This window comes from Zalophus californianus, chromosome 3, assembly GCF_009762305.2.
Source record: "Zalophus californianus isolate mZalCal1 chromosome 3, mZalCal1.pri.v2, whole genome shotgun sequence".
Taxonomy (NCBI): domain Eukaryota; kingdom Metazoa; phylum Chordata; class Mammalia; order Carnivora; family Otariidae; genus Zalophus; species Zalophus californianus.
Genome location: NC_045597.1, coordinates 32817104 through 33890039, shown reverse-complemented (window position 1 = coordinate 33890039; position 1072936 = coordinate 32817104). Strand labels below are relative to the sequence as shown.

The 1072936-nt window shown below is 39.0% G+C and overlaps 2 protein-coding genes, 1 long non-coding RNA gene and 1 pseudogene across 9 annotated transcripts; 2 read left to right on the top strand and 2 right to left on the bottom strand.

Annotated features, from left to right (window-relative positions):
• Positions 1 to 50722: 50722 nt before the first annotated feature.
• LOC113920479 lies at positions 50723 to 126056 on the bottom strand (annotated as a pseudogene).
• A 216813-nt stretch (positions 126057 to 342869) lies between these two features.
• LOC113920225 (protein MAK16 homolog) lies at positions 342870 to 343791 on the top strand. The gene has a single exon (XM_035726790.1). The coding sequence runs from the start codon at positions 342943 to 342945 to the stop codon at positions 343777 to 343779; it is 837 nt and encodes a 278-aa protein (XP_035582683.1). The 5' UTR covers positions 342870 to 342942; the 3' UTR covers positions 343780 to 343791.
• A 171263-nt stretch (positions 343792 to 515054) lies between these two features.
• KLF12 (Kruppel like factor 12) lies at positions 515055 to 1033591 on the bottom strand. 7 transcript variants are annotated; one of them, XM_027589986.2, is made up of 9 exons: positions 921968 to 922389; positions 788198 to 788261; positions 749116 to 749240; positions 740781 to 740870; positions 654344 to 654890; positions 626441 to 626576; positions 584038 to 584100; positions 542759 to 542916; positions 515055 to 525110 (listed from the first exon to the last, which is right to left on the bottom strand). In XM_027589986.2, the coding sequence occupies exons 4-9, from the start codon at positions 740844 to 740846 to the stop codon at positions 524929 to 524931; spliced, it is 1152 nt and encodes a 383-aa protein (XP_027445787.1). In that variant the 5' UTR covers positions 740847 to 740870; positions 749116 to 749240; positions 788198 to 788261; positions 921968 to 922389; the 3' UTR covers positions 515055 to 524928. The 7 variants fall into 7 exon arrangements, with proteins under 7 accessions (XP_027445787.1, XP_027445788.1, XP_027445786.1 ...); XM_027589987.2 differs by having other exon boundaries at positions 749116 to 749226; XM_027589985.2 differs by lacking the exon at positions 921968 to 922389 and adding an exon at positions 921719 to 921866 and having other exon boundaries at positions 749116 to 749226.
• A 28711-nt stretch (positions 1033592 to 1062302) lies between these two features.
• LOC113920814 lies at positions 1062303 to 1070847 on the top strand. Its single transcript, XR_003519380.1, has 3 exons — positions 1062303 to 1062440; positions 1062566 to 1062775; positions 1070788 to 1070847. It is a non-coding gene; the product is annotated as an uncharacterized LOC113920814 (long non-coding RNA).
• Positions 1070848 to 1072936: the final 2089 nt, after the last annotated feature.

Genomic DNA, 1072936 nt, shown 5'->3' with positions numbered 1-1072936 from the left:
AGAAACCGTCACAGCCAAAAGAAGCCTGAAGAGACGTGATAAGTATAATGTCAACTAACGGGGATTCTGGAACAGGAAAAGGACATTAGGCAAAAACTGAGGAAATCTGAAAGTAGAGAATTTAATGTATCAATAACATTGGTTCATTATGACAAAATGTATCATACTAATGGGAGATGTTATAGGGGAATTCTGTATTATCTTTGCAGTAATTCTATAAACTTAAAACGAATAAAACATTTTTAAGAAAACTGAAGGAAAATCTGTGTCACTATTACATTCAATAAATGGGAAAATCCCTGATGTAGGAGCTAAAGTGAAAATTGTAGTTACATAATTTGGCATCATTGGTTTATTCAGCTTCTCATCATTTGACTCCTCATTCTTCCTGTCATTCAAGTTAATACCCAGCTTAAGAACACTGCACAATTCATTCTCCAGCCGGAGCTTCTCATTCTTTATGAGGGAAAACATGATTTCTTTGGCTTAATTTTATTTCTAGAAATTGAGATTGTAAGGCTGCAGGCTTCTTAAAGCAAAGACAACTCCCTATGTCTAGTAACAAATCAGCTGTATCAGTATTAAGTCATAATTGATAATTCTATGAATGAAGCAGCTTTCTTGTAAGTAGAAACCAGTCTTGCTTTGGCTCCCAGCACTTAATTGTATTTAGCTTCTTAACAACAGAGGATGGCTGTTTCCAGTTCTCTTTACCTCTCTGAACTTTTTTTTTTTTTTCCCCTTTTGTAGGCTGCCCTTTCCCCTCTCAGGCCAGCTACCTGTCCCAAGTCCTTGTCTGCCAAAGCTCAGTTCAGACCCTCCATCTTTATTAGCCACACTCACTGGAACTTGTTTTTTTATCTGGAAACATTATGGTACTTCAGCATTTGAATTATTTTCCGACTTCTATCGTATGTTTTTCTTCCTCAGATTGTCAAATTTTTGGAAGAAATGCCACTCCTGGATTGCCTTTGTCTTCCTGCTTTTATTGATTGATAAATCAGATGTCAAAAAATAACTTTATGGTGCTGTGTGAGTTGTCTTAAGCCTGGAGTAATTGAATCAATGTAATGTTTGCCAAATTTCCTCTTCATGTTGTACTATTGATAGAGTGTTGGTGTTGGATTTTTGATAAGGTATGTGACTGAAACTGATTATAGTGTGAGCAAACAGGTAATGCCTTGTGAATTTTTTTAGCCTTAGTAGTGAGTTTCAAGTTATTGTAGACAACTATGTTTAACACACCTTTCAAAGCTACAAGTAATTTAATTGCTGATCATCAGCATGTCCATTACGTGAATGTCTGGTTTCAAACACATTCTGACCAATCTCTTGGTAAACAAGCTACCCCAACTAGACCAAAATCGAGTAATGCATCAGGTTCCGATTGACCAGAATGCAATTATGTAATTTGATTTCAAGTTAGTAATGCTCTGAGTTTTCAATGTCTTCTGTTAGTTTTTATTCTCCCCACGCCTAACCCCAAGTTAGCTTGTTTGGTTTTGCTTCATTTTGTCATTTCATTCCTGTGTTGTGGTTTGTGTAAAGTGCATCACTTCATGGCATCCAATTAAAGAATCCTTAGATAAGCATGACCTGGCCTGCCTACATAAAAATGTTCTTCAAAATCTAGCTAGATTCCTTTTCCTATCTTGAACTAAGCCCACCAGAGCTCTTTGGATTAACTCATGGGCCATAACATAACAAAGAGGGGCTTTATTCTCCATTACTAAGTCTGGTCTCTACTTTGAAGTTGACCAAATTCCTTCCTTGGTTATATTCTTCACTGCAGTGTGAAACTAATCAATAGGAGACTTTTAAATTTAATTTTTTGTTATTCATACCAGAGTTATAGGGACAAAACCTGGCAATTGTGTGATACTCATTTTAACAGTGACAGGGATAAAAAGCATAATAAATCACATGAGAGCTCTCTGTGATAGGAAGAGTTTGTTATATTCTTGTAAACCAGCATTCGTTATCTATTCCTCTCAGTGTGTATCACCTCATGAAAGCATTTGGGGTCATGGAAATGGTAATATTCTTGAATTGAAAGTAAAAGCTTAATGCTATTTGGCCACTGATGTTATTTAAATGATGATATATATGTAAAGAATTGAATAGGAAACTAAGAAGTTCATATAGACTTTGAGTAAAAATGGTAGATTACATGCATCTCATTTTGCAGCCTCTTAAAACCCCACTAAAACAAAGGGACTTTTTCCTCTAAGGCAAACTATGAGAAGAACAGGAGAATAGAAACACTTACAAACCTGAGGGAGCTGGAAAGAGCTAGATAGAAGAGGCAACAAGCTGAGCAGAACTGAAAAAGCTAAGTCTTTTTTTTTTTTAAGATTTATTTGTTTATTTTAGGGCAGTGGGCAGAGGGAGAGAGCCTCTTAAGCAGACTCCTTGCTGAGCACAAGGAGCCCAACACAGGGCTTGATCTCATATCCCTGAGATCACGACCTGAGCTGAAACCGAGTTGGACACCTAACCAACTGTGCTACCCAGGCACCCCAAAATTAAATCTTAAAGTAGTGGAGAAAACCAGAAACTAACTCAATTCTAACCCCCATAAAAATCCCAAAAGATCTCAGGAATTCATAGTATTCAGTACTCTTGGAAATGAAGCTAAAATACAATTGTTAAAAACTTGTCTAAGAAGCTGTTAACTCCGTGGTCTCTCCCCATACACCTCCACTGTAACATACACTGTGAATTGGAAATAACCAGTTAGTCTCCACCCCAACAGAAGAATGCAGGTTTATGTGCTTATTCACTGGAGGAAGTAAAGACAGAGAGTCTCTAAATTAGTAGACAACAGGCCCAGCTGAGGGCAGGAATGCCAAATAGAAAAAGGGAGAGTCGAATGAATGTGCCTATTGGTTGCTGGAACCTGTTCCTCTTCTCTTCCCCGTTTGGTTCCCAGGATGATGGAGACAGGGCCTTTATTCTCCAGGCAGGATAAAGTCTTCAGAATGGACAAGCCCAGGAAGAAAGATCAAAATATACTGAAAATCCCAAGTTCTCCAATAACATGGCTCAGTCAGATCACTCAAAGAAACCCATAGATGATTAGCTTCACACAAAGGCTCAGAGCTTCCAATCTTTGGTCCCTCACTATTAAATATTTACAGACAACCAAGAATTACAAGATGTCTGAGGAAACCATCTAATAGGAAAGATGGAGATAAAACAGAGAAGAGCAACTTGGAGAAACAAGACTCAATGTAAGGTGGGTGAAATATTAAAAAGAGCTAGTGTTAATAGCCTCAGAGATAGAAGATATTAGAATTATGAAACAGGATGTTCTAAATAACATGCAGAGGATAAAAAATTAAAATGGGACATATGAGAGCAGGAAGGAGAGAAATAAATTTGAACAGAGAGATGTAAAAGAAGACCAGTAAATTATGAGTTCAAATCTAAGAGCCTTATTGTCTAAACAGAAGTTCCAGAGGGAATAGAAAGAAGGAGATAGGAATAGAAATTAAGAGAATAATTCAAGTAAATTCCTTACAACTAAAGGACATGAATTTCAGGAGTGAAAGGCTTTTGAGATACCCTAACACCAGTGTAAATAGATCCACATCAGTATGAAACTTCAAACCCTGGGACCAAAAGAAGTTCCTGAAATTCCCAAAGAGAGGGAAAAAAAATCATATATAGAGGAAACTGAATTGCTTCAGACTTTGTATCAGTGACACTGGACTCTGGAAGGCAGTGGAGAAATGCCTTTAGAATTCTGAAGATAAATTTTTTTTAAAGATTTCATTTTTTTTTAAGTCATCTCTACGCCCAACATGGGGCTCAAACTAACAACCCTGAGATCAAGAGCTGCATTCTCCACTGACTGAGTCACCCAGGCACCCCCAGAAATTATTTTTAGTTTAGGATTTTATACCCAGCTGCACTATCAAGTGTGATGAAAGATTAAGCCATTATTTGGGGGTGCCTGGGTGACACGGTTGGTTAAGCATCCAATTCTTGGTTTCAGCTCAGGTCGTGATCTCAGGGTCGTGAGATCAAGCCCCCCATGGGGCTTTTCACTCAGCGTGGAGTCTGCTTGAGCTTCTCTCTTCCTCACCCTCTGTCCCTCCTACTCCTGCTTTCTCTCTCTAAATTAAATAAATCTTAAAAAAAAATGGACTTTTTTTGATATATAAGCTCTCAAAAATTTTACTTTTTTATCACTCAAAGACTCTTCACCAAAATGAGGGAATAAAGCAAGAAAGAGAGACATGGGGTAATGGGAATGGGATCCTGCACAGACGAGAGGGGAAGAGAACCCTCAGGATGAGGTGAGAGCAAAGGATCCCAGCTGTGTACTAGACAGACAGGGCAACCAGCTTGATTAGAACAAGTGAGAAAGTTTCTGAAGAATCTCCAAGATTATGGAACTAAATAGAATATCAGATACACCTGAATGTCTTTCAAGGAGATTTAAGCCATGGGGTGGCAAACTACAGCCTGAAGTCCAAATCCAACCTCAGGTTGGATTGTTTTTTTCCTGCCTGTGAGCTATAAAGGTGTTTTTTACATTTTTAAAGGGTTGGGGAAAAAATATGTAACAGAAACTGTATGTGAGCCACAAAGCCTAAAGTAGTTACAATCTGTCTCTTTTACAGAATAAGTTCGTAGAACTGGTGCAGATTTGGGATTTTAATTAGACATCTGCATATAGGCAACAAAACAAAAACTTACCGCACACACACAATTATTAATTCCATGTAAAACCAAAAGTTGTCCGGCTGAGATGGCAGGTGCACACCTGTTACGTAGAAATAAGGAAGTAAACATTGCAGATCAGCTAAAATGGTTGAATGTGGATGCCTCTAAGGATGGGGGTATGGCGGAAGGAAGGAAGGTGGGATTATTGCTTTTCCATTAAAAAATACATGTAGAAGTAATGAACGTTTAGGACAATATTTGTGTATAATTTTGATCAAAATAAACAGGAGCAGAGGAGAAAGAGGAGGGAAAGGGGGACAATGAGCTTCTAAGAAAGAATTAAATGCATACCCCATGGTTCCTTTGGAAACTGCTGGATAATTTTGAATGGTTTACTCTATGTCCCCTAGCATCAAGCCCATCTTTGGTAGTTTTTATGAAAGGAGGCTCAGTTTCCAACATGAAGTTCAGCAAACAATACAAAAGAAAACTGAAGTGTAGTTTAGGAGGACTTAGAGTAATATTTGAGGTTTCTCTGTTATACACAATGGTTCAAAGCAGTCACCACTAATATTGGGGTCTTTTTTTTAAAATAATTTTTTATTGTTATGTTAATCACCATACATTAGTTTTTGGTGTAGTGTTCCATGATTCATTGTTTGTGCATAACACCCAGTGCTCCACGCAGAATGTGCCCTCTTTAATACCCATCACCAGGCTAACCCATCCCCCCACCCCCATAATATTGGGGTCTAATGTTTATACAGCACAGAGTTGAAAAGGAAGATGTTGATCTTGAAAAAACAGGCTCAGGGCAGAATAATTTTTCCCACTGATTCTGAATTTTCCACACGAGGAGTGGCATATGGTAAATAATCATTAAATGTGTATTGACTAAATAAAGGAGTCTGTAAAAATACTTCTAAATATAGAAGAAGTCTCAAATATTTAGACTAAAAAAATTAAGGTGATCTAAATCTGAGTAAAAAATATAAACACTGGTCATGAATCCTCACCAGAAATTATTAAAGAGTTATTGTACTATGTTAGAGTAGGAAATGTCTTGAATCAGTATAAGAGCATTTTAAAGTTTGAACACTATAAATTGCAGTATTTGGCAATATTGCTCGACTGAAATAATGGATATACTGGGATCTACATAATAGGACTCAAGGCCACTTTTGAAATCTTTTGGATGTAAATGGACTTACCTTGTTAGTGCCTCAATTACTTGGGTGCTTGACAGATACAAAGATAAAAAATTATGAGGGTATATTTATTCCTCTTTGACCCTAAAATAAGCAAAGAGAATAATACACTGTGTTTACATAGAAAATGTTATCTAAGAAGTCACAACTCTGAAAATAGCCAACGATTAATCACCACTGTACCACTGTGAATTCGATGAGTATCTTGTTTTATATCTACTTGCAGAGACATCTAAATGAAAGCATGACAATAAACGCTGCTAACGTTCTCTGTGGTTAGGGTATGGAACTTTACTTTTAAAAAAAGCGTGCTCGATTGTACAGCAAAAAAAAAAAAAATCTTTTATTTAAAACATTTATTTAAAAACACTGTTCAAACTTTTAAGTTTTAAAATAAAGAAATGACCTTCACAACAACTAAACCATGACAATATTCTAAATTCTTGGGGGGCTGTATTTTATCTGTCTTTGTTTTACTTTCTAACATTGTCAGGAGTGAAGGGGGCAGGCTATCTCGTCCTAACCTTAGAACACCTGTCTGAGGGTGACTACGACTAAGACCCATGTGCATTCCTGGGCCAGAAGATGATCATTTCTTTATTCTCCAGAGAAGGTTTTTCCTCCTATCTCTCCAAAAAATGACACACACCAAACAAAACCCTTTCTAAAACCACCGTAATAATTTTCTGTCAAACACAAAAGGCTTTGCAACTGAAACTTTTGTTGGAAATGTTACCAAGTCTTCTTGGAATTGGAATTGCTTCTAGGTTCTGAATGGATTCCCACTCCCTTGGGTGAATGGGGGGCTGCTGCTGCCACTTTCCCTGTTCTACCGTAAGGACTCATAGGACGTGGTGCAGAACCAGAGACCTTAGAGGATGGCAGTGCCAAATACACATGCCATCATTGTCACAGGGGCTGGGGACGATACTAGCTCCCCAGCCTGATTCCCCACAATATCTCATAAATTCTACACAAGAATAACTAAAAGCTTTAATTGGCTATGTGTACAACCGTTGCATCCTTGGAGAGACACTTTGGGTGTCTTCAATGCTGTTTTGGCCATTGTAAAAATACCTCGCCAAGTGAGCAGATTATTATAAAATTGGAAAGGCCAATAGAACATTGAAGATGTTCCCCCTTAAGGCTTACCTATCAGAATGTGAGGTATTTCTTTGGTGAAAGATGTGTTAAGTTTCTTGCCTTGACAATGTGATCATTGTAAAATATTGACAATGCTAATGTTTTAGCCAAAAGTGAAACAAATGGAGGAGATTTTGTTTAATGTTTTGTTTTTCCAAATGGCTTATAATCCTGGAAAGGCATCAGATAAGCTGTCTAAAAGACTAAAAATTAGAAATAAAGTCAGATACTTGGGGATAATAAGAAAGAACCGAATACTATGATATGTTAGGTATAAAGTACTAAGATCTAGGCAATTTACTAAGAATATTTTCCTTCGAGAAAATTAGAGATATTTTACAAATGTTATTTTTTCCTGTTAATTTATTTAAATTTTACAAGTGTTTAAAGCAAAAATGATCATGCTGTCTTGTGGGGCTTATAACATAGATGTGATATGTTTGACAAATATACCAAAAGGCAAAAAAAAAAGCCAATTTACATGGTAAATGGACTCATATGGTTGCAAAGTTTCTGCATTTTACAGGAAATAGTATAATAGTAACTCTAGACCATGAAAAGTTAAAGATGTATATTGTAATCCCTAGAATAACCAGTAAGAAAATACCAGGAGATACAGCTAAAAAGCCAATAGACAAATAAAATAGAATTCTAAAATTTTCTTTTCAAATTAAAAAGGAGCCAGGAGGGGCGCCTGGGTAGCTCAGTTGGTTGAGCGCCTGACTCTTTTTTTTTTTTAATTTTATTATGTTATGTTAATCACCATACATTACTTCATTAGCTTTTGATGTAATGTTCCATGATTCATTGTTTGAGTATAACACTCAGTGCTCCATGCAGTACGTGCCCTCCTTAATACCCATCACCAGGCTAACCCATCCCCCACCCCCTCCCCTCTAGAACCCTCAGTTTGTTTCTCAGAGTCCATAGTCTCTCATGGTTCGTCTCCCCCTCCGATTCCCACCCCCTTCATTTTCCCCTTCCTGCTATCTTCTTTTTTTTTTTTTTTTAACATATAACGTATTATTTGTTTCAGAGGTACAGGTCTGTGATTCAACAGTCTTACACAATTCACAGTGCTCACCATAGCACATACCCTCCCCAATGTCTATCACCCAGCCACCTCATCCCTCCCAGCCCCCACCACTTCAGCAATCAGAGAAAGACATGTATCATATGATCTCACTGATATGAGAAATTCTTAATCTCAGGAAACAAACTGAGGGTTGCTGGAGTGGTGAGCGCCTGACTCTTGATTTTGATTCAGATCATGATCTCAGGGTCCTGGGATTGGGCCCGGCCTTGGCCTCCTTGCTCAGCAGAGAGTCTGCTTGGGATTCTCTCTCCCCCTTTCCTGCTGCCCCTCCCCCTGCTCCCACACTCACACTCTCTGTCTCTAAAATAAATAAATCTTTAAAAAAATATAAATTACATTAAAAAAATAAAAAGAAGGCAGGAAAGTAGGAAGAGAGGAACAAGAACAACAAAACCCAGTGGGGACACGCAGAAAACAAATAGTAAAATGGTGGACCTGAAATGCAAAATGTTAATGGACTAACAAGCTACAGACTTTTTTCTTTTAAAAAGTTAAAGAAGTAAGTTCATTTTTGGAGCTGTTTATCCCTTATTTTTAGAAAAATACAGCTCTGGATAGCCCCTTTAATTACACAGATATAAAGCAAAGGATCTACCCATTGTTCTGGGGGTAAATTTTGGATGTAACTGTTATTAACCATCTGATCCTGGCCCGGTGACAACTAGACCTTGATAAGGGGCTTATTCCCTTACTTCCACTAGCAGGAGCTGAATCAAAGAGCTGAAACAGTTGGGACTCAGCATATATTTCTCAGGTTTCTCTGGACAGAGGGCTAACACAAAGGAAAGTGACATTGTCTTTCTTTTTGAAAAATCAGTAGTTTTATTTCCATAACTACATTTCTGTAAGTGCTCTATGAGGTGTAGCCATCATACCATGACTGGCAACAGTGAATGAAAGATAACACAATAGGGGCTGCCTGGGTGGCTCAGTCGGTTAAGTGATTGGCTCTTGATTTCAGCTTAGGTCACGATCTCAAGGTTTTGAGACGGAGCCCCATGTCCGGCTCTGCACTGAACATGGAGCCTGCTTTAGAAGCTCTCTCTTCCTCTCCCTCTGCCCCTTCCCCCTCCCTCTATAAAAAAAAAAAAAAAAAAAGGAAAGAAAAGAAATAAAAAGATAACACAATAGCACTGACCAAGAGAACTGAGATTTGTTGAAACAAGAAGGGGCCAGTTTTTGGACAGTGGTGGTAAAAATGAGTCTGGGCTCAGGTGATTTGACACAATCTTGCAAGTTTAGTGGTTACAACCAGAGTGTGTTGAAAACCAGGCAGTTTGTCAGACATAATCAACATGTACCGCTGGGACAGGATATTGTCCTAAGTCCTTTAACACACATTACCTACCTTACTGTAATCCTGTAATGTGCTTATTATTATAATACCAATTTTATATTTAATTTATATTTATATTAATGCCCATGAAGATTGACTGACCTGTTTTTTTCTCATGGAATCATAGCTAGTAAGAGACGGAGCTGGGTGTTCTGATTTCAACTCCTTGACTCTTTCCACAATAGCATACTCTCAAGAGTCAGGAGACCCACTCTACACATAGGCCAGCCATCTGAGTCAAGGAATTAGGGAAACTAGACATGGAGGTGACTTTCAACTCATCTAGAGAGCTTCCCAGTCTCCCTTTGGGGCAAGAGTCCATTCCAGGGGGCAAGCCTGCGGCTGCCAAGAGCAGCAGGTGAGCCCTGACAAGTGGATTAATCCAGTCATGGAGGAAAGTACAGATCCTGACTGTGCCTTGGAAGAGCCGTGGAGGATCAGAGCCGCCATGTATAAGAACAAACCCCAGTGCTTGTAAGGGCCTCAAGGGAATGCTTTGTCCACTGACTTGAAAAAACTTCATCCAAGCCAAATAATACAAGTCACTGTAGGAACAGAATGACAAGCACATTCCTTGAGATTATACCTAAAAGGGAAGCAAGAATAAAGAGAAAGTGGGGGATGTTCCCAGGCCTTTGATCTTGTCTACCTGCCACAGGCCTCTCCTCCCCCTCCAGGAGACTTCCTGAGGCAGGAAATGGTGACATCACCCTGTGTTTGTCAGCACTCTCTTGTTTTGAGTCATCAGGATTGTTGGCATGGTTTTCCATAGATTTCCCAGTAGATGATTTACTCCCCTTTTAGGGGCTTGGCATTGTGTTGGGCAGCTCTCACTCAATGAACTGCCAGACTTCCATTCAGTGTGGGATTTCCTCCTCAGAATGTCATTCAGAATCCTTACAAGCAGTATCTTCCAACTTTTTTTTTTTTTAAACATTACCTTTATATTAACTAACTCCGAGTTCGGGGAGGAGGTCATAAAAATAGAATATGGTTTCCAATTATTGGTTATGTCACACAATGTCATAGGAGACATCTTTCTACCTAAATGTGTGCATGTGGATGAGTGTTTCTGTAGGACAGATCTTTAGATGGAGAACAGAGGGGTCGTGCGATATAAGCATTTATGTTGTTTTAACTGGTCATTTTAAAAATCTTTTGATTATGGAAACTTGAAAACAAATGTGAAAGTAGAGAGAACAGTATAATGAACACTCACTTAACCTTTTATGTAGCTTTCACAAGTATCAATTCACAGCCAACTTTAATTTATTTATACTCCTACCTTTTTCCTTGTCTTCTCTCCCCTGGAGGGAATAATTCCCTTTGATTATCTTAAAGCAAACCTCAGACATCATATAATTTCATTTGTGACTATTTCAGTATGCATGACTTAGAGATTATTCTTTTTAAATAAACAGAATCACAACACCTTTTTCATACTTCAAAAATTAATAATTTCTTCATATCATCTTGTTAGGTCATTTTAAGTCTGAGTTGGTTCTCAAAAATTGTCCTTCAAAAAAAAAAGTACTAATTTATCCTTCCACCAACAGTGCTGCTCTTGGGAGCAGAATTCTGGAGGGAAAGGCAGGGTACAAGGGAAGGAACTTGCATTAGCCAATGTTGAAACGTAAAGAAAGACACCAAGAAATCGCACTGTAGCAAGAGCGGAAACTGAACCCACCAGTGCTCTATGAGCTCTCATACATTTAACTCCCCTAAAGAACAGTCTTGAATAACAGACAACATCAAAAGGCAGCTGTGCTTTTCTCAGAATAAAACAGCTGAGCCAAACAACCAAAACCAAACAGCTGTACTGCTTTTGGATTTAGTGTTACATTAAAATTAGATGGTTTCTTTCTCCAGCCTTTTTTTTTTTTGGCAGAAAGAAACAATTGAAGAGTTTTATTTCAGACATAAATGTTGTGTTCAAATCATTTGCACACAGCCCACAGTAAAATGTTAGTTATTATGGAAATTTGACTGATAGCATTGTCACTTGTAAGTATAGATCCTCTCTGTAGTGTTTTCATTATTCATACTACTTAATTATTTAGAATTTGCCTGTGTACAGTGAACACCATTTATGATCCTGAAGTAGAAGTTCAGTTGCAAATTTCTCAGATATTTTATTTGTAAAAAATATGAAAATATTCTGTTGGATTAAAACAACTTAAATTTGATTTCTAAACAAGTATTTTTTTATTATTTTATTATTATTTTTTAAAACAAGTATTATTTTAACAAGTATTATTCCTTTTGTTTATAAAAAAGCTATTACCCATCAATCTAAACTGAATGGAACCATGCACGCAAAGACCAAAACAAAACATGGTCTTAATTCTCCCTTACAATAGACTTCCCCCCAAAAAGTAATAGTATGCATTAATTTTTCACATTACAAAATATTACATGTCCACTGGGAAAGTAGAGCTAAGCTAAAAAAAGAAACGAAATGCTCCACCATTTATTCTTCAGATATTAACCTGGTATTGTATGCTAGAGATAAACACCCTCCATATTCTGCCATTCATAAGTCCATTTGCAAATCCAAGGTTATACTCTACATTGTCTTCTGTAATCTGCTTTGTTTTCTACATATGTCAGGATAATTTTTCCATGTCATTCAACTTTTTTCACAGTGTAATTAACATAGCTCCATTGAAGTGTTTTTAACCTTTTTCTTCACATGCGTCCATTTTGGGCATGAGAATGTGCGGAAGTAGGCAAGAGGAGATGGACTTCAGACCAACGCTTGTCAAATCATCTGTGATGAAGGACCAGTTTTCAAAATTTCCAATCCATTGTGGACTGATATTTCTGAAACATGTGATACAAATAAGAAAAGTGAAATATTAACAGAAAAATGATTTTTGAGAAAATATTAAAAAGGTAATAGAAAAATGAGATAAAGTAGACAAAGTACCAGCCCACATCTTTTTATTATTAGATGTGATAGATATAAAATTCCTCTGTGAAATTGTTATATACACTTCTGATTATTCTCAATATTTGTATTGATATCACAGACCAGTGATAGTTACATGGACTACACTTTGATTACACTGCTTTACACTTTACCATGAACACTAAATAAATGTTTCTCTCCATAGAGAGTCATGAATGGAAAGCTTAAATAATACTATCAATTTATTATTTGAGATTAAAGCCAGCAACCTTCCATTTTTCCACAAGAAGGCCCAGACTTAAAGAATGATTCCAGACTACTCTCCGGATGGGCCAACCAATAGAGAAGTCCCACATAGATCTTGCTTTTGCTGAGATTGATTCTTTTAAGCAGCTTTATTGAGGTGGAATTGACATATGATTAGCTGTACATATTTAAAGCATACAATCTGATAAGTTTTGATGTGTGTATATACCTATAAAACCATCTCCACAATCAAGATAATGAACAGATACATCAACCTAAAAAGTCTCCTCATTACCCTCTTATAATTTCCTTCTCCCCCTCTGGCTCTCCCCTTTCCCCAGGCAACCACAGATCTGTTTTCTGTCACAATAATTATGCATTTTTAAGAGTTTTATATAAATGAAATCATACAGTATGTACTCTTTTGTTGTCTAGTTTCTTTTAATTGTTTTGAGTATATATGATATAAATACTTCGAGATTTATCCACTTTGCATGTATCAAGATTTCATTTCATTGTCTGGATAGACCATAGATTCATTATCCATTTTCCTGTTGATAGACATTTCATTCGTTCTAGGTGTCACTGATGATAAATAAATAAAGCTGCTATGAACATTTGCGTAGAAATCTTTGCATTGACATGAGCTTTCTTTTCTCCTGGGTAAATACCTAGATGTCAAATGGCTTGATCATATGCTAAATGCATCTTAAACTTTTTAAGAAACTGCTAAACTGTTTTCCAAAGGGGTTATATCATTTTATATCCCCACGACAGGCAGTGAATGAGAATTTCAATTACTCCACATCCTTGCCAACACTTGTTTGGTCAGTCTTTTTATTTTAGCTATTCTATTAGATGTGAGGTGGCATCTCACTGTGGCTTTAATTTGCATTTCCCTAATGATTAATGAAGTTGAGCATCTTTTCTGCGTTTATTTGCTATCATCAGTACATCCTTGGTGAAGTGTCTGTTTAAGTCTTTTGCCCGCTTAAAGAATTGTGTTACTTTCTTCTTAAGATTTCTTTTTTTTTTTAAGATTTTGTTTATTTATTTGACAGAGAGAGACACAGCGAGAGAGGAAACATAAGCAGGGGGAGTGGGAGAGGGAGAAGCAGGCTTCCCACTGAGCAGGGAGCCCAATGCAGGGCTTGATCACAGGACCCTGGGATCATGACCTGAGCCGAAGGCAGACGTTTAACGACTGAGCCACCCAGGCGCCACCATCTTCTTAAGATTTCTTAATATAGTCTAGATACAAGTCAGATTTGTCACATATATGCTTGGCAAATTTTTCTCCCAAATGGTGCCTCTTCTCTTCATTCTTCTAACATATCTTCCAAAGGGTAGAAGTTTTTAATTTTGATGATGAATTTTGAAAGTTATCATTGGTCCTAGGTGACTTGCTACCGCTAGAAGAGAAGCTGAGTTCCAGAATGAAAAAATAAGAACAAAACAATTCAGGAAGTACCTGGTGTTGTGAAGTCTCACCACCAACCACAGATGAAGGAACAGGCAGGACAGCTGTTTTATACTGAAGAGGGAACATTGAGAACCTGTCACAACTTATAAGAGTGTAGAGAATTTCCCTGCTTAAAGCAGCAGTTTAGAAATTAAGAACGCCTGAAAACACTCTTTGATTTGGTTTAAATGATTGAGGATGACCGAAAAATAAGCCATTGCATTAGTTTGCTGGGGCTGCCATAATAGAGTGCCACAGACTGGGTGAATGAAGCAACAACAATGTATTTTTGTCTCACAGTTCTGGAGGCTGCAAGTCTGAGGCTACAGTGTTGGGCAAAGTTGAGTTCTGATGCCTTCCTCCTTGGCCTGTCAATGGCCACCTTCATGTTCACATGGTCTTCTGTGTGTGTGTGTGTGTGCGCGTGCACACCCTAATCTCTCCACAAAAGAACAACAGTCAGGGGTGCCTGGGTGGCTCAGTCAGTTAAGCATCTGCCTTTGGCTCAGGTCATGGTCCCAGGGTCCTGGGATCGAGCCCCGCATCGGGCTCTCTGCTCAGTGGGGAGTCTGCTTCTCCCTCTCTCTCTGCCCCTCCCCCTGCTCGTGCTCTCTTTATCTCTCTCTCTTTCTCTCTCACTCAAATAATAAAATCTTAAAAAAAAAAGAACAACAGTTCTACTGGATTAGGGGTCATCCTAAAGATCTCATTTAACCATAATTGTTTCTTTAAAGACCCCCTACCTCCAAATACAGTCACATTTTGAGGTAGTGGGAGTTAGGACTTCAATATATGAATTTGGAGGGACATAATTTAGCCCCTAACACCCACCTAAATGAAAGACTAACCACTCATTCAGAAGGACTGTATTTTGAACCCATTCAGCACTGGTATAGAATGAAAGTGAGTAGACGTCCTGAAGGACCCTAAGAATGTACAACCCAGGTGGCATTAAGCAGCAGCTATTTGTAAGCAAATCTGTATAACAATGTAGATGAACAGTCTCTTAGTAACTTGTCCTGAACTTGTCCATTTTAAGGAACTGGAACTGTGTATAAACTTGTGTTCATACTCTTCCCAGGCAACTGAAACAGTAAAGTATGTGAGTTAATTCTTTCTGGAATTAACCAGCCACCTTTACCTACATCAGGGTTTCTCTACCTTGACACTATTGACATTTTATTTATTTATTTTTAAAAATTTATTTATGTTAAGTAGGCCCCACGCCCAATGTGGGGCTTGAACTCACAACCTTGAGATCAAGAGTCGCATGCGCTACTGACTGAGCCAGCAGATGCCCCGACACTATTGACATTTTAGGCAAGATAAGTCTTTGTTGTGGGGAGCTGTCCTGTATAGGATGTTTAGCTGCATCCCTGGCCTCTATTCACTAGATGCTAGTATAATCTTCCCATTTGTGACCACCAAAAATGTCTCTAGATGTTGCCAAGTTGTCCCAAATCAGAACTGATCTAGATAATATGCTTCTAGGTTCTGAAAGTAATTCAGCTACTGGACAGTATGAAAAAAAGGTGATATTTTGTGTGAACTGAAGCAGGAGGGTCTGGTCTGGACACACAACATTTTGCAAAGCCCTTTCTATCTCTTCTAACCCAGCAACATTGGACACTCAATGGTTATTAGACCCTACTTTTCTCTAAGTCTCAGGGATATAAAGATTTACTACACATGCTTTCTGTCCAAGATATTCTTTGAAGTGTCGCCTCTTTCTTGGGACTGATCCCTCTGGATCAGTTGCCTAAATCTACTAGCTAAAGCTGGAAGGAATTACAGATGAGGGTGCCTGGGTGGCTCAGTTGGTTAAGCAACTACCTTCAGCTCAGGTCATGATCCTGAAGTCCCAGGATCGAGTCCTGCATCAGGCTCCCTGCTTCTCCCTCTGACCCTCTCCCCTCTCATGCTCTCTCTCTCTCATTCTCTCTCCCTCAAATAAACAAATAAAATCTTTAAAAAAATGAATTACAGATGCTAAAAGCTGTCAAGAATTATGAGGCTAAATTTGCAAGTTGTGTTTACTGTTTTTAAAAAGGGTAGTTCTTTGGTAACTCCATAGAAGATTCTTTAAGTGAACTTCAAGTAAGATGACATGTTATTTGTAGAACATGGATTCTTCTCTCTAGGGGTTCAAATTGCATGACATTGGCCATAGTCTAACCTCACCAACAGGTAAGCCTTTCCAGAAAACACCTCTTTGTGAATTGTGAGTCATTCTCCCCCTTTGTTAGCTGCTGGGCACTGAAGAAGTTAAGCAACACCTTACAGGTTGTAAACTGGAGGTAATAATAGTACTTGCCTTATAAGGTTATTAGGAAGATTCAAAGAGATAATCCACATAAAGCCCTTAGAAGAGTGCCTAGCACTTATTGAGGGCCTAAAAATGTTAGCTATTGTTATTTGTTCATCAAATATATATTGAATTCTGGCTTTGAACTAAGCATTGCACAAGGTGATGTGACAAGAGTCAAAGATCAATCACGGATTCAATAGCAAAGAAATGATTAATGTATCAGTAGTATTAATAGCTACCATTTACTGAGCACCTCCTGTGGTCAGCTTCTATGCAAGGGTGCCTTGTATTTATTATTTTGTTTATTCTTCAAAAAGACCTTGCAAAATAGGGCTTTTTTATCCTATTTTATAGATGAGGAAGCTGAAACTCCTTGGGGTTAAGCAAAGTACCATAAGTTAGCTATGTAGTCATGGATATGAGATTTATGTAAGACCTGGCTGATGCCTAAGTTCTGCTCCTTTCTTCTGTGAGTTTGTGGTCTTAGAAGAGATACTGCACACCCATCCCAGTATTCTACCAAGGAAAAAGTGCTATGTGCCTTAGGAGAGATATTGATAAACTGTGAGAGGGATTAGAGTAGGAAGAGATTTTTCCCTTTGGAATTTTAGGGAAAACCCATAGGAGAGATATAATTGGGGCTGAATTTGCACGTGTGGAATTGGCAGGGTTGAGGTGGGTGGGAACATTCCTGAATATAAGAACAAAACCATACAACAGGAAACTGTGGTTTTTAAATGAGGAACAAGAGGGAGTTTGGTTTGACTAGAATTATGAAGGAAACCCTAATCAGCTCTAGCTGGAACTGTTGCCCCTTTGTTCTCCCTCTGACTTGCCCTCTGTCTCATCCTTCTGCGGACTTGGTCCTCCATATACTGTCTACACTGCTCTACTGCACAAAATTCTTCAGTGTCTCCCCATCATCAACATGATAAATATCTAAATTACAGAGCCTTCATAATGTGCCTCCTACCTACTGCCTGGTCATACCCCCTTATATTTTCCCTCTTCCATGTTTTGTCCTGCAATACTGAACTCCCAACTGAAGTAATTCAGTTTTTTAAAATTTGCTTTATTTCGTTCTGCACCGGGTAACCAGGGAACATTTTTTGAACAAGGGACGTTAATTAGTATGTAAAGCCTATAGGAAAGGCCAAAGTCAGGAAGACTAGGAAGCTATAATAAAAACATGGAAAAAGATAATGAAGGCCTGAATTGGGGTAGTGTTAGAAAAACATTTCACTTTACCCTTTTTTCTTTTTAAGATTTTATTTTTAAGTAATCTCTACACTCAACTTGGGGCTTGAATTTACAACCCTGAGATCAAGAGTCTCATACTCTACTGGCTGAGCCAGCCAGGTAACCCCACTTTGCCTTTTTGACCAAGTAGATGTTATTGGGAAACTAAGTGAGCTTCCCATTTATCAAACTTTTAAAAAAATATCCCCGAGTTTAAATAAGAAATTCCTAGATGCTCCTTTCTTCATGATCATCTGTAAAATGAGGTTAGCATTGATGTTTTTCGATTCCGTGTGGCTGATATAAGAGGGTTTCACTGAGTTAAGCTCCCTCAAGACAAGGACTTTGAGCCCATGGCACCCACAGAACCTTGAACAGAGCTTGGCAGATGGGTGCTCAATATGCATTTGTTGAAAAAATGCCTTCCGGTGTTGCTTTGTTCAGTTTAATGGCTCTGCTGTGATTGCTCCCATGTTCTCTCTTGTCCTCTCCATTCAGACAAACAAAACCTTTCTTTCTGATGCTTACATTTTGATGGTGCCATTTCTCCAGCTTGTGTTGGCCTCTTTGTCTCACTAAATCGTATTGTATATTCTTTAAAACAACAACAAAAAAGCCCATTAGCTTTTCCCAGCTGAGGTCAACCCCCCACCTTCCTCCACTCTTTTCTGACCACACTCCTGAAAACCACTGACTTTAGGAGTCAAGAGTTAAGTCAGGTGCTTGAAACCTGCCAGGTTGTGAAATCCTTGAAAAAGTTTTGGCTTTTGCAGTGAATCTCGCCCTAGGTCCTTGGTTCCTAGTCTGGCCAGGTGTCATCATCAGAACGAGTTAAACATCTACATTCCTGGGGCCATTCCAACTTCACTGTCTCAGAATTTAGGATGGGGTGGGGCCTGAGGAGGACAGCAGGAAGCCCAGGAATCAAAATTTCACTTGATCTTAGCCAAAAGGCCGAGAAGCGATAGGAATCAAAATTTAATAAGTATCCAGGTGATTCTGACATCCAGACAGGCAGTCAGAACACTTGGTGTAAATGTCTTCCAGGGTAAGCAAAGGGGTGAGGGAGAAGTATGTTCGCACTTCAGCGGAAACTGGGGGAAGAGAGGAGAAACTGTAGGCTTTGCTTAGTCTGACTCTGCTTTTGAGGGTTATCCATGCATTTTAAATTTTATATTTACATTCGACATTTTCTTTCATGCTTTTCATGGTTAACACGTAGATGGAGTCTGGAGGCCCTGGGACTTGCTACTATAACTGTATTAAAAACAGGAATTTCCATAAAAACTAACAGACCTGAATTCTTTTCTCTTATACAATCCTAGAAATGTTAGGAATCTTAAAGGTCATTTAGTGGGACATGCAAATTTTTAAGACGATCTTAGATACCCAAGGGACAAGCAATGACATCAAGATTAACAATGCACATAATTGTGGTGAGTAACCCAAGTCAAGCTTTACCTGAGGCTTCCTGCCACCAGCATTGCTTGAGGAGAGATCAGGGAGTCCGAGACTGAAAGCTGAAGGGGCCTAGCTAGCTAGATCTGGAGTGTTGCACATGAGAAAATGAGGGGAGACAGGACTGTATACGGAGCACAGAGGGGGCGGGACAGAAGTATGGGCAGAAGCAAGCTTTCAGTGCACTCACACACAAAGGAATTCATTCACTCCTTCACCAAACATTTATTAGTCATCTGCTTGGAGCCTGATACGATACCAGCCACAGTTCCTACCCTCAAAGCGCACTCACTCTAGTGGACCGACAAATACACCTGACAATAGAGGCGGTAAGTCTCACAACAGAGGCTGATACTAGGAGAAACGTATGGATATGCTAAAATACTACACCCCCGTATCTCTTTCCCACCCTTTTTTTTAAACACCAACTTTCTTTTGTGTTTCTTTTCTTTAAAGGCACATTTCTCTCTAACGGGATGCCACAAACGAATACACTTTGCCTTCAGCCCCCTCCTCCACCCTGCCCTGTCCTTGCAAAGCTATTGCTGGATGCTATGGACCAAAGGTATTTTCTTGGTGTGATATAAAATGGCAACTGTGTGAAAGTAGCTTTTAAGATGTTTCAGGGACGGACTGGATAGAAGAAAGAAATTAAGAAACAGATTGAAGGTGCCCGAGACGGATATCAGGGCAGGGAGATTCAGGGAAAAGAGGAAGGAATGAACTGGAGGATGAGAAAGAAAAAAACAACAACATTATTCCAAACATGGAATAATGCAGTTAGGAAATACCAGGCGGCATAGTTTAACCTGCAGAGTGGAAGATAAGCATTCAGTGTATTATTTTACCGATTAGCAAGGGGGAAATATAGCTCGACCTTTTAATAAAGAATCACCAAACTTTTAATAAAGAATCAGAAGTGCTGAGGGAGATTTCAAGGATCCCAGGAAAGATGTTATGCTGTTACAATCTACTGTTATAATTGTTAGATTAATTGAGGAAAATTAATAATCAAATTGGTATAATCAGTGGTACATTTAGTCTGAATGACACCCAATGATTAAAATTACTCTCTTACTGTAATTTAGTCAGTGGATGCCAACTTCAAATAAAATTTAAATAATAAATAGCTTCAAATAAAATTTAAAAGATTTTAAAAGGTCCTGGTTTTTTTTCCCCCCAAAGATTATTTAAAATATCTTATGGCAATGAATCCTAAATCGCTTTATAAAGCTTTTCATTTCTAACAGCCAGGTTGAACCTGCGCTACACAGATTTAGTTATTATTAGATATCTTATAATTCAGCCCTTTCCACTGAAGTCAGTGCTTCCTTTTTATTTCTCTCCGCTCCTGATTCACGACAGGCACATCCCAGGCGTTCAAAAAATAATCATTGGCTGTTGAAAACCTTGACTAGATATGCACAGACTCAGAGTTTATAATTTCGATCGGTTATAGAGAAGAATGAATCCATAGACATTTCAACAGATTCATTTTTGTCCCCCTTAGTACGTATCAGGAAAATATTTGCATTTCCTGGACACATTCTTCCGATAAAATTGAGATCAAATTCAGTGTGCATATTCGGATTAGAGGAGGCCCCACACTTAGATGGTAGGGGAGCATGTCTGACTCAGAATCCACTCCGAGGGCACAGTCAGCTGGAGAAGCTGCACAATGGCCTCAATTCTCTCACATACTTCCCTGTTGCAGCAATCAGTCACCTGGACTCCAAAGTGTGGCCCGGTTGCCACGGGCAGACTTGTTAGCATGCAAAAGATAGCACCTGTGACTGTACATATTGAAAATGCAATTGCAGGTGTATTTGCAAATTGGATTTTGAGGGGGAAGTTTAAGCAAATCCTTTTGAAAGTGAATCCCTCCAAGGCGCGAGTAATGAAAAAACAAGAAGAAAAGTGACAATCAAAAACCTATTAAAATCTGGTTTCCAGAGAAGAATCTGACTGCCTAATGACATTTATGCTTTCATAGCTAGGCATTTAACAGTCATTTTGTGTCAGTTGCTTCCTTTATAAACGCACATGACAAATTTTTCAGTTCTCCGTGTTTCTGAGGCCTTAATCCCTACCACTCTTGGATGCTTGGAATGAGCTGATGGGCCTAGGAGACGAGGTTCTCTGTCTCTCTGAATTTCTCCACAGGAACCTACGATGGCCGCTTCAGTCACCAATACAAGAATTCAGTCACTTGTTCAATTCATTCCTTCCTTCTTTTTTTTTTATTCAGTCCTCAAAATTCAGGGTAAATTAGGGGCGCCTGGGTGACTCAGGCAGCTAAGTGTCTGCCTTCGGCTCAGGTCATGATCCTGGGGTCTTCTCCCTCTCCCTCTGCCCACTTGTGCTCTCTTTCAAATAAATAAATAAAATCTTAAAAAATAATAATTCAGGGTAAATTATTATGGCCAAAATAAAGACCAAATGAACAAAGCTGAAAGAAAGGCCAAACCAATGAAGCCAAGATAAAGGCCAATGTTTAAAAACTTTAGCATTTGGGATAGCAATGGATTTCTGCGTTTAACTAAAGGAAGCAATTATTCTCACCAGATTCATCACTCATACTTTTAGTTTACATCTCTGTTTTGCTTTCATTAAAAAAGCCACTGCATTCTCCAGCACCCCCCACCCCCGCCAAAAAAATCCCCAAAGTTTTAGTCTAACTACTCTATTTGGTACCTGGACTCCATTTGCTGCTGCCCCGATCCTTCCTGGGACAAATGGAACAGTTGAGAAGGTAGGAACAGAGAAGAGCAATCAGAAACAATAGAAACCCAGATCAGACATTCTGGTCAGACTGTAAATGCGTGATGAGGGCTGTGTATGCTCAGCTTTCCACCCTTGCCCTGAGCTCTCCAACTGACATTGATTCTTGGGAGGGCCTGCAGGAGGGGCTGCAGGAACGGCTGGCTCAGGCTCCAAATCTCTCCCTTTCCCTCCATGGTAAAGATGGGAGTTAACAAGTTTCAATACTTCAACCAGTTTATAAGATAATCTTGACTGGTCTAGTATGAATGTATTTAAAAAGTGAGTTGGAATCTTAATTGTTCTCTGTCTAGATTCTATGAATTGTGGTACTAGGACCTGTTAAAAATAAACGCCGCACAGGAAAATGTTTTCTGAAAGCAAAACTTGATGTTTGCAAAATTTATAGGCTCATGGGTTTTTGATTGGGAGAGTGCACACAGACCCCTCCAATGTAAATACATACATTCTAAATTTACCTGAGCGCTTTAAGCAGCTCTTAACATCATATGACAAGGAGAACATTTGTTAATCAGAAATATTACAACCTATTCATACTTATTGTTTGATTATTTCTTTGCTGACCTCTGAGGTCCCATGGTTGATTGAATTAGTTATAGTAACTCATATTTATTTTAGCAACTAGCTATTATGAATGCAAACTCTTTTTATCACCAGATGATTGATAGGCACATTAAGAAGTTGTTCAACAGGTTGCTTGGTTTGAAGAAATGCTTAAATCCTGATCGGTTACTTCTTTTTATCAGCAAAGAGTGGGAATTAGCGCAGATAAGCCCTTAGTAACAAAAATTTTATTTTCAGAGTGGAATGTTGTCGTTTCTTTAAATTAGAGTCTTTAAAGCAGTAGATTCTTTCAGTTCCCTTTTATATATTTCACATATAAAGCTTTGGTAGGTTGAAAAACGGTCTGAAATTAATTGTCTTCCTAGTCTTGGCTGGAAAAAGTATGTAATGAGGAAAATTGTCCAGCAGCTGAACGAAGGTGATGAAGTAGCTGTCGGTACTAATCATGTGGACTTTTTTCTTCTTTTTAGAAATTATTATTCTTTCTGTGCTGTTTAGTTATTGCGTAAGGGCCTCCATCTTGTAAAGGCTTTCGGGTCCTTAAAATAAGGCTCACAGACGCCTAACATTTTTTTGCTGGTAAAAGTATTGTTTTGATTCTTTTTTTAAATGGAAGCATAAGCACAATAGAGTAAGGTAAATTACCCATGGCGATCTGATAGGTGAGTCACAGGGTTAAAGTTCATAGGTCCTCATCTTTAATGTAGTCTTTGGTTTGCGGGCCTAGTGGAGCTTCTCAATCAAATTGTCTGTCATTTTGTCTCATTATAATACCTCTTCCTGAGGACACAGGCGTTGTGGTGGTACGTGAGGGTGATAAGGCCTAAATATGGACCTAATGGGTAAGTCAAAACAAAAGACTGAACAAGTCTTCCTGAATGGAAGCTGAACGATGTTGCTAGAAACTTCTGTCCTGGAATGCTTCACCTTCAAAAAAGGTGTCTGATGGCTTGTCAGGGCTTTTGGTAGGACCTCAGTTTCCGATGGTGACTTTTTTTTTAATAGAATTGTTTGGATTACCAGTGTTGGGAAGGCAGATACCAAGGAAATGCAATATTATACACAACCATAGGCAGGGCAATTTTGAAATACAAAATTACCAAAGGAATATGAAGATCGATGGCACGGTGTTCCTGAAAATGGAACGAGCCTAGCGTCGTGTGGTCAGGATCCGCTGGCCCTTTGGTGCGGGCCCCTGGTGCGGACCCTGGAAGCACTTCATCTAATGGCATATTCACGGACGATGTGGAGAGTGACAGAACGGCAGAGTGTCTAATGATTAAACAAATCACAGGTTCACGTCTTCCTCCCCTCCTCCACTCGTTTCCTTGGAGACACAGTTCCTTGTCAATTTTCTGAATTACATTAATATTAAACTACGACTTTGAATCGGGAAGAATGCGAAGTATCTGAGGAGTAATGTTTGTATCCTCCATGTGACATTTGCATCACATGGATCAACGTTTAAAATGTTCTTGAGAACGCTGAAAAATAAGGAAATAGAATTCAAAAATAAAGTATAGAACTTGTTAGACTAGTTTCTGTTTAAAACTTGGTGGATTACACCTCTTTGTTTTAAACCATTAGAACAGCAATGATTAAGTATCAGATTCTTTAAAGAGGCACTAGTTCCTTTTGGAAAGTTTTGATTAAAGCATTGTATTTATTAAACTGTTCTACCCACACATCTTTCCTTCAAGATGTTGTTTTTCCCACGTCTGCTGTTTTATTACATGACAGTTATTGAAAGGTTAGATGCCGTTTACTTTCTCAAGGTTTATTTTTATATCATATAAATTAGACTTTTTTTTGCAGCTCACAAGAAGCAGTGTGGTCTGTTCAAACTGGGCGTCAGGAGAGGTGGGTTCTATTTCCGACTCTGACATGTGACTGTGGGTAGGTCAATGAATGCAAGTGTGTCTCTGTCTCCCTCCATGCATAATGGGGATAATAATATCTCCCTTCTACCTACTTCACAGAGGTGGGTTTTTTTTTTTTGAGGATTAATTAGTTAATGTTTGCAAACCATTCTGAGCTCCTTTGATAAAACACAAAGCACCATTATTTATGACAATAATAATAGTGTCTTGGACCTGTAGGCTTCCTTTCATCCAAGGATCCCAAAGTACTTTACCACTGGGATTGTAACTTTACAGAGGGTTACTGTGTAGTGGCTGGCTCTCCTTGAAGAAACAGATGGTAACAAGCAGTCTGGGTTTTCACTAGAGAGTAATTAAGTCTCCCACCAACCTCTTGCATCATTTGCATAAACTTCCCAAGACAGCTCCCAAAGGAGAGCCCAGTCTGACTCCTTATCCTTCATCACTATTTATAAATAAGCCGCAGGGGATTTGGAATTTGGACTATCAATGTTTGCAACTCCCAAATCTATTTGTTGAGAATTAGGTAAAGCATGGGAATATTTAGACGGCAGGTAAATTAGTTTCAGCAAAAAAGTAAATGTAACAAGTGTGGGTTACCTGCAGGTCTTTCAGGTTGCGGTCCCCAATTATGGACGAGTTCTGTGATCTCTCCCTGGCAGTCTGGTTAGCCCAACTTTCGGTTAACTGACAAAGATGAATTAAGTGCGTAACTCATGTGCATGTCTGGAGTTATTAAGGAGAAAAGTGTACAGTGTGGTCCCTGCCCTCAAGTTGTTTACAACTATTTGAGAAGATGAAACTGAGATACAGGAAACAATTAGTGGACCGTGGAAGACAGCATGTAATTAAAGGCTAAATTGTGTGGAACAGACCACAGGAAGTAGGAGAGGAGGGAAGCGATCAATATGGACCAACGTCTTTCGGGGAAGATTTAGCCAAGAGGTAGATGTAAAGGGGCGCGTCTCCCACAGGACAGATATCACAGAAGCGATCTGTGTAGTGCATGGATGGATTGTGTGTGCCTCTGTTGGGAGACATGGGGGACACTCTGCCCAGGGAACAGGGTGGGCGTTGGTGGGGGGTGGCTTTGGGGCAAGCAGAAAGAAGGAAGCTCCCAGGGAATGGGGAACTTTCATAGGCAGGCAGAGTTTGGACTTAATTTAAGTCACTTAAAAAAAAAAAAGGCTTCAGAAACCTGGGGACCTGATAAAAGGAGTATTTTGGAATGGTTCTTTGGCAATGGCATGTAGGGATCCTTGGAGCAGTAAAGAGACCTGAAGCTGGGACGCTGGCTGGAATCAGATACAGCAATCCGGAGGGGTGGAACGTTACCTGGAAGGGTTGTGATGGACATAGAATTGGTTAAAAGTAGAGCTTTTAATGAGAGCTTAGCATGCACCGGGAATGTGTGTTCTCACAACAATCCGAGGTGATACTAATATTAACTCATGGGAGACTTGGTTTCCTGATGTGGAAACTCTGGTTAAGGGGGCTGAGGAACTTGCCCACAGTCACAGAGACGGAATGAGTTAGAGCCCGGGTGTGAGCCCAGTATGAATCCATTACGGGTTCCAGATGGGCGCAGTAGACATTTTGATGAGCCGTCTGGTCTATAGCAAAATGCTGGGTTAAATAAAGTTAAAACCAGCCATTTCCTCTGCTTTACTCCTACGATGCCTTTGGAGCCTCAGCTGTGCCACTTACAGCACACTGTGAATCTGCAGGAGAATTGAGTGCGAGGAGCACATCCCCACACCGGTGTCGTGCAGAAGACATTGGGAAGCGCTGGCTTGGAATGTTCCCTCATAGCCACGGTAAGCTCCAGGGTTGGGAATCTGGGAGGTGAGGAGCGGGGAGGCATTCCAGTCACTAAGAGAGAGCCCCAGCTTAGGATCGGGGTTAAGAAAGGCAGGAAGCGAGAAGGGAGGCAGACCCAGGAGGCTGCTATCGGGTCGCCGGATGAGGTTTAGGGACCTGGGAATTCGAAGTGCGAAGGCTGAGGTCACAGGCCACTCAGTAACGGAGAGAACCTAGAGCCTACAAGTTCAGTGCCTGCTGTACCTGAGACTGGATCCTCCCTTCCCTCACCCGCTCGACCCTGCCCTCTTAACCTGTCTCCACTTCAAAGTTTCTCAAAGTGCTAAGGCTGGCGGCCGATGCTCTTGATGTGGGATTGAAGAGAGGCAGAAGTAGGTTTTCTGGTGGGAAAAGATTTTAGAGAGTTCGATTGCAGGCAGCAGTGGGTTTGGGTGACATCCTGGAGGCCCAGGATTGGAAACTTTGATTTTGACTCAAGGTGAAACTGGGAATAATTCTAATCAGATAAGAAGTTTCTTGGAAAAGAGGGTTCTTGCTGCTCACATCTGAGGTGTTGAATGGGGGAAAAGGTTAGAACGAAACTACAGCTGACTCGAAAACCCCAAGAAACCTTCAGCATGGGCTGGCTTTAAAATTCTACGAGCATTAGCCATTATTTCTGAAGCTTACAATTTGATTTACGAATCTACTCACCGATTATTACATTTTGGATACATTTGGCAGCCCAAGTAAAGCAGGAAATCATTATTGGATAAAAAGGGCCACACAGGAGGAAGTTTTTATTGGGAAATACCAGCTTATATATTCACAAAATCCTATCATCTTAGTACAGGGAGTCTATCCCCTCCCTCCTGGAGGCCTTCACTAAAATGTGTCCAAAGAACTAACAGGTGCCTGGGTGGCTCAGTGGGTTAGCCGACTGCCTTTGGCTCAGGTCATGATCCCGGAGTCCCGGGATCGAGTCCCACATCAGGCTCCTTGCTCAGCGAGGAGCCTGCTTTTCCTTCTGACCCTCCCCCCTCTCATGTACACTCTCTCTCAAATAAATGAATAAATCTTAAAAAAAAAAAAAAAGAGCTAACAGTCTGTTTTTTTGTGTTTCATGTGACGCCTCCCCCAACCAACTGCCCCAGCACATGGGGCCCAGCTCTCTGAAATGTATTCCAGCCTCCAATACTGCCATCATGAAATCCAGCCACATATCAATTTGGATTTATTTATTTATTTTTTTTGTAACTCTTCGGGGAGCATGGAAAATAGTTATCTTTTCTTTCAAAACCCTTCATATACTAGAAGGCTATAATTACACTACCCTTGGTTTTCTCAGCTTTAGATGCAATAATATACATGTGTTAAGTCTAACATTTGGTGACTCCTGGAGATGTGCAGGGCACTGAGCGTGTCACAAAAATTATCTCATTTACTTCTGACAAAATCCTGGGAATCAGGCATTTTTATCCCCATTTGAAAGATAAAGAAACTGACACTTGAGGTTCAGAGGTCAATAACACCTTTCAAGTAGTTGTTAAATAAAGAGCCAGGACTGAAAAACTGCCCTTCTTATTGGGAACTCATGGATTGAATTTTGCAATCCTTTGAGTCAACTCTCCCGCAATGACCTTCCTTTTCTTGGATTCCTTTTGCTTTTCTTCACGACCCAGTTGTCCTTGACCCTTTTTTCTTTCCTCCATACTTTTTTGGACTATTTGAGGCCTCACAGTTCTTCTTTTTAGCTATCACTTTTAATATATTAATATTTGCATTAATATATATAAATTTGCATTAATATATATAAATTATTTGCATATTTTATATTTGTACATTATTTAGCCCCCCCATTCTATCTAAAATAGAAGCTCCTTGCAATTTGGAACCATGTCTTGTAATTCATTGACTTCTCAGCCAAAACATTGTACTTTGAGTGGATATTGTCCAGTTATGGAATGGGCAACAAAGAGATCAAATTAAGGCGATGATGGAGACTTTGACCCGGCCAGACCATTCCTCCTTCCTCTGTGCTCAGAAAGCATCTTGCAAAATGCAACCAACTTGGCAAAAAGGAGGTGGTGCGGGGGTCGAAGGACTTGGGTTGGAATCACAGCTCTGAAATCTGCTACCTGTTTGACTTTGGGAAAGTTACTGTAACTTTCTAGGGACCTGTTTTCTTCTTGTAAAATGGGGCTGATAATATCATTAAGGTTCTTGTGAGAATTTGAGATGGGATGAGGTGGGCACTTTGCACAGAGCTGGGTACACGGTAGCTGTTACAACTACAGCTTTTAGAATTACAATGTATTCTCTTCTTGTATATTTCCAACAGAAATCATTCTCTCAATAGATAGTAAATTCCTCAAGGGTAGAGAATGTCCTTCATTTTTAAAAAAAAATTTCCTACACCCAATGTGGGGCTTGAACTCAGGACCCCAAGATCAAGAAGAGTTGCATGCTGTACTGACCTAGCCAGCATTTTTATTTCCCACTCCCCCAAGTTCATCACCTGCGGCATAGTAACATTCAATGCTTTTTTTTTTTTTTTAATGATTATATGAGAAGGAACTCTAGTGAAGGGTCGAAATTGGACGACTCTGTAAAGGACTCTTTAAAAAGCTGAATGCAGCCAGGTTCTATAAACTGTATTTTTTACTAGATCCTAGCATGGGGCTCTACCCACAAAAAAAGGTGCTCAAGGAAGTATTGTTTACTTACTTGAATTTATCCCACCAAATGTATTTTTGCTTCTAGTATTTCATTTGGATTATTTTCAAATATGGGTATTCCTGTTTTTTTTTTTAATAACGTCCTGCCCTTGCCTTATGGATTCTGTTCTTCCTGTAGCAATTTACACATTTTAAACAAACTTATTTTAATGTCCCTTTCAGATTGTTCTATTACTCCTAGTTCCTGTATTGTAAATTCTTTATTTTTTGGATTTGGTATATCCTTTTCATGGCGGTCGGTTTCCTCTTGTGTTGTAATTTTTGAGAGTGAGCTCATCTTCAGTGGGTGTTGTCAGAAAGGGTCCAACCATGCTCTGGATTGTGGCAGTATCTCGTGGAATGGGTTTCCATTTGTCTCTGTTGTGATCCTCAAGAGAAAACAGACACAGTGCAGTTTCTATTACTTATAATAAGGCCTAGAGTGCAGACCCAAGAGAGAGACCTACAGATCACTTCTTCTGTGCCTTCCTAGTCTATTTTGACAACCAGCATATGGTTATACTTTCTAAGATATTGATAAGGGCTTTGTAAGTTACCCCCTTCCTCTTATACTTCCAGAACTGTCACTCTGATGTGGAAACTAGATGATCCGGACAGGATTAGTTGTTAGGAGCCATTCTGATTATTATTCAGTACTGAGTTTTCTTAGTGTTTACTAAATTGATTGGGTAGTGATTTTTTTTTCCCCCTCTAGCATAGAAGTGAAGATCATGGGTGGATATATTTCTAGTCTTATTTTATTTTATTATTTTTTTTTGTGGTGATTACAGATAGTTTATTTTCTTCGCACTTTTTTATATTTTCCAAATTATCTACAATAAATATTTTTAACTAAAAATAATTTTAAGTACCTCTCTTCAAATTCCAGTTTTCTTAGATTTCTCAAATCGTCAGTCTACTTTTCAACTTCCTCAAGATATCCCAAGCACAGCTACTAGGCTTTCTTCATGTGTCGTGATAAGTACCTCTCTTCAAATTCCAGTTTTCTTAGATCTCTCAAATCATCAGTCTACTTTTCAACTTCCTCAAGATTTCCCAAGCACAGCTACTAGGCTTTCTTCTTCATGTGTCGTGATATCTCTCTCTGTAAATTCCCATTAAGATTTCATAGAATTAGGGGGCGCCTGGGTGGCTCAGTCGTTAAGTATCTGTCTTCGGCTCAGGTCATGATCCTAGGGTCCTGGGATCGAGCCCTGCATCAGGCTCCCTGCTCGGCGGGAAGCCTCCTTCTCCCCCTCCCACTCCCCCTGCTTGTGTTCCTTCTCTCGCTGTGTCTCTCTCTGTCAAATAAATAAATAAAATCTTTAAAAAAAAAAAAGATTTCATAGAATTAGGAAATCGTATATCTCAAATATGCCAGAGGAGTCCACTTTCACTCTCATCCTTGTAAAATCAGTATTTAATTCAGAAAGTGTGTTTATTGTACTTATATGGTTTTTCAGCTTCTCCCTAGGCCATTGCCCCCACCCCTCTAATTTTCTCTGCATTTTCTTTCTAGGGTCTTATTCATTTAATAGCTTAAGGAAAGTTTTCCAACTTTTTTTTAAATAATTTTTTATTGTTATGTTAATCACCATACATTACATCATTAGTTTTTTTTTTTAAGATTTTATTTATTTATTTGAGAGAGAGAGAATGAGAGATAGAAAGCACAAGAGGGAAGAGGGTCAGAGGGAGAAGCAGACTCCCCGCTGAGCAGGGAGCCCGATGTGGGACTCGATCCCGGGACTCCAGGATCATGACCTGAGCCGAAGGCAGTCGCCCAACCGACTGAGCCACCCAGGCACCCTACATCATTAGTTTTTGATGTAGTGTTCCATGATTCATTGTTTGTGCATAACACCCAGTGCTCCACGCAGAATGTGCCCTCTTTAATACCCATCACCAGGCTAACCCATCCTCCACCCGAAAGTTTTCCAACTTTTATTGCACAGAAATAATAAGTATGTTCAGTGCTATGTTCATACACAGAGTTTACTATGCTTTTTGTCCCCCAACACACAAGCACCTCCTTAGACATTTATAGAGTTTCTGGAAGGTGACGGTAAGTAGTCCTTTGATGGGGATAGCTGATTCTTATCATAGACTGGATCCAAAAGATTGGAGATACTGGTGTCTCAAGGACAAATAAGACATTGAGTTTTCCATCAAAGAGTTTAAAATCTAGAAGAGATCTATACATCTAAGGCAATGACAAGGGCACCACAGATCAAAGTAATGTCTTGGAGGTAAGCGTAAAGAGCTATGGGAATGAAATTGCAAGAGTGCCATGTGAATTCTGCCATGCGAAAAAGAATAAGGGGAAACTAGAGAAAGCAGGTGACCTTCTGGCTGCTCTTGGAATGAGGATTTCATCAAGAAGGCAAGGCTGGAGGGCATTTGTGGCAGAAGAAATAGCTTGTAAAAGACAAGTGTGACTACCACGATGCTTAGATGCAAGAAATAATATATCTTTTTATTTTTTCTAAATAAAATGAAATCTGATTCAGAATTCCAAACCCACTTGTCAGGAAGTACAGTGTGTCATTTTTGGGGGGTGGGGACACCAGTAGCTAGGGTCGCCACTACAAAAATTTGGGCATGGCTGTCTGGTCTTGGGGCATCATGGTTGCCACTGGGATGTTTGTTGTTTGAATTCCTGGAGTCCATAGGAATGTGGTCACGGTGCCTACTGTTCCTGGGTGCTCCTCTTCCACGAAAACAGAGGTTTTCATGGGGGTTCGCAGACTTCCTGGGAGTTTTTCCTAATGCCCCAATTTTCCATTCAACCCCTCATCCCTGCCCTACACCACGCCTACTGCCTAAAGATCAGACATCCCCACTTGGTTCAGTAGCTCCTGAGAATGAAGCCCTTGCTTCTTTCGAGCCTGGGGAAGGATAGAGCACAGAGGGTAGCATAGGGGTGTGGGGTCCAAATGCTCTTTGTGCAGACTTTGCAGCAATTCTCAGCACCTCCACTCTCTCACCATCCTCAGTGACTGATGCTTCCAACACTGGAGCCTGAGGGCCAAAGTAGCTGCCTTCTGGTGCTATCCCCTCTGCACGTTGTCAAGTCTTACCTTCCCCCACAGGGCCAAACTAGTTCCTGCCTCTCTCCACTTTGTCCTCACGTTTTACTGTTTGGGGCTACAGATATGTCCTAGTTTCACTGGTGAGGAAGTTTTTATTGCCTCTTGTCCTTTTTGTTGGTTTTGGATGATATCTGAGGAGAGGATTACTCCACCATCTTTGAAGATCGCATTCTTCAAGTTAATTTTTTCTTTCCTTTATTTGCTAACTTTCTGCCACTTAGGAGATTTTCTTCTTTTTCTCCCTTCTTAGGCCATAGGCTTTCATTTACTTTTCCTTGTATTGAAGATGAGAATCCACCCTAATATTGTCTAATGTTTAAAATGTAATTTTTATTTTTATCAGTCATTAGTTTATTTTTTTAAAAGATTTTATTTATTTATTTGAGAGAGAGAGGGAGAATGAGAGAGAGCACGAGAGGGAAGAGGGTCAGAGGGAGAAGCAGACTCCCCGCCGAGCAGGGAGCCCGATGCGGGACTCGATCCCAGGACTCCAGGATCATGACCTGAGCCGAAGGCAGTTGCTTAACCAACTGAGCCACCCAGGCGCCCTATCAGTCATTAGTTTAAAGAGTTAAGTAGTCCTGTAAGGCTTATTTATGAGAATTAGCTGTCATCCGCCTGCCACTGCCCTCCATCCTCCATTTTCTAGCTCTCTAGGAGCATCCTCTAGCAAAGATTACATTTGACACATAACTATATCGCTAAGCAACTGCTTATAGTGTCATATCTTGATTGTTCAGTTAAGGTATTGTCTATTTACTTCCTGCTGTGGAAGGTGAGAATTTAGCTCTTGTTTACCCCCTATTCTCAAATGCCCACACCATCCCCTGCATCTGCCCTGTAGAGATATATCATAATTTTGTTTAGATTAGTCTTTGGCATTTAGAAGATTTATAACTATTTGTAAGATTATGACTTTATATCTATGTGCTTATTACACATTAGCTATGAGTATTCTATGATTGTTCTGTTCTTGAACCATTTTGAAAATTTCAATGAAGTACATAATTGTCCTGTTCTTTAGTTTTCTTTTTTTTTCCCCTTAATCTTTTCTAAACTTTCCTCTGCATATATTCAAGCCTCTCTTCTATCCAGTTCTTGGACACACCCCTCTTAAAAATTCTTGACCTCTAATCTTAACTGAGGCTTTTATCCCTGGTACACACCTGCCATCTTGAACTTCTCTTTCATCATCATTCTGGGACCCTGTTTACCTCTGTCTTGAATTGGTTCCACTAATTTTTGGATCCCGTGTCTTCTTCCTTGGTTTTCTCATTTGTTATTGTGAAGCACCTCTTCCAGTAGCTTCCTAAGTAAGAGGTCATAGGAGGTAAACTTTATAAGCATATCTTTAAGTGCCTGCACAATTTATATTTTGGTTAAGTGAATAATTTCAAGTTGGAAATAATTTCCCTCAGACTTTGAAGGTATTGTTCAATTGTTTTCTAATTCTAATCTTGGAGGTTGACAAATCTGGAAGTGTTTTGTCTCTTGACTCACTGTATATATTTTTTCTCTCAAAGCTTTTAGAATCTTCTCTTTATACCAGTTTTCTGAAATTTTATGAGGACATGTCTTGGTATAGCTCTATTTTTATCTCTTGTGTTAGGCACTCCATTGGACTTTCCCATCTGGAAACTCATTTCTTTGGGAATTTTATTGAATTACTGTTTGATTTCTTCCTCTCCATTTGTTTTTTTCTCTCTTTCTGGAATGCCTATTATTTGGATGTGGTACAATCTGTACTGATGCTTTACTTTTCTAATTTTAAAACATTTTCCATTTTTCATCTCTTTGTCTTTTGCCCTACTTCCTAGGGGATTTTTTTCAGCTTTATTTTCTAACCCTTCTTGAGTTTTCATTTTTGCTGTTATATTCTTGATTTCTATAAACTTCCTTTTTGTTCTCTGTTTGTCTTTTTTTTAAAAAGTTATCCTATTCTTGTTTTATGGTTATGGCATATTTTCCTATCTCTCTGAGGATACTGAGAACAGCTTTTTTTATTTAACTTTCATTTTTTTTAGTAGGGTCTCTGTTTCTTTCAAGTTGCTTAATTATTTGTTTCTTCTCTCTCACAGTAGGGATTTTCCTCACAACCTTGGTGATCATATTTAACACTGGGCCCTAAAAAGCTGATTGGAAATGCTGAGCCTATGGGTGGGCTTTTTGACCGAAGGCTTCATGATAGGGTGGTTGGCTGGGTCATTTTGGGGGATAATGATCCTGATGTCTGAATCTTCCGGTTTTTCCTTGAGGGTTTTTACAGTAAACAGTCCAGTCTCCTGTGAGAGCTAACGCTGCTCAAACTTCAGTGTATATGCTAGTCACCTGAGTTATGGTTGAAATGCAGATTCTGATTCAGTAGGTCTGGGGTGGGGCTGAGATTCTGCATTTCTAACTGCTGCTACTATCCACAGACTTGATCTTGAATAACAGGGAAAGGGACTATGATCCTGGCTGCCAGTTCTGGGAGTCATGTTGGAGAAAAGGACGGTGAGGCCTCAACGTTCAGTATGTAATGTTTGCCTCCTTGGCACAGAGATCACTTAATCCCCTTGCTTTTAATATGACGCCCTTGCTCTCAATGGGGCATCATGCCCCATCCACAGAGCCTGTGCCCGCGCCCCCCGCCCCCCAAGAGGAGAGACCTCCACTGGTTCTGCTAGGGAGGGGCAGGGGCAAGAAAAGCAACTGCTTGGTCAAAGGTGAGCCAGGAGAGGGGTAGGGGTGGGGGTCTGATTTCTTTTAAACAGGCTTTTCTCCCATTCTGTTTCACTCTTATTTTTGCCCCTGTTTCCAGAGGTACCCGGTTCTGCCAATTTTTAAGGATTGAAAGAAACTCTATGGCCCAGCACATCGGGTTGCTGCTAGACTCCCTCAGCTGTTGATTTTAGGATTCGGCTTTCTTGGACTCCTTACTTTACTTTAGCAGCATTTGTCCTTCTACTTTCCAACCTCTATTTTAAATTTTTAAAAGTGTTTTGCCATTGTGTCTCTTCTCCCATTGCCCTCGGGAATGATGCTCTTAATGAAAGTCTCTTTACTGAAGTTTTAGGGAGTTTCAGGAGAGAGAGAGGATAAACATGTCTGTTTAGTCCACCATCTTTAACTACAAACCCTCCCTAATTCGTTTTTTGCTTTAAGCTTCTGACTGTTGTCCCCAGAGTCCTTGAAAATATAGCTCACGGTACACAATTTATGGGATTTTATTTCCCACTTGAGGTTGACTTGCTTGCCTTTGCAAGGTTGAGTAATCTGGGCTCAAAAATTTTGATGTATAGTCTCAAAGTTTCTGTATGCAAATGAGACAAACATCACTATTTTATTGACCAATTTCCAATATTTCCTCTGGTCTGAGGCTCATAAGCACCATTATTCTTTCTCCATGTCTGGGAACAACTACAAGGGCATAATTCAATTAATATGAGGCTCCTACTTGTCTTAAAGCTGATTTGTTTATAGCTGAAGAGAGAGCTAGTTTTACATTACTATCTCGGACTCTTGCTCCCCTCCCCCACTCTCCAAATAAGTATGCAGATGAAGGGAATATCACAGAGAGATGTCCCACGATAATCCACAACTCTTTTCTCCCTTTTCTTTTCCTCTTCTACTAAACATCCCCACAGGGAGCTGAGCCTAGAGAGTTAACACAAATAATATTTGGGATGTTGAGGGACTTAAAATATGGTAGAGGAGGGTGACCACTCTGAGATTCCATTATTCTATGAGAACATGAATTTCTGAAGGTGTGCCCCCCAGTGACTGTGGGTTTTGTTGTTGTTGTTGTTGCTGTTGAACTTGATGGTATGAGGAAGTAGAGAATAGTGGCTAAGAATATACATCTAGCCTTTGGAGTCACATAGACTTGAGTTTAGTCCACTTACGAATGGGAGTGACTTGCACAAGATACTTAATCTTTATAAGCTCCTGTTTCCTCACCTGTAGAGTAGGTGCCTGCCCTACAGGTTATTGCAAAGATCAAATGTGATAATGTATGTAAAGCATGTAGGGCAGTGACTGGCCCTTAGGATGCACTTCTGTTTGTGGCTGTTCTGGGGTATTACCAGTGCCTTTTCCTCTCTTTCAAAATAGACTCTGCAATTCCAAGAGTTCAAGTATTTCCTATTTCCATTAGAAAACAGAACACCTTTGAGTCATAACTGTAATGATATATTTGGCAGCCCTTAAAAAGTTAATTTATAACATAGACTTTTAAAAATCTCCCCAAAGATCCAGAATCCCCTGACTCTTAAAAAAAATAAATTAAATAGTTAAAAACAATGTCTTGCCACTTTGACTCTATGAAACCCATTTAGATTAAGACGTAGAATTAGGTATTAAAAGAATCAGTGCATAGTGCCAGATCAGTTCTGAAGGGTGTAGGGTTAAACTGTAGCTCCTCAGGTCACTTTTAGTATTCAAATCATTGTTTGGTGTATTTATTTTTATGAAATATTACATGAGAAAACATTGAACAGGTGCTGGAATGGATTGGCTTTTCCCTTCTTCTTCAAGATAGAAAAGTGATTGGTGTACTCCATTACTTTGTTTTCCCTTGCAATCTCTCTCTTTTCCTTCCTTCCTTCCTTTCTCCCTCCCTCCCACCCTTCTTCCTTCCTTCCTTTTCCTTTCTTTCTCTTTCTTTCTTCCTTCCTTCCCCCTTCCTTCCTTCCTTCCTTCCTTCCTTCCTTCCTTCCTTCCTTCCTTCCTTTCTTTCTTTCTTCCTTCCTTCCTTCCTTCCTTCCTTCCTTCCTTCCTTCCTTCCTTCCTTCCTTCCTTCCTTCCTTTCTTTCTTTCTTTCTTTCTTTCTTTCTTTCTTTCTTTCTTTCTTTCTTTCTTTCTTTCTTTCTTTCTTTCTTTCTTTCTTTTTCTTTCTTTCTTTCTTTCTTCTTGAAGGTGGTGACAAGATGGAAGGCTATACCAGCTAAATTAGACAACATGGAAATACTCTGCTGGCCTGGTTCACTGTAACTTTCCTATATGACTACACTGTACAGCTAGGACCTAGAAATACCTGTCTTGTTACTTCACCTGTCATTTAAGACAGCCTCAAATGGTTTAGTGTGATTTAATCACTCATTCTCTTTCTCTCTCAACCACTTACTATGCAGTCATTATCATGGCTTCTTATCAATATGGGACGCCAGTTAATGCTTTTGAATTCTTATTGCTTTGGAAACTCTTGGCATTGGGTCTAGTTGCCTGTGGATTGAATGCACCACCCGTATCCTTTTTACACATTTCATACAGTCAGTGCTCCCTCAGTGTCTATCCTGACTCCAGCTTGCAAATGATGCTCCCACCAGGAGTCTTTGGGTTGTACAAACCTTTAGCTCCAGCAGATCCAACCATCTGGGAAGGGTAAGAGGTGCAGTGAAGATGAGGCAACTCTTACAACAGACCAGGGCTCTGCCTGGAAGGCACTGTTTGAAACCAAAAATTCCCCTCTACCCTATTAGGCTCTCTCGTGGTGCCAAGAGGAACCAGGAAGGTTCCTGGGCTTGGGCCTGTCTTTGGTCTTGGAAATCCTGTGTCACATTTGCCCCATGACATTGGTTTTTGGATCAACCTGGAATGAATTGTATGAGTTCCTAAAAGCTTAGTAATTAGAAGAAAAAGGCCAAGAACATAAGTTTCTATTTTTTATTTTTTATCGACAGAGGAGAAAACACTAGTATTTAGTATTATATACATTCACAGCTGAAAATAAAACTGCTTTGGAGCCTAAAACTTTATTATGAAAAAAGCCACTTTTCACTTTTTCCAAAATCGGACCATCACAGTGTTCTGTCTTCCTAATTTTACTGTTTTCCTGGAGTGTTGTTTATGTAGAAAGTAGTTTCTTCCATTTTTTTTTTTAAATCACATGATTCAACATTTCAAGATTTCTTGGTTTGATCGCCTTAAAACCTTTCTCCTGATTATCAGTGAAAGCCTTCAGGGGTCTGGGGACCTAGCCTCTTTCCTTTCAAGTATGCTTGGAATCAGCAGGCTCTTACATTTCAGAATTTAATTTGAGGGCTGTAAGAACAATTCAGCATCCCAGTTTTGAAATTTGATGCCACTTTCTAGTCACTGCTTTTCTTTTCTCCTTTTCTTCCTCACTTCTCCATCCCTCCTCACTGAACTCTCCCATGACATCAAAAGGAGCCCTGCTTTGAAGGGGCAAAATCACACTCACAAGACATTCTGTTTTAGTGTTTCAAATTGAAATTGTGATTCTACTTGATAAGGACCATGTTTCCTTTTCTGTTTTTCCTAGAACCCAACCCATGCCTGAATTTTAACAAATGGGAAAAAATGCTGAGAAGAAATTAGTTAAATATTGTATTGGAAAATGCTCAGAAAATGTTTAAAAATTATAATTATTATGGTCCCTGCTTTATCTAAAGTCATTTTATTGTTTAAATAACATTGCTTAGTTGTAACTTTGTTTTAAAGCATAGAACTTACACGGAATTCAATCAGCTCAACCTAAATCACTAGGGCACATTTAAGAATTAATGTTACTTTGTACCTCTACATTAAAAAGCAGTTCTTAGGTTCATAAAAAAACAACAACAACAACAAAAAAACACATCAAACGGAGATTTGGCTAAATATATCCTGGCTAAACTCTTTGATATTGGAAAGAGAATAAATGAAAAATAGTCACTTCAGGTACAAGTGGTGGGAAAGGCATACATTCTGGACAACTAAGAAGAGTCATGGAAGATTTGGACAGAGAGAGAGAGAGAGAGAAAGAGAGAGATGGAAGTAGAGTGAGTGTGTGTGGGGGAGTGATTGAACTCCTCTATTTTTTACCTTTGCCCCACATCTTGGTGTGGCAGGTGCTAGAAATAGAGAGAATCGAGCTCTTGTCCCATTCATGTACCCAACAAGTTATGGATCTCTGGTCAGGAGGCTACTACTAGACTGCCCCTCTAGCCCTCAGATTTTTCATCCCTTAAATAAAGAGTAGATTCTCTGTCCATCTGTCTCTTCTCGGGTCACCTTTTCATGCTAATCTTTGGAAGTATTTCAAAGAAAGTATCTTAGCATTAATTTCAGCCTATGTTTTTTTGTTCCTGTTCTTGGACCATTGGTTGGTTTCTTTGGAGACAGTTTCTGACTGTTATGCCAATTGTTACAAAGTTGTGAATATCAAATTACAACCTATAGTTAATATTCAGCATTATTAGAATATTTTAAAGCAAAATCCACCAGATACAGAGTTTGTGGAGAGAATAGGGCATTGCCTTTCTCCCCGTAGTCCTTTAACAAAATCTGGGTTTATGGAGCTAAAACTTAAAGTGTTTATAATCAGCCTTGGCATTTTTGTACTGTAGTAACTGCTGTATGAAAAAAGAATTCTCTAGTATTAAAAATTGAGAAGAATTTAAGTTTCAGTGGTAAGTGAATAAATATAAGAAATAAACTTCCAAAGTAATGAAAAAATTTATATGAATGCCCTCCAGTTTGTGATAGCAGCAGTACACAGAACCATTTTAAAAAGAACTTTTATAGATTAAATGGGATTATCATGTGAATTTTGTATTTAAAAAAATTGAATCGGGGGGCGACTCCTGATCTCAGGGTTGTGAGTTCAAGTCCCACATTGGGCATAGAGCTTACTTAAAATAAATAAATAAATAAAGTAAGTAAGTAAGTAAATAAGTTTGTTTCTGTCTGGTCTTACGGAATAAGTGTATTCCCTATTTTCCTTTAAATAGACACCATAGTACTATCAGAACTGTTTGCTTCTATCTTACAGAAATTTGGATATGTATATAAAGAATTTATTTAGGGGAAATGTTTAAAATGAAACCGATACATACTCTTCTATTTAATTTCTAATAAAAATAAAACAAAAATTCGACTTATTTCTTTATAGAAGTAACTCTAAAAATAGAAAATAAAAGCTGTTTGGTATTAAGACAGGAGACTTGATTCTCTCGGATAATAGTTGTCAATTTTCAAAATTTGGAAGCTCCTGGAGGACAGAGGTCTTATCTGTTTTGTTTATTGCTGTATGACCAGTTTTATATGTGGTATATGCTTAATATATGTTTAATTATTGACGAGGTATATATGTTTCCACTGAAAATCTTCCTTTATATTCCTTTATACAATGATTAAAGATCATTATATACTAAAATTATTTGATTCGTATATTCTGGACTTTATGCCTTTTTTTTTTTAAGGTTTTATTTATTTATTTGAGGGAGAGTGCAAGAAAACATGGAGTGGGGGGCAGAGGGAGAGGGAGAACCAGGCTCCCCACTGAGCAGGGAGCTGAATGCAGGGCTCGATCCCAGACCCTGGGATCATGACCTGAGCCAAAGGTAGATGCTTAACTCACTGAGCCACCCAGGCGCCCTGGCTTTATATCTTATTTTGACTAAGCTATCATTCATAGGACTGACTTGACCTTAGGTAAAGTAGTCTTGTCTAGTTTTTTTAGTCTTTTGGTCATTTTTTTTTCTTTCTCTCAGTGATTAAAAAATGTTTCCAAATTTGTTGCTGTGTTCCAGACTCAAAGTGATTTAGACATATATTCACATTTGGGCATTTCTTGAATTGTCTGCCTCAGGCACTCGGAGAGTTTTCTCTCTGTGAGACTGAGGAAGTGACTCTGACATCTTGTTTAAAGTAATTATGTGGAAAGAATATGTGGCCTTTGTGATTAGGAGCTGATAACGAATCAATGAACAAGGGTTGATTGGTAAACCACTGATAGCTTGAGTAAAAGGAATTGTTGAGTTAATTTAATTACATATATATTTAATTATAAGATTTGAAATAATAGCTATCGTTACTTAGAAACAGGAAATTTTTGACAATATATTTATAAAATGGTTGTATGTTTATTTAGAACATATGCAAATTCTTTATCTGAGCATTGGCTTCTCAATGTCTCACTTCTCTAGGCGTTTGATGGTTTTTTGCTTATTGAAACCATCTCTTCAGACGATTTTTGAATAAGAAATCACAGAGAGTGGTACTCCCATTCGTGTGGCTTACCCTTCTCTCACTTCCTGGGTGAGGAACCAAGTCAGAGAATTGAGCTGAATTGCTTGGCCTACTGATGAGATTTGTTTCTTGGGCAGAGTCGAGCCTTTTGGCCTCCCCAGTCAGCCTCCCCAGTCAGCCTCCCCCGTCAGCCTCTCCATGTACATTTCACACTTGCAAATGTGCTCACACAGGAGTCTTCCCTAAACAGCTAGTTTTATTTGAGCAGTCTTACAATTTGAAGATAAGCAATGCCAAATTTAACCAGATGGTAAGTATGGAATAACTTATAGATAAACTTGACTTGATGCCAACAGTTTTGCATACATCCAACAACTAATTAATTTTAAAAATGCTTTCCCCAAAAAAGCATACAAAACCTTATCCATTTGGCATTAATGATGTGAGATAAAGACATTAAAAATGATCAGTGTTGTGGTCTTTCCTTTTCCCTGTTTAAGGGAGAAATGTGATATGCTTGTTGGTACAAGTTTAGTTTCTGCCTTTCAAATGCCACACTTTTCTTCAAGCACTTATTTTATCATTTTTTATGCAAGAAAATAAATTACCCTTGTAAAAATTCAACTTACATAAAAGTATACAACATACATGAAATTCCCCTTTCCTAAAATGCCCCTCCCTACCCTGAACACCATATCTCACTTCCTTCCCAGGAATAACCGCTGATAAGATTTTGTTGTACATTCTCCTTGACCTTTATTCTCTGCATCAGCATAAACAATTTTATCTGTTTTGAATTTCATATGTCGAATCGTATCACACATATTGTTCCATAATTTAATGTTTTCACCTGCATTTTTTCATATCAGTACACAGAGATCCAGCTCAATGTTTTTTAATGCTGCAGAGTCAGTAGTCAATGCACCTTTTTTGGGGTTTTACCATTTCTCTAGTACTAAATCATTCGTGTTCTCCCCCCAATATTTCAGTTATAAAAAAAGTTGTGGTGAACTTTCTTGTACACATTTTCTCAAGTGCTTCCTTTTTTTGTTACTTCTAATGAATTGCTTTAGTAGATTCACTCTGCATTTTTGGTCTTACCCATCGAATGCAAAAGCTGGAATGTGAAATTCTGGGGTACTACTTTTATTTTTCTGAACTTTTACAGCAGCATCCAGGATGAGGACCTATTAGAGTTATTGAGTTATTGAATTCGTCTTTCCGCTGAGATTCCCCATGAACTCTGGGGAGGGGAGAACATGGTAATGGCAGGAAACTCGGAGATCCACCTGTTGGTTCATCCACCAATTAGCTCTTATCTTCGACATAAACAACTCAAAAAACCTTCCCTGACATGACATAGCTCTATAGTTGTGGCTTCTCATTGCAACTTTCTCTTCACATCACAGTCAAACTTCACCATGGAGGAATCTTTGCTTGCTCTGAGTGCTCACTTCCCATTCAGCTTTCCACCCACTGCAGTCTGGGCTCTGGCCCACCTCAGCTACCACCACGGACACTGCTCCATTCATGACTTTCTGGTCCCCAGGCTCTTGCAGGCATTTCTGGCCCTTCTTCACCTGGCTTCTAGGCACCCCTCAAGACTCTATTGCTTCCTGCTGAAGGACCTGCCTCCTTTGATTTCTATGACACAACTGTATCCATCTGTTAGTGCTGCTTCAGAAGAAAGTTGCAGAAAACTCAAGCCAAATTGGTTTAAGCAATAAGGAAATTCGCAGGAAGTTCACACAAATGGAAGTCCAGAGGTAGAGCAAGTATCAGGGTTGGCTCTAGCTCCAGATATCTGTGATTCTTCTGGCTTGGTTCTCTTCTTTCCGTTGGTTTCCTTCTCAGACTGGCGGGGAGCGAGGGCTGCAGCAAGTCTGGGTTTCATAGTTACTGAGGATGCCAACTGGAGGAAGGGAAAGCGTTGCTTCTTGAAGTTCTTCTAAGAGAATAATGAAGAATTTTGCTGGAGTCCCATTACACTTCTTTTTTTCTTCTTTAAAATATATTTTTCCAATTTTAGTAAAATAATTGACGTGTAATATTGCATAAGTTTAACTGTGTACAACATGACTTGATATATGTATATATGGCAAGATGATTACCACAATAAGTTTGGTTAATGTCCATCACTCAGTTATAATTTTTTTCTGGTGATGAGCACTTTTATTTATTTATTTTTAAGTTTTTATTTAAATTCCAGTATAGTTAACATACAGTGTTAGATTAGTTTCAGGTGTACAATATAGTTATTCAACAATTCTATACATTACCCGGTGCCCATCACAAGTGCACTCCTTAATCCCCAACACCTATTTCACCCATCTCCCCACCCACCTTCCCATTGGTAACCATCAGTTTGCTCTCTAGGGTTAAGAGTCATTGAGAACTTTTAACATCTACTCTCTTAGCAGTTTTCAAATATGCAGTACAGTATTGTTAACTACAGTCACCATCCACAATACATCCCCTGTACCCACTTACCTTATAACTAGAAGTTTGTATCTTTTGACCAACTTCACCCATTTCATCAAAATTTCTTGAATCTCATTGAATTACTGGTTCCTCATAGTCCCCAGCTAAGGGGGTAAGATTATCTTTAGACTAGTTAGCTCAATCCTGGGAATTGAGACCTTTAGCCTTCTGAGAGGCCCATGCACTTCACGGGGGGTTGGGAGGAAGTATGTGAAGGAGAATAGGAAATTGATACTTGTTTGGAAACCAACAATGTCCACCACAACTTCTATTTCCTGGTTTTTGTTTTAGTTTTCTTGTTTTGTTTTAATCTCAAGTTTTCTCTACTTGGTTCCCTAATGATTTCCTCTTCTGCCCAGCCCTTTAATATGATGGTCCCCAGAGTATCTCTTGTGCTTTCTTCTCTTCTCACTGTTCATGTTATCCCTGGGACAATTCATTCACTTTCAAGGCTGAGTATGCTGATGACTCCTAAATCTACACCTCCAGACCATGGAGTTCCTATAAACGGTAGATTCTTTTATCCAGTTGTGTATTGTACATCTCCACTTGATTATCCCATATATATTTCAAGTTCAACGTGTCCCAAACTGAGTTAATCACCATGGTCCAAGACCACCACATCCTTCTATATTCCCAATCTCAGTCAAGAGCCTCATCAAACACTATTCCTTAAGTCATGGTAGACCCCTTTTACTTCCTGACATTGAAGCAGACACAAAGCCTTACTGATCTAGCCATCAAAATTGAATAGGGCCACAGGCTATGAGAAATCCTTCCCATATATTACCCTTTCTTTCCATTTTGGGTTGTGTTCTCGTCTTCTGATCTTATGCACTTCAAAGATAATTATAAGAGCACTAATGTTGTTCACTAACTTCTTGACCGTAGGTACCACATCTTATTAGTTTTTAATATCCCTGTTCTCAGCATAGCATCTTGAACACTGTAGGTGTTCAGGAAATGTTAGACAATTATTAAATGAGTTTAGTCTTTAAACACTTATTAGGTCACTATTATTTTTCAGATACTCTCCCAAGCTCTGAATGTCTGATGCTCTTCATTGACAGACTTGATCCTGCTCTGTGGTTGGGGAGGGTGGAGTCAGTGGGAAAATGCCAGAAGCTGTGTCCTCAGGCAGTGAGTGCCAGGTCAGGGCCAGGGTAAACAATTTGAAACTAGGTCACAGATCTCAAAAAGGGCTGGATGGGTCTAGGAAGTTAAGGCATGAAGCCAAATGGGTTGGTGTCTGAGTTTTTGAAGAGGCCGATGGGAAGAAAATCTTAGAATGAATCCCAGGTCCATGAGAGACATCTATGGCAGCTTTTTACCCACCTTAAGATGCTCAGTGTCATAGTCATTGGGATACAGTGATAAATAGGAAATGATTCTTTTTTTTTTAAGATTTTATTTATTTATTTGACAGAGAGAGACACAGCAAGAGAGGGAACACAAGCAGGGAGAGTGAGAGAAGGAGAAGCAGACTTCCCACGGAGCAGGGAGCCCGATGGAGGGCTTGATGCGGGGCTTTATGTGGGGCTTGATGCGGGGCTTTATGTGGGGCTTGATGCGGGGCTCAATCCCAGGACCCCGGGATCATGACCTGAGCCGAAGGCAGATGCTTAACGGCTGAGCCACCCAGGCGCCCCTATAGGAAATGATTCTTAACCTAGTAGGGACTTATAGTTAAGTGGGAAAATGGATATGTAACAAAAACTTACACTTTAATGTAAGAAGTGATAGAGTGAAAAATACATATACAGCATTAAGGAATCCAGAAGTAGGAGCTAATGCATGTGTTTAAAAATTGTGATGACCTTGAAGGGATCTTTTCTTTGTTAATTGATTTTTTTTTAAAGAAAACACCTTTTCCCCAGCATAAATCACTTCCTTTAATACATAGGCAAAAATTTGTTCCACTGTATCTATATGTCATAATTTTTTTCCAGGGCTCTTAGTAGCTTGGTACTCAAGCTATAAATATAAGAGTTTTTTTTTTTTTTTTTTGAGGATGGTTTTTACGCAGAGAAAAGATTCAGAATTTACTTTAGATATATAAAAATTAATATTCAGTATATTACATTTATCAACTATACCTTTAAATTACTCTTTTAAGGTTAGCTTATAAATCTTATTCTACTTAAAAGTCTAGCAAATTTTAACATCACTTTATAGGAATTTAAATGTTTGTAAAATAAAAACCCTTAAGCATTTAAAATTGCATTTATAAATTTAATATATGTGATTTTCATAGTAACTGCTACAGTTACATGATTTAATAAAGAAAGTTCTTAAGTTTTAAAATAACTCTTCTAAATCTAATTGAACACAAATGTGGATAACCTTAAATATTCCAATGTTATGCATAAAGTTAGATTTCAACAAGTCTAAATCTGTCATACAATTATATACATTTTAAATTCATAAGGTTGACACTTTATTGTCAGGTCAAATTTTCTTTCACATCATGAATACTTAAAATAACCAAGCATGCTCAGATTGTTTGTTGTTGTTTTTTTTTTAACTTCTGCTGTTTACTTATTTAGGAGAGACAGGATTCTCTAAATCAGGTAGGGGCAAAAGAGACAGGGTTCAACTATGTTGTCCAGCTGGAGTACAGTGACTGTTCACAGACACAGTCCCACCATGAATCAGTACAGTTTTTTTGACCTGCTCTGGTCCCGACCTGGGCGGTTCACCCCTCCTTACTTAACCGGTTGGTTCCTGCTCTAGGGCAGTCACTATGGATGCCGAACTTAGTGCGGACGGCGACACCGGAAGGGCATAGCAGACCACCACCCAGAACTCCTGGGCTTTAGCGATCCTCCTGCCTCAGCCTCCCAGGTAGCTGGGATTACAGGCACATGCCATGTCCAGCTAGATTTAAACGTAGAAATATTATTCATCGGGGTTTGATTTTCTTAACAATTTCTCTACTTAATTGGAAACTATTCCAAGGCTGGGAGATGCTTACTCTATGTGGACAGGATTGTATCTCAGTTTTTTTTCTCCTCTCAATGCAGTTGTATTCTTAGAGACTTCGGGATACCCTGCTTTCATTTGTAGTTGGGGTGGTTTCACGTTCCTAAATGCTGGATTCAGGAGATGTATTTCCTAATAATTCCATCTATTCATTCACTTTGGCAATCGTGGCCTGGCCTGCTTTCATCACTTGATTGAATTTTGCATTTCTTTGACTCTTAAATAGCTTAAGATATTTAAATGACTTGCCATCTACTGGATCTAATGACTATTGTACTTGTGAATTTTTTGCATTCTTTTTATATCCTTCCTCTTTTTTAGGGCCCCAACACTCCCATAATATAAGTTCATCCCACTGAAATCTGGCTATCCTTCAAGGCTTTGCCATAGTAAAGTCATAAATTTGAAGGTTATCCTGACTTACTCCAGGCAGGAATTTTACTGTGTTTGCTTATCGTCTCTCTAAGCCTTGCTGGCTCATTCTCATTTTTATGGTCTCAGTTTGAATGTAACTCCCTTCAGAGTTTTTCTCGGATTGCCCTTTCCATGAGAGGGCTCCTTGATTATTTCATATATCACATAAAAACATCTTGAGGAAGAAGAACAAAGCTGGAGGCATCACAATCCCAGATTTCAAGCTGTATTACAGAACTGTAGTCATCAAAACAGTAGGGTACTGACACAAAAATAGATCAATGGAACAGATTAGAGAGCCCAGAAATAAACCATGCTTATATAGTCAATTAATCTACAACAAAGGAGGCAAGAAGATGTTATGGGGAAAAGACAGTCTCTTCAAATGGTGCTGGGAAAACTGGGCAGCTACATGCAAAAGAATGAAAGTGGACCACTTTCTTATACTATACATAAAAATCAACTCAAAATGGATTAAAGGCCTAAATGTGACACCTGAAACCATAAAACTCTTCGAAGAAAACATAGTCATTTCCTTGACATTGGCCGTGGAAACATTTTTCTAGATATATCTCCTGAGGCAAGGGAAACACAAGCAAAAACAAACTGTTGGGCCTATGCCAAAATGAAACACTTTTGTACAGCAAGGAAAATCATCAACAAAATAAAAAGGCAACCTACTGAATGGGAGAAGATATTTGCCAATGATATATCTGATAAAGGGTTACTATCCAAAATATATAAAGAATTTATACAACTCAACACCAAACAAGCAAATAATCTGATTAAAAATGGGCAGAGGACCTGAATAGACATTTTCCCAAAAAAGACATACAAATGGCCAACAGATACATGAAAAGATGCTCAGCATGACTAATCATTAGGGAAATGTAAATCAAAACCACAACAGGATATCACTTCACATTTATTAGAATGGCTAGAATCAAAAAGATAAGAAATAAAGAAATGTCGATATGATGTAGAGAACAAGAAACACTCACGCACCGTTGGTGGAAATGTAAATTGGTACAGCCACTGTGGAAAACAGTATAGAGGTTCATCAAAAAATTAAAAATATAATTACCCTATGATCCAGTAATTTCACTACTGGGTATTTACCCAAAGAAAACGTAACCTTAATTCGAAAAGATATATGCATCCCTGTGTTTATTCAGCATTATCTACAATAGCTAAGATATGGAAGAAACCCAAGTGTCCATCAGTAGACGAATGGATAGGAAAGATGTGGTAAACACACACACACACACACACACACACACACACACACACACACACACACAGGAATATTAGTCATAAAAAAGGATTAAGACCTTGCCGTTTGCAACATGGATGGACAAGGTATAGAGCTAGGTGAAATAAGTCAGAGAAAGACAAGTACCATATGATTTCACTCATATGTGGAATTGAAGAAAAAAACAAATGAACAAACAAAGAAAAAAGAGACAACCCCCCCAAAAAAAACCCAGAGTCTTAAGTACAGAGAACAAACTGGTGGTTGCCAGAGGGGAGGTGGGTGGGGGGATGGGTGCAATAGAAAAAAGGAGTTAAGAGTACTCTTACCGTGCTGAGAGTGTGTAATGTATGGAATTCTTGAATCATTAAATTGTACACCTGAAACTAATATAGCCCTGTATGTTAATTATACTTCAATAAAAAATAAACATAAAAAATCTGTGATTATTCATTAACCCACTTATTACTTCTCTGTCCCAGTAAAGTGCAAGCTCCATGTAAAGGCTTTTCTTCTTTTTTTCAATTAAGCATTTTATTTTGAAGTAATTTTAGAGTCATAAAAGTTGCAAAGATAATATAGAGTTCTATGTACTCTTCATCCAGCTTCCCCAAAGAATATGTTATAACTATAGTACATTATCAGAACCAGGAAGCTGACATTGCTACAATACTATTGTGTAGCCTTACAGACCTCATGGGGGTTTCATCAGGTTATATACACTCATGGGTAAATGTGTGTGCGTGTGCATATGCGTGTAATTCTATGAAATTTTATTCCATATATAAATTCATATAACCTACCACAATCAGGATACAGAGCTATTCTATGACTACAAGGACACTCTCTCCCGCTATTCCTGTAGGAGGACTAGTTTGTTTTATTCACTATTGTCCTGCCAATGCCCTGCGTCGTGTCGAGTACATGATGACATCCAATAAATATTTGTTGAGTATACCAGAACATGGCTAGATATTACTGGGGGAATTTACCTAATTTGTTTGGAGAAAGATGTATTACTTTGTTTATTGGATTTCAGTTACTAAGAGGTTGTTTGAGGAGAAAAATGTTATCAAACCCCATCTCATAATGACTAATTGGCAAAGAACATAAAAAATCCATGGCTACCAAGATCTCACAGAAATGTTACATCACTCCAAATCTTACAATCAAGCTAGTGCTATATCTATCTATCTCTATCTCTATCTCTATCTCTATCTCTATATCTATATCTTGCTGATGAATTAAGTGAAATGTCATTTCAACATCATCTGGAATCCAGACTAGAAGATGGTGGCCTGACCCGAGTGCAGAGCTCCAGAGCCCTGAGGCCTTGCTTCCTCCTGTTTCCGGTGCCTACTACCGTCCCAGAGTAAATAGAAACATGACCCTCCATTAACGTGCTTTAGACAGGCTACAATAAAATTTCCCGTAATGGGTACTAGGGGGAAATCGACTACTCCTGAAAGATATTTGCACATTGTTGGAGTTTCTTGACCTTAAGATATCTTTTTGGAAGCATTTAAAGAACTAAAGAAAGAAATTGCCCTTTAAGGAGACCTTGTGACAGAAGGAGGGGGAGAATAATTCCACTGCATACCAGACCTTACCTCTGCACAGAGTAACCACAGGACAAATGCTAAAGCAAACATGCTATAAGAATGCCACAATATTCATTCCCCTCTTTTCTGATAAGAAAGGTTTATGAATTTTTATATCTTGAAAACCTTTGTTTTGCAGGCTTTGCTTTAGCAGGTTGCCTCTTACTCAGCATGTGGAGACGGAATCACTTCGGAATCCATTTTTATTTAGTTACTGGAGGTGTAGCATTTAGTGTATTTTGTGTTGGAAACCGCAGGTAGGACCTGTTTCTGTAAATGATTTATTTCCATGGATCTGTTCCTTTAATTGATTTGATATTTACTTAAGAAAGTTCTTTCTTTGCTTGCCTTGTCAGCCCCCTCTGAGAACTATTGTAAAGTATGTTGCTGTCATAAGTAGGCTGATTCCTTCCCAGACCAGTTGTTTCTCTGAGGTTTGTACATCTTTAAATGGATTCTGGGCACCATTTCACAAGGATTTTTCTTGAAGTTCTCTTTTGGGATAAAACCTTTGGCTTGGGGAGGCTTTAACCTGGGCCCCAGTTAACACTATAGACTATTTTTTTAAAAAGATTTTATTTATTTATTTGGGGGGAAGCACGAGCGGGGACGGGGGGAGGAGAGGGACAAAGGAAGGGGCGGGCGCCCCGCGGAGCAGGGCGCCCGACGCGGGGCTCGATTCCAGGATCCCGGGATCACGACCTGAGCCGAAGGCAGCCGCTTAACCGACGGAGCCACCCAGGCGCCCCCAGCACTATGGGCGATTGACTTAGCCTCAGTTCTACTTGGATTTTAAATGAAAGCATCTTTAGAACACTTTGCTAGTTTCATTGATTTTAAAATGCAACCCAAATAAAAACAGGGTGATTGCTATAAAAACTCAGCTTTAAGAAAAGTCCTGTGCCAGTTCTCATAACCACACAGCCAGCCTTGAGCCATCCTGGAGTGCCCACTGGATACATAAGCTGTGATGCAAAGTCCTTAAGCTGGGAGGCCAGTCTAGAGTGCCTCAGTGTCTTCCCCTCTCTGGGTAATAGAGATTCCAAGGTCCTAAAAGGACTTGTGTGGGTTTCACCTCAGGCCCCATCCATACTGTGGGAGTGAGGTGGGTATGGGGCATACTCTTCAAGCTGAATTTCTGAGCTCCGTGGAGCTGGCTGTGGCGGGGTCCAGGCCCAGGGAGGAGGGCCTGGAGAAGGGATGTCCCCATTCCACACCTTGCCTCGCTTCCTCAACAGCAGCCGGAATGTGTTCTGTCACTTTGTACCACGCTTTCTCATCCTGTAAATGGACAAATGCACCTATGATGCTTGTCTCCAGCTCACTGAAAAGAAAGAGTGGTTTTTATATGGAGAGGAGAACCAAAGGCCAAGGCCACCGGACCTAAAGAGAGTTAAGAAAGAAAACTGCCTTCCAAAGCATCCAGCTGTTCCCGGCCACTGAATCCCATTGGTATCAGAGCTTATGGTGCAAGCGATTTCGACGCGGAGCCCCTGGCTGCCATCTTGGAGCTGGCCCCAAGAACCACAGGGAGTCACTGAGAATTTCAGCTTTGCTTAGGGAAGTCCACGACACAGGGGAAACCCTGTTCAGCCTTCCAGGGAACTTAAAGCCTCGTGTCTGACTTGGGTCAATTAGGTGCACTTTGCAGACACTTCGCTCTTATCAGCACAAACATTTTCCCCAATGTGGCTCTCTGCTTTACCCTTGCCTGTGAGGAGGAAAGTCTTGTTAACGGAGAGGGCAGACTAAGGGCAGGGAATTGCTCATTTTTCTGCATCATGGAAAATATAGGATGTGCAGGAAACATATCCTTTCAACTGGCTTAATCCTTCAGTGAGGCTCATTTCAATGAGCTCCATTGTGTTCAGTCCTTATTGGAACGCGATAAAAATAGAACACTTAGAGTGCTATGTCTGTGGAACCAGAGCAAAATAGAGAGTTGAGGTAATTGCCCAGATAATCCAAGCAAAAACAAAAACAAAACAAGATAAAACCAACCACTGTTGAGAAAAGAAAAAAAAAAAAGCAGTTTTAGGAGTTTGAATGATCTAGTCGGGTTCCCTACATTGTTCAAATTCACCAGCTCTGCTTCTATATTTACTTTTTCTACATAGACTGAGCCTAAGCTATGTTGAAGGGTTTTCTTCCCCCCATATTATCTCAAGTACCACGTCAAAAAAATGCTTTTGCTTTAGAGTATCCCACTCTGTCCTATTTCCCAGTAAGAGAAAAAGTAGATCTCACAATAGATTTATGCATGTTTTTAATATAAGACAGCAGGGTAAAGAATATGACTCTGGAGTGTCGGGGGAGATTTCTTTCTCATTTGTTTCTGTGAGTTCCCCTTAGCAGGTTGCTAAAGGCTGGAGATGTTTTATCTACACACTCACATGTTTTAGACCTGTGGCTTTATGCTTGGCTAAGTGCCTGTCATGTGTGTGCGTTGCCAGCCCAACAGCTTGGCTCATTTAGAAAATCAGGGAACCCAATTTCCTCTGACAGAGCAGCTGGTAATATTCCACTGGATGCGAGTGAGACGCTACCTGAATTGGAGATGTCGTCCTGGCCAGAGTTCTTAGACTGGCTTCCCAGTTTGGGACCTTGGGACTGTGACTGGTCTCTCCGATTATACTCCCTGACCCTGTTGTCTTAAAGGCACTGCTTCTCTCACCATCCCTCTTATAGGGACTCAAACCTTTTCATTCATTTTTCCGATTTTTCCTTCTGCCTCTTTCCCAATATAACCATCCACCAAGTACTGTGGATTCTTCTTTCCCAAAAGTTTCCATTATTCTGACCTTCAATTTTAGTCCCATTCCCTGAGTTTAGGTTCTCATTTTCTTATCCCTCCTAATAATTTCCTGTTTTTTTTTTTAGTCTCACCCGTTTCTAATCTGCCCTAAGTAAATGCCAGAACAAACTTCCTTAAAGCTCTCCTTGATTGAATTGTAATTCCTTGCAGAAAAAAATTCCTTCCTTGATAGCTCCTTGTTCCCAAAAAGTTCTGCCCAAATTCCTCACCCTGGCATTGAGAGCTTTTGTGAGTTTGGTTTTGATGACATTGGACCCTCACGTGAAAATTCGGCTCCAGCAAGTTGAGCTTATTGTCCTTCTGCATGAAATGCCCTTCCTTCTCTTGCTCACCCCTTTCCACACTTTGACCTTTGCTGGAACATGTCCAAGATGGGGAACACATATTCATGGCAACTCATTGCATTTTTGAAAAGTTATTATTGATCAGAATGCATGCCTGCCTTCCTCCCTCCCTTTCCTCCCTCCCTTCCTCCCTCCCTCCCTTCCTCCCTCCCTCCCTCCCTTCCTCCCTTCTTTCCTCCCTCCCTTCCTTCCTCCCTTCCTCCCTTCCTCCCTTCTTTCCTTCCTCCCTCCCTCCCTTCCATCCTCCCTCCCTCCCTTCCTTCCTCCCTTCTTTCCTCCCTCCCTTCCTTCCTCCCTTCCTCCCTTCCTCCCTTCTTTCCTTCCTCCCTCCCTCCCTTCCTTCCTCCCTCCCTCCCTTCCTCCCTTCTTTCCTTCCTCCCTCCCTCCCTTCCTTCCATCCTCCCTCCCTCCCTTCCTTCCTCCCTCCCTCCCTTCCTCCCTTCTTTCCTTCCTCCCTCCCTCCCTCCCTTCCATCCTCCCTCCCTTCCTCCCTCCCTCCCTTCCTCCCTTCCTCCCTCCCTTCCTCCCTCCCTCCCTTCCTCCCTCCCTCCCTCCCTTCCATCCTCCCTCCCTCCCTCCCTCCCTTTCCTCCCTCCCTTCCTCCCTCCCTCCCTTCCTCCCTCCCTCCCTTCCTCCCTCCCTCCCTCCCTTCCATCCTCCCTCCCTCCCTTCCTTCCTCCCTTCCTCCCTCCCTCCCTTCCTCCCTCCCTCCCTCCCTTCCATCCTCCCTCCCTCCCTCCCTCCCTTCCATCCTCCCTCCCTTCCTCCCTTCCTCCCTCCCTCCCTTCCTCCCTCCCTCCCTCCCTTCCATCCTCCCTCCCTCCCTTCCTTCCTCCCTCCCTTCCTCCCTCCCTCCCTTCCTCCCTCCCTTCCTCCCTTCTTTCCTTCCTCCCTCCCTCCCTCCATTCCTTCCATCCTCCCTCCCTCCCTTCCTTCCTCCCTCCCTCCCTTCCTCCCTTCTTTCCTTCCTCCCTCCCTCCCTCCCTTCCTTCCATCCTCCCTCCCTCCCTTCCTTCCATCCTCCCTCCCTCCCTTCCTTCCATCCTCCCTCCCTCCCTTCCTCCCTTCTTTCCTTCCATCCTCCCTCCCTCCCTTCCTTCCATCCTCCCTCCCTCCCTTCCTTCCTCCCTCCCTCCCTTCCTCCCTTCTTTCCTTCCTCCCTCCCTCCCTCCCTTCCTTCCATCCTCCCTTCCTTCCTTCCTACCTTCTGTCCTCCCTTCCTTCCTTCCTTCCTTCCTCCTTTCTTCCTTTCTTCCTTCCTCTCCCCCCTTTCTCCTTCTCCTTCTTCCTCCTCCCGTTCTTCTCCTCCTCCTCCTCCTTCTTCTTCCTCTTCTTCTGTCCCCTCCTCCTTCTTCCTTCTTTCTCTCCTTCTGTCTCTGTCTCTAATTTTGAGATAATTTCTGCCTGCCTGTGCCTTATTTGTTTTTCATCTGCCCTCAGAAGCAATACAAAAGAAATATCATTCGTTTATATCAAAGCCCCTTGAATATTTGATGAATGCCACCATAGCTGTCTTGACTAATCCAAATACAACCTTGTATTAAATGGTTTTCTATTTTAAAAAATCATTTTCTACTAAAATGGTTTCTAAATCATTCTCCATCTTGGCTGTTTTACCTGGAAGTGCTCCAGGGTGTTAACAATAATCTTAAAATACAGATTATCAGAAAAAACACAACTTCCTGATTTATAGTATTTGTTCCAGAGAACTTGATATATTTGTACCACTCATTTGGCTCATTATGTACTGTAGTATTTACAGGTTTTTTTTGGTGTAGAAGAGGGAGGGAATATTTCTGGTGCCTTTGTAATTTTGCTTATAAACTACACGATCAGACTCTGGAAAAAAGCAACTCAGATCTGTAAATCTCTGTGTCCTTTAAAGAAGGTCCTGTATCTAGGCATTCAATACTTTGATTTTGAAAAAAAAAATAATCTCTAGTCATGAACTTTGCTAAATCTAGTGTTCTCTTCTCTGTTCTTATTTGATCTCTTGGCAGTATTGACACTATTGATTACTTTCTCCTTCTGGAAACTCTTCCTTTGGTTTCCATGACAGTGTACTCTGCAGATTTTCTATCTAACTCTCTCCACTTCTCAACCTTCTTTGTGATTTCTCTTTAACATTGGTTTCCTGTGGGGGCTCTCTCTAATGCCTTATCCCCTTCTCCTCCCACGTCATTCTGGCATCATCTCCTATAATAAGATTCTAGCAGTTTGCGAATGCTTAAAAATGGTTCAGCTTTCCTTTCCTCAGAGGAGAGATGGTGGGAAGAAGAAAATTGAAGAGATTTGAGAGATATTTAGGAAGTGGGGTTGAATGACCTTAGTGATGTACTGGGTTCTGTGGTGGGAACAGGGAAAGGAAGAGGGAGGAGCAACAGGTAAAGGAGCATTGTGGACAAGGTGGTAGATTGTACTGGGGAGGAAGAGTGTGGGATTATCCACTGCACACATTAGTTCCCATCCTCACCATAATCACCTGTGTCCCTACATGTGCCCTGCAGTAGACCTTCCCTGCAAGGACTCACCATGGATCCTCTGTGCTCGTGGTTGTATCCCCTTGCCTCGTACAGCACACACTGTGGAATGCTTAAAAATATCTTTTTATTTTTTATTATTATTATTTTTAATCACGCTCTATTATCTTTCAATAAATATAAAGACTTCCAATCATGTCACCTAGAGACCATTTCACCCACTGCTCTATTTGCCCACCTGTCCCTGTCTCTCTCCTTAACAATGGTGAGGCAGATACCCTTTCCGCAGGGAAGAGCACTCTATGGTTTGTTGCCTTTGCCAATAACAAAAATGTTAGAGAGCCAGGTGGCAAAGCTGTTACCATTGGCATCTTTCATCTGAACTGCATCAAAAGAACCATGGTGTCTCTCTCTGTCGGTGATCACACCAGTTTCTTCCCGGGTTCACACCTCCGGTCACCACACACAGATTACCAGCGTCAAACTTGATGAAATCAGTCATCTTTCCAGCCCCCAAATTAATCTGAGTGGTGTCATTCACCTTGATGAGGGAATCAGGATAGCAGATGGTGTGAGCATCATGGGTCTCCGGATAAAGAATTCCTTTTGTCCCCACGAAGATCTTTCTCACTTTGCACAACTTATACTTGGCCTCCTCGGGTGTAATCTGGTGAATAGCAAAGTGACCCTCGGTGTCATAGATCAGACGGAATTTCCCCCCAGTCTTATCAGTGCTAATGACATCCATCAAACCAGCAGAGTAGGTTAAATCAGTTTGGACTTGGCCATCAATCTTAATGAAACGCTGTATACAGATCTTTACTTCACCTCCTGTCAGGCCATCCTTAAGTCTTTTCCTTAGGAAAATGATGAGAGGGAGATGTTCTTTCAGCTTATGGGGACCAGTAGATGGACAAGAGGCAAATACACCAGTTTATGTAGCAACCAATGCTTTGGAGCTGCTACACTCTTCAGATGGCACCATGAGCCATGGCTGCGCTGGGCACGAAAAGAAGATTGCCTCCTTCCAGTACAGTAGAAAAGAGAGCTAAAAGTATCTTTTTAGAAAAAGGTTTGATAGGGGCCATTTAAGATTGTTCAGAGAAGAATGTGCTGTCATATCTTGTTGCTTACAACTGGAGTTATAAAACAGAAGGAAAAAAAAGACAAACATTGGAATTTTAAAATGTATTACGGCGTTAACCGAACACCAGAAAGATGACACAACACATTGGATCCAATCAGTGCAGCGTTATTTGCTGAGCATCTATTGTGGACAAGGCTTTGTGTTAGGGCCTTTGGGTAATCATATAGGGTTTGCTCACCAAGGGCTTGCTCAGGGGAGGCCTGGCTTATACCTGTTGTCCCAGCTGAATTATTAACAGTTCTTTCTTGTGCTCTAATGTGTTTTTATCTGGACAATATATTAATTGATCACCCTATCCCTGGGGAATATGAATAATTCCAATTCAAATCAAGAAAGGGGATTGTTTTTGATATCAGATTGGATGAGGGTCAGAGTCAGCAGCCAGGCATGGGGGAATTTAGGGCTATCATGAGGAAATTCACCCAAAAAAATTATTGGGAGAAACAAACAAACAGACCTCAAACTCCAAACAGAATCAAGAAATCTCTAGAAGGACGATCTGGTGGCAGATTTTGACAGGTTTCTAAAATGGCCTCATTTTCCAGATGTTGCCATCCTTTCTTGGTTTGAAATTTCCACTGTAAGAGTTATTCCCTGGGTTTCTACACAAAAGCAGTGGGGAAGCAGCAGACACTCATCTTCAGAATTCCATTATAAAAGAACAGTATGGCCAGAGACGCACGGAGACCTCTCCCTCCCATTCCTGGAAAGTCTTTCCTCATTGGCTGATGAGCAACACTACCAAGTTTGGAGACTGCTTGGTTTTCCCCTTGGCAGGGGACAGGGAAAACAAGAAGGCATAAATCTTGGCAGAAGCTTGATCAAAACTCATGATTGCCAGGACCCCGTGTGAGCCTTGAAAGGGTAGGGGAGTTCGGTCTTGCGTACCTGGAAGAGCTGGGACATTGTAACTGAAAGGAGGTGGTCACGAGAGTGAAACCAGAATGAAATCAAGTATAATGATGCAGAGGACTTTTTTTTCCCATGAGAATTCAAGGGGCCGGTCCTCATGATCATGATGAAAACAGAGACGGGAGCACACTGTGATGAATGGGGGGTCGTCCCAGGAGCAGAGGAGTGCTAGACCGGTGCTAGAGAGGGAAAGAGCACTACTGGACGTTGTGAGTGGGAAATCAAGGGAGGGAGAGAGGTGCCTAAAGAGGATTTTTTTAGGATCTTTTACTGTGTTTGGGTTTGTAAAAACTCTTTTCCTGATCTATGGGAATTGCATAAGCTTTACCAGCTTCACCCAATAGTGTGGACTCTGGCAAGAGTCTGGGGACCTCCATATATGCCAAGCACATATTTGATAGAATAAAGATTGTAGATGTAATTAATAAAATATAAATGAGCAAAAGCATTACTGAAGTCACAATGAATTCTTGTTATATATATCTTCCCATCAATAGATAATAAAAAGAAGAGCCATTTTTGTGTGGGAGTGTGAGGACGAGTCTTGGAAGGTTTCAGAAGCAGGAAGGTGACATACGCAGGTCTAGGGGCATCCTCAATTCTTTACTCATCCTCCTGTGTCTTTACTCCTGTATTCGTCAACATATAGTGTCGAACTTTCCTATAGAAATGGCATACAGTTTTTGCTTTTAATAAAAACCTAGAGGTTATTTCTGACATAGGAATCTGATGTTTCCTTGAGTTTTCTCTTAGAAGATGGGATTAAAAAAAAGAGGCAAGTACATGTTTAAAGCATGTCTTGGATGTTTTCTTTGACTATGACAATGTTAAAAAGGTGCTCAAAACAAAATGGACTTCTCTCCAAATGGACTTAACTAATGTGGTGATTAATTAATAGCATTGTGTTCTGGCACATAATTCTTGTGTTTCCCCTCACAATGACCCTCTTCTCTCTGCTCTGGTTCAGCCGCTTAGCTGCTATACAGATTACTCTTTAAAAAAAAATTATTTATTTATTTATTTATTTGACAGAGAGAGAGAGAGAGAGAGCACGCAAGAGAGGGGACACAAGCAGGGAGAGTGGGAGAGGGAGAAGCAGGCTTCCTGCTGAGCAGGGAGCCCTATGCAGGGCTCGATCCCAAGACCCTGGGATCATGACCTGAGCTGAAGGCAGATGCTTAATGACTGAGCCACCCAGGCGCCCCTGTACAGATTACTCTTGCCATACTTTCTGCTCAGGGTGAGTGTTTAGGGATTATAGTACTGTGTGTGATGTGCATGCGTATTTTGGTTCCAGCTTCTTTCACTTAACATAGTGAATGTTCATTTTCCCACATCATTCAATTTTCATTTAAAATTACTGTTTTCCCAGATTCCCATATGTATATTCTATAATTCACTTAACTCTTTTGTGGGTAATTTCTAGACTTTTATCATTAGACATAACACTGTGGTCTCTAGCATTGTGGAGGCATGTTACCCGCCCCTTCCCCCCAGTTGTTCTTCTGGGAGTGGCAGCTTGATGTCCTCTGGGCCCCACATTCTGGCACTCTCAGCCACACACTCCAGAGGGGCTGGGGAGTTGAGCATAAGGCCTAGGGCTAATCACAGGATTCCCTTGCCCACAGCAATTGGCTCAGCCATGGGCTTGTAATCCAAACAGAGTCAGCTAGATGCAGCGAGTCTTGGGCTGAGATTCTGAGCTACTCATACTTTTTCCTCAAAGGATTTACAAATGAGAGGCCACAAAAGAGATACTGGTGGGACTGTCTTGCCACCACGGGGAGCCTCAGAATAACACCGATGAGGAAAGCAGGGTGGAACCAAAAGACCGAAACAACAGAAAACAACAACAAACAACAAACAAAACAGGAGTTTTGGCAAGGTCGGTTAACCTCTGGCTTCAACCTGTTCTGCATCTGGACTTTTCATTTGTTGAACCAAGAAATCCTGCAGCTACGTCCCTCCCCCCAACACACACACGCACACACACACACACACACACACACACACATACACACCCCTTATTTTTAGATGTGTTTGCATTGAGAGCTTGGTCTCTCGATGAGAGAGCCCTGTTGTCACCTTTTTGTTTTCATGTCATTGACTTCACAGCAAATTATGTCTTTTGGATGATAGGACCTAACATGTTGTCAGTGTTCACCTTGTGTCAGGCATCATGTTAAAGACTTTACCTTCATTATCATATGCAGGCCTTCCAAGAGTCACTGGAGGTAGCTACTATTGCAATCTCCATTTTACGCATAAGGACACTGAGGCTCAGAGAAAAGACCAGAACAAAACATTAGTGCTGAGTCACAGGCTAACAAATAGCAGAGCCAGGATTCCTCCCTAGGTCTGTCTGTCTCCAGAGCCAAAGCTACATCACAATCTGCCCTTCTGTTTCTCCTAATTTCCTTTATTTATTCCCTAAGAACAAAATGAATTTTGTGTGAAATCAGAAAGACCAGAGCAAGTAAAGCCCCTTTGAAAAGAAGTGTAGTTAAAGGTTTTGGTCTTGGAACAAGAAACTAAAAGACTGGATTTTAGAAGGAGCGTAAGAATTAGAAGGGTCTGAGAAAAGACCCGCAGGAGGGATTGACTGTGTTTGTGTGCGCATGTGTGTGTGAGTGTAATGGGTGGACATTAGGATTCTTTCCCATCACGGAGTCTCAGAGTCTAAGAAGTCTAGTCTCTCCAGACTGAGAGCTCATATGGAAATGTGAGTGATAAGATTAGAGCAGATTTTGAATCCTACTTTAAAGAGTCTAATTGTGATATTATAAGCAACGCCCTTGGTTCCTTCAGAAGGTGTAGTGGACTATTGCTTTGGTGTCCCTAGTATTCATGCCCTGTGTACTTCCCTCCATGTTGATTTAAGCCTGGCCGTTTAAGAAGCCTTGGCCAATATGACATTAGCAGACACAACGCAAGAGGAAGATCAGTAAGCTTTTGCACACTAGGGTTTATTCTCTTAGAGGGCTCTTTCTTAGAACCCAGCTACCACCTGGAAAGAATCCCCAGCAGCCAGAGAAAAGCCCATGGAGAAGTGAGGTCACCTGGCTGATAGTTGTAGCTCTGTTCCCCACTGGCATCCCATTCCCCCTTGGCAGCCATTTGAAATGAGGCCATTTGGATGGCCCAGTCATCCTAGTGTCCTGGTCACCACAGCATAGGGCAGAAGAACTGCCCAGCCAGCCCTTAGAATGGTGAAAAATAATAAATTGTTGTTATTTTGAGCCACTAAGTATGAGGGAGTTTGTGATGCAATAACAGATCATGGAAAGGGTTGAAAATGGTCTTCCTGCTTCCCACCCTCCCTTTCAATCTTCTGGCAATATAATGTGCTCTTTGGACAATGCAAAGATAAAGAGAAGAAAGCCTCATGACCCCTGTCCTGATTCTTGCACCTCTCGCTCTACCCTGCATTTTTTGAACTTCGGGCTTTTATTTACAGCTGACTGTCAATATTTCCAAGGCAGAATTCATTTTCTTTGACATCAAATCTTCCCTCTTCCTCCTTTCTCCATTTTGGTTGTTGATATTGCCCTGTACCCAGTTGGCCAAGTTAGACACCTCAGATGCATGTGACTCTCCCTCACTCTCACTCCCTGTGGTGAACAGCTCCTCCTGCTCACTCCCCATCACACGGCTGCCAGCCCGGGGCAGGCTTCCCTGGAGAGGGGAGAGCCTGCATGCCAGGAGATCTAACACAGCTCTAGTAGAAGGTGTAGCCCCAGGAGTGTTGCAGCTACAACACTGTTCTAGAAAAAAAGGGAGTGGCTCGGCCTCTGGCCAAGATGGAAAAATCTCTCTTCTGGCAGTTGTACCTCCAGAGAGAATGAGTATAGTTTCTGTCCCTCCCACCCCAGTCTTAGTTGGATGGAGGTTCAGTGGCAGTCGGGGCGGGTTAGACACAAAAGAGCCTGCACTCCCTGATCATTTTAGACCTATCCTGGCATCCTCCTTTATACAAAACTTGGAACACTCGCTCACATTTTCCAAAAAGTGTTTTTAAAAACCCCAGAACAGGGGTGCCTGGGTGGCTCAGTCGTTAAGCGTCTGCCTTCGGCTCAGGTCATGATCCCAGGGTCCTGGGATCGAGCCCCGCATTGGGCTCCCTGCTCAGCGGGAAGCCTGCTTCTCCCTCTCCCACTCTCCCTGCTTGTGTTTCCTCTCTTGCTGTGTCTCTCTCTGTCAAATGAATAAATAAAAGCTTAAAAAAAAAAACAAAACCCAAAACATATTTAATTAATATGGAGTTGAATCAACTGCGCTACATTTAGAGTGTGTTATATTGTAACAAGAATGAAGTATCCTGGCACATTTTTAGCCAGGCAATCTGGTTAATTGCCTTCTTCTTGGTATACAATAATATCCTAGAAACTAGAAGCCACACATCATTCTTGGTTTCCTTTCTCCATTTTCCAAAGACAGCTTATCCTTCCTATTCAGCACTAGATGAGGAGCCAAGAGACGTGGTCTCAGAGCTGCTGCTGGTCTGGATGTGGTGCCTTAGTGCATGTTAGAAGAAGGGGTCTTCTGTGAGTGACAGTGGCTGTGGGCAGATGGTACCCCTCCTTCTGGGTGGATGCTCCTCCCATCCCAAAGCATGGAGCTTGGCTGAGAGAGTACAGGCTGGATTCTAGTCTCCACTTGCCTCCTTGGCCATAGGCCTTTGCACAGTGCACAAAGCATACACCTGTTCTTACATCTCTCCTGGGACTCTGGTGCAGCACTACTATCAGCAGTAGTGGATCTGGGTTTCCTCAGTGTGGAGAGAGCATTGCATCTGGGGCCCAGATACCTGGGTTGGAGTCTTACTTCTTCTTCTTAATCACAACATGACCTTGATCAAGTCCTTGACCTCAGTGGGCCCTAATTTTCTGGTTTGGAAAGTGGAGGTGGGTAAATTAGAGAATTCCAAGAATCGCCCTCCAAATTAAAAAAAAAAAAACTTGGATACTAACATGTTGCAGAAAGGCAAGTATTCAAAATCTTCAAGTTTCATGACAGGACTTGCTTTTAATAGTCTGCTGCCATCTTCTTCCCCTTATGGCAAGTCAGTCAATTAGTCAATTTCTCTGCATTTTAGTTTTGCTCTTTTTGTCAAATGGAGATACTAAGAGATGCCTTGGAGGGATTCAGGGAGGATAAACCAATTAATGGTCATAAAGGCCTAGTGGCCGTGTGCCTGCTAAGTGGTCATGATTCTAAACAGATCTTTATAGTTCCTCGGCTGCTCACAGCCTGAGCGTCAGACAGCACCATTTATGACATGATGTTCTTTTTCATCAAAACAGACTGAGGCATTGAGAGGAAGCATGTCAGAAGCAAAAGCCAGAATATTGACTAGGATGGAGCAGGGGCGGGGGTGGGGGGTGCGGAGGGGAGGAGGCATGAGTTGAGAGAGGAAGAAATCTGTGAATGGAAGGAATTACTGTTGGGGTTGAGATTTGGGAAGGCCTGAGTTCGTGGGAGGTTTCTCTTGCTGCTAGGATTAGGTAAAAGAACAAAGGATGGTGCCATGATGGGCAGAGGCATACTTTGGCTCTGTGTCTGTCCTTGGTGCTCCTGGTGTTGGGTTCCACATTCTTTCCCCTGATGTATCTCGGTTATGTGGGATGGGGAAGGCAAGGAAGCAGCTATAAGGAAGGCAGAATCCACTTCTTTAAGAGTTAATCTTGCTATGACACTGAAGATCCTAGCCAGGTCATTCAAAATGCCAGTATGGTATTTAACTTTTTGATCTAAGTTAAGTTCTGGGCAGGTTGGCACTTCAGAAACTAGAAAGCATATTTCAGAATAGGACATAAACATGAGCCATTGTCTGTGTCTCCATTTTAATTCTTCCTTAAAGCTTTTTCAGTTGAAATTAATTTTTTTCTTCCTAACGTTTCCATATTGCTTTTCGGGCTGCTGTATATTAGAGGTATTTATGTAACTACCATGAGAAATTTGAAGTCCCTTGAGAGCAGAAAACATATTATTTATCTGTGAGCTTTTTATGGTATCTAGCATACCACTTTCAAACCAGAAAGTCTGCAATAGCTACTTAAGAAGCTCAGTCATGTTATGTGAAGAAAGAACATGGAAGAATTAAATGACAAGGTTTTAGAATTTCAGGATTTTAAATTTTTCTGGATTTATCTATCAGGTAAATCCCATCATTTTCTTTCTCCTTGATTTAACATCCTCTCTGAGGCTGGGATTCTCCTTTTGATGTAATAACACAGGATTGGTTTATTTGGTAATCTAATCATATCACATTGGAAAGCAGAAGGCAGTGATCTAAGGGAAAAAAATGAGATGAGATTAATTTTGTTGGGGGCAAGCAATGGGGGCGTATATCTACAATGGAAAAGGATGGATAATGTGACAGAAGTAGCAATGGAAAAGAGGAAAAGCAAAGCCTCTATAAGTTGGCCTTTGGGCAGATTCTTTTTTATTTATATAAACTTTGACTCAGATGGGTCCTCTCTGCAAGTCCCTTGATATGAAACAACGGATGTCCTTGGTTGCCCTATGTCACCAAGAACATTAAGTGAAATGAACACTGATTCTGTCTTACGGTTTGGTTGAACTTTGAGTAATGAAGTATGTTGTCAGCAGATCCTCGTAATTCTTACCAAATAAATCGCTAAGGAATATTTACCTTTGTACTCATTGTATCTAGAAAGGAGAGGTATAAGGTTGTATTTCCATGCATTTTGTGGGCAAAAGGAAAGTTTACTGACCCTTAAGTCATATGCTTTCACCTTCAGTGGGAAAATATATGGGATCAAAGATTGAAAATGTTTCAGATATGCCTTTGCATCAAGAAGTTATCTGGTCTCTTCTCTCCTTTCACAAATGAGGACACTGAGGCCCAGAGAGCTTAGTTGCTATCCCCAAGGCAGCAAGGCTGGGATCAGAACACAGATTTCTGACTCTGAGTCATGGACATTATGCTACTTTTTTCCTCCTGTGATGATATTGTCTGGCTTGAATTCATAGAAGTGACTATTATTGTTTGTTCTTATATTTTGCTTCATTCAGTGTATCAGATACAGTTCAACACATTGCCTTCTCAGTGGGCTGGTTCCCAGGATGTGCCTTCTTCTGGCACTGGGGTCTTTGTGGTAGGGTGGTTAGGCCCCTCCTACCCCAGAGCCTCTGTGACCATTCCCAGAGGTTTAACTTAGTATATTTAGAAGCTGGCAAAGGATTTTTTTGAATGATGGAATCCATAATATGCGATGTAAACCATTTATTGTTGCTATTCTATCAGTAAGGAATGCTTTATGGTGCAAGTATGCTGACTGACTGGCTTAAGCAACATTAAAATCTCATTAAAATCTCACATACAAGTGGATGAGCAGAGGCTCAACAATGTCTTCCAAGTCCAAAAATCTATCTTTCTTCTCCACCATCCTCAGTGTATTGGCATGCTTTTTTGTTGCCTCAACATTACCGAATTGTTTCTAGATACTACGTTTGTATGGCAGCAACAAGGGGAATGGGTCCAGTACTGGTGATCTTTTTTCCTTTTTTTGAAGAAAATAAGTGTTTTTTAAGCCTGTCTACCCCTGACTTATGGACTTCCTACTTCTTATTGGGGAGAACTGTATCATATGTTCACTCTTGTCTGAAAGGGGGCTGGAAAAGAGTTATATAGCTTTTTTTTTTAAGGTTTTATTTATTTATTTGAGAGAGAGAGATCATGAGCCGAGGGAGGGGGAGGAGCAGAGGGAGAAGGAGAGGCAGACTCCCCACTGAGCAGGGAGCCCGATATGGGGCTTGATCCCAGGACCCTGGGATCATGACATGAGCTGAAGGCAGACGCTTAACCGACTGAGCCATCCAGGTGCCCCAAGAGTTATATAGCTTTTTTGAGCCTCTGTAGTGGATGTGGGAAAGAGAAGTATTCTGTGTAACTGCTGGGTTAGCCAATCTTCAATGTAATGTAGCCCAGAAATAAATATATACAACTATAAGTAATATTCTATATTAATTTCTTTTTTAATAAAGTTTAAAAAGTTATTTATTTTTTTAGTAATCTCTATACCCAATGTGGAGCTCGAATTCACGACTCCAAGATCAAGAGTTGCATGCTCTTCCACTGAGCTAGCCAGATGCCCCTCTATATCAACTTTGAATTCTGCAGTTCATTGTCTGTCCATCTGCCCTCACGGAGAAGTCGGAAGATAGGCTTCTTTGTCTGGTTAGATTCAAGAGAACTGACTGGGCGTGCCAAGTAGGCTCAAACTGAGGAACATGCAAAATTAAAGGGTCAGTAGGCAGGCTGGGATCAAGATGTGAGTAAAAATAGGTCATCCAAAGGAGAGAAAGTACATCAAAGTGGTTGAAGTTATGGGCTCTCAAGCCAGATTATTCTGGGTTTAAGTTCTGGCTCTGTCACTTCCTAACTATGTGACTTCACCAAATTACATAACCACTCCAGGCCTCAGTTTCCTCCTGAGTTTAATGAGGATAATACCTCATGCATTAGGTTGTTGTGAGGAGTTATATTTGTAAGTCCCTCAGCATAGTGTGGCTTATAGTATGTGTTCAGTGTCATCATTATCATCATCGTGGTCATCATCCAAACTGGAGGGGTGTCAAGTCCAGGCATTAGGAATTGGCATATAGAAGGAAGAACTCTCAGAGCCTGAGGTATGAGAGGAGGTTAAATGGAAAAGCAAGAGAATGAAGTCAGGCAATACATATTCTCTGCAGTGAGGGTGGGCTGCCTCCATTAAAAGGATTCCCCGTTGCAAGATAATACGAATGACTCATATATGGTGGTATAACTCTTATCTTGTGGCTTAAACATATCTTCTGGAAGGTGTCATACTGCAGAGGATTCCAGAGTACAGAAATGGGATGGTGGAGGGAAGAAATGCTGCCAGTAGCGCTCTAAGGAGGGGGAGTGGGGTGGGAGTCTTTTGGTTATGGAACTTCTGCCAAGAATGCCACAGGCCTATGAGATCCATTCACTACAGAAACCATAAAGCGTTAGTTTCTCCCTTTGATCTCCTGGCCCTGCTTTGATAGATTGGTTGTGTGGGGGTGCACACGCACGTGAGTATGTGTGTGTGTGCTTTATGAGTCGCTGGAGATGCCCATTTGCAGAGCCCACTTACACAGCAGTAGCTCTAAGTAGGGTGGGCATTTGGGCTCATTGGAAAGTAGCTGGCTTCACAGAGCTGTGTGATATGTCTAAGTCTGTCACTGGCTAGGAATTAGGGTGAGGTGGAGATGCAAGGCAAAGTTTAGGTGGTTTCCACCCTCCTCTGGGGCTGTTTATCTGTCTCAATAACTGTGACTAGTCAGTTACATGGCTTTCCTCCCCTTCCAGAAAAGACCTGATGTATATAACTTTAAACACATATGCTAGACACAATTATTTGTGTTAGCTGACTTAATCCACAAAACAACCCTGTGAGGTAGTTATAGTGATTACCCCGATTTTTACAGATTAAAAAAAAAAACCCAAAAAACAAAACTGAGGCCAAGTAACTATAAAGATTGTAAAGGCATCTGGAAAGTTTGGGAAAAAACTTGTTTGGAAAGGAGATGTGGTTAGGTCCAAACCTGAGCTTCATGCTAAGACCCGTGACTTCAGCAAGGCTAGGAAAACTGGTCTGTGATTGTTCTTAAAGATTGTTTTCTTCTAACTTCTACACAAAGAAGTGGAGATTAATGAAGCATTGATCTAAACCCTTTGTACTATGACAGAAATAGTATAAAAAGAGAAGAGCGCATGTTCTGGGCCTTTCCTGACATATCTTAGCCAATGACTTGTTCAAGACTTTGCCCTCAAAGTATACCCACAGTGAGATGACTGACAGCAGGGGTTTGCCCTCCAGTTTGTAGGGGGACAGTTTTTAGGAGTTCAGCCTTGATGGAGAGGTTTGAAGTGAGGGAAGGTTGTTGAAGAAAAGGTTATGAAGATTGAGCTGGGTCTTGTGAAGGATGAAGAGAAGATGATTGGGCAGGAAAGTCCTAGTGTGGGTGAAGATATGGAAGCAGAAAAAAAAATATGGGGCTTAATTCATTTGGACTGGAATATAGGGCATATGAAGGGGAATGTTTGGAAGTAGGAAGAGTGGGCGATGGATCATGGAAGACTTTAAAGGTCAGGCCAAGGGGTATGAATTCTACTGAGCAGGCAATGGGGAACCTATTAAATAAGATCTCAGGAAAAATGTGGGCCCCGGAGAAAGGACAACTTGTATTTCACATATATCTCTGTAGAAACTCGACCTGGGCTATTCTAGTCACTGCCTGACTTGTGACTGCAGATTGCAGGCTGTGGCAGCCTATCTCTCTCTTCATTGAGGAGTTCCTGACCACCACCACGTGTCTGGGCATCAGACTAAGGCAAGGCACAGTTACGTACATGGTAAATGAGTGGGACTAGGGTTTGTATTTTCTGACTCTCAGATCAGTTTGTTCACTTCACAGATATTTTTGAGCCTCTTTTTAGGTATAGCAAATACAATCACTGTTTTAGGAAAAATGGTCATCCCCAAGCTTAATCTACTCATAGTTTATTGGCTCAGTCTTCAGATTCTTGGATCTGACCCTTTCATAGTGCTTCCGTGGGGCGTCCAGATCTGAGACGCCATTATCTCTTGCCCAACTCCATTCATAGCCTCTTACCAGAGCCTCATGGCTTTTGTTCTTGGGACTGTTTACACACACTGCAGCCAGGCAATCTCATGAAAGCAGAAGTCAGATCTTGCCACTCACCTTCATAAAACCCTTCAGTGGCTCCCATTACACTTACATTAAAATCCAAACATCTCTCCATAGGCCACACATCCTTGTATAAATATCCCCTGCCAAGACTTCTGATCTTACCTTTCACCTCTTTCTCCCTTGTTCTCCCTTGTTCTCTATGCTCACTGGCCTCTTGCTGTTTCTTGATCAGTGATGGGGTATTCCTGCCTCAGGACCTTTACTCTTGCCAGTCGCTCTGCTTGGAATGTTCTTCTCCCAGATTCCAGCATGGCTGCATACCACCTGCCCCCCACCAACCTCATGCCATTCAAATCTCTATTTGAATATTGAATCCCCAGAGAGCCATTCTCTGATTAGCTACCTAGCTATCTTTATGGCACCTAGCACTACCTGAAATCATACTTTTGTTTGTCTGTTTACTGTGTTTATTACTCGCTAGAACACTCTCTGTGAAGAGAGTGTTTGTTTACCTGTTCATTGTGGTGTCCTCAGCTCCTACAATAGGGCCTGGCCCATGACCACACAATAAATAGTATCAAATGAATGAATGATTATTATTGAGGCTTCTTTCACAACGTTGAAGGAAAGTTGTTTTATCCCTCAAAAACTTAACCTCTACTTATATGAAAAACAAACAAAATGAAAAACAAAAAACATCTATTTTTATGTTTTCCTCACTTACCACAGCTCTGAATTTGCCCCTCTTGACTCTTGCACCTCTCAAGTAAGTGACATCCATTTTGGCATGAAAATGGGCGGTACTCAAGTAGTAGAGTGCATTTCTGATTTTAATTCCCTTGGCTGCTGTGAATAGTTTTTCTCTGGTTGTTAGTAATTAAAACAAACAAGCAGAAAGACTCATATTATTCTAGCTCATTGCCAAATTGGATATTGCTCAACTCAAAATTAAATGTACACACACCCATAAAACTAGCCAAACTGGCTATTACAATTACATAAAGATCTTTGTGTTCATTAGCAGTGTTGCCTTTCAAGGGTTTATCCTGTTTGGCATAGACATCAAAGTAACAGTCATAAAGACTTCTACAAAAATTCGGAGCATGTAGATGTGGAAAAAATTTTAAAGATTTTTTGAAAAAAGATTTTGTTTCCAGCTAAACTGCAAAGCAGAGAGTAAAGAAATTCGGTGTTTTGTCAAAACTTGGTGCTTTATGACCAACTGTCACAGTCACCTAAAAATGGCAGATATGATTCAGCTTTGTATTCTGCATCTTGGGAATTAGTGTCAGAATACCAGCCCTGATCTCTTTAGTGAATGAATCATTCGCTAACGTGATTAACGACTCTGAAAGCCAGAAAATGTTGGCCACTAATGTCAGATTTTTAGAAGCTGCCTAGTTTAATGGCATTGGGGACATGTTCGTTTGTACTCCACGGGGGGAGAAGGGGTCCTGAATCTGCTGTTCTGATTTTCAATATTTTTATTTGAACCAGGAAAATGAGCTTCTTAGGAGTTCTATAGCTGTCCTTTTTTTTTTTTTTCTTTTAGAGTGAGAGAGAGTGTGCGCGCATGTGTGCGGTGGGGGGTGGAGGGGGCAGGCAGAGGGAGAGGGAGAGAAAGAATCCCCAGCAGACTCCACACCCCGCGCAGAGCCTGACATGGGGCTTGATCCCACGACCCCGAGATCATGACCTGAGCTGAAATCAAGAGTGGGTCACTTAACCAACCAAGCCAGCCAGGCACTCCTGTCCCTTCCTTCCTTCCTTCCTTCCTTCCTTCCTTCCTTCCTTCCTTCCTTCCTTCCTTCCTTCCTTCCTTCCTTCCTTCCTTCTTTCTTTCTTTCTTTCTTTCTTTCTTTCTTTCTTTCTTTCTTTCTTTCTTTCTTTCTTTCTTTCTTTCTTTCTTTCTTTCTTTCTTTCTTTCTTCTTTCTTTCTTTCTTTCTCTCTTTCTCTCTCTCTCTTTCTCTCTTTCTCTCTTTCTCTCTTTCTCTCTCTCTTTCTTTCTTTCTTTTCTTTTTAATGGGTAGTACTTATCCATGAGAAAAACAAAACAATACCACTCAGGAGATAGAAAAGAGTGACGAAGCCTCATCAAGAAAACCTTGCAAATTAAGTTCCTAGAGGTTTGATGAGTATGTTGAATAAAAAATATTTAGCTTCGATTCATCATTTGACTCCAGGGCATGGCTCTGTATCTTTTTGAATATAAGGAATTCAGAAAAATTGGGGCAGATGGTCAGATTGAGAATGTTATGTGACTGTGTGGTTACATGTCTATGTCTAAGGGTTGACTGTGAGCGCCTCAAAGTTAGAAGGGTATTGATCTTTACTTTCCACCGTCTGGCCTGGGAAGTTGTGTAGGTTCATGACAAGCATGATTGTGATGATGCTGGTAATGGCTAACGTTACTCAGCTTGCTGGATGCCAGACACGATGCTCCTTTGCATACACTGCCTTATTTAATTCTTATAATATATTCTGTCCCCATTTTGTGAAGAAACGAAGGCTTAGAGATGTTTGTAAATTTGTCCACAGCCCCAGAGCTAGTAAAGTACTGAACCAGGGATTTGAAACCATTTCTGTTCTTTGTCCTAAGAACATGTTAATTAGCACACTGTTTGTTGTCAGAGAGTGTAGTTAACCAAGGAGCCCCTCCTCAACCTGGCCGCATGACTCAGTCAAGAATTAAAAGGTGACAAATAGAATCAGACAATACTAATGTCCTAGAACTAATCACGAGTGCACCAACCAGTAAGGGAAGCGCAAACTTCAGTGTGAGTAACAAGAGATGGAAGGATTACCTGCGTCAGGGATTAGCTCCAAATGTGAGGAGGACGGTGGATTTAAGAAAAAGCCAAGAGAAAAGAAAGTGGCACAAAAGGGAAACCAAGTAGGGAATTTTTTTTTTTTTTTTTTTTTTTTTACGAGAAGGTAGATTTTCATTCCGGGAAGTTTCCAAAGTGTTGCTTTTAAGCCCCCATCTTGTTCAGATTCCTGCTGGTATGCATGGAGCTGGAGAAAAGAAAGCGAGTGGAAAGGTTTGAGCATGCCTCTGAACACTGAGCCGCGCTCCTCACCCCCTCCCAGTAATATGGGCTTTGGAAGCAAATGGGTGGAAAGTTTTGCCCACTTTGGCTTCCTTCACTTTTGTGTGTGGGTGTAGGTTTGTGTGCCCGACTCTTCCATGGGGAGTTCAGGTTGCTTTACCTGCTATGGAGTCTTAACAGGGTGAGACATGTGCCTGTGGTTGCAGGCCTGTCCTGGGAAAACTTGTCATACTGGATATGGAAATCGTTAGAGCAAAGTGGGAGGCCAGGTTGTCTTATTTTCATGCTGATACTTGGGTTGCTTTCCCCTGGCGCAGCCAGAGCATGGCATCATGGGATGAGTGGAACCAAGAGGAGACCATTTGCATGTAACGCTCCCCTGGCAGGTCTGCATATTTTAGCCAAGAGTGCCATTTGCACAGACAACAGGCATTAAAAAAGAATGTCCCCATCAGAAAACAAAGGGAAAAAAAAATCATAGGCTTTTCTAGCCTTTATTATCTCTCCTTGCTCTGGGTCCCACCATCCTGATGGCTCTCAAGCTTTTCAGACAGATCCTTTTCAGATTTCCTTCTTTGGTCTTTGATTCTCTGTCAGGACTGTCCTCTGGCTTCTACTGGACCAGTGGTTTTTGAAGAATTGATTTCAGCATCAGTATTAGGGTGCTGCGGACCTGCTACGTAGGAAAAGGTAGCCCGGTTTCATAAAGCCAGCATCAGCAGCAACTGATGGAAGGTGTTCTTTGCCTAATGTGATTACATAAAAATTAATGAAGGGGAAACATCATTGTCAAGAGATTTAATTTGGATAAACCTTATAAAGCTTGTCTGTTTAATTGGAGTTTATCTGACCCTTTCTGCTTTGTTTTGTTTTCTTTGTTCTGCAAATTTTCCAAAAACAGGTACCAGTGTGATAGTCTCCCTACTTCCTTCTCTAGAGCAGATGGGAACTTGGTGAGAAAAGACATTCTTCTGATACTTTTAACTTCCACTTCAGGGGAAACAAACAAGAACATACAGAGGCATGCAGATGCAAAACAGAGGGAGACAGGAGCAGAGCTGATTAAAAACCCTTCCTCCTCCCAAGTGTTCCAGTGAGAAGCAGCAGAACATTGGAGGAGTTCAGGTATTTTCTCCATCTTGGTTTACTTGGTTTATGACTGGTATCAGTCCAAAGGTGGAGAAAACATGAGCAAAGTGTTTTTGGCCATATTTTTCAGTGCATTTAGTTCTCGTGAAATGTAACCAACACATGGGTTCCTGGAACGTGGAATTGTCTTTCTTTCTTTTTTGTACCCAACAAGCAGAAACTATAAAATGAATGTAACTCTTCTTCCAATCGTCCCAATAGGGCAAATGGTCTTTAAAAGGTGTTCACTCCAGTTAAAAAGCAAAAAATTAAGCACTTCCACCAAACCATTTCCTTTCCTAGCAGGTAGCCGTGGATCTGTGAGAGCTGCTCAATTTTGAGAGCTCCTACCCAGAGGTTGCACAGTCTTGTCCGCTGCCTGTCTCCTCCTCTGGCTCTCGGGTCTTTCTGAGTCCATGTTTGTTTCCCGAAATGTACATGGGCCAAACCTAATCCATATCCACTGCATAGCTAATGTATATGCATCTTTCTCAAGGAGGTTGAGATAGTCATTGTTTCCAATCTCCCAATGTGATTTTTTTTTTCTATGACAGAACCTAATTTCTCACCTCTTTTCATGTTCACTGATTGGTAGTCTACTGTCCTACCTTCCATTTGTGCATCTCACACTTCGCTCATCCGAAAAGGCTCATCAGGTGGAACCATAAGTGGGCGCTGAGTAAGAGGTGACTTTTGGAGGAAAGGAAATGGTTTAATGCTTAATTTTTTGCTTTTTTTTTTGTTAAGTGCTTAATTTTTTGCTTTTTAACTGGAGTGAACACCTTTTAAAGACCATTTGCCCTATTGGGACGATTGGAAGAAGAGTTACATTCATTTTATAGTTTCTGCTTGTTGGGTACAAAAAAGAAAGACAATTCCACGTTCCAGGAACCCATGTGTTGGTTACATTTCACGAGAACTAAATGCACTGAAAAATATGGCCAAACACACTTTGCTCATGTTTTCTCCACCTTTGGACTGATACCAGTCATAAAACTCCATCTTGTATAGACAATCTGTTAAACTAAGTTACTAAGAAACCCGAACAGGTGTAAAGGTCATTCTTCATGTGAGTGGGCTTTCCTTTTGCTGTGGTGACAGCCAAACCCAAACTCACTTCAAGATGGTGTTTTATAGTTGATATTTTAAGCTGTAAACCACATTATGTGATTGTAGAACCGCACCCAGCAGAGTCAATTTTCCTGTTTCGGAACTCTTGGTGTGATTTCAGTGCATAATTCATGTTCATTCCTCATGTCCTCACTTTGTTCAGACCTGGAGCTTATAAGCAGGTTTGTGCCACTGCATTTTAAACATGTCATCTCTCCCAAGGTGTATTTTAGAAAATATATGGCAACGAAAAGGTAGCCAAAAGTGCCCTGAGTATGAGGGACAGAGGATGTTAAACTGGAAAGAATTCTATTTCGAGAGAGCCTGCATAAAATTCGTCAAACACAGGAAGGGCATATAGGTCTGAGGGCAAAAGCAAATGCATTTGAAGCGAAGAGACTACTCTTCTCTACTGTTCTCTGAGCACATATTAGATAACAGGCATTTCGTTAAGCACTTTAGATGCGTTATCTCATTAAGTCCTTGATAAGCTTTTATGAAATATCCAGAGCATGGGTTAAGAAAGGTGAATGACTTGCTCAAGTGCTCCTAGCAAGGAATTAGCTGATGTACCATTGCAGCCTAGTGTGGCATAACTCCTGCTCAGTCTGTGTCCCAAGGCCATCTCTCCATGGAGTCCCTGTGGTGGTCAGCCACATGCCTGCTCCCATGGGTTTTAACATTGCAAGGGCAGACGAATCGAAATGTCTTTTTGCATCTGGCTTGGCTTTTCAATGATAAGATAATGAATGGCTGGCAATAATGCTGAAAATGTAGATGCTTAGCCAAGCCAAAGAGCTTCTGTGATTATCTGGATAGAAAAGAAATAATGTGTGATATACAGACTTATCTTGCTTTTCTCTAAAGGGGAGCAATGGTGAGTCATTACTTTTAATAAAGTCAAAACAGATTTTTTTTTTTGCATAACAATCTATTGTTTTTCACAACCCACGCCTACCTTTAAATGAATCTGCTAAGCTGTCTACATTTTAAGTGAAACTTTTCAAATTCCTTTACTGATGGACCTAAAAGCAGGAATGTTTCTTTTCTTCTTCAGTCTTGCCTAAGGAAAAAGAACTCTTTCAGAACCTGATACGTGAAGTTGCCTTTGCTGACTCTGGAGATTTCTAGACCAATGCACTTTTTTTCCTTGAAAGATAACACATTTATAGCAATAATTATTCTGAAATGTACTATCACTTTCCTCTCTTCATCTGTGCTATATGATTGTGTAACTTTCACACTTTCAGTCAAATAAGATTAAGAAAAAAGTGCCCCTATTCTCCCTAATTAGAAATAGGACCTCAAAGAATTTATTTATTTATTTATTTATTTTTAAAGATTTTATTTATTTATTTGAGAGAGAGAGAGAATGAGAGATAGAGAGCATGAGAGGCAAGAGGTTCAGAGGGAGAAGCAGACTCCCTGCTCAGCAGGGAGCCCGATGTGGGACTTGATCCCGGGACTCCAGGATCATGACCTGAGCCGAAGGCAGTCGATTAACCAACTGAGCCACCCAGGCGCCCCCCTCAGAGAATTTATAATTTAGTTGGAGAGTCACAAAAAATTATGACACTTTAGTTACTCAGGGGTGGGATTAGTGACCAAGGGAGGGATGGAGTAGCAACAGTAGGAGTGTGTTTTGGTTGGGGGTAGGCTGGATGGGTGGTTTGTCACTGCCGCCTGCAATAGGTGAAATAAATGAATGAATCAGCGTTTGAGCTAGATCTTGAGGGAGCAGTTGAATTTGGTTAGGTGGAGATGAGCAAGAAGAAGAGATTGCCATGAAGCAAGTGGAATATGTAAGAGACTCAAAAATACACATTGGATACGGATGGGATGACAAAGAATATTGGCAAAGACAAAAGATATATTTTTGCCATACAATTATTGGACCAGATTCTTTTCTTTCTTCTGTAGTTTTCTAGACCTGTGTAGAGGGGAAACAAAAGGAATTCTGGTAAGACCTCTATCTAGCTGGCTACAGTAAGATATGGGAGGAAGATTTATGTCCTTTCTTTTCATCTTAATTAATGACAGGCACAAACCTTTCTTAGTGCTATTGTTCCTGAGACAATAAATGGAGGAATAAAGTGGTATACATTGTAAGGACAGAATGGCTAAAATAAAGATGATCTATAGTAGGTTTCTCAGTCTCAGTGCTATTGGCATTTTGGGCTGGATAATTTTTTGCCTTGGGGGATGGGACTATCTTGTGCAATGTAGCACATCCGTGACTACCCACCCGATACCACCTGATGCCACTCACTGACCCCGCTGGGAAAACCAAAAATGTCTCCAGACACTGCCCGATGTCCCCTGGGGAGCAAGATCATCTCCAGTTGAGACCTAGGCTTTGCAGTAGATCGATGACGTAGCAACAGGCATGATTTCTTTATGGCTGGAAACTTGCTGAGCCAGGGTGAAGATTTATGATCTGAGAAAAGGCAACCATGGCAGGTGCAGCGCTTGAGAAAGGGTAGTGTCTCTGCTCTGAAAGGACCTCAGGGTCAAGAATAAGTCTTGTTCATCTTTGAATTCTCTCCCTGGGGCCTAGCACAGTTCCCACCACCTAGAAAATGGTCTATAAATGTTAGTTGAGTAAATGGGATGTTTGCTTAAAGTCTCAGAAGAAATCATTAGGACCAACAGCTATTTACTTGTAGCTTTATCTACTTATTGGCTTATTGGGTTCTATCTGAGGGTCTCTTGAATGTTGCAGAAGAAACCAAGGATACCAGTATGATCACTTGCAGCAAACATGAGGGGAAAAGAATTGAGCAACAAATGTCACAAGGCCTGTTTCTCAGGTTTATGGCCAGATAACGTGGGGTTTGGAAGAGAGAGTATATAGAAGAAGTGAAGCAAGAGCCCTACCATCTTCCAGTCTCCTTTATATTGGGGATTATTTACAGTTGCAAGTTACTAGTTGCCTGTGAATTTTGCATTTTGTCCTAACCAGAGGTTTACGTATCTTCCTTCCATGGGAGCAGGTCACAGTTCCTGATTTGTGGAACCTCTGAAACACTTGCCTAGTGAAAAGGGAAGGGAGATGTGGTGGAGAGTCCAGGGATGGGAGATGAGCTCAGTGTGGCACAGATGTGTATGTCCATCCTTCTGCCAACCAAGTGACGGCAAAGTAAAGGCCAACTCACTCTTTCTCCTCCTAGGACTCTTGATTCCCCACTTCATTCACATCTTTCATTTTTGAGTAATGTGCTATTTTGTATTTAACGTATTCCTTATTACTAATGACCAGTCTCCAAAAAAGGGGGGGGGCGGTTAGGATTCTAGGATTCTTCTCTTTGGAAGGCTTTCATATGAAAGGCTTCAGAGTGGGCACCTCTAATTCAGGCATCTTGCACCGATCTCTGGAGGAGGCTGTGGCAGGCACCCTTTTCATCTGTTCCTTGATACGCCACCAATAATTGGCTTCTTCTGAATCCAGATTCATATACTCAAGTGTCTACCTAGCATCTGCCCTTGGATATCTTGTAGACATCTCAAGTGAATGATTTCCTGCCTTGTCTCCCAACCTGCTCCTGTGTCCTTATCCATCTCATTCAAAGGCAGTTTGACCTTGCAGTGGCTTAGGTCAAAATCCTTGGAGCCATCCTTGACTCTCCTCCTTGTCACACTCCAACATCACACTCCACAAATTCTGTTGGCTTTCCTTTCAAAATATATCTAAGATCTGAACCTTTCTCACCAGATACTTTGCTCCCATTCTGGTCTGAGCTACCAAAAACTCAACACAGTGGCCAGGCTGATATTTTAAAATTGTAGGATAGATCCTGCCACTCTTTTGCTCAAAACCCTTCAACGCTTCCCTATCTCAGAGCTAAAAACAAATTCTTTACATGGTTCTACAACTCTCCACCCCTTTATCTCTCACGCCTCATCTCCTGCTTCTCTCCCATCAGGCAGGCACCAGCTCACCGCGTAGTTGCTGTTTTTTAAGTGCATGAGACCTGCCCCACCTGTTCCCTTAGCCCTGAACCCTCTTCCCCCAGGGATCCAGGTAGTTACATTTGGCCCCTTCCAATCTGTGCTTAAACATCACCTTGCAATGAGACCTACCCTGCTTATGCTACTTAAACTCCAACCTGTTCTCCACACCCCTGTCCAATACCTGACTCTTACCCTTTAGTCCTTTTCTTTGAAACGGCACTTAGCAACTTTCAATATACTATATCATTTGTTTACTGACTACATTTCTTTTTTGTCTCCCATGCTGAAATGGAGTATTTACAAGGGCAAGGATCTTTGTGTATGTATCTCAAGCACCTGAAACAATGTCTCACACATAGTGGGTGCTCATCAGAGTTTGTGGTTGAATAAATATCTCTTTCAAAGCAGGTCTTAGTTGTTTACTTAGTCCCTCTTCCTGCCCAGACTGTAAACTGTTTTGGGGAGAGTGATCAGTAGAACGTACTGTATTGCAGTAGCTAATAGGGTTAATTCTTTTCCTTAAAGGGTGCTCCTCAAATCATGTAAGCTTTAGCCTCCACAAAACCTGGCCTGTCCCTGTACCAATCTCATAGGGTTAGTATGGGAATTAAAGAGATAATACATACATATAAGTTAGAAACTTAAGGTTAAAGACTGTGTTATATTTTGCATGCCTCCCCATTATGATTAGCTTGGTGGCTGGAACAGAGGTGGCAGCAAAAGAAACATCTTTGCTAATCAACAAAGCAATTGAACAGGATGAGTATGCTTAGATTGGGTAGTTCAACCATCTCCTTAGGCTTTTACTTCTAGGTACCACCTTTCTTCCCCCCTTTTAAAAAAAAATGTGTTGTTTTGAGCAGTTTGAGATACACAGCCAAATTGAGAGGAAACGACAGATTTCCCGGGTACCCCCTAACCCCCCATGGATAGCTCCCTCCATTATCAACACCCGTGACAAGAGTGATACATTTGTTACAATTGGTGAACCTACATGTACATTATAATCACTCAGAGTCCATAGTTTATATTAGGGTTCGCTCTTGGTGTTGCATACTCTATGGGTTTGGACAAGGGTATATATCCACTTTTATATTATCACACAGAATAGATTCCCTGCCCTAAAAATTCTCTGAGCACCATTTGTTCATCCCTCTGCCCCAAAACTCCTGGCGACCCATGACATTTTCACTTTCTCCATAGTTTTGTCTTTTCCAGAATGCCTTATAGTTGGAATCAAACAGTATGTAACCTTTTCAGAGTGGCTTCTTTTACTTAGTAATATGTGCCTAAGTTTCCTTCGTTTTTTTCATGGCTTTATAGCTCATTTCTGTTCAGTACTGAACAGTATTCCATTGTCTGAAAGCACCACAGTTTATTTATCCATTCAGCCCCTGCTTCCTTTTCAGAGTTAGGTTTCTATACTTAGGAACTTACCAAAAGATTCATATAAAAAAGTTAATGTATGATTGCTTGTATTTTTTAAAAAGATTTTATTTATTTTGAGAGGGAGAGTGTGGGAGAGAGTGAGCACTAGGGGGAGTTGGGGCAGAGGCGGAGGGGAAGAGAGTCCCAAGCAGACTCCCTGCTGAGCACAGAGCCTGATGTGGGGCTCCATCTCACGATCCTGACATCATGACAACCCTGAGATCATGTCCTGAACCGAAACCAAGAGTTGGATGCTTAACCGACTCAGCCACCCAGGCGCCCCTGATTGCTTGTATTTTATTATGTACCTGTCATGACAGTATCAGAATGACATGGTATTCTGTGACCTTTTTCATCTACGAATAAGACTAACAGTCAGAGTCCTTTATTTTTTCAGCAGTCCTTAACATAATGTGGTGCTAGAATATATAGTGAGCAGAAACACATGATAATGGCAATGAAAGTGAAACGAGACTTTTAAAAATGTCCCCTTTCTTATTTTGTTATGTGCCTATGTTGACATTATTTGAATTTATGTAAGGTTCCTACCCTCAGTCTTATCTTTTCCATCATATTGATTTCTTGTACCTGCCACGTTTATATGTAACACACTGGCTAGATAAATATGTTTTAAATATCTGCCTGCAATGGCTGTTTCTACAGGGAAAGGGAAACTCTGAAATAAATCTCATGGAAGAAAACAGTTGAGACAAGGGTTTAGAAATGACTGCTGAACTGTTTTTACTTTCTTACATTCCCTTTACCTCTCCACGCACTATAATCCGGCTTCTGGCTTCATCATCCACTGAAGCTGCTTTTTCAGTGGTTCAGCAGTTAGCTAGTACTGACAAATTACCTTCAGATGAACTCTAGCTCTGCTTGGTGTCAGCAGTGTTAGGTTGACTCTTTTCTTGAAACAGCCTCTGATCTTGGAATCTGTGGCAAGTTTTGTTCTCTTCTTCCTTCTCTGGTGGTTCTTAGTATCCTGCATGGGTTCCTTTGAAAAGGACATTTTAACATCTTAGAAGGGTTTGATGGCGAAAAAGGTCTGGCAGAAATATCACGGAAGGGAAAGCACGGTGACGCTACAAAACATTGCCAAAGGTAGAAAAATAAGAGTGTTTGAATACAGAGCAATGAGATATAGAAAAATAGCTCTAGAATTTTCTATTTATTCTCTGAGACTGAGAATGAATCTAAACTCTCCGAAGGTTTTGACCTTATAGCCTAGAGTTTTCTTTTAGTGTTCTTCCTCATATTGTCTCAGTTATGTGCATGTAGATTTGAAACAAAGAATACTTCTAAAAAATGTGGGGTTTTTCTTTGTTGTTGTTGTTTTTACTTTACTTCAAATTATGTGCACCTGTTGGTCTTCTATGGGCTGCATCTAGATCAGTATTTGCCAAATAAAGTTTGTGTGCAGTTTAGTAAACATCTAATTCTCCACTTCAGTGCTCAGGAGAGAGGGGTCAGAGAGAAGGGAGCCCAACAGGCATTGAAGAAGGGGCGGAGGGAGAGCACAGGGAAGGGAGTACAACACTGCTTTGCTGGTCTACACTGCGTTGTGGCGACACCAGAGGAAAAGGTGAGAAATCCAGTTCATCACCAGGGTAAGGCCATATTTCCATGTATTTGGTAACTTTTGACATTGTGGGAAGCAAACATAGACCACAGAATTTTCCTACATTACACATGTTGTGTAGAAATGACCTCATTCCTTGTAATATTGTTCTAGATCACTTAACACAGAGTGATTTAGCATAAACAGAATGTAATTTCTTCTAAAATTCATGCACCATTGAAGAAAGAATCTTCCACCTCAACCAGTTATTCAGTGTGCTGTGGATTTTCTGATTCACATCTTGACAAGGGCAAAAGAAAAAAAAAAAGAAAAAAGTTATGTATCTGTCTTTTTCCACATCTGGGGTTAGATTCTGTAGCCTCACTCTATGTAAAGGCTGTTCTATCATTCAGAAATATATGGCTCCTTAATGTCATTTCTGATTCATATTTTGCTATCAAATGGCACCAGGTATTCTGCTCATTCCGTTCTTAAATATTAAATGTCACCATTCTCCTCTCTCCACAAATCTTAGCCCTCTAAAAAGCAAAAGCAAAAGACATGCATAAGTTTTAGATTGCCGTGTAAAGTAGGAGAATGTCTTTGCATCATTTAAATGTTTATAGTAGAACTGAAAGTAAAACACAGGTTGAAAGTAAAATACAGAACTGAAAGTAAAATATTTATGAAGTTGTCTGAAATCTTTTCTGGAACAAGGCAGTTGTACATACATAAATAGGCAGAAGAGAAGAAAATTGTAAAAACCCCTGACATACAGTTTTGTTCATACCTCTGCTGTGATGTATAACAATGTGTTAGGTCATGATCTTATATCCAAGAGTTAATAAAATAAATGTTTACAGTGAAAAACAGGTGATGTGGAAGGGTGAATATTTTATGTACTTCAGCGATTAGGACATTATTATCCAATGTTAAGTACTGGTAACTTTAATACAGGTCAAGAATCCATTAAGTTTCAAAAAAACAAATTAATCAAGAGTGTATTATGTACAGGGCAGTGTTCTCCGTGTGTCTATAGGGCTGTGAACAAAGCAATATAGAGCCGTGCCATTGCTAGAGATGCAAACACAGAGTATTTACTATCTGCCAGGCACTGATTTGACTGTTTTACATATACTAACTTTTAAAATCTTCAATGAACCCGGGCACCTGGGTGGCTCAGTTGGTTAGGCGACTGCCTTCGACTCAGGTCATGATCCCGGAGTCCTGGGATGGAGTCCCACATCGGGCTCCCAGGTCAGCAGGAAGCCTGCTTCTCCCTTTGACCCTCTCCCCTCTCATGCTGTTTCTCTCTCTCTCTCTCTCTCTCTCTCTCTCTCTTAAATAAATAAATAAATAAATAAATAAAATCTTTAAAAAAAATCTTCAATGAACCCTCTTAGATGCTATTATTATCCCACTTTGCAGATGAGGAAATTGGGGCACAGAAATGTTAAGAATATTGCCTAAAGTCCATATTGGTAGTTAGTGGTAGAGCCCAGGTTTCATACCCATTCAGTCTGTTCTAGAAATGAAGACCTAGGCATGATCAATGACTAATTAATTGATGTCAACTCATGGGTGGTTTCCAGCTGTAATTTATATTCCAAGTTGGATTGCTTTTGAGGGAAACTTAAAGCACAGAGTTACAATAAACCCTGTTATTAGTCTATGGCCCTTCTTGACCAGCTTTTCTGAAACTGTCAAAATAACAAACTCATTCTTTCAGATATTCTTGATCTTAGAAACATCCATTATTTTAGGTTAGGGAGATGAAATCAAGTCTCTAGAAAACATATTCTAAGGGAATAGTAATGTTTTCCATCTAGACTGTGACAAAGATGTCATTTTGTCACCATAGCATACAGAATGCTCATGCTTTCTGGATAGGTTGTTCTATTAAAGCAAAGCAAAATGGGTCCTGGCTTGACTGAACTTCAGACTAGCATGTAGAAACCTGGTGACCTGACTTACCACCAGGGAATGCTTAAAAAAAAAACCAAGGCTTGATAATCATGTTCACACTGTTGTGCTTTGAAGGAAATATGTCCCTTGTGTTATATACCGAAAGTGCTTTCAAATGAGAATGAGTTTCACATGTAGACTTAAAGAGAACACAACTTAATCCAAGCCTGAATAACTCAGTTGTTGAGAGCACAGAACAGATGAGGTCACCACAGGCCAGTCAGTTCTACTCTATGCTGTGGCCTTAGACTGCACCTCTGAGCTGGGCCAACCAGGAGACACAATGTGGAGGATCAGTGGAAATCCACCACACACTACAAAAAAGCTCAAATACAAGTCTTCGTGACTAATCAAGCTTTATCTTTATATATGGAAGACTGTACCAGGAAGCTTAGCAGTCTTTTTCTTAATGGTTTGTTAAGAAAAAAAAAGCCAGGATGCCTGGGTGGCTCAGTCGGTTAGGCGTCTGCCTTGGGCTCAGGTCATGATCCCAGGGTCCTGGGATTGGGTCCCGCATCAGGCTCCTTGCTCAGCGGGGAGCCTGCCTGTCCCTCTTCCTGCTGCTCCCCCTGCTTGTGCTCTCTCTCTGACAAATAAAATCTTTAAAGAAAAAAAAAAAAGCAAAAAAAAGCCTTTTTGATATATTTTTAAGGAGGCTCCTTGGCTTAGTTATACCAGGGTCAGACAGATAGATTTAGCAGACTGTAAGTATAGGCATGATGGATTTTGACACAATGTCATGGTGGGATTATTAAACATCAGATTACTATACCATTTCAGGTTATATGGTTATTAATATTAACAAACTATGGTTAGAATTTTTCTGAAATCAGCCTTTCTGGCTCATTCTAGTTCTTACTGGTCAGTCTTTCAGGTGGAGGTCAAAATGTGTGTGTATGTGTGTGTGTGTGTGTGTGTGCGTGTTTCCCAAAGCCTCTTATCAATGGTATTAATAAGTAGAGGATATGTGAATTGTATCCAATAAAGAATTTCAGGTTGTACTGATGTGGTATTGCTATGCATTGAATTGTGTCTTCCAGAGGTTGTGTTCAAGTCCTAACCTCTGGTACCTGCAAATGTGACCTTATTGGGAAATAGGGACTTTATGATGTAATTGAGTTAAGACGAGGTCATACTGGAGTAAGATGGACCCTAAATCCACTATGACTGGTGTCCTTGTAAGAAGAGTGAGAGACACACACAAGAGAATGCCATGTGAAAACACACACACACACACACACACACACACATACACACACGGAAGAAGGCTGATGATGGAGGCAGAGCTAGGAGGGAAGCAGTCACAAGCTGAGGGACACCAAAGAGGGCAGGCAACCACCAGAGGATAAGCAGAAGCAAAGAAGGATCTTCCCCTAGAAGTTTCAGAGAAAGCATAGCCCTGTAGACACCTTGATTTTGCACTTTCAGCCTCTGGAACTGAGAGAATGAATCTCTGTTGTCTTAAGCCACCCAGTTTGTGGTACTTTGTTATGGCAGCTCTAGAAAGCTAACACAAGTATCATGTCCCAGTGAGGCGTTGTGGGTCAAAATATGAAGACGAGAAGCTGTCTGGGTGGATCCTGAAATGCTGGCTAATGTTAATGCTTTATGCACTTTGAGCAGAGCTCGCAGGGATGGTGTGGGTCTATTAAAATTCCTGCTTTTGGATGAATCACTAAATTTTACCTCTGAAACTAATAATATACTATATGTTAATTAAACTGAATTTAAATAAAAAATTCAAAAGAAATTCCTGCTTTTGTAGTCCTTCCCCTGTGTGGAACCAGGGGTTTGCCTGATGGATGTACCTGACACACTCTTACACCGTTTCTGAAGGGGGAGGTAGATTCCTCTGACCACTCTTCTGGCCTATCACTCCCGGTGGACCAGTTTTGCATATGAGACCATTATGAGGTCAGTGGTAAGGGATGAGGGTACTTGGGGGGAATTGTTGCAAAGATCTTGGCCACTGGCCACGTAAGTGGAGCTGGGAGTGATACAAATGCATTACGCTGGTGATTGATTGAAGGGAGAAGGCTCACTCGTTAATGATCATTGTGGCCTGAAGAGATCTTTTCACTTTTGGCAGGGATGAAATGGTCTGTTCCACATAGATGGATTTTTTTTTTCTGGAGCATAGAACCAATTGCCATGCTCCTCATGCATGATGCATTTTGAAGAAGTGGTATTGCAGCTTGGGGTTTCTGGAAACAGACTCTGAGTGAAGGTTAGTGTGCAAGATGTTTATTAGGAATTAATACTTGAGGAAGGAAAGTGGGGAAAGCAGGAATGGGCAGAGGAAGAGTTCAAACTAATATAGATCTAATTAAGCCTCTGCCATCCCAGCAGAGAGCTCTGGAGTGAATCAGAGTTGTTTCATGTTGGGCCCAAATGACTGCATCTTCATATTCCTACCTTTCTTAGTCAGCACATGTGGGCTTTCTTGCTAAGGGCCTGACCTCAGTCAAGGGCATTCTCTGCAGGAGGAGGTTTTTTTTTGCAGGAGTTTATCGCTGTCATCAGTCTGCTAGTCACACCCCCTCTAGCTGGGCAGCAAATCCTTACTTGAAAAGAGATTGGGTGGTTCATCTCTATGTCTTCTCCAGATGGTAGCCCACTTGATTGACTTGAGCTCCTAGGATCCTGAAGGAAAACAGGCTTTGGTGGTGTTGGGAGTTGTGGGGGAAGTTATAAGGGAGTAGTCTGGGTAAAGATATGGTCAGTTGGTAGGTAGACTGGTCATGCTGTGTATAACAGATGTAAAGACAGAGTTTTCCTTCTAGAACTTTTTTGATGTGCACCATCTGGTTATCTAGGAATGTAGATAGTAGACAGATGGAGGAAACATTGAACATTAAACATTAAAATCAGTCAGCATATCATTTGGGAGATCAGATTAGTAATGAAGTGACTAAATGTGTAGAAACAGAAGATCTCTTTGCAAAACAAAATAGAGAGGTGCAGATAGGTAACACAATATAGAGGAAGAAATGTCCATGATAGGATGGCCGTGTGGTCAAAGGAGAGATGGATGTCATTCATTCATTTATCCAAAAGATGAGCCTTGAAAGGTAAGTGATGATTAGCCAAGCAAAGAGGGAGGAGAAGAGAATTCGAAGCAGAAAGCCCTGTGGCACAGGACCCTCCCTCCTTGTCCTGGCCTTCTGGGATCCAGGTCTTCCATTTTCTTTCCGTGTGCTGAAAAGAGCAACAGAAACCTCCCTAGAGGGCAAATGGGTACTCTGAGTACAGAGACTGTCCTGATAGAACAAGTGAAAGAAGTTGGTGCTCAAAGCAGGAGGACACCTGTGGGGCAAGGGGAGGCCAGGGTCAGGCAGCATCCACATGCGGGAGGCCCTTGTATACCACCGGAATGGGGTACACTTCCTCCCAAGGGCAAAGGGACGTTTTTGAAGGGCTTAAGGGGGAGAGTAACACGAGTAAACTTGTGCTTTAGCAAGGTCTCTGAAGTAGAGTGAAAAATGAGTTCGAAGGAAGTCTTGAAGTGACTTCAGTAAACAGAACTGAGAGCGAATCAACAATGGGTGATAGATTGGATTTTGAGGGCTAAGAATGGGGAGGGGTCAAGGATGGATGTGGTTTCTGATAGAAGAACCTGGATAGAATAAGCTCATCAAACATCTGCAAACTTTACACTTGGTTCAATTCTTTTTGGCCACGACAGGGATGATGGTAATCACGACTAGAGAAAAAAAGGGCTCTCTGAAATGAAGCAAATGTAGAGTATGGCGTATGAGGTTAGCAGATCTGGGTCACATGGGCAAGTCAATTGGGAGTCTCAGTTTCCTCTTAGGTAAAATGGGGATAATACTACCTACATCACTATACTGTTGTGAGAGTTAATTGAAAAATTATTAATGTATTAATGCATACAAAAGCTTTTAACCAGTGCCTGATACAGAGCTGACACTTAGATCTCCATTCATTCATTTGTGTAACAATATAGTCTTTTAAAATATATTGCTAATGTTAACATTTTATCACAAATGAACATTTATAGAACACCTACAATCTACAGGGCAGATTTAACCCTGGGGGATAAATAACTGTAAGACATTGTTTCTGTTCTTAAGGACTTTGTAGTCTGTTTAGGAAGACAGGATTTATATATATGTAAAGTGTAAAACCAGCAAAATATCTAAACTTTTTTGGGGGGGAGGTGTACATGTGATAATAGAGAAAATGAGACAAGATGATAGTGACAGTTGCCAGCTGAATTGATTAGATGTACTTACTTACAGGAAGAAGATTTCCCTTTCATCTGGGGTCCTTAAAGAAGGCTTTGAGAAGGAGGTCGGATTTGAGCTAGATTTTAAAGATGGGTTGGATTTTTGTGTAAATTTTGACAAATTTTGCCATTTGCGGTTGGCAGTTGCCCAGCCCTCTGCCTGTTTCAGTGTGGACCTATGAACTAAGAATGGTGTGTAAATGGTTGGGAAAAAATTTTTTGAAAAAGAATAGCATTTTGTGATACATGAAAATTATATGAAGTTGAAATTCTAACGTCCATAAGTAAAATGTTATTAGAACACAGACATACCTTGTCCTTTACATATTCCATATTGTCTGTGCTGCTTTGGAGATACAGTGGAGTTGGTTGAGTACTTGTGGTGGAGATGGCCCGCAAAGTCTCAAATATTTACCATCTGGCCCTTTATGGAAAGTTTGCTGAAATCTGGTATAGAGGCTAGGGGGAGATATGCTGGGGACGCGGAATGAGAAGAGTGAGAATGACTACTTTGAAGGAAACAGAACGTGAGTGGTCACAAAGGATGGGGGAATGTATAGGAGCCTCATGCAAGCCAAGGGAAGTTAGACTGGGTGTCTCAAGAAATAGAGGATGTCAGCAGTGCCAAGCGGTACCAGGAGAGTACAGGAATGCACCTGAGCAGAGGACATGGACTTTTGCATTGTTGCCATTGCCTGTGAGTTTTGAATCCCTTGGGAGGAGTGGCGCAGGAGAGTGGGAGGTGAGGGAGCAGAGCCAGAGCATAAGAAATCAGGAGGAATCGGGAGGAATCAGGGAGATTTAGTAGAGAAATACCTGTGTGGTTTAAGTCTAGCATAGAATAAAGGAGACCTGTGCATATTTGAGGGCAGAGGGGAGAAAAAGAGATTAGAGAGGGAGGTTTTGAACATGCTCTGTAGAGAAGGGCTATTTGAAGCAGTGAGGTTGGGGAAACATTGAGCTAACATTTTTTTAGACAAGCATTAAGTCATCTTGCTACAGAAAAGTACCAGTCAACAAGGTCCTTTGGAGTTTTTTCAGCTCCATGTTCCTGCACTCTGAGTCAGGTGAAGCCCGATGGACCCGGGAGTCAACAGGCTAGAATTTGCCCCTGTCCCAACTTCCCCCAAATTATTAGCTGTTGGCCTTGGGAAAGTTGTGTAACATTTTTGCTCTATTTGCTTATCTGGGAACAGTGGATAATAATACATTCATCAGAGAATGATTGTGAGAAGGAGTGAGATGAATTTGTTTGGAAAATGTCAAAAGCATGGGGTCTGGCAATTAGTGGGTTCTCAATAACAAAAAAATGTTAATACCATCCAAGTTAAACAATAGTAACTAATAATGAAGGTCACTATGTTAGGGGACATTTGCTTTCTATCCCGGAGATGGCACATATCATGCATATGTCACCACTCTCCATTCCTGTGATCATAGCACTCCATCACGGACACCAATGTGACCTCAGAATTTTTTCAGTAAGGTTGCTCTAGAAACTACAAACAATTAGTTGGAGTTGGCACATAACTTGAAACACGTTTTATAGTCTGACCTAATGCATATTTAGCTATCTACAACACATGCATGGAATTCTTTCTGGAATTTTGCCATTGGGATCCACAGATCCAGACTCAAAGCTTGGAAGTTAAAATGTCAATCTCTTGCATACGCTCCTACTAGCCAGTAATGTCCTTTATCTTACGAAATAAGGACCATGTTATCATATTTGCCCTCTAGGTGAGTTTTCTTTCTTTCTTTTTTTTTTAAATCTGTAGATTTATTTACTTATTTGACAGAGAGAGAGAGAGAGAGGCAGGCAGAGGGAGAGGGAGAAGCAGACTCCCCGCTGAGCAGGGACCCTGATGCAGGGCTCGATCCCAGGACCTTGGGATCATGACCCGAGCTGAAGGCAGACACTTAACCAACTGAGCCACCCAGGTGCCCCTCTAGGTGAGTTTTCAAAAAATGTTATCTTTCAGAGGTATTAGTGGCTTGAAATTTCCGAATGAAATTGGAATGAAAAGTAGCCTAAAAATTACACTTTTCTATTTCCTTCAGACTTCAGGGAACATTTATACTTCATTTGTGAAGACTGATTCCAAACCCTGGTTAAAGTTCTGGGGCAAATTTTCCTCTCACTTGAATATGTGTGCTATTAATTGCAATCAAACAAATGCATATGACTGAGGATAGAAATTTATATTCTCTAAAGCTCCCGATACAAGATTGATTCACAAAGCAGATTGCAATTCTTTGCTTTTCACATTTTTGTGTCTGTGATGCAAGAATTTTGTTTGTGCTGTGTATGAAGAAAATGTATGCCACACTGGAGTGTGGTGATAAGATCATGTTTCTATGGTATCGCTTTTTTCTGAGTATTTCAGTATTTTCAGATGTTATCTCCTTAACTTTCACAGCATGCTAGGAAGAAGGAAAGACATGTTGTTCTCACCTAACAGTGAAATTGAGGTAAGCACTTTGTTGCATAAGTGACTGAGCTGGAGATGTGACACCAAATCCAATTCTTCTACTCTCCAGTCCATGGACACCCTGCAGTATTTCTGGTCAATCCATTACTCCCATTTTCTTTTCCTTAGTTAATGACTCCACAGCTGATTCTTGCTTATCTGCTCTGGGGGAAAGAGGAAACACGGGACATAATCTCAAATGGTAGATGATACAAAAATAATTTCAATTTGGTGACAGAATATGTTTTGGTACTTGCATTGGAACCTGGGCATGTCTGGTGTTCTGGAAATTTATGGCATTCCAATCTGAGTGAATTAACTATCCAAGGAGAGACCCTGGGTGTGGATAGTCGCAATTGCACCTAGTTTATCTCTCATCATTCCTAGCCTGCCTCCTCTACCCATTTTACTCTGCTCAGGTCGGACAGCCTCATCTCAGACTGATGCATTGAGCCAGCTGAAGTCAATCTGCCTTGTCTTTTTATCTAAATCCCATTTTGAGACTTTTGTCTCCTCCCTTCCTGGGCATGGGAGAAACTGGTATCTTGAATTAGAAATTGTTAATCATTTCTTAAAGTTGTTCTTCTTTTTTTTAATGCACAGGCACTGATAATGTAGTAAGGAAATTTAAAATAAGATTCTTGTGAATATGTAACAACAAGAAGAAAATAAGAAAGAAATTGAAAGCAGTAATGGGGCTAGATAATGACAAGAGAATGAGGGAAAGTGAAAATATCTTTTTATTCTAAATTTTGTGACTGATGAGAAAAATTCTTTTATGGCATTTATTCTCATGTTCATTCAAAAAACAAACATTGCTTAATATCTACTCTATGCCAGGAATGATTAGTGACTGAACGGATGATAGGAATTTGCACATAAACAAATACTAGAAGTTGAAAGTTAAAAGAGCTTCATGGTATTTTTTTGTAAATTCTTTTTTTGATTCATTATTTATTTATACATAAATTCAATTGATGCATTTATTGAATACATCTCTAGTTGATCTATTTATCTTTAATATTAGTGAAAATAAATATTAATCTTTAATCAATTAATTTATTTGTCATTAAAATACTTAGGTCCCCCTCTCCTCCCCTCCAAATATTCAATCAGGAAACTCATGCCTTCTAGTTCTGGAAAGTTTTCTTATTTTGTTGCCGATTTAATTTCATCCATTCTCTCTGTTCTTTCATTCTGGAAATTTGTCATTTGGAAAATGAATGTTTTGAACAAATCCTCTGATTTGGATCTAATCTCCCAATTTTCCAACATTGCCTTTTTGCTTTTCTTTTGGGAATATTTTCTCAAGATGATCTTCCAATCTTCTGTTGAGTTTTTTATTTCTGCTATTTTAGTTTTTAATTTCCAAAGCCTATTTCTTTATTTATTCCCTGAATTGTTGTTATTGTTCATTTACCTCTGTGAGGATGTTGATGGTACTTTTTGGTAAGGTCTTTTCCTCTCACACTGTCTTGTACATTAGATGCCTTCTCAAATGTCTGGTGATCCTTGATTGTGTGTCCATATTTAAGAGTGGGGCCCTAAAAGCTATTTGCATTGTCTGCTTCACTGGATGTTTTCCTGGAGAATCCATAGTGTTAGCCTCTTCAATGCTGTTACCAAGCCTGATTATATTCTTCCAGAGAAGTCACTTCTGGTCTCTTTCCCAAGGAATTTAATTCTGGCCTCAGCACTTAGGGAGCTGGTGGGGGGAGAAGGGCCACAGTTTCAGCATTCAGTTTGTACACTTTGACTTAATCCCTTTATTTTCAGAATGGTCCCAGTGCCCTTGACTCAACTTGGTGTCCGCCGATCCATAGATCTCTTCTTTACCTTCTCCAGAGAGTAAGCCTTTAGTTTTCTCTTGGAGTAGGGTAGGAATATGGGAATTGTAATTGCTTCTTAATCACACTTCCAACGAGTCCTCTTGACTTTTAGTGCTACTTTCATCCCTAGTTCAAGATTACTGAGTGTTACCAATTTCCAAAGTTTTGGGGGTTCTGTGGTATAATCTCATTAATCCTTGGCTTTCCCCACTGTTTGCTTTCTGAGATCTGCTTAGTCATTTACCACTAATCTTTCTGCTCTTCAGTTTCTAAAATTTAGTAGCTGTCATCATATCTTTCATTTTCTTTGTCCTTTTGAGTTTATGCCTTAACAAATCCCTTTACTGCTGTTTTGGTGGAGTTCACAAGACAGTGGAGTCATATCTCTACTTCTAAATGAATTTTTAAAATTATTAAGAGCTTTTATTAGGCGCCTGGGTGGTTCAGTCAGTTAAGTGTCCGCCTTCGGCTCAGGTCATGATCTCAGGGTCCTGGGATTGAGCCCCCTGTCGGGCTCCCTGCTCAGCAGGGAAGCTGCTTCTCCCTCTGCCCCTCCTCTGCTCATGCTTTCTCTCTCTCCCTCAAAAAAAAAAAAATAAATAAATAAATAAATAAATAATCTTTAAAAAAAGAGCTTTTATTAAATATTCCTCTGCATCATGTCTTACATTCTATAATTAAACTTTTGCATAGAGAGTCTTTAAGGAACATATACTTGCCCCAGTATTAGTGGAATGCAGAAAGAAGATGGGGCGGTGAAGTTACTGACTGAGGTTATCCATATTCAGAGCACCATAGTAAAACTGGTCCCTGTGGGTTAAGTCTAGCAGGTGTTGTCTGGCCTATGCATACACAGCATTTAAAATTTTTAACAAGAGCGTTATTTTATAACTATATTATATATATATGTATATATATATATATATATATATATATATATATTTAATAACCCTACATTTCCAGCTTCTTTTCAAGATCAGGCAACCTGTCAATACTAGGTCTGAATTTCTGTATGCAGCCATTGGCTGGAATGGAGAGCATAAGGCATGCCTTTGGTGTTTGGGCAAGTCCCTTCTATTTCTGACTCCCGCCCAGCCTGCTTCACATTTGCATAACTTGGCTGGCCCTTAGGGGCAATTCCGACCTGGAAGATAGCAGTGCACTGGACGTCATCTTCCTTGAAGGCAAGCAGCTAAAGAGATAGGACAACACTGAAAACCAGCTGCAAAGGCAGCCGTAAAAAGGCCCCCAGTCCTGTTGGCCCCCACTTAGTCTATCTTTAGGGACTCGTCCAATGGACCAACCACATCAAGGAGCTCTCTGGTGGATATGGGATCAGAGCAAGGGAGGGATTCGTGTGAACCAAAAGAATAATACACTCCTTGAGAGAAATTCAGATCTGTTTATCTTCTAGGCGGACTCCGTATTTATGTTGTCTTGCCAGGGACCAACTGAAGCACAGCTCTCTGATTAAACCCTCTTCTTTAGACATATTAATATCTAAAGCTTGTGGCCAGGTCTTGTTCTGTCCGGAAAGCAATTTTATGCTCTCAGATCATGACACTAGTGATAAGAATGGTAACAACAAATCTTTACTTGACATTTATTGGTGCCACCAAGTGACATACACATCTTATCAAGGTATCCCCACAAATACGAAAAATAAGTGCGGGGTTCCTGGGTGGCTTAGTCATTAGGCATCTGCCTTTGGCTCAGGTCATGATCCCAGGGTCTTGGGATCGAGCCCCACATCAGGCTCCCTGCTCAGCTGGGAGTCTGTTTCTCCCTCTCCCACTGCCCCTGCTTGTGTTCCCTCTCTCACTGCGCTTCTGTCAAATAAGTAAAATAACCAACCAAAAGGGCAAGGGTCTCATCAACCTTAGCAATGATCAGGGTAGAGACCTCAATAATGTGATGGGGATAAAGGAATGCACTTGTGATGAGCCCTGGGTGTTATATGTAAGTGATGAATCACTAAATTCTACTTCAGAAACCAATATTATGTGTTAACTAGAATTTAAATAAAAACTTGAAAAAAAGGAGTATTTAGCTGCAAATCAAAAAATAAATAAATAAAAATATATTTTCTCTTAAAAAAAAAAAGTCAGGCCTCTCTATTTACTTGTCTTATTCCTGTTTCCCTCTGAAGCCCGCTCCATTTTCTCCCATGGGAGTGTGGGTCTCTCCATGGTAGAGGGGGTGGGGGAAAGGTTGACATGCAGATAGGCAATCTTTAATTTAGTGAGTGACTTGAGAAACAAGTGATTCCTCACTTGTTATTCCCTGCAAAAAAATCCTGGGAAGACTTTCAGCAGTTCTGTTTCATTCATGTGCCCATCCCTGGACCAATTGCTGTGTCCAGGGAGAGATAATACTTCAAACTGAGTTCCCCTTTGTAATGTTGGTAGTGTCTATTAATATAAGGAGGAGAAGGAAAGAGGGATGGATAGACAAAATAATAGCTATTATGCCTCCTTTTGTGTTGATTCTTAAGTATAGGATTCAGTTTCACAATATCCCTTTATCAGGAAAAAGTGAAAAACTGTGAGGCAAAAAATATTTAAGTATTCACAGGATAATCTTAACGTTCTTGTTCAAAATTATTTTTTTAAAATATTTATTTATTTTAGAGAGGGAGAGAGTGAGAGCACATGCATGTGTGCACAAGTGGGGGGAGGGGCAGAGGGAGAGGGAGAGAAGCAGATTTCCTGCAGAGCTGGAGCCCAGCACAGGGCTCAATCTGAGATCACAACCCTGAGATTATGACCTGAGCTGAAATCAAGAGGTCGGTTAACTGACTGAGCCACCCAGGTGCACCTCACTGCTGTCCCCACATAGAGCCTTTATAGAAACTGATGGACTGGGTTCACTAGGTCCCAAGTTATTGATACCAGTTACATACACTTGCACCTGAATGGGCAGAAGTCTTGATTTGGATATTTACAAGTAAGCCAAGTTCGTTCGTTCGTTCGTTCTTTCGTTCTTTCTTTCTTTCTTTCTTTCTTTCTTTCTTTCTTTCTTTCTTTCTTTCTTTCTTTCTTTCTTTCTTTTCTTTCTTTCTTTCTTTCTTTCTTTCTTTCTTTCTTTCTTTCTTTCTTTCTTTCTTTCTTTCTTTCTTTCTAAGATTTTGTTTTTAAGTAATGTCTACCCCCAATGTGGGGTTCAAACTCGCAGCCCTGAGATCAAGAGTCTCATACTCCACTGATTACTCCCCAAGTAAGCCAAGTTTTACACAAAGAAAAGGATAAATGGATTTAGTGGATTGATGAGTAAAGAGGGAATCACTAAGGAATGATCACCTGGGGGAAATCTCATCTTTTTTGACGTGTGGCAGAAAGATTCTCAGAGGCTATAGTATTGATAGTGTTTTTGGAAAGATGAGAGAGAGGAATCCTATGAGTTAGAACAAAATTCCAGGGACGTTTGAGCTACTTGAAAGAGACTTAAAAATAGAAGAAATGAAAGTGCGCTCAGTTGGCAAGTTTAAGTCCTTTCAATTCTCTTCTATTACTCTAGGAGATGAGGATCCATGAGGAAGATTAAGGAAAATAAAGAGGCTACATTTTATTTGCATGTGAATGTGTTAAATAGCAATAATGCTAAAATCAGATTTTAGAAAGATAATTCTGGGTGTGGTTTTAAGGATGCATTGGGGAACAGTGAGATGAATGGCAAGAGACCGTTTAGGAGTTTTGTCATGATCCAGGCAAGAGCTAATGGTGGCCTGGACCAGGGGTAAAAATAGCAGGAAGTGGGAGAGAAGTGAGTAGATCTGGAAAATAATAGAGGAATATTAAGACGTGGAGATCAGGGGCACCTGGGTGGTTCAGTCAGTTAAGCGTCTGCCTTTGGTTCAGGTCATGATCCTGGGGTCCTGGGGTCCTGGGATCAAGCCCCACGCCGGGCTCCCTGCTCATCGGCGAGTGTGCTTCTCCCTCTCCCTCTGCTGCTCCCTCTGCTTGTGCTCTCCTGCTCTCTTTCTGTCAAATAAATAAATAAAATCTTAAAGAAAAAGAGAGAGACATGGAGATCAATTGGGTGCATGGAGATGGGGTGCAAGAAGGGAAAGCAAAGGACAGCCACCATTCTCTATCTAGGTTTCTGGTTTGGAAACTGGATGGATGAAGATAACATTTACTGACCAAGAAGCAGAAGGAAGAACAGAGTTGGGTGGAGGGAGATTCTGAGCTCAGTTTAGGACATGTTGCCCTTGGAATTTTGTAGTTCTGTTTACATATATACCTAAGAGCTGTTTCAAATTAGTCAACAAACAAATCCTGTGGATTCTTTCTTTGATTTTTTTTTTTTCCAAGCCGTTTGTTTTCTCTTTTCTATTTTTTCTTCCTACCACCATCATTTAGATTCCCATCACCTCACATCTGGAAAGCTGCATACACAATCTTTCATCCTGTACTTCTCCTAATACTCATTTTGTATAGGGTTGCATTATTAACCTACTCAGAAGCTGATTTGCCGTGTCTTCTTTCATCTGGCAGCATTTCAGGGCTTTCCTACTGCCAACAGAATACTTTCAAAATTGCCTACAAATTGGCTCCTAACGACTCCCACCTTATCCCACTTTTCCCTTAGAGTTTGCCTCAGTTTGGTCAAACTAGAACTTCAAATCCACCACACTCCTTCCTGTCTCTGCAAGTGTGGTCATGATGTGGCCCTAGTGTGGCCTGAGCTTGCTTCTCCTGTGTGCCCAAGTCCTTCAAACTCAGCCTGGAGACCATCAATTCACTCCACTCCTGCTCAGCCTGAGACCTACTAGGAAAATCTACAAATTGCTGTCTCCCATTAGCACATGTTTCCATATTGCATTGTTTTGCAATTTCATGTTCATTTAATCTCTCTATACAAGATTGAGAACAGAGATCAGGTATCCTCTGACTTGTGTTTTCTCCAGAGCACCTAGCGTAGTTCTTTGTGCAAAATAGGCCCTCAGTAAGTATTTGTCGACTTGAAATATTAAGGTACATTTTTTTCTTTCCCACTAATCTTATCTCTGCCTGGGTAAATGAATTTGATATGTGAAAACAGTTGAGATTAAGGGAGAGTGGAAGAATAAACAGGAGACAGAAGAGATTTTAATGAAATTTTTAAAATCTATTTTTTAAGTTTTTTAAAATATTCAGATCCCCCCTCTCATCCTCATAGCAATTTAGGGTATATTTAAGTAGTAAAAGGCACACAGATGCTAACAAATCGAATAATTATTTTTAAAATATTTGACAGCAACAAAAACACTTGTTTTAATCAAAAAGTACTCATGATTTTTTTTTTTTTCAAATGACTTCATAGCAAAGCTCACTGAATTTTAGTGTAGATTACCTACTTGGACTCCAAATTGACTTTGGATGGAAAGATTCTCATTTCTTAAAAAAAAAAAAAAATCAGTGATAAATAAAATAGATCAAGTTTATTGGCATAAATAGTAACATAGTTATACATCTAAGCATTCAATAAATATCTGAGTTTGGAGTTAAAATTACCAAAATATACAATAATAAATAAAAAGGAAAAAGCACTCAAACTGTGCTTCAATGGGAACATTTTCCATAAAACAAGCTCTGCTATTTTTATTGCAGAATTAGAGAAGTCAACTTACAGCATATTTAAGTCAACAGAAACTGTTCTAGGTAAATGAATTTAATCTTCATGGTCACTGACACACAATATAATCTTGTATCTCTTGGGGTTTTATTCTTTAAGTAACTAAGTGACTCATAAGCTCAGAAAATATTTTCTGGTACAGGTAAGTCTGAGCTTAGCATGAAATATTCTGAATATTTCTTCTCCTCTTCAGATGAGTATTTCAAAAATAACAGCTCCTTCCTGGAAGGTGCAATTGGCTTTTGGTTAGGAATGTCTAAAAATGATTGTCCTTTTGTGGAATGTACTTTAGGACAAACTAGAATATACTTTTCCTTTCTCATTTATCAAAATCCTACCAATACTTTAGGGTTGGTTTAAATGCCACCTCTTTCATACAACTTTGCTTTATTTTTAGACAGAATTAATTACCCATTGCACCTTTTTTGGGGAAGAAGGGTAACATCTCATAATAATTTTATTTCAATTTACCAAGTCCCATAGTTGGTGTGTATAATTGGCTTCACCTCATAGAAACTATAGATTATTCAGCTTTGTATTTCTCTTTGTACCTTAACATAGTGCTTTTTGTTAAGTGATCAGTAAGCAAATATATTTTATTTTTAAATATTAAACAGTTTTAATCAAAATAATACATAATTACGATTTTAAAAAGCCTATAAAGAGTTTATAATGAAAAAGCAATAGCCCCTTCCCCACCTTTACTACTAAACTTGCTTACCAGAGGAAACCATATTTAATTTTTAACTGTTTTTGATTTAAGTTCTTCTGAGGGTTACCTTCATTTCACTAAATAATATACTTAGCTCCCTATTTCTTTTTTATTTTATTTCTTATTTTATTTTATTTTTTAAAGATTTTATTCATTTACCGAGAGAGAGAGAGCATGAGTGTGGAGAGGGAGAGAGAGAAGGACTCCTCGCTGAGTAGAGAGCCCGATGTGGGGCTCGATCCCAGGACCCCGGGATCATGACCTGAGCTGAAGGCAGATGCTTAACTGAGTGAGCCACCCAGGTGACCTTTTTTTTTTTTTTTTTTTTATTCTACGCATTTTCTGCTGGTTTTCTGTTATGGGAAGTGCCTGTTATGGGAGATGAGGATATTTTAAACTTACGTCTTTATCTACCTTTATCTCCTGCTAAAGTTGCTTTTCTTTCTCAAAGATGGTATCCAGTCCCTGGAACAGAAGGAATGTTTTTGGATCCCTTCCAGGAGCCTCTGTCCTCTTGCTGCAGTCTGGATGGTTGTTGCCCCCCACAGCTGGCATTGGGACGTCTTTCTTTTTTTTCTACTTAGTTGAATTTATAGTTCTCTAAATCTTGTATCTTCTTACATTTTGGTTTTTTATCCACATTTTGTGGCAGTGCATCTTTAGGAGACTCCCTAATATAGGACATATGGGAGGGAAATTTTCTTAGTCTTCCCTGAATTTTATTTGATTTATAGTTTGGTTGGGTAAAAGATTCTGTATTGAAAATCATCTTCCCTCTCAGTACTGAAAGCAACGTCCAAAGTCTTCCGGCGTCCAGCGCTGCTGATGAGACATCCTATACCAGGAAGATTCTCATTCCTTTGTAGATGAGAATCTGTAAGATTTTAGAACCTTCCCATTATCCTTGGGGTTTGGAAATTTCCCAGTGACGTATTTAGGTGAAGGCATTTTTTTGTTCTCCAGCTCTGAGATAGTCTCTGGATTATATGCTTGATGATTTTATATCTTTATCTCTATCTCTATATCTTTATTGAGATATAATTCACATACCATACAATTCACTCTCTCGAAGTGTACAATTCAGTGGCTTTCAGTATATTCACAGAGTTGTGCAACTATCGCAACTATGGAAGCTTAGAATATTTTCACCACCCTTCAAAGAAACCCTGTGCCCACTAGCAGTCAGTCCTCATTTCCCTCTTTCCCTAGCTCCTGGAACATACTAATTTGCTTTCTGTCTCTATGGATTTGCCTGTTCTGGAAATTTCATGTAAATGGAATCATACACTGTGTGGCCTTTTGTGTCTGGCTTCTTTCACCTAGAACAGTGTTTTCAAGATATATGTGCATTGTAACATATTTAAGTACTTCATCTCTATTATGGTTGAATAATATTCCATTGTATCACATTTTATTTATCCATTCATCAGGTGATGGATATTTGGGTATTTTCCACTGTTTTTTAAAACTATGAACTTTGCTATGAACTTTCATGTCCAAATTTTAGTGTGAACATATGTTTTCATTTCTCTTGAATATGTATCTATGAGTGAAATTGTTGGATCATATGATTGATGGTTATATTTTAATTTCATAGACCTTGCTCATATTTTCTTAGTTTTCACTTTCCATAGTATCTTGTTGTTACTTTATGACTTTAATATATGCTTAAACCTCTCTGAGAAATCAATTAGCTGTATCGGTTACCACTGCTATGTCTGCAATCTCCCAGAAATATGTTAGACTCTCCTATTTGTTGATGCTGTCTCTCTTCCCTCCAATTCTTTTTGCAGTTTTTGGTTTAAAGCTGTACATTTGTTTAGCAAAATGTTACTGGGGTATTGTTAATCCACTGTCTTGGATTCAAATCACTAAATATTTGCTTAAATGGTTATCCAACTGCCCCTGACAGTGGAGTTAGGTAGGTTCTTTATATATTGTCTATTTGCTTACCTTCATGTGATAGCCGTGGAGTACTTCATAAAAATCTGAACTGTGAAAAAACGGACCTTATAAAGAGAATACTATCATAGCAATATGTTTGACCCTAATATCTAAGAGATATGACCATGATTTAAACTTTTTTTTTTTACATGTAAAAGATGTGGAACAAAGACTCTACCAATACATTTTCATTTGCATGGAGTTTGCTATTGATTTACATCATGACCAAAGACAAGTTACTTCTCTCTCTCTCTTTTTTTTAAGATTTTATTTATTTATTTGAGAGAGAGAGATAGCGAGAGCAGGAACACAAGCAGGGGGGGTGGGAGAGGGAGAAGCAGGCCTCCCGCTGAGCAGGGAGCCTGATGTGGTGCTTGATCCCAGGACCCCGGGATTATGACCTGAGCCAAAGGCAGACGCTTAATGATTGAGCCACCCAGGCACCCCAAGTTACTTCTCTTTCTTTTCCTCATCTACCAAGTAGAATTTATAATCTCTTCAGAGTGTTAGGCCATGAACTCATTGACTACTGAGAAGTATTAAATAAAGTTTCCTATGTTTAAACCAATCATCTGAAATAGTATCAAGTTGGACCCCGTTTTCATTTAGAGAAGGATGCCAGTCTGTCCCCTGGTCAGGCTCAATCCTCTATCCTTTCCTTGGAGAATGTGTAACTCTTAGGAAATGATTAGATAGTCAAGTGATAATTCATATTGGTCACCATGAAGAGAAACAATTGCATTGCTTTCAAGTTTGCCCACTGATTCTTTTATAAGGAGTTTCATGGCCAGAGTTAGCAGTCAGGAGCACTGAAACTCTACCCAGGAACTCCCTGCTCTTCCCTTTTTGAGAACTGTTTCCTTCTGAGCAGGTAAGGCCAGGTTATTTGGGTGGCCAATACTTGTTTAATACTCTGGTGGATGTGCCTACTAAGAATTTTGCTGTGAATGGGTAAGCAAGTCTGACAAATGCTAGGTGATTTCTTCCTTTCCAAGGTTGAACTCAGTTTCTGCAGGGAAACTGCATGTTTTTTTGTGTGTGGTCTTGAGAGAGCTTTCATTATTCATCTTGATTTCCTCATTGTCAAATAGGGATCCTATTTTATGATCAAATAAAGATCACTGTGGTCTGATCACAGGGAATCACAGAAAATGAATGCTCCATATGGCCTCATTTGTCAATACTACTATATTCATGGGTGGAACACACACACACACACACACACACACACAGTTACTAGCATGAGGCTTTGTTCCTTTGCCAGCCTTAGCATCTATCATTGCATTCCAGATCCTATATGATTTAAATTGATAATGAGTTACAGGCTTAAAATTATATGCTATGGGATGATTCATTATGCATAGGCATACTTCTATCTTCCAAGTGGTCTTCTTTTAATTAAAAGACTGGGAAACGTTTAGAATATGGATCTGTTAGTCTAAATTGTGGTAGAATAATCCTTTCCCCGGTGAGCCCTGAGTTGTGTTGCACGTGTCAGTTGTGGTTTTCTCCAATGAATCTCATTTCCTTTTTTTCTAGTTTCTCGTTGGTTTTGGTTTGATGTTGCTGGGATTTAAAACTTAAACAATCCCAAGCTACATTGACTTCCAGAAGGTCACCGCTGGGTGAGGATTTCCACAAATGCAATTCCATCCAGAAGTTTTTGGAGGGATGTAAAACTTGGGTGTGAGAGCTCAAGCCTCAGGTGTATCCAAGAGACTAAATTCCTTGGTCATCTTCCTTCTCTGATTTTTTCTATTTCTCCCACTGTCCTCTTTATTCTCTCCTCTTTCTTCTCCTTCAAACTGCTGCCATGGTGGCTTTTAATGTGTTTAAACCTCAAGAAATAAAGGCACTTTGTAGTTCCTAGGGCTAATGTCCTGTCTGTGAACTGAGACCAGGTCATCTCTGCTTTAAAACCTGTATGGTTTTCCATGGTAAAGGACTTCTGTGTTAAATAAAGGGTCCCACTGCATGATGTCTAAGAACCATTGCTCCTTAGGGGTCCTGGGGTTGTGAAAAATGAAGTGATTGATCATATGAACTGGTGAGGAAAAAAGATAGCGAGAGTCTTAAATTATGGATTTGTTCATGAAAAGGCTCAGAGCTCTGAGCCACATTCAGCCCCTTAATTCCACACATATGCCTCTCATTGAAGCTAACAGCTACCGTGGTATCTCGATTGAAGTCTTTGGAGAACATACAGAATGTGTTGATAGTATTATATCACACTGTAACTTGGGAGCTTGGCAGGAAAGCATACTTCTCTCTTTAGAAAAAAATTAATATTTGCTTGATTCCCTGATAAAAGGAATACTACAAAAGAATATTGCAAAACCTTCAAGGTTTGGCAGGGTTTCCCATGTGGGAGGAAAAATGTAGTTCTGAAGCCAAACTGGAATTGCTCATGAAAATATAACATAAAAAATATGTTAAAAAAAAAAAGAACCTCAATCATGGAAAAAAATACATATATAAATATATGAAACAACAAAGCTTATGGCATTCACCAGCATGTATTATATAAACACAATGATATAATTGCAATGTTATGAAGTGGCAAATCTCTGATATCAGAGATAATTGGAATCTCTTTACTATGCTAATTTTAACTCTTATCAGATTTCCACTGTGTTTGGATCTATGTCTATTGGATGTTGATATGTTTATATCTTGCTTCTACCCCCATCCACCTCTACCTTTGTTATATAGTATAGCACTCTTGCATCTTAGAAGGGAAGGCGACTTAAAACTGGAAGGCGTGTTAGGCTTGTCTTTATTCTTGCTGGGTTTATAAAACATTGAAGCATTGGAATGTCCCAAGTCTAGAGGCAAAATTTCTCCCTCTTCAGCTTCACTCTTTGAACTCCCAGTGTAACTGATTTCTGTCTGCCCCCCCTTACCCACCCATAACCTCTTACAAAAGCTTCAGCATACTAATGCTTTTTCTCTTATGCCACACGATAAATATGTAGGACAAGGGAGGGTGAACAGGGCTATAAAAGACTAGTTGGTTGGACAAAAGATTTAGTGTTTTCAATTAATGACTTATTTTGGGTTTTGTTTGTTTTTTAGTTGAGAGGGCATCTATCGCAGTGTTTTTCTTAAGCCCCATTCTAGAGCTATCTATCAGTCTTTCGATCTATGGCTATTTGTTCTTTCTATAGAGCACAACAAATACAAGGGATGTGGCTTCCAGAATTCCCCATGAAAGAGAGATGGCTAATGTAAATTGCTATTTTTATCCTATCTCATAGATTCCAGGACTGTGTATATCAATGGTGCTTCTTTGTTACATGGCATATAGTCAATTTCCCCTAAATTAGAGAAACTATTTCTTGCTAAATGATGGGATGGAAAGAGAATATTTCACAGAGCAGGTTGGGGATTGTTCCAAACAAAGGGTATGGCTATAAGTTAGCAGAAGGAGTGGGAGAAACAGATAATTAACTTTCCTGAATAGTAGTTAATGAGCAGTCAATGAAGCATTTATTGAGTCCTTCCTACATTCCCCAAAGTGAAATAGACAATATGAGAATCAATGACGTCTCTGACATGATATTTTGCCTTAAAGGAACTTGTAATCTGATTAGGTAATACATATTTGACATATCACATAAAAGCACTACTTTCTTTAGAAGTGTCTGCACAAATGCAGAAAGCATTCAGAGAAGGTAGATATTTGTGATACATAGAGAAGCTAGAACAAGATGAAGAAAGTTTAAAGATGGTCACTGAAGACATTTATTTGAGCACTGAGACCCAAGAGATGAACGTGAGCGCTCACATTTGAAATATGTTGAGGAGGCGAGCATTGATGTATAGTGATATTTATGGAAAATTAGTTTGCAGACCCTGATCACTGAGGGCAGATGAGTTTAACTTTGATGAGAAGGAGAACAATAGTAGGCTCCTAAATGAAATTGGTGTTCCAGGAGGATGAATCTGTCAGGAGGGGATGGAATGAAATGGAACAGGGAGATGTTGGAGGCTGATGGACTTGATAGAAATCTTAAAAAAAAAATTATCGAGGTGAAATTCACATACCATAAAATTAACTATTTTAAAGTGAACAATTCAGCGGCATTTAGTACATTCACAGTGTGTGCAACCACCACCTCTATCTAGTTCAAGATGTTTCCATCATTCCAAAGTCAAACTCCTTACCTATTAAAAGCAGTTTCTCCCTTTTTTCTAGAGTCTGATGACTACCAGCCTTCATTCTGTGTTTATGGGTTTATTGATTCTAGATATTTCATACAATGGAATCATATCATTTGTGACATTTTGTGTTTGGCTTCTTTCCTCCACCTTGTCACATGTATCAATCAGTACTTCATTCTTTTTTATAATTATATCCTGGAAGTCTATTTCCAACTAAGGAAGGTGGCTGAAATGATTAATCTAAAATATGTTTTGAAACTCTATAATTCCCTTTTGTCTACATAAAAGAAGAATCTAAGATGTTTTCTGAGAGAATGGAGAAATCACCTCACTGATAGAAATAAAATAGTTGAAGGGAGATTAATTTTAGGGAGTGAGACCTGGAGTTTAGAGTAAGAGTGAAATTAGTAAATAGTGTTATCCTGCCAAGATCTGAAAATTCAGGAAAGAATTGAGAGTTGAGGTCTAGAGTGAAAAATTTGATCATCATTTTTTAAGTTTAAGCCAATAGTGCCAAGTTTGAAAATAGCCTGGGAATAGGAATTGAATGGTCCACAGACCGTCAAGGATACAGTTTATTTTGGCCAAGTGTTTTACTCTGCCTATAATGGGACAGAGCTGAGACCTGGACAGAGAATCTGTGGAGACAAGGAGACACGCTGAAGAAGTACTACCCAGGCTTGCACCACCTAGTGAGGCTGTGCTCACACGATAGCAAGAAGCTCATGGTGTTCAACGTGACGCCCACAGAGACCAGAAAGTTTGGTGGGGTGCTGGAAAGACCATGAGAGCTTAAATCACATAGACTAGGGTTCAGATTTGGGCTCTGAGTTATTATCTGAATGTACTTAGATGCAAACTTTAACTGCTTAGAGCTGGGAGATGATTAAATGAGATAACATTTGTGAAGGTGGCAGGTACATAGTACTCAAGCAGAAAATTACATACATAAGTATGTATTTGGAGGCACAGGGAGGGCGGAGAAGGATGCAGAAAAGTCCAGGCAGACCTCATGTTTTGGGGAAGGTGAATGGCTGAATTTTGAAAAGTGATCATAGAGGCAGCTATTTGTTTGCTTGTTTGTTTGTTTGTTTATATTCATTTTATTTCTTTTTCTTCATCTTAGTCCTGAAAGGCTTTATGAAGATAGTTTGCCAAGACGTGTATCACAAAAAAGTGGAGTAAAAGGCTAATGATGAAGGCACGTATATTTCAAGATCAAAATAAGTAAAAAATTTCAGTTTAAGAAAAATGAGACAGAGGGAAAATAAGAAAATAGGAAAGGAGAAGCCTCAGGCAGGGTTAGAACATAAATCGAGTACTGTGAATTTTACATCCTTGCTAGAGACTGGCTATAAATTTGGCTTGAAGTTTTAGATATTGTTGTTTCGTCTGATAGAGGCATCTAAGAGGAGCTATCTTGCCGTCCAGAGGCTGAGAGAGGGATGTGGGCAAGGAGGCTGCCATGGTGGTTAATGGCAGACATCGAACGGTTCCCTTCTGATGGATATTCCACTTTATTGCCGCAAACAGATCTTGCTGTCACATCTGTTACTGGCTTGTGTAAAACTTTGCTTAATTTGTTTTTCAGGAGCATGCTCATGGCGGTATCGAGGTAAAATTTTGTGAACCTTTCATGCTGTTCATCTATTACTCTGCATCTCCCTAAGTGGTTTTTTTGGACACCTACCTATTGCATTTGTCTGAAGGAGCCCCGGAGAAAGGGGAGGTGGTGAAAGACAGTGAAGATTGGGTTGTTCATTCCCAACATAGACTGGTTGCCAAGAGGAGTTGAGTTGGGGTTGGGGGGCGGGTGTCAGAAAGAGGAGACTGGATATCTTAGCCCCTTCAGGATTGGATCTTCAGGTTGGCAGGAGTATTTTGTCTTGATGAAATTGCCAGGGTATTTGACATACCCATATTTAAATATGATATGCTTCACAAATACATCTTTAAGTCGACTGTGTATAATGCTTTGATTATCTGATCTTGTCAGTCACTCACATGACTATTCCTATTAGCAGTGGATGATAGCATTAACTCACAAAAAGTAAGCCCTATGTTTGCTTTAAACATTTTAAAGTGTTTCACAGGCTGAATTTTTCCCCCACGCACACCTTCATAGATTAAGTTTAACCCCTAAAGTGATGGTATTAGGAGGTGGGGCCTTTAGGAGGCAGTTAGGTCAAGGACAGAGCCCTTACTAATGGGATTAGTGCCCTTATAAAAGAGACCCTGGAGCGCTCCTTTGCCCACTTCTGCCACATGAGGATACAACAGATTTGTGACCTGGAAGAAGGTTCTCTCAACCATGCTGGCTGGCACTCTGATCTTGGACTTCCAGCCTCCAAAACTGTGAGAAATCCATTTGTGTTGTTTATAAGCCCCCCAGTCTGTGGTTATTTTGTTATAACAGCCTGTATCCATACTTCACATTTATGATTCTCACAAAAACACCCTGAACAAGGGAGAGCTGATATTATGATCATTCTCATTTCATGAATGAAGAAACATCTACAGAGGGTTTAATTAATTTAGTACTAAATTCAGGTTTCTGGGGAAGGGCAAAGGTAGAGTGAGAGCAGTACGCTCTGCTTTTCCCATGGGAAGTACAGAAGCCTATGGGATCCTGGAACAGAAAAAAAAAAAAATACATTAGTTTAAAAACCGGCGAAATCTGAATAAAATCTGTAGTTTGGTTTGTAGTGATATAGCAATGTTGGTTCTTAGTTTTAACAAGTGTACCACGGTCATGATGCTAGAGACAAAGGGAGACAATCTGAGCCATTACTATTTTAGAAATACTTGGCTAGTACGGGAGGCATAAATAAGAATTTTAGAAAAAAAAATCCTGAATAAGTGGTCAGAGAATTATGGGGAAAAAGTAGAAATAATATCACTTAAGAGATCAAGGTTATAAAGAACTGAAGAAAAGGCGGCAGTGTCAGATACACTATCCCATTGCCCAAGCATCCAGCTAAACTCATCTTTGTTCCCAACTCCTGCTCTGCCTTTGGGGTTCCCTTGCGATTGAATGGCATTACTACCCCCACGTTGCTAAGTCCGAAACCAGGGACTCTTCCCTCTTCCTGAGCCCTATATTCAGTCAGTCACCCAGCCTATGGACTCCATTTACAGAGTCTGTTCCATTTCTTTTCTTTTCTTTCTTTCTTTTTTTTTAAGATTTTTAAAAATTTATTCATTTGAGAGAGAGACTGAGAGAGGACCCAAGCAGGGGGAGAGGCAGAGGGAGAGGGAGAAGCAGAATCCCCGCTGAGCTGGGAGCCCGACATGGGGCTCAATCCCAGGACCTGGCAATCATGACCTGAGCTGAAGGCAGATGCTTAGCCACCCAGGCGCCCCCAGAGTCTGTTCCATTTCTTCATTGCCAAGTTCAGGCCTCCTGCATCTCCCTTATCTGAATTGTTTATAGCTCTAGTGTCTTACTTGGTAGCCCTGTTTCCCATCTTGTCTTCCTCCTTCCCATTTTCTAGGATTTTTTTTTCCCTTCTCTTTTTTGATTTACCTTTTTCTTACTCTTAGAACTTTTAAAGATAGAGAAAAATCCAAGAGAATAGAATAACAGTCATCCATATTCTAATCACCCAGAATTAATCACTGTTGACATATTATTTATTTGCTGCCAGTTTTTCTTTTGAAAGAAAAATCACTCTTTTGTCTTCTAAAAGTAAAATGACCAGCATTCCATATAAAGTATTGAAACAAGATAAAAGAATTACAAAGATGAAAGTTTAGAAATCAACTCCGGTCTCATTTTGCAGAAGTTATTATCACTAAATTAGTAAGCAACATTCTTGTTTTGTCTTGATACATAGAATGATCTTTCTAAATGAAAACTGAACCAGTCTTATTCCCATTCTTAACATCCTTTAATGTTCCAGTATAATCATGGGGAAAACATCAGGCAAACCCAAGTCGAGAAACAATCCACAAAACATCTGACCACTCCTCCTCAAAACTGTCAAGGTCATTAAAAACAATAAAAGACTGAAATCTTGTCTCAGCCAAAAGGTGCCTAAGGAGATGAGATTACAAAAATAATAATGTGCTATCCTGGATGAGATCCTGGAACAGAAGCAGGACATTAGGGTAAAAACAGGTGAAACCTGAATAAAATCTGGAGGTTAGCGGGTAGAAATGTACCAGTGTTGGTTTCTTAGTTTTGACCAAAGTACCATGATTACATAAGACATGAACATTACGGAAGATTCGGTCGGGGTACACAGGAACTCTCGGCACTATCTTTGTAACTTTTCTGTAAATCTATTTTCTAAAAATTTTTTATTTTTTTAAAGATTATTTATTTATTTATTTATTTTGACAGAGAGAGAGACACACAGTGAGAGAGGGAACACAAGCAGGGGGAGTGGGAGAGGGAGAAGCAGGCTTCCCACTGAGCAGAGAACCTGATGCGGGGCTCGATCCCAGGACCCTGAGATCATGACCTGAGCCGAAGGCAGATGCTTAACGACTGAGCCACCCAGGTACCCCACTTTTCTGTAAATCTAAAATTACTTCAAAATTAAAAAAAAAATTATATAAAAGGAAGTTACATAGAAAAAGAAAACACTTGGTGGCATCTCTTAGCTTTCAAGAGGAACTGAACAGACAAGGCCTTTCATGAAGTGGGAGCTGCCAACTTCTCTCTAACTCCATCTCCCATAAATCTGCCCACACCATTGTACACCCTTCACTGGAGTCATATGGAACCACATGATCATAACACGGGCTCCCTTGCAAACATGCTTCTCCTCCTGTGTTTGTGTATGAGTGGGGGTGTGTGTGTGTGACCTCCTAATTTTTTTGCCTCCTGTATTTTTTTCAAATCTGTCTACTTTCTTCTTATGCCACTACCCTTGGAAGCCACCATCACCTCTTCCCGGGATAACTAAAATAGGTTTTCAGGTAGTTTGTTTATACTTACTCTTGTCCCCACCCAATGCATTTTCTACTTAGCAGCTACAGTGACTTCTTAATATATAATTGTATTCTGGGGTGCCTGGGTGGCTTAGTCAGTTAAGCGGCTGCCTTCGGCTCAGGCCATGATCCCACCGTCCTGGGATGGAGTCCCACATTGGGCTCCCTGCTCAGCGGGGAGCCTGCTTCTCCCTCTGCCTGCCTCTCTGCCTACTAGTGCTTCTGTCTCTCTGTCAAATAAATAAATAAATAAATAATCTTTAAAATATATATATATAATTGTATTCTTCTTAAAACTTTTCACTGGGTTCTCTGTGTTCTTAGAATAAAAATTCAAAAAGCTCTGCAGCCTCATTGCTATGAATTCAGGGGTGACGTTTCTATAACAGATTTGGTGGTGGGGTCCTGTGGTCAGACAAGGGGTTTACTTCTCCAAAGCTGTACTTCCCTTGGCACACTCTTGTCCCATCTCTTTATCTGGCTAAATCCTACTAATTATTCAGGAACTATTTCATAAAAGCTTTCCCTGACCTCTCCACCCATCCCCTGTCACCTCACACACATACTACTGTTTTCTCTGTATGGGAGGAGAGGCTACTAACTTCTTTCATGGTTAAGAGCCTGAATTTGAATTTGCCTCTATCTCTTACTAGCTATGTGATCATGGGCTAGCATCTTGGCCTCTCTGAGTCTGCTTCCTCATCAGTTGTTCTGAGGATTAAATAGTTATAATAAACAAAACACTTAGAACATCACCTGGCAACAGAATGGGATTCAGAAATAGCCATCGCTATGCTATAATCTGTTCTTTGTCTTCATAGCCCTGGACACAAATATAATTAATGCATTATATTGGCACCACGGGGTTTCTAGTTTCTAACACAAATATTTGTTGAGTAACTATTGTTTCCTTTGTCTGGAATGTTCCTTCAACTTTTTTTTTTTTAAAGATTTTATTTATTTATTTATTTATTTATTCATTTGAGAGAGAGAGAGAGAGCACATGAGAGGGGGGAGGGTCAGAGGGAGAAGCAGACTCCCTGCCGAGCAGGGAGCCTGATGTGGGACTTGATCCTGGGACTCTAGGATCATGACCTGAGCCGAAGGCAGTCGCTTAACCAACTGAGCCACCCAGACACCCTCCTTCAACTCTTTATTCTCACCCTTCTCTGTGTTGTCAATCCATGTGTGCTCCTTGTTCCCGCCTCAGCTTGCGTCCAGTTCCACCGAAAGCCTCTCCTGCTCATGACACTCTCCTCCGGAACAGAGGTTCCTCCTCTGGGGCCATAGCTCCTATTGTATCTACTTTGTTAGAACTGCCTGTCTCTCCCATTAGACTATCAGCCCTGTGAAAACTATAAGCTTAGGGGGGGCAAAAAACCCAACAAACTCCCGAAGATGTTGAATGAATGAATGAATGAACGAACGGATACGTAACTCCAGAATCACCGTGCTTTGTGAGGATCAGATGATAAGTTCTCAGTAATTTTCCTACCTAAAAAGTCAACCTGAAGTGTCTCAGGAAGAGTGAAAAAACTCAAGATATTCTGATATAATATTGGCAGTTAGTAATGACTTAGATGTCAGTGATATCAGGGCTTTCAGGCAAAAGAAAACAGAAAGGCATTTGATAACTTGTAGGTAAAGTGTGGACAGCTGATAAAGCTGGGGAAATTTAGGAGGCATGTATGTTGTGTATATATGAGTAAAACTGTAGGTAGAGGGTAAGCTTCTCAAAGACATTATCTTTTTAAATACATCAAGACACACTCTGCGTTGTTTATACACAATAAATGTTTCATGGATGAACATGAGCTCACGTCATAGAAGATTAGAGCCAGGATCTTAGAAGCATCTGGTCCACCTTCAAGATGAATGAAACAACAATTCCTAGAAGGTTTCAAATGAAAGATAAAAATGTTCGTGTTTCAGGGATATTGTTAAAAAACTAAGTAGGACTTCTCTAGACCATGAGCAGCATTGTTTCCTAAGCTCAGTCAGAACTTGAAGGACAATTTCTGGGTTTTCTTCATAAATGGAGGATGGTATTTTTATATTCCAAGGACCTTGTTCTTTGAATTTTTCTATTGCTCTGAAATGGTCAGGTACTCTAAGAGGACAACAGGAAATTCAGCTCACATCTTTCCCGATTGTGACTAATTCTCAACATCCTGTGAAGAAGTCTTTAAACACTGGAGAGTTCTGGTCTTTTGGGATTGCTCCAGTGTGAACTTTTCTGCCCATGGGGCAGTTTTGGGGTGACCTGTGATTTTCACTCAACAGTAGAGAATAAGATTCAAGCCATTTGGCCATGTAAGGCCAAAACGGTTTAGAACCATTTTAATTTGGTGGCTACTTCTAGCATAGAATATATAAATTTAGAGAAAAAACAACATATGAACAAACCAACCACATTTTTGGCTCTGGTATACCAAAGGAAGATTAAAAGAATGGATTACTGACTTATTGGTAATATGAATTTGTGTCTTGTAACTAAGTCACTTGTGAGTAAACATTGGTTTTTGAGAAAACTAAAAAAAATTCAATATAAAAAAAAAATCTATCTCAGATGGGAACCAAATACTCAGCACTGGAACTTTGGTCTTTATTTGTCTCTATCCACTTTATGAAGGAGCAATCAGTTGATTGGAACTTGATTAACTTCAAATTTGCCATGTGAGCAATAATGTTTATATCAGAAATGGCAGCTCAGTGTGGCGTTGTTCATCCATCTGTGAGTCAAGCACACAATTGAAAGTGAACCGTAGTTAGGGGAAGAAGAGTGAAGGTGTGATTGTCACTTTGGTGCTAGCAGGCAACCTTAGCCAAGTTACGGAGAAGTTTCTTCAAAAGTGAGATCAACCTAATCACAAAAGATTATATTACTCTGAGATTTAAAAGCACTTTTCATGAAAAGAGACTGAGAAACCGAAATCCCAGAGTGCCAGCAGCATTCCCAGCAGGACAAGCAGGAGGCCATATGGAGGCTTAATTTTCTTTTGAATACTTTAAATGAGAATTCGGATTTACCTGAGAGATTTAAACCTGATTGACAAAGCCCTTGAGGCGTTCTCAGCTGCAGAAACAAGAAGAGTTAATTGGGCAAGATAATGGAGTCAATTTTGTTAATTCTGCAAGTAGTAGTTTCTTTTCTTTTTCAGTCAGTTTGGGAGGTAATTATAAGAGCAAGAAAAATCAGATTTATAGGCTACAAGTCTTACCAAGTGATTTTTAAGTGGTTACTGGGCAGCAGAATGAACCCCAAGATTTAGAGCCACAGTAGTCTGTTGAAAATGTCTAAATTCTCTTGCATATTTCTTGTAAAAAATGGTAACATGTTAAGTTTGGCACAATGTTTAATAAGTATGTGCTATCCCTGAGTATGACATGAAATCATGTTGAAAAATTATTAATTGTCACTGTGGAATTTTGTTCACATGATAAAACATAAAGTTGATTTATCTTTCCTGTTTAGAGTGGAGAGAGCTCTATTTCATTCACTGTAGGTATTAGTAGGAGATTTTACACGAGGAATGTAGTGGGAAAAATCTACAAATCTAGAAAAAAACCCGACAAACCAACCATATATTTGGCCCTGATAATACTGGAGGAAGATTAAAGGAAGAACTATATTGCTTATTTGGTAGTAGCTATCAAAATTCAAAACCTGCGTTCTTATTGACCCTGTAGAAATATTTGCACAAAGACACAAGGGTCTCAGAACAAAGTTGTTTGTTTCTGTGTGGTTTACAATAGCAAAAAAATCACAAATGCCCCAATTGTCCCTCAGTGGGGGAATTAATAAGATGTATTGTTTGTATCCATAAAATTAAATAGTTAGGTAGATCCATAGTATAGGTATAAAAAACCCCAACCATATATTATTCATTAATTTGTTTGCAAGATTTTCTTGGCTCTCAATTATATACTAGTTAAAAGAGGTTAGAGATAAAGGGTATTAGGGATCAGGATGGTCAGGGTAACAGTTCTCGTAGAGCAAGTGTGTGGAAAGAGAAAAGAGAAATGAACAAGTAAGATTATTTCAAATAGTTATGGTATCAAGAAATAAAAGCAGGTGATACGGTAATAGACAGTGATTCTACAGTCTATTAAAGAAGGCCCAGGAAGTGACATGGGAAATGGACCTGGAGACCAATGTTCTAGATAAACAGAAGAGGATATTCAATGGCTCTCGGCTGGAATGAGTTTGGTGTGCTCACAGAGAGGGACCGTGAGGCTGGAACCATCTCGCACTTGGAGAGGTGCTCAGGAGATAAATCATGGAGGGCTTTGCAGAGCACAGAGAGGACTTATAGATTCATTCTATGTGCAACAAGAAGGAAGCCATTGAGGGTTCCAAGCAGGGGGTGACATGATCTGAGAAATGATATGAAAAGTTCAGCTGGCGGTGCATGCTGGAATGGGAAGAACGGAGGGGGGGACACCTCACGTCAAACCTGCAAGAGTCTAAGTGAATGATGACAACAACATGGGCCATAATGCCATCTGTGTGGAGATGATGGAAAGTGGATTCATTTGGATTTTCTTTTGGAGAATGATGTTTTAGCCCTCCTGCTTCATCACACACTGCCTCGAGCCTCTTGAAACGAGATCTGGGTTTTTACATGGCATCTCTCTAACATCTCATTTTTCTCCTCTGAATATGAGAATGAATCATGTCAGTGGTATCTCTTTCAGGGGCCATTGTCAAGATTAAAGAAGATAAAACCTGTGAAAGCATTTGGCAAACTGTAAAAGTGTTAAGTAAATATCAGGTATTATTGTTATGATTTCAGGGAGATTCCAGATAGAAAGCACAGCCACAGATGGGGCTCAGGGCTGCTTCCCTCCCCAGCGTCACAGGGATAACACTCAGTAACTTCAGTGAAGTCTTCTAGATCCGTTTCCCTATGTCAAGTGGATAAAATAGATCTCAGAATCTCAGTCAAGGCATAGCAAGGAGATGAAGCCGAGGGAGGACAAACTTATTAGTGATTACAAAATAATTGGCTGTAATGTAAGTGATAGAAATAATAAAATATTTTCCAAAGCATCTCTGGCATGCTGAAGTGATTTCATTAGACCAAATTTTCTCCCAGGGATTAAACTCTTCCTACTTGTGAATTAGTCCCTTTGGGGACTACTTTCTCTCTCAGGTATTAGGGGAAAGTTCAGGAAGTTCTGGAGGCCCAGGATTTCAGTAACATCCAAGTTCCTTAACTGATAAATGGGAAATGGCTAGAACTTTCACGGAATGCAGTATCATTCCCTTCACACTCTAAGAACTACAATTTCAGGGAAGTACGAGAGCTTCAGTTTTAGGCAAAATTGTTGTGACCATAAAAACATGTGGTATGAAATATGGACATTAATGAAGACTTCCTGTCAGTTCACTTAATCTACTTTTTGACTGCCTTCAAGCAATAGATATTAAAGGACATTCAGTTCATGTTTTACAACCAATATAGAGAAGTATTTGAAAACACTTCTTTTTTCTTTTTGTTTTGGAGGAGAGGGCAACTCAAGTTGGGAGGGTAACTTTTACAAGAAAGGTCAGATGGTGGGAAGGGGAAGGAGGACCTCTGTGATCAATAATTATTTATTAATCCTAAAGCCACACACTATAGTAATTTCTTCTGTAAAAGTCTAATTGACGTCAGTGACTTTGAACATTCATACTCATTGCTTTTGAGTTCAATCTTATCTTGGCTTCATCATACCACCCACCACCTGCCTCTACCTTCAAACAATGGCCCTATCAAGCCAGTTCTGAGCATGTCCCAGGCTTCCTTTCCTAGGGGAAAATTGAGCATTACCTCACTTCCTGAAAATGTGTCCAAAAGAAACAAAACACTTTTCTCTATGAAAAGCAGACAGCAATATTAACATTTGCTAGTTTGGTTGGTGATTTGCTCAATTCAAGGACCATAGATTGCTTGTGGTAGGACTAAATGTGTACCAGTGTAGCCTTTGGGAGGCTTTTTTTTTTTTTTCCTGTTGTATATATTTTTAGCAAGTGAGAAATAGTGATCCTCTATGATAAAACAGATGTGTGGTTTGCACAAAATTAACATGATTTGGCCTTCGCTAGGCAAAATGAAAGTCATGAGTGATGCAATATTTCAACTCCAAGATATTTTATGGAACATTAACATATCAAGTTAGAAGAATGTTCTTTGTAACCAAAAATATTGATTCATTAAAAAAAAACTTGGTGAAATAGAATTGTTCGTAAGTTATGATTGCTGTTCCCATAAAAATATTTTCTGTTTAAATTCATAACAAACGTTCTGAGGAGGAGAAATGTCTTTTCTATGTCCCATTTAACAATATAATAACTTTGTTTTCAAAGTCTCATTTTATTCCAGCTGGAAGATATATGATCTTGTTACACAAAACAACCACTTCATCTCTACAGAACCTTATTATTGAAATATATGATTATAATGTTCTACAGAGGGATATAAGGCATAACCTTTGTCAAGTCGAGGCTACATGGCATGCCACTGAAACCTCATCTTCAGAAGGATTATATAGAAATTACTTCAATAAAGTTATAAACACAGTCTGAATGTTAAGATATCTGCGACATTTGATAGAAACATGATCATTTGTATTATTCTATAAGGAGACTAAATAATATTAATAAGTGATCCATCCTCATGGTGTTCGTTTAATAAAGAAATGGGAAAACAGAATGTGGGATAAAGTTGCGGGTGTGTGCTTTGCAAAGGGAAAGTGTCATTAAGGTGCAAATGCTAAAGCTGGAATGTGTGATGTTTACAAGGTCACGTGACAGGTGATTCCATGGAGACATTCCCTGAGATTCTGCTGATAGTATCACACACGAACATTCCTGACCCAAGATCCTCCTGCCTCTAGGTCTTTGAATTGCCCTTCTCTCTGACACAATTCTTTTTCTTCCCTTTCCTCTGCCTTCCTCTGACAGATTTCTAATTATTAGTCTGGGTCTTGACTTAGGCATCTTTTCCTTTGAGGGCTGCCCCGAGTACCCCGTGCCTCCACTCCTGGTGACTAGACTGGGCTCTCTACTTTGAACTTCCATTACACCCTGAGCTTCTTCATTTGCATTACCTCACATGAAACTTATTACTGTTCATATTCTCCAAACAAGGACAAGGATTTGGTTGTCATGTCAACATTCTATCCCCTGCTCCTAGCACAGAATCTGGTGTATGGTAGATGTTCACTATATGTTTTATTAATTGAATGAACATTTTGTATAGAATTAATCATGGTCCCATTGTCACCAGTCACCTGTTTAGTTGGAAGATGGATAGTTTCTAGTTTCCTGATCGCATTCTTTAAACCTTTGCTGGGCAGATATATTTAATAAAGAATTTTAAGTTGTGAATGACAGAAAAAAAAGCCACTTGAAATTAATTTTTTCCCCTCACTTAATTGGAAAATTTAATGAATGAATTTGGCTTTGGAAATGAATGCATCCAAGAATTTCTATCATGCACTTATAAAGCCATTTCTATGTATCTTCTTTAATCACTGCTTTCTTTGCATTGACTTCATTCTCAGACAGGATCTCTGTACATGGGGACAAAGTTGGCTGCAGGAAGCTTATGTTGTTCATATAGAGCAACAAAATCAACAACACTGAAAGGCCCTGATTGGCACAGTTTGAGTCACACATCCATCCTGGGGTTTATTCTTAGCCACAGCAGTGTGGAACTTTGGCTATCTGCAGATGTGCTCACCTGGGAGGAGTGAAGATTCCCACAGTAGAGAGGAGTTTGTTACCAGAGAAATGGGGAAGGAGAGTGTGTCGTGGGCAGACAAGAACCTCAGCTACCCATGGTTCTCTGCCAAATAAATGCTGGGTATCTTGGAAAATAATCAACATTGGCTAAGATCAGGCATCCTGACTCTACTTGATTGGTATGGAAGTTGATAGGAGAGCCCTTTAACCATTTGCTTCCTTTCATGTGTTGACTCATCACACAAAATATTTGTGCTAAGGTAAGGACGCAGGAATGAACAGGACAGACAAGAGTCCTTGCTCTGATGGAACTTACATTTTAAGCAAAGAAGCAAATATAATTAAAAATTGTAATCAAGGCTACAAGGGAAACACACTTGGACATCTCCACGGGGCAACTCACTCTCTTTGTCTTTGCCCAGTGTCATTTAATTTAACGAGGCCTACCCTGATCCTCCTATGTAAAATTACCACCCGCTCCTACCTGCCCCGTTCACTTCCCATTTCTCTTCCTTTCCTTCCTAACTCCTCTGATGTTTTAACATAATCTTCTGACCTAGCATACTCTGTTTTTACTTAAGACTTATGATGCATAAGTTTGCGTATTTTGTTATTATCGGCCATTCCCCTTCACTAGAATCCCCCCTAAGGGGAGAGAGTTTTTTTTCTCTTTTGTTCACCAATCTTCCAGGGCCTCGCACATAGTAGATGCTTGATAAATATTTATTGAATGACTGAAGGAATGACAGAATACGGAGACATGGAAGCTAGCAGGGGCCTCCCTGAGGACACGAAATTAAAGCTGAGATGTGAATAACGAGAAACTAACCTTAAGACACGGGGCACAAGTGCTTTACTCAGAAGCAGCAGCAGATAGAACAAAGAAAGGAGCGTGGAGAGTTTAGGAAACTAAACACAGATTGGTCGGCTGTAGCACAGAGAGCTGAGGGGTGAGCAGAGTCGGTAACGTTGGAGAGAGATACGGTGGCCAAATTATCTAAGGCCTTGTAGCCCGTGGTAAGGAGTTTAGATTTTTATTGTGGTGCGACAGAAAGCCATTGGGTGGTTCTCAAGCAGAGGAGTGCATGATTTGAATTACATTTTTATGTCATATTTCTTGAATCTGTTCAGTTGTTTTCATTGTCCAAGCCACCTTCACCTCTCACCTGAATTCCCTTTCATGGGTTTTTCCTCATCGCCCCGTCCCTCTCTGATCTTTTCCACACACAGCAGCAGCTCTAGTGGTCAAATCTGAAGCCAGTTTCCTGCTAAAACCTGAATCGCTTCCCATTACCTTTAAGACAAAGACCAAGTCTTCTTGAGTCCTACAAGCCCTGATTATCTGCTTCTCCTGGTCTTCTTGCCCCCAGATCGGTCTCTTTTGCTCATTTTTCCACAGCCACGTTGGCCTTGGTGTAATTTCTGGAACATATCGAGCTGCTTGCTTCTGAGAACCTCCCCAAGAGCTCCTCTCTGGCCCCTTCCACACCTGGTTACTGCCTCTTCCTGCTCCTGGTTTGTCTAAATGTCACTTCCTCTCAGAGATCGTCCTCGAGCGCTCCCCATCCTGTTACTCTGGTTACACACTCTCATTGCATCTTGTACTTTTCTTTGATAATACTATATAGGTACTTGGATAATTATTTTTTAATATCTCTTTCTCTCAAGACTATAATCTCCTTGAGGGCGGAGACTGTGTCTATCTGATTTGCTGTCCAGGACAGAATCTGATTGTTGAGTGTTGGAGTTAGTCTGTATATACTGACTGATATAATTAATGAAATAGAATAGCTTAAGCAAAATACAATTAGATTTGACTTGCAGTTAATTGATTACTTATGTACAGACCTTTTATAATTAGACCCATTAGATCTCATTCTTTCCGCTCCTTTCCTTTAGCATCTTTATTTTCAGTTTTACGTACTTTTTCTTCTTTAGTCTATCAGCCTTTCTTTATCCATTGTCTTTCACAATAACATAATGCCCTACGTTAGGAGTTCTCAGCATCACCTCTCTTCAGGCAGACCCTTTCACTGGGTCTGAGCCACTTCCTCTAACACACACTGCATGGCTCCTATTCCAGAAGAGACTGATGGCTTTATAATGGCAAGAAAAGTGACTCCCTCTGGGATTCTCGATTTTTAACAAAAATCTCCCCACCCCTGCAATTAAGGGAGAAATTTGACAGTAGGAACACACTATGTGAGCTTCATGCCTCTCATTGGGATGCTTCAGGCTGAGGTGGTGTCTTTGAGACTCTCTTTAATGAAAAACCCAGGCCAGGAAAATGTAGTGTAGCATGATAAGGCCAGGTTATTCTTTCCCAAGGAGAAAGCGGAAGTCATTTTAACAGGAGGAGTAACTAGTCCTCACAGAAACTGGATTGGAAATGGCTTGAGCTTGAATATCTTTGGTGAACGGGTATTAAAGCACCCACCAGTGTCCTTCCCCTTCGTGGGACCTTGACCTGCAAGGTCGCTTCATTAGGTGTCACTAGGAAGTCCATTGGCATTCAGCTGAGGTAAAAGAATTGGCTAGCCAAATGGGACCAAGACTGTGAAGAGAGGTGACATGTCCTTCAGCAGGGGGCTACTAGCTTTGGCCTACTAGAGAGGATTGTAGGGGGCCACAGAGAGATTGGAAAAGGAGATAGGCTCCTGTTGCTTCGTTAAGTTAATATTACATGAGGCTCCTCCATCACTACGAGACTTGGCTTCACAACTACTCCACCCAGCAGGGATGAGGCTCATTAATATAGTTTCAGGTGATTCTCCCTTTACCCCCAGAGCAAGGTTACACATGAAACTTGTGTGGCAGAAAGAGCCAGCTCTCGTTTCTAGTGAAGAGATTTTGACAAAGCCATAAACAGGGTGAATCAGCCCTCCTCAGCTTCTCTTTTCTTCTCTGGTGTAATTTTGTTTCTGAGCTAATTTTGTCATTTTTAGCTATTTGTCCAAAATAATCCAAACCCCTTAAAAATTTCAAATTAGTTTTGTTAATATTCAATGTTTCATGTCAGGTTTTCTCATCGGATACAGGTATGTTGCAAACAACAGCAAAAACATGGCTGACTGTGTGAACCATCTCTCAGGAAGGAAGGCAAGTGAGTCAGGTTCCCTGGAGATCAGTGGGTAATTCTTCTGTCTGAGGGGCTTCTCCATTGTTACACCTGAAGTTTTGAATAGAAACTTTGTTTATGAGAAGGTGGTGGTTATAGAAAGAAACCCTTAAAATGATTAAATGTTTCAACTAAAGTGTGTTTATTGTAAGGATCTGAAAAACTGAAGAAAGGATAGCTAATGGACGTTCACTATTTAAGAGGAAAAATAAGATAGAACTATTACCAACAAAAGGCTCTTAATCCACTCATTGTTTATTTATTTTTTATTTATTTACTTACTATGCAGGGAGTAGATGATTATTTTAAAATACAGTTGAGGGGCGCCTGGGTGGCTCAGTCGTTAAGCGTCTGCCTTCGGCTCAGGTCATGGTCCCAGGGTCTTGTGATTAAGCCCTGCATTGGGCTCCTTGCTCAGCAGGAAGCCTGCTTCTCCCTCTCCCACTCCCCCTGCTTGTGTTCCCTCTCTCGCTGTGTCTGTCTCTGTCAAATAAGTAAAATCTTAAAAAAGAAGAAGAAGAAAAAATAAATAAAATAAAATACAGTTGACTCGTGAACAATCGAGGGGTTTGGGGACTGACCTCCTGTGCAGTCAAAAATCCACATATAACTTCTGACTCCCCCCAGACTTAACCACTCTTAGCCTACCATAGGCTGGAACATAACATAAACAGTCAATTAACTCATATTTTGCATATGTATTGTATACTGCATTGCTACAATAATGTAAGCTAGAGAAAAGAAAGGGCTATTAAGAAAATCATAAGGAAGAGAAAATACAGTTACAGAACTGTATTGTATTTTTTGAAAAAAATCTGCGTATAAATGGACCCATGCAGTTCAAAGCGGTGTTGTTGCGGGGTCAACTACATCTTTCATATAAATGACTTTTATTTAGCCAAACATATTGCATACCTTATTTCTGTATTTGAACACATGTTTGAAATTTGGTTTGTGGTAAAACGGGGCATTTCCCCCTAGTGTTATTTGACATGGTGGTAGTTGGACAAAAAAGTGAAATTTTGTATTATATTTTAATAGAGGACAAAGAAAGATGACTAATTCTCCTTATTTGGAGAACAGGAAGTGTCTGGGATTGAGATCCAAAAAAATCAAATTTTGTTTGATGTTACCAGTAGTGACCTGCCTTGATGTGGCTTCTTCAGATGCAACTAGAACTAAAAATTGTGACATCCAGAAGGGGTGGGAGAGTTTGAGGAACATTAGTCAGTGCCTGTTACCTGATTTTCAGCCTCTGAAGTCACTCTTCCCAAGGTGAATGAATGGTCTTACAGAATCTCAGCAATTCCGATTACCTGGAGCAGACTGAGAAAAAGGCTGTCTGAGAAGACCAAGAAGTCATTGAAATGGCATTTTGAGGATTGCTTCTAAGCCATGTAAAGTTCTTTGATTTCTGTAGCCACCTCAGCATATCTGGATAGCTGTTCTCGTCTTTCTACTCCTTGACTAAGAGAAGCACGATTTGTGCCTCACTGATGCCTGCAAGATTATTTGATGTTTGCTAAAGAGAGAAGTCCTGGGCTCTACCCTGACCAGTAGAATCCAAGTTTTAGAAACTGTATTTTTAACAAGCTCCCTCTGTGATTTTTTGGCATCCTACAACTTGGGAACCACTGGTCTCCAGTATAGGAACCAGTATAATGAATGTTTTAGTTGATACAGATGTTATTACCTGAATTAGTTTTAAGAGAAACTAAAGCTGATCATTTAAGACATCGTTACGGTCTGTTTCTGCTTATTTAGGGAATTCTTTATAAAGAATATGACAACTCAGGATAAAAGAGAAAATATCCTTTATTGGCCTCCTCTGTTCTTGAGCTAGAATCTTCTAGACCACTGGTTCTCAAACTTAGCAGTGCATCAGAATCATCCAGAGATTTTGTTAAAAGACGGATTGCTGGGCCTCATCCCCAGAGTTTCTAGGGTAGGATAGGGTAGGCCCTGAGGGTTTACATTTCTTGCACGTTCTCATATATATGAGAACGCTAGGGCTAGTGTAGCAAAATTACCACCTACTGGGTGGCTTAACCAACAGAAATTTATCTCCCGCCGTCTGGAGTCTGGAAGCCCGATATGAAGGTGCTAGCAGGGTTGGTTTCTCTGAGGTTTCTCTCCTGGGTTCCAGATGGCCTCATCACGTGGCCCTTCCTCTGTGTGTGTGCATCCCTGGTGTTTCCTGTGGGCTCAAATTTCCTCTTCTTAGAAGGATACCAGTCAGATTGGATTAGGGTCCTAATGGCCTCTTTTTAATTTAATGATCTCTTTAAAGGCCCTATCTCCAAATACAGTCACAGTCTGAGATGCTGGGAGCTAGGGCTCCAACATATAAATTCCAGTGGGGACACAGCTCAGTCCATAACACCATATAATACTCAGGCTGTAGGTCCAGAGACCACACTTTGAGACCACCGGACTTGACTGGTGAGATAGGGAAATGACCTCTATGTAAACATTTCCCAATCCTGTTAGACAGTTCTTGGCTTTCTACCCTTTCTACAGACTTTTTCTTGACAATCTTTTCTAGGTCTCTGTTTTAATTGCTATCTTTTTAATTGCTATATTTTCCAGTCTGCAGTCTCCCTCTCTCCGTTCTCGATGACTTCAAGTCTGTATCAGACTCCAGCCTGGGTGTCTTGCTTCAACGCACACTTCTATATTCAGACCCAGACCGGAGTTCATCTTAGTTGTTATGGTCCTGCTCTTCCTCCCACTTCCCCTGTTTCTGTTCCTGGCGTGACCACTCACTATGCCATATACTCTAAATGGACCATGGAGTCATGTGTGACATTTTCTTTTGCTCTGTTCCTCACACTTCATCACTAAATTGAGCAGCATCCACCTGTGCATTTGTCTGTCCCCATCTCCTCTCATTTTCCTTGCTTCCAGCTTTATTTAGGTCTCATTAATTCTTCCTTGAATATGGCAATAGACTTCTAGCCAGAATCCCTCCTTTTAATCTCTTTTTCTTTTTCCTTTAATGAATACTATCTACTGTTTTAGAGTAATCTTCCTAAAGCATGATTCCAATAAAAAGCATCCAGTGTTTCCCACTGCCTGTTCAATAAACAGCATGCCTAGCTAAATAAAATTCAGGGCTCTGTTACAAAGAGAAGGGGTGAGTAAGAAGCTATCAGTCTCTGCCAAATATGCATGCACACCTTTCCTCTCATATGTAGAACCCTTCCCCAGTGGAGACACCCCAAAATGCAACACCCTTATAGCCTCCAGCTCACAGTTAAGGATCTCTGCCCGGGTGCAGTCAGCTCCCTCAGAACCCAGGGTGGATTGTCATGGTCTGGCAAAAAGTCTCTGCCCATAATACCCAGTACTCGACAGTAAAGTAGGAACATAATGACTGCAATATAACTTGTATACAGAAAAGGAGAAAATCAGACACTAGGCTGCAACAACTTTTAAATCATGTTGGGCCAGAATAGTGACAACGCCAGCCCAGGCAATGGGGTGATGTCCATGGTTATTGTCCTCAAAGCCCCAGGGCTTGGGGTTCTGGGATGCTCTTTCTGGTCCATTCTCCTCAATGGACTTTCCAAGGTAGACATTAGAGAGTAGACTCTTCTTGGGGGCTGCATTCCTATCCCACCTTTTTGGGGGGTTAAGTTTGAGACTCAGAAATTGATTCAGAGATTGGACTGTCATGATGCTGTTGGTGAGGCTTGGGGTTTCATTAGCAGTACAGTTCCCTAAAAACCCAAGGGGGCTTCCAATTTACTTGCTGCTGTTTCATTCCACGTGTGAGTAACCAGAATCAGAGATCTTGTCTTGATAAGGTTGTTGAGCCTAAAGATTTATGACCTACAGGCCTCCATGCTTTGCCAACGCCTCCTCCCCACAAATTACCTTGAGACTATTTGAAAAAATAGGCCTGGTGGCCTTTGTAATTAACTGCTTCCACATTTGAACAGGAAAAAAAACTCTAAAAGGAAGTATTTGAAAAAGGCACGGGCCATGGTCTTATCTCCTATGAGGGCTGCTTGTGCTTCTGCTTCTGGCCATGGCTTACAGTAGCTTCACTTTGAAGTAAGGAAGTAGTAAGCTATTCCAGCCTGAAAAGGCTCCAAAGTAGACTCTCTGTTAGCTTAGTCTGTGAGCAACTGGCACTTAGCAAAGCTGTATTCCTTCCCACCCTGCTGGCAGCCCGGCTAGCTCTAGCCTGGGTTCACCTCTTTTGTAGGATATTGTTGACAGTGTCAAGAATCAGCCAACACACACCACGGTCTAAAAATCTCCCACAATTCTCATTAATGCCACAGCCCTTTCTACCTTCTGATGCTTTGCTAGTCACAGTTTTACCTGGACTGCAATAGTTTTGTCTTTGCTGATGCCACTCAACCACCTCCTTTCATCCTACATTTTAGCTAATGCAGCAGCCCCCTTTTGGTATCAACACCTATATTAGTTACAATTACTTTTGGGGGCGTGTGTCAGTGGCTTAAATGATGCATAAATTTATTTCTCCCCCTGCAAAAGAGTTTTGAGGGAGGCAGTCTAGAGCTGGTATAAAAGCTCTGCAGTGTCATTAGTGTGTCGGGATCTTCTCGCTTTCCCCTTCACTTGCCTGGAGTGAGGAGGGCATTGACCATAGGGTTCAAAATTGATGCTGGAATTCCAGCCATCACATCTGTTTTTCATACACCAAGATAGAGAAAGGGAGAGAAGAAGTGTGTACCCTTTCTCTTTCATTGAGACTTTCTGGGCATTCATGCTGCATTTTAAACGAGTGGTCAAGATTTAGAGATGTAGCTTCAAGAGAGGCTGGGAAATACGGTCTTTTAGCTGGGTAAGACTTATCAGGCCATTTATCAAGGTTCTGTTACTAAAGCAAAGGGGAGAGTGAGTATTGGGTAGGAAACTAACCTCTGTCGCTAGTAAGTGTATATAAGTCACAGGGTAAATAGTTTCACATGCCTTAAGGGGGCTTCAGGTAGATTTCAGTGTGAATTCAGTGGGGAGAGGTGGCCTCCAGCTACATAAGCAGTGGAAGTCTTTTGAAAAGAGATAGCCCTTGAACTCATTCTTAGAGTAGGAGAAACGTAGGACAGTCAAGCTGGAGAGCCCAAGGCACTTAGTTTCAGGATCTGGCAAGTGTGGGATGCATGCAGAAATTTTGTGCTCCAGTGCCTTGTTTGCCGAGCCCTGATCCCAGCCGTAGACCAGGATAAAAGCACAGTAAGGAGACTGGTGGTAAGCAAGGGTGGGATGTTGGCCTCGCTAACAGAAGGCTGCTCCCACATGCCAGGAAGAAAGCATTGTAGGCCAGTTCCACATGACTGTCTGGCAATCCTTCAACCGAAGAGTTTTGTTGTGAACTAGCAGAATTATTTCTTAGGGACCATACACCAAAGACAAATTCTATTCATTTTGTCACGGTCATTCTGAGATTCCGAGTAGTGTCATGATTAGAGCCACATCAGATCCTGACGAGAGGAAGCATTCAAGACACTTGCTGTGATGTTAATATAACCAACATGGCCTGTAGAGCCACACACGATGAGGATTGTGGGAAGGTCCCAGCATTCTCCCTGTGTGGGCCTGTGGAGCCCTCGCTCGCACCAGTTAGCAGGAGTGACACTTCTTTTTCCCACCTGACTGGGGAGGGAGGACGCAGGGCAAGTGTGGTGTTCTGAGTTACTCTAATCTGAGCTTAGCTTGGCTCAGTTGCATTGGGTATGAAAACAAGTGATTACAAAAGCCTGTAATAAATAAGGTAAGTTGGGAAATGTGAGAAGTTGGTTATGCTGCATGGTTACAATATCATGAAAGCAGTAAATGCCACGTCACCTCTTTCCTAAGCCCTGTAATTGAGAAATCGGAGATCTAGGCTTCGAATTCTTGTAACCACGCAGTTCAGATCCTGATTCTCCTTCCAATAACAGACAAAGATATTGGAAACTCCATACATTAGTTGATCCACCTGTGGCTTCCTGGTAAAGGGGTGGGGTGGGGGGTTGGTTACAGAAAACAAATGAAAAGTAATGGATGTCATTTTTTGACGTACTTCCTAGATGCCAGCCTCTTGCCATATATTATCTCATAAAGCTCTTTGTTCTTACCTCTAATTATAGATAGAAGAAATGGAAGTTTATAGAGATGTTAATTTTCTTGTTCAGTCATCATCTTGCTTCTGTTGGAAAATGTTCTCAGAGGGTAACTCACTTCCTCTTAAAAGTAACATCTTTGGGCAACTTTGAGAACAGGAGAGTTATTTTTTACATTTGATCTAAAAGTTAATTCCTTATAACTTCTGCTTACTGGTCCTAATTCTATCCCTACCACTAAGGGCCTTAAAATATGCAAAAATAACTATCATGTTTGCGGGATTTTCTTGTCTCCTGATTAAAAATTCAAATTCTTTATGAGGTCTGATTTCGAACTTCTTCCTCACTGGGCTTGCTGTTCTTTGAATATGTTCCAGTTTATCTATAAGCTTTAAAGACCCGAAGACAGTAATCCACCTGTGGATTTCTAAATGCATATGCAAAAGGGAATGGTCACCTCCCCCATTCTAGATAATATGCTTCTATTAAGGAAGCTAGGGTTTTATTATATTTTTAGGATGTCAGGGAGGGGACATTAATATTTTATAGTTGATTTCCACTAAATACACTTCTGACAAAATCCAGAATTCTTTTTTTTTTTATATTGACTTTTGCTCCACCTTTTTACCTCTGTACTTGATCTCTGCAGTCGGTTTTTTTTGTATGCAAACACAAACCTTACATTTGTCGCCGTGAAATAACATTTTATTAAGTTCAGTCTGCTGCTCCAGGTGCTTAAGATCTTTCTGAAGGTTGATCTTGCCATCCATTGTACTCACTGTTATTTCTAGCTTCATTTCATCAGTTGACTTGAAAGCCTGCCTTCTGTGTCTTCTAAACAAGGACAACTGATACACAGGGCAGAGATCTGACCGGTTATCGGCACTGCCCTCCGGCTGACATCGACCCAGCACTAGGAAATCACTCCCCAGCACCCACCACTCAGGCAATCCAGTCTTCTTGTATTCCTTTTTGTATCCAGATCCGTATATATAATGTTTCCCCTTCAGCAATGCCATAAAGTCTTTCATCACTTAATGTTGTTCTCAAGGTCCAATTCCGACCCCTCCATGAAGCCTGCTCTGACCCACTGTGATGATTCTCCCATCTTGAATTACCTGTGCCAAGTTTGACTCTTCATATCCAGCCTCTAGTGATTTTCTGTGAACGTAAACTCCATCTTTACCTCCGTCCCAGGAAAGCAAAAGCATGTTATTTATTACCCTGTAGCACCTGGTTAATACAGGGCCAGACTGGGAGAAGTGTTCAGTTGTTACTTGCTTTTGATTCATTAAGACAGCACTTCTCAATCGCAGATGGTTTTGTCCCCCTCCTTCTCTCTCCCCAGGGAACATTCAGCAACGTCTGGAGACATTTTCTGGTTGTCCCGCCTGGGGAAGGTGCCACCGGCAACCAGTGGGTAGAAGCCAGGGAAGCTGCTGAACATCGTAAGAGGCCCTGGACAGCCCCCCACACCAAAGAAAGAATTACCCAAAATGTCACTAGTGCTGATGTTGAGTAACCCTGTATTAGACAAAACATTTTTTTTAAAGGGAATTTTTAAAGGCTGCTCCATCTGCCTGTTAATAGGTAGACTTTGGTGGCAGGTAACATGTTTGCTGACCCTTCCTAGAATGAATGCTGCCTCCATTTAGTCACCTCTGGAGCTCAGGCCGGGGCAGTTGGTCCTGCTTATATTACTGAAAACAGATGATTGTGGGTGAGTTAGCAGGTGTCACTACGGGCATAATGAAACTGATCTCACAAGCTACGCCTAAAAACTAGTTTTATTTGTTTCTGGCTATACCCTGTTTAAATATCTAGGTTTTGCTTCCATTTATGTATGTGTTGGAATGAGATAATAACAGCTTTCCCCCAGCTATTTCATAAGAATATTTTGAAGAAAAAATAGATAATGTAGGTGAGAAGGTTTGAACCATCTGTATGGGAACATTACTATTAAGGCATTATGATGATAATTAGTGGTGGTGATCTGGGGTACGGGGGAACAAAGTGTTTTATATATAGTGTGTTGTACTCCAAAGAAAAGAACTAATTAAGGCAAACATGTTGTTCTGGTTCTAACTCATATTTCTGTGGCTGGGGTTGATCTCCTAAACTATAAATATGCCTTCTGACTACGACCTTGGGATACCCTACTGGATCCTCTCTCCCCGACCCGTGGAGTGTGGCCAGGCCAAAAATAGTAGATGAGGAACAATAAGAACATGTTTGCCAATCTTAGTATGCACGGAGGGTTTTTATTATTATTTAAAATTAAAACCGTGCTGGATGTAGAAGGTCACCTCTTGATGCACTCAGTTTGTTTCCGTGTTGTGTCACGTAGCTCAGGAGGATTTTTCACCACACACAGGAGTTAAAGGACTTCTGAGTGGTGACAGTATGGCTGGTCCCAAGCATGTGTCCCTTTGGCATGCAGTCTCTAGTCTCCACGACGCCTGCCCGCCTCACCTACTATTTGTCTGTGACTCCGTGGCTGCTGTGTGGTTGGCATCCGCCCCCACACTGGCATGCCAAAGGAGTGAATGAACAATGGGATACCCTGGCACTGACGGGTGTTTTAATAACTGTGGAAAATGAGGAATTTACAGATGCATGATTCAAGCTCCCACTTCAAAGGTCTTCAACCGAAATCCTCCTGAAATTAGAAGCAATACTACTGAACACAATGCAACCTTTTGCATGGCTGCCCAATGTTACTATAAATCTGTGTGTGCAGTGTTTGGGAAAGTTACATGACTGTGAAACGGATGCCCTGCTTTCATCTGGAATTTATGTGTAATGTTCAGTAGGTAGGTCCTGCCTGGGAAATATGAGGTATGTGATGGGAAGCAATTTGCCTTTCACAGGCAGCCAAGACTCTACGTGGGCCTGGGCTCTCAGACCAGAGGCTCACCCAGCAGCCCTCCATGGTTAGATCTTCCCACGTCTGAACTGCCTTCGCTCGGAGGGGAGAACATGCTCTCCCACCTGGACCTGGTCTGAAACTCCACTGGGAAGGAGGTGAAGTAAGTCATCTCTGTCTCACTCTTGTCTCAGTACACCCCCACTTCTTGCTCCTTCTCAGTAGAAAGTCCGAACGCTCATGATGTTCTTAGTGTGAGCCATTTCTCCCACAATGGCTCCGGATTCAGGCCTCTCGTCCTGGGCCAAGGCTGGCTCCACACCCACTCTTTTTCCTTTCATGAATAATGACTACCACTCACCCAATGCTTAGCGTGAGCCACATGACACAAGTGCTTATTAAACCTCACTCACCTGCGAGGTAACTATTTTTTATCCCTATTTTGCACATAAGAGAACAGCCTCAAAAAGCATAATAACTTGCCCAAGGTCACACAAACAGTAGAAATCCTCACTCCGGTCCAAAGCCCAAACTCATATATGAGATGAAATTTCTCTTGCTTCTCACCTTAAAATTTAATTGTGACCTTACTCATTCTTTCAGATTAGTAGCAACACAACTCTTTAACTCAAAGCTGTTTCACGAATAGCGTTTCTATCTCAGCAGGGTCTTAGACACGTTGCCTGAATGCAAGGCCGGTTGTTACTGTTAGATTTTCCCACACTGTGATAAATGTTGAGGGGAGGGTGGAGCCTTTTGACTCTACCAAAAATGCCACCCAAATGGAGAAGGCTGTGGTTGGTTAGCCTGATTCATTCATGGTAGAGTTATGTAGCTATTACTGCTAGACAAGAGAAGTCCTGGACAGTGTTCTTATGGGTACTGTTGATGTTTGTCTTGATAAATCTCATTTCACTGCCCCGATTTCAAGGCTGGTATCAGCTGATGTCTCCTTCTAAAACGCGAAAATCTTTAATTCAGGTTGATGTCAATGTTTTCTAGATATTTCCTTTACAAGGTGTCTCTCTGAGGCAGACACTGACTGTAACTATTAGCAGTAGCCACCAGGCCTTGTGCTATATTATTTTTATCAGCTTATCCTCACCAGAAAACATTTGAGAAATGTATGCAATTTTAATTTTGAAGGAATTAAATGAAGAAACTGAAATATTTTAAGTGATTTTTTGAAGACTCATTGCTTAGTGACTTTACATTAACAAGGCAATTGAGGCAATGTTAGGAGTTTAGTTATGGCTGGTGTGACATACAATTCATTACGTTTTTACTAGCTCCAAAATTATAAACTGGATGGTTATGCGTGGTTGACTGTGGTGGAGATTAATGATAGTTCAGTTAAGGATCAAAGAAAAATCATTTTCCCAGTTCTCTACCTATTCACATTGTTTCAAAAAAAAAAAAAATCCTTCCTCGTTTTCCCTCTTTTTTCTCTCCCAGAGTAAGTGCAAGCCAAGAAACCCTTGGAGTGTGACTTCAGGGCCACATGATACCACACGTCATCAATTGCTATTTCTGAATCTCCTTTGGTGATGGAGCACTCTTACTGGCAGGCTGAATCAGGGGAGGGGAGTCTAGAGCATGGGAGAAGCTAATAATATTTTATCAAGTTGATACAAATCTTCTTAAAACTCATTTACTTTTTGCCTTTCTTCCTCTATATTGAAAATATTCTCAGACTATGTATTTCTTCATGAGTTTTTGCTTTGATAACAATATCTTTGTTCTTCTTCATTCTAAGTATTTTTAAAACTTCCAATATAGTTTCTTCTGTGTCCTGTGAATTATTCGGGGGGGTGTGTGAATTTCCAATCACATGGATTTTTAATTTGTTTATTTTTGTGTTTATCTTGATCATAGTGTGGTCTGAGAATAAGGCCTATAGGTACTGATCCTCTGAAATATGTTGGAACAAGTTGTATGACATAGTTTTTGGTTGTGTTTCAGAAAAATATTTATTCTTTAATGGTTTGGTCCAGAGTTCTAGATCTGCCTATTAATTCAAGCTCATTGATTTTGTTGTTGAAATCAATTTTTTAAAAAAAATTTCTGTTTGATTTGTCAATAAATGAGATAGGTATGTTGAAAGCTCTTACTGCAATGATAGACATGTTTTGAAATTTATTTTTACTTTATTTTATTTTGTATATACAAATATAGAATTATTATACCATACTGGTTAACTTAATGTTTTAAGAACTTATTATTTAATAAAGACTCTCTTTATCTTCAACAGTGCTTTCTGCTTTAAAGTCTGCTATTTTGTCATATGTAAATTTCAAGGCCTCAGTTGTTATTTTGTTAGTATTTGTCTATACAGCTTTTCTTTTTTTTTGCCTTTAACCTGCGCATGTATGTGTGTCTATTTTACAGATGAATCTCTTGTGAAGAACATATATCTTTAAAGAAATAACAATCAATCTTTGTCTTTCTGCTGGATAGTTCAGTTCATTTACATTTATTGTGATTTTGGATATATTTTGACTTATTTCTACCATCTTATTTTAACTTAACAATTTGTCTTGTTTGTCACTTATTTCTATTCTTTTTAAAAAATTTTTCCTTCCTTCCTTTCTTCCTTCCTTCCTTCCTTCCTTCCTTCCTTCCTTTCTTTCTTTTTCTTTCTTTCTTTCTTTCTTTCTTTCTTTCTTTCTTTCTTTCTTTCTTTCTTTCTTTCTTTCTTTCTTTCTTTCTTTCTCTCTTCCTTCCTTCCTTCCTTCCTTCCTTCCTTTCTTCTTTCTTTCTTTCTTTCTTTCTTTCTTTCTTTCTTTCTTTCTTTCTTTCTTTCTTTCTTTCTTCTTTCTTTCTTTCTTTCTTTCTTTCTTTCTTTCTTTCTTTCTTTCTTTCTTTCTTTCTTTCTTTCTTTCTTTCTTCCTTCCTTCCTTCCTTCCTTCCTTCCTTCCTTCCTTCCTTCCTTCCTTCCTTCCTTCCCTCCCTCCCTCCCTCCCTCCTTCCTTCCTTCCTTCCTTTCTTTCTTTCTTTCTTTCTTCTTCCTTTCTCTCTTTCTTTCTTTCTCTTGAGATTTTATTTATTTATTTGACCAAGAGATAGAGCCAGAGAACAGAGACTGCAAGGAATGGGAAATGGAGAGGGAGAAGCAGGCTCCCCGCCAAGCAGGGAGCCCAACGTGGGGCTCAATCCCAGGACCCTGGGATCATGATCTGAGCTAAAGGCAGATGCTTAACGAAATGAGCCACCCAGGAGCGCTTATTTCTTTTTTTTTAAATCATGATAAGTGTATTCTTTAATCCCCATCCCCTATTGCCCCCATGCCTCCACACACCTCCTCTCTAATAACCATCAGTTTGTTCTCTATTTTTTTTTTAAGATTTTATTTATTTATTTGACAGAGAGATAGCGAGAGAGGGAACACAAACAGGGGGAGTGGGAGAGGGAGAAACAGGCTTCCTGCCAAGCAGGGAGCCTGATGCGGAACTCAATCCCAGGACCCTGGGGTCATGACCTGAGCCGAAGGCAGACGCTTAATGACTGAGCCACCCAGGCGCCCCTGTTCTCTATTGTTAAGAGTCTGTTTCTTGGTTTGTCTCTCTCTCTCTCTCTTTTTTTCCCCTTTGTTTGTTTTGTTTCTTAAATTCTACATAAAAGTGAGAGCATATGTATTTGTCTTTCTCTGACTGACTTAATTTGCTTAACATTATACTTTTTAGCTCTATCCATGTTGGTGCAAATGTCAAGAATTCATTCTTTTTTATGGCTGAATAATATTCCATTGTATAATACACCACATCTTCTTTATCCATTCATCTATCTATGGACACTTCAGCTCTTTCCATAGTTTGACTATTGTAAATAATGCTGCTATAAACATAGGGATGCATGTGTCCCTTTGAATTAATATTTTTGTACTTTTTGGGTAAATACCCAGTGGTGTGATTCCTGAATCATAGGGTAGTTCTATTTTTACTTTTTTTAAGGAACCTCCATACTGGTTTCCACAATAGCTGCACCAGTTTGCATTCCCACCAATGGTACACGAGGGTTCCTTTTTCTCCACATCCTCCCCAAAACTTGCTGTTTCTTGTGTTTTTGATTTTAGCCATTCTGACAGGTATGAGGTGATATCTCATTGTAGTTTTGATTTGCATTTCCCTGATGATGAGTGATGTTGAACATCTTTTCATGTATCTGTTGGCCATCTGTATGTCTTTGGAGAAATGTCTGTTCATGTCTTCTGCCCATTTTTAATTGGATTATTTGTTTTTAGGGTATTGAGTTGTATCAGTTCTTTATATTTTTGGATATTAACCCTTCATAGAATATGTCATTTGCAAATATCTTCTCCCATTCCATGGGTTGCCTTTTAGTTTTATTGATTGTTTCCTTCACTGCAGAAATTTGTTATTTTGATGTAATCCCAATAGTTTATTTTTGCTTTTTTCCCCCTTGCCTTAGGAGACATATCTAGAGAAATGTTGCTAAGGCCAATATCAGAGATTATTGCCTGTTCTCTCTTCAAGGATTTTTTATGGTGTCAGGTCTCACATTTAGGTCTTTAATCCATTTTTAGTTTACTTTTGTGTATGGTTTAAGAAAGTGGTCCAGTTTCATTCTTTTGCATGTGGTGCTCCAGTTTTCCCAACACCATTTGTTGAAGAGACTCTTTTCCATTATATATTCATTCCTCCTTTGTCAAAGATTAATTGACTATGTGTGGGTTTATTTCTGGGTTTTCTGTTCTATTTCATTGATCTATGTGTCTGTTTTTATGCAAGTACTGTACTGTTTTAATTACCAATGATTTGTAATATAACTTGAAATCTGAAATTGTGATATCCCCAGTTTTGTTTTTCTTTGTGAAGATTGCTTTGGCTATTCGAGGTCTTTTGTGGATCCCTGGAAATTTTAGGATTGTTTGTTCCATTTCTATTCTTTAGTGATAATACTTGAAAATTTTCTGTCTTTTCAGAAGATATAATCTTTACATATTAACAAGGCATAATATGCCACTCTATTCATACAGCCAAAGCACAGTTGTGAATCTAACAACAAAAATATGAAGAAGCCTGAGTCCTGACTCCCATTACTGCCAAAATATATCAATCATTTGTTGGTAATAATTATCTGATGGTTGAAAAAACTCCTAAACTTTTGCTTTTATATGGTTTTTGTCTTGAGATATGCTTGGTAAGTAGTGAAAACATATAACTTTTCTTCACAAACTGATTTAATAATAATTTCCCTTTCTTCTCTTATTCTTTTTCCTGTCTGTGCTCTCTCCCCCTATCTGGATTTGTCTCTGGCTATCTGGTTTCTAGAGCTCCTGGGCCTTGTGTGCCAAGCCTGCAGCCCTCCCTTCAGTTCTCTACTTTAACCTTTACCAATCGTCTTGCCAGCAGTGACGTGGCAGCTCACAGCCACTCACAACTCACTGGGTCTAGCAACTACCATGAAGAAACAAGTATACTTTTGTGTTAGAGGTATTTAATAAAAAAAAAAGAAATAAAGCTCAGCCTTAGTTGGTGGTGGAAGGTCAGAGAGACAGGGAAATTTTTAAGTTCACAGAACTTTTCTTAAACAGTCAAAGAGACCAGTATCAATACCGTTTTATTTGTTTGTTTTGCCACGTCTCCCTGTACTCTTTGATTCCCTGTTTATTTACCTGGTTTTCACATCCCATCAGTTACCCCGTCTAAAGAATTGTGTTGCAGCTTGTTCAAGAGCTTATTCTGTTCAGTGACGTTATAAGATAGCTCAAATTTTCCATTGCTCAAGAGAAACATTTTTGAAAAGCCACTGTGAGAATTAAAAATTGAAGTTGTGGATGGACAGGAGCCATGGGAAAAGAGACTTCTTTTTAGATATCCCTTGTAGTCTTCAGAGTTTTTAAAAAAAGATCAGCACCAAACTTAAAAATACCATCAAGTGTTTCTTTTTAAATTAATAGTCTCATAAGATGATATTGTCCTCCCTTGGTAAACTTTGGTGCCAGTGCTCCACATGATCTGTGCAGACTTTTTACCTGTCATTGGCTTTTCTCATCTGTCAGCTGGTGTGTGTTCAAGAAATGTAAACTGACATTTTATGTGCTTCTACGCAGATTATTATAAGGGGAGTAAATTTGCTGGGGAAAAATCCAATGGGGATGACTACTGATCTTCCTTATGGTGAATAGTTTATGGATTTTGGAACTATCTCCAGTTACTCCATTGGTTTTTGCTGGTTTGGGAACTCAAAGCCATTGGAGATTTTTTATTTTATTTTTTAAAAATAGTTTGAGGAGATAAAGATCCAAATTAAATATCCACAACAGGTGCTCGTCTGCAAATGTGTGCGTGCATTGACACGTAGTTGTGCGAATGTGCAGCGTTTGCCAGCTTGGTAATTGCGAGTGGAATTTGGGCATTAGCTCTGGAAAGCACAACCCACAATTTTTTTTTTCCCTCAGCCAAACAAAAGCATCCAAAACTGTATGTTTTCTATGTGAGCAGTAATCATCCAGAAATGAGCACCAAGAAATGAATAGTTCCATGTGAGATAAATGTGTTTCCTCCTCTCAAGTGCCTCTTTCAAATGCCAGTCTTTATAAAAATATATCACACACCTTGCAACCTTCCATTGTGGAATATATTAGATAGAGTATAATCTCATCCAGATGGGTAGGGTCATTATTAGAAAACTCTGTTATTTTTTAGTGCAAGGATACAGGATGCTGTGGGGTTATTGAGTTATATGGAGATGTAAGCCCCACAGCCTATAGTTTTTAAGTTTTTCTTATCTGCTGTCCATTCCTTTTCTCTTTCTGTCTAATAGTAAAACTGACATTCCTATTTTTAATTCCTGCCCTGTTAGCCATCCTTGACATTTATTGTTCAGATTGACAAATCATTGGTTATTACCGAAGCTGGGCAATGTCTACACAATGCTTGCTGTAGTCGCTCTACGTGGGAAATGTTTGAACAGTCCCAAGGTGGTTTGGCTAAGACAAAGGAGAAATCAAACTTCAGGTGAGGGCTTGTGGCAGGTTGCACTTCCCAAAGATGGCTGCCAACAATCTTCCATACCACATCTGCTTCTCCACTGTGACCTTGACTTCCACTGAGAGGTGGGGTTGATATATCTTACTCCCTTCTGTCTGGGTAGTTTGTGATGAGCACGGCAGAAGTGAAACTATATGTCTTCTAAGACTAAATCATAGAAGATAATGCATTTTTTTTTTGTCTTGTCACTCACTTATGGAGTCTTGGTCTGAAGACTTGTAGTCAGAGGTCTGACTTCTGTTCTGTGAAGAAGCCCAAGTCACATAAAGAAGCCACGTGAAGGTAATGCAGTTGTCAGCCCCAAATGAGGTCCCAGCTGACTAGCGTCCACCTCCAGGCATGTGAGAGACTGTGACGCACACCTCCAAATGATTCCAGGCTTCATCTGCTGCATCCTTCTCCTGACTCCTGCTCCCCCCAGCTGTTGAGTCTTCCTAGCTGAGGCCTGAAGCATCGTGGAGTAAGCAGAGACAAACAATTCTTGTTGTGCCTTTTCCAAATTCCTGAACTACAGAATCTAGAGTGGTTTGTTATACAGAACAAAGCCCTAGGGGTTCTGGCATAAGTGGAGATTAAGAATTTAAGTGCCCAGTCTTTGCCAAAAACACTGTGTGGGGTAGTCATTAAGATGTTGAGCTCTGGAGCTGGACAGGTCTGGATTCAAACCCTGGCTCCATCAACTGTAACACCCTAGGCAAGGTGCAATTCTTAGCCTCTTCGAGCTCCAATTGCCTCATTTATAAAAAGGGGACAATACTAGTATCCCACCATGGGGCTTTATGATAATGAGATATTTGATATAAAGCATTTAGCAAAGTGAATAGCACAGAATAAATGTAACTTTTGGCCATATTTTTTTGGGGGGGGGTGTGTGTGAAATGTTTGAATTCTCAAAGACTCCTGTTAGTGCTTCCTGATTCTCAACTGTGATCCAAGTAATTGAGCTTTCCAGATAAATTAAGATCTACTCTACTGATATTAAGATTGGCAATGTTATTTTCATAACTCAAAACTTGGAGAGAAGATAGCAGAATATGTACCCCAAAGCAGATGTTGCTAGGGTATAAGTTTGAGGCGGGCAGACACCATGTCTCTCTTTTTCATCATCCTATCTCCAGAGGAAGCACATTGAACACACAGACAATACTCAATAAATACTGTTTGTATGAATCTCCGTAAAATCCTTCTTGTGTAGCCTTTGGATTACACAAAAGATAGAATTACCTCATCATCTGCTTATTTTCAGAATTATCAAAAATAAGGAAGAATTTTCTGAAAAAAAAATTTACCCAGAGACCTAAAATTTTAATATATATTACAACTATTTTTCGATGTCTTAATTTTATTTAGGGCCATTAGAAGCACACAAAATACTAAGATAATCCACTTTTCATATTTGTAGATGCAAGATATTTTCTCCATATTCTTAGAATATTAGGATGGGTATTAAACAATTTGTTAAGTATTTAGCCCTATGCATTTTTTTTGCATAAATTCTTACAGTTTTGGCTTTTATGATTCAGAGGCCAGACTGATAATGTTGAGGCAGTTCTGTGATTTAAATTAATTGTAACCTTAAACTTGCCTCGTAATTGTAATCAGACTAGGCAAAAGCTTGATTTTCTTGTAACAACATACAGTTAATTAATTAGAGTGAAAATTATGAACTATAGCAAGGGATTTCACTATAGTCTTGCAACTCAATTTTTTTTCTCTTTTAAGTTTTTATTTCAATTCCAGTTAGTTAACATACAGTGTAATATTAATTTCAGATGTAGAATTTAGTGATTCATCACTTAAATACAGTACCCAGTGCTCATCACAACAAATGCCCCCCCTTAACCCATCACCCATTTAAAACATTTCTCTGCTCGCCTCCCCTCCATTAATCCTCAGTTTGTTCTCTGTAGTTAAAAGTCTGTTTCCTGGTTTGCCTCGCTCTCTTTTTTTTCCCCCCATATGTTCATCTGTTTTGTTTCTTAAATTCCACATATGAGTGAAATCTTATGGTATTTGTCTTTCTCTGACTTATTTCACTTAGCATAATAATCTCTAGCTCCATCCATGTCATTGCAAATGGCAAGATTTCATTCTTTTTTATGGTTGAGTAATATTCCAGTGTCTGTATATGTGTGTGTGTGTGTGTGTGTGTGTGTGTGTGTGTGTGTGTGTGCGCGCGCGCACATACAACAACTTCTTTATCCATTCAACAGTTGATGGACATTTGGGCTGTTTCCATAATTTGGCTATTGTTGATAGTGTTACTATAAACATCGGTGCATGTCTCCTTTTTTTTTAAGATTTTATTTATTTGAGAGAGAGAGACACAGTGAGAGAGGGAACACAAGCAAGGAGAGTGGGAAAGGGAGAAGCAGGCTTCCCGCAGAGCGGGGAGCCTGATGCGGGGCTCGATCCCAGGACCCTGGGATCATGACCTGAGCCGAAGGCAGACGCTTAACGACTGAGCCACCCAGGCGCCCCCTGCATGTATTCTTTTGAATCAGTATTTTTGTGTCCTTTGGGCAAATAGTAGTGTAATTATTCTTGTCTTCAGCCCATTTTTACCTGGGTAAAATTTGTTTTTTGGGTGTTCAGTTTTATAAGTTTTTAAATATATTTTGGATAGTAACCCTTTATCAGATATGTCATTTGCAAATATCTTCTCCCATTCTGTAGGTTGCCTTTTAGTTTTGTTGATTGTTTCCTTCACTGTGCAGAAGCTTTTTATTTTGATGAAGTTCCAATAATTTATTTTTGCTTCTGTTTCCTTTGCCTCAGGAGACATATCTAGCAAGAAGTTGCTATGGCCAATGTCAGAGAGGTTACTGCCTATGTTCCCCTCTAGGATTTTGATGGTTTCCTGTCTCACATTTAGGTCTTTCATCCATTTTGAATTTGTTTTTTTTGTATGGTATAAGAAAGTGGTCCAGTTTTATCTCACAACTCAATTTTAATGGAAACACTAGATTCTGATTTTTGTTAAATGAAATAGAACATAAGTTTCTTTCTGGGAGTTAGATAACCTTGAGAGCTTTAGTATTTTATTGATGACTAGTATAGAACCTATAATAGCAAATTCTGCTCTCTAAGGTCTAAAGTTATTGTGTTATCCATATAGGTTAGGTTATGCTATGGTGACAAACAATAAAAAATTTCTTTGTCACACCAAGTCCACTTTAGGTTCAGGTGACTCACCAGATGGTGGCCCAGCCTTACAGGTCCTTTGATCTCAGGGTACCTGAATCTCAGTATTTGTGTCCAGGATCCCCACAGCTGGGGAAAAGAGTACAGAGAATCTCATCTTGACTCAAGATTCTTCTGCTCAGACGTGATGCATGTCACTCCCACTTCACAATTCATTGACCACAACAAGTCGAACGGTCATGTTCAATTTCACCATGGGGGAAAGTCATTCTCCTAAATGTCCAGATAGGAACAGAATGGGAAACCTTGGTGAGTTCTAGGAATGTTCCAGGAAGTGATGTAAGGGTTGTAAGAATCTGGTTCAACATCTTTTTTTTTTTTTAGGCAAAACCCTTTTTTCTGCTCCATCTGATGAACACTGCATTGAGTATAAATGGAATCTTCCTTCTGTGATGTAATCAGTACACATTAAAGTACAATAAAATATGGCACAATTTACCACAGTGGGTTTTGGTAGGACAAGGTTCTGTCTTAGATTCTTTCCAAGGGGTGTGGGTACTTAGTTCTAAACTGCCAGAGGGACTTCGGTACAGTACTGCCTTGCTGAGAAGGTTGTTCTGAGGCTGGACCTAGAAGATGATACCATAGTGAGGCTCTCATTTAATTATCTTCCTCTGGTGTGGGACCCTGAGATAAGACACACAGTTTGAAAAGCAATCACAAGCTGCTACAGTAGAATATCATTACATTTCATATAGTTACTAGGTGGATTTAAATATCCACCTCTTTATTTCTAAGAACCAGCGTGACACCACCTCTGTCCCCTACTAGTCCTTGCCCTATTGTCAACTAAAAGAATATATACACATAGTGAAGGTCTGATAAGATCCAGTAAGCAAGATGTGCTAGACATAATCTTTTTTTCCCCTCTAACCAACCAGGGTACATTATGCATTTGCTGCTTTTAAGGCTAGATAGGATTTTCTGTCATGATTTTTTATTGCTGCATATGGGTTCCTGGCTTGTGCAAGGAAAGTGTAAATAATTTGAATGTGTTGGCACTTTCTCTAATGACCTTTGGCCATGATGAACTAAGAAGACCTTGTTCCAGCATGTTGGTGGTACACTCTTGGACCAACTTTTTTTTTTTAAGATTTATTTATTTATTTGAGAGAGAGAGAGAGAGAGAGAGCACATGAGTGGGGGGAGGGGCAGAGGGAGAGACTGAGAGAGAGAGAGAGAGAGAGAGAGAATCTCAAGTAGACTCCCTGCTGAGCATGGAGCCTGACTTGGGGCTTGATCTCACAACCCCAAGATCATGACCTGAGCTGAAATCAAGAGGCAGAGGCTTAACGGACTGAACCACCCAGGTGCCCCTTGGACCAGCTTTTTAACTGAAATGCATCATGGTGAACTGTGGATAAAGAGATGTCAAACGTGTACTGCCCTGTGTGTTTCTTCCATGCCACAAAAGAATCCCTAAGTGTAGCTAATAAATGAACTCTTCTGGTACACTGTCTTTGTCCTCTTAACACAGGATTTACCTGGGGAGCACCCATGGGGCCCAGGGTGGGGCTGGTTCTGTGTTGAAAGTCTGTGAAAGTGGTTCTGCAATGTGCCTTTCACAGTAAGTGCCAGCCATTTAAGCAGCAATCTGAATCAGAAAACGCACTTGAGGTTTGCCGCTTGTCCGCATTTTCCATTATTTTTTTATTACCACATATGCAATTTTTATTCCTAACCACATTTCGATAGTTTGTCGCCTTTTCAACAAAAACAGGGCAGTACATTAAAGAATGTTGTCTTGCAATAGGAATAAGAATAATATCCATTTATCAGGTACCCATACAGGATATTGGTGTCAATATTTTAAAAAGGAGCATCAGTCCCCTGGCCCGAGGGCATTAGAGCATCCACTCTACTGGAGTGATAGCCCCTATTAGGAAAGGGAAACAAAAGAAGTCATATTGCAGGGAAGAAGAGTTGATCTTTGCAGCTAACGAGAAAGACGTAATTGGATTTTTAATTTTATTTTGTAACTGGATTTTTTTCTCTATATTATTCTCCCTTGTGATTTTATCCCCAATATATTTTCCTCCATATATTGTCATATACAATGCCACGCATGTAGTCACATTTATTCCTTCCTTCATGTAACAATCACATATTGATTCCCTACTATGTGACAAGAAAAAGCTAGGTATTGGGGATAAAGAAATGTGATTTTAAAATACTTGCTGTCAACCGGGGGGAGATAATTAGATTAGGAATTAGAGCACTAGGGTAAGAATAGGAACAAGGTGATACGGGACCAGCTAGAAGGGCCAGTGTAAGTATCTGGGGTGGGGGGAGGGAGAAGGATCATCCCGGCTTTCTGAGTGTGAAGGGTAGGGATAAGTAGATCAAAGGGGAACGACAGCTCCAGGCAGAGGGAAGAGTCCAGAGACATTAATTACCCGAAAGGCTCAGGGAGTGGCAAGAGTCCTGGAAAGGTAGCGCTTCAGGGGAGGGAGGGATGCGGCAGAACGGAGGATGATGGAGCTCTAGAAGCCTCCTCCTAACTCAGGACTTTGGTTCACATCAAGGAGTTTGGACTTCATCCTGTAGGCGGTGGGAGCCACTGCGTAACTGGAAACAGGGAGGGCTATGATCTGACTTCCGCGTTAGAAAGATGAGTCTAGAGGCAGAGCACAGTTTTAATTAGAGGCTGCCAGGCTCCCAGCCTGAGGTGATGGCCGGAGGGGCAGTGGGCATGGCAAGAAGAGGAGGGACACTGAGGGCAATCCACCCTGCAAAAGGAAGAGAGCTTGTTAAGTGATTGGATGCGGAGAGTTAAGGAGCAGAATCAGTGATGATTTCCGCATTTCCGGTTTGTGTTACTGGCATGAAGCAAGATAAGAAATACTGGAAATGAGCATGTTTGAAGGGAACGTGAGCTTGAGATGCCTAAACATTGAAAAGGATATGTCCACTAATGCAATAGTATTGGCTAGTGTTTATTGAAAGCCCAGTATGTGCCAACTATTGTTGTAAATTGTATATTTTCGCTGATGCGATCCTCACAACCACCCAACTAGCGATGGTTAGTTTATTTCATCAGATCTAACGAGCCATCAATTATAAGACACATCTTGATATCTAAGATATTAAATGTCCTTTCTAGAATTGATAAAAATAGGGTATTACTCCCATCTTATAGATGAAGACGCTGCTGAAGCAGAGAGATTAAGTAATTCATGCAAGGTAATATAGTTAGGTCACAGAAGAGCTGGGATTTGACGTTAAGCAGCCTGGCTCCGGAAACTGTTCATTTAATCACTGAGCTATGTCACTGCTTGGTACCTGTGGATCTCAGGAAAGAGTGAGCTGGCGTGGAGATTGAGTTCTGAGTGGCATCAGGAAAAAAGTATCTTATGGCAAAGGTGGGGCTGGTATGTACGGTACACGATTCACAAATTTGTGATAAAATAATGAATATTAAAATGGAAATAACATTGCTAATTATAACCGAAGCTTCTTTTGATACAGTAACACTTTTTTTTTTTAAAGATTTTATTTGTCAGAGAGAGAGAGAGAGAACACAAGCAGGAGGAGCGGCAGGCAGAGGGAGAAGCAGGCTCCCCGCTGAGCAAGGAGCTCTGCGTGGGACTGGATCCCAGGACCCTGGGATCATGACCTGAGGCAGACGCTTGACCGACTGAGCCACCCAGGCATCCCTGATACAGTAACACTTCTTAGAACATCAGAGTACACTTATTTTAGGCTAATGTCCTACAAGAGAAACAAGATGCAATGTCAACAGAGCCGCGTATCAGAATGGCCCACAGAAAAATTGGAGGTTTTCAGAGAGGAGGCTGTGGCACAGTTGATTTTCTTGACCCATCAGCCCCGAACTTCCCTGAGCACACTGCCATTTCCTCGCTACATTTGTTGCTACAGCAGCTGAGAGGTGGAGCAGGAGGGAAACTTCCTTGAGATGATCCCCGGGCAAATGTGCAAAACCAAGGTTGAGGATTTTCACGTTAAGCTCACGGTATCTGCAATCCCAGGAACCATTACATTTCTTACCTGTAGGCAGGTGTGTACTTGGCCACTTGCCTTTACTTATTAGGAAGACAATGTCACTTGGCACAGTGAGTCACTCTTTGGATGCAATCCTTCTGACTCAGTAGCAGCAAATTTGTTTTGCAGGCACAGTTTTTTTCCCTTCTTCTCTCCCACCCTTCTTCTGTCCTCCATTTCCGCCCGGGATTATCAGCTCCCAGTGGGGGAAGCAAGAAGGGTGAACATATAGGTTGTGAAAGACAGAGACTCAGTTGACAGAATTACAAGGGAAATGGGAAAGAAAGATTTGGAGCCCACTTCTCAGGTCAAGAGGATAACGAGAGATCCGCTCGAGGAGGTGGAGGAGGAGGGTTGCAGGAAAGCAGGGTCTCTGGGGCCTCCCCAGGATCAGGTGCAGATAGGTATAATTTGCCTTTGAAAAGAAGACAGTGGTGTACTCCCGGAAAGAGGACTGCTTTGGGAGCCAGCCTTCCGGATGGGGTAACCCAAACAGTTGCACGTGTTTGTAAATGCTTTTTGTCCCACCTGTTGATAGTGTAATGACAATAAACAGAGCAAATGAAGAAGCCACTTCGGCAAGGAATGGGTTTCCCTGAGAAGAAACCCTGTGTTTTGCAGCATTCTAAACTTCGGATTTGCTGCGTTTTGGCTTCCGAAGAAATGAATGGTTTCTTTAATTGGTTGTGGTTATTTAATCCCACTCTAGTTAAACCATTCTCACCAAATTTTTTTTTTAACTCCAAAAAATTGCGTATTTGTTTAAAGAAGGGTACTTGGATAGGAAAGAATTCTATTTATAGCTCTTTGGCATAATACAACCTCACTGGCAAAATACAACCATCTCTGTATTTTAACTTTTTATTTATTTTCTACTATAACCTCTCTATCAGCCCAACAATCCATATTAAGTAATCAGATCAGCTAGGTGATAAACTGTCTTATGTAAATCTTTTGAAAAGGAGGTGGCTTATAAATACATTCCAAGATAAATACAAAATAGTGAAAGCACCAAAGTCTTCTCTGAGAGGGTGAAAACAATTGCTTCGGTAGGGAAAAGTTTGGCAAAGACAAGATCTGAGACTTGGAGGAAAAGTTTAATAAGTCTCTGAAAGGTGGAAGTGGGTGATAGACTGACTCTCTTGTCTGCTGGGTGCCTCTGTAGGTGGAACCCAGGCAAGGCTTGGGACAGCGACTGTTCGGAAACTACATTCTGCAGCTGCTAATGGGGACTGTGAAGTGGTTTCCTCTGCAGGAGGAAGGTTTCTGTTTATCTCATTTAATGACAAGCCCAGAGTAGGCAAGCTGATCTGTTATATGGCAGCTCCCTCATGTCATCAGGGGCTAGGCTCTCTACTCGTTCTCAGACTTATGAAATGGTTGTCAGAGCTCCAGCAATCATATCCATGACTCAGGTAGAAAACAAGAGGAGGGAGGGAATGAGCAAGGGAGATCTGCTAGTTGAGATGGTCCCCTTTAAAGAGTTTTTCCTGAAGCCCTACTTACTAACATGCCTATCTTCGAAGGGCCTAAGGAAGGTAGCTTTCTGACACAAGCACCTGCTTCCCTCCCCCAGTCGTTCTGCTAATAAGGAAATGCGGGAGACTGGTTATTGGGTAGAATCCGATAGTCACTGCTATAATGGCGTGGGAGGGGGAGCAATAGATTAACAGCATTGAAGGCAAACCACGCTTATTTTATTATTTTAGCTAGGGTCAAATTTTTCAGAAGCCGAAATGCAGATGTTGCCTTTTTGTTAATACAATTTAGCCCTGGACAATACATAGTCACTACTATAACATTTCACTACATCCTGGTATGGCTGAGCAATTGGGGTCAACAATTGCAGAAAATTTGGCACTGAAGAACTGAGTATTGATATTGACTGATCACACAATTATATAGGACTATACTTCCTGCAAGAAGGTTACTATTATTATTGTTGTTTGGAATGGAGTTTGAGGAAGTGAATGTGGAGCTGGTTCATTTTGTTTAAAGCTATTTTTCCAAGAGCTTATTTATGCCTCCTTGGATCCCCTATGATAGAGATGGAGTGGCCCCAGGGGTTCCAGAATAGAACTCTGTACTCACTAGAACTTTTCTAATTGATGTTGATGGTGTAATAAACAGCTTTGCAGTTGGTTTGGTATTTAGACTCTAAGGGACACACAAACCACTGATATCTGTCTTGCAGCCCTCTGTCCACCAACAGCCATGTATCTCTTCTCAGAAAATTCCTAGTGGTCAACATCTCCCTTACCACCAGCCAGCACACACTAATGGGATCTAAGTAGCAAGTTCACCTCTAAAAAGAAAAGGTTAAAACAACAAAAAACTTAACTCTAACAACAATTTTATAATTACATCAAATGAAGGTAAGTAGAAGTTGGTAATGTAGGTTCTACCATATTTGAAATGTTTATTTTGTCTTATAACTGGGATAACCTCATGGAAACAAAGAGTGGGTTTCATGATGGCAATTACTATATATGGCGATAGTAATCTAGAATATATCCCAGAACATTTGGCTGGATTGGGGATCACCAACTGACTCCAGAGAGCCTCTGTGCTTGGATTAGCTCCACTGGGCATGAAACAAGGCACGAAATGGACTGTTCTTTTCTTTTTCTAGAGAACTTCATACGAAGCTACACCCCCGTGTGAAAAATAGAAATGATTTTTGTTTTTAAATTGGAACCAACTGAACCAACTCAAAAAAAAAATGTGGAAGGAATAAATTCAAGTGTGTGAAAGCATAAGGAGGCAAAAGGAAATAATTCTATTATAATTATTTTTCAACAAGGGCTTACATCTGTTTCTAATTTATACAGATTATTGACACATCTGGATGTTTGGCCTTAGGAATTATAAGTTGCTGTGGTGGCATTTATTTTTTGAATCAACTCTTCAGACCACCCTGGAACTCAGGCAACTGGTTTGGAGAGGAGGTTGTGATATTTTTAAATAAAGTTACCTTCTGGCATTTCAAAACCAGTGCAAATGGGATTCTGTCATCTTGTGTTTTATAAATTGTGGTTTTGCATTTTTGACACCTGCAGGAAAAATAAGACCAAAGCCGAAGGCCTGATGGCTTGACAATGACAAATTATAATAGCCAGATAAAGCTATCAAGGGGACACTGGAGATGGGTGTAAGGTTAGCCATTTACATTAACCATGGAGGACCCTAGATTTCAGCAGAAGCCAAATAGTAACGGAGCAAATGACTGATGAAAATGTTTTAACATGGCCTGACAGAAGTATGCATTCTAACAAGGAAAATGGGATTGTTAAGAAGTAACGTTGATTAATACTTTACCTCTTGGACTGATTCCTTTTGTAATCAGGAGCTAACTTTTCTCCCTATGTGGTCTGATTGTAGCAATGTACTCCAAGGGTATGAATAATGGGAATCATGGAGCAGACCCTTAAGATTTTAGAAAACAAGAACATGATGAAACACTTATTTCATGGCAAATATTTCTTAAATGGAGTAGCATGATTTTATTAAAGGGAACAGAAGACCATACATCAAAATCCTAATGCAAATTGGCAAAAACAAAACAAAACCCTCTTACAGAGTTCTTTAGTCTAAAGGTACAATAGAGAGCATTAGGCATACGCCATGCTTTGATTAGTTTGAGGAAGAAGGTTCTGGAGCTCTCAGAGTAGTTTGGGTTCTTTGTTTTGCTGTCACAGCAAACTTTCGAATTCTCTCCTGTTGGAGATAAAGTTTCACTAGACAGGGTGATGTTTCACAGAGTGACATTAAAAAAAGGACATCTGGCTTTAGCATTCTTTGGAGGCAATTACTCTGTTCCATTTTAAAAGGAAATGGTCATACTTATAGAATATCTGATATATTCTAGAAACAAACTTATCAGTTGTGCTGACATTCCTGTGCCTTTATGTATCATTTTATTGAGTGTTCACAAAATGAGAACACCAAATGCATACCAATACCCAAGATAAATGATAAAATGTTCCCAAGCATCAACCTAAAGTCAATTGATGGTGTGTGATGGAGGTCTACTTCTCACGGCTGTTTTCGTAGAGATGGCACAGAAGGAATCAGAATCAGCAGACCCAAAGCCAAAGACCTCACCTTGCATGAGATAGCTATGCAGGTGGCAATGTTCCTATCTCCATTTCAGGACAGTCTTCTATTTTAAAAGGCTAATGGGTGTCCATTGGGATCAATTAATAGCCTCTGAGAATGGTTTCATTGCAACTCAGTAGGGCGGCACGGTAGTATTGTACAGTATTGACTTGAATGTTTTAAAAACCAGTATTGCTTCAGCATCATCTACAGTTCTGTCATTTTCAAGCCTCAGATCTCATGAATGTGTGATTCACAAAGCGAACTTGGACTATTTCTGGTTAATTTTGAGTGTCTCACTCTTGATTAAGCACAAATGGGCCTCTAATAGATGCTTTGACGTGGGAAGACAGGAGTGAACGTGAATACTGAGTTTTACAGATAACACCAGCATCTCATTAAGGGAAACTTTGCCTTTCTTCTAAGTAGGGTTGAAATCACTGCCCTGCTGCTACTGGAAATGATAATAGTAGGCTGGCTTGAGTTTTGATCTACCCTCCCCTTTCCCTGTCCACAGCAAGTGGCACAGGCTATCTGCCCAGAGCAGAGTTAGGAGGAAAGATTTTTTAGAAGTTTTTCGTGTTTTTAATAACAGACCTTTGGAATGCTCATGCACACCGACAGCTAAATGGTGAAGGGGGTCTGGTCAAGTGTCGAAGTGGTTCTCTTCCAGGTGGATCACTGGAATGGGCTGGGATGCCCAGAAGACAACCATTCCTTGTTGTACATCTAAGAGAATCCATTTCTCTCCTAACGAACTTTTCCTTGGCCTCTCTGGAAGCTGCAAATCAAAGGACAGGAAGGAGCAGAACCAGGAGAGAATTAGATGTAGAAAATGCCAGTTCAGAGAGAAAAGCAAAGCAAGAGTGAAGAAACAGAGAAGCAAAAATGCAGGTCGAGGCTGGACCCTGATCTTCAAGGTTCGATTTCTCTGGTGTGCTGCACCTCTAGACCCCATGCCTCCTGTCTTGCTTCTGACTGGAAGTAGGGAGCTGATGAAATATGTCTTGGGGCAAATGCATCGCATGCTTGAGGCCAGCCAGTCCCAGAATACCAAAGGTGGAAGGTGAGACTGGAGGTCAGGGGTCAAACTCCCTTTTCATAAGATGAGGAATCAGGCTCGGGAAGGTGAAGGGATGAGTGGAAATCTCTAAGCATGACCCAGAACAAACAAACATCTTTGACTGGTTTTCGGATCTTCGGAGGAAATAATTATTAAAAATATTCTGAACATGTAAAAAGCTGTCTCTTTGTATTTACCGAGTACTTCGGGTAAATTCCATACTGAACCTGATGCAGTGAAGAAAAGAAAATGATGGGCTGAACACATTTCACTGACAAATTCGATGCATATAAAACAGGTATTCAGTGGTATTATAAGCAGGATGAACACGGATGGCCACACTATGAAAGTGATAGAAGGAAAAGGAGCTTTCTCTCCAGGCTTCTAGGGCTAACGGGTTGGGTGGAATTCACACAGGAATCATGTCAAGCCTTTGCCTGTGATGAGAGTTGGGTCTGTCACATACCGATGGGAAAGGAATCCTCTGGATTTTTTGGTTTGTGGAGATGGGAGCATTTCTCCCTTCAGCCATTCCAGAGGGCCTATTGCTTAGTGGGAGTTGGAATCTTGAAGTGGTTTCTAATCATTACCTGAATCATCAGGAAGGACTCTTACTATTCTCTTTTCCTTCTTCCTTTTCTGTTTTTTCTTCATCATGTTGTGGCTCAAGGCTTTTTAGAAGATCTGCTCTGATTTCAGAACCTGTATACAATCTTTCTCAATGTTTGTTTTTCTCTTTTGACTGGTTGAATCACATTCATCTTTGATCTCTCACCAACCAGAAATTCCTATTCTTTTGACTCATTCATTTCCTTTACCAGGAAATATGGAAACGAACCTTTGTATTATCATGTCTAAACCTTATTACATGGTTTTCTGTTTTCTTTTCATTTAACCTTTAAGATGCTCTCAACTATGTTTTAGATTTATGTTTGTTTTAAAACTATTTCCAACAGAAAATGATATTTTATTTATTAATTGGTAAGACCTTTTATTCTGTATCATAACTTTAACCTTGTAGACCTAATAGCCTTTTATTTGTCTGGATTGAAGACTCAGTACTTTATAGTTATCTAGAAACCAATAATTCTTTACTTTTCTTTCTTTCTTTTTCTTTTTTAAAGATTTTGTTTATTTATTTGACAGAGAGAAAGCACAAGCAGGGGGGGTGGCAGGCAGAGGGAGAGGGAGAAGCAGGTTCCCCGCTGAGCAGGGAGCCCGATGCTGGGCGTGATCCCAGGGCCCCGGGATCATGACCTGAGCCCAGAAGAGACACTTAACCGAATGAGCCACCCAGGTGCCCCTCTTTACTTTTCTTTATAAACTTATTTTGTTATATAAACTCACACAACCATTTTTGATAATTTCTTTTTTCACTTAAAAAGTCTTTTGGACCACTGTGTTTCTTATAGTAACATTAATTTTGCATCATTACAGAAAATCTCTAAAGTCCAAATTGTGGACTTCTAAGCTTTGACCTTCAGTTTTCCTGATGAGACAATGTACATTCTGTATCTAAAGTGTCACTCCAGCCATGCCTGGTGGCTCAGTTGTGTTGAGCACCCTGCTCTTGGTCTGGCTCAGGTAGTGATCTCAAGGGTGGTGGGCTCCAGCCCCGAGTCAGTCTCTGTGCTCAGCAGGGAATCTGAAGATTCTCTCCCTCTGCTTGTCTATCTACTCACATGTTTTCTCTCTCTTTCTCTCCCGTCCCCCTCTCTCTAAAATAAAAAAGTAAATGAATCTTTAAAAAATAAAATAAAATATCAGGGCACCTGGGTGACTCAATCAGTTCAGCACCTGCCTTCAGCTCAGGTCATGATGGGGACCTGGGATCAAGTCCCATACCAGGTTCCCTCTTCCACGGGGAGCCTGCTTCACCCTCTGCCTCTGCCTCTCTCTCTCTCTCTCTCACTCTCTCTCTGTGTCTCTCATGAATAAATAAATAAAAATCTTAAAAAAAAATAAAAATGTCACTCTAGGTCAACCTGTCCTTTGAGATTCAGCTCCAGTCCATTGTCCCATGTATGGCGAGAAACCCCAGTCCTTCTGAATGTCTTAGGCCATCAGGAGACAGGGCACTTCCATTTCTCCTGGACTCTACTGGCCCTGGGTTCCTGCTTCTGCTGACTAGCTCAGTTCATGGCTAACCCACTGCCGCGTGTTGTTGCTATCACACACTCTGTACCCCAAAAGGACACTGTCCAGGTCCTCCTTCTGTACATTCCAAGGCTCTGTGTATAGCAGAGATTCACTGAAGTTTAGGGCAATGGAGTTGTTTAATTAATTAAAAGAAGTTTCAAGAATAGCATCATTAAAATTAAATATGTAGTATTGCAGTGCTCACAAATCTTTGGTCTTTGGGAACTTTTTACTCTTTACCTGTTTTAGCAGCTGCCTGGCTTGTGATCCTTCTCTCTTTACTCTCCATCTTCCCTCTGGTCACAGCTCCATCCCCTCAAGTCTTGTTTTTTCTTATCCTGAGAGTTTAATTATCTTGGTAAGTCCTGCCTTTCACCAGGGCAGCTCTTCAGGATCTCAGCTTACACCGAATGTTTCAGCTAGGTCTACTCACAACCAGAACATTTTCTTTCCCTATACAGAACTATGGCACCTGTTGTGAATCCTTCCTGGGCACACATCCCTCATCCCTCCTTCCAAATCTCATGACTTTAAACCAAAGAAAGCCCTACCTTCTTTGGAATAAACCTTTGGGTATTCTCGTTATTTCAAATGTCTTGTCTCATTTTATTTAAAAATATTTGTAATGGTCTACTTTGTCTTATATCAAAAAGTCTCAGGAGGAAATTTTGAAAGCTATATTGTTGTCAAATTTAATACAAGTGAATATAAGTGAGAGTGAAAATTGAACATGCATTATTTCAAAAGACTTTACCCCATTGTTGCATTAAACTGTGTTCCTTTTTTCCTCTCTAGTGACTCAAAGTTATATGTTCTATTCTATTTTTTATGGCTAGGGTCAACTTAAGGGGAAAAATGTGTATATAGATCTCTATATATAGATACATAGAGATAAACCTAGTTCTTTATCATCATCAAGAATGAAAAAGTATAGATTGTCCTTGGGCTAAATGAGAAATTTAACACACCTTTGCAATTCCCAGAAATTGTCGAAATAACCTGAAGTTTCAGTTCCAGATTATTATTATATATTATGCACTTTCAATTTCAAGAAGCCCCCTCATCTTTTCAAATGAATGTGTTAAGTCTCAGCATTTTGTTAACAATTTTTTAGACTTAGCTGTTTTTATCAAGTCTATTCATTACTACTCTTTTGTGGGATATCTTTTCCTTTCTTTAAATTCTTTATTTAAGGGGAAAAAGCCCTCCATTCTATGTCTCTCCTGGACCTCGAACACACCTCGGTCGGCTTCTTCTGCCTCTGCCACTCTGCTCTCGACACCCACAAATTACAAACCATAAATGATGCCAAACCTTCCCTAGTGCTCATGAACTTTACATTGGGTCCGAAGCTGAAACAGGTCCTAAATTTGTTTCATTGAATTTTGTGGCCTGTCCTTGTCTATCAGCCTGTTCTGATCTAGAGGGTCTCGGTCAGGGTCTGAGGGCAAGGCAGACCTGGTGGGCTTCTCCTCCACTAGTTAGTTGGCGTGCTAACACTTGCCATCATCTGGGCTGTTTCTTGTGCAAACAGCGAAACCCTAGTTCTCTATTGCATTATTTCAGGAGAAGTAGAAAGTAACATTCATGGGTTTGGGAATCCAGTAGCTCAAGGTCTGTACGTTGAACAGGTATTTGCATTCATCTTTCTGTTTTTCTCCCCAGCACCTCCCCCATCTGTTAGGTTTTGTTCTCCACATGGGCAAAAGCAGACACCTATGCATGCATGCATGCGCACGCACAAGCATGCTCCCACACTCAACCATAGGGGAAAGGACAGAGTGTGGTCGATAAAATCGTATAAAGACTAGTATCCAGAAATCTATATCAGAACAGTCAAGGCAACTACTTAAACAAGAATTGTATTTCTTACTTCCTGTGCTGAATCAGCCATGGTCTCTGCCCTCCAGGAGCACATTGTGTTGTCAGAGAGAGCCGATGGAAAGAAGAAAGGATGCGGAAAAGCTGAGTTCAGCTCCCCATTCCATCACTGGTAGTTGTGTGGGGTTGAGTAAGTCACTTAATTTCTCAGAGCCTTATTTCTGATTTCTTCTGACAAAAACAGAATTTTTCATTAAGAGCCACATAGTTTGGCAACAAGAGAAACAGAAAAGGATAAGAAACAAGTTTCTGCTCTCCAGGGCTATTACCCACTAGGGAGGCAAGACAAGCACACGAGATAATGTAAGAACATTGGTGTCCTATGTGACAAATGACCCTCTCTGGTGCTCCTCTGAGGTCAGAAAGGACACAAGATAGTGGGTGAGGATAGGGATGTGACTTAGCGTCAAGTGAGCTCAAAAAGACACTAGTACTTGTTTTCATCTCTGATCTCAGTTTTAATACAGCAGGTGGGACACAAAATTGGCAAGAGAGGGAAAGGACAGTTCCGGGACAGGTGGGGTGGCCGCCTGGGCAGCTGGCCTGTGTCTAGTAGTCGCTCTCATCCCCAAGCAGAACATTCTACAATCAGATAGGACATGTCCCCACCTCATACAGTGTCTTCCATATGTCTCAAAATATTGCCAGCCTTAAGAAATGATGTAGAAGAGCAAATAAAAAGTGAGGAAGAGAGAGATTACCCAGGACAAACAAGAAGGATGGAGGCCAGCTGTTGTCCATTCTTCCCGAGGACAGAGAGTTCCGTCCTCTGATCTGTCCCAGAGCATTATCTTATTGCACTTAGCACTTTCTACCTTGGATTGCAGTTATTTACGTACAAGGCTTATCTTCCCAACTGAACTGCAAGCGTGTGGAGCCCAGAGCCTGCCTCTTTCGACTTCGGATCCCCTCAGCGTGGGGCCTCCCACCTACTAGGAATCCAGTGACTGTGTGTTAAAGGCACAGAAGGGCTGGAAACGGCAGTGGTAGGGATCTAAATCACATCAAGTTAAGGACCATTTTCGTGAGAGTTGTTGAGTCAGGGAATACTTTGCTGAGTGAATATTATCTGCTTCTCTAGAGGACTTTAAAAAAATAAATAACATAGTCTCATCCATTGGAAATGATTTAAATATGATCTTGCATGTGGCCAGAGGGAGAGAGCAGCTGAGCTCTCAGGATTCCTTCCAGAACTCTTGATTCTGTGATGGGAAACAATAACTTTTCTTCTTGCTCCTTCATTCTCTCTCTTCTCCAACTTCCTGGTCAACCACCTGAGAGTGATAAATGAATGGTAGGACTCGTGGGTCTTGTCCCGTCATGAAAGTCTCCTCTTACCTGGAAAAGAGATCTGGGCTTGGGATTACTCACCCGAACAAGGTCTAGCCCTTATCTGAGGCTGTGGCAGGTCTCTTTCTGCGGGCTGTGATAACTGTGCTTGTAGGAGGCAATCTGATGGTGGGGCTACCTCCCTCATCTGGCCGGAAAAGAATGGAGGCTGTTAATACTGTGAATGTTTTTTGGATGGGTTGTGCTCTGGAAATCTTCCAAATGGGGACTCTAACCTTGGCAGGAAGACTTTCTTGAAGGCATCTAAGAGCTCTCTGATTGGTCTTGGATGTAGTCCCTCATGCCAGTGATCACGTATGGCACCAGGAAAGCTTTTCCCCTTTCTTCCTCCCAACCTGTGCACTAAGTGAGAATAAAGGGATTTCTGGGAAGAGAACTGCATTCTTCCATTTGACAGTGAAATCATATTACTCTGCCTGAAAGGACTCTACCTCCTAGGTCTAATTTTCAAGCAGTTTTGGAATTAGATGTTCAAGGACCATTGAAAATGCATCTTTTGAGCCCTTACTCTAGGTTATTGGAAGCTGGGGATAGCATTTGTATCTCATTGCTTATCCTTTAGCTCCAGGTCTCCACTGGGGAAAAGGCAGCATGTTTTTTAGAGGTGGGCCTCCAGATTTCAATAAGCTACTTGGGGCAGTCCCTTTGGGTCATAGAAAGACAGGATATTCAATACACATATTCTGGGAGTTAATTGTATTTACCTCTGCTCTCCAGAGGTGTCACTAGCCCTATGTGGCTACTGAACATTTGAAATGGGGCTAGTCTGAACTGAGATGGCCTGTGAGTGTAAAATATACACCACAGTTCCAAAGGCTTAATACAAATAAAGGATGTAAAGAGCTCAGTGATATGTTTCATTGATTATATGATGAAATGATAGTATTTTAGATATATTGGATCAAATAAAATATACTATACTAAACTTAATTTCACCTGCTGCTTTTTAGTTTTCTTAGTATGGCTACTAGAACATTTTAAAAATACATATGTGGCTTGGGGCACCTGGGTGGCACAGTGGGTTAAGCGTTGGACTCCTGGTTTTGGCTCAGGCCCTGATCTCAGGGTCATGAGATCGGGTCCCATGTTGGGTTCTGTGCTCAGTGTGGAGTCTGCTTGAGAATCTCTCTCCCCTCTCCCTCTGCCCCTCATGCTCCTGCACTCGAGGTTTCTCTCTCTCTCTTTCTCAAATAAATAAATAAATCTTAAAAAAAAATACATATGTGGCTCGAATTATATTTCTACTGGATGGTGCTACTCTAGACATAGCATTGGAAAACGATGGGGATAATTCTCCTCACCAGATTTTCTCCTTTACTCTATTTTCTGTAAGTACTAAAATTGCCCAATTTCGGCAAAGATACTGTGTCTTCTTAAAAGGAGTACATATCCTTCTCCATGTTTCTGTTTTTCCAATTAGATTATAAGTATCTTGAGTGGCTTTAAGTCATAGAGTCAACAAAACCATAATCAGTGGTAACTTGGGTTGAGTATGGTGCTGGGTTCTGGGGTTGCTACATTGAATAAGACCCGGCCACTGCCCTAGGGAGGCTGCTGTCTGGAGATAAGGCAGGAAAGTACACAGCTGCTAGAATCAAATTCAAGAAGTGCTGTGGTAGAATCTAGCTCGGGGCATTCCATCGAATCACCTATTTCTGTAATTGCCCCAGCTCTACTCAAACATTTTTATGTATTACTTGTTTTTATCACACAGATAAAAGACAGTCATTGTAAAAAAAAGAAAAAAGAAAAAAAAAGAAAGAACAAGGAAATACAGATAAAGCAAAAACACAAAGTTCCTGGTTGCCACTATTACCATTGGATATAATCCTTTCCAGTAATAAGGCTGTAAAGTGTCAGAACTCAAACTCCGATTAGGCATGGCAGAGAGAATTTGTGGCTTTTCAATCGCTGGATCTAGAAATTCAAGCAATCATCAACTGTCTATCTGTCCATCCCTCTCTCTTTATTTCGTTTGTGGATTTTTTTCTGTGCTGGCTTCATTCTCAGGCAGACAGACTTTCTGCTTATTCTGGAAAGACAGACCCTGTTAGTTCAGGCTTATATGATCTTTTGTGCCTGAAACTGCAGTTGAGGAAAGAGAGAGAGAGAGAGAGAAAGAGTAAGAGCGACTAGATCAATCATTGTGTTCAAGAAAGATGAATCCAATTGGTCCACTCAGCAAAACCCATTTGACTGAACATAGGAAAAGAACATTTTCCCACAGACAAAGAGGCAGAAAAAAACATTTGTTTGTCTATCTATTGCTTGTCCACCTACCTCCCAACCTACTTTTTTAACTGGCATAATAAACTATTGGGGGGGGATGAGGGAAATAGAAAATGCCTAACACTTCTTAATTTAACAATGCAGACTCATTTTATTGAAAGGGGCAAGACCAAAACCAGGTTAATAGAAGAGATTTCCTTACTTCAATGTAACATTAAACTGCTTTGTCCAAGAAAAGTATTATCCCCTTTGGTGAAGTGTGCTTACCTCTTCTTAGTTGATATTTCTAGTAAGGAAATCAGTTGTGGCCCTTTTCTGGGGAGACCAAGCTGGACGTTCAGCCTCCACATTCACTCCTGATCACAGTATGCGGGACTGTCTCACCCCACCCCAACGTCATCTAACACAAGAGACCTGCCCCAGGTTTTAGCCAGGGCAGGAGGTGTTGCTTGATTGTGCTGGATACAGGAAGAACTTAGGGGCAGAACCTTCTCTTTCTGATGGAGGGAGGAGTGTTGCTTCTTTCCAAGGGAGGGATTAGGGTGGGGTTGGGGCACAGGGCTGATAGACTTAAAGAATGAGCTAGAGTTGGGGAAGGGGGGGTAGTCAGAAGAAATTGTCCAGGAGGAAGAGAGAATTTTCAGGGAGCACTCTTGTTGCAAAGATCTAAGTCTAGCAAGGCCTCTGTTTTGTACAAGGGAAAAGTGATGTTAGTTAGCGTTTCACTTTTATTCCTCCTGTATTTGACTATGGTTCCAAGGTGGACCTGACCCTATAGTAGCTCCATTCTCACCTGACTAGGCAGGGTCTGGGAAAGGGAAGGGCCAGATCTGCCTTTATTCTCTTTGGGAGAAGGGACGTCAGTCCTAAGAGGAAGGACATTTAGAGACCCAGCGATAGTTGAGAAGACTCTCTAGGTTGGAGAGACAATGAGAGAACAATGAATTCCTTGATTTGTACCCCCTTTCTACTAAAAGGATTAGGGAGATATACCTTTTGACCAATAAAGCAAAGTTTCTGACATTTCCATATAAACACTCTCTGTCACCCGGAAACTCAGCCGCATCTCCCTGTAGGTACTTGTCCTGTACTTTGGTTTATTTCATGCTGTGAGGATACCTGGCTCTTTCTGACAGAGAGGAGCCAGGGCACAAACACTGATGCTCCAGTGCCCTGAATGGTAACAGGTCTTAGACCTATTCATGGGACTCCACAAGCTGTCTCCGTGGCACCTTGAAAAGGCACCTCCCTTGGCCTCCTCTAGGATCCTTCTGGCTCCTGATAAAACAAAGACAACATATTTAGGCTGCGCAAAGCTCAAAGGACACAAATAAATAACGGGTATGCATACAGAATATGCATATGCAAAGAGCAACCTTTGCCTCTAAAATTGATAGATCACCTGTTAATCGGATCATGTAGAACACCGTTCTCAGACTAACATAGGACATGATAAAACTTGATTTACAGAATGATGTACTTTGTAAAATAAATGATTGCAAAACACTTTGAATGTATAAAGTATTATATGGACACATAATGATCATGGCAATTATTTTACAACTTAATTGTAGGAAAATGAAAGCAGAGCAGCTTAACGAATTCAAACATTTATCAGACTGTGTACTATGAGGGAGATAAAAAGGAGAGTTTGTAGCTTAATGTCACAGTCTGTGATTGTTAAACCTACAGTCAGACTTCTCAGCATTTTTTAAGAGGGAGAGAGTTACCAAATGACTTTGATTATGCAGATCATTAAGTGAAGCATATTTTACATTCCATAAGAATAATCTTTTAAAGAAACGACAAATGTTACAGGCTGACACAGCCCCGGAGATGACAGAGCTGATAAAATACATACATGGAGACTTGGGTGTTTGTGATGTGACATTTCCCACGAGTGGAACCTCGAAGCCTGTCCCCCAAATCAGCCCTGAGCACAGTTTTAATTAGATGCGTCTCTTAAAAAAAATCCATATATTGCACTAATAAGATGATGTAAACTTGGGTTTTGGAATGGATTTACTAAAGACAGTAATGCAGGTTGTAGATTTTGTCAAGGATTATAAGACACTGGACACTTGTTCCATCCACAGAATTTCCCTGCTGATCCTGAGAGCTGCCCGGAGTAAGCTGAATGCAAATGGAAACTCAAGTTTTATTGTATTTGGCTACCAAGTCTATTAAAGAAATAGCTTACTATGCCCGTTCACCAAGACATGCTTTTGGCCTTGGGATTTTTATACCTTTGGTCGTTGGTTACAGTAGTTCATACATAATAAACAGAGATTAAAGTTATTGCCTATCATGAGATGAATAATATTTAACATAGCTATTCAACGTATCTGACTAGTGACCTTTGACCAAATCATTGAAATAATTCGATTTTTAAAATCAGGTTTCGTTCTGCTTTGTCGTGAATTGATTCACTGCCTTCAACTAAAGTTTTGAAATAGGCATTTAAGTATACGTGGCTTTCTTAACCTATAAGGAAGGTCAGTGCCCAAATAATCTTTCATATTTGCAGTTCAGATTTACTCTCTCACAATCATTTTGCAACCCATCTGCACAGGGTTTACACCTTTGAGGTATAATCCCAAGTAATTTATCACTTTTTCTGAACACTAAAATTAAATGGTTTAATTCTCAGGGGATTAGTTGAGAAAACATTTGCTGTTTCGGCCAAGCCTCTACAATCTATATTTCTCCAAGTTGTTAAAATGTCAGATTGAAAGAGGGTCAAGCAAAGTAACAAAAAAGTTCAAAGAGAGTAAACTATATTCTCTCCAGTTATTGCAATTTTTTATCGGTCTCATTGATCCTGGATAATAAATGCACATTGCTGTAAGTTTCAGAAACTCAAGATGTTAAGACAATCAATTTTATGAATAAATGTATCACTAAAAAGAGGATTTTTGCTGCAAGGTCAAGAGCCAGCTTTCTCTGAAAAAATCCTGGCCTTGCATTTTCACTCAGATCTTTGACGATTTCCAAACATTTAAAATAATCTATCTGTTAAAAAGTATGTTTGAAAAGCTAATGTCTCTGGTTCAGCAGCACAATTAACAAATTAATGAACTCACTGTCCATTTACCCTTGAATTATAATTGCTAATTGGTTAATCTAAGCGACGCCTCGGGCCTTTATTGGAAGTGTTCGCATTTGAAAGCACCGAGGGCTTGAATTTCCTCAACTAACACTCAAGACTTGTGAAATTTCAACATACCTGTAAAATCTAGGCATCTATTAATACCCATCAATAGCCTGTCATCAAGGCCCAAATCTATTAGCAAAACAAATAAGCAGCCTTTGGAATTGAAAAAGGTAAATAGAAGAATTCATGAATATACTAATTGCTTTTTCATGTTACAGCTGTTAGCTCAAATTTGGCCCTCAGCAATGAAGAGAAACTCGTGTGAGTGTGTGTGTGTGTGTGTGTGTGTGTGTGTGTGTGTGCGCGCGCGCGCACGCCCTCCTGTGCACAGGCACACTTGTAGATATTACTTCTGGGAATTCACTCCTTCAATTCTGAAAAAGTATTATATGTTAACAATTTTACTTTTTTAAAAAATATTTTATTTATTTGAGAGAGAGCGTGCAGAGCCAGAGAGAGCACAAGCAGCGGTGGGAGGGGCAGAGGGAGAGGGAGAAGCAGACTCCCCCGCGGAGCAGGGAGCCCGATGCGGGGCTCGAGCCCAGGACGCTGGGATCATGACCCGAGCGGAAGGCAGATGCTTACTGGCTGAGCCACCCAGGTGCCCCAACAATTTTAGTTTTATGTGTAATTTTTGCATAGACAGATCCTTTCCCAACTTATATGATAAGTCTTCTTCCTTATTCCTTCTTAGTCATTTCCTCTTCTCTCTGACGCGACCTTGAATACCCCCCACCCCCCTCGGCATTTCCCCACGTTGCTCTCCGCCCTCAGGATTGCTGGTCTCCTCCGGGCTGGGCCCTGCACATCCCGACAAGGGCAGAGTCTGGGCGACTGCCAACTGCCAGGCAGCTGTTGCCTGCTGAGCAGCGGTGGGGTCGTCATGAGCAGGGAGGACTGCACTGCTTTAAGGATGTCCTGTTGGTGACCGAGAACAATTGCCCCTGACAGCCAGTCGGTAGGAGGCCCTGTGTTTCATTCTCTTTGACCAGATACCAGCCTTGAGCCAGTGGTGTCAGTAAAAGGTTGAACTGCAAAACGCCCGTAGCCTCTTCGGAGAGCAGTTAGGAAGTCGCAGGACTCTCTGGATAGCAAGATTCGATTGCTAAAGTATATATGCATTTATGATTTTCCATGTCTACAAAATGCATGAAGTAGACACACCCAGCTGTTGCCAGGGCTCTGAGACAGGCACGGCGGCAGGTACTTAAGACAAAGCTCTCCTGTCCTTGCAGGACTCCACAGACTGGAAGGAAAGACAGTCACAAAGCACCGGCATAGAGGGATGCACACGCTGTCCAGGGAGAACCCCCTCTAGGGCCCTTTCTCTTTGTTCGTGGTTGGGTGTGCTCACAGCAGCACTTCGTGAAGGGTCAGAGGACTCAGACTGTTCCAATGCACATGCCTGAGGGCATGGATTCTGGGGTCAGGAATGCCAGCCCGAGGCTACTAGAAGAGTCTGAGGGTTGAGGAGGACCAGGTCTGGGTGAGCTTGGTGGAAAAGAAAAGAGAAAAAGAAAAAAGAAGAGAAGAGAGGAAAGAACAGTAAAGAAAAGAGAGGGGAGGGGAAGGGAGGTGGGGGAAGGGAGGGGAGGGGAAAAGAAAAGAAAAGAGGTTAGTTACATATATTTTACACACACACGGGCAGGATTTTCTCACAAAAATAAATCCTTCTGAAACACAAACTACACAGCCCAGGGTGATTTTGTGGGATCTAAAGCTTTTGCCAAAGCATAAAGGGATGGGGGGGGTGTCTTTGTTAATAGCTCTCTTCCTGTTACAGGCTCTCCTTTCCAATGTAAATTTAGGTAAGTTGAGGGGGAGGCAGAGAGCTTTCCTGCATCTGCTGTGTTTTGATTACTTTTAACCTGAAATAATCTTTATGCCAAAGTGGCCCATCTTGGGGCAGCCTACCCTTGGCCCCTACACTTAGAACATCTTAGGACGCATTTCCACTTTTACAGAGCAAGACAATCTTTGGTCTTGTCCCTGTGTGTCACAATACAGGGTTTGGTAGGTACAGTGGATGTAACGAGCATTTTTTCCTACACAAAGAGGGAAGTGACTGCAAATGAAATAAACATTCCCACCAAATCCAAACTAAACATCTTCTCTAGTCCAGCTCCCCTTAGCCCAGAGTTTCTCTGCTGTAGCGTACTGACATTCTGGACTAGGTAAGTCTGTGTTGCCTGTCCTGTGCATTACGGCATCTTTAGCAGCATCCCTGACCTTTTACTCTGCAGATCCTAGTGGTGTGTGTGCCCAGTGGTGACAACCAAAGTGGTCTCCAGACGTTGCCGGACATCTGATGGCAAAGAGCAAAGTCACTCCCACTCCCCTGGCCTTTGAGAACCACTGCCTTGGACCAGTTCCCCCGAATGTCCACAGCGGCTCTAACACTGGTTAACCAGAGGGAAGAGTCGCAAAGCAGGAATTGCAAGTGGAACCGCTCAGAGCATTAAAGGAGGACAAGGCTAACCCAACCGAAAATTTCCTCCTTTTATGTTACTCATTTTAATTTTATGCCATTCCTTATTCCTGAAAAATAACCCTCTCCATATCTCCATCTCCATGATCTTCATCCTTAAAATCAGGGTTAAAAAATCAGACATGCCAGAATGTCTCATATGATTGAGTTTACCAGGTCGTGAGTATTTCCCTAAGCCTACACATGATCAGGCCATCCAGCAAAACTTTACCGAGTAACTACTATGTACTAGCCTCAGCAAGTATCTCTGAACAAAACCGACAACGAGAAAATCAATAGTTGATTGATATTGTATTGATTAAGGTGAACTTATCGGCATGTTTTATAGTCATTGGAGTGTTTTTGTATTTTGAGACACGTGATCATTTTCGTTAGGGGGTGTATATATTTCCTTACATAACTTGTGAATTCAGAAACATCGAGTCAGTCCCAAGTAAGTCTAGATAAGTACTTTCTTCCCTATTTTAGCCAGCCTCCATCTGAGACAATTATTCTTTTCTCCTTGAGATAGAGCCCATTTTTGCTCAAGAGGCCTTCATTCTCAAAGATTGTACCATCACTAAGGAATTTTAAGTGTTCTGTTGGATGCTACTTGAAGAGACCCATGTTCATCTCCACAATGCACCTGTTCCTACGGTGGCCTTCCTCACTACTCAGCTCAGCTAAGAGCACTACCTAAGCACTGCTCCTCTCTCCTGCTTCTTCAGAAGAGCAAAAATAGCTTGTATGCCCTAAGGGCTTATCAAGAGCCGAAACTGTCCTAAGCATTTTTATGTGAATTATCCCCTTTCATCTATAAAGCAGTCCTGGGAGGTAAGCAGAAGACAAAATTGAGGCTTCGAGAGATGGAGGCACTTGCTCCCCAGTTGGGAAACAGAGCTGAGATTCAAGCCCAGGCAATCTAACGGCAGGGTCTGAATGCTTAGCTTCCATTATGAGCACTGTGACTTTTTTTTTTAAGATTTTATTTATTTATTTATTTGAGAGAGAGAGAAACAGCATGAGAGGGAAGAGGGTCGAGGGAGAAGCAGGCTCCCCACTGAGCTGGGATCCCAATGTGGGACTTGATCCCAGGATTCCGGGATCATGACCTGAGCTGAAGGCAGTCACCCAACTAACTGAGCCACCCAGGTGCCCGAACCCTGTGACTTTTGCAATGATTTCTGTGTCAGTTATGTCCAAAAGAAAGCAAGGTGTGGCTCCGGTGATTGAACTAAAAGGGCCTTGATAAATTACCATATGACAGGCAGCAGCACTTCACCCGGATGTCTTCAATACAAATTACCCAATCACACGCAGTCCCTTGATGAAATATAATCCAGGACATTGCACCATTTCTAAACTGGAAAAAATGATTAGGTCATCTGTATGTCATATGTATTTCTCTGTGCAATATAGACAGATATACATGTATGTATGTATGCAGGAGTATCAAGGAGTCTTGATTCAAGAATATACTTGATTAGATGTAAACAGCATTCTTTGAAGGTGACATCTTCTTGATAAGACTCTTAAAGGATGCTCTCAATTTTGCATGTTGGGAATTTTTGAAGCCTTGTATGTATACGCGTGAGTGCATGCACGCTTCCATGAGGCTAATTCTTTTTCTTGCTGCTGTGGTACCGTCCTCACAAACCTATGATTCACAACAGGAATGTAGCTTGGAACTTCTGCTATGTAAGCAGCTGCAGATACTTCAAATACCATTGTACATGTGATCCTGGACTTGCTATAAATTTGCCCCTAAAAATAAAGTAACAAGTGACTGAGCAGCAATAGGAATTAATCACTGCAGTGCGTGAATGGAATGTGCTAGGCTCTACCTCAAAATCCTTTTATAAAAAGATTGATATAATTAAAACCCCAAAGAAACAACCAAGGATGCTATATTTGAGCAAATGTGCTGCAAAATTTTGGAAAGATTTCTTTCTTTCTTTCCTGTTTTTTTTTTTTTTTTTATAGGAAAGACGTAGTGAAAAAGGGCTTCCACACCTTCTACATCATTGGAAATAAGATAATATTATTACATCACTGAAGAATTTATCATGCAAAGGAATTTAAATTGGATTCAATCTTGGTACACTGGGATTTTTTTGAAGGCTGAGGGGATAATCAAGCTTCTCAATTAAGCTGTTTGCCATGACGGGAAATAACTTAACACTTAAAACTACTATAATTTGTAGCAAAGATTACCTCGGTGGTTCAGAAATGTGAAGAACCATTTGAAAAACCCAGACATCTCAAGCTTTCAAAATTAGACTTGAATGGTTAAATTCTTTAAAAAACAACAAATCAACCAACCAAAGGAAAAAACCAAAGAATTATGACTCTCGAAATCTGCCTTTTTCCTGTGACTATAATACATTATCCAAATCCAACAGCCCCTATTCCTCTTACCCCTAATACTATCTCAAAAAGGAGGAGAATGAGTAGGAAAGAAAAAAGGAAGGAAGGGAGAGAGGGAGGGAGGGAGGGAGGGAGGGAGGAAGGAAGGAAGGAAAGGAAGAAAAGAAAGAAAGAAAGAAAGAAAGAAAGAAAGAAAGAAAGAAAGAAAGAAAGAAAGAAAGAAAGAAAGAAAGAAAGAAAGAAAGAAAGAAAGAAAGAAAGAAAAGAAAAGAAAAGAAAAGAAAAGAAAAGAAAAGAAAGAAAAGAAAAGAAAGGAAGGAAGGAAGGAAGAAAAGAAAGAAAGAAAGAAAGAAAGAAAGAAAGAAAGAAAGAAAGAAAGAAAGAAAGAAAGAAAGAAAGAAAGAAAAGAAAGAAAGAAAGAAAATACTAACCAGAAGAAGAAAAAAAGAAAAAAACAATAACCAGCACTTTAAAAAAGGTCACTAAGTAGACAGTTCATAAAGGCCTCCGTGATTATGAGTACACCACAGGTAACAAAGTGTTTAGGTCATCTGAAAGAGAATTTGATTGAAAATCAATTTTTGGATATGGGAAAGTGGAAGAGATTTCTTAAACCCACTTGAATTACCGAAGATGAAAGGTTAAAAGCTTTAAAGACCAAGAACTGCATTAGCAACCGAACAGTAAATACCATCAACAGAGACACAGAAGAATTAGCAAAACAAATATTAAATGAGGAGGGAAAAAAAGAATTCATTTCAAAAGCCAAAAAAATTTCTTTTCTTTGTATTCCAAAATTGATTTTGCAGTTTTAGATGAAAGGACTAATGGGTAATTTCTATTTAATGCTTTCTACACAAGTGCACAGAATCACTTTTTGCTCCAAAGGGACAGGGATCAAAACAGGTAGATTTCCTTGGACAGCTTTGCCACGGTTCTACACTGCATTAGGAGCTGGGTTTCCACAGTGAAAGCTGATGTGTTATGGTCCGCAGCTCCCTTAATCTTACATGAATTAGGCTTAAAGCCACACACGATAAGCTTGGTTTCTGTGGCATTCTTTGGTTCCTAGAATTGCAGAGGAGAGAACTACTATGGCGTTGAGAAGCACAGATGGTTACAGTTTATTAATCTAACATTAAGACCTTTCCAGGTGGCTGACAAATACTCCTTTTAATAATGAACCTTAAAAAAATTAACCATTATTGTTAGAAGCAATAATGCACTTTCTGCCTTCTTCAAGAGGCACTTAAACGTGGTTTATCTATTTTTTTTTATAATTTCAGGGTCATCATTATAAACTTCATTTATTACTGGCATAATAACATGATACTATCATAGGCTGAAGGATGTCTTCTCTTACAATAAAAACGATGTGGCTCTCCAGACAAAAATACTACAAGAAAAGAAACTACAAACCAATATTGGTACAAAAATTTTCTTTTTTTTAAAAAAAATTTATCTATTTATTTATTTTAGAGAGAGAATGTACATGCATGGGAGTGTGGGGGGGTAGGGAGGAGTAGCAGAGGGAGTGGGAGAGAAGGTCTTAAGCAGACTCCCTGCTCAGCTTAGAGCCTGACTCGGCACTCAGTCTCACGATGCTGAGATCAGGACCCAGGTGGAAACCAAGAGTAACCAGCTGTGCCATCTGGGTGCCCCTGGTACAAAAATTTTCAACAAAACACTTAAAAGCCAAATTCAATAGCACTTTAAAAAGATTATACACCATGACCAAGTAGGATTTATCCCTTGGATGCAAAGGTCGTTCAACATGCAAAAACTAATCAATGTGATAAACCACATGAACAGAATGAAAGACAAAAATCACATGATTATCTCAACTGATGCAGGAAAAACATTTGACAAAATTCAATGTTTTTTCATGATTAAAATGCTCGACAAACTAAGGGAGAAAATTACCTCAACATATTATGCTAATAACCTTGGCATAATAAGATGCTAACATTCTACTCAATGGTGAGTAACTGAAAGCTTTTGTAAGATCAGGAACAAGACAAGGATTACTACTCTCTCCACTTCTGTTTGACATGGTATTGGAAATCTAGTCATTGCAGTTAGGCAAGAAAAAGGAAAAAAAGGACATCCAAGTTGGAAAGGAAGAAGTAAAGTGATCTGTGTTCACAGATGACATTTCTTACACATAGAAAACTCTAAAGGTTCTACAAAGAAACTGTTAGAACTAAGAAATGAATCTGTAAAATTGCAAGATACAAAACCAATGCTCAAAAATCAGTTGTGTTTTCATATACAAGCAGTAAACAATTCAAAAAGGAAATTAAAAAAACAATTTCATTTATGGTAGCATCCAAAGGAATAAAATATTAGGAATAACTTGCCCAAGGAAGCAAAAAATCGTTGAGGGTAAATTTATATAAACTTATATTTTTATTGTGTTTTTTAATGCCACAATTAAAAAACACAATTGACTGCTATATTTTCATAGATCTGCTAGCTTTTCAGATATGGTTTCTGTTTCTTCTTCAAGCTACCAGTTCTTCTTACTTGTGGATGTTATAGGTATATTTAATTTCTAATCCTCTGTCTTCAGTAATAAATAATATTTGGGATGAACACCTGAACGTGATCCAATCTCTTTTACAGAAGTGTGGGCTTTGTGGAGAGTTGCTTGCATCTCAAAGGCCTATTTCCCCACATATTCATAAATAGGCTTTTTAAAAATTGTACATACTAAGTTTTTTTTTAAATTACAAATATATAGGGAAAAAACTGCACAAAGGTGAATACAGTAAAGAGTAAGTCTTTTTTCCATCTCTATTCCCTGCCACCAAGACTTCCTCATCAAACATTGTTTTGATAATCTCATATAAACTTCCAGAGATTAAAACACACACACAAATGGGAGACTACTATAAAACTATTCTGCACTTATTTTTTCCACTAAACAACAAATCTTGGAGATGTGTTTATTATCTTATATTTGGACTGATCTCACTATTTTTATTGTCATAATAGATTTAGTACACAAACTGAATTAATTTAACTAGTTCTCTATTGATGGCTACTAAAGTTGTCTTCCTATTTTCCTATCACAAACTCTGAGAATGCTGTTTAAAAAAACCTGAAATCTCATGTACAACCCCAATGTATAAAGCAAGTAATAGAGGTAGTATGTAAGGCTATCATAGATATAAGGCCAATAAATTAAAACTATTCAAACTTACCATAGGAACAAAAACCTTCTATACTAAGGTATTTATGTGACCTGGGCCACCACTAAATATGAGGCTAAGATGAACACAGAGGCTGATGGGTGGCATCAGTGACACTTGTTCAAAGGTGGTTGACTTAGGAACACAACAGCTATGGTACCACGTTTGTACATGAGTGGGCATCTGAAAGTGTGAATTACAAAAATGAACCCTTAATTTATGGATACATGTACAAGTTGAAATACATGTACAAAAATGTCAGGGAAAGCTTCATTTGTAGGTTTGTGCAGGATGAATTAACATGTTTGAGACATCTAAGGTGTTAAAATTTGGCACTTAGCATTTTTTTTTTACTGTGTATTGATTCTATTATAATTTTAAAATATTTAAAAGAATGTAAATTTAAAAATGAAATCTCATTTCTCACTTCTGAGATGGGCAAACATGATAAAAGTTGATAACTCAAGGTTTGGCAAGGATGTGGGCAATCGGCACTGACATGCATTGTTTTTGAGAACATACTCTTTTAGAATTTTTGGAGAGAAATTTGGCAGTTTTAATAAAAAAATTAAATATGCATATCCTGTGATCCATTGACTACATGTGTTGGGACTTTCCCCAGATACATATAAAAATATATATGTAAAATGATTTTAATTATAGCACTGTGGTACTCATGAGAATTAGAAACTGTTTAAGTGTCCAAAACCATGGGGTTATTTAAATAATTTACAATATGCATATGCTTTATATTAATATGTAGCTGATTAAAAGAATGAATATATCTGTATGTATTGATCAGAAAGAGTCCCAAGATATTCCATTAAGTGAATAGAACAAGGTAGAGAATAGTTGTGTAAAAAACCATCTTTTTTTGTGTGAGATTAAAAAAAGATATATATCTGTATTCACTCATCTGTATGAAAAATGTCACAGTGAATTCTTTTTTTTTTAAGATTTTATTTATTTATTTGTCAGAGAGAGGGAGAGAGAGCGCAAGCACACGAGCAGGGGGAGTGACAGACGGAGAAGCAGGCTCCCCCCTGAGTAGGGAGCCTGATGCCAGATTCTCTCCCAGGACTCTGGGATCATGACCTGAGCCAAAGTCAGACACTTAACTGACTGAGCCACCCAGCTGCCCCATCACAGCGAATTCTTGATAGAATTTACTTCTTGGAGGTGGGTTGGGGGATCTGAGGGGGAAGGTAGACATACACTTCCAATTTTTCTTGTACTAGTGAATGAATTTACTTCATAATCACAAATATATATTTCAAAATGTAAATTAAAATATTTACAGAAACACTACACTTTTTGTGAAATAAAATTTGAAAAATATTTTTCAAAGGATTTTCACTCTTAGAAGACAGTGGTAAGGGGTACCTGGGTGGCTCGGTCATTAGACGTCTGCTTTCAGCTCAGGTCATGATCCCAGGGTCCTGGGATCGAGCCCTGCATCAGGCTCCCTGTTCTGCCAGTAGACTGCTTCTCCCTCTCCCACTCCCCCTGCTCGTGTTCCCTCTCTCACTGGCTGTCTCTCTCACTCTCTGTCAAATAAATAAATTAAATTAAATTAAAAAAAAAGAAGACAGTGGTAATAATTCAGGGGAGAGCAATAGCACTTTCAGGGTCCCTTGCTTTCCAAACCAGAAGGTTTTGAAATAGATGAATTGCATAAGATGAATTTTCAAAGATTTCTTCTGAGAAGGTATCATCAAGAAAAAATAAAGACGAGAAGAGGTAACTTCAGGGCCTAAGGTGGCTGGGAATTAGGTGCACGGAACATTTAACTGTCTTAAGGCAGTTGCCAAAAACTTAGCTTTGGTGGGAGGAGGAGGGAATTTTGCAGGAGTTTTTGTGACCTGCTCTCACAGAAGCACTTGGACCCTCATTTTTGTAGGCAAGAAATTTCTAACATATGGTATAATAGTATCTCCCAGATTTGTAGCACCAATGTACACATTTTTGCACTTGAGATGGGAGGAAAATCCCTGTTTTAATTATTTATTATATTTTCTCAGCTTTAAAAGATTATTTTAGGGGTGTCTGGGTGGCTCAGTCATTTAAGTGTTGGACTCTTGATTTCAGCTCAGGTCATAATCTCAGGGTTGTGAGATCAAGCCCCACATTGGGCTCCACACTGGGTGTGGAGCCTGCTTAGGATTCTCTCTTTCCCTCTCTCTCCGCCCCTCCCACACCCTCCCTCTCTTAAAAAAAAATTTATTTTATTTTATTTTTGTTGTTTGTGAAAAAGCATGAACAATATAGATAGCTCAAGAAAAATAGAAAAGAAGTAAAATTTCCATTGTCCAAAGGTAACTAACCTTAATATTCTGCTAAATTTTTCTGCCGTGGTTTTTGTTTGTTCACTCATTTAATTTGAGCTTTTATATGGATGTGTTCATACTGTCTCTACAATTCTATTTCCTGTTCAGACAGGCCACAGGAGTGCTCTTCAGGACCTGCACTATAATAAAGATGTAAGGGGACTTGGATTATTATTATGATTAAATAGCTACAGCCCACCAAAACGGTCATAAAACTCATCCAGAAAATATGGTAACAGGTTATTGAAAGTAGGTTGGAGAGTTGGACTGACAGAGGGTACGGATACAAAAATTAAATTCAGAGACCAGAAGGGTTTTTGGTTTACAATATGTAATAGCTTTTCAACTTGCAAGAAGGGAGACCATGTTGCCCATGTTCTCAGCTACAGCTCTTCCTGATCTGGCAGAACCATCCCAGTGAGGAAAAGAACATCCACTAAACCAAGCCATGATAGAATCAAACCATAAATGCTTTAACTTCCAGTCACACAGAACCCAACCAGTGGCGGGTTAAACAAATAGGGGTTTAATCTTCTCACCTGATAAGACTTCTGGAGGCAAGCTGCTACTAGCTTCGATTCAATGAATGGATGATATCAGGGCTGGCACTTTGTGATTTTCCATGCCTGCACTTTATGCTCACGAGATGGCTGCTGTACCTCAGACAAAATGGCTGCTTCTGAGGTAGAAAAATGGAAAGATAGGCACCAGCCAAAAGTGCTTCCTTTTACCAGGAAATCAAAAGCTATCTCAGAATTCCCACTTCTGCTTATTTTTTGTGGGCTGAAACTGTGACAAATGTCCACCCCAAGATGTTGGGGAGGCTGGGGAGAAAAGTGTTTAGTTGGTCACATTGCTGTGTCACACAGACTTGGAGTTCTGTTCTCATGGAAGAAGTGGGAAATAGGCCTCATGGACATGCAGACAGTTCACTTTGTCGGCCACAGGGGACAGAGGTTATCTACTTCAAGCTCCTTATTTCCAAGATGTATGCAGAATAAATGTTTCCTTTGCCTGCTGCCCCGGAGGTGGATGCTGTAGAACATGGATGAGAATGGGGCTCCAGGCTGGCTTTGGACCACCTCAGCACTGAGCATGGAAACCTGCCAGCAGAGGAATAACACATTCTTGCCAGCGGAGGGTCACCCTGAAGATGTAACTGAATTTCAAAGAGGCCATCACTGTCTAGAGGAATGGCCACCTCATGTCCACCTTGAGCCCATGTGGGGCTCCTGTGTTAAAGCCCATTCCTAGGCTTGGTCATTCCAGGAGACCACCGCATCTCATCACGTGCAATCATATGAGAGGGCAGTGGACATTTTCCTCTCCCTCCATTTTGACACAACACCAGAGGGGTAAGCTCTGGGAAAAGGAGAGGGTGCGAGAGAAAGCAGAGATTGCTCTTCTCCCCTAGACCGTGGAAGCTGCAGAGTAGACTCTGGCTTGGGGTGGGAGACTGAGCTTTAAATGACATACAACCACATGAACTGGACTGGATCTTACAAACCTAAATGGAATGGGATTGATAAATGTGAGTGTGCGATAACAACAGAATCAAACTGAGGTATTGTTAAGGGAGCTACTATCCAGGAGGAAAGGAGGGTTTGATGAACTATAGTAACAGCAACTGTATGGGCTGAATAGTGTCCGCCCAAAATATCTGTTGAAAGCTTAACCTCCCAGAACCTGTGAATGTGACCTTATTTGGAAACAAGGTCTTTGCAGATATAATCAAGTTAAATGAAGTCATATCGAATTAAGGTGGGCCTTAACTCAATATGAAGAGGAAAAATGGGACCCAGAGATGCAGAAAGAATCCCATGTGAAGCAGAGGCAGAGGTTGGAGGGATTCTGCTGCAAGCAAAGGAAAGCCAAGTGTTGACAACCACCATCACAAGCTAGTAAGTGGTGAGGAAGGTCTCTACCCAGTCTCTGAGGCAGCAGAGCCCTGCAGACAACTTGATTTTGAACTTCAGTCCTCCAGAACTGTGAGAGAACAAATTTCTGTTATTTTAAGTCACCTATTTTGTGGTACTTTATGGTATGATAGCAGCCCTCAGAAAGGAACAAAGCAGTCAATAGAGTAGGAGAAAAATTGTTTTATTTGTATACCCCTAATAACACGAGACTGTTCATGAAACCAGTAAACAGACACATCAGTGTGGATCCACACCTTCATCACTAAACCATTTTCAAAGACTTCTTAACTTAATGTCGTCTTCCTTACCTGGGCTAAATAGAAAACATCTTTCAGTTGCCTTGCGTTTTTTCCTAAAACAGAAACTTGTCAATCTGTTCTTGCTTAGGGAATGTGCGATGTTTTTGCTTTGGTTGTTAAGCATGTTTAATTAGGACCACAGAGCTTATTAGAGAGAAGGAATTAATTGCTTCTCCCCTCTTAATATTATCTGAGGAAGAGTATGTTTAACTCTTTTTTCTTTTTTTTTTCTTTAAAGATTTTATTTATTTGACAGAGACACAGCGAGAGAGGGAACACAAGCAGAGGGAGTGGGAGAGGGAGAAGCAGTCCTCCCGCAGAGCAGGGAGCCCGATGCAGGGCTCGATCCCAGGACCCTGGGATCATGACCCGAGCCGAAGGCAGACGCCTAACCGACTGAGACACCCAGGCGCCCCTAACTCTGTTTTTTCTGTACCTCTCTCCCTCTTGCTTGTTTTTCTGTATCTCTTTTTGCAAAAAGAAGAAAACATTTTATTTTCATGGACTTGAAACGCTTGTGTCCTTTTACTCTTATTGCAAAACTGTACATGAGGCAAAATGAAGGAGAAGCTCCAACCGTTCTAGTTGCCCATGATGGGCTTATTCTAAGACTCGTGGCTACCAATGGCAACAGAGCTTGGCCTTCAGCTATTCTCCCATCTCACCTAACTAGTAAATATATTTGCATATCTGGATGGGTAGGGGGGAGGCAGGTGAGAAGCTAATATTTACAGAGGGTTTAGGCTATTCAGACTATCTGTGCTACATGCTCTCTTTTATTTGGAGTTTCTTGCCTAACCTCTTTCAGTATTTTGCAACTTGCCTCACACTTCTTACGCAACTTTAAATTTTTTCCTAAACATTCAAAATCATATTTTAACACAATAGAACTTGGTGTTTTTAAGTTTACTATGATTTCCTCACATCTTCTTTTTTTACTTTAGAGGATACTAAATCAAATTTTAGCAAATCTCATTTTGACCTCCCTGACAAATATTAATTTTTTTTAATGGAAGTGACATGACAAATTCTTATACAATTTTTGGTTTAACATTTTTTTTTAATCTGGATGTTTGATTTGTTTAAAAGTAGAATACCCATATAATCACGGCACACTCATTCTATTGGGATATTTCTTCATGTCCTAAAGTCTATGTCATGGAAATGTATTCTTCATTTTAAGGATGTTTGAGATATTTGTTACGGCAGACACATTTTTAATTGGCCAATATAAATACTTCTTGTTAAAACTTTTAATTCTTACAAAATTCAAGTTAATATTTAACACATGAAACAAGAAATAAACCCTTAGTGCTAAACTTCCACCATTAAGAAGTGCTTTTAAGTTTTTTGAACTTAATTTGAACCTTTATTTTCATTTAGGCACCATTAAGTAATATGAAAGGGGAATGACAGAAACATTGTTTGAAATTTGCCTCTAAAATGACTTTAACCCTTTGAATGCATATTCCAGGGTAACATTAGCAGGCAATAAACCCAGGAAAGAATTAGGAGCGAGAATGATTTCTGGATCCCCTGTTCACGTCTGGTGTTTCTTCTCTTCCTGCTATATGAGTAACTGAGGTGCACAGGCATCTTGGGGACAGGGTGAGTGGTGAGGCCAGTCATCAAGATCAGGAACACATGAAAGGAAAAGTGGAAACTTTCTGCCCCACTTGCTTTGCCCTTCTCCCATTTTCCTCTCGGCTACTGACTCTGCTACCCAAGTCATGAACCTGGGAATGACTTTCATGATACTTCCTTGTCTCCATCTCTACTTTTGGCAGGATCCAAGTCTGATGTTTCCTCCTTTGTTCCTTCTCCTCTGTCCCTTGGAGTCCTTCACAAGGATAATTATGGCAGATTCCTAACAGGCCTTCCACCCCAGACCTCTCTCCAATCCAAATTTCATGTTGATTTCAGAGATATCTTTCAAAACCACAAAGATGACCATGTTACTTACATGCTTAAAAAAAGGCTTGAAAGGGCTCTCCGTGCCTTTAGGATAAATCTTAATTTCTAGAACTGGTCCTTATTTTCTGACCAAGCTTACCTTTCGTTGTGGGCCGCTTACACTTTTACTCATACCCAGGGTCACCGCATCTGCCATGGTCACTGGTACAGCTCTAACAGGGTGCTGTTCAGAGGCAGTCTATGTTACTGATGATGTTCCCTCTGCCAAAAATGCTTTTCCCTGCCCTATCCGTCTTTCTTTCATTTCTCCAAGTATGTCCTTTCTCTGAAAACAGAGCCCTTCTGCCTCTTTATCCGCCCCCCCACGTGCATTTCATATTTCTTTCAAAGTCCCTACAACTCTTCAATATTAAGTATTTGTGTACATGCTTTTCTACCTCCTTCTCTTCTCCACCCTAAGTAAGGAGTAAGCCTTTTGAAAACAGAGGTTCTTTTATTTGTTTTTATATTCCCAGCACTAAGCACTTTGCCCGGCATTTGGGGGTGCTTAGTATTTGGAATCAGGGTACAAGCAAACAAATGAATGCAATACAATTAACTTTGGGTTGGTGTGGGCGACTCTGGGTTATCTCTTTAGATCTTTTCTATGTGCATTCGGAGAGTTTCTTTCTGTACTAGCTGTGGTCCCAGCCTAACAGCACCTGTCCCTCCTGATTGTTTTCTAGTTGCCTCATCTACAGCTTCTGCCTCTGGCAGGATTTGGCTTTTCTCCTGGCAAGTATTGTCTGCCCCCATATGCTATTTGCTCCCTTGTACCATATTCTCCTTGGTGGGGATGAGCAAAGGTTTACTGTGGCTACACTGCGATTGGCAGCTGTCAGAATCAAAACTCATTAATAACAAAACGATAATGCTTCAAAGTACATTGCATTACTCCTTCAAAGTCCTTTGTGAACATTATCTTATTAATCATCACAATAGCTCAGGGGAAGATAAACATTGTTGGTTATCTTACCTAGATCATATTTTGAAGGAACGTTTTTTTTCTTGTTATTGTTTGATTAAGCTATGAAATCTGGATAGTAATTTTCATATTGGCTATTTGGATATAATTTGATATGCTGATGTAAAAATTTCCCTGGATCGGTAATGTGGTTTTTTATTTTTATTTTAGATGTCTCACCCGGACACTTGTCAAATTCTTTCCAGAGAGCTGAGCAAAGAATAACAAGCAAAAGACTCAGATATTTCTGCTCAAGGACTGCAATTTTCTGGATAGTGTGAGACTCATTAAGCCATCATTGGTTCATGTTCTAGAAACCAAAAGATGAATTATCTGCACACATAGTAGGTGCTCAAGTGATTGTTGAATGACTGAATGATGTACTAAATCTGGATGTTTAGAGGGAGGCCTTATGTAGGAAATTAGGATCCCAGTCAGGATTTCCACTAGTAACTGGTATCAAAGCGCTGAAAGAGAATTCTTTAAGGAAAGGAATTTTATTTAGAAAACTGGTTGAAAAAATTGACTCAATAGTTCTGTCCCCATCTCACCTCTAGCATACTATATTTCTTTTTCTCCTAACACTTTTCACACATATTATAATATATTTGTTTACAACTTCAGTTCCCTTCTGTGGCAGGGACCGTATGTCCCTATGTACCTGACATATATGGTCAGTTGAATTGACTGTTCAATTGAAAAAAGTTAACTAGAGAAATCTGTTCTGTAGAAAAATCAAAAGGAGGATAGGTTCAATTGCAAAATTATAGGAAGGGATTGTCTAATAGTTGGGCAGTATATTCAAATTGGACATCAGTTATCATCAATGCTCTTTATGTGAAGAGTTTGAAATCTTCCAATAATTCAACAAACTGCACCATCTCTGGAAATTTCGTTTCCTTTTAAGAGATGAGCCATGTCACAGATTTGGCACTTTCTACTTTCTGAGATGGGGTCTTATTTTGTAGGAGTGTCCGTCCAGGGGGAGAGGCCATTGGTGCAATTAAACCTCTGTTATCTTTGGTGCTGGGAAAGTGTGTTGGAGTGAGACTTCATGAGATTACCTCAAATTTTTTTCTAGTTCAGGCAAACATTTCTGACCTCATAGATTCTGTCAGCTCTGCCCACCCCATCAACATAGATTTAAAACACCAGGCTAAAGTCAGGCTACAGTGGTAATCAAACGTCTGCCTTTTCTCAACACAACCGTTTTGTGGCAATGGAGTGTGGAGACATGTGGAAGGGTGGAACATTTCTCCTATCTTGTAATTCCCCTTCCTGCTTGAGCACATACAGGCTTTCCACTGGCACCCCATCTTCCCAGTCTTTATATTATTATTTTTATTTTTTAGTAATCTCTATACCCAATGTGGGGCTCGAACTCATGACCCTGAGATCAAGAGTTGCATGTTCCTCCAACCAAGCCAACCAGGCGCCCCCCTTCTTTTTTTTTTTAATTAAAAAAATTTTTTTTTGAGAGAGAGAGTGTGGGGAGGGAGGGGAGGGCAGAGGAAGAGGGAGAGAGAGAATCTTAAGATCTCAAGACCCTGAGATCATGACCTGAGCTGAAATCAAGAGTTGGATGCTTAATCACCTGAACCACCCAGGTGCCCCCTGGCGCCCCCTTCTTAATGGCACTCCAGGCAGTGCTGGCACCCAGGACAAAGATGAAAGCTTTCAGAAAACCCCTTCAGTTTGAACACACTCTTGGAAACTTTCTCCAACCCCCAGGGAATTGTGACCCATTATTGAGAAATGCCTGAGTAGAACATGCAGGCTTCTATATGCCACTTTTTAAGACTAGGAGATAAAACATTTTTATATCTTTCTAAAATCTTGTTTATTCTTGCCTTTTTTGTCTTTCAGTAAGAAAGTTGGTACTGACATCCCATAGAGGAAGCATAGCAAAGAGGATTAAAGGTGATTCTAGATTCCAATTAGTAACGTGTACCTTCCACAACTCTGCTGTAGAGGGGAGAATCTTAGCCAATGGCCTCCCAGAAAAATAATGCTTTAAAAGTGAAATCCAAATTCTTGTTTTTAAAAAAAGATTCTTAATAAATCTAGATTCCTCAGCTTCAGCTCTCAAGCTTTGCACAGAGCAGAGCTCATACCAACATCTATTTCATTCTTTTAACAAAATACCATTGTTTTAACAAAGTGCCTGTGCCTCAGTTGTCCATGTGTTGCACAGCAGTTTTTAGGTGGGTATTCAAATCAATTATGACTGTGATTGCTATCCTCAGCAGTCTGCTAAATCCCCAGTGCTGGGTGCCTGGTGGCTCAGTCGGTTAAGCGTCTGCCTTTGGCTCAGATCATGATCCCAGGGTCCTGGGATAGAGCCCCACGTCAGGCTCCCTGCTCAGTGGAGAGCCTGCTTCTCCTTCTCCCTCTGCCTGCCGCTCTCCCTACTTGTGCTCTCTCTTTCTGTCAAATAAATAAATAAAATCTTTAAAAAAAAATCCCCAATGCTGAAACTTCTCTCAGGGAGATTTCTGTAGCTTTTGGGAGCTACAGAGCTCTTCATGTAACTTGATATTCAAAAAACTTTTTCTAAAACAGTGGACCCTATTTTGAAGGTAAACCTTGCAGCTAGGTCATGATTTGGGTGGAGGAGCCCAAGAAATTGACAATAAGCAAGCAGGACAGCTAGCCCCCAACTCGTTTTCAATCATGTTGGCTCCCCTGGTGATTTAGCCTCTCCAGTCCTGAGCTCTGTCATCTGGTAATCAGCAAATCAAATGTTTTCTAGAATTCTTGAGTCTCTTCCTTGCAAACCAAGCAGTCACAGTTTGAAAGCCACTACAGCAAAATTCTAGCTAGCACTTTGCAATTAGAAGACCAAGCAGAATTTCCACGCTGTTTACTTTCCTTCTAAAAGTTACAAATACCTTCTAATCTAGAGGAATATTGGACCAATGAAGCTTGGAAGACTGATATTAGAGTTGGCAAGTTTGGGGTTGTCATATCCATGACCTTTTTCTGAGAAGGAAAACTTGTAACTGGATTGTCATTCTGCTCCAGTCTTTGAGATAAACTTAATTTCACCTATAAGGGTCAATCCTTAACCTTTTGAGTTGCCAAATTAGTTTCAGAGTGGAGGTAGGGGCAGTTGATGTGAAGATTAAAGCTCAAACTGAAGCACTTCCCACACTTATCACACTTGTATGGTTTCTCTTCAGTTTGGACTCTTTGATGGGTATGAAGATTTGAGGTACAACTAATGCATTTACCACAATCTCCACATGTGTATGGTTTCTCTCCAGTGTGAACTCTGCAATGGATATTCAGATCAGTGCTATGACTGAGGTCCTTCCCACAACTTTCACATCTGTAGGGTTTCTCTCCTGTGTGGATAGGCAAATGGGCAAAAAGATGTGAGGTCTGGTTAAAGCTCTTACCACACTCAAGGCACGAATAAGGCTTCTCTCCTGTGTGGACTCTCTGGTGAGTTTGCAGGTTTGAGCTCTGGCTGAAACCCTGCCCACACTCATGACACCAATAGCGTTTCTTTTCTGGGTAAACACTTTGTTGAATGGGAACAGCTGAGCTATAACCAGTGTCCTTCTCATGTGCACTGGAAGAGGGGGGGACTTCTTTCCCGAGTGTACCTGCTGATGAAGTTCAAGACTGGGGCCATTGCTGAATGCTTTCTCACATTCACTACAGTGGTAGGTCTGCTGGATGAGGGGACACCTTTAAGATGTCTTTACCACAGTCACTGTTGTGAGCTTTGTCTCTTTTGTGCACTGTATCATCATCATGGTGGTGTGAAATACAACTGAAAATGTTAACATATGGAGAAAATATACATAATTGGTTTTTTAAAAAAATATTTTTTTCAAGCATCAACTATAAGACCCAGTTGAAAGTCTAACAAACGTGTCTCTTTCATGCCTTGGTTACCCCCCTCCCCCTGCCCCCGCCATCTTCCTTCTCCCATATCTATGATTCCAACTCTGATATAAATAGAGCAGTTATGTAACCTCTTAGGGTTCAATTTTCTCTTCTGAAAAATAAGCAGATGTTGCCTAAAATGATCAATATGGCTTCTTTAGTTGCTAGCAGTTGATAATTACATGGGGTGTGGTCCCCCATGACCACACAGCCATGCCAGCGGTGCTCTACACAACTTCACAGGCCTCCATTCTCTTAGATTCCCAGGCACCTGACCCTGGAGTTGTGCAACACAATGGCCCCATGTGGGGTGGTTTGAAAGGTGTGACCAAGTTTCACCTCAGCCTTAAAAAAATCCTTTCCTTCCAGATGCTTTGAAATGTTGCCACTGGAGACCCAAGTTTAAATATTATTCTCTCCAGTATGATTCTTGGACAGATAACACATTAAATCATTAACAAATTATGAGACTTGTTTTTATTTCCTCCATGACAGGAAGATCCTAGAGAAGTAAATGAGAACTCTGGGTAGATGGTGTAGGTGGGGAAAAACTTCCTTTTACCTCTTATGTTCTGTGGCCTAAGAATTAAGCTGACATAAAACAGATTAACAGGGGAAAAACATATACATTTTATTTAGTATTTTTGTGTATACATGAGTCTTCAAAAGGAAAATGAAGACCCAAATGGGCCTTTAGGCCCCGAAGCTTATATACCTTTTTTTTTTTTAAGATTTTATTTATTTACTTGAGAAAAAGAGAGAGAGAGAGAGCATGAGCTGGAGGGAGAGGGAGAGAGAATCTGAAGCAGACTGCACTGAGCACAAAGCCTGACATGGGGCTCCATCTCATAGCCCTGAGATAATGACCTGAGCCAAAACCAAGAGTCAGCCGCTTAACTGCCTGAGCCACCCAGGCGTTCCTTATATAGGTTTTTAAACCAAGAATGATACACTGTGTGGATGTGACAAGACAAAGGGGCTTGGGCTCAGGGCAATAGATTGTGGAACAGAGACTAAGAAATATGTGGGGGAAACTAATGGAAGATGGGGCTTATTTCAGTGGGTTTGTTTGTACAAGGCCATGTTGGCATCAAGTCTCAGTCTTCAGGGTTAAGAATGTTCTTTTCCTGGCATAGGAAGTGCATCCTTCTCTTGGGAGATCTCCTTACCTGCTTTAGGTAGAAAGGGAGAGGTCACAGAGTCCTTCCAGTATCTGCTATTTCTCAAGTGCCTTCAGCTCATAAGATCAAGATGTCAAACTGGCATATTTTGCAGTGGAATGTTCTGGACCCCTTCACCCGAGAGATGGTGGTGGCGAGGAAGGGGGGTTAGATGAAGGAAGAGCAGGAAATAACTAAATTCGAATCTTAGCTCCATTGATAAGTTGTGTGACCATGGGTAATTAATTAATTAAAGCATTGTGAGCCTCAGTTTCTAAATCTGTAAGGTTGTAGTATCTTCCCTTAGAGAGCCGTTGTGAAGACTCAACTGTGTATCGTGTGAAGCACCTGGCGTAAAGTAGGTGCTCACTAAATACGACTATTACCTATTTCTTCACAATTTTACCCGAAGCTGGATCTGCTATTAGACATTTTGATCATCCAGTGGAAAACAAATAGAAGTCTTGGTATTCAAGGGAAAAACAGACACACCTTCCCACTTGAGGAACAACTTTTTATTTCATAATCTGTGCCTGTGGCACAGCCTGGCTGGGATGCTAAGAAGTACTTGTTCTCTGATTTTCCTCACACATCCTCCAATACCTCTCAGTGGTTTGGCACATGTGAAAACGGGATGGTGCTCTCTAAACAGTAAAATCATTATGTTAAAAGCTCATTTTATTTTCTTGCATTTGAGTATCAACTATAACGCTGGAGATAGTCTTTGTTTTTGTTAGGCAGTGGGGGTTTTTTTCTCTTTCTTTTTTATCTGTCTTCCATTAAAGAAGTATTTTTTGATTGCTTACACCATTTATTTTGTGGAAATAAGAGTCTATTGTTCTATCAGAAAAAAAAAAACACTGCAATAACCATTTAGAATGAGAAGGAAGGAAAGTATTTTGGAAAAAAATAATTCCTTTCCCATATTTCTCTTAAGTTGTATATCTTGGAACTAGTTTTCCATTATAAGGACCTTCTCTTTTGTTTATGAAAAAAAAAAAAACTCTAAGAAGGCAAAACCCATAGGATTTGTCCATTTTCCTAACTAATTTTCAGGCACAATGCAAAGCTGCCATTAAGAATCTCTGTTCTTTGTCCAGTCCAATTTAAAAATATTTCTTTAGAGATTACAAAAGATTTCAAAAACATGTTAAAGGACTCTTCTTAAAAAGTGGACTCCCCTTGGGAACTTGGAAATCAGATTTTTAAACCGTTCTTCTGCTGCCTCTGAAATTTAATCTTGAATAGCATTATATTGTCTTCTTAGCAATGGTTCGCTTGATCTAGCTTTCAGGCAGTGTAAGCATGGAGAAGGAGCTGGCCACACGGTGTACCCCATTTGGAGGTTTTATTCCCATTTTTTATCTCAATTCACTGTGTGGATTGTAGAGGTAGGCTCTATTTCGTGGAGATTAATTCCTTCTCTCTATCTAGAAATGTTTGTACTGAGGCGTGTTTGTTAACAATTTTTCTTTTTCTGTCTTAGATGTGTTAGTGTTTTCCCTTAGCAAATCTATTTATAATCTATTTAGATTATAAATTCCCTGAAGCTGGGGGACCCTGTATAGTACTGGAATTCTCTATGGTGTTTAGTTCAGTTCTTTGTAGCTGCCCCATAAATACTGTACTTATCCATTTATTGGTTGATTATCTGTTAGTCAATCTGTAATTCGGTAGAAAATTAGAAAGAGGCTTGAGGCTCTCTCTTTATGTTCCATTTGGCTAACAGGAAAGAATTTCCAAAGCAAAATACCCACTTATTTCTCTGCCCTCATGACACACCCCTTCCCTCCTGATTAGGTATGAGCTGTAAAAAGCAAACCAAGGCGGCAGAGCCCAGGTTAGTCTTATGCTTTGACTGATGGAAAGATGGAGCAGGTTCTCAGAACTTTTTGTATTAGATCTGCCAATTGTAGGCAGACAAACATGGCTTTTGAATGATTTGCAGAGATGCTTCCTTCTCTTAGAAGAGATAATCAAGTATTGGCTGCCCTTCTGTTTCACTGTTTTGTTGAACTCCTTCTTTAAGGAGCAATGCCATCACACCAACCTATCAGCATTAGTCTGGGAGAGGACCTTAGCATTCATCTGATCCAATGATGCCATTTTGTTCACGAGAGGCCCAGAGAGTGCAAGTGGTTAATGAGGCCAAACAGCAGCAAGAGGCTTAACCAGGGTGAGATTTTTATCTAGCTCCCCTTCTACTTGGCTTCACTGCTTCTCTTGGATAAATAAAAGGATTGCCCCAGATTCAGAGACAAGCTTCATCTTTTCCTTTTCTGATTTCCCTTACTTGCTAATAAAATGGAGATACCACGATAATGAAAATGTTTGCAATTTCCACCTGTAACTCTTACGGAATTTCATGTTGAGAGTTAGATCAGAATGCGAGGCACTGTAAAGCTGCTTAGCAGAAACCTGCCACATAAGGTGTATTTTTGAGGTTAAAATTTTTTAAAAAAAGACAGTCGTGGAGAAAGGCCAAAGAGTAAATATCTACCATTGTTTTTCCGGTCACATCATGCTAATACATTTCAATTTGCATAACAACAAATACGTGATTTTTAGGAGATATATAAATACTAGCTCTGATGGAACCAAATAGCACAGACTTGTTATTGTTCTCATCACCACAGTTTGAAAGGTGTGGCAGGAGAAAGCGAACAGAGAATCTTAGATGAAATACAATACTGATATTTGGCATGCTCAGATGAATTTCCGCCCAAAGATACGAAATCCCTTTACCCACACTAATTATGCCTCCTCGCTGAGACCGGCCTGTGGCACAGCTGGGGAGCCAGGAGAGGTTGATTTGGGCCCCTTCTCTGGCTGTACCCCCTTTTCTTTTTGGTGCTGCTCTCACAGTTCCTCAAAGGTCGTTCCTCAAACTTTAACAGCCACCTGCAATCGTGCACTTGCCATGGATTGTTAAGAAAACAGATTTCTAGGCCTCGGCCGATCTACTGAATCAGAGTGTCTGTGAGTGGAGTCCAGGAATCTGCATTTTTGACCACATGCTCCCAAGACCACTCCCATGATCTTCTGCACACTGAGCTCTGAAACCTACTGAGCTCGTAACCTCTCCAGACTCCCAGAGGTTTGTGTTCTTTTATTGATGAATCTGCTCTTCTGAACTGTATGTGACAGATGTGATCTAATGGGAGTGTTCTCCAATGATCTTGGAAATGATTTCTTTGTTTTAGGACAGAGGAGGAACAATCTTTCTTTAAAATCTTTAGAATCTTAATTTATTTGTAATATTTAATTTTATCTTGCACAGAGATTTTTATTGCTAAGGAGGCTAGATCAGTTGAACAGACTTGGTGGTTTGAAATCAGAGAGCCTTGGATTTAAATCCTGACTCCATCCTTTATTAACTGGGTGATCTAACCAATTTCCTTCACTGTTCTTAGCTTCACTTTCCTTGTTTATAGAATGGAGATATTAATATGTATATGTTTATTGAGGTACTATTCTAAGAAGAAAATGAGATGGCTGTGTTTAGAAGCTTGCCTAGGATATGTTAGATGCCCAAACATACTCAATGCATACAGACCACTGAGGGCCTTATATTAATTGGTTGTGGTGGGAGGTAAAGTGAATAAAGACGCAGCTTCCATCTAACAAAGACCTTAAGTGAAATCAACGAGAAAGACCTGTAAATTGTTTCCATAGGATGTAAGTGTTATAACAACATTCATTCAGCCGACAAGTATTAATTGAATTTTTACTACATGTAGATACTCGTTCAAGTTAGGCATAGGTAACATAGTTAGGCATAAATATGACAAATAAGCTTCCTCGTGGAGCCTACATGTGGGGGGTGGGGGACAGAATATACACTAGCACACAAATAATTAAACGGATGACATCCGTATTGAGAAATGCTCTGAAAGGAGAAAAGCAGGGTTATGTTAGAGAGGTAGGTTAGTTTTGTAGGGCTGCTGTAACAAATTACCATAAACTGGGAGGCTTAAAAACAACACAGATTTATTCCTTCACAGTTTTAGAGGCCAGGAATCTAAGATCAAGGTGTTGGCAGGGTTGGTTCATTCTGGAGGTTCTGAGGGAAAATGTGGTTCATGCTTCTCTTAGAAGCCTCTGATGGTCGCTGGCAACCCTTGGCATTCCTTGGCTTGTAGGAACATCATTACCACTTCTGCCTCTGTTTTCCCATTGCCTTTATCTCTCTGTGTCTCTGTGTCTTCTCTTATAACTGCATCTGTCACTGGATTTAGGGACCACTCTAAGTCTAGGATCTCAGGATCCTTAACTTAATTACATTTGCAAAGCACTCCCTCCCTTCCCAAATAAGGTCAACTTCACAGACTTGGACATAATTTTGGGGGTGTCATGACTCAACCCACTGCAAGAGGAACTGGGCTGGATGAGAGGTGGGCAGGCTACTTTACATAGAATGGTTGGAGAAGGCCTCTGAAGGAGGAGACACTGAGCTGCGATTTGGATCATGGGAAAGAACCAGCCATTTGAAGAGTTCCAGTAAGAGTGAATAACATGTGTGAAAGTCCTATGCTAGAAATGAACATGGCAGGCTCAAGGAAAGGAAGGAAGGCCAGTATGGATGGAACAACCAGAGTAAAGGGGAGACAGGTAAAGATAGGGAATGAGATCAGAGAGGTAAGAGAGGGGCCAGATCATATAGGGTCTTATAGTCGATAATTTTGTGCTTGGTTTTATTATTATTGCACTAGAAAGGCACAGGAGAGGCTTTATTGGAGAGGTACAGTGGGCAGATATGCAATTCCGGCACTCAGGGGAAAGATCTAGATCAGATATATATTTGCTAGTCATCCAAGTATAGATGGTATTTTATGCAATAGGACAGGATGTGGTCACCTAAGGAAAGAATGGGAAAAGAGAAGGACAGAGTTTTGGTTCATCTCAATATTTATAGTCCAAGAAGAGGATTGGGCAAAAGAGAGTAGGAAAGAGTGGGCAGTGGATGAGAGGTAAACCAGAATCCCACGGGGTTGTGGAAGCCCACAGAAGACAAATTTTGAAGGAGGAATTGGCCGACTTCGTTGAATACTGGAGAAAGGCTAAGTAAAATGACACCACCACCAACTTGGCAAAATGCACAACTGCAGTGTCTTGAAAAAAGTGGCTTTAGTGGAGTGATGGAGTTGAAAGTCCAACTGAAGTGCTGAACAGAGAATGAGGCATGGGGAAATGGAGACAGTAGATTTAGGTAAAATCTCTGTTAAAAGTTTTGTTATGAACAAGGGCGCCTGGGTGGCTCAGTTGGTTAAGCGACTGCCTTCGGCTCAGGTCATGATCCTGGAGTCCCGGGATCGAGTCCCGCATTGGGATCCCTGTTCAGCAGGGAGTCTGCTTCTCCCTCTGAACCTCCCATGTTCTCTCTCTCTATCTCATTCTCTCTCTCTCAAATAAATAAATAAATAAATCTTAAAAAAAAACAAACAAAAAACAAGTGGACATATAATTTACTATCCAAGCCAGGACAATTTTGAGAGTAAAGTTGGGGGGAGGGGCGCATGTTAAGAATAAATAAAATTACAGAATTAAAAAAACTCAGGTTATTGAAGTATAATTTATATACTATATAATTTATCCTTTCAGATATACAGTTTGATGAATAAAATTACATAACTTTTGAAATAATTATTTGTTGGGAAATTGGTTTTAATAAACCTGATGGATTTGTACAAGTTTTTTTCAAAAGCCATTTTCAAAAAGAAAATTCTTTCTATTTTTCTAAAAAACGTACTTTTTCCAATGTGGCCTTATTATCTGGAATTTTTTCATAAAACTGCCTGCAATCTTCTTTAGTGTTAAATTTTATTATTTAAAATTTGAAATGGTGACACTTTATTTACTCTTCGTTGTGAAACACAATATTTAAAATGAAGAATATCCTCTCTTTACTAGCGCTGGGATGTGTGGTAAGCTCAGAGCAAATCCTTTTAATTGAGGACATCCTCAATTCTCATTTTTTTCTTTTTGGCAAGGGATAATAGACTGTTTAAATATTTGAGCTCTTTTTTTTGTACAGTTATTATCTTTTTTCCTTCATTCAAATGATCTTCTCAAATATTTTTGTAAGACAAAGCTCTCTAATACACTCATCTACGTTTGTAATTCTTTTGATTATTATACACATTTTGATGGTATAAAATAATACTTTTTCTCAACTTCCTTCTTACTTCTGTATAAAATATGAATTTTTTTCACCAACAAAAGCTCTAGGGGTGCCTGGGTGGCTCAGTCGTTGGGCGTCTGCCTTCGGCTCAGGTCATAATCCCACGATCCTGGGATCAAGCCCCACATCGGGCTCCCTGCTCGGTGGGAAGCCTGCTTCTCCCTCTCCCACTCCCCCTGCTTGTGTTCCCTCTCTCGCTGTGTCTCTCTCTGTCAAATAAATAAAATCTTTAAAAAAAAAATAACAAAAGCTCTATCAAAATATGCTCCCCACAAGCAAAGAGATGCAAAAATACAATCATGGGGGTGCCCAGGTTGCTCAGTTGGTTAATCGTCTGACTCTTGATCTCAGCTCAGGTCTTGTCCTGAGTTCAAGCCCCGTGTTGGAGCTACTCCCCAGTGTGGAGCCTACTTAAAAAAAAAAAAAATTAATAAAATACATACATACATACATACATACAATTATGGAATCTTACAATCAAATCTTGGATAAAGAGTGAGCCCTTATCACTTAATGTATTTAGTTCCTTTTTGCTTTTGTAAGGTTCAGTTTCAATGCCTTCATATCTGTAAGCTTTATTTCCAATCATTGCAGTTTGAAGGTTTTTTTGATGTTCCATGTATTGGCTGCTTTGATTAAAGACTTCCAGCTGATTCTAAAAAAAATACAATCAAAATTTAGAGGACTTGTTTACGGAAAGCACAGTAGCATTGCAGGGTGCTTTGGTTGATTTACAAAGTATATTTCAAAAAAGACACTTCTTTTTTTAAAAAAATTATTTATTTATTTTATATATATAGAGAGAGTAAGAGCGAGAGGGCATAAGTGGCGGGAGGGACAGAAGGAGAGAGAGAGAGAGAATCCCAAGCAGACTGCCTGCTGAGCGCCCAATGAGGGGCTTGATTCCATGACCCTGAGATCAGGACTTGAGTCGAAACCAAGAGTTGGACACTCAGCTGACTGAGCCACCCAGGCATCCCTTTGGAAAGACACTTCTAAACTCTAATTGATGTCAGGCATTAAGGTGTGAAAGAATTTACTGCTATACTGAAATAATTTTTGTGTTCAATATTTAGAAGTCCAGTTACTTTGTGTAAATATAAAAATATATCTATTATGGTCAGTACAGTACCACAAGCTTTTGCATGCAGTTATGAGCTATGGGAACACCAGAACCAATTCCTAGAACATATCTGCTCCAAAGTTCCTTCATTTAGTAGTAATACTGTGTTGAATCATGACACTGTGTTCTACCACATTTGCTTTTTTATCAGTACCACACACGCAAAACTTTTATCTTCCATGTTGAACTTTGGTGGATTCATAATAGTGTGCACCATGATGTGAAATATTTCAGCATTTTCAGAATGAACCTCCAAAAACATTATTATATTCCATGAAACAAATTAAATAACCAGATGATTATTGGAATTAACGTCATTGATTTTTTTATTTGGAATATTGAATATTACTGATGTAAAACAGGCGTTTTTTTAATGTTTACAAAAGTCTTCTGTTAATGCAATCAACATATTAATAGTCATCACTTCACTTTTCACACATGTAAAACAAAACCTGGAATAAAAATGGGGAAAACAAATTTATAAGAACAGTCATTTGGTCTAAATGAAAAGTCATGCCTCATAGAACGAAATGTACACACATCTGTTGCTGCACATGTGAAATGACCATCTTCGGGCATAGTCCTTTTAAACTCACTATTAAGTTTTGCAATAGATGTTGATGTTTTTTCCAACATACATGAGTCTTCTGGTTTTGGCCCCCATGGTGGATACTAATGTCAACAAACATTTTGTGCGATTAACATTCTGTGTTAATGGCAACAAACGCACGTCACCAACTGTTTTCTGAGAAATGGAAATTCTGAACTTAATTTTGAATGTGCATTTCTATTTGTTGAGTTCATTGCTACCAGAAGAGTTTATTGAAAGATAGAAATGCTTTATCAAACACACAAACAATAAAGAAGTAATTTAAAACTGATTTATATGCTTTAAGGTAGGAGTACTCAGGCTGTATTCTTTTATATAGTTCTCTTGTATCTGACTTATGATTTCTCACATTTCTCACTGACACCATTTGGGGACCTGGCAACCTTATGCTACTTGTACTTCATGATGTGGGCAACGGGTCCACTGGCTGGTGCATCAGGCCTGGCAAGGAAGCAGCCCCTCCTGGGTCCAGAAGGAATTAATTCTCCCCATCTGTTCCCATCTGAACGACTTTGTTTGACCAGCCAGCCAACGGCATGTTGCCCCCTGTACAAGGTGGTAGTTACATCATATCACAAAAGGGTCAGGGTAAAAGGGACACATTACCACTGCAGTCTTTCAGATTTAGCCAAGTGTTAAAGTGCAGTTATTGTCTGTGCATGAGGCTCACACACTAGGAGCTGCAACTGAGGCAGATACTTGAAGTACAAAGTGAGAGCTCTATCACAACCTTTCCAACTTATTTTGAAGCAACTATCAGTAATATTGCCTCGTTTTGAAAAATGAAAAAATCTGGAACAAATGGTAAACCAGACGACACACCAGGACAGCAGGAGTAAAATAGGAATGTCCCGGGAAACTGGTACAAAGGTCACCTTGGTTATGATAAGGAGCAGAGAAGTGGGGTTGTAGCCGGAGGGGGATATAAGGTCAAAGGAATGTGTTTGTTGCTGGTTTTTAAGATGGAAGAGACTAAGAAATGCCCTGAATATTACAAGGTTTGGGTTAAAAGCCTTATTATGCAGACAGAATCTTCCAAAAGAACTTTTCTGGAAGAGACCATCCTTGAGCTAGGTTTGACTAGAATAGTGTTGAGGAGGAAGGTTTGGGGATGGGTCATCACAGTGGAGGGACCCGCATAATAAAGACAGGTTAAATGAAGTGAAACCCTAAGCATAGAAGCAAATTTCTTAGGAGAATATATATAAAGGAGCAGAGAAATGGATCAAGGAAAGAATCCTAAAAATGAAGAGGCAAGGTGAAAAAAAAAAAAAAGGAGTCAGCGAGACAGAAAAAGGTCAAGGTCAGAAGAGCACAAGGTCACTGAAGTCAAAGGAGGAATTTTGAATGTGAGGGAATGTCCCATAGAATCAAGTGCAGCAGAAGACCAGGAATGTTAGATTTGATCACTGAGAGGTCACCTGGCAACTTTCGGAGTGCTGGGGTGGGGGCGGGGCAGCAGTGATGGAGGTCATTTCGAGGCTGGCTGTAGTCTTTCTTACCTGTAGGGGGCAGAACACTGTCTAAGACACAGAAGGGCAAAACAGAAGGGGAAAATGAAGTTTCCATCAGAAAGGGGCATATGATCCCCAGATGGTGTCACGGGTGTGTGTTTACGTTGCGGGGAAGGATTAAGTAGAATTGGACAGGTTTGAGAAAAAGGAGGGGAGATGTTAATAGAGGAAAGCCCCATAGGAAGCTCTTCTGCTTCTTGTCAAACAGAAAGGATGAAAGGGCAGATGAGGAGGAGCTGTTTTTGAACTTGATGACCAAATTACAATTTGTAATTATCAGTTTATTTCACTATTTGCTTCTTTATTGTCCTTGCCACCAATTAGAGAATAAGCCCAGGAGGATGGGGACTCTTTCTGTTTTACTGAATCCTGGTATCTAGTGCCCATGTTAAGTGCTCAATTAATCTTTGCCAGTGAATCAAATGAATGAAAATGCCGTTTTCCGAGAATGCGGGAGACTTCAAAATATGGGATTAGGCGTTCCGACAAAAATTATAATAAATATAAACGGTCAATCACACTACAATTTTAAATTGTCATTTTTATTCAGAATAGGGGCACAGACTATAATTCAACCTTGGGAGGCTAAAATTGAGACACCTCCCCCCCCAAAATATATATATGTTATTTCATCTAATATTTTCGAGAACTGTGTGCTGAGTACCATGTTTTCACTGATGAGAAAGCCAGCAGTTTGCCTGTGACAGTCACACAGCAGTTGGTGGGAGAGGTCAGATTTGAACCCAGCTTGGTCGGCTTCCTAAGCCCACGTTCCCATTCTTGTATAGGAGCTCTGTGGAGTCATCGTTTTTAATCGTTTCTGGATACTTTGATGTTTCGTTTGATTGTTGCTTTGAAGTGCTTCTCAGGTGACTGAAGATCAGCAGCAATGCCCCCTAGAATGTGAACTCCATGAGGAGAGGCAGTAATTTTTTATTCCCTAGCACTTGGATGACGGTCTGTGCTTAGGAACTGTTTGTTGAGTTGATGGAAGAATGAATAAAGTACTTCCGGGGACGCTTGTTTCTTCTAGGTGGTCTTTGAGGACTGTGGAAATACATGCTCCTGGGGGAGGTACCAGTTTCAGCTCTTGCTGTTCGCTGAATACATGTCAGGGGAGGTAGAAGAGACGATTTGGGGAGAGGGTCTGAAGAAAACAGGATCCATAAATGGGAATGATTTGGTGGAGTTTATCTGCTCTACAGTTTGGTTGAGGATTGACAGAGACAACCTGTCTGTGGGAGTTTGTCACTGATCATGCCAGTGAGCTTTAAGCTAGGGGTGTTTGGCTGGTCCTGATCTCCTATTCAATGTATGAGAACATGAATTTTTCCCCAAAGTTACTTTATAAGCTTCAAGTGGTAATCTACACCATATTTGTTCTATTCCTTCAAAAATAAAACAGTATTAAGTGATGGCAATAAGTATACGGAAACCTACTATGTATTTAGATCAGCCTAAGACAATTTAATATTTACAGTGATTCTTTTATTCATTCAATAAATATTTATTTGATACCTCCTATGGGCCAAACATTAACAAACATTATGTTCCTGTATATAGCTTATAGAGAGAATGCTTGAACCACAGCAGACTTTCAAACATAGTAATGAGGAACTAATTACTGATGCAGATTATTTAAGGCTAATCTGAATTAATTTTGAATGCAATCTATTTGTGCTATCCTGTTCCCCACCTGAGAGATGACTGTCTTAGAGTGTGGACCCACTTGGACCTCTAGAGTTGGTATCAAGATTATTTTATTTTTATTTTATTTTATTTTTTTTAAAGATTTTATTTATTTGACACAGAAAGACACAGTGAGAGAGGGAACACAAGCAGGGGGAGAGGGAGAGGGAAAGCAGGCTTCCCGCTGAGCAGGGAGCCCGATGCGGGGCTCGATCCCAGGACCCTGGGATCATGACCTGAGCCTAAGGCAGACGCTTAGGGACTGAGCCACCCAGGTGCCCTGATTATTTTATCTTTTAAAGATTTTATTGTAAGTAATCTTTACATCCAATGTGGGGCTTGAACTCACAACCCTGAGATTGAGTTGCTCGCTCTACTGACTGAGCCAGCTGGGCCTCCTGGCATAAAGAGTATTTTAAAGTGAAAATGTTTGGGGCACCTGGGTGGCTCAGTCAGTTAAGTGTCTGCCTTTGGCTCAGGTCATGATCCTGGGGTCCTGCGTGTTGGGCTCCCTGCTCCACGGGAAGCCTGCTTCTCCCTCTCCCTCTGCCCCTGTTTGTGTTCCTAAATAAATAAAATCTTAAAATAAAAAAAAAAAATAAAGTGAAAATGTTTGAGCCACAGAAGCTACAAAGAGAAATCTTGCCAGAACTTCCCCTGATCTGACTAAAACAAAGCCTCCTGAAAGTATACCTGTCATTAACCTCCCTCAGAGGAGTTCCCTGAGAATTCAGTATCATGGAAACAGACTGCCCATTCCCATAAGCATCAAAAACCTAAGTAGAAAGTTCCATACTCTCCTCCTGAAGCCCTAATCTGCTCCCCTTTTGTTAAGTTGGTATATATACACCTTACTCATTGCTAAGCAACTCCCATGTGCATGTGTAAATAGACCTTGTCTTTTCTCCTGTTAATCTGTCAGTTAATTTGCAGGCCCCAGTCACTAGACCTATTGGTAGAAAAACAGTTTTTCCTCCCAACATTAGCGTATTACGGCTAACAAGTCACAGTTTAACAGTACGTTTTTAACAATGCAGTATAGTAAATCCAAGTTAATGCTTAACATGTAGAACTTTCACTAGTGCTTGTAGAAAAAACACATCTGGGGACATAATGTTTAATGCTATCTATGTTTGAACACTGACTGCTCCATGGTTAGCTGTGTGATCTCGAACAAATTAATCTCTCTGTGCCTCAGTTTCCTTACCCATAAAATGGGAATAAAAATAGTAACTCATGGGACGGCTTTGAGGTTAAAATGAGTTAACAGAAGTGAAGCTCTTAGAATAGGGAGGGCTAGTATTAGTGTTAGTATTAGTGCAAGGTCTCCACAGCAGGGGTGGGGGGTCTTGGGCCCATCTCTTGCTGATACTCTTTATTGTTTATGGTTTCTGAATATCTTGGGCTCATTATAGAAACTTGCAAGGTTTTGAGCATTCAAGACCAACCCAAATGTCACTGTACTTTAAAAGGTCTATTAGCCATGCAAATGTGAAGCTGCCAGTCCTATAAATAATAACAATAAAGGAAGTAATTACAACCACTAGCTGGTACTTTGCAGGCCATTCTGGTTTCCAGAAGTTGACTTCGATGAGTTAGAAAAGCAAAAGGAAAGAAAAACAGAATAATCTGTTTCTGCGTGTGTAGAATTTTGCTAATCTTATTTATCTGAAGTCAGAGTCAATACTCCTATAGTTTAAATAGCAGTAAGAATGACTATCATTTATTGATACTTACCAAATGTCAGGATCTGGGCTAATCTTTTCATAAACATGATCTCGTCTGACCTTTAATGAAATCCAATACGATGGATACTATTATTTCTGCTAAGCAAATGAGGAAATTGAGCATTTTAAGGCTTAAATAACATGTCTAAATTCACACGTCTAGGAAGTGGTAGAGATTCTATTTGGAGCCACTTAGGAGTACCTAGTTCCAAAGCCAGACTTCTTAACCACCGCCTTGAGCAGCTTCTGTAGTTTGTTTGCAGATGGGCTACACTCAGAGTCATATTTTATCCAATACAAATCTTCAAAATGGGCATAAGCGTATATCTAAATATGGAATATAAACATACATTACCAAAAAATCCTTTATTTTTGTGAATGCAAAGGACATTAATTTCTCTTCCTTGTTCTCATTTCCCTCCTGGTCTTTATCCCTCCTCTTCCAATTCTTCCTCCTCCTTTTCCACAAAAGACTAGAGGGGCATGAAGACGGAATATCACCCTGGTTGCAGAGGTTGACCTGATCATATGGAAAGGAATAACTTCTGAACCCAGAGATGCTTTCAATTGCCCTAATGTCCTCATGCTTCGCTTTGTGAGCCGTCGTATTTATAATGCATCTTTCTTCTAAAGATCTCAAAGGCTCTGAAACTCATGTTATTGTCACGGGGTTGTGACTCAAATATATGCAAATTTAAGTTTAAATTTAAAAAGAGAATGATTAATTTAGGGGAAGCCTTGCTTACTTGGTGCTGACTTGCTTCTTTTTCCTGTGTTGAGCATGAAGTTTCTGAATCAGCCAGTGTATCCCTCTACAGTAGAATGGTGACCTAGCATCTCTCTTTGTTGAATCAGAGGGTGCTGGATGCTCGCATTTCCTTTGGGTTGAGTGTCTACATGAAGCTCTGCCATGCATACTTTTTCCTCCTGCATCGCATCAGGTAACAAGCAGAGCAAGGGGTGTTAAGTTGGTATATCCTAGGGATGCCAGCAGGACTACTCACTCAGAGGAAATGTTTGTGATAAAGAAGCCTCTGCAGCTAAACGCTTTTATTCTCCTTCCAAGCTTGTTTCACGTTTAAATGTTGCTTATATGGAAAAAAGCCAGTGATATTTTGAGTGTGTGTGCATTATTTTTTAAGTCGAGGTGATTCTAATATGATCAGCAGAAATCATGAATGACTAATTTGGGTTCTGCTTTTTACAAAAACATCTGTGTGATTTCTTTTTCTGATAAGTACATTTGATTGAGGGTATTCCAGAAAATTCTGCTTTTCACATCTTAATACTCTTGGTAAATATTTATTTATGCTTATCGTGTGCAAAGCTCTGTACTAGACACTGGGGAGGGAGGTTATTGGAAGGAGAGAGGAAAGATACATCAAGATAACTGCAACAGACTCAACCCTCAAAAGAGCTTATCTGGAGGAGGAGACATCACATACACACACCAGAAGGACAGGGAAAGTGGCTGGTCTCTTTTGTCGACTATATGTGATATGAAATCTCCAGTTTCCAAACTGGGACCTTAAAGTTGGAATTAGTGCTGCGAATACATTGGTTCTAGCAATAGCCTTTCAGAGCTTTTGATTTCAAATATTCATGCAAACATCACACTTCATTAATCAGCCCATGCTGGATTGATATTGTCCAAGTTAACCGGAAGTAATAGAAAATATGAAGAAGAGGGGGAAACAGCCTCCAAACAATTTGAAGCTTTTATTTTCTAGCTTTAGGGCTAGCTTAATGTGCTTTCTGTTCTGAGCAACAGTTTCCTAACTCCTCTCTTCCGTGTTCATCTCTACCCCAATCATAAAGCTACCGAGAAGCTCTTTAAAAATAATCGTTACTCAGGGGAAGAAAGAAAATGACAGAATGGTGTTAAAGTCTTTCCACCATGAAGGAGAGGGGAGAAGGGAAGAATTTTCTAGAGGTATGCTAAATACATTTTTTGTAGAATCTTAGACTCAGGATGATTCTTAGAGATTGAGTTGAATATTCCTCCAGTAGAAAATTCCTGCTTTCCAATCCCCAACTGTTGCTCAAGTAGTTCCAAAGCCTTCAAGTGCTTCAAATGGCTTCTAGATGACTCCTTTTGTGTGTCCCACTCACAAGGATTAGTCAGGTTTTTCTCAGTTGCAGGTGATAGAAAGCTGATTCAGTGTAGCTGACACAAAAACGGGAGTCTTTTGCTCTAGGCAAGTGGGTAGACATAACTGAACCCAGGGATTTGTAGACTGTCATTAATGATCTTGTCTCCTCTTTTCTCTGTGTGGGCTCAGTATCAGGCATCCTCTTCTCATGTTGTGGCAATGATAGCTACCAGCAGTGATAGACTTATATTGTCCTTTTCCCTAGGGATTATAGTGAAAAGACCAAGCCTTTTTCTTAAAAGAATTCCGGGGTAAAAAATCCCAAGAAGAGTTCTGATTGGGCCTGCTTGGGTCACATGTCTACTGCTGAAGCTGAGGGGAATGGCCAGTTCCACTCTGACTGTGTGGATTTAAGATGAGGCAGGGTAATTTCCCAAGAATTGTTAGGTATCCAAACATGTATATGTCTACTATTTACCTGAATTCAGTATGTTCAAAACATAATTCTTTATCTCTCCTTCCTAAATCATCTCCTCCATCTTTAGTCTCTTCTCAGAGAATGATTGTGCTGTGTTCTACCAAGTTGGCTAAACCAGGACACTTAGAAACATCCTAGCCTTTCCCTTTCTTTTAACCTCCATAACCAGTCACCAGGTCTTCTCAGTTTGACTGTAATATTTCTCAAATCTGTTCACTTCTAGCCAATGATTATACAATCTTTATTCAGGTTCATCATTATATCTGAATTTTTGTAAGCATCCTAACTGGTCTCCCTGCCTTCGGTCTAAAGGAGTACTTTGCAGTCTAAGTACATTCCTCAGTGGCAACACAGAGTGACCTTATAAAGTAAAATTCTGATCATTTTATAGGCCCAGTTTAAATTACTTCAAGAGCTCTCATTGCCCTCAGGATAAACACAAAACTCTTCACATGATTGCAAAGCTCTGTCATGATTTGATCATTGTGTATGCCAGTGCCATAGAATAAAAATGTATTTTGATTGTCAGTTTTGCTTGGTGGTCATTTAAAACTTTCTTTTTGTAATAATAGATTCAGCACGAAGCAGAATGCAAAATTTGAATAATTTTAAGATAAAATAATTAGGATAGATGTGCAGCACTCATGAAATCTGGCTCTCCTCTCTGGGCACACGGATGGATTACCCTTCTTGGCCCTTGAAGGTTGGATGCCTAGTTCTAGCTAATGATTTGTGAGCAGATCATTTAATTGTTGATAGGAGGCCTTCCAGAGCTCTCTTTTCTTTTGACAAAGTGATTTGTAATATTTTAGATAGTGGCCTCTTCATCAGCTTGTATCTTGATGTGGGAATGATGCTAATAGATTCTCCAGTCAGCTTGTGAGGAACGTTAAGTGGGAGCAAGAAGCAAACCTTTCTGTTTCAAGCAAATGTTGGGGTTATTTGTTACTACAGCACAACCTAGTCTGTCCTGCCTGAGGCAGTAAATCTTGTCCTCTCCAGTTCCATGGGGGTAATTGTTCTTACTATTCTATTAGAAATTCAGCTGCAGGGGCACCTGGGCGGCTCAGTTGTTAAGCCTCTGCCTTCTGCTCAGGTCATGATCTCAGGGTCCTGGGATCGAGCCCCCATCAGGCTTCCTGCTCGGCGGGAAACCTGTTTCTCCCTCTCCCACTCCCCCTGCTTGTGTTCCCTCTCTTGCTGTGTCTCTCTCTGTCAAATAAATAAATAACATCTTTAAAAAGAAAAAAAAGAAATTCAGTTGCAGTTCGAAAAGTACTGCTTTATGGCATCTAGCTTACTGCCATGTGTATACTAGATGCTCAATTAGTGTTTCTAGAAGAGAATTCATTCTAAATCTTGAATGGTTTAAATATGATCTTTTTTGAAGTTAGGAGAGTATATTACTTAGCTTTTCCATATAATGATCATACAGAATTATAAAAATGATCTGTGACACATTTTATTTGGACTTTTTCCTTCACAAATGGTGAACACTATTTTTGGAAAACATATAATCATTATTCCAACACATAGCCTAGTATTATTTATTCACTTATTTATTTATTTATTTAGAGAGAGGCAGGGAGGTGGGGGGAGGGGCAGAGGGAGAGGGAGAGAGAGAATCTTAAGCAGGCTCCGCACTGGGTGTGGAGGCTGATGTGGGGCTGGATCTCACCACCCTCAGGTCATAAGCTGAGCTGAAATCAAGAGTCAGACGTATAAGGGACTGAGCCACCCAGGGGCCTTATCCTAGTACTATTTAGAAGTCATATGCCAGAGCCTTCTCGCAATTTATTTGATAAATATCTGAGGAATTTTTAGCACAATTAAATGTGTTTCTTTCACCATGATAGAAATGTGATACTTTCAACTCTGTGAGAAACATGCAAAAGTAACTATTTGTGGATGTGTGTTTTACACATATATTACAACGTCTGTGTTTGAAGTTAATCTTTTCCTGAACAGGCTTAAGAGAGGTCTCAGTGAATGCTTGTAAATTTGAGTCAGTGTTGGAGAGCAGTAAAGAGCAAGGAATGAGCAGATTTCAACGAGATAGCCCTTTATTGCTATAAAAGTACACTATGCCCACCCTACCCTAAAAGTCATTGCAATAGTCAGCTATGGGACTCATAAAGAACTAAAAACACTTAAACATTGAACTACAGCAAACCCTGCCATTAACAATGCTGAGACAGGCCATAAGATTTCCCAGGGCTGGCCAAATTCTCTTTTGATCTAGGTAAAGATTGTTTTCCTGTTTAGGTATATATGTTTGGCCCCTGAACATTGCATATCCTTTACTGATTTTGCTTGCTGGTTGTTGTTTCATTCATTCATGGAGCGCAAATTCAAGTTTTTAAAGATAGGTATTTCCACATCTCTAAGTATGACAAGAATTTCTAACCTGGGATAAAGTGTAAACTTTGTTAAGGTATTCGTGTATATATTTCCCATACTGTTTAAATAGTCACATTTAAAAAAAAATTTTTTAAACAATTTATTCATTTGAGAGGGAGAGAGAGTGAGAGCACAAGCGGTGGGGTGGGGGGAAGGTCAGAGGGAGAAGGAGAAGCAGGCTCCCTACTGAGATGGGTGCAGGGGGGTGGGGGGTGGGTGCCCATCCCAGGACCCTGAGATCATGACCTGAGCCCAAGGCAGATGCTTAACTGACTGAGCCACCCAAGTGACCCTAAGTAGTCACATTTTTATAAATGCTTTTTGAAAGAATGTGCAGTTATAAAGATAAGTTTATATGGAAACACATCTTGCTTTACCTTCAAATTCAACCTTTATGTATAATTTTAGTTACAGGTATTTTGTGACTAGAAATTTGATTCAGGAGAAAATGTCCATTTTTATGTATTTGCAATGTTGATTCATTGATTCAACTGCTACTTTCTTTGAGAAGTTTTTCTGTTTCACGATATCCAAATACTGATTAATCAGAGCAATTTTATATACACACTATCTTTTTTCCTTTTTTCTCTTTCCTTCCACATATATACATATCTAGTCCATGTTACAGAAATGGAAATGATTTAAATCTAACTGTGTAAGTAGTAAATTATACATGTATTAAGAGATTTTCATACTGGTGTCTTTTCAGAAAACTTTCAGATTTTCTCAAATGTTTAAATCCTCTATTTTTTTGTGGTATAGTAAGCAAGCCTATATATAATAAGTATTTCTTTCATCAAGAAGGTATTAGAAAGCCCTCTAAAGACCGGGACTACATGTTTTTCAACTTATCCATTTCATAGATTCTAATATAGAAATTTCAAACATTTTCATAAATATATTTTTTCATTAAATAGATGAGAATCCTTCACTTTTTTTTTTATCGTGAAGCTCATTTAGGTGACACATAATTCACTAATTCTGAAATTCAACTGTGTGTGCATTAGATCTCAATAAAGCTGGGATAAAAAGAAACTTGAACTTTTAATTTCTGAAGTCCCAGAACACCTCTATTTTCATTGCTATTTGTCATCATCATTATAGAGAACTGAAGGGGCTGCTCATAGTGTGTAGAATTTAATCAGTGGTGTGCGTGGGAGTGGGTGGGTGGAGGTGTTCCACCTTGGGTGCAGGCAATGGGTAGTTGCAATGTCTGTGGAGAGCTTAAAAACAACTTAAAGCCAACTGAATGTCAGTGTGCTCTCATTATGCCCACACATCAGCATTACTAATCCATGTCAGTGATCACCGATTCCTCCACACCAGGGTGCACTGCTTCAAAGCCTTCCTCTCTCCTCCTCTCAGTATGCCAATACTTTGGACCACAATTTTTGTAAGCTAAATTGTTCATTCTTTCACAGAGGTTAGGTGTTTCAAAGCTCTAACATTTTATAAATAGAATTTTGGGGGGTGCCTGGGTGGCTCAGGTGGTGAAGCGTCTGCCTTCTGCTCAGGTCATGATCCCCAGGTCCTGGGATCAAGCCCCGCACCTTGCTCAGTGGGGAGCCTGTTTCTCCCTCTCCCTCTCCCTCTGTGTGCTCTCTCTCTCTCTCTCAAATAAATAAACAAATCTTAAAAAAAAAAAAAGAATTTTGCAGACTCTCAAGTGATCTTTAGTTTCAAAGAATTCAGTCATCTCAAGGTGGGGAGCAATTTTGTTTTCATTTGGTGACAATAAAGCACAGTCATTGACTAGGACTCTGGGCTTAAAAAGTTGAGGGGTATTTTTTGGTTAGAGGTGGGGGTAGGGGGAGCTAACCCTAACCCTAACCCTAACCTAGACCAGCCCTAGGTCTTCCGAAAGAACTTTTTGATGTCTTTCTTATTCCCTGCTGTGATCTTCTATCTATCTGCCTTACAGTAAATGTGGGCAACTGTACTTGGCAATTAAAGATAAGCAAAAGGAGCTGGCTAGAATTGAGAAACTGTCCACAAAGAACACATGCTTGAGTAATTAAGATATCAATACATCATTTTTATAGTTCTCATAATGTGTTTGCCTAGGACATCAGCACAAATTATTCACAGCATGTGATTTCACTTCATCGAAAACATTAAGGGAACAATCATAATAACGCTCTTTTTCTCTCACAATTTCTCGATTATCATAGCTTTTAATATTCTAACAACTGTGTGTGAAAACTTAAAGCAACAAGGTGACTGAAATACGTTTACGCTGCATCCATTTAGAAAGGTAGTATTTGATGGTTAAGAGGAAAAAAATGGACTCTAGATCCACCATTTACTAATTGTGTGGTAACTTTCAGCAAGCCAATTAACCCCTTACAGCCCACATTTCCTGGTCTGAAAAGGGAGAAGGATAGTAGCTAACATAACCCTCCTCTGGGGTTGTTGGGAAAACAAGGGAAACAAATGTATGTGAAATTGACTTTGAAAACTGGAAAGCAGAGTTGGCAAACTCAGAAGTCTACCGGGGCCAGCAGACAACACAAATGTGTGAATCAGACTCCTTATAACAATAAGGGCCCTGCGGTGTATGGTTGGGCTGGAGAGGGTGGCCCATGGCTAAAGCCATTCAAATGTAATTACTTATTTTGTTAAATGTACCCGTCAAACAAAGCAGTCAGAGTATCACTGGTTATAACTCTAATTCAAAAGGTTAATACAAATGTAAGGGGCATATTTACAAGGAGGTGCATCATACCTACCTCCTGAAATAAAAGAAAAATAATTAGCTATTGGATATGTTTATCTACCAGCAGAAAGAATTTAGATGAAATAATAGGGAAAACTTTCCAAATACTTCAAAATTATATTATCCAGATATCAGCTTGGTTATAGAGTCCCCACAGGTCTGTGTTGGCAGAAAGCCCTATATCTTCCTCTTGAGTCCTCTCCTGCCCCTCCTCAACTGTCAAAGATCCCTGAGAAGTACCCTGGCTGGGTCCGGGGGTAGGACACAGAGTGAACAGGAGACACTTCGCTTTGTTTTAGCTGCTGTCCCGCGTTACTGTTGAACATGAATCCTGCACGGTTCTGTCAGCACGCATCCGTCAGCTGTCTGTCCAGTGCTGACTGGCTCCAGGCCCTCCAAATTTCATAGTGATGTCCCATTCTTGGTGGGCAGCTTATAGCTGCCTTGATTTTTGCGGATAAACTCAGCTATTTTTTTTCCCATGTACAATTCTGTGTTGGGTGTAAAGATTCAAAGAACAGACTGAAACAAACAAAAACCTAAGGATGAGAATGAAAACATCATGTGTACAATAAGGTAGAACCAACTTGGAGAGGAACAGGACAGACGAAGTGATGGCAGAAAATATGATTAACACTTAAGTACTAGTTTTGGGGGGATTAGAATGATTAGGGTAAAAACCAATAACTAATGATAGAATAAAGAAAAGGTTTTTCAGCTAAAAATAAATATGAGTGTAGAAATTGAAGTCTTTTACAGTATTCTATATAAATCACTGAAAAGAGCTGAACACCTAAAAACTCTTGCAACATTTAAAGTAATCATTCATTTTTGAAATAAGTAAAAATCATCACATAATCAAAATTCAAAATGTACAGAATTGTTAGGGAGGAAAGTCTGTATCCCATCTCTGTCTCTTGTCTTTTTATACAAATGGTGGCATTCTATACATATTTTTTTTTCTGTGCCTTTACTTTTTTTTTTTTAAATTTAGAGTGTATACAAAAGACTGTTCCATATCTTCTAATTAATGAGCTTTTCCCTTCTTTTTCTTCTTCTTTTTTCCAATTACTATATAATGGGCTTTTATTTTTCCTGAAAAACAGCACAGCCAGCTCAAAGTCAATAAACCCTATCCAGGTGCTCAGAACTTTTAAAAGGCTTTTAGTCCCTCTTAATCATGAGCAAACAATTAAGGTTTACCACATACTGGAAGAATACTTTTTAAAAAAGATTTATTCATTTATTTGAGAGAGACAGAGAGAGTGAGTGTGTGAGTTGGTGTGGGGCAGAGGGAGAGAATCTTCAAGTAGACTCCCTGCTGAATGCGAAGCCTGATGTGGGGTTCAATCCCATGACCTGAGCTGAGACCAAGAGGGGGAAGCTCAACCAACTGAGCCACCCAGGTACTCCCGAAAGAATACTTCTGACATGAAAGAAAGAGACTAGACAAATAGAGCAATAGAAAAAAGCAACTTTGAGAAAATGAGATTATTCATCAAGAAGAAAACTTTCAAAAATATATATAGCACTTATAACCTTAGACAGATAAAGAAAGCACGCATCCATGAAACAATAACAGCATGATGTAGAAATGGGACATTCAGATAACAAAAGGGGTTATTAGATGTTAAAAATATGTTAGTAGAAATGAAAATCTCTAGAAGTATTGGAAAATAAATGAGTCTAGAACAAAAGACAAAGATTTGGAAAATAGAAAAGCAAAGATAAGAAAAAAAATCATAGCAGCATCTCAAAGAACCAATATCTGAATAGTACAAGTTACAGAAACAGAAAACAGAAAAAACAGAAAAGACAAAATCACTAATGATATGATTCAAGAAAATTTCTTACAATTCTGAGTTTCCTGATCAAGAGTTTCTATCAATGGATGAAAATAGATCCTTAACAAGATTTTTAGGGGCATTGTCTGAATTTTGAACCAATTGAGAAATAAGGCAACAGAGGACAGGGGGAATACCAAAATCACCTTCATTACTGAAAAGGTTTAAACTGGAGAACATAACTGTACTAGTCTCCCAAGGCTGCTGTAACAGAGTATCACAAATTGAGTGGCTTAAAATAACAGAAATTTATTATCTCACAGTTTTGGAGGCTGGAAGTCTGAAATCAAGTTGTCAGCTAGGCCACGTTACTTCTGAAACCTGTGTGGGAGAATCCTTCCTCACCTCTTCTCATTTCTGGTGTTTGTTGATAGTCTTTGACATTCCTTGGCTTATAGATGCATTACTCCAATCTCTGTCTCCATTGTCACATGGCCATCTCTCCTTGTGTGTCTTTCTTCTTCTAAGGTCACCAGTTATCCTGGAATCAGGACCACCCTAATGACCTCAACTTAAGTACATCGACAAGGCCCCCATTTTCCCAATAAGGTCATATTCCTTGATCCTGAGGGTTAGGACTTCAAAATATCTTTTGGAGACACAAAATTCAACCCATAATAATAAATTAGGGTGGGAGCCAGATGGACCAGCTACGGAAACTCAAAATATGGCAGACTTACCTTTATAGTCATGGTGCTGTACTTTGGGGTGGGATTTCAAGTAAAACTTATGGCATGGAGAGTAGAGAAGAGCTCTCACTCCCTGTAGTAAGTTAACTCTCAAGAAGGAAAAGTTTAGAGCAGAGCTAAGCATGCCCAGTCTTTTGCAGTAGACTAGCTTAAGCCACTCTTCTTCTCCAGGGAGATGTGAGTAAAGAGTGGAGAGTGACAAGGGCGCCGGGGTGGTGCAGTTGGTTAAGCATCCAACTCTTGATTTTGGCTCAGGTCATCATGGTTAAGCGTCCAACTCTTGATTTTGGCTCCAGTCATCATCTCAAGGTTGTGGAACCTGCTTAAGATTCTCTCTCCCTCTGTCCCTTCTCCACCCCCTCTCCCTCTCTAAAAAAAAGAGTGGAGAGAGACAGGAGAGTTTCTTGTAAAGAAACATCAGGAGTGAGGGAAAAGCCTTTCCTCAACACAAACATCAGAAACAAATTTGGAAAGAAAATCCATAAAATGTAAAAAAAAAATAAATCCATAATAATGACATGATTCTGAAACTCCAAATTATATTAAGAAGACTAGGAAGTCAGGGATAAATTTCTCATCTTGTATAGGTAAACTGAAAGTTAACATTATTCTTGACTTTGAAAACCAAAAAAATACATACTATAAAATATATGTTTTTTTATTTTATTTTATTTTATTTTTTTAAGATTTTATTTATTTATTTGAGAGAGAAAAAGAGAGAGAGAGCATGAGAGGGGGGAGGATCAGAGGGAGAAGCAGACTCCCCGCTGAGCAGAGAGCCAGATGTGGGACTTGATCCCCGGACTCCAGGATCATGACCTGAGCCGAAGGCAGTCGCTTAACCAACTGAGCCACCCAGGCTCCCAAATATATGTATTTTTTAAAACCAAAATGTAATCATTATAAGCATTAGAACATTGGGTATATACCTTCTAAAAAAACTCTAGAAAAGATAAAAATAAACAAAACACAGTTCGTATATTATAGAATAAAAACAAAACATCCAAGATGAAACAAGGAAGCATAAAAAGTATTTACAAAGAAGATTTTAAAAGGTTAAACATACCTGTTTTAACAGTAAATATAAACAATATAAAGACTCCATTAGGGGGGTGCCTGGTTGGCTCAGCCATTAAACGTCTGCCTTCGGCTCAGGTCATGATCCCAGGGTCCTGGGATCGAGCCCCACATCGGGCTCCCTGCTCCGCGGGAAGCCTGCTTCTCCCTCTCCCACTCCCCCTGCTTGTGTTCCTGCTCTCGCTGTGTGTCTCCCTGTCAAATAAATAAATAAAATCTTAAAAAAAAAAGATTCCATTGGATGTCCAAGATATTCAGTTAATTAAATCATAAAATAATAATGGCCAAAAGCTGATCAACAAGTATAACAAAAAAGGAAACAAGGATAACAATAGTTTATATAACAAACACATTCCTAAGATTAAATTTATATTGTTGAATAACAATAGAGAAAGATTTATGAAAAGAAACTTTACAAATAACAGGAGAAATTGGCAGAAACAATAACAATCTCTCAATCTCTCCAGAACCTCCTTCCTGCCCCTAATCTCAGATAAGAGCATACAGGATCTGAGCAATGAATTAATGAGGATAAATTGATAATTATAGAGTAAATAAGCTAAACTATAATTCTTTTCAAGTGTTGATGGAATATTTCCAAAATTTGATCAGTTATTCGTTCATATGCCTACATAAAACGCCCTAAGAAATGAACCACATTCTCTGACTGCAAGATAAAAAAACAGAAATAAATAATACAATTTAAAACAAAATTAAATCTTTTCCAAATATTGAAAAATGTCTCTCAAATCACCACTCATTCAAATTATTACAGTCTGAGTTAAAAAATAATCCATATGAACCTTTTGGGGAAAATTGGATGGTGCCAAATTCGTACTCTGAAGCAAATCCATAGTCCTACATTATATGACAAGAATAGAAAGAGATATATTAAGCATTCAACTCAAGGTGGGAGAAAAAGAACTATGAACCAAAACTAAAGAAACAAAAGTCGAAATACTCTAGAGAAGATTATTATTTTGACACTGAACATGTCTAGTTACTAAAAATAATTTTGTCTAAAACTCAATGGGATTGACAAACAATTTTATTTACTATTCCTCTTAATTCTATCCCTATTTTATAAGATGCTGTTGTATGCACTCTAGGAGTATGTTCACCTACTTACAGTATGGGTTCAGAGCAATTGAAAGAAGATGACGCATTGGAGAAAGGGCAAATGAGGAAATATGTAAAGTAGTAAATGTGGGAAGGCTAACGCAAATTATGGATAAGAGAGTTGTTTAGGTTTTACTGATGTTTAAAAAAAAAGTATTTGCAAATGACAGACCCTGCACATTAAAAAAATAATGCAACTACCTTTCAGAGGTAGATGGAGTCATTTGTGGGGTCGATAACATTTCTGGTGGTTAATCTATTCATTACCTATAGTAGAAAACCTGATAAAGGAATCTGTTGCATTGCTAAAGGTGTGGTCTCCCCCTGCCCCCAGCTTTATCAAGGTATCTTTGACAAATATTCTCTATATTTGACAAATAAAATTGACAAATAAAATCCCCCTGCCCCCAGCTTTATCAAGGTATCTTTGACAAATATTCTCTATATTTGACAAATAAAATTGTAAAAAATACAATTTTTTAACGTGCACACCATGATGATATGTATTCATCGAGAATTATACACCATCATCAAGTTAACATCCATCACCTCACATTGTTACTTACCTTTTTGTTTTGTTTTGTAGTGAGAATGCTTAGGATTTACTCTCTTAGCAAATTTCAAGTATACAATACAGTATTGTTCATTAAGTCACCCTGCTGTACATTAAATCTTTAGAACTTACTCATCTTATAATTGAAAGTTGGTATCCTTTAATCAACATCTCCCCATTTCCCCCATCCTTAGCCCCTGGCAACAAGTGCTCTATTCTGTTTCAACTTTTTTTTTTTTTCCCCTTAGAGTCCACATATAAGTGTTACCATATAGAATTTGTCTTTCTCTGTTTGGCTTATTTCACTTAGAATAAGGCCCTCCAGGTTCATGTATGTTGTCACAAATGGCAGTATTTCCTTTTTTTTAATGACTGAATAATATTCTAATGTATGTATATACCACAGTTTCTTTATTCATCTATCTGTTGATGGACACTTAGATTGTTTCCATATCTTGACTATTATAAATAATGCTGCAATGAACAAGGGAGTGCAGATTATCTCTTTGAGATACTGATTTCATTTCCTTCCATTATATGCCTAGAAGTGGAATTGCTGGATCATAGGGTAGCTCTATTTTTAATTTTTTGAGGAACCTCCATACTGTTTTCCATGGTGGCTGCACCAGTTTACATTCCCACCAACAGTGCATGAGGGTTCCTTTTTCTCCACAACCTCACCAACATTTGTTGTCTTTTGTCTTTTTGATAATAGCCATCCTAACGGATGTGAGGTGATATCTCATCGTGGCTTTGATTTGAATTTCCCTGATGGTTAGTGATGGAGAGTACCTTGAAAAGCTGTGCTTTAAAGATTGAAAATATTTTGGAATATTTGGAATAAATATTGGAATTCTAAAATCAAAAAGATTGAGAAAACTTGTAGACAAGAGTAGTTATGTTTTTGTGTTTACACTCCTGGTGATTAGCACTCTGAATTTGTGCTATAATTAATTATTGAATGAAGCCTCTTCGGTGTATATACATTTATAATTCCTTAAACAAAAGAATAAGTGAAAAGTATGGAGAATAGCCAAGTTACATAATAGAACTAAGAAGAAGTTCTTTGGGAAGGAGCATGAGTGATCTTTCCGAGATGATAACAATTTTCCATGTTTTGATCTGGCTGGTGGTTACAGAGTGTATACATCAGTAAAAATTTCTTGATGGACCCACTAAAGGTTTGTATATTTTACTGTGTATAAATTATACCTCAAAAGCTAAAACTAAAACCAAATACATGAAAAGAGCTTATTCTTTGGAATGTTTGACCAACTCTTGCTGCTTGTTTCTTTTCTCCTAATAAGCAAAACCACTTAAATTTGATTCAGTTTTGGTGTGGAATATATACAGTACCTTTGTGAAATTTGTTAGTATAGTTGTATTTCCAGAAAGTACATAACTGTAACCGAGGGCAATTCTGACAGTAAGTGCAGGGTAAATATGCAAGACCACGTTCACTTTTTCAACTTTACAAATTATTCCCTATACGAGGAGCTATCAAACTATGTGTTGCAAATGGAAGACTTATCTAATCAATTTTCTAAACACTTTGTTTCATTTATACTTTTATAATTCCCTTAATATTAGCTATCTTCTTGAGTCATAGCAGTGAGCAAACCATAAAGAGCACAAAGTAAGGCTGTTCAAGTGATTTGAACTGGGTGATAATTTTTTCTCTAGAGATGGCTGCTTTAGTCCCTTTCTCAAGTGAGGGTACACCTAAACTTCAATTCATTTTCTCTGGCTGGCTCAGTAGGTGGAGCATGTGACTCTCGATCGTGGGGTGGTAAGTGCGAGCCCCATGTTAGGCGTGGAGCTTACCTAAAAAAAAAAAAAGAAAAAATTCCATTTTCTGAAAACAATGTAACAAATTCACAATTGCAGATGGCTCAGATTTTCTTCACCTATTTCTAGCAGTGAGGCCCAGTTATCATTTGTTGGCATTAGTGTAATCTCAGAAGCATTTTTCCCATGGTCATGTAGGGTTTCAAAGATCACATTTATCAAGTCTTGGAAATTGACAAGCATTTTGGGTGGCGGATGTGTGCAACTTGTCTGTGCCCTTGACTCAGCCTTTTGGTATGGAGTTTTCATTTGAACACAGGGGCCTGATTGAGTTGTACTAGAACGGAATGTCTACTGAGATTGTTTTTTAACTATAGATCTGATCCTACTGAAAGGTAAATTTTCTAATGTTTGAATGGGTGTGTTGTTGGTAGAGCAGGAGGACAGGAATTGTACAAAATAATTTCTTAAAAATTAAGTAACAAAGACAGTTTTGAATACTTAACCAAATCCTTCCATATTTAGAACTCATTTATCCAGTAAGTATAAAAAGAGAATCTACTAGTTTATTACCTCAAATTGTGAACAAAATATTTGCCAGGACAGGTAAACACATGTGAATTTAATTGTGGCGTTAATGTACAACTTTATGAGTGTGAAAGGATTTTTTTAAAGAAATTTAATGCACTTCAGGCCCTAGGTGGTCACCCTTTAACCCTTTACTAACTCATTTATTCTACCTTGCTCAAAACTCGGCTTTACTAAAAACAACAACAAAAAACAACAACAACAACAAAACATTTCTTGCCATATTAATCCATTTGAATAATCTCACCTGATAGTTTTTTTAAAATTCTCTAAATAGATGAATTTTAACTAGTTCATCATTTTTGCTTTACAGACCCATTACTGGGCTCAGATTACCTCTCAAAGAGGAAAGTAATCAAACTATATCTATCAAATATGCTTTTTTTTAAAGATTTTGTTTATTTATTTGACAGAGAGAGACACAGTGAGAGAGGGAACACAAGCAGGGGGAGTGGGAGAGGGAGAAGCAGGCTCCCCGCGGAGCAGGGAGCCCGATGCGGGGCTCCATCCCAGGACCCTGAGATCATGACCTGAGCTGAAGGCAGACGCTTAATGACTGAGCCACCCAGGCGTCCCAAATTATCCAGTATGTTAAAGAAGATATTTCTACATTGGGAAAGCTGCTGGAGTAGACCTCCAAGACCCTTCTGACTCTAAGACTTCAGGCCTGGGTACTATTTAAGGCTAAAATTACCAACCAGGGCCCTTGCCCGAGTATCCTCCAGGCATTTCACTTCTTTTATCTCTAATCCTCAAAACAATGTGGTAAGGTTGGTGTTATTATCTCTGTGCTACAAATGAGGTCATGGACACTCAGAGAGGTTCGTTTAACTGGTGAGTTGTTTATCTGAAAGGCAGAACTAGGTCAGTCTGATTCCAGAGTTTATACTCTTTTCATCGAACCTGCGCTGGGTGCTGGAAAGATTCTGGGAAAGCACAGTGGTGTGGAGGGACATATCTTTCCATTATTGTGTTATTCTCTTTTATGACATAGTTTATCACATGGTTAAAATAAAAAGCAACACCAGCGTGGGTCTAAAGACTTCCTCTCTCCTCACCCGGAAGCTGCTCCCACGTGTCCTCTCGTGGCCTATGATCTAATGAGGCTCCCGTATGTTCTGACGGCGGTATCTCAGTTTCTAGTGTCACTGGCTTTCTGAGCAGCAACCAGAGTCAGGAAATAGCCAAAGCACCATGGAATGTCTGCAGGTAAGTGGGTTCCTGAGAAGTCCGAAGGGACCGTCTACGTTCAGCGAGTAATCCAGGCAGTACCATCCTGCACTTCTCTCATGGGGGCGATTCTCTCTGTCAGGAGATGGCCAACCGCCTCATCAGTTCTGCAGGGGTGTTAGTTGGGATTGCTCTGTTTTCTGCCTCACGAATGGGAGCGATTGGGCTCAGTAGATGACTGATGATCATAACCTAACTTTTAGCTGGCAATGATCCTGGGCGTGAGGGCGCCATAGTTCCATGGCCCTCATTCTGTCTCCTTTGTGTTGGCAAACAGATAATGCAGAATGCAAACAAATAAACCCAAACAATCCCCAAACAAATGCACAAACAAAAGAACCCAAAGACCATGGAAACAACCTATATCTTTGCAAAAACAAAAAAAAGGTATTAATTTTTGAACAGTACGGGAAGAACACACAGATGTTTAGAGTCTGTTAAGCCAGTCTAGATTTGAATTCATCCTTTCCATTTATTGTTTTATAATCTTGGGCAGATCAGCTAACCTCTTTAAATCTTTGTTCTTTATCTTTTAAGTGGGGGAATACTAATTTTGACTTTATAAGTTTGTCATGAGGAAAAAGGAAATCTGCGCCGAATGCACCTAACACGAGATATGGTCATGAACCCTTGGTATACTTGCCGGTTTCTCTTTCTCTCCCTCTGGGGTCACTCAGCTTCTTAGGAAAAGTTTGATTTAGAAGGTGAAAGGACTCTTTCTTCCCATTTGTTTAGAAGCATCAGCTAGTCTTTGTCTTTTAAGAATCTTGAATTGTTTATTTTGTATGAGCTTTTAAAAATAGCTTAGTTAGCAATTCAGGAAACACCATTAGAAAAGGATAATCTAGACCTAACAATGACTGTAGTGGAAAAAAGAATGAAATGGAAAACAAAAGAGAAAGAAACAAGGAGAATGCTGTATACATTATTTACAAACAGGAACACTTTCTACGCACAAACTCCAGACACCTCATTACTTTGTAAACTGTATATTCTTCTCAAGTATGGGGCAGTTTAAGTTAATGATGTGATCCATTCATCCTGCCTTATTTTATTTATGTTTTCTTCAACAGTGAAATGAATAGTCAGAAACAATGCCCTGCTTATTCTGTGAACAAGAAGAGGAAAGGGAAATGTGTGTGTGTGTGTGTGTGTGTGTGTGTGTGTATGTACACGTACACGTGTGTGTGTGTCTGTGTTTCTCCCCATGATTTAGGACTCAGGATGATTTAAACCAATGCTACCACAGGTTTATTTTTAAAACTTCTTAATAATGTTTAGAAACTAAGCCGAATACTAAGGACAGTGAATGGCAAAAACTTTGCAGACCTTTCTGTTGAAGACCAACCCTGTTCCTCTCCTGCTTCAGTCTGATTACCTCTGGGGAATGTGCTGTTCCTTGGAACGAATCAGCCCTGCACAAAATAAGAGAGGTTGAAAAGTTTAGGACGTGGAAAATATGTGGAATTTGCTCTTGAATAGTGATTTGTATTTTTCTTTTGCAATAAATATGACCAATGACCCAGATAGGAGGATGGCAATTACTTAATGAATCAAGCTTCAGAAATGTAAAAACACTTCATGATAAAAATGAAAGCAATAATAGTAGGAAGCCAAGTGAAGTAAACAAGTATAGTGCTCCTTGTATTTGTAGATGTACATTTACAAATTCCAAAGCTATGACTGTGGAAGGGATTATTCTAATGACACCAACATTCTCTACTTCCATTGTTGAATTCATTCTTTTGAATTTGTGAACAGATAATGTTCTGTGCTGAATTTCCTCACCTATCTGGGAGTCAGGTAGCTGGGACAATGTGTCACTCACGTAGGACTGATGTAGCAGCCCCACGGCCCTGACAGTCATTGACCTGTCTTCGAGTCCCCAAACCCTAACAGGCTGCTCAGGTCTTCAAAGTAAATCATTTCTGTTCCAGCTGGTATAGGAATCGCTTTTGTGCTCAGTTATATATTTAAAATCTGCTGTCCAGGGCGCCTGGGTGGCTCAGTTGGTTAAGCGACTGCCTTCGGCTCAGGTCATGATCCTGGAGTCCCGGGATCGAGTCCCACATCGGGCTCCCTGCTCAGCAGGGAGTCTGCTTCTCCCTCTGACCCTCTTCCCTCTCGTGCTCTCTATCTCTCATTCTCTCTCTCAAATAAATAAATAAAATCTTTAAAAAAAAATAAAATAAAATCTGCTGTCCATGTGAAGCTGTCCTTGACTACTGACCATTCCCTTAATTTGGGAAGTGGGTTATATTTCCAAACTTTTGAGAAGAGGAGTAGAAACTGTCTTTATAAAGGTGCGGAGGGGGGGTGGGGTGGGGAGAGAGGAGGCAAAGCTGTGAATGCACACAGTCTGGCCAGTATAGAGCCATTTTCTCCTTCTACAAGAAAAGTTGGCAGCTCTTTACCTTAAGTCCATGGCACCACAAGTTTGGCGACTTTGGGAAAGTCCCAGTCTCTCTTATAAAACAAAGGATTGAATTAGATGTTATTTAAAAGCATTTGCAGCCCTAAGATGCAGTGGGAACAAAATAACATTTTCAAGGTCAAGAAAAATCTTGTAGAAAAGGTAGAAAGCTATTTAGATGTTAAACAACAACAACACACTTGAGCGGCGTTATTTTCCTCCCTGTTCTCTGAGGAAACTGTAGTAGGTAGATTAACCTGAGTTACCTGATGCTGTATCTACAGTTGTGGCCAACGGTTCTCAAGTATTCACACAAGAATCATCTGAGAAGCTGTCTAAAAGGCAGTTGTATCTCCAGAGATTGGTTCAGTAGGTTGAGGGTAGAGCCCAGAAATGTGCATTTAAAAAACATTCCAGAAAATTCTAATCCAGGAATCACTAAAAGGGGACATTTTCCTGGGAGTTCTGGGGAGTTATCCAGCAGTGGGAGCAGGGGGCATGTTGTAGTAGCCTATCTCTGCTTAGGGAAACTCCGTCCTGATGTTGGAGGTAGGAAAATGTATAGTATTCCTCATGTGGGTTGAGGTTGAATCACTGCCAGAAGCTACTGGTTCCATTCAACTAAAAGCAACAAATAACAAACCTACTGAAAAAATACTGTTTGAGAAGAAAACAGTTTTAGCATCCAAGCAATTAGGAGAAAGTAAGGGAATTAATTGAAGAAGCATGAGGTAGGAAGGAATTCTTATCAAATTTCTAAAATGTGCCAGGTACTTTATATACATTTGCTCTTTTAATCCTTACAACAATTTATGAGCAAAGAATTAGTCTTGTTTCGCAAATAAAGAACTCTGGATTGATAGACCCAGTAATTCTCTACCTGACAGCACATTAGAATCACCTGGGGGGAGAGGAGGGCGCTTTGAAAACTTATCTATGCCTGGCCCACACCCCCAAAGATTCCAGTGTCATTGGCCAGGCACTGATACCTTTATACGTGCCTTGGAACTGTTGATATGCAACCAGGGGTCAGCACCACTGATATTAGCCCAGGTTAATAGTATTAAAATGATTCCCAAGGGAACGCTCACAATGGACCTCCTTCGAACAATTCATTCCAGCCCAAAACTGGACACTGGCCTACAGGTTATGGTTTGCTGACACTGATCTAGAGCAGCCCTGGCCAATAGAAATATAATGCAAGCTGCTTAGGTAATTTTACATTTTCAAGTCGCCACTTTTTTTTTTTTAAAGAAATTGCTTTAGAAGAAGAGGAAGAGAAGGAAGAGAGACAAAAACTGCGTGAGTATTTGCTCTTTGCTCTCTACAAAAAGAGTTTGCTGGCCTCTGCTCTGGATTCTTGCCACTGTGTGTTCCATGGAACGGGAGCATTGGCATCACCCAGGAGTTTGTCAGAAATGCAGAGCCCTGGACTTACTGAATCAGAGTCTTCATTTCCACAAGACCCCCAGGAGATGCACAGGCTTGTTAAAAATGTAAGAGGCACAAGTATAGATGATAGAGAATTAGTAAATATTAAGAAGAGAGAGTGGTGGGTTTATTCTCCCACATAACCCTTCCTTTGACACCTGGAATAAGCCAATTTATCTAAGCACTTTGTAGTATTTCTGTTGAGAGTATGGATAAATATCTCATTTTCCTGAATTGACACTGTGTCTGAAATGGATTTGGCTCTATATGAAGGAGATCAAGGTCGTGGAATTTGATCTGATTCAATGACTTTCAAATTCTTTTTTGACTGCGAACCACAATAAGAAATGTTTTTTTATTTTGACTGGACGTCAAAGTATGTCTATATATCTATAGATATAGTTGGATATGGATATATTTAATATGAAAGCAAAGTTTCACAAAACAGTATTTACCTTTGCTAGGGACATGCTGCCATATTTTCTATTTCTCTATTCTATTCATTCCAATCCATTCCATTCTGTAATATTCCATTTCATTTCATTCCATTCCATTCCATTCCATTCCATTCCATTAAAATCAGTGCTATTTCTGGTCAAGACAGAGTACCTGGTACTGAGCTAGCCTTCCCACTAGAAACAACTGGAACATTGGGTGAAACATAAGGAGATGACTGATTTTAGGCAGTCAACTCTTAGGGAAGAAAACTTAAGAGGTATACCCCACAGTCCCTCATTCTGCTAGGGATAATTTCCTTACTGTGTTGCAGAGAGTTGGGGTCTGAGCTGAGCATGGTGATTCCATTGAGCTGAAGACACAGAGGTCAGAGTTTGGAAAAGCTGAAATGGCTGGAATCCATAAGTCAGGACAACATAAATGAGAGAGCAAGGGGACCCCAGGAATCCATGCTGGCGACACCCAGGAGTGTAAGGCTGAGGGCTGAGCTAGTCGTCCTGTGCAGAGTAAGACCCACCTGACCCTTGAGAGCAGCCGCTATCGGATGAGGCGCCGACTGGGCTAGAATGAAGCAGGCTGAGGGAACGGTGTGCAGAAAGAGCTTGGAGTTCCAGCCCTGCCAGAAAGGGGAGATCACAACACCACCCCTGGAAGCCAGAGAAGATGGCACCCAGAGGAAGACCAACTCTAGACCTGCCCTAACAAACCAATACCCAAGAAACCTCCAGAGGAGACAAAGTCTGTAGGGTCTGGTCCTGTTAGCTTTGGTCACAAATTGCAGCCCTGTCCTATCTGGTCAATTTGACAAGCGCAGCCTTGGCAGAAGAGTACAGCTGGAACTGACTGGCTCAGCTATTACACCTGAGGTTGAAAGAGAACATCAGAGTGGATATTCTACTGCTACTCTAGCATTTTCATAAATGAAGGATATATGGTTAGTTGCCCCCTAAGTCATTCATTCATCACTTTGTTATTAAATAATTTCTGAAGAGCTAATATGTATCTGAGATAAGCTGGCACTAGGGATACAAAGATTTAAGAAGATAATTCCAACTCTCATGATGCATACAGTTAGTGGAAAAGATAATGTTTATCTATGGAGGTGATAAGTACAGTAGTCTCCCCCTTATGAATGGGGGATACGGTCCAATATCCCTGGGGATACATTGCCTGAAACTGGGGATAATACCGAACCCTATGCATATCTTAGCAACAGTAGAGGTTAGCAACATTAACTAATAATAAACAACTATAATAAAACACTGTAATAAACGTTATGTGAATGTGGTCTGTTTGTCAAGCTATCTTAAACTGTATTCATTCTGATAATGGTCATGCAAGATGATAAAACACCTATGTAATGAGGCGAGGTGAGAGGAATCATGTAGGCACTCTGACACAGCACTAGGCTCTTCTTGACCTTCCGACTATATGTCAGAAGAAGGGTCATCTGTTTCCAGACTGTGCTTGACCACAGGTAACTAAACCATGGGGAAGGGAGGGCTGTACTTTGACACTTGGTAATTTTCTTATATTTCTAAAACATACTTCAGAATCCTATTCTTTTCTTGGTGTTATAGAGAGAATAATGTTCTTCCCTTCCCCCCATCATTTTAACAGTTTTGCTGAAGCAATAATTTATGAAATATCTATTCTGCTGCTCAACCATTTATTGTTTTATTATTTTGGTAATATCTGAGATAATTATCCAAGGTGGTTTCCAAAACATCCTTGTTAAGTGTTTAAGCTGCATTCCTGTATATTCATTCAGAGATTTAAGATTCCACTGGAATATAATTCTAACATTTTGTTAGATTCAGTTAAGGATTCATCTTGGGTTCTATAAAAAGGCGATCATTTCCTCACGTTTGAAAGTAACTCACAGTAAGAGAGACTTACGGATTGACGTGCTGCTCCCGTGACGTAGAGCTGCAGGCCACATGGTAGAAAAGCCCAAGTTTATTACCAATTGTGAAGGCGCTGCTGTGTACCAAGTGTGTTGGGGGTTGTGATCCATCAGACGCAAGCTCTGTTCTCTGATCTCCTGTGACAGGGTGTATACGAAACAGATACACATTCCCGCCGTGAAAAGTATTGGGAAACAGCTCTTTAGCAACAGCATTACTTAGTCACTGTATATCTTTCAGACAGACCCAGTTGCATCTTAACAGCCGTTTGTCTTCATGTGCCTGAACTGTGTGAACGTCGACGAGTCAGCTCTTGTAAGGAAACTGAGTACAAAACTAAAACTAAAACAAAACAAAACAAAAGGTCTGCTGGAAAATAATCTCAGATGAGGGCCTCTTCTGGGGCCTCCTAGAATTCTTTCACATTATTAATTTGTTTTTTCTCCCCCCCCATGTTCCTCATTTTGGTTGGAAGGATAACTTGGACTAAAACGCTAAGAAGGAAGATGATCATAATTTAAGAAATTCAGTGGGGTTGTTTTTTGCCGACTTCTGCCTCAGTATGCGACGGGCCTGCTTGCCACAAACAGGCCCTGTTATAGAAAGAACATGGTGTCCTCAAGTCCTGCCACTTCTGGGTGAAAACCTCAAAGGGAATATAAATCACCTAAATGAAGAATCCTAATCCTTTCCACAGCTTTCATACTTATGAAAAGGCTGTCGATTTGTAGCATGTAAGAGAGAAGATGATTTTACTTTGTTGGAATAATTCAAACATCTGCTCCCTACTTTGAATAGATTCTGATTTGTGTGCCTGTACCAACTTGATATCTATAAAACCGACTAGCAATGTAATATTTTGAAATTTTATTCTCCCTTTGCTTTAGGGAGCTCCAGAACCTAGGAAGTGACTAATGATATTGCATGAGATAGATTAACTTAATTCTTTCATCATCAATTTTTGTTTGTGACTACATGGTAACAACCATAAAAATAGAGACTAAGTGTTCATTGCTCCCAGCAGTTTGCCTTCCCTGTTGTGCAGCAGAAAGATGTAGCTACGTCCCACAATTTAAAGATTTGTGCCTATATACTCCACGAGCATCACGATGATTCAGCAATTCAACTTTATGCAATGAAAGCAAAAAGCAGAAAAGTAGAGTATTCAGATTGTGACTGTGTGGTTGGAGGACTCCCCAGCCAAGCAAACTCAAGCTTTAAACTCAAATAGAGCACCTTAATAAAGAGCTGTGTCGTATGGAAAAGTATGCGTTCTGGCATGATGAGGTACTGTGGTCTCTCGACAGCTCAAGCCTTAAAAGAGACATTCTTTACTCTTTCTTCTTGCCTGGTTTCCCTGAAACTCTTTCCCCTAGGAAAAGAATATTGTTTTTTCCCCAGGCTGATGACTCCAATAATCTGTGTTGAAAGTTTGCAGAATGGCATTCCCACTTTAGGTCTATTTCTCGTGTTATTTTTCAAATCTAATGTTCTGTAATATCCAAAAGAAACAGTGTTTGCAAGTCACTGTTTTCTTTCTTTCTTTTTTTTAATCAAAGTGTTCACTGTTTCTTCCGTTCTTTCTCCCATTTATCACTATTTCCCCGTTTTTTGCTTTCTCATTCTGAGGAGCCTCGTATGAACTATCTTTAGTTAGGGTATAATTTAAGTCTGATTTCATAAGCCAAATGCTGCGGAACCAGATGACAGAAGAACCTCCCAAAAGAGCACACTTAATACAGGAAGTGAGGTTAATGATTCGGTCGGTGAAACTCTTATTTCTGACTCATCGTGCCACCTAATAAAATGCTATATTCACAGTGGAGAATTAGTAAATGTTTGTTGACTGATTACGATACCTCTGATAAATTCTGACTATAAGGAAAATGCCATGGTAGAAATCATCGATTTCAGGTCTAAAGATTAGGAAATAGAAGCACCAAGAAATCAAGTGACATGTCTGCTGTGATATGTGAAGGAATTTGTCAGAGAAACATTGCTATTACTGGCTCCATTTTATGTCCCTGCATGTTTTCCCTTTGCCTCTCTCTTTCCTCGTCTCTTAAAAATTTACATTATGTCCTTATACAAACTTATCTTTGAAAGCCTTCTTAGATGGTTTTTGGAACAAGGCAGTAAAAAAAAAGAGTAAGTACTAAACAGGTACCAAGACTTTAGATTCAGAGTCGTACCTTTGCCACCTAACCGAATTGAGTGTGACACGAATTGGAGGCCACGTTTCACGCAGTTGGTCAGAAACTATGTGGTGATCTGTAGCGGCCAGGTCAGTCTGTCGAAGACGCAGAACCGATTCTGCTATTGTGCAGTGATTTTCAATTACCCTGGCAGCCTCAGAGAAGTAGTCCATTCTTGAAAACATTCTTTCTGAATTACCTTGCATGATTTAGCAGTGGATCTTAAATTTTCAAAAGGCCTAAGATGTCATGAGAATGCACATGTATACATACTCACAATAATTTACACAGAATTTCAGCAAAATTAAAAGACCCTGAATCTATTTGAGGACTTTGCATGGCACCATAGCCTGTAGGATAAGAACCTTTGGTTTAAAGAACCAGTGCATAGATCTACTCTTGTGGGTTCATTTGCCAGTTTTAGGGGGTGGGGACCAAGTTGCCGAATCTTTAAATCTGTTTTATAAAATCAGTGGAAAAGTTATTTCCTTTCAAAGTACAGAGTAAATATGCAGTGTGCAGATTTAATTTTGCTACTAGAATTCAAGATTTCATCTCATATTGAATGTGATTCCTAAAGTTGAACTCCTACTATCAAAAAGTCATCCCCATAATTAGAATTCTTTCCAATTCCAGAAATAAAAATTAGAGGATTCTATAACAGAGAAAGGATTTATACCAGGAGTCAGCAAACCAAGGCAGGAGGGCCAAATGGATCCTGCCACCTTGTTTTTATAAATAAAATTTTATCAGCACAGGGCCGCCCCCATTTGTTCTTGTCCTTGGCTGTTTTTGTGCTGTAAGAGCACTTGAACAGTTGTAACAGAGACTGTGAAGGCAGCCAAGTCTAGAATATGTATTATCTGGCCCTTTATAGAAAAGTTTACTCACCCCTGTCCTATCCCAGTCTAATTAAAAGCATCTCAACCTCAGTGCTTTGATGTCTGGGGCTGGATACCCTTTCCTGTGGGGGGCTGTCTCGTACACTGTAGGATGTTTAGCAGCATCCCTGTCTTCTTCTACCCACTAGATACCAGAAGACCCAGACCACCCATCCCTGTGGTGACAGGCACAAAAGCCTCCAGGTAACTCCAAATGTCCTGATCGAGAAGTATTCTGGCTAGACAGATTCTCTCTTCTTGGCTCCTGGGGAGAGGAGTCCATACCTTCTCCATGACTCTCTTCCATTATGAGGTTTTCCACTAGAACATTCTTTCTTTCAAAGAAGAGATGTATTCTGCAATTTTATCTGTTTATCTCGCTCTCTTTTTTAAAGATTTAATTAATTAATGTATTGAGAGAGAGAGCGCTCACGAGTGGGGGTGGGGGCAGAGGGAGAGAAAACCTCAAGCAGAGATTTGACTGCAGGGCTCGATCTCAGGACCCTGAGATCACGACCTGAGCCGAAATCAAGAGTCACAGATGTTTAACCGACTGAGCCATCCAGGCGCCCCCCTCTTTTAGTTTTTGAAAGACTTGGAATACTAGTAATCTCTGTCTCTTAGCTAAAAATACCTTAAAAAAACCTTGTACTTGTTAAGAATTCACCCGTTCCTTCATTATTATTATTATTGGTTTGTCCTTTCCTATTCCTTCCTTCCTTCCTTCCTTCCTTCCTTCCTTCCTTCCTTCCTTCCATTTGAAATATAGCTGACACAACGTTACATTAGTTTCAGGTGTATAACACAGTAATTTGGCAAGTGTATATGTCGTATCCTCATTAGTATTATTATTAAGTGCTACCATCACTTCAAGCCCAAATAAATAAAAGAATTTTGATTTTCTACTATGGGAAAAGTAGTAGTTACATAAATGGAAGATATTATCACTATTGCTACTTTTATTATTAGTTTCTTCTCTGATGTGGCTTGAGGCCAATGAGTAGAACTATCTCCATTAAGAAATTAGTGAATGAGAAAGATTTATAACCAGTATCCCAATCAGAGCATCACTCTGAGAATGTGGACCTGCTTCCCTTTCTAAACACTTCAGTTAACTAATTCTACTCTTCTCTAAGTATTGCCTTAAGAATATAACTATATTACAAGTATTTTTCTTTCCACATCTTATCTTCATTTAATAACAAAGCCTACACATATCGATGAAGTTCTGAATGTTTCTTCCATCTTTTTGCTAAAACAAAAGAGTTGTTTAACAGAGAAACTACCATTCTTTACAAATTTTCTCTTAAAAGATGCCCTCTAAAAAACAAGTCTTTGTATTTATTTTTTGATAAGTAAACAGGGCTATAATTTCAGCCATTTAAATAATATTGTTGAACCTGGTGGTATGTGTACTTTCTGATCAAAGTAGATATTACCTTTTAGTATTTATCTTGAGCAGATATGGGTGAGTTGGTTATGTGAAAAAATCTTGTAGAAATCAGGCAAGAAACAATTTATTTCCTCCAGAGTCTAATCTAAGGTAGATGACATTTACACAGAGAAAATGAAGCTATTTCATTACTTCAGAATGAACTGACATGATCTATCACTGCAAATATATTTAAAAAAAAAACCCCACACACAGATTATTGAGAAAATGTAATTCAGTGGTCAGAACTAAATTAAATATTTAGAGGAGTGAGAAGTGAGTTAAAAATGAATTCATTTACTCCCAGGCTATAATGACCTGCACTTATCCTTTCTGACCTTTACCTGATGAGGTAAATATGACCTAATGTTCGGGAGGCTTGTTCCTTACGTCTGACGACTGTGACATTGCCATGGATCCGAGCAAAATATTGTTTCCTCGGCACTGTTTAGGCTGCCATTACCATTATGCAACCTGAATTTTCATATAGCTTACATTGTAGACCCATCAGAGTTTAGTCAAGTTACTGTGAAGCAATCCAACAGATTGTTTACCTTTGTATTAATAATTCTTTTCAGGGGAGATATGTTCCTTTCTAAAATAACTTTTAAAGGATCAGGAAAACAACAAACATTAACAACGTTTTCTCCAACACCAGTGCCAAAGCGATCAAAATTCCTTACGACACTGCAAGTTGGAAACATGTACTGTTTTCTTTATTTTGTCTTCAGTGATACAAGGTGGTCTCTTTTTTTCTTTTGTTTAACAATCAAATTTCCAGAGCCGGAAAACTCTTAGCCTTTCATACTTGGGTTGATAGTCACTCTGACCTTTTTACACAAGGAGTGAAAAAAAAAATCACTCCAAACCCACAAACCAGTGTTTGTATTTTGAAGAAAAACCAACTTTTTTTTTCCATGAAAGGGGGGGTGGAAAAAAAAGAAAGAAAAGAAAAAGAAAAAAAGAAACCACAGCAAACAAATGTTTTGTGATTCACGATTGCATGCTATTCACAGTTGGGGTGGTTATTATCCAATTATATGTGGTTTCTCTTGTATCTTCTCGTCTGTGTATTTTACGGGTGTCATTTTGTTTATTTTTGCTTTGATTATTTTAGAATTAGTACAACATATAGTGTGTCTGAGTGCATCAGTTCACTTCAGGCCCAATCTTGTGAATCTCCACACCCATTTTGCATAAAAGCTCCAACAGATCAGATAAATCATGTGCTGATGACTTGCATGGATATGGTTACTTGAAGAAAGTCCTAACGTTCCTCTTTCCCTATTTTCTTCCAGTTGCTTCATTTATATTCACTCATTCATATAATCAAAAGCCATTTAGATCCTCGTAATATGCCAGAGGTGGTGCTTTCACATTTTCTCATTTTATTCTTAGGTTGCTTCTGTGGTGTCACCATATTTATTTCCATTCTACGGATTAGGAAACCAAGGCTTTAGGAGGTGGATTTATCCAAGATGACACAGCTAGTACGTATGGCTCTATGATCTGTTAATCTCTGCAAAATGTATTTGTTTATCAATGTGGGTGGTTGCACATTTATGGGATGAAAAGAAAAGAGTTTAATCAGTGGATTATAATGTTCCGCAGCCGAATCACCATGAGGGAAAAAGATAAGGTGAAATAATTTATGCCCCAGAGCAGGAGCATCCATTTCTTAATTCTTAGGTTGTATATTCAGGATAATGCAACAATTGTATAGAAGGTGAAATATTGGTCAATCAAAAAATGTTTTTCCTATGTGACATTGCTGTGGTTTGGACGGACCTGAGGAGATGTTTTGGCCTTATGGAGTCAGTCCATGGCAGAGGCTTGCCTGTCTCCACCAGTGGGGGTCTCCGGCCTCCTCCCTTGTGTCCTTTTTCTGTGCAACAGAGGGAGAGATTCGCTATATATGTGGCATTTTACTTAACTTTGCATAAGCTGTATTGCATTTCTTTAAAATTTTAAAAGCCATTTAATTTTTTTTGATTGTGTAAAATATACGTGACATAAAATTTACCACTTCACCCATTTTTAAGGGTGCCACTGGATTCAGTGGCATTAAGTACATCCACAATGTTGTGCAACTCTCACCACTGTTTAGTTCCAGAACCTTTTCTCATCTCGGAAACTCTGTGTCCCTTAAAGAGTAACTCCCTGTTCCTCCCCATCCCCAGCATCTGGTAACCTGCAATCTATTTTCTAACGCTATGAATTTGGCTCTTATGAGTATCTCACATAAACAGAATCATACCATTTTTGCCTCTTGTGGCCGGCTTGTTTCACTTAGCATAATGTTTTCAAGATTCATCCATGTGTAGCATGTACCAGAATTCCATTACTTTTTAAGGCTGAATAATATTTCATTGTGTATAGACACCATATTTTGTGTATTCATTCATTTATCAATGAACATTGGGTTGTTTCCACCTTTTGCTTATAGTTCATGAATAATGCTGCTATGAACATTAGTGTTCATCTGAGCTCCTGCTTTCAATTCTTTTGGGTATATACCCAGAAGTGGAATTGCTGGATCATATGGTAATTCTATATTTAACTTTTTGAGGAGTCTCCAAACTGTTTTCCATAGCAGCTGCACCATTTTACATTCCTGCCAACAATGGACAAGTGTTCTAATTTCTCCACATCCTCGCCAATACTTCTTTTCTTTCTTTCTTTTTTTTAAAAAAATAATAGCCATCCTAATGAGTGTATCTTTAATTTTTTAATAAAACATTTTCCGTGAATTATAATTAAAAGATGCCCATAGATTTTTAGACTTACTTATTTTAAATAATGCACTCTCTCAATTTGCATCTTTTATTTCTGAGTATATGCTAAGGGCTTATTGTTGGGAGAATTTTCAGTGGGGAGGGTGTCCGTGTTTTGAAGCACCAAGCCTGTCCAATAGGACTCGTAATCAACTACAAACCTGAACCCCCTGAAATTAATTTATATAGTTTGGAACAATCTAATCCTTGTCTGGGTATTAGGCATAAACTATGCACACTATTAGAACACATTCTGGGACTCAAAACAGCAGTAGCCTTTGCAGTGTAAAATTCTAGGGTACATCAAAGACACATACACTGTTGATTCCTCTAGGTGAACCAAATCTTCCTGTCCTGGTGCTTAAAAAACAAAGCAGATATGGAAGATCGTAAGAACAATTAGCAACAGCCTTTATAATTACGCACAAGCACAAACGTAATGCGAAGAATGTCATCCATCCTCACCCAGGGGCAGGCATGAAATCAGATAAATGCTTAAGGAATTGCTACCCTGCCCCCCCTCCCTGCCCCCAACCTGCTGCCCTGCCTCCCCTGTAAACTGAATGGGGGAAAGAAAACAAGGCTTTTGGTAAGATGTCCAAAGAAAACCTACTGAATAATATTTCTTTCTCATTACACCTAGGTTTTAGGGAAAAAAAAAATTGCTAAGAAAAATATTCTGAGGCCTAGCTACAAGTACATTGTTGTCATCATATTATGTTTTAAGAAAATGGAGTTTTTAGCAAAAGATGTTTATGGCCTTTTATCTTATTCATCTAAATTGAATTGAAAAAATGCTTCTTTAAAAGCATCAAAAAGTTGGAAATGAAAATAAGTTCTTGTTTGGTCTACTTGTAAGAAGATACTAAAGCTAAGACGGAGTTTGCTAGAATTCTTAAGTGGATGGCCACATGTTAATAGATGTCAGGCCAAGGTCATTTTATTTTAGGAAATTTCTAATCTTTTATGACTTACAATGATTTTGAAATTTCTGAAATATTGTTTTCGCCACCTTATCAAGAAATCTGCAATAGAGACACAACTTTAAATTGTAAGATATGTATTTTCTTTCTCCAGTAATTGAAATTTAAGTATTGATTTGTCTGGGCATTGTGTGTATACATCAAGTAAAGTCTTGGCTAGGATTTTACCCAAATCCCAATTAACGCAGAGCCTGGTGTGGGGTCACAGTGCATGTGGGAGGGAGAAACGTCTTAATTTAGGCCTACAAGTTTACGGAGGGAAACAGTATTTCAGGCTGTAATGATAGGCGGGAGGCAATATCTGGGGTGCTTCTAGGCAGAGACTAGGCAGAAGGGCGGGCATTAAGGTGAGCAATCTGTGGGTCAGGATTGGAGTTGATAATTTCAGCACGGATTTTTTTCCTCATGAATTTTCTTCGGACCCATCCCAGGACACAAAGTTCTTCTAGCCTGATGTATGTGCTCTCCGCTTTGCTGGTCTGTCATACCTTGTATGTTCTCTGTCACAACACTGTTACTCTCCCCTGGCAGAGCAAAGATAATCTTGGAGTTGTGAAGTCTCTTCTCCAGAGTATTCTACGATACCACTTCTCAGCTACCACTGCTCAGTGGCTAGAGTGATTGATTTTGACGTGGGTGGGTATGTTAAAGACATCTAAGAATAGATCAGTCATTATGCACCTGAGATGTTGAAGATTGTGGCTAGCCATAGGCATTTTATCAGAGACACTGAACTTTTTTCCTTAAGTTAATATGGAATATTTTAAAAAAGCACAGCACATCTTAAAGTGATGGGAAATGGGCAGATAGAAATTTAGGGAGCCATGTGTGAGAATGCTATTTTTCAAATTGCCATTCAGTATTTACTTCAGTAATAGGGTCTATCGGTAGGTGGAAGGTTTGATTGTTGAAAAATCTTTGAAAACTTCAGGCATTTTGAGTTTCCTCTCCTTTTTGTGTATATATATTATATGAATATGTTATATATATATATACATATTGATATTTACATTTATATTTATAATCAGTCTCCAATCCCCACTCTCCTGACTTCTTACTCCCAGCAGGGTCAGGACTGGATTGAATTCCCATGTTTATTTATTTATTTACTTAAAACTTTTTTTTTTTAATTTCAAGTTTTTATTTAAATTCCAGTTAGTAATACACATACGGTGTAATACTAGTTTCAGGAGTAGAATTTAGTGATTCATCACTTACATACAGCACCCAGTGCTCATCATAACAAGCACCCTCCTTAGTACCATTTAGCCCATCCTCCCACCCACCTCCCCTCCAGCAATCCTCCATTTGTTCTCTAGAGTTATATCTCTTTTATGGTTTGCTTCCTGTGCTTCCCTCTCCTTTTTTCCCCCTATGTTCATCTGTTCTGTTTTTTTTTTTTAAGATTTTATTTATTTATTTATTTGTCAGAGAGAGAGAGCACAAGCAGGGGGAGTGTCAGGCAGAAGGACAAGCAGACTCCCTCTGAGCAGGGAGCCCAATGCGGACTCTATCCTAACACCCTGGGATCGTGACCTGAACGGAAGGCAGACGCTTAACCGACTGAGCCACCCAGGTGCCCCATCTGTTCTGTTTCTTAAATTCCACATGTGAGTGAGATGTATGGGATTTGTCTTTCTCTGACTGACTTATTTTGCTTAGCATAATACCCTTTAGCTCCATCTACATCGCTGCAAATTGAATTCCCATGTTTAGGGGGTGTTCTCTGCCACGGTGCTCCAGCCCCCTTCGCCTCTCTCCTCCCCCCTCATATATAAAGTCCGGGGCTAGTCCTTATTCTGGAAAAGTGTGTGTAGTGGTGATGAGGGTGGGAAAGAAGGTGCTTTCTCTAGCATAGGAAGGAAGGAGTTTTCCGTGGATTACTATTGCCTCTAGAGTTAGTTAGCTTTATCATCTGTGTTTCTTTCTATAGATTTTGCTCTTGTTGAAATTTTGTTTTAGAATTATTTGCAGTTCTGTACTGTATCTATCAAGATTATCAGACAAGATGCACTTTATTTCCAGTACTCCTGTGCTTATGTGAATGCCCCAGCTGCCCCTCACAGTGGTGACCCAGGGGCAGCCTCAGCAGGATACTGAACTGGGGACAGCAAGTGTCAAAGAACAGCCTTCCCCACAGACTATCATCTTCTAGACCAAGTTATACTAAGACGAATTGTACCCTTTCACAATGAAAAGTTTTTACAGAAAGAATATCATGAAAGGGGTGCCTGGGTGGCTCAGTTGGTTAAACGACTGCCTTCGGCTCGGGTCATGATCCTGGAGTCCCGGGATCGAGTCCCGCATCGGGCTCCCTGCTCAGCAGCGAGTCTGCTTCTCCCTCTGACCCTCTTCCCTCTCGTGCTCTCTATCTCTCATTCTCTCTCTCAAATAAATAATAAAATAAAAAATCTTTAAAAAAAAAAGAATATCATGAAAAATATGCTGTTTGGACACACAGTGCCTAAGGTATATCTATGTGGCCATTTTAATTAAATATAGTCAGTGATACTAGCCATGATTCATATAGAATATAAGAGACACAGCTAATCAGATATGACCCATTTCTGTGGTATTCACCATGTGACCATCCGCTAGGTCCAGACTGCTTTACAAGATGATTCTGATAAAATTAATAATAATAATGGCAGATATTTATTGTGTTCACCATATTACACACTATGCTAAAAGATTTACATGTCTGCGTCAGTTGGTTCTTCCAATACTTTATGCAGTAGGTACAATTATTATCCTCATTTTATAGATAGGGAAACTGAAGCATAGTAAAGTTAAGGAGTTTGCCAGGGGTAAGCATCTAGTAAGAAGCAGAGCTGGGAGGCACCTGGGTGGCTCAGTTGTTAAGCGTCTGCCTTCGGTTTGGGTCATGGTCCCGGAGTCTTGGGATCCAGCCCCACATCGGGCTCCCTGCTCAGCGGGAGGCCTGCTTCTCCCTCTCCCACTCCCCCTGCTTGTTTTCTGTCTCTCGCTGTGTCTCTCTCTGTCAAATAAATAAATAAAATCTTAAAAAAAAGTAGCAGAGCTGGTCGTTGAACCCTAAGTCCAAGACATGTCCTTATATGATACTATGTCCCCAGGCACAGCCAGGCTGTGGCCCCCTTTCCCTACCTGCTTCTATGCTGTGTTCACCTTAATCTATGAATCCATCTAAATGTGGTCTTGTTTATATCAAACACCCCAGAAACTGTCCTGCCCATGAAGCCTCCATGGCTTCAAGGAAGAAGGTTAAATGTTTGCCAAAATGAATGTGTATAAACTTGTAAAATAAGTTCATTAAGTGAAAGGCTCTGTTTAAACCCACTTTTTTTCTTCTTCAATTTTCAATATTTAAAGCTTCTTAGAGTTTTTACAAAAGACTTAATCGTGTATTTTTTTTTTAAATGAATAATGTGTTTTTAACCTAATAAAAAGTTAACCAAGCAGCCTCACAATACTTTGTTTGGAAGGAAATACAGTTTAAATAGTGACCTATTTTTCCAGCCAAGAGTAGATGTAAGCCAAGCTATAATGTTCACTATTTCCATTAGAATAGAATCATGTTAATTATAAATTCATTTTGGCTCAAAAGTATAGTTGTCAAACCAGGAAAAAAAAAAAGGAAAAAAATGGACATAGTGAACAAAATAATTCCCATTCATTACCAACCTCCAACTCCATTTCTGTCTTGTATGACTGTAAATAGAATAATGGCCATCATTATAATGTTGCCACCTGGCACAATCTGGTAACTCTGAAGAGAAGGGCACGTTTTTCCCTTGGTTTTCTTTTTGTCAGTTATGCCATCGATAAAATAGGAGAAAGTTGAGTTTGTTCTTGAGAACAAAGTACAAGCTGTGGGAGGGTGCCCACTGACCATGCTGTGACCTATAGGAATTCTGCTTAAGTTTGTTTGCAGGGAAGTCTGATGATCTGGTCTTTGGTTCTCTGCTTATATAAGCTCTGAACATAAGTTATGTCATCTTGTGACAGGGCATTTGAAGGGAGAAGTAGTATCTCAAACTCCTTTGCTCCCCAATTGCTTTTGGGATCCTTTGGAATTAAAATGAGCATAATATTGCCTCATATTCTATTTAAAAATGTTCAGCTTCATCTTTAATAACATTCCTCCTCCATTTCTCATATTGCTTCTTTACACTTCTTTCGTTTTTCAAACTTAATCTGAATTTGTTAGTTTTATTTATTTTGTTCAAAGAATTAATTTTGGATTTGTTGATGCTTTCTATTAACTTTTAAATTATTTTAAACCTATTATTTGATTTATTATTTATTATTAACATTAATTTTTTAATTTCCTAAATTTTGCTTTCTTTGGGTTTATTTTATTGCTATTTTTATTTTATTTTATTGCTATTGGTATTTTTATTGTTTATTTTTATTGCTATTTGTTGTATATTTAGCCCTTTAATTTTTAACTCATGTTTTCTAATATAAGCATTTAAGGTTACAGTATTATTTTAGCTGCATTAATGAGTTTTCATAGATGGCATTTTTTAATCATTCAGTTCTAAATGTTTTCTAATTCCCATCATATTTAGGATTTCAGTTATTCTGACAGGTGTGAAGTGATATCTCATTGTGGTTTTGATTTGCATTTCCCTGATGGTAAGTGATGTTGAGCATCTTTTCATGTGTCTGTTGGCCATCTGTATGACTTCTTTGGAAAAATGTCTGTTCATGTCTTCTGCCCATTTTTAATTGGATTATTTGTGGGGTTTTTTTTTTGATGTTGATTGTATAAGTTCTTTATATATTTTGGATAGTAACCTTTATTGGATATTTCATTTGCAAATATCTTTTTCCATTCAGTAGTTTACCTGCCTGTTTTGTTGATGGTTTCCTTCACTGTGCAAAAGCTTTCTATTTTGGTGTAGTCCCAATAGTTTAATTTGGCTTTTGTTTCTCTTGCTTGAAGAGACATATCTAGAAAAATGTTTCTGTGGTTGATATCAAAGAAATTCCTGCCTATGTTTTCTTCTAGGAGTTTTATGGTTTCAGGTGTCACATTTAGATCTTTAATCCACTTTGAGTTTATTTTTGTGTACGTTGTGAGGAAGTGGTCCAGTTCCATTCTTTTGCATGTAGCTGTCCAGCTTTCCCAACACCATTTGAAGAGACTGTCTTTTCCACTCTGTATTTTCTTGCCTCCTTTTTTATAGATTATTGACTATATAAGCATGGGTTTATCTCTGGGCTCTCTATTCTGTTCTATTGATCTGTGTCTGTTTTGTACCAGTACCATACTGTTTTGATGACTACAATTTTTAGCATATCTTGAAATGTGAGATTGTGATACCTCCAGCTTTGCTCTTTTCTCTCAAGGTTGTATTAGCTATTCAGGGTCTTTTGTGGTTCCATTTTTTTTTCAAAGATTTTATTTATTTATTTGAGAGAGAGAATGAGAGAGAGAGAGAGAGAGCACATGAGAGGGGGGAGGGTCAGAGGGAGAAGCAGACTCCCTGCTGAGCAGGGAGCCCAATGCGGGACTCGATCCTGGGACTCCAGGATCATGACCTGAGCCGAAGGCAGTCGCTTAACCAACTGAGCCACCCAGGCGCCCTCTTTTGTGGTTCCATACAAATTTTAGTATTATTTGTTCTAGTTCTATGAAAAATGTTGTTGACATTTTGATAGGGATTACATGCCTTATTTTTAAAAGTCGGCTTTAAATTCTTAAATATTTTTTAATTTTCTTTTGTTTTACTAGTTCTTTGAAATTCAATGAGATTTACTTTATGGTTAAATTCCATGTTTTTGGAAATATTCCATATGTGTTTGAAGGTAATATATTATCAACTTGATGACAAAAGATTATTACAAGTTTATTAAATCAAACTTAAGTATGCAACTAAGTACTAACCAGAAAATGACTTGAAGCTAGGGAAAGAGCCACCTGAAAGAATTAAAGGTGACAGTGTATTGAGCATCCGTGGGACTGAGAATAGTACCTATACCCACCAGCCAGACTGGAAAAACATCATGGTTCATGGAAGATTAGGTAGAGTACACAGAAAGACCTCTCATCATATTGGGGAATAATTAGCCCTAGCCTGAGCACTGCTTTAAACCTACATAACAAATCTTATAAGAAAATCTGATAGAGCAAACTGTATCTCAGAAAAAAAGATTGGGAGTATTTACAGGAAAACAAAAATATCAAACAAGGTATAACTCACAATATCTACTAGCAACAATAGAAATCTCTCCAGAAAGCAAATATTTAGAAACTAAATAACATGCTTGAAAATATGGGTCAAAGAAGAAATCAAAAAGGAAATCGGAAGGTGTTTTGAGCTGATTGAAAATGCAAACCCAGCATATCAAAATTCATGGGATGACATTAAAGCACTATTTAGGGGGAAATTATAGCACTAAATGCCCATTTGAGATAAGAAAATCGGTTTTAAATCAGTGACCTCAGCTTCCACCTTAAGAACCTAGACAAACAAGAGCAAATTATACCTAAAGTAAGGAGAAGAGAGGAAATACTAAAGATCAGAGAGGAAATAAATGATCTAGAAAACAGAAAAACAGCAGAGAAAATCAATTAAAACCAAAGTTATTTTTTTGAGCCTAAAAAAATTGATAAATTGCTGGCTATGCTGATCAGAGATGGCATACATTACCAATATCAAGAATGAGAAAGGTAACATCAGTATAAACTTTACAGATATTAGTAGAAATATAATCATTTTATGCCAATAAATTTGACAATTTAAATATACTAATTCTTTAAAAGATGCAAACAAAACTCAAGTAAGAAGAAATAGTTAAAATGAATAACTTTTTATCAATTTTAAAAATTGAATTTGTAGTTAAAACCTCCCTGCAAAGAAGGGAGTCCAGATAGCTTTATTGGTGTATTCCACCAAATATTTAAGAAAGAATACCAATTCAATACAAATTTTTCAGAGAATTGCAGAAGAGTGAATATTTTCCAATCCATTTTATAAGGCCAGGTTACTCTGATTCTAAAAAACACACATCTTATAGAAAGAAAACTACAGATCACAATCTCTCATGAAAATAGATGCAGAAATTCTAAACAAACTTTTAGCAAATCAAATCTAACAGTGTATAAAAGATATAATACATCATAACCAAGTGAAGCTTATTCCAGGAATGCAAGTTTGACTTTAGCATTTAAAAATCAATCAATGTAATTTACCACATTAATAAACTAAAAAGAAAGGGCATATGGTTTTCAAAATATATGAAGAAAAAGCATTTGACAAAACCAACACCCATTCATGACAAACTCTCAACAAATTAAAAATAAAAGAGAACTTTCTCAACCTAATAAAGAACATCTACAAAAACCCTACAGGTAACATCATATTTATTTATTTTCTTTTATTTTTTTAAAAGATTTTATTTATTTATTTGAGAGAGAGAAAGAGAGAATGAGTTGGGGGGCAAAGGGAGAGGGAGAAGCAGGGTCCACACTGAGCAGGGAGCCTGATGGGGAGGCCCGATTCCAGGACCCTAGGATCATGACCTGAGCTGAAGGCAGACCGTTAACCAACTGAGCCACCCAGGTGCCCGCTAACATAATTAATGGTGAAAGATGGAATGCTTTCCTCCTAAGTTTGGAAACAAGGCATAAAGATGTCTGTTCTTATGTCTTCTAACCAAAATTGTATTGGAGATTCTCAGCAGTGCAATCAAATTAAGAAAAAAAAATTAAAAGGTGTTCTGATTAGAAAGGAAGAGGTAATACTGTTTTTATTCACAGATGGTAAGATTGTCTATATAGAAGATCCAATGAATCTGTGAATAAACTACTGGAACTGAATGAGTTTAGCAAGGTTAAAAGATACCAGGTTGACAAATAAATATTAGTTTTATTTCTATATATAATTTGGTAGGTTTCCTATGCATTTCACTTCCAGAAATGCAATGATCAAATAGCAACAAGCCCTCCGAAATTGAAATGAAAAGGATATTACTTAAAACAGTGCAATGGACTGAATGTTTGTGTTCCCCCCAAATTCATATGTTGAAACCCTAATCCCAATGTGATGATATCTGCAGGTGGAGTCTTTGGGAGGTAATTAGGTCATGAGGGTGGAGCTCTTGTGAATGAGATTAGTGCCCTTATAAGAAGAGGCCATAGTACTCATTAGCTTTCTCTCGCACCATGTGAGGACCCAGCAAGAAGATCACTGTCTATAAACCAGAAAAAGGCCACTCACCGAGAGCTAAATTATGACATAAACCTGGAGAGTTGATATACCCTGGAGGTAGGACAGTGAAGAAGTGGTCCACAGTGAATGTAAACTGAATGTAAACTGCTTCTGGTGGTCTTTACTACCAGGTATTGAGAAAAAAACATGGTTGTCAGAGCACTAGCACATCCCAGGTACCAGAGAACATGCTAACTTACTGAACCAGTGAAACCATACACGGTACAGTACCTACAATTGGAGTCACCACCTGGTTAAACTCACGATCATCCACTATCATTATCCAATATCCTTCTGTCTCCTGCACAGGCCACATAGGCGAGTTGAATGGGTATAAGATAGAAACCACTACTGGTGCATCTTTCAAGTTCTTGATGGTATTGTCAACCTCTATAGTCTCTCCAGGGATGCAATATTGCTTTAGGCTTACTTTTTTCCTGGGTACTATTTCTTAGAGACAGTTGTATTGGCCTCCACTTGGCCTTTTCCACCCTAAATACCCTCACCTCACAGATCAGGGAACCGATGTGGGGATTCTGCCAGTTGTTAATTGTATCTGTTAAAGTTATGCGTTCTGGAACTGGTGAAATAACCACAGGATGGGTTCAGAGACTCACTGGGCCCAGTATGAGATAAGCCTGAGTTAAAACTCCTTTGATTTTCTGATCTCCATAAGCCCCTTCTATGATGGTAGGCCCCCGTGATGTTTTGGGCCTCAGAATTGTGTCAATTTAGACCCAGTGTCCAGTACCCCCCATAAAACACAGTTACCTTGGTAGAAGGCTGTAAATCCCTTTAGGGAAGGCTGGACAAAAAATCAACAGTATAAGTTTTTGGCATAATACCAAAGTCCTTCCAGGGGTTCTGGGTCTGTAAACTGGCTCAGTCTGGAAACTAACTGAAAGGCCATGACTCTCTGTTTTTATGATTCAGATTAGACTTTTGTTTACCTGACCTGGGAACTTTTCAGCTTATACAGATCAAGGAAGAATTTGGTAGGCTTCCTGTCCATTTCACTTCCAGAAATGCAATGATGAAATAGCCAATGCCATAGTTAGGCACAGGTCAGACTACCCTGATGGCCGCTTTTACTCTGCTGTCCATGATGGTTATCACCCCTCCACCTCCCCGCCTCCCCCACCCCCGCCTTGGCCTCTGGCAGTTGAGTGCTGCCATTTGGCCCTGCCAGCCTTGGATCCAATTACTTCCATTGCATGTAGGTTTCCCAAATTCAGTGACTTAGTCCCTACCTACGTCTAGCCTACAGAAGTGTGATCACAGAGCTCTCCAAGGATGCTGGGGCTCCCCTCACAGACTTGTTTTTCACAGTTGTGATAAAAAGTACGCTTTCCAGGCTCTTCAGTGTGGGAGAGTAGGCCTTCAATGACAAATTCACTCTGACGTTCCAATCTCCCCATGTCTTTGAATCCCTTCCTTTACAATAAGCCAACTCAGAGCTGGCATTTCTAAATCACTCACTGTGGACCACTTCTTGGCCCATTTTTAGTCAACCAACCCAACTGTCAGAACCCTTCTAACTCCCTGAGCTGCAACATTCATTGTGAGTCTGTATCCATAAATGTGGCTCAATCTCCACCATTACCCCACACCCTCCGCATCTATTCCTACAGGTGTCCCTCAGATTTCTATCTGTATAAATGAGAAAACTCAAGTATTTCTTCTGGAGTATAGCGCATCTCCTCATGGGTCACACTGTTTCCCTCACCTCTCGGGGCCTGATATGACTTGAGTCCAGTTATAAATCTAGAAACCAAAAGGCGTGGTAAGGGTGGGTTCTGAGGAGAGTCAGGATTGTCATTTATAGCACCTGCCTCAGGGGAGACCGTTACAGGTTCCTCAGGCAGTATAGAGTTAATCCCTTCAGACAGGGTTAATCCCCTCAAAGAAGACTCAACAGAATTTAGGGACTCAATGTTTCCAGCTCCATCAAGGTCTACTCACACATCCCATTCCAACTTACAGGCTCCCATCCAATACCCTTACTTTAACAGTATACACTCTATGAGGCTGCGAGCTCAACTTGCATCGTCATTCAGCCAGTCACAGGATAAGATTCTGCATTTGATTTTCAGCAATCTTCACCCCGTGGCTACAGAAGATAAAGTTCTCTCTAGGGCACACACAGAAGCTCTCAAGCAATTTATGCAGCACTTGAGCTGGGAATTTGAATCCCTGAGCTCATCCTTTTATTTTACCACTTTGGTGACATCAGGAGCAACAAGGCAATCTCATGAAACTTGTTAGTTTTCCAGAACATTCAAAAGTATCATCTACACAGTCACCCAGCTCCTTGATTCTCATAATTGTTGATTAGAAGTATCCGATCGAGATATTTTGTGTATCTCTATTGCCAGGTCAATCCATGGACTATCAGTGCTCTCTTTACTACTAGAAAGAGAGTAATTTGCATCTTTAATCAGATTAGAGGGTCCATTCCAGAAACCCCAGAAACAATTCAGAAAACTCTTCCTTAAAATTCTGTTCCTCAAAAACCATTCATAGTATCAAAATCTTTATTAGTTAGGTTCTCCAGAGAAACAGAACCCAAAGGGTGTGTGTGTGTGTGTGTGTGTGTGTGTGTGGTGTGTGCATGGAGAGAGAGTGATGTATTACAAGTAATTGGATGGTGGAGACCAAGATGTGTCAGGTTCTGCAGTTGGCAAGCTGGAGCCTGGGAGAGCTGCCGGGGAAGTCCCAGCTCGAGTCTGAAGGCCTGAGAACCAGGATAGCCGAGAGTGTAGGTTCCAGTGTGAGTCCGAGTCTGAAGGCAGGAGCAGACTGATGGCCCAGTTGGAAGACTGTCAGGGAGAGAGAAATTCTTTCTTACTCGGGGCAGCCTTTTTGTTCTATTCAGGCCTTTGATGATTGGATGAGGGCCACTCACATTAGGGAGGGCAGCCTGCTTTATCAGTCTACTGATTTAACTGTTAATCTTTTTCAAATCCCCCCTCACAGACGCACTCAGAATAATGTTTGACCAAAATATCTGGGTACCTGGTGGCACAGTCAAATTGATACATAAAAATTAACCATCACAGGGGCGCCTGGGTGGCTCGGTCATTAGGCGTCTGCCTTTGGCCCAGGTCATGATCCCAGTGGCGTCCTGGGATTGAGTCCCACATCAGGTTCCCTGCTCAGCAGGAAGCCTGCTTCTCCCTCTCCCGCTCCCCCTGCTTGTGTTCCCTCTCTCTGTCTGTCAAATAAATAAATAAATAAATAAATAAATAAATAAATAAATAAAATCTTAAAAGAAAAAAAAATAACCATCACAGATGGTAAGAGTTACAGTTGCTGTTGGACCAGGAGAGAGAAGCTGCCTGATGAAGTTGAAGTTGGCAGAAGCCCGTAGATGAAAAATCCTGGATTATCAGGACTCTGGAGTACTCATGCATACCTGCCCTGGAAGTTTCCATGGGGACTCCTACATGAGGAAACTAAATAAATGTATAGCTTGTTTAAGCCATTCTTACTTTGGTTTTTGTTACAGCCTTTTAACCAATGTCACAATTATATATTGCCTTTTGGGTTCTTGAGAATGTTTGGCTTTGTTTGGAAGAATTCAGAGTGAAGGAAAAATATTAAGTTCTTTTGGAAATGTTGTAGGTTTTTTTTTTTCTTCCCTCTATATGTGTGACAATTTCAGGGTTGCAGATGTGGATACTAAAATAAATTTGTGAGAAAAAGGGCCTGTGTTTTCTTTATAGCCTTAAGATAACCTACAAGGGTATTTTGCCAAATATATAATAGGATGTGATGTAGGGGTGAAATTCTGTCAGTAATTCTTAATCCTTTTTTTCTTAAACTGGTGAAAAGGCAGCAAGGGGGACACCATGTTATGGTCCTTGAGCAAATCCTAGCTCTGCCTTGGAGATGAAATATTTGTCTGGCTAATCTTACCTAACAGTGTTGAAGTTTACATGTGTGCTTGCTTTTTATTAGGCATGTACTGATCTGACTTGTTCGAGTTTTATTGGCACTTACAACCATGAGAAGATCACTGATTCATAACAGCAGAATTTTAGGTGATTCATTCAATTCATTAATCAAAATGATTATTTCAGCAATGATTTACATTTGAGAATCAGTAACTAACTTATCTTCTCTTATTTAAAGGTACTTTGAGGTATTCCCTATAAAAACACTGAAATATTTGTATTCATTGAAGTATAATTTACATAAAATAGAATCTATACATCTTGGGTATTTCGGTGCCATGTAACCTCTGTCTATATCATGGAGATATTTCAGAAGTAAACACATCAGGCTTTTACAAATGGGTATTGGTGGTGATGGAGAAAATAACTCAAAGACTTCTTCTAGAGTTCTTGTTTCAGCAACTGGCCATATGGTAATACTATTTCCTGAGATTGTGAGTGCTCAGGAGAAGGCTATATGTGAGTGGGAATGTGAGTGTGTGTATGTGTGTGTGTGTTTGGTGGAGAAAAGCATAGAAATGTTGATTTCAATTTTTAACGTATAAATTTTTTCAGTGCTTGCAGAACATTGAAATGGTGACGCCTATAAGACACTTGTCTGGAGCCCAAGAGAGAAAGAACTTGACTAGATATATAAATTTGCTCATAATTGGCAAACACATGGTTATTGAAAGATGTCATTGGATGAAATTGCCTACAGAGAGGTGTACAGCTCTTGGAGATAACTAGTGGACTATTTCCTAATATGGGTTCCATGGTGGGCTAGTTCTATTAGATACTTTGAATAAAATTATTTTGTGGTCAAATAAATTTAGAAAATGCATCCAAGAGTACCCTTCCCTTGAAAAGGTACAAGGTATGCTATTGGATTAAAGATCAGGAAATCCAGTAGTATCAAAATATGTTTCACGTTTCATACTGCTGTGTTTCCCAAATACCCCCAATTGTTATACAATGGAAGAAGGAAACCAAATCCTACCAGTCTTCTGCCTTGTGGTTTTACCTTGTGGATGCCCCACACTCAACCAACTCGGCCCTGGGCAAGTGGAGTTCCGATGCCCTTTCCAATAATAGTAGGATACGATAAGTCTCTGTGCATAGAGTTGCAATACAATTAAGCTTTTTTTTCTTTTATTGATTTCTCTCTGCTGAATGTTTTTTTCTTCTTTTAAAAAATATTTTATTTATTTATTTGAGAGAGAGAGAGCGAGAGATAGAGCACAAGCAGGGGAGAGAAGGAGAAGCAGGCTCCCCACTGAACAGGGAGCCTGACTTGGGGCTCAATCCCAGGACCCTGGGATCATGACCTGAGCCTAAGGCAGATGCTTAACTGACTGAACCATCCAGGCGCCCCTGTCTGCTGAATGTTTAACATCATAGTTAAGGCAAATTCTAGGTTTCATGTCCTACATATATACTCATTTAACTCAGTTTAATATTTGATGTTGGTGTTATTGTTTGAATACTAAGATAACTACAATTTTGCTTTATTGTAGTATTAGAGCAGAACACATTAAATCACTTAAAGATGTTTTTGAATATAGTTAATATCCTTCTTCTTCTTCTTTTTTTTTTTTTACCTAATATATTTATGGCTTTGAATAGGCTGTAGCAGCAGGGTGGTTGCTTAATCTTTCCAATGGTGTAGTGAACCCAGACTGTGAAGATACACAGTGCCTATTCAATTAAACAGGATTATTTTATGGTTTAACAGGGAAAAAGGCATCTGGGTTATGGTATTCTAAAATAAAATTAACTGGAATACTCTTATCCACTCCATGGATTCATCCAGTGCCTCTATGCTGCTGACCTTCAAAGGTCATCTAGGTCTCTCAGCTATATTCCAAAGTGCCGTCCTGGACCACTCTACCCGGATGTCCGCAGGCACCTCAACCCTGAAGTACCCAAAATAGAGCCTGTTCTCTTATTCTCACTGAAAGGGGATGTGGGAAATCTCCAATCATTTCTACCAGAGGCTACTTTTCCTCTTGGTTTCCCATCTTGCTTCATGACATTGGTTTTTCTCAGCTCAAGAAATTCAGTCAAGTATCGTGTCCCCTTGACACTTTCCTCTCTTTTTTCAAAACCAGTCAGTCTCCAATTCAGTTGGTCTGAAAATGCTTTTGCACCTCTGGACTCCACCCTGCCCTCTGATGCTAGATTGTCTTGAGTCAGATCATCATCTCTCACCTGGGCTCTTGCAATACCCCTTATCTGGTTTCTCTGCCTCTACTCTCTCCTTCTTCCAGTCCCTCTTCTGCCTCCACCCTTCTGCTAGAGTTATCTCTCTAAAACACAGATCTGACCAAGTACTTCTGCTTTTACAATCTTTAATGACCATCTACAGGAGACACTTAATCTTTGAGTGGATTAGAAATCCTAATCTGATCTCAGGTACTTTCTTAATCTCTTCTCCCACTTCTTTCTATTCTTCTTACACAACTTCTCCTAGACACAATATGGGTTTGTTATCCTCTGTCCCTATGCTATGCTCTGCTCCCATTCTCCACGTCCTTGCCCTTTTGTCACTTTCATTGCCTTCATTCTCATTACATATACTCATTAAATTCAGACTTCTACAGGTAGAAGGAATTTCCCACTGTTACCGTATCTCTGTTACGGCACTAATCATGTTCTGAAAACTAAGTGTATGTGTGTACCTCTATCCCACTATAGATGGTGAGCTTCTCAAGCAGGGGTTGGTAACCTTTTTCTGTAGAAGACTTTGCAGGCCACATTGGGCTTTGTGTAAAGTGCTCAATTCAGCCATCTTAGTGTGAAAGCATCCACAGGTAAAATATAAAGGCAATGAGTGTGGCTGAATTTCTATAAAACTTTATTTACAAGCAGAAATTTGAATTTCATGTCATTTTTACATGTCACAAATATTTTTCTTCTTTTGATGTTTTCTCCCCCCAACCATTAAAAAATCTGACAACTATTCTTAGCTCCTGGCCTATGCAAACACAGGCTTAAACTGTGGGCTGTAGTTTGCTAACCCTGATCTAAACGGTACGGCTATTTCATACTGATATCCATAATCTTCTGGTAGGTAACAAAATACCTGGCACCGAATGAACGTTTGCTAAAATGAATCCTATAGCAACAAATGGTTTTCATTTTATGTTCTATTCCATTACAAACTGCAGTGGTGTAACAGAGTAAAATTTTTTTAATTAACTGGAGATCAACTAGAAAACCATTTTTAAATTTCAACCTTTGTTTAAAAATCTTTCTGAGGTATGTTTTTCTAATTTTCTGCCCTAGTAAGTACAGTTTAATGAATACATTTAATGATTATCTTGCAGTGCCCCCAGGTCACGATTAAAGATAAGAATCTCTTTGTGCAGCCAACTAAATGTAGATATAGAAGGTATAGCTAATGGAACCCCAAATGCATAGAGGCTGGGATTTACTCCAGATACTGCCTTTTTGATGCAGAGTTTAAGTCTCTGCTATGCACTTGTTTTCTGGTGATCTCTTTTCTCTGTAAAGAGGGGCATGGGCACCCAAACCAAACCAAACTAATTACTTAAAGGTTCTCATTCATTGGGTTCTAGTTCTCTTGCTCTCTACATAGGAAACTCTGAATGTTGGTGTCATTGATTGCTTCTGTTTTTCTTCTTAACCCCTCACACAAGGGAGTTAAAAGTGCAATGTTGATTAAAGAGAAAACGTTGAAAGCAAGCAAGTTTGTAACACTGACCTAAGGACAAAAGTCACAGGTATCTATATATCTACAGCATGAATACCTGGTTTTAATGATCCAGTTGAAGTTTTATTTAAAATTAGAGTGCCAAAATGGAAATTCAGAGTAGTATAATACTAGAACAATCAAGGAGACCCTCCAGGTGGTAACAGCACAGAGGCTTGGGATTTTTTCCACGCAAAGTTGACCTGCATGGAAAAAGTTGACCTACCTCTCTTCTACTCATGGTAGATTGTCTACCTTATTTTTCAGTATGGTACAGTGGAAAAAGCACTCCTTTGGATCACAAGGACTTGAATCCCTATCTTTGTTCCATAAATTCTTAAGCATATGCTAATATTGATCCTTACTTATTTGAATAAATGCAATGTGGGATGTTGGAATAGATCCTGGGACAGAAAAAGGACATTGGGAGAAAACTGGAGAAAGTTGAATAAAGTTTGTGCTTCAGTGAATGGTATTATATTATTATTGCATAATGTTAATTCCTGGTTTAAATACCACATAGCTGTTATATAAATTGTAAACATTTGGGGAAGCTGAGCGAATAATAATTGGGAACTCTATATTTTGGGGGCATTTCTGTACATCTAAAATTATTTCAAAGCTAAAAGAAAGAGAAGAACAAGACCCAAAGGGAAAAGAAAGCTTATTGGACCTTCCTTCAAAATTTATGTAGAATCTGGTCACTGCTTATAACCTCTATTAAAACCACTTTGATTCAAAATATCATTATCTCTCACTTGGATTAGATTATTCTTTTTTAAAAAAAATTTATTTTTATTTTTATTTTTTAAATTTTTTATTATGTTATGTTAATCACCATACATTACATTATTAGTTTTTGATGCAGTGTTCCATGATTCGTTGTTTGCGTATAACACCCAGTTCTCCATGCAGTACGTGCCCTCTTTAATACCCATCACCATAGATTATTCTGATAACCTCCTTATTGGTCTTTTTGCTTCTATTCTTGGTCCCTCCTAGTCAGTTTTCAATGCAGTAGCCAGAATAATTATAAGTAAACAAATAAAAGCCTACAGTATCCTGCCATCAGTCTTAGGGTGAAACCCCAAGTTCTTACACTGGTAAAGACCAGCTACCATCCTGCCCTCAGCCCCCCTGGGGTCCCCTCTTGCACACCTTCCCACTGCTCGCTTGCTCTAGCCATGCTGGCCTCCTTGCTGTTCCCCGAAAGTATCAGGAACATTCCCGTGGTAGAACCTGTGCTCTGGCTAGTCCCTCTTACTGGGAACACTCTTCCTCCAGATACCATTATGCTCTCATGCTTGAATCATGTCCATGAGGCTGACTTGTTCTCTTGAACCATTTTATCCCCCACTGCCCACCGCTCATCTGCACAGGCACTTCCAATCCTCTTAGCTCTATTCTACCTAAAAGACTTTTTCCGTGGCACTTCTCATCTTCTAAGATACTATTTAAGTTTGTGTATTTATCATCATCTTCTTCATTATGACAATCTTCATTGTCATCATCATTATCACAATTCTTACTAGTGGCCTGGTCTCCCCAGACTCAAACGTAAACTGCAGGAGAGCAGGAAGCTTTTCCCATTTTGTTTGCTGATAGATCCCAAGAGCTTAGAACAATCCCTGGCACGGAGTAGGCACTCCATAAATACTTGGTAATGAATTGACTAAAAGGTAGGAGAGACATAAATTGGAAAATTATTTGTTGGTAAAGGAAAAAATAGAGTGTAGTTCAACTTTATGTCTCTTGATTTGGGTCACGGGAGGGAAAAATGCTCCACTAATCAATACAGAAAAATACATTTATAAGGGAAGGTGTTTGTTGGATATTCCTGTGAAAATGTCCAATAAACTGTTTCGTATGTAGCTCTGCAACTCAGGGTAAAGGTCTGCGGGGGAAGAGGGAAATTCGGAAGTTTCTTCTTGTAATTCCAGGCATGAGACAAATGAGAGAAAGAAGGTCTCTTGCAGTTTCTAATGCACTTGTTTATGACCCCTACAGGGTGACAGAAGCACATTTTCCTTACTTTACCATTTGCCATAAGGCTAGACGGTTTATGGTTGAGGAAGGGGAAGGATTCGAGAATGCAGCCAAGGCAGCTCCTTGTCATTTAAAGTGAAACAGAACCAAAGGGTGATGGGCAGAGCTCCTAATGCCCTCCCCCAAATGAATCAAATCAGTCTTAACATATATGCAGGGTTTTGTTTTGTCTTGTTTTACTGTAGCTGGGCTGGAGTTGGGACAGGGTAGGGGACTGAAATGGGGTGTGGAGGGAGGAACATGGCCTAGCTCTTACTTTTCTAAACTCTCAACAGTCGAAGGAACACTCAGTGGCATTTCTTTCAGTCTTTTAGACTATCACCTTGTCCCTTCCTTGGAGCATAATTTTGTCATTAAAGCTTTCACTTGGCAGGAGTCCGATTCATCAAGGAAGATAGAACTCTGTGTTTGCCTGCTTCAAGGCAGAGTTAAAGTCTACTTTGGCAAGCCGTACAAGGAAAGAGAGAAAAGAAAATAAGAGCCATAAATCATTGGAGGCCAGAATACAGGATTAAAGATACTCAATCCATCTCAGAAAGGACTTCTGCTAGCATGTGTTTACCTAATGACCCTTCTTTATTCCTATCAGCCTGTAGATCCTCCCACTTTGTGCTAAGGAAGTGACATCTTATGTGAGAGGCAGCTGTGGGGAAGGACAAGACTCAGTAAGACTGATGTAGGGCTTACTTCTTAGTGACCCTTCTGAGGGTCATTGTTCTTCAGCAGTGTCCACTTTGAGAATTTCACGTTCATGTTTGTGTAGCAGTACATATTCAGAAATAATAAACACTTGTAACTCAACCCCTGTTGGTCTGTGGTAAACAGGAGAATGGCAGGGTTCCCATCTTGCAACTAATCTGCTCCCCTTCACATGACTAATTTAAGTTGTGCACTCACAAAGTCCCGATGAAAATCAGATTTTAAGGGAACATACGCTTCATGAAATTGAGCAATTTTTAAAAACCTAGGCTTTCAGATTTGTGTTTTGTACACCTGAACTTTAATGAACTTTTCTTCCCTTTCAGATAGGCTAAGAAGAGCTCTACACCTCATCATGAGTCACCTAGGTAATTATTACCTGTTGATTTTATAATAAAATGTTACTTATCAAATCTATCATGTCACTCTTTACATTATTAAGAAAAAACAATTTATATGTGCCAAATGACACCTGAAGGCTGAGGAGAAAAAAAAATGTGTTATGATTTGTTTTTTTCTTTTTTTTTAATTTAATGATATTCTGTGTCAAGAAATCCTGTAAGGGACTTCAGATAGTACGAGGAGCTTTACTTCTCACGTACGGAAGGCCGTCCTGCCTTAACTCTGGTTATCAGTATCCACTTGGAAGTGAGGTAATTTGAACAAGGAATCAAGACTTTGGAGCCTCCCATCACCCTTCATGTTATAGCTTGAACTGAGTTAAAGGCAGTCCTCAAAGGATCGCTTGTCAGTTCCTTGTTTTCAATTAGAATGTATTTACACTGAGAGAAGAAAGAAGGAAACTGGGCATTTATTTAGCCAGGGTTTCCTGCTATAGTGTGTTTCCAGTGTAATGATGCATGTACCCAAGAACTTAGTATACTGTGAATAAATATTTGTTGAATGAATAAATAAGTCATTAGCCAATGGCAGAGTGTTCTCTTTGATTCCAGGGACCAGGGGAGCCTTTCAAGCATAGTCACTTATTGTTTCCTGGAGCTGAGGTAATTCATAGAGGAAGTACCCACGGACCTTCCACTGGTGGCTTCTCTCCCTCCGAATTAGCACGAGAAAAGTGCCCTCACATTTCCCTGCCTGCTCTAATGGACTCATTGTCCTCTAGCTGGGAATAGAAGGCCAAGGGTCATAGCTGTAATCTCTCTGGGACACTCAGCTTCCCCTGCGGGTCCCCAGGCCACACCTGGAGATACTCACCAACTTCAGAGCGGATGAATCTCTGCTTCCTCCTCTACCTCCCCCAAACTTTCACTAATCAACTGGGAGTTTGATTTTAGAGTTGTGCTTTAGAACGTCTGGCTTAGTTTTGAAATCTATCTATCTATCTATCTATCTCAATAACTATTTCAGATCCCCGCCCCCTTTTTTTTTGCAGCTTATTTGATCAGGACAGCCTAGGTCAGAACCATGAAGCAGCCAGATAGTCTTCACGATGTCACAGGAGTGGATTTTGGTTGCCTTCTTTACTTGTATAAGTCACAGAGACAAAAACTAAACCTGTTGCCTCGCCGTGGCTCAATTCATCCATGATGGGCCCTGAGAAGTTAGCCTTGCTTTCAGATGTGTGTAAGCAATCCATGGTGATTTGAAGTCGGGGAGAAGGCGATGTGGTTGATGACATTTACTGAGGATCTGTTGAGTAAACGGGAGACTCATGTTTCTAAGGTGCGTTCGGTTACTTCAGGTCAAAAAGATTTGCATGAGAAATGTGTGCACCTGGAAATATAAATTGCATGCTTAATAACTGCATGTGCAGTAAGGGAAGTTTTACGAGGGCCTCGTGGAGGATTGGACTTATGGGCCATACGTGCTAAACAGCAGTGCGGAGAAAGCACGGGGGTCTAGTTGGAAGGCACTAGGATCTGGGTTTACAGCAAGTGGGCACTCAGATTCCAATCACTACTTTAATGAGGAGGCCAGGACAGAGAGCTGGGAAACGCCTCTGGGCTAACTGAGCCCCAGCAGAAATCTCATGCTTTCCTTTTTTAATGTGAAATACTCAGGTTTTGTGGGAAAGATTAAGCTTGAAAAATCTAAGAACCGTTTGGCTGGTTACGCTCTGGAAATCTGGCAAGATGAAAGGTGCATGATTAAGGTGGTTTCGGTCTGAACCTAGGGAGTGCTCAGCACTCTTCGGCACAGCTCCGTCTGGCAAAATTGTTAGCACCCTTGTCGGGAGAGAAGCTCGGGGCTGGGAGATTCAGGGCACTGCAAGTCAAAGGTTAACTGTGTTCATGTATTTATTTAGGAAGGCGTACAAAAACCCCACCTTGGCTTTTGAAGACCGAGTTGTCAATCCCTCACTTTCATGATCACATTTTCACCTAAAAAAAATGTTTTTAAGCAGCCCAGTATCCAAACAGAATCTATGTAGCTCAGGTAGAAACATGTCGAACTGCGTGGTACCCGTAATGCTATGTACACTGGTAGCTTCGTTGGTTAGATACCTATCACGTGAGCTGCTCTTTTGTTCCTATAAATTTAGTCACTATTGCAGGAGAGAAGGTAATTTATTTTTAAAAAATAGGGTAGAGGGAATGTTCTCTATTACTGAAAAATAAAATCCCCTTTCAAAATTAAGCTTTCAGCTCCCTAATCTTTTTGGGGAACACGGACTCCCTGAAAAAAAAATGCTAGGTGTCTTTTTAGTCTTAGGGGGGTTTTAGCAACAAACCATTATTGTTTGCCGAGCAATTCTTCTGTCAGAAGGCCAGCTGCCTTAATGACAGCTTCTGCAATAACAATCCATGATATAGCACTGACTTGGATGTAGCAACAACTGCGCTCTAAGCCAAGACGAAGGAGGAAAAAAAGTCAGTATCTTGTGCGTGAGAAGCTTGTAGATACCCTGAGGTGACTTCATATAATTCTAAAATAGCAGGTAGCTTCTTGCATAGCTAATCAAGGCATCAGCGCCCGGAGCAAGTGGAGGTGGCTGACAGTGTACTTTGGTTTCAGATGCATTCAAGCTCTTTTTGAGTGATATGAGCTTAATTCATATTCTGGTTTCTATACTAAAAGTTTATGTGTTCAGATTTGGCAAATATCCTCCCCCGTAACCTGACATCTCATGCTTTGATAAAGCTGCTGATCTTAACGTGTTACTTGCATTTGTTTCATTATATGTGGTGAGAAAGTTCGTACAGATGAATAAAGGGAAGAGGGTTTTTTTCGGGGGGGGAGGGCGGGCATTGAGTTATACCCCACCCTCCACTTCCATTCATTGCTCAGCAAAAGACAAAGGTGGCTCACCCGAAAAACTTGAAATACACACTGTAGCTGAGTGGAAAGAGCTTACAGAGAAAGGAGTCATCCTGGCTTTGTAAAGTAAGTAGGTCCCTTCTGGAGAGAGCAGTCCCTTCATCAGGGACATGCTTAGATCGCTTTAATTGCCAGCGTCTTGAAGTTTTCCAAAGAAAGTCTAACGTCAGCGGGTGGCTGGACTCTGTCCATCCAAGATCTGGGCTACATTTTTGGTTCTGCGAATCCCTCTTCTTCAGAACGTGGAGGAAACCGTCTCTCGTAGGGGCCATTGGCCACTCGCTAGGCAATCACGGTCATGAGGCTGATCTGCTTTACAAAATGGAGGGCTCAGTTTCGATGCTCAGGAAGCTACAAGTGGAAACTCCACATGCGAAGAGCCCATAATTTGACTCTAATAGATATTTAGCAGCTTAAACGAAATAACAAGGAATACATTCACCCAGGCGCCATCCAGGAGGATTTGGTGGGTACTTTACATTCCACTCCTTGAAAGGAAAAACATAATTTTTTATACTTTCCCAAGATATATGAATATTTTGGTATGCAAAGAGATAACACATAGCATACCTTTAAGGTTGACTCAAGTTCTGTTTGGCCAAAGGGATTTACGGCTATCAGTATAATGCAGGCCAGTCAATCAAGTTGAATTTTTCTTCCAAATCAGCGCATTCGAGTTCACCCAGGCAGCCACTTGCTTTCTGGGGCTGCTTTGTTCACAGGCTGTTCAATTTTCTGGTGCACAGGATCAACACATATGAATGCCATAACTTGCCGCCCTGTGCCCGTTTCTCCCTACTCCCCAGCCCTAGCTCTGAGGGGTCGTTGAAGTCTAAGCAGTTTATTATCTCTCCCTCCTTCCAGTCTCCTACTCCTTCAAGTCACGGTCCTGATTCTTCTTCTGATTCCCCCCTGACATCCATCCAGTGCCCTCCCTCCACGGTGCTTGCCCTCCTGCAGTCCCTCCGGGTCCCCAGGCGGGACTTCTGTCACATTGACAGGACTGAGGGTCATGGTTACACTGGCAAAGCTCTCAGCCTCTGCAGTGAGAACGGACTTGGGGCAAATCTGCCTTTGCACTTAGTGTATGACTTCTGTTATTACCCAGCTGTGGTGTGGGGAAAGTAATAAGACCTGCCTCTTCAGTAGGAGCAGGGAAGTAAAATACTTAGCAGGTGGCTTGGATGGTTAGCACTCAATAAAACGTTAGTTATTATGAATGTCGCTGGTCTTCCTCACCACAGGCAGCAGAGTTGTCTTCCTTCCCCTTGACATCAATCAAGCTGCTGCACTTCTCAGAAATCCTTGGTTGCTGCTAGTTCTGCTGGCTCAGGTTTTCACGCCTTCCGAGCCATCCCTGCATACCTGCCTCACGCTCAGGTTTTCTCTGCGCCCTTCCAGCCCCATGGGGCAAACAGCACTGGCCCTTCCATTCTTGCACCTCTGTGCCTTTGAGCGTGCTCCACCTGGCGTGTCTCCCTCTTTCTCTGCCGCTTGTTAACATTCTCCTCGTCCCTTTAGGCCCTGTTCCAGGGCCACCTCCCCCAGGAAACGTTTTTATCTAAATATATTCTTTAAAAGATTTTATTTATTTATTTGAGAGAGAGCGAGAGCGAGCACAAGCAGGGGGAGTGGCAGGCAGAGGGAGAAGCAGGCTTCCCGCTGAGCAGGGAGCCTGACGTGGGGCTTGATCCCAGGACTCTGGGATCATGACTTGAGTCAAAGGCAGACGCTTCACTGACTGAGCCAGCCAGGCACCCCTATCTAAATATATTGTGGAGTCTAGTTTGGCCATCTGGTTAGAACTGATTACTCTTTTGGCCACAGTCTCATAGCACTTTGCTTGTTACCTCCTGTTAGACTTGCCCAATTGTGTTTGGTAATAGAGTTAGTTGCTCATATCTGTCTCCCTCAAGGGATGCTAAACAACTTGACGACAGGAATTGTGGCTGTAAAAATATCTCAGTATCTACACAATGCTTTGCTCATAATATCCGATCAATAAATGTTTTAGACTGAATTAAAATTACATATTATGTGGATAGTCTCTAAATATCTGGAAGTGGGCTGGGGCCACTGCTCTGGGCGCATTTATCGCAAAACTAGTACGTACACATGGCTCTGGTGATCTGAGTGGACCCTCCAATCTCTTTGCTAGTCAGCAGCAAGGGGAGTCCTCACTCATCCCAGAGCCTTCATGAGAGAGCAGATGCAATGTGAACTGGTGGGCGAGAGTCATCTTTCACTGCTCACAATGGAGGGGTTAAGGGAACACAGTTTTCTCCTCTACTAAGAGGGTAGAGAGAGGGAGAGGTACTCTCCATTGGTGCATAGTCCCAAGATGTGATTCCGAGTCACTCCGTGGTGAGATCTGGACAGGGAGAGTTGGGATCTATCCCTGGATGACAGGAGGTTGGATGTTTCCTAGAAAGCCCGATTCCAGCCTAGAGGATACTCTTTGTCATTGGATAAAAAGTTCACTAGAGTGCAGATGGGATAGGTGGCCAGAGTATCTGTGTGGAGGCTGCTGCTCATCCATGGGAAACCTCTTCTTCTTGTCTTCTCCAGTGACCAAGCAGCAGCTGGGATGTGGCCGTCTGTCCAGCTCCGGACTGCAGTTCCCGGCAAACTTGGCAGCTAGGTTTTAGGCAAAGAAATGTACTTAAAATTTATGTGTGCAACTTCTCAGTCATTTCCTGAGGGAAAGTCTCTGGCACTGGATCTCCACTTTTTCTTGTGTTCCTACTGGCTGGGATGGAAGCCATTGACCTGACCTTGGAAGCCACTTGTTGAAGATGGCAGAGCTGCGGCAGTCTGGCTCACTGGCTGCTGATGGGAAGAAGTGCCTCCTGTGGCCGCCAGGCGCCATCAGTCACTGCACCGCATTCGTTAGAGGAGCTGCCAGGTCCCCCAACACAGGATCTTTTCCTTTTCCAAAGCTGTGCCCAAATATTTGTTGAACACCGACTATGTGTTAGGCCCTCACTATGTGAGGGAATAAAAACAAGAATGCATGATTCCCAGTCTCTGCCTTTGAGGAGTTTATAGCCAGGTCCTACAGATAAGACACAGATATACAAGGAACCATGCAGGCATGCTCTCGCCAGACCACAGACAATGTACACTAGAGGCTCTAGGAGGAAAGACAGATTCCTTTAAGCTGTAGTGAGCTAGCGAGTCCCGTGAAGGAGCTGGTTTGGAAAGATGGAGAGATGCAAGGAAGACATTCCAGATGGCAAGTGCCATGTGTGCCTTGAGATTGGGGGAGGCGATAGTGAACTCACAAGTTTGCACAGACTCGAGCGATTTGTTTTGCACCAGGGAGTAGCAGTGGTTACCTCTGGAAAAGGTGTTGGGGTGTGACAGAGGAGAGTCTTGAATACCTGACTACCTTGGGAATGGGTGACTCCCTGGCAGCCAATGGGGAGCTGTCTACGGCAGCAACATTGCCTACCACTGTGAACCTTCCAGTTGGCATGTAGTAACCCAAGCAACATTTTGTTTGTTCACAGATCTGTTGTCCCAGCCCCTTGTAGGAAGCTGTGAGAAATCTGCTTTGGTCTCCAAAGTACAGTTTTCTACAAATAGCTGGTTTGTGTACCAACGGCCTAAGGCCATTGCAGAGAGCAAACAGCAGAGGAACAAATGCATGGATGATTGTGTCAGTGGTTCAACCTTTTCCTCTTCACTCTGCCTTGAAAACAAACTTCCCCTCATCTTCCTAGGCTCCCATTTTCTACACCAGTGACTTCTCACTGCACCTGTCTTTGTGTAATTACTTCTTTAAAAAAAGCGCAAGTCAACTTTGCATGTTCCATCTCATTCTTCTTACCTCACTAACTGGCATTTTACTGATTTACCTGTTCAAGAAGTCATGTGGAGACTCAGCTCTGCTGCAGTTACTCTTGTTTGTTTGTCTTTATTAACCAGCCTAGCAACACAGTCTTTAAGGGAGCCCTCCTTCACAACTGGTACCCGCAATGCATGGCGACGGGATTGTGTTGGCTTTTCCAGCTTTACATAAACATCTGTTCCTTTTGAACAGTGGCAATTATCTCAAAACTTGAGAAAGTCAGGCTCGGGGAAAGTTGACTTCTAGGTGTTTTTCCTTGTCTTATCTCCGAAGAGTTAGACGTCTGTGGTCTTGAAATGGCCAAAGTTTAGATGAAGGAGAGCTTCACTGCAGCTGGTAAAATTTGAGTCATGGCTTTCAACTTGGGCGGGCTAACATTAACTTCAACGTGTTCCCCAAACATGTGAGGGTGGAAGGCCAAGATGCCGGAACAGTATTCTGTGACCCTTTGTCCAACTGTGACCTTTCTGAAATGATTAATCAGATGTGGGAGAAGGTGGTGTAAAAATAAGAAGGCTTCTCAGATGTTTGAGTTGTACAAGACATTATCCTTGCCAGTATGATAGAAAATGTTGTATAATTCATTTTAACATTGCAGAAAATCAGGAATGGAAGCTCCTTTGGGGCTGTGGGGGAAGAAAAATCTCAATTTGTAAATGTTGCTATCTCAGTAACTTCCGAAGTTATGGAATATTCTGTGGCTTTAATCAACAGAATTGTGATCAACAGTGTGGTGATTTCGCTTCGTTTTTTATCCCATTCTGGCAAGTTGTGTTTAAACAGGTCTCGATATCTCATTCTTTAACTGCAATCTCTGTGTTTCCCCTTCTTAGAAGAGCAGGACTATCATTTAGAGAAGCGAGCCTATGTTGGAGCTGCCATCACAAGGATGCTCGCTGCAATATGGGTTTGGAGTGAACAGCATGGCCATTTATTTATCTCTATCCACATATGGATTAGCTTGTGTTTTCCTACCTCTCCCTGACACTTGCTATTTCTTCCTTGAGTTTCTGCCTTTTGTTCCCCCTACACAGTTTTCTTAGTTTTACCATATCATTGGAAACCATGAGATATGGACCCTATTCTCCGCATGATCCATCTCATTATTTAAGATGTAAGGACACCATAGGAATTGGTGAGACTCAGTTTCCACATTCAGATTTCTGGTTTGCTAGAAATTAATGGCATCACAGTATGTCCATGCCCTGTTTCTGGGAAGCAGCTAGCATGGAAGGGAAAGAACGTACTCTCTGAATATCAGTTTATATCCTGGTTCTGTTGTTTACTGCAAGGGCTTGGGCAAAACACTTCATTTCTCGGTTCGGTGTGCTAAGCTGTAACATGATGGCAGTAATCCATTGCTTTCAAAAGGAACTGCTTTTGAGTATTATTTGTGTGGGAGGTCACCTATATAGAGTAACTCAAAACATGGTCTCTTTACTTCTTTTCCCTTTTTTTCCCCGAGGAAGCAGTTGTCAGGTGTAATTTTATTGCTTATCAATATTGCAATTGTCGTGAGAACATGAAGGGAGGGCTCTGGTTCTGTGGAAGAGGCTCATCACCACGGTGCTAAATCGGGTGCAGAGTCCCGGCCTCCCTTTAGGCCTTATAGGGATCGTCAAAGTAGCCAAGGATTAAGGGAGTAGATGGGTTTCTGTGATTATACCAGAATCTCAACCAATGAAAGATATACGACCTGGGAGAAGTGAAAGTAAAAGCTGGCTCCGTTATAAGTACACTTGGAGGAAGTGGAAAAGGACTGACCTTCCATTCAGATGCACGCCTTTGACTTGGTTACACTTTGTTTCCTCTCCAAACTGGCACTTTATTTTCAGCCCTCAAAGAAAGAGCAACCATTTGATTCTGTAATGTAAAAACTATTATTGCCCTTAGGAAAAGGATTACTGAACTTTCTGTACCTAGTGTTTATGCCTTTAATAAGCACAGTGTTTCCAAGAGAATTGAATGCCTTTTTGTGTGATGTTTTTCTACCACTGCATCTGAGTTTTTGTACCTTAATGTCTGGGAAACTTGTTCTTATAAATTCACAGAAACCTGACAAACAGTAGGAATTTGTTCTCTGTCCTATAGAGATGGGCAAATCCCTAAAGAGCTTGTTGATTTCATGCTCACCACTTTGCTATGAGCCAGGCGCCTTTCTTTTCTAAGGAAAAGATTTATGGAGGGGGAATAAGTTTCATGGGAAATAGCAGACTCAGATATCTGCAACATTAGCAAGCAGTACCACAGGTGGTGGGCTCGTCCACTCACCTCTGCAAACTCTTACAGGCTCTAACATTGGATTGAGCTCTACAGTTTGCATCTAGTATTGCCTTTTGATTCCAACAATGGCATCATGAAGGGCAATGACATACAAAGACCTGTACTCTTTTTTTTTTTAAGACTTTATTTATTTGTCAGAGAGAGAGAAAGAGAGAGAGTGCAAGCACAAGCAGGAGGAGCAAGGGGCCTGATGGGGGACTCCATCCTAGGACCCTGGGATCATGACCTGAGCCGAAGGCAGACGCTTATCAACTGAGCCATCCAGTTGCCCAGAACTGGTACTCTTTTGAACAGTAAAAGCCAAAGCATGAAGAGGAACAATTTAAGACGAACCAGGAGAGATGATGGACTCTGAAAAACAAACTGAGGGTTCTAGAGGGGAGGAGGGTAGGGGGATGGGTTAGCCTGGTGATGGGTATTAAAGAGGGCACATTCTGCATGGAGCACTGGGTGTTATGAACAAACAATGAATCATGGAACACTACACCAAAACAAATGATGTAATATATGGTGATTAACATAACAATAAAAAATTAAAAAAAAAAAAGAGGAACAATTTAAGTGTGGAGCGATGAGACCAGAGAGAAAAGCAAGAGTCAGATGGCAAAGTGCTTTGTGTGCCAACTTCAAGAGTTTAAACTTTATTCTGAGACACTTTGGAAAGATAAGGAAAAATCACGGGAGGTTTGTAAGTCAAGACATGAGATTTTCAGACATATATTTTAGAAAGGTCTTTCTAAAAGAAAGGGCTCTGTGGAGGTTTGATTTGAATGGGGAAGCATGGAGGCAGGGAGACCAGGTGGGTAGTTGTGGAGAAATTCAAGTGAACAAAGAGAAAGTCTTGAAGTCAGTCCACAGTAGTGGGGATGGGGAAATTGGGGCAGAGTTGGGTGAATGACTCAATGAGGGAACAGTGGTAATTGGAAGACATGATTAATTCACTCTTTTGTCTAGACAATTTCTTAAACAATCAATAGATTAAATGGTGTCAAAAGAAACATTTTTGTAGTTGGTGTCAGCAAGACGGAGTAGGAGATACCAGCCTTCATCCAATCTCCCTGCCCTGCCTTCCCCCCCTCACGACCCCCACCCCTAAACATTAGGCAGCTATCCACAAAAGAAGATAGCCTTGGGAGGGCTCAAGAATCCAACTGAGAACTTACAGCAAGACAATGGAGAAAAAAGTGTGTCATACCTACACCGAAAGGCTCACTGGGAGGTCGGCTTAGCTGAGATCTCTGGAGATGGCTAGGCACAGAGAAGGCGGGGTAATCAGTCTCAGCTGCACAGCAGGTGCCAACATGGCCCCAGTAGCCTGCTCTGCAGAGGACTCTGGCAACCATGCCACTGAGGACCTCAACTGCCCCCACAGCAGCCAGACTCCCCACAGCTTTCACAGAGGAGAACCTGGTAGTGTTCATTGGCACAGACCCAGTGGCCTGCTCTTCAAAGGACACTGGCAGTTTTGGCCACTGAGGTAAACAACAACCACCGCTGTTGAAAATTCCCCAGAGAAAGAGTTGCTGCTCTGTGCCTTCCAGAAGGAACTGCTGTTTTGTCACTCTAGGGCCAGAGTTGCCCCTCAGAACCCCACGCACATGTTGGACCCCAGAGCCACGGCTGCTGTGCATGCAGCCCCATTTCAGACTCCAGCTCTGGGGCTGCTCTTTGTGTGAGGGCACTCCAAACAATGGCTCTATGGCTGCTCTGCCCTTGCCCATGTCTCAGGCAGCAGAGTTACCGCTGCTTCAGGCCAGCCAGTGCCCCAGAGCCTGCAGTTGCTGTCGCTCTGTGTGCACTTGCACTCCAAACCTCAGCTCTCTGGGTGCTCCATGGGGACCCAAGCATCAGATACCAATGCCACCACCACCGCTAGGGTGTCCATGAGCCAGACCCAGCACCTGGAGGGATTCCCCTAGGTCATGACATCCACTGTGGGAGAAAAAGAGATCGGATGGTCCCCAGCAGCTTTCCTAACCAAAGACCCCAACAGCCCTAGATACTTCTGTGGACACCCACAGTCTTAAATATTGAGGACCCTTGTGATCATTGCCAACACTAACATTAGCTCCCAGATCTGCACAGAGACTACACTACTGGTCCTTCCTCAGGTCAGCAACTGCCACAAACCACCCAGCCTGCACCCTCACACCCACCTGTAGGTGAAGGTCTTCACCTACCAAAACCAATCCAAAAGTCAAGAAGAGGTAACTGCTCCAACAAACATGCAGACAAAAAGCACAAGGCTACAAAACATGAAAAATCAAGGAAATAAGACATCACCAAATGAACACAATAACTTCCCAGTGACTGATCTCAAAGGAGTGAAACCTACAGATTGCTGGCTCAAGAATTCAAACTAATTGTTTGAAGGAAGCTCAATAAGCTGCAAAAGAACACAGATATTTGACACCAAAAGCAAAGGCAACAGAAGCAAAAATAAACATGTTGGACTGTATCAAAGTGGAAAGCTTCTGCACAGCGAAAGAAATAGTCAATAGAAATGAAGAGGGAACCCATGGAATGGGAGAAAATATTTGCAAACTATATATCATATAAGGGGTTAATATCCAAAATGTATAAGGAACTCATATAACTCAATAGTAAAAAATCAAATAATCTGATTTCAAAATAGGAAGAAGACCTGAGTAGACAATTTTCCAAAGAAGACATACAAAATGGCCAACAGATACATGAAGAGATATTGAGCATCAATAACAACTAGTAAATGCAAATCAAAACCACAATGAAGTGTCACCACATACCTGTTAGAATGGCTATGTGCCTGGGTGGCTCAGATGGTTGAGCATCTGCCTTCGGCTCAGGTCGTAATCCCAGAGTCCTGGGATCGAGTCCCACATCGGGCTCCCTGCTCCTTGGGAGCCTGCTTCTCCCTCTGCCTCTCTCTCTCTCTCTCTCTCTCTCTTCCCCCGTCTCTCATGAATAAAATAAAAAAATAAAATCTGAAAAAACAAAACAAAACAAAATAAACAAACAACAAAAAAAAACAAGGGATAAGTGTTGGCAAGGATGTGGAAAAAAGGGAACCCTAGTGCACTGATGGGAATGTAAATTGGTACATCGACTGTGGAAACCAGTACAGAGGTTCCTCAAAAAATTAAAAGTAGAACTACCATATAATCCAGCAATCCTACTTTTGGGTATACATCCAACGAATGAAATCTATCTTGAAGAGGTATCTGCACTCCCATGTTCATCGCAGCTTTATTCACAATAGCCAAGACATGGAAGCAACCTAAGTGTCCACTGATGGATGAATGGCTAAAGAAAATGTAGTATAAAATGGAATATTTTCTATAAAAAAAGGTTGAAATCCTGCCGTTTGGAAATCCATGACATCATGGATGAACCTGGAAGGCACTATGCTAAATGAAATAAGTCAGACATAGAAGGACAAAAACTGCATGGTGTCACTCATACATGGAATGTAAAAGGAAAAAAAATTGAAATCATAGGGAGTAGAATGGTGGTTGCCAATGGCTGAGGGGTGGGGAAAGGGGGAGTTGTTCGTAAAGGGTAGTCTTCTAGTTGTAAGTTCTGAGGGTCTAATGTACAGTACGGTGACTATAGTTAATGATACTGTATTATATACTTGAAATTTGCTGAGAAAGCCGATTTTCAGCATTCTCGGTGCATAGACACACAAAAGGCAACTTATGGTTGGAAACCAAATGAATGATGGTGACAGTAAGTGTCCAGGAGGGAAAGAAAGTTATGCAGGCCCAAGTGGTTTAGAATGGGTGGGTCCCAGTAGAGTCAGTATAGATGGAGATGGATGTGTTAGTTGATTATGATAATCATTTCACGATGTATATCTACATCAAATCATCATGTTGTACACTTTAAATAAACACGATAGTATTTGTCAATTATACCAATAAAGTTGGAAAGAAAAGAAACATTTTCATGTAATATTTACCAGGGGTGTTCAGTTTAGTTGTGGAGATTCTGTTATCCCTGGACAGAGATGCTTTTTCATTCACCTTCAAAACACTGCTTTATCATCATTCAGAATTGTTTTTTAGGAGATTCTCCCTCTGAAATACCAAATTTCATTAAAACCAACCAAAGGAAACTTAAAAGAGATAAAATATTGCATATTTATTTTACTTCTATGGATGTCTACTGTGATTTCTTTTCTTTTTTTAAAGATTTTATTTATTTGACAGAGAGAGACACAGCAAGCGAGAGGGAACACAAGCAGGGGGAGTGGGAGAGGGAGAAGCAGGCTTCCCACTGAGCAGGGAGCCCGATGCAGGGCTCCATCCCAGGACCCTGGGATCATGACCTGAGCCGAAGGCAAACGTTTAACGACTGAGCCACCCAGGCGCCTCATACTGTGATTTCTTTTCACCCTAGTAAGTTTTTAATGCTGATAATAGAGTTCATTTCATTGGTTACTTTCATGTTAGGGAACAAAGGATATCTAAATTGAAAGATACAATAGTAGTAGTACCTTTTTTAAATTATAAAATTTAGAGGGATGTTGAAACAGATCTGGTATCTTGGTGTGGGATTACATATTATTTGGATGTTTTCCACCTTGTGCCTTCTTTAGGAAGTATTTACAATTCCTAATTTACACTCTCTTGAGCCACTAGATAACAGATAAAGGGGTCATATCATCTATGAAGAACATAGATTGCTAGAAGAATGGGGAGATGTTGGTCAAAGTGTACAAATGTTCAGCTATAACGGATGAGTAAGTTCTTGAGATCTACTGTACAGCATGGTGGCTGCAGTTAATAACACTGTATTGTGTACTCAAAATTTGCCAAGAGAGTTGATCGTAATTGTTCTCCCACACACACCTGAAGATGTAACTATGTGAGGTGATAATTAGATAAGTTACTTAGCTTGAGTGTGGTAATTATTTCACAATTATTTGTGTATCAAAACATTACACTGTATACCTTAAATATATACAATTTTTAGTTGTCTAGTAAACCTCAATATAACTAAAAAAAATAAAGCAATACAAACACCATCAAAAGCTAGACTATTTACCATAAATATAAGAGAAGTTGTTTTCCTTACGATGTAGTTGATAGGACAATATATATCAATATACATCATCTGACTGACTAGAGTGTAATAGCAATACAAGCCAACATGGCAAGACACACCACCAAGCAACTTGTGGTTGGAAACCAAATGAATGATGGTGACAGTAAGTGTCCAGGAGGGAAAGAATGTTATGTGGGCCCAAGTGGTTTAGGATGGGTCCCAGTAGAGTCAGTATAGAGGGAGAGGAAGAGCATACAAAGACAGGTGTATGCCAGTTATGATTTTGTGGAATGGAGAAGTAAAGAATTGCAGTCTGAAAAGTAGGTTGGTGTCCAAGGCTAGAGACAATCTATCTTAGATATTAAGAGCACCTTTTGAATCTTGGGTTTGAATCCTAGAACAGTTCTCACTAATTTTCTTTGGGCAAGAAAGCATCTTGCTAATCCTCAATTTCTTCATCTATAAAATGTGGCCAATAATGATTACTCCTTAGAGGTATGTGTGTGTGTGTGTGTGTGTGTGTGTGTAAGTGTAATAACTGATATAATGCAGATTTCTTAGTAAAGTGCTGTTTAGTGAATGGCGAACTAAGGAATGTGAACCACGTGTGTCCACAGGTAGCCAGGGATGGTTTTTGATGTGGACAGTGACATAATGAAAACTGCCATAAAAAAGCATGTTAGGATAATAATGTAAAAAAAAAAAAAAGACGGGGTGTAGGGGGGAAGGACTGGGGAGGGGGATGGAGTTACAGGCCAAGACAGTGCCTAGGAAGCTACTGCATTAAATCTAGCATGAGTAATTTAATGTCCAAATTATAACGGTAATAATAGAGATTAAAAACAACAGCAATAGAGGGTTAGATTTAAGAGGTTTTGTGGAGAAGGAAAATAGGACTTCATGTCTGATTGAATATGGATTAAGGGACTAAAGGTAAGAGGAAACCTACACAGGTACTTCTGAAAGTTTGTCATTCTCTGACTTAGGAAATGGTGATCTTTTTAATAGAGATACGTGAGGGGGCAGCCAGTTTTCAGAAGGGGAGGGGTGGGGCTGAGTTTTCATACATTGTTTCGTAGTTAGGATGTAAAATAAAGTTGCTGAGGTATAGTTAGAGAGGCTCAGAAGGCAGGGCTACCACTGGGAGAGCCTCATACTTTGAGGAGCAAGAAAGGAACCTGCAAAGAAGGCAGGTGAAAACGCAGCAGGGGTAGAAGGAGAATCCAAGGGATGTAGTAGAAACACAGATCCAGCATGGGCTGCGGGGGTCTAATTTGTAGATGACACCACAAAGGTCCTTATGGGATGGACTGAGGCTGCAGTTATCAGTGAGGAGGTCATCGCTAACCTTTCCGTAAGCTGTTTCAGAAAAGGGGGTGGACTGGGGAGGGACCAAGGTGAGGTGAGATTGAGGCAGAAGGGGTGGAAGGCGGCAGGTGAGAAGTTTGACAATCAAGAGAAGCAAACTGTAGGCAGCGGGAAGCAGATGGGTTTTCAGGATGCCTTGTGGAAGGCAGAAGAGACAGAACAATTCAATGCGGGAACCTAAACATGCAGAAGAGGCAGGAGTTAACAGAAGCAAATTCCTGGAGCAGAAAGATGATAGAATGGAAAGAAAGCAAAGAACCAAGGTATCTCTACTTACTAGATCAGAAGAAAGGAAAAACTGATGGCTATAGAAACAGGTGTTTTGAACTAGGACTTTCAAGTGAAATTTGAAAATGAAATTTGAAATTATCTCCAAATTGGGAACAGAGAAAACAACAGGCAAGAAAAGGAAAATGAGGGAAGTTCTAGGAGAGAATGGTGGTATTTCAGCCATATTTAGGATAGTAAAAGAACAGCAAACATCATGTCCAATATTGTGGGGTGAGCAAAGGCATGGTCAACTATATTAACCCATCATAAGTCATGAAGCTGTCGGCACCTCATCACAGAGTTTTCAAATAAATTAACAAGGGCAATGGCAAAGTCAGGGTAAAGTGATACCAGGGAACAAGGTTGCTTTCAGCATTGGACTGTCCTACATTGTGAAGGCAGGGACTTGGCATTTCCTGATCAGGTGGAGCTATAAGAGATGAGAAGAAACAAAGCACAGTAGTGTAAAACAGCTCCGAGTGTTTTGATGTCAGTCAACAACCAGTGGGATTGCCCAGAAAGAACGTTGAAACAAACAGTGGAAGCGATCCAGAGAATAAGAAACTGTTATTTTCAAACCAGCCAATTAGAAAGTGACATTCCAGCCTATAAATAGGCAATATGTCAGCATTTTATCACCAAACATCCTAAGTTGACAACACAACCAACTGAACAAAATGTTACAGAGTGGGACAGGCCATTGTGAAGAGAAACTGCTGTTAAGCCAAAATAAATACTATTACATGTGACATTTCAGAATGGCAAGGCTTCAAAAGAATAGCAGATGAAATAACCCTTACTAATAATGAATGAGAAGAGAAAAATACCCTGGGATGATGAAGAAAGACAAATAAAAGAGAAGGCAGAATTTAGATCAATAGTGGTTTAAGAGCATGGACTGCATTTCAAGAAACCTGTCATTTACTCATTCTTTGTGTCTGAAGGTCCAAATCTGGAACTGGCAGTAGGCTATGTTTCTTCTGCCTTAAATGACAGCGGGGTCCTATGCAATCATTGCCCATTTACAAAGGAAGACAGTTGCAATGAAGATGCTTAAGGTCACTGCTAGTTTTGAAGTTCTGTGATATTTGATGGTTAGGCACAAATTTTCATGTAAGAACTCAGATACAATCGGGTATTAGAGGAACATTGCTTTAGGAATTGGAAGAATCAGAAACCTTGGATTCTAGTCTCTGCTCTGTGTGATTGTGTGGCTCATGACACACCATTTGACTTCTCAGTATCTCAAGTTCCTTCTGTAAAATAACAAAGAGAGGCTAAGTGCTCACTAAGTTCTTTACTATGTTTTAAAAATCCGTGTTTCTACAAGAGTGGGGCACCACACCATTGACTGCCTAAATAATAAGGTTGTTTTTTGACAAATAACATTAGGTGGATAACAACTATGTTGTGGGTGACAGAGCCCTTCTAGAAAATAAAGACTTCCTATGGGGAAGAAGACTTCCTTTGGATCCGATGCTAGTGCCAAAGCAGAGATAATACTAAAGCCATAGGACTGAACTAAGTGACTTAGGGAGGGAGTGCAGATAGAGGAGCGTTCTGAAGATTGAGCCCAGCTTCTTGACTTCCAAGATGGTGGACACCTAGCAAAGGAGACTAGGAGCAGCCTGTGAGGGTATAGGAGAGCTAAGAACAAATAAAGTCCAGGTGACCAAGGAAAGAAAGTATGTTATGGAAGAGGCAATGCTTTCAAATGCTATTGATTAAAGGAAGATAGGGTTTTTTAGGAAGAGAATTGTCTATTGGATTTGGCAATGTGGGGTCATTAGTGACACAGATAAGGGCAGTTTCATGGAGTGATTGGGGGACAAAGGCATGACCGAAATAAGTTCAAGGAAGAATGGGACAAAACGAAATAGAACTAGCAAAGCACAGAACCCTTTCGATGAGTTTTGCAGTAAAGGGAAGCAGCAACTGAAGAAAGATATAAAGTCAGGAAACTTTGTTTTGTTGTGCAATGAGAATGATGCAATACAGTAGAAAAATTAATGGTACAGGAGCCAATAGATAACAACAACAAAAATAACTAAGCAAAGTAATTTCAGATTGCAGTAGGTACTGTGAAGAAACCAAAGAGGATGTGGTAGGCAGAAAAGCATTGGGATCTTACTTTAGATAAAATGGTTAAAGAAAGCCTTTCTAAGGTGTTTGAGTTGGGATCTGAAGATTTTTCTTGTTGTTGTTGTTGTTGGGGTGGAGAGAGAAAGAGAGAGAAAGATTGATTCGCAGCGGAGATGTAAAGCACAGATGACCCAGTTCAGCTTAGAACATGTGGAGTGTAGGGAAGGAGGTCAGTATGGCTGAAGAGCAGTGAACAAAAGAGAGCTGAGGCTGAAGAGTGGGCAGGTCCCAGATCTTGTCATTGTTTGTAGATCATGATAGGTCTAGATTTTATTGCAAGTACAAAGAGAAGTCCCTGCAGGATTTTAAACAGGGGAAATGTTTTAATAGGTCATTAATAACATTGTTAATAACAATCGTCATCATCTTGCATTTAAAAAATACTTTATGGTTTCTAAGTGCTGCTCTCCCACGTGGAGGCTCACAGAGTACACATCAATTGCTTGAAGTTTTCTCACAGACCTGGGTGCCCACCTCAGTGGGAAGTACAGAGTATGGACTCAAACCCAGTTCTACCATTTGTAAAGCCAGTGATTTTTTTCCCCATCACTCCGCCATCTGCCATTTGCAACCTTTGTTTATACTCCCCAAATTCAAATCTGTCCCCATCAATACTGCTTCTCCACAAAAGCTCCCTCCTGATGTTCCTTTGTGCTTTTGTTTGATTCTTGAACACATCAGGATTAACCCCAAGCATAGAAGGCACTTAAAGAGACTTGTTTTTATTTTTTAATTAATTAATTAATTATATTTATTTTTTAAAGATTTTTATTTATTCATTTGAGAGAGACAGAGAGAGCACAGCAGAGGGAGAGGGAGAAGCAGGTTCCCCGCTGAACTGGGAGCCCAACCCTGGGGCTCGATCCCAGGACCCAGGGATCATGACCTGAGCCGAAGGCAGATGCTCAACCATCTGAGCCACCCAGAGACTTGCTTTTAATGACAGATTCGCTTTTTTTTTTAGATTTTATTTATTTATTCAAGAGAGAGAATGGGAGAGAGAGAGAGCATGAAAGGAGGGAGGGTCAGAGGGAGAAGCAGACTCCCTGCTGAGCAGGGAGCCCGATGTAGGACTCGATCCTGGGACTCCAGGATCATGACCTGGGCCGAAGGCGGTCGCTTAACCAGCTGAGCCACCCAGGTGCCCGACAAATTTGCTTTTATTGGTAAACTAAAATATTTGGTATTTCAAGCAGAGTAGATTAAGATTTATGTCAGATATGTAGGACTGGGTTAAGAGAGATGGATATATTTGATTAAAATCAATACGATGTGATTGAAACATATGAGTTGTATTTTTAAAGCCTGTAGCATAGCTCTTCAGTCAAAAGTATTAAATTCTCAGGTGTGTTTGCCAGGCATTTTCATCATTAGTTTTTGGCATAATTCAATGAACAGAAGGATCCTCTTAAATCTTATAAACAGAGAAAGAACTTTCAAATGAAAGACTATTTTAATTGATGTTTAGTTAAGGAAGATTTGCTTACCAGTCTTAGTTTTCTGTTTGGAACTAGTTGCATATGATTTGTTTTGAAGGACAAAAAGCATTTACTATAAAATAGAATGTGAAGATAAATATTAACATCAGGTCTTCACACAGTCATAAGACTGATCTAAGTGAAATTGCCTTGTAAGTGATTCAGGCACAACAAAGGATTTATCTGTAAGGCTAAAATCAGAGAATAAGTGACTAGAAATGTCGCATTGGCTCAAGTGGCCCCAACTGATTAAGATGCCCCCAATAGAAGAGCTGAGATGTCAGGTTGCCACCATTCCCACCATGGAAATGGGCCAAGGTAGATAAAACTTCTCTAGTATTTTATTCACTTCCAATCAGCTGCAGCCACATAGAAACAATATTATTATTATGGCTTTATTCATTGCAGGAAAGTTTAAGTTGTTGAAGATTTAGTGTAAGATATGACCATCTGTACCAAAACATTCAGTTTACAGGCAGACTATTGAACATGTGTTTTAGTGTGGGCCATAAAATAAGTGTGGTACAAGATTCATCTGCAGCGTATTTTTTATCACCTTATGTAGGAATAAAATAGTTCCTTTTGAGCTTAAAGGGCTAACATCAAGAGGCAAAAGGTAAAAAAAAAAAAACCCACCCTAAAACTAAAATTGTTTTACTCGTTCAGATAGAAGAATAACACACAGCTACAACCGTTACTGTACACAGACAAAATTAAGGAACTACGTTTACAGTAAGTCAAATTGTTAGGTCACATTTTTACACCATTAAATCCTAGTAATATAAAAAATAATCTGTCAGGAAATCTACAAATGATTCAACAGCAAGTTGAGACTTGGAAACAAAAAGGCTTGCATAGCACCCACCTGTATCAGCTTAGCTCTAATTATATAGATAGAATTATGTGCAATTTTTTTTCATTCAGTGGCCATTTATTCAATTCAATTCAATAGGTAATATTGGAGAACCTACCACACACAAAGCACTATGTTAGTTAGGTACCATGAGGGGGGCACAGATAAATAAGACACGGTCCCTGTTCTCAATGAGTTTACAGTCAAGCGGGGGGAGATGGCCAGGTACACAACGAAGTCTAACATGGGTTTAGCTGTGACAAAGGTTATAAATGATAGTATAAACGAAAGTGCCATTAATTTTGTGCAGAGGATTCAGGGAGGCTTCACAGAGATGAATGGTGAGTAGAACTTCTACAGGCAGAAAGGGAGCAAAGGGCCTTCCAAGGAGAGGAGCAATAGGAGGGAAAGTCTTTAAGTTTGGCTGAAGCGCCGAGTTCTGTTGGAGAATGGGTAGAGATGAATCCCTGTGGGGGAATGAAAGATACCGGAAGTGAGGGGAAGACCAGGGAAGCCTTGATGAAGACCGGAACCAAGGGTGTATCCAGTGGGAATGGAAATGAATAAGGGGCTTAGTGGGACTTGTGATTTTGGTCCCAATCATGTTCTTTTATCGTGCCTAACTTACCTCCTGGGAGTGTTCTGTTCTTCCTTCAAAACTCAGCTCTAAAAACCGCCTCCAGGTGAAGCCTTCCTCCACCTCTCAGTTGGCATATGTGTCTCCATTCTCGGTGCCTCCAGAGCACGTGGATCAGACCACGCTTGGAGTTCTTGGAAGCTACAGCCCATATGAGCAGCAGATTGGAAGGAGGACTTCATTTCGGATCCACTGTTTGCACGGGTAGTTTTAGGTGGTGGTGGGCAGTAGGCAGCTAGAATCCCCATCTGCGGCTCAGGGAGTACATAGGGTTTAAGGTAGATTGGGGAAGATTTGCATAGAAATGGCCATAGAATTAGAGAGAATTTAGAGAAAAAAATAATGACTCCATTTAGAACATGTTAAGTTTCAGAAGTCTGTAAGATATTCTTGTTCTGTTTTTTAAACTCAGGACTAGCTACGGACTTATGTCTTTGATGAACTTACAGTCTAGAGATGTCTGACCCAAAAATAAAGTGTGTCGTTTCATGAGTGGCTCAAAGGTTTTACTGGGGAAATTTAAAACATGTATTAATATAAAATAACATAAACCTTTTCTAAAAAAATTCTAGGTGTCAGTATTTTAATAAGATAATTGAATGCCTAATTGGGGCATAGACTACTTAGGAAGCTATAGATTATAATTATTATCAGAAAGATGTTGCTTTTGTGAAAATCAACAATTAGCTTTCAAGTGTAAGTCAATTCATGAATGAATAAATCCTGTTATAAGATAAACTCAAGGGTGTGTTGAAAGCAGCCATTGGTCCTCCACCCAATGCCAAATCACTTAGGACTCGCTCAGAAAAAGGGCAAATCTGTAAAACGAGGCTCTGGAAGACATAGTTGGTGAGTCTATGGCAAAAAATTGTGAAGGCTTGCAAGTTACTCTAAGTGACAATTTCAAGAAAAAAATATACCGAATTTCCTTTGCTGCCAACTATGTTGGGGAAAGTCTTCAGAAATAAAGAGAAAAATAAGTTATGTCTTTGCTTTTGTCACTTGCTGTTCCAAGTGTTGGTAAGTCTGGAGTTAGGATGTATTTTTCCATGTTGGATTCTAAGTAAGAGGAGAAAGGAGGAAACTGTGGGAGGAAAAGGGATACATAAGGCAGAACCTACCGCAGAGGAAGAGAGGATGAGAGAGAGTGAAAAAGCAGTTTGGAATGAAAAATTCTTGACAAAATTCAAGAAGGTGGGACTAGGGTCAGGAACAGAGGGAGGAGGAGCACTCAGAGAGGAAGGTGCTAGAGGGATGAGCATAGAGGCCGAAAGCTATTTAGGAAAGAAGACTGAGCATGAGTCAATGCCAGGAGAACAAAAGCAGAGAGAAAGCAGGCAACAACGTCGAAAGTAGGTATTACTGTTGGACCGTGCCATTCCATATTTATGGAATGCATTAATCTCTTGGGATGATGATGAAGATTACAAAAAAAGGGCACAGAGAATTCAATTATGAGACCGTTAGAGATCTCTAAGTAGTTTCAAAAATAATGGGACAGGACCAAGATTGGAGGTGGTCAAAGAAAGAGAAGTTGGGGTGAGCCAGAGGAGAAAGGGACCAACTGAAAACAGAGGGCTGGGGTTAAGTGGTGGGTGTGCTTGGTTTTCTTTTGTTTGAGCATGGAGGAGATCAGAGACCATTTGACTGAAGGCCATTGCGAGTCTCAGAAGAACCAAGAAGGACCTAAAAACAGAAGATCAGGAAAACTGCCTTCAATAAGAGCCAAGAATTTAAGCTATAGAGCAAATCCAGTAAAAATAGGCCAGCGTAGCATGCCTCAGCAATGACTCTTAAACTTTTTTCAGCGTGCACACATGACTGAGAATGTTCGTATGTTCTGTGCTATCATGGGAGTATACACTTTCTGGCATATTAGCTGTAATTTCACCTCATTCTCATCCACTCAAGAAAGCCTATCAAAGTGCAAATGAGAAAGAGTGACACTGAATCCCCCCTCATTTAGCCAAATCTCTCGCATGCATGAGCCAGAAAACAAGAGAAAGGGAAGGTCTGGAGCTACGGATTAAGGGGATAATGTGCTATCAGGGAAATGGATGGGGGCTTTTGTGTTTCAGCCATTTCAGGTTGAGAGAAGGAGAAGGGCTCTTTGCAACCGTGGGCTCATGAGAACCTCTGATGAAGAAAGAACTCAAGAACTCAAAGAACTGAGTCCTGAGAACTAAAAAAAAAAAAAAAGAAAAGAAAAGAAAAAAGTGTTAATGGAGAAACTTGGTTTGGGGGTGAGAGTAAAAACTGGGGAGCATGGAAAAGATGGAAAGACTATGAGCGAAACCCTAGGCGCTGCTACAGGGAAGAAATGGTGGTGAAGGCGTCCTTGGAGCCAGGATGGGACAGCTGTTCTGTCTGTGTTTCACTGTTGGGTAGAAAGCAGACATCACCCCAAGACCCAGGGGCCAGGCTGGGTGATCCAGGGTCCGCCCAAGTTGCAGGGTTGTCCAAAAAAAAACAGTCGTTTTGTTCTTTTGGTACAACAGACTGGTGGGTCAGATATACCTGTTTTTTCCCCCTCTGTCCCCCTCTGTCAAATTATGAGAGCTTCATGGACAATGTGTATTTTTAAGCTTTTAAGCACCACTCAATCAGAGGGGGTTTTCTACAAAGGCTTAACAAAAATGCAGATTACACTGTAAAAATGCTTTTCAGCCAATAAAAGTCCTGTTTTACAGAGCAAATTTATGATGTTTAACTTCCGTTCAGGTTCTGATTCCGAGAACTGAAATTTGGTGGAATGAGATGGAAAAACAACGTGGAGAGAAGAAAACCCCAAGATAGCCATTTAAAACCCCACAATCAGACCTTGTTTATGTGATAGGGACTCAGAGCTTTCTCTTCAAAAAATGCATGCGATTAAGAAAATACTTTGAGAACCTAATAATAGGTCCTTGAAACCTGAGATCCACCTCTCATCTTTCTAACTCTTGGGATCGCAGTTAATAAGAATGTATGTTTTTAATACACTGATTCTTAGCAACAAAGTAGTTCTTTAATTAGTACAAAACTTGAATAATGCATTGCCTATTATTGTGCGGGGCGCATAACATTCGGTAACTTGTACTGGCAGATTCGTTTACATATGTCACCACTGTACCTGTAATTTAGTTTAATGCCAGGCCAGTGTGCCAAATGTGTGTGTCTGTGTTTTTAAAGCTTTCCCCAACAGTTGTTTCATGGGGCTTCACGGTAGTAACGAAAACAGTGTCTATATTAGGAAATCATAATCAGTCAAAATGACTGTCTCTTGGAGGTTTCTCTTACTCTGCTCACAGGAGGGCATTGAGGGGTTCACTTTGTAGAGTATTATTTAATATTATCTTTTTAAAAAGATTTTATTTACTTATTTGAGAGAGAGAGAATGAGCAGTGGGGAGGGGCCGAGGGAGAGAGAGAGAGAGAGAGAGAGAGAGGCAGACGTCCCGCTAAGCAGGAAGACCGGCGGGGGCCTCGATCCCAGGACCCGCAGATCATGACGTGAGCCGAAGGCAGATGCTTAATCCACTGAGCCACCCAGGCACCCGGGATTATTTAATAGTATCTTAAAAAATGGGAAATATTGGCTGAAGGTGCAGTCAGTTAGTTGTCTATAATTTGCCAAGAGAGATGCTGTTTTCTTAAGTGAATTAAATCAAAATCAAAGCACGGGGACTTGAAATAAACTCGTGAGACCCAGTCGCATGGTTAATGCATAGGACAGACCAGATGCAGATGTCCCGACGCGTCTTTTTTTGGTTCTCATTTCTCGCATCATACCGTGCAGTTTTCTGATGTAGGGAATCACTTCTTGACAGAGTAATCAAGTTTCTCCCACGTGACCAACCTGCCTGAGAGGAAGAGGGCTGAAAAAGAATGCGTGCCAGTCCCTTTCTACCCAGATCTCAAATCAAAGTTGCCTCCACAGGTGTTGTAGCTGGAAGCTTCCGATGAAAAAAGAGTTCCCCCAAAACATGAGAAAAACCGCAATCACAGCTATGTAAAACTACCCTCCTGTCTCCTGATGAACTGTCCATAGGAAGTGTGTGGTTTATTCTCTCACTCCACACCAGATTTAAATGGGCAGATAGCGGCAGGATTTGAAAGGTTTTCATCATGACTTAAGTCGTTAAGATTTAGAGTATTTTGTTTGTCTGAGTGTCTCCCCAGTACAAACCTTAGCCATCAATATTAAAATGGAGAATTCCTTCCTTTGGTATTCACAAGCATAACATGCATAATCCTTTATCTCTGGCGGAGCTATTAGCTTTTTGGCCTTTGGCTGGTCAATGTATACAGTATCTATAGTTATTGCATGCAAGTGTTCTCAACTGACTTGCAAACCCTTTGATCAAACCAGCTAAACTTGATTTTCCAGATTATTCAAGAGACAAGGCACACATCTATCAGCTTTGCAAGTCCTGGCAAGCAATCAAGACCCCATGCTCCCCCACTCCCTTCATCGGAATCAAAGGTAAACGGGGAGCCAGTTCTCATTTAAATATGTCGCATCGGCATCTTGCCTCCACTTCCACAGTTGTAGCACCAGAAGAAAAACAACAGGCAAAGTAAGAAAAAGGTTTCCTTGGCAAGGAGGCCAAACTAAATAATGACACCCAAAGCCAAAACATGCTTCACTGAAACTCAACTTTAGTCAATTCAGCCTGCTGGAAACAAAGCTTTTTTTGTGATTTCAAAAGTGAACATTGTACTTTGCTCTGGCAGCCATTTCTGGGTTTTTGAATGATCCGATTATGCATAAATCCCCGGCCTACAGGTCTTTCAGCACCTCGATCCCACGAGTGATTTGAAAACATGACTGAAAATTTCTATATACTGCCTGCCCTTCGTGTCCTCCTGTCCTTTTGAAATATACACTTCAGGTTGCACTGTTTTGACATACATTGTCATTGTGTGCTTTCTCTCCCCCACTCTCTCTTTCATTACTTTGGAAATATTGCTAGGATGTCAGGTCTCTGCCTCCCGTTCCTTCGAAGCTCATGTTCTTCATCACCCTGTCGTCCATATTGTGCTTTGTTGATACTACGGTCCTCTTGACTTCCTGAGACAGAATGACTTGAAGTTGCCATATGGGTTTGCCTTTTGTGATTTGTCCAGTTTGTAGTAAAGAGACAGCAAGCAAAAATCAGTTTTTTTGTTTGTTTGGTTTTGGTTTTTTGTTTTTAAATAATTGGAGCAGTGATGTCAAGGTCTTTATTTGAACAGTGACATGTGTGCTTGGTTGGGGAGTAGCTGATGGACGAACAGTATAAAATAGGACCTGTTTGAGAACATGTGGTGGCTTGGAAGGGTTAAAGAAGCAAAGGAACACTTATTTGGCTTCACTTTTCTTTGGGGAGCTCAGAGCTAGCAACGCTGGCACAATCCGTGCTGCATACATCCTGAATAAGATCCCAGAGTAATTGTCAGTTGCCTTCCCCCCCCCCCCAACACTGGAGATATTCCCTATCATTTTGGCTACATTCCTAAATGTGCCATCACATTCTGTGTCTCGGGAGTTTCCGCTGATATCGACAGGACGCTTTCTTACCTCACTCTGCAGTGTCATCTGGTAGCTCTCTGTTAACTCTTATTTGTCCCTGCAGAGCAAGTTGTACAGCTGCCTTCCCCACTGGGACCATGCAGGTATGAGTGACAAGCATGGTGAAGCCAGAAAGGACACTTTTTACCAGGGCAGACGCTCCTTGGGGCTACAGAAATTGCAAGGCAAGTTCTCTGTAAGTCACCCGAATGCCCCAGTGAAGTCATAAATGGATCCCTCCAAGTCAACGCTGGGATAGTGTTAAGTCTACGATCCATCATGGGACTTTCCTGAAAGGTTATTGTTGCTAAGGCCAACCTTTAAGGAGAATAGATTACTATATTTAGAGATAGAAAATTCTGTGGATCTCAGCAGCTGTTGACACTTGTTGCTTACTCTATCTTGTGTGTGTGTGTGTGTGTGTGTAAAACAGCACTCTCCTGGTTTTTCCTCCTACCCCTCTGACAGCTTGTTCTCAATCTCCTCTGCTCTTTCTTCTCAATCTAGATGTTCTAGGGAGATAACATTATCTACTAGTACAGTTTCAATTGCTACTATATAGTAAGAACTTTCAAATCTAATCTCCAGGCAGCACTGCTCATTAGGGTTTCAGAATCACATATCCAACTAATTACTAGACAGCTGCACTTCGATGTCCTGGTGACCCCCTTCTGGCCTGTGGCCTGCATCCCAGTGAATAACATCACTTTTACCACATTTGCTCAAGCCATAAACCTGAGAGTCCTGATTCTTCCTCTTCCCTTACTTTACATGTCTAATCAAACCAGGTCCTATTGATTCTACCTCTCCAGAATCTCTTAGATCTCCCCATTTCACTCCATCTCCTCTGGCATGTGCATCCATGGCTCTGCACTATTTTCTGCCTGGCTTCTTAGCTGGGCTCCTGCCCTCAGCCTTGGAGACAGACCTCTCTAAACTATAACTCAAATCTCCCAGTCTTAAAACCTGCCTTAAAGCCATCAGTGGCTCCTCCTTGCTCTTAGGATAACAGCTAAACCTTCTTGGGGCACCTGGGAGGCTCAGTCAGTTAAACGTCCAACTCTTGATTTTGGCTCAGGTCATGATCTCAGGGTTGTGAGATCAAATCCCAGGACTCGGGTTGCATGCTCAGTGGGGAGTCTGCTTGAGACCCTCTCTCTCTCTCCCTCTCCTTCTGCCCCTCCCCCTGCCCATGCATGCTCTCTCTCTCTCTCTCAAATAAATAAATCTTAAAAAAGAAAAAGCTAAATCTGCTAACATCGCTTACAAAGTCTGTATATTCTTGGACTCTGTATTCCCCTATGGCCTTAACTCTTTACCCTTCACCTCTTGAATGCCACTCTTGAGATAGTCGGTTTACTTCTCCATCTCCCCATGCTGATTGTTGCCTTTTACCTGGTTATGTTTGCTCCTCCTTATATGTGGATGATGCACTCAGCCTTCAAGTTTTGTTTCTATGAGGCCATGTTTGGGAAGGCTTCTCTAATGTTTCAGCTCTGAGTTATAGCACCTCCTATTGCCCCTCTCCACTCCTGCACATCATAACATTTATCTCTGTGTATGATAGTCTCTTTAATAGTTTCCGTTTTTCATTCTCCCCCCCCCCCCCCCGGGAGGGTAACAACTTGCCAAATGTCCAGTATGTCCTATGTAGTTAATAAATATTTGCGGAAAAAAAGAACAAATGAATGCATCAAAACAGGGTCCATCAATGCTAGCAGGCTCTAACATACTGGCTGAGACAAATAATATGTCTCCTGCACTCCTGAATACAGTGTTGGTAGAATCATATTTAATTGAACAGAAAGGAAGTTAGGGAAATGTTAGGGCTTTCAGGATTCTTAGAGATCATCCTCATTTTATAGGTGAAATAACAAAGGCCCAGAGAGTGTAAGTCATTTCATTGTCATCCCATAGAATGACTTCTGTTACTCCTGCCCCAGTATCCATTTTTTTTTTTTTCCAGGCTTTAAAATTGTTGACACTTAAGGTGCCTGGGTGGCTCAGTCGTTAAGCGTCTGCCTTCGGCTCAGGTCATGATCCCGGGGTCCTGGGATTGAGCCCTGCATCGGGTTCCCTGCTCAGCGGGAGGCCTGCTTCTCCCTCTGCCACTCCCCCTGCTTGTGTTCCTGCTCTTGCTCTTTCTCTCTCTCTGTCAGATAAATAAATAAAATCTTAAAAAAATAAATAAATAAAATTGTTGCCACTTTGAGATGTATGAAATAGTGGCCCACTTTTTGGGTTTGTTTATTTTAATGTTTATTTCCCTGGCTACTACTGAGTTGAACATATTTCTAATATTTATTGGCCAAATGGGGTCTTTCTTTATTCAGTTGCTTATTTGTATCATTTGTCCATTTTATATTAGATCATTTTTTCTTGCACATTCTTAGGAATTCTCATACTAATTCTTAGCCATTTATATAACTTGTAAATATCCAGTAAATTTGAAAATATATAATCTGTGACCAGTAATTCTATGCTTAGGCATCTACTCTTGAGAGAAACTCTCACACATGGCCAAAGAAACATTTAAGAAGATTGTTTTTGTGGTGCTATTTGTAAAGGCACAAAATTGGAAATGGCCTAAATGTATATTCAGTAAATGAATGAATCATTAATTTATGGTATACTCACATATTGGAAATAGAAACTTAAGTGAATGAACTGGCTCTACACATCATTAGCATTGATGATATCAGAAAATGTGTTGCCTCCAAAAAACAAATAACAAATCGACACACATATAAATCAATGTCACAAAACAATTCTAAATAATGTTTATAAGCACATACATATAAGGAAAAACCAAAAGACAGAATGCACATCTTTCAGGCCTGGGAAAACAGGATGTGTTGGAGGAACTTAGAGAAGATGCAGAGTTCTAGTAATGGGAGAAGCTTCTAGTAAAGAGGGTGGTGGAAAAAAGCAGATCATGAAATATGGTGCTAGCTGACACAGAGCTGGGAAGAGTTGTAGACCTATGAGCATTATAGTTCCTGGAAGGAGAAACCTATCTGTGAGAAAAATAATGTTTTGATTACACATTTACAACCCATTTATATTGAATAGATTGTAGATGAAAAGGAACTCAAAGCTCATCTTGAAGTCCAACTCCATTTTAGCCACAGAAAAAAAATAAGGCTCAGGAAAGTCAAAGTGTAAAGTAGAGGGAGGGCACTTTGTACAAGAATATTGGGACACAACTAATCTAATCATTCAATATATTTTTACTGGCTGACTTTTTCAAATAATTTTTTTTTTAAGATTTATTCATTTATCCTGGGGTGGGAGGTGGTGGGAGGGACAGAGGGAGGGGGAGTGGGAGAAAACCGACTCCCCACTGAGCATGGGAGCCTGACATGGGGCTCAATCCCATGAGCCATGGGATCATGACCTGAGCAGAAACCAAGAGTTGGACACCCAACCGACTGAGCCACCCAGGTGCCACTTTACTGGCTGACTTCTTAATTGATGTAACAACTAATTGTACCATAGTGATAGTAAGTTTTTGAAAGACTGGTACAGAGAATAGATAAATTTCGATTAGGAGGTATGGGTATCGTTTTGACAAGTGGAACATAACAATGTAGACTTTTGAACATCAAACAGGTAACACCAAGTGGGCAGTTGAGTGTGATGTAGGGTGTTTAAGGGGGGAGACATAAGACACTGTAGGGGCACACTGGAGTTAAACTACCTCACAGTTTCGCCGGTGGGTTCTGCTTGCTGGCTGACCAATATCATGTTGGAACAATTTGGGCTCTAATGGCTCCAATAAAGGCTATCTCATTAGGTAGCCCAAGACCAAGAGATAACTGTAAGATCCTTCTGTGAAGATCTGCAGAAGGTAACCTAAGGGGTCACCACCACTGATGGGGTTATTTTTTATTTTTCTATGGGATTTTCTTCTGGTGGGACAGGTTGTGAGACCAGAGAAGCACCAGTGATGTCCATCTTGGCCTTGGTGACACCTACCTGAGGCTCACTGTCTGTTCCAGCCCAGATAAAGGTAAAGGAGGCAGCATAAACCACTCTGTCTAAGTTAATTCATTCATCAGCTTTCCTATCATAATTGACCTCACATTGCCTCAGTTAGAGATACTGGTCTATGGACACCAGAGAGGCCAGATATATCTCCTTTGACATAAACATATGGGGTTGAGTCAGAGAAAGGTTCTTTTGAAGGTATCTTCAAGAGTTTTTTCCACAACATATCAATACTATGATGAATCACATTAGCTAATTGCATTTCAAAAGGAATAGGGAGCTTTGTCCCAAAGTGGAGATGCAAGACCGGCAGGTTTCAGCATGTTGATGGTAGGTTAGGCCAAATAAAAAACATCACAGCCTTAAACTTCTCCTGGCCAACTCTTACTCAGACATCTTCTGACATCTTCAGGCTAAGTCCCTCTATTTTTTTTTTTTAAAGATTTTATTTATTTATTTGAGAGAGAGAGAATGAGAGAGAGAGAGCACGAGAGGGAAGAGGGTCAGAGGGAGAAGCAGACTCCCCGCTGAGCAGGGAGCCTAATGCAGGACTCCATCCTGGGACTCCAGGATCATGACCTGAGCCTAAGGCAGTCGCTTAACCAACTGAGCCACCCAGGCGCCCAAGTCCCTCTATTTTTTACACATTCTCGGAACTCTGCATTTTCCTTTGTAGCTCTTATCAGTTTTTTAATTAAATACTCATTCGAGTCATATGTGTTTAATGTTTGTCTGTCTAGATAGACTGTAAACTCCATGAGTAGAGGGACCACATCTGTCTTATTGTTTGCAATATTATGGAGCCCTAGCCTGCTATCTAGTTTATAATAGGCACTCAACATGGAATGTATAAGTGGTTAAGTGAATGAGTGTAAGAAAAAAAAATGGAGTCAATGAAGAATGAGTGAGTCAATGGATGGTATTGGTGGAGCAGTAGGAACACAAATGAGGAGGGTAGGACTATGTGGGCCACCATAGGTTGGGCCCTGGCCTTTAAACAATCAACTTGGGGTGAGGCAAGGAGCAGCAAATGTTTTAGGGGCAGGATGGAAAAAAATCTCTGGTTAGTTGGGGGTACCAAGAACCTGTTTCTGAGAATAAAGGAAATTAGTTATCCTTGGAGATATTCCAAAGTCAATTTTAACTATTATAAAATTTTTCCTGGGTTAGCCACACCACAATGATCTGAGTAGATTACTGCAATATTACCTGGCAGCCTCAAAAGACAATGATATCTAAAGGAGGACCATGAGAGTGTTTCTTCAAATGTAGATTTAGTCCTTATGGAGTTTGTAAGATTGGACCCTGGTAATCCTCAAAATCTTAAAACAATTGTTCCTTGTAGCTACCATTGTCTTTTATGACTTAACTGAACTACCCATTAGTGAGATGACTCAGGACATAAAGACATTGCACAAATATGAAATATTATTACCATACCATAACCATTTGATTCCAGATGACTTACCTTAATGAACAATGTATTCACTTCCACTTTCCCATGACATTTAAATCTGGATTTATGAGATTCCCAGAATAGGAAGTACAAAAAATCAAGAACATAGAATTCAGTTGTCTGTGTGATCTAGCTACCTCCCTGTTTATGTGCTATCTACACTGGTCAAAAATATAGTAGTCCTATACGATATGAAATATTTTATCTTTGTTTCTGGATTGAGGAATATAGGCATAGGTTTCATAGTGATCACCACTGATCTTTACTTTCAAAACCGATGCTTCAGTTCATTTTCTGGTTCAAAATAAACTAAGAACTCCATGTTAATATTGCTTCTTTTGATCATGTCACGTGCACTTGCAGGTTAAAGGGGTAGTTACAATCAAGCTTGGCTTTGATGTGCTGTTTTGTAATAAGGGGAAATCATCAGTATTTTCAAAAATATAATCTCCTTGATTTCCTTTTGTTTAAATTGAATTTGTTTATAGCAACATAAAAGCTTTCCCTTCTTTTTTGGACTAGGCAGTGATTTAAATTTCTTTAAATTAATAGACTTTATTTTTAAAAACAATTTTAGTTTCCAGAAAAATTGAGCAGAAAGTAGAGTTTCCATAAACTTCTCTCTCCTCCAGCCCCACAGTTTCCCCTTTATTAACATTTTGCATTAGTGTGGTACATTTCTAAGAGTGATGAACCAGTATTGGTATATCATTATTAATTAAAGTTCATAGTTTACATTAGGGTTCACTCTTTGCATTATCCAGTTCTATGGGTTTTGACAAACACCTAATGCCCTTTATCCACCATCACAGTATCATACAGAATAGTTTCCCTACCCTAAAATTCTCCTGTGCTTCATCTGTTCACCCTTCCTGTCCTCCCTCACACCCCTCAATGGTTTGATTTTATGAAAAGTAGACTCATATTCTTCTAATAGCAGCATAGAAGAATGCCAGAAACATGCCAAATACCAAAAGGACATGTATAATATTTTATTCTCATTCTATTATTATTTTCATCTTATCACTCCAAGTTCTGCTTTTGAACAATACATAGATAAATATGAATTTAATTAAATTCTCAGAAAGCTTATCAATGAATTATTTTCATCTATTTTTTGTCTCTAAATTCTCTGGATAAGACCAGAAATTTTCTTTCTTCCTTCCTTCCCCCTTTTATTGAAGGTGAGAGGTACTGAATTGTGGTTCATGGTTAGTACAATTAGCTCTCGTCCCCAAGTCATCAAAATAATCACACACCCCCATTAGTAATACCATGTTCAGCAGCAGCATCAACATCACCAAGAATCTTTATTAAGTACCTAAATGTGCACAATGCTGTTAGGCTTATCAGAAGGAACTGCTTGACAACCATTCTCTGGATCCCTGAGTCTTACCCAGAGCCTCTCCTGCCTCCTGGAGGAGGTACTGAGATTAGGGAAACCTTTCCCTTGGCATTGCCAGGCAATCAGGCATAGAGTCCTGAAATGGATACCCTTTCTCTTGATATTGTTTCAGTGTGTTGCAGAATTAAAGCACCTATAGAAGATGGTAGAGGCAGCATCTCTCCACCCTGGATCAAAGGAACCGGAATTTCCCAGCTCTGTAGCAACAGAACTCCCTAAAGAATAGCTTGTTTAATTCATATGAATATTATATTACCTTCTTTGGCATTCATAGACGCCAGCCAATATGTCCTCTAGAGCATGGTACTTAATTGTTTTTCTTATTAGTTCAAAAAATAAAACATGTTGAATACATTGCCATGGCTGCTCCTCTAATTAATAAAAGGACTGTGTTGAGTTTAAAAACAACTAACTCTTTTCATGTCCAAGTTACTTTTAGTAGTTATTATAAATTATTACCTTCCTCCACATCAGAGGTGTCTTATGACTAAAGGACGAGACAGCCCCCATGATGCTCTTTAACAATGACTCTTATGTTTCTTTTGGTAAACTCATAATGTTAATTACACTCTGCAACAGATGGAGTGCCTTCCATCAAGAACCTCAGTGCACCTTGCAAATGTCATGAGTCATCAAAGCCCTTCTATAATGGAGGGTAGTATCTGTGGTCACAATTTTATAGTTAAAAAAGCACAGGGAAGGTAAGTGTTTTTGTTTTTTAAAGTGGAATATGTTTTAGTCAAAAGACTTAGTCATCATTTAAGAAGGCAGAGACACTCAATGACTATTTACTGAATGAAACTCAATGAATGAAATGGTTCATCAACAAGATTTGGCTGTCCTGGCAATGAACACCTGGAGCATATTAATGATTTTGAAGAGTGATGAATAGGTCAGAAGTGATTTACTGCTAATTAACTGGTCTTTACAATGATTGGTATAGAAAATGGTGATTTAACCACCATTATGATATAGCAGATCTAGAAAATAGAAATGGTCAAACATTTTTTGTAACAATGATACAGAAACATGAAATTTAGAGCTAGAAACTTCCAGAGATTATTTAGTCAATTGCTTTCATATTTCAAATAAGAACAGTGAGATCCGGAAAGGTTAGTAAGGGGCTTGCATGAAATTACTCAGCTTTCAAAACCTTAATTTAATTTCTTTATACTCCCTCCTGTTTCAGAAAGGGTTTAATTTGGCTCCCTCAGCTAGTCAGTGGTATTGCTAACTAGAATCTAGGCTCCTGACCTTAATTGATCCATGTTCCCACTAATTCCATTAAAAAAAAAAAAACTTTCACTATTGTATTTCTGCATCCTAACAATCATAAAATCACAGCATTTGAAAGTTGTAAGGAGGTCACTTTTGTTGATCTTCCTTTTAATTGATGAGGGAATCTGATATTCAGGGAATTTAAGGGAATCACTCAAGGTTGCCTGGTGAACTACTGGCCAACAACTGGAATCTCTGTTCCCTCTTCTTTTGCTACATCAGGATTGGATTTTAATCAATAGCCATGATCCCAATAATCCATGCCACCAATATAATTTCATCTTGATTTTTCTGAAATCCTCTTTTACTAAAGACAAGTGAAAAATAGATGAGCTAATATTAAGGATTTAAAAAAAAAAATGTCCAGGGCATGTTGTTAGGTCAATAATAGTTAAAATTCCACCCATTTATGTTGATATCTTCCAAAGCTGTGAATTCAGACAATGATAACTATTATTCGTCATAAAGGCACAGGTGCTAAAGATCCTAAAGTGCTTGCTGAATTTTCAGAGATTGAACTATCTCCTTCAAGGAGATTGTATGTTTTTGTTTATGATGAAAATTGGCAGTCATAGGTAAAATGGTGATACCCCTGGTTTGAACAAGAACATCTAAGTAAAGCAACACGTTGATTCTTAACCATCCTCGAAAATTAAGGATTTTTAGCATTTTTAGGTGTGTTAAGTTTCCATCATCCCATTCTACAACCCTAATTCTTTAATTAAATGGAGATCGCCAAAGAAAACCGAAGACTGCTTGAGTGAGTCATCAAGATGGCCTTTTCTTTTATTTTACATAGCTTTCTTTCTGTAGAAGCTGTCACACCGTTCCACCCTTTGGATCAACTCGCCTATTTTTTTGAAAAAGGGAAAAATTCTAAAAAGAAAACACCCATATCAAAGAAATCTTGCAATATGACATTTTCCAATTGTATCGTGGTTTTAAGTGAAGCTGGTAAAGAACATGGGCAAGTCTTCAGAGATCCCTGAGTTGGTGAAGGAGACTGCTTCTCTTATTGAGATGGAAAAGGTGGGGACTGGGAGTGGGGGTGGGGTGCTGAGGGGAGTGATCAAAGCCTTCGCTTGTGTCACAGTTATCAAGTCCTCAAGTGCTCCTGCTGTGTCCTCAGCTTTCACTGTAGACAGAGCAGACCAAAGAGGTTGGATTGCACTCGGAGTCTGCAAATACTCACCTCTAGACTTACTTGCCATCACTGATATTTATTCTGCTGCCTTTGCATCTTGTTTCCTTGACACACATGAGCTCACCATAGGAAAATGATTCCATGCTGTTATTTGTATAGGAAATTAACCACAGAGCTCCCTGTTACTCTGTTTATTTCTCTGTGTATACTAGGGTCTTTTGAAAGGTTGTAAGTGGAATTTGCACTGTGAATTGAACATGAATAAGATAAGGACCAGAAACAAGTTTCTCTCTTCCTTTGGAGCCCCAGACTGCCCTGTGAGCAGGGCTATCAGCTCATACTGGTAGGCATAATGTCGTCCCCCCCGCCCCCGACCCCAGCCTATATCCAGTTCTCCACTAATACCTCATGGCAACTTCAAGAGATCCTTTCAAGACAGTTTGGGTTTTCTAAGTAAATCACTCAAGAAGTCAGCATCTTCTACTTTAGTCAAATGCTCTGTTTCATTAGGAGAGTTGGGTAATTTTAACATGCTACTCTTTTTTTACCTTCTTTATGAAGTATAGTAAAGGGTTAGCAATGATATTTAGCACAAGAAGCAAAGCACAAGAAGCAAAGAACTCTTTTAAAGAATTACATCAATCATCTCTTTTATTCCTGTATTTTATAAGTACAAATGCTTATTTTTATAGATTTTCCCTCTTTAACGTTCTTACCTCCCTTTCCTTGTCTAGGCTCTTAACTTCAACGTAAAAAAGGTCTATAGAAAAATATTCTAGGTTTATATGTAAAATGATCAGTAAGAGAACACTGAGATGGGAAAGTTGAGACTGCACATTTTTCTTTATTCTTCCCTAGAGCCGATCGATAAGGAGACCCAGAGGCAAAGTTTGAATCAGTGGCTATCACACTTTGCTGTTACAGCTCCCACCATCTGAAAATACCACAGTGTTTAACAGCGGCTGAAATGGAATCCCCATGACACCTTTTCAAATTAAATACATGGCTTGAATTACTAGCTTCATTTGATAGAGAAAGAAAGAAGGATATTAATGTGTATTACCTGAACCTTCTAAACACTGGTAATATAACTAGTAACTGAAAGTCTAACTTCAGGTTCTGGCCCTAAGAATTTGAATTCGGGTCCATTCAATAAACAGGTAAGGAGTTTTCAGCTATGTGCCAAGCACCAGGCCAGTTAAAAATTATAGTGTAGGTGGGAAAAGAGAATCAGAGTGAAGTCAAGGTTAGGCCACTGATTTTGCCTTTTAAAATTGTGACTGTTTAGAATTAGACTTTTCAATATACTGTGTTCTGTAGTTGGAAAAAAAAATGGAGAAATGTGACACCCACTAAATACTCAGATATAGAAATGGAGTGAATGATCAGTGACTAAATTATTTCAAACTGGAATAAAACTCAAATTTACTTTTTTTGAAGATATTTAAAATTATGTATTTATTTATTTTAAAATTCCAGTATAATTAACAAATAGCATTGTAATAATTTCAGCTGTACAATATAGTGATTCAGTAAATTTATAAACTACTCAGTGCTCATCAAGATAAGTGTACTTTTCTTTTTAATAAGTATTTTTATACTTTTATAAGTATCTTTAATCCCTATCATCTATTTCACCCAACCTCCCACTCACCTCCCATCTGGTAGCCATCAGTTTGTTCTCTGTAGTTAAAGAGTCTATTTCTTGGGTTTTTTTTCCTCTCTCTCCCTTTTTTCCTTTGCTCATTTGTTTTATTTCTTAAATTCCATATATGAGTGAAATCATATGGTATTTGTCTTTCTCTAACATAATTGCGTTTAACATTATACTGTCTAGATCCATGCATACTGTTCTGAATGGCAAGATTTCATTCTGTTTTATGGCTGAATAATATTCCATTATATATAGATATAGATATATACCACTACTTCTTTATCCATCCATCTCTCAGTGGACACTTGGGCTGCTTCCATAGTTTGGCTATGGTAAATAATGCTGCAATAAACATAGGGGTGCCTGTATCCCTTTGAATTAGTGTTTTTGTATTTTTTAGGTAAATACTCAGTAGTGCAATGACTGGATCATAAGGTAGTTCTAGTTTTAACGTTTTGAGGAAATTTCATGTTGTTTTCCACAATGGCTGCACCAGTTTGCATTCCTACCAACAGTGCATGAGGGTTCCTTTTTCTCCACATCCTCTCCAACATTTGTTGTTTCTTGGGTTTTTGATTTTAGCCATTCTGACAGGTGTGAGGTAATATCACATTGTGTTTCGATTTGCATTTCCCTGATGATGAGTGATGTTGAGCATCTTTTCACGAGTGTGTTAGCCATCTGTATGTCTTCTTTGGAGACATGTGTCTTCATGTCTTCTGCCCATTTTTTAACTTGAGTTTTTGTTTTTTGATATCAAGTTCTATAAGTACTTTTTATGTTTTGGTTACTAACCCTTTATCAGATATGTCATTTGCAGATATCTTCTCCCACTCATTAGGGTGCCTTTTAGTTTTGTTGGTTGTTTCTTTTGCAGTTCAGAAACTTTTTATTTTGATGTAGTTCCAATAGTTTATTTTTCACATTTATTTCCTTTGCCTCAGGAGACATATCTAGAGAAATGTTACGATGTCCTATGTCAGAGAGATTACTGCTTATGCTCTCTTCTAGGGTTTTTATGGTTTCAGTCTCATATTTAGATCTTTAATCCATTTTGAGTTTATTTTTGTGGATGGCCTAAGAAAGTGGTCCAGTTTCATTCTTCTGCATGTGGCTGTCTACTTTTCTCAACACTATTTGTTGAAGAGACTGTCTTTTCCCCACTGTATATTCACTCCTCCTTTGTCAAATATTAATTGCCCATATAATTGTGGGTTTATTTCTGGGTTTTCTATTCTATTCCACTGATCTATGTGTCTATTTTTGTGCCAGTACCATACTGTTTTGATTACTACAGCTTTGTAGAATAACTTGAAATCTGGAATTGGGATGCCTCCAGCTTTGTTCTTCTTTTTCAAGATTGCTTTGGGTATGCAAGTTCTTTTGTGGTTCCACACAAATTGTAGGATTGTTTGTTCTAGTTCTGTGAAAAATACTCTTGGGATTTTGATGGGATTGTATTCAATCTGTAGATTTCTTTGGGTAGTATGGACATTTTAATAACATTTATACTCCAATCAATGAGCATGGAATGTCTTTCTATTTGTTTGTGTAGTCTTCAATTTCTTTCATCAGTGTTTTATAGTTTTCAGAGTACAAGTCTTTTACTGCTTTGGTTAAATTTATTCCTAGGTACTTTACTATTTTGGGTACAATTGTAAATGGGATTGTTCTCTTAATTTCACTTTTTTTAAAGATTTTTTATTTTAAGCAATCTTTATACCCAACATGGGGCTGGAACTCACAACCCCGAGAGATCAAGAGTCACATGGTCTATCAACAGAGCCATCCAGGCACTCCTCTTAATTTTACATTCTGATGCTTCATGATTAGTGTATAGGAGGAATTCAACAGATTTCTGCCCATTGATTTTGTATCCTGCCACTTTACTAAATTAATGTATCAGTTTTAGTAGTTTTTTGGTGGAGTCTTTAGGGTTTTCTATATATAGTACCATGTCACCTGCAAATAGTGGGAGTTTTACTTATTCCTTACCAATTTGAATGCCTTCTATTTCTTTAGGTTGTCTAATAGCTGTGGCTAGGACTTCCAGTACTTTGTTGAATAAAAATAGCGAGAGTGGACATCCTTGTCTTGTTCCTAACCTTAGGGGAAAAGCTCTAGGTTCTTCCCCATTGCATATGATTTTTCCTGTAGGTTTTTTGTATAAGGCCTTTAATATGTTGAGGTGTGTTCCCTCTACATCTACTTTTTCAAATGCTTCTTCTGCATCTATTGAAGTGATAAAACTCAAATTTACTTCTCTATAACAGAAATTTAAAAATTTATTTGCCAAAGCTCCTGAATATTACTACAATTTCTAAGAGCCATTCTATCAATAATAATAACTGAATCTCTAATCATATGCAAAGCATGGTCCCAGGTGCTGAGAGGACCCAGAAATATGAACCCAAGGGGCTGATTCCAAGCAGTGTTCACCATGAGGTGCTGACATGGAGTACGTGCTAATATGGAGTCATGACTTCTGTTTTACCAATAATGGAAGTCTTATCTCATTTGTCTGCATTATCCATTCCATAGCTTTGGTTTATTCAATCTCCCACTTTCAGTAGAATCTAAAGAACTTTCCTACTGACTATTTCTCACTGTATCTTTTTAACATCCTTGTGATTAAAGCAATGCAGTTATCATTATCCTCATTTTATAGACAACAAACTGAAGTTATTAAGAAACGGAGTCAATCATTCAAGGTCAAGCAAAGTCTCCTGACTTCCCCATTCATTTCTTCTCACTAAACTTGCCTGCCTGAAGGATACTTGAGCTTCCTCACAAAAAGTTGGAAAGCACTTAATACATTTTTTTCAGTAAAGTTTTTTCTAGTTAAAATATTTGATTATAATACCATACAAAGAAAGGAAAGAAAGAAAAACACATCTCATCCCACTCACCCAGTTTCTCTTTTTAGATAATCTTTTACGATCATATCAAGTTTAAAAAATGAGATTGTATTACTGTATAGACTGTTTTGTGACCAATAAATGCAGAATGATTGTCTTACTAACTATACGAATGAATTATAAAAGAATTTTGCCCCTCTTTATGGCATGTGTTTTCTGCCGTCCATCATTTATTTAGTATAGTTCTTGTTTTCTAAATGAAATTTCAGTTTGGGGGTGAAGTCCATACCGGGTTCACCTTTATTTTTAAATTGCTTAGCACTTAGCAATGTATCCTGAACAGAGTATGTGCTCAATAAACATTTGTCATGCATTTGTTTGAATGCATGAATGATGACTTCCACTGGGGAAAATAAAACACGAACACGTCAGTGTGAGAGTAGATTCTCTGCTCACTGAGCTCCCTGATAGCAGTGGCTCTACTATTGCTAGTAACACAGCTGGTAACTGAAAGCCTAACTTAAAATTCTGGATGTCATAGTTCTAGTGTCTTCTTCAGCACCTACCTGGTTCCACACAGGTACTCCATGGAAGTGTCTGTGGGATGAAGAGAGCAAGAAAAGGAGGAATGGGAAAGTAGCTCATATTAATGCTGCACAATTGTTTCATGCTCCTGAAGAGCCAGGGACTACTCGAAATGCTTTATCCGGATCATGGCATTTACTTCTACAAGGTTGATTCAATCAGTATCCGCATTTACCAAAACCAAAGCAGAGAGAGTTAAGTAATTTGCCCAAGTTCACATAGCTGATAACTGGTAGACAATGGGATTCAAACTCAGTGTTCTTTATCACTGAGTTACATTGCCTCTTGATCGAGCCACATGGGTTTCAGTATAGCACAGGAGGAAAGAAGGAAAGAGTGGTTACTGGCAGAACATCAGTCATAACCAACATATTATAGTGGTGAAAGCACTAGAGAAAGATCCAAAAATCCTACATCCCAATAATAATTTTTCCTGATTCAGTTAACTTCATCGAATGTCTCTGGACTCACTATTCTAATCTGCTAAATGGGTATAATTATCCTAGAACCAATTTACTCAAAGTTGTTAATTAATGTAAACATAATTTGAACTGAGTGGAGTATTAAGTGCTGTGACTACATAAGTTGAGTATTTTGAGAGCTCTTTTATACACGGCACAGTGTCTTTTATCTGTTATTCTCAACACATCTTCACACAGCAAGGAAAATTGACTTTATTCAACTGAATAGAGGCACTAAAAGGAGCATTATTAGATTCTCCATAGATTCTTTACAAATGTAGTTCGATAAAAGATACACATTTAATATTATTATAGACTTTCTATAAAATTTTTATGATGGAGCATGGATGGAGTCTCAGTTTAGTATCTGACACATGGGACCTTACCCGACTGCCTGACAACACAATGGTGGGGGTGGGGTGGGGGAGAGGGCAAATGTATAATCAGAGGGAAGAGCTCCACCTACTGATCAATAGTACCACTTCCTCCCACACCCTTGGAAATCCTAATCCTAAACCGCAACTTTAGGAACACAATTACCTGCTACCATCACCGCATACACACGCAAACACACAAACCCTGTCATTTATTGAGTATTTACTATTTGACAAACAATTGAAAGTTGTTTCCATTAATTCTAAAGGCAACCTTAGTAGGAGTAGTGAACAGCCGACCCTGAACCCAGGCCACCGGGGCTCAGAGCCTACATCTGCCATTTTCTAGGTATGTGGCCTTGGGCAATTTACTTAATCTCCCCGGGTGTCCATTTCCCCATCTGTAAAACAGGGTTTTTAATAACTTCTATCTCACTGGGTTATAATGAAGATTAAATGAATCGATGTTTGCAAACAGCTTACAAAAATGCTTGACATATAATAGGTATTTGTGAGATGGATTTCAAAAAGGAAAGGATGGTTGATGAAGCTGAAGTTTATAGAAATTCGTCACAGAACTCTTGGGAGTTGCTGAACACAGACTCTCTGACCCTCAATGCCTGTGCTTTTAAGCTCTGAGCTATACATCTTTTTAACATGTGCTCTATGATGGAAATGTAACCAAAAGGAACTAAGGAGCACATGCATTTGGGATCTTAATTACTGATGATGGTTTTCTATTTTACTTAAGTTTAAGTTTTTCCATATTATCTTTTCTATTCTTATCTTGGATTCCTAATCATTGCTCAATCCCTTACCTTCATCCAATTGTTGCTACAAGAATTCTCATAAAAAAGAGCAATAATTCCCCTGGATTATGATGGTCATGGAACATTTCTCTATTTTCCTTGTAATTTTGAGAGCTATTCCTAAAGATCTCCTTGTTATTGCTTACAAATTTCTTATTTCAAGGTTCTGTCTCAACATGATTGTTGAAATCACTATTCAACTTTTAATATAAAGGCCTGCATTTGTAATGATAATTTGTTCTATTGAAGCTGCTTCTGGAAATGCTCACAAAGATCATAGAGGAAAGAGTTGGTGTTTTTTTTACAAACTTAAATAAGCACCAACTGCTCAGGCAGTGACTTCACACTCACTGGAACAATTTGGAATTTAGGTTGAATGGTAGGCCTTTGATGATTCATAACTGAGAGAGGTAAACAGGCTAAAGGTGCAGGGAGCTATTAGACAAAAGTTCTGAGCATCAGCAACCCCAAAATGAAGATGAGTAAGAGACAGATCCATAGAAAAGACTGAGAGCATACAGTTTCTTTTCCTTCCTAAATCAACATATAGAAGAGATAGTCACAACTTCATGATATGTGCAATGGGAAAAAAATATTTATTTGAGAAAATTTTCCCTAAATATTTATTTGGAGAAGCTGCTGGAGATTTATTACACCATTTTAAGTAGGGTTGGGTCTCTCCATATTATACATGGGATTTACAAAATTTGTTAAGCTTCCAGGGAGAAACAAAGATAATTAAAATGTTGGGAAATAGAGTAGGTAAGGAAAAAAAATAAAGGACTGTGAGGAATTTAATCTGGGGGAAAAGCAATTAGGGATAACTTCAGTGTTTTCAAGTCTATGGAATGCTATTTGTTGGAGAACCAAGTTATTTGTTCTCTATTTCAATAGAGATCAGAAATAGAAATGGACTTGTCGCAAGAAAGCTTATGTTTACACACAATAAAGAACTTCTTGTTTAAACTCTAGAACTTATGAGGGAGGAAAATTGTGGGTCTTTGCTTCAGGAAATCTTTAAGAATTGAAAAGGTAAGCCCTAGGTAATCTCGTGTGGTGTTGGGTTGAAGCAGAAGGCTTAACTGGAATTTCTTTAGGTCTCATCTAGTACTTAAATGCCATGATTGCATAAATAAGAATGTGTCCACAAAGCAGGAAAAGAAGTAGACAGAACAACCAGGCATGACCCATTTAGCAATATAGTTGCTACTCCTGAGCAAAGACTTTGGAAATCTCTGTTTTGAAGCAGAGTTACAATGTCCGATACCTTCTTCTTCTTCTTTATTTTTTTAAAGATTCCATCTATTTATTTGACAGAGAGAAACACAGCGAGAGAGGGAACACAAGCAGAGAGAGTAGGAGAAGGAGAAGCAGGCAGCGGGGAGTCCGATGCGGGGCTCGATCCCAGGACCCTGGGACCATGACTGGAGCCGAAGGCAGATGCTTAACGACTGAGTCACCCAGGTGCCCCTGTCCGATACCTTTTAAGTTATAATAGCCAAAACCTTGTGACCATTTTGGAAGGTTCTGGTCAACATTCACTTTTTTTAGCCTTATGGGTTGGGTTACTTTGAGTAGCAAAGGACATAGTCAACACTTTTCATTTGTGTGGAAATTTGTAACTAGTGTGTGTGTGTGTGTGTGTGTGTGTGTGTGTGTGTGTGTAGTGTGTATATCTAAACATAGTTCCTGTTATAATAAATACAATAGTGTAGATAAATGTGTCTGAGACAGGCACAGTTTAGTCACTTTTTGGTAGTTGTCTGATGATAGATTTTACCTTGAAATTAAAGGCTGATGTCTGTATCTGGAGGTGATGGTGAGGTGTCCCCGAAGAGTTTGGAAATAAGGTTGCTCTTATTTTATTATTTTTTTTAAGGTTAACCTTTAAAAAAATTAAAGTTAGAAAACTCTTGCACAGTGGATACAATGAGCCATCTAAATATGGCGAATGGAGAGTTTGGGACCAATTGACAGTTGAATCAAGGTGAATTGAGGAAGGAATATCAGAAAGGAGAGCTAGAATGTGGTTCTAACTTTTTAATTTAGTATGTAGAAATTTAGACATTTGCTTCCTATCCTGTCTTGGAGAAAGCCTCTATAAATATGATGAGGCTCATCAACTACCAAAGCTTAGGAAAGGCCAAGTCACAGAAGCCAAAATTATCAGGGGGCATTTGATAAGACTCTCCTCTATCGGCTGAATGCGGAATTTTACTTGAGGTTCTCTTAGTCCTCCTGTTCTGATTCCATCCATGCTCACCAAGCAAACTTCAGATGCTTTGGTTTCCACACTGCTTGACTGTGGGAGATAGTGTATTGATCTGCCAACTCAATCAATCTAAACTTTTTGACAGTTAAATTTTTCATTGTAAATGACTTATGGATCCATCCCTGTGAGCTGAATTAATGTAAATCTACTCAGGAGAGAGGGCTCACCATCGGCATGCCGATATGAATGGTCCAAATCTAGAGGTTTCATATCCTGGTATGTTTGCTAAGGTAAATGCCAACATTCAGGGGTTTGAGTGGTCTCTCTCTCTCTCTTTCTTTCTCATAACTTGCCTTCCTCAAGCTGAAACAAAAATACAATTTAAAAATATTTTCACGCAAGCGACCATGTCCTAGCTCATATACATGAGAGCTCCCTCACTAGTCCTAGAGGGTGGAAGTGAGAAGACCAAGTTAAGGCTTGGGAGAAGGAGGCGCTGGGAGAATCTCAGGCTATCCAGCAAGAAGGATAATTCTCATGCCACATCTGGGTGATAGATGACTCACAAGGTCAGCAGCCACACTTATCAGAGACTGTGCCTCGATCATTTTGAAATATAACAGCCCCGTTTCCTGCATGCTTTCCAGTGCTACACCAGAATGGCTTTGTCGAGATGACTGGAAACTATATAGTGCCATACATCAGAAAACATACATGCATTGGCTTCAGATGGTAATGGGTTTCCCGACTCTTGCACAGCACTGTGGTGGATCTCACTACCACACTACCTCCGCTTGTGACCTTATCAGATTTCATAAGCTAAAGAGACCTTGGCTGAGGTGGTTTGTGAATGGCAGTGGTCCAAGAAAAACCAGGTGCTACAGGAAGTGGAATGGGTGATTCAGTCAGGTACATTCTTTCTTATGATTCAGGCTGACCCACTAACTCCTCATTGTGAGTGGGCACTCTGCTTTCAGGGGTGCTTATGAATAAGATGTATAGTAAAGGTCTTAATCACTTTTGCTGACTGAAGAGCTTTCACAGAGATTGCTCTACACAGTGCCTTCAGAATTTCAAAATGGAAGAATCAATCCTATTGTGGTAATAACTGTTATTGCTAATACCATTTTAGGTATGCTATATGCTCTACTTCCTATCTTTACTCAATACTGAAATGTAGAATATGCTATTAAGTACTCAAGGCATTTTGCTCAGAGGTAGTTTTGCCTTTAGCCATGAGTAGAGTATATTTATTCCTTTTTTTTAATTTGTCAGATCTTTGGACTTTGAAACAATATTTATAAGTAAGGTTACTTGTTTCATTTACTTGTTTATGCTCTTTCCTTAGGATTTAAAAAGGACTCTGAAGTAGCAGCAGATACATTAATAAATAAGAAAACTGAGGCAAGAAGAAAATATAGCCGAGAAATTATGGCAGGAGAGGAGTGAGCAAACATATATTAAACTACCTATAGCACATATTATAGCTAACCTGTAAAATACAATTCACAACAAAACTATTCTTGCTTAATTCAGAATAATGATTGAGCTCTTGCTCTTTGCCATGAGACAGATCTGAGTTTGCATTTGAACTCTGCCATATACCTGCTTTGTTGTTTTGGGCACATTACTTGAGGTCTAGACCATGAAATGCAGATAAGAATAAGATCACTTCAAAGAGTTATTAATGAGTATTAAAGAAGACAGCCCATGTGACATATTTAGCACAATGTTTGATGCATAGTAGGTTTATCAAACGGTAGCTATTTTTATGATGATGATGATGATTATATTAATTCCCATTAATGTATGATTGAATGGAGAATTTCCCAGTTGCCTTTTTTTTAACGACTTTACTGAGATCCAGATGCTTTTTAAAAACACGTACGCTTGTGAAGATTAGAAGAAACATGAATCCAGCAAGCCACGAAGAATATGACATCATTCAAATCCATTTTTTTCCCAAGCACTGAGCAAGATTTCTCAATGACACCCCGGTCAACCTTCGGAGCTATATAACCAGGTTCCTGCTGTACTTTGGCCATGCCTTGTCCTTGTCATTTTCCACTTTTCAAGAGTGATATCTATGATACCTAAAGTCTTTGCTGGCCAATGCAGGGATCTCTTAACAATATATTCATTCATTTTACGAGCAGTGTCAGTTTGTAGGGACTGCAGTTTTTTGGTTTGTCTTCATTTTGAAGTGACTAGAAGATATACTTGTCTTGGCTGCCCCTCAGTGCCCATGGCCTAGAGAAAATGGAATCTTCCCAGGGTTTTGGCAAATATGTTGTACAACCTGCGGGGATCCTCACCTATAATCCTTCCGTCTGTTCTTCCTTCTTGAGGAGCTGTCCCTGATTCTCTGCCACAGGCACAACCACCTACTTATTTAGAGTGAAACTTTGATCCTGAAATACAAGCATTATTGTAATGAGCTGAAGCCGCCTTGGGCAGGATCACAGCTCACTATGAATTTGGGGAAATAAAAATCTGCCAAGGAAGGTACAACTAAGGGAGCAGGAGCTGGTTGTGGAAAGGGAGGGGACTTCACTATCCTTTCTAAAAATATTTTATGACATTAGGAAAAAAGATTTAATTCTAAGTACTGTTTATTTCTTGAGGGTATCTACTATAAGGAAAATAAATCACCTACCAAAAGTATCTTTTCAGGCATCCCATATTTTTCTTCCAACATTTCTTTTTAAAATGTAGTCATAAAGTTTACATATAATTGAGGTAAATTCAGAACTAGCAGAACTTCCCATCTGAAAATAGATCAGCCATATTTGGGGTGATAAGCTACGTGTTCACATTCTAGAAATGAGCTCATCAAGCCCTCCTTTACATTTCTCTAGCATCTTCTGCCAACCTTTACCTTTAAGCAGATGTTCAATTAAGTAGAATAGTTACATTGCTAAAATAACATTTCTGTGCTGGATGTATTAGTCCTAGTAAATTCTTACCTGAGCAAATCAGATCTTACATTTCAAACTTCTCTATGGTCTCAGAACTTGTTCTCTTCTCAAATTACTGAAGATGATTACTTTTGGTGGACTCCGGAGTCAGGCTGGGTTCAAGTCCCAGTTCAAGCACTGATTAGCTGTGCACCTGAAACCAGGCCATCTCCTTTTCTTAGTCTGAAATTTCCTCATCTGTAAGCTGAGCATTAATAATAAGGCTGTAAAGATTAATACCTGTCAATCACTTCTTGTGCCACCCAGCACATATAGCCCATGTTAGCTATGGCTGTATGACAATTCTTATTTCAGTGTTAAATGTTAACCTCAAAAGAGATCAATTTAAGGGATAGGAGTATATAATTTATAAAAGGAGAAATTCAAAAGCCACATAAACTGATGAGGAAACATTCAAATTCCCTAACAACCAGATAAATGAAAATTCAACATGGATTTTAACTACAGAATTGGAGGGGACTGTTGAAAATGATAATTTTCTACTCAGGCAGAATTACAGTTAAACAGGCAGGTACTCTCGTACCTAAGCGTGAGACTGTAAATTGTTATAACCTTTTGGGAATGCAACTTAATATCCATCAAGGGTTTTAAAAGTTTTCATACTTTCTGACCCTCTAATTGGACGTGTCCCTTAAGGAATTAATGAGCGAGGCTGTCAGAGATTTTTATGAAAGCATTATATATAATAATGATAAATGTGAAACTAATGTGTGAAAAGAAATGAATGGTAAAATCTACCAGTGGAATGTTATGAAGTTTATATGGAGTTCTCAAAGAACACTTAAGATTAGGAAAAATACTACAAAATTACAAAACTGAACAGAGTATACGATCTCACTTTGTTATTACATGTATATTATATGTCAGTATTAGTGATGCCTTTTAGACATCTCCACATGCATGGCCAATAGGCATCTCAAACTTTACCTGTCTACATCCAGATTTTTTCATTCCCAGCCCCTGATCTGATCCTTAAATCTCTCCTCTAGTCTTTTTCATCTTAATAAAGGGAAATCCCATCCTTCCAGTTGTTCAGGTCAAATCTTTCCTGAACTTCTCTCTTCCTTTCATACCCGCAGCCAATCCAGCAGTCAATCCATTCGCCTCTCCTTTCAAGCTGTCTCAAATTTGACCGCCGTCCATCTCCAACTGCTTCTCTGGTTCAAGCCTCTGTCACCTCCCGGCTAGGTCACTGCAGAAGTCCCCCATTTGGGGTGCTTGCATCATTCTTCCGCCCTCTGTGCTCTTTTCCCAGGACAACATCTAGAGTGAACTGTTAAGATATGTCCGATCACGTCACTCCCGTGTTCAAAGCCTCCAAAATAAAGCCAGCTCATCCTGATTGGCATTTCTGTTCTTTCTCTGAAGTCATTCTCTACCACTCTTCTCAAACGATTGTTTTCAGCCCCTCTAGCCCCTTGTGTTCCTTTCCACTGAGCTTTTCTACCCAGTCTTCCCTCTCCTGGGAATGCTCCACGTGGCTGGTGCCATCACTTTCTTTAGGGATTTACCTGTGTGTCATCTCCCCACGTGACCACTCATGTTAAAGGACCCCCAGCCTCCCCTGCTAGAACCTCCAAAAAAGCTCCCAAGGTCCATTTGTAGGAGAATGTAGGGTAGTCAAGCTTTTAAGACCCCAGACACATCCAAATGAGGCACTGCATGTGGCAGTCTGCCTTTCTTCAAAAAAAAAAAAATAAATGACAAAAAGGACCCCCAGCTTTACCCCAGTATTTCCTCTCCCAACCCCCTTAGATAACCTTTTAAAATAACACTTACCACCAAATGACTTCTTTATGCTTTTCTTATTCATGCTCTCTCCCTCACAGAATGTAAGCCCTCTGAGAGAGGATGACTTTCTCTTTTTGCTCACTATTGGCTCTCCATTACTTAGAACGGTGCCTGGCCTATTTGTTGAATAAATAAACAAATGGGAAAAATAGAAGACATATCTCTCAATAAATTTGATTTTTTTATTGGTTTCCTTCTTCTGTACTTAAATTTTTAAAAATGAGATTTTTTTTCTACTTTTATTATTAAAAAAAACCACTGTAAATGTTGTTCTTTTAAATTTTTAACTTGGTAATTGTTGGTATTCAGGGACTAGCTGAATACATAAATCTTCTAGTCTTTTCACTATTTTCTCTTGCGGAGCTCACTATACAGTCCAAATCAGCCCGATAAAAAATGAAGTTATTTGCCTTTCCTTAACTCTCATTCCCCCATTTTCATGGCATTATTGAAAAATGCCAGATGTTCCGCACTTTCTAAATCTGAATCAGTATGTATTAGGCGGGTGGGTTAATTCCTTGCTCATCCTCTCAACTTATTACTGCCATTACTAGTACTTCAATTGCTTTGCTGTTTGTAACCTCTCAATTTCTACCTTCCCTCTCCACTTCTTCTGATACAGCAAATGCTATGTTGCAGTCATGTATCTGTGAGCATTGGAAGAATGCTAATATCTATAGGACAGTCCAGGTTCTGGGAATCTGGCCTGGTCATTTTACATATACTATATCCTTTTTTTTTTTTTTTTTGAGAGAGAGAGAGAGCACAGGGAGGGGCAGAGGGAGAGGAAGAGAGAGAATCTTAAGCAGGCTCTACGTCCAGCACAGAACTCGACACAGGGCTCAATCTCACAAACCTGAAACCATGACCTGAGCGAAAATCAAGAGTTGGACGCTTAACTGACTGAGCCACCCAGGCGCTCCTATACTATTTCATTTTATTCTCAGAATAACCTGCTTTAGCAGCTATTACTGCCCTATGTGACAATGAAGAAGAAAGTGAGGCTCTGGCGTCTTTGGAAACTCATGAAAGAGCACACAACTAAGAAGTAGCAGAGAACACATCTAGCTGACTCTAAAGCCCACATTCTTTCCACTTTTTATAATACTCTATGGTTGCCTCCCAGCTTGCAATTTGTTTATTTATACACTTATACACTGCCTCCATTCAGAAAGGATTTGAAGGAGATGATGCTATTGTTATTGTTAACTCTGGCTTCTGCCGCCATTTTGCCCTAGCTCAGGAGGTTGGGGAGGATGGCATGGGCTGGAGATACACTGTGGGAGAAAACTCATCCTGGCCCCACAACCCATTCTCTTTAGCATCAATACCAAGGGCGGAGAACTTGCAGTTGAATCTGGGATGTGGGATGTGCCTGGTAGAGGCAGAGTTGGGGGTGTTTGCTATAGGGTGACTCTAAGCTTAGCTTGGTGACCACTATACTAATAGGTCTTTGACATAGAGCTTCCATTAGTCCTTTGGTGACAATTTTCTTTGCACAATTCTTTTTTCTTTCTTTTTTTCTTCTTTTTTTTTTTGTTAAATGTTAAAAACATATCCTTATTCAATCTTCCTTGTGGAAATAAACTTTATTACTTTTTAAGACGGCAGGAGGATGATAACTAACATCTGTGGAGTAATACTTTAAATGCATTATCTTGTTTAATCTTCACAAATCCCCATGAAATAGGTCTCATTATCCTATTTTTTTTTCAGCAGATGAAGAAATTAGGGTGGAGAAAAATTAAAAATTAAGTAATTTATATAGCAGGGCCCTAATGTAATTCTCTTGGACTTTAAAGTCTATTTTTCTGTCCACCACTCTGTGTGTTCCTTCTACTTTTACATATGCAAATATTGAGATATGTTGGACTATGGCTCTGACACTCAGGGTCTTTTTAAAAAAGAAGAATATGTTGGGGTGCCTGGGTGGCTCAGTTGGTTAAGCATCTACCTTCAGCTCAGGTCATGATCCCGGGGTCCTGGGATCGAGCCCCACATCGGGCTCCCTACTCAGCTGGAGCCTGCGTCTCCCTCTCCCTCTGTCTACCACTCTACCTACTTGTGCTCTTTCTCTCTGTGTGTCAAATAAATAAATAAATAAAATCTTAAAAAAATAAAAGAAGAACACATAGAATAGTTTTAGAATTTGAGACTGCTGAGGAAACTAGCAATATTTCAATCAAGTAGAGAAATGTAGCCTCACGCTGGTCTTCCCAGGAGGTCTGAGCATTGGCATGTTATTGATGTATCTAATCTGTGACTTGCTTCATGATTTGAAATAGGTCTCTACAAGTCTGTTTGTAACATAAAGATGATGATAGTCCTTACCAAAATTAACATTACCAGGCTGCTTTGATGGATAAACGTATGTGTAAGAAAATTTAAATGTTGACTTGTCTGGGACAACTTGGGAGTTAACAAAATGGCTTCCTCAGCTCCTTTTCTTATCTCGACGGATATAATTCTATTGCTAAACTTACACTGCACTCATATGTTATTAATGATATATCACTTATCTAGAATGTGATCTTCTAAGAGTTGCTTGCACTTGGGAAGAATCAAGTTCATCTCTGATGGTATTTAAGGGGCTGTAGAAGTAAACTAGTTCCACCAGTGTCGGGAAACTGTGAGTCATTTCATCTCTCATGCTATCTGACTCTGAATGAAGAAGGGCAATGTTCACATAGAAACCGTATAATTTGTCACGTTGAGAACAGACTGATCTTGTTCTGACGCTCTTGCAGAACTGCAGATATCTTTATATGAGGAGAAATTTTCAGAAATTAATAAAGTAAGGTTCAGCCTTAAGGAATGTGACTAATACATCTGAGATGAGTGACTCAAAACACGAGAAGGGAGAGATGCTTGCTTTAGCATTTAAATAGTTTTGAGTTACATGAAATTTTTTAAAAGAAGATCATAATAGTCCATTGTTTTCATATTTAAAACATACAAAAGATTCTTTAGTTCATAGGACTATGAACCATTGGACTTCTGACCATTGGACAGAAAAAGATAAAAAATTTGGTCCCTAAAGGATAATATCTTAGTATTATTATCTCATTAAGAAGGGCAAATACTTGATATAATTATTTGCGTACTGACCTTAATGCGTGATCTTATTCCCATGATAATTTCTTAAGATATTTTTCTAATGTCCACATTTCCCTGAGTGCTCAAGCCACTCCCAGGCATGTGTGTGTGTGTGATTAGGTCTGCAGGCTTGTGGGGACAAGTGTATATATGAGTGCCTGCACAGGTAATAGCCAGCCCATCAGGGATTTCAGATGTGCTGAACATTGGATATGGGCAATGTTCTCTGTTTGATGACCTTTGCCAAACTGGGAAGTGCAAATTGGCAAAGGGAGTTTGAACACTCACAGCTGTAGTTTTGGAGATGGAAGAAATACATAACTTAACTTGTCAAATCCCTAATTATATGGAGTCATAAAATGAGGGTTTTTTTTTTTATAGCCTATATCCATCCTTTTATAATGAAACATGCAAGAGATTGTTTACCTCATCACACAGTGGGGTCCATAGTGTTCTCTGTTATGTTCTCAAGACTTAGTGCTTAGCACATAGTTACTACTAAATACCTGTGAGCAACTGAATAAGTGAATACATGAATGAACGAATAAATGATAGAATGAGTCTCAGAGAGGTTGTATAAGCACACACCAGGAAAAGAAAGCCAGGTGTTTTCTTATTTTTCTATTATATAGTCCCTGTGAATTCTCTTGAGATGATTTAATCAATTCCTTATTCTCTTTTAATCTTTATTCCTGGAAACACCACCTGTTCTTAGCTGAACCAGGCCCTTCTTTCCCCTATGTTCACTTCTTTCCCAAAGTTTTGCTTGGTAACTGGGAAAAAAGCAATTTCTTCCTCCATTCCACTTTGCCTGAACATGCAGCCACACATGAGTCACTCGTCATTTCTAAGACACAATAGAGCTTTCCATTGCTCGTGTTTGCTATAAATATTTACTGCCCTGATCTCTGATTTACTTAATGTTAACAAAATATCTGGGTAACCTCAGACCTTTGATGTATCTGTACTAGCCTCAGTGTTTATTTAAGATCTCAAACTACTTTAGGTTCTAAATTTGGTAAATAAGGGATCCATTCCAGTTAAGTTAAAGTTCCTGACAAAGTTGAAAACACTATGTCTTTTTTTCTGGAATGGTAGGTGGTGTTCTAGAGAATGTCTGTATGTCTATCCATCTATCACATATCCTCAAATTCTTCTAATGGTCTTATGGAGTAGAAGATGTTAGCCCCATTTTTTTTTTTAAATGGGGTTGCTGAGACTTAATGAAGCAGAGTGACTTTTAGAAAGTACTAGATCCAGGATTCAAAGTGAGATCAGTTTGATTCTTCAGATCAAGTTCTTCCCATGACATTGTGAACTCACTTCTTCCCACTCCATATTTGTGGAGGCCATTTAAAGACACAGGGACCATTAAGAATTGACCACTGTGTGCCTACCACAGCAGACAGCTGCTCATTACCCCTTGCAGGCCTATCGATCCTGGGAAGGCATGAAGAACAGGGGAGAACAAGAGTGTAGAAAGCTGTTCTCTTGCCATGTCTCTCAGACCTGTTTATATACTACTGAATGGGGAATAAAGAGATACGACCCTTCATATTCTCAGATCCAAGACTCATTAATCTCCCCTCCATATCTATGGAGATGCTTCATTTTTACTCAGTTGAGTTCAGAATATCAAGTTGAGGTGGGGAGGTTAGGGCAATTGATCAGTTATGTTTTAGAAGGCATTTGCATATGCTTTAACATTGCTGCTATAAAAATATTCTCACACTTAACCATTTTCACAGCAATCATTCACTTTCTCCATCTGAATACTATCTTTATTCCACCTAAGTAGACATGCTGTGAGTGTCTACCTTATGAGACATGTGCCAAGAGGATATGAGAATGTATAGTGACACCGCTGCTCTTTCCAATGGAGGAGAAAGGCATGTAACCCCAGCAAGATAAACTGAGATCACCATTAGAAATTCCCTCATTCCTCCCTTCTATCAACAAACATTTATTAAGCTCTACTAAGTGGAAGACAAAATCTTCGTATAAAAGGCAGACTGATAACGTGAAGGATGGGCAGATAAGGAGGTATAGAAGAGACAGAACTTACAGAGATGAGAACAGAGTAGGTTTCATGAAGAATGTGGCCTTTGTACTGTATCTTAATGATTTGGGAAGGGAAAATATCTTGAGTAGAAAAGTCTATACAGATTTATAAGGCAATGGGGTCAGGTTACAAAAGGGGAATGGTAAGTTGGCAAGTTTGAATGAAAGAAATTTGAAGAAAACAAGTGGGGAATGAGGCTAGAAAGGATTAAACTCTTTCTGGAAGACAGGAACCATGTTTGACAAGATTATTTTATGAGGTTCAGTATATACTCGGAGTGATGCTCAAACCTCACAAATCACGAGTGTAGATCCATGTGCCAGAAAATATGTTTACAGAGGAACTTGGTGGCTATGGTAATGGTGATGCTGACAGACATGATCATGATGACGGTTGTGATCTGGTGTTAGGGGGGGCAGAAGAGGAAGAGGGTATACAGTAGGAAAGGCAGAGCATTGGAAAGGGAATGGAGATCCCACATTTTTCCTACATCACTTTATTGGTCAAAGTCTATCTTAATTCTACTTAAGGAATACAGCATCAAATGTGGTATTAGGCAAAGGGGAGATCATGGAATTGATAATGCAGTGGATTTAATAGTCAGCTAAACTAATTAAAGAAGGCAATGAATCTAATGAGAGTGATCAGGCCTCTTTCAAACAAAAGAAGACCCAATTAAAGACAAGTAAAACTGGTAACAAGGAAACAACCTAAGATATATAATTAACCTCTAAGACTTAGTGTCAAATGATAGAATTAATGGATAGTGTTAATTTAAGTAGAACTGTAAGATGTAAAAAGCATTTGGCACTTACATGAATAAGCAATGTTATTAGTATCTAATATCCCCAGAGATAAGTATCATTATCATTTGTTAATGTCACTTAAGATGCTGAAATATATATTCTATTGCTTCCCCTTATGAAGTTCAATAAATATAAGAATCTTATACAACCTTGAGTTAATTAGGAGCCACATGAATTCCATAGTAGAACATCACTGAAATAAATAGAATTGACATAACAATTAATCTATGTTTTGGCTGCCAGGATTGTTCTTCTTTTTTCAAAATTCCCATTAACATTTTTTTCAGCTGGTTTTCAATGTCCCTATGATGGCTTTCATTACTGCCCTAGGGAGATTATTCTTTAAAATAATAGTTGTTATTGTCTAGCAGCTTTTCTTTACTCGTAGGCCTCTTTCTTTCTCTATCCATCATGATTTCAGATGTATATTCTTAAAAAAAAAAAAAAAGGCCAAAGTCCTTACTCAAGTTTTATGTCTGTTCATTTCTTCCTTCTACTTTTTGCAATTCCGCATTCTAAAATCCTTTTCTCCTGAACCCACTTCTTGCATTCATTCATTAGTTTGACAAACATTTTGGAACGCTGACCAGCAGTTTGGAATGGCAGAGAGAGGGATGGCTTTGGAGTCTATCCATCTGATGGGTCAAAGTTTGGATCCTGGCTATAGTACATAATAGCCTGGTGGCTTGGACCCGTTGCTTGACCAGCTTGAGCCTCGGTCTTCATTTGTGAAAGTGGGTGGAAATGCCTCCCTAGCAGTGTTCTTGTGAAGGTTCAAGACAATGTCTGTCTAGCACCCGACATACGGTGGACACTCAAAAGGGCAGAAATGGTGAAGGCACTGGGCTACTTTAGTTTTGCCTGTTGTGCCTTAGGGGAGAATTCACAGCAACGTGTCTTTTAGCTCTTTTTTATTTCTGCTCCTTCTTCTTTTTTTAAATTTTATTTTATTATGTTATGTTAATCACCATACATTACATCATTAGTTTTTGAGGTAGTGTTCCATGATTCATTGTTTGCATATAACACCCAGCGCTCCATGCAATACGTGCCCTCTTTAATACCCATCACTATGCTAACCCATCCCCCCACCCCCCTCCCCTCTAGAACCCTCAGTTTGTTTCTCAGAGTCCATAGTCTCTCATGGTTCATCTCTCCCTCCGATTTCCCCCCTTCATTTTTCCCTTCCTACTATCTTCTCTTTCTCTCTCTCTCACTCTCTCTCTCTTTTTTTTTTAACATATAATGTATTATTTGTTTCAGAGATACAGGTCTGTGATTCATCAGTCTTACACAATTCACAGTGCTCACCATAGCACCTACCCTCCCCAATGTCCATCACCCAGCCACCTCATCCCTCCCATCCCCCACCACTCCAGCAACCCTCAGTTTGTTTGCTGAGATTAAAAATTCCTCATATCAGTAAGATTATATGATACATGTCTTTCTCTGATTGACTTATTTCACTCAGCATAATACCCTCCATTTCCATCCATGTCGTTGTAAATGGCAAGATTTTTTTAATGGCTGCATAATATTCCATTGTGTGTGTGTGTGTGTGTGTGTATATATATATATATATATATATATATATATACATATATATATATATATATATATATATATACCACATCTTCTTTATCCATTTATCTGTTGATGGACATATAGGCTCTTTCCATAGTTTGGTTATTGTGGACATTGCTGCTATAAACGTTGGGGTGCAAGTACCCCTTCGGATCCCTACATTCCTACATTTGTATCTTTGGGGTAAATACCCACTAGTGCAGTTGCTCGATCATACAGTAGCTCTATTTTCAACTTTTTGAGGAACCTCCATACTGTTTTCCAGAGTGGCTGCACCAGCTTGCATTGCCACCAACAGTGTAGGAGGGTTCCCCTTTCTCCACATCCCCGCCAACATCTGTCATTTCCTGACTCGTTAATTTTAGCCATTCGGACTGGTGTGAGGTGGTATCTCATTGAGGTTTTGATTTGGATTTCCCTGAGGCCGAGCGGTGTTGAGCCCTTTTTCATGTGTCTGTTGGCCATGTGGAAGTCTTCTTTGGAAAAATGTCTGTTCGTGTCTTCTGACCATTTCTTGATTGGATTATTGGTTCCTTGGGTGTTGAGTTTGATAAGTTCTTTATAGATTTTGGATACTAGCCCTTTATCTGATATGTCATTTGCAAATATCTTCTCCCATTCTGTCGGTTGTCTTTTGGTTTTGTGGACTGTTTCCTTTGCTGTGCAAAAGCTTTTTATCTTGATGAAGTCCCAATAGTTCATTTTTGCCCTTGCTTCCCTTGCCTTTGGCGATGTTTCTAGGAAGACGTTGCTGTGGCTGAAGTCAAAGAGGTTGCTGCCTGTGTTCTCCTCTAGGATTTTGATGGACTCCTGTTTCACATTTAGGTCTTTCATCCATTTTGAGTTTATTTTTGTGTGTGGTATAAGGAAATGGTCCAGTTTCATTCTTCTGCATGTGGCTGTCTAATTTTCCCAACACCATTTGTTGAAGAGACTGTCTTTTTTCCATTGGACATTCTTTCCTGCTTTGTCGAAGATTAGTTGACCATAGAGTTGAGGGTCCGTTTCTGGGCTCTCTATTCTGTTCCATTGATCTATGTGTCTGTTTTTGTGCCAGTACCATACTGTCTTGATGATGACAGCTTTGTAATAGAGCTTGAAGTCTGGAATTGTGATGTCGCCAGCTTTGCTCTTCTTTTTCAACATTCCTCTGGCTATTCGGGGTCTTTTCTGGTTCCATACAAATTTTAAGATTATTTGTTCCATTTCTTTGAAAAAAGTTGATGCTATTTTGATAGGGATTGCATTAAATGTGTAGATTGCTTTAGGTAGCATTGACATCTTCACAATATTTGTTCTTCCAATCCATGAGCATGGGAACGTTTTTCCATTTCTTTGTGTCTTCCCCAATTTCTTTCATGAGTGTTTTATAGTTTTTTGAGTACAGATTCTTTGCCTCTTTGGTTAGATTTATTCCTAGGTATCTTATGGTTTTGGGTGTAATTGTAAATGGGATTGACTCCTTAATTTCTCTTTCTTCTGTCTTGTTGGTGTATATAAATGCAACTGATTTCTGTGCATTGATTTTATATCCTGCCACTTTGCTGAATTCCTGTATGAGTTCTAGCAGTTCTGGGGTGGTCTGCTCCTTCTTCTTGCATTCTAGATCTTTTACTTCTGGAATCTCAGGTCATGCCTAACTAGACTCTGAGTCTCCTCAGTTCCTCCCAGGGCTCCTCCCTATTTTCCAGAATGTGGTATATTTTCATTGGTCGACTAGGCTACAGGGAAGGCCACCGTGCATCCTCAGAGAGTTCACCTTGATGCAGACAGTTTTTCCTTGCCCTTTCTTCCAGATTTACAGGCTATCATGATGATAGGAAAGCAAAAACTTAATCTTATGAAATAATTTTGTTTGATTTACAGGAAGGAAGAGACTTCATAAGGAGCTTTCTTCTAGTGTAAAGGTTCAAAAAGACATGAATGGTATTTCTGGAGTAGTAGGAAAATTTTATCTGTTTGCTTTGTTGCTGGCTGCAAAATAGATAAAATATTATGAAGCTGTAACATAACAGAAAATGTACCTGCTTCTTTTCTTGTTGCTAGCTTATATTTTTCGTGCTTGGCTGTGTTTTAGCTTTGGGTTGTTTTAGAACTAGGTCAAATAGATTTCACACACAGACTTGAAAATGGGAGAAAAGCAGAGAAACATCTCCAGAAAAAAAGATGAGAAACAGAGATAGAGAGAGAGTGGAACAAAATTCAAGTTGCTAGGGTGCTAGGAATCAGTGAGTCCTGTAAGTTTTACTGAGAGGTCAGAGTTTGCAAAGCACAGGAACTATAAGTGTGGCATTCAATGCCTGGCATAGGGCATTCACTCAATCCATATCTGTTGACTGACTGTTGGCAACCACTTGCCCTCTTTCAGTTCTCCATAGAGGAGAGACCACATTCTCCTATTCCTTTTATTCAAACCTCATAAGGCAAAAACGTATACCTTCTTGGAACTATTGGGGAAAGTCTTCCACCTTTTCCCCTCTCAAAGTCTCAAGAGCAACATGCTGAGGTAGGGCAGGAAGACTTTTCATATCTAGCTACGGGCTCTAGGTCTCCCCCCTTTTCAGTCTACTCTCCCTAGAGTGTGTGTGGGGGGGGACTTGTCCTGCTCCTGTCCCCCCCAGTCAAGGCACGCTGGTCCAGGGCCCAGCACCTACTACTTAGAGACCGGTCAGAGGCCCACCTGGGCTCTGGGCCCGGATGGATGCCCTTGTTCTGCAGTCCTAGAAGTGCCTTTCCACTTCACAGTTCTTCCTATAAGGGTTTCTACATTCAGATTTCTGGGAAATTTGAAAAAAGTCTCTTTTCAACTAAAATCCCAAATCTTATTTTCCAGTCCAGGTTTACAACTAACATAGGAGATATTTGGATTCCTGGCTGACTTTTGAGTATATGTTTCAGTAGGTGTCATTCTCAGAGAGGGTAAGGGGATAAGGTGTGTTTAACGATCCTCCTTACAAAATGCGAACCTTCAGACCTCATTATCCCATGGCGAATTCACTAGGAAAGCCTGAAAAATCGGCCTAAGGGATAATTTGTATTACCATCAGCAGCAGCAGCAGCAGCAACCAACACCACCACCACCACCACCAACAACAACAACAACACCACCACAAACCCTTAGAGAAATAAATATAGGCTGTGGGCTCAGAAGAGGTGGAGGTGTGGGTGCTTATTAAAGCATACTGTTCATTGGTCTTTTCTTAATGTAAAATTTCAATTTTATGAGGTTGTTTATTGAACACAATTAAATACATATGTGTAGTCTAAAGTATGGTGTAGTTGTATGAGGCTTGTTGAGACGCATGGCTGCCCAGTGCCCTTCTACCTCCTCCTTTTCTCTAGTGGAAAACACTTTTCAACTCCTATGACTATTCTTTTGGTATTTACCTCCCAATGACTACTTCTGAATTTTGAAGTTTAGACATTTCTTATTTACTCAGGCTTTATTTATTAACTTTCCACTTTGGAAAATAAGGATTTGGGTCTCTTTCACACCCCATCTTCCACCACACAAACAACGTTCCCAGGCCCCATTCTCCTACTGTTATGTTGTAATGTTGGTTAGTTCAATCTTCAGGACTGCATTATTGTGATCATAAAAGAATTATTGGCAGATAAATTCTATAGTATAATGTTATTGCTGTCCTTTCCTGCACCGCATTTTGGTTTTTCATGGAATTCGTTTTTGTTTTTCTTTAAGATTTATTTATTTATTTGAGAGAGAGAGTGGGGGGAGAGGCAGAGGGAGAGGAAGAGGGAGACAAGCAGACTCCCCACTGAGTGCAGAGCCCAAGGAGAGACTTAATCTCACGACCCCAAAATCATGACCGGAGCTGAAATCAAGAGTCAGATACTTAACTGACTGAGGCACCCAGGTGCCCCGATTTTTCATTGAATTAGTAATTGTCATTAATTCAAGCCAAAATTTGTGCTTTTTTAAAAAAGATTTTATTATTTATTTATTTATTTATTTATTCATAGCAAGCAGAGGGAGGAGCGGAGGGAGGAGGGGAGAGAGAATCTCAAGCAGACTCCACGCTGAGCATGGAGCCCCACATGGGGCTCGATCTCACAACCCTGAGATCATGACCTGAGCTGAAATCTAGTGGGACATTTAACTGACTGAGCCACCCAGGTACCCCCCAAACTTATGCTTTAATGCACCAGTTACTATTCTATCAGTGTAACTTTGGGAAGATGTCTCTCCTGGAGATGACTGATCTCTCTAGTATTGACTGGCCTCCCTTATTCTTGGTGCTCTCCTGTCATCTTGGGATTTCTCTTCACTGTAATCCCGAGGACTCCCTTCCATCACTTTTGTGTTGAATCCTTTCCTCCCTGGACCCTAGGCCTCCTTTGTTCTTTACAAGGAGGACATCCTCCATTAGCTTCTTGCCGAAAACACTCAGTTTGGAATAATCAGAGGTTATTTTCCCCAGAGATGAGTCTCTAGTCATAGAATTTTCCTCAAAGTTAATAGAAGTGAGTTACTTCTTATGATTCAAGATTTTCCAAGCAGTTTTATAATACTACTGCGTTATACTCTCATAAAAAAAAAAATCCATGAGAACTTCATGTGAATTTGGAATTTGGCCCATTATCATGATTAAAAACTCAGATTTAATATCACTGAATACACACACACACACACACACACACACACACACACACCCCCCTTTACCTTTGAGAATCCCGTATGACTAACTGACAACACAGTGTTTCATCTTCCTATTGCTGCTGTAACAAATTACTACAAACTTAGTGGCTTAAAATAACACAAATTTATTATCTTACAGTTTTGGAAGTCATATGTTTGAAATGGCTTTCACTGGGCTAAAATCAAGGTATGGGCATGGCTGTGTTCCTTTCTGAAAGCCCTAGAGAGGATCCACTTTTTACCTTTCTTAGCTTCCTGAAGCTACTTTCATTCCTTGGTTTATGGCTCCTTCCATGTTCAAAGCCAGCAATGGCCAGGGGAGTCTTTCTCATGATGCCATCTCCCTGGATCTGACTCTTTTGCTTACCTTTTCCCCATTTAAGAACACTTGTTCTTAATTACCTGAGGCTCACCCATGTAATCCAGGATGATCTTCTTATTTTAAGTTCAGCTGATTAGCAAACTTAACTCCATCTACAAGTTTGATTCCTTCTTGCCATGTAATATAAATAGTCACAGGTTCCGGGGATTAGGACATGGACATCTTTGGTGGTGGCCATTATTCAGCCACAACTTGCAGGAACTCTTCTTTCCTCTAAATTGTATTCATTTTTGGAATAAATATGGCAGTCTTTAACTTTGCACCCTGAAACTATTAACTTAACAGTCTAGGACAAAAAGTGAACAATAATTCATCCAATCCGAACTTGGGCAATTCAAATTGGCAAACAGCCAGCTGAGACACTGCATTTGTCCTCAGTTTACCAACTTCCTTGGCCTTAGTAAAGACAGATACATTTCTGTCAGCATAATGTAGATAGAGAAAACATCATTTTAAATCACTTGGTCCTAAAAAATTCTCAATATAAGTGGTTTGATTCATTTTATAGAAGTATAAGCTTTTACATACTTCACACTCTTTTGGGTGGTTTTGCTTGTGGATTTATTTCCTACAGTTTATTTAAAATAAAGTCATTAGTGTCATTATACCAACACTGAAAAGGATTCTAACAGTAGTATGCACCACACAATTAAAATAGACACACACACACACACATACATGCGTACACACACAGTGACACACATAGGACCACATACCTCCCTATTGTTAGTGGTCTAGAAGTCAGAGTCAAAATGGAGAGATTTGTTGTAAAGATATTAACACACTAATAATCATAGATTATTGCTTCAAGAGTATGTTGAAAGTTAAAATAGCAGGCATTTTCCAGGAAAATGAATATGTATACTCTGAAGGGCTGCATCTTTCATTGGTCCTTCTAATAGGCTCATGCTTTCATTTCCTTTGTTTTGCTCAAGTCAGTAATGCAAATGTTAAGCTCCCTCTCTCTATTAGTGCCCCTTAACAGTAAGTTGATACTTTGGAGCTTTTAAGTGAACCTAAATGGTTTTCAGACATTTTCATTTCTGTTTTCTACCAGCCAGGGAGACCCTAAGGTGGAGAGTCATGCCTTCTTTGTAACTTCTCACAGTTCCTATAGAGTCTATTATGGACTTAGTAAGATTTTATTCACTTGGGAATACAATAGTTGGTCAGTACTTGTCTGCAGAAAGGAACAGGAAAGAAATATTGTTTACATGGGGAAATGGTACAGTTTCTAAACTAGTTACTAAAGTATGTTTCCAGGCCTATTTTTGAATTGAGACTCTGAGTATAGAAAACTAAGGTTTTACAAGATATCTTTGTACAGGATTATCGTACTTAAAATTAGTGATGTTTTTTTCTTTGATTCCAGTGATTCAAGAATCAATTAAAATGTGTTAGAGTTGAGCTTGAAACCATTCATTCTCCCACTCCCCAAGTTTCTAATTGTTTCAGTTGCCCGATTTGGAGACAGTCTATAAGATATTATGGTTTTCTAAGCTATAAAATAACAGGCAACTCAGAAAATGTGTGTGGGTCATCTTCTATCTCCAAAGTTGGTGAAGTAAATTGCAGTGGATGACTCATTTCTCACAGATCCAGCATGTTAAATCAATGAGTGTGTTTGCTTGACTCTTGTCTCCTAATGAGCTGAAACAGATAGAACATTTCTCATGCATCCAGATGGGATTATTTTGGAAAGTAAACTAATGCACATGCCCACACAAAATTCCTCTGCTATCTCTGGCCAGATTCTGTTAGCTGCTCCCCAAGATGATTTGCCAGCAATATGAGACCGAGTTGCTCCTTAATGTTATTGGTACCATAGGAATTCTTCCAGAGGACAAATTTTTCTATTTTGCTCTGTTCAATTTATTTTGTTTTTTTTTTTTAAAGATTTTATTATTTATTTATTTGAGAGAGTGAAAATGAGAGAGAGAGAGAGCATATGAGAGGGGGGAGAGTCAGAGGGAGAAGCAGACTCTCCGCTGAGCAGGGAGCCCGATGCAGGACTCGATCCTGAGACTCCAGGATCATGACCTGAGCTGAAGGCAGCCGCTTAACCAACTGAGCCACCCGGGCGCCCTGCTTTGTTCAATTTAATAATCCCATGTACAATTTTTTTTTTTTTTTTTTAGATATTGTGAGTTTGTGTGTGTATCCATGAGTGTGGGGGAGGTTTAAGTTTTATTACAGTAGGTGGAATTCATTTAGTATAGTTATTTGACTTGGGATTGATGATTTATGTCAATGATTGCTGACGTTTAAAATTATTTCACTGGGGCGCCTGGATGTCACAGTTGGTTAAGCATCTGCCTCTTGGTTTTGGCTCAGGTCATGATCTCAGGGTTGTGAGACAGCCCCACGGTGGTGGGCTCTGTGCTCAGCATGGAGTCTGCTGGAGATTCTCTACTTCTTCCTCTCTGCCTCCCCTCTGTTCCTCCCCCAAATCGTTCCCAATCTTTCTCTCTCTCTCTCTCTCTCTCAAATAAATAAATAAAATCTTAAAGTAAAATAAAATAATTTCACTAAGTTTACTGCCCTTAATATGTAATATGTAAAACTCTCTTATAAGTCACTAAGAAAAAGTGTAAACAACCCAAAAGAGAAAAAGGATTTGCTTTGGTTATGTAAATTGGAACAACTTCTAGAGGGCATTTCTTCCATGTATATTAAGAATTTTAAAAAAATATACTTCCTGTCTGCCAGCAATTACACTTCTAAGATTATCTACTGAGGAATTAATTTAAAATAGTCATGGATAAGACTTACAAAATTTCATGGCAATGTTATTTATTAAAAATAAACAAACACAAAAACTTGAAATTGCCCAACCTTCAAAAATAAGGAATTGGTTCATGTTAGCTCAGGTCCTCCAAAAAACAGAAGCCAAGATAAAATCAGCAATACAAGAGATTTATTAGGATAAATGCCAGTGAGGGGAAAATAGGAAGGAAGAACCATCAGAGACCACAATGCAGGTCTCACCCTTGTGAAAGAGAGGGGGAAGGAAGGAAGTTTGAGCGGAGGAGACTTAGACAGTAGTGCAGTTGAACAGTTTTGGCAAGGTTGTGAGAGTCTTCAAGCCAGATTTGCCTATCAAAGAAGTCCTGTGTCTCTCAGGAATGCTCATGGGAAGTGTGACCTCTGCTCAAATTCAGTGGTGATTCAGAGAACAGCAGCTGAAGCCATCAGTCAGTTACACTCTATGCGATAGGAGCTTTGAAAGGAGTATTTTTACAGCTACCAAGTGTTAAACAAGTTTTGGCCTGACCACACACCGACCTAATCATTAAAGTGAGGGAGATGAGTAACTGTTGACAAGGAAAACGATTACAATTTATTTTTATTTACAATTATACGTTTCAATTTATAATTAAAATATTAATCTGCCTAAAATGTTAACTAACTTTATATCCTTTATCATATACATAAAGTAATCCCAGATCATTTTTATACCTTTTAAAATTTAGGAAAAGGAGCCAAGTGGGATAAGAAAACAAACTAGAAAGACACTACAAATAAATTTAGTTCAGTTACTACTGAATTTAGTTCAGTTACTTCATATTTACTCTCATCTTTGCTTTCCTAACCTCTGATGCTAAGTTTTAATCACGATAACGAGGAAGGAACTTAAAATTCAATACTGGGTATGGGTCAGTCGTACATGAATATTAGACTGAGGAAAGTATTCCAGTTAGAGTCTAAGGCTGTAACTGAGGCTGTTGCTTTAAAAGATTTTAAAATAAAATTGATCTTATTTTCTGGAAAAGAAATGATGTATGTGTGGTGGATATAATGCTGAGTAGAGAAACAGGCCTTGTCGATTACTTAAACTTTATATTGCCCCTAGGAAAGGCAAGGAGAATAACAGGGTACAATGAGTAATACCAGTAATGAGTAATACCAGTTTACATTATGACGAGTCTTGGACCTTCTCTCTCTGACCAAGGCCATGTGTGCATGGGAGATCAGCCCCCCAAGGGTGAAGAGAATAGGTGGAGAATAGGAAAACCCTCCTGCTGAGGTAGGATTTTATATATGCCTGCTCTGTTCCATGTTCCCACACATCCACCTGCGAAGTACATCATTCAATGATGATTAATAATTGCTGTGATGATGACCTTTGTACATGTGCCAATTTGCAATTAGCTACTTCAGATTGAAAAATGGAATTTTAGAGCTGGAAGCAACCTTAGATTACACTAGTCCCATATAGTCTATCAGCAAGAGTCCCATGGTCAAATAAGCTTGCATGTTGCTACATAGCATAGCCCCCCAACTTATGGTAGTAATTAGTATATTACAAGATATGAGAAATCCTGTTGTAAAACTCCATTTAACTTTGCTTAATATAGTGTTTCTGAAACATAGAAGTAAAAATCTTTCTCCACGTAATACCTACTAACCCAGTGTGTTCATGAAACGCCCTGGGGGAAACCAGAATCTCATCCTATCTTTTCGTTTTTACATGAAAACTTTGAGCTGAAAAAGGTCAGATGACCTGTCCACAGTCACATAGGTGGATTCTGAGAGTTGGTCCTAAGGCCACGGCTGACTGGTTCAATAGTGACCCTGTTCGAGCTCACATAGCCGTTTGGCCATCTGTAGATAAAGGTAGTTAAATGACGTAGACCTTTGGGAACTTGAATAAAAACATCTAAAGTGGCTGCTTCAGAAAGGATCCAAATTATTGTGAAGTCTACCAAGACGACAAGTAGAAAATAAGATTCGTTATCTTTTTCCTTCCTCCTCAGCTACTGTTTTCATGATGTGTTTTAGATTATTGGGCCGAAGAGCAAACTTCCTTGAGGAGCTGCTTCTGAGTAGAAATTTATTAATTGCTTCTGAAATGATTTTGAGTTGTTTCTTTTATTGGATTCCATTGTGGAATGCAACAGAGTGTGCTGCTTTTTCTTTGATGCTTTTAGAGTTATTATGGAGGCATCTATTTGGCCAAGTTGAAAGCAGATTAAAAAGCAACCATCGAAATGTACGCTTTGGGGTGATTGCAGATTCTTCATCTCCTCAGGGAGACCGAGCAGCTGTACCCTCAGGTTGCCCCTTCTCCTGCCTTGAACGCTGAACTAATTTCCCAGAAGATTCAAAGTAGATTGATGTAAGGGTGTGCAGGCTGGGGGTCAGACCATAGGCTAACTGGCTCTTTCAGTTGTTGATGTTTTTGTTAAAGTTTCCAGTGATCTTGATGCTTCATGTTGAGTAAGAGATCCAAGAATGTAGCCAGGTCGCTGGCCTGAGACCAACTATACAAATTCTGCAGCTCTGCTGGGCTCGCACCAAGAAACACAGGTGGTCTTACCGAGCCACTTCAATCTTAGCCTGGCCTGAGAAGAGCAGCAAATACCTGGGTGTGTTTATTATTCTCTAACAAATATTTTCCCATTTATTTCATTTTTAAAACAACCAAAGACAAAGCTTATTCAGCTGTAAAAATGAATTTATGTCTTGATTCGGTTGACTTTTCTTTTGTATTTTTCTCAGTAAAAGGGAAAGTGCTGGGGAATAGCAATTATTTATACAAGGCCATCAGTTACGGAGCCCTTAAAAGAAAAGTGTAACCTGACTTTTTTTTTTTTTTTTTTTTTTGCAGGGGGTGGAAAAGGGTCTCCTGGCTTACTCAATTATTTCTGGACTCTTCCACAAAGACCCTCTGAATGTTTGTTTCCACAGAGATCTCGACAAACACTAGAGACTCATCAACTGGAGTGAATTCCCTCAGTGAAATCACTCTCCTCTGCCAAGAATCAAAGGTCATCCCAGTGGAGTGCCGTCTTCGTGTTCAGCCACTACGGAGTGTCTGGAACAGAGTGAGAACAAAAATTATCCTCGTTCAGTGCCCCCTGACTCTTTCGGGAAGAATCCCAACCAAGCTGCCACTGGGAATTCAGAGAACACATTTGAAGACTGGGGAAGGGCCAGGCTAAACAGAGGAGAATGGTGATGCAGAGACAATAAGATAAAGAAAATAAATGACTCAAAGAGGAGTTTTAAGCCAATATTTACACCCATATTGCCGTATTTACAGCTTAAACACCATGCCCCTAATATGCAGGAAGTAAGTTTTTATGAGTCTCTTAATGAATGTTAAGTCAATAATATCCCAAACAATGGGCCCCAGTGAACTTTCTTATGAAGGCCATACAGTGAGTTATTCAGATGTAGTCAGAGTTCGTTGAACTCTGTCATGCACACTTTTAGAAGAGGGATTTTCAAATCCGCCATTTCTGATACGATAGAAAGCTTTGTAGACCGTGACATAGAAGAAATTATTAAAAGAAACCATGGCATAGAATTAGGAGACGCCTCATGATGCCTGACTAAAAACATCCACACAGCAGATTTTATTGTCAACAGAAGCGATGGTCAAAGAGCAGGTGCCACCATCACCACCATCCCCAGAGAATAATTACCCATGCAGATAAGACTAATTAAAGGGCTAATTAGCAAAATCATATGCACCCCTGGAAAGTCCATGGCAGCCAGGCAACTGAGCAGATAGAGCGGAGTTTATCAGTCGCTTGGTGCCATGTAATCAGGGACTGCTTTTCTCCCCCTTTTGGTCTCAGAGACATCTGACCCATATTGGCTGATTGGCACGTCCAGATGAAGGATCAATAAGGCAGAAACACTCTGAGCTCATAATGCCCCAGCCCAGCCAAACTACCGCTGAACTCTTTGATCTCCGTGAGATGCTCAGAGAGAGCACTTCTAAAACTTTTATTTATTTTTTGGGTGCCCCGTTGTTCAGTGTCCTCTGGTCACGTTTAGAAGCGTAATAGCAAATGACAGTCCTGCCGGTCTTCCTGAAAATGTCGAGGACCATGCCAAACCAACCTCAGTCTGAGACATTCCCCACACGTGCATATCGTGCCAGATAACCAGCATCGCAGAGGAGACCTCATATTTTGAGAACATTCAGTCTGAAAAATTCTGACTTTCTAAGAAAAAAAAAAGTCCCTCTGATCAAAAGTACTCGGATGGCTCACATACAAATGAGTAGAAAATTATTGCATCTACTGACAGTCAAATAGAGCATCACATCCAATACTCTACCTCGGAAGACTCAGACTTCATTATTGCACAATTTAGAGGCAAACCTCATTATCACCCAATGTAAAGAGAAAGTTGTTTATATAGCTGCTAGCCCTTCTTCAAAGGAAAATGTCATTATCCAGGCCAATGTTACTGGAGAGGTATAGAGGTAAAACCATTGGTGATAAACAAAAGTTCAAATGCTGGCTGGGGGGAGTGTGGGGCTGTGCAGGTCACAGATGTACAAATACATCCCCAGGGCCTCAGTTTGCTCATTGGCAAAACTACTATAGTATCTGTCTCTTAGGGTTGTAATAACAATGAAATATTTGTGCCTATGAAATTATGAACTTATTGCCTGGCAACTTCCATTAATTGAATTGGGACAACTGGTTCTTACTACCAGAGATTTCTATTGATAGAAACCTGTGGTGGGTTTCCGAACGTGTGCACTCATGAAGGAATGTGAGAGAAAGAAGCAGTTAATAATAATCATCTTAATATTATTATGAAAAGAGTTTGGACTTCACCCTTCTCAGGGTTCCGCAGCGCAACCTTTGAATGCCATTAGAATAGGCCAGGCAGAACCCTTAATAGAAGCCTCGAGAAGGAGAAGTAAGAAAGCGGGGGGAAGGAATTGAGTTGAATCCTCCTCTGTTAGGTATTTTTACCAAAATCTCCAGGCAAAATGTGTCATGGTGGGCAGGTGCCAAAGATGACATGGTTGCTAAGGAAAGACAAATTAAAACATACATTGATGATTCTCAGGAAGATGAAATGAGTTAGCAGATAAGAATAGGTATTTCCCCCTCTAGGCTCTAGCCCCTTATTTTTTTCTTTTTAGCTTCATCTATCATGTTTTTAAAATCAATGTTTCTTTAAAATTGACCCCAGTTTATATTATTAATTGACTGCTGCACTTGGAGGTCTAGACACGGCAGGTGTAAGAGTCTGCATGGGAGGCAAACTCTGGCCTGGAGAGAAATGAACTGATCAGGGTGATGGTCTCATGCGAGCTTATGGGAGCCATGCTGAGAGTGGAAGGTGGAGCCCGGGGTTGGTCTCTGCAGGGTGAAGGGGATCAGAGGGTGCCCAGGCTAGGATGAGGCTCTGGGAACACACAGTAAGTCTAGAGGACCAGTGCAGTTATCTTTCCTCACATGTGTAATAAGCCAGGAATGATGCACAGCTTAGAATCGCTCATCCTGCGAAAGCACACGTTTCCATTATCGGGATAAAGGAACATATCCAACATTTTGTTGTGGCAACCAGAGCATTGTGTTTTAGGTGCTCAGTCCCTCTGTTCCTTCTGTTGAGAACTGCAAATGATCTATTCAAGCATGTTTATTCTAAATTAAGAAAGTGTGAATCTCTGTTGGAGATCCTGTGACATTTTCAAACTCCAAAAGATTTTAGGAAAAGATGCTCATGGAATAGCCATATTTCAATGATGGGAGTTTGGAAAGAAAGTGACTTTTTTCTATCTCAACTATTTTAATAGGTCACAGAATAAAAATCAATGGGAAAAAATTGGCCTGGTGTGTAATTCACAGCTTCACATATTAAATTCAGCATTGTAGTGTCTTAATTTTGAAAGTACAGTTTGTACTCAATATGGCAAATCTAAATGATGTAAAAAAGAAGGAAAACTATTATTATCCCATTATCATTCTAAGGGAAGTATAAATGATATTCAATAAAAATAAAGTATATTAAGATACATTTATATATAGGTATCCCCAGCTTTTAGAAAGTTTGCATTATGCCACTTCACTTTTATGAAAGGCCTATATTAGTACATGTTTTCACTAACAGAAAGAAATCAGATGAGGAATTTCACTTTTAAGAAAAAAGATGAAAAGCAAAACAGAATTTTGTGGTGAACCCTTATGGAGGCAGTGCACACTCCCAGTGGTGAGAGTGGTCCCACCAAGCTCCCTCCCCAGGAATGAAGCTCAGCATCTCAGCATCAAGCCACCAGAACTTTGAGCTGTCTATGAGCATCTGTGCGTTGTCTTTTTTTTTTTTTTTAAGATTTATTTATTTATGAGAGAGAGAATGAGCAGGGGAGGGGTAGAGGGAGGAGGGAGAGAGAATCTCAGCTAGACTCCCCACTGAGCTCGGAGCTGACATGGGGCTTGATCTCACGATCCCAAGATCATGACCCGAGCCAAAACCAAGAGTCAGGGGCTCAACTGGCTGAGCCACCCAGGCACTCCAAGCGTCTGTGCTTTATCTTGATTTATTTTGTGCATCCATTAGTAAGATGTGCCTTAAGGTATCAGAAAAGCCTAAAAAGGGTTTTCGGGACGAGGCCTGGAAACTCTAAAAAACTTTTTCAGGGGCACCTGGTGGTTCAGTGGGTTAAGCATCTGCCTTCAGGTCAGGTTATGATCTCAGGGTCCTGGGATCAAGCCCCACATTGGGCTCTCCGGGGCTCCCTGCTCAACGGAAGTCTGCTTCTCCCTCTCCCTCTCCCTCTGTGCTCTCTCTCTCTCAAATAAATAAATAAAATCTTAAAAAAAACCTTTTTCATATATTATTGGCAACTGATTCTTTGATTTATGTCATTTCGGCTTTGAAAGGTTTCATAGGAATGCTCTGCTTTTGGATAAGGGGGGAGACCTGTATTCCATTGTCATCTTAAGCTATAACCATAATATTGCTTGCTCACAAATTTACTCTTCCAGTGACTTGTAACAATTTTTTTCAACACAAAGTAATGGAGTATTATTAAAACACTCTGCTTTTTATGTGGATTTTTCCTTTTACATACAGATATAATAATTCCCTCATTCTTATTCGTTAAGCATAGTATTCCAAAAATATGTTTTGTAGACATTTATTCTACAAGGTGCTTGTGGGTGTTTCTTAAAGAAAGTTTTACTGTCAAAGAAGTTTGGAAAATTATGGGTTCAACAAAGAAGTTTCTTAATAATAGTACTTTCATGAGCTTTTGTTATGAGTATGTTCGTGAAGAAATTTCAAGAAGGTTATCCAGAAAGAAATGCTTCCAAACGTACTTTGTTTGAAAAACTTGATTTCATGGGAGGTCTATTACCATCTCTCAGGACTAGTATTCTGAGCAAAAGGACATGAGAAATGTTGCTTTGTGCTAATAGACAAAATGACTAGATTTGTGTTTCATATGTTTGCAGAGCTACTGGGTTCTAAGGTTCTGGAAGGCATCTTCATTAGGGCTAAGGAAAACCAAAATGCAACACGAATATGGCAGACCTGTTACCCTAATATTTTGTTGCTTTTCAAAATGAACATTGACAAAAGAGCTTAAATTAAAATAATCGAGTTAGGAAAATGTCACAGTAGAAATTCCATTCCTCCTGCTCTCCTACTACCAGGGGCAATAGATCAGATAATAGAGAGACAATGCCTCTGAAAAGGAGCATGCTCTTGCTGTGGTGTGTATGTGTAATTCCTTTTATATGTACATAAGTAGACAGTAAGGGTTTAATTGTCTATAGGTCAACTGTACAACTTTCACATTTGCTTTTGCTCAGGCTAATGCACGTACAGCATTGGCTAACAACATCATCAGTTTCTTGCATGGGATGAGGAGCAAGGAAGGATTGTGAAATTGATGGAATGGGGAAGATGGCTGGTCCTCTACCTTCTTCAGAATCGGGGCTTTGTTATTTCATTTGAGGTATTTCAAATGCCCAGGATTCGGACATATTTACAATGAAATAGAAACCCAGAAACGCTTTTCAAGGAGAAATATACAGGATTCTTTTAATGTCTTCATTTTCAAGTGTTAGCCTACCATTTTCTTTTATGGATACGGTTGCTCCAGACCTGGCTATCCTTCGTTTGTGCATATGCTTAAACTAAATCAACAATCTAGTCAAAATTAAACTGTTCCCATTTTAAATGGGTTCAACTAGAAAATAGCACAAATTAAATAAAAAAAAAAAAACCCACCCCACTACAGGAGTTTATGATTTAGTTAAATCATTGTACTTCTCTACAGAATTCCTAACTGCCACATAACCCCCCTACTCTATGGATCCCTTCAGCTATTCTGAAAAAGCCTTAATTTCTTAACATACTTCAACAACTATATGAGCCCATTTGGTCTAAAGTATAAGAGTATATGTGTGTATATATATGTAGGAGAGGAAGGAAGTCTAAAGTCTAAACCTAACCAGTTCAGAAAGTTGCCAGCACAAATGAGTTAATATCTTCTTTTAATCGCGATAGCATTTGGTTTTCTAAGTTTATATTCGTCTATCCTCATGTGTACAATGTAAGCTTTGTTATGCTGTGTCTGGTAGTGTTTTGCACCCCTTTATGACAGGTAGTAATTGGAGCTAGTACGTAATGTACCTGGGGGTGAAAAGGTGCTGGAGTCTCGTCTTGGGCAGGATTCTATCTGGCACAGCCATGGTATTTTCTCCCTGCCTGCTCTTCCAACCCGTCTCAGTTTAATGACAGTCTTATGTTTTATTTGTTTCCTCTGATCCAACATGTTTATTTGAGGGCAGTTCTAGAATACATAAAAGTCAGTTGCAGGGTGGTAATTATTGACCACGGTGTTACATGGCACCTCATGTGGTAAGAAGATAAATGTATAATCACCCGGTAATATGAAAAACTCTGACTGAAGGACCAAAGGACTTTGTCATTTTACTCCACCCTCCCGTGAGTCAGTGAAATGGATTGAATTATAAACCAGAAACCAGCACTTCAATTTGATGAAACTCATCCTAAAGAGGAAAGTGTCACTACATGTTGGCAGTTTATGAAATGTGATGAGCTACCCTAATCCAGTGGAACCGACATGTCTTTAATAATAGCAACATTCTTTGCAAATTAAATAGCTATTAATTTTTTTAAAAACTTGTCAGGATATGCTTATGCAGTGATGCACATGCGATCATAGGCTTTTCCTTTGTGTCAAATATATAGAAAAATACAACCCTTCTGGGAATTTGTAAAACAGTGTCCGCATCTGTGTATCTAAAGGCACGGATGGAACAGGATCTAAAACTTGGGTGTGATTTTCCACATCTGAAAGGACTGAGTCCTGAGATGGTGGTATATGTCACAAGGCTATTGTGCATCAGAGCCCCCAAATTAATCATTCAACAAATAAATTTTCCCTGAGCACCTATGCTGTTCCAGGCACAGTGCAAGGGTGAAGCATAGAGATGGCTGGGATTCTACCTATCTACCTCCACCCCGTTCTGCTCGTTTACCCCTCTCTAGTCAGCAACAAGATACTCTGGTTCCTTCCTTTCTGTCATGTGAGGAGGTCCCCTTTCTCCAAGGAGATGACCTTCCCTGGGCCCTGGGTTTTCAAGGCTGTCCCTGCAGAGGACACTCGTCCCACAGAAAAGGAAGGAGTGGGTTATGTTGGTGACTTAGCCAAAAAGGAATGTTATTTCTAGCATGGTGCTAAGTTAACTCTTTTTTTTTTTTCCTTCTTGTAACCACATGGACCTCAAGAGAAATTCCCTAGAATTATGTTAGAACACATGAACAATTCTTTTGTAAGGCTATTTAATTACCTGATGACTAGTACACATAGAGATTGTAACATCGAGTCACCTAAGACAGGCTTAAAATAATTTGATAATACAGAGAAATCTCCGACATGACTTACAGATAAACCACCGCAAGAGTCATCTTAAAGGAAGGCTTTATCTTTCATACATCTGCTTATAACCTTGGTAATGACGTGTCTGAAGCAGACAGGATATGGCAAACTGGGATGTAATTAGGGGGCTTACTATCAGCAGATCTCACTTAATGGACTGTTATCAAGGTACTGCTGAAAAGTGCAAATGGTAAGCTTGAAAAAACTGATGGTTGCGATGTTGTCCATAATATTGAAGTGAAAACAGCAAATGAACAGTGAAAATCAGAACTGTTAGGTACGTAAGCTGTGCCCTGCGTAAGAACACCCAGTGGCGAAGGCAGTTGGGTGGGGGTAAAATCCAGCTTGCACCATGCTCACTGGGCCGTATGCCCTGTGGGGAGGCTACGTCTTCCCTGAGGGTTCCTTTATCAAATTTGTGCAGGGGCCGTATGGAGTGACTCTGGCGCTAGCATACTTGTCTTCCCAAGGTAGATTTTTGAAAGTTCTGTCAGGCCTGTGGGAAAGGAGGCAGGCTTGACATGGCTAGGATTTGGAAGAGCTATCTCAACTGCTTAATGGGGACTCATTCCAGCTAGGGTTGATGTTCATTCTCCAAGCAAGCTGGGCACACTCCAGTGATTCCAAGTTCCTAGGCAAACCTGGGGGTTGAAGAGCATTGTTGCCCCACCCACCTCCTTTTCCTGGAGAATTGTCAAGAATCAAGATTTCCCCAGAGCCAGAATAATTACTAAGCAGAGTCCAGCCCTGGCTGAGAGATTGCAGAGTAGATTTCCCCTGAAGGGGCTGTCTCCTGCATTCTGCCACCTGAATCAGAGTTTAGTTTCAAAGTCTGGCCCAAAAGCATGGCAAAAAAATGTAGAGCCCAGACTTAGAGCTGCTCCCTGCACAGTGCAAGCATATTAGCCTGTAAAAAATGCCCAGGTTTCCAGTGTTATCGCACCCCACTTCCATGAAATTAGCTTGGATCTCACTGGCTTTGTGGAATGTTCCATATCTTAATGCAACCCTCTTTTGTGCGTGTGTGTTACATGAGAGTGTGACAGCTCAAGAACTACCACACTGTTCCACTCTACATTTCCTCGCTCAAACACACACACACACGGCAACCACTATCAGTACCAGTAAAATTAAATGAGAGAAGCTATCAGGAAATAGATAAAGAGGCATACAATAGAGACTTTTTTTTTTTTTTTTGGAGAGAATGAGGCCAGGCAAATGGATTTTAAAATTCTGTTTCTATGACTGCACTACATTTATAAGCTGAAGGCGTCAATAGTTGACACCGCTCATAGAATACCAAGGGAAAATTCTGAAAAGGAAGTATCTATTCTCTTATTACCCAAATGTAAATTATATGTGCTCTTGAAGTATGCCCTTTATTTAATTTTAATGCATTTTAAATTTTAATATGGATTGCACTACATGAATCACCCTCTTTGTTTTCAACACCATTAGCACACAAAAATTGAGGAAAGGTTTCTATTTTCCGGCAATTCCAAGTATTTTATGAAGTGTGGCACATAATATTGCATCTTGTATAGAGGAGGGACTCAATATTTGTTGAAGCGATTTCAATGTGATATGTTGGCTATGGTCTATCATGAAGAGGTAATGATTTCCTAAATTTCCAGCTTAAAAGGATTCTCCTATTGCCATTGACATTAAAAAAATTCTTGGTTCTCAATAAAACCGAAGCAGTTTTATTAGAATACATTGGCATCTCTCAAAGGCTTATGCAATCAAAGAGATTCAAAGTCAATTGTTCTGTGCCAAATTATTTTCTTATCCTATAAAGATGCTCTACAAAGTCTGAATTCTTTTTCATTTGGATAAATCCAGGGATCGAAGAACCTGTATTTTGAAGCATGGATTATTTGAGTTAGTGGCCTAGGTAGAGGAAGAGACAAACGTATTTTAAAAACAAACAGACAAAAAAAGATTGGGCTCGTGTTTTGTTGTATTTTCGACTTTGGAAAGGAGAAAAGATAAGTACACAAGTAACTGTGTTGCAAGTTAGAATATGAAATACATGAGACAAAAGACCACCAAAATTAGGAACCAAGTTCAGAGTCAGATCTGGGGCAGGATGGAAGACATCATGGAGGAGGTGGGGAATACAGCATGGAGAAAGGCAGAGTGGTAGGATGGCTTATAGCCATTGGAAGAGCCCCGAGTAGTCTCATTTGGTAAGAGTAGAAGACATGCAAAAGGGAGAAGTTGGAAGATCAGGCTGCAGGATAGGTTGCATCCAGGTTGAAAAAGGACTTCAACATTGGGTATGGCAGGAGTGTCTGTTAAATGTTGAATACTCAGATACCGGGTAAGGGAAAGAGTTGCTAGGTTCGTATATGTGCTGATTTTCTATCCACATGTGAGGCCGCTGTGTGTGCCATCAGGAAGAGGTGCTAGCAATCAGCTCTCACACGCTGGGCCAAGGTGGCTCTGACACATCGGAGCCTGTTAGTTGAAGCTGTGAGAAGGGAGGAAATTGCAAAGGGAGAGTAGAGAAAAAAAACAAAAGAAACCATCAAACAAAAAGAGCAAGACAATCTGTAGATTGCCCGCATTAAGGACAGTGAAGACGATGTGGAGCCAGACAAGGGGACAGGTGCTAGAAGTTAAGAAAATGGGACATCAAGTGTCGTCAAAGCCAAAAGAAGAGAAAGACCATCATGACAGGAGAATTATTGCTGAGTTTGGCAATTAAGAGAAATTTTAGGAAATTGATAGTGACAGAAGTCAGAATATAAGGGATTCAGAATTCGGTCAGTGGTGCACGGATTTATATTTATTAGCAATCACCATTGGGTCATATTCAAGCAATTCTACTATCTCAAGGAAAAACTGTAGAGGGAATGAAAACAGACATACGAATGAATCCAAAAAGTGAAGTTAAAAATTCCACAGTCAAGATTTTGGCAAACTCTCCATGACTCAGCTGATTTGAGATGCTTCAATGCCTTGCACATTCTTCTCCATTTCTCAAATTTATCCTTTCAAAGAAAGCCTCCTCAAGGCTTATTCGTGAGCAATTAGGCATGATATGTGAGGTAATTTTTTTTTCCTTATTCCACATTGAAAAAAATTTTCAAAATGATTAAATCCGGAGAGTCTGCTGAACTCTTACAAGGCCCATTGACACTGCCCACATTTAACCATCCACCTCTTCGCCTATCACCCTTCTGAGACTTCTACTGCTGCCCGCCTCTCTAAAGGCTAAGGGCACAGAGACTCAGCCTTCAGAATGCTCCAAGGGCTCCGGCCCACAGAGGTGTCATAAATATCAGGTTCTTCTCTCTGAGGTCCTTTTCCAAGAATGACCGAAAGGTTTATTTCACAAATGAAGATACTGCGGAGAGTGAAAGTAATAGTCATTACTCCAGCACCATAAGCCTACAGGGGCCTTTACCTCATGAGATGGCTTGCCACCTGAAATATAAGACACCTAGTTAAAACTGAGCTTTATGAAGACAACAGATGACTTTGTAGCCTAACCATGTCTCATGCAATATTTGGGACTTATACTAAAACTAAGTGTCTGGATGTTTATTTGCTAAATCTGGCAACCCTATTCATGAACCCTTTGCCCATTTACATGAGCAACATACTGTCTCTACACCAAGCAGCAGAACTATTCTGACTCCAAAGTGGCTGTGTAATTTTCCAGGCCTGGTGCAAAATGGAAATACGAGGTCTCCTTGCTAAAAAATTATTACACATTTTAAGACAGTGATAACGGAGCATTAAATTAACCGTGGGGCCCTTCTAAGTACGGGCCCTGGGTGATTGCACAGATCACACACCCATGAAGCTGGCCCTTTCCTTACCATTTGGTATGGTGTGTTTTGCTGCAGTGAAATCAGAAATATTTCCTCTTATATATAAAAAAACAGAAAACTAGTATGCTTTAAACTGGGGACTTTGAGGAAACATTCCAAGTGCTAATTGTATTTGGAGGGGAGTTTGATTATAATGTGCCTGAGAGTAGGGATTATATCTGCCCTGCTCACCCAGTTCTGTGTATGGTGCCTGACTCAGGGAAATCACCTAATGTGTTGAATGAATCTTATAGGCACATATATACTATATGTTTCCCTTGATGTGACATTAAAATTAAATAAAGGACGTATTTCAAGAGGAATTATAGTTTTCCTTTGAATAATAAGAGATCAAGTGGCAAAAATGCACAATAACATTACCTATACCAGGCCATATGCACGTATGTACATTATGTAATACATATGTATGCATATTAGGTAGTGTTATGTGTGTTCCTGGCTTTCCTAGTTGGGGAATATATGTTTCATTTACAGTAAAGGCCCACATTTTGAGGCTCTGAGCTCCTCCACTGATAATAGATAGGTCCTGACTTTTCCGGATTCCCCTCCATCAATATCTCTGAGAAATCTTAGAGCTATTATGTGTAAGTCAAGTGTTCCCTACGCCACCTTGTTGGTATTAGGCAAGTCTCTTGCCCTTGGAAGTGTCAGGAGGGGGACAAACGGTGAATTTCCCAAGCCGGAGGCTGCGGCTGTCACTCTCTACCCTTCTCATGGTCACTCTGCTGCTTTTGGACTTGGTGTCACTGATGCCTCTCTCCTCTGGACCGATAGTTCTCACGCCGTCTGTGCCCACATCTTTCATGGTGGACGCCCATAGCAGAATGGTTGGGGTCACATTTATATCATGTAGGGGCTCCGGGCATGAGGGACACTGGGTCAGTGGTGGCCACACACACAATAGGAGTCAAATGATGTTCTCTTTACTCCCAGGGTCCCGTTTTTTCCGCCTTAGAGGGGAAGGAGCGTTGTTTCACACATATCAATCTAACCCCGAACTCAGTTATAGTCAGAGGTCAAGATCTTTCCCAGGGAAGCTTGGGCCCCAGGCAAATCCAAGATATATTGGGCTTCTGTCGTCCCAAATAAGATTATTTGATAGTTACTCATAACTATATTACTCATAACTCTGCGCCAGTCTGCCTGGTGCACCTGAAGGACATCGAGGTGTTGGTGGTGTCTATTTTTCTAATGTTACAAGGACAGTGAAAGAAGCCCTCAGCCGGTTTTGTAGGACGACAAGTGAATAACTGTGTTAAATATTAAACTTCTGGAAACTTCATTTTTATACCATGTTACTTTACTCCTAATTGTATTACATAACTGTTCCTTAAGTTTTTACTAAGTAATTTTTTCTATTTCCAAACTTATTCACAAAAAAAATAATCTCAGATGAAACCAGGTAGGCAGTGCTTTCTTATTCTCCAATCCAGCCAAATTAGAGGTTTACTCAGGAATCAACTTGAGTGCAGGCATTTTCTCTGCTGAAATATGATTCATAAACTCTTCAAAAACTATCAACTTATTTTAATGGATTTTTTTTATGTACACAACTTATTTAAAAATTAATCACTAGCATTTCATGGTTAATCAACAACTCAAGATGGCACCAAAGTAGCCGTTTTCTGGTATAAACATGCAATACCGTTAAGTTTTATATTGAGTGTTTTTAGGTTTTTTGGCGGTCTATATATTAATCCTTACACTATAAGGGTTCTTATGCATATCTCTATGAATATCTCAGCCCATCCATCCAAGCTTCATATCTATACATGTATGTGTATGTATATATCTAAGAGTTTTCCTTTTTTCTATATGTGGGCTAAATTGAATGATTATAATAAGTTATTAAATGTTGATCCACAATGTCAATGTTAAAAGGTGATTTTCATGGTGCACTAATGTGTATGTTTTCTGGTGAGAAAATTGTATCTAAGCGAGAGCATTACTGCTTATTTCTAAACTAGATATACCTGAGTAGATGTTGCATAAGGACAATATGACAGATTATTATTTTTTTTTATTTTATTATGTATGTTAATCACCATACATTACATCATTAGTTTTTGATGTAGTGTTCCATGATGCATTGTTTGCATATAACACCCAGTGCTCCATTCAGTAGGTGCCCTCTTTAATACCCATCATCAGGCTGACCCATCCCCCCATCCCCCTCCCCTCTAGAACCCTCAGTTTGTTTCTCAGCATCCACAGTCTCTCATGGTTCCTCTCCCCCTCCGATTTCCCCCCCTTCATTTTCCCCTTCCTGTTATCTTCTTCTTCTTCTTCTTTTTTTAAACATATAACGTATTATTTGTTTCAGAGGTACAGGTCTGTGATTCAACAGTCTTACACAATTCACAGTGCTCACCATAGCACATACCCTCCCCTATGTCTATCACCCAGCCACCCCATCCCTCCCACCCCCCACCACTCCAGCAACCCTCAGTTTGTTTCCTGAAATTAAGAATTCCTCATATCAGGGGAGGAGGGAGGGGGGATGGGTTAGCCTGGTGATGGGTATTAAAGAGGGCACATTCTGCATGGAGCACTGGGTGTTATGCACAAACAATGAATCATGGAACACTACATCAAGAACTAATGATGTAATGTATGGTGATATAACAATAAAAAATTAAAAAAAAAGAATTCCTCATATCAGTGAGATCATATGATGCATGTCTTTCTCTGATTCACTTATTTCACTCAGCATAATACCTCTAGTTCTATCCACGTCGTTGCAAATGGCAAGATTTCATTCCTTTTGATAGCTGTATAATATTCCATTGTGTATATATATATACCACATCTTCTTTATCCATTCATCTGTCGATGGACATCTTGGCTCTTTCCATAGTTCGGCTATTGTTGACATTGCTGCTATAAACATCGGGGTGCACGTACCCCTTCGGATCACTACATTTGTATCTTTGGGGTAAATACCCAGTAGTGCAATTGCTGGGTCATAGGGTAGCTCTATTTTCAACTTTTTGAGGAACCTCCGTACTGTTTTCCAGAGTGGCTGCACCAGCTTGCATTCCCACCAACAGTGTAGGATGGTTCCCTTTCTCTGCATACCTGCCAACATCATGACAGATTATTTTTAAGACTGCATCATGAATTTCAAGTGTATCATGAGTTGAAGACCACATATTTGTCTTAGTAGGGTATTTCTTTTCATTCTGTGCAAGATTAAGGTTTTGGAATTCTCAGGTTTTGAGGTAGCAAGATATGGTGGAAATAACATTGGTTTGGTAGTGGGTAGTCCTCAGCAATAATCTCCAGCAACAACAAACTGTGTGAACTTGGGCACATTACTGATCTCTCTAAATCTCAGTTTATGTACTCATTTGTAAACTCAAAGGTTATAAGGATTAAAGGAGCTAATGCAGGACCCATGGCTCTAGGAATGAAGACATATACTATTGACTGAATAACGAACTTTTCCTCAAATGTGTATAAAAATGTTTATTTTCCATAGATACCCCACCCTTACTTCATTCTATAGATACTCCAACCCTTCCTCATTGGCTGTCAATTGTCTTGTCCTCTTGTTATTCCTTCCCAGACCAGCCCATAAACGGTGGGTCTAGCTCAAGAATACAAACAGAGGCTCATATACCATATGTTTAAATATTTACAAGCTATAAATCAAGCTAACACACTGCTAAATTAAATACATGCTGTCTTCCAACTTGATAAATCTACATTCACAATGGCCCGGAAGGCTAGTTTGATGTAGAATTTTCAGACTCCATGAGGGATGTGAGAGGAGGGTGAGGAGATATGGCCCCAGTGTTTGGTTATTGGTCTGCCAGTTTTCTTCTCCCACCCTTGCTCCCACCCACACTTATGAAGATCCTCATGCATATCTGTATGAATACTTCAGCTAACCCATCCAAGCTTCTTTCACGCTTTCCATAAACAGTCACTTCTTGACCACAAGTTTGGCCCACTGATGTGTACAGTAGAGAGTAGATACACTTGGCCCTCAGGAGAATGGACCAGGTAAGGGGCCACACAAGCCCTGGATGCAGATTTGGGACTGTGAAGACAGCACATTCTGGGATCCCAGACACCCAGAGCATGGTCTAGATGTGGAGGTAGGGGTGGGACAAATTCCTAGTGGATATATACACTAATTCTATGGACTTTTCATTCTATAGGAAAGGCAACAGTTAGGGGAAAGCCTGGGTGGTATCCTCAAAAGCACAGAGCTCAAGGCTGGCCATTTTCTCTAGATCTAAAAGCGGTACTTTCCAGTCTTCATCTGAACACTGGGATTGTATTTTTCAGAAATGCGATCGAAGATGTTATTAGTCTTTAATATGGTAATGCATGTTTTGAATCTCCAAGATTTCTAACCATGGAACACTGTGTTGCGTGTGTGTGTGTGTATACATGCACATGTGCCCATGTGTGGAACATCTCCATAGGACGGGGGTTTGGCAAAACCTATTCTAATCTCTAATGGCACGGAGTGTGTATTCCTCTTCCTCCTACTGCCTCTTAAATGTAGGGGACTCTACCTTCACTTGCTTATGTTTTCTTGTTCCCCATTCTTGCTAGATGATTTCATCCATATCCAAGGCTGTAATCGCTAAATATATTCCAATGATTCCAAACCCTCCTTCCTCACATCTCTCTTGAGCTCTTTATTTACTACTGAATGGCTCTACCTGGATACGCAAGTTCCACATGTTGGAAACTGAACTCATTATCTCCCTCTGGTCCTGCTTATCCTGACATGCTCGTTTAGTGAGTTACTCCTCTCCGTAAATGCTTCATCATCTAACACCATTTTGCTAATTGCCCTGGCCAGAGTCACCTTTGATTCTTTTCTTGACCTCACCTCCTTCCCAATTTATCTCCATATTTTGTTGATTTTGTCTCCTCAATATTTCTCCAGTCTCTCAAATCTATAATTTTCCAAGGATCTTATCATTTCTTGAGCACATACTGACAGTTTTCTATTTCACTAAACCTTCTTTTACATCGTAATGAGAATATTCGTTTATAAGAGACTGAGGAAGTTTTTTATACATAGATATGAAAAAAAATCTCCAAGATACATGGTTAAGTAAAAAGGGGGTTCAAAACTGGACATAGATTTTGAGTTTTATGTAAGAAAGGAAGAAAATAGGAATATATATTTATATTTATTTGTATCTGCAAGCAACTAAGAAAAATGTCTGTTTAACAAGGGCATTTGAAAAGAACGTTTCAGAGCAGGGATGGACATGAGATAATTCACTGTATAATTTTGTCTTGATTTTTGAAAATGTGAATCTGCTAAATGCAAAAATTAGAGTTCAAAAATTATTCAAAAATTTAAAAAATATTTAAAAGTATATTATGTATTGCTGTGCAATTATTGCATATTATAATACATAATAAATAAGTTTAAAAATTAAAGAATGTAAAGGTAAATATATATATATATATATATATAATCATGCTATTGCTTTGCTTAAAACGTTTCTTGGATCCACTATTACCTTCAGTACCAAATAAAGACCACTTAGAGTGGCATAGAAATCTTTTCGGGATATGGATTTTGTCCACCTCTGCAGCCATTTCTCTCCCCACACCTTAATAGATTGTAAGCTATGGCCATATTGACTGGTATGAGCACCCATTCACATCACATATCAAGTCTCTCATGTCCACATGTTTCCATTATTTGGAATTCCATCCTATCTGATTTGGTCTGCCTGTTAGTCCCAACTCAGCCTTTAGAACTTGGCTCAGACTTCACCTTCCTTCCCCTAAGTGCTCTTCTTCTCTCTCGCTTTGTCACCCTATACCTCAATTTCTTATTGTGCTCACCTCTCCATACTGCATTGACTTATATGATTTCTGATCTAGGTTGTGCATACATTAAAGATGAAAACTACCCTCTCTTCATCTCTGTGTCTGAAGCACATAACATAGTGCCTGGTTTAGGCTTTGTTCAATTAATCCATACATGGAAAATAAATGAAAGTATAAATGAGTCAATGAATGGAGGAAGGGTATCTCGATGCTAGGAGCCCGCTATGGACCTAGATAGAGTACATGAGCTGAAGACATTGTTTTGCACCTGACTTCTGGACCCTTGAGTTTGGTGCAGCTTCTACACCTGATTCACATTCTTGCCAATCCCTCATACCTAAATCAGAATTATTCTTTGGAAATCAGTCCCAAGTGTTTTTGGTCCTGACCTGAATAGTTTAGCTTTATATTTTCATTTCATTTTAGCTTTCTGAGAAAGGGTTAATTTCCCTAATAATCTTTCCAAATTTTCCCTGAAGTAGTTTTTGTTGGGGGAGATTATAATACTCCCATCTCAGTGTTAGGGGTCAGCCCTTGAATAAGAAGACAAAATAAAGAAAAAAAATAATGTGTTTTTTTTCCCTTTCATAAGTAATGCTCATTTATAATAATCAAATACAGTATTTCATTCTCCACAGAAAACCACCAAAGAGAAGAAGAGGACAGTTCAGTGTCCTGGGAATTGAGATTTAAATTTTCCATAGGTCATAGAACAAATATCCTTCTAAAATTAAGTATTTCCTTTTTAAGTTTTGAGAATACATTTTAGTTACTTTTGGAATCAACTCTCACGGAAGACACGATCTTTCCAAATAATACCAAAGAATGAATTTTGATTAGCAAAATCTTAAGTATGAGGTCAATAACTCACGTTTTATGCCAGGTTCTAAGTAAACCTAATTCACAAAGGGTGGGCAGATTAATCTGGAACTCTGAGCAGAGTCAGGCCCCACTTATCTGCTTCCTAGGCAGCAGATCCTGGCTATGGGACTGCCCCAGGGGCTCTGCAAAGATGCTTGCTACTTGGGTCAGGTGGTGAAAAGCGCCCAAGGGACCAAACCCTAGGCCACTGGCCTCGTCTTCCAAGGATTTGGTTTAATTGAATACGATTTTCTACTTTGACATTATTCCATTTATTTTGGGTCTGGGCCCATCAATACCACAAGTTTATAAAGATTTTAATAGTAAAAGAGATTGTGTTCATGGACCACACTGAGAAAGAAAACTATTCTCTTGGACCTAATTGCATGAAACCAACTGCTTGTTTTTTGCAGTTGAGCTCAAGTCTCATGCTTTGTCTCTCATTGCTCCATTGAGATGTGAAGAAATTAGGCCATATTTTCAGAAATGTTTAAAACTGAGTTAGGGAACATGCACTCTGAAAGATGTGTTACTATTAGGATTTCCAACTTGTGACTGAAACAACAGAAAAATTAAGTAACTTGCCCAAAGCCACTAAATGAATCTTTTGTGGGTGTTAATCTTAGTTTTGGGCTGAAATTTCTGTGCTCATTAATGTTTACATTCAAGTAATGTAAGTGTTTAAGTTCAAACACATTTCTCTTTCTCTTTCTCTTCACACACACACACACACACACACACACACACACACACACACGTGCATTATATTGTACACAATAAGGACATATTTTGTTACCTATTATAAGCTGAGCTAAAAATGCTAACTTTATGTTTTTAAATGTCACAGTCCTCAGGAATGTGAAATTCATCGTTTGAGCATTTAAGCTTCTATTTTTCTAAAGACCAAAGGGTAAATTTAATATAAATGTTACTACCTATGAAAGTCATCAAATAAAAAGATACAATGTCCCTTTTCTTCCATTTATGCACAGAGTAGCTATTTAGCTGCCCTGACCACATACCGTTCTGGTAAAACTAAGGGCACTTGAGGCATTTTGGTACCCTCTGTTTGGGAAATTATTTGTGTTTTAATAAAGGTGAATCTTTTGGGGAGATTTGGACTAAGAAATGAATGCATTTTCAGTAAGATTCCTAACTAGATCCTCCCCTAGACATGGAAGCCATGATGACTCCTTCAGCAGTATCTTCACGTATGACAAGTGTATTTGTTCATGACTTCTACACTCTGCCAAAGGGCAACACAGCTTCATCCCTCTCATCTCAAAGCTTTGGGCTGGCACTGGGGTATATCTGTGGGATCTGGTTGTATGTACCTTTTGTGTTCCAGTAAAATTGGTTTATTATTAATCACAGGTTTTGATCGGTGATTTATTAATAATTTGTCCAGTAGCTTATTATAAACCTTGTCTGTAATACTATGTTAGGTCATTTCTTGAGTGGATCCATCCCATAAGAAAACATTTATTAGGTACTCTCTGGCAACATCTGTCAGGCTTGGGCTCCCTGTCCTTGGGTGTGATATTGCTGCTACAGGCCAAGGTAACATGGATTGGAAGAGGTATAAATCTGACAGCCAGAAATCAAGAGAAGAAGTGAAATGAACATGCAGAGCCAGTTTGTTTGGGGGGAAGACAGGAATAGTCATAATGAGCACCCCAAACAACATTTACTTAGAAGCAGATCTGAAACCTGAGAGAGTTCTAGAGTTAAATACAACTTCATTGCTTTGTCCAAGTGTCGATTTATGAGTCAGTTTTGAGAGTTAAATGAAAAACTTTTCATAAAACAGTTACTAGAATGTAGAATTATTAGTTTTCTCTATGCGTTAATTGAATTATTTCATTTCCATCCTGTGGCTCGGCAGCATTTTCATACATAAATATGGAATAAACATCTACGTGAGCACATTGAAAAGGCAGTATTGATGCTTTAGCCAAGAAATTTGCCAGTTTTGTTAATATCCCAAAGCTTTCTTTTCAGATTTGTGATTATGAGTGAGCCTGCACTCAAGTTAAATATCTTAATCTATGAGATTAAGATATTTAAGATATTCATACAACGTGAAAAGCTTTGATTTGGAACTAAGGACAAGAAGCAATGGGGAAATTTTCTGCAGAAAAAAAAAATCAAGGAAGCAATGAAGAAATCTAAGGTAACCTTCTCTCTGTGTTTGCTACCGTGAGCATTGGTCGACCCACATCCCAAGCATTCTTCTAGAGTGAGAAGGGTTGACAGAGCTTTTTATAAATGGGAACCTTGCAGAGAAGAGAGTAGACTTGGAATTATGGACACCAACCAGCTTTTTGGTGGGCGGCCAAAAGCCTTGTTGGAAATGCCCATGTCTTTCCCAAACCATTTGGCTCCCCTCCTGACGTAATTGCAACTGAAAGAGAAATATTTAAATGGGCTGGAGTGAGGGTAATGGAAGGATTTCAATTACCAAGGTACATACTAGATTACTTTAAGTGGCATAAATCGGCCTTAAGGCAAACTCACGGATCAGGCCCAGCGTAGCTTTCCAATGCACTCTGCCTCTACCCTCTCTGAAGGTAACACTATGTGCTTTTCCGTAATGTAAAACAAAGGTTAGGAGTCAAGATGTAATTTGAGCACCTATCTATTGGGAAATACAAATCATAATTTCAAACGTGGAATAAAGCCAAAATAATTGAGCATGCTGAAATAATGGTCAAGGGGTTTTAGGTAAGTTTGAAATGATATAAATGATTTTAAAAATTCATGCAAATATATATTGAGAAATAGTTGGAGGCACCAATAAAAAGTGGTTCCAAAGTTTTAGAACAAAACATAATATCTTGACTATCCAGCCAATAATAAAAAAAAAAAATCAGTAACTTTGCATTTAAACACTTAAGCGAAATCGAATGGAGCTTAGCACTAAATGTAGAGATACATGTTTTACTGTCTCACGTCATTGGCCGTGTATGAGCAAAGCCTACTTATCAGGTGCTGAGGGATTTAGCTGGATCCGTTTCCAGTCTCAGAGATAACTTGAGCTGTGTAGAGTGAATGATGCAACTCTCTCTCATGCAACTTATTCCTCTCCTATTCCTTGCCTGTCTTGTCTCTTTGTTTTCCTCTTACACACATTTTCTCCTATGGCACTTCCTATATTCACTCGTCTTCCTCCCCCGTCTAAGACCCTACCCCTGACTTGGGGCTGGCCTCCTCTATGAAAGCATCATATTCATTTGCCCACCTGCCAAAGTCCACTTGATTGGAATGGCATCTTCCAAACTCTTCCTTATTTCCTCTTTTGAATTGCCTTATGTTCTGTCCGCTAAACTTTTTCGCTACTGGGTCAAGTCAGTCAGGAACAACATGTGTATTTTAGATACAATTGTCTGAAAAGGGGGTTTGAGACAAGACTACTCTAAAACAGCCTGTATCTGGGAAATAACAATAATTAAATAATATAAGGGTACAAAATAGGCATATGGGTTGATGGCACAGTAAAGGAGGCCAGAAAGGGAATCTAATGAATTTTCAAGTGTCACATAGCTAACATCTACTGATTACTTACTATGTGCTGGATGCTGAGTTTACTCGTCACAGTGAGCTGATGAGAACGTGATTTGAGATGAAGAGGCTGAAGGCTGCAGTAACTTTTCCAAGATGAGCTGGGGCTGGAGCTCATGTTAAATCTGGGCCATTGCTCTCCAGAGCCATATCCTAACCTTTACACTCTACTGCCTCGGAAAAATGAAGTTTAATAAAGCAGTTGGGAAAGTAATGATTAACTAGTAAGTATTTGGGGTATAATTAGCCTTATGATATTTTATCCCATAAGCCAAAATGAACCAGGAAAAGTGTTACATATTTCTTCAGCCATGGAAAAAACACTAGAAACCACAACATAAAATTCATTTCAGCTTTGTAGTAAGGATCATTTTCTAATTATTGAACAATGAAAAATATTACAGAGACAAAGTCACACATTTGTCTGTATCATCTATTATAGTATTGAATTTTAGACTTCACTGCAATTAAAAACAATAAAATAAAACCTTAAAAACCAACAGAACAAGAAAATATTTGTGGGGAGCCTGGGTGGCTCAGTCGGTTAAGCATCTGGCTTCAGCTCAGGTCATGATCCCAGGGTTCTGGGATCGAGCCCCGCATCACCGGGCTCCCTGCTCGGCGGGGAGCCTGCTTCTCCCTCTCCTGCTCCCTCTGCTTGTGTTCTCTCACTCTCTCTCTCTGTGTCAAATAAATAAATACATAAATCTTTAAAAAAAAGAAAATATTTGTGATAAATACCATTAGTACAATTGGTGACTCCAGAGTATAAAAGGTTTAATATTTATAAAAATACAAAGATCTCAAATAGCTAAATTGGAAAAGGTGATTCACATGTGGGGAAATACAAACACTAATGAATAAATGTATTGGCCAGACCACATACAGAGTGTTACAATTATTTCTTTAAACTAATTTTATTGTAAAAGAGATACAGGGAAATTTAATTAATTAATTAAAATGATGAAGCCATCTGAAACAATTTTAAGCAAGGAATGGCTTGCAGAGAAGTTACCAAGGGAAGGAGAGATGGAGTCCTTGGAAAGTAGCAGGAAAGGATGCCAAGCAAGATGCCCAGGTGGTCACATGGGGCTCACAGGACTGCTGGACCTTGGCCTGGACGAAGGCTCAGAAATGAGGATGTAGCTTATGGCTGTAGTTATCAAAATTTAACATGCATCAAAATCACCTTTGAGCTTGTTAACGCAAAGCTGGGCTTCACTCCCAGAGTTTCTTACTCAGTAGGTTTGGAGTGGAGCCTGACGCCACATTTCTAAGAGGTTCTCAGGTGATGCTGATGCTACTGGTCTGGGGCCCACACTTTGAAAACTGCTGGCTTATAGAATCGCCTGCAGACATATAGCTGAAGATGGGAAGTACAATAAAATCAATAATGGAGAGAAAGAGGGGTGGAGGGAAAGAAGGAGACAGGAAAGGTTGGAGAAAGACAGGGAGAGAGAAGCAGTTAAGGAGGCAGCAATTAAGAAGGAAAAATTTCTTCTCATCAGAAAGTATGGAGCCAGGGCAGCTGAGTGGGGCTAGAGTGAATTGTAGGACTGATATCCCTCTAACTTTATAATCACCATTCTCTCACCCTGCTCTACCCTCCTTCCTTCCCTTTCCTGCTTTTGAATGACTAATAATCTACTACACGTCAGTCCGCTGCCCCCCCCCAACTGCACTCCAGCCTTCACCTCTTAACTAGCACACATTCCATAACTCTCCAAAGTCCATCTCCTACCTTCAGCTCACCATTGAAATTATTTCCTTAAAAGTCACTGAATCTATAGATCTGGTCTCAGTCCTATATCCTCAGCACATGAGCAGTGTTTGATAGTTCTGTCCGTTCACTTCTCCCTTAGTTTGCATGACACACTAACCTGGTTCTTCTTCCAAATATTGGGTCTCTGACATGCATCTTTAGTTTTCTCCTTGTTTACAGTATCTTATATTTTAGAGTAAAGCTTCTGGAATAAATTCTTCTAAGGTTCTCCAAAACTGCTTTCTTGTACCGGAAGAGATAAGTGTATTTTGCCCAGTTTGGCACATCAAGACAGTAACTCTCAGTATTTATCAGCTAATAACTATTTATTAAGTGTCTATGGGATGTCATGCCCACGTCGTGGGACACTGCAGCGCACTAGCTTGATAAAGCCTTTGCGCCTCTGAAGCTGACATTCTACAGGAGAGGATATAGGCAAGAAACTGACTAACATATGAATACATGAGATAATTACAGCTGGTGAAAAATCCTCTTAAAAAAAATAAATTGATACAGTAGAATGTCCTGAGGTGGGCAGTACTTTGGGTAAGGAAAGTCAGGAAGGTTTTTCTGAAGAGGTGATATTGAGCTGAGATCTGAATAACAAAAAGAAACAAGCACTGTGAAGATTTGAGGACAAAGCCCTTAAACGACAGGATGGAGATCAGTGTGGCCGGAGTAAAGAGGGAGGGGTAAGCGATGGGAGAGAAAGACAAACTGGGCCAGACCATATGGGTCCTTAAAGGCCATGGTGACATGTCTAGCTAGATCTTATTCTTTTTAATTTTTAAGATTTTTGCTTCAGATTTTTTTATTTTTAAGTAATCTCTACACCCACCAATAATGGGGCTCAAACTCACAACCCAGAGATCAGGAGGCACACATTCCACAAACTGGGCCAGTCAGGTGCCGCCTGGATCTTATTCTTAATGTGATAAAAATTCCTTGGAGAATTTTAAACAGCAAGTGACTTATTTTGGATAAAGATGTAAAGGGTGAATGTTTGACCACATGTAGTTTTCTCCTTTTCTTCCAAAGACTTTGCTGAAATAGTAGTAAAAGAATAAAAAAGGCATCAAGCTTTAGGAACAATGAGAAAAGGAGAGGAGGGAGCAGGAGCTAAAGCATTACCACATATTTTTGGAAAATGCAAACAGATGGATAGAGGAAGGGTGACTGATTTAGTTGGAAGTGGGTAATTATAACCTAAAGTATGTGCAGAGAATATCAAAGATGAGGGAGTCAATTCTCACTGACCAGCACTTCAAGTCATGGCATACCACAGAAAGGAGGGTAGGGGAAAGGCCTGGAAATAAACGGATTGGATGAAAGTTTGTATACCAAGCCGTTAGTCTCAAGATAAGCATGACCGTTCATGCATCAAGGTGATGTCCGCTATGGCAGAAAAGGGGCATGCACTCTATGGAGAATCTAAACTTGAGAGGTGAAGGAATTAGGGGCACATGGGAAAATGGAAGATGGGTTTGTGCGACTTAGGGATGAAAATAGATTAATCTAAAGTCTACAAATTGAGTAGAGTAATTCTCACCCCCTTGTACTTGCCTGTTGCATGAATGTTGGTCTATACTACACAGGCAGGAAACTCAAGGAAACTTGAATCAGGAGAAATGGAAAAACTCTAGAGAACACACATTCACATAATTTCCTGATTATTCAGCCTCCAGGGAAGCTCACTACTTGATCACTCCTGATCATGGACTGGATCTGATTTCTAAGCATTATTAAATATAAACTAGGAAATAATAATAATCAGACATTTGAGAAAAACCTTTGATTTAATCTCTCTAATTACAAAAGAGAGATAAAAGGCAGAAAGAAAAGAAAATCCTGGAGGAAACAGAGGTAAGTCAAAGCACAGCACTGTTATTTTTTGAAGTCTTTAATATCATTAGAAAGATAAGATATTGCATATCTAATACAAGATCAGAAAGCTGTAAGAAAAGAAACAATGAAGAGAAAATCTTAGATGAAATGAAAATACAAGAAACTAGGACACTAGAAAAAATAAAGTTGAATAAATCTTTCAAAAAACAGAACAAAAACCAAAATGATGGAAAAAAGAAAAGGGAAGACAAGACTTGGAGGATCAAGGTGTCTAACATTTAACTCAGAGTATTTCAGGGAGCTAAGAAAAGATAGGAGATCATGAAAAAATAATACAAGAACACTTCCCCCAATTATAGGACATGAACATTTAGATTGAGAAAATTGACAGAATACCCAGGAGAACGAATAAAAAAGACCCACTTCAAGACACACCATTCTGAATATAAGAGTACCATGGTGAGAGAGGCTTCTAGAAGCTTCCAGAGATAGAAAAAAGTGGGTTACAGAAAACAATATGTAACACACCATTCAACTTTTCATTTGTTATATTACTGACAAAAGGCCCCAGAGGAATGCTTACAAAATTATTTTCAACCCTAAATTTTATACCTAGCCAAATAAGATAAAATTATTTGCAGACATTTGAGTCATGCAGGATCTTAAAAAAAATTATAACCACAAGTAAAACCCAAAATATGTATAAAAATGTAACTACCCAGTTCTAGAATTAAAATATATTTAAGCAGACTCATGAGAACCTTGTTAAGTTGTTTAAGAAGAAAATAGTAATATTACTATTCTGAGGGAAATGGGGAGGAGAATTGGGGGGTGGTAGGTGGATTAGTAGAGTCTTCACCAAACATAAAAGGAAGCCAATAGAAAATATCCAAATTCATGGAACCAGAAATAATCATATTATTTAGAAATATGAAAGTAAATGCCAGGAGAAACAAGATAATACAACACAAGAAGTGATGAGATAAGGAACTTCTATTTTACACTGAAGATTTTAATTACTATCCTATATTTCAATATTATGTGTGTATATTACTTTGACCAAGAATAAAAACCATTTAAGGCAAACATTTCTTTGTGGCAGAGTGGAGACTAGGTTGTGGAGTGGGAAGAATTGAAATAGATGGCTATGTCCCTGATCTGGGTGAGAGATGATAGTAGCTTGGGTCAAATGGTAGTGGTGGAGAGAAAAGTGGACAGATTCAGAGTGTGTGATAGAACTGACTTTATTGAAGTATTGGCTGTGTGGCATGAGAGAAAGAGAATCACCAAGGATAACCCCTTAGATAGTAGATGGTGATACCTCTTGTTAACGTAAATAAGCCTAGAGAAAAATTCGGTTGGTGAAAGCACCAATCAAGATTTCTGTTTGTGCATATTAAGTTTGACTTTCTTATCCAAGGGGAGGGTCAGAGAAGCAGTTAGATGGTGTTATGGGTTGACTGATGTCCCCCCCACCCCCAAATGCCAAAATCCTAACCCCCAGTATTTGAGATTATGACCTCATTTGGAAATAGGGTCTTTGCAGATGATCGAGTTAAGGGTGAGCCCTAATTCAATATGAATGTATTCTTATAAAGGGGTGACATTTGGGCACAGAGACAGACACACATAGAGGAAAGATGATGTGAAGACACAGGGAAAATGCCATCTATAAGCCAAAGAATATCTGAAACTACCAGAAGATGGAAGAGAAAAATGGGACAGATTCTTCCCCACAGCCCTCAGAAGGAACCAAACCTGCTGACATTGTGATTTTGGACCTCTAGCATCCAGAACTGTGAGACAATACATGTCTGCTCCTTAGGCTACCCAGTCTGTGGTACTCTGTTACAGCATGCCTGGGAAACTAAGACAGATAGATCTGCCTCTGGAGATGGCAGGCAGAGGAAATGGTGGAGATACACATTTTGAAATCATGTGCATGTAAGTGCCATTTAGAGCCATGTGATTGGAGGGAATCACTTCAGTAGTGAGTGCGGAGGGAAAAGAGGAGAAGGCTCAAGAATCAGGATTGAGACCCATGTGCTTTCCTATTTCGAGATTGAGCCAAGGAAGGAGGAGTCCATGAAGGAGAATGAGACAATAAATGGCCAGGGAGGTAGGGGGAAGCCAGAAAATAAAGGTGTGTGTTTTTGGTTTTTTGTTTGTTTGTTTGTTTGTTTGTTTGCTTTAGAGGGAGTGGACAGCTGCTCAGGTGACGAGGAAGATGAAGACAGAGAGACCACTGCTTTTGGAAACATGAGACTCGTGATTGACTTGAGAATGACACTCTCTTGTGTGTGAAGAGGGTTGAGGATAGTTTGGGGGTGAGGAGGGGAGAGCAGCCACGTCAGAAGGCTCTGGGAGATGATTTGCTATGAGGGCAGTCGGAGATTGAAGCGTGGCTGGAGGGGACACGGGATTGGAGGGGCAGCATAAACCATGAGGACAATGGTGTTGGGCCAATCGTTTTTATGGAAGTTGAGTGACGAAGGTGGGCCAAGAGCTGTCCCAAGTGAGTTTAAATTCTCAATAAAAGAAGATAATTGGCCAAGGGAGGTAGCCAAACTGTGGAAAGAGCCGAGATGCCCTTCCACAGAGGAATGGATAAAGAAGATGTGGTCCATATATACAATGGAATATTACTCAGCCATCAGAAAGGATGAATACCCGACTTTTACATCAACATGGATGGGACTGGAGGAGATGATGCTAAGTGAAATAAGTCAAGCGGAGAAAGTCAATTATCGTATGGTTTCACTTATTTGTGGAACATAAAGGATAGCACGGAGGACATTAGGAGAAGGAAGGGAAAAGTGAAGGGGGGGAGATCGGAGGGAGAGACGAACCATGAGAGACGATGGACTCTGAGAAACAAACTGAGGGTTTTGGAGGGGAGGGGGGAGGGGGGAGGGTTGGCCCAGTGATGGGTATTAAGGAGGGCACGTACTGCATGGAGCACTGGGTGTTATACGAAAACAATGAATCGTGGATCACCACATCAAAAACTAATGATGTACTGTATGGTGACTAACATAACATAATAAAATTAAGTTAAATTAAAAAAGAGAGAGAGAAAAAGTAGATAGATGGCCTGTATACATCAGGGCTCTTGTTGGAAGGAGAGAAATAAATGACCTAAAAACACGATGTACCCCAACTCTGGTTCTTGTGCACAAAGATGCATGAGGACAAAAAAGCCTCCCCCCGAAGGCTATGGAGGGACCTGTGACCTGGGGTCAGAACCCCTCACTTGCAACGGGCCCCACCCAGAGCTGCTGTGGGCTTTATATATTTGTCAGTTTTATGCACACTGCCCCAGGTATTTTCTATTTTCTTCTGTTACTTACTTTCTTTTCTTTAAAAAGGTTCCCCAAATTGTATACATTGCAGGACTCTAAAAAACCCGGATCCACCCTCGCTAGGAGGGATGGGTGAGGTGGGACTGCAGACGGTTTCAGTTAGTTTAAGAAAGTCAAGAGAGCATTCAGGGAACAGGTTGACAAAATAGGGGAATTTGCCAGTGACACATGGTGAGATTTAGAGAGCATACTGGAGAGCTAGAGAGAATTGGTTTCCCAGGGCACTCACTGATTACCATCAGCAGAGAAAAAGTGAAACACAGATCTTCAAAGCTTCTCCTTGACTTCCTTCCTGGAAGTTTCATTTTGAAACAAGCTATGTCAACTTATGACACGTCGAGGGCAGAATTTGCCATGGTCCGCTGGTTGACCGACTTGATGCAAAAAGATAAAAATAAAAATAAACCTCTGATAGCGTCATTTCTTGGCATAGTGAAAGAGTGTTTAAGCAGGACATAAAAAGTGCTCATTTAAAGGGGAAAAATAATAAATTGATCTGCATTAAAAATGATTGCTGTTCCTCAAAGAAAGCGTTAGAAGAGTAAAAAAAAATCAAGACACAGGTTGGGAAAAGACACTACTTGAAATATTATACTGACTAACGATGTGTAAGAAGAATTATCAAAAGCTGCAATCTATGTAATTTTTGTTGTTTAATTCCAGCCTTTACCTTACATGTAGGTTTTTGTTTTATGACTTGTTTCTACTTTATTTAACAAAAATTGGATCATACTGTGCATGTTGGTCTGTATCATCCCCCCCCCCCCAGTTTAGTAAAATATAAGTAATTGGATCTTAGAACTATAAGGCTCAAATAAAACCATTTCGTCTAACCATTTAAAAAAATTTTTTTAAAGATTTTATTTATTTATTTGACAGAGAGAGATATAGCGAGAGAGGGAACAAAAGCAGGGGGAGTGGGAGAGGGAGAAGCGGCTTCCCGCGGAGCAGGGAGCCGGTTGTGCGGCTCTATCCCAGGACCCCGGGATCGTGACCTGAGCCGAAGGCAGATGCTTAACCAACTGAGTCACACAGGCGCCCCTCGTCTAACCATTAAAATGTCAGTGTCATTTCCATTTTTTTTTTTAACTGAGTTGTTATTGACATGTAACATTATATTAGTATACGATGTACAGCACAATGTTTTGGTATTTGTATACACTGTGAAACAATCACCACTCTCAGTCTAGTTACCATCCGTCACCATACGTAGTGACGTATGGAAAAAAAATCCATCCGTATGGACGGATGGAAAAAAAAATTTTTTTTTTCTCTTGTGATGAGAACTCTTAAGATTTACTCTCCTAGCAGCTTTCAAATATGCAGTATTGTTAACTGTCGCCACCATGCTTTCCATGACATCCTGAGGACTGACCAATGTTCTAACGGAAGTTTGAACCTTTTGATCACTTCTACCCATTTTGCCCACCCCCCTGCCTCTGGCACTACCAACCTGTTCTCCCATTTCTTATATGGAGTTTTGGAGCAGTGAAGGGACTCACTCCAGATTACATAACTGGTTGATACTGGTGGAGTACTGTGCCCTGACCCCTGGTCCACTTCTCCGCCTCCTGGGAAAGAACATCTTCCAGAGGGCCCTTGCATTCATCCTCTGCTCTCACCCCAGGTTGTATCCGAATGGGTGCCTGCCTCTTTTTAAAAACTATTTGTGAGGGCGCCTGGGTGGCCTCGGTTGGTAAAGCGACTGCCTTCGGCTCAGGTCATGATCCTGGAGTCCCGGGATCGGGTCCCGCATCGGGCTCCCTGCTCGGCGGGGAGTCTGCTTCTCCCTCTGACCCCTCTTCCCTCTCGTGCTATCTCTCATTCTCTCTCAATAAATAAATAAAATCTTAAAATAAAATAAAATAAAATAAAAAAATAAATAAAAACTATTTGTGAAAGCAAATTTCATCATTTCTTTCACTAGCTCATTTTTTGGGGGTATCCAGATTCCTGTAGGGGATGAAATTTTGATGAATTATAATATCCTTCAGCCCCAGGATAAAAAAAGAAAAACTCTTCAGGAGCAAGAAGGAAGAGAAACATTCACTGCTAAGAACGGTTTCAGGTTGCAAATTTCTCTTGCTTATTTATTGAGGTGAAAAGTTAAACTGGATTAGGACAATCATATTTTTTCTGACACATTGACTTGCTTCTTAAGAAAACATATTTAGCTTTTCTTTTTCATGAATCATTTCAGTAGAAGAGCCAGGAGTTACGTTCTTATGCTGAGTAGAAACACTGGAAGGCCCCTTTGTGAGGGATTTAGCTAGCTACATGTATTTATTGGCTCATTTCCCCCCCCTCTGGGCTAAATTTTGATTGAAAATTTATGTGTGGACCAGGAGGGAGAGGTATTTGGGCTCATTTTTGTGATTTTCCATAGACAAAATTAACACCAAATTGATGGGCCTGATAGTGTTGTTTTCCAAGCCACGGGCAGGAAGTTTTTCTTTTTGTCATCATATCCTTCTTTCCCAGTTCCCTCCAGTTTCTTTTTCTTCTGATTCCCAAGATCTGGTTCACTTTGTGCTATGAAGTAAGAAGAAGTGGGGCTGAGAATAAAATTAAGAGGTGCCAACCTTTAGAATAACAACAATTTGATATTAAGAAATCTTCCCTCCAAATGGCCTGCCCCACTCACAAAGCTGATTTAAGCCATCTCATATGGGAACTTTCATTTCACAGGACCCTTTTGTTTGCAGAGGTCACAGCCTCACATGTAGAAATTTCCCATTGTCACTGTCAGAGGTTTCAGGTAGGAAGCACACTTTCCATTTAGGTTTTCAGTAGAATATAAATATGACCTTTTTTTTTGGACAGAGAACCAAACTTCACAGCGACCTAATAAAAAATGACCAGAAATTACTTACCAGGGCACTTAACCCCTTCATAATAGGGAAATAACTTTATCACTTTTATTCTGATTGTAAATAATTTAAGAAGTACAAACAGACATAAAGGAGAAAGTAAAAATTCTACAGAATCCTACCACAGAAAAAGATACCTGATATAATTTTAGTGTATATTCTTTTTTTTTTTTTAAGATTTTATCTATTTATTTGTCAGAGGGAAAGAGAGAGAGAGCACAAGCGGGGGGGAGTGACAAGCAGAGGGTGAAGCAGGCTCCCCACTGAGCAAGGAGCCCAATGGGGGATTCGATCCCAGGACCCTGGGATCATGACCTGAGCCGAAGGCAGACACTTAACTGATGAGCCACCCAGGCGTCCCAGTATATATTCTTCTTTTTAAAAATGGGATCCTGCTATAAACATTCTTTTGTAACTAGTTTTTTTCAGTTAAGTATATATTCGTATTTTTGTGTGTCAATAGATTTAAATTTATATCCTTAATGAATGAATAATATTCCATCTATAAATGTACCATATTTATTTCATTCAGTATTGATAGACAGTTGACCCTTTACCAATCTGTGGGAATCCCTGTGATGAATACCTTTATATATCATACTCTGTGCTCTTCTCCAATCAATTCCTAGGAACAATCCTTAGAAGGAAAATTTCTCTCTCAAATGATTTGTACATCACTAAGGTTTTTAATGCATAGCACCATATTTCTCTCTAGAAAAGTTTCACTGCCTTACATTCTCACCAACAATGTACGAAAATGACTTGTGTCCTTCAACCTCATCAGTATGGATATTATCACTCTAAAAATTCTTTCTCTGTCTACTAAGTAAAAGCACTTTATCCCATTGTTATGTTAACTTGGATTTCTTTGATTATCAGTGAGGATGAATACCTTTTTTATTTGCTATTTGTAAGTCTTAAGATGTAAATTGTCTTTTGAAATCTTTGCCCTTTTTTCTATGAGACAATTTTTTAAATTGACTTTTGAGAACTCATGTATTCAGTGTAGCAACCTTTTGTCCAACACGTATTTTACATATTCTGGTCCTAGATTTTGTTTATGGTGAGCTTTGCTCTACAGAAGATTTTGTCTTATTTGGTCAATTCTACTATACCTTATCTTAATAATTTCTGCCTTTGGGTGTCATGTTAAGAAAGGCCTACTAAACTAATTTTTAAAAAGAAATAAAGAAATATGTACTAGCCTCCTTGTACATGCAGTAATGGAAAATATTAATAGATTAATGTCAGAAGGGTCTCTGGATTACCAGAGGACTTCAGATTGGGTATTTTTTAAGCATAGAATTTACAGAAATTTTTACTCATAGAGATTTACTTATGGCAAGTCAGTGAAAGACAAAAAATATGTGATTCACAATTACTTTGTGATTATAATTTCCTAGAACTCATTAGACTTAATTTACATTTAGGTCTTTGTCATTGGCAGCCATCTATTCTTTCTTCCATCCCAAGATATCCATTTTGTTTTCCTGATGAGTATTAAATTCAATTGAGGTGAGGCTGAGCAAATAAATAACTTTGAAAAACACAAGGCTTAAAACTCTGTTTAAAGGGATAAGTGACATCATAATAAAAATTATTATATTCATACTTCATAAACTAATGTTTAAGTCAGCATAACTATTGCTTCCATAACTTACTTAAGTTACAAAATGTAATAGATTTGGATTTTTCTCACAAGTTAGAATTAATCCAAAAATCTCAGTTTTTAATAGGCAAAAACATGATCCCAGTTTCTCTCCCTTTCTTGGTAATATGAAGTTTATGGAGAAGAGCGGGGCAGGGAGGGGGGAACAGGAGAGGAGGAACACAATGGGGGAGGGGAAAGGAAAAGCAATCTAGACCCTGGATATTTTTTATAACCCAGCATTCTTTGGATTCAATAAATCATTCAATAAACTCATCTTCAGGGTACAGGACTCTGGAATTCAAAATAAGTTAAGTTTTGAACTCTGTTAGTGTTTTTTAAAAATCTATATATTATGCAATTTTTTTTCAAAAATTGCACATTTAATGTCCAAGTTCTCCTCACAGCCCTGGCCACCAGGAGCCCTGCCCCCAGTGACTTGGCACAGGTTTCCATTTGCTTTGGTCCTCTCTTGGTTCTGTACATCTTTCTTGCTTGCTTGATCTTTTTTGTTATATTGCAATCCATTAATAAAATGTTAACTTGAAAATTTGCTATGAAAACATTTCACAGTCTTGGTGTTAATCTGTAACTTTTCTTTTTTTCCAATCTGTGAAATTTGGTCAAGTTAATACCTTCTATTGCATCGCATCTAACTGTGGGTTCTCATGAAAATTCAAGCGTAAAATGCTTTATATAGGATGAGTATACTTATTATCCAAAGTAGGATACCTTTAAGAGTGGAAGGATATTAGAGACTACTACTAATTAAGCCAGAATCATAGGAATAAACTGGAAGTGTCCCAGGTAGACCAGGGCAAAGGAGCACCCTATTTAGAGAAAGATTATAAAATACATGTGGGAATATTGGCATTACTGAATGTAAACTCTTCTTGAAATTGCTTATTTAGATACACTTCTTAATCTTTGGCTATCTTAAAGGAGAATTTAAATTCGATACTAACACTTTAATCTGGTTATCTTTCATTCACTTCCTTTCTTCCTTCCTCCCTCCGTCCCTCCCTCCCTCCCTTCCTTCCTTCCTTCCTCCACAAGGTTGAGGAATGGAAGCTAAAAAAAAATTATGGAAAATTTATAGTAAGATACCTCAACCTGAAAAGGCTTTTTTGTTTGCTTATTTATTTAATCTGTATATTTGCTTGTTTTTGATGATTGTGAAATGTTTGTAAGCCACTAGTGAGGGACTTAACTGGATTAGAATGTAGTTTATGTATAGTAAATAGTAAAAACAGTAATAGCTAGGCTCTCCGGAAGTGATTTTCCGGAAGAAGCATGGCTGCTCCCTAGATCTGGCCAGGCTTTGCATTCTGAACCGCGGACGCCATGCAGTCAGATGATGTTATCTGGGATACACTAGGAAACAAGCAGTTTTGTTCCTTTAAGATTAGAACTAAGACTCAGAGTTTTTGCAGAAATGAATATAGCCTGACTGGACTGTGTAATCGGTCGTCTTGTCCCCTGGCAAACAGTCAGTATGCCACTATCAAAGAAGAGAAAGGACAGTGCTACTTGTATATGAAGGTTATAGAGCGAGCAGCTTTTCCTAGGAGTCTCTGGGAACGGGTCCGGCTTCGTAAAAACTATGAGAAAGCACTGGAGCAAATAGATGAAAATCTAATTTACTGGCCCCGTTTCGTTCGACACAAGTGTAAGCAGAGATTCACCAAGATCACCCAGTGCCTAATTCGAATTAGAAAACTTACACTAAAGCGACAGAGGAAACTTGTTCCCTTGAGTAAGAAGGTGGAACGGAGGGAAAAAAGAAGAGAGGAAAAGGCATTAATAGCTGCTCAGCTGGATAATGCTACTGAAAAGGAATTGCTGGAGAGACTGAAACAAGATACGTATGGTGACATCTACAACTTTCCCATTCATGCCTTCGACAAGGCCCTGGAACAGCAGGAGGCAGAGAGTGACTCTTCAGATTCTGAGGAAAAAGATGACGACGATGAAGAAGATGTGGGGAAGAGAGAGTTTGTGGAAGATGATGAGGTGGAGGAGAGTGACGTAAGTGATTTTGAGGATATGGATAAACTGGATGCCAGCAGTGATGAAGATCAGGATGATAAATCCTCCATCGAGGAAGAAGAAAAGTCCCTTGATACCAGACATAAAGGCAAAACACCCTTGAAAGGACCCTTGCGGAGAAAACGAGCCTAGGTGGAGATAGAGTATGAGCAGGAGACAGAGCCTGTGGCCAAGGCCAAAACAACGTGACTTTTCTTTGGACATTTATAAATAGGACTGAACATGAAAAAAAACAAAACAAAAAAAACAGTAATAGCTAATGAACGGTATAGCAGAGTATGAGTAAACAGATAATAATAATAGTCATTCTGCATATATTATCATTAATCCTTATAAAAACCCTGTAAGTTTGTAAGGTACCATTAGCCCCATTTTACAGATGCAGAAAATGAGGTTCACTAGCTTGCTAAGGTCACAAAGTTGGGATGAAAGAGAACCAGTGTCTGAATCCAAACCCCATGATCTTCACAGTACGAGTTGTGTCTCTTAAGAAAGACCTGGAAATTGCCCTTGTCTACTCTCCATCATCATCTCAAATTTTCTCCACGATGATTAAAGACCTAAAATTACAATATAATATTATGTGTCTTTTCCAGCAAAAATAAATATGTTATTTAGGTTGTCTATGGACTTGATTTCCTGGTCTACCTGTTATGCCTGCTTTTAGCCAACATGTTTAACCAAACAGAATTACAACAGCTTTCCATAACCGGTGGTTGAATACCAGGGACTGGAGTGATACTATTTACTCACTTAGCTATAATAGTTTGGGAGCTTATAATGGATGAAAAAATAATAATCTTTTCCTAAAACAGATTATAGACCTGCTTGTTTAATCTCCAAAGATGGCAATCTGCCATGGTAGCCAGTTGAAGCCACTTCTTATGTAGTTCTGTCTATTGTTCCCCACCCCCACAGCAGCCCTGTCTCCCTGAGCGCCATTTAGATAACAAGGTGTACCAAACAGGCCCCTGATTTCTGTGGAAACTGTTCATAGGAACGCAGTCTGAAGAGTGGAAATGACACACGGATAAACAAAAATACAATGCCATTGATTACATACAACAACGAGATCTTACTCAGGACACCTGCCTTGGTGTGTTAGTAACCAGGAGGCAGGCTAAATCAGAACCTCCTGTAGGAGTCGATGTCCAGGACTTTTGGGAACATTGGCCCTGAAAATTCTAGTATCTGTTATGTCCATTCCCGCTAAGATTGATTTGCAGTCCACCTACTACCACATTCTAGAGTTACTCTGAGGTGAAAGAGCACATATACTTGCTTTGAAACATTTGCAACCAACTTCCTGAAGGCAAAAGTGTAGGCTGCTGGCCTCTTTGCCAAATACTTTCTTTCTGCTAGCCCATGAAATTTAGCATGCTGAATTGAATCATTTATTAGACCGGGTTCCAGGTGTATTTTTCTTCTAACTTGATTCTTCTGCCCTACCTATAAGTATATTAACATTCTCTTCATTCTAAAACACAACACCTTCCCCCTCAAAAAAGTCTCCTAACAAAAACTTCACATTTAATAATGCCTCCCATTCAAATTCTTGCCCTATCTCTAGCTTTTTAAATTGATGTTGACATACTTTTTTAAACTTCTTTTTCTATTTAAAAACATTTTCAATGATTTTATTTTTAATCTGAAGCAGCTCCAGTCTTTCAGAAAATGGGCAAATATACTATAAAATACTTCTTCTCCCTGAGCTACTTGAGAGAAAGTTGCCATTGCCCCTATACACTTGTGATTTGGGACAGAGACCTCAGTAATATTCATCTCTGTATTCCCGGTAGTGAGAAACCACATTGGTTTCTCCACTGTTCTGCCATTGGTACTGCTGAGTGTGTAATTCACTAGACAATATTAAAGTCTTCTCCAAAGCAGATGCCAGACTTTCTGAAGTAATCTTGTGTCTTCCACCTTCTTCATTAACTGATCTTTCTTTAAGTCCAGTCAGGTCGGCCTCTACTCTGGCCCTCTACAGGAGGGGCTCCTGTGAAGATCGTATCAGACCCCTTACTATTCACAATCTGGTGTTCTTACTCGCTATTCTCACCCTCCTTGGTTGCTTTGTAGCACTTGACATGTTTTACCCCTGTGTGCTTTTTGAAACTGTCCTCATGATTGGTTTCATTCATTTGCTTATTTATTTACTCAACAAACACCTATTTGTTGAGCACCTGTTATGATCCAGGCACTCTGTTAGGTATTGTGTGTTCAATGGGGAGTATGACAGAGAAGCTCTCTGCCTTTATGGAGCTAACATCAAACAAAAATAATTTTCCCAAACCACATTTTGCATCATGCTGCTATGGGCTCGTGTACTTACAATGCCTTCTTCTAAATCAAAAACAAACTTTATGGTCCTTATTCAACAGCTCCTGTAATGATATCTTAGACTACTTTTCTAACCTTGCCCTCCATTACTTCCATATATGATACCAGTGGTTTCTAAATAGAGGACCAAAGACCCCTGCCCCGGGGAAGACAGTTCTTATGTCAATGGATCCATGAATCCATGTGTACCTCAACATTAGACTGAATCCATACTAGGCCTTGTACGTTTCATCTCTATGTTGTTCAAATGTATATAGATGCTGTGGTAAATTTATTCTGAACTGAATTTAGAGTGACTTTGTCTACAGTAACTTTGTCTTTGTGTGTTATTTTCTATGAAAGTTTACTAAAACTACAATAATTATCATATTGGGTGAGAGACAAACTTTTTTTTTTAAAAGATTTTATTTATTTATTTGACAGAGAGAGAGACAGAGAGAGAGGGAACACAAGCAGGGGGAGTGGGAGAGGGAGAAGCAGGCTTCCCGCGGAGCAGGGAGCCCGATGCGGAGCTTGATCCCAGGACCCCAGGATCACGACCTGAGCCGAAGCAGATGCTTAATGACTGAGCCTCCCAGGTGCCCGTAGAGACAAACTCTTTTGATGCTTAAGAGTGGACCTAACTTTTCAAAAGTCCTTATTCTAGCAAACTTGGACAACTTTTCCCTCACTATGCTGCCTTCAAGTTTTTGCTAGAGTTCAGTTTCCATGGCTTACTTTGTCCTTTAAAAATTCTATCGAGGGGTCAGTTTTTTTTTTCAAAAATTCCCTCCTGTAAAGTGTCCTTTCCTGTTGCAATCTTTCCCAGTGCTATCCTTTTCTATGGTTGTCCCAGTGCTGTGTGTAAAGACTATGTTTTACTTGTCTTTGGGTACCTGAAACACCCAGCATAAGGCTGCCACATCATATGAGCAGAAAAACTTGTCACCCTGACATAAAGATTGACCCATGAATAATCAGCATCTATACACGTATAACATAAAACTTGTACACTAGAATCAACAGAAATAGGGTGACATATTTCAATTATTGTTTACTTTATTGAGAAAAAAACATTGCATGAATCCATCATTATGCTACTTCAGAGCTTTTAGAGCTTTAAAATTCATCCTGCTTTAAACTATTTTTAGCCCCTAAACCTAATGCACAAGAGGCTGAATTTGCTCATGTTTATTTCACATGCAAAATAAATTTTCTCTTATAGATAATGAACCTAATAATCTACCTCCCAACAATATGGCTTAATGAGTGTATTTCTCTGAAAGACTAACTTATGAAATTTAAGGCCAGAGTTCAGACTCGGTATTGTGTTGTGATAGAAATTGTATTACCATTATTTCCTGTACAACTTTGACGGATTTTTAAGTCATCACTGGGGACAAAGTTCCTATCTCTTTCATCTCTGTATTCCCCTAGTTCTAGAGAAACCATACTGCTTCACATGCAGAGCGTGTTCAAAGTATCCAGTAGATGAATACACATATGGGGCAGCCATAAGAAAAGCTCTATGCTGACCAAGGATTGGGTCTAGTTAAGCCAAACAGGCCCCTGTGTGATCATGACTTACTATCAGGGCCCAAGAGCTTAGATAGGCCTTTATTTCTAGTTATATAAGAGAAAAATATTAAACCCCTTTATGCCTCTTTTCTCGTATCTTTTATCAAAATTATATGATACATTTTTTCTCACTCTGTTCCTAGAGATTTGTAAGAAATTTTGATCAAAAAAGGTATGTGCCTTCCTTGGTAACCAGCGTTCAACTACCTAGTACTTTTAGATCTGTTGTAGCTGGAAAGGTGCACATCTGAGAATAGGAAACAGCAGAGCAATCCTTGGAGACCTTCCAGAATTTCGAAATATAATTTTGGTTGGTCTACATCAATCAAGGGAAACTGGTAAAGGAAATTCGGAAATCAATTTTTCCCTTGCCCTTTATCTGTGATTTACATTTGTTAGAGCATGGGTTATTATCAGTTGAGATTCAGAATATCACTTCTTTGACAATTTAGAGACCAATAATTCTGACTTTAACTGGGAAATCATCTCAAAATTATAAGTGACGCTTCTGCATAAAGAAAAATTTCTTTTTGTCTTAGTGTTAATAGAGTGCTGAAAAAAAGACATGAGCCCCAAATAAGAGAGACTTTTCTTGGGAAGGGTTGATTTTTATTTTTATTTTTTAAAGATTTTATTTATTTATTTATTTGACAGAGAGAGAGACAGAGAGAGAGGGAACACAAGCAGGGAGAGCAGCAGAGAGAGAGGGAGAAGCAGGTTCTCCACTGAGCAGGGAGCCAACACGGGGCTCGATCCAGGGACCCTGGGATCATGACCTGAGCCAAAAGGCAGACACTTAACTGACTGAGCCACCCAGGTGCCCCCGGGGAAGGGTTTAGAAAGGCAAGCACTGGTGCTCTTTATACAACTGGGACCCTGATTCAGAGCAGCTCTGTGAGACTCACTGAAACCATCCCCCCTCCCATCACAGAGCTAGGAACAGAATTTGGGAAATCCCAAAAGAGAGAACTGGGACCACAGTCAGAATGATAGGCCTATAAATTTAGAAACTAACTCCTCATGGCAGTAGGATTAGGAAAATGTCCTTAAGTTCAATTGATTCTATCATCAAACAAGCTATTTTTAAAAATGTTTTTTAAAACCTCCATATAGTCTTACTGGGGTGCGGTGCTTATTTCCTCCTTCCTTTATCTTGGCAGAACATCCCCATCATCAGTTTCCCACAAGGAAATGCCAAATCCTAACATCAGACAGAGCAAATACAAATTATTCCACATTTTCCTTTGCTGAAGAATCATTATTCTTATTACCATTGTATTTGTAAGAATATACCCAATAGTTGAATGCTTTTCTAGCCACTTGAACATATGTATATATAATTTTTTGGGTGGGGAGAGGAACTTGAGTCTTTATCATTTAAAGTTTACAGATTAAGAAAATAGTATAGGAAATTTTAATTTATTTTTTATTATGTTTAGTTAACCAACATATAATACATCCTTAGTTTTTAATGCAGTGTTCAACGATTCATTAGTTGCATGTAAAACCCTGGGCTCATCACAACACGTGCCCTCCTTAATACCCATCACCCTGTTACCCCATCCCCCCCACTCCCTTCTGCAACCCTCATTTTGTTCATATATTTTTAAAGATCTGAGCTTTAATAAAAATCTAACCAAAGAAGACAGTAAAGCTTGATCGTAAATGAGACAACTAATTAGACATACTTCAAAGGTCACCAGGATTCATCAGAAAGGAGGATGTTCCAAGCCAGGCTCTGTTCCTGCAGCTCCTCAAATCCAAGTGTGCGCTGGGGGTGGGGGGCGGGAAGGGAAGGCCGCCCGGAGGTGTCCCTGTCCTGGAATCCAGGGGCTCCGATCATATTGGATGATATTCCAAGTTACTGAGATTTACAGTCAAGCCGAACACCTCCCTCCCACACTGAGACTCAAACAAGGATCATGTACAGTCCTCAGTCCCAGGAGTGAGCCAGAGCAGCCTGCGCTTCCAATTATCCATCTTCCAGATGCTTAAACCTCCGTTCAATTGTTACCTGTCATTTAACCCTAGTTCTGGGAGGTTGCTTGGTTTTTCTTTATTAGTTAAAGGAAAAAAAAAAAAGGCAAGAACTCATTGTTTTTTAGGTTTCACCCTGACGTGTGTCCCCACTGGATAATCCAATTTAAGGATACTGCCTCGAGTTTTCTAGTTCTGTTCATGGCAAAATGAAGTAAGTAGAACATTCAGACTTGAACTTACAGCAGTACCAGTGCTTTCCATGCCCTTCGGAAGGGACAAAAATATTTTCCACCAAAATAGTGCAATCTCTTTCCTTCCCATTCTTTCTTAAACAAACAAACAAACAAACAAACAAACAAAAAACGCTCCAAATATCCCTGCCATTTATTATTATTATCCCTCTTAGGATTATGTGAGAAGTGAATTACAGTCACTCATTAGGGCCATCCACTGATGTCCTCAAGTGGTAAGATGATGTTCTTTACATTTTATCTGACATTACCAAAGCCCCAAACTCCAAAGCACAAAGCGGGACATCATTAGTGGTTTCAGTGAGCAAGTTTAAACAGATTTGTGTAAGAGTCATGGGTATTTTTTATGACAAATCATCATTTATTTAAATCTAAGTAAATATCATCCACCAGCTTGTGTCAAAACAACGTGTTCAAACTTTACTTGATTCTTGAAGCAAATCACGTTATACGGACTCCTCGGGATTGTGCTAAAAACAATAGTTTTCTTAGGCAGTATGTCCTCCGTGAGAAGTCAATTCCGAGTAAGTAAATAGGACATGAGGCCATTTTATAATCTGTGCCAAGATAAAACAAGAAAGCACCTCCGAAGTTAAGCCAAACAAAAACAGAAATATGTGGCAGGTCTGTCTACTCATAACTCCACATCGTTAATTCAGGTTATCGCTATTTAGTCTAAAACTGCTTGTCTAAAGCTGCTTGATTTAATCTGGTTTTATAAAATGTCTGTTACTAAGTCGATGCCAAAACCTGCTTCATGATGTACTCTATTTTTTAAATGCTGGAAGACAGAAAATATACTTCGAACATATCAGTATTATTCTTTATTTTTGGCTTATTTACTTGTAGAATGTAATAGCAAAATAACACGGACCCAGAAAAGGCCCCATTTTAAGATTGGCATGTTTAATACCTAATACCATGTTGCATTACTTTTATTTTTTGCATTTTATTTTTCCATTTTATTTTTAAAACACTTTATTGAGGTACGATTGACATACAAAAGCTATACATATTTACTATATACAACTTGATGAGTTTTTTTTTAACGAGAATACACTATGAAACTATCATATCCCCATGCTCAAGGCCATAAACTTATCCATCACATCCAAAAGTTTCCATCCATCCTTCCTTCATTTATTTATTTATAATAATTTTTGTCTATTGTGGCAAGAGCACTTAACCTAAGATCTACCTTCTTAGCAAAATTTTAAGTCTGAAATACAGTGTTGTTATATATCTATAATATACCTATAATCTCTGTGTGGCACAGTAGATCTCTAAAACTTATGCATCTTGCATAACTGAAACTTTGCAACTTTTAACCTATGCCTCTTCATCTCCCCTTTCCCCAGCCCACGGTAACCACAATTCTACTCTCTGGTTCTATGAGTGTCACTATTTTAGATTACTTATAAAAGTGTAATGCAGTTTTTTGTCCTGTGACTGGCTTATTTTACTTAGCATAATGTCCTTTGGGTCTACCCGTGCTGTTGAAGATGGCAGGATTCCCTTCTTTTTTAAAGCTGAATAATATTTGATTGTTTGTACATATCATATTGTTTAACGCAGATATAACTGACATATAACATTATATCAGTTTCAGGTGTACAACATGATTTGATACTTGTATACACTGGGAAATGATTACCATAATAGATCTAGTTAATATCCATCTCTATACTTTGTTACAAATTTTTTTCTTGTGCTGAGAACTTTTAAGTTTTATACATACATATAGTTATGTATGTATAGAATATATGTATATGTTATATATATATACATACATACATTTTAAGTTATAGACATACATATATATTATATATATATTTTTTTTCCTTATGATGAGAAGTCTTAGGATCTACTCTCCTAACAACTTTCATATATACCATACAGCAGTGCTAACTATAGTCATCATGTGGTACATTATAGCTCTAGTACTTATCTTATAACCACAAGTTTGTATATCACATTTTCTTTATCCATTTATCCTTCAATGGACATTTAGTTTTTTTCCACATCTTGCCCATTGTGAACAATGCTGTAGTGAATATAGGAGGGCAGACATCTCTTCCAGATCTTGACTTCAATTCCTTTTATATACCCAGTAGTGGGATTGCTGATCAAATAATAATTCTATGTTTATGTTTTTGAAGAACCTCCCTACTGTTTCCATAGTGGCTACACCAATTTCTATTCCCACCAATAATGTACAAGTTTCCCTAGTCTCTGCATCTTCACCAACACTTGTTATCTTTTGTTGTTATTGTTGTTGTTTTTATAATATCCATTCTAACAAGTGTGAGGAGAGATCTCGCTGTGTTTTTGGTTTTTCCTGATGAGTAGTGATATTGACCATCTTTTCATACACCTGTTAGCCTTTTGTGTATATTCTTTGGTGAAAAGTTTATTCAAGTCCTTTGCCCATTTTCAAATTAATTTATTTGCTTTTTACTATTGACTTGTAGGAGTTTCTTACATGTTTTGGATATTGACCCTTTATCAGAAACATGGTTTGCAAATATTTTCTCCCATTCTGTAGGTTGCCTTCATTTTGTTGATTTTTTTTTCCTGTGCAGAAGCTTTTTGGTTTGATGTAATTCCACTTGTCTCCTTTTGCTTTTGTTGTCTGTGCTTTTGGTATCACATCCAAAAAACTCATTGTCAAGTCCAATATCTAGAAGTTTTTGATGTTGCTTTAGTTTTAAAACATTATCCCATTTTTGCTCCTTAGGATCTTAGTGTGTTTAGGTTGTATATTTCTCAACTATTTGTTAAAATAAAGGTCTGGTTAATGCTACACTGTTCAATACTCAGTTCACTGTGAAGCCAATCTAGAATTCTTCTCCATCGCCCCATGACCCTCTGTCCTAACCCTTCTGTCACAGCAGTTGTCATGCTGAATATATATCATTACTTGCAGACTCTTCAGAGTCCTTTCCCAGATGGTCATTTCTGGATGTCTATTCTTTTGTGTATGTCCCGTAACACCTTACACGGTGCCTGGCATATAGTGGATTCTCACTAACTCCTCTCAATAAACAAAAGAACTAATTAATACCATAATTACTTCAAGGCCTGGAATTGAGCCATTTTAAAATCCCATGAAGAGTGATATGTATTTTAGAGGTGTGTATTTCATAGACAGGAAGCTTCCTTGTTGCTTATGGCCCTTTCGAAAGGCTAAAAAGAAAACAAAATAATAACCTATAAGTCAAACAGTAGTTTTATTGGATTATCAGATTGATCAATTTGGTTTACTTTTTTTTTTTTTTTTTTAGAAAACATAACTAGCCAGAATGTTTTCACTCTTGGCATTCTAAATGCTGATATCAGTCTTCATGTTCTGAGATGCCCATCTTTGGTGATGGTTTGTTTATTTTCATTGGTACAGAAAACATGCTGCTGTAAAAAAAACAAAAAACAAAAAAACAAAAAAACAAAAAAACAACCCACAAAAGACTGTGTGAGATGGAATCTTGAGTATCTAAAGGTATTTAAAATAAATATTTCCACCCTAAAGTTTAACAATTTTCAAAACAGATGTCTTCTATCAAAGAAAGTAGCAGATTTTTTTTTTCCTTTTAACTTGGCAGGGACGTTTGTACTTTCTACATTCTCGATTCCCTGATAGAAAAGGGTTTTTGTTTTGTTTTGTCTTTTTCATTTTTCATGTTTTAGAGTTGTCTTCTAAGAGATGGAGGTAGCTTGGTGCACTGGTGAAGGACGTGGGCTTCCTTTAGACAGAATTCTAATGTCAGACCATGTAATAACAATGGCTAACATTTGTGGAGAGTTTACTAAGTGCCAGGTCTCAGGATACTTTGTATGAATTATATCACTCAATTTTCACAACTCAGAAGATATTGTTATGCATATTTTTTACATGAGGAAACTGATGTTAAAGTATTAAGTAATTTTCCAAGGACGCTCAGCCAGTAAATGGAAAGAGAGCATTTGACTCTAGGTCTATTTAACTCCAGAACCCATATTTGAACCATTACACTCCTAAATGACTACTAATTGTGACTTTGGTCAAGTTTTTACACATCTCTGCATCTTGTCATCTTATTGGGGGATTATATAAATGAACATTTGTAAAACACGGGATGGTGCTTAGTACAAAGTAAGCTCTTAATAAATTATATCCCAGGAATAATTATTATTTTGCTTTTAACAGCCAGTTGTCTGTTAGACAATTAGAAAAGAAGGAAAAATAATCTTTTCTATTGATCCACGAACATATTTCATGTATCCCTCATGCCGTCCTGTAATTTCCATCTGGTATTATTTCTCTTCAGCCACCCAAAGAACTCCTTTTGCCTTTCTTGTGGCATGGATCTACTGGCATCTTTATTTACATTATCTTCACTTTTGCTTTTCTAAAATGTTCTCTTTTTTTCAACTTTATTGAAGTAGAATTGACAGATAAAATCATACGAAACTTAAAGTGTGTATCGTGGTGGTTTGATATACATTGTGCAAGGACCCCTACCGTCTAGTTAACATATCTATCACCTCACGTTTATCTTTTTTGTGTATGTGCGAGAACATTCAAGTTCTCCTCTTGGTACACTTCAATAACAGAATACAGTTTAATCAGCTATGGTCACTGTGTCTTATGCTCTATCTTCCTCTATTATTCATCTTACAGCTGAATGTTTGTACTCTTTTACCAACCTCTTTCTATTTCGGCCATACCCCCTGTCCCTAGCAACCACTTTTTTACTCTGTTTCTAAGAGTTTGAGGGTTTTCTTTTTTTTTTTTCTTTTTCTTTTTTTAGATTGCACATATAAGTGATATCATGCAGAATTTGTCTTTCTCTTTTTGGCTTATTTCATTTAGCAAAATGTCCTCAAGTTCCATCCACACTGTTGCAAACGACGGGATTTCATCTTTCTCATGTCTAAATAATATTCTGTTGTATGTATCTGCTACATTTATATATCAGCATTGTGCCTGACGATATTTTAGAGATTCCATATTCTGCAGTTTCCTCTGAAAAGTATTGAGGGCTTTTTGTTTGTTTGTTTTTGTTTTAACAGACAGTTAAATTACTTGTGGATCACCTTGATCCTGCCCATATTTAGTTTTAGTTTTAAGCTTAGTTAGGGTAGAACTATTTTAGTTTTAATCTTAGTTTTGGAACGTGATTCTTACTCCTAAAGTGTGGCCCTTTTGGGGTTTTACTAAAAAGTTCAAGATGTATACTAAGCCCCATTAACTTAAAGAGACTTGATTGTCAAATTCTGCTCCCCCAGAAGTAGGCAGGAGATGTTGAAATCTCTGCTAGTTCTTTGAGCCTTCCTGCATTCAATTTCCACTGAAAACATGGCATTCTTTTTTTAAGTAGTTTCTGCACCCAGTGTGGGGCTCAAACTCACAACCCCGAGATCAGGATCCACCGACTGAGCCAGCCAGGTGCCCCAGATATATTGCATTCTTATTTCTCATTTGTGCAGCTCAAGATTTAGCTAAGAATCTAAAGGTAGTCTGTGTGCAAATTTGAGGATCTGCCCCCATCGGTGACTGCTTCATTTGCAGAATTTCTTCCTTCAATTTCCAGCTGCTCTGGAAGCCTTGAACTCTGACTTCTGACCTCTCAGCACAGGACTTCCCCTTTCTGATTGAGTTCTAGACACCATATGTTGCATGGACTGGGGATTGCCCTAAAAAGAAAATAAATAAATATATAAGTAAATAAGTAAATAAATGATATATATGTTATAATATATACGTTATATATATATATAAAATCTCATCCACTTTGTTTCCCTTATTTCAAGGATCATATTGCTTCCATTTTCTGCCCACTTTCAGTTGCTCATCAGTACCTTAAGCAGTTGTGTTTGTAAATAAGTAATTAATAAATAAGTAAATAAATAATATATGTTATATATATGTTATAATATATATGTTATATATATATATAATTTCATCCACTTTGTTTCCCTTATTTCAACGATCATCTTGCTTCCATTTTCTGCCCACTTTCAGTTGCTCATCAGTATCTCAAGCAGTTGTGTTTTATATTTTGTCCAGAGTTTATAATTGCCAATGGCAGGCGGATTATTTAGGTATATGCTACTCTCCCATTACCAAAAGCCAGAAGCGTACATGTTCAATAAATTATATTACAAATATTAATCATCCTTTTATCAATAGGGCACTATCAATGTTAAATTTGGCATAGTACCACATCTGGCCATAGAAAATCCTTTCTAGCTCTAAGATCATCATTAGAGAGTGACTTGGAGCTTATCGGAAGGAAAGCTAACGAGTAGGAGACAATCGCAGAAGAGACAATCACGGGACAAGCAGAGCCTTCCAGCAGTCTGAACTCACCGTAACCCACCGTCATTCGCGCAGCATCCACTGCAGCTATCTTGTGAAGTCCTTCTTATAGAAGATGTCGCTTCAGAAAAAAAAACATTGTAAAGTTCATAAACTCAAGCAAAGACTTTTAGTTCTGACCTGGTGTGGCTAGTATACTCTTCATTCAGCAGAAAGAGAAATCAAAGAAAAATACAAGGCTGATGAAATTTAGAAATAATACTATTCTACACTGGAATGAACAAAACTCATTGGCTGCAGATCATATGCTCCTACTTCAGAAGGATGGAGAAAATTCTGTCCCATAATGTGCTCACGTAGAATGTATAGCACATCACCTACTCATGGCATCCTATCTAGACTATAGTTGAATTAAAGGCAGCTATGAAAATAAACACTGACTCACAAAATCACAGCCAGAAAAAAGGTCAACAAATATTTATCAAATGCCTACCATTAAAAAAAAAAACTATACAGAGTACCCAAAACACTGACCTTGTTTGAAAAATTGTAAGTGCAATCAAAACTTTGTGGAACAGGACTAGACAGATAAAAAGGGAGTACTACAACTTGAACTAGAACTTGAAAGTGAGAGTAACAACTCATAAGAAAGGGGGATAGTATCTAGATGTGGGGCTAAACATAACCCAAATCTAAGAAATAAAGTGGCATGGGACAAGAAAAAAGTCGGTGTAATTGGGCTGGTGTAAACACGGGAAGACATGAGACTGAGTTTATAATGTGAGGTCAGAGAAGGGTAGAGAGTGTTAAATATTAGGGGGGTGAGTTTAATCCTGGCAATAGGACATTTTCCAAGATTAAGAAATAGTAAATGGGGGGGGGTGCCTGGGTGGATCAGTTGTTCAGCGTCTGCCTTCGGCTCAGGTCATGATCCCAGGGTCCTGGGATCGAGCCCCACGTCAGCGGGAAGCCTGCTTCTCCCTCTTCCACTCCCCCCACTTGTGTTCCCTCTCTAGCTGTCTCTCTCTCTCTCTCTGTCAAATAAATAAATAAAATCTTAAAAAAGAAAAATAAATAGTAAATGGAAACTACTGTTCTTAAAGAAAATATCTTTAATGGGGAAGATGTATTTGTTATTATGATAATATTACACATTTGATTTTATTTGGTATTATTTCTGAAGTTTTTCTTAAAAAAGAGAAAACACAGTACATTCAAGCAGTAGAGAAAAAAAAATGAGAGATTCTATACTTAATGGAAGCATAATTACTGTGATAATAATGGAGATAATCATTATAATGAAATATGAAAGGAAAGGCATTTTGCACAGTGTAAGTTCTCACTCTTGCGTTTACCCTTTTCCAGCCTGCATATTTCCACTCTGGTATAGTCAGAGATTTTTAACAGCCATTTTATGCAGCACACACTGAGGTTGACACAAAAGTATTCGTGTACTATACAGTATTTCGTGTACTGAATTGTACAAGTTCACCTTTTGTGAATTCATTATTCAGCCAACCATTTATTATTTTACACATACTAACTGAGCCTCCACATCAGGCCAGGCATTATTTTAGGCACTGGGCAAGCTAGATGGGTTTCTTCCTTCACGGAGCCTACTTTTCGGGGCTTCCTCCTTACTCTGTTCCCTCTGCCTCCCAGAGACCACAGGCTTGCTGCCCATCCTCGTTCCATTAGACTGAAACACAATCCAGCCTGTTTGAGCTTGAAACATCAGCTTCCCTGTCTTCTCTCCTCATGTCTTTTTTTCTTGCTTTCCTCTAATCTTGGAGAACTTCCAGAGTAGAAGACCTAGGCTTTCAGAGGTACTCTTTTTTACTTCCCAGCCTGCATGAAGAATATTTCCAAGGTCATTTCAGCCTCCTGAGGGGGACCCGGCCCCAATATGTTGTTAGGTATTAGAAAAATAAGCTGGAAAAGAACTACTTACTTTCCTTTGAACAAACCAGTGACGATGTTAATTAATAGATTCGAATTTAAGACGTAGTAAGGGTTTTTTATGGCATACTCCATATACTTTTCCCCTTGGTCTATTGCTTAATGCCTCCTCTTTAATGTTATCTCTTGTTGAAATGAAGCAACAACCATAGGTCTGTCATGCAGTTTTATTTTTTTATTGCTCTTTTATAGGAGGGACAAATAATGTTAAGATGAATCTTAATGTTCTCTGCCACGAGAAGAATTTAATCATTTCTTGAGGCTGAATTATTTTTAAGAGGATACTGTACAAGACTAATTCAAGGTAGAACCCAAAGCAGTAGAACCTATTAATAGTACTTCAATCTCCATGTATTCTGGTATTTCGGTGACCGACACGTCTGGAGTCAGGAGAAGCTAGCGCCAATAGGGTATTGTGCTGACAGCAGAGCAGATGACTCATGGCTGATGAACATTGATCATTGCCAGCTTGATCTTTAGAAATCAGTTTTATTTAGGGCTGACCATACTGATATCCACAATTGTAAACATGTCAGTACCTCGCTTAGAGCCTTCCAGGCATATTGAGAAAATGAATTCATGTAGTGTTTATTGACAGGAAGGACATCACATTTGGCCCCTCGAGTGGATTTTCTATTAGTAGCAAAGAAGTTTTTGTGGCAAAAAGAAACCTGCATGTAAATAAGTCAATTGAGTTCAGAGATCTTAACAAAGTCCATAAATACTCGAAGTAATAGTGGACATGCTCAGAAAAAGATTTATGAGAACGAGAAATTATATTTTACTCTGATTCTCATTTTTTAAAAAGGGATAGTTTCTGCTATAAATCAAGAACAAATTCCAGAATAAAATGTCTATGAGTGGAACATTTAACATCTTCTGAATCTTAGCTAACACAAGGTCCTCTTAATTTCTTTTTCATGATGGACCTTATTTTCCCTTTCACATCTGGGATCTATAAAAAATAATTCAACTGTATAGTTAACCATACAGTATGGTGCACTTTGAAATATCTTGAGACGATAGGTCTCACCTTAAGTGTTCTTATAAACAACAGTAGCAGCAACAACCACACAAAAGAACACAAGAAAATTTGTGGAGGTAATGAATATATTTAGTACTTAAGTTATGGTGATGGTATCACAGATGTGTGCATATGTCTGACTCATCAAGATGTATACATTAACATTGCAATTTTTAATATATCAGTTATACTTCAATAAATCTTTAAAAATGCAGCTGTGTTTAGTCTACTTGATTTGATCAAATGGTAAGTTTGTTATTCAGTAAGGATGACTCTATAGTCCTCTACTACTGGAATCCTCAATCCCCTATTCTCCAATTCCAGAGCTCAGGCCACCTCAACCCTGTCTGATTGGCATGACTCTGCCACAGGACATGCCATCCTTCAAATGGGGAGTATATATCCAGGCTTCTTAATAATTCATTAAAGCAGCCTAATTCATTAAATATTTTATGGTCAGCATATGTGTGAATCCAGTGGAATTAAGAATGAGAGTTCATGTATATAAGTGTAGTAGACACACATTGACCTCCCTTCTCTGGAATTCATCCTTTACCCTCATTCACTCAGTCCCAGGAGCAAGTTTCTGCCAGACATCTCTACACGTTGTGAGAATGTTCAATAGACTCCAGTGTTATTGCTCCAGGGGTAGGCACCGGACATCAGCTGAGCCTAGCAGAATCCCTTTCTTGACCATTTTGAATGGAGCCCAAGAGATTCCAACCTTAATCTGGGCTGCTGAAAGAAGGTATAAATACTTGGGCCACATAGATCAGGGAGCAGACAAAATAACTTGGAGAGAGACAGAGGGAAAGAAAGAGAAGCAGAAAGACTGGAAGAAAACTTTGGTGGGGAGTTGGGGGCTTTGGAGAGATTCCCCATGACTATCTTTTTTTCTGGCATATTGTGAATGCTCATATGTTCTTTTAAATTTCCCTTAGACCCCTCAGGGTTCTAGGGGTTTCCCAGCATCCATATAATAAATCCATCTCTTTTTTTTTTCATTTTAGCTATGTCAAGTTGATTTATATGATTTGGACTTCAAAGTCCTAACTAATACAAGAAGAAAAGTTAATCTTGAAACAAAATTTCAACGACATTTAAAGTAGAAGTTCATCAGCCATGTCCATTTTTCCTATTCCTATCATGTACATTCCCTTGGTCTAATTCACTTGGGAATTCCACATCCTAGACTTGTTAAGTCCTTCTTGCCTTAACATGCTCTTTCTTCTGCTTGTCATGCCTCCCATTTTCTGCCTAACCATCAAAATCTGGGTCAAAACTCAGGTATTCCAGGAAGTCATCACAACTTAATCCAACCCATCCCACTTTCTTCTCAGTTCTGTTTCTGCATCTACCCACAGTCCAGAGACCCTTATATTATTTTGCATGTGTTTAACGGTTTCCTTAAATTGCCTTTTTTTCTTAATATTTATTTTCTCCAAAGAGACAAGAAACTATTTGACAAAAGGGATAAAGTATTTTATTCCCTATTTTACTATTTAACTTTAAATAGTGCCGCTACTATGAATTGTATACTTCAGGTGCCCGTAAGTATCCTTGGACTGTCTCTTAGCGATCTTCAATGAGTCATCAAAATCCCAGTTTTATAAAACCAGAAACAAATATTTGAAAACTATTAACATCAAGGAGATAAGATAGTGATGACACCTAGAAAGGCCAAAACGTTAACCATCTAAAGCTTACCTATGATGCATTACTTCCCTCACAGATGTCCATTTCTAAAAGAGAAGCAGTGTCAGAGTTCTAATGCAAGTTCTTTTATGCATAATATATTTAGATGACTAAGCACAGAGGTCCCTCCTTCTAAATGAAGCAAAGCCAAGTACAGCTCTCCTAAGAGTCTGGTGCCTTGGATTAGATTTTCAAGGTCTCACTCATCAACAGATGCAGTGGATGATAAACTCTGTAGAAAGAGCAAAGAAAACACTTGCAGAGAAAACACCAAAACTGGAGAGAGTGAAACATCGTAACCTCTGAAAAAGTGTTTGAAGAAAATGTAAAGGGAAAATTTTCAGATTCTACTTTATAATCTATAGTGGGCCATGAAAAAAAAGATTATCACCCCTACTGATGAGACTATTCTTTAGTGGTAGATGGGTCCTAAGACATTTTTAAAATTCATCAGCAATTAGGAAATAATGCAAACCACCTACAAGAATTCTTCCCCCCGCCCCAGGGGATCAGGAAGAAAGTGGTGGATAGGGCTGAAGTATAGAAATTTTTTCTAAAGAGTCTCAATTTTTATATTGTCACATGCCCTGAAGCAACTGGGACGAGAACATTTTTGTAAATCTAAAATAAATAACTGGAGTAGGTCTGTTACTCACAGAAAAACACAGCGTGTTTACATGAATACCTTTTCTACTTGATTCTTTTGACCTGAGAACTTGAGTGAAACTCTGAAAAAGCTGCCAAATTCCAAAGCTGGGAACAGACCCAGCCCAGCATGACTTTTCTTCTCTTCCTCTAACTACCTGGAAACATTACCTCAAGTAGACAGGGGTTAAAATTTTACAGCTCCATTTTAGCAATCAATATTTGTGAAACTTTGAGACTGCATATATCCTAAGAATGACAAGTTATTCTGTTTTAATCATCTGTTAGGTGTTAACAGATTTAACTCACCCAGTTTTCTTGCTTTTTTCTTCCTATTTCTCCATCTCTGTCTTCTCAAACCTACTATTCCTTGGATTTTCATCCTGCGTTTGCCTTTCCCCCAACATATTTTGCTCTGTCAAATCTGCTTCTGGTTAAGTTTGTGGACAGCCCGTTTCCCCCCAGTTGGCATCTCTCGTCATCTCTCAGTTCAAAGGCTTTCTGAAGATTTGTCTGGTTAGGAAAAGCCAGCAAGGAATAGGCATCTGTATCACCCACTGAAGGAAAGGTAGGTGGAAATCCAGTGGAGGAACTATACTGGCAGCGGATTCTTCTGTGGTAGGGTAATGGCCACAACTACTCCTTTATTGTGGCTGCCCTGAGACCCTCTAGGCCCTTCTTTTTTCCCGGGGTCTGCTCAGGTAATGGCCACTTTACCCACTGGCATGTCTATTGCCCTTTCTTCTATAGTCTTGCCTCAGTGCATTTGATTTCACTATCAGCAAAGTAGACATACTTGCTGTCTGAATCAGAGGGTACTTGACCACTTTAGAAGGCAACAGTTCATTACTCTTCCCAAATTACAGTCCTGTTGGCTAACTGGACAACCATCAGAGGGCTTGCCTGGTGCTTACTTGACCAACCATAGATTGGGATTTTTCTAGCCAAAGTTTCATATAAGGAGTCATGGAGCTTTCAGGCAAAGCCATTCCACTACAGTCTACCAACTCTTAGTCAGTGTGAGGAAAATCTTTCAAAGATAGCTGTTCTCTTTTCAAGAATAGAGCTCCAAAATGGTCACTACTCAATGCCCCTCTCCCTTCTTCCCTGACTCTCCTTTTTTTAAAAAAAGATTTTATTTATTTATTGGAGAGATACAGAGAGAGAGCTAGAGAGCACAAGTGAGGGAGAAGGAGAAGCAGGCTCCCCACAGAGCAGGGGAGCCCAATGCGGGGCTCGATCCCAGGATCCCGGGATTATGATCCGAGCCGAAGGCAGATGCCTAACGACTGAGCCACCCAGGCACCCGCCCCCCCCGACTCTCCTATCTTAACCTGTCTCAAGAGAAGCTCATGAAAAACATTTCTTATGATGTGCTTCTGGCTTAGGTAAGATATAATAATGAACCTGCAATCATCCAACCTTAAAGTAACCTAAATAAGGAAAATGTAACTTTGACTCCATAAACAACATTTATTTTCCTTTCTTCTTTATATCCTCTTAGAATGACCCATTTCACAGCACCATTTCAGTTGAAATATTTTTTTCCACATTGGTTTTATGCTTCTCATGTTTTGTGAATGATCTGCCATTTTTTGGTGTATATTGGATTTCAAATTTTTTAAAAATAAAATTATCTAATTTGCTCTTTTAATAAATTTTTGACCTCTCATGCCTGTAATAATATTTTCCCGTGTGGGTCATTACACTCTTTATAATAGGAATAAATAACTTTCAGATGCAGGGAGCTTTTGGAATGTAAGTTTGAGTCTTTTAGAAATTCAAATAACCCCAACTTTTGGATGCAAACAAAATACAGAGACTTGCAAATGTTTGTGACTCATAATAGAAATGTGCCCTTTCATCCAAAGAATTTTTCAGCATTTAAAAAATGCTGGTGAGAATGCAAAATGGTACAGCATCTTTATAAGATAGTTTGTCAGTTTCTTACAAAACTAAACATACTCTTATCATATCATCCAGCAATGTGCTCCTTGGTATTTACCCAAATGAATAAAAAACTTATGTCCATAGAAAAACTTGCACACAAATGTTGATAGTGGGTCTATTCATTATTGCTCAAATTTGGGACTAACTAAGATGTCCTTCAATAGGGGACTGTATACACAATCTGTAGTATCTACAGACAATGGGAAACTATTCAGCAGTAACAAGAAATGAGCTACTAAGCCACAAAAAGAGATGGAGGAAACCAACATGCATATTGCCGAGGGGAAGAAGCCAGTGGGACAAGGCTAAATACTGTAGGCTTCCAACTACATGACATTCTGGAAAAGTCGAGACTACGAAACAGTAAAAAGTTGCCAGAAACTCAGGGGAAAGGAAGGAGGGATGAAAAGGTGGAGCACAGGAGATTTGGGGGGCAGGGAACTCTTGCTGTGTATACCATAATGGTGGATACGTGTCATTGCACATTTGTCAAAACCCATAGGATGTGCAAAAAATAAGAACGAAGCCTAATGCAGTTTGGTAAAGAATAATACATCAGTGTTGGCTCCTCAGGGGTGGCAAACACACCACAGCGATGCAAGATGTTAAGAGGAGGAGAAATTTCAGGCAGTGGGGGTAGGGTGGGTAAGAATCTCTCTGTACTTTCTGCTCCGTTTTTCTCTAAACCCCAAACTACTCTAATAAATAAATTCCGTTAATTTAAAACAAAACAAAACAAAAATGAGCTTGCTTTTTCTGGACCATGGCAGAGTAAGAAAATCTTTAAGGGCTTGCAAGGACGCGTTCCGTAACTTCATGGCCCTTCGATCGGACACTGGAGAGAACAAACATTAATCAGTAAGTGCATCTGTGGTGCCAGCCCCTTTGCTAGGTGCTTTCCTGCATTACCTCCGTGGAGCCCCGTGAGGGAAGAATGGCATGAGGTGTTGAGGCTTAGAGAGATTAAGTAATTTGTCCAAGGCCACAGGGCCAGGAAGGCCACAGTGACAGTTAAGAACTCCTTGGAAACCAGTACCATAGCAAGGTCGATGACTGCCCCGTCCCCATCCCAAGTTTTCCCTGCTGGGCAGGGTGCAGCTGGGATTTGGGGTTTCTCCCTGAGGGAGCTGGGAGCTCCTGAGTCAGAGGGAAAACACAAAACACTTAGGAGGAAGGCCGACGGAGATGATCTGGCATTAATATTCTATAACACACTTGCAATATTTGCAACATCCTTTATGATCCTCTCAGGATATTTTTATTACAATTATGGGTAACAGCCCCTGAAAGGTAACACCTGCAGTGCTCAATTTACCCAAGCAACTATCATATTCTTTTCTTTACTTCTGCTCTTACATTAAAAAAAAAAAAAGTTTCAGGGCTTACATATTACCTTTGCTGATTTTGAAAGAGAAGGAAAACCTGCAGAATCAAAAGCTCAAATAGCTCACTTTAGAAGCACTTGAGAACAGGAGAAAGTTTTATGTGATTACATTAATAGCAGTGACAAATGCATGTAAAACACTTAACCATGGTCTGTGATGCAAAGAAAATCCATTTAGGTGTCATTCATCTTTTTCACATTAGTACAACGAGTACTCTCTGCTCTAGCTTTCTCCTCAGACAGCACTGGAATTACAGAGCTGCGTCAGCTGCGTTTTCCAGAAGCCAGCTTCCTCACTTTTATTTGTAGTGCCCTTTTACAGAAATGGTGAAGACTCTGAAACCCAAAATATAAAACAAAATCTTCTTTTCTCTCCAAGTCTCTCTCTCTAAAAAAAACCAAAAACACATAGGGAAACACTTTCTCATTGAAGGAACCTAATTTTTATTTACCAATTGGTTATCTCTAGTACTCTTCCTCCAAAGGAAATCAACGATGAAAAATAAACTCTAAGTCTTGATAAGGTATCTTCCCAAACGGAGAATCATGAATAGAAAGGAAATAGGGGAGAGAAAATAAATGAGTGATGGGGTGTGGAGAAACAGGGTGAGGGAGGGAGGAGGCAAATGAAGGAGGGACAGAGGGGGTGAGAAATGGTTCCTCTGAACCTGCTTCCTACATGCCCTGAATCCAGTTTCTGCTGGTCACGGACTTGTACAGCATTAAACTTCAAGAAACTTTAACATTTGTCACCCGCCCCCTCAGCCAAGCACACACGTGCACACGTGCACACACACACACACATGCACACACTCTTGTCTTATAGGTGAGAGAAACTATATGATATGATGGAGAAAATGTTTTTACTGACGCTCAGGAGACCTGCATTTAACTAACTAATGATCTTGGCGGGTTACTCGATTGCTCCTACCTTCCATATCTATATTAGAGTGGGAGTTGGGCTTGAAAATTCCGTTGTTCCTTTCATCTCCGGCTTATCTGAAAATCAGTCCTGGAGAAGTTACTTGTACAAAGCCATATAGCTAGTTAGAGGCAGGGCCAGGGTAGATCCAGGGTCCCTGAGGAATCATTAAGGTTTTTATAGCTTCCTTCGGGTGGAGTGGTTTATGAAGAGGTTTATTCCTTGGGCTCTTGCAGGCACCCATTTTTCTGAGCTGCCTTGTATTTCTCTAAACCTCTTTACAGTTTTGCTGTCTGTTTACAAATTTTCCTTGGCGGGTCAAGTCAGCCTGTATAAGATATCCCAGCACTAGCAGCCTGGCTCATTTCTAATGTGAAAGTGAGAAGCATAGAAAAGAGCAGCGTGTTTACTAATGGGAGCAGGAAGACAGTGTCTCACTAGAGCAGAAAGGAAATCAGGCAGGTAAGTACTTTGGAGTGCAGGGGTAGAGAATCGGACCCTCTGTCTCCCTGACCCAACTGTAGGATCCCCATCCCCCATCGCCGTACAGAGAGACTCTGGGATTCATGGGCAGGAGATCCAATGTTGGCTGTCTCTCCTCTCTGCCCTCCAAATACACATTTAAAGACTCCCAAAGGGATTTCTTGCAAACTTGAATTTCTGATGTGGAAGGAAATGTTTCCAGATATTAAAAAAAAAAAATCACAACAAGCTCCAACATCACACAAAAGAAAAGAAAATACTTAGGTTTGAAACTTTGAAGGAATATTAAATAAGAGAGAGAATTTTGGTTATGCCAGATATGAATGCCAGTACTATAGGAAAGAAACTCATAAAACACATCAAGCCCAGGCAAAAATAAAACAAGCAAAAATAGAATATCATTTGAACTATAGCAGGCCCATAAATTCAGCTCCAAAATTACAAGCCAACACACATACCATATTGTACAACTGAGCCTGAAAAGGGGGAGATTAGCAATAAACCAAAAAGCTTTTAAAAGGAACATAGTGAAGTAGAAAAAAAAGCCCCACAAAGCTACAAAAGTCAGAATAAGTACTATCTGGGAAGAAACAGCAACAAATTATGTGATTTTCCTTTTTAAAGATTTTGGATTACAGAGTACATCTAAGACCGTGGATGAGTCAATATGGGTGGGTAGGTTCAGTGTGTTTGACAAATAAGTTTTGCTTCTCACCAGGACATTTGGATACTACATAAATAGAAACCTTCTTTTCATCTCCAGAAGCATAAGGAAGTGCTTTCTCAGAGTGAATATTTTCCTCAAATCACTTGGAAAAGAGAAAGAACATTTATTTCCATGTTTCTCATATCTAGCAAGCTCTATTGACCGAAGGGTGAACTTGAAAAACACTGTTCTAGTGTAATCTCTCATTAAATTCCAAACTTGCCTTTCTTTACCATCTGTCCTTGGTCTTCGAAACATCATCTCCTGCACTACCTCCCACACTTAAGAATGCTGTTTTGTTCCACGGGGAATGGGGTAGGATCCCCTCTGGGGGCGGCACGCCTCCGGTGTGTGCAGCTGGGCATGCGCGACCAGAGTCAAGGCCAGCCTCCCAACCAACCTCTGGTGGACGCAGAGGTTTATGATGGCTGAACAGGCGTGGGGGAGGGGGTGGGTTCTCAATGCTGGCGAGGACAGACTGCCGGTCCCCTTGACAACTACTTGTTAAAGAAGATGTTGAGCCTGTAGCTCCTAGTTTCTGGAGCCTGAAGAGAACAGATGACCCTTCCTACCCCCCTTTTCGCCCCCCCTCCCCCGGCCCAGGGCAGTGTTGACCGCGCTGAACCCTTCTCCCCTTTCATCCCCACCCTGTGTAGAAAGCAGTGGTGCGGGCTCCCGGGGCTGCCATGCGCCTAACCACCTGTTGCCAAGGCCCAAATTTTGTCGTGCAGGAGGAGGTGGGTTGTGTTTTCGGAAGGTGAAACTCTACTCTCCAGTTGCTCGCTTCTTAACTTGCAGCACTCAGAGCCCTTCGAAATTTAAAATTCAAATTTGCCATCCGCAGCTGGTGTTATTAGACTTATTTATTTCAAAAAGGGAGGGAGGCAAGACGAATCTAAATATGCCCTAAAGAGCAAATGAAATTGTCTGAAGGAAACAAATCAGGTGCTTGTGTTTTTCAGTTTATTTGTTTCTCTGCTGCTAGTCTCTTTGAGTTTCTCTTATTTAGTCTCTGACCCACAGTTGGATCTAGAATACAGATCAGTATCCTTAGGAGGAAACTGAATAATTAAAGGTCATTCAATATACTGTCGTTCTTTTATATAACCTCCAAGGGAAAGGCACTTAGGGCTAACAATGCCGTCCGGTTCAATTTTGTAGAAGTAGAATTATCATTGTAATCCTAGAATGCCATGCTTTCTACCCAGCCTAGGCCCTCATGCTCATTCTGAAATAGTTGCCTTTATGTTTATTTGCCAGGGTATATAATAGGGTGAACGTTCTGAGGTGTTTCATTTCTTCAAAGAGCTGATGTTTGAAAATCTCAAATATCTATACTTAATTGCCAAATGTATTTGGAATTGGAAAATATATGTGTGTGTGTGTGTGTATACATATTTTACAGCTAAATGTGTGTGTGTATTTGATTATAATATGAATGTTTTCTTCTTAATGACATGTTCTGCTTTTGAAAAACTCAGATTTTCTCTTGGATCACATTTTAAGTATGAGATAAGTTAGAATTGAATTGTTATTCACCTATTAAACATAGAAATTCCATGAATATTGACTATTCCCTGAGTGTGGTAGTGAACATAGGAATCCCATGGGTTACGTAGGGTAGCCCTTTCTTTCTTGCTTACCTGTAGAAATACTGGGGGGGAAGGTCAGACCACATACACGCCTCTTTCTCTGTTGGGGAATGTCTGGCTGAACAGGGCAGGGAGTTTCTACTTTTGGGCAGAGAGCATAAGCCAAACGAAGGGGAAGCTGGGATTTAAGTGCTCCAACAAATCTAGATCCTATAGCTCTGCGTTGGGCCATATGCAGTAGCAATGTTTGATTTTACATTAGCTGTTGCTTCCTGTCTGGAGGGATTCCAACATTTTTCACAGGATGCTACTCATAGAAAATTAAATATTTGTATCACAAACTTAAGAGCTTCTGGAACACTGACGATCCTCTATGCTCCGAGAGACTTACTCAGGATCTTGGACCACCTCTGACCCTAGGTGGCTGCCCAGGGTCTGCGAGCATCCTTGCCTCGCAAGACACCAACTGGAATCCAGAGGCTAATTCAGCAGCCCTGGCTAAGCCCATTGCAAAGCAGGTAAGCTTTGTCTTTCCTCCTATCCTGATCATTTTTATTTAAATCAATAAAAAAAAGACACTGTCACTGAGCTTTTAAATAAAGTCCCATGTGTAATGATCAGAGCAGCTTAAAGTATGAAACACAAATCTGGTAGTTTCATATATGGAGTTTTGCTTATTCATTTAAAAAAAAAAAGTATCAAAAAGAAAAACATTGTTTTTCATCTTTACCTCCAACTACTTTATGTTCTGGCTGTCCTGCATACCTTAGCCAGGCTTGCCACCGTTCAGAAATCATCCTTTTCTTGGCCCCAGTTAAAACTCCCATTCTCTGATAATTGAAGAAATTCAGGTTAAGATGAGAATAAAGTTTAGCTCCATCCATTTAAAAGAGTTTGTGACCATAAATCAATCTTTAATTATCGGAACACACAGTGAAGCGGCAGGCGTTCTTAATTTCCTCACAAGTTCTCTGGCACTCTCCTTACCTATTTATCTCATTTTTCAGGGAGTGGAGTATGTGGAAGCAGTTTTTCTGTGCCAGAGAATCTCACAAGCTTCCCTGTCCTTCCTTTCTGGAATCCTGCTGTTTCTTCCTAGCTTCAGGAAGAGAAGAGCCACCAATTTGCGAGAGTGTGTATTGGGTACAGGTAACTGAATTCTCAAAACCCAAGTCTTGAGAAACCTTGAGTATGAGGGAGAGATGTTTTTCTTTTATCCCTTATAAAATTGTCTCGAGAGATTCACTTTTGGGTTAAAAACACCAAAGTGTCTGAAAGCTCAGCAATATCCTCAAAAATGGAGACAGTGATCATAATATCATGGAGATAGACTGGTTTGCCTCCCGCTTATGGCCGCTGCTTGGTTGCTCACTGGCATTGTGGCGGTGTGTTGAGGGTAGCTGGCCAGGCTAAGAGAAAAAAAGGGCATTTGGAATGAGAAAGCCTTGAGTTTAAATCCTCATTTGGCCACTTCCCAGAAGGGTGATCTTGCGTTGATTACTGAAGCTCTCTGAATTGTCTCTGTTTTCTCGTCTATGAAATGGGCTATTAACCCTAGCTCAAGAGGTTGATGTGCCAGTGAAATGAGATGTGAAGTTTGCTGAGCACATAGAATCCCATTTTGAAGAACTGGTCTGAAATTAAACGGATGGCACGAAATTGTGGTTTCCCAAAGACATTCCTCAGGCTTCCACCCTGCTCCCTGATTTTGGATTCTGATTTAGGGGAGTCCAGAGGTAATTCTTTCTTTCCACCCCACCGTTGGGGGTAGGGAAGAGAGAAGGTAGGACTTGTCTCCACATTTAGTCTGGCCCCAAATCTGGAATCCAGAAATCCCTGCCGGGCTAGTTCTGCCCTCCGGGACAGCTGCTGTCTTGGAAGGAAAGCTGGACGGCCACATCTTGGGGATGTCTCTTTTCCTCTCTTATCACGACCCACTCTCCATTCCTGCTGCATATTAGAAATTCGTATGGAACTTTCAAAAACACTAATAACAAGGCTTTCACCCCAGAGATTCTGATTTAAATGGTCTGGGTTTGGCCCTGAGCAACAGTATTTTTTTTTTCTTTTTTTTAACTGCCTCATGTGATCCTAGTATGTCTCCAGAGCTGAGAACTGCTGCTCCAGATGGTGCAGATCTACGGGATCGGGAGATGTTAGAGAGGTCAAGGTTGCAGTACGAGGTGCCTGATAATTTGATGCTGGAGAACCCTCCCTCTCTCAGGTGCTTCAGTCATTGAGGACAGGGCAAGAGAGAAACAAGTGAGGGTAAAATTAGCTCTACCTGGAGCAAATCCTGGGCAACGTCTTCTTGTCTGCTTGCGGGTTCCCATTTTCCGAGTAGCTGTGGAATAACAGAGCACTGCAGATTTTTTTTTACAACATAACTCCAGAAGCCTCGTTTAAGCTGATATCATTATGGACTTTTAAATCTCCTGCCTACATTTAGTTCCTTTATTTCTGAATTAAGAAGTACTTAAAACGTAATGACTTACTTGAATTGCTTGTTCTCTAATGGTGGTTACAGAGCTGCGCTCTTAAAACCACTGCCCACGGAGGATATTTTGATCAAGTCAGAAAGAGCAACATGGAAGCCTTCGAATTGTGAGAACAGAACCAAGATGTCTCGAGTTCCAGTCCTCCCTGTCCATTACACTACAGAATAAAACTCAGAGAGGGCTAGTCCCCTCCTTGAAATAGTGAAATGTACATGTCTTTTCTCTTTCTTTTACTGACATAGATCTCTGACCAGCCATAATGACCACATTTCTTTTCTGCCTCATCCGATGAAAACCTTTCTCGCCCAATGAAATCCAACTTCTACTTTCATTCCTGTTTATTTACACCTCCACATCAACTGAATATCCTTTTGCTAGATACCATGGCTCCCCTAGGTGGCTAGATACCCCCTCCCCTCCCCAATGAACAAAGCCTCAAACTGAGTAATCTTAAGCATCTTCAGGGAACAGAAACAATATTTATTCTGTCACTGTTAAATAATTAGAAGCCACCTTAAGGACTATATAAAAACTAAAATTTAATGCAAAAATAAATGTTTCTGACTTAGATATCTGTACAAGGAGGGGATTCATTTAACTACCTGATCCCAAATTAAAGGGCTTCACTCTCCTTACACCACCCACCCTTGTCTCCAAAAGGTATTAATATCAATTATCAGGGAGAAAATTTATAACATGGAGTTCTGGTATAACCAGGATGGATTTAATTACCTTCAGTCAATTTGGGCAGGAGAGCATAAGGGTAGTCGTGAAAATAAGCTCCTACTAAATCAGGAGCTGTCTCTAATCCTAATGACAGTAGGGCTAAAGAAAAGAAGACCTTTTTAACATCTAACTTGCAGATGGCGACTGTCATAGGAGCTGTGGGTGATATTCCCATAGAGGAGAGGGTTGCAGAAAGCAAGCTCTCAAGGTTAATTGCTGGTTCACTCTGCACAGTGGATTCCTTCATTCCATAAATATATATTGAGTGCTAGTCACTTATTAGACACAGCACAATGAGTTTATCGGAGGCGTAATATTTTGTTAGGCAGGCGAGGTGACTCTGTTAAGTAGATCAACTGGACCTACTTGGGCTTAGTGTACCCTGAATTTAAAATGATCTCTGCATCCAAGGTCCCAGGGCAGCCTTATAAATAATTTATGAGTTTCTTGGAAAATCGTCTATTTATTTCCGGTTTCAACTTTGTTTGTATGGTGCTGGGCTCCATAAACTTAAAACTCATTACAATTTCTGTCTCTAGTCACTTCATTGATCTATATCCTTGATTTTGTGTTCTCTTCTTGTATTTGCTAGAGGCTCATCAATATGTTGTAGTATTTATCAGGATAAAAATCAGCTCCACATACAGATTATTGTTCTATACCATAAACATATAAAGTGAAAAAACATATATAAGTGAAAAAACAAGGTACAGAACAGTATGTATTGTGTAATGGGGAGTATCGGGGGACTGAAGAAGGAAGTCAGCTTTTATTCCAACTTCTGTATCATTTACATTCTTTATCATGATTAACTTCAATGACAACAATGAGAATATCTGTTTTAAGTGAATTAGGAAGTCTGGACCAACATGAAACAGGGCTCACCTAGCCCACTGCTTGGAAGTCCAGGCGTGTCAGCCCTATGGGCTTAGGCTTCAGTTTTACTGAACTCGATTGTGCTTTTGATAACTGGCAGTGTGTCATCAGGGTGGATTGCCAGAACACTTAGGAGAAGTCACTTGAGCAACTTGTCCTTGGCACAATGGCCCTTCTGAAAATAGATAGACTCAAATGAAATGAGTTATGCTAAAAACTTATCCCAAATGTTCAGTTCACCGAGTGCATGTTGTATTTGAAAAACATGTTTTAAACTGTGGAATTGTTTTATGTTTAAGTGAAAAAGCGCTGCCTGATTTACAGTATTTGGTTTGGAGACATGTCTTCTTATGATCTGGAGTGCTCTTCTGGGCTGGCTTGCCCTTGCCGTGGCCGTTGAGGGATTTCCAAGCACTCGGGGTATATGCCAAAGCAGGAAGGAGTCCTATGACTGGAAGGGAGAGAACAGGTAGACAAATTTGCTACCACAAATAACACATGTACACAAAACTAGGAGAAATCTTTTTGCAGCAAATGTGGCATAAGCAAGGTTAGCTTTTTTATAATACGATGAGCTTTTCCCAAATTTACTCAACATACGCGAAGATAAATGGGCAAAGTTTATAAATCAACAGTTCTCAAATGAGGAAATATGGTTTATTCATTCATGAATCTGTTACAGTTTTGTTTGAGTCCTCAAGATGGGAGCCTCACCTATTTGTCACGAGGTCCCTCAGGGAGACTTATAAATGTTCCAAACGAGGAGGAGAGGCCCTCACCTCTTACACATCAGGAGGCTCCATCAGTATTGCGGGACTTGTGACCACAGAGAGCAACTCTTTAAGACAAATGGACTTTCTAGAATCACTGCTGGTACTTCCCCACCACAGAGGAGCACTCTGTACTGCTGGCTTACTTAGTTTGTAGCTTTCAGATAGCTAGACATGCCATAATTGCCCACAAGAAACACCAAGTCATACCCGGTGGCATTCTTTTGCCTCTGGGCCTCACTTCCAGCATGTACTGTTTCCATGGGGCTTCATGTTCTTGCTCGTCCCTTCCTCACCTTTCGCTGGCTGGTTATTGTGCAGTAATTTAGGACACAGAGATTAAGGACATAATTTAGGATAAGAGTAAAGTGGAAGCAATAGGGACAGAGTGTGTAGATAAATTCATAAACTTCTTCAGAGACTCTCTTGACAGAACTTGACGATTTATTGGATGGGGGCTGTGGGTGCGAAAAAGGGAGGAGTGATGATGGATGGCACCCAGGTTTTTGGTGTCAGCACCTGGGGGATGGTAGTGCCAGTAACCAACATAGAAAAATTACAGGAAGAAGAGTATGAGAAGGAGATGAATGCAGTTCTGAACATGTTGAGTTTGAGGTATCTGTGAGATACCGGTGAAGAGATGTCGCGAAAAGTTTGGTTATATTTATCTGGAGTGAAACAGGCAGATCTGGGCTGGAGATACATACGGAGTTGTCATCAACATAAAGATGGGCATCAAGCCATCCATGGGTGTGGATGAGCTTGCTTAAGGCATGTTTTGTAGTATGAGACGATAAGTGGGCCCAGTATAGAGTCCTGAGTAACCCCAATTATTTAGGGATGGGTCAAGAAGGAAGAGCTAATAAAATAGCAAGAGAAGTAAAAGGAAAATTGGGAGTGTGCCTTCGTTCATACTGATCCCTTTCCCTGGAGTGACCTCCCTCCTTTGCATGGTAAAATACAGCCAATCCTTCAAGGCATCTCAAATGTCTCTTCAATGAAGCAAAACTTTCTTGATTCACTCTCTACTTCCCCAAGTGCCACAAAAGCTCTTCTCTTTTCTCTGCTTCTTTAGCACTCCGAAAAAAAGCAAAATTGTGAACGTAGCCACTGAGGACACTGACAGCCACTATCCCCACCACTTCCTGAGCTAGGATCCAGGAAGAATATGACAGGCGGTTCAAATTCATCTATGTTTCCTAGCACCAAGCAGCACCTATGAAATGGTCAATAAGTGTTGAATTAATTTTATTCGCCTGGCACTGAAAAGTTTGTACCTCATTCTGACAAAGGTTTCAGCCCAGTGGGACACATTATTCATAAAAAATATCCACAAGTTTTTAAGAACTCTTGATAACAAAATCTATTTCTTGTATGGCTTTAGAAGTTAATTTAGTTTGTTGTTGTTCATGCCACACCCACTTCCAAAAAGGATTTGAGATAGCTTGCAATGAGTCATTTGAAAAATTGCAACTTTAAAACAGCACGAAAGCATCATGTAATGAAAAAAGGCGATAACATTGCCTGATAAGTTAGACCATGGAAAAGTTGCAGCGATTGAGAGTAAGATAGAGTTTTGCACTTCTTAGCAGACAAGGTGATATATTCTCATTATTTGAACAGCCCTGGGATTTTCGTGGGACTTCGTGTAGGTGGAGGATAGCACATTGGTACATTACTCAGACCAGCTAAAATTCTGCTGGGCTTAATTATATCCTTTAACTATTTATTTGCAATGTTATATATAATAAATATGCTTATAGGTAGTCTGTGAATTAGAACAACAACAACAGCAAAAAAAAAACAACAACCCTAATAACTGTCTCACTTGCAGAAAAAACTAAACAGGCCTTCTGTCCTGCAGAAGAGGATTCTTTTTTAAGGTAAAAACATTGTAAGCTATCTCATAATTGTTCTTTTAGAATGTGTTGCTTGAGACCATATGACCAGAAAATTCCATAAATTTATAACTCTGAAATGTTTTTTCTATTTATTAAAACATAATAGTATCTTAATGTGTTCTAAGAGATGGCACAAATACTTGCCCAGGATTAGGTGTATAGTATAGAGACATCGCTCAGTGAACACACGGGTTGTAAATGTTTCTGCAGTAATTCCAGGAGTCTTCTCATCAGACACTGGGAACCATTATCTAGTTTAGTGGTTTTCCAATTATTATAATAAGTGTTTGTTTAGTTGTAATTGGCTGTGTAGCTCTTTGTCCAAAGAACTCCTACTCTGAAGATCAATAAATCACAGCTCTGGTTAAGACTGAAATTGGAGTCGACCTGACTGGGGTCCAGAAAGGCATTTATCGAAAAGTCTGTTTTCAACCTGCCAAAATTATACTAAAGGGAAAATATTAAATATCACCAACTTTCCTGCATGATAAGGAGTAGCTTGGCATTTAATTTAGCTTCAGCACATTCATTTAAATATCTGTGGCTTTAATATAGGCACTGTCTTCATTTTTCCATAACCCAAATTACCAATGTCTTCTGAGAACTGTCCTAAGGTCCTAGAAAATTCTTTAGGTGGCGCGTTAGTCAAACACATGGACTTCAAGAAGAAAATGATACTTTACTCTACAAAATCAGATGGAATTCAGATTTTCAAACTTCTGCCAAAAGCAAGGGAACTCTGAGGTAAATTCTTTCTCTAAGTTTTTAGGTTTCACCTGCTGCTACTGCATCACAAGGCATGCACTATAATTTTATTCTGTGACAGAATTTCCCTCTTCCCGATATTGCTAGAGTTCAAAAGAGATGATTTTGATTTCTGATTTCTTTAGAGCACCTTCATTTATTAATTTTGTTAGAATGCAAAGAATTCGAGAATCTCTCTTGTGTGTGTGTGTTTTAAGGATTTATTTATTTATTTTAGAGTGTGAGAGAGAGAGAGAGAGAGAGAGAGTGGGGAAAAGGGCCAGAAGGAGAGGGAGAGAGAATCTCAAGCAGACGTGCACTGAGCACGGAGCCTGAGGCGGGGCTTGATCTCACGACCCTGAGATCAGGACCTGAGCCGAAACCAAAAGTCAGGCACCTCACGGACCTGGCCCATACAAAGTCACAGCTAAAATCCATTGGTCCTCAGTCACAGTCCTCAAGTCACAGCTAAAATCCACTGGTGAAAGAACGACATTTTTCTTCCTTCACCAGCCAGCACTTCTGAGTCAGCACTCAGTGTCACTGGGGCATGTCCCACATCATGGATTTGTTCTGTGATTTGACACAGATACTAGACCCTGAGAGGCTGCTACCACTCGAGCTCCTTGAGGGCAGAGACAGTTTCCTCTGGAGCTTGTATTTCTGGAAGCATTTAACATAGTCTGGGTTTGCAGAACTTAATTCAATTAAATGTCGATCCCCATCCAAGTACACAGGAGGGTAGGGGCCCCCCACCCCCAACACCTCCAACACCTCCACTCTTCTGATCCCATCCTCCCATCTCTCATCCTCAGCCACACCTCTGCACGTCCTCCCCATCCCCCTGCCCCATGCCATCCTCAGGAACTTCCTTTAGTTCCCAGCATGCTTCTCCCTGGACTTGCCTTTGGCCTTCTGCAAATTCTAATCCCTTCGACTGGAATAGCTTTCTCCATCTTTTCCCTGGATGGGTCAGACTCAGTTTTTGGGTCTATTATTTTGCCTCTTCTCTGGGAATCCTTTATAACTCTCCAAGTCTGATTAAGTAGCCTCCAAAATTTGCTCCCATAACACATTATGATATCATAGCCTCATGAAACTTGTCATTGAAGTAGCCCCACTAGATTTTAAATTTGAGGAGGGCAGGCAGGGTTTGTTACTCTATTTACCCACATATCCTCAGGACCTTGGCACAATGATTGAGCTTTAGTAGGTGCTCAATAAATATTGGATGGATAAACAAATGAATGAATGAGTAAGTAGAATGACTGGGAACCCCTTCTCCCAGAATCTCTTCAGCAATTACGACTTCAGTGTTGGCACAGTGACATCGTTTTCGGTAAAGTCCTGTTAGTTCATTTACTAAAAATACTGCTGAAATTGCTTATGAAACTGGAAGTGCAATAGGATGAAATCTTGAAGCCATGTTCACAGCATTCTTCTGTGTAGACAAGGATGGAACTTGGGCTTCTTGCCTTCGGCTGAAGGATATCAACTTAGCCTTTCTCCTGCCTTCCCACTTTGTCAACTGGTATGCCACTGGATATGGGGATATGCTCTTTTTAGTTTCATTCGTTCAGCAAGTATTGATGGAGGGACTCTTGCAAAAAAAAAAAAAAAAAAAAGCCATGATTTGGGAGCCACTCAAGAAGGAAAATTCCACTGAAGTATGCCATCATTTCAACAATCCTGAGCTAGCACATGCTAGGTGGAGAATGCGTAAAGGGAAAACCCTGACAAACCATTCTGAGAGTGCTCTGTAAGTTATACATATGTATTGACAAAATCCTTTGATCAAGTCTCAATATGCATGTTTCCTCATAGTAAGGGATCTATCTTCTCTTAAAAAAAAAAAAAACAGATTAAGCCACACTTGAGAGCCATCTGGAAGAAGATGCTGGCTGATTAGGGCTCAGTCTCTCCCCTTACAGAACAGCTTACACAAAATTACACTGACTAGAGTTTCAGAATCAAGCTGCTTCTCTCTTTTCCTTTTACAATATGTACTTTACAGAATGCATAGTGATCTCTTAAGACATTTTTGTCTTTTATTTCCAAGTCTCTTTCTGACAGGAATTCTTTTCTTTTCAGAGAAATAAGGCTTTTCTTTCAGTGCCTCTATTCCCTTGATGACATGAAGTATTCAATCACAACCAATTTACAGATAATGTTGTGCTAGTTTCTTGTGTGTGTTTGTCAGTTTCATCACCTGTGCCAGATTGTCAAAGGCATGCCCTAGATAACGTCGGTACCTTAGGTCAACAAGTTTCATCATGCTTCTCAACGGAAATGTGGCCATTTTCCTCTCAGCTTGTTTTTTTGCCTGTGCTTTTTTGGGTGACTGGATTGGATGTTCTTTGCCTGGCCACTGCCTCTTGCTCTGTAGTCCTTCTAGTTACGGAGTAAACCTGGTTGTTAGCGATTTGTCAATCAACTCACGAATAAAGTGTCACCTTAATTCCCTGAGTCACTCTGGGTCTTCAGCTGGGAAATGCAGAAGAGATGAGAACAAAGCAAACCTTATGCTATCAGGTCAGAAAAGTGTCTGGAGGGTCTTCACTCAGCGGATCTCTCCTGATTTTATCAGTGGCCGTCAGTTCTTCAGGTGGTTTCCCGCTTTCTTTCCCCTAAAGGAAAGGAAAAATCCAAATAATATGAAACACCACAAAGAGTCTAGTCATCCAATTTTTCAGCATCGTTTGGGTAAAGCAGCTTGGTGATTTTTACTTGCAAATGCAGGGTTGGGAATAACTTTGGTTTTGGTGTGGGTGGGGAGGGCCAGGCAGAGGGGAAGAGCTTAGTGCTAGTTTTGTTGATCTCATCAATATTAGTGACCTAAATTACCTTGCTAAAAATAAAGCGAAAGTTAAGAAGCCAGGGAGCTACAGACTACAGATTTCTAACCTGCAGATCTTGATCTGTATATTTATGCAGCCAGGCTCTCGTTTTTTCTCTTAGTCAATAGCAGGGACTGTGTGGGCATGCTTGCTGCCTTGCCCTTGGAAAGTTGACAATATAACAGAAAAGTTGGCATGTCCCTAGATTGCAGCACAAAAGTGGCACCTAGCTCTATGATCAGCTAATGACCAGTCAGTGGGAAGCAGCTATGGTTGGGACAAGAGTTAGAGGTGAAAGTACTGAGTTCTGTGGTCTCTATGCAGGGCTGATTTTACAAGCATGTGACCATAGGCGGTCTCTTAAAAGAACCCCATGCTCGCTTTAATACTCTGCTGTTGCCTTCTTGAAATTCTTAATACTTTCTAAAGAAGGGACCTCGTATTTTCATTTTGTGCTGAGCTCACAAAATTATGTAGTCAGTTCTTTCTTTAAGGTATATTGTCGAGACATAAAAAAAAGCAGTGCAGAAAAGTGTGTATATCATGGGTGAAAAAGCAGCTCTATGTATACTTTAAACTGAGGCCACTCCCCCCCAGCCCGCCCTCACGTATGTATTGAGAGACAATTTTGAGGGTAGTTAATTGTAAAGACTCTGTAGCTAGATTGCTTAGGCTTGAAACTTACCATACCTTTTGGTGCCTCAGCATCTTCATCTGTAAAATGGGCTAAAAAAAGTGTCTTATCTCACAGAATCTCTGTAAGGATTGAGTGATTTAACAAATAGAAAGTCCTGAGAGCACAGCCTGGCCCCTTAGTAATGCTAGATTATCTATTGTATTGTTATTATTAATTTAGGTTATGCCATTTTTATTTCATTGGATTATGTTTGGAAGACTATAAAATAAACTAATAAAAATGGTTCCCTTTAAAGAAGGAGACTAGAGAACAGGAATAGGAGCAGAAGTGGATTTTGTAAGACTCAAACTTAAGGGCCCCTTTAGGAAAAACAATAGATATTATAAATAAAAATAAGGTAAACATTTATTTTTTTAAAAAGATTTATTTACTTATTTCAGAGAGAGAGAGTAGGGGGAGGGGCACAGGGAGAGGGAGGGAGAAAATCCTCAGGTGGAATCCCTGCTGAATGCAGAGCCTGACGTGGAGCTCCATCCCAGGACCCTGAGATTATGAACAGAGCCAAAAATCAAGAGTCGGCCCCTTAACGACTGAGCCACCAAGGCAAACATTTATTTTGAAAAAAAAAAAAAGCGTTTTTAATGCTGAAAAACACTAAAAGTGTAGAAAAAATAGAATGATATCTTTATTAATTGACTAACAAACCTCTAAAACATTTCCCTCCTACTTTTGTTGTATAATCTTTGCCTCTTCATGTGGCAATTTTCTTTTCTATGAGAAAAGGAAGATATTTCTATTTCTGTGAGAATGGAAAGATAATTCAGTTTTTTTCTATCTATATATATTTTAATCATTGTTATGGTGGTATAATTAACATACCATAAAATTTATCATCATGAGTGCAGTTTGGTGATTTTTTTTTAGTAAATTTATATAGTTGTACAACATACTTTAAAACATTTCCATTAACGCAAAAAGTTTTCTTATGTCCATTTGCACTTGCTTTGTTAAATTTCTTCTTTAGTGTTCTGATGCTATGTGAATGGAACTGTTTTCCTAATTTTATTTTCTGATTGTTTGTTGCTAGTATTTCATACAAGTGATTTTTTGTTTATTAATATTGTATCCTGCAACTTTGGTAAATTTGCTTATTATAGTAGTTTTAAGAAATATATTTCTTATGATTTTCTACGTATAAGATCATGTCATCTTCCAATAGTTTTACTTTCTCCTTTCCAATTTACATGCCTTTAATGTTTTTATTCCTGCATTGCTGCATTGGCTAGAACCTCCTGTACAATGTTGAATAGAAGTTGTGAGAGGGAACATTCTTACTTGTTCCTTTTCTGTGGGAGAAAACACACAATATTTTACCACCAAATGTGATTTAAAGATAAGTTTTCTTATTTTGTTTTTAATGCCAATAACAGGTTGCAAAAATTCCCTTCTATTCACCATTTGTTGAGAGCTTTTATCACAAATGAGTACTGATCTTGGTCAGAAGTTTTTGCTACTTTTATTGAGATGATCACGTAGGTGTGTCTTTTATTCTGTTAATGTGATATATCACATTAATCCATTTTCAGATGTTAAACCAACTTTGCATTCCTTAGAAAAAATGTGCAGTCCTTTTTCATGTGTTGCTGAATTTAGTTTGCTTATACTTTGTTGCAGATTTTTGCATTTACGTTCATGAGGGACATTGTCTTACAGTTTTCATTTCATGTAGTGTTTTTGTGTGGCTTTGACAGCAGGATAATAATGACCTCACAAGAATGAATTAGTTAGTGTTCTCTCTTGTTTTCTGAATGAATTTCGGTAGTATTGGTATCATTTCTTGCTTAAATATTTAAGAAAATTCACCAGTGAAGCCGCCTGGACTTGGTCCATTTTTCTTTGAGGAAAAATGCTTAGTTACTAATTCAATTTCTCAATTTCTTATAGGTCTAGCCAGATATCCCATTCTTGGGGAGATGTATAAAACAGCTGTGACTTACACACAGTTTGTATTCACTGGTTTCAGAACTGCTAACCTTTGTGATTAACAGATTGAGGAGTTCTTCTACATACCGTGCACGAACCAGTTGTGCCACAGGAACTATTACAAATTGAGGAATTCTAATAAAGTCTATCTTGTGCAATTCCCATCAGAAAAGGGGGAAAAACAGTGGAATATTTGTAATTGCATATACTATATGATTGAGTATAATCCTGACAAGAGACAACTTCAGTGAGCACAGAAACTTCTTCCTATAATTTTACTTGTCTGCCATAAGAATTTGCCACTAACTAGCCTCTGGTTCCATATAATTCATAACTGGTTTTACTTCTGCTTTTCATATCCTCCAGTGCTGAGTGCTTGGTATTCTGGTGCATCTTCCTAGTATATGAGATCTGGTCCTCTGGTCTGGATACCTTTGTATCATGGATGACATGTGGGCTAGAGAAATGGGCAGTAGGATTATCTGTTGAAAGTCAACTTTACTTTGAGACTGCTAGTAATAATGTAACTCTATGCAGAAGCTGTTGCCAACCACATAAAAAATATTGGGGTGCCTAGGTGGCTCAGTTGTTAAGCATCTGCCTTCGGCTCAGGTCATGATCCCAGGGTCCTGGGATCGAGCCCCGCATCAGGCTCCCTGCTCAGCGGGAAGCCTGCTTCTTCCTCTCCCACTCCGCCTGCTTGTGTTCCCTCTCTCGCTGTGTCTCTCTCTGTCAAGTAAATAAATAAAATCTTAAAAAAAAAATCACACTACATCCAAGCTGAGAGTATCCCCAAATCAGTTTCCCCCTTAGCTAGAATCCTAAAATGCCCGTGGCCACGCCCGTGCCAACACAAAGAGAGAAAGCATGACAGAGCAGTACTGGAAAGAAACCATTTTCTGTACCAACTATGATGAAATTATCTAACTTCTGCAAATATAAAGATTTTGCGAACATATTTCTGGGTCCATCTTAGAGTCATAGAAGGGGTCCATGCAAATGAGGAGCTCCAAAGCTCACTTTATGGATTTCATGGTAAATAGTAAATCAACTTCAGCCTCTGGGTAGGAAAAAGACTGACTCCAAAAGTATTGGGTTTCAAGCCTTCTTCTTGGCATCTTAGAAGGTGTGTAACTGATTTACTGAATTCAACCTTCTGGCTTTAAATTTCTCATGTGTAATAAAATGCACAACAGTACAATTGTTGACATTTATTCACCACTTCCCACACGCTATGCACTTTAAGTGCATTATCTCAATTCTTCCAACCTTTTGAAATAGGCTTTGTTAAAATCCCTATTTTACAATGAAGGAAACTGGGTAACTTTCCTGCAACTTACCAGTGATTACCTCATATCATTGTTCTGTGCAGTTAATGTGAAAATAAATAATAAAGGTGACTTGTAAACTCTGAAACACTACACCAGTCCTTATCAGAGAGAGACCTTGTAAGTGTGAGAAATCCTCCAGCTCACCTGTAAGTCAGGGGAGCATTAAAAGCCCAATCAGACTGAGCAAAGTTAGGTCCTGGAGTGTCTCCAGCCAACCACAACTGCTCATCAAGCTACGAATCCAACGGGCAGGATGATGGACAATTGCATATAGTGTAGTATAGTATATAGTATATAGTATATAGTATATAGTATATAGTATATAGTATGTAGTATGTAGTATGTAGTATGTAGTATATAGTATAGTGCAATTTGTTTTCAAACTTTACTCGACATATGAATCATGAAAAGGGAATTGTGCTTTTTTGAAATAAGGATTTCTGGGACTTATCTCCAGATATCCTGATTCAGTCAGTTCAGGACTGGGCATTCAGGATCTGCATTTTCATTAAGTATTCCGGATGATTTTGATGTATGGGTTTTTGGGTTACAGATTTAGCACAGAGAAATTGGCTCATTGGGAAGGGAACTACTGGTCAACTTGGTATTATTTTTTTTCTGTCTTTATATCCCAACCTCAAAAAGAGAGAATGAAAGAAAAATTTGTTTACCCTACCTATTTGCTAATGCTTCTAGAACTTCAATCTTTCTGGGGAGGTGATCTTGCATTGTTATATATTATTCATATTTTACTGAGTGAGTTTCATATGTTTTCTTGTGAGGGCAGGTTTTGAGAAGAAGAGACTATGAGGACAGTAGACACTGCCTTTCAAGGAAAGAAAGGGCATGCATCTGGGAGGACAAAGTAGCCAATTTCTTCATTTTACCTTTACAGAATAATGCCAGGCAGGGCCAGAGAGTAATTTGTTACTTTATGGAACAACTATGGGTGAACCATGGTAGTAATTCTGACAGCTTGGAATCCAGCTAAAGGAATAGGAAGATCTGAAACTTAGGATTGATTATTAAAGTCAGAGCCTAAAAACAGGCTGAAGTCACTCTTATATGGGACATTATATGTCAGATTCCCCCAGATTAGGGATATTGATATTTTCTGTCAAATTTGTTTGTGACCAGATATTAGTGAGGTACCTTGAGATGTAAATAAAATTCAGTTGGACCGTATTTCAGGTGAATTGGGAGCCTCTGAATTCTTTATCTTTCTAGAGCAGGGATCAGCACATTTTTTTTTTCCTGTAAAGGACCATATAGTAAATATTTTCAGCTTTGTAGCCCATACAATCTCTATCATAATTAAACTCTGCCATTGAAGCAGCCACAAACAATATGTAAAAAAAACGAATGTGGGTCTGTTCCAATAAAACTTTATTTCTAGAGACAGGTGGCATCCAGATTTGGCCCAAGGACATAGGTTGCCGACACCTGTTCTAAAAGGTAGAGATGGTTTACTGCTTACTTGCAATATCTCTAGTTCTGAGTTCCTTCTTCTGCTGAATTAGTTCAGTTTATTGGTCATTTTATCATCCCATGAATCTGTCCCTATTCCACAATTTGTAAGGCAAGAAATGGAGCTCAAACAGCCTATGGGGAAGGTCGTTTACACTGAGATCCAGTCAGGCACCCATGCCTAACTATGAGATATTTCTTGTTGGTAACTGGCCTGGCATGTCCAAACTGTTATATAATTCTCAGCTGACTCACTCATTTTGATGTGGAAAACAGGTTGTACCACCTCATTCATACTGAAGGAGGTAGGAATGGCTTCTTAGCAAATTCTTGGGGTGGGGGCAACATACAGGGCTCCAAATATTACTCTGTAAACAAACAGTTGTCAAGTTAGTGTCCCAGACTAGGCTGGGCTGCTATCGAATGGTCTTCTCTGACTGAAAAAAAGTATGGGTTGATTCCTAACACTTGGAATTCAAGAAGTGTCACATTTCTAAATCATATTAAATACAGCTTGAGTTTTTATTTTCCAAGATCTATGAGAAATCCAAACAAAGTGATTTTCAGTGCTCCTTTCCCCTTTTTTGGGATATAGAAAGACCCCAAGATTTGTGGGGTACAGGAAAATAGAGGAAAGCACCATTTTTCAAGCTCTGAGTGCTTGTGGCTGCCATAGCCCATGTTTTAATGGTTTATTTCAAGATGGACAGTTGTCAGGCAGTGCCATTGTTGCATACATGAGTGACTTGAGGACCTTCACCAAAGCTCCCAAGATCACAGGACTTGGTTCACAGCCAGGGGCTGCATTTTAATGGGCTCTGACTTATGTCACTGGTGCCAATCAATCCTCTTACCCTCCTCAGTAGCAAGAATCAAACCAATTTCCCAAGAACTTGATTGTTTCCCTTATCAAATTTTAAACCAAGAAGGCTCTGAACCCGTTTCTTTTTCAGGTGATCCAGTGTAATAATCTTATCAGGTCCAGCATGTCAGAGGTACAAATTGTTTGTCTTGCATAGTGACTTATTTTTTTAAAGATTTATTTATTTTATTTTTAGAGAGAGAGAGCGGGGGTGGGGGCAGAGGGAGAGGGAGAAAGAGTCCTAAGCAGAATCCACACTGAGCATGGAGCTCAACACGGGGTTGGATCTCATGACCCTGAATCATGCCCTGAGCTGAAACCAAGAGTCAGATGCTCAGCTGACTGTACCACCTAAGCACCCCATTATGACTTATTTTTTTTAAGTGAGCTCTACACCCAACATGGGACTTGAACTCATGACCCCAAGATCAAGATTCCCATGCTCTACCAACTGAGCCAGCCAGGTGCACCATGACTTACTTTGTTTTAATGGAACTTCAATTCCTTTACACTGAGCATGTAATCTCCAGTTTGTAATCCCCACCACTCTATTATCTTGGTCCAACTAGCCATATTTGTTGCAATTATCTGTTTAGTCTTAGAGGAATGGTGTTTCTTCCTGAAGAGTTTATAGTATTAAGAAATGATAGAATTTGATTTCTCTGTTTATAAATTTTTAAATAAAACACTCTGTTGTAAAGATTCTGTTTATTCAAGTCCCGTGGTTCTCAAGGTATGAGTCTTGGACTAGAGGTATCAACATCTCCTGGGAACTTGTCAGATATGCAAATTCTCAGGCCTTACCCTAAATCTACTGAAATAGAATCCTTGGGTGGGGTCTAGTGATCTGCACTTCAAAAAATCCTTCAGGTGTTTGAGATGCATGTGCAAGTTTGAGAACCACTGTTCTAGAATATGTCATACTTAGGGAGTGTTAATCCACTACAGGAAAATCTGTCCTTTAGAACTAAAGGTAAACCTCAGATTAGTCCTTAGTTCTCTGTCCTTTTATTTTTTCTTTTTTTAAAGTATTTTATTTATTTGACAGAGAGAGACACAGTGAGAGAGGGAACACAAGCAGGGGGAGTGGGGTGAGGGAGAAGCAGGCTTCCTGCGGAACAGGGAGCCCGATGTGGGACTCAATCCCAGGACCCTAGGATCATGACCTGAGCCACCCAGGCGCCCCTGTCCTTTTCTTTTAATACTGTCTTGGAGTGCATATTCTCTCAAAATTTTAATTGATGCCCTCTTGTGGCTCTGAGAATTCCCAAACATATAACTATATCCCTGACCTATTTTTTTCCTTCTGGCTTTTTATTATTGTTTCATTCCAGGAAAACTCAATTTTAATGTTCTGACATGATTGGAAACCACATTCTTCATCTGGGCCTTCCACCTTTCTCCTTTATCATCCCAAGGACCCTGTTGCAGGAGTGGGCTTAGCGAGGATAAGTTGAATGAGTCACTGACCTCAGGTGCAAAATTTAAGAGGGCACCAAACTCTTAGTAATCAAGATAAGTAATATTTTAGCTAAATATTTTTTTCAAAGGTAAAATTAATTCAAGAAAATCCATGAAGAATAAACTAAAACAGTTTTGAAAGACAGGATTAGTACCTTATACCAAGCCATATCGGCTTGAGGCAAAAGGCAAAAATCAGCAATACTGATCCTATTTTTATTTAAACTTTTGATATTTTGTTCATTATGAATATTTTTGCATAATTTTTTATTTTAAAAAGTACTGTATTAAAATATTACCTATCGTGGTTACTGAGATTTTGGTACCCACTTAAATTTTGTGTCCAAGGTACAATTTTGTGCCTTACTCACTTCACCAAATCCCTGAAAGTTGGAGTGTCAGGGTCTCTCCTATGCCTTAACTACAAATTCAGTTTTTTCAGAAAAGTGCCTCTGAACTCTCCTCTGTTCTCGTAAGTCTCTGTTGATTATAGCAGGAAAGAACATTGATTGGCATCACAATTCCGGACTTACAGCTCTATTAAAAGCTGTCATCATCAAGACAGTATGGTACTGGCACAAAAACAGACACATAGATCAATGGAACAGAACAGAGAGCCCAGAAATGGACCCTCAACTCTATGGTCAACTGATCTTTGACAAAGCAGGAAAGAATGTCCAATGGAAAAAAGACAGTCTCTTCAACAAATGGTGTTGGGAAAATTGGACAGCCACATGCAGAAGAATGAAACTGGACCATTTCCTTACACGACACACAAAAATAGACTCAAAATGGTTGAAAGACCTAAATGTGAGACAGGAGTCCATCAAAATCCTAAAGGAGAACACAGGCAGCAACCTCTTCCACCTCAGCCACAGCAACTTCTTCTTAGAAACATCACCAAAGGCAAGGGAAGCAAGGGCAAAAATGAACTATTGGGACTTCATCAAGATAAAAAGCTTTTGCACAGCAAAGGAAACAGTCAACAAAACCAAAAGACAACGACAGAATGGGAGAAGATATTTGCAAATGACGTATCAGATAAAGGGCTAGTATCCAAAATCTATAAAGAACTTATCAAACTCAACACCCAAAGAACAAATCATCCAATCAAGAAATGGGCAGAAGGCATGAACAGACATTTTTCCAAAGAAGACATCCAAATGGCCAACAGACACATGGAAAAGTGCTCAACATCGCTCGGCATCAGGGAAATCCAAATCAAAACCTCAATGAGGTACCACCTCACACCAGTCAGAATGGCTAAAATTAACAAGTCAGGAAACGACAGATGTTGACGGGGATGTGGAGAAAGGGGAACACTCCTACACTGCTGGTGGGAATGCAAGCTGGTGCAGCCACTCTGGAAAACAGTATGGAGGTTCCTCAAAAAGTTGAAAATACAGCTACCATACGATCCAGCAATTGCATTACTGGGTATTTACCCCAAAGATACAAATGTAGGGATCTGATGGCATACGTGCACTCCAATGTTTATAGCAGCAATGTCCACAACAGCCAAACTGTGGAAAGAGCCAAGATGTCCATCGACAGATGAATGGATAAAGAAGATGTGGTATATATACATACATATATATATACAATGGAATATTATGCAGCCATCAAAAGGAATGAGATCTTGCCATTTCCAATGACGTGGATGGAACTGGAGGCTGTTATGCTGAGCGAAATAAGTCAATCAGAGAAAGACATGTATCATATGACCTCACTGATATGAGGAATTCTTAATCTCAGGAAACAAACTGAGTGTTGTTGGAGTGGGAGGGTGGGAGGGATGGGGTGGCTGGGTGATAGACACTGGGGAGGGTATGTGCTATGGTGAGCACTGTGAATTGTGCAATACTGTTGAATCACAGACCTGTACCTCTGAAACAAATAATGCAATATATGTTAAGAAAAAAAAAGAAGAAGATAGCAGGAGGGGAAGAATGAAGGGGGGAAATCGGAGGGGGAGACAAACCATGAGAGACAATGGACTCTGAAAAACAAACTGAGGGTTCTAGAGGGGAGGGGGTTGGGAGGATGGGTTAGCCTGGTGATGGGTATTAAAGAGGGCATGTACTGCGTGGAGCACTGGGTGTTATGCACAAACAATGAATCATGGAACACTACATCAAAAACTAATGATGTAATGTATGGTGATTAACATAACAATAAAAAATTTTAAAAAAGAAAGAACATTGATTATATGCAGTGATTTGAGAGGTCCTGAAAAGTTGCCTGACCTGTCAAACTCATCTTCTGCCTTTGTTTTAGGTTATTATGACATAGTTGGTACTTTGGTCCCAGGGGAAATAAAACACATTTTTGGTTCCATGTTTCAAAGGGGTTATAGAGGAAAGTCTTGGATCCCATAAAGCTCCCTTATATTGGATCAACAAGTGATGGGGCTCTTGGAGAGCAAGTGCCCAGGTGAAAGGAGGTTGAGATGGAAGGGAGGAGCATGGAGGAGAGGAGAAAGACCATCACTTGCCCAGGGCTGATGGCTCTTTCCTCGTCATCTCTATAACAATCGCACACTCGGTGTGTACTAAACAATTTTATACTTGCTCACATACTGCTTTGCAATTAGTCTCTAGATGACTCAGATGTGTATATTTATGTTTACCAAGTAGAATGCATGTCCTAATTTTAGGTATCATGTTTTCTTCTGCACCCTCCCATTTTTTTTTTAGTAGGCTCTATGCCCAACATGGGGCTTGAACTCACAACCCCTAGGTCAAGAGTTATGTGTTCTACCAACTGAGCCAGCCAATGCCCCTGTTTTCTTTCTTTTATTGTGTCCTATTCTTTGAAGAGGATGAACCAAGTAGCCATTCCAGAAACATCATCTATGCTACCTTGGCTTCATTCAGTCTTTTCTTTTTTTAAATTTTAATTCAATTAATTGAGGATATAGCATATTAGTTTCAGAGGTAGAATTCAGTGATTCATCAGTTGCATATAACACCCAGGGCTCATTACATCAAGTGCCCTCCTTAATGCCCATCACCCCATCCCCTGACCCCTCCCCCACCCCAGCAACCCTCAGTTTGTTTCCTATGATTAAGAGTCTCTTATGGTTTGTATCCCTCTCTGCTTATGTCTCTTGCTTTATTTTTCCCTCCCTTCCTCTATGGTCCTCTGTTTTGTTTCTTAAATTTAAATTCCACATATGAACGAAATCATATGATAATTGTCTTTCTCTGATTGACTTATTTTGCTTAGCATAACACCCTTTAGTTCCATCCATGTTGTTGCAAATGGCAAGGGTTCATTTTTTTTTTTAAGATTTTATTTATTTATTTGAGAGAGAGAGAGAATGAGAGATAGAGAGCATGGGGGGGGAAGAGGGTCAGAGGGAGAAGCAGACTCCTCGCCGAGCAGGGAGCTGGATGCGGGACTCGATCCTGGGACTCCAGGATCATGACCTGAGCCGAAGGCAGTCACTCAACCAACTGAGCCACCCAGGCGCCCAAATCATTTTTTTGATGGTTGAGTAATATTCCATTGTATATAGATACCACATGTTCTTTGTCCATTCATCTGTTGATGGACATCTGGGCTTTTTCCATAGTTTGGCTGTTGTGGACATTGCTGTTATAAACATTGGGATGTAGGTGACCCTTCAGATCACTACATTTGTATCTTTGGGGTAAATACCTAGTACTGCAATTGCTACGTCATAGGGTAGCTCTATTTTTAACTTTTTGAGGAACTTCCATACGTTTTCCAGAGTGGCTCCACCAGCGTTCATTCCCACCAGCGGTGTAAGAGGGTTCCCCTTTCTCCGCATCCTTGCCAACATTTGTTGTTTCCTGATTTGTCAATTTTAGACTTCTTAATTCTCAGTCTTTTCTTTTTCTTTTTTAAGAGTTTATTTTATTTTATTTGACAGAGAGAGATAGCGAGAGCAGGAACACAAGCAGGGGGAGTGGGAGAGGGAGAAGCAGGCTTCCCGCTGAGGAGGGAGCCCAATGCGGGGTTCGATCCCAGGACCCTGGGATCATGATCTGAGCCGAAGGCAGACGCTTAATGACTGAGCGACCCAGGCACCCCAATTCTCAGTCTTTTCTTTATTCAGTTCACAGTACACTTGAGATCAAATAGAATTTGTCATTGAATGAAGCAACTCAGCATTAGAAGTTAAAAGCCTAAGTTGCCTTTGGTGTCTACTAATGGCCGACCATTACATGGAAATAATCTCAACTCTCCAAGAGCCTCTGAAGCATGCAGGTTAGATGCCTTCAATGCAGACATATATAAATAGTACATATCTAATAACTTAAAACATTAAATAAATGTATCAGAGTAAATTCATAGTTAAATCACATTCTCAAGGAATAGCAGTGTTTCTTTCATAGGTTTCCAAACCAAATGCTACATGTACCCACAGCCAAACTCATGGGCCTTTGAAGATGCAAGCATTCTGAGCACAAATTTACCTTTCATGCAAAAATTCCAGAACCTAGCCCACAAACATGCCTTTCATAAATCACCAAGGAGTCTCTTCAATAGTAATATACTATATGAATTAAATTGTCAAGAGTGTTTTCCTTTTATAGCAATTGATTCAATACCTTTTAAAGTCCTCAAAGCTGTCAGATTTCTACAATTTGAACTCCAATAAATAAACTTATGCCTTTTTGTTTTGGTATTTGGAAGTTTACAACATAGAATTTCAGGCTCTGACCTGTTGAGAAAGTTACTTTAGTAGAATGAGATTTTATTACTATGGTAACTTAACAGGATGAAGGTATTAAGAGTAATTTTCCCTAGTGCTGTCAGAGAATTTGCCATTTAGGACTTGAAATCACTGTCTTACATTAAAAAATAGAGAGAGAGAGGGAGATTATCTTTAGATGGAGCATTTGTTTTTATATTCTCTTACAGTCTACAATGAATTTACAAGTATATTGAACAGAGCGAGCATCTTTTGGAACATTTTTGCGCCGGTGAAAATGGTTCCGTTCTAGGGGTTTTGTGCCATCAAGATAGCAAATATGCCAATCTACTGTGCTTGGCTCAGCAACTGCAACAGGCAAGGAGGAAGCTGCATCAACTGTGTGACGACTTAATTTGTTTGGAGCTGATAATAGCCATGAGAGATGCCAACGATTGATGGCAATTTCCACATCACTGTGAGTCACAGAGATTCACCTAGAAAGCCACACGTATAAATGTCTTCTAGAGGACAATGCCCCTTTGCTCAGTTCACTGCGATGTAGGGTACAGAGACCTCACTGCAGCTGACCTCTAAATCTGTGGACATGAGATCTCTTTCTCCATGTTATATTTACAGAAGACTCAGCAGAAGCGTACCTGGATGCTTGACACTTAGGAAGGACTCACACTGGTATCAAGTACCGACTGTTCCAGATTGTGAAGCCCATGACCTGATGGAGAGAAGATACCGTCCAGTGGCAGCATTGTCCTTCTGGGGAACATTTGAGTGACAACAGGAAGAAGCCCAAGCCTTAAGAATCATTTTGTACAACGCGATGTATAAACAAATTGTGTGGCAATTTAGAGTGGCTATGAGGTTTAAAAGGAACTTTTCCTTTTAAAAGCTTTAAAGTGATCCCCAAACATCATCACAGCAGAAATGGGAGAGAAAAATTATGTGGCTGTGTGTCTATGTGTGCATGTATGTGTGCGCTTTCCTTGGTTCTTCCTCTGAATTTCATCCTTCCCGGGTTTGTCTGCTAGTACACTATCTGCTGAGGATGAGCCAATTCTCTTTCAGTTGGATATAATTTGCAGCCACATTAGCCTGTCTAATAGGAACAAAAAGCAGCCAGAAAGATTTCCTGAGCGGCAGCGGGCACATGCAAATATGAGGCTGCTCATTTTAATTTTGGTTGTCATGACATTTCCTCAATTACCTCCTTGACCTGAATCATGCTTCCTTGCACTGCTTTCAGCCTTACTGTCTTGAAGATACAGACTTGTTTCTTATTTTGATAGCCCAAAGGAAAACCATGAGCAAGTCTGGATGTATGGTTCTCTCAAATGTTGGGCATATGCAGAAAATGTCATTTGAATTTGTAACATACCAAGAGTATAATTGAACGAGCCTGCCAGTCAAACATTCAATGGGTTTATTTCTTTGCCAAAGAGCCATTCTTGGATGATGTCTTCGTTTTACAAATTGAGAAAGATATGCTCATAAATGATAAATGTAGAGTGCAAAGTACATATGGCTAAGAGAAATAATAAAACATGAAAATATTCATGTGAAACCTACTGGACAGCATGGACACAAATTTATGTATTTTTATAAAGCAAAAAAAGGGGTCTGCCCTCGTTTCTTCAGGTCGATGCTTAAGAAATGCTATTCCTCATCTTCATGATAGCTGGCATTTACAGGAGTGGTAATAGCTCTCAGTTATGTTTCAAAACACAGAGCAGAAAAAGACTGGTCAAATCTTTGCAATCATGTAATTTGTCCTTAGAAAGACATTCAGTCCACATTTTAGCTTTTTTTTGATGACAGTATCAAAGATTTTAGTATGCATTAGACAAATACATTAATCAGCCACTGACACATAAATATATGAGAAACAAATTAAAAATATAAGATTTGTTCTCATAGCAAGAGATACAGCATGGCTTTCAGTAAAAAAGGGAATTAATTAGCTCTGATCGATAGATACATGGTCAAATAGTTATACATAATAAACCTTTGGGGAGGTGTACTATGGCAAAATAAATGAAATCAATAATTAGAATAATAAGTATCTGCTTATATTATGAATATATGTGAAAAAATTAGATTTCTTATTAGCTATGTTCTACCATGCATTTCTAATAAATGGAGTTTACTAAACTAGTTAGCTGGTGGAAAAGTGGACAAATACAAGGGGAACCTCTGTTCATTTTCATTATGTCCAACCCGTAAAAAAAATGCAGACTGGTCTTTCCCAGAAATGTTGAGGGTACACTGTGTCTGAGATCAGATGGTCAGGTGTGCAGCCTTTGTGAATAGGCCTGTTCTGCTAATATTTACCAAAAACCACAAGTTCCTGTAGCTGGAAGATCTAGGAGCTAGCCTATTGTTTGAGCAAACTGAAGCTTTCTTTGGAAAATCTTGGCAATGGGAAGTGCATTTGCGTATTTATTTATAACAACTGTCATACATTTTTCTGTCTAAAGAAAAATAAGTCTTTAATTTGCTATTGAAATTGTTCAGTTGACAGAAATTTTTTTACGCAGCAACTTCATGTATAAAACATGAAGCAGGAACAAACTACCAGGACTATATGGAAATCTTCTGTAAGAAAGATCTTTTTGGTTTGAATCATTTACATTGGAAACACAAAGGTGATCTTATTGAAAGCAATGCTGTATGAACTGGATGGCAGAAATGTTTGAAGTTTCATCTTTTTAGGGCCCAGATAATATGATAGTAAATAAAACAAGCACTTGATGATAATTTTAGGAATGGGTTTGTGACCCAATTATGACAACATTTTTTTCATAGCATCTTTTAGTGTGGTATTTTCCAAATACCCACAAATAGTAGAAAACTCATCAGAGAGATAGCTGACCTATATTATCTGCATGACTTTCAGTAGATCATTTGCAGCTACCAACATATATAATTTCCTAGACTGTTTTGGTACTTCAGCAATGCTTTAATGTACATGCTTGCTCATACGGAGATGAGGAAGGGTGCTAGCTTATCAAAGCACTCTATCCCCAGTCTAGATTCTAGAGGGCTCCCAAACCCCTTTATTTTTTTTCGACTCTCTTTTACTTGCCCAACTGGCTATCCCCTGGTCTCTGGGTTCCACAATTACTCATTTAAAGCTTTGGGACTGGGTCAAGTCAGAAGACCCACAGTTAACACCAGCAGGTCCTTTGAGCCTAATACATTTTTCAGAAATTCTGGATGCTGCCTATTTCCCTTGACTCCTGTCCCCATAGTTATTTGAAGCTAGAGTAGAACTCAGTGGTTTTGAACCAGCCTAAAACCACATTTCAACATTTCATATAAACCTATATCCTCCAAAATGGACCTAAGTTTTCTGAGCAGGTCTTGGCTAGCTTAAGCAGCAGTACAAGAAATCTCTGGAAACAAAACAAAATAAATATGATACTTTGCCAGCTAATTAGCTTTCTGATTGTTGAAAAGGAGTTTTATGTTTTATGTCTTCCTCCTCTCCAACATGCTGAATTGGTCTGGTATTAGTTTAGCCATATTATGGCAAAAACAAACAAACAAACTAACAAAATGTGTGTCTTAACCTGTGTAAATATATTCTTTCAGCTTGAGTCTATCAAATATTTTTATTTAGCTCCCTCTATTGCTAAGCATTGTGTGAGGTGCTATGGTTTATACAAAGAGGCAGAAGATTCAATCCTGAGTGTCAGGTTTATAATTCAGTTGGTAAGACCAAATAAATTGAAGTTGAAAAAGCAGTGGGTTGCTAAATGATCTGGTAGTGAATTTAGCATGACAGAGGTTCACAGAAAATGAAAAGATGTATGAGAGCTGAGCTGGGAAAGTTTCAATGAAGAATGTCACACAGGAGCTGGTTATTGAAGGAGGATCTCAACAGGCAGAGCGGAGAAAGGACTGCCCTCCAGCAGGGGACCACTATGACTCTGTATTAGCATACCCTAGGTTTCATAAAGTCATGGTTACCTTTCATGTTTCTACAGGGTTAGTGCCCAAAACGTAAAAAAGCCTGGCTTCGCATAGATTTTTCACGATGGCAAAGATCATGTGAAGTTCCACTAAGGATATTATAGTGTCATAGAGTTTGAGTTTGAAGATACCCTAGAGATCATTCTCTAATGCTTTCAGATTACAGTGAAGAGCATTAAGCCATATTAGAAGTATCGTCTCCTCCGCTCTCCTGGAGACTCTGATCATGATAGATTTCCTTCTAAACCTCCTCGGTTGTAGACATCCTGAAGCCTGCATCCTAACACTTGGACTGCCTTGGAGTCCTGCCAAGGTGTGACTGGACTCTCAGGACTATGAGCCTTTTCTGTGCCAATGACACTGAGGGTAGAGAGTGGAGACCACAGGGCTTCTGGGGAGTCAACAAGCGAGGAAGCAAATGTGTGAGTGACAGTTACTATTGTGAGTGTGAAGTCACAGGAATGTCCTGCTTTCCTCTCTTTCCATGTGAAATTTAGTCCTTTGACTAAAATTGGAAAAAAAAATCTCATGAATATAGATGTGGAGAAAGGTACCATTTAAAAGTTGCAAGCCATGTTCTACCTTTAGAGAGAGAAGCTCAAATTTATACAGCAAACTGGGAGAAGCCTTATAATAGGCATTTTTTTTGTTATATAAAAGATATAGCAGAACTCTCTCCTTTCTTCTCAAAGAAGAACCTGCATGTAGTGAAATAAATTACATTTAGATGTTTCAAACTAAAAAGTTAAGTTCCCTCCTGTTTAATGTGAATATAGTGTATGTTTTAGCACTTGCTACCTAGCGGCTAATGTTTGTTTTCTCTGTGCTGAATTAGACTCTCCTAGCATATTTATTATTGAGTGGCCTTGGAGAGTCATTTCTTGTCTGGGGAGCCCCCAGTCCTCCCCCCGTCCCCAGAAAAGTTGGAACCATTTCAGTGAGGAATGGCTTTAAGTAAGGTAATACTTTACCCTGGAGGAGTCAAGAAATTCACGGGGTTTGGTTGTATGGAACCTGGACTAAAAAACTGGTGTCTATTTATGGCTGAATAAGCCAGATTTGGGGAAATACATTAAAGTTGGGTGCCATTTATGGGTAGTGAATGATCCATGGCCCATCACCCTGGGAAGAGGTGATTCTTGAAACTACAAGTAAGAACTCAGGATTGTGGGCTTTAGACTGTTAGGTTTGGGGAGGTACTGGGGTGTTTTCTCATTTCTCTGAAACCTCATGGGATCCAAGTAAAGTGGACATGCTAGAGGGCACACCTGTTGAAGGGTGGCTGGCTGTTCCTTTTCCAGATGGTAGCAGACTGGCAGGACGGCAGAGAAGTATCATTTAGGGACTCCCTAAGGAATGTTGTCCCGGCCTTGGGGCTGAGGGCTCCGAGCACACCCATGTGAAACATAATTGACTCTGTATATAAATAGTCCCATCTATGTTCCATAAACTTTCAATAAAACCTGATTAGATATTACCCCTTGGTATCTTCTTTGCTGGAAGGAGAGAGCAGAGAGGGACCCAAACCTGAGCAATTGTGGGAGAGAACCATCGGCCCCCTTCAGAAAGAGCCCAAAGACAATTTGAAATTGACTAATTTGTGGTAAGTAAGTAGGTAGGGCTCAAGCTATTATTTTGGGAACTTTAAAAGGAAATGTGATCCTACTTAATATTCATATGTATCTGAGGCTTATACATATTTTTATATTTTTTGCATAGTAAGTACCAGAGACTGCTCTCTTCTTTACTGATGATCATAGTAAATCATCATGCAACAGACCATTTTTGAGAATCTCTTGAATGGTTTCCTTAGTTCAATAACTATGGAGTGACTACTGGGTAGTCTTCACCTGGGGGAAGAGTATAATGGGAGCACTTTGTGGCCTGACGAAGGCTAGCTCCCCACTATACCTCTTAATTGTGATTGCTGGTCACTAGAGGTGAGTCTGTTAAATTACAGATGGGAACCTAGGGGCCCCAGTCCTGTTCATCTCTTCAGGTGGACGAGTATGGGTAGACCAAAGCACACAGGAAGCACACCAAGATTCTTCAAAGAGAAACATACCAAAAAAGAATGAGGAAGGGGGGGATGGTTATTATGCTTGGCATATACTAGAGAAAGGCTATCTTAGAAAAAATATATATGGCTAAGATTGGCATGCCCTTAGGATCCAGCCATGCTGGCATACTGTTGTGGTTTTGGAATAAAAGCTGAGCATTTGAACGTGGGATGCTCTATGGTTAAGTATGAGGTGTCACTGCAGGATGGACATGCTTTTGTGGCACCGTGAAGGGCTAGTTTTGAACAGTGACACTCAGTGGTAGCTGAAAAGCAGACTAGTAAAGGCGAGATTAAACTCTTTCCTCCATGGTACTGAGTAGCTTGAGGTTCTTTAACTTAAAAGGGGTCTCTGTTGGGGGGGAGGGGAACATTTTCCAGGTGAGGTCTCAAGAGTGAGATGCCAGACTTCCCACTAGCAAGTCATGTGGATGCTCCCTGGAAAAATAAAAGAATATGATTGCTTTGTATTCCCATGTTAATGAATCAGGACCTGCCTCTTACTGTAAAATTAAAGAGAAATCACAATGTTACATTGTGTAGGGTAATCCCAAATCACAATACATATTGAGATTTCTCTCTTACGTTTATTAACTTGAATGTGAGATCCAGAGAACCTTGGATTAACAGAAACCCTAGAAATCTCAAAGATTTGGTCTCTTCTAGGTGGTCTATGAGAGTACGTCATAATGTAGAAATTTTCTTGCATGCCTGACTGCAGACTAATTCCTAAATTTCCCCTTTGAACGGAAGTCTGAAAGAACATAATAAGAATGCTGGGTAATCAGTCAACCTGTGGCTTCTCATTATATAGTTGGTTCAATATTTGAGTTTGTCGCATTTATATACCTCTTTAAAATTGACAGAGCACTTTCACATAAGTTGTTTGTGCCTCAGCGCAGCACTGATGGATACGTGGAACAGTTGATTATTAATTCCATTTAATACCTGAGGACACTGGGGCCAAAAGAGATGAAATTATATAACCATAAATGAGTGAAAGAGAGTTTAAATTTAAAGAATAGATACTTAAGCCATTGCAAAGGAGAAAATAGCAACTTAACTGGGAAGACACATGGGAGATACCACTTTGACAAAGTGATCAAGGTTAACATCACCAATAATGAGACAAATCAATATCATGTACCTCCTGACATTACCCACATCACTTACATAGGATTCTAGCCCAAAATACTAACCTCAGTCATGACTAGATATCAGACAAACTCAAACTGAGGGTCATTCTACCAGATTAGCCAGTACTCTTCAAAAGTGTCAGGATCATAAAAAGGAAAAGAACGACTGAAGACCTGTTCCAGATTGTAGGATACCAAAGAACCATAACGACTAATGTTATTCAGAATCTTGGATCTTGGACCTGAAAAAGAACATTAATGGGAAAATTGGTGAAATATAAATAAGATCTGTAAGTTAGTTAACATTATCATTGTCAGTATTAATTTCCTGATTTTGCTAATTGTACTGTGGTTATATAAGGTGTTAACATTTGTGAAAGTTGTGAGAAAGGTACACAGGAATTTTGTGTACTGTTTTCCCACTTTTTTATGAGTCTGAAATTGTTTCAAAATCATAAAGTAAATTAATAAATAGATTTTCTCCTGAAGCCAAATCAATTTTTATCTTCAATGACAATTAGGTAAAGTTCAAAATCGACTGGAAATCTGAATAAATGGAACATTTTTTTCAAGTTTTTTTGGGGGGGTTTCTTTTTTTTTATTATGTTATGTTAATCACCATACATTACATCATTAGTTTTTGATGTAGTGTTCCATGATTCATTGTTTGCATATAACACCCAGTGCTCCGTTCAATACGTGTCCTCCCAGGCTAACCCATCCCCCACCCCTCCCCTCTAGAACCCTCAGTTTGTTTCTCAGAGTCCATAGTCTCTTGTGGTTCGTCTCCCCCCTCCTATTTTCCCCCCCTTCATTTTTCCCTTACTGCTTTCTTCTTCTTCTTCTTCTTCTTCTTCTTCTTCTTCTTCTTCTTCTTCTTCTTCTTCTTCTTCTTCTTCTTCTTCTTCTAACATATAATGTATTATTTATTTCAGAGGTACAGGTCTGTGATTCATCAGTCTTACACAATTCACAGCGCTCACCATAGCACATACCCTCCCCAATGTCCATCACCCAGCCTCCCCATCCCTCCCACCCCCCACCACTCCAGCAACCCTCAGTTTGTTTTCTGAGATTAAGAATTCTTCATATCAGTGAGATCATATGATACATGTCTTTCTCTGATTGACTTATTTCGCTTAGCATAATACCCTCTAATTCCATCCACGTCCTTGCAAACGCCAAGATTTCTTGTTTTTTGATGGCTGCATAATATTCCATTGTATGTATATACCACATCTACTTTATCCATTCATCTGCTGGTGGACATCTTGGCTCCTTCCATAGTTTGGTTATTGTGGACATTGCTGCTATAAACATTGGGGTGTATGTACCCCTTCGGATCACTACATTTGTATCTTTGGGGTGATTACCCACTAGTGCAATTGCTGGCTCATACAGTAGCTCTATTTTCAACTTTTTGAGGAACCTCCATACTGTTTTCCAGAGTGGCTGCACCAGCTTGCATTCCCACCAGCAGTGTAGGAGGGTTCCCCTTTCTCCACATCCCCGTCAACATCTGTCGTTTCCTGACTTGTTAATTTTAGCCATTCGGACTGGTGTGAGGTGGTATCTCATTGAGATTTTGATTTGGATTTCCCTGATGCCGAGCGGTGTTGAGCACTTTTTCATGCGTCTGTTGGCCATTTGGATGTCTCCTTTGGAAAAATGTCTGTTCATGCCTTCTGCCCATTTCTTGATTGGATTATTTATTCTTTGGGTGTTGAGTTTGATAAGTTCTTTATAGATTTTGGATACTAGCCCTTTATCTGATATGTCATTTGCAAATATCTTCTCCCATTCTGTCGGTTGTCTTTTGGTTTTGTTGACTGTTTCCTTTGCTGTGCAAAAGCTTTTTATCTTGATGAAGTCCCAACAGTTCATTTTTGCCCTTGCTTCCCTTGCCTTTGGTGATGTTTCTAGGAAGAAGTTGCTGTGGCTGAGGTGGAAGAGGTTGCTGCCTGTGTTCTCTTTTAGGATTTTGATGGACTCCTGTCTCACCTTTAGGTCTTTCCTCCATTTTGAGTCTATTTTTGTGTGTGGTGTAAGGAAATGGTCCAGTTTCATTCTTCTGCATATAGCTGTCCAATTTTCCCAACACTAAATGGAACTTTTTTGTATTATTCAAACCCATGGATGATGCTCCTATTGGACTCTTCTATGTTCTACTATAGAATTTTAGAAAGATACAGAACATGGTGGTAAAAACTACAGGTCTTGGATTTGGATAGATGAATCCCAGTCTTGCCATTTTCTATGTATGTGAATGTCAGTTTCTCTATCTGAAAAGTGGGGATACATAATGGTATCATAGGATTGTTGAGGGATTGAATGAGTCAATGCATGGTAAGTTCTTACCACCATGTTAGGTACATGTTCTAGCTTTTGAATTATGATTGAATTTAAATAAAAGGGTGAGAAAAGATAGCTTCCTGGGTCAGTCACCACTTTGTGTCAGAATGGCTCCTTTGTTTGGTATTTCACCAACTTAAATGGACATGCTTACTCACAAGCTGTTTAAAGCATGCTCACTACTAATAAAAAAGGGAAAGGATGTTATTTACACAAATTGCCCAGGGATATTTTGAAAACAATAAGCAAACTGTTAAAAGCTTGCCATGGAAAAGATCACAGCTGTTACCAGCACATTTCCACCATATCAGTAGTTGGTCGGGTACTGTCCTGGGAAGAGAGAGCGGAAAATGGAAACTCTGCCCAAAGTTCTGCGCCCGTGGAGAGCAGGGAAGAAACCATGACTGCTCCCGGAGTCCAGCAAAACTTGCCCTGAGTGGGCGGACAAGGCTTTAAACAACTTGGAAAGGCTCTTCAAAGAACAATTAAAAACAACCTCCCGTGGTGGGAGGTGAATCTGGCTGGGAAACTCCTGCTTTCTTTCCCCAGGGTAGAATTCCCAGGCTTCTGGATCCTGTTGGAGCGCCCTTGGCAGTGGACAGCGAAGTATGTTCCTTTTTCACTTTCCTAGGGGCTCAGAGCAGTGGTTTTGAGTACACAGGGTGAAGAACATCTGGCTCTCCTGAAGCTGAAAGAGATTTGCCATCAGCAGGTGGGGGTTGGAGGTTTATGAAAATAGTGAGGTGAAGTTCATTTTGTGGATAACTCTTGGCCATGGGTGTTATTTATTTCAAATTTAATGCTGCTGAGCTCCTGTGGGCCTATTGCAGATCAATTCATAAACAAACACACACTAAGTTGTGTCCTGGGGATAAGTGATAAGTTTGTGTGACTTTGGGGTTGCATGCTAGAGGTAAGAGGGGAGCCACAGCTAAGGACTCAGAGTAATAAAGGGAAATTCCAGGCTACACCCCTATTCGGGTAGAAGACTGCAGAAAAGTCCATGAACTATGCACAAGTTTTGAGGCACTGAATTAATGTCTTCAATATTTCTAAAAAGAATTACTATGGAGTGAAGGCAATAAGTAATCCCACAGAGTGTTCAGCTTTCCTTAAAAGTATATGGAAAGATAAAATAAATACTTTGGAGACTTGACACATTCTATAAAATGACTTTAATATGTACTTAACATATACCTCGTTTAGTATGTATTTCTAATAGTAGTGATCCAAAATCATCATTTATTAAATTATCTTGCAAATTATCTATTGAAGGTCCACTATGTGCCAGAACTATATATGAGCCAAGATTCTAACTAATTTATGGTCAATATTTTTTGATATCTTGAGAGTTTCTCCTTTATAAGAGAGCTTTGACTTTTTGATGTAATGAGCATCAAGAGACATCCTTCCCAACTCAAAATAGATCCCTGTATAACAATTCTGTGTGCACACACTGTTATCTTTGTGTGTTCAAAGTGGTGGAAACTCACTGGATGAAAGGATGAGTAATTGTGAGAGGGGTATGTGTGGCAGTCTTGTCTGAGCAGAGCAGTAAAAAGGAGGCTGTACATTCCCAAATTATACCTGAAACAGAGAGATGTTTATTTCTCACTGTGAGGTCAATGATCTGGACTGTGACAGAACGATCTGCACTGTGACAGAACGATCGGGAAATCTAGGTAGGATACAACCCCAAGATTTGATGTCAGGTTTAGTGAAAGATCACTCTGTGAAGTTGACTCTAGGTGAACAGCAATATTCATTAGATAACTTTTGTTGTCTGTGGAACAACCCAGAGTGGGAGATGGTTTGTAACTGAGTTGTTGATGGGATTAGCATGTTTCTCAGTTCAGTCAATAGAACTCTTCATTATATTGCAACATGTTCAGTGCTGAGGTAATAGTGATTTTGGTAACTAAAAACAGTAATTGGACAGTTAAAAATTTCGTAGTGTAACTTGTTAGTGTTTATTCATCTCAGTCCATGGGAAGAGGTACTCATCTGACAAAAAATAATTATTCCAACTACCACAAGGGTGGATTTGGTCTTGGGACAAGGATTCCTGCCCCCCTTACCTTATATATCAACTATATTCAATTTCTTCTTGCCACTACAAATTTGTGGTCTTCAAAATGAGTTCAATGTTCCCTGACAATCTTTTTCCTTGACCCTTCTAGTTCTCATAAAAGTTTCTTGCTCTCACCATCTTCATTAAATTTATCACTGTCACTACTTCTGCTTTTGAACTACCTACCTATCCTTTCTGTTTAGGGACACCCTAATTCCTTAGCCCAACGTCAAAAGCTTCAGTCTTCAGTACCCATTTTGTTGGAATTCTCTGAGGTGTTTCATACAACTCTTTCCGAAACTCTCTTATTATTTGTTTTCTAGAATATCACTTTCTACTTCTCCCCTTACCTCTCTGACTTTTCCATTTCCTGTAGTGGATGTTCCCCCCAAGCCTTCCCCTTCAGTGCCATTGTTTGCTAGAGCTCTGTCCTGGGCTCTGTTCCCTCAGCACACTCTCGCTGGGAAACTCATCCTTTCCCCCATGTAACCTACTTACACGCTCAGCACTCTCAAATGCAAACTTCCAGGCTGGGTTTCTTCTCCATCATTGCATGCCAAGGTAAGTAAAACTCAACATATCTGAAAATAAACCGTTGTATTTCCTCCCAAATATGCTTCAACTATCTTTCTTGGCGTGGTGAATAATATGTCCATCTACCAAGTAATCCAAGGTCAAACATGGGTTTCTTAGACTCATCTCCTCCTTTCCTCTCCCACATTCAAAGCTTTACCTTCTTAACATTTCCCAAATCTGTCTACTTCACCCCATCATCACTTCTATGCCTCAGTTCAGGTCCTTATCATCTTTTTATTTTGGAGAATTTAGACATTTTCCCAACAGAATTCTTTATACCTCTATTCTTTCATACCACTAATTGATTATCCACACATCAGCCAGAGCGATTGTTTTAAAATTCAAATCTAACTAAATTATTCTCTAACTTATAATCCATTATTGGCTTCTCATTGTTAATGGCTCTCAAATGCTCTTAGCACAATGTACAAGGCCTGATACAGCCCACCCTCTAGCCTGACCTCCAGCTTCTCTTCTTTCCACTGCAGAGGCTATGGTCCAGCTGTAGCCCAGCAAAAAAATCATGAACTGAACAGCTAGAGCAGAAGATTCTACAGGGTGTTGTCATGTCTGAAAAGATGGTCTTAAATGGCTAAGAATAATTAGGCTTGATATTTCCTCTGTCTCCATCAGCATACACTCTGATTTATAGGTTTTGTTGAATTTTGTCATTATTGGATGTTCTTTCCATAGCCTTCAATCTTACCTACACTGGCTGTTGAGGGCCCATGTGTTGATCTCACACCATATCTGATATTTGCTCCCACTGAGTAAAGAAGCCTTCTTCATGTTCTAACAAAAAAATGGAAACATTTAACATCACATTGACAGGATCTGAGGATCTCTAGCAATGGCATATGTCATTAATTTCAGCCTTTGATAATCCAAGAAGTATGGAAAATTCCCACCTCCTACTCTTCTGCAGGATTTGCAATTCTGCCAAGTTGTGTAGCTCATCAGGATATTTACAAGCTAAATGTTGAGCTGTGGAAAAAAGAAATCTTTATGTCTTTAGTTAGAAGCTTTATAAGGAGCATTCAAATAAGCAGTGTGGTGAGGGAGGCAAAACAATGGAATCCATTTCCAGCTTTTCCAGGAATAAGGGGTGTGATCGTGGATGAATTCCTAAACCTTTCTAGGACTCAGTTTCCTCATTTGTTAAGCAAGAATCTTGGCTGACCTCTAAAATTACTTCCAGCACTAAAAGAAAACAAAACAAACAAAAACTTTGATAATTTTCTTTCAAATTCCTGCTCTAGTAGGTGAGTGTAGAATGTTTCCTTGATGTGGAGAAGAAATATAAATAGACTTTTTGTATTTTTCAAAACTAAGTGTCCCTTCTTTGGGGTCTTCAGCCATTCATTGCCTACAAATCAAGTTATGTCCATTTTTAAGTAGTTACTGAAAAATTGAGGGCATTTTTTCCCCTTACCAACTGATCCTATAGATAATACCCTTTCATAAACACTGACAACGTGATGTACAGCCTAAAGAGAACTTCTTCTGTTTGTTTAAGAAGGAACATCAGCTTTCCTCTGGGTGAAAAATATCCTAGGACTTTTACTACCCTGAAGTTAACATGGAAAGATGAATGTTTAAAAAAAACTATAAGCAGTCAGTGGCTGGCCCTGATGAGTGAGGACTCAGGATCAGCATGAAAAGTGAAAAGGATGCAGAGTATGCATGGAAGGTGACCTGATGGAGTGATTTTTCTACAGAAGCACTTAGTATGTCACTTAACATCCTCAACTCTTCAACACTTCCTCAGATGAATACAGTATTCTTCCCTTTCCTTTCAGGAATATAACAGATGTATAATGTTTGGACGAAAACCAAACAGAAACCACAGCCAGCATTTCAGCTTCATCCAAGTTGGAAATCATGATATGCCATGCTCTGAGTGACTATGTTTTCTGTCACCCAGAAACACAAAGTATAAATAGTTAATAAAGATATATCTGAAAGAATTCCAGACCTTTGGAAATTAATGTATATAACATAAATATAGGGAATCATAATGTAAATTAGAAAACACTTAGAACAGAAATATTTTTTAAAATTACATGTCAAAATTGTGGGAAGAAACAAAAGCAGTAATGAAATTTAGTTTTAAATGTATATTAGAATGAAAATTAATGAGTTAAATAACCAACCCAAGAAGTTAGAAAAAATCCAAATGAGTAAACACAAAGAAAAAAGAAACAGAAGAAACAAGAAAAACAAAAATTATCTAAAACACATTTAGTGCCTTAGAGAAAAACAACAAAATCAACAGCTTATCCTTTGAAACACAAATAAAATAAACAGATTTTTATTGAGATTTGCCAAGGGGAAAAAAAGTAACAAAAGATAGGTCATACCTGCAGATGCACCCTACATAGAAAATAATTTTTATAAATGCTATAAATAATTTTGTGCTACTAATCTACATATTTTAATGAATGGACAATTTCCCGGAAAACAAATAACTGACCCAAGAAAAAATAATACATCTAAATAGTATATACCCCTCAACATACATACATACATATAAATACCAAACACTGCCCAGGTCATTTTACAAGTTCTACCAACAGTCATGAATCGGATCATCCCTGTCACATCATACTGTTCCAGGAACACTAACAAAGAGAAAGCCCCCTATACTTTATATGGGCTCATGTAGAACTTGACCATTAGTGAATAAAGAGTAATATGAGAAAGGGAAATATACATTGATCTCCTTTGTCTTCATAAATGTAAACTTTCTTTTAAATAGAGTAAACCAAAATCTAGCAATGCATTTATTTAAACACATTTCACCACATTAACAAATTAAAAGACCAAAAGTTATATGAGTATCTTATTAGATACAGAAAAAAGGATAAAATTTAGCAACTTTTGATTTGATAAATACTCTTATCAAATTAGGAAAAAGAGTTACTGCCTCATCCTCGTAAGGAGTGTCTTTCAAAAAAAACTATAAAGAACATACAATTTAGGGAAATTTTAAAGCACTCCTTTAAAATATGGCAAATATGGAACACAGAAATGATGCCCACTGTCACCATTTTAAACTGGAATTCTCATTTATCCAGCACAATAAGGAGAGAGAGAGAGATTAAAAAGAAGAACAAAATACCTAGGAATAAATCTAGGTATCACAACAGTGTACAAGACCTTTCTAGAAATGATTATAAAATTACCGAAAGATATTAAAGAAGCTCTAAGTACGTGGAGAGATATATTGTGTTCAGAAGTAGGAGGAATCAATATTAGAAATGACGTCAATTCTTTTATAAGGCAGCTGTAACTATGCAAAGCATGGCCCATTATCTGATTCATTACATTAGGAACAACCAATGCCAAACATTTACTTTGTTCTTTTTTTTTATATAAAATAGTATTAACAAAAGCCACATTAAATTGTGCCAGTTTCTAAGTAGGTACTGAAAAATTGAGCTCACTTTTCTTTCCCTCACCAGCCAACCTTGCCGTGGTATCATTTCACATACACTGACAGTATGTGTACAGCCTCAAGATCATACGCAACACTCTTTAGGAAAAGTTTTCTTTGGGGGATTTTTATTAGTCTGGGAAGAGTCTTGGTGGGCCAGTAGGATTATAAAGGTCCCATTGCTTCTGCTCACTCTCCTACTCTGATCTGCTGAGTGCTTTTTCCCCCTCTGCTCTCAAAGTAAGGGAGAGGCTCATTTTGTTCTGCCGTGTTTGGTAGTCACGGAAGCTGAAGATCATCCACTTCTCTGTGTGGGGCTGGTTTTCTACCTAGTGAGGAGCAGAGGAGCTTCTAGTCAAGAATGGTCCACCTCGGCCTCAACCACATTAGTGTTGAGAACCCTGTCCCACTCCTTTAGCTTTCCAAATAAAGCCAGGGGTCAAGGCTAAGATGGCAGCAGGGCTCCCAGGACAGCTGATGGCATAGAGCTTTTCTGCTTGGCTCACAGATACCGCTGAGAGTCTGTCCTCTTGCTCAGGACTGGGACTTGACCCTTAGTAATAGGTGCCTGACAAGGGCTCTCCATGGGCTATGGCAGCCACACACATTTGATCCCAGGATCAAAACCTGAGGGAGAGCGTTGGGAACATTTCACTCTGTCTTTCTCATTGAACCCTCTGCCTTCTACTTGTAAACATCTTTCTTTCTCTCTTTCTCCTCCATTTCCCCCTGTCTTTCCTTCTTATTGTCATCTGTACAACATCTTCCCTGTCATTTTCACTCTGTTTCATTGTTGTCTATCTTTTCATCCCCGTTGGTCCCTCTCTTTATCCCCATTTGCTCTTTTTCTAGCCTCTGCTACCTCTCCCTGATCCTATGTTCTTCAATGTCTGGGTGTGTCCTCATAATTCCACCGATTTCCCCAGGTTCTCTTCCTCCTCAACCCTATTCCCACCCCCTCCTTGAGCATTCTTCTAAAATGCTTCTACTCATCATCTCACGACAATATATAGACCACCATTCTAAGAAGAAGAACTAGCAAGGCTCCCAACACAACAGATCCACATTAATAAAACAAAAACATCATCCAGATTAAGGTCTGTGCTCCATGAACTTCCAAGCCTCCTCCTCTTTTGGCAAATGTATTTCTTTATTTTCTTTTTTGTGTAGGCAGATAATATTTCATATAATACTCCAGAGATTCATTATCATGAATTAGCCCAATGCAGTTTTTATGGTTATGTTTTTTATTGTTTTATAGTTAAATATTGGGTTAGCTAGGAATCCAAAAACTCTCACCAGAGCTCCACACCTAACTTACCAGCACGACTATTTCACAAATAACTAGATACTCGTGTGTGCTTATGAAAATTATAATTACTTATGTGTGCCTCAAGAAATTAAAGGCCAATGATTAGCCTGTATTTCAAAGGGAAACCATGTTCTGGCTGATCAATTTGGAGAATCGTTCATCTTTGTATCCTCACACCTCACATAGTTATTGGTGCCTAAGAGAATCTCAGAGAGTGCTTGTGGAAACAAATATTGGTTTCCATCCAATGTATCCTCCTGGGATCCCTAACAACATAACTGAAAGGGTCTCATATGACTACATATTTCCACTCCTGCAACAAATAACAAAATTTGCATGTAAAAGATTAACATGACTGAATTATTTCTTGGCATTTGAATAGCCATTTATAATAGAAAGCCACTTGGTAGTTTATACGAACTGGCTATTCATCATAAAAACTCTATGGAAAAAATTTTTACAAATTTCCTGATGGAAAATCCAAGGGGGGGAAGCACATAGATCCTCACAAGGGACAGTTTTCCACATAGTTTAAAGAAATACTAAGAATGTAAAGGAAAATTATCTATTGTGACATTCTACAAACCTAGCTTTTCTAAGAAAGAACAGGAAGAAATGGTATGAAGAGGAAAAGAAATAATGAAGAATCCCCAAGTGACCTAAAAAAACCTCTGGATTTGTTCAGTTCACTTGACCCCCCAGGTTTCTCCCAGTTTTCCTGTAGATAACTAAAGACATAGAGACTTCACAGCAGAGCCCAGGGCTGGATTGCCCTGTGGACATTGTTAGTACATGTTGAGAACAATAGCAAAGCAGAAGCATGAAAACTATTTTTTAAAATAATATTTCAAAAAAATTTCAAAATAGACACCCCAAGAGTCAGAATTTGGGGGGATCATCCTTTCTGTTATATTATAGTTTAGGGATTAAAAAAATTTTCTGAATTACATATGGCAGGGGACAGGGGAACTGCAGCGGGTGACGGTGTAGAACCTCTAAAAGGCTAACCCAGCCGGGACCCAGTCATAAAGCTTGGCCATTGGTTCCCCTCTAAAGTTTTACTAAAATTTTAGTGTTTGGGGCAAATAATCATACACCTGAGCAAACATGAGCAGGCCATGTAGTCATAAAGAGCATAATCAAAACTGCCAAAAATACTAATTTAACCCATATTGCACACTATACATAATCCTTACAACACTATCAAGATACGAAGCACAGAGGGCTCCTGGGTGGCTCAGTGGGTTAAGCATCTGCCTTCAGCTCAGGTCATGATCCCAGGGTCCTGGGATAGAGTCTCACATCGGGCTCTCTGCTCAGTGGAGAGTCTGCTTCTCCCTCTCCCTCTGCTGCTCCCTCTGCTTGTGCTCTCCCTCAAATAAATATATTTTTAAAAAATCTTAAAAAAAGACATTTAAAAAAAAAGATATGAAGCATAGATAGTGTGAGATGCTGATGAATTCCAAAAACAGTCTTGCTCACAATCATGCCCAGGATCACTTTGGGCCCTTAGCTCTGTCCCCTGCATCCTGCCATCAGAGGGCTGAGACTAGAGATTTGGAGGCCAGGGCTGATCCTGGGTTTCTCCCTGGAGCAGGAGGTCAGGAGGAGGAGAGCAGTACAGAGTCACAAAGAACAATGGGCTCAGAGAGACCTCACTTTGAGTCTTGGCTCTTTTACTTCCTAGCTGCATAATCCTGGGTGAGTCTCTGAAAGTCCCTGACTTAATAGAGACAGTAATACCAAGCTCACAGACTGTGGGGAAGATCAAAGAGAGACACAGAAAACATTTGTGAAAGCTGACTTATTCCAGTGAGTAGGTGTTCAATAAATGATAGGTGCTGCCATACAGCTTTTTATATGATTGTATGATTATACGGTCCCTAGACAAAAAGTTATTCATTTATCCCCACCAGTATTTATTGTGCACATACTAAGGGCTACACACTAAGGTGATGAAATGGGCTGTAGACCATTCCGAATGTGAGGGGAAAGGTGGTATGGAAACTGGAATTGAGGAGAACACATGGAATGTATAGGAAATTGCTCTCAGCTGCTTTACAGAGGGAGCCAGATATTCCTGCTGCTACAGCATGATTACCAAAAAATCAGAGCATCTGTAAAGTTGAGGAACCCAACACCAGGCAAAATTGAAACAGGCATTTGCATTTCAGGCATAGTTTCCTTATTTTGAACTTCTCCTCTCACGGGTGCACTATCTCTAGTCATTTAGCTGCTAAAGCCAGGCCCCTACCAAGGTGGCGTGGATCTTAGCTCCAAACAAAATGGATTGGATAAGGAAGGGAAAGCCGAGCAGTTCCTGCCCCTTCCCTACAACAGAAAAAAGTCTATGAAGTTTTCTTCCCCCTCCCTCCTCTGTCTCCAAAGAGAACAATCTAGTTGAAATCAAGAAGTGTACACCTGGGGCTCCTGGGTGGCTCAAGTTGGTTAAGCAACTGCCTTCAGCTCAGGTCATGATCCTGGACTCCCGGGATCGAGTCCCGCATCGGGCTCCCCGCTCAGCGGGGAGTCTGCTTCTCCCTCTGACCCTCCCCCCCTCTCATGCTCTCTCTCAAATAAATAAATAAAATCTTTAAAAAAAGAAGTGTACACCTACCCTTCATATAGCCAGAAACTCGATCTGTTAGAATTTTTTTAAAGTTTATAACCCAATGCCACAGGAAACGGTAGACTCTGTCAACTATGACAGTCTTAGTGTGTGAATCTATGTCATTACTGTCTCCATAATGCCCTTAGCCAACAGCAGAGGGAATGAGATTTGCTGGGGGTGACGGCCTTTCATTCTCCTGTAAGGAACCTGAAAGCTCTAATCACCTCGGGGCAGTAGACAGAACAGCTCCAAAAGATGGTCCTAGTCCTCAGAACCTGTGCATATGTGACCTTACAGGGTGAAAACGATTTTGCAGATGAGATTAACTTCAAGATTTTGAGACGGGGAGATTATCCTGGACTATGCAGGTGAGCCCAATCTAATCATGCCAGTTCTTTAAAAACAGAGACGCTTTCTCAGCTGTGATCAGAGAAAGACATGTCACACCGGATGCAGGGGTCAAAGAGATGCTACACTGGTCTTGAAGAAGGAGGAATCAAGGAATGTTTGGGCCTCTAGAAGCCAGTAAAGGCAAAGGAATTGATTTTCTCCTAGAGCTTCTGGAAGGGACATAGCTATGTTGATGCCTTGATTTTACCCCGGTGAGACCTGTGTTGGAATTTGGTGTTATAGAACTATAAAGTAATAATTTGTATTGTTTTAAGCCAATAAATTTGTGGTAAGTTGTTATGGCCACAATAGAAAAATGAAGGCATGGTGGGGGACGGGGAGGGAGACACAAAAGTGAGAACTCTAGGCAAGCAGGGAAGAGGAAGAGGGGTCAAGGCAGAGCAGGGGGAAGGTCGCTTTAGTCAGTCCCCTTCCTTGATCCAGAGATGGCACAGCAGGAGCACCATGCTGGCTGACTGTGGACAAAAACAGAAACTGGGTATTGAAATATAACAAGTCATTGTACACATGCTTGCTCACTTTAAAAGAACTTGGTTCTCCGTTCTGTGGTCTTTCTTCTGTAAAGATCTCTGTCCTTACTGTATATCACTGTTGCTGTTTATTATTTTCCTAGAACTTCTCATGAGGTGTCCCCATTTTGCTTCTTTTCTAGATTACTTGTGTAATAATTTATTTCATATTTGAATATAAGCTTCCTTACTCCCCATTAGACTGCAAGCTCCAAGAACAAAAGGACAACAGGTGTCTATTCATCATTGTGTTTGCATTGCTCATTCATCGCCGAATGAATGGGGGCATTTCCATCTGTCTTATGAGGCTGTCATCCCCTCCAGGCCTCTACTGTCCTCTTAGACCATTCTCAGGAAGTTAGTTATGAATAAAGAAGGAAGTTTGTCCTTCAATATTTCATGGTCGAGGAATTGATTTGTTTACAACAGCTAAATCACTTAAAGTTCATTTTGTCCTTTGGGGTTAACCTTAATTTTCAGATATGTAAACCATGGAGTGTTAACTTTTAATGTGATCATGGAACACATTTTGAGAATGAATTTTGAGAATGAAAACACTAAAATAGTCACCATACAACAGCATGAAAATATCTGGTTTCATTTAGTGAATCAACTTGACACATGAAATCCGTGGAAATTACAAGGAAATTGAAGTAAGGGGAGCCCAAAGTGAGAAGATTGGACCAGCCAAAGGTCATATATAAAAAGACTAGGTGGAGCTAGAAATAAAGTATCCAGGAGTCATTATTTTCAATTCAGAAGTTTGGGTGTTTTTCCCTTGTTTTCCTTAAGCACCATCTTTCCCCAGCAGGCCCATCTGCAAGTGGGTGGGGCCCAGACAAATCCCAGCTACTGGCTTTTTGCAACACTTCTCTCCCACTCCTCCAAAAAAATGTGTTTATACTGGTGAAATCAGGTGACTGATGAGCCTCAGTTCTTATAAGCACCAACTGGCCAGGATGCAGAGGTGGGAAGGAGTCCCTCTCTCATTTACTACCTCCCTCAGCCAACATGGGGCATGTGCCATAAGGCCCTCCCAACCTTGCCCTAGAGACCCATGTTCAGCCTTTTAATAGATGCCCAAGATGGACCCGCCCACAGGAATTATGTTTATTTATTGCTCTGTTCTTCACCATCCTTTCGCCGCATTTCCTGCCTGTCTTCTTGTTGGTGTCTCATGTTTGCCCTCAGACTAGAGTTCTGGTAACTCCCCTTCTTCAGCTCTTGGCCTTTCTCTGTCCGAATGTTCAGAAGCTCATTCTGACCTTGCTGCACTACTCCACCTCTTGCTTCCCAGACGGGGCTTGATATTCATCCCTGGCTTCTCAGCCAAGGACCAGCCTGCTCCAAGTTTCAGTCTTACTAACTTTGCATGTGACAGGCTCCCTTATGCTAGGGACATCTTCTCTGTTTCATTATTTTTCTTTTTTTTTTTTCACCTCCTCTGATAATCAGTGGGTGAGATAGTTATGATAGAATTCTCTTTTCTTTCCTTTTAAAAATGTTTTCTCCTTACAGACAGATAGTAGAATGGTAGTTATCAGGGACTAGGGGCAGGGGAAAAAGGGGAGCAGTTGTTTAACAGGTATAAATTTTCAGATTTGCAAGAAGGAAAAAATTCTGGAGATCTGTTTTTGCAACAATGTGAATATACTTAACACTACTAAACTGTACACTTTAAAAATGGTTAAAATGGGGGTGCCTGGTTGGCTCATTCGGAAGATCATGCAACTCTTGATTGCAGGGCTGTGAGTTTGAGCCCTACATTGGGTGGACAGATTACTAAAAAAAAAAAAAAAAAAAGCTTAAAAAAGTAAAAATGGTTAAAATGGTAAATTTTATGTTATTTTTAATAACATAAATATACCCCATAGGTAATGACTTTTTTTTAAAAGAAGGAAGTTTAAAACATGTTTTCTCTTGAGCTCTGTTCTTTATGCTTTTGGGTACTGAATTAGGTACCAAATTTAATCAAATGTTAATTCACCTGAATTCTTTTAGAAATAGAAGCTACTAGTGGAGCTATCTTTGGGTTTGCCCAAATCATTATTTCTTACTTCACAGACCTGATCCCAATGATATGGAAGTATACATTCCATGAATAATAGTCGAGCACCAACTATTTGCTAAGCACTGGCAGAAATGCAAAGATGAATTGCACACAAGCCATTACTTACTAAAGTTTATATACCTAAACAATAGTAATAATAAAGCTGTCATTTATTGGATTATTCTGTGCCAGAAACTATGCTCTGTGTTTTTTTGTTTTGTTTTTGGATTTTATTTATTTGACAGAGAGAGAGAGAGAGAGAGAGAGCACAAGCAGGGAAAGCAAGCGGCAGACAGAGAGAGAGTGAGAAGCAGGCTCCCCAAGAAGCAGGGAGCCCGATGCGGGGCTCAATCCTAGGACCCTGGGATCATGACCTGAGCTGAAGGCAGACACTTAAAGGACTGTCACCCAGGCACCCCTGCTATGTGTTTTACATACATTATTTCTTTTATTCTTTCAACAACCTAATGAAGTAGGTAATTTTTTTCTGATTCTATAGTCTTTCAGGGGACTTGACACATACCCACTCAGAAAGCGAAAATTGGATAAAGATCTACTGAAAATGGAATTAATATGTATTTATGTCTGTGTGCCAAGCAGAGTACTGAAGAATCTTCCACATGACATTTTCTCTCCATTTTACAGATAAGAAAATTGAGGATCAGCCATGTCAAGAGAATTGCCAAAGGCCACTTAGCTAATAAGACACAGAGACTTATTTGAAACCAGCAGCTGGCTAATCCCCAAGGCTGCATGAATTTTATCATCATACCCACATGGCCTTCCTATATAGCAGTAATGCAAGTTAGAATGGTGGTTAAATGTGTTAGGAAATCTATATGAATTAAGATAGGCAAGGAGAAAAATAGAGATTTACCTCTAGCTGGAGTTGGTAAGGTGAGAAAAGCAATCTAAGAAGGAGGAACAACATAAGCAAAGAAGCAGAAGGAGGAATGCAGGGTTTGTATGTGGTAAACAAGCAGTAGAGTTGGCTGGAATCTTCTAGGCAAGAAACAGAGCAATAGGAGATCAGACCAGGAACCCACACAAAGGCCTGGGCCTCCAGAACCCAGATGTCCGTTTAAGGGGTACAGACTTCATTACCTATGGCTTATAGAACCATAAAGATTTTTTGAGCAGAGAAACTATAGGACCAAGAGCTGTGCTTTGGGTATATTCACGTAGCAAAAGTACATAAGGTGAACTGAGGAAAACATAGGAGAATAAAAAACAAAAACTAAACTCAATTTCTCTCTCCTTAATTCTCTTTTCATGTTAACATTGGCCTTGACACTGTGAGCATGTCCCCAACATGTTGAAATTAAGGATTCAAGAGTGTATTTGCCTAAAGCTACTTGTTTTTAAGTGAATTAAATATGATTTTCTTTAATCTTTTCCCTTAAAAGTCTGTAGGTTTAAAACATAATTTGAAGTTCATTTTCCAGGGAGGAATCCAATTTGGCTTTTGTTGTTTCTGGTCGGATATTATATGATTTTATTTTTTTTTTATTGCAAGCCTTTGGAATGGTTCACAGATGTTGCTGCTAAAATAGATTCTCCTGGAACTATTTGGTTTGAGAGAATCTCTGTTACCATGGATTAAGTTAATAGGAGGTCTTGTTTAAAATTCAAGGCTGTACTCAAATTTAGGAAATAATAGTATTTTTTTTTAATTTATATAAGGCTGTCATGGAGACAAGTGACATTTGGAACACTAACTGTAGCTCCACATCATTGTACTTATGGTCGAGTTACTTTGTGTTCAAATTAAAGACCATCTCTCTGAAGGAGAGAGAGATCAACCAGGCTAATGTTTTTATCAATTAAGAAAGTCATGCACCTACTTGGTCAGTTGTCCTGGAAAAATACAGTTATTAGAAGAATATCTATGCCTTAAATTTTATATAGGATATACTAAAATTTAATAGACCATTCACTATCAGAAATAATTTAACAAAATATGATCAAATTTAAACAGCAACTAAATTTCAGCTGAGTTCTGCACAAATTGACATTGCATGTGAGCAGCACCCAAAATATCTTCCTTGGTCTTCCTCTCTTTTGTTCTTCCCCTTAATGAGCTCAGCTGTTGCCACTAAGCTCATGGCTTCATTATCACCTGCATATGAAGGATTTGCGTGTCTGCATCTCCAATTCTGACCTATCTCTCGAGACCCAAATCTACAGTATTCTCTTATGCATCTCCCTATCAGGCATCTGACACTCAATGTGTCCAAACCACACTTACATCTTACCCACAGTACTGTTGCTCCTACATCTGGCATCCAAGGTAGGACCTCTACAACAGCATTTGCCAGATTGTTTTCCGGGAACACTAATCCCCAAAAAACTTAAAAAGAAAGAGATCTATGGTCAAATAAGTTTTATAAATTCTACATACTGTATCATACTTTCTCAGAGATTCTCAATGAAAATCCTTCTAAAGGATCTTAATTTTCCTTCAGTAGAAAACATGTTTACTTTGTTTATCTTAGGATTTTATTTGATATTGGACCCCTTTCATGCCTAACATCAATTAACATTCTGAAAAACTAGTCTTTACAAAAGACACTCTGAGAACAACCAAACTGTAGATCATTTTTGACTCCTCCTATCTGTTAATCACTACTAAAATTCATCACTTTCTTGCGTAGTTATACCTTAGGGTATATCTAGAGCCAGAATCTTCCTAAATCTCCTTCCTGACATCATCACCAGTTGTGAGATCAGGGCAAGTTACTTATTCTCTTTGCTCAGTTTTAAAATGGTTAACCCTTCTTAAATTAAAGGATTGTAAGAATTAAATTAATGCGGGACGCCTGGGTGGCTCAGTCAGTTAAGCGGCTGGCTGCCTTCGGTCCGGGTCATGATCCCAGGATCCTGGGATCGAGCCCCGTATCGGGCTCCTTGCTCAGCGGGGAGCCTGCTTCTCCCTCTCCTTCCCTCTGCTTGTGCTCTCTCTGTCAAATAAATAAAATCTTTAAAAAAAAAGAATTAAATTAATGCATGCAGTGCTCTTAGAATATGGAACATAGCAAAAGCCCAACAAAGGCTCACTTGTTAAAAAAGTTTTATTTATATTTTTAGTAATCTCTACACCTAACGTGGGCTTGAACTCAGGACCCCAGGGTCAAGAGTCCCATGCTCTTCCAACTGAGCCAGGCAGATGCCCCTAGCAAATGCTCACTTTTATTATTATTATTGTTACCTCTAAAATGTCTCAAATATTTGCTGTTTTCCATTGCCTTTGACACATTTTTTTAAGATTTTATTTATTTATTTGACTGAGAGAGAGACAGCGAGAGAGGGAACACAAGCAGGGAAGTGGGAGAGGGAGAGGCAGGCTTCCCGCGGAGCCGGGAACCCGATGTGGGGCCCGATGCGGGGCTCGATCCCAGGACCCCGAGATCATGACCTGAGCCGAAGGCAGTCGCTTAACCAACTGAGCCACCCAGGCGGCGCCCTGTCTTTGACACTTCTGTGGTTTGGGTACTCATCATTTCTTTCCTGGGCCATACAATTAAAATAGCAATTTACACTTAATGTGGTTCTTTATGAATTACCTTGATATTTTCAGGTACATTACCCAATTAACTTAATAAATACTCTGTTTACAAACCCTCTGTTTACAAACCCTCTACCTTGTAATTCATTTGCCACACTGCCACTTAATTCTTTTTAAAGCACAAATCTAATGATGCCCTTCTCATGCTCAAGGACATTTAATGATCTCCTGATATCTATGTAATAAAGGAAAGTAAGAGCTACTCATCAAAGTGCACACACCCCAGACTTCACACTCACCATTACAGAATTTTATAATCTAGCCACACTGCACCACTCCTCAATTTTAAAATATACAATGGACTTTCAGATCACTTGGCTTGGCTGATATGGTTTTTTGTTTCACTTTGAATACCCTTCTTTCCTTCTTTTACTTATTAACAATCCTACTCATTCTTTAAGGTCCACCTCACATTATGTTCCATTTCACACTATTAATTGTACAAAGACTATCTTCCACATTAAATTGTGAGCTCCATGAGAGGTGATGTCTGATTCATTCTTTTGTACTTTACAAATCAAACACAATGACTTACATGTAGTAGGTGTTCATATAGATTATTTATTGACTAAATTTGCCTACATAGAGGGCTTCTTACTACTCATTAGTGTATACCACACCTTAAACAAATATCACACTTTAAAAAGTCAATTGGCTGGTAATTCTCTCCTTGCCAAAAAGTTTCTGTTCTTTACAAAAGAGCTCACAGTAGGATTCCTTCAATAGGGAAGTGAGCCAGTATGTTTAAATAAAAACACAATCACATGGAACTTCTGTAAAACCCGCCTACAACACGCACCTGTATCCACCAACCATCCCAGGATTATGACTTCTTGGGATAATACCATGTTTTTGTTGAGATTCTCTTGGAATAAATATAGGGCCAATTAATACACTGGCTCCATAATAATAATAATATCATATCTTCTTTTTTCCAGTGGAGACTTCCTGGTTGGCTCTCAGAGAGGTGATCTAATCTATAGTCTCACTTGCTAATCTAAGTTCACTTTCAGGTCAGAGGTACCCAGCTTGTTTCTGATTCAGTGACCTCATCTCCTTCAAGAGAGCTATTCTTCCTTCAAAGGCTGCTATTGGAAAATCACACTGGAGACTTACCTACTACAGAGACACATTTTCCAGATCTGAAGTACACTATTCTCCACTGTGCATTGCTCTCAACACCTCCTTCCCGGGCTGTTCGTTGGTCTTAGAAATACTGGCTAGAAGTGGGAGGAGTGACACTTTTATAAACCCACCATTCTCCTACAAGAGTACTTAATTAATTGGTTTCCCAAAGAAGCTTAAATGCTTATGCTTGAAAAGCATATTTTCAATTTTTTTTCCTTACTCTATGACTGCCAAATGACCCGTGCCAGGTTTAAGTAGGAGACGTTTCTGAGGCATGAAGAAGTTTGGGGCCAGTGTTGTGTGTCACATTCTCTTTGTTCATCCTAATATTTACTGATTCGCACCTATTACACACAATGTAATGCTCTGGACCTCTTAGCCATTACTGCTTCCCATGACTTGGATTGTTTGATTCCATTTTGTCGGTTAATGATAAACTATTATCTATGCCTGCTACACCTCTGCCAAGAGCTTTTATCCAGAAATTACTTTATAGTTATTATCTAATCTTTATAAAACCATGGAGGAAGTTCTCCCATCTAACAGACGGTAAATGATTAAGGAGAAGATAATGAAAGAACCTGCTCAAGGTGACACGGTAATTTAGTGATGGAATAATACTGAGTGTTCCCAATGTTCACTTTCTATAGTTTGAGCTGCAAACCTATTATCTGAATTTGAGTTTATTTACAGCTGCCTTACTTTTCTTAAAAATCATTGAATAGCAAAGTAATTTTACTTTGAGAGATGCATCTGAATGTATAGAATAGCATTAAAAGTGCTCCATACAGAGTTATGGCATGATTCTATTATTGTTCAACTCTGGTTAGTATTCATGTATTTTTTAAAAACAATTGCTTTATAATAAAAGCGATTATGACCATAGGTATAATTAAGTACATAAAACTCTTAAGGCTTTCCCTGGAAATTATGTAAATCACCAAAATAATATTGAAGGGTGTATTTTATTCTTTTAAATTAAAAAATAGGGTGGGGGGATGGGTTAGCCTGGTGATGGGTATTAAAGAGGGCACATTCTGCGTGGAGCACTGGGTGTTATGCACAAACAATGAATCATGGAACACTACATCAAAAACTAATGATGTATGGTGATTAACATAACAATAAAAAATTTAAAAAAATATTCTTTCCTAGAATATGTTTATATTCATTTATTCATTGGTATACTACCTGTTATTAAAATTATAACTTATTGCTTAGTAGCAACTGGGTGGAAAAAACGAGAAAAAAACCTTAGTCTGAAGGGTATTTTCACAATTCTGATAGCTATTAATTATTTCAGTAACTTTGTGCACAAGTAGAAAGTGCATAATTAGTAAGTGCTAAGTGTTTTCACTTTTTTTTCCAAATTTCATTTTATCAGGTTGAACATACTCCATATTTTCTGGAGGGTTAAAGCCTAAAGTCTCCTTGTCTTGTATAGTTTATAGGAAATCAATTCCATCCCATTTTGCAAGTATTCATAAAATTTGAACACAGGACTAGATACTGGAGTGTAAGTCGACCAAAATGTAAGTCCCACAGTAGAATGTAGCCTACATGAACAAAGAAAGTTAATTGTCCCTGAGGGACTCTCAGTATTTAAAGAAGTGCCTAGAATATAGTAGGTGCTTAATAAATATTTGTTGTATAAATAAGTAATGCTTGATAGAAAGATGAATATTCTGTCTTCTTTAGAGTGTCTGAAGAGCATTTGGAGAGGGTTCTGCTATTGATAATTAAGAGCAAACCTATTTTCAAAATAAATATTTAATTTTACTTTTTTTTCCCAAATCAACAGAATTTTGTATGCATGCAATTATCTTATAAACAATGTGTATGATTTTATTTTAAAGACACTCATATAAAATGAACATGGTGAAGATGGGAAAATTTAAATCTTTTCAAGTGCATTCCCATACCCTGTAAATCATGTTACTCCAGTGTTTCCCATCCACTGTGGCAGGCTGCCTCAGTGTAAGCACTCAGCTTTGAGTGGCAAAGTAGATTTAAAAAGAAAAAACCTTGCTGTGAGAAAATGGGCTTGAAAGTCAATCATTGCCAAGAAAGGTAGACTTCTTTTTTTTTTTATATTATGTTAATCACCATACATTATATCAGTAGTTTTTGATGTAGTGTTCCATGATTCATTGTTTGCGTATAACACCCAGTGCTCCATGCAGAAGGTGCCCTCTTTAATACCCATCACCAGGCTAACCCATCCTCCCACCCCCCCCTCCCCTCTAGAACCCTCTATTTGTTTTTCAGAGTCCATCGTCTCTCAAGGTAGACTTCTTGTAAATTATTTCAGGTCCTTCTGCATACTATACCAAAAGATGGGCCCAGCTGAACTTATGACAGAATGTGTGGTGATCGTTGCCCACCAATGGCCTCTTCTCTTCTTTGTCCCGGGTCCACAGAGAGGCTACATCCCCATGGACATGACCATGTGGCTAAATTCTAGCCCATGGATGACTTGAAGTGCTGTGTGCCATTTCCAGACCATGTTAAAAATGCCCCATAGGTGCTCCTTTCTTCTTACAGATTTCTGGGATGAAGGTCACTTTCAAGATGACCTTGTGAGCTACACGGCAGAGCAACGGCCACACTGAATCCCTGAATGACTGCATGGAGCATATGGCTCCTTATTTCCTAAGATGGCCACTATCAGTTTTTTCCCTACCCACATGTATGCACAGAGATGCACACATCTCTAAGACATAGAGCCGCTTCCTCTATTTCTGTGCAATCTGGGCTAATTTAATTGACTTGACCATTTAACAGAATGAAATGTCATTGTGAGACTGCCTTGCAGCTTCCATCAAGGCTTCTTGGAACTCAGTCACCACACTGTTAGGAAGCCTAAGGAGCCCTGTGGAGAGGCCCCTGGGAACTAGTTTTAACTTGTCAGCCATATGTGTAAATTATCCTGGATGGCTATCTTCTAGCCCCAGGTGAGCTGTCCCAGCTGATATCATGTAGAGCAGAGAACTGACCAGCAGATCTCAAATTCTGAATTCACAAAATCCTGAAATATAATAAAAACAAGTGATGTTTTAAGCTGCTAAATTTTGAAGTAATTTATTATGTGTCAATAGAAAATTGAAACACTAGTTTACCTCCACCCAAATACTACCCTGGAATGTATATGTATAAGCAATAAGCTTCTAATTTTTTCATCTCTATTAAGATATAGTTAACAAATAAAATTATATACATTTAGCATATGCCACATAATGATTTAACATAATATACATTGTGAAATGATTACCACAATCATCAATTAACACATTGTTAATTGCATCGTTACCTTTTCTGTGTTGGTGAGAATATTTAAGATCTACTCTTTTAGCAAATTTCAAGTATATAATACATTATTATTAACTATAATCATCATGCTATACATTAGATTCCCAGAACTTATTTATCTTATATCCAAGTTTGTATTCTTTGACCAACATCTCCCCCTTTCCCCCACTCTCCAGCCCCTGGTAACCACCACTCTACTTTCTGGTTCTACAGCCTGACATTTTTACATTTCACAGGTAAGTTATACCATACAGACAAATATACAGTATTTGTCTTTCTGTGTCAGGCTTATTTCACTTAGCATAATAACCTCCAGGATCACCCGTGTTTTCACAAATGACAAGATTTCTTTCTTTTTTATGGCTGAATATTATTTCATTGTATATATATGCAACAATTTCTTTATCCATTCATCAATAGAGACTTGGTTTGTTTCCATATCTTGGCTATTGTGAATAATGCTATAATGAATATAGAACTACAGATAATCTCTTCTAGATACTGATTTCATTTCCTTTGGATATATACTCAGAAGTGGGATTGCGGAATAATATGATAGTTCTTTTTTTAATTTTTTGAGGAAGCCCCATACTGTTTTCCATAATGGCTATACCAATTTACATTTCTACCAACAATGTACAAAGGTTTCCTTTTCTCCTTATTCTCACCAATTTATAGCTTGTCTTTTTGGTAATGCTCATCCTAACAGATGTGAGGTGATATCTCACTGTGGTTTTAATTTGCATTGCCCTGATGATGAGTGATATTGAGCACCTTCCGTATATCTGCTGGCCATTTGTACATCTTTAAAAAAAAAATCTTTTCAGGTCCTTTACACATTTTAAAAATTGGGTTATCTGTTTTTTGACTATAGAGTTACATAAATTCTTCATATATGTTGGATATTAACCCCTTATTGGATGTGTAGTTTGCCAGTGTTTTCTCTCATTGCATAGGCTGCCTTTTCATTTTGTTAATTGTTTCCTTTGCTGTGCAAAAGCTTTTTAGTTTGATGTAGCCCCATTTGTCTATTTTCGCTTTTGTTACCTGTGCTTTTGGTATCACATCCAAAAAATCACTGCTAAGACCAATATCAAGGAGCTTTTTTCCTATATTTTCTTCCAGGAGTTTTGTAGTTTCAGGTCTTTCATTTAAGTCTTTAATCCATTTTGAGTTCATTTTTTGCATATGGTGTATGATAAGCATCCAATTCCACTCTTTTGCATGTGGATATCCAATTTCCCCAGCACCATCTATTGAGGAAGCTATTGTTTCCCATTTGTGTATTTTTGGCACCCTGGTTGAAGATCAGTTGACTATATGTGCATGGGTTTATTTCTGGACTATCTGTTTTGTTCCATTGGTCTGTGTTTCTGTTTTTCTGCCAATACCATCTTGTTTTGATTACTGTAGCTTTATAACTAGTTTGAAATCAGGAAGTGTGATGCCTCCAGCTTTGTTCTTCCTTCTCAAGATTACTTTAGCTCTTTTGTAGCTCCTATTATTTTGAGCCTACATGTTTAGGTTGGCTTAATTGTCATTACAGAAGGAGGGAGAGGTATTCCTTCCTCTTCTAGTACATATATTGTAAGAAGAGAAAAGTAGAGAGTGCAAGAAGAAGCAGAGCAAAAGTCAAACTGTCCTGATCGCCCCTCTCTTGATTGAAGTGTAAGAGGTAAGGAAAAAAGCACTTGAAATACACTGAGGAAAACACTCAGGAAAGAAGGGCTTCTGTCAAGCTTCCTATTTACGATTCTTAGAGGAAATAATATTGCAGGCTGTCTTTGCAGTCTTGGGACACAGCACAGTATGATATGCAGGGAGAGAGCTTGCACAAGATAACCTCAAGTCACAAATGGAATATACAGAACTCAAAAGTTTCCGTGTGTCCTCAGGGTGGGGGTGGGGTGCAATTATCTGAGAGTTGAGATAGATAACTTTGGTTGGAGTTACCCTTGTGGGGGCAAACTGGTGCCAAAGCCAAGAGCTAGAGAGTAGACAGGGACAGTTTGGAGCCACAACCATATCATAAAAGAGGTAAGGGGAGTCGTGCCTTTGGAGTGTATGGCCAACCCCTGTCAAACTGAGAGACCAGCCCACAAGTTATGCAAGCATCAGACCTTAACAGCAGACACTCCCAGACCAGTCCACGCACAGCCCAGAGCAACTGAGGACCTGCTGTCTTCCCTACCACCATGAGGTCACTTGAACCATATTTCCTTATGTGTCCAAACACCATCCTTGAAAGAAGCAGAGGAGCGTTCAGAAAAAGAGAGTCAATGAATTTTATCTGAATGAGACTGGAAATTTATCTAATGATATTGTTTAAGTTGTTGTATCAGAAAACACTTACTGACTTGGTCTATAATATTTCATTACCTAGCATTGTGTAAACTTATGAAGGAAATCAGATCAGTTATAGGAAAAAAATAACACATTTTCTCTACACAGTGGAGTGCATTTTGAGCACATGTGTGACCCCACTGGATATATGTCATCAATTCTGTTTTCTAGATAAACAAACCAAATCATCAAAGTCAGAATGATATCCATGACACAGCAGACACTAAACCTCTTTTAAACCTCAGCTGTCCTCATATTCTTTTTTCTTATCCTGCTTGTGCCTTAGATCTTAGATACAAACCTTAGACTTAGTTTTGGAATCTAGTTTTGGAATGATGCAGGGAGAGAGAAAGAGTACATGGTGTTTTGAGGGACTTACAACACAACACATACACACACACACACACACACACACACGCACCCCACTTGAATAGTAAATATTTTCTATGTATTTACATACACACACACACACACACTGATAGAGGCAAATGTCACAGACTACATGTGTGCATGTGCACAAAGTTGTATCATAGAATGTAAAGAATTTATTTTGCATACCTATCCTGCGGAACTATGGACACCTGGTGATTTTTCTTAGGCTCTGGGTACTTGTTGTTCCTGTGCCCTATGGAGGAACGTCTGAAGAGGAATGTGTCTTGTTTGCCAAATACTCTAGTCACCTGAGGTCCACCACTTCTGGGAGGAAGTGAAGAGTTCTACATTATCTTGCCCTTGAAGGGATATTCTTGGGAAGTGTAAAAGCTCCCCCCAAGCTAAAAGAGAGTTAGGGAATCTATAATCTGCCTCTGGGAATCATAAATGATTATTTAAAAGCTGTTAAATGTGTGATGTCTTGAGCTCCATGTAGATTTGCCTCCCCAAGCAACTTTATAAGACTGTGGACATTCTTTGTAAGAATTATATGGTCCCACTGGGCTGAAAACTGTAAGGATGGCTCTCTTTGTATGGTGATGTCATACTCCCAGAGGGTTCTGGCAGTTCTTGGTATATGAGGAAGTGAGAAACAGTGACGAACTTACCCTACAGAAGACTTAGCTAAAGAGAAGTACTATTATCAACCATTACTCAAAGAAGTCCACTCAGAGGGGAGGACCTGCCTTGGGAATTCTAAGTGGGAGCCAACAGGAGTGCCTAAGGAGCATCACAATAAGAGGTTCACTAGAGAGGACTTCTCTGCAGCTCTCTTTTAGGGTGAGTTTATCCTAAGAGAGAATGAAATCAATCCACATTTTCTATTTATCATCTTAGGGGGATAAAAGTAAATTTTCTTACAAAAAAATTAGTGGAGTTAGAACCTCAAAAATTCCAAGTTAGAGCTTAAGTCAACACGGGGACTCTGCCCACAGCTTCTCAGCCTTGAGAATAGACTCAGGAAAGAGTGCTGTGTTCATAGAAGGGGGTGAGTGGTAAGCCATTGCTCTTGTAACCTTGTATGAAAATCAACAGAACTTCAGTTAATAGTCCTTTACTTCTCCATTTGAAGTACAACCCTGCAAAATTGTTGAGTTTGAAGGGCTTATTTTGAACATTGCTGGCACCTGTGAAAGGATTTTTTAAAAAAAATCACTCCCAAAACAAAGCAGAAGAGCAGCAGGCTCCCCAATCTTTAAGAAGCCCCAAAAGTAATGAGGGAAAGAAAAAAGACTGGTGCATAAGAGTGTTCAAATAAGATATTGGATCTTATTTAATTTCTAAGGTTTAAATAGGTATGAAATTTATCTGCTAGAAGTACTCTCTGTGTCTCTCATCTTTGTTCTTTGGTATAATCACAACTCTTCAATTACACTGGATCCATACCTTCTAATTTATCCATTTTGCTATCCTTGACCTTCACACATTTTAAACGTTAAATCAGTCATGCTCCCAAATTCATTTTTCAGATACATGTTTTTCAAATGTTAATTTCAATTATAACTAAGAAAATGATAGGTTCAGGCTACGTACAGTAATATTATTGCCACTTGATAGACAATCTAACCTCTTGGCAAGTCTCCCATAATCTTTTTTTTTTTTGTATTTAATATCTTTTGACCCAATAGATTAGTTTAAATGACAAGTTGATTTAAAAGGAAATCTAGAGACAAGAGCAATGTTCTTTTTTAGAGGACCTTAATCAGAGAGGAAGCAAAGAAGCAGAATCAGATCTCGAAGGTTTCTTTATTTCTATTTCAGAATCTCCTAAGTAAAATAAATCCCTATGTCCATCTGTCTTATGGAAAATAAAGAGACTGGAAACAGGAGCTCTTTTGGACTACGATGCTAAGATTTGAGAGGCTGGAGTCTATGATGATTTTGGCTCTTAAGCTCCAGGGACAGTAACCTTCATAGTCTGTCATCTATGGCAAATATTCTTTAGTAGGATTCTTTTTAAGAGCAAATAAAAACAATTCAGACATTTTTCACGTAAGTTCCCTTTTACCTGTCCCTTTGTACAGTTACATGTAGAATGGAAGTACACTTGATCCAATCAAATGACTCCTACTGGTTGTTTACTTCTCAATATTTAAGGGACAAATTGAAAGTGTTGCTTGTCTATTCTGATTACATATGGTAACAAGACTATATAATATGGTTGTAGGATAGAGAGGGCAGATTAGAGCTAAATAGATAGAAAGGCACTTTAGAATTCACTGGAAACAGAAGAAACAGTTTGGCCCAGATAGGAAACATAGATCGAAAATAGAGGGAGAGAAAATAAGCAACAACGGGGAAGGATTTAGGTTTTCCTTCACCCTGGCAACTTTAGAGGCATGGAGAGTAGACTCTAGTGGAAAGTAGACGACATAGGCAAGAACAACTGTGCAATCTATGTTTTCCTAAAGACAGGAACTGAAGCTATCCTAGGACTTGACTGGTTAGGAAGGAGAAAGGGCCAGCACCAGTGAAGAGAAGAGAGTTGACAGAAAAGACCTTAAGGAAGATCTTGGGCCACTTTGAGACTGAGACAGATGCACAGTTTGGTCTTGGAAAACTGGCAGACTAAACACAGAAGTAAATGTATCCTAAGGTCATGTACACATTTGAGAAAACAAATGAAGAGTCTTTGAGAGTGCTGAATACATTTTGCAGATGAGATTTCTCAGGAATTCTCAGTATACCTATAGGTAACCTACTGATTTCATGAGTCTATGTACAACAAAAAGAGATGAATAACTGAAATAGTAAATACAGTAAAATTAAAAATAAATTTATTTGTTCAAAACATTTTATTGATTCCCTACTACTTACCCATTCTAAGCACTTGGGACTCAGAAAAATCTGTTCCTTCATTTAGTTTATGCACTTATGGGAAAAGACAGGTGATTAACCCAAGTAAGTAAATTACATATTATATGTAAGTTGGTGATACATGCTATGAAGAAAAGCACAACAACCAAAAAAGTTCTCACTGATAAGGTCATATTTGAGCTCAAATGAAGGAGGTGAGGGAGCAAAGCATGGGGATAAATGGGAGAAAAATATTCCAGGCAGACATAAGAACAAGCATAAAGGCCTTGAGGTGGGGGAATGCTTGACAAATGAAAGCCAGAGGAGACTAGATGAGAGAAATGCAGAACTGAGGTCAAAAAGGTAATGGGGAATCTTGTTATGATGGATCTTGTAGGTCATCAATAGTGGTTATGTATTTTTACCTAACAAACTACCTTCAAACCTAGTGACTTTAAACAACAGTAATCATTTATTTTGCTTACAAATGTGCAATTTAGGCAGAGATTTATGAAAATGGCTAATCTTTGCTCCACATGGCATCAAACGGTGCTACTTAGTGGAGGGTGGGGGGTGGGGGGTGGGGCTGGAGCATCAACTTAAGTGATGGCTTATCACATGCCTGGCATGTTGGTGCTGGCTGGAAGTACAGTCAGACCTATGGGCCATATGCCTTATTTCTTCTCTTCGTGATCTCTCCATAGGTGTCTTGGACTTCCTCACAGAATGATGGCTGCATTCCAAGTGTGAGCCTTCCAAGAGAATAAGGGAGAAAGGCATGGCATTTATATGACCTAGTCTTGAAGTCACAGAGGATCACTGCTGATGTACTTCTTGGTCAGGTCAGCCTTAAAGGTTCGTACAGTTTCAATGGGAAGGGATATAGACTTCATTTCCTGGTGGAATGACATAGCTCTATGAAAGCATGTGGACAAGAGATATATTATGTGGCCATCTTTGGAAAATACAATCTGTTGAACCACAATAATAGCTTTGGAATTATTCTGAGTGAAAGGAGTGACCATTGTAGGGCTTTGCATTGAGGAATGACTGAAGTTTTCAACAGGTCATTCAGTCTTCTGTGTTGAAAGCAGGCGACAGCGAGCACGGGCTCAAACAGGGTCAATAGTAAAGAGGCTATTGCTGTAATAAGGTGAGATGCGAAGGTGGCTTGGACTAGAGTTGTAGCAGTGGAGATGGTAAGAAGTAGGGAGACTGAGCATATTTTGAAGGTTGAGCCAACATGATTTGCTGAGAGATTAGCAGTGGAGTGTGTGAGAAAGAGAAGAATCAAGAATGGTCCCAAAGAGGATATCCTTTCCTGCTAAAAATGACTGGCTTTTCTCAGACAAACTCTCCCCCAGATAACAATTAGACAATTGAATAAAATGCACACACACACACACACACACACACACACACACACACAGCCAAAAACATTTGTTTGAAGGCAGCAGAAAGCTCCCAATGCAGACAGTAAAGACTTGAGGATCGAAGATGCCAAAGGGAAATCAAACACATGGTGAGCCCAACACTTCATGCTACTTTTTCCTTTGGGTCATTTTCTGGTTTATAATTGGGGCATGTCTAAGAACTGAGAAGCTGAGTGGAAATATGATGCTAACTGGCAAAGAAACATCAAGGCTAGAGAGACAAAAATTAGAATTCAAGGCTATGAAGGCGGCCAGGAGTAGAGGGAAAAGACCTCAGACAGAAGGAAAGTGCAAAAAGATACCCAAAAGGCGAGCTAAGCGTTTGGTGCCACTTTCTCTTTTAGGAAGAAGGCATCCAAAAGACCTAGAAGCTGAGCAGCACCATTATAATGGTGTTAAATTTTCTAAAACTGTAAGAACTCCCCAGCCACTCATTCAAGAAGAACTACAACCTCGATCAGAAAAATATAAAGGAACTACACTGAGTCACAGCATAGTAAAACTATTGCTATCCAAAAGCCAACCAAACATTGTAGAGATAACCAGAGAAAAAAGAAACATAAGCTCTAAAGAAGCTATATTAAAATAGCATGATGTCTGATTTTTTAATAGAAGTGAAAGCTAGAAAACAATAGAAAAACATCTTTGCTGAAACACAGCACAGGTTTCTAGAAGGGTATTTCTATGTCAAAAATATACCTATTTTATGGATTTTGAAATAAATTTTAGAATTACCCTCCAGTCAAGTTGTGTTTATTTACATCCCTACAAATGATATTTAATTTTAATTTCCTATGAATCTATAGTTATATGAACTTTCTTATTACGTTGTATATTTACAAATTTTTCTGTTTTTATTGATTCAAATAGCCAGATTTTTTCTATACTTTTTACTGAAGCTGATCTTAGATTTTTACAAATCCCATTTATTTTTAGTTTCTAATTTATTATTTTCTGCTTTTAAAGTTATGAACTCCTTTCTCCTGCTTTCTTTTGGGTTTATTTTGTTCCTACATTTTTAGCTTCTTGGGTTGAAGCTTTAATTTATATAATTTTATTCTTTCTTATTTATCAAATAACATATTTGAATCTCTGAATATTTATATCTCAACTGTGCATTATAAGTATCCATCCTTTGTATATGAATTTATACACAAACAAGAACTTTAAATGTCAGTTTTTGAGAAATGTACCTAAAAGGCCCATACTCAAAGGATGTGAGTATGAAAGAAAGTTTGAACAATTTGAAAATACAGTGAAATTTCTGTTAGCTATAACCAACTAACCAACCATCCAGTTGGATTTGTGTCTTGTTTTTTGCTTTTAAAGGCAAACTGTATTGTGGGTGGGCAATATTACATAAGATATGTGTTAAATTTTTAAAAATCTTCAAGGGGATTCCTTGGATCAATTACTGTTGATTTCAAATTCTCACACCCTTTTCAGTTCTTTATAATGATCAGTTGGGTTTAGAAGGATGTCCTGAGGCATTGCAAGATTACAATCAGTGATTATATTATTTTTATTATTTTAGTCTTAGGAAATGTCATGAGTACATTTCTAGAAGGATTGGAGTAATATTTACAAGGATTTTGGCAAAAAGAAGTTTCCATTTAATTCTGGATTACTTAAAAAATACTTCATTGCCTGAGCATTTAAATGAAACATGATTTTATAGTCTTTCTTATAAGCTTACACTTACTGAACACTTTCCATACTGGTTAGTATTCTACCACTTTGGGTATATCATCTTATTTAATCTTCATAACAACATAATGAGAAAGGCAGTGATGGGGAAACCGAGGCACACAGTGGTTCAGCCACACAGCCAGTAAACGGCAAAGGAAGGACTCAAATCCAAACTGTCTGCTCCCAGAGCCCGTGTTCTTAATTCTTTACAATACTATCTACCAATGGGTTAGAAAATGTGAGGCCACAAAAATCACAAGAGAAATCCCTGTGTAAATTGACCTCTGGCTGGGATGAGACAGGAGAGCATGACCCAACAGTATGGCAGTGTAACTTTTTTTAAAAGCTTTTTCACCACCCTGGGTGACAGAGTGCCTCCTCCGTGCAGGGACACTATCCTGTAAAGAAGGTGACACTTTTATGACCATTTCAGGGAGGAATTCTGTCCATGATAACATTAGCACAAACACCTAGTCTGTTTCTGTTTTGTCTTCCAAGTCATGTACAAATGTTCCCATTCAAAGGAATCTGATTTAAAGGAGCCCTTGCCTCTCAGTATGATACCACACCCAAGTGAAGTATGTGCTTTTATTTGTCTGTGGCATCAGTGTTGGGAACCAGGTGCAATGTCCCTAGCAGATCACAAGATATGCCCTCAACACAGGCCACCCTCAAAGGATGTTTTCTTTCACTTCCATAGGTTCTTTCCAACTTGGCATGGGATGGGAACCTTGGGTTTGCTTCTGGAGAATCCTTTGTTTTTAAAAAGCTAATATTCATTTCCTCATTTTTCTTGGCAAAAAATAAAACAACAATAATTGTATTAACACTTGGGACTAACAATGAGAACCCAGAGAAAGATTAAAAGTGACAATTAATTAGGCTACTCCACTGGATAGCTGCATTCCAGAGGACACTCAGAAAATGCACTTAAAAACACCAATTTGTGCAAAGTCTCAAACTTTTCCATTTCATATATTTATCATGATTTTACCATCCTTCAGTAACAATCAGTTACAAGATGATGATCTTACTCTGACTCTTATTCAGGATTACTTATGAAGTTTTTGCCACAGCACAAGATTTCCTTTGCAGGGACCAAATGTATGAAACTTTTATCATGCTTTCTACCTTGCCTGCCAGGTGCTCAGGAGTTTCTCTTAGTTCTTGTACTTGCATAGTCACGCAATGTCTTCTTTAAAAAGGAAAAATAAAGGAGCTCAAATAAAACAAACAGTTGATATTGATCTAAGCTCACTACAAAGGAAAGTAATTAAAGGACGGATCATTATTTCTCTGATGCAATTTTTAATCACTCCCACAATAAATTCTCTACCCTGATTATCCCGCAACATTCAGAGATTTGCACTATTGTATTCCAGGTTTCATACAATATAGTTCAATTGAATGACCTCATGAATGTGATCAAGGCAGGTTTATTTGGTTCTTGTTTTAGTAAGTACTGTCTTACTCATCAGATGGTTTTTTTTTTAAGACCCTGGATAAATAACTTCAATAATGAGAAAGAGTTTACAGAAATGTAGCTGTGTCAACAAGAAATGAGTTTTCATTGACTGCTAGTGTAATTATGTCTCATATTTACTACATTCAATTCAAATGAGAGGGAACCAAGTCTTTAAATTTAGGTTGTGTCTTTAGTAATTTTCCAACATTCTATATAGTGCAATAAAATGGAATAGTTTAAGTTCTTGTTGAAAGGATATTAATTTTGTTCCAGTATAATAAGATCTTGGAGCATATATTTCTCATATAAGAAAAATAGAATAAAAATATGTGTAAATTATTGTTTTCATTGCATTGATTTTCTATTTATTGCCTTCTCTTCTAAATATTGAGCTACTCATAATTTTGGAATAACAGCATTAGATATTATAACACAGCATTTTACATTTAGCATGGTTTCATCTTTCATTCCTTCTCATTAAAGTCTTTTCTTTCTATTTTTCCCATTAAATTATTTCATTCCTAGTCTAAGCATGGTCACGTTCTGCCACTTATTGTCTTTTGGATGTGTTTTGCCTCTCCAATTAGATGACAATCCCCTTGCAGAAAGGGGAGCATATCTTTCCCTTTTTGTTTCTTTACCTTGCAGCCCAGTCCCCTAAACAGGGGATAAACAAGAAATATTTATTGGTTATGATTTGGAATTTGCTCAATGAAAATTATAAAAAGTCAGAAAGAGAAGATAATAGAATTTACATGACTTACATTATGAAGATTAGTATTTATGAAACATGCATGATGTACCAGGCACTAGATATACATTATGTAATTGAACCCTGAGGTAGTTATTTATTCATTTCACTTTTCACTATGGAAATGGAGACTCAGTGAGGCGAAGTTCAGAGACTTGATCAGAGCCAAACAGTTTAGTTGCTGCAGAGCCTGGATTTAGGTCTGGCTGACTTCAAAGAATGACCTTTTTCCACTGTACCGTGATGCCTTTCATGAAAACATTAAAACATAAACCTCTGTATAAAATTAGGCTTCTCCTTTGGTCTGCAAGAAGTGAATGATGCTTCTTGCTGTCAAAGGTAGTGATTTCTTCTCTTCTTCCATTGAAGGCTAGAGGGGAAAGCAACTTGTCACCTTACTCTGCAAAATTAGGTGTGCACTGTAGACTATTTCCTTCAAAAATAAATAAAAATCAAAACTAACTAAATTAGACTGTTGTGGTTTCATAAATATCTCTTGAACTCAGAAAAGAAAGGATATGTTTAATAATAATAGTAATAACAACAAGAAGGTGTTGTATATATCTGAAATACATAACTTCAAAGTGCTTTTGCATATATTTTATAATTTAACCATAATTCTATATGGCTTACCTTATAAGATGGAGTATTTTTAAACTATATTTTATAGATAAAGAAATTTAGATTAAGCAACTTGACCCAGGTCACAAGCAACAGTTGGCCCCTAATGTTTTGACTCTGGAGGAGTTTAGTGCCTCCATTTAGTGCCTCTTCTAATTTAGAATTAGAAGAGTGTCTCTAACCTGTTATAACAGGGTAGACAGAGTAAAGCCCTGATTAAGAAAAAGCTAACAAAAATGAACAGACTGCAAAATTAAATATATTCAGAACAAAAACATGAATTTCATAAGCTCTCTGCTTGTGAAAGCCGACAGAGGGAAGATGGGCTTGTCCACATTCTAATTTGCTTTTATCATCAACATGATAACATGATTGGCTGAAAAGAGGCAACACACTTCAGAAGGGTTAACTAAACCCTGAGACTGGTTAAGGGATAAAAAGAGTGTATGTAATTACTCTCAATGAGCTTGGATTTCATTACCCATGCAGATTACATCCCAGATACAAAAAGAGCTTGTGTTAGTGATGCGTGGTAGACAAGAGAGGTGCTGAGAGGCTGTGTATATGTACACACCTGATCTTTAAGGTGATGAAGAAAACAGATCTTGCAAACTGCATGCCATAAACTGAGCTATTGATTCTAGACATCAGTCTAGAAAGGATTAATAAAGAATAGCTTGGAAATTCTTAAAAATGCCCTAGTCACAGAGTGGAATCAAGTGCATTATGTATTAGTTTGCCAGGGCTGCCATAATAAAGTACCATACACAGGGTGACTTAAACAGAAATATATTTTCTCACAATTCTGGAGAAGAATCTGAGATCAAAGTGTTGGCACGGTTGGTTTCTTCAGAGAGCTTTCTCCTTGGCTTATAGATGGCCCATCTTCTCCCTGTGTCTTTGTATGGTCTCTCCTCTGAACCTGTGTTCAAATTTCCTCTGCTTATAATGATAACAGTCATATTGGGCTAGAGCCCAGCTTAATGACCTCATTTTAATTTAATTACCTCTTCAAAGATCCTATCTCCAAATGCAGTCACGTTCTAAGGCACTGAGGGTTAAGACTTCAACAAGTGAATTCTGGGGGATACAATTCAGCCCATAACAGATTAAGTCAGATTTTTTTTGGCATTCTTAATAACAATACACCTGAAAAGAGGAAAACTAAATACGACTGGTTCTTCACCAAAATGTAGGAGTAGTGTGTTAAAATCAACTAGAATATTTTTCCAATATTTTCTCTGTCCCCATCACCCACATGGAGATTCTGATTATTCAATATTCTCCCCCTGCTCAGGTTGAGAGCTACCATTATACATTTTTTAAAAGCTAACACTTATTGGACACTTGCTATCTGTCAAGTACTATTAAGTACTTTATGTGTATTATTTTATCTAATCCTCATGAAAATCTTATGAGAAAATTCTATAAGATATTAATATTATCCTCATTTTATAGACAAGAAATCTGAGGCACAGAGAGGTTAAGTAATTTGCACAGGTCTCAAAGCTAGTAAATTGAAGAACCAGGATTCAAAAGCAGCATATCTGGCTCCAGATCCAAAGCTCTTAACCACTGCACCTTTCTCTCTCAACATAGTATATCTGAAGTTTAGCAAAGCACTTCTCATGTCTCATGAACACAATGTATAATAGAAACTGAATTATAAAGCAATTAAGTAGGTCTATAAATTTTGAATGGCTCTTCCTAAAGAACATTAGCCAGTGGACTGATTATAACATGGAAACATGGCTTCCACTTTTCCTGCTACGGGACTCTCCCTGGTCCTGCTCTAGTCTATATTTAAATCAGTGATTTACATAAGAACATAAACAAACAAGATTACCAAATGAACAAATAAAATTGAACTGGGAAATATGGAAAATATTTGTATTTTAGAATTAGGATTTATATTTCAGCTCTATGTGGGAAACAACTGTGAGGTAATACACAAAGGTGATTATTTCTTTTAGGGCTGAGGCCAGTGGAATGGGGATCACTTAGCCTGTGGGTTTTCAGGGGAATTACAAAGGGAGGCCTCGTGGTCTGCCTTGATGTCACCTTCAAGTCCTCATGGTAGAAAGGACATGAAGAACATGAGAACATGGAATCAGAAGAGGTATAAAAGAGGTGACTTAATAAGCCCCAACATAGGCATGGAAGGATAAGACTCAGTCAACACCTCACTTGTGAACCAAAAATCTTAACTCCAAGACTTCGGAAGCTTTGAAATTTTCTCATTTTTAAAAAAATCTTGTTTATTTCTTTTTAGTCACTAGCAGGAAAATTCCCAAACCCTTGAAATCACAAAGGATCTATGTGATCTATGAAAAGAGTAAGTAAAGAAGTGCTAAGGATATGGTTTGTTGCTCCTCAAATTCCAGGGCAGGGATGATGGGAAGATCCCAGGGAACAAAGTGACTGGTGACAGAGGCCAAGTGTCTGAGGTGTGCTTGCAGGCAAGAAAGAAAGGCCCATGAACTATCTAGAGTGGAGAAGGGGGCACATAGGATATAAAAACTGAAAATCCTGACAGGGCCTCTAATAACTCAAATTATTTAGCAAACGGACAGGAGTATTTTTAAGGCAATGTGTTCCTTGCAGAAGATGAATAAAATTGTAGAGGGGTTTGTGTTAAGAATAAGCATGGTTGTAGATTCTATTATGAATCTATTGATTCTATTATCTATGATTTTATTATCATTGAGACATGAAAATTAAATATTGAAGTGTTAATTATTTCAAAAGATAGTTCAAATGTAGAGATTATGCCTAAGACTACACATTAATAAGAGTCTACTATATATTTGTATATTGTATATTTTGTATATTACAATATATAAAGTGTCTTTGCAGACCTTGTATCTAATATTTACATTCTCTCCTTTAATTATTCATTAGTCCAGTCACTCCAATCCAGCTTCTACTTCCACTACTCTCTTGAATTGTTTTTAATTAGTGACCTCCTGCTTTTAAATAAAAATCAGTTCTTTTTCATCCTATCTCACAAAACTCAAACTCTTTCCCATTCTGCCTTCCATAACAGCACACAGTTCCACTTATATTCCTCTCTCTGTCCATTCCTTCTTGATCTTCTATTTCTACTGCAGGCTCTTTCATCTGACAAAGTTGGACATCCTTGGGGTTTTGCCCTTGGTCCTGTTTACTTCTCAAACTCCAATTCCTGTTTGGACAATCAAATCTAAATCCAAAGACTAGGTACCAATGTTTCCCAAATATCTCCAGCTGAGTCACTGTTGCTGACCTTCAGACCAGTTTTTCCTACTGTATACTGAACATCTTCACATGGACATCCCAGAGGATTTTCAGATCTCACAGCCTAAAATGGAATGAATCATCTGGTCTTCTAATTTCCTCTTCACTCCTCATTCAGTGTTTCCAATGTTGTTGGATTACAACATCGTTTCTCCACTGCCAAGCCATTAACCAGGAGATTGTTCTGGACTTTCCTTACTTCATACTCATAATCAGTCTCCCAGTACTGTTGTTTCCTAATCATCTTGAACTTGTTTCCTTTTGCTATAACTCTGATATTTACCATCTCTTGCTGGACAAATGGAATAACTTCCTGCTCCAGTCCTAGATTTCATTAGTCCAACTTCCACATCCCAGCCTAAGAGATCTTTCAAAAATACAAACCTTATGGAGCCACTGTGCTGCCATACTTGCTCACCCCTGCCTTCAGGTCAATGAACAAACTTTGCATTTTGGCATGGAGTAGATTCTGGCACATTTCTACATTCATACCTCACTATCCACCCCTCCTTCTTAGACACCACATGTGCAAGTCACATTATGCATTGGATAGTTTCCAATCACACCATCCTCTACCACACTTCTGTGACATGTTATCCCCTCCATCTTGACCATTTTTCTCATTCTCTCTTTTACTCATCTCAGACATCACTTCCTTTCTGACTCTTTCCTAGCTGTCCCTTCCCCCTGAAGAATTAATAATGTCTTCCACACTCCTATGGCACCCTGTACAAAGTTCTATATTTGTACTACTCTGTATTTTCACAGCCCATGTATGCATCTATCTCCTTCAAAGACATAAGCTCCTTCTCTTTGTGCCCTGGCAACTAATACAGTGACGGACTTGTAACCGATTGCATACCAATTCTCTTTGTGCCCTGGCAACTAATACAGTGACGGACTTGTAACCGATTGCAAACATCTGTTTAATGAACAAAGCACCTTCTGCCTAGAAAAAAATTAGCCAAAATTAAACTTAAAAAAATCATAGGAGAAACTTAAAAAGAAGTGACGGTGTCCATCACAGAGCATTTGAGCATTAATGCAGTTCATGCATCTCTGACAGGCATGCCTTGTTTTCCTGAGATTAGTGACCTCCCAAAGTTATAACACTGCTCTTGCCTTCTGCTACTGCCAGAACTCCAGGGGGAAAGACAGAAGTGAGGCTGGGGGGAGGCTCTCTGATCACTTGTATTATATTCAGTGCCCTTGAGTGACCTCCTAGATACCCCTACCTCCACCTTCATAGGCTTTACCAAGAGATGATAAACAGGATAAAAAAAGGGACATGTTTAGAAAATGAGGTGGAAGGGCACTTAGGAGAGGCCCAACTTGAACAATCAGGCAGCGGAAGTTCAGCTTTCTACAAAAGAAAGGGAGCATCATGCCTCATGGCTCCCAATGGCAAGTGGAGCTGCTGAAACCAAGTCACAGGTCCAGCAATGTACCAGAAGGGAGACCTTGAATGTCAACTGGCAGGGTAAGAAACTCAGAGACAAAATGTTGCATATCTCACCTGAAAGTGGGTAATTTGTGACCCTAAAGAAAATTACCAAGCAGGCAATGCAAGGCAGGCTGAATGCCTGCAGGACCAACAACAAGTAGGCAGTTTCATGGTCACTGTCAGCTTACCTTTTATGGACAAACAACCTCCTAAAAACTCAGGGCCTGTGGGACAAATCCAACCCACAGCCTATTGAACAGCCTGTGAACTAAAGTGATTTTTACATTTTAAAAATATTAAAAAAAATAACAGAGAAGAGTATGCAACAGAGAACATATGGCTGCAGAGACTAAAACATTCCCTATCTGGCCCTTTACAGAAAAATTTTCCTGTCCCTGTGTAGATGCCTCTGTACAATTAAGCTTCCATTGCTTCCAGAATAGTTCATAAAACTGCATGCATTGGGATGAAATTTTTGAAAGTTATGCTCTCTCTACGTTATTATAACCAGCTTGGATTTCTTTGTGTTAAAAGTTAAGAAGTAGACTTTATTATCTTGCCTCTATGGATGATTTCCATTTGTAGAGAGCCTCTGTGTTCTGGTCAGGGAAAAACATAAGACAGGAAGTTAAGAGATCTGGTCCAAGTGACATCATTACTGGCTATAGACCTTAGGCAGCTCACTTAACATCACAGAATTCTAATTTCCTAATCTGCAAAATGGGGATAACACCTGCCCTACTGTACCTTCTATGGTTTGAGGATACAGTGAAATAATAGATGTAGCAGGCTTTGCAAACTTGAAAGGGAGCTACAAATAGAGGTATTATTATAGATGTGACATCATCAACACTTAATTATGGCTACTTGGGGGAAGATGAAAGACAGATAAATTAAGTTGTTAGTTATTAGTGGAAATTTTACTCATTTATTCTTTTATCTCCTTCTCATTAAATCTTTAACAAAATTAACAAGTGTCAGGGCCTATTGAGTTGAAAGTTTTTATTCCTTAGTTCAATAAGTTAGTGTATCTGTTGATTGTGTATTACATGCTCAGTACCTTTGGGAGGAGGGAAAATGAGCAATGAGTGGCCAAAGGCAGTACTAGAATTAGAGGAGAAAAGAATGCAGGAAAACTTGAAAATTAAAAATCAAATCAAAGTAAAGCAAGCAAACCAACAAAAACCCACTTTTATTACAAAACGTATCTCTTTAAAGCTGGTTAAATTGTTTCCATTCAGGACCTAACTCAAGGTTAACCTGGTTGGCAGTGCCATAAACTCAAATACAGTTTGACTTATTTCTCTATATCAGAGAAAATGCTATTATTTTTCTAGGTCCCATTCCTTTTCCTAAGTACACAGAAAGACTATATTTCTCAGCATCCCTCACAGTTAGGTTGGGACATGCAACTAATTCTGGTCAACAACCTTAAGCATAAGTGACATGAGCCACTTTCCAGCCAAAGGAGAAAAGAAAAGTGAGTTTTCCAGTACTCTCTTTTTCCTTGCCCTAGAAAGCTCCTGAAAGTTCCATGTCAAGATGGCAGAGACATAAAATAGAAACAGCCTCAGTCCCTGAGAGATTATTTGAAGGTGAGACATCCTGGCGAGCTGGAAGCATCTTGTTTGTATGAAGAATTGGTTTGTTTGTTTATTTGTTTTTGCAATAAGCCACTGAGACTTAAGATTTGCTTGTTAATGCAGACTTACCTAGCCTATTCTGACTAAGGCATTTTCCCTCGAAACTGGATATCATAGTCAACACACAATTCTATATTAAAAACAAACAAACAAAAACTGTTCTGAACTTCTGGGGAAGATGGCAGAGTAAGAGAATCTTTGGCTCACCTTGCTCCACTGATACACCTGGATAACACCCACATCAGTATAAATAACAGAGAAGATGACCTGGAAACTGGCAGAACAGACTCTCCACAGCTAAATGTAAAGAAGAGGCCACATCGAGGAGGGTAGGAAGGTCAGGGACAGAGTCGGGAGCTAAAGGGAACTGCAGAACTATCCACAGGAGGAAGGGAAACTATGGATTCAAAGAGAGGAATGAACAAGCCCCCACACCAGGCACCCCAGACACAGGGAACCCACACTGAGAAGATGAATCCCCATAATATTTGGCTTTGAGAATGAGAGAGGCTTGGCTTCGTGAATTCCACCATCAGTGGGGCTTAGCACCTGGAATATTAAAAATCAGCAGGCTTTGGGAGAGCCAGAGAGCAATAAGAAACTGAGTCCCTTCCGTTAAAGGGACAGCACAACAAACAGCCCCATAGAGATACAGCATAGGAGCTGCAGTTTGAAAAATGCCTGGGGGATACAGGAAGGAGATTTGTTTACAATCTCAGAGCCTGTGCTGGAGGGGCAGGGATCTTTGGGAAATGTCTCCAACAACAAAAGAGCTGACAAGTGCCATTTTCCTCCTTTCCCCTCCAGCCTAGATACACAGACACCTGTGGGAACCAGCACAGCAGGAACATTCTCTAGCTAGCCAACAGTGCACTCTGCCTCCCCACAATTCTTTGGATTTATTTTCTCCAACACAGTGGCCTCAGCATAGACCTTGCTGGCACCTCACACTCTGCCCCTGTATTCTCCTGTGGACCCTCATACCCTTGACAGGAGGCCATCCAAGGTGGTGCCACAAACCTAGTACTGTATAAGCAGCCCTGATGGGGCCAGCACCACTCCAAAGTGATTCCTACCCCAGGGAGAGGGGAAGATAACCAAACACACTAGTCTGACTGTGGTCCAGCATTGGGCTGGGGGCAGATATTTGGTCTGACTGTAGGCCCCCCTACCAACAAAATCTTCTGGGACAACACAGGGAGAGTGCCCTAAAGTTCAGTGCTACCTCATCTCAGACAAATGCCTAGTTGGACTCAACTTAAGCCCAAGAAGGCCCCAGACTAGCCCACTGACAACACAGGGACCAAACTGCCTACAACAGGCAAAGAGAATCATTGCAGATGACAAACTGAAGACGAAGGTGGCTCAGCCACAACAGTAGGGCACACACAACACACATAGGAGACACCCCTGAATTGCTAGGTTCTGTGAACAGGGGACATTGAATTACAGGGTACTACAGGATCTCTTCTTCATAAGGCCACTACTTTCAAGAGCAGAAGACATAGCTAACTTTCCTAACAAATAGAAACAGACACACAGAGTTAGACAAAATGAAGAGACAGTGGAGTATGCTCCAAATGAATGAACAGGACAAAATCACAGCAAGAGAGCTAAATGAAATAGAGATAAGTAATATGCCTGCACTCACAGGATTTCAGAAAAGAGTGGAGGACCTCGGTGAGTGCTCCCCAATAAATAAAGAGAAAACATAAAAAGTAACCAATCAGAGATGAAGAACTCCATATCTGAAATAAAAAAATACGTTAGAGGGAATAAATAGTAAACTAGAGAAAGAGGAAAAATGGATCAGCAACCTGGAGGACAGAGTACTTGAAAGCAATCAAGCTGAACAGGAGAGAGAAAAAAGAATAATGAAAAATTAAAATAGATAAAGGGATCTCAGCAACACCATCAAGCATAATAGCATTCCCGGATGGATAAGAGAGAGAAAAGGGGGCAGAAAATTTACTTCAAGAAATAATAGCTGAAAACTTCCCAATTCTGGGGAAGAAAACAGGAATCCAGATCCAGGAGGCACAAAAAGCCCCCAACAAGACCCAAGAATGTCCACAACAAGACCCATAATAATTAAAGTGGCAAAAATAGTGATAAAGAAAGAATTTTAAAAGTAGCAAGAGAAAAGAAAACAGATATGTACAAGGGAAACCCCATAAGGCTATCAGCTGATTTTTCAGCAGAAATTTTTCAGGCCAGAAGAGAGTGGCATGATATATTCAGCGTGCTGATGAAAACAAGAATACTCTATCCATCAAGACTATCATTCAGAATGGAGGGAGAGATGAAGAGTTTCCCAGGCAAACAAAAGTTAAAGGAATTCATCACCACTAAACCGGCCTTATAAGAAATGTTAAAGGGGACTCTGTGAATGCAAAGGAAAGACCATAAGCAGGAGTAAGAAAAGTAGAAAGCACAAAAGCAATACAGTTAAGTATAAGAACTGATTCCTTGAAAAGATTAATAAAATTGATAAACCTTTATCCAGACTAACCAAACCAAACCAAAACACAACACAACAAAAAGAGGGGACTCAAACAAAATCAGAAATGAAAGAGGAGAAATCACAACCAACAACACAGAAATACAAAGGATTATAAGAATATGAAAAATTATATGCCAACAAATTGGACAGCCTAGAAGAAATGGATAAGTTCCTAAAAATATATAACCTCTCAAAACTGAATCAGGAAGAAACGAAATTTGAACAAATTATCAGCAATGAAGTTGAATCTGTAATCAAAAAACTCCCAAGAAACATAAATGCAGGATCAGACAGCTTCACAGGCGTTCCACCAAACATTTAAAGAAGAGTTAATAACTATTCTTCTCAAACTATCCAAAAAATAGAAGAGGAATAAAAGATTCCAAATTTATCTTATGAGGCCAGTACTACCCCGATACCAAAATCAGATAAAGACACTAAGAATAAAGAGAACTTTAGGCCAATATCTCCAATGAACACAGATGCAAAAATCCTTAACAAAATATTACCAAATGGAATCCAACAATACATTAAAAAAAAAAATTCACCATGACCAAGTGAGATTTATTCCTGGGATACAAGGATGGATCAATATTTGTAAATCAATCAATATGATACATTAACAAGAGAAAGGATAAAAACCATATGATTACTTCAATAGATGCAGAAAAAGCATCTGACAAAGTACAACATTCATTCCTGTTAAGAACTCTCAACAAAGTAGCTTTAGAGGGGACATACCTCGACATAATAAAGGCCATATATGAAAAACCCACAGAGAACATCATACTTAATGGTGAAAAACTGAGAGCTCTTCTCCTAAGTTCAAGAACAAATTTTCCCCTGAACTCTTACCACTTTTTTTCAACATAGTACTGGAAGTCCTAGCCACAGCAATCAGACAAGAAAAAGAAATAAAAGGCATCCAAATTGATAAGGAAGAAGTAAAACTTTTATTGTTTGCAGATGACATGATACTATATATAGAAAACTTGAAACACTCCACCAAAAATCTGCTAGAACTGATGAACATGATGAGCACTGGGTAATGTATAGAATTGTTGAATCACTATATTGTACACCTGAAACTAATATTATACTGTACATTAGTTATACTGGAATTAAAATAAAATTTTAAAAATTTCTATTATTACTGAGACAACTGGAAGTTTTATTTTTCCATGTTGTCGTTCTGCATGCCCTCTATACCCCTAACACTAACTCCAATAAATCACAATTATTTGTGGGTTTGGCTATGTTAAGTGACTACATATATATTATGTGTGTGTGTGTATATTATATTATGTACATATATTATGACTCCTGCCATATATATATATATGTATGTATATACACACACACACTTATATATGATATACACACACACACACACACACACACACACACACTTTTGTCTCAGAAACCTTAGTTGTTTCTTCCACCTAAAATGTTCCTTCCCTAGATATCCTCTTGGCTAACTCCCTTGTCTCCTTTAACTCTTTCCTTTGGTCTCATCTCAATGAGGCCTACTCTGACTATCCTAGCTAATACCACAGCCTGTACCTACACCACACGCACACACACACACACGCACACGCACGCACACACACGCACGCACGCACGCACACACACACACCCCCCCCATACTCTACTTTTACCTTTTTCTCAAAGAAAATTTTACTTCCTACTATATAATTGTTTTTTAAAAAATTCCATTCAATCTATTGTACAGCTCAAAATAATTACTATTTAATATTACCCCAATTTTTAATTGATTCTACATGGAAAAGTCATAGTTCCTGATGGAATATGTAGCAGTAAGAAGAAATTTATTAAATGGACACCTATCAACATAGGAGATCACAAAAATAAAATATCGAATGATATAAGTATGAAACTGAATGAAGTTTATAGCACTAATCCATTTATTTGCATTTAAAAACAATATTTATGTAAATTTAATAACACTACATTTTCAAGGATGCATGTTTATTTAAGTAAAGAAGGAAAATGGAATGGAAGGACATACGTTAAATATAACTAGAAGTTGCTATCAATAGGGATGGAAGAGAATGGGAGAGAGGATAAAAGAGAAAATCAATAACAAATAATGAAATAATATCAAAACTGTACAGGGTTGAATAGCACCCCTCCGAATTCATGTCCTTCTTAGAAACTCATCATGTGACTTTATTTGGAACTAAGATTGTTACAGATGCAATTAAGCTGAGGTCATACTGAACTATGGTGGGTCCCTTAATCCAATGTGACTGATGTCCTTTTAAGAAGAGGAGGGATACAGAGACAGACCTGCACAGAGGGAAGACAGTGTGGAGACACATCGGGAGAATGCCACGTGACAACGGGGATGGACTGGAGTGACACACCTACAGACAAGGGCTGCCAAGGATTACCAACAACCATCAGAAGCCAGGGAGAGACAAAAGGATCTTCACCTAGAACCTTCAGAGAAAGCATGGCACAGCTGACAACTTGATTACAGATTTCTCGCCTGCCAGAATTGTGAGACAATAAATTTCTATTGTTTTAAGCCACCAAATTTGTAGTACTTGATTATGGCAGCTCTAGCAAACTAATACAAAAATGAAAACAAAGAGTCCTGCCTAGACCCATGATAATGACCATGAACAGATGTTACTAGAATAAGTAGAGGCTACAGTGGAATTTTGTTGTTGTTGTTGTTCTGGATTTGGGGAACACCCATATGAGAAGGCAACACCATGCTATCTAAGACTTGTACTACATAGAATTGCTCTTTGCCAGGGTTGTGGTCTGATTTATGCTGCCTATGTGGTTATCTAAGAGAAGCTACCACAGAAGGGTACTCCTGTATTTGGAAACATAGCCCAAGCTTGCTTAATCAGGGTATGCGTAGAAAAAAATGTTTAGATAACTTTGTGTGAATCATTTCCACAAGAGGTTCTTAGGTCCCTGTCAATAAGCTGTATTTTCTGAGATTTTAATTTTGATGAAAAACGAAAACACCCAAACTGGTCCCAAACTTCAGTTAACTGTTGGCACTTGAGGAAAGGTGAGAATCTCAGATTATACCCTGAAATCTGACTGATTCCTAAAAAAAGTGGACACAAAATTGCCCCAGAACTGATGGTCTGAGCATCTTCTTTAAAGTTAGTATGATTTTGACTTAGGGAGCAGAGTGTGTGGCTTCATGACTGAGTACTGGTGCCTGTTAATATTCACAGCAGCCCTACCCTCTGTTTCCGACCCCTCCCACAGCCTTTCAGAGCCAGGACCTTAGCAATTTCAGAATGAGTCCTAAGACGCATTCTTTGTAACAGTGGTTCTCAACTTACTTTTTTCCCATTTATTGAGGTAAATTGACAAATAAATTGTAAGATATTTAAAATGTACAATATGATGATTTGATATATGTATAAATTGTGGAAGAATCCCCCCACAGAATTAATTAACACATCAGTCACGTCACATACTTACCCTTTTTCTTTGTTGACAACACTTAATTTCTAGTCTCTCAACCAATTTCAATTATATGATACAGTGTTATCAGATAGAGTCTCCATGTTATGCATTAGCTCCTCCGACCTTATTGATCTTATGGCTGAAGGTTTGTACCTTTCTACCAGTCTCTCCCAATTTCCCCCATCAGCTGGTTCTCAGTTTAGATGCTCATAAGATTCACTGTGTGGTCGCTAAACTCTTGATTCCTCCCCGCAACCTTCACCTCCTACCCTCCCAGTCCCCCAGAGATTCTCATCAGGAGCTAAGTTGGGGCAAAAACAACAACAACAACTGCATTTTCTTTTTAAAAAATGCCTCGGGAAATTTTAATGTAAGTTCTCTGACAATACTTTGAGAAACAGTTTTCTAGATTTTCCAACTTTAATGTGCCTATGATTCACGTGAAGTCTCATGAAAATGCAGATTCTGATTCCCTATAGGTCCAAGATGGGACTTGATTTCCAGCCTTTCTAATAGGTTCCCAGGCAACGTGAACATAGCTGGTCCATAGGCAACACTTGAGGTGGGAAGCTTTTAAAATCCGGTGCATCAGCAGTATCACAGATCAGGCATTTTTCTAAATCAGGTATTTTTCTAGCACCGGGATTTTCCTAAAGCTCCCAGGTGATTCCAGTATACGGCTAGGTGCTAGGCTACAAAGCTGGTAGCCTCTGACAGGTGTAATAGTAGCTTCTAACTCACAGACTTTCCCCAGGTAGAGATTACCCGTAACTGATATTTCAAAAGAAGAGGTGACTCATTTCAAAGGAGTGAAATTTAAAAAAAAAATTACAATTATGTGACTGCCTCAAAGAACACTGGAATTACTCCCCACTATATCATTTCCAGCTAATTAAAAACTGACAGTTGTGTGTTGGTGAGGATGTGATGAAAAAGGAACACTTGTACCCTCCTGGTGGGAATGTAAATTGGTGCAGCCACTGTGGAAAATAGTGTGAAGTTTGCTCAAAAAATGAAAAATAGAAATGCCATATGATCCAATAATTTCACCACTGGGTATTTACCCAAAGAAAACAAAAATATTAATTTGAAAGGCTATATGCACCCCTATGTTGACTGCAGCATTATTTACAATAGCCAAGATATGGAAGCAACCTGAGTCCATCAATAGATGAATGGATAAAGAAGATATTATATATACATGTTTGTATACACACCCATGAGATATCACACAGCCATAAAAAAGGATGAGATTGTGCCATTTGCAACAACATGGATGGACCTACAGGGTATTATGTTAAGTGAAAAAGTCAGACTGAGAAGGAGAAATACCATATGATTTCACTCATATGTGGAATCTAAAAAAAAAAAAAAAAAAAGAATAAACAAAGAGAAAACAAAATCAGACCTGTAAACACAGAGAGCAAACTGATGGTTGCCAGAGGGATGGGGGATAGAGAGACGCCCGAAATGGGTGAAGGGGAGTGACAGACACAGGCTTCCAGTTAGGGAATGAATAAGTCACAGGACTAAAATGTACAGTGCAAGGAAAAGAGTCAATAGTACTATAATGGCGTTGTATGGGGACGGATGGCGGCTACACTTGTGAGCGTAGCGTAATGTTTCAGCTTGTCAAATCGCTATTGTCCCCTGAAACTAACACAACCTTGTGTGTTTTAACTACACTCAAATAAAAAAAAAATCAACTAAAAAAGTGACAGTTGTGGATAGACCTTCTTATGTTTTTTTTGTCATTTGAGAGTCAGTATTTAGTGTGATATTTTTCTTCTTTATATCAGATTTATTCCTGATTTCTGAGCCTCTTACTGTATAGGTTAAGTTGCAGGGTAGTGGTTCTGAGACACAGCTAGACAGCCTTCCATATGCCCCAGTGGGTCAACAACGATTAGAATGTAAAAGACATCGGGGCAGTCTCATACTCAGCACAATTATCCCTCGATTTCCCTCCATCATCCCCAATTGAGTACTCATCTTGGTCAGGGGCCATCTTCTGGCAGCAGATATTTGATTATTCTGCCCAAATCTGGAGTCCAGGTTCCAGCTCTTTTCTTTTCCCTCCCTTTCTCTTTATGTCTTTTCCTTTCCCCAAAATGATTCATCAACAAGAAAACGATTTTATATATAGTTAAATTCTGATTTCTCTAACCCCCACCTGCTTGTGTGGTAGCTTCAAAGGGGTTTCTTCCAGGACATTTGCTTACAGGAAGGATCCAACCTTCTTTACTTCAGTTCCTGATTATTAGAGAGGATAATACCTGTGGAAAGTACCTTGTAGCCATATTATGTGAGGTCCCTTATTGTTGCTGGTAGTAGCAGGAACTCAGGAGAAGTCTTCTGAGGTGATCAGAAAGAGCATTTGGCCAGATAATCAAAACATTTGTCTAAAACAAGAAATTTGTTTTTAAAATGATGTAATGTATCAAAATGTTGTATTTTTTAAGTTGTTTATTTATTTTTTTATTTTTTATTTTTTTTAAGTACACCCAATGTGGGGCTTGAACTTATGACCCTGAGATCAAGGGTCACATGCTTTTCCAACTGAGCCAGCCAGATGCCCCCCAAATGTTGTATTTCAACCTGACACGTTTGTAGACATAGCTGACGTTCAGCCAGCATGCACTGGCGCAGCTGTGCAATCATTTGAGGATCCTTTCTGCTGGGACAGGCATTCGTTCTGATTGGTCAGGGTCAAGACCATACTGGCTGTTAAAATATTTGGATATCATCCCTCTATATTCATCAATCTTTTGACGTAGGATTAAATCGTTTCTTGACTATAGGTCTTCTGATAGGACTCCTAATTCTTTCTTTCCATAAACCGCACCCATAACTTAGCATCCTGAATTTCCAGCGTCAGTATCTTTAGTGTACCCTGAGCATTGAAGGTCAGTTAAAATGCAGTGTAGACGTCACAATTTTAAGATTCCACTCCCCCCAACCCCAAACTTTTAGAACAGCTCACCCTGACCTGATTTAACAGCAATTCTTAAATCTCACCATAATGAGTCCCGACAAAGCGTTCAACCTAGTTGTCATAGAATCAACAACTTTCTTTTCATACTCATGTTTATATTCTATGGGTTTACATAATATCCAGTTAAATTATGCAATTACAAGAACAAGCACAATGGTCATAAAATGTTTGGGAACAAATTCAACTGATCCTGGTCAACATATAATTCAGCTGGTGGGAATGGAAGTCTGTAGGCATGCTGGAATTTAGCCTTCTAGTTCCAAGGGTTCAGTCTGCCAGAGACATGGATGTTAGGTAGAAATACATGAACATGCTGGTATGCCATCATTTTTTGACCTATGAAAAACCAGCAGTTCAACATGGTCCGGCCAGTATATTTTATAGAGTGATGAGTTTAGTGCAGGTCAACTAAGGCAGCTTCATTTACAATGGTAAAAAAGAAAAAAAAGCAAATAAATAAATAATAAAAGAACAGAGCTGTTAATTAATTAATTAATTTACTTATTTACTTATTTATTTGAGAGAGAGAGAGTTGCAAACAGGGGGAGGGGTAGAGGAAGAGGGAGAGAGAGAATCCTTGAGCAGACTACCCACCGAGCGTGGAGACCAAAGTGGGGCTGGATGTGGGGCTGCATCCCAGGACCCTGAGATCATGACCTCAGTGGAAACCAAGAGTCAGATGCTTAACAGACTGAGCCACCCAGGTGCCCCAGAGCTGCTTTTCAACACTGTGCTTCCTCTTTAAGATTTTTGGACTGTACTTATTAATGGTGCTTATCCTTTTGCCAAGCATTTCACAAAAGCCTTCCTCTGACCTTAAAAGAAAAGTTCAGGGCGCCTGGGTGGCTCACTCGTTAAGCGTCTGCCTTCGGCTCAGGTCATGATCCCAGGGTCCTGGGATCGAGCCCCGCATCGGGCTCCCTGCTCCGCGGGAAGCCTGCTTCTCCCTCTCCCACTCCCGTTTGTTGTTCCTGCTCTCGTTATCTCTCTCTCTGTCAAATAAATAAATAAAATCTTTTAAAAAAAAGTTAAAAAAAATGCTATTGTTAAATAAGTTTGGGAAATACCACAAACCATACCCATCTAGGAGATTCATACGCTCATCAGGATATTAAAGGCTCTGAGAAGTCCTGTAGCAAAGGCCTTTGTTTAACTTTGTTTACCTTAGGGTTTCATAAATGTAACAAAAGTAGGTCATTTCATATAACATCTAACCCTGAAGAGCTAATGTTTAATGAAACAAACACAGTTTAGTAAACACTACCAACTAGCATTAAAGAAAGTATTAATCTGATTTTGAAGTAGATTAAACAAATACCATCTTAATATCAGTTTGAAACAGCACAATTTGTGCAGGTGTCCCAAAGCACTGTACAAATTTCATTTAGTGGTAATGTTCTCCCCTGTACAAATAGAGAAACAAAGGTATAAAGAAGCATTAGGTTGCTTGCCAGAGTACACACAAGATTGAGACAAACTGGAACCGTAGCCCACATGTCCGAACAATGATTTCTCAACTGTGTTTACAAACAGCACCAAATTGCAAATTGTAGCCACTCACTCTTTCTAACTGAAGTCTCCATTTCAGTAAAGTTCTGCCTTGGTGATTGTATTTTCATTTAATGAATTTTAACTGAACACGCTGGTAAAATGAACGCATATTAATTTTTGGTAATTTTCACATATTTACCTCCCCAGGGACAGTCAATAGTCCCTTTTGTTAACTGCATGGTGAAGAAGGGAGAAGACACTCTGCCTCTCACTTAGATAAACGTCTTATTGAGGAGTAGATAATATTTCTCCATGTGATGTTAACATCAAATCCATTAAAAATACGAACAAAGATAAACAGTGTACTCCTTGAGCCAGAAATAGAAGACAGAACTTTGGAGCTCATGGGACAGAGTCACATTGACCTATAGATTAGATAGCTGGTGACTTTCATCAATAATCGAGAGCAGGGACTCTATAAAATCTCCAGCAGCGGCAGGGACTCATGGATCTACTGTCTTAGCTCAGAAGCTCATTGATGAAACAAGGCATGAATATAGGGCTTTCTGTTGGCGAGATTCCGACCTTGAGAGAACGAGTTTCAGTCACTTGTAAGGCTAAATAGATTTATGTGTTCTGAAGTTTGTCAGCATAATAGGTGTTTCCCAGCATTTTGGAACTGTGTGCTACGTGACAGAGGAATGACTTTTAGAGCATACCTGCCGACCCCCTCTGCCAGGGGTGGGAGGTGGGGAACAGTGATGTGTGACTTCACAAGCAGATTTATAGACATCCTCGCTCTCTGTACGTTACCTTTGAGTGCTCTCCCCCACCACCGACCTCATCGCCTCGGTCACAAACAATATCTGTTATTTCAGAATGCTGCAATGCTTTCCCTCAAGGCCGAGCCAGAGTTGTCAAATAGAGATGAAGAGCCTTTTGGCCAAAAAAAAAAAAAAAAAGAAAAAAAAGTGCTCTTAAAATGTTTACCTTCTCATACCTAATGGTTTTAGATCATATCTTATTAGTCTAGGAGACCATTATATAAAGTACAATTAAGATCTCCTTGACATTTTCTAGGAGTTCCAATTCAGCTTTGCTAATGGCTATAACTTCATTGCCTTTTTTTTTTTAATTTAATGCCATACAGTGTTGGAAATGCAGTTTATAATAATGTGGACTACCCAGTGTGCACTTGCAATAATTACACAGAATGTCAACAGCCTCTCAAGCTGGATCCTGTGTTGATTGCATCTTGTGACATTTTCATTTGGTCAACTTGTTGGAATTACACCTCTACGGGCAGGCTCCTGCCCCTCCAACACTGTTCAGTTTGATCTTGTCTATTGAGTTTAACATTCCCCCGATTATAGGAAGAAAGTAGAGCTGGGCCTAAGAATAGGATCATTGTTTCCATGGCCAGTATCCCACCCATACTGTCAGCAACTTTCATTCAGGAAACACCTCGTGAGCATCTAGTATATATTCATCCCTGTTTTAGGCACTAAGGACACAAAGCTTAATAAGATCCTCTCCTGCTGTCACTCCCATGTGTCAAAGTAAGAAACTCTAGTTATAAATACACTTCATGTGGACCATGATTTGGTAAATAAATAGCTGAAATTTATGTGGTGCCCATGCTCTATGGAGTTCTGTTATAACCTCTTCTACATAATCTCCACAATGAATCTATATGGCAGATATTATCATCGTTTTACAGACAAGGAAACTGAGGCACACAGAGATTTTTGTTTTGTTTTGTTTTGTTTTAAGTCTTGCACAGCTAGTGAAGGGAGAACCTGAAGTTTGAACTTTGGTTATTTGCAAAGAGCCTGATACTGCTCTGCCATTAGGAGGAAAGTCCTGATAAAGGGTCAGTATGGTAAATTAAACAATACAGTCCCCAGAAGGTGATTAACACAAGTCATAAAACCAGGATGGCTGAAAACACAGAGGGTCGGGGCAAGAAGAGAACACAGATGTTTCCCTTAGCCATCCGTGCTTCAGTACCTATGGCAGCAATTCCTTTGTAAAGAGGGGTAAGGGTTAAAATTATAACAGCCCCGAATATGATCCACATTTTGTTTTAAACATACTAACACTTAGGTTGACTGCTTAGTGTACGCTATAGTTGATCCCAAAGGAGAGATTCGCTCAGTCAAGCTAATTAATTTTGTTCTATTTAGAAAGTTCTGAAATAAAGGAACTTCTTCAGGTCAAGGGGCACCTCATCTAGCAACTGCTGCCAGGATTCTGGGGAGTGATGTGGGCACCTCTTACAGAATCTGACGGGATCAAGCTCATTTGGGTGTAGGACTTCTCCATTTTATTTGTACAACTCTTATTATTTTGATAATAAATTAAAAGAAAGAAGCCAGAGGAGGGAGCAAATTATATTATGCTCCCAGGAGACTAAGGAGAAGCTGCAAATTTGGAAATGCTCACCTGTTTGTCAGCCCATTCTGAATCTGGAAAGAAGGGGTGAATTGGCCAATACATTAACTGGTCAGGTTAACACTAGATCTCAGACAGCCTCAATTAGATGCTGGCAAGTGTTAAACCATTGATCAAAGAGATGTCCTGCCTGTTACCCAAGAATTACTGGGGTTAGAATTTCTCTTTACAGTATCGATCATATTTTTTACTTGCTGGACTGGTTAAAGAACAGGTTTGGTCCTATCCCTAGATCTCTTTCACTGCATAACAGTTGTGTTTATTTGAATGGGCTCCTATGTAGTTCTGTCTTTGAGTAAAATTTATTACATTTCTTTTATGTTCTTTTTAAGCTAGTCGATTATCTTTTTTTTCCTGACTACAAATCCATTTGAGTCTGGCTAAAATAAGCTCCAACATTTACTTATGATTTTCTTGGCCATTAAGTTAGATTTCTTTTGGTCATGCTTTAGCTATTATCATGCTGCAAGTTATTGGTTATAAAACTTTTGTATATTTTTATAATGATCTTGACTAAAAAACTTAATGTTCCATCAATACATTTGAAAGAGTCACAGATATATAGAAAAAAGATGAAATATGTTTGAGAAGTTTCTTTTTTGCCATATATTTATATAAGAAAGGCTTTTTACTATGTTTCTTTATACTTAGTTACAGCTGGCTTTATAGTCTCAGATCTATGTTAAACACCGAGCATATAAAGTTTTAATGCAATCTTCTAAACTTCTATTAATTAATATAATGTGGATATGCTTACTGTATTAAAAATAAAATGAAAATGCGGGGTCTTACTATACTATGGATGAAACAAAAAGTAAAATACTAAAAAAATTAAAAAAAAAGAAAAAGTAAAATACTACCTTTAAGTATTCATTCAGATGAGACGGATTAACTAAGTCACTGTCTTTTACTCTTGATTAAATGACTGAGTACATAGGACAAATAAACATGAAATCATAAGAAAATAAGATGTCCTGGCATCACTGAGGTGAGCTATAATAGCATTCATGATGGGAAAAAAAAATGACATAAAAGGTGTATGTTTCTCAAAAGAAACAGATCTAGAACCCTATGCCAAAAGTTATACATCTGTTATGTTTGTAAAAACGTGTTGGCTGATACAATTAAGATTTATGCATTTTACTATGTTAATTATTTTCTGAAAAAGTTATACATTATTTAGAAACTTAGGAAATGGTGACTAGAAGTACACTAATGAGCAATTTACTGAAAAAATTTTTTTCTTTTTTTCTTTTAAAGATTTTATTTATTTATTTGAGAGAATGAGAGAGAGCATGAGCAGGAGGAGAGGTAGAGGGAGAGGGAGAAGCAGGGTCCCCACTGAGCAAGGAGCCCCAAGTGGGGCTCGATCCCAGGACTCCAGGATCATGACCTGAGCTGAAGGCAGACGTTTAACCGAATGAGCCACCCAGGCACCCCTGAAAATTTTTAATGTTATTTAAAAAATATATACAGTAAAATTGAGTATTTTACGCACAGTTGTATGAATGTTAACACATGGATAGATTTATGTGGCAAAAAAGAGGGACAGCTGAGTGAGCACACGTGAAACTGCCCCGGCGATTCCTCCTTCTCCCTGGCGCTGGGTCCCTGGAGAGAGATCCTGTTGATGCTACTGCCACCAACCACATCAGTTATGTTGCCAATGTCCTTCGTACGATCCCTCACCAGGGCCCACTGATCATGCCCACACAACAGCTGTCTGTGGTGTCTGTCCTGAAGCCATGAATGTCCAAGACACTGGTTTCTCTGTAAGGCTGGCTTGATCTTCCAGAGCTCCCGGACGTGTCTTTCAACATTGCTAAACCGGAGCTGCCACTTTGCACTCCAAACATTTCGAGCTACTTTTAGGAAGTTCTTCCCCAGTGATTTTGTTTTGTTTTGATTTTTGGACCTTTTTATTGACACATCATGTTTTTTGGGTCAAGGATTCTTTAGGCACTCAGCCAAATATCTGAGCGGCAGGCATGGTGTGGCTCTCACAATCCTTCTCCCTCTCCAACATCAGCCCTGTGCCGTTGAGTCCTTCTCTGTTACTTAGAATGAGTCTTTTCATGGGATTCCTCCTTGGCCCTTCATTCGACCTTAAAGGGCTCACCTCTGTGATCCCACAGACATGTCCAGATTTGCCAAATCCTACGGGCACACAGCATCACTGGCTAGGTTTGTCTGTTCTCCCAAGATTAGCTACATTTCACATTTCTATTAGGCAGTCATTAACATTCTCAATAGACTTGATTCCCATATTTTAAAAGAATAATATTAGCAAGGATTTATTTAGCACCTTCCATATAGCAAGCACTGTCCTAAGTTCTTTGCAGGCCTCATCTCATTCAATACTCTCAACCCCGGGTGGGAATGCTTTCGTTGTCCCCAATCTACAGATGAAGAAACAGATACCCCGAAAGGTTAAATACCTCCCCAAGATCACACACCAAGAGTACATATCATGGCTACACATGAAGTCGATAAGGGGATCCTCCAGACTGATTTAATTTTATCTTAAATACTGTTTTGAAATTGGCATCCTTGTGTCTAATTGCAGTTTTTCTAGGTTCGGCTTCATCATTTTCACATTGTTTCTCAGTTTATGGCCTTTTGCAGAACAGAAATTTGTTAAAGAAAGTATTTCATAAGGAAGTTCATACAGTAAGATTATATAAAATGGGATCTCTCTGGAATTTCACGTCCAACTTGCACCCCCCTCCCAATTTGGTTAAGCATGCTTGAAAATGTTCTTAGCTGGAATGAAATTGCTCTTTTAAGAATCAGAGACAAACTCCAACAAACAGTAAAGCATTATGTCTCTTTACACTACTAGTGGAAACTTCAGGTCAACAGAAGTACCTCGGGAGCTGGGTGGGGGAAATTATGCATGGTGCATTGAGGGGCCTGCTGCCCCCTTGAACCTGAGCCAGAAGATGGGAAGTTTCACGGCCCAGGTCTGCAAATCTTCTGTCTTGTTGTTTGGCAAGCTGCGTGTGTTAATCATTCACCTCAAGGATTTCTTAAAGAGTACTTCTTCCCAAAATAGAGAAGTGGAAGTCAGCCTATACCACTGGGCAATAATTCCATCTCCTGTAACTTTCCCATAGGAGTAAATCTGATCAATGTCACTGTTGTTAAAATTTTACAAGTGAACCAACTATAGAGTGCAATTTCCCCCCTGGCGCCCTCCCTCTTGTTTTCGTGTACTTTGTAACCTGAGGAGAAGTTTCCATGAGGAAGCAGAGTCTATGTTGAAGTGACTGAGTGATGTATGGAAGATCTCAAACACAGAGGCTGCCTTTAGACTTGAAAAAAGAATAAAACCCTGTTGTGTCCACGACCGACCTGTGCAAGTAGAATGCTAAATGTTTTCCTTTGCAGAGGGCTGGCAAAGTTCATTCCCTCAGGTGAGGATCTCACAAGATGCCCACTGTTCTCCACTCTGACGTCCCCATGGTGATAGATCTACCTAAATAGCACTACCCATGGGCTTTTCATCCCTTGGCAATGATGCTCATTCATGATTGTGGGCAGCGTTCTTTGCTTTACTTAGGAAAAGATTTCCTACTGTATTGATGCCTGCCTAAATATCAGCTAAATATAAACCAAAAAAAGAAGGGGGGGAGGTGAATCGAGTTAATTACCCACTCATTCTGGTTATATATTTAGATTATTTGAAACAAAAGCAAGTCAGCTTTTCTTCATTTTTTTCTAGAGTATTTCTTCAACACCATGTAACTTTGCAAAAGTAGTTATACCTGAGATTAAAACTGTTGAATCTTCTTCCCCCCATTTCTTCTTCATTCAAGATTATTTATTTTTTATCTTTCCCATTTCAGTTTTATTATGGAAAGTAGTACAATTGTGTGGACATTTCCAAACCACACCATTTAAGAGAATTGAATCAAGAAGAAAGAAGAAAAATATTTTCTGGGAAGTTTTTCACATTCCACAGATGATGTTTACATTTATTTATTTTCTAGGAGAATAGCCTGAAATCTAACTTGAGATCTAATTTTGAGGGTCTTGCTTTGGGTACTGGTGCTTAGACTCACAGGATATATTAAATTCCATTTAATCTTTATCTTTGGAGCCAACTTGGTTCCAAATGAAAGAGAAATTGTTATCATAAGCATAGTCTACTTCCATAGAAATCAGAATCCTGGATCCCCACATCCATTACACCAGGAACTTTTCCCTTTTCTTTATATATAGGTGAAATTGTATTAAAAGGACTTGGGAGGGCTTCTCAGGTGGGATATTGGACTCCTTGTTTACCTTGAATAGGCATCATGTGTTGGGTTCAGTCTCTGACACAGGAAAATAAAGTTTAGCTGAATGAATAGATAAAGGACATATCCATCTAGAGAAATAATTGTTAATCTGTTTAATTTGTTAGATTTTGCCTGTTGACAGTTTTATTCTCAGATGAATGGCTGTGTCATTAAATGGTGGCTGTTCTTCCCACTGGGAGCTAATCATTCTGAGGCCATACTAGAAAGCGTATTAGCGAACAGCTCCTGGGTGCTCCAGTGTGCCCGACCTGGCACTACACGCTTTACACATACTCACACATCCATACCACCACCCTACAAAGTTAAAATAAGTTCTATTTTTTTAAAAGATTTATTTATTTATTTATTTGAGAGGGAGAGAGGAGGGGCAGAGGGAGAGGGAGAGAGAAACTTCAGCAACTCCAGGCTGATTGTGGAGCTGAGGTGGGGCTCCATCTCCAGACCCAGAGGTCATGAACTGAGCTTAAACTAGGAGTGAGGGGGCTCATCTGACTGCGTTACTCAGGGGCCTCAAATAAGTTCTATTATTATCCTCATTTTTAGATGAGGAATTTGAGTCACAGAGACATTTGAGTGTTTATTAAATTTGATTGATGGGGAAGGTGGAACAGAAGGAAAAAGAAGCTGACATGAATTGAGTGCCTAGTACCTGCTAGGTATATTACACTCAGTGCTTAATTGAAACCCAAAGAAATACCTAGAGGAAGGGATTTTTAACCCTCTTTTAATGTTCTGAGAAATAAAATCATTTCCTGAATATACTTAGCTAGGAAATGAGAGTAAGAGATAAATCCAGGATTGCTCACAACCTCCCTATTCAAGATACATGATGGATCCAATTAGCAGGCTCCCGGCATCCTGTGTACAATTTCACCTGACTTCTACATAAGTAGACTTCACTTAGAATCATAAATTTCTCCTCCATTTGGAACCACATTGACTCTAGAAATAAAGCTTAAATGAGATTTGTATTAGTTTCCTAGGGTTGTTGTAACAACCTAACCACAAACTGGGTGGCTTAAAGAACAAAAATTTGTTGTCTCACGATTCTGTCTTGATTCAAAATCAAGACATCAGCAGGATTTGTTTTCTCTGAGGGCTGTGAGGGAAAGTTCCCTTTAAGGTCTCTCTCCTTGGCTTGTGATGGCTGTCTTCTCACTGTTCTTTGTATTGTCTTTGCTCTACGGTTGTCTGCTTCTGTCCAAATTTCCACTTTTTATAAGGACATCAATCATATTGGATTAAGACCCACCCTAATAACCTCCTTTTAACTTGATTACCTCTGTAAAGACTATTTCTAAATAAGGTCACATTCTGAAGTACTAGGAGTTATGACACCAACATATCTTTTTTTTGGAGAAGAGACACAACTCGACCCATAACAGAATTTAATGTCTGACTTACAGAAACTGAGATATAGTAAGCCTGTGGTGGGGCCCAGGACTCTAGATGTTTATGCATCTCACTTGGCATTTGATCCTGATATTCAGGCTTCGTTGAGAACTAACCACTGGCTAAGTAATGAAAACAAGAGAAAGAAACACAGACAGCGCCTGACTCTAGACACTAGAACATGTAACATCAAAATTTTCTCCTAGCCGAGAGGTATGCTGCATTTCTCCTGTGAATGAGACCCCAGGAAGAAAAAGGACATCTTACTTGGGTCTCCTACCCATGAGCTTCTAGTCTCATTGACACAGTGGTTGACATCCCTTCCCAGTCCAGAGCAGTGCTGAGGGTGGGCTCAGCTGCTCTGCTGCTTAAGCAGGGAGATCTGAATTGGCTTATCTTCCTTAAGTTCTTCAGATCCAGCGCCGTAGCATCTGGTTTCCACACTGTTTGTGCTTATCTTTTAGTGATAAGCTGTACTCCCTCTTAGAACATTTGCTTTCCCATTTTGCCTAGGTGGCATGTAAGATAAATGTAATTTGGATATTCACTTGATCTCCTGATGAGGGACACAAGGCAGAACCCAGGAGACACCTTTAGTACAAAGATTCAGGTGCAGATTTATCTGGAAATATTTTCAATGGTCAAGGACATGTGTTCTCTGTAATAAGATTCTGAAAGCTCACAAGAAAAAAGAAAGATCTCTGAGGTCAAATTGGTGGTAAATATCACATTGTTATCTCTGCTGATAACTTACTGCTTATTATGGGATGTGCACTATAATGGTGAAGGGGTGAGCAAGGAACTGAGAGAAACTGGAAAATGCTAAAATGAGGGGAGAATTATTATTTTGTATACATGTGGTGCCCATGTATGCATGAGAGAGAGAGAGAGAGATAAAAGAAACCCTTTAGAAGTATTTTTGATACATTCACAGCCTGTCCTAGAATGCACGAAGTTATAAGTAAGTCAACAAAATCTCCTGAGAATCTTCAATTCAGGAAAATCTGTTTTGTTTTTGTTTTTGTGGGTTTTTGTTTTGTTTTATCACAGGACCCAAAAAGCCATAGTTCCCAAAGGTAAGGGATTTCCTAGCAGTTGGAAACACAGTCATATGTTCCAGATCCCCCTAAAGTCTGATTTGTCTCACTTACCTGATGTCCTATGTGTAGATCCATCTCCCCCTGATGATGGACAGAAAGAAAAACCTTATTTTTTTTTATGTGAGATCCACTCCTGATTCTGACGGTGAGGCTTGACCTTTGTACATCCCAAATGAAAAACCACATCAGAACACAACCCAATCACCTCCACATTCACACAAGAGATGTACATGAACTGTCATGGGTGTGTTGAGAGTTCACAGTCTCAGTGTTCATTTTCATTTATCCATAATATTGTTTCTAGTGTGGATTGTGACTGTTAGTTTTTTGCCTTTATGAATCTGGGGAAATGAGGCCTACTTAATACGTTAGGAGGGATAGAAGTATGTTCAGATTTGGATGGGAGAGGCTCAAAGACCAGTTGCTAAAGACCACACGACTCAATCAACCAGATGTTATTATCCATATCTCTCTCCTTCTCCCAGCTCCTGACCATCCACAGGTATCAGCAATTATCAGAAGATATAGTCCAGCTAATCTGATTTCCCAAGATCCAGCCCCAACTCTTCTCTCTCTGGACCTTTCCACTTTTAAAGCAACTCATTTTCATGTATAACTTTTCAGAATTACATGAGAGACTCAAAATGGGTGAAAGACCTAAATGTGAGACAGGAATCCATTAAAATCCTAGAGGAGAACACAGGCAGCAACCTCTTTGACCTCAGCCATAGCAACTTCTTGCTAGACACATCACCAAAGGCAAGGGAAACAATGGCAAAAAGGAAATATTGGGACTTCAACAAGATAAAAAACTTTTACACAACAAAGGAAACAGTTGACAAAACCAGAAGACAACTGACAGAATAGGAGAAGATATTTGCAAATGTCTTATCAGATAAAGGACTAGTATCCAAAATCTATAAAGAACTTACCAAATTCAACACCCAAAGAACAAAGAATCCAGTCAAGAAATGGGCAGAAGACATGAACAGACATTTCTCCAAAGAAGACATACAAATGGCCAAGAGACACATGAAAAAATGCTCAACATCACTCAGCATCAGGGAAATACAAATGAAAACCACAGTGAGATACCACCTCACAGCAGTCAGAATGGCTAAAATTAACAAGTCAGGAAACAACAAAATTTGGTGAGGATGCAAAAAGAGGGGAACCCTCTTACACGGCTGGCGGGAATGCAAGCTGGTACAGCCATCCTGGAAATGTATGGAGATTCCTCAAAACGTTAAAAATAGAGCTACCTTATGATCCAACAATTGCACTACTGGGTATTTACCCCAAAGATACAAATGTAGTGATTCAAAAGGTCACCTGCACCCCAATGTTTATAGTAGCAATGTCCACAACAGCCAAACTATAGAAAGAGCCCAGATATCCATCAGCAGATGAATGGATAAAGAAGATGTGAGATATATATATATATAAAATATCTATAATAGAATATTATGCAGCCATCAAAAAAAATAAATCTTGTCATTTGCAATGACATGAACGGAACCAGAGGGTATTATGCTAAGTGAAATAAATCAATCAGAGAAAGACAATCATCATATGATTTCACACATATGTAGAATTTAAGGAACAAAACAGAGGAGCATAGAGGAAGGGAGGGAAAAATAAAGCAAGACGAAATCAGAGAGGGAGACAAACCATAAGAGACTCTTCATCATAGGAAACAAACTGAGGGTTGCTGGCGGGGAGGTGGGGGGATGGGGGTAACTGGGTGATGGGCATTAAGGAGGGCACGTGATGTAATAAGCACTGGGTGTTACATGCAACTGATGGATCACTAAATTATACCTCTGAAACTAACAATACAGTAGATGTTAATCAATTGAATTTATATAAATTTTAAAAATTAAAAAGAAAGAATTACATGAGAGCAATGTGCAAGTTTTACTCTTTCAGTCATTTGTCTTAGTGAAATTAAAGAAAGCATTTCCCTTTTTTTATACAATAAATATCAACATTTATTTGTTCTCTTTGGTAAATGATTCCTATAACTATACTCTTAAATTGAGGTGGATTTTTTTTTTTTTTTTGCAAGGGAGGGCTTTCTAATGATCTAATTATCTTATGTTTGGAAATGTTTGAAAACACTAGTGGGAGATGTGAATTGATTCAGAAAGAGATACATTTTCCCAATTTTTTAATCAACAGGGTAAAAATATTTTGCCCTACTTATGCAATTCTCTAGATTTCAATAGTTTTTTTTTTCTATCTAATCTAATTTACGCCAGACTCTCTGATAAGGCATGAGGGTATGAGAAGCTTTGAGGTATAGAAAAAAGTCTAGCAATAAGTGATGTGTAATTAGTAATATGCTACATTATGGTTCAAAGGGGGTTTATGATATGTTTCTGTGTCTGTGATATGCTTATCCATGTTGTCTCCTTACACATGTTCTGAGAAGGTTAGGGACTGTGATTTATTATGCATTAAAAAACTAGCTGATTGTGGGTACAAAAAGAATGCGCTTTCATTTTCTTGTGTATATTTTATCTAGTCAATAGGAAAGAATCTTGTTTTGAAAGTGATGATATTATTAACAAAGAAACCATACATTAGATTTCCCTAAGGGGCATTTTTGATAACAAGCACCACTCCAGTTCTGGGCACACAGCCCTATAGATATATAAAAAGAAAGTCAGTCTTGGCATTAGTTGTGTTAAGTTGTAAATATTGAACAAAAACAAAACTTCTAAGTAGGAATTGTTCAACAATATACAAAATGTAGGAAAAGCTTCACTAACTTCCCAGAAGGAAAAATGTAAGGACTTAGGAATAGAATTAATACACTCTTGAATCAGAAGCTTCTATTGAAGTGGAATAAGGAGAATCCAGAATATTTATGCAATAAAGGCACAGATTTTCTCATATTTGAGGTCAAACAATGTTTTACCTAATCCATAATGGTAGCTAGGGCATCTTGTCACTGAAAGGATCAACACAGGGTTAAAGAAATCGTAACAATTTCATATTTTAAAAAATTGTGAAATCTAAAAAAATCATAGTTAGTTACATATGAAAAGTGAAAATCAGCCAAAATTTGTATCTGATTATTTTGTGGTCACAATCCACATTGAGGGGACATCTGTAAGGATAGCAGCAACAAGCAACAGTGATAGAAACCTAAGGTTGCAGATGTCTGCTGTGATATCCGTCTCCCTTTTCCTCTGCACATTAGCCTTAAACCAGGTTATAGTAATATTGTTTAGTGAACTATGGAGGTATTTCCAAGTCTAGCATTGCTTGCTTTCTAGCGCTCTCTTTAATAGTACACAACAGAAATTCACTTCTGCAGAATGTAAAGCTACAAGGAAGAAAATTAGAGCCAGATGGGGGGCGGGGAGGTCCAGGAACTATAGTTGCAGACAAGCCTGAAATTGCTTCTAAATGCTAATTAAACAAACAAACAAACAGTTTGAATCTAAATTCTACTTGCAAAACCATTCTTGGAGTAGTCCATTAAGATCATGGAGGTTCCAAGGAATATTGGCAGCAATCTCCAGTGTCGATGCTGCATGTTTGCTATCCCCTAGTGGCCCCTCAGTAGTGAGATCCCACCCTACAATGAAGCTGTGTACATTTCTTTAATAAAATGAGTTTCCTTGTCTGAGCCTACACTCACTAAAAGGAAATCAGAAATGTGTGAAATACCAAAGGAAGAAAACTCATATGTAAAAGCTGAGGTTTAAAAATTGGCCTATAAATGCAAAAATTCTCAACAAAATACTAGCCAATAGGACACAACAGTACATTAAAAGTATTATTCACCACGACCAAGTGGGATTTATCCCTGGACTGCAAGGTTGGTTCAAGATCCACAAATCAATCAGGGTGATACAATACATTAATAAAAGAAAGAACAAGAACCATATGAACCTCTCAATAGATGCAGAAAAAGCATTTGACAAAGTACAGAATCCTTTCTTGATCAAAACTCTTCAGAGTATAGGGAGGGTACATACCTCAATATCATAAAATCCATCTATGAAAAACCCACAGTGAATATCATTCTCAATGGGGAAAAACTGAGAGCTTTCCCTCTAAGGTCAGGAACACAGCAGGGATATCCACTATCACCAGTGCTATTCAACATAGTATTAGAAGTCTGAACCACAGCAATCAGACAACAAAAAGAAATAAAAGGCATCCAAATCAGCAAAGAAGAAATCAAACTCTCACTCTATGCAGATGATATGATACTTTATGTGGAAAACCCAAAAGACTCCACCCCAAAACTGCTAGAACTCATACAGGAATTCAGTAGAGTGGCAGGATATAAAATCAATTCACAGAAATCAATGGCATTCCCTATAAGCCAACAACAAGATAGAAGAAAGAGAAATTAAGGAATCGATCCCATTTACAACTGCACCCAAAACCATAAGATACCTAGGAATAAATCTAACCAAAGAGGCAAAGGATCTGTACTCAGAAAACTATAAAATATTCATGAAAGAAATTGAGGAACACACAAAGAAATGGAAAAAAGTTCCATGCTCATGGATTGGAAGAACAAATATTGTGAAGATGTCAAGGCTACTTAGTGCAATCTACACATTCAATGCAATCCCTATCAAAATACCATCCACTTTTTTCAAAGAAATGGAACAAATAATCCTAAAATTTGTATGGAACCAGAAAAGACCCCAAATAGCCAGAGGAATGTTGAAAAAGAAAAGCAAAGCCAGTGGCATCACAATTCCGGACTTCAAGCTCTATTACAAAGCTGTCATCATCAAGACAGTATGGTACTGGCACAAAAACAGACACATAGATCAATGGAACAGAATAGAGAGCCCAGAAATGGACCCTCAACTCTATGGTCAACTAATCTTCAACAAAGCAAGAATGTCCAATGGAAAAAAGTCTCTTCAACAAATGGTGTTGGGAAAATTGGACAGCCACATGTAGAAGAATGAAACTGGACCATTTCCTTACACCACACACAAAAATAGACTCCACATGGTTGAAAGACCTAAATGTGAGACAGGAGTCCATCAAAATCCTAAAGGAGAACACAGGCAGCAACCTCTTCGACCTCAGCCACAGCAACTTCTTCTTAGAAACATCACCAAAGGCAAGGGAAGCAAGGGCAAAAACGAACTATTGGGACTTCATCAAGATAAAAAGCTTTTGCACAGCAAAAGAAACAGTCGACAAAACCAAAAGACAACCGACCGAATGGGAGAAGATATTTGCAAATGACATAGCAGATAAAGGGCTAGTATCAAAAATCCATAATGAACTTATTAAACTCAACACCCAAAGAACAAATGATCCAATCAAGAAATGGGCAGAAGACATAAACAGATATTTTTCCAAAGAAGACATCCAAATGGCCAACAGACACATGAAAAAGTGCTCAACATCGCTTGGCATCAGGGAAATCCAAATCAAAACCTCAATGAGGTACCACCTCACACCAGTAGGAATGGCTAAAAACAAGTCAGGAAACGACAGATGTTGGCGGGGATGCGGAGAAAGGGGAACCCTCCTATGCTGTTGGTGGGAATGCAAGCTGGTACAGCCACTCTGGAAAACAGTATGGAGGTTCCTCAAAAAGTTGAAAATAGAGCTACCATATGACCCAGCAATTGCACTACCGGGTATTTACCCCAAAGATACAAATGTAGGGATCTGAAGGGGTACGTGCACCCCAATGTTTATAGCAGCAATGTCCACAATAGCCAAACTATGGAAAGAGCCAAGATGTCCATCGACAGATGAACAGATAAAGAAGATGTGGTATATATATATATATATATATATATATATATATATATATATATATATACACACAGTGGGATATTATGCAGTCATCAAAAGGAATGAGATCTTGCCATTTTCAATGATGTGGATGGAACTGGAGGGTGTTATGCTGAGCGAAATAAGTCAATCAGAGAAAGACATGTATCATATGACCTAACTGATATGAGGAATTCTTAATCTCAGGAAACAAACTGAGGGTTGCTGGTTGGTGGGGTGGGAGGGATGGGGTGGCTGGGTGATGGACACTGGGGAGGGTATGTGCTATGGTGAGCGCTGTGAATTCTGTAAGACTGATGAATCACAGACCTGTACCTCTGAAACAAATAATACATTATATGTTAAAAAACAAAAAAGAAGAAGAAGATAGCAGGAAGGGAAGAATGAAGGGGGGGAAATCAGAGGGAGAGAGGAGCCATAAGAGACTATGGGGAGCACTGGGTGTTATATGCAAACAATGAATCATGGAACACTGCATCAAAAACTAATGATGTAATGTATGGTGATTAACATAATAATTAAAAAAAGGAGAAAAAAATTGGCCTATAAGCAAGCAGAGAATGGATCACAGAGATTGAAGGAAATATTGATGAACTGACTGTGATGATTGTTTTCAGGCTTCTAAAGTTTATTTTAAATTAATTGCTACCTGAAAGCAGTTAGAACTCACTTCAGGTGGCACTGTTACTTTAAAATCCACAGTAGACCCAAAGAAGAGTCAGAGATCAAAAAGGAAATGCTTGTGTTTCTTGAGGAATTTGTCTCCGGAGAGAAGTCACCCACCTGCTACACACATCATTAATTAGGACTTCATTAGAATACTATGTTCTCGGGGCACCTGGGTGGCTCAGGAGGTTGGGTGTCTGACTCTTGGTTTCAGCTTGGGTAGTGATCTTGCAGTAGTGGGATAGACTCCCACAGCATGGGGCTCTGCACTCGGTGTGGAGTCTGCTCGGGATTCTGTCTCCCTCCTCCTCTGCCCCTCCCCCTGCTCTCTCTCTCTCTTTCTTTCTCCCTCTCACCAAAATAAATAAATAAAATCTTTAAAAAATGTTATGTTCACTTTGAGGTCTCATAAATGAGATGTAACTTGGAAGACTGTGTATTCATTTCTGTAAAAAGAACCTATAAGTGAATAAAAACCAACTTTAGAGCTACTCATCTACAATGGAAGCCCGAAGAAGAATAAAGGATATAGATTATTTTGATGTTACTCTGCTCACTGAAATAAATACAAGAGGATAATTAAGTCAATGCAACTTAAAAATCAATGCAAAGAAGAAAGGATAAGCCTTATGAAGAATATACTTGCTTTACACAACTTGGAACTTTAAATAAGGAACCATATTTTTTGCAGGTCGCTTAAGAAATAGCAACTCAGCAGACTTTGTGGTTTTCATATACTTTTGATTTAAGGGAGAGGGTGGACGAGATAACCTCTTGAGTTATTTCCAAGCCCCTGTGACAAGTAAGGTTTAAATAGAGGTAAAATTTATAACAAAACACCATAGGAAATATAAACATATGCAAATGTCCAGCTGGCTCCAGTAACACTCATTAATATGCTAAATATAAAGCAAAATTATGCCTTAATATTGCTGATTTATTTTAATAAGGCCACTCATGGAAGATGTATTACTGTAGAAGGTTAAAATGGCCTGCTTTGCATGCACAATCTAATACACAGCCTAGGAAAATCCAACCACAGTCAATCTCAACTGATTTGGATGTTGACATTATTATTTGAGTGGGTATACTGCAAATACATATTTGAAATCAAGAGGGTTTGCCAAATGAATTAGAGGATGACTGGACATGTTTGGATTTTAAGTAATAACAACATGAAGACTGAAAAAATTCTGGAAATATAATGTTGCTTGTTTTTCTAAAGACTCACAAACTCAGTCCAAATCTTATCGTCATTCATTCATTTATTGATTCGACTAGCATTTATTGAAGCTTACTGTGTACCAAACACTGTTGCAGCACTGGAGATTCAGTGGTGAAAAAAACAGACAAAAATCCCTACTTTAGACTTTTCGCTTAATTGGGAGCTTAAATACTTGTAAGAAAAGACAGTCAATAAATAAACATTATCTGAGGGTTTCATGGACTCGGTGAAGGAAATAAACAAGGTGATTTGATAGACAGCAATTGGGTGGGGTTGAAGGAGGTAGAGTCAGGCGCTACTAATTGTGTGGTCATGGATGGCTTGGCCCAGAAATCAGGAAGGCTGGATTTTTACCCAACTTCTGCCACCAACCAGCTGGTTGGCCTTACACAAGGAACACCTGTGAAATGGCTAGACTAAATAATTCCAGGAGCTTTATAACAGCCTATGGTAAGCAGAATGGCTCCCCTAAAAATTTCCCCCTAATTTTTAGGCCCCCCCTAATCCCTGGAACCTGTGAATATATTGTGTTACAGGGTAAAAAGGATTTTCCAGATGTGATTAAGGTTAAGGACTTTGAGATGGGGAGATTATTTTAGATTATCTAGGTGGGCAGAATCTAATCCGACTAGTCTTAAAAAGCAGAGAATTATTTTGGAGCTGAGGAACTCTATCTGCTATTGCTGGAAGGGGTCCATAGGGAAAGCATGAGAAGGAATTCCTGCATGCTCTAGAAGCAAAGACCAGTCCCCCAGCTAACAGCCAGCAAGGAAATGGGGGCCTGAGTGCTACAACCTCAGGGAATTGAATTTAACCCACAACCTGAACCAGATTCATCCCTGAATCTTCCAGAAGGAAATGGACTCCAGCTCTATGAGTCTTTAAGCAAGGGACCCAGCTAAGATGTACTGGGAGATGATAAATTGGTGTTGTTTCAAACTGTTGAATTTGTGGTAATTTGTTGTGACAGCAACAGAAAACCAACACACAGCCACTGAGCGAGTCATCCCCTACCCCCTCCCTTGTTTTCCATCCCTCACACTCTCCCACCCTCAACTCCAAATAATTGATAATGCCTATCAATTTTACCTCCAAAACAGGTTTTAACCAACTTCTCATTTCTGCAAAATTTAACTTCATCTCTCAACTGGACTGTTCCTAAACTGGACTTTCTACCTCTAATCTTATTTTGACTCCTGATCATCAATCTGTTCTCCAAACTGCAGCCAATAATCTACTTTAAAAAATGTAATCATGACATTTCTTTTTGCGAAATCTTTCAATATCTCTACTAAACCAACAGATTCAAGTTCAGCCTTCATGGATAAAAAGAATGTCCATCGCATGGCTCTTATCTACCCCCTCAAGTCTCCTATCCCACACTCTGCCTTATTCTTTACACTCTCATGATGGAGGTTTCCTTAAGTATCACCCTTAGACGCAGGCATACAGGGTATCTGTTCTAAGATCTCTGCTTTTTAGGGGGCCTGGTTCTCCTAGTCTTCCTCACAGGTGAGCTGTCCATGTGACCAAGGGGAAGAACTCACCTGGAGTCCATCCTTCCTCCTTGTGGTCCACACTGCTGATATCTGGTCTCCTGAATTCCCTGGACAAATAGCCCAAAGCCCTTCCAACACCTGCATGGGTCTCTTCCCCTGAATTTATGTTCCAAGGGCTAGACTTTGACCCTGGGCAAGTCTGAGGTGGGCTACCCAAGGGCAAATGTTGCCATTGTTGCCAAAGAAAGGGAGGTGGGAGATGGAGCCAAAGTGAGAAAAGAGAAAGGTAGGTGATGGACTAAGGGCTGACTCTCTTCACCATCACATTTCTGGCCTGGAATTCCAAAAAGTTCCAGTATTCCAACATATAACTTGGCCTTCTATGATGTTATGAAGGTACATTTGTCAAGATAGGAGGATAAAACTTAATTTCTATAGCAGGGTGCTGGCTTATTACTTCTAAATATTTAGACATAAGGTATCTAGTCTCCATTTTTACCCTTGCCCTGATCCCTGCGAATGTCAAGGGTGTTTTTCCCCCCATACCATGTCTTCATATTGTTTCCTCCTGTGGAGGACCTGGCCACCATTCCTCACTTGGCTAACACTCACACATGTTTCAAGAGTCAGGTCAGTGGTTGCCTTCTCCAGGAAGCCTTTGCTGACTCTCCAGCACCCCTTCCCTGTCAATGGGTGCATATGTGAAGTTTTTAATTAAGTCTCTCCTACACTGTAAGATGAAGAACAGAGACTACATTTTATTTACTCTATTGTCTCTTATTACCATGGTGTCTGGTACATGGTTTGAGTTTAATTAAAGTTTATTGAACTGAAAACTGAGAGCAAATGGTTCATTCATAATACATTCATCAAGTCTTTATTAAGGAATAAAATAGCACAAAGGGGGGAAGAAAATTAGTGTGTGTGTGTATGTGTGTATGTGTGCATGTGTGTGTGTGCGTAGGTGGGGGAACAGATGTGGCGAACACATCCTTCCAGGTCACATGATAGTAATAGTTGACATTTCTTGAACACTTAACCATTTGCCAGAAATTGCACTAAGTTGCAGTTACCTCTGGCAACTCTATGATGTTGGCACTATCGTGCCCTTCATTTCATAAATGAGGAAAGAGAGGCATAGAGAGGTTAGGTGACTTGCCTAAAGACCCAGAGCCAATCAGTGATAGAGCCTGGGGGGGGCTGCAAAACTTGGGCTTTATCCATCAGGACATGCTGCTTCCTGATGCCTCCTACACAGAAAAAGAGAGTTATGGCCATTGGGAGGGTATGTGCTATGGTGAGGACTGTGAATTGTGTAAGACTGATGAATCACAGACCTGTACCCCTGAAACAAATAATACATTATATGTTAATATGAAAAAAAAGAGAGTTAGACCCACAGTGCCTTTTTGAAAAAGAGAAGATACCAAAGGTAATCCTTAAGGGCATGTGTAAATGTTAGCTGAAAATTAATTGCAGGCACTTTGGGAATAAATATAGAAACATCTGAAATGTGTAAATAATAACATCGCAAAGCAAGAAGAAAAATTTGGATTAAAATAAGAAAATGATAATGTACTCTATTGAGTGAGTGGGGGGGTGTGTCCCAAAGGAAGTTGGGAGGTCTTGTCTAGAGGCCCTCACTCCAGTAGAGTTTCTGGAAGCTTCATAACACAGGATGTAAGATGGGAATGTATGGGGGCTGAATTGGTCTTCAAATCCAAAATGTAATACCAACACAAGTTTTGCATTAAAATGTCTTAAGACATAAATTGTTCTTCACAACAGTTTTTCATTTAAAAGAGGAGTGGCCACATTTCCTAAAATGATATTTAGGGCCATTTTACATGTGAACTTACTGGGTTAAATCATTATTTTTAAGTTGAATTCAGAGAAGCAACTATTTTGCCATTTGGGAAAACTACATTTCATGCCAAATAAGCAGTAATATTTTTAGTGGGCAAAAAAGTCACCCACGGACTCTTTTGTACAAGAAATTTCTCTGTGAGTGAACTTAATGTTTATTTCTATTTGTTACAACAGAACTTAATGTTTCAGTTTCTCATTGGGCCAAGTGGTCAGAAACTTGATCTCAGTCTCCATGGTGGGGTCTTCTACCCCCACCTTCACCTACTCTCGGCTTCCCCCAGGATTAGGTCTACATTTAGGATGGTTTACAGGGTGTTGAGACATGGGAAGGGCAGGAGAGGGGGACAAGATCCACACTGGCATCTCTGAGGCGTCCTAGTCTCAGTCTTGCCTCCAGTCACCATCTGTCCGTGTAGGTCATTGCTGCATCCCTCCTCATTCACAATCTCACACCCTTTCTCTCTCCCACTTTGTGTCACGTTTGTCCCTCTTGGATGCAGAAGATCCTTCCATCAATTGTTCCACTGGACGATGGAGAACTTGGTGAGGCTGTTTGGGGCCCATCTGTGCAACATTGCTTCTGCATCCAGCCATGAAAGCTAGAGACGCTGGAAACTTGCTCACTATCCAATGGCTGAGGAATCTGATCCACTTGTTCTTTGACCTTCCAACTGTATTCCTGATTTCTATGGCACCCTTGCCTCTAGGCATTTGGCTAAAGAAAAGCAGATCACTGGTTCCCTTCTCAGAAGTCAACAATGTGTAAGCTCTTTGCATCTACCTTTTGAATTTCTCCTTCCTCACTCCAGATCATCTTTATCTAGCTTGGGGCAAGAAGTCTTGTTCTTATATAACTGTGCATTGTTCCAAATCTTTTGTCTCATTCTAGGGTCTAGGTTTATGAAACACCAAAGCCAAGAATAGACTTTCTCGACTTTATCATCTCTTCTCTATTTTGACACTGTGTACAAGAAATTTTCAACTTTCCTGGGCTTAAGGAACAGCCATAGGGGTGGGGAGGAGGCAGGGAAGCCATAAAACTTACAAAACATTACATCATTGTCATAGTTCAGAGAAAAACATCAGAGAATCAGGAGATTGGGAGTTTGCCCATGCAATCATTTCCTCTCTGGACCTTGGTTTCTTCATTCATATAATAAGAAGTTAAGAGGAGACAATATTCCATGTTCTTTTTTGACTCTAGAAATGTTACTTTAACTGATTTCTTTGGGAAAGTTTTTATCTAGTTCTGTGCCTTTAAAACTCTGTGATCATATATTCATGGGATTGACACCTTACTCCCACCCATTTGCAGCACATAGAAATTGGATCCCTTACACCCAGTTCAGAATTATTTAACTGAAGCTAATATCTAATTTCCATAATGAAAAAAGTCCATATAATGGATTTGTCTGATGTAACTTAAAAGTTTAATTCTCTAAAATTTGAGACTTCAAATATATATAGGTTTCTCATCACCCTCTTTTAATGTGTATTAATTATTAGTAATAATTCTTATTTTACTTTCTATGAACTTTTTAGTTTTCTTGTTTTTAGAACTGGGAGAAAAATTGACAAGTACCTGACTGAGAGGTGTTTTACAAAAGAATTACAATTATATTACAAACATTTGAAAAGTTATTTGCTTTTGGAAATTGTGAACTATTCTAAACAAAGTCTCCAATTTTAAGAATAAATGTCTTCTACTAATCCATCAGACATGGTCAAATGTACTTTTGACAATACATTCCAAACTTCAGCAAGAAAAACCCCCACCAAGTAATATAATAAAAGAATAATGACTGGCTTCTAGGCCACCAAGAAAAGGAGAAATGAAGTTATATAAATACCACACAATGCTCTACATCCATGTGGCAGAAAGTCTATTTATGTTGCCTGCTAGCTCCCCTGTTATTATGTTGTTCTTACTAACATAGTTGGGATGTTATATATAGTATATGTGCTATAAAACACCAAGGCCATGTTTTTAGTTTTCAGACAGTGTGAAAAAATAATTCAAATAAAAGTCTAAGTTCAGCTTTGACACCAATTACTCCTGTGACTTTAAGAAAGTCTTTCAACTCTATCTGCATTGAGTTTCAATGATTTCTAAGAGCAAATTCTAGACTTAAATTAAAATTGTTTGATTCTATACTGTTTCCTTAGCTGTAAATAGGAAGCATAATATCAGTACCATCTGTCTCACGGAGTGGATATGGGAATTAAAGTTTTTCTTAATAGTGAATGGAAGTTCGCATTCATGTAATTATTTGCTTAATGCTTATCACCTCAGGAGGCCATTAGCTCTGTAAGGGCAGGGGGAGTGTCTGTCTTCCCCACTGATGTATTTCCAGGGCGTATTACAGTGCCTGGCCCATCACAGACGCTCAATTCATAAGTCTATTAAGTGAGAAGCCTTATCCTAACGGGGGTGTTTACCCAGGGCATTGAAAACAGGTGAGCAACACCTCAACCCTGCTTTCTCAGAAGAAAAAACACAGAAACTTATGGGCATGGCTGGAATCAACCATTGGCAAAGAAATCAAACTACTTTTCTAAAAGAGAAATACCCTAAATTTGTGCCACTTGAAGTATGGCCCACAGACCAATCACAGCAGCATCAACCGAGGACAAGTTCAAAATGCAAATTCTCTTTCTCCACCCCAGACTTACTGACAGACACTCTGGGATTGGGAGCCAGCAATCTGTATCTTAACAGGCCTTCTGGTGGTTCTAATGTACACTGAGTTTGAGAACCACTGTCTCAAACAATCGTCTTCACATATCTTCTTTGTGTATTATGTACATATTCTTCTACTTCTCTCAGCTAAACTTAATATAGTCAGCCTGAAGTTGTCTAGTTTCATCTTAGAGAACAGTAATAATTAAATCAACAACAATATATATAGGTTTCTCATCACCCTCTTTTAATGTGTATTAATTATTAGTAATAATTCTTATTTTACTTTCTATGAACACTGTAAACAACATTTACAGCAATGCTCTTGAGTACTTACTATGCTCTAGGCCTTGATTGTAGCACAGAAGTCTCATGCAAACTTATGAGGCAACAAATACTATCTTATCTATTTTATATATCAGAAACCAGGATTTTAGTATATTTTCCTAGGGTCAATAAGCTAGTGTTTCAAATCTCAGTAGCCTGGTGCCAGAGCCGGACTTTTAACTACTGCATGAGACAGATTCGGTGCCAAGCCCCTGGCTGAAGGTAAGCCCCTTATGTTTTGGATCCCAGCCATACAATGAGGGGCACGTGTGAGCAAGTCCATGCAGCTGACCCAACTCCCCATTCTGATAGAGAGTGAAGCACCTTCCCAGGAGAAGGGTCATGGGATGCCTGACGTTGAAGTCAGATTTTTCCTAAAGAATTATCTTTGGATCTTTTCTCATGCAAAGATGAAATTGTTTAGTGTTGTCTACATAAACTTTGGTGAGTGCCAAAAACTATGATTATTTTCAGTTTGGCAGAGTTGCTACTGATCAGTCATTTCTGGAAATACTTAGACAATGGTATCCATTGTTTTTTGAGATTTATTTTCTCCCTCATCAATCTCAAAAGAGAGCTTAGAAAATGGAAGAAAGGAATATGTTAAGGCAGGATCTAGGAAGGGAGGAGGAAAGAAGTCAGAGGTTGATGCTTTACCCTCAGTCTTTCACTGCTGGTGGAGGAAATATCACCCGTGATAAATCAGGAGTGGTGAGGCAGACGGAGGCCCACCTGGTCAGACAATCTCGGCAGAGAGGGTGCAGTGGAGGTGCAAGTGGTGGCTCTGGAACTGGACGTGGGCACCTGGGGAGACCTTCCCAACTCCACTGGGTGCAAGAAGTCCAAGGTTACATGGCAGCTGTGGCACCATGACTGATACAAAGAAGGGGCAAGAAGGCAGCAAACGGATCGTGGCCAGGAAGCAACAGCTGATGGAGCTGCCGAGGAGAAATTGTGCTAATTGAGTGGCTTCCTTAAGAGTTTCCCTGGGGACCTGCCTTTTCGATACCATCCCAGGTGGTCTCTTCCAGGGGCCCAGCCCACGGTAGTGAGAAAGACCAAAGAGCGACTATGGACTGAGTGCCTACAATGAAAGGCATTTTGTTACTCACTTTACAGCTCTAATCCAGTAGAACTTCCCCAAATATCTATGGGGTAGGTGGTATTACATCCCCCATTTAACAAATGAGGGCCCTGAAATTTAGAGGTGTTAATTAACTTGTTCAAGATCAAGCTGGTAAGAAGTAGAGTCACTCAGCTGTCTCTGACTCTTTTTTTTTCCTATCAAATGCTGTCTTTTAAAATGATGGGACGGAGAGAGGAGAATAGGGAATTTTAGGGAACACAGCTACTTCCTCAGACTAAATAGGGAACACTTGAGTGAGATTAGACCTCTCCAGTTATGACTGGAGACTTATTGCTGTTTTAAGGTATTTTTTGGAGCTCAATTAGGTGCCTGGTTGGATGTAATAAAAAAGTAGCTTATGAATTTAAATAATCACTATTTATAATTATACATAATATATATGAAGATATATAATTCATAACGTACATATGAATCCTCTTTTGTTTATAAAACTGATTGGTGTTTTTCCAAGAGCATCAGTCTGGGGGTAAAAGTGAGATCATACTGATAATTTTTCTTTGGCTTTCACCCTCATATACTATTTATAGGTCCCCTCGTGACCACCTTCAATTCTTATGGAGTCTCCAAAGGTGCCTCATGTGGGCTCACTAGCAACTCTTCTCATCTACTGTGCGGTGTCCGCCATTTTTCTCCTTCCTGCTCTGCTGACATCAGTGGCTAGGTCCTCAGCACTACAAGCAGAATTGCTTGAATTGGGTTCACTCTTCTCATAGGGATCCATGCCCACCTGGAGAACACAGATGGCCCTCTGGTGCCCTCGGAGCTGCCAGGGCTGCTGGCACTACTCCTGTGTCATGGACCAGGTAGACCACCACCAGGAAGCATGAACATGCCTGCTTTTGGCCCCCAGAGGCATTCTTAGTAGACCAAATCCATGGCCAACATGTCTCATGATGTACCTCATGCTTCTATGTAAGGAGACATTTTTCTTGCATGGATTTTCCTACCAGTTTGTCACATGTGAGCAGACATGTCTGAAATGAATAATGTATGCTGCATAGATTCAAACGAGGACACACCCACACATGTACACACACAAATCACACTTCATACGTAAGTGGTCCCGTACTGTTGGAAAGCTGCAAGGAAAAATCAAGGTTGTATAAAATAGAAGTTGGTAAAGACTACACTTTCCAAACATGTAACTATATTAATTTCTCTTTAACCCTGAGAAACTTGGCCAAGATTTAGGAAGATGAGGAAATTCTCTTAGAATAGGACACATAAAGTACATAACAAGAAAATGTTTAAAGGGTATGTACTTATGCTCTTTTTCTAAGTGATTTCCACTGGAGGTATGAAGCATTTTGTTTCTATTAGAATGGGGTATCCTTTGTTATGGTCAAGATGTCCTAAAATCCCTAAATACCCAAAGGCACAGCCAGCCTCCACTGCAGGTTCACTGATATTGACAGAGCAATAGCAAAAAAACAACACAAAGTATGCACAGTACTGCACTCTGACATTCTGAGTCTTGGGTTCTCAACTCCACCACCGACTTCTTTTTTTTTTTTTCCCCACTACCGACTTCTAATGAGCTGGACAGGGCCACACAGAGAGGACTCCTTTGCCCTACATTAATAAGACATAAACCTATGCTAACTAAAAGAAACCAGACACAAACAGCCACCTATGTATAATTCTCTATATATGAAATGTCCAGAACAGGCAGATCCACAGAGACATAAAATAGATTAGTGATTACCAGGGGCTGAGGGAGGGGAAATTGAGAAGTGACTTGTCATGGATAAGAGGTTTCTTTTTGGGGTGATGCGTATGTCCTGGAATTAGATAGTGACCGTCGTTGCACAACATAGTAAATATACTAAAAACCACTGAACCACACTTTAAAATGGTGAATTTTATGTTGTGGGAATTATATCTCAATAAAATTTAAAAAAATAAAAAGGTTTGGTTTATAGCAGAGGCTATTTTGTTTTCTTCACTGTCCCCAATTCTAAAACCAAAACTCAGCTCTATTCCTCTAATGGAAGGAGATGTTAGAGCCATGTCTTTCTGCCAGAAACAGGGAAAAATGAAATTAGAAAGAAAATAAGCAGGAGCAAAAAAAGAAAGCAGAATTTACAAGGAACATGTTTACCTCTAGTGTCCAAGACCAAGTTGGCCTAAGCTGGGAAGGATCAGGAATCTTGAATTGGCTACCACACCACCAGAGGAAGGGATCATCAAAGGAGAGAGAGCCAGAACCAGAGCCAGATCAGAAGACCCTACATCCTCCCCTAAACGAGCAGTCCCGGCCCTTAGCTGGAAAGAACAGAGAGCAGATGGCTGGGTGGATGTGTAGAAAACACGTTCCACTCAGTGCCATGGGATCAGACACCAATCAGAATCTGTCCTCCTTGGATGAGAATTGACAACCTATCTGAGACAGTAACCCCCACCTGGGATTTCCTGTTCTACCCTGAGCTATTTTTTTCCCTAGCATTTATCACCACCTGATAGTACTTACATGTATGTTGTTTTGTTTTTTTTTTAAAAAGGCCCAAAATGGAGTCACTTGACCCTGTGACAGCAAAACAAGAATAAATTGCAATTTCAGCCACTCCCAGGTATGTAACCTTTAAGCAGTCAACCTGGAATTACCTGATCAGCACTACTGAGGGAATGTGCATGATAGACCCCCATCTGTCCCCCAAAGGAAGGTGACTTTGCCTGAACTAATCCTTTTTTTAATGACTTCCTTGACCTACCTTCTTTCTGCTTTTAAAAACCTTCTGTTTTGTACAGCCCTCTGAGCTCCCTTCTATTTGCTAGATGAGCTGTTGCCTGATCCATGAATTGCTGAATAAAGCCAAATAAATCTTTAAGTTTACTCAGTTGAATTTTGTTTTTTTAACAATATTTACTTATATATGTATGTATGTGTATATATTTGTTTCCGTGAAAGCAGAAACTGTTTCGTTCTCTGCTATATTCCAGAGCCTGAAACACTGCCTGGCACATAGTAAGTGCTAAATAAATATTTCTTGAATGAATAAATGTAGGGATAATGTCAGAGCAGCTAAAGCCCTTCTCCTTCAAATTCTGGAAAAAAGAGGATGGAACCCCAGAGAGACGACAGTTGATTTCCCACCATTCCTAGTGCAAAGGAACTTGTATGAGAATAAACAAAGACAGTTTTCCCTCTTGCAAATTGAAGTTGTGATTTCAGTTTCATAATCATTCACAAAATAAAAGTTCAGTCAGGAGACATTTATACAATACTGAGTACTTGTCAACTTTTTACTTTTTTAGTCCCAACACACTTGATAGCTATAATAAACTTTGATCTGAAATTGGTGGCTAGTTCTAACATATGGGTTGGGTGGAACGAGGTGGGGCACATGTGGGGATGGGAATTCTGGAGACTCTCAAGTTTCCTGAGGAGGATATGTAGTCTGAAAAAAAGCTTAATGATTTTGAGACAACTTGCTCTACTGCTTGAGGACACTGGTTTCAGGGTGATAAGACGATTAAGGTATCATGTAAAAATAAAGGCACACCTCAAAATACTTCAAAGTATGCAAGAAAAAAAGAAGAAAAGTGATGCTCGTTTTGAGATGTAAAAATAGACAAATTATGGTGTCACTGAGAGAAGTTTCATACAATAGAAAATTCCTTTAAGAAATGATTTTTGGAGGGAAAAAGACGTCAAAAGTAGGTAAAGGTAAGAATAAAGAGAAGTCTTACATGGGTGAAGTATTTACTAGACAACTTTTTATTTCTACTAGCACGATGATGAGAGACTGAGGAAATGTACATATCCATTTAATAAGCATTCGTTTCATCACCCACTCAGGCTCAAGAATGGGGTCAGTGCTGAGCAGCCTGGGAAGTCAGAGGAGCCCAGGGACAATGACAATACGATATTGGGCAACTGGGGAGGATATACGTATGTATGTACACACACACACACACACACACACACACACACACACACACACACACACAGAGTGTTCTGCACACATGGGCAGAAGTACCTCTCCCAATCTTGGGAGGGGGGATTGATGCTGAATTTACCAGCAAAGGTTTCTCCAAGGTTACAACAGCTGAGAGCAAGGAGGAGTTAGCCCAACAACAAAAAGAATGGTTAAGGCAATTTGGGGGTGGAGGAAGGCAGGCAGGAGTCACAGGATTCAATTCCTAACAAAGGCACGGTAGACAAGAGAAAGCAAGTGATTCGGGAGCAGAAATCCCAGCAGAGAAGCAGACTCTGGTGTTGTCTGACACAATGGCTGAATGCCTCCTGAAGCGTGGCCCGCCGGCCCACACCTTCGGCCACCTTCTCAAACGCAAAGGGAGAAAGATGAAAATGACCAGCCTCCTGACAGAAGAAGTGCTGCCCTGGCTGGCAGGGGAGGGTTAGAAAAAGACAGAAGGAAGATGGTAGAAACAGATAGATAGTGGTTATAAAATCACAGGACCTATAACTTCAAGATGGAGGGTTAGAGAAAAGCACGTGGTCTACTTAAATAAGAAAGGTGGGATAAATATGTATTATGGTTCGAGCAAGAAAATGTCTTTGTTAGGCAAACTAAGGTTTTCCAGGTGGAGGAATTGAAACTGCAGGAGGATGGGGGATGTCGACAACACAGAGGGTGTGGCATCTGCTCTCAGAATAGGAAATGCTGCAGGCCCACTCAGCTCCTGACTCTGGGCCCTGTGGATCCTCCCCAGAGCCAGTGTGAGGGCACCACCTGGGAAAGATAAAGAAAGGAACTCTCTCATGGACACCACTCCATTGTGTCTTTGGCAGGTGTTGTCATGCCCTAATGTTTAAATACTTATGGATGTGTATTTGAATGACAGTGACTTGTGAGACCGGAAATCAATTAAACATAAGGCAAGTCCATCAAAATGAGGGACAGGAAGATCACCAGGGAAAGAATGGAGGAAGAGTATTTGCTTCCTTAGCATACATTTTACAGGGGAGAAGATACGGAGACTTGGGGACATAGAAACAAACAAATGGAAAAAGAACCTAATGGTTGGGGGGGGGACTTGGAAGTTGCCAAAGAAACGAAGGTGAAGTCCATCCAGCCTTCTCTGCTGCCAAGTCACCACCAGGACACCTGTTTTATGGCCCCTGGAGCACAAGGCAAACAGTTAGAAGGAGATTATGTAAAAATGTACTGACTGCTTCTCGCCTTTGTTTTCTGAAATCCACAACGTGAGGCACTACCTCTTTCCTCAGTGCATGCAGAACGTCCAGTCACAACCAGGACAACCACCTGGATGTCACACAGCACCCAGGAATCCAACGTGATCTCATAATTTCCTTCTCTTGTTCACCCATCTGGCTCCTTCCTATGTTTCCTCCCAGAAAATATCACCACAATCTAGTTGTGTTGGCCAGAAATGGAGAAATGGTTGCACTCCAGCCCGTTCAGTCCTCACACCCAGTCAACACTCAGGTGCCTCTGCACAGTCACTTAATGCTGATGCCAACCATACAAGATTTATAGCTTTATGTGCATTTTAAAGATGAGAAAATTAAAGTTCAGAAAGGTTCACTTTACATACCTAAGTATGGCTAAACTAATCAGTGATACAGGATATTGTAAGACAAATTGTAAGACAAAATGACTTCCATCACACTCAGAGTAAAAGCCAAAAGAGCCTTTAAATGACCTCCAAGAACTAGCCTCCAGACATCCCTCCTTGCTTCTCTCCTACTGCTCGCACCGTCCTATGCCCTGTCCCAGAGTCTAACCATTTTGCCGATCCAGGAATTCACACTGAAGTTCCTTGGCATGTGCTGGCTAGTCTTCTGGAAACACCTCCCTGCTGGGTGGGTCCCCACGGCTGCTCCCTCATGGACTCTTTGTGTCACTGCACTAAAGATCCCCACTCTGAGTGGCCTCTCTCAGAGAGCAGCTCCCCGCACAGGGCTGTCTTTCCCCCTTCTCAGCTCTGTTATCCTCTCGCACATTCGTCTCTCCCAAGGGCAGGACCTTCGGCAACTGTGTTCCTGTTCTATCTTTGGTACCTAGAACATTTATTGCAAGGGAATGGATACTTTGTGGATATTTGATAAACGTGAATTCAACCTGGCAAACGCCTCTTGGGTCCATGATACCTTCTCCACTCCTGCTGTTCTGCCAGGCCTCACATCATCTTCACAGCTTGTCAGGACCGTTGCCATGACCCGAAATGATCTTACATGATCTCCCCCACTTCCAGTCACTCTTCATTAGAATCCATTGTTCACTTTTTAAAAAAAAAGACTATTCATTTTAGAGAGAGAGAGGGCACGCAGTGAGGAGGGGCAAAGGGAGAGGGAGTGAATCCTAAGCAGACTCCACGTTGAGCACAGAGCTCAATGTGGGGCTCGATCTCATGACCCTGAGATCACGACCTGAGCCCAAACCAAGAGTAAAATGCTTACCTGACTGTGCCACTCAGGTACCCCTAGAATCCATTATTCACTTTTATCTAATTTTTACACAGGTGCCAAAGTTACCTTCTTAATATGCACATCTGTCATGTCATTTGCCTCTTCAGAGACTTTCAAAAGCCTTCATTGCCTACATTAAATCTGCATTTCTTACTTCGGGATTCATAGTCCTTTATCACTTGGCTTCTAATTACCTTTACAAAAAATTCCTCCAGTAGTATCCTATGTTCCAGACACACTAAGCTGCTCACTAGTCTCTGCAAATATCACAGATGATCAGATTTATTGCATTCCCTACCTACTGAAATTCTTCAGGAGCCAGTGCAAATGTTACCATCAAAAGAAGGACTTCATGGGGTAGTATTTGAAGAAAGGGAGAAAAAAGAAAAGAAAAAGGAAAGGGAAAGTAAAAGAAAAATTCTACTGATCTTAGAGCAAATAAGACCAACTCATGGATGAATGGAGCAAAGATTGGGGAAAAATACAGAAAAGAATATAGGAAACAGGCTATGAACACGTTGACTATGAGAGCACTAAGACAGAAAGAAAGCTGTGTTTGGCTGGAAACTTTTTAGTTTTATTTGGTATTATAATAATTACTTATTTTTTCCACCTTGTTTCAAAAGGTTGAAGTTTTATAGTAATAGCTGTGGTTTTTGAGTAGAACATGTTCTGGGCCAGATCCTGGGCTAAAATGCTTTGTAGGCATTAACTTATTTAATATTTACAACCTTATACAGAAGGTGATGTAACCCCATTTTTCAGTAGAGGAAAATGAGATTTAAATGCTTTGTTTAACATCACAGCTAGTAATAGTCAGATCTGTTTTTGGACCCACAAGAATCTGAATTCATGTCCTGTGCTCTTTTTTAACATACCACACAAGGCCCTTAAAATTTGGGGACGTGTCCTGAATTTCTTCCTTCTCTTTTCTAGCAAGGCCACCTCATCCATGGCTACCCAGAGTAGCGAACTTACAAGTGCTGTACTCTACTACATTACGGAGTCCAGAGCCACAAACCACACAGGCAGGATTTTATTACAACAGCTACATCTGAATTTCTCCTTTTAAACTTTCCTGTCTTTACTCATGTTGGCTTCAGTTGTCCTCTTTTAGTAGAAAGAAATCATAGCTCTTCCACATTATATTTATACCTAAATTTTAAAGCAAAAATTCTGAACTGAATACTTCGTGGAATGATTTACATTTAGGGGACAGAATATAGTGAGGCCATTAGTGAATGAACTTTGGAGTCATAGTGCCTGGGATCAAATCCCAGCTGTGTTGTGTACTTGCTAGGAGACCAAGGGCAATTTTCTGAATTTCTTTCTAAGCCTCATTTTCCTCATCTACAGGTTGAGGAGAGAGTTTGAGACATGTCCGACTTCGTTGGGTGAATTGATGACATTCTCTCAAGGAATCTATAGGCAACAAAAAAAAAAAAAAAGAAAGAAAGAAAATCTCACAATATAGGAAACAGTCAGGTGGACAAAACTTAGTCACCAAATGGGGCTACCTGAACATGAATTGGTCATCAATTTGGATTCATCTTCAGATTCAGTGTTCCTTATAACTCTTCATCTACAGCCAATGGACCCGTGATTGGTGGGCGTGGGAGGGAGGCTACATGGAAAATCTACAAGTGTGTTTCCGAAACACTCTGAGACACTGAGGGACAAGGTGTATTAGTATTCCATGAAGGGAAGACTAGCGTTCCTCCACAGTGCCACAGACACGGGGTAGCTTCATGCCAGAAAGACTGCTGCATCCATGGGAGGGGAGCTGGAGTTAGCAAGATTAAATGCGCTTAAGGAGAGCAGCTTCAGGCAGATCTGGGATACCCAGTGAGAGGAAGTGCTGGTGCCTCAGGTAGGAGGCAACTGAGAACAATGAAACACTCTTTGGGGACCCTGGGAAGGACCCTCAGGACTTTACAAAAAGGTGGAGATCCTCAAATAGCAGAGATGGAAGTGGTGAAAGGTTATCGGATAACAGCTAGGGAAACAGCCTAAGAAACTCTTCAACAACCATCATGGGAAAGAGTTTAAGCTAGCCCAGATGGTGGTAGATTGCAAAACACGACCATAAATTCTTCCCATCTATTTGCAGTATGACTTTGCATCTCCTCCCATCAAGGGTAGAGTTTCCTTTTCTTTACTCTTTGAGTCTGGAATTGGCCATGTTACTTGCTTTGGTCGGTGTCGTGTAGCAAACATGATGAAAGGACCTAAAGAGTGCTTTCAATGGGAATAGCTCTCTTATGCTACTCTCGGGAACCCTACAACAACCACCATGTGAAAGAACCTTGGCTAGCTCAGTTACTTTCTTTGTCCCTGCCAACAGCCGACAGCCAACCAGAAGTGTGAGCAAGGACATCAGCTTCCACCTGACCACAAGGCGTGATTGGCTCCAGCTAATACCAGGGATGAGCTGTCTTGGCTGAAGCCATTCCAGCACAAATTGCTGACCCACTGAATTATGAGCTAAGAAAGATTTGTTGTTTTAAACCACTACATTTGGGGTTGGTTTATAACCAAGGTTATACCGAATGACATCCAGAGATTCGCTATCCATCTATCTATCCATCTAGCCTCCTACTTCTTATTTACCTTTATTTTTTCCCCCAAAAGGAACATGAGATTGTTTATAATAAAGGACTGGATACCAAATAAAGTTAATATAATAGAAATATTAAAAGATAGAGAAAGCATATATCCTGGTCATGGGGTCTAATATGATTGCTATTGATTAGCATTATAGGCATACTTTGCTTTATTGTGCTGTACAGATATGGTGTTTTTTTTACAAATTGAAGGTTTGTGGCAACCCTGTGTGAAGCAAGCCTATCTGCCCCATTATTCCAAGAGCATTTGCTCACTTGATGTCTCTGTGTCACATTTTGGTAATTCTCACCATATTTCAAAATTTTCATTATTATATTTGAATTGCTGCAATCTCATGATAAAACTTTAACGGATGAGGAGTTACTTCTTAATGGATGAGCAAAGAAAGTGGTTTCTTGAGATGGAATTTACTCCTGGAGGAGATGCTATGAAAATTGCTGAAATGACCACAAAGAATTTCGAATATTAAGCAGTGGCAGGGTTTGAGAGAATTGACTCCAATTTTGAAAAAAATTCTACTGTGGTTAAGATGCTATCAAACAGCATCCCACGCTACAGAGAAATAGCTCATGAAAGGCAGTCAATCCATGTGGCAAACTCCAATGTTGTCTCATTTTAAGAAATTGCCACAGCCACTCCAGCCTCAGCAACCACCGCCCTGATCAGGCTGCAGCCATCAACTTTGCGGCGAGAAGATTATGACCTGCCAAAACCTCAGATGATGGTTAGCACATAAAGTATTTTTAAATTAAGGTATATACATTAGTTTTTTAGACATAATGCTATTGCACGCTTTGTAAGCTACAGTATAGTATAAACATAACTTTTATATGCACTGGGAAACCAAAAAGTTCATTTGGCTCACTTTATTGCAACATTTACTTTATTGCGGTGGTCTGGAACAAAATCTGCAATATCTCCAAGGTATGCCTGTGCATTTGATTCTGCAATTCCTGAAATCCAAACCAAAAAACAATTAAAATATGTGAGTAACTAAGACAGGTCAACCACAAAGTTCCAGTTACACGCTAAGCACTTTATATTGTTGTTACTGTTTATAGCTTTGCGAGCTGGATATCACTATTCCAATTTTATGGATAAGAAATTGAAGACTTGAGATATTTCCCTACTTGGCTAATCTGTGGAGAGCTAAAATTTAAACTAAGGACTGTCCAATTCTAAAATCCATGCCCATTTCAACTCAAACCAGACAAACTTTTTCTAAAATGTTATACAGGGGACAATGGAAGGTACTCTAAATCTGTTAAATATCTCTTTTCTTCATAACATACATTGTTGCCTTATTTAAGACCTCATCGTTGCCTAGATATGCTGTTGGGCTCAACTATAGCTGGTTTCTCTCAATCCAGTCTTACCCCTCTCCTCCTTCCTAGCTTCTACACTTCTGTAGGAATGACATTTCTAAAATTCAAATATGATTGTGTCAGGTCCTGAGTGAAAAAACTTTAATGGCTCCTCATTATCGCAAAGATCACAGCCCTCTATCCACTTCTTATTTCCAACCACTAGCCACTAGGCTTCCCCCATTCCCCAGCTACACAGACCCACTTGCCAGTCCCTGAGCAGACGTCATCTCTATTCCTTTGTGCTCTGCAGTCCCGATTTCGTTTGTCCTTTCTCACTGCCCACCCCCACCCCCAAGACTTCTTAGTTAATACTGCTTCTTCAAGACAGCTCAAACATCTCTGAGATGCCCAGGCTGTATTAGGCCACCGATGGCACCCTGGATGTGCCTTTTGAAAGACTCATCCCATGCACCGCATCATATTTTCTTGAGTTAGACATGTGTCTTATTCAGCAGTTTGTCCCTGGCACTTAGTCTCATGTCTGGCACAGACAGTCATTCAATAAATATTTGCTGAGAGAAAGAATAATTGTCTTCAACAGCAGTGTTCCCAACACATGCAGAAGCAGACCCCATGCAGCTGATTTGAAGAACCACTTCAGTTTCTCTGTAAATTCTGGGCCCAATTATATTAAATATGGAAGGGATCCTATTGCTTCAACTATGTAGACTTCTAAGATCAAATACAAAAAATACCCACTTTAAGGAAAAGAGAAAGGAGGAAATGATTCCTAAATTAGAAGTTTTCGGCTTTGGGTATTTTCACCTGATTCTCCTGCATTGCTGTGCCATCTTTGGCCCTTCATGACCATCATGACCCCCTATGCTGCAAACCTACCTCTCCTGCTAGGGCCACTCGCCAGGTGTTTTGACAGCCACGCCTTCCATTTAGGGCCACTAGTGCAGCATCACAGTCACACCTGCCACTGAGATGCCACTGAGAACTGTAAGAGAGAATAGAGAACCCTGGGAGACAGAGTGAATATGGGGAGGGAATGGAGCATTTTGAGAGAGAAAAGAGAATTCTGGGAGAGAAAAGAGAAATGTGGAAGAACATGGAGGGTTGTGGGAGAGCACAGAGGATTATGGGAGAGCACAGAGGATTGTGGGAGAGCACAGAGGATCGTGGAAGAGGGGATTACAGAAAAGAAGATATTGTGGGAGAGATTAAAAAATTAATCTCTCTGTACAAATGCCCATGAGCTAAGCTTCTTCTACCTACCTTTCCCATAGAGTCCACACCCACTGCATGCACGCATGCACACACACACACACACACACACACACACACCCTCACAGTCTGTGTGAGTCATGTGCCTCCCTCCTAAGCCACACCACCTTGGCTCCTTCCTGACCACTCAATTTCCAGCCCCACAACTCCTCCTGCTTGGACCGTACACAGTGGTTTTCCAAGGCCATAGCTAGCCCTCTGGCATGGCCACTGAGAACTGTAGGAAAGATGTGGAATTAGGGGAGAACACAGACAATTCTGTTTGGGGAGAGAATTGTGGGAGAGAACAGAGACTTGTGGGTAAGAAGAATTATGGAAGAAGCAGAGGGAAGAGAAGAAATTGCAGATATGGATAAATGGTCTTCTGTGCTTTGTCTGGTCCCTCCTGTAGGGCTCATATCCCCTCCATTATAGCCATATCCCTACACTCATTCTGGGTCATGCTCCCTCATACCCCTACCCCACTCCTTTCTATCCAGCCATATACCCTTGTGCTTTTTCATGGCTATGCCTAACCTTCTGAGGCCATGTCCCTTGGCTCCACAGGGCTCCACTTTTCCTAACCGGGACACACCCTTTCTCCCTATCTATTATGCTTCTCTTTTCCAGACCAATCCTCCACACTCTGCCTTGGTCCTGCCACAAACTCCCAGGCAAAGCTCTTTTCCTTCCCTCTGGGTTGCTTCCTACCTCTATTGCCCTCTTACTGTGGCCTGCCTGGGTCTCTAGAACTCAGCTGTGGGCACACCCATGCCCTTTGGGCCTTGCTTCCTGTGCTCCGTCATAAACATGCCTTCTTCAACACACTACACCCTTTCATAGGGCCATGTCTCTACCTACTGGGCTTTGGCCAATGCTCTCTTTCCTAACTATGTTCCCTCCTTAACTCGCCATTTCTTTTCCTCCAAGGCCCCTTTCCTGGCTAGCTCCTGTGCTGTCCATGGTCACTCCCTTCCCGCCATAACCACACCTCAATCCCACCTTTTGGTCTTGCTCCTATCATCCAGCCATGTTCTACCCCATCATATCTGCCACACCCCTCCAGCCCCTCTCTTTGCTTCAGCCATGACTCTACACTCCATCAATGCCATATCCCTGCAATACACCGTGACCACGCACATCCGGTCCTGAAAAGTTAGGTGTGCTCTGTCTCAGCTCAGTCCCTACTGTGAAGGGCCACATCTCCCCCGGCCCCTTTTCTTTTCTTAGAAACCCTGGAGGGGTGGGGCCTCCAGAGCTCCTGAAAAACCCACTCAGACCCAGAGCTTAGCTCATGGGCATTTGTACAGTGAACTGAGTCTTGTGGTACCCTGATCCTTGCCTAAAAAATCACTTGCTTCAGGTTTCTCCCAGCTCTAAACACCACAACTTGATGAGTAGCAACTCCACTGTTCAGTGGAGAAACAACTAGTGGATGGGTTTTGGATCATGTTGCCTCCAGCAAATTTTCAAAGCCACTAAATCTGTGTTTCTTCCAGCAAGGTTTCATGTATCTAACCCAACATGTGGACTGTGTTCTTTCCAAGCCCTTTAGCAGACTTTAAATGCCTAGCATTTCCTAGGCATCCAATGCTCTGTTTCTGTCTAGGGCCTGTCAAGAAAATACCCCACTTAAACATCTTCTGGTTGCAGCTCTGAGCTCTAAGATTACTCTGTTACCCTTACTCCTTCCATTTACAACTCTGATTCCACAAGAAAACCATGAAGAGATTATGACCAGCTTTCTTCCCTGAACAATTCTTAGGAATACACTTAACCAGGGAAGCGAAAGACTTTGTTGTCTTTCACAAGGTGAAAACTGTATAGATGAACTTTATAGATGAAAACTATAAGGCATTGAAGGTGGCTGGTAGTTCAGTCGGTTAAGTGTCCGACTCTTGATTTTAGCTCAGGTCACAATCTCAGGATCCTGAGATTGAGCCCTGCAGGGTAAGCTCCATGCTCTGTAGGGAGCCTGCTTGAGGATTCTCTCCCTTTCCCTCTGCCCCTCCCCCTGGTCATGTGCACATGCACTCTCGTTCTCTAAAATAAATAAATCCTTAAAAAAAAAAGGAAACTATAAAGCATTAGTGAAAGAAATTTTAAAAGACACAAATAAATGTAAAGATATCCTGTGTTCATGGATCAAAAGAATTAATATAGTTAAAACGTCCATACTACCCAAAGTGATCTATAGATTTAATGCAATCCATATCAAAATGTCAGTGGCATGTTCTTCAGAAATAGAAAAAGACAATCCAAAATTTATATGGTACCACAAAAGACCCCGAATAGCAAAAGCAATTTTGAGCAAGGAAAACAAGGCTGATGGTGTCACACTTCCTGGTTTCAAACTATATTACCAAACTACAGTTATCAATAGTATGGTGCTGCCATAAAGATAGACATGTGGATTAATGGAACAGAATAGAGAGCCCAGGAATGAACTCGCTCATGTATGGTCAACTGATCTTTGACAAAGGTGTTGAGAATATACAATATGGGGGCGCCTGGGTGGCTCAGTCGTTAAGCGTCTGCCTTCGGCTCAGGTCATGATCCCAGGGTCCTGGGATCGAGCCCCGCATCTGGCTCCCTGCTCTGCGGGAAGCCTGCTTCTCCCTCTGCCACTCCCCCTGCTTGTGTTCCCTCTCTCACTGTGTCTCTCTCTGTCAAATAAATAAAATCTTTAAAAAAAAAAGAGAGAATATACAATATGGAAAGAATAGTCTCTTCAATAATAGGTATTGGGGAAACTAGATATTCACATACAAAAGAATGAAATTGGACCCTTATCTTACAGCATACACAGAAATTAATTCAAATGTAAGACTTAACTATAAAACTCCAAGAAGAAAACAGGGGCAAATCTTGACAATGGCCTTGACAAGATTTGGATATAACACCAGAGGCATAAGCAACAAAAGTAAAAATAGATGAATGGGATTACATTAAATTAAAATGCTTCTGCACAGCAAAGGAAACAACAAAGTGCAAGGATAACCTACAGAACAGGGGAAAATGTTTACAAATCATATATCTGATAAAGAATTAATATCCAAAATATATAAGGGACTCCTACTATTCAATAGAAAAATAAATAAATAAATAAATAGCCCAGTTTAAAAATGGACAAAGGACCTGAATAGATATTTTTCAAAAGAAGACATACAAATGATCAATGGGTATATGAAAAGGTGTTCAACATCACTAATCACCAGGGAAATGCAAATCAAAATCACAACAAGATATTACCTCACATCTGTTAGGTGTTGGTGAGGATGTGGAGAAAAGGGAACCCTTGCTCACTTTTGGTGGCAATGTAAATCAGTGTAACCACTACGGAAAATAATATAGAAGTTCCTCAAAAAATTAAAAATAGAACTGCCATAGGATCCAGCAATCCGCTTCTGGATACCTATCCAAAGGAATTGAAACCAGGATCTTAAAGAGATATCTGCATTCCCAGGTTCATTACAGCATTATTTACAATAATTAAGATATGGAAGCAATCTAAATGTCCCCCTATGGAAGAATGGATAAAAAATGGATAAAGAAAATATGGTATTTACATATAATGGAATATTATACAGCCTTTAAGAAGAAGGAAATTCTGCCATTTGTGGCAACATGGATAAACCTGGAGGGCATTATGGCAATAACACAGAAGAACAAATACTACATGATCCCAGTTACATGAGGAATCTAAAATAAACTTATAGAAGCAAAGAGTAGAATGGTTATTATTAGGGCCAGGGTGGTGTGAGGGCGAGAGGGAAGCAGGGAGGCTTAGATCAAAGGGTTCAAAATTTCAGTACTGCAAGATGAGTAAGTCCTAGAGATCCACTCTATGGCATGGTGCCTGTACTTAACAATATTGTGTACTTAAAAAATTTTTTAAGAAGGCAGATCTTCTGTTTAGTGTTCTTGTTGCACATATACATACATAGGGAGGAAATTTTGAAGGTGATGGATATGTTTATGGTATTGATTATACCATATGGTGGTTTCATGAGTGTATACTTACCTCCAAACTCATCAAACTGTATACATTAAATATGTACAGCCTTGTGTATGTCAATCATACCTCAATAAAGTGGTTTTTTTTTAAAAAAGAACTTCACCAAGGATCCAGAATAATTGTCATTGAGAAGGGTATTTTCTCAAAATTCTGCCATAAATAAGTTTGATTCTTGCCCCAAACTCCTTTCTTCATCTTTTTTCATTTGGTTTCACAAAAACAGAAATGGAACACAAAAATGAGTAGAATGAGAGAACTGTTGCTTTGGATGTGATGAATGGAAATATTATTCTGTTTTATGCCGTTCTCCTGGAATGGTTTGCTTTTTAGAAGAATATTATTAAATAGCTAATGAAACATGCCAAGAGGCTAAACATTAGTTTAACTCTATTCAATCACCTAATACTTGTATACAATCCAAGCTTTTAATGGCATTACAACTTCACGCCCTGTTACTAGAGAATACCTTTAATTTCAAAACACAATACTCTTATGCCTTCCTTGGGTTTCAAAAACCACTCCTCTACTGCATTTTAGTGACTACATATTTTTTTTCTTTTCTGTTCTTGTATATGAATCATGTAGACAAAAGAGTATATAGTGTACATATATGTTTATATTTATTTAAAGATTAATAAATACTGTAAAGCAATCAAACAAACAAGTCTCTGAACAGACCCTCCTGGGGAAAGAGCACTTTCCACTAGCCACTCAGTCACTCATTCGTTCAAAACATTTTATTTATCAAATACTGTGTATGTTCCATTGACAAATAAGAGAAGCCTAAAGGAGCTTACAGTCTGCCCCATCTTGGGTTTTGATAAGACAAGAAATGACTAGAAAGTTAAGGATAGGGTTGATAGGTGGAAAAGAATTTGGTAATCACAGATCTTTCTGATTCTATGAATGGAATATTTTTGGGTAGCAAACATAGGAAGCCACTTTTACAGTACTTACAACAATCCTTTACACCATAAATTCTCAATCATCCTTCACTGAATGTTAAAAAAAGAAGCCTTCAGGGGCGCCTGGGTGGCTCAGTTGGTTAAATGTCTGCCTTCGGCTCAGGTCATGATCTCAGGGTCCTGGGATCAAGCCCTGCATTGGGCTCCCTGCTCCGTGGGCAGCCTGCTTCTCCCTCACCCCTGCCCCCATTCATGCTCTCTCTCTCTCTCTCTCTCTCTCTCTCTCTCTCTCTCTCTCAAATAAATCAATAAAATCTTTGGGGGGAAAAAAAAAGAAGCTTTCAGCTCTGATGAAGAAACACTAGTTGCGAGGTCTGTCACAAGCACTGGAAGCAAATTTATTTTTTTAAAACAAAAAAAATCAGAACGGATTCAAGATTATCACTATTATGATGTTGCTTTCAATCATTTGCTTAGTTAAGCAGAGAGAGAAAGGGGTGTCGTTAGGGCTTGGGAGTGGTAACTGGACTGGGTACGGTCATGGGAGAGCTTCTGTAAGGTGAGTTTCACCCATCGTGAGAATTCTGTCTTAGACCATCTTTGTCATTCTCTCCCTCAGGCATTTGAGAGGACTGTGCAGATGACAATTGGAAGTTACACTCTCTAAAAGGCATATTTCACCCTGAGGCTGGATCCGTGTGCTCCAGAAACCAACCAGAAGGCCAGTAAAAAAGTGAGTAATGTCTCTTTAAGTCAAGAAGCTAGATTGACACTTCTTTAGCATATTGGTTTTCTATTGCTACAGGACAAATTTCCACAAACTTCGTGGCTTAAAAGAAATCAAAATTTTTAACTTCACAGTGTTGGTGGTTCAAGAATCTGGGAATGGCTTACTAGGTCCTTGCTCGGGGTCTCCCCAGGCTGAAATCAAGGTGTCAGCCAGGGCTCTGATCTCATCTGAGGCTCAGAGTCCTTTTCCAAACTCACTGGCTATTAGCAGAATTCAGTTCCTGGTGGCTCTGGAACAGCAGTGTTCAGCAACTAGAGCCCCACAGTCCCCACTATGCGACTCTCTCCACATCATGGAGGTTTGCTTCTCCAAGGCCAATGGGAGAATTGATCCGACTTCTTTTCAGGGCTCACATGGTAAGGTCAGGCCCTACATAATCTTAAAGTCAACTCCTAGGGACTTAAATTATATGTATAAAACTTCTTCACAGCTGTACCTAGATATTGTTTGACTGAATGACTGCGATAAGGTGGACATTGTAGCAGTCAGGAATCTTGGGGGCTATATTAGAATTCCACCCCCACACCTGAAATGGAAAACATTTTCCTATTTAAATATTTGTTCCTACCAGTGTTGCTGCTGAGATTCTTGAAGAATCCAAGAATTGCCTTTCACTATTTCCATTTTGGGGAAAAATTATCTTCACAAAACTAGTGCAGAGAAAAGTTGCCTCTTTTTGGCCACTGGGATATTCTTCAAATAGAGGATCTTGTTTTTTTAAAAAAATAGATTTTTCTATGATAGTTAAACTGTGGGAAGTCATGTGGGAAAATAAGACTAGTTAGTTGCAAGAAATGTAGCTCATGAAAGAGACTCCACAAGAAGAGGTCAAGGTATCACTAATTAAGAAAAGATTGTGTTGAATAGCCAGTCACCTGGATTAAATTAAGTCCATTTCCTTGGATACAAAGCGCCTGGACTCTGACAACCAGTCTGTTCTAGAATCCCTCTGTGCCTTTTCAGTAACCCACAGAAAATTTGGTATTCAATACTTTGAGTCCATAAATCCATTAAAAAAATAAGAATGCACATTACTCTCTGGGAGGTCTGTTTGTTCTAATGAGCAAAGAATAAAATAATTATCTCACACAATGCTGCAGGTGTAGAACGTAAGAGCAACTCTGTATGTGCAATTGATAATAGGTCTCTAGTGAAAGAACATTTTTAGATCTCCCTTTTCTCATAGTTTGTTTTCTTGTAAAGTAGCTGATGCCAAAATTAGTGCAATTGCTCTTTTTGGAGCCTTCAAAAACTGCAGTCATGTTATTGGTCCTTTTGTTTAGTACATTCTCTCCATATGCTGTTGGCTGGCCTATTCAGAGAGCTCAAACCGTTGTGTTTGCCCTGGGGAAAGATGTGTGGCCTCGGTTTTGAGTCAGGAAGTGTAGCTTCTCAACATGACTGCCTCCGACTCACGATCAATTGCTTTGGTTCAGCTGTTAAATGCCAATAAAGCTGAAAATATCAATAGTGTTCCCCCAATAAATCTATTTTTGTCTAAGAGTAATTGTGGGGAAGTCCTTGTATTAGGAACTATGAAGTCTAGTTGGGGAGCGTTATTCAAAAATGCATATATGTCTGATGTTATGAGCCACATGCAGAAACGGATTCTTTTGAAAGTCATTGTCCTGTGGACAGTTTACGAAAGGCTAGCTGCTCAAGTAAAACAAAACAAAAGAAAACAAAACTTGGCTTTGGATGTGAAAAAAAATTTAAAAACAGAAGGTTAATTTTAAAAATGAAAGCACTTTTATTGGATTTAACCAACAAGTCAATTGAAAAACAATAAAAATTAATTTAAAACACTCTGAAGTTCCAGAAATATAATTGCTAACTGCCTTCCTTCTCCTCCCCACTCTCAGTAGATCATTTATGTTACTTCACTGAGAAAATAGACTACCCCAGGCAAATTCCCTTCAAACTCATTTCCCAGACCTGACCCGTGGGAGCTCCATGAATGGCTGCTGGAAGAGGAACGGACCAGAGAATGCACGGTCCCATTCCTGACTCCTTTCCTTTTGTCAAGTAGAAGAGAGCCTCTCCTCTTGCTTACCTAAGCCTCCTGGAGACCAAGTCCTCCACCTGTGCTTTGGTTCCATCCTCCAAAGCAGTTCTTAGATCCTCCCTCATTGGGGACCTGGTTCCTTCAGTCAATCCTTCTCTCACATAGCTTCCATCTCTCCTGGTTATTTCAAGCTTTTCCCATTAACAAATCAACATGCTTTGGCTCTTTCCTCTGATGGGAGTGTGTGTGCGTTGTGTGTGGACACATATATATACATTATTACATATACAAACCCGTGTATGTCACAACTTATTTAGACATTCCTTTATCAATAGCCATTTGATTTGTTAACACATTTTTGCTCTTATAAACATGTTCTTGTCTCCTTGCACACAAGTGTGACAGTTTCTCTAGGACAATCATCTTCAAGGGTCCTATCCCAGACCTATCAAGATAAAATCTCCAAGGCTGTTTCTTAAAAACCTTGCAGATAATTCTAATGAGCAGCTTCAGTGGAGAACTCTAGCTCTAGGGCAAAGAGTAGAAAATCTGGGTAAGAGGGAATGCACATCTCACAATTTATTACACAATGCACAATTGCTCCCCAGTGTAGTGGGACCTATCTTCTATCCTATCAGCATGAGAAGATTTTTTTCCTGCTTTCTTGTCACTGCGTGGTATTGTCAGACATTTCCATTTTTCCCATTCCAGTGTGAAATTGCATTTCAAATGATGTTTGTTTTTACTCCACTTACTAGTGAAGTGGAGCATTTTGTCATATATTCTTCCCTTCTGGTTTTTTTTTTTTTTTTTTCTGTAAGTTGCCTGTTCACATTTCTTGTCTATGTTTCTGTTGGTGTGTTTGTCTTTTTCTTGTTGATTTATAGATGGCCTTCAACATACATTCTGTATAATAATCTTTTTCTATATATTTATAAAGTATCTTCTCCCAGTCTGTTGCTAGTCTTTTAAATTTGTAGTTCTTGGGCAATACTATCTGGGTACGGTTTCCAGATCTATTGCTTATGTTAAGTTGTTTTTCTTTTCTAGAACTGAAATTGACTATTCTTAGGCTCTTTCTATTTCATGTGGATTCCAGCATCAGTTAGTGAAGCCTGATGAAAATATTCTGTTGAGACTCTGTAATTGCATTGAATTTGTAGACTCATTGACATCTTTAAGACATTGAGTCTTCCCTCTCTTGAAAATGGGGTATTTCTCCATTTATCTTGGTCTTTCATGATGATCCTTCACATCGTTTTAGTATTTTAAAATTTATGCCTTGATATGTGTCTGTAGTTTTTATTGCTTTTGCAAATTGGATCCTTTTATTGTGACTTTTACTTGGTTATTACTGATGCTGAAGAAGGCTATCAATTTTTATATGTTGATACTTATCAAGGAATCTTGTAAAGTCTTACTGTCTTGAGAATATTTTGGGTTCTTTATGTAAAAAAATCTTATTGACTGCAAATGACAATTTGGGTTTTATTTACTTTTCAGATCCTTCTCTATCTTATTGTTTTTTCCTGTCCTTGTTTGTCTGTCACCATGTGGGATAGCAGTGGTAAAAACACTGTGATGTGTGGCCCAGATGCCCCTCCAAGGATGAACCTGTTGTTCCACCTGCTGAGAGAACTGTCAGCAGGCAGCCTTCACCTGGTAGACCCCTTCCTTCCAGGATTGCTTTGGTTACAGAGAGCTGCCTTGTCCAAAGTCACACCTCTCCCTTGGACCACAGCACATCCAGTGGTGATGGATCATTCCAACTTGGGACAACTCAGAAGTCATTCTAGCTCCAAAGCTTCTCAGGGATTGGCTGTGGTTGTTGTTGGGTCTACTTCATGAATCAATGTTTCCTTCATCCAATCCTGCCTCCCTCCCCACTCTCTCATTGGTTTTGATCCCAAAGGCACTGTTTGATAAAGATCTGGAATGCCAAAATCCATCTCAGACTCTGTTCCCAGAACATCAACTACGATACAGTGATTGGGAGCTTGGCAGGGAATACCTCACAGTCAGAATTTGGGTTACAAGCAACAGAGAATGCCTCTGGGTTGTCTGGGCAGAAAGTAAGCTCCAATAAGCTTTTGTTTACCAGTGTACTGTATGCATGTACAAAGGAAAAAAAAAAAAAAAAACTATGTTGAGGGCATATAGGGTAGCTCCTAAATGATAGGGAAAACCAGAGACAGGCTTGGAAGAGCAAAAAAGAATAAAAGAAGTTTTGGAAGCCAGGGCCACGGCCAAACTCATACGGTGAGGATGTTGTTACAGCAATGGGCATCTTCACTTCCGCCAATGCCTCTGAATTTATGGATTCCACATGTTGCTGCCTCCCCTGCTGAAAGAAATCCTCCACTGTCCTTTTTTATTCATAGCATAGAATAAAATTATATTTTCAGAATTACATTTCAAAATTAGTCCAGAAAAGAGTGTCATGTTTTATAACCCTAGCTGCCACAGGCATGGATCTTTTTAGCTTTGGATGTGGGAGATGGGCTCTAGTCCTCACCAGGGCTTTTGAAATCAGGAACTCCCCAAACAGCGATGGGAGTTCAGATGCTGGGCAGCCAAAAACATGAAAAAAACCATCGTAGCTTCTAAAATTTTACTAAAAGGCAGTAGCATGCTAGGAAATGTTTAACAGTTGGCACTCTGGGTAGGGGGGGAAGGCATTGATGTGTAGCATTTGCCAATTTCTGGGTGAAAGTATCCCAGCGAATTTCAAGCTACCAGAGTGATGTTTCTTAACACACGGTTGGGAAGAGATGAACTCAAGCCTCTCTTACAAGTTGGTATGAACCAGCTCCTGAAAACCATTGCAATAAATATGATGATCATTATAAGCTTGATTTCTGTATTTCATGGAGCACTGGGTGTTATACGCAAACAATGAATCATGGAACACTGCATCAAAAACTAATGATGTAATGTATGGTGACTAACATAACATAATAAAATAAAATTTAAAAAATAAGCTTGATCTCTCCTTTTCCACAAAATAAATCTCCTGTTCCCCTTTAGTTACAGCCCTTCACAGCTGTTTGTAATGGAAAGACTGTCTACGCCTGCTAGTTCCACCACCTCAAATCATTCATTCCTCATTTTTACTCTAAGTCCATCCACTCCAATATATATTATCCAATTAGGCTGTGGTGGCCAAACTCCCTGAACACTTTTCTGTACTTATGGTAGCATTTTCTACCATAAACTTTTGTGTCATGAAACTCTTCCATTAGTGTCTGCAATGCCACATTCTTCAGTGGTCTGTCTGATTCTCGGTCTGGTCTTTCTCGGTCTTGTTTATAAAACCTCCCTTTTTCTGTCCTCCCCTCAAATGCCATGATTCCCCATGGCTCCATCTTGTCCTCTCTTCACACTCTGCACCACCATCTATAAAATATAGGCTGCTGATTCTACATCTTGAGCCTTGTTCTTTCCCTTGAGTTCCAGAGCTATGCAAGTAGTTCAAATTGTTTTTTGGATAATTTTACCTGGAAGTCTCCTTGGCACTTCAAACTTGACATGCTTAAAACTGAACCTATCACTTTCCATTCATCTTACTCCTTCCTCTGTCCCCTACTCTCTTCCACCATCCCAAGCCAAAACCTTCTTTTCCTTATATGCTCCTTATCAAAACCAGAAACATGTGAGTGGTTTTTAAGTCCTCTCTTTCCCTAATCGAATCCAATCAAAATCACTTAGTCTCCTAGATTCTTCCATTTGCAATCCCATGGCTTAAGATGAAGACACCATTGACTCTTGATGAATGCAGAATCTTCCTCATTGGCTTTCTTGCCCCACTACAAGCTATTTACCTCCAAACCTAGTGTTCTTATTCAAAGGCACATCTGATATTGCCATCTTTTTACTTAAAATCGTTCAATGATTTCCAAAAGTGCTCAGAAAAAAATACACTTTAGCAAGATATCCATTGTCTGTATTGCTAATTGTAACTGACCCCTCAACATCCATTCCCAATCCTATCCTCTGTTAAAGAACAAAAATTCAGCTGAGTAAATGTGAAGATCTAATTGGCTTTATTAAGTGGTATGTGAATCAGGCAGCATGTCATCTAGCAAACACAAAGGCTGAGGAGTTGCACAGGATGGAAAGTTTTTATAGGAAGGAGGATGGGGCAAGGGAGTTATTGGCAAAAGAAAACAAAGGATTTTTTCGGGCAACTCCTTAAGGAGGAAGAGCAGAGGGTCTTCTCATGCAGATCACCTAGTCTTCTTTTGTGGGGTAGAGAGGACTCCTGTGACAGATTACCTCACTGGTACTGACCAGAACATTTCTGACTGACAGGTTAAGACTATATTTCTGGGGGAGGTTGAAACTGCAAATAGGTTAGGAATTGAGCTCTGCTGTGGTGACATGGCCCAGTATAAGTGACTCCATTTTGCACCTGTGATTTTCTTTTTGACACCTTCCATTACACAGCAAAGTGATTTTGGGAATGGACACTTCAGAGGTAGATGCTGCTTAGTCTACCCCAAAATGATGATCTCAGTCACCCTTGTCAACGATTGATTTGGGATTCCCAGGGCTGAGACAATTGATGCTGGGCATCCTGCTGGTAATATTTATTGATGGAGCGGTGGATATGGTGACTAGGTTGATCCAATCTAAAACTGAAATGAAAAGTTTCATTCCACAATTAGGAGAGTTCTTTCTCTTCCCATGTTGCAGTAAACAAAAAAAAAAAAAAAAAAAAAAAAAACGTAGTTTTGGGTGCTATCTTAATAGTCTGCTACCTTACTCTTGATTACTCTTGGCTGCTCTCCTAGTAGCCTAAAGTTGATACTATCGAGAACAAAGCAAAATAATGGAAGAAACCAAACAACCCTGAACATTCTTTGACTTATTTTTTAAAGCTGATCTGAAATCATCCTAAACATTATACGGCTCTTCATGATCTAGTCCCTAATTACCTTTCCAGTGGCACTTCTGCTTATTTGTCTTCTTACACTCAAAGCGTCATTTGAGGACCAGCAGCACTGGTATCACCAGAGAACTGGTTAGAAATACAGGACCTCAGGCCCCACCCTAGACCTACTGAATCAGAATCTGCATTTTAATAAGATTCCTAGGTGGCCATGTGCATGTTAGAGTCTGAGAAGTATTGGTCTTGACCAGTGGTTCTCAAAGCATGGCTCTCAGACCAGCAGTGTGAGCATCAATTATCACCCTGGGAACTCATTAAGAATACACATGCTCAGGCCCCCAGACCTATTGAATCAGAAACCCTGGGGGTGGTGTTCCCAGCGATCTGTGTTTTAATGGTTTTGTCACTACTCCTCCAACACAATGCATAAGATTTCCATTTTAGGTGTTGTTGATACTGTCTGGCTCTAGAGCACTCTTTGAGAACCGCTGGTCTCTATCACTGTTTCCTAAACTTACTATACACAGAAATCACTCAGAGAACCTTAGAAATGACTGGAGTCTGCATGCCACTCCCAGAGAATTTGAACTGAACAGATATGGAGTGGAACCTGGGCACTGGGGCATTTTCAAAGCTCCCCAGGTGATTCTAACTTCCAGCCATTTTGAAACTACGGATCTACACACTAACCATACTGAACTGCTTTTGCTGTTTCTCCCAAACCACAAAGCTCTCTTTTTCAGCACCAAATCACTTGTTTCCCCCCTCTCTCGCCTTTCCTTTCTTTGCCTCACTGACTGGTATTTGCCTTTCACAACTCGGTGCAGGTATCACCTCCTGCCAGAGGTTTTCTCTGATGGCCGAGTCTGGAATAAGGGCCTCTGCCCTGCACCTACGGTAACCAGAGCAGTTGTCCCACTGTGTTCCACTTTATTTCTTCTGACCCTTCTTCCTCACAGAATTATGGTTTTTTTGAGTGTGGGAAGCCAGCCATATATGCCATTTCCTTCCTGTGTCTTAATAAGACCTGGCACAAAAAAAAAGGGACTCAGTAAGCATTTGTTGAATAAATGCACCAGGACAGGAATCGTGTCTTCTATTTTCTTGGTGAGTATCATCGTTCCTCAAAAAATACTTCCTGGATTTTTTAATCATTGCTTCTTAAAGGAACTCGTTTCATTGAAAAGCCCCCAAGTAAAACCAGAAGAATGTTATAAATACAGGAAAATGAGGGGAAAATAAAACTAGGGGAAACTTGGATAACACCATCGATTAATTGCTGTATGAGGGCTGCGCCTTGTGTAAATTGGGTGACTTTTCACTGGGGCCAGGATGTGGGTTCTGACTAAGACAGGATTACCTGATGACTATAGATAGTATCGGTGTGGTTAAGAGCCTGGGTTGGGGGCAGACAATTCCAGATGTGCCACTTACTCATTGTGTGTCTCTCCTCAGCTCCTCAACTTCCTTTAGCCTCAGGGTCCTTACCTCTAAGGAGCGTGTGGTAATGTCTGCCTCACAGGGATACGTAAGGCTTCAGTGACACGATATTTTTCAAGCATGTAGCACAATGCTTGGCACCTAATAAGTGCTCCATGTGTGGAAGTAAGAGCTAAGAGAGTATTTCTAAATTCTATTTAGACTTGTGAGTAGAGTTTGGCACCAAACTCTTTGCTGTTTTTTGGTGTCTTTGTTGATCAGATTATTCTCAAAATATCGGCTTGGTCTCCTCGGGTTCTTTGCGTTTTATGTTTAACTTCTGATTATCCAGGAGCAAAAACAGAAACTGTCTCACACCTACCCCTCCCGCGTCATTCTCACAAACCTGTGCTCTTACAGATACCGGTTTCACTTCTTGCTCCAGAACAAGAGGTGCATGCCAAAGTGACGAAAACCCTTGAAATATGGTCGGAAGGGACAGAAGGATGAGAGGGCTAATTTGTGGGTAACTGGCTCACAAGCAACAAATTCTTGATTCTAACTGAAAGTCCCAGGATGTCAACCGCCACAGCAGACACCAACCTGTGCGAGAGGGAAGGAGCCGGGCAATTTCCCTGCAGGTTGAGCTGTAGTTCCCAGCTATAAAATAGGGCCCTTTGTGTGCCAAATGCTGAATGAGGATACACGAAGACAAGAAATGTTCATTTATAGGCGTCAATAAAGTGAAAGCATAAGCTGTATGAACGGAATTGAGCTGGTCAAGGACAGCTAATTCCTGCAAATACCTTGTTACTCATTGAATGTAAATGATCTACTTCTGCATTTTGTCATGTTTACACAGTGATATTTTGTGGCGGCTGCTTCCAGGTTTATGTGTATCTTTAATCTGGGAAAGTCCAGGGCTTATTCACTCCTATGTTGAATAAAAGGTCACTGGTAAAAATCAGGAACTAATCTAAAACAAGAGAGGGATGGCAAGTTTTGGCAAGTGTGTACCAACGTATTTCAACATATTTTTTTAAAAAACTCCATTGTCTTGAAACAAGAAATGGCTTCTCACATTGCAAATAAAAGAGCAGATATTTCAAACAAAAAAGCCAGACCCCAAATGATGCCCTCTACTTTTATCAGAGCCACAGAGAAGTAAGTACCTCGGCATGGATGTGGAGGGCAAAAGGGAGTGAAATGAGGAGAAAAGGAGCAGAACCCCAAACTTCAGGGATCATATTTTATTAAACTATCTATCATCCTATGAAGCTGTTAGCACGCATTATCCCCATTTTACAGATAAAGAACCTGAAGATCAGCAAGCCTGATTTTTTTGCCTAAGACTCACACAGCTAGTAAGCCTCAGGTTTGCCACCAAGCATGGTCGAATCCTGAGCGTTCCTCTCTATTGTGAACATTTTTTTTTGTTTCTTTGGGGAAAAAAAAATGTTGTGGGCACATGTGTGTTTTCTTTGTTCATTGTATCACTCAACACCTGCAGTAGAGAGTTCATCAGCACATGGGGTCTAGACAAGAGTTTGAGTTCTAGGTCTGTCTCTTATTTGTGCGACCTTTGACAAAATTTAAATTTTGTGAATGTCAGTTGCCTTATCTATAAAATGGAATAATATTAGGAGCAAGATTGTTAAGCAGATAAAAATAACAATCATGCAAGTCCCCAAGCAGAGCTCGGCCTCTGATAAATGCACAAGAAATGTTAACTATTGCTTGCAAGTGAGTTCTGTGCTTAAGGCTTTTTTTAAGGTCCTTATAGAGGATAAAAGGTGAAAAAGACTATTGTCCTTGAGGAAACTGGTCAGAAAATAGAGGGAACATGCCTTTAGATATAGCTTAGGGGTCTTATTAATACAGAGAAGAGACATTTGGGAGGATTGGCATTTATATGCTGAGTAAATGTGGGCTTTACATATCTGAAAAAATCATCACTTTTCATGGAATGTTTACAGCATTAAAATTCATCCCATTGAATTTCAGATCATTAATATTATCACACAGAAATTCTTTTTTAAGGATGGAGACAAAAGTTTTGTCTCCCAAATGACAGACACAGAGTGGTTGAGAAAGTTAAGAAGGACAGAGTGAATTTACTTATAAATTCATGACTATTAATTTACTCTCATATACAAGAATAAATATATTTATGGGGTAGATAGATAAATAGATAATTTATATAATCTAAAATCTGTTTTGTGATGCAACATTTCTAATGTCAATATTCCTGGCAAGGCATTAGCAAATTAAAAAAAAATTTTATTAATCCTTTCGCTGCCTTGACCTGCTCTCAACCACACCCTGAGAGATATTCAGGTCTTCTAGAGGAAAGAACAGAAGGTCACAGAAAAAAAGAAGTACTCTACAATTCTCCAAACCTATGCTTTTGCATTTCTAGTCTCTTTCCCTTTAGCTTAAAAAAAAAGGCATTTGGTCGCAGTCTGCAATTGAATAACAGACTGAGTAGTGAAAACTAGTATCAATATAGGTTTGATTCGCCCAGAACCCTCAAATAAAAGATACACCTTCAATAAAGCAATTTGTAGGAAACTTCTTTTCTGAACATTTTCCATCCACGTATTACGTGGTGGAATAATCCACTTGGGTATTAGATTGTGTGGATGCTGGTGCACGAATGTGTATTTTGACAATTCCTCCTACTCAATAGGAAGTACGCAATTGAGTAACATGTCTTTTTGTTTTTAGGCCGAATTTCCCTGAGCAAAACCATAAACTAGGTAGAGATTATTTTCCAGGGCTCTTATCTCTCCCTCACAAACCTTTGTACACTTTTCCTCACCCCTTACCACTTCTGTAACCCCTAAGTACTGCAAGCACCACAACCAACATCACAGAAAGAGCACAGTCACATGAGGACCGTGTTTGTATGATTTTCCTTCCTCTCTTAACTCAAATCTGCTCTTCTAAATACATTTAAAGACTCCTTCATACTAAGGTGTGACTGTTGATAAGACTACCACTTTTGCCCTTCCTGGCATATTTAGTAAGTGATAAGAAGCCTTAGGCAAATAAATGAAGTCTAATGTGTAATTTCAAACAGTAAGTGTGCAGATACGGAATATATTTCCTGGGGCGGTGGGCTAGCAGGGGTATTTTTAGCGGAGCTGCAGCAGAGCAGCTACTAATCAGTGTGTGGTCAAGACAGGTACTGTCTCATACTTAGTAGTTATGATCTTCTTTGTTCCAACGTTTAAAGCCCGCACTCACAAAGGAAAATATCACCTTTGCCTTCCTGGAGATGGTAGGGAGATGGCCTCAGACTCCGAGTAAGGCCATGATGATGAGGAAAGGATCTCTGTTTCAGATCGGATCAAGAACCTGGGAGCCCTAAGGGCAGGGTGTTCTGAGACAGAGGGATCGAGCCGCTGTGTGCTCACTCACTTGAGTTCACAAAACATACAAGTGACCCCTGTTCCTTTGAGGAAGAAACATAGAAGGGTGGAGAATGGCAGGGGCTAATCCTCCTGAAATTTCCCTCCTGTGGAAGTCCCTTCCCTCTATGGAGCTAAGGGGCTAGGAATGAGAACAAATCCCTTCCTGAGGGCCAACTTTAGGACAGGCTCTGTCCTGTGCCATCCTGCGTATACCTCGCAGGGCAAGGGAGGCAATGCTACTACCCACAGTGTAAAGACGTGTCTCCTGAAGCAAGCAACTTGCAGGCCTCATTTTGCTGGTAAACTGAATAACCAATATCCAGAAACAGTTTGTCCTGGCCTTAAAGCAAATGCTCTTTCACTGGGCGAACGTTTCAAATATCTTCCACCTTCTGTAACAAAGACTAAAGCTATAGCTCTACCAATGTATTTCATCAAAAGTTTTCTTTCTAACCTCTAACCTGAAAACATTCAGTTACAACCTTCTACCTAGATCCTTTGGCACCAAGGGAGAAGAATCTACTTCTATGTTTGGCAGACAGTTTTTTTCCCTCTTATCATAAAACCAAAAATGCCATGACCACACCATTTATCAACAAGCGACTGAGGCCACTTGCGACGTTCTTTACACTGCCATCAAACACGTCCTATTTGTGAATTGATGCCAACAGGCCGATGGCATTATCTTAAATCTAAGGTAGAGGAATCTTTCATCGATACTACATTCAAAAGAATAAGACTAGAAGAAATATGATGGGAGGCAGTCCTTTAGTTGATAAGAAAGTGAGGAGATACAAACACCAGTGCCTCATGAAGCTTTATGGAGCAGTTAACCTGGAGACTGGGCTGTATGTAAAGATCAAACTGCAACTTCTGGTTAACAGGTTTATAGAGCTTTACAAATACCTTGGTTTCACTATTTGTGCTTTTATCTACTTCTGGACTTTATTACTGCTTTCTGTCCAGTGATATTCTTTATATACACAGAATGCCAAGAGATTAAACAATGAAAAGAAGTCAAAAGGTTTCCTTTGTTATCTTTAATGTCTTAAGGTTTTAATAGACAGGCACACCTTCCACCAGTTAGAAATCCACAGAAAATGCCACCCGTCTCCCCTGCAAGGGTGACAAACATTTCACAAGTCACAGTCCCCAGATAAAGGCAAAGAAACCGTCAAAGTAGTAGCTCTCCAGGGTCATGGTGGAAAATAACTAGCCCATGATTAGCATTTCACTGCACATGCACAAAAGCTAAATAAACACCTCATGCGATGCAGTTGACATATTGGTAAATAAATATATCACAGTTACACATCGTAAAAAAGAGACTATTATTTTGGTTTGATGTGAATAAAGGCAGCCACATCAATGTAGAAGACGAATTTTTAAAAAGGAAATGCAAAAATTTTTAGGCCCCATCTGGGCTGAATGATTCCAATATTACAGAAACCTTCACAAAAGACAGGAAATGACAATTTTAGAATAAAATACACGAATATTGGAAGAAGAAAGAAAACCTCAATTAATGGTGTGAGGAAGTGGCCTGTTCTCACTTGCCTTGGCTGTGAGGAAGTACTGTGTAAGCTCATGCCTTCTTGCTCCAGAGGCGCCTTCTATCACAGAGCAAGCTACCCAGCCCTGTGAATGCTACGACTTGAGGGAAATCAACATTTCTGACTAGAAAATTAAGCTTCTCATCTACAATTCTACCCACTCAGCAAGAGCTTTAGTCAACACTTTTTTTTACTTGAAGAAAACTATTTTCTGATTGCAGTGAATTTTGTATACCAGCTGTCATTCTGAGTTTCAAAAAATTCTTTATTATATAATATGTTTTAAAAACCCACTCATAAGCAAATAATCAAATGAAAATAATTTTTTAAAGATTTTATTTTTAAGTCATCTCACACCCAATGTGGGGCTTGAACTCACAACCCTAAGATCAAGAGTCACAGGCCCCACCAACTGAGACAGCCAGGTGCCCTGAAAGCTATTTCTAAATAAAGACTATGTTTCTAATAAAGCTATTTCTAAATAAATTTAGGGCTTTCCACATATGAATTGTCTTGAAGATTTTCTTGGGAAAGATGCCAAAGTATTAAAGTAACAGAAATAAAAAGACTTTTTTATTGTCATAAGACTGTGTGGATTGAAATTGTGAAAAGAAATCGAATGCTAACAAGTATGGGCACTAGCAGTCTGAGTAGAGACTTTCAGGTAAATTTGTACCTTGTAATTTTAATAATTTGTGAACTTTTTACAATATTCTCTACCCATGAAGTGCTTTGATATGTTGATAAAAGTCCATTTTCTAATTTTAAAAAATTTCATATATTACCATAACAATATGTATAGGGAAGTTCCAGTGAAAGATTATGGAATACATTTGAGAAGTCTCCTACTGATGTTAATTTTGATGTGAATAATTTTAAATTATTGGTTATTTTACTGTGCTCTTTCTTTAAGAAAATCTAATATATTTGTGTGTGTGTGTACATGTGTGTGTAAGAGAGTGCATTTAAAATATGACTTAACTTCCAAAAAAATTTACCAGGACATTCATTTTTAGAAATAAAAATATCACTCACTGTCTATTGCCTAAATAATAAAAACCAAATTCCAGAATTTAGCCTTCATGGTCCTCTGTGATCTAGTTCAAAAGTACCCATTCAATTTCCTTGTTTCTATTCTCCTTGTTAAAATCCTTTCTATAAATTGGATCATTTATGTAGCCATCAAATATATATTGAGTGCCAGGCTAACCACGTGCCAGGCTCTATGGATTCAAGACAAATAAAGCACAATTTCTGCTCTCAAACAGCTCACAATCTAGCTTAAAATCCTATCTATAAATTGGATCATTTATGTAGCCATCAAATATATATTGAGTGCCAGGCTAACCACGTACCAGGCTCCATGGATTCAAGACAAATAAAGCACAATTTCTGCTCTCAAACAGCTCACAATCTAGCTAAGAAGAAGATATGTAACCAGCTATTTACAGCATTCTAAGTGCAATGTTCGAGGTATGTTCAAGGCACAAGAGGAAATGCTAGTCACTTCCTAGCCGGATAGGTAATAGATTCAGAGAAGATTATATAGGGGAAGTAATGAACACATTAGAATTCACTAAATAGACACACAGAAAATAATGTTCTAGGCTAGGGTGACATGGATGTAGGCATGAAAGTCTGAGATTAGGAATGTAGGTCTGTTCCAGTACAGATGTTTGACTGTTGTTAGAACACAGAGTGCAGGGGTTAGCCATCTCCCCAGTACCATCTATCTATTCAGTTCTTTGTTCAGGGCTTCTTCTGCCATTTCTGCAGCTTAGAGTGAATACTATTGGTTGCTCCTGGGAACCTAATGACTTTGACATGACCTTAGACCAGAGTTTGTCAACCTCAGCACTCCTGACAGTTTGGACCGAAGAATTCTTTGTTATGGGGAACTGTCCTGAGCATTGTCAGATGTTTAGTACCATTTTGGGATTCTACCCACTGGGCCAGTAGCACCCCTTGTCCCAGTCATGACAATCAGAAATGTCTCCAGTCATTGACAAATGTCACGTGGCAGTGCAAATCGTGCCCCTCATTGAGAACCATGTCTTAGATCTATGTGTTCACATGGTCACTTTAATACTGACAAGGGTTATAACCCTACTTGATAGGAAGGATTATAAGAAAAAAAATCCATCATATTCCAAAGTCTTTAGGACTATATGGGTATAATCAGTGTAAAAAGACCCAAATAAATGCAAATCCAATCAAGTAGAATTGCACTGGGAGTGTATGTGTGTATATATGGCTATGTACAGACTTCCCTGAGAATATGGAAAAATTAGATAATAAAAAAAAATTAGCCTAGGGATGTGACGTACATAATCACCCAGTTAATCACCCGTGCTAAGTTATAGATTTCTTATTCAACGTTATAAATAGAGCTCCGTGTTTATAACCCAATAGGTTTTCCATCCATGTTAATACTATATCAGTATCTCAAATGAGATCTCCAGTCTAATGCAACTTCAACCATCTGAGAAAGTAATCCCCAAACTATTTGAAATGTTCTAATTGTTTCCTTTTAACCCCAAGACAGTTTATGATTAAGTATAGAAATATTTGAGAGTCATAATCACGGTGTTAATATTTTTGCATAAGAAATTTGTGCACAGGGCCACCTGTGTGGCTCCGTCAGTTAAGTGTCTGCCTTCGGCTCAGGTCATAATCCCAGGATCCTGGGACCAAGTCCTGCATCAGGCTCCCTGTTCAGTGGGGACCCTGCATCTCCCTTTACCCCTCCCCCCTGCTCATGATCTCTGTCTCACTCTCACTCTCTCTCTCAAATAAATAAATAAAATCTTAAAAAAAGAAATTTGTGCATATTTGACACTTGTAATAACTAAGAGAGTAACTAAGAGAGTATGTCCTGCTAGAAACTAAACTTATGAATCTAATTGGAAATATGGAATTTAAGCAGTGACTTAAATTTTTTAAATTTCAAGTTGAAATCTTATAAAATTTATACGCAAAATAAGAACATTTAAGGAATTTAAGAATTACCATATCTAAAGTTTAATAAATTTATGAATATTTAGTTCTTGGGGATGGTTTGTTGTTCATCCATTAAAGTTCTTAAAAGAGAAAGCATATATATTAAATTTACAAATTAAGTTTTTAATGTTCGAAGGGATTTAATTGCCTTGAGCAACTTACAAACAAGTGTTACATTTGTTAGATTTATAAATATAATAATAATATTTGGATGTTAAAGTAAAAGGTTAAGGTAGAACTAAGCTTTGGAATCTTTACTTTAATAATTATATATTTATTTTAAAAATGAAATAACTTCTGCAGAGTCTCTTTTAAGGATGTAAACTCAACCTCAAGGGCCAAAAAAAGCCTCAAGGATATAACAAAACCCACATAGAAAGATAAAGTAAACTTCTGTAATGGTGAACAAATTTCACATTACCAACCATGGGAGAAACCTGCCCCATATCCCTCCTATGCAATGCACTAAGGAGTTTACATTACCTGTGTAGTGTCCCTGCTAACAAATGTTTAATCTGAATCTAATCATAAGGAAACACACCTAAATTGAAGGACAATTCAAAAGAACTGGCCCCGATTCTTTTAAACTGTCAGTCAGGAAAGACGACCATCAAAACAAACAAGCAAAAAACTAAACAAACACAAACACCAATAAAGAAAAACAAAAAGAATAGGGGAAAAGGCGGGGGGGAAGGTGGGAAGGCTAGTGATTGTGTGACCCTTGACTGGATCTGGGTCCCCAGACTACAAATCTGTAGAGGACATTATTGAGACATTCTTAAAACTCTGATGGGAAGATATCCTTGTTAAAGGATAGGTGCTGAAACATTCAGGGCAGAAGTCTAAAAGACACCCTCAATTTGCACTTAAACAGTTAAAAAATGTGTATAGACGGTGCGCTAGCTGATGGCTATATGGATGTTCACTGTTGTATTTTTGAGCTTTTCTGTAGGTTTTAAATTTTCAAAACAATTGACTAAAACCCGCAAGTCACATTGAACCCATTTTATTCCCCTATGAAGCTCATGACCCTTAGGAAGAGTTGACCCCAGCCTGTGGAACAGGGGAACTGGCCTTGTCTAAGGGTTCCCTTGCCAAAGATTGGCTCGGCGCTGTGCTTGTTTCTGAATTGGACCAATGAAATAGGAAGAGAGGTTTGCTACAGGTTTTCCTTCCTGTTGCTGCTTCTGGGAGCAAGTCCCTCTTTTCCTCTGTTACGCTTGTACGTGGGTATGATGCCTGGGACTTTTGCAACCATCTCCCAGCCAGCCTGAGGCAGAAGCTGCCAAAAGGAACAAGGATGACAGAAGTTTCGGGGGAACCTCCATACTGTTTTCCAGGGAGAGTTCCTCAAAAAGTTGAAAATAGAGTTACTGTACGACCCAGCAATTGCACTACTGGGTATTCACCCCAAAGATACAAGTGTAGTGATCTGAAGGGGTACGTGCACCCCAATGTTTATAGCAGCAATGTCCACAAGAGCCAAACTATGGAAAGAGCCAAGATGTCCATCAACAGATGAATGGATAAAGTAGATGTGGTGTATAAATATATATATATGTATAATGGAATATTATGCAGCCATCAAAAAACCTGAAATCTTGCCATTTGCAATGACGTGGATGGAACTAGAGGGTGTTATGCTGAGTGAAATAAGTCAATCAGAGAAAGACATGTATCATATGACCTCACTGATATGAGGAATTCTTAATCTCAGGAAACAAACTGAGGGTTGCTGGAGTGGTGGGGGGTGGGAGGGATGGGGTGGCTGGGTGATGGACATTGGGGAGGGTATGTGCTATGGTGAGCACTGTGAATTGGGTAAGACTGATGAATCACAGACCTGTACCTCTGAAACAAATAATGCATTATATGTTAAAAAAAAAAAAAAAAAGAAGATAGTAGGAAGGAAAGAATGAAGGGGGGGAAATCGGAGGGAGAGAGGAACCATGAGAGACTAGGGACTCTGAGAAACAAACTGAGGGTTCTAGAGGGGAGGGGGTGGGGGGATGGGTTAGCCTGGTGATGGGTATTAAAGAGGGCATGTTCTGCATGGAGCACTGGGTGTTATACGCAAACAATGAATCATGGAACACTGCATCAAAAACTAATGATGTAATGTATGGTGATTAACATAACATAATAAAATAAAATAAAATAAATTATATACTATAATAAAAACTAAAAAAAAATTTTCAGGGATAAATCAATAGTGAAAAGATTATGGTACCGTGGTCTTCCAGTTATGAGAATCAATTGATTTAAGCCAGTTGAAATACTACCGCCAAACACATCATCAGATACGAGCCACATCCCTCATGAAATAACTTTCCTATCTCCATTCCAAACTGTAACTGGCAGCAGAGTTTTCGTGAAGAAGGAGCTACCTTTATTTAGCAAAATATTTGGGTTGGTCCTAGAGCCGAAAAGGTAAGACCCTTTGGTCAGGGAGATGAGAACTAGCCTGAGCAATCAAATAGAAGGAGGCATTAGCCAGGGTTCTCTTGAGAAACAAAACCAGCAGGGTGGGGTGTGTGCGCGCACGCGCGTGTGTGTGTGCGCGTGTGTGCGCGCGTGTGTGTGTGTGCGTGTGCGTCTATATCTCTATCCTCTATATCTCTATCTATAGACAAATTTATTTTAAGGAATTGGCTCACACGATTGCAGAGGCGTGGTAAGTCCAAAATATGATGGGGGTGGTCTGGCAGGCTAGGGATTTAGTGACTCAGTTCAAATCCAGGGGTGTCTACTAGCAGAATTCCTTCTTTCTTAGGGACAGGCAGATTTTGTTCTATTAAGCCCCTCATCTACATTATGGAGGGTAATCTGCTTTACTCACAGTCCATTTCTAAATGTTAAATTTATCCAAAAAAAACCCCACCTGCACAGAAACAACCCAAATAATGTTTGGCCAAATATCTGAGCACCATAGCCCAGCCAATTTAACATATAAAATTGATCATCACAATGGATACACTGCTCAGTGTGAGAAATGAACACACTGGGACTTGCCCTGGGAGATCTTGGGCAGGTCAAAGGGAGAGAGATGGACCAACCAACCAGAGGCTTTCAAACTTGACTTTTTACATGGGCCTCCTCTCGTGCCCGTGTATACATAACCAAAACAAAAGCTACCCTTCATCTTCTCTGCTCGCTCTTCTCTTGCATTCCATTCCGGTCCGTTCCATCCTATCCCATGTCAAACCATTTCATCCTTTACCTAATTTTGGAAAATGTTCATCTTGATCATTTAATTAAATTAAATGAATTTAATTGCCGCTAGTGGGACACAAAGCTTCAGTTTGCAAACAATAAATCTATACTTTCCACATGCTTGTGTTTGTGTATTTGTGCACTTCTGTAGTAAATCAAGGAAGAGGCCGACAGGACAGAAAACACAGCAGACCCTAAAATGATCCCCAAACCAGGAGACGGAGTTGATTGTGAAAATGCAAGCAGCCCTGCCCCCTTTTCTCCCAGTGCTGCATACACCCTCAAAGTTCACAGACATCTTGGGGAGGGCTTTGGTATGGATGCAATTAGGGATCGGAGCATCCTCATGCTATATAGCTCTCAGGGAACACGGGGGCCCAGCTGATTACCTGTGTTATAGAAGCGATTCTGTCTACCTTTAGGCCTCCAGGACACTAGCTAGTTTCAGTGTTGCTAATCCATTTATCTTTTCTTTTTTCTTTTCTTTCTTTCTTTTTTTTTTTTTTAAGATTTCATTTACTTATTTGACAGAGAGAGAGAGAGAGAGAGCACAAGCCGGGGGGAGTGGAAGAGGGAGAAACAGGAAGCCTGATGCAGGGCTTAATCCCAGGACCCTGGGATCACAAACTGAGCCATAAGCCAGATGCTTAATCGACTATGTCACCCAGGCGGCCCTCATTTATGTTTTCTATAGAAATTGTGTATTTCTCTCTCCTAGTAGGATGTAACCTACTTTTGGTTAGAGATTATGTCTTAGATACACATTTTATGTCATATTAATTAGTACAATATCTGCACAGACTAATAACTCAAATAATGTGCTTTTCCTTATTTTATGCATGTAAAAATTGTTACCAGTAAACATAATAACGTTGACGTGTCATGCATGAGTGTCTAAACAAATAAACTTTATGAAATTTCCCAACCTATTTTAGATATATTGCCTATAACTTAAATGTTCACGTAAGATATAGAATATTGTTATATATACTACAAGAGAATCAACAATCAATGCCTAAGTCACTGTGTGGATTCATGCTAAACATATTACAAATCAATGGTTCCAAATCAGCAATGAAATGTGAAGTAGGGTCCAGAGACCCTAGTTCAGCAACAGAATGTACTGGTCACACTAATGTCAGCTTAAAGGGCCCCGAGGATGATCGACCATATTAACCCTCAGGACCACATCTACCTCCCAACCTAGCCTATGATCAAGCTTAAGAGTTCATGGGAGTCTGGGGCAACAGCAAGTTCACTCTCGAGATGCTGGAACTGGCCTGAATCTTTGGTACAGTCTGAAAGCTCCAAGGGACATGGATATCACAGTAGCTCGTGGCACAGACTTGCAGTGCCTTGCAATTCTCTCCAGGGTAATGGATTCTAATATATTCACATAAACTGTAGCCATAATAAAAGGGGGCATCATGATGGCTATCCATGTGTTTAAGCAATTCCGGGACATTCTTGAGTGAACCTGTTTTTAGCATACCTGCTTGAGTCTAATGTTGCTGATGTCACTATAGACTCATAAAAGTTTTTCTCTCTCTCTTTCTCTCTTCCCCTCTCTCTCTTTCTCACACACACACACAGAGGAATTTAACACAGTGAAACTGTAAAAGAAAAAGATTGTGTAAAAATTGTCCTGTACAAGGAAAATATAATTTATTTCAGAAATAGATAATCAAGTGTATGAGCTGTGTAGGCGTTCATTGGTGAATTTAGACTAAACAGGAAGTGATGTAAATTATACTTATTACACTGCTGGGAGGGAAATATATTAAATCCAGACAGCACTCAGACAAAGTACAAGGAACTCATTGTGTAGAAGGAAACCGTGCAACTTTGGTGGGAAGACAATGCACTATATGGTATGAAAACCATCAGTGGCCATCTGGGACTAAAATCATTTTTTAGGGAGCATGATTTTGTTCTAGCACTGATATATTTTTTCTTCTTTGATAAAGCCCCAAGGAATTCTACTCCCAAGCACATTGCCAATTCTGTACTTTTAACCATTTCATGCTCTTGTTTTGTAGTCGTTATATTGCAGAGAGTAAGAAGCAATCAATATTTGGGCTAGAAATCTTAGCTATGATGAAACACCCAGAGTAAAGGAGAGGACTGAGGAGGTTACAGAATTATCTAGCCCCCATATAATCCCACCTATTACTGAAGTATCCGGGAATCACTCAGGAGAAGAAATATTAACAAATAATTTACCTTGAGAGTAAACCATAAATCATGTGATTTATTCCGTGAAATTTGTCTCATTGGTCTATTCTTATGATAACGTTTCCTGGGATGAACTGAAAAACAAACAAAAAACATAACTAGGGAGCTGGTTTGACTGTTGGCATGGCCTAAAGAGGACTCTCGGAAAATCAGGCCAGAGACATAAATTTAATGTTCAGCTTACTGTTTTGTTACAAAGTCATACCCAAAATGAAGTAATTGAATGAATTAGGTTCAGCCTTACAAGTTACTACCATGCGTCATTCACCACAGTGTAGAACAAGATAGATCCCTCTAATTTATTGGCCTCTGCCTTAATGGAGTATTTCTAACATGGCGTAACTAAAATCTTCACAAATAGTTTAGTAAAAATGTACTTATGGTTTAAGCCTCAATTTTCAAAAAAAAAAATCTTAGAATCTTTCAGTGAGTGATTTCTTTGGCGAAGTTGGGGTTGTGATCACCATGGAACTACCAACAAGGCTCTGTCTGGGAGAAAAAATCACTCCCCTGGCAAGGACCCCTTCAGAGTGCTCGAAAGAGCTAGGTCTGGCGAAGTCAGAGCAACAGTTCATGGAGTCTCCCGCCTGATGCAGAAGTGTGTTTGTGGAGGGGGATGGGGTGGGACGTATGCCCCTGTGGCTCTCTCCACAGTTTGAGTGGAACAGAGCGATTTTGCAGAACTCCACGTTCATTTGGAAATGGATTTCTGTCAGTAATAAAGTAAGCCCAAAATGATTTCAGTCTCTGATTTTTATGAGTGATTAAACTACACGATGGTTTGCGGAGTCTGAGATAAAGGGTAGTATTTTGTTGTTTTTTTTTTTTTATATTTGCGTGTACATATGTAATCAGAAGTATCTGTTGAATGTTTCTATGACATTCAATGCTCTTAACTCTCTCTCCCACCTCAGACCCTGCTCCCCACCTTCCATCCTGTCTCCAGCCCCTTAACCCATAGCCCTTTAGTGGCTAAGGACACCAATCCTAGAACCAGACTGACGGGGGAAATTGCCTAAACTCAGTGCCTCACTTTTTTTCTGTAAAAATTAGGATAATAATGGTACCTAACTCAGAATTTTTCATAATGAATTAAAAGAAACAGATATAATGCTTAGAATACTGCCTAGTATCTATGAAGTTTTATTATTTTATTTTATTATTTTAATTATCATCTATCATCTATCACCTTTCTATATAATTGTTAGTATTTATTACCATTCCAATTGTAGAATGGGTTTTTCTAGAGGATCTTCAATTGAAGGACACTATGCAAGAGGATACTTAAACAGATTCTTCAAGTGCTTATTTTAGCAATTATTCAAAAGATGTTCTACTCATTAATGGTCTTATTTTCAAAGCCTTATAATACAGTTTTCTTAAAAATATACAGAAACAAACTAGCTTTGGCATGTGCTAGATGGATCATTCTATACTTAGATGATACACAAAATCTGAAAAAAATAATTTATTCAATTAGAGAGATTGCATTTTTGGCTCTGAAAGATACAACTTTTTCATATCACTTCATATTTCTGGACCACTTTTTAGTTTTATATTCAGTAAGACATTAAGTTAGGAGTCCTTCTTTAGGTGCTAGTTGTTATGAAATAAAGACCCTGTTCATTTTTGAGTATACAGTATATCTCGTTCTGTGTTTCAAATCACTATACACAAGTGGTAAAACTTTTCATAACAAAGGTTTAATTAGAATGGTTAATAACTATGATTTCCAAAGTGTCTGAGTCAGCCTTAGTAATAATTAGGGAGTTTTGTTCCATACAAAATGCTTTATTTAACCTTCATGCCTTCATTCAGATAATTATACAAATGCATACAGTTAAAGGTTTAAACTCTATTTCGGTTCACAGCTCAATTCATAGGAAAGTTGAATACAGAAAAGCAATGCACCAACAGAATATGTCTGAGACACCATTAAAAACGATAACACTTGTTCATTTAAATCTCTGAGAATAGACTGGAATAATCATCCTCTGAGAGAATCTCATTAGGAGGGTCTCCCTTTACATTATCATAGGGCAAAAAAAAAAAAAAATCACCATTTTACAGTAAAAGGAAAAAAGCTCTGAGTATATTTACAATACATACACTATACATAAATACAAGAACAACACTTACATAATATTAATAAACTTATAACAGGGGTTGCCTAAACACTACAGAGTATATAAATGCAGAGGAAACTATTGGGAAATTAGATCTTTAGATAAGCTGGAGAAATAAATTCATTTGCAATTAAAACTCTGAACAGAAAACCAAATGAAGATCTAAGACATGAACACCTTTGCTTGCCAGCATCATTGGGGGGGTTTTTGTCCTTTAATGCGTAGGACCTCCTGTGGGCATTCTAACTCTCTGGGGTCAGAGACCCAAGAGTCTTTTGTGAAATTACATCTGTTAAGTGAATCAGACGCAGCACATCTATTCAATTTGCTGTTCAGAGGTTTTCGAGCCTCGGATAACTGTTTTGTAAACTAAAGGACGTTTTTGTATTTTTCCACAGATGGATCTTGTGATCCAGTCATCATGTATAATGAGCGAAGTGTCAAAAGGAAAAGGAAAAAAAGATGCCTGCTTGATTTGGCCAAAGATGATATTTTTCTTTATTCCCATATATTTTTTTTTCAAATACGAGTGAGAGATTTATTCCAAAGAACGTGACATTTGAACTGACCCCCACATGCCAAGAGCAGCGTCTAGACTACTACTAATTATAACTAAGTCATTTTAAGTGGCAGGTGGGTATCTTAAAGGTGGTCTGTTCTCATCGTTTCACAACACAGAAAGTTCTGAGTACATTCTTCAATGGACAAACACGAATTTGCTGGTTTCTCTCTTTTTTTTTAAATGAGCATGTTATGATACACATAATTGCATTATGAGGCAGGATGACATAGTACATAAGACGATGTTTTCAAGCTGGTTTTGTAAGTAGTTATCTTGTATCCACAGAGAGTTGGTTTGCCATGTGATGCAATGGGTCCCACATAGACATGGACGAAACAATACAGCCACCATTCCGTGGGGGCGGGGGGGGATGGTGATTTTTTTTTTAATGGATTTTTAAACACAACAAATTGAGGACAGACAAGTTGATAGGAAAGAGCCTTGAGTATAGGCACCAGTGCCCCAGTTCAACAATACCCATCCAACGTAATGAAGTTCGAGGAACAAAATGTATACTGCAGTCTGGATATAATTACAAAATCCTGCAATGGGAACATTAGAAACACAAGTAGGGCAAAAGCATTTCTCTATAATGTTTTATGCTGTATCTTTGGAGCATGAAATTAGCAAAGGGAAGATGTTGGTGTGTCCCTAAAATGTCTTACTTTTTGATTACTTGAGCACTTTGACTAGAATTTGACCCAAATCCTACCCTCCTCTTCACCCTCATTTCTCACCAAAAATGAATCTCTGTGAAAGTCTTGGTAGGCCTGCTTTGGAAAAAGCAAGATAGTATTCACACAGGATCGTTGGTTCTTGCTTTGCACAAAGGGCAGACTCTGTTGTCTGAAACATTTACCATTTCTAGAGATGAAACCCAGAAAGAAAAAAAAAAAGTCCTGATGTGACTATTGCCACTATTCATCTCTTTTCAACTCACTTCAAGTTGTGGTTTGGTTGTTGAGAAACTGTTGCTTGTGAAACCCAATGAACGGGGAAGAGAGCCCCTTCCCACAGCGGCTCGTGCACACGGAACACTTGCTCTCAGCACGGAAGGGAATTTGTTTATACAGGTTTTATCTCTTCCCCCAGCCAAGGAACAGGGAGAAAGATCATAATTCAGGAGATTCATTTTCAGAAAAAAGAAACACCATGAGAAATGACATTCTCTTAATGTTTTCTAAGCCCATTAGTATTTCCATGGATCAATGCTGTCAGGGACCTTGTTCTACACAGAAAAGGGATGGGGGTTGACTCCTCTGATGTTGGACAGCTTCTTACACAAAATTCAATTAAACTAACAACAATACTATAAACAAATTATTCATAAGACTACTTAAAACATTCCAAGGCGGTACTACTGTCAGGTGAGAAATCGGAAAAGGCATTCTCCGTTCTCTCTCCTTGCTCAGCATCTGAATGTTTGTGATTGCCACCCTGAGATCAGCCGCCAGACTAGTAAGTCTGTTAGTAACGACTCGATCGAGGGAGGTGAAAACTTCCAATGCAATTTGAGCAGATTCTAGAAGGTCTACAGGTGGAAAGGTTTTTACTATGCCTACAAAAAATCCGTAGAATGGAGAAAAGCCACTCTGGCTAAAATGCTACCCAGCAGGGGAGACTGTTCATGATTTGGGATCTCCAGGCCAAACATTTAGGAGGAAAGTGACAAGTTCAGGGAGACTGGTCGTTGCTGTTTGTTTACAATGATCCTTCATGCATGACTTTCCAGGAAAAGACCGATTTCAAACCTTAGCTACCACTGTCCTATCATGTGCTATCTTGTACTTGGAAAATAGGACCACCCAGCCATAAAGCAACTTCAGTTAGAAATATGACAACTTGGCAGCTGGGAAGGCACATGCAGTGTGGTGCAGGGGGGAAGAATACAGGCTTCAGAGCCAGAGATACGTAGCTTCTTTGCTTTCCCACTCTGCTGTTCACTGTTTCCATGTTTGCCGACAACTCAGCCAACTCTCTCTGTGCCTCAGGCTCCCAACCATAAAATGTAGACCTGTTTACGGGTGGGAGGCAATGGGTCCCAAAGTGGCCTACTAGAATGCTTGGTATAGAGTAAGGATTTAAGAAAGGATAGCCATTGGTTTTCGTGGTTTGCTGAAATTTGGACCTTCCCATTTAGCACTTCTAGACACCTTGCAGCAAACAGCCCAGTCAGAAGACTTGACTGTGGTGAGATTAAAGAACCTGGCCGCTTTCCTTTGATACTTCATTGGCTCTTTTACACCCTATCCTGGCACATTTCCTTCTCCTTTTCATTCTTTCTGAAACTTAGAGGAGGAAACGGTAGATGGTTTTCTAGGCCTGTGGTCTGGTTCTGGAGAAATACGTAGATCACTGTCCATTGTGGTAGTCTTCACTGTCTAAAGCCTGAGTGTTTAATCACAGTCATACTTTCTAAAATTGCTCTTACCAAATGTTTGGCTCTGAAAGAATATAATTTGACTGATAGCCCTCAATAGCTTGTTTGGGTGGATTTGTGCTCTGAGATGGTAAGGCTGGACAATTTCCAGGGCTCTTGTCTATTCGTATAATCGCATTGTATATTTCTATTCATGACTCCACTTCTAACAGTAAAATAATTATAGGAAAAAGTAGGGAAGTTCTGAATGTAAATCTGGTAATTTCCAGGACCAACTGCAAACCTTGGTTAAAGCTAGGTTTACTGAGTGTCAGCAGTCTTCAGCAGGCTTTTTAGGGGAGAAATGATAGTGTGGCTATTCATTCCAAAATGGTTCTCGTATGATAACAGAAAATATTATGGAAAAAGGAAATGAAGAAATGTAAAGATGAATTTGTGCATTTGCTATTAGTGGACAAAACAAAGTAGAAAAAACAAATCTCTCTAGTGTTTTGCTGTAAATAAATTGGGCTTTTGTTAACTGAGCAAAACTTTTTGAGCCATGCACAGTGCTTTGCAAGTTTGGGACAAATCCGTGAAGTTTTTATCTTAAAATTATAATTGCCATATGCCAGAGTGTATGTTGAAGAGAACCCTAATGTTCAGATTTGCATTCTTACATTCTGTAAGTAAGGTTAAATTAAGAAATACTAACATAAACAAGATTAGCGTATATTTAAAAATCACAAAAGATTTTTTGTGGCTATGTGAACATATTCAGTTTACTATGTGCATATGTTTATTCTGTGTGTGTGTGTGTGTGTGTGTGTGTGTGTGTGTGTTTCCCAAATGTGGAGGAAAAACCCAGTAATGAAGAATTATTGCTGTGTAAAAGTATAGGAATATCTCATTGGTCATAATGTCTATTGACAGGCACTTTCAGCTTTTAATTCATTTCTGAAAATGGGCATTAGCTTATTCCTATTGCCAGTATAGATTCATTTAACATGTGGCCATAACCACAGCACTTAATCTTGTCAACATGTAGCTACTCTTAAAACTCTTCATTCCCTCTGGAATTAAACAAGAATAAACACCTTACCGTTGTTTTGTTTCTTGTTCTCGTCAAGAACTAGTTCATCGAGGAGGAAGATAATTGAGAAAAGAGAACAATTGCTAGATGCTTCTCTTTAGCACAAGTAAAACCCTATGCAGCTATTTCCCCCTTCCCAGGCAAAGACATTTTGAATTTGGAATCAGTTGTTTGCAACTTAAAATGACTTCATTGTGTTTTAAACCATCTTGGCTAAATGGAGACGAGTGGCCTCTCCATTCTGTCAGAGCACAAAGAATGTGCTCTGCCAGAGGAGAACAGAGTTCCCATGGCAATATTGCTAATTGTAAGATATACAAGGCATATCTGAACAAGTTTCTTTTTTTTTTTATTGTGATGAAAACTAGAAGCTTTTTTCCCCCAACATACTTCATCAAACTATTTACAACCTCTGTAAAATTTGCGAGTTTGAAAATACTTTTCCACTATCACATATGTTTACGAATACAGCAAAATATTTTCACTCTATTTTTTTTTAAAGATGCAGTATCCTCCTATTTCATTTTCTTATGAAAACCTGAATTTCTATTGCAACTGCACAGTATTCAGCATAAAGTACCAATGGACATGGGTTGCTAAACAGATATTACTCTATAATGAAACTGTGAAAATAGAGCATTTTTAAACGTTTTATGTACACTTCTTAACTATAAAATGCAGGCAAAGTCATATATAGCATCATAAGCTGATTCCCTAGTAAGGTAAATAACTTACATTTCTAGACAGCATGGATTATTACAAATTCATTCTTTTAAAAAAGGCCTTTGTTGATATTTGCTAGCCCACTGACTGCTGCGTATGCAGGTGCGTGCTGGCAGTGCCTGTGCAGGTGAGTGGAAGGCAGTGTTGGGTAAGGAGAAATGCATATGGAAGGCATGACTTACCAAACCCCTTCTCTAGACAAAACCAAATTAAACTGAAAGGCTGTTTTTAATGAGATGCACTCCCTCGGAAAAAGTGAAGGAAGAGGTTTGGTTAATGAAGTTACAGAATACATACATTTACCTCCTCAACTTACAGGCATGAGTACAGAGCAACATCTGAGACTGGACTATGGACTCCGAGTATGAAGGCTTCCCAGGCCTACCATGATCCATGAGAGTTCTCTCACGTTCAGTCCCTCACATGAAAACTCAGTGTACCGTGGGTGCTGGTATTCTTAACACTGCTTAAGTTCTGTCAGTCCTCGCTGTAAGTGTGAAGACTCCTTTCTAACAACATCATGGCTACACTTCTAAGCAGTCGTAACAACTTAACAAAGGCGTATTAGTATATCTGAAGGCCTCACCTCACCGGATCTTTTCAATTGCAGCTTTGGTAAGTATAATAAATAAAGTACAGAAGAGGGAATACTGCATCTTTATCCACATATACATGTTGTCGTTCGAATGAACTGATCTCAAAGTGCAGAATTATATTTACGTTCGAAACACAAATGGCAAAAATTGAAGTTAAAAAGAGTTGTATAAAAAGGAACACAACCTTGGTATAAGCTATTCCAGATTTCAAGCACAAGGAGAATGGCCTTCCTAATCACCTAGAACTGGCATCTGTAAACGCTGCAGCATCTCATCAGTTCTTTCCCCCCACAATCCTCTTCCCGTTTTCCACTGAAACTTTCAAGTGAATCAAAAGTGCTCTTTAAAAAATGTGGTTTGTGTTACTGTTACTCCACTGCTTTTGAAAATAAATGTCCTATAGTGTTTTGTCGAAGTGATGCCAAGCAGTAGTATATTCTTTATGGGAAAGCCATTAGGAAGTTCAGTCTAAACGTCTTAATAGAACTTAAGACAAGTTATCAAGCAGGCTTCTCGGAGTCCACACATAACTGTCAGGATGGGGCTGGACGTGGATGGGGAAGACTGAATCTGCTTCCGAACAACTTAAGGTCAGAATATGGGGAAGGGATCTATCAGAACCTCAGAGTAACTCATAACTTTTCAAAGAACGCTAACTCCCTTGAACTCCATCTCTACAACGCACAAGATCGCCAGGCCTACCGTAGCTTCTCAAGCCATCACGCTGTCTGTGGAGAAGTTCTCAGATGCGCACACACGTCCAACTGCGAACTGAACAGCTCCAAAGTTAAAAGCAAAGAATGCTTCTAGTCAGGGGATGGACCAGTCCTGTGGATTCTGCGCCTTTTCTGGTGTTCGTCATTTACTACTGTGCTTTTCAAAAGAGGCTAGAATGGACACAGATGAAATGGCGGAGGCCTCTCCACGCCTGAAGATATTCCTCCCTAAAAACCCAATTCCTTCTCTCCCCAACCGCTTTCCTTTCCGTGGGGAAACAGGAGTAGAAAACTCACCAGGGAGAATCTGCTATGTTCCAGGACGAGCCCTGGGTACGTTTCAGTCCTGGGGTGAGATCGGCAACTCACTCACTCACTGTTTGTGCTTGGATCCTTCTTTAGAAGTATTGAGCATGTCAAAAGGGTGGGTGGGTGGGGGGATGGCCTAACACTGTTTAGCGGCTAACTTACCATCTCAGTCTGGTTTCCACTTTCAGAGGATGAGGAGAAAAAGCTCACTTCCCTGAACCTTTCCTATGTGATCAGAGAGGAGCAGCCTATTTAGTTCTGTGCTAAATTTAAATCAAGCTGTCACTCAGGAAGCTCCCACTGCCTGTCAGTTCTATGAATTCTAAAAACCATTTCTACCTGTAACACTCTCAAGACATCTCTGTGCAGAGAAGAGATCGGCCCATCTTCTGAAGGCAGGCAGAATGAAATCAAGTCTACACTGCAGCTGGGTGATTCACCTACTGACTGCCAACCGGGTTCCAGGACCAGCAGGGAGGGCGGTCACTCTCCGTGTTGGCCATTCTCCGTGTTCTTTGTCACTGACCAGGAACCAACGCTGGCGTGCAGCCAGAAACCCTTTTCTACCCAAAATGGTCACAGGCAATGAGAAGTAGGAATTGTATACAGTACAGATAGAAAACTTTCCAGTTGGTAAAAAACAAAACAAAAACAAAACAAAAAACAAAAAAACAAAAAAAACCAAAACCCACAAAAAAAAACAGTGCTTGGTGGGGAGTAGACTGTGTAGCAAAAGAAGTTATTTATCAATAGAATCGAAGCCCTTGTTCGAGGGAAATTGCCTGATGAGTTTTTTAGACCTGGCAGAAAATGCAGAGCACATAATTTTGAAGACAGAATTTGACCTGAACATCATTATGCTGTTGCTTGAACATTTAAAACAATTCCTTCTTAATACCATCCAACACAAACTGTCCTTATTTCAATGTTTTATCGTTCCTTGCCTTGTCAGAATAAGATTCTCTGAATGAGGAGATGATCCTAAAAAGGACAGTTCTGCCACCGGAAATTATTTCAGAATGTTCAAACATTTAAAAAATGAGCTAGGAATATTGTGAGGTTAATTTGTGCAATTCCCCAAATCAAATGTTTGTAATTAAAATATATTGCAAAGGTCTATGCTGGTAACTCCTTATACCTAAGCTATAAAAAATCTTAACAACAACAATAACAACAATAACAAAAAAATGTCACCAAGCCCCTTAGCCACATAAAGCTGAAAAAAAACCAGCTTTTAGTGGGGAAAAAATATGGTAATTTTTCTGAAAGAATGCTTGTTGGTGATGTATTGCTTTGTTTACTGTATACGTCGCTAGTTGCAAGAAAGGCTCATAATTTTAGGGGGTTGATGGGACTGTGATCTCCCCTCACCCTCAGCACAGGATGAGTGGGTTCAACATCCCTGTCCATGCCAATGCAGAACCCCTGGGGTCTGATACAGTTTAGAAAATGAAATTTGTATAGAAGAACCTAATGGAGAGTCACTTAGCCTTGGCTCTCCAAGTGAGGAAATTAGCACCATGTCAGGCTTTCCTCGGGGAGCACTCCCTTTCCACTGACTCGGTTCCAAGGAGAACTGACCCACTAACCCAGGGGTTAATTCCCTGCTATGCCTCCTTGGCCTTTCTGGTCACCAAATAACTGTTTTCAAACAAGAAAAGGGGAGCATAATCTTTAATTGTGGTACTCAACCAAGCAGGACAACAAACAGCAGAAAGATTACCTCAGTGCTGTCAGTGTAACCAAGACCTCTAAAATGCTGGGGTGTTTTTTACAATCCCTTTAGTAGGTATGAAAATTGGTAACGTGAGTCCTCAGTGAAGTTATTGTAGGAAAGTCCTTTTATTCATTATTGCTTTTCTCCTCAAGAGGCACATTATTCCATCTCTGCTTTGTCTGATTTTTCATGTTCACTGACTTTGCCTGAGCAGCCCCACCTCTTACCTTGGTGCCAGTGTGTCTAAGCAAGTTTTGTTTTTTTTTTCCCCCCTGATTCCTTGTAATCAAATAGTAGGGGCAGGAAGAGATGATGCCTAGGGGACAGAACACTGCGATTTGAAGTGGGGCAGCAGTTTCTTTAGCCAGGCTCTTCCTATTCAACTACAGAACACCTCTGTGCCGGTCCACGCCAGGGCAGACACCGGGACTACACTCCACCTGAAATGTCGCTGCCCCTCTGCTCGAACAGATGAACAAAACAGAATCAGAACAAAACAAAAACAATCAATGACAAACAAATGAAAGATTCAATGTCGGTTTCTCTTCAGGGCATGGCATAATGACAAGTGGTGGGTGGTGCTATCTAGAATGCTGTCACACTGTGGCCAAGGGCCGCCCGAGTGCCCCTTTCTTTTCAGGGAACGGAACTCTCCAACAGGCTGCTCCTTCTCTACGTTCGTGCTGCTCACTGGTAACAGACTGGATGTGTGTTCTATCTTACTGAGACAGTAACGAAAATTTCAGTAAAAAGGGGGGAAGGGGGGGGTGACGGGAGAAGAATCCCAATTTGAAAGGTCCTGCTCTAGCCATCGGTTGGTGGTAGATGACCTTTAAGGGATCAATAACAAAATGTCTGACAGCTCAGAAAACTGGTCCAAGCTACAAACATCTTGAAATGGCAGAGTACACGGCTCGGGAGACAATGCCTGTCTCTTCAGCGTTTGGGTCACGGATCTCCCAGGCCAGCGCGAAGACGGGTTTCTCGTGGAGTCGTGATGGGGGTTACCTTCAGACCAGAAGGAGAAGGGTTCCTTCTTTTTCCTGCTCTGGTTTCAGACATCGTGGGATGGTGATGCCCTTTCATGTTAACACTGTGGAGGGGGTTCAGCCCTGCTGAAGGGGGTGCCGCTAAGAGATCCAGCTCTGCTGCTTAGCTGGACAGGTAGCAGTCCTCACACCAGCATGTGCCTTCGGCGGTGCAGTGCCAAATGATCTGACCGGGAAAAGCTGCGATCACAGTCCGCGCACTTGAATGGCTTCACTCCCGTGTGTTTGCGGTAATGCCTTGTCAGTTCGTCCGAGCGAGCGAACTTCCAGGTGCAGCCTTCCCAGGTACACTTGTAGGGTTTCTCTCCTGGAAGAAAAAGGGACACACGCTTTTGGTGCTCCGTCACTTTCCCATAATAACCAAGCCAGCACTACGTGTGGGGAGACTGGCTGCGCTCAGCAGGTGTTCCGTGTGGTCATCTTTGGTCGGGAAACCTTACCATCCTGCCGGCGGGCTGGGGGTCTGTCAGGTCGGGGGAATGGAGGGGGGCGTTCGATCTCGTCTCTCCTGTTGTGACATCTCATCTGGCAAGTTAGTTAACACCTGCCTCCTCAATGACGGGGACATGACTTTTCGATCAAAACATCCAAAGGCACAGAATGACCACTACTGGATAGAATCACCACTTGCTCGACTAAAAAAGGCATTTTAGCTCTCTGCCTAGGCTGATGTGGCTCTAAAGCTGAGACTCACAAAGAATTATAAAGGGTCATTAGTTACGTTTAGTTTCAATACTCCTCCCCAAATGTGCATCACTTAGATGGTTTAGGGCTATTTTAGGACACGATGTCCATTTATCAGTCATCGGGAACAGGCACAAAATCCCATCAAAAGGTAAAAGCATTCCACCACTCCCCAGAAATTAGGTGTGAAGTACACATCACTCATAAACATCTACTTTTTGCTTGTCTGTTGGAAAAGAATCCTAGATAGCTTAAGAGTGTAAAGTTTAAATACTCTTTTCAGTGATTTAATTAGGGTGAGCTCTGAGGAATCATCAAGTTGGTTTTAGTGTTGAAACTCATGGTGAAAAGCCATCTGAAGAAGCATGTAATTTGACCGGGTCCTTCAGTCAACTTGTAAGGACAGTAAAATACGCAAAGGCTTTGCTGGGAAAGGATACACTAACCATTGTCCAAATGAACTCCCAGGGGGAGAGAGACAATGGTTGACCCAGGTGTGTTTTTTTTTTTTTTTTCCTGGCTCTCATTCAGAATGGATGCCCTGTCCCCATGCAACCCCACAAACAGTGATCTCTCCTTCTGTTCCTCCTATCCAAGAGTGAACAACAGGCTTCCTGGCCACACACAGTCTTGGTGAAAAGGGCCTAAGTCAGGAAAGGAAGCTTTTTGCTGATTCCTATGCATAGAGCTGCAGGGTGAGTATTGTTAACCCCACTTTACAGATGAGGTCCAGTGTAGTAAAGTAACTTGCCCAGTGTCAGAAGAAAAGGTGTATTTGGCTCCAAATCCAGTGCTTTTCAATATGCTGCAGTGGAATGTATAATTCTTTTCCCATGTACACTTTGTCACATCCTCAAAGTTGGTTCTACTTTCTCAGGTACTCCCAAATCATTCATTTCTTATTTCTATTATATCATCTATCGAAATATGTCATAAAGATTTTATTCAGATGCCTTTTTCCTCTACCCATTCATTTCTGAATACATGGAGGTCAAGGACTATGCCTCTACCATTTCAGTATCCTTGGAGCCTAGGATAAGTGTCAAACAAATGCTTGTACGAATCAGTGAAACTGACACACACACCACACCCACACCCCCCCCCCCACACCCACACCCACACAGAATCACTAAGCTCTATAAGTGAGCGTACAAGTGATGCCTACATGGGAGAACTAGCCTGAACTGGACCCAACAATTTTCATTCAACTCTGAAATAAATGCTATCTATATGGGTCCTTTCAGGATCAAGTGACCCTTTCAGAAGGGAGTGAATAGCACAGACCAGTTAAATCGAGAAATATTGATGCACTGTGGACCACAGAAAGCTCCAGGTTCCTCTGAAAGGGCTCCTTTCAAGTAGAAGCCTACTGAGTGGATTAACCCAAAACCTCAACCTCTGACTCATTCTAGACGTCCTACAGAGACAAAAATCTTCATATGCAGGTGTCTACTGACCCAAGTTGAACAGAAATTAAAAAAGAGAAAAATCAGCAAAACCCCTAACTTAAAAAGATTGTCTCCTACACAGTATATCAATGGCAACTATTAACATGCTTTTATTTACATGTCCTCCCTATGTGTTTGTGAATTCACATCAGGAGCACGGGTTCTAACAAGCTGAGCTTGATATAAATCACGTCTTCAAAAACACATCCGTCTTTGGGGCACTGAGCTCAGCTGGTGGACTCTTTGTCACCAACAGGCATCTCCCAGTCCTCTCTGCTGTCACTCTGGAACCAGCTACCAAGAGTATAAGGCCTAGGAAGGAAAGAATAGCGGGTTTTCTTAGTTGAAGGATGGATGTGGAAGTGTCCTATGTGTATGCCTCCCTTGGCCATTCTAGATAGAGAGGAAGGGGACCCATAGCTGGGATGAGCCTGGAAAGTAAGTAAGTAGAGACAAGGAGTGGGCGAGAGCCTCCAGTCTGCTCTCAGAAAGGATGGTAGAGTTCGAATGGCCCACCATGGGGACAGTATATCGTCTCAGGTACTCTCTGGATTTCCTTGTACACCCAGAGTAGGCACTTAATGTTCTCTAATTCCTGCCTCACAATTATAATAGTCTTACTTTTCCTTCCATTTTGGCTGTTTAATAACGGCATTTATGTCCTTTCCACTTGAAAATCTAAAGCAGAGAGTGGCTCTTCCAGGCTAAATCCAGTCTGTGGCCTGTTTTTTGTGCAGCTTAGAGTGGTTTTTACACTTGGTACGTGGTTGGAAAAAAATCAAGAGGACTATTTCACGGCATGTGAAAATTACATAAAATTCAAATTTTAGCGTCCATAAATACGTTTTTGTCAGAACACGAGTCTCCATATTGTTTAAGGCTGTCATCCAGTGATGCAGAATTGAGCCCTGTAACAGAGAACGTCTGGCCTGCAATGCCTAGAAATTTACTATCTGGCCCTTTACAGAAAGTTTACTGACCCCTGCTGTAAGGGGTCACCTGAGCCTTCTGCAGGGTTCCTGATTATGTTAACTTATTGAACTGGGGTACATAATGCACACTGTTAATTTGGGATGGGTGGGTGAGGGAATCTTTTGGCTATAGAATAACCACTTATTCTCCACTTAGGACCCCAACTAAAATTCTCACAGCCTACTCAGTAATAAACACACATGATATTTCATGTCAAATTCTTTAAATTGAGAGTTCTGGAGTGATTGACTCTCTGAAAAGGCTCACCCAATCCGATCTGAGTTTTAAAAATATCTTTAGGATCGGGAATGTCTCTATATACTTTTATTAATGAGGCAATAGGGGCAAGGAATATTGTGCTTAAGTTTTTATGGATAGTAAAAAGAAAGTATACCTTTTTATAAGAAATTTTCAAGGAAAATTCACTTATCACTCAGACAATTAAGTTTATTCTTATCTGGTAACCAAAAGCACAGTGATTCTACATAGTGATGGAGGCTCCTCCCCAAGGCCTTTTAACACAGTCATGTTACAAGGTCACTGTGAATCATGACAAGTTACTATTCTACTGAGTCTGGGAAGGAAGGCACAGGGAGGTAGCTTGGCTGTATGGCATCGTTTCTAACATGGATGTTTCCGGGCATGGGGCACAGGGGAAGGAGGAACTGATGGTACGGATTTCTGTGAGTCCCGTGGAGCAGGAAGACTTAGTGCAGAACTGGAGAAGTATTCTGTGAGGTAGAATCCAGGGCAATAAGCAATCAGGAAAGACAAGGCTGGGTGAAATGGGTGAAGTGGGTCAAAAGGCACAGAGAAACGAAGTCATGGGGAGACTAGAAAGTTGCTGAGAGTAGATCTTAATGAAAAGTTCTCATCACACACAAAAAATCATCAGCATCTGTGGTGACAGATGTTACCTACACTTACTGTAGGGATCATTTCACAACCTATACAAATATTGAATGTTGTACACCTGAAACTGATTAAATGTTCTATGTCGGTTATATCTTGATAAAAAAAAGATAGACAAGGAATAGGTCTCAAAACTACCAGAAGTAGACATGTCCCTACTCTTGAATAAAACCAATGAAAATGATAAATAAGCTTGTAAGTTATTAAGGGGCTAGGCAACAAATGAAGGCATATAATGATGAATGCAAACCTTTTCCACTAGGGAGCAGCGAGGGAGAAAGCATATCAGAAAAGAGTAAACTTAACTGTCTGAGTGGTAAGTGAATTTTCCTCGAAAACTTCTTATAAAAAGGTATACTTTCTTCTTAATATCCACGAAAACTTAAGCATACCATACCTTGCCCCTACTGCCTCATTAATAAAACTGGAGTTTGCGTATTCTCGCCCCATGCTTAAAAAAAAAAAAAAAAGAGGAAAAAAGAAAATGATTACCTTCAACTCTCTCTTCAAAATTAGAGGCTGAGCTATAGGGGGTGGGGTATGAGACGGCTACCCTGACCAGACGCGGAGCTGACCTCTGCCCTTCGCTCAAGAGAGACCAAGGGTTTGATTATACCTGTCCACTGCCTAGCATCTTATTTAAAAAAAAAAAAAATCAATAAATGCTCTTTTTGGACTAACCAAGTCCTAGAAGTGGATAGAAGAACAATTTTAGTGGCCACTGCATTGTATGGAACTATACATTGTATTTTATGCTTGTGCTTTAAAGCAATTTAAAGGATACAATCTTAGAAATAAATGAGAGTAACAGAAACTTCCTGATGTGAGTAAAAACTTATTAAAATGATAAATACATTTGTAAGATGTATTGTAGTATGCATAAATGAGCCCTGAAAGGATATAACAAGCAGACAGAATCTTTCTTCTATTCTGTCTTCTTTCCTTTAAAATCTTCCTAGAAAATAAAAAACTAAATTTAATGTTAAGAAGCAGCGTGGTATGTACAGAATGGTAAGTGCATTTTCCAAGACAATTTTCCTATGGAAAGAGTTGGCTTGGACAATGAGAGGAGTCAGGCATCTCCCAGTCTGTGCTTCTACTGCCCACAGCGGCTCGGCATTGGGCTGAATGACAGTTAACAGTAAACACGATTTCCAGTCATTTCTTCAGGAATTGTGAATTGTCCTTCAATGCATTTGAATTAGATTTCTGCAAATGTGTTATTCAAATCTGTTTTCCCTAGAAATAATCTGAAAATAAAAATAGCATGCTCACCTTCTTCCTTCCTTTTGTCTAATTCACAAGTACACTTAGAATCCCTGGTGGCAAAATCTCTGAAAGCGTAGTTAATGTTTTTCAAAGTAATGGGAAGTTTTGTCTCCACCATCGGATCATTTTTGATTTTTGTTTCTTCTACTAATCCCATGAAATAATGAAATGATAGAAAATGGTATCGTATATGTCTTTACCAATAAGCCTTAGTAGGTGATGTTTCTTGGCTAAATTGAGACATTAAGTTGCTAGTGTCTAAGAAAAACCGAAGGACACAACCTGGGTAATTAATTGGTAGCTTAATCCCACGCCATACTTTGGGGAGCAGTTTGTTAACTTGTAGGTCTTCGGTTTTGAAGTGTGAAGTTCTCCATGTCCCATGACAAATCCAAGCCATTTCCACACTTTGTGTTTAAAAAAAAAAAAAATCTGGCCATTTTTGAGCACAATCTGTCCTCCTCTGTTCTTTAAAAAACCTGGACTACACTATGAGAACCTCTGAAAAAGGAAAATGTTAACCAAAACTAATAGCAAGAGCTTCTTTTTTTTTCAGTGTAACAGTCCTATAAAGATGAAAAAGAGAGAGAGGAAAGGACAAACGAGGAGGTTTGTAAAGTTTTGTTCTAAAACACTCTTTTTAACTGTACTTTTGGGGTTCAAGTTATATATAATTTTTTATGCATAATTGCCTGTGTGTGTGTGTGTGTGTGTGTGTGTGTGTGTGTGTGTGTGTGTGTGTGTGTATTCACGGGCATTATTTAAACAGAAGTCTAATTAAGTGTCCTGAGAAAATGAAAACTCACGTCAGGGTTTTTTTCCCTTCCAACAGTCAACAAACTGATTTATTATGAGAACCCCTGTCTCTTTCAATCTTGGTTAAAGAAAAGGATTAAGAGTCACTAAATGCATTTCCATGACATTTACTCAGCAGAAGCATAATAAAGTCTAAAGAAAACACCAGGTATTGAATGGATTCCCAAAACCCACGAAACAAAAATAACTTTTTCAGGTACCTCCCATCTTACCATCTGAAATGCTGAAAGGTAAATGTGTACTGAGACAAAAGACAGGTGCCCTTTCATATTAAAATGACGTGTGAGCAATACGCAGAAGAGGAATGTGCCGTTTGAAAAAGTCTGGGTCAAACAAAACAGCCATGTTCTCACATCAGCTTCTCTCTAATATTTTCTCAAGCAACTGAAAAGGAACACCTTTTGCAACAGGAAGAACAGGCATTTTTTTCGGTTCAGAAGTGCATTTCTGAAACGTGTCCCTGTTTAACTTTTATAAAGTTATGGGGCCCCAGACGCTGACAAATGAGCTTCATTACACTCAAGGCTCAACATATTTGCTGTGACAATCTGTTTCACTTGAGGAATGGTATTTGCATATGGGGGGGGGGGTGGACCAGAATCAAGATTCCTATCTTGTCTTCTGGTTTCTGTTACATTAGTTCATAAAAGTTCACATTATTTTAGATCTGGGAGGAAATTAGGTACTTTTAAGACGAGGAAACAGAAACCTAGAGCTGAGATTACACAGCCCCTGACTTGTCCTCAGGGTAGACCGGGTTGCCTTCTCTCTTGGTGGAGTTAAGGTGGCATAAAATAGCACAGGCTTTGAGACCAGGCAGAAAGCCTGGTCAAACGCTGGCTCGGTCATCTACCTGCAATTAGATCTCAGGCTCCAGTGTTCAGCTTTCTGAAGTACTGTTTCCCCACCTGTAAAATGGACACACTATTCCTACACTTGAGAAACTAAGAAGTTCACATGGCCTGTGCCTAAGAAATGAGAGGTGCTTAATAAAAGAATATTTAATTTTATAGTTATGAAATTTAAGATTTTTCTGTTTTTTCTAAGAAATATAGGTAGTTAAAAAAATAGATCCTGTTTGCTATTGAAAAAAAAGAATTAAGGGAGTTCTGCTAATTGGATGTCAATTTTGATCTTGATTTTCCTAACATTTTAAGCATAAAACTTCTTGATCGGTCAAAGAGAACAATGCAGTATTCTGTAATTTGTTGGATCCATTTGATCTTGTCAAGTCAGTCAAACACGTAATCAATATGTTAGTCTCTACCCCCCTGAATTGTCTGGGCTGAATTAACTGTCTTCTTCATGATGTGTAAATGAGACCAAGTGGATTTGTTCTTTCTTCCCCATGAAATTCCATAATGGCTATCTTTGATAAAAACAATATTTGCCAAAGCATATAGCACTTTTGTGCACCGCACTTCGTTCTAAGAGCTTTACGGATATGAACTTTACCAATTCCCAGTGAAGTAGTTGCAGTAACCAAGCCCACTTCACTTCACTTCACTTCAACCCCAGTTGGTATGCAGTCGAGGTGGGATATGAACCCTGGGAGTCAGACACGAGAGCTCTCAGTTGGAACCTCTCCTCTATATTGCCTCCTGACACTTTTAAGTCACTGCTTTAATAAACCAAGCTATCTGGTTAGAGCTAGAGAAGCAGGCTGAAAATGTGAATTAGTACTTACAGGACAGACAATGTGTTAACACAGAGACTAGCCCGTCTCAGGTAGGAATCAAGTATAAGTGAACTAAAATATCCTATAATAAAAACATGCTTTACTGAAAGCAAAAAGTTCAAGGTCTAAGGGTAATACTTTCTTTGGCTCTTCTGAGTTTCTATTTCCACGTCATGATAATATTTATTTTCCTATGTTTCTGGTTATATTTTCCTTTTAGTTTCTTTTGCAGAGCGTTCTTCCTTTACCTGTCACATAAATGTTTACCAAGATGTTGACTTTGACTTCTCCTCACCTGCCTGTGTTCTCCTTGGCTCCCATGGCTTCCACTACAACTTGTAAGGAAAAGATTCCTAAGAACTGACACCTCCGTCTCTCTCCTAAGCATGAGAGAGAGATCTACCACGGAAGTGGCAGTCCAAAAGCCATCTCATCATGACCAAAACTGTACTCAGCATTTACCACCCGAATAAGACAGGTTTCTCCTTCTGTTTTGCTATCCGGAAAAAAAAGGCAATCCTACCTCCTCAGGTATCAAGCCATGAACTTCTCTAGTTGGGGAGATTTCTTGGACTCCTCACTGTTACTCTCTGCCTGCCCCAACCTGATTATTACACCTGCCAGTGCTGCCTTCCAAATATCTGTCCAGCTGTCCTCTCCAGTTTATCGCCCCAGTGGCAGGTGGCCTTTCCTTAGCTTCTTGCCACCTTCCACCGATACCAACTTCTAATGATTCTGTTTCCCTGTCTCATGTGTTACCCCCTCCAATACCATCCGCACCTCACTGGAGGAAAACTTTCTCTAAGACAATCTGATCATGTCGCTCCTCCGTACCCTGGACACACCTGTCTTAAACTCTCATCACGCCCTACTGTGACTGCTGGTTTTCCTGTCTGCCCGCCCCACTCAGCAGTTCTGTACTGAGGATGGCTTGGAGCGTTCTTCATCACTACATCCCCAGGGCCTACACAGCTCGGTGCTAATAAATGCTTGTTGGTTAAATGAATGACACTGCTTAAATTCAAATACCTCACATTCTTTTAAAATGTAACATACAACGGTCAAGTTAAGAGTAATCTAGGGGCACCTGGCTGGCTCAGACAGTGGAGAGTGTGATTCTTGATCTCAGAGGTTGTGGGTTCAAGCCCCACATTGGGTGTAGAGCTTACTTAAAAAAAAAAAAAAGAGGGGCTCCTGGGTGGCTCAGTCAGTTAAGCGTCCAACTCTTGGTTTCTGCTTGGGTCATGATCTCAGGGTCGTGAAATCGAGCCCTGCACTGGGCTCTGTGCTCAGTGCAGAGTCTGCTTGAGATTCTCTCTCTCTCTCCCTCTGCTCCTCCCCCTGCTTGTGTGTGCTCTAACATAAATAAAATCTTAAAAAAAAGAGTAATCTATTTTGTGAGGCAGTCTATTGCTAGCATTCTATCCTTCTACCATCTTTTCTATTCTAAGGAATTAGAATATATATTTTTGAAAAGGAAAATAAATTTTGGAGGTTTTATTTAAAACTACTGCCATTTAAAGGTCTGGTCTGCAAACAAATATCTCATTTTAAACGTTTAAAATTAGTAACATGACATGTGACTGAGCCTTCTATTTTGCTACTCAAATAAACATTATTTTCATCTTTAAAACAACATATTTACTTTATAATTCTTTTTATTCTTAGGTATGAAGATTTTTATTGAATAATCTTAATCATGATAAACATTATTTTTTATATATTCTTTAGGGGTGGACATGTTTTCTGCAAAGATACAGCTCCTTATTATCTTTAACAGTTTCACTAAGCCCACAAATTTCATATTAGCAGTAGCTAATTTTGCCATTCAGGACAGGATGACTAAAACTCATAGTCTAGTCATTCTTTGATAGAACTGAGAAAGTACAAGGGCTGGGGATATTATTACCCCACTCCTGCTTACAACACCATTTTGATTGGTATATGGATAAAATAAACCCAAAAGTAAAAGAAGGAAGACACAGAGCATGGTCATAAGATACCCTGGTGTTTTGGACTTTCCACTGTCATTAATGATTTGTGTGCTAACACAAAAAGGATTAAGAAGCAAAACTCATTTTAGTAATTTATTTATTTAACGGAGGTAATAATTAAGCTAAAAAGCCATTACTTTTCTAAAGATATGAAAAAGATGAATTTACTTTTAAAACAAATTAAATAAGGTAACACTTTTTTTTTGAGAGAGAGAGAGAGAGAGAGAGAGAGAGAATCTTAAGCAGGTTCCATGCCCAGTGCGGAGCCCGACTCAGGGCTCAATCTCACACCCCTGAGATCATGACCCGAGCCAAAATCAGGAGTCGGACACTTAACCAACTGAACCACCCAGGCACGCCAAAATAAGGTTGTTAACACTTTTAAAACCAAATCAAATCAAATATGTACTGCATTGGTACCTGAATTCGGATCATTGTAAACCTCAGGTTCAACATGTTTCTACATAGCAACTCTCTAGGTTAAAGTAACATCTCCATAAATGAAAACAAGTGCAACACTTTCACAGCACTTTGTTTTTCATCCAGATGATTCAGGGTCCTTTTTAGAAAAGGCACTTCGATGCTTGTTTGCGGGGGTAGGTGATGTCCGCCACCCGCAGGCAGGACCCATCAGCCCGTCTGGGCTTTCACGGCACCGTGTATCAAGCTCACTCATAGCTTTCCGATCATGCTGCACATGGTGGATATTTGTGGCCACGGCTGTCTCCCCCACCACATTTAGAACTCCCTGCTGTCTTCGTCTTCATGGCGGACCCATTACTATGCAGAGAACCTCACACTGAATGAGCACTCAAGAGCCGCCTATTTAATTATTAATGCTTCTGGTCCTTGTTGTCTCACTGGCTTTCTAACAAAGTAAAATTTTAATAGACTCAGAAGAAAGACCAGTTCACATTAATGAAAAGCTTTAAAAATAGACCATTTAAAGTCCCTTGTTATCTTATTACTTCAAAAGCACCTGAATGACCGTCACTAGACAGGTAGGGACCGCTGGCTAGCCACGCAGAGGAACGCGCGGCTCGAGTGGAGAGGAGGCAGGCAGGTTCTTAGCAAACTTGTCTGAGACTGGGTGTAGGGTTCTAGAGAGACTGCAGTTTGAATCCCAGCTCCACTGCTTGTTCACTGTATGAAAATGGGTAAGTGCTCTAAATTTACAGACACAATTAAAATATGTCAAGCGCTAGTAGAGCTGAGCATCGTGCCCGGGATCTGGCAGGTCCTCAGGAAATGTCAGCTCTCTCCCATCTGTGGTCTCCATGCCTGTTCACAGCATTTCTTACTCCTAAACCACACGTACCAATGTCTGCAGTCTTCCTCTTCTCTACCCTCATGTCCAGTCAGATGGAGGGCCCGATGTTTCCCACATACCTTCCTTTGTGTTGGGACACAGAAATGCCCAAGTGCTCTAGGGTCATAGAGAGTTCTATCTGCCTGGGGAAGGAGGGTAGTCAGACAGCGTAACAGAACAGGAAACATGGAAACAGTTTGGAAAAGCAATAGAGTTTCTAAAAAAGTAGGAAGAAAGGAGGCCCCTAGGCAGGCCATTTCAGGTCGGAGGGTGGGGGGGGCGGGGAATGTACGATTGAGCTCCATAGAGTTGAGCACATTTGGAGATTCATGTATAGTTGAGGAAAGAGGCCAATTGGGATAGGGTCAGCAAAGGAGGTTTAACAGATGAATAGGAGTCAGATGAGAAGGGCCTTCCTTGTGCCCAGAGTAGGAAGGTGTCCCCAAATTCCCTGGCCATAACAGAAAGCTCCCACTGTGTTGGTTTGTCCTTTTGCGTCTCTCTTTATTATAGGGCTTTGCACACTTGGCCTTTGGCATGACTATTCATATGAATCTTATCTAGCACACTTATGGACCTGTTCACTGAGGATGGGGGCTTTGCCTCTTTCTGCCTTCTTCAAGAAAAAAATCCGTAATGCCTTAGACATGGAAAATGCTCAGTAAGTCTGTGTCTTGTTAAATCTGTCTACACATGAGTTTTTTTCAAATGAAAACTATGTTTTACTATTTTAAATGTATTTCTTTTAAGATTATTTATATCATCATTTTACCAAAATGATGATAAAGAGGACTTATTAAACAACAGTTAGCTTTCACTTAACTTTTTCTGAATTCTAAAAATGTTAAATTAGTAGGATCTGAAGTACAGAGATGACATGATTGTAGCTGCTTGTGATGCATATTTACTAAGGGGTGCACACTTTTTTGCCTTGAACCTACTGGTCACAATAACAACATATACCTGTATCAGTATTCAAACACACACAATTTCAATTCAACACTGAGTCCCTGAGGTGGGTGAGTCACTGTATTTACTGGGAATATAAAGCCGATACCCCTGCGGTAATTACACAACAGTGCACTGTGTTTATGTTCACAAATAAAAATGAGACAGAAAACCTGAGATTCACAGAGTGAATTAGCTTGTCCAAGTTTGCCAACCAGCTAGGGACCAAGGGCAGATTCGAACTCTTGTCTGCTGACTTCAGTGTAGCTCTATTTCTATTACAGTTTTCTATTTCTCAGCAAGTACCAGTATGCTCATACTTATGAGTGGTTTGGCCAAGACTTACCAACAACTTGTTGGGAGAAGATTTTTACCTGAAAAATGCCGGTTTTCTCTTAAGTGATTAATTATCTCAGCATCGCTAAGCCCCCTGTGTTTTATCTAACAACAAATCTAGACAGCAGGCCTGACACAGAGCTTTATACGAGTGAGTGATTTAATTAATGAAGACAGATGTGGAAGTATGAGCAGCACCCCACCACCTGATCGAGCAAGTACGAGACCTATGAAGAAAGGCCACTAATACGCACAGATGTAACAGAGCTCGTGAATTTCTTTGTAGGAATATCATCAAACCATTCCAGAATCTCACCCAGTTAAACAAGGTGTCAAAATTAGAAGCAAGAAATGTACGAATAGCAGTGACAAGCGATAAGGCAAGTGAAAAAGTGAAAAGGCACGGAATCTGCAAGCATTTCGGATAGATGTGTGTGTCTGAATGTGTGTGTGTGCACGTGCGGGCACACATGTGTGTTCCACAAATGCACCATCATTATTGGATATTAATTACAAAGGTATCATTCCTCCAGGGAAGAGCTAAATCATACATCATTTCCTCCATTTGTAAAAGGTAGGGAAGGACACATTTTAGAGACTTAAATCATAGTTGGTTAGTAACTTTAAAGCATCCATATGAGTTAACTTCTTTGACGTATAAAATTCAGGTAGGACTTACTTTTGAGAAAGTGAGATTGATAAGAAATGGGATTGCTTCACAGGTACTAATTTTTAAAATGTAGGCATACAGTTTTCATATGAATGGAAATGAATATCAGACAACACTGGCTAAATAAGCCTCACAGATTTTTTAGAGAGTAGGCTAGCAAGTTGGAATATAAAATACTCCCAGTCATTAGAAACTGAATATTTTTATATGTTAAAATTACTCTTTTAAAAATCTGGTTTTAAATTTATCATTATGTTCTTTTCTTTGTTCATCATTATGGCAGTCTTTCGCAGGACATTGATCATTCTGTCATGTCCCACATACCACCAGAGCGTTCTCGTTGACTTTCAGACCCTCTAAGACGAGACCCAACGTCTGGTTGTAGTGCACCATCTAGTGGCCACAGGGATCACTGATGCCTGAATGTTGCTTGCCTGTTCTGCATTTTAGAAATACTGTGACTTACCTTTTTAGAAAATAAGAGAACTGTAAACAGCACTACCAGATTCATAAGACTATGTCCTTCTAAAATTTATGTTTAAGTCATTTAATAAGCAACACAATTCTTAAAATGAAATGAGGGAAACTCAGACTACATGCTAGTCTTGTGTAACAAAGGTTTAAATGGCCATTAATCTAATTATACTGCATATTCATTTAAATACACTGTACACTGCTCCATGCAGAGGAGACACAATTTATACCAGTGAATAGGAACAATGTACCTGCTAACAACCACGTGTTCAGGGTTGCTGAGATATATATATTTTTTCTTCCTTTTTACCCCAGGCAAGTGTTAGTAAAGGCAGTCAAAATCGTTTGGGCAAGGGCGCCTGGGTGGCTCAGTTGGTTAAGCGACTGCCTTCAGCTCAGGTCATGATCCTGGAGTCCCGGGATCGAGTCCCATATCAGGCTCCCTGCTCAGCAGGGAGTCTGCTTCTCCCTCTGACCCTCTTCCCTCTTGTGCTCTCTGTCTCTCATTGTCTCTCTCTCAAAAAAATAAATAAAATCTTAAAAAAAAAAAAATCGTTTGGGCAAGACTTTATGTTATTATTCTAACCTGCAGTCATGACAATACATTTAAATCATTTTCAAATTTAAAAAGGAACTCTTTAGCATTTCTCTTTACTCTAAATTGCTAGTATCTAGAGAACGTTCCTCTTTTGCACTTCTCCAAACGTGTTTAATTTACTGTGCAGGTTCTAAATAGATGACTGATCGTGTACTAATAAAGCACAAAAGATCAAGTGTTAAAGGTAAAATTAACGTGACTTTATCAAGGGGAATTTCTTATTGCTACTTGCTCACCTCCCATAGCGTGCGTACTCCTCATAAGTCATCTGTTATAATCCCAAGCTCTACGTTCATTGTTATTGGTCACGCACAAATAACTTACTCAAAATGCCTGAAGCAAAGGTATGGCTAAGACACTTATTAAAAGCAAAGCAAGCCAACGTGAATCCCTCTTCAACTAGTGCTGATTTCAGTTTGAACACAAAATTGAGAAATCTTGCGTAGGATTATAAATCAGAAACACGTAAGGGCTCACTTTGAACCAAATTTCATTCTTTCTTTTTAAAAGGACTATTACTTGATCATTTAGGAGGCTATGTCTTACGGAGTAAATATCCCTCTGCTAAGTGGATGGATGGATTTGGCATGTCTTGGTCTGGAGTAGGAATTTCACAAGGAATCTGTTGATGTAGCTGTGAGATCAAGAAAGAGGGACTGGAGGTAGGACAGTTGGGTGGATTTTTAGCTACTGGTTAATGAATTAAGACCCACTTGGATGGAAGTCTCTGGGATCACATCTCAGAGCTTTTTCCTTACGCCTGTCTTACGTAATACCTGGCAAAAATGGAGAAGCTGAAGGAGAGAGCTAAAATACTAAATGCAAGGTGGGCAGGGAGAGGTTTCAAAGTCATTTCAACTTATTTGAAGAACAGGTCCAAGTCAATCGAGTGGATGCAGAATCATTATTTCCCAGACTTGAAAGGGCATTCGCAGCCCTCAGAATTCCGATTCTGCCCTGTATCTCCCACAGGAGATCATCTGGCCTGCAGCGAAATGTGTCCAATGAGAGGAAACGCACTACTCCTGAGAGAGCCGTCGCTGGAGGGACAGATCCAACTACCCACACAACATTGCGTGTTGAGGTTCAAAAGGAATCAGTTCTAGGTACAAGGGATGGACTAGATGTAGACCTCAGTCGTCTTTGATTTAGGACTTAACAGAGTCAACTGCTAAAGGACTTAATACCATTTTTACATTTTAAGAGATGCCCATTAACAAGACCTCTTCCCTCAATTTGCGGTGTGAAAACGTGAGAAGACACAGTGACATGTTTGAGTATATCTAGAAAAACATGGCTAAGAGAACTGAGGGTATGTGATTTGGAGAAATGAAGATGCCAGCAGTTAATGATCGGGTTGTGAGGGGCACCGGGGCCAGGGAGTGAAAATAAGAGCTTTGGTTGAATGGATAGTTGGAGCTATTCCATTCAACCAGAAGGTACTGGGAGCCAAACAAGGCCATTAAGAGGCAATTCAGTACTGATGACATGAGGACTCTGCCCTCAGAAATTTCACCCAGCTTGTGTTGCAGAAGAACAAGCTCACTGCCGTGGGAACAACACTTGACCAGGAGCCACAACTGCACAAAGGGGATAATGACATCTGCAGCCATGGGTGTTGCGAGGATCAAATAAAACCGAAGATGTGTACGTGTGCAGAAAACTGCATCGTAGTGACTTGTTCTTTGTGAGGGATGACACCCAAGGGATTCCCGAAGTTAGGAAACAAAGAAGACTCTGTGGCATATAAGGTCCATGCGGACCCTATGAGTCTATGATTTCATCTTATTAATAACCCAAGCTAATTAATTCTGCTTCAACATTCAAAGTTTATATTGCTTTGCATTATAACGCATACATCATGTCTGCCCTACTTTCATAGTATATGTTAACTAACCTATACGATGGAATACCTTAATGCCATGGGGTTAGATCCTTTACTAGTTCCTAATTAAACCTTCTCCTCTCATCCACTGTTCATCACTTGGATAAATGGAATAGAGGTGTCTCTGTACAAATGAGGCTAATACGTATTTCAGAAAGTTCAAGGAATAACTCAAAATACATGAAGATTTACCGAAGAAAGCTTCCTCTTTTTTTTAAACAGAAATGCTCCCGTTAAAGGTGAGTGATAGGACCTGATCATACTTACGACTGTGATCTGTGTTCATTATCTACTGACAGGACGGAACATGCTTCTTTGACTCTCATGTTTTTATACTCATTCTTTGCCTAAATGGTAAAGAAATTGATTCAAAAATAGTGCCGAAGAGATAGACGAAAACCTCTGCTGGGGAAGCTCAGAATCAACGGAGAGGCAAGAATCTGGAATTAAGTAGAAAAAGGAAAAGGACTGGGAGCAGGGATGAAAGATGAAGAGGCAGTTTGTGAAACCTGCTGAATTATTAGAAGTATTCAAAGTATGTTATATGTTAGATGAGCAAAAGTAAACTCCAGATTCTGCAATGTTTTTTGACTCCAGACCAGCCTCCTACACCAGAACTTCATCACACACACGCACAAATGATGCCCTGTCTTGATGTATGGAAGTCATGGCACAGTCTCTGCAAAGCAGCTGCAAACCTTCTGCTAACATGACTAAGTAAACGGCAATGAATGCTGGCTTACATGATTTCGCTACCTTGGCCAGGAAATGGTGTTCACAGTGTGGCTATTTTAAGATCTTTGAGACGGCAGTACTATTCACATAGCCCAACGGGAGTCTGTTACACTTGAAGTTTCCAGGTAGAGGTAGGTGTTGACATCGGATTCCTGTCAAGAACAGTCACCGGACTCAGCTTGCGGGATCTGCGGCACACTGCTACCAGGAATTACCAGGAATGTGTGTGAATGAATTTGCCTCTTCTATCTGCTTCTTTGAGCTTCACACATTCCAGTCACTTTTCCTAGAAAAGGTAGTGTAATTGTGGGGCCCTCTTTCCACCTTTAGTCTCTTCCCAGAGCCTCCCACTGGTGGCTCCCAACAGGACCCAGAAGCCAAGGAAGCCGGGGGTGCCGACTGAGGAACACACAATGCATAGGATGGAAGAGGTGGGTAGGGGGCTAAGTAAAGAGTCACTAGGTTATTTCCTGGGTGGGTGGATGGATGGATGAGTGGGTAGATGAGTACATGGATGGGTATATGGATGGATGGAGGGGTGGATGGATGGCTTGGGGGTGTCTGGATGGTGACAGAGTCAGTAAATCATGTGCGATCTCCATTTCTTTCTCTGTAAACTGAGTATTAAAAAATCCTCTCTCTCTCTAAAATGCCAGTGAAAATCAAATGGAATCATATGAAAATATTTTTTTACACTCCTTACAGTGCTATATATGTGTCAATTTTATTTTATTTATTTATTTATTTATTTTTATTTATTTTGGTTTATTTGTTTGGTCGTTTGGGGGAAGAGACCGAGGGGGGAAAACAGGATTTGAGTGATGCTTAAAATGCTAACTTTAAGAGGATAAAATAATTTTGTTCAGCTTGTTCTTCAGTGTGCTTTGTGGACATTTTAGAATCTGAGAAACCAGACAATGGTTAAGTGGCAACACTGATTATAAAAAAGGCTGGATCACTGTGTCCCACCATCGTAAACGTCCTTGAGACCTAGAAGACATACTTCATTGGTTGCTAAGGTTCACTAAGACTTAAGCCTTTTTCAACTGAGACAGGGGAATGCACTCCCCTCAGACAGGAAGTAAACTTCAGATGGCTATATAACGAGCAAGTATAAAACACCATTCCAGCGCACTCAGGACCCCGGAGTCAACCAGTGGCCCCTTTGGGACTTTCACTGAACCTGCCCCCGCCCCACCCCAAGTGAGAAGCCCTGGGACACTGTACCTGTATGTGTCCTTCGGTGAGCCTTCAGGTGAGAACTTTTCGTGTATACTTTGTTGCATCCCTCAAAATCACATCTGTGGATACGCCGTTTTCTGGAGTCTGGGGATTCAGACCGTCTCTGGCGTCTTGTGCTCTCAATGCTAAATGGTGAAATTGAACTGGAAAAAGAAAACGTGGAGTTAAATGGTGAGCAGCAGAGCACTCTGTTTTGGTTCTAGTGGCATGAGACCTCAGCCTCATAGGCTGTCGCTTCCTATAGACTGAAGGCCCCATGGCCGCATTTCCCACCAGCACTTTCTTGGACACGCTTTATTTCTTAATCTCGAAGGCAGGCAGCTTGGCCTATTTCTGATAAAACACTCCTCTAGAGAGAAAGACATGCTTAAAACAACAAGACAGAAACAAAAACTAAATAAAATCAGTGGTAGGTGAGTAGATCCTCCTCATCAAAAGAAATAAATCTGGAACCCTTCTGAATGACACAGAGATTATTTTTGGAAGCTCTGCTACAGACAGACAAAATGAATGCATTTAATAAGTAACACGGGGGTCTGAACTGCACGTGACAGCATATAAAATTGAGTAAAATCACAAGGTACATTTCAAAACAAGTGAGGTCAGGCTGAAAGAAATGACATCAGTACATCAATAACATGACTCATGACAAGCTATTTCTGTTTGGTAAAATGCACCTGACATTTAACTTTTCCACTTGGTGGTTTTTCATGGTGAGGAATCAAGTACATTGTATTTAAAGATTAGCTGTACCACCGTTATGAGAAAAAGTTTTTAACTATGAAATCTGGCCCTGACTTGCACGTTGTTTAATCCTAATGCCACAGTAGAAAAACAGGATTAGTTTGTAACGTCAGGTAATTGATTAACATGTACTTCTTCAAACCTTAATCTCTTTTGATTGAGGTAGAAATGAAGAATATGACTAATCGTTTTCAGTTACCCATGAAGTTCTTTACTATTATAACAAATACAACACAAAAGGAATCATCCATATTTCTACTGTAAAGAATTTACCAGTTTATATTGACATATTTTCTTCCAGCTTTTTCACGTTTTGATGCTTTTCAAAAATATCTTTTATTAGTAAATTACCTCTTTAAAAAAAAAAAAACTGAATGACTCTGAGCAAGAGTTCTTTGAAGAAAGTGACATTTAAGCTTCACTTAAGCAGATTACAGGTAAAGGTAAAACCCCACCCTTGTCTTCCTTCCTCTTCCTCCCAGGGAAAACCTGTCATCGGTTTTCTTTAAATTCTTCCAATTCTTTCAAATTATCCCTACCTACACGTACCCACGGTCATAGAAACTCCTAATACTGTTTTGTTATTTAAGAGACATATAAATATCATCATATCGTTCACATCATTTTGCAAATTGCTCTACACTTGCCTTTTGCTTACTCAACATTAAGCATGTGAGATTATCCACGTTGATGCCAACACTGTCGTTTATTTACTTGAAGTGCTATATCCACAACTCATCCATTCTAAGATGATTTTTTTCATATTTTGATGTCTCTAAAATGTAAGATACTTCTTACAACTGAAGGCTTGTCATAGTTTAACTGGCATAAATTTTTTCTGTATTAGTAGTACATCCAGTAATGGTGCATTTTACAATATGTGCTATTTTAACTTGGATCAGGGGTTGGTAAACTTTTTCTGTAAATGGCTAAATAGCAAATATTTTGTTTTGACTTTGAGAGTCATGCAGTCTATGTTGTAACAAATCAACTCTGCCCTTGTAGCATGTAAGTAGCTACAGACAATATGTAAACAAGGGAGTATGGCTAATGTTCTAATAAAACCTTCTTCACAAAACAGTGGGTTGTTTTGGGGGCCAGTGGTTGATGCATGACTTAGATTAAACATGGAAGTAGTCCAGTGAATATTCATCCCGGAGTTTTAAAGTCTATTTCCTAAGTGATCAACATTTAGATTATTTCTAATACTTCACTATAACATTGCTCCAGTAAACTTTTTTCCCTCAATGTTTCCTTCTTCATATGTGCCTTTTAAGTTTTCAGTGTATCTTCTCACTTGTACAAATAACAGATTCAGCAGCCAAAGCTTTCTATTATTAGCTAAGACAAAATATAAGTGGTGTTTATCTACTTGTGCCTTAAGAGTTTTATGCAAGATCTTTATTAGTAGAATGAAAGAAAATATGGGATGGATAAGCCACCTTTTCCAGCTTCCTATGAATCAATGTGGATTTGTGGTTTTCCACATAACTGACTCAGTTGGAGCGACTGGAGCCTATTGTGAAAAAGTCAAAATAGCGCTGGCCCACTGGCTTTGGTCACTCTTGCCAAGGTATGCTCTAGCATAGGGTGGGTTTCTTGTGAACCAAGCTGTACGCGTGTGATGAGAGGGCAACAGTAATTCATTTCTTGAATATCTAGTCATGAAAATAAATATGGATCTTGGCACTTGGGGACCTCAAAAATAGAGATTTCTGTGTCGTGATATGTTTGACAGCTTTTAAATCAAGAGAAGATGATATGGTATCTGTTTCCTTCAAATTATAACTTAAAGTCTTCCATCAGAACGGCTTGTGCTATACAGTACTTTCTACGCACTAATAAGTGTAAATGTAACTATGCATAATCACACACATACATTGTTTTGCCTGCAGTTTATTTTAGCTATTTATCTTGCTGTGTATGTGTATATACAGAGAAAAGTAAAAAATAAATCTGAACTTAAAACCAAGTAACCACTAAGCAGGTCTTTAAGGGACCAACAAAGTGATGCTGCTCTACAGTCCAACAATCATGGAACCATTTGGCAGGTGGTTAAGGAAAGCAAAGGCCACAGAATGGCATGATATTACTTCATCGAGACTCCTGAATTTACACCAAAAAAGGACACGTTAGGTGCATGGCCTTCATGCTACAAAACCTCACACATTGATTTCCTTCATTTTAAGGTAAAATATTTTAGGACATTATGAAGCACAACCCCCTAAAGGTATCTACGCAATAAAAATTAAGAAAAAAAATTTAAAAAGCTATGTGCAACCAATAGCTGTGTCCAGCAGAGCTAGCTTGGAAATGCTCTCCAATGGGTAAAAATTTTTCCCTAGCTCCCCTTTTAAAATGGCAGAGGCATCCTCAGAAGATGCTGAAGAAACTTGGGCGAGGTTATGCCTTTTTGAACCACTTATGTGATCTCTTTGTGGGAAGGTAAGAAAAGGTGCACTGAAGTAGACAGGGATCAAAAGAGCAAAAGAACTTAACACAGAAAGATGAGAAGACACTCCAAGTCCGTGTGGGACCGCTGCTCTGCTGGGGTCCACGCATGAACCCACAGATGGCAGGCATTAGAGGGGAAAGACAACCAAAGGTGGGGGTTTGGTCAACCCAAGGCCACGGCAGAAAATGTGACAGTGAAGGTACTGGTGCCAAGTATCTCTAGAGCCTAGAACACGGTGGGCATTCAAGCAATGTTTGCTAAATTGAATGAATGAACGAATGAATGAATGAATGAACAGATGAGTGTATTAAGTCAGGTATTCCTAATTTTTAACTTAATATAATCAATCAATTAATCCTCAACTGGTTAATTAATCCTCACCGGGATTCTTTTACTGCAGGTCTTCAGACCATGGTCACTCTTCTTCACTCTTACTCTCACTTCCCTAGGCTTCATACTTAAAATACTATACACAAAGTGGCTCCTGAATATCAGAGAGTCTGGGTGATCGCTAAAACCACGTGTACATAAGTGTCTCAGCTCTTTGCCCTAAATTCAAGAGGACGGCATTCTAAAGTATGGCTTACAATTAAAATTCTCAGTGGCCTTCCACTGAGATCCCTCTGAACGTGCACAGGATACCGGCGAATGAACAAAAACCTCCCCTTTGACCCCAGTAAGCATCTGGTGAGCAGGGGTGGTGGACGGCGATCTCGCTCTCCGCAGTCTCACCCTGCCCTGTCCCACCCCAAGGCTCCCAACGCAGGGGGCGTCTGGTAACAGAAGAGCTATCATCACTCTTCGGGTATTTCCATTCTGCCCTCTGCTCTCTGAGCAACGTGCCCTTTGTCCAGAAGGCCCTTCAGGTATCCCCAGATACATGCAAGCTGCTTCTGTGCTTCAAAAGCTGGTCTTGTTCTGAAGATGGAAATGCCGCGGACGCCAGCGCAGGATTCTTCCAATAATCCTTCGTGATAAGCTGGTACGATGAAAATGGTAGGGGCACAACACTTGCCAGTGTGTTCCCAGAGAATGTACTAAAGGCATCTGCACAGCTCAAAGAGGCCCACTCCCTTCCCCAGAAGGTTAGACCGTTTGGAGGAGTGAATGAGCGCCTGAGGGGGCCTCACAGGCACTGCATTGTAATAATTAGATCCAGAGAGAACAAATGAGTGAATCATGACTTCTGTTGCACAACAGTCCCACTTGGAATGGCAAGTTAAATTAGAATTAAACCCAGAGAGGCTCGAGAAGTCACATCCAGGAACAGCTCTATTTAAATAGAAGGCACCGCATGGCTGCCATGAAAGAAATTAAGGTTAACTGTAATCAGCAGGTAATAAAAGACCATTTGTCACGTGTGACCTTAGTGTGATGAGATGCCCTTCACTGAAACTAATGTTTCTATAGTTAAAAAAAAAAAAAAAAAAAAGCCAGGACATTCTTCTAAGGCTGAAAAGAGAAGGAGAGGACACGCACATCCCAAATTTTAAAACAGGAGCAGAGAACAATGGAAGAGAAGGTGCTTGAGCACGTTCACACGTTCAGTCTCAACAGACCTCTAGGGAGCAGGCTGTGGATAACACGACAGCTGACATTTACAGAAGGCTGACCATGCGCCAGGCTCCGCTCTAAATGCTTTAAGCTTCAAAGCAACTCTGCAAGATCAGTATGATTCGTGTCCCTCACTTAGAGATGGGGAAACGGAGGCAGAGAAGTTAAAGCCAGGATTCAAACCCAAGTGGCTGACTCTAGGACCCAATCTTAGTTCTTACTTTCTATGCACTCAGATACGGCTAAGAGCAACCAGCATAGGATAAAAGAGGAAAATGCAACAACATAATGTGTATCATTTAGTTTCCCCCTCGGCCAATTATAGAAAAAAAATAGCACATAAAAGCATTCTTACATGGAGTCTGCTACAATAAGGCGTATGCTTTTCTCTTGAGAATTTTTTTTTAAAGATTTTATTTATTTATTTGAGAGAGAGAGAATGAGAGATAGAGAGCACGAGAGGGAGGAGGGTCAGAGGGAGGAGCAGACTCCCTGCTGAGCAGGGAGCCCGATGTGGGACTCGATCCCGGGACTCCAGGACCATGACCTGAGCCGAAGGCAGTCACTTAACCGACTGAGCCACCCAGGTGCCCCTGAGAATTTTTTTTTTTTTTAAGATTTTATTTATTTGACAGAGAGAAAGACAGTGAAGAGAGGGAACACAAGCAGGGGGAGTGGGAGAGGGAGAAGCAGGCTTCCCGCTGAGCAGGGAGCCCGATGCGGGGCTGGATCCCAGGACCCCGGGATCATGACCTGAGCCGAAGGCAGACGCTTAAAGACTGAGCCACCCAGGCGCCCCTCTCTTGCGAATTTTAAGGCAAACTGCTTTATAAATACTGCCAGTCGAGGTATTCAGTAAAATTACTATTAATCTACCTAAGAAAACACTTTCCTAAGTTGTTGTGAAAAAAATATTTATGGCCAGGGAAAAGTTTTTAGAAGGCTGAGTCTGGCAGTGGTATGCGATTATGTCTCCCTTCACCGCGGCCACAGAACTAGCTCCTTTCCAGTTTATTCACCATGGCACCGAAAATGATTGTCAGTTGGCTGCGTTGACAGAGTTACCTTAAGGGAAGGGGGAATGTTCAGTTTTACAAATATACTTTGTACTGTTCTTGAAAGTTTATTTTCAAATTATTTTGGATAAGGCAGTACATATTACTTACTGGAATTGTGAATCAGTTTCTGCCACAGAATACAGGTAAGAACGAACCACTTCCTTGTTAGTAAATCAAACACCACGTTGGGAATGAAATATCATGTCCAGAAGCCAAAAAAGAAGTTGATGAGACTTTCAGTTAACCAGGCATTACACAAATCTTGGTCACAGAGCTTCTGTTCAGGTGGACAAGCCCGACATTTGCACTTTTTTTTTTTTTTGCAGGCTTTTTCTTAGCCAGTAGATGGCTCTCAGAAGCAGCAATCTCTGTATTCATCTTGCCCTACGATAACAGATTCTAGCTGCTATCAAACCACATCAGTGTCTTTCCTAGGATATTAATTGGGGAAAGGGTGCTATTTAGATACACTCCCTATCTAATCCCCAGAAGCTACGTCCCAAGGCAGATTCACCAGCGGGAAGTTTCTCTTTCCCTGCGGCCTATGGTTTCCTATGGAAAACTACTTTTGATAACAGATTGAAATTGTAAGATTAGCAGTTGTCAACCTTTCCAGAAGCTGTGACTAAGGCATTATACTACTTCACTTCAGATCTGGATTCAATAAAAATAAGTCAATTTTCACAAAATGTGTAAATCAAGAGTAATACATTTGCTAAAATAGGTCAACGAGCTCAATCTTAGCATATATTCAACTAGATTTTGGCACTTTTTTTTTCATATGAACAGACTATGTCCAAAGTGTAGTTCTGATTATTGTTTTTTGTTAATAAAGAAAAGCTCCTACTAGTTACAGATAATAGGTTTCTGAATGAGCTTTTTCGGGGTGGGTCTGTGGCTAGATAGTATATCACGGTTTTTACTTAAATATAGCAGCTGCTACTAAGTGTTCTTCATCACTTGCTAGACCATTAAAATACTCAAAACTGCTACAGGCTTATCTTTCTGCTCTTTTTTTTTGATTCACCATATTTTAGCGAGTAAGTTCAGAAGCTGTAAAACAAAAAGCTTAAAGAGAAAACAGGAAAAAAATGAACCATTAATGGCATTAGCTGTAATTGGTTTTATTGTCAAACTTATGATGAATTTAGATAACAAGCTGACAGGGGCTTGTTTGTTAACAAAAGAGATCCATTTTTGATATATGGTATCTATTCAAAATAGTTACTTTGGGGGAACACCATATGCCTTGCAAAGACTTTACCCCATAAAATCAATTCATAATATAGGTTGAAACAAGTGTGGATTTCTGAATTACACTGGACACTGAATAGAAGACACATAACAGTACTGAAATATTCAGATGAACTTGTCGCAGAATTTCTTCAGAAAACATCAGGGTTTAAATTATGTTTTATGCCAGGAGTTGTAGCTGGATAGATCATTTGAACCTTAAATTTACTAGGTTATTATTTTAATCTCAATTTTTAAAAATTTTTATTTTAGTTCAATTAATTAACATATAATGTGTTATTTTAGAGGCACAGGTCTGATTCATCAGTCTTGTATAATACGCGCAGTGGCTCATAACATCGTACATGCCCTCCTTAATGTCCATCACCCAGCTACCCCCTCCCTCCACCCTCCTCCCCTCCAGCAGTATTTTAATCTGAATTTAAGACAGGCCCTGTCCTCAGTTTGAGGACTCAAAGAATATGTACACTCAAGAATACAGATACAATCTTAGGCATGCCTCTCTTGAAGCAGGCATGTCAACAGATGCTTGAAAGGGTGAAGGGTAAGAAAGGAAGCAAGGAGTTTGGGGAACACAGTCAACCTTGTGAGGACTTAAGTGCAGACACTGGAGTCTCACCATAACACTGCCCTAGGGCAGAATTTTACATAAAGAAGTTAATTTTTCTCTATCAGAAGCATCTTATTATAAGGCAGATTCACTAACAAGATAGCCCTATGGATGTACCCCAGGCAAGGGCAGTATATAAAACTCTGTTTTATTTTTTAAAGATTTTTATTTATTTGAGAGCGAGCGAGTGGGCAAGCATGAGTGGGGGAGGGGGGATGAGGGGAGAGGTGGAGGGAGAAGCAGACTCCCTGCTGAGCAGGGAGCCCAACACAGGGCTCCATCCCAGGACCCCGAGATGGTGACCTGAGCCGAAGGCAGATGCCTAATTGACTGAGTCACCCAGGTACCCCGAAAACTCTGTGTTTTAAATATTAAAATATATCTAAAATGTTTCAAATATACAGTTCTAGTGAGATATTATAATGCAACCATAAATAAACTTTTGAAGTGACCACCAAAACAGGCCTCCATCTATTTTATGTTGATGGTCTATGTTACACTAGAGGTCTATGTTACACTAGAGATTTCTTTTATTAACACTGAAATTATATCAGTTAACTATCTGGTACTTAAGCGTACATAAATTATTGAAACAGTTTTTATTGCTCCTATGGGGATATGTAAATAACAATACCAAGTAGATTTCACTGGTATTGTTGCACTTGAGTTTTTGTTGGCCAAAAGGGCTGTCTGGTGCCACAAACAGGCATTTCGCCTAACATCAAAATAGCATGTGTTTGAATTTTGGAGAAAAACAAAAATCTTCCCATTTATATGAAGCAACATTTTACCTCTTTTTTATTTCCTTTCCGGAAAGCTTTACTTAATCTTCGAATACTCCACCCAATTAACATTGCAAAGATAAGAAAGTATATTAATGTGACCCACATTCATATTTGGAAGATGAGGAAACAGGCTCAGCAAGTTGATGAATTACCATACCACAGCCACACAGCTAAAGACTGGCAGAGTTGGAACCAGATGCCCAGCTTCCTGACCTCTTGAGCTAGGATTTTTCTACTCTCCAGCGAGGTTGTAGAAAGATCTGTGTCATAATTTTTACTTAGAATGAAGGAAAATCTGCTTGGCTACACCAATATTCTTTTTTTCCCTTATCAACTAGACTCAAATCCCCACCCTGTTTACTTTTGTGCTTTGGCCGCCAGGAAACTCAGCCACAACAGCCTAGGATTTTGTGTGTTTATTTTCTACCTTAATTGTACAACTCCCAACCCTGAACTATATAGTTTAAATTTTATATAGTAACTTTTAAATGTATGTCTCACAAATTTCTTTCTGCACTAGGTGGACTATTTATGTTAAACAAGGAAAACAAAAGAGCAGCATGGACTTAAAAACAGAGAAAAACATGTGAAATTTGAACTGGGTTTTAATATACAGACCCCTAAATTAAAGTTTTGTGATCAATAAGCTCACATTATTATCTTTAAGAAAAAAAGAAAACAAGAAGCCTAGTTTTTGTTGCTACTCCTACAGAAAAAGCATAGACCATAATCGGAAAATCTAGATAAGAATTATAACTTGCAATTTATTAGCGATGCTTTTTTAGACATTTAATCTCTTTGATTTTCAGATTCCCATATTTCAAACGTGGAGCTGTTAGAACGATTTCGCCGAGAGTCATGTAAACCTGACTCAATGTCCAATATATCTTCAACACTTAATCTTGGGCTCCTTCTTCTTCCTTTTTTGGTTAATAACTTTAAGATATACTTCACGTATGATAAAATTCAACCTATAAGGTATACAGTTCAGTAGCATTCATTATATTCACAATGTTATGGAACCACCACCTCTGTCTAGTCCCAGAATATTCTCATCACCCCGAAAGGAAACACCATACTCACAAGCAATCATTCCACTTTCCCCCACCCCTAGTCCCTGGTGACTACTAATCTACTTTCATCTCTACAGATTTGCCTATTCTGCACATTTAGTCGGAACAGAATCATACAGTATGTGGCTTTTTGTGTCTGGCTTCTGTCCTAAATTTAGCATAAAGTTTTCAAGGTTCATCCATATGGTAGCATACATCAATACTTGATTCCTTTTCATAGCTGAATAATATTCCATCGTAGAGATATAACACACTTTCTATTAGTTGATGAGCTTTTCCGCTATTATGAATAGTGCTACTAGGAACATCTGAACATTTGTACAAGTTCTTGTGTGAGTGTTTTAAATTCTCTTAGGTATATATCTAGCGGTAGAATTACTGTGCTAGATTGTATGTGCTAGATTACATGGTAGTTCTAGGTTTAATATTTTGAGAAATTTTCAAACTGTTTTTCCAAGTGACTACACCATTTAGTAATTTCACCAGCACCGAAAGTTGTACTATCACCTCATCCTCACCAAACGTTGTCTGTCTTCTTCATTTTAGTCATCCCAGTGTGTGTATCTTATTGTGGTCTAGCTTTGCAATTTCCCTAATGACTAAGAAGTTGAGTGTCTTTTCATGTGCTCATAGACCATTTGTTGATCTTCTTTGGAGAAATGTCTCTTCAAATGCTCTGCCTATTTTAAAGTTGTGTTGTCTTTTTATTGTTGAGTTGTAAGATTTCTATTTATTCTAGGATACAAGTCTCCTATCAAATATACGATTCGTAAATATTTTCTCCCAAATCTGTGGACTGTTTTTTCACCTTCTTGATTATGTCCTTAAAGCTTGGATTAAGTGCAATTTAATACTTCTTTAGCCATTATATGTGTTTGCTGTTATATCTAAGAAGGCTTTAACTAACTTAAAGTCTCAAATATTTACTCATGTTTTCTTCTAAGAGCTTTATAGACTTAGCTCTTATATTTAGATCTATAATCCATTTTGAGCTAATTTTTGTGTAAGGAGTCTAATTTCATTCTCTTGCATATGGGTGTACAGTTGCCCCAACATTGTTGAAAAGATTTTTCTTTCTTCATTGGATTGTCTTGGCACCCTTGTGAAGATCAACTAACCATAAATGTGAAGGTTTATTTCTGTATTCTTACTTTCATTCCATTGATTTATATGTGTACAGTTTAATCCTAGTACCACACTATTTGGTTTTATAGCTTTGAGGTAGTAAATTTTGAAATTGGACATGGTTAGTCTTCCAAAGTTGTTCTTTTTTTCAAGACTGATTTTCCAAGATTATTTTCATATGAATTTTAAGATCACTTTGTCAATTTCTGCAAAAGAAAATGCAGTTAGAATTTGGGTAGACATTTCATTGAATTTATTTACCATTTTGTGCAACGCTGCCATCTTACCAACGTTAAGTCTTTCAATCCATGAAATGGGACATCTTTCTATTTAATTTTTTTAAAATGATGCTTCATAGTTTTCAGTGTTACAAGATGTTCAGTGTTGAAGACACTCCCTTCTATTCCTAATTTGCTGTGTGTTTTTACCATGAAAAGATGTTGGATTTGTCAAATGCTTTCTCGGTACCTATTGAGATAATCATGTGGTCTTATCTTTTAGCCTATTAATATCATGTATTACATTGATTGATATTCCTGTGTCAAAGCAGCCTCACTCCTGGGTTAAATCTCACTTGCTCATGGTATATAATTATTTTTATATATGTTGCTAGATTTGGTTTGCTTATATTTTGTTGTGGGCTCTTTTTTTTTTTTTTAAAGCTTTTATTTATTTATTTGTCAGAGAGAGAGGCAGAACACAAGCGGGGGGGAGCGGCAGGCAGAGGGAGAAGCTGGCTCTCCCTGCTGAGCAAGGAGCCTGATGCGGGACTCGATCCCAGGACCCTGGGATCATGACCTGAGCTGAAGGCAGACGCTTAACTGACTGAACAACTCAGGCGCCCTGTTGTTGTGGGCTCTTGAGTCGATATTCATAAAGGATTTTGTTGTGTAGTTCTCTCATGATGTCTTTATCTGGTTTTGGTATCAGGGTAATGTTGGCCTCATCAAAGAAGTTGGGAAGTGTTCTGTGCTCCTTCTTGACTTGGTTTTCGTGATATCATGTTTACACCAAGAACCGTTCCTTACTACGTTGACTGTTCCTATTTGCTAATACTTACCCTTTCTTGGCAGCCTCAGTTCTGCTCTTAGCCTGCTTCTATGGAGCTGATGTTTCTGACATACCTATGCTATTGGCCCTACTCTCACCTAGAACTTCTCATATGCCATTAAAGTCTTGGGGCAATACTGTCCACTAAATGCACAATCCTGGCCTATCCCTATTCACCTAAGAAGAAAGGTTAGACAAAAACTTTGCAAGCTTTAAAGCATCAGGCAAATATTACATTCCCAATTTCACTCTTCTCCATTTTTGGTAAAACATTATCTATAGTTCCCAGGATCAGAGTGTTGTTAGATATTACTGGTAGTCTCTTAGATAAACAGTGTATGGCACTGTCTTAGTAAATTTACTGTGTACTGTAAAATATTGCAGGTGGCATGATAATGACTTATATATTACCATACGTAAACCTAGAAGATCATCACAAAAAATTACATAAAGGTAGGATACATGTTATTGGCAGTCCTGGAGTTGACAGATAGCTGAGAAAAGTAGCTCATGATGGTTAAATGCCTGGGAAATAATAAGAGTTTTAGTCTACACTTCTTCCTGCATCACATCTTCCCTCTAGAAAGATGAAGAACCTTTAATACGTCAAGATGGCAATACTCAATCTCTTGCACATATGTACTAATGATTAAAATATCATTTGCACTGTTGGTATTTTTTTACTAGGCTTTTTCCTACTGAGAAAATCAGTAAGATGAGAGAGCTTAAATTAGTAATAGTCAACTGTATAGGTATTTTTCATCTTAACAACGTTGATTCAATAAAATAAAACAACAGGGGTGTCTGGCTGGCTCAGTTGGAAGAGCATGCGACTCTTGATCTCAGGGTTGTGAGTTCAAGCCCCATGTTGGGTGTAGAAGGCTACTTAAATAACTAAAACTTAAAAAATTAAAAAAAAATAAAACAACAAATATTTTCTGTGAGTTCACCATAGCAAAGCAAGTGGGCATCAAAGGCATCCTTCAAGAGTTTTATAATCTGGTGAGATATAGGACTTGGATATTTATCTACCTCAAGTAGATGAAAAAGACTCAAACCTTTGCCAGTTTGAGGACCTGTGGAAGTCTAGCTCCCACTCTGTAAAGATGTATGTGGATTTCTGGGAGGTTTATATTTTCTGGACCACCTTGCTCTCTAGCATTAATCCTGATGCTAAGAAACAGTACATTCTTCAATTTTCACATCAAGAACAACCACATAAACTCATCTGAGTGTTTAGAAACCCTTTTCACTATAGATGTTGACAGGCTCCTGGAGCTTTGGCTCTCTGTTCCTAGTGTTCTCTGCATTTGTAAAATGCCTTTGGCTACCTCTGTGCTGCTCACTGGTCCCATCCAGCCTCAAGCAATCCTTCATCTCGCTGGCCCTCTCTCCCTCCTCTTTTCTCTGGTTGCTGCTCCCACCCCCAGCTCGTCTTTATTCAAGAGAAAAACAACACATTCCTTCCCTTTGTGCAGGCAGAGCAGCTTTCTCCCACGGAAAGCCTTGAGGCTACTGTTATATAGGAGGCTCTGGTTGGGAGGTGGGAGCGGGGTTTAGCTTGCAGTCCACCTCCAAGCACTTCTTCTTTTTTTTTTCTTTAAATTTTTTATTGTTATGTTAATCACCGTACCTTACATCATTAGTTTTTGATGTAGTGTTCCGTGATTCATTGTTTGTGCATAACACCCAGTGCTCCACGCAGAACGTGCCCTCTTTAATACCCATCACCCGGCTAACCCATCCCCCCACCCCCCTCCCCTCTAGAACCCTCAGTTTGTTTTTCAGAGTCCATAGTCTCTCATGGTTCGTCTCCCCTTCAATTTCCCCCCTTCATTCTTCCCCTCCTGCTATCTCATTTAGACCCAAAGACACCTCCAAGCACTTCTAAGGACACATTTTCCACACCAAGAGAGTTTTTTTCTGGAGGAACTTGTGCCAGCTCTTAAGATAATAAACATTTCTCCAACTTATTATGTATGCAAATCATAATTCCACAAGCCATAAAAATGATACGTGATAAAGAGAGGAATAATAACGTACAATGGGATTAAAGGGAGAGAGTGTTTAATTCTGGTTGAGATCAGGACAAGCTTAATGTAGGATACCAACCAGTGGGTCTTGAATACTGACAAGCAGCAATGTAAGTGGTAAAGAGAAAGCAGAAGAGAAGTGGACAACGGGCCAGGTACCATCGACTTTGTTCCTTTATAGAGAATTGTACTTTTTTTTATTTTCTATTTTTTTAAAGATTTTATTTATTTATTTGACAGAGAGAGACACAGCGAGAGAGGGAACACAAGCAGGGGGAGTGGGAGAGGGAGAAGCAGGCTTCCCGATGAGCAAAGAGCCCAATGCGGGGCTCATGACCCGACCCAAAGGCAGACGTTTAACGACTGAGCCACCCAGGCACCCCTATAGAGAACTGTACTTTAGAAGTCCTAGAAAAATCAGGATTTTTTTTTTTTTTAGGAGAAAAATTCTGGCTTATTAGGATTTATTGGTGAGGAAGTGATTAAAAGTCAAGGCCCTTATCAAATAGAGAACATTTATTACCATGACCCAAGAAGTAGATTCTCCCTGAACCAAAGTAGTGTCTTTTAGAGGACCAACTCCAAGGCATTTCAGAAGTAGATGTGTCAGTTCTTGGTGACTGGTTAGATAATAGCAGATAAGGGAGAGGAAGGAATGAAAGGTGACCAGGATAACCACCACGATGTCATTAGCCAGCCTAGAGTCTACCGGAAGAGTGGCAAGATAGGAAAGGCTAATGATTAAAATTAATCTACATATAAACAATAGATTTACATTTAAAAGACAATAAGAGTGGCATTTTCTTTTCATTTGCTAGGCAAGTCATAATTTAACAGGGTAGTAGAAACTAGGTAATAAAGAAGTTTTTTCAGGGATAACTTGAATGGATTTCATAAAAGAAAGCTTATAAAACAAATTTAATGGTAATGGAATTTCATTAAGTGCTGTCCAATCTGTAATTCTAAAGGCCAGGTACTTTGTAGAGAAAATTAGACTAAAAAATGCACAGTTTTTGTTTATTCAGTCAATTAACATTCATTAAATTTGTTTGGGGATATTACTAAGTTTATAGTTGGCAGTTTACATACTTGATGACCTAGGTGATTGCTTTTCTGATTGGTTTTAATTATAGGAGTTTGTTTTTCAGGACCTCAAAGAAATCCACTTAAGTAGAGAGGACAAGGATGAAAGACACACGTTTGGAAGCTCTTGCTATCACCGGAGGCAGCTTGCTGAGTGTTTTACATAGTAGACTAGCTTGGAAAGTGGATGGACTGAAAGACATGAGTTCACAACTGCCAGGGTAAGAATCTTGCTGATGAATTTTTAGCTGTGTCTTAGAAAAACTTATTAGCTTCCCTAAATGTTAGCTTCTTTTTCTATAAAACAGTCAGACCTAACTTGCAGGGTTATAAGAAGGATTAGGGTTATAAAAATGAAACACTGTATAAACAGGTGAATATTCAGGAAGCCACTGAAGTTACTGGTGTTTAACTTTGTGCTGACCGCAATTATAACCCCATTTTACAGACGAGGAATCTGTGAGTCAGTCACCTTAAGTGACTCACCTGAGAGCACAAGGGAGAGGTGGATGCTGCCTTTTTTTTTAGCAACTGTTCTCCCAACCACCTAAAAACACTGCCTGGCAGAGGAGATGCTCCATAGAAATTTGCTGAATAGTCATAAAAAGTATCTCACATCTATGTTCCTCCCCTTCTCTTGGCCTCTGAAGGCTAGAGGCTCCCTGAGCTCAGTCCTCTGGCCACTTCTCTTTGCTGTTTCAACTCTTTCTGCGGGCAATCGTGTCCGTTCCCATGCCTTGTACGGGGTGCTCCATATACCATCTTTTTGCATGCCACCCATTTTTATTTCTATAGCCCCTTCTCGCTGAGCTCCAGACTCACACATCCTTTTGACCTTCCACCTGTGTGTCAGACATCTCTAACATGGTGAAAGCCGAACACACAACATTCTCTCCCAAAATAGCTCCTTCCCCCATTTTCTCGATCACCGGAAATGACCACTACTCTCCTGGTGGCTCATTCTCTCCCATCCACAATCTGTCAATAGGGCCTGTTGGCTCAACTTTCAAAATATATCCCAGACTTGAATACTTCTATCTTCACCTCCATACTTATCTCTTATCTGGCTTCCTGCTACAGCATCTACACCTTCCACACCTTTTCCCCTTCTCCCACAGTCTTTTTGTTTATAATGGTAAATATATGTATCATAAAATTTGCCCTTTTAACCATTTTTAGTGGCATTTCAGTGGCATTAAGTATTTAATGCATTAAGCATTTAGTGCATTTTAGTGGCATTAAGTATTTTTCATATTACACAAGCCATAAAGATCATAAATGACTAAGAGAGGAGTAACACAGTACTAGGGGAGTAATGGGAGAGAGTGTTTAATTCTAGTTGAGATCAGGGAAGCTTAATGTAGGATACCAACCAGTGGATCTGGGAGAATACAGACAAGCAGCCATGTGAGTGGTGAAGAGAAGAGAAGAGAAGACGACCAGGCCCAGGTACCATCAACTTGGAGTATCTGCTCCCTTATGGAGAATTGTATTTTGTAGGTCCTGGAAATATCAGGACTTCTGTTTTGTTTTAGAAAGAAAATTCTGGCTTATGAATGTAGAATTCATTAGTGAGGAAGAGATTAATGTCAGTAATGACCCATAGTGTTAACCAGGTATGGCCTTAAGAGGTAGCAGCTCCTGCCTTCCCAAAGCCATCCTGAATATCCCACTAAACATGCATTCTTCAAGTCGGCTGGCCTCCATTCATTCTAGATTACCTCCCTTAAGCCCTATTAATTGAAATTCTTTAGTTGCCCCAACATTCCCCGTGGTTCCTTCATTCAATGAAGGACCTATCTTCCAGGCATCAAAGCCTACATAATGTAACTCATTTAAAGGGGAAACGGATGTGTAGTTTGAGAACTGTTTCAGACTAGTGACGTTAATTAAGGATATTGTTTCCAGGGTGCCTGGGTGGCTCAGTTGGTTAAGCGACTGCCTTCAGCTCAGGTCATGATCCTGGAGTCCTGGAATCGAGTCCCACGTCAGGCTCCCTGCTCAGCAGGGAGTCTGCTTCTCCCTCTGACCCTCTTCCCTCTCGTGCTATCTCTCATTCTCTCTCTCTCAAATAAATAAATAAAATCTTTAAAAAAAAAAAAAAAAAAAAAAGGATATTGTTTCCAGAAAGCCCAGAGTTTCTGTGAATTATAATCTATTCCTCCCAACTCAGAGAGTTAATTATCAATATAATAAATATTTGATTCTTCCAGCTGCCAAAATAAACCATAGCACTTTAAGACTGTCTGTCTGTCTCTAAGAGAAAATGAAATGATTCATACATTTAAAAAGTCAGTATTTTGTGATCTTCCCCACTACCTCATTATCTCATAATTTCCACACGTTTATACAGTATCAGGTGATGGGTCTACATGAAGGATCATATTGTCAAGCAGGAACATGATATATTAGCAAGGATTTGTGGTCCTTTCGTTATAGGTAGTGGGCAACTTCCCACATGATGTAGGCTTCTATAGAACAACCCTGAGGATGGTTGTTGGATGGGTTGCTGCCATGAAGGGTTAACGGGGTCTGTTGTGATCCGCTGTTCAAACATGCCTGACATCCTCAGTGCAAATTCAGGGGCATTCACAAAGCAGGTAAGGCAGAAAAATTGAAATACTGATGCTTTTTATGAAGAAAGAGTGACCAAAATATTAGTGCTTCCCAGTGGAAAATTACATACTAATAAATATACTCTAGCACAGGTGCACCCGGGTGGCTCAGTTGGTTAAGCGTCCAACCCTGAATCTCAGCTCAGGTCTTGATCTCAGGGTCACGAGTTCAAGTCCCGCACTGGGCACCATGCTGGGCATGGAGGCTACTTTAAAATATCTATACACACACACACACACACACACACACACACACACACTCTAGTATATATCACAGTTTCTAGCTTTTGTTAAAAAAATCCTTAGAGCAATAAATGAAACACTTTTTTTGATTTGTAATTCTCTTTATTATATACTAACTTCTAAAAATAAATTGATGACTTAAAAATAAATTGATGACAATTAAAAAAAATAAATTGATAACTCACTGATTTCTGGGATTTCGTCCCGTTTTCCTTCCAATCAATACGATGTATTTCTTTTCTTTGGTCTTCTGTCTAGACTACCTGAGAGCAACTTCTGAGGCCCTTCAGAAAGCTGATGGGTTCATAAACCTAACAAATCACTGTGGAGCTTAATGCATTCAATGTATTCATTACTGGCAGTGACATAGAAGGATTAAGTATGAGTTATCAGAAAACATCTGTGAATCAGATATAAAGTTCATACTAATTACCACTTTAATTTTTCTTGTTTATTGGGTAATTAAAACATACTTTAATGTAGAATAGCAAGACTTTGACTTTTTCTAATTTTGTCCATGAATAGTACGCATTTGTGAAAATATATGAAACTGTCTCATTTAGCTTTATCTGAAACCCATTTTTTTACAGCAAGAAGATTAGTTAAAGAATATGTATCAGTGGGAACTAATTAAGCATCTTCTTTGGAAAAATTTCTGTGTGAATTTCTCAGAAGATGACTAAACCGGCCAAATGCACTTTGGCATTAACATAGGACTGTAAACCAATGATACCAAAAATATCTGAAAATTACACTTGGCGGACGTGAGAAATGATTATTAAAATCAAGATTATTGAACTTTCTTAAGTTTACCTCACTCAGTGTACATTTTTAAATGTTCACTTTAGATCCATTTTTCCATGTTTGTGTTTGTGTGTGTGCATAAAATAGGCAAGCAGAAAAAGATAATGTCTTTGATTTTTAGAACTTAAAGTCTCGGTGAGTCAATGAGTATTACGTTTGTGAAAAAACAACGATAACAAAAGTAATCCATGGACCAAGTGTGAGAAACTGGAGTGATTCAGACAGAACGTGGGAGTGCTGAGAAATACAAGGAGAGTGTAAGATCACCCTCAAAGGGATGAATAGTTGACAAGCTCTGAAGGGTCAGGACTATGATAAACACAGCCACAATGGTTTTCATGCAGCTTCCATTTATGATGATGATTACCTTTTTAAGAAAGATTTATTTATTTGAGAGAGAGAAAAAGAGAGAGAGAAGAAAGAGAGAGCGGGGAGTGGGGAGGGGTGGAAGGAAAGGGAGAGAGAGAATCCCAAGCAGACTCCCCAACTCAGGGGTCGATCCCATGACCACGAGATCATGCTCTGAGCCAAAACCAAGAGTCAAGAGTGGGACGCTAACTGACTACATCACCCAGGCACACTCAGATTATTACTTTTTAACTCCAGAGGCTGGTCATCTATTATGGAGAGGAGGACGTTTGTAGTTAAGTGCTCGGGGCTGTGGTCAGATCACCCAGCCCCATTTATTTCACGGTGAAGCTGTGGGCGAGTACCTAAAGGCCCTAATGCCTCAGTTTCTTTTCTATAAAATGGGACAAATAAATGTCCTTGCCTTACAGAGCTGTTGCAAGTATTAAATGAGCTAGTACATGTAAAGCATTTAAGACAGTCCCTGCTACTTGGCTAGCCTCAATAAATCTTACCTCACTCTGTCTCTCAATTTTCGACTGGGAATACATTAAACGTTATTGTTTACCTCAAAGGAAATGGCAAAAGTGCTCAAATAAAATTCAGTTAAAACGATGGATGTCAGTATAGTCAACATTCTGTATTATAAACTTCAAAGGTGCTGAGAGACTAGACCTTAATTGTTTTCGCCACAGAAAAGAAATAGTTACGTAACATGATAGAGGTGTTAGCTAATGCTAAGATGGTAATCGTACTGTCGATACATAAATGTATCAAACCAACACGTTGTACATGTCAATTATATCTCAATGAAAAATAATGAAATATCTGTCATATAGCCCATATAGGATATAAAAGTGAGAACATAAAGTCAATACAACTTTTAAGGAGCTTTGTATCTCTAAAAAGTTTTCAAGTGCTTGGGAGAAAAGGTGGGGAGAATGAACACACCATTCATGCCTCTTTTCTCATTATTGTTATCTGATGTTCTCTAGAGACTCTTTGGCACCACTGTAGGCTGTTAATAATTTCTGAGTCATTATTACATTTACATAGAGCTGATGATAAATAATCAGAAAACATTCTAAAATAGCTTTGCCAACGATAAAAACATTTGTAAATTTATCTGGGGTTAGCACATTCTTGGATAACTTTATTTTTTAAACAGGCTAAGTTTCAAATCCAAATAAGACTTTTCCCCTTGAGCAGAAACACATTACCTTCTGAGGTGGGGTAATTAAAAATTGCTCAGACACACAGGAATGTACAGTCCAGAGCTGGGCTGGTGAGCCACAAGGGTCCAGCACTCGTAGAATTACTCAGTTTTGGAAGCTTTGTGACCAAGAACTTGTGAGCTGTTCGCACGCTCCCAAAGTAACGAGAAGCCTTCCCCCCTTTGAGAGTCACCAGGTAAACCCGCTGAAGGCTTATCACAGAAGATCATTTAGAACTAATCATGTCATGCATCTGTTAGTTTTATTAAATGAGTCCAATTCCTGGTTTATTGTTTCAAAGCAACCAGTCGGACTCTCTTTCCCAAATGTTCTTTTATCTCAAGAAGCAGGAATCAGCGAAAGCATTCTCAAAACATCCTCTCTTGAGTCCTGAGGGGAAAGCATTTTGTGCTCTAGCATATGTCTAAGTGTGAGAGCCTCGGTAGCATATCAGTGTGTGGGCAGACTTTTAGGAAAACGCAGGAAAAACAGCGGAGCAATCTGCTCTGAGAGACAGTACAACTTATGTATGAAAAGCCTCCCCGGTGCTACTGCGATTTACACATCCATAAGACAGGCCTAAAAATTCCAGGAGCAAAGGCAAAACATAAGGCATAAAATGGGACAGAGTCTCAAGTGCTAACAACATTTTTACATATCCCATTCTTTTTTTAAATTTATAATAACTCCTTCCATTCCTATAGCATCTTTCCTCGGAGAAGTTAAACTTCCTCTAAAGAGGTTTTATTTGTTTGTAATGTTCCAATTCATCCTGACAATGTTTCCTTGGAGCAGAGAGAAACTTGCCTGCATCATACAGGAGAGAAAAACCGAAGTGCAATGAGGCAGCCTGCAAGACTGGTCCCCGCCCCTGGGACAGGTTGCACCATCAGTGCTCCAAAGACCCACAAGAGCTCTGGGTTGGTCAGATAGAACTGTGGTTTCAAGGCCTTAAACTCTCCTTTCATTGTGGGACAAAACTTTGCTTTCAGATTTACAAAGAATAATAGTAAAGACTTCTATCGCGGTCCCCTGGATCACAGAAGCATATTCTTATGGTTCTTAGGCCAACAACACAGCCTCTCTTAACTCCATGGTGGTTGTCCTCAGTCCCGTACCAGGGAACTTTCAGAGCCTCAGGGTCATTATTTTGAATTATTTCAATTTCAAGTATGTAAGGGTAATATAACAAGGCTATAACTCTCCTCTTTGACCCCCAATTATAAATTTAATTTGTTTATCAACAGCCTCATTGTTCTCTGTGGTTGACTTTAAAACAATAAATTCGAAATCTAAATTTATACAAAATGAATTTATACTAACAAAACACCACTCTGATCTCTTTAAATATTCCATGCAAGGCTTAGTCTTAACAAACTTCTGGAAGAAGATGTCATCATGAGGTTGGCCACTTATTTAGTATTTCAGAAGCATTTACTGAGGGCCTACTTTGCAGGAGCATAGCACTAAGCTCTAAGGATCCGGCTGTGAGGAAGGCGCTGTCCATCCCTGCTCTCGTCTGTCACACATCTAACACAGGCCACCAAGTGACGAGAAACTTCACATTCCTGCAGCCACTTACACTGACCTTTTAAAAGCGGGTGGAAAGCCTATCAATAGGGTGATAGAAAAAAAAAACAACAACAGAAGCAAAGGGCAGTGTTTATTATTTCAGATTCTTGCTACAGGCATTAGACTTGGGGAAGATTCCTGAATATTTAGGGCATTCTGTGGAACATGCACAATTTTTCACTTGAAAAGCAGAACATTTTAAGAACTGAACCAAATCTCTGAAATTACTTGCTAGCTTTATTCCAGTCAAATCTGAGTTCAAAAGATAGAGCATGTATGGATTTCAGTCTCTACTTAGAGCATGACAAATGGTAATTTTCTGTGCCCTGCACTTTTTGGTATTCAAATCATAATAGCAAACAATAGCTAATATTTATGGAGCAACTAAATGTTTGACAGATACTTGGTTAAATCTTTTACATATATCATCTTATTTAGTTCTTTCCACACTCTAAGAGGATAGCATTATCGTTCCCATTTTACAGATGAGTAAAATAAAGCTTAAGCAGATTAAGTAAACTTAAAATGACTAAGGTCAAACAGTAGATTGTTAGTAACTAATATCAACCCTCTTAGCAGTGAGGCTACGGAATGGCAGAACATATACTTCTGAATGAGAGCTCAAGTAGTACAATCTGATATTTCCTTGAAGGAGACATTTCAGCTCTCCCTGTGAGGAACCCAATATGGCTCAGCTTCCCACTGCTCACAAGAGTGACTGTTTCTCACTTCTTTCACATCACTCTCTTATTAAGTCTGGGAGACTCACAGTTTAGTCGTGTTCTCCTGAGCATAAGGAAAAAAGTTAGCCGTTAGCCCCAACCTTCCTCTGCTCTTTTGTTCTCTAAGAAAAGCCCGTACTGCTCCATTAGTTTCTCCACTTATAAATGAGAAAAATCCCTAGACAGGAGGCAGGCAGGAGCATGTTACATTTTCAGTGGACTGAGGACATCAGCCTTATTTGATAGCAGATTCCTCTTTCTTCAGCTCTGGCTACACGTTATCTCCAGAATCGGAGCCTAGAATATGAGCAACTTTGGAAGAGGCCTATTCCTCTATGAATTACAAGCTGCATGTGGCAGGTGTTGCTACCCTGACTCACTCTTGCAGAATACTGGCAGAAAGCGTTTACCATGACTTCCCTCATGATCGACTCTCTTTATGTAGAGTGTCGATCTACATATAGCAATATGTAGCAATCAGTGCTATCTTCCATAAAATAGACTACTGTTTTAAGATCCTGAAAGCACCAGAGAATTTAGCTTTGCTTAAAGACTTACTATACAATTATTTAACAATTTCAATATTGTATTTAGAAATTAAGAGGGGGGAAAAAAGTACCAGAAGGAACGTTTCCTCATTTGATTAAAGTTACATGGAAACTTACTTTGAAATGGCTTCTAAAAAACCTACCGAAAGATAGAGCATGCATATTATGTCATACACAGACATTTATGTGCATTTATGTGTGTCTGGGTAAAGCTGATCCTAGAAGCACATTTTAAAAATCATTTTGTAATAGCATGCTTCAGAACCACCAATAATTTCATAATAGTCACCTTTTTTAAAAGTCCCTCTGTGATAATGAGAAAAACCAAAGTGGTTTCTAAGAGAGTTGTGGCATTCAAGAAAAGGAGAGAATTCATGACTAGAAAGTACATTTAGAGTTCTTCTCATTCACTAATTCCTTGAGGCAGAATTGTATTTCAAGCATTCCAGAGAGAAAATCAATCTATACCTTTAAAAAGGTTTTTGAAACGCAGTTTCAAGAACCCTAGTAACCTCTCCTGTTGATCTGGAAACTCTTCTTTCCATCATCTATGGACATGATTCCTTACTTCAAACAAACCCAAATGCCAAGATCTAAGGCATCTTTGTACTGAAATAAAACAGACCTGGCTTGTCTGCTTTTAAATTCTCCTTCCAGAAATAAGAATTCAGGTCTGACTTTGGGCAGCAGAGGTGAGGTGATCCAGTGCTAAATTTGGAATCAGAAGATCTAGAATGCCAGCTCTGTTGCACGGTGGCTGTGTTGCTAGCATGAATCACTGAATCTCTATTTTGGACCCTTCATTTCATCACTGACAAAATGGGATCAATAATACCCGATGTTAAGGTCCCAAAGGTTGGTCGTGAATTTCCCAGGAGAGAATGGCTGAAATAGGATTTTAAAAGGATAGATATAGGCCCCTTCTGGTAGGGATCTCTTCCAGACAGGTTTTTATAGAACCCTTTTTGGCAAATTTGGCAAATCAGTGGGAGGAGTGGAGAACGGGTGGCAGGGGGCTGGGTGGTAGACACCTTGGAGCCTGGGTCAGCCACATGGGAGTTGGTCTAGGATGGGGCGGGGTGGGGGGGGGCAGTGGCAGCATTGGTGAGCCACTCCAGAGCAGGCAATACAGGAAGAACTGTTGTGGAGCCACAGGGGCAGGGGTGCATGCATGGAAGAACAATGTCAGAAAGGAAAGGAGAAGCAAGTCTGCCTAGCATGCAGCCTAACATGAAGCATGGTCACCAAGCAAGCCTGACACCAGGATGGTCATCACCTGCAAAATCTGTATCAGGATATTAAGAAGTAAAACTACAGGGTGAGACATAGATACAAATGACAAATACAGATACAGAAATAGATATACACGCAGAGGTGAATGTGTGTGTGTGTGTGTCCCTCTACTTTAATATTTGAACTCATTATTTTCTTAGTGTCGCCAGTTGAGTTCACCTTCAATGAGGGCTAATTCTTTAGAAATGAAGAATGCTGATATTTATGCATCCTGGCGTTAAATCCTGAGATGCTGGCTGCCCCTAGAGGTACAGATCTTCTAGCTTTAGCCAGCTCCATCCTCTGGACCAAGGCCTGATAATATAATCAGTCATTTTTGTAAGTACCTACAATGATAGCTATTATTTATTAATTCAAATAAACAACTTATTCATGTATTCCTTATGAGAAGTTGCAGTTAATGCATTTGTATTCATTTTTAAAATACCATAAATCATCTATAATATGGGGTTATTTTTATGCATGTGCTCTTTGACCCCTGGAGACAGAAGGGAATAGAGAATGCCTAGTGCAAATGCATATTCATTTAAAGGATATGTTTCTTGTAGGAAACAGGTGACCCTACTCCTACGAGTTGTGAGTAAGGAATCACAAAGTTGTGAAACAACTCACCATGATCGGGGCTCTGTCAACAGCTATGGAGTAGGTTCTGGTTTTCCTCCTCCAGTATAGTAAATCATGGGACATGGAGGTCAACTGGAATGAGGGCCGAAGGATATACTCTAACCGATATAACCATAATCCTGCATATTTATAAATATTAAATGTAATTATTATATCCCCAATATGTATCCAACAAAGGTCATGTTAAACCCAGATTGTGACAATGACTGGTTTCATAGTTTGTGAAAGCGCTGTGTGCGAGAATTACTATATTTCACATACTAAGTCAAAGTACCAAGGGCAAAAGGAAAAAGAAAATGCTCCTTTGTCAACATTTGTTATCATGCCGCACATCTATAATTTCTAGAATCACAGGCTCTAAATCTATTGATAAGCACCAACTTGCAAAAGCAAGGCACTGTTTCAGGCAACACCAAGCAATAATGGCACCATGATTCCAATTTCACTGAATGCTATTTTCATGATACCCAACAGTTTGGAAACACACAAGTCGAGGGCACATCACTACACAACTGAATCAATAACAGTGAAAACCATTAGTGGCCCTGTGATAAATGATGCATCACTTTTACATCTCAAGGACGGTAATGTCCTACTAAGTGGGTAGTATATGCTGCCTATACCAGGTAAAAGGTTGTTACTGAATGTCTGACGCCTTCAGAATGGGTCTCTAAACCCAGAGAGAAATAAGCATTCTAGTGTCACTTCACAGTAGAGTAGCATCAGGTTGGTAAAGATCCACAGATGAAACCAACAAACAAAAATATTGCATTACGACAATTAGATGTGTGTATGTGTACATTGGCAAACAATGATGGGATTCTAGTAGTTCAATTATTTTTCAGTTTATATACATGGGAAACCACACTGAAGGGGCAAAAGTAATGCAGATCAGACACATTTCTTTAAAACTTATAAATGAAATTTAAAAACGTAAATAACTTCTACTCATGAATTCCATTATCTCAAACAATGTTAACTCTGAAGGCCAACCCATGAGGCAATATCTAAATGTTAAATTGGGGAGGCACAGAAAACCCTACCTGTGACAAGAGGTGACATTCTCTTCACAAAAGGCCAACAACACACAGCTGCAGGATACCTGTTAACTCATTCACAAGTTTGAACTCTTCCAATAAAGACAGAAGCTCCTCGAGGGTACCTTTATATTGCCAGTATTATGCACAACTGAATCAATAACAGTGAAAAATGTTAGTGCTTGGCACAGAATAGGTGCTCAAAACAGGTCAGACCTCCAATTACAAACTATTTTAATAGAGCAAATTTTGGAAAAAACTCTCAAAATATTCCAGAAAATATTCTATAAGAAATTGAACACTTCAGTTTAAATCCATGTCCCACCCCTTTCAGTCTTTCTTCTTCAAACATTTCTTGAATGCCCATCATGTATGGGCCATGCCTTCTGCAAGGTACTGGGGACTTAGAGCCTAAAAGAGAAAGGTGCGTGCGTGTGTGTGTGTGTGCGCACGTGCATGTGCGCACACACACACACACACACACACACACACACACACCCTCAAGGGTTGTGATAGAAATACTTGATGGGGACCCAGAAGAGGAAGCAATCAATCAAGCTGTCATCAGCAAAAAAGGTGAGGGCTTAAATTGTGGACAAGGCTGTTTTCACTAAAGGAGATTACACAATAGGAGATGGAACTTTGAAGAACGTGAACATTTAAAAGGGAGGAAAAAGAAGAGGAGTGAACAGAAGAGACATAGTCAAGGTCAGCTTAGTGTAACATACCAGGGAATTCTGTTCACCTCGGTCTCAATTTTGTTATCTGTAAAAGGGTCAAAACACTTTCTAGAGATTAATGAGATAATTAACATTGGCTATATATAAACCCTACTCCTACATAAACTAGCTTTGCCATCTCCTCAAAATAATAATAGTACACATTTCTTGAGTCTGCTAAACACTGTCCTTAGAGCTTTATATGTATTAGCACATTTAATCCAGACAAGAGCCATGGGACAGGTGTTAATAGCAAGCCTTATTTTATAGATGAGGAAATTGAGGCACACAGATATTAACTAATTTGCCTAGGGTTATAGAGGGAATATGTGGTAAGTGAAACATGAAAATGAGCAGGCTGATTCTTTAATCTCTACTCTGCCTCTCCTCATTTTAAAGGTTAAGATAATAGTATGCTTTAGGACATCTCATAGGATGGTTATGAGGAATAAATGAAATGATACGTATGCCAACTGTGTGAAACTACAAAAAGTTCAAGAATATAAAATATCATTGAAAGGTGCTTCTACCAAAGCACACTGTCCATTTCCTGAGGAAACCAGACTTCACTGCTTCCCTTTGGAGAGAAGTGTTAAAAACAAGGAGTTTGTGGAGAATCACTTTGGAGACCTCCCTCTACCACCAGAGGATGAATTATTTACCAGCAATAAAACCAGGCATGCCTGGGAGCAAATTATTGATTTCAGTGTCCCTTTCTAATTCCGTATCTGGTTCCCTCTGTCATGAAGTGGCACATAACACACACGAGGTAAAGTCAGACACAAATGACGTTTGGATGATTGTCCTTGAGGAAGTGGGTAATTAGGAGTTGGCATTTTAATAAAAATAATAGCTGACATATATGATCCTACTCTGCCCAGACCTTTAACCTGAATTAACACACTGAAGTTTCAAGCTGCTGAGCTCTGGGAAAGAGATATTTTTGTTGTATTTTACCTCAGAGGAAAATGGCGGTGAGGAGTTTGATGATTCCAAGCCAAACAGCCAATAAATGTAGCAGACCGAATTTGAACTAGCATCCCCTGACCCCAAAGCCTCTGTTTTTTCTGCCAAGGTCCTTGGACTTCTACTTTTTTTTTTAAAGATTTTATTTATTTATTTGTCAGAGAGAGAGAGAGAGAACACAAGCAGGGGGAGCAGCAGGCAGAGGGAGAAGCAGGCTCCCTGCTGAGCAAGGAGCCTGATGCGGGACTCGATCCCAGGATCCTGGGATCATGACCGAGCCAAAGGCAGACGCTTAACCAACTGAGCCATACGGACGTCCCAACTTCTATTTTTTTTTTTTTTATATTTATTCACCCCGGGTCAGTTTTAAAGGCCTTAAAAAATTACTGGAGAACAGAAATCTACATTGAGTACCTCAGAGGCCACATCTCCCTCAGTGGCCAATTACACCACTAGATTTGCTTTGATGGACATTTCCTATAGAGTAAACAATCTTCCCTTATTTTCATCAGGAGGTACCTTTGGATGGGTGCTTTGGGACCCTGGGCCCACGGCTGCTATGATCGTGAGGAGGTCCAGCTTCTTAGCTCTTAGAAAGATAAATGACTTAACTTTTTCTACCGACATGGATTGATACCTTGCACAGTGCCACTTAAAATTCAGTACCTGTTGAGCCAACTAACAGATTAAAGAGAGAAAGATATTTATTCTCTGTTCATCTGAGAATGTCATCTGCCTTAATCCTGTTAAACCACAGTCCCTGCATTTAAATCCTGTTCCAAATCCTATTTCCAGAGTTGTGATGTTTGTGGGTGCTTATGTCTTTGAAGGCATGGCAATAAAAACTAGAAGATTGATTTTGCAAATCCATCAATATACACAAGAAACAAAAAAGCCATCGAATTAGCACATCCAAAGGACAAAGAATTTAAAAAAAAAATTACCCACACAAAGCCCATCCAGGAGGTGACCCTTTTTTATTGGACTAATTACAAGGAAATATAAAAGGGCAAGCTTTTATTAATCAAGCTCTTTTCACTCAGCCATGAAGAACTGCTAGGCAGGAAGAAAGCAAAGCGACAGGGTGTTAATGTAAGCCCGATAATTAAATTCAGAATCAAGTGGAAGAGAAGGAAGGGCATATATGGAAAAGTCAGGTGGAGATAAGAACTGGAACCCTAATCCCTTATAATATTATTTGGTTTGTGGAGACAAGAGAAAAGTAAAGTCACCAAATATACATTTTCAAAGCATCAATAAAGGAGGCTACATTTAAGAGAAAAAGTGAACAGTAAAAATAATACCACCGAGGCATTTTGTAACATCTTGTCTTCCAGAGCATAAAGAGCTTTCCCACATAATCTCCTCCATTTATCTTCATATCATTCTTGTGAAATATATAGGCAAAAGCAGGCATGAGGGACTCAATCTTGCCCCAGATCACATAATTAGAGAGTGACAGAACAGGTCCCAAATCTCTGAAATTCAGGTCAGTATTCTACTGTTATCCTTCAAACATTTCATCGAATGTAATAATTATAAGCAGAGAAAGGGTAGAAATGATGTCACCAATGTTTAAAGACGTTCCTAACATGAAAAAGTTCTTGTTGCCCTCCGAATCTGCATATTTCTACTTGTCTTAAAATAATGAATAAGGAATGGGAAACAGCCATGAAAAAGTGAAGGGGGAACCGCCAAAGTCCAGAGATCAAAATTCTGATCCTAGCTTAAATTCGCTGGGCAAACTAAGCCTCAACCAGGCCTCAGTTTTCCCATCACCAAGATGAGGATGTTGAAAGAGATGATTTACTTCGTCGATTGATATATATGCTCTAGCCGGCCGGGCCACGCCCTGTGCTGGCAGCCAGGAAATGATAGTGCTCATGATGGGGGGGGGGGGTCTCCATCTGGAGATCACAAGGTCGGAAGATCATCACACACACAGGCAAAAAAAAAAAAAAAAAAGATGACCATAAATTGTGATGAGGGTGATAATCTGGTTCCTACAGCATCATAGGATCAGAGAGGAAGAAGAAGCTGATGGAATGGGGGACTGGAGGGAAGACTCTGCAGTGAAGAGAATTCCTAAGCTGAGTCTTTCAGAATTAGTTTTCTTGGTGAACAAGGTATTTTTGGAAAACACATGTTCAGTGTGGCTGGCATGCCGGGTCCAGGGAGGCAGGAAAAGAGTTGTCTTGTGAAGGGCCTCATAGGCTGTGCTAAGGGCTTGGGACTTCTGAACAATGGCAAAGTCCAGCAGAATTGTAAAGAGAAGAGCAATCCCCTTTGCATTTTACAGACATCATTGCCGGCACGGCAAAGATTGGACATGGGCAAGGGCAGGAGGAATCGGAATCCAAAGAGACCAGTAAGGCGTGTAGGTTAATATTTCGGGCAAGAGATGAGGAGGGCATGTGGCATGGTTCTGAGAGAGTGGGAGTTACTATGAGGCTTCTGGCTTGGATGGGAAATAGGCAGAAAACTGGGCTTGGAGAATATGAACAAACAGATTCTTTTCCAGGGCTGGTCTGAAGAAGTCAGGGTACTTGGTGTTTTGCAAACAGATGCCTTCACGTATTAAGATCTATTTATTTAGCTGGGGTCGGATGCCTCACCAAGCTGCTCTGGGCAGGACAAATACTGGGGCCGGTGGCATTTTATGATGGGCCGTTGACAGGGTGCATAGGTGGGGCAAAGATATGGACTAAAACGTAACTGTTTGCCCCAGGAGGACCCCACCCCCGACCGGCTGCCTTAGATGCAATACTACAGCTTCGGTTCGATTGACCTGTGGGTATCTGTGGCTCAACAACTCTACTTTAGAGCCACCAGTTGATATTCTGCAAAAATTTGTAACTTCAGATTTTCTTCATCTCAAAAACTTTTCTGTCCTTCATCATCAAATACAGACACACACCCCCTCAGGAAATCTCATTTCTATGCCAATGGTACCCACATCTGTACCTACAGACTTGCCTTCTTCTCTAAGTTCTTGGCAACAAGCACAACTTGCTCAGACAAAAACTAGGTGTCATCTCTGATATTCTCTTTTCCTCGTTTCTTTCCATAAGCAATAAGCTGTTGATGCTGCCTTCAAAACATAACCTAATTTGATCTCTCTCCCTCCACTGATACCACTCTGAACCACCATCCTTTCTCTTCAACCACTCACTGCCCCAGCTTCCTTTCCTCATCCCCCTGCTTCTACTCTTGTAATCCTTTCTCTGCAGAGCAGCCAGAATGAGTCTTGAAAATATGGATCTGATCATTTCATTCTCCTCCCGTGGCTCTCGTGATCCCCCAGACTGACTGGAGGCTGTGTACTTCTGTCCCTGACAAGCTCTCTGACCTTACCTTGTTACACCCACCCCTCACTCACTTTTTTTATGTTCCTTGAATGTTCCAAACTCGTTCCCATCCCAGGGTCTTTGTTTCTAGCACCTGGAATAATTTCCCCCAGATCCGCATGCAGCTGACTCCTTCTCATCCAGCTCCCAGCTTCTGTGTCACCTCCTCTCAAGAGGCTTCTTTCCGACCAAGCTTGTTGGATGGCATTCCAGTCATGTCCATGCATATCCCTGTTACATTTTCAGCAGAGCACTCATCACTACCAAACACTTGTTGGTTGTCTGTCTCGGTCTCACTCTACCGCGTGCTAAGCTCCGGGAGGGCAGAGGCCCTGCCTTGTCTTTTTAAACACAGCATCCCCAGAGTGGAAGCAAGTGGCCAGGTCATTGTGGCTGCCATAATTTTACAGAATGAAGGAACAAACGAATTAAAACAAGTATTTTCTGGCAACGTGATGATGCTACTGAGTAAAAAATAAATAAATAAATAATTTCTGGCAATTTCAAAAGTGTTCAGGTTTGTGAAAGTGATATGGAAAGTAAATACTTAAATTGCAGCTTAAAAGTGAATACAGGCTAAGAGAAAGAGCAAAGAGAGTGAGGCCTACAAGGCAGCTAGGCAGAAAACAGACTCCGCTAATGTGTGCTAAGGCGGCAGCAGGATTTAAAATAAACAAGGAGCACTCTGATTGCTATCCTTATTTTCTAAAAGGTATTGCCAATATGTTCAGGTATCTTCTGGAAGCCCTTTTCCTCCTGAAAACCATCATCACGATCATCAACCACATTCAATCAAGTTTCCCATTCAGGAGAGGAGAGAGGGGTAGACATGGAAATTCACACACATATTCTCTTCCTATTTTCTCACCTTCCGGCGCCAATTCTGTGTTTCTTTAGTACTGCAGGAGGCACCCTTCACACAGCTGACGGTGTGCGTGGTGCTCCCTGGGGTTGTGCACTATGGCGGTCCTGAAAAGAGGAAATCACAAGCCCAGTGTGGCAGCACATTTCTGGCTGTCTAGGCTTCTTTAGGAGGGAGGCTTTTCTATTAAACATGTCTTCACAACATAATTTTTTAAAATGTCAAGGCTATGTACAGTCAGTTCCTAAGAACCAAAATGAAAATGAGCCAAACTGCCTATTATTCTTGAGACTGGTGCTGTGCTGGTTTTAGGTTTTAGCTTAACTTAGGCGAGCTCAGGGTCCCTTCCCTGGAACTTTCTGCTCTCATCTCAAAGGTTTCTCTCCTACCTGCGCTTCCCTGAGAGGAGAGAATCAGCCACATGATTCAGTGAGAAGGTAGCCTTCCAGGAACTCCTGGTGTTATATTTGAGATAGTGTGGATTATGGGAAACACACTCTCTATTAGGCAGGGTAATAGTGACTCCTTCAAAAAACTGAGATTGTATTGTACAGGGGGAAGATTTCTGATTACTTCACATAAGTTTTTATGATTGAAAACAAGGTTACCGTCTGCAAAAATAGAAAAACCTACTAGGGTCAGCAATATTTCATAGGAAACATCGGCACTCTACCAATAGGGAAGGGGATAGAATGAGTCTAGTCCCACCTAGAGGTAGGGATTGAACCAACTGGCTGCATTCTGGTTTTATGGTACTATTACATTAATACCTACTCTCCAGATCCTTCTATGAGCGCTCACAGTGGTCTCAAAATTTACCAACTTCTACCTCTAGGTGGCAGCAGTCTCCTTCTGTTCTCAACATGGTCTCCTTTGGCCTTTGTTTCCTGCCTCCACTCTAACTCCACACTTCCTTCTCTTTCCCAAATACTTCACAGCCTGTAAACTTTGGGGAAGATTACTGTAAGCTACTTTCACTGTAAGAAATCAGTCTGTTCTTGCAGCTAAGGTATAGCATTCTTCAAAGAGTACAAAATAATTCAGGTCTCAAGTGAAAAATGACAGAAAGCTGTTTTCTTTCTCCATTCCTATCAACAGCACACTCTAAGGACAGCCATGTTTTTCTTTAGAGTCTTGTGGGGGGGGGTGGGGGGGAGGCCAAGAACAGAGGAATGAGAAAGCTGATGGAAGTGGAGATACTTCAATTTTACAATAATGTTAATTTAATTTTATGGGTGATTTTAAATCCCTGCTTTTCTAAAGGATGTAATTTGACTCAGTCGCTTTCTATTACTTCTGACAAAGAAACCTCACCTGATAAAGGAGACTAAACTGAGTGAAAAATCCAAACAGAGGCAATGGCTACAAGTAGACAGCGGGTTCCAGCAGGGTCTGCAGCTCTCCAGCTACTTATTTTTTTAAGATTTTATTTATTTATTTATTGAGAGCACATGAGTGGGGGGGAGGGGCAGAGGGAGAGGGAGAGGGTCCCAAGCAGACTCCCCGCTGAGTCCAACGCGGGGCTCCATCTCACAACCCTGGGATCACGACCTGAGCCGAAATCAAGAGGAGCGGAAGTCAAGAGTCTGACACTCAATGGACTGAGCCACCCAGGCACCCCCCTCCGGCTACTTCTTAACTATGGGCTTAATGGAGAAGGTGTGACTCAAACTGGTGTGCTATTGGTAGATACTAATTTTTGGATAAAGATATCACATACTATCTATTGCCCTCTTAAAACTGATTAGAAGAAATATATTAATTATGAGGATACCTATCCTACCTTAGGTAACCTAGTGCTGTACTAAGAAATGTAATAGCTGATTTTAAGGAAATTACTAGGGAACTTTATGAAAGTCCAGGGGCCAGCTGAGAAAAATCATGGTAAGGTGAGAATATATTTAATTTTAAAATAGCCAGTTCACTGTCCACGTACAGAGAAATCTCCGTGACTAAAAGATGACATTGCAAATATGACTGATAAATGAAGATCAAAATAGTACTGACACATCCAGCCTTCTCACAGGGAAATCCCCTTAAGATTTATTATCCTGAGCAGTGTTCCCAGCATATTCAAGAATACATTAGGATTTTTGATTGGGTCCCAATATTAGTCATTACATCTTTCAAATATGTATTTAGAAGACAACTATGATTAGCCCATGTTTCCATTCCAAATTTATTCACTGAAAAATACTATGAAGGACTAAAAGAGAATGTGGCTTTTCTAGTTATGGAGATTTCTCTGAACATACATGGGCAGTGAACTAGCAATTGTATAATATAAGGTCTTTCTTCATTTTAATTTGATATATTAATTGTAACATGGCTTCTACTGGTACTTTCAGAGACACATATTTTTTTCATACTGGAACACAGTTTTATTCTGTTACTCATTAATGACTCCTACATAATCTTGTTCTTCATGTTTCCTTACAACACAACCATTATTTTAAAGTTCTACATCTGAACAGGTTTAACTGGGAGGGGACTGTGATAGAGAATAATGTACACCGCACAACTTAAAACTCTATAAAAAGCTATGGTTTAAGTAGCTTCCCTAAAGTAACTCATGATTTCAGATTGTGTAGTTTTAAATATCCTTTACCAACCTAAAAAAATAACAATTATATGAAAAATGTTATAAAGCCCAGAATTACAATTCATTTTTTTAATTTTTCTTTTGCTTACTTTGGATTTAGTTTACTCTTCTTTTTCTGGTTTCCTAACATGGAACCTTAGACCACTAATTTGAGATCTTTCTTATTTTCTAATAAATATATTTGATGCAATAAATTTCCTTATAAGCACTGCTTTTGGTGCATTTCACAAATTTTGATAAGTTGTGTTCTCATTTTCATTGATGTAAGAATATTTCTAAATTTCTCAACTTTCTTCTGTGACTCCATGTGTTATTTACAAGTGTGTTGTTCAGACTCCATAAATTTTTGGATTTTCCAAAGAAGTCCTTTTGAATACTGCACTAATATTTATTGGTCATGCTAAAATTAGTTAATAAGAGGTGCCTGGCTGGTTCAGTTGGTAGAGCATGAGAATCGCGATCTTGGAGTCGTGAGTTCAAACCCCACAATGGGGGGAGGAGGGATGGAAATTACTTAAATAAAAAAAAAAAAAACCTTAAAAAAATAAAATTAGTTAATAAAACAGAGATGTTTTGTTACACGATAGCGGCACACCTCACTACAGTGCCGGGAAGATCTCGGGACTCAACAAAGAGTACCATGACATGCCTGCCCTCTGGGTTCTTCTCTCAGATAAGATGCAAATGTGCTTCTGAGTCGCAGGTTGGTAAAAACAAAATACTCTTGGACTTTAATAAAAAATGTCTCAGGGGGCACCTGGGTGGCTCAGTCATTAAGCATCTGCCTTCGGCTCAGGTCACGGTCCCAGGGTCCTGGGATCAAGCCCCTCATCGGGCTCCCTGCTTGGCGGGAAGCCTGCTTCTCCCTCTCCCACTCCCCCTGCTTGTGTTCCCTCTCTCGCTGTGTCACTCTCTGTCAAATAAATAAATAAAATCTTAAAAAAAAAAAAAAGACAAGAAAAATGTCTCAGAAGTGGTGACCTTTATGGCTCAGCATGATCTTATAGCCCTAATTCTTCTATAATTAAGGAAATAATTGCAGAAAATAACCTTCTTTGATTTTTCCCCCCAAATCTTCTCTATTGTGACAGAAGCAATACTAGAGACAAAAATCAGCTGATACTAACAGGAATGTGAAACACTTTTATCATGAGGTTTCTTGCTGAAATTCTGGGTAATGGCGAATTCAGGAAAATTAGACTGAAGGTCTTTAATAAGGTCAATGGGAAAGACAGCATACAATTTTGAAGTACACACAATTGTCACCAAGCTCTGAGGAGGTGGTGGAGGTAATTAAAGAATTTAATAGCTGAAAGTGGACTATAACATACCAAAAGATGTGAATTTTGGAGGGAATTAAAATGTAGCAACACCCTGGAGGCGCTTCTTTTCATTGTAATTCAGTATGAATACAGTGAACTTGCAAACTGGTTCACGATTACATGAACTATGGCCCATTTTCCGAATTTGTTATCAAACACGGGAGACAGCATGCTTCCAAACTAAATCTAAAGGCAACCTGCGGTTACTTATTTGCCAACAAGTATAGACTGAAAAACTCACGAGGCCAGGCAGGCCCTTCTGGGAACTAAAATTTACACATACTAATGTCCATACATATTACCATAATTTTTGCTCTGTAAGTCAAGAAGCAAAGCGGTGGAATGCTCTGGTAATTAAAATAATATAATCAATATTATCTATAAATAATGAGCATGCAAGGATCCCTAAGATGCTGAGTAAGCACTCTGGCAAAGAGTAACTGCCGCATGGTAGAGTGGGCGGCAATGTCTTCGGTTAGGACCTCTCCTCTGTCTCCCTTCGCTCCTGGGATCATACCAGTGTCATGGGAATTTCCCAGATAAAAGCCTTCTGCTTAACTGGTAATGAATTAAGTACCTACCTCACTTCATCGTAAGCAGGGTGCCACTGCTACACAGTAGAAAGATGACCGGACAGGTTTGTAGAGACCTGGGTTTGTGCCCACGTCTGCCATGTTACCGTGCTGTCATTTCCTTCAGCTCTGAAACGGATTCCTACATTTGGAAATGCTCTGTCCCTCCCTAAAGGACCAGTGCTGCATCAGCTTTCTGAGAGGTTTCCAGTATCAACAACCTCGGTGCCTTCCTCTAGTAAGGCAAAAAGTTTAAACAAGAAGTGTTCTTATTTTTATGACAAAGATACACTAGTTATACTTTCAGAAAGATTTTGTGAAATCACATCTAACATTTGCAACTGTATGCATTTAAACATTTGAGTTCACGGTAGCACTCTACAGCCAACAATAAAACATCACAGTGAAATTTGTGACACAGTACTTTGTCATATCCAAATGCGAAATGTGATTCACATTCAGAATGTGTCATAATTTGCATAGTTATCCTATTAAAACTGGAGCTTCCTGGTGTAGACAGCTACCTAACATCTCAGCAGGCATGTTGGTAAGAAATAAACCATAATTGAGACGGGTGGTGGCAGCATCCAACTGGTTAGAACAAATTACTTCTATTTGACTGCTGATAATTCCTGTTAATGATACTTTATTTTCTATGTCATTATATAAATAGCCCATAAAATCTCTATTATGTAATGCCCACTACCACTCTTACAGAAGAGCCCTAGATGGATGTTTGGGTGCACAGCATATGCACCACTATGACAGTCACTCAAAAATGACATATACCCAAGTCCTCTAAATCTTTAGGAATGGAGCAGGGTAGAGGGTGAAATGAAGAGGACAGAAGAAAGGGTGCAAAGCTAAAAATGAGCATCCACCAATGTTTATATCTTCGGAATATTCTCACTGATCCTGGAAATTTCTGGAGCCTGAAATCAATTTCAGTTCAGAGGTATTTCCCACCAAGCCCCTCCCTGTCCTGCTCCCTCCAACCTACACATACACACCAAACACAGGTTCCAGATCTCTATTACATCTTTGGGAATAAAACAACCAAAAGACGATATGGAAACAGCCACTCTCTGTGGGATTGATATCAGAATATAATAGCTTCACACAAAAAGATCTGTAAAGAACAAAAGTCTAACTGCACATTCAATTCTAATAAAACTTGCCCCATTTCCCCTCAATGGAGCAAAATTTTTTTCCCCTGACATTACATGCAAGAAAGAGTGGTAAATGCTCTAAAAAAGGTTTTGATAGTTATTGGGACAAAGGAAGCTATGATTACCTCTGCTTAGGGTCAGTGGTGAAGGAAAGACAGATGTGCCCACGAAAGAGAGAATGAAATTCACACGCTGAGCCTCAAAGGCTTCATCAATCCTCAAATCAACAAATATTACTATAATGGGGTGGCAGGGAGGGGAGAGCCATTCTGAGGGACAGAGTTTATGTCTGGTTGGATTGCTACCTTTGATTAACTGAATATTAAATGAGTTGTACAGTGATCTCGCGTTCTTTACTGGGGTGCTAACATATCCGTCATGAAGTTCTTACTGACATTCTTTAATCCCTGGAAGTCAGCAGAGAGTTACAGCAAACCTGGCTCCATCCTAACATCTGTCACTGGACCCCTTACACGTCCTGGTGCTTTCATCTCCTCCCTGGGTATGGATATTTGTTACCACATTTTCCTTCCATTCAAGCAGGTCTGTTTGCCTTGAACAGACATTCTTTTTCACCCATTACTTCAGTTCCAGAGAGAAGAAAGGCTGCCGTAGGAATGAGGCCAGTGGATGTCCTCCCATATTAACATTATGCAGAGGAAAACACTACCTAAAATTTTAAACCACCTTTACTCAATAATAAACACTGGTTTCATAGCTCAACCACAGCCACTGACATTTACAACCTATCAATTGTCATGCATTTCCTATGCATAACTTATAAGTTCAAACCTTTTCACGTTTTAGTGAAGCTTAATTGCTTTTCTGATGAATAATATTTTTTAACTGATTGGAGCATTTGCTAACCCAACTGCACAAAATCACCCAGCATCACTCACATATGGTGTTTGCAGATCTAACTCAAGCCAGAGCCAACCTAGTGTTGAATTTATCTTATAACTCTATAAATTATCCCAAACTTCTATTTGGGGAAGATCAACAGTCACTTCCTCTTTATCTCTATGGCTAGCAAGAGTGTTTAAAGTTTCTGAATTTCCAGAGCCAATCTTTCACAGAGAAATAGCAAGTGTTTATCACTTAACTGGATATCGATGCTGGGTGAGTCACTGGCTTCTTCCTAGCCAGCTGATTTCTTTCCATATACCAGCCTCATAGCATTTACTTTAGGAAACTTCGAGGTAGTATATGTAATAGGAATCTTAACTAACTCATGACCAAATAAAGCACATGTTTTAAATCCATGTATGTTCCTACTATAGTTAATTTAGAAATGTCTCCAGGCCCTTGTATATGAGTTTCAATATATAATGGAAGCAATAACTCCACCCTCTGCTTTTCCTACTAATTCCGGGTCCTTACACAGAAACTTTCTCTGGCATAGATTTCCTTAAAGTTGTTTTCCTTTATACTTTTTCTCTTCTGCACTAGCTACTCTCAAATTGGTCTTAAACAGAATTGATAACATTTCCCTCTAAGTATACTTCCTTAGTACATTATCCACATTTTATTACATATTTTATGTTGTTTATATGATATAATATTGTGTATTACATATGCGTGATGTGACCTCTCTCTCTCTCTCTCTCTCTCTCACACACACACACCCCTCGCTCAACTACAAGAGAGTGAGCCCCTTGAGGACAGAAACCATGTTTTATTTATCTTTCTAATCTAGTGCTTTTCACAGTGCCAGAGACTGTAAATAAATGTTGCTGAATAAATAAAAGTTGAATTTTCTCAAGGCTAGTAGTAAAAATCCTTTTTGTTTTTCATGGATTACTTCTCTGGAGATAAAAGTGGTTTAAACTTACTAACCAAATAACGTGCTATGAATTATGTAGGAACAAGTTCCATTACTCCAAGACTTCAGAAAGGAAGAGTGAAGGAAAGAATATTTGTTATTTACTCAGTGATCAACATTTAGCCATTGAGAAATCAGTTGCTAGAAAGTGGATATGCTACCTGGCAATGCCGTACTGTATTCATTAGCTGATGTTGCTCACTTGAGCATCTCATATTCTCTGTATGTTATAAAGTTTCTTTAGTGCAGTATGCCTTGTACTGAGAAGGAATATCAATTCTGCGCAGTCAAGAAAGGACCTGTTTCTCCCTTTCCTTTTGTGTAACGGCATCAGCATTTTTATTCTCTTAGCTTTCCAGGTGTGACAGGGGACAATATGCTTTAGTGACTGTGAGAAACCATGAAGGATGCCCCTGCTTTTAGACAGTGTAGAAGCAAATGGCTATATTCTTTGTGCTCCATTTCCCCCTCTGTGAAAAAGAAAAGCATAATATTTAACAACATCACCAAGCTATTGTGAGGGTTAATTAGATTTAATGGGGGAAGGGAGGTGAGTTGATTACACACTATTCAAATTCAAAGAATCATTATTTTGTCAGTCTAAAAATAATCCTGATTTAGGAATAAAATTAATTTGGAAGCTCAATCTTTGGTAATCATCTTCCCACACTTAAAAAAAAGCCATAGTTTTTAATCAAAATCCCATTCTAAGCACAATCCAATGAAGTACAAATGGAGATCTGTGAATTTCCATTCCCTTTTCAAGTAATACAGTGCACGGCTCACATTTTTCTTTTTCTTTTCTTTCATTTTTTGAAGATATGTGTAGAAAGGTTAATTTTTTGGCATGGAGTAAATGTAAACAAATATGGTACATTAATTTTTTTTGTTTGCTTCACATGAAACATTTGTGAAACAGTTTAAATTACTTCTTTAAAGAATGAGTAGTCAATGTTTTGTGACTAATAATTTTTCAGGTCATTTCTGATAAGTTCCATTTATTTACTTATCGATTTATTTATTTTCAAGAACTAGTTAGTCAAAGATCTTTGATCCATGTCCTAATCACTGGACCTCATGAATATTACCTTCCATGGCAAAGTGGATTTGGCAGATATGATTAAGGATCTTGAGATAGAAAGATCATTCCAGGCTATCTAATGGTGTGCCTGAGATGCGATCCCAAGTGTCAGTAGAAGGAAGGCAGAAAGAGATTTGACTACAGAAAGGAAGGAGACAATGTGGTGACATGGAAAGGAGGCGGAGACAGGCATGTAATGTGGGGCCATAAGCCAAGGACCGAGAATGACCTCTGAAAGACAGAAAATGCCAGGAATGGATTCTCCCCTAGAACCTCCAAAAGGAATCAACCCAACTGACACCTTGATTTAGCCCCATAAAACTCCTTTTGGACTTTTTAACTCCAAAACTTTAAGAGAATAAATGTGTATTGTTTTAAGCCAAAAGAAAAAAGAAAGAAGAAAAAGAAAACAAAAGGTCTTCATATGCCCTAAATTTAAGAAGAAAGAAAGAGAGAAAGAGAGAGTGAGAAAGAAAGAAAGAACGAACAAAAGAAAGGAAATTCCTAGATATTTATGGCTAAGATGAGAAAAAATCATCTAAATAGTAATCATCAAAATTAATAATAGATTAATTTACTATGAAAATATGAGAAGTAGAAGTTGGTACCTGAGAAAAATCTGAATTGTTGCCTAAATCTCACTAAAAAATTTATAATAGCTTCAAAAAAAAGAGAAACATTCTTTAAAAATACAACAGTGGGTAATCCTAGAAAATATTCCGCATCTGTTAGGGGGAAAAATGTTGCCTCAGTTTTTGGTGAATGAAGGGCTTTGGCTGAGAAGGAACTTTATTGCTTCTATTTAGAACTTTTCAAAGGAAAGGGAGACTATGTAATTTGGTTAGTGGAAATGTATTCTCTACAGAGAAGCAGAAATAATTCTCTTCTGTTTTAACATTACCCAATTAAAACTTCCCATAAGACTTACAAATTATTATAGCTTAGACTATATACTCACCAAGCAAACTTCTGATTATTCATTCGATTTCCCCGGACCCTTGATACTGGGGACGGATGTACCCTGTAGGTGGATGAGAATAATCTAGTCATTAAAAAAAGCACATTCCCGATTACAAATGAACAAATTAAAAAAAAGAAGAGCTGGTTTATAAATGATCTCTTGTAGGTATGCTTAATATAGAATGCCCCAGAATTTAATCACCTCTGAGTAAATGAACACAGTTAAATTCCCATGCATGCAAACCTGCTGTCTCTTTCCTTTTGTACCACTTTTAACGTAACAATGGCTTGTCACAATGTTCACTGTGCGGATCCCCAAAAGCCTGATCCCCAGTGTTAATCAAATGACAGATTCATTCAGTCCAACCAAAAGTTACTGACTAGCTGATCCTTGCCAGGTTTAGAAGTGGGTAAAAGTAATGTAAAACGTATGGTGTTTGCCTACGATGAGTCCCTTCTGCTACCTCTTCCCACCAGGGATACAAAGAGACAGTAAGTGCAAACTGCCTGAGTCGACTACTGGATTACAAACCCTAAAAAGCAAGATAATGAAAGAGATCAGGATATGCCACCCCAGAATATGCTACTTTGGCCTCAGGATTATTTTGAGTTGAAAGCAAGTAGGAAACGGCAGCTGTAGGAGGAGCTCTCTATTTTCCCTTTATATGCCTAAAAACCAGGACATGAATTTCCCTTTTGTAAAGGAAATTTTCCTTTGTAAAGGTGTTCCCCTCCCCCCACTTCCAATACCAGGAAGAAGAGCACAACATACAACTCTTTACTCAGACATGGTACTGAGATGAGTCTGCATAAATAACCCTTATTTACCCTTAGATTCCCGTCCCTTCCCACAATTCACCCTCCTAGAAGCTCAAACTCCCCTTTTGACTAGTCACTCCTCCACAACTTATCACTCTTTGTCAAAATGGTATATAAGATCCACATCTTTAACCACCCCTTTGAGTTACTCATCACTGAGCATTCCTGCAAGTATGCATGCTGCATGTGTAATAAATGGGTTTTTCTTCCCCCTCTTGAAGAGATTATTTAATCTTTTGTCAGTTTAACATGCAGGCCCTCAGACACAGAACCTGAGAAGGTAAAAGAGTTTTGTTTTGTTTTGTTTTTCTTCCCCCACAATAACTTCATCCAAATGTCCAGGAACAGAATCTGAGACTGGGAGAGGAAAGAAGGTGAACAGTTACTTCTAGGAGAAAAGCTTTCGAGATGTGATGCTCTGCAGCTGGGCTTTGAGGAACGCAGTCAATTCAAAAGTTTAGCTAAATAATGGAGAAGTAAAAACTACATTGTATTACAAGTTTCCAGGGTTACAATCATCCACTGGAATAGCTTATATTTCCAAGAACTGCTGATATCTTCCAATCAGGAGCTAGCTGCTGAACCTCCACCCCTTTGTGGGTCACTCACTGGCAAGACAATATGCCCTACTTCCTGCTTCCTTGTAGCCAACTTCCCGCTTTGTTCTGTCTTTGCTGTAATTTGTGAGATCTAGGCACTTTCAGCTTATGGTATCATTATATCCCACACATTTCTCTCATTTACAGGAAAGAAAACAGAAATTTTATTTTATATTTTTATTTTCATTTTTTAAAGATTTTATTTATTTGACAGAGACACAGCGAAAGAGGGAACACAAGCAGAGAGAGTGGGAGAGGGAGAAGCAGGCTTTCTGCAGAGCAGGGAGCCCGATGCAGGGCTCGATCCCAGGACCCTGGGACCATGACCTGAGCCCAAGGCAGATGCTTAATGACTGAGCCACTCAGGCGCCCCGAAAACAGAAATTTTAAATGAGTCCTTGAGCCTTGTCAGAACCAACAGCTCCAACATTCACTAGAACCCAGTTCTCCATAGTTGTTTAGCTAGTGAAAATCACTTCAAAACAGATAATACAGTTCCAGCTCTGTAGAAGGGCTAAATGCAAACTTTCTGTAAATCCAGAGCCAGACTGCACTTTGCACTGGGAAGGCTTATTTCTTCCAACATCCCTTATTAACATTCTTTTCCTCACAGCGCTTCTCAATGGCTGCTGCAGCTGAGCTGCTCAGCACAGATTTTCTGCTCTGCATGGGGGAGGGGATGTTAATTACGCAGAAAGATGGAGAGAGGCCAGACAGCCCCTCTGCTGAACTGTCTCATTCAAGCACGGCCCACTTCCTGCTGTTTTGCAGCTACAAGGATCACCTGTTGGTCTTGGCATCTGGCCAAACTGGGGCCTAGCGGAAATGACAGACTCAGCTAGAAATGAAAGCCAGCTCATATTCCGGCACCCCAAATTGGGGAGACAGGAAAAAAACATGCAATAGAAATGCAGAAGAATTATACAAAAGGTAGCACGGCTCATTTTTTCTTCTATTTTCTTCTTGTTTCAGTCTGTCTACTTGAAATACAATCAACAAAATGGAATTATGAGCCAAAGAATATCTCCCCACTTAAATCCCCCTGACCCAAGGGACAATACAGGAAGGAAGTCCTCTTAATCTTCCCTACAGCCTCTCTAGGCTATCAGAGTCCTACTACCTAAATGAAGTTCTAAGGAGTAATAGCCTGAACACTTACGATTCTTTAATTCACTCCACATCCTTTAAATGTTTAGGTCCTGTATTTCTTCCTCCTTAACCTTCATATTTCCATTCATCATAATACCACCAGGTGATGTTTGATGATGGAAGTATTCTCTTACTGATGCTTCTCATTCCATGTATCAGTGGAGAAAAATGGGCCTGTTTAAATTATAATTACAATATCCTCTAGGTATTTGTATCTTTTAACAAAATTTCATTGATCCATAGATCAAATACCATACGTAGGCAATTCCTATAATGGTTTAACAGTCTACAAAGAATTCCATGACTGTGTGGAGATGAACAAATAATTACAAGGTTTCTTAAATTAAAATGGTAAAACAAGAAAGCTTTTTTTTCCCCCTTCTGAAAGGGGGTAAATTGATAACCCGAAGCATACTTCATGTGATAAAGGAGACCATAAGGGTTTGCATTTCTGCTCCTCCCAAATTTTATTTCTTCAAAAGGCTATGAGGTGTTTTTGTGAGCTCAGGCTATGCTGTGGCACTTCTGGCGATTGCCTCCTTTCTGTACACATATAGCAGCCAGGCAGGTAGCAAAGTCAAAACCCCAGTAGGAGAAACCACCACCTAATCTGCATGTCATGCATTATTCATGACCTCCTGATTCCTGCACCTGCATCTAGGCAGGAAGCTTGCAGGGAATGTTCATTATTCTTCTCTTAGTCTCACACAGGCTCGATTACTGCTAAGCCACTTTGTTCTGTAACTAAGGGTTTCAGGCCTTAGTACTAACCGCTGGATATGGAAAGAAAAAAAAAATCATGCGAAAGAAAAGAGCAATTTGGGTTGTTGTGCAACACACACTGAATCCTACAATGTGCTCTTCTGAGACTGACAGTTAGTGTCTGATGGAAATGCTCACATTTGGGGATTTACATTACATGGAAAAAAGGGAAGCCATACCAGTAAGGCCATGTATACCAACTGTTCTACCGACACGCACTGACTCATTTAAGACACACAGCATGTTTATAATTGTGCCCAACACAGGGCTTAATTTAGCTTCCCTGCTTAGCATGTGAGAACTTTTAAAATATCTTAATACAAAAATGGTTCTTCCTTCTTTGGATATAAGCTCCAAAGAACCTGACCCTCAAATCTTGTATTTTAACAACTAACATTTACCGTAAATCAAGAGGATAAAATCGCCCAGTTCTTCCCAATGGTTTTATGGACCTTCCTGAATGGCTGGTGGCTGGAGGTAGGAGACGAAAGCCAATACTCAACACAAATTACTGGTTACTAATGGACCGCTGGGGAAGGATACCATCTACTTTCTTACTAACCCCACCACAGAAAAGCTATGCCAACTTGAATCCAATCTTCCAGCCCCAAATGAAATTAGGAAGATGTGGTTAAGAGTACAAACTGTGGAACCAGCCTGCCTGGGATTGAATTCTAGCTCCACCATTTAACCAAGAGTCATGCCATTTTAGGGCAAGTCACCTAACCTCTCTGGGCTTCAATTTTCTCATCTGTACAATGGAGGCAGTAATGGCAGCCACCTGCCAGGGCTGTGAGATTTAAATGAGGTTAACAGTTGTCAAGTGTTTAGAACAGTGCTTGGGACCCGGGCAGCAGTCAGTACACGTTGGCTATTATCACTAGCAGTGTTGACTGGATTGGAAAGGATGGGAAGCTGAACCTGGAATATCCAACTAATTCCAGGGGACTGAGACAACAAATGGGCTTTACAGACCTGCAGTCTTAACTACCATGCTTCTATGACTTCACTAAAGGCAAGGAAGGGACAAAGAAAGATGAACACGTTTAGAGTAATAAGAACCAACTGATGTGGTTTCCAAGAGACGGCTTACTCTCTGGCATCAAATTTTTCTGTTCTTTATAAGAAGATCTATCTTCTGTTTGCTAAACTGCATAATATTTCAGTTACATCCTATTCGAGAACAAGTCAGTAATCACACCAATACAAAATCACTCCGTGAACTAATAACCCTGTGTGCCAGACACTACACGAAGTACATCAGACACATTATCTTATTTTATCTTCATAGGCTTACTGTCCACATTTTCTTTGAGAAAATAGACTTAGAAGAGTTAAGTAACTTCCCAGGGTGACACAGCTAGTGAACAGCAAAATTGGAACTTGAACACAGTTACGTCTGATTTTTCCTATTCTACATTATCATCCCATCCTATGAACTCATACACACTCACCCCACACTACCCTAAAGGATGCGATAAAGTCAATTAGCACCAGGGGCTTCAAGAAGAGATTTTGCACTTACTTAAGGCCAACTGCATATCTTATAGTTTAAGTAAATGCAGAGTGAAAGTACTAGTTTTCCTGACCTAAAATTGGCACTGGCCGAAATACTAAGCATGTGGGTACTCAAAAGAAAGGCATAGTAATATAACTACTGATCTCTCTTTAACTGCTTATGAAAATCTCTTATTAGTGCTGCTATTTAAATACATAACATACAACACATGTAAGGTTGGATGGTATAATTAATTCTAGCTACATCCACTTCCTCGCTTCCCATTTTTTCTAGAATCCAATTCAATCTAACTTCAAAGATGAAACCATCTTCATCATGGTCATCAATGGCTTCCATGTTTTCAAATCTAATGGTTAATTCTCAGTCCTCATCTTCTCAAACTTTCAGCAGCAACTGTCGAAACCGATCACTTCATCCCGAAAAGCTTCTCTGCTCAGCATCAGGGACATTCTTCTGCCTTTCCTCCTCCTATTTTTTTTCCCTTGCGTGAACCTCCTCTTCTCATTCTTTTGAACCATAAATGTTGGTGTAGCCTGGGGATCACCATCCATGTTATAACAACTCTCAGATTTCTATCTCCAGCCTGACCTCTAGATCTCCTCTGAATACTAGGTTTGGGTTTTGCAATCTTTTTTTAAAAAAAATTTTTTTTAAGGTGTTTCTTTCCATATCTTCCCAGACATAAAAATGGCAGCGCCATTCACCTAGTAGCAACGTTGGAATGATCCTTGAGTCCCTTCATGCTCATATGTTAGAAAGCCTGCTTAATACGGAGAAAAATCTGAATAAACTATAATTTCACAGACCAATAAGATATTTATTGTAGGTAATTACTCATTTAGCATGATTACAGATTTTCATTATCAAGATCATAAGAAGTCATAATGTACAAATATTTTCTATTCCTCAGTCCTTTTTTCCTATTATAATAAAATTATTAGCCCATATTTTCATCCATAAATTGTTCCAATTATTCAACATAATACACACTTTAACACCTCAGTTTACTACATTTATGGAAGAACAGATTAATCTAGAAGTAATTCCACAATTATTTGTAAATATCAGAATTTTCCTATGCACAATCACATGAAAGATCATTTTAAAGTAATTCTTGGTATTGCTTCCTTCTTACACATAGTTGTCCTGAATACAAGTTATCACAGTTACGTTAGTTTGAATGTTTTTTACTGTAAAATATATACACTACACTTGACCAAATACAAATATGTGCGTGACTCCAGCGTTTAAATTGAAGTGAGCCCTATTCATTCTCAACTTTTATTAAGCTAGTGATTAGATGACCATTAGGAATGCCATCTATTTTTTAAAAGTTCTTTTTTTCCTTTCTCATTATACTGTAGTCTCTCTCTCTTCCGCAAAGCCACTGATGTTATTTTTAGAAAAGTGGCCTAACCTAAACATCATACTGAATTAACGTTATAGATTTTTTCACTATGTACTATAACAGTATAAATTTTGTTAAAAATATACTGTTTTGAAGGGAACAACATACATTTCTGCTATACATCGACAGAATGAGGGATTCTAGAAAAAGACCATTCGGTTTGCACAATTACATCATATTAATTAATCCCAGCCTCATCTCTCAACATCTCCAACTTATTCTCTCTGTGTCAGTGACTCCGAAGATTCTCTGCCTTTCTTGTTACCTGGTTAGCAGATGTTCAACTCTAAAAAGCCATCTCAAGGTGTAGGTCAACTTGCTCTCAGTTCTCACAGCACGTGTGCTTAGCGCACAATAACTGAAGATGACGTTTGTTTGTATGTTTAGTTTATTTTGTCTGTCTCTCCAAATAGACAGTATACTTCAAGGGGGACAAGGGAGCTCTTCTCTTGTGCTCACTGTCCTGTCTCTACTACCTGCCACAGAGCAGGCACTCAGTAAGTAATGACTGCGCCAACAGACCTGTTTCCCTCCTAGACTGTAACTTCTAGGATGGATGGCAATGGCTATGTTTGTCATCACTGCATCCTCAGGGCTCAGAACATAATTATTATTAGCAAATAAATGTGGGACTAAGGAGTTAATAATTGGGGCAGTCAGCTGGGCAACAACAATATCAATCTTTCCTCTACTGCTAAGAGCCATATATGTATCACTCATATCTTTAATTTAACTAACATTTATTGTGTACCTACTAGTTATGCATTAATTTGAATATTAATTGGACATCTATGGTGTCAGACACTGTTCTAGGCTCTTCAGTCCTGTGAACTGTGCTGGATGAGGGAATATTCCATCCATACAAACATGATTTGACTTCAGGGAGCCTACAGTACGACCAGGAGTTTGGACAATAAATGGTCATCACATGCAATATGATAAATGGCCATGGGAGCAGATAAAAGGGGCGTGTGAATTAATTAAGCTTCGGAGTAGGCGCGGAAGTTTCCCTAGGACAATATGGAGAGGCACTGAAGGGTGGAGATGGCCTAGAGCAAAACTACAAACTGCTCTGAGTGACTAGAGTAAAGCATTTGGCAGGTCTGGATGGGTAGGAGATTATGTACTAACGGGGTCTTGATCTGGGAAGATCGTGTGTATTGTGCTAAGCAGTTAACTCAAAGAGTTAAAGGGCAATGCCCAAAGGCTTTTAAAGTTAGAACTGACACCATCAGATTTGTGTACTAGAAAAGGCAGCAGGGTAGAGAGTGGCCTGAACAGAATGCATCATTCCACAGGAAGAACCACTGGAGGCCTATGGTAAAAATGTTGCCAAAGCAGGATCAAAGATGGCGGCAGTGGGCATAGTGGAGTGGGAATGAAAAAGGAGTAAGAGGAAGACAGATACATAATAAATTAGGTGTTATCTCTGGGACTTGGTGTAAATATGTGCAAGATGTGGGGAGGCAAGGCAGAATAAGGACACAGGTTTTGGCTAACACCTAGAGCTGTGAATTGGGTGATCAGAGGAGCCAATGTAAGGAATAAAGATTATGTGTGGGGATTAAAAAAATACACTAAGTTTCTGTCCATTGCTTATACAGATCTGGGGTTCAACAGAGCATTTTACGAAGAGAGCTGGAGATGTGAGCATCCTTACCAGATAAATGGTTGATGAGCCCTGAATTTCATGGAGGCACAATTTAAGTGAGAAAAGCAGCAGGCTAAGGCCCGGACACCATGCGTGACTTCTTGCATGACTTTATTTTTATTATTTTTTAAAAATATTTATAATTTGAGAGAGAGAGAGAGACAACAAGTGCAGGAAGGGGAGGGCAAGGGAAAAGGAGAGAAGCAGCCTCTGCTAAGCACAGAGCCTGATGCAGGGCTCCATCTCACAACTCTGATATCATGACCTGAGCCAAAATCAAGAGTCGACACTTAACTGGCTGAGCCATCCAGGCGCCCCTTTCTCGCATGACTTTAAACCTCTCTTCCTACTCATTCAGGGAATGCCAGAGATCTCCACTCATTAATAGGAAGTTGGGAGTTTCATGACTCAATTTAGGCTCCTAAGATCTCATAGCCAATATTAAGAGGTAAGACATGATCTCTTCTACCCTTCCCTTGATGTCAGAAAAGCCAAAAATAATCAATCTTTTTCCTTCAGTGTTGCCTTGGGCAGTAAGTAAATGGCCCCAACATCAACTCCATCAAGCAACCCAGAAAACAGAGTCACCCTTGACTGAACTTCTCTCCCCATACCCAGCCCATTCTCAGGCCTGTCCACTACACTGCCTCCATTCTATACACTCTTCCCGTCCACAGCCACTCACCTTTTCTAACTCCTATCTGTCTCTTAGCAGCACCACTCCCAAAATCTCTCCCAATCCACTTTCTGCACTAGAGCCACAGTAGATATATTTAAAAAGCAAATCTGTTCTTCTCGCTCCACTATCCCTTTAGTGGCTTTTCACTGCTCTTGATATAGACCTAAATCTCAACTTGGCCAAGATGCCAATGATCTGGCCCCTGCTCACTTCTCCAGCTTCACTTTCCCACAGTCACGCCCTTCCTCACACCCTGCTCTCTGTGATCCAGTCACCCTGCCTCCTTTCAGTTTCTCTCCCTCAGATCCGTGTCTCTGCATGTGTGGTTCCTTTTATTTTTTTAGTTTTATTTAAGTCATCTCTACACCCAATGTGGGGTTCAAACTCACGACCCCGAGATCAAGAGTAGCATGCTCTTCTGACTGAGCTGGCCAGGCATCTCTGTGTTGTTCCTTTTATACAAAACCTCCAACACCGCCCCTTCACCTCTGTAACTCTTCCTTGTTCTCAGCTCTCAGCTCAAATACGAATTTGCTTTTCCTGACTGACCAAACTGGACCACGTCTCTATGTTACAGACTGCCATTATTCTTTCCATTAGTCCTTCACAGCTCGTATCAGGCTTATACACACTTGTATATGTAAGTGATTATTTGATGGAGTACTTGGGTGGCGCAGTTGGTTAAGCATCCGACTCTTGATTTCGGATCAGGTTGTGATCTCAGGGTTGTGAGATTGAGCCCAGTGTCCGGGGGCTCCGTGCTCAGTGGGGAGTCTACTTAAGATTCTCTCTCCCTGGGGCACCTGGGTGGCTCAGGGGGTTAAGCGTCTGCCTTTGGCTCAGGTCATGATCCTGGGGTCCCGGGATGCAGCCTGATGCTCAGTGGGGAGCCTACCTCTCCCTCTCCTCCCTGCTCGTGCTCTTTCTCACTATCTCTGTTGCTATCCTTGTCTCTCTTTCAAATAAATAAAATCTTAAAAAAAAGAAGTGATTATTTGATGAAAAGCAGAAACTACTTCTCCTTAGTTCTCTACTATATGCCAGTAACAGGTCCTACGTTTGGTACAAAGTAAGCATATATTAAATATTGCTCTGTAAATGAAAGGAGATAATGTGATATTATAATAGTAGCCTTTTTATTTTTCTAAGATTTGTTCTTGCACTATCTGGAAAAATGAATAAGAAAATATATATAATAATATTTAATTTAATATTGATTATGTTTAATATGTATTACAGATAAAGTACAAAGTGGAAGGGATGGTCAGTGAAAAGTGATGTGGTCCGGGTGTCATCCAAAAGAAGCTTTGACCCTCCCAGGAGATAGGTTCTTCAGGTCCGCATTGGCCTGCGCCCAGCCCTGTGTGCACACAGGACCCATCCCAGGCCAGGATGCCCACGCAGACGCGTCCATCACTTCCTCACCTCTGGGGAAATTTGTGCAAGACTAGTAGACAGGGTAACGAGACTGCTGAGATTCACCTGAGGTATGCAGTTTAGTGTTGAACCAATGAGAATTTCTTGGTTTGCATAATGGTACTATGATTATGTGAGATATCAACAATAGGGAAGCCAAGTAAAAGGTATCTATGAACTCTCTACAGTATTTTTGCAACTTTTAACTCCAAAAATCATTTCAAAATAAAACATTTTAAAGTGCTATTCCTTTGCTGGGATAATAATATAAGCAGTACAGATTGTCTAAAAATTACTTTTTCCTATTTTATTTAGTGATGTGATTTTTCCTTCTTTTCAACAGTTATGACCGCTAACATTCATTCTATATGCATTGATAAACACAGAGTATATGTGCGTACACATTCTTGTACACCTTTTTTTTTTAAGCAAACAAACTCATCGATTAATTCTACCACTTTGCCATATCATGGTTTTTACATGCATTGGGTACAGAATTACTAACAGCAGGAATGTTGAAAAGTGGTAGAAAGAAAGGAGTAAAAGAAAAAGAGAAGACCCATTAAAAGGTTAATAGAAATAATGCCATGATGAGATTCTGGGCGGGGGTTGGATTTATATAAGGTCTAGAGAGCAACAACTTATATTGTGGAACTGACATCTATCCAGGTGACACAGATTCCCCAATTCCTGCTTTAACCTGAGATACCCTGATAATTGCTTCAATTTTCCACTTCATTTTGCATGTGTATAAGTTTGATGTATTATTTTTCAGGGTTCCGCATACGGTGCACTGTGATTCCTGTCCTTTAACATGTGAACAGAAATCCTTTGATTTCGTCATTAGTGCGGACTGAGTTGGAGGAATTTCATGAATTGAAAGACATACTGATTGGTAGTTATTCTATTAGTCACACTAGTAATGTCTTTTGTTTAGTGTGCTCTGTAGAGAAAGAATAGTAAGCAGCTGAAGAATCACTTCAAACGCTTTTACTGCCTCTGGCCGCATTAATTTTGAGATACCTCATTTAGGCTAAAAAAAGAGGCAAAGCTAAACTATGTAATATGGGCTTTTTGTCACCCCAAATTGGATCTATTACAATTTAGCATTCTCTCAAGAAGGTGTTATAGCTCACAGGGCTGTACCATTTTCTTCTTTGAGTAGGACAAAATTTTACATCATTTCGTTCACAAGCATAATGAAAACGGCATATACTAGACTCTAAAGATGATAAGCCATCTCTAAGGAAAAAAATGTAGCTTACATTTCACTGACAGTAAAATTTCAAATGCCAGAAAGACCCCAATCTGGTAATTATATGTAACCATTGTCTTTAATTATTTTAAATAACGTGCTTAAAAGAAATGCACGTACATATTTGTGTGTCGGTGTGTGAATCCTGATATGCTTTCCTCTAAGTGGACACCAAATAAATCAAAGGCAATGGTATCCAACAGACGAATTCAGCACAAATCATAGAGGATGTAGAGCTGTAGAGGATGCTCTCTTACTGCCAAAACTGATGGTCAAGAAGCTTGGATGACTTTAAGGCAAAGGAGCCAGGAACTGATCTCCTAGCTCATGCAGAGACACTTCATTTCAGAATTTGGCATTTGAGGTCAAGAGCTGCCAGACACATCAATCAATACCCACAAGGCTAAAGGTGCCTGTGGAGATTGGCAAGGAGTTGGTGAAGTATCACTCCTCAGCTCACCAATAGGATCGGACAAATAGCAATGCACCCACCATATAGGCACTTCCAAAATGCACCAGGCCCTCTACAAGCGATCGACATCACTTCCCCCAGTTAGTTCAAATTCGCCATTCCCTTCTCAGCCCCAGTGCCAATCACCAGTATTCTCTTTCCTCTGCTTCCTGCAGCACTGGTCCAAGAGGCTACAGGGTTTCTCTGGCAGAAACATGTATTGGCTGTTATTTTATTAAATAAATTGGGCAAATCAAGGCATAGCCGGTTTACTTATTTGGTTATTTCTGAATTTGATATCGATCACAACATCATTGTTCTGGTTGTTTATGAAAGCCCCCTACTGTGATTGAAAAAATGATAGAGGAAAGAACTGATTAAAAAGTAGCATTACTACGTTCACAGCACCTGCCAACCACTTCAGATAAGAGTCAAGTAATCTAAGATACGGCCTCTGACCTTTAAAAAAAGACTGTTGTCCAATTGAATGAGTATCTAATAGCACTGGAGAGGTTAAATAGTAACAATATACGGTTAAGAATAAGTTCCAGTTCTCCAAATGGAAGATACAGTTATAACAAAATAATGGAAACACTATTTCCAGAGAGAAGAGGAGAGAAAAACCGTCAAGCTGATGATAGGAGAGGTGGGCCGGGTCTCACAGGACAGCGTGGAGAAGCGGCTAGGTGTGCGGTGAGGAAAGCATGAGCAAGCAGCAAGAGGCGGGGAAGATGAGTAGAGCACGCGACCACCGCAGCTGGAGGCAGGAGTTCACGTAGAAGGGTGCAGCCCAGAAGGTGGAATGTCTGAGGGCTGGTGACAGATGTCTGGGGATTTCTGGCTCTGGAAAGTGCAAAGCTGCTGGAAGAGTTCATTCCAGAGGAGTAATGTTGCTGCGTAAGAATTCATCTGCGAGCGGTGTGTCGAATGACTAAAAGTGAGGAAGACTAGCGTCAAGATAATCTTGGTGATACGGCCATGGTTCACCTGTAAAGGGACAAAAGTCTAAGCCAGAGCGGTCCTGAGGGAAGGGGATGGAGTGAACAGAAGAGATGAGATGTAAGAACTGGCAAAACCTAGTGACACTGGAGAGAGGAAGGTGAAGGGAACACTAACACATTGAGAGGCTTCAAGAACAGAAGGAAATGTGGTTTTAGTTTTACGCAGCTGCAAACGAATGACTGCAATTCAGGAGGGCAGATGTCGCGAATGGATCTGATGTCCATAAACATGGCAACAAAAGCTGCAGCTGAAGAAGAGGCTGAGGGTGTCTGCTCCAGGGGCGGGGACGGGGGCGGCAGGGGCAAAGGAAGAATAAAGGAGTTGGAAGGAAAGCCCGTGAGCTACGGGGAAAACCAGTAGGAAAAAGACCCAATCAGAAGTAAACACAGTCCCTGTCAAATTTGGCAAAAGGGATGAGAGAACTGAGAAATGATGATTAGAGTGGGTCAATTAGGCACCATCGTAAGAACGGACTTTTGGTAAAGCTACAAAAGCGATGGAGCCAGGCTCTAGCTTGTTAATGCTTGAGATTGAGGATAAAGCAGAGAATGCTGGGTGATGTCTGTTTGAGAGGCTTTTCTATGAAAAATAGAGAAAGAGCTAGAATAACCAGTTGGGACAAAATAGTAACTTGATTGTTCTTTCTCTTTTTTTCTTAAGAAAATGGAAACTAAAGGGAGCCTGGGTGGCTCAGTTGGTTGGGTGTCTGCCTTCAGCTCAGGTCATGGTTCTGGGGTCCTGGGATCGAGCCCCGCAGCGGGCTCCCCGCTCGGCGGATGATATAATAAAAACATATATATTTGGTCTTTGCTTGAGGTTCCTGGCACAGAGCTCCTAAAACCCTTGCAATTTCCTGAGCGATCACGGTAGCTTTTGTTACAAGTCCCTTTAACTACATGTGAGTTTATGCTAATGGAGCCCCCAGACGGCTTCAGCATGAGGCTGGTCACCAGAGAGACCAAGCATGCAATCAGTAGGTTAGAACTTTCAGCCTCACCCTGTGTAGGGCAGAGGGGCTGGACACTGAGTTCAATCACCAATGGCCAGTGATTTCATCAATCACACCTATGTAATGAAACGTCCATAAACACCCCTGAATGACAGGATTTGGAGAGCTACCTAGTTGGTGAACCCCCAGACATGCTGGGAGGATGGTGTGCTGGGATGGGGCATGGAGGCTCCAAACCTCCCTATCTCGTCCTATGTGTGCCTGTCATTTGGCTGTCCCTGAGTTGTAGCCTTTATAATAAACTGGTAATAGTAGGTAACACTTTCTTAAGCTCTGTGAGTCTTTCTAGCAAAATACCGAACTTGAGAGGGGGTCCTGGGAACCCTCAAACTTACAGTTGGCCAGTGCTCAAGGACTGAGTCCCTGACCTGAAGGGACTGTGCTAACTTGGGACACTTAGCGTCAGACTGAACTGAGGGGCGAGACACCCCATTGGCATCATGGGATTGGAGAATTGTTTGTTGTTTGAAAAAACAACCACACAATATATTATCCAAACAATTTTATATTGGGCTTTAGTCATACTCCTATTTCCCATGTGTGCTGGCCAAATATGAGAATAATGCATATAACACCACTGTCAACAAGTGAGCTTAAGATTTTTGAAGACTGTAAATTAAACTGTCTTTTAGAAATTCCCCCCAAATTTTTGCTGAGGCTATCTTCCCTCAATCATCATTATTAGAAAATGTGGAAGGACAAATGACCATAAAATGGAATTAACCCATATTTTATCTACCAATCCTGACACTCTCTGTTAAATAATCAAGAGAAACTGAATTTACAAGATCTGATTAGAGCAGTTTGCTTAAATTTCTAGTCCCAGATTAAGTGCAGATGTTATACAAAATAGGTTAGGTCTGGAAATTGCCCACAAATACATCCTTATTATTTAGCGTTCTTTTTGCTTTAAAAAAAAAAGAAAGGAAGAGTCTTCCCCAGAGTCCCTGAGATACATGCAGAAAAGAAGAAGAATCAACCTAGAAAAGAACAGAAAAAAAAATCACATGCTTGTACTAAACAACAACACACAAAGTACAGGCCTAAAAACTATACATGACCAAACAGGAAAGTAGAAGTATCGTGACCAAAAAAAAAAAAAAAAAAAAAAGATAAAATTAAAATAGAATTCTTACATTCCTGCCCTGGAGATTTAAGAAAGAAAGCATTATGATTCAGTTAATTATACAAAAGATAAAATTACAGTCCAATATTTGAAAAATAAGAGTTAATTGAAAGGACTTTTTAGTTTCTATTCTTTTGCAGGTCCAGTGCTACGCATTAGTAAGGTAAAAATGCACAGAATACGGCCTCCACCCTGAGGGACTTTCCAGGCTAGAGAGCTCAAGCATTATAGAGATTGCATGGAAGGGCGTCACGGTGCATGGTTGAGTATAGACTCTGGACCAGATACCTGAGTTCAACCACTACTAGGTTCTACCACTTACTAGTTGCATGGTTTATGGGTAACAGATTTAATCTTTATGCCTCAGTTTTGCCATCTTTACAGTGGGGGGTACTCACATCCTCTCATTCAGAGCAATGCTTGAGCACAGCATGTGCTAGACAAGTCTGAGCTACCATGATGATCTTGTCCTTGCTTACTAGAGTCCCCATGTTGTAGTGATGGTGTCTGCTCTGGGCCCCATGTCTTGGTGTCTCATTTTCCTCTTCAGCAAGGGCAGTAACTAGTGAGAGGATTCTACATCTCTGGGTATTTGGTACAGGCTAAATGCTAAGAGACTACAATAAAGACTGTCTCAAAACAGCCAGCTTCCAATTTGTACATAATTAGGGAAATTCATCATAAAGAAATGTAAAAGCTTAATTTTTGAATAAAAGGTAGTTAGAGGGCACCTGGATAGCTCAGTCGGTTAAGTGTCTGCCTTCGGCTCAGGTCATGATCTCAGAGTCCTGGGAAGGAGCCTCACATCGGGCTCCCTGCTCTGCAGAGGGTCTGCTTCTCCCTTTCCCTCTACCCCTCCCCTGGCTTTTGCTCTTTCTCTCTCTCAAATAAATAAATAAAATCTTTAAAAAAAAAAGGTAATCAGAGTTTTGCAACATCCTGTCAAACAGCAAGATGTATGCAAATCACTGTAACCACAGTAGGCTGCATTCTATATGAATCCCAGAATAAGCAGAAGTTTGGAAATTAAAGTTATACCAACTAATTATCTGACTAATTATCTAATTAAAGTTATACACACATTATCTGATTTGGAAGTATGACCCAGTGGTTGCAAGGTGACTTTAGTTTCTTTTTACTTTTGAGTCCATCCATTTTCAAATTTGGTGTTGACTGCATTTCAGATGAGTGGCTGGCATGGGAATTAAAGTTTACTGGTGGCAGGCGCCTCTAATTTGCCCAGTGGTCTCCTAACTGTGGCTGTGTTTACAAAAGAGCCATCAGTCTGGGCAGGGCAAAACAGGACAGTCATTTGGACTGATTTAGTGTATTCTGTATGCTGAGCGGTGCTGAAGAGCAGGGACCTTAAAATTCTCTTCCTCTCACATATGTATCATTATGCTAAACACATGCCTGCTCCCCTGTTTGAATCAGTCATACCATGCAAAGCAAATCATGGATGGATTAAATCATGGCTTTTTTAGGTAACAGCATGACCAACATAAAGGTTCAAGGGTTTCAAAAATAGAGTATTTCTATTTTGCCAATGTGAATTACAATGGAATGCCAGTGAAGTCTCATTAGGGTTTGTATATGCCCTACCTTTTTAGCTTGACCATGAATTAATTCACAAGTAGGCAATCTGGAAATACACTTATTTGCACGATATTAAATTCAAATTATGCCATCCTGTTTTTCCTATTATCCTTTATAAAATCTTAACATCGTTGTGAACTTTTAACATGCTCTGCTTTGTAAACCCTACGTAAGTCTAACGCAGATGTATCCTCAGTATTAGCTATCTTATGTTAAATCTCTATATGTTTACGGATGCTAATTCCAAACCACCTTCAATGTAACAAGCTCCCAGAATCCTGCTGCATTTCATTGGAAGCCCAACAGCATTTTTAAAACAGACACCAACATTTTTATTTCTGATAAGAAATGATTTAAATGAAAAGAGGGGGAAAAAAATCACAATTTCTGTGGCTTCTTTCACAGCTTAACCTTTACAACGGGTGGTCTACATCTGACCCTAATTCTTTTTTCTTTTAAGATTTTATTTATTTATTTGAGAGAGAGAGTGAGAGAGAGAGAACACATGAGAGGGGGGAGGGTCAGAGGGCGAAGCAGACTCCCCGCTGAGCAGGGAGCCCGGTGCGGGACTCGATCCCGGGACTCCCGGATCATGACCTGAGCCGAAGGCAGTCGCTTAACCAACTGAGCCACCCAGGCGCCCACATCCGACCCTAATTCTTACGTATCTCTGTTCTTACCTCTTGTGATCTGGCTTCTACCTCTGCTACGTCAGTGTTCTATTCAGTGCAAGCCCACTGCAGTGGCCAGCCCTGTTGAGCCCCCACTTGCCGCACACCAGGCCTGACCCCTGCACGTCTCTCGGCACCCCGTCTCTGTGCTTCCTCCTTTTGCTCCTTGTCTCTCCTTCTGACTCCACAGGCTTTCTCAAGGTCCATCAGGCTGGTGTCTCCCCAAGTTACATCTTTACCTCTAATCTTGCCCAAATTTTAATTTTGCATTTCCAACTTCTTACTAGAAGTGTTCGCAGAGATATCCCACTATTAACAAAGTCAACATACTTAAAAGCAAATTTATCTCCTCTCTATTACCAATTCTCCACCCATTTTTCTGTGAGTAAGATGATGACTTTTCAAGTTAGCAGAGTTCAGAGCTGGGTAAGTATTGCTGATTTTTCTCTTATCCCTTGGGGCCGAAAACAATTGTTGATTGACTTTGCAATGTCTCGACTCGCTTTTATTTTCTACTGCTCTTGCAATCCCTCTAAATGAGGAAGTTCTTATCTTACAGTCAGTACGCTTGTATCCACTGGATGCCATGCATCAATCCCTGTCCCTACTAATGCACCTGACAGACTGCTGAGACGAGCCATCTGGGCAGACAGGGAAGTTGGCTCACTCAGGATCCATTCCAGCTCCCTCTTTTTCAACTTCGTAAAAAAAAGAGAGTTTGGAAAGCTACAAGCTACATTTCCCAGAGAGCCCTGTAACTATGGATCTGTGTGTGAGCTAACTTCCACCAATGCAAAACAAGGCCAATGTGAGGAGGCAGCCCGGTGAAGAGAAGCGGGGTCTTCTGACAACCAGGACTGCAGATGCCTTACTTCTTCTATGGCCACGGAGAGGAGATTCCTGCATCCAGTTTCAATTTAGGGGTGTAAGTGGTGGGTGGGAGGGTGGCAGAGGTCTTTTGTTAGAAATGCCCTCTGATTGCTCTGTTGGCATAAAATCATAGCTCCTTTTCACCATAAATTGTTAGAGTGGATTCTATTAAGAAGCTTAAAACACCTTCCTGAACAATTCCCCTCCTTATATCAACCCTCGTTTCGATAACCATCAAGGGGGTTCCTGCTGTCTATAAAATAAAGCCCTAACTCCTTAACATCACATGAATGATCCTGGTGTTCTGGCCCTAACCCACCATACTATTTCACATGGACTTTCTAATAGAATCTTTCCCCCTAGGCTTGTATTTTATTCCACAGGGCTTTGGCCTACCTCATTTCACTTATTGTGAATGGCTTTTTCTCTGCCTCTGACACATAAATCCCAGCTTTCTTTCAAAGCACTAAACAATCCCACCTCTGCCATGAAGCCCTCCATGACCACTTCAGGCAGGAATGACTTTTCCGTCTCACTTTCTCTAAATAGACAGGACATATTGTATTATCAGATTTTACATATATATATATTAAAGATTTTATATATATATAAAGATTTTATTTATTTATTTGCAGAAAGACAGCACAAGCAGGGGGAGCGGCAGGCAGAATGAGAGAGAGAAGCGGACTCCCTGCTGAGCAGGAGCCCCATGCGGGGCTCTATCCCAGACCCTGAGATCATGACCTGAGCTGAAGGCAGACGCTTAACTGGCTGAGCGACCTAGGTGTCCCAGGTTATATATTTCTCACTTACGTTTTGTGTTCTTGGTAACTTCTTCTTGTTTATATTTAGAAGACTTATCTCTCTAATCTTCATTCTTGAGGAACCTAAGTTATATAGTCCATATTTAACAATAATATAGGTAATTTATTGAGTACCTATTTTTGGCAGGTATTGTTCTAGGCACTTTTCATCTCTCATCCTTAAAACAACCATGGGAAAACCTTGGTTCATTTTATGGATGGTGAAACAAGTTCCTAGAAGTTATGTAGTTTGTTCAGGGTCACGGAGCGAGAAAGACAGGATTTGTATTCTAATCTTAGGTGGATGCCCAAGCTGTAGTCTCTCTGGGGCAAAATATAGTTCATTTCACAAAGATGGCGCTCATAGCTAATTTATCCAACTACTGACTGAATAGCCAGTTTTCCAAGGGAACATTTCTCGCGCACTATTTGCCAGGCTCTCTGCTAAGTACAAGTGTTGTTTTATTTAATCCATTCAGCCACCACATGAATTAAATACTTTACATGTTTTAAAGATGGAAAAAAAAAAAAAAAAAAACACTCTGCCACCTAGAAAAATGAACTGACTTGCCAGGATCTTAGTGCTGATGCATGGCACGTTTGGGACTGGAACCCAAGGGTTTGGTTCCAGAACGCATGCACAGTGCAACTAACACTTCTCTTCTCAGAGATACAGTGATTTTGTGGGGAGACCATTCAATGAAATGGTTCATAGAAAATGTTTCATTTTTAAGCAAAAAAACATAAAATAAAAAGATAAAAATTCGGTACATCACAGTACATTTTCTTTACTACAAGACCCCTTGTGATTACCGTGACAATTTAAAATTTCCCATTTGAAAGAGGTAGAACTAGTAAACAATTGAAAATTTAAAAGGAAGTCATGGGAAATAGAGGGGCAGGAAGAGCAAGAGGCACCTAGGGAAAATAGCCCTCCCCATACTAGCCCACACACATTTTATTTACTAAAACTAATTACTGACTAAAATTTTCCCTATTTCACTTACTCTTAATATGTAAATTTGCAGTTTGCTGTTTATCTATTTGTTATTATAATACTTTTTTCCCTAGTAAAATTATCATTATATTAAATTTGGCGAATGCAGGTGATTATATTTCTTTTTGGAGCTCACATGTAATTATACTTATTTCAAATCTTGGGTTTCGAAACAACTGATCTAGAAGTTACACAGCAGGGAATATGAGCAGTTAGCTCTAGTTCAACCCAAATTTGTCATCCCTCTGAGGGTCTTTTTGTTTCTTTCTCCACATGCTTTTTGTCATTCAGGAAATCAATGAAAACACAAAATGATGGCCTACATCGAAAACAACAATACCTACATCTCAAATGCATGTGAAGGCAGATGTGTTTTAGGAGCAAACATTCAGAGCCGTGACACAGGGTGGTTCCCAGTGACTGCTAAAGACAATCTGTAAAGGACAGGTCTGCACTGGGCGCGTAGAAACCACCTTTGTGCTCATGTATCAAACACACATCATGTTCCCTTTGTCTACATGTCTGCTTTCCAGTTCGTCAAAAAGACTTTGTTCCTTCCATAAAATTGATTTGATCTCTTTTTGCATTTTTGTTTCAGAACATTTCAACTTTATGTATTAGATTTCAAATTAAGTAAACAGAAAAATTCTCTGTAATTAAACTTTCTTATGAAGTGTGAAATTTGCACCTACACATTCTGCTAATTACAATACGAATAAAAGTTATAGTCTAGTGAAAAGTGACGAGTTTTCATGCCTGGACAGTCAATATTACACCTGTAAACTCACCAAACTTTTGAATTCCTTCTAAAAAAAATTTCACACTTTGTGTATATTTCAAAATAGTTGGCTATTTTTGAAAGCCATTAAGACTCCGTTTTCATGAAATTGTAACAATTCGAGTCATTAGGAAGACTCAAACCTACTGAGCATGAGATTTCATTTTACTGTGGTGAGTTAAGAGTATAAATGCTCCTGATAACACAAGGGTTTCATAAATTGCATCCTAAAAAGGGAAGGTTTGCATGCCTTTGTTTTTCTACAGATATTCTCCATTGTTGGTCTTTAAGTGATGCTGTGACTGCTGGTCCTGTGATACTTTACATTCAGGAAGAACCTTAGAGTCTACAGAACACCTTCAGATATGCTAGCTCATCCTATCGTCACAGAAGTCTGCAGCAAGAACAGAGGCATGACTAGATTTGCCTTCTGTAAATGAGCACTCTAAGGAGTTTGGGGGCTTGTTGGGTGTCACAAGGATGCCCATCAGACAGAAATGGAACACCTACTCTAAACATGTTTCTTTCTCTCCTATCCAGATGGAATTTAGAGCCAAAAGCATTTGGGAGATCATCTGGTCCATGCCCACCTCATCCCCAACCTGACTGAGGATAGCACTACAGAACTTGCGTAGGGTTGTAGAGTGAGATTCTGGCCATGCAAGGACTAAGAACTCCCGTGTTCATCCAGAATGTAAAGGAAAAGGGATTTCAGAGTCCGACACGGCTAGGTGTGGACCCTAGTTCCAAAACACACTACCTGCAGTCTTGTGTGAGCTGCCTAAACTCATTCAACTTTAGCTTCTTTTCATAGAAGTGGGACTTTTAAGACCTATGTTATATAGTTATAGGGATGACAAAAGATGTGGTGTACCTGGCTCATGATCACTGCTCAGCATACATCATTTTCCTTCCCTCTTTGCAACTCACTGTTTGCATTAAGGTACCTATATTTCAAATTTCATTTCATAAACTAAAAACACTTTAGCAATCCAGAGTTGCTCACAAAAATAGGTTTTAAATGTCTGTTTGACTTTTACAAGTAATCCTTGCATTTTAAAAAATTAATTGCTCAATCTTTTCATTACATATAGTCCTTCTCATTAAAATACTAGATCAAACAGTAAAATTTACATTTCTTTAAGGTTTCAAAACGTAACTGGAAACCCTCATCAGTCTTTCCCAGCCAATACATTTGTCACAACTTCAGTTTATTTTTGTGACTTGGCTTTTTAATTGCACTGTTTAGTGATTAGAATGGAAGTTAATCCTTCCAGTGATGAAGTATTTTGGGAAGTGACCCATGCTGACACTATTTTGCAGCAATAAAAGCCAATGCTCTCTGGGGTGGTGGTGCTCAAAACCAAGTAATGTAGATACATAAAACTGTAGAGTGCATTCCATCTACCGCATGCGGTGTTGGCATGGTCCCAGAGTCAAATACTGCATTGAAAGCATCCTTAGAGAATTTTCGTGAAATGCCACGGTGCACCAAAGACCAATTTTACAAAGAAGCGGGAAGAATTCCCCACCTCACAGTCTTAATGGGAGAGGAAGGAGGGGTCCTTATCTCCATTTTGCAGATAGGAGTACTGAGGCTGGGCAGCTTGGAGACAACAGAAGCAAAGCACAGAGGCGGAACGGAAATTCAGGAGGAAGGACACCCAGTCCCTGGGCTTCCAGAAATCACCTTCTCTCTTAGTTGAAAGTCCCTGCTGTTCTTCCAGGAAATAAAAACAACACATTGCACGGATAGAAAAATTCTCGATTCTGATCCTGAAATTTTTGATGAAAAGGGGGAATTGCCTCTGGGAAAATGTGCTCTGCATTTCAAATGCACTAGAAATAAATTTTAAAAGAATTCATTTTCATTCCTCTCAAGATCCCGAAAATAGCCCCAATTTCACTTATTTTGTTTTCTTAAAGTTATCTGAAAATTAAATAGACACGAACAAATACGATAGGGTGGGTATTGTAATTTACATTTTATAAAGCCAGAATAGACATTTTTCCTAGATTTAATTAATGCAAGTATGTATTCATGTGTCTACAATTTATTATACTAGTATCTAATGATGCAGTTAGAATTAGAGTATTTTTATATAAATGATATTGTACCAGAATTTCAACGCAATTTTTCATCCTTCCTCACTGAACTGACTTTTTTATCTGCCATATTAAATGTTTGTCATTCCAAATAAACTGTCAGATCAAAAAAAAAAAAATTCATTATCTTCTTTGGGGCAATTTTGTGGGTATTCTCCTAGAGCGAAGCCTTACAGAAGTGACCTTTAGGTATATATGGATCATATTAGCCTCCTGCCCAATTATTATGCAGAACCCTGTGCTCTGCCTATGTAGGTATTAACATTTCCTTTGCCTTACCTAACTGTTCTTACATTATTTTTCCTATACTTTGATTTAATTTGCCTAGTTGTTAATTTTTCCAATTATACCATACTAACACATTTATATAAATTATCCCAAATTTTCTTTTGAGATGGGAAAGGGAGCAAGTAAAGACATAAGATGTTCAATTCTCTTGTCAGATCAAATGCTATGGGTATTGCTCTGGAATTACAATCCTTGTGGACTGGAGAATACAGTCATCAAAAGAGGACTCTATCTCCCTGGCATTGTGCTGGAGTAGTCTCAAAAGTTATTCCCCACCATTTGCTACCTTGGTTGATAGGATACACTAAACATGGCAAGCTACTGCTCAGAATCAGCTCTTTTCAACTGCTTTACTCCCCATGTTTATAGACATGTAATTCCCATGCTCATACACACACTTATACAGACACAGGCAAATAAGCATAAATAAACCCAGCTCACTCTGGCTATGGGACAGACAGCAGGTTACACATTGCCAGCCAGTTAGCGCAATTCCAGTCTTTTCTCTCAACCGATTCCAACATACCAGTGAGTCCTAACCCACCACCGTGTACCTGCTACTTGGATGAAGACTGCTCGTTCTAGAAGTCTTTTTACAATCAAACTGCACACAGAGATTCAAAGTATAAAAGAGATAAAAGCAGTATCTAGTTATAAGAAAGGAAAATCCTTAATTATCATTGACTAGAAAAAGAACAATGTGTTTTAATATTAAAATCTTACAGCTTTCGTAATAACAATGGTAGCATCCAAATTACTTTGCATTCTGTTTCAATTAGAGAGTATGAATGAATCTGCACCCACTGAAATTCAGTTATAGATGTCAAAATGTTTAATAGGCCATCTTGCAATCTCAGAATCGCTTCTCTTACACAATAATTGAGATTATCCCTGGGTAGAAAAGCACTAAAATAATCAAGATTATTTTGGGGTGGAAGGGAATCAAGAACCTTGCAAGATAAATACTCTGTATCTTGATCTGTGCGAAGGTCATATGAGTGTATTATGCTGTACATGTACGGTCTGTTTGTGTAACAACTTAAGTGTCATATCTTCATACTAAAACAACAACCCCGAAGCCTAAAAAATAGTAATGGAAATTTTTGTTTCAAAGTGAATTAATAAAAATTTCTATGAAAATTTTAAATTTCTATTAAATATGAAAGCGCATAGTTTATCATTATTATTAAAGTTAGAAAAGAAGAGCCAAAATGATTTCCAGTATATTATCTTGGTTACATATGCTAAACACTCACTTGTCTTTATCCAACTGACGGTTAGGCCATGGCGAGGGCACGTGCTGGACACATGTGCCTGACATTGCCTGACGTTTAATTGAGTGTGGCACACGCGTGCGTTAGGAACGTACTCAGCTGTGTGATTTTATGTGAGCAGACATCTGTAGACATGAATTTGAAAAGAACTAGTGCGAAGTGACAACCTTTATAACCAATGATAGATGATAAAAAAAGTGACAACAGGAAGCAGCCACAACTAACATTTATTGAGGTTTTACTACATTACAGGCCATGTGCCAAGTTCTTGCATTCACCCAGCTCAAGAACTGCATGTATGGAAACTTCAAACATATGAACAGAGACAGTAGGAGAGCTGCTTTGTGATCTGCCTTCAAATGAGATAATCTGGTTGTATAAATTAACACACTCATATGCTCCAAGTTTGTAATAATATTGGTAGGCAACTCACTTATATGAGATTGTATTATAACTGTAGTTTTAAAAATAGTTTTAACTATTTCATTAAGATGAACTGTAAACACTTAAAACCTAGGACTCTGTAAGTACCATCTTGAAAAACATCATCAAAGCAGCGTTTCTGACACTGGATGCCTATCTTCTCATTCCAAGGACTCTCTTTGTTAGCTCACAATAACAGTGAATAGGCTTGGACCTGTGATGTGAATGAATTTCCTGGATCAGTATTGCTTTTTTATCAACTACTGTCTTCTTGATTAATATTTTTCACAAGTAAGGTTCTTGACACTTTTTATTGTATGTCTTATAATAAATCACCTATTATCATTAAATTAAATCTTACTTGACATTTTTACACCTAAAACTCTAAATTGATTACTTAAATTCAAGTAATTGATTATTAAAGAACAAATATATAAATGTGAATCAAACTGTGCTAAACCACAATCTACATGCTCTCCAACTTAAAGTGAAGCTATCATTCTAGGTATATTATCATGCATCACTATAGCACAGGAGAAATACACACTTAACAGTAAAGTCACACAATTCAATGGCAAAAAGGTATTTGATGGTCACCAGAAGTTACATTTATTGAGGACAGCTCAGGTCTTTCAAGTATATTAATACATCACTCACTCAGTATATGACAGACCTGAACAGGAACTGAGAGATAATTTAGTCCAAACCCCTTGTTTTCTGGTTAGAGATCTACAGAGGTTAGGCGACATGCTCTAGGCCCACTGCTTAATAGTGGCAGAGCGGAGGCAGCTCGTTAAGCCACCTCTAAACCTATTCTCGGTCCTATATTGGAATACCCTTTAAAAAAAATTGCAGGTACATAGTTACACACACCTATAAATATATTTAGTAAAGAAAATTTAAACATCTAATGCGGAGTCCTCTCTCTCTCTCTCTCCCTCTCCACAAATACATCCCAACTGAAACACAGTTCAAACCTGCCTGTTGTCTGATAATGTTCCATTTGTTTAAACATAACTTTGAAAACATCCTTAAGTTTTCCTTTTCCTGATGAAGCCATTTCAAAAACTTTAACCTTCCAAGCTATCAGTGGATCATTCTGACCTTTATACCATCTCCAATCCCCCATATTCCTTAAAAGATACTACAAGTAGAATGTGTTAGGATCATGAAGGAATGTTTAGATTAACCTGCCCTATGCAGGGTTTACTTTCTTTTTAACTAGCTCACAAAATTAAGAAACAATTAGATTAACAGATTTATTAGAATGCTTACCCACTCTTGCTCTGTACTGTGCAATATATATTTTTGAACCCTCTGCTTCCAGCTAAAGCCATGTTACTCTGCTTTGCTCTATGTCATTAAAACTGGCTTCAAAATGAACAAAGTCTGGGTTTTACAAGCATCAAATTTGCTAAAAAGAAAGTACTGATGCTTTTACTCCCCCTAAGTTGGGAAGACATTTGAGACAATCTTGAATCTTTTTTTTCCCTGTGATACAGTTTTGCCTGACCCAGGGAGACCTTCCACAATGACAACTGATTTCTTGGCATATATCCAATGTTCAATAAATGGGAGCTTCCATGAAAGATAACAGAAGTTACTGCAATACACAGCAAAACTTTAATTCACTGGAAATCTTCTTTGAATACAAACATCCTAGATATCATAGTGGACAGAAACTGAAATCACTCTTGGCATATTAAAGATGACATTCTCTACTTGTCTCCTCCACAAAGTCTAGCCCGGTGTCTTCCATATGGCAAATGTTCAATAAGCATTGAATGAATCAAGTATAGGAATAAAGTAAATTCCCTTTTGATGTTCGTCATGTCATTACACTGAACAATGCAGTTACTCAAAGCAAACTGTTAGGAGTACCTTGATGAATCAGTAATGTTTACCTGCCAATTTGATTTTATTATCTTAGTTCTATGCAATATAAAGAAGTAACTGTGATTGCTGGGTACTTTATAAGCACAGAAATATGGAAAGTACTTAAAAGACTCTCATATCTCTAATCCAGAAGAGACAGAAGGTTAGAGAATTATAAAATATTACAGAGTTATCAAATAAAAGGGCTATTCCTAAAAGAAAAGCTCATTTTCTCATTGGAATGAACCAAGACCTAACCTACATTTTGGGTTTAAAGGTTACAAATATTTATTCATGCCTAAGTTAAAAGATCAAAGGAAGAAGAGTTTCAAAGTTCATGGGGATAAGAAGACAAAGACATACCTAAAATGAAAAGGGAAAGAACATAAAAATGACTCTAGCATACACTGGGCCTTTAATAAGCATATTTTGAATGGATAAAAATTCCTAACTGATATCTACATTAATTTATCCAGATGATCATCAGATAAGCAAGTTTATTTTACAGATGTAGACAAAAACATGTTGTAACTGAACTGTTTTTTTCAAACGTAATTATTTGAATAACTGTCTCAAACTTTCTTTTTACTCTGGGTAGATCTCTAGTCTGTACAAATGACTGTCACTACTCTGGCTGTCATCTTATTTTTCTCACCCCCCCCCCTCACAGAAACACCTACATTTGCTTCCTCAAAATCTTAGGTTCTTACTCCTTAAGCATTCATGATTCCTTCCTATTAACCTGTTTCATCCAGGCTTCTATGTCCTTCTCACAACTCAAGCAGATCTGTACTCTCTCTAGTTCTTTTTTTTTTTTCCTAAATTGATTAGACTTCTCATTTTTCACCCTCCTGGAACTTCAGAGGGACTGGACCTGGCTAAAAATCCCTCTTCCCTATTCTCTCCCTGCTTCTCTTAGCTCCTTGGTCCCCTTGATGGACTCTTCTTCCTTCATCTGACTCCTCAAGGCAGATCTTTTCCAAAACCAAGTCCTTGGCATCTTATTCTTCATTGTGAAGAATTAAATAGACCTATTTTAAATATCAATAGAATGCCTTAAAAAAAAAGAAGACTATCCACACCACAGGTAGTTGAAGAGCTGGAATGACTAGAGCTCCCATGCACCATAGGCGGGACTATAAACAGATATATTACTTTGGAAAACCGTTGGATAGTTTCTTATAAATATAAACATCTTCCTTTGACCCAGCAATTCCTCTCCTAGATGTTTACCTAAGAGAAATGAAAACATTATGTCCATAGAAGAGTTGCACATGAATGTTCATACTGCCTTAATACAATAGCTCAAACTGGAAACAGCACAAATGTGCATGGATAAGTGAATACATAAGCAAATGTCACATCTACACAATGGAATACTACTTACCAACACACAATGTGCAAGAACCTCAAAAACACTGAGTGAAAGAAGACTGAAACAAAAGAATACATAGCATACAATTCATAAATGAAGGTCTAGAATTAATGATGGTGACAGACACCAGAAAGTGGTTGTTTGGGGGTTGGGAGGAAACAGTGAATTTATGGGGGGGCAGATGCAAGGCAACTTTCTGGGTGATGGAAATGTTCTGTATCTTGATTTGGGTAGCAGTCACAAGAGTACATGCAATCGTTAAACCCTTTGAACTGCACCTTTAAAGTGTTTTACTGTACACAAATAATACCTAAAAAATAAAAATAAACCTAATAATTTTCCCTATGCCAATGACTCCCTTTCTGTATTTCCATTTTTCTTTCATCAGTTCCAGTTCTAGACCTCCAAACACCAACAGGACCGCTCCATTGGGGAGTTTCGTTGTATCAAACTCCTCTACCCACTCCTCTCAATTACATTATTCAGCTCAAAGGCATGGCCATCCCTTCTGCCTTCATCTTATCCTTCCATCTAGTTAGTTAGCACTCAAACTATCTGTTATTTCTTTAAACCCTTTCCCTTCAAGACAGAATGCAGGAAAGAGCACTTTTAACATGTAGTGGAAAATTACATCTGACTGGGCACCATTGGCAATGCTCCTTATCAGTTCTATGATGCCAGGCAACTCACACTTCAAGTCTTATTTTTCTCATCTGTAGTAAGATAATTCAGACACTGCTGTATTAAGGAACACTGTGAGACAGATGCATAAAAATAAATTGAGAACCATAAAGCACTACATTTTTTTTTTTTTAAGATTTTATTTATTTGACAGAGAGAGACACAGCGAGAGAGGGAACACAAGCAGGGAGAGTGGGAGAGGGAGAAGCAGGCTTCCTGCTGGGCAGAGAGCCCGATGTGGGGCTCGATCCCAGGACCCAGGACCCTAATCTGAGCCGAAGGCAGACGCTTAACGACTGAGCCACCCAGGTGCACCAAGTACTACATTTTGAATATAACGCTTAGGGTTACAGTATTCAAAAGCCACCACTGATACCCTGGCCCAGGCCCAGAGTCGCTCATGTCTTTACTGCTTCCATAACTTCCAATATATTATTCTTCCTGATTTGGGGGCATGTGACAAATCAGTTATTTTTATGACTAATGATTTAATGCAATCCCTCTTAAAACACTAGTATAACCTTGAACTTTTCAAGATATACATGAGGCAAGATTTATAAAACTCCACATTTGTTTCAAAGTAGTGTCAACCTGGAAGCTTGGGTAAATATGCAGGAGTAAAAAGCCAAAGATATGAACGTACTTTTAAAAACCTGGTTGATTTTAGTGTGTAAAGAGATTACCTGGTTTCAATTCAGTGACTATTTTGTTTGTTTTCTCAAACAATTTCTAGTTTTGCTGGATATTCTTTTTTTAAAATTTTTTTCAGAATTTGTTTTAAAGATTTTTATTTATTTGAGAGTGAGCGAGCGAGAACAAGAGGGGTGAGGGGCAGAGGGAGAGAGAGAAGCAGACTCTCCACTGAGCAGAAAGCCCAACACGGGGCTCTATCCAGAACTCCAGGATCATGACCTGAGCCAAAGGTGGATGCCTAACTGACCAAGCCAAGCAGGTGCCCTTTTGGTGGATATTCTTATATTGTAAAACATTTACTGGTCTTCTGACTTGACTTGGATAAATAAGCCTCATTAAAAGATACAGTGAAAAATTAATATTTTAACCTCAAAATGTAACCTACCCAGTAAAAGCTGACAAGATATTTTAACCTCCTGAATTAAAAAAAAGTCATTTATATTTTCTAATCAATTTTCATGCTTGTATTTTCCTATCATGTATTAGAAAAGTTCCTCTAAATGTAGAATTTAAAATAGTTTTATGGGGCGCCTGGGTGCCTCAGTAGTTGGGCGTCTGCCTTCAGCTCAGGTCATGATCACAGGGTCCTGGGATCGAGCCCCGCATCGGGCTCCCTGCTCCGCGGGAAGCCTGCTTCTCCCTCTCCCACTCCCCCTGCTTGTGTTCCCTCTCTCGCTGTGTCACTCTCTGTCAAATAAATAAATAAAATCTTTAAAAAAAGTAAAATAAAATTAGTTTTATATTTGCATCAGAAAGTGGAAACTCTACAAGAATCAATCCCATGTTTTCTCTCACTTGTAACAGTGATGACACATAGAGAACAAAATGGAAGATAGATGCAGAATTGGAGACTGATACATATTTTGCTAAACTGTTATGAAATTTTAGCTCAAAGATTTTATTTTAAATTCTCTGTATAATTTTGCTTTATTTGTGTTTTGTCACTATTGTAGCCCATAGCTATAGAATTCCAGAGATCAGAGGAAAAAGGCAAAGTAGCTGATGCCATTTTTAGCCATTCTGTATACTATAAGAGATTAATCAATGTTAATTTAAGTTTAAAGACTGACCATAACTACATTTCGCAGATTTGGCTTATTCAGCTGGAATCAGCTGCTTAAGCACTACATTCTAATAATACCCTCTATTATATTTAGCAAAATGGAACACTTCTGAGAGTATAAACCCTGGAGATAAGAATTTATCCTATGAAATTCAGATACCAAGACATAATAAATGTACTTGTTATTACTGATTTAAAAAAAAATACATTATTAAGTGACTCTAGGGGTAAGAATTTATGGGATCCACCAGAACCACCTAGAAATTGTATCAGAAAACATGACTAAAATTTGCCAAAATTAAGCAAATTAGATTTTTACAATAGGTATATTAGCTAATTTTATTGGCTTCTAGAGACAATAGCCTTTCTTTTCTAAAATATTAGTACGTTAGTCAACACTCTCCTAAAGTTCCCCATCTCCAGGGAGAAATATGGTCCCCACCGCACTGATGCTAGGCTAGGTCATATGGCCTTGCTCTGGCCATGAGATTTTGGCAGACGAGTGCTGTGAATAATGGCTTAAAATGTGTTTGTACAATTGGGGTTGCCCTCTTACACTCTAGCCACTGCCATGAGAAATACATGGCATAGGTCATCTGTTGGGTTTAGAAAAATGAGAGACATGAACAGCGCTGCTCCAACAACCTGTGGACCTGCCCCAACCAACCAGCTGATGCATGGAAGAAAAGTCAATGCCTATAGTAATATGCCACAGAGTTTTGGAATGGCTGTCTATATAGCATTATAGTGGCAACAGATGATTGATTTTTTAAAAAAAGGAAAAAAACACCTTGACATTGGGTTTGGGGTGGTACCATATTTTTCTTTTTTTTTTTTTTTAAAGATTTTATTTATTTATTTGAGAGAGAGAATGAGATAGAGAGAGAGAAAGCATGGGCGGGGGGGTCAGAGGGAGAAGCAGACTCCCCGCTGAGCTGGGAGCCCGATGCGGGACTCGATCCTTGGACTCCAGGATCATGACCTGAGCACCCTGAGCCGAAGGCAGTTACTTAACCAACTGAGCCACCCAGGTGCCCCTAGGGTGGTACCATATTTTTCTTAAGGATTAAACTTTAAGCTTGGTGGCAGACGATACTGGTTTACTGACTCAGTTCTGGCCATTATTTTTCTTTCCCTTAGCCATATTCCAATAACTGGGAACATGCAAACCAGTTTTAGTCAATGAGATAGAGGCAGAAGTCATAGGTTGGGGCTCCTGGGAAAGCTTTTGAAAAGAGACCATAGTAGGGGCACTTGGATGGTTAAGTGTCTGGCTTTGGCTCAGGTCCTGATCCCAGGGTCCTAGGATCGAGCCCTCGGGCTCCCTGCTCAGCGGGGAGCTTGTTTCTCCCTCTGCCTCTGCCCCTCCCCACCTCATGCTCTCTCCCTCACTTGCTCTTTCTCTCAAATAAATAAAATCTTTTAAAAAAAAGTGACATAGTTGGCTAGTATGTTCCTCTGGTTACTTGGTTTGCACTTTTACTTCTTCCCTTCTGACTGGAATAAGGGCAATGCCTGAAGATGGAGCCATCTTCATACAACCATTAGAAAGAAAACCACAATTGAAGAGCAACAACACAGGAAGAGAGAAGACACCTTCAGAACATTCTGAGCACCTCCACCAGCCTGTCCCGTTCATCCTAGACTTCCTGTTATACTAGGAAAAGAATTCCATGTTTAAGCTCTCTAGTAAGGCCTATTGTTATTTACAGCTAAAAATAACCGATATTCGGAAAGATATGTAGGTGAGTAGATAGGTAGGTAGGTAGGTAGGTAAACAGATCAACAGAAAGAATTTTATTCAAGATCCAGAATTCTATCTAGAAGTAGTATTTGAGTCAGTCTAATATTAAAAATTACATTGATAAAATGATCCTTTTAGCTAAGAATATACAGTTACTTTTAAATTAAGTTTGGAATTCTTTCCTGCACACTAATAATTTTTCAGATAATCAATCAGAAATATTCTCAAAATTTGCTGGCATTTCTACCATTACTAACCACACATGGTTTGGGGTTTACTTTTTAAGGTAAGCCATGACTCATGATGTCTTACATTTCATGTAAGTGGATGGCAAAATATCACGGTAAAACATCAGCCTGATAAGAATCACTCTTATCCAAGCTATCTTTTTCCATCTGTATTATATTTTTCTATATAGCAGCAGGTTCCCCATGAAAACGTATCCTTCAATTTTTTACTTTCCTTTGATGTATGTAAGTAAATGTATTCAATGAGATTCAAGTGTGTGGGAAAGTGCTATAAAGTAAAGGAAAATTATGGTACAATGGCTATAACTCATAAAGAGTAATAAGAAAAGAGAGTGTCTAGAGTGTCTGACTGAAAATAGAAGAGATTATATCCTGGTGAATTGAGTTAATTTCAAATATATTACAGTATGGTTTTCTATCATGTGTACTCTCTCTGACTACATTAATAAATGAAATAGTGATGAATAGTTCTGGGAACTTGTAGCGAAACTTATTAATATTTCATCATTATCACGGATTATCTATGTCAACACACATCAAAAATGCATGAGAAATGACTACCTATACTCACAAGTTACACCCATTAGGAATATATATGAGAAATATAAATGGTGTACATAAATTTGCAATGTGATTATAGGTAGAACATAGAGCAAAAAAAAAAGCTACATAAAGATCTCACATAGAGAAGTATGTCAAGAAATTAAAAGCATATTAATACTTGCAATCAGTTTGTATATATACATATACCGTATGACCACATGAAATGCCAGCATATTTTAAATTATATTTAGAAACATATATGGAAATTACTAATACTAAAAAAATTTAAACATAAAAGTAGCAAAAACACATAGCCACTGTCAAATAAAAGTGGCTCATCAATTCTATCCATGATGTAACTTTGGAATCCCCTTCAAATAAAAACAAACACAAAAAGTCTGGTCTTTAAAAGCCTGATTTCTATTTTTAAACTGATCACCAAGAAGTAGTAAATTCACATTAAAATGAGGCATGGCAGTTTAAAAAACAAATCAACACACAGTTAACCCAATACTTTCCAAGTGGTTAGAAAGACTAAAATTAATCCGTTTATATTATAGTATATTAGAAGATGTTCAAGTCGGTCAAATCAAACTGACTGTTTAGCATTAGGCATAGAGTATAAAATGCCTATCATAGAGACGAGAGACATACATCACCCTCAAAATAGCAACACCTGGGTAGTGGCTCTCATATATGTTACGTTCTTTTTTACTTCATTTTACATTTTTAACAATCAAAAGGTTCTGAGGATAAGCTCTTCCTTGGAACAATAGTTGCATCATTTTTAAGGAAAAGGTACTTAATGGCTACTAGAAGGTACAGAAATAATATATTTTTTAAAACTGTCTAGGATAATGGATATTTTTGAATCATCAGAGGATACAAAACTAGGTTTCAAGAACCCAGGCCAGAAGGAAGTACAAAGTAAACAAATGTTTTGAAAGGGAAAATTGGTTTTGCATTTTTTTTTGTTTGCTTTTTGTTTTGTTTTGGTTAAACAGCTGCAGATTCCCTCAGAAAAAGAGAATTTTTATCACAGCCTAGAGGGAAAAGTATGAGTGGATAAAGAGGTTCAGTCCCTAGCCCCTCTCCCTAGGGCTGGAATGTTGGAATAATTCGTTGGTATCTATGGAGCTCAGTTTCTTCTGTAAGATCAAGGAATTTTAACTAAAGTTCTCTAGTTGGTCAGCGAGTTTGTTTGTTTACTCATTCCAGAATATTCCTGTCTTAGAGTCTCTCTGCACTTGTTGTTCCCTTGAATGCTCTTCCTTTAGATCTCTTTGTGACCTGACCTCACCCCTCTTCAGGTCTTTCCTAAAACACGGTCTTATCAGAGAGTTCTTCCGAGAACATCTTCATGAAACAGTGAACCCTCTCTCTCACCTCCACACAGCCTAATGCCCATATCCGGCTTCCCCTACCTCAGTCGCACTCAGCACCCTTTGGGATGCACAGTGCTCCACCTGCACAACCGTGTGCAGCTTCCTTACTCCTTGAGACCTACATTTGCTGTTCCCACTTAAAGCCTATCCACATCTCCCCACTGTCTACAGAATAAATTCATCCTTCCTGTTCAGGTCCCTACCCACCTCCCCAAGCAGCTTCCTCTCCCCTCTCCCTGCTACACTCACCCCTGCACCAGTCATTAGGAACGGCTGCACGCCTACCGCACATCAATGTTCTTACCTGTTCCAGACTGAGTTACATGTACCCCCTCTATTCTCTCACTGCAGCCCTTCTTATGCTTTTATCTTATCATGCTTTACTTCATCTCTTATATTTCAATGCTGAGCTTCCTGTGCTAAGGTACTATGAATCTTTCATCCTGTCCCCAGCATGTAACATGGGGTTGAAAAAATTAATTAACTACACATCAAATGAATAGATCACTTAATTTGGTACCTCATGAAACAATTCAAGTGTCAAATTATTGCCAAACTGGACCACACTTTTCTTAATTTGAGGAACAAAGAGAATCCCACCAAACCAGATATATGGGACTGTGTGTGGGTGCAACAGTCTCCATCTTGGTATTAAACACCCAGGGACTGAGTTATTCAGTGATCACTATTTTTAATTGTTTTTTAGGCATGGGAAACTGATGGGCTGATGCAGGCTAAGCATAGACTTTAGGTTTTATCTGTGTTCATTCACTGAAAATCAGGAGCTTTTTCTGAGCTCTTTCAAAAGAAGAGCAACGAAAAACATTTATCTCCCCCTGGCGAGGGAACGAACACCTCTCAGATTTACCCATCAGTAGAGCCCATATCATAATAGTCACAATCAGAGATCTAGAGTTCCACCTACTGATGTGAATCATAGCTGTTTCTTTGGTAGGATATGAAGTGGGGGGATCTGAAGATGTCCCAAACATGTTAGGCTTATTAAATAAACCTACAGCTTCTCTTAATGAGACAAGAATCTAGGAAAAATCTGAGAGGAGAAACAGAAGTCCTTTGACATGTTGAGCTCCCTGGTTTTTTCTCTGGGCACAATCAGCTCAGCTGGGTTCATTCTAATCAGCAGATGAGGAGAGAGACATGATCCAAGTACTCTCAAATCTTTAGTCAAGGGGTGCAAAATAAGATGACACGGGATGATTTTAACCCTTGGACAAACTTTTCCTTTTATAGACTGACAGAATTCTGTAAGGGATGTTCATTTTTTGGGCTTGGGAATGTCAGCATGTATGTGTATACTAAAACACACTTGAAACCACGTTTTTCCCAACAATAATTTCTTTAAATAAAATAGTACCAGTGAAGTTTACAATGAAAAACATGAATATGTTCATATTTTATTTCCTCACATTTCAATATACTGTGTGTGATTTATAGAAGTGGAATAGCTTTAAAAAAAAAATTCTGAGAAGGTACCTGATAGAATTATTTCCCCCTGTAATGGATTATATTTAAAGTAACAATGAGTTTGAAGATTTAAAAAAATCTGAAATTATTTCATAAAATTGTGTGCTTACTGGGATTTGAAGTTCAAAAAACTTTGCTAATTTTAGATAGTTGGCAGTCTGAAGATATTAAAGCCACAACATAAAGACAGAAGCTGCCTTTATAGAGGAACATGGGTTTATAGTCGGACAAACTTGAAAATGAGTATGAGCTCTGCAAATTATCAGCTGTAGGACCTCTGGGGATAGAGTAAACGTCTCTAGGCTTTTATTTCTTTATCTGCAGGATAAAAACAGGATCATAGAGCAAATTAAATGAAAACTACATGAGTTTCCATAGTATCTGCCAAAAAGTAGGCTGTCAGTTATGATTCCTTTGTTTCTGCTTTCTTCCTCATCTCTTGTACTGCTCTCTACTGTAATTTAAAAGACATTAATGCAATCATACAGGAGGACATTAGGAGAAACAGGAGGGGGTGTGTTCAAGAAATTCAGAACAAGAAAAATGAAAACAAAATAAAAAAATACCATTCAAGATTGCTGACCCTTTAAAAAAAATGATTTATTTATTTTTGAGAGACAGAGTGATCGAGCATGGGGTAAGGGAGGGAGTGAGGAAAAGAGAGAGAATTCAAGCAGGCTCCACACCCAGCACAGAGCCTGACTCGGGGCTGGATCTCGACCCTGAGATCACGACCTGAGCAGAAACCAAGAGTCGGATGCTTAACTGACCACGCCAAGATTTCTGACCCTTTTTAATCATTAAATGCACTTTTCTAAATTAAGAACCATGATGTTTGAACTAGCAACAAAGTTTGAAATAACAATAGGATATCTAACTTCCTACCATACTTGTTCTTTCAAAGATCATTTACATGAAAATGTGCTAAAGATAATACTCTTCATTTCCAGAAATTCAAGCAGTTTTTAAGAAGGGACCTTCACATGAGCAATACCCAGTTGAGCCTTGAACAACTGGGGTTGGGATGCTGACCCCCTGTGCAGTCAAAAACCCACAGGTAACTTTTGACTCCCCGCAAGCTTAACTACTAATAGCCTCCTGTTGACTGAAAGTCTTATCAATAACATAACCAGTCAATTAATACATATTTTGCATATGTATTACACACCATATCCTTGCAATGAAGTATGATAGAGCAAAGAAAATACGAAGAAAATCATAAGGAAGAGAAAATACATTTCCAGTGTTCTATTATGTTTATCAAAAAAAATCCACATGTAATTGGACCTGCACAATTCAACCCTGGGTTCAAGGGTCAACTGTAATAAAAACAGGGGGAGGAAGACGGTAAAGTATTTTGATTAGCTTAAATGTACTTGACAATGAACCATTTAAAAAGAATACATCCTTTTATCAAGTAGCAAATATCAGGGAAGCTAGCCAAAGCAAAAAATTACTAATGCTACTAATTTTGTTGCTTTTCTTTCCTCTGAGAGTTATAATAAAGATGAGAGAGGGTAGGCGCTTCAGATATGGTGTGAGTTTAACAGTAACATGCATGCACCAATTCTCAAAGGACTGACACTGAGTAACACAGGTATATCTCCTTAGCATCTTCATCTGCTTCCCTCACCCTCTACTCTACCCTTTCCCATTTCGATCTTACTGAAAGTATTATACAGGTTTCCACCACTATCCAAAAGTAGAACGTTCCTATGAAACCTTTCATAAGCCAAAATGGCATAGAGCAAAGACGCAATGACCATTAACTTACATGGAAAAGTTTTTGACCATTCCCAGACCCCCAAAATAACCTCCGAGGCCTTTGTGATGCCGTAGGACACATCTTGCTAATGGAAGCACACAAGAAATTGAGATAAAGCAAGGCTGCTCACAGACACAGCTCAAAGCTCTGGTAGCTTGGTGCTGAGATGCTGGGTGTGGTTCCCGGGGAGGGAACCTGGCGGGCCGCTCTCCCTGCTTAAAGTATGTGCTGCCTCTCGAAGGGCTTACTGCAAAAAATACTGAACACTATTTTTGCTGTTCACCTCTTTTTGTAAAGATGAAAATCCTCTTTGGCTCTCTTTCAGCTAGCAAAAATAGGTGCTAACAGAGGTCTTTCATAAAAACAAAGTGGCATAATGGGAATTTAGGAAAACAGGGGACGCCTGTGTCTAGATCCTTATTCTTTTAGTTTAAGGTTTGTTCCTGGTTACATTGAAATTTCTCTCCGGAGATATTCTCATTCACTTACACTTTAGTTCATATGAAGTTGATTATTCTACTCCCGTTAACAAATGAGAAGTATGAATGTTTGGAATTAGAGAAAAAGAATTAAAAAGGAGGGTCTGGGTAACACAGCCAAACTGTACCTATTAAAAAAAAATATCATTGTTTTGCCTGGAGTGAGAGTTAATTACAATAATTTGCTCTAATCATGCGCCTGTACTTCTCTTTTCCCAAACACTTATTTCATAATTATGTTTGTCAAGTTGTTAAGGGTAATGACCCTATTTTACCACTGGGGGGAAAAAAACCCAGACCAAAACAAAACAGATGTTCTATGAATTGCTGGAAGTTGGCTTTGTCAGAATTACTGAACACATGGTTTCTGACTTGGATAGTATCTGCACAATTAAAACAAGAAAAGGGCAGAGCATGTGTGTGGGCCTCTCTGTGGCTTTTTCCATTATATTTGAATTCACTGATCCTGAGCTGATAAACGATAATCAAGCGAATTAATGAAAATGGTTGAAATGATTAATTCAAGCACAGTTCAGGGACCTCACTATATAAATCTATACACATCAAAGTGACCTCAGGTTGTTGCTCTAGTACCAAGCGATGTTCTTTTTTATTTAAAGACAGGAATATCTGATATCTGGGGGGGGGAGGATGGAATTTTGGCTAACAACTGCATTTCAAATCAAAGGAAACATTTCTTAAACTAAAAAATTAAAAGTTCATTTTAAAAACAAGTAAAATGCGAGGGCATTGCCTGGGTGACACAGTCAGTTAAGCGCCCAACTCTTGATTTCGTTTCAGGTCATGATCTCAGGGTGCTGAGATCCAGCCCTAATGGCAGGCTCCCTGCTCAGCCCTTGCCCTCTCCTTCTTCCCCCCCCAATAAATAAATCTTAAAAAAAAAAAAAGTAACATGCATAACAGGCATTTAGAAAAAAAAAGTATTAGTATATTAAGGTTTATGCTATGTAGATATGCCAATGTCAATAAAGTAAGTTACCTAATTAAAAACTCAAACTATAATGATTATTGACAAGACTATGAACCTGAATGGGAAAGAAGACAAAGAAGAGTATCTACACTTCAGGTTAGCATCTTGTAGAGACAAGTTAAGGACAAGGTAGTTTCATCCATTTCTAGTGTCAATCTTCCCGAATATCCTCCTTCTTCATCTTCCTCTTTTTTTTTTTTTAAAGATTTTATTTACTTATTTGAGAGAGACAGAAAGCATGAGAGGGGAGAGGGTCAGAGGGAGAAGCAGACTCCCCGCTGAGCCAGGAGCCTGATGCAGGACTCGATCCTGGGACTACGGGATCATGACCTGAGCTGAAGGCAGTCACTTAACCAACTGAGCCACCCAGGCACCCCATCTTCCTCTTCTCTTTGATCGACACTTCACTGGTGGCCAATGAATTAAGAGGCCAGCCTTTGAACCCTTCCTAAACCATGACTCCTTTTGCCTTTGATTGGAAAGTCAAATGTGTACTGGTTGCCCAAGGCTTTTAAAGTATGCTACGTCTAATAAACATAAACCTGTGATGTCATTGCCTCTCTACCCATAGACATACTTCTCAATCTGACTCTCTCAAGAGAGTTTTGCAAGTACAGGGGAGAGGTCAACAGGTATCTTCTGAAATCCTCTCATCTTGTATGTGCCAAGCTGATGTTTTACACTTTTATTATTCAATGCATTATTTTATTGATCATAGTACACTGGAATTTTTGATTGTCTGACAGCTTTTGAGTTAATAGAAGGCATCAAGATCCAAAGGCAAACAGGAAAAGAGAAAACAGAAAATCACCAACAGCAATATGTATTAAAGAATCAAGGAGAAACTAAGAGAGGCGCAGAAACGTGCTGACAACTGTATACACTTAAATATAATCCTTGTTAGACACTTGTTAGACAACTGTATACACTTAATAAATATATAATCCTTGTTAGACACTTAAAAAAAAATCTGTACTTAGGTTTAAACCTAAGGGTAAGTTGGGGTAAACCTAAGTACAGAATTTTTTTTTAAGTGTCTAACAAGGATTATATATTTATTTGTCCCAGAATAAAATTTTCCTCAGTGTATTACTGTAAGTTTTGAAATACACCCATATTTAAGAGGTCTCTGCAGAGCATTCTCTTTGCTTCATCTAACACTATCTTCTCACTCGCTGGTGTTTACATACACACACTGCGTCTTGAATGAGACTTAATTAACTATTGATGGGTCCTGGCGTTCTTGGGCTTCCCAGGTGACGGCTCAGTATTCTTTACTAATCGTTTAATGAAAACACTTACATGAATAATGAATCTGGCATTTCCCTAGATACACAGGCAACTTTTGTAAAAGGCAGGCATATGCAGTTATACAAGATACTGTGACTTGAAAATGTTTTCACAAAGCAAGCCAGAGAGGTTAGGCTGAAAATGAGGCTCTAGTTCTTGAGGCTGCTATTAAACGTTTCACATTAAAATACACTATATATTATAAGCACATAATATTAAAAGAAAAAAATAGTTATATTTAAAAAGTTAATATCATTATTTGCTATCTAAGTCCCAAATAAAGTAAACATAATTTAGATTTTTGTAATTATAGTTCCCAACTTTAAAGTTTGAATTAAAAGAAACACACCCACCTGTGTACACACACACACACACACACACACACACACACACTATGCATGTATTATAATGATACAGGAAAACAATATGACTAAAATGTCTCTGAAACCTACTATTCCTCTTAGAATTGAAATTTGTCATCATTTAGTCTAATTTTAAAGATGGATCTTAAGATTTAGGTCACACAAAACCATATTAACTGTGCTGATCACTGAATTAGAGATGAGGTGACTCAGCATGACACCATTTTAAACATGATTTCAGCAACCCCTTTGATTCAATGCCTCTCTTGGCTCAAATGAACATTTGCTTTGGAGAAACTAAGTGACTATAACCAGTTATTTGAACAAAGGAGTGAAAAAATCCTTTTTATAGGTGTTGAAGTGAAAGAATATTATTGGAAACAAACATGACAGGTACTCTTAGGAAAAGATCTGTTTTGGGAGTCAGAAGTCTAAAACTTCGTCTTGCTACTACTTAGTATATGACTTTGCAGGAGTCATTTAACTTCTCTGATTCTGAGTGTCTTCATTTGTACAATTAGAATAACAATATTTGCCACATTTTAATTTCCTAGTTGTCATATAGTATACACTATTACTATAATTATAATACTAATTCTATACTTAAGTGAAGCCTCTATGTGCCAAAACTCTGTGACTTGATTTTTATATCTTATAACTATGTTACATCCATAACAGGGCTATAAGGTAAGTATTCTGATTTTCTTAAAATCTCAGAGTGGTTAAATAACTTGCCAAAAATCACACAACCACTAAGAGCTTAAACGTAAATTTGAATTCAAATGTTTTTGACTCCAAATTTCTTTTTAGATCCTGTTTCCCCTAATATACCATATATATTTGTATTTGTGCACAAACACATATCATATAAATATTATACATGTATTACCTATCGAACATAGAAATGTATTATTCATTTTACATACACACATATGCTTTAAATTCTAAAATGCCATACTAACGTGTGTGTGTGTTGTTTAAAGATTTCAAAGACTAGTGCTCAGAGCAGAGTCAGTACTTAGTCAATATTTGGGAAAAGGAATTAAAATATGGGAAGTGACTAAGATCATTTTGAGTGAACTGCTAACTCATGTGTCAGCAACAGCAGTGGCTATTTAACTCCTACTCTTACATAAGATTATGTTATTAAAAACTATTCCAGAGAAAAAATATACAAAGACTAGCCATAGGTTCAATTCTAGATACAAAATCGACAATGATGGAAAAGCAACTATCTTCGATTAACAAGGATGAAATCTAACTCTATGGTCTGGATAAAAGGAAAGAGAAAAGATCTCTTTAAAAATTACACATGATTCTGATTTTTCAAAGCGGTGAAACATCGTCTTCCAAATTTTAAAATTTCAAAAAAGCTCTTCTGTACTTTCCTATCAAAACAAGATCATAATACTTGCCTTATTTTATTTCTCTTGACTGTTGCATATGAATAATAACAATGTTGATAATAACTGGATGGTGACATTGAAAAAGAACAATATATTTTTTTCAGAGTTAAGAAGAGGTAGGAGGTATTAGGAGAGATGCACAGAAGCCTCAATTCTAATAAAAGCATAGATTTTCAACTATGTAAAATACTTCATGCTTTCCCCTAATCTGCCCCCAAAGAACGTAAGCCTGGATGGAAGGATGCTGACGCGTGAGCCCGTTCCGAGCTAGAAGGACAAGTCCTGGGAACAGGAGGTACTGCTGCTTCCATTACCCACTGAACACCTTGGCGAGTCTTAGTTCATCCTGAGAACATGGTACTTACTCTTGTACTGCTCTGGCTATGGAAAGGGCCGTAGATCCAGTCTCATTAACGCTATCTAAGGTCACATTTGGCAGGTCATCATCGTCACTGTCACTTTTACTTTGTCTGGGAGATAGGCCTCGGGGGTCCATTTGTGCTGGGAAAAAAAGGCATATATAATGAATTAAAATTAGTGTGCAGAAAGTTAACCTTGTCCTGGACCAACATCAAGCACGGCATCTCTCTTCTGTGCCTATCGCGCACATGGACTTCTCTAGAAATCCCAGGAATTTGTGAAAGTGGTGCATTTTATGTACTGAGCATTTACTGACTTTTTCCCCTTGTTCATTTGATTTACAGAACCTCCATCAGCTCTCAACAATTTCAGGGGAGGATTACAGAATAGAAACTATAAAATCCACAACCTTACCAATTCCTGAGTGGTCAGAAACTGATGAGGTAGCTTGTGAGTTACCGTGCAACCCACTGGCTCTTCCTTCTTGTTTCTGCTGCCAGAGTTCTGGCCGTTTCACTGCTCATTAGCACATTCCCTGGAAGGTGGAGAGCCAAGGGAGAGGAGATTTTATCTGCCTACAGCTCTCTTAATAAGCTTAAGGAAGAACAAGGTTTCCAAGACTAGCATGAAGTTTTAGGTATTTTTCATACTTCAGTGGATACAGTCTCACAGTTCATTACGGTTCTAAGTGGAGATCTTAGCACACGAAAATGACAGAAGTAGCAGCATTTTAAATATATGTTTTATGTGCTAGAAAGTGTTCATTCATCTCCATTCCGATTTCATTTTTCAGAAAGGCATTTCCAGATACGATTCTCCTCCCACCGTGAACTTGCCAACAAAGCAAGAAATAGCCTGATGATCTGTGACCCCTGTTGACCGAGACCATCGGATCTTTCCCAATGAAAGGATTACCATCAACATTTAATATGTGAATGCATATTTTTAAAATTTAGATCTAATTTCCATTCCTCCTCTCTATGAACAGTTTTAGCATCCACCGCATCACTGTCTAGGATTTCCATCAGACCTCACCTCAAGCACAAAATAAGCACACCTTCTAAATTAAAAGTCCTGCACAAGCTATGCAATCGCATTATTAAAATATATGACTTCAGCCCCAGCCAGCTGCAGCCAGACTGTTGCTCTTCAAACCTGCCTATGAGAGATTTCTAAAACCACCACTCCTTATAAAGGAAAGCAAAATGCGCTTAAAATCATGGTTACAATGACACCTAGGTACGTTTATAATTTCTTTTTTTTTTTCCTCAAATCATTTTTCTGTTACTGTAAATTGTACATTAGGTAGAGACACTGGGAAATGTTGATATTTCACCATTTTTTTTTTTTACCCACAAAAAGACAATTTCTCGTGATTCTACCTAATACTTATAATATGAACAGAAAAACCTCGAGAGTTCTAACATATTTCTAGCTAAACTTGGTTAGGAAGGAACTTGTATCTGTTGAACCTACTGCCTTAGTGTATTTGACATACATACTGCCTGTAAATATAAACATACCAAAATGTATTTTTAACAAAGGAAGTGCTTCGTAAATGTTAGTTGAAAGAGGAAATAATTCAAATAATCTAAAGCAGTGGTCCTCAACCAAGGAAAAAATTGCCCGCCTTCCCCCAAGAGACATTTGGCAACGTCTGGCTTGTCACAGTCTGATTTGTCATGACTCCAGGGGAAGGGGATGCTCCTGGCATCTAGTGGGCACGAGTCAAAGATGGTGCTAGATATCCTACAATACACAGGATAATCAGTCCCCCAAGACAGAGAATTATCCAGTCTGAAATGCCAAAAGCACCCAAGTTGAGAAACTGTGATGTAGAGATTTAAGAGTCTGGGCATACAAAAGTGTCACATCTTATGACTTTCAGTTGTATAACTACGTTGTAGTTTCAAAGCCACCAGCCAATAAATTAGACTATATATTGGATTATCTATATTTTCTGGCCCTGTCCTCAAATAAAACAAGTCATTGTCGTATGACTCAGCACTCACAACTTCTCCAAAATGCAGCATTCACTTTCTCAAATGCCAGGAATCATGCAGTGACACTCATTAAGAGTTTTTTTGAATGTTGTCCTTGTCTGACACAAAACACTATTTTCCATCCCATCTCTAAAGAAGATTCCCTAGAAGACGGATGTTGGAGAAACACTTTGTAGAGGAAAGTAACCAGGTCCACAAGCATCTGATAACAGAGAGCTACTTAAGCATGCAGTCACTCTAAAGACACTGGAAGCACCCAATCATTTAAGATTTATTTTGACTGCAGGAAAGAGCAACTCACTCAGGCCAACTTCTATTAAACAGAATGTGCTGGAAAGATGCTGAGCAGCTCACAGAATGGAAGGTAAAGAGGAACACCTATCACTCAAGTAGCACAACACACAGGGCTGATATAGGCATTTCAGCCAGGAATTCATAGATAGCTTCTTTTTGGGCAACCCTATTGTAGAATGATTTGTGTGACAGTCATTCATGACTACTCAAATCCTGCCAAAAAAATGAGTATCAGATCTATCTAGGCTTCCAAATCACATATTGTGTGGTGTTACACATGCCTGTAAATGTCAGCAACTTAACATTTAAAGTTGTTGAAACATCATGCACTAGGACTCCTTTGCCAAGACACTACATTAACAAACAGCTAAAGAACAGAGACTGTCTTAGCGGTCCCATTTTGTCCAAGAGAACTGGAGCTTTCAGGGATAAGTAACAGAACTCAGGGAAGACACAGGCAGTTAACCAATAAGCAACCTGGCTCTGAGAGCTAAAGTCTAATTGTAATCCTGATTCCAAATAACTGGTGGGAGAGTTGATCATCTAAATTATGTTATGTTTATATCTTAATGAAAGTTTAAAATATGTTAAATAGGATATCTTTTTTGATGTACTTTTCAGGAACATCATAATTGAGGATTTCTTTCCAATATTTTCAATAAATATTATGAAATACATCTGCTACCATCATGCTGGGAAACTCTTTTTACCCATACCTTCAGCCAAGCTGAGGAAGTAATTAGAGAGGCTTTTTAAAATCTGCATTGCTGATTAGGTCAGATGATTAGCTTATCTACATACTTGCATAATTCTACTCTATTTTTATTAAATGTGGGATAGGAACATCTACTCTAGTTAACCTCCATTAGTCTTTGAGTTCCTCAGTCATTTCAGAAGCACTGATTCTCTGGGGGCGCCCATTCAGAGAAAATAGAACTAAAAACATCATCTACTTCGCGAAAGTAAGAGAGCAGCAAATCACATATAAGCATCTGAAAAGAATTTACATTTGAGATATTGTTCCTTTTGAATGAGAAAGGGGAAAGGGATGAGATAGCTTTGGGTATCTGGGGCAGGGGGGATGGTACTCTGTGAGTTTCATTCCGTGTGACAAAATCCCTGCTGAAGGTAACTGCAGAACCCTAACAGCTGCAGTTGAACACATTTACTCTAATTTTCAAATATGTACCTACAATAAACTGTTCCTGCAAAGTTCCCTACAATGAATCATGTCTCCAGCTATCCATCCATGCCCTCATGTGGCTGCGTCCCAGGACAACTCCGGACCTGGCTAGATGATGACGTGGCCAGTGGACCACCAGCAAACATGACACAAAGCAAAAGCTTGAAAAGCACTTGCATATTGGGTTTCCCCTCAATCAGTTACTGTTTTTAGAACCTCGCCACCGAGTGAAGGAACCCAAGAAAGCCTAAAATACATGCTGCTCTGCTGGCAGCCAACCCCAACTGAGGTAAGTGACTCATTTTAGAATGACCAGTCACCTTCCAGCCACCAGATGATTGCAGCCCTGTGAGTGACCACAGTGAGACTAGCATGAGAACTCCCTGGCTAAACCCATCCCCAATTTTTGACTCACAGAACTGTAAGCAAATAAAACAGTTACCATATCGCTCTACCAGATTTGGGGATGATTTGTTCTGCGGCAATACAAAATCAGTGCACTCTCCCAGATCCTTTCAGAGATTTTGGGCAATGATGTGGAAAACTGCTACAATTACAGTCAGCCTATCACACTCCATTCTATTCTCCTCCCAAGAGGCAACCCGACCTTAAGCAGCATAAATTTAAGCGGGCCATTAATACAAATAGGGAAAAAGTCACATATCATATCCTGTATTATTTACTTCTCCAACCAAAATACTCACAATGTATTTACAGTTATTTTCGCTTTAGAGGCACCTTTCTTTGATCCTTGACCGCCTCAGGCAGGCTTCTCCTGGAAGGGGCCAACACTGGTATTACTGCTCGGGTGAACGAAGCTTTTCTATCCCTTTTCTCAAGCTTGTAGTGGATAGGAGGCTCATATGGGTGGATCTTTCACTCAAAGCCAGATTTCGTATGTTTGCCTCTCTTCAACTCACAAGGCATTTAAACTTTACTTTACTCTGCCTCACACTAACAGCAAACTGACACAAGACACAGCGGCACCCATGTCCATTCGCACCTCTCCCACCTCAGCCTGGGTGCTGTCAAGAGATTAAAGGCTCGATGTTACATAGAAATAAACTGGCCCATTCAGCTATTCTTCAAGGACAGGAAGTCCTTTCATAGGTCACCATAGTAAAAGCAAACAACGTAACAGAGACTTTAAGACTACCATGTCCTAACCAGAAGGGCTCACAGAAGGGTTTGTGCAGTCCCTTTCACCGTGGCTCATTGGGGGGGGAGGGGAGAGGGGCGTCTGTGGTTTGAAGGGCACGAGGCAGCTGGTGGGCAGAGGCTGCGTGCTGCCAGCCTTTCTTTTCCCCTCAGCCTGATGGGCTGCCTGCTACCTGCAGATGCCCTCACTGTCCACCCTACCAAGGCTGAAGCACGTCCCAGTTAAAGAAACACTGGCTTCCAGGAGAGCTGTTGCTTTTCTTCCAGCAAGAGCAGTGCGAGAATGGGGAGTAGTGGGGAGAGCGAAAAGGAGTATACAGTGCTGGGGGGTGGGGAGAATGTGCAGGGGGAACACGCACAGCATTATAGCGTGGAAGAGTCCTCTTCCAGCACCTTCTAGGCAGGAATTGCTCTAAAAACCACAGCTGCCATGTTTCTTGAAGATAAAGATGGAGCTTTGGCTTCAGAGACATGGGTGGGAAGTCTGGTCCTGTGCTGTCACCGGCAGCCGTCTGACCTTGGGCAATAGATCTCCCACCTCTCCTCCTCTGTCTCTTCCTTGCCATGGCAGTTTTGAGGAGTGAATGCGACAAGCCACTCAAAGCGCTTATCACCCCGCCGGTGCTGAGGAGCGCATCACCATTCGGTTGCACCCCGGCAGTAAATTCGGTGCCGATCCGACCATCCCTTATCTGACACCACCGCTAAATCACTTCCCATCTCCTGGGCTGTTCAAATGAGGCAGTTTTCGTTTTAAATGTACCTAAACTAAAAATACCATCACCGAGGCAGAATATATATTGGATAATATATAAAACCGCTACTCCCCTTGATCCAAACACTCATTTATATATTCAGCCAACAGATATTTATTGGACACCTATGAGGAATCAAGCACTCTTCTGGGTGCTGTGGAGAGAGCCGTGAACAAGGCAGATAAAAATTCATGCTTTCACCCTGGGGGGAGAAAGACAATAAAAAATAAACAAGGAAAACATATACTCAGTCAGATAATGAGAAGTGCCACGGAGAAGAATAAAGTGGGGACGTGGGGGGGGCTGCTGGGGGCTGCTGAGAGGACGGTGGACAGTTCTGGAGAGGTGGCCAGGAAGGCGTCACGGAGAAAATGATAGCTGAGCGAGGACCTGAAGAGGCTGGGGGTGCGGTGGGGTGGGGGACTGGAGAGGTGGGTGCATTTGGGTGCATTCCAGGCAGAGCAAACAGCAGGGATAGTAACTCCAACATGGTAAAGGCTGTTAGGTGCCTAAGGACCCACAAGGAGGCTGTTCCACTGCTGGAGCTGAACATGGGGACAGCAAAAGGGATGAGGCCAGACAGAGGAAGGTGTGCGCGGTACACGTAAAGATTCTGAGTTTTGCTCAGAGTGGGAAGGAAAGCCATGTGAGAAGAATCAGCCCAGCTCCTGAGCCTGAAGCCCAGCGGGGGATCCAGCTAGAGGTGCATGCATGAGAAACATCAGTGACATTAACATTCTCTGAACATCTCACTAGCCTGTTTTCTCCTTGGCCACCTCATGCTGGCTGCGCATACAGCCATCAGTTAAAACTCAGGGCATTATCACCTGAAGACCTGCGAGGTATGTTCTCTGTAATACAGTCGTACAAATGATATCCTGACCTCCTTTGCTTTCAGAACATCAATTGTTCAAATAGATGCCTGATTTTTCTAGCCTATCGAGATCTGTGATGAGAGAAAAACTCATTAGTAAACAAAGTTTAACTCAGAGTAGGTTGAACTCCAAGATTAGGTCCCATGTTGCCTCCTGAAGTTTCAACTAAAATCTGTTTCTTACTTTCTTTACTTTTGCTACTGCTAATGAAACTGTATGCTTTATACTGTGGCAACTCTGATTGTCTACAGAATCCCAAATGCAGATTTAAAAATGTAATCAATTATGTAAATCCTGGGATGTTGGTACTGTGTAGATCTAATAGGCAATTTATTCATTTTTTTCCCAATTCCGATCTGCACACTTGACAGTGTAATGGCTTCTGCTCCCATTATATTAAAAAATAACCTCATAATGTTCTTATAATTCTCTAGTGCAAGTACCGCGTCGCAGTTATAATGCTACTGGACCTCTCCACAGCTTTCGAGACTGCTGATTATCTCTCTTCATTTTCACGTCCAGCCTCGTAAAATTCTCTCCTCCCTTGGTTTCCGGATGGGCACCTTACAGTCTGTGGGCCTTGTCACTGTTTTTGCAAATAAAGTTTTATTCAGCCACGCTCATTTGTTGTATCTCTGGCGGCCCTTTAGAGAAAGCATTTACTGACTCTACGGTACACTAATTTTCTTGGGTCAGTCGGTCCCTCCCTCACCCCTCTCCCCCCACCACCCTCCCTCTCTCCTTCCCCTACATCCTTCCCTCCCTCCCTTGCTTTGACCTTTCTTTTCATCTCCTCTTTCTGCACACATCTAAAATTTCCTTTTCCCCTTAAGCTTCCACTACTTAGCCTCTTCTGCCTCTTTTTCAGTGGTGAGCTTGTCATTAATTCCACACAGTCCCAACAATTCCTACAGTCTCAGTGACTATCTCAGAGGAAATGAATACCAAATTTGTGTTCCCAGCTCCGATCCCTCCCCTAAACTCCAAGTCTCCTATTTCTGGCATCCTGGTCCACCTGAATGTTCCAAAGTCATTTCAGACCAAGTGTTACTCTTCTCTAGAGTCTGGATTTTACCCATCATTTCCCTGGTCACCCAGATTCAAAACTCTCATTCATTTCATTTGTACCCCTTAGCTGAGTACAAATCACCAATGAATTGCTATTGCTTTAACCCCACAATTTTTCTGGAACTCCTTCTTTCCCCCTTTCATACTACTTCTCAATGAACTTTCTCAAGGCACTGGCTACATACATTTGTCTCACAGAGCATTTCTCCAGTAACTGAATGGATGCAGGGCTTTCCTCAAAAGATTCCTTATTTAAAAACCTTGAGTTTTTCCCACCATCTAACAAATAAGGTTCAACAGCCCTCTTCCAATTATTCCAGGATTCATTTTTCATTTGGAACTCTGATAAGTCTTACCCTCAAGGCTACTTCCTTAAGCCAGCTGTATCGGGCTAGTCCCTTCCACGCCCACTTTCGTCAACGAGAATCTACATTTCCTAAAGAACGATACTTTGCTTCATGAAGCTTCCTTTCATTTTCTAATGAAACACAAACTTTTATTTTCAAAAAATACCCATATTTTGTATTTATGTATTTTTATGGCACCGTGCACTTTCCATTTTGAGTTATACTTAAGCATATATTTACTTTATATACCTTATGATTCTGTCTACTCCTTGAGAGGAGAGCCATAGCAATTATACTCTCGTACACAGTATAATACAGTATTGGATGATGAAGATGATGGTAATAAATGCAGGTCTCTGTTTGAAATGGTCACAGTGGTTCTCAGTTGGCAAACGATTCTGCAATATAATGATGAAAGCGCCTAGATCACAATTTATTTTAAAAATCACATTCTGGCTTATATTGTGTTCACTGGAAGCATGTCTTAGAGCACAAAAGGTCTTTGTGATTAAAGAGTTCATAAAATTTTCCATTAATAAGTGGGCTTTTACACTCTGCTTGGTAACCTTATACAACTCTCCAGAGTCAGCTAAGAGCCTTGAACTCTAGGAACCCTCTGAGATATGACTACACCACTATTTCCTGTTCCTTTCCATTTTGTCAATTCATTACAACTGCTCAAAACCCAAGCCAACCAGCCCCAATTGATTTATTCAAAAGTGAATCCACTTTAAGCAGAGATCATTTTAAATACTTAATAATAAAGTGATTTTGTGGTGAGTGCATATGGTAAATAATGAAATCACCAAACTCATTTTCATGTGTAATGCAGAGAGATGATTTTAGACATTAATCCATGGCCTTTTAATTCACTTTTCTTATTTCACTTGGTCTTTTTTTGCACTGTGTTTTCTGGTTCCTAGACTGGATAAAATGGAATCTTTCAAGACATAGATTGACATCTGCTATAATAATTTTAAAGGACCACTGAATCATGATCCTTATCTTAGGTGCGGTGGCACTCGGCAAACAAAAAAGTTGGCCTGAAGAACTACTGGGGGCCATTTAGAATAAATGTTGCTGTTGCCCTCCTCCCTCTTCAAATAATTTGCTCTCCATGCCTCATTTTAGAATATACTTAAACCAGTTAAATTAAAAGTCATAATACGTAAAAGTGATTTCATCTGTCCTCTTAGAGATATGCAGTAGACCCTTGGAATTCTTGAAGATATGTTCTAAGACCATAAAAAAGTCCTCACATTTGTGAATTATGCTTTTTTTTAAGATTTTATTTATTTATTCATGAGAGACAGAGAGAGAGAGAGAGAGAGAGGCAGAGGGAGAAGCAGGCTCCTGGCTGAGCAGGGAGCCCGATGTGGGACTCGATCCCAGAACCCTGGTATCATGACCTGAGCTGAAGGCAGACGCTTAACCATGTGAGCCACCCAGGCGCCCACATTTGTGAATTACGTACACATGCCACTGAATCTCTTTATAGCTTTCAAGGCCTCTCATTATCTCTTTTCATGGCCACTTCCAGCCTCTTCTTAAGATTTTCTCTGTCTTGGCTGCAGGAACATGCACACTTGTCCTCACACCCTATAACACATTTCCATCTGGAGGTATATATTTCTTGTGCACATCCTCACATCACATTAAAAAAAGTTTATGAAAGTTTTCTTTCTCATTTGATGGGTAATTGACACACACCCCCCCACACACCCTGGCCCACAAACAACTCGCAAGTGTTACTGTGTGGGGCTCAAGCAGAGGGCATGAAGCAACACTGAGATGGATCCTGTAGTTTGGAGGCTCAGACTCTCATCTTGTAACTAAGCAAAATACTTGTACTACATACCAGACTTCTGAGGGAATCTTGAGAAACACAAAAATCTTAGATGTTATACCTGTGAATGCCAGTGTCTACTGTGGTAAAATCATGGAAGGTAAATTTTCTTTATGAGGGCAAAAGTAGGTGCTGACTCTTCTCTTTCCAATGTATTGCTTTGCGTCATCCTAACTGGAGCAAGTAAGTATTCAAAAATGACCTGTACACATCTTTGGGCCAAAAAGCAAGTATTGCTACATTTTTTCCTCTGTTTCAACCCAGGTTGAAGGATGTGCCGGTTCATGTCCTAATTTTATGCAAACTCCAAAGAGAGAAATTTGCTTTGTAAAATTGGATTCAAGGTGTTTTCCATACCAAGTCTATGTTTGGGATGCTTTTGTAAGAAATGATAATTCTGTTCGTTTCCCTCAATTCCTAAGAAGCATGCATTCTCTGTTTTCTGGCTTGTTTTTAAAGAGACATTATTTTGATACTTTGATACCCTTCCCCTTGAGATGATAAATTACCTAGTCTCTGAGAATGCTGGTGAGAGCCCTACACCTGGAAATGGAATCATACTTCCTTTGGCTTCAGGTACATCTGTGACATGGGGGCTCCTTTGCTCAGACTCCTTCCTGAGCTCAGAGATGCAAGCCTCGGACATAGGTTAGGTAAGGAACCCTTACAGGCAGGTGGTGAAGTCTGCAGAAATTACTCTGGAAGAAGGAGGCCAAAGCTGTAATTCTGCCTAGAGATAGGCCAGGCGGCACGAGTATTTCAAGAACACTATATATTATATGCTATATTGAGAGAGGGCATAGGAAGCACACACTAGTCTTTTTGGCTTTCTTAACTTTAAACTGGGTTTACAACAAACTTCTCTATGAAAGCCCACCTAGGTTCTGTGAGAAGAGACAGTTTCTGAAGGTAAGGGCTATCATGGAGAGTGAGGTCTTGGGTTTTCCTAAGGCAAATGTCTGGTAGATTAGGTGATGCTTGAGGTCAGTATATTTAGGTGTTAAACACAAAGTTTGATATTGTTTTCTATGAACATGGTAATAAAGAAAAATAGATTTTTTTAAATTGGTAAAAAACCGGTAACATTTATGTTTGGAATACTTCTAAAATTTATAACTCTCTAATAATATGCATTCTGAACATCATTTATGCTCATTTCCTTAACCAAAGCTGCCAAGTCACCTCCTCAGCACTAAGTCTGAGCTGTCCCTGAGGCGAAGCAGGGATCTGAGAGGCCAGGATGGTTTGTTATAATCCATGCAAGTTCACATGCTAATGAGAAAGATCTTCCTTGGTGTCTACCACATTTATACTATCAATTAAATGAGATGTCAGGGGTCAAATTAACTCTTCAGCATTTATATTCCCTTTTCTGTTTCAACCACCCAAATCCTGAAAATGTTTTCTTTCCACTGTCTCTCACACCCAACAATGCTTGATGTGAAAGATAAAATATGAACAGCCATTCAACACATGATTCGGTATTTTCTTTCTCATAAACTTGCTTATAAATTGAGGTAAATTATTTATAGCTTTTCTTTCATGTCATTTTTATTTAAAAAAAAATCTCCCACATATATGGAATTTGACATCTATTTATTCTCCCAAAAGATTTAAAAAAAAACCTTAACATTTGCAGTATTTCTTTCAGGTCATTAAAAAAAGTAAAATATTACCAAAAAAGCTGTTTTTTATTTTGTTTTATTTTACTACTGTTTCCTTCTTCCATAGTATCCTGGTGCATTTAAGTTTTTATGCTTTAACTACATATGTATCAATGAACAATGAATACAGTTTTGCTCTTTTAAAAACGGTATGTAAGATCATATTCTACAGTTTATTTTCGCTTAACATTAGAGATTTATTTACATTCTTTCATTTAAAATTTTTCTAAAGTCTAAAGTCATTCTGTGTATCTATTCTCCTCTCAAATACAAGGAGGACTTAGCTAGCATGTGATAACCACCCAAGGAACATTCCCACCTTCCCCATGTTCTTTTTCATTATAGTTCAGAATTTTGATTCATGTTTCACCACCAAGAGTTAAAATTTATTTCCTTTTGCAGGTATTTATCTACACTTTTTTTAAAGATTTGAGAGAAGGAGAGAGCCGTGTGCGCATGTGAACAAGCAAGCACAAGTGGGGGGAGGGGCAGATGGAGAGGGAGAGAGAGAATCCTCAAGCAGACTCCCCAGTGAGTGTGGAGCCTGATGCAGGGCTGGATCCCAGGACCCTGACATCACGACCTGAGCTGAAATCAAGAGTCAGCTGTTCAACCACCTGAGCCACCCACATGCCCCTACCTATACTTTTAAAACCAGTTCTAAGCTCACCTTTCCATTTGGGTTTTTTTTTTTTCAAAGCATATTCTTTAGATCGTTCAGAAACTTTGTGTGGGTGGTAAGCTCTTAGACAGTATATACCTGAAATAAATTTTATCTTACTGTTGATTGAATTTAGCTGAGAACAGAATTCTAACATCCCTCATTCTGTCCTCTGAAAGGACTACTCTTTTGCTTTCTGGCATTTCTTATTGTTGACAGTCTTTGCTCTTCTTTAATTCTCTTGTAGATAGCTGTTGAGATTTTTCTTTATGACTCATGCCTGACAATTTCACTGCTGTGTGTCTAGATGTGGGTTTATTTTTACTGATTCATCTATATTCTAAGATTCATGGCTTCCCTAATTTTCCAAAATTCTCAGACATTTCTCTGAATATTGCTTCTCTGAATAACACATTCTATCTACTCCTATTTTATAGCTGTCCTTTCAGATAAATTTTGGAACACGTCAATTCATGTCTCACATCTTTTCTTCTATGTTTTTGTCAATTTTTCCACTTTACACTGTTTTCTGGGTAAAATTCTCAGTACTGTCTTTTAAGTCATACATTCTTCCAATAGACTTTCTCAACATGTGGCAGTTGCCAAAACAAGAACTTGGGAACCATCTCTATTTATTTTCTCCTTTGTCCTTGACGTCCATTTGGGCAACAAGTTCTGTCCATCAGATTTCCATTCCTACAGCCTCTGCACCGGCCTTTAGGAATTCTCGCCTGCTTCCTATGATAACCCACCAACTTACAAGCTTTCTCTGTCTCCCTGTAGCATTCACTTAATACAGATTTGGCACACAAGAACTCCACCAGAATGCACTGTGTTCTTTCATATTTCTAGGATTTCGCACCTTTTTAAAATAATTGCCTTTCCTCCTATCTATGTGGATAATGCAAGTAAACAGTTTCCTGTGAGAAACATCCTTTTCCTGAAATCATCACCACCCCCTCCCAAACAATGAGCTTTGTGCTCTTTCCTTTGTGACCTACCTCTGTGGGTCTACACTTATTTGTGTTATAGAACGCTTCTCATAAAAGTTGCTTTGCCTCCTCCATTCACTCAACTATGAGCTTCTTCTGGGCATCATCTGTGCATTGTACAGATGATGGCTGAATCATAAATGTGCACTGAATCAAATGGATAAGTAAATAAAAAAGGAAAACACTGGGTAATTAAGGCAAAGGGTAAGAAAATGAGGCTTAAATTTTTTTAAATAAAAATATTTCAAATGTTCTTAGTACTGTTCAGTACCAGTACTGGCGTTCAAGGTTTTTTGGGTTTTTTTGTTTTTTTTTTTTTGTTTTGATAAAAGAAAAAGAAAGCAGAAAGAAAACAAACGGGTGCTATAATCATCCTATTTGTTTAAATATTAAATATGAAAAATTTTCCCCATTTAAATGGTATAACATAGGGAAGAAGTTTATAATAAGTCAACTAATTTCATTTAGTTTATAAAGTACGGCAGTCTCTAGGTAGTATCATTTTTAAAATGTGAATATATACGAATACATGTCTCTGTGCATGTTCATGTGTGTATTTATATATCCACGCATAAATAAGGTACAGTACCAAGCTATTCTTTGAGCATCCTCTAACATGCCCAGATAACAGATGGCCACGGCAGCTCGTACCTTACAAAAATGCAAGATCTCTCTAAACAAGCCACCCACTGGCTAAATAGTAATAATATGACTGATGTGTTCCTTACATCTCCTCTGGAATAAGATATGGGATGAGTAATCTTATCAAGTAGAATATGAGTCTGTGATGGCTTGTGCTTGCTGTAAGGATAATTTTACTATCGATGTTTATCATAATTAGAAATACAGAGCCCAACACTGAAAAATAGCTATAAACCATTCAATGGCTCATTTAGACTTATAAACTGAAAAAGCTGTAATCTTCCGTTTCTATCAGGTATGCAAAACTATACAGTCAAAACTGATTTAAGTTACAGTTGAAAGGGGGTTTATTTTTCAGGAGGAGGGGCCTGTGATGATGATTACTATAAAAAAATGATCACAAGTGGCCAAGGAAGGAAAGAAAGGGCACTGTTAGCAGTTATTTTACTTGCAAGGTGGATAATGAGATAATAAAACACGTAACTGGAAGTTATACTACCTTGATTACTGTGGATTGTACCAATGGGCACAACAATGCCATTAAGCAAGCAGTGCCTCACCAGCTAGTGCTCATTTGTAGGATGATAAATAAATTGATTCGATTCCATTATAACCATGACTTTGAGAACATGTTGGAAAATATCTGCTATCCCGTATCACGATGCCAATCATTTTAGACAGCATACACAGTATTTTACTCTTTGATAAACCTAAGAACACGAGAACTACAAAAACACAGAAAAGGTACTATTTGAGACTCTGAAGAGAAACGAAAACTGGAAAATGTCAGATCTTACTACGAAGCTATTCTCTGTAACCGAACACACATTTTATGGAATTTATTTTCCAATTTTAAAGAAGGCATTTTGGAACATCTGCTATATAAGCTAGGATAATTCTAAAACTGTAATGTTATAATGATTATTAGCTATTGGCTAGTGCTCAGAATTTTATTGAACTCATTAATCTAAGAAAAATAAATATAATTATAACAGTGATAATAAATGCTGGCTGTATTTTCCACTTGTGTTCTTCAGAAAATAACCACTACCCAAATGAGGGAAGATAGAACAGGCATGTCTGTGTTGTATAGGTCTGTCAAACCAATTCTTGGCTCAAGAGAGCTCCAGGCAGAGACCAGATATGTCTAAAAATGACATAGATGTCGATCCCTGAAACTCAGTGAACCACACTATGACAAAATTTCCCTACACCTAGAAATGTTAACCTACAGCTCGAGGCTGTTTTTAATGTTGCAAGATGCTGGAGAAATCGAAATACATAATACGGTACCATAAAGCCGATATTTAGCAACATGGAATTACTTCATGCAATTTACAGATAGACAGATATATATATATAAATTTCATATATAACAAATTTTAAACCTTGACAAAAAATAAAATGATTTAAAAATACAATATATCTAATTTGAAGAAATCTGGAATTGGATTAATACTGACAAATTTTCTACATAACTAAGGCACACCCCTTTAAGCATCAAGTCTAAGTATGGCAAATAGCTTTAGAGTATTAAGAAATTTTGATTTTATTAAAGGCTCTATCACTAAGAAGCTGTGCCCTTATAAGGAGTGGAGGAAGTAACATGAGTCTCAGTTGCTTTCTCCCTAACAGTTTCCTTCTCCGTAAAAGGCCGTAATACCCACGTCAGTTATTGTTAAGACTTAAAGATGATGTATGTAAAGCACAAAGAACATATAGGCATTCGATAAAGGTTAATTATTTAAATGATTTTTAATAAATATCTGTATAAGATTTATTACATACTTTCTTTGTTGCCCACTTCAAATAGATTGACCATAATTTAACCTTTCTTTCATTGCTAATGGTCATTATTTCAAAAGCAATTATTGTGCTGTAATAAAGTATTATCTCCAAGGACTAAAGAGCTGCGTAAGCCTATTTACTCTAATCCCAAAAGACCTTGCTGTGATTTTTCGAAGTCTTATTTTAATAATAATTTTGACACCTTCTTTTTTAGCTGCCACTTCTTCGTCTTAGCCTACCTACTAAAGGGAGTTTCCTAATTTGGGCAGGGGGATGGCAGATAGAGGGTATCGAGCATTTGTAGACTGGTAATACAAAATCAGTAGATCTATTTTCTTATATTAAGGAAAACTACAGAAAGAGAAATGCTACACAATTTTTGTGGCTGCTGGGAAAACATAAAAACATCTAATGAGACAACATTCCAGCGGAACCAAATTATAAAAATAAAAAACTGAGAAATATTCCTCTTGGCTATTTTTCCTTTGCAGATCTTATTCACTAGTTTCTCTCTATGCACAGCTGGAAAATCATATTCACAAAGAATGTAAGAAGTATATCTAAACTAAGAGTTAAAAGGCTTTCTTTTTCAGGGAAAGGATCTCAGATCCTCTCCTGTAAGTAATTCATAGTATATATCATGCAAGCAGTATGTGTTTTATACTCTATGCAGTGAATGTGCGTGTGAGTGCATTACAGCCCACAATTCAGTGAAAACCACACTTTTCCTCATTCTTTATGTACCCTCCATCCTCAGCCCTCATTGTTCACTCTTTTCCTGGTCTGGAACACTTCTACCTATTCTGAGTAGCAAAATCTTATGCTTCTTTAACTTTCGACCTCAAATGCCACCTACTCTACCTTCATTATAACATATGACTTCCTCTAGAGTCTAATTCATGTACTCCGGGGATTTACAACCTAGGTCTCTAGAAGGGTTCCTCTGTTTTAAAAGGCTCTGTGTTTATAGAGGACTGATTTAAAACATCCACTCCTGACAAAGGCCACACCAGAGATGATTAGGATTTAGCACGAAGAGACCTTGGATTTAGCACGAAGAGACAAAAATGCAATCACAAAATTGACAATCCCTTCTAAACACAGAAGATTTGAAACAATTCAGACAGAGCTGTTTCAGATTTGTGCTTGGGTTTGCTTAATATACCTTTAAGATTAGAGATGTGTGGAAGGAAACCAAATCTTTGTTTTATGGCTGCAACAAATAGGCCCACCATGGGAAATATGTCATTTATTCTTTCTCACAAAGAGACATTCACCGCATAGTGCAAATAAAAGCAGCATTTTCCTTCTACTTAAGGCTCATTAGATGAAATATATGTTTTTAAAATGCACTGCAAACACCAAAATCTGATTGTACCATTATCAGCTTTTAAATCAAAACAGCTTGCTATCTGGTAAGGACAGGAGAACTGGTCGATTTATTTCATAAAACTTTATGGACAAAGAGACAGTGTCTATGAACTTAATGGAGAGAATATAGAGTCTGGAGGGGTAATTTTTATTACAATTTATAGTGGGATTATCCATACTCCACAGTTTTCAGATTTTATTGAGATTTTATGGTACTATGATGCTGATGCAGTTAACTGCAGTGGGGTAGGAGGTATAATTGTTTCATCCTGACTAGGAAATGAAATTGGTGTTACTGTTACATAAGAAACCTATAGCAGACTCTATTAATTGCCTGAATCCAATCAAAGCCATTATTTATCCTAGTTTCACAAGTAAAATATTTTACCTGAGGGTAAAAGAATAAATAAGGACTATAATTTTCACACGGCATTATCAATATCTTTTCATTAAGACCATTTCAAAGTCGTAAGAATACTTTTCACCCACAGGGGTCCAACTCCAGAAACTATTAAAATCTAAATCATAGCAAGCATCTATAATGTACCACCAAATATCATTCCTTAACATTAAGTACTATGAAATAAAACAACCTTAGAAACAATGTACACAAGAATGCCAGGGAATTACAGAAGGCCCAATGACATAAAATAGTAACAGCTTTAGGAATGGTTTTCATTCATTCTGCAGACACTTAGTGTTCATTGTGTACTAGACACTGGATAAGGTAATAAAGCAATGAATGATATAGATATTATAATTATATTTTATATTATATATCACATGTTGAACCAAATATATTGAGCCTATATATATAAACACACACACGCACATATATACATGAAATAAGTTGCCTTATAATATAGTATGTCCCTTTCTAGAAAAAAAGAGTTTGTCGTTTTTTTTTTGTTTTTTTTTTTTTTTTTTGCCAGGTCTTTTGCCAGAGAAAGAAAGGGTCTTCCAGGAAAAGGAAAGTGTATGGGTAAAGGCAGAATAGTTATCATGAAAAGCCATGGAAACTGTAGCTGGGACGTGAGACGTATTTGTATTTAGTAGAATGGCAACAGACTGGGGTGGAAAGTGTCAGGAGCCAGACTGAGGATATGAGGAGCCTTGTTGGTTATCATTTTATGTTGTTTCCTCTCCTTTACCGTGTAAGAGAAAGATGCTTTTACGGTAAGGGTTTAGGTCTATAGACCAACACTGTCACAGAATTACTAAGCATCTCATATGAAACATTGTATCTATACCAGACTACATTAATTAATTTATTCATATCTTCAGTCAATAAATATTTATTGAGCATTAACTAGTATCAGGCACGATGCATTGGTTTGGGGAAACATTAGCTACGGAAGGTTACATGGATTTTGGGAGACCCCAATATATTTTAATTTAGGAGTGAAGATTTAGAACAATGTATACCACATACACAAATGTATGTTTATATAAACATATATAACACATATAAACCACCACAGTTTTTGTCAACAGAGCAGCTTACTCTCCCACTAAGTCTTTCTTTCCCCCAGGAAACTGAGAAACCCATATATCATGAGATTCTCTTTCTAATTCTCCCGTTTCTACTGAACCTTTTTCTCCTAAGCCCCTAGCTAACTAAGGAGGTAGTTCCTCTGATGAATTCTCCAAGTTATTCCAGTTTCACCAAATTCTCCTATTTTCTGTCTTTCTGAGTTCTTGCTGTATGGAGAATAACTCTCCCTTTACCTTTTATTTTTTCTCTATGACATTCAGCAAAACTTGTTAGCTAGCACACAAGTTGGCATATGTTTCCATTTATCCAACAAACATAAACCATAGTTTTTAAAAAAAAACTAAGCACAGATACACAGAAAGTAATGTTTTATTTCTACTAAACAGAAGTCACACACAAATATACAAGATGGAAAGTGGGACAAGTGAGTAGTAGGAGCTACACTTTTTCTTTTCTGCTCCAAGTTAAATATAGTCTTTTCCAAAAAAAAAAAAAAAAAAAAATTTCACATACTAGAGCTCTATAAATGAAGCAGGTAAGTCATATTTCAAATTTAGGTTCAAGTTTTACTTAAAAAGGGCATATTCATTGTACTCCCTTACAACCCTGAACTTAGCTGGGAAAATCTGGGAGCCATCACAGTAACTAGACTACAGACTCTTGCATTGCTTTAAAATTCTACCACTAGATGGCAGTACAAAGACTGTCATTTTTCAACACAAGTGGCTTAGTTCCATAATACTGTATTAGCTCTAGGATAGGTGATTTGGTGAGATACGGAAGAGAAAAAGGAATCGAGTCAAAAATAGGTAAAATGGTGAGGGGTGTAGGGAGATAGAGAAGGACAGCCAGGAGAGGGGAGAAGATAAGCAAATGGAAGGAAGGTGAAGAGTGAGAAGGCAGAGAAAAACTGTGGTGCCAAGGCAGATACTTTGAGAGGGAGGTGCAGGAAGGAGAAGATGGAAGGGGCTAAGACAAAGGTGAGAACTCCAATGTAGTCTTTTTCAAGTTTTCTAGACAGGCACCACAGCAAAGAAATGCGTATTTCAACATGACTTGGTGTATACACACACACACACACACACACACACACACACACACACACACACACACACTCACTCTCTCTCTCTCTCTCAGTACCACATTTGATGTATGTAAATAAATAGGTTACCAAACAAAAGTTTCACGATGTAATACTTATTTGGGTGCTATACTCAGAAAAAGCCTCCATTGTTTCTTTAAAACTGACCATTATGAGCTACCCAATCAATTTCAAGATTCAACAGGAAAAAATCCCACAGTATGAACAATATTGTTTCATTGTGTTGTAAACTAAAGCTAGCTTTTAAAGGGAGTTTTATTTTAAAAATCTCCATAGCTGGGAGCAGGGGATATTCTTGGCCATATGATCAGTTCAATAAACATCTGTTGAATAAATGAATTAATAGATAGAAGAAAAAAGATGGTGGAGCCACCCAGCCATGAAAAACACATACAACTGGCCAATGATCAGGGTAGCCTTTCCTCCATATAAACTATGATTTAAAAAACTTGAGTATATGATTGTTACTCTGTAAATTGGTAGCTTTTCTTTTATTTATTAGATGGACAACTATCAACTTGTTCTTTTCTAAAGAACACAAAGTAGAATACCAGTTAATCAGATTCTCCATTAACAATGGAAAACAGGCAAAGACAAAGAGCTGAGAAAACAGTTCTATAGTTTGCAATAGAAAAGGAATTAAGGGAATAAGAACAAATAGGGAACAGAAAGCACAGCCAGAGTTGTAAATAATTAAGAGGCTAATTTAAAATAGTGCTAGCAATGATTCTAAGACTAAGTTTCCCTCTTGGATCTTATAGTCTTCCTTCTTTCATTTGTTCCTATAAGTTTTAAGAGTCATTGGATAAAATGCTCATTTGATATGCAGATATATTTAGATACACATAGATTGCTGAAGGTCTCTTGCAATGAGTGTATACATACAAATATCATCAAAATGATTCTATAACTACCTGCAATCTAATTGGTAAAGTAGGAATATCCTTGTGGCATAATAGCACCTGTACTATGTGAAATTGGAAGCTTTATATTTAAGCAAGAACTATATTTTTATATTTATTATATACGGTAACTTTGTATTTTTCAGGAAAGAAAAAATTTGTTTTTCAAAAATGAAACAAAGGAAATGAAAGGTTTTATATTTCAAAAATCCAATATGTAATGTTCAATATATTAGATGTCACCTGAGACACTTCTCAGGTGTGGTGAAAAATGAATGTAGTAACTACATCAGAATATTAGTAAAATATCACATATTTAAATTTTTAAACATAAATTCAATCTTTTTATTATAGGAGGAACTTTTCCAATAAGTTAAAATGGTGTGATGGCTGACAATTTACAGCAGAATGAAACACAGACCATTTTGTTAAATTCTTGCTTTAACTACTTTCTCTAACTCATAGATTTTTCTCTAGAGCTTCACCTCCTTAAGTGATAGGAGTAACCTCTGAGTGAAGTATCACCTCTCTCTCAATGTGGATTCCATCTACTGTCCTTACTTTCTCCTTTTTCTCTTCTTTTGTGCTTTGTGCTTTTATTTAATATTTATCTGTGTGGGGAAAAAGCCAATCAAACTCACTCTTTGACATTTTACAGTTTACAAGGAGCTTACCTAGAATTTTCTCTTTTCTGCTAATTCTCTTAGCACAATACAGGTAATTTCTGTCTCCTCTCTGAGCCGGTTATTATCATCAGATCTTAGAACTAAACCAGTCTATGCCAGATGAAGCAGAGAAATTAACAGATTGAAGGTATTTCAGATGAACAAGAACCTAAGAAGCCAGTTTTCTGGAGGAAGCTATTCAACCTCTTATGCTTGCCCAGAAGAGAGAAGATACCAATAAATTTCTACTCCATGTTGCAAATCAGGTAAACACGAACAACAAATGACCCATGTATCTCTATAAAATATTCTGAACTCCTATTTAAAACTCAATTTTTCATTAATATTAGCTGACTGGCTTTCTCACTCTTTAACAAGTTCCTGCCTTTGCTTTATGATGATAGTACTGAAACACTCAAGTCCTATCAAGTCTGTATTTAAGAAGAGTAAACCGAAAGTCAGCAACACTCCAGTCCCACTTCCCAAAAGGCATTAAAAAAAATAATGAAAGAACATAATGAAATGGTTTGTCAATAAAAAACAAATGGAGGCCTAAAATATCATCTATATCTGGAAGTTCTCAAAATCAAGCATAAGTCGAAGAATAAATTTACCAAAGGAAGCTGTAGTAGTTCAATCACTCAAGAAGCAAAGACAACCATACACGTGAGCATAGGGCACAGCTGCCTGGACTATTCCGGTCATATGGACAGAGGATACCAGGACTCCAGTGAGTGGTGAACTAAAAGAGGACAGGCACGTGTAAGGTAGACAGAGGAAGCGAGTCCGTGACAGAAGGAACATCACCTGAAAGAAGGCGTCCTTAACATCAACAAGTGAGAGAGCAGACAGAAGACAATGGATGAAGAAGAGATCTGAAATGGGGAGTTTCACGCGAGCAAAACTATAGCCATGCTCAACGGTCAGGACGAACCAGAGCTAGAGTCTCCAACCAGCTCTGCAGCAATCACTGCAAGGACCATATTTCCTTTCACAAATAGAAATGGCACAGGACTAAAAATACACTTGTGGCTTCTTCCTGTTGGCTGCTGAGAAAAGCAACAGCCTGTAGCGAAGAAAATGGGGTGTGAGTATTTCAAATTTGCCCACGACCACATCCCTTTGAAACTCCTGAATGAGTGCTATGAAAATAAGATATATTTTTGGAGGATTCTTCACTTCATCTAAATATAATAAAAAAAAAAAAAAACCCACAACACTCTTAAAAAAGATGACCAAAGGAATTACATGCCCACATGGGGCTGGTTTCTTCACAGCAGCATCAACATGCTCTAGTCAGATATCTTGGGGAAAAAAAGTACTTTCTACTCAAATATTTAACAAGCATAATTGTTTTAAGTCCAAAATAATGCACTCATAACCCATAAGGAGTTGTTTTTCAAGTATGACATCATTACAATAAAGAGTCTTAATGCAATAAATATGTTTTACACAATTCTGATAGACCAGGCTGCTGGGTGCATTGTTATGGAAGAAAATGCGGCTGTATAGGAAACTGGAGCTGAACTCTGGCCCTCTAGGCCATCTATTTTATGATGGTCACATGGACAGAAGAATGGCATAGTGGTCAAGGAAATCCCCCCTCCCTTGCTGCCCCAGGCTTTTTCAGTTCTGATTATTCCAAAGCCACTGATCAATCACACCCTTGCTCGAGCCTCATTCCTCGGCATCAAGATGCTATTACCTGTTCCCTCAGCTATGTGGAGGAAGGAGCAGCTCAGGTATGGGAGGGAGGAGATAAGTCCATTTTTTTTTTCCTAGCTCATCAGCTGGATTTTCACAGACTGGTTATGGCATTGCTCTTTAAGTATTTTGAATTTCTAAAATGTAACATTCATTAATACTCAGATACAAAAAAATAGTTTTAAACAACAAATGCAAAGTATTTTGCGTTTACTTTGTTTTGAATTATTCTATACCTTCCACTAGGTGATGAACAAGAAATGTTTGATCTTATGTTAATTCTGGTATCATTTTTATAACTCCCAATGGATCCAAATTTTATTGAACTTTCATTTGTTTGCTTGCTTTTCATTATCAACCCCAGATGATTATCTGCTTATTTTGTATTTCCTTTCACTTTCCATCATGTATCTTTTTTTTCCTAAAAATTTTGTCAATCTACTAAGCTGACTTTAGAATTCAGATAAATTACTGCAAGATGTAGGTTACTTTCACAGTATAATATAAGCAACTAACATGCATTTAAAGACTTTGCTTCTCTAGTTCTTCCCTCTCTAGAATTACCCATTTCAACTCTCTATTGGATTATTCTTGATATCATACAAATGGGCTATAATACCTCCCTCTTTTTAAATCCTTCCCTTGAGAGCCTAAGAGGCTCTCCCACTATCCATTTCTCTACTACAACTCTTTCCTGCAGAGCTATTCCAAAGAGCGGCCCAGACTTTCAGTCTTCCCCTCCTCACCTCCCATCTGAATGCGAACTCACTTCAGTCAGTCCTTGGTCCCCACCACTCCACTGACACAGTCAGTGTCACCAGTGAACTGCACCCTTGCCAGATACCCAATTCTCAGTCCTCATTAAGCAGTGATTCAGTGATTCTTGCAAAAGGGAAGAATGTAAAAGGTAGTCATGTCACTTTCCTGCTCACAGGTCTAGTTCCAGTGGCCTTCCACCATATTTTGGAAAAAACTAAGGAACCGACCCACGTTCTTTGAGGCCATACATGATTGGGCCCTATTCAGCCCTCTGGTCTCGTATCCACTGCTCTTCCATTGCTCACTCCCCTCCTGTTCCACCAGCTGCCTTGTAGTTCTTCCTCACACCAGCCATGCACCCTTCATTCCTCAGGGTCTGTGAACTTTCAGTTCTCTCTTTCTGTAAAAGTCTTCCCCAGGTATTATTATCATACTGGTCTATGGTTTTGCAATATTATTATTAGTATTTTGAAAATCCAACGCCCCTATCATGTTTTCTTTTGCTTATCCATATGTATATCATATACCGTATCAGTATATTATCATACCTTACATTTCAGGTAGGCCAGATTGTACCTAAAATTGCACTCCTCTCCTTTGTCTTCCCATCCCCTTATCATGGCTTATTTTTCTTCATCACTCTTACCCCATCTGACATAAATTGTTTGCCTCTTACATTAGAAAACAAGGCCCATTACAGTAGGCACTTGCTCATCTTGGAACCTTGAATTGTACTTGGCATATAGTATGCCCACAGGAAGGAGGGAAGGAAGGATGGGAGGGACGGAGGGAGAGAGGGAGGGGACATTCCAAAACTTGCCTTCATCCAGGCAATTACAAACCACGAACAACTTTGCTTGGATTTGTTATGACCCTTACGCTTTTCTGCTAATAAGTATCTGTAAAAACTAATGAAAATCTCCTGGGAAGTCTACCAAAAACTTCCCCAGGCTGGACTGAAACTCCTTTACAAGGTCAAATAATCCCTTTAGGGTCTTGTTTACAAATAATGTGTCTCAGATTACATAGTAACAAAACTCGGGCCAGATCAGTCTGTTGGCTGTTCTTCCCTCTACATAGAGAGCTCCCATTTCTCAGCACAACCGCTTTGGAGGCTAACTGCCACTTTGTCTTTTTGGAATCAAGAGGGAAAATGTCTTCCCTGGGAGACCGTCTCTGACATCCTCCCTCTTCGGAGGTCTAGCCTAAATTGTGTTTGTTTGCTATACCTTCCAGAGTATCTGTTTTCTTCAGATCACATATCATGTTCAAGGCTGAAGTGAGATACGTCAGTGCACAGAGCTAGCTAACAACGTGTCATTCCTTTAGACCAATATTCTTTAAATACTTGGATGGGCTGAGTTTCTATCCTCAATGGAAAGCTTTCTCACATGCTTCTGTTGTTAGTCAAGCATATTCATGTGAACATTTCACCCTACCGCATCCCCAAACCCTAACCACCCCCTCTGAGCATCACAGTGGAAACATTTCTAACCATATATAATACCCACTGTGAAAATACTTTTATCAAATACAACTTTCTCCAATTGCAATTATAATTAAACTCTCTCCCCTGGGCAAATCCATGAGTCGTCTACATTTTAATCCAACTTAAGCACAGAATGTCCATAATTATCAGTTAATTATATGATTTTTTGTTTGTTTGTTTAATGTCAATACTTCCCAGTAGACTATAAGCACCCTGAGATAGAAACAGCATCTGTTTTGTTCAACACTGTATCCTTGGACCAATAAAATATTTACTACATGACAGATGCTCAATAAATACTTGAATGGACAAATGACTCAATTCACATGATACGTCATCTTAAAGCATGAATGGGTACATTCACAGGTCTTTGTGTAACATGATAGATAAGGTAAACGATTTCTCTACCAGAGACCAGATGTGTTATAACAACTTTAAAAATAACTAGCCGGTACAATCATCTGCATTTGTAGGAGTTAGTTTTGTAATTTTATTATTAGCATTTTGAAAATCCAATTCCCCTATCATATTTTCTTTTGCTTATCCATACCAGATATACAAGTCCTACAATGGAATGGAATAGGGGCTCCCTTTATCACTTAGCCATTTCATCGTTGGCCCAGTGCCCAGCTGCATATGTGCAAAATAAAGGCCTGAAGAATTACTGAAATGCCCTTTCTTTTATTCATTCTGTGAGGTAGGCAGGCCTCCTCCACTAGACACTTTTACCATAATCTAATTAGTCAGTTAAACAATTAAAAAAATGCTTATAAAATGCTATAGCACTATTTGTATAATATGGTGATTATAAAAACATAATACAAACTAATAAAAATAGAAAATATGGGATGTTTCCAGATAATTTCTCATAGTACACGCTCAAACCTTATAACTTGTAGTAACAAGTTACAGATGCATTTCTATACTAATTTCTTGGGAGCAGTTTTTCATTTGTAAATTTGGTATTTTTTTTCCTTCCAACTTTGTTTTTATACGACAGAGAAAAAATTTCTGAACATTACTGCTTTGAGTATTTCAGGGTGGAGGTAAATAATAATAAATAATTGCAAACATTTTGTTGATAGTTGATTAACCTAGACATTAAGCTCTTACTTAATCTCCTCAATAATCTTCAAAGATAGATCATGTTATTATCCCCATTTAATCTTTGAAGAGCACTTCCCAGTCCAAAGCTGTAAGTTAGGGGGCTAAGTCTAGATTCCTGATCCTGAATCTCATGCTCCTAATGTCCATATCACAATCCAGGGGATTTATGATTATATCACTTTTTATTCTTGGCATGAGAAAACTGCTGAGTAAAAAAACACGGCATGAAACTAACAAATACACTTGAGAGCAAATTATAGCATGGGTCGAACAAAGTTCTTCTGCAGAGATACAGTTTCCAGAAAATTAAATTTTGGCAATACACTTTCTATAGCAATCACCTTAAGTAAAAATAACCTCTCCCATAAAAGAGATATCTATTTTGTTTCCTTCATTAGTACATCAAAATTGTACAAAAAAAAAAAGTCATGAACAACATTAAAATCTTCATCAATCATCTTCACAATTAAAGCAGTATTTCCCTTAAGGGGTATGGTACAAGGACTGGATTCTACGGTATACACATACACACATATATAAAGTAATGCAATATGCAAGGTTCCCTTTTGCTCTTTGTTAATTCCTAGTTCTTAAAAAATTTGTAAATACATCTTTAAATTACGAAAGAAAATAAATACCTAATGTGGCCTTCAGTTATGTTATTATTCAAATTGGTTAGGTCCTTTTAATCAGAAGTGTTAGTATCATCAGAGGGGGTTCAACTAAAATAAAATCCAAGAGATTACTTCATACCTCTTTTTCTTGTACCTATTCACTAAGATGGTGGTGGGACTAGTTAATGGCCTTTGCCTGAAACAGCACAAAAGACAGAGGTCTCCACATTAAGCACGGAATGGCTACATCTCAAGTCTGCAGTCTAAAAATCTCTTAGTGCTGTGAATCATGTGATATTTTCACTTGGTAATACTGAGGAGGTAAAATTCATTTCATGTGCTATGAAGAAACTTGATGCAGATAAAACAGTAACTTGCCAAAGATGGATGCAATTTTGTAGAGTCTGTTTGCAAAAATTTCTCTAACTTCACAATCAACTGTTATTTCTACGCATTGAATCCTACCTTATAGAAGAACTATAAAAATCCATGTTTACTAGTATTTTATGAGAAGCAATGTTTATGCATTCATCAATCATATTTTAATGATGGGCCTCAGTAGTAATACGGTATCAAAGAAAAAATAATACAACGTATGTCTTAAACAGTCATCATTTCTTGGCCCTGAAGACAAAATACACGCATATGTGTTTAGTTTTAGAGGGAATGAGTCAATGATGATGGGCATTTTACATTTCTATAGAAGGGTGGCTTATTTTGTAGATTCATGATAAAGGAAGAACAGATCGACAGCATTATGCTACTTTAATTCCTTGTAGGAAAAATTGGGGAAAAAAATAAGAGCTTAGAGGTAGGAGAGCAACTTCACGATCAACTGCATAACTGCCCTCTATAAAATCAGGTAACATATATAAATAGGCAACTATTTAAAATCAGGTATTATTAAATAGTGTTACGTAGCCAAGTATTTTCCTGCCTTCTAGATCCTAGAAGGGAATTTTAATATTGCATTTTGAAATATTCCAACATACTGAGTCACACTGTTATTTAAAATGACAATAACTTACACTAAGACCTCAAGCTACATGAGGCTTTTGTAGTCAAACACCTAACTTTAGAATTACTTTAATGGCGACTCAACTTAGAAGCAGTTATGCTAAATATAGATTATCCTTTCCATCTGAGCATTTGAAGGTAAACATTATTTTGCAAATGAAGACATTTGAATTCTAACATTAATCGACTTGATACGTAAAAATATAGGCTAAAGAACACTGAAGGAAATACCAATGCCAACACGCAGTTGGTTCGTACTGAACCGTGTTGATCAGCTGACGTCTGTGTTGTGCACAGAATCTCTTTGGATGTGGTGTGCTTGCATATGGTTTAGGGGCAGCTCACTGAAAAAAGGCATAGTTGCCTCTAGTGCTGAAATAAATCAAAGCTTCGCTTGTGTCCCTTACCTTTGCCATGGCTTCTCCCATCTTCCAAAAGCGGCACTACGATAGTGTTGTTCACATTTCCAGGTGACCGCACAGCTGTGTAGACAACAGGCACCGACTGTACCACCACAGGGATGCGGTGAACGTGACTCAGTTTGTTAGACTGTAAATTCATGGGACTTGAAGGCGGTACAGGATGGATAATGTGCAAAAACTGCTGGCCTCCCACACCAGAGGCGGAGGCTACAAGGGGCCCTGGAGTTAATACTGTTGACGAAGAAGATGCTGAAGATACTGATGTGATAACAGTTGGGGAGGAGGCTGGACGACTAGAAGACGATGAAGAGGTTGAAGTTGAAGAAGGCGAGGAGGCGGATGCTGTCATGGAAACCGGGGAGGATGAAACGGCTGTGGGGGATGTCCTGGCTTTGTTGATTGACAAGTCCACTGGCTCAGTTTGTGTTTGGAAGTGATCTACAGATAACGAGTCCTCTGGGGGCTCCCCTTTCACATTATTTAGCAACAGGGGAACAGCTTCCATATCGGGGTAGTTGTGGACGTTTGGAGACTGTGGGGAGAAAAAGGGGACACATATTGATCTCTGTTAATCACATATTTAATAGATGGCAAGGTTTATGACTGGAGTGCTTATTCATTTTTCTTATTGCTATGAGACCCTACTCATTCCCCAAATATTTGAAGAACTGCCCTGTGACAGTCATCATGATTAGAGTTGAGGTACAAAAGTACAAAACAGTATAAAACAAGGCCTCTGCTATAAAGACATTTTCATCCTATTGTGAGAGACACCACAGTTGTTAAGATCCAGGGAAACAAGTGCTCCATGGAGGAGAAAAGAGGCCACAAGAAGCCCAAAATGAACAGCAGTTTTACATAAAATCTCTAAAAGACAAGGGCAGTATGCAAAGCATTACCTACTGACAACTGTATAAATACACCAGCTTATTTATTTAAAATAATATTTTAATTAAAAGCATTCATGTTGTTGGCTTGACCCATCCTGCATTTATGAGTCTCATTTTTCCTCAGTTATAAAGCGATGGGAATTCTGATCAGATAAACATCCTTTCCAGCTCTACAATTCTACAATTTCATGGTTCTAACCCTTACTCAACACTATCGTAATCTGGAGGCATAAAATTACCTAGCAACAATACTGGGAAAACCCACTACATTTCAACTTTCATATACGGTGCAAGAGCTCTCACACCATTCTCATGACCAGCACTGAAAAGGAGCACAATTGCTAAATTATTAAATATAAATGTTTTCTAACAATTGAGTTATGTTTTAACTCTTAGTGATAATATTTTTTTCTCAAAACAATGTACACAACGACTACAACAAACATTTTAGGAAATAATGATTTTAGAAAAAACTTATTCTGGAAATTTTAAATTGTTCATGAGTATTTTATTTAACTTAACATAAAGATAATTTTGTATAAGGTCATTTTTATTCTTTTCAGTTTTAATGAGCAAATTTTAAATAATAACAATAATAAATCCAAGATTCTACCCAGACTAACGGACTCAACATTTTATTACTGGACATGAATATAATTTATCCTTACACTTATTCATTCATAAATTCAACAAGTATTCATTGAATGCCCACCTCCGAGGCCTAAAATGGCCTAACAATTCTATTAGCATGTGTCAGGCTAGCCTTAACAGAGAAAATTAGATTGTGACAGATTATTTTGGTTATATCTAATTTCACCAGGCTAACATAGGCACTGATGTTCTTTTACACGAAGACCAAAAACTTTTTTTCAGCTTCATTATGGTATCAGAACAACAATGTCTAAAATTATATTAAATCAGTTCATTTCATTCTTTGTTTAATAAAAGATCTTGGTTTGCTATTCCCCCTAAAATGTGAGCATACACAAGGAAAACATGTTTCTTAAAACCTTTCTTTGTAGAATATAAATTATAGCTCCATTCAAAATGTACAAGAGGCAGTAGTACAAGGGAATTCTATTCAACAAGATAACAGGTCAACAATGGTACCGGATCAACTAAAAAGGAAAATGGGTTGATGTTTTATTTTTTTTGTTTCTAAGCTAAGATGATTACTTACCCACAAAAAAAGAAGAAAATTAGAAAATATAAAAATAAACCATCCAAAATATCTACTGCATGAAATTCTCCGTGCCAAGATTTCGCTCTATGTGTTGAAACTGAGAAATAACTTTTTAAATCTTTTCAGATATTTAAGAAACAAAAAACCCCACAAACACCATAAACTGAGGTACTTTTGAAAAAGCTATTAGCATTATCTACTTTTCTAACTAGAACAGTATTTCAATTGATTCCCAGCATTATCATTTATTTTCTTCTTTCTTATTTTTTTTTAAAGATTTTATTTATTTATTTGACGGAGAGAGGGAACACAAGCAGGGGGAGTGGGAGAGGGAGAAACAGACCTCCCACTGAGCAAGGACCCCGATGCCAGGCTCAATCCCAGGACTCTGGGATCATGACCTGAGCTGAAGGCAGACGCTTAATGACTGAACTACCCAGGTGCCCCTCATTTGATTTCTTTTTAGAACAATCTAATATATTTCTTATTAGTATGTTATACCCACATAGAAATTCTTTCTCGAGGCTGCTTTTATAAAATATCCCAAATGGTCTGTCATTAAAATTATAGAATATGTTATTAAGCACGTCATGAAACACTGTTTGACCTCAAATATAGTCTTGATTAGTTTCTCTCTTCTTACTGTATTAGGTACGTCCAGAATTCTAATTTTGGAAACAGCGATTATTCTATCTAGTTAGACACAAGGTTTCTACATAGGTTTACAAACCGAGGGCTGAGGTGTAAGTCATCACCGTAGGAACATTTCATAATGTAAACAAAAGACTAATGGATTGTGACAATACAAGAGCTGGTAAATATGGAGCTTATTTGTAGAGATGGCTTCTGAGACATCAAGTGTACTGAGCTTTGTAAATGACTTCAACTTTTCTAGATTATGAACAGGAGTCCACCTTTTGTAGGTAACTGCTTAATCCCTCCCTAAGAAAAATATTTATTCCTTAAGCAGTTTTATAACAACAGAAGAAGAGTGTTCCTCTTATAATTCTGTTGCATATCCTAGGAAAGCAATGAGGACCAAATATTAAGAGTCCCTAGGTATTTTCAAATATGTGAGAACTACTTAGCTTTTACATGAGCTTAAACCAAAATACAGAAAATGATTATAAAAATTAGATAAACCCAACCCTTGGACTACACACATCGTCTTTGGAACGTTGGACACATTATGCATGAAGTTATAAGGATCCCCACTGCAGAGGCACATGTCGGTTCCTTCTTCATACGTAGCAGGTAGAATGCAGCCAATATGTCCCCAAACAAAGCCTTATCAGTATAACGAGAACGAAATCTTTATTGTACCATTCACCTGTTTACAGTATTGACCTAACATATCCTCACAGCCCATATGTATCTCTCCTATGGGGATGTGGCAGGTAAAGCCACCCTGTAGCTTCAGGCTGCACATACGTATGTGGCAAGCTAGCAATACTACTTAAATATGGTTTCAAAACATCCATGGCATACTTTTGCTCCTTCTTTTAGGAAAGAGAAAAGGCCTGAAAGACTTGATTCTGAAATCATCATTTGGAATTCATCTCCTTACTTTCAGAAAGGTGAAAATTGAAATGCGTTGGTTCTGAGGTAAGAATCCATCAATACGTAGCGGCAGTGAGGTGATAGGAACATAGCAGATGGCCAAGAGCGACAACAAGAGCTCTGAGAGACCGAGGAAAACACCAAGTGAGAAGTATTTGGAGCAGCTAGAAATTAAATAAAAGGCCTACAGGTGTACATCAGACATATTGTGGGTTCAGCTCCAGACTGTGGCAATAAAGTGAATGTTGTAATAGAGCATGTCAAGTGAATTTTTTGGCTTTCCAGTGCTTAGAAAAGTTATGTTTACACAATAACTGTAGTCTATCAAGTGTACATTACCATTATGTCTAAAAAAACAATGTATATACCTTAATTTAAAAATACTTTATTGCTAAAAAAAAATGCTAACCTTCACTTCTAATTCTAGTTCTCTTGCTACTTCCACCACATCTGCAATTACTTCTGCCACTGAAGTCTTGAGCCCCTCAAAGTCATCCATGACGGTTGGAATCAACTTCCTCCAAACTCCTGTGAATGTTGATATTTTGGCTTCTTCCCAGGGATCACGAATGCTGTTAATGGCAACTAGAATGGTGAATCCTTTCCAGAAGGTTTTCAATTTATTTAGCCTAGATCCATCAGAGGAATCGCTGTCCACGGCAGATGCAGCCTTGCAAACTGTATTTCTTAAATAATAAGACTTGAAAGTTGAAATGACTCCTTGATTCATGGGCTGCAGAATGGATGCTGTATTAGTAGGGATAAAAACACCATTAATCTCTTTACACATCTCCATCAGTGCTCTTGGGTGACCAGATGCACTGCCAATGAGCAGTCATATTGTGAAAGGAATCTTTTTCCTGACCAGTAGGTCTCAACAGTGGGCGTAAAAGATTCAGGAAACCGTATTGTACACAGAGGTGCTGTCATCCAGGCTTTGTTGTTCCATTTATGGAACACAGAGTAGATTTAGCATAATTCTTAAGGGCTGTAGGATTTTTGGAATGGTCAATGGGCATAGGCTTCAACTTGAGTCACCAGCTGCTTTAGCTTCTAACTGGAATCAGCCTGTCCTCTGAAGCCAGACACTGACTTCTCTTCACCTATGAAAGTCCCAGACAGCATCTTCTTCCAAGAGAAGATTGTTTGTCTATGTTGAAAATCTGTTGTTTAGTATAGCCACCTTCATGAATGATCTGAGCCAGATCTTCTGGAGAATTGCTGCAGCTTCTCTCCATCAGTGTTTGCTGTTTCCCTCACGCTTTTATGTTCTGGAGATGACTTCTTTCCTTACACCTCGTGAACCAACCTAGCTTCAAATTTTCTTCTGTAGCTTCCTTACCTCTTTCAGTTTTCAGAGAATTCAAGAGTTAGGGCCTTGCTCTGAATTAAGCTTTGGCTTAAGGGAATGTTGTGGCTGGTTTGATCTTCTATCCAGACCACTAAAACTTTCTCCCTATCAGCAATAAGGCTGTTTCACTTTCCTACCATTCATGTGTTCACTGGCTAACACTTTCAATTTCCTTCAAGAATGTTTCCTTTGCATTCACAACTTGGCTAACTGTTTGGTACAAGAAGCCTAGCTTTCAACCTGTCGTGGCTTTTGACAAGCCTCCTTCACTAAGCTGACGCATTTCTAGCGCTGGATTGACAGTGAGAGACATGTGCCTCTTCCTTTCACCTGGATACGCAGAGGCCACTACAGGATTACTAACTGGCCTAATTCCAATATTGTTGTGTCTCAGGGAATAGAGATGCCCAAGCAGAGGGAGAGAGACGGGGGACAGCTGATGGGTGGAGGAGTCAGAGCACACACAACATTTACTGATTAAGTATGCTGTCCTATATGGGTGCAATTTGCGGTGCCCCAAACCAAGTACAATAGTAACGTCAAAGATCACTGATCTCAGATCACCACAACAAATTTAATAATGAAAAGTTTTAAATGTTGTGAAAATTACCAAAATGTGACACAGAGACACAAAGTGAGCAAATGTTATCGGAGAAGTGGCACCAAGAGGCTTGCTTAGAGGCAGGTTTGCCACAAACCCCAATTGGTTTAAGAAAAAAAAAAAACAACCCAGCAGTATCTGTGAAGTGCAGTAAAGCAAAGCATGATACAATGAATAACTACACAAGTATCTGAGAGAGAGAAGATATGGTATGTTACCAGGAAACATATAAGGGGTAGGAATGCTGAAAAGATTAGAAATAAAGAAAAGTCAGAAGTTTTAAGCACCATAGAGAAATTTCTGTTAAAAAAAAACAAACAAAACAAAGAAAGGATTCCAGGCTAAAATTTTACCCTTGATTACTAATGACTCAATTCTTGCTACGACACTGATGGACTACTCATCACAGGGCCAACTAAGTGCCCCTGTTGTTGTTTGTTTAAATAGAAGCCCACCAAGATTTTTGTCTGGGAGTGATGACTTTAGCTGAATTTTGCTGTTGATGTCCTGATGTGGAAACGATGATCAAACACTTAATATATTCAACATCATTAAAAGAAACAATATTCCTAAACATACACAGATTTTAAACAAATACTGGACTTCCGTCAAAGAGAATGAGAATAATTAATTTCATAAAGTATCTCAACTGATTTATCATTAGAATAATAAAATACTTCATGAAGTACATGCTATCATCAAAAATGGTCTTGATTTTTCTTTTTTTCTGCATTAGATATATATCTGGAATTCTAATTTTGGAAATAATGACTATTTCCACCACAAATTTAACCCCTCCTACCTGTCTAGTTAGACACAGGATTCCCACATAGGTTTACAAACCACGGGCTGAGGTATAAGTCATCACTGTAGAAACATTTTGTAATGTAAATGATAACATACATACGATCTTTCCAAAGGATTACCTATTATTCCTTGAAAGGGTAATAATAAAATATTTTTAAAAATAAAATGTCCTAACAAATTACTGCATAAATACATACCAACAGCAACAAGATAAATGTAACAATATAATTAATAAAATATATATGTGAAAATCTAAAGATAAATACAAACAGGATTATATTGCCACATATTATTTTCTTCAAAAGTTTGAAAGCCAATTTTAATCATAATATCCACTCAATAAAATATTATACATAATATTCTAGTGAACATATTCCTTCCAGTGATCTGGGGATTACACATGAGCTTTCCTAATAAGATAATCTTTTTCCTGAATTAACATCTTAAAATAGAACTTTAGCTCTGGGCATTTTGTTGAGTGAATATAAAAATGAATCTAAAACCTCCTACATGCTGGTGCCCATAGTATTAGATGTGTTTCTTATAGTCAGCCATTATCATCAGCTGCATTTTATTATGGTCTGGCAATGACTAAAAAGTGCTTTTAATATTGGTCATGTCTTTTAAACGCCTGGTAATCTTCACAAGAGAGGAAAAAATGCCCGGACACAATCTCTTTGGAAAGCCTGCAAGAAATTCTTATATGTAGTCATAGACAATATTCTGTTTAGACAATATTCTGCTAAGTGTTATCCATGATTTACATGCTGTCTGTTTCATCTTTAATGGCACCAAGGATTTTTAGAGAAGCAGAGCCTTTACACACTTGCGCGCGCACGCACACACACACACACAGACAGGATGTTCCAACTATCCATTTATCTATCCACTCATCTACTCATCCAGCCAGCCAGCATTTAAACAAATTATATTTAATTTTATCTTTATAAACTTGTTGAGAAATAATCTCATGGTAGTTTTAAGAAAAGATTATAAAATGACCTAACATTACACAGCTCGTGGTTTTAACTGTTAGGATAACCTTTGCTTTATAAGTTGCAGTGTGGTTATTATAGAAAGAAAATTTGATTTGGACACAAAAGAAATCATGACTTACCCTGTCACTTACTAGCTGTGTCATCTTGGTATCATCATTAAAATTCTCTAGGTGTGAGTTTATCTACCTACAAAAGAGTAATATAATTCCAAACTCATACCATGGTTTTATAGATTGTTTTAAGGGCATTAAGTGCTTTTAAGTAATACTGGTTAGTGTGGGATAGAAGCAAATGAGCTCCCCCTCTTAGAACTAAAAATTCCAGGGGTGCCTGGGTGGCTCAGTTATTTGAGTGTCCAACTCTTGATGTCAGCCCTGTGTCACTCAATGGGGAGTCTGCTTCTCTTTCTCTCTCCGTCTCCCGCTCCCCTCACTCTATCTCTAAAATAAATGAATATTAAAAAAAAAAAACTAAAAATTCCAACACAACCTAATCTATGACTGTAACTCTCAGAAGTGACTTGACTCAATGCACTGCACATAAGATATTCTGATGCAGGGCTGCATAAATACAGCCACTATATTGTATAGGTGAAGTGTTTGTTAATCAACCGAACAGATATATATACACTATAAAAGTAGCTAAACAAGTCCAAATATTACAAGATTTTCAGAGCCCACATGATTTTAAACAAACACATCTCTTAAAATTTAGAAGACGGTCATTTGACACTATTTTTTTTTTTTGCTTAACTAGATTGACCCATAATAGGATGATCTATAAAAACAATTGATTTGATTTCTTAATACCACAATATAAATAACCCACATCAATCCATAGTCAGCTTGTATCCATTATGACAATATATAGTTATATTAATTATTTTGGGATGTTGACCATTCTTTCCAGTCTTACCAGGGGATGAAACAGCAGAGCATTATTTGTTTCTTGAGTCTCAAAGGAAAATTAGTTTATATAAGTTTCACTGTCTGATGTGGTGATTAATTGAACATGTATTTTTTGGGGGGGGACGTGATTAAGGAAATGAACTGTGCGCTTCATGTAAAAAAAGGAAATAAACCATATCTATGATTCTATATCCTTGATCATTGAAGCTTTTAAGTTATATACAGCATTATTTTAGATGCAAGTACATTTAATTAATGAGCTAAATTCCTTTTTTTTATACAAAGCACACAGTACATACATGCCTTAGTTTTTGTGCCTTGGTTTCCCTCATAAATAAATGAAATTTTAGAGTTATGAGCACCAATTCTGAATGCAAGCAAGCTACACCTCTGGCCATTTTTGCTCTGAGTGTAAAAGTCACCAAACAACCACTTGTAAACAGAGCATGCACTGCACTTTCTTCTCTACTGTTTTATTTTACTAAAAAGGAAAGCCTATTTTTCTTTTTTTAATATTTTATTTATTTATTTGACAGAGAGAGAGAGAGCACACATGCACACACACAAGCAGGGTGAGCAGATGGAGAGGGAGAAGCAGGCTCTCCGCTGAGCAGTGAGCCGGATGTGGGGCTCAATCCCAGGACCCTGGGATCATGACCTAAGCCGAAGGCAGATGCTTAACCAACTGAGCCACCTAGGCACCCTAAAAAGGAAAGCCTATTTTTCAAGATTCATCTTACATACGCCCTTTTGTCATCATTTGTCTTGCTTTCAGCCCAGTGATCTTCCCATTTTACTCCACATGTTCAAGGGCAAACTCTTAAACACAAATGCTATGAAAGGGTGTCTTTTTTTTTTTTTTTTTGAAGACTTATTTGAGAGAGAGAGAGAGCACGTGCACACATATTGCATGCATGTGCGCAGGGGTGAAGGGATGGGGAAAGGGGCAGAAGGAGAGGAGAGAGAAACTCAAGCTGACTCCCCACTGAGGAGGGCAGAGTCTAAGGCGGGGCTTGATCCCAGGACCATGAGAGCAGGACCTGAGCTGAAATCAAGAGTCTGAAGCTTAACACATTGAGCCACTCCGGTGCCCCAAAGTGTGTATTTATAAAACCCAACCAAAAAAAAAAAAATTAAAGCCAAGTATACTAAAGAAAAGGAGAGATAAACTGTCATCCCTCTAAAACTACAGATAAGAGAATAAAAGGAAACAACTGGAAATATTCTACCATGACAATGTGGACCTTGGCTTGGAAAGTATTAAATAAGCTATCCACTGCATGCAGGTGAAGATATGTGAAGGAATATCAACTGCGTGATCTCAATATCTCAAATGTTAGAAAGAAATAATTGATTCCTTAAGAAAATTCAGAACATATGCATAACATAATGGACTATGTGCTTTTACATTTCCGTTTTTGTGCTTTCACAACTTAATTGAAAAGGATAGCCTTTTTTATTTTTTTTGAAAAACTTTTTTTGAAATTTTACTTAAGTTCTCATCAGTTAACATATAGCGTAATACCGGTTTCAGGAGTAGAATTTAGTGATTCGTCACTTACACATAACACCCAGTGCTCATCATAACAAGTGTCCTCCTTCATACGCATCACCCAGAAAATGGTAGCCTTTTAAAAAAGGGTTCAATACACATTTAAATTTATCCCAAATTGTCCTTATTTCCTAGTTGTCATGCTTTTCTGTGATCTATTTATTTCCCAGGACTTTCATAATATTTATCCGAAGCAATGAGAATCTATGTTAATAGCAGACCGCAAAACTGAAACTCTGGTTTGACACGTGTGTACTGTGAAGTTCGGGTAGAAGGAGGTGGGGTGGCTTCTCTCCTCCTCTACGGTGGTGAAGGATAGAGGGGATCCAGTTAATGCATTTTTTTTTTTAACAGCAGACAATGAAATGAAGCAATGAAAAGATTAACAGAAATGTCTGGACATGAACACACGTGTTATATGTTACATGTAAACATACAGATATTTAGCAAATAAATATTTTGTTTTACCACATATATAATCAGTGAATACTCATCACATTTGCTAGACGCAAATATTGTGCTGAAGATATTAAGCCACTGAAATCCTATTTCCCTGGCCAAATGATATAAAAGAAGCAGTGTCCCTAAAACAAATGTCAAAATGAAGTCTAGGAAGTCAGTTTTTTCCCTTATTTATTTATTTATTTTTACAACTGCTGTTACACTGAATCCTTACAAAGCATGCAAAGAGGTCTTAAAAATAAATCATATGATTCCAACTATATGTCATTTTGGAAAAGACAAAACTATAGAGACAGTAAAAAGATCAGTGGTTGCCAGAGGCTTGGGGGAAGGGAGGGACAAATAAGCGAAGCACAGCGGATGTTGAGGGCAGTGAAACTCGTCTGTATGTTACTGCAGTGGTGGATGGATACGTGTCACTCTGCATTTGTCAAAACCCACAGAACTGGACAGAGTGAACAACCTCAATGCAATGATAATACTAACTGTATCGATACAGGCTAATTAAGTCATTAAGTGTCACCAGTGTGCTGCACTAATGCAAGCCTTCAATACTGGGGGAAACTGTGCAGGGGTGGGACTGAGGTGGGAATATGGAATGTCTGGGTACAATCTGCCAAAGAGTAAATCTAAATTTGTACTAAAAAAAATAAATCCCGCTCATTAGTTGTAGGAAACTGAATTCAGTATTAATGCTGTTGATGAGACCCAATTTTGTCTATTATTTTTTCTCATTCTTCACAAAAATTAATAAGCCAAAACTATTATCACAGCATTAGTGAATTTATTTTTTTAAAGATTTATTTATTTGACAGAGAGAGAGAGCACAAGCAGGTAGGATAGCAGGCAGAGGGAGAGGGAGAAGCAGGCTTCCCGCTGAGCAAGGAGCCCCATATGGGGCTCGATCCCAGATCCTGGGATCATGACCCGAGCTGAAGGCAGTTGCTCAACCTACTAAGCCACCCAGGTGCCCCAGCATAAGTGAATTAACAGAAAAAAGAGGTAACTGTTTCAGGCTTATGTTTTCTACCTCATGATTATAATTTTTTTTTGTTCTTTTGGTTTTAAATTATTATTATTCAGTGGCTGATTTACAATATTAAAGTCGCACATTCACAATACATTAAAGGAAAACATGTGTTATAGACTCTTAGGGGGAAAAAACGTTAATTTGAATCTTCACCCTCGACCAAAGACTCATGCCGGGTACTGAGGCAAATGTCCCTGTGCTCATTACAGATTTTAAAATATGCACTAATGTTTCCCATTCTCAAACAGATTAATCTTCTCTGCTACCAGCTGGACCTTGCTTTTGATTTCACAAAATGTTCACCACAGTTATTCTTATAATGATACCTCACAGTGGTGAAATACACCAAATTTCGGAGACAAGACAACTTGACCCAAAGAGGATGAGACAGCCAAATGATACATCTGGAAACCCTGACACATTACCAACATATAAAGCAATAATGCCATCTTTTTATGGAAAAGGAGGTATATTTACAAAATGTGGGTCTTACTTTCTGGATCTTTACAGCAAGCAAGTAGTCAAGAATAGCCTCTATAGGCTTCCCTTCTTAGAGAAAATGCCTTAAAATAGAAATCACCAACCAGGTCAAAACAAGACTAATGGCACAGACAATGGAAATAGACTTTTTCCCACCTATCCCTGGTATCAGAGGCAGCTGCAATGGGAAAATGGCACAAGTAGACAAGTAATAGAGTTTAAATGCCCCAGAACTTATTCATGATTTAATTCCATCCCAGCTCACTACAAAGCTCTTGTACAAACCAACACGTTTAGCCTCGTCTTTTGGCTTCTTATTAAACGAGGTATCGATGCACGCAGGTCTAAGGATCTGAAAGGATGAAAGTGTGCACAGGTTTTGTAAGTGGTCCCCCTTTTTAACTGCAATCGCCACGGGCACACACAGGTGTACATAATTAACACGTGTATGTGGAGAATGGCGTGTCCATCAAGCCCGGTTGATTATACCTACCAGGAAATGTATATGAGGAAAAGGGGAGAAGGGGCAGGTTGGAGCCCCAGAGACGACAAAGGTAGGAACAGGAAAGCAGAAAGGACAATCCATGTGACTGAAAGAGACCCTGCCGACCACCCAAGACCCCTGATAATTAGAATGACAGGGGACATCTCAGCTCAATATTGGCTGGGACACTTATTTATAAGATATAAGGATTTAAAAAAAAAAAAACATTAATAGTAATGCTGTCAAGGATGTAGTAAAATGGACACTTTATTATGCTGCAGGCTAGCAGGGTAATTGAGTATACATTTTCAGGAATGCTGTTCAACTATGCCTCAAGAGTCTCAAAATACCTTAAAACAAACAGTAACATTTTTAAGAATCTAGGGCATTGCCATCTCCCTCTCCTCTTCCCTCACCCCCATATATATGCATATGTGTATACAAACACACACACACACACACACACACACACACACACACACCCTCCCAAGCTGAGAGGGAGTGACCTTATATTCAGGATCTATTCAAAGTTCACCCCTAATTACTGTATTTTAAAAAACAGAATAATGTTTGGAATTGAAATCTTCAATCAATACCAGTGTTGGCTTTCAGAAATCACCAGAGAGAATATGCTTTGGGGGGATGGTGGTGAAGGAAATTTAGCACATTTAGTCATGATTCCTGTGGAATGTGGATGTGGAATGACCTCCCACTTTCAAGTGCTGGTACGGTAGAGAAGCTTTTGAAAGATACCAACCATCTCAAGTTCAGCCAAATAAGTACTTCAGATGGCTTTGGAGAAAAACCCCAGAGGCAGCATCGCCCCTGATGCAAACAGTGCTCTACCTCAAGTAATCAAGATGAGGTGTTCGAGAAAATGATGACTTAAAAACTGGCTCTAGTGAGGACACACGGGCATTGATGTTGAACTTGCATGTGAAGATACTGAAATAATATAAAATTGGGGAGTCAGGAAAAGTTCAGTATTTTAAAATGTATACACTAATATTCATATAAAGTGGAGTTTGTTTTATAACTAATTTAATACATTAAAATATCATAACTGCTAAAGTTCAACTATTTATGAGTTTATATATTCAAGCTGGTTACAAAAGTTTCCTCCCGGGGAAACAGGGGTAACTTAATGCAGGGACTTGTATTTAGACAAAGACAGCAACTGGGGATTTTGGCAAAGAGGTATACACAAATACTCATTTTTGTCTTGTTTATAGGAGTAAACATTAGAAACCACAAAGTGGGCATAACAACGGAATAAAGTTTGGAACAATGGCTTTAGCCCCGGCTATAAATTAAATCATCCATGCAACATTTCAAAGGTAAGAGATGCGGTAGGTCCGGGATATGGCGCTGATACCAGTAGTTTAAAAGGGATCATATGTGACTCCAATGAGGAGCCAGGTTTGACAAACAATATTCAGTGACATGGAGAAAACTATATAATGTTAAGCTAAAAAAAGTTAGGATACAAAACTGCATATGAAGAGTAAGCTTAATTTTGTCTCCTCCACCATTTTTATTTATATATGAAAAGAAGAAAAAAGGCTAGAAGACAACCGCAGAAACGTGAATAACGGTTCTCCATTTGGTAAATTTGTAAGTGATCTAGATTTCCTTCCCCCCCTTTTAATCTAAGTTTTCCTTATTTTCTACAGTGAACCTGTGCTACTTTTAAAAATAAAAAGAACTGTGTTATATTTCAGGAAGATATACATATGAGGAATGTACGAAATATATTTTCAGGAAAAAATTTTGAAAAAAGGAACAGAGACATTTCTAATTTTTAATCTGGCCTTTCCTAGATTCTAGTGAGCCATGATGTCGTTAGAAGAAAATAACAAATTCTACTGAAATCTCCATCTGCCAAGGGCATCACTCCCATCAGTTTTAAAAAGATGTGCAGCACAGCTATTTTACAGAAATTAATGTCTCTACCTACATAACCATGTCTCTACCTATGTAACTGCAATGAAACTAAAGACAAAAGCTAAATACAATCAGTAACTAAAGATAGGTAACTGCGGTAACCCAGTGGGTTGAAACTATGGATTCCTCTGGAAATCCCAAGCTGCTGCATTACACTTTACCGGGAAAACATTTTCATACTTGAGAAATTACAGAAAATAATTATATACCAATGTGTGGGAACTACTAAGCTTTTTAGGTTTTTTTATGAAAAGCTTTCACTCAATCAATATGTATTTAGTGAACATTAGTATATGATCAGCACCGCGCCCTGAGAAATGGGAGGATGCCACAAAAGGATTTTAATGCTTGCCCTGAAAGAAGCCACTCCCCCCGACCCCAACCCCAGAGGTTTAATGAAAGTTTCATCACAGTTTAGTGAACTGCATTCAGAAATCATGAAATGTATATGCAGAGGGAATATTTCTACATTGTGTTTTAAAAAGTGGAGGTCATTAAAAGTGAATCTGAGGAAACAAAACTGTGCTCTTTAAATCAACTTCTTCAGAGTGTATATCCAAACCAAGCACACCTTCAAATAAGTATTATAGAGACCTTATAACCACAAATTAAACTCAATTATTCAAAGTGCAGAAAAAATAAACATTTATGTAATATTTAGTATAATATTATCTGGCAGAATTTTCTCCTTCAGTTCTATAAATGAAGAAATACAGTCTCACAGAAGTTGAAAGAATCATCTGAGGCCAGGATATTATATGGATCTATGATCTAAACCCAAAAGTAATTCCTAAGGCTAAGTTTCCTCCCCAATGCCACCCTAATCAGCCTTGGAACAGGAAAGGAGAGAGAGAGCTCGTGTCTTTATTTGAGAAATTTTTTAATGCAGTTCACATGAAATCAGTCTGTGGCAATATCGAACTGAAGATAGTATAAAAATGAGCACTGCTTGAATACCTGTGTAGTAAGCATTTGCTCACTTTCCCTATATCCTTGGCACATAACAAACTTAATGGCATGAGGCGGGTATCAGTGACCCACACCACGATGTTTATTTCTTATTTAGTTCCTGCTTGTTTTCACAGTAAGCCTTAGAATAACGGCAACTAGAAAAATCATTCTTAAGAATAGCAACCCATATTTTGTGCCCTGGCCATGCTGTATGTTATGTAAGTTTGAAAGAAATGAGAAAACATGATGGAATAAAATGGAAAAACCGAAATCCTCTACAGATTTGTTATGGAGCACAATTAGAAATGTAAGTGGATAAATCAATCAGCTCACCACCTACTGAATTTCTTCTGTTCCTTTTCTTTAAAGCCAAATACTCAGAAATTAAAAAGAAACAAACATTATTTTATTTTTGACCAGTGATGCACATCTCCTGATAAAAGCAGTGTAATAAAGTGTAACTTTTGTAAATAGAACAACAGTAAGCGACAGGCAGTGGGGTTTTATAAAAAGCACACTTGCCTGAGTTCTAGCTTAGGTTCTTTTCTAGGTGATCCAGTCCTCCTATCATCTCTCTTCCTTTAATTTCTAATGGAAATGACTCTGATTATGCTTTTGCCCACTTCCCGAGCCTCTTCTTTCCTCCAGCCCTACCAGATTTCACCTGTCCTGAACCAGATCCCACCCTCTGTCTTCCAAGCACTCTGAGCTCCACGTGTCCTTCTCCAATGAGCCGGTGTGCCCAGGAAGACACCATTTCTTCTAGTTCTTTTGCAGTCCTGAATCTATCACATCACTGGTCCACAGTAAGCTCTTAATTAAAGCTCATTAGTAAAGCTCCAGTTGCTCTCTAAAGTCCTTATTAACTCTAAAATTGAATAAATCTATGAAATCACCCCGTCTAAAACTTAACAAACAGTAAATACATTAACTTAATTATATCATACATACAAATATTAGAGTTGAACGTTTCTATTGGCTCATTCCTTCATTTAAAAAGAATTTATTAATTGCCATTTTATTAATTCCTCTCACTACAGAACTTTAAGGGACTAGTTTCAAGACACTGCAAAGTAATTTTTAAAAAGAAGGGATTAAAGATACACTCTTCCAGTGGGCCTAAAACCTAATAATGTCTGAGTCTCCCTTTCTGTTTTTGTTAATTTGAAGTACATTACAAAATTTTGGGGCTTTTGTTTTTGACAACTAGAAAATGCACAGATAGAATCACTAAGTGTATAACCGTAACAGTTAAAATACAATGTTCTCTCCGGTTCTAAAATTTAGGGTTTTTTTTTCCTAAAATTTAGCTTGAATGTCTATCAAATTCCACAAAGCTAGTTATGATTTTGTATGTATTTTTTTCTATCAGGAAATAATACGTGAAAGGGAGATTACAAATTTTATAATTAGATACAATGATAAATGTGTATGTCTGATCCGGTTAATTTTCCATCCTGCAGTAATTAATAAAAAATGCTACTCTAAGCCCTTCTGTGGTGACGTCCTGCACCAACAACCTTGACTTGCTCCTTCTTCCCTCCAAACTCTATGGCACATTTTCCATACATTTTATTCTTCCCTTTCTTCTCTTCCCCTATTTGCTTACTGTGCTCAGTTCCTGTATGTTAATCTCAGAAGGCTAGAACTTTTGCCTACCTCCGTTCCATGTTCTCTAGTTTCATCTACATATCTGACATTCGTTCTAACACTAAAGGAGCAGTTCTCAGCCAGGATAACTGTGGCCCGCAGGGGACAGACACTGAGCAATGAATGTCTGAAGACATTTTTGATGATCACAATCAAGGGCAAGGGTGACAGGACAGATTACAACAAAGACAAAAGATCAGGAGTGCCGAGGTTGAGAATCCCTACACTAAACTATCCTTTCTTTCCAACATTTTATTTTCCTTCTACCATCCTGTTTTTCTCCTTGTTTTCTTTGGATTCCTTTTCTTTTCTTTTTGTTTTTTTACTCCTCAAATCCCCCATATGTGTTAATCATGTAAATGTATCTGTACAGTCCAAACACTAGTATGTGCATCTCTGTGGGCGTGGTTTATGTATTGGTATGAATGCTCGTTAGCATGTACATATTCCTGTGTAGTACACTTAAAAATTATGGGAGTGTGTGTGCATAGTGAGCATATACACAAAAATTAATTTGAGTTTATAATCTATATATTAGATGTGTGTATATGTGTGAGTTCATATGCCTTCTTTTTGTAATTATTTAATATTGTTTAGTTTTCACACTTGCACTTCAGTGAAAGGAAGAATACAGCTATATCTGTATTTGTAAAATCAAAGGGGGACTGGGGTTGGGTCACAGAACTGAAGTCACAAGTGCAACTGATGGTCCCAACTCCATTAAGCATCTGCCTTTCCACTAAGACTTCTGGGTCTCAGCCAAAGGATGGCTCCTGCCAGCTAAATCTAAGCCTCAGACCTGAATCACCTTCACCAGATATAAAGGCCTAAAGTCATGTATATCTAACACAGACATGTGTACATGCATTATGGAATATCCATTTAATCCTCACAACATCCCAATATAGGAAATTATTGTTAATCAATTTTACAGAAGGGAAACAAAAAATGAGGAGGGTTGAGAAATGTACCAATGGCTCTACAGGTGGTAAGTGGCAGTGTCAAGACCATTTTTAGCCATTTCTTTTCTTTTTTTTTTTAAGATTTATTTATTTATTTGAGAGAGCGAGAATGAGAGAGAGAAAGTACATGAGAGGGGGGGAGGGTCAGAGGGAGAAGCAGACTCCCTGCTGAGCAGGGAGCCCGATGTGGGACTCGATCCCGGGACTCCAGGATCATGACCTGAGCCGAAGGCAGTCGCTTAACCAACTGAGCCACCCAGGTGCCCCATTTTTAGCCATTTCTGACAACAAAACCCCTGGCCTCAACTGTAATGCAATACTCATGCAAATGACTGATTTTATAATGTCTGCCTGCAGTAGATCAGGAAAGACTGAAATCACTGTAATCACCCCCCTTAAAACATTTTCCTTTCATTTTGTGCAATTTAAAGTCTATATCGTTTCATAAGGAAGAAAGTCAAAAAGGTTAAGTAAAAGCTTTCATGGACTTCATGAACATATATTAGCAGAATTATTTTTTCTTTATTAGTTCTCCTTATAATATCTCTAAGAAAACATTAACTGTATGTTACTCAATTATTTATTGAGTAAGAAAAAGAAAAAAAAATCAGGCACATTAATCACTTCTTTGATCCAAATAATAGAACCTTGATTCCCATGAGATAAAGTTACTCTGTGTTTTTTTGGCTTTAAATGATTCCCGTGATGAAATTCCAAATTAATTATTAAATAAATAAGCGAGCTCACATTCACATGGTTCATTTTCTTCTTAGCAGCAGTACTTTCAGTGGCAGTAAAATAGCCCACGTTCAATTATCTACAGTCTTACAAGGGATCAGAGAATAAGTAATCCCAAATGACAGATAATCCCAAAAGCATTTATGTTGGGTTTTAAATTCATTATATGATTCCAGCAGATTTACCGCCATAATTATATTCTTTTTCTCAGGCTCATATTAAAATTTATTTGTATTTCTTGAGCACAAGCCAAGTGACAGCAGAAGGGAGGATCCCAGATAATCAATGCTGAATGACAAAAGGAAGTTGATTTGCTATTAGCATTTTTTCCTGTAATCAACATGAAGATAATCAAGAGTTGATCATGAAATCTCATTTCACATTTATTAAATGTCTTATGTGATTGATTTAAGAAGATATAGTACAACACTATAGCAGAGGGGTGGACAGCATAGGATGTTACCAGACTTAGGTTTGTGCCCTGGCTCCGTCCTCGTTCTGTGACCACAGGAAGTTACTTATCTTTTTAAAAAACTTCAGTACTTCACTTACAAATGGCGCTAATACTTGTACCTGTTTGTACCATCCGAAGGGAGTTTGGAAGGTTAAATCATTGAATGCACACTGCCTGACACAAAGTTAGTTATGGTTGTACTTTTTTGTTCTAGGTACTATTAGCTATTTCACTCTAGTGCTAAAACTAGAGATTACTTACATCTGACAGCTTATATCCATCCACCTTCCATAAAATGACACGGCCTTTATTATTCAATAAATTATATATACACACTGTAGGGTCAAATGCTAAAGTGTGTTCATCATCTGCTATAGCAGAAAGCATTTGGGCACATATTTGTATTATAACTATTAAAACTAACTGGAAAAAATTAGAGATGCACAATTTCTTATTTTAAAACCCCTGGGGCCATATATGTTTCAGAATTCAAAGGTTTAGGATTTTAGGAAGGTAACAGCACACCTCCAAGAAGGTCTGAGGTGGAGCTGCATTCTCAGACACATGAATATTTCTGCAGTAAAACAAATAAGCATTTACACTGCATTATACATAACATCACATCAGTTTAGTCCAGGTTTTAATTCTAAATGAGTTTTTTTAAATGTTAATTTTTCAGAACTTTTAACGATTTTAGAATTATGAATAAGAGATTGTGAGACTGGAATGATCCCAATAGGGGTATGATAACTGAAGAATAAAACAAAACCTTTTCTTGGTTTGCGTAAGATGGTCCTGGATAATTTCTTGTCAATGCAACTCTGAAGAGTAAATCAAGCTTAAATAATTGCTCCTTAATTTTATAAAGAAAACAGCAGATATACTGATTTGTGGAAGGGTGACATATAGATGGCACTGTCCCTTTCCCCTTGTATTTCAATTAGGAATTCATTTCTTTCAAAGCCATACATCACTGATGAACTGAATTATTAGAGTTTTAAGAAGCTATTAATTTTTTGATGCTTTCACTGGTCAACAGATGAGGTAGAATATAAGCAATGATAGGAAAAGGGGCTGGTTCTTAGCGGAAAAAAAACCTGACTTACATTGTATTTTCCCACAAATATAAATATAAATATACCCTGAGATTAAGTAGAAAGATGACATTTTGATATATATGTGTAAAAGATTAAAGGAAAGGGTTTATACTGTTCACTGATACATGAATATTCTTATTATGAGTAAAGGAAAACATTATTGACTATAAATCCAATATATCCAATCAGAAGCGTTTTTAAATTACAAAGAAGTTCAGAAGTTAGTCTGACTGCCAAGGCAAAACTTGCTAAAAATTCTGCTCAACAGGAACATCAATCAACACAAAAGTCCATCATTCAGGCTGTGGTAAATGTTCTGGACTATCTGGCATGAAAAGTTCAGAGAGGAATGATGGCCTATATATGTAATCAATGTGGTATATAAAAAAAGATTATAAAAATAAGGATTTCAAAGAAGAGAATGTTGGCAATTAGAGATTACTTATGGTTGAGAATGGCAGTTTTCAATTCAATCTAACATTAAGGAGTACTAAGAATTAACAGGTTTAAAGGCTTCATTTGTCCAAGTTCATGCATAGGCAAACCCTGATAAAAAATATAGGATGACAGATATATATGCTGTTATATCATAATAATTAAAAATAGAGAATAAAGGCAAAAAAAGAGGAATCTATAAATAAAGCAAATGTTAGAGTCAATTCAATAGGTGAATTTTAAATATGACTTTGTGCTTGTTAGGAAAAAAGTAACATATGAGTAGCTCCACAGATCACATTAGCTCAAAAGGGGACTGAACACATTTTTCACTGCTGGTTCAAAACATGCATTAAATTGCAAAACTTTTTCATGAAGGGCTTTATGGACAAGATCTAAAGTGATGAGATGAAAAATAATCTAAAGTAATCTAGACAATTTATAGCATTCAAAATGTGTGAAAAGAAAGGGGTATATCTCATTTCTGCTAAGGCAGAGTACTTTGTTTAAGATAAACTCTCCTGGGGCACCTGGATAGCTCAGTCAGTTAAGCATCCAACTCTTGATTTTGGCTCTGGTCATGATCTCAGAGTTGTGAGACTGAGTCCCACCTTGGACTCCATGCTGGTCGTGGAGCCTGCTTAAGACTCTCTCTCTCCCTCTGCCTCCCACTCTTACCCACCTCTAAAAAAAAAAAAATTTTTTTTAAATATTTATTTATCTGACAGAGAGAGACAGCGAGAGAGGGAACACAAGCAGGTGGTGGGAGAGGGGAAAACAGGCTTCCCGCAGAGCAGGGAACCTGATACAGGGCTCAGTCCCAGGACCCTGGGATCATGACCTGAGCCTAAGGCAGACGTGGTGGTGGGAGAGGGGAAAACAGGCTTCCCGCAGAGCAGGGAACCTGATACAGGGCTCAGTCCCAGGACCCTGGGATCATGACCTGAGCCTAAGGCAGACGTTTAATGACTGAGCCACCCAGGCACTCCTAAAAAAAATTTTTAAAAGATCAACTGTCCTAAGAGACAACAGAAAACAGATAAGGAGAAAATATCACTCCAAAATTGGAATCTACACATATACACAAGAGCCTAATATAAGTTCTAGAAGAAAAAAAAAAAAACAATACCTGACATTGAAAACTTGATACCTGTGTTTTACAGCAGAATAGACACAGCAGAAGAAAGGATTCATGAACTGAAACATGAGAAGAAATTTGCCATAATGGAGTCAGGAATGGAGAAGTAGGTAATATAGTATGATCCCTTAAAAAGAAGACATATGGGATAGATCTGTGTGCATGTGACTGGAGACCCAAGAGGAGGAGAGAGAGAGAATACGGAATAGGGCAGAAGTAACACTGAAAAACATAATGGCCAAAAATTTTCTAACCTGATGAAAGATATTAAGTAGTAAATTCAACAATCTCAATGGATCACAAACCATATAAGTTCAAAGGAAACTACTCAAGAATAGTCAGTGAAAGAATGACCTGCAAGGAAGTTACTATATGACTAGAGAATTACTTTTCAAAAAAAATAGTGAAAGCCAGGAGACAATGGAAGGGCAAGGTTAAACTGCTGAAAGAAAAAAAAATGAAGTAACCGACAACTTTGATACTTGTCATAAAAAAACCAAGGCAAAATAAGGACCTTTTAGACAAAAAGTAAGAATTCATAGCCAGGACAACCATACCAAAAGACATACTAAAGAGATTCCTCAGGCCTGAGGAAAATTATCTCATAGAAGAATATGGAAGGAAAAGAATAAAGAGCATTAAATAAAATAAAAAGGTAAATATGTAGGTAAATCTAACTGAATAATGACTATATATCAATAATTGTATCTGGTTTGGTTTTACATGTAGGACAAAGAAGGAGAGGGATATAGAGAATTAAAACGGCCCCAACAACTTCGCGTTGTCTAGAAACAAGCAAAATGTCTATGGTGGGCATTAACAAGTCAAAGGGACAATGCAATCTCTAGGGAAAGCCATTAAAAGTAATAAAATAATATTTATACTAAAAAGTTACAAAGCTTAATAATAAAAGGGAAAATAAAAGAAAGTTTCTTGAGTAATACAGAGAACACAGGGAAGGTTAAAAAATGTATTACAGAACAAAGGAAATAAAAAACATACAGTAAGATGTATATTTAAATGTAAAATATTCCACATTCTGCAGTTAACTAGTCTAGCTTTTTAAGGTTTTTACATATTTTTATAGTTTAAATTTTCTAACGACCTACAAGTGGCAAATCTTGAATATTAGAATATAAAGGTTGAAACTAAAAGAATGAAAAGAATTAGGCAAATACTAAGCCATAAAAGGCTGGTATAGCTATACAAATACTAGGAAAAAAGTTGATAGTAAACTAGATTATTACACACTGACATGGGCATCTTGAAATGACAAAATGACCTCTGCAACAGGAATATATATAATTCTCAATTTGTATACACTTCCAATACCCTCCAAAAGCAAAAATATAAAGGACTAAAATGAAAAATAGACAAATCCATAAATAAGTGTGGGATTTTTAACACATTTCTCTCAACAAGTGATAAGACAAGGAGACAAAAAATGAGTAGGAATATAGAAGATTAAAAAAGAAAATATAATTAATAAACTTATTTTATTTGACCCTTTTAGAACAATGTGCCTTATGTCTTCTCAATGAAGTGTTTTTCAAGTACTCATGAACTACTTATCAGAATTTGAACATACCATGAAATACAAAGTAAGTCTTAACAAATCTCAGCATATATTCTCTGACCACAATGGAATTAGACTAAATACTAATTACAAAAAAAATAACTAGTAAATTCCTGAGTACTTAGAAATCAAGTGGTATAACAAAGTCAGTCCATGGGCTGAAATTACAACAAAAATTTGAAAATATTTTGAATCAAATAATAAAAATAGGATATGTGAAACTGTGGGAGATAATTAAAGGTGTGATTAGATAAAAAATTTTGCCCTTAAAACATGTATCAGAAAAGCAGAAAGGCTGACAGTCAATGATTTAAGGATCTAAAGAAGTTAGAAAAAGAAAAGCAAATTAATTCTAAATAAAAACAGGAAGAAAATAATAAATGTAACAGCAAAACTAATTAAATAGAAAGCAAATATACAACAGAGAACCTCAACAAAATCCCAAACTTGTTATTTAATAGAATAATAAATTCATAAACTTGCAGCAAAATTGATAAAAAAAGAAGGAAAGAGAGAGAGAGAGAGAGAGAGAGAAGGCAGCCATTAACAATGTCAGGATTGTAAAACAGCAACTTAAGCCCACAGTCATTAAAAACATATTAAGAGAATGTTATAAACAGATTAATGCTAACAAATTTTTAAATTCTGATAAAATAGAGAAGTTGTTTACTAAGTACAATTTACCAAAACTGATACAAGAAGAAAAGGAAAACCTGAAGGTTCCTGTATCTGTTGCAGAAATTGATTTAACCTTCTGACTAAAGAATCTCTAGGCTCAGATTTGCTTTATGAATTACTTCAAACTTATTATTATGGAGTAATTAAGAAATAAGCCATATCTTACACAAAATCTTTCCAAGAATAAAAAAAGAAAGAACACGTTTCTAAATGATTTTATGAGGCTGGCATACTTGCTATCAAAACCTGACAAAATTCAAAAACAGGCAAAACTATAGTTTTAGAAGTCCGGTTAGTCATGATTCTTGAAACTGGACAGTGTTGGGATATGAATAAGACATACAAATTCCTCTTTCTTTAGCTGGGTGGCAATTAAATGTCTGTGTTCACTGTGAAAACTTCACAAATAGCACACTTAAAATTTATGCAATTTTACTGTGTGAATGCAATACATCAAGTTAAAAGTAAGTTACCAAAACAAGTAATAAATCAATGAGCCAACCCCTTAGTTTAGACCTTTCTGCAGATCCTTTAAACAAAAGCATGTGTACATTATCTGAAGAATACGGTTATCTAGAAGATTAAAGCTGTTATCTATTCAATATTCTGAACTCTCAAGTTTTTGCGGACAGTTTATGGATTACCGAGACTCCTCAGTGCCTTACCTGAAGACAGAGTATAGTAAAGCAGGGGGGCAATTACTCTTGACAGAACTGGTAGTGGGGAGATAATGAGATTAGACCCTGGCAGGAACCTGGACCAGTGCCCAAGATAGAACATAGAGTGTGGGTCAGCCTCCACCAATTAAAAAAAAAAAAAAAGGTATAAATTTGGGAGTACCTAGGAAGCCACAGACCATTACTGGATATCCCACTTGGCTAAGATATCCTTAAGAAGTGAGTATGGGAGAGCTATGTGGAATGAGGAAAAGAAAGAAGTAAAGTATTTTCTGATAGAATGTCTAAAATCAAAAAGATAAGAAGTACCAGGTGCTGGCAAGAATTTGGAGAAAAAGAAATTCTTGTGTGCTCCTGGTGGGAATGTAAATTGGTACAGCCACTGTAGAAAACAGTATGGAAGTTAGTCAAAAAATTAAGAACAGAAATACCATATGATCCAGTAATTCCACTATTGGGTGTTTACCCAAAGAAAACAAAAACACTAATTTGAAAAGATATATGCACCCCTAGGTTTAATGCAGCATTATTTACAATAGCCAAGATACGGAAGCAACCCAAGTGTCTATCAGTAGATGAATGCATAAATAAAATGTGATGTAAACATACTACACACACACACACACACAGACACACTGAAATATTAGACAGCCATTAAAAAAGGATGAAAAGGATGAGATCTTGCCATTTGTGATGACATGGATGGACCCAGAGGGTATAATGCTAAGTGAAATAAGTCGGACGGAGAAAGACAAATACCTTATGATTTCACTCATAAATAGAATCTAAAAAAACAAGTGAATAAACAGAGATAGAATGAGACCTATAAATACAGAGAACAAACAGATGGTTGATGGAGGGAAAGGGGGATGGGGGAATAGGCAAAATGGGTGAAGGGGAGTGGGGTATACAGGCTTCCCGTTATGGAATGAGTAAGTCATGGGAATAAAAAGTACAACACTGGGAATATAGTAAATGGTATTGTAATATTGTTGTACGGTGTCAGATGGTAGCTGCACTTGTGAGCTCGGCATAATGTACTGAGTTGTTGAATCACTTATTGTACACCTGAAACTAATGTAATATTGTGGGGTCAACTATACTCAAAAAAAAAAAAAAAACTTTTTTTAAAAGCATTGTCTAATAGGGGAGCCTGGGTGGCTCAGTCGGTTAAGCATCTGACTCTTGATTTCGGCTCAGGTCATGGTCTCAGTGCCATGAAATCAGCCCCACACTGGGCTCCATGCTAAGCAGGGAATCTGCTCAAGATTCTCCTTCTCCCTCTCTCTCTGCCCCTCCCCCTGCCTGTGTTTTGTTTTTTTTTTCCTCTCTCTTAAAAAAAATTAAAAAGCACTGTCTGATAAATTTTTGAAATGTTCTGGGAAACGGTCAAGATTTAGGAATAAAAGGTCTCAAAGGCTCAGCTGTGGAAACCGAAACAGAGGCAGAAGAAATGAATGAAACTTCATGAGAGTAGATACTTTTATTTCCTTCACTCCTATATCTCCAATATCCAGAATGTTTGCTGAATAAATGAATGAAATCATGAAGCTCGTGCTGTTATATGCTTCTCTTTATCCTATTTGCTTATTTCCCTCTTGATTATCTCCTTCGGTCATTGAATTGACCATTGCACCTATCATATTTTCTTGGTTTTAAGCCTAAAGCAAGAATTTTCATTATGTCAAATCTGTGTGTTTGTGCGTGTATGTGTGCATTGTTCACACATATGTAATAACAAATATAAGTTGAATCATATTAAAATGAAAGTGAAAAATTCATCACATAATTTTACCATAGAACATTCTAATGGATTCAGCAATTGATCTAAATGAGTGATTTTATTAGCTTTGGCCATTTGATAATAGCCTGCTAAAACAATCTAATCAATGATCAGTTTGACCTGTTTTGCTCTCATCTCTGCTTCCCTGTTAAGTGAGAACTTCAATAAAAAGAGAAATCACTTTAGTAGATTCAACCTCTAAAAATAAACACAAGGGAGAATAAACCTAAACATGAATTGAGCCAAGAGAATCATCTGTCTGATACTGAGGAACAACTTCATAATAAAGCTTTATTAAATATGGTCTGAGATTTCTATCATTTTATTACTAACCTAGCTTTAAAATAGATGGCAATTCTCAAAATACTTTTTGTCAAATTTTCTTTTGCTTTGGTTTTGATGTGGTTGTTGTGTTTTTACTGTTTAGAAATAACCTATATCTTACACAGCTTAAAATCTGTGTAAAGCACTGACCAAAATATTATATAATCAAAGCACACGGAAATGAGTTACTAAAACCCTACTTGATAATTCTTTCCCTATGTCCACATTTGTTTTGTAGATTTTTCTGAAAACTCTATAAACCTTTGCTCAACCTGAACTCTTTAGTGTACTATTTTATTTAAAAAAAAAAACAATACATGAACTTGAATGTGTTCTATTTCTGGTCCAAGTAAAATTATGTGAAATGAAAAGATTTAATACACTATTCTCAGAGGAAAGAAAATGTAAGGTTATGGAATATCAGTAATGCGTTTAAAATATCTAGAAATAATTCACACTATATATTCAAAACCCCTACTGTAGTGTTTAAATTAAGAAAATATTCAAAATTTATGTGAATAGTAAACATATGGCACCACTCAAAAAAGGCACTGAAGCAAATAATTCATTAAAAATGCAAATGAATACAAGTGAACTTGGTTAGAAAAGTCATGTCAGGGAACCAAAGGCTACTACAGCAGAGGAAAAGGCAAGGTTGAAGATGGTTCACAGGGGAGAATTCTGCGGAGGTCAAGTGCCTCCTCCAGAGCTGTGGACTACTTATTAAGGAAGCGAAGCAGCAGTTCTGAATTTTTATTACTGCGCTTTGCTCATACTGTAATGATATCAGATAAGGTATTTATGAATTGTCTGAATATTTGACCTTGGGACTATATTATGGATACTAGATATATTGCTTTTTATGGGGGAAAAATAGACAGTTCTATAAGGGTAAATCATTCAAATTATCAAAAGAGAAAAGGGGGGATTATCAAAAGAGAAAAGGGGGGTATCCCCTGTGAAACATTTCATGCCTGTTCAATAAGTATAAGCAATTATGCACTACAGTAAATTAAAATAGATTATAAATCAATTAATCAATCTGCCTAGAAGCAGTAGACTCATGTCAAATAATGACATGATGCCCTTTTTACAATAAAACTTAGTACCGATAAATTCAGTTATTTAGGAAAATGTAACTGCAGCAATGCCAGTCTATTCTGAATTATAATGTGTTCAATAATGGACTTCTGTTTTCTTTAGCACAGAGCACTGACTTTACACAGAAGTGAAGTTCTTGTAGAAGTTTGGGAAGCAGACAGACGCACCCTATCATACCACCCACCAACCTGGCAAATGGCTTACTCTGAGTGAAACCATTTACTGCTACCAGTTCAAGTCAATGAATTAAGAAATGTGGGACAACTGACCATCAATTTAATAATTATATTATTTTTTTTTAGTATCAAGTGTTAGTTCTTAAGTTCTCAGTGATAGCTTTCTTTTAAGTAAGACCTCATAAAAATGTCTTGGTTTAAACATTAAATAAAAAAAAATTTTTTTTTTTAAGATTTCATTATTTATTTGACAGAGAGACAGACACAGCGAGAGAGGGAACACAAGCAGGGGGAGTGGGAGAGGGAGAAGCAGGCTTCCTGCGGAGCAGGGAGCCTGATGCGGGGCTTGATCCCAGGACCCTGGGATCATGACCTGAGCCAAAGGCAGCCGCTTAATGACTGAGCCACCCAGGCGCCCTAAATAAAACAATTTTTTAAAGAACCATAGCTCTTTGTCCTGATTTATCAAGCTGCAAATATCTAGAGCTATTGCTAAATATCAGATCTGAGTTAGGGATTTCAAGGATGAGATATAAAATTTAAAAAATCATTAGTAACAATTTGAGTACTGTTTACTACTGTTTCAAAACTATATTTCAACAGTTGTCCATTTAAATTTTTCATATATCATATGTAAAAGAATACTTATTTAAAGACAATATAGTAATTATTGACAACTTAGACCAACTACTCAATATTAAAATTTTTTTGATTAGATTTACTTTTATAATATTTAACCTATGCAAAAAATACAATATAGGTAAGCATGACATGCAAATAATTTATCTAATTAAACATTTCAATAGATCTCTATTTCTATAAAGCATAATAAAATAGACACCCATAATCAGATTAGACCATCAACTACTCAATATTAAAAAAATTTTTTTGATCAGATTTACTTTTATGCTATTTAACCTATGCAAAAAATACAATACAGGTAAGCATATGTAAATAATAATTTAAACATTTCAATAAATAGATTTCTATAAAGCATAATAAAATAGTCACCCATATCAGCTTCTCTTCTTTTCTAATACATGCATTTATTCTCTTAGTGGTTACAAATAATGGTTTTACAGCATACTACATATCTCGATTTACAGTATTTCTATTACTATACAATTCTAAATATTTTTTTTTAGTTTCCATTATTTCTTGTCTGATTCAGGATTTATAAAGATATTAAATTTCAAAATTTGTATTTTTACCTTATGACTTCTAATTAAAAGCAGTAGTGAGAAAATGCAGTGTGACAGGAATTTTTAGAAATCTGATGAGGCTTGGTTTTATTGCCTATTTTTCGTACATTTTTGCAGTTTAGAGATTTTTGAATAAATACTTATTTTCTAAATGGTTGATGGAGGGATCTGTTTCTTCCATTTACCTTATTAATTATGTTACATAAATCATCATTAACTTTACTAGCTTTTTTTGTTTGACATCGAAACAACTGACAAAGGTATAATGACATCTCCCTCCATATCAGAGAGGGTTTTTCAATTTTTTATGTTCAATTTTGCTTTATATATTTTTATGCTACTTTTTTAGTTGCTTACAAGTTGAGAACTGTTATATCATCCTGATAAAACACGTAATGAAACTATATCTAGTTATATTTTCTGTACTGAAGTCTAAATGGTTTTAAATATAATGGATAAATCTCCATGGTAAACCTGTCATGATTCCTTTACTTCCAATCTTTGTTTTTAGGTTTAGGTGTGTTTCTTATAGACCACATATAATTGTGCTTTTAAACCCAAACCAACAATCTCCACCTTTTGGCTTTTGTGTTTAGTCCACTGCATTAGTTTTCTATTGCTGCTTACAATTCATCACAAACTTACAGACAGAAAATCTTGGGAGGCCAGCCAGGATTCAGCCTACCACATTCAATTACATTTATTATGATTAGTGATAACTGGCTTTTTAAAATATCATCTTACTTTTTGCTTTTTATTTATCCTACTTGTTCTCATTACCAATGTTAAAAAATACATAGTAAAAGAAAGTAAATTCTAAAATATTCAACTGAAAGATTCTGACATATTAATACTTGAGAAAGAAACAGGATTCCAAAAGGGTTACCTGAAATGTAAAAAAGAATGGTGACCAAAGAAATTCATAAATGTTTCAAATGTACGCAAACATTTGTTTCTTAAAGTAATACTATTAATATTTGATTTGTAAGGTTGTTATTAAGTGATAGAACTGAAATATTGAATTACAGTAACAGTTAAGTTTGGAGAGAAAATTGGGAGTTAGTTTCTGATGTTATTTGTCTATGACATTGTTAATTATGCTTGGTAAGAATTCAGTTGAATATTTTAGTTTTCTTTACTTAGGTATTCAGTTTTTGTTCACCAAAAGTATCCTTGTTTTTGCTCATATATTTGAAAGATGTTTCACAGAATTATACTGAGTGACTACACAACTTTATGTTGACATGTTCTCTCAGTATTTTGAAAATATTACCCCACTTTCTCCTAGCTGCCATTGTTAATATTGAGAAGTTGGATGTCAGTTTACTGGTGTTTTCTTCGTAAAGTGGTGTCTTTATCCTGCTATTTTTGTGAACTTCTTTGTCTCTGTCATTTTTTAGTTTTTGTGTTTTTTTTTTATTTTTCAAGTTTTAATAAAAGTGTGGTCTATCCATTGAATCACTTACATATTTTTTATTTTTAAAAATTCTATTTTGTTCATGATCTTGGTCAGCCTTAGCTCTAATACAGACACTGTTCTCAGGTTAATTCTAGTTTATGGCTTCATGATGTTTTAACATGTGCATGTATGTGCACACATGCACAAATGTATTTTCATTGTGTTGACTGGGAAGGGAACAACTGGGAATGGTGGAAGGAACTGGAGATCTCCCTTATTTGTCCTCGTCTCTAATTGTTTTGTAGCAGAATGACTCCTCAGAGTACCCAGTCCTCCATACTACTGGAAGTAGCATTGTCCACAAAGAAAAATTCATCACATCATTTTCATTAACCATGGGTTTTTCTAAAAGTTATTTCCTACATTGCTCTTGGAGATTTTGTCATTACCACAATTTGCACTATATGTAATACAATTTCCCATAATGCTAAGTTATTTCCCAATTTTGAATAAAGGGCATGCCAATTATAAAATCAAGTTGACCTAGCATACTGAGTCTCACCAGCCTGATAGAGCTAGATAGGTCCTCAAAGCAACCCTTGCACACAATAGTAAAATGATCATAGGCAAAATTTCCTTTAGGCAAAATTATGTAATTCAGACAACAAAAGTGGGGGGAAAAATCACTACTTCATATTCAGTAATGTGAAGTATTCTCCCCCAAATGTTTCCCTACCATGGTTCACTGTTTGTATATATGGATAGACATAAAGATAAAAAAAAAAAAAAGTTTGCTCAACCAGAAATGACTGTAAATACTCCTATATTTATTCTCACTTCTTCCTAAACTTCAGCTAGGTATCCTCGCACCTCAACTTGTGCTAGAGAAGGAGACAGGGAATGTCAGAGGGTACACATAACTGGTTACTTGATATAAAATAGTTGTTTGATATATCCTTTCTTGGATCTGGAGTACTTTCCCTCCAACAGATGTTCATCTAGTTAATAAATCCTTATTACGTAATTTAGTTGTTGCTTTTCTTAGTATTTTAGCTACCATAAAGGACTTCTGATAAAATAGTAATAACTCTACTGGCATTTTCTCTTGACCTTCAATCTGAAAAGGTGTTAATGGCTATCTCTCATGAATCTTAGATTCTTCAAGGATCCTAAGAGTTATACTGACCTTATACCTAGTTCTGGAAAAACATAAACTCAAAGTAAATTTAATTAAATTACCTACTCCACAGTCTCTATTCACAATGGAAAATTACGTTCTATATGGATAATCACATAAAATGATAGATGCTAATAAAAAGGGGAAAACTTTTTTTTTTCATTTTCCTAGTTACATAGACATAAAATTTAACCTTAGAAATTTGATGTTTCTTACATAAAAGTACTTTCTCATTTGGACATGCTTGGGAACTATTCTAAGTAGGCAAAATTAAAAGAGGAATGAAGAAAATAAAAACGTAAAGAGGGTGCAAAACTTCTATTAATTATTTCAAAATATTCCTGGATTGAAATACTCTGTGCTGTCTACTTCTCATAATTCCTCAGCCGAGGCTCTCATTCTCTCACTCTTTCATTTGACCCTCAGCCCTCTCCTATTTTGCAGTCCAACTTCTCCAGTGACATCGGATTTAACTTTTGAAAAGAGACATTTTCTAACCAGAAAAAGTGAGCAGGTGAAGAGGCCAGAGAGTGTCATCGAAGAAGCTTCTATTTAGATGGGGTGGGTCATAGAAGGCTTGCCTGATAAAGTGAAACTGCATTGGAAACCTGGATAAAATAAGGGAGATACTCAGTGAAGAGTGCTCCAGAAGATCTGTGAGTGCCATGAGCAGGCAGTGGGCTAAGTATCCTTCAGAAGTTCTAAGGAGACCAGTGGAGGGGGAGCAGGAAACAGGAGAGAAAATGATTCAGACAAGAGAGTAAGGAATCAGGTCACGTAGTATCTTTTAGGAAATGGCAATGGTTTTTGTTTTGTTTTGTTTTGTTTTTGAGAAGTCTTTGAATAGAGGTGTGATATGGTCTAAGTTATGTTTAAAAGGACCATCTTGGCTGTGATTAGGATAACAGACTCTGCAGAGAAGCAAGTACTTTGCACAGACTGTAGGAAAAATCCAAACTACTGAGAATGTCAATCAAGGCACTAGAACAGAGGATAGACCTAAATCCTCCAGGTTTTCTGATATTCTGGACTGCCTACTGTTCAGTGAGTATCGAATTGCCATTCACGTCTTTTTATCTTTGCTGATGCTATTTCTTAATACCCAAAATATCATTTCTTTTTTCATTGCTTGACAAAATTCTACTTATCCCTCAAGGGTGTGCTCAAACGTTACAGGTTCGTAAAGCCTACCTCCACAATCCTGGGATATTCAATGTTTTTCCTGCTACTCTTTTATCATGATACTTTGAATGTGACACAAACTTGGGAACAAAAAAAAAAAAAATAGAATAAGGGATATGAAGATAATGAGACATTGTAGGCAATTACTATAACTCTATGCAAAAAAATGTTGGAATCTCCATAGAAGCAAATATCAGCTACGTAAACACACAGTAAAACTACAATACATAAACACACAGAAATAAAATATTTTAAAGAGGAAGTCTATCAAAGTTTTCCATAATTCCATCGACACTATGTCATTCCAGATCAAGCCTACAAAGTTACTAACAAAAACAACAAGAAAATTATTTAAAGAGATAGAGCATCATGGGCTTACACAAGCTCTACACCAGGGGTCTGGCAAGCTGAAGTTTTTGGGACAAATCCAAGACAACAATTTTTATAAACTATAAGCATGGAACACAGCCATGCCTACTCATTTACATATTATCTGTGGTTACATTTGCAGGACACCAGCAGAGTGAAGCTATTGCTTCAGACCATATGATCCATAACACTTGCAGAATCTAAAATCTTTACTATGTGGCCCTTTCCAGAAAAGGTCTGCTGAGCCCTGCTCTATCCCATGTTACCAGAAGCTCCTTAACTAATTGAGACTCTCAAATAAGTCCTGTTCCTTCAGTTCTCAGTGACTATGGGTGCTATTCCTTCTGCGTGGAGCAGCGCTCTTTATCTCCTCTGCCCCGCTAAACTCTTTCCTCCTTTAAAACTCAGCTCGGGCCATCTATCTAACAACGTGCTCCTCTCTGTCCAGGGTGCACAGAGGGACCCTTCTTGGGTCCACAGCAACTCATGCATCCCTGGAGCTTCACACACAGCTCTCTTGATTGTAATTATCTCTTTTCTTGCCGCCCTATTAAATATTAGACTGCTGAGAAAAGGAAATGTTTTATGGACTTGGCATTTCTTCTCCAAATGAACAAATATTAAACTTTTCAACGTACATAGTTGGTATTAGACCCAGACTAACTCTAAGAGAGAGTTAAATGAGTCAGAAGGAAATTCAAATTTAGTTCATTGCCTCACAGTCAGCATGGTAAACTGACTGCATGCCATAAGTTTAAGAAAAAACACATAAAGAATTACTCCATTAAAACATAAATGCAGGGTCTTTGGTCCCCATGAGGACCAATTACCCCCAACCTGTGATGGAGTTTGCTCTGTCACTTCCAGCTGCTTCCATATGCCTGTGGCCATGACTCACCCATTCCCTTCCCAATTTGCTGCTTCAAAACTACTTTTAGAGCTGGAAAACAAAACAAACATGGGGTAAAACTAGTGTCTAAAATTAGAACAAATAGGTTTTTAAGGACCTGTGGGATTTTCTTTCACAGGTGCATAACAGGGCTGCTCTTCCAAAGACAATTTTTCTAAATTCCAGATTCTTGGCTGTGTTCTGAATGGTGTTTTTCTTGAATCAGAAACCTACTACAATTAACTGACCTATTATGGAATGGAAAACTGCACCTTGACCTGTTTAAAGAAAAAAAAAATCTATAAAGACCTTCTGCCTGTAAAAAGAGTAGACTTGATGTTATCGGCAAACAGATGTCTTATTATCCTAAAAAATAAAATATGAACCCAATTTTTAGCAGGGCTGATACCTAAAAAAAAATGTTAATGTCTAAAACAGACTAGAACTCTTTTTATGTACTTATTTATAATCATTAATTCCTGAACATGCTCTCTAGTGATAACAAAAGTCAAATTTCAGGAGTCACTGCCAAGCGAAAATTAAACAGAAATTAAGAAAACACAGCTTTGAAAATGAAAGGTATATTAGGGGAACTTATTCCATTTTTACAACTCAAGATTTACAAGTTATTATTTACAAAGCCATAGATTTCATTTTCATGTCTGTACTTTGGCATCCACATATAACCATTAAATGCTATTGTCTATAAAAGAGGAAAAAATATTTAAAATAACATTTTTTCTTTAAAATTCCCTAAATGTTTAAAGCAGTAAAATAATTGCTTTCATCTAATTAGCAAGATACATGTCTTGCTTATATTTAATATGAGAGAGGCCCAAAACTTTCAACCAACATAGTCAAAAACAAAATGAAATCTAGTCAAAGTTCTGATTTATAAACCTAAGGAAATAAATCATTTAATACAAAAAATGGATAATAAAGGTCTAATTATAGTTTGGCAAGGTCAAGAGAATTTCATTTTCTAGTTTTTTTGTGTAGAATTATTGTCCCATATGAAAAGATTTTCAGAGTTTCACTGCCATATAAACTTTGCCTCTGTATACATTAGATAGCATTTTTTTTTTTTTTTACATATCATGGTGCTTTTCCTTATGATTTTTTAAAAAAGCAAATGTGTTGTTCATCTAAGCTGTTTATAGGCAGAGGTAAAAGTACTCACTGTATACAAGACCTCATTTATACTGAAAGTTAAAGCAATTCTGCTTGGCTTTCGCATTCTAATTCACTAATGACTTTGGAAATCTGATCCTAATCCTAGCACAAGGTCATGAATTCTTTTCTTCAGGTTTTTACTTATAGTGTTAATACTGGGGTGGAACTAAATCTTAACTTGATTAATGGGGAATTATGTTACCTATAAGACATTAATAAAATGTATTGTAAGGTAAAGTCAGGTGACCAAGTCTTCTGCATCAGTACAACTTAAAATAAATAGACTGATTTATGGCTTTGTCTAAAATATGAACAGAAATTAAAAACTATGGGCTCGTGTAATGTTTTGTTGGCTCATTTAATCTTGCCTTCACTGCATTCTAAAAGACAAAGTTATGTGTTCTGCCTGATTAGGACAGCAATAGCTTAGCTCTCCTTGTCTTTTATTTGGTCAGCTCTTCTGATTTCACCTACACATCCATCACAGTCATTAGAAATACTGACAGCTACAGATGAAACCTGAAGTTTAAAAATTCCTGTTCTTTAACATGGGAAGGACCCACCCTTTTTGGGATTTTCAGAATGACATCTTTTTCCAGTTTTATTGAGACAGAACACCGTATTAGTTTTAGGTGTACAGCATTATGATTTGACATATGTATATATATTGCAAAAGAGTCACCATAATAATCTTAGCATCACTCACCCACATAGTTGACTATTTTTCACTTTGATAACTTGTAAATTATTTACTCTCTTAGCAACTTTCAAATATACAATACAGTATTATTAATGATAGTCACCATGGTATACATTATGTCCCCAGAATTTACTTATAACTGGAAGTTTGTATCTTTTGGCCACCTTTACCCATTTTCCCCACTTCCCACCCCCCATCTCTGGTAAGCACCAAACTGTTCTGTTTCTACAGGTTCTTTTTATTTTAGTTTCACATATAAGTGAGATCATACAGAGTACTTATCTTTCTCTGACATATTTCACTTAGTATAAAATGCCCTCAAGGTCTATACATGTTGTTGGAAATGGTAGGATTTCCTTCCTTTTTTTATGAATGAATAATATTTCTCTCTGTGTGTGTGTGTGTGTGTATGTGTGTGTGTGTGAGAGATACCATATTTTCTCAAAAGTTTATCTTCTTAAATCATTTTTATTTGGGCTATTTTTGACTTTCAACCAAATTATGGTCACACAGAATACACTGACATAGAGATAGAAAAGTAATATACTAAAATAAACAGCTTTGTACTTGGATATTATTATGTCAAATGAATGTGGATTTAAAGAACTAATTCTGAATTTCAAAACAAGCAAATGAATTTAGTGGATAAACCTGGGAATATTTTTTTAAATCATTAAGAAATAAGACTTGTGTTTTGCAAACAGTCTGTATGAGAAATGTCAAGTGTAGAACTCAATTTTATAGACTTTGAGTTTCCGTTTTAATGACAAAAAAAACTTAAGGAATCATACTGCATCAGTCCATATTTTACTGCTCAGAGGTGATTTAAATAAAAATGACAGTATTTGAACCATGAGAACCAACAATAAAACCCCAAATCAATGCTTCTAATGTTGTGATATGTCATCTTATAATCATTTTAAAACAACTGCAAATATTTTGAACCAGAAGCAGTACAAATTAATATACATTAACAGAATTCATTTATATATTATAAGGCAAAATATGAACAGAGACAATTATGGAAGGACTGTGTGTAGAACCGCCTAAGGAACTATCTCACACTCAGGCAAAAAGTCTTTATGGCAGGAGGTCATACTCATCCTTCATGGTTCTTTTCATTCTATTGATACATCAGTGCCTCTGTAAACTGTCTTCTGTGAAATGAAAAAAAATCAACCTTGAATACAAAATTTATTATTAATACAGTAACTGTGAGGATGACCACTAAATTAAGAATACCTTCTCCAAATAGTTACCATGGCTAACATCAACATTATACTGCCTGCCTCCTCTTTTTAATACATTGTGAAGTTTGTTGTTAGCTATTAAATAAAAGATTATGGCTTATTACACACCTTTTTACTAATAAGCAACTTTAATGAGAACAGCTGTAAATTCATTAAAAATTAAGAGTTATTTGCATGAGAAAAAAGGAGTGATTCTATCGAGGTCTCAAAAGTTTCTCTTTGTTGAAAAAGACAAAGCACCAGTTCTTATCGTATCAGCCTTAGGAATGTGTGGCTCAGTGCTCCATAAGACAGATAAATGTAAATGTCCTTGCCAAATTGGTAACTGCTTTACGTAAACTGGATGACAGTCAGTCAAAGACAACAAGGTGGTATAGAGTTAGGGATTTTTCTTTTTTTGTAAACTGGAGAGATATAAGGAAGGACATGGTAAGGTTAAGCATGAAAGGAAAGCGGATGAGGGTACCGCTGGCCCAAAGGGACTCAGCAGCCATAACACAGTAGTCAACTCAGTCTACCCCATATCTAGTCAACATCCAATTATTTGCCAAGCTTTAGGACTGGGCACTCTAGGGTTAAACATATGCATACCCATCTTTACCTCAAGGAACTTAAAACCCAGTGTGAAAAAAAGGCATGTACATTTCACTTGTAAGGCACAATTTGACAAAAGGTAGGATATTTGCCTCTAAGAGACAACGGACATTTTGAGCTTGTGCTAGATGACAATGTGTGAGATAAACCACATTCCTATTCCCCATTGAGTGGCTATTCTACTATAAATTCTGAGAAAATGGAGTAAGAGCCAACTTAATTATAGATACAAGTTAGTGGAGAAAGCATTGGCCTTTCTAGGACACCTTCCCCAAATTTAATACAGTTGAAAAAAACAAAGTCTTCTTTAAACGCTACGTTAAAAGTTTAAGTTCCCTACTTGGTTTTGAAAGATCTACAAAACAAAACTTCAGTTTACCTATCAGTCTCATTTCTCAGAATAAGATGCAACTCTTTTTTCATCTGGAGAATGAAGATATTAACAATGCTACTTCCTACACTTGTTCTGAGGATGAAATGTGTTGATATGTCTAGGTCACAACTGTACCTGTATTTTTTTCTTCCCTCAGCTGAAGAGCACATCCATACCCTCTTGTGGATCTGAATGTTATTCATCTTCAGACTAGCCTAAGTACTGACTACTCAATCAAATTTTCTCAGACAATGTAAGCCACCACAACCACTTGCTCCAGCATCCATGACCTCCTCCCACAGGTGCACAAAACAATCGAAAACGTATAGTCAACAGAAAAAAAGACCTGTGTAATCACTCAGTGTCCTCTAAACCAATCATGCTTTCATCTTCACTGCTCTACTAGGCAGTATCCCCTTTAGATCAGGTATCCTGGATCGAAGGCTTCAAGTCTTCCTCTGGCCAAACCTCTTCCACAAAGGGAGAGAACCAAGAGAGGATGAGCACACTCAGAGTTTCACTTGCCTTCTGGAGCAGTACTACCCAACAGACTTTCTGCAATGATGAAAATGCTAGTCATCTTCACTGTCCAATATGGTAGCCACTAGCCCCATGTGGCTGTTACACATATGAAATATGACTAGTGTGCCAAGGGATTATCTTATTTGAATTGATGTACATTTAAATTTAAACAGCCACATGGAACCAGTGACCACAATACTGGCCACTGAGAATTCTGCTATCAAGACGACCGATGGATAAAAAAAAAAAAAAGACCACCAATGATTGCTGCCAATCCATTATTTACTTGCTTATTTTCATCTTCTTTGATGTTTCATAATATTGCTGAACAATCACTTCTTTTTTTTTTAAAGATTTTTATTTATTTATTTGAGAGAGAGAATGAAAGATAGAGAGCACGAGAGGGAAGAGGGTCGGAGGGAGAAGTAGACTCCCTGCTGAGCAGGGAGCCCGATGTGGGACTCGATCCCGGGACTCCAGGATCATGACCTGAGCCAAAGGCAGTCGCTTAACCAACTGAGCCACCCAGGAGCCCTGAACAATCAATCACTTCTTAAGTATTTGTTTCTTTTGAGCTCTGGAGCACCATACTTGCCTGGTGTTTTGCCTATACTCTTGGTAATGTTCTTTATTGACTTTACTTACTGTGCTCAAGCCTTCAGTACCGAAATTCCTCAGAGTTTAGTCATGCACCCTCTACTCTGTTTATACTCTTTTATGAAATCTCATATGTCAATATGGCAATCACTATGAAACCTCCATTTCCAAACACAGGTCCCCATGGCCATTAGTGTATTTGAAATCTTCACTTAACATCTAAATCTAACAAATCCAGAACAACACTCTTAATTTCTCTTTCCAATAAAAAGCCATCGCCTCTTACAGTCTTCCCTATGTCATTACACTATCAACATCTACTTAGGAGCTCAAGACCCAAAAACCCTCTCTCTTTCATCAACCCCAAACCCAATCCATCAGTGAGAACTTTTCACTAAACTTCCAGAACTTTCTCTCTAATATCACAAACCTACTCCAAGTCACCCCCATCTCTAGTCTCAACTCTCAAGAAGTCTTCAGACTTGTCTCCCTGCTTCCACACTTGCCCTCATCACCAGCCAGCCCAATGAAGTAGCCGTACTTTTAAACAGGAGGTAATGGAAGGATTAGTGACAGTGGTCATTTGAATCAAGACTTGAAGTAAGAGACAGAGGAAGAAGTGGTCAGATACCCAGGAAAGATGTCCAGGGAAGGGGGCAAGCAAGGGACTTAAAACTATGAATGAAAAACAGCTTTTATTCTAAGAGAAATGGAAAGATGCTGAAAAGTTCCAAGTAAGAAGAAAAACCTGCTATGTGGAGTGTGGGTTGGAGGGGGAAAGAATGGAAGTTACATATGCCTGAGGAGACTCTCAGTGCTCAGTGCAGTTTGGGTGAGCAAACTGTGGAGGCAGAGAGCAATTCAGAGATATTTAGAAGTCAGGAATTCGTTGTGGAGGGTGAAGGAACAAAGGGTATCCAGGATAATTCCTATGGTTTTGGCTTAGGAAATTCAACAGGGGTTGGTGCTACCTACCAAGATGGGGAAGGCACGCTAAGGAACCAGGTTCAGATGGATTGTAGTGCTGCAGGTTTTACAGGAGCATCACCTGGGCAGGTTCCAAAAAGGGACAAAGGTCACCGGGCGCCAATCTATGGGAGTGCTACAAAGCTGAAAGTCTTTGAAATTCTAGCTTCCAGGTACTATTTACCTACAATATGCCATGGATTGGCATTTTTAATCCACTGATGGATATGGGAGGTTTGACATTCTTGCTAGATAGTTAAGTAGAGAGGCCTAACAGTTTCATACACAAGCACAGAGCACACAGAATCTCTCTGATTCTCTCCAGTTACCATCCAGGACATCCTTTAATTCTGCATTAAATCTGTGCTTAATCGTAGCCAAATGACAAAACTAACTAGTAGCAACAGGGCACACAGCAAGGGCTCTTCTTGTATAAGGGTATTAGCCATATCACAAGACAGAGAAACAATTCTACTGTTACCTTCAAAATGCCAAAATGTTAAAAAAGAAAATCAAAGTATAATTTTTGTTAGTGACAAGATCAAAACCACTCACTCACTAGCTCTGATCACACACTCACACAGTTAATCAGCATCAGAAACACCGAATATCTTCAACAACAGAAACCAGTGACATATGTGCCACTGAGGAAATATGCCCAATTTCAATCTAGATAGTCTAAAGCCATCCTATCCACACTCTAAATAATGTAAAAAAAAAAAAAATTAAAGAGCAAAGCTAATAAAAAGGTTATCCTCATTTTTTTAAAAGGTTCATTTTGCTCAAATTGATTTAAAAAAAAAAGATTCCTATCCATCTAGTCATCTAATTGACCTTTAAAAATCTTTGTAAACAAATAAACATTTATCTAAAATTGGCCAAATTTTATTTCCATGCATAAAAAAAATGGATTCTGAAACAACTCTCTCAGGCAAACCAAAATAAAGGATTGTATGACAAGTGACTGAATGCATAATATGACAGCCTTTTGTAAATTTGTTTTATTTGTAATAAACCAAACACTGATATTGATCATTAAATTTAAATATCTGATGAAAAACTTTGTAATTTTTAGATAAAAATAATTTAGACTAAATGACTTTAGGTTATCTCTTTTAATATTTTTATTATAATAGTTTTGTTAAATCATTAAGACTGCCTTTAATTATGAAGGCTTTTGGTGGGGAAATTAGATCTTGCTGCTATTCAAAGCACTGAAGACAACTTTCAGCATGCATAATTCTACCATTTATTGTTTCATGAAAACTTTATCAGTAGAAGAACAGTTTTGTCTTTCATCTGTATTTGTTAAAAAGAAGGTTATTGTGCTTCAATTTCTTAAAAACAATATGGTAATTATCCAAAAGAAGAAAAAATGAAAAAGAGAGATGCACATATCTTATTGGAACTGTCAGGAAAGAAACAACCAATCCACAAAAAAATAAATGTTTTCACGCTTTATGAATCTTTCTTACAAGAATAAAATACATTTTGAAAAGTAAGAAATCTCCTAAGATTTTAGGGGACTTGAGAGGACTCAAAACTTGATTCTTTGCCACTGTCTGTCATGCTCTGTACTCTTCCTTTATTTTCCAAAGAGCTTAACTATGAAGGCTCCACTGTACTTGGAAAAGTCACTTAGAAAATATGGTCAACAAATGAAAAACCACTCAACACTAAAAATTTTAGAATCGTGTTTCTATAAATCTGCAGCATAGGAACCACATTGATCATGTAAGCTAATGGTCCTTGACAGATTATTTTAGATCCAGACTGATTTATTTAGGTTTATCAGAATCTTTTCATATCATAAGTCTTTCGTTATAGTTTCTAACAGAATCCAAATCAAAGTATGCACCTCTGCCATACTTTTAAAAAAAGAGTTGGAATATTGGGTAGAGGCACAGAATGCCACTATGTAGGCAGAAGCTACATTTATAGATATATACATATATCTATGTATATGTGTACACATACATCTATAGAGGCAAATTTCCATTTTATCTATGTATTTCCTTTACAATGACTTAAGGCATTAGGAGTTCAAAGTCCAAATTACTCTAAGCATCAGTGATAGTAATGTCCTTGAACACCTGGGTACACAGGCGGTACAATACTTCTTAACATGTTCAATGCAGGAACTATGTTTACTACATACATCAAGAAACTAGAAATCCGAGAGGTTAACTTCCTCTTTCAATTTCCCAACATACAAATTTAGAATCTAAGCAATTATTCTTTTTCTCAATGACCAAGTGCTATGATTTTAATGCCTGATTGCTAAAACATCTATAGAAAACCCAAAGACAGATATGTGGTTTAAATTAAAAAAAAAAAAAAAATCAATGAGTTAACCCATTGTTTCTACACATCTCCCACATATACAGAAGGTATACATGTAAATGAACTTGTTTGTTTTCTCTTGTTAAAAAAAAAGTCTACATATACACACATTTAAAAATCAAGTTTTGAAAGATTATCCTTCATCCAAAAGACCTAATATAATTTTCTGAGATATTTTATATTTAAAAAGTATCAGCAAGGATAATATAAAATAAAGGGTTAATACAGTAAAAAAAAAAATAGGAAAGTTGGGTCAAGAACAAAATAATCTTAAAAATATTTAAGTAAAATGTCACTGTGCTGCTACTTTTCTTTAGAAAACCGCAAGAAAAAAGGAACTAAATGTAATCACATCTTTTCAAAATGTAGGTTGTGAGAGCTTTCTAATAGAAAATAGGTTTTACATTTTTTCAAATATAAAAAGCGAAGAATTAAAACAGTGAATTTCTAGGCCTACTTTTTACAAGATTTCCTCTAAGTAATGGTTTATAGAATTCAATAGAGAGTAACATTAAAATATGATCATTTGACTTATCAAATATTGACCATGAATATATATGAGGAAGAGAACACACACAATGTCTTTAAACATGTCATAGGAGGATAGTATCTAGTCTTATTTGTAGTTTATTATCAGAGAAATAATGGTAACTTTCCTTTGACTCATCCCCACTCACTAAACTGGATTCTTTATCTTCTGCCTCATATAAGTGTCAAGGGTTAATGATTTTAGCCTCACTTTGGGCCATAATTCAAGAAATTATCACCAAAAACGTCTTTACCTACTAAGCACTAAGTAGTTAACCTTATAAATTTTCTATGTGTTTGCTTAAACTTTTTGACTAGTAACCCCAAATACTCTTTCCATAAAAAGAGCAGAAAAAAATCATCTGATACCAGGATTTTCTCATGAAGAAAAATAATTCATTTAATCCCATTACGTTTTATTTTTAAAAGAACACATCACATAATTTTAAGTGGAGTTGTTATTGTATAATTGTAAGCAATTATGACTGAAGGGAGACAGATTTTAACTGTTTAATGTAAGTTTTAAAAAATTAACAGACACTTACTTTAATAGACTTTAACCATGTGCAATCCAATGGACTGTCCTAAAAGAATTCAAAAGAAACTAGTAATTTTACACTTTCAAAGACAAAGTAAATGTTGAAAATGGAAAAATACACATTTTTGAAAGTACTCAAAACCTTTGTAAACATGTCAAAGAATCTGAATTCCAACTTTTTAGCTGAAACATCAAAATATGGAATGCATTTTCCTAGACTATTCCAACACTTCTTTTCACATGAATGAAAACTAAAAATGAAAGGACAAAAACAGAAATACTTCCAATAGAAAGCTAAAAGCAAAAAATATTGTGCTGGGGCATTCTGCTTGTTTAGGAAACATGCACATATATATAAATACATTTTCATGAGTAGGGGTAAGTTAGGAAAGATTACAAGAATAAACTTTGGTCAAAAGATTTACATTTTTATATTAAAAATCAAATGTTCTTTAAAATAAATTCTCACATAGTTCAGAAAATGCAGACTGCCTCCCACACTGTTGCTATATAAGGATAAAAATCCCACTTGTCCAGAATGACCGAGGAGAAGAACCATCTCCTGTCCTCTAATAGCTGAATACATTAAAGTTGGGACAAATAAAGGTCACTTCAATAATTTCTTATATTAATAAATGCAGTAACTGAATTACTTCTGCCTTAAAAAATGAAATTTAAAAATGAAATGAAGGCCCAGAAATGCAGCTTTCAAGAACCATGGGGGATGATGAGTTTTGGACAAGTACACGTTTAAAATAATCATACTCAAAGCTGGTTTTAGAAGAAAACATTTCTAAGATAATTATGCATTTCCTTGCCTTCTTCACCAAAATGGGGATATTATCATCTTTTCCTGGGGAGGACCCATTTATATACATCAGTTTTTATCTTCTTCTGAAGATGTAGCTGCTGTTACACATTAGGTGACAAGAAAAGCAGAAATTGGCAAACTCTATAGTTTTCCTATATGTTTCATTTCTCATGAAGTTTCTGTTGATAGCTTGCATTTTTGGATCATTTATCTCTTTCTTACTAGTAAGGCAGAGTAATCATGTACAAACTCCTGAGCAATGTAACATAATTATCTTCCAACAAAAAAGTTAAAATATTTCATTACTGAGTTGAAATACTGAATTCAAAAGCCAAAGTAACAATTTCCCAAATAGTCACTAACCTTCTAGAACAAAGCTTCCTGCTATTGCCAGGTATGGTTGATTTGTCAATATTCATTCACAATATCTTATTTCTGTGTTAGTACAAGAAGCAACTCGGTGGCAAGAATTTACTTTATGGCCCAGTTTGTTGTTTTAATGGTGTTAAGAATTCAAAGACTTTGGATTTGGATATCTTACGAAGGCCTTGTTTTAAAATCTACAAACTCTATCATCAGAAGTCTCTTCTGAACTGTTTCATAATCTAAACGTTACTCTGGAATAACCCAAGAAAATAATGGGGCAACAATGGAAGGCAAAGAGAGTACAATTATTAAAAAAAAACAGTGATCTCACTTCTTCAGGATCAACTGTAACTCTTTACAGCAATAGAACAGTACTACTGTTCTCAAGCAATAAAACTAATTTTGGAAAGAACTTTCAGTGAAGATTTTTTAAAATGTCAGAATCAAATGTCTACATATATACTGAGTTGTATTTGAAAACTCAAAGAATTCATAGCTACTAAGGTTTTTATCCACTTTAGCAGATAAGATGTTTATATAAAATAGGAGTGTTAGGAACTATGGTGGCACGCGCAGGCGCGCACACACACACACACACACCAACCAAACTCCTCTTATTTTGTCTAAGTTGCTATCTGCTAGAGCAGAAGCCATTGACAAAAATCCAATGCCCATCAATTAGGAATCTGACAATAAACTACGCTATATCCATACAATAGAGTACTATGCAGCTATTGAAATAAATGGCTTAGAGTTGCAAATTGCTAGAGAGAGAGGTCTAAGTAATCTTCAGTAAAGAAAAAGAAAAAAGAAGTTGCAAATGAGTATATTCTGCAAGATGCAATTTGCATATTCTTAATATATGCACAGACCATCCTGCAGTTACAATGCATCATCTACCTTGGTTACATTTGTGGGGATGGAGGTAAGTTGGGTGAAGCTACTATGTTTTTAGCCACAACCATCTTTGAATATTCTTTATCTCAAGGATATATTGCTTTTGTTAAAATAAAAAATAGACAGATAATTGAAATCAACCGCTTTTGTTGCCAATGTGTGTTCAGACAATACAGTGTTCAGGAGAGAGAACTTTGAAAATAAAAAAGACACACACACACACACACACACCTCTAGTTGTTTCCTATTTTGCTAACACACACACACACACACACACACACCTCTAGTTGTTTCCTATTTTGCTAACACACACACACACACACACACACACACACACACACACACACACACACACACACACACACACACACACACACACACCTCTAGTTGTTTCCTATTTTGCTAACTGCTTCTCAGCCCCAAAGCTGCTTCCTAACATCTTATTTTGAAAAGGCACACTTCAAAAAATCCATGAGCCACACCTCTGCATTACTCTTCCAATTAGCACTGGGTCAGAGAGAGAGGCACCTTCCAATCTCTTTTCTAATGACTAAATAAACACAATCCATGTGATCTAATTTAATTATGTGTGTGGTGCAGATCTTTTCATTAGCTTTAGCTGACTGAATATCTGAAAATAATTTGATCAGTTCATTTTTCCTCAGCCTCGTTGTTTTAGAATGCATTTGATCAACAATATTGAGTGTTTACTATGTGCCAGATATTGTTCTATAAAGATTTTTTCTAAAAAGAAAGGCAATAGTGGGCTTCTCTAAATCAGGGTCCAGTTAAGAGACAGGTGCCATGCTGGAATTTTAAAAAGAGGATATTTAATAGAGGTGACAACAGAGCTCAGAAACCAAAAGAATAGTGAAGTAACCCAGATTAGCAACAGCAAAAGCCCCCAAAACCACTCTCATCCCAGGAACTGGAAAGACAAAGGAGGAGAGGATGTCGAAGTGTCCAGGCTAGCTTCATCTGAATGGAACTGCAGGGACTGCCCCAGGAGCTGGGAGACAGAGACAGCCACTGCCAAAAAATGCTGCCCAAGTAAGAGAGCGAGAACCCTAGTTTCCCATTAGTTTAGCTTTCCTACTTGTCCGTCAATGCCTCCCACTGGCCAAACTTCTTGAAAAGCCAGGGGGCAAGAGAACTTGGAAAACATAATTTGCAACAGAATGGATAACGCTAAGAGACATTCAGACTTCAGTAGTGACTAATTAGCACTTTGAGTCTCAAAATCTGTAAAACTGCCCTCACTTTCCAGATGTTTATAAACCACAGACAGGCGCACACACCACTGCACACAGAGCACATGTGTATATATGCGTCCAGCCACACTAGCAATGAAATAATGCCCTATAAGGAGCATACGGAGTACAGCCTTTGGAGTTTATGGGGATCTAAGAGACTCCCTTGACCCTCTAATTTCATCGCCTTTTTTATTCTTTTAAAATTTATGTCTAGGTAGTTCGTAATAGGTTGCCACCATGAGCGCCTTTATATTTTTAATTTAGCTACTAATGGAGCACAGATATGCTATTTACTTTAAGCACCCTTACTTTACTAAATTCAAGTCATTTAACTCCAACCACTGTTTTCTTTAATTTGAGGTACTCAATCACATCCTCTTGAATTACTGAAATATTTATCTAAATTTATCCACTGCTTACTCTTTTTGTGTTCCATGTAGACACTGAGTAGGTATTCTAAAACAAAATATAATAATAGTAATAATAATGATGATGATTGTGTTAACAGGCTGTTTATTTTCTGATTTTGATGGAAACTCTCGTTATTTTTTTCCGTTAAATATAATGTTAACTATTGGTTAGAAGAAACTTCTATTCCAATATTAAATAAGTTCCATTTTTTAGTATTGTTATAAGGAATGGCTGTAGAATTCTATCAAATGTAAGAATTTATTGAGAGGATTATAGAGTAATAGTTCTTCTTATTTAACAATGGATTTCCTTTTTATTCATTCTTCTGTCTCCTTTTCCTCTTAATCCTCCCATATTTCTTGGCTTATATCCAAGATGTCTTGGCATTATAAGAAAGGCAGCCAACAAAAGTCTTTCTTTCTTTGCGGTTATCCCCCTGTTCATGAACCATACAGCCACAGTCTGAGTTGTATCTGTGATTCTTCAGCACTTCCTCACTAGTTCCATCCCTGCTGGATAATGAGAAGCTGCTTCTTAGCTGCCAGATCCTTGCTGTTATTCAGTTTCCAGATTCAGAGTTATCCTGAATGGCTGAGGTTACTTAAAGCTTAACTTCGATGTCATAAGGAATTTATTTTTATATATCCTAGAACTGCTAAAGAACTTAGAACTCTTTTGCTCTCATTATACAGTGAAAACTAACAAACAAAAAAGTCACCCAAAACCCAGAGCATTAAGTAATTTTTTCCAGTGGTATGCAGAAATGTCTAGTAGACTTTGGCCAACATCGCATCCTGCCAACCAGGTAGTATTTTTCACATACCATAATTAATCCCTTGTCTGTTTGGTTTGGGCAACGGAACTTTTCCCATATGAAAGTATATTCAAGACCTGAGACATGAGAAAAGGAAATTATGTGCCTTGATCCATACCAGCCAACCTACTGTCTTCACGGTGGGTGATGAGTAATGCTGACACTGAACAGAAAGGTCAACGAGTGAATGAAGACCCATGTGTCCAAGAATGGCTGGCAGTACCCAGGGCACAGGAGGAGAGTCAGGGATACCCCCAGAGAAGAATGAATGACGGGACACAGCAAAGGACTGACCTGACTGAAATGGAAAATAAGGTAGTACTGATGTTAGGTTAGCACGTTTTGCAGCCCTAGATCCGAAGTTCGTTCATTAGGAAGTAGGTCAGTGAGAAATCACCAGAGGATTCTAGAAAAGGGAAGCATACCAAGTGGATATAACCAAAGATAGGTTTTTGAGGAATCATGTTCCAAGCATACTTCACATTCAAAAGAAGTAACATCAAAATTATTTGCTATAAGGCAAGACATGCTGCCTCTTTTATGTTCCTTATAACTCATGTGGTGGTTATACTGAACAAATAGTCCCCGATTAACTGATTTTATATCTTTGGATGAGAAACAATTTCTGATGAAATCAAACTGTCATGCCGAGCAGTACGCTGAAGATGACTGTTGAACACCGTCACAGAACCAGAGAGCTTCCAAGGCTGTAAGACATTATAAAAAGCTGATAGCAAAAGTGTGGCATATTTCAGATTAATCTATGAAAAAATAGTTAATATAAAAATCATTAGGGGGCACCTGGGTGGCACAGTCAGTTGAGCGGCTGCCTTCGGCTCAGGTCAGGCTGTGATCCCGGGGTCCCGGGACTGAGCCCCACATCGGGCTCCCTGCTCATTGGGAAGCCTGCTACTCCCTCTCCCACCCCCCCTGCTTGTGTTCCCTCTCTCGCTCTCTATCAACTAACTAACTAAAATCTTTTTTAAAAAAATCATTAGAACAGAATAAAATAGATCTGATACTGAGTTTTCACTTCTATCTAATTCACTTCTTCCTTGAAGCATTTCAAGGTCTAATAAGAATTTTTCTAAATCTAGGCTCTCTTCTTCAGAAACAGCAATTCTTGTCACATTTTGTTCTTTACCCTAGAGCCTAAAAACTCTTTTTGCTCATGGAGATTCATTAAGTCCATAAACATGGCCCCTTGAATGATGGACTCAAGTTTTCTCCTTCTGTAATACAAAGACTAACAAATGGTTCTCCACCAAAGAAATGATAGATTGGACTATATAGAAAAGTGAAGCCTTCCACATTATTCTTTGTTTTATCAGGTTAAAAATTCTAAACTGATAATACAAAAAGTTCATCTCTTGAGCAAAGGCTTGTGTCATATTCCACATCTATTCTCAAAATGCACCAGGCCTGTGAAGCTAATAGTTACTTTTAGATCTGCATGTCTATCTTTGACATGGTAGTAAAGTTCTTGTACACTCACACTTGTGCTCTCAATCTGCTTCCCATGGCAAAATCACCTCAAAATTTCTAAGTTGTGGTGAAAGGAGAGTATCACATTTGCAGCATACTTAAATCATTTAATAAAGCCTTTTTATGGCGGGGGGGGGAAACTGCCTCAAATGAAAGTTGACTTTGTTAACCCAAACACATGCACCGAGGGCAATGGTCCCTTATTCTTTACTGAAGGAGCGAACACCTTTGGGAATGAACTCAGCTTTCTGAGCACAATCAATCTTTGAAGGCCAGATGTCTCCTGGTATCTCCAATGCCTATTTGACCTCTTCACATTTAGGGCCCTTGTGGACTTCAGGCCCCACTCAGGTATAAAACTAAATCCATCATCTTCTTCATCCTAATCAGGTCTTCCTCACTCGAGAGTTCTCAATCCCAGGATGGAGTGATATCAAACTACCTGGCATCTCAGGGCACAGATTTGTGTCTCAGTCTGGACTCCTCCCTTTCCTTCAACAACTCCCCGGTGCTACTGGTCTTCAAATGCTGACGACCGCACATCACAAACTGCTCTCTACTTCGTCAATTTCAATTCACCCCAGCTACCCTAGCCTATCCCAAGCCACCGCCATAGCCCACCTGGATCATTGCCAGGGCTGTTCACCTAACCTCCCTGCTTTGCTCTTGTCCTTTTCGGTTTTGTATCTCCCAACATAACAGCAATCATTCTACAATACACGTCTCATGATGTCAGGCCCCTACTTCAAGTTTTTCATTTGTTCTGCAATTTTCTTAGGATAATTTTCACACTCTTCTCATGATCTGGTTTCTGTTTATTTCTCCACAATCATATTAGTCCACTCCTATCAACCCCTACTTGCCCTATAAATGGAATATTCTAGAATGTCAAGGTTCCATGTTCCCTCTTCATTCTGGGCCCTTGGAAAGATGGTGATCCCTGCCAGTGAACACTCTTCTCCCTTGTTCCTGCTACCTGCCTAACTCCTGTTTCTCCTCTAGTCATCTATTTGAATTTCACTTCCTCTAAGAGAGAGAACTTGACCTCCAAAATTTGGGTTAAGCAGCCCTCCCGAATGTATACCTCCTATTAAAGTGCTTTTCTTCATTTTACTAAAAATCTTATTCCCCTTTTGTATGATCTGTGCCTGGCAGACAATAAACTGCAAAAAGATGTTCAAAGGGCAAATTAACCTATGTTAAAAAGTGATCATCAGGTTAATAATTTTCAGATACAAATGACAGCAATATATATTTTTTTCTCTCCCTCCCTCTCTCCTTCTTTTTTAAAGAAAACCTTATTACAGGATATTTGTAGGATGTTTTCTATTGTACTCAATTTGTCCACTAACCCAAAGCTGAAGACAGAAAGATAAACCACTTCCTATTTAAACAGAATCATAAATATCTACTGCCAGACAATTCCCCCAGGGCTTTTTAAAATGTGGCTGAGAACGCTCTGCCACTCATAACCACAATCTGAGTCTGGCCCACTTAAGTTCTTACGGACAAAAGGAGGAGAAAGGGGAGAGGATCACAGAATCATGTGTCCTCTGCCTAGGCTGTCAGGGCGGGAAAGGAGGATTAATTGAACCAAAGGTAAATGGGATGGACAGCAACAGAATCTACCATAAGTGTGACAATACTTCCAAGAAGGGGGAGATTGGATATCTCAAGCCTCGGCTGGACATATACGTAGGTGATACACTTACTGATTATCTTTCTACCTATCCAAAAATGGGAAAAAAGAAATGAGAGACCAATAGGTAATGAAGGGTGGAGGAAAGAGCACATAGCCTACACGCCTACTTTTTGGCTTCAATAGTACGTGAGAGTCCTATGAATGAAGGGACGTTGCAGAGGGAAGTTAGGCTGGGACCTCAAAATAGTCACCAGCCATGCAAGGTAACAGCAGCAGGAAGAAGCCACGGGGTATGTTTCTGATGGCCGCTGTCGAAGGAGGTGGGACGAAAAGGGTATGCGAGCACCAGATGTCCTACTTTTGGGAGCTGCTCAGGAGGCCACCCGCCAGAGGCACCCTGCCCAGAGAGGGTGCTGGAGGGATGGACCATTACTGGCAGGCTGAGAGCAAACATGGCTGCTTCTCTGAGACAGTGAAACAAAAGGGAACATCATCTATATGGAAAACTCTGCATCAACGAGGCCACCAGCAGTTAAGGAGACCAAGCCAGATCAAACCGTGGAGTGTACCTCATTAGTGCCTCTCTCCCCTCTTACCCCCTATTCCCACCTATTAGAAGAAGGAAATGAAAGTGACCCAGAGGCCAACACTACCTCCTTCTCCCTCTCTGAGATATATTCCAAGGTGAGAAATAAGAAGGAAGTAAAAACACAGAATTTACTTCCCTCTTCTGAGCCGTTTGCAAAAGAAAAGAGCTTAAAGTTGGGTATGAGGTTGCAGCATGAAACTGAACTGAAAGCTTTTCCTGTAAAATGACTAAAATTCATTAAGAAGTTACAGAAAACATTCAAAATGAAATGTCAATTAAGGGATAGGAATGGGAGCCTAGGAGACTCAGGAAAAATATAAAGTAATTTCATGTTAATACTTTACCAAATTCAGATTGTTCAATAAACGGATTAGAGATCTGTCATCATAAGGGGTTTAGCACACATACAAAAGCAAACTACCCAAGGGAGACAATGATTTGCTAGACCTCCACACATTAAAGACAAAATTTATTTAAGCTATTCCTTAATACTCAATAGATGAATCCTTCTGTTCCTTATCACCTCTCTTTCCAGTAAGTTTTATTAATTGTTAGTCACAATATCAAAACAGGTGTCTACAAAACATGAAAACACATCCTAACCCTTTTAATATACATGTTTTTCAATATACTACATTTTAGAATAAGTTTAAACTTCAGTGGAATTCATTCAGGGTTCTATAGCTTAATGAGATGATTACATGGTATGCAAATAAAGTCTTCTGTAACTATATTATTAGTCCTGAAAAATCTCACTAAGTACACAGATTAATGACTCTGAAACTACCATAGTTTCTGATTTCTAAGAAAAACTAATCATACATAGGTAAGAAATTGGGTTTTGCAACAATACAACTGAAATCTCATTCTTGAAAAAAAAAAGTAAAGACAATTCAATCGTGCTGCCAAAATTAGCCAAATTTCTACACGTTTTTCCTTTAGCAAGGACACTATATTGGCTTACTCGATGTACTGCTCATGACTATAAATGCAGGCATACAAAACACTCCACACACGTCCTAATCAGAGTGAGATTTTTGTTGGCCCATCTGCTTTAAATTTTATGCCAAGAACCAAGAAAAATCTTGGAAGTTCTAAGTCCTAGTTGTAAAAACAGAAGATAAATTTTGAATCATAGACTGTTAGCCCTGGAAAAACACTCCAATGACAACTTGATTAATTCAAAGCCTGTTCTGATTGAAGTGTCTTTTCCCCTAAAAGAAATAATAGATTTCTCTAAACAGTATAACTGCACACACACTAAAATCGTTTAACATAGACTGATCACTCTTAATTGTGTTTTTGTGCTGCTGTTTATGTTGTCTGTCCAAAAACTTCATCCACATTCGGCAAACATCCTATAATTAGCTATGGTTTCACCTACAGAGACAAGTAGCACAATGATCTCAGGTTCTTAATATTCCTTTGAAATGTATTTCAAAGCTGTGCTAAACAAATCAGTCAGAAAGCTTCAGCCAAGCGGTCCACCCACGTTCAACAACCTTTTCTCTACCTAATGATAATTACAGTCTGTAGAACAGGCAGCCTCTAATAAAGGACAGCAACTTTAGAAGACAGATATCTGTAGGGGCCTTTCTGTTGCCATAGAAATATCTTGAGGTTTTGCAACAATACAACTTGTCCTCAGCATGAAACATTACCTTCACATTAACCGCTATTATGGGCGCGTGCACGTGCGCACATGAGTGTGGTGTGTGTGTGTGTGTGTGTGTGTGTGTGTGTGTGTTTGTGTGTGTGTTTGTGTGTGTGACTGGGTTGGGGTATATATTAGCCCAAATTATAGGATTAACAGGCCCTTTCCTGATGGTTATAAATGATATGTGGTTCTCAGTTCTAAAACATTCCCCAAAATGGAGAACACAAATCTTCTCAGTGACAAAAGCCCCTGACTAATGGGTTCTTGTTCCCTTGGCTCAACTGAAAACTTCCATATTGCCTCAAAGCAATAAAGATCAGCAAAGAATTCTCCATATCCCTTTTCTTCATTCTAAGCTCAAGGGTTAGTGGCTTCCTCAAGTAAACGTATCAGCCACAGTGGTGAAACAGGGAAATAAATCTCATCATGTTAACCCAAACATGAAAAACCTTTTAAGAAGCATCCACTGGGGGGTGAGGAGACTGGAATACTGTTTTATAATTAAATGCTGTTTTTAAAAAAGAATCAAATGAACTTCCCCAAAGTATACTAATGGCTAAAAGATACAATTTTATTTTACTTACCTGTAAATACTTTCAGTGGAAATTTATGGTCTACCTTTTGGGACCACAGGTACAAAACGGAACTGGGTAATCTATAGTGCTTATTTTGATGTATTTTTAAGACCATTTATACACAACATTCTAACTAAATATAGAAGATAATTTAAAAAGCAAAATAACAAAAATATAATTACTTGGGACTTTTATGATCCTCAAATGCGGCTGGGATGTCAGAGAGCAAGTAAGGAGGGAAGGAATGGGGAAGAGCATTAGAAGGGTTAGAGATTCAAACACAGTGGGGGGAGTGGTATGTAAAATTTTAATGCTGAACTACTCTGGGGGAGGCATGGTGTCTCTCAGTCACTTTCCACACCTAAGTTGTTTAACTCAAGATTCCCAGGCATTATAATAGGCCCTTTGACATACGTTCTCTCAATTACTTCTAGAACACAACCACTGGAGGACATGGAAGTGGAGTATCCTTCCATTTTTACAGAAGCGGATACCAAAGCTCAGGAAGATTAAGTGACTTGCCCAAGTTCACAGATGTGATCACAGGGCTGCCACGAGGTAAAAATAATTCTAACTCTAGGGCCTGCGTTCTCTCCAAACTTCATTATGGTATTACTTTAGATGTTATTTAGCATAATAGCCACACATTTCATTCTAAAATGTTTTCTTTAAGATTTTATTTATTTATTTGAGAGTGAGAGAGAGACAGCGAGAGAGGGAACACAAGCAGGGGGAGTGGGAGAGGGAGAAGCAGGCTTCCCACCCAGCAGGGAGCGTTCCCACCCCATGCTGGGCTTGATCCCAGGACTCTGGGATCATGACCTGAACCTAAGGCAGACGCTTAACGACTGCGCCACCCAGGCGCCCCTCATTCTAAAATGTTCTTCACACAAACAATGAAGAAACTTTGTCAGGACACGGTAATGATTCACTGTTAAATCAAAAACATTAAAGTTTCTTTCTATCCTTTTAATGTCACTCTCACAGATAATTCCCTACTGTGGAAGTACCAAAGATCCAATCCTTCAATCGCCATACTTTATTTTCAGTGAGACAATGATATCACTAGGATTGATGCAGGTCTTAAACAAGGAGAAACCTAAAAATAAGTGCAGTCCAGCAATATGACCCTGAGTTTGGTGTTTTTTTGTTTTTTTTTTAATGTCATTTCTTCTGGAGAATAGCTAAGGCATCCGTCTGTACAGTCTTTACTAGTTTATCCCAATAGGATACAGCTGCTTTATTCAGATCAGCTCCTCGGCATGTGCCACTGAAAAAATTATCTTTATAATTTTTTGAACAAAAAAGTTGGCCCACAAATCAAGACCTTATACTTTTTCGTCTGTACTAACAAGAGTTTTTATGCAACATGATCTAAAAGAAGATAGCCTCTCACTTGGCCAGTGCCTAATTGCTTTATTAATTTTTAAAGCAATACCATTTTTTCTTAAAAAGAGATGCTGTCTGTGTGTGGCATTTGAGTGTGCCAGAACATGCTGAGACGGTGATGAAGTGATCTTCACATCAAGAGATGGGCAATAAACACTAAAATTAACCACTGAGTCTAAAGTTGTATTAATTATGGCATTTCACAAATACACGATAAGCCTGTAAGTAGAGCAGTACAAGGAAAATAAAAGGGAATGGTAAATTTGATGTGATATTTGAAAGTCTACTAAAAGAATCCAAATCTGGCCATCTTTCTAGGACAGTCATGTTATTAAGAAGAATAATAGGGTTTGTATCTAAAGCCAAATTCAAGAATAGGACTATGTAATTATTTTTTTCAAAGTTTTGCTATCCACCTTCTAAGTCATACAATTCTCACATACGTCAAGTCATACAATTCTCACATACATAGATCAACTGAATTTTAACAATTGGGTATGTGGGTAAGTTAATGCCCCAGAAGTTTCAAAATCTTCCACCGCTCTTGGACTCAGCATGTAACACAAAATCAAGCTAAAGATATACTACTGAATATAACAAAGTGGTCTACATCAAGGAGGACCATAACCAGATATTTTCTAATGACAATTACAACACAATCAATAACCTTCAAGCAAACCTCTGGACAGCAGTTAAGGGCAAAGACAAGGCTAGAAATGCAGACTCAATAGATCAGAAATAAAATATTCTCAACCATGGACTTTGGGAAAAAATGTCAGTCATGGTTAAAGGTTCTACGTGTTAATTATAGCTATTAAGAGTCATTAATAATACTCACGGTCTTACAGTTGCACCTAGCCCAAATGCAACAGATTTGTTTTCTGGGATGTACAGGTTAATTTATGTAACCATCATTTCCTTCAAATCTCCAAAGCTCTCAGTTTCCTTCGATTTTTCAATATACAATATAGCAAATGCAGTTCTTATTGGAGAGGCTAGAATGAGGTACTATTTTAACTTCATCAACCTCAGTAAGCGATGGAAAGAGAGTTTCTCATTTGTTATTTATTTATTTTTTTACTCACTCAGTTTATTTAATTTTCATTCCATTAGCTCACTGTGAATTTTGGGTCCAAAGAGGCCAAAGGACGTAATGTCAGAAATCCTAACTATCTCTGAGAAAATTTTATCACTTCATTTCAATGATGACCTTAAAAATTACTATATTCTGGATTATTTATTACAGGGCTGTCATGTAATTTCAGTGTCTGAGTCCATACCTGTGTTTATTTAGCAACACAATGAGATATAATTTTAACATCCCATCAGTGGGAAAGGGAGAGGCAAACTTAACAGTGATGTCTACGAGCCAAGCACAGGCCAAATGGCAACCATGATGGTTTCCTAGTAGTTCAAATTGAGAAGTGTTAACAGGAATACATAAAATTCAGTGGCCCAGGATTGTCAGACTCAAAAAACCTGTGCTTTGGGCGCCTGGGTATTTCAGTCAGTTGGGCGTCCAACTCTTGATTTTGGCTCAGGTCCTGATCTTGGGCCCCATGGCAGGCTCTGCTCAGCAGGGAGTCTGCTTAAGATTCTATTTCCTCTGCCCCTCCCCACTCCCCTCCAAACGCCTTCTCTCTTTCTCTCAAATGAATAAATCTTTAAAAAAAAAAAAAAAAAAAAAAAACAACCTTGTGCTTTAGCAGCCAGGAGCCATTCCTGTTGACAGCAATTTATATTCAGCAAAAAAAAATCATCATCCATCACAGAAGTGACCTAAATTTGACTATCATAGATTTCTGAAATGTTGATCAAATTTAATTTGCCTATCTGTTTTGTTTGTATGGCTACATGAGACCTATTACACAAAGGTTGTAAGCCTGTTGTTAATGTATACTTAATGCAATATTATAAACAAAAAAAATCACATACAATTTTAGAGATATTGAAGGGTTTTTTTTCTCCCTTTAGAAGGAACCCAATCATTACATTTAATCTGCTATTTACTGTTATTCCATTATTCAATCACCTCTGACTTCCAAATAATTGTTTTATTGTCCAAATAAAAGGCTTTTGGGTGGGAGCGCCTGGGTGGCTCAGTCGTTAAGCATCTGCCTTGGGCTCAGGTCATGGGCCCAGGGATCAAGCCCCGCATCGGGCTCTCTGCTCCTCAGGAAGCCTGCTTCTCCCTCTCCCACTCCCCCTGCTCGTGTTCCCTTTCTCGCTGTGTCTCTCTCTGTCAAATAAATAAATAAAGTCTTAAAAAAAAAAAAGGCTTTTGGGTGTTTTTTGGTTTTGGATTTGTTTTGTTTTTGGCCTAGCTGAAACTTGAGGCAGCACTAAACTTTTTTGAATTTTCTTGAGGCTCTGCTGAAGTATCTTCCCATCACTGAATTCTTCCATTGCTCAATTAGTAACCTAGGTAGCTAACGGTACAATTTCAGAAATACAGAGTGCAGAGTAAAACCAAAATATCTGTGCCCAAGTTCAAGAATTTCTACAAGTATATAGTTCTTGTAATCTTGTCATTGTTAATTTATGTTAAAAAGGAAATTCTAATTCCAGAGATTTAATTCCCAATTAATTTAGTAGCTGAACTTGTATTGTCCCCTTTTCATTATATCATTGCAATACATACAGAAAAGAAGAGAACACCTGGAAACACTCCACTAAAAGTAGTATCTTAAACTCTGATATATAATAAAACAAACTTTGTAGGTTTAATACAGTTTTCTTCAGATTAAATATCAGAAAAGTTATATATGTTTATAAAGATGCATTCTCCTCATGAAATTTTCATTTCAATATGGTGCCACCACTCCCCCAAACTTCATTTATCTATAATGAAGCATCTTTTTTCCCCAAAATTATTTCATCTCACCTTCCTAGCTTTAATTCAATTGTTCTAGTCATAAAATTCAGAATGAAGGTCACTGTCTGAATTGGTCTTTTACGTTCATATCAGATCATTCCTTTATCACACTGGAATTTGATTCAAAATGGGTACTGACTGCATCTTCATCATTACGTTATGCCATTAATTCAAGTCACCTTATTACACTGTAATTATGTGAACTCTTAGCTGCTATCACCAATTCCAGTTTTTTAGTCCCAAAATGTTTTCACCAAAAAAAAAAAAAGATTTTTTTTTTGACAAATACTCCCATATTAATATTTTTGTTTATCCTACGTGGGATATTTTGCACAACCCCTGAATCTTTAAGTTTAGATGTTTACCAGCTCTAAAATTTCTCAGCCAACATGTTTTCAAGTACTGACTCTCCTTCATTCTGTTTTCTTTCTTTTGCAAAGCCTAAAAACAAGTACATTCAACCACTATTTTATATTTCCATTTCCTTTTCTCCTGTATTTATAATTACAAATATTCTTCCATTCACCAATTCCATCTTTAGCTCTGACTTTGCTTCTTAACCACTCTATTCCATATTTTATTTCAACGTTTTCCATTTTTAGAGGTTCTACTTGGGCATTTTCTAGATCTGCCTGGTCATTCTAACAGTTGTTTGTTGCTTGTTCACTTTTATGGTTCATCTTTTATTTCTTTAAATATGTATACACAGCCATTCTCTTTTATATACCGAATCACTCCATCATCTGAACTCCTTAAGTATCCGAATGTCACTGTTTCGGCTAACGCGCGTTCAAAATAGCTTGGCTGACCACAAAGTTGGTGAGAAATGATTTTGGCCTGCTTGTTAGCCTGTTCAAATCCCAAAACCTCTACTGGGGATGCTTGAGAGAAGACTTCTGCCTGCTTCTGCTGAGAGTCAGGGTGCTGCTGACCTGAAAACATTTTAGCCCGTCTCAAATGTCCTAATCTCATGTGAGTATCTCAGGTTGAGAACCTTCCTCCATACTGTTTGCCCAAATCTTGATACATGGATAGTAGAGTTTATACACATTTGCCCTCAGAGCAATCACCATTCCAGTTCTCAGCTGATTCTGTGGCATTTTTTCTATTTAGGTAAGGTGGATGGAGGAGGCACAGACTTCAGAGATTTTCCACTATTTAATCCCCACCAACGCACCACAAATTGCATTTATCCAGGATGCTGTTGGTTTGAAAGGCTACGTCTCTCACTGGAAGCCAAATCCGTATTATTTTCTTAAACAGTTACATCAGCCTGTTAGTTCTTGCTCTGAAATACTTGATGGCTCTTTTCTCATTAGAACATATTCGTCGTCCCTGCTTGCTGTTCAATAACCTGTTCACGTCTTACATCTACCTACAATTCCTCTAGGGGCTTCGTTCCAGCCTCATCGAAGCAGCCTCTTTAGGTCCCTCCTGCTCAGCACCTACTCTGCCTCCAGTCCTACGGCCTTCTCCTGAGCTGAACTATCCTTTCCTCTCCTCTCCTCTTGGCTCATCTAACAGCTGCTCCATTTTAAAGCCCACCTCACACCCACTTTCCTTCATGAAACTTTCCATGTTCCAACATGGCTTTCTCCACTCTCCTCAGTTTCTACAGGATTTTTAATCTAAAACTTAACAGAGAATGATATCGAATCAAGGAATTTTACAAATATAAAGATCTTTCTAGGTCACCTATTTCAATCCTAAAATGAATAACAATCAAGACCCAGAGAAAGGTGCTGTAGGACATCCAGGTGCTGGATGGCAAAGCCCAGACTAGCCCTTGTTCCTCCTCACCACTTCAAGGCTCTTTTTCATTTATATTTTGCTGGTCATTCAATGCCTCTTTCTCCCCTCTGAACAAGAGTTCTGCATCCTAGGTGTCCCCAAAGAAAGAAAACCGAAGTGATGACAATGACCCCTCCCTTTCTCCTAGCAACCACCAACCTCTCCAGTCACACTCCCTCCTACACCTCTCTCACGCCGGCTTTTCTGCCTTGGACACAATGATCTCTTTACTATACCTCCCCACCATTTTGTGTTTACTCCTCCTTTAGGCCTTTGTACCAGCTACCCACGTGCCTGGAATGATGGTAGTCTAGACATCTGTGTGGCTTACTCCACCCACGTCTTTCAGGTCTTTGAGCGATACCTCCTTACTGACAAGGCCTGTGCATCTTATCTCATCCTTCCGGATCAATCTTTAATCTTCTTCAGTGTTTTCATTTCTTTTAAAGATTTCTATTTTTATTTATTTGACAAAGAGAGAGAGCGCACAAGCAGGGGGCGTGGCAGGCAGAGGGAGAAGCAGGCTCCCTGTTGAGCAAGGAGCCCAAGGTAGGACTCAATCCCAGGACCCTGGGATCACGATCTGGGCCAAAGGAGAACGCTTAACCAACTGAGCTACCCAGGCACCCCTCAATGTTTTCATTTTTCTTTATAGCACACACCATCTGATAAATATTTAGTTGGTGACCTCTCTACTGTCTGCCTCAGTCCCCAAGAAATTAAGTGCATAACTGACTGTTTACCTCAATGTTTTATCCTCACTCCCTAACGATGTCTGGGACATAGTAGAAGCATAATAAAATATTCACTGAATGAACAAATGAATGAATGGCAACAGAGGTGCAGTTATTTGTGTTAGCACTGTGGCCATGACCACAGCGGAAGATCAGACAGAGCTAACTCCTACAGAGCTCACAGTGCAAGTGAAAAATGGACCAATGATAAGCCCTTGATCAGGAAACCCAGGATTTACATGTGAGATCTTTTCATGGAATTACAAAATCTTTGTGAGATAAAAGATCATCTTCAACCTTCCCAGACCAAACAATCCCAAGTAAAATTTGTGCAAGGTGTTCAGCTAACCTCTGTTCCCACCACCAGTGGTAGAGCACAAAGTACCTGTCGGAAAGAGTATCTCATTTTTGAAGCAATTCTACTTCTTACTAGGTTTTTGGTTCCTCGTATATACCAAACTTGATTTCTTATAACTTCCAAAGTTTGTACTAATACTACCTTCTGAGCTAGATATAATGAAATATGCATGAAATAAATGTATAATAATCTTTTAAAAATATGTAAATCTGTTGAATCTCCTCATATGTCTGTTTCTCTGTGAGCTAAATACTCTGTTACCTCAGTTATGTTTATATGGGATGATTTTCAAATCCCTCACCTTCCTGGCCACTTGTGTCTGAAGAGATTCCACTTTCTCAAAGTAAAGTGTGCTGCCCTAATATGACAGATGTAGCATTTCCAGCACAAAGTCGAAGAAATTTAAAGAGCTGTGATATCCAGCCCGGCATTCATCATCAATCTACATGCAGTGAGTATCCATTATGTCTCAGACATGACTTACTTCTGTGCAAACAAATAACAAAACTTGCATATTGATGTTTATCTGTTAATCTACTTGGGTTACTCTTATTCAGTCTCCATTTTTCTATCTTAAAATGAGTCAAAGGAAGTTTCCTTTACGACTTTCTTAAATGGCTTGCTGAAATCCAAAAGCCTTTTGGTATTTCCTTGATCTGCTATTCCAAGAATCTTTTCCATCAGGTTATTTTGTGTATCATCACCCTATACTTGTAGAGACTTTATAAATTTTCAGGTTGAAAGATTTCAAACCTTTCTCTTTGGATGTATCCAATGGATCGGCAATGTGATGAAAACAGCAATTATCAGCCCCAGTTATAAAAGCGTAATCAGGAGCTCACAGAGGTCCCACTAGTTAGGTATCACGATCACGATCTGGGCCAAAGGAGAACGCTTAACCGACTGAGCCACCCAGGCGCCCCTCAATGTTTTCATTTTTCTTTATAGCACACACCATCTGATAAATATTTAGTTGTTGACCTCTACTGTCTGCCTCAGTACCCAAGAAATTCATCTGTCCCCAATTAACGGGTATAAAAACACATTTTCAGAGCAATAAAATATTGTCAGCAATTATTCTGAAGGTAGGAACATGTATACTGGTAGTCCCTGGGCTCCTACTGCACCCAACTTAGTCAAACAATGGTCATGTCTTTTAATAAAACTCTGCAACTGACTACTGTCCAAATTCGAATAAGCATCACCAAAAACAGACCATCCAAGGTCCAGCAGAGGTTGCACACCAAGTACCTGATTGGTCCTGCCTTTAAAAAAAAAAAAAAAAAAAAAACCTCCATTTTCTTAGTGTCCACTTTATATGCTAGAAAAATGATTATTTTATAAGTGCTATTAAAATAGCCAATACATAGCATTCTTATGCAGATATGGCCACTTAGCCCGCTGATAAAGCTCCGCGCCTTCCCTGGTGCTATTCCCTCAGCTTAGAATGATTTCCCCTTGTGCCTATACTAACCCTTTCAAGGTCTGTATCAGTTGTCACCACTCTGAAGCTTTTCCGGATCTTCTAAAACAGATCTAGTCACCCCATGGTCAGAAATCTCTTACTATTTTTAAATACCCACATTTTGTACTTTGTCAGTACTGCTCATCACACACATGTATGATGGCAACACAAAAGTATATTTAAGAGCCTGACTTTTGGTTTGTTCTGGGCACCGAGGTGGCCTCTGCCATTAACACGTAGTTAACACAATGGCTGGCATATCTTTCTTCACATTCATTTTCTTTAAGGAAGAAAAGGATAACATCTAATCTTCTAGGTTTGCCAGAAGAATTAAATGAAAGGAAGTATGTAAAACACTAAATCTAGCAAATAAGTAATCAATACACGTTAAGCTAATATTATTCTTCCTACAGCAATCTTGTTCTGTTTTCGAATGTAAACTTTCTTCATGTAAGAGATTACGTATTATGTGGTTTGTGTCCCTGCAGCTCCTCGGACAATGCGTGGCACAGAATAAGTATTCAGAAGGCATTTTTTAAACGAAACTGAATGAAAAATATTAATCAGAAAACATTTGCTGAGCTTCTCCAATGTGAAGGCACAGCAAAAGATGAAAAAGACCGCATTTCTGACCTTCATTTTAAGTCTTTAAGGGCTTATTCTAGTTAAAAATCTTAAGTCTAGGGTAAAGGGCAGTTAATCTTTAAGTGTTTATGTACCAGTTAAGAATATATATGTATATATATTTCCCTCACCAGACTGAGTGAAAGGGACCAAATGTGAATGCTGACTTGGCAAACACAATTATAAATGAGTTAAACTTAAAACTTATTTTTCCTTCTTTCATTTTTTCCAAATAGACTTCCCTCCTCAATTCTTCGTATTTCTTACTCCTACTCAAATTTTTGTTGCCATGGCAATATATTTCCACCTTGAAATTCCATCACTGGAATGTCTACATTTGATCTACAACTATTTTTTCTGTTCTCTCTCTTTTAAATTGCTCCCAGAAAAATGCCATTCTCCCCTCTATGATGTAGATGAACTACATAAAAGCCTACCAACCTAAGGCACTTTCTCACCTCAGCCCCTGCACTGTACAAGAGTCTGTATGGAGGACTACTTTAGGTGTATTTTAATACTTGATAATGAAAGAAATACAAAACAGACTCTGGGATGTGAACTACATTGGATTCAAACTTGCTCGGATTCAAGCACTTTATCCATTACAAAGAGAACACTTAGAGAACTACTTAACAATCAAAACCAGAAAAAAGAAAGACTGCCAGTAGAAGAATTATCCAACAAGGACTCATTTCTTACCACCTGATCCTGAGTCTGGCTAGACACAGGATTTCTCCTGCCAGAACCTCACGATTGTTAAGGGAACCCTAATTGCTACTGAGGCTCTCCACTGATGTGCTCTAAACCCTACTCCTTCCTATTAGACTCTTTAATGCTGCTTGATTTACTCTTAATTCCTCTATTTTGAGTTGTGCTGCCAAAGTCCTGAAGATCTGAAACACACCATTACCTCTGAATAGATGGTCGATTGGACTATTCTGAAAAAACCAATCAGATTCCGGAGAACACCTGCAAAATGCCACAAGCTAAATGGGTGCCCTCTAATCAAACTACTGGTAGTGACTCACAGAGCAGCCCTTCCCCTGAGCTTTGGAGAGCCAATGGAAGTCCTCGTGACGACCCCAGGAGCGCAGCCCAAGTTGAAGAAGACCTCCAGATGTCAAAAAGGTCACTTTTAGAAAAACTCACAGTTGACAGAGGAATCATAGATTAGGTTCTGGTGTTCCTTCAAGAATTCCAATGCAGAAAGCTCCTCACTGAAGAGCCACACGAGAAGTACGATGAAAATTTCTAGAATGGTTATCCACAAATTGGATCAATACCCCAGAAAATTTGCTGATCCCGTGACACAGTTCTGATCCTTTAGGAAGACCTAACACTAACCAGCCCATAAGGACTCATGTGTATGATCTCTCTAGCCTGCTCAGAGGCCACTGGATTTTCTCTGCTGACCCTGCTTATCTTCATACAGGGAAGAAAGCATTCTTTCTCTAAGTCCTAAGTCTACAACAGAGTACTTAGAGATGAAATGAACCTATTTTTTTAAAAAGCCTAAATTCCCTCAGCATTTAAAATTCTCTAAAATTAAAATTGGCTATACATAATTTTGCAGCTTGCCCTAATGGGTCAAATGATCGTGTTTATTTGATTGTTGTGCTTTACTCATCTTCAATTTCTAGCTACATCATTAACATAATACACCATACTGTCACGAATTAATCTTTAACACTGCATTTGAATGTAAACCAGAATTCTGGGCACTGTAATATGCCATGAAAAGCAAAATAACTCCCCAAGGATTTGCAATGTTGAAAAGCAAACGTTTTCATTCTTCACCTGAGACGTGTTCTAGTACCTCAGGGTTGCCCTCCAACAGACTTTGGCAGATCCTTAGATTCTAAACCCTTCTCTGAGAGTTAACCAAGCTGAGCGCCACTATCAGTTCTCTCTCTTACAAATCTTTCTCCCCTAAATTTCGTCACTATATGGCAAAGAAGGAAGTCCAGCCAGCTGCAGAAGGTACTCCAGATTCCACTGAGGGATTTCACTCTCAGGACATCCCCTGTTCTCCTTCCAGGGACCATACTGCTGGCGTCATTTCCCTTTCAAACTCAGCAAAATGAAAAGTCATTTAAAAAGCCTGTTCTAGGGGCACCTGGGTGGCTCAGTCAGTTAAGTGTCTGCCTTCGGTTCAGGTCATGATCCCAGGGTCCTGGGATTGAGCCCCGCATCAGGCTCCCTGCTCAGCGGGAAGCCTGCTTCTCCCTCTCCCACTCCCCCTACTTGTGTTCCCTCTCTCACTGTGTCTCTGTCAAATAAATAAATAAAATCTTTAAAAAATAAAATAAAATAAAAAGCCTGTTCTAAACAATATAGCACTGCCAATACTGTAAGAAGTATTTGGTGTTTGTGCATACAAAATTATTTATGTATAATACATATAATTTTATGAATATACATATATGCAAATATACACACCTCGAGTTATATTTTCAGTTTATATGTATGCATTATATATAAATATGTAATCCATTTACATATGCATAACTATATACATATATGTACATGTAGTCTGAGTGTGTGTGTGCACACATGTAAACATTGATTTTTAAAAATACACTGACACCTACGTGGAGGTGAGCTGCCTTATGGGGCCAGGCATAGCAATGTGTCATTCAAGGAAAATTCCAGTCCAGTGTTCAAAAAATAATTCAGATATTTAGTCAAGTCTCTCAACAAAAAATTAAAATGTGATTGTAATGTGCAATCTACATTCTAAAATGCCCTTTTCCCCATTTTCAAAATCTGAAACACTTGGCATATCTATCCCTTCCTGCCCACCAAACTTCTTAACTCTCTACCCAAACTTGTCAGAGCTTTTTTATTTTTTTTTAGCTCTTGGGCTCAATCTCCCTACTCCCATCCCCACACACTCAAAATCAATTATTCTCTCATTTAGCAACGGCTCTCTGCCCTTTCCAGAACAAATCAGAGCACGTTGGATTTCCTGCTTTTTCACTTCTACGCCCCCACCCCGCCACCATCCTCAAAAAGTCATCTCTCTCCCCTGATCTGGATTCTGTCTAACAACCCATGACAGCAAAGAAGCTGGCAAAAAAAAAAAACAAACAAAAGGAGAGGCTATGAATACTTACACATTAATATGTTCTCCTATCTCACACGTCTATCAGAAAAAACGCATAAGATAGCATTTTTTCATCATCTAAGAACATTCCAGAGTTTTGATATCAGATGGACATGTACACATTCTGCGATTTAATTCCTCAACTGAAATGTTAGAAGGATCAAACAAAAACATATACGCTAAAAGACTACAAGTACCTGTTAATTAACACTGTTCTCACCTGGCCTCTTATCTCCTAACATAAACTCAAGTTTTTAGCTTGAAAAGTTTTAAAGTAACTTGGGGACTTTAAAAGTACCTTCCCTAGGGGCTAAATAACACACATATTGCAAACTCATAAGGTAAGCTTTCTGGATACCATGTCTCTCGGAGTTATTTCAGCTGTCCTCTATACTGTACTCTCAAGACAAAGGAAAGATAAAGAAAAAAAAAATATATATATATATATATATTAAACCTCTACAATCACACCCATAAGTTATGAAGATAAGAAGAGCTTCAGAACCTGTGGACTTCCTGTTATGTGCCTGGAGGACCAATAGATAGCATTATGTTTTTAACTGCACGAAAAATTTTCCCCCCATAGGGAAGACATGTGCTTTAAGCAGTGCAGACGATCTGAGGGATTTCTACTACTACTGCATGAAGCTGTTTTTTGGTACCTAGTTCCCATTTAACTGAATGAATTTAATGTCCAGTTTCCACTGCATTGTTTTCCATTTAAATTGCTATTACCTTTGAGGAGTAAAAGCTTCATATTCTATATGCCGAAAATTACTTGATTCCTCCCAGTCCTTGCCTTAAAGATTTTACCTATGAAGTGAAGGTCAAAGTTGTGTTTGCATTTTTTTTTTCCTTCAATGGTCTATGTTGGAAATCCTACAGATATTCTCCTGGTGTCATAAACAGATCACTTGTGTATTTCAAATATACTATTGGACTGAAGATGAGCTTAACATCTCTGTAACCATAGAAAAAATACCAGTAAAATCAAGAAGCTAGATTATTGTGTAAAAAGTTTAAGATATTTGATTAACAAAGGGCTTTCCAGGGTTTTCGTCAATGATTTTAATATTCCTAAAAATCCAGACAACAGCAGTACTGATCTCACCTCAAGATAATTTCAGCGTGGCTTCATAATACCAAGGGAAAGAGGTCACCAGTTATCCCATATCGCCAAAGAGTATTCATAAGTTAGGGCTGTTCTGCTGTGGTTACACAAAAAGCCACTTGCTAGGGATTAAAAGCAAAAGAGAGAATTAGGCTATTATTATTTCTATTATTTAGACAGGTTGATAATTAAGTTGACTTTTAAGTTAATATTCGACTGTCACATACGCTCATCTCTGATTGCTAAGGAGTGACAAAGGCAGATACACTGCGAGAAATGAGAGATTGTGTTTTGGAAAGCAGGAGGGAAATGGGGGGAAGAGTGTGACATGAGTCTTTCAGATCTTATAAAACTTGTTCCTCTGTTTTGTTGGAGGGAAGAGGGGCGGGACGTGATCCATCTTTTCTTACAGCCAGGAGAAAGGCAGACTCTTTGGACCATCCATGCCAGAGGTGACAGAACTGGGATTCTATGGACCAATACCATGACACTGTGTTGCACAAACATAAGCACAGAATCTCAGATTTCTAGTCAGGCTGAGTGAATTCCAATGAAACGAGCATTCGTTGAGAGCCTACTTTATGCACTGGCATAGGCACTGTGTAAGGCGTCAGCTTACCCAAAAGACCCCAGTTCAAACTTAAAAAAATAAAAAAAATTAGAAACTGGCATCTCTTCAGATAATTAGGAAAAAAAATTACCCTAGGAAAATCATGCGCTAAGGGTCCTGACCGGCCAAGGAGAGCAAAGAGTATTAACCCCAAGCCCCCGTCGGCAGGGGAGCTTTATGAGGCCCCCAGCAGCCCCAGCGGCCCTGCCGCCAGCTTTTCAGAGGTGAGCTCCGAATCCAACACCACAGCCTCACTGCAACAGCGAGTCTCAGTCTGCACAAAAGATGTGGGATCTTTAGAGACATCATTTAAATGCCAATTTTCATGCTTCCTCTTCTAAGTTATGGCACTTATAACATCAATATTTTAAACAGTTCAAGTATTTTTTAACTTCTAAATGAGTCATTCACTGTCTTAGCAGAGAAGAGGTAAAATAAAATGTCAATGACTAAAATGTGAACTTCTTCAAAGATACAGTTAAGTACATTTCTCATGATTCAATGGTAATTGGCTTAGAACTTGAAAATACAATGCCGCACCTGACAATGGGAATTCACTGGGCTCCACAGGAATCCAAAGGCTGCTGGAGAAAGTGGACCCAGTACAATGGGAATTACACTTACTCTACTTCTTAGGTAATTTCCTCACAACTCTCACTGAGTTTTAAACGAATTATTTGTGCCATTCAGAATTCACACGCACCTATTCATCAATTCTGGGTACTAACAAATGCTGTCTCCAGACCGCCGCGCCCAGGGACTCCCCTGCCCAGCCCAGCACATCAGCCGGGGCAAACTGTCCCACAGGGTCTCACAGCCGCCACATGAGGCCTTCCATAGCTCCATGACAAAAGGGAGCTTCTGTGGTTTAGATGGTAGCACCTTCAAAATCACAGTCACAAGAAGCCTAGTGAGAAGTCAGAACCTCACTCTGGATCAGCGGTTCTCAAAATGCTGGAAGCATGGGAATCCCCTGGGGGGATGTGCTTTACACCCAAGTTCCTGTTTCCTGTTCCCAGAGAGTCTAGGGCAGGAACCCAGGGGATTTTGTAGCCCCGGGCAGCAGAGCACACTCTGAAAAGGGCCACCTTCCATGTGCCGGGTTTCCAAGTCCTGAGATTAAACCCTCCCCACCATTCAACCAGCCTCACAATCTGATCTTCAATGTCAAGCAAGAACACCTGCATTCTCTGGCCATCCCTTAGAAACAGTTACCAACCGTACTCCATCTGAGCAAAAACTTCATTTCTCAGGTTTCCAATGTGAAAAATGATGATCACAATACTTGTTCTATCTCCTCACTGAATTGTAACAAACAGCAAATAATAATGCACAAGGAAGTGCTCTGAAGCACACAAAGGGTATTCACAAGCTGTAACATGGTACTCAGGTAAAGCATGCCCAACTCTTTAAATAATAAAGCACATCAGTACATAACCGAGGGTAAAATCCTGAAACTTGAATTATACATATAACTTCATCTTTCAGGGTTCTCCCACGTAGATCTCTGTTCCATGTCCCTCCCCCCTCGGTTTTTATTTTAATGAGTGAATAAATACCTAGGAACCAAAGATGTTGTACAAGGATCACTTATTTTGCAAAACTAATCCGACCAAATCACCACTTTTAACTCATCAAAGACAAAGAACAAATGGTTTAGTTTTAAGAACATGTCGTTTCTCTGAATTACCCAAGTAGTAGTAGCTCTGCAGAATCAGGCTAAATTCATTGCACATCTACAGTATTGAATGATTTCCATAAGATAAGAGTGTCTCTCTAGACTCACACACCATTTTAAGACTCTGAGAACATGACAGCGCAGCACTCAAATAACTCTCTGGGTCCATAAAAATAATGGGGCCAAAGTAATCCCATGGATTATTCCCAGAGTGTTACATAGAATTACAATGAAATCATATTAGATAAATGAAATGGTATAAGGAATCTGAAAGGGTGTGAAGCATGAAACTCAAATGTCTAGCCACTTAACTATAACACAGCTTTTATGTGAACAAATATCAATAATTCCAAATTTATCTAAATGAATTCTGGAACAGCAGAACAGGCTTGAAAATTCAGTACCACAGGGCGCCTGGGTGGCTCAGTTGGTTAAGCGACTGCCTTCGGCTCAGGTCATGATCCTGGAGTCCCGGGATCGAGTCCCGCATCGGGCTTCCTGCTTGGCAGGGAGTCCGCTTCTCCCTCTGACCCTCTTCCCTCTCGTGCTTTCTATCTCTCATTCTCTCTCTCTCTCTCTCAAATAAATAAATAAAATCTTTAAAAAAAAAAAAAATTCAGTACCACAGCCAGGATTGGGGATAGCACACATGAGAAGGCACGGAAAAGGAGAGAAACCAACATGTCAGCTAAGAGTGAGGAGAGTCGCAGAGACAACGGATCACCCCCCCCCCCCCGCCCCACCAAGACAGCAGTACTAAGCCAACATTCTTCCTTTATATGACAAGTGATGGTGGTCTGTTGTCCAAACAAAAGGATGAATTATACCCTCTTTTACTCTGAAAAATCTGCTCTCCGATGGCAGCCTATACAGGGATAAGCCCCAGTCCCAACAATATTCTTTCACACTACCTCCACCCACTCAAGACTCTTTCATCTTCTCTATACCTGCCCTCCAAACTCTCCCTGAGTCATCGAGACTCAGTTCTACTTCCATCCATATCATCAGGTCAGCATTTCCTTGTCCCACTAAGATATATCACGGAAGTCCATGATGATTTCTGGGGACCCCGTCTGTCCACAGCTCTACTGAATATCCTAAACTGTGTACAGGACATAACGGCACTTGAAACACGCATACGGTTAAACCCTTTAGCTGAAGGCTAAATGTTGGAAGGCCAGGGTTATAATCTCCCAACTGCCACTGATGATCTGGGCTCTAGGCAAGTGACTGCATTATTATGTTGCCAATTGTTCGCGTGAAAAATGGTGATCACAATACCCTATACCATCTTCTCGTGACATTTATGCAAGCATCAAATAATAACAGATAATAAGGTACTCTGGATTACGCAGGGGGGTACATACAGATGCTGAGTAGCACTTCGCCACCACTTTTCTTCAGACTACGAAATCTGAAGAAGAAAATACATTTCTAATACCAACAAATGCAAGGCTAGATTAACCAAATCAGATTCAGTCAACTAATCAACAGACAATATTATTTCAATAAATATTTTTCATGAAACATGATAATTAAATAATGAGAATGATTCTTCAAGAATCATTGATTTCCCATGATTATTTCACCTCAGATATTTCTAGCATCTGTTAACTGGCAACCTAGTATTACAGAAAACTTTTTTTTTTTTTTTTTTTTTTTTTTTAGTTCAAACACAGTTGGTTCTGACACTGAGAAGCAGCTTGATCCTGGGAGAAGTTACTTAACCACTGCTAATTACAACTGGCCTCACTGGTAGGGAGGATCACTGTAGGATTATCGGGAGCGTTTGAGGAGATGATATAAATAATCAGACACATTGTGTCAGCGTCCCTATATGCTACCCTTCATAGCTATTCCTTTTGGGATATTTAATACTAGGATCATCTTGCAAATAAACTGTGGGGGCTCCTTCATGTTAGGCTACTGCCTACCTAGATCCCTAACAACTTGCACCATAAATGATTGTTTTGAGACTGAATTCACAGATGAATGTGCTTGAAATCAAATAGTTAATACACATAATGCAGTTTGAGCTAAATTAAGTGCTAAATTAGATGGGTAGTGCCTATAGGTTAATTCAATAAAAGTGCAGAGAAGAGAGAGATCAGTGGGAATATACTTTATGGAAGAGAGATGTTGTCCTGGGACATGCAGGACAACCATGGCCACAATCAGCTACAGGAACAGAGAGTGTATTAGGATGAAGCAACAGCAAGCAGCTAGTAAATATTATATATATATTAACTCCTTTATTTCCCAGAAACTCCACAAGGTAGGGACTATTATAATCCCCATTTTATAGATGAAGAAACCGAGAGAGAGATTAACTAGCTTGCTCAGGTCACAGAAAAAAATGTTGGAGCCAGAACATAAACACAGCCAGTCTAGCTCCAGAATTCACGCACTTAACCAGAGAATCACTGAGCTGAGCCCCAACATATTGTAGCAGGAAAGTGAGTAGACCTCACTGTAGCAGGTGTAAACAGAATACACTCTGACTAGTTGAATCGGAGAGATAATACATTTTTAAATATCAGCTCAGAAAATCTCTTGGTAGGTCAGAGAAGCATGCCTAAATTCTACATAGCAAGGGACAATATGGGTGGAGGAAAGCCAAAACACATCACAAGCCTCTTCCAGTGAAAATACCACTGTCCCTGTCTTCCAGCATTTGATGCCAGACCACTGTCCCTGTCTTCCAGCATTTGATGCCAGAGCATCTGTCACAAACTCCTCCAAACAGCCAGACATTCCCGCCACTGCGCTTATCCCAAGAGCAGTCTTCCCATAAGCAGGCAGCCCTGCATTGCCACCTTCTGCATCCCTCCAGTGCGTCGTACAACTGACTGGCAACGAGCCTATACCCTAGCTGTATGAGTCTAGGAAATGCAGGGGTTTCTGTTTTTGTTATTTTTAAAAAGATTCTATTTCAGGGGAATTGGAATCACAATATGGGAAGCCAGCAAAAAGTCAAGACGATAAAAGATGTCAAGCAATCACAAAAGAGCATTACACACTCTGATAACACGCTGAGAAGGTTTGGTGAATCATGTCAGCTACATAAAGTAGGGTCGGATGGTGTAGGTACAACTTCACTTCATTTGGAAAACAATTTACTCTAACAAAGGCCATAGGTCTCTGAAAATAGCAAGGCATTTTTCAGGGCATAAAGATGATAATTTATGTAATTCGAAAACTAGTGATACCAATAACTTGGTGGCTTTCTTCCCCAACTATTTCAAAATGTTATAACATAACCATATGCATCACTTTTCTTATAAGAAAAAGCAAAAGATATTAACTTAAGAAATCAGTCACATTATAGATAATATACTATTTTTGCCTCTCCTAGTTCTCTTACTATTTTTGTAAGGATCATTTTTCAAAAACAATGGAAATTTTGAATGGTGGCAATATAACTCTCTTTGTGGAAATAGAAATTTAAAATAAAATATTCACTAGAAAAATTGTTTTGTTTTATGAAATAGAGTTATTTTTAAACCAGTACTCCTTTAACTATCATGGCCATATGTGTTTCTGAACAATATTTCAAATGCCTTCTACAGTAACAAGTATTTCTAGTTCCGTATGTTTAAGCAAAGTCAGCTATATTTGATGAGATACAGTACCTCTGAATAAGTCCAAGAATAAAGAACTAAAGACATTATTTTTAAATGTGAATTATGTTAAAGGCAGGTATATAGTAACATAATATCAATATAGGTTTATTGTGTAAACATACAGATGGACAGTACCATCTTTTAATGGATAATGGCGTCATGAAACAGTGTAACTTTGGAGTATCAAGTCTTTCTTTCAAAATCTATGTGAATAACTAGGCATATATTTTAACTTACATACACCATCTCATATACATATATCATTTTATACCATTAAATTAAGAAGAAATTCAGACTACAATAACAACTGCAAGAGCAGTTGCTTTGTATTGATTAATACATAGTGCACTATGTTAAGCCTTCTGTATACAATTTCATTTATTCTAGCTGAATTCCATACCCCTTACTATACCTGAATTCAAATATAGGGAAATGTTTCACCTCCTTCTCAAAAACATTTCTGTAGTTTAAAAACCCTGCAAAGAAATGTGAATATACCCCAAGGAGAATAATCCAAGGAGGAGAGATTAAGGCAACATCTCCACTTATATGTATTTGTGGAATGTCAATGTGGAAATTAGAAGCTGCTGTGGTACAAACCATAAGAGACTCTTAATCTCAGGAAACAAACTGAGGGTTGCTGGAGTGGAGCGGGGTGGGAGGGATGGGGTGGCTGGGTGATGGACATTGGGGAGGGTATGTACTATGGTGAGCGCTGTGAACTGTGTAAGACTGATGAATCACAGACCTATACCCCTGAAACAAATAATACATTTGTTAATAAAAAAATTTTAAAAAAAAGAGGCCACTATGGCAATAAAATTTGGTGGGAGGGAGATGAGAGCAAATGACAGCACATAGTCATGCAATGAGAAAAAAGAGAGAACTGTCTTTATATCTAATTTATGACTCAGTAAAACAATAGACATTAACGGTTTTGGCATATTATTGGTATTTATTTATCATAGTAATAATGATGATATATATGAAAATCATTTTCCCTTGCAAAGTGGTTGAGGATAAAAAACTGAAACTTCCAACAATATAAGTTTTTATTGGGGTGCCTGGCTGGCTCAGTAGGTAGAGTTTGTGACTCTTGATCTTAGAGTAGAGAGTTCACACCCCACATTGGGGGTAGAACTTAAAACTTTTCAAAACAAAAATTAAAAAAAAAGTAAGTTTTCACTGAATACAATATTGACTGGGGGGGGGGTCACATATCCTGTACATGAGAAGATCATGTGTATGGGCCTAAAAACAATGTCCAAACTGTCAGGTCCCTAAAATGTGCCCAAAGCCACTGTACTGTTCATAGAAAATACTTCACCTCAAATGCCTTGCTTGTTCTTTTAGCGAACACAATAATATACTGATGATCCATTTTTAAACCGTCTGAATACTCTTCATATGAAATTCATAACAAAACTTGAAGCGACCCAAGAGACATATTCTACTTCTTGGTTAGAGCTGACTTAGACAAAGGAGGTTAGAGGTTTTAAACCTACAATTGTGTTCATTTCTTTCACATTGAAAACAAAAAAGTATACACCTGGGGTTTAAAAAAAAAAAAAACCTAAGTACATTCTTTTTCTTAAGTTTAAAGAATAGTAAGATTGTCTTATTTAGCAGATATAGGCTTTAAGAGTGAATACTTTCAATCATCATCCTCATGGCTTTACTGAAAAAGATATAATTAGTTACGACAGGAGCACAGCAATGAAACTGAAGTTTGGGAGTTGGAAAGAGGATTGATCATGGGAACTATAAGTCATCTGAACATCAAAGTTCATCTACGATTGACAAGAGGTAGATATTCTTTTACTAAGAAAATCTTCTGACAATATTCCCTTCAGACAAGAAAAAGGACTAACCAGTGGATCAGCGACAGACTCATTTTTCCACAGTCCACAGACACGACCAGTCAGCAAGATATTAAATTGATCAAACTTTCCACCAGGTGGAATATGCCTTGGTAGCAAAGTATGCATTGTCCTCAGTTTTGACTGACATAATTTGTAAAGCAATAAAAAAAAAAAGCAAGAGTGGACATCTTTATGTTGCTACATATTTATAAAATTCTGGGCTCTCAAGATCCTATGACAGAGACCAAGAAGTTTTCTAGAAGGTGAATCTGATATGTGGTGTCAGCTCTGCTCCATTAGATTTCCGAAACTGATAGACACACAGTGAAATACAATTTTCCCCATGTGATGACCAGGGAACATTTTTGTAATTTCTACCTACGGTTAAATACCTGCAAACATTATTTTATATTAAAACAAACATATAGTAAAAAATATTTTTTAATCCTATGCAATTAAAAGAGAGATCCCAGAGTTCATATTTACTGCAGACTACCGGAATGGCCACGAGCCTCTCTAGGTAAATTCGCATTTATTGGCATGCTCAACTAAAACTTTCCATAAAATCTGCTTAAATCCTTCTTAAACATCAATATTATAGTGGGAGTTATTTTATATCAGATTGTTTGCAATATCCTAGTTACAACAGCTATCAAAGTTGAGCAACAAAGAAAGCTTGCAATAGTGAAAAGATTCTGATTCACAAGACACGGACTCAGTTCCATCCCTGTTACTTACTGGTGGTGTGACCTCGACATACAAGATCTCTGCGATTTTCTTTAGTAATGGGGATAACATTGCATACTCAAGGGTTTGCTTAGGTGCAAAAGCATGTAGGACTGTTATGTCCTATAAATAAACGATCTTATAATTATGCAATGTTCTGCTTTAACTCTGGCTATATTCCTTTTTCTGAAGTCTATATTGTCTAATATTAATACAGGGACCACAGTTTTGCTTTTGTTGTTGTGATTTAGGATATACATATCTTTTTCTACCCTTTTACTTTGTTTAAAAGAATGTTTAGTATAGATGTATTATGTTCCTAGAAGAAAATATCCTAAACTATTAACAGCTTTTATTGCAAGATAATGTGATCATGCCTTTAATTTCATCTTGAAAGGTTTTTTTATATATTTAAATTCTTTAATAATAAAAATGTTATTGGACATAAGAATTCCAGTGTCTGATCTGGAGAAGGACAAGCCTTGTCCACAATCAACAAGACGGGGATGACCTACACCCAAGTGACCTCACATTTCACACAAAACTTCTTCCTCCAGAGTCAGAAGAAGGGTGTTGTTAAAGCCAACATTTATTTAAGAAGTATCTATTGTAAGTAAAAATAGGGTCATTTACTCACACATGGTTGTTGCTATAACAAGCAGGCTTTTTAAAAAGTCAAGTCCCATGTGAGGCCATTTGAAATGATTTCTGCTAAAGTCTTCCTTCAGCCATTCGGTTCAATAATCCATACAAGCTCTCTGGTACAGTTATGAATCAACAGTTCTCTGGGCTTTTAAACTTATGTTTATTTGTAATTGAGGTAATGAACACAAAATATAAAATTTACCCGCAACCATCTCTGTATGTGCAGATCAGTAGTGTTAACCACATTCACATTACTCTGTAACAGACCTTTTTTCATCTTGCAAAACTGAAACTCTACACCATCAAACAAATGCCCACATCGCAGTCCACCAAACCCCTGACAACCACCATTCTCTTTTCTGCTTCGTGATTTTTGTCTATTCTTGATTCTATCCTGTTACTCACTATGTACCTGTATCTTTATATTTAAAGAAAAGATCTTACAGGTGGCATGTAGTTAGGTCTTGCTTTTATTCCCAAGCTGACAATCTATCTTTTAAATGGAGTGCTTAAACTCTTTCTGTTTCACATAATTATTTACATATAGCGTTTAAATGTACCAGCTTGCTCTTTGTTTTCTATTTCTTCTATCTGCTCTTTGTTCATCTTTCCTCTTTCCTGCCTTCATTCAGAGAAAATGGAGTATTTTTAAAAATGCTTCCAGTTCACTTCCACCGTTGGTTTATCAACTAGATTGGCTGTTTTACTGTGTGTGTGTGTGTGTGTGTGTGTGTGTGTGTGTGTGTGTGTGTGTGTGTTTGCTCTAGGATTTACAACATACACCTTTAACTTAATACCATCTACCTTCACATAATACCATATCCGATTGTATACTTCCTTCCATGCCCCCATCTCTGGGCTACTGCTGTTGCTCATTCAATATGTTATAAACTCCACAATGTGTTACTATGTTTGCTTTGTGTCATTTTCTTTTAAAAAGATTTTTTACATTTTTTATATTTGCCTAGATACTTACCATTTTGAGTGCTCTCCGTTTCCTTGTGCAGATCCAGATTTCCATCCAGTGTCCTTTCCCTTTTACCTAAGGAAGTTCTTTTTTCTGTCTTGCATGGTATCTGATAAGAAGTTTGATTTTTGTGCCTTTGTATACCAGATATATTCCCCTCTTCTCCATTGGCTGCTTCTAAGACTATTCTTCATTACCTGTTTCCAGCAATTTGATTATTTTATGCTTTGGTATGGTTTCTTCTGCTTGGGGCTAATTGAATTTCTTGGATATGTGGGTTTTCCTCTTATTTGGATAATGTCCAGCCATAAGTTCTTCAAATAATTTCTAATGACCCTGCCTATCCTGACAGTTCCATTGTACATATGTTAGACTACTTGAGATTGTTCCACAGGTCACAGAGGTTTTGTTCATTTTGTCTTTTATTCTGTCTGATCAATCCAATCAATTATGATCAATCACCAGATAGTGGAACATTTACATTATTGAAGGCTAGATCTTGTTGTGTCTTCCATTAGAGTGCTGGATTTTGCTCTGGATAATTAAGTAACTTCCAGGTCAGTTTGACACTTTCAGGGTTTGCTTCTCATGTCCTTCATGGCAAAACCCAGTCCAGACAACTGTGGGACGAATTCAGCCCCATTACTAATTTGTGGCCCTTCTGAGACCCCTACCAAATGCCCCCATGTACAAAGGGGTCTCTCCATTCTGGTCTGTGGGAACTGTATGTGAGCCGTAAGAATTGCTCCCGAGGGGCACCTGGGTGGCTCAGTCAGTTAAGCATCTGACTTTGGCACAGGTCATGATCTCAGGGTCCTGGGATTGAGCCCAGAGTCAAGCTCTGCGCTTAGTGGGGAGTCTGCTTGTCCCTCTCTCTCTGCCCCTCCCCCTTATTTGTGCGTGCTCGCTCACATGCTCTCCTGCTTTCTGTCTCCCCCTCTCAAACAAAATCTTTAAAAAAAAAAAAAAACTGTTCCACCTATTGCCTTCCCTGTTCTGTCCTTGTTTTCCTCCACGCACAGGTAGATCATTACTTAACCAAATCCTTCTAAGAGGGCCACTTTTGAGCATCCCTGGAGCTCTCTCCATACAATTCCTTCCTCTCTGCTATCGTTCCCCTTAAATACCAGTTGCCCTGACCTTTCCCAAGTTCCAATCCCTGCCTGCCTAACTCAGTGACTGCTGAGCCCTATTTGGGTTCTTCCTCCTGCTTTGCCTTTAGGCAGAAGGCTAAGGCACTAGTAAAGTTCACCTCCTTTTCTGCCCTACTGCCAAGGATCACAGTCCTTAACTGCCTGTTGTTGTTTAATATATAAAAACATTTCATATATTTTAGTCTGGCTTTCTAGTTATTTATGGTATGAGGTCAATTCCCATAGCAATTAATCCCCCATGGTCCAAAGCAAAAGTCCTCCAAGGGTTAAATAAGCTATAATCACAATTATTAACTGTGAATCAGTATACAAATATTAGCACATGAAAACACATCTAGATAAAGAGCAACTCTTGCCTCATGGTCCAGATTTCGTTTTTGAAATTCTACCACAAAGACTAGTACACAAAGGCGCACACAATCATGCATTAGCTGAAATATTCCAGAGAGGTTAATTTTCCTTCAACTTGAAATTTCCAAATTACCCAGAGCATGAAATCTCTTTAAGAAGTGTTCCTTTTTACAAAGCACTGACCCTATAAAAATGCAAATGACTCCCGGAAAGAATAGCACTTTACATTTTCCTCAATTAAGGAGACTCCAGTTAGAACCGGTCATCTGTGGGTACCCTGAGCCATCACAGCACCAAGGGTTGGGAGTGGAGGAGAATTAAGCTGAAGGAGAAAGTACATTGCTTAACGGGAAAGAAGGAGGGCAGAATTATCAACTTCATAGCTTTGCCCAGGGCAGCCCCCAAGGGAAAGGATTTGTCTGCCTGCTATATTTCCCTTGGGTCCTATCTGTAATTACTATCACAGCTCATTGATTTTCAATTCCTTTTATTAATACATTTATTGGCCATTCTGACATTAGTAAAATCAGTCCAACTCCGCTTCTTTAGTGGCGGATAGCTCTTCCTAAAAATGAGTTTTGCAAGTACAGATATTTTTTCCTGCCCTTTTTTTTTTAATGGTCTTCTTGGATTAGGAATAACACAGCTTCTGCATGTTTTCCTTTGAAGCCAGGGAGTGACAGGCAAAGATTTCACTACAGATCAAAAGATCTCAAGCAGTGGGTCATAGGAGAATATTAAATGATAAGCAAATTCATATGTCTAAGATAATTCTATGAATTTACTAGCTCCGCTGGCTTCTGTTCCACAGTAGGGGAGGTAATAATGAGCCTCTGTTAAAGGGCACTGCAAGTGGCAGTTTTACAATGCCTTTTCTTTTTTTCTGATAAAGTCATTAAAGTAACACTGTCCTGCTAAGCTTTTACATATATATATATTAAACCTTTTATGTTAAATTAAACATACAGTTTTACTGAGGAAAAGAAAAAGGTTTGTTGGGTTTTTTTTCCTCTCTCTCTAAAGCTACTAAATTTTAATATAACTGCCTGTCTTAAACATTCCATAGCACATGTCTAGGTTCAGCTACAATACTTGCACCTGTGTCTATTTCTTTATTAAGCCCAAAGATTGGGGTCTTTTCCAGAATAGCACCTGTCTCAAAATCCTCAATATTCTACAGTCTGGCCCTGGCTCTCACTTATAATAAATAGCATCTGAATCACTATTTATTGAGCCCTGCCTAGCTATAAGCTCCTTGTACTGAGATGATGAGGAATAATGAGAAGCATAAAGCAAAACTCCACTCTACAGGAAGGTCCACTACAGTTGACTTAATGGTGCTAGTCAGTCCTTTGTGATTCAGAAATGCCTTCACCACCTTGTTATGAATGTCCTGCAGAATGCTTTGCAAAAGCTACTGCAAGCTGCCTCTAGGAAAAGGACCATCACTCCCTTCTGTCCTTTTTTTCTTTTCAAGATTTTATTTATTTGACAGATAGAGAAAGAGAGAACACAAGCAGGAGGGGCAGCAGAGGGAGAGGGAGAAGCAGGCTCTCTGCTGAGCAGGGAGCCCGATGCGGGGCTCGATCCCAGGACCCTGGGATCATGACCTGAGCTGAAGGCAGACCCTGACCTACTGAGTCACCCAGGCGCCCCTCTTCTGTCCTATCTCTAAAATTAAGGAGCTCATAGGAATCTCTGGCCTGACATTTTCTGGTAGTAAGCCATGGAGGATACAATTAAACCTGTCTGCTGCCACACCTGTACCCTTCGGGGCTCCACACCTGCGGTCAAGCGGCATGGGGCTTTGTCCCCCAGCGGAACGCACAAGGGTCTTTTACAACCCGATCACTGACTGCTCGGAACACTTAAAACTGGCAAAACACCCAATGTCCTTCTCCCTCTCTCTCTCTTCTCCACTCTTGCTACCACTCTCTACCTAAAGGCCCAAGGCTCAGAAATGCACCTGCCCTCAGGGGAAGGGAGAGGAGGGGTAACCACAGGCCTGAGCACCACTGTGGCTGGGGGAAGGACCCGGGTCAGCTCTTTCCCCGCAGACTCAGAGAACAGTGAGGGGGGCTGGGTGAGGCATGCTTCCCGCAGGACTCCCTCTGACGCCTGTGCACCGATGAATTCTTCTGTTTTTATGTAGAGGGCTTCTTCTCCTTTTTAAACATTTTACTTTCAAGAATCTCAAATATATACAAAATTAGGCAGAACGGTTACACAAGACCCCGGGTACCGGTTGTGTGGCTTAAATAATGATGGGCTCCTGGCCAGTCTTCGCTCATCTTTCTCCCCATCCATTCTGCCCTCCCACCTCACTTTGCAGCAAATCCCAAACACCTAATCATCTCACCTGTAAATACTGCAATAAGTATCTCAGAAGTGTACAAACTCAGAACTCCTTCTTTAAAAAACTGTGGCCAAATACCACTGTCACGCCCAAACAGGATGTCATTTTTGTGTTAATATAATCATTGATTTCTGGCTCCATTATCCCATTTTTTTATGTGATAAAATCTAATCAGAATTTGAAATATTTCTCCAGATATGCTTAAATACAAATTCAAATAAAAAATAAGGGTTGCACCTGGAGATTTACCTTAAATCTTCTTTTACAATTCTAAATGAATCCAAATGTTTAAATCTCTACTAAATACGATATGAGACTTGCATCCATAGAAACTGAAACAATGGGGCCCTTTTTATTCCTGCTTTTCTTCAAAGGGAGAACATTTATTCAGCACCCACCACATGCAGGCAGGCTCTTAGGAGGCTGCAGTTCACTTCACTTCCCAGAAGAGGAGAAATAGGTGGATAGAGACCAAGGGGACCCACACGGCTGGCCCCTGGCAGAGTGAACACCTGAACTTGGGTCTGTCCCCTTTTAAAGTCTACGTATTTCTACCTCCACACACAGGTAGCTTCCTTGTGGTAGGATTGTTAAACTCCCAATGGGAAATGCTTTTTCTCACTCCTGGCCCATTACTAGACTCAAAGAATGTCAGATGGAACCTGGGCCAGCCTTTAACACCCCCACTGTACAGATGAGGACATAGAGGCCTGGAGTTAAGAAGTCACTTCCCAATGCCATTCAAGCTGGTAAGCTGCAAGGCCAGGAACAAAAATCACATTTTATGTCTTTGAGGCAGTACCCTTTCTCTGTTACAGCCTTATCTCTGGGTGGAATCGTTCTAGTGCTCTTCCTCCTGCTTTAGTCCTTTGCTTAATAACATGTTAGAACATCCAAAGGCCGACAGCATCTGGGAAGCTCTTGTAACAGCAGGACACAAGCACCAAAGGTCACAGTCAAAGTCATTCCAACCCTCCTTGCTGTGCCCCTGAAGCGTATCACAAGAGCTCACGCCCTTCCCACGGACTGCTTAGCAGCATGTGCTGCGTTACTGACAAGCCCGAAGAAAACTGAAGTCACGTTTCAAGAGACTACAATAATAATCTACTTAGGTACCATAAAACTAAGGATGCAGGAGTCACAGAATTCCAAACAGAAGGCAGGCACACAGAGTTGGTGTCCATACGTTACTGTACCTGTTCAGTTCACATAGCTAAAAGATGAACACCATAGCACCAATGAGAACGTCTGTTTCCAACATTCCCAATTTTTATTTTTTTGTTCACAACAACCCTAGGAAGTTGACAGAGCGGGTTCATAACGAGCTAATGACTGGTTTCATATTTTTTCACCATGCCAGTTATAATGCCCATGAAGGAAAGCATGTATTTCTTAACCACTTGCCAGGTGCCAGGAGCTACAAGAAAAATACAAGAAACAATTCTTGTCCTCCAAGAGCTTACAATCTGATTGAAGAGCTATGACCACCTTCACATACCATAAAACTATTAAGAGAATGAGGCAAGGCAGCCAGAACTTTTTAGAGAAGAGAGAAAGCAGAGTGGCAAACCTAGACCCATTCCACAGTCTTTCTTCCAGCTCTGAAATGTGGTCATCGGGTCCTGAATTCCTTGGAAGACTGGGGAGGGGGGGGGTATGCAAAGACCGGCTGACAGGGACTATTTATAGCCAGGAGAGGAGAATGGACATATGCGTGCACGCTGCACTGAAAAAGAAGGGCCAAGTAAGGTAGTGTATCTGGGGCCTGAAAGACACACAAAACTTTTCTTCCCCCAAAAGACTGGACGTTTAATGTCTATGTCCTAAAAACACCCTGGAAATTAGGTCTTCCATAGTGATGACAGAATCCAATCCTTGACATCAAGCTCAGGCTTTCTCATTCATTGTTGTGATGCACAGATTCATTTCTATAACTTTGTGTTCATTGTTAGTAATATCTCATCTTTTTTAGAAACCCATAATCACACATAGGATTATTTTAATTTCACCACTGTTTACAATTTCTTATAAAAATAATCAAACTTCAACCAGCTTTTAACAGGAAATGAGGAAAGAGTCCTATAAGATGGAAATAAGGAAATGTTTAGAATTCTAGTATTCCTTATCTAAAATAGTTCTGGTTCTGAAGTGATACCATATGTCACCCATCCCCGTTATATCCCAATTAAAAACTCCAGTAAAATGACCAAAAGCGAAGTTCCCTAAAAGTCCAGATTTAACCCCTAATTTTAAAGAAGAATGGATTTGAAATATTACAAATGACTAAATACAAATTACTGTATTCCCTAAATAATTAGGTCATAATACATTTCATTAAACACTGGGCTGCTTCTCTGAAAGCTTTACTGTAAAAGAGAACAAAATTATATCTGCCATATATTTAAGAAGTCCATACAAAGCTTAGGAAAAGAATAAAATCAAGTTTCTACTTGCCTTCAACATACACAATCTAAATTAGGGTTAAAATACTAACAACAGCTCCACTCACAAGGAGGAAAATTGATTTTAATGGTTAAGCATTAAGTAAAACCTATGAAGCTACCATTTTTCCTGTCCCTATCTGAGGGTAGTAAATAATGTCTAGAAGAAATGTGGCATGAGGTTCGTATCAAAATGTAAAATCCCTGGGAATCCTGGCTTTTGATTTTGTGCATCTAAATCCTTCATGCAAACCTTACCTTACCCCTGAAAATTGACAGTAAAGGAGAAGTATCCTGACATCCTCAAAGATTCCCAGACCTAAGAACAACGATGCACCATCCTGGCTCTGACCAGTGGCATAAGTAGTACTCTCTGTACTTCTCTGCCTTCCTCCAACATGCATGACTTGAGTAGATTTACTGCTATTCAAGTTGAAGAACATCTCGTGAAATAAAAGCAACAATGTGGAATATACCACTCTCGCTTTTCTATCAACGCTATCCTCTGTAAATGAGATACTCTGGTCTGTGTGGTGTGTTCAACTTAAACATGTGGTGTGTAGAAATTTATTTTATGAAACTGATGCTCACACACTTAGATGAAGAAAACAGAAATTCCAAAGAAATAAAACAAATCCTTCCTATGTTAGGTTCAACAGCAAAGGTAAAAACTACTTGGCTTGGAAGACATAGAGTTTAATTTGGTGAGTCAGGCTAGAAAATCCAGGTGAACACAAGACTTTTTCTGAAGCCTTGTCTACAATGAACAATAATATCAAACGCCACCACACTTTTTTTTCTATCACGATGCTCCATTGTCTAAGTGTTAGGTTGAACCTATGTGAGTCTGTCATTATGTCATGCACAGAACAGAGAAGGTGTGTTATTGGCTGACATACCCCACAAAGTTCACTGCAGAGCTACAACAATCAACACTGAATATAAACTGTTTCAGACACAGGCTTAGCGTGAAGAAGAGAACTATATATTGAGATGCCATACACCTTGCCACAGATTGCTCAGGGATGGGGAAGTTACTGGAGAAACCCCCACATGCTACCGTCTGGATTCATGCCCTCGGTTCCTCATTATGAAGTCCCTCAGTATCCGAACCCCTTGAATGGAGTCCCACATGAACTCATGCACACAAGATTTTTTAAGTGAAATTTTATTTACATTTAAAACATCTTCTGGTTGCTCACTTACAAAACATTGCCAATGTTTTGCTTTTTTTTTGGTAAGAGATACATTAATAAGATTAAGATTAAATATTTTCTTAATTTATCCTTGTTTCGGTCATTTGTAGGGCCTCAGTGGTTGTGAGTTAGTAACACAGGTAGGCAGTGTGCCCTCGGGCACACGGTCTGTGCTTTCTCACTTAAATACAAAACGTGGTTAGCCAGTGCTGCAAGCAGTCATATTGCCCTTATTATAATTTTAACTAGTGAAGCTACAAATGTTAACAATTATAAAATCACCTAAGTTCTTTTAAAAAAGAAATCCAGCTGTGTTCTTTTTTTTTTTTTTTTGACAGAGAGATAGAGAGAGCACAAGTAGGCAGAGAGGCAGGCAGAGGGAGAGGGAGAAGCAGGCTCTCCGCTGAGCAGGGAGCCTGATGCAGGGCTCGATCCCAGGACCCTGGGATCATGACCTGAGCCGAAGGCAGATGCTTAACGACTGAGCCACCCAGGCGCCCCACCAGCTGTGTTCTTAAGTCTTCATATTTTCACTAGCCATACGTTAATCTGTCAACTTTGCTATGTATTGTTATATAAGCCTTCTTTTGCTTTATTTGCATTTCAAACTCACCAACTTGAATTTCATCAGCTGTTCTCTAGTCCTCACGGTATATAAAACGGTAAATACAAATGTCACAAGAAAAATCAATCCAACAAACAGGAACATTCCCATACCTGTACTCCGTAACTTCCGAAGAAAGAAACAAGCCATTTTGGCATGGAGGTTATATTCGTATCTTATTTTTAAACAATTCCTCTTTGCTTTGGATTTTTATTAGCTTTTCAAAACCTTCACTAACTTAAATAAAACCAGATGGTTCTTATAAGGTCACTGTGCTTTCCTAGTTTCAGGAAGTTGTCTTTTCCAAGTTAGTAATGTTTGAGGTTGCAAATGGATGAGGATCAACCAGTCTCAGATGATCTTTACTTGAGAGAAAAAAGCAGAGGGCAGCAAACGTCAAGATGCTCTGGAAATGACTGCCCCTATCATAAAGAGAAGAGGGTGGGGCATCGTTGGAAACTTACCCCTTGTTCAGATTCCAAAAGCTCTGTTTTGACTCTGACTGACGGCATCCCATCAAGCATTAACATTCTGTTCTCAAAGGTGTTGATATTCTGAGAGTAAAAACAGAGAGAGAGAGGGAAAGTCAGCTATAAAGCATTCAAATGAGGGCATCTGGTAGACTCTTCCTTCATACTACATTTAGTACTGCTAACCTAATTTTTTTTAACAATGAAGTATAATTAAATGAGAATATCAGCATAACCAATTATCCCCCCATTCTGAACTATCATTTGAAATAATGACCAAGAAGTTGAATTAATCAGTCTGATTCTCTGACCTCTGGGTTGGAGGTCAGACTATAATAAACTGGAGTAAAGAAACCTTAACATTAATTTATATGGGGCTGGAACAATTCATCACACTTTTGCAATAGTGGAAGGAAAGAGAAGGATGTTTCCTTCTTCCTTAGTTCCAGGGGTTGTATGTGTGCAGAAATCCACAAAGGAGAAAAAGATAAAAAAATGACCGTATGCTCAAATTATCATCAAAGTCTAAATAATTTTAAAAACAAGATAATATAATTCTAGACACTGAACTTTGGTATGGCACTTCAGATCAAAGGAAAATTTCTATGTATTGACCCCAAACATCTATTTCAAAAACAACTCATATAAATTTTGGATTGAGAGTGAATTTTTAAGCTCAAGTCACAACCAAAAAATAAGTAACAATTTGTTTTCTATTTTGGTGTATGTTTGGCTGAATTTACCACTTCTTGAAAGGAGAACCTTATTTCTATTGTGACTCACTAGAATCTCAAACAGTATTTACAAAAAGATTAAATCAAGGTTATTCTCTACTAATTTTCACTGTTTGGGGGCTTTTCTAAAGTCAATAACCTATGAAGGGAGTTTAAAAGACACTATTGCTTGCTCCAGGCCAAAATCATGTTTTAAAACATGTTTAGAATGTCAACTTTACCTTCATCTACTGACCAAACTAAGAAACTGAAATGACTAAGTTTGAGTTTTTAGAATGGCTCCTTTGCTCAATCATAGAATGTAAACACATGACTCTAAAGTGGTCTCCTTAAAAAAAAAAAAAAAAAAGAGAGAGAAAGAGAGATCTGTTTCTAAATATTTTGCCTACCTTTGATGACAAAGGTTGGTAGCATTTCTAAACCTTCAGGTTTTTGCCTCTCACATAGTTGCTTTTCTATCAAATAGTTAAATAAAAACAACTCTCACTTTGACAAATCATAAATGTTTTTATTACCAAATAATACCAACAGAGTGCAGTATAGTAAAGCTCTAATTATCTCTCTTTCTTGCCACTCCTTTTTGTTTAAGAAAAATAAGAAATAAAATTTATAGGGCCTCTTATCAGAAATATTTGCTCTGAGACATCAACAAGAAGAAAAGGCAAATTTACTCTAGAACTAACTAATGAGCATTTAAAAATTCCATGCTACCTAGCCTATTAGGTAATAAAAAGGAAGAAACTACTGTTAGATTTTCTTAGAAATGCGCAATATTATTAAAACTGGCAGGATGCATTTTTTTTTAATTTGTGCTTTTGACTTGTCCATATTTTTTAGGCATTTTGCATCCCAATAGCTTCGAGCAGAAAGAACTGTGGTATCCCTGGCAAGCTCAGTTAATGTGTTCCGAGCTTTAAATCCTTTCATGGAGGCTGGTGAGTTGCTTACACATCAGGCATGGATCTCAAATCCTACTGTGTCACTTGCTTCCGTGGTTGGAAGCAGCCAGCTTGGCTTGCAACTACCCAGTTTCAAGAAAGCCTTCCTGCAGCTGACCAGCCCTCCACGCCCCTGCCCTACACAGCAGCCAGAAATCTATCCTAACAAAGCATCCCGTAGGCTGTTTGGTTGGTAGACAATGAAGAATGAGTTGATATTGCTTCCTACCCGGGAGGAGGTCTTACCCAGAGGAAAAGGGAAGATGCCTTGCAAAGGCAGGGAAAAGACAAAGAGCGATTCTGGAAAGACAGGTTTAATGAACTGGTTGGAATCTGATTAGAGGCTAATGTCCCTCTTAGTGCTTTGTAACCAATTTACAGCTGATAGACTTTAACCATGCTCCTCACAGGCTGTGATAAACTCATTAGTTTAAAAAATGCAAGCCAACCAGAGTCTTTGAAGTTAAAAACTGATAAATCATGAAAACCTGACTGGGCCCACGTTCCATTTAGCACATTTAAATATCATTGTATTTTCATGATTTTTTTATTGTTATTCTTGAATAATCCTACGTGTGTTAAAGACAGGATGTACACTTTAGTTTCACATAAAAGTGGAAAAATAAAACACCTCTCGAGAGTTTTTTTAAGAAATTAAGTTTTCCCTGGAAATATGTCTCTTTCCATGATTTTCTAGGATCATCCACAGCCACAACCAAAATAAACACCATGAATAACAATGTTCACAGCTAAGAAACCAATCCTTAACTATTAAACTCAACTAGTGCAGATTCAATTTATATATACGCTTAAAAGCAATACTGTAAATATACATAAAGCATATTAATCTCTACATTCACGATTCTAATCCTGTTTAGTATATACATAAGCACTGAGCATCACACCATATTCCAGACCATTCAGGAAAGGGTACAGGTTTTATGGAGCGCATGGTAATTGCACAGCACTGAGGATATAGTTCCTGGGACAAAATATCGATAGATTTATCTCCCTAAGCTAAAATCAGACACATACAATCTCAGCTGACTGTAGACTTTAAATATGTAATAAACTCTAATAATTTGAAATTGCTGTCAAACATATCTTGCCGTGATCTTAATCAAAACACATTTGCTGTGGAATCAATAGCTCAATTGATTCCCAAGAGGCAAATAAAATTACACAGTCATCAATTTTAGTAACACTGTACCCTTTGTATATTTATGTTGTAATGAACATTTTGATATTATACAACCCTGTATAATTTATATATGTGTATGTATATATTCGTATACACATGTACACACACGTGTGTCCACTTACAGTGTTGCTTTGTATGAGCACATTTTATTAATTAAAGCAAAAGTTTACCAGCAGATTTATTAGCTGGCTATTGACCAATTACATGTGCACTGAATGAGAATGGTACTCTGGACTTTCCGGTTTGCCAAATAAGATTTGGCAACACAGAAGTCCAGCTGATAGTAGCTCTCCTAGTCAAAAGCAGGACAAGCACAACCTTCAATGATCCTAACGTCTCAAAATATTTTGAATGGAATGTGCAGGAAGCATACGGACCGATGCTCAATGATCATCTCATAAAAACAGAATGAATGGGGGTGGGACTTTCCCATGGCAATTACTAGAATTTGTCCTCCTATTCCCAAAATGCAAGCCTTTTCTTCACCCTCCTCCTGACTGTGGGTCATCCAGTTCTTTGGAGAAAACATAACTGTTTTTTTCATAACCCCAAAACTAGTGCTGAAACACAAGAGAATCGGTGAATTCATCCTGCTTTATACAGGTTAAGGATCAACAAACCTGAGAGATTAGAATTACACACAGCCAACAGTTTCAAATGTCTATCACTATACAACAAATCACATCGTCACATAAAAAAATCAATTATTATTATCTTGGTAACAAACAAAATAACAACACATAATATTTGCATATTTATTAAGGACCAGACCTTGTACTAAGGGATTCTCATTTGGCCCTTAAAGCAACCCAAAAAGTCAATGCTATATTCTCTAAAGATGAGACATCTGAGATACAAGGAGGTTAAGTTGGCCCAGGACTCAAGATAACCAAGGGGTACAGCTCTGTTCCAAACAAGTCTCCCTCTCCCCATCCCCCATCCTTCCTCCTTCTCTTCTCTCCTCCCTACCCTAGCCCCCTCCCCCCATCTCTCTCTCTCTCTTTTTGTCCTCTCTCTCCCTCTCTTCTCAGGAACTCTGGAATCTCCATTAACAGCTCCTCTCAGAACTGAGCTAATTTGAATTGAATGTGCAACTTCTGGTCACTGGTGAGTATCAACATTTTGGGGAATATCAATAAGAGGTCAAATAAGCCATGGTTTCAAAGTGATTTCCTTTTTTTTTTCCTCCCCTTTAAATTCAACTTTCAACATATTTTCTTAGCTTGATGAGATTATGCATCCTATCCTAGAAATAGCTCATATTTAGCAAGTCAATCCCATCCTGATTTCAACATCCAGAAAAATCTACCGTAATCTCATCTGCAATCCAGTGTTTTGAAAATATTCCTATACCCTTGGTAGCTCATTCAATATTTACACAACAGCTTCATGCACTTAAATGATACAGGAACTTTACCCTCTACATTTGATACTCAAGAGAGATACATCTGGGCATCACATTTAATTTATAATCTCTTAGATAACCATATTGACAAAACTAAGAGCTAAACTAGAGACCTACTGGAACTCTCAACTTAAATCCCCTTCAGCGGTTTCAATGATTCATATATACGTTATTTTGAAATATCTGTCACTGATTCAGTCTTAAAAATAAAACTCTTCCATAAATTCCTCCCACTGAAACATGGAATTATGTCTCTCATAAGGACTGGTAAAACAGTACTTGCCACGTAGCAACTTCTATTTTCCCGATAGCAAGGATCATTCTGTTTCCTATGTTGGCAAGTGCTAAATTACCACAACAATGCAGTTCACACTGATATTTTAGAAATGTCATCTGAGATTCCAAATAACACTCTCCACCCCAGCATTAATACTAAGTGTAATAGAATGTTATTTTTGTCATTCATATTCTGAAGAACTGCACACACTTGGGGATTGTGAGTTAACCAAATCTCTCCATAAACATGCAGTGAGGGTCTCTGCTATGCCAAATTCACCTCCTTCCAATCACACGACATCTGTGAACCATGAGGCCCTGTGGCAAATAAGAGGGGCAAGCCAAAGACTGAGGAACAGAAACCAGGTTAAAAAAAAAAAAAAAAAGGGCAGGACAATATCATGGCAAGAGAAGTGTTCACCTACCACCAACCAAACCCTAGAGAGGGAGGGCAAAACCTCAGTCCAGCTGGGCAGGTATTAACATTGCAGGAAGAGATCTAACATGCAGGGGCAGATATGGGGTTATCAGGATGAGGTAACAAGTAGTCTTGATGTCATGTAAAGAAAAAAGAAATGGGCGCCTGGGTGGCTCAGATGGTTGAGCGTCTGCCTTCGGCTCGGGTCATGATCCCGGGGTCCTGGGGTCGGGTCCCGCATCGGGCTCCCTGCTCCTTGGGAGCCTGCTTCTCCCTCTGCCTCTCTCTCTCTCTCTCTGTCTCTGTCTGTCATGAATAAATAAATAAAATCTTTAAAAAAAAAAAAAAAGAAAAGAAAAAAGAATTATTCAGCCATAAAAAGGAAAGAAATCTTGCCATTTGCAACAACATGGATCAACCTTGAGGATATTATGCTAAATGAAGTCAGTCAGAGAAAGACAAAAATCAAATGATCTTGCTTGTAAGTGTAAATTTAAAAAAACAACTGAACTAAAAACACCAAAAAAATGAGCTCATAGATACAGAGAACAGACTGGTGGTTGCCAGAGGCAGGGCATGTATCTGTGTGTAGGGGGGAAGGTGGTCAAAAGGTACAGACTTCCACTTATAAAACAAATAAGTCACAGGAATGTAATACACAGCATGGTGACTATAGTTAATACTGTATTGTATATTTGAAGACTGCTAAGAGAATGGATGTTAGAAAAAAAATTTTTTTTCCTAACTAGACCCACTGTGATCATTTCACAATATATACAAATATCGAATCATTAAATGTCATACACCTGAAATTAACATAATGTTATACATCAATTATATCTCAACAAATAAATAAAGACAAGAGAGAAGTGAGTTTAGTCCTGGAAAAGGAAGCCAGAAACAATACTCTCTACAGGTCTAGTAGAAACTAATTCTGAGGGTTTAGCCCCAGCAGAGGCCAGACAGGAATTAGAAAGCACATGCCCAGCCCAAGCCTCCTTCCCTAGGCACACGCAGGCAAACAGAAACCAGGCACCGTGAGCCCGGGCAGAATGATCAACACAGCAGACAGTCTCCACACATGGAAAATTACACTGGCAACACAACTACAGGATGATCACAGGGATCACAATTTTAAAAATAATAATATTAACAACTATAATAACAAGAGCTACCATTTGCTGAGCATATATATACTGAGTGTTGTTTCATGCGCTTTACATTCATCACATCATTCGTTAGTACGTTTAACTGATTCATTCAAAAAAATACTGAGTATCGGGCACTGTTTAGGCATTTAGGGTATAATCAGTGAACAGAAGGGAGAAAGTTTTATAGAGTTTCATTCTAGCCATTTATTCCCTTTTTTTTGCTATTCCTTTTAGACAAGAAAATTCAGGTTCAGAGAGATTAGTTCATCTGCCCAAGATTATGAAAACAGCAGCAGTCTAACTCGGGGGCTAAGTCTACTTTCCATGGCTACCAGGGGTAGACAGCCTCAACCGCTGAGTATTCGGACATTGGCTGCAAACCGTAGGAGCCCAGAGCTGCCCAAGCTACTCTGGCTATTGTGCTTCAGGCTCCTGAGGTCTGACAGAAGGCTGGAACCAGGGCTGAGGCTGGAGTAGCAAGGCAAAGGCAGGCAGATTAGAGAAACACTGAAGGCAAACAGTATGAACGTTGTCTAAAGCCCTTACCCTGCCCTACAGGAGGTACCTCGGACCCCATGTCCAATGAGCCTTGAACCAGCTACCCTACCCCATTTATACTCTGCTCAGACTACATTTCAGCCATGTCAAAAACATCCTCTCCTCTGGGCCTCTGTGTATTCTTTTCCATCTTAATATTCATCACTACCGACAAATTCTTTACTTGCTATTACACTGGAATGTAAGTTCCAGGAAGGACATGACCTTGTCTTCTTGTTCATAAGAGTATCTCTATCCCCAGACTTAATAACTGTGTCTAACAGATAGTATGTGCTCAGTAAATATTTTTTGGGCTAATGAGAACAATAAATGTAGGCAGATGCAAGGTCAATTCATTCTCCTGGGTCTAACTGACCCAGGTGGTAACTGATGGTTGACAGATGAGAAGAGCATAAGCACAATCTTATTAGGGCTATAAAATACCCCACCATTTATGAAGAATGGTAAAGGATTTGGTGTGGCTGGAACATACTGCTCATTGGAGGAGAAACTGGAGAGGAGATCAGGTCAGGTTGTAGAGGGCCTATGTTATGGCACTTTATTTATTCATTAAAAAATGTTTCTTTAATGCCGCTACATGCTAGCTGCTAGGGGCATGAGTGAACAAGACAGAAAAGCTCCCTGCCTCAAGAGCTAGAGGTACATGGGGAAGAAATGTGTTTGGGCATCACACAATACGCAACTGGAAGTTGTGAAGGCCTATTTAGCAAAAACACAGTATGTTTAAGCTTTGTGTTTAGAAAGATAGCACTAGAATTAATTTGAAGATGCCTATAAATATATAGGACCAGATGCAGAAGGAAGAGCCAGTTCATAGGCCACCCCAGTAGCCCAGGGGAGAGGTGGTAAGCTAGACCTAAGGCCATGGCAGCAGGAAGAAAGAGGAGGAAAAATATTTGAGAAACAGTTCATGGGTAGAATGAACAGCCTTTGATGATTGACAAGAAGGAAGAAGTATGGTGATGAAAAAGAGCAAAAGGAAGTGTCAAGGATGGCACTAATCTTTCTAGATTGTCCACAGAGTTGAGACAGGAAACCCAACAGGAAAAGCCAACCATGTCATATATTCCTCCAATATCCCTTAAAGGACCTACTCTACTCTGGGTTACATGAATATTTGGGTATATCATTTAATTTCAATATATTTTTGCATACTCAAGATCTATGACCCACAGAGAAAGATTTCCCTTAAACTGAGTATGTTCAAATCTTCTAAGAGACACATAAAGTCAAATGTATCCAAACTTGGAAACACAGGTTTGGTTGAAATAAAGCAAACGTATATATGTCATTTTATTATCTACCTATTCAAGACAAGAACGGACTCTGCTTTTACTAACACTGTCTGTAGGATTTGTAAGGTTTTACAGACTTACATGATTACTGAAACTTAAAAGAAGAAGAAGAAAGAAAAAGAACAGATATTTGCCAAAGTACAAGTTTAAAAGGACTGTACATTAACATATTCACCAGTCATTATTACCCTTTATGAAAATCATGTGGATAATAATGAAAACACATCCAGAACATTGAATGGATTATATAATGAAATAACAACACCGGTCTTCTGTGCCTAGAGAAAATTAAGATGACTATCGAGTATTGAGTCATTTGTTTTCTGTAGGAAACAAAGGAAATGACTACTGACCTATATTTCCACTTTTCCTGGTCTACAATGATGTCAAATGGCTCCTTATCAAATCCAAATGGATTATCTCGTAACAACATGGGCTTGTCGAGTGTTTGTCTCCTGCACAGCCTGAAAAAATAGCACTGAGGAGGTGGGAATAAGTAAAAGAACTTTGAGGAGAATTAAAAACCCAGTTAATTTTTTTTTCTTATTTTGACTATTCTGATGAAAACAAAAAGACAAAGCTCGACTTTAAAGTTCTCCTCCAAAGCCAGAAAGATGTGTAAACTGCAAACAAGTAAACTAGGTTTTTACTGAGTTAATATTTTATACCAAACCCTTGAAAACCCTAGGCACAATATTGGTTTTTAATGCATGTTTCAAAAAAAGTAAAGGTAGAAAAAGGTGAATTGTACAAGTTATTTCATCCAAGAAGGACTGCCAAATCATGTAAAAACAATACATAATTTTTGTCATGTTGTCAAAAAATGTAACAAAAGTAATTGTTAAAAGATTATACTGACAATGACAAAGTTGCAATAGTTCGCATTGTCTGGCCAGCCATGTCAGACACATCACAAAGTGGCCATGCATCTCCTCTCTCTTTTTCCCCCAATACTCTGAATCCTGGGAATGCAGTAAAGACATTACTGGTTGGCTGCCAAATGCACAGGCTCGACTCAAAATGTAGTCTGTCAATTTCCAAGTATATTCACCTCTAGCTATGACTTTTCCAAATGCCCCAAATGATGTCTTCAGGTGTAATAATTAAATTTTATGTATCATCCAAATCCTGTGCTAAGTCAACATTTCTATTGGCAATGCTGTTACATATCGACTTTCATTTTTTTCCAATACCATCTCCAAGAATTCAAACTACCTGATCTTTTACCTTTTTAAAAGCACTCTATCTTCCGAGTCTATGCTTTTTTCTGTATGCTTTCATAATTGCCCAGAAATGTAAGTAGGAATAGGATATTGTCTAGAACATGAGCTCAATAAAATACACTTCCTGGGTTAGACTCAACATACTTGTTTGGCGTATAATCTTACAGTTTCAGTTTTCTTATCTGTAAAATGCAGGTAACTTTCTACTTCACAGAACTGTTTTAAGGATGCAATAAGATAATGCACACAAAGTATTTCAGTACTTTACAAGTCTTTTATGTTAATAACTATATTAAATAATTTTAATTAGTAGTAGTAATACTATTTTACCCATCTTTCCAAACTTACTTTTTTTTTTTTTAAAGATTTTTATTTATTTATATGTCAGAGAAAGAGAGGGGGCACAAGCAGAGGGAGCGGCAGGCAGAGGGAGAAGCAGGCTCCCCACTGGGTAAGGTGCCCGATATGGGACTTGATCCCAGGACCCTGGGATCATGACCTAAGCTGAAGGTAGACACTTAATCGACTGAGCCACCCAGGTGCCCCTAAGCTTACTTTTAAGAATGGACGTTCCCATCTGATTTTTGTTTGACTCTGAAGAACCACTCAGGTTTTTGTATTGGATTCTATGAACTATCATAAAAGTAGAATGAAAATGGTAGATTTTTTTTTAAGATTTTATTTATTTATTTGACAGAAAGAGAGAGCAGCACTCAGAGGGAGAGAGAGAAGCAGGCTCCCCCACTGAGCAGGGAGCCCGATGCAGAACTCGATCCCAGGACTCTGAGATCATGACCTGAGCTGAAGTCAGATGCTTAACCAACTGAGCCACCCAGATGCCCCAGAAATTCGTAGATTTGTTTAAAAAAAAAAAAAAAAATACTGATGATAGGAACTGAAGGAAGACTGAGCTACACAATTAAAATATAATTTCTCAGGAAAAATGGCAAGAATGAACTATGTTGTCTGTTTCAAACTGTGAGGATGCCCACCAATTACATAGGGACACAACCTGCCTCTCCCTGGGCATCCCAGGGAGGGCATTTAACATCTCTAACTACTAGACACAACCATGAAGTGTCCGACAGCCCTTCCCAGCAACCAAATGCTATTTGATGCAGTTATTACGGTTCCCCTTCATATGACTGCCCAGAAATATACAGTTTTAAAGAAAAATATTTACTACTACAACATATCTAACATGCAGGTTACTGGAAAAGATACCTACAGAGTGGCCTATGATTCGAAAGGTAGAAAATTTTCGAAATTATTTGGGGAAAACAAAAGAACTACAGAGAAGATAAGATAAAGGCAAATGGCTGAAAATTTGCATATTCAGGGCAATATGAAGCCAATGATATTAACACCTCCATGTCATTATCCAGGCTGCCGTCATCTTGAATGTCTTTTCCCCATGTCAGCACTTCCTCACTTTATCAACCATTCTTACCCCATTCTCAGAATTTCTATAAGGTATGTGTATGTGTGCGTGTGTAAGTAAATTAAATCCAGGGCTATTTTTTTCCCTTTATGGGTACTTCTCAAATTCTAAAATGTAACACAATGGAAGTCAGAAAAGAAACAAAATATATTCAACAGAAATCTGAAGTACATGTTTTTATGAAGGAATTATATAACTGCACAGCATTTACTCGGGCCTTGTAACTTCCTGCCAGCCTCTTAATAAATCTGACCCATAAAAATAGAAACAGTATAATTTTGAACCTGTGTAACTTATTGCACCCAGGAAGTTTCTATTACCTTTTTCTGCTACTTGATACTGAATATGGATAAAATAAATGTTACTTATAAAAGAGAGTAAATACGCCCTGCTTAGGAAGTCCAATGCCATGACTCAAATATTCTTTCAGAGCAGGGCTTTTCAACATCTGCAATATGGACATTTAGGCCAGATACTTCTTTGTTGCCGGGGCTTTCCTGTGCACTGTTAACATGTTCAGTAACATCCCTGCCTCCTACCACTGGACCCCAGTAGCACTCTCTCACCCCCATAGTTGTACTAATCAGAAATTGTCAAATTTCTCAAAGGGAGGGGGATGGTGAGAGGAGGAAGGTGTCCCCACTTAAGAAATACTAGTTTTGTAATTACTGATATTATAAACTCATTAGGAAAGAATTTTATGTTGAATTTTATTACCCAAGAATATAAACACTACCTCAATATCAAAAGAAAATAGCATCCGATATAAAGAATATTTATGGTTTACTTTAAAATACACCTGCTGGGAAATTAGCAACATTTTATAAGATGGTTTTATTATTTTGTTTAAATTCCTTCTAGACCCCTTTCTGTGTATCCAAATTTTCCCACTAAACAAATGCAAAGATTCCAGAAAAGAGCTGTGAATTTGGTCATTGGTTCAAGCTACAGAGGCCTGACAGAAACCTGTGAGGATTTCAGTAGTAATATAGCAATTTCAGGAAGCTCTCCTGACCCATTCTTAGACATGGCCAATGAGAATCGACCCATGCAGCCTGGAAAATTCCCAAAGTAAGAAACTGTAATTATCCAAACAAATATGGCAATCCAACTTGCAATGAGAAACTAGAAGACAGAGTTTTAATTCTTAGCTCTACATATGATTTACTGGATGATGTTTTATTTACTTTTCTTTATAGAAACCAGGACTCTAAGGCTACAAGGAAACCTTAGAAAATTTGACTGCATCTTAAACAAAAAGAGTCAAATAACAGAAAATCACAAATTAAATCTATTAGTACATAAGGATTAAAAGGGACTTATAAAGGAGTTAAAGTATTATATAAGGTCACATATTATATATGTGGTTATATATAATACATGTATGTGGTTATATACTATGTATATCATGTAATATATTTAAATATCATATAATTAGCAAGTATGATTATTTAAATTAAATAAAGATTATTTTTCAACACAATATCAGATATACACAATCTTTAAAATCAAAGATGTTGCTGCTAGATTTTAAGACGGCAAAACATGGTAAAGTTTATCTTGCTCATAAGTACATGGCTTATTCCTAAAGATCAGACCGCTATGAACCATCATCACCTTTTGAATGCTTTAAAATTGTAGGAACAATAGCCTCAAATACCGTAAAATGCAATTTTCTCCTTCAACATTAACTTAAAAGCTTACTAAATTCTGAAAAGAGCTGAAAATACACAAATAGATGAGAAACATCAAGGCCTATGATCATCTTGGTAAAAACAATGAAAGCAAATGATATTCCAGAAAAATCACTTAACAAGCACATATATGTGTTTATAACACCATACTGCTTACAGTATTAAAAAAAAAAATCAATCTAAATGCCAAAAATAGGAAACTAGTTGAATGGATTATGGGACATACAAACCACTGAATAATATTTATTCATTAAATTTATGATATGTAGCTTTTTGTGTTGAAGTAGGTAATAATTCGTGAAAAAAGAGATGACAGGGAATAGGTTGCCGTATGTTTAGAAACAATGCTCATAACAAAGACAGTGTGAAAGAGATGAAGAGGAGGGAGAGGGACAGAAAAAACTGAAAGGATACACATTCAAAATCACAGGTGGCAAGACGTGGAGAATTATTTTTCATTTCTGCTTTGACAAATGTTCTCACTTTTTAGGAATTTCATAGATTATCTGTGTAATTAAAACAAGTATTTGGGTGTTCACATTTTGAGATAAAAAAGAACCAAACAGGTTAAAAGGAAAACATGAAAAAAAATCAAAGGAGAGAAATCAACATTTTTATCTAGATACTCTCATAAAGTATAAAAGGGTCACCTCATTTCTGCACACACACACGCATACATACACACAGTCATGTACTTTCATGCTACAGTTAAAATTTAATTACTAGAAATCTAAAAAATATGAAGATGAAATTGAAAGTAACTTATTGTCTAAATTATATTTGTAATTGATGCACTGAAACCTGTTATATTGCTTCATGTGGGCTATCAATTGTCTGCAAGTATTTTCATTACACAGAGATCAGTGATATACTGCTATTCAACCTGCAAATTATGTTCTAGGCAATCCCATGACAAGACAGAAATGGACACATGACACTATTATCTTGTGCTAAGAATTTACCACCCTGAGAAAAGAAGCCATGGGCCAAATACTTTTCTTTTTTTTAACCACAGAGTGCCAGTGAGTATATTTTAAATGATTCTAGTCTTGTGAAAAATCAATCTTTTCTGTTCTTGTGTGAAAAACTATAGGAGCAAAGAGATTGACACTCCTCAGATTTTTAAACAAAATACACTATCTTATGATAACCACAAACAATTATACTCTGCCCATTGCACAGATCTCTAATTACGTAACAATCCTGGAATTGTTATTTGAGGAAACTCCTAGAGAGTGAAGAGGAAAAGAACTGGATTCTCAATGCTGCATTTTTGGAAGAACTAAAAGTATCCTCAGGGACTTTCAGTTTCCAGCACGTAACAAGTTTAAAGTCACCAATCTATTGTAACAACAAGTAAAAAGCCAAATAAACAGAAATCACAACTTTTGTTAGATCCATTTGAGAAGTGAGGTCGTAAGGCAAACTGCTGCCCTAAAAACTGGAGAAAGACAAAAGGATAAAGAGAACCACAGCTTTCCAGAACAAAGATCTTCGAACAAAAACTTTTGTGGGAACCAGTGCTGGAGAAGAGAACCGCGAACTGTAACTGAAGAGTTACTGGAGGCTCAGGGTGGACAGCCTGAGAGTTAAAAACTCCAGGGGAATGCAATTATGTGGGGTCCCCATGTTTTTGTGAGTTATATCTCCAGGAGCTGTACCATGTCCCGAATGTGAAAGAAAAATTCCCTCTTACTATCAACAGAGGGAAGATTTCCATGTGAAATATGCCAGAGTACTAAGTTCTTCTTAACAAGGCCTGGCCTTGGGAGAAACTCTTACCAGAGCCTTACCTGCTAGGGTCTTATCAGTGCCTAATCTACCTGCAGGAAGGGAAATACACTACTCCAGCCCCCACCAGCCATCCTGTTCATATAAGAGGGGTGGGGGATGGGGACTAAGAAGCACTAGTGAAGTTCATAGTCAAGAGGCACAGTTTCACCGAAAGACTGAGACATGACCATAGGACTACAAAACACAGCTTTTTCCCCTATACCGTACCATTACTAAAAGCCTATTTACTGGGGGCACCTGGGTGGCTCAGTCGTTAGGCGTCTGCCTTCGGCTCAGGTCGTGATCCCAGGGTCCTGGGATCGAGCCCGCATTGGGCTCCAACCCCGCATTGGGCTCCTTACTCATCCAGGAGCCTGCTTCTCCCTCTCCCACTCCCCCTGCTTGTGTTCCCTCTCTCGCTGTCTCTCTCTGCCAAATAAATAAATAATATCTTTTAAAAAAAGCCTATTTACTGTAGTTCATTTTATCCAGTATATCATCTCTACCTTTCAACAAAAAATTACAAGGCATACTAAAAAGCAATTTGAAGAGAATGAACAAATGTCAGAACCAGAGTCAGATATGGCAGAAATGTTGAAATAATCAGACCAGAAAATTTAAAACTATGTTTAATATGCTAATGGCTTAATAAATTTAAAAAAAATTTTTTAAAAGCAGACAACACGCAAGAACAGATGGATAATATAAGCAAAGAAATTCTAAAAAAAAAAATGCAAAAAGAAATGCTAGTGATCAAAAACACTGTATAACAGAAATGAACAATCCCTCGGATGGGCTAATACAAAGAAGAGGAGGGAGGAATCAGGCATACGTTGATATTATATAAGGCATTCACGCTACCCATGAAACAGAATATTATTTAGTGGACTTGGATTAGTTGTAAATGTACATTGCAAACTCTAGGGTAGCCACTATAATAATTTAAAAAGAAATCTGATATGCTAAGAAAGGAGAGAAAATGTAATTATATATAATGTTCAATTAAGACCACAAAAGCTAGAAAAAATGTGGAAGACAAAAATGGAAACAAAGAACAATGGCAACAATGGCAAGAGAAAATAGTAGCCAATATGGTGAATATTTATCCAACTATATGCATAATTACTTTACACATTAGTGGTCTAAATATACTAATTAAAGGACAGAGGGGCCCCTGGGTGGCTCAGTTGGTTAAGCATCTGCTTTCAGCTCAGGTCATGATCCTGGAGTCCTGGGATCGAACCCCGCATCGGGCTCTCTGCTCAGCAGGGAGTCTGCTTCTCCCTCTGCCCTTCACCCCACTTGTGCATGCTCTCTCTTTCAAATAAATAAAATCTTAAAAAAAAAAGGACAGGGATTGTCAGAATGGATCAAAAAACAAGGCATTGCTATATGTTGCCTAAGGAAATGCAGTTTAAATATAAAGACATATTTGTTAAAAGTAAAGGGACAGAAAAAGATTTACTATGCTAACACTAATTAAAAGAAAGCAGCAGTATCCATTATTTCGAACAGATCAGACTTTAAAGGACAGTTATCACAGATAAAGAGAGATAATACATAAAGATAAAGGACTCAATACTCCAAAAAGACATAATGATCCTTTAATGTGTATGTGTCTAACAGAACATCACAATATATAAGGCAAAACATAAATAGAACTTCAAAGAGAAATAAGTGAATCCTCTATTACAGATGGAATCTTTAACACCCTTCTATCAGAAATGGACAGATCCACTGGCAGAAAACCAGCAAGGACAGAGTTGAACTCAACAGCACCATCAATCAACTGGATATAATTCACATCTATAGATTCATCCAACAACAGTAGATTACACATTCTTTTCAAGTCTGAATGGGACATTCACCAGGACAGACCACACTCTGAGCTGTCAAATAACTTAATTAAGTTAAAAGAATAGAAATAATACAACGTGTGCCCTCAAACTACACTGGAATTAAAGTAGAAAGCATTAACAGAAAGATAGCTGGAAAAGTTCAAAATACTTGGGAGATAAACAACACACTTTCAAATAATAAATGGGTCATTAAAAATATTTTGAAATAAGTAACAATAAAAATACAACCTATCAAAATTTGTGGGATGCCAAAAAAGTATTTGGAAAAGCAAAAGTAGTAATTACAGGGAAATTTACAGCATTGAATATATACATATTTAAAAAGAGGAAATATCTAAAGTCAATAATCTAACATTACACCTTAGGAATCTAGAAAAGGAAGAGCAAATTCATCCAAAGTAAGGAAAAGAAAAGAAATAATAAAAATTAGAGCAGAAATCAATGAAACTGAAAACAGGAAATCAAAAGAAAAAAATCAGCAATACCAAAAATTGGTTCTTTGACAAGATGAATAAAATCAATAAGCCTAGCCAGGTTAAGAAAAAAAGAGAAGATGCAAATTAATGATATCAGAAATAAAAGAGGGGATATCATCAGAGATCCAATGAATGATTAAAAAAACACTATGAACTCTATGTCCATTAATTTGATAACCTAGATGAAATAGATCAGTACCTTGAAAAATACAATCTACCAAAACCCACAAAAGAAGAAATAGGTTATCTGAGTAGGCATGTATCTATTAAAGAAATTGAGTCAACAATTAATAATCTTCCAAAACAAAAGCACCAGGTAGAGGGGTGCCTGGGTGGCTCAGTCAGTTAAGCATCCAACTTTTGGTTTTGGTTCCCTGATATCAGGATGGTGGGATCAAGCCCCACATTGGGTTCTATACTAGGCATGGAGCCAGCTTGGGATTCTCTCTCCCTCTGCCCTTCCCCCATCATCTCTCTCCAAAAATAAAAAATAAAAAAAAAGCACCAAGTACAGATGAGTTCACTGGTTGGTTTTACCAAACATTTAAAGAAGAAATTATATCATTCTACCATCTCTTCCTAACTCATTATGTGAGACCAGTATTAACATATTACCAAACCAGACAAAGACATTCTAAGAAAACTACAGACCAATCTCTCTCATTAACATCGATGCAAAAATTCTCAACAAATATTAGCAAAAGAGATGCAAGAATATATAAATAGAATTATACACTACAGACAAGTGAGATTTATCCAAGGTGTGTAAGGTTGATTCAACATTAGAAAATCAACTAGTATAATCCCTCATTTCCTAAGGCTAAAGTAGAACAAAATCCAACATCCATTCATGATAAAACTTTCTGTAAACTAGAATTAGAGAGGAACTTTCTCAACTTGACAAAGAATGTTTGTGATGGCTAATTTTATACATCATCCTGACTTAGCTAAAGCATGCAGGATAGCAGGTAAAACATTATTTCTGGGTGTGTCTGTGAGAGTGTTTCCAGAAAAGAGATTAGCATGTGAATTAGGAGACTGAGGAAAGAAGATCCACCCTCATCTATGTGGGCAGGCACTAAGCACCTATTGAGGGTCCAAGCAAAACAAAAAAGCAGAAGGGCAATTCTCTATTTCTCCTCTTGAATTGTGGCATCCATCTTCTACTGCCTCAGACACCAGAGCTCCTGGTTATCGAGCCTTTGGATGCAAAGTCTTCCACCACAAGCTTTCTAATTTTTTTTTTTTAAGATTTTATTTATTTATCTGACAGAAAGAGAGAGAGAGAGCACAAGTAGGCAGAGCGGCAGGCAGAGGGAGAGGGAGAAGCAGGCTCTACACCAAGCAGTGAACCCGATGTGGGGTTCAATCCCAGGACCCTGGGATCATGACCTGAGCCAAAGGCTTAGGTCATGCTTAACTGACTGAGCCACCCAGGCCCCCCTCCACCAGTTTCTCAGTTCTCCAGCTTACAGACGACATCTTATGGCATATCTTATCCTCCCATAATCACATGAACCAATTCTCATTTTTTATATATGTGTGTGTGTGTGTGTGTGTGTATGTATATATATGTATCTTATTGTTTTATTTCTCTCAAGAACCGTAACCAATATATACATCTACAAAAGACCTACAGCTGACATTATACTTAATGGTGAGAAACCTGAAGTTTTCCACTAAGATCAGAAACAAGGCAAGAATGTAAGCTCTCACCATTGTTTTTTTTTAATATTTTATTTATTTATTTGACAGAGAGAGACACAGTGAGAGAGGGAACACAAGAAGGGGGAGTGGGAGAGGGAGAAGCAGGCTTCCCGCTGAGCAGGGAGCCCGACATGGGGCTCGTGAGCCGAAGGCAGATGCTTAACGACTGAGCCACCCAGGCACCCCTCACCATTGCCTTCCAACATCATATTGGAAGTCCACTGAGACAATAAAAGGAAATAAAAGATATACAGATTGGGAAGGAATAAACAAAACTGTCTTTGCTCACAAATGACATGATCATTTATGTAGAAAATCCAAAATAGTAATGAGTGACTATTACAAGGTTGCAAGATACAAGGGTAATATATATATAAGTCAATCACTTGTCTATATACCAGAAATGAGCAAGTGAATTTGAATCTAAAAACACACCACGATTTAAATCTACTGATTCAAATGCTAATCTCTGGAGCAAAGATAGTCTTTTCAATAAATGGTATTAAAGCAACTTGACATCCACATGCAAAAAAAAAAAAAAAAATCTAGACATAGATCCATAGACCTTATACCCTTCACAAAAATTACCTCAAAATGGATCACAGACATAAATTTAAAATACATGACTATAAAACTCCTAGGACATAAGAAAACCTAGATGACCTTGGTACGGAGATAACTTTATAGACACAACATTAAATGCATGACCCATGAAAGAAATAATTCATAAGCTAGACTTAAGTCTCATTCAAGAGAATGAGAAAAGAAGCCACAGACTAGGGGAAAGTATGCAAGAGAAAAAGATGTCTGACACAGGACTGTTATCCAAAATATACAATGAATTCTTAAAAAATCAACAATAAGAAAACAAGCAACCTAATTAAAAAATGGACCAAAGACTTAAAAGACACCTCATCAAAGAAGATACATGGATGGCAAGCATATGAAAAGATGTTCAATATCATATGTCATTAGAGGATTGCAAATCGAAACAATGAGATACCACTACACCTATTAGAATGGCCAAAATCTAAAACAGTGACAATACCAAATGCTGAAAAGGACGTAGAGCCACATGAACTCTCATACTTTATTGGTTGGAATGCAAAATGGTACAGCCACTTTGGAAGACAGTTTGGCAATTTCTTACAAAACTAAACGTACAATACCACCCAGTAAACATTCTCCTTGGAATTTATCCAAATGAACTGAAAATGTATGCCCATACAAAAACCTTCAAAGGGATGTTTACAGTAGTCTTAATTCATAACTGCCAAAACGTGAAAGCAACCAAGATATCCTTTGGTAGGTGAATGAATAAATTATAGTATATCCCAACAACTGAATAGTAACCGGTGCTAAAAAGAAATAAGCTATAAAGCCATGAAATGACATGGAAGAAACTTAAATGTGTATCACCAAGTAGAAGAGGCTTACCTGAAAAGGTTATACACACTGCATGATCCCAACTACATGACATTCCAGAAAAAGTAAAATTATAGAGACAGTAAAAAAAAGAGGAATGGTTTCTGGGGGTTAAGGGGAGTGAAGGATAAACAGGAAGAGCAACGAGGATTTTTAGGGCAGTGAAACTATTCTATGTGAAAGTACAATGGTCAATTTTGCTGTGAGTCTGAAACTGCTCTGAAAGTTAATTAAAAAAAAATTCTCTGCTATACAAATTCCATTTTTTAATTTTAAAAAGAATAGATTCTTTAGAGCAGCTTCCAAAAAAGCAGTTAAAAAAATAAATGGAAATGTATGATTAACATAACATAAAAAAAATTAAAAAAAATACATTAACACCAAATAAATAAATAAATAAATAAATGGACAATTCAAGAATGTATTCTTACTTTACTCAGAGGACATCAGAGATAATATCTAGACATGTGCAAGAATGGTAAGTCCTAAAAGCAACCACTCTTGCCAAGTCTATAAAATTATCAAAAGTAGCAACATGCGACCCCAAGAGTTTTGAAGCAATAGACCAGTTTCCCACATTATTTTTTATTATTTAAACATACATATAACAGTGATTCAAATGTTATTCTATTACCCAATATTAACTATAAACATTTTGTCAAGACCAATAAGGGATTGGTTAATAATCTCAAATACTAGGCAACATGGGCAAACATATTATTCTGTATTTAATCGTTTTTTCCTGGCAGTAAAGAAAAATTGTCACCCAGTGTATTTGAAATACATAAGACTAAAATACAGTTAAATAAGGCAATAAAACGGTTATTTTTATGCCAGAAGATATCAGAAGGATATGGATATGTGCATGTGTGTGTTTATATATAAGTTATATCTGTTATAAGTATATATATGACTTTGATTTGCATGTTGCTGAAAATTGTCTAATGGGAAAACCAATTGCAGGTTTAAGTTATAGTACTCTGCCTTGACTAACCTTAACTTTTCAATCTGTTTCCAACTTTTTTAAAGATATTTTATTTATTTAAGAGAGTGAGTGAGAGAGCATGAGTGGGGGGAGGGGCAAAGGGAGAGGAAAAAAGAGAGAGAGAGAGTCAGACTCCCCATTGAGCAGGGAGCCGGACGTGGCGTTAGACCCCAGGACCTGAGCTGAAGGCAGACGCCCAACAGACGGAGCCACCCAGGCGCCCCTCTGTTTCCAATTTTATAGTGCATTATATGAACATCAAAAAAAATAGTTTTCGGTAGTAAGTCTTCCTACTTCCAACAAATAGCACAGGTTGTTCAACAATGTTTTTGGAACGTTTCTTTCTACCAATCGCCCATCTTTGAAGTTAAAAAGGATTCAACAAAATAATTCCATTTCTCAATATGGAAAAGTCTTGTGATGAGTGAGTTCTTGGTATGATGCAGCAACATCAATAAACTTTTCATTGTCAAATACTTGATGGGGCAAACTTTAATACTGTGACAGAAAATAAGAGGCAATATAAAATGCTAATAGAGTTGTCTAAATGTAATCACTTGGTACCACACTCTACATTTACATTTCTTCAAGCTATTAGTTTTTATATCAGAAACCATGTACAACTTCGATGCTAAGATCTGGTTCCCTGGGGCGCCTGGGTGGCTCAGTTGGTTAAGATCTGGTTCCCTGGTTGATAAGTGCAAAGATCCAGGAGAGTTGGCAGAAAGACTGCACCTCTTAATGATACGTGGGAGGTAAAACCTAGCACTCTGCAATTATGGAGAGGAACCTAAGCAGTAACAGCGTCTGAGGCTCAACTCATGGGCCTGCTTTTACAATTTATTCCCAGTGAAGCCAACAAATACAGAAACTAACTTGCCAGGACTGATAGATCCTTCCTAAAGTACTGTTATAAGTACCTGAGGTCGAATTTTAGATGATTCAGAATCTTCCATCCAAAACTTAGACAATGAAAAAGTGATCTGTGCTATGGTATAACTTTTAAGAGGAAACCTAGGTATTCGGTACTTTTTCACACCTACATGAATTGCAGCCAAGGATACAGAGAAATAGTCTACAAGGAAACACAAATATTAATAAGCAGGCCCATGGAACAGTAAGCGCCTCAACGGCTCTTACCCGTGACTGACTACCCCTTCTCTGTTTATGGGACAGCTCATAGAACACAGGAGTACAAAACCAAGCCTACCTAGGTCTTTTTTCCAGGGCAAAAGAGCGCTGAAGATAGCAAAACTACACTAGAATTTCAGAACCACTTGATGAGAATCTTAGGTAAGTCTAGTTCTAGTATATACCTGAAAACTTTTTAGATCTCTCAATTCTCCCAAAATAGTAACAATGTAATCTGTATGAGGTGGAGTAAGGATGCTCAGACACATTAATGTTGATCTGAACCCGAAGTATAATATTTCAGGGAAGTCAAAGGCCAAAACAGTGTCTATAAGCAGTGTTTTTACAATATGGGACATTCAGAATAGGTAGCAGGTCTACTGCACTGTGGGGTGACCAGACAAGGCTGGCCATGGCAGACAATCCCAAAGACCCAAGGGATGGATACATCAGGCACACCTGTAACCCATCTGCAGAACATCATTATCACTTGATGGCAGGTCAGTCGAAAGACTTCGCCTTAGGATCAAATTACCTTCAACATGACTAGGTTACAAGCAAAACCACCACAAAAAAACAGTGCTATGAATCAAAGCATGTCACTATCTTTATACTTTAGGAGGTAAGTGCTGCCACCATTATAAGTACATTTTTCTAACACAATAAATCTCTCACATATTTACTTCAGATGGAAGAATCTTCAGGGGAATAGAGTTATAATCAAGTCTCCATAAGAAATTTTATATTTTAGAAACATACTGCATTCTTCCACAAAATTTAGAAACTGTGTTAACTTGCTTTTTCTTTTTCTTTTTTTTTTTTTTTTTAAGATTCATTCATTTATTTGAGAGAAAGAAAGAGCAAGCAAGCACAAGCATGGGGAGTGGGGAGGAGAGAAAGAGAATCTCCAGCAGACACCCCTCCATCCTGAACATGAGCTCGGCACTGGGCTAGGTCTCATGACCCTGAGATCATTGTTCCAACAATCCCCTTCCGTTTTTTATCATTCATTTCTCCTCTCCAAAAAAGCCCAAATATATTAAAATCTCCCATTATAACCATAAGGCATGAGATGACAGGAATTTCAGTAGAGAAAAGAATGGTTGTAATTTAGCCCCTATGATAGCGTGCTCTTCAAGCTAGGACATGACCATCTCATAACACTGAGCTACCTTTTCCAAGTTCTTGCAATGTAGCTGCAATGTAAATTAATTAAGAGCAGGCCACTCTCATCTTCTAGTGGGTGGGGCTATAAACCGCAGAGCAACTTGGCAGAAAATATTAAAAGCCATAAAATGCACATGGCCTTTCGCTCTAGCGATTCTAACTCTTGGAATTTATCCTAAGGTAATAATTAAGGATGTGCAAAAGAATATTTATTTCTCTGCTGTTTGTAATTACTGACTCTTGGAAGCAACCTAAATGTCCAAAAATAGGAGAGTGGTTAAATAAATTATGAAACTATAAAATAAAATCCCACTAAGGGTCATTTCAAAAGACAGAGAAATGTGTCCATGGACATAAATAGGTTTGTACTATATATTCTTCGGTATAAAAACCAAAATACAAATGGCACATAGGAAGTTACCTCATTATTCTGAACGTAATGAAAATTATGGTAGCTTTGCTGGTCTCTGACTTCTTTTAAGTTTTCTGATACTTCTCTAATGAACACATAATGAGATATACCATTTTGATAAAGAAATTAAAAGGGGAAAAACCTGTAAAAGAAAAAAAATGCCAGAGAAAAGAAACTAACTGAAAGAGGAAGGATTAGGGCTGTGCTTTAGGAAGAACTCCTTACAAGTGTGATTGTGAGGCTCTGAAATGTGCAGTCAGCGGAGGTCATCAACTCTCTTTTCCTTGGGGATCTGTAAGGAAAGAGTAGCCAACGCTCCTCTGAGGACCGCTTGAATGCAGTCCTAACCTCTGTGGCCTCTTGCAGTTCCATGTGCAAAAGGACTGAGCCAAAATACAATTTTTACTCAGTGGCACGTAAGGTAGTCAATTCCATACGTGGCCACCATCCTCCACAATCCTTTACCCAATTCAAGAGAAAGTAACCCCTAAGGTCTCACACCAGCACTGAAACCTAATGCCCTTGAATTTATATGCCCAGCAATTTGCCAGTACTTTAGCCAGGAAATACAGGGGAATGTTAACAGTTAATATTCCACAATGCACAAATAACTTCTATCTAACGGACTTATCCATGTGAATAAAAAATTCTAATTTCAGACACTTTTAAATATCCCAAACGGAGACAAAGAAAATGATCATGTCCATTTAAAATTTTCTGTTTACCTACACGTTTTATAGATAAAACATTATAAATAGTGACCAAAATAAATGCCATGACAAGGTGAAAGACAAATAAAAATGCTGAATTCTAACAAGTTTCTTTGCTTTAAAAAAGCCACCAATTTTGTTTTCTGATCACGTCCTATGATTATAAATGTAACAGTTCCCAAGTCCATAATTAAATGCTTTTTTGACTTTTATATTAGTTTCCTGGCCTAATGAAAGGGATAGTAGGTGCAGAGACTGACAGCCAAATGGGTTGAACCAAGAATGACTGATTAAATAGGGTTATGCCAGTCACCGAAACTGAGAAAATAAGGTTTGAATAAGTGCAGAAAGCCATGGAATACCAAAATAAAAAAATCAGCCAAGACTGGAACACATACTTACAGAACAGAACTCAAATATGGTGGTGTTCAAAGACAGAAGAATGAGGTGGATAATATATGAAGGGGAGTTTTTCAGGGACCCAGTTCTAAGGCAAGGGGTCAAGTGGAGAAAAAAAAAAAAAAAAAAAAACCTCCTGAGGCTCTCATGCCTTCCCCTCAGGACGAGCCCTAAGACATCAACATTATATGCATGGTATCGGACCCAGGCAACTCCTTCTTCTAAGCACGATGAGGGCTTCCATTCCAAATAAGATCATGCAACTTTTAAAGCATGTTATTCTGTGCATCTAAGTCTGGTCATTTGAATGAAAGAGTAAGTATGTCACAAGAGAGGTCTGTCCCTTTATCAATAAGTCTCACTTACACAGCCTTTTTGGAATACTGTATTCTGGCGAGTTTAGTTTTTTTGTATTCTGGAGAGTTTAGTTTTCTGTAGGGCTAAGGGTTTATCTTTCTCTCTCTTCCTTTTTAAGGGTTTATCTCTTTTAACTTCAAGTGTAAATGAAAAAGTACTAACCACTTGGGATGGAAATATTCCTAATATATTTTACATAGAAAGGGACATAAGTTAACGTTTTCTTGATGACTCAGGGCAATAATTATGAACCTTAAAGACTCTGCAATGTTGCACACAGAGATAACTTCAGGGCCCACTGAAGTGTGTCTACACTGCATAACCTGAAACTTGTGCTTCTTGTGCTCTTGTATCTGCATTTCATAGTCTGTCAGCCTTTTATTTCTCAATACCCTCATGTTCTTTTTAAAGATGCTTCTTCTGCCCTATGGTGGAACAGAAAGAACACTGGACCAAGAGTCAAGTTGATTTACGTTATTATTCTAGCTAAATGACCTTGAACATGTCACTTGGCATCTTTGGGCCTAAGTGTGATGAGGAAAATTCAACCAGATAATTCTTAAGGTCCTTTTTTAAAATGCTTACTACAAATGTGCTGTTTCTTGTCTTTGTATAGTTAAAAAAAACTGAGTCAGTTAAACTTGCATGGAAAGTAATATAGAAACTTGAGTGTGCAACATACTCTCATGTAAGTGAGGTAAACATGCCTTGTGTCATCTAGTTGTCTTCTCGGATACCTGTGTAATTCTCAATCATTGGCGGGGTCTCAGATAGCTATGGTCTCTGGATAACTAAGACTCTACTGGTGATATGTTACTCTATGCTTCTGTATGCCTCCACCTTACCAAATATTCTCAGTGCAAATAATTATTCAATATGCCTCTACCTCAGGCCCCTCAAGAACAGAATCTGTGTATGTCATCATTTATGCCTGTCAGTAAACTGACTGCAAAATGAGTACTCTTATCTTGAAACTTTCTCTGCCTTATTAAGTATTTGTTTAGATGACAGAATTGAAAGTTTTCTAAAAGATGGTCTTGTGAAAATACTTAACAGAACATAAAACAAAGTGTAAATGTAGAGACTATTTCTGTAAACTCTAAGGGAAGGGAATTTACTCTTCTTGTATTTTTTCTGGAGTCCCTGAGGCATGATTTCCATCTAGTGCACATTCAGAATGACTCTTAGGAGCCTGAAGAAGCCACACTTCCATCTGCACCTCTTCCCCCTTGTACACATTCTTCCTTGAGAAATCCAAGTCACGCTCACTGCTGTAATTCCATCTCTCTACAGATAATTCATCTCTAGCTCCCATCTCTCTCTTGAGTTCTAGGTCCCTATTCCCTATCATAACCTCTATGGGGATTTTCTGTAAGTTAAAAAGTGTCTCAAGAAAGTTGATAAAGCCTCCTCACTCACTCATTTCTCTTCCCATTTCGTACTTTCAAAAACCTACTTTTTTTCCTTCTCCATTATTCTCTACTCATGTTAATCATAACAACATGTACCAAATGAGAAATCTAGGAGCACCCCTTGTTTCTCTTCACTCTATGATCAATGACAAAGTTGTTTTGATGCCATCTTTGAAATATCTCTCCACACCACTCATGCTATTTCCACTGCTAGAGCCTTAATTCAGGTCATCATCTCTTAATGACTATTAAATACCCCATTTCCCAGCTGCCAGCAATTTCCCTTCCAATTTATATATATCAGCAATGAATTATATTTCTATAAAACACATAAGGTTGACTTTTCCCCCTATTTTATACATATCTTCCCTATTATATTTATATTACATAAATAATGAAGAAATATATAAAACATTAAAAGATGTATTATGTATCATATATAACTTCTATCTATAACACAATTAATATATGATCAATACAGAAATACATTAATACATATTTATACTCAGGGACGCCTGAGTAGCTCGGTCGTTAGGCGTCTGCCTTCGGCACAGGTCATGATCCCAGGGTTCTGGGATCGAGCCCCACGTCGGGCTCCCTACTTCTCCCTCTCCTGCTCCCCCTGCTTGTGTTCCCTCTCTCAGCGTTTGTCTGTCAAATAAATCAATAAAATCCTTAAAAAATACATATTTATATTTATAAATATATAATTATATATGTATAATTTTTAAAAGTCTTCCTATTGCTTATAGCAACTATTTTCAATTTTCATTTTTCATGAAGGATCAGAACACAAGCCTATCTTCTCAGAGATTCTAAAGCAATCCTAGACAACTACTGCAAATAATGAAAATTTATCTAACCAAACTAAATCGAACATATGAAGATACAGTAGTAGAAAAAAGAGTTAAAAGCCAAGGGGCTGAGTGCAATTCCCTTCAATATATCCTACATTCCAGAAGACCACTGGAAACAACTCCCAGATTAGCTTCTAACCTCTCCTCTAACCCCTTCAACAATGTACCACTACAATGATATCTTAGATCTCAATTGTACTAAATTTCTTGACTACCTCAGATCCAACATGACCAAATATATTGCCCTAACAGTTCTCATTTCCTTGGATCAATGTCACAGGGCATCAGAGTGGGCTTTCTCAAGCCACTTTGGACAAACTAAGGAAGCCCATTAGTATCTATATGTTTCCAGGTTGAAGGGGTCAACTTCTGCAAGTTCTAACATGCCAACTGGCTACGCACACAGGAGCATGCTAATGATACCAGCTCCTCATATACACACCCACTTCCACTCCCCAAGAGGTACCAGACTGTTGGACAACTTGGCCGCTAGCCTATAAAAATGTGGAAACACTGTAGGAACATTAGCCAATAAAGCACATACTGGCAGCAGAATCAGATATTTAGGCTCTTGGATGTACCCAAATAAATCGCTTGTGTGTTCTAACAAATGTTTTATTTGGAAAGCATTTCCCAGTACAGATGCTGTCAAAAGTACCCATTTTCAGTGGGTTAAATCAAGGGCTGGAAGTAGCAGAAGGGCGGGGAATGTTTATTAAACAAAATTAGATAAGCAGCAAAAAAAAAAAGTTAATAGCAATTGGGAGAGCACCCTTGAAAAACAAAAGAGTTGTTAGGGGTTTTCAAAGTTAAATTTAAATTATAACAATTGCAAATGGTAAAAAATTATAAACATAAATACCACAAAATGAGAAAGTTATCAGAACTGGGCAAGGGATAAAAAACTGGGCTGTTTTTAAAATTTTGTAATATATCAATAAAAATAGATGCAAAAAAAAAACCAAACCAAAAAACAGACGCAATCAAACAAGGAGTCGAGAAGTTAAGCATTATAAATTAAACCCTTCACTTGCCGGAATCTTTTAAAAAGCAATCAATTGCAAACACATTTAAGGGCTTTATACTGAGGTTAATAATTTGGGGGAGAGACATAACACAATCCAAATACATGAACTTCCTTAACAAAATAAACTCTGAGACCAAACGTCAGAGAGAGCCTCTGATAAGCTGCCAGCATCTAATGCAGGCACAATGATACACTCCAACAGACGAGAACTATTGACCCCTGTTCTTAGGCAACGATGTAATGCATATATAATTTATCTGGTCTACATCACCCTTTTCCAGTTTAGCTCCACCTCCATGACGACATAAGGCCACAGTTTTAAGAAATGCATGATGAAGAGTTCTCCTGAGGCTCAAAACAAGAAAACTCCTTAATTAACTGTGGCTAGACAGGTTTCATTACCTATTTTCTAGTAGATCTTGTGTATAACCACTGATGCTAATGAAAATACTACATTCATGATGGTAATATGAACTATGAATAAAGAGAGTTGAAAGACATTTTTTTTTAATGATCTGAATTGATAAGGGCTTTAAAAGCTTCTGTTTGTTGGCTAGTTTGTTTTCCACTCACAAATCAACTGGTTACACAACTGAACTGGCCAAACACTATCACTGCTGGTGTTACGCAATCAATTAAGGTTTATTAAATCAAAGAGAACGGTACAAAAGACTCTCAGGAAAATAAATGCTAAGTTATAGTGGCAAAGAAAACCTTCGAATGCTGGAGTACTTTACTTTGAGAAAAAGGGAAGAAAACTTAATATGCATTGAGTATATAAAAATCACAGCGACCTGTTAAAGAGAACATAATTACTGCGTATTTTAAGACTGTTCAAACATTGTGAGTTTTGATTTATCAGGATAAAGAAAGACACTGACAATAAATGAAACTTCCCCCATCAGCCTGACACATCTTCTTTGTGAATGTTCCCTTAAAGAATCATGGGAGGTCTTTAAAATAGTCTTCAAAGTCTGAATCCCTAGAATTAATCCAAACAATAAAATTATCAATGCAACTGATTAATAATAATCATTTAGAACAAATGGTAGTTCCTCAGTCACAGATAATCTTTGAGACATATTACTGACAATTTCCTTAAGGGTCGCCTCAGTAGAAGTAAGCATACACCAATAGCATTTAAACAGAACATAATAAACTGGATGTCAATGTTGAAGGTTTTTGTAAACTTTATAAATTTCAGTTTACTTTTATCACCTTGTATGTCTCAGATGGAATTCACAGTAATCACAGCTACAGCGGAACAACTCCAAACATAAATGAAACCAGTAACTGGCAGATCGATAGGAGGTGACAGACTCCCAGCTAAAATCCTGCCCTGGTGTGACCCACCACTGCCCTTCTGCACCCTGAAGACTTAATGAATCACGAGGAGCACACTGACGATTGTGCACGTTTTACCCATGTGAGAAGTGGACTTATAACAGGACCAGAAAAGAATAATTCCCCTTTTGTGAGATAAATACCGTGAAGTAAAGGGTATGTTTCTACGAGGCCGTGGACATCTTGATTTCATGCAGGTAATGTACCAATTTTATGAATGCTTCATCATTTTAAACTAAAACATCCAGAATGACTGAAAATCTGGATGCCTAATGAGAGATCATTTAAAATGATACGTACTTTATAGTAAGTTGCTTCTGTTAGCAACAAAGGAAATGGAACAATAGCAACATACAAGTAAGGGAGCAATGTAAAGCCCACTTCGTTATTTCTGAATAGGGTTTGCTCCAGAAAATATGGAAAATGGCCTTGTTATTTAACAATGAAGATACTCCTACAGGCTCCAAAGTAATCTTAAACATCTCAAATAATTACCCTGTGGAGAAAATTCCAGTTCTTTAATATATTAAAATCTATGCAGCAGGGCTCATGTGTGTAAAGAGGGACACGACAGTCTAAAACAAAATATCAGGAAGCTCCCTGAGGAGAAGCTCCATGCCACTCAGCTGAAAGGCGCAGAAATAGTTTGCATGCCTTTGTAAGGAGGTTTTATACCTGAGTGCTCCTTTGAAAGGGCATCATTGTCCACGTATGGCCAAAAAGGGAGAGAACATTTTGACACAGCATGCACATAATCCAGCCAAGCCCTTTCCCTCCTCCATTTCCCCGGAATAAGCCCCCTCCCACTCCTCACCTTGAATTATAGCAAAACGAAACAGGCAATAACTAATTTTCAAAATGTAAACACCAATTGAAAATCTTAGTTCTCCCCTATAATAAGAAATAAGGGAAGAAAGATTAAATGACACTGTATCCCAGCAAATAGAATATCTACTCATAGGCCAAGATGAAGTAAAACGTATAAACACATCACAGGATAAAAGTAAAGAAGGAAAAAATGCAAAGAGAGAAGAAAGGAAGGAAACAAGCATGCAAAGGAAGGAAAAACACTCTCATTCCTAAAGAAAACACAACCTAAAAACAAAAAGCTTCATATAATGGGAGAACTTCAAAAACTGATTACTAATGAACAGGGGCTCAAAGATTAAATGATATAACAATAGAAAAAAATTTTAAAGTGTTTCAGAGCAATCAAAATGTACTGAAGACCAAAAAATTATCAATTTAGTACTAATAAATAAAAGAAAAACAGCAATGGAATGAGGAAACATGGCTAAAAATGAGGAGATATGGCTAAAAATTTACTAATGTAGGGGGGAAAAAAAGGTTTAATTCATCCAGTGAATACAGAGGAAGAAGACAAATATATTTTTAATGGAGAAAAGGCATAAAGAACAGACTGAAAAATGCTAATCCTGTAGAAAAGAACTCAAAAATTGTCTAGAAAAATATTTCAAGTAATAATAGTATGAATTTTTCCCTAACACGAAGGAAGAACAGATTGAAATAACAGACCGTGTTCCAGGAAAAAAACTGATACAGAATGATCCAAAAGAAGTTATATCCTTAAGTCACTGAACTTCAAGATAAAGAAAAAAAAAATTTCTGCAGGTGTTCCGGCAGAAACGAGCAGTCCACTTACACGCGGGAAATCAGACTAGCCTCCCTGTTCTATGAGGAATACTCAGTGCCAGAAGACAAAGAAGTAATCTACAGATTTCTAATTGGGACCCAAGAATTTTAAAACAAAGCAAAATGTCCTCTGAATATAAAAGAAACAGATATTTAAACATGCAAGAAGTCAGGCAATACAGTATCCATGAGTCCTTCACAAAATAAATTATTCAATGGAATCTAGCCAAACACATCATTAATATAGAAGCTGTGACAAAAGGACTACTTTGGTACTAAATTACTACAAACTTCTGAGGAAAAGCATGATCCAATTATTTTATTAAATCAATCTGACTTTAGAGTATAAAAGTAGCTGATTAATATGCTCAAGCATAAAGTATCTTAGGGAATAAAGGACATATGATATTTTCTTAAAATTACTTGACAGTGAAACCTAGTTGACCAGAAGATAAATTATAAGAAATAGCTCAATGAAAAGCCATGGAAAAGAACCAGGATGAATATCAAACCAATTTAAATCTTTTACTGCTTGACTACTTGATAAACTTTAAGAACACAGTGCAGGTTTCTTACTTTTCCAGAGGACTAGGTAAAGAGTTCTACACAAACAATGAATTTGCTAATTGTTCAGTCATTCAGTAAAAGAAAATCTCCAAACTTAAGAACTGAATTTTCTATTGTAACTTCACTATATGCTCACTAGAAATTCTTCCATTATGCTCTAAACTCTATAAATTGTTAATATTTTTAACATTCAATTCTTCTGCAGATATTAAAAATGAGAATAAAATTTCTTTTATATTTATGCAAAAAAAAGAATTCTTCCATTAATGAAACGAGTATTTTCATCTAAAAGTCTAAAATTCTAATCAACTACATATTTAGTATGTAATACAAAGGTAACTTTATATCTCTAGAAGTCCCTTTATCCTAATAAAAATATAGAGAGAGAATTTGAAAAGACAAAAGTTTATCCATTTATTCACCCTCAATTTTTGGTTAATATTTGAAATCTGGCAAGTATAAATACAATATATCCAAAATTTCTTTTCATTAAACTGGACAGCAACATGCAAAAGAAAGAAACTGGACCACTTTCTTATACCATACATGAAAATAAGTTCAAAACAGATTAAAGACCTAAATGTGAGACCTGAAACCATAAAAATTCTAGAGAAGAACATAGGCAGTAACCTCTTTGACATAGCAACTTTTTTCTAGATATGTATCCTGAGGCAAGGGAAACAAAAGCAAAAATAAACTATTGGGACTACGTCAAAATAAGAAGTTTCTGCACAGTGGAGGAAACAATCAACAAAACTAAAAGGCAACCTGTGGAATAGGAAAAGGTATCTACAAATGACAGAGCCAATAAAGCGTTAGCATCCAAAGTATATAAGGAAAATACAAAACTCAACACCCCCCCAAAAACATAAATAATCTAATTTAAAAATGGGCATCATCACTTACTATCAGGGAAATGCAAATCAAAAGTATAATGAGATATCACCTCACACCTGTCAGAATGGCTAAAATCAACAATATAAGAACCAACAGGTGTTGGTGAGGACATGGACAAAAAGGAAAATGTGTGCACTGTTGGTGGGAATGCAAACTGGTGCAGCCACTCTGGAAAACAGTATGGAGGTTCCTCAAAAAGTTGAAAATAGAGCTACCCTATGATCCAACAATCACACTACTGGGTATTTACCCCAAGAATACAAAACACTAAATCAAACATTTATTTACAATGTTTACATTTACAGCAACATTATTTACAATAGCCAAGATACAGAAGAAGCCTGAAAGGCTTTTTTTTTTTTTTTTGAAGCAAAAAGAATCACTTTATTCAAATTTCAAGCTTTCAGGCTTTTCTAACTCTTAAAATCTGGTAAAAACTAATAAATACTAGTGTTTTTAGTGTACATGTAAGAATATATATGTGATATATAGCACATACACATTTTCTTAGGGATTTGTAAGTCATTAAAATTTTCTTTAGGTATAAAGCGAAATTATTTGGGACCCTGGGGAAACCAAGTAACAAAGGCCACTGTCGAAGTCTCAATCACAGTTATTATTTCTCTGCAATCCAGGGGACAGAGAAGACAGACCCAGGAGAAGATGGAAAAAGGCACCAACTAACCCTTCCCAACCTCCCACGGTGGGCAATTGGAGATCTCCACTTGCTGCATCTTTTACAGCCGCCTTCCAAATATGTGATGTGGATGCAAAATACACATCGAACCCCCTTACAGAGGTGTGACCTAGAGATTTGTAAAACTCTTCAATTGCCAGTGCTTTTTTATCATTCATATTAGAAAGAGAGCCAGGGATGAAGATGACTCCTGGACTTCTGCCTTTTAGCTTTTTATAAGCCGTTTGGAAGGCCCGGTTGACTAAGGAAAGAAACTGATGTCTTTGGTCTGCGAGCTGGGAGCCCTGCTGGTGTCCACTGGGGCTTCCTTGCAAGTAATGCCTTGAGGCCACAGTGGAAGTCGAAGAAGACAGCCCCTCTGCCCCACCTCCACCAAGGTAGCCACGCGGCCACAGCTGTCATTCTATCCGGCTGTGGAAATCAGTATTCTCCCCAGTATGCATCAATATCAGAACCAAAAACTTTGCATAACATAAGCAAATCACAAAGAAACATAAATCGTATGGCATTACTTATATGATGTCCCCAAACAAGCAAAAGTAAACAATATAGAGCTCACAAATATATACTTATAATTGATAAAAAGGAAATTACAATGCAAAATTCAGGACGACTGAAGAGTCTTTAAAAATACTGGAAACGTTCTATTTCTCAAGTTGGGTTTCTTTTTGTTACATGTCTTATAAAATATATTCATTACATATATTCTTTTATACCTACCAAATACTTAATAACTTCAAGAAACCTCTACCCTTACTTTTTCAACTAGAAAAGAAATTCTTTTAATTAAATAAGAATTTTGGGTGGGAGGGATGGGGTGGCTGCGTGATAGACACTGGGGAGGGTATGTGCTATGGTGAGCGCTGTGAATTGTGTAAGACTGTTGAATCACAGACCTGTACCTCTGAAACAAATAATACATTATATGTTAAAAAAAAAGAAGAAGATAGCACGAGGGGAAGAATGAAGGAAAATCAGAGGGGAAGATGAACCATGAGAGACTATGGATACTCTGAGAAACAAACTGAGGGTTCTAGAGGGGAGAGGGTGGGGGGATGGGTTAACCTGGTGATGGGTATTAAAGAGGGCACGTTCTGCATGGAGCAGTGGGTGTTATATGCAAACTATGAATCATGGAACACTGCATCAAAAACTAATGATGTAATGTATGGTGATTAATACAACATAAGAAAAATAAATAAATAAATAAGAATTTTCAAAATTACTGATTTAAAAAAATTGACATAGTTGGCTAGAATTTAAGACAATATAGTCACCACACAACACAATTATTTTAACACAAGAATTGAAACTTATCCAAAGCATAAGAAATAGAGGGTAGAAGGGAAATCCTCAGAACATTCAACTAATCAAACTAAAAAAAAAAAAGCACATTATCCAAAAAAGTCCATTGCTACATGTCTCAACATAAAATTATTGTGTTATCACAGACAGATTAATAATAATAAATATACTTAGCACAGAGAAGTACTTTTTCGCATTTATTGTTATATTTAACTATAGCCTAAGCAGTAAATTCAGAGCATTTGTACCATAACATCAGTATAATTAGGAAAATCCTTCTCTTACCATTTTCCAGTCTTGTAAACCAGACATTTTCCTCCACTACTGCTTACTAGAAAAGTCAACCTTAATTAAAGAAATGTTTCAGGTTTTGTGTGACCCATTTGTCAATTTTTCGGGATCTCCTCTTTCTCTTCTATCACAAATGATCACACTCCTTGATACTTTCTTCAAAGAAGGAAAAAAGTAACAGAAAAATCCACCCTCATTTCCCTTTCCTCATTCTCTTTCTTTTGTTTTCATTCACATTCCACCCAGCCACTTATTCAAACGTTTGTTAAGAAGATACCTACCAGGTACCTTTCGCTTTAAATTCAGAAACGCAAAAGTTAAACCTACTTGCTTAAACTGGATTTTAAAATCTGTGAATTGCAAGTAACCACGTTCCCTTGTTGCCTTTCTTTCTCCCAAACCTCCCAGTCTATAATGGGCTATGTAACCTTGAGCAAGTAACTTCATTTTTATTGATCTTTTTCCTCCTATGCATTATCCAGTTGAATGAGATAATACTTATAGTACTGTCCAACTCCAAATTTCCATATTTCTAAGACATTGGTTCGAAATTTTCAGCATTACTTAAGAAGAAAATCTAGAAAGGAGTTGCTCTTGATGCCAACAATAGCATCATCTCCTTGAAGCACAGCCATGCATCCTGGACTACTTAAGGAGACTGAGCAGACGTAAAAAGAATGACAAGGAGCTAGCCCACTGGTCCCACTGATCTGTGCTCCTACCCAGCCAACATTTTTCCATGTGGAAAGAGCAACTGCTAGGGCTTTAGCAGTATCTCAGTTTCACAGTTAAAGGCAAAGTACGACTGAGATTCAATTTCTCACTCAGAAAGCATTAGAGACTTTTCCACTATAATTAAGTTCTTGCATTACAACAACATGCATTGTTTCTGACAGAACAAAAAATAAGCAGCTTTTGTAGAATTGATTAGAACTGGGGGAAAGGAGTCTAGCTCACTCATAGCTGCAACACAGAAATCTCATAGCCTTTTCGCTCTCTTTGCCTCCCCTTGATTATTTGCACCAAGCTGGCCAGAGGTGGATCGTACTACTGCCAAATTGCATGCCAGTTCCACCTCTGAATGTCTGTTACCTCAATTTTCTTTCTTTTTTTTTAAGATTTTATTTAGTCATTTGAGAGAGAGAGAGACAGAGACAGAGAGCACACAAGCAAGGGGAGAGCGAGAGGGAGAAGCAGGCTCCCTGCCGAGCAGGGAGCCCGATGCAGGGCTTGATCCCAGGACCCTGAGATCATGACCCGAGCCAAAGGCAGATGCCCAGCCATCTGAGCCACCCAGGCAGCCCCTGCTATCTCAATTTTCTTCAAACCCTATGGGGAGAGATGAGAGGTAAAGTGGGGCTGTAGTAATTACTGAGTTAGACAGGTGAGCATTTAAGACGCATTGAAGTCCTGGTATGGAACCAGAAGAACTTAGACTATCAACCTGTCATTTAATTGCTTGAAAAGAAAATGCTGCTTACCATCCTCTAACCTGTAGTCAGTCCCCCTTCTAGCCATACTTCACAAGGGCCATCTCCACGATCATTTCTCTACTAGGGCCTTCCACTCTAAGTGGCACTTTTAAAAATGACATACAAATAAATGTTACAGAACAGAGATTAGATGGATGCAGCTTTGCTACCAACCGCTGTGCAACCTTACACAAGCACCTCAGTAGTCCAGAGACTGATAAAGGTTGTCACTGACAGAAATAACCAATCTGGCCAGAAGACACACTCCCACCTCTTTCCACCGTTTTCTCCTTCTTAGAATCAGTGTATCATGGAGAAGAGAGGAATTCACAAGCATCAGTATGATACATTCTACCAATAAGGTTTTCCGTCCTTTGTATCTACAGTTTGTCAACATTAACCCCCAGGAGAAGTTGTCACTGCCGGAAAGAATGGAGTCAAGAAAGGGAATAACCAGGTAAGGTGTCTTAATTCATAGGATCCTGACAGTTGAGGAATGGGAATTATATTTGCTATTAGTTTACAAGTAACTGGATGGTTAAAATTTTTTTTATTAAAACTCAGAAAAATCTAGCAATCATTTGCCCATAAACTAGAAACAATTCTCCACCCCCCCCCCCCACACACACAGCATAAATGTGTAACAGGTCTGTTCCACAAGTAACTGATATTCAGCAATCTAATTGTTCCTATTCTCTGATTAGAATTCTACTTCTGAATTTACTCTAAATCACAAATTCGAGTCAAAGCCTTTCTGGGGTTATAGATGAAATTCTAGGAATTTTAAGCCAGGTTGTTTTCAAAGGCTTTTCTTTTTCTGAATCTAGTAAGAGGCTAGTTCTCTGCCTTCACTCATCTCATCACCCGCTCCTTTATCTTTGCCCCCAGGAAGTCCCCTTGTTCAGGATTTGCTAGTCCTGTACCAGGGCTCAACACCGACCTCCAGGAAAACCCCCCAAGATATGAGAGTTGACATGTGAGATAAATACCACTTTGCCATGCCAGCCGTGTTGCTGAGAAGCTGCCTGGGGCACCACCTTTCTAAAGCCAGCATGCTTCTACTTCGGGTAGAAGCAGAGTATTTTTTTTTTTTACTTTATTTATTCATTTTATTATTTTTTTTAGTAGGCTCTATGCCCAACATGAAGCTCGAACTCATGACTTGGAGATCAAGAGTCTCATGCTCTACTGGCTGAGCCAGCCAGGTGCCTCAGGGCAGAGTATTATTAATCAGTTTGTTCCTTCATTTTTATTATAAAGATGTAGATACTCCCTTCTTACAGAGAGTTTTAAAAAGAGACTTTTTTAAAAAAAAAGAGTAGCCCTTTGCCCTCCAACGATCCACACTGGATCCCCCTCCTGTATTAGCGCCTCCCAGGTCATGAACCCCAGTCTGCATGAACACCCAACCCACCTCCTTATTAACCGTCCCCCAGAGCTGGTGACCTCCAGCTACTGCCTGCCCACCTAGCCTCTCACCTACTGCTGTACCTGATAGTTTTCATTCATACACTGAATACCAACTCTTCAGATCACTCACACTCACAGTCCTGCTCCAATTTTCATTACTTGGCTAAGCCCCCAATGTCAAGTCAACTCACGTTTCCACCAAATCAGAATCCCCCTTTTCCTTTTGCTATGTTTTGTCTTTCCTGTGTTCTCAACTGCAGCTCCCTGCAGCCAACGTGGCCCCAGCCTGAGCCCAGTCAGTGTATGGCATTATGGACAGACGGTCAAAGTCTAGTAGAGTCTCCACCACCAGGGATATCAACAACTGTGTCAAGGACCACACAAGGCCACAAATGATCCTGCAGTTTTTCAACAGAGGAGCAGGCCTGGAGAACAGTGGGTCCAGGCAGGCGGTTTTCCAGAGCAGAGGAGCCTTGTCTGTGCAGGCCTTCATCTCTAAGACAAGGCTGGGTCCCATGGGCAGGGCAGCAGGTCCTCAGACAGGACCAGTAGGATCAAGATAAGAGTGCACAGCTCAAAAGGTATATGATCGACAGCACTCAGGTGGAGGGCAGGGTGAGGAAGGAGAGCTGCAGGTGAGAAGGGAGAGAGCCAGCAATGTGGGTTCAGTGGCTAGGTACTGTCCCAACTTAGCTAATCTCAATGTGCATCTCCCAGCACTGGCTTCCCCACATAATCCCTCAGTCCCTGGGTGATTCAGGACATTCTGGGAAGATGCGGAAGGAACGAGTGAGGCAGTGCTCACATCTGTTTCACACTCAAAGGTCAATGCAGAGCTCCAGATGCAGGCACAGCTCACATACACTGTCACCACATCTGAGCTGGTACACTTGGCTGAGACAGGGACAAGTCCGCCCCCTTGCCTGCAGCTCCCACAGGACCTCTCCAGCAGCTCATCCGATTCCCAGGCCATGATGTGTTTAAAGCAAACGGGGATGCCAGTTTCTCCTACAGTCCTCAGCATCCCCAAGACTGGAAGCTTGCCAGCAGCGAAGAATATGTCTGGAGATCGGCTCATCCTCACAGTTTCCAGTGTGCCATTGCTCCCCAGAACTTCCTGCTCATCCTTCCTTCCTGCCCTGGTGACTTCAGGCCTAACACCAAATATACGGAAGCCAACAGCCATTCGTAACTTGCTTAACTAGCTCCTACAACTGGATGAGGTCAAATCCTGATCATAAATCCCATATTCTCTACCATTCCCATGGTTCCATTTCTCTCATCAAACCATGACTGATACAGAATTCGGTACCAAAACTCGTACTGAAAAACAAAGCATGTCGAATGTTAATAATCAACTGATCGTTCACTTGGAATATTTGTGAGTCCTACCACCATTAGGCTGTAAGGTATGCTGAAGGACTAAAGTATGTATAAGATAAAGAATTCCATTCACTGTTGAGTCAATAATTATTCATGATTTTATTAAAAGTCCCTTTAGAGAACAGTAGGAAATTAATTCTTAGCTAACATCAGCTTGGAAGAGGGAAAGGAGGTTATTTATTTATTTTTTTGTGTGTGTACAGGTGTTAATAATATAAAATTAACCATATAGATATATTTCCATAAATGTTTCTAATAATCAGTTACTATGTTGCTTTAATACTATAATATTCTCATTAAATCAACACTTTAACGAAAATGGTCATGTTTAAAAGATGCTCATATCATTTTTATGACCACTCTTGAAATTTTCTGATAAAATATATTATATAAATGACTTTGATAATGTACTCTAAATAGAAGGACATAAAGCTTAGTGGAAGAACCACTATCATCAAATGTCCAGAGAAGGAAAATGTGTGAGCAGGGCAGAGAAAGTATGAAAGCGTGTGAGCAAGAGAGAGACAGAGGGAGCGGAAGGAGAGAGAAAATCATTTGGACACATAAATGAGCCTCAATAGATTCTGGCTGAAATATTTAATGACATCACTGAATATCACATTTACCATTAACTCCAAGAGGAAATTTTGCAGAGCTCTTTAATGCTCAGCCAAAGAAAAGAAAATATGGTTCTTATCTACTAAGATTTTTGTAAACAAAAGATCGTAACTTTTCCTGTTTGTTCCCATTTCTTCTAGTCAACATGACACCATCATTCAAGGCCCAGGTCAAATGTCACTTCATATTGTGGCCCACACTAACTCTTTCGGTTTCATTAAATATATTATACTATTAATCTCACCAAATTGTAGTAACTTATTTTGCCTGTCCCTGAGATGATGAAGACTTGAGGTCAGGGTCTAAATTTAATTTGTCTTTGTAGCCCTGTGTCTAACAAATAATAAATCCTAAATATAGGATTGCTGGATTCATCACACTGCAGGGTAGGTGTGATGATTAACTGTGTGTCAACCTCACTGGGCCACAGGGTGCCCACATTAAACATTATTTCTTGGTGTGTCTGTAAGGGTGTGTCTGGATGAGATTAGCATTCGAATTGGGAGACTCAGTAAGTAGACCGCCCTCCCCAAAGTGGGTGGGTATCACCCAATCTGTTGAGGACCTGAATAGAACAAAAAGTGAAGGAAGGGAGGAGCCAGTCCTTGCCTGCTTAAGCTGGGACAACAGTCTTCTCCTGTCCTTGGATTTGGATTGACACCATCAGCTCCCTGGTTCTCAGGTCTTTGAACTTGGACCAAAATTGTACCACTGGATTTCCTGGGTCTCCAGCTTGTAGTTGGCAGATGACAGGACTTCTCAGTCTCCATAATCACATGAGCCCATTCCTTATAATAAATCATATATATCATACAGGATATATATACTTTCTGTCAGTTCTCTTTCTCTGGAGAACCCTGATTAATATGAGAGAAGGTGTTGACATTTGTGAGCCAACTACCACAGCATATCCAGTATCTTCAAGAATTTTATTTCCTCCAAGAGAAAGCCCAATGTATCTATTCCTTATCAACACAAAGGAAAAATTTGGAAGTCCTCAGTCAAATCCTAAAACCAGAAGCTGACATATTAAGTAGGACACCCAGTACCCCCAGGTATGCTGGTACATGTACCAGCATTATCTTCAGTCAAAGGGAAAAAAACATACACAAATACTGGTCTGAGTAGCAAATTTTCCTAAAGCTAAACTGACTACATTCTGAACTCAATTAACATGGCTTAAAATAATAAAAGTGGCTATTTTAATGAGCACTTAGTGACTGCCAGGCAATATGCAAATGCTTTAGCATTTTTTCTCATTTAACCTTCACGGCAATTTTTTACAGAGTAGGCATCATCATCCTCGTTTCCACATCACAGACATGACAAGGAGATACAGAAGCCAGGGGAAGCCCTAGCAGAGCCACAATTAAAAACCAGGAGGCCCGAACACAGAGCCAAGCTCTCCAACCCCACAGCAGGCTCAGCAGGCTCAATTTAAGTAGTGTTAAATAAATCTAAAATCTTACTTATTGAAAATGGCAATGTTCAGGAATTTTTATACCCTTCCTTGAAAACTTTCAAAGCAAATTTAGAAAAAAGAAAAAAAATAAAAACAAAAAACAACAAAACCCTCCATCTTCTGTGGAAGCAAAAGCAGTCAGAAACCCAGACTGCCAAATAAAACGTATCTGTCAAAGACTGTGAAATCTGGGAGGCCACTGGGAGCTGACATATGCCTCCTCAGACCTTAAGCAAAACACAGAATTTCCGAAAAGTAATAATCGCAATTATGAAAGGCCTACCCAGTGAAAGCAGAGACAGTGCCAGCAGAAGAGCATGCGTCCAGACACAGCATTTTTTAGAGTCCAGCTCAGTCAACAAGAGGGTCCACCTGAGAGGCGAAGGGAGTCAGACGCCTTTATCTCAAGAGTCCTTTGCTGTATAATGGAAACGAGGAAGACTCTGGAAAGGACAGCTCTACTTAGAAAGTATTTGAAATAACTAGCTCAAGTCAAAGATTTTGGACTCATCTAGCTCATACCCAAACCAGTGGTGCCCCTGTCCACAGCACTCCCTGCAATACTGGCAATTACTAGCCAATACCGGCCCCATTCAAGGATGAATAATAACCACAGGCCACAAGAGAACTGTGCAGAAAAGCAGCAAACAGCAAGAGAAATGTAAGGAATAGGCCCGTGAGGAACAAACATAGGAGGACGAATTACCCAAGGAAACAGATGAAGCATTTGGGCATAAATAATGCTTCATAAACTCAAAAAAAAAAAAAAAAATTATGAACAAAAGGGGCTTTCTTCAAAAAAAAAAAAAATTCAAGGAAGAAGTACAAGGGTTCAAATGATTAAAAGACAAGTTAACTGAAACTGACGAAAATAAGCTGACAGAGCTCTGAAATACTACAGAAATACTGTTTAAAAAGCCACTTGGGAAAATGAAAAATAATGCAGAATTTGACTGAAAACACAGTAAGAAAAAATGCTTAATCGGAAAACACAGTAAGTGAAATAAAAAAGTTAAAGATGAAGACTAAAGATGTGAAAAACCAAGGAGAAACATTAGATATATTTTCAGGGTTACTAAAGAAGAGAACAAAACAAAAAGAAAATATACTTTAAATATGATTTAAAAATCTGAAGACATAAATACAGACTCTACTTCTCAGAGTTTAATGACAGGATCCAGGAAAAACCGATACAGAATCATAAAAACCAAGACATAATCGATGAAGTTACTGAACTTTCTAGCAAACTAAAAATAGTCCACAGACATCTGAACAAAAAGCAAAACAAGAAAAAGTAGATCAGTTTGCTTCAGTCTTCACAGTGACACCAAATGCCAGAGAGCAATAAGTCAGTGGTTCCAGATTTCTCAGAAAAATAAGAATTAAGACTAAACTTTGATACCAAACTAAAGCTTCGATAATTATGGTTCATAATCACAAATAATAAAGAAATCACTGGCGATAACCTTAATCTTGATGGTAAAACAAGAGGGAAAAGGGATTCAGAAAGAAATGTCATCAATTTTCCCATCTTTTGTAGCAAAAATTCAAAAGATGCTATTTTGAAGTTAAATTCGTTAAAACAAAAAATTACCAGAACTCAAAGGGTTTTTTTTTTTTTTAACTGAAGCATAGTTGACATACAATGTTATATTAGTTTCAGGCATACCACAGAGTGATTCGACAATTCCTTAACTCATTGCTCACCACAAAAAGCAGAGTCACCATTTGTCACTACACAATGTTATCAGAATATTACTGACTATATTCTCTATGCTATACTTTTCATCTCTGGGACTTACACATTTTATCACTGAAAGTTTGTACCTCTTAATGCTTTTCATCTATTTCACCCATCCTCCCAGACACCTTCCCTCTGGCAAACACCAGTTTGTTCTCTATATTTAAGAGTCTTTTTGTTTGTCAAGAAGTAGCATCACACTGGTAAAATGACATTAATTTGAAATTAATAAATTCCTTCAGTTTAAATTCACTTTCTATTTCTTCCATTATATATTGGAAGCAAAATGAAAAATAGCTCATTAGAAATACAAAGTATAAATATGATATTTTCTGTAAAACCATCTCTATTTACTTGTACATACACACACAGAGATGTTGTAAATAATATTCACCAAATGTTAAAAGTTGTGAGACGGGGTGGTGATGGTGCATGCTTTAATGTTTTAAAAATGAGCAATACATCATCTTTTCAAATAATAAAGCCATTATTCTACTTTAATAATTGCATATTTCTCAGATCCCGTATATCATTTTGTTCTCGTTTCCCAAAGAAATTAGACACCCAAAGGTGAAATGACTTGATGGGAGAGTGACCTAATTCAGGATGATATTTTAATAAATATGTGATATACCTACTAGTTTCCATCATTATCAAATCTACTGATTTGGCTCAATACGAGGACGAACTTGTAATATAATTATATATGTCTAACAATAGGATGAATTGTCCCATGCAGTAGGAAATTCCAAAGAGTACTTAATATAAGGCCGATGTAACCAACTCTTCTAGAAAGTTGTCATACACCAAGCACATGTTAGAGTTAGTGACCTCTGAGGGTGCTTCCAATTCTGAAAATGTTTGACTTTATGATGTGAAGTCATACAACAAAGTCATGAACCTCCCTCATGCTATAAAAATAATAGTATCAGTACCACGCTCACATTTAGAGCTCTATGCTTTTAAATCGTTTTCACGAATATGTCATACTTCCCTTCCCCCAAAACAATTCTTGAAATAGGTAGGACAGGTGTTATTAGTTCCAGTATGCAGTTGAGAAAATTAAAATTCAGAAAAGAAGTCACTGGTCCATGATCACACAGACAGATCATTACAGAGCCAAGACTTGTTTTTCTGGGGTTTTCTGTTTGTTTGTTCTAGTCCATGTTTACTGTCCAAGCAACTACTCTACATAAATGCACAGCAGCCCAGCGCTGACCACGTTTTACTTACATTACCCTGGGGTTTTCCGAGCAACTATGCCTACTTAGTTCAAAATGGAAGAAAGGCTAGATTGCTGCGTTTCTGTCTATCCTGTGTGAGGAAATAGCCTTGGAACTTCATGGAAAAGAACTTTAAAGCAACCACACTATATATGCCCATCACTATGCTATAAACTCTTTTTTGGAAATTAAAGCTTTCTCAGCAAAGCTTGCTGTTGTCCTTACGGTTTCCAACTACAAGAAGTAAAAGTCATCCACTGCTGATGCTAGATGGTTTAAGCAGCTGTTCATCAGAGGTAGTCCCAGAGCAGAAGTTTTAATGTGAACTCCGATAAGCCAGGCTAATGTATATGCATGCATACGTTTTGGACACCTGCTCTCAACCAGCAGCTGAGAAGCACTTGGTAAACATACCCTGGAGCGGCTGGAAAACAGATGGAGCAAAGCCAGGTTTGGGGAGCCAGGTCCCCAAACAAGCTACTTCATTCACAAGGACAGCAACTGGTGAAATACATTCGGGAGCATATATGCCATATTTTATGCCAATATTTGGGAAGAGAAAATAATGGAGGATGGGCTCTTTTCTGAATTTATTTGATGTTTTCTAATGGCAGAATGTAAAGGGACAAAATCAAGTGCAATGAGATTGAATAAAAGAACTTAAAACTTGACTAAAGGAAAGGACTTAATGCAAATATAGCTCTTTTCAAATAGAAGATGAAGACAGCTCCCAGAAGTGAGACTCTTGGTGTGGCCGCAAAAGGAATTCTGCAAATGCTATTTAGGCCATTTAAACATTCGAACCTAAGCAGAAAGGCACAGCATGATATTCTGTGGCTCTTGGCAAGATTTTATCACCAGTGGCAAACTGAAAACGTACTAAATAGTTTTAAAAGCAATATTCAAATGTCTTTTCAATTATGTAGACAGTGGGAATGTTGCTTCCACTGCGGACATTTTAAAACTTCATCTTAATAGTGACCTTGTCAATACACTTAAAATATAGAAAAGATAAATTTTCAAGCTCTGCAATTTTTTCCCTGAATCAGACATTGTTAAAACTAACAGCATCTGATTTGAGCAGGCTTAAAAAGAAGCACCAATGTATTCTCTGTTCTAAGGCATCTATAGCTGAAAATACAGACCAAAAATATGAAAAACAGCAATAAGAAAAAAATAATTCTTCGGGCCAAACACATTAAATGAAATAGTCACTGCTCCTTCCTCCATACAGACTTCTGAGACTTTTATAAGCTAGGGGGCACAATCATTTAAAATGAATCACATATATTATAGTCAATCAAGATAATATTTTCAGAGTTTTTCCTCAGGGTAAGTAGTAACACAATGATTCTCTTTGCCATTATCTTCAGTTGTCATAAAATTAGTTACAGAACAATGACACTGTCAAAATGAATAAACTCACAAAGTTAATACTGATCCACTCAAACATAAAAATTTTAATAACAACTGAATGAAAACATAAAGTAATAATACCAACATCATATATAAGGGCTAAACATATTTTGCATGATAATGAGTGAAGGTTTCCATATTTACATAGGGACAAGCCAGGACAATTTAAATTTATTACCTCTGCCTTAGGGAGTCCATAATAGTTTAACTTCACTTTATGAATGAAATAATCAGTGGTGTGCTGGTGCTAGCTCATCCCCAGCTCGTGAGTGCCAACTGTTAAATTTTAAGGATCCCTGCAAGCTAGGTGTTAAATCACTGAAACCAACCATGATGAGAGTATTTACACCATGGGAATTGACAAGCATTACAGATTGGACCTCCCCTCCCCACCACCCAAAGCCAGTTTAATAGCACCTCACTGATCTACATAAAAATAAACAGTATAGGGGTACCTGGGTGGCTCAGTCAGTTAAGCTCGGGGCATGATCCCAGGGACCTGGAACTGAGTCCCGCATCGGGCTCCCTGCTCAGCAGGGTGCCTAATTTCTCCCTCTGCCCCTTCCCATGCTAGTGCATGCTCTCTCTCTTTCTTTCTCACATGCTTTCTTTCCCTCTCAAATAAACAAATACAATCCTAAAAAAAAAAAAAATACACAGTACAATTAATTTTCACAAAGCAAATTTTCCCACGTAGGTAATACTGGGGTCAAGGAAAAGAACATTACCATACACCCCCAAGTCTCCCTCGTATCATGTGTGAATCAACACTCCCTCTAAAGGTCTGAAAATCTTCCAGATACAAATACTAGAAAGGAGCAATTTTAGCAATGATGAGGGAAGAAGGCAATGTTAAATGAAAGATATAACCTGGTAAGCAACTGTGAAGGTAGGCTGGCAGAAAAAGACACAGCATGATGTACATTTACTTGACAGTAGCAGGAGCAGTGTGGGAAGGAAAATACGAAACAGAAGGTGTTGTGCAGCTACACAAGGGTTATGAGGCACATATCTGCTGACCAGACCTGTTAAGTGTGAAAATCTTAGGAAAGAGAGTTTAACATATTGTAATTCTCTTTGTATTGCTTATGATTTTTAAAAAATATTTTATTTATTTATTTGACAGAGAGAGACACAGCAAGAGCAGGAACACAAGCAGGGGGAGTGGGAGAGGGAGAATCAGGCCTCTTGCCAAGCAGGACCCTGGGATCACGATCTGAGCCTAAGGCAGACGCTTAACAACAGAGCCACCCAGGCACCCCTGCCTATGATTTTTATATCATAACCAGAAGAGAGTAGGAGAAAAGCTGAAATAAATAACTGCCACACATAAAGTGATAGCCAGCATTTGATTACTGTTGAAATTCACAAGATTTTTTTCCCCTCTAATTTAGAGGGGTACCTGTCTGTGAAAAACCAAAGTGAAAACCCCTTCATAGTCATCCCGCTCCTCTGAGGAAAGATGACACAGCTGGAGCAAAGAAGACAGCATATGATAGCAACCCTGTGCCATGTGGTACTGGTATCAGGATTATGCTTGTAGGAACTAACATATATGTACACAAAATCTGGCTTCTTTTGTTTTTCTCTGTCCCAGTGATCAGTTGCAACCAGTGGTCTTCCAGTTCTCAATATTCATCAACAAGCTGATTCTTTAATTCCAGCTTAAGTTCTAGAAACTGATGACAGCTAAACTTGCACAAAAAAGGGTTCCTTCCTTATAAATCTCTTCATATTTAAGGTTTAAAAATTAAAAATTACACTTTACAGATAGATGTATGTATCAAAGTACTGACCTCTTCCCATACTCAGACACATAAGTGCTCTAATGAGAATAACAGCCCCAAAGTAATGTTCAACCTAAGATTTTTCACAGTAGTTATAAAATTTGACTAACCAACCTTTATCGTTTTCCTCTTCATATGGATATTCATTCATCCATTTGTCTCTAGAGTCACATTGATCCTGCAAGAAACACACACAAAAACAAATAATGAGAAAAAGTTCCCCATGTTGATGACATTCTTCCATTGGGGGTGAACAACTTAATTCTGCAATTCTTCAGGCTCTTGATTAGTAGAATGACATAATAAACACAATAGCCGAAGAATATTTTTTTCATTAGTTATTTGTTTTTTGCTTGCTCTCTACCAGCCACTAAAGGGCAAAGTGGAGAAATGAGAGAACAGAAGTATGATCTCCAAGTAGGACAGCTCCTGAGCACAAGATAATGCAGATCTGGATAAAGAGAGTCGAGGGAGGGAAGAAAAAGACCAGAGAGACAAAGGTGAGGAGAAATGGCAGAAATTGGTTTCAAAGTAAATTTAATATATGAAAGTCACAAATATTCCTACTGGAGCACTTGGCTCCCTTATTCTTAGCAACCAAGGGATTTTTAAAGTAATGCTGTTTTCCAGAGGAAATGATCTTTTTTTTCCCCCTCTTTACATCTGATACAAATATGCAGCATAATTAATATGAATACTTTTTGGTGCCTCCATGTTGATCAACACCCAAGTAACTTTTTTTTTTTTAAAGATTTATTTATTTATTTGAAAGACAGAGAAAGAGAGAGCGCGTGCGGTGCGGGGGGAGCAGAGGGAGAGAATCCCGCAGCAGACTCCTCACTGAGCGCAGAGCCCACCACCTGGGACTCAACCCCACGACCTTGAGATCATGACCTGAGCCTCAATAAACCAAGAGTCCAGGAGGATGCTTAACCGACTGAGCCACCCAGGCGCCCCCCACCCCCAAGTAACTTTCAAAAAATTAATCTGATATATGCCACTTCTCAAAAGCTCCCATATCCCCAGAACCATTTGGATCTCACCAAATATAATTAAATATTGCTGGATTAGAGAGTTCTGATTACAATAAACCATTTGAAAGTCCTCCTGTTTATTTTCATTCAGCATTATGTAACTTGCTTCAGAATTCCCTTTTCATGAGGCAAATTTTCTTTGGCATTCAGTTAAGCCAGCTTAGTAGGCATAGTTGATTTTCTTTTTTCATTTGGAATTACACTCAAGAGGGGACATGCCTTGGCGTTCTTAGCAGCACCCACTCTGTGCGGGTGGCTCATGCTGGTGGCTCACCACTGTAGCATTGGGACAAATTTCCTCTGCGTGTGTCTCCATACGTTTGAACAGAAAAAGGGTTCACTCGCTCATAGGGCCTTAAATGAAACCTAGCACAAGTCATAAGTTCCATGGGCAGGGGGACTGGCCTTTAATTTTATTCCAGTTTTAATCAATTAACCAATTTCTCCTCTCTCTCTTCCCCTTTGCCCCCTCCTTCCTTCCTCTCCACTTCTCTCTCTCTATATATGTAATATTTATATATAAAAATGCATACATTTATGTCTCAAAATGCATCTAATACATACTATAGCCTTTACTACTAGAAATGCTACTAGAAAAGCAATATAATATAAATGTAACATTTTAATAATATTTTGGGGCGCCTGGGTGGCTCAGATGGTTAAGCGTCTGCCTTCAGCTCAGGTCATGATCCCAGGGTCCTAGGATCAAGCCCCACATTGGGCTCCCAGCTCAGCAGGAAGTTAGCTTCTCCCTCTGCCTGTCTCCCCTGCTCATGCTCTCTCTCTCCGTCTCTCTCTCTCAGATGAATAAATAAAATCTTAAAAAAAAAAACATTTTAATAGTATTTTAATATTACAATGGCAAACTAGAAAACTTCCCGGAAATTCAATGTAATTATTCTATTTTACATTATGAAACCATTATATGGTATCCCTTGAAAGAATTAAAAAGTCATCTAAAACACCATGTTCTTATCAAACACGTCTTGTCCTTTCTAGTCTTCAAAATATATCTAAATCGATCAGTTCCAACCTAGCAGAATGTACTAGGTACGTCAAAAACTGGCTTCAATCTTACATTCCAATTTTGTAAGGTTCTTTCCCCCCCACACACACACTTTGATATATCCCGGCCATTTTCACATGATACTCAACTTCCTAATGCTTAATCCAAAATTCACAACCCTCTACTGTAGGGATATATTTACTCCCTAATTTTTGTCTAATAGTTTACGATTTTGTGCTACCATGATAACACTTAAACATCCTTCTGTGTAAATCTTGTATATGCCGGGGCCTCTGCCAGCCTGGATGATGCCTTTGTGCAGGTAGAAAGGACAGCCTCTCTGGGAAGACACAAAGAGACTCCAGTCAGGAGGGAGAGCCTAGCAAGCAGAGCCCGTGGTAGATTTTCACCACCACTCACCCCCCAGCCGGGCACCCTCATCTACTATACTTAGCTGCTCTAAGTCTGCACCTTTAATTACGGCCTTAGAATATAGTTATAGAAGTATAATCACCGGATCAAAACAATAGGAACTTTTTTCTTGATTTTTCAAAATATCTTTTTAAACAGCCTACACCAATTTATACCCCCCACAGAGAAGGAAGCACTGCTAACATAGTGCTTCTTTATTTCCCGAAACATGGCACATTACCTCACACATTGCAGGGGGGATCAATAAATGTTTGTCAAATGAGTAAATGAAGCTAGTAATGACAAACGGAAGAAAAACAAAATAAACTCATGTTTCTATCCATCATGCGGATTTTTCTTATCCAAGTAACTAGGGCCTCCATTATAGAATTTGTATTTTTAGATAAAATTAATCTGCTGACTAAAACATTAAATTATGTGAATACCTAACACAACATCCCCCATTTTGACAGCATTTGGGGACTTACAAAGTAGCCTAGTGATATAATTTGTACTGTAAGCAGTTCTGTGACTTGAGTACGTGAACTATTTTAAGATCCATTTGACAATGATGATCAGAGATTAATTTCGTACCCAAGGTAACTAGTTAGATGATATCAGGGTCCTTATAAAACTCCTTAAAGCTCCACATCTGAGCATGGTTCTTTGTGGTTTATCTCTGCAACCACCTACAACTTCAATGTATACCTCTGTATGTTTTACACCTGACAAGAGCCTGGTATAATGCTAACTTTTGTTTTCCGTTCAATTCATGCCCCTCAAAGGATGCGCAAGCTCATCTCTTGCTCTGCAGCTCCCCTCCAGCACCTCATATTTTAAGTAGCGCAAATGAAGACACAGTTTATAGAGCTGAGAAGACCGATCCCTCGTCTCGCCTCTGTCTCCCACTGGCCATTTGACCTGAAACAATTCATTCAACCTCTCTGAGTCCCAATTTCCTTCTCCGCAGAAGCAGTGGTAACAGTAATACCTGTTCTATCTACCCCACCTACCCTAACTGAAGTCATGTCTATGCAGCAAGCTGGGCTGTCATTCACAAAGGAATTCTCACGCTTTAATCAGTGGCCCAGATATTAAGCAAGAAAACAACAGGGTTTCCCAAAATTGAGGCCACAAAACAGACGAATCTCTACTTTATTCATGCTAAGGGGCCTTTGTGTTCGTTGTTCCCCAAATCCCCATCAAAGTCAAGCCATGATATAAAATAGGAAAACGGCACATTTCCAACAGTTAATATCTCGTCAATTTCCTAATTAAAAGGTTACTTAAGTCTGCCAAATAGGTTTGTAAAATTATCCAGTAAATCTTCTCAAAGCACTGAAGTTTTAAAGGCCACTGTCCTCATCAAAAATTCATCGTACATGGTTTTGATGCTTACTTTCCTGGCTCCAAAAATGATTCTCAATTGTCAGGTAAAGAAAAAGCAAAGGATTGGTCACTTATTTCCACACACACACACACACACACACACACACACACACACACACGTAAGAAATAAGAAAAAAGGCACGAAATATTACATTTTGGAAAGAAGTTTAGATTGACTTTTAAACAAAAATATTGCTGCCTAGAACCATTAGTAAATACTCATATTTTAATGGTGAGTCTGGAGAAATTGTAGCAATAGAGAATCATCTTCTAAATTCTGTTCCTTTCTAACTCTTGTTTTCTCCCATAGAATTTCCTAAAAGGAATTCTAAGCTTCCTAAAAGGAATTAAAAATTCAAAGACAGTAAGTACCCTGGACAAGAGAACTGACCTCGGCCAGAATGCATGTGGCTGCTACCCACCTTAATGAAGAAGGAGTTACACTTCAGGGTACCGGCACTATATCATTACCCTGTAGTAACAGGTTGCTGGCTCTTCATCACATTTTAAATGATCCATTATGCTCTCCATCTTTAAAGGTGAGTGTTTAATACATTCACCATACTTCAGGACCCATAAGTTCACTTGTTGCTAGTTCCTCTGAAAATCCCTTTATGTGTCTTTAAACAGAGACAGAGAAACATCTTTTAAAGGTGTTTATAGACACCTGACTAGTCAGGGTATTCCACTCTCTGCCCAAAGGTAATTTAGTTGCTCTGTTTCAAGTAAATTGAATTCTGGTAATGGTACAGCAATTCCATTTGGAATTCTGTCTTCTAGATTCAGTTTCACAAATCATTGCTTCATTAGTTGTGATCCTGTGTTTTCAAGGGCTGATAAAAAAAAATCAGGTAATAAAGGTTTATATGCATATTCACATAACTTTTAAAGCCGATTAGGGAACCCGACAGGCAGGCTTTGTGAATTTAAGTCATCGATATTATATAACAGATCCATCTTGGCCTTGCTGTGCATCAAGGTTTTTGATATATAAGCTGCCTTTTTTCATTTAAAGTTATTTCTGTTTTATCTGTCGCAGTGAGTTATCTTGGGAACTAAAAATATTTGAAGGTTAATCTAAATGTTTCTGGAGATAAATGCGTATCTAAGTGCTATGTTTTCATAGCTATTTTGACTTAAAATGAAAAGAGACGCTGAAGACACAAAGCAGTGAGCTTGTTGCTAGGTGACAGGTGACACCTACCGCATCTCTTCTGAACTTGTACAGCATGAGACGTCTGACTGCTGAGAAAAGATACACGGATTTCCGTGGCACAAGCATCATTTTCTATAGAGAAGCAAACTAGTCTTCAGATACTCTTTTTTAACATAGGCCATAAGTAGTCAGCAATTTAGGTCTATATGAATATCCAATTTTAGAGACGCCTCTCACCACAAATAGGAAAAGACAGTTCGTTATTTTCCATTTCGGGAATACGGTTCTACATTCTAAGTAATGTCTACACAGGAAATACATATAATTTTCATGATCTGTCATTAAAGAATGATGATTATTCTTTGTATCTCAGGAATTCTCAAAGTTTTAACAGAAATCACTTCAACTAGGGTAGGTAGAGTCCACAGAGAAAGCAGTGTCTTTATAATAAGTAATCCAATTTCCATTAAATTTATTAACACAAGACCATCATAGCAAAGACCTCAAGAATTAAAAAAGAAAATACAAAACCTTCAAGGTAGATTATTTCCTGGATATATTTTATAATTACACACCTACTGGGGCACCTGGGTGGCTCAGTCGTTAAGCGTCTGCCTTCGGTTCAGGTCATGATCCCAGGGTCCTGGGATCGAGCCCCGCATCAGGCTCCCTGCTCTGCGGGAAGCCTGCTTCTCCCTCTCCCACTCCCCCTGCTTGTGTTCCCTCTCTCACTGTGTTTCTCTCTGTCAAATAAATAAATAAAATCTTAAAAAAAAAATAATTACACACCTACTTTCTAGCATTACCTCCCTTCCTTAGACAAAAACTCAGGCACAAAGTTCCACCCCTTTTCTTTGACTCATCAGGCAATTCAGGTGATGATATACAAACACCAAGAACTCTTCCCACAATTTCAGGATCTCCCATGAATTAACAACATGCTCCGCTCCATCTGAGAAAGACTGTGTGCTTTCTCATGTTGGGAAAAGATCCGAACATGAATACCAAACAGAATGAACACCAGCATTAACACTTGGCAATAATGTGACTTAAGGCAAGCGGTTTAACTTTTGCGTGCCCTTGTTCCTCATTTATTAATATTGTATCATGGAACACATGGGTGGCTCAGTCAGTTAAGCATCTGCCTTTGGCACAGGTTATGATCCCGAGGTCCTGGGATGGAACCCCACGTCCAATGGGCTCCCTGCTCAGTGGGGAGTCTGCTTCTCCCTCCTCCCACCCCCTGCTTGTGCTTGTGTGCACGCTCTTTCTCTCTCTCAACTAAATAAATAAAATCTCGTTGGGGGGAGGCAACTAAGAACATTGAAAAGAAGGTACAATGTACTCACCAGACACTCTGGCACATATTAGTTATTCAACAAATGTCAGTCCCAACCCTACTCCTTACATTTATAGTCAAGCACCCAAACTCCTATTTCCACTAAAACTTTCCTGAGAACTAGGAACAAACAATGACCTACTTGAATCCAAGTTACACTTCCTCAAGACGACTCTCAACCCAGGTTGTGTGTTTTGTTACAGGAGGGTCCGGGACAGACAACAGGATGACCCCCCTGGGCTCTCACAGTACAGTGTCTCCAATGCCTCCACTAAGAGAATTCAATGATGCTAACAGAAATAGGAGACAGGGGATTTCAGGTCCTTAATAACCAAAAATTCAATAATAATCCCTATGGAATTCTATTAGTTACACAGAAATCAATTGAAAATTCTCCATTTATAAAAATGTTCTTCCCTATTTCCAGCTTTATGTTTCTCTGAAATTATGCTTCCACCCAGAAACTTTTCACTATTAGCAAAGAGCAAACTTTAAGAATTAAGGTCTCACTTGGAGTAAGCTACGCTCCGAAGCTTGAGCAAACATTTAAGAACAGAGTTCACTGAAAATGTTCAGAGGGAGAAGGTAAAGCAAAAGCACACTGACGTGGAAATTAATTACTCTTTTAATCTGTTTTCAGCTACCATTACACCGCATCATTCTATGCAGAGAACAAATAAACCTTTATAAGAAAGTAACCATAGCAAATGAATTAAGCATTTCTTTTACATATATTGTGCTCAATATAATGGTTTGAAAAGTAATTTATGCTATGCTCATATTCAAGTGTAATTGCCATTTTATTGGGACTGCACAGTCAAAAATCTGATTTGTATTGCAAAGGACTGACAAGATGATTAAATTTTGTCTTCATGTGTCTAATTTATGTGATTTAGATTACAACACAAATATGAGCATGTGCGATTTGTACTCTCACAGGAAACTATGGCATATAACACTACATTCTGCCAAAAGTAACTTGGCCACACACACATTTGCATTCCCATATGAAGAACATTGACAACTTTCTCTTAATCTTTTCTATTGGGCTGTGTTTTTAACCATCATGCTAAAGATATTAAAAATCTTTGTGGAGTTTCTAAGGGGCTGGTGGGAGAAATGAAATAATAGGGTGCCAGTTCACTTCCTAGCATTTTATGCAAGTATAATGTGGTTGTGTGATTTATACATTAAAAAGCAAGCTTTCAATTTTGAAAACAACTGATAATAAAATCATGATCAACACACAGTTGATATCAATTAAAAATGCATAATTCACACAAGCCTAAGAATTTCCCTACTATTTCACTTCAGTGAGTGTTGTCTGTACATAGCGAGGTATATATATTATGGGGTAATTATACAAATTTTATACAGTAAAGATCTATGACATATTCAAGAAAAATAAGTTGTCTTATTCAGTATGCAGTATACATATTTGGCTTTCCTATTAATTATTGCCTTCTATGTTTAACTTGCCAATACTAAGCAAGATAAATTCCATTCAAATGCATAGTAAACAGTTTGCTTAGGGAGTAAATTTATTTTCTAGTCCATCACAACAATAGTTGATTACAATATGTTGCTCTTATCCAATTCTGAATTAATTCATGTGAAATAAAACAAATATTTATTAAATCGTAGGGGAAAACATTCCATCAAACTGCAAAACCTGAGTGGAAAAACAAATGGCACACATTTAATTACAGCTGACATTTAAATGAAATTTGCAATCTCAAAATATTTAACAATAATTAGAAAATATCAAACGAGATATTTTTAGGGTACTTTTTATGTTCAATCTCTTCAAATATCTGAACCCAGAGGAATTTTAACATAGGCGGATTTTAAAATGATTTTGAAGGATGGATCAAAGAGCTTAATAGATTTGTTTTACTGACATTTTGATTTAATGATACAGAAAAAGAGGGTTTATTTGGTATTTTTAATGAGTGTCTTATGGGTTGCCGAATGCCTTACTGAACAATAGTTTTGTTCAGCTGAACTCATCAACCCAGTGTGTGCATTCAGACATTACAATCATTACCCTACGTAGCTCATAATCTGGCCCACCACAGATAGCAAGCTGTCATAATAAATACATTATCAATTAGTATTTCTCAATGATGAGCAAATTAGTAGACCATCAAATGGATTGCTTAACCATATGTTTCTCTCATGACTAAATAATACCAGAAAATCAAAATACTATTTCTTGAGAATGACAAATGATATATTAGGTTGATTCTTGTTTACAAGGATCAAAGACTCCTTTAAACACTGGAAAAATACGGAAATTGGGAGTCAAAGCAAATATAACCCAAGTAATTGCTAGCAGATGATGAAGGTCTGCTGATTTGTAATCGTGTTATTTCTTACATGGTATATATATATTCTGTTAATTCATCCATGAATCACCTATATGCCAGGAACTGAGGACATTAAAAATCATATGCCACACTACCTGATTTAAAGAAGGTCACAAAGGCAAGACAAATATAAATAAGTAAAATAATTATAAGAATAATAGCTACCATCTATTGAATATTTACCATATGTTTAACACTGACTAGCTGCTTGTATTATTTAATAAATTCGTGTACAAAGCATATGACCTAGGATTCAATACCTACATTTTACAATAAAAATAACTGTGACCAAAGTCCATATTCTCTAGCCTGTATCAAGTCACATCCTCAATAACACCATAGGAACTCTGGTGGAAGAACAAAGTACAGTGGGAAGTTGAGGGAACCCACTGAGGCTTCACAGAGGAGGTGAAACAAAGTTGAGTCTTGAAAAGTGGGGAAGAAGAGGTATTTCAGGGAAAGGGTATTCATTAGGGAATCAGTACATTTAAATCTGAGTCTCAGAACACTCATATATATATGTACAAACATGTATAATTTACAAAGTGTGTACACCACACACACACACACACACACACACACACACACACACACACAGCATCCTGGGAACTGGCATATTTACACTAGCCAGCCCATGCCACCTACAGAGGGGCTCTAACATGGAAAAGACATCTATAATGTGGAAAGACGATTTGTTTCAAGTAAATAATAAAAACAATCCTAAAAGTGTGACTTCTACTGTCTTAGGTATGCTGTCTTACAGTATAAAGGAATTTACATTAGGTGTGCTCAATCAGGAACACTAAAGTGACTTAAAGAAGCTAATTCTACAATTCACACCTGTGAATTGTGTAAGACTGTTGAATCACAGACTTGTACCTCTGAAACAAATAATGCATTATATGTTAAAAAAGAAGAAGAAGAAGATAGCAGGAGGGGAAAAATGAAGGGGGGAATCGGAGGGAGAGAAGAACCATGAGAGGCGATGGACTCTGAAAAACAAACTGAGGGTTCTAGAGGGGATGGGGGTGGGGGGATGGGTTAGCCTGGTGATGGGTATTAAAGAGGGCACGTACTGCATGGAGCACTGGATGTTATGCACAAACAATGAATCATGGAACACTACATCAAAAACTAATGATGTACTGTATGGTGATTAACATAACATAATAAAAGAAAAGAAAAGAAGCTAATTCTATGAAAAACTGACTGTAGAAGACCTTTCTCACAAACTTTGTTACGTTCCATGATTTAAGATATTTCAGACATTCCCAACCTTCATACATGAAATGTTTCAAAATATTATTCAAATATGAATCAATGAAAATATGCCCAGATAGTACATATATGTGTGTGCACACACACACACACACACACACACACCGCCAAGCACTAGTTAAAAACTCTGACTGGAGAAATATTCTTGAAGTGTATGTAAGCTATATGAGTAAGTTTATCTTTTTTTTAATACACCAGAAGATTAAAATAATTTTGAAAAGTAATAGTGGCAGCCAAGAAGCATCAAAAGCATATTGAAAGATATCTCAAAATAAAAACTGGCCAAATGCAGGTGTAAAATCCTATTTGGAGACATACATAAAACTAAAATACTAGAACTAGAATTAGTTCTATAAATAAAATGGATTAATCTCCATTCTAATAGTTAAGAAATGTTCACGAGTGAAATAACTATCAAATAATTATCACAAGTAAGCAGCTTCAGTGCTCAGAGGTATTTTTCCCCAATATGCATGGGGAATGTATTTTTACCTTTTAATTTAAACATGGAATCATTCAAAAAACATCTTATTTTTAAAAGACAGGCCTTTAAATTCTCTAACTTTAAGCCCACAGGTGACTAAATACCTCTTGGGAAATACAATGAGGGAAATCTGCTAGACAGAGAACTGAATTCATTCCATTGTCTGAGTAGAGTGGTGTTAATTCTCAGTAGTTAGAAGAGGAGGAGGAAGAGTGTTTGCAGCATCAGCAAATGCACAGACTTACACATGCTAGGAACTCTTCTACTAACTACTCTACCTGGATAGTCCTCACAGCCGTGTGAGGTAAGTGGTATTATTATTCTCATTTTACAGATGTGGAAACACAAAGAAGTTAAGTAACTTGCCTAATAAGCAGCAAAAGCAGGATTTTAAAATAGGCAGTCGGGATCTAGTCTTCATGATTTAAAGTAGTATGATGATTTTTTGGGGGGGTTCTTTTTTATTAACATATACTGTATTATTTGTTTCAGGGGTACAGGTCTGTGATTCATCAGTGTTACTTTAAGATTTATTTATTTATTTGACAGAGAGAGGGAGACACAGCAGGAGCAGGGGAAGCAGCAGAGGGAGAGGGAGAAGCAGGCTCCCTGCTGAGCAGGGAGCCCAATGGGGGCTCAATCCCAGGACCCTGAGATTAAGACCTGAGCCGAAGGCAGCTGCTTAACCCATGGGAGCCACCCATGTATCCCGCTATGATGATTCTTATAAATAATCTTGGTATTATGCTGCATGCGAAGGCATCTCTATTTGTGGAAAATATATAAGCAAGACAACTGAAACAAGATAGTTTGGGTATCTTCCTCTTAAACAGACTAAAATGAATTATTTCTGAATTAAAGGCATAATCTCAGACCCTTCTCCAATGAAAGAAAAGGAAAATATATTCCAAAACTAAGGTCATTTGAAATCTTGCCCAATACTACAATAAAACCAATTTGTTTTAAAAGTTTTTCCCTAATTAGAAAGTAACACTTTCTTTTCTTTTAAGATTTTATTTATTTATTTGAGAGAGAGAGAGAGAGAGAGCCCAAGAGGGGGTAGGGTCAGAGGGAGAAGCAGACTCCCCGCTGAGCAGGGAGCCCGACGTGGGACTTGATCCTGGGACTCCGGGATCATGACCTGAGCCAAAGGCAGTCGCTTAACCAACTGAGCCACCCAAGCGCCCCTAGAAAGTAACACTTTCATTAACTCATTGAAGATTTAGAGATCTTAAGATTTTAGAATTTCTGTACAATCTTCTACATGGAATCCAAGATTAATGTAATGAAAATCCTTTCCTCCTTCTCCTCACCAATGACCTAACCATATGCACAGATACAAAAAAAACTTAACTTTTCACATCAGAAATAACTTTTTATTTATTCTCTGATAATGAATTCAATATAAAACAGCCAATTCTGAAAATACATTTCAAAGGAGTATTTCTGAACTGTGCTTGAGTCCATTACCCCAAACAGCTATTAAAATACTTAATTTGAAAATTAATTTATCCTAACTTTGGCTAAATAAGTTTCCATCAGCTCAGAGTGTTTAAATTCAACTAAATTACAGAGTCTTTTCTGGCTCTGAAAATACTAAACATGAACATAATATGAAACAATCTCAATAAATTAACCAAATAATAGAGTTTACCCCCATAAATAAAGCTAAGCAGAAATAATTCATGTTTTCAACCAGTTAATTTTCTAAACTGTCATTAAAATAAAAAGAAATATATAATATAAAGGAACTATAAAGTCCCTACCTAATCATATGTACTGCTATTAATTCTCTCATTTATAAAATAATCTTCTCTATCACTAGGGATTCAAAAATGAAAAAGACGTCACATATCATATATTTTAAGACTAAAAAAAGGTTGGAGGCGGCATGCTGCTATTTGGGAAAGCACTGAGCCTGCTAAAAAAGCATTGGCAAATCTGGGGAACAGTAGATACCAGGTGCTGTGGTTTGACACATACTTCATCTCTGCAAAAAGCCATGGTATAGAGGATGAAAATAATTGCATTTTTGTTCATGAGGACCAAGTAGATGACAACTTGCTAGAGTCATCAAGAATAGCGCTATGAAGTACATGCACAAATCTGTAGTTCAACTTTAATTTGAAAACAGCATTCAACCAGCATCTAAATGAACATAAGTGTCACACAAGAGCAAGCCACACACTATCTGGAGACCTTTCTGGATGCCAAACTTTGTCTAAGACATAGTCATTTCCTTCATCTTGAAGACTGCTTGCTTACTTACATAATGACATTTCTTTTATTTTCACTCATAAACCTCCAACTTCAATATGCTTCAACTTTAAGGTTCATAAAATGCTTTATGACATATAGAGGGGGATCTTCCAAAATTCTCGTTGGTTTTAAGATGTGCTTTCTCTCCCTGTTTGATCTCTTTGCAAGTTCAACTATCAGATATTCAATTCTTATCTCCCAAATAAATATCTCTAAACCTAATTTCCCACCTAAATCTCACTCTACGTTTTCCCACATAGATTATCACTGAATAATCTAACAAACATTCAGATTCTTATGATTTTTATCCAGATAGTCTTATCATGTCTGCAATTGTGATAGACACTGGAGATTTGCAGCCAAGATAGCTCCCTTACACACAAATGGCTTACCATCTTACCATGGGGGAAAAGCCTTACTTACCAGCAACCCAAACTGAAGTCATTATTCTTTACCCCAAAAAGATCCTTTGCCCAGTTTCACATTGCGGTCTGTGAAAACCATTAACATCCAGACGCTGGAACCTTGTCTTTGAATCAATTTGAAGATTCTTTTCTAATACATATAACAACAGTCATATTTATGCCTCCTAAAGCCTCTTCTGATTCACTTCTATAATTTTCCTTCACCACTTCAGCATCCTTAGCCCTCATTTAACAAGTCTGGATTACTGTTAATCTATCTGTCTCTAGCCTCTGCTCTTTCCAGTGCACATTACAAACAGACAAATATTTAAAATACTTCATCATGTTACTCCTGGTTTCAAGAATTTATCATTTATAAATTGCAATGTCTAGACCCCTGTTGATGACCATGACCTTTAAGGAGAAGCTGAAGTTTCTTCTCCTTCCTCTGGGAAGGAGCCTCATCACTCCTAAAAGGCAAATTTCTAGCATTGTCACCTCCTCACATAAACACAAAAAAGCATTTGATAAAATGAACACATAGTAATCATTTTTTTTCGAAGTTGAATATAAGTTCTTTTTTTTTTTAATTTTTTTCATAGTAATCATTTTTTAACAATCAACCTTAGGGGCACCTGGGTGGCTCAGTCAAGGATCTGACTCTTGATTTTGACTCAGGTCATAATCTCAGAGTCCCAAGATGGAGCCCAGTGTCAGGCTCCACACTCAATGGGGAGTTTGCTTGAGATTCTCTCCCTCTTTCCCTCCCTCAATTTGCACTCATGGTCTCTCTCTAAAAATAAATAAATCTTAAAAAAATAAAAATCAACCGTAGATGTAAAAAAAGACAACTGCATTAACTTGTTGTAGAATAGCTGTTTTAAAATCTACCACTAACATCACATTTAATGATGAAATGTTAAAGATTTCCCCACTGCAATCAGAAAAAGGGTATTTATTACCACTACCTCAATTCAACTTATGCTGTAGGTTTCAGCCATTATCATGAAGACTAATTTTCAAAAATAAAGATAATAAAAAGTAAAATTGTGATTATTCACAGAATAATTATTCATGGAATGATTGTATTAGTGGAAAATCCAAAGACTCTACAGTCACAAAATTAACACATGAATTTAGCATGGTCAATATACAAAACTCAATATACCAGCAAAAAAACCAACTATAACAATAAATTCAAAAGCCAATAAAATTTATAACACTAAAGATTTAAACACAAAAAAATAACCTTAATAAAAGATGTTCATCCACCCTGAAAAAACAAAACATTATTGAGAGAAATTAAGGAAGTCCTTAAAAAAAGGAAGGATATACCATGTTCATGGGTGGGAAAACTCAACATTAAAATGTAAATTCTCCTATGGGGTGCCTGGGTGGCTGAGTCAGTTAAGCATCTGTCTTCAGCTGAGGTCATGATCCCAGGGTCCTGGGATGGAACCCAGCATCATCAGGCTCCCTGCTCAGCAGGTAGTCTGCTTATCCCTCTCCTTCTGCCCTCTCCCTCCTCTCGTGCTCTCTCTCACTCAAATAAAATATTTAAAACATAATAATAATAAAAAAAATGTAAATTCTCCTTAAATTGATCTCTACAGATCAATTTAAAAACCAATCAATAAAAGCCCAATCAAAATCCTAGGGCTGTGTGTGTGTGTGTGTGTGTGTGTGTGTACTGTAAACAGTTTCCAAATTTTAAATTAACATGTAAAGAAATAAGAATAGCCAAGGTGATCTTAAAGAAAAAGGACAAAGTTAAGGGACTTATATTTTCATATTTCAAGGTTTATAAAGTTCTAATAATTAAAATATTTTGGAATTGATACATAAGTCTAGATAAACTGATCAATAAACTCACATATAATTGGTCACCTGATTGACATAAAGGTGGTACTGTCCTGCAATTAGGAAAAGATGGCTTTGTCAATAAATGATGCTCAGTCAAAAGAATGCCATATTAGGAAAAAATGTGAATTTTGACCCCTACACTGCACAACATACACAAAAAGCTACTCCAGATAAATATAGCCATAAATATGAAAGGTAAAATAATAAAGTTCCTAGAAATAATAAATGAGAAAATCTTCATAATCTTGTGAGGGGCAGAGATTCCACAAAGAGGACACCAAAAGCACTAATCGTAAGTGATAGACTAATAAAATGAATAATATTAAAATCAAGAACTTCCCTTCATAATACATCATAAAGAGAATGGAAAGGCAACTTGTACATAGACGATAACTGCAATACATGTGACAGAATATTAGTATCCAGAATATATACAGAATTTCTACAAATCAATAAAAAAATATAGAAAATCCAAAAGAAAAAAATGAGTAAACAATTTGAAATGAAAAAAATGAGCAATTTGAAAAGGGACTCTATGAAAATGGCCAATAAACACACGAAAATGTTCTCAGCCTCTTTGGTCATCATGGAAATGTAAACTCAACCACAATGAGATACCACTGCAAATTCAACAGAATGTCTAAAATTAACAATACTGGGGAGCCTGGGTGGCTCCGTCAGTTAAGCATCCGACTTTTTATTTCAGCTCAGGTCATGATCTGGGTTAGGAGATCAAGCCCCACATTGGGCTCTGTGCTGGGTGCAGGGCCTGCTTAAGATTCTCTCTCTCCCTCTCCCCCTACCCCTCCCCCCAACTCATGCACATGCTTACTACCTCTCTCAAAAAAAAAAAAGAAAATCAATAAATTAACAACACTGACAGTACCAAGTTCTAGCGATGATGTGGAAGAACTCAAAATCTCATATACTGGTGGTATAAGGGTAACCTATATGAATAATTTGGAAAACTGTCTTCTAAAGTTGAACATATACATATCTAATGACCCAGTAATTTCACTATCTGTCCCTAGATATATACCCAACATAATTAAGTATATATATATATTCACAAAGTACATATACAAAAAGATCACAGCAGACCTATGTGTAATAGCTAAAAATATATACAACCCAAATGTCCATCAACAATAGAATGGATACATTTTGTGGCATATTCAAATAATGATATACAGCAATGAGAAGTGATGAACATGAAAAATAAAATTCATAACACAATGTAGAATAAAATTAAACCATTTTTAAAAAGTTCCAATGGGACGTCCAGCATGATTCCATTTATATAAAATTCAAAAAGACAAAACTGATGGTGATGGAAGTCAAAGTAGTGCTTATATTTGGAGGGTACTAATGACTAGATAAAGATACAAAGGAGACTTCTGGGTTGGTAATGTTTTAATTTTCTGTCTTGGTGGTAGATATATCAATATGTCCAGCTGTGAAAATTGAGGCACAGCTTATGATTTACATAATTTCTGTACATCTGTCATTTCATAAAAGCTAATTTATGGGGTGCCTGGGTGGCTCAGTCAGTTGGGCATCCAACTCGTGATTTTGGCTCAGGTTGTGATCCCAGGATCCTGTGATCCACCTCAGTGACTGAGCTCTGTGCTCAGCAAGGAGTCAGCTGGAGATTTTGTCTCTCTCTTTCTCTCTCCCTCTCTCTCCCCCTCTGCCCCTCCCCCACCTCACATGCAGGCACACAAGCTTTCTCTCTCTCTCTCAAATAAATCTTTAAAAAAAAAAAGCAAACAAATTTTTTCCTGTAAGAGAAAATTGGAATATACCAATTCATAATCTTAAATCAGATTATCCAAATTATTATTGGGGAGTGTCCAGTGTATGCATGAGTCACTCCAAAGTGAGCTATCACCCATGGACCAAGCAATTATTAAGAAGGGGCTACATGAGGCATTCCTGACCACAGGAGGGTAAACAATTGGAAACACACCTGATACCCTAACTCCCTTGAATAACCTTGACACCCAGCGGCAGTTTTTAATGCAAGCAAATTATACAATGCGTTTTGTCTGGAATTGCTAGTGTTCATAGCAATATGCTGAATTCTTGTCACTGATCACTAAACATTATTTGATTGATGAGACTCGTGTCAAATTAGATGGAGAAAACAACATGGTCCTTCTTCCTTCACTTTATAGTACTGCAGTACTACCATTAACTATTATTACCACTTGGTAAGTTAGCTAACCTGTCTGGGCATCGGCCCCCTCATCTATGAAATGAAGGGGTTAAAAGACCTTCAAGTCTTCTTCCATTTATAAGGTTGCAGACCTACAAATCCTATATGTTAAGAATGCATAGGGGTGCCTGGGTGGCTCAGCTCAGTCAGTTAAGTGTCCAACTCTTGATCTTAGGGGTCATGTATTCAAATCCCATGTGGAACTCCATGCTGCGTGGAGCTTACTTTAAAAAGAAAGAAAAAAGAGAAAAAGAATGCATAAGTCTACAAGGCATAAGCTATGAAATGGAATAAATGATTTTGTTGGGGTTTTTTTAAAAGATTTTATTTATTTATTTGACAGAGAGACAGCGAAAGAGGGAACACAAGCAGGGGGAGTGGGAGAGGGAGAAGCAGGCTTCCTGCTGAGCAGGGAGCCCGATGCGGGGCTCGATCCCAGGACCCTGGGATCATGACCTGAGCCGAAGGCAGACGCTTAATGACTGAGCCACCCAGGCGCCCCTGAAATGGAATAAATGAATATTGGTTGACAGAGTTTGAGTTCTAACTGTGAATTGGTGAACTTATGAAATTTAACCAAACTGCTCACTCCCAGGGGCTCCTATCCCGCTTTAGGCAGGAATACAATGGAAAACTAATGCATCAATTGTAACTTAGCATGCCACATAGCTTTACTAGATGGCACTCTGAAGAGAAATTCTTAGGAGCTCAAAAGGGGACAATGGAGTGAAGTATTTTCACTCTTTCTGCAGCTGAGCCTATGGACACACCGGTGGCGAATGATCCCCTGGAGGTGGCCTTGGAGAATTCTGAAGGTGAGCAAGGAGTATTTCCTTTCCAATTTCCAAGCACAATTCCATAAAGCACCGCATTATAAGAGAGTTTATCTGTGACTGTAAACAGTCTCTTTCCCTACAGTTTTACCACAGCCAGAAATGAATGCGCAGAAATGAATCCACCACTTTGTCTTGTGTAATTTAAAGGAGTCTATTATTTACAATAGTATCTCAGCAGTAAAAATATAATCCGTAAATCAGGTATGTGCCAGGCAGTGTGGCAGGCACTTCACACATTACCTTAGGTATTCCTCCCTGCGAAGAAGGGGTATTAACCTCCACTTTACAAGTAAAGAAACAGAGTTTGATGGTTATCAAAGTGCACAGCAACACACTTTCCTTTGATCCTAAAGTCCATACTCTTTACCTCGTGCCATAGTGCCTCTCCCCAGAATCTTCTGAGCTGTGAGCTTGACGGACATGCTATGCCAGAACAAATTTATGTAAGTTACAGATATGGCCAGATTTCAGGAGTGCCACCAAGCACTGCAATGGCACAAATCCTCACTGCAGCATCATCCTGTGGCTGGATCAAGCAGCCACTGAAGAGACGGCTGTTTGCAGTCTCGATTCGGAGCAAGAGCCTCTGACAATGTGAGTCTTGCTTGCTGCTACTGTTCAGGCAGCCTTTTCTATGCCTGCTCTGCAGACTAAAAGGTCTAAAAGTGTATAACAGAGTTCTTATTTTCCAGTACATTTAGTCTTCAATGTAGGTTTTCTCTGAGATGTTGTGTAAGAACACTCCCATACACAATCCACCAGTCCAAGAAGCCTAGATGTTACCGGAAAATTAACCCTCCTGTTGTAAGACCATAAACAATAACTGCAGAGTTCATCAGGAGCAGTTAAACTTCCTTAAATTACTTTATTCACCGGATGCTGGATTTAGTAGCCTCTAGCTCTGAATTCAAAACTTACCTTTTCTACCCCCAGTTCTAGGGGCTGTGGACTAGGCATATCTCTCTAAAATTCAGCTTTTCCACATCCATAGAAATGGCTAATATTAATGCCTACTTTGCAGGATGTTTGTCATGTCTGGGTAATCTAAGAAATGCAACATGCTGAAGGTCCTCCATAAAAACAGTAGTTATTCTTAGATGATTTTTTTTATTTGGAAATACTACTTTCGTTTTTAAAACACAGGAGTAAGTAATATTATTAAGCCACAGAATCTGCTGGATCCCAAAAGAGATTGGGGAAAAAAAAAAAGTCATATGAACTTCTTGGGTATCCTATATTATTATTAAATCATGCCAATTTTATTATTTTTATTTTTTTAAGATTTTGAGAGAGAGAGAATGAGAGAGAGAGAGCACATGAGAGGGGAGAGGTCAAAGGGCGAAGCAGACTCCCTGCCGAGCAGGGAGCCCGATGTGGGACTCGATCCAGGGACTCCAGGATCATGACCTGAGCTGAAGGCAGTTACTTAACCAACTGAGCCACCCAGGTGCCCCATGCCAATTTTAAAAAAAAAAAGTAGTTACTGAAGTCAACCAGATTTCCAGAAAACATACATTGATATGTCATACTCTCCTTGTACAGAGAAAGAGGCAACAGAAGATGGGTTTATAATTTTTCATAATAATATGATCCAAATAAACTAAAACCCACAGAGGTAGAGTTCACTCTGAAAATCCATTATCCAGAATTCCTATTTATGGAGATTATTTGGTTCTATTTTTTTTTTTAAAGATTTTATTTATTTATTTATTTGACAGAGAGAGACACAGCGAGAGAGGGAACACAAGCAGGGGGAGTGGGAGAGGGAGAAGCAAGCTTCCCCTCTGAGCAGGGAGCCCGATGTGGGGGATCATGACCTGAGCCAAAGGCAGATGCTTAATGACTGAGCCACCCAGGTGCCCTGGCTCTATTTTTAAAAACTTAATTACTTAATATTATATCTATTCCAGAATTAAGTCAGACTTTGATTTTCAATAACTTCTTCACTCTCTCTTTTATTGCCTCTTTAATATCATTGGTCTTACTCCCTTATTAGGAAATCCACATCCTGATCTCTTTCACTATGAACTTTAATCACTCATTCACTGAATCAACAGGACTTATCCTAGCCCTAAATCCTTAGTCCTGTTAAAAATAAATGATGCTAGGTTTCAGAGCGCACAGATTTCAGAATAATGAAAAAATTGCCATGAAAGTATGAATTGAAATAGTATAAAATCTCTGCTTGCAGTACTACAGAAACTAAAGGCCAAAAACTGCTAGCGGTTACACCAGTCATATGTCTGTCTACTGAGCATCTGAAATATGACTGGTCCAAATTAAGCTGTTCTCTAAGTGTGAAATACACACCAGATTTTGGAGACTTTTTACCAAACAAAAACAAAAACAAACAGAAAAAAACCCTAAAATATTTCATTTATCGTTTTATATGTTGAAATGGTAATACTTTGAATATACTGGGTTAAATAAATTAAAATTAATTTCATTTGCTTCTTTTTACTTTGTAATGTCACAATTAGGAATTACTCAAGCAGCTTGCATTATATCTCTATTGGGCAGTGGTTATGGTCCCACATTTCAAAGCCTTGCACGACACACTAGGAATTTTCCTGGCCTCTAATTATATTTTATATAGACCTTAATGACAGTGTCTACTTTGTCCACTAAACTCCCCAAAGGTATGTTTTCTTGTTTAATCTAGTGTTTAATGTATTTGGATGTAAATGTATCACCACATGTACTGTTAATTGAGCACAATCTTGAGCCCCTTGGAGAGCTATAATTGTGCAGAATGTATTTGATGCTTGCTGGTACCTGATTTTTATCTCACCAGTTTATTAATCTTCAGTTCTTTGAAAACTCTGTAAAGTGATCTCAAAAGCACTGTGTGTCTTCCAAAAGCACAATCATTCACGTACAGCCATGCCCGAACTCAAGTGTCAAAGGCTTTCCATAATCCTCATAGCCTATTAAAACTAAAAGATTCCCAGAGGACCAGAAATATAACATAGCATCCACTGTTACCTCCTGAAAAGCAGCTGTATTTCAATTGATAAGATACAATGTAGCGTATTCTGCATCACATATCTGCTCCACTGCTGATGGGAAATGCGTCCTCGTACAGTATACACCATTAAACACAGCCAAGTATATCATGTTACGGCACCATTTGGAAACTCAGGCCAAACAATCCTCCTAAATTTCTAAATGTCAAACCTACTGACAATAACATCTTCATCCATTTTGTGTTTACTGGTGCTCCTTCTATGTTTCTTCTCAGGCAGTCCTCTGAGTAAACAAATTTGAATCACAGAGTTTGTCATTTTCATAATGTATAAATTCGTGAAAGAATTCATTATACATTTAAGGAATTTTCCAGCTCTTTTATAGACATGTGACAGTACCTAACAAACAATCACATATTACTAACTTTTATCAACCCTCATTTTTGTTTCACAGATATGCATGTCGAAACAATGTCTTCAATCCCATGATTTCCACCAAATATCTCTCCCCTGCTCAGGATGGGACCCATCCCTATCAGGCCACATAAGCAGGGCTGTACTCAACACACACTGGCTCACTGGTGAATAAACCTTTGACGTCAGAGAGGGGGTCTACCTAGTAAAGAGCACATGGATTGATTTCTTCTAAATCTGCAGAAAGACTTTAAGAGTTGACTGATCCCTACACCTCCCAAGGGAGGCCCCCAAGTGAGTGGACTTCCTGAACCCACAACCTAGGACAACCTGGAAATGCCAGGCCATGCATGAAGTTACCAAAAGGCAAATTCAGTGCTTCCCAAACTTCAAAACATCCTCAAACTGTCTGAGGAAATCAGTATATCAGCATACCTGTGCCCAACCACAGCACGCCAGTTGGGAAGCTCTGGACTAATTTACTGAGGGAGCTACAAATCTAAATGCTAACAGGAGCCAAGAGGGTGAAACAGAGGAGTGTAGCCTTTCGAGAAAAGCTAGAAGTGGGAGGGAGAAACACTGCCCTCTCCGGAGAAGGCCACTGCTACTCAACTTCTGACAACATCTGCCCTGTAGTTACATTCAAATGAAATGAAGAATCTATATGCAGAACTGACAAAAACCAGACAACACAAAAACACTAACTACACATCAGGCAGTTCATGAGATGTGTTGCATTGTTTTGACCTTCAGATTCAAAACACCTAGGAGGCCGAGAAATTACAAACTAGAGAGACCCTAGATTTACCTGGGTCTTTGCCATGGTGAGCCAAGAAGAACAGAAATTCACACAATAAAACATGGTGCTTCTTACAGAAGCATCAATTTTACTTGTAGGGTTTTGTTTTTTTTTTTTTTGAAAATTTACATGAAAACAAACTGTTCTACGAATACAGTTCAAAAATCATATGATGTAAAACAGGAGAGTCAGGACACATCTACTACCTGTGGCAGGCTACTTTCAACCACATACCTGGGATTATTTCCTTCCTGAGGAAAAAGTTTGAGAAGTAATCTACTGGGCAACCAGCAGACAGGACAAGAACCTCTTAAACTGGCTCTGAATGAAGTAAGGTTTTCAAGGATTCTTCCATAGCTTGAAGTTTTTAAGCAGTCCTGAGCTGCTTAGGTTGCTACTTCAAATGTAATCTGCATCCTCATAATGCTCGAAGGCTCCTGGAAGACTGAATTCCAGCAGTTCAGGCCTGCCAGCCCAATGGACAGAGGGCACCCCACCAACACAGCAGCACATTTGCCCCATTTTGTACCAGTAAATAGTTTCCTTCGTGTGTTCTGCCTTTGTTTATGGGTAATGAATAAAACATTAAAATTGCTATTTGGAATATAAAACACTGTAGTTCTTGCAAATGGTAAAGTTATGCCGGCTGTAGTTTAGGGTACTAAGGCTGTTATTTACAGAATAAAACCCATTATCACTACTCAAATATTGAACAAGAATAGTTTGTGTTCAAAGATAAAAGTTGCCACAGGGGACTATTGATATAGGAAATATGGCTGGAGAGATATGGGATGCATATTAAAATTTATATACTGAAAAGAAAAAATGTATTTAACAGGTATATTTAATATTCCAGTAGCATTGACTGGAATTGTTAAAGTTGTATTTGCTGACATTTCAATTATAACCTTCTATTTTCAGTGCCTTCAGTTCAATCCAAAAATTTTCTCCAGGCCCAAAAGTAATGTATTCTATAAGGTCTTAGTCTACCAACGATTTTTTAGTAGTGTTCAGCACATTGAAACTTTCAGGGGAAAGACCAAAAGCAAATTTGAATGTTTTTCCTCACAAGACCACCAAATTTTCAAATGAATATAGTAGGGATTTAAGACAATGTTTTCCCAAGTGAAGCAGAGAGGCTAAGAGTTTGCCACTGTTAGTTAAACAATACCTAACGGAGTCATAAATCAAACCAAGGGATTTTCACTCCAGATCCATGCTCCTATTATATTTTATTGCCTTGGCATTATCATAATTTGATAGAGATATTTGCATATGTAGCAATTTATACATAGTATTAGTACATCATACATAGTATATATAGTATTATATACCTATGATTTTATTTTTTTTAAGTATTTTAGTAATCTTTACACTCAGTGTGGGGCTTGAACTCAGGACCCTGAGATCAAGAGTCACATGCTCCTCTAACTGAGTCAGCCAGGCCCTCCTACCTATAATTTTAATCTATTTCATAGACTTCAACTTCTTATAACTCTTACTACTAATGCTAACTTAATGGTATGTAACCTTCAATGCAATTACAATTTGTACATATAATTCTTTGTGTAATTTCTTAAAGTCCCCACTAAATTGCATTTTCAATGGCCGTGGGGCATTCTAGGGCTTACTGAAGTTGCTCAGCCTCTCTAGGACTCAGTTTTCTCAAATATAAAACAGGAATAATAACAGCACTTATGTTGGAATGGCTCCGGGGATGAAATGCAAAAATATAAGTGCTTAGCACAATGCCCAGCACACAGGAAGCAGTAAGTAAATGTTAGTCATTATCATTATTCTTGCTGATAATAATTTTACCCACCCTTTGTCCTTCTGACTTACACAGGGCTTGGCACATGAAAGGTGCTCAGCAAATAATAATTAAATAAATTAAGAAATACTTTAAGACTTTTTAAGCAACACTCCCTGCCCCCGCCCCAGTCCCATACATGCAAATATACCCTTTCTCTCCATTGGCAGTGCCATCTCTCAAACATGATTTCGTTTCTTCTACCTGAAACACAACTCCCCATCCTAATTTTCATCTAGCTAACTCCTACTTTTCATCTAAGTTTTGGCTCCCTTTCTTCTTTTATGGGAAGTCTTTTCTTAAACTGAGAGCCCATTATGCGCACCTGCTTATGCTTTTTCACTGGGTTCTCTTCTTGTTCCTAACTATCAAAGCACTTAACACCAATCTTCTTGATTTTTTTTTTTACTTGCCTTAATACCCAACTAGATTGCAAACTCTTTGAGACAGACACCATTATTTACCACTGTAAAGGTACACAACGTAAGAGATGTTCAAAAAACATGTTTAATGAATGAAAAAATACATACTTCTATCTGAGTAACATTTCCATGATTCTCACCCTCCCCAACAAACATCATAGTGGATTTGATATTTGGTTCAATTTTAGAAATGAACAAAAAGGAAAAGACACTTAAGATGTTTTGTTTTTCTTTACGTGAACAACCACAAAAAAAAAACTTGGACAAATTCCTCCCAAAAGATAGCCAAATGGTCACAAACATGAAAGGTATGCATCAACATTAACCATTAGGAAAATGTAAATTGAAACCATATGAGACACTAATACACAGCCATCAAAATGGCAAACAAAAACAGCAAGACAGTATGCATAACAGCAAGAACATGGGGCATCTGGAGCTTCCATATACTACTGATGAACATCTACATCAGTACACTTAGGAAAACTGCTTGGCAGTATCTACTAAAATGAAAACATATTCCTTAAGACTGAGCAAATTCCACTTCCAGGAATATGCCACACAGAAATATGCACATGTGTATAAATTCACATGGAATACCCCTAACAGCTGAAAACTGGAAACAGGAAAATGTTCACCAACAGTCAAGTGAATAAATCAATCTGTGGAAGTTTTTGATAAATTCATACACTGGAATATTATACAGCAATGAAACAAAAGAACACTATGGATACATCTCAAAAATATCACGTTGGGTGAAAGAAGCTTAACTCAAAGACTACATGTTATACTCGTGTTAAGGGATACAGTTGTCTATGGCAACAGAAATGAGAGAGTAGTGGACTCTCGTGTGAGTGGCTATGACTTGCGCTGGGTGGGTTGTTGAGTATAGATGTTCACTTTGTGGGAGTTCATCCATTTGTACACCTGCAATATGTGCACTTTTCTGCATGTGAACCGCCCTTTGGTGAAAAGGCGAACTAAAAATAAATGAATAAGGGGTGCCTGGGTGGCTCAGTCATTAAGCATCTGCCTTCAGCTCAGGTCATGATCCCAGGGTCCTGGGATCAAGCCCCGTATCGGGCTCCCTGCTCCGCGGGAAGCCTGCTTCTCCCTCTCCCACTCCCCCTGCTTGTGTTCCCTCTCTCACTGTGTCTCTGTCAGATAAATAAAATCTTTAAAAATAAATAAAAATAAAAATAAATGAATAAAGGTCCTCAACCTAAAAAAAAAAAAAAAAAAAGTCGACACAGATGATTCACACAACTCCAAGAAGACTGAAATCCTCTGAACCTGACTAGTCACTTGATTCTGAGATCTCATCTTGATCTTATTTCTAACTCTTCTCTTTACTGGCAAATTCTGTTTTGATCTATTTGCTAAATATAGACTTCATACACACAGGTTTAACATTGCCATAAAAAGGGATGGAACAGCAGAAATGGGGTCATGATCTTTTTATTACAAATTTTTTTGAAAAAAGAAGAGGTTTTCCTGAGAGAAGCTGGCAACTGTCATGAGAGAAAATGGATACACACATACATACATGTATTTATATTTATATTTATATTTATGCAAACATCTCAAACAAATGGTCTGAGTTGGAAGTAACTGGTCAAAGAGCAATGAAAGGCCTGGAAAAGCAGAGCCCTGGTGTATCCAAGATGGCCCACGCTAAGGGAAGAAGCAAAGAAGGGGTAAGAAAGCATCCGGGCTGACAGTTCTAGAGCTGTCACCAGGAGGCACGCCAGCTCTGGAACAGCCCGGGAGGGGGCACAGGGCCCTGGATTATTTAGTGGTGCCTGCCAGCGTAGGAAAATGTGAGAAATTAGGGTTGGAATAACCAAGACCATGAGAAGGCCTTTAAAAGTCCTTATAATTATTGCCCTTTACATTTTATTTTTAATTAGAAGCATAAAGGCAACATCCTCAATAAGCTAAACTTTGACAGGATCTTACCAATTTTAAATTAGTAAAATGTGGCTACACAATGGATTCTTCATTTTTAAGCCTTTGCTCACTAGAAATTTTTCAGGCTCTCCCTCCCTCACCCCCACCTCCCTCCGGTTATTCTGCTTTCTTATGCATAATACATGGCTAATTATCTCCTGCAAAAGTGACTTAATATGCAGAAATGCCCTAAGGGTGAGCTCACCACTGCTGAAAAGGTATACAAAATAAATCCATACATATCATTTCAAGAAGGCAAATCCTCCTTTGGGAATGGGTCACTGTTCAAAACATTGAGAAATTAGATTTTACCAGACATTTTGTCTGTTTCATTGGAAATTATGTTTAACTCCCTAATATTCAAATATTTAGGCATCATCCTGGTCTTATAACAGATCATTCAGTAAGACCTATTGCTCTGAGAAGGCACATCAAGTTTTTATTCTTTGCCAATGACAACAACCAACCAATGTCAGGCATGCTTTATTCATCTAATAGAAACCACAAAATATGTATATATTTCTATTCCCATACTATTAACTCTCCATATGAAGACTTCAAGCTGAAAAGAGTTTTTTGGCTATAAAGTAATTCCATTTCATTGTAAACTCTCTTCAGATGACAAATATATTCATCATAAATCAGTAAAATTACTATAGAACTATCACAGAGAGAATGAAGCTATGTTGTTTGTGTTGAAAACTGGATTTCTCTGTCCAGAGGCTTACTCAAAATAGGTCTTTTTAACTTACAAGTCCCTTGCAATCAAAGATCTGTATGTTTAAATCAAAGTAGGAAACAGATCAATATAACTTTGCATCTCTCCATGTAATTAGACCACAAAATAAAATTTCCTCTTTTCTGGGAAATTTCCCTTTCTGATGGAAAATGCTTCCAATTTTAACATTTTAAGAAGATAAAAATCTACTCCTTTAACCATGTCCTCTGCAAAAGCAAAAGCAATTGTCCAGACTACAAACCACATGGAAACCCTCTGGTCTTTTCTTTCAGCTTCCCCCATAAGAGTAACAGAAACTCCATAGCTGATCTCTGTGCCCATCAGCTCTCACTGCTCAGTGTCATGGCCTGTACATTAAGTACAAATGTCAGGCAGTCATAAAATCTCAACAATTCCAAACTCTTTGGGGATCAAACACAAAATGACATTCTCTTGAGTGGGAAATCCCATGGCCTATGGCCATGTCTTCCAGGGGTTTGACATGCTGGAAAAGAAAAACACAGCCTGCCTTTAAAACGAGGTCATTCTTACATGGAATTTGGTTGTAAAAAAAAAGGCTTTACAAGCCTCATATTTATATTGGCTAAAATATCTTTTCATGCATATATAAACTTCAAGAAGCCATTCCAGAAATTTTAGCAATTCTCTGTTAATTGCACAGTTCTCATGGACTAAAGCAACTTCTATCTAGTCAAAGTGACACAAAAAAGCAAGCAGCGCCTGCCAGCGATGAATTCAAGCACCCTACTCCCGTTCAGCCTATCCGGGTCTGAAGAAAGAAGATGGGTACCTAATCACTACAGGACAAATCCCACAAAGCCAGCAGCACCTTACGGATGCCTAATACATCACACCGGAGGTCCGAGTACACGCAGGACACCTGACAGGATGCAATGATTTAGAATGCACTCCAATTTTTTAAGGAAGTCAGTGTTAGAGCCAGAAACAGGATAAATGAAAACTTTCTAAGACACATGTTTTGAGATTTATAATCAGGTAGAGATAGAGAAGGGGAAGGAGATTAGACAAGTGTTTAGACTTTTCCATCAAAATATGGAATGGGAAAAAGATTCTAACACCTGCCACTTCCTTTGCAATTGTGAAGAAAGATGACTGACAATTCTCACGGGTTTTCATTACCATCAAGATCCAGCACCTTCCAAGTCTCCTACTACATAACTGTGTCAAGCAAATGCTATCTCGGAGAAAAAGTCCTTTCAGGTAAAGGCAACACAGAGAAAAAGGAGGCACGAAAAGAAAAAAGCATTTTGAATTAAACTCAGAAAGATCAGCTGGGTGTCAGGAGTAAAATCATTTTGGCTTGTTACTAATAAGTTCATAAAATTGCTACTCACATCTGGAACAATCAGGCAATTGACTTGATAGCATACTCACATTGTTTTTATCAAGGATAAAAAAGAGATGACTTAATATAATAAATCCTAGTCTATTAATTCTACTCCGGTCTAAGGAAATAAGGGTCCTAAAAGTTGACGGTTGATGATAATTCCATGTCTCTAAGAAACTTTTAATAGGGGGTGTGTGGGTGGCTCAGTTGTTAAGCATCTGCCTTCAGCTCGGGTCATGATCCTGGGGTCCTGGGATGGAGCCCCACCTTGGGCTCCCTGCTCAGCGGGAAGCCTGCTTCTCCCACCCCCACTCCCCCTGCTTGTGTTCCTGCTCTTGCTATCTCTCCCTCTGTCAAATAAATAAAATCTTTAAAAAAGAAAAATTTTTAATAGAAGAAGCTACAAACAGGACATGATATTCTTTTTTTTTTTTTAAGATTTTATTTATTTGACAGAGAGAGACCCAGCGAGGGCAGGAACACAAGCAGGGGGAGTGGGAGAGGGAGAAGCAGGCTTCCCGCTAAGCAGGGAGTCCGATGCGGGGCTCGATCCCAGGACCCGGGGTTCATGACCTGAGCCGAAGGCAGACGCTTAACGACTGAGCTGCCCAGGCGCCCCAGGACATGATGTTCTTGAGATAATGATACAGGAGATCCTGGGAAATGACTGGGGTGGGTGGGAGCGGAGGAGGTGCCAGGAGGGAGGAGAGAGGGAGGGAAGAAGTAGGAAAGGCAGGGAGGGAAAGAAGGAAAGATAACAGAAACAACACTAGCTTTAGTGTAAGATCAGAGAGAGCTTGGAGCTGGCTAGTACAGGCACATGAGAGCTGACCATGGACATCTCTACATAACCCCATAACTGCACTTCTGTAGCTTGAAATCCATCATGGTGTCTGTGTTGGGCCCAAGACTGATTTTCCAATAGTAGAAAAGACGATGAATGATACAGAGAAAAGGAGGCAGAAAAGTAAACCTAAAAAGCACACCAACCCCCCACCCCTACCCAGATGCAACCACTAGTGACCACTCCAATCCGCCAACACATCCAACCCACAGACACTTCATTGGCCCTCTCTTTTTCAAAGATGTTCAGGAAAGCCATGCAATATGAAGAAGGAAGAATCAGATCATGAATTTTTGTTTTGCTGAAACTAACTTAATCTAAATCTATCCATCGTGCACACACACACACACACAAACACAAAATCTCAAAAAGTTTTAAATTTTAAGTATCGCTGCTATTCAGTGGAATATAGACCTTTCGACCGGTATTTCTCAATGTTGGCTACACATCAGAATTCTCTAGGAGCTTTCTAAACTCTTTGAGCCATCTGAATGCCTGAACAATGACAAGTGAATCTCTGGGGTTGGCGCTCAGGCAGCCATAGGTTTAAGCTGATCCCAATGTGCAGCCAGACCTGAGAACCACTGCACTAGACCTAACACATCTTATTCCTTGCTCTACACTAGTGATTCTCAATCTTAGTTGTATACTCCCAGATTCCCTTGGGAGGCTTTTAAACATAGAAATGCTCAGGCCCCACCCTGAAACAACAAAATTAGAACCTCCGGGGAATGGAAACACTTTCTCTGGAAACTAAACTGAAGCTGTGATTGAAAACTAATGCTCTTTGCACATTATCCGTTCTAAGCTTTCTCTATGGAATCCCTTGAACTATTATAACTTTGCTGATTTTATATTCAACTTCTGTACCATTTCTAGTAGTACTAACCCTTAAGGAACAACACTAAAATTACTTCAACACTTGCATCAAAAACAAACTCAGGACTGAACTTTCCTGTTTACTGGCAGATGTAGGAGGTTCCAAGGGCTGCTGTAATGAAGTACCACAAGTTAGGTGGCTTCTAACAACAGTTAACTTATTCTTTCACAGTTCCGGAGGCTGTAAGTCCAAAATCAAGGTGTAATTAGAGCCATGCTCTCTCTGAAGCCTACAGTGGAGAAAGCGTTCCCTGCCTTTCTCTTAGCTTCTGGTGTTGCCAGCAATCCTTGGTGTCACCTGGTTTGAAGACACCTCACTTTGGTCTTTGCCTCCACCATTACACGGTGCCCTCCCTGTGTAGTTTATGTCTCTTCTAAGAACACCAGTCATATTGGATTAAGGGCTCAACCTATTCCAGTATGACCTCATCTTAAGTAATCACATCGGCAACAACCCTATTTCCAAATAAGGTCACATTCTGAGGTACCAAGGACATGAATTTTGGGAGGGAATACTATTCAACTCTGTCCAGCAGAAAAGATGTGGGGGGAGGGGAGAACAGCAACTATGGTAAGAAGCATCAGGTGTTGACTGTGAACAGGTAGTAGACTAACCAAGTTTCTAGGAACCTCAAAGAAAATAAAAGGGTATGGAAAATACAGTCAGAGTCAAGAGTGTCCCTAAGAGACTCATCTAGAGATACTAAGCCTTAACAGTTTATCACTACCAATGCAATGGAAGCCTTCTTCCAACATCCAGGCTCTAAAATAACAAGTTGCCTACAGCTTAGTTTTTACATTCATATTTCTGCTGTCAGTGCTATAAATTCATATGAAAACTCAAGCATTTTCCAATAGATACACTGTCATACACAGGATTATAATGGTAGTACTATGTTCTAATGGGGAAGGGGCATTATAGAGGAAATGTGCTTTGTAGAATAAACTATCTCTAACAAACTCATACCCAATCACCAATCATATTTCAGAGAAAATAATTCCTGAATTCCAACTTCATATTCTAACAAATACCCAGCAAAATAGTAAACTCTCCTTGATTTAGCACCTTGGTTGTCCATCTAATGGTTTATACATTGAATTGTCCTCACTAGCTATAGATGGCACAGAAGTTTCCTCCCCTCCCCAATAACCAAAGAAATAGATGGGTACATGTATCATTTTGTCATACTCAAAAACTCTGATATGCTAGCAGCCCCAGTGATAAAAGCAGCAATCAGCTGGACTACACCAGAAAGAGTAAACGGGCATTCGAAGGAGAAAACACATACAGTATACAAGTAGTACAAAAATTACTGACCATAATCATAATTCCTCAGGTAAAAGTAGTTTGGTCCCCAGATATATTTCATCTTTTTTGACCTCATAAGTATCTTATAAATATAACTGGCAATATAAACAAGTTAGTGTTATTCACTTAACCACTAAAAAGATGAGCAGAATCATTTATTTTAGCCAAATTTTGTTTTCATGAATGAAGATGCGTTAAGAAAAAAAAAGTACAAAATCTCTCTAAAACATAGGAAATTAGGAAAAACTCCAATTAGATAGATTTTTATTGATTAAATTATTTCAGTTCCAATAAACTTCAAATATTTGAGACTCTACACAAAACAGTACCCACCTCCCTGACACTTCTCAAACTTTAATGACTCAGTGTCTTCCTAACTACACTGAGTTCTCAACATAAATAAGGCAGAAGAAATCTCCCTTTATAACATAGCTCAGAGAGAAAAAAAATCTCTTCTATTTATGAGGCTGACATTTACTTTGATCTCTTACAGGCCCTTTCAGGTAACAACTTATATATATAATAGAGTTAAAAGTAAGCAAACTCCTTTGGGGATTTAAAATACCTTAGAAGTCATGAACAAATGCAAATAAACTGAAAACACAAGAAGAAGGCATCTCTATTGCTTGCCTCTGCTTAGTTTGACAGCAGTGTTTTAAAATACAGGTGAGGAACTCTTTCAGTTTGGCTGTGATACTTAGAAAGAAGCTTAAAGCAGTTTAATAACTTGAGTAAGATGAAACCAAACTTCTAAAAAAAAAAAAAATCCAAAGGTAGCAAAAGGAAGTGCCTTTATGCAATGTCATTCCATCCCAGGTACCTCTATTTTCCAAGAAATCTCCACTGCTCATCTACCCAGAAGAGGTATCCAAATACATGTGATTTCCCGTCAGTGTAGCTGTAGCTTGAAAGTCATTTTGAACATTCTTAATTATGCAATTAATTGGCTATGAACATTAGTAAATTACACATGTTGGACATTTCAGTTTCTTCACAGTTTTAAAAAACTCCACAAATAGTCCAAGTAGTTGCAAAGGTTCTGGTATTTCATTTCCATAGGCCTATGTAGCCTCTAAACAGTTTACTAACATATACTGAGCATGAAAGCTACTCAAGGGAGTTCAGAATAACACAAGTTTATGCTCTGCCTTTTTATAAAGAGTCAATGTCATGAATACAAAATAATGTAGATTATATCATCAATCAATAAGCAATGAATAAAGCCATGAAATGCATTAGACTGACGTGACAAGACAAAGGTCTACAGATACAGTTAAATGAAGACACCGAGTAGATACATCAGGCATCCAATCTGATTACTGCCACATAGAATCATTCCTCTAGAGTCCCTTGATGGGGAAGAAAGTATTATTCGGAAAAATGTAAATGTTACTTCCTCAAATAATTTAGATTTGCTAAAATTTTCCCTGTAAAAGAGCTGAAGTCTGGATACCCTTACTCAAAACTTGACTTTATTAATAACTGTAAATCATGTCAGATGAAACATAAACAAAAGCTAATTTCATATTTTTATTATAAAATTACTGGAAATGATTAAACATGGATTACAAATACAGCCCAAAAAACTATCTGTAAGACTTAAAGGAAAAAGAAAAAAGATCTCTACATTAGAAGAAAAACAGGTTTAAAGGAACTTGGCAATAGTTCAACTACCAAAATATATGTGCAAAAAAATGAGGAAAGGCGGAAGAGGAAAGAAAACCAGTTATTTTAATTCAAAAACAAAAAAAGTGGGAGATTTGCACATCAACTTCTTTTATAGCTTCATGCTTTCTAATAAAACTTTATATAAATGCTCCTTGAAGCTTACATTATATAGTGAATAAAAACCACCTTGACTTGTACACTTAAAAATGGCTAAAAAATCAATTTGATGTCATGCATATTTTACCACAATTAAAAAAATAAAAATAAAGAGTTAAAGGTTCATCTACTCATAAAATAGAGAAGTAATGGTTTTCATCTCTGTAATTTACATATGCTTGCACATATTTCCAAGTTAGATACAGTCATGTGAAAAAATATATGGACTTAACTTTTGCTGTCTGAGGACAAGTATTAGGTCCAATTCATCTCTGAATTTCCATTATTTAGAAAAGTGCTTTGCACAGTGTGAAAAGCTGGAACTTGCCAAATATAACATACGGAAAGAAAATGGTTGAAAACAGTAAATTTTATGTTAGGGTATTTTATTATAATTAAAAAAAAATCTCCCGATCCTGGAATCAAACTGCATTACCATTGACCTTGATTGATTTCTATCCAGGCGGATCTAAACATCAAATTCTAATCCTCTGTCATTTGTTTTCTGGGATACGGATACATCCATTTTTAAATTTTCTAACCACTCTAGGGCCTATGGGAGGCCAAAAGGTATGGAAAGGAGGGGCCCATTTGTGCACCACGCTGATCAGCTCCCACAATGAAGTCATGTGCCCTGTGAAACTTGTCAGGTTCTTTCCTGTGTGAATCGCCACCTAGAAATGTCAGGGGCCTGCCTTGGGTTTCTGACAGGAAACCGTGCCCCTGAAGTGCAAATTCACACGGAGGGGAAGCTGCAGGGCTGAGACTGCATCAACAGCGGGGCAGACAGCAGGAGTGAGTCAGGCAGTGCTTTGCTTAAAAATAAAATGGAATAAAGAATCAGAAAAGAAATGAGCAATGGGAAGGAGACGCAGAATTAGTTTGACCAAAAATACAAATCAACTGCGCATCAGTAAACCTTATGGATAGCTTATCTTACAGCCTACAGAGGAATTGGCAAAGAAGTCTGAAGGCAATGGAAACTCAATGAAATCTATTCTTTTCACACTTTCATGTCTTCCTCCCTAATTTGCTTATTTTTTTTCTCTTTAGTTCTCACACTTTCCTCTATATCCCCCCCCCCTTTTCTTTTTCTCATCTAATTATGCATCTCAAGGAAATTCCCTTACCCCTTTCTGTCTATTCATTCAAGATGCCTACGTTTTGGGGGGGGGGTGTGGTGAGTAAATACTAAGATCCGTCCTCCTACAACTTGGGTAAAAGAGAACGGCAAGCTGCGGAGAAAGACTTTGTATAGTTGGTTTTAGTAGTAAAACTCAAGATAAAGATCCCCTGAGGCTATTTTTAAATGCCCATAAAACCAACACAGAGGTTTCCAATTCTTCATTTGGTGACTGGAGCTGATTCAGACAATAAGAATTTAAAGGAAACGTTACATTCAGTCAAACAATCAGTACTTGGATATCTATAAGCCAGAAATAAATTTTTAAAGGTTGGTCTTGTTTTGTTTGTTAAACGTTGATGACTTTAAAATTTATCTGTCATTTGTAAAGAAATAAGAAAAGGTGAGAGATCGCTTGGTATCAATTAAATCAGCCAATTTAAAACTAATGCCCATTACATCCATTGATAGAAAGCGACAGAAACCACCTCACTCCTGTGTTGCCTCTGGCAACACCAACTAAACAGAACCCTTTTAAAAGGCACTTATGTTTCAAGAATCAAAATAGTTGACAGTCTTTGACACACTAGTAACACTCCTGAATTAATCCTCCCCCCTCCCTAAAAAAAGGGGAGGAGGGCAAGGGTGGGGAGGGTATTGTGTGTAAAAAAGCTCATTGAAACACCATTTGGGGGGCGCCTGGGTGGCTCAGATGGTTAAAGCGTCTGCCTTCGGCTCAGGTCGTGATCCCAGGGTCCTGGGATCGAGCCCCACATCGGGCTCCTGGCTCAGCAAGGAGCCTGCTTCTCCCTCTCCCTCTGCCTCTCTCCCGGCTCATGCTCTCTCTCTCTCTCTCTCTCTCTCTCTCTCTCTCTGTATCTCTGCGTCTCAGATGAATAAATAAAATCTTTAAAAAAAAAAAAAACCACCATTTGTATCCTAAAAACTAGAATACATCAAAAGGAAATGGCCAATTTAATTATAATAAAACAATGTAACAGACTATTATGTTGCCATTATAAACTACAATTAAGAAAAGTGGGATAAAAAGCAGTATTAAGTAAAAATGATCTGCATATGAAGAATTAGTAAAATATATGAAAACATTTGTTGAATAAGTGTAGTGTGGTGTTCTGAGTAAGGTTTTTTCCCTATCTTCATTTGCATTACTGACAAAACTTCATAATGTTTCTTTAAGAAACTATAGATAGAATATAAATTTTTGTAAGTATATTTCCTATTATTTTAAAATATTAGATTTCAAATAGCAATGTTTATTGAAAAGACTATGAAGATTAATAAGGTCACTCCTAGAATTTGTCTTAATATGATAAATAATACAATAAACATGGTTCTTATGTGGAAATGCTTCAAGATTTAAAAATGTTCAATTAGGGGCACCTGGGTGGCTCAGTCATTAAGCATCCGCCTTCGGCTCAGGTCATGATCCCAGAGTCCTGGGATGGAGCCCACATCCAGCTCCCTGCTCTGCAGGAGGCCTGCTTCTCCCTCTCCCACTCCCCCTGCTTGTGTTCCCTCTCTCGTTGTGTCTCTTGTCAAATAAATAAAAAAAAAAAATCTTTAAAAAATAAATAAATAAAAATGTTCAATTATTCCTTACGTTAACAGGGCTTTAGAAGGCACTTTGCCAGGTGCTCCCAAGAATTACAACATATATGAGAACTGCATCATGATATAAGCTTGCATTATAAGAGAAAAAGAGCATTTTCACATTTTTTTAAAAGGAGTATATGTTATATGACCAATCACAAAACTCTAAAGAAATACCCTGCAATCATAGATGACATATACAAAAGGAGTTCGCAATTATCACTATTATTATTAATAGTTAGTGTTCGTGGAGTACTGATTTCCAGACACCTTGCTAGATATTTTCCCCGGTTATCATTTCACACAACACTAACTAGATGCTTTTAGTAACTGCATTTTTTAGGTGAGGCAACTGAAGGTCCCACAAGAAATAAAACTTTTCCAAGGTTACATGGAGGACATCCAAGCAATAATAAACGGTGGGCCTGGGACTTGAACCAAATTCTGATCCTTTCTCGCCTACTTCTCCACAGTTTAAAAGAAAAAAAAAAAAGGAAAAAAAACTTATAAACCATATAAAACCAGGACTTTTACTTATACTTCTTTATATAATCCCACTACATTTGTTTTCCTCAGTTGTTTTAATCAGCTCTTAAAATGAAAGAATTGCTATCTATAGGACAAGAAAATTTCATCCTGAGTGGTCATCTATTTTATTTTCACTGTGTTTCCTATTAAATGTTTCCGACTAAACAGAAACTTCATCTTTAAAATCATAAAATTAATACAGGCATGTTTCCTGATCATATTTCTCTTTAGGTCAGACTTAGCTACATCATGAATAACTTGCCAGAATATACTGGATTGGATATGTTTAGTTTTTATTTAGTGTGGAAGTCACTCGTGATTTTTAAGTATTCAGGAAGACCTATTAATGGATGTGGGCATCCAGGGTGCCCAGTATCATTCCTACCATTTGTTCTCAAGTATTTTTCTATGCACGTCTCAGCACTACACCAGGTCAGTCTGAGCCTCTAGGAAGAGCCTTGCATTCTAGTGTTAATAGCACCTTCCAACCAGCTCCTGAGCAGTTAGCTCCCTTCCTAAATAAAATGTGTGGCTCCCTAGAAGTTCAGTTCTGTAACTTTATCTCCTAAAAGCATAGCTCACCAAATCTTACCTCTAGACCACAGGTAGGTGCAGAACCAGGGCCAAGTGGGAAAGGCAGCAGGAAGGCAAGCATGGAAAGGAAGGTGGGGCAGGTAGAACCTGAGTCATCCACAGAAGGGTCTAAGTTATTTGAAATGCTGAATTTCCTCAAAAATAGATGTGAATTTTCTCCATAAAAATCCACAGATCTTTTTATATTACATTTAAAATGTTTTAAGTCAGTATTTGTCTTGAATTCCCCGAGTCCATTGATGCCCTCAGAGATTTGGACCCTGAGCACTAGAATGAAGCCTAGCCAGGGCTGAACAGTGGAGGAGGGAAGGTTGTGTTTGCTTTATCCAGGATGGGTAAGGGCTTACTGGAAAACCGAAAACAAAAGAGATTACCTACAAGAGTCCACTGAAGATAGAAGGCTGCCTCTTCTGGATGAAGCATAAAAGAGATTTCTGAAAAGAAGTTGCTGGAGAAGAGCTGGGAGCTGTGGCCAAGGCTTGTCCAGTCCTGTATGATTTCCCTGACATATTATCACCTCTTTTTTCCTCTACCTAATTCGACTCTGTATTTTTACTTGTGTCAATCTCTGGTCCAGTGAAATATTCCTTTCATTAGCAAAAGGATATCCCACCATCCCTTCAGATGGCCCATAATAAAATTTTTAAATACCTACATAAGGAAGAGACAAAAAGTCCAAACAGTTTCACTGTTCCCGAACAAAACCTGGCTGTCATTTGCTCACCTCCCACACTCTTCCCTGTATCTGGCCCACTTCCAAATGATAGAAACTAAAGAGAAAATAATCACATTCTACAGATAATATTCAAGCCACTTAGTATCCCAGCTTAGAAGCTTATGGCAGACCGGAAAGGATTCATTTATGTTAATACAAACCACAAAAGGAGCATCCTGCCATATCCCCAAGTCTCTATAAGGGCAACATTTGAGTTAACACAGTACTAAAGGCTTCTGCAAGACTTATCTCATTAAAATAACAAGTTTAGATACAGTTGCTCTTGTTAGACCACTCTACAGAGGAGCAAACTGTGACATGAAGGTACAAATCTTACCCAATGCCACAGAAATAGAGGCAGGGCTCAATTTCACTCTCCACAATTCCAAACTAAATTTCTGAACCGCTACACTATACTGTAACCTCTACTTCCTACCCTTTCAGTATCTGAAACCACTATATTTAACAAAAAGGAGAAGGAAAGGAGGGAGAAGGGAAGAATTAAGTACCAACATGTACAAGGTGCTGTGCTACCTCCCGGAACTACAAAGGATTAGGTAGAATTCAAGTCTTGATGGGTTCATAGACTCCAAGATCTAGAGGGAAACGTTCTCTGGTCCACCAATCTTCATCTTCATGCTCTTTCAAAATTCTTGCTCACTTTCTCCACAATGCCTACCTTAACTAACTCTCCTTCTTTACTCAATCGGCCTAGCAATGCTATTGTATCTGATAATGTATGTGATTTAAAATTCATTTGTGTAAATTCTTTTGTTTGAATGGCTTCAAATATTAAGCTTACATTCAATAAATACAGAGAGGGTTGTGTTCTACTTTGTTCTAAGTGATCAGTTGTACATACAATACACTGTATATTGAGTATTAAGCAGAGTACAAAATTCAGTTTGACTGGGGACCAGGTGAGGGGGGGGAAATCTCAGGTGCAGAGAACTGGATTACTCTTATTTCTAGGTTTATGAGAAACTATCATCAGAAGGTCTCCTTTATTTTACTTAGAGAATGTGTATGTGTTACTGGTGGTAATCTAATTTTTGTGTGAGGCACACAAGCATTTGTTACTTTATTAATAAACATAATCAACTCGATTTAAATCATTGCTATGAAAGAAATATGATCTATTACCAAACCAGAATTTATTACTTTTTGTATAGACCCTTAATATGCTACCTGTTGACTCACAGATGTAATTTTCTTTCATCTATAAAGAGAACATTATAAAATGATAAAATAGCAGAATAGTTAATATCAATAGAATAGAAACAATATTACTTAATATATATTATTTTTACAGTCATACCAAAAAAAATCAAGTCACATTTATGTTACTTAACAAAGTTAACAAAATATTTATGAAGTCACTACAAAAAAAAAAGCAACTCTCAATTTGGCAGATTAATTTAAGAGATTAAATATGTTCTTCCATGTTGCAGTAAAAAAAATAGAAGATTTTTCTTAAGCATTTCAAAGATTAAATTAAGTGGTAATTTAGTATTCCACATGATCATTTCCCAGTAAGTACAAATCTTATTTTAAAAATGTGTGCTTTTAAATTTTTTGTTCTGTTATAAATATATATTTCCACAGATAAAACAGGTTAATTTAAATGTTGGGCTAAGCAACAAACTCAAGTCCTCATTTTCCTCTTTCTAGTTATTATTTTAGGCAAACAGGAATAATCAATCACCTTTGGGGATTTTTATACAAGAAATCTCTTTACTGAGGTGGGGAGTCACACCAAATGATGTCCAAAGTCCCACCCAAAAGAGTTTCTTAATTAAGAACTCTGTTCACTGGTGTGCAGAACCCCAATCAAACTAATCAGCTTCATTATTTCTTATGTAAAATCTATGGAATACTGTTAATATATTATAAAAATACAGTTTGAAAACTGAAAATAAAAAAAGCTGTGTGTGCAACAGGAATTTCCAAATCTGTTAAGCATGGACTCTCCTTGATTAAATGACTTTCCTTAATATATCTGTGAAACTGAAGAGAAATTTTTGGAAAACCAATATAATTAAGCCTTAGAGAAGGCCTTGACAACTTTTTTCTTAATTTCTTCAAGTTTTCTACATTAATGCTTCACGATGGAAGCACTCTATAGTCTGGCCTCACCTTACTGCACTGCCCGTGGATCCCAGCTGACCACGACTGAACTAACTGCCGGTTGCCACTGGGCCCATTCTTGCTTCTGCTCAGGCTACTTGCCACCCCCAGCTACCAACTACCCAGTGTTCAGTGCCAATTCAATACTTACTTCCTCCATGTACTGACATACTACACCTGAGTGCTGTTCAACCTTATCCATTTTATATAGAGCCCTACCCTTCCAACTCAGACCTACCTCTTCAGTATTTTCATCTGAAGCTTATAATTTACCTCCTGATTATATACTCTGTTAAATATGGACTACGTCGGTCTGAAGTTTTGTTTCCACAACTAGATGGTTAATTCTGCATCTGGACTTCTTTATGTCTGGAAATTCTTGGTATTTGGTAAATACTTAATGGTTCATTGATAAAAATAAAACTACATTTATATGGACTTTTTTTTTCTTCTTGGGTTTTTCCAAAAGAGTATTTGAATTTTTAACTGTTGTATGTGTTTAATGTTCCATTATTTTTATTCTTTAAAACTCAATTTTGTGTATCTACCCTTAAAAATGCCTCAGAAAACATCATTTACTAATTTCCTAATATGCAATGCCCTGTGGGTGTTATTAAAAATGTCAATTATATGTGCTAATCATTCATATATTTTTCTTTATCTCTTCTTCATTGAGGAAAACTTGACACACATTGTACACAAAACTAGTGCTGCTTGCCCTTCTAAAAATTGTTATTTGTTATATAGTGCAAACATTAAAAAATAGTTTTGACCTTCTTTCTTTTTAAGATTTTATTTATTTATTTTTAGAGAGAGAGAGCACAAGCAGGGAGAGGGGCAGGGGGAGAGGGAGAGGGAGAGGGAGAGAGAATCTCAAGCAGATTCCATGCTGAGTGCAGAGCTCCACAGAGGGCTCAATCTCACGACCCCGGAATCACGACCTGAGCTGAAATGAAGAGTCCGAAGCTTAGCCAGCTGAGCCACCCAGGCACCCCAGTTTTGCCTTTTTTTTCTGATTAGAAAAAATACAATGTGTATATTTCTAAAACCCTCAAAGAATGCCTAGAAGTATAACTAAGAAAATTAAAACCACTTGAAAGAGTAGTAGCATGTCACCATATTTGGTATATGCCCTTTCATACATTCCTAAACACATAAAAAAGTATGATTTCCGGAAGCTACTCGTTAAGTCCTGGCTCCACACTTCCTAGTGGTGTGACCTTGAGCTCCTTAGCCTCCTGATGCTTCTGTTTACTAATCTGTAAAATGGGGCCAATAATATTTACCCAGAGCAATGCAGTGATTATTAAATGAGATGATCAATATAAAAGCACTTAACAAAGTATTTAACATATAGCAAATTTTCAATATTATTACACAGTTGACCCTATGAGTTTGGACAGCATGGGTCCACTTACACACAGATTTTTTTTTTAAGATTTTATTTATTTATTTGTCAGAGAGACAGAGAGCAAGCGAGCAAGAGCACAAGCAGGAGGAGTGGCAGGCAGAAGGAGAAGCAGGCGGGACTCAATCCCAGGACCCTGGGATCATGAACCGAACCAAAGGCAGGTGCTTAACTAACTGAGCCACACCCAGGCGTCCCCAGATTTTTTTTCAATACAGTACAGTACATACATGTATTTTTCTTTTAAGATTTTAATAACATTTTTTTCCTAGCTTACTTTAGTGTAATAATATACTATAAAATACTTATAACATATAAAGTACCTGTTATTCGACTGTTTATGTTATTAGTAAGGTTTCCAGTCAACAGAAGGCTTATTAGCAGTTAAGTTTTAGGGGAGTCAAAAGTCGAACAGATTTTTACTGGCACAGGGCATCGCTCCTCGTAACCTTACGTTGTTCAAGAGTCAACTGTATGTCCCTGACATAAATGCTATTTTGTAATCTACTTCCTTGAGTTGACAACACTTCACAGACAGACTTGCCCATCTATAAATTCAATAAGGTTTTGTTTTCAACAGTAGGCTTAATGTTCCTTCTATCACTGTATCATATTTATTTAACTATCTATTGGGCATTTTGGTTGCTTCACAATTTTTAATGACAACAATACCCTAGTGAACCTAACTGTAGCCAATTCTTTGTACATATTTATAATTATATCTTTGGAATAAATTCCTGGAAGTAAAACTTCTGATCCAAAGGTTACTCACTTTTGAAATGTTTATGTAGAGTTCCACAGAAAAGTAGAAGTTTACAACATGCTTCAACAGTGCACATACATGCATATTTACCACCCTCCCCAAAAGCTGGTGAGACCATCTTTCTAATCATATGCAATCGAACAGCAGAAAAAATGGTTCTAATCTGTACTTCTTGGACTACTGGCAAGATTATACACATCAATTCAGTGGTTTACTGGTCATTTCTAGGTCTTCTTTTGTGAAATCCCTGTTCAGGTCTTTTCCCATCTTTATATTGGGGCACCTGTTTTATTCTGGTTGAGAGATTTCTTCCTTCTAACTATGAAATTTTCATTGTCACATATATTACAAATAGTTTTTCCAGTTTATACCTTGTCATTTAAATTTGCCAAATATTTATTATAAAGACGGGCTAAATTTTTTTTTTAGTCAAACACATCTATTTCCAATTTATGATTTCTGGAGTTGGTGTCACTCTTTAGAAATTTCTCTTCCATACAGATTTATAGAAGAATTCCCCTAAATCTTACTTTAGTCCTTTTCTATATTACTCTGATTCAGTTTTTATGAGGCAAAGTATTTAGGGAGATGTATTTGAAATCTTAGAGTATTATTTCTGAAAATATCTCAGGTTGGACAAAGCATAATGCCTAGCCAAACCACTGTATTAAGGATGATATAGAAGCGGTTTTATCTAAGCTTCTGGAGGAGAATACTATAAAAAAGGCACATCATATACGCTGCCTTCATATTTTTAGCAATTAATTTTTATCCCAATCCATATACCTCTGTTCTGCTTTCCAGGCCTATTTATCCCACAGCTTACTTCACATCTGTACTCAAATTACTTCCTCGGGGAAAATGGCCTCACAAGGTGCCTATTACAAAGCGCTCAGAATTTCTCCCTTTATTCCACAGCCGATCCCAGTTGGAAAGGATACATTCATTTTGTTAATTTGATTACCTGAACCATAGCACAGATGACTATTTGTGATCCTTATTGCATGACACATAGATGGGTGCTCAAGGGACAGAGGGAAGTTCCCAATATAGCTTTTTGTCTTGTTAGTGTACATTTGTTTGTTTTTCTAACAAAAATATAAAGTCAGATTGAAGCCCAAAGCTGGCAGACAGTCCTGCTTTGGAAGTAATCAATCTTGCCCTCACACAGTTTTAGTAAAGCCGAAGAGGCTCATCATCAGGCTAAAAATTCATTCCTGATGGGTTGAAAAGGAAATATATATATTTCATCCCAAAACAATGGGCTGAATTGTGTTATTTCAGTATCACTTCATGCTCTTAAAAACAGGTAAACATCAGCATCCTTTCAGATGCTCTGCAATTTTAAATTATACACAAATGAAATAAACATTTGATGTCTAAAACTGGTAATTGAAAAAGAGTAGTAATGCAAATCTGTACAGGGTTTGCAGTTTACAGAGTATTTTATAAACATTATTTTATTGACTATTCACAATTTTAGTGTAGGACAGAGATTTTACAGTCAGGGAAGGAACTCAACCAGAATTAACAAACCTACTCAGTGGAAGAACTGGAACCCAGGATGCCCGCCGCCTGCCCAGGGTGCATATCAGCTGCCCCAGCATGCAGCCCAACCCCCACCTCCTGCCCCTCTGAAGGTTTCCTTCTTGATGCCCAGCATTCATCACCTCCTTAGGAACCATCCCAAAATGCTTGGTCTCTAAACCTTCACAGACTGCACTCAGGCCACGTTACCAATGTATTCTGTCAGTACTTAAATACTCCATGGTCTATTATTTTCCATTACTGGCAAATCTCTTTTTCTCCCACTTGTAGATAAATCCTTTGAAGAGATTGTTAGTTCTTCAAAGATAAAAGCTGTTTTTAACTTCCCACAGTGCCTATCTAAGAGTTAAAAACTGATTGTTAATAAACTGGAACAGAGGGGTTATGTTCCCAAAAAATGAAAACAAGCTATTTTTAAAGGCCATGCCTGACACTACTCCAGACCCGGTGATCCCATACCCACCTGCAGGCTCCCAGATCCACTCACAGTGAGCACGCGCACGCACGAACATGCCCAATAGGAACACAGTGTTCCCAAAGTAGGCTGAAGGTTTTTAAACCTGAGGAGGTGGCAGTATTTTTCCTCTCCTAAGACCTGGGGAGTGGCACCTGGAGGCTTTTCTTTACAAAACAGGGTTTTCACATTAGCTTCTGCCCCAGCAGGAGCTCCAGGGTGAGGCAGGCAGAGGCTAGAAAGGAAGATGAGTGCAAAGCAGAGACAGCTGGGAAAGGGCCCTTTCACTCCCAATGATGAAATTCCCAAGAAACTTCCATTGTTTTATCTTCCGGCACCATGGAATGTGAAAGAGTAGTGGGTGAGGGGCGAGGAAGAGACAGTGCCTTCTCTCCCAAGACAAGAAAGGTTTCATGTTGATGAATCTATAGCCTAAGTGTCAACTCTACCACGGGATCTACTTTTACCCTTGTGACATGAGAGTAAAAGATGTTCATTTTCAAAACTCCAAACTATTTCCCAAAAGCAAACCTTCCACAAGCATCTGTGTTTCCCCTTTTATATCAAACGTGTCCTTCATATGTGTATATAAACACGGGTGGTTATATCTGTGACCCAACCTGGTATATTCACCTCGAGATGGCTTTCCTCTCAACACATAAGAGTCACAATTAGACACGCTAGGCCTACTGCAAGCATCCATCTCTATAGCTGCAGTTACACAGAAGACATCCACAGTCGTGGCAATTAAAACCCAACGGACACACCAATTCATTGCACAAGAAAATGCATTAATTTCTGCTCTTAAGGTCATTTCCTAAGATGTACTTGTCAATATTTAACTCATTAGCACTGAGGATCCCCATTTTTAGCGTTCTATTTACATTATGCAACCTCATGCATTTTCTGGGTAATGAATAGATCATGTGGTCTCTAAGTCCCAACTAATGAGAGTAAACTCCCATTATGATAATGTTGAGAACTCATAACTGTGGAGAAGCCAACTTCAAGATGTTTCTGTAAAACAGAAAATGTGTAAACTAGTCATGGGTGAGGGATGACATACAAATGGATTAACAGTCATGAATACTATCACTGCTGTTCTCTTTTCCTGAACAGAAACACAATTCTTTTATAGGCCATAGTTAAGCATAAGCAAATGCAAAGCACAGATTCATCATGATTATAACCTGGTGTGGGGGGCGGTGGGTAAAAGGGTAGCACAAGGAAGTCTTAAAGAGATGGAACCATTCTGTATCTTAACTGTGGTGACTGTTACACGAATATATGTGATGAAACTGCACAGAACTATACACATAAGCACATACAAATGAGTGCGGGTAAAAACTACAAGAAACTAACGAAGCTCTGCAGATTGTACCTTGTCCTGGTTTTGATTCCGCAGTATGGTCATGCAAGATGTTACCAATGGGGGAAACTGGGTGAGAAGATATGAGATCACCCTGTATTGAGGCGGGGACTGGGGGACAATTCCTGTTAACTTACAACTACTTAAAAATAAATTTTTCAAAAAGAAAACCTGTTGGTTGCAAAATCTGTTTGCTATCTATCCATCCATCCACCCATCCATCCACCCATGCATGAATACATACATTTAGTCAGGCATGTATTCACTCAACCAACATTTACTAAGCACATACTATTGCTTGGCATTGTTCTACATGCTGGGGCTATAAACACTAAAATGATTATATTCTTTGAGCTCTAGGAACTCACAGCTTAGATATCCACTACAAAAGCCATGTATAAAGGAAAAAGAAGATACAATTATGCTCCATGTGAAAAAGACACATAACAGCCTGTAACTGGTCCACATCATAGTCAAGCTTTACAGGAAAGCAAATGTATTTGCCAATCACCATTCTAGTCGCAAAATAAATGATTATGTATGGTCAGTATAAAAATGGTCATATTAACCTAAGATTTTTTTTTTAAAGATTTTATTTATTTATTTGAGAGAGAGAGAGAATGAGAGATAGAGAGCACGAGAGGGAAGAGGGTCAGAGGGAGAAGCAGACTCCCTGCCGAGCAGGGAGTCCGATGTGGGACTTGATCCCGGGACTCCAGGATCATGACCTGAGCTGAAGGCAGTCGCTTAACCGACTGAGCCACCCAGGAGCCCCATATTAACTTAAGATTCACATCATTAAAAATCTCAACCCTTAAGAGAACTTTTTGCTGAAGGTACTTCTATCTTACGAGCAAAGAACATTGAGTTACAATAAATTGACTACTTTCATAGGAAAGGGGGTTGTGTTTGACTTCAAAAGCTCAATATTTCTTTTAAATTCCTTGAGATACATCTTTGAAATGTTATTAAAATTGTTCAAGGAAAATTTACAGCTTAAAGCATGTAAAACTAAAGAGTGATAGTCTCCCAGGGGAAATAAAAATGCTTGATATTAAAATTTAAACATCTATAACTAATGAAAGAACATTAACCTGGAACAGAGGTTACTATTTGTCAAAATACAGCTATTGGGGGTGGTGCCTGGGTGGTGCAGTCGGTTGGGCACAGGACTTTTGATTTCAGCTCAGGTCGTGATCTACAGGTCATGAGATCAAGCCCCACACGGTGCTCTGAGCTCAGCATGGAATCTGCTTAAGATTCTCTCTCTCTCTCCCTCTGCACCTCCCGCTCTCTCTCTCTCAAATAAATAAATCTTAAAAAAAAAAAAAAGCCATGGATTCGCCTCATATGTTATGTGTTTCCTTGGAAAAGTTTTATAAAAGTAAACAACTTCATTTTAAATTAATATGATCTTTTATTTAAGAGAGACTTTCTCTTTGATTCTGATTAATTTTGAATTAACAGTATCTCAACACTTTAATATTTTTTTCACTCAACACTTTAATTTTCATTTATCCAGTCTCTCTGTCAAGCTGGTCTAATCAGATCTTTGGGTTCCCTCATAATTCTGATATTATATCTGAAAAATGCTACATAAGAAAACATAATTCTGTAAAAAGTTTAAAAATAAATGATACTACCAATATGCTTTAGCCTTAATATTTATTACAAAGTTTTACTTTTGGAAATAGGCAAAAATTAAAGGACTAATGTAGGTTTCAAAAACATAATACAATTAGGATAAAGATGAAAATTCTACATATATTTTTAGCCCTAGCTTGGATGACCACTGGACTCGAGGGGAGGCAAAAATGGAAATACTACTACATAAAACTGTTGGTTTACCCCCAGCACCACCCTGCAATGCCCCAAAATTTTCACACAGGACCTACTGTCCATAAATTAATATAAAATTGTGCCTTACCTAAACTGTCATTGTATAAAGTATGTAGCATGGCTTGTTCAAAAACCACACTCATCAATGTCAAAACTGAAGTGTGGTGTTGAGCAGACATTCTGGTTGAAAGAATTCAACTACAGGTATCATATATTAAAATATATAAATGGTAAACCAGACATACAGGTTCCTTAAATCAAACTCTGCCTAATAAACAGCCATTAGAAGATCATGTCTCTGAAAACTTAATCTGTCACAGACTACAGGAACAATTCATCACTTTACACTTATATTTTTTTTGAGTCTACGAAGTACTAGTCATAGTGCCCAGTGCTAAAACTTCAACAGGTCATCCATAGTCAACAGGCTTCATGCCATCACAGAGAATACCTCTGAGGAAAAGAGAAAGGGGTGATTCATGCTGCCTGCATAAGGAATACAGAACTGGGCAATCTGGACCACTCACCACTACTAAAAAACACTGATGCCCTGAGTGGATGCCCTGGACGCTGCCATCCCAGATCAGGTCATAAGATTCTAGAGACCCCAGGAGCCGCCCTCCAGCCAAGAACAGTTTCAGGAATGAAACTGACTCCCAGTACTATAAACTCAGTGCCAATATCAGTATTCCTAAAACTCCTCTCCCTTATTTTCAAACCACTTAAGCCTGAAGAAGAGACTGCCTGAGTACCTCATTTAGACACATGGACTGCATTACATAACAAAGCTATGGTTATTAATAGACATTTTCTCCACAATTTCTTTTGAGCTGTCCTCTCTCCTTAAACACACCCTATATATAATATTATGTCATACAACCCAGGTTTTCAATAGCTGAGATAGTAAAAAAATATTTATGCCAACTATCAGAATAATCCTTGCCTCAGAAAAGCAGACTAGAACAAAAACCACCTCTTCTGATTTCCCTCCACCCTCTACAAAATCTCCTGGACTTAAAAGCTTGACATCACCCCTGACCTCTCCTCATCCATCCAGACCTTTCCCATTCTACTAGCTGCCAAATCCTATAGGTTCCGAGAATGACTCTCAAGTTGAGCCCTCCTTTTCTATTTGCGCTGCCACCACATCCAGAATGGCATTAAATACAATCCACAATATAACCTAAACCACATCTCAAAAATTATTCCCTACCACGTCCACATCTTACCCAACCATACTCGTAACTACTTTTACACACCTTTCCTCCTTAGCACCTTTGCTCACTGCTCCTCCCACCTCAACTATCTAAAGAAGTCCCATCTTTACAACTGAGCTCTAATGCAACCTCCTCAAAGAAACCTAACTCCACCATCTCTGAACCCCCACAATAGGCCTTGTACTGTTCATATGCCTTGTGGCGCAGTTACTCGCATAACTATCTATTAGAGAAGTATTTATGCAAGGAGAAGACTGACCTTGTCCCACCCAGTTCAAGGATGTATCTTTTTTTTTTTTTTTTTGAGTACTGTGCCTCAGATGGGACACTATACATAGGAGATAATAAACAAACATTTATCAGATGGAACTGACCTTGAACATTCATGGTAAGATACTGACTTATTCTAAAATTTAAGCACTGTGTAAACATGGCTAAAGTTTTGATGAGTAGAAGGATAAGAACTTTAGTAGTTCAGCTGATGACGGCAACTGTTATTTCCTAATATTCATTATCAAATTCACCAGTCTCCAATGCTCAACTTCCTAAAAAAGGAACAAAAAATCAAAGATATGGTAATGAAATTCCTCAGATCACTGACTTACACTTGCACACATACACACACCCTGAAAGTGGGGTAAGAGAGACCCCAGGACAATATAGTAACGTTTTTCAGCAGAATGCCTTGAGTTAGAATGCCTTGGTCTGACCTTGCCTCCACATTTGTTATTTTGTGAATATATGCAAAGTATATAAATTTTCTGCACCTTAATTTCATCATATGCAAAATAAAGATCAGGGCGCCTGGCTGGCTCAGTCGGTAGAGCATGCAGCTCTTGATCTTGGGGTTTTAAGTACTAGCCCCACGTTGGCTATAGAGATTACTTAATAAAATCTCTTTAGGGCGCCTGGGTGGCTCAGTTGTTAAGCGTCTGCCTTTAGGTCCTGGGATCGAGCCCCACATCGGGCTTCCTGCTCAGCGGGAAGCCTGCTTCTCCCTCTCCCAACTCTCCCTGCTTGTGTTCCCTCTCTGTGTCTCTATCAAATAAATAAATAAAATCTTTAAAAAATAATAATAAAATCTTTTTAAAAAATAAAAAAATATAGGGGTGCCTTGGTGGCTCAGTCGATTAAGGGTCTACCTTGGGCTCAGTTTGTGGTCCCAGAGTCCTGGGAAGGAGTCCCACACCAACATCGGGCTACCTGCTCAGCAGGAAGTCTGTTTCTCCCTCTGTCCTTTCCCTGCTTGTGCTCACTCTCTCTCACTCTCCCTCTCAAATAAATAGATAAAATCTTAAAAAAAAAAAAAACAAAGATAATGACATTGTATCTTCTTCATATAAAACATGTATGTGCTAAGTTAGTGCTATACAAGTGTTTGCTATTATTAGTTTCTGTAACACGATGGTTTATATCATTAAGTAATAACTTACTTCAATATTGAGAATGAGGTTATCTACTGGCTAATTCTTAATAGATAGGCTCTCATGTGCAATTAGCAGCATGAGGACCCAATCTTGAAAAGGGTTCTGACCTGGTAGCATCTCTCCCTGCCAGGCAGTATTCCATGTTTTTACTGTAACAATGATATCAAAAGGTCAGGGGGTCCCACAGATCCCAGAGAAGCAAACCCAGGATAGGATCTCTGTTTTGATTCAGCTACGTTGAACAATGTTGGGGTTATATGAATCCTACTTACAGCCAGAGTCTGAATTGACTGAAAGATTTAATGGATTGCTGAGTCTTAACATCAATTAAGTAAGACCTGATAAGTATGTCCAAAAGAGTAATAAAATAATTCTGAAGGACCTCATAAATATGTAACATTAAATATTTGCAATGTGTCATTCAATCAAACAGATAAGATCTGTGCTTCACAGAACAGGAACTCATAAAGCATTTAAATGAATATGAGAAAAGCATTAACTGAGGCACAAATTAAAACTGAGACAGCACAATGATCTCCACTGGTAGGAAGACTTCCTAGTACATAGATATCTCAGGAGACATGGCAAACTAAGAAGAAATAGAGTAAAATATGAATGTGAGATTCAAGAAAGCAGCAAAGACTGGTCAGGATCTTTCTCAAGATCATCCAAATACCAAAAAAAAAAAAAAAGGAAGAAAGGTAAATAAGATTCCATGCATGATAAGTAATGTCTGACAGATTGACTGAAAAACCTTTCCACAAGGTTAAACTGAGATTTCCTTCGTGAAATATTATTTTTTCATTAAGTCTATAAACTTGAAAGATTGGATGAAATAAGGGTCTAGTGCTGCTCAAGCTTTTTTAATTATCCCACCAATGGCCAGAAGGAAAATAAAATTAAGACCCTCATCTTTTGACAGATTAAACCATTTCAAACATCAAAAATTAATGCACTCAAATGCTTCAAAAGAATAGAATATGTTTAGTGCTGGCTAAATATGGGTGTGGGAAAGGACAAGAAAAAGAATTCACATAAGCCTATCAAGGGCCATTCTGTGATGACACAGGAGCAATGAAACTAAGACAACTCCAAAAATCATTCCGACTTCCTATAAACACATGGCAGTCCCGGCTGGAAACATCAACATTGACCTGTGTGTGTGTACACACTCTCAGCTTTCATAATAGTTTCAGTGATTCTTGATATTTTACTAAAATACAGTAAATTCAGAGTATACAATTATCTTGGTCCTCAACAAGGACAACTAGCAAAATCCACCAAGCTCCCATTTCTAAACAGCATTGATTGATTGATTAACGCAAAGAAACAAAAGCAGTATATATTGTAAAAGACACGGTGGGTTTAGATTTTTCTTTTTTTAGAAAAGATTTTATATATTTGAGAGAGAGACTCAGAGAGCACAAGCAGGGGGAGCGGCAGGCAGAGAGAGAAGCAGACTCCCAGCTGAGCAGGGAGCCTGACACAGGGCTCCATCCCAGGACCCTGGGATCATGACCTGAACCGAAGGCAGACGCTTAACTGACTGAGCCACCCAGGCACCCCAGGTTTAGATTTTTCTCTTGGGAAGAGTTCCCTGAGGAAGGTTTGTATTTCTCTATTCAGGGCAATATTTCTGTCTTCAATAAAGACGAAAATTGTAAAAACTGGGCAATGGATCTAGTTATAATAAATCTGGCAAGTCCTCACAGCAATTGCTGTTTAGGCTGAAGGAGAGAGTGAGAGAACATTATATCCATCAAACACTGCTTAAGGATTCTATGTTTACAATCTTGTAAGGAATTTTGCGTCTAGTCTTATTCAATACACAATAGTTTTTAGCAGATCATATTTCATTTCTGTGCCTTTTTGGCAAACTGGGGGGAAAAAAAAGATGTAGTCAATAAATGAGTAACTTCTGCAGTCAGAACATTAATAAAAAACTTCTTATACTTTGCCCTTAGATAAATGACTCATCAGAGTTCCCAGGAAAATAAACCACCTCACAAAAAGATCAATGAGTGAGAAAAACCTATCAGTCCCCAAATTGCAGAGGAAAACTACCCAGAAATAAGGAAAACTACCCAGAAATAGGAAAACTACCCAGAAATAAGGCCTCTGGTTCCACAATCTGACCACAACTACTTCTGCCCTCTGCACTCACTGGCAGTGCTATCTGGGACCTCTAGTTCTGTAGCTGTACAATGGGATCACTGAAAGGGATCACTGAAAGCCTGCTTTGCAACTTCTCACCAGCACCAAGCACACAGAGCACCCGCATCTTCGTTTTTAAAACCATTCTCTGATAACAGGTCATCAGATACAAGGAAATTCAGACAATCTGTCACAGCCAAGAGAAGCCAAAGAGACATGCCCACAATATGTAGTGTGGGATGCTAGAGAGAATCCTGGAACAGAAAAGGGACGGTGGGTAAAAACTGAAGACATGTGAATCAGGTATGAACTTCAGATCAATAAAAATGTATCAATATTGGTTCATTACCTGTAACAACTATACCATACTAATGTAAAATGCTAGTGATAGGGAGAAGTGGGTATGGGGCATGTGAGAATTCTATCTTCACAATTTTCTATAAATCTAAAACATAAAAAATAAAATAAGTTTATTTTTAAAAACGCCTACCTCACCTAAACAAGGCTAAATTTTTTTAATAGTTTATGGAAGGAGAATTGTTACTCAGTGGATATAAAGTTACAGTTACACAAGATTAGTAAATTCTAGACATCTTACACTATAGTGCATATAGTGAACGACACGGTGTGTTGCACAATACAGTATAGTTAGCAATACAAGTAAAAATTTGTTGAAAGGGTAGAGCTCATTCTAAGTGTTCTTACCACAAAGGGAGGGGGAAAAAAAAGCAGAGGGACACAATCTCTTGGAGGTGATAGATATGTTTATTACAATGATTAAAAGGTGATGGTAGTGTGGGTGGATGCAGATGTTCAAACTCATCAAATTATTATATACAGTTTTTTTATATATATCTCAATAAAGGTATGAAAGTTTCTGGAAGTACTTTGTTCACAGGCTGCAATACCTCTTTTTAAAAATGTACTTAAAAAATAAATCTACTTCCCCATTTGTTTTGCAAAAGCAACAACATACTCCATTTTATTTTGAAGGGCTCTGAGAGATTTGTTTCCCCCCCAAAGAAAGAAACTAGGGTGAACCTGGATAGGTCCTTCAGAGAGGCTCAGAGGAGAAAAAGAAGTTACGCATAAGAAATTACAAATTGGAAATGGATCATGTCAGGATGTTCACTTCTTGACTATGGATGATACCCTTTGCAGAGATAACACTGTAACCACTCTAACAAGGAATGTTTAATTATCACTAACAGAAATGATCTCTATTTAGAAAACACTATTACCACAGATATTTTCATCTGATTATCTTACTACTATATTTCTACATAGGCAAAGAATACACTTACACTCCCCTGCTACACAATTATAGGTATTAATTTTATTTTTTTATCTCTTTACTCTCATTGATTCTCCTGTAAGTTATTTAAACGTTCTTCACCTTCTTTGGAAAGAACTACTGAAAAACAGAAAAAAAAACCAAGAAATTAACATATATATTGGTTTTGAAAATCTTAGCTATATGAAGCTTAATTATATATAATGCAACAAGACATACACTTATCTTCCCAGCATCTTTTCAGAATCAGCTCTTCTTCATCCCAGAAAAATCATGCTTAGTCCACGTGTCTGGGTAAGAATGTCCCCTCCCCTACAGCCCAGGAGTGGGCATCTGTATATACTGACCCTGGTCTAACTCATCTGAATACTCTCCCCCTGGTCACCTTGATTGATTTAGGGAATGGGTGACCAGGCTGTTATCAGAAAAACTGCTTGCTCATCTTCTAAGAATATAAAATGTCTATAAAAGAGGCAACCAGCAGCCATACTGTGGCCATATTTTGATAATCTGAGAATAAAGCAAGCAGAAGCAACAAACCTGAAAAGTGAATAGAGAAACAGAGTACCAATGACATAATTTGAACTGCTGCATAAGTCAGTACCTAAAAACAGCTTCACCTCTTAGATGAACCCATTCCATAAGCCAATAAACCATGAATCGGTCTTTGATTAGGCGTCTGAGTTGGGCTATCAGACGGGATTGGATACAGCTGCAAGGGTCGGCAAACTTAAAGGACAGTGGCTTGGCCAGGACTATAGTCTCCGTCTCTGACATTCAGAATGCAAAGTCAGGCACAACCACTGGACCAGAGGCTCTGCTCCCCTAAGTCCTATAGAAACCATGCACACGGCAGCTCACAGCACCCCCACTCCTAGAGCTTGACTTCATCTTATTGGTTTACTAGGACAGCTAGACTTCCAGCCATCATATCTACCAACATTCCACACAACGGAAATAAAGGAAGGATGAAGAGGCGGAACAAAGAGAAGGCACTAGGTGACCTTAAATGTAGGCTTGTAAAAGCTTACATCCACTTACATCTCACTGGCTGGAACTCACCCGGCTACACATAAAGGCTAGAAAATATCATCTTTACTTTGGGCAGCCAGGCACACAAGGAAAAATTCCATTATCATAGAAGGAGGAAAGAACAGATATTGCGGGACAATCAGCCTCTGCCACGGCTGGGTCTCTATAATTTCCAACAAAAACAGCTCACACAAATCCAATGGCTACATAATAGGTGTTCTTTCAATGACTGTATTTTTTTTTTTTAAAGGGAGTGAGAGAAACTTTAAGGCATCAAATCATTGTAGTACTTAAGTTCTGGAAATCTCACACAACAATGATGCACAATTAGAGTTCAGCAATATTAACATCTAATTTCACATTTTGGAAAATTAAAATTCTGGGAGTAGAGCTTTATCATGTGGCCCAAAGTTGTTAACATAAAGATATAAATTCAGTGAGGATTAAAATCTAGACCATATAAAGAAATTCTCCAATGAAAAAGATCAGAAACTCAATAGAAAAACCTGGTAAAACATACGGATAAATGACTGGCAGAAAGGGAAACTCAAATGACCAAGAAGAATATGACTTTTGGGTAAAGAAAAAGCAGACTGATCATACACATTGACTTTCACTCTCTTCCCAATTCAAATAAGATGAGAGGGAATAGATTTTTCTTTAGAATGTGAGATGAGTCAATAACAGGAAAAAAAAAAAAAAACTGGAAAGGCAAAAAGCAGATGGAAGAAAGGTAAATGATTTAGCAGACCCTAGAAAGCTGAATAAAACTAAGCCAATTGTGAGGAAAACCGAGAAGCAATATGACTTACCCAAAAAAACCTTCCATAATCTGGGAAGCTGTCAGCTCCATATGACTCTAGAAATGGGGGTAAGATTTAGCTAAAACAAGGGAGACTGGTTGACAGTCTCTCTAAGAATTTGTCAGATCTCCAGATACACTACCTTAGTGAACACAGATGTCTACCCTTCCTAATCCTGGAAGACTAGCAGTTTATTCCCTGCATAAAGTAAAACCTGGGGCCTCTCCTGAGACATCAGGGAGACCATGCGGATGAAGGAATCACAGAGAAAACAGAGTGAAAGAGGGAACAGTGTGTTAAGATACCCAGTTTTCTTCTTACTCAGGGCGCAAACCGCATACCTGGCCTACACCTGTCAGCAGGAGTCTGGAAGGTCCTTCTGTAGAGAACCTAATTAGCCCTAGAATCAAGCCTAAAGATATTTCCTGCCCTAAGGGGTTCAAAAATAGTAGCCCAGCCGGTGACTGCTGAGATGCTCACAGACCAGCTCAAAACATCCAGGAATCTACTGAGTGCTCCAACCAGAGATTACAAAGATGATTAATGCACTCAAAAAACAAGAAGAGGGTGCCATTTTAAAAGGATTACTGTAAGAACAAAAACAATAAAAAAATGTTTTAGAAATTAAAAATAAGGTAGTAAAGGGACGCCTGGGTAGCTCAGTGGGTTAAGCATCTGCCTTCGGCTCAGGTCATGATCCCAGGGTCCTGGGATCGAGTCCCGTATGGGGCTCCTTGCTCAGTGGGGAGCCTGCTTCTCCCTCTGCCTGCCCCTGTCTCTCTGACAAATAAATAAAATCTTCAAATAAATAAATAAATATACAGTAGTAAGGAAACTGAGATTGGGGCTCCTAGGTGGCTCAGTTGGTCAAGTGTCTGACTCTTCATTTCAGCTCAAGTCATGATCTCAGGGTCGTGGGATCGAGCTCCTCGTCAGGCTCTGTGCTCAGTGCCGCGTCTGCTTTTCCCTCTTCCTCTGCCTCCCCCACTCGCTCTCTTTCTCTCTCTAAAATAAATACATACTTCTAAAATGTGAGATAATAAAACTATAGGAAGACTATGAAGACAATCTTTCAGAAAGTCGAACAAAAGACAGAAAACAGGAGCAAAATAATAAGAACATTGGCATTTCATCCCAGAATATCCATCATCGGAATATGGGAGTTAAAAGAAAACAGAAAACGGAGCTGAGGACAGCATCAACCAAACAGAGACACCCTCACCCCGCTGCTCCCCACTTTCATTCCCTTACTTCAAGAACTGAATAGATGATGAAAACAAATTTTGAGATGGTACTCTTTGGAGGAAACAGTCCCTTGGATCTTCAGATTATGTCCCTACCTGCCTGCTTGCTATCTGAACCCAGGAAATGAATGAATTTGGGTAACAAGAGATTTCTGTATTAGAAAAAAAAAGTCTCTAAAACGAGGATTTACATTTTATCATTTACAAAATAATAGGGCCAGCTGAGTACCCTGCAAAACTTGATGAGAAGAGACCACATAAAGGCACATCATTGAGAAATTCAGAACGTTTCGAACAAGAACACTTGTTCGCATATTACAAGATTTCAGAGACAGAAAACTCAAGAGTCAGGGGAGAAAAGGTCATTAACAAAAGTACTGGGAATCATAATGTCACCCAAACAGAAGGTAGCATGGAGGAATACCCTTAAAATCCCAAAGGAAAATTATTTTCAATCCTGAATTCTAGACCCAATTATACTATCCATGAAGTATAAAGGCGAAGATATTAACATGCAAGATGTCAGTCATTTCCCTCTCCTACAACCTTGCTCCTCAAGGAGGGTATGCGTAGGAAAGAAGGGAGTAGAGAGAGGAGGAGGAAGGGGGAGAGAGGGAGACATAGAGCACAAGGAAGGGAAAGGATGATAGCAGGACCCCAGGATGAGAGTTGTGCACAAGACAGAGTGGGGCTGAAGGCCCCAAGAAGGACCTGACACAACTTTTTCATGACTTGGAATGCACAGAGAGAAGTCGGGGATTTAAGCAGGAATGAGAATGTTCAAAACTCAACGAACAAACAACCAAAAAAAAAAAAACAGACGATAAATTTACAGGACAGATAAAGTAATCACTGTACACAGCACAACTGTGAGTAGCACCTCTGTAGGTATAATTAGGTGAACAGTTAATATTGATTTAATCAATGTTGAAACAGGTAGGTGGGAGAGACAGAGAAGCTGTGTGTTTGGCTGGGGGCATGGGTAGGGAAAGAGCTAACTCCTCATACTGCACATGGGCAAGTCCACAGAGAAGGGTCAATACTAAAGGAAACATTAAGAAATAGCAGCCTATACAAGTTATTTAGAGATACGATGCTTAAAAATCAAAAGAACCTGAAAAACCGTTGAGAAAAAATCCTCAGAGGTTGGAAAAACAGGGGGGAGAAAACAAGCAAAGAATTGCTGCTTTTTCTTCACAAGCTCTGTTGGTCAATTTGACTGTTTAAACTATATGCATACAAAATTGTGAAGAACATCAAAACTGAAAGACAAAATGAAGAGGATTTCTGACAGAAGCAGGAAGGCACTCCACGTGCAGTAACGCACAGTGAGGAGACCTAATATGTATCAGCCATGGGGAGCTGTGGGGGTCAAGACCAAAAATACACTCTGAAACCAACCACAGTGTGTGTGCGTGCTGGCGGCGGGGGGGGGGGGGGGGGGGGGGGTGCAATTTACACAAGAAGAGTTTATACCAAAGAGGATATGAACTGAACCCATTAGAGATTTTGAGCAGAGGATCCATGTGACAATTTTAAGAGGATGAATCTTAGCAACCAGGGGAAGTTGGGGAGTGAGAGGCAGAGACTCCAGTCAGAATGATATTTCAACAGTTCAAGTAAGAATTAATAAGGGTCTGAATTTCCATAACAACAAGGGTATTATAATGAGGGAGAGAGGGTGAAGGGTGACGTTAAAACTCACCAGAAATCAAGTAAATACATAAAAATAACAGGATATTTACTTTATACCTATCAGGATAATGACAATTAGAGAGGAGAATAATACCAAGTTCAGGCAGTGGTTTGGAGAAAGGGAAAACTTTACAGACAGCTGGTAGGTATTTAAATTAGCGCAATTATGGAAAAAATAAAAATAAAAATACGGCAGTGATTAGTGACATGAAGTATGCTTATGCCCCGTATGATCGGGCATCTCCACTCAAGGACACATTTTTGGAAATGTTTAAGGCAACGCTGTAGTATTGGGACTTAAAGGCGTTCAAGATTGCTGTGAGGGAATGGAAAAATAAATTGTGGTTGGTGAATGTTACAGAATACCACACAGAAGTGAGAGCTAATAGCAACATAGATAGAACTTAAGGTACAGTATTGGGGGAAAACGGTAAGAAAAAGAAATGAGTTGTAGAGCAGAGACCCACTTATAAAAACTAAGCACACACACTTAAAAACACCATGGGTGACTCTGCGAGGCTTCCTACCTATCAAGGGACATATTTCAGGGACCTGGGTAAGTGTGCTTGGCTGGTAGTGAGGGGCAGGGCAGAAAATGGAAAGAGGAGTGGAAATGGGGACTGAAGAAAAAGCAAGGGGAATGAGCAAAACAGGAGAGGAGGCTTCGGGCACCAGGAAGGCAGGGGAAGCGTGGACTGAGGAGTGGGATGGACTCAACGGCCATCAGAAGAGCAAAAGCACCATCACCACTCACACCAAACCGATCCTCCCCTCCCCCCAAAAAAGACAGAAAGACAGACAGACAGAATTGGGATCAAGTAGAGAGAAGTAGAAGTGAGGCCAAATAAAAAAGAAAAGAGAATTTGAAATAAGAAGATGAGGATTCCATGTCTGGCTCCCAAACCTTCTGTTTGACTCAAAATGAATTATTGTATATTTTTATGCCTCCATTTCCTTATGTGTTAAAAAAGGAAGATGCAGTAACTTCTCAGAGTAACTATGAGGATTAAACTAGATCAGAAACACGGTACACACTGTGTAAGTCCTTCTAGGATATACTGCCACACTTAGGCGTTCTCATGGTTTGCCTACATGCTGCCCATTGAGTAATTCTGAGAATTACACCTTTGAATCAATTATTTAACTTTTTTAACTTTGCTACTAGCCCCACTCTTGAGAAGACTATTAATAAAAATAAGTTTTTTGACACTCCCTGGAAAGGAAATGGCAATGGGTCCATCTATCAAAGCTGAGAATCAAGTTACCAGCCAAGGAAGCAGGCTGTCTACCCTGCCCAATACCGTGCTCCACCATCTTGACCAGATCACAACACACACTATTCAAAGGAAGAATTCTTCCCCTGAAGCAAATTTCCATTCCAGTTTCCAAAGTTTTAAAGTGAATGCCACTTGGACATCACAGCCATGAGTAATGAATGAGGCAGAATCAAATGTGCCACCTCTAGATAAAGTCACCCCGCCCGGTGTCTCCTTTTCTTCCATTACCACAGCTGAAGATAAAAGTTGGAGGGCAACTGGATTTCCCTCCCTTGCATGTACTCTGCTCCTTTCTGCCTCATAAACTACCAAATATACTCCACTTCCTGGCTAGGCCCTTCCTCATCATCTCTGCCAATCGATAGCCTTGCTTTCCCTCTAAAACCTCCAGAGTCTTGCCTGGCTGCCTTATACTCTACATCCACCACAGCCATACCAGCAATCATTAAGAAAGCACATGTAGATTAACTTAAACCTAAACAGGAGAAAGCCCTTGTATCAATCAGGAAACTCTAATATCTAGATTTTTTTTTTTTTTTGGCCATATGTTTACAATGAGCAAACCTGCTATAATAAACTGAAATACCTAAAATAATTGAAGATGAAGTATCAAAGCACACTTCCTATATAAGCTATTAAATATTTATAGAGAAAAAAATTTTCATTGGCCATTTGTGGTGAAAAACTGACCATATCTAAACATACTTCATTTATATTTAGCACATATTCCTTGTAATAGATAGAACTCTCAACTTTCCATGAAACCTTAATAAGAATCACGGATGGCAAGAAACACCACCTACCACTATCAGTACTACTACCTACAACTGCTAATAATAATATAATAATAGACAAGGACTACTGTGTGTCGGGCATTAAATCCTTCCCATGTTTTAATTCATTTAATGTTCTCCACAATCCTACAAGGTAGGGCTATCATCCCTATCTCACAGATGAGACAACTAAAGCACAGAGAAGGAAAAACTGCCCGAAGTCACAAGCTGAGCAAGCAGTGGGACGGGATGTGAACCCATGCAGTCAGAGGCTGGTGCTGTTCACCATTCAACATCCTGCCTCCATTGGCTTTGGGAACAGCCGGAACAATGCTTTATAAAAGGTGGAGGTGACACACCTGGGTACTGGACCTTGCACACAACAGATGTTCCATAAGTAAAACGAATGGTTGTAAAGCTTAAAATTATCACATAAATCTCTTTGGATGAAAAAACATGTTAAAAATACTGCTTAGAATTGTATCAGTTCATTGTTGAGAGGGAAAACGACATGGAGGAAAAAGAGAAAACCTTTTGGCAGGTCTGTATTTTGGTCAGGATGAAGGGTAAAATGGGACCTAGAAACTCATATTCATTGAGAAACTGGAGATAAATTCACTTTGTGGGACTAATGGGTACAGAATGTTGCTATGAACATTTAAAGGCTTATTTATTAATTATAAGAAATTTGAGTCATAAATTTTTTTTATAAAATCCCAATCCCAGTAAACTTTCCCATGTGTTCCATCATATAAAATATGATTAAGGTACACTGAATTTGAAACCGCTCCCATATTATCTTCAAGAGGTATTTCAGACTACTCACAGCATCAAAATTCTTAGACCAAAATGGGTAAAAAAAAAAACTATAAAGTTGACCCCTAACTCTAAAAATTAAAAACCACCAGGCTAGTCAGAACAGCTGGGACAATTCATACAGAGAATTCAAAGCAACTACTTCAGTGTGATCATTTAAACTTCTAGATGCTTTGGCCCAAGATAATTTATACGTGATACGGAGTATTTTTTAAAACACTAAGGGCACTATCGTCAGGAGCTGGACTTTTTCACCGGCAACTGAAGTCCCACAAACAGTAACACTCAGGGACATCTGTATCACCTCCTTTACAGTGGGCGGAGCCCAGACCTGATGCTGACAGGGAGGCTGGCAAGGAAGGGCAGGGAATGGATACTGGGTGTTAAGAAGACAGAACACAAGGCAACTTTGAAATTAACAAGCTCAAACTAAGGAGAAAACCACCCATGACTTACCCAGGAGCACACAGCTAATGGGAGACAGCTTCAAGATCAGAGCCCCAGTGTCCCTGCCATGCCCATTCTCTCAGCTGTGTGGCCTCCCTGTTCACGTAATTTTTTGATGTTCTGAACATATTAGTGCGCCTATATACTTTACTGACTACATTAACATCAGGGGCTTTCATCCACTAGAGAGTACTTTCCATTCTTGATAGAATTGCTTTTTTCCCCCATTTCTCAAAACAAAAACAAAAGGAATAGGCCTATGATCTTATTGAGAAAAATGACTCATAAGCTTAAACATTTCCAATGTATATCCATCCTAATTAAAAATCAGTGAGCAAAGATTTGAGGTTTAAGAAAATTAAAAGCCCATTATAATATTATACTTTGTATTTACACATAGCATTTATACCAAAGCATCCTGACATCCCTATGAAGCAAGTGGGGAATAATTATAATAATTAACATCTTATGGACAGGAAAGTTAAGTCAAAGAGAAGTTAAATTTCTTGCTCAAGAGCATGTAGCAGAATGGGCAACAGTGAATAAGACATCTCAAGTCCCAGGATACCAGCCATTGACAACATTACTAAATATTTAAAAAGCAACAGAAAAATCACATTAAGAAAAACTACCAAAGGCTAGTTAACTTGAAGTTTTAATAAGTCAAATTCTGCCCTCACTTTCCCACCAAAATGCCTTGTGGCCTTAAGAACAACAAAGTCGGAAATTTAGACATCAGTTTCTCAAACCCAGTCCCTTCACTTAAATGTTTTTAAAAGGCAAAACCCTGGCTGCAAAGCAATTTATTAGAAGGAAAAACAAAAACAATGCCTTGTGCTGGTGGGCTACAATAACAAATCAAAGGCATTTCCTTTGCTATCAGAGTATCTGAGTTTACTTGTAAATTTTATTTTCTCAGTTCTCAACACAATGCAGTAGAAAGCAACAAGGCCTGCCCTAGTCGGTCTGGTTTCTCTATCACTGACCATATAACGCTCATCTCCAGAGTATGGGAACAAATTGTGGGCATAATCAACACCCTTTGACCTACTCTCCATGGTTGATATAACAAAGTCCTTCTGCCTTTGGGCTGGTCTTAACGTCTCTGCAGGCAGGGCTCACTGAGCCTCAGCACATGAAACAGTCAAGATGTGTCCACAGAATATTTTTCATTTAACACAGGAGGGTATGGATAAGCAATGGTGACAGCTGGAAGAAAAACAACAGCATCAATTTACCCTAAACACAGTTGTTCTAGGCAGTAGGCGGCCAGTAAGCAATAGCTACAAAGCACCAAGGCTAGGGCCAGGATAAAGGGCTGCATGCATAAGGCCCAGAAACAAGTTCCAGGTGCAGTTGGCAGAGCAGGCATGGATAACAACAGACAAAACAACCCTACAAGCAACAGTGGATCGTACAGATGGGCAAGAAAGGCAAAGGAAACAGGAACCATCGCGTGATCAGTGCCAACCACCTTTGAAAGCTCTTCTCCACCCTGTTCAGCAAAGATGGGTGGGCCTGGGATCACAGACACAGATAAATACAACACCTGCCTGAAGAGGGCACAGGAAGAGAAGTCAAGGGGTCCCCACCCAGAGAAGACGTTTGAATAGGATTGAAGAGCTGTGGGAGGTGCGGGGGAGGAAGGAAAGAAGAGTGGAGCGAGAAGAAGAAAAGAACGAAGACCACGCTGTGATCGGAAGTGAAAACCAAGGACCATATTGAGCATACACATCAGTGCATCAGTTATGCAACATACATGTAACCCACATTTCACTGACTGTCACTTCTTTCCGAAGCATCTGTTAAGGGTTTTTTTTTTCCCCCTGTATGTTTGTTGGTAGTTTTTTTTTTAAGGCCTGCTTTTATTGCTCACTTGTCATTCTACTTACAGTAAAGATTAATAACACTGCATATGTTGTGTGATGAGTAAGAAATCCAACTTATACGGCACTAGGTGTAAAATTATGCAGTATATCCCTTTGAGTGCATAAGAATCCTATTTAACATGAACAGTTTCCTACACAGAAAGAAGTGAAACTTATTCAAGTATTTGCCATGCTTTGGTCTACAAATAGGATCAGAAAAGTAATCTGTGAAAATGAAAACTGTGCTACCCAACTATTTTGTCAAACTAAAAAATGTTCTTTCAAAGTTACAATCAACTCCAACTCATCAAAAATCTACCCAACCAAAAAGCCAAGATGACCGTAATTTGTTTTGGCTTTAATTCTACATGTAAAGAGGAGTGGGAAAATATTTAGAAGCCATGTCTGCCTCCTCTGGGAGGGAAGGGGAGTGAAATTCAACTCCGTGTAACAAAGTCTGCATTCTTCCCCCTCCGTTGTGGAGCCTAGTAAAGAAGGGGGAAATAGAAGAGTTAGAAAATATTGTCTTTACATGAGCAAAATGAGGTCCAGAACTGGGTCTGGTCACCAGGGCCAGAGACAAGTTATAGTGCTCTGCATAACTTAAGAGCTCAGAATTATTTTTTTCAAATTACTGGGAGCCATTCATGAGAGCAAGAGAGTTCCAGACCATGATGGGCTGCCAGGCACAAGTTGTTGAATCCTGACGAGGGAATTTTAAAAAACATGGGCTAGGATCCAATTTCAGGCTTTTTTGTTTCTGAACTTCTAACTTTTCTATTTCCCTTATAAAGCTAAGGCCAACTCCACATGGTCTTTTCATTAAAAAAAAAAAAAAAAAAAGCCAGGCAAGGGGCTGTCTGTGTGTGTGTGTGTGTAGGTGGGTACAAAGTGCAACGGGGGCAGCCAGTTGGAGACAGTGAGCTGAGGGGCCGGCTATCCACAACCTCTGCCCCATCCCCACAGACCAAGAGAAAACTCTGATCTCCTCCCATTACCTTTGAAAAGGGGCTCATTTCACTGAACTCTCAGAGAGTACCTTACAGCAGGTTTTATACCAAAAAGATAGATTTAAAGCAGTCAAATGGGTGGCTCCTCTGAGGTCTTTTAAAACCAGAACACTCAGTATAAGTTGAATTATCTATCAATGAAGAAGGTAATTTTCAAGATCTGTCAATGTGTGGCATCCAACTCTTAAACAAGAGGAGCAAATTACTCTTCCCATCAGCTAGTCATGGACACACAGGAGAGACTAATTAAATCACTGGCCACAAACTGCAACTTAATTCAACACCTTTAAAAGAAAACATATTATTGGTATAAAAATTCAAAAATTTAACAGCAACTCCTTAAAAGTTATTTTTGCTATCCATCAGAGAAATCAGGAAAAATAAAAGAGAGGAATGGTAACATGCAAAGGGAAGAGAGAAAGATGAAGGGTAAAAAGGAAAGGAAGCCAAGGATGCACAATGAGGGGGAAGGAGGAGATGTGGGGAGATACGGAGACACAGGGAAGAAGAAAATCAAAAAATGAAATAAAAAGTGGCTAACTTAACTCTAGGTAATTTTTGATAAGTTCTTAAAGCCTCAGTTTCCTCATCTGTAAAACAGATACAAATAAATGTATCTCATAATTTTATCACCATTTAAATGATACATGCAAAAGTAACATCTAAAAATATATGAAAGTATGTGCCTATCCATATACAGCCCACAGTAAGACGTAAAAGAAGGAAATGGGAAATCTGAACATACAAAATGACTGTGAATAAAACCTGCTACTATGACCTTGGAGATGTTAGTCCTATGATCTACTCTCTTTGAAATGTTCATTGATCCCTATTCACAGGTTTTAATGTCTTGACCTTAATTCCTCAAAGAGCATGTATTTCAGGCCACCAGAAGGAAAATGTGTACAGGGGTGAGGGCAGTGGACCAAATCTAGTCCTTGGTCCCTTGTGTAGCTGACACAAATGAAAATGAATCTTTCAAATGAGGGCCTTGAAGGATACCGTACAACAAAGTAACAGTATTGGTCATCATAACAACAGTCTACATTTATTTTGTTCTTTCTATAAACCAGGCATCATGCTAAAGCATTCAAGATCTATTCTTTCAAAACACCACAATAATCCTTTTAGATAGGTTCTACTATCAAGTTCATCTTATAAACGAGGAAAATGCAGCCCAAATACGTTAAGTCACTTGCCCAGGATCCCACACCGATAATGGGTGAGTTAGATTTCAAGCCCAGCTTTTAAAAACTAGCCCAAATTTCATGAATCTTCAAGTACCCTCTAAGTATCAGAGAAGGGATAAATTACATCCCAGAAAGTTTTAATATAATCACATTGCAGTTTTTCTTCATTTCCCCCCCCCAAAATGGCAAGTCTATTACTGGACATACAGTAACTCTCAATTAGGTTCATTAATCTAATTTCCATGATATTTCCTAGAGAAATCGAGATACTTCCTAGATTTCAAGTAAGAAAGACACTTTTGGGTCTCAGTTTCTTCATCCATAATTGAATAAGCTCCAAATTGTACCCCAAACTTTATCAAATAGAAAATTACTCTGCAATTCCTCCCTCACCTTCCTTGTAATCCCAAGGCAATTCTGATCTTTAACTGTTAGTGAATAAGAAACGTTAAGGGTTGCGCCTTTTTTAACTAAAAATTTTAAGAAGCACACAGGAGCTCTGTACATTTTAGTAATACAGAAACACCTATGCCAAATACTTAGGCTTTTTTTTTTTTTTTTTTTTTTTTGCACTAGGGCTTGCTATTCAGAATGAAAGTACCAGCAGAATCTTCCTCGGTTGTCTGAGACTGTGGTTACCCTACTTCTAATAAACAAGGCAGCTTCCTGTCTCTGGCTTCCCATTGCTCAATAGGGGTTGAATCATGGCAGTCTTCACAGTCATGACCCCTGAGTGCACTCATGCTAAAAAGTGTCTGCTTTGATTCGCTCCCTATTGCAGGAAACTACTTATCAGAGAATACCTTACTTTGGGGATTTAAAATATTTCCATCAATGAAGCTGAAAAAGAGTTAATTTCTTACACTCAAATGCAGTATCTCATTATCTCTAAATTCACCTCCATTTGGTTGATGTATCTGGACTTTTTTTCTAAGTCTCTAAAGGGATGAAGCTCTGTGTACACTTTTGGATGGTTTCGGAAGTGGTTAAAACAGCATCCGGTTTTCAAATCAAATACTTATGCTTTTCTGAAGGATCTTTTAGTGACCAAGTCCACAGGCCAGAGTTCATAATCAGAAAATTAAAATATATTTCAGGTTTAAAAAAATTTTTTTTCACAAGGAATAGATCTTTTTCTTAAGGGTTTAAAAATGCGACTTAACGGGATATTCTCCCACTTTGGGCCTGTTCTAAAGTAATTTACTGTCCAGCGTGGTATTCAGTTTGTTTTCAATACACTGATAAATTATATATGATATATGTCGCACTTCCTTTATTTTGCTCATGATCTCCTACAGGATTGTGTCAGCAAAAGGGCAGGCTTTGCATCTGTGACCTTTTTGAGTAAAAGAAAAAAGGAAAAGAAACCATCTTGCTCTATAAACAAAAAAGTTCATCTCCAGCCTTCCACCATCCCCACTCCCCTTACCCGTGGCAACCCATTCTGTTAGACAGTCTCGGCATCTTGATATGGAGACATTGCTTCAGATAGCCTATAAAAGCTAAAAATCCTCTTCACCCTCCTCCTCCCTGGGCCATTACACAAGCGCTCACGCTTCCTAGAGATGTCAGAATCCCAGTCGGTGTAAAATGGTGATGCTGTCAGTCAGCAGGAAAATTTTCTGCTTCTGAAAACCTCTCTCTCAGAGCTTCCTCCGTGCGGCACCTCCAGCTCCTTGGAGCACCGTGTCAGTGTATTAAAATAGCTCCGGACTGATGACTTCACTAGTTCTCACCAACAGGCCAGTTGGCAGAACTCTCATGCAGTCTGCTTCTGATGGGAGGACATTTTTTTCTTTCCCCACCACCCCTAATATGAATATTCAGTTTCATTTTGACTCTAGAGGAAGCCTCCTTTGTCAGGTTAAATTCAGCACAAACCTCATGCAAAAATTTCAAAACCCTGCAAAGAGGCCTGAACTGAAAAAGCTAACCTATAGCCAATATCAAGCATCCAGAGTCTATATTAGCATTCTTTTATGCTAAACGTCAAGGACATCAAAACTGCTGGGTATGCCAACCTTATATAACATTTTCTTATTTCATTCATTTTATTAGGGCCAAATGTCTTCTGAAGAATACTTGTGATAATGGATAATCAAATTTTTTGAAGTCCTATTTCTTATGTTTACTCCTTTTGCACAAGAAAGCTGGCATAAGGTATCGAAGTAAAAGTTAATTACCACTACACCTAATGATTAAGGCTTAAATGGTTTTTAAAATTTAAAAAAATGTGTAAGGCATTCATGCAATGGAAAAGGCGTTCTGTATTGGAATACCAAATTTTCTTATAATGTCTATAATTTTCCCTTTTAGAATTTTTCACTTCCTTTTATAGATACCACATGCTAGGAAGAGAATATTCTATGGAAAAAATAGGACCTTCTGATGTTCTGGCATCATAACTCAATGCTACGTCCACACTGCACTTTGATTCCGAAAGAGAGCATTTAGATTAACTGCTTCAGTGCCCAATGGACACAAGATTTATGCCTGGAGAAAAAGCTCCCATATGATTGTATGGACACAGAGCTAATGAAATAATTTGGTTCACTGGTTTAAGATGGTTCCTCTAAAAGGGGTGCAATCACTGTTCCCAAAAGAGAGAAAAGCACTAACATTCTACTCCCACCACCCCTCAATTCCTCTGTGTCCGTCACAAACAGCGTCTCAATGGCTCTGCCATCTTGCGAACAGGATGGCAGGAAATCACCTCCCTCCACCAGTCCCAACCAAAACCTCACACAGGAATCTTCAGAGAACACATGGGCACATATATGAGAATGAATTTTTAAAATGCAATTTACAATGATTTGTTCATTCCATTAATATTTGCTGAGTATCTAGCATATGGCAAGTACTATCTACCTGCCAACAAAGATGAACATTGCCTTCAAGGATTTCCCTCACTCAATCATTTTTAGTTAGGTATTATAGAGCCACGTAGCCTTAACAAGGTGAGACATAGATTGCTGCAATTTTTTCTTTACGTTAATCCAATGACTTAGAAAACTTGATTTTGATAGGATAGCCAAGGAAGTATTCGATTCCCTTAATTATAAAAACCAGGGCCATTTTGGGCATAGTTCAGAGAAATAACCACGAAATTAGAGTTATTATGTCTCTCTCCTGCGGAGGCTGATAAACAAAGATTCAGTGGAGATTCTGAATGCTGAAAGGTCAACTATTAATGTCATTACAGATATAATGATTCACACAGTGATGGAATGGGCTAGGTAGTTTATGACCATCAAATTTCAAAACCATAAAAGAACTTCGAGCTAGTAAAGATCTCACTTTTTACTAAAGATGCCTAGAAAGATTTGTGATTTGTGCAAAGTCATATAGAAATTGATATTCTGGAATCAACATAAGTTTCATTTATCCTGTGTTTTTCTAATTATACTACTATAAGTCTGATATTCTCTCTCTCACACACACATTATACTACCATGTGTCTAAATCATACACAAAAATACATATGTACACATACACACCTGCCTCTGATTCGTACACATACACTATTGTGTCTGATTCACACAAACACATACACCGTACTACCGTGTTGCATTCATACACACCCATACACACATATACACTGCACTACTCTGTGACACACACACGTATACACATGTATATTTTATTATTCTGTGTTTGATTCAAATGCATACATGCACATATATAAACATACGTACACCATGCTGTTTGATTCATATACACAAATTAGTCATATATGTATCATTCCATTTTGCATCATGTGTATATATACATATACACACACTTTACACTACTGTGTATCTGATTTATATGCACATTCTCACATATTGGTATAATACATACATGCCAAAATATTTTTTCAAAGAGAAAAATTCAAATGTGAAAGACACTCATGTAACTATTTCAAAGTTATTATAATTTATATTATAAAGCAATTTATCTGGACTCTCATTTACCTCTATCAGAGTCTCTAAGGACTATACAGGAAATGACACATATCTAGGTATATATGAGGACGTGGAAATCTAGTGAGCCCTTAGGTACCCATTTGCATGACAACTTCTGCTTCTTGGCTCAAGGATGAAGATTTCAGTATTGTTTGTGCTATACTGCTTGCCATATTATGGGGTAAGGGGGTGGATATGCACAGGCACCAGAGATGAAGAAGAGTTTTATGTGTCCTTGCTTCAGCACAAATTTCCAGTTTCTTAGCCCATAAAGCAGTGTAGGAGTGATGTGGAGAAAGTGCCTGAACCACATGGCTTACAACCACAGTCACAGAGTGTGACCTAACGGAACATTTCCCCAAGGGCTGACAATACAGAGAGCTCTGAAATGACCCCTTTAGATATACAAAATTAGGGTTCTTACTGGAGTTAGAATTAGCAATGGTGAGGCCCTCTTGGAAGGTTTATGAAGAGAGAACATGAGCAAGCAAGAGACTGAAATAGAGGGGACTCTTCATGGTAACTAGCTGATGGAATGATTCATCAGTACACATAAAATGGCCCCCCTGCATACCTATTGATAAGGTCGTCAAAATGGTCTTCAAAATACCCGTGGTTTATTTTCTTAGAGCTGCATGTTTCCTTTTTGGAATAATGCCCCATGTTTAAAAGACGACTAGTGACCTGAGTACACTGAAACGGAGGAGACCATGGTAACTAGCTGATGGAATGATTCATCAGTACAGAGAATTTGAGGACCTGACCCTTAGAGGAGATTTTAAAAGGGGCTGGAAGTCCTGCAAGATGCAGGTCGGTGCATTAACAAAAAATGTGGGTTGTTGTGGGTGATGTGGCCTATCCACATCCACAATCTAGGATGGCCGGTGGCCCCAGAGAGGATGCTGAGCAGAGGAGACTATGTAGAGAAAATGGAGATGCCTGTGGGGGTTTCAGACTGCACTGTTATTCTCAAAAAGCCTACTGAGACAGATGGTGAATATTTTGAACACTTGCTTTCTTAAGCTACTTGCTCTAATAGTCTAGTATGCTTTTTTTAATCCATAAATAATTTCCCTTTATTATGAAATATAGCCATCACCAACTCATATACACATTATGTTGAAAGAGCCGGTACACAGAAACTATGAGGTACAGCTTTTACAATCACTGTAGATAACAGTCTTGCAGTTTTAATTAACATAGTGAAATAAAAAAAAAAACCACACCAAGAAAATGGTAATGCAATCTGAGTATATACTTCTGGGTGTCGGGCAGGAGAGTTTCACCTAACACTGAAAAAAATCAAAACCAGCTGCTCATTGGGAAAAAGTCCTGCCAAACTAGATAGCACCATCACCCTGGCCTTAAAAGACGGCTCTAACAGGTCACTAGTTAACTCTTAAAAATGGTGCATTATTCCAAAAAAGGAAATATGCAGCTTTAAGAAAATAACCATAGGTACTTTGAAGACCATTGTAAAGACCTCATCCACAGTCCAAGATAAACATCTGCTACAGATCAAAATGACCAAGCCCTGTGTAGAATCTTAAAGGATACCATCAGAGGAGACATAAATACCTAACTGCCTCTCAAAAACTGGGATGAGAGCCCTATCAAGGAATATAGGGAAACCCTCAAAAATTAGCAGGTCAAGGACAAACTAATCATCAGGCCTGACAAGAAGGAATTCATGAGTAACCTTTCAAAGTGCTCCAAAGTAAATAAAAAAATGTTGCTTAAAAAGATAAAACCTTTGGAAATACAGTAAGATTTTCTATAAAGCATGTATTTTAGATGAGAAAAGGAGAGGGAGACAGAGAGAGAGAGAGAGAGAGAGAGACTGAATAACTGTTTTCTTGGTCTTTATTAGAGAAAAGTATTAAGAATACTGCAAATACCAACTTATATTTTGAAACAGGTTGCAGAAACTAAATCCAATAGTGATTAACTTAAGGGAGAGTCTAGACCTAATTATTAAACTAGATATGACAAAAATCTGATTGGCATTATCACAGAGTTAAAGACTCAAGGTAGAATTTGTAAACTGTTGGCTCAAATATAAAATTTTAATTACAACCAGCCACTCCACAGAAGGATGCTAACAGGGTGCCCAGCCACCGAATTGTCAAAATGAAGGCCTTCCAAATATTGAAGAAAAGAACATATTGAGGGACAAAAACAAACAGGAATTAATGATAGAATATGGTTGAATACTTGCTCTACTTGATAGCAATCAAAGACCAGTTTTAAAAATTATATTTCACCATGGTTAAAGCAGTAGACAAATGACCAAGAAATACACACAGAAGCATGAGGACTTCCAGCAGACAGGTGCTCAAAGTGGCCTTATTTAACATTTTTATAAATGATGTGGATGAGCAAATGCACAGGAAAGCAGCAAGCTTGTATTAAACTTTTCTAGTTACAAAAATGCCAAGTAACAGATAACTATCCTTTAGCATCAATCTGACAAACATGGTAGAATGCTTTTAACCAACTTCCACTTAACCAACTGTCCAGATTAACCAATGATCTCCTTTCCCTTTGTAAATCATACTGACTGATGCACCTGGAAGGCTCCAACCAGTAGGTTCCTTCCTGAGCAGACTGAGTATCTCTACTGCAATCACCTGAACTACATTTGTAGTAAGAGTAGTTTTGATCCTAAACCTGTTTATGCAGTTACACCTTATTATAATGTGATTTTATTAAGGGATATATTACTTAAATAAATGAAATAGGAGGATGAAATAATGCATAATCTGTTTCTATAAAAAGTTGACTGCCTTGAAAATTTTCAAAGATTAGTTCATAAAAAATATATTTTTTAAAAACTGGCATTGAATAAGGTATGGGCATCATAACTGTACAACAATGTTAGAATAAACCATAAATAACTGCAACAGTGTGTCCAAGTTTTTACTTCAAAGAAACAAATCAGAAAAAAAACAGACAATCCACTATGGGTTTGATTTTGGTAAGAAACACTGAAACCATCTGTGGATCCATACTGGAAGAAAAAGTCTAGGTCTTATATCAAAGGTTTGTCAGAAAAACAAAAAACATGTATTTGTAAATTTTATGTTTGAATAAAATATTTAAGATATGTGTACATCCTTTTTACATTCCTCTACTGTTACAACTTCTTTGACTAACTGACCAACTATTGATTTTTATTTCTCTCACTGATAAGGCTACACTGTATTTATTACAATGCCCTACTATGTGCCAAGCACTATAATAGGGACTGTGAATACAAAGAAAAAGGTTTTAGCCCTCCAAAAAGTCAAAATTTAATGGGATAGAAGGATATGCTAACAAATACTAGCTATCCATTATACTAAGCATCATAAGGGGCAGCTGGGTGGCTTAGTCAGTTAAGCATCTGTCTCTTGTTCTCAGCTCAGGTCTTGATCTCAGGGTTGGGAGTTCAAGCCCTGCAATGGGCTCCACACTGGACGTGGAGCCTACTTAAAAAAAAAAAATATATATATATACACTAAGCATCATAAGTAAATGTTAAGGGTCAAAAAAAAAAAAAAAAGATTTGTATTAGGTGGGAAGGCAAGTTCTGACAGAGTGCATGTGCAAAAGCTGGGTAGCGCCAAGAAGCACCAGGGGTACCCAGACACCAAAGTTCCCAAATTATAAAGAGACTGGAAAGGTAGGGTGGGAGTTGAATCATGAGGGACAAAGTTATCTGCATTTCAGACTATAAATTATGGGGAATCATATTTTAAACAAAAGAATGACAGTCATACTTGTATTTCAGCAAAGCATCTTTTCTAAGCAGTTTAGAAAATGAATGGAAGTAATACAAGAAGTAAAGACACCAGTTATGAGAATATGAAAATAGTCTACTGAAAAAATAAAAGAAGAAAATACTAAGAAGGTAAAATCAGCCTTACTGATGAGATACCTAAGGGGTGAGTGATAATGACTCAAAAATTGAGAGCCAAGGTTTGGGAATTTAGCAACTGACAGTTAAAGATGAATTAACAGATGAAATGAAGGCAATTTGAAGAAACAGATAAAGAACACAGTTGTGAACATGATGATTTTGAAATGCTATTATATATCCACTTGGAAATATTTAATATGAAGTTGGCCATCTAGGTCTAGCAATCAAGAGGTGAAGATGTCTTTTTAGGATTCATGACTATATGAACAGAACTGATGCAGAAATAAATGGGCATACTAAGAAAGGAGGGAGAAAGAAGAAACACTTCTGAATATCAGCTTTAGGGCCAAAAAGAAAAGGTGACTAAGAATTAACCCATACAGGAGACTAAGAATTAACCAAAAGGAAGAAGCAGGAGCATGGGAATAGTATAGGAAGGGAAGGAAATTAAAGAAGTAATCAACCACATCAAATGTAAAAGCAAGGTCAAATAAGACCACTAGTGAAACCACTGTATTCAGCAGTTAAGAGACTATTAGCAAAAGAAGTCTGAGCTTGGTAGCAGGTGCATAAGCTCAGGTGCCTTAAGTTGGAGTATAAATTGGAAGATAAAGAAGTGGAAACAAGTTATTTTAAGATGCTATACTATAACTTAAGGGAAAGAGGATATTTCCTTCAGAAAGGAACAAAGTAAAGTTGGTTTGTTTTTGTTTGTTTTTTAAGACGGCATAACTTTAGAAATTCTTATCAGTTGAGGAGTGAATGGAGATGAAAATGGGTATGGGAGACATGGTGAGGGCACTGACCTCAGAGAAGCCAGGAAGGGACCAGATTCTAAGAGGACCGAATGTCAGGACAATCCCAATCCAGAGGAACTCACCTGCCTCAGAGCTGGAAGGAAGGAGGTAGAGAGAACTAGATAGCGATAGGACCACAAACCAGTCAGGTGAGAAGCTGAGGAAGACTCCTATTGTTTCAGTACACAGACATTAAATGGCAACCCTAAGAACGGCATTGTTCAGTAGAAGGAATGAGAAAAGCAATGAAGTTTAAAACTCTCCCTGTGGGCAATACAGGGGCCCTCCTGAGGCTCTGGGAGTGGGTAGGGAATATTTCCCTTATGAATAAGTAAAAGATCATTCACGCCATGAATTATCAGTTTATGTTTATAGGACCATGGATGACAAGTTATTAATAAACTTAGGACCCAAAAGTCACTATAAACAACTCACAGAAGATATTTTCCTAATATACTCTTAACCACATAAAATATCAATGAAACATAAACATTACCCAAGTAGAACTGGAAATAAAGCCTACAACATTACCTTTGCAGAGTTGTATTAACCACCAGACCTTAGCAAATAATGCATGTTAAAGACGACACCTAATTAAATTTAATGATTATGATAATGCAGCAGGAGGGCTATATGAAAATAATATGGTGTTGGGGCACCTAGACAGCTCAGTCAGTTGAGCGTCTGCCTTCGGCTCAGGTCATGACGCCAGGGTCCTGGGATGGAGCCCTGCACTGGGCTCCCTGCTCGGCGGGGAGCCTGCTTCTCCCCCCCCACTCTGTCTACTTGTGCTCGCTCTCTCTCGTCAAATAAATAAAATATTTAAAAAAATAATAATATGGTGTTTTGGTCTAGAAACATAAGCCAAATAATCCAGAGGATCATAATCGCCATTGATTTTATAATACAATTTCTCCATCTAATCCTGACAGAAGTACACTCAGGTACATCTCATTAAAACCTGAGAGAAATAGAAATAACACATAGAAAAGGAAAAATCACTACTTTACATGGCAGATAGTAAACCTACATAAAATAATTCCTTAATCTGTGAGAGTAAACTTTTCTTAATTGCATAAAGTTTAAAAAAATTAATGGACGGCAACTAAAATGGATTCAATAGAAACAAAGAGTTTGCAAAATTAAGACGTCAGCGGACTATGTGAAAAGGGCAACCATGTCATGGCGCTATCAGAGACAAGACTCCCCTGGACTGGCCGTGAGTCTGACCCTGTATAGTGATTTTATCTTAAATTGATGCTGATAAAAAGAATGAGCAACTCTTCACGTATTAACAAAAGAATGTAAAATACAGTATTAATCTAATAAATAGCATTTCCCAAATTTGCCTTTCTCTTGGAACAAGTAGACAATCTACCACAGAAACTTACATTACAGAATGAAAATGCAGGGGTAGTGTTCAACCTTCTCAACTCAACCTGAGTTCTCTCTCTATAAAGGAAATTTTCCCCGGAAATATAAATTTACCTAGAAATAAAACAGATGAAAGCAAATCTATGCCGCTCACCTTCTCACCAAAATACATTCCACCTTTATTATTAACCGCATATTATCATGCCTTTCTTTTGTACCTATTAGCACTTAACAGAGTCTGGTATATGGTAGATGCTCATAAAAAAGAAAACTTAGGGCATGGGGATGGGAAACATGGGAAAAAGTGGTCAAAAGGTAAAAATTTCCAGTTATAAGATAAATAAGTCCTGGGGATGTAATATATAGCACAGTGATTAGAGTTAAAAGTACTGGAACTGTACATTCAAAAGTTGCTAAGAGAGTAAGATCTTTGAAGTTCTCACCACAAGAAAAAAATGTTATATATTTTGTTATATATTTTTACATATATGTTATATATATATCACTATACTTATTGTGATGATTTCACAATATATTCAATGTCGTAAATCTGAAATTAACATGTTATGTCAGTTATATCTCAATATTTTCAAAGAAAAATTAATGAAAACATTATGGTAAAAAAAATAATGAAAGCAAGATCATTATGAAAAAGAAAAGCATGAATAAATTCAGGCCAACTCCTGATCTCTACCATTTCCAAGCTATTCACAGAAGATACTAAATTTACATAAAAGATTACTCTCCTTAACTATCTACAAGAAACTAAATAACATAATATGTAAAAATAACATACCACTGCTATAATGCAAGCTCCAATTTTCGAAACTTTCTTGTTCTTAAATTAACTAGCATGTGTGTTATCACACATCTATGAGTAACTGATATAATATATATTTAACTGGATTTTTTTTTAACTTAGGGATTCTGACCATATGATTCTAAAATACAAGATTTTTTAAAGGAGTCAAATACCATGGACTAGAGGGTAGAGGTGAGGAATCAGAGGCAGTAATGTTGACCTCTGCAATTCCATAAACCTTTCTAAGACATTTCTGAGGCTTAGGAGGTTCCAAATCCTGCTCAACATTGCTTAAGGAAATGCTTTGTTCAGGCTGTTTTTAAAGAAAACAGTCAATAACCAAGCTTGTGCCTTTGAATTCAGCGGCACTAGCTGCTTAACTTAATGACACGGAAATTAGGAAGCTTTGTTCTAATGGTAGTCACAGAGGCTCCTTTGGTATAGTTGTAGTTCCCAAAAAAACCAAATCCTTTAAAAGGCACACACCAATACACACATATCCAGAGAATAAATTATTTGCAAAATGAAATAAGCAAGTCAAAGAGCCCAAATAAAAAAGTATAAGAATTCAGTAGGGAATGCAGTGTGAGGGGAGAACCACCTCAATGCCTAAACTTTAATTACTTCATTTTAAAAGCAGAATGTATTTCTTAAAATATTTCCCTAAGAACATGGGGCATGCTAAGACTCTGGTCAACATTATTCGATACTGCATGGATAATTTAATATTGCCAAGAGTGGCATCGAGGCTTCAACAAGAAGTAATGTGTTGTTAAACTCTGCAATCTTTCTTCCCCCCTTTTAGATCTCCATTAGAAGCACCACAGCAAGATTCATCACCCAGCTCCCCATACCTGTTTACTCGCATTCAGAAGGTATTTTCTACATGCTGAGAGGCTGCAAAAAACACAAATAGCAAGTAAAAACAAAATCACTGATTAAAAAAGGAAACAAAATACTGTGTCTTCTGCTGTTTTCTCATTCTTAAATACCAGGGTGAGGAGGGGGACACCATGCGCACAGGTGCGCACACAGATATTCTGCTAGCTTTAAGTACTCTTTTTTCCAGTAAGTCAGCTCTGAGCTATCCAAGCACAGGAGAGACAATCAAACCAGTGAGAATCTGTAAACTGGTACAGGATCACCCCATGTCCCCTCCTTCCCTACTCCCAGAAAATAAAATGCGCCATGGGGCTGAATAGAAGGCTGGCTCCTAAGACCTGGCGATCATGCTGTACAAGTCCCCCGGGGCAGGCTCCGCTGACTTACAACCCACAAGTCAGAGTGTCCCTTGTCTTTATGACCTAACTGGTCTCTGAGCAAACCCAAAACTCAGGCGTTGGTAGGACCCAGGTGAGTCTGTGGTACATGGAGAAGTGAGACCCAAGTTACTAGCTCTAACCAACTTGATCCTGACGGCTTAAGCCTGCCTAGAATTGGGATGTCCCTGAATGTAACAGGGCAGCAAACAAATGAGGAAGTGACAGACAATGCTTGGAATGTTCCTAGATATCAGAAAGGCCTAATTTCTACACAGGATTTGAGGCACAGCCGAGCAGTTTGCCAAGAGGGCTCAGGTGTGATTCTATTCAATTCAACAAATATTTATTATGCATCTTTTGCCAACTCAAATGCAAGAAGGACTCCAAATTGTATTTATAGCCTCAGGATATGAAACAGTGTTGGAACAGACAGTAGGCACTTAATAAATATCGATGAAAGGAAGGAAAGGAAGAAAAGGCAGGCAGGCAAGTAAAGAACTTCTGCAGAGTAGGCATTTGGTAGTACTGGGGATACAAAGATGAACAATATGGCAAATGAGCTTCAGAGGTACCAGCTAGAGATTTAATCAGGGTCCCCCCCACCCATTTTCTAACCTAGCTTTGATTTAATCAGCTTTTTTGAGACATCAGACAGATAAATGAAAGTTAAACTAGTTTGGAAAAATTAAGCTTCAGGCTTCTTTTGCTAAAATTTTGAAAACAAGAACTAAAACAAGTTTTTGATCCTGGCCATACATGAGAATCATGTAGGAAACTTAAATTTGCCAGCTATTGGCACCTGGGTCCCATGTGGGATTAAATTACCAATTAAATTACAATCTCCAAGGATCAGGTAAAGGTACCACTATTTTTAAATACGCATGTGATTCTAATCTGCATCAAATTACGAGAACCACTGTTTAGTAAATAATGGTAAAGTTTTCTGCCCAGGATCTATTATGAACTTGGTGAGCTACAACAGAAATCTAACCTGTATTTAATAACCATGTGTATGTTTATAGCTTCTACAGCAATATATGAGACTCATTTGTTTAAGCAAACATCATCTACTTTACCTTCCTGACCAAAAACAGCAATGGAGAAACACTAGGACACTGATAAAACCAAAAATAAAAAATAAAAAAAATAAAAAAATAAAGAATCTTTAGATATCCAGCTCAGCACCCTGGTACAAAATGTCTCTAAATAGCTGAGAAATAATTACAATATAATTAAAGGTTTTCAAACACATGATTCTGACATTAATTTGAAGATTACTTATTTTGTTAAAATTACCTCTATTTTTTTTTTTTTAAAGCAGCTCTATTCATAACAGCCTAAAATTGAAAAGAGCCAGGATGTCCCTGAATACCTCCACTTTTAAGAAGGTTTTCTTAGGGCTCCTGGGTGGCTCAGTCGGTTAAGCATCTGCCTTCTGCTCAGGTCATGATCCTGGAGTACAGGGATGGAACCTAGCATTGGGCTCCCTGCTCAGTGGGAGTCTGCTTCTCCCTCTGCCCCTCCCCACAACTCATGTTTCTCTCTCTCAAATAAATAAATAAAATCTTTAAAAAAAAAAAAGGTTTCCTCATGTTCTAAAAATGATTGTGGTGCACTACACAACTCTGTGAATATACCAAAAACTACTGAATTGTAAACTTCAGACAGGTTGAATTGGCATGTGAATCATATCTCAATAAAGCTGTTAAATATACAAATTGTTAAAGTAGATTTTCTCCATTATATTAAAACTGAGTTTTTTCATAATTGTACATGGGCTATGGCTATTCCACAAAATATTAGTATAAATCAATTTTTAATGTTAAATTTTTTTTCATATTCTCCTAAAATCAAGGGTGTAATCCATACTGAAAGAATTCTGGCTTCAACAGCTTCTAAAAATCATAGCCTGAAGCAAAGTGAAATTATAAAAAGTAACATTAAAATACTGAAATTAGTGATATCATAATTGGGGAGTAAGGAATAAAATGTGATTAAGTTATTAGTGAATTACTAAGTGTGATGTGGTGGAAATGAGATGGGCCTAAGTGTCCTAAGTCCCAAATTCTAGATCTGACCCCATCATTTGTGAAGTGAGTATTCTTAGACAAACTACCCAAAATTGCTATAAAAACTATAAGTCAGAAATTCATTGTAAGAGTAAGCTGAAGCAATGTTTAAGAAACCATTTGAAAACTGTTTGGTGCCTGAAAAAAATAGTGTTGAAATTATTTTGGCATTGTTTCAAAAAGAGAGATCACGGAGTTCAGAGAAACTATGATGTGTTCCAAGAATCTCTAAAATTTTGTTCTCCACCCACTTTTCCCTGTAGCATCTCTTAAACTGGTTAAATTTTTCTTGTCTCTATATTTTCTCATCTATAAAGCAGAGACATATTTGCCTTTTAAGAAGTTACTGAACTATAAATTAAGTCCTTTACTTTATGCAATCAACAAATCAAACTGGTACCTGGCTTCCTTCATCCCCTTTTGGACCTAGGAAGATATAGTGGGTTTTCATGATATTGCCAATATATACTGCAAGCAGGTTTTGTATGCTCATTTGTTTTGTGTGTGTGTGTGTGTGTGTGTGTGTGTGTGTGGGTGTGTGTGTGTGTGGGTGTGTGTGTGTGTGTGTGGGTGTGTGTGTGTGGGTGTGTGTGGGTGTGTGTGTGTGTGTGTGTCTGTGTGTGTGTGTGTGTGTGTGTCAAGAGTCCCAGCCAGAGGAAAGGAAAAGAGCCAAAAGAAACGTTATGAAGGAGCATGGAAGTTCTGATCACCAGAAGAGCAGACTGGCACAGAGGTTCTTATCAGGAAGGGTCCCTATTCACAGTAAAGGAGCAAATCCAAATTTGCATGTGCATAACTACAACTTTTTTACAGTAATTATTCTTCTTTTTCAGAAATCCCATCACAGTGAAGCCCTGAAAATGAGTAGATTCCATTTTTTAAAAAAGTTACACTCTTTTCCAAAGCAAGTAACTGTTAGCCCCCCAGGATAACCATATTATTATGAAAAAAGCTTTCCATTTATAAAGGAAAGACACAGGCAAATGGAAATGTTTCCCCAAAGTTTTTCAAGCATTACTTAAAACTGTTATAAGGCATGATTATAAATGATCGTGAATTTAATATTATTTAATTGAATCTTCAATTCTTTTCTAAGGATTAATTATTTCTTATATTAAATTTCCTTCATGGTGTGACGATACTGAAATATATAGACCCACACATGTGTGAGCTGCTCAACCATAATTAATGATGCACTTTTATTCTCTATTATTGTGCGGAAAACATTCTGACACAAAATAAATGAAGCATAATCATTCAGAGTAATGATTCGAATGTACTGATTAATGAAACCAAATAGCTTCTCTGTTCTTTAGTTAAATTAAAACATTTACACTCTGGGAATCATAAGGACATCCCTAAATGGAAGTTTTCTAGGTAATCATTTTCCCTTATAGAAATCACCTACCCTGCCATCACTGTAAATAAGTTCCCATCAGTTGTAAAATGTACCATTATTTTATATGCAAGAAACAAAAACTCTGTCAATCAAACTATTCTTCAATACTAAGTTGTCTTCAGAGATGTTAAAAGTGTGTGAGGAGGGAACAGGAGAGAATATGACCTATGTGCTTAAAAATCATCAGATGGTTAAAAAAAAAAAAGTAAGAAAGAAAAAAGAATCATATGACTAGACAGATGGATAGATAGCTTGACCAATTTCCTGAGCCCCAGTACAAACCTACTGACTTAGGTATTCTGGAGATTGGACTAAGATACTAGTACAGTCGACCCTTGAACGACCAGGGGTTAGGGGTACCAACTCCCCATGCAATTGAAAATCCAAGTACAACTTTTGACTACCAAAAACCTAACTACTAATGAATGGCCTGCTAATGACTGGAAGCCTTATCAATAACACAGTCAATGAACATATATTTTGTATGTTATGCATATTATATACTTTATTCTTACAACAAAGTAACCTAGAGAAAAGAAAATGTTAAATCATTTACAGAACTGTACTGTATTTATCGAAAAAAGTCTGCGTAGAAGTGGATCCATGCAGTTTAAACCCATGCTGTTCAAGGGTGTTGACTGTTATTTGTAAAAAGCTCCCCAGGCGAGGGACGTAGGACTGGCAGACAGAGACCCATCAATTATACCAGTTTTCTAATTATAAGCAACTCAAACACAATGGCCGCCATGATGGATACTGCATTTTGTTTTCAACAACTGCTTATAGGTACACATAAAATATATCCTATAATGGAAACTGACGAACCTGAAAATATCACTAAAAAAATGTGTGGATTTTAACACTGATACTGACGAGGGCAGAGACAAAGGAAGCCTCTTAAAGTCTCTATAAAGAATTCCCTCTTCCCATCACTGAACCAATCCCGTGGGTAGAGCCCAGCTCCAGTGACAGCAGTATTGGTGTTACATTTCTGGCTTAGGAAGAGCTCCAAGTCTTATATTGGGTCTACAGGTGTCCAGAGAGCCTCTGGTACCCAGCTACCATCCTGGACCAATCCTGGTCCAGACAGCTCTAAATAATTAGAGAAGCAATGAAGCAATAAAGTATCAGTACTGTTGAAGAGGCAGACAGAACAGGTCTTGCAGCCTAACATTGCCACTTAATTGCTATGTGATCCTGAGAATGATACTGAACCTTGATGATCTCATGGAGGAATAACAGGGATAATAATCAGATTTGCCATGAAGATTCACTGAGATAACATGTAAAACACCTCGTGCAATAAATGGGTCAAAGTAGGTGTTCAGTAATTAGAAAATGACATTATCACTATTGTTTCCTCTTTCATCTCCATTTTTATTAAAAAATTACTTTAAATACTATAGATTTCAGTACTAATCATTCTATTAATATGCATTGATTTTTGTCTCTACTTCTAGTTTACAACCTTAAAGACCATGTTTAATGTTATGGTTTTTCTCTGTTTCTCGGAGCTCAACACATGGTATTAAGCAACTAGTAGGTATTTTATCAACTCAACCATTCACTCAACAGACAATTATAGATTTGTCATGTGCAAGACACCATCGGAGGCATGGGGAATACAATGATCTCTACCCTTGCATTTACAAACCATGCTCAGTAAGATCTAGTCCATTTTATTAAATTATTCATTGGAACAGCAGAAACACGCACATGTATAAACCACATAAAGGCAGAGGTCTCCTCCCATAGATTTACAATAACCTGTTCCCCTATTGCACTCCAACCAGAATATATAAGAAAATAAATCACCTTAATTATTAAAACTACCAATTTCAACTTCATTGACCAGAGTGTCCTGTTCCAGCACCCCCAACTAATGGGGTCTAAATATGAAAAATGTCTATCCATTCTCCATAACTTGTAAAAGAGCCCATCACAAATTTTACCTAATTAAAAGTATTATACTGCAAAATTGTTGATTCAAGGACAAAAGAAATTCACTAAAACAAAAATGTATTTCTATATGATGCTATAAAATATTTCAATGTATTCACAGATTGGGCTTGGCCTGCAATTCAAAAATCTCATTTTCTCATGTAAAATTTCTTCCAGTTAGGAAAAAAGGCCTAAGTGATCTAAAAAACCTGGCTTGAGGAAATTATACTGTATTTTAAGTAGCTAAGAAAGAGACTGTACGGTATTAAACTCAAAAGCCTGTCAGTAAAGAAAAAGCACAAATTTCTCCATTTGTTCGGCACCACACTTTGTTCCCCTCCAAACCTACCTCCTGCCCAGTAACCCCCAGATTCCACACTGTGAGCTCACTGAGACTTCTACTGCTTACTGTAAGAACGACCAAAGACAAGATGTTTTGAAGTGAGGATGAATATGCACATATTTTTGTACAAGATGAGTATCTAGTTTGCTATTTCTGGCAAAGGACAGGGAATGTCCAAGGTTGTCAGTACAACTTTTATCTCCTGTGATTTAACTGGACCTTTAGCAAGCACAAAATATAACTTCAAAAGAAAGTTTTTTTTTCCCCCATGATAAAACAAAGCAAGCCAGGGAACATTTTCCAAAGGGGGGGGGGCCCCATTGGCAGTCCTTCAACCAAGAATTAAGTTGGTAAAAAGTTTGAGGAAAATTAGAAATAAAAGAATTATTTCTGCAATTAATAAAAAGCAAAATAAGGCAAATATAAAGAAAAGAGAAAATGTTTCAAGAAAGGCAATATAGTATACAACCAAACCATAAGGAACAGGGACTTTCAGATAAATTTAACTTTAGGTATCTGACAATATTGAAATGAGTGGGCAATAGACAGATTTGCACAGTGGGCTCAAATATCCTGGTTTTCAAACGGTGTGACCCACAGAAAAGGCGTCATTTCTAGATTATTAGTTATCTCATAAGGAGCAATAGTAATGTGGACAATCCAATTGATTTCATTTCAACAAACATTTCTTGAATACATTTGTCATATATAAAACTCTGTAAGTACTCTAGGATAGAGACATAAATCCAAGTCCAAAATGTGTTTTAACAAACTCAGACCACGGTTTATTTTCAAAGGTTTGTGCACTTAATGTTGAAATAAGTATTAGGTTCTGACATACGAACCTGACATGTTTGTAGCTCAGAAACAGTCGAATAATGAGAATTTCACATACTTGATACATAACACCTGTCATTGAAAGCTAACAAAATAACTATGAAATAGAAGTGTAGGCAAAATGTCTCTAAAAGTACAGAAATTCAGATGCAAAGAAAAAAAAAAACCCAAATTCATACATTTGACTTTGCAAAGCAGTCTTGGAGCAGATGGCACCTGAACTAGGAATCAGGTTTTGAGAGTTGGAATAGTTAGAAGAGGGGCTACCGAGGGGAGGAAGTGCCAGATGGGAATTTTAGACTGGGGAAAAGCAAGAACATAGTACAGGATCATAAAGTGTAACAGCATAATTCAAATGGCAAAATCATCTTTTTTTAATGTCAGAGAACAAGGATGTGAGGTTCTTTATTAAAACAATTTAAATTCAATTCACCTGGGGAAACAGATTTGTCTTATAATAAAAAGAAACTAGGATAAAATAAAGGTTTTCTGATAAATGATAAAAGTAAAATTAAATAATGTCAAATCCACCATCCCTTATAAAAGAGCTACAAACAGTCTCCAGTTCATAGAAGTCTCAATATAAAATAATACACTGGGGCGCCTGGGTGGCTCAGGTGGTTAAGTGTCTGCCTTCGGCTCAGGTCATGATCCCAGGGTCCTGGGATGGGCTCCCTGCTCAGTGGGGAGCCTTCTTCTCCCTCTCCCTCTGCCTGCCGCTCTGCCTACTTGTTCTCTCTACCGCTCTATCAAATAAACAAATAAAATCTTTAAAAAAATAATAACAGACTAAAAGCTCCTCATTCTGCTACAGATGCATCACAAGGGTGCCCTGGATACTATTATGTTCGGTAATGGCCAAGAGCTTTCCCCCCGACTAGTGTCCTTATGGATGCCTCTGCCTTTGCTCTAAACATCAGGGTTTTAGAAAGGCCCACTGGATTTAAAGGTCAAGCTCTTCCCACCATTCCATTTTACAAATCACTACAAGTAACCATTATACATTTACCATGGAACTGGCAAAATTTAATAATCACTAGACCTTACTGAGAGCTTTGTGGGAACGCTGGCTTTTGCATGGTTTATGAAGATGGTAATGAAATCAAATCTACTGCTCCATTACACATATTATTTTTAGCCACAATAACAGTGTTCCGTTTAAGCTTTAGGACTGTATTTAAATAGATGGTTTAGGAAACAATAAAGCCTAAAAGAATACTGTAGGTGTATTCCAAATTTAGAGTGAGTAGGAAACATCACGGGAATTTTATCTACTCCATCAAACAATAAAACACTCTGAGCCAGCAACACAGGCCAAGAAAACAGGGGATGGGAACTTTTTTTCTTATTGGAGAGTCAGCAAGCTAATAAAAATATTAATCAAAGAGCACATAAAACAATTATTGTTTGGCAGGAATTTTTTGTAAAGAGAAATGTTAGATGCTGTGCTAGTTACACTGCATAAACATTCGACCCAAGAGATACACCACGTATCACAACCAGTTAACAGAGTAGGACAAGGGGAAGAACAGACTTAAGGGACCAAGTGAGAAAGGAATGAGACACACAGAGAGTGAAAGAAAACATCGAAGAAAGAAAGAGAGAAAAGCACCTATAATCAAATCCACAAGAACAAAGAGTATGTTGTTTGATCTCTCAAAACATTTTTGCTGAACACTATTAGATGTCTATTGTAGTTTCATGAGTATGTGCAAAAATGGGGTACCTTATATGTATATTACTTCAAGACCATACAAAATTATATTAAGGGTTGACTATAAACCCACAGACCAGAGGTTCTTTCTCAACTAGAGCCCATGACAGCATTAGAGCCTAATGCAAGAAGAATATAACTAGTACTTTTGGGAAAGTGAGATATTCCTATTAAAAGTGTAGGAAAATATCAAAATGTCCTGTTAGTCATGGCTTGTATGCTTGAGCATGATAGAAAGTTTGTAAAAGTTCTAGGAGGTAGGCTTAATTTGAGAAATGTAACCACAAATTTCAACAATCTTATCTCCATTTAGAGTTTTAGATTTAGAGAATTAGACTGTGATTGTTTAGAAGATCCTTCTACAATTTTATGTCAGTTTTTTTTTTCTAGTCTGATAGTTGGGTTTGGTTAGAGAGAGAGCACGTGCATGCGTGAGCACAGTGGGGAAGGGCAGAGGGAGCGGGAGAGAGAATTTCCAGCAGACTCCCCACTGAATGAGGGCCCAACACGGGGCTCAATCCCAGACCCCGAGATCATGACCTGAGCCAAAATCAAAAGTCGGACGCTTAACTGACTGAGCCACCCTGGCACCCCTAGTTTTGGTTTTTGATTTAGAGGTGGTGGGAGATGAATGAAAAGATGTTTCTAGAATTTAATGTGAATTCAAACTTGATAATCAGAAAACCCACCAGGGCATGAGACTATGTTTTGTCACAGGTTCTCTATACACTATTTTACTTTTTCGTGTTATTATTTGTAGGGACTATAATACCTCAGTCCAAAGAGCCTCCAAAGTACTCAATCAGCTGGCTTCCTGGATGCAAAAATGGTAGAGGACCCTGTCACTGATTTTTAGGTGGAGTGCGAAGGCGGTAGCAGAAAGGCACAGTGAAGGGCTGGCTCTTCTTCAAGACCTGAGGCAGCAGGTGCAGTAGGAGCAGAAGCCAGGAGCAGGAAAACTGGCCACTGTTACCAGCGCCCTCTTTTATTACCAACACCTGACTGCCTCCTCACCACGGACCCACACGGATGAAGCTCTGGCCAAAATCCACATCAGTACAGGGCAGGAGTCAGCAAACCCTTTCTGTTGAGAGCCAGAGAGTATTTTCGGCTTTGTAGGCCAGAGTCCAAAGCAGCCACAGACAATACTTAAACAAATGGGATGGCTGTGCACCCATAAAACTTTATTTATAACACCAGGCTGTGGGCCATAGCTTGCCAACATCTGGCACTGACTTCTCAACTCTCGAAAGTTATTTTTCAAGTAACACTCTGGGATCCTCGTGTGGAAGGGATTAGGAGTCCTAGCGCTATTATATCATTTGGGGGCAATGCTAATAGTAACAGCAAGCACCACACTGACTATCGCTACCAGTAGCATTTCTTGAGCACTTGCTATATACCAGACACTGCACTAATTAGTTTACATATAATTCCCTGAAAACTCGCACCTCCTTGAGGTAACTATGGTTATCATTATTCCTATTTTCCGATATAAATGTTCCAGTATAAATGTCAAAACAGCCTTCACTGGTGGAGGGACTAAATGGAAGATCTTTGTGACTCTGACCCTTAGCTAGCCCACGGGCCTCCAACTTAGGAATTCATCAGTCAACAAGGCATTTGTTTAAATGCCAATTCCTGGGTTCCACTTTCAAGGGTTCTGACTGAATCATCTGGGCATAGGCCTAGGAGTCTGCATTTTAATAGATACTTCCGGTAAATCTGGGGCAAACTGTCAGTGGAACAAACATTGAGAGATACTACAATACCACAGAGCATCCAAGTCAAAAGCCAAGTATCTGTGTTGAAATAGGGATTGCTGGTGCCTGCTAAGACCATAATTTGAGCAAATGATTATCGTCAATGAGGAAAAGCTGCAAGAGATTTTAAGATAAATTTTACTTTCAGCCTGCTCTATATTTTTATGCATTAAAAATTATGAAAGTCACACTGAGTTTTTAATATTTGATGTAAATACAAAATAAAAGAGATGTAAATTTTAGAAGCCAATTTTTGTTAAAATTAGTAGCTAAATAAATCCGTGATATTTTAAGCATAGGGAAAGACTGATGATCTACCTGGTAGCATTTTTGTTTTAAGGACGTAAATATGGAGATGTAAATCTCTCCTCGTATCTCCCAAACGTTAACTTTCTAGAACATTTTGCTTCTGTGCCACTGAGGATTACAGGGAAGAACAGTGACGCTATTTGGCAGTTAACTCTGACAACACAACTTGTTGAACAAGGAGCAGGCCAGAGAGGAAGCACATGAATTCTGCCATCAGAAGCACATGGGACCAGAAGCTCAGCCACCAGCAAGCACACACGATGTGAATGTTGACAAAGGTCCTCTGTCAGAAGTTAATGCAGGTCACACTTGATCTTAGCCAAAAGGCCGAGAAGCGATAGAAGTTAATGCAGGTCAGAGACAGAACAGCAAAGTGGTTTAAAAAAAAAACAAAAAAATCCTGGGAGGATTTTCTCACTTCTGAAAGTAGCTGATGCCCCTGGGCCCTAAGAAGAGAGCATCGGCTTTTCCGTAGGAGTCCAGAATCATCTGCATAAGCAATCTCATAATAGCAGAGGTGGGGGTCAGCCACTCGGTATGGAGCAGGGACTCGATATTTATTTAACACATCCAGGCCAAGACACATGCTAAGTGCTGAGGCTAAATCACTGATTAAAATATACTTCCTGTTCTCAAGGAGCTTATAATCTGACAGAAGTGAGGCTTCCAGCCCCAGCTTATGTCAGCTTCCGGTCATGTCCTTCTAAGCTTCTAGTCCTGTCATTAAAGTTCCTGAGCCTCAGGGGTTTTTTTTTAGTTGTAAATTAGAGGTAATAAGTTCTTCAGTTATTAGTGTCAAACGAGAATCTCTGTAACATGTAAGGTCCTACGATATAATTAATTTGTGGTTCTCAATGCATTGTGAAGAGGATGCCCGATGTGGGCTACACAGGACGCCCCCACTGAATGCACAAACAGTAAATGAGCAGAAAAGAAAGAACTGCCTGTTACTACACCCAGGTGCATTCTTAACAAGGAGAACGCTAATGAGGGCATGACCCAGGGAAGTGTTACCGGTATACCCCTTAGTCTTAGAAACTTCACAGAGATGAGTGATTGGCGGAGGGAGTTGTATCCTACAGACTGGAGACAAAAGCATGCTCCTGTTCTCCCTCAACATCATGGGACCCTAAGAGGAAAGAGTCTGCTAAAAACTCCATGAAAAATGGTGAACAAACAACTCTTACTATTTGGTAAACCTTCTGTTGAAGAAATTCCACTAAATACCATCCCTCAGAGAAATTTAATCCACCACAGAAACTATAAACAACTGTACTGTGTCCCAAGCTCTTAAAAAATAAGAAATCTGTGCAATAAATTATTCTACATTTGGTGGATTGTGCAATTATCATTTATAAAATTCTCATGTTTTAATCACTGAAAAAAGTTAATAAAATTCTAAATACAAATCCAAGCTTAATCTCCATAACATTCATTTTACTTTATTCATATTGTAATATGTTCATTGCTTTTCAAGTATATGATGGGGTAAATTAATCCTACACACACACACACACACACACACACACAGAGTCAAGAAACACTTCCACCCTTATAAAAAAAGAAGTGGAGAACAGAAAACACACCAGGTTCATAAATACAATAGATTCTTTCATTCCACTGTAAAAACAGAGGTTACTGTGTTCTCTTCCCAAACCCTAAAAACATATATATTTTTTCAAAATATATTAACAGTAGAGACTATTAATTCATATGCCATTCTATTTAATAAGTGTGTACTTTAATAAGCCCACAGAGAAATAGTAATCAATTACATGTTGAAAATTCCACAGTTAATCCAAACATCTAGGCATTTAAAAATTATTTGCAACAAAGACATTTCAAGAAGACTAGAGTGTTATTGCTTATGAATACAGATACAAAAATCCTCAACAAAATGCTACTGAGGTCACATCCAGCAACATATAAAAAGAATTACATATCATAACCAAGTGGGATTACATATCCATGACCAAGTGATGATAAATCCCACTTAGTCATGATATATATCCCATACAAAACAAAGTTGGTTTAGTATCTGAAAATCAATTAATGTAACACACCATATCAACAGACTAAAAAACAAAAACCACATGATCATATCAATAAATGCAGTAAAAGCATCTGAAAAAAATCCAACCCCCTTTCATGATAAAAACACTCAAAAAACTAGGAATAGAATAGGTATCTTGTGATCAACAAGATAAAGGCCATTTACCAAAAAACCACAGATTATATCATACTTAATGATGAAAGACTAGAAGCTTTCCCCCTGAGATCCAAAAAAAGACAAGAATGTCTGCTCTCACTTTTCTTCAACATTGTCCTAAAAGTTCTAGCCAGGGCAGTTAAGCAAGAAAAAGAAATAGAAGCCATTCAGATTGGAAAAGAAGAAGTAAAACTAACTCTATTCACAGATCACATGCTTGTATACTAGAAATTCCTACAGAACTCATTTTAAAACTTAGAGTAAATAGTTCAGCAATGTTGCAGGATACAAGATAAATATACAAAAATCATTTTATTTCTCTGCACTTGCTCAAACAATCCAAAAATGAAATTAAGAAAATAATTCTAAGGTACCTGGGTGGCTCAGTGGTTAAGCATCTGCCTTCAGCTCAGGTCATGATCCCAGAGTCCTGGGATTGAGCCCCACTTCGGGCTCCCTGCTCCTTGGGAAACCTGCTTCTCCCTCTCCCACTCCCCCTGTTTGTATTCCCTCTCTCGCTGTCTCTCTGTCAAATAAATAAATAAAATCTTAAAAAAAAAGGAAAATAATTCTATCTAAAGTTAATAATACTATGGTGTATATTTAACACTGTTAAAGGAAATCTTACCAGTTATCTTCAAAAGAAAACAAAATTCTACATGTATGATGAGGAATGTTAGACATTGTGGTGACCATTTTGGAACATATACAAGTATCTAATCATTACGTTGTACATCTGAAACTAACACGGTGTTCTATGCCAACTACACCTCAACTAAAAGAAGAACTGTATTTACAATAGTTATCAAAAAGAATAAAATGCTCAGGAGTAAATTTAACAAAAGAATTGCAAAACTTACACTCCAAAAACTACAAAACATTATTGAAAGAAATTAAAATCTGTATGAATGGAAAAATATCCCATGACCGTGGTGAACTAGGGCATCTTTGTCACAAGTGGCACCTGAGAAGGAAGCTTTCCAACCTTCTGAGAGAACTGTCAGAAGCCAAATTCTTCTCACTCTACAAGTAAAAGAACAGATACCTTCTTTCTCATTCCTGTACACTTCAGGAGGAGCCAGCCTAAAGTTAAAGCTGACACAGAAAGAAACTGGATCCATCCTTGATAATACTGTTGAAACATTAAACCAAACTATTTTTTTAAGATTTTTATTTATTTGAGAGAGAGAGAGAGAGAGAGAAATAGAGCATGAGCAGGGGAAGAGAGAGAGAGAAGCAGGCCCCCTCCACTGAGCAGGGAGCCCACCGTGGAGCTCGATCCCAGGACGGTGGGATCATGACCTGAGCCAAAGGCAGATGCTTAACCGACTAAGCCACCCAGGCGCCCCTAAGCCAAACCAATTCTGAAGACCCATCTACCTCTGGATTTTCTATTATCAGACAACCAAAGTCCCTTTTATTATTAAAGCCAGTTTGAGTTCATTTTCTTTACTTGTAATCAAACACATCTTAATTGACTGAATCACATCGGTAGGAAATGCTAGCGAATAAATGGAACAGAAACATAATCTTGGAGGCAAGTGCTGAAATAGCTATTTCTGAAGAAAGGCAAACTACCTTCCTCCCTCAAGTACTGAATCATGTCTCAAAGCTTCATCCAGAACTCTGTGCTCAAATCTTTTTGCAGCTCAAAGATCTTACCTGAGCTCGTTCCCTAATTCTACTATGTGGGCACATATGCACCCAGATGCCCTACTATCAACTTATACATAATATAAGCACAAATCACCTCTCCCGCAATGACCCTGTGGGAATGGCTCATCATTCCCCAAATCACCCAGCCCTGAAACTTCAGCATCCTCTCTCTCCCTCTCTCTACATTTGTAATTCTCTGGCATCAAAATATTCTTCGGGAAATGCTCCTTAATTCTACCTACTGCTTGCATTCGAAAACATCCTTATTTTAGGCCAGACCACAATATTTACTTTCTATTTGGTCTTTCTACTTGGTCTCCTCGACTCTAGTTTCTCCCCCATTAAATCCAATCTGCATGCTGTTCAGATTAAGTTTTTGCATTGTTTTCACCATGTTGCTGCTGTACTGGAAAAGTGCCATAAGATCCTTCACTGACTACAAAATAGTACTCCATAACCTACTGCCACCAGCCTGAGTTAAATGCCTGCTAAAAAGTAAACTGCATAATGGTAGCGATGGTAGTGGCTGTTTCATTTGCTCTAGTGAAGTTGTAAAAAAAAATTAAAAAAAAAATCACCATGGACACCTTTAGGACAGATTTCTAATACTATTTTTGGCACAGATTGCATATACTCAAAACTTGGTTTAAAAAAAAAAATGACTTCTGGGTTACATACGCTGTCTCCTAATGTTTCTTTAACACAAAATATTCCATTATTTTTCTCATTTTGCCCATGCTCATGCTCTTCCCTCATCAAAACCAGGTCTGTCCTCTTCCCTTTACCACCTACAAGAAAAATTCATATGCAGTTCCTCTTAGTTCTTGCAATTATTTCTCATTTATCAATATATTTGATATGAACACTTACAAAAATCTAAAAAGTGTCCCAGATCTCATGGAGATTACATTTGTAACTTTTTTAGTTGCCTTTGCTGACATTAATACCCCAAACAAACATGAGACAAAGAATAAAGAAATTAAAATATGGAAGTCACAGGTTTAGGCAAAGCTGGAGTTCCATTTAATGAAAAAATAACTTTGTAAACTATAAATGACCATAATATAGTCATTGTCATCTGGTTGTAAATAACTTGAAGGAATTAGATCAAATTAATTTTTAAAGAACATTTTAGTTATAAAGTTCTAATTGTTAAGTTTTTTCAAAATATATCATCATATGCAAAAAAGAAAATGTACTCAAGAATGGACTCTAAAAATTATATATACTGAGAGGGCCTATAATCAATACATTATTCCTCAGGTCAATTTCTCCAGGTATGTAAGATAAATAAAAATACAAATTAATGTAAAGGAGCATTATTTTGGTTTAAATAGCAATCCACTATTTAAACCACTTATATTTCAATGTAAGTTACTAACTAAAAACATCTGAAAATCATTCCCTCCTTTGGGAAGGACAATTTATCCCAAATATTTCAGAGCTCATTAGGTGTGTAAGTGAAAAACAATGGAAAAAAAAAAAGCTAAGTGGTATTTTATGTTTAAGTTACACGAGTATGTAGTTCCAGAACTGAAATCAGTATATTTTGTAGATTCTGACATATATAACTTTATATATTTTAAGTTCATCTCATATATATATATCATACTCGTAAGTCCTTGCCATACGCACACACAAGTAACACATACATAGCATGAAAAGTTTAAAATTATGTTCAAATTATCCATCCTCTAATCCTTTACCATTTGAGAAAGCAAAGGACAGTAGTTTTATTATGACTAAATATAAAATAGACGTTCTGCAGATACTTAGAAACCACAGGTTTAAAAAAGAATATGCAGGGTGCCTGGGCAGCTCAGTCGGTTAAGGATCTGACTCTTGATTTCAGCTCAGGTCATGATCTCGGGGTCATGAGATGGAGCCCCACCCAGCGCAGAGCCTGCTTAAGATATTCTCTCTCTCTTCCTCTCTCTCTCTCTCTCCCCCCCACCCCCATCCCCACTCATACGCACTGCATTCTTTAAAAAAAAAAAAAAAAAAAGCACATGCGCATGCCTTCATGGAGGGGAAAAAATGATCTGAGCACAGTGGGCTGCCACAGCACTTTATATACCACATACGTATCACATACATATTGTGGGTTGTCTCCTCCCCAGCTTGTGTATTTCTAAGGGGAAAGGATTGGGGCCAGGAACCCCCAAATGAAGCACAACGCCTGTCACATGGTAGGGACTCAGTAAGTGTTTTTCCTACAACCAGAAAAGCTTTTATATCCATTGTCCTGTTGATTTGGTTACATTTTTAAAGCATTTTTGAAGAGTTATCAGCATAAAACACCTCACGTACATAATATGTTTTATAATTACTCATTGTACGCAGCATTATTTCCTTTCACTTGTTTTACACTTAATATTGTTCAGATTTCATGGGAGAACTCAGTTCTAATACAGACTTCTGAGATGTGATCCATAAAGTCTACATTTTATAGACTCTGATCATATATCCCACAGCCTGAAAAGTTCACATTTTTTCAAATCTCCTGGTAAAACAAAGATCACGTCATCCCCCTTTTTTCAGATTCTTGGGATGTGACTGAAAAGCCCATATGGGATTTCAGATTAGAAACATTAGGGGTTGATGACAGTGAAACTGTATTTCGTAAAACCTCAATTATTTGGAATCTTCAAGGAGTAAGACCTCCAAAATGGCTTTGGTATAGTGATATACCAAATACTTGTGATATAGTTAGTGAACACTTCAGTATCATCATTGTTATTGTAATTTTTTTAATGATGATAAACTGCATTACACAGTTTCAATTCCTTACAAAAAATGTGCTAAAAACAACTAACTATTCTTAGTGACTTGAGGTTACCATTTTGCACACTGGTTACTTTGAGAATGACCTCTGCCAAGGCAAATATCAGATTCCAGGATAGCACTGGGTGTGCTGGGTTGTCTTCAGAATGGTATTGTGATGCCATCAAGGACACACAGTTCCGCACACACAAAAACACATCCTGTATCTCTTACACCATCATGGAATCCTCTGATGAAGATAGGTTTCCCCACCTAGATTCTTACCATCTTTCACCATGCTACAAGCTAGCTCTTTTTGTCTGAAGAGGCTCAACTTTTACACACATCCTGAGCAGTTCCTCTTAGTAGTATGTTAATTTGCTGACAAGGGCTCATAGGCTTTTTCTGGTGGTTCTCTTCTTCCCCCTTTGAGTTATAAAACTGAGAAAGTTTTCATCTAAATTGGTAAATACTGAAAGAAGCAGAATTCAAACTCCAGAAGTTTTCCACAAAATGGTCGGCAAGAGTTCTACCTAAACTCTTAGCTTCATCCTAAGTTTATCTTCCTCCAGATCCTTTCCTTGGCATTCAGCACAGTGCTCAGAAAAGCAAAAGGTGGGTGAACAGACTGTACCCAGCTACAGGAGAAAAAGGTCACCGATTTCTCCAGTACAGATAAACAAGCAATGGGTACCAAATATTACAACCATACTGAACCTCAATCCAAATTAGAGAACCATTCAATATAAGATATATTCTAAATAAAATGTGATCATTCAGGATTCAATTATTTAACTTGATCTCTTCAGAAAAACTATTTTAAAGGCAGGAACAATGGCCTAAGATTTCCTACAAGCTCCTTCAAATCAATATTTGTAAATCATGTTTCTGTTTCCTAGGAAACTAAGTAGGTTATACCTACGGCAAGAAAACTCTACCAGTGTCATTTTTCCTTTTATCCTTGGCTCACACATGCGGTTACTGCTTATTAGAAGAAAAAAATTACCTTCCAGTGTCACTGAAAATCACAACAAAACAAGAAGGGAGCCAAAATGCCACCTTTTCAGCCTGCCTCTTCTCCAGGGGTGTGACAGAAGAGCAAAAAGAATAAAAGGCCACCAAGAGAGCTCCGAAAAACTAGAAAGGGGTTTATGAACAAGTTCAGGAAGTGCCCAACACAGTCTGTGGCCTTAGCTTAATTCATTATGTGAAAGGGAAGACCAAAAAAAAGTGAAAAACCTGGATTTATCAGAAACATCAAGTCAGACATTTTGAGTTCAAATTCCAAATCTCTTTCCTTGAGTAAGTTACCTTAATTCCCTGAACGACAGCTTCTACCTCTTAAAAAAAAGTAAAATATATAGCTTCAATGTGGGTAATAAGAATTCAGTTAAAAGATGAATACAAAATACCAAGTTCAGCCCAATTTCACCTCTTAAAGAGTCTTCAAGAGTCGTGTTCAAAGATGGCGAAACAGGTATTTTCTCAGTGATTTTATGACTAGTGTAAAATAGAGTTATTTGTTGAGCTCTCATCTTAGGGAGTTTACATGAACACCCGTATTTTCAGAAAGTACAATGAAATATCACTTCTACAAACATCTGTAAATGAACTTTTAACGGTGAGAATGTGATTAGTATGTACTGGATGTCTTTTCTGGGTCCACAACACTAAAGCTTGCTCTGGCTTTTTTCTTTAGTTACCAGCCAAATACAGGAGGAAAACTGGGGCACAAAATCACAGCATGGATGAGCGGTAAATGTGACTGTACAGTTAGTTTGCTTAAACAATTTCAAATTTCTAAAAACCATTATTAAATCACAGTAACTTGAAAAAAAAAAAAAAAAGAAAGAAAGAAATCACAGTAACTTGTAAGGCATCACAACCCTGGCCCAAAGATCGAATACTACATATGCTGCTGAGCTTTGCTGCTTAACAAGACTCAGACACTACATCCTAACATTTTTAACACATTTTTAAGTTTCCAGTTTTTTCACAAACACTTAACTACACAACATACTTTAAAATATAAATGTTATACATATATTCATGTGCTTTTATGAATCAAATGTCTGCAAAGCAACTTTTTTCTACGGCAGAAACTCATTATTTTTCCATACTCAGGCCCCAACTTCACAAATTGCTCCTCTAAATACTTTTTTAAAAATATTCCTTTTGACTTCTAGGTGCGTCTCTTGGCCTACCACACAAATTTTTTTTTTTTTTTAAGATTTTACTTATTTGACAGAGAGAGACACAGCGAGAGAGGGAACACAAGCAGGGGGAGTGGGAGAGGGAGAATCAGGCTTCCCGCTGAGCAGGGAGCCCGATGCGGGGCTCGATCCCAGAACCCTGGGATCGTGACCTGAGCCGAAGGCAGATGCTTAACGACTGAGCCACCCAGGCGCCCCTGGCCTACTGCACAAATATTTAGAATTCAATTTTCTATTCTCTTCCCTTTATAATACATATAAACCCAATAAAGAAAGAAAGAAATGGAAACCAACCACCTAAACTATTTTTTATAAACCACAGTTAGCTTCTACTATCAAATGATATTTAGAAACTTCAGCTCCAAATTTCTCTCTGTAGCATTCACCTCCTCATAGAATCTCAGAAATCTTGGTCCCAGGAATGTAACCATTTCAAACATAATACTAAAGGTAATTCAGACATCCAGTTTATCATTCACAGCTAATGCTGAACTCACTGCTCAGAATCTCGAAATCACACACCAATGAGAGGACACACACATTTTAATTAAGTGCTAAAAACAATCCAGGTAATTACTGTCAATATTGCTTACCTTCTAGCAGAAGCTTGGTGTTATAAACTGCTAGGCCAATCAAATAATAATAGTTATAATCATCATCATCATTATAATTACGATTATTAGAACCACCACCACATCCAGAAGCACTGAGTGACTTAGAGCCCCAAGAGGTATATTCCTATCTGAGATCCTGGTACTACTGCATTCAAGCTCTATAAAGACCTAGTGCAAGTCACTTTACTTTTGTCTACATAAGACAGACACTTTTCTGAAGTTCCTTCAAGCTTCCATGACTCTCTAGGCCTACTGCCCTAAAGTTCTTAGACTGACTAATGAATGGCTTTATCAAACCTCCTATGTAGCTTTTGCCACAAGACAGGAATGCATACTTCTCAGATATTTAGTCAAAACCATAGGAAAGAACCATTATAAAAATTAGACCTTAGTAACCTTTGTTTTTTAATCTTTATGCAAGGAGTCTTCATCACTGGCTTAACATATTTTTGGAAAATACTTTGCTGGGCAGTTATGTAGCACTGCACTATTATTAAGCAATCATATTTAAAATGTAAAAAGGTTTCTATTTAAGGAAACAAGTAAACAAATTCACACAGAATACTTAATATTTTCAAATCTTTAAAACGATAATGTTGCATGCCATAAGCCATGTCATATAACACAAATGACTGAAGTTTCATTAACATGTGTTTACTTTCTGAAGGTTAGAAAAGGCCTGTTAAAGGACTCATTTTCTGCTGCTGGACTTCTATTCCTAATTATTATTATTCTATAAATGGTTTTAAAGATATCTCCCTGCCCTACATCAACCCGCGTAAGCATATAAATCCTTTACAGTACAAACCTTACCTTATTCAGAAACATGAGCTAGTTCCCTCTGCCCGAGAGAGGAAGACGATGTGAGACCATCACATCAGAGTGCCGGCCTTGTACACAGATTCTGAAACTCTCAGAGCCTTTCCTTGAGCCTAGCCATAGATGTACACCCACACCACAAATACCAAGTAATTCATTCAGTAAATCTTGGGAGCCAAAAACAATACTAAGTACAGGGTACCAGGGAAGCACTTCCAATGTACCTCTCCATTCATTCTTCCCTTTCTGTAGAATTCATTATTGTAATTCAGTGGTTTCACCCCCCAGTCATGGTTCCGTATGGGTGCAGACTGTCTACCTTCTTCACTTCTGTGGTATACCTAGCATGGTACCTCACACAGAGTAAGCGGGGCCGGCTGAGTGAAAACAAAATACATATACACATTCTAACAACAGTGTAAATAAAATGGTACAAATTCAACCACAAAACACAGTTTTGTGCCCAGTGGCACCAGAGGACACAGAGGCCTGTGGGGGACAGGAGGCTGGCACAGGCAGGTAAGCATGCCCAGCGGCACCAAGCCCTGGAGCGCTAAGAGACAGAGGGGAGCAGAATGGCAGCACACTGGCAGCTGTCCACTGGAGACCAAGGACGCAGGGCACTGGGAGTGGAGGGTGAGGTGATATCAGGCAAGGAGACACAGAGAGGATAGGGAACACTGGTAAAAGATTGTGCAAATAAATACTTAATGCCGAGGCTAATAAAACCCAGACTTCTCACTGCTGGAGCAGGTATTTACAAACCGAGCAAAGGTAAAGACTAAAAAGAACTCTGAAGTGTTGGACTGGAATTGGGAGTACAACTGACCTTTCAACAATATGGGTTTGAACTGTGTGGGGTCCACCTAATTGTGCCTTGTTTTTTGTTTTAAAGAGTGGACAGCAAAAGCCACCAGGCATTTATTCGCAACAACCCACCCCAGTCTGACTTTCTAAATACCATTCTCCACTAAAAGGAACCAGAGGTGCCTGAAGAGATAGAATGTATTGCAAGGAAGGGGCAAGGAATGTACAAGATAAGACTGTAACCACTAACTGTGCCACAAAAATCAAGAAGTGCTCAAAAATTGACCAGGCTGTGCTAAAAGGCACATGAGCTACTTTGAAGAGGCTTCCATTTCCAAATCTGGGATAATATGAACATCAAAATAAGTAAGGAGAGTAACATACTGTAACCCATTGAATAAACTAGGAATCTGTGATGTGTGAAAAAAAATAAATCAATGAGAGAGAAGGGAAGGCTCTTCCACACAGCAGATTACCAGTAGAAGAAACGACACAAAATTAAAATCACCACTTGGCAACTATCACTGTAGTGGCTGATTCACGCAGAGCAGTCAATGGAAAACAAGCCTGGTGGATGGAACTATGATGAGGGAAGGGATGCGGGGGTAACCTTAGCACCAGTCAATTACGGGGGGGGGGAAATAGCACCTTTAGGGAAGGGAAATCTGGCAGCCACCAACATGACCCAATGAACAAAACTGACATCATCACTGGCTCAGAATCATCCTACAGGACGCAAGGCCTGTGCTCTACATGACTGTCAAAGACAGGAAAAACAGAAATGACTTAAGAAATGTTCCCAGTTGGAAAAGTCAAAGACACATGTCCACTGACTGTAATGAATATCCTTGGATGGATTTCTCACCAGAAGGGAAAAGCAAGGGGTAGCTGGTGAAATATGAATGAGGTCTGTGGATTGGATGGCTGTGTTATATCAACATCGACTTCCTGACTTCGAACTCAATATATGGTAGTTATACATGAGTGTTCTTTCTGGGGCGAACATAAAGCATTTAGGGGTGGCGGGGCATCAAGTCCAAAGCTCACTCTCAAATGTTTAAGACACCAACAATAATGGGAGAGGTGTATAATGCAGCAAACATGGTGAAATGCTAACAATTGTACTGCTTATACAACTTATTATAAATTTAAAATCATTTCTAATAATTTAAAAAATTACTATTTCTTTTTTTTTTTTAAGATTTATTCATTTGCCAGAGAGAGAGTTTACAAGCAGGAGGAACAGGAGGCAGATGCAGGAGCAGGCTCCCCTCTGAGCAGGGTGCCGGACAAGATGGGGCTCAATCCCAGGACCCTGGGAGCAGGACCTAAGCCAAAGGCAGATGTTTAACCAACTGAGCTACCCAGGCATCCCTAAAAATTACTATTTCTAAAAATTCTACTGAAAAACTACTTCTAGGATGCTATACAATTTCATCCCAGATGTTGAAATATTTTCACTTAAAATTTTCTAAGAATATTAAATAAGAGTATCCTTTCAGCTGGTCATTTGAGGGCTTCTTCACGATGTCAAATTAAAACAAGGATTTGATCTGAAAAATCTGTTAATTTCAAAGATGTGAATCTCACTGCTAAGAAATACCATCAGCAATGCAACATGGAAAATGCCTGTTCGGAGGTCCTCGGGATCTAAAACAGCAGGGTGGAGCAGAAGCAGGGATACGCAAGATATCGGCAGTCACTAACAAGCAGACCATCTCCTAAGTGGCCTAACTACATCCCACAGAGAATTCTGAAGAACAAAGTCCATCCACATCTTTAGTTGAGGTATTTGGCTAAGTTATAATGTGCTACTTCTGTTCGATTTTGCAGATCTTTTTGAGGGGAAAAACAAACAGTCAAAATTAAGGAAATGCTTCATTTTCCTTGAAAGGATCTGAAATGAAAGAGACAACTTCAAAATCACTATGAATATGAATTGATGAGCCATAATTCAATTCTGCCAAATTTCAAAAGGCTTGACCTACTATGATACTATCAAATAAAGTATAATGATTACATAAATAACTCATCATCACCAAATGAAACCAACTTTACCATAACATCACAGTTTATAGAATGGTTTAAAGATAAATGATAGAAGTTTTATTAGAAGTAGATGGAGTGAGCTAAAACATGACATTGCAATAGATCCTAAAAAGTGAATTTAATATGAGAAAGGTCAGAGCAATTTTCCTAGTGATGTAGTTATCTTTCAAAAACTGGGTTACAAAATGTATTTTACCCTGTTATTAAAACACACACATATATACATACATATATATACACGCACACACACCATTCAAACACAGAGAAGCATATATAGATAGGGAAATTTCCCAGATGAGGTATTTTTTGGGCTTGTGAATCATCACAGTTGAACATATTTTTAGTACATTATTTCAATGATTGGTACATTTTGTTTCTAGACAGTTTTGAGTACTGCATCATTATTCCTCTGTGGACAGGTAAAAATATTCACTGAATGATTAAACTCATGTTCTGTTGTCTGACATTTATTCAACCATAACTTTATAGGCTGACATTTCTGCACATTCACATAAACTGAGATTCATAAAGATGAATATGGTACCAAAATTTCTTGACTTGCATGTCCTCTGAATCGTTAAAGATTAAATGCTATTCAATATCCTATGGTTTCAGTGAATCTATATATCTGAAGTTCCAAATGACCAGGACCCCACCTTCTTAGTCAAGTCAGATACGGCTTTTTGTGTTATCTGTCTCCAGCTCACCTATATTTCTCTTAGCTTCCTTACTTCTGTTTGTGGCAGCACCATTCTCCCAGTCTCCCAGACTGAAAATATAATACAGCTAGAGATAGGTAGTATACAATTTCATGAGTCAATAATATTCTATCAAGAAAACATTTTCCTGGTTTAGCACAGAAGTTCATAACCATATATATAGTGCTCCTAATTCAATCTACTGACTTCTGAATTCACTGGACTTATTTCAAGAAGCAATAGATTAACAATATAAAATGGAATCACCATAGGGAACTAAGAGACATTGGTGACTTTAAGATGAAATAGGGCAAGGGGAAAGGCACTCATATTTTACACTTGATGCATAAGCATTCCTAAAGTAGGTTAGGTCTCCCTTTGTGCTCTGTAGAGGCTCCAGAGTGGCACTGTGTACTTCTCTATAAGCTCTCCACCCACTATTATTAACTTAGTTAATTTCTGAAATTATTTGTTGGATGTCTGTCTTTTCTTCTAGACCATAAGCTGCATAGCTCACCGTTCTATTCAGTACATCACCAGGGTCAGGTACAGCATAAGTAAATAACGGTTTCAGGACCAGTCAGCAACCTGATAAATACAAGATTTATTGGATAACTGTATTTATAAATCTCTTAAGAAAATTGGTAAAAATTATGCAGCTCCAATGGTCTATGAGAAAGGTGAGGAGATACACTGCCAAAAAGAAAAGGTAACTTATTTAGCCATTTCAGAATTTTTTTTTAAAGATTTTATTTATTTATATGACAGAGAGAGACACAGAGAGAGGGAACACAAGCAGAGGGAGTGGGAGAGGGAGAAGCAGGCTTCCCACTGAGCAGGGAGCCCAATGTGGGGCTCGATCCCAGGACCCTGGGACCACGACCTGAGCCGAAGGCAGACGCTTAACGACTGAGCCACCCAGGAGCCCCTAGCCATTTCAGAATTCTTAAAATACAAGTATTTTCTAGAAATACAACTAAATGAGTTTTACATCTCCAAAACAGAGTTTTGTCCCAAATTATCTCTAACTTTATCAGACTATTTAATTTTTTGGAAAAATATCTGATTAATGAAGGGCAAATGGGAAGAAACAAAACTAAGATCACATCATATTTGAAATGGTCTAACTGGAAGCATCATACAACACAGAGTAGAATAATCTGACTTTATAGATTTATCCACAAAGCAAAGAGGAAAAAAAAAGTACTGAGAAAACACATGAGGGAAAGGATCTTTGGCAAAAGAGTAAATTCACAGACTCCTATGGGATGGAATGCACAGGCTGAATTCTTGGCTTCTCTCACCCAGGGTGCAAGTGGAGGGGACAGCATTACTTAGCTTCCAACCTGAACATGTTAACAGAAACAGAGCTTCTGAAGGAGGACCTTTTCTATGAGAGGATGAAGTGCTTGTTCAAATAATTCAATACTCAAGCTCTGAAAATAAAAGGATAAAAACTAATACACACTGTGCCTAATTATCTCCCAAGGAGAGGAGGAAGAAGGCTTTTGTAAAGTGAGAGGGAGAAAACGCCTTTCATACCATGTGTAAGGACATAGTGTGCAGAGGGGGATAGAAAGGGGAGAAACTCCAGACCAGACACTGATGCTCTCAGCATCATCTCTTATTGAATAGAATTAAGGCAGTTATGAGATAGCAATTTCTTGTCAGCCTTAAAAAGAAATGGTGTAATTGAATTTCACACCCTTGACTGAGCCCCTACTCCATATAGCTTGTACCACAGTAGCTAAGAATTCAAGGCTATTTATAAAGCATTGTCCCTGTCCTCAAGGCACTCATAGCCAATTATATTTCATAATCACATTTGGTGCTTACTAGCTATTAAAGGCTTCACCTATGCTTTACCTGTATATAGGAAATGCTTGCAGAGTCTTAAACAAGTATCTATCTAAACTGATATTCGAGACTGTTTTGATAGTACAGGTATTTCAACAGCTGTACCAATTTTGTAATTGGACATCTTAGACATTAAAATTGCATTTAAATATTTAACATAAAGTTTTCATTTAATTATCTGAAAAGTTCGTTTATTATTTTAAATACTGGTGATATCGTGAATACACTTCATTGTAAGGGGAAATTAATGATTTTCTAACATAATAAAAGACTAATTTAGGGTACTTTATAATTAAATTCCTATTTCTTTTACTCAACACTACATTTCAAGACAAATTGTTTTTTAAACTTTCAGATGTTCAAAATTTTTCAAAATGTTCACATTATTGATAAGCAATGATGTTTTCTGGAGTTAAAAATCAATGCATACTTACAAAAGTGCTCATAGGAATTCTGCATTTTTCACTGCGTAATCAAGACCACAAATTAAGTTATATGCAACAAAATATAACTGTCTAGAAAATAATTTAATTATGGTAAGCAAATAAATATTAGACATCTGCTCTAACTCAAGTACTGTTAGGCATTTTTCTCTATTGAGAAAGACAGTAAGGTGTTTTAGCAACTCAAATCTAGCCCTCCACTAACCATATAATACAGCCAAGCCAAACAATTCAAGAAAGACTTTCTTATCCTTTTTCTGTATTATGACAGTAAAGTCTTCCCAAGGGAGTTCGTTCCAATTCAAAACAACTCAAAGGAAGAAAAAGATGCTTCCATGGGACACACATGTATTTAGGATTCCATTCTAAGAGCAAATATTCTGGGTAGAGTCCCTGTGTGATTTTTCTATAAATTTTCCAATCAAAATTTGTAATTACAGTATCACTAAGTTAAAGAAATAAGCTGAATTTCAAGATAATATCTCTACTGAAATAAAAGTAAAAAGGAATGTTAATTCATCACTGTTTAGATCATTTTATGTTCTACCTGTTTAACTTTGAGGTCTCTAGGTATGTATATCAATTTAAAGAATAAGAAATAGAGAAATACTATTCAGAAACTAGAAATCAAGGAAAGCCAAGCAAAACCATTAAAGGCTTGCCCTGTACTTGAAAAATAATGCCCCTAAGATTCTAGAGTCAACATATGGTCAAGACAAATACATTTTTACCAAAGTTTCAAGAGAAATAAGCAACTGTTAAGACAAAAATATTTAATTATGAGATATGTTAGACCATTCGTCTTAATTAAACAAGCTTATCCACTATACATATGGTCCTTTAATTTCCATTCCATAAAAATGCTAAAGCCTCAGTGTACTATTTGGTCCCTTTTTTTTTTTTTTTTTTTTACACTTCACTTCTTCATTTTTAGTATCAACTATCTCAGAAACTAAATGCATCTATCAAAGACACTTAATAAGGACTGTCTCAAAAGGCTCTTTCCACATTATTTTAAAGTATGCCTCTCGTCTCCTTGAGTATATGCTATGTGCTCTGCAACAGCAACAATAATAATGTATCTATTTCCAGATCATTCTGATTTTCTTAGAATCTCTTCTGATCAACTTTTTCAATACCATTAGGAAATCAGATGGCCGCTTAATTCCTACTGAATGCTCTGCAACTCTTTGAGAAACTGTTCATTTACATATCTTTCTTGCAGAAGCTAAGTAGAACTCTTTAAGAGCAACAGAGTAAAGGTAACACATTTACATCAAATTTTACATTAAGTTAATACACTATTTTTAAATATATGTGGAAATTTTATCTAAATTACTCATATACTGTGTGACAAAGAATTTTCAATAAATTCTAAAATGCAGAAAGTGTTTATCAGTTTTTCTAACTAAAAATGAACTACATGTAAACTCCAACCATTTTCAAAGAGCCACTTAGAAAATGCAACAGAAAACAGAAAAAAGTACTAAACTTGATAAATCATAAACTAATTTTCAAAGATATAAAATATACAAATCATGAAATGAAGAATTGCTTTTAACCACCAAATGGAGATTTTTTTAAATACATGTTTATGTTTATGCTACTAAATCTGAAAACAACCTCAGAATTATTTTGGAGGTAAACATGAATATCAATCGATATTGATTAAAAGACGTAGGAAATCTGACCAGATGGATGCTACAGATTTTGTAGGGGGGAGGAGGGAACCTAAATAAATACTTATTTTAAAAAGACAGATACAAATATCAAGTTTCCCGATATTTAAATAATAGATAATATATGTTACAATTACTTTTAACAGATCATTCTGATGCTCTGACTACTCTAGAACACAGAAAAATATGGGAAACTCACTAATTTACTACTAGAAAGCCACATACTATGATCCAAAGCACCAAAATGTCAAAGAGGAGTATCATAAGAGGCCCAAACGTACTTGATAAAATTTGAGATCTAGTCTTGATTATAATTCTTAGTGAAAAAAGAGAAGGGTACTTCCTTAACATGATAAAAATCTCAACCCAAACCAATGGAGGTTTCCTACAAAAACATATTAACAATGACTAGTTAAAAAATATAAAGGGGTACATTCACAATAGCAACTACAAGTACAAAATATCTATAGAACTCATCATGAAAGCTGTTTTACTGAAAAAACATAAAACAAAGTTTGAGTAAACTGTAAATGCGTACCATTATTTCCAGGGAAGCAAAATAATTATAAAAATAATATGGAATGAAGTGGCCAGAGTAGCCAAGACATTTTCGGGGGAAAAAAAAAAATGAAAGATTTGAACTAAACTATATTAAAATGTCTGAAATAGAGCCATTAAAATAACGTGGGACTAAGGAACGATGACGCTTCAACCAATGGTTATAAGATCATCAAATTTTTCAAAAAGAAATCAGCAATCTGGATTTTTTTACAGTGAAGTCTCTCAAGTTTCTCTGTTGGCTGAAATCTATGAAAGCATTGTATATTTCCAAAGAAAGCATTTCTGTGGGTTCAATCAGCCACAGTGGACCTCAGCCCTATACACACCCAGCACTTCCTGCCTCACCCTGAGCTCAAGCTGCTTCCTGTGCCTGGACAGCCCTTTCCTCTCCCTCCACCCATTCAAAAGCAACCCACCCATCAAGGTGTGGCTCATAGGCCATCCCAAAGAGCATTCTTAGGAACTACCATTACTTTCCGTGTAGGGGCCAGGATAACAGTTCTTATCGCAGCTTAACTCTGGAGGTTAGAGGTTATCCAGTGTGCTCTGTCTCTTCCTCTAGATTGGGGAAGGAGAACAAAAAAAAACTCCGGCTACAACCTACTGGCCTACTCTCCGCCCAGCAAGCACCCGGATGATGGACTGCAGTTTCGGTAATCCTCTCAGCAAATGCACAACAGATAGTATCCCCATTTGACAGCTGATGTGTTGGGGGCTCAATAACTAAACAGGCCCTGGAAGAAACAGGATTCTAATTCTTTTTGCCAGACTTCACCAACCATTTCACAGTTGGTTTTTCGTTGAAAGGAGCTCAGTGGAATGAGAGAGATACAGCTAAAATAAGTAGTCTGAGGGTAAGGTTCTAGATTTCTTGTAATCTAGAAATAGGATATAGATACCACATGAAGCACAAGAGACCAACTACTAAGTATCCTAATTCTGAATTTGAGATTGACGTCTATAATATAATTTGTATTCAAAATTACCTTTTGCCTCAGCAAATTTTATGGATCCACTCGAACTCTATGTACCCGGTGGGGAAAAAACAGATGGGAACTGTACTAGAGTCTGAAAGAAAGTTTGACTTGTAAGACATCTTTTGAAATATCCTTAATATTCTTTTTATGTTAAGCTCAGCGTAAAGCTTTTATAATCTAATTTGTAATGCTTTGTAGGAACTAAAAAGTCATCTTTGAGATATCTGTACTAACTTGCCTTAAGAAAATTGAAAATAATCCTAAAATAATTTGTTGACAATTTCCAAAGCTACAGCAGTTTGGAATAGTTTCAGGGGTTGTTAATGGGGGGGGGGGGGAAGAAGTCTAAAAACAAAGCTCCCTCACAAGAGGATCTGAAATGTCCAATTAATCATTTGTCTTAAAGAACATAATTTTGTTAAGTATCTTTAAAAATACATCTCACATAAGAACACAACCGTGCTAATGAAAAAGAAATGATCTTTTAAAAACGGTATTAGTTACTAAACTAGAAATGTAGCTTTTTAAAGTGGTATTATTACAGAAATCATCAAGATGGCATGCTTCCTCTTTTTGTGAATCTTTGAAATGTTTTTTAAGTTCCATTTCTAAAAGAGGCAAAGATGTTAAAGCAAACTTAATTTTAAGCATTTTCCCGGCCATTTTTAAACTTGTTCAGTATTTGCTTAAGGTTAGAAAGTCATAAATTTCAATCAATATTACGCTGGCTCAGATTTTAAGTTGTTCATATTTATATATGTTCTTTACAGCAGAAATACTTCACCGTCCTTTACAAAGAAAAAGGAACCCCTAGTTTAATATATCATAGGACAAGGGTCAACAGAATGCGTGCCTAGAGGCCAAACAGAGCACATGACCTGTTTCTGGAAGGCCTGCTCTCCAAGAAAAGGTTTTACATTTTTAAAGAGTTGTAAAACATATATATTTTTAAAGAGTTGTAAATATACGCAGGTGTTCAAAAAAACATACACACACACACACACACATGCACATACATGCACACCCCTAGAGACCTTATGTGGCTGGCAAAATCTAAAATATTTACTTGAAAAAATAAATAAAATATTTACTTTCTGGCCCTTTACACAGAAGTTTACCAACTTCCCCCCTCCCCCATCACAGAGTACAGAAACTGTACTGTGGCCTCATGTGTAGGCCACTGACCTCATACTACACTCTAAGCTGCCAAAGGTACTGAACCAGAAGATTAAGTGATGAAGCATGGGTGGAGGGTGATTTTTTTTAATACCTATTCTATTTACCGCTGAGGCAGACTACTAGAGTTTGAGATATAACAGCCTCAAGTTGACAATGTGACTTCAAGAAACTGCTCTACTCTAAATAATTGAAGATAACGGGATTTCAGATGGGGTGCTCATCTCACACCTGGGTTAAAGGAGCAGGAGAGGCCCTTTCATACACACTTCTCCCTCCAGCCCCTTCCTCCAGGTGCACTCTTACTCCTCATTCAAACCCAGATCAAAAGTTTCTTTCTCAACAAATCCTCCAAACCCTTCAAAGGTAGCTGTACTCTTCAAGGCTTTCAGAACATTCTGTACAAAATTTTAGTATACAATTGATTGTAATGTTTAATTATGTTTTTGTTTACTTTCAAAAAAAGTTTGAATTCCTGGTAGCAAGGACGCTGTCTTGCTCCATTTTGGACCCCTCACATTTGGCAGAATGAATTCCCCATAGTGGGTGGGGACTCGTTTCCTGTGGCTACCCTAACAAATCACCATGAATGTGGTAGCTAAAAACAGAAATCACTCTCTCACAGTTCTGGAGGCCAGAAGCCCAAAATCAAGGTGATGGCAGGGCCACACTTTCTTTCTTTTTTTTAAGATTTTATTTATTTATTTGACAGAGAGAAAGAGAAAGAGCATAAGCAGGGCGGAGCTGCAGAGGGAAAGGGAGAAGCAGGCTCCCCGCTGAGCAGAGAGCACAATGTAGGGCTGGACCCTCCCCAGGACCCTCAGATCATGGCCTGAGCAGAAGGCAGATGCTTAACAGACTGAGCTACCTAGGTGCCCCTAGGGCCACACTTTCTCAGAAGTTCTAAGGGAGAATCCATTCCTTGCCTCTTCCAGCTTCCGGCGGCTGCTGGCATTACTTCAGTGTTCCTAGGCTTGTGGCCACATCACTCCAAACTCGGCCTCTGTCTTCATATTGCCTCAGCTTCATAAGGACATCTGTCATTGAATTTAGGGTTCACCCAGGTAATCCAGGATGATCTCATGTCAAGGTTCTTAACTGCATCTGCAAAGACCCTTTTTCCAATAAAGATAACATTCACATGTTCGAGAGATTGACATGGACATATCTTTTTTGAGAGCCATCATTCAACCCACTACAGTGCACGTTCGGTAATTAATTGTGTTCATTGTTCTTGCCTTAAATCCAAATAAAATAAACATACACTAAATAACGCCCCCCCCAAAAAAAAATGGAAAAAGAAAAGCATCTTAATTCCTCCCCTTCTTTGCCAAACTCCTGTTTGAAAAGCAACCACTGAGGCACAGCCAGAAGCTTGAACAGCATTTTCTTGCTGAGCCCTAAGAATTACTCTACATGATGCCCAGCAGCGTATCTTTGGAGACCATTTCTTTACTTCTGGGAATAAAAGCCCAGAGTTATATCTCCTTCCCCACAAACTAATACTCCTGATCACATGGTAATTCTGTAAAGATGTTCTCTGGATGAGGTTCTGATCTCTTTAAATTCTTTACATATGGCCATGAATTGTAATTTGACTAGAGTTGTACAAAGTCAAACTAATAAGAACTCACTCTTACCAGAAACTTAAGACCTAAAGCCTTATTTTTCAAGAATTTAGGTTCTGGACCTGTTATACATTGAATGTCTGTCTTCCTGAAATATTTATGTTGAACATCTAACCCCCAAGGTGATAAATGTATTTGGAAATATGACCTGTGAGGAGGTGATAAAGGTTAAATGAGGTCATTAGGGCTTTAATTACAAGAAGAAGAGATACCAGAGCTTGCTTGCTTGCTCTCTCTCTCTGTCGCTGTCATGTGGGGACACAGTAAGAAGGTGGCCATCTACAAGACAAGAAAAGTCCTCACCAGAAACTGATCCTGATCTGGGACTTCTACTCTCGGAACTGTGAGAAAATAAATTTATGTAGTTTAAGCTACCCAGTCTATAGTCTTTTATGAAGGCCCAAGCAAGCTAAGACAGGATCTAAACACAATCCTAAGCACATTATAAATACTCAATGAAAATTAGCTGATTTCCTTGACTATGATTATTCCCATCAGTTTATGATTTTATAGTAAGACTTTTCAGAAAACACTTGAACTATTTGGAAATCAAAGATTGCTAGGCTTTTCAAATTAAAGTTAAAAACTAAAATAATGATTTCAAAATTTCTATGAACTGTAACTAGGACTGAAAAAATTTTTCTGCCCAAGGTTTGCATTATTAACTGAAGACACCAATGAATTCCTATCAAAACAGAAAACTCACAGATTATCAAAGTGTCAGCAGTACATTATCCATAGGTTCATATTCTTAGAATAAAGCATCCCTAAGATACCTCACCATAGCAGAGCACCAAGATAATGAAAACTCACAAAAGAGAAATGTAAGAAAAATGGCAGCCACCTTGCTGTAAGATGTAGTGAAAAATCTATTTTTCCCTACCCTTAACACAGAGCAAGTTATATCCGGCAAAGGGAATCACATCTAAGAGGGAGCCCTTCACACTGTAGACATCAGAGATTTGTGTAACTATCACTAAAATGTTCCGGTGACAGCAGTTTAGTACAATTCTTTGTCAAACAGAGTAGTCTTTAGGAAATGATGCATTTTCTTTCTCACACATTAGCACTATATGAGCTAAAAAGGTGGCAAGAACATGAAGCTGGGAAAGGACTATTGACCATCAGTCAAAGGTGCAGAGTATCTCCCAAACTGCTGGGAGTCATGTAAGAAATAAAAGGAAATAAATATCACTTTGATTACATTCACAAAAGGAATTATGAAGGAAAAAATGACTAAAGAAATCATAATTAAGAAAAACAATATATAGAGTCATCATGTTACATGTATTAAAAAGGAGAGATAATACAATGGGTTAAAAGAAAAACCTAGATACTGAAAAAGAGCACTCCTTTATAAAACAAAACAAAATTAAAAAGGAAAAGCTAATGACAGAATAGATTGGTAGAGTAAAATCAGATACATTTAAACTCTTCCTCAAAAAGAAAAAACATGAATGACAATGTTAATGTCAGTCAAGGATAAATTTAATCCAAAGGCATTCAATACAAAAAAAAGGATAATAAATTTAAGAAAAGTCATGGAATTATATATACCAAACAACACACAGGTAAATATGCATGCAAAGCTATCAAAAATTTAATGAAGACATAAAACAATAAAACTTTTAAAAACAAAACATATGTGAAAGCGTCATGATAATGGATTTGGCAGTGATATCTTGGATATGACACCAATAGCACAGGGAACAACAACAACAAAACAATAAAAGGGACTAAAGCAAAATTAAAAGTTTCTGGGCATCAAAGAACACTTCAACAGAGTGAAAAGGCAACCCACACAATGGGAGAAAATATGTGCAAATCATATATCTGATAAGGGGTTAATATCCAGAATATACAAAGAACTTCTAAAATTCAACAAAATCCAGCTAAAAAACGGCAAAGGACTTGAACACACACATCTCCAAAGAAAATATACAAATGGCCAATAAGCACAGGAAAAGATGCTCACCATCACTAATTATTAGGAAAATGCAAATCAAAACCACAACGAGATGCCACTTCACACCTACGAGAATGGCTAATATCAAAGGAAAAACAATAATTCCAGAAAATAGCAAGCATTAGCTAGAATGTAGAGAAATTGGAACCCCTGCGCACTGCTGGTGGGAACGTAAAATGATGCAGGTGCTGTGGCAAACACTATAGCAATTCCTAAAAAATTAAAAGCAGAATTACAACAATATACAGCATTCCACTTCTGGTTATACAGTATCCAAAAGAATTTAAAGCAAAGACTCAAAAAACATTTGTACACACATGTTCCTGCGGTATAAATACAATTTAACATTATACAGCCTTAAAAAAGGACATCTGGACACATACTATAACACAAATGAACTTCGAAGACATTATGCTAACTAAAATAAGCCAGTCACAAAAAGACAATGGTATGATTCTACTTATAGGAGGTGTCGAAAATAGCCAAACTCATAGAAACAGAAAGTAGCATGGTGGTTGCCAGGGGCTGGGGGGAGGGGAGTGGGAGTAGTTTAATGAGTACATAGTTTCAGTTTTGCAAAATGAAAAAGTTATGGAGATCTGTGGCACAACAGTGTAACTATACTTAACACTACTTAACTGTACACTTAAGAATGGATAAGATGGTAAATTTTATGTAACTTGTATTTTATTTATAAATTTACAGTAACAAAAATAAATTTTAAAACCCCAATGAAGATATAAAAATGATTAGAATACAGAACTCAATACACCACATTTTTAATTAATCCAATTTAACAGGAAAAAATGTTAGAACATAAAATAATTTAAAACAAATCAATAAACTCAATTTAACAGACGAAAAATGGAATACCACATTCCTCAACAGATACCTTTATTCAAATCTCTATAAAACATTTATAAAAATAAATTACAGAACAAGAATAGTTATTTAAATCACTGGAAAAGAGTAGTTATTTAAAAATGAGAATGTTTCAGGGGCATCTGGGTGGCTCAGTTGGTTAAGCATCTGCCTTCGGCTCAGGTCATGATCCTGGGGTCTTGGGGCTCCCTGCTCAGCAGGGAGTGTGCTTGTCCCTCTCCCACTGCCCCTTGCCCCTCCCCCCTTCTCATGTGTGTATGCTCTCTCTCTCTCTCTCAAAATCTTTAAAAAAATCAGTCTGTTTTACAAAGTTAGTCTTTGAATCAAAATTTAAATATAAATACAAAATGAAGACTTAAAAATAGTTAATACTCAGAAATTTAAAAACATAGTTCTAAAAATCCTTGACGTAGAGGCCACTTTTAGGCAAACAGGCTTGAGCGATGAATGTAGAAAGGGCCCACAGCAGGAAAGAATATTCAATGGGAAAAAGTCTCTTCAACAAATGGTGTTGGGAAAACTGAACAACAACATGAAGAATGAAACTGGACCACTTTCTTCCACCGTACACAAAAATAAATTCGAAGTGGATTAAAGACCTAAATATGAGACAGGAAGCCATCAAAATCCTAGAGGAGAACACAGCAACCTCTTTGAACTCAGCTTGAACAACTTCTTAGTAGACATGTCACCAGACACAAAAGAAACAAAAGCAAAAATGAACTACTGAGACTTCATCAAGATAAAAATCTTCTGCAAAGTAAACAATCAACAAAACTAAAAGGCAGCCTACAGAATGTGAGAAGATATTTGCAAATGACATATCTAACAAAGAGTTAGTATCCAAAGTTTATAAAGAACTTATCAAACTCAACACCACAAAACAAATAATCCACTTAAGAAATGGGCAGAAGATATGAATAGACATTTTTCTAAAGAAGACATCTAGATGACTAACAGACACATGAAAAGATGCTCAACATCACTTGGCTTCAGAGAAATACAAATCAAAACCACTAGGAGATATTACCTCATACCTGTCAGAATGGCTAAAATTAACAACACAAGAAACAACAGGTGTTGGCGAGGATATGGAGACAGGGGAACCCCTTGCACTGTTGGGAGGGAATGCAAAACTGGTGCAGCCAGTCTGGACAATGGTGTGGAGGTTCCTCAAAAAGTTAAAAATAGAGCTACACTATGACCCAGCAATTGCACTACTAGGTATTTATTCAACAGATACAAAAATACAGATTCAAAGGGGTACGTGCACCCTGATGTTTATAGCAGCATTATCAACAATGGCCAAACTATGAAAAGAGCCCAAATGTCCATTGACTGATGAATGGATAAAGAAGATGTGGTGTATATACATACAATGAAATATTACTCAGCCAGCAAAAAGAATGAAATCTTGCCATTTGCAACAGCGTTCATGGAGATAGAATGTATTATGCTAAGCAAAATAGCTCAGTAAGAGAAAAACAGATACCATATGGTTTCACTCCTATGTGGAATTTAAAAAACAAAACAGATGAACATACAGGAAGAGGGAAAAACGGAAAGAGGGAAACAAACCATAAGAGACTCTTAACAACAGAGAACTGACAGTTGATGAGTATTTACGAGGGCTTTTGTTATGATGAGTACTGGGCGTTGTATGGAAGTGATGAACCACTGAATTCTACGCCTGAAACCAATACTGCACTGTACATTAACTAGAATTTAAATAAAAAAATTTTTTTAAAAAAAAAGGGGGCCCACAGTGACCCCCTGGCTGAAGACAGACAGGCCCATCAGGCGACACCCACCTCAAAATATTCATAGGCCCTAACTAATGAACGGGCTACTTAAAACTAGTCACAGTTACAAAAAAAAAAAAAAAAAAAGGGAAGATTCCATCCGTTGACACACCTCCTCATCTTCCCTCTTTAAAAACAGCCCCCACCTACTGCCTTACTGCAGACAGCCTCTCTGCTGTCCAGCCCTCCGCTCCCTTAAAGTGTAGTCAATAAACCTCAATCTCCTTTGTTCTGCCTCAGGTGAATGCTTTCAGCCTGCATGCCACTGGCTTCCACCCAATCATCACCTCACATCTGGGGGCCCCCATCCGATTGAGAGACACCCCATTTAAACACTATGCTTGACTCAAAGAAGAAATCAATAAAATTATAAACTAAATTATAATAAAATTACAATTAAAATCACAAAAACTTGAAACAATGAAAAAAGGAATAATTCTTCTCCAAAAAAGTACAGAATATAGCAGAGGATGTATTTCTAAATTCAATATCTTCATAGTTAAAAGAAGATTTATTTTTAAAAGAACTAAGCAAAAAAAGAGGAGAATTAAGAAAATATGAGCTAAAAGTCATGAGAGAAAATAAGTAAAAACAGTAGAAATGATGAAAAAGTTCAAAAGCTTTTTTTTATATTAGCATAATAAAATATCAAAGCAACTTATGGAACATTTAAGAAAAAAACAGTAAAAAAATAAACAGTATTAGGAATAAAAAACTTACAATGCTTTATGGTAGAACTGTAATTACATATTAGGGAATATTACTTGTTATCCTGAGCTAGCAAATTTAAACACTTATAAAACAAATGGGTACATAAAAAGATACAAAGATCATAGATATGCATAACAAATCAGTGACGGGCAGAGATCACAACTAACAGATTGCCAGAGCAGGGTATGGGGGTGAGTGAAAGGCATAAACGTGGTCAAAAGGTATAAACTTCCAGTTATAAGATAAGTAAGTCCTGGGCATGTACACCACGGTAACTACTGTTAACAATAATATATTGTATATTTGAAAGTTTCATCACAAGAAAGAGAAACAACTATAACTGTGTAGTGATAGTTGTTACCTAGTGTTAATCATTTAGCAATATATACATACACCAAATCATATGTTGTACACCTAAAACCAACAGAATGTGGTATGTCAATTATATCTCAATCAATTTTTTAAAAAGCAAATGGGCAATTTCCTAGCCAAAACTTGATCCAAAAAGAAGCTGAAAACTTTAATGGACAAATACACAGGAGAAATTAGAAAAAAGATTACATATCTGCCACTAGAAAAAATATTAAAACCATGACCCAATGGTTCACACCTAAGTATTAGCCTATAAGAAACAGTTTCATGGGGCGCCTGGGTGGCTTAGTCGGTTAAGCATCTTCCTTTGCTCAGGTCATGATCCCAGAGTCCCGGAATTGAGCCCCACACTGGGCTCCCTGCTCAGTGGGGAGTCTACTTCTCCCTCTGCCCTTCACCCTGCTCCTGCTCTCTCACCCTGCTCCTGCTCTCTGGCTCTCACTTTCTCAAATAAATAAATTAAATCTTTAAGAACAAAAAAAAAAGGAAAAAAGAAACAGTTTCAACTATAGCTAATGGAAAGACATGAGTATTTTCTCAATTTCTGTATCCACCAAACTATTTATACAAAAATATGATTCAGTAGCAAGGAAAATATAGACCAATCCCACTTGTGAATATAGATGTATAATTCTAAGTTTCATTCTAATTTATCAAAGAGAATCAAATAAATTTACACAAAAATAATAAATTATGAAAAGGCAGGGTTTGATCCGTAATGCAAAGATAGCTCAATACTAATAAATCCTCTAATAAAATGCCTTATAATAGTCAACTAAGGAAGAAAAAAAGTTGATTTATCAGATGATTTTTTAAAATACTTACATAAAATTCAACAAGCAGTCCAAAAAAAAATAAATGTAAGGAAAGAAATCTAAGCATATTTAAGCTACACAGGGGTAGAAAGAAAATACTTATTTGAGATGAATATCCTACAAAATATCCTACAAAATATCCCCTTTTTGAGACCAAAGACTTTAAGTTACAAGGCAACCAGGTAAACTAAATTCCAATGGGTAACAAGCCCCTTCACAGAAAAACAGGACATTCCCTTGGCCATGATAATGGAAAAAGAATGAATAGTCATAAAAGTATATAAGAAACAGAAAGCAGAATGGTGGTTGCCAGTGCCCCAGGGGAGGGGGAAACAGGGAGTTGCTGTCCAATGGGTATACAGTTTCAGTTTGGCAAGATTTTTTTCATCATGTTCTGAAATCTTTCACACAACAATGTGAATATAATTGACATTACTAAGCTATAGTTTTAAAAACAGTTCAGATGGAAATCTTTTATTGTGTTTTTTACTGCAATAAAATTTTCTTCTTCTTTTTTTTTTTTTTTTTTTTTTTTTTTTTTTGGAGAGGGAAAGAGAAGGGGGGAAGAGCCAGGGGAAAGGGAGAGAGAGAATCTTAAGCAGGCTCCATGCCCAGCACAGAACCTGACATGGGGCTCGATCTCACAACCCTGAGATTATAACCTGAGCCAAAATCCAGTCAGACACTTAACCGACTGAGCCACCCAACTGCCCCTCTTCTAATTTTTAAGCAGATTTAAAAAAAAAAAAAAAACCACAGTAAAATTGTAAGAAATTCTTAAAAGCTGAATGTGGGCTAGCACAGTCAATTAGTATCCCAGGAAGTCCATGATGCCAGGACATTCCACAGCCAATCATGCTGCTCTTTTGCAAGCCTCCTCCAGGTGCTAAGACAAAAGAATGAAAAAAGAACAAGAGAGCCCCCCCTAAAAGGGGGGTACAAAGGTAGACATCAGCTACCACAGGAACACAAGGATAAAACTTGGCATCCTCCCAGACTCTACTATCAAATGAAGCAAAAGCCATCTGCCAGGGGAACAAGGAAAGTAAATACTCCAGCTCACTCCAGGCAAAGGCGAACTGCAGCTAGAGAAGGAGAAGGTATCTGCCTCCAGAAGAGAGACTCTGCCTATCTCTTTCCCCAAATTCAAAGAAAAGCAGCCACTGGATGAGAGACAGAGATCACACACATTTGACCCTGCAGTGAACATTAGCTTAAAACTCCTCTGCTCCTGGGGTAAGGCAGAAAACTTATCCAGGTCCAGAATTCTAAAATGATACAAAAAGGAAATCAGACATACTGATATACAGAAAACCTCACACAAACATTTAAGCCTGCCACTGACACAAGAGAGTCTGACTACTACAAGAAGGTACAGGCATGCTGTCAAAGTCTCAACTCAGACTTGGGTACACCGGGCTTGCCTAAGACTGTGGCTGGGGTAAGAAAACTGAGACCCCACCCACTCACCCATCCACAAGTCCACCCAGACTACTGCTGGGACAGAGGCAAAAGAACAAAAGAAGGCCCCCTGTCACAGTGGAGTTCAGAGCTGACTGAAAGTTGAGGGTATAGCAGGAACACCAAGAAGAAAAACTCTGACATTCCAGGTCTCACAGAAGTCTCAAGGTAAAAGCAATGCATTCCTGAAGGAAGCTCAAGTCTCTGGTGATGTGATAGTTCAAAAGGAACAACAAAGTAATAACTCAGCACATCTACTGACCAAAATGATTTATCTTCCCTCTTCACAGACACTAATATCTTACAAAATAAGAGACATGTCCATTTGTTAGCATAATTATTTACCTCAGTCTCTACTGTTCTTTTATACATAACGTCACAGAGTAAATATTACAAGACACAAAAACAAAGGAAGTTATCCACCGTCAAGAGATAAAGCTATCAACATAATCAGATCCCAAGATGGTAGAGATATTGAAACTATCAAAGATACTTTAAAATAACTATGATTAAAATGTAAAAGAATCTAGAGAAAAAGACAACATGCATAAGTGGAGAAATTCAGTAAACTGAAATTTTTTTAAAGTGATATGAAAATGCTAAAGAAATAGCTTTATATCAAAGATAAAGAATTCTCTCACAGAGTTTACAAAAAACAGGACACAACAGGAAGAATTAGTGAACTTGAAGATAAATCAACAGAAATTATTCAGATTGAAAACTGAATGGGGGGGGTGGCAGTTGCAGAGGATCCAAGACCTAAGGGACAATTTGAAGTAGACTAATGTACTTGTCCAAATGGTCCAAAAAGAGAGAAGAGAAAAAAGGGGGCAGAAGAAATACTCAAAAAGATAGTGGACAAAAACCTATGAAAAATTAGAAAGGACAATAAACTACAGATCAAAGAAGCTAAGAGACCCCTAAATAGGATAATTACAAATGATAACATACCTATGCACATTTGATTTCACTGAAGACCAAAGTTAAAAAATATATCCTGAAGGCAGACAGAGAAAAATAACATTACATATAGGGGAACAAAAATCAGAATGACAAAGGACATCTCTTCAGAAACTATGTAAACTAGAGGATAATATAGCATAGCAACATGTCTAAAGTAATGAATGGGGAGAAAACTGTCAAACTAAAATTCAAACCCAGCTAAAATATTTCAGCAACAAAGGCAAACAGACTTTCTCAGATAAACAAAGCTGTGAAAAGTCACTGTCAGCAGACCTGCATTTCAAAAAATATTTTCTTTAGGCAAACATAATATGATACTAGATAGGAATTTAGAAGAAATACAGAATCCTTGAAGTATAAAAAAAAAAAATCAGTAAATACAAAAAAAGACCTTTTATTCTGATTTGTAATCCATGTTAAAGGGAACTAAATCTTTAAGGGAAAGCAATACCTAGGAAATATATGGTTTATAATATGTATAAGTTAAAACATATTAAGAAAATAGCATAAACAGTGGGAGAGAAAAAAAAGGGGCAGTATACTGTTGTAACTTTCTGACATCATACAGGAAGTGGTATTGTATCATACGACCATGAGAAATTAATGACATATATTGTAAACCCTAGAGTAACCACTAAAAATATAAAACAAAGACATGTAATTACTGGAGATAAAATTGACTACTAAAAAATAATCAAGCCCCAAAAAAGTCAAGAAATGGAAAAATAAGAGCGAAAAAGCCAGGTGAGACAAACAAAACAAATATCAAGTTAGTACATCGAAACCCAATCATATAAAAATAATGTTTAATGTAAACAAACAAATCATTCCAAGTAGAAGTTGGAGACAGTAAGATTGGATTAAAAAATTACACACAATTATATGCTGTCTACAAAGGAAAAACAGGGATATTACATGATGATAAAGGGGTCAATTCACCAAGAAAATACAATCCTAAATATGTATGCACCTAATAACAAAGCTTTCAAAATGCATAAAGCAAAAACTAATAGAACCAAAAAGAGAATCAGAGTAATTCATGATTGTATTTTAAATACCAAACCCTTCCTTCCCCAATAACTGACAGAAAAAAGAGAGAAAACAAAATCAGTTGACAATACAGAAGACTTGAAGGACATTATTAAGCAACTTGGCTCATTGATGTTTATAAAATATACACCTAATTAACATTTATAGAATGTTCCATCCAATAATGACAGGATACATCGTTTTCAAGTGTATGTGTAATATTCACCAATACAGACCATATACTGAGTGATAAAACAAATCTCAGAAAACCTTTAAAGAATCAAAATCATACATACTCCAAAAACCATGCAATTAAACTAGAAATCAGTGTCAGAAAGATAGCTGTACCAAGTATTTGAATATTAAACAACACAATCCTAAACAATCCAAAGTCAAAGATGAAATCACAATGGAAATTAGAAAATATTAACTGAATTAAAGTTTAAAAGAGCCATGCTCAAAGTAAAATTTATGGCATTATATCCTTATGTAAGAAAAGAAAAAGGGCGTCAAATCAACACTCTTAAGCTTCCATCTTAAAAAAAAAATTTAAAAAAAGAACAAAATAAACTTGTGACAAGCATAAGGAAGGAAATAATAAAGGTCAGGAATCAATGAATTAGAAAAAAGTAAAAACTGGAGAAAAAAATTAATGAAACCAAAAGCTGGCCCTTTCAAAACATCAATAAAGTAATAAACCCCTGGCCAGACTGATCAGGACAAAAGGAGAAAAGTGACAAGTCACCTACATCAGATTATAACAAGTCATCAGTACAGATCCTACAAATGTTAAAAGAATAGGACAATATAAACTTTATGCCAATAAGTTCTGTAATTTAGATGAAAAAGCTAAATTCCTTCAAAAAACAAAGATGTTTCATTCATAAATGAACATATAATCTGAATAGCCCTATATGTGTTGAATAAATTGAATTTATAGTTAAAAGCCTTCCTGCAAAGGGAAAAAGAAAAAACAAACAAAAAAACCCTCTAAATCCAGATGGATTCTCTGGTGAATTCTTCCACACATTTAAGTTAGAAATAATTCTACACAAAGTATTCAAAAAAAAATAGATGATACAACACTTCCATTGTTATTTTAGGAGGCTAGGAATAACGTAAAAGCAAAATCAGATAAAGATATTAAAAGAAAAAATAAAAAGTACTGAAAACTATAAATACATATTTTAATTCTTAACAAAACATTAGAAAATCAAATACAGCTATATCTAACTAGATAATGCACCAAGAATAAGACTTTTACAAGTAATGATTGTCTGGCACAACATTTAAAAATCAAGCAACACAATTAATTCACTATATAAACAGACTAAAACAGAAAATCGTATCATCTCAATAAATATAAAATAGCCAAAAACCTATAAAAGTACTTAGAACTAAATTTAAGAGAAAACAACCATTACAAGTAAAATACTAAAATCTTTTTCAAACATAAAAGATGATAAAAACTGAAAGACATCCATGTTCTTGAATGGGGATGACACACTGCACTAAAAATATTAGAATGTTAATTGTCCCCACAGTATATACAACATAATGCAATTCCAGTTAGAATCACAACAGGGTTTTTGTGTATTTTTTGTCCAGGTAAGTTGGGACAATGGATGAAATATTCCTTAGATTTGGACTTTACTATTTTAAAAGGAAAAAAATCTGGTACTACCATAGGATATCTGAGACCATAATACAATTGCAGAGCTTATATTTACCGGTAAAAGGATACATTACTTTAAAAATGGTGTTAATATGCATCTGAAAGTAAATAAAAGTGGATCCCTCTCCTATAGCACGTATAACTAAAAATTCCAAATTCATTAAAGATAAGATCAAAGTGGAAAGAAAAATTCAATATATGTGTAGATTACACATTTGTTTTGTCAATGGAGCAAACACTAAAAAAAGTTTAGACAGATGAACTGATTATACATAAAAATTAAAAATGATATACATCAAAAGATACCTCTTGAACAAACAAAAGGTCAGGTTTTTTTTTAAGATTTTATTTATTCATGTCAGAGGGAGAGAGAGCACAAGCAGGGGGAGGAGCAGGCAGAACAGGCAGAGCAGGCAGAGGGAGAAACAGTCTCCCCACCAAGCAAGAAGCCAGATGCAAGACTCGATCCTAGGACCCTGGGATTCTGACCTGAGCCGTAGGCAGAGGCTTAACCAACTGAGCCACCCAGACATTCCAAAAGGTCAGTTTTTGAAAAAAAAAAAAATCTTTGCAATGCAGATATCAAATGGTTAAGAGCTATAATATATAAAGAACTCCCACAAAAGGACAACAACCAAGTAGAAAAATGAGCAGAGTATGAAAGGGCAATTCTTAGAAGAATAATTCCAATGTACTTACAAATATAGGAAAAGACGTTCAATGTCACCAGCAGTCAGGAAATACTAATTTAAAGTAACAGTGAGATACTACTACACAACTATCAGACTGGAAAAGTGTCAACTATTGCTGACGTTGTTTCAAGGAAAGGGTTTTGCCTGCAATACTGGTAAAAAGATGAACTGCTACAGTCTTTTTCTTCAAAGCAATGTGGCACCATTTTGTAGCAGTACATGATCCCACCCTGGGAATCTAACAAATTGGTCTGTCAGAGTGTAGATACAAAGGTATTTCTTTATTGTTTCTATATTGTTTTTAGTGGGGAAAAACTAGAAATAAAAGTATTGCCCATCAATAAGTTAATGGTTCAGTAGACTATGAAATAACCATACTTTGGAATATCATGCAACATTTTTTGTTTTTGTTTTTTAACTGGAGTAGAGATACAGCAGTTGAGTTCAAATATTTCCCTTGGGCAGTACTGAACCAAAAAGCAAAGTTGACAACAAGTCTCCAAAATATAATCCCATTTTTATAATTAGTGATCAAAAAACCTTGTGTAAATGTGTTTATAATGCTTAGGATATGGAGAAAAATGTAAAAGGACACATAGTTCCGATGACATGGGTTATGGGGGAATGGAATGGTATTTATTGCTGGCTACTGGAAGAAGGGGAGAAGTAGGAAATAAAAAAAAAAAATGAAGTTTAAAGTCTTCATACACATACTTACTTTTATCAAAGAGATACATTTGTAAACACTGCTCAACGAGCAAGTTTCTGCAAAATACTTTTTTCCTACAGATCTTACGTTGTCCCTTGAAAACCTAAGTCATAAATGTAATAATAAATCCACTTAAATAAATACCTAGCTTTGAGTTGGTTATAAGCATTAAATGATACACTTTTTTTGAAAGAAAAAAAACCCTACAACAATCACATGCTCAAATGGAAAAAGATCTTTCTGATAAGATGAAAAGTACTAAAAGAAACTAAAACATAAATCTAAAAATATCTAGGTATTATTTTTAGGCACACTAGGATCTAAAGGAAATTAAAATAAACTGAAATATACTAAAGTGTGGCCCTCCCTCTGGGTGTAGCTGCGCTGGTTCCTCCTGATCTGCTTATACTTAGGACAAAGAATACCTCTGTACTTTCAGCACCTAGCACAAGCCTTGGTACATGGTAAGTGATGAACATCTCCCTAATTTTCTTCAGAGTACTGATGCCTCTATTTGTATAGTCTCTTCTAAAATTAAGTTGATCTTTCTGAGCTATTACATGTTTTTTATGCCCCTTTAAAGTACATTTTGGAAGGGGGTTGAATTCATCCAATAATATTCACTGAATATCTCATATGAGCTAGACGCTAGACACAGGCACCTCTTTTTTGCAAAGCAGACTTTCAAAATTTAAGACTAAATGTAACTTAGGAAGACAGCAGTCGAATGAAATGGAAAAAAATATGTTACTGGTGTTGGAAATCAAGGTTCTAGTTTCGATTTGGCCACCTTCTAGTCATTTTACCTTCATATGACTTTAATATCCTCATGAATAAAATAGTAACATGTGTCCAATCTACCTTATAGGATTGTCAGGATGAAACGAAAACCACCCTGTAAACCACCAAGCACTAACCAAAAAAAAAAAAAAAAAAAAAAATTTTTTTGTTTTTTTGTTTTTTTTTGCTAGCCCACACTTCTCAAGTATTCTGGAGTGTCTTAATTAACGAAGCTATTTATAAATAAAAACAACTGCTTCAGCCTAGAGCTTTGGTATAATCCCAATATATTCAATAGAGAGCTCAGTGTACAATAAGAATTCCATCACTGCCCTTTATAGACTCATTAAGAGCAGATTTCTTTCTTGTTTTATATTATCTCAAAATGAAACACTGTGTGTTTCCTTAAGTGTTCTGTAAAGCAGAAAGCTAATGCACATTCCAGAGGATGTCATTCTAAATAACCAACCACTTTAATGTAAAGTTTCTTTCTAAATATCCCTTCAAGCAACACCTCTGATAAATTACAACTGACTGTGACCTTCTGTAAAATTGATCAGTTTTCAAGTTTTTCCTTCCGTTGTTCTTACGATTAAAAAAATCTTATTCCTATATTCAAGGTTTTTGGTCAAAGCTAAAATTCCCATCATTTCATCATTTCAAATCCTCAGCAATATGAAAAAAATTTCAGTAGACAGTTTCATATAAGGTGTATTTTTAAAATTTTATTAACCAATCATTATTTTTTTTTTTGCCCAAATAAACCTTCTCTAAACTCATTTTAACACTGCATGCCTTACTAGCCAAGTACTTCCCAGGATTTATTTTTGGGAAAAACAATTTTCTGGTGATATGGCAAATGATAAAAGTTTGCCAGAACACCATAAAGCCATCAGTTCTAAAAGAGAATAAAAAAGGAGATATGAAATCACCACAGTGCCCAAAATATGATTTTAATTTGCTTTCTTATTCTTGCAGGTTTGCTTTCTCTTTTCTATAAAAAGTAAATGTTTCCCACAAAGAATTATTGCCATATCCACTAAAAACCTGAAACCCTTGATCTCCCAGATAAAATGAATTTTTTCCTATGCATTTCGTTTAAGCAACTTAACAGCACTTGGTCCATTTATCACAAATTACTTTGTATTATAATTTTCTACATTAAGTCTTATCTCCCCTCCTTGATTTTCAGCTCATTAATGATGATGTCCTACCCATTTTCATACATGATTCCAGATTACATGATAGGAGCTGAATATATATATGTCAAAGGGGTAAGGCATTTTTCAGAGAGACTATAACAGCCTTATCAAATGGCAGAATGCATACTGGCCAGAAGTTACTGGCCTACTACTGCCACTTGCAAACATCTGTAGCAGTTGCCTTCTAAAATAATTTGTTGGATTAGGTCTCATAATTTGTTTTAGTACATGTATCACCCATCACAGAATTGGTTTCCGTATTGAAGTAAATATTCTAGTAAATGTATTCTAGTAAGTGTAGTATGTCAATATAATCTACAAATAAAATAGCCTCTAAACACAGTATTTGTATAATATTCCCATTTCTTTGCTCTATTTTACAATAAGTTTAACTCTGGAATATCATACTTAATGCTGAAGGGAGAGAAGAGTAACACAGGGAGGAAAGAATAACACAAAGGCTTTCCAGCATTCAAATCTTTACTTTGAAGCTAATTGGCTATTGACCATGACAACATTAATTTGGTGAAAATCAGTTCCTACAGCTATAAAATAGAAACCGTAATATCAGACATATGTACTCAATGAATATTAAACAAATAGAGTAATCTCATATTTTTTTATTATAATGCACTCCTGAAATTTTATACGAAATTCAAGTAAGTGTAAGTCAAGGGACTAGACTTATGTAATAAAGGAGACCCACTCCCAGAGACGAAAGAAAAATGACCAAAATCTATAGTTACATGTAATCTATTAAGTACTATCACTAAAAATAGATGTATAGCGTTCTGTATATTCTATAATCTTCTTTTTCACAATTTATCGGATTAACTCCATTAAGCACCTCCAATAAAGATTCACCACTTTTCCACACACCTAATGATTTCTGTTTCACTTGGGTATCAAGATGATAAACACTGTTTCTCATAAACTAGAAGCAGCACTTTCATTTTCCGCCCTTTTCCATTTGTTAATGAAAGGCCAAAGTAGTACAATTTTCAAATACTTTTTAAAATTATTGTCAAAAGTAGCAAAGTCATCTGGGGGGAAGGGAACTCTTGGCAGTGAGCACCACGACACAAGAGCTTAAAAAAAAAAAAAAAACCACCCAGGAACTGATGTTTCTAAGTCAAGATCCAGTGTATAAAAGGTATTTTAAGGGTCTCCACATATAGTATTTATAGTATAAATTATTTGAAAGTCAACTATACATACCTGTATACTAAAGAGTACATACTAAATAAGCTAACACATGAAAAACAGTGCCTAACTTCTGCACAATAAAGAGCAGCTACTTTATTTTGTTGCTACCCTTCATTCTGAATGGCTACTTTTAACAGAACTACTTTATAACCCAACAATTCTAAATAGCTGCTTTTAATAGAACTACCTTATAATCTAGCAATTGCATCACTAGGTATTTACCCAAAGAATACAAGAACACTAATTCAAAGGGATACATGCACCCTGATGTTTTAGCAGCATTATTTACAACAGCCAAGATACGGAAACAGCCCAAGTGTCCATTGATACATGAGTGGATGCTGTATATACACACTGGAATATTACTCAGCTATAAAAAAGAAATTTTGCCATTTGCAACATGGATGGAGCTAGAGTATAATGCCAAGTGAAATAAGTCAGTCAAGAGAAAGACAAATACCATATGATTTCACTCATATGTGGAATTTAAGAAACAAAACAAACCGCAAAGGGAAAAAAGAGAGACAAATCAAGAAACAGACTCTTAATTATAAAGAACAAACTGATGGTTACCAGGAGGGAAGTGGGTGGGGGGTACGTTAAATAGGTGATGGGGATTAAGGAGTGCACTCATCATGATGGGCACCGCGTGATGTGTGGAAATGTTGAATCACTGTATTTTACACCTGAAACTAATATAACACTGTATGTTAACTAACTGGAATTAAAAACGTACCAAAAAAAAAAAAAGAGAGAGAGAGAAGCACCAATATCCTGGAGCAGACTAATATTTATACACTAAATATGAACAAGGTGCATATACTAGATGCTTTATGGACATCACAAGTTTAGTCCTCAAACACATTCTACAATGTTGACACTATTTGTTCTTGTTTTTACTTAACGGTGAGTAAACGGAGACTTGGAGAATTAACTTGCCCCGTTAGATAGCCAGAACTTGAGTAGTTTGAGGTTTCATAGCCAGCACTGTTTGACTCCACTACAAAGCTTCGTTTTGCAAAAAGAAAAAAAAATTTCAGGAAAATGTAGTGAATTGTGGAACGGCTAATAGAGTTGAATATACATAGCTAGAAATGAAAAGACTTAGGTAGGAAATATCCATGATACTGGCATTTAGCTACTGAAGGGTTAGTGTGGGACTGCACTCCTGAATTTGTTCTTTCCATATTTTAGCACTGTCTGATCAGTCACAACGGTAGGCACTGGGTGAGAAACCAGGACAGTAACTATGAGGAAGATACATTTCCTGCTCTCAAGGGGCTTACTATTGGGAGGAGACAAGGCAAATCAACAAGCAGTTATACCAGATGGAACAGCATGTACTCTAGGGCCCTAGAATACAGATTAGAACCCTGCATGTTCTTAAAGCAAGGGATGGTAAATAAGAGTCCCACAGAAAGTGATGTTTACAGTAATAGTTGTAAGATGAACAGGAGTTAGGCAGGGTGTATGCACCACGTGGAAAGAGTCTAGAACGAGTTATATCGATGAGCTAGTTTGAGTGTTTCTTTGCTCTTTCAAGAATAGTGTTTACACAGAGTGTGAAAAAACACTGTTTCTTAACTGAAGAAAATGTAGCTGGGGAGAAATTATGTAAATTAATATTGTTCTTAATTTTCTCAAATGTATGTGTGTAAAGAAATGTGCGTGGCAGAAAAAGGCGTGCATACCAAGGTGTTCAACAGATTTTCAGTGTAATATCTCAATCATTTACCTTTCTTTACTGTGCATGTATTGTGTTACAATGTTTTGAGTCTAACCAAGACACTTTAAGCCATAAATCAGACATAGCTTAATCAACAGAATCTTGGCTTAACTAGGGATTTGCAGTTCAACGGACTGTTCTAAATTATAGTACAACAGCACAAATGTAATGATTCTATAAAAAAAAAAATTAAGGGCATTTTTAATGACCAGTTGATAGACGTTTCAGTTGACTCACTGAAGAAATAGCCTGGAGGTTTACAATCTCTAAATATTCACTGTTGATCTTTATTTTTTGTTTTCTGTAAAATGATCATGGGAACTGTATTTTCACGTACATTCTTTAGAAAAGCTCAGATACTTCACCTGCATTATATAAATGTTAATAGTCAGTAACTTTCATACCAGCTAGAGAAACTTTTTAAGAATGACTTTCTCAAGGTCACAGAGCAAATCTCTGGTGAGACAGGAATGGAATTCATGACCTTTGACTGCCAGAAGTTTTCTACCCACACTCGGAAATTCCTTCTCCATAAGTGTAATTTATATGCTCACTTTGAGAGGCTGGAAAGTTCATCCCTTGTAGGGATGTGGGGGATGGAGAGGGAGTGGTTTCCCTGTCAAATCACACCACACCGCACTGGTGTGGTACTTGCCACACCAGTACTTTCTAGTTTTACAAAGTGATTTGTACCCACACTATCTCCTTTCACCCTCACCACAACTCTGTAAAATGCATATTATTTTCCCCATTTTCTAGACTTGGAGAGGTTAAGAATTGTGACTAAGGTCATTCAGAGTTAGTAAGCAAAAGCCCCTGACTCAAACTGTAATACCTCTGCCACTTAAATCAGTCCAGATAACAGGATATATAGACTTAGCAGACAACTGATTGTTGTGAAATGAATAAATGTTTTCTTCAGAGTTATTTATTTCGTTTTTTACAATCCTTCCTCTTGGTTGTCATTTAGTTTTGTTGGTTTGTTTTCGTTGGGGCAGGGTTGTTTTCATGCTCTAAGTTTGCTTGCTAAACTCAAAACCAAGTGAGAATAATATTACTAAACCTAGGCTTTGAAAAAACAAACTTGGAGTGTTTTCCCTCTTTTTTAGACAAGGGGGGAGGGGCTTTTTACCATAATTCTTGGTCTTACTGTATGTGGCATGGGGGGGTGGTATATATACCAACACAGAAAGAGAATATAAAAACTCACATTCATAAATATAAATACTATATATGTATACACACATGTATATACATAAAATAGCAAATACACACACATATATAATTACACATATACAACCTGCCAAGGATTATTTGGAAAACCCCTAAGTGTGGTAAATGTAGCACTGGGAACACAATTCCTGGCTGTCTAGGCCAGTCAGTTGTAATAGGGGCAGCTTCCATTACCTCTGATGGGACTGGGAAAACTATTCCAAAGCTCTGCAATTGTTTCTCACCTTCCATACCCCAGTGCAGCAGCAATGGCTTTCTGCTACACCATCTGCACCTCAAGAGCAATACTGTTTGGACCAGTCCAATTATGCTAATATTAAAAAAATATAGACCACGAAATTAGCAGCAAAAGAGAAGCAGGACTTTAAGTTGAAAAAAAGACAGGAAGAAAGACCGTACAAGAGCAGAATTCTTTGGGTGAATATCCTGTAATCTACTGCCAGACCAAAACAAATTTTTATGGAGCAACAGGACTACTCAAGTAGCCACTTTTATGACAATAAACACCCAAAACCAAAAAATCCTTTTGTAACATAATTACTGAGAATATATAGAGAAAGCAACCATTTAATCCACAGCATGTGTTCTCCACCACAAGAACTCAAAAGCTGACATCAGATGGGGTGTGGCTGGTCTAGGCCCTGAAAATGAATTCTGGCCTGTTGAAGTCAGACAGTTCTCTGGACGAGTTTGGGATCTAGAAACACAGCAGATCTCACGAAGCCTAAGGCTGTTGACCTCCTGGGCACAGGGCAAGGCCCATCTGTTTACTTGCATTTTGATTTTGGGAGCTGTGGTTGTGGTGGATGAGTTAAGGCTGTGGTTTATAGGGTGTTGCCAGTGATTTAATTTTAATATTTTTCCCCTTACATTTTGTACATACTTAAGACTGAGAGCTGTGCGTAATTTGTAGGCTGAAAAATAAATAAATATAAAATTTAAAACAAAATAAACAGACACTGGGCAAAAATACAGATATTTCCACTTTACTGGCATATGGTATTTTCAAAATGTAAATGATAAAGGTAAGCAACTACAACCCATTTTAGGAATTATTTATAAAAACGAAAGTTGTTTTCTACAAACATGGAAGAACAAGCAGGGAGACTTCCTTATCCAAAAAAAAGTAACTTTTCAAATGAGTTTATGCCCTTTAGTATTGTAGAATACAACTGTGTTGCATTAATACACAAATCACCAACAGTTGCATTTATGAAGTTAAGACCCTAAGAAGATTGTTTCTCTTACCATATAAAGAAAACCCTTTAGCACCCCCAATCTAATGTGATTGTACCAATGAAATTCACATAAATATGAAATTCCACACTTTCCATTTCGTGCCAGGGTAAAAACATCCAGGGCCTTTATATGTTCAACTATTTAACAATATCACCTCACTGGTAAGGTTACTCAATACTCTAGATTAACCAACACTGGCTCCAGTTCAAAATGCCCTCAGTGTAGGCCTAAAGGCCTAAGCACTTGTGTCCTCTTTGCAGAAAGGAAAAACAACAAACAAAAAAAACAAAAAACCCCACCTATGTTTAAAACCAAATTGTTTCATTAAGCTAACAGCCTGCTTCATGATATAACATTTAAAACTCCGGCTGTTAAAGTGCTTGTTTACTTTTCACAGGAGGTGGGCAAGTAATCCCCAAGGAACATATATGTATTTTTAAATGACCAGAACACTATTGCTATTATATGCCTGATGCACACTCTTTGGAATGAATGAACGTCAAGCATCCTGATTTGTTTTTCCCTTGGCCTGCGGAGAGTGAGCGCACTAGTGTTTGCAGTCCCTTCCCTTTCTGTACACACATAGGCTGCAGCTGTAGTAAACAACCACCAGCCAAGAGTTGCTAAGGTCAAGGTCTCAAATGCTACAGCAGGACCAGTTTTCTCCCAAATGACATTTGGTTACTGAAAAAGAATATTCTGGAGAAAAAAATACTAAGGGCTCATTGGCACATCAATTTTCATTCAATAAAGAGTAAGACAAAGCATTCAAAATAAACTTTATCTGAACGAAGTTTCTTTTAAATATGCATTACTAAGTAATAAATAACTGAAGCTACTCAAAAATAAACAGAAACCCCTCAAGAATGACAAACCTGACAAAACTAACAAAACTGTATTAGTTTCACACTTTTAATTCATTAATTAAAACTTCCAAATTTTACCAGCCTTCGTATATTTCATAATAGTTATGAATTACAAGGTAGACTAATAAACCTCTCTCCTAAATACATTACAAACGTCTGCCAATACTTCTGTGCTCTAATTGCTCTCTCCCCAACCCAAAGAAGCTTACCAGACTCAAGCTAGTCTTCACATTGACCAGGCTGCAGCAAGAGAGACAACTTATGCAACTGAAATGTTTGTCCTTCAACATCCCATGTCTACTAAGCTTCCACAGTTAAACATTTTCTAGCCTGGAAGTATACCCCTTTATCAAAACCAATTTCTATGTGGTTTTTAAAAATGTAAACAACATGTGAATGAGGTCTACAAACAGCACAACCGCGCTCTTGGGGGGTGTCGCTATCTTTATTAAATGCCAATTCCAAAGAGCATTTCTTAGATGATGGAATACACCCACTCTTCAAAGTGACCACTCCTATTCCCATCACGAGGTGCGCCCTGTTAAAAGCCACCAAATTTATTTCAAAGCATTTATTTATCTAAACAACTCTAACCTCCAGTAAGAAAAGGGCCTGGAGGCGTCTCGGTGGGTTTGCAGAATGACGTTATTTGATTGACAGATGTCTACTGAAGCCACTGGATGCACATGCACTAAATGTAAATAGACCTGCTCACCTCCCCGGTGTTACTGAGAAAGAGAATATTAAAGCTGATTTAAAATAAAATATCCGAGTGCTCGGCGGGGAATGCTATTAGCCAGTGGAATTGCTTAAAACAATCCATACAGAACGATACTTAAACCATCTGTACAGTTAAATTAGAGAGCTGACAATATTAACCATACAACTGTTTATCCAGATTACACATTCCGTTGTACTAATACTCTTTAACTCAACACAGTCAGTTTTTATCAGCTGAATTAAGGGTATTACTATTAAAGTATGCAAAACTCGAAGCGCAGGGTGAAGGGGGTTGGGAAGCTGCAGGGCATGTAACAAAGGAATTGGTACTTTTTCCAAGCGTCTGCCTCAAATGCACTTCGAAACAGAACTGTTGAGTGCACCCCACCCTTTTCCCCAAAGATAAAAGTTTTCAAAGTTCTAATAGGCAGTTCTCTACCCAACAAAAGCAGGATTGATTCCCCCCGTAGGGGAGCATCTAACATGAACACCAACTAATGTCGCGTAGGTCAAGTCCGAGTCCTGGGAGCGAGCTTCTAAGGCAAGAAGTGGCTCCCAGGCCGGCTCCGCGGGCTTCCCGGTTCGAGGGGACGTGCAAAGTTGCCCCTTGTCAACTCCGGCCGGCTCCCCCGTAATTGAAAATAACAGCCACGGGCCAGCCCCTGGCTACTCCATGGACCAGGCACTGTAGCAAGTGACAGTTACACATCATTACGACCAGAGACAATAATGAATGTAGCACCAGGACCACTATTCATGCCAGCAGTGTCATCTCCGCCTTAACCCCTTCCCCTCCACTCTCTCCAGTGCACACCCACAGCCCACACAGCCCCGGTGCGGCAGCTATTCACCGAACTCGCTCTATTCCTGGGGGTAAACTACTTCCACAACCCCCCCTCCCCAATTCAGCCCTGGTGTTTTATTTCTCATCCTTGGCAACTGTCAGGCAAACACTGCAACCAACAATTCCACTAGGGGTAGAAAAACATTTGCTTAATTCATGGTACTTGCTAAGTTTTTTTTTTTTTTTTTTTAAGAATTTGGGGGTGGGGGGAGACCTCCTTCTTTCTTCTCCACATATCCGACCGACGCTGCTTGCTTTGCAATAGCATCGCCCTCCCTCGGCCCCCTCCCGCTTCCCAACACTTTCCCCCTTTAAGAACACAGACCAACCAAAATGACTTAACTTGAGCAGATGACAGAAGGAAAATAAAACATGTTAAGAGAATACGGTCTGATTTGGGATGGCAAAAAAAAAAAAAGGAGGGGGTTGTTTATTTTGATAAGAAACGGAATCGGCACAGACCTGAACAGAAGCTGCAGAGCAGGAGAAATTGTTTTCTTTCCCTCACACAGAGTCCCCCTCTCTCTCCCTTTCTCTCTCTCGCACACACACGCGCGTACACACTCACTCTCGCACACACACGGCGTCACCCGCGCACACTCACACGCACACTCGCACACGCACAGGCAGAGCCTCTCAGCTGCTCTCTGCAGTTCTCAGGAAATGAATGGGGGGCAACCCAGGGAACTGTTGTACTTGCAAATGACTTACCCGGATCACATGATGCGCTAAATGTAGGGTGGGCCGGTGGGTGGAGGCTGCCGAGACGCGAGCCCCGGTCTAGCGTGGGGAGCCTCGCCAGGCCCGCATCGAATTACCCCGGGGCCCAGCCGAGGGGGTTGCAAGACGCCGCTTCTCCTCCCTTGCAGCCCGCAGCTCAGGAAACCGGAGAGGCGCGGGGGGTGGGGTGGGGTGGGGTGAGGTGAGGTGGGGGGGTGAAAACACCAAACCCCCAAACAAAAGAGCTCCGGGTCCTCCTCCCCAGAAACAAAGCCCCGCCGCTGCGGGCGAGCCCCGGGGTGGGGCCGAGGGCGGGGGCGGCGGCGGGGAGGGGCTCGCTCAGCAGGCGCTAAGTCGCTTTATTGCCATAAAATGGGGCCCCCGAGCCGCTCCGCCCGAGGATTAGGAGGCGGGCTCAGAGTGTGATGGTTGAAATCCCCTGTGGGAAACTAACCCCTCCCCGCTCGCAGAGGTAGAAGGCAACACCCACTGCCCGGCCCTCGCCTTGCCGCCCGGGCCGCCGGGCTGGGGGGTGGGTCCGCGGAGCCTCCACCCCGCCCCACCCCGCCCCACCCCTGCCCCCGCCCCCCGGCCTCCGGCCTCGGCCGAGCTTCCCTTTCACCTGCACCACCTTGCTGCGGTACCCAAAATAACCTACACATGGCCAACGGAGCTTTGGGAGCCGCCGGCCGAGGGGGGGCCCGCGGGGCCTCGCGGCGGGTGGAACCCCCGGATTGCAACTCGCCAGGCGAGGACTCGCGCTCAGACGCGAGAAAGTCCCCTCTTTTGTGTCAGAGCGCGCAAGGCAGCCTCAGGAAGAGAATTCGGAGGCAAATCGAGCGCGGAGCCCGCTCGGCCCCCCGCCCCCTCCCCGCTCCGGCCCGGGTGGGGGCGTGCAGGGAGGGGGCCGGGCGCCCGAGCCGTCCCCGCGGCTCACCCGCCGGCTAACTTGGAAAGGTGTGGGCGGAGCCGGCTCCAGCGGCCGGCCGAGGCTGCGGGCACGGCGGCGCGGTGGCTCCCGGGGACCGCCCCCGGGCGCCGGGCATCGCCCCGGTCGGGCAACAATGGGGTCCGGGCAGGGGTAGTCCTGGCGGGCGGTGCCCTCGATGCTGGGGTGCGCGCGGGGGTGGGGCGGGCGGAGGGCTGGGCGAGGAAGGAAGGGGGAATCATTGTTTGGGTTCCGGAGCGGCGCACGTTGCGGGCGAAGCGGGGGCGTCCTCTTTCCCGGTGCTTCACCTTGGGATGGATGGGGGTGGGGGGAGACGCATGCCTCGCTTAGGAAACCCGGCAGAAGGGGCGCCTGTCCTCGTTAGTTATTCGGGAAAGCAGGCGAACTTGCAGAAGCGGAAGGAAGCTAGAGCTGCAGACCCCTGCCGAGGCCCCGAGGGCTGTGGGGGTCGCGGTAGGGGCGTCCAGCCCCCGGCCCTGTGCCCCAGTAGGGAGGCACGAGAGGCGGGCGGCCGGGAGCTGAGTCCTGGCCGCCCTCCCTGGCGGCCCCTCCCGCCCCGCCCCCGCGCCCGGGGGAGCGGATCCGCGGGATTCTGGGGCGGGAGAGAGGAGGCAGCGGCGGGGCGCCCGTTCCCGCCGCGGCTCGGAGGGCGCGGGGTCAGCGCCGCGCCGGAGGGTCGGCGGGGGCGGGGAGGAGACCGGGCGGAAGCGGACGGGCGGGGGTTGGCGAGGGGGGGCTGGCCGGGCGCGGCGGTCCACAGTGGAGATGCGAGCGCCACTTTTCTTGCAAACCTAGGTGAGCGCGCTGGGGCTCCCGGGCCCGCGGACACCCCTGCGCGGTGCCCCTGAGCCAGCCCCGCGCGGGAAACCGCCCCGGCAGTGGGAAGGAAGGCTGCAAAGGGGAAGTTTATGTTAGGAGAGCAAGATTTGTTGTAATGTGGCATGAAGCGGGGTGGGAAGAGAAACAAGGGAGAGGCCGAGAAACAGGAAATGAGAGCAAAGGAACGACTTCTAGCCAGGAAAAGCCGTGTTCTACATTTTGTGTGGCATTTTCCAAACATTTCTAAAGGCCGAGTGTGCGTTATTAATGAAAACAAAGGCAGTGTACCGCCTGGTGCGGTCTCTGCCACCTGCCACAATCTGTACGTGAGGAATGATGGGAAAGGTGGTCCAGCCTGGACGATGAGTCCGCAGCCCACTTCTAATCCTCACAGGATGAGTCAGTGGGCCTGCATCTTAGACATAAAACAAGATTGAGAGGAGGGCTCTGCCCTGTTCTCGGGGTTCCGAAGAACAAATGGGACAGCGTCTGAAAATTGTAGACCACTCCTTAAGCAAAGTCATCTTAGAAGACGAAAGCTGTGAGAGCAGGAAGGCGAGGGATGCCCACATCTGAAGACGTGAGGGCGGCAGGAATCAGGAACGCCGAAGGAAAATGGGACCTGGAGGCGGAGGGGCCGTTGCAGGGTGGGGTCTCTATTTGGGGAAGCGGCTCCGGACCCCACCTCCTAGTCTGATCACTGCAAACAGCCCCTTAACAGTGCACTACGTCTGGATGAAACATGAAAAGACACGTTTGAAAAATGGTAAAATATCAACAAATGCACAGTGTTTTAACGAAAAACTTGCCTCTACTAGAAGCACTGTGAAGTTTCCCTCTGGGTGGGGCAGGGAGTGAAGGAAGTGAGTTTAACCCTAAGAGTGAAGGATGCTATAAGAAATTATGTCATAGTGGCAGTTCTTGTACTAACAGCTCTTTCTCAGAGCTGAGTGGCGGGCTGACCATAAATATGCTCTGTAGCAAGTGCTTTTCTGCACGTGGAAAAGCATTCCAAGCTGCACTCCCTTCCTTTGGCAACAGCCACAGGCATGTTAATAGAATGACAAAAGATAGAAAAAGTACAAGACTCCATTCCAGAGAGATAAGGAAATTAGGGGAAGGTCAAGGTTAATATCCAGAATCTGGGTAATGTGGTTAAAAGAAAGGAATACATCACATATTAGGGGAAAAAATACTTGCAGATTTTTTTTAATTGTTGACAGATAAAGAATAGAAATGTTCGAGTAAGGCAACTCCCCAGATCTAGAGGAAAGGGAGAAGAAAGATACAGGTTTAAAAGGCAGAATCACTTCACTTCATTGTATAAGCTGGGGATGGGTGGGGAAGAGCAAATCCAAAAAATAAAGAAGGTGGTTATCATTGGGAGTTAGAATACTGGAGTAAATTATGTGTGTGTCTGTATATACATTTGTGTACAGGCATACATTTCCGATTCAGTTCATATAATTCATTCCCTGTATAGAACTTAGCGTTAAAGTGTGAACAGAAGGGGAAAAGGTAGAAAAATAGTACACAAAGCCTAGCAAAAATATGTGCATATCTTTACATTTTGTCCCTTACCCTCTACTTCCATGTGGGTGCAGGGATATGAAAAGTCAGAAAATGTAAACATGGCAAAATTATTTCACCAGGAATGTGTATAATTCTGACTGTATAAAATAATGTTTTGGAATTACAGAATCATAAAATTTCAGTGTTGAAAGTATCTTTCAAATCCCATCCTTCATGGTACTTCAATTCTATTTTTTTTCTTTGGTTTTTCTTTCTTTTAAAAGATTTTATTTATTTGACAGAGAGAGACACAGCAAGAGAGGGAACACAAGTGGGGGGGGGGGGAGTGGGAGAGGGAGAAGCAGGCTTCCCGCCAGGCAGGGAGCCCGATGCCGGCCTTGATCCCAGGACTCTGGGATCATGACCTGAGCCGAAGGCATATGCTTAACGACTCAGCCACCCAGGCGCCCCTCAATTCTGTTTAAAACCCAGATGACTTTGGTCAAAGATGACTTATTTTCTTAAATTCATATACTCCTTTTCTTAGTCTTCATTATTGTAAATACCAAAAGATGAATGGATTAACAAGACGGCTAGAGGTTGGTATTCTGAGTTTCTTAAACTTGGTATTCTTTTACTAACATCTTGTCCCAGAAAAGAGAAGAATATACACAACCACCTCCAATGCAAATTATGCATCTCATTCAATGTAAATGATAAGGCAGAACTTAGAACTGGAGATTTTAAGTTGTTAATGTAGAAATAAATGTTACCTGCCTGCAAACTTTTTGTCAGATCTTCTCACTTATACTTCACCAGCGGTAATATTCTGAAAAATTCGTGTCAATGATAGAAAAATCTTTTACAGTATTAAGAGTATTATCTGTACCACACCCTAATTTCTCTAAGGTAAAGACTCTCTTCAGTATCTGTGTACATTTAAAGTTCTTAAGCCTTTGGATTAGTGATGCCAAAGATTGCATGGATGATTTAACACTAATATAATTTCAGGCGGGGATGGGGGAAAATTGAGTCCATTTTCAGAAGTAAAAGCTGTGTTGAAAGATTAGACTTGACTCAAAGTGAAAATAAAAGTGATTTCCAAAGCTTTAAATAAATCTTAAACTATAGTCTTGATTTTTCCTAGGGTCAGAAGTTAATGTGTATTGTTAGGTTTCGATGCCCATTTTTTTCACGTGTCGTATTTTGGCAATAATATTCAGCAAAGGGATTTTCCTGTTTGAGTTTGAGAAAGGCATGTAAAAAGCCTTACTAGGAATGCAAACAGCTGGTGATATTATGTGATTACATGGTAAACAACATGTTTTGATTTGAGTGAGGAGCTGTCTGGAAATTAGAGGAAAATGACATTTTATAACTTTGTTTTGTTGCAATCAATACAGTTTTTGGTCCTTCTAGCTTAAATATCTTTATTGCACCCTCAGACGTATCTCTTCCAAGCTCCTGCATAGTCATTTCTAGTCAAGTCCCCTGCAACATCTCTACTACCACATCCCTCCCCATCCTACAGCTCTGAACCTCTGGCCTCTTTCCCTCAGATCCATTCTACCCACCTCCAGCAAAGCCTTAATTATAGCATACCTACATTTAAAAACCCAAAGTGATACAAATTAGTGTCAATACAATAACCATGACATTTAAGGGCCCTACTTAGATTTTCATATATTTCAGACTTCTAACCCAGGCGGACACCTTGCCATGCCCCATCCATCCTAGCTGCCTAGTAGATGGTTCACCGCGCCCTCCGCCCCATTATCTCTGTGGAATCGTCCCAAAATGATTCCATGCCACCCCACACACATACACATATCCCATCCCCTCACCACAAAATTATCTTTCCCTTCTTGGGGCTTCTTTTAATGTAATGGAAAGAGTGCCTTTCTGATTCTCCATTTTTTCCACCCATCTAAATGATATTTACCGTACTTTGAAGGATTAACATTTATTGGGTCCTTACTTGGGCCAGTATGAGATACACAACATGAGATACATTGGCCCAAGTAGGCATCCAGCAAGTGCCAATTCCCTCACTTATTCTTAAGGTACTTAGACCTTTCTGCTTTCATTAAGTATTGTTGGATCCCCTAGACAGGTAACCCACTTGAGAACTGAAGCTGCACCTTAATCATTTTTTTTAAGCCTTCATTTTACCCCTCATACTATTTTGTACATAGTAGGTGATTAGTGAAATGCTTGTTGAGCCAATTAAACTAATATACAAAATTCGAGTGACATATGTTAAAACACAATATAGTTGAAAACCTGAGTTTCCGTTTGGGTGCATATATTGAAAACAACAAGCAAAACTGAAATGTGTTGATAAACCCCTTTTGAACATGGATTCTGGCAACTTTCTTTTAAATTAGAAGTTTTTACATACAGAAATGTACAGATTTGGAGCATATTTACCTAATTTCGTTGTCCCTATCATATTTAATCATTTAAAAATTATCCAATCGGACGCCTGGGTGGCTCAGTCATTAAGCAGCTGCCTTCGGCTCAGGTCATGATCCCAGGGTCCCACATCGGGCTCCCTGCTTGGCAGGAAGCCTGCTTCTCCCTCTCCCACTCCCCCTGCTTGTGTTCCTGCTCTCGCTCTCTCTCTCTCTGTCAAATAAATAAATAAACTCTTTAAAAATAAATAAATAAATAATAAAAAAGATCTCTAAAAAAAATTATCCAATCAATTGTACTACTTTTCATTCTTTAAGTAGAAGTGGATTAAATAAAAATTTAATTTTTCATAACCAGAGGGAAATTCATAGCAAATTTGTTTTTAAAATTTGCAAGTTTTTAGATTGCAAATGTTGGAGATATAATGTGATAAACAGATAATTTGCATTTTTAAATATAACAAATTGTGGCATTATCAGATTTGAACAATAGCTCTCCTTGCCTTTTTTATTTTTATAAGTAGAAATTGCGCCCCCATGTAAATAATTTAATTCAGCTAAAGTATACATAGTTTACAGAATACCACTTTAATTTCATGCTATATATAAGATACTAGCCTCGCTACTATAAGCAGATGAAAATGAGCTTAGATAAAAGTAATGAATAACTATAATGTAAAATACAATTACAATACTCTGGATAAAGTTATATCTGTTATGAAACATTAAGAAGACTGGAGAAAGACTTTGTGGAGGTTAAAAGTTTCTTCAAAAGATTATTTTTTAATATGAACTCTGTCATATGTATAAAGTAATATATAACATATATATGTTAAGGCATGTTCCTGTGGCCTCTTCCTAACTTAAATAATTGAATATTTCCAATACTCGAAGCCGCCCTGTGGTCATCCCAGTCACATCCCTCACCTAGCCTCACAGGAGTAACTATCTTTTCTGACTTGGGGTTCATTACTTTATTGCAATTTTTTATAAATTTTTTTTATTTTGCTATAAAGTCATCATAATCATCATTTTCCCTAGGAGTGAATTGCCATTATTTATTTAACTTACCCCACCACATAAGAATTTTCTCCAGATTTTTGCAATTGTACTTAGATTACAGTGACTATCTTGGCTTCTTTCTTTTAAAAAAATTGGTTTAGATAGTCTCCTCTAAGTTGTTACCAAAACAAAGATTATGAAATTGTTTTTACTGTTCTAGAAACATACTGCCAGATTATTTTTCAAAATTATTCTACCAACTTAACCATGACCACATCATATATGAGAGTACCATTTTCCCCGTGTTCTGGCTAACTGGGTGGTGTTCTGTTTAGTTGGGTGGTGCTTCGAAATAATAAATAAATTAATTAATTAATTTAAAAAAACGTTAAATTAGCAAACAGAAATGGCTTGACTTTTAATTCTTGGATAAGTAAGAACCGAACTCTAGGACTAGGTGACACTGGTGGGTAGAAAGCTTGGGCTGGGTGAAACTGCTCTTGCCACAGCTTGCCTGGGAAGATGAGGGGTATGGCTACCATAGGAGATGAACGTTGCAACAGCTGCAAAAGACATTACAAATTCAGACTAAAATTCAACAACCTGTTATTTTGGGAAAGGGGTGCAAGGGAAAGAAAATAGGAAATGCTTTCTCATATTTCAAGTCTCGGTAAGAAGAGAAAAGTAGGGTCTGAAGAGGAGGAGATTCAGGAGTACCGGCATGTTTACAGTTCTGATAAACGTGGAAGTCATGTAAATTGATCATTCATTCTATCAAATTGGAAGATAAAATAGCTGATAGAAAAAAATAGAAAAAAGTTAGAACTTAGACACTTGGGAATAAAAGAACATGAAAGGAAAATATAGGGGAAGGGGGAAGGAAGGGAGGGGAGAAGATCACCACTGATTTAGTATCACTTTACTTTCCTTTGCAAGCAACAGAAAACCTGACTAATGGCTCCTGAAGATACATATTTTTTGTCCCTCCTTCAACAAAACAAGAAGCCCAAAGGGAGACAGCTTCGACTGGAGACTGTGTGCGGCTGCTCTTTGGTGCCACAAGCCCCCAAAACTCATTTTGTTTTCCTGCTCCCCTTCTTAACGTGTAACTTTTTGCTATGTAATTGCGCAGAATGTTTTAGTCGTAAGATGCAAACCGGTATGTTGCTGAGGCTCTCGTTGAAGTTCTCGCTGGCAGACAGCTAAAAAAAGAGACACATGCTATTAGGCTTAAGAGTTATTGACACCATCATTGTAAAAACATCAATTCATAAACTACCAAAAAAAATTTTTTTTGACGATGTTTCCTTACATGTACTTTTTCCCACGATGTGCTTTTAAAAAAGTCATTGAAGTGCACAAACCATAATGTAGTTGATTTTAGATGAATCCACATGCAATTGACCAAAGGCAAAATGTGAATCCCACCTTCGCTTCACCCAGTTGCATGGTCTGGTTATGGCTCATCTTCCTACTGCATCGATTTACGTCGAGAAATGAACATTAATTTTTAAAAGTTGGATAAACAAAGTTGAATACCGACTGCATTCGTATTTCACACTCAAATATTACTGAGTCAGCAGTGTGAAAGCTTGCACCTGTGAATGGAAAGTCCTAAACTGATTTTGGGTCTCCTCACTTGACTGAGTGACCCTTGACAGCTCGCCTCATTTTTCTTGGTTTCGGTTTTCCTCCCTGTACAACCGGGGTGTACCTTCTTTATAAGGATGTGAAGAACTAACGAGGTCGTACACACCTTCCCCTATAAGGCTGTAAGCTCTATTAGATTTGGCAAGAATTATGTCCGAACACTTCTCAGATGTCCCACCAGTGCCTCAGTCAGTGCCCAAAACACAAGTCCTCAAAACTTTTTGAAGGAAAAATGAAAGCAACTTCCAAATTGCCTAGCACATACCCACACATAGTGGGTGCCCTGTAATTATTTATTTTCCTTTTATATTAGCTTTGTTGTTCGCTTCTTGAATACAAATAACTTATTCTTTATTTATTGTTAAAATACACCTACAAGAATAGTAGAGCTGTTTGTAAAGAAAAAATCATCTAAAGGATTGTATAAGATTTCTACACATTATTTGAATAAGATGTTTGAATGCAGTTAACTCAATTAGCAAAGATTAGTAGTTTCCTAGATCTGGGATACATCTGCCCTAACTGACCTACTTTTCAAGTTAGAATAGATATAAAGTTCAAATAATTTAAACTGTATCTATGACTTAAAACAATTTTATTCTTAAAAAAATAGACTCTTAATAAAGAACTTTCCTTTCCTTCCTTCCCTTCTTCCTCCCTTCCTCCTCCTCTTTTTTTCCCTTTTTAAGATGGGGACAGATTGTGGATAATTTACCCACTAAGGCTTAGGTCTCCCAGTTCTGTATTTTTATCCAGTTTACAAATTACCGTTTTGAACCTTTTATACAAAATTCAAATACTAATTCCATTCTTAATTTCAGATAAAAGTGGCCATGGCAAATGAAGGAACAGAACAAAAACCTTCCTCAAGACAACACTAAACATCACTACCTCTTTTCAAAGTGACATTTATTAATCCTTTACTATGTGCCAGACACTGGTCAAAGCATTTTGCATACAGTTTATTTATTCTTCACAAGAATTCTATGAACTTCTGTTGTTTTTACTGCCTCAGGGTGGGCCTTGTCAAACTATTTTAAGTTGCAAGCCCCACAAGCACTCCTGATCCCCTTCCCTTTTATCTTTCTCTGTACGCCACTTATCACCATTGAATGTACTATACATTTTGTTTTATTGTCGTTGCTTACTCCTAGCTGTCCCTCCACAGCCTACCTCCGCGAGATTGGGAGTTCCAAAGTGCAGAGGATTTTTCTCTAGTGTTCGCTGCTGCAGACTTGTTATGTAGTAGGCACTCAATAAATACTTGAAAAGGAACACAATTCCCATAGCACAGATGAGGACTCTGAGGCACCTGATGCTTTCCTATCATTTTATCTTTTTTTTTTTTTAAGATTTATTTATTTACTTGAGAGAGGGAGAGGAGAGAACGCACGTGCACGAACAGGGGGTGGGAAGGCAGAGGGAGAGAAACCGAAGCGGACTCCCCACTGAGCACGGAGCCTGAAGCAAGGCTCCATCTCAGGACCCTGAGATCATAACCTGAGCAAATATCAAGAGTCAGTGGGTTAACCGACTGAGCCACCCAGGTGTCCCATCATTTTATCTTCAAAACAACAATTACAGGGATTTTGTACTATCTGTCATCAATTGTTACAATATAAATCATGTCTATGTAGCTCATTAGCATGAAAGGGCTTGATAACCTCCACAGACCCAGCAGCTAAAAACGGGTCTCAGGAACTCAACTGGTTTTTGTAAAATCATGAGAGGAGAGAGAGCTTCTTTGAAAATGAGAATGAAACCAAGGCAAAGAACATTGAATACAGGGCCATTGGCTATTGCTACTATATCTGCACATTTGTGTATTACTTGTATTTAAATAAACCACTGACTGATTGTTTAACTAAAATACAGTGTCACACCTTCATATTTCTTTCACACCAAACGCTGAATATTTGTTGTACATAAGGAATTCTTTAGTCTCAGGAACTAGGCAGTGTAACGTGGGGAAATAAATGTATGGCTGAACACTGTCTATATTTTAACTACTGAGAGAGAAAAATTAGATGGAATCATAATATTTTCATCCTCACATTATGCCTGGTACTTTTATGCCTAAGTATTAAGATGATAGGTGCTATAGAAAGGGTAAATAAATACAACAGAGAAAGTCTATTTAGTTATTTTAGAGCTGTTGTATTGAAATACTGCCTTGTTTACAATTTTCAACTCCACAAATCCTCATCAGTTATTAAATATTTTCCTCATTGAATTAAGCAGGGCAACTGTATTTTCTCAGGAGAAAAAATCAGGTGAAACATAAGGCTTACTTTTAACATACAAAAATGTTCCTATATGAGTGAAATTCTATAGCTTTATTACACTACCCATCCCACCCCCACCCTAAGCAGAACGTGTATGTTCTATTCATTACATAAAAGGACAAAGAATTTAAATCCCGTTCTTTATTTCTTTGAAACCGGAAGCAGTTCTTTTCTATTGCAATGACAAAATAAAATATTTCATAGAACTGAACCACAGTTTTCCAGGCATTGTGCTTGGTACTATCCTGGCTGACTGCAGAAAGGTTACAATGAAGATAAGCATAAGTAAAAGTCAGGGAGAGGAAGTGACTGTCACATCTTACAGTGCAAAATGCTACGTGGTCCTTCCCCATCAAACATTTGATTGCTTTTCAGTGGGATGGCTATATTAACATCTCATTTATTCATTTATCAAATTACTCATTAAAAAGTTCGGTTGAGTAGTGTTCTATAATGATACAATTTGCTATTAGCATGCTTCTTTGTTTCATTATGAGTTATGCTCATTGTTTATATGGCTTTTTGCCTGCTAGAACTGTTATCCACATGCATGAGTTCACCGGGCAGCCACCTAGACAAGAAACATATGGCTGGGTCGGCTGTGAAAATCTAGACCCACACCACACGTAATTCTATCCTTTTTCATGCACGTGTATTGACTTGTGTCCATTCGTGCACATTGACATTTGGAACCTGCATTTCTTAGTAATGAAAATATTTATATAATCTAACCCCCCAAATACTTATAAGTACCACTTTTATTTACTAACATGTAATCAAGCTGCAAAGAAATATTATGCCATTTTATCTAGAAGCATCAAAGTTAGAAAAGAGATAGGCAGTCCTCTATGGATTTGGCAATAAACCCTAGACTTCAGGTTTTTAGCTCCTATTTCTGAACCTGGTCTTGGATCAGTTTCCAAGGTTCACAGCAGACATATTCAAGAACACTTTAAAGCTATATTAAAAATGTATTTCTTATTCTTAGCATCACAAAGTCTAAGAATTATCTTCTTACAACAAGCAAGCAAACGTAATTCTTTCAAATTTCAAATCTAAAGGGAGGTTTTAATTTTAACTTGAACATGCTTGTTTGTTATATATTTTTCAAAAAGCTCTAATTATCTTGGAATTTTGTCAAGGTAGCATTCTTTGAAAATTGTTAGGGCCAGATCTTAGAGTGAACATAAAGCAGGTACTTAAAGGACATTAATAGCTAGCAAAGCACATCTAACTTAAAGGGGGGAAAGGTTTAAATGGTCAGAGACCTTTGAATAAAAAAAGCACATTAAACGAACATCTTAACCATAGAGTTATAAATATGTCAGAAACAGGCTTTCCTGCTGCTCCGGGAGTGGAATGATTTTGCCATGTTGTTGACCTTTACTAAAGTCAGTTAACCCTTTAGTAACCTTTATTTTCCCATCAGGAACAATACCTGCTCGGAAAGGAAATGCGAGACCACAAGTCTAAAATAATGTTATTTTGTTACTATTATTATCCCCAACAGAAAAGCCATTCCTCTCTGCAATAATGCAGCACAAGTTTGATAAACCTCTGATGTAGACTGTGGTCAAAATCCTGGGGAGAAAACAGATGAAGAAAATTGGTGAGGGGCAGTGGGTTTGCTTCATACTTTTAAGAACCAAATCTATCTGTATCATATGTTTTCTTTTAGAAACATTCTTAATTTAATTCCTTTTCCCACACCGTTAATAAGAACCAACACTGCTGCTTTACAATTTCAGAGGACTTTTAATTTAGAGAAGTGCTCCCTATCAGTTACTGCTTTCTCTTGTTACAGCACACATGTAAAAAATCAATGTGCTAAGTGCTTGATGTGTTCTATCTCATTTAATCCTCACAATAGCCAGTGAGGTAGGTGATATCTTCTCTGTTTTACAAAGAAGAAAACTGAGATCCGTGGACATTAACCTGTTTCCAAGGTGACCCAGCTAGAAGGAAATGAAGCTGAGATTTGCCCCTACGTTAATGGACTTCAGGTAAGTACTCTTAGTCACTGTGTATTCTGTACCCACAACTAGTGAAGGAAACTTCTTAGCGGACATTTAGATACTGAAGTGTGGAAGACTTGCCAGGATCTCCTAGCCTGTGCGTGTTAGCACATTGTTCTTCCCATGGGACTGAATTGTCATGAAGGCTTCTTATACCCCATTATGGTTCATGAATGAGGAACTTCAGAAAAAAAAAAACTCGTGAGCTCTTTCCTAATTGTTTACTTAGAGAGTTAAGTTTTGCATCTAGTTCAGATGTTGTCCCTTGCAGATGGAATAAGGGTGACTTCAAGAGCTTTTCTTGGGTGCTGGTGAGCACCTTTGGCGGTGCCATAGTTGTGGCAGTGATTTTCCAAACTGGACTCCATGGAACAGTGTTCTGGGGGATTCTAATAGGTAGTTCTACACTAAGGGTTCTGTGCTCTCAAACATTTGGAAAAAACTCGGTTATACAATGTTAAACATCTTTCCTTGAAGAGGATGCGGTAGCAGCTGTTAACCTGTTCATCAACTCTAGAAGAGAGAGCCAACATAGTATATAAAGTTTCCCCAAAATATTTAATCACATTTTTTCAAATACATTTTTTAATAATCTGGGAATATTTTCCCAAGTAATAGGAGTCCCCAAATGCTCATTTGGGATATTAGCACTTCCCAGTAATCTTAGGACATTTCCTGACCCATTGAGTCTTTTATACCCGTCTCACCTCAAACTTCCAAACCTCATCTTCCACCCTCACTGTCTGGTGATAGCCTTGCTTCCCATTTCCCTGAGAGAATAGAAGCCCTCAAGAGTGGATGTTCCACATATATGCTTTCACACCCCAGTTACCCATCTCTTTACAGCTCCACCTTCCCTCGTGATTCCATGAATAAGCCATCAATTCTCCCCTCTAAGGCCAGCTCCTCCCCCAGCATTACATCCCTATCTTCTCACCCCATCATGGATATTGCTCCACTAACTGTTTCCTCACTTCGGCATTGCCAGGTTTTCCTCCTCCCCTGAATAGGAGACCACATAGTCTCCTCCAGCTCCTGCCCCATATCTATCCTCATGATAACAAAAGTCGGCCAAGAAGTGCCCATTTTTTTCTGTACTTCATTCCTCTTCTCCCATACTCTTGAAACCAATTTAGACTTCCGTCCCCACCACTCTACTAAAACTACACTTGCAAGGGTCAAAAAAAAAAAAAATTAAATCTAGGCTTTAAACCTGGTGGCAAGGGGCGCCTGGGTGGCTCAGTCAGTTAAACGTCTGCCTTTGGCTCGGGTCATGATCCCAGGGTCCTGGGATCGAGTCCCTCATTGGGCCCCTTGCTCAGCCGGGGAGCCTGCTTCTCCCTCTGCCTGCCGCTCCCCCCTGCTTGTGCTCTCTCTCTCTCTCTCTCTGACAAATAAATAAATAAAATCTTAAAAAAAAAAAAAATAAACCTAGTGGCAAATGCTCAGTCTTCAACCTGACCTATCAGTAGAACTCGGCACAGATAGGTCAAGAAGATGAAGTTTAACACTAACATTAACTGACAGGTAAAGAGATAGTTTAACATCCTCTCCTCCTTGAAACATTTTTTTTCCCTTGCCTTCCAGAGCACCACATTCTCTCATTCTTTTCTCCCCCTCCGCCCAGCTCATTTTTCCAATGTTGGCAGTGCCCACATTCACTGTTGGATCTCTTAACTATCCCTGCTTACTTCCTTAGTGATCTCATCCAGTCTTATGGCTTTAAATGCTATCTGTATGGTGATAGCTCTCAAATGTGTATCTTAAGGGCCCTTAACTCCAGATCGATATATTCTACTGTGACTCTATAACTAAACTCATATGCATATGGACACCTAAAATTAAGTTGTCTAAAACTAAGCTCCAGAACTTACCTGCCCCCACCCTAGCCCTAAATCTATTCCTTATAGTCTTCTTCATGTCAGTCAATAGCAATTACTTCTTTCCCCTCACTGTCAGGGGAAAAACCTTAGTATTATTCTTGACTCACTCTCTCGGAGTTGGCATCTGGTCAGTCAGCAATTCCTATTGACTCTACTCTCAGATTAGATCCAGAATCGGTAAATCTCTCACCACCTCCATTGGTACTACCCTTCGTCTTTTACCTGGATTATTATTATTTTTTAAAGATTTGATTTATTTATTTGTCAGAGAGAGAGAAAGAGAGTGAGCATAAGCAGGGGGGGAGCAGCAGGCAGAGGGAGAAGCAGGCTCCCCGCTGAGCAGGGAGCCCAAGGCAGGACTCAATCCCAAGACTCTGAGATCATGAACTGAGCCGAAGGCAGATGCTTAACCACCTGAGCCACCCAGGTGTCCCTTTTACCTGGATTATCGCAGAAGCCTCCAACACTAACTCCCTGCTTCTACCTTCCCCTCCTTACACACATTTCTCAGGACACGATCCAGAGGGAAACTCTTAAAACATAGGTCAGATCTGATCCAATCACTCTTCGGCTCAGTGCCCCCACAATGATATTCCACTCACTCTTTATGAGCAAAGCCTTCACAGAGACTTCTAAAAAGTATGTCAGGGTTACCTGCTACCTTCTCCACATACCATCTCTCGCTCTTCTCCCTCACAGTCTTCCACCCACTCTGGCCTCCTTGCTGTTTCTGAACACACCAGGCCATCCTGCCCCAGGGCTATGCACTTGCTACTTCCTTTGCCTCATAGGGTTGGTCCTTCGATCTGTGCCTTCGATCCTCGCCTCTGGTTGTCTGCTCACCTAGTCAATGAGGCCTTCCTTCCCTCTTAAAACCTTTTGAAATATAGCAACTTCTTTCCTACCTTGTCCCATCTCCTTTCTCTGGCTTATTTTTCTCCCTATATTAACATCAACGGTAAATATAATTTATTTATTTTTTATTGTCTATCTCCCCCAGCTAGGTTGTAATCTCAGTAAGGACAGATCTTTTTTCTGTTTTATTAGCTAATGTACACACATTGCCTAGGAGAGTGCCTGGAACATAGTTGGCACTCGATAACTATCTACGGAATTATATATGGAAAAGGAGTTCTTCTACCCAAATATCATCATACATGAAAAGGCTAACACTCATACATTGAACATTAGTGTTTTTAATAAGAAAGTTTGTTTCCATGAATTAAAAAACAAAATTCCTATTAGCATTATTAATCAGTTATAATATAATAAAATAGTGGTGCTTGTCCCTGATTACTAATTTTAGGATGTATAATAGGTGATGAGTTTATTTACAATTAGTTATATGAATATAAACTCATTTAGGCATTGTACAAGTGTGGATAGGGAATTAGTTTAGGTTCTGAGGGAAGACTGAAGACTAAAGATTAGTAATTCTAAAACATAGTTCTTGAGAGCGTGAAAAAGTGGTACTTTGGGGCATTTTCATATCACCGTTTGCATTTAAAATTATAATTCCAACTGGGTAAAAAAAAAAAAATGTGATTAGGCATTTACAGTTAATAGACAAACCTGCCCCAAACTAAGAAGAATCCTCAAATGGTGGAGAAAGTCAAAGGAAACAGTAAGAAATTCTGACCAGGAAATGATTGAAGCTCATTAATACATGATTCAGGAAGTGGACGACAGAAGTAACCCACCCCCGGTGAGTCTTGGAGTCATTGCGGGAATGACGTGAAGAATAAAGATAGCTCTTTACGTGCTAATAAAAGTAACCAACCCAAAATATGAGGACTAAAAAATTATCTGTAATTAACTTGCAATGCTATAAAAATGCATGTTCAAAAGAAAAGAATGAGGTAATAAATACAAAGTGAAGAGTGGTGGCACCCCTAGAGAATCAAAACAGGCAGTTCATAATGGAAGAGTGTTTCATTTTTAACAGTGTTTTCCAAGAAAGAGGGTGGCCTGACTTTGGAATATAAATAGATGTTCTGGTACAGTCCTTTAATGGAGAGAAAAGCAGTCCACTGAGCTCCTACAATGTGATGAAAATAGCTTGCAAGACCACCCAACACATTTACTCTGATCCCAGACTTCCCAAACCATTTTTAAAAATTTGATTTCTCAATACAGGCTGGTTGGCAGGAATATTAAGCTAAGTTTCTTACTATTAATTATTTAAATGTCATCCTAGTACAAATAATTCATGTGTGACTTGGGGGCCAGATGAGCTTGTTTTCCTTACCAGGCAAAATTATGAACTAAATAAATTCTTCTAGAATGCTCCCTTCTCGAACATTAGTCTTTTACTCCACCACATTCCCATGATTGTATTACCTCTCTAAGAACCAAGGATTTTATTTGCCAGTACTTTTGTGCCACCTGATAAACTGACAGGACATTTTAAAGATGTTTGCTTTCATGGAGGGGTCTTAAGACCTAAAAGTTGATAAAAACCAAAGCATAAAGTTCAGATGAAAGTGGAATGATGTAATAATGTAATAACAATTAGTGGCTATCATTTATTAAATGTTTGCTATATAGCTGTTACTCAACATATATATTGGGCTTAATTTTCACATAGTCACAAAATTTGGGTGTTAAAGATGAAAATGCTTTTTTCCCAGGATAACTGAAAATACTTAAGAATTTCTAGTCTCTCTGATGCTGGCAATTTCTGTATTGCCAATTCAAGTTTACTTAGTAATTTCCTGAACTCACTGTGGTCAATATAAGGTTTCAAAACAATTTGTGATTCTCCCTTATTTTCTATTTGAAACCAGGAGTTAAACTAAAACCCTGGTCAGAAAGGGGCTCAGGGAGGGACTGGTAAAAATATTGTCTCTGCCTAGGGATGGGTCATCTGATCCAGGTGTTATCCTCTGTGCAATTTATAGCTGGTCCTGCCTGAACTTGAATACCTGGTCCATACACCGTTAAGTCCATACCCCTCCAGTGGCCTCAAGTTGTCAGACCATGCTTTATTTTTCTTCTTTGTTCCAAACATGAAGTCTCCTTTCATCTGCCTGTTCTCTCAGCGCAAGCCTCTAATGTCTTTCTCTACACCACACTCAGGTCAAAAACTCAAGAGTTCAGAGACCTTTGTGGAGTTAACAGGATTTGGGGTCACTACAACATTTGCAGTGCTGTGGGTTTTACTTGCGAAGCCAAGCTATTACCCTTTTGTTCTAGAATCTCCCTGAACCTGTTGCCCACCATCTTGGGTTTCTAGACATAACCCTCGTGAATTTACTTTCCTGCTTGCCTACTCTGGATTTTTAAACTTCTACTTTCAAATTTAAAATGGAATGGTAACTTTTTTTGTTGTTCTAGATTGGATCTGACCCCCTCCTGAAGCAATGATTATTATTTACTCAGTAAATAGAGTTTTGAAAACATTAAGAACTTAAGAATGACTGCAAAAATAAATTGCATCGGTTAATTTTCAAAAATATTACCTTCTTTCTTTTATCCTCCTAATAAATATTTGATCCCTAGGGGGAAAAATATTTTGCGAAGAGTATCATAGCTAAGTCCCTGTTCAAATTTTGTTTACTCATGACTTACTTCCCGGAGTTTCTGAGATTATGGAGTTACATGTGGATCATGGGTAAAGTTGTCACTTGTTTCTATTATAGGATTATCACTGCTCTCCCAAAGGTTTCTCTTTGCTCACTTTCCCCTCCTCAGTAGACTATACCACAGAAGGAGCTACGCTGAAGTTGGGCTAACTAAGGATGGGTCCTTGCGTAGGGTTGTAGGAAATGATGTATGGAGCACCAGAACACCACTCTGAACCTCTTGGGATGTCTACTGGTTCCCAGCAATGGTGACTGTCCTATCAGCTGTGTCCTGGCAGTCTGGCTAAGGGGATGATAGGTACTGACCAGTCCTTGGCGCTTGCATCATCATGGTGTTCTTTATTCTTCAGGGCTTCAAGGTCCACCCTAGTCTATTTAGCTTCTACAACACTAGCTATGGGTACTCCTCACGGCTTGAACGTGGGATCTTGTTTCTTCTTGCAAGTCAAACTCTTTAAATACCCTGTCATCCCCACCTTTATGGCCTAAGCTGGTACCCCTAGAATCACCCTTCCCTCTATGAGTAGGAGATTTATTTCTTTGGCAGTTCAGAGTCAGAGCTGATAGCCCTAAATATAACTCTCTATGCTGTTCCTCTTTTTTGTCTCTGCTGACCATCACTATCTGTTCAGTGAAATTAATATCACAGTTTGGGGGTCCAGACTTTGGCTTTCTGCACACAGTTCTCTCATAGCATCATGGTTTTGACTTGCTCCCATTCTTGTCTCGGGTTTGAATTAGTTCATGGTGCAAGTATGCCTTGCATGAGTGTTCCTTGGAATTTCAGGCAAGGCCCCACATGTAGCAGATTTAAAGTTTTACAGTCACTAACCTATGTGTATAAAATTCTAATAGTGTTTATTTCTCTACAGTGGAATTAACTCAGTTCTGTACCTCCCATTTTGGAGATGGCAAAAAGATAATCTGAGTAATTCAAGATGACTCAGTCATTTACAACTTACGTGTGGCCAAATCAAGTTAAATATTCAGTCGGTTTTATATTCACTCTCTCTCCTTCCCTCTCTTTTGGGATTTATGTGTTGCTTTTGCATTATCCTGTCAATGGGGAGGCATGTTTGGTCCAAGTGATGTCTTCTGAACTTGCTAGCCTCCAGTGAGCTGTAGCTCACCTGAGTGATCTCTGCTGCAGTGCCCTGGGGCATCTGTTACTGATGTCTGTGGCCTCTAATCTCAGAGTCTACACATTCTTGTTTTTCTCGTTTGTGCCACTTCCACGCATATGGGAACGTTTTGCATAGAAAACTTCCTCGTCCTTTCTTTCCCACTCTTCAGATGCTATGTTGGAGACCTGCTCTAAAATGTAACTTCCCAAGTTATATCTTGGGAAGCTAAACTGTAGTCCTTTCTTCTCTGAGAATCTCCCCCCAAATAGGGGGTTTCTGCTGCTATATCTATTCATAATTTAGTTTCCAAATTGGGACAGAATTCTGGGCACTTCTCAAAGGGCTCTGTATGATCTAGTCATGTGTCCTCCAAATCAATTCATTCCAGCCTTCTGATTCTTCTCTTACATCATTTGAAATGAGGGAACCTGCTCTGTAATCATCACAGAGAGTTTTCTCCCATACAATGTGTAGTTAAAATGTATGCTCTGAGTGAACCAAGCTCTGGATCTTTAGAAACCACAAATCGTTTTCTTTCTCATTGAGTCCAGTTCTTATAAACCAAAAGTACCTTTGACACTTGACACAATATTGACACAACAGGGTCACATAACTCAGCTTTTTTTGCCCCCTCTCCCAGGAAAAAGGCAAAAGCCTAAGGAAGAAAAAATGGACCTTGCCAGCTTACCTTTTCATGAAATTATATATAAAATCTACTGGCTTCAAAGTTATGTAAAAATGGCCAAAAGCCATAGGAGGAAGTGGGGAGGAAGCCTGGAGTATGCTAGAGCTCAGATGGTACCAGCTCCTGAAGATAAGGGTCTCTCCCTAACATACAAACACTACATCACTTGTTTACAATAATGGGCCAGGAACTGGGGTGAGCAGGGCTGTCATAAAGGTCCTCTAGATCCATTTGGTTCAGCTAAGCAGAAGAGGTAGGGCTAAACAAGGAGTTACACACTGAGCCATAATTGCAGAACATAGGCAACCTCTGTGCTAGTTCAGGAGGAGAAAGGTTTCTGCTGGGAGGGACGCTGCTGGAGGGGTCCCCAGACTTCATGACCTCCAGCAAAAAGTCCAAGTGCTATAGCATCATGAAAAGATATTCTATGAAAGAAAAAAATATGTAAAAGAACAGCCAACTTTCCCAGCAGATAAATAGCACGCACCAAACTGTCAATACTTTTAGACACTTATATAATATCCCTAGCAGAATGTGTCAGCCAAAGATTAAATATCCAGCTGAACTATCCTTCAGATATAAAGACTAAAGTCTATCCAGGCTGTTTGAACATGCAGGAGCACAGGGAATGTTGTCTGAATAAACTCTTCTTGATGAAATCCCTGGAGATGACTCTGGAGACAGGCTAGTGTATGGGCAGGATAGCACTGAATCTATTGAACTATAGGCAAGGATGAAATCAAATGTGAGGGAACGGGGTGACCAAACAGATACATGTGTTATATGTCCTAACCGTTTAGAAATTATATAACTAATGAAACTTTGGAGAGGAAGCAGGGAAAATGGGAGTTGGAGTAAGTTTACCGATTGCTTCATCTGTAATAGTTGAGAATCAGGAGATAGCATTTAAAGTTGACAGATCAAGTAACAGGAATATTAGTATTTGTGGCCATAGTATTAAACATTAGAAAAGACAATAGAGATGAAGAGGAAGTGGGGGAGAGGAAGCTGGAAGCTTGCTAATTTTATCATTGCTCATAATAGAAAGTTAATAGATATTGTCTAAAGAAATGGAACACTAGGGATACTATATTGTTGTAATTATAAAGGTTTCAGTAGTATAGGAATACGAAATTTCTAACCAATAGGAGAACTGCACAAACACATAGACACAAAGCATATTGGCCATAGAGTTAAAGGCTTAAATAGAAAACCTCTGAAATTGAAAGCACAATATTTAATTTCTCTCCTTCACCCATTAAATTGCAAGCACACAGAAATGGAAATATGAGAAGACAGATGATAGATAGATGACAGAGAGATAGAGAGATCGATCGATAGGGATAGCCATCTTCTTCACTCACGTTTCTGGTGTCTGAAATTCTGTCTCTATCTATCTATTTATCATCTATCTATCATCTATCTATCATCTATCTATCTATCTATCATCTATCTATCATCTATCTATCTATCTATCTATCATCTATCTATCTACCTACCTACTTACCTACGTAACTATCAATCACTTCTGTATCTCTAGCTTTTTTAATGCCTGGAGGAGAAGACACCCAATAAGTATTAACTGACTGAATAAATAAAAGAACTAAGATACCTCTCTTATTAATAAATATAAATAGATTTCACTCTCTATAAAAGAAGAACAATTTCAGACTAACCTCAAAGAAAACCCAAAGCTATAATACAGATGAGACATACTGAAAACATTCTGATCTAAAAAAAAAATGTAAGTAAAAGGATGGGCAACTTTATGACATATAAAAAAGAAAGTAGATGTAATGATCTTCCTATCAGATATAGTGGGTTTCAGGTCAATAAACAACAAAAAAAACAAGGTTTTTATAAGTCACAGTGGAGATACAAGTACGAATATTTGTCCTCCCCCCAAAACAAGAGCAAAATAGTAATAAGGTAGATATTTCCAAAGATACAATGAGAAATAGGCAGAAACATACTAGCAGTAAAAGTCCTTAGTTCTCCTTTCTCACAGATCAAAATTAAGTGTCTATGAGAAACAAGACAGAGGGTCATAGGGGAAGGGAGGGATAAATGAAACAAGATGAAACCAGAGAGGGAGACAAACCATAAGAGACTCTTAATCTCAGGAAACAAACTGAGGGTTGCTGGAGTGGAGGGGGGTGGGAGGGATGGGGGGCTGGGTGATGGACACTGGGGAGGGTACGTGCTATGGTGAGGGCTGTGAATTGTGTAAGACTGATGAATCACAGACCTGTACCCCTGAAACAAATAATATATGTTAACAAAAAAATTAAGTGTCTATAAGACTTGAATATTATAAGTAGGATAGACCTGATATATACATACAGATGTATGTGTCGAATATTGTACCTCGAAAATAGCAAATATACATTCAAGTGCTCAGGTTGCATTCACAATAATTGATCACATATGCTACAAGGAAACCTTCATGAATCTTGAAAAGTAGAAATAGTACAAATATTCTCTAATTCTAGCACAATAAAATCATAAACTAACATCAAAATCTAGAAAATACTGTATTTTTTCAATGACTTTTATTTTTTATTTATTTTTTATTTTAAAGATTTATTTATTTATTCAACAGAGAAAGAGAGTACAAGTAGGCAGAGTGGTAGGCGGGGGGGAGAGGGAGAAGCAGACTCCCCACTGAGCAGGAAACCCGAGGCAGGGCTCCATCCCAGGACCCTGGGATCATGACCTGAGCTGAAGGCCGACGCTTAATCTAATGAGCCACCCAGGTGCTCCTTTCAATGACTTTTAAAATAAATTTTTATTGTTTTGTTTTACTCATTTCTGAGCACTAAGAAAATGATATCAGATCATAATAATTTCCTGGGGTTTGTTCTTTGTTTTCACCCAATGTCATTCTGGTTATCTATCCCTGTATTATGCATCACTCCAAAACCTGGTGTAAAACAACCATCATTTATAGTTGATGGGCACAAATAGACATCTCACGGTGCCTCTGGAATCAGGAATTCAAGAAATGCGTGGTTGGGAGGTTCTGGTTCCATGTGTTGAGAGCCATGTGTCTTCTAGAGCTGGGGTCATCTCTGAGATATGGCCACTCATATTTCTAGTGCCTGAGCTGGTTACACAAGAGTTGCTGGGGCCTGAAGCAAGTGGAGCTTCTCCGGGCTTCTCTCTCCATCTCTTTCTATGGGGTCTGGTGGCTTTAGGGTTGTCAGACCCCATACAAGGTAGCTCAATGTTCCAAGGGCCAGGCAGAAACTATAGTGCTTTTTATGACCTGCCCTCAGAAGTCACATAGCATTTGTCCTGTATGAGTTGAAGGAGTCACAAAGACCCACCCAAATTCAAAGGGAAGGAACATAGACTCTACCTGTTGACGGGGAGGTTGTGGAGAAGGGAATGATATATTTCTGTTAGAACATTTGAAACTGGAAATATATTGTGGTCATTTTTTTGAAAAATACCATCTGCCACAATTATTTTGCAGAGACTTAGCCATAACACTGCATGTTGCTGTAGTTATTTATTTTCATCGCTGTCTGAAAATGCTTGAGTTTATGAATCCATTCTTCTGTTCATGGACATTTGGGTTATTTTTTATTTTTAAATATTTTATTTATTTATTTGACAGGGAGAGAGAGGATGAGAGAGAGAGCATAACCCTGGGGAATGGCAGGCAGAGGGAGAGGGAGAAGCAGGCTCCCCACTGAGCAGGGAGCCCGACGTGGAGCTTGATCCCAGGACCCGGGGATCATGACCTGAGCAGAAGGCAGACGCTTAACCCACTGAGGCACTCGGGTGCCCCCATTTGGGTTCTTCTTTAGTTTTTTGCTGTTGTGAACATTTTGCTATAGGTATTCTTGCATAAGTCTCGTGATACATGTGTGCGTGTCTCTTGGGAATATACCTAGGAGTGGATTGTTGTTTCACAGTGTACCCATATATTCCACTGTGCAGTATAATAGCAAATACTCTTCCACAGGAGTTGAATCTATTTAGAATCACCCACCAGAAATACATTAGTTCCAGTTACTTCGCATCCTCTCTACTCTATACCTCCCCCTTTGCAAATGATGTATCATAAGAAGGTATGCTAAGAGAGTAGATCTTAAAAGTTCTCATCATAAGAAAAAAATTGTAACTATGTGCAGTGGTGATCATTTTGTAATATATGCACATACTGAATCATTATATTGTACACCTGAAACTAATATATTGTTGTAGGTCATTTATATCTCAATAAAAAAAGGAAATGTTCTACATAAAAAAAAAAAAACAGCTTCCAATGATTCATCACATTTCAGAGGTCACCAATTACAAAAGACTTGCCTAACAAAACTTTGTTGGTACAATCTAACATTGGTGATTATGTACTACATTTTAAATGAATTCTTATTGATCAAAACAAAACAAAAAAAGAATGTATTGCCTATTTTATCGAGTATGAATTTTTGTTTGTGTTTCTCACTGCTATATTGCCAGTGCCTAGAAAAGTGTGCCTGGAAAAAGTATTTGTTGAATGAGTGAATGAATGAAGTGTACTCTAGCAAATAATTGAACTTCGCTTATTTGGAGATTTGTTTGGAAGTTTGAGGTTCACCCACTCTTTTAAAATTAAAGGCATTTTATTTCAAAAGAAACACTCATGGGGCGCGTGGGTGGCTCAGTGGGTTAAGCGTCTGCCTTTGGCTCAGGTCATGATCCCAGGGTCCTGGGATCCAGCACAGCATCTACTCCCTGCTCATCTGGTAGTCTGCTTCTCCCTCTCCCTCTGCCCCTCCCCTGTTCTTGTGCTCTCAATCTCTCTCTCTTAAATAAAATCTTTTTTTTTTTTAAGGAAATACTCATAATACAAAAACATTAAAAAAAGCTTGGAAGGAAAATTTTTAATAGTATTTTGCTTTTCAAGTCTCTTGTCTCCTAAAAACTTCAGTAATTTAGAATCCAAAGACAAAAATGTGACCGCTGATTCCCCTGTGTCTTTCTCACTATTTTCTCCTGTTTCCTCTTTCCTGAGGCGATATGGCTTAGCTTTCCCCACTAGTTTTAGTAGAAGGGTTCTAGCATAAAAAAGGAGCTACTGGAGAGAAAGATACATTGAATAATATTTCAAAACATTTTGTCACTACTATGTTATATTGTCCTGAAGCAACACTTGTGGTAAGTAAGGAATAATTATATAGGTGAAGAACATGAGGCTCAGCAGAGTTCAATGACTTGCCTAGGGTCACATAGCTAGTGAGAGTCAGGGTTTGAAAATATTTCTGATTTTAAAGCCCATACAATTTTCCTTTTCCTGTTCTCAAAATAAAAATAGCTGATTAAGATTTTCCCCCAATCCTAAAAAACGATTTATTTTATACTAGAAAATTCAAAAAATAAGGCAAAATAGAAATGAAAAATTTGAAATCATCTTGAAATTCCACTGTGGAAATTTAACAGGGAGTGTTCAATATTTTGGTTAGCCGCTTTGTCTGTGTGTGTGTATATATATATATATATATATATATATATATATATATATATATATACTGGTATATACTTACCATAAATGGGATCATACATGTTGCTTTTTTGACTTTCTTTTTGCATTTAACAATGAATCACAAGGGACTTGATCAATGAATAAATGCATGCACTTTTAATGACTGCATAGTGTCATTATGTAATTTTGATATTTATGATATGTATGTTTCTATTGATATGTATGTTTAATACTTTATGATATGTATGTTATGATATGTATGCTTAATATTTTATCAATCACTTGATATTTGGTTTATTCATCACATTTTGAAAATGTATAAAATCCAGTAACAAATACTCTTGTACATGAATCTTTGTTTTTTCCCAATTACCTCTTTGTGACAGATTTCTAAAGTGGAACTGGCAGAGCTCATATGGTCAAACACTGGATTACCTTCTCCTATGGCTAAGAGACCCATAACAGGGCTGAAGACATCTGTAAAATGAAATTATTCTAATGATCATGAGTGGCTCTACACAGTAGACACAGATCCTAGTACAGGGCAGAAGAAAGGGAGCCCAAAATGGTAACTGGAGATGGTCAACTTATGGCCATATTTTGCCTGTTCCCTTAGGCTTCCTGCGGATCCATTACAGAATCCCACACTGCACCACAGACCTGTTAATGCATCCTCACCCCGCTCTTAAAACACAGGACAGAGAACGTCAACATGCTGGGGATAGGCCGACTGTTCGGATCAGAGAAAACTGTTAAGCACAGGAATTGAGTGGCATGGGATTTTGGTTTTCCTGGGTCTTGGTTAATTGTGACCAGGGAAGACACTGAATGAGTCTGTGGACATTCTGCTGTGTCAGATGGCACTCATCAGGCTGACTCAGAATCGACTCTCCCTGCAATAGTTACAGCCCCTTTGGTTTCTTTTGCCTCTCCTCTTCATTCTTATGTTCATTACTGTGTGTATTGTTGCTGCTTCTGCTGCACTTTGTTGGTTTGTTCTTACTCAGTTTAAAATGTTATGACATTTAAAATCATGTTTCTCTTTAAAATCTCCTTCATAATGACATTGGTAGAAACAAGTGGAGCAGAGATTGCGCATGTTCGGGCATGACTGAGAGATGAGAGAGCCAAGGAGGTATGTTCAGGACTTCAGGGGAGGGCCCTGTGGGTGGTCCGGGGAGGTCCGTGTGAGGGCAGCGACCTGTAAAGGCTGCGGGGGCTGGAGTATGAGTGAAGACACATGTGTGGCTGCAGGATGTTTGGCTGGATTCCTTCCCAGCTCCCTAGTGGGGGATTTGCAGACGGGGTTAAGATGGTGATCTGGGAGTTGCTCTGAGTTCTTGGAGCAACCTAACACTAGGATAGGGAAGCCAGAGTGATCTTCCAGCATTGCCGATGGGCGCCATTCACATTCCAGTATTAGGTAAGTGGAAGGCCACTGGGGTCTCTAGGTCAGACTCTTGCTCTCCTGTTAGAATCTGCTCTTCCTGAACTTCTGAACTTGGATTACAAAGCAGTAGGCAGGCTTCTCGAGAAAAAAAGAGTTCAAAACAAGTGAGTCCCAGACAGAAATAAATCTTGGGGCAATCATGAAAGGGAGACATGTAGAGAAGGAGTTGGTTGTAAAGAGAGATTGTTAGATTATTAGAATAAATAGAAGGTTATGTGTAGACGTAGAGTGTTCAGTATGAAGTATATGGAAAATGAGGGAAAAGCTTGAAATTATCAATTACAGTAAATTCTTCGTGGTCAGGGACTTTGCCTGACACCGCAGTTTGCAATGAATGTTCGCTAAAGGAATAAATAGAAAACTACTAAACGAAAAACCAAATTTGTAAAAAAGTTGTTCACCAATCTAGATTTTATTTATTTATTTATTTATTTGAGAGAGAGAGAGAGAGAGAGAGTGCGCATGAGTGGAGGGAGGGGCAGAGGGAGAGGAAGAGAGAGAATCTTTTTTGTTTTTTTTTTTTTATTTGACAGAGACACAGCGAGAGAGGGAACACAAGCAGGGGGAGTGGCAGAGGGAGAAGCAGGCTTCCCGCGGAGCAGGGAGCCCGATGCGGGGTTCGATCCTAGGACCCTGGGATCATGACCTGAGCCGAAGGCAGATGCTTAATGACTGAGCCACCCAGGCACCCCGGAAGAGAGAGAATCTTAAGCAGGCTCCACACTCACCACAGAGGTCGTCATGGGGCTCGATCTCATGACCTCATGATGCTGAGATCATGAGCTAAGCTGAAATGGAGAGTCAGACGCTTCACCAACTGAGCCACTTTAGGCGCCCCACTGATCTAGATTTTAATTCACTAAGTTTTTATTAAATTTTTAGAGTTAAAAGAGCTATTTGAGATAATTCATTGATTCAACAAGCATGAGTACCTACTGTGTGCTAGTCAAAGGGATTGAAAAATGAACTATCCCAGTTATCTATGCCTAAGTATGAGGAAACAGGCTTGACTTTCCTTCACTTCAAGTACCTGGAGGCAGAGCTGAGACCAGAACCCAGATATCCTGAATCTTAGTCCTTTGTGTGTCCAGCGTGGCCATGTTCCTTCTAGGGGTCAAACTGGCGACCACATGGTGTCCATATGTATTCTTGAGACCTGAAACCTTATGTGGTAAATACACAGGACTGCAGATTCCAAGAAGGTGTTACCGTTCAGTCTGACTGAAATAAATGACACAAGTGAATGACTGTAGCCTTTTGAAAAGGGTATTTTTTCCCCCCAAAATGTAGCATCACACCAAGATGGGTTATAAGAGTGTGTTATGGGTAAGATAACAATACCTTTCTAATTTCTTATCAGGGAATCCCAAATCTTAAAAGTATACTGAAAATCAAAAAGGGATTTGATTTTGCATATCAAAATGCCAAAAATTCTGATGCTAAGTGCCATTTGAGTCACAGAAACTTTATTTATTTGCTTTAGTTTAAAATTTTTTTAAGCTTTTTTTCTTTTTATTTATCTCTACACCCAATGTGGGGCTTGAACTCACAACCCCAAGATCAAGAGTTGCATACTCTTCCGACTGAGCCAGCCAGGTGGCCCCTGGAGTCATGGAAACTTGTGTACAATAATAAAGAACATTGAAAATTGAGAGCTGGACAATGCACATATTCCATTATTTCTTTAGTCCAGTCTGGAGCAACTGAGAAATCTGAGAGGCATATGTAACCCCTAGGTAGAGAAGTTGCTGTATGCCTGAAGGTCATTCAATGTCTTTAACTCCTATTCAGTAATCACCAGATAACCTCTCATTTTGACTTTATTTCTCAAGACAACATTTCTATTGAGAAGGTACTATTCCAACTAGTCAAAGTGAGTACAACAGTCTACCTGGCAGTTACATTTTTCAGAGTAAATTAATATATCGGCATTCTGACTTCTCAATGCTTTGCTATTTGGTTGATAGGAATTAGCTCCCCAGAGAGAACTGGAAATCCAACTTAAAAATGTAAGGAATATAATGTCTTCTTTTGTGTAGGGCTATGGCATGATGGTATGCGTTCCCACACTCTTTGTAAGTGTAATATGCCTCTTCTGTATCCTGAAGGGAACATTCTGGACCCATGGAGACCTCATCAATACACTAACATCTAATGGAACTCAGTCTAAAGTAACCAGCTAGTAGGTCTCTCATACCCATCTTTTTTTAAATATTCATAATTATTTTGTTAATCAAGAGAGTATATAGTAATGTAATTAAATACAAACATATTCTAAAATAAGGATAAATACCTGCCAGTACCGTTAATTTTCCTATTCACTTGAGGTTTCATTTTCAAAGCCAGTTGTATTAGCTTCCTTACCTCATACCCATCTTATTTATGCCTCCTTGTAACTAGATGCTCCCTAAATATAAATAAGTGGGATACACTCTTGTATATTCTTGGTTTGGGAAAGAAAGGAACTAAGAAACTTATCTATAGTGAAGTTTCTGTTTTTATGGAAGGACTCAGCATAACCTGTGTACATACTTAGGCATTCCCAGCGGACAGAAAGCATAGGACAAATAAAATGTCTTTGTAAGTGCCAAATCAGTCTGAGGAAGATAGAAAGTAATGAGTGGACACTTAAGGTTTTGGCTCCTTCCCTGCAGCCCCACCTTCACAAATAAGGATAGAGGGTTCACTCCTGAGAAGTGCATGTACTGGAAAGGGAAGGAACTTACAGACGTTGGGGGAGGTAAAGGGTGGGGACACACTGGAGATGGAGAGTGGGGTAGAGTAGTTCTGAGCAATTGACTCCAGAGAACTTTTTACCCTGAATGCTTGAATTTGAGTCTGATGTGGGTCTGCTCTCATTGACTTAAAGTGCACGCACACAGCTCACTGTTTTGTAGATATCTAAAACATTCTGATAGGCATGAGGAGGAAGGAATAGCTCCTTCTTGCCCGCTTCATCAAGGCATTCACTAGAGCAGAGCAGAGGAGCAGCCATGATGGAACCAGGGGGCCGGTTATAATCATATAACTAAGAGGCCATTCTGTTCATGGGGGAAATGTCCATAGGATGAGACGTGGGTGTCAGTTTGAAACCTTCTAGAGTGTTTTGGATGCATCCTGCCGGGGTGCCATTAAACTGGACTAGCAGGACTTGGGAAAGGGGGTTGAATTAGAGTTTTTGCAAATTTGTTCGTCTGTGATGAGCCATATTTTAAAAATTGTTGCTGTGGCCGGTAGTGTGTTGCATAGCATCCCCCCAATTCACATATGCCTGGAACCTCAGAAAGTGACCATACTTGGAAATAGTGTCTTTGCAGATGTAACTAGTTAAGAGTCTAAAATGAACATCCCAGGTTTAGGGTGGGCCCTAAGTCCAATGACTGGTGTCTTCATAAGAGAAAGGAGAGGAAGATTTAGGCACACATAAAGACACAGGGGACGAAGGCCATGTGAAGATGAAGGAGATTAGAGTGATGCAGCTACAAACCAAGGAATGCCAAAGGTTGCCAGAAGCCACCAGAAGCTGGAAGAGAGGCATCGAATGGATTCTCCCTCAGAGACTCCAAAACAGCTCAATTTCAGACTGCTGGCCTCCAGATTGTGAGAGAATAAATTTCTATTGTTCTAAGCCACCACATTTGTAGCAGTTTGTTATAGCATCCCTAGGGAACTAGCACATTACCCATATTCCTCAATTTTAGATCCAGCCAACAGTGGCCCACGGAAATATGGGTTGTACGTTTATTTATTTAGCTATTGAATAGAGATTAATTTTCATTCCTCCCCACCTCTTTCCTCCTCACTCCGGACTACTCCACACACATAAGCAAACCACACACCAGAAAGTACTCACAGATGAAGACTCAAGGGTCAGGAGCAGTCATAAGAAATATTCAAAATAGTTGCTTTCAGGGTGCCTGGGTGGCTCAGTCGTTAAGCGTCTGCCTTTGGCTCATGTCATGATCCCAGGGTCCTGGGATCGAGCCCCCGCATCGGGCTCCCTGCTCGGCAGGAAGCCTGCTTCTCCCTCTCCCACTCCCCCTGCTTGTGTTCCCTCTCTCGCTGTCTGTCTGTCAAATAAATAAATAAAATCTTCAAAAAAATTGTAAAAGAAGAAAAACAAAAAAGTTCCTTTCATTCCCTGATTAATCTAGAGATGGAATATTTCATGTACTCTATCTTAAACCAATATGTTTTTATTTCTATCATTTTAGCAAGTTCTTTTATAAGAAAATATTTTGGCTATTAGGTAGAGTTCATTGTAATAAAGTACACAAATTTCATGGTGGGGTGAATCCTGAGCAGGTGGCAGCAGCAGACATTACTTCCATTTCCAAAAGATAGGTTTCTACTGCAGAATTGCAAACCAACAAAACCTGTAAACTCAACCAAGTTAGGAACATTGGACTTCCCTTGGAAAGGATGTTAAGTTACATGCTCAAGTCAGCTGTTCCTCTGCCCGCCAAAATAATATTCTCCTTCTCCCTGTGGCATGTCCCATGTCCTCCCCCTCGTCAAACTCAATGGATGAGTGACACTACAAAGAACCCTCTTCTTTGACAACACAGGTTGATCAACACTGAAGAGACCTTGACCAACATCTCTTTTATCTTTCACCTTTCACTCAGGTTCTTTCAGATGTGGTTCTTAAATTAAGTCAGATGCTTAATTTGGGGGTTCCCGATGCTTTCCTCCAGCAGTCAATCCCAACAACTTGGAGGCTTGCCCGTTTTCCTGTGTGTGTGTGTGTGTGTGTGTGTGTGTGTGTAACAATACAGCTCTGAAGTACTAGAATATAATGTTGTTTATTTGCGCCTCTCTTATTTTTCTCCTGCATTACTCTCTTACCTCTTGGGACTCTGCTTGCTTATTTTCACTCTACTCCTCAGCATTTGCAAAGTCTGTATTTCCTACCCCTGGCAAAGATCTGTGGGTCAGCAGTGACATTGGCTAGAGGTCCTTAAGACTATCACTGCTACACTAAAGTTGGAAAATGGCAGGATATGCTGAATAAAATAATTACAAAGTTAGGGTGTGTATTTTTAAAAAGCATGTGTAAGAGAAAGGATTAGAAAAGAAAACAGACTGTATTAAAAAAAACAGGCAAAAAATAATAAAAAGAACAGGGATGTCTGGGTGGCTCAGTTGGTTAAGCGTCTGCCTTCGGCTCAGGTCATGATCCCAGGGTCCTGGGATCGAGTCCTGCATCAGGCTCCTTGCTCAGCGGGGAACCTGCTTCTCCCTCTGCCTGCCACTCGCCCTGCTTGTGTGCTCTTTCTCTCTGACAAATAAATAAAATAAAATCTTAAATAATGATAATAATAAAAAGAACCAAAGAAAGTAAGTGAGTTGCTAGAGTCTTACGAGTTTACGTTCAGATGAGAAAGTGGGTGAGTGGCTCGGTGACTTGAAGCTAGGAGTTGCTGGAAGAATGGAGATACAAGTAAATGGAAGTAGGTGAAATCAGGATGGGGAATCAGAAGACAAGGGAAGGGAAAGTTTGGGTGATCAGAATGGAGGAAATAAACAAAATAGTGAAACAATAAGAAATAAAAATGAAAAAAGAAGAAATATTGGCATGATGCATAAGAAAAAGAATAAGAGATGAGGGAAGAATTGAAGATAACAAAGAGGTGCATTTCAGAAAAGGCCACATCTGGCCATTGCTTTCTAGTGAACAGATTTCAGTAATATGATAGTGTTTCTATGTCCCCCTTTGGAAGTCAGCATTTCAGAATTTCAGAAACACTTTGGTTTGAAAGAAGGATTATATTCTAGTCCTGCTTATTATTGTCTAGTTAAATGATCACTGACAGGTCACTTAACTCCTCCACTTTGTTCCCAGGGTAAAAATAAAAGGATATTGCTTTTTGGCTCTCTAAGAAGACACGACTTTATTCTTACAAAATGACTAATTAGGAGTCAACATGGGAATATTATTTTTAAATATCTGTATTTATTCATATACTTAGGTTTTTACTTCGATTTACTCATATTTTAATTTTCTTGCATATCCTTTTTTTAATATTCCCAGTAGAAGGTGATAACACATGAAAACAGGTAGAACAATGTGTTATTTTTAAGCTGTATCTGGATCTATGGCAACAAGCGAACGTGCTCTATTATTTTTTAAAATGCTAATTTGAGGGGTGCCTGGATGGCACAGTGGGTTAAACATCGTGCTTCTCAGGGTCGGTGAGACTGAGCCCCACGTTGGGCTCTGCAGGGGAGAGGGAGTCTGTTTGCGATTCTCTTTCTCCCTCTCCCTCTGCCCCTGTATCTGCACTCTCTTTATATATAAAACAAATAAATAAATCTTTAAAAAAATAAAACAAAATCTTAGTTTGAGATGGTTCATTTCAATAGTCTCTTTAACTAGTGAACAGATGTGTTCTTTTTTTTTTTTTAATGTGTTCTTTTAAGGCCTAAAAGACACAGTGAGGGTTATAAGTTGATGGCCCAGTCTAGATGCAATTGAGAGACTAACACTTTTGGGTTCAAGTAACAGAAAATCCAGCTAAATAGTGGCTTGCACATGTAACATATCTGGTAGTTGGCAGTTGCTGAGATGGCCTAAAACTATAAAATGGGGTCATCCTGGAGCCTGACTCTTTCCATCTTTCAGCTTTGCCATCCTTCTGTACTTGTTGCCTCATGGTTGCAAGATAGCTGCCACATCTCCAGGTATTATGTCTTTTCATCAGTATGATAAGCAGGAGAGGAAAAGCTCCTGTTTGCTCCTTTTGAGGTTAAAAGAGAAATGCCAGGTACCATTGATGTCTCATTGACCAGAACTAGGTCATATCCCACTTCTGGACCTAACCATTAATGGGAGAAAATGGGATTATTATAAATGACCTAGACCAATCATGACTCATTCCCTGGGGCTAAATCAGGATCCTACATTGCTTGAAATCAGATCTCTGCCCATTGCAAAATTATGTTTCTCTTAACAGGGAGGAAAAGATAATGACCTCTGGGTGGGCAACTAAAAGGAAGACTCGTGATAGCTAAGAGACCTTTATGGACAAAATCTAGAGAAGGTGTTTAATTGGCAGTTTTTAGTTCAGGAGGTATCAATTGGATAGGATATTGAACTAATATATAAACATTTTCTTTTTAAAAACTAAAAGATACTTTATTATTATTTTTTAACACATATAATGTATTATTTGTTTCAGGGGTACAGGTCTGTGATTCATCAGTCTTACACAATTCACAGCGCTCACCATAGCACATACCCTCCCCAATGTCCATCCCCCAGCCACCGCATCCCTCCCATCCCCCCCTCCAATCCAGCAACCCTCAGTTTGTTTCCTGAGATTAAGAGTCTCTTATGGTTTGTCTCCTTCTCCGGTTTCATCTTGTTTCATTTATCCCTCCCTTCCCCTATGATCCTCTGTCTTGTTTCTCAAATTCCTCATATTAGTGAGATCATATGATACTTGTCTAAAAGATACTTTAAAAGATAACAAATTCAATGCTTCATCTGAGAATGATTGGGAGAATGAAAGCCCCCCAGTAAAGTCATGAGTTAATTACATGACTGTAATTAACAAGTAATTGCTAGAAAAAGATATGAAAGCTGGATTGATCACTCCTACTTAAGTAGTTCACTCCTGTTAGAAAACCAATAAAAAGCCCTCCTTATAGGGGTGCCTTGGTGACTCAGCCGATTAAGAGTCTGACTCTCCATTTTGGTTCAGCTCATGACATCAGGGTAGTGGGATGGAGCCCTGCGTAAGGCTCTGTGCTCAGTGGAGAGTCTGTTTGAGATTCTCTTTCTCCCTCTCCCTCTGCCCCTCCCCATTGCGTGTGCATGTGCGTGCACTCTCTCGCTCCAAAATAAATAAATCTTAAAAAAAAAAAAAAAGTCCTGGGGCACCTGGGTGTCTCAGTCAGTTAAACATCTGACTCTTGATTTTGGCTCAGGTCATGATCTCAGGGTCCTGGGATCAAGCCCCATGTCAGGCTCTACGCTCAGTGTAGAGTCTGCTTGTCCCTCTCGGTCCCCCTGCTTGCTCTCTCTGTCTCTCTCTCTTAAATAAATTTGAAAAAATAAAAATAAATAAATAAATAAATAAATAAATAAATAAATAAATAAATAAAATATTTTCAAAAAGTCCTCCTTATGTCACAGTTCATGTATTGCCCCCTCTACATTTCTTGTCATGATTTATCTTTATCCTGTTTCTGCACTGATTTCCCCCTACTTTTCTTTGTCTACTCATTACCTTCAGTTTTGTTTCATTTTTCCGACTCCGAGTCACCATCTACTTTGTTCTGATATTAAATGCACAGCACTGCACATTTGACACTCACAGCAGTTCACAGGTATTCTCCCATAACTTCTTCAACCTCTTCCAGATCTATGCTCAAACAGCTGGCTCTTCTCCTACTGAAGCAGGGTTATCTCACTGATTTACATCACCCAGGCTTCCCTGCTCAGCTCACACCGTGATTCTATCCATTCTTTCTCTTCATAGATATTTGCGGCCGACATGGTGCTTTTGTAATTATGCAGAAGCAAGCGTAGGCAAACAAGACCATATTTTTTTCTTGCACCAAACTAGAACTATGTATTGATCCTTCTCTCTGCTCACCTTGAGCCTTTCCATTCTCATAAATTCAAGTCTCTTCTTCCACATGCATACACTCCAATCCTGGACCTTATTTATTCTTTTCTCTTTATTGTTCACCTCTTCATCTGGCCAGCTAGCTACCGCACAGAGGTGCTCAAGCAAAGAATGCATTAGAGCATGGCTGAATTGGCTCCCTTGCCCACAGCATTTCCTGTGGGGAGAGGCTAGCCTTGGAACATCTGGTACAACTCCCTCCTTTGCTTACGGAAGCCAGAAGGGGGAGGACAGAAGGCTAGGGGTTTGGTATTGGGCATTTTGGAACCAGTATAGGGTCAAGTGGAAATAGCTCCTTTTCCCAGAGGCTGTTTCTAACCGGAGTTAGGGAAATAAACAAAAGAAACTGGAACCTCACAGATTCTAAAGTAGATGGTTATTTCTTTATCTACTCTCCCACTTCTCCATGTCAGCAAAAGCAGATTGGTAGCATTCAATGTGAAATAAAAAGTGAGCAAAAATCTGCAAGTCTGAGGTATATAAAATACCAACCAGGTCAATTTGGTAATGAAAATGAATTTCTCATTTCTCTAAAAGGAACTAGTATTAACGGAGTAGCTAACATATGCCAGGTACTGTGATTTTATACTTAATCTCATGTTTAATTTAATCCTCCATTGAATTTAATCCTCCAGTGCACTCCATTGTTCCTGACATCTACATAATAAAATCATAACAGATATTTCCTTTATTATCATTAAAACAGTGATATCTCATTAAAAGCGAGCAAACACAGGGTACTTGTTAATTTACTTTATCTATTTACATAGTTTATAAAAGTATTCATTAAAGAATGCAAGATACAAAGGCTGCATTTAATGAATCATCTATGAAGTTTTCATGAGCAAGTTTTTAAAAATATGACATTAAAGGGAAAGAATGCTTTGGCAAATTGGAAACCTGTTAGAATTCAAAGATCTCCAAAGTTGGTTAGAATGGTCATATCAAAAATAAAATGCACATTTCATTTCATATACAAATAGGCGACTTTATCATTGGAGGAACTGGCCTTAAGCCGATGAGTCTGAGGTGTATTTGCCTGACAACACAGCAAGGCTTTGAAAGGGTGGCTGTTCAACTTCTCTGCATCCTTTGCCATCTCTGCTGTAAGTGGCATCTGTGAGACACCGAATGCCTCTGTGTGTGAGACACTCTACTCACGGGTGGTCTGATATGAACAGCTTTAGCAAGAGGATGGCAACTGTAGGCGCCCCGTAGCCTGTTCCTGTCGTCTGACCCCCGACTGGACTCTGGCTCTGTGTCTGTATCTGAGGCGCACTTGGCTCTCAGTGTTGACTTGCGTACATCTATCCCTGACTCTGAGTTTTAGTTCCTGCCCTGTCCTCGCGCCCACCCGGTACAACAACTTGTGAAATAGTGCCACTGGTGATATTTGACACAGAGACCATGTGCCTCCCCGTGAAAAGATCAAAGCACTCCCAGGTCTGACCTAGAGCTGGCTGCAAAGGCTGGGCTAGCTCAGCAAACACGGGCACTGCAGTGATGCGCTTTCTCGAGGCTGTGGCTGGCGATTTAAAATGAGACGGGCTATTAGAGAAGCAAATAACCAGTGACAAAGACTCAGCACGTTAGGAGGCTGCTGAAGACTGTTGGTGGCTTATTTTCAGATAAATCACCTTTAAGCAATTTACCAAGCTGAAGAAGCTGAGCTATTTTGGTGAACCTAACCCAGAAGATACCTAGAAGACAGGTTAGAGCCGCTGGGATTAATCAAATAAGAAAAGGTTTTGGGCACTAAGGGCTGAGGTTCTTAAAATATGAAAATATTAGGAATTAAAATTCCTAATTCTGCAGTATTGTAACTTCCTGGCCTCTACTTACCGAGTACAGAGCACAAACCAAACACAGCAGGGCAGAGAAATGCTTCTCACTGATTTAATCACATTTTGGTAACTTCATAGAAAGAGTCCTAGAAGATTTTATGCTTGTTCTGGAGAAATAAGTTTGTGTTTAGGGATTCTTTCTTTTTTTGTAAACCAATCTTATCCATGAAGTCAAATTATGGGCCAAAGTATTATTAAGAAAATAATGTTACCTGTGAAAAGATTGTAGTAGAACATGACTGTGACTTTTTTATGTGTCTGTGAGAGTTCTGTTTAGGTAACATGATCATAATCATAATCATAATAATTGCCATTATCATGAACCAACTCTTCTGAAGGTGCTTCACAGGTATTACCTCATTCAGTGTTTACCCAATACTGTAGGCATTTTATTCCTGTTTTATGGGTGAGGACATTGACTCGTAAAAATATCAACTAGTTTGCCTGAGCACCCATAGCTAATCAGAAGCAGAGGCAGGATTCAAATGGAGATGGGTCTTATTCCATCTGCAAAATGGAGAGCACAAGAACGAAAACACAGAGTAATCATGAGGATTAAATGGAACTATGTATGAGGCAGTATTCCCTGAGCTTTTAAACTGATAAGCAACTGTGAGGTGCTGATAAATACCGTGGGCAGGCTCTGGAATACACTGTACCGTTTGCCCTTGGACAACTTCTTAAAGTATTGAGGGGTGCGCCTCCACACAGGGTGGCCGCAAACTGGGCAAGTGAGGCAAAAGGAACTACAACTTGACAAGAAGACATTCCTGGACCATTGAGACACGGAAACAAAGGATACTGCTTTGCATGGCGTTGACAGGGAAGAGACACGGTGACCATGAAGATTGTCTGGGGGGTGAGAAAGTCACTTGGGAGAAGGCTGCTTGCTTCAACTTTAGGTTCACTAATTAGTTTTGCAGAGAAACAGCTGTGTTACACTGCCCAAGGGGTCAGCAACTGTAAGGCTCTCACTCCACCTTTATGGAGTCAAATTGTTTAAAAGCAAACAAATAGTGGTGATTTTGTTTTTCCTAGAAAGAGAGTGTCAGACCCATTGGTGGGGTCCTTTCTATTCATCCTCATACGCTGCGTATTTTTTTTTTTCGTATGTACACTTACGGCCACGGATACTGCAAACCACAATCATTAATATTTATAATGTTGAACTCTCAAATCCCTTCTACAAGTGATATTATGCCCCGTGTGATCTGCTCAAGAAGACAGGAAAGCACTGAGTATAAAGAAATCTTTCCACTGAAAAGAGTTAAGATGTTAAAACTCTGCTCTCTGCTTTCAACTTCAGTCTCTGGAAATATGTTTAATTAATATTTATATATTAATTAGTGTTAAATAATAGTTTTCAATTTCTAAAGGCTTTTATATATACTTAATGCACTTAACAACCCTGGGAGTTGGGCATTGTTATCCTTATAAGGTTTCAATTTCTTTGAGAATCGGTGCCAGGAAAATCCGATATGTCCTCGGGAGGAACTGAAATTCGCTCTCCCTAATAAAAACCAAATACATGTAACCTCATTTTTCCCTTCATGCCCTGCCTTCTAGGAACCTCAGAGTTGAATGTGATGAATGTTTATGGCTATTGTGTCAATCTTTATAATCGGCATGCTTTCTCTCTTTCCTTTGTTCTGCCTTTCTATTTCTTTTTCATCAGCTCCGGTGATTATTGCCAGTACTCTTTTCATAAGCTACTTCAAACGTTGTTTTAAGAGGGTATACGTGAGAAAATAAATAAATAAATAAATGAATAATCTGGTTATTATTGTCTTAATTTTAGAGAGAGGTGAAGCTACCTGAGCAAAGTTATAAAGCTCATTAGTGGCAGAGTTGGGGCTTCAACCCAGGTCTCCTGATTCCAAATTCTATGCTGTTTCCAGAATAATCCATCCCTGTAGAAGAAGGTGAGCTAAGATTTTACTCAATTAAAGCCTTCCCTCAAGGAGTGAAATGATTACATTTTCTAAGGTTGTGCAAATCCATACAGTTGTCTCCACTTTGTTCCTGAGAATCCTTAAACTCTTGAGAGAGAGGGAAAAAGAAAGGAGGACTGCTTTTGACATTCCCAGATGTTCGGCACGTTCAGTTTGGAGATTGCTCTTACGAAAAAGTGAGAGTGGGGTGGGACTGTGGGACATCGGTGTGGCTCCTAGACATATTCCCTCCTACCTCATCCTAAGTAGGAGGAAGACCTGCTTCTTTCCAAATGGCTCCTACTTCTCTGACTATTGAGATACTGCGGCAGCTGCCACCGGGTTCCCCTGCAGGGCCGCGTGAATGTTTCTCTTTGTTGCGAAGAAGATGCAAAAAGTCAATGCATTATTTATGGTAGTTATTTTCATTGTTACATATTTCACAATAATTGAAAGGTGGAAGTAGAGGATAATATAATAGAATGGGAAGAAAATGATCTGCAGTAACTTTAGAAATGTTTATAGGAAATGTTCAGCTGCTAAAAAAATCCCCCAAAACAAACACTGGATCTTAAAATACCATGTAAGCCACCCACATCTGCAAAGCCTTATTTCTGCTATTTATTTGTCCAAAGCAATAGAGTTAGTGTAAAACTGAACCTTGAAGGAGAATTCTGAATTCCCTCCATGTGAGAGGGTTTGTAATGAAGTTATTTACTCTCAGAGCGAGCGTAACTTCTGATGGTTAGCCCATCATCCTGATGAGGCCAAGACAGCATGTTCTACTCTGACATAACTTCAATCTATTTCATAACCAAGCACTATACTGTTGACCCCAGCCAACTGGCTATCAAATATATGTGCTCAGTTACAAGGAAAACTGTTTGAGCAAATGTAGATAGATCAATCTAAATTTATCACCCTCATGAAACACACACACACACACACAATCATGTACTCCCAGTATTACCTTCATCTAGAAAGAATACTGTACTTTAAGATATAAACAATGTATTTTCTATGACAAAGCACTAAACCTTAGGTTCCCCATGTGTGATATGAGATGTTTGGAATGGGATATGGCACCAAAGGATCTTTATCACTTAGGAGGCTTTCAGCGAAAAGTAACAGAACCATGACTTAAAATGTCTTAAACACTAATAAAAATGTATTATCTCACATAATAAGTGGTCTGGAGGCTCTTATGAGGTGGCTTTACTTTAGTAAAGTTACTTTAGTGGCTCAATAACATTATGATTGTAGCTGAGGTTCTTTCCATCTTTGGCTTTGTTTTGCTCCTGTTGACTTAGCCTCAGTCCAGTTCCCTTCATGGTCACACAAGGTAGGCACAGTTCCAGATAGTGTATGCGTGCATAACAAGGTCAAGTGGAAAAAGAGATTCCTTTTTCCCCATGAGTCTTTTTTTTTATTAGTAATAAAATCTTTTTCTGAATCCATCCAACAGATTTCCCTTAATGTTTCACTGGCCAGAATTGCATCACACACCCTTCCCTATACCACAGGCCGAGGGAATGAGATGACCATAGCTGACTAAATGAAGTCGAGAAGAGACTGGGCTATGTGAACACAATTTTAGGTCTGTTGAATGGGGGGCACCTGGATGGCTCAGTCGGTTAAGCGTCTGCCTTCGGCTCAGGTCATGATGCCAGGGTCCTGGGATCGAGCTCCGCGATCGGCTCCCTGCTCAGTGGGGAGCCTACTTCTCCCCCTCCCTCTTCCCCTCCCCCCGACTCATGCTTGCACACACACACACACACACACACACACACACACACTCTTTCTCTCTCTCTCAAATAAATAAATAAAATCTTAAAAAAAAAAGACTGGGCTATGTGAACACAATTTTAGGTCTGTTGAATGGAGGAAGCAGGGAAAATGATGTTGGGCTAGCAAAGAAAATGCCTCCTCAGGTCCACCCTTTACTCAACTAACATCTAAATATATACCCTTCATACCATTCACACTTGGTAAAAGTACTTGCATCTATATAAAATGTGTCTACCTCCTCCCTAAAGGGAGACTGCCCAAAGTCTCATCAGTCAGTACAGTCAAGCCTACATCTAGGATTTCTGGGCTTTTATTTTTAATTTCTTCCATCATGGTCTGTGGACATAGGACTAAAAACAAATTTTCATCACTAGCTTAGCCAATACAAAATAGGATAAATTTTCCCCTTAACAGTCCCCACGCCCCCCAACTGCCCCATCAACTCTGATTCTGAAAAGGAGATAATAGGAAATGACTGACAACAGTCACTGGTTTATAGCATTTGCATTCTGTTGGACAACAATAGCAAGGACTTCCTACCCTGATAGTAGAGAGAAGTCACCCAATTGCTCAGCCCGGTTCTGCTCTCAGGAGCCGTCTTTCTTTCCTTTTTTGTGACAGATGGTTAGCTGCTCTCCAATACCTATTTCTCCTTCCTCCTGGGCACACAGCTAGGCCACCTTTCTCAGCCTTCCTTGCACTTAGCTGTAACCATGCAGACTGAGTTCTAGCCCACAGAATATTAACGGAAGTGCACATATCACTTCCAGCCTGCACTCCTAAGACCACCAGCACTGATGTTTGTGTGCCCTTTTTCCCCTCTCCTAGCTCACTGAAATGGAGATTCTTGATGAGATTAGCTTAAAAGATTGTGTTTTAATATGGTAGAACCTCTTTCAGCTTGGATCCTTGAATTCCCTCATGGATAAAGCCTGTACCATCGACCTCTTCACTTGCTCAGTCCTCTTATGAATAAGAAATACAATTTCTATGGTGTTTAAGATATCTACATTTTGGGTCGATTTGTTATGGCACCCACCCTACCCAGACCAATGTAATTCTCCTTTATGGCAACACTGGTGATGACCATTGGAGGACATGCTCTTTCCTGGGCCTGCAGAGCCTTAGTATTGGTGGGCACTTGGGAACTCCAGGGATTGACTGTCACAGGCTAGTGTTTATTAACCTTGGGCTTTCTTTGGTAATACAATTCCTGTAAGAACTCAGTAGGCTTCAGGTGCTTCCAGTCAACTCCACGGGATAATAACACAGCCAACGATCTTTTCTAGAAATAGACTGTGAGTCTGAGAATTCCTGACTCCATGCCAGGGACTTCAACATGATGCCGGTCCTCCTAGACCTCAGATTAATGACCTCCGCCCTGAGGCAATTTTAAAACAATAACCCTGGGTGGGAAGGCAATACCCCTAATCCAATCTCGGCCATCTGGATTTTTCTCTTTGTCAGGCAGAAACAACCTTATAAAAATTGCTTAAGACGGGCCTGGAAGATTAAGCTTGTTTTTTTGGCTCAAATTTATCTGCTGCTGCCCTCTTGAAGATGGTCCATCCTTAGTCTTCACTAGTTTTTTTCCCATGGAGGCTCCCTGGAAGGCATCCATTGATGTTCCTACCATTTCCCCTAATACCAAAGGCGGCAAAGGCCCATCCATGATCTGTGCTCAACAGGTACATCGCCTCACAACCACATAAAAGAATCACTAGCTTCCCAGTTTTTTCACTACCAAGTATAACACCTCCTCCATTTATCCAATTCCTCATTTTAACATCCCATTTCTGGAGCGAGTATCTGTATCAGTAGGGTTTTTAGTTGCCAAAATAAGAAACCCGATTTATGTGATTTAAGGAGACACTGAATATACTGAAAGGATGTTGGGTATGAAACACCAGGACCAGAGGTAGTCAGGAGCAACAGTACAAATCACATGCAGAACTGGCTGGGGGAGAACACAACTACCACTGTCACCAAGCCCAGTGTCCTGTGGCTTACACTGTGGATGCCACCAGCATAGAACACTGGCCCTGCCATTGCCACTGCTACTAATGCTGCTCTAGGAAATGAATCTTGCCCCCAGAGCCCCTGCCAGAAGAAATATTTCTTGGCCGTTCTGCATGCCAGATCCTAGCATAAAGCCTGGGAAGTTGCATCCCATTGGTAGAGTCTAGGTCTCATGGCTTTTTGTTTTTTGTGTATTTTTTAAAGATTTTATTTATTTGACAGAGAGAGTGAGAAGAGAGCACAAGCAGGGGGGTGGGGGTGGAGAGGGAGAAGCAGGCTCCCTGCTCAGCAGGGGTCCTCCATCCCAGGACCCTGGGCTCATGACCTGAGCTGAAGGCAGACGCATAACCGACTGAGCCACCCAGGTGCCCCTCTCATGCGTGTTTTTGACCTGCAAGGGAGGCTGGAAAATTGAGGAGCTGGCATTAGTGTTTACCTCTAACTTTTAAATGGAAACTCTCCCAAGTAGAGAAGTGGCTCAGATACAGGGAAGCCAGAAGGAATGACAAGTTGTTTTTTTTTTTCTTTTTGAGAGAGTGCACACAAGTGGGGGAGGGTAGAAGGAGAGGGAGAGAGAGAGAATCTTCAGCTTATGGGGCTCAATCTCATGACCCTGAGATCACTACCTGAACTGAAACCGAGAGTCAGGTGTTTAACTGACTGAACCACCCAGGCACTCCACGAGTATTTCTTAGTCCTTTGAAGCAATTTGAAAATATGCTATCAAACTTCTATTTTCTAACAGTAAGTTAAAACTTATAATTCATCTTAATTTATTCAACAAATGCTTTCTTCTCTTTCCCATGTGTCAGAACAACGATTATGATTTTCTGACCTTTTTATGTCTTTGAGAATGAGAGTCTCCTCTTCCTGGATTTCATCTCTGATGTTTCCCGGGGCATCACCAAGATGAGACCCAGTCTAGGCCACACCATACTCCTTCAAAAGCTTAAGTCATCCCTCTCATTGGGAGGTTTCCACCAGGAGGAAAATACCTGGAAACTATGTAATTTCTGAGTTAGAATTTCTTTAGAGACATCATAACTTCTCAATAAGGTTCACATAGGAATCCAGACAAAGGTCACAGAAAGCTCACCGCTCACCCTACCTGTCCTAGGACATACGTGAAGCTCAGTCTGAGCCAGCCCTCAAAGCACTTGTGCCCAGGGTTCCCTTAAAATCTGATGCCCACTAATTCACTGTGCCTTAAAACCTATCATCTTAGTAAAAAAGGAAACTCCTCGGGCTATCTTCCTATTTTTTATATTGATGATTTTCTGTGTTTCCTCTCCCCTGGCCAGCCTCCTACTATTCAACTGTCTTGTAATATTTTACATCTTCAAGAAATTCTATTTTGTGATGAAGAAAAATTCTATCATCTTAATCATCTTCACAGAAGACTCATTACATCTCCTTGATTTGATTTAAACCTGGTTTTCTCCCAAGGATACCATTTCTCTTCACTCTTTCAGCTAAAACTAATCATTTCTCCTTTTCAGCACTAGATCTTGGTACATTTGGAGGGGAAAGTATCCCCAGTACTGCTCCAAAGCATTGTTCTCCCACCATTGCATAAATACCCATTGTGCTGTGGAGGTTCACTATGTAGCTTGAGGACGCTTTATGCTTCCCCATAGATGACCTTGTACAAATAGATAAAATCTTTCATCTGACTTACATTCCTTGTCTTCACCCCTCATCCAACCATTGTTCTGGATGACTTGTCTGTCCATGTGGAGACGCCCAACCATCTAACCTCATGGTGCTTTGCCCCCCTCACCTCAGTGAGTGGCAGTCTCATTCCACTCCATACCCATGATTGCTCAGGTATGTTCTCATCCCCAGAGACTGCATTGGCACTGAACCTTTCAACTCAGATTTCCTGTTGTCCAGTCATGATCCCTTGTAGCATTTGCACCGATGACATCCACTGCACTGAGTCTTCGACTGCACTGAGAGGTTCAGTTGCTTAATCTCCCAGTTTTATCAATCTCTTTGGGTTTTCACTTCCTTCCATATCTAATCTGCACTTAGAGGCCTGATAACTTATTCTTTTGTCTAGACTCTCTATTTTCTTGCCTGATTATTCTTACTCTTTTCTTCCCTCTCAACTCTGGCTTTACCCCAGTCAGTCTACTTTGTCAGCAGCTCCACCTAGGTCCACCCATTAGGTGCTTAACAGATATGGAATTAATTAAATTAGTTGCACTTGCTACATCAGATGTTACCATTGCTTCAGACCATCTTACAGCTGAACATTTTAGCTGCCTTTGGGTTACTGGGAATGTGTCACAATTAGGTTTCCACTACAGCCAATTCTAAAGAATCGTCCTTGATCTCTCTCGAACAGTACATTAACACCGATGGTCAGCTACCAGAAACCTGATTTATTTGAAGCACATTAAGTGCATTTATGAGTAATTCTTTTCAATATGTTTAGTAACTTTTCTGTTCTAGGATGTGGTATAGAGGCATAAAGCATAACAGTTGATTCTCCCCTATCATCAGGGATACATAGAGCTCACAGTCTTGAAGTTGAATCTTGAACTCTCCTTAAGATGGTCTTCTGGGAGCGAATGTGAAGAAGAAATTTCGGGCAAAACTGTAGGCAAACTCAGGAGGTGTAAAAGTGTATAGTGTATTTGAGGAAGGGCTGAGGAAAGTGCCTATTTTTTGCCAGCCTTGCATAAGGCATTTTAAAGACATCACCTAGCAAGCAGTTCAGTGAACTTGAAAATAGGAAACGTGGAAGAAAGAGGTGATGGAAGGCCGTGAGCTGAGTTTGGAAAGTTATCATATTGTGGGGTTCTGAATGACCTTCCATGAAATTTAAACTTTTCAGTTTTACCTATAGGTTATGGAAAGCCTTTAGGATTTTGTATAAGGAATAGCATGATCCCGTATACATTTTTGGAGGATCACTGATGACAGTAAGTAGGAAGAATCCAAGAGGTTTACTGACATGAGCCACGTCAGTCTACTTCCCTACTCTTTCTTCAGCATCTAGTATTGTGCTGGACATTCAATAAAGAGTGGCTGCATGCATAAATAAATGAATGAGACTGAACACAGACAGAATAATCAGGAGGCCTTTGCAAATGTTATAGGTGAGGAAAGACTGATCTAAGGCCTTGATGGTGCAGGTGGAGACCAGAAGCCAGAAAGACTCGGGGGAAATTGGATTTGTGATTTAAGAAGAGAAAAATTCAAGATAACGAAAAGATTTGATGCTAGGTAATTCACTTTGGTCTTGTAATAATAATTCCTACCCCAAAGGATTTCACATCATCAAATGTTAATGAGCTAATGTATGCAATACATTATATTAATGAATGAAATACACTTGGGGATTATGTTTGACTGCAAGCAACAGAAACCTCTAAAACTAGGTTTAAATACCTGAGGGCTTTTATTTTCTCACATAAAAACCACGAGAGTCAGGTGGTCCAGCACTGGTATGCTGCTACAGTGCCACCAGGGAGTTCATTTCTTCCAGCCCTCAGCTCTGTCATTTTTCCTAAAGCGTGGGCTATAGGCTGAATGTTTGTGTTTCCCCAAAATTAATTTGTTGAAATCTAATGCCCAAAGTGATGCTATTAGGAGCTAGGGCCTTTGGGGAGGTAATTAGGTCACAAGGGCAGAACACTCACTAATGGGATTAGTGTCCTTATAAAGGAGACCCCGGGGAGCTCCCTCACCCCTTCCACCAAATGAGGATTCCACAAACTGGAAGGGGGCTCTCTGAAGAACCCAGGCATGCTGGAACCCTGATCTTGGATTTCCAGCCTCCAGAACCATGAGCAATAAATCTCTGCTATTTGTAAGCCCCCTCGTCTGTGGTATTTGGGTAGAGCAGAATGAATGGACTAACAGTACGGTTTTCACCTTATGGCTATCAACAAATGTTAGGTACATATTCCTTGAAGGCAAAAGGAGAGGACCAAAGGGCAAAGGATGTATGCTGGCTAATTCCGCCCCCTTGCATGGTGTTCTCAAAAGCTCCACCCAGTGAGCTAGTGGGCATCACATTGTCCTCTGGTGCAAATAGGCTGGAAAAGAGTTTTTTCATTACATGCATTACAAGGCAGAAAAAAAAATCAGTGTTCTACGAAAGGAAAAAGTGTTGAACAAATATGAGTGGGTAACTATTAGCAGTATCTGCCATATCATATATAAAAAGGGAGGTGATCTTATACCTTGATTGTCTTGACCATCACTGTCTTAGGAAAACGAGGGGGCATTTCTTGTGCTTCTTTGTGGTAGTCACAAGAGCAGAGGGTTCAACTGCATATTAAATTTCAAGAAATTGAATGAGGATGTCACAGAAGAAAGATCATCTCCCTATAAAAGTGTTTCTTTCATTTATGGATAGAGGCTGGTTCATCTCTTTGGTTCTTGAAGACGTGGTTTTTCTATTCCTCTATCTACTCCAAACTATAAGCTGAAACTGAGCCCAGGGTATCCCCTTCGTTGGAGGGAGTTCTTCCATTTGACTGTCTCCAGTCCCAGAGTTTTCTTGCAATACCTTGTTTCAGTAGTAATCCAGCAGAAGTAATGGCACCCCATTTTTTGCCATAACCCCAGTTTTACTAACATTTTATAATCTGTTACTCTTTATTTATCCAGTTTCTTTTTACCTTTTAAAAATATAACCCCTGCCTTATCCTTAAAAAATGAGATTATAGATACTGTATATAGTCAATTGCTGGTCAGTAAGTATTTGTTGAGCGCCTACTGTATCCCATGTGCCACAAACTTCTCTAGTCCTTTGAGCCTTCCTTCTGTTGAGCACAGCCCAAAGCTAGGCAGCCAGGCCTGGATCATCAGACCTATCAGTTAGGTCTCTCCTGCCATTTTAGATTCCATGACCCAAAAGCCTTTGATTATATAAAATAGAGACAGAGAAGTCCTCATGCACGTATTGAGAGCCCATTTGGACAGAAGATAGTATAGGCTTAGAAGTTGAGAAATATGCCTATTAGCAGAAATGAATAAAACCATGAGGTGACTCATGTGTACATTCAACATGATTGGTTGCATCTGTCTTGCAGGAAAGATGGCTGCTTCTTTGCAAATAGTACTGTGTCAAGGAAGGTGCTTTTACTTATATATAACTGCCCTTTTTGAGCACCAGTGCCACATCTTCCCCATACTCCTTTCAGTATGAAGCAAAATGTAAAAATAAAATGATTTAAATGAATGTAACCACACAATCTTGCCTGGAGATGTACTGAAAAATTAGGCTATATGTCAGGGGAAAGATTTTTACCTGTTTAGTCAGTTAAATTACTTCTTCCTGACCTCCATTTAAAGACATATTGATGCCACGGTTCTTCTGCCAGCCAGTTAAATTCTACTTTCTCAGTGGTTTATGAAACAGAGGTTGCTTAATCAAGATCAACACTGCAGAGTAGCATATTCCATGTGGCTAAAAAACTGACAGCTTTATCCCTCTTGTTTGTTTCACTGAGTGCATGGAGTTTTTAACTCATAATTACTTGAATATGTTCTGAGAAAAAAGACTGCAGGTATACAACCTTTCTTTTCCAAACAGTCCCCCAAATCAGCATCTGGTAATGATGAATGATTACATAATTAACTTGTACTTAAAAGGAGAGGATTTCTTACCCATGTTAGAAAGAAATGGCTTACAGAGGAGCTATTCTGTTAAAGTTCAGAGCCTGAAGGACTATCACAGTTGTAACAAATTGAGAAGAAAACAATGAAGATAACTTTACAAATCTGTGTGTGCCTATTTAAGACATTTTGGCACATTCTTTGACTGTTACAAGAGTTTTGATTAACTGGGTTGTGGAGTTGTCATGCAATGTATAGATTTCCCTATCCAACTAACAAATCAAACCTAAACTAATAGTCAGGGTTTGGTGTTCTTGCTTGGACCAAAAGCCTTAACAAATTGCAAAGAAGATGTCAAAAGACAGATTGAGTTGGTTTGCAGAATTTAGGGAAATGCTTGGTCTGACAGTTAATCGATTGAAATACCTGCAATTGAAAGATTGTGTTACTAATTCTCTTCACCATCTATCCTTCTTTTCTCCTCTCTTCTAAATAAAGGCTCAGAAATTACTGCCTTTGCCAATGAAGTGACCCATTTAGCATGTAGCTTTTCTGAAACAGGGATGGCTAACTAGCAAATTCTTAAAAGGGCTGGATCCTGTTTCTGAAAATCATCATCTGATATTCTTTTGTAAATTTCTTCCCAATCATGCCATAGGAAAGATGAAACATACATGAGTTATTTAACTCTAACAATTTAAAATAAATTAAGAAATCTAGATGGATATAGGCTATTTGAGAAGAACACTTATGGTTTTGACTTATTTCATCAAGAATAAGCTTTGTGACACCCAGGAATCAGTAGATTTGGGTCACTGTCCTGTCTCACCTATAGGAATGATTAAGTATAAATTATAAATAGAAAATTATAAAACATAACTATTACTTGGGAACTACGTTTCCTGAGCTTATTGCCTTTTTTTTTCTCCTTCTACAAAGAAATAGCTGAGGATAAATAAGTGACATTATACAGAAAGGATAAAATATAAGCTCTATTTAATTTTTTATGTACTCTGTACTCAAATTTTAAAAGATGATCTACCTATTTGATTTTTTATTCTTTTTATTATATTACAAGTCCTAAAAAATATCTTAAAAATGCATCTAGCATAAAAGAAAAAAGATAAAGTAGACAATAATAACGCAGACAGGGTACCTGGGTGGCTCAGTTGGTTAAGCGACTGCCTTCGGCTCAGGTCATGATCCTGGAGTCCCCGGATCGAGTCCCGCATCGGGCTCCCTGCTCGGCAGGGAGTCTGCTTCTCCCTCTGACCCTCCCTCCTCTCGTGCTCTCTCTTTATCTCATTCTCTCTCTCAAATAAATAAATAAAATCTTTTAAAAAAGTAATAGCAAAGACAAAAAAGGGAGCTAACAATGGGGAATGAGACATAAGAAATAGCCAGCAAATACATGTCTGGATCCTGATTTGATCTGAAGGCTTACACTGCGTAGATGAATCTTTGAGATAACCTGGGAACCGTGAATATGGACTAGGTATCAGATGATATTAAGGAATTACCATTACTTCTATGAGAATTGATAAGGGCATGGTATATATGTGGCGTGGTCAGAGATGGATAGCAAAATATTTACAGTGGAAATGGCATAATGTCTAGAGTTGGTTTAAAATAGTTTAGAAAACAAACAACAAGGGTGGGAGGGTATAAATGAAAACAAATGGACAAATGCCATAATTGTTCAAGCTGACTGATGAATACAAAGATTTTTTTTAAAAGATTTTATTTATTTGTTTGACTGAGAGAGAGCTATCAAGAGCCGGGACACAAGCAGGGGGAGTGGGAGAGAGAAGCAGGCTTCCCGCGGAGCAGGGAGCCCGATGCGGGGCTCGATCCCAGGACCCTGGATCATGACCTGAGCTGAAGGCAGACGCTTAATGACTAAGCCACCCAGGGGCCCCACAAAGATTGTTTTTACACTGCCCTTCCTGCTTTTATTTATGTTTGAAAATTTTGCACAATAAAAATTATGATCTCAATTCATTTGCCTTAGAAATGAGCAGATATACAAATTGAAAATTCCCTTTCTTGAATTAGTGATTAGTTTGCATTGATATTCTTCACAGGGATTGCTTTTGGAGCTACCCACATCAGGTTAGAGTCACTTTTGTCCCTGGATGACTTTGTTTTCTCTGCACAGTGTGCAGAGATTCGGAGGCCAGGCTGATTGCCGCACTGTTATGTCAAGTTGAAATCGGTTCAAGCAGTCTACCAACACCATATAACATATACGATGGTCTGCCCCAGGCTACAGTATCCCAGGGGAGGTGCCAGGGTTTACTTTACTTTCTGTTACATCATGTGGGTGTGGGGAAGGAACGTCTTTCTGTTACCTTTCGTCGGGGGAGGTGAGAGGGTAGAATGCCTGGGATCAGGAGCCCGTCCCTGCCAAGGAGGGAACCCAGAATCTCCTCCAACAGCTGTGGACAGTGCACATGAGAAGGAAGAGCAATCTCATTTTTGCTGTCAGAAACGCACAGGGAGAGAAGTGTTCTTGGCATTCTTATACTGGAACAAGTGATACATTTCCTTATAAAAACCAAGATAGTGGTTCCTCAAAAATGAACAAACACTATGTGGAGAAGCACGAGGAATGGGCAGTTGTCAGAGAAGCTTGAGAACTGCTTGGGTACATCCATTCAGCATTTTTTTTTCATATAAAGTAATGTGTGTGTAATACCCACAAATATGACAAGCCTCCTTAGAAGCACGTGGGGGGCACACTGAAGGTGTGCCAACTAACTCTTTTTCCAGGAACATCATGTGAGACTAGTATTTCTTGGAACACACTTTGGAAAATGTCTCCCTTGACCAAACTGTTTTCAACTCAAGCCTCAAGTAGATAATGGGCTGTTGACTTCATTTTCTTTCTTTTGGAGCCCATCATTGTCATATTAAAGTTCTTTTGTACAATGATTTGTTGAATAGCACCGATTTATTGAGTGTCTATTATGCCTGCTCGCCTTGGTGCTGGAGATAAAAGATGAATAAGAAATATGGTCCTAGCGCTCAAAAAGTTCATATTCTACCAGAGGAAGCAGACGCACTACCAATGATCAGGTTAAGTGTTCACAATCTATACGAACATGGCACTTGACAATGGTGGCACAGAGAAGGGAGACAATGTGTCCTGAGGGCAGGAGAATGTCCTCTGAACTAAGCTGTAGTTGTCACTCCTTGACTCCTATCTGATCTCCGTTCTTAACGGATCCTATCACCTCCTAACAGTTGCCTTATTTCCGCTTGGAAAATTCTCATGTTTCCTGGGAAGCTGACTCCACCACTGCTAATCTAGTCTGCACCCCCATCCCCCTAAAGAAGGACAGGTTTAGGGGCAACAACTGGCCCGGACAAGTCCACTTAGAACAAATCTCAGGAATTATGCCTGGAATGTCGTGACCCTGAATCTTTGCCTCCTGGTACACTCCAGCCATTTCTGCTACTCTGAGTAAAACCAGCCCAGAACGACGTAGGATAGAGATGAAGGCAGAGCTGGGAGAACCACAAAGACATGAGCCAAATGGCTTTTGAATCAAGTGCCTTAAAGTCTACCCTACCTCGACACTTTCCAGTTCTCTGAATAACACATTTCCTTTACTGTTTAGGCCAATCTGTCTTAAGTTTTCTGTTTCTTGTACTTGAAATACTCTTGGTGATGTAATCCTGTGCCCATGCCTTTGCCTTGTCATTCCCTCCAGCTAAAATAGCCATCTTTCCACTGACCCAGGTCCTCCTCCAGTTCCACCCTTACCCTGGAGTCCTCCTGGGTCAGCTGAGTTCATAGTGCTCTCCCCCTCCTTTGCCATTTATTTACACTATATTCACTTAGCACTGAGACACTTCCATTAACATACACACATGCACACATGCATACCCATACTCATCTATATGTCTTATCTCCTAACCTAGACTATAGATTTTGAAAATAAAGATGATAACTCATTATGTTACATGGAATAAAGTACTCTACGAACATATGTTGGATAAATGTGAAATTGTTACATTATACCCCCTTTGCTGCGATTCTTAGCACAATGCCTATAACATAGACCAGAATCTAATAGTCATTCACGTTTCACTTCTCAGCTGTCACGCCGTCTTGGCATTACCTTTGATTCCTCCCAAGTAGGAGTGATCACTCCCCTTTTTGTGGGCCCAGAGTATCATCACAGCTATTACATTATTGCTTTCATTTATTTCTGAAGCTTTCTCCTGCTACATTGTAGAGACATAGACCATATTTTTCCATTTCTTATTTCCCTAATACCTCATCAGGTACATAGTAGTTACTCAGTAATTGATCTTGTTAAATAGAAGAGTGAATTCATTTATTTCTAGTTCTTACACTCATACTTAAAATATCTATACAATTTCAATTGATATAATAATTCTTCCATTTTGTTCAAATATATCACAGACATATATAGCAGGCTAAGTGGTGAAATGGGCTGAAGCAGTACATTTCTTTCATTCATCCAAAGACAAAGCATATTAGTTCAAGAATGATCTTATAAAAAAAAAAAACTTCTATGTCAAAATTTAGTGCTTCAATAATAATTATCTCTGTGTCTGGGTGACAACCTATACTAACACCATTTCCTCACTGATAAAATGAATTGTTTTAAATCAAAGTATCTGTACATAAAGTAGAAGAGAAGCAGGTATTACCAAGTCCTTTTAAAGCACCATGACCCTTTGATAAATATTGAGTGCACCCAGTGTGATAGCTGGAATATCAAATGCCTTGAGTGATTTGCTCCAGGAGTTAACATTTCATTAAGGGAGAACACTAGCAAAAAAGCCCAGCCTTCTGGCAAACCTTTTTCTTTTCCCCACTCCCAAGTCTTACAATCATGCCTAAAATATCTGTACAATTCCTACTGATATAATAATTCTTCCATTTTGTTCAGCTTTATCACAGACATATCTAGCAGACTAAGTGGTGAAATGGCCTGAAGCAATACATTTCTTTCATTCACCCAAAGACAAAGCATAAGACTTGTCATAGATTTGCATCCATCTAGACCCTACTCTCCCTGCCTCTCTGTCTTTAATGTGGCCCTCACATCTCTGCCACTTTGCTACTACCAAATACATTTCTTTTCTAAATTCTGCCATCTTCACAAGCCATGATGTCCTTACCATGATACCACCACTCCTTTCCTGAGTCACAAAACAATTTTATCTAGTTGTGAGGGTACTATCATGACCACCAAACTATGCATCAATTCCCCATTTCAGGATAATTTTAAACAAAGAAAAAAAAATTCCACTAACAATATATTTGGAAAACCTGTCAAAGATTTTAAGAGCATTTAATCTGCATTCTAATAAAGTGACAGCAGCACTTATAAAGTTAAATAGGACATGCTATTCAAGGTATGATCCATGGACCACTAGCCTCAGCATCACTTGGGAGCTTGACAGAAATCCAGACTCTCAGGCCCTTAGATCTCCTGAATCACAATCTACATTGAACACGATCCCCAGGTGACTCATGTACAGTGATGTTTGGAAAGCACTAAATATAAGCATAAAAAGGCTTTTAAACATCAAAATATTTTTAGCAGTATTGCTGAAAGATTTTTTTCTTTATGTTGTACTTTCTAATCTTTCTGCCAAGAAAAATTCTTAATAAAGGTTATTTCAAAAGATAATTAAAATATAGTCTCAGCTTAGAGCTCACAAACTTGTAGGGATGACAAACTTCCATGAAAGCCCAGAAATGGGTGTGGCTAACTCAATATGGTAAACCAGGAGAGGATTTAGTTTTCTCAAACTATCAAAAAAAAAAAAAAGACTATAATATTCCCGCTTGACTTCCTCCCAAGGATGCTGCAATATTTAACGCTGTTATTTATGGGACACAGCAATATGCATTGGGAAAGAACTGTGTAAGCAACATTCTTGCAAATAATGTTTTGATGAGAGTTTCCTCCAGCAAATATTTTCTCCATTATAAATGTTCAAAAGTATGCAGAGATAAACCGTAATTACTGGAGACTTTGTAATTATGCATGCAAGCTTAGTGCAATCCACAGTCAGCTAAGGGTTGCATTCACAGAAGGCCGCAACACTCTCCTGGAGCCAAGAGACACAGTACTCAGTAGCACAACAACCAGTAGAATTCTGTTGACCAGTAGGCCCAACCAGAAATAAAAATATTTTTATTGGTTTTGCTTTTAAGCAATATTTAACTTCACAATCAGTTTTTATGTAGAAAAACTGTAGCATTTATCTAAGAGGGTATTTTTTTTACTATACTAAATGGACTGAAGATTGGACATTTTACGATTGAAGTACGAAGTTGGCACTAATTTTACATGGTAATTTGATGTAAACACTTCACCATCATAAAAAGTATGCATTAAGTGCCTCTTCAATCCGGTGCTAGTGATGTAGATAAATATGGTCCTACCCACTGGGGACATATCTACTCTGTAGTGGTATCTTTACTATTCCAGTTGAGGTCAGGCAAGATGGAGTCAAGTTCCCCAGTAGGGTCTATACATATGCCAATACTTTCTTTAAGCTATTTTGAGAAAATAACATATACATCGTTATAGAGTATATTAAGTTAAATTAAATTTTGTTATAAACCATCTTTGTTATAAACTATAACAAAATAAATATTTCTTCCTGTTCCATCAAGAGTATACTAAGAAATTCCTTATTGAGGTCCTTCTCTCTCATCGCCTAATGCTCCTGAATCACCTCAGAGTTTATAGCAATAAACTTTAGAAACCACCGAGGCCTCAAAAACCACAAATGAGACCAAGGACAGAGCGAGACTGGCACAAACAGCAAACTAGTTCACCAGTCCACATATCAGTCAGTCAACAATATTTATTTCCGACTTGATCAACAACAGCTTGGAGGGTTGTTTCAACTTCATTGGCAGGTTATTATGCATTGTAAGTTGACAGGCTTAGTTTAGGGCCAGAAAAGTTTGGGCTTTTGGATAGAAGAGCGGCAAGAGGCAACAAGGGTCAAGTAACAGCCTTGGAACTTTCAGCTCTGAATGGTGATAACACTGGCCAGACCGATAATTTTGACTCATAAGACCTCTCAACTTTGCTGTAGGTCATCTGGAGTTCTGTAATCAGAATAGTGATGAGCTAAGATTGTTGGCGATGGCTAATGATTAATGAAGTACTTTAAAATTGTGAGGTTTTTATACACACTAGTTGAAACTGTATCCTCTAGATGTGCAATCATATAGCAATCACTAGACTCTTCCCGAAAGAGAACAAACACAAATAACTTAGAAACACAGTCTTAATGATCATTTGTTCAAAAGTTTTTTCTTTCGATACACATATGAAACTGTAATGCTTTAAGATTGGTAACAGTTTCTTTTAATGGTCTGCGCTCATTTTAATCTGTGGCAATGATAATATTTTTCACTTAAAACTTAGGCTCAGTTCTTCTTACTTAGCCACCTTTCCCTTCCTCAATGTTATATGGAGCCATGAAGACCTAACTAAAGCCCTGTTTTCAGATACAAAAGAATGGATGGGCAGGCCTCGGGCCAGAGTCCCTCGACCCTGCCCCAACCCTCAGAAGACTAAGCAGTAGTCTTGGATCCTGAGACAACCTGGGGCAAAGTGTCTGGAAATTCTGGAGAAGGTGATGGTGGAGGGTGCATTTGGAGACAAGAGTATCCTGAGGCTCAGAGACACCTAACCCAGCTGACACTGGAAGGTGAGTATATTGGCTATATAACATCCCATGGTGAGGTGTAGGGCAGAGGAGTTATCTTTTTGGCTTTCCTCCAACGCTTCCATTTCCTTCCATGATTTTTTTAAAAGTGACTTTTATTGGTTATTTAAACTAGATTTTACCTAAATTAAAAAAAAAAAAAAGACATATAGGGCTTATAATTTGCCGGCCATGGCCTAACTGTTTTGTTTATATACGAATTCATTTAGTAATACTGATCCTATAAGGTTTTTACTTTTTCTTTTACAGATGGGGACACAGACACAGAGAAGTGAAATCAATTGCTCAAGGACATAGCTAGAAAGTGGCAGAACTGGAATTTGAACCCAGGAATTTAACTAACTGGCCTTGTGCTCTTAATTCCTGCTCTCTACTGCTTCATTGTGTGGCTCTATTAAATAAGATCCCATACAGAAAATATAAAACATGGGACCTGTGCACAGATGAAGTCAACAAATTTTAGCTCCCCTCATGTAAAAATGTTGATGTAGATACTTACTTCCAGGGAGGACAGACACCATTTTTGCTCAGAGGTTAAAATTACAGGGGCGCCTGGGTGGCTCAGCCATTAAGTGGCTGCCTTCGGCTCAGGTCATGATCCCAGGGTCCTGGGATTGAGCCCCGCATTGGGCTTCTTGCTCTGCAGGGAAGCCTGCTTCTCCCTCTCCCACTCCCCCTGCTTGTGTTCCCTCTCTCACTCTGTCTCTCTCTGTTAAATAAATAAATAAAATCTTAAAAAATAAAACAAAATAAAATAAAATTACAGGCGCAGCAGTTATTCAGTTTGGGTTCAAATTCCTGCCATCCCTTACTAGCTGTGTGGCCAAGCTCCATAGTGTCTGTGTGTCTTTGTGTCCTCATTTATAAAATGTGATAATGAGTGGTGATCTCTCAGGATTGCTGTGGGGTTGAATGAGATATCATGTAAAGTTCTTGTACAGTTCTCGGGACATAGTAGCCACTCATGAAATTTTGTTGTTGTTAACAGGGAACCCATGTGGAGTAATTTAATACCCAGCATTCTATTGGGAACATGGTAGACAGTAAGTAAATATGCAATGAATGACTGAAGGGACATATAACTTAATTAGTTTACCCAAGTTTGATTTGCCCCAGGGATGACTAGGGGCCAGAGAGGTTGTATAATATTTTCCTGCTCCCTGAAGGATGCCAGGATGACTCAGCAAACCCTCGTTCTGGCATTTGACAGTGATATGCTAAGCTGCTTGGGCACTGTCTGACTTTGACATGATCCCAACTCTGACACATTTCATGGTTTGAAACACTGACAAACCCAAGCTAGGTCAGTCCCAAGGAGCTGAGAGTTACTGCAAACTGGGGTGTAGCCAGAAGAAAAAACAGTTATTTAGCATTTGCTCACTAAATGCATTTACATGTGACCTTCCAATGACCAAGGCTTTACTAAATAACAATTACTCTGTTTTTTTCAATGTCTACCTAAAAAAACAATGTTTGCAATGCTGCTCCTTCGAGACATCTTAAGTTCTGAGAATATCATTAGAATAACAAAAATACGAACAGAAAAAGTGGGTTAGTATAGTTTTGGTGTTTTGTGCATTTAATTCTTAGGTAATTAGTGTATTACTAAGTATATTCATTAGTATATTCCCCTCAGGCTGTCATTTATTCATCTAACAAGTCCTTATTAACTACCTATTATGTGCCAGGCATTGTTCTGAGAGTTGAGGATATACCAGTGAACAAACCAGACCTAAATTATATCAATCAACTAGGCTGTTACAACAGAATATTCACATTAGAATTATATTACTGATGAATTAGTAATATACATTGAAGTATTACTTCAATGTAATACTACTTTTCTGAAAATATCGTGGAGTTGATAATCAAATTCAATAACTACTTTCCATATTATTTTCCTGTTGATAGGTGTTCAGCTGAAAAGCAAAAAGTGACTTTTCTACTTAAATACATTTGAAAATGCTTCTGTGCCTCATGAATATCCCAGCATGAAGAATGACACTCAGGGCTCCCAAACCTGTTTGGTCAGAGAGACCTCTTTCTAGTGGATGGTTTTGTTGGACAATTGTTTCACTGAACTCGTTTTGGAAAAATATATTTGCTAAGCCTCCTCTATAACATTTTCAGGGCATAAAGGAATTATAGACAATGGTAGGCTCATAAGAAAAATCAAAGAACCAATTTTTCATCTTGTTTTGTAAGACAAACAACAGGACAATAAAAATGCACCCTAGATCAATAGCTTTCCTTCTTAAACAATGTCTATATCTGACACGTGTTCTTCACAGCAGTAAAGTGTGCCAAACTTTTTAATCTTGGCAAATCTAATCTAGTCTAATAGGTGAACAAGATATTTTAGTAAAGTTTAAATTTGAAGTTTATCCTTTGAAGATGCAATCTTTTTTTTTTGAAGATTTTATTTGCTTAATTTAGAGAGAGAGAGAGAGAGAGAAACGCAAGTGGGTGAGGGGCAGAGGGAGAGGGACAAAGAGACTCCATGCTGAGTCCAGAGCCTGATGTGGGGCTCTATCTCACCACCCTGAGATCATGACTTCAGCCTAATGCAAGAGTTGGCCGCTTAACCAGCTGAGCCACCCAGGCGCCCCATAGTTTTTTGTTTTGTTTTTTTTCTAAAGTAGGCTTCCTTGCCCACCGTGGGGCCAAGTGGGGCTTGAACTCACGACCCTGACTGAGATCAAGACCTGAGCTGAAATCAAGAGTCTGAGGCTTAACTGACTGAGTCACCCACGTGCCCCAAGCACTATTTTTTTTTTCTTTAATTGAAAATCTTTTAAAGAAATGATTCAAGAATATATCACATATCTCCCTTGCTTTCTTGTACAGCATATAGTAAAGTTAATCTTTCTTTGATGTTCAGACGTCACCATTATGGACATCAGCTCTGTGCTTTAATGAGGTAAGAGCTTTAAGAGATAGTCTTTTTTTTTTTAAGATTTTATTTATTTATTTGACAGAGAGAGACACGGTGAGGGAGGGAACACAGCAGGGGGCGTGGGAGAGGGAGAAGCAGGCTTCCTGCCGAGCAGGGAGCCCAATGCAGGACTCGATGCGGGACTCGATCCCAGGACGCTGGGATCATGACCTGAGCTGAAGGCAGACGCCCAACGACTGAGCCACCCAGGCGCCCCTCTAAGAGGTAGTCTTAGGAGGCTTTTGGCCAGGAGTGGGCCTGGGTTCTGAATACTATGCCTCTGATGTTTTTCTGGCTACTTGATTTCTGTCAGCTGTTACTTTTTATGTATGTGAAAATCTTCTTGGCTTCTAATCTGTTTCTTTAATTAATATTTTATCATCTGAAGGAGAGAATGAAAGAAGTTCCTAGTCTTCAAAATAATAATTATAACAGCTGTCACTTATTAAGTGTCTTTTATGTTTCAGGTAGATGTTTATATGTGTTATCTTATTAAATCTTCATAGAGACCTTATGTAATAGATACTATTATTTGCATTTACTGATAAAAATGCTCAGGCTACTGACAGTTTCTAAGTGCGAGAGCTGGGATTCAGTGTTCAAATGACCAAGTCAACACTTTTCCTCCCTCCAGAAGAAAGTGCATGTGCTTTGTGACAACTGTTTTCCTCGCTGTTCAAAGTCCTTTTTCACCACTTATGTTTGGATTCCCAGATGTGTTCTTAGGGTCTGGGGTTGCTCTACTTGTGACCTCTGGAAGCACAGGGCACCAACGCACATTACTTTACACTCAGAAGCTAGGAGTATCTTAATGTGAACCAAAATAACTAGAAAGCCAGGTCAGCAATCATTTTAGCAATAAATGTCTGCTTCATTATAAGAACTCTCTCTCTCTCTCTAGTGAATTTCCTTTTCAAAGGATTTTATGTGAAGCCCGTGACAAGCAGTATTACTCTGTTTTTGAATTAGCAAGGGGATGGAGAAAGCTTGGCATTTGTGGCGTACGGGTGGCTGATTTATCATTTCCTATCTGGCTAAGCCGCGTCTGATGTTCTTTTATTATTGCTTTATCACAAGGTGGATTTTCCTCCTTCCTGTCCACTCTTCACTGCCACGGAATACCATGCCCAAAGCTCTGGAAAATCTGTTGCTGTTGAGTTAGATTCATTTTCTTTCCACTTATGTGTAACCAACTAGTACCAATGCATTCTGATGCACTCCTGAAAAGCGCTCGTTTCCCTTCTTGCTTCTTAGTCTCCAAGGCTTGTCTCACAAAAGGCCAGATTCCTCCCTGGTTAAGGAGAGTCACGTGCTTCAGCACCCGGGAGTCATCTCTTGCTCTGCGGAAGTAAGTGGTTGTGGATTTTTCCTGGGATTGCTCTGAAGAAATTCTCACTGGGTGGCCACAAAGCTCTAGTACACAGGCCTATTTAGAAGGCAGGTTAGCGGGCACAGGGCTCCCGACTTGCACATGTGGACCCTTCCTTAACATCTTTGAGACAAAAACTTCCTAGACTGTCAGATTGGCCAATTCAGGGGAGCTCTTTAGCTTGGTTTCTTTGACTTTTTTTTTTTTTTTCAACGCCTTCTGAAGACAGTGGGTTTCATTAAGTGGATGGTGATCTTTCATTTTGCTGAACCTTTTAATGAGTTTGCATATGTTTGTTGTAAGGGAAAGACTACATTTCTCTTCTTCCTGAAAGGAATATAGTTTGGAGAACTGGGAGTAATCTGGGAAAGAAGGATGAAAGAAGGAAGGAAAGATAAGACAAGTTGCGAGAAAGGTGCACGATATAGGCTATAACGCTTGTGCCTGCAAATCCCCAAGGAAAAAAATTTTTTTTGAGCAGGTGATGCAAATAGGTGAAAGAGGTGGTCTTTGCAGAACAGAGCATGCATGAATTCAGGAGCCAGGAGAGAGTGACTAGAACAGAATTTTATGGAAAATTTCGCTTCTTGAAGAATTAATGAAGATGAAACCAAATATATGTGTTGTGCTCCAAAGGCCAAAAGGGGTCTAGATTACATCTTTCTCACATTTGAAGATGCTCAAAGAGAGGAAGAAACAAAAGAAAGACACTCTGTTTTCATTTCGCGGTAGCTGTCATTCCTAGATGACACTCTTTCTTCCTACTTACATCGAAAAATGACCTGATTCCTTTATTCCTTTTTCATAGACATTGTTGGAGCTGTAGGAGCCTCTCACCTGATAATTAACGTGCTTGCTTCAGTCTCTCTCAACCGTCTCCTTCAGGACTTCCTTCTTTTGAGGAGTTTGTTATATATAGTGGATGGGAAAAGAGGCCATTTGGGGAGTAGATTTCTGTGGTCGGCCCTTTGGTCACTTATAAACTGTGTGATCTTAACTTTTCCAAGGTCCAGTTTCTTTATTGGCAACAATACCTCATAAGATTGTATTAAAATGTTGTTTAAAATATTTTTACCAGGTTTAAAGGAAACGATTTATAAACAGAACTTAATTTAGCTAGTTTTAGTAGAAAAGAAAATGATTAAAGATGGTTTACAAAAATCTTTGAGAGGGCCAGAAAATCAGCAACAGTGGCCTCACCGCCAAGAAAAATATTGAATCCATATTCTTTGCTGGTCAGGGGCACTGCAGGGCTGAGCAAAGAACTTGCTGCCAGGAACCCCGTCACTCTAGTCTCTGTGCCATGCCTCACCACGTGCGCCAGGGAAAGGGAGTCCTTGTACCACCTCCTACCTCCCTGCTCTCCTCCAGACTCAGTCTGGTTGGGATGAGTCTGGCTGGCCTAACGTGGGTGCCTGGGGCGGGACACTCAACCCTGGTTTCTACCCTGCTATGCAAGACTCAAAGAGAAAAACTCCATACATTTAAGGAGGCGTTTTATGGCTGGTGGCCACAAAGCATGACACACCCACTACAGTTGGAGAATGTATGGTACCTGGCACATAATGAAAACTCAAAATATGTGTTTACTGTTGCTACTATGAGGTATTATGAAAAGAAAATGAAACAAAGTATAGTACTCTTGATATGCATGAATATTCTTTTGTTACCTCTTTTATACTTTTTTAAAAAAGATTTTGTTTATTTGAGAGAGAGAAAGAGAGCACGAGCGAGGGGGAGGGGCAGAAGGAGAAGCCGACTCCCCCCTGAGCAGGGAGCCCGAAGCGGGGCTGGACCCCAAAACCCCAGGATCATGACCCGAGTTGAAGGTAGACACTTAACTGACTGAGCCCCAGCCCTTTTATAATTCTTAAGCACACATCAGGTGCAAAATCTTTTAAAGATCACACATGCAACCTTGTGTAAATTGCAAGACAACAAACACATTGGGTGTGTTAGGTGTTTTGTGTTTCTCTAGCTTCCCTTGCCACTCTCCTGCACCCTTCTCTGGAGACTGACTGATAGATAGCAGCAGGCTTCTTTAACCTCTGACTTCTGGTTGAGTCTGCCAAGGGGGATGCTAGTGGAAGATCAGAGGGAGAAAAGAGAATAAAGACAGGGTATTTGTTCCCTAGAGTCTTCCTGCAGGGTTCAGGGATGGCTGGGTTGGCAGCATCCCTTGGTCCAAAGTCACATAATGTTTATAATATTGTCAATGAGAGGTACCAGTAAGTATTGGGAAAGAGGGATAATTGTAATCCACTTAAAATGCTACTTGAGGGACGCCTGGGTGGCTCAGCTGGTTAAGCATCTGCCTTTGGCTCAGGTCATGATCCCAGGGTCCCAGGATCGAGCCCCACGTCCAGCAGTCTGCTCAGCGTCTGGCTCTCTGCTCAGCGGGGAACCTGCTTCTCCCTCTCCCTCTGCCTGCAGCTCCCCCTTCTTGTGTGCACGCTCTCTCTCCTCCCCACTCCCCCGTCAAATAAATAAATAAATAAATAAATAAATAAATATCTTTAAAATATTACTTGATTTTGTAACAGAAATATACATTTGTGTTCTTTAGCTTGGTTTCTTCATTTTTTGGTAGAGCCTTCAGAGGATGGTGAATTATGAAGCTTTCTCCATCTTAAGGTTCTTTCAGCCTGAGGATGGTACCAGGGCCCCTGATAACCAGCCCCATGGTACTGCACTATCTTTTGCACTTTCCACACCCTTGAAAGTACTCCCTTAATTAAATTCTCCCCAAGTATACAACTTGACTGCATCATCTCTTTCCTGCCTGGACTCTGACCAAGATCTTGAGAATGCATTGTTAAAAGATACTGTAGATATATATAGCAAAATGTTTGTTTAGAATTTTTTAAAACTTGTGTGTTTTCTACATCTTTTTTATTCAGTTAGTTTAATTTAAAATGTGTACACATGAAGAGACGGTGTGCTCAATAGAAGTTTGGCGAAGGTGAGAGTTTACTTTCAATAGTTAATTAATTAACATTTATTTGGTTTCTTTGCTGTTCCAGGCCCTGAGCAAAAATTTCAAATGGTAAGGTGAACATGACCTGCACTCAGCTGTAAGTCTTAAAGAGATAAGGTCTCAGAAAAGTAGAATTTATTTTTTTTAGCCACTTTCAAGTATATAATAGCTATTGAAAGAATAATAATGACTAGAATTATTCATGTGGTCATAATAAATAATTGATAGCAAGAAGAGAAAACACTGTCCAGATTTTCCAGTTTCTTTTGATGGCTATTTTGAATTCTATAAAGTACTTTTGCAGGCATCTTTACAAAACTGTAATTTTTAAACATAAGAATATCAAGAAAGAACCATCCAATTTTCTCTGGGCAACCCAATTTTCATGAGAATAATGCAGAGGTTAATTGGTATGTGAAGTTAAAATTCCAAGAGTGTATAAGGATCACTCAGTTAAAAACTAATTCTCTCTCCAATTGTTTACACACAAGCATTCACAGAGTAAATCTTACAATTTTAAATTTTATTTTATCTAGTGATATTATTTTTGGCTCCATGTATATAAAGATCTAAACATGGGAACTCTTCTTGGCTTACTACGAGATGAGTGTATGGTAAAGGAATATATAAATGTTCCCATCCAAAGCATCATTTTATGCACTTGTCAAGCAAGTATAATGTAATAGTGATGAAGAGTTTTAAAATCCTTCATAATCACTCTTATTGTATCACCCAGATGTGAGTGTAATAGGCGTTTTATGAAATATTTTCATATCCTGGACTTTTTTTTGGCTTCTGAGCCTCCCCACCCATTTTGTCAATGGCAGTTGTCATTCCAGAAAGAGGGCGGGTACCATCTGGAACAAAGAGGGCATTGATCAGTTTTGAGTTCTAAAGCCAACTTTTAAAAAAATTCCAGCAAGAGAGTTGAGCCTTTTAGAGAGTGAAAAGAGTTTTCTAAAATGCCAAAAAGAAAAAAAGCGAGAGAGAGAAAGGGAAATGAAAGAAGGGAGAAAAAGTGAAAGGGGAAAAAAAAAATCCCTCCTGTTCCCATATCAAAAGCAAAGACAGGGAGTTTTGTCTATAAACCCCAAGTAGAGAACAAAAGAGAAGAGAAAGTAGAAAAGTCTCCTGGTCAGAGAGGCGGACACTGAGAGAGACCCAGGCAGGGAACGACGGGCGTCCTGGCTTACCCCTAACTAAAACCCTGAACGTGGCGATGGCAAGGAGAGTTGGGTGTGGTGTTTGAAGGCTGTTAAAAAAATATATATAAAAGGGAAACTGTTTAGAATCCCAGCATTGTGGGACTTGTTTTTCTCTTCCCTGGGCACTGCCTGGGAAGATTCAAGGCCACCCCAGAGAAGGGCTCTGTCCAAGATGGCACCCTCCAGGCCAGCAGGACTCGAAGTGTGGTCCTGAGGAGGTACTGGCCTGCAGTCCTTTGTTGTGGTTTCCAATCCATCCTGAGGTAAGTTATGAAAATGGGGAGTATGCATTTAGAAAACTTTAACAGCAACTTGATAGACCAGTGTCATGGACTGAATGTTTGTGCCCCCACCCTGCATTCATTTGGTGGTAGGAGATGGGGCCTGTGGGAGGCCATTAGAATCAGATAAGAACTGGAGGGTAGAGGGTTTATGGATGGGATTAGTGTCCTAAAGTCATGAGAGAGAGAGAGAGATTGCTTGCCTCCTCTCTGCTTCCCACCATGTGAGACACCAGCAGAAATTGTCAGTCTTCAACTTGGAGGAGTGCTCTCACCAGAGCCTGACCACACTGGCACCCTCATTTTGCACTTCCAGCCTCCAGAACTGTGAGAAATATATTTATGCTGTTTATAAGCCACACAGTCTGTGGTATTTTTGTTATAGGAGCCCAAACTGACCAAAAAACTAATTTTATGCCTGTTGAAACAAATACGTTTTAAAAACTGGGGCTTGCATACCTCTTTAATATTTATTTTTTCTAGTAACCAATTTTTATTGTATTTTACAAAAATAATCTGTCTGCAAGGGACAGTGGGGGGAACCCATTATAATTTGAGAAGCATTATTCTACAGGATATATTACAGGTGGCTGAGTGAGGGGTCAAGTAGAGGGACGGAAGTCAGACCCTCCACTTCTCCTCCAACTCTTCCTACACTCTTGAGTCTCATGTACCATGGAAGGAATCCAGAAAGAAATAAGTGTATTTAACCAGTAGGAGATGCAGAAAGAACCTGGAGGGAGAATCCAGGAGTGCCAGCTGTGGAGACAAGAGCAGAGTGACCCTCCTGCACAGGCTGAAGGGTAGATGCCTAAGTCAGAGCTGGAGGAAGGACTTGCTGATCCTCAAACAAGCCCACTGTGCCGGGGAGGGCCAAAGTGTTTTCCTGGAACTGATGTGGGAAAAACCCGTGAGTCCACCAGACCCAGACTTCAGCACTGTGGGCCCTCTGGATGTTCAGACAGGACATTCATGTAACACTTGGTGAGGACCTGAAGGTCATCCATTTGTGGTATCTCTGGGCATGGCTCCAGGACAACTTCTATCCCAGTAAGTCATGGTTTTGAAAGTCCCCCATCCTGGAACCATCTTGGGATTGGGGGTGGAGAAGAACAGAAGGATCAAGGATTTACTCCAAAGTGACTGCATTAATGAGCTTATATACTATCATTCAATAGTCTTGTCTTCTCCATTACCCAGCAGTGTGATAGCTTGAGAGCACAATTAAATTATATATAGAAAATAAAGAAACTGTGTTTCTTTCTTACCTAAGTGGTAGTGCACAAATTATTGACCCTGCCCTACACCCAGTAAATTGTGAAAATAAAAATCATGCCCAGTATATAGTACATTCTTACTAAAGTCTTGCTGAAATATTAAAGGGAACTCTTAAGAATGTTACATTTTAAAAATAGCCACACAAGCAGAATCAGGATGTATAGGATCTACTACAGAGGCACTCTCCTCTTATAGGGTGGCTCAAGTACGTCAATTCCATTGCCCAATATTTTAGGTGAAATAGGTGAATTATATAAGACAGTTGTGGCCATGTTGATTGACAATAAAGTCCTGAGTAGGCGATCAGATAGGAAGTTCTCCAACTCAAGGAAATGTGCTTCAGGGGAGTGGGATTGTATTTAATCGATTTTTAAAGAATTTCTAAGCTTCGGAGCACCTGGATGGCTCAGTTGGTTAAGCATCCAACTCTTGGTTTTGGGTCAAGTCATGATCTCATGGGTTGTGAGATTGAGCCCAAGCCCCGAGTCCAGCTCTGTGCTCAGTGGGGAGTCTGCTTGAGATTCTCTTCCTCTGCCCCACTCCACTCTCACGCTCACTCTCTCCCTCCCTTTTCTCTCTCAAATAAATAAATCTTAAAAAAAAAAAATTACTAAGCTTCTCAAAAGGATGGGATACGACAAGTGGGGGGGATGACTCGCCCCTTAACTCTACACAGAAACTTCACTGTAGCAATCCTAAATCCTCTCTCAGCTATTGACTGTGACTTTTGGTGACATCTAGTAGGTAACGATCACTAGTCATTCTTTCAATAGACCTTACAGCATCCCAGTAACTACGCCAGGTGCTGGAGATTTAAAGATATTTAAAGATAATTTACAGGTTTAAAGAGATTCTTTTCACTCTTAAGAAGCTCACACTCCAGTGGGGGAAACAGAAGTGTAAATGGAGACACAATGGTGTCATCTGTATCATGAGCAAGAGTGAAGGGAACTATATAGCAGAGCAGAGGAAGGGAAACATCTTTTCCTGTGCCTAGTCAGTGAAGAGTTCCCTAAGAAGGCCGTGATCTTTTGGGCTGTGTCTTGCAGAATTCAGAATGCAACAAGTGTGGATGGCAGAATCAGGCAGGCCAGGGGATGGAAGTGATAAGGAGAGAACAAACTATGTGTAAGTTTACAAAGCAACAGAAGTGACATGCTTGAAGGGCTTGAGATGGTTCTGTGACAGGAGCCAAGAGCATCTTTGGGATTGTGTGACAGGTGGTGATGAGAAAAGCCTGCAGGATCATAATGGATGCCATAGATGGGTTTTAAGGCAGAATAACCTGACTGGATTTTGTTTTAGAAAGAGTACTTTAGAAGTTACATGGCAGGTGGAGTGGAGTGGGAAAAGGCTGAAGATATAAGAACATAGGACCAGTTTTCAAAAGACCAGGTGAGAAATGATAGCCCGGACCTTATGATTGCTCAAATGCGATGCACTTAGCCCTCCATAAGAAAAATGGGATCTCTTCACATGAAAACTGGACATGGAAATCATCAAGACTGGCTAATACCATGTCTGTGATATCAGTTCAATCTCATAGAGCAATTCTGCTTCTCTGTGAGCTTATACACCCTTCCCCTGGATGGAATAGCTCATTCCCTCTGTTTTTTTTTTTTTTTTCCAATTCCTAGAAGATGTTTTGCATATTAGTCTTTTCCCTACCAAGACAATTTTTGCTGGACTGCCTGTTAATCTGGTTCCCTCATAATTCTGGAGCCCAAAGCATAGATAAATGAGATTTAGGCTTCATTCCTATAGCACTAGAAATTCCATGCCCTCTTGGGTGCTACTCTTTTATTTAATGCAGACATACTTGTATGATCTACTTGTTTTTTAATACTTGTCTCCTTTTACTATCTCCAAATCCTAGTGAGGAAAGCACTTTTCATTGCCAAGATGGCTTCCCTTATTACACTTTTTTTTTTTAAAGATTTTATTTATTCATTTGAGACACAGAGATACAGAGAGAGAAAGCATGAGCAGGGAGAGAGGCAGAGGGAGAAGGAGGCTCCTTGCTGAGCCAGGAGCCCGATGTGGGGCTCGATCCCATGACCCTGGGATCATGACCTGAGCTGAAGGCAGACGCTTAACCATCTGAGCCACCCAGGCACCCCTTATTATACTATTTTTAATGATCAAGAGAAGTGTGAGTCTTTCAGCCCAAATAGGAAGGTTAGTTTGGAGCAGTTGAGTAGGACACAAGTATAGAGAGACATTCTAACACTGTTATGCCCTGCATCGTTTGTAAACCTGTTTTCCCACTGGCCTTTGGTGGTCTGGCTCTTCATTATTGCTAATTAGATCACAGATGATGTCCGTATACTTTTGGAACCCCAGAAGGCTGCTCAGGGCAAAGATTTGGAGATGGTTGACTCCTAAGTCATTGCATGTAGATTGCCGATATCAACCTATTGTTTGGGAGGGATTGTCCTCATGGTTCCTCAATCTTCCACAAACCTACATCCAAATGTGCATTTCCTCTGAAGGTCTATTGCCTGCAAACCTACTCTAGTCCTCTACGTTAGTCACATCCTTCTGTTGCAAGGTACCATAGAGCTCTGAATGTGCCTGCAGAGGTGAAATCCTTTGCCTCTTCTTTGCCTTCTTCGTCATCCTTTCTCATCTCCAGCTTGGAATGAATTTGGCTAGATATTCTCAAATTGCATTTTGCACTCCTGGTTAAGCAAATGTAAAATTCATGTCTACATATTCTTATGAAGCTCTTCCTCATACTCCTGAGACAACACCTATGATTTTCTTTTGATATTGTTCTTTTTCCCCATACTTTGATTTTGCACATCACTAGATCTAATGATGTGTCTGAGTCCTTATGACAAGGCTGCCCCTCATTCCACTCTTGGGGGAAGCAGATGAATGCAGAGATGTAATTCAAAAGGACCCAGGAGTCAGGAAATCCAGACTGCTCTGGCTCCTCTCAGATGGTTCCAATTGCTAGTATGACAGTCTTTGCCAAGGAGGGCATTAATTTTAACCATAGAAACCTGGCAAGTCAGACAATTCAGCTTGACATTGCAATTCAGCAGTGGGAACTATTAGTTTTGGATCTGATTTTAAGTGGTCTCAGAATACCGGTTACAAACAGAAAGGGTTTCCTGAAGCCAAGTCATATGGTGGCCCTGTGTTTCCTTATCTGCTTTCAGCCAGGCAACCTGGGACCAGAGCATGTGCTTCCCCATTGCAACTGTCTAATCATATGAGAGGCAGTCATCCAACTCTGGTGTTCTTGAATTTTATTTTCTTTTTTCACTTTTGCCTTCTTATTTCATTATCCCCAAACCATGACATGTACATTATTGGGGGGAAAAAAGAAAACACAAGTAACCTGAAAGATCTTAAAAGTCTCTTATAATTCTACCTTCTGAAAATAATTACTTTTAACAAATTGATGCCTATCCTCCTAGAAGGGGCAGTCTGGGAAGAAAGATGCAGAGGGAGGGAGAATTTTGCTTGCATTTCCTATTTCCCTGGAATTGCTCCACAGCAAAATCACCAAAGCCTTGCTTTGGCCAGGCCAGTATCCACTTTATCTTTGCTGCACAAGGATGGCTTGCTCCTCCATCCTGGACAGGATTGTCCTATCTTCTTCAACCCTACAAACAAATCTGTACCCCCTTTAAGGGACTGTGCCTGCAGGGATGCTCTTGACCCCTCTATCTGTGTTAACCACCTCCTTCGGGTTGCAGGGTGTAGAGACTAATTTCCATAATAAAAATGAATGTTCATTTCCGCGCACCGTGTGCCAGACTTGTGATTGTCAATCTGTCTACCATTCAGCACTTCCAAGGACTAACTTTTCCCTCTATTTTTCTAACACATAATTCTTGGCTTTACTCAGCATGTATGCTCTGCTCTCCTTTTTCTACGGAGAGGGCAATCCCTTCCATACTCCACATCCGAATTATGGCAGGAAATAACCTGCTAGATGCTGCTGCCTCTTTTGAATAGAATGCTCTGTGTTAAGTGACCTCATTAATCACGAGCTACACTTGGCACAGGTGTGTCTGCTCTGGTCCATTTATCGGCAGCCCTTCTTCAAGAAGTGGACTAATGCTTCCTTCACAAAAGAGGAAAATAGGAAAGGTCTGGATGGGTGTGGCAGGCAGCATGACTAGCATGTCGATAATGATATTGCCAACGAGAAAGGAGTAGCAGGGGAAGGTAGGAAGGGGTTTGACTGAAAGCAATTTAGGAGGTGGAAATGACAGGATAGAATTTAGTGATTGATTATTAAACACTTAGATTTCCTATTTACATGAACCGGTGAGATGGAGTTCTATTAAGAGATAAAGAATATAAAAGAGATCTTTGGTTTAGGAATTTATTTCTGGGTATATTTAGTTTGAAGAATGAGTGAGGGTATCTAGGAGATAATATCTCTTTGCAAATACTAATGCAAATTAAGAGCCGAGGGTAGAGATAGGGCTGGAGATAATTGACTCAGGAGTCATTGTACATAGATTGCAGATTTTAATCTATCGCTTGAGAACGTCTGTTCTCTCCACCCTGGAATAAGACCAGATGCAAAAAAAAAAAAAAAAAGCTGGCAAATTGAATTTTGAAGGGAACACTACTTCTTTTTAGAGATACTTCCCCTCATCAGATTTATAAATTAATAGCACCAATAATAAAAATCAAGCATCAATTCTTCAACAAAGACTTTTTAAAGACCATTATAATTTATAATAATTCCTGATAGGATCTAAGACAACCAACCTGGCTATTAGGATAAAGTAATTACAGGTAGTGCCAATACACTGCAGCTGCCAGGGAGATGTATAAGGGTGAAAAACAGGAAATGGTATGATTCTACGTAATGTGAAAATCTGTATTCAGCTTGGTGGGGTAGAGCAGGAGGTGACTCTTGTTGGCAAAGAAGGTTTTACAATGCCCTTTCCCTAGCCACAGGTCACAGGGAATTAATTATGGCAGGGAAATGCAGCTGCCAGGGAGAAGGCAGACCTAGCCTAGCACTCAGGTTTCAGGGACAGAGAGCTACAGTATCATCCTGCTCTTCCCACTGACCAAAAAGGAGGCGGCTGGCAATCTGCAAAACAGCTTTACCAATATTCAATCCCCAAAGACTATTTTGAACAGTGCATAAATGAGCCTCAGAAGAAGCAAAGCTTGAATGGCTGGATGCAGAAAGGCCTTCAAAAGAAGACATGGAGACTCCATGGACATTGCTGTTTCCTAAAAGCTTCCGGGAGAACTCCAGAAGAGCATGGAGATATCGTGGGAAGTAGATGCAGATTTTGCCGTGCCTCCTTCCCCTTCCACCAGCACTCCCATCAGCACTGCCAGAGAAGGGGCTTTGAAATGGCCCAATTCTGGCTTTAAAACCTAGTTTTATCATTTACAAGATGTGTGACTTCGGGCAAGTTTTTAAAACTTCATCCGTAGGAGAGAGATGTTGCTTAGCATTATTGTAAAAACCAAGACAAGAATGCAAAGTGCCTGGCCCATGGAAAGTACTGAAATGGTGGCTGTTATTCTTTCCAAAGAACTTTGTTAGCAAATACAAAAATACCTGTAAGAACTCTTCTACGTTCCCTTATAAAATTACTTTGCTCAATCCATTTCCCCTTAGGTTTGAAAAATCTGTCAGCCACAAAATCTTTGCTACTAAGATAATTTAGTTTTAGGAATCTTACCCTAACATCTGAGGTTAATTCACAGGTTTTGAGGGTAAATTGAATGACATTCATTTTCCTCTGAATCTTAAGCGATTTTCAGGCTTAAGAGCATGTTGAAGTTTCTATTTTCTGTATGAATCTGGTAATTACTTGGATGATTCAGAAACCCAAGTTTCTGTGTGGCATCTGGAGGGACCTCAGGAATTCATGGTTGGGTGGATGATTGCACCACCATTGCTGCATATTTGGGATATTTGGGTTACTTTGGGCTGTGTAGCATCTTGCTAGCAACTCCTTTCGAGTTTATTACTGCTTTGCAAACTTCAAGCAGTCTCCCCAGCCCTTTGATTGTTGAGCTTTTTATAAAGCCAGAACCAGTCTAAAATAAATCATAAGGCATATGCTGATGTCAGAAAATAACCATAAAGTTATCTTCCCATTTACCCTTTATTGTTATATTTAGACAGCGAACTTCCTTTGACTTTGACATAGCTGCCCTAGAATTTTTTTGTCCTTGGTTCTATTTTGCTGTGTAAATATTCTAGTCATTTCCCTGGTGGTCATCTACATTAGCTAGAGGGTAAATTCCTGAGGGGCACAGACTGACAGCAAATTCCCTCAGAATGGAAAGAAATCACGAAATACATTTTGTTGAGTTAAGTCAACTTTATGAGTTCGTAATTAAAACAACCGGCAGAGGGTGACTGCATCAGAAAATGTTGTTAGATGAAATTCTTTGTGACCAAATCTGAGGTGAAACGAGAAGTACCTCATTCTCCCAAGACAAGTAGGATCTACTCCTGATTTACTAGGCCTTCAGAGAAGCTAACGCGGAGATCAAAGTTTGAGAGGGGCCCAGCCAGGCGTGTGTGCACTAAGGTGTGTGACCTTCTTCTTACCCAAGCGTGTAAAGAAAAAAATTATCTAAAAAATGAAATTGACTGGTTCTGACTCAGCAAAAATGTCCTTGGACCCATACAAACACATAAAGCTTTGGTAACCATGAACGATTAAGGATTAACTTTCTTTGGCCTGCCTGTGCAACTTTCTTGACCCCCACAGGGTCAGAGAGAAAGGACTTGGCGCTATATGTCATTTATAACAAAACTGAACAGTCAACTAAAACAAAAACATCTGGACACTGAAACTCATTGCTGGGCAGAGAAGGTGAGGACATGCTTAGCTCAGTTTGAAAGTTATCAAAGGTAAAGGGCCAGGGCCCGTTGTAAGAGGATGAATTTTTCCTCCAGCTTGTAGAGGTTGTAAGATGACAACAGTGGGAGAGAACTATCAAATATGAACCTGTCATTGGGAATTAACCGCTTCCAAATATGATAAACTGGATTTCCTGTTGTCTCACAGGTAATATCTGATCCTGAGATAACAGGAGATGCAAGTTGATTCAAGTGACATCTGAATTAAATAGACTGAAGAAATCATTTTTTCTCTCTCTGTCTTTTCTTTCTGTTCTTTGTTATGATCCATTTCATTAACTAGAACTTCAAGTTTAAACCATGATACTGAGTCATGATAAAATCTAAGAAGCTAATTGTCAAGAAAGAATGTCTCATCTGATTTCATTACCCACTACAGGCTTCTTCCAATTTTAGAAGACGTTTACAAATTTGCAATGGGGGTTTACACAACACACTAAATGATACGATAATACTTACATTTCAAGTGTTTTTAGAAGAAGTGATGGCTTTGTACTGCTCTGGTTATCTTGGTTATAAAAACATTGACTTTACTTAGAGGTTATGGACATTTCAAATATTTTTAAATAGTATTCAACAATTGATTTGTTCAGTTTCAAACAATTACCTCAGGCTTTCATTCCCTACATTCCAGGCAACCACTTTTGAGTGGCCCATTTGTCTCTGGCTACTCTGGTATTTTCCTTCTCTATTCTTCCCCTCTCTTTGTGTTCCCATTCACCCGCAGGAAATTGGGTAATCTATACAAATTATCTCTTTCCTTCATCCACTAATCCCAGGGATCTGAGCTGCATTGCTAATTTTCTAACAAGGAAAATGTAAAGTGTTGATTCTAGGATGGGAATGAATGAGCTTGTGGTAAGAAGAGGTGGTTTAAGCTATACTTTGTTTTTCTTGTGAAGCAGCAGGCTCACTATGCATAGGATTATGGAAAACAAAACAAAGTCCAACACAACACACTGGCAATTCATTTAACCCCGTGCTTTAGAACAAAACCCAGAACAGTTTCGAATCTAAAGCCAGTCTTCAAGAGTTTCTAAACATTTGGCATCGGCCTCTTTACCAATAATAAAATACTAATTAACACTTTTGTTCTGCTTTACAAACCTTATGTAAGTACACACAGTACACAGTATGGGACAGGGAAGTACAATTATTTTGATTCCTTAGGACAGGCCATGGAGTGAATAGTAGAAAGAGGATTCCATCCATCTTGACATCTAGTGACGGCGTGTTTACTTTTCATCCCACTAGGGCATATGCTTATTTAACTGTTCCTTTCTTATATCACAAGAATCTTAATTCAGGGCAAATTATTTTACTATTTGAGTCTATGGTGAAAAATTGTAAATATAATTCCTGCTATGCTACTCTGACACAGTGATTAAATGAACTGTCAGTATCTCTGTAGGAAGTATTACCCAACTATTGACTCATCATTGAATTAAGCATTTCCCCTCGGTTTTATTGAGATATAATTAACACATAACATGGTGTCAGTTTAATGTGTACAAAATAATAATTTGATATATGTATATATTGTGAAATGATTACCACAATAAGTTTAGTTAATATCCATCCTCTCACACAGTTACAATTTCTTTCTTGTGATGAGAATTTATAAGATCTATTCTATTAGCAACTTTCAAAAGTATACAATACAGTATTGTTAACTCTAGTCACAATGTTGTATATTATATCACTAGGACTTATTTATCTTATAACTGGAGGTTTGTACCTTTTCATCCCTTACCCATTTTGCCCACCCATCCCCTCCTGAATTAGACATTTTTAAAGCGTAATCCCAATGAACCAAAAACACAGGAGGAAGAATTTACACAATGAAGAAAAAGAAAAAAGTGCAGTTATTAGTATAAGTTCAAAGAAGTTAATTCTATTTTTGACATTGTGAATGTTCATATTCAAGACCCTAGTTGGTTAGGTCAAAAGGTATGAACCATGAAAACATACCTTTATCTTTTCTTTTCTTTTCTTTCTTTCTTTCTTTCTTTCTTTCTTTCTTTCTTTCTTTCTTTCTTTCTTTCTTCTTTCTTTCTTTCTTTCTTTCTTTCTTTCTTCCTTCCTTCCTTCCTTCCTTCCTTCCTTCCTTCCTTCCTTCCTTCCTTCCTTCCTTCCTTCTTTTTTTACAATAATAATGTGATCCTACAAGTTTCAGTTAGTAGAAGCAAACACATTAAAGAGATGTTCTCTTTCCTGGAAAATCGGTCTGAATTGTATCTTTGAAATCTCAATAGAGAAATGACTCAAATATTGTAACATAATCTTACAAACAGGCAATTCAGAGTGCAACATAATGGTACTTCAAGGATTTAAACTCTTGGTGGCCACTCTATCACCAATTATGTGTAATTAGCAAAGAAGGAAAAATATAGTACTACAAAAGTGAACGTGTATTTTAAAAAACAGATACCTATTTTGTCTGAGATTTGCTAACGTTAATAGTTTTGGTAGTGATATTAAAGAGATTATCTATCATTTTGTTTAAAGGCAGACTTCTTAAATTCAAAACATCTTTTTGCCTTCTACTTTCTTACCAAAATGGGTTGTCAGAAAAAATATTTGGATTAATAACTCTAAATGCAATGGGGCAGTCCTGTTATAATCCAGGAAAAGTGTCATCTAGGAAAAGCACAGGGGAGCCCTTGAGAGAGAGAGAAGGGGCAGAGCTCTAGTCTGCATTGGGAATGAGACTTGTGATTCAATGCTAGCTTGGCTATGTTTGCAGTGGCCTAAGTGCTGTGGAAGAAAGATGAGAAATTTCCCAAGTATTTCATGAAAAAGCACTAAATACCGATAAGAGATCCTATCTCAATTCAATTAAACACAATCTTGAGTGACACAACCGTGCACCGGGCTTTGTGGCAAAAGAGAAGTATAAAAAGAGTCTCAACACTTAAGGAACTTACAATCTTATCACATAGACAAACATATTAAAAATATGTTCCACAGCCAAGGATAATGACACAAACCCCATTTGTATTCAATAGATACTGGATTCTGTTCTTCACAATGTTCAAGTTACTCTCTGTGAAATACAGTGAGAACCACTTAATTTCCTTCCTGCAACATCTGAATTTTCTAGGCTAAATTTGAGGGCCAAACACCCAGTCCTTTTTTTTTTTTCCATTTAAAAAGCTGTCATTTTAATTAAACAATATTTAATGTCTACCATAAGCTTCTGAGCACTGGAATTGATTTTTAGCCATTTCTGAATCCAATTGAATACTTTGTACATTGGTTAATGCAATAAATGTTCAACAAATTTCTGTACAAGAAAAAATAATTGCATAAAGGACTGAAGAATTGAGAGACAATTTTAGTATCTTACACACACATACACACATGTGCGCACGCATGCGCACACACACTGTAGTTATTAAATATGCAACTTAAAAAATTGGGACTGAGGTTAAAAATCCCAGCATCACCTCCCACTCATTTGTGTTATCTGGGGCAAACTACTTCACCTAAATGAATCTTAATTTCTTTATTTTCAAAATGGCAATATAAGAGTACATACTTGACGAGATTTTGTGTAGATTAGATTTAATAATGTAAATAAAGTGCCCAGCATAAGTTCTTGTACATAATGAGTGCTCCCCAATTATTAACTAATACATTATTATTTGTTATCAGCCAATGTTTAAAAAGATTTGAGACAACTAACACTAAGAAACAGGTATAACAAAACAAGCAAGCAAATAGAAAAGATTAAAATCAGACTACAGTGTTGATACTTATTTTTTTCCAATTCTTTGACCAAATAAGTCAAATTGGTTTGTAGCTCTTTAAAAAATGCCCCAAACCAGGTAGTATTTTATGTAAGAGAAAGAGTTTTTGTTGCATGTGTAAAAATTGTGTTAAAATTTTGGGGAACATGACAATATTATAAAATACAGGATGAAAAATAAACACCAATGCAACAGAGTTTAGAAAGACTGCCTTCAGGTCCTTAATAACCGACAAATCTGAAGAGTGGCTGACTTAGGTTTTTATCAAGTTATAGGAAACTACGTTCTCTAGGTATCCAGGTACATGGTCCTAAAATATGCTGACTTAGTAACTGACAATTTTTCTTTATTATTATGGTGAATGAAGAAGCTTCTCAAGAGGTGTTCAGCTCAACAGAATTATGCTTCTCTCCACCAAAGTGCTTACCACCAACACCTGTTCAAAGATTCTAAAACTTGCTGTCTTTTAAAATCTATTTTAGGAGACTGGCCCGTTAATCTCTAGGTTAGCTATACTACAAAATAATATCGCTTAGTTTCTAAGTTAAAGTGTTTTTAACCGTGAGGCTATTGATTGCTCTGTCTACATCTCTTCTAAGGTCATGAATCTGGCTGGCTAGATATCTTCCATGAAAGTTATGATCCAACTGTTTCCTGAGCATTTTCACCATAGGAAGTATCTACAGCTTCAGTGCCGCCTCCTCCATTCCCCATTCTTCCTTGTTGAAAATGGTCACTACTCCAGACATGGGACCTGGTGATCCAGTTGCTTTGTTGGCCTCCCATAATTAATTATTATTTCTGTTGGTTCTGTGGACTTGAAATCCAGTGTTCCTTTGGAACCCCACTCTGTATCTATGTTACCTCAAAGACCTGACTGTCCACTAGGCCCCTGGCATAGATAGCCTATTTTGATTTGGCTTTTGCTCTGTTCTCCAAACACCAGAGTTGGCTGGGAAACCTGTCAGGCCAAGACTGGGAGGAGAGAGCTCACATCTATTACACGGTCCTATAGCCTGCCCAGTGTGCGACTTTCTGCTAGGCTCTGTGAGCTCACAACACAACTCAAGGATGATGGCAGCCTTCCACTCAGATTCATGATTGTGTTCCTTCACCTATTTTTGCCTTTCCTGTGCTCTGGGCTTTTGGGAATCTTGGGCTGGCTATTGTCTGAAACATGATTTAACTTACAGTGCTGCCAGATGCTGTGTCTCAGCTGCTCTGTGGCATTTCTGAGTTTCTGCATTTAGCTCTGAGCTAAGTCAGCTCCCTGAGTCAATGCTTGTGTCTTTAGCCAGTCCCCAAATTTTACACAGGAGCTGACTTATCATGACTTGTTCTTCAATACCAAAATGTGTAAATAGCCAATGACCAGATCAATTGGAGGGAGTCAGGAAAATCATGTCAGGGGAGGAACACTTCATACTGAGTGATTGTCTCCTCTAGGGTTCTGGTTGGTAGGATACTGAAATTGGTGAGAGGGAATTCCAAGTAGAAGAACCACATGAGGAGAGGTACATAGATAGATAGATAGATAGATTGTGTGTGTGTGTGTGTGTGTGTGTGTGTGTGTGTGTGTGTGTGTTAAGGAAGGCAAGCAAAACAGTTTGCCTAGAGGCTTCCGTTTGGATTTATGGAGTTAAATAAAAATTTCATGTGGGAAATTTGAATGTAAAAACAAAGAATTTCACAGTATGTTATTTATCCAAGGGGACCCATTGAAAGTTTTTTTTTTTTTTATTATGTTATGTTAATCAGTTATTAAAGGCCCAGGCATTTCATAGGTGCTGGAGAACAAGGAATAAGACCAGTATATGACATTTTCTCTCAAGGAGCTAAAATTCTAGTAAAGGGGCAGGTACACAAATAAATGATTTTTATGCTCAATTAAATCTCTTTCGTCCAATGTAGATTGGTCCAGAAGTTGGTTTATTAACCAAATAAAAATTTGGCTATATTTAAAAATAGCTTTTTAATATTTTAATTTAAAACACAACATTTTATATCTTTTCACTGATCTTTCCATATAAGCCAAGGCCTTTTCTTTGTATTATTTTTCTCACATAAACCACATACATAATGCATGATGTGTAGTTTAATGTTTGTATTTTTTAAAGTGGGGTGAAAAACTAAAGAAATTGGTAAAGTAACGATTGTAGATCCTCCTAGAGTTTTGTAAATTAGTATTTTAGTTATCTCGCCCACACTTAATTCAACAGTACCATTTTTCAGCAACTCAACTTTATCTAGTCTTTTAAAAAATTCACATGTGTTTTCACAGAAACAACTCTTTTCGCTCTTTTCATGTAGTATTGCATTCGTTACCCTGAAAGTTAGAATAAAAAATAGTCAAATACAAACACCAGACTTTCTCATGTAACACCAGCTTCTACCAGTAACACAGTATTTGAGAAGGAATTTTCTTTTGGGAAATGGGACTAGTTACAAAGAGATAATGTTGTGTGAGATTGCGTTGAGGATTTGGGCACGAGCAGCATGTAAGAGAAAGAAAGATATATAGAGTTAAGAGCTATTTATTTTAGCTGAATCTGTGTAAATACATGTTTCCCCTAACAGGACAGCTACAAGAAAAGGAGTGGGGGCCATTGTTGAGATAGATTACTATGTGAATGGCACCCTTGAGAACTGGGTGGCATGGTAGCCCTGGCTGAACCTAAGCAGACACCCTGGGTGACGGACGAGTGTCGATAAGGATAGTGTATTTGCATTCTTCGTTTACTTGTACTTTCTCAGGGAAGTGTACACCAAGAGACATAATGAAGAGAAAGATGTGAAAAGGAGCTATCAACCTATTGAAATCAGAGTGATCATATAATCCTTTCAAACTCTGGAACGAGAAAAGGGATGCTATCAATAGTTACACAGGAATGATGAACGTAAGCCAACCAGGACTCTTCCAAAAACCAGAATGTATGTCCACCCTAATCAAAATCCTCTGTAGCAAGAAGTCTTAACCCATATTGATAGGAAGAAGAGTTTCAAAAATAAATATGATTGATTGACAATGAATTCCCTCTCAGTTCTTTTACATTTGCAGTAGTTTTCTGTGGAAATTTATGGTTTTATATCAATTATCTAGTTAACACCCAGAATATCTGACAAAATATCTTGAGAATTAGTTTATTCATCACATATATTTCTTCCATATTCTCTAGGAGAGAATATGCAAGAAATATCCAGAGATTTCTAAAAGAAAAAAACTAAGTCATAAATTCCTGAGAACTATATTTTTTTCTTGGTATCAGAATATTAAATGTTGGAAAATAGATTTTTTTTTTTTTTTGTGAGAAAAATTGCCCTACAAACACTACTGGTATTTTCAAAGTGTAAAATGCCTTCCACAAAACAAAGACAACTGAAAAATTATTAGTTGCTGACAGAAAAGCTGAAACCATGTTGTAAAAGAAACATGTAAGATGCTATAAGATCTTGTTTCTCGTTAGAATGGATCTATACACTAGACATTCTTTCCAGTGATAAAACCAATACCCAGAATTCTAAATGACTTGTTTAGAATTTTACCTAGTACATCACTTACAACAATGTGCTGGAATGTATAACCCTAACTCTTCCATATATTCAATATAAATAATCCAACAAGCTGCTCAAATTCTTTCCATGATTCTGGTTATAAATCAACACTGATCTATGCAGATTGGAATGAAGCTGTGGGTTTACATGGTAGGCTCCAGATTAGACAAGCCTCCAAAAAATGTTACCAGGCTTTACTTGCTGCAAAGTTGAGGGGTAAAACCATGGGCCTAAAAAATTGTCAGCCTAGAATCCCCAAATGATTGGTTCTTTTCACCATAACTGAAAAAATTAGAATTCCTTTTTGAGGCAATAGAGAGTAGTTAGGTCAGCCTCGGTTTCTTAAGGCCATTTGTTATGAGAACGAAAAACAGAAATTCTTTGAAGCCGAAAAAGTGGAAGAAAGCAATAAGGCAAATGGAAAGGGAGTGCTAAAAAATAAGAGTTTCTTACTCAATGCAGTTTTGTTTTGATTTGACTTATTGTAACCTCAGAGATGCAGTGGTCTGGGACTATCAGAGGTAGATACTTCAAAGAGAATAAGAGATGAGTCATTCTTCTTAGGTGATAGTGACACTAACTGCCTCCACCCTCTGGTTTACATGATTTCAGTTGTTGTTGTTTTTCCATTTTCTATGCTCTGCAACATCCACACGATGCTCTTGCCATGAAACTCATGTAAAGACTTGAAAGTCTGGCTCCTTGGGCTGATAATGCACAAAAAAGTCATTTTTCCTCTCTGCAGAGCTAATTGACCTACCAGGGAACAAAACTTTAGGGTAGGCTCCATTAACAGCATGGCCTACCCAGATGAGCTAACAAGTCTGATCTAAAACATCATGATGTTATTTGTGTGATGTTAGCTGCATAAATATAATTTTTGTAGGAAAGTCCTCAATAAATATGTGATATTCCTAAAAAGCTTTTGGTTTTTTTTTCAAATAAAAACAATGATGATGAAAAATGTAAATAAAATAGAAAATGTGAAAACTTTCTCTCCCTTCCATACCCCAGGAGTAACAACTATAGATGTATATCCTTCTTCTGGATATGTAAACTTATAGAGACTTGTAATTTTAACCTATACTGGATCATATAGAACATGCTGCTTCCTTAGCCACAGCAATTAGTGGCGGAGGAAAGGGAAAGAAAGAAAAGGCATCCAGATTGGAAAGGAAGAAGGAACCCTATCACTATTTGCAGATGACATGATACTATATATAAAAAACCCAAAGACTCACCAAAAAAATATTAGAACTAATACATGACTTTGGTAAAGTTAAAGGATACAAAATTAACAGAGAAAGTGGTTGCATTTCTATACAAAATAAGCTATCAGAAAGAGAAATTAAGAAACAATTTCATTTACAATTGCATTTAAAAGGATAAAATACCTAGGAATAAATTTAACCAAGGAGGTGAAAGACCCATACTCTGAAAACTATAAGATACTGATGAAAAGAATTAAAGATGACACAAATAAATGGAAAGATATACTGTGCTCATGGACTGGAAGAATTAATATTGTTAAAATGTCCATAGAGCCCAAAGCAATCTACAGAGTCAATGCAATCCCATCAAAATACCAATAGTACTTTTCACAGAGCTAGAACAAAGAATTCTAAAATTTGTATGGAACCGCAAAAGACCCTGAATAGCCAAAGCAATTTTGAGAAACAAGAACAAAGCTAAAGGTATCATGCTCCCTGTTTTCAAAGTATACTACAAAGCTATAGTAATCAAACAGTATGGTACTGGCACAAAAACAGACACATTGATCAATTGAAAAGGATAGAGAGCCCCTAAATAAACCCACACATATATGGCCAATTACTCTATGACAAAGGAGGCAAAACTATATAATGGAGAAGAGACAGTCTGTTCAGTAAATGGTGCTGGGAAAACTGGACAGTCACATGCAAAAGAATGAAACTGGAGCACCACCTCACACCATATACAAAAATTTTAAAAATGGATTAAAGACGTAAATGAAATAAGACCTGAAACCATAAGACTCCTGGAAGAAAGCATAGGCAGTAAGTTCTTTGACACTGGTTTTTGCAACATATATATCTATTTTTTGGACTAGTCTTCCCAAGCAAAAGCAACAAAAGCTAAAATAAACAAATATGATTACATCAAACTAAAAAAATCTTGCACAGCAAATGAAGCCATCAGTAAAATGAGAAGTCAGCCTCCTGAATGGGAGAAGATACTTAAGAATCATGCCTCCAATAAAGGGTTACTACCCAAAATGTATAAAGAACTTACACAACTTAATATAAAAAAATTTAAAAAACCCTGAACAACCCAATTGAAAAATGGACAGAGGACTCGAATGGGTATTTTTCCAAAGAAGACATCCAGGTGGTCAACAGGCACATGAAGAGATGCTCAACATCACTCATCATCAGGGAAATGCAAATCAAAACCACAATGAGCTATCACCTTGCACCAGTCAGGTTGCCTAGTATCCAAAAGAGAAGAAATAACAAATGCTGACAAAGATGTGGAGAAAAGGGAACCTTTGTACACTGTTGGTGGGAATGTAAACTGCACAGTGGAAGAAAGATTGGAGTTTCTTAAAAAAATTAAAAATAGAACCACCCATACAATCCAGCAATTCCACTTGAAAACATCAATTTGGAGAAATATATGCACCCTTATATTCATTGCAGCATTATTTATAATGGGCAGAGTGTGGAAGCAACCTAAGTGTCCATTGATAGTTGAATGGGTAAAGATGTCATCTGTATATACAATGGAATATTACTCAGCCATCAGAAAATGAAACCTTGCTATTTGTGACAAACATGGATGGACCTAGAGGGTATTATGCTAAGTGAAATAAGTCAGACAGAGAAAGACAAATACTGTATGATTCCTACTTAATATGTGGAATCTAAAACAAAACAAAACAAAACAAATGAATGAACAAAACAGAAGAGAAACCAACTCACAGATATAGGAGACAAACTGTTAGTTTCCAGAGTGGGGAGGGGTCTGGGGGTGGGGGAAAATAGATGGAGGGGATTAAGAGCTACAAACTTCCAGTTACAAAATAAATAACACATGCGATGTAATATATGTGTAATATATGGCATAGGGAATGTAGTCAATAATATTGTAATAATTTGTATGGTGACAGACAGTAACTAGACTTATTGTGGGGATCATTTTATAATGTATAAAAATATCAAACACTATGATGTACAACTGAAACTAATAGGATATTGTATGTCAATTATACTTTATTAAAATAACATGCTGCTTCATAGCATGCTTATGTTTAGTTCAGTTACGCCAGTTTCCTTTAATGTCACTTCTATGACACTAATAATTTACTTAAACCTAATTTCCTTGATATATAAGCTTTAGAGGGCATCATTAATTCTTGAAGGTAAAAATGAAGAAATTAGCATAATTATGCTTCCTTCCACATTTGTATTTCTCTATTTTTTTTCTTGTATTATTTTTACATTCTTGTGGTTTGTAACACTATCATTCCATTTTATAACAGGTTGTTAGCTTGGTTTATATGATGTGGTTCTATACTTGAATTGAGCCAAAATTAAAACTGAAAAGAGGCAGTTTTATCAGCTGATACTATTAACTCAGGTAAGCATGATTTTGGGGAAATAGTATCAGCTGATACTATTAACTCAGGTAAGCATGATTTTGGGCAATGAATATCATGCCCATTTGGTTTGTTGTTTCAGAATTTCCTGCCCAAAGTCTCTGTGTGAGGGCCCATCACCTCTTAGCTTTAGGAACTCACATCTTAGGATGGAGATCACACGGTAGGAGTTCACTAAGGTCTACTGTGCAACCCTACAGGTCACAGGTCATAGATTTGGTGATTCATCTCTGCTCAATTAATTCTGCTTGCTGATTCCCTTCGCCCTGCTACCTCACCACACCTCAAGGCTATTCTCCAGTGTTGGGAATTAGAGGTATTCCAGTTACCCTCTTATGTCTCTCATCATTGCAGTATAGGATTTGACCCTGACCTTCCCCTTCCCCACTTCTGATACCAATGTGGTTACGACAGAGAAAAAAAGGTGTTGGTTTAGCCTCTTGGGGAACTCTAATTGTCCTTCAGAGAAATTTATGCTTTAAGATCTGGAGGGCAGCAAAGTTAACTTTTGGCCTTCTCTTTGGAGTTGGAGCAAATTTTCTGTCTTTTTAGGCCTTTTTAATAGTTTATGGTTTGGGGACACCTGGGTGGCTCAGTCACTTAAGTGTCTGCCTTTAGCTCAGGTCATGATCCCAGAATCCTGGGATTGAGTCCACCATGGGGCTCCTTGCTCAGTGGAGGGCCTGCTTTTCCCTCTCACACACCCCCTGCTTCTCCCTCTCACACTCCCCCCTGCTTGTGCGCACTCTCTCTCTCTGACAAATAAAATAAATAAAATAAAAAAATAGTGTATGTCTTTAGTTTTTAGATGCTTTGGTAAGTTTCATGGGAAGGAGCAAGCATCTGAATTCCACTGTCTTTTAAAAGAGTACATGAGTCTGTTTCTGGAATCTTATTCCTGTATCCTGATCCAGTCATCAGGACCTGCACCATGACCATACTCCTGTAATTCCTGGAACTTTGTGTTGTATTTTGCTATCTGTAGGGCAAGTCTTCCCACTATTCTACCTTTTCAAAATAGCTTAGTTAGAGCAAGCAGTTTTTCTTCCAAAAGAGCTTTATAATCAATTGACAATTATGAAACAGATTGGAATTTTGATTCTATGTGCATTAAATTTTAAGATAAACTTGGAAAGATTTGACATTCACTTGAATAGAAAATTTGGCTAAAAAATAATGTGTAAATTTTGACAAGAGGTGAAATTTATTGAAACAAACTAAGAAGGAAAATATGTTACCTCACGAGAACAGTGATCATGTTGGTCTTGTTCCCTAAAAGAATCCAAGAATCTAGCACAGTGCCTGGCACAGACCAGGAACTGAACAATAGTAGAATGAATCAACAATTGAATTTAATAAAAGCGAATTCCTTTTTTTAGAAATAGCATTCTTGGTCTGTATGACTTAAAAAAGAAACTGCTAACCCTAGTTGATTTAATAAGCAAAAAAAAAAAAGTAATTTGAATCAAATAATACTAATCAAGAAAAGAAGGAAAGAAGCACACATTACCCCACCCTTTTTCTTTCTGAAACATCTGGATCTTGTGTGTGTGTGTGTGTGTGTGTGTGGTTGCTTTGCAAATTTTAAAGTGGCTTAATTTGGCTGGCTGGGATGTTCTTGGTGGAAGAGGGGGAGGAAGGTTGACTTATTTTTATGATTGAACAAAAGTATTGTAAATAGCTCAGTTCCCTTACATCACAGTTTTAACAATATACAATTGGATTCTTTCAATTATAAAACATTACTTTGTATGCAGTTACTAGAACCACACAGGATACAAATAATATATGAAAGTTTAGGGGTAGAACTATCAAAATCTACTGAGAACTCCTCCCTAATTCTTTAGGCTCCTGTGACAGCCTATGTATCTCAGCATTGTTCATAGGCTTTTTATTCATTTACTCTGGAGTTTGCTGGGAACTCTTCTAGATCTTCCCTAATATTACAAGGCAGTTTCCAAATGATGGTGAGGGACACTGCTGTTAAGGGCTGAAGGATCTTGTCATCAAACTGCTTCTGGGATCTAGTAAAGTCTTCTCATACCTGACCTGAGTGGGAGAGAAATGGAAGACAGACTCCTTATGGTCTGAAAATTTCAGGGCAGTCATTTTCCCATCACTTTTTGGGTTGGGCAATTGATGCTGAGCTACATCAGTATCAAGCTAAGTTAGTCTTAGTCAACTTTCTCTGCTTTCCTTTCAGCTTTGGAATTTTGCCTCTATGTCACTGCGTGGCTGCAGTGGGTCCAGCTGAGAATAACTCTTTTGTGGTTATTCTAAGCCTCCTAAGTATGACCAGTAGTCACCAGTTCTATATTATGCACACCCACATATTTCTCTTGTTTTAGCTTTCCTATGTTCACTACCTGTGGAGTAGGGAATACCAAACCTCAAGTGTCTTGTCTCTTATGCAAACCTATTTATTAAACCAGAAAGAGGACCTTATGTAATAAATAGTTAAAAAGTTAGCCACGCTTCCTATCGCCCCTCCTCGTGTAAATTTTCCCCCCAAAGCAAAATCTTCCCCAGTAACTTTGTCCTTTCACCCTAGATAAGGCGTCCCTCATAGGTGTGGTATCATGTTCCCATAAATACTCTCAACCTACCTGATGCAATTCCCAATACTTTAGAATGTACATGCACTAACGACCTGATGATAAGACAATATAATCAACATTTCATAAAAGCAGAAAGGTAAAAATTTTTTTAAAATTTTTATTTAAATTCAACTTAGGGGCACCTGGGTGGCTCAGTCAGTTAAGCATCTGTCTTCAGCTCAGGTCATGATCCTGGAGTCCCAGATCGAGTCCCGCATCGGGCTCCCTGCTCGGCAGGGAGCCTGCTTCTCCCTCTGACCCTCCCCCCTCTCATGTGCTCTCTCTCTCAAATAAATAAATAAAATCTTAAAAAAAATGAATTTAGTGATTCATCAGTTTCATATAACACTCAGTGCTCCTTAATGCCCACCACCCAATTACCCCATCCCCCCACCCACCTCCCCTACAGCAACCCTCAGTTGTTTCTATGGTTAAGCGTCTTTTATGGTTTGCCTCCCCCTCTCTTTTTAACCTTATTTTTTTTAAAGATTTAATTTCTTTATTTATTTGAGAGAGCGTGTGGGGTGGGGTGGGGAGAGGGAGAGAGAGAAGCAGACTTCCCACTGAGCAAGAAGCCGGATGCAGGGCTCAATTCCAGGACCCTGGGATCATGACCCAAGCCGAAGGCAGACACTTTACTGACTGAGGCACCTGGCTGAGGCACCCATGCCCCTGTTTTTATCTTATTTTATTTTTTCTTCCCTTCCTCTATGTTCATCTGTTTTGTTTCTTAAATTCCACATATGAGTGAAATCATAGACCATTTATTCACTTAAAAAAGAATCAATTGCAGGCCCTGGGCTACCTACTGAGAGTAAAGGAAGGAACAAACACAAATATGATTCTTAGGACCGTAGAATCCTTGATCCCCAGATTTATGACAATGGGGCTACTGAGATCTATAAAATTCAGGATCTTCTAATTTTCTTTATGGGAAAAAACCAACACACTATTAAGCTAATCAACCAAACAACCTATCATACCACACAGTATGATTAATTGATGATAAATAATGGAAATTTAAAAAGGGGGATATTCTTTCTTCCATTTCCCTAGCATTTGAGCTCTTTCCAAGTTTCATTTTACATAAGACCCATAGCACTTTGGAGCATGTAACTGCATGGAACTGTTTTAAATCTGTGTATAGATAATTGGGACCACAATGCATGAAAAGCTCTGCTAGAGTGGAAGTGCTTTGACTTTTTGAGATTCTGGCATTTTTTTCCCTCTCAATCTATCTTATAACCAGTTCTTTATAAATAGTATAATGAATAAATATTATGAGGAACATGTTGAATTTAAGATGAATATTGTTGGAATTTTACCGAGCATGCCAAGATGTCAGTTTAACTTTATCAGGAAAACCATTTCAAGAATTGGCAGGTAATTGGAATATGCATTATTACATGCTCAAGTGAATGGGAAAAGAAGAGAAGTGCATAAAACAGGGAAGGCAGAGCATTTTGATGTTGCCTCCAACTTTATCTTTTATTTGAACAAAATACCCAGAAAAACTGGGGCTTTTAATCAGCCGAAAGCATTCTTACTCTTAAATGGCTTTCTCCATGATTGCATACAAATTAGAGAATATCAATGACATAACATAACAGAATTAAGCGGAAACTAAAAACAGAGCACTCCAACCATATTCAGAAATAGAAATGTTTTGACTGTGGCATCTCCAGGAAGAATTTGAATGTCAACATGGGTTATGCATGTACTGTTCTCTCCCTACACCTGATCCCTTGATATCCCAATCCTGTTCCAAAGCTTCAATTACCATGTCTGCCAAGGAGACCACCAGGGCCAGAAGAAGTATCCTTAATTTCTTTTCCACAATCAGACTCTTGATTTCACACTACCTAAAAGCACGTTAGTTGATTTTTTGCTATCAAAGCCTTGTTGCTAACAAGGATATGGTTGTTTTCTTTAAAACATTCCTTGCAGATGAATCTCTAAATCTCCATGAGATTTATTTCTTATCTCTTCTCTATTGTGTATTGTGTGAAGTCCTGGTCTACACTGTGATTATTCCTAATAGGTAATTGCTCATTTGTACTGTATTCAACAGTGATAATCCAGCGCATATGCTTGAGAATTTTGTTGTCTATTTGAAGGAGGTCTGGCATATAGACAGGTAAAGTTACAATAGAATGGGAATAAATGCAAGCAGAAAGGTAGAAACAATGTGCCCTGTGGATATTGGAAGAAACTAATTTTCCCAGGCAGTTTTAGGGAAGAAAAATTGATTTTAGATGTGGTTCCTGAAGGTTGAAAAGGTGTCCAGGCTTAGGAAAAAATGGGGGGCATTTGAAGGAGAGAGAGTAGCATGTGCAATAGCACTGGAAAGATAATCTTCTATTATGGCAATTCATCAAAGATGGTGATAAGTTCAACATGGCTGGAGCTTGGAGTCCATGGAATAGCTGTTGGAAAAAGCTGTATTTCGGTCACATTTAAAATGTCCTTTCAGGGCACCTAGGTGGCTCAGTCGTTAAGTGTCTGCCTTCGGCTCGGGTCATGATCCCAGGGTCCTGGGATTGAGCCCCGCATCGGGCTCCCTGCTTGGCGGGAAGCCTGCTTCTCCCTCTCCGTCTGCCCCTGCTTGTGTTCCCTCTCTCGCTGTGTCTCTCTGTCAAACAAATCGAAAAATCTTTTAAAAAAAAATGTCCTTTCATGCCAAAGTCAGGAGCTTGAGTTTTGTTTTTCAAGTATATGTAAATATCTGGAATTTGAAGCAGATGAATGATGGGAATAGATTTTTTTAAAGGAAGATAACTTTGGGAGCTGTGTGGACAGCCTTCAGGAGGAGACTGCAGTAAGATCAGATAAAAAACCAACATAATCATCCAGGTAAGAGCTGATGCAGATCTAAGCAAGGAAAGAACATAGCTTGGGAAGGAGAGAAGGGGACAGACTCATGAGAAGTTTCTGAGCAAGACTTGGCAGGACTTGCTAATGGTTTAGATGCAGAGTCCCAGAGTGAGAAAGAAATAGGTATCTTGGGAATTTTTGGCTAGGGAGACTGAGCGAATAATGAAAGACTCTAAGAAAAGTAGGTTAGCAGAGATGAGGGTGAGTTTGAACTTGGATGTGTCTGTCCCTTTAACAAGTTTGCGGAACATCCATGTGGGCATGTCTGCTAGTCAGTGAGAAATATGAGTCTCTGCTGAGCAGAAAGATGAGTGTGATGGAGTTCTACAAATCATTAGCAATTGATCATGCTAAAAGTCAGGGCCTTTAACAAACAAACAAATAAACAAACAAAAAAGTTTAACCCATAGCTTTCCAACTGGATTGAGGAAGGGACCCTAACTTGCGTTCCTGGATATTTTGTACCTGATGCCATACCTGACATGTGGAAGACTTACTTTTCTACTGGGCTGGTAAAGACTGGGAAGCAATAATGTGCCTTTGTTTGTTTCCCAATGTACTCATGACCCCAGTGAAATAGCCTCCTACCAGATCTCCTTGCCTTCCATCTTCCCTACTCCAAGGCTTGCTGCATGTTGCTCTCAACCCATTTGTCCTAATTAAGTACTGGTCTAATCATGTCTCACCATCCTTTTGCTCAAAAATCTTTTAAACCACTTCCCATTATATACAGGATAAAGCCCCTCCTTTTCAATGGTGCTCTTTCCTTACCTCTTTTCTTTCCCATGCCTCCTACATAGAATAGCATCAAGTGCCTTTCCTCAGATACGGCTCCCTTCATAGTCTGGACTGGTGCTTTTGTTCCTTCTTCCTGTCCATACCTGTCATGATCCTCTTATTCTCAAGAATGGCTCCAGTATCAGCAATCCTGTCTCTCTACATAGTGTTTGTACCTTTATCATAGTACTAAAACACATTATGCCTCAAATTAGTGTTTGTGGTTTTGATCACATAACTGTTGAGAAAAGGGCTGCCTTATTCATTTTGTATTACTCTGCCTCTTACAGAGTAGTTGTATGATAATAATAGATATTGTCTATATCCCCTCATATTTTTGTCTCTTTTATATTGTGAAGGATATACGATAACTCATTTTTACTTGGTATATTCATTTTGATATTCTGATCAAAGTTTTTTTATTTTTAGCCAAAGCGACTCCCTACTTAGTTTTTGCCCCTTTATCTCCATCCATTGCCAAGGCTAACAATAGATAAGAAACCTTAGTGGTTACAGAATCAACTGCCCACAACCCTAGCCCTCTCATTCTACAGTGGAAAATATCAAGAGAAAGAGGGATAACCCATGAAAATTTAGTTTATTCTGATAATGAAATATGGTCTCATATTTAGGAAAATAACCACTTTAGAAGTGTCTACTTTCTTTGGGAAAAGGAACAAATAAAAATATAGTTCAACCAAATGAGATTTGGGCTGATCTATCAGAATAAATAGAAAATCTAAGCATTATAAAAATGTGTTCAATTTTTTAGTTTTCCTCTCTGGTAGCAGGAAATCTAGTCAATTTTCATGGACCTTAGACAGAATCAAAGATTCAGCGTGTTGAAGTTAATCAGTAACTTGAAATGGCTTTTTTTTCATGTGTTTGGAAGAAAGAAAAGGAGACAGATTGCTGTGGAAATATAAGATGTTATTGCTGCAAAAATGCTTGTATCTCTACCAATTTTAAATGTCAGTTTTTCTTCTCCCTAAGTTTATTTTTACCTGTCTACTTGGATGAGAGTCATAACTATCCATGTCTGAGGAATATTATCTTTCTTTTATACATTTTGTTGTAGAGCATTTCATCATACATTGTGCACTGTGTGTTGAAAATTCTGAAACTATATTACATAGCAGAAACATTCAAGACTTAACTTGAAAAAAGAGTCACAAATTGGACTGGAATGAATATCATATATTTTGGAAAAGCAAACCAGTAAAAGCTGGACATGTTCTGTTCTAAAATAATGGGTTACATTTCTTTAATCTTTGAAATAGTATCTGTGTAGTATTTTCCCATGAAGTATTACATATAGATAAGATTTTAGAATAGCATGAGATTTTGGAGGTCATCTAGACAAATGTATCACTTCATGGATAAGGATGTATTAAGCTTAGAAATGTTAAGTCCCTTTTCCCAAGGTCACACAGAAATCAGAGCCTAACTCAGAATTTAACTCATCTGATTTCCAGATATACATCTCTTTTAACTTGTACTACCATGTCTATATTATCTCAGTTCAAAAATTAGAACGTATATTTTAACGGTCTGATTTGATCAAAATGGAAACAAAGGCACAGAGTATTGGAAATCAAAACCATCCCCTAAATCTGGACACTTGATAATGAATACCCAAGTCTATTTGTGTCTTCATTTATTTGTGCCTACAGTTTATTTTTTCAATGTAAATATTATGGGGTTTTTTTTTGCCTTACCAATTTTCACGGTCTTCATTACGCTGGCCAAACACAAAAATGAAGGAAACCAAACACTGGGGCTCCACACTTAGTGAATCCCTTTAATATCATTCATTCAAATTTCAATCATCAAATATTAAGAATCCTCAGCACATGAAGCCATTTGAAGTCAAATACAGTAGATCATTACATTCTGAGAATTACATGCAAATACATGTAATAATGCAGAGCATCTCAAAAAGTAAAAAAAAAAAAAACCAAGGAAACAAACACGCCCCTTCAGAGTTGTTGGTTGGGCTGGAGCTATGTGTTGAGTAAAATAAAACTGCCATATTTCTGGCAGCTTGATTCTTGGAGCTCATCATCAAAGTTACATCATCCTTGTGTGAAATTGTAAGGGGGATAGACTTCAGGAACAAAAGCTTTGAAGCAAGGTAAAAATATATAATAAGCAATATGTCCCTAAGCAGTCTGAAGAATACATTCTCAACAAGTGAAATCCTAGCCAAAAAAAAAAAAAGAAAAAGTCCTTTGAGTCTGATTCATTATTCATGGTTTTGAATATTCAGGGTTCACAGGTCCAATCTGTGCTTGGCAATAATTCTCCATTTCCCTGAGCCCCATGGTGTGCACAGCTGCTCGGAAAAGTAAAGAACTACTGGTGAAGGTGATGCATGACAACATTTTTTTCTTTTTATTCCTGTCAGACTTGAAAGGGTGAGAATCTGGAAGAGGGAAGAGCCTCTGATGATTGTCTTAATTAAAGAAAATTATTCACTTTTACAAACACTTAAAAAGTCATTTAAAATAAGAACTTCTTTTGGATTCCAAACTTAAAAGATAAGTGTCACTCTGCAATTTTCTGACAGATCCCTGGGAGCAGTCTGGGAGCCGCCAATAACCAAAGGCTGAAGCCGCGGGGGCTCCAACGATGCAGTCGGAAGGCTGGGAACCACCACTGACCCCAGTTCAGTTCTGTTGCTCATACGGACTATTTTAGCCCTGTCTCCCTGCTGTTCCTGATGTGTTTCCAAGTAATCCCAACTTTTCATGTTCTGAAAAGAGATGCATGTCCAAGACCCTGTGAAGCATTATGGAAAGGGAGAGAGCATCAAGTCCAAGTTCTGCCACTTCTGACGGTGTGAAGATGGGTAGATGAGTGTGTTCTTCAATTCCTCTGTGCCATACTTTCCTCACTCTCAGAAGGGGGTGATACATCTATCTTTTAGGTTTTTGTTGTGAGGATTAAATGTGGCAGAAATAGAGTAGGTACTCAATCAGCAATAGGTGTAATTGTATATACTCTACCTCCTTCTCAACTACCTGGCAAAAAATTCTATTCAGGAGCGAGGATTCTTTCACTCCAGCTCAGACCTCTTCAATTCCACTGTGTTTATCTGCGTCCCCCCAGCCAGATAGAGAGCAGCTGGTTTGGCATTAAAGGTGAAGACAGAAGATTCTCTCCCCCAGATAACAGGGGTTGAGTTCTATCTTGAGACAACCCTGTTGATCTAATCTCATGGGCATTTTGTGTATTTATAGCTGTTAGGCCTTTATCCGTTGCCCCCAAAGCAAGCCTCCCCAAACCTGGGGCTCTCCTGCTTACTCTTCCTTCTCCCACTGACTTCCCTCCCAATCTTTACAATATGTTCTATGAAAGGTTTATTTTATCTTATGTAACTCTCTTACTCTCCTTGCTTTGTTTGAACTTTGCCTCTGCCACAAGGACACCAATTCTCTTCTTGCCATAAATTCCAGACTCAGTTTACCAGTCCTCACCTTGATTGAATTCTCACCACTTCTGCTACCACCCTCATCCAAGGCACCATCATTATTTGACTGAAATGATACAATGGTCAAGAAATCAGGTGTCTGCCTTCTACTTCTACATCTGTATCATGTGTTCTCAGCATAGTAGCCAGAGTGAACCTTATAAACCAAAGTTAGATCATGTCACTTTGTTACTACTTCAGGGCAGGGACCCTATCACTTTATCTGTGAATCTCTAATGCTTTTCATTGGAACTTAGCAGATTCTCTAGGAATATTTTGCTGAGTGATTAAAAAACTAAAAGAAAAAAGAAAGAAGAAATATGCCACATCCTCTCTTAACCCCTTGAATATCTGTAATTTATTTTGTTCATAACTTCACAGCATTTTATATGATAAACAAGCCCATCATCTAAGAGGTAGGGTAGATGTGTAAATTGAAACCCAGAAAAGTTAAGGGACGTGCCCAAAAGCACAATGGCAGTGAGATTGGGGTCTGGACTTGAACTCAACTTTCTTCCTCCAGAAAGTATGCTCTTTCTGTTATGCCGTATTTCACATACAAGTTTGGAGGTCTCCAGGTTTGCCTATCCCAACCTGTGATTTAACCATATATGTCATCTTTGGGACTAACTCCTGTGAAGTCCAAAATTTGACATTACGGGAAACTCTAAGGTAGACATGGAAGCTTGGCAGCCAGGAGAATCCTGGCAGATCCAGGCAGAATTTTCCTGAGACTATTTTCTGCATACCATCTTCAGAGTATACATCATTTGATATGGAACCTGGGCAACAGGAATCATTATTATATGCTTGTAAATAATCTCAACCAAAATTTTAAATCTGTAAATGAAAATGGTTTTCTGTGTAGGAATCTGATTTTGTTATTATTTTCATTATTAAATTAAGTCTGTATACCCTGGAGAAAAACTGGCAGAAAACATCTAACTTATTAAAATCAGATATTCAAAAGAAATTTAATTTTTGTCTGAATTGATAGTATAAAATATTGAAGTTAAAATTCTAGAAGCTGTGTTCACTAGATGAATTCATAGTATAACAAGATCTGGGAATAACAAACTAATTTTCTCTACCTTGTAAATAATTATCTTCCTTTAGACCAGTGCTAACATTGGAAGAGGTGTGGGGCAGTATGGGAAGGAGGAGGGAGTCAGAGCTGATTTCATTATGTGCCTCCTAGAGAAAGGGTTATTAAGCAGCAAAAAACCATAAAAAACAAACAAACAAAAAAAAACCCAACAGTGACAACAGCAATAATAAAACTCTACCTTCCCAAAGTGTGCAGAAGATTAAGCTGATACTGAAATACATTTCTGGACAGCTTTTCTTTTTCCAAATTGATAATTATGGTGAAGTAGGATTTTATGATTCTTTGTCTCAGTTTTTGCTACTTGATCTTGCTAGTTTATTCCTTCATTTATGTTTGTACTAGTGCTTGAAACAGACTGATAAGAAACTGTCTTGTTCATATTATGTCTTCATATTCATTCAAGCTCCCACATCCCTAAATAATTCTACCAATCCAAAGGATGCTTAATAAATATTCTTGAGCAACTTACCTTACATTCTAAGAAGAGTGTGCTGTCTAGATTTGAGGCTTTCTAACCTCTGAAAATTGGACCCACATAAACAAAAGTATTTTTACACATTGTTTAAAAAAAGTTTACACACTGTTTAAAATGTGACATAATATAGTCCAGACACAGGAAACCAAAATGGATTCAGTGCTCATTTCATCCCCAATTTAAATGAGACGGTTACTGCAAGAGTTAACCAAACTCATGAAGGCAGATGCATCTCAGAATTTTGAGGGTCATACAGGATATTTTTACCCTGTCAGTTAGCAAAGATTGACCTTTAATTCCTCTTGTTTTGCTATAAATCAGCAAGGTATTAAATTCATGTTACAAAGTACATGTGGCTGTTTGCCGTAGGTGCTAATAAGGAAAACCAGAAAACATTGTTTATATTAAATGAGATAACACATGTAAAGAGTTTATCTCAGTTATTCTGCATAGCAAGTATTAAATAAAGGTTATAATTCCTTTTCTAAATGCCCCTATTTTCACTTAAAAAGTTTAGTAGTTATGACTTAGGTTTATGACTTGAAGGGAGGTAATATCTCAGTTGCACCAATTACAAAAGACAGTGGAGAGATAAAAGAGGAAACTGGCTGGGGCGCCTGGGTAGCTCAGTTGTTAAGCGTCTGCCTTCGGCTCAGGTCATGATCCCAGGGCCCTGGGATCAAGCCTGTATCGGGCTCCCTGCTCAGCGGGAAGCTTGCTTCTCCCTCTCCTACCCCCCCCTGCTTGTGCTCTCTCTCTCTCACTCTCTGAAATAAATAAACAAAAATCTTAAAAAAAGGAAACTGGCTGAAAAATATCTTTGACTAAAGTACACACATCTGTTATAATGGATCTCTCTATAGATAGATAGATCAATATGAAGTAGTGCAGAGAAATGTGATAAGATCTACTAATAACTTATTTCTATTACATTTCCTTTTTTATAATTAAAAAAGCGACTGCCTTCGGCTCGGGTCACGGTCCTGGCATCCCGGGATCGAGTGCCGCATCAGGCTCCCTGCTCAGCGGGGGGGGTCTGCTTCTCCCTCTGACCCTCCCCCATCTCATGTGCTCTCTCTCGTTCTCTCAAATAGATGAGTGAAATCTTAAAAAAAAAAAAAAAGTTACCCCTTTTCATGGGAATATTTTCTCACCTTTGGAGCAGGTTAAGACACATCCACAAAAGTAAAGGAAAAAAAAAAATCAGGCAAACTTATCTTCATCCCCTTAAATATCATAATCTTGACATTTTGTCTTAACTTAAAATTTCCTACTAGCATATATGTAAGCATCTTAATAGAGGGTCAGAAGTGAAATTTGGACATCCACATATCCACTTGATTCTCAGCGATAGAATCTCTGAAGAAGGAATACTAAAAACTCTTCTGCCCTCTTCTCAGAATGTTTTTCGAGAATTAAATTTAAAAATTTAAATTGCACATTTGCATGATTATCACTTAGTTTTCCATCAAATATAAATGTTTGTTAATGACATTACAACTTATAGGAAATCTGTATCAGTTGAACAGCCAGATTTTACAGAAGATACATTTAGCCTTGTAATATATGCATTTATTTTGAAATGTTTACATGTCCTTGCATTTTCTTTGACATATATGTATATATATATGAGTGTAACAAAGTAGTGAGTCTGGTTTCTTTATGAGTTTTAATTCTTTAATATACTCATCCAATAATATCTTGATTATCTTATATGTGCCAGGCACTGGGCAGGATGCTGGGAATGCAAAGGGAAAGAAGTTGTGGCCTCACATCAATGTGATGCTTAAGGAGCTCACAGTCTAAAGTGGGAGATGACCATGCAGAAACATAATTCTCTTATGGAGGGATAAGGCCATCCAGGCCATGTGTACACAGAACTTATGGGCACACAGGCATGGAGCCTCCTGATACACCTGCAGTGAGGTGACAGTGACAAAGCATCCTTTAAGTAGGTACTTTTTGAACTGGGTTTTGAAACACAACGAAGGGTTCCATCATTAGAATAGGGTCTGAGGTGACATGGGCATTATAATCACTAGAAAAGAATGTACATGCAATGCCAAAGAGGCTTGAAATTGGTAAGGCAAGTGCCTTGAAATAATGTCTCATTGTTTTTAATTTATACATATTGGAGTTAGAAAAACTGAATGTGCTTTCACTAATATGGCTATCGAAAACATCTATTACAGGATGTTACCCAATGAATCATTATCACAGTTCCTACTGTAGTTGAATTTATTCAGACCCCTAGAGTGAAAAGTGTCGCATTTCCATGGGTCAACTCTTCCATGGTTGGTAAGAACTTCTTCTTTCTTTCTTTCACCTGGACCACTGCCCCGAGTCTCCACTCCAGGTTTTGACTGGAGTGCTTTTATTTAGCGCTTTTATTTCTACAAGACAGATGATCTGGTCATTCCTCTACTTAAAACATTTAAGGATTCCCCATTGCCTACAAGATTAAGTCTTATTGTGGGAGACAATGTTCTTCACAAGCTGGCCCCAATAATTCTTTCCAATCTTTTCCCAAACTCCTTTCTTTCTACTCCCAACCAGGCCCCCTAAGTTCACACCATCACAAATTACTCATTTTTCTCCATATTCCATATCCCTTGTTTAACTCTTGCCTTTGAGCATGAAGCAACAACAGTATATTGAGATAAAGGTAACTGCTATGGTTAGAGTGCCTGTGGGAGGGGACTGGGGAAGAAGATGAGGCGTCTGGTCAATCGATGTGGGCCAGATGACAGAGAATTGTCAGTGCGATATAAGAAATCTTAGTTCTATTTTGCATTCTATTTTGTCTATTCCAAAGTATTCCAAAGAGGAAAAGAGAATAGTTTGCATGTCCCACCCCCATGGGTTTTGGGTGCATTGCCTCAAGAAGGGCCATCACAAGTGAAAACTTTATTTGAAGTCTCCTTTCACGTTTTTGCATTCTCCTGTGTATTTGCCTATTTGTTTCAATACTAAATAATATTTTAAACTTCTTGCCTTCAAAATAAAATTGAATTTCCAAGAAGATATTATGCTGGGGTTTTCAATTCTCCTGGCATGTTGCCAGGACTCCCAGGGAATGTGGATTCCAGATTGAGAAGCACACCTGGGGATGAGTAACCATTGTTGGATTTGAAGAAGGCGGGTGGCAACAACAAACTTGCATTAAACTGGTTTAACCTTAGAAAAGGAATGAATTAATATGAACAATGGAGTTTAGAAAAGTCACTCTGACCGTGGCCTGGAAGATGGGTTGGAAGAATGAGGACATAAGAGGGAGAATGGACCATTCATGGTACCAGATGGATGGTGATACAAACTATTGAGGAGAATTCCATTTTGCAACTTAGTATTTGAGTAGATAACATTGTTATTTATTGAGCTGGGTACAAAAATAGAAGATTTTCAATTTTGAACGTGGAAGTTTGACTTGAACTGGGGACATATAGGTGGAGACACTCAGTAGAAAGCTGAATATCAGGTTTAGAGACCAGGGGATAAGTTTACCTGCCTCCCTCTCCCTCCTGTCCTCACCCTCCTTCTCTATTACTTATCTATTTACATTCGGGAATCATAAGTCTATAAGTGGAAAATAGAGCAACCGGGAATAGATGAGATTGCCTAGGGAAGAAATAAGGAGTTAGAAGAAGAAGTGTTGCAATGAAGAAAAAGAAAAGGAGGGGCCCTGAAGAAGAGGTAGTGAGGGAGAAGAAAGCAAGACCTATGAAGCAATGTTAACATTGCATACTAACTTAGAGACCTCTTGATGTATTTTCTCATTTGATAGATTAAGAAGGCAAGGCTTAAAATAGCAAATGATTGCCCTAAGAACCTTTTTTTTATTTTCTCATTCCTGGCTGAGCATTCTTACCACATTTTAATGATTTTGCCTTATCAGTAAAACTTGCAGTGTTTTATTAATCTTGTATCTACCATGGCATATAGCAAAGTGTTTCACCAAGAGCAGTCACTCAGTGCAGTGTTTTAAAGAAAGAAATGAATTACAAATGATCTTTTGGAAATATGAGTGGGCAACATCCAGTAGATCAAATTAAAATGTGAGACTAATGAGGAATTTAAAAAAAAAATTCACAGCAACTGTATGTTAAAGTATGAAAGGAAAAATAAATCAACCACCTCCGATCCATTGCAAAGGGAATTTTCAGTAACTTTCTCCTGGACACTTCTACATAGAAGGGTTATTTCTGGTACTTGTTCACTTCCCTTTGGAACTTCTTTCCTTGCTCCTTAGAGTTCTCATTCCCAAATCGTGTTCCATGTCCCAAGCCCCCTGTTTTCCTTGCCACATCCAGCCTGCCTTCTCTAATACCCACACTTCAACATCAGCCCCAGAACCCCAGTCATAGATATCAAAAGAAATAGTCAACATTTTCAGATCTGCTTCTGTTAGAAGTGGATGCATCCTGCTTTAATGGATGACAACTGTGTATTTTCAAGGACGGGCCACCTGGTGCTAGGGTTGGGTCACATTCCACTGGGGAGTTCCCGGATGGAGTAGAATAGCACATTCTTGTACTCAGAGTGTCAGAAGGTGGGTGGTTCCCCTGGAGGAGAGCCCATTTTCTACACTATTTTTCTGTACTGGAAAAGAGAAGTTGAAACATTGAGAAATGCAGCCCAGGCTGATGTCTTGAGGCATAAAAAGCAGTGGGCTTGATTCTTTGCTATCGTTCTCTAAGTAATGATTAGGTTGAATAAGGCAGCGTTTGCCTTTTTAAAATATAGGGGACCCACTCTCTCAGCTTCTGAGAAAACTGAAAGTAGCTGCTTGCCAGAGATTTGTGCAAGCTTACTGGCGTGGTGGGTGGAAAAAATAGCACGGACCAATGTGAGGGAAACATCGACTCGTCCCTCCTTCCAACATGCGCCTGTGATGCGTCCCCAGAAATGCTGGACAGATGGTGAAGATCACCTTGGTGGCATTTGCATCAGACCTCGGAGTCTGTGTGCAGGGAAGCCTCCAATGAGAGGGGGCTCAGCAGAGTTGTGCACGTCTACATTTAGATGTCAGGGTGCCGTTGCCGGGATTTGCATCTGTGTGGCAAGTATGAGAAAGCTTATCTGACACAATGCTAACGACTGTGGTTCACAGTGTTTAAAAAGATGAGGGAAGGTCAGAGGAGTTAATTACTTATGGTAAAAAATCTAAATGCTCAGAGGAATTAACTGGTGTTCTGTAATTAATTAAAAAAAAGACTCCGTTGAAAATATGATCTTAATATAGCATCAGGAGTTTGAATTCCATCTATACTTATTGCAGTCCGTGAACATTATCTTATTGTCCTAATAATGAGTTTGGAGGCAGTAAGCTGCATTCTTTTTACCAGATTTAAAAGAAATCAAATTGGGAGTGCAGAAAAGACAAAGCAGAGAAAACAATATCTTTGATATCTTCTTGCTTATTATGCTGTGGTGAAATGAATACCACAAATGCTCTTGATGATGAAGACGGTTTAGATTGTTTAGAATTGAAGAGACAATATATAGTTTCCCTGTTGTTACAGATTTTATAGATTTTCTGGCACACAGGGATGACGTGGATTAAACCCCAGGATTTCGCTGTAGTGATAACTCTTTGAAAAAAAAATGGGGGGGGGGATCTTGCTACCATTCGTTGAATTTTTCTGTCATCAATTTTCTGGCACATATCAAGATGAGCCAGCCCTGTACATAGGCAGAGAATGGAGACGAAATACTATCAGCATCTACCTGTTTTTTCTTATCTCCAAAATAGAACTTAGGTCGTACTTTCCTCCTATTTATTCTGGAATTTCCCATTGATGTCTTGTGGAGGCTGCAGAGAAGGATTCCCCAAGAATCTGTAAATATGTCATATTCACTAAACTCTGAGAATTTACTTGTGAAGTCATTGAATAAAAAACCAGAGTTATGTCAAGTTATCTTTAAACAGACAAAATAGCATTCGGATCTGTGGAATTTAAGAGTAACCAGATTGACTGAATAGATGTTATTAAAGAAAGGTTTTCATCACGATGGGAGGGGACGCCAAAGGCCAATATTGACAAGTGGTTCATCCAAGCACTGTGCCAAGGAGGGGAACTGGGGCCAACCAAGGATCACACTTCCAGTCTCATTGGCAAAGCTATTATTAGTATTGTGGCACTCGATGCCCTAGGCTACCTTAAACTAATGCCATTATATACTCAATTAAGGTAACTTCTCTATTGCAAGCTCACCAAACTTCTGCTTATGCTTTGGCTTCTATATAGGGGAGTAAAAGGGGTTACACCAATTTCAATATTGGAGACTTTTGTAACAGGCCTATTTGTAGTTCGATTCTGGTTTTATACATCTGTTTGCCAGTTTGGTTACTGTGAGTTTACACTGAGAGCTTGTATTTGCTCTTAGTGCCCTGACAACATTAGGTTTTTGAGCCTAAGTGGTTTAAGGTGAAAACGCTGTGGCTGTGAGGATAGCTGGCATCAGCCACCATCTTCCTTTGATGACACTTGTATGCAACACTGTTGGCCAACATATAGACTATTCATAATTCTGTAACAGCTGTGTGAGTTTCTCTTTTTGTTAATTCAGCATTGTTTCTAAAACTAAGTTTTACGTGTTGCCTGGGAAGAACAAAGAGAGCTTAAGGAAAGTAGGAGTAACAGCTTTCCTCAATTAATACAATTTCAACCAATGATTCCTAATCTATGTATGAGCTGGGCTTCATCTTGGGAAGCACTTGAGAACTTACAGAACTTACTTCATTCAGTTTTATGTTCTAGCCAGCCCTTTAAATGCATGTTGCAACAATCATAAAAGTGCCCACCATAAGGACTGGCTTAAGTTTATGTCTCACCGGAGACCAGTCCTCTTGCTTGCGCGCTCCTCTCTAGCCACGAGTAGCTGGGAGGGAGCAGACACAGAAGAGGTGCAGGGTTGGGTTTAATCAGCATTAGGTTTTTACCAAGTGAGCATACAAAAGGAGCCAGCCAGAAAGGCACTGGTAGTGTGTGCCAAGAAGTGCTTATGATGATGGACTGTGGATTTTAAGCTGGGTAAGGGGGGGAAAAAAGAGGGTAGGATCAATGGATTGTCAGTTTTGGGGAGGCTGAAGGATTGGTGGAGTATGGGTACCAGAGGATGAATTGGGAGGATGGGATATGGTGGTGGGAAAGTGGGTTGTTTGAGAAAATCCAGACAAATGTGTTCAAGACAAAACCACTCTCTGACACTTGGTAGGTGATTATGCAAGTTATTTAGCCTCTGCCTCTATTTTAAATTTTTTATTTCTAAAGTGGGAATAACAATAATACGTATTTTATGAGGAAGCTGCAAAGATAAGTGATATAATGGATGTAAATAACCTAGCACGGTAAATAGCTAATATTTGATAGTTAAGTAAATGTCAATTCTTATGTTTCTACTACACAGCAAATCGCTTTGAAAGCAGGAACATCTCCCTCTCTCTTCTTCCCCCCCATCTCTGCCTCTCTCTTTGTCTCTCTCTCTCTCTCTCTCTCTCTCTCTCACACACACACACACACACAGACACACACACAGAGTCTATGATAAATGTATGTGGAAAGAGACAGTAGTGCTGGGCCCCGATGAAAATAATGAGTGTGTCTGTATGACGAGGCTTCTCAGGGATGTCCCCAAACAGCTTGGGCCAGTGGAGGGTTTGGATTGTTTAGGGTGAGTGGGAGGAACCTGAAACACAGTAGGTGAGAGTTGGAAAAACAACAAGCTTTTCTTACTTGTTAAATTTGGTTTTTTCAACCATAATTGTATTTGAGGTCAACATATGGAACCTGAAAATTCTCATGAGTAAGCTTTTTGGTTTTTCGTTTTTTATATATAAATACATAGGAAATACTTTTTTAAAAATGTTGTCTGCTGTTCTTTTGAAGAGTTCTTAATTGGAAAATGCTTGATGTTTTCTTAGAGAATTTTTTTGTATGTGAATATCATAAGGAGGAGCTTTTTCAGGTTATTTCTGATTAAGTAGATGGAGTCAGTAGACATTTTCTGGAAGTTCACCGTGCTTGATTGTATCATGGAGAGGCTCCCTGTGGCTGGGGGAGGGTTGGAGTGTGGCTGTTCTGCCCTGTGCTGTCATTTCAAGTGCTCTCTTTGGTAATCAGGTAACTCAGTGGTCTCCAAGCTCTATAACCACAATAGCCTCGCTGGAGACACTCGACTGGGGGCTCAGTAATGTGGCATATTTGAGACATCTTAAAGACATAAGTTGGAGGTTCTGAGGTAAGTTTGCAGAGAAGAGTGAAGGGTCATTATGATGAGCCTAAGCAAAAGATAGTCAGGACTCAGTGAATATGAAACGAATAAATAGATGGATGCACCAAACTTCCAGTTATAAAGTAAGTCCTGCGGATGTAATTTACAGCATAGTGACCATAGCTAAGAATACTGTAATGTATATTTGAAAACTGCTAAGAGACTAAATCTTATAAATTCTCAACACAAAAAGAGAAAAAAAATTGTAACCATGATGGTGATAGATGTTAATGAGATGTGATTTCACAATATACACAAATATTGAATCATTATATTGTACACCTGAAACTAATACAGTGTTATATGTCAATTATATCTCAATTAAAATATATGTCAATGGATGCACACATGGAAGAAGTAAGTCATGTGTTGCGAGAGAATGTTGACTAATTCAGGGTGCGATTAGCCTGTCAGGGAATGAGGGAGACAAGCACAAGTTCTATACACACAGAACTCTGTGCTTAGAAAAAAGGAGTAGATCTGTTCTCTTTGTGTTTTAGGTAGTAAGAAATTTTGATGACAGACATGGCAAATTATTCTAGAGAGATCCTGAAATCATGCCCAGAGATGTCTGTGAGGTCGTGAGCAGAAGGGATGCAGACGAGAATCAGCAAGTGAAAGGAAGAAGGGACCCTGTAAGTTAGGGACCCAGAAGAAGAGGGGTATGGAAAACTGAGAAGGGGAGAGCCATAAGAGATGCTAAAGGAAGTGCTGAAGGATTCCTTAGGGAAGGGGTGGGGTCGAAGCCTCTTCTTTGTGAAGGAGCTTACCCCCTTTCCTGGGACTGGGAACTGCGGGGATTCAGTTCTGTGCTCTGTCAGACCCTCACTATGTCTGACACGCCAGTGACTGATGGTCTTATTACATCAAATTTCAAAAATATCAAGACTGCAGTAAAAATGAACCCGGCATTGTGTGGTTTTATTTTTTTCTTCTAACCATTGTGTGCATTAGTCACCACACTAAAAAAACAGTGAGAAGACAGAAGTGCCCAAGGTGGTAGAGAAAACATGTCAACATTCAAAGAATAATTAATGAAAAGTGTTGCTGTTTTAACACCACAAATGAAAGTCAGTCCCAGTCCTACCCAGTTCTTCTAAAAAATATCCAGGAACTCCATTCCCTGGAAACAGCCACACCTGCTTCCCGATCTGAGCCTGTCCTTGGTGCAAGTTTAATGAAAGCGTCTTCACTGTGGACCTGAGCCTGGTGCCTGACATGTCTGGATAAATTACCCCAGTAGCCAAATGCTCACTAAACTGAGGCCTTCCTTGCAATCTTTTCTCATTTTTGCTTTTTGTGGTGTGAGTTTTTACTTTTCAGATCTTCACTGTGTTCTCCTATGGATTAAAATTCTCCTATCTTTCCCTATCTTCCTACTCTCCCCTGCCAGGTGAGAAGGGCCTAACTCCTGAGTTGGCTGGCTGGTGTTCAAAATCAGGTTCCTAACTGCCCACACCTTGGGGAAGACACTCTCAAGAGAAAGCAAGCACCACGAGCTTGAACTGAAGGGTCAATCAGACAGGCTGGTCATGCCAGTGAGGGTTAGTTCGGGAACCCGAAATGTAATATTCTTCCCCGCACAGAGGGTTCTGTTGACCTCCAGGTTCAATGACTTAAGATGGCTCTGGACAGTTTCCAGACCCCCACTTGCAAGTGGGCAGGGGCAGAGCTTCTAATTCTGCTAGGCTGAGTCAGTCATTGTTGCCCAGATGGGTGTGGCTGAGGACACAGATGGCAGGTAATCATTAGGGGAGGTAGGGATGGGGCTGGGACAGGCTGGAACAGACAGCTGTCATTCTGGGTCACTTAGGCAAGCACCCCACCCCCCAAAGACTGTGCAAACCACACCATTTTGTGCCATGTTATGTGTGTGTGTTCCTTTCCCTTTTGTTATCCCTCAGTTGTGAGAAATCATATTGAAAAACAGCATTACAAAGGTTATTTTCCAGAGGCTTATGGATATGAACCCAAACCTTCTTTACTCTTAAATGATTGCTGTTGCTAGGCTCCCCTTCCAAAGATCTCTTAGATGGGGCTGCCAGCAGAGTCAGTGGCCTTCACCTGTCCTTAGAGATGAGAACTTGGGCTGTTGTTCACTCCTGCAGGGCCTGCCACGGAAACATTGTCAACCTTTCACCCCAAGCTCTGTTATTTATTTATTTGAGAGCATGCACACACACATGTGCGCCCAGAGAGGGGCAGGGGCAGAGGGAGAGAGAATCTCAAGCAGACTCTGCAGTAAGCACAGGGCCAACGGGTGGGGGTGGGGGGCTTACTCTCAACACCCCGAGATCACGACCTGAGCCGACACCAAGAGTTGGACCCTGAATTGACTGCACCACCCAGGCGCCCCTGTGAATTCTTCCTTTTAAGCCATCTTAATGAAATCAGAAGTATTTAACTACAACTACCAGCTCTATTTCCTCTTTCCTTCCCACCCTCCCTTTCTTTCCCTTCCCTCCCTCTTCCTCCTTCTCTTCTTCCCCTTCCTCCTTTATTTGTGACTTTGAAACAAGTAAGTTCGAAGTTTGAGTCGTCTCCTTGTTAGGACATGTTATTTTATCAAAGAATTAGAAATCCCTAGTCTAGACTATTCCTATTCATAATTTATTCTTGTAACACCCTTAGATTATGTCTATCTGCCAACCTGGCTACATATCGGCTCATCTATCATCCATCCATCCCGGTATCTATTATCTGTCCATCTAGAGAAATACTAGGTTTTTAGAGTGTGATGAGAAATGAAAGTTTGTGATTAGATATCTTTTCTAAATAACATTAATCTAAAGCAACATGCAAAAATGGACTCCTACCTCACCTGCATGGAGTCAGCTGAGACACTTGTTAAAAGGACAGGAATGTCTGTGAAGGCTGAGAATCAGTATTACGGACAAGACTGCTCCTCCCACCCCCATCATTTTTAAGCACATTATGTTTCATGAACCCTGCATATGGAGACTTTGTAAACCACAGTGCATCATACAATGTAAAGGACAATTCTGAAGTGATAGCTAAGTGGTGGTGAGGGATAAACATACATCTGGGAGCCACCCCAATCCCTTGTGGAAATTAGAATTATGAATAAATAAAAATGGAAGGATATATGAATATATATATCCAAATGAATATGTAGGAAATATCTTTAAGTAGCTACATACCAGGTTTTTTTTTCCTTTTAATTCCTACCTTGAATGCTTTATCCTATCTATTCTTCAAAGAGATTAAATCTCTTTCCCATTGAAACTTGACAGCCTGTTAGAGCCCATGGAGCTATCTATCTTCTAGAATAATAATGCTTTTTTAAATTCACCAGTATTTCTCAATGTTCCATAAAACACTAGTTCTTGAACTATCTCTACCACCATGAAAAAAATTGTGACATGTTTGTGAAAGTTCAGCATACATAAATTAGGGAAATACTACAAATTTTATAGTTGCTATTTAAGCTCCATAGTGCTTGTTACCTTATTCCAGATTACGGAAGCCTTGCAGTAATAATTTTTTTCCTTTTTAAAAATCAACGTTTCTGAAACTTATTTGACCAGAGAGCCTTTTTCAAAAGCATAGCACTTACCAACATCTCTTTCTCTCTCTCGAAAATCTGGTCTATATATTTTATTTGCTCATCAATGTCAAGCCTTGAACTATCTCTTACATTTACTGTTTAATCCTCTATGCACTGGTAGCAAAATTATCTCCACTCAGTATATACATATATGTCACATAGGATTGTATGTTTAGGGTATTTTATTGAGTGAATGATCCTGTTCATGCTTGTTAGTAGGACTATTGCTATATATAAGCATAGTCTTTTTGGATGACAGTGGACCTTCCAGAGACAGGTCCTGTTTATTTATTTATTTAAAAAGATGTTTATTTATTTATTTGAGAGAGAGGGAGTGAGAAAGAGAGACAGCATGAGAGGAGGGAGAGTAAGAGGGAGAAGCAGGCTCCCTGCGGAGCAGAGAGCCCGAAGCAGGACTCGATTCCAGGAGTCTGGGATCATGATCTGAGTCGATGGCAGCCACTTCACCGACTGAGCCACTCAGGTGTCCCCAGAGGCAGGTCTTGGGACAGAAAATGAAAATTAAGATAGCAGGCTCTAGGTAAGTAGAGAGGGAATTCCATTCTTTCTGGGTCTTGCTATTTTTATGGCTTTTAAAAAATTATTATTATAATGATGATAATATTAATTACCATTTATTGTGCACTTATGCTCTGCCGTGTGCCAAGTACTTGTTATTTCTTTTAATTCTGAAAACAACCCAGTGAGGAAGGCATCATCAATGCTATTTTCCAAAGGGTAATAGATATTTAGTGGTTTACGTCCACACAGATATGTAACAAAACTGGGATTTGAACTCCTATCTGTCTGACATCAGAGTCCACAGTCACGATCATTCTGTCTACTGTCTGCCGAATGTGGAAGTCTTTGAGCGTGCTTCTTTGCTGGCCAATTTTAAAGGTGGTCTCTTGAGATGGAGTGACACTAGGGTTCAGCAGGGAGGCAACTCCCCAAGCTGAAGATAAATAGATATACATTCTTAGCCATATGATCTTGTGCCATGGTTGGTGTGGGCAGGAATATGTGTGTGTGTGTGTGTGTGTGTGTGTGTGTGTGTGTGTGTGTTTATTTCTCTTTTGTTATCCCTTGGTTGCTAATTAACCACATTTAAATATTCTGGATTTACTTCATTTATGCTGTGAGTAATTAAAGAAAATATTAGATGGCCATAATTGGACCTGAGCTAAAGGGGAAACAGTTTCTCCCCTCAGAATGGCAGCGACTATGACCGTCAGACAGAGGTTGCCAACCAAGGGAAGGTGGTCTGGAGAAAAGACTGGTGCCTGTAAGTCTGCTGTTTTCCCTTCTATCAAGATGTCCTTTCTAATGTCTACAACTTATTTTTGGAAATAAGCATTTTTTTTATACTTCTTCTCTGAGAAATATTTTTGTACATTATTATGAGGAAGCAATAATTTTTATTATCCCTTTAAGGACCCATAATGCTTAGCATGGTAACTTGTCCCAAGTAGGTGCTCAATAAATACTGGTTAGTAAGAGAGAACAAGCCCCTTTTCCAACTTGATAATGGATGGTGTTCGGGAACAAAGGGGAAAATAAACCCTTTATTCAGCACCCTGAATGTGCCAGAGTGTAATTTTGAGATTGATAATGAGATATCACATCATTGTTTTTGAAGTATGCTCATTTGCTTAGGGTATACAGACTAGCTGTTTTTAGTTGCTTATCAATTATATGGCATTTAGCTTTTTATGTTGTATCATTTAACAGCAGGCTACTAATCAGAATTTCATTTAGCTTTCAATTGCATGATGTAGTGAGACCCAAAATGGATATAATTTCAGGAAGGTGTTTTACCAAATTATTTTTGACCTGAGAAGGATATCCACAAAGCAGTTATCTGTAGCTTCTATTATATCGAATTTCTACTTAATTAAAATTGTGTCTCTAGTCTAGAAATTATTTTCTAAGAAATGCTTTCTTGCTAAATAAGACTGTTATATATACAGGAAAACTAACTTTATCTAGTGACAGCTGCTGCATACTGAGGAGAAAAATGTATTGCCGTAAATTTCAATGCAATTTTTGTTAGGTCTTCTTAGGTACCGCTCTAATGCCATCATCTATTGAGATGATATCTAGTTCCCTTAAAGAAGTCAAGAATGAACAGCTTCAAGTTCAAGATACACTTTGCTCAAGTCTCTGATAATGGCTAACACTGGGATCAGCACGGACCAGTGAGTAAAAACAAGGAAAACAAATAAAAACCCCCAGCACATGACCTAAATACAGATACCTAAACTCCAGTTCCAGCTTTGTCCCTGTCTGGCTTTGGGGCCTGGGTCCTATACATTACAAATCAAGAGGTGGAAAGTTGTGCTTCTCACCTTTGTTGTGAAGATGGATAGCGGAGTACCAGTGTGGATCTGGGTGAGACTGTACGATAGATTAGGGCTGTCATTCAACTGTAATGAAATCGTTGGCAGGGGACACTCAACCCAATGGGTAAATTATGGTGGATGGGACCATGAGGCTTTCAGCCTACTGTGAATGAAATGGGCAAAGGGACAGGGAGAAAGGCAGACTCCCTGCTGATCATGGGGCTTGATCTCCTGACCCTGAGACTATGACACAAGCTAAAATCAAGAGTTGGATGCTTAACTGACTCAGCCACCCAGGTGTCCCTCACCAGTCTCAATTTTATTCGTACTTTAACTCTTATATTACACATGAAAAGGCAGAGTAAGAATTAAAATTTCTGTGTCACTGGAGACATATTTTTGTATATTAATTGATTAATCTCCACTTTTCTGGTTGTTGCAGTTGTTATCTTGTGACACTTTCTCTGTTCAAGCAGCAAATCCATGGGGCATCAAAGAACAGAGAGAAAAAAGGGGGAAATTTTTGACTCTTGGAATCTTCACAAGTCAAGGTCAAAATATATGGCAGAAGTCACAGCAATGTTTGGAAGGATCTTTAATCAGCCAGGGTTAGTTTTCCCAATAATGGAGTCTAGGCTGTGGGAGGTATATGGCCAGGGGAAAGTTGACAGCCTAAGAGGCTGGCTTGTTCCCTGGAAACCTTGCTGCCTGTACTCCTTGGCCTGAGGCCCAGGACCTGGACGAGGCTGGAAACCTGAGACATAGTAGAGCCTGGTGCTACCTTTCCTGAGTGGGGCTTGGGAGAGCAGCATGGCTCAGGAGCAGAGGAAATGTCATGAGTGGTATCCAGGTGTGTGGACCTGTGTCAGCTCCCCAGGGTCCCCACATCCCTCAGCCTGGCAAGAGGAGAAGCAGACCATTTTCCCATGCTACCAAGAGTCGTGCAAACATGGCATAGAAAGCTGTCAGACCACAAGTAGCTTAAGGGTCAGCGTGTGACAGATGCAGCAATAAAATGCGTGGACTGATAACCACCAAGATTGAGAGCCCACTCATGCCCTGACCCCCATTGATAGCTCAGAACTTTGTCAAAGCCCCCCAGAAACTTAGACACAACCCTGACAGAAGGTCATAATTAGATGGAAATTAAGTTTTGTCACCTGGGAAACTGTGAGCTTGATATGGAAAACGGGGTTGGTTATTTCAACTACAAAGGATGCATGTACATGTTTGATTGTATGGACCCAAATGAGTTTCCATGGAACAACCGTATTAATATCCACCAAACTCCAGGCCACACTGGCTGCTTCTGTTGCCTTTTTCCAGATGTGTTCAGCTGGACCCATCTCTCCCTGTTTGAATTCTGGTGAGTGGTGTTTTGATAGGTAATTAACAGCTATTCTCGGCATTAGTTGAACAGTCTGGTTTGTGCTCAATGACAAAGGTCACTTGGATACATACCTTATCATTACCTGAGGCTACTGAACTGCTTCTTGTACACATTAACTTCTATTATCTTTCAATCCAGAAAAAAGAAAAACAACCCATGGCAAGAGGAAAACACATTTTAAGAATTTTACGAATCATGATTTTTGTGTCTAAAAACTGCTGTTTTGTTAGGCGAGCAACTGCCTTCAAAACATTTTGTCTCAGTCCTCTACCATAGATATGGTAAAACAATAGTTTCCTATTATATTTGAAGGGTTTTTTTTTTTTTTTTTCTTCCTCCTGCTGGCAGACAGAGGTGGGGTGGGATGGGCTAGACAGAGAGACGAGAATCCAGATCTTATTTGCAAGTCTCCACTTACCAACTATGTGACTGTGCTCGTTATTTCTCTTCCCTGTGCCTCAGTTGCCTTACCTTGTAAAATAAGTGTTTCGATTAAGTGTCTTTCAAGTCCTTGTTAATGCAGAGATGTCCTGGTTCCATGGGTGCTCATCCTCTGTGAGGTGGTAATAAAAACAACCTGAGATCAGTAACTGGCACACAATGATGGAAAGCACTGGATGTTATATTTTTGTAGATTTTTGTAAATTAAGGATCATGTCTCTCTCTCTCTTTTTTTTTAAGATTTTTTATTATTTATTTGACAGAGAGAGACGCAGAGAGAGGGAGGGAACACAAGCAGGGGAGTGGGAGAGGGAGAAGAGGCTTCCTGCGGAGCAGGGAGCCCGATGCGGGGCTCGATCCCAGGACCCTGGGACCATGACCTGAACCAAAGGCAGACACTTAACTGAGCCACCCCGGCGCCCCGAGGATCATGTCTCTTTGTCACCATCAGTATTGGTGATCCACAGTTCCCATTAAGCGGATGAACAACACGATTGCGATGCTAGGAGAGAATGCAGTTGGCTGTAGGTTACGGGGACGGGCGCCTGACTCCTAGGCTGGGTATCCACTAAGGGACTCTCTCTTTGTCATCATCTCCAAATACTCCTTATTCTTCTTCAATTTCCTCAGTAACTAACTGCTCAGTTTGTGTTCCCCCAGAAGCGAAATGTGAGACAAGAATTTGGGACAGGCAATTTATTTGGAGGTGATCCCAGGACGGCTCGTACAGAACTGAGGAAGTAACACAGAGAAGAGAAGGCTAATAGAAGGTGTTTGGGGTTCCCTCCTATCGGGGACCTCTGGAAGACTGAATAGGACATGCCCCACAGCTGTCCCTCTCTGCTGGTATGGAAGAACTGGGATATTCATGCACGGAATTTCTATCCTTTCCTGGTGAAAGGTATTAACTCCCCCAAATGTCAGGCCTGTGCCCTGGATAGGGCAGGCATGCTCCTGTGGCCAGGGAAAGCCCTAGGGCAGACAGTCGCAGATGCTTGTGGTAGGTAGCAGGTGGTGTGTATGGAAACGGGATTGGGATGCCAAGGGATTTGGGCAGGCCACCAACAGCATCTGCCACACTAGCCTAACCCAGGCAATAACACTCACATTGCTCCAAGGATTCTCCTCCTAGCCTCTAATTCTTCTTATTCTCATTTTATACTTAGCATCTAGAACACACTTCCTTGGCTATTAAAGCTTCTTTAATACCTTCCTCATCTCCGTGTTACTCACCAGCATCCCCTCTGCTATCCAGCTCATCGACAGTTACAGCTTTGCCTCCCATCCTTTGCTAAGCTGTTCCTTCCACTTGGAATGCATGCCTCAGTCATTCCCAACCCTTCCATGCCCTTCCTAGCACACAGAGTGTTTTATAGAGAACATAGCTAGTGCCTTAAACATTTTTTCCTAGATCAAATTACATATTGTCTCAAGAGTTATCTTTTTCCAAAGGCCTTTCCTGCAACACTTTAAGTATTCCTTTGGTCAGTACACATCAGTCCTGTTTTCCACTCCTTTCTATTCACCTATCCAACATTATTAATGTTTTTAGGGCAAACATCATTAAGTCAAGGAAGTCCTCTCTGAGCCATGTGATTAGATTGGATTTCCATGTTGCCTGCTCCAAGAGCATTCAGTGCTTATCCTACTTGTAATTTCTGTTCACTTTCTTTTTTATTTTGTTTAAGGATTTAAGTAATTAATGAATTAATTTAGAGAGGGTGAGCAGGGGGAGGGGCAGAGGGAGAAAGAGAATCTCACGCAGACTCCATGCCGAGTGTGAAGCCCAGGGCAGGGGTCAATCTCACGACCTCAAGATCATGACCTGAGCTGAAATCAAGAGTCGGATGCTTAAAAGACTGAGCCACCCATGTGCCCCAATTTCTGTTTACTTTCAATCAGCCTTCCAGGATATACTTCTGAGGCCATGAGGCAGATACCATGGTTTTACTGCACTCCTAGAATTGGCCCGGTGACTGGCACGTAGTAGGCATTGATGAAAATTCACTGAATCATGGTATGAATAAACGATGCCATTTTGGGCTGATTAACATTTTTAAAGACTAATTGATTTCACTTCTGAGCATTTTTCTCATGAATTTATAAACGTATTAAAAGTGGAAATTGTTTCTCCTGTAACTCCTCTAGAGTGCTATATGCAATGTACTTCATAGAGTAGGATCTTCAAAGTGTTTGTAAATAAATTTACTTGATAACTCCAAAGTCCCACACTGAGTGCTTTGGTAAGAGATAACTTGGACCACCAGAGGCGTGCTTTTCTCTCTCAGGTGAAATACAGCAACAATTCAACTAGAGTAAATTAATTGTAGGAGAGGGACTAAGTAATAAAATCGGGTTTCAAACAGAAAAACAGTGAAGAAATATATCATGTGATTAGGAAGGATAATGAAGGTAATGAAAATAGATACTATTGGAAAGATGAAAATATTGGGATATGTGTTGCCAATTGGTCTCAATAAGATACACCAAGAAAAACAAATTAGTTTAACGAGCAAAAGCAAACACAAGATTTGCAGTTAATACTTTTGAAGAAAAAAAAAAGTAGATGATGGGAGCAAAGCAAACTAAATTTTAAAAATACAGAACAAGTTAATCAGTTTAGATCGATATGCATTAAGATAGCAGAGACACTTTTGAAAAGATCTCGTGTTTAACAGAATAATATTAATTGCCATTATTAAAAAAAAAAACTCTCTGAAATATGTTGTGCTTTCCTGGTTAAAAAAACCCAAAATTAGAAATAAACAAAATAGAACAATCTTATTATCTCCACATCTATGTATTTTATCTGTTTGTAAACTCAATTTCTATAATACATAGGTAGATGTTTTCTAAACAGAGGCATCAAAAAAAAAAAATCTCAAAAAGTACTTTGCCTTAAGCATTTAATAGAGTGTGACAGGAGATTTCATTTGCCCAAAGTAGTCAAACATGATTGTGTAGAAGCCCACTAGCTCTTCTGGCACATTATCTGTAAAACAAAAATGAAAACAAACAAAAAACAAAAAAGGAAGCAACAAAGGAACAAAACATTAAAACAAAATATTAACAAAGAGATATTTATATTCTGGGCACTCAAGAGCCTTGACTGGAAGGGAACTTTGTTCCAGGAGTAGATTATGTGCACCGGACCTGAGGGAGAACTGGGAAATCGGGGTTTGTTTCCTGGCATTATTGGGGCTAGAGGAGCTGAAAATGCTCCTTTTAGTAAGAGAAAGGTGACAGCTTGGGGCCAGCAGTGGCGAAATAGTTCGTTTTCCTGCAATCACTTGGAGTCAAGTGCACTTCGAAGGTAAGGCTGTGGGTATCAAATTGCCACAGCTGCAGGACAGCATGCAGGAATTCAAGGCGGGTGGGAGTGGGCGCTTCTTAGCTGCTTGAAAAAAAGAGACTGACAAGTTTAAACACTAAATTCTCAAGTCACAAACTTAAACCCAGGCACTCTAACTGATGATTCTAGTAGAACCTTTTGACTCTTATATCCACAGAGCTGCGGTCCCCCAAAAACAAATGAAAAGATTTGGCCGTGGGTGGTCAACGTGCTATTTAACACTCCCTGTCTCCAGGTCTCATCTGGAAAAGCTGAAGTATTAAATGGGATGGAGTAAGATCCTGAATATTGAAATGAGACTTATGGGAGGAATCGGAGGACTTGGAATATTCACAAACTCCAAATTCTCTAAGCTTCTCTTGCCAGTGGATGCGACCAAAGTAGCTTAAGCAGATTCTTTTCTTTATCTTACGGGACTATTCCTCCCTTTCTTGAGCCAGTTCTCTTCAGGTTTTAAGCCTCTTTGCCCCATCTTCATTTCAAACTGATAACTAGAGTTAGATTTTAGTTATGGTGTCTACCTTAGTAGTAGGTTACACGATAAAATAAATATATTTACCAATTTATATTATAATATACCTGGGGAAAACACGCAGGACTAACTTCTGAACAAGCTCAACCAAAGAGTGAAAAAAATTAAGTTACTGGTTTTCGTTTGTTTGTTTTTGTTTTGTTTTGTTTTTGCTTTTTGCATAGGCACAGTTATCAGAATTCATTGAGAAGGCAAGGTAGTTTTAATTCTTAGGTAAGATGACTGACAGGAAGCTGTACTGAATGGTGATCATGCTAGAGAAAGTTAAGACACCACAAGTGATTAGACATAATATAAAGAAAGGAATCAAAGACTAGATTTAGAATATGAATCTTACCTTCTTTTTAACTGTGTTTCCTTAAATAGGCACAGAAAACCCTCTCCTTATTCAGGCTTTGAGAAATATTTCAAGTAGAGAACCACTGGCATCTTTAAAAAATGTGATTGTGTTTTTTCTCGTAGGTTGGGAATCACGTTGACAGAAACACCGATACGGAAATTGTACACCTGATTACAATGGAGATGGGAAAATCCTATAGTGGAGGAGGGCAGGTGCAGAAGCCAAGTCAGGCACTTAACCTCCAGAGGCTAGGTGGTTGTGCTTTCTCTAATAGAGACACATGGGTATTTCATGTAGGTTTATTGATCATGGAGTCTATAGATCTGAAATGTATGAGCAACTCACAAAGTTCCTAATCAATTTGCATAAGAACTCCATATCTATTGATAGAGCTCACCAAAAGGGAGACATAGCATTATCCCTATTTCCAGGCCTGTGATTATTTTCTGATTTAAATATATTCCGAGGAAAAGAATATAAGTAGATCTTTCACTTGTTTTGGGATAATAGCTCTAAAAAACACATTCCAGGCAAAGAAGAATGGCACTGTGGTTCTATGGTCAGAGCGGAAGCTTGTGGTGGTCAGGTGATAAGTGGATTCTTGACCCAAGTCCATCACACCATAGACACAGTGAGACCTGTGGACACACCCTCTTCTTTCCCCTCCATTTCCTGAGTGTTTTCTGGGAGAAGAGATCCTGCAACTGGCCCGCTACTCACATCTGCTTCTGACTCATGAATAAGAGTTATTATGAGCGGAAGGACCAGGGATGGCATCCTGGATCTCACCTTCCTCACTAAAAGAGTAAGTGAAGAGCAATAATACATTCCTGTGGAATCCCAGAGATTAATGCTACCATCAATGACTGGAAAGATAGGGAGTGGTCATTTCTATCACAGCTCCATTTAACTCCCCAATTAGGCTGATGGGGAAGACAGATGGGTCTTGGAGAACGAGAGTGGATTATCATAAGCTTAATTAGGTGATGCCTCCAAGTGCAGCTGCTGTTCCAGATGTTGTCTCCTTACTAACTCAAATCAATACAGCCCCTGGCAATCAGTCCAGGCTGCGGTGCAATCAGCTCTACCAACCAGCCCATATGACCCAGCAGATCCAATGAAGCTTAAACAGTTCGTGGCAGATTGGGGTGCTTTGCAGAACCCCAGTAGTAAATTCACAGTTAAAGCCTCTAATACTGTTTTTGTAATAAAAGCTATGACCTCTTCAGCAAGTAACTATTCTTATTCTGAGAAACAACCCTCGAATTCTTACTGGAACTTGGTAGAGACTAAATGCCTGGTCTCATGAAATGAGCTTTCCATTATGAATTGGCCATTAAATTATCCACCAAATCATAAAGTGAGGCATACCTAGCAGCATTCCATCAAGTGGAATATATGCAGGCATACCTCATTTTATTATGCTTCACTTTATTGAGCTTCACAGATACTACATTTTTTTACAAATTGAAGGTTCAAGACTTCAGTGGTAGAAGTAACTGCAGATATGGTGGAAATAGCATGAAAACTAGAATTAGAAGTGGAGCCTGAAGATGGGAAGGAATTGCTGCAATCTGTGATAAAACTTTAAAGGATGAGGCGTTGCTTCTTACGGAGGAGCAAAGAAAGTGGTTTCTTAAGATGGAATCTACACCTGGTGAAGACGCTTTGAAGACTGTTAAATGGCCACAAAGATTTAGAGTACTACATAAACTTAGTTGATAAAACAGTGGAAGGGTTTGAGGGGATTGACTTCAATTTTTGAAGAAGTTCTACTGTAGGTAAAATGCAATCAAACAGCATCGCATGCTAAAGAGAAATCATTCATGAACGAGAAAGTGTCAATCAATGAAGCAAACTTCATTGTTTTCTTATTCGAAGAAGTTGCCACAGCCACCCCAGCCTTCAGCAACCACCACCCTGATTGGTCAGCCGCCATCAAAAGCAGGGCAAGACCCTCCACTAGCAAAAAATTATGACTCTCCAAAAGCTCAGAGCATGGTTAGGATTTTTTTTGACAAGTATTTTTAGATTAAAGTATGTGCACTGTTTTTTAGACATAATGCTATTGCACACTTAATAGACTACAGTATAATGTAAACATAACTTTTACATGCACTGAGAAACAAAAAAATTAATTTGAGTTGCATTATTCTGATATTCGTTTTATCGCGGTGATCTGGAACCAGATTCACAGTATGTCTGAGGTTTGCCTGTGTACAGGAATAGACAGAGGCCAATCTTGAATGCATGAGTTAAATTGCACAAGGAGGATGCTCATTCTCCCCAGGCGTCTTCTTGTACCGCTGCCCTCTCTCAGCCCCACAGGAATGGACACATGGAGGGGTTTCCATGACTAGTTAGTGGTTTGAGAAGATAGATAGATGGATAGATAGATAGATAGATAGATAGATGATAGATAAAGATAGATAGACAAACAGAGGCTTGGTTTACAGATGCTTCTTCCTGATTTCCTAGGAGCAGCATTAGGTGGACTTATGCTACCTAATCGCATCACTTAAAATAGTGGTAGTATTTAACGGAGGTGTATCTTGTTGTCTAATTTGCCTGGAACAAGTCATGGATTGGGTTAAGTAAAAGTACAAATCATAGCAGGTAGGAAAAATGGGTGAGAGTGGTGAAAAGGTACAAACTTCCAGTTACAAATAACTTTTGAGGATGTAATGTACAGTGTGGTGACTATAGTTAACAATACTGTATTGCATTTTTGAAAATTGCTAAGACAGTAGATCTTGAAAGTTCTTGTCACAAGAAAAAATGGTAACTATGTAAGGTGATAGATGTTAACTAATCTTGTGGCGGTCATTTTGCAATATACACGTATATCAAATCATTATGTTGTAAACCTTAAACCAATACAATGTAATATGTCAAGTATATCTCAATAAAACTGGAAAAAAGCATATAAAAGAAGAGGGCTGTCAAAAAAAGAAGAAGAATGCAAACCAATGAGTAGTGATTAATAGCTTGAGCGGGTAATCAGAAATGTGAAAGTAAAAAGACTATTTTGGTAGAAGTATGTAAATAAGCCACATGGGATGAACCCAGGGTGGGAAAATATTAGGAACCATTTAGGTGCTCATCAAAAACTTCTTAAGGGTCAAGATGCTTTCTTGGACGTCTGGATGCCATGCAGCTTCCTCTCCTATTCTACTCAGTGCTTACTCAATGATCTCATGAATGACATAGCAGTGGTGATAGTGCTGATAATACTCAAAACTATTATAGTGGGTTGAATAGTGGCCTCCAAAAGATATATCCTTGTCTTGACACCCAGAACCTGTGAATATGACCTTGTCTGAGTAAAGGTCTTTGCAGATGTAATTAAGGATCTTGAAAGGAGATCACCCTGAATTATCTGAGTGGGACCTAAATCCAGTGACAGGTGCCCTTATAAGAGACAGGTGAAGACATGGACAGAAAGAAGGCCACGTGAAAGTGGAGGCAGAAATTGGAGTTACATGGCTGCAAACCAAGGAACACCTGCAGTCACCAGAATTTGGAAGAAGCAAGGAAAGATTCTCTCCTAGATTCTCCTCCTAGAGAAGAAACAGGCCCTACTAACACCTTAGTTTTTGGCATCTGGTTTCTGAACTCTGAGAGATGGAATTTCTGTTGTTTTAAACAACCAGGTTTATGGTAGATAATTTGTTATGGCAGCCACAGAAATTAATATACTAAAAATTGGGACTTCTCTGAATTAAGCTCATTTTACCATCACCATTGCTGAGCACTCAATTTTCCAGTAGAACTAGTCTATGGTGAGCAAAGGGGCTGGGACCTGGGTGGAACTCCTGGCAGGTTGATTACTTTGGATGCTTTCCATCAAGTATTTGTGTCCCCCTGAAAAATACTTTCAGGGTATGGATTTGCTTTTCCTGCCTACTATGCTTCTGGAAGCATCATTGATTGTGGACTTTAACTTTATCAAAATATTTTGTTCAACATGTCTCTAGCCACACAAGTGATTTTTAGTGAATGAAATCAGGTGATGTGCTACTGCTCATGGGATTATTGGTTTTGTCATATAGCCAATCCCTAAAACAGCTCACTTAAAGAATAGTTGGGTGGCCTGTGGAAGGCTCCTTTTTAGTCCTTGCTAGGAGATCCCCTTTGTGAGATTGGAATGCCTGCTCAGGAGAGTAATATATGGAGCCGTTTATCTCATAGAATAAATGAATCTGGGGGAGAAGGGATGATAGAAGGGTTGGTGCTTCTCAAGATTACACTTCATAATGTGCTCTAGAAATTTGTGCTAACCTCAAATACTTTTGGCTTAGAGGATTTGGTAAGGAAGGGATGATTGTATCCACTAGGCATCATAACAAGGGTTCTTTTTCAAAACTACAATGAGATATCACTTCATACTTGAAAGAATGGCTAAAATAAAAAACACAAGAAGCAACAAGTGTTGGTGAGGATGTGGAGAAAAAGGAATCCTCTTGCACAGTTGGTGGGAAAGCAAACTGGTGCAGTCACTGTAGAAAACAGCATGGAGGTTCCTCAAAAAATTAAAAATAGAACTACCCTACAATCCGGTAATTGCACTACTGGGTATTTACTCAAACAATACAAAGATATGGTAATACATTTATTATAGCATTATTTATAATAACTAAACTATGCAAGCTGCCCAAGTGTCCAACAATGAATGGATAAAGAAGAGGTGGGATATCTTATATATATAATATATTATATATAATATATATTATATATATAATATAAAGAAAAGAGATATATAGAGATATATATATCTATATATTCCATTATAGAGATATACATCTATATAATGGAATATGTATATAATGGAATATTACTCAGCCATTAAAAAGAATGCAATCTTGACATTTGCAGCAACATGGATGGAGCTAGAGAGTATAATGCTAAGCAAAAGAAGTCAGTCAAGAGAAAGATAAATACCATATTATATCACTTGTAAATACCATATGATAAATATCATATGATTTCACTCATATGTGGAATTCAAGAAGGAAAACAAATGAGCAATGGAAAGAGAGAGAGAGAGAAACCAAGACATAGACTCTAAGAGAACAAACTGATGGTTACCAGAAGGGAGGTAGGTTGGGGGATGGTGGAGATAGGGGATGGGGGTTAAAGAGTACATTTATCATGATGAAAAAAGTAAAATAAAATGAAAAAAAATTAAAAAGAGAAACAAAAACAAGGGTTCTTTTGAGCTGGAAGCTGCGACAGCCACTGGCCTTTTGGTTCCTGATCATGAGTTGAATCATGAGTGTCAGTGAATCCTGACACTGAAAGAAAAATGAAGTTGCTAGTTCACAATGCACACAGCAAGGAGTATGGACAGAATCAGTTAGGCTGAGAGTGGGGGTGGAGATCTTTGTGCCACCCTTTTTTAGCAGGAAGAAATAAAAATGATTTAAGATGACTTCAGTCTTGTACAGCAGGATCATCCAGGACTCAGATCTCTTAAGAACAAAGGTTTGTATTGTCCCAGAGGTAAACTTACTCAACCAGCTTTTGTGCTGGCTGATGACAAAGAGAACGTGGAGTTGGTAATGGAGGGGTATATTTGTTCTCATGGTTTTGCATAAACAAAAACTGTAGTCACTTTCATATGATCTTACTTGCTTTGTCTCTCCCTCAGTCTCTCTCTCTTCTTCTATTTACATATTTAACAAGTTTACCTTTTAATTCCTGCCCATTTGCACCCACTATTATATATAGTGCATGTTTAGTTCAGAGGCTGAACCCTATCTATATGGGATGGAGACAAAACTGGAGAAGAGTGGATACTACCCAAAGGTCTGAGACAAGTCATTGGATTGGTACATAATGGGACTTTGGATGGTTTCCTTGTTATAAGAGTAGAAAAGTGTGTTTTAATTATATAAGAGATGGTATTATATTTTACAGAAGCAGATATATGGATTTTTAATTAGTGAAAGAGGTAGAATATAGGGATATTTGTCATATTTTTGCTGCCCAGGGACACAAGTCCCTAAGTTAGGGGAACTCTCTACTATTTGAGGCAGTATACTTACTTTCATTTTAGAAGCCACATGGCATAAATGTTCCTATTTCTCTGTGTGTGCCTATAACCTGAATTTGGATAATGAAATGCTCACGTTAAGGAGTTTTGAACCTAGCAGAAGTGATGCAAGGAAGCTAGACAATACTAGCAGGAGGGTAGTATCAGCACTGCTGGTGTCTGCTGTGCATGGTTCTGGTTACCACAACGTCAGTGAAGAGTTTCTGGGAGTCTACAAAAGTGACAGTTGTGTCCTAAGCCATTCCAGGGGAGAGTTCTTGATGTCATCCTGGTTCCCATTGATTTCCTGAACCTGGTTCTTCAAGTGTTGTATAACATAGAATTTGGCAGATCTTTGTCCTGGGTACAAGGAGGGAACCTTTAAACCCTTGGACGTTCTTGAGTGTTGGGAATGTCTTTGTCATTCATGGTGGGCTCTTCAGACCACACGTGATAGTTTATGCTAATGAAATGGGTTGGGCTCGCCATACCAGAAAAACCAACCACGTGATTAGAGCTTTGGTGCTTTGAGCTCTGTGATAGCAGCCCAGCCTCCACACAAGTGAGGAACTGGAGATTTAGTTTTATCATGTGGCCAATGATTTAAGCCATGAGGCTTATGGAATAAAACCCCAATAGAAACTCTGGATACTGGGGCACCTGGGTGGCTCTGTCGTTAAGGGTCTGCCTTCGACTCAGGTCATGATCCCAGGGTCCTCGGATCAAGCCCCGCATCGGGCTCCCTGCTCCTCGGGAAGCCTGCTTCTCCCTCTCCCACTCCCCCTGCTTGTGTTCCCTCTCTCGCTGTGTCTCTCTCTGTCAAATAAATAAATAAAATCTTAAAAAAAAAAAAGAAAAGAAACTCTGGATACCCAGAACTCTAGTGAACTTTCCTGATCATACATACATGCTCTGGGAGTATGAAGTGTCCTGAGGACATGGAAGCTTCATATTTGGGGGTCTTCCCATCTATTCATTTGGCTGGTCCTGATTTGTATCCTTTCTAATAAAATTGTATTTGTAAGTATAATGCTTTCCTGAGTTGTATGAGTTGTTCTAGCAAATTACTAAACCTGAGGGAGCAGTGGGACCCTTTGAATTGGTGCCAACTGGTGAGAAGTGTGAGTGGTCTGGCAACCCTGGAGCTTGCGACTGGTGTCTGGAGTAGCCAGGGTCTTGTGAGACTGTGCCCTTAACATATGAAATTTGACCTAACTCTGGTATTTAGGATCAAAACTACATTGTATTCAACTTTCCTGCCAATTCTGTGAACTACCTGCCTACCAATCTAGTAAATTCCTATTTTTCTTAGGTTAGTTAGAGCAACTTTCTGTTGTTTGCAATCCAGCACACTGATAAGAAGAAATAGTAATAGAGAGAAACTGTATTAAAGCTTTAGCAGAAACTGAAAGTAAGCTTTGGACATTGATCTGAAGTCTCACATCATTCCATTTTCTTTTCCTCCCTAAGCAAATTTAGGATCAATAGACAGTAAAAAAGGAAAAAGATAGTAGGATCACTTTGTATGTTTATATCACAGAGAATAAACACTTGTGAAGCAGAAGAGACTCTTAAGAAAAAATAATTAATGAATTGCATTTGTAGTAACAGTTTAATTTTTACTCCAAAGGAAAGTCACTTTCTCGATTATGACTACACTTCTTGAAATATCTTTGTTTCAAATTTCATGTCACACTTGTTACCAGTTATATTAGTTAAGGATGTGTTAGACTGCTAACCATAGGAACCTAAAAAAACAGTGTCATGAAAAGGAGGGGTTAATTTTTTTCTCATGTGAAAGAAGTCTGGTGATAGGACAAGTATTGTATGCATTGTGTCATCCAGGATCCAGGCTCCTTCTAACTTTCCGTTGGAATATATGCTCTCTTCCACATTATTGAAAGATGACTCCTGCCCTCATGGGCATGACAACCAGCCTCCGACCTGGAAGAAGAGTGAAGGGCAAGGAGCAAAGATCTCATGCCCCGGGAGTTAGTTCCTTTAAAAGAGCTTTTCTGGAATAATCTCCAAGCAGTTTCATTTACATCTTATTGGCCAGAACTGTGTTTCTAGACCAGCCTTAGCTATAAAAGAATCTAGAAATGTAGTTTATATATGTATTTTTTTTGTTGCATGTATTGTCAACACAAATGAAAATCAGGATCATAAAGAAAATTAGTGTATTGTTTTCTTTAACTTTTAATTATTCTCATCAAATTCCTATCTAATCTAGAACTTATTTTATTACCAATTTAACAGCTGATTTATAGATGGAGACTCAATTTGGTAAGTACTCATATAATGGCTAAATATCCACGTAGGCTAATGTTAAGACTTCTTTCATGTTAAAGAGTAAAGTTAAAAAAATTTGTGAGGACAGTGTAGCAGATCTTAAAAATAATTGAATGGATTGAGAACCTACAGTGTCAAACTTAAATGTTGTAAGTTGTGTGTATGATAGCTGTCACATTAAAGTATTTGAGGAGGGAAGAGGTCTATGCATAAGGGCCTGAAGATAAGACTGAAGAGATTCAGAACGAAGTTCTGGAAAGGAAGATGAGAGTCAGGTGGTAAAATGAATGCGGGATGGGACATAGGCAGAACGCTGTGGGACATTTAGACAATGTGAGAATACAGAGCTGGAAGAAACAAAATGGATTTGTCATCCAATTGGGAGGCAGGAATTTAGAGTATTTTGAAAAATTCAATCATAAATATTTAGAATGAGGCTGTGTGTCTAGAAGGGAGAGTGAGTGACTGAAGGAATACTGTCAGATTGAAGTTCAGGCAATTTGAAGAGCAAAATTTTCCTGAAGCCAAGAGAAGGGTTTGATTTGTAGACAGAAAATATCCTGAAATGCCAGGTACCTGGATTTCTGAAAAAGATAAACCAGGTTGTGGCCAAGGAATAAAAATAAAAGTGAATTTTTAAAAAGATAGCGGGGCACCTGGGTGGCTCAGTCGGTTAAGCGTCTGCCTTCGGCTCAGGTCATGAACCTGGGGTCCTCGAATCTGGCCCTGTGTTAGGCTCCTTGCTCAGCGGGAACTCTGCTTCTCCCTCTTCCTCTGCCCCTCCCCCTGCTTGTGCTCTCTCTCTCTCTCTCTCTCTTTCAAATGAATAGATAAAATCTTAAAAAAAAAAAAGATGGTAAATGTTAAGATTCAGGGAAGAACTACATATTGCCTTAAAGTAATGAAGTAAACTGGGTCAAATGAGTCTGAGAAACCATGAATGCAGACTTGCTTTTCCTTTTGGAAGGGGTGTGCTGTACTTGCATTCTTTCAACTAGGGTTCATTTTAGTTTTTTCTTTTCTGCTTGGAAATATCTAAAGATAGGAATAATCACTAGATAGTCATTACAGAATGCCTTACTTGGTGGCATATAGCTATGATGCAACTAGAGAAATGATGTCAGATTTTGTTTGTTTGAAAAATGAGAAAATGTGAAGTTTATTAAATATGAACATATGATTCTTTAAGGTGTAAATAATACAGTAATATCCCTTCTACTTTCCATATAAGCAATTCATATTCTTTTCTCCTTAGGCTCATTTTTTCTTTGGTAAATGTATCTGTACTGCCTGAACTGCCTTGAAAAATGATTAGAATTGACTTAATGTTAATCTATTCCTGTAACATAGTTTTGATATCCAGCTTTTTTCTTGAGCATGTACGGATTTTTTTTTCCATGTTTGTGAAATTTCCCCTCTATATCAGATCTTTGCAATGGCTGTGTCCAATTCTGTTATATTATAATAGAATTGTGTCTGATATTTGTTATAATCTTAGTGATTGGTGCTCAATAAAAATACTATAATAATAATAAACCTAAATGAGTTATGTGAACTAGAACACTTACTCCCACTGTAACTGAAAAGTGAACTTAGAATATCGTTGGCCTTTCAGAGGATTCATAAATTAATTTCAGACTTATAGTTTTTTTAGGAAAAGTGAAGATCACCCAAAGGATTTCAAATATTACTGGGATTATGTAATGTGTGGCAGCTGGTGGGTTGAAGATAGAGTACCCCACCCTAATTTTTACTAAACAACCTATTTCATTTTGGTGATAAGGGCTCATTCTAATTATTATTTTGATAAGACAAGGTGACAGTTAACCTAATACGAATCCATACCATACAAAGCACAATGGGTTGATCAAACATTAAAGTATAATTAAAAATAGAAGACTGAGCATGAACTTCAACAACAAACCTGCTTCTTGTAGGCATGCACCAAAAATCATCTTAATTTGACAAATATCTCTTCTGTGGTGAAGTCCTGCAGGGAACGTGATTATACCACCTCCTTCTTGACTCAGACCAATGTTTACAAAGCTTCTTATAAGGCAATACTTTCTTATATTTAACCTAAATCCCTACGTGGAAGCTTAAGCCCACTACTTCCTTTTCCAGCTTTAGTGAAGATGCAATACAGCTGCCACTTCCAGACGGTTCTTTAAAAGAAAAAAAAAAGACCTAAGGCTTATCTACATATAATCAGCTCAGCTCTCCCCTTTCTCTATCCCCATCAACAAGAAAAAAAGATTGCAGTGCTTCCTCTTACATTCCTTATTCCAAGGTTGCACATTACCATTTTATTATATCTTTGTAGTTAAATCATTCCACCCGTCCCTAATTATTTCCTTATGACCAATTTCCAGAAGTGAAATTCCTGGGTCAAAAGGTAAGCATATTTAAAATTTTTTTTTAATTCATATTGCCAACTGACTCTTAAGATAGATTATATTTATTTATGCATCTGTTGGCAGTGTAGCAAATAAAATGTTTCTTTCTTTTCACTTCTGCCAATGTTGTATATTATCATTCTTTTTATCTTTGCCAATTTGTCTCATTATTTTAATTTTTGCTAATTTTCTTATCAGTGAGACTAAAAATTATTTTCATATATGCTGGTAATTTGCTTTTATGTGTGTGTAAGAATTTTGTTTTCTATTCCTTTGCCCATTTTTATATTGCATTTCTCTCATACGTAATAGGTTTTTCTAGGAAAGAAATTAACCTTTGTTTGCACATGTTACCCATATATTTCTCCCACTTTTTGCTTGCTATTTTATTCTATTTGTCAAATTTGTAAGAAGCAGATGTTTTAAATTTTTAATGTAGCAAAATTCTTAATGTAGCAAATTTTTAAGTCAGTAATTTGTGAGTCTTGCTAAGGAGTTTGTTCACACCCACAAGATTATGTAAATATTCACCTATATTTTGTTTCTTAGAACTTTTATAATTTCAGAGAAGTAAAGGAAGGCATCATGGAGAAGGTGACATCTGAGCAAAGATCTGACCAGAGTTGAAGAGGGAGGGGCGCCTGGGTGGCTCAGTCATTAAGTGTCTGCCTTCGGCTCAGGTCATGATCCCAGAGTCCTGGGACTGAGCCCCGCATCAGGCTCTGTGCTCCTTGGGAAGCCTGCTTCTCTCTCTCCCACTCCCCCTGCTTGTGTTCCCTCTCGCGCTGTGTCTCTCTTTGTCAAATAAATAAATAAAATCTTAAAAAAAAAAAAAAGTTGAAGAGGGAGCCACATGCATATTTTGGGGAGAAGTGTTCCATGCAAAGAGAACCACAAATGCAAAAATCTTGTAATTGGAACTTTTGTGTATGGTTTGAGGACAAGCAGGGAGGCCAGTGTGTTTGAGGCAGAATGACTGAAGGGGAAGAAAAAACGGGCCATGTAACATAGGGCTTTCAAGGTCACCATAAATCCTTTACTCTCAGAGAGATGGGAAACCATTGGGGGAGGAGGGGTTAATCACAGAAGTCATGTGACCTGACCTTCATTCTAACAGGATTATTCTTTATTCTTTCATAGTTTAATCAGTTAATTCAAATTAGTTATCGAATCTTAATTTTTTCTACGGACAGAAGGTTGTTCTTTTTGATACAATTTGTATAAATTATTAAATTCCTATGATACGTAGAGTTAATATATAAGTGGAACTTTCATTTTGTTTGCTTTAATCTCTTCACTTTTTCTTGCATAAATACAATAATACTGTTTTAATCGTTGCACCTTAAAGTATATTTAAAGTCTAATTGAGCAGAATCCTTTTTATTACTGTTTTCTCAAAATTTTCTTGCTGTTTTTGGCCTCCCTTTTTTTCTATATAAATTTTAATGTTATGAACAAGTTAATAAAATGGCTGTCTGAATAAACTGCCTAGATTATTTTGAGCAAGATTCAAAATCTGTGCAATCCTCTCTTTCAGTAATTTAAGCCTCATTTAAAGCCTTTTAGTCAAGTTGTGTAATTTATTGCATCCAGGTCATGTACATTTCTTGTTATTTCTTAAGTTTGTTCTATAGTTTCAAGATACCTTGATAGTTATCTTCGCCTAATTTCAGTATTATAAAAAATAACTTTTTCTTAATTAACTATTATATGGATGACTTGTGTTTTTCTATTTCCTTTGCTGCTTGCCCTTTGTACTCAAAGATATCTTGGTACTGGGGAGAAAGCAAGGTCTTTGATTTTGGACTGGCCAGGATTTGAATCTTGGTTCTGCCTTGAGAAGTTTAGTCTACTTATTGGAGTCTCGGTTTGCTCAGTGGTATGATGATAATAATCCCTCATAGGGGTAGTATGGAGAACTGAATGAGGTCAATTTTGTAGGATATAATAGTCGTTTGGCACATTTTTATTTCTTGACTTTTCTAGTGATTTTTATTTTTTTCCTAGCCTTGAAGTCTATTTTCAATCTTCACAGGCAGATATGATGCAATATGAAAAGTAGATAACTTTTTTTTTTTAAAGGTTTATTTGAGAGGAAGTGGGGGCATGAGCAGGGGATGGAGGGGTAGAGGGAGAGGGAGAAGCAGACTCCGCTGAGCAGGGAGCCCTAAAAGTGGCTCGGATATACTGACGAGGAGATCATGACCTGAGCCGAAACCAAGAGTCCCACGCTCAACTGAATGAGCCAGTTAGGCGCCCCTGAAAAGTAGATGACGTGTCTGTCGGGTGCCCTAAGCACCAGCTCTCCAGCACCTCCACACTTCATTTTTTTCTTTACTTTCTCAGTCTTATATGAACTGGTTTTCTTTAAATCATATAAAAAGTTAATAAATAATAACCTAAGAAATCATCTTCTGTGACAGAAGACAACTTCTAAAAAGAGGCATTCCAATGGTCTCTATCATGTCACTTTACTAACTTTCTATTACTAACAACTGGGAGAACAATTGGGGATGTTTCCTTGACAGATTTTACCACCAAGAAATAACAACCTTGCCTTTCTCATATTATCTGAAGTAGCACCCATATCAGTAAGACATAAGACCCAACCATTTGAGTGAATAAAACAAGGGTTATAACAGAGTTAGGGAATTTGAGGTATCAGCTAGTTATATACAGAGTAGATAACTATCCATTTTATTTAACCCAGTTGGTTTGACACAGTGAAACCCATCTTCTGGGCTATTCCACTTAGTTCTCTCCCAGCTGGCTTTTTCTCCACAGTTGAGTGTAGTCTTTTCTTCTCACGGTTTTACCTTTAAATCCTACTAGTAGGGTGAGCTAATTCTCTTTTACTTGCAAAGCTGATAATTGGAGAAGCAAAGTTCTTTTATATCTGGAAGATAAATCTGCACTATAAACTTCAGGTAGATGCTGCCCTCCTCGTTAGATTTGACCCCTGATTTGGCAGCATCCCATGGATGATGCATATAGCCATGCCCTTGATTGGCCTCTGGTGTGTTGCCCAGTCTGCTCTCCTTGAATGGGCTTCATCTTTTCTGTTTCAGGACCTGCCAGCGACCTGATGGGCTCAGCCTCTCCAATCTCTCTGCAGTTCTTCTCTTGCTTTCTGTTCTCTTTTACTATAAAATGATTATACATACTTTATATCACCATCTATAGTATGGTCATTTCTTTCATTTCTGGAGGTTAACTACATCTTTTCATCTCTACAGTATTTTCCCTGCTATTACACTTTTCTCCAGTTCTGTTGGTCTAAATATGTACCTGGCGGAATGATACAAATCTGACTTGGCGCATGTCATATATGATCATGTCTATGAAGGCTTCTTGATCTATCCAAAAGGATGTGGTTCCTCTGTCATTCACAGTCTTGTAATTCTCTCTACTTTTTCCCAGGTAGCTGTGGTATTCTCCCTTGTATTATCTGGCAAGTACTTAGTGCTAACTATGTATCAGTTATGACACTAGGTACCGAGGATACAAAAATGAACAAGACAAGTGTCATCAGGGATACCAAAGTGGGCAGAGAGGCATGTAAAATATTATATTGCAACAAGAATATTATATTGAAACAAACATAGCTCAGGGGATGTAATTATAAAGCATTTGTGATTGTTTCCAGGAGTCCCTTAGGATGAGCTCTATAGGGGTAGTCCCTCCTCTTCTCCCAGATGAAAATCAGGCAGGGACTATGACTTAGGATTCAGTCTTAAGGCACAAAACCCACTCTTAATTTAGTAATTAGAATGTTCTGTCCTAAGGAATGTCACAACCAACCCTCTACCACCTCTTATTAATGGGATTTCTTTCCCCTTCTGGGTCTGGTGGGGGAGGAAGGTAGGAGGAGAGGTTGGGACAAGGTATTCCTTCCATTCCTTTATTACTGTTGTGGGCCATGTAGTGCTGTTCTTCAGCCCTCGTGACAACTTAATACTGGCACTTTCTCTCACAGGTGCTCTCATGGGTTCTTTGGAGCCTCCACTCCTCCAATTTCCCAATTTTCCCAGCATTCCTTCCCTTGCCTCCGTGAACAGCCGAGGACTTGTGTGTTTAGTTGGGCTGGTCATGTCCTACCCCCTCAGCTCTAGTAGTCCTGTCATACCGCCAGTTTCTCTCTGTCCTTACTTTGGGTAACTTTCTTTTCTTTTTTTTTTAAAGATTTTATTTCTTTATTTGACAGAGAGAGACACAGCGAGAGAGGGAACACAAGCAGGGGGAGTGGGAGAGGGAGAAGCCGGCTTCCCGCGGAGCAGGGAGCCCGATGCGGGGCTCGATCCCAGGACCCCGGGACCATGACCTGAGCCGAAGGCAGAGGCTTAACGACTGAGCCACCCAGGCACCCCACTTTGGGTAAATTTCTAAGCCAAGACCTAAGATGATCCCAGATAATTGCTCTTTCACTCATTTGGCCACATCTGTTCCAAGGGAAGCTTTCATTGATTCATTGCCTACTTCCTCTCCTCCATCCTCCTATCACCTCATCACCCCAGTAAATATTGGGTCTGCATACTGATCTCAGTTCAGCAGCAACTACTTCGCTCTTCCACAAAGAGCCTGCCAACCCACCTCTAACACTTTAGGTTTCCAAGCAAGAATTAGGTGCTGGTCCACTGTATCACCCAGTAGCGTAGGATGTATATTGAATCCTTCTACTTGTCCCTTTAAAACTCTGTGTTTTGACATGAGATTGAGAGTGAACACCACACCCTCCCCCTATAGCTCTCTCCCAAAATCTTCCTTAATATCCACTCTCACTTTTCTTAGCCCTTCCTAATTTTTTAAAGGGATGCTGTCATCTTAAGGGCCACAAAATTTATTTTCTGCCATTCTAATTTTTCAAACCTTACTTTGAACTATAGCATCTGTAATTTTCATGCTTCAGCTAAAACACTGATAGAGAATCTCATTTTAATACCCAATTATGTAATTATTATTGGGGAGGAACCCTTATTCCCTGGTTTTTCTTATTTCCATGGTGGGGAGATGACTTAGCTGCTTTCTCCAGGAAGGGGCAGTACATCCTTTCCCACTGCTACCTAAGGATAGGTATCAACACTCGTTGGTGAAATTGGAGACGGCCCATATCCTTTTCATTCTGGACATATTTGTCCTTAACATCCCCTGGGGAAGAGTCTCTTCTGTCACAGCACTGGGATTTTAAACCATAATGGGGGGTAGGAAGTCCCACTCTGCTCTCTAATTTAGTTGATACTGGACAGCTGTATCTAGAGGGAATACATTTGGCTTTTAAAATTTTATTTATTTATTTATTTATTTATTTATTTATTTATTTATTTATTTAACTTATTTATTTGTGTGTGTGTGTGTGTGTGTGTGTGTGTGTGTGTGTGTGTGTTTAGGCTCTTGGCTAGAAACTCTGGATGGAAGATATGCTAACTAACATCCTAAAACTAACTCTTCACATTGGTTAAGTGTGGCCTAATTTTTGATGGGTAAGAAAAATATTTTTTTCTGTGCAATAATTCAGTATTTCTCACAACAGTTTGAAATAAGTGGACATTTTGTTGACATTTTCTTTAGTCATAAGTGCTTTTGGAGGAAAATAATCAAAATGTTAAACAATTAAAGAGATGAGAAATCAGGTCTGTAACCAATGAACAAAAGGGTAGATGACATTAGAGCCTGAGAGTTTAGTTGGAATGAAAACACGTAGCATAGGAAAATACATTGGGGGCTGTTATATAGTGGGCTCAATAGAGTAAGAGCACAGAGTACATAATGGGCTTTGTGAAGTATTGTCAAGCTACTTTGGTCTGAGATTTTAAGAACCGTTGAATTCCATGTTAAGAAGCTTGGACTTATTCTTATGGGCAAAGAAAATGTAAGGCTGGGCAAATAGATGAAAAAAGATGAAGGTCTCCAAAAACTGAATGATGTACTAGGAGATTATTTTAAGCCCAGAACACAGAATGTTGTTGAATGCCATTGGTGTGGATGGATTTTAATACTAATGTTTCTTACTACCATCCAAGGTGGGATACCCCACTGTGGATTGAAAGTGGGCACATAAATCTTCTTTTTAAAATGTATCCTGCATGGTTGGTAAGAATATTAGCAATTGTTATCATTTATTAAATGCTTACTATGTGTCATAAATAATTACCAATCCTCACAACATTGCCATTTATTCTCATGTTTCCTTTATAGATGAGGAGACAGGTGCTCAGAACAGTTAAGAAAATTGTCCAAGTTTCCAAAACCATGACCGAAGCCTGGTATGGTCTAATGTCCTTTCTGGGTGGAGACTCTGATGCCCAACTTTGTCCCTGCTACCCCCCAGTATCAAAGTCTCTGAAACAAGTGGAAACAGGCTTACTAACTTAAATCTGTTCCTCAGATTGCTGATAAAAGCTGTGGTTAGAGAAGTGAGCTTGCATTGTTACCTAATTGACTCTTAAGTACTATAAAAATACACCCTGGAAGTTTACGAGTCTGTACATAGATTGTATCCCATTGCAGTGAAAGCTGTCACTACGGATGTGGTGGGAAAGGCTAATGAGAGACACGATGGGGAAGCAGATCTGGGAATCAAGACATGATCTCAGTCCACGTTCTCTAGTTTTCTGCAAGTTGATGACAGAAAGTGCCCTAGTTGGGGAGCCTGGGTACCTCAGTCAGTTAAGCATCTGCCTTCGGCTCCGGTCATGATCCTGGGGTCCTAGGTTCGAGACCCACATCCGGCTCCCTGCTCAGTGGGGAAGCCTGCTTCTCCCTCTCCCTCTGCCGGCTGCTCCCCCTGCTTGTGTTCCCTCTCTCTTTCTATCTCTGTCAAATAAACAAATAAAATCTTAAAAAAAAAAAAAAAAAAAGAAAGTGCCCTAGTGGCTGGTTGAAGGGTGAGACCTAGCAGTGGGAAGTGCCTTTGGTTTGCAGCCAGTTGTGAGAAGCATAGGAAACACACTCCTCTCCACTCTTCCCTAGCAGACTTTTGAAAACAGAACCAACTGTGCATAGAAACAATGCTAACATTTTTCTGGCCCAATACTGTACCATAAAAAACTGAGAAAATAGGAAAAACAAATTCAACTGCATATCAACCCGCCCCCCCCCAACTGCATATCATAAGTCTCGTACTTTCTCTCAGGACTAACTGACAGCGAGGTAAAATCTATCTGTAACCCATTAGTAACTGGTCATCATGCTTCTCCTAAATTTCTACTTCCCGCATACTTGTATGTCCATACTTTGTTGTATTTTATTTTTCTGCCCACGTTTTTCTTTTCTTTTAACCTTTCCCATTTTAGGAATGATTTTTAAAATATTCTTCTCTATTTTTCAAAAAGTCTCATCTCGAGAAGCCTGCATGGTTTCTCACACTTCATGGGTTGTCCTGGTAGAAATGTTAATTGCTGGGAATGCTATTTGCCCTCCATTCTGGGATGCCGAAGTCATTTTGCAGGGGCTGTCATCAGAGTAAAAGGTGAAGAGTTATTCTGGTCCCTCTTTCCTTCAAAACCTGAGACAATAAGGATTAAGACACATGGAATGTTGAAGTATTTTGGCATGACAAGTAGAGATGAAAGGCATTTAGAAATTGGATATGAATATAGTTATTAGTCAAAGAAAATCAGATCCTAGATAAAGAGGAATAAAGTAAGTGCTAGGTTATATATTTTGTTGTAAAATACATTAAACGGCCTTTAACTGTATACAAACTATAAATACATTGACAAAATTAGCTAGACTCTAATTTTAGGAGCAGATGAATGTTTTCTTCTGTCAAAGTAATGGAATAAGGTTATAAGATGACTAGTGTCAAACTATGTACAAACTCAATGGCTTGCATAAATCAATTTTTGATCTATGTGCTTGGTTATAAGGCATTCTCCATTTCAGAAGATTGTTGCAATCTCCTTGGTGGGTATAGAAAATATTTTTCCTGTACAATAATTCAATATATCTCATAAAAGTTTGAAATAAATGGAAACTTTGTTGACATTTTCTTCAGGCAGATCTAAAATTTTTCCTACCAAACGTTTCTAGCTTCTGCAACTGAGAGATTTCCTTGGAAATTCTTGTCAGCAAGGGCCCCTTTCTGCCTTCACAAACAATGTCCTTTCCGTGCATGTACTACCAGAAGCACAGCTCAGCCACTGAACACCTGGGACCATCTCAAAGTTCAGCCCAGTCAACCTTAGTAAGGTCAGTCAGTTACTGGAGGAGGTTGGCAGAAGGTGGGGGTGGTACCTGCCATTTGACCACAGTCCTGGCAAGCATGACTCTAATGGCAACAAGCTCAATGCTCCTCTGTGGGGCAGCTTCATAATTAAATGTTACAATAAAAATGCTTTTCTAGGAAGGAGCACACTCTCCTTCCCAAATCCCAATTTCATATTTGTTTTCAGAGCTCATAGCTTAGCAGAAAATTAAGCCTTAAGATTCTGCACCCTTAAGCAGGTAGTATGTGATTAAGATGCTGCCTTGGTGGCCAGTCTTTTAAATCCAGTGCTCTTGTTTGCCACATGTACGGTTTATGAATCCGGGCAATTGGATGTCTGTATTCCTTCCATGTTAATACCCTACATTATCATCAGCATGTTCATGAATTCACCCTGCAAGGATAGGGACCGAGGGAGTGAAGTATGCTGATGGTCTGAGGTTCTCTAGGGCTACAGGGTGATGATGTTAAGATCCTTGCACACCAACCCGGCTTCGGTGTGATGGAGGTGTCTCACCTGAGAGGTAGTGTGATGAAAATTCAAATCTATGGATGACTGCCCAGCAGCATGTGCAGAATAGGAAATATGGGAATGATAACTTCAAGGTGGGGGAGAAGTGAACCAAAGAATAGAAATGAACCAAAGAGCCAAAAAGGAATAGAAAGAGTAATGACAAGGGATGATTCTCAGAAACTGGAGACCTTCATTATGGTTTCAGTTCTGTTCCTGAATGCTGTGTGACTTAGGACAAGGCGCTTAACTTCTCTGGGTGCCAATTTCGCTCCTGAGCATGTTTTGACAATATGATTCATATGGTATTTTATAATCCTAACATCCTACTATTCTATTATCTCTACCACTCATATTTTTATTTTAATATTGTCATAGATTTTATTATAGCAAACAGAAACGAGCCTTGATTTTCGATGCCATACGATAATGACTTAGAAAGAATATTAGTGTAAAAGTGGACAAACAAAAAGACTTACAATTCACAAAGTTCCTCTACCTTGAAAATGAACAATGTGCACATCAGTTCCCAACCTACCCAGTTGGAGATATCAGAGGAAACATAGACTATAATCTACACAGAAAAACCTGTTCTGTGTAAATCAGCTAAGCTGGTTAGAAAGTGTCTTCCAAAAATTTGAGACTACGTTGTTTCAATACTTACTATCTTCTTTCAATGGTTACTTCATGAATATTCTAATGTAAACCAGATGCTTTCCTTTGATTAATAAAACTACTAGGAAGACATTATTGGCATAATCCAAAACTTCTACGAAAGCCTCATTGCTATTACCCACTGAGCCATAATTTGGAAAAGAGCAAAACAAGTAAAAATGCATATCAATCCAATGGAATAACCCAAGAGTTTTGCATTAATCAATCACGAAAAATCAATTCATCCAGACGAGGCGTAAACTAAAGATTCATACTATGTTTCCACACAGACAGTCCTTCACATGTATTTTGAGTTTTTACTAATTAATAAGAGAGCATATGTCGACGGTAGACTGAGCATTAGGCTAAAGTCAGGGGAATCTGGATTATATTTTGGATTCTCCTGTTTTTTTTTACTCCATGACTCTACTCTCAAACTTTGTGCCTCTGTTTCCACAACTGTTAAAATAGGGATAATAATATTCACCTGACCAATGTGAGATTAAATTATGGACTTTAAAAGCACTAAAGCCCATGCATTTCTGGAAGAAAATACATGATTATTGCTATTTTACCGAGACTGAAGCTTTTGCTAAAAGTATCATCTATAAGTGTGTATAAAAGTCCTGTAAGTTTCTCAGAGCCCTTCAAAATTTCCAGGTGCGCCTATGATCTTGTAGTGGCTGGACTCACCCTTTATGTCCTCAGGCCTTCCAGCTGACCTATGCCTTTTAGTCCTACAGTGAGGCTGAATACCAGGAACAAAACCTGGGGCTGGCAGATCCTTAAAACACAAAATGTCTCAGAAGGAGAAGTGAGAGTGTTGTTATTCCGAATGTTGAGTAAGAGCCCTTTCTCACAGAACGAATGTAAAGTAGTGTGATGATTCTTTTAGAACACAGGACTCTCCCAGAGGGTGAGTATACTGGCCCACCCTGCTAAGGTGATCCCTTTGTTAGAGTGAGAACTTTATCCTCACCTGAAAGGCAAATGGGACCACAGACTTCCTTCTTCATTTATGGAACGGGAGTGTCAGAGGCTTATTCTGGCTGTGATCAAGTTGCTTCTAACTTCATCTCCCCCTGACAAAGAGAGAGAGTGGCCCTATGGCTACAAGCCTAGTAGGTAATGGCAGCTTTGGAGGCCAGGGGAGTTCCTTTGAATGGGAATATCACTGAAGGGAGAATGTGTGAAGAGTCTGCTGTGCACTCTTGTTCTTGGTTCTCAATTATATACTATGAAGGCCAGAGAGTTATGAGCTTCACAGTGAATGTAAAATATGTCATAGAATTATGACATTTCCATTCCAACAACTCAAAACTTATTACCTTATATGTTTGTTTTCACCCACTGTAAATAAGACCTTTTAAGGTAAGCATGAACTCCCTGAAATGTGAGGTAATATATTCATTCCATTGTCTTGGTCATGAGATCAGAAGTTTATGAAAATGCCCCTCAACTCAATAAATTTCTCTGTCCGTGGAAGACGACAAGGTATTGCATATACCAGTCTTCATGGGGTTCACGGTTTTGCTTGTGGGCATGTGATATCCACTGACAACCCCTTGCAACACTTTTGTAAGATCAAATGTGTGAAGCCAGCCCTACCTGGTATTTTTCACACCATGGAGAATTTGGCTTCTTGTTAATTGCATCTACAGTCTCAAAGCTCTTTATAGATTCTTTCCTAAGTGATATTAATAGTAATGGTAGTCCTTTATTAATAATGCATAATAACAATAGCTCTCATTAAAACAATATCAGTTAAGTGATAAGAGAAATGGTTAGAGTTGTGGTTAGGAAATGGGTCTGTAGACATCAATATTACTAAAGTCATTTATTCTTTCCCTCATAAAACAAATAAATATAATGACTAAGATCTTAATGAAATTCTGCCACAGTCGCAAAACTGCAGACTGGTATTTTCATTTGTGGGAGAGTTTCCTTGGTGGTATTGTATGATGGGGCATCCCCAGGAGAAAAAACAAAGGATTATTTGTGTGATGTCTCTGTGTACCCTGTGGATTTCTTTCATTCTTCCCCGGCTGGAGTCCCATCAGTAGTGAAATTGTGAGCGGGGGGCTGGTTCCTTGTCCTGAGTCTGTTATGTAATGCCATGTGGCTAAATGATAACATCCCTGTCTCAATTTTTCTTATCTGTAAGTTGGGAAGGATTATATCTATGTGTTAGAAATTTCATTTTGTTTGCAAGGTAAAACTACACTCAAGGATGCTTTGTAAAGTGCTCCAAAAGATCACACACCTCTGCTTCCAGCTTCTCTCCCACCTTACCACTTTCACACCATTTCAGACACCCAGAACGCTTAGACTGCATTCAGCACCCATACAAGCTCAGCCACTCCCAGACCACCACTCTCACTCCTTCCTTCTACCATCCAAAGCATAAGTGAAGATAAATGTTCTTAACAAATTCATCACAAGATGTTGAGTGTTGATGAAAGGGTCATGTTACTTCTCCCCCGCCTCCTTTCCTTCCTTCCAAGTGGGTACACCACACCAAAATGCATGTGAGGTAAGAGACACAGCATAAAGTACAGATATGTTAAATCTATAAAATAATTAAAACAAGACAGGAAGCCATGATTTGAATAATGTAAGATGGATGGAGGAGAAATTATTTGAGAAAATCTAAGCTAGGGAAGCTACTGAAATTCATGGCGAAGTTTAATATTGAGATCCAGGCAGACAAGACAAAGAGAAAAACGGCAAAAAAGTATTTAAGGGAGAAAAGTTTTCCCCTACTCCTAACTGGTAGAAAAATGATCACATGCATATTTCTAGGTGCCTAAATTAGGAAATGGATAGTATCTTCAATGCAGGCTTTTGTCGTTATTGTTGTTAAATTAGAGGTAGTCTACATACGATTCTGTTAACAAAAATATTAATCATTGATAAAATACAAGCTGACTTCATTTATACAGAGACTCCTGGGGCATCTGCATTTTTAGAGTGGACTCTGATCTTAACTCTGAGATTACTTACAAAACCAACGTCTATGGTGCTAGAACATGAAGGTTGGTTTTGCAAGTGGGAATCCCTACCAAAATAATCATTTCCTACACTCGCTCTGGCTTTGCATTGTATATTTTCCCCATCATGTGGGATTCAGTGTGCCTTCTGAGAGTTTTATGTCCACGTCTGCTTTTTGGAATGGGGACTCAGAAATGGAGATAAAGCCTTGGAGAGAATGGCCCAGAAATCATTTACACCAAGCTGTAGCTATCATTTTAACGTCCCTCGGAAGGCGAACTCCTTGGAATTATTTCACATATAACCTCTCAAAAATATTTTAAAGTAAGCTTCATTAATCATTACTTGGCTGTTTCCTAGGCCTTGTCCCAAAGGTCTGGTAAGCTTTAAATCCCTAGTGACACCTGCTGGGCAGACCTCAGCTCACTGCTGCAGGCTTTCCATCAGCTGGCCTCTTCTTTAACATGCAAGGCTGCAGGCCCTGGGGTAGGGGGCTGGCGGCTGCCTCCTCAGCTCGCAGCCAGGCTGCTCATTTCTCATGCAGGTGACCTCTGCCAGAAAAACTCTGCACCAGAGTCTCCCCAGTGCTCTCTTGGGGATTGACGTCCACCCTGTCTAGCCCCCAGGAAACAAAAACGAGGATTTATCAAAGTTGGAGGGGGAGAGAGAGAGGGCCAGCGAGAGAGAGAGAGAGAGAGAGAGAGAGAGAGAGAGAGAGAGAGATCCAACAGCATCCGCCCCCACTCCCAGCCCCAAGTTACTCTAAGCTGCTTCTTTGTCTGAAAACTCCAAGGTGAAAGATGCTACTTGAGCCGTATGTTTTGTTCAAGCACAAACCAAATTATGCTATACTTGCTTATATCTGAACATATTGGTTTATCTTACATAGAGTTTAATTGATGCAAACTTGAACTTCAGTATGTTAGAATTTCAGAGAAAACACCATCCCTGTGATTTAGATTGCTGTGTTTTTCCTTGAACAAAGCAAAAGAGAAACAAGGCAAATTACACCTCAGCTTCTGTTTATTTCGTCCATGTTCACCAACCATTACAAAAATAGTGTTTAACCTCTTGTAGTATTACCTCTTGTGTCCTTTACTGTCCAACTGCAAAATTTCTTTCTGAGCCAACATCTGCATCCTTGGACAGATCAACTAGTGTGTAAAGTCCGTGTTAGCTGATCAAGCATGGCTTTGTTTGCACTTACTCACTGCGCATCCAGCACTGCGTAAGTGGTTTTGCATATTAACTAAGTGCACAGTAACCTTCCTTTACCTCCTCAGAGCTCCACCCCCTCCCACCCAGCCCTCCTCGGGAAATCAGCACTGTTACTCGCCTCGGAGGAAGCTGCCAAGAGGTTGCCATGGCAACTGTTCTGCTTTCAGCAGCTACTTTTCTGGCTTAAAGGGTGGGGGGGGGGTGGGTGTGGGGGGGTAGTGATGGGTGGGGGGGACAAAAGAAAAAAACCTGAGGAGAACTAGGCAGCTTTCTGATCAGAGTTCAGATAAAGAGGGCACAGTCATTTTCGGGCACTGCCTAAAATAATCCAACGGGTTAGAGAGCTCCAGCAAAAGAAGCAAACTGACAAACTAAAAAAGGTATGTACAGTGAAAGGGCAATAATTAAATTATTTTGGTAGTGGTCTTAAGCTGAAGCATTTCAAATTGGTATCAGTCCCTCTCATTTAGGATGCTAGTTTACGAGTCTTTTCATTTTTGTCCAGAGCCAAACAAAGATGATGAGTTTTATGAGATTATAAACGGCAAGGGGAGAAAACAGCACCCGAATGGGAAGCTAACATCCGAAAGTCATTTTCTAAAACTTCATTCAGCACAGGAACAATGCAGCATTCAGGCATAATGAGCTGAAAGTGCCCGGTGCGCCAGGTCAAGTCGGCAACCTCTGAGCTCCTCTCCAAGAGCCGTTTGCCAAGGTAGGCCACGGAACGGTCTCATTTCAAAGGAAGGGCTGGGCTTAGGCAGGGAAAATTGCAACAAGTCAAAATATGGAAAGCTGGGCATGCCAGACCGGTGGGTTTCGGCGGCGTACAGAGGGCTGTGCTAAAAACTGCACCAGACACCTGGTTCCTGGGATTTCGGCAGCTATCCATGAAAGAGCTGAACAGTTGGGTCGTTCCTGGCAGAAAGCTGGCAGGGTTTGGGCAGGGCCAGGTCGTGCGCGTGGCATTGACGTGGGGAGCCTAGGCCTCATCCTCCCTGCCTGGGTTTTGCTCATCACCCCAGCACACACTGGCTCCCCACCGGCCAATGAGCTTCCCAGAGTTCCTCCTCTGCATTTCACCTCCTCCTGCATTATTTTATTCAGCAGTGATGAAAACCCAGTGCCCTTAACCTTCCTCCCACAGCCACTATTTTCTGAATCTATCGTTTTGCTCGGAACCCAGTAACAGCTACAACACCTGGATAAATTTAAAGGAACTGTAAGATGGAGAGGCAAAACAAGTCGAAAGAGACCAAATGGGAAAGTAACATGTAGTGTCATTCTGGTCACAAAGTCATTAACGTTTGATGCCAAGATTATTGATATTCTTAGCGAAGTAGCAAGGGAAGCGCTAAGATCTCAGAGGTTAACAGTTCTTTAAGGACCCATAGTAGTGGTGCAGCAAGGAGTCCTGAGTTTGGAGCAAAGATGGCTAGCTCTTTGCGTGGAATGACTTGTTTCAGACTGCAAATATAGCCATTTCTGCCTAACCCCATGATAGGGTCTGAATGTTTGTGTCCCCTCCAAATTCATACGTTGAAATCCTAACCTCCAGAGATGATGGTATGAGGAAGTGGCGTCTTTGGAAGGGAATTAAGTCGTGAGGGGGGAGCCCTGATAATTAGGATTTGTGCCCTTATAAAAGAGACCCTGCTGAGCACCCTAGTTCCTTCCTCCCTGTGAGGCTACAAGGAGAAATCTGTACCTGAAGTGGCTGCTCACCTCACCCTGGTCTCAGACTTCCAGCCTCCAGAACTGTGCAAAATAAATTTCTGTTGTTTATAAGCCACCCGGTCTGTGGCATTTTGTTATAGGAGCCCAAACAGACTAAGACACCCCATATTGTGGCAGAGCTAATAGACTTATTGTCAATTTTCTGTAGACTTTTGCCGCTTGTTTTTTTTTTTTTTTTTTTGGTCTTTGACAAGGAGAGGCATATTGAGGTAGGAAGGAGGAGGTGAAGAGGGAAGGGAATAAAATATAAATAGTGGAAATGAGAAATGGACTAAAGCCAATTTCTTTAAAGCCAGATTCAAAATTTTTACATGGTTTATATCCTGAATGATCTTTGCAGATGACAAGAGAGAGTGAGACCGAAGTTTGAAGACATAAAATCACATAAGGCCAAAGACCGAAGCACTTTATTTAAGCAAAGTTGTGCAAAGTACCACGAGCCAACCTAGAGAAGGAATAGATACATGAACCGCCCCCCTCCATTGGCGCTCTCCTAAGTTAAAGCCAAGGACGAAGAGTTAAAAATGAGTGGGCTCTCCTGTGTATCATTGATGTAGCTGGAGGCCCTATATTATATAACAGTAACAGGATAGAGAATGACAGTTCCTCACAGACTACAGTAAATGTGATTAAATTATCTCATCAGCTTCAGACTCCTGAGTATTTGTACAATGCCAGAGAACCATTCCTTAATCTGACCTGTCTGCTAGACCCCTAGATGGCACAGGGAAGACATGTTCGTGTTCAAAGAAATCCCTCCCTCCAATGGCTGATTGGAGGGATACCGAGTCTGATCTATACAGCAACTGAATCCAAGAATGAGGCATGGAGAAATAATAATACAGGGGTGGTGGTCGGGGGGTGGGGTGGGGTGGGTGGGAATAAAAGCAAAGAGAGAATTCGGAAATTTGTTTTAACTCTGCAACAGTTTCTATTCCATTCCTTTTCACTGACCTGATCTAATTCAAGCAGCTATTATCCCTGTGAAACACTGCCACAGCTGAATTTATTTTTATTTTGCCTGCTCAAAGGCAATGTAAAGCGAATTTGAGCACATCACCTTCAGGGAAAAGACTGCAGTGTATTACTCACCACCTTCCTCCTCCCTTCTGCATGAAAAGGTTAATTTGAATAAGCTGCTGCTTCCACAAATAGAACAGTAACCAGCACAAAGCAGAACCACCAATGAGAAGGCTTTTCAGTGATGTCATACTTATACCTGCTCCTTATTATTTGCTGGGTCGTGACAATGTGTTCCTTGAATCTCACGTTTTATTGGTCAAGAGCCCCGTCATTCTGAGGGCTTCTGGAGAGTTTTAGACACTGCAGTTTCTTTACAAGCCCAGAATTTTTTCAGCTCCTGCAGTTCAACAAATTGTTGGAGAATATATTAATCCAACAAATTGTTGGAGAGGATTTTAAACACTGTTGTCCTGAAAACAAATTAAAAAAAAAAAAAAACGCCTGTGATAGTTTAGAGCTGACTTACATGCCCTCCGATAATAGGTCCATTTGCCATATAAAAGCAGCATAAGAAAAGTCTGATTTTTGTTTTAAAAAAAACCCACCTGAGCAGAACTTTCATTAAAGTGTTCATACAACGATTATGCTAAGCTAAATATTGTCATCAATGGCTTAATGGAAAACAAAATTATTCCATTTATTCGACAACAACTTATTGCCCCATTGAGCAGAACTTTCTTAAAAAGAACTAGTTCTAAAATGTACCCGTTTGTAGGACAGAAGGCATTAGAGGAAAGAAAAGTTATCTGGTTTATTTTTGTCCTAAGTAGATTTTACTTTTTAAATTAGGTTTTCACGTCATTAAAATGTACGCCTCAGATTTCTCAAATTCCAGCATTTTTCTGAGGAAACTCCTGCAAACAGATTTGAAAACGATGCTACCTTGTAATGAAGATGACAGATAAATCAGTTGTGCATGAGTTAGGAATTATTCAACCCACTGAAGAACTGTAAGAAACAGTCTGGTCAGCAGGAGATACTAGTGTGGTTGGGGGCGAGAACCAAGTGTTGGTGTTCTAATCTAAGGTGGCGAGTGGGCAAAGTCAGGTCCTCCAAGACTTAGAGGACAGAATCTAGCCATCCATGGCCAGTTGGTGAAGCAGAATGTATAGTTGGAAAGAAACAGCCAGATTTTAATGGACAGTAAGAGACTAGAAAGAGTTCTTCGGTGGGAGGAAGGGATGAGAAAGGATAGGTGTGTACAGAACCTTGGTCATATTAATTAATCTCTCCAAATCTCAGTCTTCTTGAGGGATAATGATGATAGCCATATACAGGGTTATTGTGAGGATCAGACTGAGAAATGTATATTTTTTATTAGTGTAGTGCCTGTCTCAGTAAATGAAAGATTTGTTTGTTCGATGTTGCCTTATTGTGACCCTCGAGGTCCTTCGAGGACCTGCATGGTCTGGCATCAGGCTGACCATCTCCTTTTACTCTTCCTCATTCTCACTCTGCCCCAGTTGCGTTGACCTTCTTGCCACGTCCCAAACACATTCCTAATGGGCTTTGCCCAAAAGGCTTTGCCTTTGCAGGTCCTCTTGCCTGGAACTCTTCTCCCAGGTCTAACCTCTTGACCCAGATCTCAGCTTAGAGATCACCTCCCAGGAGAAATCTGACTCAACAGCATCCCTATGGCTCTTTCCCAGTACATCATGCTATGTTTTTTTATTGCCACTTATCAGTACTAGATGTTACTTTATGGTTGTATTTTTTATTTGTTCATTATCTATTTTGCTCACTTGAATGTCAGGTTCATGTGAGCAGTAGCTTTGTTCCCTTATGTGCCCCAAAGCCTAGTACAGTGCGTGGGCATAGCAGGCTCTCAAAACTCTTTGTTAATGAAAAATGATGATGATGAAAACAGCAATGGGAACCATAAGCTCCTCAGGACACTGCCATCACAGGAATGTGGGCGTTCTGACCAGAGAAGGGATCTGAACACCACTGCCTCATAACACAGTTTAAGATGTATACATTTTCCTACTGAGCCAAGAAAAAGTATCTCAACTTCCCCATCACATCTAAAGGATCAAGTTATAAGACAATGAGAATATATAGCCCTGGTATTCTTTATGCAAAGGATGTCAGTGCTCATTAGGGTAGATGAAATGGGCAGGGGGTCACTGGGCCAATGGTCTAGAAGAGATCTGAGGGCAAATCTCAGGCGGAGAGTTTTAGTTGGTATAGCCTTTCTGAGGTCTATCATTGTTTTTCTCCTACAGACTCCTATAAACCTACTTGTGTTGGCTCTGATTCTCATGAATTGTTGGGTACAATCTTGGGACTTTGGATCAATAGCAATTAGAGAGCAGAATAGTAAAATTCAGGACAGCGTTCAAGACATTACATACCTACACACACATTAGTGCACATATGTATTGAATGAACCAATTGAATGTTTAGAAAATATTTTAAGATCTTTCTGTTCTGTCCCCTTCTCAGGCAATCATGATGATAAAGTAGACTTTCTTTTGGATTTCTATTTTCCTGGTAACTTAAGGACATTATGAGACAGCATAGAGCTTATGTAAGCATTAGCCCTGCTGACATTCCAAATGAGCAGATCAAATGCTACCTAATCATTCGGTTACAGCTTGGATTTGGCAGTCTTTTATAAACTACTGAATTTGAAGGAGCATCTGCCTTTTACATCTTGGCCATGTCAGCACCTGTTGCTGCTTCTTCTAGAAACTTCTTAACATAATAAAAGTAATATGAAATAAAATCATTGCTAACCAGAATGCTTTTGAGAGATTATAGATTATAAAAATTATAGATTATAGAAAATCGCCTATCCTCTCTGACACATTCCTCCTCTATTACCCTCAATTTTAGTTTTCCTACGTTAGTTTTTCTTTGACCTAGAGATCTCATTAAAATGCAGATTGTTTCAAAATGTCCTGAGTGGGGCATGAAATTTGTCATTTCCTGGGTACATCTACGTGCTGGTCGTGGACCATACTCTGAGTAGCACAGGTTTAGATGACACAATGCCATGTGTTTGGTTCTGCTCTTCCAAATTAACATAAATATTTTAATGAATTTTAATGAAGCCCACATTTCTCCCTCACATACATTCTATCATGTCTGGTTTCAGAGATTTTATTCTGAGGTATATTCACATCCAATTGGTATCCAAGCCTCTCTGAGTCTAAGAACTGTTTCTCTCTCCACCTGCACATGGGCTGGCTCTCTGGGTCCTTCTTCATCTTTCTCCCTCAAAGCTGCGATAACTTCGAATTTATCTCCCAATCCTCAGACTTATCTCCCTCCAGCCCATCATTTTATATTCTGTCACCATACTTTCTTTTCAAAAAATTTTTTTGATGAGATTACTTCCTTGATTGAAGACCCCTGCTGGTTCCCCTTGCTTAAAATAGAGGTTGGCATTGGCCCCTGTCATCTGACAAACCTGGGCTGGAAGCCAAGTTCCTTCAATTTCTTTTTATGTAACTTTGGGCAACTTATTTAACTTCTGAGAGCCACTCTTTCCTCACCTGCACAACAGAGATAATACTACATGTCTCAGAGTGCTGTCATTTGATTTAGATGCCACGGTGTAGATAAAGCATCTGGTAAGATGTCAACCACAGTAGATGTGTAATAACTTAATTACTTTTTTCTCCCCTTTCTATCCAGCCTGATCAATTTTGGCTTCTCTAACATCTTATACAGATACTTTTGGACTTGTTTTTCTTGTCTTCCCTCCCTAAACTACATACGGACATCTAGCCCCACTGGACATCTCATTTCCTAATATATCTGCTGAAAGACCCTTCTGTTCTCCTCCACCACGCAAATTCCCTTGGTCTTTCAGGGCACAAATCCTCTGCTTTCTTCCCTAAAAAGACCAAGCCACACTTGGGCAGAATTTGTTACTCCCTTCTTGTCTTCCCACACCACTGTGATCACGCCTCTCTCATAGTATATTTGCTATCATGTGCTGCTATGATTTGTACCACAGCTCAGGACTTTGTCTTATTTCCTGATCTTTAGTGACGAGAGCATTTGTTGAATAAAGGAATAAAACCCATGGGATATGTAGCTTAAAAAATGGATGTTTGAATATTATTTTCTAGAAACTATATATAAAGGAAAATAATTTAGAAAGTTTTCCTAGACCAAAATAACAGCTTAGAGTAATAATCCCTATTTTTGGATACATTTTACTATTTTCGAGGCTCTGTTCTAAATGCTTTACATACACTATCTCGTCCGATTCCCTTAACTATCTTTTGTGCCAAATCACCCATTTCACGGATGGAGAAAATGACATTCAGAAAAGTTAAATAGCCTCCCGTGGTTATACAGCTTATGATTGTTAGAGTCGGGATTTGTGAACTTAATGTCTTTCTGACTCCAAAGTTCATCTTCTATACAGTATTATCTCATGCAATCCACTGCCATAGCCTGATTTCAATTTCTTAAATATAGATTAAAAGCATGGCTAGAGATCTTTACTAGAGAAGAATCTGTGAAGCAGATAAAGGCACTCTCTGTGAGACTCACATATTGAAGTGGTTTGGAGATAGTAGTTATTAGGTAGATAAAAAATATCTCAGAACTGTAAAATTCTGAAATCTGGACACCATGTAAATCCTTTCCTTTTTACTTACTATTTGTTTGGGAGAAGCTACTAAGTAGTGTTGTTCCTGAGGGAAGACTATCTTAATGATGATTTCTGACTTTTAGAGATACTTTTCATTTTCAGCACACAGTAGTTTCATGGGCAGTCCTTACACAGATAATTTCCTTAACTAAGTCATGTAGGAGAGTTCATTCCTGTAGTCTCAAAGAAATCAAGCTAAAACTAAGGCAAATCATGAAAACTACTGTGTGGTGGTGGGGGAGTGGGAGGGATGGGGTGGCTGGGTGATAGACATTGGGGAGGGTATGTGTTATGGCGAGCACTGTGAATTGTGCAAGACTGTTGAATCACAGATCTGTACCTCTGAAGCAAATAATGCAATATATGTTAAGAAAAAAAAAAGAATAAGAAGATAGCAGGAGGGGAAAAATAAAGGGGGGGGGAAATCGGATGGGGAGACCGACCATGAGAGACAATGGACTCTGAAAAACAAACTGAGGGTTCTAGAGGGGAGGCGGGTGGGGGGTTGAGTTAGCCTGGTGATGGGTATTAAAGAGGGCACATTCTGTGTGGAGCACTGGGTGTTATGCACAATGAAGCATGGAACACTACATCCAAAACTAATGATGTAATGTATGGTGATTAATATAACAATAAGAAAATTAAAAAAAAAAAAAAAAACTACTGTGTGTTATCTGGTCCTGGGAACTGCTATTTGTAATAGACCCTCCAGGTATTTTCAGTGGGGGAAATCTTGTCTACAAGAGCCTACTAACAAGGAATCATCATAAAGCTAATTGCATCTGCAATTAATGACAAATTTCTAACTTGATGAGCAATTGTGATTCCCAATATGTTTGAAGCCTCTTGGCAAAGCAACTACAAACTGTTAGAGAAGTTCTCAGTGGGGATTCTTGTATTACATGGTGAAACTTATCTATCTATCTATCTATCTATCTATCTATCTATCTATCTATCTATCATCTATCATCTGTTTTACTGACCTCTTGGAAACCCTCTCAAATCTAGAGTCTGTAGAATCGATATGGTTTCTGAGTCTGGTGAATGTATCTAGACCTGGAATACACCAGGATATTTGGAAACAAGAAAATAGTACCTAGGAATATCCTAATGCTGAGACAGGATTTCTCAAAGTGTATTCTCTGGAACATTAGTTCCATGGGCTATTCAGACATGTCAGGTGAGAAAATAAAGTGTTCTAAGGCCAAATTAACAAAGAAACACCGAATCTAAAAAAAAAAAAATGTCAACAGGTTTCTTTGCTACTGGACTTCTCAGAATCTTTAATATGTCAATGTGTATTCTAATTTTCCTGGGATAATGTAGTTTCCGTCTTTTCAATTTGTTTTGTTCAGGTCAGGGAGTATCTCAAAAATAGTGTTCTGTGGAATAAACCCTGTGAAGCTGTGGGTAAGTGATTTTTTTCCCCCTAGGCCTTTGACATATTTTGTCTGGCTATAGGTTAACATCCTACTCAATGATGTGGCACCATTGGCGCAATTCTATGAAGACATGATGTCTAGATGTCTAGAGAGTAATAAAAAAAGAGTCCTACAATTGGGTATTTACTGAAAGAAAATGAAAACACTAATTCAAAAAGATATATGCACCCTTATGTTTATTGCTGTATTATTTATAATAGCCTAGACATGGAAGCAACCTGTGTCCATCAATAGATGAATGGATAAGGAAAATGTGGTACGTACACACACACACACACACACACACACACACACACACACAGGAATATTATACAGCCATTAAAAGGATGAAATTGTGCCATTTAAGACAACATGGATGGACCTAGAGGGTATTTTGCTAAGTGAAGTAAGTCAGAGTGAGAAAGACAAGTACCACATTATTCCACTCATAGGTGGAATCTAAAAAAATAAAACAAAACTACAAACGAATAAACAAATAAAAAGCAGAATCAGACCTATAAATACAGAGAACAAACTGATAGTTGCCAAAGGAGGGGGTTAGGCAAAATGGGTAAAGGGGGTGGGAGATACAGGCTTCCAGTTATGGAATGAATAAACCATAAGAGTAAAAGGCATAGCATAGGAAATACAGTCGATGATATTGTAATAGCATTGTATGGTGACAGATGGTAGCTACACTTGTGGTGACAATAGCATAATGTATAAACTTGTTAAATCACTAAGTTGTACACACGAAGCTAATGTAGCATTGTGTGCCAACTGTACTCAGATTAAAAAGAATTAAAGAGAGGAGTCCTATATAAACATACAAAGAAGCAAAGATATGTTAAACTTGGGTAATACCCATGATATAGAGGGATTTCTATAATTATAATGATTGAAAAACTTAGGAATAAAGGAATCCTCTATAGTATCATAAACACATTTTAAGCCGAGTGGATTCATTTGGAGAAGACTGAAATTTCATATTTTCCCCACAGTATTGCTAAGAACACTGTTCAATTTCAACTAATGTCAAATTATCACAGGTAATAGTGCATTGACAGAAATGGGACAATTTAGATTCTATGTAATCAAACATTGATATTTCAGAAGTCAGGTTATCAAGGTCTCTAGGTCACTTTCTCTTTCCACTCTGAATCTTACCATCTGGAAATCATGACCTAAAAGTGCCTTGCAGTGTGGGCAAAAGTAACAAAATTAAGTATATTCTACTATTGTAGTAGCAGAGTCACTGTACAAGATTCTAAACCCAAAGTTAACATGGAACCCTAGTTTCATTATAATATTGACAAGCATTCCTCTCTCACTACAGATACCTGAGTGTTGACTGTTGAAAGTACCTTTCCAGTTTTACTTTTCTAGGGAATTTTCCTGAAAAACACTGGGAATAATGAAGTGTGTGACCAAGAGAAGATAAGGATATGAGCTATGGATATAGATGTCGACTACACATAGGTGTAGACTGAGTTCATCTACTCTTTCCATTTTTGGTGGGGGAAACTTTTCTTCATTAAAGGTGCCCTTCTGAAAATTAACAATTCAGTTCCTCCATTGCATTAGTCAGGTTTCAAACACTCAATAGCCACATGTCGCTAGTGGTTACTGTATTGAACAGTTCAGCTCTAAGACATTGCCATCATTGCAGAAAGTTCTATTGGACGGCAGTGCTTATGTTCAGATCTCAGATCCATATGGGAGTTAGGAATAGGGGAAAAGAAGAGAAGCTAACATGGCAGGATTTTACCAGCAAGTGGTAGTTTGTGAAATTGTAGAAGATGGAAAATATAATGTCCTAAATTCTTTTAAAGTTCAGAGCTCTATAAAAAAAAGAGTTTTATGCACAAGAGTAAAAAACCATAAAAAATGCAGAAACACAGGAAAAAAACAGGTTAACCTTTAGCTCTGTATTTAACATACTTCTGCTTCGAAACCTATTATTGTTAAGGAAGGGAACAAGCCAGCTTCTTTCGAAGCACATCTCTTACGTGACTCATCCAAATCAGGGATTCCTTTGCTCATTGTTTGTTGAGAATTCACTTTCATGAGGGTCCACTCAGTC

Excerpts from the sequence above, each read along its gene's own strand:
- LOC113920225 (XM_035726790.1), top strand. The coding sequence starts at position 342,943 with ATGCAGTCAGATGATGTTATCTGGGATACACTAGGAAACAAGCAGTTT.
- KLF12 (XM_027589983.2), bottom strand. The coding sequence starts at position 788,230 with ATGAATATCCATATGAAGAGGAAAACGATAAAG. Across the intron at positions 626,577-654,343 it reads TGGGAGAAGCCATGGCAAAG|CACAAATGGACCCCCGAGGC; the intron begins GTAAGGGACACA and ends TTTTTTTCCCAG. Across the intron at positions 584,101-626,440 it reads ATAGCCAGAGCAGTACAAGA|GGTACATCCGTCCCCAGTAT; the intron begins GTAAGTACCATG and ends ATCCACCTACAG.